Source organism: Tamandua tetradactyla, chromosome 8 (genome assembly GCF_023851605.1).
Source record: "Tamandua tetradactyla isolate mTamTet1 chromosome 8, mTamTet1.pri, whole genome shotgun sequence".
In the NCBI taxonomy this organism is placed as follows: Eukaryota; Metazoa; Chordata; class Mammalia; order Pilosa; family Myrmecophagidae; genus Tamandua; species Tamandua tetradactyla.
This window is the reverse complement of record NC_135334.1, coordinates 27,241,772-28,395,204: the sequence shown is the minus strand read 5'-3', so window position 1 is coordinate 28,395,204 and position 1,153,433 is coordinate 27,241,772. Positions and strand designations below refer to the sequence as shown.

The window sequence follows — 1,153,433 nt, the reverse complement described above, 5'->3', positions numbered from 1 at the left end:
TGAGTGAGTGAATGAATGATCTTGCCAATAGGGTACACATCCCAGAGAGACAGGAGTTTTGTGGATGCCGGCGTCATCCTAAATCTCACCTGCATTACAGCAGGAGTCTTCCAACTCTGCATTCCTGTTCCTGCCCATCTTCAGTCTGTTTGCCAAGCAGCAGGCAAAGACGTATTTTTAAAATATAAAAGGAATCATGTGACTCCCCTACGTCAAACGCTATGACTTTTCACAATCCTGAGAATAAAAACAAATCTCAATAACAAAGTATAGCAGGTGCTGCCTGATCTAGTGCCCATCTAGCTCTCCAATCTTAGGCCCCACACTCCTTCCTTGCTCATTTTTCTCCACCACACTCACATCTTCTGACTGTCGTCTTTTTCCAATCTCTGAGCATTTGCACACACTGTACTTTCTGCCTGGAAAACATCTCCCCTCTCTCTTGCTGGGTTTATCTTTCAGGTCTCTGCTGCCTCCACATTCTAAATTGGCTCCCTCCCTTTTCTCTCTCCTAGTACTCTGTTCATTTCCTTCACAAGGCACCACAAGAGCTGAATATAGTGTGTATGTGTGCACTTGTTTAAATGCTGTCCCTCTCCTGTTTCACAAATTCCACAGCTACCTAAAATCTATTATTGCATCTGGCATGTTCTCAGGGTTCAATAAGTATTTGATGAATGAATGAATGGGCATGTCAGATCACTGGGTATAGAAGGAAAGAGGCCATGTCAGTCTGTTGTATTAGGGGTGAAATATATCAAGGCGATGTAGCCCTTTTGGTCAACCATTCAGTACCTCAGTCATCCACTTATGCCCTTAACAACCATTTATTGGGTGCTTACTATATGTTAGGGAATACACCAGACAATGGCAATTTAACAGTGGACAAGACAGACGTGGCCTTTTTGGAGCTTAAATTCTAGAAAGCTAGTAATGAGAGGATACAGAAAATAAACACAGCCAAACAAAATATTAATGGATTGATTTAAGAGGCAGGAAGAAAATAAACAGGTTGCTGCAATGAAAAACATCAGTTCGGGAACATCAAGCATTGGAGGCTTGCTGGCTGAGATATGATGGGGCCTGATCTTAAGTCCTAACAGCACAGGTACGTTGGGGACCACTGGGTCTCTCTCCCGCCCTTGGCCCTCCCTCAGCCGGGCTCTTACAGCCTCTCTCCCTAGGGTAGATTGTGGACAAAAGGTGGAGCAGCCTTTAACCCAACCAGTGGTTCCCAGAGTCTGCAGACGCCTTCCCTCCTTGATTTGTGTGCTGAAGAGAAGAGCTGGGGTAGGGGTTGGGAGATGGGTGCATTGTGAGAGAAAGGGTCAACCTTTTGGTGACATTTTAAGAATTGATATTTTAGGTGCCCAGAAGGACCCAAAGTTCTTCAAATCTTAAACAGGTATTTTGTGAATATTGACAAGAGAACCAGAACTGACAGACAGGTCTGTTAGACAACCTGAGGGCATGAAGCACCTGCCCTCCCCCCCACCACATTCCAGGAAACCTGTGGCAGGGAAGTGGGAAGGTGTGAGAAGAGGGACCACTCTCACAGCCAAGGACAGACAGACCCCAATGGGTCCATCACTGCCAGCTCTTGGAAGGAAGCAGCACAGTGCAATGCGAAATGCTGGGGCAAATCTCAGGACACCAGTCCTTTCTGGGCTTCAGATTCCTTCCCGGAAAACAGGCAATTATACAAATAGAAAATGTTCATTGGGTCCTGTCCAGAGGCTGGCACCATTCTAAGGACTTGACCTGAGTGATCACGGTTGGGAATTCTACCTTCCTTCTTTTTTTTCTTTTTTTTTTTTAAATTAAATTCCATTTCACCTCTCCCCACAGAATCTGATTGCAGTGTTGTGTATTTTTATGTTTTAAAATCTTTCATCAATCACCCTATCATACATAAATTAAAAGTAATTTTTAAAATTTCCTATGACTGTAAGTCTTTAAATGACAACATATTTTTCTTCTGACCCAAATATCACTATAATTATCAGTGTTATACAATTGATCAAAACTTTTTTTTGGTAAAAATATTAAATTCAAAGGAAAAGTTATTTGGAAAGTGTCTCTCAATGAAAAGACATGGGGCTTTATTTTTTTACAATTAATTTTTGTAAGTGTCCCTGGATGAATAATAATTAGTTATATTAACAGAAAGCAAAGGTCACTAGTAAATGAGAAGCTTACCATAAGAAATGTGTTAATGACTGTTGTTAAGAGCTTACAGTTCAATTCACAATATATTTTCATTAAATAATTCTAAATCTCATAAACTTATGGTAGCAAGCACAGAGAAGTAGCTGACAGCAAGGAAATTTCCACTCAACTAAAAACTGACTACAGATATACCTCAAATATATGTTCCTCTTCCTTAAAGATGCAATGTTGAGCTGTTGGAAGTTAAGTGTGGAACTTTTCACCTTCTCTTCCTTGGAATCATGCCAAATATGTAACTGGGACGTGAAATGAGCCATGGGTGAATAAGCCCCATTTGCCAAGTTCTTTCAAGTTATTGAGAATGGTGAAAATGCAGAGGCTGGGCTTCAGAGAACACTGATATTTCCCAGAAAACTCTTCAGAAATCTTTTAAGTATTCTAATTCTTAGCTATATAGAGTCTTGCCATGAATTGTTAACTGGATGAAATAAGGTCACCTTCGATATTTCTTACTGACACTCTCATAGATCTTTGCTCATGGGTTCATTCTCCAGAGTTGGGGATGGAAGAGGTGAGGCTTTTACATTAAAACTCAGCATTCCCACAAGCCCATGAAATCAGAACATCCCAACCTAACATGCCTTATCCTTAACAGAAATATATGTAAGGCAAGGAAAGATGGAAGCACCCTACAGGTTGTTGTTGTCTTGACTTAAGGAAGCTTCCTTGGCACTAACTGGGACAGGTACCTGGAATGACTTCTTAATCTCCACATCACCCTCCTTCTATTGGGGGGGGGGGGGGGGAGACTGAGAAAAACAACCACAATTTTAGTGCTCCCTTGCATGTAGGATTTGGGGTATAGTTAACTTCCGTCATTAAATGCACTTGTGTCAGATTTGGAAGGCAGAAGTGAGAGAGAAGCTTCCTTCCTGGGGCTCTGATTATCTCCCCTGGTTAGGAAGGTTTGGATTTTTCATGTAGCGGGTTCCAGTGGTTATTCTCCAGCTTTACATTTATGTGTCGAGAAATAGGACAGCCTTGACAACGTCTTAACTTCACTCTCTAACTCTTGGATCACGGCTTTGGGATCCAATCTCCGATTTCCTGGTGTTCAGGTGCTGAGGTGGCAGAGATGGTGACTCCAGTGCCTGACAAGCATTTCTGCAAGGGCAGCTCAGAGGAGTTCCCCATGACCTTTCTCCTGTCTAGAAACTATTCCAAGAGACCCAGTCTATAACCAACGCCTGCAGCCTTTCTAGTGGTTTTGTTGCTACCCAATTCTTCTCACTAAATCCCTTCTTGCTTAAAATACCTAGAAAGTGTTCTGTTTCCTGCACTAAATCCTGACTAGTATAGCAATATTTTGAATTGCCTTTTTGATTGATGCTCTGGAGTTTTTAACCTTTGTGCAAAACATGCATTTCAGTAAGATTTAGGGTATGAGAGGAATGCTTTTCATTTGTAAAAATGGGAGAAAGGTGACTTTGAAAGGGAGTGTAGGAAGGCAGAAAGGTATGACATCTTAACAGCAGGCATGTTCCATGGCAGAGTAGTTTTATGGAAGAGTGTGTATGGATGTTGCTGGTGTGGATATCAGTTCCTTTCAATGTACCCATGTTCATTCAGGAAATTTTCATGTACCCCTAGATGTACCCGAATTTGGAGACTAATACTCTTAAAAACCTCTCTTTTATAGGAAAATTAAGGCTTGCAGATGTTAGCCTTTAACGCTTCAGTTTGTTTTAGCAGATAAGTACAGTTACTGAGGAACAAATGTCTGTGATTTTGATTTGGGGGTTGGGAAATTGCAGGTAGGTTTTGATTATGCAGAGACAGCACAGGAAAATCGGACAGTGACTAGTGGGGGATGAAGTTCCATTGCAACTTCTATCAGAGTTGTATTTGACTAATTAATTAGCTAATTGCACTGTTTAATGACCATCCTGTGCCTCAGGCATGGTAGTGCTCCATCAGTATTTGCTCAATGAGTGAAGGAAAGAATCGTTCCAAAGATTGCAGGAGGCTCTAAATGGTGTGATGCTGAGGCTCTCCACTTCAAAACAACCTTTAGAAAGCATTTAGAGGGAAACAGCCAGTGTAGTAGAAGAGGCAGGCTGTAGAGTCCCAAGATGTGGTCTCAAGCATTGCAGCCCTGGGGAATTACTTAACTTCTTTCTACAGAGAAAAAAGAGATCGCAAAGGCATCCAAATCATGGGATTGTTGTGAAGCATCTATGAAATAATGTAGGTGGAAGAAATGTACTGTGAGGTACAATCCATATGATGTAGTCTTGTTAAAAAATGTGTGTCTTATCGTGTGTATTTCGTTTTTGAAATATACATGCTATTCAAAGGTCATTAGGAAGTGTTTGCATTTAGCTGTTTTATTAGCATTTTGTTTTTATAGAAAGAGCAAAATTCAGTAGAAAGTCAATCCTTTGTCCACACTGAGGGCAGAACAAGCACAAGTGGGCTGTTGCTAGAGCACAAACAATCCAGGTTGGACAGCTAAAAGAAATTCTTGCCACAGATGCTACAAAGCACAGAAGAGGTGATGGAGATACTTGCTGGCTTCTTTTCTTAGTGGTCAATTGTTCTGCCAGGGTACAGACCAATAAACCAGAAGACCCGTCGATGGTCCTTTTGCCCTCAGCCTTCTCTCATGAGAGGTTTGGCTCCTTATGCCGCCCGTGGCTGGAGCTAATACCCTGGTTCCAGATTCTCTTTCATCATGTCTATCATTCCAGCACATTGTACCCACTTTCTATCCAACAATCAACATAATTAAACTAATGTTTGATGTAAGCTGGACATCTAAGCTTACAGCTCTTTCTAGAGATATCTCCAAATGATTAATGCCTTTAAAAGTTTAGAAAGTTATTGTTCAGTCACTTTCCCTGTTTGATCCAGGCTTTCAGGGAGCTGAGGCAAGGTGGCAACTCCAAAATTCTGCCACCCATTTCTTGGCCCAACCAGTGAAAGAGAGACAGACAAACATGCAGGCAGGCACACAGGCACCTGTCATTTCAGCTTATTTGCATCTTTAAAAATCAACTGAGAGTAATGTTAAAATTAGACTGTACTAAAGGCGGTTGGAGTTGAGGAAATTAGTTGAATGCTTCCTTGGTAATTGTCGGCGAGGATGTGAAAGGTGTTCTGTACCTGAGAGGAGATGCTAATAAACAACTCGGGGAGCCAGAAATAAACACCCAGCTCTTCTCTTTCTTCTCTCTCTCAGAAGTTCCTTTGGATGCCCATGGGTGTCTTTTTCCAGTTCCTTTTCATTTTATAGCTCCTGAGGGACAGAAATGAAGGTGGACACTGACATCAGGAAGCCCATGTCAGAGGAGAGCCCTGACCTGAAGAGAGTCCTTGGTATTTACATCTCATCTAAGTTTTGCAGAGCTCTGAATTCAGACCAGAAGGGTCAGATGTGGCCCCAACCCCTTCGGATTTCAAAGAGGCAAAAAGATATGCACATAAATAACCATGATTTGAAATAGAATGCAATCAAAGAGGCAACAACAAATGCCAAGGGCATGCAGAAGAGAAAGTGATCTGAGAAGCTTCATAGTGGAGGTGTCCTTTGGACTGGACCTTGAAAGGTGGAATAGTTTGGAGGTGGTGGTAGCACAGAGAGCCCACCAGTGGCTCAGTTTGGGTGGATTCTAAATTGTGCAAAAATAAAGCTTTAATTAAAGAATAAAGCAAAGACACAGAGGACCTTGAATGTTGGGCTAAGTCATGAGTAAGGGATTTACTGACAGGCAGTAGGGAGCTGCTGGAAGATTCTGAGTAGGAGTGGTAAATTTGGAGCTAGTTTGGGAAGGATTACATGGCAGCAGAGTCTGGGATTGCTTGGAGCACAAGAGAAAAAAAGACAGGGGGAAAGGGAATGACAGCCTGGAATGTGGTGATGACTGTGGGGATGGAGACAGGGACATCCCAGCTGAAGACTAGACAGATGAGCTTAGCTATTATAAGAATACTGGGCCACCTCCAGAGACCAGAGGACCCCAATTACGCACAGAATAAATCATCTCTCTTGGCTCACTCTCCAGACACTCCTTGATAATCTCCAACCTCCTTTCCAGCCTCCTCCTCCTTTGCCTATATTTCAACAACATAGTTCCCTCAACATACATTGCTTTAGCTCAAACATGAATTTTCTTGCCTCCATGTCTGGTGCTAACTGTATCTCTGAACTTCCATCCCACCCCAACCTCTATCACAAATATCTCATCCTACTGTATGAGACTACCTCTGAATGCCATGACAGGTGAACAGACACTCCTGATAACCCCAGAGGATAAGTCCTTACATTCCGGGTCTAGAATTCTCTGGGGAAGGAAAGGCATATAGGATGAAGGCATGTGTGTGGTAAAGGAAGGGGAGATTAGAAAGCCAAGTTCACTCTACTGGGGACAGAGCCTTCAGGATAAGGCTTGTGCTTTCTCCTTTCTCCTCTGCCCCATCCCAAATAGATTGTTCATAATGTGCCGACAGGAACTGCAGCCGTAGGGTTTCAGCAAATGATGAAGTGACAGGAAGATTGTGCCACGTTCTCCAAACAGGCCCCTGGGGAGGATGTCGAGCAGAATGATTGACTTGGTTAGATTGTGATGTTATTTAGGGAGAAGACAAAGGAGCCAGGAGAATGGAGGAAAAGAGAAAGGGAAGAGAGAGAAAGTAGTAGTGAGAGAAGGAACAGCCTTCCCCACACATGGATGTGGGCTCTGAGACTAGACTGAGGTTCCCTACCCCATGATAGGAGGAGAGGGTGGGGATCTGGTCAACCAGCAGCTCCCTGAGAGACCCTGTAGAAGGTAGAAGGCAACACGTGTCTCCATTTTATGAGTAGAGGCTCTGATGGAGGGAATCCTGTCTATGGAATCTGCTGCCCTGCAAGGGTTAAGGCACTAGATGGGGGTTGGGGGGAGCCCCAGCTTCAACTGAGGAGAATAAACTGCCTTGAGTGGAGGTGGGCAGAGAGGAGCAAAGGTCTGGGAAATGTGTACTCTCCATGAACCAGGAAAGCAAGCACCAGGTACAACGCAGCATCTACAGGCAGAAAAGCTTGATAAGAAGTAGGGAATGAAGTCATCCCAGAAACACTGGGCAAATGATAAAAGTTACAATGGAGGCACTTCCTTCCTCCAGCCGTCAGATATTTTCTTGGGAACTGCTCTAGTCTGGATTCGGCCAGAAGAGAGAGGGAGGGGAGGAGAAGGAAAAAAGAGAAGGGAGGAGGGGGAAAGAATAATGTGCTAATGAAAAGTGACCCAGGAAGGTAGGGCAGGTGGGCACTGGTAATCACTCACCAAATAGCTCCAGGTTAGGGGCTTTTCTAGGTCCCTCCTTCTCCTCCAGATCTGTACTTTAAGAAGGATTATTTGGAGAGGAGACAGTCAACATAGAAATATTGTTTCGAGCAGAGCAGGGAATGGGGGTTACCATGTCACAGCCTCCCTATGGGCCTGAACCAGAGGTTATAGCCTAAGCTTTCAGGGAGAGATTTAGGTTCATGAAGAAAAAACAAGACAAAGCAAAATGAGCCACAGAGATGATACAAGGTTCTGGGATGTGTGAAAGGGAAAGCCTGGGCACATTTCCATAGAGGTATTTCAGAACTCCTTGAAACCCCTGGTTTTAATAAACATAGTGGGAGAGATGGAAAAGGATGAGCTAAATGGTCTCCTGTTGCAATAGTGAGGTTTCTTCTTGTCTCCTTTAGATTGTTAAATCTTCTTTTTGTTAACAGGCATCAGCCCCTGGGGTCTCTCTAATGAAATAGACATAAAAATGTCATCTTCTAAGACAGAGTCTTTGTTTCCTTATGTCTGCTCCTGGATAATGGTGAAGACAGAGGACAGTCAAAGAATTGGAAGGGGCTGAGGCTAAACTCATACCCCAGGAAGGGCATGGGTCCGCTCTCCAAAGAAAAGATTTAGAGGGTGGGAGGCTATGACTGAGAGAGAAACAAAGGAGGTGAATCAGGAGAGCCAGCACAGGCTAGAGTTTTGCAGAAAAGAATTGGAAAAGAGGGACTCAAGGAGGTGTAATATATTTCTGCCACTACCCAAATAGCACCATTATGCAAACTGGAAAAAGCCGTGCTTGTTTTTGAGACATTTTCGTGCCATCTGCCAGAAAATTGCTGCATTAAATATAGATCTGTTATGTCCACAAATGTGAATGGAGCCCCCTAAAGTTGTTCAGTGCACAGCCTGCAAAACTGTATACTGCAACTCTGCTGCTGGACATTGTAGGAACTTGTTGAGACAGATAAGTAAACAGGGATTTTAGAGTGCTTTTCTCTGTAAGTTGTGATATATTTTCCCCTTTGCCATCTCTTCGGGAACCTTTGGGGAAAAAATATTACATTGCTTTGTCAAAGCTTTTGGAGTCATATTTGTTTTTCCCTTTAATATAGCACTGGGTGAAACCAAGCCTTCAGGCTGAAGCATTATGGCTCAGATATGTTTGGATGACACTCATTTGCCCACACAGATAACAGGCTGCACAAGGTGTCCACTCAAGAACTGATGACAACTTGGCCTCAACACCACAGTAATCAGTCATACAGTCCAACTTCCCTCTACTGCTGGGGGCCACTGGAAAAGGGATGCTGCTGGGTCTGTCTTATGAGATCTCTTATCCACCATTTCAGTGTCTGAAGCTAAATTGCAAAGTACAAAAGCCATGATGAGCTGAAGTTCTAAAGCCAACTGGGAATGCTGTTCCACAACTAAGCCGTCAGTATGGGGGTCAAGAATCAGAGTTGAATTACAGGATCCAAATGAGAGCAGGAAGGGCTTGAAAACAGAAAAGCTTCAAAGCAGGAGTAGCCAAGCTGGTAGGCAGGAGGGGGCTTGAAGGAATTCTGGGACTGTCCGCTGTTACCTGCAGGGATCTTTTGAATAACTTTCTTTCAAAGTTGTTTGACAGCATCAGCTTGCTGGAGGCCAGCCCCAAGTCACAGTCCCCAAGGCTAAGGGATCTTTCACACTCAGCCCCGAGTTTCCCTGTATAAAGCAAGGGAAAAGGGCTCAGAGCCAAGGATCTCACGAGCTGACTAAAAGGGATTATTGTCGCATAATAAACCAGCCAGGCTGGTTTATGAGGCTCTCAGAAGCTGCAGGAACAATATCATTTAGAAAACATTTATGCTCGCAAGGTGAGTGCAGTCCCACCCACCTTCCCCCTTTATTTACGAGACATGTTGGGTAATTGAGAGCTGAGTGGAAGAGTGGTCAGATGACCACTCTTAAATAATCTTGCCTGGTGAATTCACTACCATCTGGGCCGTGGCACAGCAGGGATGGCCCCCATACGGTTGGATAGTTTATCAGCAGTGCATGGATCTGGGGACAAGGAAAAAATACCTGAGAATTATAAATGGGCTTACACAGACCTCATCTGATCTCCTAGAGGGCAGGGATCATGCCTTCTTCACAGCTATTCCCTGACACTCAGCATAGGATCTGACATGTGGCAGCTGCTTCATACACGTTGTTAAATAAATTCACTCATCCATTCATCCAAGAACAATTTTGTGGGGCTGTCTACATGTCCAACAGTGGGCTCACCACATATTGCTTCATAGCAATGAATAAGATGGACAAAGCTGCTACCTTCATGCAGTGTATAATCTAGTGGGGAATCAGGTATCAAAGAAATAATGTCTCATATGATTGTTTCATTTGATGGGCTTGCCTTTCCCCATGTATTATATTTAAGGAAAAAGAAAAAAGAACAGAATGAAGAAAAGATAATTGGACACAGATCCTTGCAAGGCCAAGTTATTAGAAGGGATCTTTATAACTATTTGCAATGCTTAATTTTATATATCAACTTGGCTAGGTTATGGGGTCTAGTTGTTTGGCCAAACACTGGCCTAGTTGCTGCTGTGAAAATATTTTGTAGATGGAATTAGTATCTACATCAGTTGAACTTAAGTAAAAAAAATTACCCTCCCTCATGTGACTGGGCTTTATCCATTCAATTGGAGGTCTTAACAGCAAGAACTAAGGGTTCTAAGGATCAGAAGGAATTCTACCTCAAGACTGTACTGTCCACTCCTTCCTGAGTTTCCAGCCTAAGGTATTTGGACTCAAGAATTCAACATCACACTCACAAGAATTTCTAACCTCTGGCCAGCCCTACAAATTAAAGCTTGTCAGCCCCCACAGTCGTGTGAGCTATTTCCTTATTATAAATCTCTTAACACACACACACACACACGCACACACACATGCACACACACGCATTCTGTTGTCTCTGTTTCTCTGGAGAACCCTGACTGATATACTAGCTCAAGGTCAGGACAAAGGCAGACAGTCTTTTAGCTGTGGCTTACATGGAAACCTGGAGGGGGTCTTTTTGCTGGTTAACACTCTCAAGGTTTGATCTCTGATTTGTTTATATGTTTGGTTTTGTGATTTCGCAGAGTGACCAGAAAAGGGAGAGGGGGGTGCAAGCTGCCACCCAGAGTCATAAACCAACTTGATGTTCTTTCTTCCATTCTTCACTTTAAGACTCAAATTTTCCCCTCCTTTTTCTCATCCTTTCACCTACAGCAGAAACTGGTGACAGTCCTCACCTGAGACCTGAAGACATCTGGGCACCAGAGACTGGTTGTCACCAGAGACTGGGACCATATCTTTGTGCATTCTGATCTTCTGGACTTCAGAGTGTGAGCCACAAGCCCAGGTAAGGTTCCAGTCTTGGTCCAAAAGTAATTGAGTGTATTTCAAAACATATTTTCCATACCCACAAAAAAGGTGAATCAATAAGCACCAATTAAACACGTAAAGTATGTACCCACAGTATACACTATTTACCTTCTGTAAAGACATGCATTTAGTAGCACACATAGGTGTCTTTGCATGTTTTTGGGTATGTTGCTGATATGAGTGAGAGCCAGTGGTGGCATTCAGAGCCTTGGTTCATTTATGTGATTTGGAGACCATGGAAGTTTGCCTCCAGGATGGTCTTCATTGACGCCTACCCTCCCAGCATGTGCACCCACATAGGAGGGAGTCTATTCCTCCTCTCCCCTTCGGTCTGGCTGCACTTAGAATGAAGCAGATGTGACTACTGGGACTTTGGAGACTAGGTCAGGAGAGGCCTTGCAGCTTTCCCCTGGGCCTCTTTGAATGTTTGCCATTGAGCATTCACTCACTGTGAACCAGCCTTGATGGCTGTGCTGTGAGAAGCCAAGCCAAGTGGAAAGGTCCTGGAAGATGAGCCAAGATGTAGAGAGAGCACAGGAGGCCAAGGAGGCACCAAGGTGGGGGTATGGAAACGTCCTGAAAGTGGCTCCTACAGACCAAGCTGCCATACCAGATAATGTAGTTTCAAAGAAGAATCACCCCAGCCCAGTTCTTCCAAATTCCCAAGCTATAAAATTGTAAGCCAAATAAAATTATTAAGTCACTACATTTTAGGAGTAATTTACTGTGCAGCAACAGATAACCAGAAGAAACCCACAAGGCAAGAGGTCCACATGCTGGAGTCATTTGAGTGCTTAGCTCCTGTATGAGGCCCCTTTACCAGAGCCATTCCCAATTCTGAAATTACAGAGGCCAGCTCTTCCAGCTCAGGTCCTCTGGGCCCTGGCTATTAATGTCCATCTCAGCAACCTCCAGAGCTTCCCCTCCATTACCTCAGTGACCACAGGGCTCAAAGCCCTCTGGCCTCACTTGTCCTGGAGCATGGATGTCTCCTGCCTTTGCTGTTAGAATGATCTCTGGGGAGGGTATAGGGTCCTCTGGGGATAGGATGTCAGGCTCAGTGCCAACTATGAGGGACATGGCTGGAGTCGGGAAGGCTTAGAGGAGCCAGGGGTCATCCCAGGGGGAAGGGCCTGGGCACAGTAAAGGGGATCAAAATCACTCAGTAGGTAGGGATTCCGAGAAAGTGTTTTCTGCCATTAAGTACTACCAAAATGGGCTTTATGAGCGAAGTAGAGTCTATCTTTAAGACTTAAAAAAGACGTTTACCTCCCATTTCTGCTTAGTGCCTTACTTATGCTATTAAGTTTCCATTTCATGAACAAATGAATCATGCAGAGAACACTGTACTTAGTTTCAACAGGCAAACAGCAACTGAGCTAGTGCCTTCTGATTCTCCAGCATCAGTGCAGAAAAGGAGGTTGGATGCAGTTCTAGCAGATTAACAAATTAGCACTGCTGCTGTTACCTAAAGTGATGCTAAACTGTTAGAGATTCTAAAACTCCAGGATTGAGAGGGGACAGGGAGGGAGCTGGCAGCTCTCTGAGCCACCCTGTCTTCACTGATGCCTCAGTATGCTCCTTAGGAATGTTTTGTTTTTAGGGTGCATAAGAAGCTACTATCTGAGAGTCCGGAGACCCTATCTCAGAGCCTGCCCCCAACCAAGGGTCTGGTTTCACAGTATTTGAGTCCATCAACTCCTAGGAATGGAGAGGTCCCATGAGGGCCTCTGATTGCTTAGGGAACTGCTTCAGCCTGTGCTCCAAGCACACAGAGCTACACGCTTGTGGCCCTTCTCTGCTACTAGAGATACTTTCAGAAGCACAGACCTAGACCTTCTTCTTCCCTCATGCCTGACCAGCCTGTCAACCTCAGCTTTCAGGTAACATTGTAGAATGAAAGAGCTATAAGGTCTTTCACCCATCTTATTCAACAATTCCCTTAGTTTATCTTACTAGCTCTGACCTCAGAGGAAGGTAGAGTAAGCCGGAACTTTATGGTACAATTTTAATGACTCCAAATATCTCCCCCTCAGGGCTTGCCACCCCATCTGAAATTCTGTCATTTGAGAATTAGTCCTTTGAGTGAAGATGTTGCATTTTCAGCAATCTCCTATTAAATTTCAAATAACCTCCATAATGACACCCCCTCTCAACCTTTCAGCCATTAACGTTCCTCTCCTTCTCAGCAGCTGGGCCTCCCACATACTCACAACCCCACAATAACACATCACTCATCTATTTGCCTGATTCATAGCTTCCACACTGCTCTTTCTGCCTTCCTCAGCCCCATCCTTTCCTTCCAGAACTATACCCCACCTGACTGGCTTCTGATAACCTGATGCCATTTCCTTTTCTGGCTTCACCTCACATCTCTGATTAACCTCTCGCATTCATTCTCAATTGCAGTGCAGAATTTCTTCCCAGTTGCTCTGCTGGAGGCCATCCTGGGTGGATACCTGCTTGGCTGTCCGAGGCTTGACACACCTAAATACTCCCCGTATTTACCTGGCCCTTGGAGAGGCAGGACAGCCAGGAGCCTTGAGTCGATTAGTGGGAGCTGAGGGAAGAATGGAGGACCCTGCTGAGCAACAAGCCTCACCAGAAAAGGCTTCAGGGGCTGTTCCAGGGGAATTGAGCACTAAGTGGTGAGCTGGGAGGTAGAGGAAGAGAAAGTAGGAAACCGCAGAGGCAATCTCTAGCTCTCTTCAGTGTTGCTCACAGGCAGCCCATTTTATTAAAATCCTGGTTCACAGCCCTTAGCTCCTGTTCATTAGTGAATCTTAGGACACAATGTCTCCAACAGTCTCTGAATCATTGAGGGTTCGAGTTGGAAGGGAGCTTACAGATCTTCCTCTTGCCAGGCCAGAGAGGTGAAAGGCCTTGACCAAGATCATTAAGCCAAAGAGAGAGAAAGCTGGACTTTGCCATCAGTACCCATCTCTACAGTCTTTCCTCTCTGCTTGTGCTCAGGCTCCTGGCATCCTAGGACAGAATCATTTCCGGGTAATAATTCACATGGGCTCTGAGATGCAATGATGGCTGTACTGAGAGTACTGTGGGCTGCCTAGGCAGAACATACCCACTTGGCACAGTGAGCTAGACTCTGCCGACAAGTATAAGTCAGTTTACCTGCAGTGGAGATGGGGGCAGCTTATGATTAATCAACTTCTTATTCCCTATGTGAATGCTATCTTATACAGAATAATCCCTAAAGAATTTCCTGCTAGGGAACATCCAGGTATATGAATTGGGTGATGGCAATTGTTTTAGTTTCCTAGGCTGCTTAAAGTATATACCATGAAATGAGTTGGCGTAAACAATGGGAATTTATTAGCTTACAGTTTGAGGCCAAAAAATGTCCAAATCAAGGCATCATCACAGTGATGCTTTCTTCCCAAAGATTGACTGCTGGTGCTCCTTGGCATCTCTGTTGCATGGCAAGGCACATGGTATCATTTGCTGGTCTCTCCCTTCTCTTTTGAGTTTTGTTGTCTTCAGTTTCTTGCTTCAGTGTTTTTTTTTTCTCTCTCTCTCTCTGTATTCATTCCAACTATAAAGGACTCCAGCGATATGATTAAAACTCATCTGTAGTGAAGTGGGTCACAGCTTAGATGAAGTAGCTTCATCATTACTTATAATGGGTCCACTCCCACAGGAATGGATTGGGTTTAAGAGCATGTTTTTCTGGGATACAGTCAGCTACAAATCACCACAGCCATCCATCCAAGCATCCATCCATCTGCCTATTTAACAAACATTTCTAGTCACAAACAGCATGCCTTGCTCCGTACCAGGTCTTGAGAATCCAACAATGAACAGGACAGAATGAGGTGCCTACACTCAGAGGACTTGGAGTCTAATGAAAGATACAGATAAATCAGATATTACACAGATTAATAAGTACTATGATTTAGACAAGGGCAGAATGTTATAGAAGGATGACCATATAGTCTATTGTCCAAACTGGGGTACCTAGGAAAGTGAAAGAGTAAGATTTTAATGATTATGTGCAATCAAGAGATGCAAACCTAGACCATTCTAGGCAAATTGAGACATTTGGCCACCTTAGTTATAGAAACAAAGAGGAGGGAGGATATAGTTTGGAGAATCAGGAAAAATCTACTAGAAAAGGGGACCCGCAAATGAACTCAAAATTATTTTACTAGAGTGAGGGTTCCCAGAATACAGATTGATTATATATAAGCAAATTGTAAGAGATTCAAAATGTAGCTTTATCCAGCCTGTCCCCTGGGCATGGCAATTACTTTTCACTTAACCAATGTCACCCCCTGCCCCCCTGCTCAGGACATCCCTGGTCAGGCAGAGGATCTCTCAGTAAGTTTTCCCCACCTCCATCCTTTAGGAGGCAAAGTCCTTTCCAAAAGTATTAGACACAACCTCTTATTGCAGAAGAAAATGCTACAAGCAGCCCCTGCCCCAGAGTGTTTAAAATCTCCTCTTTTTATCCAAGACCAGGAGTGGTCAGAACAAAATGTCTTTCCCAATTACCAGACAATATCAATTTGTCTTCATGCTCAATGAGGTTTTTGTTCTTGATTGAATCAATACTTTCCTGTAATATTTTTAATGTGATTTCTTACCTCCTATCTCTTTTCTTGTATGGCTTTTGCTTTGTCTCCAAGACATGTCCCAAATGTTTTTCTACTATTTCTCTATCCTCTGTCACTCATGTTCTGGTCCATCGCCCTAGTAGCAACCTCCAAACCCATATACTGGCATCATTCACCCATGAGACACCCTTATCCACAGCAAAAAGGAATAAAACTAAAATACAGTTACCAATAGTAGAAAAGGATCAGTTCACCCAAATACCCTGCTAGGATTTGAACACAGTTATTTATCAATTGAGATCCTAAGGAGGCATAACCGACTATGGAGCTGCTGGTCCCAACTCTGAGGTGATGAGAAATGGAGATGCGAGGCCTCTCAGATGTCTCAGGTAAGGTGGAATTCAGTGGAGAAAGTCAGTGGCCATGGAGGGGATGAGGGGAATGATTTACAACAGCCAAGAGCTCTCATCTTCTCTCACTAAACTCACCTGAACCATAATACCTCATCAATCCAGACGTCTTCGATTTGGGAAATTCTAGGATGTTTCAGAAAAAAATCAAAGTGAGAGAAATAAGCAAGCTTAACTCACATTAATGTTTCCCTTTCCCAAGCAAAGGTGGAACTTGTTTTCAATTTGCTGTTCGTAATTAGTCTTGTTCTAACTAAAGTCTAGTTAGGAGATTGGCTTTATAGACAAGTGAGGTTGGTTCCTACCACGCTTTATAGTTAACTACTTCATACAATTGAAATTAGCAACAAATAACTAGTATTTTACTCCATTGGTGAAACAGAATTTACTATAAGGGGCAGCTTTTGAATTTAGCTACTGTAGGTGGAGTACATATATGTGTATGTGGTAAGGGAGATGGGATGGGAGGGAGAGGAGACAGAGATGGCAGAATTGATTCAAAGAGAAAGAAAGAAAACAACTATAGAGAAAAGGTTTTTTGAATAAAATGGAAAGTCTTCTATATGCATCATTAAACACAGATGGTAGGCACTGCCCTAGCGACACCTTGGGGTATGATAAAATCCCACCCACCACCAAAGAAGATATTCTAGACAAAAAAGACTTGACAGAGGCCTTCACATTTGGGAGTTGTCCCTTCTGAGGAGTCTGAGTGGTGTGTAGTTCTGTGTGCTAGCAATTAGGAATGAAAATTGACAGTGAAAGAGTAAAATAATATGATTGAAGGATTCTATTTGATGAAAGCAGTTATCTTATATGTATCCAATTTTAAGCAGCTGTAGACAGGCTCTGAGAAATCTTCACAATCTGGTATCATCCTGGATATCCCAAGAGATTTTTTTCTGAGGGGTGCAAGACTAGGGTGCAGAGAAGATGATGGGGGTAACAGCTTCAAAGGTGGGACAGCTGACTCAGAAGGAGGTGAATTGAAGATGTGGCTCTCTACCTGGCCAAGTTAGGGACAGCTCCTGGCCTCTTCTCCCTCCTCCATCATTCTTAGACAGAAGGGATATGTAGTTAACATTGTACCTATGGAGTCATTATATCTGAATTCTTTGCAATTAGCTGTATTTGAAGATTGGGTTTGCTTCCCATTTATTCTCTAATATGACTTCAGTTCTTCCCAACTAATCCAGTTAAGTATCCTAGTAAAGTACCGTTTACAAAACATAAAGAAAAGGTATCCCAGTGGAATAAACCAGATTTTTTATTCCACTTGGAAAGTGGAGCCCAAACAGTAATGACTCCTATGAGAATGAGCCAGCCCTTATAAATACACCACACACTCTTATGGCAAATGCAATCTACCTTTGGATCTTTGTCAAAAGCTCTGATGCTTTTTAAATTAGCACCATGAAGTAGGATTCAGATGGGGTGCCGCTGGCTGTGGATGACACTAACGGGGAGAGAGGTCGACATAAACATGAGCCTGTGAGGCAGGGTCCCTCCTGGCAGAAAGACATGGCAAGAATAGACTGTGGGTCTCTAAGCCAACACCGGTGTCCAACTCTGGGGTCAAATGGGGTGATGGTGGCTTGAAATGTGAAGGAACTAAACAATTCAGACCATCGCTTCTGGTTTATTACACAGATTTGTGTTCTCTATGGAAGGGTTAAGGGCTTTGGTTTATGAGAACAATTAACAGATGACAGATTCCTGGAGTGCCTGAAAACTCATTCTCATGTCTCCCCTCCATCCCATACACATCAGTGTGCTCTTGCTTGCTCTCTCACACACACATATTCTTTCTTTTGCCATAACAGTTGGACTATCGTAGACTAGAAAACAGGGAGGAAAGAAGATTCTAAACAATGCGGTTCCACAGCCTACCTGAGTCACCTATTGCATGTCAGAGCTGTAAGAATTCTTGGAAACCCTCTAGTTGTGCAATCTCCTTTTACAGCAAAGGCAACTGAGACCAAGAGTGAAATTTAGTGCCACAGCCTGTCTGTGACATCCTAACACTCTTTGTAAACAAAACAAAACTGATTTCACCCACAGCTCTAGACTAACGTCATGCATCGCTGCACTGCACTTGCATACACCTGACGAAGACCACCATGGGCACCTGGTTTACTCATTCCAAGCCACAGTTGTCCTTAAAAGACAAGGGGAAAGGATGAGAATAGTCATAGACCAGAAGGATAACCTCCAAGTCATCTCGTTCCCAATCATCTGGTCCAACCCCTCACGTTACTGATGGGGAAAACTGAAGTCTAATGTGGTGACGTGATTTGATGGAGTCTCACAGTCAGCTACAGAACACCAGCTTGAAACCAGGTCTCCTCATTCTCCATCTCTTGATCCTTCTACTCCAGGCCTCCCTGCTCCATAGCATGCAGGACTCTCCAGTACTAGCCCAGGCCCTATCTTAGTCTCATAGCAATGAAACCATAGCTTCCAGCTTCAGGCAGCAGTGGTGGTTGAGGGCAAGGGAAAGGGGAATGGAAAAGCACATGGCCAGGTGACTCCTAAGGCTCAGGCACTGGGCTCCAACCCCAAATATCTTCCTTTTGCCTTAACATGCACCCAAGCCAGCAGAGGAAAGCCATAGTGAGGTCACCACATTTCTGGTGGATAAAGAGCATCTTTGTCCTCCCTGCCAGGCCTCTGACTCCAGGTTGGCGCAAGCTGGCAGGCTCAGGATGCACATTCTCTCCCCACTGAAACATGAGCATACTCAGAATCCCAGGATATACACCTCCATGGAAAAAAGTAAGTGCACAGAGACCCACAGGGATGTGCACACATACCAATGCACATGTGTGCGTGCTCACATACACCACAGCTAGGAGCAAACACTGAAGAATAAACATGGTAGATCTATGGGTCAGTTTAGTTCTAGAAGTAAAAGGGCCCCAAAGTGTTTGAATCTACCAGGATCAGCTTTTCAGGGTTTGATGATCTTTAATTTCCTCAATCTTCTTCTCTGTAAAATGAAAACAATAATACCTCACATGAATTATTGTTGTGAGGATTAGGGAAAAATTTAAACCTCTAACCTGGTGTCTAGATCAGTAAAACAGTTTTTCACTATCATTATTAGCAGTTGTTATAGCATTTTATAGACTACTTTTGGGGTTATCTTAACGTTCAGAATGATCCTTTCCTCCTCTGATAATTTCCTTCCTATCTGGCAATGTAGGTGTCCCTCCCACTCCCCAAGCCTCCTGGCCAATCTAATGGGAAAAGGGATGCCATCAGGAGGTATATGATCTTATCTGGGCTCTTCTCCAAGGTTTCGGAAATGAGGCCCAGAGAGAAGTTAAGATTTTGAGGTGGAGGGGCCTGTCGCATGCAAACTCAAGAATCTGGGCAACCAAGCAGTGGGGACAACCAAATCAATAGGCTGAGCCCTCAATCTTGGGATTTGCCTCTATGAAACTTTCCTGCAAAGGAAAGGCTAAGCCTACTCTTATGCCTAAGACTCACCCCCAGAGAACCTCTTTTGTAACTCAGATGTGGCCTCTCTCTCTAAGCCAACTTGGCAGGTGAACTCACTGCCCTCCCCCCTAAGTAGGACATGACTCCCAGGGGTGTAAATCTCTCTGACAACATGGGACAGAAATCCCAGGAGTGAGCTGAGACCCAGCATCATGGGATTGAGAAAGCCTTCTTGACCAAAAGGGGGAAAGGTGAAGTGAGATAAAATGAAGTTTTAGTAGCTGAAAGATTTCAAACAGAGTTGAGAGGTTATCATGGAGGTTATTCTTACACATTATATGGATATCCCTTTTTAGTATTGGAGTGGCTAGAGGGATGTACCTGAAACTGTAGAGCTGTGTTCCAGTGGCCTTGTTTCTTGAAGATGATTGTATAATGATATAGCTTTTACAGTGTGACTGTGTGATTGTGAAAACCTTGTGTCTGATGCTCCTTTTATCCAGGCGTTCTAGTTTGCTAGCTGCTGGAATGCAACACACCAGAAACAGATTGGCTTTTAATAGAAGGGGATTTATTTCATTAGTTCTTCAGAGCAAAGGCAGCTAACTTTCAAATGAGGTTCTTTCTTACGGATGGTCTCTGCTGGCCTTCTCTCCAGGCCTCTGGGTTCCAACAACTTTCCCTGGGGTGATTTCTTTCTGCATCTCCAAAGGCCTGGGCTGAGCTGTGGGTGCTGAGATGAGGTATGCTGAGATACTTGGGCTGTGCTATGTTGAGCTGTCTCATTTAAGCACCAGCCAATTAAATCAAACATCATTCATTACAGCAGACACGCCTCCTAGCCGACTGCAGATGTAATGAGCAACAGATGAGGTTCATGTATCATTGGCTCATGTCCACAGCAACAAAACTAGCTACCTTCACCTGGCCAAGTTGACAACTGAATCTAACTACCACACCAGGGTATGGACAGATGAGTAAAAAAATATGGATTAAAAAATAAATAAATAATAGGGGAAAGGGGATAAAATAAATTGGGTAGATTGAAATACTAGTGGTCAATGAGAGGGAGGGATAAGGGTATGGGATGTATGCGTTTTTTCTTTTTATCTCTTTTTCTAGAGTGATGCAAATGTTCTAAAAAATGATCATGGTGATGAATACGCAACTATTGATGATACTGTGAGCCATTGAGGGTACACCAAGTATGTGACTGTATGTGTGTTAAGATTTGTCAATAAAAATATTTTAGAAAAAATCTGGGCAACCCCGTTGTGCATTATGGATTGGGGGACACAGGACGCCTGGGAAGAGACAGAGAGATAAGCAGAGAGATATAGAGATGGAAGACTGAGAGTTCTAGCCACGCCCAGCCCTTTCCTATGACCCAACTACCTGTTAGCCTTACAGGACATTCCCCTTGTTTTCCTTAAATTGGCTGGAGTTGGTTTCTGTTACTTGAAACAAAGTCCTCATTAGATGATGATGATGATGATGATGATGATGATGATGATGATGATGATGACGATGATGAAGAAGAAGAAGAAGAAGAAAATCATGATCCCTCTACAATGATGATTGCATGCACATAAGGATAGATCTTATTTTTAACCTCTATATCCCCCAAAGGTACTTAAAATGTGTCTTAGTGTTCCTCTTAAGAACGTAATGATGCAGACAACCCCGTGGCAATAAGCAAACCTTTGTGGAGGAGCTACTGCCATTAAATCTGAGGAGAAAGGTGCATGGAGTGGGGGAGAGGACAGCTGTCTGGGTCTCTCCTCTCTATTCAGAAGTCTGTGTTAGCGCACACTCGGCTTACTAAAAAATTCATTGACCTTTGGGGCTCTGTCATTTACCTTGAGCAAATAACCTAACCTTTATGGTTTCCAGGAACATTTAAATAATAGCACTATTGTTAATCATGCTTGTAAATCACCTGACAGCAAGTTGAATACTCCATGAGAAAGAGCTATTTAAATTAAGTCTCCCACCAGCCTTTTTAGTGACCAACATCCACAGAACATCACAGTGTGCATTTCTAGCGTTCCTTTAACAAACATCCTTCTGAAATGTGAGTAAGTGCCCTTGTTAAGCAGAGGAGTTGGGGCTTATCTTTTCCCGATGGCTGGAGTAATGTATCCCGAAACCGAGAGTGCTGATAGAGAGCCTGCATCCTTGGAGGTCCCTACCTGGCTCTGTCTAAATCTTCCTTGGCAGCATTCTCCTTCCCATATCTTTGGGCAAACACATTCACTGATAGTCAACATTTCACTGGGTGCACTAAGAAGATAAAAACAAACCAAAATTAGAATACAAGCTTCCTCTCACCCTCAAGAAGCTTATTACAAGCATTTAAAGTCCAGCTAATGTGGCAGAAATGAAGTGCCTGCAAGCTACGCAAGTGCTAGGGAGAGGAGTAAACAGATTAACCAAGTTCTGAAACTAGGTTTAAAGACAGGGAATGAAAGAGTAGTAATGCTGAGAGGGAAATAGGGAGGGAAGAAGTAACAGTTCAGAACCTGTTAACAATCTCCACATATCTATCAGTTATTCAACGAGAAACTTAGGACACAGGGTGAGAGTGTAGAGCAAGTGATATCATTTCTCAAATTGTCTAAGTGGTAGCTGGAATCATGTGAATGGATACTCTCCTTAATACATAGTTTTCAACCTTGGCTGCACATTGGAACCACCTGGGGAGCTTTAAAAACCACTTATGGACGCCTGGTTCCACTCCCAGATTATCTAATTTAATTGGTCTTGGGTGCTGCCTGGGAATCCGGATTTTGTAAAAGCTCCCTAGATGATTCTAACGTGCAGCCAAGGCTGAAACCACAGCCCTACAGTATGAAGAGAAGTGGGATAAAAGCGGGCCATTCTTGTGGGTTTTCTCTGTTGATGAGGATGCACTTGGTATAGAAAGCAAGGAGGTTTGGGGCCAAGGGTGGAAGAATTATGTTCATTAGTGATCCATCCTCACTCTTCCATAGAGACAGATTTCACCCCTAAGAGTGACCCAAGCCTCAGGCATCCTTCCAGCACCTTCTTTGTTACTACACTGCTCAGATCCCCCAGGCTACCCTCACTCGGACAGCACCCAAAGGAGAACTTACGGTGCCTGCAGCCAGATAGACCACTCATTGTGAGGAAAGCAAGGTCAAGCCCAGCTGAGTGGGCGGCACTAGCCTCTGCTGGCTGTCTGGACAAAGAGAGTGTTGGTAACTGCATTTTTCCAAAGTTCTGATAACAATTTTTGCTCATTGATGCTGTTCCCCTGGTAAATTTCTTGGCACATGGTGGTGGGTGTGGGAGGGGAACTTTGCAAGCAAAAGCAGGAAAGTCATTCCATTCCTTTAAACCCAAGGGGGCATTTGAAATCTCTTTAACTCTAACTCATTCCAGATTTTAATGAGCTGCAATCCTAGTATTTGGGGGGATACAACTGGACTTTTGGTCATTCTTTAATTGGACCTGCTATGTGAGTCACCCTGGGCTACACATGCATTATTACAAGGGAAGTATAAGACAGCCCCACACTGGACTTCAGGTTCTTTAAGTAGAAAGAGAGAAGAGACACAAATATGGTTTTTGAGCCTCTGGGGCAAACCAGGGAGGTAGGTATAAGCATGTCTGAAAATGGGATCAAAACAAGGACCAGTCCTGCTGAGCCCAGTCCTGGCCCTCAGAGTCTCTTACCTGAAAAACTGTCAGAGTTTGTAGAAGACACAATTCAAAGTGGCTGACTGACTCATGAGTACTGCTCCCTCCACACACACGCACACTTAACCACAGAGCTCCTGCAGCCACTTTGTACAATGTGGCCCTGCTACCTACCTTTGGACAGAGAGTTGATTGGAAGAAGATTGAGCCTTTGACCCAAGCTGGGCTAATCAGATTGTCCCACCAGGAACTAGTAAGAACATGGTCACTCTCCATTTGGCTGGATGGTAACTCAACAACTACAGGTGGCTCTTTCCTGCCTAATGGGCCAAGAAGCAAAGGAAGGTCATCCTTCCATCTGGCATTAGTACCCACCTGGGGCCTGTCCTTGGGTTCTACAAGACATTTAGACAATTATTATTACCTCCTTATAATAATAAATTGTCCTTCTAAGATGTAAGCTGGCTTAAGTTAATTTCTGTTATTTGGAACTAATACAAACTTCATTTATATAGTGTTCATGATGTGCTAGGAACTGCTCTAAATTCTCTACGTTTATCAACTCATTTAAGTTTTACAACAACCTTATGATTTGAGTACTTTTGTTATCTCTGATTTATGGATGAGGAAACAGGCACAGAGAAAATAATTGATTTGCCTTAAAATAAATGACAGGCCAAGTAGTATAAAACATGACCCTTGTGGATTCAGAGTCAGATTCTATTTACCACCTTGTTAGGCAAACTTAATCAAGAGATAAGCCATTCAGGACATAGCTACTACCAACACGAGACATAGGACAAAGTGCTCAAGCAGCCACAGTTCAGAAAAGAGCATCAGCAGACAGAGTGGACCAGGGAGATTCTGGAGAGGCAGACTAGAATGGAAGCCCCTCCACATGGAGGGCACAGCCAGCTCACCGTGGAGGTGGAAATGGGTCAGAGAAGGATTGGCACAGAGGCTGTGAGGAAGAATAGGCATGGGAAGCTGAGGTCCAAACGAGGAGGCAGAGTCCTGGAGCTCTTGAGCCGGAGATGAGTATAGCCCTAGGAACATGCCCCTCTGCTGGGGGAGTAGATAGAGGCAGCGAACCTGGTGGAGGCTCTGAGGGCCAACACCAGGGACAGCAGGGCACTGGTCTTTGTTTTGAGCCCATTTTCAGACACGTTTATACTGAGGCTCAAAGGCCCTATTTGTGTCTCTTCTCTCTTTCTACTTAAAGATCCTGAAGTTCAATGTAGGGAATGATCCCATCCATCTGTCCATCCGCCGTAAGTGCTGTGGACAGTACCTGCTCTGAGCATAGTACTGGGATAAGTTTCCTGGAGAGTTACAAAGGCAAGAGTGGAGCAGGCCCCTGCCCCAGTGAGCAAGTCGGCCTGCAGATTCCGAAACTCACCTCGATTGCATGGCTACATCCCCAGCCTGCTTTCAGCAAAATAAATACTCACTTCTGGGATATACCAAAAGAAACAAAAATCCCACCATGCTTCAAAACTCTTCTCTGTGGTGCTCGCATAATGTGAACCTTTGCCTGCTCGGGAAGCGAAAGATGTGGGGGAAAAGAGCCGCGCCTGAGCCGAAAGCATTAAAGTAAAAAATGAATTTCAATAAAACACGATATAAAAACAAGAAATAACTGTAAATGGAATTGAAAGCAAATGGCATAAAGCCCCAGCACAAGGCTGCTCATTGCAATTCTGGAAACTTAACTTCTCGCAGCTGCACTGCCATCAGTATTCAGGTCTTTTTTTTCCTTTCACCCCTGTGAGTTTATCAGTTGTGGTGACGTATGACAGCTCTCTGGTTTCATGTTTTTTTGTGGGGTTTTTTTTGTGTGTATGCTGTATGGTGGGGTCATATTTCTTTATTTTTCCATGTGAGTATCCCATTAATGCAGCACCATTTGCTGAATTTTGTTTGTTTGTTTGTTTTGCTTGCTTGTTTGTTTTGGGGGGAAGTGTATGGACCTGGAATTGAACCCAGGTGTCCGGCATGGTAGGTGAGAATTCTACCACTGAACTATCCTTGCACCTCCCTGGTTTCATGCATTTTCTGCTGCCCCTCATGGCCTCTGGGTCTGAGGCTGAACAAGTATCCGTCCTCCTAGGGAGAGGGGACACAATGTGGTCAGGATCAGAGGGAAGTTCGGGACCAGCATCCAGGGAAGACCCTCCCTGCCTCTCTTGTCCTCCACCCTCCACCACCTGAGGCCCCTCTCCAAGTCACCTCTTTACCCATCGGCAAAACAAAAGTCCTGGCCACAACCCGGAGAGGCCTCCAGGAGAGTGGGCAACCGAGGGGAGACATTGGTTCCTCGGTGTCCAGTTGTGAGGGAGGCACAGCAGGGTGAGGGCCAGCGGGTGTCCTACAGCCCCCAAACCTCACAGCATCAGTGCCTGGGACCTCTCCAACCAGACTCCAGCAAATGTTCTCATATTATCCTCACATCCTGGTTGGACACCATTTTCTGGAACACTGTGCTTTTCTCTCTCCCAGAAATCAGCCATTTCATGCCAGCCCCACTAGCAGCCTTGCTTCTAACTGTCTGGGTCAAAGGAGATTGGATCTGATGACCTGGGAAGTATCTTTCAACCCCCAGTCTATGATGCTGGGACATGGAATTAATAATAAATATTTCCCTCTGATGTTATTCTTAAGAAAAAGAGTCCTCTTTATCAGGCCTTTCACCTGTGTTATCTTCTTTAATTCTCATCCCAAACCTAAGGGATATGCATTATTACCCCCATTTTACACATGAGGAAACTGAGGCTCAGAGAAGTTAGGGGAGACAGTAGAGTGAGGTGGTGTGGTGGTAATAAGCATGGCCTAAGTTCACGAACCTGCCCTTTGGGCAGTGAAACCTTGCACAAGAGGCTTAACCCCTTATGGGAAATAATGAGGTGAAACCACAGGTAAAGCCCCTGGCACATAATAAATACTTAATAAATGGCAGCCAGAGCTGCTGGTGGTGATTGTTATTCTTGTGGTAACTTCCTGTGTAACTCCTGGTAACAGCTACCAGGAGGCTGGAGTGGAATTTAAGCCTGGTCCCCCTGTCTCCAAAGGCTGTGCCATTTCCACCAAGCTACAGACCTTCTCAAGTGAGTGCAGGCAACAAGAGGCAAAATAACCTTTATTGGGCATCAGCAGTGTGCCAGGTGTTTGGCCAGGCACTCTGCATGATGACTCCATTCAACCTTGTCATCAGCACTGTGAGGGAGGGCCATTGTCCTCACCATTTTATAGATGGGAGACTGAAGCACAGCCCCCTACAACCCATCCTCAGCTAGGAGGCAGCCAAACCGAGGCTTCAACTCGGAATCCTCTGACTCTAAGTTAACTGTTACACACTAACTTCTGCACACAGTGCTTTTCAGGTGCAACACCTTACCTCTGCGCCAATACTCTACTAAGTTCTGCATACACTCAGCAGTTAAGTGAAGGATTTCATAATCCACGGGCTGTTTTGTATGGAGGTGGAAGCAGAGAATCTGGTGGCTTTGCCAGCTTCGGGCAGTTTTGTGGGAACATTGCCCATTTCAGAAGCCAGCTTGCTGCTCACAGCTCCCCCAACTCACTCAGCTCACCATGCACGGATTATGTAGTAGTGTTGAACCTTCCAGAGGCTGGGCTCATGGAGATTTTTCCTCTCCCTGGGGCCTAAGCTACATCAGTGGGTGATTCATTTCCCTAATCTCCAGACTTCAGTCCATGCTCATCTCAGAATGAAGAAGGTAGGTAATGGGTCTTAACAGAAAAGGATGCTTATCCATGAAGAGCAGGGAGGCGAGTGCTGGGGCAGTGCCGGGAGAGACGTAAGTAAATGGGAACCGCCATACAGGGAACATAGTGTCAGAATCCTATTATTCCCCAAATGAATGGCGTTTGGCGCCGCCGGCATTAATGTATATGGTTTGATATTACAATACAAATCGAATCACTCAGTTACTCCAGACGAGAGACTGGCTTTTCTCCCTCGGAGGAGGACAGAGCTACCTGCCACCAGCGGGTGCTCTGCTGAGAATCAAGCCCAGCCCCTTCTGCTGATTTACTGAGGGTGTCTGCCTCCGAGGTGAACCTGCAGAGGGGAGGCTGAGAAGATTCAGGGGGCAAGGTGCCACCCCTGAAGATTTCCAATGACACCTGCTTGAGCACAGCCTGCCAGGCTTCGAAATGAGAAATGCAGGCCCCATGTCAAAAGAAGCACTTTTGAAGTCTCCACTTTCATCTCTCAGTGCTCCCCCAACCAGAAGTGACAGGGAGGGATAAAATGCAATTTATTCACCAGCCCAGGAGGCTCATTTCCAAACACAATAGCTGTGCCAGGCAGCGGGCCTTCCCCAGAAGAGACGAAAGGGAAAAAAGAAAAACACAAGAAAAAAGAAAAGCGACAGGCAGGCATCAGACCATTAGAGGAGGGCTTTGCAGCGGGACCTGCTGAGCAGGTTGGAAAGCTGCAGCCACAAAGGAAGCAGAAGCTCTGTTCTGTACAGGAGACACATCTGCCTTGGCTGCATCTGAGAAAGGGAAATGGAAGCCTTGCATAATGTCAGATATAAGACCAAGAGGGAAACAGGCCTTAGGCAAGGGAAGTTAGGGTCCCCCTCAGCCATTCCCCCAGCCCCAGGGCAGGTGGGCCCTCCCCTCAACCCACAGGGGTCTGGGGTACAAGGGATTGGACGTTTTCAGGCTGATCCCCATGAGGCTGGGAAATTCTTCTGGAACCATTCAAGGCTACAGACAACTATCTCTTCGCTTCTCTGAGCCTCTCTCTTCTCCTCTGCTAACGGGAGAAAAGAATTCAAAAATCCCATTGTGAGATTAAAAGGGATATCATGCGTGGAAAATACCTAAAGTGCTACCTGGCATTCAGAAAGCATTCAAGACATTTTAAAAATGCTCCCTCTTCCTAGAATACCCTATTCCATCTTCTTCTCTGAGCAAACTTTGAACGTGCCCTCCAAGTCTCCATTTGACTTCTCTACAAAGACTTCTCTGCCTCTCCCACCCAGACACGTCTTTGCCATGCTATCACAGCTATTCGGGTATCTATCACACTGGATAGGTTACACAGACTGGATTTATATTTTGGTGGGATAGCAAATGCTAAAATCAATATAGGACCAGAGCCAACGATCTGCACCATAAAATGAACTTCTGGAATTCAGGGATAAATCTGAAATGTTACCAGAAATAATTATTGTTGCAACTGTATAATTTTAAATGTTTGGAGGTAATTTTCGGATGTTCAACGTCGTAGCTCAGAAACAATCCATTGAACCATCTTGCCATCGCCACTGAACGGCACTTCTGATAGAGGCATATTTTCACTTAAAGACAGTGGGTGAGCAGAATATTGAGGGGGTGCCCTGTTTCCAAGGCACCAAGGCAATGCTTTCTTTTTTTCTTTCAGGCACATGTTTTTTATTATGTCTTGACAGAAGATGGTAGATAGAGTGCACATGATTTTTGAGGATTTCTTCTCATAAAATCCTGAGATTGACACATTGCTTTTAATTAAAACCCTACATTATAAAGGATTTCCAAATAGGGAGGACTCATGATCCAAATGGAATTTAAAAACCAAAAACAGATCTTAAAGGTTATTTTGTTTAATTGTAAGAATGCTAACACTCCAAACTATTCTACCAACACTAAGAATTATGATATAATCTAATCTCTATAATTCAGTCTCACATTATTATTTAAAGTTTTGTCAATATTTCTTTGCTCAAAAAGGATATAATGTTCTTCTTGAAGTTATCTAGCTAACACACTTTCTATTTCCTTCTTCACTTCACTATTTGAAAGTTCTGAATGTTTTTGTACATAAAAGGAAGTTTTCAAAGCCCGCACCATTTTAATCTTGCAATAATAAATTTATTTATCCCTGAACTAATTGATAGAATTTCAACATATAAAGCACATGGGAGATTTTTTTTCATTCAGTTTTCACGTACTTGATAACCTCTATACCTGTGTTACAAAGGGAATATTTAAATAGAAACAAACTTTAATGGCATGGCTTTTTAATATTAATGATACTGTCATACTGACTTCATATGTTAGGAACCTGTGTGATCTCATTATTCAAGAAAAGTTTAAGGATGCAAGAAATGAGGACACTGAACCCCTGGCCTTCTAAAGGCTTATGGCTAAATGAGACCCAAAGAGTAACTCTCGGCCAGAGCTCAAGCTCAGGGCAGAGTGCTTCCCCTAGCAAGTTTCCAGGACACTTGGCTCCCATCCTCTTCACACCCTCTACTGTCATGACCTGCCATGGGCCTGAGTTTCTTCCAGCTTCTTTCCTACTCCGTTGGCCACACCCCTGGGCTGCAGGGACATTGATGACTTTCTTTGTAATGTCAAGGGTCTGCCACACTCTGGAATTGCCTACTTATCTTTACTCTCTACTTTCTGGAAGGTACTCTGAGCCACCGTCATGTCTGACACCCTGCGGAGGTGCTCCGGTCTCTGCAGGAGAGCCACACCATCGGGGGACACCTTCAGTCTGCCATTATTTTCGGGGGCACAAAATAAAGGGCCGGAAGGACATCAAAACAGAACACACAGCACACACTGCAGATCATTAGCTGGGGGTGTTTGCAGCATATGTATCAGCCAAGACACACGGAAAGGTCTTTTTAGGAGTTTTCTTTGGCTAATAGCCCATGATAGCTTTCAGAGTCTGGAAAAGAATATACTAGCAGCTGTGTACTGCGGTGATCCCTACAATATAGCTATATACATTTCAAAATATTTTCAAGACCAGTAGTATTTAACAACTGTGCATGTATGGTAATTATCTTTTGGCATGTGATTGTCTTTGTTGCCAACAAACTGGGAACTCCTTGAGTTAAAGGGCCAAGGTTTTTTGTTTTTTTCTTTTAATCTTTATGTGCCTAGCTCTTAAAATAGAACCTGCTATATATCACAGGAGATTAACAAACACAAAATGAATGAGGGAATGGATGAGTAAGGAAATTGTCAAAGGGAACTACAATCAAGCCGAGAACAGACCTCTGGGCACCTGTCTCAGTTCTGGCCTGAGTGCCAGCTGCCTCTTCAGCTGCTGTGCCAGGGAGTAAGAGCTCTAAAGATTGCGGGACCCAGGGCAGAAAGGGTGCAGCTGGGGAGCCTGGGGGAAAGGAAGGAGATGCTGACGTCCAGACCCACTCAGAGAGGAGGGAGCCGAGCAGCAGCCTGTTCCTGGACTGGTCCTGACTCTACTCAAAATAGTGCAGGCTCAGTCCCAGACCCCACCCACCAAGACCCCCCATTCTCTCCTTGACAGGGCACACCAAGCCTGGACAGGGTAAGGATGTGGGGTCCATAGGACTATGTTAAGTGGTGCTATAGCCTGCACTCTACTGGGCAGCGTGGGGTCAAAAAGAGACCTGCAGGATGGAGCTCCTTTCCCTGAGCTGTGACACATGGGCACAGATGTGTGACTCGCAGTTTCATCCTCCTCCTTGCCTGCCTGGCTCCCTTCCTTCTCCCACTTCTCCATTTCTCAGTTGATCACCCTCCTGGACTATTCTATATTTAACTCTCTAAGGCTCATTAACTAGAGACGCCTAACTTTACCACCAGACCAATGCAGAGGAGTTATTTTTCAGCTACAGATATTCTTCGTTTTGAGTATTAATTTCCTTTAACACTTGCCCTATTAATCACTTTAACAATGAGATTAAGACGATTATTTTAATGAGGTAATGGGTGATCAAGAGCGGACGACACACATTTATTGCACAGTAGGCCAGAGCACCTTGATAAAAGTCAACCTCGCCGGTAATCTATTAGGTAGGAGTGTGCTTCGCTAGGGTCAGGCTGACAGCTGTTCTGTCTCACTGATTTCAATACGCCCATTTCTGTCAATGCTGCTGCGTTCAAGCTCTCAGGACCCATAAAGTAGAATGCCAGGCACTGAGAGTGGCAGGTTGTTATTTTCTTCTGAAATTCAGCAGCAGCCCCAAAGCCTGGGGAGGCCTGCTTCAGCCCCTTCCCCTCTAGGAAAATGTTCTTCCTTCTCCACTTGCTTGCTTTCTCTTCTTGCCATCCTCTTCTGCTTCCACCTTCCTTGCAGACTCCATCTTCCTTTCCTCTCCTGTCTCTTCTTGTCCTTTTCCTCCCTCTTCTTCACCCTTCCCCTTCCATCTCTCCTTAATAGGAGGGAACCCATTCCTTTGACTGAGGAGTAGAAGGAAAAAGGGAATTTAAACTTTGTAAAGACAGTAGTTCCTAAATATTTTATTTTTAAGCTTTTTTTTAAAAAATTTTTTGCATGCACAGGCACTGGGAATCAAACCAGGTCTTCGGCAATTTTTTTATTGTGCAATATACCATATATATGCAGACATGTACGAATCAGGTAAATTCAATTTAATGAATTATGACAAAGCAAACTCTGCTTTAAGAACCATCCAGGTGAAGAAATAGAACATGACAGACCTCTAGAAACCCTCTTTTCCCCCTCTGAGTATTGTTTCCCCACCATCTTCCAAAGATAGCCCCACTATCCTAAATTTTCTAGTAATCACTCCCTTGTTTTGCTTCAGTTTTACTACTATGCACGCAGCCCTAAAAATCAGAAGTTTTGTTTTACTGAAATGACTTAAAGCTTTTGGGATGTTATGATGCAAGTGATACATTTTGCATGTGGGAAGAACATGTCTTTTTGGGGTCCAGAGGGTGGACTGTGGTGGATTTAGTGTGCCCCTGTTTGGACATGTTCTAGGTCTTGATCCACATCCTGGTGGCTGTGGACCCACCGTCAATAAGTTCACTTCAAGGTGTTACTTCTGTGAAGGTGTAGCCCTACTGAAACAGGCTGGGCTTTAACTCAGATTATTCGAGTCCTGTATAAGCAGAGTGAAAATCAGATGGAGAGAGAAGCCATGGGGAACAGCCAGAAGCTGGGGGTCAGCAGACCCTGGAGGAGAAAGAAGACACTACCACGTGCATTGCCATATGATGGAAAAGCCAAGGACCAAGTATTGCCGGCAGCCAGCCCCAGATCACCACAGTCTTCGAGGAGAAAGCATCCCTTTGTTGAGGACTCGATTTTGAACTTCTCTTGGCCTCAAAACCATGAGCTAATAAATTTGATTATTAAGCTAATCCACTATGTGGTATCTGTTCAGTAGCAAGGAAACTAAGACAGATTTTCAATCCATATCAAGTCTTTCCTTAACAAATCACTTGTAAAAGTATCCTTGCCTCAGAGTCTGCTTCTAGGGAACCCAGCATAAGAAAAGTGCCCAGCTCAATGAAAACCTAAGTGTATGATCTTAAACAAACCTTCCCTTACTATTGGCCTCAGTTTCCAACTCTCTGAAATAAAGGGGTTGAATTAACTGATTCCTAAGATCCAAAATTCTACTACTGTCTAAAATTCCAGATATGGGTGCTACCTCCATTCCAATTATGACTGAGAAAGAATAGGATAAATTCAACTAAGATTCCAAAAAGACCTAGTCTCAGACCTCCTGCCCCAAATCCCTGCATATTGATGGCAGGGATTGTATTAGGGGTGGGGTAGGGTAAGCAAATCCATATTATGAGGAAAAAATATGGATAAACTCAGAGAAGCTGACAGGAAAAGAAAGCATTTAATATGCTGATGTGCATGGCAGATACAAGCTTTTATACCGTGAAGCCAGTCTACGATGCTGACAGGAGCTGTTACGAAGAAAGAAGGATCTTTTCTGGATCCTTTGCCATCTCCTTAATTCCATTTGCATAGCAATTGCAATTATATGGATAAAGACCTTTTGCAGAGCTGGTCATATCTCATGCCCACATCAGCCCTCCAAACTGGTATGTCTGGGCCTTTTACACTCAAGAGAAAACTAAAGATCAGAAAGGTTAAGAGACTTGCCCATTTTGGCAAGGCCAAGGTCACAATGTGGAAAAATTGAGTCTGAAACCCAAGCCAAATTAGTCCAAATTACAAAGAAAAAGGGAAGAGCTAGGAAGATCTCAGAATAACAAAAGCTAACATTATGGAGCATATTCTAAATGCCAGGCCCTTTCCCTGTATCATTTCATTCAATCCCTATAGTATAGGTGTCATTATTAAACCCACTCTACAAACAAGGAAGGGGACATGCAGAAAGGCTAGGGAAATTGACTCACATTACAGAGCTGACCAGTGGAGGAGGTGGAATTCAAATCCATCTACTGCTTTCACACCTGTTATTAAACAGGTATATTCTCCTGCTAACCAGAATCAAAGGCTCAGTTCAGAAGAACTAATAAGAGTGCCTGGGGCCCAGAATAAATAAAAGTCTAGTGATACAAGGGGTTTGGACAGAATCAGATAGACACTGTGAATAAAATTCAAGTGGCTATTCAGAGAGTCATTTCAACCCAAAGCTTAGAAAATACCTCTCCCCACCATACACGCATATAATGTAGGAAAGCAGGAAACTGGGAAAAATACTCCTCTTGTTTTGGCAGGAAAAATGTCATAGTAGGGAAACCAAGAGTGAAGGAGCAAGATTAGGCAAGGATTCTGAAAGTCTTGTCTACAGGGACGTGCTAACTAGAAAGAGGGTGACAAAAGAGACAGATTAGTGCTCTGCATTAGGGTATTCAGAGCATGGGAATAACTGAAAATGGGAGTATAAATGTCAGGGAGTCAGATATGGCTTTTGCTTTCACTGAGCTGGCTGGGGAGAAGAGGTGAACCAGTGACTACTGCAGTATGTAGAGTAGAGCGTGCTGTAGTGGGGACACCTGGAGGGACACCAATCCCAGGCTTGGGGCCAGGGCAGACTTCCTGGAGGAGGTATTCCAGTAAATTGGAATCTGAAGGATAAGGAGGAATAAACTGGTGAATTGGGAAGCAGTAAGTATTTGGGGGAAAGAAGGTGAACCTGGCAGAGGGAAGAAGACAAAAAATGCCTGGAGGTAAGAACTCTCAGGATGCATGAGAAGGACTTAAGTGTTTGGGTGTGACTGATGGAAACATAAGGAGTGAAAGGGGAAAGGATGAGAAATGAGAATGAGGAGCTGGGAGAGCCTGACCATGAAGGACCTTGTCTGCCAGGTTAAAGAGTTTATGTATCATGCCTTCTCCTCTTTACCCTTCACTAGCGTAGTCTTCATTGCTGAAATTTTGGCACTTCGAGAATATTATACAAATGGGATTATGCAGTATGTAATCTTTTGGGATAGGCTTTTTGTTTTTTTCAATCAGCATAGTTCTCTGGCAATTGATCCACGTTGTTGCGTGCATCAGTACGTCATTCTTTTTCATTGCTGAGTAGTATTCCAAGGTATGAACATATCATAATTTGCTTAAAGATCCTTTAAAGAACATCTGGGTCATTTCCAGCTTGGAGCATTGAATTATGCTGTTTTATTATGTTTTATTATGAATAAAACTGATAAAAACATTCAAGTACTGGTTTTTGAGTGAACATATACCTTCATTTCTCTAGGCTAAATGCCTAAGAGTATAATTGGGTAGTACAGCAGTTGAATGTTTGGTTTTTGTTCTTGTTTTTTGGCATGGGCAGGCATCTGGAATCGAATCCAGGTCTCTGGCATGGCAGGCGAGAACTCTGCCTGCTGAGCCACTGTGGCCCGCCCTGAATGTTTAGCTTTTAAAAAGAAAACACCAAACTATTTTCCAGAAGGGCTATATCATTTTATAGTCTCACCAGCAATGTATGAGCGATCCAGTTTCTCAGCATCTATATATCAATTTTGGGCGAATTGATATATTTACTATGCTGAGTCTTCTAATCCGTGAGCAGGAAATGTTCCCGCATTTACTTAGATCTTCTTTGATTTATTTCATCAGCATTTTGTAGTTTTCAGCATACAAGTTCTACACATATATTTTATTAGATTTTTACCTAAGCATTTCTCTCTCCTTTAAAAGTGATTCTTTACTGTATTATATCTTTAATTTCAGTGTTCATTGCTAGTACATATAAATATGATCCATTTTTACATATTGATCTTGAATCTTATGAACTTGTTGAATTCACTTATTAATCCTAGGAGGCTTTTTAGAGATACTTTGAGATTTTCTATGTAGTTAATTATGTCATCTGCAAATAGAGAGGGTTTTATTGATCTGACTGCTTCTTATTTTGATTGAAACCTGGACATTTGGGGGATTATGGTATGTAACTATGAATTTTATTTAAACTTTTTGTTTTAGCTGGCTTCCTCTGACACTGTTGTGGCAAGGAATGGCTCAGTCCTGCCTCCTTATTGCCGGGGGGAAGAGAAATTCGGATTCCCCATTCACTTCTCTTGACACTAAGGCGGGTAGTGGTTCCTAGTTACTACTAAACTGGGGAGGCTTCTGGCTCCCCACTTAGCCTCTACTGACATCACCTTGGCTGGGAGGAGCAGGGGCACCTCATTTCTGCCCTCACAGAACTCCCCTGGGATGGGGGTGACCTCATTACTGCTGGATAGGGATTAAAATCCTAACTCCCCACTAGGCTTCTTCTGACGTCACCCAGTGGGGAGAAAAGAGGGGCCTTGTTATTATCTGGTGGGGGTGCCAGTCTGGGCTCCCCGCTGTGACCTGCACTGACACTGCGGGGAGCAGGGGTGAGAGATAAAAGCCTCTGGCTCTGTACTTGCCCTTCTCTGACACCACCTTGGCAGGGGAGTTGAGGCACCTTGTTACAGCCTGGCTGGGGAGACAGTCCAGGCTCTTCACTCAGCCTTTAGGGCATAGGTATGAGTGAGGCTGCAGTTTCTTCCACAGTGTCTTTGCTGGAGTAGAGTGGTTATTGTCTAAAAGCTTTCTGTCTTACCGGTACTTGTTCTGGGACTTTGACCGGTGAGAGCAGGTCTTTGTTGGGACTTGTTTTGCCTGCACCTGTTGGCATTTCCGGGTTGCCAACGTCTTCAACTTCAAGCCTGGGATATAGGAGGCAAAAGGAAAACCCAGGTCTCTCATGATCTGCCTTTTTCTCTCCACGTTTCAAAGCCATCTTATGTTTGTTTTTTTATAATGTTCATGGTTTTGGTTGTACTTTGTTCAAGGAATACGGAAAAGTACATTTATTCCATCTTTCCAGAAGTAGAGGATACTATCGTCTTTTTTTTTTTTCTTTCTTACCACTGTCTTTTAAGGCTAGCAATGCTTACATCCAGTTACTGAGCTCAACCCAACTCAGGCTTTTTTCCTCCTCCTTCAGCTGGTCTCACACGGTCCCCCAGACAGCCATAGGCATGAGCGGAGGGAGGGGCCCTAGAGCAACACTATTGAGTGCCACTGAGGGTCTAGGACCCCTATTAGGGCAGCTTCCTTGTGCCTCTGGTCTTTTTCATCCTTAACCTAGATGTACCACCTTCATCTTACAATGAGCTGTTGCTTGGTCTGCTAACCTGGCGACGGACTCAGCTCACATTGAATGTTCCTAGTTACATCTTCTCTTGGTGATGTCCCATTATCAAGTATTCCACTTCTAAATAACTTTAGTACCACACCCGGAGTTGTTTTTCAAAAAACATATGATCCAAAAAATATAAAAAAAAAAACATATGATCCTCTGCTGCAGATCCCCTGGCCTGGACCCAGAGCCCTAGATCAAAGGCACTGGTACTTGCCATAAACCCTCATGTCATCTTTTTCTGTCACCAATATTTTTGACACCACATGGTTTGCTGGGTTGCAGCAACCCTAACTAACCCAAACGAAGCACATGGCGGCTTGCCTGCTCTGCAGCTGGACCTGTTGTAGAACCCTTTTCCTACTCTGAGCCCCACTCAAACCTGGCTGACCTTCATGCTAACTGGTAATGGGCCAAAGTAGTATTGCGAGGTTCGGAATATGCTGCTTCTAAAATCCAAAGGGGTCACTAGCTGTTGTGCTTCCATCATCACGATGGGAGGTCCAAGATGCCTTAGGTGGTCTTCTACTCTGATGAAGATTTCCCAGCAGTGGACCCTCAAGCTTGTATGGATAAGGCAGGCCCCCTAGATATTCCTAGGGTTTCTTTCTCACCCTTTGGAGTGCATGTGCTTTACCAGGGTCTCCAAGGCTTCATTAGGAACAGCATGTCTTAGAGAAAGCAGCTCTCTGCAGCGGAAGCCACCCTGAAGGAGCTGACAGCTGAAGGCTGTCAGACGATGCTCTGCCCATAGCTGGGCAGCCAGGATCTGGGTGTCCCCACTCCACGGCTACCACACCTGGCATTATCTTTATTAAACCTTACAACACCCCGGGGGGAAGCTCCCCATTCTATAGATGAGGAAACGGAGGCTTTAGAAGCTAAGTGAATCTGACTGAGAGTCCATAGCTAGTTAATGGTAGAGTTAGGCGATCTGACAATAGAGCCCACTACATAAACCACCAGGACAGGCAGGCTCTTGAAAGCATTTACTAAATGGTAGCTCACTATTAGTATCACTTGCTAAATAATTAGACTGCACGATGCTGAAATGTGACTGGCAATTAGAGCAGGAAGAACTGATTTTGCTCTTCAACAAGTCACTGTTGAATAAAAATAGATCTTAGGTAACAGGGGGAAGTGCTAGCTGGGGAGGTTTGCTGATACCAGCAGGCAAAGAACACTGTTCCCCTGGCCCCTTACCCAGATTGCACCCCCTGAGTTTAGGGATCCATCCCCAGAGGAAAAGCATGGCCCCTCTGTGTCTCCCGCTCCAGCCAAGGGTCTGCATATTATCCAGGCAGGCTAGGCTTCCTTGAAAGAATGAACAAGGAGACCCTTGACTCCTTGTCAAGCAGGTGGCAACCCAGGCTAACAAACCCAGGGCAGACAGGGGCACCTCACCTCACGTTCGGCTCGGCAGGGGCCATTTCGGAAAGCAAGCCCTGTGTGGATGAGGGAGGGTCCCCAGCAGAGCTCACACCATGCTGCCTCTAGGAGCGAGCGCCAGGCAGGGATCCAGCACCCAGCAAACCTCCAGACAGGGTGTGTTTCTCTCCAGCGGTGGGAGCTCAGCCATCTCTGCGCTCCTCCCACATGCTCACTCCTACTTCCCCTGGCTCCATGCCCATTCTTGCCCACTCCTCCTCTGTCTCACACCCAGTGGGAATTCAGAGGCACAGGCATTTTTCTTTCATGAAGGAAACAGCCCCCTCAGTCTGACGCCTCCCTGGGTCGATAAGAGAAGGGACGCTCAGCCAGGCCTGGAGTCCGCTAAGGAGATCAGATGCCTCTCTCTGTGAAAGCCATCCTGAAGTCACCAGACCCAGCCTTCCGAGACGGTAGGCAGACGGTCTAGCCAGGATTGCCTTGAAGTCTGGGCCCTGACCCCGGGGCATCCTGGCTGCTTTCATTCACAGCAACAATAACCCCTTCCTATTTTCCAGGTTTTAGCCAAGCACCTCATTTCATCCCATGCCAACCCCGTGAGGTTGGAGTATACTTTCCAATTTACAGATGTTATAAAATTAATCATATCAGATACTTACCACGCCATGCACCCTTCTAAACCATTTATATATATAGCAATTCACTCGGTTCTCCAAAGAGCCTGCTGGTGAGGTTGGTAGGATTCCAATCCCCATTTGACAGATGTGGCATCTTGATTTCCTAGGGCTGCTGAAACAAAGTACCACCAACTGGATGGTTTAAAACAGCAGGCACTTGTTCCCTCACTGTTCTGGAGGCCAGAAGTCCAAAATCAATGTATTAATAGGGTTATGCTCCCTCTGAGACCTGTAGGGGAGACTCTTTTCTTGTCTCTTCCAGCTGCTGGTATTTGTTGGGGAGTCCTTGGTGAGCCTCAACTTGCAGCTGCAGCATTTCAATCTCTGCCAGTATTGTCACATGGCCTTCTCCCCCACATCTGTCCATGTCCCTTGTCGAGTTTTCCTCTTATAAATACACACGGAACATCAGATTAGGCCCAGCCTAATCCAGCTTGGCATCATCATAGCTGCTCACATCTTCAAAGACCCTATTTCCAAATCAGGGCACATCCATAGGACCTGGAATTAGGACTTGAATGTGTCTTTTTGGGGGACACAATTCAACCTACAACATGCAGTAAACTCAATATTATCAGATACTTAGTGTTTTGGTTTGCTAAAGATGCCGGAACACAATGCACCAAAAACGGGCTGGCTTTTAACACTGGGAATTAATTTCTTTGCAAATTTACAATTCTAAGGCCATGAAAATGTCCATATTAAGGCATCAGTAGGAAGATACCTTCTCTGAAGAAAGGCGCCCGGTATCTGGGGACCTCTGTCACACGGGAAGGCACATGGCCAGCATCTGCTGGTCCTTCTCTCCCAGCTGTCAGTGCTTTCAGCTTCTGGATTCAGTGACTCTTTCAACTTCTGTGGGTCCTTGCTTGTTTCTCTGGGGACATGTCTCTAAACTTTCCTTGAGTGTTTCTCTCTCTCTCATCTCTAGGCTTATTCTGTCTTTTATCCTCTCAGAAAGGACTCCAGCAAAGGATTAAGACCCACCTTGATTTGGGTGGGTCACACCTCAGTTGAAACAACCTAATCAAAAGGACCCACCCACAAGAATAGATTAAAAGAACATGGCCTTTTCTGGGGTACATGACAGCTTCAAAACAGTACACAGTATACTATTCTAAAGCATTAAAATATATGCACATATATATGTACATATATACCTACTTATATGTTATATATTAATTCATGCAATCTTCATAAAAACCCTGAGGCATAAGTGCTATTATAATTTCTATTTTGCAGGTAAGCAACTCAGCATAAAGACATACATAACCTGCCCAAGGTCCCACAGCAAGTACATATTGGAACCATCTGGCAATACATGCTATATATGTCATATTGCCTCTCACCAAACCATGAGCAGAGATTCCAAGTAACTTGTCCAAGGCCTTACTTGCCAAGCCCTACTGGAACCCTGCCCAGCCTGATACTACAACCAGTGCTTCTATTGACTGGCACACAACTGCTTTTGAGTTGGATAAGAAATTTGATCTCATAGCTTAGAACGTGAGTTAAGAAGGCCTGAGAAGAAACCTTTAAGTTTGGGGTCTGTCCCAGCAGCCGCTGCCTTCCTTACCCCAGTTCCCAGGATGAGAACAGACCCAAGCAACCTTGCATATTAAACCAAGTTCTCAAGCCCAGAGTTTAAAGGAAATCCAGCTACAAGTGGAAAAGATTGGAATGAACATCTGAAATCCCTCCCACAGTCCAGAAACCAACAGTCTGGATTACTGTGGGGAATCAGGCTTAATTCTCTTCCGAGCCCTGGCAGGATTTGAGACTTTGCCTCTGCCGTTTTCCCTCATCCTCATTCTTCCTATCGACAGTTATCTAAACGCCCAGAAGACAGCACCTCTTTGAAGACATGTCTGATTCTGCTCATGGGCACCAAGATAAAGATAGTCTGTCTCCCTGCCTAGAGTGGCTGGTGACACTGTCAGAAACCCTCAATATAACTCTGATTACTAAAATAAATTATTAGGGAGGTCTCTCTCTCCTACTCTGAGTGCTCCATTAAACAAATGAAATATAAGCATTCAGATACACTCCCTTTTTCCTTTCCCTCTTTTGATTAACTGCATAATAAAAATGATATTAAGTAGGCATAAATTTCAAAGAAGCCCATCTAAGTTACAAGCCATTATAAGGACAACAGTAAACAAGGGTCGCAGATTTTAGATGACTTCAGTGCCCTGCCTGGCCCACCCATGTTCCTGTTCTGGAGCCCTCTGGGACTTCTCGGCTAGCATCCCCCCACCCTATCGTGGCTGGGGGAAGTATGTCTCCATTTTCCAGGACATCTGGGTATTATTAGATGCTTTCTTCTCTTCTAATCTTCTACCTTCTCCAAGCCTCTGATACTTGTTCCTGCCTGAAATTCTAACACCTTGCTAGTTCTAATCCCTGGGTTTGGCGAATTCCTTCACTCAGGTCTTGCCCTCCTGTGTCCTGGCTTCCTACTTCCCTTGACCACTAGTCAGTCTCTTATGCCTACCTGCCTCTTTGGTCCTCACCTCCACCTTTGTGCTCCACCCCACATGCAAGATGTGAGTGTGATGAGAGGCAGCCTAAGCTCCTAGCAACCAGCATCCTTGGAGCAAAATACTGTAGACCAATAACTTCCCCTTTCTAGAAGAATAAACTTTGGACCTATTAGAGTTTCACCCTACACTTTTTTCTTAGATATTGGAGAAGATGACACACAATGAGATGCTTAGCACTTAAACGTACCCACACAGACTTGTACACATGCACGCAAGCATATTCATGTATATTCATCCATGTGTACACAGACTTATGTACATGTACACATACATTCAGAAATACACATATGCAAACAGTTGTGGCCATTTGGTGTATACACCAGGCACACACACATGTACACTTCCATCCATGTATACACATTAGTAATTAAAGCCAAATGACGAATTGCCTCATAGCTTATTTATATTTATAACTCCAGTGCCTAGCATAAGTAGACATTCAACTAATCTGCTTTTAATAAATGAATTAAAGAGGCACAGATCAGACCTGCCATGTAAACCACATCAGTGACTAGAAAATTCACCCAGTTCTCCAAAGCCTGGCTCAGGGTCCCTGGGACAAGGAAAATCAAGCCACTGCCTTGCAGAGGGGATGAAACTCCAGATGGTGAGACAGGAGAGGGTTTTTCCTTTTCTCTCTCCTTGGGTAGAGTCCAGATGTTTCTCCATGCCTAGGCTGGTGAAGAAGCTTCTGTCCTGGAAGCCCCCACCCCACCGCAGTCACCTTTGATCCTTCACCTTTCTGCCAAGACCCATCCTCAAATCTTCATACCAGCAAAAATTCTTTTGTTATTTGCCTAGAGCCTTTCTTGTTTTTCTTTATTTCCCAAGCTCTGTGACAGATTTCTGAGGAGCCAAGCCTTGCCTACAAGGCTGCCCTCCACACCCCCACGATATGTTGACTGTATGGAGTTGGGAGAGGCTCTCTCACTGCCAAAATGTGCTGCTTTCCAGCCTCGCTGTTCACCAAACTATGAGTCACCAGAAAGAGAAGGCGCCGCCTCTGCTTCTCTGCCTCCCTCCTCTTCCTCCCACCTGAACACACATACCTCCCTGCTCTCCTCAGGTTTGCCCCTCTGCCTTGGCTGGCCGTCTAACATCTGTGATGTGCCAGCTTTCTGGAAGTTGCTCTATACCCATTCTCTTATTTAGCCCTCATGGCAGCCCTAGGAGGGCTCAGCCCTACATATTTTTATCTCCGTTTTATAGATTTCAAAACTTGGCTTCAGAAAGCCCCAGGCTACGAAAGTACATTTACCTGGTCATTTGCATCCTTTTATGTGAATCAGGGCTTATCCACAGGGTAGTATATTAGAAATTGCCTGAACCATCACCCAGGAAATAGATTTGAATTCCACCTCTGTGCTACCTTGTGCCTCAGTTTCCCCAACATTCCTGACTTGACCTAATAATAAGCAGGGCTGCTTTATTTAGTTGTGTGGTTCAGCCAACAGGGGCTGAAATCCAGTCCAGGTGCCTCTGGACAAAGTGTATCTGCCCCAAGGATGTGTCTCTTTCTAATGCAAATGAAGGCTCAGTATAGGCTGGGGCAGTCCAGGTTTTAGTAGACAGTCAGAGTTAAAACATCTTGGAAATCTTGAAGGGAGAGTGGTCTTAATGTAATGAAAGTTGCTGGGGACTCCAAGCAACCAGCAGAGGCTGAGTAGGTTTCCTTCAGTGCCAGCTCTTATCCTGGTGGAACAAAGTGTGCAAAAGGGAATCATCAAGGGCTGGGTCATTTCTGTGAATTTCCCCACTGAGTGTGGGGCACAGGGATGACGTCTGAGGAAGACACTAGGTAGCCCATTGTTACAGGATTGCATGTCAAGGATTTTTTTTAAACTGTGGCATCAGAGAATCTCACCTGAAGGAGAGGGTTGGGAGAGTGTCACTGAGCTGCCAGTGTCCTCCTAGGCAGCTCCAGAGAACAAAACTGGGACTGAAGGGTAGATGTGTCAGAGAATTTGGCTCACATAGAAAAAGAGTCTCTGAGAGACTTTTTGAAGATAAAATCAGTTTTCCTGGGAAGTAGTAATGTCCCCACATCTTTCTCCAGCTTCATCTCATCCATCATCCCTCACACTTACGGTCCAGATGAATTGGCCTTAATCTGCCTGAAACACTGTCTCCCCTCCCCTCTTCCTCTGGCTGACTCTAATTCATCTTCTTTAACCTTTAAATTAAGGCAGACACCTCATCCTATTATACACGCTCATGAAACCTGCACTTTTTCATTGCATGGCCAAAGTCAAGATGTATTCAAAGCTGACAGCATTTTGCCTCTTAGGTGGAAAGTCCTTTACCTAAGAAAATACCTTGATGACCAACTTCAGGTAAGAGGAGAGGACCTCAGGGCAAGGGTATTGAAAGAAGCCCATACAACAGTCAGACAAAAAAAAATAGAACTGTTTTGTATGAGAAGATGAGATGAATTTGTATTTCTCCAACAAGAGTATGAGGTGGCATCAGACGCTGTGAGGCTTGGTCTGACTCTGAATAAGATGTGGGATAAAGTGGTGAGTGAAAGTTCACCAGTGATGGGAGGTCTGCAGGACATGTTATGAAAGGGGACACTTGATGTACAATTTGAACTTGTTTGGATTGCTTTGGTATATAAAAACCTACTTTTGATGCCTCATTCTCACCAGTGTCTGCAGAAAAGCTGAACAACCTACAAATGGCCCCATCTAAGCAGAGTTTTCCTGACAATTGAAGATGAAGCTGAGTTTCCTACTTGGGGGGAATATAGTACAGAACAGCTATAGCAACCACACACATGAAAAGAATGAGGTCCATAAACCCAGGAAGCAGGAGTCTGGTTCCCAAGCTGACCTTGAGAACCTAAAACCCTTCCAGGGATCCTGTGGACAGCTTTAGACTGCCTCAGGGGGTGACTTGGTGGGGGAGTTCCCAGCTAACTTGGAATTTGCAATTGCATTTATGACAATTGAATAAATATTTGTGTCATTGCTTATTCAACATTCGCCTCAAAAAGATGGAAACTGTGTATGTCCTAACCAATAACTATTCACTGCATAGATGGATGGAAGGAAGGAAGGAAGGGAGGAAGGGAGGGAAGAAGAAGGGACAGGTGATTAGATGTCCATCAATGGAGATGTTTAAATATTTACTAGGTGAGGACTTAGAGAAGTTGTTGTAGAAAAGGTTAAGAATCATTCAAGAGGATTAAGGAGATAAAATTAAAGATTTCTTCTAACCCCAAGGCTTTCTGATATATTAGAACCAGGGAATTGCAGCAGATATTCTGGTGTAGAAATGGGCAGGAAGGTGGGACTGGGGTTCCCAGATGCAAGTGCATGTCATCCTTCTGTATTCCTTGAGCGGAAGGGTGAAAATTTTCCTTATGTTAAAGTAGGTATCTAGACCCTTAAACTTTTTTGCAAGAAAGTCCTGGGCCTTTGAAGCCTACTCTTATAATGCAAGGTTCGTTTAAATCCAATTTAATAATAGCTAGTTGTTTTGGGCTCTAATGTTGTGGCAGGCACTATGCTAAACATTTAACAAGGATTAACCCACTTTCTCCCCTCCGAAGTCCTGAGGATGGATGCTATTGCTCCTACTTGACAAACAAGGATGCTGAGGCTCAATAAGTTAAAGCAACTGGTCCCAGGTCATCAAGTATGGGTCATCAGGTATGCAAGACCTGAATACTGCTCTGGCTTTAAAGTTCATGATCCTCATCATTCGAGGATCCCCAGTTCCTTTAACATTATCTTATGCTCTACCTGTAGTGAGTTGAATACTGACCCTCCCAGCCTGGAATCTGTGAAGGTGACCTTATGTGGAAAAAGGGTCTTTGCAGATGTAATTAAGTCAAGGATCTCACCATGAGAGCAGGCTGGGCTTAAAGTGGTATCCTTCTGAAAGAAAGGAGAGGGAGATTCAGACACAGAATACAGGGAAGAAGGCCATAGAAAGCCTCAGGGAAAGATGGAGGCTGGAATTGGAGTGATGCTTCTACAAGCCAAGGAATGCCACAGATTGCAGCAATCACCAAAAGCTTGAAGAGAAGCACAGAACACATTTTCCCTCTTCCAGAAGAAATCAACCCTGCTGACACCTTAATGTCAGACTCTGGTCTTCTGAACTGCAAGAGAGCAAACACATTTCTATTGTTTTAAGCTACCCTCTGTGATGGCAATGTGTAACTGAAGTCCTAGGAAGCTGATACCCTAACCATGTCTCAGCCAGACAGCACATACCACTCACTGCTGGTGTGCAAGCAAAGATGATAACTATCCAGTCAGGGTCTGGGCACACTTGTGAGAATGTCTCGTGCCTAACAGGGATAGAGGTGGGGGTGGGGGCCCAGGCCCTTGCAGGATCCTTGGCGCTGGGAGAAAGGCCCTGAGCACCTTGGGCCTGGGAACAGTGGGGCTGATTCTCCTGGAAGATAATGCTGGAAGCCTTAGGCTGCAGCCCCATTCTGCTTAGGCCTCCTCTGACTGGCAGAAGGCCAGGAAGTTAGGGTCAGTTCCCCAGCTCAGCCATTTCTGGAAACCTTCTAGGTTTAAATTGCTGACAGATAAACTAACCATGTCTCCCAGCCTTTCCGCACGACTGTGCTTCCATGAAGTCCGTTAACTTCTCTTCTTGCTTTGATCAAAGTCCTCTGGGGAGCAAGAGAGGAAGGGGAGGAGAAGGGCTTGGATTCCAGGTCTGAGACTCTTTGGAAGGTGGCCAGCTCTGCCTGCTGAGGAAAGGGGAAGGCGGCATGAATATCAGCACTCGGAGCCCTGGGATGGGGCAGGAGGCGGGTGGCCAGAGCTTAGGCTTGACCCCGGAGGCTCCCTCCTGCTCCCATGTCCATCCCTGCCCCCAGCTCTGCAGTCACTGCCCAGAAGGATGGATTTGAGTCAACAGGGCCTGAAGGGGCTGGGTCAGTGAGCACTGGGCCTGAGGCAGTTTGCACATTGCTTAATGGACTCAACCAAACAGTCCCTCAGTGGGTTCCTGCTGGGGGCCCACTTGAAGGCATTTCCTGTAGACCTGGGGCTCAGGAGCCTTCAGATCAAGCCAAGGGAAAGGAATATTTGGAGGTGGCCCCCTTGGAAGATGAAAACACCTCTCTAGTTGCTGGATTGTACAAAGTTAGAAAAGGTGTTGGCCAGAGGGTAAGAGAAGAAGAAAAATACCTTGGAAGAGTCCGGGTCAGTCAGCAAGATGCTTCACTCCAGAAGAGAGCAATCATTTTCCCTCTATTACTGATGGAGTGTAGGCTTGTCCTCCCTCGAAGGCTGCATGCCCTGGCCACGTGAGGCTTTATTAATAGCTAGGCTGCGAGGGGCCTGGGACCCCAGGACATGTGACTTTTTCAGCCCCACAGTCCCTCGCAGCTCCAGGTGTCAGCACCAGGGATGAGCAGCAGCCTCTGGAAATGGAGGGCTATAATGGGTCCCCTGGAATCAGGGCTGAGCTGGAGGGAGGGTCCCTTCTGCTTACTGCAGAAATGCCTCTGCAAAAAAAAGAAAGGTTTCGACAGCATGCTTTATCACCATCCAAATGTCCCACTGCCTCTGAGGTCTGGTTTTGGCTCAAGTCTAAATCTGACTGCTGTGGCCATGCTTCCTCTCCATCCACACTTATGCACAAGGTGCAGAATCATGGAGAACGTCTGTCTTGGCCACGGCCCTCAGAAGCAGGCTGTGGGAGCTGCAGGCACTTCCCAGGCTCCCCTTCAGCATGAACAGGAATCTGCACCCTCTCTCAGAGCTGCTGCTTTCACCCCTGACTCTTGGTGAGAAAGCAAAGATGTCACTGCCTTCCTGCTGCCATATCACATCCTGCAGGGGAGACAGAAAGCTAAAAAGGACTGCAGGATCTTTTATTTTATTTTTTTTTCCTGCCATCTCCCCTCCAACCTCATGGAAACTGAGCCCAACACTGGTCTCATACACACCAGCTTATAATTTGAAAAACATTGTTCAAAGGAAAAACCTTCTTGATCCAACTGAAGGCATTTTCAAAGAACATAGAGCCCAGGGAGGTGCTAAGCTGCTTCTTAATTACTCCCAAGGATGCTTGCGAGCCCCATTCCCATCAACACCTTCTGTAATCTTTGCTATCAGCCCTGCCCACGCTTGTGGATACAACCCAGAAACTTCTCAGCTCGTTTGGGGGGATCTACATCATACTGTACTTGTACTTGTTCATTTCTTGCACCAAATTAATGATACCTTCCTGAAGCAGAGACATGACTCAACCCTAGGAAAGCAGCCAGAAGTTTTCAGAGCCACAAAGACCATTTCACTCCTATTCCTTTCCAGCTGTGACCTGGGGTCAGAGATAAAGTTGCTAAATCTCCTTTAGTTTATATTTTTTAAAGAGAAGGGAGGTTGGGAAAGAACAGGGGAAACAGTCTCTCCATGCCCCCAAAGCACCTTCACAGTTGTCAAGTGCAAAGAGAGCCACATGAGCCTCTGGGCAATCTCTGCCACCACACTCACACTGCTGCCTGCCCCCAGAGGCCCGCTGGCATTGGACAAGCAGCTCTTGGGGAACTGCAGCCTGGCAGGGGGCAGAGAACACCAGGCATTTTGACTTCAGCGTCCAAGAGACCACCTCTGTCACCCAAGCTGGGGAGGCCAGTCAAATGCCTGCTTCTTAGAGCCTTAGGTCCCCATCTGTAAAGTGGGGATTGAGAATATTCACCTTGCAAGACAACCGGGAGGGCTATTGGGTTCTGATAGATGGCCCCAGAGCCAGCTCCTAAGACATTCGGGGTAAGGATGCATACAGTTCTGTGGGAAGTGCATGTACTCCCCCACTTTTATGTACACGATGCTTGGTTAAATCACACAATGTGTTTGACTTTAAATGAGAAACAAGTCTGAGAAGAATGGGGAGGAAGGGAAGAGGAAAAGAGGAGGAAAAACAGAGCAGGGCTTGGTAGGGGTTGAAGGATGCATGCTCCAAGGCTGCTTGTTTATTCATCTGTTTGGTACAATAATGTTGGAGCCATTTCTTCCCCTGAGGCTGCTTCTCTGGTGAGAGGTGGGAAAGGAAGACGGCTAGTAGGGAATGGAATAGGTGAAGTCCAAGCAAGGCCCAGGAAGAAGGTCATGTGGATCGTTTTGGAAGCTGAGCTTTTTCCTCTGGGGCCCCAGGTGGTGGTCCCTGACTGAATCCAGAAGCTGAGCTAGAGGGGCAGGGGCAAGAGCCCTCCTTCTCACCCAGGCAGCCATCTCTGCTCTCTCAAAAGGAGGGAGAGCAGTCAAAACCAAGGAGGCCACCAAAACCATAATGCTACCAGGAAATGCGGTTCTTGGGGCACAGAACTGAACCAGGAGATGACGGGTTCAGAAGAAAGACAATTAATTTCTGAAACACATTTTGTTCGCAGGAGCGCTCCACCCAAACCCGCCTTGTCCTGGTTTATTACGGCAAATTCGTCCTGCTTCCTCGGGTGCTCTCGGTCCCAGCCCCAGGAAACAAGGAGACATTAAGTCGCAACATATCCAGGTCCACAGGGACCTGGGCTTTTCCTCTGATCTCCAAGTCCTGCCTTTCCCTCCTCTGCTCCAATCAGAACCCTTCTTACCTTGTTCTGGGCAAAAACTCTATACAAAATTCTAGGCGTTTCACTTCAAATGTACTAGGACTACATATGAGATAAACGCGGAAAGTCTGCCCCATGGCCTGCCAAGTAGATTTAGTTTAAAAATAACTCCTTACAGCTCCGGTTGACAGTAATTTGTGGAATTAAGATGGTGTCAGAGACAATTTTATGAAAGTGAGTGTTGTCTCTGGTGATTGTGTTTCCTGAAAGATGAGCAGATAATTCACCACAGGACATTCCATTAGCCTGCATTCCCTCCCCCAAGCCAAACAAAATAGACCCCTGTTTTTCTCCAAGATGGGTCTCATTTTCAGAGTTGACAAAACTTTTTTCACAGAGCCTCAAAGTTTAAAATGCATGTCCAGCTGGGATGAAGAATGACATTGACATGGACTCGGACTCTCCTTTAAACTAAGTTCCTCTGTCCTAAAAAGCACACCCCAGTAATCAGAAATCAGGTCCTTTCCAAGTACCCAAGAGATCTGCTGCCAAGAATTTCCCCCTCAGTCAGCTTCTGCCTTCAGTAAGCCTCTGGCTCAATTAGGACTTGTTCACTACTTATCTGGCTTAAGGAAGCCCTAACCGGCTTAAGGAAAGAGGAAATTTATTGGCCTTTATAATGAGAAAGTCCAAGGTGAGGGTGAGCTTCAGGCATAGTTTGATATAGGGGCTCAAATGATGCAATGAGAACCCACTATCTTCATTCTCAGCTCAGATTTGCTCTATCAGTTATTAGCTTTATCTGTTCCAGACATGACGCCAATATAACTCCAAATCTGCATCTAAAGAAACTCTGTCTTTCCTAGTACAAAAAGCCTGATTTTATTTGGATTGTTCTGCCTTCATCTATGGGTCCATCCCTGAATCCATCAGTGCAGACTAGAGACCGTGTGCATAGAGGTGGTCTGCTCTACTGAGAAACACAGGGACTGGGAATGGGGAGGTAGTGACGTGGGAGCTTCTGTCAGGGATTGCATTTAGAGGCATGTAATAAATCCCCATTATATTGGCCTAACCAACTAGAAGAAGTTCAGAGGTAATCTGCAAAGCACTCAAGAACCTAAGCTCCTTCAAGAGTCCAACGCTACCAGCATGGCTCTGAGGATGGCTACTCTACAATCCAGGCACCTCAGCCACTTTCCAGGCATAAAAAAGAGGAAAGGGCAAAAGGAAAAAAGCTTGTGCCAGCTGAATCTGTTTTTTAATCAGGCAAAACAACTTCCCCTTAAATTTCTCCTTACATCTTATTCACTCAAACTGAATCATATGGCCACTGCTAGCAGTCTGGGAAGGTGAATATTTTTAACTGTGCACATTAAATATCAAACAAAATTAGAATTCTGCTAATAAAGAAAAAGAGGAGAACAGATATTAGGTAGGCAACTAGCAATGTCAGCCACAGTTACCAAAGAAAAATTATACTATCTGCTACATAATCAAAACCACAAATTGTATACTAAAGCATCTGTTGCCCATTGTAGCCACTTCTCCTTTCCCACACAAGCATATATTTCTTAGTTGCTTCCTCAAAGAAGGAGATTCAATTCTTGGCTGATGGCTTGGGGGCAAACATCCCTGGGTTCTCTCCTTAGGTGTCACAAGCCACCTTGCCCAGCATCTAGGACAACATCCCAGCCATCCCTGGGACTTGGTTTGGTCTCCATTCTCAGAGAGTCGCAGAACCAATGGCAGTAATAATGGCGGATCACTTTTTAAACTACGTTTTGTATTTGAAATTATAGGACATATTTTTTCAATTGTTCCAATTGAAAATAATTTTGAAGATTAATATTGGAAAAATGTACTTCCTTATGTATATGGGGATATAATGAGTATAGATATATATCACTTGTACCTTAGCTAGGTGTTTGGAATACTCTTAGTCCCTGGGAACTCAGAAGAAATCCATTAGGTCAACAGAACTGAGCAGGCTTCATTCTGGGAGAAGCAGTGTTGTGGGCAGCCTGAGACAGCTATGGAATATCATTGCCTTGGGCTCGGACACTGCCCTGACTGCAGACAGGAAGAGAGTCACTTCCCCTGCCACTTGGGGTTCGAGGGGAATGTCCACAGGACAAGCATGGTAGAAAGGTTGTTTCAAGTTGTTTTAAAGAACACCAACCATTATAATATTTTATTTTCTACTTCAAGGAATCAGAGGGTCACAGAATGTTAGAACTAGAAAGGAGCGAGGCAAGCATCTGGCCCAACCCTTTCAGTTTTCATTTGTTTCTTGTGCAACCCTCTTCATGTAACCACATCATGTAAGAAATCTCTACATCTAGAGAAACCAGTCGGGTCTCCCAATTCCCTGTATAGAGACTTGAATCACAAACCTGGCCATGGTTTAGATGGAGAGGTCAGTTTAGAAGAGAGAAAGAGAAAGGGAGCTGAAATCTAGTGTTTCACTGGCAGTAATGAACAATACTTTTACTGATTGGATTTTTACCTTTTTACTTCGTCAGAACTTCAGACTTGCAGAAAAGATACAATTGTACAAAGAATCCCCATCTACCCTTCATGCAGATTTCCCACATGGTAATATTTTACCACATTTGCTTTCTAGGTGGTTAGATAAATAGATAGATAGATAGATAGATAGATAGATAGATAGATAGATAGATAGATAATAGAAAAAGGAGGGATTGAGAGAGAGAGAAGGAAAGATGATAGAGTTTTCTCTGAATCATTTGATGTTAGTTGAAGTTATGATGGCACTTTAACCCACAATACCTTTAGTGTATTTCCTAAAAATAAGAACATTCTCTTAAATCAACATACTATAATTATAAAAATCAGAAAATTGACATGGGAACAATACTATTAGCTAATTTAATTATTCAAATTCTACCAATGTTCTTTTATGAATAAAGAAAATCCTGGATCAGGGATTATCTTCAGTTGTCAGGATCTCTTTATCTCCTTAACCTGGAACAATTCTAATTCTTTTCTTTTTTGATCTTGGCAATTTTGATAAATATCGAACAGTTATTTTGTAGAATTTTGGACTGGATTTTAAGACCATTGATAAGCTACCCATAGCATGAAAGAGAGGGATGCTATGACTTCCACTTGTGATTAATGCTAATGATTAAAGGAAGAGAGAAGACGGAAGCAGGGATTGGAGTTCTGCTGTCATAATCTCCATAGGATTCCCATCCCACTGTAAGGAGTAAGAAATGTTAAGTCTGGGGTCCCATTTTTGAGAAATGGTTCTAAATCCGCCAATGGTTGATAGAATCCAACTCTTTCATGAGATGTAATTCATAGGGGAGAAGCCTTATTGGCTTCCCCGGAGACCTAGGATATCACTCATTTACAACAACCAATGACAGTCTTTTATTCACCCTGGTTGGTTGTCGCAAATGAAGGATTGTTTTGTTTGTTAGTCACTAAAACCTAATTAAAACCAAGGTTAGCAGGGCATCTGCCAGCATCCGACGACTTCTCTCTCGCCTTCCCCATCCCATCACCAACCGACATGATTCATTGGCTTTTAGTGCATTAGGCAAATTTGCTATAATTGCAGAGAGGGGAAGGAGCAAGGGGCCCATGGCACCACCCAGGCGCTACACCATTGCCTTCCTGTAAGTCACACGGACTCCAGGAAAGGGGCTTAAATTGCCTTTATTGATTTGTCAGCCTGTAATAGATCATTTCTCACTGAGCAAAGGACAGGACCCTCAAAGACAATTCTTTCTCCTCCTGCAACCCTTGTCATGGGTCTTATCTCAATAGGAAGGGTATCTGCGGGTTGATGACATGTTGGAGAGAATTAAAATGCAGAAGTCAATTTTCTCAAAGTTGCAGCAGAGAGGAGTCCGGTGGGACTTGCTTCCTCTGTGTTCCAAACTAGACTTTCTGACCCCAAAGTTACACATAGAGAAATGACCTTCAAGATTCTATTTTTCTTCCATATGGGATCTCATAAGATGGGCATGCTGTGATACCACATCTAGTCCTCTGGAGCACTGCCTTTCCTTTGGAAGAATGTAGCAAAGCTATAGTGGGTGGAATGGTGGTCCTCCCCAAAATATGCCCATGTGTTGGAACCTGTGAATGTGGTCTTATCTGGAAAACGGATTTTCACAGATGTAATTAAGTCAAGATCTTGGGATGAAATTATCTTAAATTATTCAGATGGGTCCTAAATTCAATGACAAGTGTCTTTAAAAGAGACACACAGAGGAGGGACACAAAGAAAAGGAAAAGAGAAAATGGAAACAGGGATTGGAGTTCTGCTGTCATAAGCCAAGGAATGCCTGGAGCCACCAGAAACTGGAAGAGGCAAGGAAGGATTCCCTAGCACCTTAGAAGGAAGTACAGTCCTACGAAGGTTTTGATTTTGAACTTCTGGCCTTCAAAACTGTGAGAGAATAAATTTCTGTTGTTTTTAAACCTCCAAGTTTGTACTACTTTGTTACAGCAGCAAAAGGAAGCTAATACAATAGGCATGTTGTGATGTCCCGTGTGGAAGGGCAGATGGCCAACAGCTCTCCTGCACCAATTCCTTAACTGACATTATACAGCCAACAAACTTTTTTTTTTTAATTAAATCCTGACTGAGTGCCCAGTACCTCACTAGATCTTGAGCATGCAAAAACTTTTAATATGGAGCCTTTGGGTTCAAAAAAGCTCATAGAGAGAGATGCAACTAAGCAGCATGCAACACAATGTGATAGTTTCTACTCTAGAACATGTATAATATATGCAAAGGTCGAGACACTGGGAGTGGGACAGAGATGGGAAGGCTGACTTAGTCCTAAGCTGTGCCTAGAACAATGGGTTCACATTACAGACAGACTGGGTGTGGCATTTGCAGTCAATACAATTTAGTGCCTACTTAAGTATTGCTCTACATTTTTTAATTGACTGTACATGCATTGGATTCATCTTTCCTAACTGTACTGAAAATACTGTGAGGGCAGGAATATTATCTTGTGCTTAGGGAATTCTTCACAGTACTCAGCCAGGTACTAATCACACAGGAAGCCCTCAAAGAATATTTGATGGATGATGAAATCCAGCAAATCATACATCTCTGAATCCAGACAGCTATGAGCACTTGGAAGGTACCTGGTGGGAGGGTGGCGGGTGATGTCCTTTGGGTCCGAGCTAATGTCAATGCCCAAATCCAAGATATCCCTTTAACACACCATTATGCCAAACACTCACAGTAAAACACTTTCTCAGCCTCAAGGATATCCAAGATTCAGTCATTTTTCTCCAGCAACATTTGCCACAAAAACTTTCAACATACAAAATCATTTAGACAGTTTCTTGGAATTCACTATTCATGCGAGGAAAATTTAACTTAGAGTTAAAATGGATACAAACCATATTGTTTATAGACGGCAAGATATTTAAGGATCTATAGTGTAGGTAGGCTATTTAGTAAGGAAGGTTAGGTGGTATAGGGAAAGGGGGAAGAAGAGTAAAAGGCCGAAAAGAAGGGGAAGAGAGAAAAGGGAGAGAGCTGGGCTTAGGAAGTGGGAAAGGGTGGCTATTTGCAAGAATTTTCTCCGTGTTTGTTTTCACATTCTTCAGAGCTGGCCTTTTGCTGTCAGGCAGGCTTGTCTCAGCCTACAGTTTGCCTTTCTGCTATCATTTTTCTTTTTTACCTCAGTGATTCACAATTGTAGCTACCACGCAAGCAGTGCCTGCAGCATGTTAGCGCTTACAGGAGGCAGGGTGCCCAAGGGTGCAAGGTCAGAGCATTTCTAGGGGCAGGACTGTACAGTGTGGGTCCCTTTCAAAACTATGACTGCGAGGTCAGAATTCCATTCCTGGATATAGAAAGTTGAGTTCAGGTTTCCAAAGACCGGTGGCAAGGTCCTGGGGTATTTGTTAGGTTCCCATCACTATTTAATTCAGCGGTGGGCTAAGCAAGCCTGTCAATGAGGGAAATCATGTAGATTGTGGGATCTGGATGGGGAGGGGTGGTTAGAGACACCCTGGTGGGTGTGGGCATGTGAAGACAGCTGGGCGCAAACTCATGGCCAGAGAAGATTCTTCTCTGTCTTTCCTCCAATAGTGAATAGGGAGAACCCCAGACTCTGGTAAAAATAGCTCACACTCCCTCAAACATGCCTGGCTTGAGTTTGTGGAAGGCTTGAGAGAAAAGCTGCATTGGAAACTGGAATTTATTTTGAGCCAGTGTTGATAACAAGAGGCTCAGCTCTGGGGCCAGAAGGCAGCTTTCCAGAATAAAAACCCTCTTCATCTTATTTTTAAAAAAAAATGATTTCCCATTGTCCCTCCAAAACAAACTGTTCCTTTATACTTTTAAAATATAAAGTATAAAGCTCGAGGTAAACCAGAACAGGAACTCCGAGAGGCAGAGCGGGTTTCCTGGGACGTTTGAGGCCAAGACAGGAGATGGAGCAGCCCAGGAAGGCTGGAGAGTGCCGGTCCCAGTCCCAGCCCTGCCACCTGCTGGCTGTGTGAACCTGGCACAAGGTTAAACAGTTGAACTGAAGACTCAGTTTCCTCACCTCTACCTTGAGGCTAGAACAGCCCACCATGCCTAGCTCACAGGGTTGCTGTGGAGATAAAATCAGAAAACCTCTCTGCAATGGCTTTGTAAACTGTGAAGTACCATACGCATGCAAGGCGGTAGCTGGAAGGAGCTGAATAAAGCCTCCCCTGGCAAAGAAAGCTGTCGGTGAGAACTTCGAAACACTCCTCCTCACAGCGACGCCACCGGGGTGAGAGCAAAAGAACAGCTGCTCAGCCCTCAGAGCTCATCGGCAGAAAAGACAGTGTCATCAGAATAAACCACATAAATAGAACTCTCTTGGAGTCATGCACCACCTTTTCCTCAGACCCCATCTTCCCCCACCCACTGAGCCTCATAGCAGACACAGAGGGCAGGGGAGATGACCCCATTTTACAGGGTGGTAAATTAAGGCCCAAAAGAGGGAAGCCCTGTCTTATGGCCACATCATGCCTGGGGACTAGAAAAGTTCCCAGACTCATCCAGACCGGCTCCAAGCTCTACCTCCCATATGATTCTCCTGACACCAGCTGGCCGGCACAGACCGGATTCCAGCCATTGGCCCCGTAGCCAGCCTCTGGCCTGGACAGAGGTCATTCGTCTGAATTCTGAAAGCAAGTTGCTGCCAAGGCTGACCTGCTGTAAGCCATGCGCTGTAAAAGGAAAGATGAACCTCAGCCCCAGCCTGCTGGCCACTTCCTAAAAGGATGGTCTGATTATGATTGCCTGCTTACCCCTCAACAAGCTGTTCAGGCAAAATCACTTGGGCTGTTTGGAACCAGTGCATACAGGAGAGAACCCAGGGCTCTAAATCCCCTTCACTCGTGGGGGTTCTTGGAAAAAAACACTGCCTGGAGCTGGTATAAGTCAAAGTGATGGGAATGGATTAAGTAACCTGTATCCCTCTCTGGGCCCCAGCAAACCTCTGTAAAAAGGCCCTGGGTTAAGAGCGTTTATAAATCACCCGTTAGTTTGTTGGGCCGCTGCATGCTTCTGGCTTCCCCAGAAACCTGTATGGCATGAGCAGAGCCTGCCAGAAGTCTTCTCGTCATCCCCCTCGCCTGTGTGTCCCCAGGAGGCTGCCCTGCCCTGAGACCCCAGCTCCGTGGTGACCGGCGGTGCAAGTCATTCATTTCGGTACAACTTCTTCCAGAATGTGTGGTCATCCCACACTACCGAAGGAGGGCCAGACTTTACCCCCCTGAGGGTCCCTTCCCTCCACACCACACGATTTCTCCCTCATCGGAATTCCAGTGGCACAGCATCACTTTGACCCTGCCCCAAATGGTCATTAGACTATTTCAGGCATTAGACACAATCTCTTTTTTTTTTTTTTAACATGGGCAGGTACTGGGAATCAAACCCGGCTCCTCTGGCATCACAGGCAAGCATTCCTGTCTGCTGAGCCAGCGTGGCCCACCCAGACACAATCTCTTTAAGGGAAAAGATTATGTCTTACCTGGTCTTTGTAGTCTCTGCAGCACTTCCTGAAGAACGAGATATGTAAGGAACATGCAGTGCTATTCGGATTAATAAAAAATGCATGAATGAATTAGTGAGCTCAGTTGTTTTTTTTTTAATTTTAATAAGGATTTGCTTAAAAAACATTCCAAATGTTCATGGTTATTTGTGGCAGGCAAAATTCTAAGCTGGCCTCAAAGATTCCCATTCCTCAGAATACATGACATGTGTACTTCCCTTCCTTTGGGTGTGAATGTTATGAGAATGACTCCTCTGATCAGATTATTTATGTGGCCAAGGTGAAAACATTTTGCGGATGTAACTAAGGACCCTAATCAGTTGACTTCAAGTTACTCGTAAGGGAGAGGCGTTCCTGGGTGGGCCAGTTGAGCCCTTTCAAAGAGGCTCTAGAGGTCACAGGACAGAAGTCCAAGAGATTTTCTGCAGCGGCAGACGCATCCTGTTGGCATCTGCCACACTGTGGAGAACAGAAGGTGACCACGAGGAGTCGAGGGCTTCAATTCTACAGCTGCAAAGAACTGAACTCCACCAACAACCTGTGAAACTAGCAGAGGCCTCCCCAAACAATAAAAATAAAATAAAATAGGGATTTGCACCCATGGGCCCACAGAAGTAGGTTTCCATTGCATCCTAAAAGAACCAAGAATGTGAAAGGATATGTTAAGATACAGTTAAATCCCTTTATTTAAAGATGAGGAAACCAAGGCTCAGAAAAGTTAAGTGACTTTCCAAATGGCCACAGTGTGTTCAGAGGCATAGAGACAGAGTTTTCTGGCTTCAGTTACTGCTCTGACACCACATACCTTTTCTCTTGCAATTCACTTCCCCACACTAATCAAAGAGGTCAGGAAACCATAATTGCGAGTCCCTAATAAGTGGCAGGCCTTTCACCCATTATATCACGGCCAGCAAATTTTGAAGTGTTACTGGAACTCAGCCCCACTCCTTACATATGGTCTGTGTTGGCTTTCACTCTACAAGGGCAGACAGAGTTGAAAAACTCCAACAAGAAACTGCAGGGCCCACAAAGCCTCAGATATTTACTATCTGGCCGTTCATAGAAAAACTTGCCACTTCTGCATTATATCATTATCTTATTTAACTTGACTAATTACCTTTTGAACTCAGCATTACTGTCCCTGTTTATGGCTGTAGGGGCTGAGAATCAGAGAGCTTAAGTAACTTGCCAAAAGACACACCAGGAGTGAGGGGTAGTCGATGCTCAAATCTAGGTATGCCTGGTTTGGAAACCCAGGGTTTTTTCAAATATATAACTCTACCCTTCTGTAGGCACAGCCACTCAGTGAGCCAGGACCTTATTCGGTGGTGCACTGAAAAGGTCTCCTTGTCCTCAGGTGGCTGAGCTGGGTTTGGAACCTAGCTGTTGAATAAAGACTAGTTTAGGCCTCAGCCACTCCCAGCATTTCCCTTAGCACCCTGATCGCAAGGAGATGCTCTGATGACCCCTCAAGCTGGAGCTAGCAGCTTGTACATAAACCTGAAACTCAGAAAAGCCAGGCAGGCAGAGAGCAGACCCTGGCCAGGCCAGCTTAGGTTTCCATGACGACGGAGTCATTTCCATTACAAACCCTGCAACAGGCTTCCAGAGGGTGATTAATGGGTGACCTCTGGGAGCTGTGAATTCTCTGAGGGAGTACTGCCTTTAGTCTAGTGCAAAGCATGGGCCATCTACTTCTCTTCTCCCTGCATTGGGAGGTGGAGGTGAATTTTCTAGTTGAAGATGCAGGGGCTGAACTACTCTGCCCCCTTCCCTTCTGAAACCTAAATCTACCCCAGGAAGCATCTTGTGTAAATCACTCTCCAGCCTTGAGCTGAGCCTGCTGAATCCACGATACTCAAGAGCAGACTAAGAAAACAAGAGAAGCCAAGGGAAGGATCATAAGACTGTAAGCTGGACAAATGGCACCCACGCACAGAAGAGAAAAGTTACCAAAAAAAGGATCCAGGGAGGCAAGAAGCAGGTAGTAAAAGGCAGAGAATCCTACCTCCTTTGAGTGCAAAGAAAAGCCTTTCTGCAAGCTCAAGGAGAGGCGCTGGAGGAGGGAAGGCAGCCTGCCAAGGCAGGCACCCGTGTTGTGAATTTCAGCAGCGGCCGACTTCAGGAGGATCAGATGTCCCCACGTCCCCCTCGCCCACTGCTAGGGCTGGGGTTTGCCAAGTGGGGCAACCTCAGTGTTACACTCTAACCTTGGGATGTCTGTGTGTCTGCTCGTTTATTGACAGTTTTTCTCTCCGCTGACATTTGGGTGTCTCCGACTGTGCTGTCATTGTTTTTGTTCGGTCATTTCCACTAGGGATGACTCACTGCGCTGGGGCCATCAGGCGCTCCCGGTGTTGGTACAAAAAAGCCCAGCATCTGCTTGTATTGGTTTCATCCTTTTTTGCTGAGAGAGTGTAACTCTGGGGTTGAAGTGGCAAGTTTATGTGAGAAAGAAACGAGAAGGCTTCTCCCCTCAGGAGGCTGAGCGCCTGGATCCGAGGCGCACCCCGGGAGCAGGCTCTGGACCCTCACTCCCTCCTTGAGATTTCTCTGGTCTTCCACACTGGAGTCAGGCCTCAAAACACTCCCAGCAAAATGGAACCTGGTTTCCACTTCACCGTACACTTAAAAATGGTTAAAATGGCAAGTTTTACGTTATATGCTTTACCACTATAAAATTCTTGAAAAAAAAGATATTGTCATGGGTAGGAACCCCAGTTTGCAGGCTCAATTGTACAAAACTTGCAACTTTCTCTTTTCTAAGACTGAAATGATGTTCAATGTTGAGTCCACATTCTGTGGCAGAAAATTAATCTCAGTTAATTCCAAGTCACCCGCTTTTCACTTTTAAGAAGGGGTGGCATGGGGACGGTTGCATCTAATTTGGGGAAGGATTCACCCAATGCCCTTGTATTGGAGTCAAGGGAAGGGGTGGTGATTTGATGCTCGGTGTCATCCTTCAACCTCCGTCCATCTGGACTGCAGTGCTCAAGTCACGCCATTCGCTGCCATCCTCCTCTTCCCATCCACAAAGCTTTCCCAGGGTTCTGGGCTTTTCTGAGGACCTGCCCAAAGCTCTCAGCTGCATGGGATGCATTATTGCTTCCCAGTGACCCCGGGATGTTGCCTGGATACTCCACACAGACATTTCTTCTATGCAGAATGCACGATGTGGGTGCACTCTACAACTCTGGAAATTTGCTACTTTCATCTCCCTGGGAAAGGGGAACGCAAGTTCCTCTGCAGTCAGATTCCTAAATGAATCTGGGTATTCTATTTGCCCCACCCCTGGATGCAGCGTGGAGTGCAGGCAGGTGCAGGCTCCTTTCTCAGGAACACTCCCAAGGGACCAACTCTCCTGCTTGCCTGCCAAGCCTCCCATCCTCTAGCCATCTAGATGCATCTAGATTCAGCAAGGGAAACACTCTGCTCCAACTACGTATTCTATCAAATGGATTGATTGTGTCCTAGGATTTCTCTCTCCTGTTTTGAGACCAGTGCTTTTAAAACTCAAAAAAAAAAAAGAGAAAGAAAAAAGAAAGAATTGGCTTCTGTATTTGTCATTACTCCCTTAATGCCTTCTCTGTCACCTCCTGAAATGGGGAAAGACAGGATACAATAAATGTTGGGAAAAACACATCAGCACAGTGTTGTCCTGATACAATATCCCAGACATCCACGGGGGTCTTCTTGGCCCTGAAGGTATAGACAAACAGTCAATTCTCATTATCTGCCAATTCTGTGTTTGAGAATTCACCTACTTGCTAAAATTTATTTGTAATGACCAAATGGATATTGCAGCACTCAGATGGACATTTGTGCACATGTACAGAGCAATGAGACATTTGAGTGCCCGTGTGTAAGTCCCACCTGAGGTCCAACAGGGCAACTGCTTCTTTATTCTCAGCTCTCATACTGTAAACAAGGTCCTTTCCAAGGTTTTTCAGTGCCAGGTTTTCCCCATTTTTTGTTCTTTTGTTGGTGATTTCACTGTTATAAAATGGGTTCCAATGAAAGTCTCCCTGGTGGAATGGGAGATGACACCTAGGGATGAGTCTGGCCCTGGCATCATGGGATCAACAATGCCATCCTGACAAAAGGGGGGAAAAGTATAACAAATAAGGTATCGGAGGCTGAGAGAGTTCAAATAGAGCCAAGGGACTACTCTGAGGTCACTTTCACGCAAGCTTCAGTTAAACATTGCTACCTATTATAACTTGCCAAACCCCAACCAGAACCATTCCTGCCAACCCTAAAGAGCACCTAGGGCATTATATAAGAGTCTATCAATGGTTCAATGCACAAGGGTAACTCTCCAGAAATCTACAACCTCCAGATAGGTCCCTGGACCTGTTAAGTCCTGAAACCTAGAGGGCCCAGCCTCTCCGGAACATCAGCTAGTTCCATCTCCCTACCCCATATTCTTGACAGCCCTTTCCAGCATGAAAAAGTTAAAATGGGTATAGCCCAGATACCCCTAAGGAGTGGGATAGAAAGATCAAAGGTGATGGTGGAGTTATACAGAGAAGGCAGGGTTTAACAAACGGTATGATTGCTGAATCATTATATTGACATTGTTTTTAATCTCCAGTGTCTTGCAGCATCTAGCAGCAGAAACCTAAAGTTGTGTAATGGTAACCCATACCATACTCCGAAATCTGTTCTACAATTAAATGTTGCAGTATGTTTTGAAATTTATTGCTTTTGTACATATGTTATTTTTTTAAAAAAAGGAAAAAAAAGTCGATTGTGATAAGTGCATAGCTATATGATATCATGAATGTACACTTTGGATGATTACATGGTATGTGAATATATAATATATATCAATTTAAAAAGGACTGTAATGAAAATCTTGAGCTTCAATTGACAGTTTTATTTTTCATATTTTAAAAATATTATTATGGCTACTTTCTAAACTTTTTCATATTTCAGAGAAATCAAATAAATATGTTGATTTGTCTGGAGGAAAAACTGGGCCCAAGCCTAGTGCTAAAGTGCTGTCTAGTATTCCTGGAAAGCCTAAGAGGGCTGTGATGTGCCCCGTGGAGAAAATACATGTGTTAGATAAGCTTGGTTCAGATGTGAGTTATGGTACTGTTGGCGAGAGTTCACTGTTAATGGATGAACAATATATATCAAACACAGTGTCTTAAAACAGAAATGCACATAAAACAGGGCTATGAATTGACTGGTTGATGAAAATGTTGTGACCAGAAGCTGGCTTTTCCCTAGGAGCAATGGTTCAGTATTCACTAGTCAGTGTTGGTGGAGATTTATCAAACATAATCACCACAAATAATGAGACTCTACTGCATAATAAATGTGGACACCCCTTACCCTCTCAAACCCCCACCCCTGCCTTCCTCTCTCTATCAAAGTCTAAAGACATCCCAAGATTTCTTCAAGTTCTCCAGTGGCTTAGGTTTTCTTGGTCACATCTGGCTCAAAGTCATGTGGCCTCTGAATTAGTTCAACCTGTAACCAATTTCCTGCCCTTACCTGCTGGCCCCTTCTCACAACACACGAGCCCAGATGTGGAATTGAGCCTCTTCATAGGATTTACACACACACTTGCAATTCACACTATGCCTCTATCCAGGTGTCAGGCTTTGCTGAAAGTCTGAAGGATTAGGAAGGTCTTTACTGAGCAGCAAACCCCAAAATATTCAAAAAGGATACCAGCATGCTCACTAAAACCCTCCACTGGCCTGCAGAGGTCCTCAGGGCAGCAGCGTCCCCCTTCACACTGCAGCCATTGACTTCCTTGCTGTCGCTCCCCTGTCCCCATTCTCAAGTCTCCTTCTACCATCTTCCTCTGGATTGCACCCCGCAACTCCACACTCTTCTCACTCTCACAGTCTCTCTCTTCCCTGCTCTCAGCTACTGTCCAGCCACCTTCCCACCTCCACACCCAAGACCTTCCGCAGCAGTGTCGAGGGCCCTACTTTTCCTTTCTGAGAAGGAAGTTATGACAGTAAATAGCAATTGTTGCTCTTCTTTACAAAGTAAAGAAATGAACACATAAATACCTATTTAACATGGCTCTTAAAAACAAGAAGAGAGACAACGTTTGCTGGAACTTCCATTGGAGATGAATAGAAAAAATTGCCTAAGGCTGCAATCACTCCATCTGTGTGGGTTACCCTCTTTGAGGATTATGGCAGCATGTTTTAATCTCAGTCTGACTTTTCCTGCCATTTAGTGCATGTCTGTTCTTCCTACCATGTCAGTCAGTGTGTCTTCAGGGAATATAAATTAATATTAGCTGAAGTAATAAATGAATAGAAAGGAAAATAATGTATTACAAAATTAAATGTAATGATTCCCAAATAATGGCCAGGGCTTTGATAACAGAAGGGGCTGCATTTGTTTCCTAGGACTGCTATAACAAAGTACCACCAGCTGGGAGGCTTAAACCAACAGGAATTTATCTCACAGTTGTAGAGGCTACAAGTCCAGACCCAAGGTGCCGGCAGGGCCATGTTCCCTCTGAAGCCTGCAGTGGAGAAGCCTTCCTCATTGTTTTCAGCTTCTGGTGTCTGCCAGCAAGCCACCACTGGGCGTTCCTTCCCTTTCAAATCTCCGCCTCTGTCTTTGCGTGGCCTTCTCCCCTGTGTGTCTGTGTTTCTCTCGCTTCTCCTTGTCTTATAAGGACACCAGTCATATTGGATTAAGGCCACCCTAATTCAGCAAAGCCTCATCGGAACCTGATTAATCTGCAAAGACCCTATTTCTAGGTAAGGTCACATTCACAGTTACTGGGGGTTAGAGTTTCAACATGTCTTTTGAGGGGGACACAATTCAACCCATAAGAGCGAACTATCTTTATCCAAGGATGTCCCTTCCGGAAATGAGGCGACATTGAACCCTGGGCCTAGGAGGGGTTGGAGAGGCAGTGGCACAGCATCCCTGCCTCTTACCCGTAGCCCCACTCACTGCTCCCTGCAGGTCCCCAAGGTCCAGCCCAGGCCTGCTCTCTGGTCCCCCCTGCAGCCCTCCTCCCTGGTAGGCTTTCCCACCCCTTCCCTTCCTCAAACCTTACCTGTTCTGTATTCCCCTTGGTCCCCGGGGCCCAGTTTTCAGCTGGCAAACTGATAAATTGCACTCAAGTGATAATGGATGGTAATAAGCTAATGTGTTACCCCTCTCTGGTAACATTTGCATTTTGACAGGGTCTTTCTGAAGAAAAACAGTTCTTTCCAGCAAAATGACTGAAATTAGAGGAAATTCAGCACCTGCTGGTGGCAGGCCCAAGGAAATATATTTTGAGACAAGAAGGGTTTTGATACCCCCAAGTCACACCAACTGTTCTCTCTTCCCATCCAGGAAACAAGAACAAGAGAAACTTCTTATGGGGCATCTGGGCAAGAGGCCCTGAGACACAGGTCGGGGACTGGAAAATGGCAGCTCCCACCTCAGATAGGAAGCAGAGACAGCCCTGGAGAACACAAATTTCCCAAATTAGAAAGGGGGTGGGGAGAGGAAATCCTTGTGGAAGAGAACTGACATTTCTGGGTCATGAAGTTATCCATGGCAGCATCTAGGAGGCTGGCAAAGGCCACACACCAGAGACCGCTTCTAAGGCTCACGTCATGTTAGACTGTTTCCATGAGGCTGTCTGCCAAGCCCTGCGGTGGAGGTGGGATGGGGGATGAAGCAGTGGGATCCAGATGGGTGGAGGTTGTGGGGGGTCAAATGCAAAAACATGCCCCAGAACTGCAGAGTTTCCAGAAGCCTCTCAGAGGGGCTCAGGTTCTGGAATTTAGCCAGCAGCTGGGCCCACCTCTGAGGTGCTAAACTGTCCTGATGGTCACAGGTGTTCTTCTTCAGGAGCCAGCACCAAACACATAGCAGGGACCCTGCACCAGCCGCCCAGACCGCCTTCTAGCTGGCCATACTGCCTTCTTCTTCAAGGTCGGGTTGACTGGAAATGGGGCCTTCATACAGGGTACAGCATCTCAGCCAGCCCAGACCCCACCAGCCTCCTTCTGCCTCCTGGCAGGACTGACCATTTCACTCCTTCGTCCCATCTCCCAGTTTCAGAGGCACTCTCTTTCCACTTCCCATCCGCAGCTCTGCCACTCATTCCCAGGGAGAACCCAGGCTCCTGGGGCTCACACAGGACACTGCCTTGCCCCCAGCCTCCCACCCCAAATACTCCCCTTTCTAGGGGGTTCAAAATGAGCAGCTGCCCCAAGCAGAGTGGCTTCTGCTGCCAAACTCTTGGCTGCCATGCACAGAGCCTAGGTCTGGTTGCATTTCACAAATAATTCCACTTCAATAAAATAATTCTCAGAGTGCCAGTTGGCCTTGTTGGGAGGGTCTGCAGGACCTGGCCTCCAGCAGAGGAGTCAGGACCCCAAGGCTGCTGCTGGTCAGCTGTACTGTGCCGATGGCCTCTGCAGCCCCTCCCCACAGGCAGAGGCTAAGGTCCCTGGCGATTCTGCCACCTTCTCAGAACCGACTCATCTGGACTCGCTGTATCCCCCCAAACCAGTCTCTGGCAACTCAGCAAACAGACCAAAACATCTCCTCCCCAGATTCTGAGAGAATCTTCACTCAAGCTCTGGGGCTGAGCTTGTGATGGGGACACTCTGCTAGAACTTGAACCCCACTGAGAGGGCATGAATTTCAAGTCTTACAGCCACAAAAAAAACACAGACCCCAAGGCAAGATTCAAGCCTTTCCATTCAGTCTCTTTGACCCATGAACTCTCACTGGAAGGTCTGAGCTTTTGAATCTTTCCAAGAGGCCCTGGAGATGCAGCTGACTCAGAGAGGTATGGATTTCAGTGCAATGGAAGGGACCTTCCAACAGGTGGCGCTATCTAAAAATAATGGGCTATCTTAGGAGCTAATGAGATCACTGTCCCTAGAGGTGTTCAAGCTAGGGCTCGAAAACCACCTACAAGAAATAGGGCTGTAGGTCATCAAGCACTACAGCACGGTTGGTTGAGTGAACTTCTAATGATTGCTTAAAGGCATAGTGCATATGTAAGGTTTCTGATTGGACAGAAGAATATTGATTGAGTATAGTTTCCCCACTTAGATTCACCACATTGGGTTGGGAGAGATGGAAAGGTAAATTAAAATTTATTGAAAATCCATTATGTACTGGATACATTATCTTCAATTCTCACAAGTGTAGAAGGAAGGGTCTATTATCCCTACTTTACAGAGAAAAACAGATTTCAGAAATTCTAAGACTCTTCTGAAGAAAGTGATATTACCTTCCCCCACTTGGACCCCCACTCCCCCACAGAGCCCCATCCTTTACCCCTTTGCCTTCATGGACTTACATACCAGCTTGTCCATCGACCAAAATCTGACACTAAAGCAGATTCACCAGGCAGAACGACTTGCGTGCAGTTGTGCCAGGCATCGTCAACCAGGGCAGCTTCCACTACAAGCCATAAAGGAACAGCATTAGCCCAGGCATGGCAACTTGAACCTGCAATGGGATTGTTTAAAAGCCTGTGTATTTTTCACTATTTCTGCTATAGCAGCAGGCGTGATGGCAGGTGTTAGGGAAGCTGCCACTTTGGCAGTTTACAGGCAAATTGCAGTATTGTTTACAGAAGCCAGTGCATCCCTAGGGGGATCTGAGACCCAGTCATATGGCAGCTTCCTTGGCAGGGGACCACCAGGTTGGATGATGATGGGGTACCGTGGATGGTTCTGGGACAGAAGTAACAGCTCGGACTAGGAGATTAGGGGACAACAAGGGCCAGTAGTTGGGATATCATACTGGTTTATGTCACTGCTGGTGAAAACATGACTTTGTATAGGCAACAGCTCTCTGACCTAGAATAATCTAAATGTTATTTTCAGTGTGACCCAATTTAACCTCGTAGGGAAACTGAAGCAAGATAGAGCTAAAAACACTCAAGAGTTAGCTCAGAGCTGGACTATTTAAACACAAGATCTGCAGAAGCTGCCATTGTGGAGCTCAGTGATAATTGCTTCGTTGAAAAGAAACCTGAGATAGCAAAGAGAGAGACCAACCTTTCTCAGAAGGCCCAGAGTCACTGCTAGATTTAGTAGGCAAGAATAGTAGCAAGGTGGAGGTTACGGAGTCCTGCAGGCTTCAAGGCCAGGAGATCAGACTTCTCTGGAAAAATGCCAGAGTTCTGCCATTTTTGCTTTTACACCTGGGCCTGTTAACACCTTCCCTTTGACTGGTGGAACTTCCCAGAGATCTGGGTCCTCCCAGCCCCCAGCTGCTCCCTGGCTGTTGCCTGCCATCGGTGCAGGAGTTCCTGCTCAAGGATCACTTCTCAATGGACCTTCCTTCCTCTTCCTCAGGTCCCCCAGCCCAGTCTCGCTGCTGACGACTTCATGGAGGATGAGGCAAAAGATCCAGAGGGGTGAGAGCTGAGCCTGAATGAGGTGTTCACTCTAGCAGATGCTCAGAAATCAAATATCTTTGGTGTGCATTGCTTATAAGGTTAGAATTCAGCAATTTTCCAATAAGTAAGATCATGACTTGCAAAGACTCAGAGCAATGATTTGGCAGGGAAAGGGTTAGGGAGCTGAAGAAAGGTGCTGACAGCAAGTAGCATTTCATCTGCCTTACAGCTGTTCCCTCTTCTCCCTTGAAGCATCCTGAAATGGGATGTGGACATGATGCACTGGTTGAGGCCAGGGACTATTCCAAATGAAATTCTATCCTGTGGGCCGGAAATGTATTCATTCATTTGCTAAACTTGTCAGCCTGTAACTGAGCTGCCTATACGCTTTTTCACCCAGCAAGGGACTGGCAGAAGGGGTGAGCAAGCAACTTAGCAGTAGGGACACGAATTCATAATCGGGATTTACCAGATCCTCTTAGAAGGAGTCAGCATTTGTGTGGCAATGAGATTATTTACAGAGCTGTGAGCAGTAGCAATAACTGCTGAAAAATACAGATTTGCAAAGCAAGAGGAAAGAGCAGGGGTGGGAGGTGACCCCCGGAGACCTTGTTATCTTTGGAGCCTGCGGACAAATGATTGTCAGATCACGACAGATCTCAGAATATGAATTCTTATGTCCTTCAAGAACTATTAGCATCACATTTTAGCTTTGAGTTTTAAAGCTTGAGCTGAGGAGATAATGGTTTATAGATTTAAAGGAATGGGATTTGTTTTTTGTTTGTAGCTGAGAATCTTTCTCTTCCTTCCTCTATGTAAATAAAGATCACATGATGCTCCAGAAATTTCAAACCCCTCTAGAAAAGGAAGAAAGAAGATTCTGCAGTCCCTAACCACAAAAATGACCCTGGCCTGTCAGATCACCGGAAGGGGAAAGCTGATGGCCACTCACAGCTGCTGAATCTGGGTTCCAACAGGTCCTAGGTGGGGGCCTCAGAAAGCCACAGGCACTTCCTGTGACTCCTTCCCGACCTTGTCCTGAGGCCTCCAGGCCCTGGGATGTCACCTATTTTCTGGGCCAGTTCTTCCAGGGAGCAGAGTGGGGGGGTGGGGGGCAGAGGTAGGCCGGGGAGGGGGGAGAGTGCACTTTTCTGTTTATCAGCTCAGCGCTGGTGTCTGAAAGCCTCAAACTGAAGGCATCAATAATTCATACATTCATATGCTGTAGAGTATTTCCCCTTTTGTCACATTTCTGGCCAATTGATTTCCCCTGGCCACAAACTTGCTGCTTTTAGAACATCATTAATAACAAATCGACTCTGGTAAAATCTGCCCTGGGAGTGGGGCCTTGGCTGGGAGAGGTTCCTGAGTCTCTTCCTCCTGAGAGAAAGAACATTGAGCTGTTCCAGCAGATGCGCACGTGCACGTGGGCTGGGAGCCTCCCCTCCCCTTGCCTTGATGACTTCTCAGACAGAAGGGATGGAGAGTAGAGAGACAAAGGCCTAGCAGCCCCGATAGGGATCCCGGTAAAGAGAGAGAGAGAGACAAGGCAGACAGATCAGAGACATAAACAGATAGAGCCGGAGAAATACAGAGAGGAAGAGTGAGAAGCCAGGAACCTCAGATCAAAAATACAGGGTTCAGGTGGTGCAATGGTGGCTCAGTGGCAGAATTCTTGCCTGCCATGCCAGAGACTAGGGTTCGATTCCTGGAGCCTGCCCAGGCCAAAAAAAATACAGGTTTCAAACAGGTCTCTAGCAGCCTGCCCTGGAGGCTTCCAAGCCTCATCAGACTGGGTTGAGTACCAAGCAGGGCTCTGGAATTAACCAAATAGTCAGGAGCTCCTAGTGCAAGTTGGAGCCTCTGCTCGAGGACCCTAACGCCTCATCCCCTCATCAGGAAAGCCAGGAGGCACCCACATCAGGCTCATCATTCCTGGTGGAGAGAAGGACCAAGTCTGCTTTTGGTGCTCCAGGCCTCCCTTCTCCCAGCCTCTTATGTGGCAGCATCACCTGACCCTGCAGGCCTCCAGTGTCCAGGTCATCTCTCTTTTCTTTATCTCCAGTGAATCTAAACTTTTTAAAAAATCTAACAAAAAATAAAGGTCAGGAAGGAAGTGTTCCAATAACTCGAAAGAATGGTTATACAGGATTTTTTAGCCTGGGTCTCCTTCAGATGAGACAAGATGTCCAGAGCCCATTCATCTACATATGCTGGCCTTGATTAAAACTCCCCTTCTATCATTGTGCTGGGTAGGAGAGGACCCAGAAGTAACCGGAGGTCACCAGGAAATCCAGATCTGAGCAATGCCTCCTATTGGAGGAGAGGAAGCAGACCACCTCCTTGGGGACCTGGACAGGCTGGTCCCCAAGGTGGGTGAGCTTCCAAACAGGTTCTGGTCAGGAAGTCCCAAGCCCCTTCCCCCCACCCTTACACCCACCTTTGCAAGTGAGTGCCTGTTACAGAAAGGCAGCAGCCAAAGCACCAGTGAACAGTCTAATATTTTTGCTTTTATCCCCAGCATGGTGAGCAATAATATCAACCTCTGAAGGCTCTGCTCTGATGACAGCACCTGCAAAGGCCTCTGCTCCTTCCCAGCCTGGTGGTTTATATCCCTGGAAATCTCCTGGTTGGCCTGATATTGATTTGGCTCTGAAAAGGAGTCACGAAGAAATACACACACCACAGGCTTGAAATAGAATCTGCCTTTTGCTGTTGTGGCCAATACCCCTCCACGGCTGGGTCCATTTTGAACACCGCTGCCCTGAGCACTGCCCCGGGGTCCTGGACCTGCTCCTATAGCCAGCTTTCTCCTTACGGAACCACGGGGCCCAGCTACAGAGGGCAGCTCGTCACCGTGTGTTACAGGGAAGATAAATATTTGTGCTCTATTCACTCACACAGCTTGGAGCCCAAACCCACTTTATGGCCAGGCCTGGGGAGACTGGAGGCCATGCTGCCCCAGCTACAGGGAAATGCTGTTTCCCCGCGGCATTATAGGAAATGATTTGGGATGGAGGATGAAGCAAGTTACTGGACCTGGATGGGTGGAGGCCAAAGCCATTGATTCCTCCACTCCAGCTTCCCCTTCCACCTGGGTTGACCCCGTGTGCTTTGGCCATCCTGCTGGTGTTGAGTCACCTTCCCTGATTGTCAGAGATGCAGAAAGCCTGAAAGGTCATCTAGAACAGATGAAGTAATTGAGCCCATAAGCTCACTTTTTTTTCACCTAAGATCTAGCCAGTAGTGACCCTGCTCCCATGAGTCTCTCCCTACTTGGAATCTCCAAAGAAAGTCTTTTTTCTAAACTTCAGAGCTTTCTCTAAACCTCAGACTGTTGTTTTTTATTTTCAGCAGCTCTAGAGGGCTCAGACGCCTAGACCTGAAGGACTTACTTTAAACAAAAGGGTAAAGCTGCTTCAACTTTCATTTCACGTCCTTTATTCCCTGTTCTATATTTCTTAACTACATTTTCATATTTTCTGCTCTTCCCCCTCAAAAGCAACTGACTTTTACCCAGCACCTAACATATGCCAAGTTGTTTTCAATTTATAGCAACTCTATGAAGCCGGTATTGTTATTCCCACTGCAAGTGTAACCAGTGTGTTGAATAAAAAGGACCCATGAGATGTCTTCAAAAAGCAAATCTGCTTTGGTTTGTCACTGTCTCTTTAGCCATATTTGGGATCTAGTTCTTCCTTTAACACTGGGTAAAATCCCTGGTTCTTCTGCTCACTCTTGAGGACATAATTCACTGCAAAGCACCGACATCATATTCATGTTCAATAATTTAAAATGTACAGTTCAATGTAGCAATCAACACATCTCTCTTTATCTAAAATACTAATCAGGATAGTATAGGTTTAAACTGTGCTACCATCCCTAAAAGCTCAGTGATTTAACACGTAAACTTTACTTCTCACATATTCAGAATCCACTGTAGGTTAGAAGACTCTCTCAGGCAACTTTACTCCATGTGGTGACTCAGGGATCCAGGTTGCTTTGATCTTGTGTTTCCACTACTAACACATGTGTTCATACTCTGAGTGACAGAGAGAGAGAGAAACTAAAGAATCACATAGGAACTTTTCTGTGCCTCAGGCTGGATGGGACATGTACCACTTCCAATCACATTTCCTTTCCTCTAACTAATCATATCATCCCACCCAACTTCAGGACAGTACTGGGAAACATGTCCTTCAAAGAGGAAAAATGAAGAGAAATTGATGGACCAATGATGTTGTTTCTGCCACTAAAAACAGTCCTTCTACCCACTGCCTCAGTGCTAGTCAGCTGCATGCAGGCTTCTGTCACAGGACATGGGGGTTGCGGACAGTTTCTTCTCTCTTTCTCAAATACTTCTCCCTCTGCTCTGCTGTTTCTGACCCCTCTGGAGTTGGCCTGATGGAGAGGAAAGAGAGGTAAGAGGACCAGGAAAGTTTTCTCTTGACAGGTCTATAGTAAAATAGCTTCACTGAGTCTGGGTCTCATAGGTGTTTGAAGATGTCTTCTCTCGTGGATGCATTCATAGCTGGTGATGGAACAAATCACAGCATTTCCCCATGATTCAGCCTTTGCATTGTCTTTCCATTGGCCACTCCCTCCCAAAACCAGGCCCTGGTTTTCTGACTGCACATTCTACTCAGAGTCTCCCTGTTGAGTTCCCACTAAAAAGCCTCTATGAAAATTTTTAAATGGATTCAGGCCAGTTCATTTTTCCACTGGTGCCCATATGTTCCACAGGAAACAGTCCTGCCTCCTTTGTCCTGACACATTCCAAGAGAACATGCCAAACTCAGGAGCAATTCTTCTCAGCTTCATAGCCAATGCAGCCTACCAGCCAGACCCTCCTGCCCTTGCAGATTCATGGGGAGGAGTCAGAAGCTAGCATTGGATTCCCATAACAGCAGAAGGAATTTATCAAGATCTCCAAGTGGTGTTCTCATAACTTGAAATGAAGAGAAAGTGCCTCCACCCCTCCCTTTTATGAGGAAGAGGAGCTCTGAGTGCATCTTACTCCAGATGCAACCTTTTAAAAATCCTCTCAGTTTCCAACAATTTATAGTAGGTGAGGGATTTCAAAAATTGTGGTATCTTATTTTTAGATAATTCATCAGTTCTGTTTATGGTCTAGTGTGTTTCAAATAACTTAGTATTCTTAGCACAGTGACAGGCACCCAACCCAACTCAAGTTGGCATAAGAAAAAATGGAAGATCTCTTGTGAGGACACTAGGATGCCTCTTGAAATGCACGAATATGGATTTGACTGGGTTTTAAGACTATCTATAACCAAGGACCCAAATTCTCTTAGGACTCTCTATGTCTGTTATCATTGCTTCTTTCCTGGCTTCTCCTTCATTCATTCATCTTTCTCAGCAAGCTGACTGACTTCCCTCACCTCTCTGGTCCAGTCATGAGAAGCATAGCTGATAGCAGCTCCCAAAATATACATTTTAGAGTCAAGACATTCAAAAAGAGGTTGTCTACTCTCTCAGGCCCAAGACCAAAAATCCTGGGGAAGAAGACACATGGACTCAGCTTGGTTCAAGAGCTTTCATCTAGACTAATCAGCACAGTTTTGGGGTGGGGATTCATTGTGACCTTGCAGCTCCCCTTGCAGTTCTGGATGATATATGAAGTAGAAAATCTCATAAGAAGCAGGCAGGTGCAAGGGTGGCCCTGTGCACCCTTCTAGTTGTTTAGTCATTTGGACTTGTGCTAATGGACCCGATGGTTCATACTCTAACTTTTGTACAACTGGAAATCAGGATAGGGCTCAGATTTCTTCTTGCCTCTTCTGCCACTAAAAACTTTCCTTTCCTACCGGTCATAAATCATATATCTCACATGGCCTTGAATTGTGAGATACTTTCCCAAAACTCTTACCTTTTATATAAGATTGCAGATACCTACGGGGTGGATCTATATTTTTGTCATCTGCATATACCCAAAGGGATCTCATGCACTGCTTTACATATAGTAGTCAATAAATTATATTTGTTGAATGAAAGAATGGTTCCTGAGCACAATTCCTCTCCTTGTGAACCTACTGAAAACTCAGCTGTGCATTATTAAGCCATAATCTCTCATAGATCTTGGGTATAACTTCTTGTTTCCCTCACAGAAAATCTGGATTTCATATGCAAATAAGGTAAAAGTTTAAAACAGAATCTACGAAAATGTTTTCACATAAAAGATGCTCAACAAATGTTTGCTGGTTGGCTCAGAAGCAGGAGAATTCTGCTTCTCTGCTCCTGCATCACTTCCGTATCCTGGACCACCTTGCTTTGTACCTCTCCATCTACCCAGCTGACGTAGAAGCAGTGTACTCACTCAACACTGGGATTTGCTCAGTGGAGTATCACTAGGCCTATTTTCCCAAAAGACTCCACTCTTCCATTTGGTTTTCAAAGAAGCTAGAGTTCAGAAAGGATTTTTTCTAAAGCAAGGGACGTGGGATGCTGAAATAAGAAGCGGGCAACTGAGACACCACTTTGACCTTGGGCTTGCTCGTCCTGGCCTTCTGCAAAGCAGTCTGGGGTTGAGTAATAGACACTTCCTTAGGACGGTGGAGCCAAGAGAACTCTAGGAAGATCAGAGGGAGGAGTCTAATGAGGCAGAATCTTGTTCTGAATCAGACATGAGAAGGAAGCCAAAACCTGGGAAAGCAGATCATTATTTAAAAATCCCATTAAGTCTCTATAGTGGGGGGCGGTGCTTGCTAATTTTAGGAAGTGACTAAGTAGCTGTAAATACCCAAAATTAATTAATGGTTTTAAGAAAGAAATAGAGTGGAGGTAACACTACGTCATAAACCCATCGTTGGGGGAAGAGGAAGACTATTAATTCTCATGATTCCTCATACCACAGGACAGAAAAGTAATAGTTCAAGTTGTGTATGATGAAATCTAATGCTGTGGCATAATTTTTTCTCATCGATCGGTTCCCAGCCTATCGCAGGTGATTTATAGGGATAACAGGGAGGGAGTGCTCACGGCAAGATGGCCAGGGCTGGGGAGGTTTATGTACAATACTGGTTTCCAGAGTTAATAGATTTTCAATTAGGGCCTATGGAACAGTGTCACACTCCTGGAGGCAGCAAGCCTGAAACTTAGCTATTTCTAGCTCACCAGACCCACCCACCACTCCAAGCTAGGCATCTGAGCAGGATGGGAAATGCTTCCATCCTGGTCAGTATTCTGAGACATGTCTGGCTGGAGAGGGACTATGCCTAATAGAAGCCTAATGGCCCTGAAATATTCATTCTCATCTTCCAGCCGCTGAGAAACTGGAAAAGATATGGCTCATGGAACCAGAATTACACCTGCTCTGCCCAGTGCAATGTGGTTGCTTAGCAGAGCCTTGATTTAAGAAGCAGAGCCTGGAATAGGAAGCAGGAGATCTTTACCTGAGTCATGGCTGAGAATCCCACCAGAAAGGAAACAAAGAGGGGGCTCGGGATGAGAAACCAGGGAGAACAGGAGGATGTCAAAAACCAATTAAAAACTCCACAGAGCAGGAACCACAGCTGCTTCTTACTTATCACAGTATCCTTAACATCTAGCACATTGTTTGATACAAATGGACATTCACATATTATTGAACAAATAAGTGAAACAGGTCTGTGGAATCTGTTATAGGGATAGCAGAGACCTTTACTGCTCATCAAGTAGTCATATGCTCCTGCACCTCCCAGCCCCCTTGCAGTTAAGTGAGGTCATTGACCAGCATAGGCCAATGGACTATGAACAGAATTGAGATATGACATGCAAGGATAGTGCACAATGGCTTCTTTCTTTCCCTGCAAAGGTGACTGTCTTAGTTTCCCAGCTGCTAAAACAAATACCATTCAATGGGTTGGCTTTAACAGTGGGAATTCATTGGCTCACTATTTTGAGGCTTTTTCCTCCATATGACTGTAAAGTTCTGGGCTGGCTGCTGGCAAACCTTAGGGTTCCTTGGCTTTCCCCTCATGCATTGATGTTCTCTTCTTTCTCTTCCATATTCTGTGGACTTCCAGTTTCCCCCAGTGGTCATTTTCCCTGTGATCTTCTCCATAAGGCTTCCAGGAATAGGGTTATGACCCACCCTGAATCAGTTGGGCAAACTTGAATAAAAAGATCATCTCAAAAGGTCCTATTTTAAATGGGCTCACACTCACAGGAATGGATTAAGATTAAGAACATGTTTTTCCCTCCTTGGGTGTACATAATTCAACCTATCTCAGTGACTTTGGAGGTCTTATGTTCCAAATGATACAGGACAAGGCGTAGGGGCTTCCGTCCACCTGGGTTCTTCAATGACAACGTGGTGTGTGGAGCAGAGCTCCCTTCTTTCCTCCTGCCCTATGTTGTAAAGGTAATGTGATTGAGAAATAAACCTATATTATAATAAGCCATTGTAATTTCCTTAGCCAATTCTGACTAAATGTAGCAGACCAGATATTCAAATTCAATCCAATGGCTTCCTTCCACCCCTCCTTTTGCATCCTCTTGCAAAAAGACCTCTTCTTTTGAAAGTTATGCCATCTGGTTCACCATCCAAGATAGTGACTCTTTTACCCATCCTTACCCTCCACCTTCCTTTACACTCCCCCTCATCCATTACAGACTTTATTAGTTGGCTTAAAAACCTATTTTTCTCCTTAGCTCCTGCCATTAGGTGGAACACATTGATGTGTGTTCCACATCTATACAGACTATCTATCCAAACCAGCCTTAAATTTCATTAATATCACCAACTCCAGCAAGGTACATCCACATTAATTTCAACCAATCTTCCCATGGCCACATCCCAGATGATATCATCACATAACTCTTCCACCTTTGAAACTGCTAACTCCAATAGACCAATTTTATTTCCCCTCCCACTCTTCCTCCCACACTTTCATTGTTAGACCTCATTTACAGCACCAATCCTTCAACTCCAACCTAGATATCTGTCTCCCCTCCTGGACCCTAAGCTCCCTGAAGTCATGGCTGAGTCACATTCATCTCTATATCTTCAGCACAATGCATAGCCCCACAGTCATGAGAAATGAATGAGTAAATAGCTGCCTCTACATAACTGGTAGAGTCTGCCCACAGCTTCTTAAAGGTGTTATTTGGTAGGTGACATTATAGGGTCCTCTCAAGAGTACCTGGATGAAACCAAAAGATCAGAATTCTAATTCTGATTCCATCACCAGTTAGCTATGTGGTCTTGAGCATGTCACTTGACCTTTAGCTAGAATTGTTGATGAATTGTTAGTAGGAGGCAAATGAAATCATGAATGTGAAAGTGATTAGAAACTGTAAAGAACGCTATAGTACAGAACTCTATAGTATAGAACTGTATAGAACTCTCTATTCTATAGAACCATAGAATCATTATAATAACACCCAATAGGCTTCCTATTGTTCACATTTTACTAATTTGTTAGACTCACACTCTTCCTTAGGGAGGAAAACTGGACGCATGTTGGGAGAACCAAGTGCCTAAATAGCCAAAAATGAACCCAGATCAGCCCAGCCTGCTTCTTTCAGTCTTGCCCATTCTTCCATTCACTGAACATTTATAGATATCCTGCTGTTTTCAGGCATTCTATAAGATAATCCTTGCCCTCATGAAGTTGTCTTTTAATGGGGACAGACAGGTAAACAGTTAACTGCATTCAGTGTGATAAGAGAAAAATAGAAGTATGAGCTGGGTGCTGGGGAGGAGGAACCCCTAATTCTCTCTGGAGAGGAAGGGGCACAGGGGAGTTTCACAGAGGAGCAGTCCTTGCACTCATCAGCTGCACAGAATCAGCTTTCTCAGAGACACAAGTGGTTAGGCAAAGATCTAGAGGAAACAGATCTATAGGAAAAGATTTGAACACAGCTGGAATTTGAGCTCCTTTCCTAAACTCCTTCCCCAGACTATGTTCTTTGTTCTAGTACTACCTGGACATGGCAACAAATATTTCAGGTATGCATGTAATTAATCTTCTCGATAGTCCTATGAGATAAAGGGCCACCACTCATTCATGAAATGCCTGCATGTGAATTCAACCCAGAATCCTGCCGTCTCCTCACCATATCACACTGCCTATCATATCTGGAGGAAAAGGTAGTGTCATGGTCTGAAGAGAGGAGTAAAGGCCAACTGCAGCATCTGTGGTGGTTGACCTCAGAGCTTTGGGGCAGGTTATTATCTGGATGGCCAGTCTGCTTCCAACCAGAATCCTTCCTGTTCTAGTGACTCCCAGCAATGCAGGCCAAAGATATCTATACATCATCCTGCCAGATTCCCCAGTCAATGCAACGGAAATTAAACCGTGTCTGCACAGGAGCCCAGCAGAGGTACTGCATTCCAAGCCGGCCAAGCAGGACTTGGGATAACAGGGAAAAGGGAAATTACTTTCCACTAATAACAGCCTGACAAGGCAAATGTACCCTAAGAATCTGCAGTGTGGCAGACACATTGCTGTCCTCTTGATCTCCAGGGGTTTGGGTCTGCCACCCTAAATCCTGGGGTCCCTCTGAACCACCCAGAACACAGCTCAGCTTGATATATGTAGGGGGTACAATCACCCAGGTTCCTCCTGGGTGGTGGACCCAGCCATTCCACTGCCCCAAGGCTCCAGGGCACATTTTGAACAAGCAATTGGGGGCGTTCATAGTGGGACAGCAGACACTGGAGTCTCAAAGCCATCATCTTTTTTTCTTTTTTTTTAAAGTAAAAGTTGCCTCTTTCTTTTTCTTTTTTTCTTTATTTAATCAAAGTGACATAAAAGTTTGAAAGTAAATAGAGGAGTTAATGTGATTTTTAAAAGACGTAATTTTTTTTTAGGTGAGAAGGCATTGTCTAAAACAATAAAGAAGAAAATAGTCATATCAATAAGTACATTGGTCTGATAGGGCATAGAATCTTTGTCATCTAGGCAGACTACTCAGATGGTTAAAAACCTTTTATATCTCCTCACTAAGAGCAAACAAATAATCCAAGAAAACATTGCCACTTTAACAGAGTGAAAGTCAAGTTCTTGTTTTTATCTTCTTTTTCTTTTACTTATATCTCAGCCCCCTAAGTCTCTCTCTCTCAGTGTCTCAGTTTTTGCAAGGGGAATGGGAAGCAGGGGGTTGCATAGTGGGCAGTGAGCACATCTAAATGTAATATTTGATACCAAAGTCAACATTTTCGATTACTTTCCTTTCATTCCCCCACACACCCTTTTCTAACTGTAACTGTGGAAACTCATAATAAATGTCCATTTAGATACACACAGGGAACAAACTGAGAAACAAAAGATACTATATTTTCCTTCACCTCATTCCAAACCACTGGCCCACTGATGTATTTGGGTTGGATCTGCAGCTTAGCCAAGAAGAGGCCACTTCATCAAAATTCACTGTGACCCACCATCTCAGAGCCCTTTCAGTCTGCATGACTCCATGTGACACATTCAAAGACAGATATCCCACCAGTGGCAAGGCCTCTGAAATACCCAAGGGAAAACTTTCCAGAATTCAGAGATGTTCCAAACTCGAGCTTATACAGACTTCCTTCCATCCAGTGGAGGAATGATCCAGACAGAAAGCAATTATGCTGCAGCAGTGACCTCCACAGAGCTTCATTGCAGAGGGTCTGTGCATCCCTGAATGCACTTGTTACAGGGCTGTGCTTCCCAAAATAACAACCCCCCAGGTAGGAGGACGTGGAGTCATCATAAATATGTGCACTTTCTTCTGTTATCAGCTTTAATGGATGGCCTGTGATTCAAAACATTATATTTATATGAAAACAAACCTACATTATGGAGGAGGATACAAAATTCTCAAAAAATTTTTTACAAGGTGACACAAGGTTTAAAGGAATTTTGTACTTACAGCAGGTAGCTTCCAAATACAGCCCAGGACTCAATGGATACCCTTTCATTCCCCAAGGGGAATATTTCACTAACAAGTTGGAGAAGTTCTGTTCAACAGTCCCCACCTCCTCTGGGTCTGACCCTGGGTAAGATGGTTCACCTTTTTCAGTGATCCATTGGAATCCTTCTTGAGCATTTTCACAAACTTAATTTGGGAGCCAGTTCCAAGGGAACCTAGGTCAAAGCTGCTCTTCTAAGAGGCAGAAACCCAGCCCGACATGACCTGCGACCTGCTATTCCTCTCTCCTCATCTGCACTAACTTCCAGGATATTCTCAGGCTCACCTCCCTAGGCTTCCAGCTCAAGGGCTGTGTTCTGAGAACATGCAATTGCCCCTAATTGCACCTAAATGCCCAAATGTCATCCACTGAATTGGGAAAACCCAATTGGGTCCCAGCATGGAGCCAAGAACAGAATCAATGTTCATCTTCTTTCCACTAAAAAGAAAGGACAAAGAAAGTTGTCCAGCAGGGCAGCCTTTCAACTTGAGCAGCACTGATTTATCAGACATTTGGCAGGTGGACCTGCAATTCCCAGACCTGACTTCCTCCCCCATGGCCTCCTTGTCCTTTTTCCTTACACTGTTGGCAGAGGAGACTGTCGGCTGTCCCTGCAGATGTTTACAACAGCACCTGTGCCTTAGCACAGCTGAGCTGAGGCTTCTAACTTGCAGGACAGACAAGAATCCCAGGCCCAACCCCTCTGGAGCAGGGTCAAATATTGCTGAGGCACCAAGGTCTCATGCCTGGCCCTCACCCTCTGTAGTTTGGGAAAGAACTGTCAGAAGGATCATTGCTCCCTGCCCCCAATTTAAAAAAAAAAAACTTAACTCATTCTCTTAACCCACAGGTGGGAAATTGAAAAGTCCTAGCCTAAATTGGCACTAGTCACACTTACCAGTGGCGTGAATCCTGGGTCTTCCACGCAAGGTCTCACCCTCTCTTTTTCATTTCTTTCATGCAGAAGCCTCTTTCATTCACACAGAGGGCTCTCCTTGTCCCCAGGTGAAGTGCGTCCAGACTCTTCTAGAACCAGGCTTGGCCACACGGGTTTTCTCTGTTCCTTTCTACACCTGCATAGCTGAGGCAGCCTTACAACTCCATGCCCTGTAGCTGATCAAATGAGCAGACATGGAGGCTGGTCACATATCCGTCTTTCCCTCTCTCCCGAGTGGTCGAGGGCAGGTCTGTATCAGGGGATTCAGTTTCAGGGTTTGGCCTAAGCCTCAATCTCCAGTCCAGCCTTTAACAGAGCATGGCGCCACCATGCTGTTTCATTAAGTGGTAACTGTTTTCCCTTTTGGTTATTGCTTTTTGTGCGCATGCCCCATCTGTCAGCTCCCTAGTGGGAAGGAGGTTGGGTGCCACCCTGAGCCCCTACTGAGAGAGAGCCCATCCAGCACGTGATGACTATATGATACCTCCGCATTCACACAAGGGATGAGCTTTGCAGCAGCTGCAGCAAGGTCCACTGGCTGTTATTCCCACTTATCAAAGGAAGAATCTCCGTGTTTAGAGATGCAGTCACCTAATGAAGATCAAAACAGCTAGTGAGTACCAGAACAAGGCCTGGGATCCAGGCTTTGGAAGCAGGATGATCCAGTGGAAAGAGTGCAGATTTTGGAGTCAGGCAGACCTCAGTGCCACAGCAACCTTGTCTTCTGGCTCATTCACTGTGTGTATAGGGTGTGGACAGGGGTGTCCTTGTCCCCCAGCGTCATTGCTGCCCAAGAACTTTGCTTTTGAGATCAGAGAATGAATACAGGATCAGCCCAAGGCAGAAGAGCTTGAAAACAAGACTACCCATCTGGTTCCCATAAAGAGAGACTGGCAAGGTGGGGGAGGGGATCTGGGCTCCCGCAGTCAGCTTCTCCCCGGCAGGGACCCTTCCCCACCCCCAAGGTCCATTGTTAGTCAAACAAAGTCCTTCCTACTGGGGTGGATTGGATGCAAATTGAATTAAGTCTCCATCTGTTAGTTTATTCGTGGCAGAGGTTTGTTTTTTCTTTTTTTTTTTCTACCCATGTTTCATACTTACTAATGAGTGGGTCCAACAGCATTAAGTACTTGGGGCTGGACGAGGGTCCGGCAGCCCCACTGCCCTCTGACACCTCCAGAAGACACCCCACCCTGTCACATTTTCCCAGTGGATTCCTGGTGCCTCAGACCACCAAAAAAAAAAAAAAAAAAAAAAGCCTGAGCTGTTGATCTAAACAAATGCATAGAGTTAGCATGTTGTTCATTTAATGCTCAATTCCACCCCCAGCCCCTCCACCCAAGTTTCCAGTCCTGGATGCATAAAGGGGGTCTGGCTGATTGGAGAGATGGGAAGAAGATATTCCAGGTGGTTCTTCAGGAGGGCAAATTCTCGAGCTGCAGTTTCTAAGCTCTGCTCTCTCTCCTGTTGCTGAAGTCAGCCCTATGGATAGCAAAAGGTGGCAGGTAGATACCCCTGGGCTTGGGGCCTGGCCTCAGGCCTCCTCTGCACAGTTTCTGTCACAATGTGTAAGAAAATTAAGTTTAGCTTTCACACAAGATGGCACAGGAAAGGGCTGCAGGACAGCTCGAACCCATCTTGCAGGCAGGGAAGGAGAGCATCTGTGAGGTAAGCCTAGAATAGGCATCAAATAGACAGAAACAAACTTTAAATAAGTATGGGGCAGAGTCACTGAAATGTAAAGCTTAATCAAAAGATGGAACCGACGGCGGGAAATCTGTATGTTAGACTATCCGGATAGGCTGTAACCTCTGGAGTATCCAATCAGCGAAGAAACAGGGGAGGGGCCTGAGCGCTAGGCTTAGGATATAAAAAACCCGTGGTGTTCTGTTGTTTGGGGTGCCAGCCACTTTTCGCCAAGGTGCCCGTTCTTGCAAAATTGTGCATAAATTCCTTTCTTCTCCACAATTGGGTGAGCATTTATTCTCTTTCGGGTATGGCATTCCTTCTAACACAGTGCTAGCTCTAAGGCCTGGCCCAGTAGCCTCTGGCTGGACACCACCTGAACTAAAACCGTAAACATCCAGGCATACAGATGTTCAAACTCAGCCAATCAGGACCTGCCCTGACAAACAAAGGCCCCCCCACTGCGCACGGCCGGTAGCTATGCCCACTGCACACGGCCCAGAGCTATGCCCCCGGCCCTAAAGCGCGGGAAACTTCTAACCTACCACAGGAGGCCCCGTAGGTATCGTCAGCACCCCCACTACCTAGCCTATATCTAACCCCACCACTCCTAGCGGGGCACGACTTCCCCACCCCACACCCTGAGCACCCGGACCCAGGAACCTCACCCCGGGACAATAAAATTTTAAACTCGGACTCAGTTTCTCTGATTTCTCAGTCGGCTACCATCTAAAACCTGACACTAGCCATGCGTGCCCTAACAGTCTTGCAGGAAAGATTGGTTGAGGTGTGGCAGGCAGCCCCTGCTTGCCCAAGCCATTTCCTCTCATAGTAGGCAGGTCCCTCTTTACTCAGCCCATTTCCCCTTTGAGAAGTCTCACTCGCTGGGGGAAGGTTCGAAACTGCGGGTAGGCAGGATAAGAAAAGTTCCTGAGGAGACCCCTTCCCTTCTGTACATCAGCACGTCGTAGCCGAACGCTTCCCTTAAAACTCTGTGGCAACCCCTGTTGGGGGCTCAGACTTAACAGAGGCTATTCGGCTGAGCCCTATGGCCGTAGATGAATAAAACCTACTTCCTGAAACTTCGGAGCTTCGATCCGGTTTGTTCGGTTTCCATATAACGTTCCTGGAGGCTTGCAGCCTTGTTTCTGGTTTCCCGCAACAGAGAGAAGAGTGTAGTGAAGGTAAAAAACCTGGAGCACCTGGGAAAGTAGCCACAGGCCAACAATGAAAATAATCAAAGCCATGATTTATTGATCAACCACTATATTCCAGACATTGTTTGCATTTTAATTTCTAATCCTTAGAACAATACTGAAAGATAAATGGTATCATTATTAAAGACACTTTCAAGTATAAGTATCTGAAAACATAGATAACTCTAACAGGCTTAACAAAAAAAGATGGGAGGGGGTTGAAGTTTCTTGATTGATGTAACTAAAAAATCCAGAGCAAGGGCTCTTGAGACACAAGGCTCATCTGGATTCAACAGGTCAAATGATGTCATCAGACTTGGTCTCTCCCCCTCTTTCAGCTCTGCTTTCCCTTCTTTGGAATCACTCTCAGGCAGAGCTCCTTAGCTTGGCTGCTCTCAGCAGCTCCAGCCTGAAGTCTAGGAGGAAAAATTTCTCTTAATGAGTTGAATTCAGGTCCTGCCCCTGACTTTCACTGGCACAGATGAGGTCACATCTTCATCCCTGAACCAACCACTGTACCAGGAGATGCAAACCTGAGTCCCTGGTCACCTCCAGAGGGAAAGGGTGCCCCCTGGAGTTGTGAAATTCATAAGCCTTGCCTTTTCCCTACATACTTCCTGTCTTACCAGTTATTTCTAGATATAAAACACTCTGGGCTACAGTTGCTGTATTCTCAGTTCATTTGCTAAAGGGTCAGGCAAATCTCAGCCCAGTATGGTGTAGGAGGACCCCAGCTTATGACTTTTCCTTTTAATCACCCAAGGCAAGGATGCCTTATACACTAGGTTTTCAGAGCAAGTCTGTCTCATTTGGAGGATTCTCAGCATCCCCCTCTCTCAGGCCCTCCAGTTTATATTCCATACCCTTCCCTCTGAAAACCACGCCTGCCTCTGCAGAAGGAAGATATCTGCTCCTCCTTTACCTCTTTTGTGTTGCAAACTCAGAGCCTTAGATTTAGCAGGATATCAGTAAAGGGTTTTTCTCTATTTTTAAAAGGAATGAAAATGGTGGATATTCTAATTTCATTCTACTAATTTGGACTAGTTTTTTTTTTACCAGTTACCTTAGAAGCAAACACACTTTAAGTGTGTAAGCATTATTTTTCCCTCAATCCAATCTCACCTAAGGAAAGCATAGCCTTCTCTCTAATGTGCCTTTGACCTTGCTCCTCACAGAAAAATTATCCTTGAATTACTGTGCTAAGCAGCTTTTGACCTCTTCCTGAGCTTGGCTTACATTATAAGAGCTATCACATTAGCTGTGAGTGGCTGTGCCTGAGCCATCTGGGATGGTAGTTACCAGCTCCTATTAGAGTCTTTTTGATCCTCAAATCTCCTTCCTGATAGCAGGGGGCAAGGTTTGGCCTCTGTTCATCACCACACATCTTCCACCTAATTCTGGTCCACTCTGCCCTTGATTCTCTCAGCTATTAACCTTGCTATTCATTTCTCTGTTTCTACCCTTAGCTTTTGTACCTACTTTCCTGACACCTCCCAACAACTGCTCTGCTGTTCTTCTCCTACCTGGCCTGCTGCTGAACCCACATACATCCTAGTAGGGAGTTGTCTGGAAAGCAAAGAAAAGAGATATAAGAAAGTGAAAGAACAGATAGGTTTTGATGGAGAGAGAAGGCAGAGTGAAATGTAAGGGTATTGCTCAGAAAGAGCCAAATTGTGGGATCTGGTAACCATAGACTGATGGATAGAATGAAAAGAGAGGGAAGTGCTAGAAGCCGGAAAGAAACATTAAACTTCAATGCATGAGGCAGATTGTACCTAACCCTCTCTAACTGGCAAGACTCCCTATGCAATAGAAACTAATCCAGGACTCAGCCTCTATTGCAACAGTGAGGCAGCCAGAAAAGAAGATAGCAGGAGAAAAAGTTGCACTACTGAGAAAAGGTAGAGACAGAGAGGAAGCAGCTACAGTAGCCAGCCCTCTAGCATCATTGCCAGGTCTAGCAATCCTTGGCCGTTTCCAATCCAGGAGACATTGTGAAGGAGTTCTAAAGTCATACTGCTGCCAGTAGATCCTCCCAGTAAAATCCCAAGGGGTCTAGACTTGTGAACTGAAAGAAGGTATCTGGCTCAGGGAAGATCAGAGTGATAAGCCCAGTTGTAGCATTTAGGGACTTGATTCCTTCCTGGAGACAGAGATAGACAAGAATGGTGAAACGGTAAGGGGCTGCATACCAGCTTTCCTCCTACTATCTGCTTTGGGTGATCCCAAACATCCTAAGGGTCTCAGTTGTTATCAAGCTCAGGATATCCTGAGAGCTCTTCTAGATGCTATCCATCATATTCAGCTGCCTGTTAGATGTCTCTGTGTGAATATTCCACACTCACCCCACACCAGACATGTCCCCATCCAGAGCCTCCTCTGTGTTCCCTGTTGCAGAGATTAGAATCTCATTACCCAGACTTTGCCAAGGCAGAAACTTGAGAGCTATCCATGACTCCTCCTGCTCCCTGAAGTCCCCTGCATTTAGCCAACCACTGAGTCTTGCCAATTCTTCCTCCTGGTATTTATCACATTAGTACCCCATCTCCATCCCTATGACCACAGCTCACATTAGGCAACCACTAGTCTTGCCTAAATTATTGCAACAGCCTCCAGCTATCATTGACCCATCAGCTACCACTCTAGCCTGTGTGCATTTCATCTTTCACACCACATTCCCAGCCAAGGAGGTACAGTGTCTTAGTCAAGATCATGGGCTTTGGATTCAGGCAGACCTCAATCAGCCATAAAAAAATGGCTCTTCCATTTATTAACAGTGGGACCTTGGGACCTAACAGTTACTTAACCTCTCTGAGCCTCACTTTCCTTATCTGCAAAATGAGGACAATAATAGACTCCACCTCATTTGATAATTACGAGGTTTAAACAAGATAATGTGATGTTTCTGTGCCTGCTACATAGTAAGTGCTCAAAGAAGATCTGAGTTATGACCACACACACCCAATACCTGCACTTATGTGCACACACACACACCTTTTCTCTCATCCAGCCTATGTATTCCAAAGTTTGGAAGCAGGATATGATGAAGTTTGGGAATGGAACCAAATGAAATCTGTTTAATCTTTTTAGTATATCTTTAATATGCAGTTACTGTTTTTGTTCCAGGGACATGTTGAAAGAGAAGTAGTGTTTTACTTTCGTAGGCTGCTCAAGGAAATACCATAAATGGGTTGTCTTAAACAATGGAAATTTATTCATTTATGATTTTGAGGCCGGGAAAATGCCCAAATCAATGCATTATCAAGGTGGTGCTTTCTCTTTGAAGACTATGGCATTCTGGGGCTGTCAGTGATCCTTGGCTCCTCTGTCACATGGCCAGGCACATGGCAGTGTCTTCTGGGCTCTTCCTTCTCTTCTGGGTTCCATTCTAGTTTCTTGCTTCCTATGTCTTTATCTCTATTTCTCTCTTGTCTTAATTCATTCTGGTTATAAAGGGCCCTCTAATAAAGGATTAAAAGCCATCCTGATTGGGATGGGCCACACACCCCTTAACTGAATAACCTCATCAAAAGGTCCTAGTTACAATGGGTTCATACCCACAGGAATGGATTAAATTTAAGAACATTTTTCTGGGGTATGCACAGTTTCAAATCACCACAAGGGGCTTCTTTCTTATCCTAGTTGTCTTTTTTAAAGTCCTAAGCATTACCAAGTCTGAAGCACTGATTGCCTGCCAGTGAAGCTGGACCAGAGAAATAGTGCAGCATGTTTATTGCAGAGAGAATGGGCCACATAGACAGATCTCATTAATGCTAATGGCTTTTGTGCAGCTAATTAGCAGCATATCACCCTCAATATTTACCTGTGTGCCTACAAAGTTCCACTTTCTCCTTGGAAGACAATTTGGTTATTTACCTGATTCGGGCAAGGAAAACCTCAGAAAGCAGAAAACAGTCTGTTGCTGCCTAAAAAGATTGACTAGAAGAAAGCTGAGGGGGCTACAGTCCAGGGGTCTAGGAGGGTGACAGAATGGTTATCACAGTTCTAAATCCAGCCCTGTTGTGGAACACTGGGCAACAAGAGTCCTCACCCAACGAGGATGCTGTTTGCATGATTCCACCAAGTAGCTGCCATTCCTGAGTACCCTCCCTACAATTCACCATGTGCCCCACCACCCTTTTCTTTCTTTAGAGGGGGTGGTCCACTGAGACCAGTTCAGCCTCCTACTTACCACAGGGCCTGGGGCAAGGGGTGACTCATCAAGAAAGGGTCTTCTTGGAGACCTGTCTAGGCAGAGAGCGCCTGGTAACCTGCCTGCTATCCATTCAGCCACTGTTAACAGAGCTCCTAAGCTGAGCCATGCCCTGTGCCAGGGGCTGAGAACCCAAAGATGAGTAGGACAAGGTCTCTGCTCTGGGGCACTCCTGATCTGAAGATGGACCTGCATTAATCATGATGCAATGGGATCATGAAGGTGGACAGAGCCAGTGGAAGGAAAGGACCAAGGGAGTTGAGAACTTTGTAGAGGAGGAATCATTAACCAACAAGGCGCCACCATGGCTGCTGACAACAGAAGGAAGAAACCAGAGCCCTGAACAATTGACCCATCTCCATCAGATGGGTCTGTCTCCTGTGGCCTACTCCCTCCCCCTCCTCTGAGGTAGCTAACTTGGAATCTGAGAAGCTCACAGCTCTGAGTCCCTTCAGCATGCAGTGAGGCAGGCATAGATGCTGCCTCAGGGGACTGAATGCATTTTAGAGACCAGCAGGCTAATAATTGCTCCGTTAGCAGGGGCCTGGACTGGCTTCCCTTGGAGGCCTCCCCTCCCAGTGATTCTTGGTAATTTTCTCCATCTGTGAGGTCCTCTCTTGCTCCTATCCCACCACCTTGCTCCACAAACAAATGCTGACTGCTCAGCTAACCATAGGGTCAGTGGTTTCTCATCGTACTCTAATAGATGCTGGCTCAAAACAAATCTTTGACCCTGTAAACTAGTTGTTTGGCCAATGCCCAGCTCCTTCATGCTTTGGACTTCCTGCCCCATCACACACCCAGTCCAAGCTAGAACTGTCTGGGGACCTCACAGAGCACCAGGAAAGAGCCCTGAGCCTGCCGACTTCTCCATAGAGTTCTGGAGGGCTTACCATTCCTGCTTTAAGGCTTTCTTCCTGCATAGGTTACCACAGAACCAGCAGCCTGTTATCAATCCCCAGGGGCTGTCCACCCACCACCACACACACACACACACACACACACACACACACACGCACACAGCCTCTTCCTACAGCTTCTGTTCACAACTGCGTAGATGGAGTTTTCCAGCAACATTCCATGAATGGACTCCTGGCCAGGGATTCTGGGCTAGAGGATTGTAGAGCAAGTTGAAGGGTCAAAGAATGACCCAGTGTTATTCACCATGTTAAGTGTGCCTGTATAGCTGAGCCCACACAAGGATGATGCCAGATCAATGTGGGGGCTGGCTTGCCCTGGGAAGAGTACTCCCATGGAGTGCTCAATAGGCTTGAGCTTGCCGAAGAGATTGAGTTAGACTGGCCAGCCCAGCTCAGCCCAGCCTCAGTGTGCTAAGCAGAGATGACCTCTTTAAGGGGGCAAAGTGATTGTGCAGTCAGCTGTAAACTGGCACCCACTTCTGGGACTCTGCTTCCCTTGAAGCTCTGTTTCCGTTTTAGTCCAACAGTTTTCCTAGTCTCTCTGCCTTTCATTCTCTCCCCAGGTGAGTCCTGGAACATCATTTCAGGACAAAACTGAATAAACATTATTAGTTAAGATAGGAACAACTCTGAGGCCAGTGTAAACCCTGCTCTACATCCCAAACCAGCCCTCTTGGCCTGGCTTGGGATACAGGCAGACTTACTTCTGGCAGAAAAACACCAGTGCCCAGTCAGTCTTGGATTAGGAACAACCTCCCACATATAACTACCCTTTACACACACACACACACACACATATACACAAGGCTTCCCAGGAAACTACCCCAGCTGCTCAGAGAAAAGAAAGGCATATAATCTTCAAATGTCAGAGCTGGGAAGAAGTTTAGAGGTCATCCAGCTCAGCCTTGATGGGTAAATGGAACCAAGGTCTCAAGAGGAAAATTGACTAGTCTAGTAGTCGCCAGGTGCTTTAGTAGCACACCCTGACCTCCTGACTCCCATGACAGGACTTGTCCTAGACCATCAAGTGGCCTCCAGTTCTGTACCCTCAGGGACCACACAATACCTGAGTGCTCAAAGTCCTCTCTCCACCACAGAGCTGCTGGGAAAGATGACAAGCATGACTGATAGAAGAGGTTTGAGCTTTAGCCACCCCTCCTCCCACCCCACCAAAGCATCTTGGCTGGGTGGCGTGGTGGTCAGGAACCCAACTCAATCAGCTGACCACCCAGGTCTGAATCCCAGTTGGATCTCTAAGTAGTTGCATGGCCTTGGGTAGGTTACTCAACCTCTCTGCCTCAGTTTCATCATCTGCAAAGTGGAATCATAATACAGCCTACTTCACAGAGTTATACAGATTAAAGGAGTTAAAATAGATGAAAGTGCATGGCATGATCTAGTCTGTTTTTATTAGGGAGTTTATTGTAAATGCATAATGCAAGCCCTGTTCACAGAGAATCTGATCCAGTGCATCTATATTGGGAACCAGTAATCTGCATTTCAGAGGGGGAAAGGACTATATTTGCACAAACCTTGCTTTCAAGATTGGGAGGTTTATATTGATATCACTCTGGTTTGTAAAGGGGTTTTCATGACACCATTAGCCTTCTCATCTGAATCCACATCCACATTTCTCAAAGCTTACTAAAAGACTAATTCTCAGACCTCACCCCTAACTTGCTGATTCCGACTCTGGGGCCAAGGCTTAGGAAACAGCCTTTTAAAAACTGCCTCCACCCAGGGGAGGTGGAGGCCCCCTGGCCCAGGGACATTTAAACAGGTTTCTCTGACCCAGCCCAACTCAGAATGCACATCTGGGACTGTGCTCTCCTTTACTTCACCCACGCAGGGCTGCCACTCCTCAGATCTCTGTCCCAGCCTGGGTGGCATTTCCACGCCGGCCCCTCATTTCCTGCCAAGAACAGAGCCGGCCTCTGGTCCATGGGCTCTGGGCCCAGCCAGGCGGTAGGCGGCATCCTTCAAGACCGCCTTGCCCTCTCTCCCTGAGGACTGCAAGACTGTGCTGGGAGGGAGAGGAGAGGACAAGGCCAACCTTTAGAAGGCTGCTAAGGCCCAGCTTTGGGGGAGCAGCCAGCAAGACAGCCCCCAGCCCAGACAGCCCCTCCCACCCTGCCCGGGTCTCTGTGTTCTCAGGCAAAGATAATTCAGTTACCAGGAATGGAGACTGGGAGATAACCTGATTTAGAAGTTGGAACCATCTCAATTGGGGAGGGAGGCTGACATGGAAGAAAGAGTTCTTACCAACCTGTGAAAGCTGGAGCAGTAAACAGAGGGATGGGGGCGGGGGGGGGGGGGCTGTTTGATGGAGAGGTACTAGATGGTGACCCAAGAAGGACAGTCTCTGGGAATGGGTATTGGGAGGTGGAATCCCCCACCCCCAGTCAGCAAGAGTGCACCCACCCCTTATACCCTCTGTGAATTCACTTTTTTTAAAGGGGTGTTAAGGTTTACACAGACACCCCAGAGAGGTGATAAGCTGAAAACCCCATAAAGTATCAGCGAGAAAGTAAAAACAAAACACCTTTTTGGAGGTTTAGTTTTAGTCATTGATCACCTACTCTCCTAGGAATAAGCTCCTTCAATGTGAGCTGTTATCTGGGAAAACTGGGTGGTTCGGCTGCTGCAGGACCCCTGGGGGGAGGAGAACAGAAGCCTGGGAACTATTTCTCCCCCTCCTTTCCCTTCAGCACTCTGGGCCTCCGGGGAGGCTGCCCTCTTCCCTCAGGCCAGCTGGGGCTCGGCACCTCCTTCTGTATCTTTCTTTCTCACATCCTCTGTTTCCTGGAAGTTCTCCTGTGGTCTTATTTCCCTCCACCAGCATCTCTGGAGGAACATGCTCCAATGGAAAGTGGACTAGCTTGCCCCTAGAAAGGAAAGGAAATGACTAAGGATCTTAGAAAGCAGCGTCCTTCATTCCTCTCTGTCTGCTTCTTCTCCTGCCGCAGGGAGATTTTTCTCTGCAAATAATTTGTCTTTTTTATAACCTGCCTATTCCATGTTAGATGAGTGCAAGACAGTGAAGAAATGGAGAGGCTGGGCTGAGAATTCCTCAGGTATTTTAGATTAGGTTTATAGACAGAAACGACAGAGCAGGGACCCACCCATGCCCCAGATGCCAACTAGAGCAACCAGACATCTAATTGCACCAGAAGCTGCTGGGTTCACTCCCCAGGGGAGCGGCTGCCTCTGAGCAGGACTGGAAGTTCCTGCAAAATCTAGCAAAGAAAGGCCAGCAGTGAAGGAGTTAACTGACAGCCAGGCACTCTGCCTCCTCCCTCCCTTCTCCCACTGGACCCAGATGAATAACCAGTCAGTAAAATGACCCCCATGGACGGAGTCCAGAATCCTCCACTCTGACCCTAGAGGGTATTTGTACTCCTCACAGCACAAATCAAATAACTCAGAGTGCAGGGGGTGGGGGGCGGGGGCAGGGATGCCTCCCAGGGCAGATCCATAACCCCCTCCAGGGACCTGAAGCCAAGATGTTTGTTAGACTAGAGATCCGACTCACCTGGCCCCTGTTGGTCTTGGATCCCTGCACCTTTTACAGAGAATTTGGTAATTTTCAGGAAAAGGAGATCCCTTGGGGCTTGGCTTCCCTGAGATTGGTCAGGCAAGGAAGACCCTTCCGCTCACACTTACTCGCTCACCTTAGTTCATCCCATCATCCAGATGAGACGAGCAAACTCTGAGGAAGGTAAGGGAATTAGATTTCAGCAAGTGTCAGAAAAAGCTGAAACCCTGCCCCGGTCTGACAGAACCAGTGACCCTCCCCACCCCCACTCCCCCTGGGAAGACCCCACTAAGGGGTCCTGGGCTCCCGGACAGGCCCCACCCCCTCCCAGGCCCGCTCCTGCCCAGTGGGAGCGCCCTGCCCCTCGACCTCCCCCTGCACCCCACAGGCTCATCTGCCGCCGGCTTTGTCCTCTTGAAAGGCCTGCAGATTTATAGGCCTCAGCTGCACACATTCCACCCCTGCCTTTCCTTCCCCTCACTGCTCTGAATCACTCTCCTCAAAGAGTCGCTCTCTTCCAGCCACGCCCTGCAGTGCTTAATGGGGAGGCAGGGGCGGGTGGGGAGAGGAAGGACGGGGGAGCTGGTCTCCAGCCCCTGAGAAACCCAGCCTCAAGGGGTCACTCCTTCCTCAGACTGGAGCCCCACGGGGCTATGGATGCGGGGATTTTGACCCGCAAGTAACTCAAGGGCTCCTGTAAATGGAAAAAAAAAAAAAAGTGCAGGAGGATCCGTTTCGATACCGCAGGCAGTTGAGGGCTGTATCTTCCCAGAACAGCTGCCGGGTGACAATCCTCAGACTGAGCCTGCAATGACAGTGTTAGGGAAATCCTACCTCTCCAGATCAGTTTTGCAAGTGTCCTGGGTTCTGGACAACATGAGCCAAGTCTAATGAACCTGTCACAATGGGGTGTTTGTGTGGGCCTGAGAAGGAACTGCGGTGTCGTGGAAAGGACTTCAGAGTTGGAATAGGGAGTCCTGCGTCCATGACCTGATGAACTACGCACTAACCACGCTTCTCCTGGCCTCAGTGAGGTTATACCACCAGCCACTGAGGTCTCTCCAAGGATTAGTGGCTTCCTTGGAAGCCAAAGCCATTGTTAAAATAACTGTTAAAGAATAAAGGATTTAAAAGCAAGTCAGGAATGGGCTGAGGCATCAGGAAGCTAGCCCGGGAGCAGCGATAGTCCCCAGGCCAAAGGGGCTCGGCCTGGTTTAGCCAGCAGAAGGCACCCAGGCAGGGCGGGGCATCACGGGAGTGCAGGTCCCAGGCAGGGTGAGTCTGGAGAAGAGCTCGGAGGTGAGCCAGAGCAAGGGCAGGCCCGGGAGCCCCAAGGAGGCCAATTCTGGTCAGCTTGGTATCTGGTGGGCCAGGGCTGTGATAGGGGAGTCTGTCCATCATGCCTGGGCTGTCTAGCATCGGTGTGTGACTTTGCCATAATCTCCACTGGGCGGCAGAGCAGAGGGGCAGCACAGAGAAAGCATACATGGTCCCAGGAGCTCTTGAGCAGGTCTGGACCTCAGTGAGTCCCCTTTGGCTCATCTCTAAAATGTCTTTTATTGGTACTTTGCAGAGTTGTGCTAAGGACCAGAGGCAATGTATGCAGAGGCCTGTAAATGGCCTTTAGTACTGAATCTTGTATTAATTAGTATCCTCATGTAAATTATTTTGTGTAGTACCATAAAGGTTATGAATAATATAATGCAAACAATGCCCACATTCTTAAGGCCTGGAAAAGTGCTGAAACCTACACTCCGGCCCAGCTCTCTGCTGTCGACCTTACCCCTTCCTCTCTCATCAGGACTGAGCCAGAGCAGAGAGGCAAGCCTGAGCCTGCAGGTGAGCCGAGCGCAGAACCAGCTGTGACAGTCTGGGGAAGGTCGAGAGAGGCAGGGGAATTGAGATGTCACAGAGACGTTCATATGAATAGCTGATCAGATTCTGGGTATAAAAAGATTAATGTGAAAATCCCATTGCAAGAAGCGAGTAGCTATATATCACAATGCCTTAAAAATTGGACACTTATTCTAAGGTTTGGGGCAAAAGAAGTAATGTGCCGATTTAGGAATCACAGCTATCAGACAGAGGGATGATGAGACAAAAAAAATCTCTCCTCATCATTCCGCCAAGCCCAATTTACTGCTCAAATTTCTGGCTCGAGCATCTTGAGGGAAGTAGAGTCCGGCAGGAACACAATGGGCCTGGTCTGGGATCTGGCTTCCCGGGAACAAAGAGGAAGGTTGCAGACCTGCCTCTAAAAAGGGGCTGCTGTGAGGACAACCAGGGGGCCCCTGGCTCAGGGAGACCTTAACTGGGCAACCACGGTAGCCAAAAGTCTTTCCATGGAAAGAAAAATGTCCTTATCAGCGTAACTATTCTTCAGGACCAAGCAGAGAAATTGACAACGTTGATTCATTTAGCTCAGCAGTATTCAGGTCAAAATCAATCTTGTCAAAAATCCATCACCCACATTCAATAAGTAAGGAAAGGGATACAGACTCAAGGGGAATCAATCACAGCCCAACAGGGAGCAGCAGAAAACAGATCTATCATGGCCTCTGATGCAGCGTTCCATTACTCAGCTCACCATTTCCTGAACGTGCCCTGGGAACCCCACCAAAGGTCATGGGCATTGACCCCAGCCTCAAGCAGCAGTCGGGACAGAGATGGTCCAAGGGCAGGTCAATTTATTGGTCATCTCTCTGCAGCCAGGAAAAGTGTCTCATGCCTTGGAGCAAATTTATATATATGCTCACTTTTCACAGATCACATACTCAACTGGCTAGTACAGGCCTGCAAAAGGTCATTTTATCCATGCCACGACTTTAGGGATCACTGTCACTTAACTCCCCAAATCGCTATGGCTGCCTCATCTCTGTAGGAAAGATAAATAACAGTAGCATCGCCACTGTACAAAGCTCAGGCTGCTGTGGTCCCCTGCTGGGAAAAAGCAGAGTTACTTCTACAGAGCTTCCCCAGCCTCAGGCCCAACCACAAGATGCAAAAGCCAAGACCATCTACCTGCTTTGTTTCTGGGTCAGAAGTCAGCATACCCAAGGCTGGCATTATGGCAACCTGGCTCCCTCCAGACTCAAAGGAGGCTTGTGAGTGGGGCTGGAGAAAGTTCCTTAAGAGCCAGATGATGGAAAAAAGGCTGGTTCCCAGCTACACCATTCACTAGCTGTGTGACCTGGAGCCAGTTATCAAACTTCTGTAAGTCTCCCTTTCCTCGTACATAAAGTGGATATAATAATAGCACATTCCTCTTAAGATTGCTGACTCTTCCAGAACAGCTGGAAGATAACTTGAAACTTGAATAACTCGTTCTGAGTTTCACAGGTCCAGAGCCAGAACAGAATTTTTGCTTTAGAACAGACCATGCCTGTAGCTGACTTTGTTGAGATTTTATATTGGTTTTAACTTTGTATTATACTTGTATTGCTGCTGAGATGACTTGAGGCTTCTGTGATTTTATGATGAAGCAAATGTATTTTATATATGGATGGATTTGCTGCATTGTATGTGGGACCGATGATAGTGGCCAAGTTGACACGGGGTGGAATGTATATATGACACTATATATGAAGAGCTGAAACACAGAAAATACCAAATATGTGAAAACTCTTGTTAGACAAAAGTCCCTTCTGTCCCCAAGTCTTTGCCCCTGTTCTCTTCTTTCTGCAACAAACAACTTCTGAAAAGTGTTCTAATCATTCATTCAGTCATTTATTCACTCGACAAATATATATTGAGCACCGGCTGTTCTGCACCAGTTCTAATAACCCGGTGTACACATCAGGGAAGGGCAGATTACCTATAAACAAACAAAAAAAGTTGCAGAGGATGATAAATGGCACAAAGTTAACTTTTAGAACAAGGAAATAAACTAGAGAGTGACTGATTAAATTAAATTTGACTCACAGAAAGCTTCTGTGAGGAGAACATTTGTGTGGCTCTCCAGATGCATGAGGGAGTCAGCCATGTGGCGATCTGGAAGGAAGACATTCCGGGAAGAATGAGGCTGGAGCAGAAGGAGGGGAGCACCCAGGGTCACGTCGGACAGGAGGTGGGTGCAGATCACACAGGGCTGCGCAGCCATGTGAAGACATCGGGTCTTTAGTCCAGACACATGGCAAGCCATGGTTAGAGCCAGTGTCTGATAATGCACTTCAGAAAGCTCACCCAGAATACTGCTTGTTGCCTGGATTGAAGCAGGGCATGAGTGGAAAGAAGGAGATGAGCTCAGAGGCCCTTACAGAGGTCAGGAGAGGATGTTGTTGTCTAGGGATGTAGCAATAGGTATGAAGAGAACTGACAAGGAGACAGGAAATATGTTGGAGATTGAGACATCACCACTTGCTGATGAATCCGATGTGGGGGATAAAGGAAAGAGAAAAATTGTGGACTTCTCCAAAGTTTCTGCCATGAGCCCCTGGATAGATGGGGTACTAATTATTTCCATGGGAAGGCTCAGAGAAACAGGTCGGGGTAGGGAAGTGGAATTAAGAGCTGAATTGAGCTTAAGCTAAAATGCCATTAGATATCTAAGTGGAGATGGCAAATGTAAGTGGTTGGATTTGAAAGTCATTGGTTAATGGCTATTATTTAAAGTCATGCAACTGGATGAGATCAGCAGGGAGAAAGTAGCTGGAGAACAGAGGTGGAAAGGACTGAGCCCTGGGAAACTCATTTGGATGAGCCCTGATCTAAAAGCTGCACCCTTTTTGGGATATATAAGAACAGAGCCAAAACAGAGACACAACTAGGGATTTGGAGCCAAGGAGGAGTGGTGGGTTGGAAAAACAACACCTGGAGGAAATGGGAGGCAGTTGTCTTCTGAACATATATGGAAGTTCAATATATGGTCCAGTCCCATCCTAGAGAAAAGCAGGATTCTTTCCTATGTTTCTGGATGAGTATTTCTGGGATGTTGGTGCATCGAGCCCTTATGCTACCAATCTAGGAATACTCTGAAATGGAGAAATAGGGGGAAATGAAGGGTGAATTTCTGCTCTGGAAACTAATAGTTCCTCAGGACTCCCAAGCCTGTGGTATAAAGTAGAACACATAAGCATGAGCAGCCAAAGACTTACAGACTTCTAGAACTGCAAAGTCTCAGTCCCTTTCACCCACAGCAACATTTTCCTTGGTTATGTTGGGGACTTCCCAGCGCATGTCAACTGTCCTCACAAACAGTCCCCTATCATTCTGCCTTTCACGGTGCCCCGTGCTCCTGCCCCACCCCAGCCCCACGACGGGGCACCTCCCTCCTTCCAACGCCTTCCACACCTCCTGCCAGGCCACTGGGCTTCCAAACCTGGTGTCCAGGATTGAATTGTGCTCCCGACAAAAGACATAATCAAGTCCTAATGCCTGGCCCTAAAGGTGTGAATCACGGTGGCACCAATATTACTCCAATTGGTGGAAGTCTTTCTAAGCAGAGAAAATTCAGATGACTGAGTAGGAGAAGGAAGAATTCAGAGAAGGAAAGAGATCACCATGTGATAGAAGCAGACATGCAGATCAAGGAAACTGCAAGGATTGTCAGCAAGCCAGCACCAGCGTCCTACGGACTCGGAGAGGAAAGCATGGCCTGTCAATACTTTGATTTTGAACTTCTATCCCCCAAAGTGTGAGCCATAAATTCCTGTTGTTTAGGCCAACCCGTGTGTGGTTAATAATTGCTGACAAATGAATGGGCCACAGCAGTGTGTGAAGGCACTAAGGAGGGTGTGGAAGTCCTTGCCAAAAGAAGGAAAACCTTCTCGAAGGGAAAGATGTCTTCAGCAGCGCACTCACTGCAGCAAACAGAAGGTACTTCCTGGGGGGTCCCAGGCCAGATGTAGCCCCAAGGGACTCCTTCACCCCCACACATACACCTGCTTCCACATGATGAGCCAGCCAGTAAAGGGAGCTGGGAGGAAGTGGATAATGATCTCAATTTCACAGCCGGGTGGGCTGGGCCCAGGCCGAGGGAGTTCGTTTCTGGGACAGCACAGAAGCTTCCACTGCTCTCTGTCTCCCCATGTGCTCGTACGCAGTCAGGTGGTCAGGAGGAGCCCAGCCGGCAATTCAGCTCCAGCAGGAACCCACATCCCGGGTTCCCTCACTGCTCGGCAGCCACCTCCTCCTCAGGTCCCCTCGGGTTCCAGGCCATCACTCTGCTTCCGGACACACGGGTTCGCCATCATGCCTGCTTCTAGAGACAAATATAATGCTAGAGCACTTACTGGATGCCTCCTCTGTGCTAGACACATACGTTCTCATTTGGTCTGAACACCAACCTTGAGAGGGGGATTCTGTTCTCATTTTACGCATGAGGAAACTGGGGTTGAGGAAAGTTATCTTGCCCAAGATTTCATGGGTGGTAAGCCAAAACACCGTTCCAAATTTCATTCCCGAACTACTGTGTGATATTGATTCTCAGGATAAGCAAATCACCACGTGCCGCATAAAATAGTTTAGGGAGGGAGGAGGGGGGCCTGACCCAGCATTCATTAGGCAGAGGGCAAATGGACAGTGAAATTTGCATAAATTAAGGCCCCCCGGTTCCACACTGAGAAATCCAGTTACAAGAGCACTCTGAGATACGAGCTACCATGCCCTTAGGAGTTGGGCCAATTCTCCATTCCACAGGACAGAATCTGGTGTTATTCTGAGAATGAGACAAACAAATGGACATTCTTCCCCTAGATCTGAAACCTGCTATAAAGTAGAGCTCTTCCCCCAAATGTCGGCAAAACGATCAGGGTGCAGATGGAACTAAAAATGCAGATGCATCCCTGAGGATTGGGAAGGTTACCAGGGTTCAAAGACTGGATCTGCACCACCCCCAAACTGGGAGACAGGTTACCCTCCTGCAGCCAGGTTAGTCCATTTCATTCAGGCTGAGGGGCAATGGCTCCTCAGAGCCCCTCCTCTCAGCTCTTACTCAACTCCCTCAGTCCCTACCGAGGTAAGTACATTCTGGCAGGTTCCCCACAGGCCTCTTGAAATCATTTCTGCTGCCCTTGTGTAGCCCATTTTGTTCAGCAAAAGGACAGTCATGGCTCCTAACCCTGCATCCTGCTTGTGATCCTGCCAAGAACGTTCCTTTTAGGACGTGGGGTACCTCTCACCTGCAATCACTCTTTCTTCCCTGTCCACTCCTCCCCAGCCCCACCTGGTTCAGGGTGGCTCCCTCTGTAATGACTCTGACCTGTCCATCCTGGAGCTCAGACTCCACATGGAGACAGACCAGGCCAGACACCTGCCTTCTGGAATCTGGGACCAGATAAATGCTCCTAGAGCCCTAGGAAGAAACGGGGCTTGGGATCTGTTGTCAGTCAGCATGCTAACTGAAACTGCATTTTTCAGAAAACTCTGATTAACTATGGCTTAGTGTTTAATGTACATACCAATCACTTGGGGTGTCTTTTCAAAATACAGCTTCAGTAGGTCTGGAGTAAGGCCTGCAATTCTAATTTCTAATAAGCTCCCCAGTCATGTTAGTCCTGCTCTTCCAGAACCCATGGTTGCAGTAACAAGGATTTAAACCTGAAGGACTTATTTATAAGAAGCCTAGAGATGGGTAGCCCCAGGGTTAGCTCAGTGCTCACTGATTCCTTGAGGAACCCAGGCCATTTCCACCCTCTGCTGTATCCCTCATCATCACAAAATGACTGCAAAAGCTCCAGGCATCACATCCTCACAAATCAGTGTCCCAAACAAGAAGGAAGAGTACTGGGGCAAAATGAATGTTTCCCTTTAGCTCTCCTATTCCCAGGGAATAGAACCTTTCCCAGAATCACCCCCAACTAAGATTTTTACTTACATCTCATTGACCAGAACTGGGTCACATGCCCATCCCTGAGCTAATCATTACCAGTGGGGGTTAATTACCATAACTGGTTTAAACAAATTATGATTCAGCCCCTGGGGCTGGGGTCATTTCCATCAGAATAAAAACTAAAAATCTATTAACAAGCAAGAAAGGGAATGACTGAAAAGTAGGCAGGCAACAGTGGATGCACAAACCATATGGTACCCCCTTGCTGGGCTTTTAAACCCTTTACCTTTCTTTCAAGGAAGGAGAGAATAGATGAGTGACCTACAAAAAATAAGGAAGTAAAATTAAAGGGGATTTCAGGGGGCAAAATGGGTCTGAAGAGAAAATGACATCACCAAGCAGCCAGAGCAACATGCTCATCAGAAAAAGCAGATTTTCATTTTTGTGTCTTACTCAGAGAGGTGTTGAGAGGACCACATGTGCTAATGCATGTAAGGGTTTTTTTTTTTCCCTAGCTTTTTTTATTGTATAGTATAACATATATACAAAACAAAGGAATAAAAAAGCAATAGTTTCCAAGGCACTCTTCAACAAGTGGTTACAGGACAGATCCCAGAGTTTGTCATGGGTACCATACAACCCTCTCATATTTTCCCTTCTAGCTGCTCCAGAATATAGGAGGCTAGAGGGCTTAAATATTTTTTTATCAGCACAATCGACTTTTTTTCTTTCTTTTTTTTGTGAAAAATAACATATATAAAAAAAGCTATAAATTTCAAAGCACAGCACCACAATTAGTAAGAACATATTTCGGAGTTTGACATGGGTTACAATTCCACAATTTTAGGTTTTTGCTTCTGGCTGCTCTAAAATACTGGAGACTAAAAGACATGTCAGTTAATGATTCAGCGTTCATATTCATTTGTTAAATCCTATCTTCTCTGTGTAATTCCACCATCACCTTTGATCTTTCCATCCCTCTCTCATGTAAAGGCTTTTTACAAACATAAAATGCCACAGGAATGCAAACAGTTTTAGTGTTAACAATTACTATCACCCGGGTCCTGTGGAATGTGGGGGACAATGGAAAAAGAACGAATGCCACCCCTCCCACCCCCAGCCTGATGACCTGTGTGCCTCTGGTGGGAATTTTCCCTGCTCCTAATTTTCTCCCTCTTTGTTGATTATAACTGCCCAGGGATCAGCTGACGCTGCTGGCAGGGCTGGGTGGGCTGGCATGAGGCTTCTGCCCGAGGAGAAAGAGGCATTTGTTGTGGAGGAGGGACTCCAGTTCTCCAGTGGTGAGAAGTCAAAGAGACAGAGGCCGAGGGAACACTGTGTCCTCAGCAGAAGTCCAGGCCCTTTGCGCACTGCCTCTACTGCCCAGCACCTTCACACGTGCTGCTCCTTCAGACGGGGCTGCTCCTCCCCCCTGCTCACATCTGGCCCCTTCTCAGTTTATCTATCCCCTCTGCAGAGAGGTCTTCCTTGATCCCCAAATCTAAATTAGCCCCTCCCTCTCACAGTATCCCTTCACCACTGGTTACTCTATGGGACAATAGCTCATTTTTCTTCCTCAAATCATTCACTACAATTTAGGATTATTTCCTGATTTATTGCCAACTAATCTGTAACCTGTGTGAGGACAGGTAATGTCCAACATATTCTCAGTACCTTCTCAGCCCAGGGCCTGCCAAAAGGTGTTCCCACAGCAGATATTTGCTGAATGCATGAAAGCAGGAATAAATGAATGTGGTTTAAGCCGCTGTTCTCTCTCCCCAGAATGTAAGGACCAGAGTAAACATTTAAATGACACAAAACACATTTCAGTTTAATTACAAGGAGTGAACTTCCCAGCTATGGAGCTAGAGAACCTTATAGAAGTACCCACACATGTAACTGCCACTCTGAGTAAGGTAGGGAGGAGGCTTCGGGGTCCCACCTGCCTAAGGAAGACAGGACTTCATCGTGTCCAGGGGTTAATACATTGCCTTTGGATAGCTTCTCTGATCTCTGGTGTTTCGGGTTCTGCTTTCAGAAATCCTGACAGTCTTCTTAGGGAGTAGGGATGGGGTGGGGATAAGGTAAGGGGTTGGATCAGGGGCTGGGACCGGGGTCCCGGTCCACTGGGCCATGTGATGAGTGGGAAATTAACTGGAATGCTGGAACCATGACCCAGAACAGTAAACTCATTCCCTGTAACGACCGAGCTTGATGGCAGGGCAGAGCTGAGGAAAACACCAATCACTCATAGTTAGCCCGAAGTTCACTGAAGCTGTTCTAGTGGCAGCTTGAAAAGCTACCTGGTGCATCCTGCATCGTCCAGAGCGAAAGGAATAGCCATCCAGGCCAGTGAGCACAAAAGAGATCAATCAGGCAGCAAGTCTTGGAGAAGCACAGTCAGCTCAGGCCCTGTTCCGGCTCATCTCGACTTGTGTGCATGGAAATCTGTCCAGTATAGTAATTTCATATGATCACCCCTATTAGTGTTGGGATATTAACCCATGCCAGTAAGCACTACAAAAAATAAGAGCTAAAGGAAGTTGAGAGGCAGAAGAGAGAACTGTGATCTAGACCACAGGGAGGCCTGTGCGTGTGTCTATGTGTGCACACGTGTGTGTGTGTGTGTATTGGCTAGGAGTGAGAGATCTGCACAGAGGTAAATTAAAGAAACAGACAGGAACTGAGGACTTGTGTTAAGCAGTTGTATATGTGAGTGTAGGCTACATTTGGAGAGCCTTGGAGTCACTCACACACTCATTCATTTATTCAATAACTATATACTGAGCCCCATGCTTTTGCCAGGCAATGTGTATAGGTATTGGGTTTGAATGAACCAAATCCACACAGTCCCTGCCCTCATGGGGCTTGTAGTCTAGAGGGAAAGTCAGAAATTAATCAAATATTCACAAATGGAAACTGTGGTGCTATCATAAGAATCATATGATGAGATGAGAGTATTTAACAGGTATAAGTTAGAGCAGGCTTTTCTGAAGATGTGCGCATTGAACTGATATGTGAAGAAAGAGGAGGAGTTGAGGTACAAGGGAGAAGCAAAGGCATTTTATGCAGAAGAAATAACATATGCAAAGATTCCAAGATGGGGGTGGAGAGCTCAAGAAATAAGTAAGGAACAGAATGAAGTCTGTTGTGACTGGTGCAGAGAGAACGAAGAGCAACATAGTGAGGCCTGGTCCCTTCTTTGGTCCAGGAGATTTTAGGAAAGACAGGTACAAGGAAGGACCTGCCTACCCTTCTCCTCCATCCTAAATTAATGAATGGCCCATCCCAACTACCTTCTGGGAACAGAGGATGTACTGAGGGTCTGGGACAAATGCCTTCAGGAAGCTTTGTATCATCCTCTAGAAATGTTTTGTGCTGGTCCTTCCTTTATTTTTGTGGATTATCCTTTATATACTCTGGATAAGGGTTCTTTGTCATATGTGTGTGTTTGTGTGCGTGTGTGTGTGTGTGTGAAAAAGTCCTTAAAATTAATAATGTACTATTTATTCATCTCTCTCTTTGTGGTTAGCTCTTTTTGCATGTTGTAATAAATCTTTCACTATCACAAAGTCATGAAGATAGTCTCCACATTATGTTCGAAAAGAATTGACATGTCTCATTTAGGTCTACCTTCCATCTTGCATTGATTTTTATGTTCAGTATGAGATATAGGTCAAGATTCATTTTTTCCACATATGTAACCAGCTGACCTAACTTCATTTATTGAAAAGACTATCTTTTACCATGAACATGACAATGAACTCTTGCCATAAATGAGGGGAAATAATACATAGTAGGTCTATTTTTGAATTCTGTATTGAATTGGTCCATTTGGTTATCTTTGCATCTACACATTCCCTTAATCACTTTACTTTTATAAAAAGTCTTCCTATCCAATCTTGTTCTTCATATTCAACTAGGATCTTCTTCAAGATGGTCTGGGCTATTTTTGACCCTTTGCATTTCCATGTAAATTTAAAAATCAACCTGCCAAGTTTCACAAACAAAATATTATGGTGTTTTGAGTGGAAAAGAATTACTTTATAGAACAATTTAAGGAGAAGTGACCATTTTTAAAAATTGAGTCTTCCATTTCAAGAACATGACATATTCCTCTATTTTCTTAGTCTTCTTTTTTCCTTTCCCAGTTATTTTTTTTCGTAGCTTTATTATTTCATTCAACTTATTTCTAGTTATTTGATAATTTTAATGCTCTTGTATGCCATCTTTATTTAATTTCATTTCACAATTGTTTTCTAATATATAGAAATGCTAAGATCATGCTAAAATCACTTATTAACTCTGATAACTTTTCTCTCTATGCTTTTTTGACATTCTGTATAGTAACCATGTCCTCTGCAAATAATGGAAGTTTCATTTCTTTCTTCCCAAGCCATATAACTTTTTATTCCTTTTATGACCTTATTACCTTGACTAGCATAACCAATACAATGCTGAGTAAAAGGAGTGATAGCAAACATTCTTGTTTCATTACTAATCTCAGGGAGAAAACTTTTAATATCTCACTGTTAAGTAGGATTTTTGAAGATACCTTTATTAGGAAAGGAAGTTTCTTCTATTTCTTAATTGCTAAGAGTTTTATCATGAAGAGTTGTGAAATTTTATTGAATTGTTTTTCTACATCTATTGAGAGGATTATACAACCTTTCTCTTATATTAAATAAATACGGTAAATTATATTGGTTGATTTTTGAATGGTAAAACATTCTTGAATTCATGGAATAAACCCTACATGATCATGATATATCATTCTTTTTTATATACTGCTAAACTTAGTTTTGTTGTATTTACTCATGGAGAGTTGCATCTATTTTTAAGAGAAAGATTAATTTGTAATTTTTATTTCTTGTAATATCCTTATATTAAAGTTCTGCTGGCTTCATCAAACAAATTAAGAAGTGTCTCCTATTTTTCTATTGTCTGAAAGAGATTTTTTTTTGAGATTGATGGGTTTTTTGTTTATTTCTAAAATTTAGAAGAATTTACCAGTTAAGCCATTGTGGGACTTCAAAAATAAGAATTAGTTTCTTTAACAGAATGGGACTGTTCTGATTTTTTATCTCTTTTTATATAAGTTCTTATAAATTGGGGGGGGTGTCCCTTTTTTTTTGGTTGTTGTTTTTTTTTTTTATAAATTGTGTTTTTAAGGAATATTTGAAACAAGACTATCTGTTCAAATAAATTTTGAAATTTATTGGCTTAAAGTCATTTATAACATCATCTTATTAAAGCTGTAATATCTGTAGGATCTGTAGTAATGACTCCTCTTCTGCTCCTGATATACATTATTGTTTCTCATTATCTATTTTCTTGATCCATCTTGCAAAATGGTTAACAACATTAGCAAATGTTGTTAGATTTTTCAAAGAATCAATGTTTGGCTTTGTTGATTTTCTTTATTGCATTTCTGTCTTCTATTTCATTGATTTCTGTTGTTTATTATTTCTCTTTTTAACTTTCTTTGGATTTAGTTGATCTTTATTGAACTTCTTGTGAGGGATGCCTATATAATTGACTTTTAACCTTTCTTTTCTAATACATGCATTTAAGATATAAATTTTTCTCTTTAGGGTTTTAGCCCATCATATGCTGTTTACCCTGGATGCTCTGTTAACTTCTAGGTAGTCACTTTATAGTTCTATTCAGCTTTCATACTTCTTGCTAGGAATATTAGTCTTCTACATGATATTTTACGTAGTCAAAACTATTGGAATATTATGGATTTTTTAAAATTGTAAGAGTAATGGGAAGCCACTGAAATGTTTAGATAATAAACTTTTAAATTTATTGGACATTATTCTGCAAAATATGATAATGAAGTCTGTTTACCAAGATGGTAACATGATCAGGGGATCAAAGCTCCATGTTAAGGGTGTTAATTATTAGTAAGTAATATTTATTGAGTAACTATTTTATGAAGAGGCAATTGCAGAGTGGCTAGGTATAGACTCTGGAATTAAGCTGCCTAAGTTTGAATACTGGCTCTGCTACTTACTAGCTATGTTAACTTGGGAAAATTATTTAATTTTATTGGACTTCCTCATTTGTAAAATGAGGGTAATAAGAATACCTTCCTCATAAGGTTATTATGGGGGATTAAATTAGATAACGTTTGCAGCACATCTGCAACAATGCCTGGAACATAAGTAATAATAAGTAACACAAATGGATAGCTTAATTACTGTTCATTGTATTTTAAAGATAGGAAAATGAATTCAGGGGAGCAAAATAACTTGTCCAAGGTCACAAAACTTATAAATGGTAGAGCAAGGATCTGAACACAAGTCCAGATGGTTTGAAAGCTCACTGATTTAATATGAATTAATATAAAATGAGCTTGTTGAAGAAGCATCACACAATTGTTCCTACAATAGCCCAAGAATAAAGATACAAGAGCCTAACCTTGAGTGGTGACAGTGCAAAAGGGAAAGGAAAGAAAAGACCTGAGAGACATGACAGAAGAAGCACAAGACTTGATGACTAATTGGATATGGGATGGGAGTGGAGGGAGGGAGAGTGAAGAGTCAGAGCTGACTCACAGTTTTAATCCTGAATGACTACAAAGTTGGTGACACAATTTACAGAAATAGGAGAGCCAGGAGGGGGAGACAGTTTTTGATGGGGAGTTGTTATGTTCAATTTTAGAAATATGAAGATGCAGGCATCAGTTGCAGATGCAGAATTGGAGCTTGGAAAGAGGGCAGGGTTGTAGAGATATCTCTGGAAAGGAGGCAGTTAAAACTTTAACAGTGGATATGATGCCTAAGGGAGAGAATAAAGATAGGAATAGAACCTCCAGGACTGAATCTTGGGACAAAGCCAATGTTTATTTATGGGTGTTCTGAGAGGGAATAAATAGACATGTAGATAAGGGGAACTGGTGGATGTAATCTACTTAGACTTTCAGCAAGCCTTTGGAAAGATTCTATCTCAATGACTGTAAGAAATTGGGGCATGATGGAAATAAAGAATAAGGATAAATGAATGGTCACGTCTCCAAAGAGATAACTATAAAGGATCAGTGCTAGGTGTTTATCAATGATCTTGATAAGAGTATTTCCAATAAAATCTCCGTGTTTGCATTTGACATTAAATAATCTCAGGAAGTAAAATACTGAACTGAAAAGATTGTACTACAGAAAGAATTAAGGACTCTGTTCGGATGGGCAAAACACAACATCCCAGTCAGATACGCAGTCCCTTTGGTCTCTCTCTCCACATAACTGAATTGCAAGCCTAGTCATGACTTTGGGGACAATCCCATCATAATCAGAGGTGATTTTCAAAGTACAAACCAAACCTGTGGACCTCAGCACCATCTGCTCTCTTTCTGGGCCCAGTGGTCAACCTGGCCCCAGCTCTGGTACCTGGATCAACTCAACCCAGAAATTGCTTAATAAGTACCTGCTGCGTGTTAGGCACCATGTTAGTACTGGCATCATCTCTAGCCTCAAGGAACCCACAGGTAAGAGTCACTACCTTTACTACCTTACAGAACACCATTACAGTACTTTAATAGGCCTGGGGACCTAGCTTGCTCTTTCTGTTTGTTATAAAGAAAGTGCTACGTATGATCTTGTTGTAACCATAGGATTAGCTTAAACTAGTGGACCATGAATCGAAATAACAGGTTGTCATTTCTGAATCAAGATAGTTAAGAGCCTCCCCCATCTCTCAATTCACCTGCAACTCCGGAAAAAGATCGTCCAATCCTCATTTGACTATATGATCAAGAAATAAGCCTTTATTGTGTTAAGACCCTGAGTTTGTGTATGGGAGAGGGTGGGTTTGTCCCATAATGAAGCACAGTCTACAACCAACAATCACACTCTTCATTCCCAAGGGTTGTATTGTCCTGTCCCTGAACTCCAACTGGGATCAGGAAAGAGATTTTCTCTACCAAAATGTCCCTCTTCACTTCCCTATTGTAGTGAATAGCTTCTCCAGCCAGCCAGCCTCCAAGCCAGAACCAATTTGAACTACTAAATATTTCTCAAAATTTTTCCCTCCATTTCACCCCAGAACTTGTGCCCCTATTCAAACTCTTATCATTTCTTACCTGGAGTCCAAATAAGCCTTTCTTCCTCAAATCAATCCATCTCAGAGTTTTACAACATGAATTGGACCCTGTTATTCTGCTTTAATCACCTACATAAACTCCAAGCTTCTCAACATGGTGAAAAAGGCCCTTCACGATCCACCCTGCCAACTTCACGCTCACCTTCCACCTCTACACTTCATTCTCCATAACACTGAACCACTTGCTGCAACCCCTCCCCCATCTTACACATACCCTCTGCTGCATCTATGCCTCTGTTCAAGTTGTCCCTCTTACCTGGAATGGCAAGTCCTACCCTACCATCATTGGCTACTGGTTAAATATTCTCAGAGCCCCTTCAGTACCTGGTGCACATCTCTATACCTACACTTCCACATTGTTTGATAGTTGTTTATTTTTCTGTTTCCGACTATTTGAGTTTCCCCCTAAACAGAAGGTAGGATTCCCAGATTGATTTTTGTCCAGCCCAGGAATCTATTGGAAATAGATGCCTCAAGGAATATATTGTAAGCAAGCATGATTGTTCTCTTTGACACCTGTCTTTCTTTCTCTTTTTCCCTTTCAATAAATATTAATTATATGCTTATTATGTACCTTTCCTATAAACTGGAAATCAATGAAGAGAATGATGGAAAGATTCCTTAACCTTATTGCTTAGTACAATTTCCCTTGGTAGTGTTATTCTATTGTCTATTCTATAATTTAAAAGTTATTCCTCCATATTTATATTTTCTGCCTCTATCATCTTTTGAGACACCAATTTAATAAGTTATTACCCATTATATGAAGTTGGGCAGAGTTTAATGTAGACTTTAGAGCTTTCAATTTGGAAATTTTGCAATACAAACACTGGCTCTGTCACAAATTAGATGTTTGAACTTAAGAAAATGATGTCATTTCTATGAGCTTCTTTTTCCTTATAAGGAAAAAGAAGAGAGTAAGACTACCTACTCCTAAAATTAATATGAATATATATGTGACCATATTTGTAAAAAGAACTTGGTTCATTGTCTCTTCTATGTTTTTTGTTCTAAGGAAAAACAATGTGAATTCCCATATAATTCCAAGTTTAAGGGAAGAATAATGCTTTGTATGGTTTCAAGTACCTTTTTGATACCCAATATTTTTTTTTTGACCTTTTGGAATTCAGTAAGAAGACATTGAAGCAAAAACTATCTTTAATGAGTCCAAGTTTCCTTCCCTGGATTTGGCTTCAAATCTTTCACTTAATTCAAATGTTTTAGAATTTTCTAACCCAAAGCATTGCCCATATTGAAACAGAGCTGTCATTTTGTTTTACTTTCTCTCATGAGTTGAACTTGGAAGCATTAACAACAATGGGTCAGAACATATCAAGGAAAAGTACAAACCAGGCTAGACCAACCATCTGGGTAAGAAGTGCTCTAGGGATATTCTTGCTGTATTTTCCAATATGGTAAACTCTTGTGGTTATTTAAACTTACATTAAAATTAAATAACATTGAGAAGTCAATTCTTTGGTTGCACTAGCCACTTCAATAACTACACATGGCTAGTGGCTACTGAATTGGATATTGCAGGTATGGACATTTCCATCATTGCTGAAAGTTCTATTAGACAGGGTTGCCTTGAGGGGCCCAGTATCCAGTTCAGGCGAGCCTGCAGTAGTAGAAAAGTCCAACACATTTAGAGAGTGGGTCCTGAATGGGAGACAGGCAAGATAGGAGCTCTTGGAAAAGCTGATACTTATAGACCATGTCTGTAGGTACAGTAGAAAGAACCAGTGAGGTAAGGACAGTTAGCAGGTCATGAGTAACCTTATCGAGACTAGTAGTCATGACATGTGGGGAGGGGCAGGTTGTAGTGGATTCAGAAGAGAGCAGAGGTTTCTAAAGGAAAGGAAAAAAAGACAATGATCATCCACATTAATATAAACGGTCATGAAACATCCAAGAGGAAGCCAAGTGGAAAGTGGTTAGTTAGAGTTGGTGAACATAAAAGCATGCATGACTTTGCAGAGAGCACTTTCTCTAGAGTAGTGGAAACAGAAATCATATTGCAAGGGATAAAATTTGGTGGTAATAAGAATGTAGATGTGTAGTGATCAGACCAATAATTTTGGAGAGAAAAGCACAAGAAGAGTAGAATGAAGGGCAGAAGGTGAAGTAGGGTCAAGCAAAGGTATTTTTGTTTGCTTGTTTGAGTATTTTGTTTTGCTTTGCTTCCCAATAGGCACAATCTAAACACTTTGGCAGACATATAGGAAGTAGAAAGCGGAGAGGGGAAATTTTGTGGGGAGAGCGATAACTGATGAAGCAAGATCTCAGAGGTGTCAGGAGGAACTGGAATCATAAGTACTGTAAGGAGGCTTAGTCTTGGAAATCGGAAAAAACATTTTTTCTCTTAGACAAGACCAGAGGGTGGAAACAGAAACAGCAACATGATGAAATGCAAGCAGAAAGCCTAGAAGTGCTGACGTGAGCCTTCTTAGTAAAGAAAGGGGTGTAGTTACCTCTTCTTTTGGTGTGTAAGCTTGGAAAGACCTGAGACTGGCAGCAAGGCCATGAGGGCTACATTAGGATACCATCAAGAGATGAATAAAAGCATCTGCTGAGCCAGAGCAGTACGAATCTGAAGTTAGACTAATGTTAGTAATAGCATCCGAGGCTGTAAAGAAGTCAACTGAAGCAAGGAAGGAAGATTTAGTGACTCAGAGATCTTCATCAAAATCCCTACACTACACTGGAGGCACAGACAAAAAGAGAAAATGCACGAGGCTCATTCACAAATAACATGAAAAATTTAAAACTTTCTAGACACATATGACCCGCCTCTTGCTCCCCAACAGGAACTTCATTGGTAGCAATTTTAGGTTATTTGGGGTAAATACTTGTGGGGTTTTCTGCCCTTCAAACAACACAGGTCAGTCTTGGCAGCCACTCCCAATCCCAACGTTGAACATGCGTAGATCAGCAGCTTTATCGCAGCCACCACCCCAACCCATCAATTCAATTCATTATACATTATTGAGTAGTTTCAAAGTGTCAACGCTGGGCTAAGTGCTTTTAGGGATGGTGGGGAGGACAGAAATGAATGAGACACTCTCCTTAGCTTACAGTCTGGTGCTAGGCTTTGTAATCTAGCACCTCCCTTCACCGGCTTGCAGGAGGCTCCCAAGGGTCCATTCCTAGCTACACCCACAGACAGCTGAGAAATACTAAACCTGCCCCAGGGGATTCAGGAACCTGGAAGGGAGCTTTTTCTCCTGGAGAATTGCCTTCTAGGATGGGCCCCTTATAATGATGGCCTTTCATTATTACTGGCTGCTTAAAATATCAGAAGACGTATTCTATGAAGAGATGAATCAGCTAATAATATGGAAATACCCATGGCAGGCAGAGAGGCTGCCAAAAATAAATCTGAGTACAACCCCCAGGGTGGTTTTACTGAAGACTCTGAGCCCCCATGCCCAGCCCTCTCTGGAAGCTCTGTGAGCCTGATGTACAGACAAAGAGGCTTCCAAGGGCTCTCACCACATAAGTGATCTGTGCCATTGGTTTTCCTTGTTACCCAGAAGTTTCCACAATTATCTCACAGAAGAGCTAATCAGATAGAGAAGCAAATGCAAAAATATATGCAGATTTGTCAAGATTGATATTTAATTACCACAATGGCTTATATTCAAAATGCCTACTGAGGAGGGAGTATTTCCGTGCTAATTCTGGCTGGCTGGCTGCATCTCAGCCCCAGCTTTGCCTTCTCTGGCATCTCCAAATAAAAGCCACAGTCTGTTGATTCCTCCTTCCCTGTCTGTATCCTGCCCTTTCTTCAGAGCCCACCTTCTCCACAAAGGCATCTGTGATTATTCAACTCTAGCTCACAACATTACCTCTCTTTATGGACAGGCCATAATGTGTATACGGCTAGTATCTAATTATGTAACATCTTTTATAAGTATTTAATGTATCCAAGTTTTAAATTTCTAAATCAACTTAAATTCCCCCAAAACAAAAATTATTTCTCCCACACCCTAGCCTGCTAGCAAGCATTACGACTTGATGCTTCTTTAGTGTCACTCACACATTCAATGATATTTGAGCAACAAGTATGCTGGGAACTAGGAGGCAACAGTGAGCCAGAAGGTCCTGTCCTCAGGGAGTTTACCATGAGGGAAAGTCAAGGAAACAGACCATTTTAATAAGACAAATTAGGTACCAAGACAGGAAAGCGCCAAGTTCTCTGGTACGAGGAATGGCATCTTGACCCGTGTAATCAGCAGTTGGTGGTGATGGAGGACGTCTTGTAGGAAGTGGTACCCAGGTTGAGTCCTAGAAGTGGAATATGAGTTATGTAAGTCAATATCTGTGGTGGCAGGAGGGGAAAGGAGTCCTATGGGAAGGAGAATTTTTAGTGTTCAAAAATCCTTAAGTCAGTGCTTTCTGGAACCACATGGAATTCTGGATAGGTGAAAAGTGGGGAGCAGAGTGAGTAGAAAAGACACTGAGGAGCTCACAGCTGTTTCAGGTGATGAGGCAGACAAAAACTCAGGCAATATGATGTGGGTAGGCTGGGCAGGCACCTAGCCTAGTTTGGGGGGTGAGGGTGGGTAGCGGATCCTAACCTACCTTGGGGAGTGGGGTTTAGGGAAGGTTTTTCCAGGGGATAGCATCTCAGCTGAAACTTCAAGGATGAGTAGAGTTTAACCAAGAAAGAAGACAAGGAAGGGCCTTCAGGAAGATGGAACTGCCTATTCAAGGTCTTGGAGACAATGACTGTGTGAACTTCAGGGGATGGAGCATTATAAGTATTTCTTTTTTCTTCTGGCCCCTCTTGATACAGTCAAACCCTTTGCCTTTCTCTAACTCTACTTACTTCAGTTTCAAGGCCAAGCCATGGTCAGTATCTTCCCATTGAACAGAGGAAGAAAAGACAACAAAAAAGAAGAGTAAGAACAGATTCTCCATGGAAGGAGTGTTGAACTCTGGGGAGGAGGATAAATTTTAACAAGGGTAGGGTGACCAGCAGGTACAACGCCTCAGAGCGAGGGGATGCGCTTGGTAAATCATATCCTAGTTATTAGCAGCAACTTCCCCTTAAACCCTGAGCTCTACACTGTGAGCTTTTAAGGGAGAACCAGGCTTAATATAGTACCTAGCACTTAATAGTCACCTAAAATGCGTTAAACAACTGACTGACTCTCTGAGCTCTGGTTCCTACAAGAGGAACTCACCGCATACTAGCTAGGACATCTCTCACGTGCGAGAACTCCAGGATATGGGTCCACCAAATAATGCTTGCTTTTTACAGGCTAACCAGGTCTCTTCTTAAGTCACAGATGGGTGTCAAACGGTTAAACTTGCTAACACACTTTACCCACTTAGATTGCCTAAGTTAGGCAGGGCACAGATGGTAACCATGTTTTTTATCTTCACCTGGAGTCTGCTTTATTCATATTCCCCTTTTCCACTCTTCTAGCTTGGGAGCTATACACTTTTATATTTTAGTGGTCACCCCTAAATTTTTTAACAGGTATGCTTAGATATATATCTTTAAACATACCTAAGTTATTTAGTATTTCTAATCTGTTCCTAAACATGTCAAGGACATTAAAACATCTAACTTCCCAAGGAGCAGAAGTTTTCCCTGCATCGGGTGGGTCAAGTATGGTCCTTAGGCCAAACCTGTCTGAAACCCTGTTATTTTAAATAAAGTTTTATTAGAACACAGCCAAGTCCATTCATTACTATATTGTCCATATCTCCTTTCACATGACAATGGCTGAATTGAGTAGTTGTCACTGAGATTATATGCACTACACAGCCTAACTTATTTACTATGTAGCCATTCTCAGAAAAAAAATTTTGGCCTATAGTGAAGAGTTGTAATTTCCCCCCCCTTTTCAATACAAAACAAGGCAAGATTTTAAAAAAAAACAACAGCAGTCACTTGATCATTAATTTACTGATATTTTACTCATTCCTGTGGTCACCATCATATTTAGTATTCAAGATCTTTTCTATAGATTCTTCTTCTTTCTGAAGTATTTCATTTCATAATTTCTGTATATGGGTGACACATTCTCTTAGCTTTTGCTTACACTCTCAGTTGATAGTTTTGTTGGCTATAAAATTTTAAGTCAAGAGCTATTTTTCCTTAGCACTTATTGCTTTCCTGCAATAGGAAGTCTGTGATCAGCCTCATTGTTGTTCTTTGCAGTCCATGTTTCTTTTCTTTCTAAGAATTTTAATATTTTTCTTTATCTTTAATGTTCTGTAGTTTCACTAGAAATTTAAGTATGTATCTTTATACTGCTTGGTACTCAAGATGCATTTTCAACTGAAGGATTCATAACTTTCTTCCATCCTGAATCATTCTCAGTGACTTTTTTCCTTCACTATTGCATCTCTACCATTTTCTCTATTCCTCATTTACAAGATGTCTAATTAGTTATTTTTTCATAGCCTTCTATTCTTGTTTCATTTCTGCCTATTTTTATATCATGATTTTTTCATTTTAATGGATGTTACTTTTTTTTTTAATCTCTTTGGGGATTCTAGACATACTTATTTTAAAAATTTTGTTAGATGAATTCATACAATTAATTTCATCTGAAGTTAATTCATGCTCTGATTGCTTATTTTGTTTGCAATTTTTCCATGGATCTTTTCAAATATTTTGGGATTTGGGTTTGCAAGGCTAATTTTGAGTTGGAGGCTTTTTATTTTGTTTTGTATTGTTTCTTCTCTCTTTCCCTCTTTAATAATTTAGTGGTTGCCTCTACATGATCCCCTGGGACACAAGTATAGAACCAGTGTTGTATAATAGTGTTTCTGGGTCTACAGTAATACTGAGGTTATTACAGATCCAGGCACAGAATCAGCGGGTGGCTGACTCAGTACTCATGAGGTTATGTCCTTTTTCTTCCAAGCCTACAGCTTCCTACTAAACAGTGATTTCTCAAAGTGTGTTCCCTAGGGTATCAGCATAAGCATCAGCATCCCTGGTCACTAGTTACAAATGTAAATTCTTTGCCCTGACCCCAGACTCACTGAATCGGATACTTTGGGGGAGGGGGCCCAACAAACTGTGTGTTAAGGAGTCCTCCTGGTGATTCTGATGCACTCTCAAGTTGAGAACCACTCCAATCAGCTGGCCAATGATTGTTCACTCAGTCTCCTTGCGTGGAGAGAGAACACTCACTAGAGCCAGCAACATAGTTCAAAGAGTGGTCCTGCTACTCTTTCCCCATTTCATCCTGCCTATTTCCAGTCCTGGAATCAGCAAACCCTGCTATGTTTTCTTCTGTTTCTGGTTCTAGAAATGTGTATCTTGTTTTTGAGCCAACCTATTTCATGTTGGCTTCTTCCTTTCATATTTTATCTGTGGTTTCTGTGTTTAGGGCAGAGGGAATGTGCCGAAACTTGAATTTACAGAGCTATCCTTACAGAAGCCCAACAGCTGTTAGTGGTCGGCACTCAACTCTCAGGTCCTATCACCACAATGTTACCCTGTTGTATCTATACACTATGTGTTTAGATAACTAACATGCCAGCCACGTTCACATACCATGTACGTTTCACCATTCCTTGTGATATTGGGCAAGCTGCTTCACCCGTCCAAACCTCAGTTAATTTAAAGGAGACTAGTGACAACTGCCTCAAGGTTTTAATGTGGGCATTTGTCTGATAATATATGTGAAATAACTTAGCACAGTGCCTGACTCATAAGTGGTTTCTAGCAGTTGTTAGTCTCCTTCTCTTTTGAATCTAGAGCTTGTGTTAAGTTGAATTTCATCACTACTAAGATACAGACCACCTGGTTTCCAGCTCACTTACAAAACTGCTGCTTCTTCAGACTTTTTGCTAGATACCAATGCATCAGGACATGATAATATTCTCAAAGAGAATTCCAGCGGTGGGAAGAATGAAGTCTTTGGCAACAGCAGAACACACCACCTCAGAATTAATGAGTGTTCACAGTGGGGGCCCAGGACTTGAAGCTCTTCCATGACTCTGCTGCTCTGGGCCCGCATGAAACCCTGGGACAAGAGAAAAAATGGATAGCTATAACAATATGGCATTATGGATGATGATGATGGTGATAATGATAATGATAATAATAATACAGCTAATGTGTACCAGGCATTGCTCTAAGCACTTTGCATGTTATCTCATTTAATCTTCATAACTACCCATGAGGTAGGTACTACTATTATCCCTTTTGCACAGATGTGGAGATTAGGTACGAAGAGGTTAAGTAACCTGCCCAAGGTCATCAGCTAATAAGTTGCAGAGCCAAAATTTGCACCACACAGTCTGCTCAGGCAGTCAGCATGCAGGGAACCCAAAGAATGTCTTTCTCAGTCAGTGTTCCGGGCCTAACCATCTCCGCTGGGCAGCTCTGATTATGCACAGCCCTCAGATCACATTCTCATTCAGCTTCAGCAATTGGATTCTACCTAGGCCCCGTTCCCATCAAACAATTGCAGCAGTTCTCTAGGAAACAGGGAAGAACAGTCCCCTCAGGCAAAATCATGGACCTCAGGATGTTTCCCTGGTGGAAATGTGCCTCTGTCTTGAGGAATTCTCTCCCAGTCGCTGCTGCCCGCCCGCCAGTATCTCAGGGCTCATTGTTCCATCCCTGTTGTTTCTGCCCAGCCTTCTCTTTGACCAACTCTGCTTCTGTAACTCTCTTAATTTTCTTTAGTAGAATTGCTTTTACAATGCAGTGACAACTTCTTGCCTACAGTGGAACCACCTATTTTGAAAGGCATGTGAGTTTACAGATAAAGGACTTTTGCTAATTATTGACTTCTTCCCCACCCCCACCCCCGCCCCCCTCTCACCACCACCCCGCGGCACTTTTGCTGCAGAGGAATTTTTCTTCCCACATTGCTGACAAGGGTGGTCGAGCTGCTCCCACCCAATGGGCAGTGGCCTGGCTTGTAGGGTCAGGATTTGGGGTGACAGGAGAACAGACAGAGCTGCACAGGATGTGGGGGTCACTAGCTCTCTGGGTCCCACACCAGACATTAGAGTCCAACTGAGATGATTCCATCTTGTACTGACTCAAAATTGCTGTGATTTTGGCCGACAAATACCTTGGAGAACGGGTTAGGGAAGAAAAACCAGAGGCTTTTGATTCCAGTATTTAGAGAAGTTTTAGGCTCCTATATCTTGAGGAAGCAGAAAAATGAAGGAAGAGATCCTTTTTCACTCGGGCATAAAGGCAGCTGATCCCAACTCACTAGCTATAGCATCCTCCCTTCCTTTTCCAAAGTGCTAATTCATTAAAACTAATGAGTCCCCTCTGCTGCCTAAGCCGAATGCTGATCAGTTTCCCAGCATGCACCGTCCACACCAGCTCTTAGGCTGCTATCCCCGAGAGGGAGGAAAGGCCCTTGCCAGCTGGAGACAGAGGCTCTGGGGCCTCTGCGGTTATGCAGAGAACCTGATCATGGACTCAACATGAATCGGCGCTTGATTTGCATACATTTATATGCCATCTGGTTCGCACTGGAATGCACAGACAGACTTCCTACGCCCTCATTCCTTAATGGACCCAGTTCCTGCAAAGCCATGTTGTCTGCTTAGGAATCACCTGCGAACACCTTGCTTCTAAAGGGATACATGGATGCCCAGAGGCTTCCTGCATTTTCTGTCTGATCACAGGGCAGAGGGAGGAGCGTGGATGTGGAGGTATTGGGAGGGGATGGTAATTCATACTTCTTCATCTTCAGAGGAGTGTAAAGTTTAATTACAGCCCTATTTGGAAAGAAGGCATGAAGACAGGTGCAAGGTAGGGCAAGAAAGGGAAGGAGAAAGATTTGAAAATCCCTTCCATAGAAGCATCTCCTTCATTCAATAAGTATTTGTGGGGCAACTACAATGGGCCAGGAAGTATTCTAGGCGCTGCACAAGGCTGCAAACAAGACAGCAATGCCCTGCTCTCTTAGAGCTTATTCTGCTGGATGAAATAGACAATTCAATGTCAGATTAAATGAACTAGGGAATTATATTCAGAATGACTTGGGTGGGAGGGCATACAGAGAAACATTAGTTTGGGTGTTCAGAGAAGGCCTCTCTGAAGGATGATATTAGAGCCAAGATCTGTGGGACAAGAAGGAAGGTTTGAAGGAAGAGAATTCCAGGCAGAGAATACCTAGAGTAAGCTCTTGGGAGGGAAGATGCCTTTTGTGGTTGAGAACAGAAAGGAGGCTATTTGTGTCTATGTACAGTGAGCAAGGAGGAAAGGGGATGATGGTGTCAAAGAATTGTAAGATAAGAATAGGTAGGGTTTCCTAGGCCATGGTAAGGAGTTGTTTTATTCCTCAACTTTTCTACATGAAAGGATGGAGATTTTACAGCATGTCTGAGCATATGCATTCTAAATCTTCATAGGATTTAGAACATCCTCATAAGACATTCTTCAAAATCTAATCTACTACATCCTACTATGGTTAAAGCCCATACTTTCCTGCCTTCAGAACCAGCATATCTTCTACCCAGTATCTTTTCATGCAGCCTAAAAGTATCATCAGAGTAAGTCTAAAATCCTGAAAGAGAGAGATAGCAAAATCTGCCACCACTGGCCTTCAGTATGAAAGAAAGGAACTTCCATCTCTGCAACCAGTTCATTATAGGATCACTCTGTTCTGACTGAGAAAATCATGGGGTCCTGTCCTACCTCTTTAGCTTCGGCCATACCCTGCCTGCTTTTCCCTCTTTCTTTTGCTGGCCAAACTAAGGCATCCAGAGAAAGATACCTTCACCCAAGAAAGGCCAATGTCTGTCACATGAGAAGGCAGGTACCAACTGTTCTCGATTCCACATCCACGATATCTTTGGTACCCAACCTCTTCTTCCATTCCAATTGTAACTACCCAGGTACGGCCAACGTCTGTCACATGAGAAGGCAGGTACCAACTGTTCTCGATTCCACATCCACGATATCTTTGGTACCCAATGTCTTCTTCCATTCCAATTGTAACTACCCAGGTACAGGCTCTAACTGATACTCAAATTTTTTTCCTTGCCTCCAGTCTTAAGCCTTTTGCATCTGTGCTCCTTATTGCTAACAGAGAGATCTCCCTTAAAAACAGATCTAATCATGTTACCCACTGGCCTAAAACACCTTTGAGGATCTATGTTAAGGGGCAGAATAAAAATTCTTTGATTTGGTTTTCAAACCTGACCCCACCTCTCATTGCTACGTTTGTCTACCAGCTTTCATCCCCATGTGCATTTGCTGGGCACGTCTGACTGCTCTCCGTCCTAACACCTTGAGTAGGTTCTCTGCCGTCCTGCCTCTAGCTGTGGTTCAAACTATCTCCTCGAATTAGAATGGAGTTCCCTTTCCGATCCCTACTCCCCAATTCATCCCCAGTTGCCTGCCATAGCCCCTGCAAAAGCCGTACTCATTACTTAAGATCTAGCCATAAAAAGAAAAAAAAAATCTATTGTGATGATAAAAAATTATTTGTTCCTTCTAGCCTCCAATGTTCTGGAGCATTTAGAAGGAGAAATCTGAGATATATGGTCGCCCATGACAAACTCTGGGATCTGTCCTGTAACTACTTGTTGAAGAGTGATTTGAAAACTATTACTTTTTCCTTTCTTTACTTTATACATGTTATATTATACGATTCAAAAGTTATAAAAAAAAAAATAGCCACAGAGCTAGGTCCTCTGCATTGAGGAGTTCTCTGGGAGTGGAACTGGTGTCTCCCTAGGTTCACTTCCAAATGTATGGTGTGGCGGTTGGGAACCCAACTTGGAGTTAGACCCAGCTCACCCACACGTTTGCTCTGTGACTTTGGGCAGGGAACTGACCCCTTATGACTCAATGTTTCCTCTTCTGTTAAATGGAATGAATAAAAATTTTCACCTCATAGGTTAATAGTGAGGATTTTTTTTCTTTGTATTTGAAAAGTATGGAACGCTTCACGAATTTGCATGTCATCCTTGCGCAGGGCGTATGCTAGTCTTCTCTGTATCATTCCGATTTTAGTATACGTGCTGCTGAAGCGAGCACAGTACTGAGGATTTAATAAAGTAATCTATGTAAAGATTAACATCTTACCTTGCTTGTTTTTGTCAGTCAACAAATATTTATCCAGTGCCCACTATGTTGCAGGCTGTGTTTCAGGCAGACTGTGTCCATCAAGCAACATATAATAAGCATGAAAACAAATAGATCCCTTAGGTAATATTAGGTATTGCTGAGAAGGGGTAAAATAGGTATATATGATAGATAGTGACTTAAGTTTAGAGGATTGGGAAAGGCTACTCTGCAAAACAGCATTTTAGTTAGATTTTATCACCTCAGTCATAGTGTTTTTTTGGCTTGGGCAGGCACGAGAATCAAACCCAGGTCTCCAGCATGGCAGGCGAGAACTCTGCCACTGAGCCACCGTGGCCCAACCTCAGTCACAGTTCTTAACATTGTCTTCCTTACACTGACTCTTTTCATTTGCCCAAAAGTCAATTTACCTAAAGCCAGTGCCTTGACTGGGGAAAAGCTTCCCCTTACAGATTGTAGCAAAGGGTGCTACTAACCCACATCATATTCATTTTTCTCCCTTCAACTATATTAACAAAACTTGGATTTTTATTTGAGGTGTCAAATGGGTATGTTTCCCAGTTTCCCCTATAGAGATAATGTTGGTATATCATTATTAACTAAAATCTATATTTTATTCAGAGTTCCTTAATTTTTATTTAATGAGTTTTCTGCTCCAGGATCCCATCCAGGAGACCACATTACATGCAGTCTCTGTGTCTCCATGGGCTCCCCTGGGCTGTGACAGTTTCTCAGATGTTCTTTGTTTTTAATGACCTTTGCAATTTTGAGGAGTCCTGGTCATGTACTGTGTTTTTCTTAGGATTAGACTGGGGTTACCAAGCTTGGGGAAGGAGGCCCACAGAGGTAAGGTGGTGTTCTCATCACATCATATCGGGGTTACATACTATCAACAGAACTCGTCCCTGCTGATGCTGACCTGAATCACCTGGCTGCGGAAGGTCTGCCAGATTTCTCCACTGTAGAGTTACCTCCCTTTCCCTCTGCATGCTGTGTTCTTTGGAAGGAAGTCACTATACACACTCCATGCTTAAGGACTGGGGAGTTATGCTCCACCACTTAGACAGTGCAGTAGCTACACAAACGATGTAAAATCTTGCACAGGACAGTTGGCTTTTCTCCATTCATTTTTATCAGTATAAACCCATGAATATTTATTTGATACTTTGTGTTACTATCCAATACTCCTTTATTTTGCTGCTCTAATTGCTTCAGCTCTGGCCACTAAAGCCTCTTTGAGTGGACCCTGGTTTCCTTTGCCCTATCCTCATCATTGTGGGGGTTTTGTGTTTGTTTATTTTGGTTTGCTTTTTTAGCACTTCCTACTTTCTGGCAGTAGACGATGCTCCAGGCTCACCATGTATATTTCCTGCCCCAGTTTTAGAAACTGCCATTTCTCCAAGGAACCTGGATTCTCTTTATTGGAGGAGAAACCAAGAGTTGACCACAAGGTGTGATTGTTGTGGACAGTTGTTTTTAATTACAGACTCAAACTTTCCTTCCCCATCCCTCAACTGAATAATGATTTTGTTTTTCTGCTTACCTCCAACTTCTTTTTCCCTCTTTCCGCCCGTAAAGAACAGAGATCAACAGGCTCTCAAAAGTTAGGGTGAAGTGAACCTGAAAATAAGAGATATCCTCCATTAGTGCATCACACCTTAGAATTTCCAGAAACAATGAGCATGAAGGATGCTGGATGTTAGAGAGAGTGTGTAGCCTAAACTTTCATGCTTCTGAGGCCCTGAGAAGTAAAGTGAATGATCCAGAGTTATGAAGGTACCTCATTGCTGGGCCAGGATGAGACTTGAACTCTCCTGAATTCTTCCTTTTGCTCCCTTCCCTAAGACACTACGCTGGTGAATTGCACTAATTCCTTCACCCACCTGGTTAGTGCAGGACAGGCTACTGCCTTGATGTGACTATTACTGAGCAAAATCCATGGTTTGTTGAGGAGAGAGAGCCAGCTGCTGACTTTCACTAATAAATTTCCAGAGCCCTAATGGGAAACAGCAGAGTTATTAGACACCAAACTAACTGTGCAGAGCGCCGCACTCGGGCAGGGAGGCGTATCCATCGCACTGATAAGAGGCGCGGGCACAGGTGTCTTACCTCAGGGGTCCCTGGGGCTCAGCTGCCTCCCCCACTCCTACTGGAAGAAGAACTCTGATTTTGAATGTGAGACTGTTTAGATGATGTTGTTTTTCTGATGTAACCGCTGACGGGTTCCTTACCTCCCTTTCCTCTGCCTCCTTCTCTCCCTCTTGGGAGCAATTTATGTGTCTCTGGCTCCTTTTAGATGGGGAGATAGTGCTAATTAGCTGTCTGATTCATTCCATGCCACCTGTCCCAGAGCTCTTGGCAGTAAGGCCAGACTGGGCGTGGCCCCAAACGCCCCAGAGCAGGTGGGAGTCCCAGGGGTCTAGACAATCCCCCGTTTGACGTCGCCCATGGATCATGCAACAGGATGGCTGGGAAGGAATAGTCTGCCCCAGCAAGGCTCTTTCCCTCAGCTCCATTTCCCCCACGCCAGCCACACAGGCAATTGGAGGGGAAGCGTGTGTACACCCTTTGGGAATTTTTAATTCATTTCTCCCTTCCAAGTGAGGTCAACTTTCTGCACAAAAGGATGCATCAGTGTTGTGTCTCCCAGAGGATGCCTCACCAGTTGGGGGTGGGGAGGGGCACTGAGCCCTAGTCCACCCTTTTTCCTTCTCCCCATCACATTTACTGATAGAACACATGCAAATTCCAGCTCTCTGGGTGAAATCTCAGCACAACATCTTGAAAGACTTGTCTGTAAGGTCCATCTGACTCCCTCACCTCCCTTTTGCTCCTCACCAAGGCCCTCTACCCCATAACACTACTTTCCTCAAGGTCCCAACAACCTCATGTGGCCACAGACGTATCCTTTATAGGCCCCCCTTGCTTCCTTGCTTGGAAGCATCCAACACAATTAACCTTTCTTTTCTTGAACTGGTTTCTTGTCTTGGCCTGCAGCATACCTGGCTTTCTTTCAAACTGGCTGTTATTCCTTCTCAGGCTCCTTTGCAACTCCCACTCCTCGGCCTGCCCCCAGGGCTGTCCCTGGACCCAGCCTCATCTCCATCTACACTCACCCATGGAATGGACCCATGGCTTAATACCACCTATATGTGAAGGACTCCTTCAACTTTTCCTTGTGGTCCAAATTCAAATGCCCAACAGGTCACTCAATATCTCTGCTTGGAGAACAAGCTACAGGCCTGGGTTCCTCTAATAAAATTCGGACTCTTATACCAAGCACAGTAAAACCAAGTTAAACAGTATGAACCCCTTAAGTGGCTTTCTGTTCTTTAGCTGGCCTTTGCTTACTTCTTACTCATTGGGTTTCCTGCCTGATTACATAATGATTAATGATGAGAATAATCACAGCAGCAGCAACTCACAGTTATTGATTTCTTACTATGTGCCTGGTGCTGTGCCAAGCACCTTATATGCATCACTCCATTTAACACTCTTAGGGAGTGAGGGAGAGAATCTTTCCCCATTTTACAGCTCAGAACTCTCAGGCTCAGAGAGGCTAAAGCATTTGCATGGGTCACACTACTGGAAGTGGCAAAGGTAGCATTAAAATCCTAATTTGCTTGAATTCAGAGTCCTACCTCTCAAACACCCTCCTCACTGACTGCCTCTCCCTATTAACCCGTACCTCGGCTGCAACCAAATTGATGTCCAAACCTGCTTACTGAGAGCACTGGCCCTGCCCCCCCAGGCCTTGTCCTTCTGCCTCTGAGTCTCAGAATAAGAATCCTTGTATGTTCCATCTTCCTTGTAAATGCCTGGCATCCTAATAACACAGTTTTTGCTCCCTGCTTAATCGAATAAACTTAGCGTTGAAGAGAAGTAGGAGAGGACAATTATATAAATGCTTTAAACAGAGAAAGGCCTGCATCCCGAGCCTGTTTGAAGGTATGCTTGAACACTTGTCCACCAGCAGTGAATTGCCAAGGAACGTCTGTCCAGGTCTATAGCGTCAGAGCAACCAAATGTAACCAGATGTAAAAGAAATCTTTTATTCTGAGTGAGGAGAGAGAGCAGACAGGGCAGAGACTTGAATTGAGATGGAGACCTCATTTAGAATTCTTTTTGGAAAAAAGTGTCTTTCAAGAGCATTATTGGGGAAAATGTGATTTGGGCCATAGATGAGAACTTGCAATCCACAAGGTATTGTCTTGGAACATTTCTGAGAAAGCAGAAGGGCCCAGCTGTCATGATTTTCAATCTGGGTTCCATGGGGCCTGGGATTCCGATAGCATCTCAGTCTAGCCAGGGGCACCCTTGCTGTTATCACGTATAATGAAATTATAAATTTCATTAGTTATAAAGAAAGGAGTCTATTATTTTGCTTTTTTCAATGATAGCAAGCCAAAGACCACAGGTTTAAAACCGGTCTGAGTTGGCACCTTAGTGCTGCAATTTTCTTATTCACATCTTATGCCTCTGTTTCCTCATCCATAAAATAAGGACACTAGTGTTTCCACCCCTGGGTTGTAGTGAGAAGTAAACGGAATAGTATGTGAATGCCCCTAGCAGAGAACTTGTCACAGAATAAATGTTGAGTAAACTCTAGTTTTCTTCCCTGTCTTCTCCAGGCCACGCAGCCACCCAGGCACAGCAAAAATGCCTGAGGCTTTTAACACGTGGGCGACTGCCCCTAAGTAGAAGATGTTTCCCTGGTTTCAATAACCAGCAGTCTGATACAGTAGAAGTATTCCATTTAAGAAGCCAAGAAGCCCCTGAGCACAAAAAGCCATCACGCAGTCCTGCCTCCCTTGAGCCCAGCACGTGCTTCTTCACGTCGTCGTTGAGGACCTTGCTGACTCTCCTCTAACGCGCAGCCAGCCCGGGAAGCAGACTTCCAGGCTCCACAAAGCCAAAGAAGCCCACAGAGAAATAACCCAGGAGAAGGAAGGCGGTGCAGCCATTAGAGAGGGATCCCCTGACAGCAATAGAGAAGTGAAAGCCGATCTTCTGACATTGAGAGAGGAGGCAGAGCAACTAAAAGGCAGGTGCAGAAATAGATCACAGCTCCGTGAAATTATGATCAGTAGCCTCTGTTTAAGGAGGAAGGAAAGTGTGTAATTTGTTTTTGAAAAAATGTCTACTAAAAATGATTAATTTTTTTAAGAAATGATTTTGGCTCTTGGAAGGATGGGTCTCAGTTACCGAGTCAGTTTGCTTAAATTCTAACAATGCCCAGATAAATGAGGCGTTACTGTACTTAAAGTCAGTCCCTAGACTTGCAGGTCTGTTTTAAGCAATGAAGTGAGTTAGAACAAGACTATTGACTGGTCTCAGTTGATGGGGACGTTGCTGGGTTTCTCAGGGACGATCTCCCCAACAAAGTCCAGCTTTTTTTTTTTCTTCAAAGAGAACACACTTTGGAACCAAGTGAAAGGAAGGGAGGGGAGGAAAGACAGCCAGGCTTGAAATGGCAGATGGTTTGGTCCAGAGCGAAGTGCGATTCATTAGGTTTTATGTATCTTCGATGAACAGAGAAGGGGAGAAAGGAACAAGTGTCAAATTACCCATTTAATTCTTTTTTCCCCCCAAACTGTCTTCAGAGGTCCTGCACAGTTGCAACATAACATATCGTGTATCCAAGGAGCTGGAGCTTCAGGACAGGAGACACTTCGTGTGAAAGGTTGATGGTGATGGGGTCATTTGGCTTCTCAGACTGCCCATGGAGTTTGCTGCGAGAAGATGTCCAATCTGATCACAGACAAACCTGAACTCTGGGCCGAGCACTGCAAAGGAGCATCTCTAAGTTTTCAGCCTCATTGGCGAAGGATCATACAAATAACTTGTTACCAAAAGTAAAGTCTCTAACATTTGCAAATAGCTTACTTCATCATTTATGATTTAAATTGGGAACTCCCACAACTTTCTCCTAGACTTTGGGGAAAGTAGTGCTGGCTTCTAGAAGCTTCAGAAAACTCTCCCACCGCATTAGATGAGCATTTGTCCCCTGCTGGGGATGGTTTAGAGAAGCAGTTCTTCTTTGTTTAGGGTCACCTACCCACTGTGAATTTTAAAAGGGCTGCAGGAAGAAAAACAAAAACAAAAACAAATGTGTGGATGCAAAAAGAACTGCATTCAACTTTAGAGGAATCAGTCTTTCTGAAACTCTGATCAGAAAAAAAAGTGTCAGGGCCTTTCCAAGTCTTATTTTCTTCCCTGTCCTTGTTCGTGTCCCTCCAGCCACCTGTCTCTTGCCCTGGGTCTCTGGCTCCATCCCCTCTGCACTACTCTGAACTGCTCAATAAGACTCCTCCCCAGTGACATTTTAAGGGAACACCTCCTCCCTTTTCCTTACTCCTCTCCTTGACTGGGCTTCTGCAGGCAATTGGTTCCCTTCTGACAAAGGGATGAGTCATCCTCAGGGCACCAGCCTAAGCTTCACACCCTCCTGGGTCCGGACACTCCCCAGAGGCCCCTTAACTCAGAGAACTCTCTCACATTTCCTTCCAGGGAGGCTTTATGCCTCTGTGGAGCACCGCTCTGCAGCCCAGGATCTCCCCGCCACTCTCAAGCAATCAGGTACCTGATGCCAACCCAACTGCAAGGAGTCCTAGAGGGTGACCCATGCAGACCAACGAGTGGCTTGGCCCACATTAGCCAATGACAGAGAGGCTGCCACTAGAGCCTGTCCCTTCCTGCTTTCATTCCTGATCCATTACCTATACAGGTAATTCTCAGCATCCTTGCAGAGAAATCTCACAAGTAATTTGCTACCAAAAGCAAAGTAGCAACTTTACTGCAAATAGCTTACTTCATCATTTGTAATGCAAATTGGGAAGCAAAACTGTGAAATTGTTGGAGTCTAACAGTCTGATTTCTGGTTCCTCCAGTGATTGCTTTTGTGACCTTGGGCAAGTTAATTTATCTCTCTAACCCTCAATCTACCTAGCTGTGAAATGGGGATAAAATAGGCTCTACCTCCTAAGGGTTCTCGTGAGGATGCCAAATGCTTACCACAATGTCTGGCATAGAAGCTAATAATAAACATTGCCTAAAATTAGTATTTGTATTTTTATGTGTTTATAGAAGTAAACCAAGAGTCTCCCTTTAATGTCTATATCCTCTCTCTCATCCCAGTAGGCTTTCCTACAGCAAGGAGAGAAAAAGGAAGAAATGCAGGCCATATACAAGGAATTCCATTTGCCAGCGGCCTAGCTTATTTGTTATCACTTCCCTGAGTGAGTTATCATTTCTGATGTGCTAACATTTGCGGTGGTTACAATGTATTATAATACCATATTTCAAAAAAAAAAACAAATATAAATAAATGTGTCTCCCCCCCACCCCCCCTCATTTTGGTTACACTGAGAAAGCGTGTCTCAGGCTCCAATCTCATCTATCAAGGATGTCAGGGCAGATGGAGGCTGACAACTGCGACAACCCTGAAGTCTCTGTGGGTCCTTACATAAGACCTGAGCCTCGGAGCCCTACAGGCACTGGGGCAGAGCCCTGGCAGGGCGGCAGGCAGCTAAGACCTGCAGCCCCAACGGGCCCTGGGCAGAGCCCGGTATCCCTCAGCTGCTGCCTTCTCCCCTGATGAATATGGAGGAGTCTTCACTCCACCTCTAATTGCTGTTGGGCTTTGTTTCTCTCCACCATTTCCCCCCCCCCCCCCCCCCCCCCCCCCCCCCCCGCTGTCTGATCAGATGTCACTCTTTTTATTATTATTATTTCCTTTGTGTTGACAAGTGATTTAAACACTTCACAGGGGAAAAAAAAAAGAAGGTGGAGGTTGTGGGGGGATCTTTTCTTTGAATGCAGGGTGTTCCTTTTTCAGATTAGCAAATACATGACTACGGGTATATAATTAAAACTAATAGGTTAATTAGACAACATTGAGATCTTTCTGGAAAAAAATAATAAAAGCCAATAATTGTCTCCTTCCGAGGCAAATCGGGAGTATACTAAATAGTCCTGAATATAGAAATGGCACATTGACAGTTTACTGTGCCCCTTCCTTCTGAGCCACAAAATTAGTTGGATGGCCGCTGAATTGTTGGCCATTTCCCAACAGAGGAGGATGCTGCGAGGCAGAGCCAGGTCTTCCTCCAGGGAGACAGAACAGCTGTCGCTGGAGGCAGGGGCAGGAACGTGGCCCACCCCGTTTCCCTGAGCTCCCAGATCTCACTCTGTGCTTTCTCCTGGTCTCTCTCTCTCTCTCTCTGCCCTTTCCTACTCAGCTGTGACTGTCATTCAGCCTGAGCCAATCTCTCAGTCCTCCAGACAATGGGATTTCAGAGATTCTCTATGCCATAAAAACTTTCCTTGACCAAAGAGTGGGTGGACAGGAGGGGGCAGTGATGGTGGGAGGGAAAGACCAACCAGTGAATCATGTCCACTTTGGTGGGCTGACCACGCTCTGGCTGGCCTGGTGGAGTGGCCCCGGTCAGAACTCTTGGCCTTGGATTTTGCTCCCCAAGCTGAGGATGTGAGGAATGGGTTGGGAATTCATGTGTAGGGCTTAATCAACCCTGGCTGGGACAGGGCCTGAGACAGGCAAGGCAGAAAGAGACCGGGCCCCAAGGCCAGCCCTTTTCTTTCTGGATCAGCAGATCAGGATGTGAAACTTCAGGAAGTTCCCCAGAGTCTGGCTGGCTTCAAGTTCTGCCTTGATGGGCAGTGGGCAATGAGGAATGGGCAATAGAAGAGCCTCTAGCAGCCATTCACTGACCAGCAAAATCTCAGATTCAGTCTCGGAGTTAAAACTCAGATCAAATACAAGTAAGCAGGTCTCTGTGTCATCACTTAAGCTATTGAACTTTGTAGAGTTCAAGATGCAGATGCCCACTGGCATTCACCATGCTGGGGTATCTCTCTGCTTTAATAGTTGGTCGAGATTCCTTATTTTCTGACATGGACAAGCTGAACCTTGAATGAGAGAGACTCTTTCAGGAGTTTGAAAAAAAGGAGTCAAATTAAGCATTTTTCTTTCATTGCCTCATTTTTACTACTAATAACAGTAATACCCACATCTATTGCGAGCTTCCCACTTGCCAGGAATTTTGTCAAGTGCTTTTAAGGATTTTGTGCTATATTTCTCCCTTTAGGTGAGCCCCTGGAACTCGTGGGGATCCACAAAAGCAGATGCCTTCCCCTAACCCACTCACCCACCAACCATCGTGGTAAGATTCAGGAAAATGAGAGGTAGATGGCTATCTTTTGAAGTCTCATAAAAGGTCCTGGAACAAAAACTTATGCCACCTCTACGTCCCTTCACTTTTATCCATTTACTAACCCTAATCCCCATCTCCTACAATGTCATTGTTCGGTTTGTTTGTGTTTTCAAGTTGGTGCTATTTTCACAGCATTAAATGAATCAAGCAGAAACATTACCTTTCACCAGAAGTCCAGAAAGGACTGAAAGAAACATAGTAGGAACCTGAGACTGGGTCATATCAGCTCAGCTGTTCAAATCATATTAACAAGAAATGATCTAAGAACCACTCTCCAGGGACCTCTACTCAAATAGCGATAGAGAAGGAGCAAGGAAGACGGGAACAAATCTGTGTGATTAAATAAACAAAGGTCCCCACTTTCCTATGCAGAAAAGAAGAGAGGAGGCAAGTGGGAAGAAAAGGAGAACACACCTTCTTGCCATCATCATCCTCACATAGCTCACAGGAGGTTGTCGCCCAACCAAGGCCAGCCCAGCTCCAGAAAGACTCAGGGATCAGACAAACCCACCATGGGAATAAGCAAAATTGCATATTGCCTGGAAACTGGGCTGGGAAAGGAGGGGTGGGTGTGACTTTTCTAGTCCCTAGAACTAAGCTTTTGTGGGATGGCCTCCCTCCTCGCACAAATGCAATCACCCTCCACAATGGTGGCACTTGTCCCTCCCCTGAGATCCCAAAGCAGTGACTCCAGTTGGCATCCCAGCTCTGCCCAAGGGGGCGCGCTACCGGCCAAGTCACTTAAACCCCAGCCAAGGCTTTCCTTATCTGCAAAATGTAAAATGAGAAACAAAATAAATGTAAATTGCACCAGGATGATGAGGACAAATGAAATGGTACATGTTCATGTTAGATCCAAACCACATAAGGAATCACCACAATGTGTAAGCCATTAACAGCTATGTACATAAAGGATTGTCAGCATTATTATATCCAGAGCCCCCTGTACTTTATGAAGGCTGCTGGAACAGTAAGGAACATTTTTCTAGGTTGGGGAGGGCGGATGCTAGCCCTCTCTGATCTCACAGCCAGGCCCGTAACCTACATTTTCAATATGCAGAAAAAGGAAAATACAGGTCTAACCCCAGGAGGGAAACCCAAGGGAAAAAAAGGAATGAAGAAAGAGGCTAGAATCGAATCATAGTTAGGTAGTTTGATTTTCTATGCTGAGTTAAGGGTGTCGAGTCCAGAGAGTAGATATATCAATAGTTGTTTTGTTTGCCCAACAGAAAGAGATTGTGTTAGATCCCTTCTGACCCGCAGCTAATCCCCTTCCCCGGCAGGTGTGAGAGAAGGGCTGTTTGCTCAGGCCCTGAGCGGTGTCTGCACCTAGAGACTGCACAAGCGGGAACTACACAGTGAGTCTCACCTCCCAGCCAGAACGCCAGGAGGTAATGCCTGCAGGGAAGGGATGCGGAGCCTCGCTTACTGTTTGGGGCGCCAATCACAGGAAGCCGTTCACACAGAGAGCCAATCAAATCATTCCTCAGGACAAGGACCAATCATTTTGCCTCCCCCATCTAGGCCATTTCATCCCAAACCTCCTCCTGCTGTGGGCTTGTTTACCATCGGCCCGTTACCAGCAAAAGCCTGAAATAAAGGAGAGCTGAGATCCGTAAGCCGGATCAGTTTAAAAAGCAGACTCTGGCAGAGGGGCTGGAACTGATATACTGATGTAAATACCCAGGACAGAGCCCAAAAAATACTAATTTACTAGGCGCCGGGTCTGTGCCAGGTACAGGAGATAAGAGGGACACAATTCCTACCCTTGAAGAGCTCTAGTAGAGACACGGGCAAGTAAACAGATACTTCCATTCGAATGAGACAAGAGCCAGAAGAGAAGATGCTGTGTGAGCAGATAATGGGGAGTCAAACCCACTGGGGTAGAACATCAGCGAGACACTTCAGGAGAAGGCACAGTGGGACTCAGGCATATCCTAGCCCTCTAGTCCCCACCCCCCACAGGCCAGCTTTTAAGCTTGGGACCTTCTCAACTCCCTACCCGTCATTTCCCGCAGCTATTGGAAAGCCCCTCTTAAACACTTTCTTCCCCAAGGACACTGTGACCTGGGGCTTTTAGTCCTCTGAATCACCTGTATTAAATGTCTGAGTAATTCAGACTTGGACCAGATCCTGCTGGACAAGAGGGACAATGAAGTCCTGCATCAGGCTGTTGATTTTTTTTTTTTTTTTCTCAAAAAACTGCATGTCAATTAGAGTCTTGGAACAATCTCTTCCCACTGCTCAACAGCCCTGCTTACTGGCCTCATGCCCAAGGTATTTGATAAGTCACTTTAGCAGTGATAAGGCTGGTGTTTCCTTTAGGCCTGACAGAGAGAGAGAGCCAGTGAAGTAGCCATCCATCAAACAGACCTAGACCTGGCCAGGCCAGCCTGAATCCCCTGGAGAGGGTGCCAGGTGCCCAGAGTCTACAGCCATGGAGCACAAGAGAGTATTTTGTGATCACGGAAATCCTAAGGTAAAACAGCTTACAGACTTTTCAAGCATAGGAGGGGCACCTAGTCTTCATTCCACAGCTCAGTACAGCAAAGACTGTACTAGGAGCCAAGCAAAGAGATGGTCCAGTCTCTGAAGACCTTGTGCTCACCTGGAGAAGTCTACTTGGAATCCAACATAAGGCAGTGGTTACAGCCACAGGGCTCAGGGAACAGAGAGTCAGGCCAGCAGATCCTGCTTAGGGGTTCAGAGAGGCCTCTGGCAGTAAAGGATACCCAAGTGGAATCTTGAGGGATCCATAGGAGTTAGTCAGCTGATGGGGCAAATAAGGGAGCAGAATGATCCAAGTAGGCAGGCCATATGGACAATGGGATGGAGGCATGAAGCACCAGAATGGGTGGGAATAACCACATGCAGGCCAGGATTACTGGAGCCTAAAATGTGAGGGGGGGAATGGCAAAGGTGGGACAGGGGTGGGACAGAGGGCCATGGGCCAGAATACAGAGTGGTGCCTAAACTGTGCAGAGCAGCTTGGACATTTACTCTGTGTCTGTATTTTTTTTTATTAGTGAATTTGTAGGTTTATAGAAAATCATGCAAACAAATACAGATTTTCCATAATCTACCCTCCCCACCCCACTTTTATTAACACTTTGCATGAGTGTTATTTTATTAACGCTTTGCATGTGTAGTATCTTTGTTAAAATTGATGAAAGAATATTATTATAATTGTGCTATTAACTATAGTCCATGGTTTAATTTAGGGTCCACTATGTCATACAGTCCCATGGATTTTTTTTAATTATTCTAGTAACATACATACAACCTAAACTTTCCCCTTCTAACCACATTCAAATTATAATTTGGTGGTGTTACCTACATTCACAGTGTAGTGCTACCATCCCCACCATATAGTATTGAAACTTCTCCATCAACTGAAACAGAAATTCAATACCAATTTCCATTCCCTACCTCACCTTGGCCCCTGGAAACCTGCATTCTAGTTTCTGACACTACGAATTTGCTTATTCTAATTATTCCATATCTGTGAGGTCATACAATATTTTCCTTTTGCCTCTGGCTTATTTCACTCAACATGTCTTCAAGGCTCATCCATGCTTTTGCAGAATCAGAAGCTCATTCCTTTTGACAGCCGAATAATATTCTTTTGTATGTATATATCACATTTGCTTATGCATTCATCTATTAAGGGGTACTTGGTTATTTTCATCTTTGGCAATTGTTAATAAAGCTGCTATACACATCAGTGTGCAAATACCTGTTCAAGTCCCTGCTTTCAAATCTTTTGGGTATATAACTAGAAGTGGTATTGCCAAATCATATGGTAATTCTGTAACTTAATTTTCTGAGGAACTACCAAACTGCTTTCCAATAATGACTCCACCATTATACATTTCAACCAACAATGGATTAGTAATTCCTATTTCTCTACATCCTCTCCTACACATATTTTCAAATTTTTTTGATAGCAGTCATTCTAGTGGGCATGAAATGCTATCTTATTGCAGTTTTGATTTGTATTTCCCTGATGGTTAATGCTGTTGAGTGTCTTTTCATGTGCTTTTTGGCCATATGCATATCTTCTTTGGAGAAATGTCTATTCAAGTCTTTTGCTATTTTTTTTTGCATGGGCAGGCACCAGGATTCGAACCCGGGTGTCCGGCATGACAGGTGGGAACTCTGCCTGCTGAGCCAATGTGGCCCGCCCTCTTTTGCCTATTTTTGATTGAGTTGTTTGTCTTTTTATGGTTGAATTGTTGGAATTCTTCATCTATTCTGGTTTTAAATCCTTATCAGATATGTGTTTTCCAAATATCTTCTTCATTCTATAGGCTGTCATTTTACTTTCATGATGATATCCTTTGGTATGTAAAAATTTTTAATTTTGACAAAGTCCCATTTGTTGCTCTTGCTTTTCGTGAAAATTTGTGAAACCATTGCTTAACATGATGTCCTGAGGAAGCTCCTCCTATAGGTTTAGTTTTGGTTATTATATTTAGGTCTTTGATCCATTGGCGTTAAGTTTTGTATATTGTGTGAGGGAGAGGTGTGCTTTCTTTCTTTTGCATATGAATATCCAGTTTTACCAACACTATTTATTGAAGAGACTATTGTTTTGAGTAGATGACAATCCTCGTTGAAAAGTCATTTGGTCATAGATGTGAGGATTTATTTCTGATCTTTTGATTCAATTCCTTTGGTCTGCATCTCTGTCCGTGTGCCAATATCATCTGTTTTGTTTTCTGTAGTTTTGTAGTAAGTTTTAAAATTGGGAAATGTGAGTCCTCCAACTTCATTCTTCTTTTTCCTAATGGTTTTGGCTATTTGGAGCCCCTTACCCTTCCATACGAATTTGATGATTGGCTTTTCCATTTCTACGAAGAAAAAAAAACAGCTGTTGGAATTTTTATTAGAATTGAGTTGGATGTGTAAGTCAGTCTAGGTAGAATTGACATTTGACTCTATTTAGTCTTCCAGTCCAAGAACATGGACTGTCCTTCCATTTTATTTAGGATTTCTTTGATTAAAAATTTCAGCAGTTTTGTAGTTTTCCATACATGATCTTAACGTCATGTTTAAATTTATTCTTAAACATTTGATTCTTTTAGTTAGATCAAAGAAATGGTCAGAAGCCAGATTATAGACAGATATGTAAACTGTGCTAAACAGTTTGGATGTTTTCTGTGCATTTTTAGATTATGCTTATTGGAGCGTTGAGCTTCTTGAGTGGTGCCTTGGGATGAAAAGCAAGGCTTAACAGGCAGGATATTTATCAGAGCCTCTTGGCTCTTATATTTCATATATTTGGTTTCCATGTAAGGTTTCATTTCATTAAAAAAAATAAATTCTAAACCTTAAAAAATCAACAACTACCATGCTTTAGCTAAGGAGGAGTACTTGTAGAGTTTTAGGCAGGGAATGATTTGATGGTAGTATGGGGTCTGAACTGAGGATTACAAGCTTGGAGGTAAAGACACCAGTTAGGAGACTATTGCAATGGTCCAAGCAAGCAAAACAGAAAGGAGTTGAGAGATTCAAGAAAGAGTTAGCAGGTAAAACTGAAGGAACTTAATGATTGATTTAACCTGAGGAGTAATCGAGAGAGAGAGAGAGAAAGCTTCAAGAACAACTACTGAGTTTATGGCTTGGGGACTGGGTACATGCTGATGCCTTCAACTGGGAAAAGAAACAGAGGAGAAGGAGTTGGAGTGTTTTTGGATAGACACATGAATAGAGTGTTGGCCACATGGATATGATGTGCTGGGGGACCTCCAGGGGGAGACATTCAGGTAGTCATGTGATAGGTTCTTATACTTCTTGATACCTCCAGCCTCTTGAGCATAGAAACTTGCATATTATAGATAGGTGCTCAGTAGATGTGCTTTTTATTTAAAATTTTACAGATAAAATATTTGAGGTCCTCTATGATCTCTTCTATATCTATTTTTTCCATCTACTCCTCTTTTACTTCTCAAAAGTGTGTGCAACGAAAATGGCCTGAACACCCTTGTCCATAAATGCTCAGTGCCAATAGATTAGTTTACTCATATGTCCCCTAAACAAATGTCTCCTTGAAGCCTATGGAGTAGGTAGAAAGATGATGGGGAGATTGGAGTATATAACCCCCCATGGGATTCAAGTAAAAGGCATTACAAATTATGATATATGACACAATATTCCTCCATCCCTGGTAATACAAATCTTTCCCTACTCCTTACATCTAATAAGATGCAGTTAACCCTTCCAGATTCGGTTCAGGTTCACTTTCTCCATGAATCTGCCCCCATGAAGAAATAAAACAAAGGCGAGTTTGCTGGAGAAATTGTGTGTGAATTCTGTAGGGAAAAATTCATTCTTTAGAGTACCTCTTTCTCCCCACTTGATGCTCCAGTTGCCTGAAGGTTCATCTTCAAGTGTCCTAGTCCTGCGGCATTGGATGCAGTCACCCTTATCTCTAGAGAAGGGGAGCACTGAACAGGAAAGTCCTTCCATTGCAGTACTAGGTATTCTCAGAGATCCAGGACACCTGATCTGGGTCAAAGACAGCCAGCTCCTTAAGAGGGATTGGTCCCAGGCAGCCTGCCTGTCCATATAGCTGTGGCGGGGTATATTTCTAACCTGTTTGGTGTTAGCTACACTTCAGTATTACCATGTTTCCATCAAACATATGTACTAAGTTTGCTTTCCTCCTGTCTTCTTTTCAGTCTCACCTTTCTCCCAAATGGGTTCTAATAATTCAGCCCTGGGCAATGCTTAGCAACAAAGCCCAGGAGCCCAGGTCCTCTTCCCAACTCCCCAAGCAGTACCTCTCCTTCTACGTAGTCCTCCGTCTTCTTTTCAGTGAGTAGCAGTGTGCCTTGCTTCATCAACAGCCAACATGGAGGAGTATCCTTAGTTACAGCAGGGGTGCCAGTGGGCTCGCCCACTCTCACTCTACCGTCTTAATTTCTCTGATTTTCAGGGTGCCCAGGGAACCCCGAGCTGATTCCAGCAATGATTGGAGGCAATCAAGATGTTCATTTCATTTTTTTCCAGGCGATGTCTTACATCAGATCAATAGAGTTTCTTTCCACTGCTCCCAAATTTAGAAAGATTTATATAACCCACATGGTACATTTATTAAATACACTGGAGACCTGATAAATTATACACTATTTATTATGCTACTAAAAGGATACCTTTTACTTAATTAAAGTAGCCATATGCTGCAGTGCAAATCATTCTAGTTCACTAAGATCCCGAAATATATTTTTTAAAAAAAGAAGACCCAACAGCAGTTAGAAAGAATACAATCAGATCACATAGTTTTGAAGACATAACTGCACTAAAAAGTAGTCTTGATGTTTCATCCTGAATAATACCAAACATATCTGTCCATCCATTCATTAATTTACCAAATAATGGTCAAGCACCTACTCTGTGCCAATCCGTGTAGATGCTACGGACAAGACTCGATCCCTGTGCTCAAAGTGCATACAGGCTAGTATGTTTAAATGCTATCACAATGGTCAGCCAAACACCCTGAGAGCAGATGTATCTCACCTAGGGTGGTTGGGTCAAGAAGGGTTCTCAGAAGAGGTACTAGCTTGGTTATATCCTAAAGGATAACTAGGCCAGGGAAGTGTCCTACGTAAACTTGTTTCCCATTACTTTTTAATTTCTTTTTTAGAGACCAATAGATCACAAATCTGGTATTGTCTTTTTCACCCATTTCTTATATGAATATTGTCTTTCTTCCATTACCCCTGACAATTAAAAGGTAAGCTCCAAAAAGATCTGTCTGTTGTATTCAATGTTCTTACCCCAGCACATATAACAGTGATTAGCACATAGAAGGAACTCAATAATATTTAATGAATAGATGAGTGAATACTGACAAACAAATTGCATATGCAAAGGCCCAGAGCTGAACGACCACATAATAGTTTCTGGAAAGATTAGGGCCATCATGCACATCGTCTGACACTTCTGCAGGTCTTTCCTCCCCACCTAATCACCCCATCCCCCACATGCTCACCTGTCCCCCACCCTGACATGCATACCCTTTCCCACAGGAAAGGCCATTTTCCCACTTGCTAGAGTAAATAATCACAGATGCGTCCTGGAACAACAGCAGCTGTGTTTCTCCGTGACCTTGGGGTTAATGGCCAATGACTCCCAGGTACCATCTGCAGTAAACCGTGAAAAAGCAAATTCAGCCAGGACAACTCAACAGTCTCACTGTCGCTTGGAACAACCACAGAGGCGCACCCCTACACACATTGCCATTGTGAAGCCCTGTTCAAGGTGGGGACAGCACTGAGTCCAGAGTCATAAAAACCTGGCTTCAAGTTGAACCTATCTTGTCTTGGGCAACTTACATAATCTGAGTCTTTTCTCCCTTTTTAAAATGGAGATAAAAATACCCACTTCATTCTTGACCAAAAGGGGGAAGAGTAAAATGAGACAAAGTGTCAATGGCTGAGAGATTCCAAACAGAGTCGAGAAGTTATCCTGGAGTTTATTCTTACGCGTTAAGTAGATATCACCTTGTTGTTCAAGACGTAGTGGAGAGGCTGGAGGGAATTGCCTGAAAATGTAGTGCTGTGTTCCAGTAGCCATGTTTCTTGATGATGATTGAACAATGATATAGCTTTCACAATGAGACTCTGTGAATGTGAAAACCTTATGTCTGATGCTCCTTTTAGCTACTATATCAACAGAAGAGTAGAACATATGGAATAAAAATAAATAATAGGGGGAACAAATGTTAAAATAAATTCAGTTTGAAATAGTGGTAAATGAAAGCGAGGGGTAAGGGGTATGGTACGTATAGTTTTTTTTTTCTCTATTATCATTTTATTTCTTTTTCCGTTGTCTTTTTATTTCTTTTTCTAAATCGATGCAAATGTGCTAAGAAATGATGAATATGCAACTATGTGATGATATTAAGAATTACTGATTATATATATAGAATGGAATGATTTCTAAATGTTTTGTTTGTTAATTTTTTTAATTCATAAAAAAAATACCCACTTCATAAAACTTTCAGGCATCAAATCAGTCAAATATATGTGAAGGCCCAGCATATAATAAACTCTCAGTAAATGTAATTATTAGTATTAGATGATACCTAAGGCTCCTGTCACCAAACAGTCACCCATGGGTAGTTTTATGTCTACCATTTCATTTAATCCTGACAACTACACTGTGATTACTTTACCACTATTTACACTTAAGGCACTAGAGTTTTAGAGAAGTTAATAAATTTCTCCAAAGTCCAAAGTTTGCAAGACTGGAATTCAAACCTAAGTTCATCTGATTCCAATACCCTTGTTCTTAATCGCCAGGTTGTACTGACTTGTTAAGGAACCTGAGGTTGCTGTCCTCCTCCCTCAGCTTCTGTGTATTCTGCCTAGAAGTATGGCACAAAAGAGAACTAACGGATGGCCAGGAGAACTTCTTCTGGGGCCAAGGTGAAGAGGATGGCACCAAGGTGAAGAGGATGGCAATGCACCAGGAGGTGTCCAAACCCACCAAATGAACTATCTTCCCCTCCTGCTCCAGCTGTGTTGGTCTTTAGCCCTTTGCCCAGATAGGAATGAGGATGTCGAAGCCCTGTCCAACTCTGCCTAAATGGCCATCTGTTAACCTGGATTACTCCCAGGTACTTGTCATAATGAAAGGGAGAAAGAGGTGAGAACTTCTTCCCTATTATCTCAAACCTAACCTGGATGTGTACATGAAGACCTTGAAGTGTATATGAAGTCCATAAATGGATTGTGTTAGGCTGTGTTTTCTGAAAATGTCTGCAACAGTATTATCCATGCTGAATGTTCTTCTAGAAGCTTGCCAATACCCCACCCCAACCCCATCAAGAAATCTGCCTTGGACCAGGATAGGCATTTGGTTTTAACCTTGTAGAATAGTTACAGAGCCTTGTGTTTTTGACTACCATTTATGGAACTATTTGCTAGTCTTTTGAAAGAAACAGAGAGCTCCCATTGGGAAGAAGTCAAAAATAAGACTGGAAGGGTAGGTTAAGGCCAGATTGGGAAAGCCTTGAATGTCATCCTTCACTTACGACTTTGGTGACTTTTACCACATCCAAGTACTACCTGTACTATTCTCTTTAAATCAAATTCATATCAAATTTAAAACTACTCACTTTAAAAGGATCTTAGTCCCATTCTTAGCCCCATCAAAATCAGAAGTTTTATGTCATTGATTTTTACATTTTTTATATATAAATATATATATATAAATGTATATATATATGTACACAACTGATTTTTGAAAATTTTGTTTATGTCTCCCCTAATGTAAACTCCTGCACCATCTGGACATTTGTATCCCATTTCAGAAACACCAGCCATCAAGAGCCACCATGCATTTTGAACAAAGAGAAAATCAGAAGGACCTTTTAGGAAAATGGATTAATTATCTTTGTAAATATCAGCAAATACATCCCAAAGACATGTAGGTGAAGAGCTTTGAGCAAGATGTGAGTAAGTCGGCCACGGGGCTACGGTTCACACTTCTGGGTACACGTAGGTAGACCCAGGAACATGGGGTTGCATGACAGCATGAAAGGCAAGGAGAAATATAGTAAACCTTCTTAGAATGAAAATTTAACTCATTGGCAGGTAATTTGAATATCACACTTATTTTACAGATACATCGTTGATCTCATTATTTGCAGGTTCCGTATTTGCAAATTCCCCTGCTCTCTAAGATGCATTTGTAACTCCAGAATCAATGCTGAGGGAGCTTTTGTGATCATTCATGGACATGTACAGCCAAGCACAGAGCAATGAGAGATTTAAATCTCCCAATGTGCATGTGCCCAGAAGAGGCTGAAAGGGAAACACTCTGCCTTCTTGTTTCAGCAATCATACCAAACAGGCATCTTTTCTCACGAAATATTTATTGCCACGTGTTTTGCATTTTTGTGCTTTTTTTTTTTTTTTTGGTTATTTCACTGCTTAAAATGGCTACCAAGCGTAAAGCTCTAGTGTTCCTAAGTGCAAGAAAGCTGCCACGTGCCTTATGGACAGGATACATGCATTAGGTAAGCTTCGATCAGATGTGCGTTACAGTGCTGCTGACTGCAAGTTCAATGTTAATGAGTCAACTGTACATTAAATAAGGGTTCTTTCAACAAAAACACACATAAAACAACAAAGTTACATATTGATCATTGGTGAAAATGTTGTGACCAGAGGCTTGCAGAAACCCAATGCCATATTTCCCACAGGAACGATGTTTAGTGTTGGCTGATGCACTCTCTTGGTAACTTTATGGAACCCAACTACCACAAACAACAAGAATCAGGACTGTATTAAGTTTAGTTAGCAAAAATCACAAGACAGTGTTCAATAAAAACAAGAAAAATCCAAGCAGTTTCATCCTGGGAATGGGCAGCTTTGGCCCATGCCCCAGGGCAGAAAGGGTTGTTTTCTTTCAGCCCCTGGCTCTCAACAGTGGTTGCAATATCACGATCCATCTGAGAAACTTTTAAAAATCACTGAGGCTCCGGCTCTCCTCTAGACTGTTTAAATCCACATCTCTGAGGATGGAGTCCGGGGATTGATATTTTAAAACGCTTCCCAGATTGTGCAGTCAAGAATGAGAGCTACTATTTCAGGAGCACTTTGGTGGGAAACTGCTAGGAATTCTGAGAGAGCACCAAGGGATGGGAGACAGGCAACCTCGTTAGGAGACTGGTATAGTAGTCTAAGAAAGAGTCCATACACTGTCATTCATATATGTTAAAATCTCTACAAATCTATGTCTAACACACAACAGACACACAAACAAATGGCAAATGTGTGTAGATTGCATGCAACACACATGTCAAGTGTTATTTATCAAATTACAGAGCTTTATCAGGGAAACAGAAGTTGATCCATTTACTGAAATACCTCCAATATGGCAAAGCCAGGAGACCAAGAATTGGGAATCTAATTAGTTTTAGGCTTATATAAAGTTGGGTCAATTTCTGACAAACCAGACTTATCAAATTTGGAGTTTTTATTCTATTCATCTGTAACCAAAAAGTCAAATTCAGAAGGAATATATACCCACATAAGACACATGCACACGTGCTCACTTGAACTCCCAAACACACACATACCAGTCGGGTTAGGATGAGCAATCCTTAAACTCAGATACCTCAGACTGCCCTGAGGGATCTGTGATGATTTTGTTGTTACTTCCTCCAGTCCCACTTCCCCAAAGCCTGAGGGTCAGGGCCCTTCTGAGGCCCAGTTGTGAGCAGGCCCTCTGTCCTAGATTGGAGGGGCATTTGGCAATGAACAAAAAGAAATTACAGTTTAGCTCCCAAGGCTGTACGTTCCTTACTTCACAGTTAGTTCCTCTGCTCCCTGGGCCCCCAAACAAGAGGCCTCTCAGAAATCACAGCTCAGAAACAAAGCCTTATTGTTCCTTGAGCCTGGGGGCCTTCCTGAGGCTAGAGTGAGAGAAAGAGAGATGAGAGGGCTCTTGGGCTAAAAAGGTCTGGAGAGAAGCTGGCACCTGGGGAAGAACAATTTCCCAAGCATCTGGCCAAGCTGTAGTCTCTCAAGCTGATGCAGAGGCTTGCCCTGTTGCCCTCCAAGTCCCCTGAGAGCTCCTTCTCTGGAGTCCTTGCTAAAGAGAAGCATCTGTTTCTCTATGGCACTAGTGTTAACCTACCCTCAGCTTCATAGGACCTTGAACAAGCCAGAAGCTAATCCTGAAGAACAAGACAGAGGGCATTGGGATAAGAGCTACTGCAAGTCTCACCAGGGTACCATCTTCTCTTCCCCAAAAGATTCATTGTCCAGAAGGGAAGATTCCTGCCTAGCTGTCCCAAGGACCAACATTTTGTATGTGACATGCAGCCAAGTCTTAAAAAAACTACCGGGAGGCCCCCCACTCTCAGATCCAGCCTCCCACTCTCAGAATCAGTAGTATTAGGTAGTAAGAAATTTCAGTGAAAAAGGATCAGCAATTTTGAGGTGGCTTTACCTCGATCCTCTGCCTAATTTTCCACTGAACATCAGTAAAACTCTGAGGCTTTCCTCTAACCTTAAGCCTAGGTCAACTGGCCCTCTTGACTTTGTATATGTCCTCCATTCAATGCACTCATTATCTTCATTTTAATGGACTGTTTTTCAGGCTGCTCAGCCTTCCTTCCCTCTTTCAGAAGCAATATCCTACCACTCTCACTCCCCATTACCAGTTAGGGTTCTTTGGGCTGCAAATTAAAAAAAAAAAAGTGTTTGATCTGGCTTTAAGAACAAGTGAAATAATTGACTCCAAGATATGAGGAAAAGCAAGCTTCAGGGTTGGATCCATCCAGGGGATGCAGTTCTGTTTCCCTGTTATGGCATTAGATTTGCCCTCCTGTATGTAGTGGCCGACTTTCCTCATGGTTGCAAAATAGCTTTAGCAGCCTCAGACTTCACAAACATATGCCCAATACCCAGAAGAGAGATTCTTCAGGTGGCATCTTGTTAAGAGCAAGGACACTTCTTTCCCAGCATCCTCCAGCTAATCTCCCTTGGGAACTGCTGGAGGCTGACGTCTTCTTATGGGACCCTACCTCTCTGGTCAGTGATGGATTGAGGAGTGGGTATCTGACCCAAAATGAGCAAATTATAGAACTCCATCTCATTGGTCACAATGATTGGTCTGCAGATGGCAACACAAATCAAGCCAGACCAATCCTAATTTTTCTTTGGGAATTTTCTAACTGAAGTTGGGGTGTCATGAGCTACCTCTCTAACTAATACAGAACTGTACAGATCTCAACCTGGGCCTGCAAGCCACTTTCCCATCTGCTCAGGGATGGAGAGACAGAGTCCTGATGGAGTCTGAATTCCCGTTTCCAGTGGTACAAAAGGCCAGTTTCACCCTTCCTCTCCCAGCATTTTGCTTATGTGAGACAATAACCACCCCTCCAAAGATTTCTCTTTATATCTCGTACCCATTGCTATGTCCGTAAATGCCAAGGGGAAAGGATGACCAGGACATGATCAGGCTAATCAACTTTGCCTCTGGAAAGGGAGATGGGATCATCTTCCCTTCAATTATGTGGGGAGGGATGGATTTCAGAACAAATTTAGGATTTTGTAATCAAAGAAGCAGGCAGGGACTAGATATTGGGTGAGCAGTGACAGTCCATTGTAGCAATCAGGTGACCCCCAGTATCAGCACCTTAACTTAGTGCAGATATTTCTCTCTAAGCAATTAAAGGAAATCTTCTGAGCCAACCCCCTCTGCAGGCCCCCCCTGGAGCACTTCATCCAGTATTTTCCAAAGACAGCCAAGCTGCTCATGTTCTTGCAAAGTATAAACTCAGGATAGTCATTTGCTACCCAGAAGCACTTTGGCGTCCAGCACATCTGAATCAGTGGCAGCCCCATGAACATGAAAAGGGAAGCATGACCCAATACAGGAGGCTTGGGTAGCAGTTACACTGCCCGGAACACATCTTATCTCAGCTGTTGGATTGGAGTCAATTTATCCCGCAACTTGGAACCTTTCTAAATTGAAACCAGGAGAGGGTTAAGGGTAGCCATCAGCAGAGGGGCATCAAAGAAGGGAATATTTACAGAGGTCCCGTGTTTTATTCGTTAAGTCAACATACATTTTAGGAACATCTAGTGTGCACCCTTGAGAGTATTTTATCTTCTCTTTTGTATCTCTCTGTGCCATCCTTTCTCCCTCCTTCCTGTATATTTTCTACTTTCTCCCTGGCTCCTTGGTAAATCTATGGGTCCTTTTTGCAGTGTCATTGCCTCTCTCAATTCCTTCCCTCTCACCTTATTAAGTTTCCCCCTGTACATTATGCTATGGCTTTCCAATTTACTTTTTAAAATGCCTCTGATCAAGAGCCCTAAAAATCTTTCCTTGGGACCTGTGCATGGAAGAAAACAAACAAAACAGAAAAGACAAGGACATATGATGGTATTATATTAGGGAGCAAATTCCTGGTGAGCTTGAAAATTCTGAAATCAGATCCCTGAACAGTCTGAACACTCTGGAATGACAAGATCATCCACTAAAGCCCAAGGTTCACCAGCCTGGAGCAAAGGAAGGGTCTTCAAAATGGAACCAGCCATTGCTGTCTGAGGATTAGAAGATGGCGAACTGTTGGGGAAAGGTATTAACTACCCTAAACTGTGAATCAAAAAGCAGATTGTGTTAATTCAAAGCTGTTTGTTTCCCCCAGAAAAAACCATGTTCTTTTAAGTCATTCCTGTGGATACAGACCTGTAGTAAGTGGGGAGTTTTGATTAGGTTATTTCCATTGAGGTGTGACCCACCTTATTCAAAGTAGGTCTTAATCCATGTGCTGGTTTGAAAGGATTTCTGTACCCTAGAAAAGCCGTGTTTTAATCCTAATCTCATTTTGTAAAGGCAGCTATTTCTTCTAATCCCTATATAGTACTATAGGTTGGAAACTTGATTGGGTTATTTCCACAGAGATGTGACTCAATCAATTGTTGGTACTAAACATGATTAGATGGAAATGTGTCTTCACCTATTCCAGATGGATCTTGATTACTTTATTGGAATCCTTTAAAAGAGGAAGCATTTTTAGAAAAGGCTGGAGATTCTGAGAGAGAGCAGAAAATAATGACAGAATGAAGAGAGCCATAGAGCAGCATCCGCCAGCCAGCAACCTTTGAAGATGAAGGAGAATGCCCCTGGGGGAACTTCATGAAGGAAGAGGACTGGAGAGGAAGCTAGTAGACCTTGTTCACCAAGTTCACCATGTGTCTTTCCAGTTGAGAGAGAAACCCTGAACTCCATCAGCTTTCTTGAACCAAGGTATCTTTTCCTGAATGCCTTAGATTGGACATTTCTATAGACTTGCTTTTGGACATTTCCATGGCCTTAGAATTGTAAACTTGCAACTTAATAAATTTTCCGTTTTAAAAGCTATTCAATTTCTGGTATATTGCATTCTGGCAGCTAGCAAACTGGAGTCCTTTATAAGAGAGATGAAATTAAGAGAAGTTTAGAGAAACTAAGAGAGGACAGAAGAAAACAGAGAAAAAGCCCCAGATAGAGAAGCCAAAAGCTGAAAGCAACAAAACCCAGGAGAAAAGGACCAGCACACATTCATCATGTGCCTTGCTATCTGACAGAGGAACTCAAGCTCACTGATAACCAGTCTTCAGAGAAGGTACCATCCTGTTTATGCCTTAATTGGGAATTTTCATGGTCTTAGAACATAAATTTGTAAGCCGATAAATCCCCATTGTTAAAAGCTAGTCCATTTCTGGTATATTGCATCCTGGCAGCTTTACCAAACCAAAACACAGATTAAAATATGCTAACTTGAACCAACTTGACCTCTGTAGGGCTGCCTCATTATTATTATTTTTTAAAGAACTAAATCAAAGAGTATCGGGCGGGCCGCGGTGGCTCAGCGGGCAAAGTGCTTGCCTGCTATGCCGGAGGACCTCGGTTCGATTCCCGGCCCCAGCCCATGTAACAAAAACGGAGAAACAGAATACAATAAAAAACAAGAAAATGTTTAAAAATGTTTCCCTTTCTTCCTTCCTTCCTTCCTTCTATCCTTCCTTCCTTCTCTCTGTCTTTCCTTTAAAAAAAAAAGAGTATCTATTTGTTTGTTTGCTTTGCTTCTACCAAGGAAAATCTTCATGAAGCATTTTGAACTAGGATGGAGCCTATATGTTTTCTATAACTTCACTGAACCACTCTAAGTTCAACAGTGATCTCCTAATTGTCAAATTCAGGAGCTTCTTTCCAGTCCTCTTGCTTTCCTTCTTTACTTCCTTACTTGTCATACATATAATTTCTTTTTGCATTCTAATTTCTTGAAACTTTTTCTACCCTTGGTTTCTGAAAGAATGATTTATTCAGGTTTCCAGCTCTCTTGTCTCTTTTCCATCTTGATCTCTTTGCTGGCTTCTCTTGGCTTACCCAGGACACAGCTTTTGTTCCTTAAATATTGGTTATTCTTGTGTTTCTTCCTTTACCTTGTTTTCTTCTCACACTGGTCCTCCCTATGTGTTCTCATCCACCTCCTTGGTTTTGATTACCACCGGTGGAGATAATTCCTCAAATGATACCTCCAATCAAGCCTTTCTCCTGAATTCAAGAGCACATTTCTGACTATCCAAAGACATTCTCACACACATTTCGAACTTAACTTATCCAAAACACAGCTTATTATCTTCCTTCTCTAAATCCTCTCCTGCTCCAGTCTTCTCTAACCCAGTGGAAAGCTTTTCTTTCAGCTTTCCATCCAAGCCTGAAAACTGGAGCTCCCCCATCCCCCATCATTTATCTTCTCACTCACTCCCTACGTCTGATGGAGATCAGACGTAGGGAGTGAGTGAGAAGATAAATCATGGGCATGGGGGGGCATCCAGCTCTATTATTTCTAAGCTCTAAATGTGTCTCTCCCTTATCCCCTCTTCTCCCTCCCAACATCACTATTTATTCCTATCTAAATCATTTCTTTCCTGGGTTAATTATAGCAATAACCTCCTAACTGATTTTCCTTCTTCAAGCCTTATCTCACCCAGAGCATTCTTTAAACAGGACTAGGCTAAAACCCAGATGTAATTATAACACTATTAAGACCCTTCAATAGTTTCCTCTCCTCTTCAGAATAAAGCTCAAACTCTTTAGGATTCAATACCCACCTCCTCTTGTCCTATCTTATTACCAACCACTCTTTTCCAGGCACATATGCTTTAGCAGTTTTTCATATGCAACACATTTTTTCATCTATTCACGCTTCTGTCCATGATCTGTCCTTCTTGCTGACATGTCACTATCCACCAACATCACTCTCATGCCTTACCCATACATTTACCACAGGTCTTATCTGCTGAGCACATGGGAATTTTAATGTTTGTTGAGAGAATGGATAAGTATTTCAAAATCCCTATCCCTCCTTCAATATTTGGCTCTACCATCACTGTCTCCAGAAAGACTTCCTGTCCTACTCTGGTGGATTTAGTTTTCCCCTTTTTGCTTTCACAGTAACCTCTATGTTCCTCTTTATAAAATATTTCAAACTCACTTGGATTTACTTTGCTTACATCTCTTTCTCCACCCTAGACTGTAAGTTCCTTGAGGACAGGGACAGTGACAGTTACTTGGTTTTCTGTGCAACCCCAAAGGAAGACAAAGATTAGATCCTAAGTAACTATTTATCGAAATAAAATGAGATGAGCCAGAACCAAACAAATGCATCAATATATGCTACAAATGGAATCTTCCCCAGACTGATATTTCATTCAGCTCAAATGCATGGTTTTAGAGATGAAGTATGTGTGAAATGGCAGGATGGAAGGCATCTGATTTGAATGGGGGAGGGATGACTTGGCTGTTCCCTCAGAGAGCAAGGAACAAAAGGGCTCCCACTCTGTCATTCTTAATAATGCCTCGGCAGCAATCAGAGCTTAACAGCAGTAGTTAGAGAGAGTCCTCTTATGTTCTGTGTGCAAACTGGGGAAAATAAGCAAACACAACAGTAGAAACCAATGCAGTTCCAGGTTTCCTATTTTAACAGTGCCAGCAAGCAGCCCATTGAAGCTAATTGCATGGGGAGTAGGAGGCCTTCCTGGTACCCAGGAAAAGGTGAAACAGGGCCATAAGAAAAGACTGAAATACAAGCGTGCATGTCAATATTTATACCTTTTACAGGACAGGCAAGAGGCACATGAAGTGACAGCAGAAGCAGTTCTGTGCCAACCAAGGAAGATGTCAGCCCCGGGTAAGCCAAGAAGAGCAGCTTTTTACCATTAAAATCCTGTGCTTTGCTGATGCTCAGAAATGACTGACTAGCAAATGTCTATTTGATTGACATTGAGGGGCCTGAATTTTCACAGGCCAATACGATGTTGGGAGATTCAACTCCTATTCAGGAAAACTTTGTATGGTAGAAGAAAAGAAAAGATGCTGACTTTTTTGTTTGTTTGTGTTTAACCTCACTTGGCTGAAGTGACCAAGAAGTTACACACCAACTAAAACAATTCTGCCACTGTCAAATCCATTTACCTTTACCTGCCATCTCTTTGCAGGAAATGCCAATGTCAAATAGATGAGCTGAGTCCTGGGATGGGCCACGTGCCAGGAAGGAATGGTGGAGTGGTAAATTGGGTGGGAAGGGGAGGCATGGGGGAAAGAGATTGGTGCTGAGACCCTTAACGGAACCTGGTGGCCTTGGGAAAATGGCAGTTACAAAACGATTAACTTCTGAATATCGCATGGGAGACAGTCTGGTGTGCTTTTTAGAATTATTTTGGAGTCACACACTGGAGGTATTTTCATCTAGCAATGAGCATTTAAAACCCTAGGCAGTAGTTCTTTTCCTCCCCTCACTTATTACATACACTTCCTCTGGACCACTATTCATGGAATGGGTAATATAGTGGTTATCCACTGGGACAATAATTCGCTTGTTTTTTTCTATAAAGCTTGGCCATAATGTTCTTACTCTTTTCCTTAGAGTCCACCCATACAATGAACAGATGGGCCATGGGAGGATGATAGCTCATGAGATGGCCTGGAGCTGAGAAAGTGGAATCTGGGGTAGGGAGGGCCAGAGGAACCTCCATGGCAAAGACCACTGCAGCAATTTAACTCATCAAGATTTCTACCAATAGGCCAACTCTGTTAACAAATTAAACCCCCATCCCAATCCAGTTTTCAATGAAATCTCAAATAACCACTTTAATTTAAAATTTATGAAAAAAGATATAAATCAACAAGTTAAAAAGCTGTGTGTTGGGGGTCATTTTAAAAAGTACATTCAAAATATCATCAGCAATTCATCTGTACCTCCTTGTAGAATCTGGGGATATCTAAATATTTACAATAAAGAAGTAAAGCCTTTTTAGTATTTTATTGTATTTTAATTTTTTGAAACTTGTTGTCTATGTGTAGTCAAGTATTACTTGCCAATTAGTCTGAATCAGCCAAAATACCTCAAATAGAGAGAGATCATTTTAGTTAAAAGCTGGTACCATCCACCCTTCAACCCCCACCCACCCCCTTGTGCAGTAGTAACCTATACCCCAGAGGAAGTTGATTGGGCTATAGCAGGCACCCAGATCCAAACTGGTCCTGTCAGAACACTTACTTCAGTTTCAATAACTGAAAAAGAAGGTAATCTCCCTCTCAGTGCAAAGTCAGAAAAAAAATGTGAGCTCCTACATCACTCCTAAAGAGGCAGAGTTTGGAAATACAAAATATTTTATCAGAGGTGCTGATAAGATGCTTATCTTCACTTAAGAAAAACAGTTTTCATGTCTGGAGGGGAGAATGGGACTCATGAGGCATGCTAATGGATTGTGGCATATTTCTCTGCCAAGTACTTGAGATCCTTTGACCTAAGCTTTTACTAGCAATGACCCCAAGCTCATCCCAGCACCCAGCACCGAGCACTGTACTATGTGTGTATTAGAGGGGCACTGAGCACATGGTGCTCTCACTGGATGTGGCAACTTGCCAACCACTCTGTTCCAATGAATCTGTCTACTGACCATGGCAGATCTATCAATATCAGTAATCAATTATGGTTAGTACAGCTGACCAGCATTGTTTAATGGGCATTTGTCCTTATGGCCCTTGGTTTAAATGACTTCTACCACATGCAAGTGGAGAAACTGGACAAACTACGAAGGAGGCTGAGGAAGGTCTTAGGGACCTTAGAGTCCCTTCTACCGGAATGGGTATGTACATTGATGGTGAGGCCCAGGTGACAGCAGACACATGAGCTGTAACAAAAAATACTTGAGAAACACTGAGTTTTCCGGTGTTTTCAAATTTGTTATTTTCAGATTGACTCTAAAAATGGCCTCCAATTATGCTTCTCCCTGAATTTATGCCCTTTACAATGTGACTTTGTGGTTCTTCCCATCAAGAGATGGAATCTTTTTCTCCACCCTTGAGTCTGGGCTGGATAACTTGCTGGGCCCATAGAATGTGGCCCAACTCACAGTGCATCAGTTCTGAAGCTCAGCCTCAAGAGGCCTTTCTTGGAAGTTTGCCATGGTATGTGCACAAAACAGACTAGGTTGCTGAATGATGGAAAACTGTGTGGAAGAAAGCCTGCTTGTCCCAGCCAAGGCCATCCCAGATCAGCCTATAGCCAGCCAACCCCCAAACAAGTGAGACAGACAAGCCAAGATCAGCAGAGCTGACTCCCAGCACAAAAGTTATCCCAGCTGATACCAGAAGAAACACCCAGCTGATCTGGAGACTCAGATGCAATAATAACTGTTTATTGGGTTAAGCCACTACATTTTGGGGTAGTCTATTATGCAACAATGGCTAACTGAGACACTATTTTAAAAAAAAGTTAGAGTCAGATAAAAGTCTCTATGAAGTCACCTGTGAAATCTTCCTTAAAATGTCACAGTATATCACATCATAAAAGGGGAAACTTCTACAGCACTTTGACCCAATTAGATGCCACAAGTACTCTCATAAGACAGAAGTAAAGTCATGACTCCATTGTCTTTTGATATTAATGCTTTGCCTGTTTCTTTTCCTACACATTTCTTTGGGGAGTGGGAGATGTCAGTTCTTTTGTACCTCACATGTCTGCTCAGTCAGGCCTCTTTAAATGACCCTGGACAACACTCACTAACATACTGGGAGTGTATGAAAACCTCCATCAGGTACTCATCCACATTTCCTTCTCCAGATGTTCTCTCTGCACCGCCTCATTTTATATGTCCTCAGTTCTTCTCTTCATTATAATGTTCATTATACTCCATTGAAATGAGGCATCTACTTCTCAGATTTTTCCATTAGACTAGAGGCTTCAGGAAAATTGGGAGCATGTTTACTTCGCCTATCATGGGACTCTCAGCCCATAGTGCTCGCACATGCTTGGCACATAAATTTGTGCTCAGTAAGAGTCTGTTGAATGAATGAATGAACAAATGGCTGCAAGACACTTCCATTTTGCTCTCCATTGGGGCACTCATCCTACTTTCCCTTTTATAATCCCTACTATCATTTCCTACCTTTGTCCTACTTTCCATCTAGACCCTTACATGTAGGGACCTAAGCCTTGTCTTGGTAGGTAAACTAAAATATACATTATATTATAGCATAATTTCTATCAAAATTGACTAACATAAAATGGTAAAAATCTTGTTACTTACTAGATGAAGGCCCAATCACCTAAAAAAATCATGGGTTATAATGCTGGATAAATGGGATGACATTAAACATCTCTGAACAGCAACTCACACACAGTATGCTATCAGTTCACACTAGATAGCAGCAATCTGGAATGAAGCAGCTGAGCACTGAACTCTGTACCATGTGCTCAGCATTGTACTGGTGCTGTGGGGCAAATACAAGGAGAAATATGAACAGGTAAAGCCCATGTGAAGCCAGGAACAAAGGCTGTACCTCAAGCCACATTCAGTACTAGATGGAGTCAAGCCTTCACATGGACACACTTCTGTCCCAAGCACAGTCTTCTGACTTCAAAATCCTTCCCAACTGCATTGTGGAATATCTAGCTCTTTCTCATACCATTCTGATTTTCATAAGCTGCCATGTCCATGACATAGGGATGAAGTTTCTAGCTGCTTTAGATAGGCAAAATTCAAATTCCTTGAGTTAACAAGAAATGGACTTTGAAGCAAAAGGACAGTCTGTTCTTGCACAGCCACAGTACAGTGCCCTCAAGAGGATTCGCTATATGTGTTTATCCAATTTCATTTGCTTATCTGTGGCTCAATTTTCCTGGGTTTTATTTACTTTTTTGCAAGGTCCAAAAATCTCTCCCTGATACACCTTAGTGAAAAGTAGCAAACCACTTATAAGGTTTTAAAAGATGCTCATGTAATGGGAATTAGAAGTCATTATCCTTCATGAAGCCAGCAAATGGTTGTCTGAATGGAGTTGATTTTGGTGATAAATATTATAATGGAACAAATTACTAATGCAGTGCTAAGTTACTGGAAACAACTTCCTTACTTATTAAACACTTTTGTTAATCAGGATGGGAAAAATAAAGGGTTTAAGCACTTTTCTGTATCTCCTTCAAGGCCAGGTCAGAAGTGAACAGATGTGTTCTGCAACCCAGCCCATGGCCATGTTCTCAGTGTGGGCTTCCACCTACCTCGGAGAGACACTCCAAGGAGGAGTTGCCGACCTTCCAGGTTCTAAACAGACCTCAAATGCATGAACAGATCCACTCTATATCTGAAATGGGTCACACTGGCCAATCATCCAAAGTCAGTACCTCAGTTGTGTGGTTGTTGCTGTTGTTTTTTAATTTGCACAGGAAAAATAGAGCTGGAGATAAAGGAAAATGGAGAAGGAAAAGAAAGAATATGTAATACAATATGGGGGGATGTTTAATATTATCTATTTTGAAAACTCTCACTATTTACAAGTATGGCATAGTTGAGAAATAAGTTGAGAAGACTGCTATGCCAGTCTTCCCTCTTCTCAACCTTCTTCCCCATTTTCTCTACTTTGTAAACCAATTCTGTCAACTGGTTTCCTTTCCTATTGTCTGTGCCTGAGTGCCTGACTTGGTAACTACCCTGCACTCTGGTTTTCTGAGACCAGGACAGCTGGCATCATCTGGTTGTTCCCCTTCCTTCAGGGATTGACATTCTACTTCTTAAACACCAACCTTATAACAGGAGCCCTTATGCCTGCAAAGGGTTTTTCTGATGCCAATTCCCTAAATTCCTTTCTTTCTAGATTTCTGAATAGTGTTTGCTCCTGGGTTTTCTGTAGGATTCAGTGCTCACCCTCAAGGCCTTTCTGTTTCTTCCTGTGCATATCCTTAAGGTTAACCTATGGTCTGATTACTCTTATCAGTGCACATCCCCTCCAGGGGTCAGCTTAATCTGCTGATCTGTATTCACTTTGACATTGTCCACTCCCCCTACATCCGCCCAAGCCACCCCATAGTAGAGCTGAATTTCAGGCTCCAACCATGGCGAGGTGTATAGGAGACTAGGCCGTGATCAGAAGGCCCCAGCTCTAGAACAGAAACTGCCGTTGACTAGCTGTGTGAATTGGAAATCCACTTTGCCTCTCTGAACCTCAGTTTTCCAGTTCATTTAGTGGTAATTGTATTTATAGAGGGCTTTCCATGTATTAGAAATTCAAAAAGGTACAAAAAACAAGATCCTTGACCTCAAGGAGCTCATTCTGGCTGAGACACAGTCTTGTAAATAAACAACTACAAAATTGTAGGATAATTAGCCAAGAAAGGCATAGACAAAATCTTACAAAAATACTGAGAGCAGAGCAAGTAACTCTTGCTCAGGGTGACATCAAGGAGGGGATGATTGAACAATCTTGAGGGATGAGTTGGCCTTCTTCAGGGTGTCAACCACCTCCAAGGCAGAGGAAATAACATATGCAAAGGTAAAGAGGTGTACAGGTGAGAACTACACAAAAGGTGGCAGAAATTGAACATGATTTGGGATGACTGTAAGAGAGTACAAATGGGTAGCAATGAGATTAAAGGAGGCAGGAGTGAAATAATGATGGGACTTTTATGTCAGGCTAAAGAGGTCACCTTTTATCCTACTGACAATGAAGGACTATCAAGCGTTTTTAAGTGGGAGAGTTGTCAGAACAGATCTGCATATATAGGATAACTCGGACATGCAACTGGAGATGGGTTTGAGAGGTAAGAACTGGAAACAAATATTTCAATCAGAAGGATATTGCACTAGGACAGGTAAGAGACAGAGCAGCAGCAGTGCAGGAGACAGAGTTAGAAGATTTGTAGTATGAAGAATTAGAGGAACTTGGTGATTAATTAGATGTAAGCTGTGTGAAAGAAGCAGATGTCAGATTATGCCCAAAGATTCTGGTTTGGTTACATTGATATAGATGTAGAACCTCAGGGGAAGACTGAAGATGACAACTGATTTTTCTTTTGGATAAGTCATGTTTGAGGTGTCTAAGAGCCAGCCAGAAGAAGATGCCCACAGAGAGTAAGGAACTTGGCTCTGGAATTGAGAAATCTGGGTTTGTGCCATAATTTTGAGAGCCATCAATAGAGGTGACAGTTGGTGCAACAAGAATTGATGAGCTCATTCTAGAATGCACAGAGTGAAAAGAGAAGAGGGGCAAAGAGAGAATCATGGGGGAAAGGTTCCGTCTAAGGACCTAGTGAAAAAGGAACCAGCAAAACAGACTGAGCAAGAGCTGTCAGGAAGTGGGAGACCCAAAAAAACAAGGTCACCAAAGCTAAGAGAGGAGGGTTTTCCAAGGGAACAGTGAGCAGAGTCCAAGTGGCCAAAATTCAAGCAAAACCTGGGAAAGCATTCTTTGGTTTTGGGAATTTTGAGGGTTATTGATGACTTTGCAATGAGCAGTTTCTGGTAATGATACCCAAATAATGGATGACAGAAAGGTGAGAAGGGATGACAGGTGGTGGTGAGGCATCAGATTCAGAAGAGTATAGGCTACTTTTCAATAGGTTTATTGATGGAGGGAAGGCTGGAGAACAACGCAAAGGAGGATACATTTTACCTAAAGTGGAAGACATTTAAGCATATGTACAACTAGGGAACTGGACAAAAGGATCCCCAAGATTCCTTCCAACTCTACTGGCCCTCGATTCTTAGGACTATGCTTAAGAATGGAGAAAAACAGTCTCCCGCTACTGGAGAATTTCCAATACAATAAGACATATGAACTGGAAAAAGCCAAAGGACTCAACATGGTTACTAGGGCTTCCCACCAGCCTGCCTCTATCTCCTTCTGAAAACCAAGCCATTCTGGTGAGCTCAGAGTATGAGCAACAGGTAGGGGGGGCTCACTGGGACCCACAGGCCTCCAGGCCCAGAACAGGCACCTTTGATTTCCATCCAGCATTACACTTGGAGGCTTTTCTGATCTCAAAGAGCCACCCAGAGTATTGCCTGGTATTAATTCCAAGGCTCTGAATGCAAGAGAAACCACAGTCAAATGAAAACCAAGTGAAGAGCAAGAAGTGAAGGGTTTGGGTAAGAAAAGGAAGAAGGAAGAAGGATCAAACAGAACACACTTCCCTCTCTCCAGGAGCTTACGTCAGATCTTACATTAGTTACCTCTGTAATTTTTTACCCTCTGTTTGGCTTAATATTCTTAAGGGAAAACCAAGTTGAACATGAACAGCAGCAGACTTAAGCACTCAATCTATTTTAATCCTTTAGCAACATATTTCTGAAATAAATTTTAGAAGGTATTTAGACTTTCAGGAGGAAGAAACTTATCTTCAGTGAATTACTATTTATTGAAGCTTTAATAAATGTTTGTGGGAGGGTTTTTGGTTGTTTTTGTTTTTGCTGCTTTTTGTAGCCTATTAAAGTGCAGATTATCTTCTGAGGAAAGAAAAACACAGCATCTGGTATTCAGCCTGAGTAAAGAAGTGTTGAGTGCACAAGTAAAAACTTCCACATGATCAGTTTTAATCTCACCTGCTGAGGTGGTTCTTGCTAGTTAATGATATATTTGGGAGATGGATGTGACACCAGAGATCATCCATAAATAGAGTTCAGAGCAAAAGGGATGAAAATCACAAATTAGTTTTACTTGCTGCGCTAGATAGCAGGACGTTTCCAATCTTCATCCGATTTGTAACACAGAGAATCAAGCAATGGTTCTGGAATCTGCCTTCTGGGGAGGAGAGTTGGGGGAGGCTCAGTCAGTTTTTGTGTTTGCTTGTTTTTTCTGTCCAGTCATGTGAAGAAAGTTGGCTGGGAGTTTTTTGCTTTATTATTGTTGTCTATGACACAATTGCTACATTATACTGGAGCTTTTTGAAAAGCCGGTGTACAGTTCAATTGCCCCATTACTAATGTGCTTTAGTGGAATACCGTGTGGCCTTGGGGAAGCACAGGGTTTTCTCCAGTGGCATGGGAGAGAGCTTGCTGCCTTCAGAATTTTCAGAGAATATGCCAAAATCTGCACAGCCAACACAGAATTCCCAGGGAGAACTTTGTACTGTTCATTATTTTTGCTGTTGCTTTTTTTAATTGAGGTGAAATTCACATAACATAAACTTAACCATTTCAAATTGTACAGTTCAGTGACTTTTAGTATATTCACAATGTTGTACAACCACCACCTCTATCTAGCTCTAAAACGTTGTCATCAGCCCAGAAGAAAACCCCTTACCTGTTAAGCACACATTCCCTATGTGTCCCTCTCTCAAGCCCTTGGTGACCACCATTTTGCTTTGTGTCTCTATGGGTTTATCTCTACCATACATTGCATATAAATGGAATCCTTTCAATATGTGGTTGTGATGGTTAATTTCATGTGTCACCTTGATTAGAATATGGTGTCCAGTTGTTTGGTCAAGAAAGCACTGACCTGATTGTTACTGTGAGGGCATTTCATAGATGGGTTTACATCATTAATCAGCTGATTGCATCAATGGTTGATTCCATTTACAGTCAACAAAGGAGGGGAGTCTCTGCATCCAATCTCTTGGAGGACTTAAAGCAGGAACTAAGGATTTCAGTAATGAAGAATTTCTATCCTTACTTCAGCCAGATGTTTTCTCCTGGGAAATTCAGAACAGCCTTCATTGAGCTTCTAACTTGCTGTCTGCTCTACAGAACTCAGACTTACCATTCCCCAAACTTGATGAACAAATTCCTGTAATAAATCACTTAATATTTGTAGATAAATAGATACATATCCTGTTACTTCTGTTTCTCTGGAGAACCCTGACTACTTGGGTCTGACTTATTTCATTTAGCATAGTATTTTTGAGGTTAATTCAACATGTGTCAGAACTTCATTCCTTTCTATAGCTGAGTAATATTCCATTGTATGTATATACCACATTTTAAAATCTATGTATTCATCATGGGTATTTGGATTGTTTGCACCTTTTAGGTATTATGAATAATGCTGATATAAACATTCATATACAAGTTTTTGTTTGAGTTCCTGTTCTCAGTTCTTTTGGGTATATACCTAAGAGTGGAATTGATGAGTCATAGTAGTAATTTTATGTTTATCCTTTTGAAAATCTGCCAAACTGAAAATCCTTTGTACTGCTTTTATGCAAATAATTAACTTCAGCTGTTGAAAACTTGGCTTTTGAAATCATGTAATGCTTATTATAACTTGGGAAGTTTATGTTCATATATTTATATATATATAAAACCCTCCCTGTAATAAGGAAGGTAAGGATGCTAAGTCCCAAATGGGGCTCCAATAGATCCGAATCTTGATGTCATGGACAGAACATGGTTATTTTTTTGGTCAAGAAAGTCTAGATTTAAATCCTTTCTCTGCCACTGACCTGCCATGCTACAGAACCGGCCCAGCTTACTCATCTGTAAAATGGAAGTTTACAAGGCATAGATCACAGGGTGTTCAAAAGGATAATATGAGCATATTCCAATGCATTTCATTAACAAATATTTGTTAACTGCCTTCCACACCTCAGCACTGTTCTAGATACCCAGGATGCAGCAATGAGCAAAACTACATTCAGAGATAATGTCCACACAGTGCCCAGCCTAGAGCCTGGACATAAACATGACCGTAGGCAAGTCTGAGGTCCTCATGTCAAGATGCTGCTTTGTTTCAAGAAAGTAATTTTTAAATCCATTATCTATCTCTGAAATAATTAGATGCAACCGTAAAAGCGTATTGAAAATAGCAGAAAAACAAAAATATCTCAGGATCTTGAACCCTCAACAGCACAAGGAACTATAGGCATCTACTGAAGGGCTGTGATCTATGGGTTGCAGGCAGGGCTAACCCTAGGACATGATAGATCAACGTGTTTGGGGCCGGTTCTTAAGGGCTTTGAGGATTATCAAGTAATAACGACGGAGGCTATCATGTGAGGAAGGAAGGAGAGGTTTTAACAGTTGCTCATATACATATAGAAATCAGGCTAAAGCTCATCCTCTTTGGTGCCACTGAGTCACAACACGTGAGATTGTCTCCCTCATATAACAGAATCCCAATGCGCACACACACACATACACAACAACAGCAGCAGCAGCTGCTCATATGCATATAGAAATCAGGCTGCAGCTCATCACTCTCAGTGCCATTGAGTCACGACCTGTGGAACTGCCCCCTCTTATATAACACACACAAAACACACACATTGCATTTACACCCCAAGCTCTGTGCTAGACACTGAGGATGCAACGCTTATGTAAGCACATTCCCCATCCTTGACAAATGTTCTAGTTTGTTAGCTGCCGGAATGCAATATACCAGAAACAGAATGACTTTTAAAAAGGGAAGTTTAATCAGTTGCTAGTTTACAGTTCTAAGGCCAAGAAAATGTCCCAATTAAAACAAATCTATAGAAATGTCCAATCTAAGGCATCCAGGGAATGATACCTTGATTGAAGAAGGCCGATGAAGTACACAATTTCTTTTTCAAGTGGAAGTGCACGTGGCGAACAGTCAGAATTTCTCTCTTATCTGGAAAGGCACATGGCGAACACAGTCAGGGTTCCTCTCTCATCAGGAAGGGCACATGGCAAACACAACGTCATCTGCCAGCTTCTTCTCCTGGCTTCTTATTTCATGAAGCTTCCCAGGAGGCATTTTCCTTCTTCATCTCCAAAGGTCACTGGCTGATGTACTCTGCTTCTTATGGCTGTAACGTTCTGCTCTGCTCTCTCTGAATCTCTCATTCTCCAAAATGTTTCCCCTTTTATAGGACTCCAGAAACTTATCAAGACCCACCCAAATGGGTGGAGTCAGGTCATCCTCTAATCCAGATTAACAACCACTCTTGACTAAATCACATCTCCAGAGAAATGATCTGATTACAGTTTCAAACATACAGTACTGAATAGGGATTATTCTGCCTTTATGAAATGGGATTTAGATTAAAACATGGCTTTTCTAGGGGACATACATCTTTCCAAACCAGCACAACAAGTTTATGGTCTAGACCAAGGGTCATCAAACGTTTTCTGCAAAGGGCCAGATAGTAAATATTTTAAACTTTGTGGGCCTGTATAGTCTCTGTCTCAACTACTCAACTCTGTCATTGGGGTGAAAAAGCAGTCATAGATCATATGTAAATGAGTGAGCATGACTGGATTCCAATAAAACATTTTTTACAAAAGCAGGTGGCAGACCAGATTTGATCCATGGGCTGTAGTTTGCTAACTCCACCCTGGAGGGAAGTGCAGACATGTAATTAGATAGGACCAATGAAATGTGAAAAAAAAAAAAAAACATGGCAGAAGGAAGCAGAGGATGGGCAAGAATGTAGCCTGATCTGGGGATTAAGGTAAGGCTTCCTATTTAGGATCTAGTATCTGCAATCAAGAGCTAACATTTCCAATTCTTTTTTGAAAGAGCAGACCCTCTAAGAATCATTGTTTCCATTTCAGGAGGCTATTGCAAAAGTCCAGAGGAGAGATGATGAAGACCTGAACTGGAATACTGATTTTAGGAATGGAGAAGACCTGATAAATGTTCTGGAAGGAAAATTGGCAGGATATCGTATAGACTATGGGAAGTGTCAAACAGGAGGGTGTCAAGGGCGATAGGCCATGTTTCTAATGAGAATAGAGTTTCTGACTATTCACCGAAATAGGAGGAGCATAATTAGGTGGAGAGGATTTTCAGGTAAGAAGATAAGGTTAATTTGCTTATGGAAAACTGAAATGGAAGTTTTCAGCAGGTGGTGGAGATACATGAATTCTGAGGCTTAGATTCAGGCTAGATTACTCCACCCTGAACAGTTGATGGAAACTCCTAACTGCTTTGCCCGGCACCCATCTTGACCCACTCAAATCCATCCTTATCAGCTGCCACAATATTCACCTAAAACAGAAATGTGACCCTGATATTCCCCAGCTAATTACTCTTCAGTTATTCCTATCTTCTCTGGAATGAAGTTCCTCAGCCTGGCCCCTGCCAACCTCTCCACCCTCCTCGGTCAACACTTCCTGCCTCCCATGAGTTCCTCCATGAGAAGTCAGGGCCCAGTCTAGGCTGGGGATTTGATGAACCAGTGCATATAAGGTGGACTAAGTCAGTGTTCCAGGGGACTGGGCTTCTCACCAAGGGCAAAGGAGTTAGAAATGCTTATCCTTGATAGCAGGAATGAGGTCTCAATTTCAGTCCTGGAGCCCTCAGCAAGATCACAAACCTTGTCCTGGCACCCTGGCACCACCAAGACCCCTCCCTCACCAACATGCTCTGAATCTGCAACTTCTCCAGAATTTACAGCAGACAGGAGAGAACCAGCAGGAGTGAGGCTTCCTTTCCCATTCTATCCTCACATCAACCACATCTGGTGAATTCAAGGCACTGTGGGGAGAAAAACTAGCTCCTCCTCCCACAGACCCTAAGGACCCCATTAAAAGCAGACTGCCTAGCAGTCACATCACAGCTCTTGACAAAGGAACAGATCATTCTCCCTCAGCTGGGAGCAGAGGCTGGTGGCTCAGTGCTGAAGTTTAGACCCTTCAGACAGCTCTTCAGAAGATTCGCTCTCTGGGTGGCCCCAGGCATTCACAGCTGATGTTTCAGGTTGTCAAAACCACGGTGATGGGAGAAGCATCCTCCTCAAAGATTATAGGTCAAAGAAACGAAAAGTTTTCAAGAAAGCATTTACAGAAAGGATGATCACTGCTAACAGGCTTGTTCTAGTCGAGCAGACATAAAGCGATAACAACAACAACAAAATCTTCCTGCTACCTATGGAATATTTCAGCCTTTACTTTGCATCAGGTGGATTTGCTTCTTACCTGGTGAGCTGTTATCTGACATCGTGCAAGAAAGGGTGATTCCAGACCATCTTTCATGGTTCAATAAACTGAAAATCTTTTTCTTCTGGTGTACAGATTTCAAAGAACCTTTGCTGTTACCTTGTGTTCAAAATTAAATGACATTTTAGTCCTTAGAGCAGTGCCTGACCAGCAGTGCCTGACCAGAGCAGTGCCTGACCAGCCTTGCCATAGGCCCAGCACCTGTCCTGGGCCTTGTCCTCCAAGGTGTGCCTTTCCAAATTGTCTTGATCCAACCTCGAAAGCTACAACATGCTTCAAGTACAGCCCCAAGAGAAATCTGTTTATATCAAAATATCCACTCCATTTGCACACCAATGTACATAGCTGCATTGTTCACCATACCCAAAGGATGGAAACAACCCTAGTGTACATTGAGAGATAAATGAACAAAATGTGGTATAGACATACAATGGAATATTATTCAGCGTTAAAAAGAAATGAAGTCCTTATCGTACGACCAATGGATGAACCTTGAAAACATTATGTTAAGTGAAATAAGTCAGACTCAAAAGGACAAATCTTGTAATAGGAAATAAATATCTGGAATAGGCAACTTCATAGATACAGAAAGTAGAATAAAGGTTACCAGGACTTGATGGAGCAGGCATTGGTGAGTTATTGCTTAATGCACTCAGCGTTTCTATTTAGGGTGATGAAAAAGCTTTGGTATTGGATGGTAGTGACGCTAGCATGACATCATAAATGTAATTCATGCCACTGAATGGTACACTTAGAAATGCCTAGAATGGCAAATTTTCTATTATATGTTTATGTTACCACAATTTTCAAAAATCTACTTCCTTTTCACTCTCATGCCCGGTTTTGTCCCTCTGCAGGCAGCTGTGACCCACTGTCCTGATACAATATTGCCCCAAGCAGTGTGGGACAATTAGTGAGACTGGTTTTCTAAATGTATAAGCAAGGATTTTAAAATTCATATCCCCAAAATGCTTCTTTTCTTAAGGGAGCTAATAAACATTTTTAAATGTCTCAATTTCCCAAACAAATACATATCAAGAAGTTTGATTATAGCTTTACCACACTATGAGTAGGCAATGATTTTGAAGCCACTGAAAGGAAACAGTGGAATTGGCCTTCAACTCTAACTCAAATAAGCTCCTTAACGATATTCCTTCTTTGTTATTTGTTAAGCCGCCTTTTCGTGTGCTCTTTTGAATGAATATAAAATTCCAAGCAGCAGCAGCAGGACTTTTGCTGTAGTATATTGCTTCTGCCATTGCCCGGATCATTAATTATCGTTGATAGTGAAAACATGGGCTTGGACAATTGGTAAAAAGTAATTATTTACCATCTGTTGTAGGCTGTTACGTGTAATTACTTAACAATGGCAGTAATCGTAAAATAAAGGTAATGGTAGCAGACATTTGAAGGCTGACATTACCAGAAAGGAGATTTCATCTCTATCCTGTACAGTTAACACCTTCTCTTTCTTTCTTCCTCTCCTCCTTTCCTTCTTCCTTCCCTTCTCTCTCTCTTTCTTATTTCTTCTTCCTTTTTCTTTTTAATTTAGCTAAAGTGCACTAACTGTCCACATGTTTGCTCAAACCCCATCTTGGGTGCACCTTTCGGTAAGCTTCTTTGGGCTTCCTTCTAGCAGCTCTAGCTCTGCATCATGTACATGCTGTTAGTAAACGCACCACACCACATTATAATACTACAGTCTGTGTCACCACCAGGTCTCTTGCACATCTCATTTACATGTCTGTTCATCAGTTGGGCTATGAGTTCCTGAAGCAAAGGGAATTTGTCTTTCCAGTGTTCAGGCTGTGCCCACCAAGTAATGAACACTCAACAGTTCTTTTTTTGAATGCATGCATGCATGAATGAATGAATTCCCTCAGTGAATCAAAGTACTTAAAACCAAATTATTAATCAACCCAAAATATTTATTTTTAAAATTTATTAACAGTTTTCATGAGAGATTGTATTATTCTTTCTAGAGGAAAAGACACATCTTTGATTCCCCTTGAGTCAGAGCTCCTGGGTGCAATTTCCACTGGTATTTAGGACTCTTTCTTGTTTAAAAAAAAAAAAAGAGGTTCCAGGCACCAGATTAGCTCTGCAGAGTGGGCTTCCTGGAAAACCTCATTTTACTTTCATGTGTGTTACAATGGGGATGGATAGGTAGAGGAAAAAACTCCTCCCCAAAATATGACCATTGGCTCATCCATTCATGTCAGTGCTTGTGTACTGAGTACCTATTATGTGCCAGAGACTGTGAAAAGTACTCACAATGCATACTTTAGTAGTCCCTGTTCTCAATGGCTCCAGCTAGTAAGAGAAGCACATAATATATATATATATATAAAACGATTTAATTTCCTAATTTCTACACCCAATGAATGTATAAGTTCTCAGGAGAACACAGAGGAAGAGAGTGATCCTCATTGACTGTGTTCTAAGCAAGGAGGGGTGCCAAATGGATTGTGGGGTGGCAATGGCTGGATTTAGGAGGCTGAGGTTGGAATCTGGATTATCTGTTTGCAAAAGGAGCCAGACTGAAGGCAGGGTAGAGAAACACAATTTGAGATGAGTTCTGTACATGGAAGTTCAGGGAAAGATAGCACAGCTGAGTTAGAAGTACTGCCTGGGAAATGTCTCTGCACGCTTTTCATCCAGAATGTTCAACAGAGCCAGGCATGGCCACTAAGGACGAATGAGAAAGGGCTTCCAGAAAGGTATGGTTTGAACTTCTTAAGTCTCCCAAACCATTTTGGCCCTCCCTCCCACCTCTGCTTTGCCTTTCCTTCTTTAGAAAAGTGATGGGGGGTGAGTGTTGGCTTCCAAGTATGTGGTAACTTCCACAGAGTACCTGATCGCTCCAGCTTTAGGATCCAAGTCAAGAAAAGCATTGTAATTTATGACCCTACCTCATGGTACTGCCAAGTCTTCCTTTAGAAGGCTGTTTTATATTCCTTCTTGAGTTTAGCATGCCATGTTTTCCTTTGCATATTAAAGGATGAAAAACAAGGTGATGGACAGATTCCCTCGGTACCAGAGTCAGCTGCCAAGCTTCTCTGACTGAGTTTTTCTCTTCCTACAACACTGCATTGCTAGTATGGCCTTCCCAAAGAGAACTTAAGAGAGTACCTATGTTTCACTCCTGTGTTTTCTAGTAAATTATCTGGGACATGACCAGGAAAAAAGAAAGGGAAAGTTACACATAAGTGGGTCCAAAGTACTATTGATTTTATAAGAGTTTTTATACTATGCTGAACCAGGAGAACAAATTGTGCTTTATATTTAACTTCAGCAAGAGACGTTATGTTTAATAGGTTTTTAAATGTCGTTTGACCTAGTACTGTCAAGAGAAGAACTACATTTTGTTCCTGCCTTACATGCAGGACATGATTTCTGCCGATAAATAATTTGTAATGCTGTTTCTATTGCTAAGACAGTGTTTCACACATCTGTTTTATGTTTCATTAATGGCACAACAAATGAAACCATCAACCATCCTGCTTCTCTCTATTAATTCAATGTATAAGAAAAATGTGTGATGACTCCAGACAGTAAGGCTGATTACAGTGTCGGAGAAATCTACTACTTTACTTATGGATCTGCAAAAGCTGCCAAAGCACAAATCATCATGCCGGCAAATGGCGATCCCATTTACTGTTTAAATCAAGATTGAGCACCGTGGTTTAATCCAGAGTGGAGCAGTTTAGAACCCATTAAGTACTAATTTAACTTAATCTCCAGTACCAAACTGATGGTGAATAAGTCAACTAGAATAGGAAGCACCAGTGGAGGAAAGACACTGTAAAGGTGGTTGGTAAGACTTCTCAACCTTCTTAAATAGGAGGTGATCTTGAGTTGGGCCAAAAAGACTATTTTTTTCTGTAGTTTTCTGTAGCAATGAATATGAAGTGGAGGAGTTTATTTTTCATTTTTTGGAAAGGAAGAGCTGAAATGTCTTTTACTAACAAACATGATCCTATATGCAGAAAATCTGCCAAATCCACAAATGTATGAGTTCAGCAAAGTTGCATGACACAAGATACACAAACTCATTTTCATATATATATATTACCAATGAACAACCCAAAAATGAAATTTAGAAAACAATACTATATACAATAGTAATAATAAAATAGGAATAAATTTAAGAAGCAATTTAGACTTACACTGAAAATGTCAAGATATTGCTAAGGGAAATTAAAATCAAAATAAGTAGTGAGATATTCCATGTCCATGGATTAGAGCAGCTAACATTGTCAGGTTGGCAGTGTTCTCCTAATTGATTTATAGATTCAATGCAATCCTTTTCAAAATTCCAACAGCCTTGTTTTACCTAAATGGGCAAGGTGATTCTAAATTTACACATTAATGCAAAGAACACAAAGTAGTCTAAACAATCTTGAAAAAGAGCCACACAGTGGGAGGATTCACATTTCCCGACATCAAAACTTACAAATCTACATGAATCAAGACAGTATTGTTAGCAGAAGTTTAAACTACAGATCCATTCAGATCAATGCAACAAAATGGAGAGTACAAAAGTAAACCCTTGTATTTGTGATCCACTGATACAACAAAGGCTCTGAGACAGCTCAATAGGGGGAACAATAGTCTTTCCAACAAATGATGATGTGATGGCTTTGACTGTGACTTCACACCATGCATATAAATTAACTCAAAACGGATCCAAGACCTAATGTATGAGCTAAAACTATAACACTCCAAGAAAACACAGGGGAAATTCCTCATCACCTTGGTTAATCAAAGGCTTTTTAGGTATGATATTAAAGCATAAAACATAACAAAGTAATGATAAATTGGACTTGAACAATTCTGAAAATTTTGTACATCAATAAACATCATTAAGAAAATGATCAGACAACTTATAGGTTAGGAAAAAATAATTGTAAATCATATTTCTGATAAAAGACTTGTATTTGGAATGTACAAATAACTCTGACAACCCAATAATAAGGCAAACAATCCAGTTTACAAATAGGTGAAATATTTTAATAGCTATTTCATCAAAGAAGATATATAAATGACTACAAGCACAGGACAAGCTGGACGACATAATTATGCAAATTAAAACCATAACCAAACATCACCTTTCACCCACTAGACTGACTTAATCAAAATGACAGTAACAAGTGTTGGTGTGGATGTGGAGAAATGGAACCCATTACATAGCTACTTTGCAAAAGAGTTTTATATTGTCTTAAAAGGTTGAACATAAATTTACCAAATGACCGAGCAATTCCACTTCTAAGGACCTCCCCAAGAAAAATGAAAACATATGTCTACACAAAGACTTGTATATGAACCTTCATGGCATATTCACCTGTCCATCAACTTGTCAATGGATGAACAATAATTTATATTTTGTTTATAATTTCTATTAATATAGAGTTTATATTGTACTAGAAAAAGGACAAAGAAAGAATGAGGATATGATTTGCAGAAACTTAAAAGTACCACATTTAAATTGCACAGAGCTGAATGAATAAGGGAGACACATGGTTGTAGAGTTGTTATATTGTTCTGATATGATAAAACCGTGAAGTAAATTATAAAATTATTTCTGTGAGTTATTTGCAAACATTGCTAGAACAGGAATCAGAGTTCTTATCCTCTGATTTACCTTTACCAAAAATGCTTTTTAGAAACAGAATCCACAGAGATCTGACAATGCTGTGCCTCTGTTCAATTTTATTGAGATATATTCACATACCATATAATCATCCAAAGTATGCTATCAGTGGCTCACAGTATCATCATAAAGCTGTGCAATCATCACCACAAACAATTTCAGAACATTTTCATCATTCAAAAAAAGAAAGAAAAAAGAACGCACAAAACATCCCATACTCCTTATCCCCACCTATTATTTATTTATTTATTTATTGTCTTCATTTTCTTACTCATCTGTCCATACACAGGATAAAGGGAATGTCTGTCACAAAGTTTTGACAATCACATGGTCACACTATAGATCTATATAGTTATACAATCATCTTCAAGAATCAGGTCTACTGCATTACAGTTCAACAGTTTCAGGTGCTTCCTTCCAGCTATTCGAATACACTAGAAACTGAAAAGGAATATCTATATAATGCATAAGAATAACCTCCTGAATGACCGCTCAACTCTATTTGAAATCTCTTAGCCACTGAAGCTTTATTTTGCTTGATTTCTTTTCACCCTTTGGTTAAGAAAGCTTTCTCAATCACATGATGCCAGGGTCAGGTTCATCCCTGGAAGTCATGTCCCATGTTGCGAGGGATATTTAGACCCCTGGAAGTCATGTCCAACATAGGCAGGAAAGATGGTGAGTTTATTTGCAGAGTTGGCTTAGAGAGAAAAGCCTCATCTGAACAACAAAAGAGGTTCTCTGGAGCTGGGGCCAAGTGACAGCTTAGCGAGGTGTGGGATTCAGTTAGTCCTCCAGAGCAGGTAGTAAATAGCCAGGAACAGTACAGAATAACTGCTGGGGCCACGTCAGTGACTGGACACACAGCATACCCCAACCTGGACAAGCTGGACCAGCTGGGAGCCCACCCAGAACTGTGAGTTCCCCAAACAGCAGTGGCTGGCACCCCTCCCCCACAGGGTGCTTCCCAGAGGGAATAGGAAAGAGATTTTAACAGCAGCAGGGGCTGAGTGCAACCAAGATCCAATTGTGGAATTAATTAACAAATTTTGACTACTAAAAATAGGCCCCCACCTCAGCTGAACCTCAAGTAAAAGTGGAAGTTGCTGGGTTTTACTCCAGCGCAAAGGGGGCAGGGGTGACAGAAAAAGAAATAAGCAAAAACAACAACAACAAAAAAAACAGAGGTTTTTTGGATTGGATAGCACATAATACTTGAAAGGGTCTGGGTCCTGAAGGAAAAGACAAGGCACATAGGACCTGAAGATACACAAAGCAACATACCAACTTAAGCTCTTGATTGGCAAACCCAAGGAATAGGGGGTCCTCCTCTGAAAAGGACTTTTCTTTTTCTTTTTCTTTTTTTGTGGCTGTGTTTCTATGGCTTGACTACTCTTTAGATACAGGTGCAAGGCTTCTCAGGCTCCAACTGCCCCAGACATAGGCAGAATTAAGCTTGTTTGAGTGTTTGTCTGGAGCCTGCACCTTTCCCGGGAGAGGGCTGAGGCCCAGTTCAGGTGGACTCCCTTCCTCAAGGAATTCAGATCCCAGGGTCTGGAAAAGTGAAGTGATTAAAGCCAGCCTACAACCTCTCCTCTGTTTCAACCACGCCCCCAGCAGGAAGAGTCTGTTAAAGTTAAAGGTACCACATCACCTCATACTGGTGGGACCCACAGGCAGAAAAGTGCCACATACTAGGCAGGATAGGAAAAATGCAGAGTCCAGAGGCTTCATAAGAAAACCTTTCAATCTGCTGGGTCTCACCCTCAGGGAAAACTGATGCAGGTGACTCTTTCCTCCTGAGAGGAGATGAGTTTGGTCTGGGAAAATATGACTGGGGTCTATAATACCTAAGTAGACCCTCCTAAGTGGCAGGGGAAAGGCACCATACAGACAGGGAAAGAAACAAAAAAAAACAAGAACTGAAAAATTCTGATCTGTTAAACAAAACCTAAGCTAGAGGTCTAGAATAAGTTGAACTAAATGTCAAAGAACAGGTAGACAGCAAAGTCATCCAGCAAGAAAATCCTGGGTAAAAAAAGTGAAACACTCCAGAATAAGCTAATTAAGGTAATTAAATGCCTAGGCACTAGCAAAAAATAATGAATCATACTAGGAAAATTGAAGGTACGGCCCAGTCAAAGGAACAAACCAAAAATTCAAATGAGATACAGGAGTTGAAACAATTAATTCAGAATATTCGAACAGATGTGGAAAACCTCATCAAAAATCAAATCAGTGAACTGAGGGAGGAAGGCAAGGAATGAACAATAAGAAGAAATCAAAAGTCTGGAAAAGCAAATCACAGAGCTTATGGGAATGAAAGGCACAGTAGAAGACAAATTAGATATGACATATAAAATCCAAAAAGCAAAATGGTAGAAGAAAGTACTGCCTCTACAGTAATAATACTAAATGTTAATGGATTAAACTCCCCAATTAAAAGACATAGACTGGCAGAATGGATTAAAAAACAGGACCCATCTATATGCTGTCTACAGGAAATATAACCAAGGATAAACTTAGGTTGAAAGTGAAAGGTTGGTAAAAGATATTTCATGCAAATAACAATCAGAAAAGAGCAGGAGTAGCTATACTAACATCAGATTTCAAATGTAAAACAGTTAAAAGAGACAAAGAAGGGCACTATGTATTAAAAAAAGGAACAATTCCACAAGAAGACATAACAATCATAAATATTTATACACTGAGCCAGAATGCCCCAAAATACATGAGACATATACTGAAAAGAGAAATAGACACATCTACCATAATAGTTGGAGACTTCAATTCCACACTCTCATCAATGGACAGAACATCTAGACAGAGGCTCAACAAAGAAACAGAATTTGAATAATACAATAAATGAGCTAGACTTAACAGACATTTATAGAACATTACACCCCACAACAGCAGGATATATCTTTTTCTCAAGGGCTCATGGATCATTCTCAAGGATAGACCATCACAAAGCAAGTCTCCATAAATTTAAAAAGATTGAAATCACCCAAAACACTTTCTCAAATCATAAAGGAATGAAGTTGGAAATCAATAATAGGCAGAGTGCCAGAAAATTCACAAATATATGGAGGCTCAACAACACACTCTTAAACAACTAGTGGATCAAGGAAAAAATTACAAGATAAATCAGTAAATATCTCAAGGCAAATGAAAATGAAACCACAACATATCCTAATATATAGGATGCAGCAAAAGCAATGTTAAGAGGGAAATGTATTGCCCCAAATGCCTATATCAAAAAAAAGACAGAGCAAAAGTCCCGGAATTAACTGTCCACTTGAAAGAACTAGAGAAAGAATAGCAAACTAACCCCAAAGCAAGCAAAAGGAAACAAATAATGAAGATTAGAGCAGAAATAAATGAAATTGAGAACATGAAAACAATCAAGAAAATCAACAAACCCAGAAGTTGGTTCTATGAGAAAATCAATAAGATTGATGGACCCTTAGTGAGGTTGACAAAAAGAAGAAGAGAGAGGATGCAAATAAATAAAATCAGAAACGGAGGAGGAAACATAATCACCAACCCCACAGAACAAAAGGAAGTAATGAGAGGATACAATGAACAACTTTATGCTAATAAACTCAACAATTTAAATGAAATGGACAACTTCCTAGAAAGGCATGAACAACCAACATTGACTCGAGAAGAAATAGACGACCTCGACAAACCAATCACAAGTAAAGAAATTGAATCAGTCATTAAGAAGCTCCCCAAAAAGAAAAGTCCATGACCAGATGGCTTCACATGTGAATTCTACCAAACATTCAAGAAAGAATTAGTACCAATCCTGCTCAAACTCTTACAAAAAATTGAAGAGGAGGGAAAACTACCCAACTCATTCTATGAAGCCAACATCACCCTCACACCAAAGCCAGATGAAGACATTACAAGAAAAGAAAACTACAGACCATCTCTCTAATGAATAAAGCAATCTGCAAAACTCCTCAACAAAATTCTTGCAGATTGAATCCAGCAGCACATTAAAAGAATTATACACCATGACTAAGTAGGATTCATCCCAGGTATGCAAGGATGGTTCAACATAAGAAAATCAATTAATGTAATACACCATATCAACAAATCAAAGCATAAAATCCACACGATCATCTCGATTGATGCAGAAAAGGCATTTGACAAAATTCAACATCCTTTCTTGCTGAAAACACTTCAAAGGATAAGAGCAGAAGGGAGCTTCCTCAACATGATAAAGGGAATATATGAAAACCCACAGCTAACATCATCCTCAATGGGGAAAAACTGAAAACCTTCCCCCTAAGATCAGGAACAAGACATGGATGTCCACTATCACCATTGTTATTCAACATTGTGTTGGAAGTTCTAGCCAGAGCAATTAGACAAGAAAAAGAAATACAAGGCATCAAAATTGGGAAGGAAGAAGTAAAACTCTCACTTTTTGCAGGTGATACAATACTATATGTTGAAAACCCCGAAAATATCCACAGCAAAACTACAAGAGCTAATAAATGAGTACACAAAGTGACAGGTTACAAGATCAACACTCAAAAATCTGCAGTGTTTCTATACACTAGTAATGAACAATCTGAGGGGGAAAATCAAGAAAAAAAATTCCATTTACAATTGCAAGCAAAAGAATAAAATATTTAGGGACAAATTTAACTAAAGAGACAAAAGACCTATACAAAGAAAATTATAAGAAATTGTTAAAATAAATCACAGAAGACCTAAAAAAAAAAGGAAGAGCATACCGTGTTCATGGATTGGAAGACTAAATATAGTTAAGATGTCAATTTTACCGAAATTGATTTACAGATTCAATGCAATATCAATTAAATTCCAAAAACTTACTTTCCAGAAATAGAAAAACCAATACCCAAATATATCTAGAAGGGCAGAGTGCCCCAAATAGCTAAAAATATCTTGGGAAAGAAAAATGAAGTCATTGGTCTCATGCTACCTGACATATTATGAAGCTACAATGGCAAAAAAAACATGGTACTGGCATAAAGATAGATATACTGACCAATGGAATCAAATAGAGTGTTCAGATATAGACCCTCTCATCTATGGACAATTGATCTTTGGTAAGGCAGTCAAGCCAACTCACCTGGGTCAGAACAGTCTCTTCAATAAATGGTGCCTAGAGAACTGGATATCCACATGCAAAAGAATGAAAGAGGATCCATATCTCATCCCCTATACAAAAATCAACTCAAAATGGATCAAAGACCTAAACATTAGATCTAAGAACATAAAACTGTTAGAAGAAAATGTAAGGAAACATCTTATACATCTTATAACAGGGGGCAGTTTCCTAGACCTTACACCCATAGCACAGGCATTGAAGAAAGAAAGAAAGAAATGGGAATGCCTCAAAATTAAACACTTTTGTGCATCAAAGAACTTCATCAAGAAAGTAAAAAGACAACCTACACAATGGGAAACAATATTTGGGAACGATATATCAGATAAAGGTCTAGTATCCAGAATATATAAAAAGATTGTTCAACTCAACAACAAAAAGACAGACAACCCAATTACAAAATGGACAAAAGACATGAACAGATACTTCTCAAAAGAGGAAATACAAATGGTCAAAAGGCACATGAAAAGATGCTCAATTTCCCTGGCTATTAGGGGAATGCAAATCAAACCCATGAGATATCAACTCACACCCTTCAGAATGGCCATTATCAATAAAACAGAAAATGACAAGTGCTGGAGAGAATGTGGAGAAAGAGGCACACTTATCCACTGTTGGTGGGAATGTCAAATGGTACAGCTGCTGTGGAAGTCAGTTTGACAGTTTCTCAGGAATCTAAGTATAGAAATGCCATATGACCCAGCAACACCACTGCCAGGTATCTACTCAGAGGTCATGAGGGCAAGGACACAAATGGACATTTGCACATCAATGTTTATAGCAGCATTGTTTACAATTGTCAAGAGATGGAAACAACCCAAATGTCCATCAACAGACAAGTGGCTAAACAAGCCATGGTATATAGATACAATGGAATATCATGCCGCTTAAGACAGAATAAAGTTATGAAGTATGTAACAACATAGATGGACCTTAAGGACATTATGCTGAGTGAGATTAGCCTGAAACAAAAGGACAAACACAGTATGGTCTCATTGATATGAACTGACATTAGTGAATGAACTTGGAGAATTTCAGTTGGTAACAGATACCATCAGGAGATAGAAATAGGGTAGATATTGGGTAATTGGAGCTGAAGGGATACAGATTGTACAACAGGACTGATTGCAAAAATTCAGAAATGGATAGCACAACACTTCCTAACTGTAATACAATAATGTTAGAACACTGAATGAAGCTGAATCTGAGAATGATAGAGGGAGGAGGCCTGGGAGCACTAATGAAACCAGAAGGAATGATAGACGATAAAGACTGAGATGATATAATCTAGGAATGCCTAGAGTGTGTAATAATAGTGACTAAATGTACAAATTTGAAAATGTTTTTGCATGAGGATGAACAACAGAATGTCAACAATGCAGGGTGCTGAAAATAGATGGTAATGAATATTTTAAAACTTTGAGTTATGTGTGAGACTAAAGCAAAAAATTTCTATTTTGACTAGTGCATTTCCTAATATAATTATGTGGACAGCTTAATCGAGTACCGTAGTACTTGGAACCTTGAGTAGGGCATGAGGTTTTGTAGGTTTGTTCAGAATGATGCCTCGAGAAATCCTAGAGTGATTTGAACAGTGAATAAAAAAGTATTTGCACAGTCCCCTTGGGGAATGGTGAGAAAAGGGAAAAATTCAACTTCCCCAAGTGGAGAATCCTTGATATTCTCACAAGCAGTGGGGACAACCAAAGCAATAGGCTGTACCCCCAATCTTGGGGTTTGTTCCTATGAAACTTAACCCTGCAAAGGATAGACTAAGCCTACTTAAATGAGGCCTAAGAGTCACCCCCAAGAGAACTTTTTTTGCTGCTCAGGTATGGCCTCCCTCTCTCAGCCTACATGCCAAGCAAACTCACTGCCCTCCCCCTCTCTACGTGGGACATGACTCCCAGGGGTGTGGCCCTTCCTGGCAACGTGGGACAGGAATCCTGGAATGACCTGGGACTCAGCATCAAGGGATTGAGAAACCCTCTCGACCAAAAAGGGGAAGAGTGAAATGAGACAAAATAAAGTGTCAATGGCTGAGAGATTCCAAACAGAGTCGAGAGGTTATCCTGGAGATTATTCTTACGCATTAAGTAGATATCACCTTTTCAGTTAAGGCATAATGGAAAGGCTGGAGGGAACTGCTTGAAAATGTAGAGCTGTGTTCCAGTAGCCATGTTTCTTGAAGATGATTGTATGATATAGCTTTCACAATGTGACGTATGATTGTGAAACCCTTGTGTCTGATGCTCCTTTTATCTACCATATCGACAGATGAGTAAAACATTAAAAAAAAAAAAAAAAGGTTCTCTGGCAGTGACTCCTAGGCATAATTAAAAGTAGGTTTAGCTTCTCCTTTGCAGGAATAAGTTTCATAAGGGCAAGGCCCAAAACAAGAGTTTGGTTTATTAAATTGGTAGTACCTCATGCTTCCAAGAATATCAGGAATTCCCCAGGTGAGGAAGTTTAATATTTCCATATCTGGGGATGTTGCAAATACTTTTTAATTTTCCACCCAAATTTCTCTGGGATGTATCAGAATATTACATTAACCTGTACAAAATAACACAATCTCATTCCCTATTCAAGGTTCCCTGTAATCATATTGTTTACATAAACTGACAATACAAGTTAAATTAGTGTACTACAGAAAATGTAATTAAGCATCTCTTCCTTTGGTCTTACAAAGAAGTTGAAGTTGTTAAGCACAGTCAACACTTATCTTTTACCCTGAATTCTGATTCACCTTATCCCTAATCAGGTAAGTTTCATTCATATTCTAATTGAAACTTGATCCCTTTTCAACTTCTTTAATAGTTGCTGTATGGGGTAATGGTGACTTTCATAGCTTTATAATTCTGAGTCTCTTGGGTCATACAGATACCCAAATTTCCAGGGAATGACCAAGTTATACATAAAGAGCTCAGCATCTCAGAATTTAGATATATCAATTAAAGCTCAGGAGTAGATGTGACTGCTGTTAAGAGCTTACAGTCTAGGAACCTTTAAAATAAGCCTCATTGAACATTCTGTATCTTTAATCTTCAATTGCCCAATCTCTGCCCACGTTCTATCACCTGATAACATATACTCTTGGATTCAGTTCTCAGAGTTTTCACATTGCAATTGGTCCATACTAGTGAGGCCTTACTATATTTGTCTTTTCGTTTCTGGCTTATATCACTCCAATAATGTCTTCAAGTTTTATTCACCTTGTTGAGCACTTTACAACTTTATTCCTTCTTGCAGCCACTCAATATTCCATTGTGGAAGAGTTTATTTACACCTCATATGTTATAACAGCTTTACAAAATACCTAAATTGATGGGGAGGTCTGTTTTCCTGGGTTTTAAAGGAAATCAAAGTTTGCACCAAGTACAAGAGCCTTAATTTTTAGTTTAGCGTAGCTTGCTCCACCATCCTTCCTATATATCAATAATGCTTCTAAAGTACTCTGTAGACCATTTCTGTTCCATTGAGGTTCTAATAATAATAACGTATCTGTACTAGGAAGGTCATGCCTTTTGTTTGGTTTTCATTTTAACCAAAGTGCATGTTTGTGGAGAAGTTGGCTAAAGTTATGGAATTGAGCCGTCTGGCTTGGACTACCTCAAGCTCACCCACTTCACTGGTTCCTTTTCCATTGGTTCCCTTGAATAGTGCCTTTTGTGTCTATTACTGCTGATCTCTACCATCCCAAAGTCTTTATCAATGGTATTTGCCACCCACTGACATCCTGCGCACTCTTTTATCTTAGAACATTTTCTAAGGTCCTTTTGTGGTTGGGCTATAGAAAGAGTCAGCATTGGAATTTTGGCCTTCTTTACATTTGCAGTGTGGGGACTGCAGGAGTATGATGTTTAACATGTTCCTGCAGATGTTGAGGAGGGCATTGTGGTTCTGAGAAGTAACACTGGCAAGAAGTTATCAGAGATCCTTGATCCAGATGTGGTTTCAAGTGTTGACCTTAAAGCGCTGAATATCATGGTATACCAAGGAGCACAAATTTAATGTAACCTGGCCTTGGGGGTTGTGATAAGGAAATATTTCAGTGGAGGAGAAGGCAACTATGCTACAGTTCTTCTTTAAAAAGCAAACACACACACAAAGGCACAGACACACATATCCTGAATCAAATTAAAAGTGATAGTTGGCCAAATAAGAAGTCAAAAGTTAGGAGGACACCTGGAAACAAAAATGACAACATCAGAGAAGCATAGAGGTGAGAAACAACGTGGTGTGGACAGGGTCAGGGGTCAGGGGTCAGGGCTGGGGCCCAAACATCAGAATAGAAATAGCAAAAGATGGGCCTGGAGGAGTAGCAGGGGCAGGATCACAAAGGGTCTGGTATGCTGTTGTGAGGAGGCTGTACCTTCTTCAATAGATGGTGGGGTTTAATGGTGTAAGCAGGGGAGTGATGGGGTAGATTTCAGTTTCACTGAGCAGAGGGTTGATCTAAGAAGAATCAGACTGGTAGCAGAGAGAACAATCCAGAAGGCATATTGAGTAGTCTTGATAGGGGATTACAAAGGCCCATACTAAGAATGTGTGATCTGGGAGAGCCAGAAAGAGATTCAAAGAAATTACTTGTTGGCTTTGAAGATGGAAGGGAGTTATGTTGCAGCTCAAAAGAAGCCATTTGAAATGAGAAATTAGAAGAGAACTCTAGCAGATGTCACCACGTGCCTTCTCAATTGACAGAGGAGCCCCAAACATCATCAGCCCTTTTCTGAGTCAGGATGTTCTGTCCATTGATGAAGATGGGAAGTTGAGGTCTCCAACTATTGTGGTGGGTGTGTCCGTTTCTCCTTTGAGTGTTTCCAGCATTTGCCTCATGGATTTTGGAGCAGTCTGGCTTGGTGCATAGATATTTATGGTTGCTTCCTTTTTAAAAACTGAATATGTGACTTTCGGAGAAAATGGTGGCTTAGTAGGATGCGCGGGTCTTGGTTCCTCCTCCAAAACAGCTACTGGAGAAGTAGAGGCGATTCGGAGCGGCTCCCAGAGCCACGACAGAGACCAAGAAGACAGTGTACCCCATTCTGGAACAGTTGACTGGCTGGGAGAACCCGCTCCAGTGAGATCACCGAGGGGCGCAGGCTTCCCCGGGCCAGGGCAGCAGGAGGCCGGAGTCCCTCCCTCCCTCCCTCCCTCCTTCCAGGGCCGGCTGGGAGAATTGGACAGGCAGTCCACTCAAGCCGAGGCGGCTGGCGCCCCTCCCCCATGCACGGCTCCCCGGACCAGCTGGGAGAATTGGATTGGAGATCCCCAAGCCGTGGAGAACGGTGACCGGGGTCCCTTCCAAACACGTGGCTTCCCAGTTCAGCTGGGAATGGTGGATAGACACTTCCCCAAGCCGTGGCGGCTGGCGACCCCCCCCCCCACAGCAAGAGTTTTCCAAACTTAAAGGGGCCACAGCATCTTTTACTGGTGAGACCCGCAGACTAATGAGCACCACGAGCGCCACCTAATGGGCAGGATAAGAGGGGCGGAGCCCAGAGATTTCACAGAGAAATCTTTCAACCTGCGGGGTCTTACACCCAGGGAAATCTGATTAAATGCCCAGACGCCAGCAGAAGATAACAGATCACACTGAGAAAATTGAAAATATGGCCCAGTCAAAGGAACAAACCAATAGTTCAAATGAGATACAGGAGCTGAGACAACTAATGCTGAATATACGAACAGAAATGGAAAACCTCTTCAAAAACCAAATCGATAAATTGAGGGAGGACATGAAGAAGACATGGGCTGAACAAAAAGAAGAAATAGAAAAACTGAAAAAACAAATCACAGAACTTATGGGAGTGAAGGACAAAGTAGAAAAGCTGGAAAAAGCAATGGATACCTACAATGGTAGATTTAAAGAGACAGAAGCTAGAATTAGTGAATTGGAGGATGGAACATCTGAATTCCAAAAAGAAACAGAAACTATAGGGAAAAGAATGGAAAAATTTGAACAGGGGATCAGGGAACTGAATGACAATATGACGCGCACAAATATACGTGTTGTGGGTGTCCCAGAAGGAGAAGAGAAGGGAAAAGGAGGAGAAAAACTAATGGAAGAAATTATCACTGAAAATTTCCCAACTCTTTTGAAAGACCTAAAACTACAGATCCAAAAAGTGCAGCGCACCCCAAAGAGAATAGACCCAAATAGGCATTCTCCAAGACATTTACTAGTTAGAATGTCAGAGGTCAAAGAGAAAGAGAGGATCTTGAAAGCAGCAAGAGAAAAACAATCCATCACATACAAGGGAAACCCAATAAGACTATGTGTAGATTTCTCAGCAGAAACCATGGAAGATAGAAGACAGTGGGATGATATATTTAAATTACTAAAAGAGAAAAACTGCCAACCAAGACTCCTATATCCATCAAAATTGTCCTTCAAAAATGAGGGAGAAATTAAAACATTTTCAGACAAAAAGTCACTGAGAGAATTTGTGACCAAGAGACCAGCTCTGCAAGAAATACTAAAGGGAGCACTAGAGTCAGATACGAAAAGACAGAAGAGAGAGGTATGGAGAAGAGTGTAGAAAGAAGGAAAATCAGATATGATATATATAATACAAAAGGCAAACTGGTAGAGGAAAATATTATCCAAACAATAATAACACTAAATGTTGATGGACTGAATTCCCCAATCAAAAGACATAGACTGGAAGAATGGATTAAAAAACAGGATCCTTCTATATGCTGTCTACAGGAAACACATCTTAGACCCAAAGATAAACATAAGTTGAAAGTGAAAGGTTGGGAAAAGATATTTCATGCAAATAACAACCAGAAAAGAGCAGGAGTACCTATACTAATATCCAACAAATTAGACTTCAAATGTAAAACAGTTAAAAGAGACAAAGAAGGACACTACCTACTAATAAAAGGAACAATTCAACAAGAAGACATAGCAATCATAAATATTTACGCACCGAACCAGAATGCCCCCAAATACGTGAGGAATACACTGCAAACACTGAAAAGGGAAATAGACTCATATACCATAATAGTTGGAGACTTCAATTCACCACTCTCATCAATGGACAGAACATCTAGACAGAGGATCAATAAGAAATAGAGAATCTGAATATTACTATAAATGAACTAGACTTAACAGACATTTATAGGACATTACATCCCACAACAGCAGGATACACCTTTTTCTCAAGTGCTCATGGATCATTCTCAAAGATAGACCATATGCTGGGTCACAAAACAAGTTTTAACAAATTTAAAAAGATTGAAATCATACACAACATTTTCTCGGATCATAAAGGAATGAAGTTGGAAATCAATAATAGGTGGAGTGCCAGAAAATTCACAAATATGTGGAGGCTCAACAACACACTCTTAAACAACGAGTGGGTCAAAGAAGAAATTGCTAGAGAAATCAGCAAATACCTCGAGGCGAATGAAAAAGAAAACACAACATATCAAAACTTATGGGACGCAGCAAAGGCAGTGCTAAGAGGGAAATTTATTGCCCTAAATGCCTATATCAGAAAAGAAGAAAAGGCAAAAATGCAGGAATTAACTGTCCACTTGGAAGAACTGGAGAAAGAACAGCAAGCTAATCCCAAAGCAAGCAAAAGGAAAGAAATAACAAAGATTAGAGCAGAAATAAATGAAATTGAAAACATGAAAACAATAGAGAAAATCAGTAAGACCAGAAGTTGGTTCTATGAGAAAATCAATAAGATTGATGGGCCCTTAGCAAGAATGACAAAAAGAAGAGAGAGGATGCAAATAAATAAGATCAGAAATGGAAGAGGAGACATAACTACTGACCTCACAGAAATAAAGGAGGTAATAACAGGATACTATGAACAACTTTACGCTAATAAATACAATAATTTAGATGAAATGGATGGGTTCCTGGAAAGACATGAACAACCAACTTTGACTCAAGAAGAAATAGATGACCTCAACAAACCAATCACAAGTAAAGAAATTGAATCAGTCATTCAAAAGCTTCCTAAAAAGAAAAGTCCAGGACCAGATGGCTTCACATGTGAATTCTATCAAACATCCCAGAAAGAATTAGTACCAACTCTCTTCAAACTCTTCAAAAAAATTGAAGCGGAGGGAAAGGTACCTAATTCATTCTATGAAGCCAACATCACCCTCATACCAAAACCAGGCAAAGAGATTCCAAAAAGAAAACTACAGGCCAATCTCTCTAATGAATATAGATGCAAAAATCCTCAATAAAATTCTAGCAAATTGTATCCAACAACACATTAAAAGAATTATACATCATGACCAAGTAGGATACATCCCAGGTATGCAAGGATGGTTCAACATAAGAAAATCAATTAATGTAATACACCATATCAACAAATCAAAGCAGAAAAATCACATGATCATCTCAATTGATGCAGAGAAGGCATTTGACAAGATTCAACATCCTTTCCTGTTGAAAACACTTCAAAAGATAGGAATACAAAGGAACTTCCTTAAAATGATAGAGGGAATATATGAAAAACCCACAGCTAATATCATCCTATATGGGGAAAAATTGAAAACTTTCCCCCTAAGATCAGGAACAAGACAAGGATGTCCACTATCACCACTATTATTCAACATTGTGTTGGAGGTTCTAGCCAGAGCAATTAGACAAGAAAAAGAAATACAAGGCATCAAAATTGGAAAGGAAGAAGTAAAACTATCACTGTTTGCAGACGATATGATACTATATGTCGAAAACCCGGAAAATTCCACAACAAAACTACGAGAGCTAATAAATGAGTACAGCAAAGTAGCAGGTTACAAGATCAACATTCAAAAATCTGTAGCGTTTCTATACAATAGCAATGAACAAGCGGAGGGGGAAATCAAGAAACCAATCCCATTTACAATTGCAACTAAAAGAATAAAATACCTAGGAATAAATTTAACTAATGACACAAAAACCTTTATAAAGAAAACCACAAAAAACTGCTAAAAGAAATCACAGAAGACCCAAATAGATGGAAGGGCATACCGTGTTCATGGATTGGAAGACTAAATATAGTTAAGATGTCAATCCTACCTAAATTGATTTACAAATTCAACGCAATACCAATCAAAATCCCTAACTTATTTTTCAGAAATAGAAAAACCAATAAGCAAATTTATCTGTAAGGGCAGGGTGCCCCGAATTGCTAAAAACATCTTGAGGAAAAAAAACAAAGCTGGAAGTCTTGCACTGCCTGACTTTAAGGCATATTATGAAGCCACAGTGGTCAAAACAGCATGGTATTGGCATAAAGATAGATATATCGACCAATGGAATCGAATAGAGTGCTCAGATATAGACCCTCTCATCTATGGACATTTGATCTTTGATAAGGCAGTCAAGCCAACTCAACTGGGACAGAACAGTCTCTTCAATAAATGGTGCCTAGAGAACTAGATATCCATATGCAAAAGAATGAAAGAAGACCCATATCTCACACCCTACACAAAAGTTAACTCAAAATGGATCAAAGATCTAAACATTAGGTCTAAGACCATAAAACACTTAGAGGAAAATGTAGGGAGATATCTTAGGAATCTTACAATTGGAGGCAGTTTTATGGACCTTAAACCTAAAGCAAGAGCACTGAAGAAGGAAATAAATAAATGGGAACTCCTCAAAATTAAACACTTTTGTGCATCAAAGAACTTCATCAAGAAAGTAGAAAGACAGCCTACACAATGGGAAACAATATTTGGAAATGACATGTCAGATAAAGGTCTAGTATCCAGAATTTGTAAAGAGATTGTTCAACTCAACAACAAAAAGACAGCCAACCCAATTACAAAATGGGAAAAAGACTGAATAGACACCTCTCGGAGGAAATGCAAATGGCCAAAAGGCACATGAAGAGATGCTCAATGTCCCTGGCCATTAGAGAAATGCAAATCAAAACCACAATGAGATACCATCTCACACCCACCAGAATGGCCATTATCAACAAAACAGAAAATGACAAGTGCTGGAGAGGATGCGGTGAAAGAGGCACACTTATCCACTGTTGGTGGGAATGTCAAATGGTGCAACCACTGTGGAAGGCAGTTTGGCGGTTCCTCAAAAAGCTGAATATAGAATTGCCATACGACCCAGCAATACCATTGCTAGGTATCTACTCAAAAGAATTAAGGGCAAAAACTCAAACGGACATTTGCACACCAATGTTTATAGCAGCGTTATTTACAATTGCAAAGAGATGGAAACAGCCAAAATGTCCATCAATAGACGAGTGTCTAAACAAACTGTGGTATATACATACGATGGAATATTATGCAGCTTTAAGACAGGATAAACTTATGAAGCATGTAATAACATGGATGGACCTAGAGAACATTATGCTGAGTGAGTCTAGCCAAAAACTAAAAGACAAATACTGTATGGTCCCACTGATGTGAACCGACATTCGAGAATAAACTTGGAATATATCATTGGTAACAGATTCAGCAGGAGTTAGAAACAGGGTAAGATAATGGGTAACTGGAGCTGATGGGACACAGACTGTGCAACAGGACTAGATACAAAAACTCAAAAATGGACAGCACAATAATACTTAATTGTAAAGTAATCATGTTAAAACACAGAATGAAGCTGCATCCGAGCTATAGGTTTTTGTTTTGTTTTGTTTTGTTCTTACTATTATTACTTTTATTTTTTTTCTCTATATTAACATTCTATATCTTTTTCAGTTGTGTTGCTAATTCTTCTAAACTGATGCAAATGTACTAAGAAATGATGATCATGCATCTATGTGATGATGTTAAGAATTACTGATTGCATACGTAGAATGGTATGATTTCTAAATGTTGGGTTAATTTCTTTTTTTCCATTAATTAATAAAAAAAAAAGATAGACCATATGCTGGGTCATAGGCAAGTCTTAACAAATTTAAAATGATTGAAATCATACACAACACTTTCTCGGATAATAAAGGAATGAAGTTGGAAATCAATAATAGGCAGAGTGCCAGAAAATTCACAAATACGTGGAGGCTCAACAACACACTCTTAAACAACGAGTGGGTCAAAGAAGAAATTGCAAGAGAAATTAGTAAATACCTCGAGGAGAATGAAAATGAAAACACAACATATCAAAACTTATGGGATGCAGCAAAGGCAGTGCTAAGAGGGAAATTTATTGCCCTAAATGCCTATAACAGAAAAGAGGAAAAGGCAAAAATTCAGGAATTAACTGTCCACTTGGAAGAACTGGAGAAAGAACAGCAAAGTAACCCCAAAGCAAGCAAAAGGAAAGAAATAACAAAGATTAGAGCAGAAATAAATGAAATTGAAAACATGAAAACAATAGAGAAAATCAGTAAGACCAGAAGTTGGTTCTATGAGAAAATCAATAAGATTGATGGGCCCTTAGCAAGAATGACAAAAAGAAGAGAGAGGATGCAAATAAATAAGATCAGAAATGGAAGAGGAGACATAACTACTGACCTCACAGAAATAAAGGAGGTAATAACAGGATACTATGAACAACTTTACGCTAATAAATACAATAATTTAGATGAAATGGATGGGTTCCTGGAAAGACATGAACAACCAACTTTGACTCAAGAAGAAATAGATGACCTCAACAAACCAATCACAAGTAAAGAAATTGAATCAGTCATTCAAAAGCTTCCTAAAAAGAAAAGTCCAGGACCAGATGGCTTCACATGTGAATTCTATCAAACATCCCAGAAAGAATTAGTACCAACTCTCTTCAAACTCTTCAAAAAAATTGAAGCGGAGGGAAAGGTACCTAATTCATTCTATGAAGCCAACATCACCCTCATACCAAAACCAGGCAAAGAGATTCCAAAAAGAAAACTACAGGCCAATCTCTCTAATGAATATAGATGCAAAAATCCTCAATAAAATTCTAGCAAATTGTATCCAACAACACATTAAAAGAATTATACATCATGACCAAGTAGGATACATCCCAGGTATGCAAGGATGGTTCAACATAAGAAAATCAATTAATGTAATACACCATATCAACAAATCAAAGCAGAAAAATCACATGATCATCTCAATTGATGCAGAGAAGGCATTTGACAAGATTCAACATCCTTTCCTGTTGAAAACACTTCAAAAGATAGGAATACAAAGGAACTTCCTTAAAATGATAGAGGGAATATATGAAAAACCCACAGCTAATATCATCCTATATGGGGAAAAATTGAAAACTTTCCCCCTAAGATCAGGAACAAGACAAGGATGTCCACTATCACCACTATTATTCAACATTGTGTTGGAGGTTCTAGCCAGAGCAATTAGACAAGAAAAAGAAATACAAGGCATCAAAATTGGAAAGGAAGAAGTAAAACTATCACTGTTTGCAGACGATATGATACTATACGTCGAAAACCCGGAAAATTCCACAACAAAACTATGAGAGCTAATAAATGAGTACAGCAAAGTAGCAGGTTACAAGATCAACATTCAAAAATCTGTAGCGTTTCTATACAATAGCAATGAACAAGCGGAGGGGGAAATCAAGAAACCAATCCCATTTACAATTGCAACTAAAAGAATAAAATACCTAGGAATAAATTTAACTAATGACACAAAAACCTTTATAAAGAAAACCACAAAAAACTGCTAAAAGAAATCACAGAAGACCCAAATAGATGGAAGGGCATACCGTGTTCATGGATTGGAAGACTAAATATAGTTAAGATGTCAATCCTACCTAAATTGATTTACAAATTCAACGCAATACCAATCAAAATCCCTAACTTATTTTTCAGAAATAGAAAAACCAATAAGCAAATTTATCTGTAAGGGCAGGGTGCCCCGAATTGCTAAAAACATCTTGAGGAAAAAAAACAAAGCTGGAAGTCTTGCACTGCCTGACTTTAAGGCATATTATGAAGCCACAGTGGTCAAAACAGCATGGTATTGGCATAAAGATAGATATATCGACCAATGGAATCGAATAGAGTGCTCAGATATAGACCCTCTCATCTATGGACATTTGATCTTTGATAAGGCAGTCAAGCCAACTCAACTGGGACAGAACAGTCTCTTCAATAAATGGTGCCTAGAGAACTAGATATCCATATGCAAAAGAATGAAAGAAGACCCATATCTCACACCCTACACAAAAGTTAACTCAAAATGGATCAAAGATCTAAACATCAGGTCTAAGACCATAAAACACTTAGAGGAAAATGTAGGGAGATATCTTAGGAATCTTACAATTGGAGGCAGTTTTATGGACCTTAAACCTAAAGCAAGAGCACTGAAGAAGGAAATAAATAAATGGGAACTCCTCAAAATTAAACACTTTTGTGCATCAAAGAACTTCATCAAGAAAGTAGAAAGACAGCCTACACAATGGGAAACAATATTTGGAAATGACATGTCAGATAAAGGTCTAGTATCCAGAATTTGTAAAGAGATTGTTCAACTCAACAACAAAAAGACAGCCAACCCAATTACAAAATGGGAAAAAGACTGAATAGACACCTCTCGGAGGAAATGCAAATGGCCAAAAGGCACATGAAGAGATGCTCAATGTCCCTGGCCATTAGAGAAATGCAAATCAAAACCACAATGAGATACCATCTCACACCCACCAGAATGGCCATTATCAACAAAACAGAAAATGACAAGTGCTGGAGAGGATGCGGTGAAAGAGGCACACTTATCCACTGTTGGTGGGAATGTCAAATGGTGCAACCACTGTGGAAGGCAGTTTGGCGGTTCCTCAAAAAGCTGAATATAGAATTGCCATACGACCCAGCAATACCATTGCTAGGTATCTACTCAAAAGAATTAAGGGCAAAAACTCAAACGGACATTTGCACACCAATGTTTATAGCAGCGTTATTTACAATTGCAAAGAGATGGAAACAGCCAAAATGTCCATCAATAGACGAGTGTCTAAACAAACTGTGGTATATACATACGATGGAATATTATGCAGCTTTAAGACAGGATAAACTTATGAAGCATGTAATAACATGGATGGACCTAGAGAACATTATGCTGAGTGAGTCTAGCCAAAAACTAAAAGACAAATACTGTATGGTCCCACTGATGTGAACCGACATTCGAGAATAAACTTGGAATATATCATTGGTAACAGATTCAGCAGGAGTTAGAAACAGGGTAAGATAATGGGTAACTGGAGCTGATGGGACACAGACTGTGCAACAGGACTAGATACAAAAACTCAAAAATGGACAGCACAATAATACTTAATTGTAAAGTAATCATGTTAAAACACAGAATGAAGCTGCATCCGAGCTATAGGTTTTTGTTTTGTTTTGTTTTGTTCTTACTATTATTACTTTTATTTTTTTCTCTATATTAACATTCTATATCTTTTTCAGTTGTGTTGCTAATTCTTCTAAACTGATGCAAATGTACTAAGAAATGATGATCATGCATCTATGTGATGATGTTAAGAATTACTGATTGCATACGTAGAATGGTATGATTTCTAAATGTTGGGTTAATTTCTTTTTTTCCATTAATTAATAAAAAAAAAAGATAGACCATATGCTGGGTCATAGGCAAGTCTTAACAAATTTAAAATGATTGAAATCATACACAACACTTTCTCGGATAATAAAGGAATGAAGTTGGAAATCAATAATAGGCAGAGTGCCAGAAAATTCACAAATACGTGGAGGCTCAACAACACACTCTTAAACAACGAGTGGGTCAAAGAAGAAATTGCAAGAGAAATTAGTAAATACCTCGAGGAGAATGAAAATGAAAACACAACATATCAAAACTTATGGGATGCAGCAAAGGCAGTGCTAAGAGGGAAATTTATTGCCCTAAATGCCTATAACAGAAAAGAAGAAAAGGCAAAAATGCAGGAATTAACTGTCCACTTGGAAGAACTGGAGAAAGAACAGCAAACTAATCCCAAAGCAAGCAAAAGGAAAGAAATAACAAAGATTAGAGCAGAAATAAATGAAATTGAAAACATGAAAACAATAGAGAAAATCAGTAAGACCAGAAGTTGGTTCTATGAGAAAATCAATAAGATTGATGGGCCCTTAGCAAGAATGACAAAAAGAAGAGAGAGGATGCAAATAAATAAGATCAGAAATGGAAGAGGAGACATAACTACTGACCTCACAGAAATAAAGGAGGTAATAACAGGATACTATGAACAACTTTACGCTAATAAATACAATAATTTAGATGAAATGGATGGGTTCCTGGAAAGACATGAACAACCAACTTTGACTCAAGAAGAAATAGATGACCTCAACAAACCAATCACAAGTAAAGAAATTGAATCAGTCATTCAAAAGCTTCCTAAAAAGAAAAGTCCAGGACCAGATGGCTTCACATGTGAATTCTATCAAACATCCCAGAAAGAATTAGTACCAACTCTCTTCAAACTCTTCAAAAAAATTGAAGCGGAGGGAAAGGTACCTAATTCATTCTATGAAGCCAACATCACCCTCATACCAAAACCAGGCAAAGAGATTCCAAAAAGAAAACTACAGGCCAATCTCTCTAATGAATATAGATGCAAAAATCCTCAATAAAATTCTAGCAAATTGTATCCAACAACACATTAAAAGAATTATACATCATGACCAAGTAGGATACATCCCAGGTATGCAAGGATGGTTCAACATAAGAAAATCAATTAATGTAATACACCATATCAACAAATCAAAGCAGAAAAATCACATGATCATCTCAATTGATGCAGAGAAGGCATTTGACAAGATTCAACATCCTTTCCTGTTGAAAACACTTCAAAAGATAGGAATACAAAGGAACTTCCTTAAAATGATAGAGGGAATATATGAAAAACCCACAGCTAATATCATCCTATATGGGGAAAAATTGAAAACTTTCCCCCTAAGATCAGGAACAAGACAAGGATGTCCACTATCACCACTATTATTCAACATTGTGTTGGAGGTTCTAGCCAGAGCAATTAGACAAGAAAAAGAAATACAAGGCATCAAAATTGGAAAGGAAGAAGTAAAACTATCACTGTTTGCAGATGATATGATACTATACATCGAAAACCCGGAAAATTCCACAACAAAACTACGAGAGCTAATAAATGAGTACAGCAAAGTAGCAGGTTACAAGATCAACATTCAAAAATCTGTAGCGTTTCTATACACTAGTAATGAACAAGCTGAGCGGGAAATCAAGAAACGAATCCCATTTACAATTGCAACTAAAAGAATAAAATACCTAGGAATAAATTTAACTAATGAGACAAAAAACCTATACAAAGAAAACTACAAAAAACTGTTAAAAGAAATCACAGAAGACCTAAATAGATGTAAGGGCATACCGTGTTTATGGATTGGAAGACTAAATATAGTTAAGATGTCAATCCTACCTAAATTGATTTACAGATTCAACGCAATACCAATCAAAATCCCTAACTTATTTTTCAGAAATAGAAAAACCAATAAGCAAATTTATCTGCAAGGGCAGGGTGCCCTGAATTGCTAAAAGTATCTTGAGGAAAAAAAATGAAGCTGGAGGTCTCACGCTGCCGGACTTTAAGGCATATTATGAAGCCACAGTGGTCAAAACAGCATGGTATTGGCATAAAGATAGATATATCGACCAATGGAATCGAATAGAGTGCTCAGATATAGACCCTCTCATCTATGGACATTTGATCTTTGATAAGGCAGTCAAGCCAACTCAACTGGGACAGAACAGTCTCTTCAATAAATGGTGCCTAGAGAACTAGATATCCATATGCAAAAGAATGAAAGAAGACCCGTATCTCACACCCTACACAAAAGTTAACTCAAAATGGATCAAAGATCTAAACATTAGGTCTAAGACCATAAAACACTTAGAGGAAAATGTAGGGAGATATCTTATGAATCTTACAATTGGAGGCAGTTTTATGGACCTTAAACCTAAAGCAAGAGCCCTGTAGAAATAAATAAATAAATGGGAGCTCCTCAAAATTAAACACTTTTGTGCATCAAAGAACTTCATCAAGAAAGTAGAAAGATAGCCTACACAATGGGAGATAATATTTGGAAATGACATATCAGATAAAGGTCTAGTATCCAGAATTTATAAAGAGATTGTTCAACTCAACAACAAAAAGACAGCCAACCCAATTACAAAATGGGAAAAAGACTTGAACAGACACCTCTCACAAGAGGAAATACAAATGGCCAAAAGGCACATGAAGAGATGCTCAATGTCCCTGGCCATTAGAGAAATGCAAATCAAAACCACAATGAGATACCATCTCACACCCACCAGAATGGCCATTATCAACAAAACAGAAAATGACAAGTGCTGGAGAGGATGCAGAGAAAGAGGCACACTTATCCACTGTTGATGGGAATATCAAATGGTGCAACCACTGTGGAAGGCAGTTTGGTGGTTCCTCAAAAAGCTGAATATAGAATTGCCATACGACCCAGCAATACCATTGCTAGGTATCTACTCAAAGGACTTAAGGGCAAAGACACAAACAGACATTTGCACACCAATGTTTATAGCAGCGTTATTTATAATTGCAAAGAGATGGAAACAGCCAAAATGTCCATCAACAGACGAGTGGCTAAACAAACTGTGGTATACACATACGATGGAATATTATGCAGCTTTAAGACAGAATAAACTTAAGAAGCATGTAATAACATGGATGGACCTAGAGAACATTATGCTGAGTGAGTCTAGCCAAAAACTAAAGGACAAATACTGTATGGTCCCACTGATGTGAACCGACATTCGAGAATAAACTTGGAATATGTCATTGGTAACAGAGACCAGCAGGACTTAGAAACAGGGTAAGATAATGGGTAGTTGGAGCTGAAGGGATACAGACTGTGCAACAGGACTAGATACAAAAACTCAAAAATGAACAGCACAATAATACCTAATTGTAAAGTAATCATGTTAAAACACTGAATGAAGCTGCATCTGAGCTATAGTTTTTTTTTTGTTTGTCTGTTTGTTTGTTTGTGTCTTTTTTTTACTATTATTATTATTTTTATTTTTTTCTCTATATTAACATTCTATATCTTTTTCTGTTATTTTGCTAGTTTTTTTCCTAAATCGATGCAAATGTACTAAGAAATGATGATCATGCATCTATGTGATGATGTTAAGAATTACTGATTGCATATGTAGAATGGAATGATTTCTAAATGTTGTGTTAATTTCTTTTCTTTCTTTAATTAATAAAAAAAAAAACTGAAAAAAAAGAATGTGTGATTTGGTTAGAGGGAGGAGAGGGACCCAGACAGGCCAGGAAGGCAGGGAATTGGCACAGGGGACATGGGCACTCATTATTATAAAGGGTCACTGAAAGGGTAGAGATGAGAACTCAGAACCCATTCAGGTGACCCTCCCACCTGTCAGCACTGTCCTTGCCCCCCGCCATGAGTTGGAGTTGGTCTGGGAATTGAGAGGAGCTGGTGGTTTGGGAGATAGTGAGGTCAGCAAGTCTGGCAGTAGGAAGCAAGGGAGGCCAGAGTTGGGAGAAACAGGCTGGAACACAGCTGCAGATGGTCTTTCACTTCTACCTCCCAACTGCTCTGGGAGAGAAACCTACTAAGTAGATTTCTAATTCACTGTATCTCTGCAACCTCCTCCTCTGACCAAAGGGCATGGATAGGGTTCACAAACCTTAAAATGCCACTGAGGATTTCCTATGCAAAGAGAGATTGAGAATTCATGTTGAGCCACCAGCAGGGAGACAAGACTGGACTTTTCCAGAGACAAAAGACACATTTGACACTGACCTCATTTGTTCTTTCAGTCACTAAATATGTATTGTTGTCTCTGCCGAGTCCAGCACTATGCCACTGGACAGTATGGGCTGGAGATAGAGGCACCACAAATAAGACTCTGATACAGCTCTTACCCATAAGGAAATCATCATCTCATTGGGGAGGTAAGGTAGGCACAGAAACAGCAATAAAGGTCCATTAGAGAGGCAGAGAGGCACTGTAATTGGCATTCCAAGGGGGAGGCAGTGATTTCAGAAAGTCCTGTGGAGAAGACAGCATTGAACTGGGCCTTCATGAGCAGTAGAACTGCCCCTCTGGGTACAAGGAAAGGCCTAGAGACGTCTCAGAAACAGAAAGTTTCAGGAAACACTGAGTAGATTGACTCATTTAGAGCAGGGCAGGAAGGTGCGGGAAATGAGGCTGAACTGTGGGTCCAAAGGGCCTCAAATGACAGCCTGCCAAGTTTGGACCTCATTCTGTTGGCTGCATGAATCATTTTGAGCAAGGAAAGGTGTCCTGAGGAAACTGGGTTTTTTTTGTTCATCACTTAGCCCTAAACCATGAGAAATGTCCTGCTCCTTAATTTTTCCCTGCCTCTGTAAATGCCTACACCTTTTAAGCTTGTAAAAACCCATTTCTGCTCTGAATGTAGTAAGCCATTGACTGACTTCAGTTTCTCATTTTTTTTCTTTCACTGAAATGCCTTTTGTGCCTAGCTGATAAGTCTGAAGTGCCAAGGCTGAGCCGTATTTTTGGAGATATAAAGCATTTATGGAAATTAGAGCTTAATAATACACATTAAGGAATGTTGTATAACTAATACAATGGAACATTCATCCTGTTCATGAGGTTCAGATAAATACAATAAAAGTTCCCCAGGGACAACCTGCAGTGTTGGAGAAATGCTAACAGTGCCTTCCATCTCAGAACATATTCTGCAGTCATAAAATGGAATACCCTGATGAGAAGGGGCAAAAGGAAAGGAACATGAGGTAGGGATTCCTAATACATGATAACAAAGGTCCAGCAGTCCTGGGGGAGAGGCAACCCCAGGGTCAGACCACAGATCCCAGGTCAGATGGGAGGAAGATGAGGTCAGCTATTTCCCCAGGATCAGGTAAGAAAATAGAAAACTACGCTTTCCTTTGATTTATTCTTCCCTTTATAGGAGAGTATCTTAGTTTCTTTGGCTGCTTAAGCAAATGCCATACAATGGTTCAGTTTAAACAATGAATATTTATTCACTGACAGTTTTGAGGTTAAGAGAAAGTTCAAACCAAGGGATCATCAAGGCAATGCTTTCTCCCCAAAAACTGTAGCATTGTGGGGCTGGCTGCCAGTGACCCTTGATCCTTAGCTTGTCACATGGCAAGGTGCATGGAGGCATGTCCTGGTTTCTCTCTTCTCTTCTGGGTTCCACTGATGTTGAGTTTCTGACTTCTCCTTCTGGCTCTCTCTCATCTCGGTCTTAATTTCATTCTGTTTGTGAAAGATTCCAGGAATAGGATTTAGACCCATCCTGATTGAGTGGGCCACACCTTAACTGAAGTAACTTCATCAAAAGGTCCTACTTACAATGAGTTCACACCCACAGGAATGGAATAAGTTTAGGAACATGTTTTTCTGGGGTACATACGGATTCACACACCCACAGATAGAATTGCCCTTATCCAAACTTTAGATTCACTCGTCTCTGACAAGGTTATTTAAGCCTCTTTTTTTTTTCAAAATTTCTTTTTTTTCAATCTTATCCTTTTCTCTAGTTAGTCTTAATGCTCATAAGCAGATGTCTCAGGCCTTTACAGGTCTATAGGTATAAAGGGGGACTCATTAGCCCCACTAGCATAAGACTAGTAAAGGCTGTCAACCTTCCAGACAAACTCTCCAGGTATTTCCAAGAATTGTTCTGGGGCCTGGGCTCCTCACCTCTTTGTTATCCTCAGTCACTACATGATACTCAGCTTCATCATCGATGTTCTCTGCACAGGAAATAGCTTAAGGAAATCACACCCTTGAAAATGCCGATTGGACTTTTCCTAAGAGTGAAAATGTTCAGGCCAAGCGTTCTGCATCTAAATCATTCTGAAGCTTCCAGTCCTTTTGGCCCCAGAGAGGTGCTTGGTAGCAGGCCAAGGCTGAAACAGGGCCTTCCAAGTCTCCTGCCTCCCTTTCTCCACCGGGTCTAAAAAGGCACTGGTTATGCCCAAATCAAACAATTTTCCTTCAGCCTCTATGTCATCCTATCCATCCTCTGCACTGTTGTCAGGTCTACCATCTCCCTATCTGGTACCCTAGCTTTAAAAAACGTTTAACACTAAACACATGAAAAGTAAAAAAAAAAGAAAAATCTACACATACACTCACATACACACCCCACCTTTTTCCTCCACCTTCTTCCAAAACAGAAATGCCCTTGTGCATGTCGATTTGGGCAGACCATCAAGAACGCCAAGCCTTTCAACTCCACAGCAACATTCTAAATCCACGCGTGCTCACATAGGCCCCCTTGCTACTTGTTTAAAAGATCCCCCTCCCAACTTTGTCATATACTGGATTTATATAGTCATTTATAGCCTAAAACCAGTTTTCACAATTGGCACTCCTCTGGTGTCAACTGTTGAGATCTGTTTGCCAAAATACTTCTTCCTGCAAGATTCCATTTTGTTGCTGAATTGCTACTCTTTGTTGTAAAAGGACAATTTATCATTTTGGGTCCAAAACTGGGCTTATAAGCGTTTATATAGTAATTTGTCAAATAGCATTTTTAAATGACGTCTGCACATATGGCAGTCAGTACGATGTGTGCCTTCCGCAGAGTAATGAATGACAGAGTGCACAAGCTTTGGTGTCAGACACAGTGTCCAGCTCTGCCATTGACTGTCTGTGAGAATGTAACTTCTCTGACACTCAGCTGTGAAACCGGAGCAATAAAATATTGTCATGAGAATTAAACTAAATGACATATTGTAAGGCTCCTAAGAAAGTCAAGAAATGATGCCTACTGTTACTTATATTATTAAAATATGTTGCATTGCTTTAAGGCCCCAGAAGAAAAACATTTCTAAACACTTGGGGTAGACCAGGAATGGTATTTGCATGGCACTCCAGCTGCCACTCTTTGGTTCCATACACACAGCAAACATTATTAATTAATTACTATACATTATCTCACTGAGACTAAGCTTGGCCTCAGAATCCTTAACACACTGTTACAAGCAGCCACCACTGCTATTTATTTAAATTTGAATTTCACATGAACAATGAATACTTTTTTATTATATGTATGTCTAATGCAATTTTTGAACATACTTATACTAAAACTTATTATATCAAAATTGTTCATTGTTTATCTAAAATTCAAATTTAGCTGAGAATCCTCTATTTTTATCTGGCAACCCTAAGGCTGGTAGGTGACTTGCCCTCTCTGAGCTCAATATTAGTCAAGATTTGGGGCTATCGAGTGATTAAAACTCAACTCTAAAGGAAGAAAAGCAGTTTATGAGCTTACATGGTTGGGAATTCAGCGGCAGGGCTAGCATCAGCCATGCCTGGATTCAAGAGCTGAGGCAGTATGTGAGATCCCTGTGTCTCCTCCAGCAACCAGGTCTGCTTCCCTGTACACTTCTGAGCCTGTCTGAATCTGTGGTGGGCCCCAGAAAAGCCATGTCGTTTCATCCTCATTCAATATCGCTGGCTGGGAGCATTTTGATTGTTCCCATGGAGATGTGACCCACCCTATTGTGGGTGGTAACTGTTGATCAGATAGCTTCTATGGAGTTGTGACTCCACCCATTAATCCTTTAAAAGGGGAAACATCTTGGAGAGAGTCCCTTTTTAGAGCCACGAGAAATCCACAGCAGAACGCCGCAGAACCATGGAGCAGAGTCCACCAACCAGTGACTTTTGGAGATGAAAAAGGAAAATGCCTCCCAGAGAGCGTCACAAAATAAGAAGCCAGGAGAGAAAGCTGAGATACTTTGCCATGTGTCCTTCCAGCTGAGATAAACCTTGAATTTCCTCGGCCGTTTTTAAGTGAAGATAATTTCTTGTTGGTAGCCTTAATTTGGACGTTTTTATAGACTGGCTTTAATTGGGCCATTTCCTCATCCTTAGAACTGTAAACTAGCAACTTATTAAATCCCCCTTACAAAAGCCTTTCTGTTTCTGGTACATTGCATTCCAGCAGGTAGCAAACTAGAACAGCTTCTTTCCACAGACAGGCTGGCCCTACCTGACAGGGAGGAAGCCTGCCTCCAATAACTGATTTACTTACCCCAACTTTAACAACCAGGGAATTTCCTTCTCCCAGCGTTTGCCTATCAGTCCAGAGAATTAACTCCGATTGGTCTTACTGGGTCTCGTGGTCTCCTCTAAACCAATGGGTGTTGCCGTGGAAATGGGACTGGTCCAGATCATGGGCCTAGCCCCATGGATGGAGTCAGATCAGGGAAACTTGATGAGTCCTGCCAGGATCGTTTGGCAAAGGAAAGGTGCAATTCTCAAAGAAAGCAGCCTGCCAAGCAGAAAAAACCAACAGGAGTCCATTTCCACTACGTATTGTCAGTTTTCATAGAATTAGAGCAAGACTTCAACACACAGGAAGGTCAGACTCTTCAATCAAGAAGCAAAATATATAATAAACTATCATAAACCCAAGGTACTATGGTACTTTTGAACGCAAAAAAAAAAAAAAAAAAAATAGTGACCTGCCACAGCGAAATGTCTTATTGCGAGAGAGATGCAGGGAGAGAGAGTTCTTGTGAATGATTGACAGGGACAATAAGAGTTGCTGGTAAATGCTCCTTAGGGGAGCAGTTTTGACTCAATATTGGTTTTCAAACAGTTTTGAAGCATAGAAAAATCTCATGTTTTCCTCAGGCCTGTGAAGCACCTGTCTCTCAGAAGCCGAAGAGCTGACTGCAACAGGTGCTTCAACAGTTATTCTCCACCTAGTCATATAGTGGAGAGAGTGGGCTATGCAAATAAGCAGTCAGGGTTAGGATCGCAACTCCACCACTTGCTCACAATGAACTTGGACATGTTACCTGACAGTCTGGGCCAGAGCCCCTTCCTGAGGGCCCAACCCCAGCGCAGGTGCGATGATCCTGCAACAAGGTCCATGAGCAGAGAACATTTCCATAGAAGGGGCCTGGTGCCCTGTGGACTCTCAGGACTTTGCAGAACACTTTTGGAAAGGATTGGCTCAGAGAGCTAGCCAAAAGGAGCAAACCTGACCAGCTGTGAAAATTCCCCTAGACTGTATTTCTTACCAAGATAAGAAATATCTGAAAAGGGGTTTTCTTTAATAGTAAAGTTTCAAACAAGACAAAATGCTGTCAATCAGATGGTGGTCAAAAGCATGGTTAAGTTCATGATCTTTGGCAGCACAAAGACCTGAGGTTGTATCCATATTGACCTTGGGCAGGTTACTTAATCTGTCTGGATCACTATTTCCTCATAAAAGGGGGTTAATACACTCTGAAATCTGTTCTACAACTAATGGTTGCAATGTGCTTTGACATTTATCACTTTTTTGTATTTATGCTATTTTTCACTAAAAAGAGAAAGAAAGTTGATTGTAATGATAAACGCACAGCTATATGATGATATCGTGAACCATTGATTGTATATTTTGGATGATTACAAAGTATTAGAATATGTAATATTTATCAATTAAAAAGGGGTTAATTTGTGCTTCATCTCATAGGATTATTGTGAGTATTTAAAGGGATAATATCCATAGCACTCAACAAACATCTTCATCATCGTCATTGTCATCATCAAGCAAACTCTGTCTCACATCTCCAAGTTTTGACCTGGAGATGGTAGGAAAAGAGACTCATTTGAAAACATCACCAGTGGGGGATGGGTGGTATCAAGTAAAATGGACTTTATATCCAGGGCTGGTTTGAATCTATGAATTTATGTACCCCCAGAAAAGCCTGTGTTCTTTTAATTCATTCTTGTGGATGCAGACTACTGTGGATGGGAACTTCTGATTAGGTTGTTTCCATGGAGATGTGACCCACCCAATTCAAGATAGGTCGTAATCCTTTTACTGGAGTCCTCTATGAAGAGAATAAAAACAGAGAACACAGAAAGGCAGACAGACAGAGAGAGTAGAGGGATAAAACCAAGTGAAGGATACAGAGAAACATCCTGGAGATGTGAAGAAAGGACTCAACAAGAGCTGGGAGAGAAAGGCACTGAAACTAGAAGCTAAACCTGGGAAAGAAGGACCAGCAGAGTCTGACCACGTGCCTTACCATGTAACAGAGGAACCCTGGATGCCAGAAGCCTTTCCTCAGAGAAGATATCCTCTTCTTGATGCCTTAATTTGAACATTTTCACAGCCTTAGAATTGTAACTTGTAACTTAGTAAATCCCCATTGTTAAAAGCCAACCCATTTCTGGTATATTGCATTCCAGCAGCTTTAGAAACCTGTAACAGATTTTGGTATCAGAAAAGTGGGGTGCTGCAATTTTCAAATAGCAAAAATATCAGAATAGTTTTATAAATGGATAATGGAACATTCTGGAAGAATTGTGCAGGGCTTGATAAGAAAGGCCAAGATTGCTTCAAAGAGACTATTGGTAGAAATATGGATGCTAAAGTTATTTTCTGAGTTTAGCCTCTAGTTTCAGTGCCTTTCTCTCTCAGCTCCTTTGGATCCTTTCTTTCTTTGCATCTCTGGGGCATTTCTTTGCATCTTTCACCTGGTTTCATCTCTCTGCTCTCTGTATCTGTCTTTCTCTGTGCATTTTCTGTCTTTATTCTCTTCATTGAGTGCTCACTCAAATTAGGGGGGTGCTCAGGAAAGACTACCTGAATAGCTGATCTCTCAGCTGAGACTTCAGAGAGCAACAAGGGGGATGGAGCAATTCAGGCAGAGTGGTCACCAGGAACAAAGATGCAGGTGCATTTGCGGGAAACTAGAAAATTCCTTACTGCTAGATAGTTCGTGCAAGACAAGGGAGTGGCCTGTGGAAAATGCAAATATGTCACCTGGCAGGAAGTGATGTCAATATCCCTAAAATGGTTTGCAGTTTCAAGACAACTCATTCCACTTCCTCAAAAAAGTGGCTATTCTTGTTATTGTGTGTTTTGTAAAGAAGCAGCAGAAGCCTGCTTTCCAAGGCTGTATTACAAGGAATCCTACTCTATTAAAAAATAAAATCAGACCAGCTCTGAAAGAGGGCAGACCAGCCCCAGGGACATTCCCTTGTGTTTTACTTGGTGGGTTCCAAGGCACTTTCTGACATCTGTTGTCAAGGTTTGAAAACAACTGATCTAGTTGATGAATCTAGATCCCAAAATGAGGTGACTGGTTCACGTGATATGGGAGTGCTGGGATATAAGGTAGGAATGAGAACTTCCAGTGCTTTGTCTTGCCTCTTGCCATGCTGAAGAGCGAGTGGCAAGTTAAGGAAGGGTCTGGAGTCCCAGGCATTCTGTGGCAAGAGTAGGTCGTGTGGGGAATGGCAGTGGAGGGTCTAGGGAAGCAAGAGGCCAGTGTAAGGTCCTCGGTACCTAGGCCTAGGGCAAAGGAAACTCAGGTAAAGGTGCCTCGAGATGGGAAGGAACCTTGCAATTTCACTGTATGTGGTCATCCACAATTTGTGTTTTCTAGAAAAAAAATCACTTTTGCTGTGCAATGAGTCATCTCATTTAATTGTTGCTTAGAAAATTCATTCAAAAATTAAATATTTGTTGAGCACTACCCAGATGATATAACAGGTCCTTTATTAGGAATTGCAGACGCAAAGATTAATAAGACTGTCCACTTTGATTATATAGTTTAGTGAGGGAAATATAAGAAAAGGTAAATGCCCTAAAATGAGTATATCCAAAATGCTATGGGGAAACACAGGAGGAAAGAGTAAATTCTATTCACACACACAAAAAGTGAGTTCTAAATTCAGCTTTGAAGCATCAGTCTGAGTCTACCAATCCTGAAAGAGGGGCAGTGGCCTGAGCCAACACCAAGGCATGCATATCACGGTGACCAACATCTCCCAGCCTTTTTTTCTTTTCAGAGAACTTGTAGGTTTACAGAAAAATCATGCAGAAAAGACAGGTTTCCCAAACACCCTCCTATTATTAACACTTTACATTAGTGTGGTACTTTGTTACAATTGATGAAATAACATTATAATTGTACTATTGACTATAGTCCATAGTGTCCATTAGGGCTTACTGCGGGTGCTGTAGAGTCCCATGTTTGTTACTTTTTAAAATTTTATTCTACTAACATATATGCAATTTAAAATTTCCCTTTTTAACTACATTCAAATATATAATCCAGTAGTGTTAATCACATTCACGACGTTGTCCTACCATCACCACCTTCCAATACCGAAACTTTTCCATCACCTCAAACAGAAATTCTCTATCAATTATGCATGAACTTCCCGTCCCCTTCTCCCACCCTGGACCCTAGTAACATGTATTTCAGTTTCCAACACCACAGATGCGCTTACTCTAATTACTTCATATTAGTAGTATCACACAGTATTTGTCCTTTTGTATCTGGCTTATTTCACGCAACACGATGTCTTCAAGGTCCTCTATCCTGTCACGTAAATCAGAACATCATCCTCTTTATGGCTGAATAATATTCCACTGTGTGTGTAAATCACATCTTGTTTAATGCATTCATCTGTTAATGGACACTTTTTTACTCTCAAACCTCATATGCTCGCTTGTTCTGCTCTGAAGGGAAAAATATGTAAATCATTTTACATATTGATTTTACGTATTGTATTGATTTTACATAAACATCCTAGAACATCATTGTTGGTATCATGGGAACTACTTGGTACCTCGGCACCTGGGATATTTGAACAATATGAAAAGTGTAGCTAAAGTAAGATTAGAGAAACCGGTGGGGAGTGACAGGTAAAAACTACAGGTGCAAAAAGACCCAGACTACAAAGCCTTATATGCTGTGCAAGGCATTTGAAGTTTATACGGTAAACAAAGGGAAATTAGGGAAGGTTTTCAAATAAGAGATTGACTACTGAGGTGATACTATTGAATGGCATGTTATTTTAATAATAATGGCAACAAAGTTGTGGTTGGCAGCTTCTAAAATGGCACCCAATGATTCCCACCTCCCGGTATTCATGCCCTATATAATCCTCTACCCTAGAAGTGACCTGGATCTAATGACTTGCCTTTAACACATAGAATATGGAAAAAAAAATAGAATATCACTTCTGAAATTAGGTTGCTGGAAAGATATGTCTTCTGTCTTGCTGGTGCTCTCATGCCCCCTTGTTTGCTCACTTTGATGGGAGCCCACTGCCATCCTTGAGACGCACCATGGAGAGGCCACATGTCATGGAGCTGAGGGATGCATCCAGCCATCAGCCATCAAGGAACCGATACCATCAGTCCCACAGCCAAAAGAAATTGAATACCCACAACAACCACATGAGTGAGCTTAAAGCAGATCCTTCTTTGGTCAAGACTTTAGATGAGGCTACAGCTTGGCCAGCACTTTGAACGTAGCCTTGTGAGACACATTGAGGCAGAGACACATGACTTAGTTGTACCCAGATTCCTGGCCCCTAGAGACAGTGAGAGAATAAGTGTTTGTTAAGTCACTAAATTGTGGGAAAACTTGTTACACAGCAATAAAAAACTGATGCAGTGTCTCCATTTATTTAGCTCATACTCCCTCCAGGCACTTGGCTAAGCACTTTACATGCATTAATTATCTCATCCAATCTTCAGGAGAACTTTGAATTATGGAATGAATTATCATTCCATTTTACAGATGAACATCCTGAGGGTTAGCCAGACTAAGAAACTTTTCTGAGGCCACAGATATTAAGTGACTGAACTAAGATTCTAATAGTAATGTTTCTTGCCCCAGAATATTAGTTCTGAGTCACCACATTGTACATTGTTTTGAATGCAGCAGAGAGCAGTGGAGGTGAGGGATGGGAAGAAGTGTGTGTGGGGGGGGTGAAGAAGCATGGACTTCTAGAAAACCGCTCATTAAGTCTAAAGAAAATTGGAGGAGAGTAACTAAGAGCTGATAATTTTATTTCACCTTTAAAGGCTATTAAACACACATACTATAATGGAATTAGTGACCTTATTAAAACATTTACTCACACATTACGACTTGATAAAAATTATGAGTTAATAAATCTTTTTACACCTATAAATGATACAACAAAGCATTCATCTGAAGGAAAATCATCTGGTTACACCAGTTCTTTGGTTCATTCCAAGGAGGTACTGGGAGTTTTTAAAAGCCAATCAGAGACTCTGGGAAGGAAAAAATCATAAGACTCTCTAAGCCAGAAGGACACTGCCAGATGCCCCTAAGGCTTCTCCGCATACATCCCCTCCCTATTTCTCTGGCCCACCACCCATCTGCTCATCTGGCAGAGAGCAGGGAATGCCCTTCTTAGCCAAAAATATCTCCACAGTTGCCTGGAAGAGAATAGTAAATTTGATAGTAATGCAGAAAGGGGAGCATGAAGAAAACAAAGGAAAATCGTTTGCCCTCCAGTTTTCTTGGTGCCCTATGAAACCTTTCAGAGACCCGGATGTTTGGTGTTAGGGGGAGAAGTCAAAGCACCTGGTTGGCAGGCGTATGTGTACAGCAGAATGGGTGGAGGAGGTAAGGGATGTTCAAGATGGCGTCTCTGGTCCACAGACACACATCCCTTTCTCAGTGAAGGATTAACCTAGCCTTTATCAGTTCTACTGCAGGAATCCACTCAAAATCTCCTTTTGTTTTCCCACTACTCATCCATTCCTTTCTCCCTTATGTTTAGAAGCTCCATCGTTCCCCTTAACAAAGTCTAACAAAATAACCCTTAGAAAATTTCCCAGGAACACCCTACAATTAGTCACGCATTATAAAGTGAAGGTACAAGGAATTTTGACTGACTAAGATAATCAGAGAGAAGGAGGTGTTAGTTAAAACAAAACTAGTCAAAGTATGGTACAAAATGTATTGAATTTGTTTTTTTTAGTTAACAGTATGTGCAGCATTCAGGAACACATTTGTCATCCTACAGAAGACATCTAAATGTGCAAAAATGAGGCGATACCTTAGGCATACAGAACATGATATAGACTGCTTGAATAAAAAGTGGCCATGAATTTAATATCTGTTAAAATAATTTTTCGTAGCTAAATTATCCTTTCTTTGTTCCTAATATTAAGTCGGAACTCAGGTTGGACAGAGATGTAACATTTCCTTCTTGTTTCTTCCTTTCCATCTTCTCTCATTTAAGGCACCAGCCTCACAGCACTAACAAATCATGTAGAAATCAAGAACTTGATGCATAGCTAGAATTTGCTGCACATCTCTTACCTGTCAGGCACCAGAATATGACCACTACATATAAGATTGCTCTTCACAATAACCCGTAAAAGTCTTCTGCATTTCACAGATGAGGAGATCAGCTCAGTGAGATAAATAAACAAAGTTGCACAGCTAAGAAGGAATGGACCAGAAAGCAAACTCTCTCAGTCTGACTCCAGAATCCTCACTCTTACCCACAGTGCAGCTACCTGCTTTGATCTATTTACCATTTATTTCCACCTTGGGTCACTGTGTTCTCTCATAGCTGTTAGCAGAGGGAACAATGTAGTCTAAGCCACACCCCTTAGATTGCAGCCTCCAGGAGCAGTTTTTCACCATTGTCTCCCCAAACCTAGCTCTCGCAGCTGACGCTAGGTAAACTGCAATAAATATTTGTATTAAATTTCAAATGATCAAATCATCTCAATTTTTCACAAATACTCCCAATCTCTATTTTATAAATCATAGTCTATAAACATATTAACACTCTCCAGAACAATACAAAAATAAGAAGGCTAGGTGAAGCCATATTGATCTTTGGCACTGCTATAGCCTGGATTCCGCTCTTGGTAAGGGATCCCAGGGAAGAGGAATGGAAAACTGGGGATGAAGGAAGAAAAGAAAGCTGATATAAAGATGAGTCCTCAGACTGGTCTCCACTTGGGCAGCTGGTACTTGATCCCACCAGGACTCTCCGGGAGCCAAGTAGAAGAACGTCCACCAGAAAAATAGATAAGGATAGTATTTATCTACCAGCTCCAATCCCCCATTGGTCAAGGGGGCCTTAATGTACCTTCACTTCCAGGCTGCACACGTGAGAGGGTCAAGTGAGTTCCTGCAGTGTTCTAAGTTGGTCATCGGAGAGGCCCAGGGCAGAAAGTTAAAGAAACGTGTGCGGCTAAGGTGAGGTGCAGGCAGCTGTATTTGAGGGAAGCAGGTTGCTTGCAGCACTGGCTAGAGAAAGGGGTGACCAGGGGTGGGGGGTAGACGGCTACATAAAGCGTCCAATGCAATATCCCCCTAGGCAGGAAGTCTACAGTGAACACCATGGGAACTGGGGGCTAGAGGGAGAAGAGAAAGTCCCAGTTAAAATGCAGGAGGACATTTAAGGTCTAGCCCATTTGCAAAGTGAATTTCCTCATTCTCAAATCAACAAATTAGAGATCTATTCAGATTTAAAACTCTCCTTTTAAAATGTAAATAACAGGGAGGACCGAGGTTAATTCTACTGGTCATTCAAAACTACAGTGAATGCTTTAATGCGATTGCCTAAAACCCAGGGAGGCGTGCATGAGTTTGGATGGAAGATAATGGCAGAGGGCGAATGAAAGGTAATAAATAACTATCATACCCAGTAAACATGAAGCATGGTACTTGGTGGGTTGAAACGTTGGTCACACCATAAAAAGCATGTGTAAACTTTTTTAGCTGTATAGCCTGAAGCCGGGTGACTGAATATACAAACTCGATGTCAGTATTCAGCCTGCTACTCTTGACCTCACTTATGAGAAGTATAAAAATACACTTGTAAAAGAAATGGCAGATGACACATTCCTTGACATTTTAAAAAAATTTTAGAAATCTCAGTCTTGTTTACAATGAGGACCTTTTCATTTCTTGCAAAGCATTAGGCTATGCAGGTGATCAGACTTTTTTTAAAAAGTACCCCATGTTTTAGTAAATTGATTGCTCAAAGTGTATGCAGCAGTGGGGCCAATAGGATCCTGGGCTGATGCTTATCAGAAAGTGCTCTTAGAAGAGCTGTAGTCACTGGGCATATTAGTGGGGGAAACAACTGGCTCCACCCATTCATTGTAAGAGCAAACTGTAATGGAACATGTAGTTGGTGCCAAACGCTATTATCAGCACCTTATACACATGAACTAATTCTGAAATAGGTGCCATCCTCATCTGTTTAAGGAAACTGAAGCACAGCCAGTAGAGCTATGACTCAAACTCAGGAGCCAGATTCCAGAGTCCAGACTTTTAAGCATCCTGACCACAGATGCACTGAGGGAAACCAGAGGGAATCCTGCGTGGCTGGGAGAAGTCTGGGACTAGGACACAAATGCTGTGAGCAAAATGGGCTGCAGGGTACCTGGGACACAGGATAGGCTTGGGGACGGGCATGGGGGTGGGGTGAAGCCCATCCATCCTGGATGTTCATGATTCAACAACAGAAGCCCCACAGAGAAGAAATACCGGGCTGTGTTCATTGTGGAAAACGACAACTGTGGACCAGGCCATGTAAAGGTTTTACCCCTCTGTCTGCCTGGAGCAGAAGTGTGTGTGTGTGCATTCGTGTGCAAGTGTGCACAGACACTTATCTCTGTGTGTGTGGCTCCTTTGTGTACAGGTCTCCAGCATCTCTCACCTGGGTCACTGCCACAGCCACTCCAGTGGTATCTCTACTTTCTGTCCTGCTCCCTCCTGTCCATATTTTCTGCTACAGACAACATGATCTAGAAATCTGAAGTCATGTCACTCCTTTACTTAAAGTATTTAGTGGCATCCCATCCCATTGCTCTTGGGATAAAATCTGAGCTCTGGGCCATGGCCCACTAAGGCTTTGCATAATCAAGCTCTTACCTTCCTCCAGCGGCCTCTCCCCATTCGCTCTCGCTGGGCCGATGGGCCGATCACACCGACCATTTCCACATCAAGCCCTCTGCAACCTTGAAGCCTTTCCACAAGCTGTCCCCATTGTCCGAAACCTTCCTCCCCCAACTTGCAACCTGGCTAGCTCCTTCTCATGCTTTTGTTTTGTTTTATTTTCATTTGTTTTTAATCTCAGGTGCAGAGCTAGGTCAATTTCGCACTTACGTTCGTAGCACATCCACATGACAGGATTGTTCAAAGTTCTTCCCTCATTCCTTAAAATGTACTCTCTTCTTCTCCCCTAATCCTAACTCCCATTCCCCTCTCCTCATAGAGGGGCTTGGGATTAGCTTTGATTTATCCTTGTTAGGTACACTGATGTTTTCAGTGTGTTCCAGTGAACATAAAAGGCATTGTGCTTTGAGACTCATTTTTTTTCCCTGCCTGTTTTATTCAAGAGTGCCATTTTCAAGCTAGCTATGTTCCTGCTCATTTTGTCCACTGCTTGTTAGTGTTCTAAATAATCCATAGCATTCATTCCCCTAGTGATGGACACCTCCAGCTCCTTCTATCACAAACATTGTCATAATAATAAACTCTAGCATACGACATCTCATGAACCTGAGCAAGGCTATCGTTGGCATAAATATGTAGGAGCAAGGCGGCTGGGTCCTGTGTGTGTGCATCCGTGTGCAGGTGTGCAGGCTACACATATTCACGTTTGGTAGGTGCTGCTAGTTTGCTTTCCAAAATGGCAGCACCATTTCCTTCTTCCTCCAACAGTATGTGAGCCTTCTCCATCTTTAGGCTTCAGAGAACCTTCCCTAGATTTCAAACATTCCTCTACGCCCCTCCCCTCCATTCTACACCACAACTCTTTGTTTCTGTCATAAAATGTGTCATGCTCTGTACCTGCTTTGTCTGCTTACTTGTGCTTTGATTGCCCTCCCTCTGGAATGTGAGATCTGTGCGGCTGGAGGCAGCGCCTGCTTTATTCCCCATCATAATCTCAGAACCTAGAACAGTACCTGACGCGTAATACTTGCTCAACAAATATTTGTTGAATGAATGAGTAAATGAACAAGCACGGTTTGACTGGTAAATAGTGGCTAAAAGGCATGTTGGGAATCTCATTATCGCAGGTACCACAGCACTGAATCATTGTGCCAGCATTTCCTCAAGCTCACGGAAAACTTTTGAAGCCAGGTGAAATGATTTCTGGGAAAGCCCAGCACCTTCGGCAATCTATATTCATACAGTGGATTTGGGGGTTAAATGTGTTTAAGGAATATGCAAAAGCCCTGAAAAATGGGGGCAAGTTCCAGGCCCATCTTTAGGGATAAGAAAGCTCTATTGCCCACATTTCTTTCTATGAAACTATCCTTTCCTGTTTGCAATAATGACTGCAATACCCTCTACTATTTATTGAGCCATCTTCTCTTCCCATTTCTTATCCTTGGACATGCTTCCCATCACTTAAAATCTTGAAGTTCATGCAACTGTGGACATTTTCCCCTTGGGCTGCCATCTGGCTGCTTAGGAACAGTTAGTTTCTCTAGTGCAAGTAGTGCAGATCTAGTAGAGGTTTAGCAGTGATTGTGCAGGAGGAAAGCATCTATCAGGATCCTCATGTAATTATTCTTAAAGGTCACCTCCCTTGTCCAAATCATCACAGCTTCAAGGGCCATTGCTGAAGCCTTGTTTAATGACATGATACTATTAGGGTTGTCGTATCGCTTAGCATTTTACCCCGGAAATAAGTCAAATCATCATTTCCCTGTTCCTAATCCTTTGTTTTATTAGTTGGTTCAAAGCCACCATTTCTGCTCCCAAATGCCATCTGGGAGCCACTGCTACTGCAGCTGCCGTGCATAAAGCCCCTAAGTGGGCCCTCGGTGCCGCGTCCACATTCTCCAGTTTATTTCTTTAGCAGAAGAACAACTAAGCTGACATGAAACAAGTAGGCTTTTTCTAATTTCTGGGACAGCTGCCTCACTTTGAATGAATTATATTTAAATAACTTAGGTTTTAGGAGGATCAAATAAGGAATGTGTTCTGAATGGGTTCAAAATCAACTTCCTCGAATTCCTGCTCTCAAGACTGTTTGCTTGAAGATTTACTGGGTGGCTCATGAGTCAACCAATAAGTTCTGGCCTAAACTTGGGTTGTCTTTCAAAATGATTTTGAAAGCCCACAAATCCTCACTAGATTATGGGGGAAAGTTAGGAACCCATTTGTTCTCTATAGTCCCTGGTATCGTGATAACGCTCCCTAATGAATTTCAAATAACAGTTAATAAAAGAAACACAAGTGTAACTCAAAGTTTTCTGTTTATGTGCATTTTTTTCACTCCCCAGAGGAAGCCTAAACTTCTTTCCAACTCTACGGTATCAGTTGGATTGCCATAGAAGAGATGGTGTTACTGGAAATGATTTCACTTCTGATCTTTTTCATGTGTGTTTAAAGAGGTGCCTGTGTCTGGGACTCTGATTTCTGAAACTCTAACACCTGGCACAAGGAACTACTCTAACAATCTCACCATCGCCATGCTCAGATGTTGCTACCTTCAAGAAAAAAAATATAAGTCACTGCTGTGTTCCAGTTTCAAAATGTCAGCAAATAAAAACCAAAGAGAATGATGATAATAACAACTAAAGTGAACTACATGCTTCAAATGTGCCAGGTTCTGTCCTAAGCAATTTACACATTTCACTCATCTAATATTCAAAACCTTCCTTGGGTCATTCAACCAAAGCTTGGAGATGTTCCATAACTCTCCCATGTTCCCATGGCTGGTAAGTAGGGGAACCTGTTCTCTTAAGTGTTACCCATCTCCCTTCCCTAAAGTGCCATCACGAGATCCTCATCATGCTTTGCAATCCCTTGCAATTCCAAACCTTTCTTATTGTACATTGTCCTCAATCTTTTAAGAAACATGTTTGTTTCTTAAAACATGTTTCTTAAAACATGTTCTGTTGTTCTCAGGGATAGATAGTCCCTGAGACATGAGACTATCAGGCACAGCTTATGAAAAAGCCAACAAATAAGTAAGTAAATGATAGTTTCTATGTTTTTTACTTTTATTTTATTTGTAGCTTTTAGATAATACTGCAGTGGCCATAATAAAATGGGTAAAGAGCAAAAATTGAGTCATCAGGAAGTAATAATTTTTGTATGATATGGCATCCAAGGATGAATTTAGTAGACAAAAGCCCCCACTTATAAAGGTAGGCTTAAGGAAATAATTGTTCACAAATTGGTAAGCAAAGGGAAAATAAGACGTCTATTCCCACTGCCACTATTTTCCCAGTACGTGGCTAATGTTCCTTCAACTTCACTTGTGGCATGAGAAGACCAGGGGCTTTAAGGTCACATGAATTTCACTCAACCATAGTTGGATTATTTTCTTTCATTTACTTCAAAATTTTGATTGAGCTTCTACTATGTGCCTGGCACTGTGCTACATGCTGGATATAAGATGGATGACACAGAAACTGTCCCTCCCCTAAAGAGCTTATGATTACACCTGGTGCAAATTTCTCTATCACAAAACCCAGAGGAGGAAACATGAAACTTTATTTCTCTGGAACTGAATTTAATTTAGTTCTTGAGACCTCATATCCTGGTGAAATCAGGGAACAATTTTGCCCATAGAAGGCAAAACTCAGTTTCTTCTGGATAAAATACAGACTTTTTGTGGTGAAAGTCAGTTCAGGATTTCCTCTTCTCCTTTTTCTTTTCCATTTCCCTGAAGCGTACTGTAAGCTCCAGGGAATTCCAGTGAAAAATGGGGTCTCCATTCACAGAGACCCTTTGTCAGTGCTGGTCCTCACTGGCCCGGCACCTCACCTTGCTTGGTTGGCCTCATCCTCAGGTCCGGGGCTTCGCTGCTGATGTTGATGCCTTCACAATGGCCTTTGGATTCTAGGCATAACCATTCTGAGCCAACCTTATTCCAAATCCAGGCTACATTGTCTCAGCCCAGGTTCCCTCAGTAGTCCTCTCCCCTATGGTGGGTCTGAGAACTCTTGCCTGCTTCTTGTGGCTCAGTGCTTCTTGTGGCTTTCCCCACACCCACCCACCTGCCTCCCTCACCCACCACTGCTACTCCTCTGCAGGCTTTACTACAAGGTCCCTGATTCCCTGGGCTGCCACCTGGAGAGCAAGGCAAGGTGTCCTCTGCCCTGGCACCCCCACAAACTGACTCAGGCGAGCAAGGCATAGGTGTCCTCTGCCCTGGCACCCCCACAAACTGACTCAGGCTTCGATACTTTGCCCCAGGAGAGGGACAAGGCCCCCCTTCTTTTCCTGAGTTGTAAGGAAAACCAGCTCTTAAAGCACAGCAAATTCTTTAAAAATATATCAGTTGTGGCATAAACTCTATGTGCTACTTTTCTCTGGCTTTATGATTCTCAAAATCTTTTCTTGAATGAATAAATTGAACTTTGTCAAAACCAAAGACCCCTTCTTCTCCAAAGATAGTGTTAAGGAAATGCAAGACAAACCACAGAGTGGAAGATGATAGTCACAATATGTTTATTTGGCCAAGGACTTATCTCCAGAATATATTAAAAACTCCTACAACTCAACAATAGGAAAACACTCTATTTGTTAAAGGGGCAAAAGATTGGTCAGAAGTGTCATTAAAGAGGTCATATGAGTGGCTGATAAGCACATGAAGAGATGCTGAATATCACTGGTCGTCAAGGCTATGCAAATTAAAATCACCATGTGATATCACTTCACACCCATTAGAATAGTTATAATTTAAAAGACTGATATTTCAAGTGAAGCAAGCATGCAGAATGTGCAGAACTCTCATACATTGCTGGTGCAAATGTAAAATGGTACAACCACCCTGGAAAGCAGTTTGACAATTTCTTATAAAATTCAACATATACCTAGCTTATGACTCAGCAATTACACTATTAGGTATTAACCTAAGAGAAATGAAAACATATATCCACAAAATCTTTGTAAAAGAATGCTCATAGCAGCTTTAATTCATAATAACCAAACACTGGAAAGTCCAGGTATCCATCAAAAGATGAATGGATAAACTATGGTATGTCTTTCAGTGGAGTACTGCTTAACTATAAAAAAGGACAAATGTCTGATATATGCAATTACATGGACAAAGCTAAAAAACATTATGTTGAATGAAATTAGCCAGACACAAGCATCAATCTATATAATTCTATCTAGGTAAAGTTTTAAAACAGACAAACCAGACTATTAATGACAGATAGACATCAGCATGGTGTTGCCTCTGGTTGGAGGGATGGGGAGTGTTGACTGGAAAGGGGCACAGGGGAACTTGTGGGAATTGTTCTATATCTTAATTGGGTTGGTGATTACACAGGTGCAAACATTTCTCAAAACTTAAAATTTGTGCATTTTGTTGAATGTAAATCCTATGTCAATTTAAACAAAGAAGAAGGATGTTTTTTTTTCTTTCAAAAAGCTCAACTCTTGCATATCAAAGCTTTAACTTTCAAAACTATTGATATTTTTTTCCCTGTCACTTTAAAAAAGAAAACATTGAGAAACTCAATAGCTTTTTTTTTTCTCTAGGTTGCATGTGAACTCACCTGAAGGTGGTTGGTATAAAGGCTATTACTAGAGGGGGAACAGTTAGACTGTGTCTAGGTGTGCACGGAAGCATGGAGGTGGTGGAAAGTTAATATATTATTGATGGAGCCAAAGTAATAAAACATTATCTGCTCACAGATGGGAGAGAGAGATCAGACACAAGCAAATAACTAAGGTAGGATTATAACTTCTGCCTAGTGCCTAATGTAAATATGATACAATAATGAAGAATAATTTTGGAGGGAAGACTACTTAAATGGGATCATCACCAGACACTTCTCTGTTGATGGGAGACAGAAGCTGAAAAATAAAAGGGAGCCAACTACATGAAGTTCAAAGGTAAAGGGTTGCAGGTAGAGGAAACAGCACATAAACATTCCCCAAAGTGGGAGAGACCTTTAGTGTGCTCCAGGAACCTAGAAGAGGCCAGTGTGATTGATATGTATTGACCAAGAAGAAAATGAAACAAGATGTGTTAGGAAGCAAACACCACGCAGGCCTTTCATTGTGGATCATGGTAGAGAGTCTGGATTTTGTTCCACGTGTAGTATGAAGTTATATGGAGTTTGAAGCCATTGAGTAGTAGGTTCCAGTTTATGTATTTTTAAAGCAGCTTTATTGAGGTATGATTACTGTACAATAAACTACATAAATTTAAGCTATGAAATTTAATAAATGTATACAAATGAATCAACCCATGAAACCATTGGCAGAATCCAAATGATGAATGTCACCATCACTCCCAAATTTGTTCTCATGGCCCTTTATAATTCTTCCTGAATGCTCTATCTTTGTCCAAACCCCCATCTCCAGGCAACCACCAATTTGCCTTCTGCCACTACAGATTAGTTACATATTCTAGAATTTGATATAAAAGGAATTGTACATAATTTACTCATTTGGTCTGCTCCTTACACTCAGTGTAATTGTTTTGAAATTAATTCATATTGTTGGGAATATCAATAGATAATTCCTTTTCATTGCTGAGTAGAATACCACTGTATAGATAAACCATTATTTATTTGTTCACCTACTGATAGACACTAGAATTGTTTCCAGCTTTTGCCAATAAATTTAGTATGACCATTTGTGTACATAAGTCTTTGTATGGACATAGGCTTTCATTTTTCCTCAGTAAATATCTGGAAATGAAATGTCTGAATTATATAAGTATATACCCAACATTTTGAGAAAATGGCAAACATCCCAACAGTAGTAAATGAGAATCCAGCTGTTCCATATCCTCATGAAAACTTGATATATTCAGTCTTTTTATTTTTAGACTCTCTGACAGATGTGTAGTGGTATCTTATTGTGGTTTTAAATTTGCACTCCCCTAATGACTAATGCTGTCAATCACCTTTTCATGTGCTTATTTTCCATCTGTATATCTTCTTTGATGAGGGTCTATTCAAATCTTTTTATTAGGTTATTTCTTTTCTTATTATTGAGCTTTGAGAGTTCTTTATATATTCTGAGTGTAAGTTGCTTATCAGATATGTCATTTGCAAATATTTTCTCCCAGTTTGTTTTCATTCTTTTAACAGTGTTTTGGAAGAATAAATGTTCTTAAATTTGGTGAAGTCCAAATGATCATTTATTCTTTCATGGTTCGTGTTTTGATGTATTAGAAGTTTTCACCTAACACTGAGTCACACAGATTTTTCTTTTATATTTTCTTCTAGAAGTTTTATAGTTTTAGGTTTCACCTTTAAGCCTATAGTCCATTTTGAGTTAATTTTTTATATGTTTGAGATACGGATCAAAGTTCACTTTTTTGCATATGACTATCCAATTGTTCCAGTACCATTTATAAAAATACCGTCCTTTCTCTACTGAATTGCTTTTGTACTTTTTCAAAAATGAGTTGACCACATACGTATGGGTCTATTTCTGGACTCTCTTACGTTCTCTTATTTTATTTGTCTACCTTTACACAAATAGCATGCTGTCTTAATTACTATATTGTATAATAAAAGTCAATATCTGATAGTGTAAGTCTCTATCTTTTTAACCTATTTGTTACTTTATATTTATGGTGGGCTTCTTCTAGGCAGGATTCTTAGATTTTTATTTCAATCTGACAATCTCTGCCTTTTAATTGGGGTATTTAGACCATTTGTATTTAATGTAGCTTTTGATATTTGTGGTCTAAATCTACTATCTTGATATTTGTTTTCTATTTGTCACATTGAAGCTCTTTTGGCTTTTGCTTCCATTTTTAAAAATTAATTGAGTATGTTTTTATTATTCCATTTTATCTTCTTCATTGGTTTATTAGCTATAATTCTGTTCTTTTAATGTAGTGGTTGCTTTAAGGTTTAGGGCATACATCTTTAACTTTAAAGTCTACCTGCGAGTGATATTATACCATTTCTTATATAGTATAAGAACCTTACATATGTATACTTCTATTTTTCTCTTTCTTGCTAAATTGTATTGTACATTTTACATTTACATAGGTTATAACCCTCATTATGTACTTTTATTATTTTTGCTTTGACCGATGGAGGCTGAGACTACCTCATGATGTTACTGTAGAAATTAAATGAGATAATGGTATACAAATGATAGTTTAATTAATGTCCTTTTCATATTCCCAAGTATAAACATTCAATAAATATCTGTTGTTGAAAATTCAATCCCCTTGTAAGACAGAAAAATAATCAAACCAACAATGACATTAAGACATCAAGTTAAATAAACTTGGTTAAAAAATAATAGCAACATATGTATTCCTATCACCCTGATAAACCTTTACAGGAGGGGCCCACCATGGATAGAGTAGTCCGCAGAGAATTGTAAAGGGACATCAGGGATAAAATTGAGGAGGACATTTGATAGCAACTTGCTTATAGACTTGAAATACACCTTAAGATAGTAAAGCCACCTAAGAGCCACCTGTGATGAAAATGTTAACAGAAATAGTGCATGCTAATCTTTTCAGAGCCCACAGAAGTCTCTAGAATAAAACTTCCCCTGAGAGGAATACAACTAAAGACATAGCTGTCAAAACAAGGGAACAAGATGAAAATTGTCTGCATTTTAAAATCAGTCTTAATTTTTTTATTCTTGAATACATGAGAGCACATGAATCCCTTTCTTTTTTGTATTAGAATCGATTCTCACTTTCCCTGTTTCTCCTAAACAAAGAACCAAAGCAAAATTACCTTTGTGTCCAGCTCCACTGAAGGAAATGCTTGCTTTGATCTTAGGCTATATGGTTTCCAACAGTTACAGGTTTGAGCCAACTCTAAGATAAGCAGTTATTATTTTAATGTTTTATAAAATGATTTCCCAGAGGCTTCCCTTTGCTGTTTTTTGTTGGAAAGCTGCTTTTGCCTAAGATTATATTTACTTTAAGCAGTGAATGCAGCTAGAACTCATGCTGATCCAATGTAGCCTACTCCAAGCTTTCACATTCATGAGAGTTCATTTTAGGTACATTTTCATTTTTTTTAAACAAAAAGGCTGATAAGCAAATCCCCAAATGAGGTGAGTCTCCAGCCCAGCCCCACAAATGTTTGCTAGCTACTTTTTGAATGCTGTAATATTTAATCATAAGTGAAACCTTAATCAAATCAGTAAAGGTTTTCAATTGCAATGTTCAAGTTCCTGCATTCTGAATTCCTGCTGACTGTCTCCATCAGTGCTGATATCTGTATGCAAAGAACAAGGGTTGAGAATAAAACCCCTTTTTCTTAGTGAAAGAGAAAGTTACAAATAAAGACAAGTTTTCTTAGCTTTGGAATTTAAAAGCTTAGCTAACAAAAAATGAGCATATTTTTATTTTTCTAACCAAGGTGATCAAATTCCCAGAAAATAGTTGGCCATGTCTGCTGAACTGGTCCCAATACCTGCCATGCTTTCTATTTTGATCCTCACGTTGTTCTTGGAACAGCAATGATGATTTAGAGTGACATGTTGTTGCTATGGAATCCTATTTCTCTCTGCTTTGAGTCTATTGAGGACTTCTGAGCTCTTAAATGTCTTTGTATGAGTTATTGCTCAAACGCACTGATGCACTGATGGGCTGGGCAGCTGTTCAAACCCAAATTCAAACCAGGGATGGTTACAGAGTCAAAGGTTGTGGCTAGAGCTATGCAGGACATGAAATGAAATTAAAAAATAAAAAAAAAAACAAAAACCAGGCAAATGTTTAAGTCATAGCCTGTAACTTTATCTTGAAGGATTTTGATGATTCAAATGTTACTGCTGTGGTTTGAACAGTTTTTAACCCCTGCATTTACAGTTTTTCATTACTTATTCCATGCATGGCATTCTAGGTTACTTGTTTTGACTACTTTCCATGGAGAAGAAGTATGCATTGAAGAAGATTCCATCTCTCTTCACCTGGCAACTTGTATCTCTACACCCAAGAGAGAGATTCGACTCAGCTACCCTGATTTCAAACATTGGCTGTTTGTTACCTCTCTGAAGGATTTCTTAGGAAATTCACTAGAATGTAATCTCCATGAGTTTAGAAATGTCATTTGTTTTATTTACTGCTGTGTACCTAGCACTTTGAACAGAGACTGAATGCATAATAGGTGATCGATAAACATGTTTTCGTCTCTTCTACAGAATGATAACTGCTGGTCTCATACCTTCTTTTTTTTACTTTTTTCACATGGGCAGGCACCAGGAATTGAGCCCAGGTTGCCAGCATGGCAGGTGAGAACTCTGCCACTGAATCACCATGACCAGCCCTTTAACTTTTTTATTGTATAATATAACACATATACAAAACAAAGAAAGAAAAAAGCAATAGTTTTCAAAGCGCTCTTCAACAAGTAGTTACAGGATAGATCTCAGGGTTGGTCATCGACTCCCATACCATCATCTCAGATTTTTCCTTCTAGCTGCTCCATAACATTGGAGGCTAGGAGGAATAAATATATTTTTATCATCACAATTGACTTTTTTCTTCCTTTATTTGTGAAAAATAACATATGTACAAAAAGCAGTAAATTTCAAATCACAGCACCACAATTAGTTGTAGAACAGATTTCAGAGTTTGGTATGGGTTACAATTCCACAATTTTAGGTTTTTACTTCTAGCTATTCCAAGGTACTGGAGACTAAAACCAACATCAATATAATGATAAAGCAATCATACTCACTTGTTAAACCCTACCTTCTCTGTACAGCTCCACCATCACCTTTGATCTTTCTCCCAGTCTTTGGGGGTATTTGGGCTATTCCCATTCTAACTTTTTGTTTGTTTGTTTTTTTAACTTTTTTATTAATTAAAAAAATTAACATAAAAACATTAAGATATCATTCCATTCTACATATACAATCAGTAATTCTTAATATCATCACATAGTTGCATATTCATCATTTCTTAGAGCATTTGCATTGATTTAGAAAAAGAAATAAAAAGACAACAGAAAAAGAAATAAAATAACAGAGAAAAAAAAAGATTATACATACCATACCATACCCTTTACCCCTTGCTTTCATTTACCACTAGCATTTCAAACTAAATTTATTTTAACATTTGTTCCCCCTATTATTTATTTTTATTCCATATGTTCTACTCTTCTGTTGATATAGTAGCTAAAAGGAGCATCATACACAAGGTTTTCACATTCACAGAGTCTCATTGTGAAAGCTATATCATTGTTCAATCATCATCAAGAAACATGGCTACTGGAACACAGCTCCACACCTTCAGGCAGTTCCCTCCAGCCTCTCCACCACATCTTGAACAACAAGGTGATATCTACTTAATGCATCAGAATAACCTCCAGGATAGCCTCTCAACTCTGTTTGGAATCTCTTAGCCATTGACACTTAGTCTCATTTCACTCTTTCCCCTTTGGTCGAGAAGGTTCTCTCAATCCCTTGATGTTGATTCTCAGCTCATTCTAGGGTTTATCTCAGTTCCTTGATGCTGAGTCTCAGCTCATTCCAGGATCTCTGTCCCACGTTGCCAGGAAGGTCCACACCCCTGGGAGTCATGTCCCACGCAGAGAGGGGGAGGGTGGTGAGACTGCTCATCATGTTGGCTGGAGAGAGAGGCCACATCTGAGCAACAAAAGAGGCTCTCTTGGGGGTGACTCTTAGGCCTAAATTTTAAGTAGACTTGACCTATCCTTTGTGGGGTTAAGTTTCATATGAACAAACCCCAAGACTGGGAGCTCTGCCTATAACTTTGGTTGTCCACACTGCTTGTAAGAATATCAAGAATTCAACTTGGGGAAGTTGAATTTTTCCCCACTCTCACCATTCCCCAAAGGGGGCTTGTAAATACTTTTCCAGTCACTGATCAAATCTCTCTGGGATTCATCGGGGCATCACTCTGGACAAACCAACAAAATCTCATGTCCTACCTGAGATTCCAAGTACTTATGACATTCAATCAAACTATCTCCATGAGTTATATATTGGGAAATGCTCTAGTCAAAATATAAATTTTGTAACAAATAAACATTTTTGCTTTAGTCTCACACATAAGGTGACATTTTAAAGTATTAATTATCATCTATTTCAGCACCCTGAAATAATGACATTCCTTTGTTCTTCCTCATGCAAAAACATTTTTAAAATTTGTACATTGTGCATTTCGCCATCATTATACACTCTAGGCATTCCTAGATTGTACCATCTCGATCTTTACCATCTATTTTTCTTTCTGATTTCATCTATGTCCCCAGCCCTCCTCCCTCTATCATTCTCACATGCAGCTTCATTCAGTATTTTAACATAATTACATTACAGTTAGGTAGTATTGTGCTGTCCATTTCTGAGTTTTTATATTCAGTCCTGTTGCATAATCTGTACCCCTTCAGCTCCAATCACCCAATATCTCACCCTATCTCCATCTCCTGATGGTCTCTGTTACCAAGGAAATATTCCAAGTTTATTCACTAATGTCAGTTCACATCAGTGAGACCATACAGTACTTGTCCTTTTGTTTCTGGCTAATCACACCCAGCATAATGTCCTCAAGGTCCATTCATGTTGTTACATACTTCATAACTTTATTCTGTCTTACAGCTGCATAGTATTCCATCTTATGTAAATGTCACAGTTTGCTTAGTCAACTGTCTGTTGATGGAGATTTTAGCTGTTTCCATCTCTTGGCAATTGTTAATAATGCTGCTATAAACATTGGTGTGTAAATGTCCATTTGTGTCCTTGGCCTCGTGTCCTTTGAGTAGAGACAGCATATAGGTGGGTCCTGTTTTTTAATCCATTCTGCCAGACTATGTCTTTTGATTGGAGAGTTTAATCCATTAACATTCAGTGTTATTACTGCATGGGTAGTAATTTCTTCTACTATTTTGCCTTCTGGATTTTATATGTCATATCTAATTTTCCTTCTTTTTACCTTCACTCATAGTCTTCCTTTCTACACTCTTCTCCATACCTCTCTCTTCTGTCTTCGTATCTGTCTCTAGTGTTCCCTTTAGTATTTCTTGCAGAGCTGGTCTCTTGGTCACAAAATCTCTCAGTGATTTTTTGTCTGAAAATGTTTTAATTTCTCCCTCATTTTTGAAGGAAAATTTTTCTGGATATAGAATTCTTGGTTGGCAGTTTTTCTCTTTTAATAATTTAAATATATTATCCCACTGTCTTCTCTCCTCCATGGTTTCTGCTGAGAGATCTGTGCATAGTCTTATTGGGCTTCCCTTGTATGTGATGGATTGCTTTTCTTTTGCTGCTTTCAAGATCTTCTTTTTATCTTTGACCTCTGACATTCTGATTATTAAATGTCTTGGAGTATGTCTATTTGGATCTATTCTCTTTGGGGTACACTGTACTTCTTGGATCTGTAATTTTAAGTCTTTCATAAGAGTTGGGAAATTTTCAGTGATAATTTCCTCCATTAGTTTTTCTCCTCCTTTTCCCTTCTCTTCTCCTTCTGGGACACCCACAACACGTATATTCATGCGCTTCATATTGTCTTTCAATTCCCTGAGTCTCTGCTCATATTTTTCCTTTTTTTTTTTTTTTTGCTATAGTTTCTGTTTCTTGTCGGATTTCAGATGTTCTGTCCTCCAGTTTTGAAATCCTATGTTCTGTCTCTTGAAATCTACCATCGCAGGTTTCCATTGTTTTTTTCATCTCTTCTACTGTGTCTTTCATTCTCATAAGTTCTGTGATTTGTTTTTTCAGACTTTCAATTTCTTCTTTTTGTTCTTTCCTTGCTTTCTTTATATCCTCCCTCGACTCATTGATTTGGTTTTTGATGAAGTTTTCCATGTCTGTTCGTACATTCTGAATTAAGTGTTTCAGCTCCTGTATGTCATTTGAATTGTTGGTTTGTTCCTTTGACTGGGCCATATCTTCAGTTTTCCTAGTGTGATTTGTTATTTTTTGCTGATGTCTAGGCATTTAATCACCTTAATTAGTTTATTCTGGAGATTGCTTTCACTTCTTTTATCTAGGGTTTTCTTGCTGGATGAATTTGTTATCTATCTGTTCTTTGACATTCAGTTCAGCTTTATTTGGACCTTTACCTTAAGTTTTGTTTGACAGAGGAGAATTTTTCAGTTCTTGTTTTCTTGTTTCTTGCCCTGCTTGTGTGGTGTCTTCCCCCCACACACACTTAGGAGGGTCTACTTAGATATTATAGACCCCAGCAAGATTTTCCCAGACCAAACTGGCCTCCTCTCACAGGAAAGAGTCACCTGCATTTGTTTTCCTTGAGGGTGAGACCCAGTAGGTTGAAAGACTTTCCTGTGAAGTCTCTGGACTCTGTTTTTCTTATCCTGCCCTGTATGTGGCGCTTTTCTGACTGCAGGTCCCACGAGTATAAGATGATGCAGTACCTTTAACTTTGGCAGACTCTCTGGTTCTGGGGGGTGCTTGCAGCTGGTCCAGCTGGTCCAGACTGGGGTACGCTGTGTGTTTGGTCACTGATGTGGTCCCAGGAGCTGTTCTGTACTGTTTCTGGTTATTTAGTAGTTGTTCTGGAGGATGAACTAAAACGTGCACGTTGTTAAGCCGCCATCTTGGCCCGGAACCTTTTCCCATTCTAACTTTTTCATGTTAGGAGGGGCTGTCGATAATATAGGATAGGAAACTGGAACTAGCTGATGTTCTGGAGAGGCTATTCCCTATAGATTTCAGAACTTATCTGGTCCAAGGACCCATCTGGAGGTTGCAGGGATCTGGAAAGTTACTCTAGTGCATGGAACCCTTGTAGAATCTTATATATTGCCCTAGATGTTCTTTAGGATTGACTGGAATGGTTTTGGTTGGGGGTTGGCAGATTATGATAGGTAGCAAAGTCTAACTGAAGCTTGTGTAAGAGCAACTTCCAGAGTAGCCCTCTCGACTCTATTTGAACTCTCTCTGCCATGATACCTTATTAGTTACACTTATATTCTCCCTTTTGGTCAGGATGGCATTGTGGTCTCATTTCTTCTTGAACCCCTAAGGTCTTGGGTTGCTACCCCCAGAAGGCAGTCCATTCCATTTTTGGACGTCTTTCATTGTTTGAAAGTCTCATTTTATGTGGAATCACAAGGTATCTCCTAATGTCTTCCCCTCTAATTCTCATTCTGCCCTCTGGAGTGACATTTTCTTTTACCTGACAGCCTTTGAGATAGAGGGACAGTCTCATGACTTCCTGTGGAGCCCAAATGGTAAGAGCAAAGTGTAAATGGATAACAGGTGTAAATTAAAAAACCAAAAAGTAACTCTTCTCTTATAGCACTACTGATTTTTAGAATGCTAAAAATTGTTAAAGATTCCTTGATACTGATGGAATAATTAGGATTTGTGCTGGTTTGAAAGGATGTATGTACCCTTGAAAGGCCATGTTTTAATCAAAATCCCATTTCATAAAGACAGAATAATCCCTATTTAATACGGTATGTAATTAGATCATCTCCCTGGAGATGTAACCCAATCAAGAGTGGTTGTTAAGCTGGATTGGGGAAGCGTGTCTCCACCCATTTGAATGGGTCTTGATTGGTTTACTGGAATCCTACAAAAGAGGAAACATTTTGGAGAATGAGAGATCTCTGAGAGAGCAGAGAATGATATAGCCACAAGAAGCAGAATCAACCAGCTAGTTGCCTTTGGAGATGAAGAAGGAAAATGCCTCCCAGGGAGCTTCATGAAACAGGAAGCCAGGAGAGAAAGCTAACAGATGATGCCATGTTTGCCATCCAGCTGAGAGAGAAACCCTGACTATGTTTGCCATATGCCTTCTCACTTGAGAGAGAAATCCCGAGAACGTCATCGGCCTTTCTTGAACCAAGGTCTCTTTCTCTGGATGGTTTTGATTGGACATTTCTATAGACTTGCTTTAATTGGGACATTATCTTGACCTTAGAACTGTAAACTAACAACTTATTAAATTCCCCTTTTCAAAAGCCATTCCATTTCTGGTACACTGCATTCCAGCAGCTAGCAAACTAGAATAGGATTCATTATGGTGGTGAAAGTTCCTGGACCTCAGAGGGAAAAAGTCTCCGTTTTAATTTGATCTGACACAAAGTTTTGAGGAACAGAGATTCTTAAGGAATTATATGTTAATTTTTGACCAGGTAAAGACCTTGCAATTGAAGGTCTTTTAATTAATTAATTATACAACACCTTTCTAACTGGGTACCCGCTCTGTGCCATATCTTAATTTCCATATATTATATGAAGGCTATATTATTAATGGCTAAGATTTATTGAGTGCTAAGTGCTCTGCAAGTGTTATTACACTGAATACTCACAGTGAATCATGAAGAAGGTACTATAATTATCCTTATCCACATAAGAGGAAATTTAGGTTCAATGAGGACAAGTAACTCATCCAAGGTCAGCAACAACAATGCTGTAGAGTCAAACTCAGGTCAAACTGACATCCAAGTGCTCTTAACGTCTTGGTCATATATTTCTGATGAGAAATAAAGTCTTCTGGGAAAAAACCATAGGTTCAATTCATCTTGTAACGCTTACAATGCCCTATATATAGTAGGTGCTTGTATTAGTTTGGGTTAGCTGCCAGAATACAATATACCAGAAATGGAATGGCTTTTCAAAAGGGAATTTGTTACATAAGTTTACAGTTCTAAGGCTATTAATATGTTCAAACTAAGGAATCCAGAGAATGATACCTTGACTCAAGGAAGACCAATTTGGGAAGGCATGTGGCTGGCATCTGCTGATCCTTATTCCCAATTCTGTTGCTTTCAGCTTCTGATGTCAGTGGTTTCTTCTCTAAGTGTCTGTGGGCCTTCACTTAGCTCCTCTAAGACATAACTCTAGGTTCTGGCTTGCTTAGTTTCTCATGGGAAGGCACATTGTGACTTCTGCTGGGCTCTAAATCTCCAAATGTCCATGTTTAGGCATCTCTGTCAGTTCTGAAGCAATTGCGTCTCCTGGGGCTTCTACATTTCCACATAACTGTGTCTGCATCTGCATCTGAGATTTCTCCAAATTGTTTCCTCTTTTAAAGGACTCTAGTAAACTAATCAAGACCACCTTGAATGGATGGAGTCACAATCTCCATCTAACCAAAAGGCCACCCCCACAACTGAGTGTGTCACATCTCCATGGAAACAACCCAAGGTTTCCCACACTAAGCAATGGGTCTGCCCCCACAAGATTGGATCAGGATTAAAACCTGGCTTTGCTGGGGTACATGATAGTTTCAAACCAGCACAGTGCTCAATAAATACTTGCTGAATAAACAAACACATTTGGTGACTTCAGATCATGGGTCAAAGCATAACCCACAACTTAGCACTTTACGCCTCAAATATCTTCTCTGAAATAGTTGGGCCCAAAGAACTCTAGGTTTCCTTCCAGCTCTAGGAATTCCTCCTGTTAGTCTGGGAATGAGGATGAGCAGGAGCTTAATACCCAAAGACAAAAAGGAAGAGAATTTCATGAGGAGCAACATTCCTTTGAACAGAATGTTCCCTCTGCCCAAAATATCTTTTCCCCACTTGCTCACTTGGCAAATGCCCAATGGTCAGCAAAACTGGTCTCCCTTCTGTGAAGCTGTCCTTGACCTCTCCCTAGATACACCCTCCCCTCAAACACCCACAATTATTCCCTTCTCAGGGTTCCCAAGTACACTGTGCATGATTTGTGATTATTTGATTATGAGTTGTCTCCCCTCCTCATGCCCTAGACTGTGTGCTCCTTAAAGACAAAAACTGTATCTTATTCATCTTCAGGTCCCTTCATAGAGTCTGTATATAATAACAAGCTCTCAATAAATGTTTTTTGAGTGGCTAATTGAATTAGTGGGGCATGTGTTGGGAGAGCAGGAGAGGAACAGTTTGACCTTAATGGAAAATTCAAGCCAGAAAGCTGTGAGAATTTAAGCCAGTAAGATAGGATAAGACTTGAAGTCCTGACAGGGCAGTTTAGGCTCAGTGTCCCTGGCCATGTGGAGCCCCTGTGCTATTCTCAGGAAAGGAAGAGACAGTGAAAAAAAGATTCCTATTAGAAAGATTAGTGCGAACATGATTTCTCATTACAAAAAGAGTCAAGGTAATGAACTTGCTCTCTTGCTTTCTTCTTTCACAGGCTCTTAATTAATCCACCTCTTAATTATTGAATTTGATGCTTATCTACATAAAGCACATGGAATAGTGTAATTTGAAGGTATCTTTATTATTTTATTTTAAACAAATCAATTTTTTAAAAAATGGTTAAAAGAGTACACAAACCTCTTATTTAGGATAAACCAAGTTTGAATAAATTCAAACAGTTGTTCGTAGCATATGCAGCCCCTACTCAATGCCTGGCACATAGTAAGTACTCAACTAGTGTTTGTTAAATGTTAAGTTGAGATTGTGGCTGCATTTACTCTGATTATTCCCACGAATGGAAGATAACAGCAGTCCCTAGATCTAAAAATGGTGATTATTTTAGGAGATTAAAATATCAAAGATCAAAGAAAGATTTAAAGATTTTTAGGATATAACATTTGAAATATAGAACATAATGCATATTTCTATTGATATACTTGCCTTTTGAATTTTATGAAATGTAAATCAATATTAAAATATGTGCATTATGAGAGCACATGTCAAATGACTATAGGAATTGGTAGCTCAGAAATGTATTACTAGCCAGACAATCTATACCAGATGAAAGCAATTGAATGAGTAACATCTCTTTAAAAGCCAAACAGAACCCTTTATCCTGGTACACCTTGGAGAAGCTGGCACTGGAAAAGAGTTCAATAAGTTGAAGTTCAAGTTGAAGTCCATGTTTATCCAGGCAGTAGACCATATTACTGTGTAGTTGCATCATTTTGCAATCTTGGGATTTAAACTCACAAGCAATTTCAGAATGCAAAAATTTCTTCCTAACGTGAAGAAGAGCAGAAAGATGTGTGTGCGTGTGTCCAAGTGGGGAGGGCATAGGACTCTTCTCTGCGTATCTGATTTTAACTAATTAAGCTCTTCAGTGATGAGGCATGATGCTTTTAGACAAGCAATATGTGATATTGCTTGATGGGGTGCATAATGATCTCATTTGGGCCACCTATGAGTCAACTGTTATGTCTAGAAAAGAGTGAGATTTTATCTTAAGTCCTAGATTCTAATTGGGATTTCCATAATTGTGCAGCTCTTCTGTTGGCTTAACTCTAGATCTGTGGGGGGTGGTGGTAGTGCAGGATGGGGTGGGGAGGCTATGCAGACCTCTCAAGACTGGCTTCCTTATGCACATTTATCACTTTAAAATTTTCAGCTAATTGCTAGGATATTATGTCCAAAATAAATTGAAATAAATCCCAGAAGCCAGCACTTTCATCTATAGCAAAAGTGCAAGGGAAAGGACTAAAAGAAGATGTGAGACTCTCTCCTTTTACTTGGAAATCCTGCCATAATATAAATTTTAGCTAGAAGTCAGCTATTATATAACAGGTCTTTGAACCACGTTCTAGTTATTAAAATCCGAAAAGATCTCATGATAGCAGGGTTCTCGCTTCTTGAGTATACCCTTATTTGTGCTTGTAAATTTGGTAGGTAAATCTGAATCATGTCAAAAGAATCCCATTCCTCATTGATGTTCATGTATATTTTAAAGATAACTTATCTTCATTCTTGATTCTGATCTTCCTTTGGTAGTGGCTCCTAACTCTGAATTTATGTTTCTCTGCCCCCAGTTCCTTTGAAAGTAGTTAATCTTCCCCACTAGTTGTAAGTATAGTGTAGTGGAGATAGCATAGGCTTTGAAGCCTGCTGTAATTATAAGCGCAGTTCATTAAATTTATCGGATTCTCCCTTTAGGCATGGTAGATTTTCTTTCTTAACTCCTCGAAGGTAAGGGTGTCCATATGACTTGCTTTAGTCAATGAAATGAAAGTGTTAGTGATGTGGCCACGTCCAGGTGGAAGGTTTAAGAGCCAATATGTAACCTGCTGCACCGCCCCAACCTTTTCCTTCTGTTTCCGTGATCACAGAAGCATGGAGATGGAACACCCTCAGACGAGATCCCTGAGCGATGACAGCAAGGAACAGGATTCTCAATTGACATGAGATAACCTTCGTTATTTAAATAAGTATTTTAACAAGTATATGTTGTTGTAATAACCTATACATCTTGGGACCTGGCTCTTGCTCCCAGGACCTAGCTTACCCTGACTGATACAGGGTTAAAAATCCTGGGTTCAGGATCCAGAACAAATAATATAAATTGTTTAACCACCTCAAAGTCAGGTGAGTAAAGTGGTTGGCCCAGAGAAGATATTTAACAAATGTTCACTTCCTTCTGTCCTTCCATTTTCCCCCTTTAACTATGAGGAGAAAGGAGGAGTAAAATGGTATCTTGTTTACCACTTTATTGTGCTTAGCATAATCCCTGAAATATAGAAGGTGCTTGAATAAATAAGTGAATACAGAGACAGGATGTACTAAGAGAGTAACTTATTTAATAGATCCTTTAGCAATCATTTTGCAATACAAACATAATTTTTCTGTAAATATTCTTATATTGGGTTGTCTAAGGTTTCTTATATCAGGTTTTTCAAGGCACGCTTAGACAAGGTGATAGGTTAGACGCAGCAGAAAGAGACATTCTTTCTGATTCTAACATCTGCTTGGCCATTGTTATTCCGGGTGATCCTGGTCTCAAGGGGACAGACTGTGGCATCTTAAACCGAGGTGCCTGCACTAACCTCTGCATCAGTCAGACTTCTTTCGGAGTATTGAACTCTGCTGTAAGCATCACATTCAAGAGGCACATTAACAAAGTGGAATACACACAAGTGACAAAGTAAGGGAGGCAGATATGGAAGGCAGATCAAGAAGCTGAGAAATCTGGAAGCATTTGTATATTGCTCCAAATTCCCTCACACTTTTGTAAGGCCAAATGAATACAGAGACTACTTATGGTCTCAGTACTTTAGTGGACAATGTGAGTAACAGTGATAGATAAGCCAGCATCTATACTGTGACCCAGGAACACAGCATTTTTAATAATAAAAGTAATTTACGCATCTCTCTCATTAAGAAATTATAGGGGAAAAAAAGCAACTTGATATTATCCAGCATACAAAAAGGTAGAAAATCATAAATACAGAGTTTGTTTTACCCCATTTCATCCTAGGCAGAAAGGAACTGCACTTTAGACAGGAGAAAGAGAAGTCCACTTGGCAAAGAAAGGAGGGACTTATCAATAGGTAGCCAGGAACCACAACAAATCTATTTTGCAAAGGTCCTGGGGCTGCTACACCTAAGCTTAGAGGAGGAACTAAAATTCCAGAGGCAACCATTCCAGAGGTGGGCTGGGTGCCAAGGCAACTGAGCCTCATGGACAAAAAACCAAACAAACAGGATAGATTAGCCAAATAGTAGAGTCTTCTCTTTTAACAAATATATCACAACAATGCAAGGTGTTAGTCATAAGACCATATATGGGGATCCTGTGTTTTATGCATGATTGTTTGGTAAACACACAACTTCTCTAATAAAAAAAGAAAGAAAATAGTCTTATCGAGTAATTAAGGATAGAAGGATCAGAATCATGAAAGATTGGTGTCAGTTACTGGTTTGAATCTTAAGTTCAAACTGTCTCTGTAAGACATCTTAAATTGAAATCTGACTTTACTTGTTAGACGTGTAACTGTCACCACTGTATGCTTTGTTTTCTGACAGCTCCAACATGGTAATGAGGTAGCTTTTACCACTTTCCAGCCAGGTGGTCTGAGAATGTTGTTGATGACATTTAGTCACTCTTTCCACAGTATTGTATTGAACACCTATTATGTGCTTGCAATGTGCTGCGTACTAATGCCACAGAAATTTAAAGTCTCTGTCCTAAGGGATATCATCAGTAATGGAGGAGACAGACTCAGAAATAAATTTAAACTGCAGTGTGAGAAAAGATGGCAGTGATGGAGAGAAGAATGGGATTCTGAAAGCATCTAGTAAGAGCAGCCAACCCAGGGGGAGGGAGGGAATGGGGAGCCAGAAGCAGGAAAGGCCAGGCAAGAGATGAACTCAAAATCATGTCTTAAAGAATGAGCAGAAGTCAGCCAGGCAATAAAGTGGAGTCTGCCAGTGCAGGACTGCAGGACGGGGCACTCACAATGCGGCACAGGAAGAAGCAAGAGATGGGACTGGGGAAGGGGCAGGCGTTTGCTCATGCAGGGCTTTGATAGGGCTTCGACTTCATTCTGAGGGAAACGAAGAGTTTAGGTTTAAGTAGAGGAGTGACACTTTCAGTCTTTCACAAGTATTCTTTATAGGAAGACGATTCTGGAGGTGGGGGCAGTGTGGATTTGAGGAAGTCTGGGGGAGGCAGGAAGATTGGTCAGCAGCCAGGGTGAGGTATGACAAGGGCCAGGGCCGCACCCGTGGGAGCCAAGAAAGAGACTGTGAGCCAGAGACCCAGCAAGGCATGAACTTTGAGCCCTTTGTTGGTTTGTTTATTGATCTTATTCTTTCAGCAAACAGAGTGGCATTTATGGTGGAGCAGTGAGGGGGCACTGGAGGGCAGCAGGGGGTTGGGGTCTGGTGTTGATCACATTTCTCCCCTGTTCGGAGGCACAGAGTGGAATCTTCTTGACTGTTCTCTGCTGATGCAAGGATGGGTGGTGGTGGGGTGGGAGCTTCCCTTACTGTAATATGCCTGGCTCACTCCATGGTTCTTGCTGATGCAAGAGGGAAATTCTCTTTCAGAGAGAGTGTCTGGAGTGAGAGCCGTGTGTCCTTGGGGCTCTTGGGACCTTACAGGCACTATGGAAATCTTGGAAGCTGAGGGATGAAGAAACTGTGATAAAATGGCTGCAAGTCTTCAGAGGAAGTAGATAAGGAATCATGAGGCACACAATGACTTAAAAATTCAGAGTTCTGACCATGAGGATTCTTTGGGATTCTGCAACCAGTATAGAGCCAACAACGCTGTTCTCTTCAACACTGTGCTTCTGCAAGATGGTTCCAGATGACTCTCAAGAGAGATGTAGTGCAGTGTTCTGGCTCAAGGCAGGTGGCAGGAGTGGGGTGGAGCAGTCTAGCTATTTTTGTAAGGAAGTGGTGGTGGCAGTGATGGTGAAGATGGAAGTAATGCCTGTGTCCTCAGTATGAATGCCTGCCACCTGTTTCTTCCTGTTCTTATCTTTGCTTTCATTTCCTAAGATGCTTGTTTTTGGGAGAGAAGGTGACACAAGTGGACTCCCTCAATGGGCACCTCTCTGGACTTGAAGATACAGTTGAACCTGGGAGATCCTAAAATGAATGTTGGCTCTGCCTGTGAGGCCCCTTCCTTGGTGCTGGGGCTGAGGCCAGATGGCATTTTGGTGTGTAACAAAGGGAAGCAGTATGACCACAGGACATGAAGAAGAACAGACATGAGGCAGACGGGAAGGCTTAGTAGAAGTCAAGGTAGTAGAAAGAGAAATAAAAATATTTTTTCCATTTTACTCCAAGGATTGATGCAACTAAATCTTCTAAAACTTTAGATGCCCAGAACGAGTATGGCAATTATTCAGAAAGGACAATGGTGTGCCATTTAGCTGGCACCTTAAAATAAGACCAACAGCTATTTAATGAATAATTCATCTTTGAACGTTGAGCACTTGATTTTTTCTCTCCTGCAAGCAAACACTCCCTGCATCTCCTACATCTTGACGTCTCCTCTTTCTGCCTTACATCCATCAGCAAGTTCAGTCCATTCAGTCTCCATGTTTCTCCACCTCCCTGCTACTTCCAGGGCCAGCCTCCATCATCCCTGGATTTCTGCAGCGGTTTCAAACTGGCTTTCCTACACCCACTCCTGCCTCCTTGCAAGCTATTCTCCACACAGCCAGTGTGGTTTTAAAAGCCTTCAAAACAACTCATGTCACTCTGCTGCCAAAAACCCTCCAGTGGCTTTCTTTGAACTTTGAATAAGATACAAAACTCTTTACTGTAGCCTTGGAGGTGACTCCAAAAACCTTATTTTGTGCCCCTTTCTCCCTTGTTCTTTCCATCTGGGCCATTCTGGGTTTCTATTCGTTTCTAGAACCACCCAGGTTTTTCCCACCTCAGGGCCTTCACATATTTCTAGAATGTACTTTCCCTGCTCTTTCCAATGGCTGGGGACATCTCATTCTTTAGGTTGCAACATATGTGTCCCCTCCTCAAGGAAGTCTTCCTGAATCTAACATAATCTGTCCTGGTTTTCTTTATCAAGGAGTCCAGCTTATTTCTTTCATGGCTTTAATATATTTGATTTAATATATTTGATTTCTTTATTGGTCTCTTTGTTTATTTGTCTCTCTTCTTACAAAGCCTGTAAAAATGTGTGTTCCATGCACTTTTCTTCTTTTCAGCTACTAACAAAGTACCTTGCCTACGACAGGTAGTCAATATATACCTGTTGAATGAAAAAATGTCAGGCTACTACTAGGCCCTCTGTATACATTATTTTAATTAATCTTCACAAGAGTCTAAGGATTAGGTATCTCTCTAATTCCAACTTTATGACCAAGAAAAATGAGGTTTATGGTGTGAAACAATTTGCCCAAATTCACAGAGCCTGTCAGTATATAAGATAGAGATGTTGGGATTTAAACTTAGTTTGACAAGTCCCAGAACCTGATCCCTCACTCATGTTTGTGTGTGGGGGGTGGGGGTGGGGGGTTCACTTCACTGCCTCTGGGAGGATGTGTAAGAGGGAGAGAGGAAGTTGTCCAGCCTTTAATGCTCAGTCATACTTCATGGTTTATAAGATCTTGACACAGAGACCTTGGTTCCTTTCTCTAATCTGTTAAATAGCCTGTTTCTTTTTTTTCTTCTTCTTCTTCTTCTTTTTTCTTTTCAAGGGCAAAAGTAGCAGTTAGGCAGCCTGGGGTTTGATTTCAACTGAGAACGAGAAACCATTTAAAGGCATCTTTCCCTTGCTGGCTCACTGAGTTTTCCCAAAGCTGGCTCCACATTTCATGGCCTGATTCTAGTGATTTGATTCTGCTCCACCCTCTATATCTACCTTGAAAAGGACGGGTCCTCCAAACTGTGATAATTCCCTGCGACTATATTTCCCACAGTTCGGAAGCAAGTTGTCTAAAATGGCCTTATCTCCAAGATTTCAACATGGTTCCAAATACTAGCCCAAATCGAAACTTTCGACAGATTAGAAAACAGCACCTCTTCCTCGAGGCTTTATTTCTATCTGCCAGAAACACTCTCATAATAACTATACAGACATATGACTCATGGGATTCAAAAGGCACCCCTTTGAGTTGTGCAGAGCACAAGCTGCCCAAAGCAGCAGTGGTCCTGTGTCATCCCTTGCCTCATTCTCCCAATTCTGCCTCATTCAGCTGCATCGACTGAGTTCCTCTAGTCCTATTCAGTTCCTGATTTAGCCCTGGACAAGGAAGATAGCATGCCAGTTGCTCCTACCCCACTGGGCAGTGGAATTTAGAAGTAATTTCTGCTGCCAACCAGATCTGGAATATAAGAGGCTATATTCCTTAGCTATGTGGGCTCCATTTTACCCTCTGATCTTAACACTTGGTTGACTCATGCTCTGCTCTTTGGGCAAGCCCATTTCCCAGCCTCGCCTAGCCCCAGGTCACTAGGTCTTAAGTTGCTGCGTTTCCCAGAATGCATTTTGCTCAAACCATGTCCAATGTGAAATAAAATGCCTAGTTATCTATGATTCCTTGTATCATACTTTGTGTCCCTCTTCTCAGTTCCAACAGAGGAAGAGCCTGAAAGGAGGGAAGAAAAGATGCTAGAGGCACTTTGCTCTAGTCTAAGTTAATTTTTTCAACTAGTGTAAGTTGGTCCACAAGGGACTGGTGGTGGTGAAGGGGCATTAGCAACCCTGCATTCATTATTTTATGTCAGGTGAGAAAGAAAGAACATTGATTTAATTTACTTTGTAGCCTGATCATAGAAATCCTTGTATATAAAAAGGAAAGAAAACCACATTTTACACATTCTTCCTCCTTAAATTTACATTCCCGTATTTCTCAAACTGTTTGAATATTAAATTTGAAAGAGGGGCCCACAGACACTTTGCTTCTCCTTCCTCCTCACCCTTTCGTCCCTGGGACAGTGACATCTCCCTTCCTAGCACCCACCAAAAATGCTCTCTCAGAGAACACCAATAACTTTGTGTTGTCAAATCCAGGAAACTCTTTTCAGTCTTCATTGTATCTGACCCCTTAAAACTTTCTTCTCCTTTCGGTTTTGGGACATTAAAATATTTCATGTCTTTCTATCTCTCTGACCATATTTTCATGATTTCTTTTGAAACTCCTTCTACCCACACCTCAACACTGATGTGTTCTCTAGGTTCTCATTATCTGCCTGTCTGTCTTCTGGACCTCTCCACTTTGGGTGGTCCTCAATCATCTTAGACTCAGTATGTCCACAGCTGACATCGAGGCTCCTTTGCTATGGCCTTGTCCAAGTCTGCAGTTATCCCTCTACTCTCTGCTAACTCTGCCCAACCTAGAAACTTTGGGGCCATCACTTCGTCTAGGTATCTGTCAAATATCCTGGTGGCTGAGATGCCTTCTTTAAGCTGCCTATACAAAACGGCAATCCCTCCCCCAGCACACCTTAGACCCTTACTCCTCCTTATTATTTTCCTTAGCACTCATTTCCAGCTGATTTGCTAGGTATTTATGGATTTATTACCTGTCTTCCCATAATAATGGAAGCCCCATGAGGACAGGAACGTTATTTTGTCCACTGCTATATCCTGGGTGTATAGAACAGTGCTAGGCATTTAGTTGATGCTCAATGGATGCCTGCTGATGAATGAAATAAACTTTGATTTCTTCCTCTGCCTCAGACTCCAATTTTTAAAAAGTCCCAAATTCAGCTGTTTCCATCTTGGAAAGTTTTCTCAAGTGGGTTTGCTTCCTTTCCTGGCCACCGCACTGGATTAAACCCTAGGTCCTATCCACAATGCTTTCATGACTTCCTAACTAGTCTCCTGGCTGCAGCTTTTTTCTTAGACCATTCTCTGCTTCACTGATGAAGCTCTCTCTCTAAACACAGTCCTGTGTGTCTCCTTCCCTACTTCAAAGCCATGTTGTTCACAGTAGATGCTCATTAATGTGTACCAAAGAGTGTGGGACGCTCTGGGAGAGAGGTCTAGGAAGGACATAGTTTTGTCCCATTTCGTAGTGAGGTTCAGGGAGTGTCTGAAACCCAGATCTCACAGAAGTAGGCATTGACATCTGGAGAGCTGAAGAACTGGAGGTTAGTAATGGATCCTGTTTAAAGAATGTGGAAGAGATTCACATAATACAGATTGGGATAACTGTGGGGAAGAATTCTAGAATGAGTCATTACAATAATCAACAGCTACAAGGGACAGGGAGGGGCTGGGGGGGAAGAAATTCAGTTATGCTGTAGTGAGATAGGATTTCCACACCTGCCTACATTAAAAAGCTAAAAATAGGGACATTTGGGGGAGAAAAATAGTGAAGAATCTTTTCATTCTACTGACATGCACTATAAGGAGAGAGATTTGCAGGGAAGGGTGTGTCCCTCACGCTTGGTGGTAAAATTAGAAAGTAGACAAAAATTATTTTGGGTGTCCCAACATTCATTTTGTTTCTTTTTCCTTCAGGCCAATTCTCTCCCTCTTTTCGTGTATGGAAACCTCTTCTTCAGGAAAAAGTCCAATAAATTCATCCACATGAATTTAAAAGGCTAAATGGGGTGATTTTACATTTTAGCAGAAGTTCATGTCTGAAGCTAAAGATGCCTAAATATAGTAACCGCTTAAAAGAACAACACTTTCTATATAATTGACTGCATTTAGCACAAGGCGAATCACAGTGGTTGTTCAGTAAACATTTGTTGAAAGATGTTCCCCAAAGCATTATTTATATTATCAGATTATGGAAACAATCTAAATATCCAACAATGGGTGAACACATTGGAGAACCATCCATATGAGGGAATATTGCAGAGCTATAAAAATATTTAGAAAGGCTTTTTTAATGACCTGGAAAAAAATGCTTATAATGAAACGTTAGGGAAAAAAAGCAGGATTCAAACTGCTACTATAATATCTCAATTATTAAAATCATAAGCATATGAAGAAGGCTTAGAAAATGCCTGGAATCTGTGGGACTTAGTGTTATTTTTAGTTCCTTCTTTCTACTTTTCTGTATTTTAAAATTTTCTAACAATGAGCAAACATTTATAATTGGTCTAAAATAAGTATTACGATAGTAAAAGTTGTGAAAAAATTATTTGGAGGAAGGAAGCAGGGGTATCCTGAAACCACGTGTTGAACTTGTACACAGGAGGAGCGTAGGAGACATGACTCTCCTGTAAAGAAGCCTGGCTGGTTTGTGAGTATTGCACCGGCTTTTAAAAAGTGCTATAGCAGTGGAGACTCCAACCTCAGAGCTTCTGAACCAAGTGCTTCCCGTCTGTTACAAGGTTCCCCTGTGTAGGCTAAAAGGCTAACCCAGCATCTAAACCCCTTGGGCTTCTGATTCTTTCACACTTTTTTTGTTCCTTATACACTCAAGCCTGCCTCAGGTCCTGAGACATGTTTATTTTTATCCTGTCCCCTCCTTCTTTTTAAAGTAGAACTGTAAAATTAAATGAAGCCTATTTGTGTTGGTAGTTCAGCGATCTTCTACAGTAACATCTTTAAGAATTGAGGTTGTAGTTCCTTGCAAGAAAATATTTAATATTTCTCCTATATCATGGGACATGCATCAAAGGCTTGGTGATCTCAATAGAGACCACAGAATTCAGAATGCATAAACAAGTTGCATCCCCATTATTTTCCCATTATTTCTGGAAAATCCTTCTAAGCATTTGTGTTTTCTTCTACTTAAGTTGCTTCCCACCTCCCTCCCCCGGGATCTGCTGCCTTGTTATATGTTACTACTCTGTGGGAGAGCAAACTTCACAGCCCCTATAAAACAAACAAACAAACACCACCAAAAGAAAACCAGCAACAGCAATTCCCCACTATCTCCAGATTTCTAATTTTCAGAATTTAAAAAAAACAACACCCCCAAGTTATCCTTGTGCTTCAAGCATCTTGGGATCTAAATGAAAGGATTCGACAACTCTGGAAATCTAACTAAACCTAAGATTTGGTTTTTATTATTATTTATTATTATTAAAACACCCAAACTCCTGATTAGGAAGGCTAGATAGCAGGAATGTCGGCGGAGGCTTGGGGAGGGGGGTGAGTGTGAAAAAGAAATCAGAGCTCTGCCTGGGAGACTGCGTGTGAAAGATCCCGACTCCTTCTTAAACTCCAGGCCGCGTTTTGTAGGCGGCCGCATCTGCCTCCCCTGTCTCTCTTACCTCCTTGATGTTCGGCACTATTTGTGGCCGGCGTGGTGGAAGGACACAGTGAGGTTCTCACCCCGCCCCCCGCCCCCCGCCCGCCCCACTCTCATCCCCAGTTTCATCAAAGCGAACCCGGGCCAGCGCAAGGATCTCCGAGTTGCGAGTGTGCTGAGGCTGGGACTGTCACTCATTCTGCGATCAGCGCGTGAACGCAGCTCGGCAGCCGCTGGCAGGAAACAATTCTGCAAAAATAATCATACTCAGCCTGGCAATTGTCTGCCCCTAGATCTGTTGCTCTGCCGCCGTCCACACTCGCTGCAAGAGGGGGGGGCACAGAATTTACCGCGGCAAGAACATCCCTCCCTGCCAGCAGATTACAATGCTGCAAACTAAGGATCTCATCTGGACTTTGTTTTTCCTGGGAACTGCAGGTACATTTTCTTTTTTTCTCAGTCTGATTTGCTAAGCGCTCCCTTCCCCGTACTCTTCCCCCGCAAGAACCACTGTTATTAGGGATGGTTTTCATGTGGAATGCTTGAGCTGGTCATTTTCATCCAGCTGAGAAAAGAGCGCACCGCCCTCGTTGCCCACCCGAACCCCGCGCTCTCCCGGGCTGCCTGGACCCAGGCTGCCTCCCCGCGTCGCGATCGCCCAGCGCCCCTCTAGCGCGCCGGCCCTTCCCACTTTGTGTGCTCGGGTGGCGTTGGGAGCGGAGCTTCTGGGGACGCCGCGGCCGCGCTGTTGATGGGCAGCGCTCCTTCTCTGAAGGCGGGCGGCCCGGCGGGGATGTGTGGTTCGGGTGGTGCCGCCGCCCAGTCTCGGGTTCCGTGAGGAAGGGGCTTGTCAGCCCCGGCTCGGGGAAGAGCGAACAATAAGGCCCGGTCAGTAGTCTCCGATCGTTATTTCTCCGGTTCTAATAAAGTGGGTCTCGCAGCCTTCGCCTCCCCTCCCCCGGCAAATAACGGTTTGCAAAATCGGGCGAGACGGGCAGAATCGCTTGTCTGTGTGGCCGTGGATATGACGTTAGTTTTTCATTTGCCAAATTGAGGGTTAGTTGCAAACCCTGCTCTTAGCCCGGAGCACGGAGGGATGGGAGGGTCGAGCGCCGCGTTTTGACAGGAGGAAGTGTGGAGGGGCGGAGGGCGAGGAGGGCGTGATCGGCGCTGGCTGGTGTGTGTGCGCGCGTGTGTGCGCGCGTGTGTCTTTACACGCACCACGAGCCTAGTGTTGCACGGTGCGAGAGAAGAATAGCAGGTAGTCGCTCGAAGCACCTCGCCCTGGTCTCCTTGCTTTGGGCGAGGTACCTGATCCCGACAAACTGCGAACAATGGGGAGCTGGAAGGAAGACAGTAGTGACGCTACCGCGGGGGGCGGTTGCTGCGCCGCCGCCCAGAGAACCTTGGCAGCCAGGGGCGAGGTTCATTTTCGTATTTCCATCCCGGTCTCCCTGGAAGATTCTTCTGTCACTACCCACCTTCCCCTTCAGTTGCCCTTCCTCCCGCCCCCCAGAGATTTGCGCTTGGGCGCTTAGGGACTGGAGGTAGGGATGGGGGAAAGGAGCAGGGGCCACAGAGAGCTGGGTGGAGTGGGCGGACATTCTGGGCTGGGGGCTTATTCTGGGAAAAGCCCTAGCGCCCGGGGAAAGCCGAGCGGAGGGGGCTGTGTGTCGGCGGTCGCTGATGCTGCCAGGTGCCGCTGGATCTGCCCTAGAGGGCCGAGCCCTGGCGAGGGAAGCGCCCGGGGCGGGCCGGAGAGCACCCAGTGCGCCCCCTCCCCAGGAGGCACAGGAGTAGCGCTCCACCGCCGCCTCCTACCAACTTGGGTCCCTCCCATGGCGACCAATCAGAGCGAGGCTGGCTGGGCGGGAAGCCGTGAGAGGCTTTTTATTGCGGCGCGGGTGGCGGCCGGGAGCTGCCAGGACCGGTTCCCGGGGTTCCAGCCTAACGGTCTTGCCCGCTTACCCCGTGCGGGGAGAAACCCGGGGTCCCCAGTCTGGTCCGCAGTTTTGGACTTAATAAAATGGAGACTGGGGGGGTCACCAGGAGGTCTCTTTGGCTGGCTCGCCCTTAGTCACCCAGTCGTGCCTCTTTCACGCGGAGCTGGAGCAGACCCTTCGTCCCACCCTCTCACCCCACTTCCCCGCCCGCGCCGCGTTGTTCGGTCTGAGCACGTCGCCACGAAGGGCGCTGCCGGGAGCAGCCCAGGGCTGAGTAGCCGGGCGCCGCGGCGCGCGTGCGCTGACCGGCGGGCCGGGGGCGCTGCTGCCGGCGGGGCGGCGGGGGCGGAGCCTTGGAGGGGCGCCGGGGTCTGAAGGCATCCCGGCCGACACTTGGCCGGGGTCTGCTGGGGGCTGGCGGGTTTCTGTGGTGCCTGTGGGTCTCCGAGGCGTGACCCCCACCCCACCCCTCCGCTTAGGGGAGAGGGATGTTTTGGCGATCTCCTTTCCTCTGGGTGGGGACGTGACAATGGGTACTTAATTTGGGGAGCCCTTTGGGGGGTTTCCGTGAGGTCCATTCCACCGTCTTGATGAGATTAACCGGTGTTTACATCCCGAGGAAATTGCAGGCAGGTACAAGACCAGGAAATCCCAGCTGGGGGCATTTTGGATATTCGTAGATGCCCAGGCAAGGGCGGCATTCAGACCGATGTTCAGTGTTCCCTGGAATGAAAGCGTCCTTATTCCTGGCCAGAGAGGTACCCAGTACTGTGAGGATAGGAAGAAGGCAAAACACAGGCAAGATTGCTTAACAAAAGAAAGAAGTTGAATCGTTTTCAAAAGAGAAATGATTTTTCCATTAAAGTATGTGTTTCTACCGCTTTTTTTTTTTTAATTAGAGAATTCAAGTCAGAGTGTCAGGACAAAAATAAGAATAACACAAACATATCTTTTTTTTTTTTTGCCTCAAATGTTTTAGCATTTCCAGGGACTCCGGAAATTCAGGTGGTGTCCTCTAACTCTGTGCCTATGAAAATTTAGATGTAAGATGTGCCAACCTAATGTACTAAACCAGTCAGGTCTGCTGCCCTTCTCTCATTTTTGGTTTCTTCTGTTCCTTAGGGATAAAGTGAAAGGTTATGGAATTGCATAGTATATTTGAATCTATTCTAATAGAAATTTTGAATGTTGTGTGGAAAAATCACTTCAGTGATCTGGAATGGTTCTTAGGTCGCATGCTTATTTGATCATTTGACAGTCTTCTATCAATTTAACTTGGAAGAATCAAAGAATGGATAGGACTGGTTTTCTAGCAATTTTGCACCAGATTAAGAACAAAGAGCTTACTTGCTATTTTACAAAACCGAGTGCATTTATAAAGTATATGTACTATTACTCACTAAACAAATTAAGATGTATTTCAGCCGAGTTTGCATGAGAATATTTATAGAGAACCATTTTTTCTCCTTGGTTTCCATTTTAAGATTGGAAATGTGTCCTTCTGAAAAAAATTTAACTGAATGTAATAATGTCATAATTAAGGATGTGTAAAACCTTAAGCGACTCTATCCAAAGATCAAAAAGATAATTTTCTTTCAACAGATATTAGCTTATTTGAAAATAGCTTAACATTTCTTTCAAATACAATAGAGTTAAAAACAATAAGGAAATATAATATGGACATTGTTGGAGTTACTATTGTTATTACAAAGGTCCTAAAGATCTGGCAGCCTAACTTTTCAATAGTCTCAGACATGCATTTTTTTTAAGTTACTGCTTCAAGATGCTCCCTCTCTCTTTCCCCAACTGATTGAACTTGGCTTCTTTCCAAATACCTTCACCAAGGATCTTTTTTTGTGTTTTAAAATAATACTAGATGAGCAGAAAACAGCAGTACATAAACCAAGATATGACCTATAAGATACTTGCTCAGTAAAAGAGGCTTATTTAGTTTTTTCCTATGCTGAATGATTAAACTAAGGGTTTGTTGATTTAAATGGTGACTTGTTTCTTGAGCCTGATAGTACAAAAAGTAAGGGAGCAATTGCTCGCAAAAAAAAAAAATTATGGTAATGTACTGTATGCCATACAGCAAAAAGAGGGAGAAATTATTCACATGAAACCCTCAAATTCTGCATGGTGTTTCCCTTTGGAATACATTTATCATTAAATGAATTCCTCAGATAGGGAGCATGTAATTTAATGTACATAATCTATATCTATATTTTTCTGTCACAGGGAACAACGTCTTAATTGCCTTTCAAAATAAATAGCACCATTTTGTCATTCCAGAATTAATCTTTAGACATGACAGGTGTTTTTCTTCATTACAGAACTCAGTTTCTTAAAGTAGAAATAGCATTTTGCAAACTTTACACTGTGCATGAAATAGGGACTTTGAAACTTCTGATCCAACCACTTAATTTTTTAAGGCGACACTGCCTTTAGTTTAATATTAATTTGATGAATTCCCCATATTTACATCTTCAGTGTAAAAGAACTGTGGCCACTCTCCAGACTGAAAGTGGCTTCAATGCTGTTGGCAGACCTCCAAAGATATTTTACAGACCGTCCTGTCTTAGTATAAAATAAGTGATTGACTACCTGTTGCTAAGGAAAGGTTTGAACTTTCCTGGTAGTCTTGGGTTGTGGTGATGGGGCACAGGACTGTTTGACAGGGTGGGGGGAAGGGATGAAGGGACCACACCTGCTGCTGTCAGTCTGCTGGGAGCAATCCTGGACCATCAGAAGACAAAGGCATGTTCAAAAGGTTCTCCTCTATTGTTTGAGTTTTTGAGCACACAGATGTTTTATGGTGCCCAGATAAATATTTTAGCATTAATTCCATAATAGATCATTCCTCTGCTTAGTCAGCTAATAAATAGTAGGTTAGAGGGGTCTGGATCTTTGAAAGAAATGGCAGCAAATTATGGATAGCAATTTACTAGTGTTTAAAATAGTTTACATATTAAGCAAAATTGAATCAGTTGACTATATGTAATAATGAGATTTTGAGCTTTGCATAAAAAAAACTGAGATTTTTTTTTTGGGTTAAAAAGGAAGAATTCTGAGTAAAATTCAGAAGTGAATTTCGTACTTCTCTTAAAATATTCATCAAGTCTCTGAGCAATCTTGTGAGAGATGGAATCTTAGCAAGGGTGAAACTCCCAGGCATCTCTTTGAATCCTAATGATTAGTTCTCTATGAGGTCCAGCATTTTTAATAGTAGAAAACAATGTGGTGAAGCTGTTATAAATACTGGAGGTGGATATACTTACTCCATGGGGCAATGAAATATAGAAGTAAATCTAAAGGTCACAGTCAATGCTACTTCTAGCCTTTTTTGTTATTAACTCTTGGTGCCAAACCTTAAAAACCATTTGCTGATATAAAGGGATGTAAATTATTTGGCTTTGGCAGCGGTACCATTGTGCCCTTTCATTTCATGGTGTTGAAATGCTGTGTCTCAGCTGCAGAGGCTCATTAGGGACATTGCTTTTTGATGTTGGTCTGGGTGCCAAATGGCGGGCTTTCAGGCGTTTTCAATATATTACATTTAAAACGCTCTTCAGCCATGTCTACATGCAGCCACCAAGTTCACTGGTTTTTCAGTTAAGTTGACACATGTCCCTTCATGTAGTATTAATTTAGCTGCCAAACAATTGGAAACTCAAGGAGGACTGCACTAAAAGGATGAGCCGTTCTGTCTGTCTTGTGTATGTGTGTTTTTGAAAAAAAGATTTTAATAAACATGTGTTCTTTTTCTCCTGAATATGTGTAATGCTTTCATTTAAATTCAAAGACTCTGTCAATCATGTCAATTTTAAAACTTACATATAACCTGTACTCCACTAAGAGTGATCCAGTTGAGTACTTTTTGTTTTTAGCAACATCTGGCCCTGTTTTCTATTCTTTGTTATTCCTGAGATAGCATATAAAAAGGTCTTTGTTTTATATTAATCTGTTCTTTGGTATCTGATTACCTCATCATTTAGGAATATTTATAGCAATGCTACAGTGTTTGAGATTGGATTACAGTAGGTATTCTCTTAAATAGTTGATCAGAAATGTTTATTGAGTGTGAGCTTTTTATCGTCTCCTATGTAGGGAATTACAGTGGACAGAGATGACATAATTTCTGCTGTCAGGGAACTCTGCACATGGTATGTCAGAGAGATGAAGTCTTAGACAGCCCCAGATTGGTTTCTGATCTTGAGCAAGCTTTGTAACTTTTCTAAGTTTCAGTTTCCTCCTCTGTAAAATGGGAGAACTAGGGATGCCTACTTATTAAGGTTGTAGTGAATAAAGTAGAGACCCTAGGACTTCAGTGTATGTAATCTGTTTATTCGTGAAAAGAGGAATGCCTGTGGATTTAGGAAAAAATAATTATTCAGAATTAGACCTTTCTTTTTTAGAAGGCCTTAAAAAGCAATGTTAGGAGAACTTGACCTTGTTGGTGATTACAAGTAAACTTTTAAAATTGATTGCCGCTATGCTTGCACTGTCATTTTGGGTATGAGTATTTTAGAGACAAGAGTAGTTTGATTATAAAATGGAGAGTCATTAGTAGAGGTTTATCTCGTTCCTTTGGGGTCCTTTTTTAAGGAGAGTACAAAACTCTCTTGCTTTTGCAAAATTTAGAAAACATATGACCATGAGAACACATTATTAACCCTTGGCCCCCAGAGTCTTGGAAGGGGTCCATGCAATTGAGGGGCCCTAAAACGACAACCCCTGCGTTAGAATCAGTGTTTAAGCTGCTTGGATCCACTTGCGTGAAAATATAGGCTAATTGTCATAGTTTGCTAAATATGCCCTTCATAAAGGGTGTTTGTATAGGACCTTGAAGATTAGCATCACACATCGAAATCGAAGTTATCTTTGAAGAGAACAAGTGATTTGATCTTTATTTTAGAGATAATCTTAAGTGAGATCTGAGGGGATTTAATATTTCTCACTGCTGATATTTCTGTAAATTACTAACTAGACTTTATTTCTACTAACTAGAAATAAAGTAATTGCTATTATTATTCAAATGAGTCAGACATAAGTGCCCTATTGGGCTAGAAAGTCTTTTGCCAACTAAAGGCATGTGATATTGGAGCGAGACAAAGCTTTCGTTTGTGGTATCTATGAGGAGATAAACTGAATATATAATGCCAATAATTATCTCTTAATTATCAGTATATAGTTTACAGAACACATTGATATACATTATATCATTAATATTCACAGAATTTGTTCAGTAAATATTTATTGAGTCCTTGCTCTTGCCAGGTGGTGGGAAATTAGTGAAGAAGTAAGCGTATGTCGTCCCTGGTTTCATGGAGATTCAGTCTAATAGTACAGGGGAACAAAAACATTAAACAAGGAAAACCCACACAGGTATTTACAATTACGTACTATGATAAGAATTAAGAAAAGAAAGAGGCTACAATGAGAGATTATTGGGGGAATTCTACACTTTTGATTGGGAGGTAGGGAAAAAGGCCTTTGTAAGGAGGTAACATTTAAATAAATGTGGAATAGGAGGGACAGATGGCATTCCCATTTTAAGGCATGATTGATTGATTTCTTGTTTCACCAAACATTGACTTACGATAGATGTTCCTGAATTCTTTAATTCAGCAAGTCTTCCTGAAGTCTTGAGGTCAGAGAGCTTCAGGAATCATGCTGGGTTTTACCTTCTGAAGCTGAGTAAGATATGCCTCTGCCTTTAGAGCTTGCGATCTTGTGGGGGAGCAAAAGGAAGGAAGCAGCTAATTCTTCTGAGGATACCCTAGAGCTGGACTTGGGGGCTCCATCAGGTGGAGCAGGCAGAAAGGGTGATGCGGGCAGAGCCCACACCCTGAGCAACAGTAGAGACCTGAAAACACGCCGTGGGTTCAGGGAGCAGCGAGTTTGGGGGTGCTCAGCGAGGGATGGTCAAAAATTAGGAGAAAAATATTCTTTACAATCAGAGTATGTTAGGTCTTGAAATTGGAACTGAGGCTGAGAAAGGGTAAGTGACTTTTGTAAGTGGAGTGGGACCCCAACTTACATTAGTTGGCTGCATTTCATCTTTGTCTAAAGTAAGGATAATTTGAATTCACATTGCATCTGAATACATGTGCAGCTAACCAATGATGTAGGAATGAGTTCATGTGGCTTCTGGACTGAGCCTAACTGAAATGAGTGGGGATGGACATGGTAGAGGGTGCGATCTCAAGAGCTTTATAGTTGGAAAGATTTGGGTTGAGTCCCCTAACCAAAATGACATTAGGCAAGTTGCTACACTTTTGAGCCTGCTTTCCTTTCTATAAAATAGGGACAATGCCACCCTTGGAGGATATTGGTGAACTTACATAAAATCCCGTATGTAAAGTAACTAACACACAATAGATTCTCAATGTGTACTTTCAAAAAGTTCACCTTAGACAAGAGATTTTACTTGAAATGTTTATTAACCAGGTATAGTGTAAATATTCCAAGGGCTGAGGGCAAAAACAGAATAAATTTAAGAATACTTTAAGTTCTTTAGAAGGTTTCACGTGACTGTGGAGAAAAATGCTTAGTTCAAACAGTTAAGAAATCATGAAAGGAGACAACATATGAAAAAGTGCCTAATAAGAGGCAGGCAATAATTGTGACATGAACTTAAAGAAGCAAAAATCATCTTGATGAGTTTTACTATCTGCAAAAGCTGTGGAAGAGCTAGGAGTTGTATAAGAAGGGCGGGAAAGGACCTGCCTCCCCATAAGAGGAGATGGGTTTAGCAAGAGACTCGAGACTGAAGAATGGTGAAAGCAGATTGCCTATTGGGTGGGTCAATCTAAAATCTTATATGCTAGACAAAAGGTTGAAGATGTTGAAAAGTCTTTTTTTTTTAAATGTTTAAGAGTTTACTCAGAGATGGCAACTAGACATCTGCTATGCTAGGCTTTGTGTTTGATGTTAGCTATCTATGAATTAGAGAGATAAGGAAGAGAAAATTGGTATGTCATTGAAGCCACAATAGCTTCTGGACAAAATAATGGATTAGTTAAAGGGTTTTTGTGACTGTATGAAAGATCTACTAGATGAGGAAGGGTCCAGAAGCTAGGAGATTGATAGCCAGTTAAAGCTGGCTTGGAGGCCAGTGGGGGCCAATGAAAATATCTTGCTTCATATTGTAGAAATACTTGTAATGTGGGAAAGGGGAACTGATGGGCTTACATTCAAAAGACTTGGGTTCTAGATTTGACTTTGCTGCTAACTAGCCCTGTGAATTTATGTAAATGACTTAAAACCTCTGTGAACCACAATTTTCTCATCTAACTATGAGAATCAAATAAGAGAATATATGTGAAATGCATTGCAAACAAAAATATTTCATAGCTGGACCTATTATTAATAAGCCAGTAGCTGAAAAGTTTTATAAAAATCAAATTTTATGTACTAGAGTAGCTTGTTAGATTAAAGAAATCCTACTGTGATGTATTTTATAAAGCAGACGATCTTGAAAAGATAAATTTGTAATGACTCTGGAAAATGATTAAAAGGGGCATAGCTGAGATGTTACAGATGACAAATCAACCATCAAGGATATCAGATAGATCCAAAATGGTAGATTACTGAAAGACAGAAAATTTTTTTGTTATAAACCCAAAGGAGTGAAATAATCATGATATTTTGAGAAATTAAGATAGATAACCTTAGTTTCAGACAGCTTAAGTTTTAGAAAAATTTTGGGCATCTTAGTAACTTAATTTGTAGGATGGTATTTACAAATTGTGGATAGTAAGATCTATTTAGTTGGCCTCTGTCAGCATTTAAAAAGAAGAAAGAAGGAAATCGAATAGAAAAGAGAGTGTATCTTATGTAGTAAGTGTAAGTATAGTTTATGGAACTTTTGTTTCAGTTTTGTGAATGTGTGTGTGTAATATGTTGTGATGGAGCATCACAATATACAGTTGTGATGGAAAACATATATCTTAGGTGTTATGTCAAAATAGTTTGAGAGCTACTGTCAGTGGTGGAAGAATATGGTACTAGAGAGAGCTAAAACAATCTGCAGTGGAAAGAGAATATCAGTAGATACAGGATAGAAACATGGGGTTGTGGGGGAGGGGGAGAAGAAATGACAGCAAAAGTACTTACTAAGCATCTAAGCAGTCTGTTAGCACAGGCTGTAAAGGTAAACAAACAAGAACAACAAAAAACCTATCCAAAAAATCTGTAAGGTATGAGATCTAGACCTCAGAACTTACTGTCTGTTAGGGAGTGAAAAGATCACTGGGACTACAAGGTAGCATCTAAAACCAAATATGTAGTACCTAAGATTTCAGAAGGAAAAGAAAGATTACCTGGGGACACAGGGGTGGTTGGAGAACTATTCTCAAGGTAAGTGAGAGTAGAGGGAGACTTTGAAGGAATGATTTAGCTCTGCTAAGAGGAAGGGTAAACAAGGTAGGTATGTAAGTTGTATGTGTGGGAGTAGCTGGCAGGAACCCAGCTCAGGATACCAAGACTCAGAGGTTCCAGTAGGTTATATGCTCTGTAAGACCGGGGAGTGCTTTTATGCTTTATCTCCCTTGTCAGCATCTAGAGTGGTATCTTGTTTATAAATCAGAAAATAGTATTGAACAGATAGAGAAAAACAGAGCTTAGCTGCGCGAAGGCCTAGGTTAGAAATGTATAATAATTTTAAATGAAAAAAAAAGCTGGAAACAAATGGTGTATATATTATCCCATTTTTGCCTTAAAAACTTCTTTCGCTATATCATCAAGACTGAAAGAAGGTAAATTATTTTTTATACTATCTGAGTTTTCTGTAATGAGCATATATTGCTTTGCTATCAGACGTAAAACAAATAGTGCAATAAAAAGGAGGGCAGCAGTATTAGCACAGTTAAGAATGCAAGGGAAATGAGACCTAGGTAGGAATTTTGGATTTGCTTCAGAGGAGATCATAGGGGACCTTAGAAAGTAATTTCAGTTGAATAGTGAAATTCAAGTTCTTTATTTAGAACCAGAACATTTGACCAGAAAAAAGAAGGAAAGAAGGCAGGGGTATTAGGTTGGGTGAAGGCTTTAAATTGACAGCCACCTAAGCTTATTTAATGAGGGTAAAGAGCCAGGAGCAGAGAGAGGTGATGAATGACCCTTTTGAAGGACAACACGACAAATTCATATGAGAAGAAAAGCATAACGTTAAGTGTTTTATCAAATCCAGTGATTTCATTTATCATGTGAGATGATACTATTTAGACATAGTTTTATCTTCTTGCTTCGTTGGCCATGATATTCTTACCTTTATTTCTACAACTTTAAAAAATGTTTGTCTTTGTACAGCAAAAGCCTTTGAAATTTGTTCCACTTGTCATAAATTAGATGCATTATTTTCATCACCTTGGCAAAGGAAGTGGAGAGGACTGTGACTGAATACTTTTCTACTGTTCTTTTATTCCTATGCTTCTGAGAGCATCCATTCTGTTTGCACGAGGTGGTACCAAACGGTTAAGTCCCAGTTGCTATGTGAGAATTGGATTTAGGCCACAACATGGTAGCCTTAAAGATCTGCTGTTTCGAGCATGAGAAGATGAAAATCCATTGAAGATCTTTGATTTGAGCTGGTAATTACAAATTATCTTCCTTTCCAAGTGTATCTCCTTTTGGTGTTGTAGAGGCAGTGCATCCTCTAGGGGGCGCCAGGTGGTCGTTTGCACCAGACCTACACTTTGAATTGAAGGGCTTTTGCTTTCTAGTTACATGACCTTGATCCAGTTATTTAATCTCTCCAACACTCAGTTTATTTATCTGTAAAACAGGGTTAATACTACTTGCGTAATAGGGTCATTGTGAGGGCAAAATGAGGTAATTTGTACAACTGTCTGGCACATAGTTAGCTCAGTAGTTTTACCCCATTTCCTTTCTTTTTACTGATGTTCACAGTGAAGGGTTATACAATTAGTGTTGGATTTAAGCGTTGATCATAATTAGAATCACATTCTTTCCAATGTATTTTTCATCCTCTGAGAGTGTGGAATCACCAGCAGTTGCGGTTGAGTTAGGAATGCTATGGCTTAGCTGTTTTATCTCCTTGTCAAAGCAAAGTCCTGTGGATCCTGCTTTTGAGAAAAGTGGAATTCTTAGAAAAACAAATTGGTTTACATAGATTCTGTTTTCTAATTGCATAGGGTTAATATTAAATTTTCCAATTTGCTACAATACTGGAGCCATGCCATCTACAGGGTTAAATAATGGTGGCTTCTGTCGATAAGCTGTATTTTACCAGTCCAGAAGTCATTTATCTGGCAACGTTAATTCTTTGGAATATCACCAGGAATGAGGAAGTAAAGGAAATAAGCCTCTGAGTAGCCAAAATAGATATCCCAAAGTCTATACACTGAATTATGTGTACTAGATCCATAGAGAATCCTTTAAATATTTGTTAAGAAAGAGTCCATACATTCTTAATTGATTTCTTACCTTCTACCGTAATTGTAAAGGCTACTGGATTCAGATAAGGAAACATAACTGCTAGGTCTAGGTACACTGATAGTAAGAAGATGTAGTAACCTGAGAGCAAGAAAAGGATAGAAAATATATAAAACAAACAGATTGCAGAACAAAGAAAGCCAATCAGCCTTAGCCATTTAGTATTTCATAAAATAAAACAAAACAAAGCAAAAATCTGTTTATCATGAAATGGCCAAGGGTGTGTCTATTAACACAGAAGCAGTATAATTAATAGATATTCATAATTAAACCTCGTTTGGTAAAGCCAACCATGGCCTATTTGCTGAAGTGAGTGATGCAGCAGACGCAACAATTTTTTTAATTCCGTTACTGATCACGTGACCATTGTGTTCAGCTCCATGCTGGGTGCTGAAGGAGACATGACGTCAAGGAGTTTCCATATAGTTGGAAAGATTAAACAAACATAAACATAGGTGACCGTTGTCTTTGTCATAGTCAAGTTGGAATGAAAAAGATAAAAAATTAGTGTTGCTCATCTGGAAAATTAACTCAGGAGACATTCTAATCCTCAAGGATTTAGGACATATTGTATTTTATATTTCATTTTTCTAAAATGATCTTTTAACATAACTTTTCAGTTTGGCTGTAGTCCTTCACTATGTATTTACCATTAAGAGAAGGTAGACTATTCAGTTTCTCTCTTTTCTGCTAAATTATAGTGCTATTTTGAAATTTAAGATCCTAACTACTCTCTCAAGTAATTGGAGGTAATTGGTTGTCATGCCTTCCATCTTTCTTGAATTTAATTTCTTTTAATGAAAATAGCGTGTCTTTCCCAGCCTTTGTCCCGCTCTTTGGGTCTTCTTTGGTGTATGCTATAGTCGATCAGTAGCCAACATGGTGCAACAGATCTGCAGCCAGGAAGAATTTTTGGATGCCTTGAAAGAAGCTGGAGATAAACTTGTAGTAGTTGATTTCTCAGCTGCGTGGTGTGGGCCCTGTAAAATAATCAAGCCTTTCTTCCATTCCCTCTCCGAAAAGTATAACGATGTGACATTCCTTGAAATAGGTGTGGATAACTGTCAGCATGAGCTGCGCAGTGTGAAGTCACATGCATGCCAACATTTCAGTTTTATGAAAACGGACAAAAGTTGGGTGAATTTTCTGGTGCTAATAAGGAAAAGTTTGAAGCCACCATTAGTGAATTAAGCTAATCATGTTTTCTGGAAACATAACCAGCCATCAGCTATTTAAAAGTAAACTTGTAATTTTTTTTAATTTACAAAAAGAAAGATCACATATGAAGACTATATACCCAACTGCTATCTGATTATAAATGATAATAAAATATTAATTCTACCATTTAAAAAAAAATAAAAGTGAAATAGCATGTCTACATTTCTTAAAAAGTTAAATGGTTTTATATGGCTTATAACAAAAAACATTAATGCCCTAATTCAAGTCTCTCTACCTCTTCTTATCCCTTCTCACCCCTCCTATATCTGATTTCAATTCTTCTAAGGCAATTAGTTTTTTTTTATTTTAACTTTTTTTATTGTATAATATAACATGTATACAAAGTAAAGTCAGAAAAAAGCAATAGTTTTCAAAGCACTCTTCAACAAGTGGTTATAGGACAGATGCCAGAGTTTGTCATGGGCCACCATACCATCAACTCAGATTTTCCCTTCTAGCTGCTCCAGAATATAGGACACTAGAAGGAATAAAAAATGTTTTTTATCATCACTTTTTTCCTTTTTTTGTGAAAAATAACATATATACAAAAAAGCAATAAATTCAAAGCACAGCAGAACAATTAGTTATAGAACAGATTTCAGAGTTTGGATAGGTTACAGTTCCACAATTTTAGGTTTTTACTGTAGCTGCTTTAAGATACTGGAGACTGAAAGAAATATCAATATAATGATTCAGCAATCATACTAGTGTGTTAAACCTAACCTTATCTATATAACTCTTTCTTCATCTTTGATCTTTTCCCCACTTTTCAGGGGTATTTGGGCTGTGCCCATTCTATCTTTTTCATGTTGGAAAGGCTTTCAATAATAAGAGGTAGGGAGATGGGACTAGCTGATGTTCTGGAAAGGCTGGCCCCTCTAGGTTTCAAGACTTATCTGGTCCAGGGACCCATCTGGAGGTTGTAGGTTTCTGGAAAGTTACCGTAGTGCATGGAACCTTTGTGGAATCTTATATAATGCCCTAGGTGTTCTTTAGGATTGGCTGGAATGGTTTTGATTGGGGGTTGGCAAGTTATATAGATAGCAATGTCTAACTGAAGTTTGCCTAAGAGCATCCTCCAGAGTAGCCTCTTGACTATATTTGAACTCTCTCAGCTACTGAAATAAAGCAATTAGTTTTTACTTCTTTAGCTGCTTCTTCAGTTTTTGCCTCCATATTTGTTTTTATACTTTATACTTTCTTTATTTTTCAGTTTTAGGTATTGTGTTAGGCTTCTCCAGAGAAACAGAGCCAAGAGGAAACATCTGGAAATATGAGATTTATAAAGGTGTTTCATGCAACTGTGGGAATGGGAAAGTCCAAATTCTGTAGGGCAGGCAGCGAGGCTGGCAGCTCTGATAAAGGGTCTGGACCAACTCTACAGGAAAGGCTCGTTGGCTGAACAAGCAGTGAAAAAGTCTCTCTCCTTCCTTAAATACCTTCAAGTGATTGGATTATATCATGTGGGAGACATGCTTTAGTCGATCTCAGATGTAATCAAACAGAGACGCAATCAACTAACTGATGATATAATCAACCAGCCATGAATGGGCATTCATTAAGGGGCTGTGATTCTGTTTTTGTAATTCAAATTAGACCTCTGTTCATTTGACCTAGAATACTTCTGCTATACAGCTCAAACAAGAATTTAGTAGACTGCCCATCTATTTCACTTCTAGGTAACCCACGATCTACTAGCCAACACTACAAGTCTCTGTGAGTCAGATTATTTTGACTACTGCTTTGAGTCTGCTGTCTATTATGGTGGCCACGCCCACCTTGTCTATGGTGATTGACTGTCACAACCTGGCTTCTGCTAACTTGGTATCCAGTCATCCCCATTGTGTTTAAGGATTCCAACACAGTGACAGCAATTCCCACAGAAATATCTGACCTATAGAGAAGGGTATCTACAGAGCTCTGCAGGGGTGATAGAGCTAGTCTCACGAATTTATTTCTCAAGATTCTGGTGAAAGATGTTGTGTCTTGACACTCCTAGGGTGTGTGAGCAGATCTTCCATAATAAGTCCACTTTAGCATTCCCATCTCTCTAAGCCTCTGGATCCTTTCATCTACATTATACCAGAGCAGTTCTGGAATTTTGACCTCAGGTAATGTTGGCCACCTTTTGATCCATGTTTCAGCCAACCATCCAGACAAACTCTTAATGCCATTTCTAGCCCCTCAAGCTACAACACTGAATGCAGAATATCTGCTTAGTAGTGGGCCCATATCAATAAATTGATCTTGATCCAACTTTATATTCCTTGCACCATTATCCTACACCCTATTTATTCCCACACATATTCCTCTGATTCCTGTCTATATAGATTAGAAAATTCTAGCAGGTCTTTTGGAGTATAACGTATCTCCTCATGGGTCACACTTTGTACCTCACCTTTTGGGGCCTGTTGGGACTTTAGTCTAGTTATAGGTCTTAAAGAAAAGAGAGGTGGTGGGTGTGGTTCATGAAAAGAAATAAGTGTGTTTCAAGCCAGTTAGTTACCTCAGGGCATTCCGTTGCAGTTTCTTCTGATGAAACAGGATTAGTCATTCCAGACAGAGGAGTGAGGGCTATTTCCCCAGGTCGGGTGGAGAGGGGCGGGTGTTTCAGGGTTAGCAGGCAGTGGACGGTTAATCTCATTAGGTGGAGGTTGGGTGGCAGACTCCTCTGAGGAGACTGGAGGCTGGGAAGATGTTTCCTCAAGGCAGTCCATTACAGATCTATCTAGCAAAGGCTCAGCAGATTCCACGGAGCCCATCTCCCCATCACCATCATAATCGAGCCATGTATCACCATCCCACATTTTAGGATCCCATTCTTTTCCAATCAAAGCCCTTACTTTAACAGCAGACATCCTGCAAGGTTGAGATTTTAGTTTACGTTGTAAATCTGCTACTCATACAATGAGGCTTTGTCTCTGGTTTTCAGAGCTCTGAAGCCTGTGGCCACAGGAAATAAGATTTTCTTTCAGCCACACATGTAAACTTCTGTATCACACATACAGCGCTGAAGTTTCGAATTTGAAACCTTCAGCTCATCCCTTTCCCTCATCACTGTACCTAGCGTATCCATCAACAACCAGCCAACATCATTATACCTCTTAATTCCACAAAATTCTGTAGAGGTTCAAAACACATTATCATCCAGAGCCATGCCTCATATAAGCATACAATTAGCAGAATCTAACAGTGATATTTTGAGTATCTCTTTGCGAACTCATCCAGTGGACTATCAGTGCCATCTTGATTATTGGAAACAGAGTCATTAGTACCTCAGCATCTAGTCAGAGTAGAAAAACAATCGTAAAATCTAATTTTTAAGATTCTGTTTCTCAAGACCTACTCCTGGTACGAAGCTGTATTAGTCAGAGTTCTTGAGAGAAACAAAACCAAAAGGAGAGATCTGTAAATACGAGATTTATAAAGGTGTCTCAGGCAACTGTGGGAATGGAAAAGTCCAAAATCTGTAGGGCAAGCTGTGAGGCTGGTGGCTCTGATGAAGGGTCTGGACTAACTCCATAGGAGAGGCTCGCTGGCTGAAGAAGCAGTGAAAGAATCTCTCTTCTTCCTTAAAAGCCTTCAAATGATTGGATTATACCATGCGGGAGACATGCTTTAGTTGATCTCAGATGTAATCAGCCACAGATGCCATCAACTGACTGATGATTTAGTCAATCAGCCATGAAATATCCTGCAGCAGTGGTCAGGCCAGTGCTTGCCTGACCACACAACTGAGCATAATCATTTGGCTAAGTTGACACCAGAACCATCACAGGTATTATTGATTGACTTTTTGCTATTGAAGAATGCCCACTCCTCTGACTTCCTTTTCCGTGGCCTCTCAAAGTAGCAAATTTTCTCATTTCGTTTGAACCAAAATCTAATGCTTACATTATTATTACCATGTAGATAATATTCACAGTTGATCCTTGAGTTCTATGATTCCCTTTCTTAACTTTTTGTTTTTTTTCTGGAGCGTATAATGGCCTCCGTTTTACTTTGCTTAGTTTTCTGTCTCTAATCACTAATTCAGCCTCAAATTCTCAGAGTGAACTATAAATCCTCTCTTAATATGTTCAGATATGGTTGTTTATTTTCTCCCCTCTGGGGAAAGGTCTAGGATATCGGATATGAAAACATGTCCTAGACCTTATCCTTCTTCCTTAATCTGGATTGTTGGTTTTATGGACTTGCTGTGCAGCTCTTGTGCCGGGATTTCTCTTCACTGTCTCTCTGGGAATTGGGGAAATTCCTTTACTAGTCTCCTTTGTTGGACCCTCTATTTTCTTGATCCCCTGTTGTCTTATTTCTCTTCTGTCTTATTTTTGAGGAACATATGCCCCAGGAGGTTTTTTCTTTTTTTTTTTAAAGCCTACACAAGTAAATTTCTTGAGACCTTGAAGGGACATCTGGAAATTTGTTTATTTTACTTTCATCGTTAATTGCTACTGATTCTCTAGGTTGGAAATTGTTTTCCCCAAGAATTTCAAAGGCATACTTCCGTTGTTTTCTAGCTTTCAGTGTTGTAGTTGTGAAGTCCAGTTCCTTTATGATTCCTGATGCATGGCCCCAATCTCTTGCAGCGTCTCAGTGTGTGTGTGTGTGTGTGTGTGTGTGTGTATGCTAGGTTGAAATTAGTGGTGAAGTGAGTGTTAGATTTTATTTTAGAACAGATTGAGAGCCCTCTGATCCCCTTCTTTCAGTGTTTATAATTGCTCAAGCCAAAGCAGACTTTTGAAATCATTTATCTTAGGTGTTTTAGTGTATAATTTTTGAAATTGAAAGAAGCTTGTAGAGTTTTCAAAGGAAAAGGTAAATGCTCCATGGACACATCAAAGGCAAGGACCTAAAAAGGTAATATGCTTATGGAACCCCAAGGGAATTGATGATTTAAGGAATTGGGGCCAGTCTCACATTTTAGAGGAAGGTTTTCTGAACTCAGGAGTTCCCAAATATTCTAGGGTAGGCTAATACTACATTTCTTAGGTGTAAGGACATGGACTTGGCAGTGATGCTATTAACCAGAATAAGAGCGGTTTCCTGAACACATTTCCAAATGGATATGCCCCAGATTTGTTGGGTAGCAGGAACTTTACAAGAAATGTTTACTTAATCCAGTATTTATAGAGTAATTCCTGTGTTTCGTGTATCCTGTTTAGGAGTTGGAGATAAAATATGAATTTATTCAGTAGCTTTGAAAAATTCTAGGCCACAGTTGTGAGTTGTTTTTGGTTACATTTGTAATATTTATTCCTGTGCAATGACTCCAAAGATTTGAAATGTCAGAGAAAGATAACTAAGAGTTATTTACTCCTTTCTCATATTTTTCTATTTTGTGTATATAACTTAAAATTACTCATCACATGTTTAGAATTTGACATTTTCATCAAAGAAAACCATCTGTCATAATGAAGTGAAAAAAAGAGATTTTGTATGATATGTTTTGAAGATAAGAGATTGAAAGTGAGTCTGTGAACTGCCCTAGATTACAGTTTGAGGTCATTTGAGCAAAACTGGCTTTGAAATCAGAATTAAAATTATCGGTTAGACTCAGTTTAGTTAACTGGTCATGAAAGTCACTCATTCCCCTTCTTCCTTTCTCATAAAAAGAATATTTTTTATTGTCTGTGCTTCCTTACAATCAAGTTAACTATAGGCATTATTTTTTAGAAGATAAATATTTCATGCAGTAATTGATATAGGTATTTAAGAGTAGTATTGAATCTAAAGAAATGTGAATAATAATTTATTATTTGGTTTTCTAGAGACTTTTACAGCAGATCCTTTTGAAATCACTGGGAGGTAAATCAATACATTCTTCTGAGCTTTTGTTTGCTGTCCTGTGCACTGTTAAGAGAATAACTATAGCAAACAACCTCAGACATTTAAATTATTTTATTTAGCCATAACAATAAATGTATGCTTGGGGATTTTTTTAAACACATAAATTATAAATTGTACAATTATTTTAACAATTTAGGAATGCATTTCTAAATATTAAACTCTTTGTTACATGTTAAGTGAGTTTAATATTATATACTCTTTAAATCAGCCCAACGTGAGATATTTAAATTGTTTCATTGCTAATTTAGTTTTCATATTCATCTTTTTATGATTTATAGACCAGAACAAATAAATTAGGCATTTTTCTTTTTCAGTTACAGCGTTCTTAATTTAGAATTTATAATCACAAGTTTTGCAAAGGTAGATGCAAGAGCGTTCATTTGCTTTTTAAAAATGAAGTATGGGGTGCACGGGTGGTTCAGTGGTAGAATGTTGGCCTTACATGTGGGAGAACCGGGTTCGATTCCCGGACCATGCATCCCCCCCCCAAAAAAAAGATGAAGTATGATTTCTTAAAAAGAATGTATAGCTTGAATGTTGTTCCATACAAGTGAGTTTCCTTGATTTGAGGGAAAAAATATGGAATCAATAGTTGACCATAGATTTAAGTACGATACAAAAGGTTTAAAAATCTAAATTGTCATTGTTTACAAAATATTGGCAAATTAAAGCTAACGCACTGGGTGTTATTGTGTAATCTTCTATTTAAAAATAAACAGTGGAAATAATTGTAGAAACCTCTGGGTTTAGAAAAGCTTGTTGGTGGTTCTTCACATCTTACTAAAAAAGCAGGCTGTCTTTGCATATTAATCACTCTGTGAAAGGAAGCTTGCCTTATTTGCATTGTGCATGCACTAAGAAGTCCAATAGTGCGCCTGAGAAAAAAATGGGGGGATTGTAATTGTTGTTCTCAAAAGGGGTTTTATTCCATTCAAGTGGAAAAGCTGAATGCTGGAGAATTAGTGCACTGTTTTGTGGAAGAAGAGTCCCTTTTGGCCAGTGCATTTCATGTGGTGCAATCCTAGTGAGGAGCTTGAATGTTGGGGAGAAGAGGGGAGTGACTCATCCTCCTGTGATGTAATCTGCGTTCCTGTAGACCGCTTTAATTTCGTCAGCAGTTCTGTTTGTTATGTGGCCAAAAAGAGTTAAAATTAAAATCTTGCAAAATATGTTGCATTGGCCATCTCAGCAGAAGAATTAAACATGATCCAAAGAATCTGAATCTTTAATGATTGCATTGAGGTTGGAAGTATGTAGGGTAGGGATACACAATATAATATTAGTTAATTTATGTCATATTATTGTTTTTGTAGGAAAGACATGATTTGGCTAACACCTTGCAGATATAATTTGCCTCTCCCCAATTGATTTGAAATGATATATTTAAAATAATCATAGTGATAGTGATATTTTTTTGGTGGTGGGTTCATTTAAAGAATCATTGGTTGAATTTTAAAATTGGGAATAAACAGCAGAAATATTCTTAATGTTATTGGGGCTTTCTTTTTAAATAAAATCTCAAAAGACAAGCTACTTTCACTGTGTTTGTCTTCTGTGGTGGTAAACAGTACAGCTCCTTCTTCTCCTCTCCCACTGTTGCCCCAACTGGCACCAGCCATATGAGGTAGTATGGCTTCCCAAAGCTCAATTTGTACATTAGTTATTTTGAAGGGCTATTACTTTGAACTATTCTAGTATATTTGATATGCTTTACTGGCTCTCTCTTTTTGTAAAAAAAATTCTGCACAGAATATGGCATGCCAGTTAGACTTCGAACTTTTTGAAGGGAGGGAATGTACCATTGTCTGCGTGCACATATGGTATTTTGGCACAATGATTGCATGTAATCATACAGACAAAGCCTATTGCTTGCAGTGATTTTTTTAAATATCAGAAGGCAGTTAACTGACTTTTAAAGGCTGTACTGTAGGTTTTACTAAAAAGCTGCTTGACTAAATATTTAGTATGTTTGGTATCTTTAGCTGTCAGTGTATTTTTTATTGCCTTCTTTCACATTATATGGATGTCGTTACTTGCCAGTTGAACACAGGTCCTTTGATGATACCTTTTATATTTTATTTGAATTGGTTTCTATAATATTAATGTGCATGGAAATTGAGTTTAATTTGGGCTTATGCAGAGTATTCTATGGATTTTAGTGTGTGTATTGATTTTCTAAAGAAGTATCCAAGCAGTAGTTTGAAAAAATAGGACTGGTAAAATATAAGACCGGTAGCAAAAAACCCCACCATTTCTACCATTCAAAAAAAATTTGAAATAGATCTCATAGTGTATTTATCTTTTATAATAAATACATTACTGATTTGCTTCTCTATCGTCATTGTTATAGCCATACTTCTAGAGCTTATAGTTAATTATTAAAATTATTTTTTGGCAGGGGAGGTCTCATTCTTGTCTTGTTCCTGACCTTACAGGGAAGGCTTTCCGTCTTAAACCATTAAGTGGGATGTTAGCTATGGGCTTGTCATATATGTCCATTATCATATTGAGGAAGTTTCCTTCTACTCCTAGTGTTCTAAGTGTTTTTATCAAGAAAGGGTGTTCTATTTTGCCAAATGCCTTTCCATATTGATTGAGATGATCATGTGGTTTCTTTTTTCCTTTGTTCTGTGAATGTGTTGCATTACATTAATTGATTTTCTTATGCTGACCCAACCTCGTGTACCAGGCATAAATCCCACTTGATTGTGGTGCACAATTCTTATAATATGCTGTTGAATTTGGTTTTCTAACATTTTGTTGAGAATTTTTGTATCTATAGCCATAAAAGATATTGGTCTGTAGTTTTCTTTTCTTGTGGTATCTTTATCTGTCTTTGGTGTGCGGATGATGTTGGCCTCATGGAATGAGTTAGGGAATATTCCCTTCTCTTCAATTTTTTTGGGAGAGTTTGAGCAGAATTGGAGTTAAGTCTTCTTGGAATGCATGGTAGAATTCCCCTGTGAAGCCATCTGATCTTAAGGTTTTCTTTGCCGGGAGGTTTTTGATTACTGATTCAGTCTCTTTATTAGTAGTTTGTTGGGATCTTTTCCTTCTTGAGTCAATGTAAGTAGTTTGTGTTTCTGAGAATTTAATTTCATCTAGGTTATCTAATTTATTGGCATACAGTTGCTCATAGTATCCACTTACAATGCTTTTTTTCTATGGGGTTGGTAGTAATGTCCCAATTTTCATTTCTGATTTTTGCTATTTGTATCCTCTTTCTTTTTTTCTTTGTCAGTCTAGCTAAAGGTTTGTTGATTTTATTGTCTTTCAAAGAACCAACTTTTAGTTTTGTTGATTCTCTCAATATTCTTTTGTTTTCTCTTTCATTTATGTCCACTCTGTTATTTCCTTCTTTCTGCTCATTACAGGTTTAGTTTGCTCTTCTTTTTCTAGTTCTTTAGTTTTGACGTTAGGCCTCTGATTTGAAATTTTTCTTCTTTTTTAATGTAAGCAGTTAGAGCTACAAATTTCATTCTCAGCACTGCCTTCACTGCATCCCATAAGTTTTCATTTTCCTTAAGCTATTTCCTAATTTTGCCTCTGATTTCCTCTTTAACTTAACAAGAACAGCTGGTATCAAAAACTGTATGATCATCTTAATAGAGGCAGATAAAGCTTTTGACAAAATCCATCATCCTTTCATAAAAAACATCCAACAAATTAGGAATAGAAAGGAAATTCCTCAAGCTGATAAAGGGCATGCATGGAAATACTAAGAGTGAATATGTTCAAATGGCTGATAAGCACATGAAAAGAAGTTCAACATCATTAGTCATCAGGGAAATGTAATTCTAACCACAATGAGATGCAACTTCCCACCCACTGGAATGGTTACAATAAAAAAAACTTAATAGCATGTGTTTGCAATGATATGAGGAAGTTGGAACCCTCATATACTGCTGGTAGAAATGTAAAAAAGGTGCAGATGCTTTAGGAAATGGTCTATCACATCATCAAAAGGTTAGACATAGAATTCCCATATGACAACAATTCCACTCTTAGATATGTACCCAAGAGAAATGAAAATGTACACCTGTACAAAACCTTGTACTTGTTTGTTCATAGCAGCATTATTCATAATAGTAATAAATGGAAACAACCCAAATGTCCATTAACTGATGAGTGGATAAATAAAATAGTATATCCAGACAACAGAATATTTTTTGGCAATAAAAAGAAATAAAGTACTGAGACATGCTACAAGGTGGAAGACTCTTGAAAAACATGCTAAATAACAGAAGCCAGTTAGAAAAGATCACAATTGAATGATTCCATTTATATGAAACACAGGTTTCATATATAAATAAACCTATGTGTTTCATGTGTTACATATATGTAATATGTACTATATGTCATAATAAATATCTATATCTATGTAAATATATGTATGTAGATGTAAGTATATGCGGTCATTTGGAGAGAAAGAAGCAAACCATAGAATTCCTGTTTTTCAGTGCAATGTATGAAAGCCAAAGCGAAATTACCAAAGATTTAAAACTGCCATTATATTAAAATTCATTATAAATATTTTGGTAGTTGAAACAGAAGATAGTATACAATATATATGTGTGAAACCACGCACCACCATACATATTGGCTAATGATATACCATGAGAACTTATGACGTTTAAGAGTTTGTACATTGCTTATACTTTCATAAGCTTTTCACTTGCTAACTAGGATAGACTTTTTCTCTTTCAAGGACATGGATCCCCTGAAAGATAACTCCCTGAAGAGAAGAGGTTGTAATTGAGGTGGTACATATAGAAAACTTAAAAGCCTGCACCCACTTGGGGTGGCGGTGGGGGGAGGCAGCCAGCAACATTCTATTTCTTGAACTTGGTGCCGTTTACCTGGGTTTTCTCATTGTAGTAATTCATTAAGCTGCATGTTTTTTGTTTTATGTATTTTTCTAGCTACTGTATTTCACTGTAAAAAAAAGATTTAAATTAAAAAAGATGCAGTCCCTATCCTTCAGGCATTTGCAGCCAAATGAAATGATGAATGTTGTCTTTAGTAGCATTTTAATGATCAATTGCCCATATTTACACTAGAATTTTTTTACAATAAATAGATGAAACTGCTTTTGGATAATCCAGTGTTGTCTGTTTGACCTTGAAATTTTTATGCAATCTAGTTTTGCCTTCAGGCTTTATTGGACTTCTGTGCAGTGCAGGCTTGGTTGATGGCAGGTACTGTGAGCTGAGAGAGGTCAAAGTGGCTTTTATCCTCAATTCAAAATGGTGGCAATTTTCACCTGGTTAGTGTACAGAGTATTGTGGTGCCCAGAAAACCTTGAACAGTTTCTCCCAGCAAGAGTGGGCAAACAAGCAGAAAGCAAGGGTGGAGGTACATGCTGAGGTACCTGAGCCTGAAAATCACATGGGATTCGCTGTGGTTGGAGCAGAAGAAAAAGGCAGGGGAGTGGGAAAAGAGACAAGCAACAAGGATTTTGCTAGCTGGACCAAGGCTTTTGCACGTTCCCTGTAGATAAGTGATTGTCAAGGGAGGGATTGGGGAGTAGCATGTCAGGTATAAGCAGGTATAATCAAATGAATTCATATGAATCATGAATCAAAAGGGGGCATGGGCTGAAAGGGTGGCTAGAAGAGTCATCCACAGATTGTAAGTAGAGGATGACTCAGAGGCAGGGATGCTGGTGGCAGGTGCTTCTGCAGGAGGAAAGCTGGAACTAAGGCACTGCTGAGAAGCTGGAGGGAAGGAGGAGGCTGACTTGATTTTTTAGTGAATTGATAGGTATTGGTGGACAGAAGGGGCTTCTTAGGACACAGTCATGGTGCCCCGTTTTGGTGGAAAGCCTAAGAAGGGAACACCCACTGGGGATAAATTCAGAGTGCTGGGAGAACATATAGGAAGGGTTTCCTGGAAGCATGACTATACAGCTAAGCCCTGAAGGAAGTGGTTAGGCACCTGACTGCAGATGCCAACAATGGGCAGTGTCCTGCTGTGAGAGTAGAACTTGCACCTGTGGGAGAGAGCTGGAAGAATTTCAGTTTAGTGTGCCCAGGAGTGTGTTTCAGGGTATTAGGATGTGTAAACTGGGTCAGATTACATATTTTATCCCCAAGGTAAAGAGGTGGAATTTAAGCAAAGGAGAGCCATTATTCGTGTTATAAAGACAAATCTATACTTCAAATCTATTTTATGGGGGAAAAATGTCCTGTCTTATTCCACAAAATAAAGTTTTAAAAGTAACAAAGCCGCTATCTTATATAATAACTATAAAAAAATACAGTCCCTTCCTATTTACACTCATTTTCATTCATGTGTCCATTTATTCAACCAATCATCATGTATTCTATTTAAAATAATTTATTCTATTTAAAATATCCTGCTATAAGAACAAAATAATTTTAACAGCCACCACTTATTGTGCATTTCCTTGAGTACCGAGCTAATGCTTTGCATACATTTTCTCATTAGTCCTTCTAAGAACCATATATGAAGGAAGCTATTATCATCCTCTTTCACAGATAAAAATGCCTACTCCCTGTCTCAGTGCAGTCACCTTCCACCCAGCTGGACAAGCCATGTCTAGACAAATACTGGACTCTTCTCTGCCTCTTACTTCCCAATATTTTCCAAGCAACCACTCTTGACAATTCTACCTCCCTAATTTCTCTATAATTCTCTATAATATCTACCTCCTCCATTGCCACTAAGTTGTTGGTTAAGATTGACTTCACCTTGCACGTTTATCAGTGACTCTGGTCTAAGTGCATTTTCCACCTTTCAGTTTTCTCCACTCTAATATGGGCCATATTGAGACTCTATATTAATTTTTCCACTGTCTCCCTCACCCTTAGCAGACAACCTTTGCTTTTATTTTACAGAAAAAATAGAAATCCTCAGATAAGAATTCTCTCACAAAACTTACAGATATACCTGTACCCATGCCAGCTTTGCCTGTTGGAAGGTGTTACCATGTGTACTAGGTTGAGTCATGTATTTCAAAAAAACTGTGTTTTTAATCTTCATATACATTCCTGTGGGTTTGACCCCACTGTAAATAGGACTTTTTGAATGTTAGTTTTAGCTAATGTGCGGCCACCTGAATCAGGGTGGGTCTTAATCCATGATACTGGAAGCTTTATTATAAAGAGAAGAAACCTGAAGCGAGAAGTCGGAGAAAGCCACAAGGAGGAGCCCGGATCCCGGAAGTCAGTGGACACCGGAAGTCAGGGGAAACCGGAAGTCAGGGGAAAACGGGAGAACAGACACTGAGAGGAAAAAAGAAGGCCACGTGGTAGGTGCCAGAACTGTAAGCAAAGGAGCCCCACGGATTGCAGCAGGCCAGCGCCAGAACACTGCGGACTGTGGGGAGAAAGCGTGGTCCTGTCAGGGATTTCATTGTGAACTTTTAACCTTCGAAATCGTCAATCGGTAAATGCCTGTTGTTTTAAGTCAGCCCGATGTGGTTTGTGTCATAGTACCCTGGAAAACCGACCCACCATGGCTGAGGTGAATCTGGCTTTGTGGAAGGCTAATCCCGTATATTGTTTACTAGATGACATCCGCTCCTGCCTCTTTAGGAATTTCATTCAGTCAGTTATTCCCTCTGCTAGCTCTTTTCCATTGTTATTTAAGAATTTCCTGTCTCTACCTCCTGACCCCTTCTGAAGGCTACTGTCCTATCTCTTAATTACCCAGTCTGGTTTAAAGCCCTATCCCCTAAAAATGTTTTACCAAGGTCATCAGTGTCTTTGTTGCTAAACCCAAGAGAGTTGCTTTTCAGTCCTTGTGTTCCCTGATGCCTTTCCAAGCTTGGCCATATTTTGTGCCTTTCTTTGGCTTCCATACCCCCCTTTTTCATAGCACGTTGCACCTTCTCGGTCTTGTTTTTCCTTGCTCCACTTCCTCTACCCATCTTTTAAACATTGGTGTATTCCAGGGGTCTCCTAGGTCTTTTTCACTTTATCTAGTTGATCTCATCTACTCTCTAGATTCTGTTGCCATCTCCATTATAATCTAGCCCAGGTACCTCTTCTCATCTGAAGCCATTGCCATTATCAACCCAGACCTGTGACTCCTCGTGTGTTTCCTATCTCAGTAAATACCACCTTCGTCCACCACTTGCCCAAATCAGAAACAGCAGTACTTCCTGTCTTCTCCATATCTCTCATCTAATAATTCAGTCACGTTCTAGCTATTCTAATTCCTAGATATCCCTGGTATCCTTCTCTTTTTCCCCTAATCTTTTGGCAGTTCTTATGTCTCCCTGCTACCCTAGCTCTTATTTGCTGTGGATAGCCTTTATGTTTTTTTTCTTAGTCCCTGGTCTTAATTGGAGGCTGTTACTTCTGCAGGAAATATTCACTTTCTTTTCCCGGTAAATTCTTACTAACCTATTGGTTCTTAGTTTATAAATCACTTATTCTCAAAAAATGTTCCCTGATCTAACAAGTCTGGACTAGGTGCTCCCTCTCCCCATGTGTTTCCCCTATTTACCATAGTACTTATCAATGTACTGTAATTGCTCATTTGCCAGATTGGTAGTTTCATCTACTAAAATATCCTGTGAAGGCAAATATTCACACTTGCCTTGGCTAGCATGTATTTCCCTAATGGCACTGTAAATAAATAAATACACACACACACATACATGCTATACACAAACTATACCCCATGTAGTAGGTATTCAGTGATATTTGTTGAATGAATGAATAATTAGAGTGGTTTTTAACTGCTGAAGAAACTAAATTATATCAATAGTTTGATCAGTGATATGGAAATTCGATGTTAGCCAGTTTAAGAACCAAAAACACCTCCTCAATTTCAAGAATACCCAAATCTTTACTAGTGCTCTTGAGTTAACTGGAATTACCCTAAGTCCCTTGTTAAAAAAAGTTGTATTCAGATCTTATATTCCCAGAATCATTTAGAAGAGCCCTACAAAGATTGCTAACCCCTGGAGAATTAAGGAATTCGAAGGATGCTTGAAAATTTATCTTATTTAAGTTACTTCTTTAAAGCGAAATGTATAAACAGCTCAGTTAAGAATCCCGTTTGAAAATGAAGCATCTTAAACATACAGGTGGAAGATAATGATGAAAGGTTATTTCTATTATAATGAAATTAGTTGACCCCACTTGTTAGCTCTCCCATTTTTTAGAGTGAGTTTAATGTTCACTGAAGAAAACTATTAAGTTGTGTTGTGCCTTTTCAGACATGTTTATTTTATGATATAAGCTGCACCCAGCCGATGATAGATTTATTTTTCCCAAGAGGTTGTTTGTAGCTTATCTGACTAGAAATAAAGATGCAGTTTCTTATAAGATGATATATCACATGGTTTTCTGGGGATTGACTATAATGATTATCTTCATATCCTCTATGGTGCCTCGCAAAGTGACCTGCAAATAGGTGCCCAGGAAGCTCTCACCTGATTCCCTTTCATTCTTAGTCCTGTCTGCTTAGAGAGATGTTTTTCGTCAGGTCCTCCTGATGTCTTGCCTTCTTCTAGTGGCCCCTCATTCATTCCTGAATTCTACATTTAGTTATGCCCTTGATGGAGAGATAAGATTAAAGGTAGACTCAATGTTATTGAGTTGTAAAAAGTGTTCTAGTTGGGAATGTTTGTGTGCAAAGACTTGGTGGCAGTGAATTAACAAATACAGAAGGTTAGACTGTGTATGGGCTTGCTGACCAGGTAAGGAATTGGGAGGTCATTGAAAGCATTAGAACTTGAGAATGACACATTGAGAGAGCATATTTTGGAAAGATGACTCGGGGGGCCTCCTCTTGGAGTTTGGGAGAGATTAGAGTCTGGGAAGACTTGCAATGGGAGATTGTGGCAGAGGCTGTGTGAGGTCATGGGGGATTAAATTGAGTTTTGAATGTGAAAATGAATTATGAAAGAGACCGCAAAGGGGAGGTTAATGAACTTGGTGACTGAGTTGTTTATGGAGGAAAGGGAAGAATGGAGAATATTCGGGTTTCAAGTTAGTGTTGACAGAAAGCATGAATGGCACCACCAAAAGAAATAAGAAAAGAGAAGAGGGTGGTGGGAGGTTGTATAATTTTTTCAGAAGGTGATAGTTGGTTTGGAGCAAGTTGACTCTGAGGTCATCGTGACTATCTAGAAAGAAAAGCCCAGAAGACCACTGGAAATATAAACTTGGAGTTCTTACAAGAGATTAGGTTGGTGACATATTTAAATAGCACATTTTAACTAGAGATGGAGTTTAGAGGGTGAGTCCATTGGAGAAAGAAGCAGAGAGGACTGAGGACAGAGCTTAGCCAAGCACCCACATTCCAGGATTGGATAGTTTTTATGTGTAATGGTCAGTAAAAATGGTTACTGAGTCATTTAAACAAATTGCTGTTTTATGTATTTTTCAAAGAATCAAAACCACAGAGCTGTCATTTTATATCATACTTCTGCCTTGAGTTCTTGTTTTCTTTTTTTATTCATTCACTCCATCTCCCTTTTAATGGTGAAGCTTGTTTTCACTCAATACCTATTCTTGTTGGGATTTTTTTCTTTTATTGTTGGTGGTAAATAACATAACTGAGAGCTGAGAGATTATGTGGCTCCAATTGGTTTCAAATCCCCAGGCATTAACAAAATTATATTCCAGAAGAATTTGTAAATAAGATTGTAAATGAGATTGTTGGACAATTACTAAGAACGATCTTCAGAAATAGTTAAAACAAACAATGTGAAAAGCTAAATTCCATATACTTCAGACTGGTGAACTTTATGTCAATCCTGGACAAATTTAAGAATGGAAGGATGGACTGTTCAGCAGCTGATGTGTGGCTCCAGAAGAGAGAGCAGGACCTTGTGTAAATTCACTGTGTGTCAGGCTTCAGTTCTTTGACAGGGTTCCTAGGCTGGGGTGGAGTGTATAGTGGCAGCCTAGTTAGTCAAATGACCAGTGCCCATCATCAATTGGGAGGCAATGTCCAGAAGCATTTTGCAAGCCTTCACTGTACTCTATTATTCAATATCCTAAATGGAAATCCATATGGAGGCACAGATTAGGAATGAAAATTAATATGGTTAATTAATACGGTGATGAGGATCAGGCTCCATTATCTCAATCGATTGTATTACTGTGCCAAATTTAACATGATGACATTTAGCACGGATAAAGGCAGAACTCACACATGGAGGCTTAAAAGTGTTTCATAATTCTCTTCTCTCCTTCCCTACCCTCTTATCATAACCTTCCTTTAGGAGAGTTAATTACTTTATTGGTGTTCTCCTTCCACTGGGTACTTAATTCTATCAGGGTATTTTTCACATTGCATCTTGTTTACTTGTCACCTTCCCCATCTAAATTGTGACCAGTTTGAGGAGAGGGAGTGTCCTTTGTTATTTCCTTAGTCTTAGTACACATCAAATGACCAACAAAACACATTGAAGCACATCAGAGCAACTAAACAAACTATAGCTTAGTGCTTTGAGAGAGCCTTAGTAAATTCATCAGGGTCAAAAATGTGATGTGGTGACAGAAGTTTTCAGTTGGTCAGGCTCTTACCATATTTGGCTGTAGTGGTTAGGAATCAGCTACATCTACTAATTAACCCTTTGCTGTTACATTTTCACTAATAAATGGTCTGAAATTTAACAAAAAATTATTGGAGTTGCAGGGTCCTTAGAGATTTATTGAGTTCATACTCTTCATTTTATGGGTAAGGAAAAATGAGGTCAAGAATAAAGAAAGCATAGGTGACCTAACCAGGTTCACACAGCCAGTTTGTGCTGGGGAGAGATCCAGGGACACCTGACTTCTAATTTTACTCTCAGTATGAGTATTTTTTAGTTTGTGTTTATATGAGAGAATATTTTTGGTGACAATTGTAGACATATTTTGTGGTATCATCAGTTAGCAAGTGAGCATAATAAAACATTTTATTATTGGGAATAGATAATCTGTAAAAGTTGGCACAGTGATTTTAATTTGCCATTTCTTTTTTTGCATGGGCAGGTACCGGGAAATGAACCCGGGTCTCTGGCATGGCAGGCAAGAACTCTAGCCTGTTGAGCCACCATGGACCGCCCCACTGCCATTTCTTCTTCTTCTTTTTTTTTTAACATGGGCAGGCACCGGGAATCGAACCCAGGTCCTCTGGTGTGGCAGGCAAGCATTCTTACCTGCTGAGCCACTGTGGCCAGCCATACTGCCATTTCTTTTAATGATGAGTTTATGTCTGTTGCCTTACTTATGAAGTTTTAAGGAAGAAATACTCATCTTAGTTAATTTTTTTTACGTCTTTAGGACATTAAATCTGTGTATGTAGTATTTTTAATGTCAGAGCATCTTTTAGTGGAGATTATATTGTTATAATGAATTTCTCTTGGGAAGAGTAGGGAGAAGGAAGTTATGAAAAAACTGGGAGAGAGGTGGATTGTCAAGGACGCTTTGCATTCTTCTGTGACAACTGCTTCCTCCTGAAGACATCTTTCTTTACAGAAGCCTTTCTTTCTCTCCATCTGGGTTTGTTTTTGTTTGTTTTTATGCATCTGATTTGTTTTTATGCATCTGATTTTTTAAAATTAATTTTTAATTAAAAAAATATAACAACAAACAAACACATTCTTAACATACGATCATTCTGTTCTACATATATAATCAGTAATTCACAATATCATCACATAATTGCATATTCATCATCATGATCATTTCTTAGAACATTTCATGCGTTTGATTTTTAATCAAAATTGATAGACATGTGATTGTTAAAAAAAAATACTGTGCAGGTAGGCTTATAATAAAAAAGCACCAGTCCCCTGAGTATCACCATCTTTAGAAAGAACCGCTTTTAAATGTTTTAATTGTTTCTTTGGGTGGTGGCCTCCATATTCTGAAACAATACATTTTTGTGTTTTAAATTTTAGCATGTTTAATTGGTGGTAAAGGTAATACATATACGTGATACAAAACTAAAAAGTATAAAAATGTATATAGTAAAAAATGTTCTCACCCCTTTGTCCTGTATCTTAGAAATCTCCCCCAAACACACACATAAAATCAGTTAATTAGAGAATTTTCTGATTGATATAGAAGCAGATGCAAAAATATACATTTGTCCCTCCTTTTTGCACAAATTTATACTGTCATTACTTGATTTATCCATTTTAGTCATTATTTACTAAATTCTTGTGATGATAAAAAAACTTCTCTTGTGCCACCCTGTCTCGTCTAACTTCCACCTCCTAAAATAGATCCATGATTATTTTTAATTCCTCGGTTGCTTATGTTTTTAACTTAAAGCGGTCTACTGATGCTTTACTTATGGACTCTTACTAAGTACAGGTGGTGTCGACTCCCCATTTTGTAAGAAGGAAACTAATAGCATGCCCATTATTGCCCTCACTATTAACATTCTCCTCCCAACTTTTAACATCTGTCCTTTTATTTTTGTATTTTAACGTAGATAACATTTCCATTCTTTTCTTTACCCATAGTTCAATCTTCTGTGATTTCTTTGTATCTTAAATTTTTAAAATTTATTTTAACTTTTTTATTGTATAATAAGACATGTATACAAAGCAAAGAAAGAAAAACGCAATAGTTTTCAAAGCACTCTTCAACAAATAGTTACCGGACAGATCCCAGAGTTTGTCATAGGCTACCACAGATTTTTCCTACTAACTGCTCCAGAATATAGGAGGTTAAAAGAAATAAATATTTTTTTATCATCACAACTGACTTTTTTTATGTGTGAAAAATAACATATGTACAAAACAGAAATAAATTTCAAAGCATAGTACCACAATTAGTTGTAGAACGTATTTCAGAGTTTGGCATGGGTTACAATTCCCCAATTTTAGATTTTTACTTCTAGCCGCTCTAAGATACTGGAAACTAAAAGAGATATCAATTTATTGATTTAGCAATGATATTCATTTGTTAAATCCTATCTTCTCTGTGTAATTCCACCTATAGTTTAATTTTTTTTTCTTTAGTTTAAATTTTAAAAGTTGAAAATCAGCAATTCAACATAATGGTAATTATGTAAATATTTTTGGTTCACTGAGCAACCAAATAGTGTACTGTGATTGTATTTCCTTCCCTATTGTAACGTTTCTACCAGTTTTTTGTTCTTGCTTTGTCTGCCTTTATCACCTGCAGGTCTCAAGGGCAGTGTCAAACCTGTGGAATCCCTTTGGAAGTCTCCCTGCTTCCCTCTGGGTTTACTGGCCTTGAGAGTCTTTCTGGATGGTTCTTCCTTGCTCTTGGCTGAATCCACATTTTGGAATCTAATGCCTTTTTCTCACTGGTTTATCATCGAACTTTATTGGAGCAAATTTTCAAATAATATCCTAAGAGTATGTAAATGAAAGATAAATGTCACACATTATTAATCCCTGCATTTCTAATACTGTCTGTATTTTGCCCATACATATCTAATCATGTCTTTATGTTATGTACTTTCTTTTGAGGGTTTGACTGGATATGACTTCAGTCAATCTAGACTTTCAGTCTAGACTGAAAATAATTTTCCCTTTGGAACTGGGAGGCATTTCTCCTTGTCTTTTTCATGGGCAGGCACCGGGAATCGAACCTGGGTTTGATTTCTCCTTGTCTTTTAGCCCCAGTGATTGAGGAGAAGTTTGATGCCAATTTGAGTTTTCATTTTCTGTAGATGACTTCATTTTTTTTTCTCTGGAAGCTTATAGGATCTTCTCTTCGTTCTTGGTGTTCTGAACATTTTAGCACAAGTTATATGGGCCTTTCAGCATTCATTTTCTTGATTACTCCAGGATCCTTTCAATCTGAATACTTTTACCCTTCATTTCTGGGAAATCCTCCTCTGTTAGCCTGAGGCCCAGAAACTTGTCTGCTTGTGATAATTTAGCCCTCAGAATGGTGAGGTAAGGTGTGTGTGGGGGGGGCGGGAGGGCAGCAGGTTGGTCTGTGAGCTTTTCATCAGTCCCCACCACTGTCAGCACATTCTCCAGAGTACCTGGTAGTCCTGTACCCCAAGCCTGTCTGGGTTTTAGCATAGCAGGTCAGTTCCTCTGCTTTGATGTGGTTCCCAAACATGTATTCTCTGCTGGGCTTCCTTTGCCTTGCTACCTTAGTCACCATCTTCTTCCTGATGTTTTAGAAATTTGTTGTAATCCTTGTTTGTTGATGGCTCCCTCCCATTTTCTGCTGTTGTGCTTTTTTGCTATCTTTATCCCTTTATTATAACTATACTGGAGACTTAGGACAGGAGAAGAGAAAAATATGTGATTGGTCATCCCAAGGTTAGAGGGTTCAGTTGGATCTCAAATTCCATAGGGCCACTACCTCAGACTAACTGTTCATCTGTTTATATATCCTGGAGCTTGGCTTGCAGTCAACACTGAATGTGTCTCTGTTGGATTATAATAGGTGTCAAAATTGAATCATTATATTTAGGAATGATAAAATAACCTTTTTATATTCAACTCTGGCCAGACCTTTAATAGAATTAATACTTAATTGTATACCTCACCCCCACCCTGCCTTCCACAAGCATTAAAAAGACAGATGAAAAATAATGAGGTTTTGGTGGATTCTCTACATATCTACCTTACTTTGGATTAACGGAATTGCCGGTGTTAGCGATTTCATTTTCCCTGTCTTAGATGTCTGAGAAGTAGCTCCTCTAAGTATACTTCTTTTAATTGCTTAGTTTTTTCTTGCAATTAGAAAGCTGCCAGAACTTGACACTCCATTTTAATGTGAGCTAAGCTGAATTTTAACTAAGTAAAGGATCTTGTGACAGCATAAACTAATGTTTACAACGGCATTTTATATACTGAAAAGTGCTATACACGTGTGAGTTTTTGTTGATATTATAATGTGGGAGCTGCCAGAATTGTTTCTTAAGCTGTGCTATTTTGAGCAGGGATTAAGGCACTAATTAGCATGCTACTGTCATCTATTTTTGTACTTTAAATGGGAGAAGGAATGATTTTGTAATGTGTAGTTGTGAACCTCAGCAGTAGACGAGATGGAGCAGCACTGCATAGTGTGTTATTATTTTCAGATTAATTTGGCTAATGTAGATATAGCTTTAGGGAAATGTAGAGGCTGAAGCCTGGCTGTGAAGGCCTTTGGACATATCTCAAATATAAATGTAATATGGCCCCACTGGTAAAAATCTACTGACCCGTATCTGGTTCTGTTTGGCTAGTTCTACTGAAGTCATCAATCAACCCTGCCTGCCTGGGTGGGAGTGCAGTGGAGCCTGCCTGCCAGGAGGGCCGGCATTGAATTATCATTGAACATGAGAAATTGGGCCTTATTTTTGCATGTCAGACCCCTGGTGATATTTGTACTTGAGGACCTGTCCTCTTCCCCCTTCCCCATCTCATCTCCACTATTGTGATTTTTCAAAAAACTGTCATTTGTACACTGAATCAGTTTGGCAGAAGAAAAGGTAAATCTCTGTTTATAACTTTAAATTTATATCCAATTTTTATGTGTATGTGTTTGTACGATCTTGCATAGTTTTAAGCAGTGTGCGCAGCAGGATGTTCTACTTTCCTACTTAACAGTATTTTGTATATAATTTATTAATCGTGCACTTACCAATGACCATTTTTAAGAATAGGGGCATATTCCTAACATTGATATACTATAATGTACTTAATTTTTTCTCATTGTTATGAATTAGCTTGCTTCTAATGGTCTATTATCAAAAATAGTATGATATATGTATCTTTCTATAGAAGGCTGTTTTTCTTTGGGATTATTTTGTTAGAATATAATATCCTCATGTGGAATTATCAGGTCTTTTGTTGAAGGTTGATGGAGTCGTTTTGGTCTCCAGAAAGACAGGGGTATGAAGTTGTTTTATTTCATGTTATTTTACAAGGGAGTTTGGGTAGTTTCTCTTGTGATGATTTATCACTTGTGTTTATTTATGGAATGGAGAGCGTATTAATTTGGTACTTTTAGCTGAATCCTTTAATTGTACGGAAAAAGTTTGACTGTGAGAGGTCAGTCTCTTTATCTTTTTTTTAACTACTTTTAATTTTAGAATAGTGTTAGGTTTATAGAAATATTGTAAAGTTGGTACAGAGAGTTCTGAATACCCCACAACCAGGTTCTCCTATCATTAATATCTTATGTAGGTTGCATTTGTGTGGCACATTTGTCACAATTAATGAACCAATATCAGTGTGTTATTTTTTTATCAGAAGAATCAGATTAACTTTATTAGTCATTTGTCATTGTTCACAAAATCCTCTTGAACACTATTCCTTAACTTAAACTCTGTTAGAGGAATAATCTATACCACTGTGTGATGCATATCAGTGATCAGAAATTTTGTCCATTTCTCTGTATTGATTTTACTATTATTTCCTGCCTATTTTTGTTTAAATAGATTCAATTTATATTACTCAACTCCAGCTTAAGAAATAATATGGTTGAAATCAAAAGATTGATATGATAGTTGTATTTTTTCACATGAACATTGAAATAAAGTCCAGAAGCTAGAGTCTGTAGTTATTATAGGCTGGAGTCTTAGTCCAAGACAAGCTGATACTTCTTAAGATTTTCTGGTTGTTTCTTTCAGAATACCCTAGCCTATCCTGACTAATATGGTACAAATATTTTTTCATCATGAAAAATAACATAAATACAAAAAAGCAATAAATTTCAAAGTGCACCACAACAATTAGTTGTACAATTAATTTCAGAGTTTGGTATGTGTTGAAATTCCGTAATTTTAGGTTTTTACTTCTAGCTGCTCCAAGACACTGGAGTCTAAAAGAAATATAAATATAATGATTCAGCAGTCATACTCATTTGTCAAATTCTGTCTTCTCTGTATAATTCTACCTTCTCCTTTGATCTTTCTCCCAGCCTTTAGGGATATTTGGGCTATATTCATTCAAGCTTTTTCTTGTTGTAAAGGGCTGTCAATAATATGTGACAGGGGATAGAACTAGCTGATCTTCTGGAGAGGCTGGCCCATCTGGATTTCAGGACTTCCCTGGCCTAGGAACCCATTTGGAGGTTTTAGAGTTATGGAAAGTAATCATAGTGCATGGAACCTTTGTAGAATCTCAGCTAAAGCCCTAGGCGTTCTTTAGGGTTAGCAGGAATGGTTTTGGTTGGGTTTTGTCAACCATGATAAGTAGCAGTGTCTAGCAGAATAGCCTCTCCATTGTATTTGAACTCTTCTCAGCCAATGATACCTTATTTGTTACAATTCTTTTCCCCCATTTGGCCAGGAAAGCATTGTCGAGCCCACGGTGCCCCAGCATATGATCTCTCCTGGAGAGCATTCCATGAACACTAGAGAAAAATACATATCTTCGTGTTTGGGGGTATAAAAATCAATATATGACTGTTACATCTAATTCATTTATTGCATTAAGTTCTCTATTTCTTTGTCGATCCTCTGCCTGATTCTTCTATCTATAAAGGAGAGTGATGTGTTGAAGTCTCCCACTATTGTTGAAATACCTATTGTACCCTTCAGTTTTGCCATTCTTTCAATCTGTTTGTATTCTTGGGTCTAAGATGAGTCTCTTGTAAGCAGCATAGAGTTGGATCATATTTGTTAACCCATTCTGCCAATTTATATCTTTTAATTTGTGAGTTTAGTTCATTAACGTTCAAAGTTATCATCATAAAGGAATTTTTTGAAGGTACTATCTTATCCTTTGGATTTTATTTTTCAGATCTATATATTCTTTTCTCTTTTTCTCTTTTTATCCTTTAAGTGACCCTTACTGATTCTCTTCAATTCTGTGCCCTCTTCTAGACCTCCTTCTCCTGATTTTTTTTTTTTTCAGCTGACAGAACTCCATTTAGTATTTTTAGGATGTCTGGTCTTGTTGACAGATTTTCTCAGCATTTGTTTGTCTGTGAAAATTTTAATTTCTCCCACACTTTTGAAGGACAGTTTGCTGGATACAGAATTCTTGGCTGGAAGTTGTTTTCTTTCAGGATCTTAAATATATCATACCACTGTCTTCATGCCTCCCTGGTCCCAGTTGAATAGTCCAACCTCAGTCTTATGTGGTTTCCCTTATATGTAGTAGATTGCTTTTCTCTTGCCAGTTTCAGGATTTTCTGCTTCTCTTCAACATTTAACAGACTAATTAGTATGTGTCTTTGGGTTGGCCTGTTTGGATTTATTCTATTTGGGATTTGTTGGGCTTCTCTGATTTGCATATTTGTGTCTTTTACAAGGGTCAGGAAGTTTTCCCCCATTATCTCCTCAACTAATCTTCTTAGCCTTTCATTCATCTCCTTCTGGGATACCAGTGATTCTTATATTTGAGTACTGCAACAGTTTAGTCCATTATTTCCCTGAGATCCAACTCAGATCTTTCCTTCTTTTTTGCCATTTGTTCCTTTGTGTGTTTGAAATCAATTACCCTGTCCTCTAGTTCACTTATTCTTTCTTCTGCCTCTTAACATCTGCTGTTGTTTGACTCTAGTATATTTTTTATTTGGTCTACATCATCTTTAATCTCTGTGATATATGCTATTTTTCTATTTATACTTTCAAATTTTCAGTGTGTTCTTTAGTTTTTCCTAACGTGCTTTTTCTGTTCCTGAATCCCATATCATATTTAGCTGTCATATTTCCTTAGGCTCTTTTTGGCTGTGTCTTTTCTTGTGTTCAATGACCTTGACAGTTTTAGAGAGTAAAATCTCAATTGGAATTTGTCTGATATTTTTCTCATGATTAGACTGGGATTATGGGTTTTGGGGAAGAAGACCACAGAGGTGAAGTGCCATTTTCATCATCATATCAAGGGTATTCTCTTTAACTTTTAAGCACATCCCTCTCTTCCCACTTCTAGCCTGTTCATCATGCAGTGTTTTTCTAGGTAATAGATTTCTCCAACTTACATGCAAGTAAGTTGCTGGTAAGGACAGGACAAGTTTTTAACAACAAGCCTTTGGTAAGAGTTGTTTCATCAGCTTGATTTCTCATCATAACAGGTTATTGAGAGCAGTTCTTCTCACAAATGGGACACAGGACAGGTTCTTGCAGAGAAGTGGCCCAAGAAGCTTGCATGGGAATATCAGAACAAGAGGTGGGGTATGTGGAGGATGAACAGGGCACATTTCCCACTATTTCCTGAGATTCTTCCTATTTGTGCAAAAGTTAATTAGAAACAAAGGTGAATAAACATATTGGGCAGTTGGTGTTAAAGAATACTGACTAGGTCTCAAAAATAATTATTTTGAGAAAACAATTCTTCAGAATTTAAAAGCTCCTTTATGTCTACTAAAGTCGAATGTAAAAAACTAGTGGTAATTGAAATGAAGGGATGTTAATTAATTATGTAGTGATTTAATGCACCACAGAAATAGATTTATATACATTGTCATGTCTTCTTTATTTTAAGGATGTGAATTTTCAAAAGAGAGGTTAACAAGATCATATAAAATGTTCATATGAAGAATGTTTTTGCATTCTTTGGGAAAAACTGTCATTTGGGAACATTTTCTATTATTTTTCAGTTTTCCTTACATAAAGATCCAAGTCATAAGATCATCAGAGTTTGGGACTGGGAAATGTTTATTTTTACTGAAAAGTATGATTTGTTTAATTTGATAGTAATATGTATATGTCCCTCTTTAAGCTCCTGTACATCTTTCTCTTCTTTCTCTCACTCTCTGACTTCTCTCTCTTTTGGTGGCTGAAACATAAATGGCAAGTAAAGGAATGAGTCAAAAGGAAATAAAGACATAAAGGAATTATTTATGGCTGCTCATTCCTGAAAGGTCTTGCATAAGAAGTATAATTAAATTAAGTAATAAAGAAGTTATCTCCATCAAAGATTATTTTTAAGTCTGAAGCAGTATATTTTTGTTGTGGCTAATTGATGATTCATTTAAGTATTTAACTATATTTTTATGAAGACATTTGAAAATAATTCTTTCCCTATGAAGTCTCCTTCCTAGTTCCTTTCCAGTGTTCCACTTTGAGATGGGTGGCTAGCTTGCCCTTAGCCTGCATGACACAGGGAACAGAATTCCAGTTTGGGCACTCAGCAGACAGCAAAGCTGGGGTTAGATTCCACAGTCCAATCCTGGGGTCATTAAATCTTAGAGCTGGAAGGGGTTCCTCAGTTTATTACTGAGGAGATTGAGGTTTACAAAGGATGAGTACTCACACCAATGGAAACCAGTCAGGGGCAGAACTAGAACTTTGGCCATCTGATTCAACATCCAGGCTCTTTTCCTGATGTTTCAGGATGTTTTCATCATAAAAAGGGTTGAAATTGCAAGATGATTTCTACTGAGCTTTGTCTAAGTCTCCAAGGCACATGCCTACAGAACTGGGGACCCACATGTGGTGTTGTCTGATTGAGAGAGCTGCTGCAGGCATTTAGACTTTGAGGATGAATGGGAGAGCAATGGGGATTCACACTCGTTTTGTCTGATATTTGTATTCTTTCATTATTGTTTTAATAACATCAATATTTAACCTTTATGTTTTACTATTAAATCATGACATATCCAAGTTGGAGAAAGAATTAAAAGGGAAAAAGAAAAAAAGAAAAAAAAGAAAGGAAAAAGAACGCCCCAAGTACAAATGTAGTGCTTGAATTCTCATTCTCCAAATAGTGGCTCCACCCTCCACTCCCACCCCAATCCCAACTGCTGTCCCCATCTGTTCCCCCTCATGCTTATGGCCATTTAGAATACAGGTATTTACTACTTTCCAAACATCTTGCTATTCTAAAATGCTTTTATTTTCTGCCAGCTTAAGTTATCACCTTTTAGCCAATAATTCAAGAGTCTCTACTATATCCTTCTGGTTGATTCTGAACCAGAATCATGCAGGCATCATTTCATTGTGTGTCCCCGGGTCTTTTCCTTACCTGCTGGTCCAGATCTTCGCTTTCAGGGGAATGATCCTAAAATTAAAATGCCTTTTGAACATTTTACATCTGCCAAATAAAATGCCTTTCAAAACTAAGCTAAAAAGGTTTCTCTACACTTGAACAATACATGAACATCATAATTTCATTCTTGGTGGACTGAACCTAAAATTAAAACAAAAATTCCCCTCATTTCAGATCCTAATTGAACTATAGATTAGATTCTTCAAAGAGTGCATTTGTAGTAAACCCTCAGGGTGGTATGAAGCAGATACTCAGAATGAAGGAGGGAGATTTTAAAAATATATATCGTGTGATTAATTGTATAGGCTTCTTCCTGCTTTTTTATGGACTACTGATTGTATTATGATAGTAATTGTATCAAAAGGCTTCAACTTTTCTAAGTGAAAAAAGTACTGCTACAAGTAAAATGTAAGGTCCCTTCATTTTGTGGCTGTACCAGGACTCATGTGGGTAATTTGTATTCCATACTGATCAAAGGGGAAAATAAGAACCACCAAAAACATATCTGTAAAGTTTTAAAAAGTGGATCGTGTTTTCCGGATTATTTAGTATCTAAACATTAAACATTTCTAGTGAATCCTGAAAAAAACACTATTTAAAATATTCTCTATTTCCTTTTTTTTTTTGAATGCCTGAGCCTTTGAGTCAGTTTGTATTTCCTGCTTTGCAGGAGAGTTTTTGTTTTTGTTTTTTTTTCAATAAAACATTGGAAGGAAGTGGATATGCAGATAATCCTAATTAAGGGGGGACCAGGTCCCATATGGATATTGTCTGATTCATTATAAATTACAGCTTTAGAATTTAGAAAATTGTGTTATAAATCAGGATGTCATTTTCAAGTAATCACATTTGGGCAATGTTTCCCCTGAGAGAATGTAGCTGTCCCCAGCAGCTGTGTCATCGTAGGGCTGTAGGAGAGTGTTGGGAACTTCAGCATTATAGTACGCGGTATATATTTATTTATACTTTTAACCTTTTATTGTTCATGGTAAGAAGGAGAAATAGTTTATTTAAATTAACACCAGCTTATGACTGACATTTGTCATTATGTCAGTTGGTTACCTTGGTACAATTTCTGTTATAAAATAAATTCAAGTCACTGAAGACTCAGATAAACAAAAGGCATTGTTACACAGGGGAAAGTTTGGACCCTGGAGTTAGACTGGATTGAAATTCTACCACTGATTAATTAGTGGTACAATCTAATATATTTACTTTACCTGTTTAACTTAACTACCATCTGCACATTTGTTTATTTATTCATTTAGCAAATACCCATTGAGTGTCTGCTCTGTGGCAGGCACTTTTCCAAAGGCTGGAGATAAGGTGATGAGCAAAAAAGAAACAGTCCTTGATGCATGGAGTTTATGGTCTGGTGGGTGAGATGGACATTAAACAGATAATCATACAAATGATGCAACTACAGTGGTGGTGTCATGAATGAAAAGGGAGTAGTATTGTCTTTTCAAGGTTCTGACACATAATAAGCACAGTGAATGGTAACAGGGATTGTTGGAAGTGTTATTGATAATGCTATTATATCTCAAACTGAAGCCATGATCAGATGAAGACAGACCGTGCAGATGACTAGTTGCAAGTTGTAGGAGATATAATGAAAGGTGGTGAATTCGGGTTGAGGAAGTATAAGGCATAACTGTGTGAATTAAAGTACAGCCTTCCCAAGGTAGAGACATAATTTTCCAGAAGCAAGGATGGCTGGTTACTGTGATGCATTTTTGAGTATTACACAGGTACACTCTGCCCCTGGAAGGTGAAAGGGCCAGGGTTGTTGTAGAAAAGTTGTGTTCCAGTGGTTCACCTTTTTAAAACTGCTTTTATCTTAAAGCTCTTATATGTTTGGGGGCCAACCCTGCAGAATTCCATGGATGTATTTATGTAGTACTTCCCTCCATTTAAATTCCCTCCTCCTAAATTCCCTCCAATTTAGACTGCCTGAATTTTCAACTTGAAGTCAGAAAACAGGTTGCTCTGATTCCAAAATTAGAAATTCTCTGAAGAGTTTACCTAGAGGTGAGAGAATTGCAGAGCCCTCTGTTACAGTTTTGAACAGTCATTCTGTTGTATGTGTGGTTGCATAAGCATTCTTTCTTGGTATAGCAGGGTGGTGAAAGGAATCAGTGCCCCAGATTCCTCCTGGGCCCGGAGTGACAGACCCATTTTGATAGTATTTGCCTACGTCTCCCTCCCGCCCCCTCCCCCAACACATGCACCTAAGTGTGGACAGCAGGTTTATAGGATGGTGGTTGAATAGCTACGTTTCCTGGAATTTAGACACAATTCTGGGAATGCTTGCCCCAGTACAAGGAAGAATTGGACTTAAAGAGAACCAAACTCTGCTCAGATGATATGGAATAGCAAGTATATAATTCAAACCTGTTTCCCTTGCTAATGAAAATCATGGTTTATTGGGCATTTAATATGTACCAGTAATCGAGCTAAGTGATTTACATGTAAAATCTCATGTAATTCTTAAGGCAAGCCTGTGAGATGGGTCACGTTATGCCCCTTTTATAGTTGGGGATAATTTAAGGTTAATAGCATAGATAGCTACTGAACTTGGCTAGGTCTGATTGTGAAGCCTGTTCTCTTAGCTGGAGACTCTATTGACCTTATTCATTCTTTTATTGTGGAAGTTGCACAGATACCCACTTACTTGTCTCATTTGCCTTTGGAGCCACACAGTCTGGCATGGTGCCTAGCCCTGGGTTAGGTGCATTTGTACCCCTTGGGTTGCAAGTGACAGAAATATAACTCAACTGGCTTGGTATAAAGAAGACTTTATTGGCTCATATAATTAAAAAAAAAAGTCCAGTGTTGAGGTACAATATTTCAGACACAGCTGGAAGAGGTGCTCAGATGATGTCATCAAGGTTTCCTTTCTTTCCATCTTTCAGTTGTGCCTCTCTCTCTTGTGTTGGCATCATTCCCAGGCAGAGTCTCCTCATGGGGAAGCGATTAGAACAACTAGCGACTCTAGGCTACTGGGCCCAGAAATAAGATTTTCCTCTTTCTACCTGTTCTAACAAAACTCCAGGGGTGGGAGGTGGGGTGACTGATTAACTTAGTTTGGGTCAAATGCCCTGTTTGAAACAATTACTGAGCTAGGGAGATGATATCTCTGGCCTGAAGGTGAAGGTTGGAGGGGTCAGCCTCACCCGAACCCCTGGACTGATAATGGGGGGAAGTTCCCTAAGAGACTGGACAGTTAGAAGCCTATGTGCATTGCAGAAGGTACTCAATAAATATTTATTAAATAAATGAATGAAAGAAGGAATAAATACCTGCTCTACTTTAGGGAATCTTCAGAGAGTTCAAAAATATCTAATAATATATGCCAAAATTAGGGTAGATATTAAGCATGCAGTACATTTTTGCTGATGGTATATAGTAATGAATAACTGAGGGTGATACACGTATTCCACAGGAAGTTAATGTCCCTTTTAGAAATAGTGTTTGAAGGGACTTCTGTCAACTCATTTCTGTTTTACATTCCTCTGAGCCCCTCAGATAGGGATAAATAGCAGGATAATGGAGGAAGAGAAAGAGAAGTAATGAGGGAAGTGTGTTTTCCAGACCATGCTTCATACTTGCCAGCTGAGTCCCCTGTGGCCTAGAGGAGCAAATGTGGACCCCCTGAGGGGTTCCGGGAGGGGAGAGTCAAGTCTTGAGTTTTATCTCTGAGGTTTATGCAAATTTTGGATTTTATGTTATATTTTTTTACATGTTCCTTTTAATAGTAAGTTAATATTTAAAATGAATAACCATTGTGAAAAACAAAAATAAAAGTTTTCTGCTAGTCTTGAAACAGAAAGATGGGCGGGTAACAGTGGCTCAGTGGCAGGGTTCTCGCCTGCCATGTTGGAGACCTGGGTTCAGTTCCCGGTGCCTGCCCATGTAAAGAAAAATAAAATAACAGAAAGATGCTGGTTAATTGAATATTACCAGTTTGGGGAAACTGGGTTGAATTGAGACGATCCCATAAATCAGTTTCATTGTCGAAGCATTTCCTTCGCCCTTGATTCTCAATATTTCCAGTAGTCAGCTCCGTGTAAATAGAAGTTTCATAAAGCACTTAGCAGAGATAAGGCTAAAAATACTGATAAAGGTGGGTGGAGAGGTACAGAAGTTTTAGGCTCCTGAGCAGGACATTTCAAGAAGGCTGTATCTTCTTTTTAAGGAGTAAGTCATTCAAAGGGTCTCTGGTCCACCAATATGTATCTGCCTGTCTGTTCCCTCTTTTTCTCTCCATCCCAGGGAAACATTGCCAAAGGACTCTTTTTTTCTTTCTTTCTTTCTTTTTTTCTTTTACATGGGCAGGCACTGGGAATCGAACCCGGGTCCTCGGGCATGGCAGGCAAGCATTCTTACCTGCTGAGCCACTGTGGCCCGCCTTGCCAAAGGACTCTTATGACAAAAGATTTTTGTCATATTTTAAATTTTATCACTGATGCTGTAATTTTCATTGCATGTAAATGAACTAAACATTCTAAATAATTCATAGTCCCCATGAACACTATTTTCATCCAATTCTCAGACTTCGTTGTTGTTTGTTTTTGCTGCTGCTATCTTGTTTTATGTGGCAAAACATTCAGTTTTATCATTCCATTTTACATTTCACTTGTTGCTTGAGTTTAAGTCTGTTGAAGTAGCCAACTCTGTCAAGGTGAAAACTGAATTCATTCAGCTTATCCACATTTTTGAATAGGAGAGACTTTTTTTTCTTTGAGGAAAAATAAGAAACCCTACCTTAAAAAATTCTGACTAGTGCCATGCCAACGTAAAAGTTACTTACCTGTGCATTACAGATTTGCCATAGAAGTAGTCAGTTTATAACAAACATTAAAAATAATTTTAACTGTCCCTTTAGGCATGCTAAGCTAATCGTGTGTCAGACTCTTTGAGGAGGGGTGTTCTCCCTCCTGTAGTTTTTCTGTTCATGAATGTGTCCAATTTTGCACATCTATCACTATGTGTTATCCAGTTAGTATCAGACTTGGTAAAAACTCATAAGCCTTAAGATTTTTTTATCAGGTGGTTTTACCTCAAGCATTTTTTTTTTTTTTTTTTACATGAGCAGGCACCGGGAATCGAACCCAGGTCCTCTGGCATGGCAGGCAAGCATTCTTGCCTGCTGAGCCACCATGGCCCACCCTACCTTAAGCATTTTGTGGATACATCTCTTCAGAGACACCTTCATTATAAATACACCAGAGAGATAATAAGATGACCAGATAATCATTGTGTGTGCTTTCCTCCATCTGTAAAGCAAACGATGAAATGAATTTTAATATCTAACCAGTTATTGTTAAATAGTCTTTTTTCTTCAAGTTTCTTTTATGTTCTTCTTGTGTTTTTTGTTTATTGTTTTTTTCTATTTGAACTTACATGAGCATGTGTACAGACTTTTTTTTCCTTTTGCTAAGACAAGGATCATGCAAGGATTCTAAGATGAAAATGTTTGTTCACAATTTGAAGGCATTCTTTTCTCCTTTTCATCAGGCTTCCAGTGTTGATGTTGAGAAGACCAGTGACCTTCTGATTCCTGATCTTTTGTGTGTACCCACTTATTCATTTGAGGAAGTTTTGATATCTTCTTTTATTCTCATTATTCTGAATTCTTACTGTTATGTAGTTTGTTCAAGGCCCTTTCCATTTGTTGTGTTATACTCTCAGTGGGACTCTCAGTTTGGGAACTGAGATTCTCAATTCTGTGAAATTTTCATGTGCTAATTCTTTGATAGTTTTCTTTCTTATTTCCCCTATTTTTCTCTCTTGTTAATTCTTATTATTTTGATTTTAAGCCTTCTGACTTGAACCTCTAAATTTCTTATCTTTTCTTGTTTATTGTTTTTATCTTTTGGTCTTTCTGTTTTGCTTTCAAAGAGATTTTAATCAACTTTCTTCCAATTCCCCTGTTGAATTTTTAGAAATTGCTATCATATTTTTAATTTCCAAGAGCTCTTTCTTGATCTTAACCACCCTTCCCCCCACCTTCCAGTTCTTATTTTAGGGATATAATATTTTCCATTTCCCCGTGGTTCTAATTACTGGTTGTTGTTGTTTCAGTTTTCTTCTACTCCCTACATAATTTCTACTTATTAGATATTCTTTTTCTGCTAGTAGATTTTGGTCTTTCTCTTTCATATTAGAGTTTTACCCTAAATATCTGGTGATCCTTGGCTTTCTATTCATAATCATATGAGGCACCAAAAAGCTACATGGACCTTGTGCAGATGGTTGAGATTTAGTGAAAGATGAGCTTCACTCCAGGGTGATTTTCGTGTCTTTTCTCTGGGCTGGTTCAGTGTCTCCTGAAAAGCATTTCCCAATCTTCTGCCTAGGGATGGAAGCTTTGTTCCTGGTGTTTTGGATGTGGTTGGGAGAAAGAGGATTAGAGGAGAGGAGATGGAACTCACCTTTTGATATGTAGATATTCTGTGGGACAGTCTCCCTTCTTCTGTACTGATAGCCCTGCTTCAATTTCCCCTGAATCTTACCTCAGTTATACTGTAAGGGTTGCTTAACTGCAACATTAGGATGGGGGCCTGGTGGCTTAACCACTCACCTTCTGAACTCTCAGACAGTGCATCTGTTTTCAGCCTCCCTGCCAGTCTGCTTTTTGTAGTACTTGATATTCTAGTGTTTTGAGCCTATTCAGTATTTTAACTCTGCCATCTTGAAAATCAGAGTTGTGTGTCATCAAGCACCTTAAAGCGTATTCAAACATGTTCCTTAACAAGAATGTCTTTTTTCAATTTTGTTTTTTTTCTTTCTTTATTTTTCCCTGAAACTGTTTTGACCACATCTCTGGCCTAGAGCTTCAACAAATTTTCTCTCAATATATGAGCTTTTGCTTCTAAAGGTTTTCTGTAATCAGTCGTGAAGGCAGCTTTGTACAATCTTTTTAATCTGCTGGTTTGATAGATTTTTTAATTATATTGCTTCTGGCCAAAGTCTGCCCTTTTTGGTTTCAAAAAAATTCTGGTAATTTTCCTTCAGACATTGTTTCCTTGTTTATTACTGTAAAATTAATGACTTTGTACCATTCTTGCACATGTTTTCTCACATAACAGAAGTCATTGTGAGCCTCATTTGCATCTCCACATAATAAAATACATATTTTAAAGAAACAGTCTCCTTTTTTAAATAAGAGAAATTGTAGGTTTATGGAAAAATCATGCAGAAAATATGGAGTTCTTATATACCTCTCTCATTCCCATAGTTTTCCCCATTATTAACATTTTGCATTAGTCTGGTAAACTTGTTATAGTTGAGGAAACAATATTAATATAATTATACTATCAACTATAATCTATAGTTTACATTAGGGTTGGTTTGCAGTTTATGTTATATAGTTCTTTGGTTTTCACAAATTTTTATTCTGGTAACATATTTACAATCTAAAATTTCCCGTTAACCACATTGAAATATGCAATTGAGTGGTGTTAATTACACTCAAAATATTGTGGTGCCATCACCACCAACCATTACCAAAACTATTCCATCACCCCAAACACAAACTCCGCACCAATTATACATTAACTCCGCATTCCTTACCCCCACCCCACATCCTGGTAAACTGCATTCTAGTTTTTGCCTCTATGAGCATGCATTTTTAAAATTATTTCATATCAGTAAGATCATACAATATTTATCCTTTTGTGTCTGGCTTATTTCACTCAACATGATGCCTTCAAGGTTCATCCATGTTGTTTCAGGCATCAGACCTTCATTCCTTTATATGACTGAATGATGTTTATTGTATGTATATATGACTTTTTGTTTATCCTCTTATCTGTTGATGAGAACTTGAATTGCTTCCATCTTTCAGTAATTGTGATTAATGCCACTATGAACGTTGGTCTATAAATATCTGTTCAAGTCCTTGTTTTCGTTTTTTTGGGGAATGTACCTAGAAGTGGGTTTGCCAGATCCTTGGTAGTTCTGTACAATTGACTATTGCTATTCACTGTGAATTCATGGGTTGTGGTCAAGGGAATCCTATCACTATCAACTCATTTTGGGGTTCCTTAGGGATAATTAATTCCATATTTGTCACAATCCTCAGTAATTTCAGGTTATTGTTAATTTTTATCAACTTGTACATTTGCATGGTTTTAAAACCTCTGTTCTTCATTTCCTGTTTTAAACTCCTAATTGACACTTATTATAAATGTTCTTTTGAAATCATTGCACTTTCGATAAGTAAATAAGCAATTATCACAAAATATAGACACCATGATTTTTGTTTTTGCTCCTTATATGCTATGGAGGAATTCACTATGCTGAACTGGATTTGAGGGCCATTGTATGCTGGCAGATAGAAGTTTTGATGAACTGCAATTATGGGGAAAAAATGAATCAATGGGTATTTAATCTGAGAAGTTCAAAAGGACAATTAGGTCGGTTGTTATGTACCAGAATCTTGAAGTGTACCAACTTCACTTTAAGGGAACTATAGCTGTACTATTTAGTGGGTACTAAATTTTCCAAACTCTTAAGGTTTCATGAAAAAAACAAAAAGACCCCAAACAAATTAGCTACATGAAAGAAGAAATTCTTCTGATCTTTGTGAGCAGGACAAACATTTTTAGAGTGCAAAAGTTCAAAGCTTGCTGTCACCTGTTTTAGTCATTGAGTTGGATGCATTGCATTAATCAAGGCAATTTCCCAGATAATTCTGCCTCAAATTGGGGAAGTACTAGGATGCAGGGAAGAATCTAGCAGAATTCATGACATGGAGGGTGTTCTAGTTTGCTAGCTGCCAGAATGCATTATACCAGAAATGGAATGGCTTTTAAAAGGGGAATTTAATATGTTGCAAGTTAACAGGTTTTAGGCTATGGAAATATCCCAGTTAAGGCAAATCTATAGAAATGTTTAATCTAAGACCTCTAGGAAAAGATGCCTTGATTCAGGAAGGCCAATGAAGTTCAGGGTTTCTCTCTTAAATGAAAAGGCATATGGCGAACCTGGTCAGGGTTTCTCTCTCAGCTGGAAGGGCACATGGCAAACATGGCGTCATCTGCTAGCTTCCTCTCCAGCTCCCCAGGAGGCATTTTCCTTCTTCATCTCCAGAAGTCTCTGGCTGCTGTCGTTCTCTGCTCTTTCAGAATCTCAAGTTTTTTCCAGAATGTTTCCTCTTTTATGGTATTCCAGTAAAATAATCAAGACCCACCTAGAATGGGTGGAGACACGTCTTCAACTAATCTAGTTTAACACCAACTCTTGAGTGAGTCCCATCTCCATGGAGGTAATCTAATTAAAGTTTCCAACTTATAGTACCGAATAGGGATTAGAAGAAACTGTTGTTCTACAAGATTGTTTAGGATTAAAACATTGCTTTTTTAGGTTGCATAATCCTTTCAAACCAGCACAAAAGGTGACATATATTGCAAGTGTTGGTTTGCTGAAGCTTCTGCAATGCAATATATGGATTGAATTCTAAAAAAGGGATTTACTAAGTTATAAGTTTACAATTCTAAGTCCATAAAAATGTCCAAACTAAGGCATCCATTGAAAGATACCTTGCCACTGAAGAAAGTTTGCCAGTATTTTGGACACCTCTGTCAGCTGGGAGGCACATAGCCAGTGTCTCCTTGTCCTTGCTCTTGGTTCTGTTGCCTGAAGCTTCTTATTCCAGTGACTTTCCCTCTAATAAGCTTCTGTGGGTCCTCACTTAGCTTCTCAGAGGCAACCTCTGGGTTGTCGGCTCTCCAAGCATCTGTGCTTTCTCGAACATGTCTCCTTTTTAAAGGAGTCCAGTAAGTGGATTATGACCCATCTTGAATGGGTGGGGTCACATCTCCATGGAAACAACTTAATCAAAAGGTCCCACCCACCATTGGGTGGGCCACATTTCCATGGATATAACCTAACCAAATGGCCCCACCCAACAGTAGATTGCCTGCACAAGATTGGATTAGAAGAACATGGCTTGTCTGGGGAACATAACAGTTTCAAACCAGCACATTACACTCTCTGGACCCCTAAAAGACATGTTCTTCCCCTTAGAAAATGCATTCATTCCATCACAATATCACAAAAGACTTAAACTATTTCAGTAACAATACAAATATAATACAAAGTCATAAGCAGGGACAAAGTCTCATCGAAACCAGCTACAGTTAGGGTCTGTCCTAATGCAAAAGTCTCTTTTAGCTATGGACCTGTGAAGCTTGAACAAGTTATCTGCTTTCAGAATACAAGGAGGGACAGTCATAGGGTAAACATTCTTATTTCCATTGGAAGAAATTGGAAGGAAAACTGGGGGGGGGGGGGGGGGGGGGGGGGTGTCACTGGACCCAAACAGTTCCTGAAAAACGGTAGGGCAAACTCCATTAAATTTTAAAGTCTGAGAATTATTTATAAAATGACATTTCATCCTTGGAGCTTGGCAGAGTGGCAGCTCCACTCTTCACAAGTGCTTATGCAACAGCCCTGTACTCTCCAAACACTGGAATGAGGGTTGCAACATTGAGGAGAATTTGGGAGACCACCTTGTTCTCAGTCTCCTCCTCCTCAAACATCTAGGTGGCACCTGCACTCTCTGCCATCTCTGGGGCACACAACCCTTTCATAACTGGTGTTGCGGCCAGGCTCTCCCCAGTCCCCATGGAATGTGCTCCACCCTCTCTGAGGGCTGAGGTGGCAACACTTCTGCCCATCTTCTGCCTCTGGGGCAAACTTACCCTCTTCACATGCTGAATGTATCCACTCTCTTTGAGTCCAGACTGGCAATGGTTCTGTTTATACAGATCCCACAACACTCTTACTGGTTTTCCATGCAATATGCAGGAATCACAGCCATAAACAATAGGGCTTTCCATAAATCCTTTCTGGATAACTCCATATCCATTCCTGGCTTGTGCTGAAATAGCTGACTGGTTCCGTGTTTGGTTAACTCCTCATGTGGGGAACTGTCACTGGGGTCTCACTTTCTGGAAGTGCAGAATTTTCCAGACTATCAGTTTCTGGTTTCTTGATACCCAAGAGTTCAGTTTTCAATTTACCCCTTTCTTCTCACATTTTACTATAAGCTGTAAGGAGAAGCCAGAATGCGTTTTCCACATGTCAGTTTGGAAATTTCTTCAGCTAAGTATTTCAGCTTATCTCTCTCAAATTCTGCCTTCCATCCAACAACAGGACTCAATTTTGCCAAATCCCAGGCTCTTTTAAATGAGGATAACCTTCATTCCAGTTTGCAACTACACGTTCATTATTTCTGTATTAGACCTTTTCAGAAGTATCTTTAGAGTTCATATTTCTACCAACAGATTTTCCAATCTAGGCTTTCTCTATCAAGCTTTTCGCAATTCTTCTGGAATCGTGCCCTTATCTATTTATAAATTTTCGCTTCCTTTCCCTGCATTATTAAGCTCTGCTGGTCTACAGGTCTTATTTCCAAAGGGAGGAGTGCTCCCACCAGGAGACACAACAGTGATTTCATTGAACTGGAAGGTAAGGCTGTCACCTGGCTACTTTGGGCTTCTCATGTGTCTGAATCTACGGGCAAAGAAGGGGATTACTGTACTGGCTGTGGTGATTGATTCTGACTATCAAGGGAAACTAGGATTGCAACTACATAATGGAGATGAAGAAAAGTTTTCCTGGAATACAGGAGATCCCCTGGGGCGTCTCTTAGTACTACCATGCCCTGTGATTAAAGTCAATGAAAAACTGCCACAGCCCAATCCATGCAGGACTAGCAATGGCCCAGAAACTTCAGGATTGAAGATTTGGGTCACTCCACCAGGCAGAGAACCAGGGCCAGCTGAGGTGCTTGCTGAGGGTGAAGGGTACTAGAATGGGTAGTGAAAGAAGGTAATGATAAACATGAACTATACCTATGTGATCAGTTACAGAAACAAGGACTTGATGGTATGAGTATTTCTTCCTTGTCTCATTATGAGTTTTTTTTGTATTTTACATAAAGCAGATATCTTTGTTTTCTTCTCTATCTTGTCCCCTTATCATATGACTTAAGTTGTACTGTTTATGTCATAGTATTTAAGTTATAGACTATCAAGTTTAAGTGTGACTGTTACCCAAGGACTTATAACCTATTCTGGAGAGATTTAGTGCATTTCCAGTTGTACACAGAACAACTGAGTATTGTTAGGCAAAACATATGTCTGTTATTATGTTCTGTTTAGAGATTAAGTATAGCTAAAAGTGATGTATACAGTTGCCAAGTTGACAAGGGGTGGACTGTGAAGGTTAGGTTCATGTGTTAACTTAACCAGGCAATAGTGTCCGGTTATCTATTCAAGTAAGCACTAGCCTAACCATTACTGCAAGGACTTTCCTGGCTGGTTAATGAACCAGAAGATTGGTTTTTTAAAGTATCAGTCAGTTGAATGCATCTATGGCTGATTATATCTGCAGTCAATTAAGGGGGTGTCTTCACAATAAGAAAATTCAGTCAGCTGGATTTAATCTAATCAGTTGAAGACTTTTCAGGGAGAAATGATGATTTCAACAGTCAGAGAAGAGAACTTTCATCGCTATTTCAATCAGCCAGTCTTTCCTGTGGCATTCATCAGACACCTTCATTATTGTTGCCAGCCCGCAGCCTGCCCTATGGGATTTGCACTTGTGCATTCCCACAGTTGTGTCATACACTTTTATAAAGTCTCATGTTTACAGATATCTACTGTTGGTTCTATTTTGTTAGAGAACCCTTACTAATACATTGGGGAATGCTGTATGCTGGATGCTATACCAAGTGTGTTTTTCTTGGAATAAACTATATAGGAGGACTATGAGGGAATCTTAGAGCCATTCCATTATTTGCCCAAAGCCACAGGGCTGGTGAGTGGTATAACTGTGACTGGAACCCAGGTCAGGTTGGTATAAAGCACATGCTTTTCCATCTAATAAATGATTCTTTATAATAACTAGTGCCCATACTCTTGCCACCAAGGTGCAATACTTTCTGATAAAACCATTTAGGTAGATGTCCCTAAGAAATTCTGCAGTGTGGCATAGGTTTGGGTAAAGGTATCCTGAAGTCAATTATAGATAGTTTGTGTAATGCCACATAAAGAGGTAAAGGAAATATAAAACTTGTCTGTATTCTCAAGTCATTATCAAATACTCCCAAAGCATCATGTGATGGTTAGGAATATACTTGCTTAAAGCAGTACAAGTAAAGTCATAAAATCTTAAAGGTTTAGGAGCTCTTCCTACTTATCTGGGACACTAGTTTTGATTAGCTGCCGAAATCCAGGCTAAGGAACTTGCACAAGGTCACAAAATGACCATATTTTATTGACTCTAAGATCCAAACGTTTCCATTTTAAAAATTCTACAAATGGAATTGCATCATGTTGTCAATGGTGTCTTACAGTTGCTTTCAGCCATGTGGCAGTTGCAACATCATTGTAATTTCCTGTGTGTGCATGATCATCAAAGTTTGCAGAACAGATATCAGCAGCTTAGAAGTTGAGCCCAGAAATGATAGTGGAGCACTCTTATGGAATGCTAAATCTCCAATGACTTTGATAGCCCAGAGGTTGTGTTGTTTGGAAAAACATGAACCTGACTGGTTTGGAGTCAACCCCATAATTTGAGGTTGGATTCCAAACTGGAACAAGTTTTATGAATACTTAACAAATTTATTTTTCTTATATTTTCCTTTTTACTTATGCTCAAAAGTGATATGTAATAAAAATCTGTGTCTGTGTATAAAAGAACTATCTTAATAGGTATAAAATTAAAAATTGAAGTGATAAGGTATTGTGTCAAAATTTAATTGAAGGTTTTTATTTCTTTTTTAGTACATAAAATAGTGGTGCGTCTCACAATTCATGGAGATTAAGAATTCATAAATTATGATCACTAAGAGTTTTTTGAAGGGCCTTTTTCTTCTTACTTACTCCAATATGCTTTCATCACTATGCATTCAGAATGTAATTAATGATATTTTCCAATGGAGGATGAGTAAATGTTTCCTTAAGTTAGGCTGTTCATATTATGATGCTTTGGTATTGACTTTAAGAATGATAATAGACATTGTAAGATGCATATGGCTGTTTCTTACAGTTTTACATCAGTATAAGCTGATGGGATTTCTCTAAAGTATACCTCAAGAAGAGCAAATCCCTGAGTGTGGATGCATGGTTTGATGAATTTAACAAAGACGGTTTCAGAGCAGGGTTAACAATGACTCATTCAGCCTTTGAAAACTTTATCCATTTGCAGGTCTAATTATATTTCCTGCAAAACACTCCCCATCAATTAGCTGCAAGTGCACCCCTAAATGAATTGTTGTCTATAAGCAGTTATAGTACATCATGATTTTGATTTTAGAGTATGCAAACTGAAGACATTCTTTATGATGGTAGTTCCATAGAGATAGTAATTGTCTGTTAAACTAGTGAACCTAAAAAACATACCATCAAAGGATTCTTATCTCTCTGTTCTCTAATGTGATTTTAAATCATCAGTGGTTAAAAAGAAAGGGAATCCAGAACACATCCCTCTTTTATCCTCTGGGATATTTTCTGATCCAGTGGGAGATCATTTTTATTGATCTTCCTTAAACTATGAAATTAGGCTGCAGATTCTATATAAACAGTAGTATCCAGGGTCAGTCTGAAGCTCACTGAGCTTAAAGCAAAGCTGGGCTCTATATGCAGGGCCCAAGACCAAGAATATTCAATACAAGCCACAAACCATCTTATGTTCTAATGGATCTCTCTCAGGGTGACTTAGGAGTGTGACAATGAACAAGCCTGATAATCTGGTAAAAGGGTTTAGCTGATCATGAAGTACATTAGCCTGAGACACTGAGACAAACTATAAAGGAGGAAACAGGTTGACATTATAAATGGCATGCTAGTCATCTCAAAATTTTTTTCACTTTGGAAATATAATAAACTCACGCAGGACCACATTTGTAGAATTATTGACAAATAGGCAAAGATTTTACCAGCTTCATCAGACCAGGCCTTGAAATTTCTGGTGGTAGGAATTCATCATTGAGCTTAATTGGAATGTTTTATGCCAGTGAGTTTATACAATATTTATCCCTTTATGCCTGGCTTATTTCACTTAGTTTGACATCATCAAGGCTCATCCATGTTGTTGCATGTATCAGAACTTCATCCCTTTTTATGCTGAATAGTCCATTGTATGTATATGCCACATTTTGGTTTATCATTGATCTGTTGATGGACATTTGGGATGGTTCCACCTTTTGGTAATTGTGAATAATGGGGCTATGAGTCCCTACTTTCAGTTCTTTTGGGTATGTACCTAGAAGTGGGATTGCAGGTCATTGGTAATTCTATACCCAGGTTTCTGGGGAATGCACCATTTTACATTCCCACCAATAGTGAGTGAGGGTTCCTGTATTTCCACATCTTCTCCAACACTTATTATTTTCTGTTATTTTAATAATAGCCTTTCTAGTGAGTGCGAAATGGAATCACATTATGCTTTTGATTTACATTTCCCTAATGGCTCCTGATGTTGAGCATCTTTTCATGTGTTTATTGGCCATTTGTGTATCTTCTTTGGAGAAATGTCTATTCATCTTTTTCCCATTTTTTAATTAGGTTGTTTGTCTTTTTGTTGTTGAGTTATAGAGTTCTTTATATATTCTTGGAGTATTTTAAACAACTGTTATTGTATGTGAGGGTAAATATCACCAGGCAGATTGGAGTCTCCATAAATATGTAAATGAATGTGATTTAATGGGTTTTTTTTCCTTTGTAGGACTCACTTGTTATGAAGTCCATTCACAAATTAGAAAACTTTTTCATATACCGTGTATCTGAGTTTTGAGTTTGAAAACTAAGATCAAAGTCATAGAGTTGCTTTTGGGATTATAGAAAATGAAAAGATTAATCCACTTTGGAAGATTCAGTTATTTGTGGTAATTCAGAAAAGTCTGAGTGATGCTTATTTTTTATATGTCTATGAAAAGGGGGCTTACTAAATAGAAATAAAGTAAACAAACTCAGAAGGGGAAGATGACTTCTCTTCAAGCGTTCTAAAGCTTTCATTTACATATACAGCCTGTAATTTACAGTGTAAACAGAAGCCGTTGTATAGGCCATGATGATGCTGAAGCTTTCTTTGACTTAGGAGATTGAACTGCCTTTTGAACCAAAACTGAGCTATGAATCTAGTTTTAAAAAGAAAAGCAAAACCATCTAATGAGCCAATTTCGTATTTTCTGGGTGTGTGAAACTGGAATAAAACTGGGATGTCAAAGCATTCTCTGATTTGATCTCCAACTAAATTGGTTTTCTATTTGATTCATGTCTCTGGCTATGATATGCTAGTTACAGATCCTTCTTACATATGTATTAAAGCAGAATCTCTTTGAGCAATTCATTATTATTTGATTTTAAAAAATAACTTTATATTTTAAAGACTAAATCACATTTGTTCAGAAATATATTCAATAAATCCAATTTCTCTGTTTTAGTCAGATTGACTTTCAATCATGTAAATATGAGTTAGTGAGCTTGATTATTTCAAACTGCTTCGTTTTCTCAATTCTCATGAATAACAGAATCATATAGTTCTTAATACAATAGCTAATAATAAGCCCACCTTTCCTCTTATTTATGGATCATGGTCTATTCTCTGGAGTACTTTCTCATAATGAGTAAACACCAGCTGTACATTTATAAAAATAATTGTTCTTAGGGAAATTATTACTGATATATAATTACTGACTCTTCTGAAATAGAGAGGTTCTTCCTGCCCTCCTTCCCTCCCTCCCTTCCTCTTTCCCTTCCTCCCTCCCTCCTTCGTTCCCCTCTTCCTCTCTTTCTCCTTCTCTCTCCTTCTCTCCCTCCCTCCTTCTCTCTTCCTCCCTCATGTCAAGCAGAAAAAGCCAGTTGGTGAAGAGTGTCAAGTATTTAACTGTAAAACAAATTACTGAAAATATTAACTTAATGTACCATACATGTTGAGCTTATTACTAGATCTAAGGGGGATTTAGGGGAGATAGGACACACACACATGAAAAGTTAAATGACACTTAAATCAGGTTATCAGTAAGTATCAAATGATCATTTAAGACAGTAACTATTACAGAATTCCAGAAGAGGGAGAAATCATCATGTGGTCAGCAGTAAACAGTAAATGATTTATGGTGGGGGTAGAACTTAATTCTGGCCTTTAATTATAGGTAGGGTTTTGGTGGGGATGAGGAGGGGGACGGAAAGGTATAGAGGCTGGTAGTGATATCACTGTGCCTAATGAGAAATGGTAAAAGAAATACACTGTGCTTGAGGGGATCTTCGGCAACCTACAAAACAACTAGCTTGCGTGCATCAAAACTCTCAGTGTCTTGAAGGAGAATGAAAGGTAGAAGAACTGCAAGAGACTGAGACATGACAACTAAATGCAATGTGTAATCTTGAGTGGGAACCTGGCTTGAGGAATAAAAATCTGGAAAGAATATTATTGAAAAATTTTATGAGATTTGCATATAGGTTGCACATTAGGTACTAGCATTGTATCCGTGTTGTTTCTTAAACTTGATACTTGTAATTATCTGTAAATGTCTCCTCTGCTTTTAGAAGATAGATGCTGATGTATTTAGGGGAAAAGGAGAGTGTCTGTGATTGAGCAGTAATAGTAGTGATGATAATAATAATGCATATATTTATAGAGAAGGAGATAATAAAGCAAATGTGGACTAATGTTAACTATGAATGAATTTCTGTACAGGTTATATGGGTTATAAAATAGTTGCAGGTTTTCTATAAACTTGATGTTTTCAGAAGAGAAAATTTTTTGAAAAGTAAAAGAAAAATCTGCGAAAAAATCACAAATATTTTTTTTCTCTGTAATTTTCATGTCTGGAAAAGTGTTTGAAACTGCTAAATCTGCAAGTCTAAGAATGCTGCCAACATTGACAGTGGCAGAACTGAGTGATGGGTTAACATTAACGACCAGTTCTGAAATCCACACTACTTCAGGACTTCCTGTTAAGGGAGATTAATTTGTTTCCTATTTGTGTTGCTCAGTTTAATCAGGACTCCATATTTTAGTTTCTTGCAGTTGAGAACATTTTAGTCAATCCCTGAAGGACTAGAAGGCTGCGTTGTATTAGTCACATGGTCAAATTAATGTCAACATTAGTCAGAGAAATGTCAATATATGTCATTTGCTTGAATCAAAAAAATCAACCTTAATACTGCTCTGCTTTATCTGTATTCACAAAAGTAGTTTGCAAATCTTATCAGAATTCCAAAACAGTTTTTATAAGTTAAATGCTTGGCATTTTGCCCAAGATTTTGGGCCATAACAGCTGACCTAATTGTCTCTTTAATTTTCACTGATTAAAGTACGTTTCTTAGGGACAAGTAAAAAAGTCTAGGTTATCCCTCGTGACTTTTTCCTCCTGAAATAAATTACTCTAAGCAAGGATTTTTTTTTTTGCACATTTCTAATCTTTGTAACTTTGTGTATTTATACTATAGTATATAAATGCTAAACTATGCAGGCCCAAGGAACATGTTTAAAATTTTTTTGCTTTTTAGTTAATAATGCTTTTAGACTATAAATTGCAACATATCTACCATTTCCTGAAATAATAAAACAGAGCTGTGCAGAATAGAATATGATGCGGTCCTTTGAAAAGACAGTCTTGTTAGCTCAGGGCAAACCAGTAGATGGAGGTTACTTTCACTCTAAGCAGGTGGGTCTGGCTCTACCTCATCCTCCTGAGGACCAGGGGAGTTGTTTGTGCTCAGAGCCTTGGTCTAAATGCAGAAGAGCCAGATCGTAACGTTATTCCTATTGGGGCTTGTTTTGTCTGCCCAGCATCATGCCAGACATGAACAGACATGTCATTCCTTCATTTCTTTAAGACAAATGAATGCCGCTGTAAAGGACCTTTATTGAACAGGGTGACGTGATGTGGAAAGAATGTTGTAATGCAATACAGAAATATATGTTATAAAAGAAGGTACTTGAAGTGGTTTCAATTTTCTAATGTCAACTTAACGATAAGATGTTTTGAGGAATAAGTTATCACAGTAAAAAACAGTGGAAATACCTGCTGAACTCCGTGAGATCGTAAGGCAGAAATACATTTTCTTGGATATAAGGCAGAAATACATTCAGGGAAGCTCACATGCAAAGCATTATGCGAAAACACAAGTTGAAATCGGAGAGCAAGTGCCAGAGGACTGGGCTTTGCAGTGTGGGAAGCTGGAGATGTTATTCTGAAGCCAGAGCTGCTGGTCTGGGGCCCATAACAGCAGGTGCTTCTGGATCTTTACTCTAAGGCCATGAGAGATGTGACCCAGCAACCCTGTGCCTGGGTGTACTGCTGCCATCTGGCTTCTTGCCTTCTCCTCTGAGTTTCCCAACCTGACAGCTTCCACTACCTCATGACTTCTCATTTCCCCTAAAGTTCTCCATGCATTTCTGGTTCATTGTGGTCCCTCTAACTACTTTCTTCCTCTTGTCCTTTCAGCTTCTCTTCTTGCACCTCACTCTCTCATTCTTTCAGTATTTTCTAGTTCTGGCCTCTAGAGAGAGGGACTTGTTGGCTGCGTTTGTCTTTGGGCTCCAGGCCATGTCTTTGGAGCTGTCCACCCTGCTCAAGGTGGCTGGCAGGTAGTGGGGTTGGCTGGAACAGAATGTGGTCACCCAATGCTGCTTCCTTCAGCAAGAGCTAAGGGTGTGGCAGTTTCCTTATAAAGGCTGTATTCCCTGACATATCTGGTTCATTCGATATTGCAAAACATTTTGGTGGTGGCGCTCTGATGTCATGGCACCTTGAGATGGATGGTTTATGTCACTCCTAATTTAATAGACTCAGACAGATAACCGGGGGCAAGCTTATCACTTAAACTTTTAATGTTGGGCTCATGCCTCTGACTTGGGTGTTTGTCATTAAAAGAGGATATAGTAAAGTTTTTTTTTTCTTTGTAGCAGAGGTGGTAGTCTGAGAGATGTCTGATTCAGCAGCCTGAAGTTATGAGAAGAGAAATGGTAGTGTGCCAAGTTTTAAGTATTTTATTTAAATTGATTAGAATCCTATAACAGCTTTAATTAGAGGAATTCAAGATATTGTCCAGGAATGGTTCAATTTATTAGGCTCATTCATGCATCTGTTTAGGAGGTGGAGTTCATACAAACAATAATAATAATTATTGGGCCTTTTCTGGAATTAGTCAGGCTTTGAGGCGAGAGCTTTCATCTGCCGACCCCTTTCATCATCACCACAGCCTTTTTTTGGAAAAATAAATAAACCTTATTTGTAAAACAGTTTTAGGTTCACAGAAAATATGGAGCTCCCATATACTCCCCCCCCCCAGTTTCCCTTATTGTTATTATTTTTTTATTAGAAAAGTTATAGGTTTACAGAAAAATCATGTAAAAAGTATAAAGTTTCTATATATCATCCCCCCCCACACACAGTTTTCCCTATTATTAACACTTTACATTAGTGTGGTATCTTTGTTACAATTGATCAAACAAGTTATTATAATTATACTATTAACCATAATCCATAGTTTACATAAGCATTCCCCGTTTTTGTTGTACAATTATGTAGTTTCTTAAAATTTTATTCTATTAGCGTATATTACATTTCCCTTTTTAACTACATTCAAATATACAATTCAATGATGATAAGTATGTTTACATGTTGTGCTACCATCACCATCATCCATAATCAAAATTTAAAAAATGTTTTTTTATTGTAAAATATATATACAAAGCGAAAAAAGAAAAAAACCAATAATTTTCAAAGCACAATTCACCAAGTCGTTACAAAACAGATCCCAGTGTTTGTCACATGCTACCATTCCGTCAACTCAGATTTTTCCTTCTAGCTGCTCCAAAATACTGGAGGCTAGAAGAAATATTAATATAGGGATTCAACAACCATACTCATTTGTTAAATCCCATTTTCTCTTTTATACCTCCTCCTTCTCCCTTTAATTCTTCTCCCAATCTATAAGAATCTTTGGGCAATGCCTGTTCTGACTTTTTCATGTTGAGAAGGGGTGTCCACACCAAAGGATAGGGGAATGTAATTATTTGATAATTCTGGAGACTCTGGTCCCTTTGAGTTTCAGAATTTATCTGACCTAAGAACTTTCCAGGAATTATATGTTCCAGGAAGGTAAATCTAGTGCCTGAAACCTTTATAGAGACTCAGTTTGAGCCCTAGGTGTTCTTAAGAGTCAAACAGGAGTGATTTTGATTGGGTTTAGCAAACCATCCATTATCAAAATTTATTATCACCTCAAATAAAAACTCTGGCCCAATTAAGCATAACTCCCCTTCCCCTCCCTCTCCCCCAGCCCCTGATAACCTAGTTTGTAGTTTCTGACTCTCTGAGTTAACTTATTCTAATTATTTCATATCAGTGTGATCATACAATATTTGTCCTTTTGTGCGTGGCTTATTTTGTTCAACAGACATCTTCTGGGTTCATCCATGTTGTCACATGTATCAGAACTTCATTCTTTTTCATGGCTGAATCATATTCCAGTATGTCTATACTACATTTTGTGCATTGTATGTATGTATCACATTTTGTTCATTTATTCATCTGTTCAAGTGAACATGGTTTCTTCCACCTTTTGGCAATTATGAATAATGCCTGTATGAACATTGGAGTGCAAACACTACAACCTTTTGAGGACAGCTAGACTCATTACCTCTGTTTTACAGCTGAAGAAATTAGGCCTCCCAAAAGTTAAGCAACTTTCCCAAGGTCACAGAGGTTTGAATCTGGGTCTCGAGCTCTGGACACTGTTATTCTCTTCCAGTGCTATCCCCACTGCCACCTCCCCGAACTTAAGCAGCTCTCACTTGGAAGAGTTATTCACCCTCCAGTCATGAGGTTTCCATCTGGTGGCTTAAAGGCAGGAATATTAATGGCAGTGCAGACCTTGTTGGGAAGAGGGACCCAGATGGGCATTAAGGAGGGCTGAGCAGACGCTTGGGGGCAACACCCAGAGTTTTGTGGGGTGTGCTAAGTAAAAGTTTGTTGTATGGCTAACCCCCAGGAGATGTTCATGCTAGCTGGTGGTCCTGTGGCGCACCAGGTACGAACAGAACTCAGTTAGAAGAGAGAGAGGATGATGGGATCATTCTCTTCCTTTTAATGTTCTGAAGAGTGTGTGATAACCTGAGAGAAGGGATAGGGCAACCTTAAACTTGAATAAAAGGATGTGCATGAGAGGGGACATGTATGCTAGCAAATATTTCAAATTACACATTCTTTTGGTAGATACTAGGCAAACCATTGGCACCCTGCTTCTTTGTTGCTGCTCATTTTTCACTCAGGAGTGTTTGTGGGGAGAGGGAGCCTCGATAGAATTGTCTCATTGAAGGGAATCAGGTCTAAATGGAGCATGACGTCTTAAATTCAGGGTTTCTTCAGCCTGTTTCAATGACCCATGGATTGGAAGATGGCATCTTGCATCTTTAGCAGTTTGTGTGTGGGTAGAAGAAATTGCTCCACCTTTTCTCAGAGGATCAACAGAGGTTTTTCTCTTACGAGAGCTTGAGAGGATTTGTTGTTCGAAACCTTGGAGCTGGAGGAGGTGAGTGAGGCAGACTGGAACAGAAGCAATTATGATAATATATAATAAGCAGGGTCAGAAATTTAATTGTATATAGATCTGCACAAAGTCTTTTTTTATTAATGTAGACGTAAAGTTGTTACGCTCTTCAGATCTTGAGTATTTATTTTTAAAGATTAACCTCCTCCTCATCCTTTAAAGAACAAATAGTAATAATGTCTGTTACTGTGACTTGGAAAAACAATGTTTTGTATTCCCTGGTGACACAGCAAACTTATTTAACTGGTAAGTAATTCCCATGGCTGTGATGACTTCATTAATGAATCTCATGTACAAACAAAAACATCCTTCACTTAAGTAAAAAAAAAAAAAAGATAATTATTGGACCTTTATGTTGATAGTAAAATCAGCCATCAGAAATGTGTGTGTGTGTGTATGTGCTTTCCCAGGCCTTGAAGACACCTTAATACATTAATGAATCCTAACCAGAAGCAGCTTTAGACCTTTAAAGGGGAAAGGGAATGTATGCAAAGCAAATACGAGGCCTTTTTTTTTTCATTTGGTTTTCATTTGGTACCTGTGTAAAGTATTTTCATTTTAGCATGGTGTGTCAAATCCTTATTTCCCCCTTGAAAAACTCCCTGTATTATGAACATAAACTGTCTTCCAGGGAGTTCTTAGTTGATGATAAACTCTATGCAGATGCCATCTCCTTTTTGAAGACTGTTGGATCATTTTTGCTTTCATCCTTGTATTCAGAGACTGTCTCCTGAATAGTTCTTATTTTTCTAATTGTTGCTTCTTGGTTTCCTCTCCCTCACTCCTTTTCTCTGTCCAACCCTTAAATGCTGGCTGTCTTGACCATCTCCCTTCTTATAGAGCTTCTTGGGACATCTGTGCCACTCCCACAGCATACCACTAATAACTTCCAAATCTCTCCTATACCCTGAGCAGATAACCTCATCTGAGTTTGAGAACTCATGTATCCAATTGCCTCTTGGATATAATAATTTATAGTTCCCACAGAGGCTGAAATTTCATATATCTAATACAGAACTCATCAATTTACTGTTTTCTTCCCTCCCCTCTAAAAAAGTATCACAACAAGTTCTTACATATGTTTTCCCAGTCTTTATGAAAGCAGAAGTCCAGGAGCCATTCACACCTCTTCTAACTCTGTTATCCCCATCTATCTGGCCATCATTGCCAGGTGTTCCTTCTAATATTCCTGGAATTGTACAACAGTATGACATGATATCTTTTGCTTCACATTTCACTTTCTACTGCCTGCTCTTAAAGAAGGTCGTTTTTTTGCAACAATATTCAAAGGCGTTATCAGTTTCCCAAGGGGTCCTCTTAATCCATGCAAGTCAGATTTGGAAGTAACCGTCATCCTAGACAATTTTCTTTCCTTCAGTTGTTCACTAGTCCCATTCTTGTCAACTGCCTTGCTGTGATTTGAGCAGTTCTGTGGCATTACTTTCTTTGCTTTTACAAAATACTATCCTTATAAGATCTGCAATTATTTTAATATTACACTACATCTTTGTCTATTTAACTAATCCTACCATCAGGAAGAGACCAGCTAAGACCCTGAGCTGATGGGTAGGAAGAGACACTGGCATTGAACAGGAATATTTTAGTTGGAACAATGTCAGTGGTCAGTTCAACAGAGATTGTTGTACTGTTAAGGCATCTTTTGCTTTTCCACTCACCTCTTAACTGTAGGGACTTGGATGTTCAGATAATTTTACCTTTGAACTGTCCGTTAGATTATTTTTATTATTACTTTAGAGGAGTTAAAGATTCCTTGATAGCAAAGGATATGGAAGCAGTTACACAAGAAATACAATATAGTTTTCTGTCAGATGAAAGATTAGAGACAAATCTCTGTTGATGAAGCCACCCTTAGGAGTTTAAAAGCATTTTTATATCCTTCATTTTATTGGGTTCACTATTTCATTTCCAATACTTGGTAGTATATTGCTGTTTTCTTAGTTGATGGTTGTTGAGTTTCTTAGTTTCTTAGCTTACAAGGTAAGAAAGTAATAGTAATAGCAATAACAGTAATAAAAAAACAGTAGCCAACACTAATTAAGCACTTACCAGGTGGCAGGCACCATTCTGAATACTTTACTCATGTTTGAGTGTGCGAATACAAATTGGCTGAACAACTGGTCAGCCCATCACACCAAAGGACCACGGGTTAGTGTGCTGTGGTCCAATTCTCAAAACAGAGCACTGCCATGGGATTTGCATGAATATCCTCATGTTAGGATGGCCTGATGGAAATGTCTGGTCAGGAGTCAGAAGGTAGCCATAAATAGAAAGGACATTATAGAAATGCATCTAAGGACATGTTCGGAAGACTTATTTTAATGGGAAACAGCCAAAAATCCTTTGGCAGTTCATTTAGGGTTGTCATATAGGAATTGGTCCAGGAAAGGGATCTTAAGACACAAATTGGAGTATGTTTTCATCTGTCCTTAACTTAAAAGATAGTCAACTTTAGAAATCCCTGTGACATTTTTCCATCCTTTAAGACTGTGAGGAAAATATTGTCTATTTACACATTAGATCCGTTGAAACCCTGAAGAATATCTCTTTTATACAAAATTTGACTAATAATGCTACAACAGTTTTCTGCCTGTCAAGTCACTAAGTATGTAGACTTATACAGGTTTATGCAGATTGTCATTTTGCATGTTTTAGTATTACAAGACATTTGTGCCTTTTATAAGCTTGCCATAGACTGTTTGACTTTGCTTGGCTAGCCTTCAGGATAATAATGTCATTTGCTAGACTGTCCTAAAACTCTGAAATAGCAAAGGTAAAGAATTAAACTAATCCACAGCTACAGCAATGGTTGTTTCTGTGCAATAAAGAGAGATGGGCAGGCTGGTAATGTGTTGAGGCAGAATCAGCTCATTATTGAAGGGCTAAGAGTTATCTGCAAAACATTTTGTAATTGGAATTGTATGGTCAATCCAGTGACATTAACAGAAACACATAACACTTGAGTATGGTATTAATTTACCAACCTGAAACATGAGTTTAAAAGATATGTGGAGGGGGGCTTCTGTGAAGATGGCAGACATATCAACAGTAATAGTGGGAGACTTCAATACACCACTCTCTGCTATAGATAGAACAACCACACAGGGATCAACAAGGAAATAGGGATCCTAAACAATAAGGTAAATGAATTAGATTTAATAGACATATATAGATCATTACATCCCCAAGCACTAGGATATACATTCTTCTGTAGTGCACATGGAACATTCTCCAGGATAGACCATATTCTGGGACATAAACTGAGTCTCTGTAATTTTAATAAGATTGAAATTATCCAAAGCACTTTCTCTGATCACAACAGAATGTTTCTATATGCAATTTTGGCAATTAATAATCACCAAAGAATCAGAGCTTGCACAATTATTTGGAGATTAAACAACACACTCTTTAATCAGTGGGTCAAGGAAGAAATTGCTAGAAAAAATCAGTAAATATCTGGAGATGAATGATAATGAGAATATAAAATATCAAACCTTACAGGATGCAGCAAAGACAGTTGTATTATTTATGGTTCTTTAGAGAAACAGAATCTACAGGAAATATTAGTAAATATAAAATTTATAAAAGTGTCTCACATAACCATGGGAACATAGAGTCCAAAATCTGCAGGGCAGGCTGTGAAGCTGAGGATTCCGATGGAGGGTCTGGATGAACACAGGAGAGGCTTGCCGGCTAAAGCAGAAAGAGAGCCCGTCTCTTCTGAATCCTTCTTGAAAGGCTTCCAGTGGAATCAGCTGTGGATGTAGCCAATGTGATCATGATTTAATTCCATGAAATGTGCTCATAGCAAAAGACAGGCCAGCACTTGCCCAACCAGACAAACAGGTACCACAACCTGGCCAAGTTGACACGTGAACCTGACCATGACCATTCACCCCTTGTCAAAGTGGCAGCTATACTCATCACCTTAAACCATACCTAACTTATATATTGAAAACAATGAAAGACACATTTTTTTTTTCACCTAAAAATACTCAACTGTCCTGCACATAACTTGAAACACATTAAATCTCTCCAGACTAGGGTGCAGATCCTTGGGTAATATTCATTCTTAAACTTGATACATTACAACTTAAATAGTCTAACATGAACAAAACAGCATTACAGTCCTCATTTCTGTAACCGATCACATGGTCATGGTTCGTATCTATCACTACTTTTTTCCACTACCCATTCCATGTTCCCTTTACCCTTAGCAAGCTCTTCATTGGCCATGGTTCTTTGCCTAGTGGGGTGACCCAAACCTTCATTCTTGAAGTTTCAGAGCCATTGGTAGTCCTGCCTGGATTGGGTTGTTGCAGTTTTCCATTGATTTTAATCACAGGGCATGGTAGTACTAAAAGACACCTTAGGGGATCTCCTGAATTCCAGGAAAACTCTTCTTTACCTCCATTGTCTAATTGTAGTCTCAAATATGCTATTTCCATTTTATGATGGAGTGCTGCTGCACATACCCAACTTTATGGCTTGGTGGGTCAGACAACACCCAGCTCATGATAGGCAACTCAGGTCTCATGGTAACTTGGTGGCCCAAGGTTAAGTGTTCGGTCTCTACCAAGGCCCAGTAGCAGGCCAAAAGCTGTTTCTCAAAAGGAGAGTAGTTATCTGCAGCAGATGATAAGGCTTTGCTCCAAAATCCTAAGGGTCTGCATTGTGATTCTCCTATAGAGGCCTGCCAAAGGCTCCAAACAGCATCTCTATTTGCCACTGATACTTCCAACACCACTGGATCTGTTGGATCATATGGTTCAAGTGGCAGGGCAACCTGCACCACTTGTACAGCAACATGGACCTGTCACAGAGCCTCCATTTGTTCAGGTCCCCACTCAAAATTAGCAGCTTTTCTGGTGACTCCATAAATGGGCCAGAGTAGCACACACAAATGAGGAATATGTTATCACCAAAATCTGAAGAGACCAACCCAGGCACTGTGCCTCTCTTTTGGTTGTAGGAGGAGCCAGATGCCGCAACTTATCTTTCACGTTAGAAGGGATATCTCGACATACCCCATACCACTGGACATCTAGAAATTTCACTGAAGTGGAAGGCCTCTGTATTTTTGTTGGATTTATCTCCCATCCTCTGATGCAAAAATGCCTTACCAGTAGTCTAGGGTAGTTGCTACTTCTTGCTCACTAGGTTCAATCAACATGATATCATCAATATAATGGAGCAGCATAATGTCTTGTAGGAGGGAGAAACGATCAAGTTCCCTAGGACAAGATTATAACATAGGGATGGAGAGTTGATATATCCCTGAGGTAGGATGGTGAAGTATATTGCTGACCTTGCCAGCTGAAGGCAAACTATTTCTGGTGGTCCTTAGTAACAGCTACTGAGAAAAAAGCATTTAACAGATCAATAGCTGCATACTAGGTGCCAGGGAATGCATTGATTTGCTCAAGCAGTGATACCACCTCTTGAATAGCAGCTGCAATTGAAGTTAACCACCTGGTTGAGGTTATGATAATCCACTGTCATCCTCCAAGACCCATCTGTTTTCTGCACAGGCAAAATAGGAGACTTGAATGGGGATGTGGTGGGAATCACCACCCTGCATCCTTCAAGTCCTCAAGAGTGGCAGTAATCTCTGCAGTCCCTCCAGGAATCCAGTATTGCTTCTGATTTACTATTTTGCTAGGTAGGGGCAGTTCTAGTGGCTCCCATTTGGCTTTTCCCACTGTAATAGTCATCGTTGCACAAGTTAGAGAGCCAATGTGGGGATTCTGCCAGTTGCTCAGCATGTCTGTGCCATTTATATATTTTGGAACTGGGGAAATAACTACAGAATGGGTCCAGGGCCCCACTGGCCCCACTGTGAGATGGAACTGAGCTAAAACTCCATCAATCACTTGACCTCCATAAGCCCCCACTCTGACTAGTGGACCAGAGTGACATTTTGGGTCCCCTGGAATTAATGTCACTTCTAAACCAGTGTCTAATAATCCCCAAAATATCTGATCATTTCCTTTTCCCCTATGTGCAGTTACCCTGGTAAAAGGCTGTCAGTCTCCCTGGGGAAGGCTTGGAGAAAGATTAATAGTATATATTTTTGGCAGTGTAACAGGATTCTCCCCAAAGCAACCTGGCCTCCCCTTCATTCAAAGGCTCTGGATCTGCAAACTGTTTCAAGTCTGGAAATTAATTAAAGAGCTGTGACTCTGTGTTTTTTTGTAATTCAAGTTAAACTTCTGTTCACTTGATCTAGAACTCTTTTGTTTATACATCTCAAACAAGAATTTAGTTGACTGCCCATCTATTATATTTCTAAATATCCCATGATTTACTAGCCAAAGCCACAAATCTCTGTGAGTCATATAATTTTGACTCCTGCTTTGAGTTTGCTGTCTATTATAATTGCCACGTCCACCCTGTCTTTGGTGATCAAGTACTGCCACCTGACTTCTGCCAACTTGGGATCCAGTAATCCCTGTTGCATTTAGGGATTCCAGCTCAGTGACAGCAGTTCCCACAGTAATATCTGACTTACAGAGAAGTGCCAACTACACAGCTCTTCAGGGATGATGGTGCTAGCCCCCAAATTTACTTCTTACTATTCTGGTAAAAGGGGCATCCTCTGGACATTCCTGGGGTGTAAAAGCAGGCTTTGCATGATAAATCCACTCTGACATTCCAATCTCTCTAATCCTCTGGATCCCTTCATCTACACTATACCAGGGAAGTTCTGGCATTTCATCCTCAGGTAATGTTGGTCACCTTTCGATCCATGTTTCAGCCAACCATCCAAACAAACTGTTGATACCTTTTCTAACCCCTTGAGCTATAACGTTGAATGCAGAATCTCTGCTTAGTGGGCCCCCATCAGTAAATCCAGCCTGATCCAGCCTTATATTCCTCCCACCATTATCCCAACCCTTAAAATCCATTGCCACACATACTCCCTTGATTTCTGTCTGTATAAATTGGAAAACTCACACAGTTCTTTTCAAGTGTAACATACCTCCTCATGTGTGATACTTTGTATCGCACTTTTAGGGGGCTTTTGGGGCTTTAGTTATAGGTCTGGAAGAAATGAGGGGTGGTGGGGGTGCGTCATGAAAAGAATTAGAAGTATCTTCCAAGCCATTTGCTTCAGGGCATTTATTTGCTGTTTCATCTGGTTAAACAGGATTAACCACTCTAGGGCTAATCCCTTCAGGTGGAAGTTGAGTGGCCAATTCCTCAAGGCAGACTGGAGGTGGGGCAGCTGTGTCCTCAGGGAAGACTATTACAGGGTTATCTAGAGAAGACTCAGCATGACCTAGGGTTTCAACCTCTCCACTGACATCATTATCAATCCATATGTCACCATCCCATTTTTCAGGTTCCCACTCCTTTCCAATCACTGCCCTCACTTTAATGGCAGACACCATGCAAGATTGAGATTTCAGTTTACATTGTGAAGTTGCTACTCTAACAATAAATTTCTGAGTCTCATTTTTGGAGATCTTATGTCTATGGCTACAGGAAATAAGATTTTCCTTCAGGACACTCTCCGAAATGTCTGCATCTGTCAGGCAGCATGTAAGCTTCTTATTTGAAGCCTTAAGCCCATCCCCTTCACTCATTAATATATACAGTGTATCTAACAACAACCAGCCAACATTTGTGTACTTCCTATTTCCACAAAACTTTGTAAAGGTGTCAAAAACATTATCCCCTAGAACCTGACTTTGTAAAAGCAATGCATCAGAAGAATCGAATGGTGACATTTTGACAATCCCTTTTGCCAACTCATTCCATGGATTGGCAAAGTCATTCTGATTATGGGAATCAGAGTCCTTAGTGCCTTTGAGTCCAGTCAGAGTAGAAAATCATTCATAAAAACCCATTTTTAAGATTCTGTTCCTTAAGAATCACTCCTGGTACCAGGTTGTATTAGTTAGGGTTCTCTAGAGAAACAAAATCAACAGAAACATGCACAAATATAAAATTTATACAAGTGTCCCTCATAACCATGGGAACTTAGAGTCCAAAATCTGTAAGGCAGGCTGTGAAGCTGACAATTCTGATGGAGGGTCTGGATGAACTCCACAGGAGAGGCTTGCCAGCCGAAGCAGGAAGAGAGCTTGTGTCTTCTGAATCTTCCTTAAAAGACTTCCAGTGATTAGATTAAGCATCACTCATTGCAGAAGACACTCTAGTCCCCTTGACTGATTACAAATGGAATCAGCTGTGGATACAGCGGATATGATCATAATTTAATTCTATGAAATGTCCTCATTGCAACAGACAAGCCAACACTTGCCCAACCAGACAAACAGGTACCACCTCTTGGCCAAGTTGATACATGAACCTGACCATGACATTAACCCCAAAGCAAATAAAAGAAGAGAAACAATAAAAACTAAAGCATAAATAGACTAACAGGGGAACAATAAAACAATAGAAAGAATCAACAAAACTGAAAGTTGTTTATTTGAGAAAATTAATAAAATTGATGATCCCCTAGCTAGACTAACAAAGAAGAAAAGAGACAGGACATAAATCAGTAAAATCAGAAATGAGAAGGGGGTTGTTACTACAGATCATGAAGAAAGTTTAAAAAATCAAAAGAGAATATTATGAACAACTATATGCTGACAAGCTAGACAACTTAGATGAAGTGGACAAATTCCTAGAAAGACACAAATTGCCTATACTGACTCGAGAAGAAATAGAAGATCTTAACAAACCAGTGACAATTTAAGAGATCCAATCAGTCATCAAAAATCTTCCCATAAAAAAAAAAGCCCAGGATCTGATGCTTCACAGGATAATTTTATCAAACTTTTCAGAAAGAACCAACACCAGTCTTACTCAAACTCTTACAAAAAATTCAAGAAAAAGGAATACTGCTACTAATTTTATGAAGCTAATATCACTCTAATACCAAAATTTGATAAAGATAGTACAAGAAAAGAAAACTAAAGACCAATCTCACTAATGACCATAGATGTGAAAATTGTTAACAAAACTCTAGTGAATTGTATCCAACACTATATTAAATGAATTAGAGATTACGATCAAGTTGGATTCATGCCAGAAATGCAAGGGTGGTTCAACATGAGAAAATCAGTCAACATAATACAGCACATATCGATTGATTCTGAAAAAGTATTCTACAAAATCCAGCATCCTTTCCTGAGAAAAACACTTTAAAAGTTAAGCATTAAAGGAAACTTTCTCAATATCATAAAGGGCATATATGAAAAAACCCATAACCAGCATCATACCTAATGGTGAGAAGTTGAAAGCATTCCCTTTGATATCAAGGATGCAATAAGGCTGTCCATTGTCATCAATATTATTCAACATTGTATTAGAAATACTAGCTGAAACAGTTAGACAGGGGAAAGAAATAAAAGGTATCCAAATAGGAAGGGAAGACATAAAACTTTCATTACTTGTGGATGAAATGATCCTATACTTAGAAAACCCTTAGAAATCTACAGCAAAACTACTTGAGCTAATAAACAAATTCAGTAAAGTGGCAGGATACAAGATTAATGCACAAAAACCAGTAATGTTTCTATATACAAGCAATGGACCTCTCTGAGGTGACAATTAAGGAAAAAATTCCATTCAGAATAGCAACCAAAAGAATTTAGGTATCTGGGAATAAGCCTAACCAGGCATGTCAAAGACTTATACGCAGAAAATTAACAAAAATTGCAAAAAGAAATAAATTACCTAAATAGATGGAAAAATATTCCATGCTCATGGATAGAAATGTTGAATATCATCAAGATGTCAATTCTACCCAAACTGACCTACAGATTCAATGCAATACCAATAAAAATCCCAACAACCTACTTTGATGACTTGGAAAAATTGGTTATCAAATTTATATGGAAGGGAAAGAGGTGTCAAATATCTAAACATATCCTAAAAAAGAAGAGCGAACTGATAGGTCTGTCACTTCCTGACTTAAAGCTTACTGTAAAGCCACAGTGGTCAAAACAGCATGGTACTGGCACAAAGACAGAAGGGCTGACCAGTAGAAAAAAATCGAGAGTACAGAGATTGATCATCAAATTTATGGACATTTGATCTTCAATAAGGCCCCAAATCTGCTGAATTGGAACAGAATAATTTTTTCAATAAATGGGCATAGGAGAGCTGGATTTCAATAGCCAAAAGATGAAAGAGGACCCCTACCTTACACCCTATACAAAAATTAACTCAAAATGGATCAAAGACCTAAATGTAAGAGCCAGTACCATAAAACTTCTTGAAAGTTTTCTTCTTGAAAGAAATGTAGGGAAACATCTTCAAGATTTAATAATAGGAGGTAGCTATTTAAACTTCACACCTAAAACACAAGCTGTGAAAGAAAAAACAGACAAATAGGAACTCCTTAAGATCAAGAGCTTCTGTGCCTCAAATGATTTTTTGTTAAAAAGGGTGCCTGCCCATGTAAAAAAAAAAAAAAAGGTGAAGTGGCAGCCAACTCAATGGGAGAAAATATTTGGAAACCACATATCATATAAAGGCTTGCTATCCTGTGTACATAAAAAACTTATACAACTCACCAACAAAAGAACAAACAACCCAATTATAAAATGGGCAGAGGAAATGAATAAGCGCTTTTCTGAAGAGCAAATACAGATGGCTAAAAAGCATATGAAGAGCTGCTCATCTTCATTGGCTATAAGAGAAATGCAAACTAAGACAACAATGAGATATCACCTCACTCTTATAAGAATGACTGCTATTACACAAACAGGAAACTAAATGTTGGAAAGGATGTGAAGAAAGTGGAGCATTTATACACTGTTTTAATATGTAAAAAGGTCCAGCTGCTGTGGAAATCAGTTTGACGATTCCTCAGAAAACTAAGTATTGAGTTGTCCTATGACCCGACAATACCAATACTCAGTATATACCCAAAAGAGTTGAGGGCAATAACACAAGCAGACATTTGCATACCGATGTACACAGCTGCACTGTTCACAATTGCCAAGAGATGGAAAACAGTCTAGGTGCCCATCAACAGATGAGTGGATAAACAAAATGTGGTATATACATACAATGGAATATTATGCAGCATTTAGGCAAAATGATGTTCCAAAACATATGACAACATGGATGAACCTTGAGGACATAATGTTGGGTGAAATAAGTCAGCACAAAAGAATAGATACTGTGTGATTCCACTATTATGACTCTGATAAAGCTGCCAGTATTTTGGCACAGCTAGAAGGGAAAATCTGACATAAGGGCATGGTAGCCAGTGACAAACTCTGGGAACTGTTCTGTAGCTGCTTGTTGAAGTGTGCTTTGAAAATTATTGCTTTTCTTCTTTCTTTCCTTTCCTTTGTGTATATATATGTTGGCAGTTAAAAATAAAACCATAGGTATAGTAATATTAGATAAAATAAATACCTGAAATCAAAAGTTTCAAAATATTTAGTGAGCTATGTAATAACTTTTTACTTGATATTTTGAGAACACACACAGTTTTGATAGTTAATCAAATGGTATTTAAGATACTTAGAATTTAGATATTTAGAATTCAAGTAACTCTGATATCCATATTTACAGATTTTTTCCTTCCTTGCTTTAATTTCAAATTGGTTTATGAACTATATTGTACAAAAAGACTTTATTATGATTACTTAGATTTTTTTAATATGCCTATGGATGAGCTAACTAAGACATCCATTTTAGGTGTTTAAGATTTCCATATGTTAATTGTAAAAATATTTGTATCTTTGTATTTTCCTGATTTCAGTAACATAGCTCATTACTTTAGCATGCAGATATGCAGATATCTGTAAAAGAACTTTCTACTTGATATTTTGAGAACAATCACAGTTTTGACAGCTGATCAAATGGTATCTAAGTTAGTTTTTAGTATTTAGAATTTAAGAACTTTGCTATCCGAATATGTAGGTTTTCTCCTTGTTGCCTTAATTTTAAACTGGTTTATGATACTTAATGTGCAAACACAGGCTTTATAGGGATTTTATGAATACTTCATTTAAATATGCCTATGGTTAAGCTAACTAAGATATCCATTGTTGGTGGTTCTAAGTATATTGTTTGTTTTCTTAAACAAAAAAATATGTAAAATAAAATAAAATAAAAGATATGTGGAAGGAATGGTTTAAAGCCAACAAGCCTCTGACTTAATCCACATAAGAATGCTCTCAATGCAGATACATTGGCGTAGGGACATCAGTTTAATTCTTTGGCCCATAGTGTAAAAGCCAGACATCTGTAGTTCTCAGAGGAATATATTTTGCTGGTTTATGAAGCTAGTGAAGAATTCAGAACATTTCTCAATACCACCATCAGTGCTGATGAGCACTTTTCTCCACCTTTCTTGGCTCCATTCAGAACAGGGCAAATTCTTCTTCAATTGCATAGATAATTTCCAGTGTTATTCTGTGCCCATTCTATGCTTGCCACTTAGACTTGTGGAATGAAGGGATTTAGCAAATGGCGTCATATAAATTTGCCTGATAGAATTTAGAGACTTTTTTTTTTTAAGAACTGGGCATAAATGGGTTGGAGAATAGGTCTTTGTAGAAAGATTGCCAAGAAAGCCAAAGTAGAATGGCTTGTCAATTAGCATTAGGTTTAATCACATGTGACTAAAAAGCCTGAAACAACAATGGCATCACCAAGATGGAAATATATTTCTTTTGCAGAGGAAAGAAATACAAAGGCAGGTAGTCCAGGGTTGGTATGATGGTTTCACCATTTTATCAAAGCCCCATGGTCCTATTTTTATGCTCTCCATCCTGATTCGGAGGATCTGTCTTAGTATCTGAGATGGCAGAGCTCCACTCATCACATAGCATCTGCCTTTTAGTCATTTGGAGAGAAGAAGTGACCAAAAGGGCAACCCTCCCTTCCCCATGAGGAGGCTTCTTGGAAGTGGTGCATGTCTTTAGCTTAAATGTGGTCACCTGACCACACAGTGAAGTAGGGGCTTTTGACTGAGTGACAGTGTACCTCACTAAAGATGCGTGAAATTTTGAAGAAATGATGAGTGAATTTTAGAAAAACAGCAGCAGGTTCTGCCACAACTGCTAACTACTGTACTGGTTATACAAAATTCAGAGCAGTAAGAACTTTAATAAAAGATAACACATAGGGGGTGTGAGTTATCTTTCTCACCATGGATAAAAACAGAAAATTTGTCAAGGAAATTCTTCTTAAAAAATATTCTGTAGTCGATTAAAATTGGGCATTAAAACATTGATTCTCTCTTAGCAGCCTGACATTTCTTATGCAAGCAAAAAGGAAAGATGTGACCCTGGAACCAAGAAACGGAAATGATTAAATGCCAACTCCGTGGCTTTTATAGCAATTCATTCAACTGCCTACCCACAAAGCACTTCCCAAAGAAGTTATAGCCAAGAATTCACTTGGCTGGTCTTGTCCAATTTTCATTCATTTCATTGACCATCTCTAGGGAAAAAAAGAAACATTCTGAAAGAATAAAACCTCTTGAAGGGCCTTGGGGAGTATGGACAGAGAAGTTTCCTTATTAAAAAAAAGAAAAAGAAAAAAGAAATAGCATAAAATCACCTATGTTTAATTAGTAATTGTGGGGCTCTGTTTTCTGTGTGTGTACCTCTGTGTATGTCTGTGTGCATATAAACCAGTACACACACATATATATATATATTCAAGATCAAGGTAATAATTTTATATAGTTAGGGGCTGTTTCTATTTTCTTATTTTAATAATATGGAGTGACAGCAGAAAATAGGAGGAAATTCATTTAAAACGGTCATTCAAAAAATACGAAAAGGCTTTTAACGTTCAATAAGCTGTGCAGCCTCCCCACCCCCATGTCAGATCCCTGGGGGTCAATTAAATAATTAATACATGGGGCAAGATTTTGTTGTGATCTTCTGCAAAAAGGAAAAAAAAGAAACAAAACATATTGTAAGCCTCAGACAAAGGCTTTTAAAAACTCTTGGGCAGACCCATAGCTCTCCGGTCACTTTCAGGTATTAAAAAAGTCTAGTACAGTTTCTTTTCACTGCAAGCGTCCTTCATCTCTCCAAGGGGTTCCCTTGGGACAGCCGTTTCTCAGCTTGAGGGAGGCGAATGGGAGAGGTCAGAGTGCTCCCTGAGCTTGTGCATTGTCTTACCTCGGAGAAGCTCCCCTCTAACAACCTCTTGTCTTCTTTTTTAGAGGGTAGAGGGAGATGAGGGGTATGGATGGTGCAAAGACCAGTTTTTGTCCTTAGTAGGTTCTAGGGTGATGTGTCTTCAAGGTCACTATGTCTCGTCGCTCTTATTCCTGTTTTGAGCCGTGAGTTTTACCTCAAATTCCAAGCCAGCAGGCAGTGTCTCATCCTATGAGCAGGTATACATGTAAATATATTTATCTTTGGTATTTCTTGACTCTATAGTTTACTCTGTTGTTCATTTTTGTCATCTTTTCTTCATTGTCCACATTGTACTGTGACCGTTGGAGTTGTTTGCCTCTGCTGTTCCAGAAGGCTAGTGCAGTCTAGAAAAGGAGGTTAGCATCAGCTGATGTGTTGCAAGCTTGTATATCTGATAAGTATCCACTAGAAGTAACCAATTGTTTTTAAAAATTAAATAAAAATAATATTTTAAAGTCATTATGATGTTTACATTTGTAGCCATACAATGGAGATTATGAAACTTCAGAATTATGGTATGGTGAAGAAATTAACTAATTGAATCCAGGGGTTATTTATGACTTGTGTTATGTTTAATGCCTACTAAAGGGAATCTGAAATCACCCTCTCTGCTGTTTGCCTAAAAATACACTTAAATTATGAAAATTGTCTTAGGCATCTTCGCCAGTGACTTAAAAAAATGTAAGTTAAACTGCTGTATGGCAGTAGGTACTTTCAAAAACATTAAGTAATTGTTTCAAATACTATAAACTTCTGAAGCATCTGTCCATTTGCCAGATATGGACAATTAGGGAACGCTGTTTGAAACAATGTTGAAATAATTTAGAATCTCGTTGAAAATAAATGACCATCATTTTCCAAATTGTCTCATCAATGGTTTCAGGAAATGCTGCGAAATGGTTGAAAATGGGTTTGTTGTTAAGATGTTTGACCGTTTAGTATGCAAACCACTGGAATTAAATAATTTGTCCAACTAACAGAGTAACGTAGATTTTTCCGCCCAAGTCTGTTTTCAAGATGGATTTGTTAGCACCTAAAATATACATAGAATTGTACTAGAAATTTAAAGAGATATAAAATAAATTGAAGCGAGCTCTTACCCATGTGTTGGATTATAGCTTAGTAAATTGTAAAAAAACTGGAGAGCAACTGTCAAAACAAGTTTTATTTATTTGTCCCTTTCTTTATTTTACATATTATTTATTGAGCACCTACTTATGTGCCAAGATCTTGTAGGTGCTCGGGTTCCAGTTACCTAGAAGTTAAGTCCCTGCTCTTATAGAGCTTTCACTGATTGGAAGAGAAGATGGTGAAAAGATGAACAAATGAATAAATGATTGAGATGTATCAGCTAGTAATAAGTCTTCAAGAAAATGAAAGAGAGCCACACTATAGAGAGTAAGTAGACAGAGAGGAGCTGGTCAAAGAAAACCTCCCCCTGACACAGGAAGTAAAACCTGCATAAAACAAAAGAGCCAGCAGTTAGACAGAGAGAGGGAAGAAGGGAGGGAGGAGGAAGAGCAAGAGGAGGAAGGAGAGAGAGAATGAATTGCAAATGTGAAGCACAGAGTGAGAGAAAGATTTCATGTTTAGGGAAACTTTTTTGAGTTATTATGTGGCTGTACTCACACTACACATCTCGATATAGTTTGCATATAGTTTTTAAGTCGGTTACCGTCATCAACTAATGCTTATTGAACTGTCAGCAAATATTTATGGAGAGCCTGCTGTGCTCAAGAACTCTTATTAAGTGCAGAGCACTGAATTATGTGTTATAAGGATTTTCAAAAGATAGGATTCTATGGTTTGAGGGAAATATTTCAAAGGAATTATAAATTATTTTGGAAAACTCCAGGGTCTTGGAGAAGCACTGTTCCTGACAGATGCAGCCTGTGAAGCCCAAAGATGAAACCAGAGAGGCAATCATTTGCTTTCTCATTACCCAAGCAGTAAAAATTGTAGAGTTGGGTAGGGACTCATGTCCCAGGCTTATATGAACTCATGGTGGACCTAACAGAAGTTTAATCTACTAGTTAAGTTCATGGACTCTGTTGTCCCAGGATTTTGTGCTTTTTGAGGAAACTGAGTATCTCTGCTGCCCCTCCAGAGGTGCTGATTTTCTTGAATGCCTTGTGGAGATGTAGGGGGAATGATTTCTAGAAAGGTCTGCACTGCAAAAGCCTTTCTCTTGTAACAGTGACACCCTCAAGGGTGCAGGTGGGGAATCATCAGTCTATTATTTTGGAAAAATTAGAAAAACACATTTTTGGGTAAGGTTTTAAAAGTGGCAAACAAAAATCACTGGTGGTGCCTGTTTGGATGTCTGTACATAGCAGACTGGTTCTTGGCATGATATTGATTATTGCTTCTAGAGATGCTGTGAGTATCCAATATCTTTCTAATAAATTCATTTTCTGCTAAAAAAAAAAGTGGCAAAAATCAGTGCTTGACCTTTAAATGTCCGTATGTGGTTAAATATTTTGTATAGGACAGCAAAGCTGGCTCTGGAACCAGGCAGCCATAGGGTGAGATGAATGACAGCGTTTTGGAGTCTGAGTTTACTCATCTTTAGGATCACATTAATAATGATGCTAGCTATCATTAATTAAGTACCTGCTAGACATTTAACGTAACTACAGCCATGCTGAGGTGCAGGTTTTTAATCATTGTTCTTTATAGCTGGGAAAACAAGCTCAGGATGAACAAGGAACTTGCCCCAAGTCCCATACACGGTAAGTGGCCGAGTTGGACTCACATCTAGTTCTCTCAGACTCTGAGGGAACCCGTCTCCCTCACCCCAGTTTACCTTGCAGGCATGTTACGAAGACTAGCAACAGAGAAAGCGAAATACTGCTGCGCAGGCGATGGAGGAGCTTTGCAATAGTAGCTGCTGAGCAATCGTCATGAAAATGATGTGAGGCAGGGTGGGTTGTCAGGAATGAATGTTTCTAGCATGCACCCATAAAATACCAATAAAACTGTTGGAAAAAAATACAAAAGCCAAAGATTTGTTGCAATGTAGACACATTGTGAAAGTGCCTTCGTGAGATCAAATAGGCAGATTAATTATATGGAAAGTATGCAGATCTAGAGAGACTCTGAAAGTGCAAAAGGAGAGAAATATTGGCCACTGTCAGTCTCTACCAGGACAGTTCCTTAGCTCAGGGTCAACTGGATTCATTTATTAACAAATATTTATGAAGTTTCAACCCTGTGCCCAACTGTGTGTCTGGACACTCAGGATGGTATCTGGTCTCGGTGTCAACTCTGTAATTTTAGTGTGGTGGGTCATAGAGTTAGGGGAGCAAGAGGCAGTGGCGTTGCAGGAGGGGACCCTTCTCCCTGACTCAAGGGTTATTGACGGTGCTTGAGGAGCCCTTCATTCATAAGACTTAGCTCTAAATGCCTTTGACTGTTTTCAAACATCAAAGCTACTTTTTAATTATTTGGTTGTGCTAATCATTGAAGACATTCAAAAGAATATTCTTCAATTAGATTATAGGCTTTCAAGAGCAGCAAACTATATCCTAACTTTTGTCAGTAGATAACTTCTTTTTAAAAAAGAAAATCTATCTTGTTGGATACCATGGAGTGGAATGTTATTCTCCTATTTTTGTTCAGAACAATGTTTCCAATGAGCTTGCTCCCTTCCAGTTTGTTCTAACAAGAAGGGCTTTTTGAGCTCACTTTTATTCACAGACATTTGTAGGTCGTGCCCACCTGGGAAGTTCAGAACCCATATGGGGATCGCAGAGCACAGAGGTGTGTCCGTGACTGCTTTTTCCTCCTTCATCCGAGGACCTGGGATCACCTAATGATTTTATGTGAATAGAGAAACAATTCAATATGATGGAATTTAATTTTCTAAACAAATTTACAGCCTCTTCCACTGTACCTCCCCCCCCCCCATAAAAACAAAAGAATGGAAAGAAATGTATATTTTTTTCCCAAGTGAAGAAATGAAATTGGGGGTGGTGAAGGGTACATAAAATGTGTTTATGCAGAATATATATGGAAATCACTGAAACCTGTCATATCAAAATAGAACCATTGTTGTCAGCATTTAAAATATCAGTACCTTTGTCTAAAACACATGAATGTTAGGCAGCAATGAAGCTTTTTCAGCTGAAGTCTTTTTCCAATGTTATGAGTTCCGTTATAGGTATGAAAACTGCTGTTTAATATTAGGTTACCTTCGGACCACATCAAGACATTTAAAGTTTATTTCCTGGATTTTGGTTCTCAGAATCACTGTCAGCAACAAGGCACTGCTGAATGATAAGTCATTGGTTTAGCAAACTGAATATGGCATGAAAGTTGATCTCAAACAACTTCTTAGGGTATTTAATAACGACCGCGGTGAATTTTTCCCTGAAAGTGTAAGAAGTGTCTCACCCTGAAATGTCCTATCTAGAAAGTTATTATGCTAGGTACTTTCAAAACACCAAAGACCTGAGTTATGTGACTTGAGAGAGCCATTTTTTCTAAGAATGACTGGAGTTTCTTTAATAAGATTTTATTTCAGTTTAAAGTAATTTAAAATTAAACTTTCTACATTCTTGGTCTTGATGCTGATGTAGCTTATTAGAAAATGACTACATGTCAAGATTTCCATTTAGAATAGAATGAATGGGAAACCCCATACAGTATTGGTATCAGAGATAAAAATCACATTGGTGTAAAAGCTTTATCTATTTAGTGGAGGGATGGGCTGTTTATTTGTAATGTACCAGAAGATGTGGATTTGATTCATACCAAACAAAATCCACGAATTAAATGATTCTTGGAAAGTGGTCTCTAAGAGAAGAACAAAAGTGTCTATTAATGACTTGGAATTTTTTTTTGTTAAATTGTGCTTAGATTTCTCTGTAGTTGTTTTGCGCTATAGTATTATAAGGCTATTGAATAAGTTAAACTAGTGAATATGCACATTTTGAGTAATTGATTATCAGTAATTTTGTGTAATATGAGGGTGATCTTTTTATTCCTTAAATTATTTGGGCAGTCATTTCAGTTAGTCATTTTGTTTTTTTCCATATAAATATTAGCAACTTCAGCCTCCTGTTTTATTTTCCCTTTTACCATCAGCAACATGTAATATAGTTCCTTTAGCTATGATCTAAAAATATCACTATAGTTCAGAAAATATCCTAAAAATAACTTAAAAACATATTTCTTCAATGTTGATGATCTATTAATCCTAGCAGGCCACAGAATGCGCAGAGCTAAGAATTAAACTAACTAACATTACTCCTTTTGCATAGAAATTGTGAAAGATACAATTGTGTATCTTCTCTGTGACTAATGTAAACCACCAAGGGCAGTATTTGAGGGGCATGTAGAATGAAATGTGCAGTAATGATTGAATTGATAATATAGGGTGGGGGGCACAAAATGATAAGTAACAGCACCATAGTCATAAGCCTGGCTGAGAATTAATAACTCTAGCTGTTTTTAGAAGTTACCTGGGGATGTGTTTCAGCGAAATGAGTAAGTAAACCAAGAAAGATGACAAGGAATCCTGGGGAAAAAATCCCTCTCCAGAGAATGGTGAAAAGGAAGTTTTAGGATAATAGTGGGGTTCAAGAGGAAGATGCAGGGTTCTTAGAAAGTGGACTCTGGGGAGAAAGGCACCTGTAGCCCCCCTCCCCCCACACACACACTTAGAATACCCCTACAGAATATTTGACACAAATAAGGAATTTGAAATAAATAAATAAAAGAACTATGGCAAAGGTAAATAAGGCAAGGGTAAGAAAACAGACAATTAGAGACTTCTGGGAGCTATGTAAAAGCTATATAATAAAGGAAATTAACTTTAATATAGTACTTTGAGCACTACAACTCATTATATACTCATAATAATGTAAACTTTGTTTATTAATTTAACCAAAACTAACAATACGATTAATATTGGGAAGATGGGACAGTGTATGAAAACACATCTTCCTCTCTATGGCAGGAAATTAAAAGAAAATATCTGCAAGTGATAAATCAATAAATAACTGTTCAAATATAGTATTTGGAGATACGGAGATAACTCCCAGAGGAAAGTTCTTAATGACTTAAAGTTTGCTTCTAAGAAGTTGGAATCCGAGGATAGACAGGGATGGGAGAGGACACCCATACCTTTCAATATAGGTCCTTCTGGTGAGCTATTTAATTTTTAAACCATATTATGTATATTAATTGGATGAAATACTTCATTAAAAATAATGCTGCAGTTTTTTAAATGTTGCATAAAATGAACTGGTAAGACTGGTGGAGGGAAATCTTGGCATTCCTATTAAGGAAGGTTGACCTTGGCCTGGGCCCAGCCATTTTCTCAGGAGGTGTAGTGAGAAAAGCATGGGGTGGGGAGCCAAAGGGACTTGTGTTGAGTGGCCTCTCTGCCCCGTGCTCACTGCATGGCTGTGGGTGGTGGAGGGCAGTGCTGCTACTACTTATACGCCTGCTGTGCACCTCAAGGGCTGGGGTTAATGTCTTTATCTGACACTTAGGGAGATGGTGGCTCAGAAGCTCTGTGACCTTAGGCAAGTCATTTAAACTTTCTGCAGCTCAGCTTCCTAAATTAAAATGAGCAATATTCTTCTAATGGAGTTGTTGTTGGGGGGGTGCTTCTAGAGTAATGCCTGGATTAGAAACTCTCAACAGGCAGTTGCTATTGTTATTAAAATACATGGTTTCAGCAGTTCTACTGATCAGGTATTTGACTTAGTTCTTCTCCTGTCTAAATGATGAAAACCATAATTTTAGACTCTCTTAACTGGTCAGTATTGGGTTGTACTTGAGGAGTTTACATGGGAAATCCCTTGCTCTGTGGTAATGGGATTTATCATTGTGAGAAAAAAGTATAGGAGAAACTTAATCCACAGGGGCCATTTCTAGGTAGCTTCTTCCAGCATTAAGATATTATCTCACTCATGGTTAATACTGAATTCTTTATAAATAAATACAATGGGTTTTGTTCTTGTATTTAGTTTTTGGTGATATAATAAGTCTCATTGGAAAGAAAAAAGGGTCTAGATATTTGGTAAGGAAAACCTTAAAATCAGTGGTACATTAGATGTGTCTCTTTGTTTCCAGATCTTGTTAAGGTATTTTAGACAATCCCTTTATCCTTTATTACACAACATAGTATTTGACTTTTGCAAGATATTTTCCATTTGTTATTATAAAGAGAAAATTTAGCTAATCCTTGTTCTGCTAAGGATTTGAGATAGGATTTAGAAAGTAAATAAAACAACTTCATTGGTCCAGATGTGCAACTGAAATTTGCAAAAAACAATCCTGTCTCATTATATGAAGGAAGTAATAACATTTTTATACTCTTTTATGTATGAAACACTGTAACATACTTTATCTCATATAATCCTCACAATCTTAAGGAAGCAATTATTATCATCATCTTTATAAATTAAAAATTGAAGTTTAAAGTGAGTGATTTGCTTAACTTCCACACAGGGAATAGATGGCAGACCCCAGTCCTGCGCTTTTCGCCCATGCTTAGGTAGACTATATTGTCTCTTGAAATGTACAACACCCAGATCTCAGGGACTCCTGCAGGTCAGCAGCATTCGGGGGTAAGGCCAGCTCTGCTCCCTGTAGTCATTCAGGGGCCCAAACTCCTCTCTTCTCTCATCCTTCTCAGAATCCCCTGAGATCCCGTTTCCTGTCAGCTGACCTGCAAGGAAAGAGGGAGTGTACAGAGGGCCATGCAGGAGATTTTAGGGAGAAGGCCTGGATGTGGTTTGCCTCACTCCCATCTGCATTCCATTCTCTGCCCCCAGCTGCAAAGGAGTCTGGGATATGTTCTTTTTCTACATGCCCAGGCAGAAAAAGGAGCAAGGTTTGGTGAACATACACCTTTTTCTCTACCATACACTACACGGGAGGACATTTGATATTTTATTCTTACATTCCTTAACCATTATTCTGTGTCCCTTTAGGAAGTGTTGGGGACTATAGCTTCTGCCTGTTGGGGCACAATTGAAGAAAAAATTGGAAGCCAAGTTTTTGTTTATCCGCTCAGTAAAAGTTTCCTTGTATGCCAGAGAAAATGAGCTGATTATTTTCTTACTTAGCAGGGTATTTCAACAGAGTCTTTTCCAAAATTAAAAGAATTTTCCAAATGAAATGACTTGATTTAAAATTAAAATAGATACATAGATGCATATTTCCCCCTCAGTAAATTTTCTGCAGTCAGATTCTTGCCTCCCATAATTGAAGGCAACCATAATAACAAATTTGATTGCATGGCTTTTACTATTACTTTTGAAGTAATTGCCAGATTGGCATACACAGTAATTTGTATGTGAGAGGTGATCAGATGTGAACATTTCCATTCAATCATCTCCCTGGAATCCAGACACATCACTGCTTCTGGCTTCAGAATTAGGACCAGTAATTGCAGCTCTGGGATGAACTGTGCATTTGAAATAGGCTGTGTTTCTTGTGTCATCAGTAATATTATCTGACTTGCTTTGGGAGGCAGAGCTGAGCAGATCGTTACCTTACTTACTATACTACACCCTAATGTAGTAGTAGTGGTGGCAGTCATTGTAGTTTTGAAAATATGTCATGAAATATGGAGATGGCGGTGGGATTGAAGAGGGCTGAAGGTGAGAATGAAAATGTAGGCGTTTCTTTTGCTCTCAATCCTAACTTTGATACTGGGTGAGCTTAATTTTCTCTTCAGAAGAAGAGGAAACATATTTTCCTCTACTTTGCAAAGAGAACAGAGGTAATTCACAGGAAAATTAAGAACCTCATGTTCATTGAAGGTCAACACGACCCATAGTTGCCGCTCTGTTCTTCCTTCAGGAGCTGTCTTTAAGGGATGTGTTTTTCCCAGCTTCTACACACATCATGGCATAGTGTGTTCTCCAAGAGGCCACGCAGGCCTTTGCATGTTACCCCTTTAAAAGTTTTTGATTCACAAAATGTTAATTATTTAAGATGCCATAGGATAGTATGCTTGGGAATGGTTCAAGTGGGAAAGTTTACATTGTCTGTATGTTTCCACATTTAAGAATGAAAGAAAGAAAAGAGAGAGAGAGACAAACAAAAAAGACAATGACAATGAATTACATTTAAAGTGGTCACATAAGTGAATGTCCTTGTACTTAGGAAATATGCATGGAGGTAGTCAAAGAGCATAATGTATACAAACTACATGCAAGTGTTCAGACAATGGATGGATGGATGGACGGAAGGAAGGAAAGAAGGAAAGAAAAAAATGATATGGCAAATATGGCAGAAGGTTAAAATTGGTGGATCTGGATAACAGGGGAAGTAGAGGTATATTGGGGTTCTCTGTATATAGTCTGTATTATTTTTGTTGCTGTCCTGAAAGTTTGAAAATATTTAAAAATAAAAAGATTTTCCCAAACATTCTTTAAACAGATGCCATTTACACGCACATACATGCTCTGTGATATTAATGCTGTATACCTGATATTTGCAGTTTCCTGGTTTCCGTTATGAATCTGTTTAATTCTTTAATCTTTCCGTGTCTTGTCTCTTTACCCCCTAAACTCCAGTTAATGAAAATGGAGAAATGGGCTTGTGTTCATTTGGTCTCTAAAATATAATTAAGAAACACATCCTGGATTCTTTTTGTTTATGATTTTTTGGATTTCATCATTATAAAGAGCACCTTAAATCCTCTGCTTCCTTCAATTAGTTAAGCATTTATTGAACATCCGTTGGGTTCATAGCATTGTAACGAGCATAACTTTTGGATGCCAAAGAAATTTAGATCAATCCTACATGTCTTGAAGAAATAGTTATAAAGACTCCTTACCAGCAACATTTTCATACTTCCTTCCCACCGATACTATTGTTTTAGACATATTCCACTTCACATCACTGAGCATCCAGAAGAGAGGGAAAAAACTGCTAAGAGTTATTATCTGCCTTTGTTCAAGTTTGGACTTGCAATTTGTTCTTATTTCTTTTAGATTTGGCCTAGTTTCTTTGAGGTTTTGGCCTGAGGGCTACCTTAATTCACATGATTGATGAGCTGTCTTTTTTATTCTGTGCTATTGACAGAAAAGGAAAATTAACCTCAAATTCAGTCGTGGCTAATGAGGCTCGAGCTTAACTCACCCACATGTCCTGGGGGCGGGTTTCTCTTGATGTCTGTCTGTCCAGTTAGCTGCAGGCAACGCCAGCTCATTGGCACCTGAGCCTAGAAACTCTTCTCCGTCAGGGGTTTGTCCTTGAGTCAGAAAAGACCTTTTCTTTTTCACTTTCCCCTACCCTTGAGGGATTGCGAATTGGTGAGAGAAAACCCTAAAAGCTTTGTTGTAGCCTCGACTTGTTCAAGATACAAAACTTGTGAATGGGTGAGTGGAGGACACTTGGTGCTTACCGTGAGCCTTTTCTTTATTAAGAAAGGAAATTATTTTCTGATTGTATTATGGGAACTAAACATCCAACCACATTCCAATAACGAGAGTATTTATTTGTTCATATGAATTGCCTATGAGGTTTTGTGGTTCTTTTCTTCTTCTTTCTAATAGCTTGGGTTTCTGTGACTAGAAGCTGTGCTTGTGATTGGGTGACAGTTTCAATTTGTTAACATCTCATGGTGTAAGATGGGGCAGAAGATGAAGATGAAATATTGTTTTAATATTCCCTTTCCTTAGTTGTCAGCAGCTTTAGGGATTCACAAATAGCTTGTGGTTTATAAATATTAAATAAGGGATTCATTATTGGAAAGCGTCAGCCTGACTAGCCAAACCCAGAACCCAAGTGATTTAGACTATCATGATGCCATTTATGATGAGAAATTCAGGGAAAAACATAGTTTCTGTTTTCTTTAGACGTTAAGAACGCATGGGAAATGTTCTGTTATTGTAATAAAATACTCTGCAGTCAGTGTTAAGAAGACCCTGTTATTGACCTTGAATCAAGACTCTCCAGCTTTTTTATAGTGGAGAAAGCAATATAGTAATATCATGTTTACCTGAGGGTCAGACTCCTAACACCTCATTCTCTAAGTCTGTAGAGAAAAGAAAATGAAACACAGTGAAGATATCTAAGCAATGAGTAAAAGAGCTGTCACAAAACCCCTGCCTTGGATGGGCCACGGTGGGTCAGCAGGTAAGAATGCTTGCCTGCCAAGCCTGAGGATCTGGGTTCGATTCCCGGTGCCTGCCCATGTAAAAAAAAAAAAAAAAAACCCATGCCTTTTACTTTTTAATAGACATATGGAACCCCCCTTAGACTTTTCAGTTAGTGCCCACTTTATTGTAATTCTATGAAATCAGTGTTTCCTGCATTTTATACATTTGATTATACGTTTTTCTCTTTCAACCCTTTGGTCTTTCAAGTTTATATGAGTAACACATTATAACGTACATCTCATGCCAAGGTGAGACAATTAGTTGCGAAGAAGGAGACAGAAAAATCACTAACTTAAACAGCATTGACGTATAAGATTTTTTATTTGAAGGAACAAGTAACTGCACACCTCACCCCTGAGGTATTACTGCACTGCATAGTCCAGCACAGAGACAGATTTTCATAGTGATGACACAGAGACACCAAGAAGATACGAAATCCCCATCTAATAGGGAAATATATTGTTCTTCTTAAGAATGTGCTGTTAAAATGATTGCTTTTTAAAGGCCTTGGTTTATTAGGAAGAAATCCTCAATTATTTGTTAGATTCATGAATGTGAAACTCAATACCTAGCAGGGTTGATTGAAAAGGACTTTGATGTATTTTTTTTTTTTAGACAAAATTTAACATGGCGCCACCATCCTCCATTTTTGCCTTGAGGAATGTTTTCATCTATGCTATTATTAGTATCTCACTGTTTGTTTGCTTGTTTTGAACTACTGTGATCTCTTCTTCAGTTTTCTTTATTTTTCTTCTTACACATCTGTCTTTCTAAGCAGAGGTATTGCAGAAAAGAGTGAAGACGATCTGTCCCCCCTTCCTGGGATAAGCTCTTCCTATGAGGTTCCCAATACAACATTTAGCATTTGCCAGCCAGCATGAAGAATGCGATGCCAGTGACCTGAAAAGTCGAGGTCTCTTTTAGAGCCTGCCTTGTCTGCTCCCATCTCAAAGAAATGCAGTCACCACTCTGTACCTGTACTGAAACCTGGGGGAAAGGCAGCTCTCAGGGAGTTGCTCCTCACCCCCAATCCCCACAGGGCCTTTTCTCAACCATACACTCTGCAAGCACCTAACAGCCCCAGCCCTAGTCCTGTTGCTCTTGGTAACTGACCTCACTTTAGTTTGCAAGTTGTAATCTCTCTGATATGAACTGTGTTCGGGATTTCTTTCTCCCACTTCAACTTTCTTGTATCCTTATCCTTCCTCTTCCTTCACTCTCCACAGGAGAACTGACCCGCTTCCTTTTCAAGACTAAACTCTGCACATGGCCCTCGAAGCCAAATAATAAGTATTAGAGACAGGTCTAGTAGGGACTCCAAGCCCAGTTTTTTTTTTTTTATCTTTCTAGTACCTATATTGCTTCCCCAAAAATACTTTTCTGTTTTGACTCTTTTTTCCCTCCAGTCCATAGATGTGCATTCACTTAAGTTTATTTCTCAACTTTTTTCACTCCGCTTTTCTCCTTAGACCTGTCATCTGTTCACATGGCTTTAACTGCCATCCAAATTAAGATGACTTCCCAAATATCCACCTTTTGCTGGATTCCTCTTCCAGTCTACATATCTGAAATTTTTATCAGACACCCAGCTGCTACACCAGTGCTTCAGAATTATCAACCACATCATATAATATTCATAAGCACTTTCAAATTTACTATGTGTTTCCGCATGTATTACCTAAGCTCAGAACACTTACGTGGCTTACTCAGAACTATACATGGATAAAGCAAGAGAGCTGGGCTCATGATTTCAGCTCCTTTACCCTTTTACTTCTCTAGGATGAAGGGCATCCAACCGAGGTTGAAGTTGCCCTTGTCTCTTTCGATTCACCCCGTAAGCAGTAATTTAAAAACAAACAAAAAACCCAGTTGCCCAATATTGTGCCGGAAGTTGTAGCCAGAGCAATTAGATGAGAAAAAGGAATAAAAATCAGCCACATTGGAAAAGAAGAAGTAAAACTTTTGCTGCTTGCAGATGACATGATACTATATGTTGAAAATCCTGAAAATCCACAGCAAACCTACTAGAGTTAATAAATGAGTACAGCAAATGGCAGGGTATGATCAACACCCAAAAATCAGTACTGTTTCTATACATTTGTAATGAGCAACCTGAGGAGGAAATCAAGAAAAAAATTTCATTGTAATTGTAAATTTACATTTACAAATAAACTTGTATTCTTAAATTTATTCTAAATATTAAAAAAATAAAATATTTAGGAATAAATTTAAGGATACAAAAGACCTATACACAGAAAACTATAAGAAATCGCTTAAAGAAATCATGGAAGACTTAAATAAATGAAAGGGCATAACATGTTCATGGATTGGAAGAGTAAATATAGTTAAGATATCAAATCTACCTAAACTGATTTATAGATTCAATGTAATACCAGTAAAAATCCCAACAACTTCCTTTGCAGAAATAGAAAAACCAATAATGAAATTTATTTGGAAGGGCAGGGTGCTCTAAATAGCTAAGAATATCGAGAAAGAAAAATGAAGTGGGAGGTCTCATACAACCTGATGTTAAAGCATATTATAAAACTACGGCAGTCAAAAGAGTGTGGTACTGGCATAAAGACAGATACACTGACCACTGGAATCAAATTGAGTGTTCAGAAATACACTCTCTCGTCTATGGACAATTATCTTTGACAAGGCGTTCAAGGCAACCCTCCTGGGACAGAGCAGCCTCTTCAATAAATGGTGTTTGGACAACTATGAATATCCATATGCAAAAGAATGAAAGAGGGTCCATATCTCATACACTATACAAAAATTAACTCAAAATGCATCAAATGCCTAAACACTAGAGTTAAGACCATAAAACTTTTAGAAGAGAAGGTAGGGAAATACCTTATAAATCTTGTGATAGGAGGTGGTTTCCTAACTCTTACACTCAGAGCATGAGCAATGAAAAAAGTAATAGATAAATGAGATCCCCTCAAAATTAAACACTTTTGTGCATCAGAGAACTTTGTCAGGAAAGTTAAAAGGCAGCCTGCACAATGGGAGACAATATTTGGAAACCACACGTCAGATAAGTGTTTAATATCCAGAATACATAAAGAGATTCTTCAACTCAACAGCAAAAAGACAAACAACCCAATTTAAAAATGGGCAAAAAATGTGGACAGAAATCCTAGAATGAGCTGAGACTCAGCATCAAGGGATTGAGTAAACCTTTCGACCAAAAGGGGGAAGAGTGAAATGAGACAAAATAAAGCATCAATGGCTGAGAGATTCCAAACAGAGTCGAAATGTTATCTTGGAGGTTATTCTTATGCATTAAATAGATATCACCTTGTTAGTCAAGATGTAGTGGAGGCTGGAGGGAACTGCCTGAAAATGTAGAGCTGTGTTCCAGTAGCCATGTTTCTTGAAGATGATATAGCTTTCACAATGTGACTGTGTGATTGTGAAAACCTTGTGTCTGATGCTCCTTTTATATACCCTATCAACAGACGAATAAAACATATAGAATAAAAATAAATAATGGGGGAACAAATGTTAAAATAAATTTAGATTGAAATGCTAGTGATCATTGAAAGGGAGGGGTAAGGGGTGTGGTATGTATGCATTTTTTTTCTGTTTTCTTTTTATTTATTTCTTTTTCTGAATAGGTGCAAATGTTCCAAGAAATGATCATGATGATGAATATGCAACTGTGTGATGATATTGTGAATTACTGATTATATATGTAGAATGGAATAATAAAAAGTTAAGAATGTTTGCGTTTGTTTGGTGTTATATTAAAAAATAATTAATAAAAAAAGAAAAAAAATGGGCAAAAGACATGAACAGATAATTCTCAGAAGAGGAAATACAAATGGTGAAAATGCACATAAAAAGATGCTCAACTTCCCTGGCTGTTAGGGAAATGTAAATCAAAACCACAATGAGATATCATCTGAAACCCACTAGAATGGTCATTATCAAAAAAAAAAAAAAGAAAGATAACAATAAATGCTAGAGAGAATGTAGAGAAAGAGGCACACTTATCCATTCTTGGTGGGAATGTAAAATGGAACAACCGCTCTGGAAAGCACTTTGGCAGTACCTTAGGAAGCTGAGTATAGAATTGCCATATTATCCAGCAATCCCATTACTAGGTAAATATTCAGAGGAACTGAAGGCAAGGACACAAATGGACATTTGCACAGTGGTGTTTATATCAGCAATATTTACAGTTGCCAAGAGATGGAAACAGCCCAAATGTCCACCAACAGATAAGTAACTAAACAAGCTGTGATATATACGTACAATGGAATATTATGCAGCTATAAGACAGAGTAAAGTCATGAAGCATGTAACAATATTGATGAAACTTAAGAACATTTTGCTGAGTGAAATTTGCCAGAAATAAAAGGACAAATACCGTATAGTTTCACTGATATGAACTAACATTAATGAGTGAACTTTAAGGGTAAAATTAAGAATGCAGGTCATCAGGAGACAGAAAGAAGGTAGAAATAGGGCATTTGGTGTTGAAGGAATACAGAATGTGCAACAATTTCTGATTGTAAAAATTCAGGAAAGAATGGCACAATGTTATCTGGTGGTAGCACAGAAATATAAGTACGTTGAATGAAGCTGAATGTGAGTATGGTTGAGGGAAAAGGACTGGGAGTACATATGAAACCAGAAGGAAAGATAGAGAATAAAGACTGAGACAGTATAATTTAGGAATGCCTAGAGCGGACAATGATGGTGATTAAATGTACGAATATAAAAACGATTTTGCATGAGGGAGAACAAATGAATGTCAACATTGCAAGGCGTTGAAAATGGCGCAGTATACAGGAAAAAGCACAATCAATGCAAGCTAGGGTCTATAGTCAACAGTAATATTGTTATATGTTTCTACTGAATGTAACAAAGGTATTGTCCCAAAACTGAATGTCAAGAAATGGGACATATGGAGAAGGGATATGGATTCTTTGTGGAAGAAAAGGAAATGCCTTCAGAGGAATTATGGTGGTGAAGGCGTGTCTGTTTACTTAGGTTGAATTGTGTATGATATGCGAATAAAACCGTTTAACAATGAACAGAGAGAAACAAGTGCTAGAGAAAATGTGTAAACAGAGATGTACTGTCTGTTGGGAAGCTGAGAGGTACAGCCCCTCCAGAGGGCAGCTTGGTGGTTCCACAGGAGGCTAGGGGTGTGTTTGCCATATGATCTTGCAACCCAATTGCTAAGTACATATTTGGAGGAACTGAGAGTGGGGACACAATGTATAATTGCACACTGTTGTTCATGGCGGTAGTGTTCATAATTCGCAATGAATGAACGTAGCCTAAGGGTACATCGACTGATGAATTGGAGGGGGAGCTCTGGTGTTCACATACAACGTACTACTGAGTACCTGCAAGAAGAAATGAAGTTGTGAGGCAAGCAAGTAGCTGAATGACTGCCTATTAAGGACTGCCGCTGAATGACATGGCAGAAACAAAAAGACAAATATTATCATGCCTCACTCATATGGGTTAACTATAATATACAAACTCAGAGAATTGAAGTTGAGAGCATGAGTTATCAGGGTGGGCCTATTGTAAAGTTTCCTAGATTGTAAGCTCTTACAGCAGTCATATATATTCAGGAGTTGTAACTGTTAATTCTAAATTCTGAAATATTGAGTTATTTTAGTATAATCTGGTCATTTCCTGAAACTTTGTGTATTTATATGGCACTTGAGACTCTAAGTTAGAATACTAAAGCTATGAAACTCAGCATTACTCCATACAGCAACTATTAAAAAAGTTGAAAAAGTGATCAGACTTTAACTAGAGATATGAAGCTGATCTGGATAGGACTAAGTTAAATCAGAATGCAGAGTAAAGGATGATATGGTCCATATTTTAAAACTTCAACTTTTGTGTGAGACCAAAAAGAGAGATGTTTATTTGGTGCAAGATATGTATTTTGGGTAGTGCATTATTTAACTTGGATGGTCAATTTATTTGAACACTATAATTACATAGAATTTTGAATAGGGTATGAGATCATGTGGGTTTGTATAGGTTAGTGTGATGCCCTGATATATCCTAGAGTAATTGGGGCAGAAATAAAAAAGTATTTGCACAGTCCTCTAAGGGGGCTGGGGAGAAAGGAGGGCACTTTAAAACTCCCCATCTAGGGAATTCCTGATATTCTCGCAAGCAGTGGGGACAACCAATTCAGTAGAACAAACCCTTAATCTTAGGGTTCACCCCTAATGAAACTTATTCCTGTAAAGGAGAAGCTCAGCTAACTTATAATTATGCTGAACAGTTACCCCCAGAGAACATCTTTTGTTGTTCATATGTGGTCTGTCTCTCTCTAAGCCAACTTGGCAGGTGAACTCACTGCCCTCCCCCGTACATGGGACATGACTCCCAGGGATGTAAATCTCCCTGGCAATGTAGGACGTGACTTCCAGGGATGAGCATCGTGGGATTGAGAAAGCCTTCTTGACCAAAGAGGGGAAGAGAGAAATGAGACAAAAAGTTTTAGTGACTGAGAGATTTCAAACAGAGTCCAGGGGTTATCCTGGAGGATATTCTTATACATTATACAGATATCCCTTTTTAGTTTATAGTATTTTGAAGTGACTGGAGGGGGGAAGTACCTGAAGCTGTTGAACAGCATTCCAGGAGCCTTGATTCTTGAAAATGATTGTATAACTAAATAGCTTTTACAATGTAACTGTGTGATTATGAAAACCTTGTGTCTAATGCTCCTTTTATTCAGGGTATAGACAGATGAGTAAAAAAATAAGGACCAAAAATAAACAAGTAATGCGTAGGTGGTAAGGGGTAAAAAAAGATTGGGTAGATTATAATACTAGTGTTCAGTGGTGCAAATGTTCTAAAAGTGATCTTAGTAATGAATATACAACTATGTGACATTGTGGGCCATTGATTGTATACTTTGGATGGATTGTATAATTGTGAAGATTATCTCAATGAAAATATTTTTAAAATAAACATGGCTCCAGGTGACTTTCCCGGCATGACCAGTGTTGGTGGGAGTGCACCACGCACAGCTAGGTGCTTCGGCCTCAGTGTTATTCAGCATCTTGTCATTCCTCCATCTGACATGGGCAGTGAATCTCTGGAGCCTCGTAAATGAGGTCCAGGTTTCTGTGGAGAGCCGCCACCCGGGTCAGGCCTAGTGGACGCGCTGCAGCCTGCTCTAGAGTTCCCCCCGCCCATCGAGTGAGCCAAGATGGCGCCCACATCCTGCTTCCGCGTATGACACACACGCCCACCAACCCGATCTACCAATCACCCTCTTAGACGCGGCAACAACCTATTGGGCTTGAATTATGTATATAAGGTATTACCCGGACGAGGCGGGGGAGATGACCCATAAGGAGCCGTACCTGACGGCCGCATAGAGGTTGTCCCCCCGCGGGATATCTCTACCCGCGCGGAATCTGCTAAAGAGTATGCAAGCTTGACTCCAGTAAAAGCCTGTGCTTACAACCGCCGAGTGCCTCGAACCTGTGTTCGTTATTCGATCCGTTTTGTTTGTGTCCGTCTTTCTCCCCCTGTCTCCCTCGTCGGCCGGGGACCTGACTTCGAGAGAGACGGCTGCGGACAGGTTTCTTTGTCCAGTATTGGACACCCTCTATGATCTGCTTCCAATATACTCCTCCACTTATCTCCCACTGATCCCCAAATCCATGTTCCAGCCAAAATGTACTACTTGCCATTCTTTCAACATGTCCAGTGCTTTCTTGTCTCCTTGCCATTTTTAGGTAATTCTCTCTACGTAGAATCCTTTCATCCCTTTCATCTCATGTCATTCTTGCCCACAAAAACTTGCCTGATTCTTCACTAGTTAAAAAAGAACTTTTGGATCTGTCTGAGGGTGCCTGTGAGTGAGGGAGCCGATGACAAGGGATCTCTGTACCACTAGACCTCCCAGCACTCTTCCCAATATCCTGGTGCTACCGCACCCCCTCCTCTGAGACATTTACAAAATAATACAAAGGGATTTTCTAGATGGAGGCCAGAGCCATCAGGAGTGCATGGACATGGAGATGGGGACAAGGAAGTAAGCCAAGCTGTGTTCCTTGAACGTGTTACTCACACACCACCTCCACCCCGTGACCCGCGACTCTCCCTATACCCCATGCACCTGCCCTCCCACCCCACTGCAAGCACCCCCACCCCAACCTCCCCAAGCATCTTCGCCTCACAACCGCACCCAAGCATGCACATAAGCCTGTTCCAGCCCAACCCACCTCTCCCACAAGCGCACAATCTCACCACACCCTTCCGGAAACCCTTGTACTTGCTGCTAGCGCGTCAGCCCCAATTTCCTCCTCCCTGTCCCCTGCTCACCTGGGCTTCAGGCACTTGCCTTCACCGAACCCAGCCCATACAATCGCTCAACCCCACCCCCTACCCTCACTCCCACTCTGAGCTCTGTGCAAACACACATCAGCATCTGGCCTCTAGATGCGTGCACATGCACGTGCCTGTGCCCATGCCCACTCATGCCACGTCCTCTCATCTCTGGGCAAGGGCTGATCTGCACATCTGGGCCACACCTGCCCCCCAGACTGCGCAGACACAATCCCACCCTGCTGCCCCTGAGCTCTTTGCATGTGCACTCTAGGACCCTGCACCCCAGACCCGCATACAACAGGACCCTGCGCCCCACACCCATGTACACCAGCGCTCTGCCCCCTAGATCTATGCACTGGCACAACTACATACTCCCTGCCATGTACCCAGGGCACTGACCTCTTGACTTCTGCACCCCACCCTATGGCACAAGGGCCCTTCTCCCACACTTGGCAAGTGCTCTCAGGCACATCTGTGCCACATAGACTCCATCCTGAATAAGCAGGCACCCCTACCTCACTTCACCCCTGCATCCGTGGACCCGCACCAGGGCCCCACCCACCTGTCATCGCCCACCCGTGACATATGTCCCACAACCTCCATGACCTGTGCTTCACCCCTGCAACACTTGCATATCTGCATCCGGCCCCCCGACCCCTCCCCCTGCACAAGAACACACCTGTGCCCCAACTTCCTTGTGCCCTGACTTCTGTGCCGTGTACCTCACACCCTGACACCCATAACCTACATGTTTCACATGCCCACCTACATCCTGCCCACACACCAGCCCCAGCACAGCTTTTCAGCACCCCTATGTGTGTCCTGCTACGCCCTTCCTCTGGGTCTCCCATGCCACACACTGCTGCGTTCCAAAGCCTGCTTGAGTTGCACCTTGCCACCACGGCTCCCGCACTGCATGTCCAGAACTCCATGACCCGCACCTCATGCTCACAGGCACCAGCGGAGCATCCCCATCTACGCATATACCTGCACCACAACCCGTTATAGAACTGTTGTGCCTCTCCCCATGCCCTGCATCCTGTTCCATATCCATGCTGCATATACAAAGCTTTATATTTCTGAGGGAAATCAACATCCAGATTAATCCTATCAAGATATTAACATGCTGTGAAGACAGCAGAAGATCACTAACTATATGAAGATTCAGACAAATACAGTCCAGTCTAATGACCAAATTAAAACACTGGAGGAGACACTGATTTTGGAACAACTGATCAAAGATGTTCTTACAACTTTACTAAATACAACCAGTGGGATGGCTAATGACATAAAGGAGATCAAGAAGCCACTAGAAGAGCATAAAGAAGAATTTGAAAGAATAAATAGAAAAGTAGCAGCTATCACAGACATTGAGTATTCTGTAGACCAAATTAAAAATATACTAGATACACACAAGAGCAGAATTGAAGAGGCAGAAGAAAGAATAAGTGAACTAGAGGACAGGACAACTGATTTTGAACATGCAATAAAGCAAATGATGAAAAAGATGGAAAATTTTGAATTGGATCTCAAGGAAATAATGAACAAAACAAAGCACACAAATTATAGAAATCATCGGTGTTCCAGAAGGAGAAGAGAAGAGTAAGTGGCTAGGAAGATTAGTGGAGGAAATAATGGGGGAAACTTCCCAACCATTATAAAAGACATGAATATTCAAATCAAAGAAGCCAATGAACTGCAAATAGAGTAAATCCAAATAGGCCTACCCCAAGACACATACTAATCAGTCTGTCAAATGTTGACAAGAAGCAAAAAATCCTAAAAGTGGCAAGAGAATAAACTACTACATACAAGGGAAACCATATAAGACTGAGTTGGGGCTACTCAACTGGCACAATGGAGGCAAAAAGCAGTGGTATAATATATTTAAGATCCTGAATGACAAAGACTTCCAGCCAAGAATTCTCTATCCAGTCAACTGGCCTTCCAAAGTGAGGGAGAGATTAAAATTTTCACAGACAAATAAAGGCAGAGAGGATATATCAACAAGAGACCAGCTCTACAAGAAATACTAAAGGGAGTTCTGACAGCTAAAAAAAAAAAGATAGGAGAGGGAGGTCTGGAGGAATACACAGAATTGAAGAGTACCAGTAACATAAATGATAAAAAGAGAAAGAGGGAAAAGAATCCATAGATCTGACAAATAAAATAAAAAAGATAAGATGGTAGATTCAAGAAATGCCTTTACAGTAATAACTTTGAATGTTAACAGACTAAACCTACCAATTCAAAGATACAGATTGGCAGAATGGATTAAGAAACATAATCCGTCTATATGCTGCTCACAAGAGGCTCTTAGACACAAGAATACAAATAGATTGAAAGTGAAAGAATGAAAAAGATGTTCTCTGCAAGCCATAACCAAAAGAAAGCAGGAGTAGCTATACTAATATCAGACAAAATAGACTTTATATATGAAGACATCATAAAAGACAAAGAAGAACACTTTATATTTTAAAAAGAAACAGTTATCCAAGAAGAAATAAGAGTCATAAATATCTATGCTCCCACTCAAGGAGTCCAAAGTACATGAGAAAGACATTGGCAAAATTGAAGGGAGCAATAGACATGTCAACGATAATAGTAGGACACTTCAATACACCACTCTTCTCTATAGACAGAACAACCAGACAGAGGATCGACAAGGAAATTGAGATCTTAAACAATTTTTTTTAACTTTTTTTATTGTATAGTGTAACATATATACAAAGCAAAGAAGTGAAAAAGCAATAGTTTTCAAAGAACTCTTCAACAAGTGGTTACAGGACAGATCCCAGAGTTTGTCATGGGCTACCATACAATCCTCTCATGTTTTTTCTTCTAGCTGCTCCAGAATACAGGAGGCTAGAGGGCTTAAATATTTTTTTTGTTTAAACAATTTTGTAAATGAATTAGACCTAACAGACATATATATCTCATTATACCCCAAGGCACCAGAATATACATTCTTCTCTAGTCCTCACGGAACATTCTCCAGGGTAAAGGACATGCTGTGGCACAAAGCAGGTCTTTATAATTTTAAAAGCATTGAAATTATTCAAAGCAGTTTCTCTGATCACAACTGAGTGAAGCTGGAAATCAATACCATCAAAGAAAAGAACCACAAATATATGGAGATTAAATAATGCACTCTTAAGCAATGAGTGAGTCAAAGAAGAAATAACTAGAGAAATCAGTAGCTATCTGGAGACTAATGAAAACAAGAACACAACATATCAGAACTTATGGGATGCAGCAAAGGCTGTCCTGAGAGGGAAATTTATTGCCCTAAATGCCTATATTAAAAGAGAGGAAAGAGCAAAAATTGAGAACTTAATCATTCACCTGGAGGAACTTCAGAAAGAACAGCAGACTAACCCCAAAGCAAATAGAAGGGGAGAAATAACAAAGATTAAAGCAGAGTTAAACAAATGGGAGAACAAAAGAATAGAAAGAATCAGTGAAATCACAAGTTGGTTCTTCAAGAAAATAATACTGATGGGCCACTAGCAAGACTGACAAAGAGCAAAAGAGAGAGAATGCAAATAAACAAAATCAGAAAAGAGAAAGGATGTAAATAAACAAAAAACCACAGACTCTGAAGAAGTAAAAAATATCATAAGAGGATGCTATGAGCAACTATATGCCAACAAACTAGTCAACTTAGATGAAGTGGACTAATTCCTGGAAACACAGAAACAAGCTACACTGACTCAAAAAGAAATAGAAGATCTCAACAAACCAATCACAAGTGAAGAGATTCAAACAGTCATCAAAAATCTTCCTAAAAAGAAAAGTCCAGGACCAGATTGCTTCACAGGGGAACGTTATCAAACATTCCCAAAAGAACTAACACCAATCCTGCCCAAACTTTTCCCAAAAAATTGGGAAAAAAGGGACACTACTTAACTCATTTTATGATGCTAACATCATGGTAATGCCAAAACTGGGTAAAGATGCTATAGGAAAGGAAAACTACAGACCAATCTCCCTAATGAACATAGATGCAAAAATTCACAACAGAATATTAGCAAATTGAATCTAACAGCACATTAAAAGAATTGTACACAACAACCAAGTGGAGTTCATACCAGAAATGCAAGGTTGGTTGAACATAAGAAAATCAGTAAATGTAATACAGCACATTAACTCAAACGGGAAAAATCATATGATCATCTCGATTGACGCCAAAAAAGCATTTGACAAAATTCAACACCCTTTTCTGATAAAAACACTTCAAAATGTAGGAATCAAAGGTAACTTTGTCAACATTATAAAAGGCATATATGAGAAGCCTATAGCCAACATCATACTCAATGGTGAGAGGCTGAAAGCTTTCCCCTAGGCTGGGAACGAGAAAAGATTGCCTTCTGTCACCACTATTATTCATCATTATACTAGAAATTCTAGCAAGAGCAGTCAGGCAAGAAAAAAGAAATAAAAGCCATCCAAATTGGAAAGGAAGAAGTAAAACTCTCATTATTTGCAGATGACATGATACTATACTCAAGTATAGTATCCTTGAGAAATCTACAACAAAATTACTTGAGCTAACAAACAATTCAGCTAGGCGACAGTTTATAAAATTAATGTGCAAAAACCAGTAATGTTTCTATACACAAGGAATGACCTAACCAAGGAATCAATTAAGGAAAAAAAAAATCCATTCAAAATAGTAACTAAAAGAATCAAGTATCTAGGAATGAACTTAACTAGGGTCTAACTAGATCTAAATAGGTGGGAAGACATTCCATGCTTATGGATAGGAAGGTTAAATGTAGTTAAGATATCAATTCTACCTAAATTAATCTACAGAGTCAATGCAGAACCAATAAATTTCCATCAACCTACTTTGTGGACTTGGAAAAGCTAGTTACAAATTCATCTGAAAGGGAAAGAGACTCCAAATAGCTAAAAGCATCCTAAAAAAGAAGAATAGAATGGGAGGATTAATACTCCCTGATTTTAAAACTTATAAAGCCACAGTGGTCACAACAGCATGGTACTGGCACAAAGATAAAAGTATTGACCAATGGAATTGAATCAAGAGAGCAGAAATAGACCACCAAATCTATGGTAAACTGATCTTCAACAAGGCCCCTAAATCCACTGAACTGGAACAAAATAGTCTTTTCAATAAATGGGCATGGAAGAACTGGGTAGACGAATGACAGAGGACCCTTTTCTTATACACTATACAAAAATTAACTCAAATTGGACCAAAATCCTAAACATAAGAACCAGTACCATAAAGCTCCTAGAAGAAAATGTAAGGAAACATCTTCAAGACTTAGTAATAGGAGGTACCTTCTTAAACTTTACACCCAAAGCACAAGCAACCAAAGAAAAAATGGATAAATGGGAATTCCTCAAAATCAAATGCTTTTTTGCCTCAAAAGGCTTTGTCAAAAAAGGTGAAGAGGCAGCCAACTCAATGGGAGAAAATATTTGGAAATCATACATCAGATAAAGGCTTGATATCCTGTATACATAAAGAAATCATACAACTCAACAATAAAAGACTAAGCAACCCAGTTATAAAATGTGCTAAAGATATGAATATACATTTTTCTGAAGAGCGATACAGATGGCTAGAAAGCACATAAGAGATGCTCATTCTCATTAGCTATAAGGGAAAGGCAGATCAAGACTCCCATGAGCTACCACCTCCCACCTATAAGAATGGCTGCTATTAAACAAACAGGAAACTACAAATGTTGGAGAGGATGTGGAGAAATTGGGATACTTATGCACTACTGATGGGAATATATAATGATACAGCTGCTATGGAAGACAGTGTGGCAGTTCTTCCAAAAATTAATATTGAGTTGCCCTATGACCCAGCAATACCACTACTTGGTATATACCCTGAAGAGTTGAAGGCAGTGACACAAAAGACATTTGCACACCGATGTTCACAGCAGCATTATTCACAATTGCCAAAAGATAGAAAAAATCCAAGTGCCCATCAACAGATGAGTGGATTAACAAAATGTGGTATGTATATACGATGGAATATTATGCAGCAGTAAGATAAAATGACATCCTGAAACATGACAAGATGGATGAGCGTTGAGGATCTAATGCTGAGTGAAATAAGCCAGACACAAAAGGACAGATCTTGTATAATTCCACTTTTATGACCAAAATCAGAGGCTTATAACACAGAATAAAGGGGATCTAGAGATAGAACTTTTGATAGGTGAACAATTTGCTAATGAAGTTGAACTTAATTGTAAGGAAATAGACAGAAGTGAAGGTGGTTCACTTGTGGATCTATAAGTAACATTACCATATTGAAGGTGAACATTATTGAAAGGGGTTGTATAGACTTATGTGTCTCACCAGTTAACACTACAAATATAAATAACTTATTGCATGAACTACTGCAAAGGTATGAATCTTGTATGAAGAGTATAAGGGGAGGGACGAAAGTTAGGGGAAGGTTTGAATTTTCTGTTTGGTGAGGGTGTGTTTACTGGCTATCTTTCTCTTAGGAACAATGAAATTATCTAAAATTGAGTTTTGATGGACTGTTGACTTTGGACATTATACATGAGGCCCAGTAGATAGAGGTGGCTGAAAGATGCATTGACTGAGAAGTAGATTAGTGAACAGTGGTATAAACATATGATCCAACATGCTGCTCCTACAAAAAGAAATAAAATTGTGAGGCAAGAAATGATGTGAATGAACCTGTGGGACATTTGGTGAGGCAAAAAAAACCAAAAACAAAAAAGCAAATATTGTATGATCTCATTTAGAAAATACTTACAAGAAAACTGGGGCCTAGATTGTAAGCTTTTGTAGCAGTCACATTTAGTCCAGAGTGATAATTGTTATTTCTGTGTTTTGAGGGGCTGTTTTTATATATTTATAACCTGGTATTTAGAGACAAGAATGAAACCGATCAGGTCAGAATTAAGGTAATTCAGAATACTGGGGTAAGGAAGACATTGCCTGTATTTTAGAACTTCACCTACTCTTTGAAACCAAAGGAAGAAAGTTTTGTTATATCCAGAACCAAGGTTTTCTGTAGCACATAATCTAACTCAACCTGTCTGGGTAGCTCATTTAAACCATTGAAACACAGGGAGCCCAGAATAAGAATGAGAGCCTTTAATCCTGCATAGCTTAATGTAATGCATGGATACATCCCAGAGTATATTAAGCAGATAGTCAAAAAGTATTGGAGCAGTCCCTTGAGGGATGAGAGAAAAATTATGGATCTATTAAACTTTACCACTGGGGAAACCCTGGATGCTGTGTCAAACATTAAGGACACCCAAATCAATAGACCAAGCCCTTGATCTTGAGGCCTCTTGTGAAGCTTATGTATATAGTGGAGAAGTTTAACCTATCTATAGGTGTGCCTAAGAGTCAGCTCCGGGAGACTCTTTCGTTGCTCATATGTGGCCTTTCTCTGTTTAGCCCAATTCTGCAAGTGAAACCATTACCCTCTCCCCTATGTGGGTCATGACATCCAGAAATGAAAGTTTCCATGGCAGCATGGGAGATGACCCCCAGGGATGAACCTGGCCCTGTCACCATGGGGTCATGCCATCCTGACCAAAAGGGGGGAAGAAGTGTAACAAATAAGGTATCAGTGGCTGAGAGAGTTCAAATAGAGCTGAGAGGCTACTCTGGAAGGTCACTCTTATATAAGCTTCAGTTAGACATTGCTACCTATCATAACTTGTCAAACCCCAATCAAAACCACTCCTAACAATCATTAAGAATACCTAGGGTATTATGTAAGATTCTACAAAGGTTCCATGCACTAGGATAACTCTCCAAAATCTACAGCCTCCAGATGAGTCCTGGACCAGAAAAGTCCTGAAATACAGAGGAGCCATCTGCTCCAGAACATCAACTAGTTCCATCCTTCTAACCCATACTATTAACAGCCCCTTCCAGCATGAAAAAGTTAGAATGGGCATAGCCCCAAATATCCCTAAAGAGTGGGAGAAAGATCAAAGGTGATGGTGGAGCTATACAGAGAAGGTCGGATTTAATAAATGAGTATGAGTGCTGAATCATTATACTGATGTTTCTTTTGGCCTCCAGTACCTTACAGCAGCTAGAAATAAAAACCTAAAATTGTGGAATTGTAACCCATATCAAATTCTGAAATCTTTTTAGTTCTACAACTAATTGTTCTGATGTACTTTGAAATTTATTGTTTTTATGTATATATGTTACCTAAAGAGAAGGAGTAGTATAAGAGAGAAGATAGAATTTAACAAATGAGTGTGACTGCTGAATCATATTAATATTTCTTTTGGTATCCAGTTTCTTGGAGCAGCTAGAAGAAATAATGAAAAATCGTGGAACTTTCCCATCTCTGAGTACTCGTAACCTTGTTTCTTTGCTGTGCTGTTTACTTTAGTCTGCCTCATGTGAACTTATTTTTGCGTGTGCTCTTCTTATCTCCCTACTAATTCTAAGCATCTCTAGCACATAGGAGGACTGCATCTTGTCACCCTTGGTTCTTTACCATTCAGCAACGTAGTTGGTCTGGCTTGGGGTCAGTAGTTTGGCAACTGGATGGTTGAAAACGTGACCGAAAGGCAATGTTGGGGAAAGTTCTGGCCAGTCTATCAGGAGCTTTGGACTCCAGTTCAGCCTCTAAAGTACTTTGGGGTTTGTCCTCAATGGAATTGAAATTAGCTTAATTTTTTAAAAATGTCACATTGACGCTGGGGTTGGGGAGATAAATGTGTTGCTTCCTGCCATTTTTCGCAGTGCTGGGCCCTGGACAGTGGCTCATTGTCTGAGTTACAAGACTCTTCCATGCGTGGAGAAAATTCATGTTTCCATCAAAGTCACAACTTGTGTGGCTGTCTGTGTGCCTCCTTGGGAGAAATAAGTATTTACGTTCTGGAAAATGGTGTCATATATCACAGATACTGAGAAAGTGATGAGGTGATTGGTCATTTGCAGGCTGCGAACCTCTAGTCATTTATGTAAATGTTCACCAGTTTGTCTTTAATCATGGATTTACATGGAAATAATATGCCTAGCCAATGGGAAAACTCAATTATTTAAAAAAATCCTATATCTTTTTTTTTTTTTTAACTCAGTGCGCTTTTTTGTGTGTTCGTGTGTGCTGTATGGCGCAGGGTCACATTACATTCGTTTTCCACATAAAAATTCTGTTATTGCAGCACCATTTGTTGAATTTTTTGTTTTTTTTGGGAAGTGCATGGGCCTGGAATTGAACCCGAGTCTCCTACATGGCAGGCGAGAATTTACCCCTTAACTACCTTTGCACCTCCTAATCCTATTTCTTTTGACCTTTGTATTTTAACTGAGGTAGATGTTGAGCAGAATACGTGTGACATTGCAAACACAATGAATGAAAACATAACATAATGAATGAATTAAAAAGATGATTTGTATCATTCAGATTTATTTTTGTAATTGGCAAGTATGAACTAACGTGAATTTTATTTTTGTCTGGCAAAATTTTTTGTCTATGTTTCCCTCCCATTCCCATTACTTGTTTATAGGCTGCACGGCACTTCTAGAGATGTGAGGTTGAGGTTGTTCTATGCAATGAGGGAAGTTGAAAGGATCTAATTGGCCTTCACCAAAATGTATTGTTCCCAGATAGTTTGGTCCTAGCACCTTACATTGTGTCCGTGTGTAGCAAATAGTTGAACATTTTCATTCATTTCCTTCGGCCATCTCAAGGACCAAATTATCCAGAAGAGCTGTACAATTCAGTAACTAAGCAAACCGAGAAGCAGAATAATTATTTATCATTTGCTATCTAGGTGCCACTAGTAGCCTAGAACAGTATGTTAGTTGAATTGTGTTATTTTAGAGTTTGGATTCTGGAAAAATCTCGTTTTTACAACATTAATTGTTTAAAGTCTCAGCACTAGGCCACCACAGTGCAATAGAAATAAAATGTGAGCTTCATATGTAACTTTAAATTTTCTTATAGCCGTGTTCAAAAAAAAGTAAAAAGAAATGTGACCCTAATTTTAGTAATGTATTTTATTTAACCTAGTATATCAAAAATACTATTTCAACAAGCAATTAATATTTTTAAAATTATTAATGAGATATTTTACTTGTACTGTTGTTGTTACTTAAGTCTTTGAAATCTGTTGTGCATTTTACACATCTCAATTTAGACTAGCCATATGTCAGGTGTGCTTCAGTGACGCTTAGCTAGCATCCACCATACCAAACAGCACAGATCTAGGCTAACTATGATGGAATTGTCTGAGAGGAAAAAGGTATATGACAGTTGTATCATTCTTAAACAAGCTCTGCACATTTTTTTCTATAATGAGTCAGATAATAAATATTTAAGTTTGGGGGACCACGTGGACTCTGTCCTATACAACTAATGAGCTCTGCCATCGCACTACAAGAGTGGCTGCATACAGTATGTGAGTGAATGGGTGTGACTGTGTTCTAATACAACTTAATTCACAAAACAGGTGGCTATCAGTTTTGGGCCACTGCTGCGGATTGCTTACCCACATTGTTCTGTCATATGAATAAAACTAATTTCTGTTTGAAATTACTGTTTTTTTGTTGGATAATTCTATTTTTATTTTAAAAGTTTGTTTCTTCTTTTTATAAAACTATTGGTGATTCTCATTTTACTTTTTTTGTTATTGTTTAGAAAATAAAAATGTTTTTATATCACTATTTGTCAAACTTTCTCTCTATCTCTCTCTCTCTTTTTTCTCACTGTGCATCCCTCCTGGCTGGAATAAAACTTCTGGATGGTTTGGCTGTTGTGTTCTTTCTCATCATATTCTGTGTTACAATAGGTAAGACCTTTTTTTTTTTTCCATTTTGAATTGTGATTCTGCCCAGCGTTATAAAATTACTATGTAAGGGGCTTGCTTTTAATTTAAATGTTCAAGGAATTGCATGAAATGGAGTTTCTGTGAATTAGTTTTAAATGAAATCATTTTCAGCTACAAGTAAATAGTCATTGGTGCAGAATATATGATGAGATAAGATTTCAGCCAGCTCTGGAATAACCTCTTAAAATATTTCATAAAACGTGGCTTACACTTAATACACTATTTTAAAAAACAGATGGATGCAGGGAAACAACGCCTTTTGTTTTTCATTCTCAAATTGGATATAAGACTATCATAAACTCATATGCCTTTGTTATTTGTGTTGATGTATATATGAAAAGTAAACACCAACCTTCTCTCACATTGGGAAGGCTGGGAGGAGACATTTCTTTATGTTATGGCATTGGGGACAGGGCTGGTATATTTTGTAAAGCCGGGAGATTAAGTAGTGAAATGACCCTTTGGTTGTATAATGGAGAAAACTGACTTCAGATTTGTTATGACTTCGTATAAAGCTGATGAGACCGGTTCCTCAGGGTGTAGCAGGACAATATAAAGAAAGAAGACATAAATACCTGTAACCCCTTCTTCTCATGTCATTTTATTTTCTTTGGAAACAAACTCTTCAGATTTGTCTAAAACAGTGACAACCGGGGCTCTGGGATCTGAGGGGCTGTGTGATTCCCTGCGGTCTGGGCGTGGCAGGCTTGGGGAACTGGCGGTGGTCTGCTGGCCCCACCCTCTCCAAGCAAGCACTTTCCTCCTCCCCTCCCCCTTTACAGTCACCAAGAAGAAAAGGCCCTCTGAAAAGAGCTCCCTCAGCCTTCCTCCTCCTCTCCATCCTGAGGTACCTTTCCCCCCTTAAATCTACTTCCTGCTTCTTTCTTTCAGAAGTTGAATTCCTACTTGTTTCTACCTCTTCTGGGATCTTGGTTCATCAATTGAGCCTCTCCTCGTGGCATATTAAATCTTTTCTTCTCCCTTAGGTCTTTAGATGTTTCCCACCTGCAAACATCGTAAGGTTTACTCAGGCCTGAGAGAGGAGAGAAAACTTCCCTCCATTTTGCTCCTCTTTCCTTCCTTCCCTCCCCAAGTGTCTCTGAAGAGTGCTGTGCCCTCATCACTTGCATTTTCTTTCACTTCTGACTCCCTGCTGGCCACAATCTTTCTACTGAAATCGCTTCCTGAGCTCCAGAGCTGTGTCCTCCAGTGCTGACCACAGCGCCCCTTCTCAGGCCCTGCCCGCCTCACCCACCCTTGTGCTCTGGCTTTCTGACCCTGTTTCCCTCTGGTTTGCCTTTTCCATTTCTGACCCCATCTTCTTCTTCTTCTAGGGCTCCTGCCTGCTCGCAGCCCCTCATTGGCAGTCTTCTTGAAAGCCCTCTTTTGAGACCCTTCTTGCTGTCCCTTGGAAGCCTGTCTCCGTGGCTTCAGGGCATCCACCTGTATCAACATCCAAGCCTGAGCCTAGCTCTGGTCTCTCATCTCTGGCCCTGCCTGCGTTTGCAGTGCCTGGTCAGTAGCACTGCAAAGGGAAAACACCCCAAGAATCCTCCGTCACTTTCCCTCCACCCTTTAAGGCCTCATCATTCTTCCATCTAGAAACCCTCTGGCCTCTTCCCTTCCTTACGTGTCACCTTGAATCACCTGCAAGGGTCTTGGGTTCTGCCTCTGCCCTGACTTTCCTCTATTCCCTGTCCCACAACAGGAGTGCTCTCTGTGGGACCCCAGTCAGCCCCTTTCCTCTGACTCCCCTTTCACCTGCTACTGCCAGATTCCTTATTGAAATGGATAATTCTGGTCCCTCCTCATTGTTTATAAACAACACATATAAAGGTCTTGGAATTTAGTGCCTGACACATTGTGAGTCCTCAAGGAATGTCATCAGCCTCTGTATTCTCAGATTCTTAGTTTGGCATTTAAAGTCTTCCATGATGTGAGCTTTTCTAACTTATTTTCTCCTATTCCCTTACGTATCTGTTGCTTTCCTTCTTCTCCCTTCCCCACCCTGTCCTTCCCTGCCTTCTTTCCACCATCATGTATTGATCAAGGACTGAGGTTAAAACAACGAATTAAGTGCTTTCTGTCCTCAAGGCGCTCTAGTAGGACTACTAGAGCAGGAGCCTGGGAGACACTAAGATGGCTTCTATAATGGAGCAGGAAGCTTAGTGAACCTCCCCTATCTGTTCCTGTTGAAATCCTACCTTTCATTCAAGGTGGGTTTGCAATATCGTCTCTTTTACGAAGCCTCTGCCATATTCCCAGCTGGTAAGAGTCAGTTCCTCTCTGGAGTGTGCCTGTGCTGAGAGCACTTTCACCTTTCTACCTGGGGTTGTCTCCTCACAGTGCATCGTACCTCCATCTCCTGCCCATCTGTAACTGTCCAGGGTGCAAGGTCCCTGCTTCATGCAGCTTTCTAACCCCTGCAGGACCTAACACTGCATCCCACACCTTGTGTGAATTTAAATGTAATAATTCAGATGTTTTTGCATATTTCCCTGTTTTAAGTTTCCACAGCAAGTTTTTTGGGGATCACTATTTTTAGTGATTTTTCATTATAATATTTGGCTTTGGCATAAATAATTGACCCCTGTCAATAAAATCTCTTTAACTAAATGAAACAAGGCTTGCTGGGGCATTTAGAGATCTACCAAGTCTGAAAAGTTTTCTTCCCCAAAATCAGAGTCCTGGGCAAGGAGAATACATTTTTTGGTTTCTTCCCTTCTGCCTACCCCTTTTCACACCCTTCTGTGTCAGACTATTGTCTGAACAACTTTGAACTATAACTTCTCATCACAGAATGAACTTACTCACCTTAATATAACTTTCTTAGGAAAGATAGAGAAATTTATTCCTAGATATTTGTTTCATTGTGCTGTACTTTACATTTCCCAACCTTACTACAGACACACACACATACACACACATAAAGGCTATAAAAACAATTTGTAGGCTCCAACAACAAGTTGCCAGTTTGTGATCTTCTTTCCTCTTTTATTTCTAGGAAATAGTGGGATGGCAAATATTTGAGGTAAAATGTCCCCAGTTTTAGTGTGTTCCTTAAATAAATGTGGAATAAAAACACATTCGTTTTCATGAGAGGAAGATCACAATAAGTTTAATGCTGCAAAATGAGTATTTCCCTAGGAAAATTACTGAGAAGGAAGCTTATTTTTCCCCTTCCATTAAGAAAATCTGCTTTAGGTGGCCCCCTGCCGTGATGAGTTTCTTGGGCAAAGAGAGAAGTTGGCTGTTTTCAAGGAATGGGACATGTCTGGGGAGCCACTTTGGGGCCATTAGACCCATTGGGACACTATAGTAAGTCACAGCCTGGCTTCAGCAGTTTAGCCCACAGATGAGGGAGCATCTACTGGGAGGGTAATTATTGGGGGAGGAAGGATGACGTGCCTGGGACGCGTCCCTCCTTATTTTCCTCTCCCAAACAGTCCCCTGGGAGCGATATTCGCTGCTCACCATAGGATCTCTCTCCTTGTGACTACAAAATGCAAGGTAATAGAACATGCTGGAGCATTAATCTGAGGTTCTGAAATGCCATCATGCATTATTTATACCTCTTGATACAAATATATATCGCGAATGAATTTAAATGAGAGAGAGAGACTATCTTTTCTTTTCCCCTCATGACAGTTTCAGACTGGATAAATTTCTTTATTTTATTTCATCCTGTCTGCTAACATAGGCCAGCATGTTATGTAGAAATATGCTTCTCTCTTGAGGTGTGTGAAATGGTTCAACCCAAGGAAATTTTTTTTTTTTAATATAAGTTTTGGGTTTTTTAAAACTATCTTTTTAAACTGTGTGACATTATTTGCCAGTCAGCCCAGGGAATATTAGAAGTTCTGTCATGTAAAGCTCAGAAGGAAAGTGAGTAGCACTACAAAGTTATAGGTGAATTATTTCTTTAAGAAAAGATGGATTGTGGTATATATTTCTAAAGACATACACCATCCATTCTAATGGGATTTGGGGGAAATAATGTGTAAGAGAGAGCACAGTTTTATTATTATTTGTTAGGGAGTTCTCGTTAATATATACTAATTTGCTGTTAAAGAACCAGGTATAAAATGATCTGTAGGAGACAGAGTAATAAAAAATATTATTGGGTACTCAGGAGCTGCCAGATGCTATTTTAAGCACCTTACATATTTGACATTTAATTCCATCTGGGGGTAGATATTACCATCATCTAGTTTCATGGAGGAAGAAATGTAAAAGCAGAGTTTAAGTAACTTGCTTAAAATCACAAAGCTAGTGAGAGAGGGACCCAGGCTTTGAACAAAGGGAGGCAAAAATGCCCAAGCCCTCACTCTGAACTGTTTTCCTGTGCTGCCTTGTTGGTATGAGCCAAACACCATTGCCACATGCTGCACAGTATCTGTACCTTTATATTGCATGTTTACACACAACTCTCAGTTGCCTTAAATTGGAACTTTGTTTTTACAGCCATAGACTAACAGGAGTTTGACTCTTTTCAACAGAAGAGCCAATGACAATACATGGCTGGAAAGATCTCTGTTCACAGTCTTAAATGTTTTGTGGTAGCAACATAGCAGATGATAGGTAGTTGGATAGATGGATGGATGGATGGATAAACAGACAGATAGAAATAGATTAGATAGACAGTAGATTAGATAATTATGATAGCTAGCTATAGATAGATGAATGGATGGATAGATGTATGGATGAATAGCTAAATAAAATACAGTTAACTGTGGAAAGTACTGGCTGTTAAATTTCATCTTTTAAAACTCTATTTACCAGCTTCTGTTAGGCTTTCATGTGACTGATGTAAAGAGCAGATTAGATGCTTGGGAGATTTGTGACTTTATACTACTGGTAGTTTTATTGGAACACATTGGTCTGCCAAAGCTTGTAATATAGGAGCTAACTTTTTTACTATGTCTTGTTTTTTCTGATAATAACAGATAAGTAAAATGAACCCTATTTTTCCATTGGCTTCCATTATTTATTTAAATGAGCAGTTATTTACTAGAGAAAATTCTCAACCTAAGATTATTGTGAAGGGTACAGTATTTTAGTCTGTCAAAGCTGCCAGAATGCAACACACCAGAGATGGATTGGCTTTTAATAAAAGGAGATTTATTTAGTTAAAAATGTATACTTCTTCAGAGGAAAGGCAGCTAACTTTCATCTGAGGTTCTCTCTTACATGGGAAGGCACAGGGCAAACTCTGCTGGCCTTCTCTCCAGGCCACTGGGTTCCAGCAACTTTCCCGGGGTGATTCCTTTCTGCATCTCCAAAGGCCTGGGCTGAGCTGTGACTGCTGAGATGAGGTATGCTGAGCTGCTTGGGTTGTGCTACGTTGAGCTCTCTCATTTAAACTTCCAGCCAGTTAAATCAAACATCATCCATTACAGCAGGCACACCTCCTAGCCGACAGCACATGTAATTAGCTGCAGATGAGGTTCATATGCCATTGGTTCATGTCCACAGCAACAGAACTAGGCACCTTCACCTGGCCAAGTTGATACCTGAACCTAACTACCACATACAGTCACACTTAAAATAAAAATAAAATGAACTCACACTTGAAATACTTTAAAATAACTTAAGATAGAGCAATGCTGGAAAATGTAATATTTAAAATATCAATAATGTCTTGGGCTTTACAGAACAAGCCACAAATAATATAACTTATACTTCCCCAGCCATACTCCAGATTGGAGGCAAAAATTGAGTTGTAACTGCAGTCACAGAATTATTTCTGTATTCCATCTGCTCTGTGGAGAGCTCCATCTTTACTGAAATTTCTTCTTTGTTCCTGGTGTCCTTGGTGGAACTCCATGTCCACTTCCTCATAATCCTCTCAGGCCAGTCTCATGGCTGTTGTCTTCTCAAGCTGCTGCTTGCTGCAGTGACACCTCCTGCTGCAGTTAACTTCTCTGGACTGCAGGTTGCATGTCTGAAATGGCATAATAGAAGTCTCTACTTCAGAGAGGTGTTGTGAGACTTTCACAATACACATGAAGTTTGCAGAACAGTGCCTATTACATAAACCATACAAGGCCAGGGTTAGTTTTGGTTGTGTTGCTAACACCCAACGAAACAGCTGTTCTGAAGGTAAGGGCCCAGTGCTGCTGCTGGGGTCTGCAGAAGTCATGACCTCCACTGGGGTCCTGGCCAGGCAGGACCTGCCAAAACTTTGTGTCCTTAGTGCTGCTGGGGGGTGTGACACAACTACTGGATTATTGTTCTTTTATTGCAGCCTAAGCCCAAGAACTGAGCTGGGCATCTGAAAGGCTTCAGGTATTAGAAGTTTTATTTCCTGGTGATCACTGCAAGTTTGTGCAGATTGAAAGACCGACCCAAAGACATTATTAGAAGGCAAACCTAAAACAGCAATTCATCTATAAAGTGATGCACAAAAATCACTTATATAATATGGTAAAGTAAAAAAGCTAAAAAATATCATTCTAACGCCCTAAATGTCCATTGTTTGAAAAGTTTTCAATGTTTCTGTCAAAAAGAATATTTGACCTCCTTCCCAATACATTTAAAGCTTTAAGTTTTGCCTCTTTTCCCAGGGAATGAAGCAGATGGTAGTATCAGAGTGTCTGATTGTACACTGTGCACTCATTCGTAGTGGTTTTCCTTAGGCTGGAGTTCCATCTGCCATCTACAATGTGTTCCCCCTCGGATTCAGGAAGGGCCAGGTGTTAGCCCTGCCAGGATCTACTCAAGCAAAGGGTCAGAAGAGCTAAGGCTGGTGTGTCAAAGAGATGCCTTGGAGTCAATGGGCCCAAGTCAGGAAAGAGGGCTGACCTGGGGTCTGTGGGATGCCCAGCACTCACCTAGCCCTCTCACCTAAGAAGTCTCCCTTGTTGGACTCAGATGTAAATTCTTCCATGTAGTTGGCAGCTCCATGGCTTCACCACCTGTCCTGTACTGAAGTATCATGAAGCCTGTAGTTTCTCTGATTCCCTGGATTCTTTCTGCTTTTGCAAAATTGACAGTGGCTGTGTTCTGAGCATGAATTTTCTCATCTGTATAATGGCTATAATCTAGTGTTAAAAAGCATGGATTTTGGATTATACTGCCCAACCCCTAATTCTGACCTTAGTCAGGCCTTGGCCACTCAGGGCCTATAGGCAGTTTGTTTCTTGAAGCTCTGGGTGTCCTCATCGGGTATTAAATGTAAAGCTTCTACCACTTCATAGGTGCTCCAATAAAGCTCATTACCAAACCTGGTTCTTCTCAATTCTTACCTGCCTTTCGGTCCTGTACAGCTCTCTAGATTTCAGGCCTGATTAATTGGACTGGTTCTGTGTGTAGGGGATGGGTCCAGAGAGAAATAGTGGTTTGCTGGGTCAGTACCAAGTCACCTTGTGCCTTGAATCTCTATCAGTTGCCTGTCTGATTCTGTTTGGTTCACAATCATTCAGCATTCCTTCAGCAAATATTTACCGAGCCTCTCTGGTGATCTAAATGTTGTTTAGAAACTGAAGATACAGTAATGGGTGAAACAGGCCATGTTGCTGCCTGATGTTAAATTCAATTGAAATCTTTTGTGAACAGACCTGCTTTTGAGCTCAAGATCGTATGATCAACTTCCCAGCCTTCTCCCTAAACTATGATTCCTTTTAGACCTGGTTCTTGTTGACCTCAGATAATTTCTCCCCTGAAAATCCCTTTCCTTTAATTGGAAAAATCTTTGTAACACCTGGATCAGTCAGATGGTAGTGTATACAACATGACTTCAGATGACCAGCAGAGTGCTTTTCACATGTACTGAGTTAACAATTATATCTCCTAGGAAGGCCTTGACCTTTAATTCAGGGTGATGTTCCTTTTTTCCCCAAGTATCCTTTAGAGGGCTCCCAGGGAAGGGAACAGAATGCTTTTAAAGTGCTGCAGGTAAACTTTTTCTCGACTTTGGTTTTTTTGGGTTATTCTGCCACGGCTAGCGTAGGCTTGTATCTTGAAACAGGAGGGGAAAAAACAGAAGGGACTCTAACTGAGGTGCCCGTTCTTGTGCCATTTTCCTCCTTTCTCTGCACTCCCCTGAATTATGATCACTTTCCATTAAGCTAAGTGGTTATGTGTCTGTTCTATTGACAAAGGAGTATCTGAGGGCCATCCTGGTGATGTGCGGAAGAAAACGTGAGTGAATTAGTTGTCTTAATGGGATACAGATCCCCCATTCTAACGGGAAATCCATTTGAATCGGGCAGTTGGCATGAGTTGAAGATAGTCTGAAACAGATAGTTGTCTTCTTATGGTTGGAATGGGTGCCTCAAATTCTAGCAGTTCTGTAGAATTTTCCATTTCTATCTATTGCTCCTTTCTGAGAGAGAATAGAATGTGTGCTTATATGTAGCTGGATACAATTTACTTTCCTAGAATCAAAGCAGCAAACAGATGGATGCTGTCCCTACTTTATGGTAGGAAATAAATCATACTTAGAGATAAGGCATTTAAATATTCAGAAATGTAAACCAGAAAGAATCCAAAACCACTTGCTCAGGGGCTGACCCAACTTTTTAACTCCAAATTTTCTGAACAGCAGCAGATAATTTGTTATAGGAGGCTTAAGAAATTCCCCTCTTTCCCTTTATTTCCTCCAAAATGTAATTAGTTGCTTGGTTGAATCACTCTCCTGCTAATTATTTTCCCCTGTAGTGCAGGATTTTTTAACCTGGAATAATGGATCTCCAGGGAAGTTGCTTTAATATTGTTTTAACCCCAGCCCCCAATGATAAATATGTTTTATATTGCAATTTAATATACCTACACAAACACACACACACATAAACAGCTGAAACAAAAATTTCATGAAATTTTAGTGACCCTTACTGTGTGTGATGTTTTATATTATTCTATTTTATTCTTTTTTTTCTATTCGATATCACATGGCTTCATGTCACAAGCTATAGCACAAAACACAGTGCTGTAGGGAATCCCTGGGCAAGGTTTCCAGCCTCTGTGAGCCCCTTGAGGCAATATGCAAAATTTCTGTTTATTTGAGCTCATTTGCATTTTTCTGGGGGATAGCATCCCTGACATCCATCAGATATTTCAAAGGTAAATCTTAGCTTTGGAAACAAGCAGCCCAGAAATGCTATTGAATACTGCTTTAGAGACAGCTTTATTTTCATAATGTTGGAGACTATTCTAAGTTGGAATTCATTTAATTGCATATTTAATTTAAAGATAATATTAATGTGAATAGCTACTTTCCCTTTTTGGTGGTTGTTTCTTTTTTCCTATCAAGTCTTCTAATCTGTAATATCACTACAAGCAAAACAAGGAGTTGGGCTAGATTATTTCCAGGTCTCTTCTAATTTTAACTTTAATCAGATACTTTATTTTTTGTTTAAAAGTCATAAATGCTTTTTGTAGAAAACTAACCAAATTGGACAAACAAAAGAGGAAAATAAAGATTACCCATTAAACTCCCACTAAATAAGATTAACATTTTGGTATCCATGCTTCTGGTATTTATTCTGTATATAAGTGTGTACATATTATAAACTATTTAGGCTTTATATTATAGAACAAACTATTATATAACTTGCTTTGCTTATGATAGCATCATTTCCCCATGTTATTATACGTTTTCTATTGTGGTTTTTTTTTTTTTTTTTTTTTTTTGCGTAGGTATTCCCCGGAAATCCAACCCGGGTCTCCCAGATGGCAGGCAAGAACTCTGCCTGCCTGCCACCCTGGCCCACCCTCTACTGTATTATTTTTAATGTTTGGAGATACCTGAAGAATATTTCATTGTATACTTTATTCAGCCAATTCCTATCATTGAGCATTAACTTACTTCCAGAGTTTTAGCCTATAAATAGGGTAAATAATATTGCAGTGATTTGCAGCTTTCTATAGTAACTTCATTTTCATGTTGCAAATTTCTGAAAATAGAGTAGTTAGATCTAAATGTATACACATTTTTGAAATTTTGGATACATAGTACGAATTGCAAAGGTAAGTATTAATAATATAGGCTCAATGGCTGTGTTTGCCTTTTTCCTTGCAGTGTCACTAGTCCTGCAAATACTGTGTCCAGTGTCTTGGTGAGCTCTGATGCTCTATAGCATCTAAGGTGCACCTTTTGACAGGAGGATCTTTTACGTTTCCCTTCATAGAGAGAAGTGTTCAGTTCAATAACACGAGGATTTCATTTAGGATCAAATCTGTGTGGATAGTAAGTTGTTTACCTGATGGTAATTGAATCCAATCCTTAGCTGAATTGGATGTGCTAGTGATACCTACCTAAGGGAATTGCTGCAAGTCTAGTCAATAAAGCAATTTCAAATGGAAGAAAACCTGAACTCCCTTTATAAGAATAAATAGACAAAGGACTTTTTCTTCAAAACATTGTTAATTAAAATGGAGTTTGCAGACCTCTTGAGCTGTGAGAAGCAGATTTGGTATTTCTCAAAAGTCATATTTTATGAAATGTGACTTGAATTTCCATCTTGTGCCTCATCTGAACAGAAACTTTTAGCAGTTCTCTCTTACCCCCAGAGAAGTGGAGCTCACTTGGGATTTGGGGTAAATGAGGAAGCTGCGAGTAAATAAGCTGGGAGATATCATAACATGTCACTGAAAGGAAATTTAGTTTACCTTGATCTGATAATTGACAAAAGCAGTTTCTTGCCTCCCAATAACTGAATAAATAGTTTATCTCTCTCCTAGTTTGCTTTTAAAAGAATTTTTTGAAGTCTAGATTTATTTAAAAAAAAATCCCAACTTTTTCCAGTATTAGTCCTCATGCCAATTGATTGGGATCTCCCTAGACATCTCCTGTTTATAAATACAAAGGACACACACCAGTTATCTGCCCATGGCACGTCCCCCTCACTTGCTTGGAAGCTCCCTTGGGAATTGTCTCCTGTGAGCATGGGGCAGTCCTCTTAGGCTTTTCCCCTCAAGCCTCCTTTGAACTCCCTTTGCATCTAACTCCCTACCCCTGTGACTGGTGCCCTTTGTCCAAGGTGCTGTCCTTACTTTCAATGCAACACATCATCAGTACTTTAGGTAGTATTTGGTGAATTCTGTTGAGTGACTTCCCAGCTTACCAATCCTACTATATTCCTTGGGGCTTATATTACAATAAAGCCAGCTGTTACATGCAAAAGGAGGTTTACTCCTTTTTCTTGTTAGTTGTAATACTTTCTCTTGGTCATAATAGCTTGCTTATTTCCCCCATTTACTGAGAGCCCCTCAAGATAAAAGACTCCTTAGTTTCTCCATCTTGGCCTCTTATCTCTAGCCCCAGTCCCAAGCCCCATAGGTGTAGGCCGGGCATGGATTTGCTCAGAATCACTGTTTGCCTTCAACTCTTGAGTCAGGCTGGTGGTGCCTGGCTCCTCCTTGGGATACATTCCTTTGCTAGAGGCACCCCAATACAGTCTCTCATGCACATAGATAACTGACAGACTTGCCACCACCACCCCACCCAGTTTGCAAAATGTGGTAAGAGATATTTGAATCCAGATCAAACCATCAGTTCAGTGAATTAGCCTAAGAAATAGGTAATTTACAGATGAGAAAATGGATGCTCAAAGAAGTGAAAGGACATATTCACCCAGTAAGTGTTAAGTGAAGGTTGTTCTTGTCCCATGCTTTTTTTTTTTTTTTTTTTTATTCCTGATACTTAACTGGAGCCCTATTACAGTTTAGTGCCAAAACTGGTGTGTTTGTGGCTTAATATAAAAGCTTCAAGCTCAGCATTTTATACCCTTACCTGAGGTTTTAGCCATGCTCTATAACCTGCTCCTGCTCTTGAGAAAGGATATTTTCTAGTTGCATCCTCAGGGTACGTTTGAATTTCACTGGATAGATCCTGAAAATCCAATTGTAGATACTGGCTACACCTTAGAACTTATTTTGAGACTTAGAAGTTTGCTTATCCTTCATCATAGAATTGAAGGCTAATTTCACTGTGGAGAATTTGACCTCCTTGGTCTTTTTGTGGCCAGGTTGGCCTGTTCTCCAGATCTTGGTGGCAAGTCAGATTGAAGTTGTTTTTTTTTTCTTTTCCTCATTCATAATCTGGTTTGAATGGCATTTGGAGCCTTCTCTGTGACTGTTGGGGTTAACCCAGAACGAGCTGGAGCAAAAAAGTCACTCATAAAGGAAATATAACATTTGTAAAAAGGAGTGAAGACCTTAGGACAGGTATACCTTGAAGTGACTGCTGTGACACTGGCACATTCAGTCCTGATTCGTCCGAAGAGTGGCAGGCCCAGTCATAACCAAGTCACGAGGCTGCCATGTTTATTATGGATGTGTCACAGCCGACAGGGGCACATCTGAAAATTGTTGCTGCATCAAGTACATTCTTTATGTTTTGAAAGGTTTTAATATACTTCCTTGACTTGCATTATTTTCTTTCTCTGAGGAAAATTTGAAATTTCTCGCTTCTCAAATTTTGGGTTTTATGAAGTTAACATAAAGTATATTTGGGCTATAAATTATTGAGATATATTAAACAAAGCCCTGCTTCGTAGGCCCCAAACACTATGCAAAATGGATGACAAATAAATGATTTAAGATTCTGGTTGATTTAAAGAGCCGGTTTTGAAAGCAGTGATGCTGAAAGGAAGCTAGAAGTAGAAAATGGTCAATGTTTTAAATTTAACATTTGTCCTGAAACCCCAGGTTCTGCTTTTACAGAAAATTTTATTCATGGTAGAATTCTCTAGTAACTTAAAAATCAATTCCATAAAGAGGAAAAGTTTATTTAATATCTTACAGTAAGTTTCACATGTAAGCACATTCCTTTTCCATTTAAGATACTCACTGTTTTCAACTCTCTCCTTACTGTTTTAGCTACAGGACCTTTCTGGTGAAGACTCTCAAAACTCATAACTTTGTATGGTGGGCAGATCCTAAGGTGGACTTCACAACCTCCAGTTCTTTGTATCTACAGCCCTGTGTAATCCCTTCCCCTTGAGTATAGATGGAACCTGTGACTTGCTTCTAACTAGTAGAATACGGCAAAAATGATGGGATAGCATGTCCGTGATTATGTTACCTAAAATTGTAATGTCTGTGTTGCTAAGGGAGTGTCTCCCTCACTTTGAAGTAGTAAGCAGCTATGTTTGGAAGACCCATGTGGCAAGGAACTAATCCAACAACCCACTGAGACATTCAGTCTCACAGCCCACAGGAAATGATTGCCGCCAACTACCACATGAGCTTGGAACCAAGTGACTCCTTCTCCACTTGAGTCTCAGATGAGGCCGCAGCCTCAGCCAACATCTTAATTGCAGTGTTATGAGATCCTGAACTAGAGCCATTTTTGGACTCCTGACCCACAAAAATTTTGATATTTTAAATATATGCTGTTTTAAGCTACTGTGTTAGTTGTAATGTTGTTATACAGTGATAGATAACTAATACATTTTTGTCTAGATCTAGTTCTTAGAGTTAAATCATTCATTCATTAAAAATTTCTTGAGCATATGCTATAGTGCCAGGCTGGGATTAGATGCTAGAGAAACAAACATGAGCAAGTCATGGTCTTCTTCAATTACATGAATAATGAGTAATGTGCAAGGTGCTAGGGATGAAGTAATAGAGCTAGTCCCCTTCTCATACAGGAACACAGTGGCAGGAAACCCAACATAAGGGTGGAGAAGGATGAGAGACAAGATCATGGAGGACTTTCCAGAAGCAGGGAGCTTGGAGCTGGGTATAACAGCAATAAAGAAATAGCCAGGTGAGGTATGGAAGGGGATAGAGAGGTGGTGAGTGCCGAGACAAAGAAGGAACAGCATTCACAAAGTCATGGAGGTAAGAAACAGCATGAAGTGTTTTGAGAATTATGCATAATAAAGTGAGATAGTAAGGGGTGAAATATTACACTAAAGAAATGGATAGGAAGAAGATAATGGAAGATATGAAGTGTGAAGGAATTTGGGCTTTATCCTATAGGCAAAGGAGACCTCTGAAGAGGGTAAACAGAGTGATGTCATGTTAATATTTTGGATGTACATTCTTGCTACTTGGGAGTTTGAATTTGAGGATATTAAACTGATGTTAGACCAGTTAACCAGCTGTTGCAATAGCCATTCAAGAGCTAACGAGTGTCTAAACTAGAGCTGTGGTAGAATGGATAGGAAGGATACATTTTTTGGAATATTTAGGAGTGGAAATCTAGTCCTTCGCCATTGATTTGGGGAGTAGAGTGAGGGGGAGAAATAATCCAAAGATAATACTTAAGTTTCTAGTGTGAGTGACTCAGTAAATCCTACCAATTGAAATAAAGAAAACAAAATGCAGGTTTTCTCATCAGTGGAGATGATTACACTCAATTTTGAATATGTTAAATTTGAGTGCTTCTGGGATATCCAGGTGAAGATGTTCAGAAGGTAGTTGATCATGCCATCCATTAAAATTGTAAGACTTTCTATCCCTGTCCCCAGTTTATGGCTCTATAATGCAGATGATGTAGAAGAATATACCAGTTTCCTTGGATGGGGAGGTAGGGGAAGAGTTGTCCTCAAAGAAGAGAAGAGTCTGGTTCCCTTCAGGTGGATGTGGAGAGGGTATTATATAAAATATAAAATATTTGGTGTAAGGGTTATATGTTTTCGATGAGAAGGATTTACATGGAGCCTGGTAGAAGTGGTTGTAAGAGGAGGATTGATAGTAGGAGAAGACTGAGAACAGAGCATAAGGGAATGAGGGAATTTTGACTGGGTTAGAATACATTCTTCCTTTGTACAAAAGCCATGTCACAAAGTATTGGCTTCATCCGTATTCCCATGTTTAAGGAATCTTTATATTGAGGAGTATAAGTCCAGTTCATTAAATGAGGCAAGTTGGAATTTGATATTTTTAAATTCAGAGTTGGAGCTTCCTTTCATCCTGTGGTTGTTTTGAGCAGGTGGTGCAGAGCTGCTTCTTCTTGACCTTCACAACTATTAGAGTGCAGTTGCCAGCCCATTTCTTCTTCTTCACATCTGTCACACTGACCCCATCAGTTTAACTGCAACTATTTTTGTAGTCAGCTCAATTTGATGATGCTCCACAGACATTCCCCAACAGCTACTCAAAGTAAAGTGAACTTACCTGCCAGGTAAAGACACCCTAATTTGAGGAAAGCCATTAGTCATTCCTAGGGAGTCAAGTAATTTTGGTGAACTCAAATCTGCTGTATCTGTTACTTAGCTGTATTTGTCAGAATTCTCTAGGGAAAAAGACCCAACAGGGTGCCTAAAGATAATATATATAAATGTATCATATATATAATGTGAATATCACGATATTTATTATAGGAATTGGTTCACACAACTGTGGGAATTGGCAGATCCTTATTCCTTAGGGCAGACAGCAAGCTGGGAACTCTGATAAAGGTTTCGGTGAATTCCCCAGGAGAAGCTGGTTGCCTGAACTAAAGATAGAAATTCTTTGTGACTGCTGAAGTAGTCAGTTCTCCCTTTAAGGCCTTCAACCGATTTAATGAGATTTTTCTCATTGCTGAATCTCCTTTGTTCATTGTAGATGTAATCAGCCATAAGTACAGTCAACTGACTAGTGATTTAAATCTGTGAACTATCCTCACAGTAGCAATCAGATCAATGCTTGCTTGACCAAACAACTGGACACCATAATCTAGCCAAGTTGACACATGAACTTAACCATCACACTGGCCATTTTCTCCCTAATCATGAAATCCTGGTTCACCATTCACTTCTTTTATATATTCATGCTCTTGTCAAGTAGCTTAAAAAGTTAACTAGGGGAATGGCTTCATAGCAATGAAGAAGCAAGAGAAAAGAGTTCCAGACTTCTTCCTTTACTTGCCTGAGTCAATAAGATTAATACATTCTGCTAACTTGGACAAGCCACTTAATCTTTCTGGGCCTCAGTTGCTCTCTTGGTAAAATGGGAAAAATTATATTTACCTGCCTTAAGATAGAGAGCACAGCTAGCATCTCTTTAAGTCTTTTTTTGATCTAAGACCTTTCCAAAGCTAAAAGCCATGGGGCAATATTATAGTTATCTATTGCTATGTAACAGATTACCTCAAAATGTAGTGACTTAAAATAACCTTTTTATATTTTGTTCATGTTTTCATGGGTCAGTATATTATTATGGTTCTCTAGGGAAACAGAATATTAAACATTTTATGATAAGAATTGGCTCATGTGACCTTGGGTATTGACAAGTCTAAATTCTCTAGGGTCGTCCGCAAGTTGGAAAATCAGTGAAGGTGAAATTGAATTCACCAGGAGAATTGGTCTGGCTGAAGTAGAGATAGAAATTCTTTCTAACTTCTAAAATCCTCAGTTCTTGCTTTAAAATCTCCTACTGATTGGATCAAGTGTCTCCTGTCATCACTGAGGACAATCTCCTTATTGATTGTAGATGCAATCAGCTGTATACCAACCAATTGACTAATGATATAAATCCATCTACGAAACACCCTCACAGTAGCAGTCAGGCCAGTGCTTGTATGACCAAACAACTGGACACCATAACTAGCCAAGTTGGCCCATGAAATTAACCATTACAGTCAGGAATTCAGAAAGGGTTCATTTTGATGTTCATTCCTGATCCTTGTGGCATCAGGTTTGGTGGCTGGGTCTGGAAGATCCACTTCCAAGATGGCTTCCTCACTTGCACATCAGGTGCCTCAGCACTCCTTGACCTCTCTTCTTCTCCATATACCAGCTCACCCTCCAGGGCCGCTAGGGCCTGTCCTTGTGGTTTGAGCTTCTCACAGCATGCTAGGCTATGAGTGGCCACTTCTGATGTGGGAGCTAGTTTCCAAGAGGCAGGAAGCAGGAACTGCCTGACCAGTTCAGGGCCTTGCCTATATCTGGCATGGTGTCACCACTCCATGTTTCCTTGGTCAAGGCCTTCACAGACCCACCTTGATTTGCACAAGAGCATGTGTGATGAGAGAGATCCCTGCTACCACCTTTGCGAAGTATGAGCTGCGGTGGCTGGTGATTACTTCCCATTAAACAGAGAAAATGCTTAGCTTTAGGGTTAATGTATGTAAAGCATCTGGTAGGATGCTTGGCAGAACAACAAAAATGCTTAATGAATGACACCTATTAGGATTCTTAGTCTAGTGAAGACAAAAGGCAGATAGAATGAAGCACTCTTCACCAGAATTCCTCAGGGAGTGGAGTGTTTTCCTTAGGAGATAAAACAGATGAATAAGCATCAACTTACTATAGAAGACTGTATGTTGGGTATGAGATTCTCAAAATAGTCTGATTGAAGTAGAAAAGTTGAATATTTTAAAGTTTAAATTGTTCCTTATTTTAAAGTATTTCTCTCTAGGTGTTATAGATCTTGATGCCTCCACTTAAAAGACAATTCAGAAGCATTTTCGGAAAAGAGCTGTAATATGATTGTGATGCATATCTTTTCTGCTGGATATGTCGTGTTTTTGATACTGTGGTGGTTGATGCCAGGGGATAATCAAGAATCGGTTTTTGGCATTGTGAACTTAACTTGGGTATTAGCTACATTCATTTGTGTATAATGCAGCCATCGTCTCACTAAAGACCTAATCCAGATCCTAGGAAAATAATGTGTGCATTTTTTTTAAATATTATAAATCTTTGGTAATATGTAAAGTCCAGCTTATCAAGAATTCTGTCTTTAAAAGTTGTCATGGAAGGATATCTCTTCCTTCTATGAACTCATAAAAATAGTTGAAATTATTTATAGTCCCAGAAAAATTCTGTAGCTTTATGTGGGGTACAAACTTTGGGAGATATTCAGAAGGTTTCTCTTTGCTCCCTCAATGAAAACTGAATCTTACTTTTTTTGTTGTTTTGTTTTTTTTAATTAGAGAAGTTACTGTTTTACAGAAAGCCATATAAAAAATACAATGTTCTTATATAACCCTCCAATGCTGATACTTGCATTAGTGTGGTACCTTTGTTACGATTGATGAAAGAATATTAAAATATTACTGTTAACTGTAGTCCATAGTTTACTCTAGCTTATTTTTTCCTATCTTACCCCCTATTATTAACACCTTGTAATAATGTCATAAATTTTTTACAATTCATAAAAGAACATTCTTACATTTGTACTATTAACCACAGTCCATCATCCACAACAGGGTTCACTGTGTTATACAGTCCTGTGTTTTTTTCTAACTTTCCTTCTAGTGAATGCACAACCCAAAATTTCCCCCTTTAAACCACATTCACAGGCATAATTCAGTGCTGTTAATTATGCTCACAGTAATGTGCTACGATCACCACCATCCATTTCCAGATATTTACAATCAACCTAAACTTTTCTGCATGAGCTAAGTGTCAGTTCTCCATTCTCTACCCCTGTTCTATCCCCTGGGAACCTACATTCTAGGTGCTAACTCTGAGGGTTTGCTTATTATAATTAGTTCATATCAGTGAGATCATACAATATTTGTCCTTTTGTGTCTGGCTTATTTCACTCAACACAATGTCCTTAAGGTTCATCCATGTTGCTCATGCACCAGGACTTCATTCCTTCTTACAGCTAAATAATATTCCTTCATATCTATATGCCACATTTTGTTTATCCGTTCATTGATTGATGGGCCCTTAGGATGCTTCCATTTTGGTAACTGAATAATGACACTATGACCTCCAGTGTGCAAATGTCTGTTCAAGTCCCTGCTTTCAGTTCTTCTGAATCTGAGATTGCTGGATCTTATGGCAATCCTGTACTTAGGTTCCTAAAGAAACACCAAACTGTCTTTCACAGCGGCTGCATTATCTTAAATTCCCATCAGCAGTAAATAAGTGTTCCCATTTCTCCACATGCTCTCCAACAGGTATAATTTTCTGTTTTTTTTTTTTTTTTTTAGTAATATCCATTCTAGTAGGTTTGAAATGATATCTCATTGTGGTTTTGATTTGCATTCCCCTAATAGCTGTTGGTGCTGAGCATCTTTTCATTTGCTTTTTAGCCATTTATATTTCCTCTTTGGAAAAATGTCTAGTCAAGCCTTTTGCCTGTTTAAAATTTTTTTTGTCTTTTTATTGGTGAGTTGTAGGATTTCTTTATGTATTCTGGATATTAAACCCATGTTGGATTTGTGGCTGCATACCCATATAGGATATATGGCTTCATAAATTTTTATCCTATTGGCTAGGTTGCCTTCACAATTTCCTGACAAAGTCTTTAGCAGCACAAAAGTTCCTGATTTTTAGAAGGTCCCATTGATCTATTTTTTTTGCTTTCATTGCTTGGGCTTTGGTTATAAAGCCTAAGAAACCATTGCCTAACACAAAATCTTGAAAATGCTTCCCTACATTTTCTTCTAAGAGTTTTATGGACTTATTCATATATATATATATCTTTGATCCATTATTAGTTAATTTTTGTGTAAGATGTGAGATAGGGGCCCTCTTTCATTCTTTTGGATATCCAGTTCTCCTAGCACCATTTGTTGGAGAGACTAGTCTTTCCCAATTGAGTGTACTTAACAGCCTTGTCAAAAATCAATTGGTCAAGATAAGTCCTGAAATGCAAAGGGCCCAGCCCTTCCAGAACATCAACTAGATCCGTCTCCCTATTCCATTTTATTGACAGTCCCTTCCAACATGAAAAAGCCTAAATGCCCCTAAAGAGTGGGAGAAAGATTATAGAATCATGTCATCTACAAATAGTGAAAGTTTTACATCTTCCTTTCCTCTGTAGAACCCTTTATTTCTTTTTCTTCCCTAACTGCTCTGGCTAGAACTACTAGTACATTGTTGAATAACAGTGATGAAGGTGGGCATCATTGTTTTGTTTCTGATCTTAAAGGGAAAGCTTTCAGTTTTTCACCATTGAGGAGAGTGTTAGATGTGAGTTTTTTACATATGTTATTTATCATGTTGAGGAAGTTTCCTCTTATTGTTATCCTTCAAAGTGCTTCTATCAAGAAAAGATGCTGGATTTTGTCAGATGCCTTTTCTGCATCTGTGGTTTTTCCTCTTCTGTTTGTTAATGTGATATATTGCATTAATTGATTTCTTGTGTTGAACGACCCTTGCACAGCTGGGATAAAACCCAACTGATCATGGTACATAATTCTTCTAATGTGCTGTCAGATTTGATTTGCAAGTATTTTGTTGAGGATTTTGCATTTATATTCATAAGAGAAATTGGTCTTTAATTTTCGTTTTGTATCTTTTCTAACTTTTGTATTATGGTGATGTTGGCTTTATAGAATGAATTAGATAGTGTTCCCTCTCCAGTTTTTTGGAGGGGTTTGAGCAGAATTGGTATTAATTCTTCTCAGAATGATTGGTAGAATTCATTTGTGAAGTAATCAGTTCCTGGGCTTTTCTTTGTTGGGAGGTTAAAGATGATTGATTCAATCTTTTTACTTTTAATGGTTCTTTTGAGGTCTTCTGTTTCTTCTTGTGTCAGATTGGTTATTTGTGTGTTCTAGGAATTTGTCCATTTTATCTAGGTTGTCTAATTTGTTGGCATACAATTGTTGGAAGTATCCTCTTAAGTTCCATTCGATTTCAGTGGAGTCAGTAGTAATGTGCCCCCCTCTCTTTCTGATTGTCTTTATTTGCATCTTCTCTCTTTATTATTTTGTAGTCTAGCTAAGGGTTTGCAAATTTTATTGATCTTCTCAAAGAACCAAATTATGGTTTGTTAATTCTCTATTTTTTTATTCTCAAGTTCATTTATTTCTTCTCTAATCTTTGTTACTTCTTTCATTTGTTTTCTTTGGGATTAGTTTGCTGTTCTTTTTCTAGTTATTCCTGGTGTGCAGTTAGGACTTTGATTTTTGCTCTTCTTTTTTAATGTAGGCATTCAGGGCTATGAATTTCCCTCTCAGCACTGCCTTCATTGCACCTCATTTTGATAGGTTGTGTTTTATGTTTTCATTCATCTCAAAGGATTCAGGGAATTTTCTTTCAATTTCTTCTTTGACCCACTTATTGTTTAAGAGTTTGTTGTTTAACTTCCATATAATTTTGGATTTCCAGTTCTCCCCTCTTATGGATTTCCAGCTTCATTTGATTATGGCCAGAGAAGACACTTGGTATGATTTCAGTCTTTTTAAATGTATTGAGACTTGTTTTTTTTGACCCTAAATGTGGTCTATTCTGGAGACCAATCCATGAGCACTTGAGAAGAATTTATATCCACCTGTTCTAGGGTGCAGTGTTCTGCATATGTCTGTTAGGTTTAGTTTATTTATCATATTTTTCAAGTTCTCTGTTTCCATATTGATCCTCTATCTAGATATTCTACCTATTGATTATAATGGTGTATTGAAGTCTCCCACTATTATTGTAGAGACGTTTATTTCTCATTTCATTTTTGCCAGTGTTTGTCTTATGTATCCTGGGACACCATGGTTAGGTGCATACATATTTATATTGTTATTTCTCCTTCATGAATTGCTCATTTTATGAATAGGTGGTGTACCTCTTTGTGTCTTATAACAGTTTTGCATTTAAAGTCTATTTTGTCCAATGTTAGTATAGCTACCCCAGCTTTTTTATAGGGTTACTGTTTGTGTGGAATGTCTTTATTACAACTTTTCACTTTCAACCTATTTCTGTCTTTATGTCTGTTGACTCTGTTTTAAACAGCATATGATTGGATCATAGTTTTTTATCCATTCTGTTGATCTGTGTCTTTTGATTGTGGACTTTAATCCATTAATATTCAGTGTCATTGCTGTAAAAGCAGTACTTACTTCAACCAGTTTATCCTTTGGTTTTTATAAGTCATATATTATTTTTGTCTCTGTTTTTGCCTTTTAGTTATCAATACTGATAATTTTCATCCAAGCCTCTCTCTTGATGTTTTCTTGTTTATGAACTCTTTGTTTCTCTTCATCTGTGAATATTTTAAACTGTCTCATTTTTGAAGGGCAGAGTTGCTAGATAAAAATTCTTGGCTGGCAGATTTTCTCTTTCAGTACCTTAAATATATCATACCACTGTCTATGCCCCTCCATGGTTTCTGATGAGAAGTTGGCACTTAGATTTATTTTGGTTCCCTTGTTTGTGATGAACCACTCTTCTCTTGTTGCTCTCAGGATTCTCTCTTTATCAATGGCATTCAACATTCTGATTAATAGTCTTAGAGTAGATCTATTAGGATTTATTGTGTTTGGAGTACATTGTTTCTTGGACATGTTTATTTATGTCTTTCATAAGAGGTGGGAAATTTTGGCCATTATCTCCTCAATAGTCCTTCTGCCCCTTTCCCCTTCTTTCCTCCTTCTGAGATACCTGTGATGCTTATATTTGTACATTTCATGCTGTCAATTAAATCTCTGAGACCCTGCTCAATTTTTTTCCCATTCTTTTGTCTACCCATTCTTTTGTCTAAAATTTCAGTTGTCCTGTCTTCTTGTTCACTGATTCTTTCTTCTGCCTGTTCAACTCTGCTGTATGCCTCTAGTGTATTTTGATCTCTTCTGTCTTTCATTCCCATTATTTCTTTTATGTTTCTTCTTATAGTTTCAAATTCTTCTTTATGTTCACCCAGTATCTTCTTAATAACTTTTATATCTTTAGCTATGTTTTCCTTCATCTCCTTCAATTGATTTAGGAGGTTTATTTGAATATCATTTATTACTTATTTTAAAGTCTGTGTCTCCCGTGAAATTTTAATTTGTTCCTTTGACTGATCCATATTTTCCTGCTTCTTAGTACAGCTTGTAACTTTTTGCTGATGTCTAGGCATCTGATTATCTGATGAATGTACTCTGGTCAGTTTCTCTCTCCTGCCTAGAGTTGTATTATTGAATGGCTTCATGCTAAGCCTTTTCTTTGACTCTTGGTTCAATTTATTCTAGAACTTAAGAATTTCCTATATTTGATCAGATTTTGATCAGATTTTCTACCTCTTCTTCACTTGATTCTTGCTGTAGATATGTGGTATAATTTTTAAGAGTGCATTGTTTGTCCAATTATTTCACTCCTGGCAGAAAGTTTCCTTTACCGTGTTCCTTCTTCAGGAATCTTGATTTGTTCTGTTTGTTTTTATTTTGCCTTTGTAGTTTTGTTTTTATTTTTTATTTCAACTTTCCTTTTGTTGTCTTTAGCAGCTTTTGCCTGGAGGGAACATTCTGGGAGGAGGGCCATCCTGGAGAGGACTTCCCCAAGTCAGTATTTTCCCACTTAAACAGGACCAGGACTCATGAAGGGCATGCCTACCAACTCCAGAGTGTCCCAGGGAGAAGGTCAGGAAAGACAGCAGAAGCCTTTTTGACAACTCCCCAAAGTCACACTTTCCTGGCCTGTCCAGCAGATGGCACGCTTCAACAAACTGTTTCCCACAGCCCTAGGAAGGCACTATGTCTATAAACCTCCACTGTCTGGAATGGGTTTACAACGATGACCATGACCTTCCCTGTCTGGAGTGGGCTAAAATAGCAGTTCAGAGCCAGGACCCAGCAATCTGAATTCATTAATCAAAAGCCATGATCAGTGCTCACCCTGCACCCATGTTCTTGGCAAAGAGGACTGTCACATTCCTCTCCATCTGCAGTAGCCAGCCAGGGACCAGAGGTGGTCCACCTCGAGAGTGGGAGGGTGAGTCCTGGCAGTTGCCGCTGAGCACTTTACTCACAGTTCTTCACTGCAGTTTCTCAGCTTCTTCGTCCCTCTCTTCCCTGGATGCTGTACAGGCTCCCCTTTCCTCCTGAGCCCCAGAACAATTGTTTCAGACAGTTCCTGCTTGTCCACTAGTTATTTTGGAGGAGATTGAGTCCTGGAGCTTCCTACCTGCCATATTACCAGAAATTCTCCACCTGAATCTTAAGTTTTTAGCTGTAAATTTTATTCTTAAAACTTCTGTATTTAAATTTCTATTTTTGAAAATATAATGTATTTATATCTTTTTCATTTCATTTTCTTCTGTTTCCCAGTATTTCCCTTGGACATTTAGATATTGTCACTGGTCATTCTGAATGTTTTCTAGAACTCTGAATGAGATCAAGGTGTTGAAAGTAAATGGAAGAGTATGTAAAGAAGAGATACAGTGGTTAAGTGACTGACCAATCTTCTTTAGCAGGAAACTTATGTGCTTGAGTGGAGGGCTCCATACAACCTTATAGTAAAAGTAATAATTTACTTGGCCAATTCCTTCCTATCCCTAGCCCTGCTTTGACCTGTGTTTTGCTAATAATCCTGAAAGGAGTTGAATTATGGAAGTAAATATTCCAAATAAAGAGGAAGCCCTTACGTAGTCAGATGTGCTTCTGCAGTCTGTCATCACTGGCATTCACAGAATATGGGAATGGAGTGGTTACAAAGAAGTCTCTTTCTGCTTTGAAATCATGCATTTCCCATTTTTCTTGGAGTCAGCTTGGTTGGTGTGTTCATGGAGCAAACACATGAGACTCACATCTTGGCCTTAAATGTGTAAAATAAATGAACCACAACAAAGATAACTTGTTCGTTTTATGGTTCTAGACAACCAGTGCAGCTTGTCTTGAACTTAATGTGACCATGATGGTTAATATCGATCATGACAATGACAAATAAAATGATTGGCTGTTCTGTAGTCTTATTTGACCACTAATGGCAGTTTGAACCTGGACTTCTCTGTTTGACTGTGTACAACCCATTTGAGGATCAGGTTTTCAGTGGATTGGTTCATTTGAAAGATTGTTGATTTTGATGGGTCAATTTTTGTGGACCTAGTCTGTTGCTCAAATATCCAGCAGATTTGAAACCTTGTGCCAGCCTGAAGAGAGGCACCCTGCCCCTTAGCTGTAATCTGCCAAGAAGGCAGCTGCTAATGTCAGCACGCATGCATGCATTTGTTCATGCAGTTAATTTTTATCAAATACTTGCAAAGTGCTAGGCAATGGGGGTACAGTGACAAACAAAACTGATATGTTCTGTGCCCTCGTGAATCTCATGCCTAATGGTAGAATCAGACAAAATATAAGTAAACAAATTAATTAATTTCAAACTATATTAAGTGCCAGACAAAAATCAATCAGGAGGCAGGGTTATAGAATAATAAAATGCTTGAGGGGTTTGCTATATAAGAGAGAGTTGGGGGTGACCTCTCCAAGGAAATGGCATCTAAGTAGAGAATTGAAAGTTTAAAAAGAACCAGGCCTGTAAATAATGTGAGGGGGTGGACATTTAGGAGAGAAAGAATAGTGTGTGCAAAGGTCTTAAAGTAGGAAATAATCTTACAGTCTCCAAAAGGCCAGTGTGGCTGAAGCAAACTTAGTAGCAGGAGGAGGCAGGTAGGGTTTGGATTTTATTCTGGAGGGAATGGGATGACAACAGAGCGTTTTAAGGAGAGAAGGAACATGAGATCACTTAGCTGGTACTTTGCAGAATATGAGGGCAGACAAGTCAGAAGGTCGTTCCAGTGGTTTGCAGAGGGCAGAAAGCCCTAACCTGAACTTTATAGTCATGTCCTAGTACATAGCTGTGGCCTGCCCACTGTTAATTCTGAGAGGTTTCATAATTTCTGATTTAGACTCTGCTCTCTGCCTGTGACTGAACTGACCCTGTGGTCATTGACAAGCTTTGGGCTCAGAAGTCCTCACTTCCAGCATGGAGTCTGAACTAGTACAGGTCATCTCAGAGCTTTGCTCTGCCTCCTCCAGAAACCAGCCAGTGTCCTGTGTTATAAACCCAATTTTCATTGCAAGAAGCTCCAGTTTCTTGGCGCTATATAGGAACACAATAGGCCCGCATAATTGACTTCATGTGGATGGGGAGGTTTGGAGAGGGTGGAGGGATTGTGTGCTCTGCTAGAACTCTAGAAACTGCTCACATTTTATATGCCATAAGCCTTCACTGCTAACACTTCACCTTGTGGTACTGCCACATATATATCTAGGCTAATCAGGCATGATTCTTTTGTCCATTCTGACCCTGTTAGGCCTTGTAGACAAAATACAAAATCTTATTTAGTTTAAGTGATCTTTTAAAGTACCAGAATATGCATTAAGGATTCATCTGCATTTACTTGAAATCTATCCTCAGAAAAGTTAGTCCATACTGTGTGTAGCTAGTATCTCATTTGGCCCTTCAGGTAGAAGCAATGAAATTTCTTTGCTTATTTTAATCATATTTCTTCTTGTAAAAGATGGAGGACATTTCTCATCAGGTTATTCTAGATTTATCTGGGCATTTTTTCTAAGTACTGAGTCAGTTCTAATCAGCTCTAGGAATTGAAATTAGTTTCTATGGGAATCCTAGATGCCTTCCACTAAATAGTATGCTTGGGGTTGAGAAATTAACATTCTGAGTGAGTGGGGAGATGGGAAAACTGCAATCCCATGTCTCGTTGCTCTTTCTTCTTCCTCACTGTGACATCTGGTTTTAACACATTAGCTCCCATGAAATGGGTTGAGGTAGTGGACATCAGGAGACCAATGTCTTAGTGCCTTCAGCCAAGAGTATCGTGACTAACAATACTACTGCTAGCTTTATCTTCCATGAGAGCACATTTAGAGTAAAATAATATATCTAAGTCAGCACAGGTTTAAATTAAATGGTAAAAATGAATAAGACAATCAAAGCTTTAAAAGTCTGAGCTTGAAAATTATATCCTCACATCTTTTCCTCTTGAAAACATTTCCCCTTAAGCTATATGTTTATTTCATCTATCCTTTATTAAGTGGTCATTGTGCTAGGTCCTGTTATGAGCATTTGCATCTGTCATCTTAATGAATTCTCCAATAATCCTTGGCAGGTGGTGTCATTACTATCCTTATTTTTAGGTTAGAACACTGAGGCTAACTGACTACTACTAAATAGGTTAGAACCTATGCTTGAACTCTGAATTTCAGATCAGCAGACCCTCATTGATTATTACCCAGTGCTAGGTGCCATAGGAAATTTAAAATATAAATGAAATTTTTCTTCTGAAACACTTTAAATAGAAAGCCCAAAAGTGTTAAAAACTTTCTGGGAAGTTAAAAAATATGTGAAGTTTAACTTAATATAAAGATGATTCATATATAGAAATATTTGTAGATATGCATATATCTCTGGGTTAGTATTGACACATGTATACTTTACTCTGTCAGCTGAGAGGGCCTTAAAATATGACGCCCTAGTAGCCATGAGCACACCTAGCACCCAGATCTTGGTTTCTAATACCGTTCTCTGATAAAAGGAACCAGGGCTCCTTGGAGAAATGATTTGATTCTACAAATGGGGCAGGAAATAAAGATGAGCCTGGAGCATGTTAGAGTCCCAAAAAGTAAAAAGTGTTCATGAAATAAGCACAAAACATATTGATGGGGTATGCCGAAAAACACAAGAGCCAACTGAGGGAGCTCCCAAAATCTAAAGCTGGAACAATTTGAGCAAAAAATAAAATAGAATTGGATTATAACCCAAAGCTTAAAATAGATATCCATGATTCCACACTGATTTAGAGAAGTGATTGAATAAATTAACAAGTGGGCAAGAAGAGACAACTCTCCCATATAGAAGAATTCCAAGTAAATTATGAAGAAAATCTGCCCTAAAGAGGGGGAAGTGTATCTCCTACGCTCTGTGTGGGCTGCACGTCGTGACGGCTCTTACTTCTCAGTGAAAAATCTGACAAAGCTCCCTCAGCCAGGTAGTCAAGGGCAGCATCAGCTGTCATCAAGCATGTTATGGTCTGTACCCTTGATATGATATAGTGAAAACGGCACTTCTCCTCTGTGCTCTTCCTCCCCAAAACCCATAACACTGGTCCAATCATGAGGAAAACATTAGACATATTCCAACGGGGGACACTCTACTAAATACCTGACAGGACTCCATAACTGTCAAGGCCATCAAAAATGAGGAACGTCTGAGAAGTTGTCACAACCAAGAAGAGCCCAAGGAGACATGATGGCTAAAAGGTCTCTTGGATGGGATTCTGTGACAGAAAAAGACATTAGGTAAAAACTAAGGAACTCTGAATAAACTGTAGTCTTTAGTTAATAATAATGTATCACTATTGGTTTATTAATCATAACAAATGTACCATACTAATAATGTAAGATGTTAATGGGGGAAACTTTGTACAGGATGGGGGTTGGGGGAAAATATGGGATCTCTGCACTATTCTCTCAATTCTTCTGTTAATCTAAAACTGCTCTAAAAATGTTATTAATTAAAAACTATGGTAGCATTTCAGTGTGATTCATGAGAAAAGATTATATGGTCACACATCTCCTCATTTTCATAATGCATCTGTCTCATTTATCCTAAGAGTATAGAATGTAGGCATGAATTTATTTAACTGGGTATTGTCAGATAAATAATTTTGGTAAAAGGAAGTCATGTAGAGATCGTTTGAACCCATCCAGTACTAGAGAATAGTTCCGTGTACAAAAATTCTATAGACAAGAAATAATATTGTAATTTAATTTTAATCTTATGAAAGTCCACACAAAGCTGTTAAGACTATTTATATGTAGAAATTTATTTGTTTTCTGTAATCATAGTCATAATGGATCTTAAGTTAGCTTTTTTCATTTCTATTTTGTATCACAAATTACATAAGGCTTTTCCTATCACATCATATTAATTAATTTCTATTGCATCCAGTGAATGAGAGAAAAAAAAACAAAAAGGCCAGCTGTTTTGACAGTATCATCAGAATCAAAACCAGATCTCAAGTCTCTCAGTTCCGGGTTTCTGTGCTTTGCCTACCATGAGCATATTGGCTGACTTTCATATTGCATCTTATATTCCTTTAATCAGCTTTGTCCTTATAGTTCTAACTTCCATTTTCTGTTAGGGTTTGGCAGGGAGGTTTTATTACAAATGTATTTATTTTGAGGATAAATCACGTGAAGCTTTTTATGATCCTCTTCCCTGCTAGGAAGAATTAGATTGAGAGCATATTTAGCATCTTGCTCATTTTCCAATGATAATACTTAACATTGTACATTGTTTATATCTCAATATGCTGTTTTCTTCTTACAAAATGGTGACCTCCTTGAGGAAAGGGGCTCTTTCTTACCTAATGTAACTTTTGACACGTAGAAAGTGGTCAGTAAATGGAATTTGAATATATAACAGAGAGACACAGTGGAATTGCCCAATTGAGGTGTTATAAAGGCACTTGCTCTCCAGACTTCTTACTATTATGTCTCCCAGACTAATCTGTTTTACTGGAAGCCTAGGGTCTTTTTTAGGAATGTGACTGGCTTGTAAAGGAGGGAAGTATGACAGGACTGGAAAATAGCATGGGCAGGGATTTTTGTGGGCCCCAAATTTGAAAACCACAGTATTAATTGAGCAGCCTTTGCCACCACTGTCCCTTTGGCAAATTGTCTTCTTGAATGTGATTCATGGAATTGCATTAAGGGTGTTGGTGTTTAATTCCATGAATGGAGAATATTTTTCATTTGACTCACAAATATTGTCACCCTCATTATGTCACCTGACATTTGCCGTTGTGACACAGATGTCACATTGGCCCTATCACCTGTAACAAATAGCTGCCATTAGCTATGCTCTCCTTTCTGGCCTCACTGAGTTCATAATCCTTCTAATTATCATCTGTAGCCAAACTGTATTCTGCAAAACATGTGCCCCTGCAAATGGCTCCATGTAAAAAGGCTCCTTTTCAAGATGGAAATGTTGTATTAAACCAAATTAAAAGGCTTTCTTTACTGAGAAATATCTGAGAGGCCTTATAATGCTAATGCACACCATCACTTCCAAGAAGGGCATTAGTATTCCAAGTTTCTAAAATTTTCTTAAACATGAATTCATTAGCACTATAGCAGTAATGGCTAACAACTCCTTCTTTAAAATCATACTCATCTGGATTATGGAATCTTGGGAAAGTTACATAATAATTTCGGTTTCCTCATCTCTCAGGTGGGCATATTAATGATATAGGTCCACTGGGACCTACTGACTAAATTAAGTACTTAGCAGAGTGTCTGGCACATGGAGTACTCTTGCTAGATGATAGCTAATGTTAAGATTATTAATATTTTGGAGAACCCTCAGGTTCGGCAAAACATAATTTTGTAAATGATCATCGATAATGGCATTGGTTTTTCATTTTATACATGAGACCAAAAAGAGATTCCTGTGATTTATTCCATATTCTAGTTCTTGCTCTATCCCTGTTGTCAATTCTAGCTGTTGCGTTAACATCCTATGATGTAAACATTCACCGAAAGTGTCTTATTTTAACACCTGGCCCCTGTCACTATTTTAGGAAGCTTACCATTAGAAAGATGAGGGGTTTGATGACTTCGACTAGAAGCAGTAATTTGTTCAATTGTATTGTTGTGACTATTAAATATTATCTAATACTGTCTTCATTGTACATAATAATATGCAGTCATATTCTATTAAGAAGGCATAGTATATGGTTTGCCGATGGAGAGATGTCCAGCTTAACTTGATGATTGTGCTCACTTAACATGTGATTAATATTTGTGCTGTATTAGCAGATGTCCTGGCACATGGCACTTCATTTGTATTCATTAATTCATCCATTTATTCACTCAGAAATATTGAATAATTACCTCTTGTGTGCTGGATATAGGGAAGGCAAAGATGAATCAGAAGTAGCCCCTGCCTCCAGAGCCTTAAATCTGCTTGTGGAACTAGTCCCAAGGGTGATTAATCAGGGTACAGTGGAAACAAGTGTCCAAGGAAGGACAGGTGGCATTTGAACGCATATAGAAAAATCGTCAAGATAGAGTGGACATGTGCCATGCAGCTAGTGAGAGAGAAGGACTTTGGGGATTCTAAAAGTGGCTTGGTATAATGCAAGTGGCTGTGGGCAGAGGGGAAGGGTGTGTTAGGAGTGGTAGGATGTGAACTTGGACATGTAGATAAGATCAGACCATGATGAAGCTTGCATGGCAGAGTGAGGAGTTTTGAAGGATTTTAAGTTGTGACTTGACTATCTAGATTGCTTTTAAGGAAGATAACTGGAAGCAGTATAGCGAAGGATCCAGAAGGAACCAAAGTGGATGCAAGGAGACCTGTTAATGTAGATCCATCCTTCACGACTATATGAGGTGTATTTCTATTTAGGAAATAGGAGCATGTATGGGTTTTTTTTTTAAAAAGCCAAGAAACATTATTTTAACTGGATGAAGAAGGACTGATACAAGGTTTGGAGAGGCAAAAGGGGTGTAAGAGAGTTTTAGATTTAGAATTCCCAGAATCTGATGCAGTTTACTGTTGATGATATTTTGCTGAAAAGGAAGAAGGGGCATCAAGATGAGGGGTTTGTGATGTTGATGATTGGAGAAACAGTGATGCTGTTAACTGAGACAGGGGACTCGGTGGCCAGAGGAAAAAACGGGGTTTTCTGTATGGAGTATATTGAGTCTCATGTGCCTGTGAACTATTCAGGAGGATTTGTCCGGTAAATAAATATAAATATGGCTCTGGCACTCCCACAGGCTCTGGATTGGAGAAGGGGATGGAGATTCACCAGCCTCCTGGGGGGAGTGGAAGTCATGGGGGAGGTGGCATGGTCTGGGCTGAACAAGAGTGAAGCCAAAGAGAGAGTCACAGCTGGGGTGAGCTTGCATACAACCCCTTTCACTATTTAAGAGTTTTTCCTGGTTGGGCTGATAAGTCTTATGATGATGCTTTATGGGACTGTCAGGAAACATCAGCATTTATGGGGAAGATAAGGGGAATCGCAATAACTTAGAGAGCTTAAAGGAAATAGAAAGAGTGATATCATAGCAAGTAGAATAGTAGAGGAAAAAAACTAGATTGCAGTGTATCTGGGAATAAATGAAGGATGAAGAAACATCATTCCTTCAAGAAGGTAATCGGGAAGGAGAAAAATGCACAGGTAGCTGGAGTAGGGCATGGGGTTAAAGGAGAGCTGTTATTTATCTTAAACAACACTTGAGCATTTCAGTGGACTGAAGGGAATCAAGCAGTGGACATGGAAAGACTAGAGATAGAGGAGAGAAGAGTGATTGATGGCACAGGATCCCGGAGGGAGATATGACAGAAAGGCACAGTGGGAGAAGTCAGCCATAAATAGAATATATGGCTTTTTCTTTGTAATTAGAAGGAAGGTAAGAAGAATTAATAAGGACACAAATAAATTTGAAGGTTCTTGGGAAACCTTCAAATCGAAAGTTCTTGGAGACTGAAAGCTGATTAAAACCCGTTTCTTTGTAAAAGAAGAGATAAGGTCAGTTACTGAAAGAGTGGGGAGAAAAGGGAGGGACTAGATGCCTGAAAAGGTGGTAAAATTTTAGATAAGTGGGAAAGGGAGCTGACTAGTCCTTCCTTATAAAAGCATTTTTGGGGTGCGCTGAAACTGGAAACCACAAAATTATTACTGGTGATAATACTAAGGAACCAGTTTACATTGTTTATTTTTCTCTTATGGCACTTTGCTAGCCATATACTGGAGGGGTATCAATAGATGGTTGGATTGAACCAGTTCCTGGAGATTTGCAGACTGTATATGGTAGAGGGATAAGGGGTGAAGAACTAAGGCTGAAGGTGAGAGCACATTAAATTGGGGGAAATGAAGTCGAAAGAGGCTGATTGATTGGAAGAAAAGGAACAGAAAGAGGGTTGCAGGCACAAAAAGTGGCAAGAGTAGGTATGACTGGACCAGGTAGATGAATGAACAAAAGGGAGTGATAATGGATTGCAGTTGGATATTGGAGTATCTGAATTTAAGATTACAGAAGTGGAACAATTCCCAGAGGTAACAAAAGCCAAAGATGTAACAATAGGAATTTGTTGCTTAAGTGAAGTTTGTTGGATGAATAAAGTATTCCCTAGGGATTTTCATTTGAGCAAGGCTTTCCAAAGATTACTTTGGGTGTTTTTTTTTATTATTGGTAGGATTGTACCAAAACTTGGATCTTTTCATGACTGGCCAATGTATACAATTTTGTGGGTGGTAGGCAAACTGCAGAACTCAGTATTCATTGTAACTCTTATTAAGTTATTAAAAACCTTGAAGACTGCCAGTTATTTGGCAGTTTCATTATGGTAATTAATGACTTTTTACAGAAGTTGTCATTAGATTTGTTCAGTTTTGTTGTTTTGAGCCAAAGTTGCATTAATTTTGATTATGTTGGTTAATAAAAGCTAAAATTGAAGAATGAATTGGGGTAATCACTTTGTAGAAGACAAAGGACACTATGATACTTGAAATAAGAATTTTGCCTCAGTGAAATATTCATCTCGAATAAATGCATTGCAGTTGAATTCAACAAATGTTTATTTTGGATTGCCTTTTGATTCTCATTGCAGTGTCAACATCCTGGACAGTAAGGATAGAGCATCTTATAGAGAATTTTTAGTGACACTCATGATAAGTATAGCCAAAAAAAACCCAACCCAACCAAAAAAAAAAAAAAAAAACCAAACAAGCCTATCTGAACTTGTGGATTATTCAGATAAGTTTCTCATCCACTTTCTAACCATAGTGGGATAACATTTTGGAACCAGCCCTATTGGGCGCACACTTTCAATTTAATCTGGCTTGGTTTCACAAGGTAGATGCTGCGTTGCTGGGGGCATCTTTCTTTGTTCTTTAGCTCATGTAAACTTTTTAAATGTGGATTGTAGACCTATAATCATGATTTCTTATTTCCTATATCATTGCTTCTTGACCTGTTTTCATACTATTATTTCTGTCTCTATCTGAGAATAAATATATCTCAAGGGAGATGAGAACCTCTTTTCCAAAAACACAGCTTTACTTGTACCAAGTACAACTAAACTTTTAGTATACTAAAACATATTTAGTATAATTAAACATATTTAGTATTTTTAGTATGTTTATTAAACATTTAGCTTTTTTAGTAATTTAGTATTAAACATACTAAAAAGGGTAAGAAAGACCTGTGCATAGAAAAGTTATCTTAAAATTTAGCTTAGGAAACATTTACTTTTTTTTCAAAAGTGCAGGAACGGCTATCGAGATATGTCTTTCTTCACACCTCACTGGCAATAGCCCCACTTTCTAACACACCAAGAGTATTTTTAGCATGGCATTCAACTTATTGGATGGTGTTCCTCGATTTTTTAATTATAAGGTTATTTTATGTTAATTTTGTTATTTGAAAAGTTTTGCTAACTTTTTTAATGTCCTGAGGCCATATGGAACCATCTCATTCCAATTTAAGCTAATGAGAAAAGATCCTTTTGCACATTTAAATACATATAGCACATCTAAAAATGCCAGAGTCGGATGGGGATGGTGTGAGTGTGTGGCAGAGTGAGGAGCACACCTGTTATTCCTTTTGCTCCTGATCAATTAGTTTGCTACACCCGTGGGGAAAAAGTTACAGAATGTACTCTGAAACACTCACCTGTAATTTCAAAAATGTTCTTATAAAGTGTCTACCTCTGATATTTATGTGTCTTTAAGAGGCAGTGCATAGCTGTTTTCTGAGTGGGAATTGATGTCTGCTATTGAGTAAATAGTAGGTGTTAGAGAAGCATTTGTGATAAGATTGGGAAGGAAAACATGCCCGAACAGAAGTAATAATAGTATTTTACAGTGGAGCACCTATATTGCCTTGATTTCAAAAATCCTTTTTGATGATGGTGCTGTGTCCTTTCTGCCGAGTTCCTTTTGAGCCTGGCAGTATAGGGTCCTTCTTCTGAATACTGAGGGCACATCGGGGAACACTGGAAGGGAAAATACTGTGTTTGGGGTGCCAGGGTTGCCATATGCAGCTGTGAGGCAAGACAACTGGAGGAGACATTATTCACACACCCTGGGGTGTGAGCAGTGCCCCTGTGTTTATATAACATGGCAACCTTGGGCGTGGTGTAGACATGCAAATGAGGAGACAACCATTCCCTCACTTTGTCCCCACCATGGCGTGTTCTGGGCTTTTATCTGATGTAACTCCAGTTCTTTCTGAGCTTTGCCTAAAATGAAAACCTTTGCTCTACCATGAAAAGGAAAGCAGTCTAGGACAACCCTGTCCAACTGAATTCTCTACAGTGATAGAAAAATTCTGTATGGGTGCTGTTCAATATGGTAGCATGTTACTGGTAGCTATGGAGCACTTGAAATGTGGCTGGTATGACTGAGGAACTGAATTTTTCATTTTATTTAAGTGTAGTGTAGATTTAAATCAACACTTGTTACTGTACTAGAGGGCAGGTCTAGGAAGAGACTCCCTTATTGAATTTCTACCTCTTTCTGGGCTCTGATTTCTGCTTGAACTGTGAACCTTCTTGCTTAGATTGCACCCCCACTCATTTCTAGAGGAAATAAACTTTCTTGTTTACATACCAGAACTGGTGTGGATCTATATGGATTGGCTGGATCACTTGTCACCCTCCAAATCAGTCATTTAACTTAGCTATTGTTGGATCTCAGCTGTTGATTTCCTTGGGTAAAGAGAGAAGTGGAGATTAAAATATGTATTTCTTATGTTTAACTCTTCTTATGTATATTCCTAGTTAGGGATCTTTAGAGTAAATTTCTCGGATTTTCTTGGCTGTCTCTACAAGTCAGAGATCAAACAGAGCTAAAGAACATTATAGGATTCTAGGTGGGGCTCTATAAAGTCAATTTGGGTAAAGGAAGAATCAGAAGGTACATGCACTAGCCAGAAGGCCTTGAGTCAATCACTTAACCTTTCAGAACCTAGTTTCTCCTATATAAAAAGAAAGGAATAATAACTGTTTTGCCTATATATGTGGTTGTTAAGGATAGCTAATGAAATAGTGCAAACTGCAAGATGCTATTTAAACATTTATCATCTTTTTTTTTTTTTTTTTTTTTTAAAGGAAAGACAGAGAGAAGGAAGGAAGGATAGAAGGAAGGAAGGAAGGAAGAAAGGGAAACATTTTTAAACATTTTCTTGTTTTATTGTATTCTGTTTCTCCGTTTTTTTGTTACATGGGCTGGGGCCGGGAATCGAACCGAGGTCCTCCGGCATAGCAGGCAAGCACTTTGCCCGCTGAGCCACCGCGGCCCGCCCTATCATCTTTTGACCAATGCTTTGCACTTATAACTGTCCTTGCTTCCATTCCCTCTGACTCCTCATTCAGTAGAAAGGAAGCTAAAATAAAAATATTAGAAAAAAAAAAAAGAAAAAAAAAAAAAATGCCTAAAATAATCAAAAGCTTGACCAAACGGAAAAGGCCTGATGTCTAGTGGACAGAGATTCCCAGTCCTCTTTTGAACCCACTTGTATCTAGTGAGGCTGAGTCTCTGGTGTGGGTAAGACTGGAGCAGTGTCACCAAACTCAGGGACCTTGCTCATAAAAGTCTTGGAGAAAAAGTTCTTGCTTCAAGTGATGGTGGGGACCAGGGAAGGGGGCAATTTTCAACACTTAGTGACCTACAGAGCAACCAGCAGTTTGCATATTCAACTCTCAGGATTCCCTGTTCATTCTCCTGCCCATTTCCGGGTAGCCTGGTAGCAATTCTTTACTGGTTGCCCTTGGGGGAGGAAATAATATGGAAAGGAGCAGGGGAGATAATTTACCCATTTCTGCGCAGGTAATGGATGTTTCCTAGATCGAGACATTAAAAACATAGTGTTTGCCTCCATCAAACGGTTGAATGACCTTTTCTTTTATTTGAATCTATCCCCTAACCATTTCCCCTCTTAGTAGCCTGATTAGACAGCTGTCTGATCTAAAACATTCCTTCCATGTAAATGCAAAATAAGGTGAGACACTTGTATGTACATTTTCCTTATGGAGAAAAATGTAGCTTATTTGTTTCTGGTATTTTAAAGAATTTAGTTCACCTGAATTGGAATTGATAAATTATTTCATTACTTTTTATTGCATACTGTTCAGACCACTTTATTTATATATTGGTATCTGTACTCTTGATTATGTACTGAAAGAAGCTATAATGTTGGCATTGGATTATGATTGAGTAGAAAAGAGTAAAAAAATCTTTCTGTTTTGACACAGGAATGTGATTCAGATTGCCTGTGTAAATATGACTACTGCAAAGTGTCTGACCTCAAAATATTTTAACATTTCATTGTTCACCATGTGTTATACAGGATACTGACTCATGGATAAATAACTCTGACTCATTCATTCAAAAAATACATTGAGCATCTCTTGTACCAGGTCCGGTGGACCCAGGGGATGCATCACAGTCCCTTCTTTCTAGGAGCCTGTAATTTAGTGGGGGATGCAGACTTGTAAACCAACAATAACAAAGCAGAATGATTCACATTATAGAACAGGTAAAAAGAGACTGATACTTGCATCCAGAGGAAGAAATTCCATCTATGCCATCCAGTGTGATCTGCCTGCGTCTCATTCACCCCATGCAGCCGTGCTCCACCGGGTAACAGCTCACTCCTGATCACAGCTGATGGAAGCTGGGTTGGAGACATTGTCCTGAGAGCACCCGACTTACGGTGATCTTGGAAAATTGAGATGGTTCACTTACATTTCTCTCACAGAGTGGGAGTTTTAAAACTCAAGAGCCTGAGTTAGTTGGTAGCGTGCAGTGCAACTGAACGGTCCCAGGAGTTCAGGCTGCCTGGACTGGCCATTAGGCCACATGCCTGTAGGAGATGCGAGGACACCTTCAGTAGGGAGAGCACACAGCAGTAGGGCGAAAGAGTAGGGGCACCATGGCAGGACGTGGTCCTGTGGCCTCTGAGCAAAAACCAGCCTCTCATCCCAGCCACTTTCCAGTTGCATGAGGCAGTGATTCTCTGTTTCCTCCTCTTGGGCTTCCATGAAAAATTACCTGGATAACATTCATGTGTTCAGCTCATATATATATATTAAAAAAATAAGCGTTGTACATTTATCATCTGATTTGTTTCTCATTTAATGGGCAGGGAGACTGAGACAACAGAGGTTAAGTGACTTGCCTGAAGTCAGTCTGCTAGTTAGTGGTAGAGCCAGTAATCAGCTACCCAAGATGGGTCTATTCCGCTGCCTCCCTGTGTCTGTTTCACACACACAAAAAAAGTAAAGCAAACTTGTGTTTGATGAATGTCACGCCATGATATTATAGCACCTTCAGCTAAACCAGCCAGTTCATCTGTGTGCTTCACAATGGCTGAAGAGACTGGTTTGACTATTTCTCCAGCCATTTTACATCACTGGGAAGACATGGTCACCATACTATACAAAACAATTTCAAGATTGTCATATTAGGAAAACAAGCTCTTGCTTCAGCTTACCTTTTCTTCTAAAGGAATCGCTTTCATTCTTTAGAGATTTTGTGCACAAAAGTATCTTTAAAGATTTCAAGTCTGAAAATATTGCAGCATAATTGAGGTACAAAGTCTTCAAGGATGATACCAGATAATCAGATTTGAAATGCTACAGAGAACAGTCTCAAACATCTGATTGTGGGTTTGGAAAAGGGAATAGATTTGGTGTTGAGTAAGGCATAAGGAGTATTTGAATTATAGGTTATCATTTTTTTTCTTTTGCCTCTCATCAGTTTATGTAATAAAAGGGAGGCTGGCAGAATGAACACCCTATTGAGTTAGTAACATAGGGTATGATTTTAAAGTGCCCACTCTAGAAATGTGCTTTACCTGATCATTTGAAATAGGTCTCTCAGGTAAAAGCACACGTTTCCCCAAAGACTGGAATGTCCCTGAAGAATAACTGTTTCCTGATGAACATTTAGTTTACAAAGTAAAAATACACAGTATTCCATCTAAATCACATACAGCTTGTCAAATTAGACACATAAAAACCTGAAAATTAAATGCTCTGAAAAGAGTTCTTTTTTTTTTAACTTTAGAGGGGAAAAAAAGGCCTGTCTGTCACGTTTGATGTCTATAGTATTCATAGGCAGCACTGCTTTTATATATAAGAGCAAGCATCTGTCCAATTGAACATCTAATTGGTAATCATGGATTATTAAGCTAATTATTTGAATGGAGGCTATAACTGATATAATTTCTAAAGCTCTAGATCATATAACAGTATTTTTATAGTGACAAGAGGAAAAGAGACATGGCTGTGACTGTAAAGTGCCAAAACATTAGATCTATAGACTGAGTCAGAAGTAGAGTTTAACAGGGCTGGTTTTTTCTTTCCCTTGGGTGCTTGAAGAGCTCACAAGTGCCAAGTCATTGTAGATTTAGCCATCAAGGTAAATCTAAGTCATTAAGGGAAGAGAGTGGAGTGGCTTCTGCTGTGCTGTTTTCCACTTGGTTTTGCATATTGCATGGTTCCAGAACAATATGATTGGCATTTCAGTGACGATAAGCATTGTTCATTGTTAAAAAAAAAAATCAGTTCACTCTTGTAATAATTGCTTACATGTATTTAGCACTTATACTTTATAAATTACCCTTACATATGCTATCTCATTTAGTTCTCACAACACCAGGTCGTTTTCTTCTTCCAGAAGCCAAGTGGAGGGGAGGGGAAATCCCTGGTAAAGATGGGAGTGCCTGTAAAAATGGGAGACTGGTGCTTTGTTCCCCAGTTGGACGACTGCCTAGCCAGAGAGCTGACGGCCCTGATCTTAGAGCTACCAAAGCAGGGAAAGGAGAAGAGGAGAAATGGCATAATGAGGGGTCACCAGGGGGACAGGGGTCCAAGACAACTCTATCTTCTTTCAACCCAGGAAGTACAGAGGATGCCCCCCCACATGCTTGCAGACCAAGGAGTTGAATATACTAGATGAGGTTTTGAGGACTCCAGTTTTGTAGGGAGCTCTGCAGTGCAGCAGACAAAGTGGCACTCTCTTGCAGGGAATGCTGTGATGCTATGGCTAGGGGTCAGCCAGAAGCTGAGAACATGGGACCAAAGACATTTTTTTTTCACAGGTACCAAAGACTGTTTTTGTTTTGTTTTGAGCTAACGTAAAACTCATCTGGGAGGCTTTGTTATTTTGTTTTGTTTTTAATGAACTAAACCCAGCTCTGATATTGCCTTTCCTCTGCCCTTTTGTAGTTATACTCAAATTTGCACATAATTTATGTCATATACTATATATATTTAAACTCTCTTTATACTATCTGCACTTGAGTTAAAACTGCTGTATTAGTATTGTTCTTTAATTGTAATGTTTAATATCCTGTTTAGATTATAAGCACACCAAAAACTGTGATTGCCTTTTCTATTTTTCCATTATCCTCCCACTTGGTCCAGCCTGATAATGGGGGATAGGAAAAACGTAGGCTTGATAAATTTTATTGAGAGGCCAGTTGGTACTTCAACTTGACAATGGCCAGTCATTATTGATAATTGAAAAGAGTTGTTGGAAGAGAAGACAGAACAAGAGCCATGAAATTATTCCATGTACTCCTAAGGCTGCTTAGTAGTTAAATTGAAAAGCCCCTGCTTATTCATTTTTTGATGTGCCTATAGGCTTGCCTGTGTGTATCCTGAGATGCAGATTAGATTTTGAAAAAATATTTTGAACAGTAATTTAATATAAAACTGTGGTAATCTGATTATAAAACAACAAGACTTAGTGGGAATTTTCATTGTATCACCATAGATACCAAAACTTAATTTGATTACTCTTGTGAATAGTCGCTAACTATAATCTGATATTGACGGCTACTTTTCATCAGCTGGAAGTAGTCTGCTAATTGAGCTGGAGGCAAGCCAGAGAATTCTTTCAAAGGAGTAGTGTTATATACAGCAGTTTTAATAAGCAATTCAAGGAAACCTTTTATAAAAGTAACAAAAGGCGAGAAGGGTCTGAATGCAACGAACATGCCTGACACATCATACAAATGAACACAAGACAATGCTGGATCATGTTGGTCAATCAAACCTAGTTTGGCAAGGTCACATAAAAATAGCTTAATTTATTCAGCAGTCACAAGTATCCTTATTTGCTTAACAACTCTGTCAAAAGCAATGGCTCTGCATCCCTGGAGTTCAATAAATGAGCAAGGTGCCTCTTGCGCTATCAGATTATACGCGTCTGTAGTCATGCGATGAGGGTTTTTGTTTGTTGCTTGATTTTTCAGACACAATTAAAGTTACATCAGATACCTTCATGTAGAACAGAGTTTTTCCAAAGAGACAGCGATACCTTTGCCTGTCATCATTTAGGAGCTATGCAGATGGATGGATAATCCCAAAACACAGGGAGCTTTTTTTTTCCTTGTGAAAATTGAAGCAGAGGGTTGTGTGAATGGTGATTTGTACTTGTTTCGTTTTACAAGCCTTCCCATCAGGTACAGGAAGAATGGTATACCGAGTAAATTAGCATAGATGAATTCAGGCTAATTTGTTGCCAACACCAGATTCCAAATAACACACCCCACATTGCCGCTGGCACGCATTATCAGTGAGAAAAGCTGTTGTAGTGGGGGTTATGAAAAAGTAGTATAATAGGGGTGGGTCCTGCAGAAGAAGTTGAGGCGGGAGCCTGCTTTACATGGCTCGGACTGTGAAGAAGAAGGAGCAGGCTGTGTATAGCTCAATCATAGGAATGATGGTATACTGACTATATCTTGTCCTCTGGCTGCCTGACAGATCCCATTAGTGGAATGTTGGTCTTTTAAAATCAAAAGTAGGGTAACACTTTTGGTGAACATTTTGCAATGAATGCTCTAAAAGGCACCTGTGACTTCCTGCCAATTTTCAAGAAACGTTTCTACGTTTGTGACAGATCAGTCTTCTTAAATACACATCCATTACTCGGTTGACATATGTTGGTCAGGGTGGAACAATCTGATCTTCAAGACTGAACGACTATTTCTATTTGAAATGGGTCACATTTCAAGATCCTCAGTAACATTTCTTTCTTCTAAGTTCCTATTAGCATCCTTAAGGAAGATAGGAGTTAAAAGTTCATTCATCACTGAGACATTTCACTGTCTCTTATTTATCTCTCTCACATCAGAAAGTGTGATCCACACATTTCGCCTCGGAATGATACTTTACATCAATTAAATGTGGAAAGGGCTATTTCTAATGTGGAAAGTTGGGGAGAGGTGCAAACAGAGTATAGTAGCTGGGGAAGCTAGATGAACTTACAGTTTCTGTCAGAGTCTTTATTAGGTAGCTTTAAAAAATAAAGCTCAAAGTGTTAAAAATTCTCAGAATAATCATAATGCCCACACAAAGAAAACAGCAATAAGATTTTATTTTAGCTTATCTGAATAACTTTCCTCTTTCATGGGTAATTTTAAGTTGACTATACTTAAATCCACTTTTTAGTAACAGAGGATGCACAAATAAATAAAACGTGACAATCTTGCAGATTAGCCCAAGCCCTCAGCTATGTTTTTTAACTGAGTAAAATCAGACCCTGCAGTGTATTTTTCTAAGGCTTAGACAGATCAGAATTTTAATCAGATAGAAAGTACAATGTGGATATCAGTCATTCTTCCTGCAGGTGGTTGTTCTGGGCAGATGGATCATCTAAGTGAATTGCTAGTAATGCATGTGAAGAAGCAGAGAGAATGATTTTTGGGAGCTAGAGGATGTTGCAATCAGTGCAACAGGCCAGAGGGCTGGAGGGGCATGGACCCATCTCCTACTTCCAGCTTTTTCTCACTTACCTCACTGGATTGATAGCATTCCTGTTATATTGATATATATGTGTGTTCCAGTTTGCTAGCTGCTAGAATGCAATATATCAGGAACGGAATGGTATTTGAAAGGGGAATTTAACAAGTTGTTAGTTTACACTTCTAAGGCCGAGAAAATGTCCCAGTTAAAGCCAGTCTATAGAAATGTCCAATCAAAGGCATCCGGGGAAAGATACCTTAGTTCAAGAAGGCCGATGAAATTCACATTTCTCTCTCAGCTGGAAGGGCACATGGCGAACATGGCAGCATCTGCTGGCTTTCTCGTGGCTCTACAAAAAGGGACTCTCTCCATCATGTTTCCTCTTTTACGTGGGCAGGCACCGAGAATGTTTCCTCTTTTAAAGGATTCCAGCAAGCAACTCCACCTTCAGTGGGTGGAGACACACCTCCATGGAAATCAAAAGCTACCACTCACAATTGAGTGGGTCACATCTCCATGGAAACAATCAAAATGCTCCCACCCAGCAATAGTGAATGAGGATTAAAGGACATGGCTTTTCTGGGGTCCACCACAGATTCAAACTGGCACAATGTATATATATAAATATATATTGATAGCATTCCTGAGCTAACAATGGGAAGATTTAAAAGGTAGAAGAGCCAAATTTACAGGCCACAGATCAGATGGCCTGGGCTGACTTTGTTTTGTTTTTTGTTCATTTTTTTGTTTTTTAGTTTAAAATAAAGTTTTACAGCCATAATTCTCTTTCTCTTCTGATTCATAGTTGTTACAAATTTTAGCAGGCCATCATTCAGTCCTGTTTTGTCTGTCCCTCTCTGAAGTAATCCACACATTAGTGACTCCAGGGACGTCTCTCCTGCTCGGATGCAGCTAACTTGAGGGTGCAGAACTCCCTTTTATAGGAGCTATTGAATTTGACAGCCTGCATAGGCCTCTCCCTGGCTGAATATAAGGCATGAATAACTCTCAATTTGTTCTCCTTGATCACTTATAGGACTTCATTGCATTTATTATTTTCTTTATTTTCATCATAAAATGGATTTGTATTAAAATGTCTTTGCATTGCTCTTTTGGCCTTTTAACAGAAACCAGATTTACTCCTGCTTAAAGGAGCCCGTTCCCTACTTCTGCTGTTGGCTTGCAGCATTTTGCGGGTCAAACACATGCGCTATTATTAGCTGCTGACATCACAGTCATTTTTCGCATGTCTGTAGCCAGCAAGGTGGTTTGTCCCTCCCATCTGCTTTTCCAGTTTTATCGCAGCTGTCTTTTACAGCATTTGAAAAGAAAAATTAACTTTAGGTCCTAACTGGTGGTTTTGTCCCCATATTACAACCAATTATTTTACAGGATAATCAACTATTTTACAAGATAATCAAAAACTGACAAATACACTGAAAAATCAGACTTCAGGATTAGCCTTATTTTGTTTGTTTTGTTAAGTTGCTTCATCAGAAATGAACAAATAGACCTCAGGAGAGGAGCACCACAAGCTTTAAATGGAAACACTAACAGGGTTGAAACCCTGTCTTTAACTACAAGTCTTAGTAAAATTAGTAAATTTCCAGGGGATTGTGTTTATTCCACAGGCAGCAGTAGGTGGATTAGCAGACAGGGATTAGAGGGGGAGTAAGAGCTAATCTATTGAATTGTATCTCCTTTGGAAAGCCATTCTGTTGTTATCATTGTGAAAACCCATCATTCTATCCAACAGACTTTATTCTGAGTAGAAGCTGAGACCACATAGTGGGATTAGCTTTGTCAGGAAAAACTGATGATGTTGTGTTTTTTTTTTTCCTCAAGCATTTAATAAGGCACTGAGAGGACACCAGTCATTGGATAAAGGGTTAGGTTAGGACTTGCTTATCAAATTCTTGCTCGAAATACAAAGCTAAATTTTATGGGCCCATCTTCTGATGTCATTATTTAGGCAAAGAAAAGCTATAAGTAATAAAAGATGGATTTTTTACAATAGGTACATGTAGGAAACTTTGTATGTGAAATCAGTATCTCTCTCCTAATTTTCTAGATTGTCTTTAGATCATAAGAATCTGTTTCTATTAATGGATTGGCATTCAAATCCAGCTCCTAAAAATACCATTTTTCATAAATAGATTATATCTTTATTGACTTGTTTTTTCTGGAGCTTGGTGGAGTTAAAGGATATTCTTTATTTTTTGCATGGATCTGAGACAGCTGTAATTGGGAGCAGCATATATTAAAAATGTAAAATTAGCAAAGCAGTTGAAATAAGAGAATGTGCCAAATCTATGCATTTCATTAAACTCTATGCCTAGCTTAGAGATTCCTAAGGATTTGGAATCTTTCTTTGAAATTTTAAAAAATAGAGCTGATTTAAAAAAAAATAAATGCAATGTGTTTATTTCATAAACATTATATGACAAGCCTTTGGACTTTGTATTATCTGTAGGTTTTATCATGGATCATGTATAACGTCTCAGGAGAGTAAAATAATGATTTGTAAATAATATATACACACACACACACACAAATATATGCAGAAAGCTAGGTTTAGGTTTAAATTTATTAATTTGAGCATGGCGTAAGATAGTGATGTGCTTAGAGATACTGACCCCCTTTTCTCTCTTGCCTGAACTTTGAGGTGGCATATAATTCAACAATAGTCTGCAGAACAAGCCTATTGCAAGAGTTTGGAAAAATGAAGATAGTCGTGTATTGGAAAAAGAGAAAATAATGTTTTCCAATAAGCAATGGTGGACGCATTTCAAAAAGAAGAGAGATGAAGACATATAACAATCATAACGTAAAGAAAATAATGGTTTTCAAAGGAGCATTATAATGCTTGCTGTTTGATAAACTGAACCAAAGAAGCACAATGGAGGATTCTAATGCATTTTTCCTACTGAGAGTAATTGAATGATTCTTGTCTATAAGACTTTATTATATTGCAGGAAACAAATTAATTGTAGAATGAGATATATATATTGATGAAAAGAAAACCTTCAAGATTTGTGGGGGGTTTGTGTCCATTGGATAATTGGAGTTTTTCCAGTTATTCTGTAAAATATGCTGCTTTCAATTGTTTTGTTTCATAATCTCAACTAGTAGCTATGAGAAAATAATTTGTAACTGTACTTGCTGACCTCATTCATATTACATTATACTATGGACTATTAGTTGATAAATTCAAAGGCTTTGGCAGGAAAAAAATGTTGTTCCATAGTTTAGTTAACATTCATGATGACTCTGCCTTGCATGGATTGATACTCAGAGTATTACTGACCCATATTAATGGGATCAAGACCAATACATCTTCTGTAAAGGAGAAGGTTTGCATCACTGAACAGTAAAGCAAGACAGAAAAGAAAATTTAGAACTTCAGAGCACATTATTTCACTTTCTGCAGCATAATTTGTAGTGACATGTAATGAATAAACTCTCAAACTTATAGGGAAAATGAAGCACAAAACCCAAGGAAGTAATGATGTTTTTCTCCCCTTCCTTCCATCACAAATGCAATGCCCAGCTTCCACAGCACTGTCATGTAGCTGTAGAATATTTTGGAAAAGTCACATCTGAACAACTACTTGTGAAGCAATCACCCTATAGCTCTAGTAAAAAAGAGGGGGAGGAGAAAAGGAAGAGTTAAAATTACTTTGAATTAAAATTGGAAAAAGTAATGGAAATCTTTATGGAAACATGACTACCAAAAAGTTAACACTGCTAGTCTTATTTTGGCTTCTGTCCTACTGTCACTGTGATTCATTCATTCACCAAATGCTCACTGAGCACCTACTATGAGTCAGGTATTGTTCTAGGTATTTTGGATAGACCAGCAAAAAAAAAAAAAAAAGACCGTGATTCCTTCTCTTGACCTCACATTCTAGTGGAGGAAGAGACAGACAGTAGATAGAAAACATAATAAACCAGTAAATTATATAGTATATTAGAAAATGATGTTTTCATCATTTTGGAAAAAGAAACTGTTCCAGTTTGCTAGCTGCCAGAACTCAATATACCAGAAACGGAATGGCCTTTAAAAGAGGATTTTAATACGTTGCTAGTTTACAGTTCTAAGGCCGAGAAAATGTCCTAATTAAACAAGTCTATAGAAATGTCCAATCTAAGGCATCCAGGGAAAGATACCTTGGTTTAAGAAGGCCAATGAAAATTCAGGGTTTCTCTCTCAAGTGGAAAGGCACACAGCAAACTCTAGTCAGAGTTTCTCTCTCATCTGGAAAGGCACATGGTGAACACAGTCAGGGTTCCTCTCTCATCTGGAAGGGCACATGGCAAACACGGTGTCATCTGCTAGCTTCTTCTCCTGGCTTCCTGTTTCATGAAGCTCCCCAGGAGGCGTTTTCCTTCTTCATCTCCAAAGCACTGACTGATGAACTCTCTGCTTCGTGGTGCTGCAACATTCTCTGCTCTCTCTGAATCTCCCATTCTCCAAAACATTTCCTCTTTTATAGGACTCCAATAAACCAATCAAGACCCACCCAAATGGGTGGAGACATGTCTTCACCTAATCCATCTTAACAACCACTCTTGACTAAATCACATCATCTGGGGAGATGATCTGATTACAGTTTCAAACATACAGTATTGAATAGGGATCATTCTACCTTTATGAAATGGGATTTTGATTAAAACATGGCTCTTCTAAGGGGCATATTTCCTTTCAAACCAGCACAGAAAGCACAGAGCATAGTAAGAGTGATTTGGAGTTTGTGTGGGGTGGACAGTGTGTGGGCAGTTGTCACAGCTTGATGTCCTAGAAGATCCAATCCACATAGTGGAATCTCCCCACACACATACTGAATGGTTTGTTTTAAGATACTACTTCTCAAAAAGATTAACATGCCCCAGATCAAACCGCCAGTAGGAGAGAAGTCTGTTTACCCTAAAACATTTTTATCTTACCACACTGCCTCCCAACTCACTGTGCTCACCCCTTCCCTGTGTCACTTGCTTTCTGCCAGAGGTATCTTTGGTCCCAGTTGTTCATTTCAGGATGATGTGCTGCAGGTGTTTGACTGGATTCATGCTTTATCTAGGCCACTCAAATTCCAGTGCCAAAACGTAGTTCAATGCCAGAGTTATATCGTTTGGAAGAGCTGCTTATAATATGGAAATTAGACATGCATGAGAGGGTAAGGAGGTTGACAGCAAATTGTTAAGATGAAGAAAGTAGGTTAGAGGGCAGAGATGTGTCTGAGGTTAAGAGAGATAATTACTTAACAAGGAAATTGTGTCCAAGGTTGGTGGTGAGGACAGTAAACTAATTTTGAATCATAAAGGAAGTAAAATAGCGTACATAGCGCTGCTGGTTCTTTAAACTCAATACAATATCTCATTCAATCCTTTAACCCTATAAAGTAGATTTTTTATCTCCATTCCGTGGATAAGTAAACTAAAATTTTAAAGATTTAAATTTTAAAGATTAAGTAGCTCCTTTAACTATCACAAAGGGGGGAAGATTTCAAACTTAGGTTCTCTAGATTGTAGATTCTCCTTCTTTCCAGCAAACCACAGAGTAAGAAGATTAAAAGGGAACGAAACAGAAGCAAAAAGAACAAACACAGAAGTTTGTATCTGTTAGTACCTTCCACCAGTTCTTTTTTTGAATACAAATTGAATTCTAATTGGGTTCTGATTTAAGAAATGCTTATAGGGATGTAGCAATATTTATTTCCACCCATGTTTCCAGCTTTCTGGAACTGGTTTCCCTTCATTGGAAACTAACTTAAAATTCTCAGGTGGTCTTTGATGGTACCTTTTAGAGCTACAGCTTTTAGCTGCCTGTGAACAGTAAAAAGCTAAATTATACTGAGCACTTACTATCTGCCAGAGACTGTTCTAAAAGCCTCACGTTAATTTGTTTAAACATCAGAACATTCCTGTGAGGTAGGAGTGATTATTTTCTGCATCTGTGGATGAGAAAATCAAGGCCTCTAGGAATGAACTTCTCCAAGATCTTACAACCAAATGGAAGAGCTGTGCTTTAAATCCAGCAGGTCTTCAACCATGATGTACTACCTCTCCAGCGAAAGACAAGTAGCTAATGTAAAATTGTGATTCTCAATGCTTTGCCAGTTATTGAATCATCCCAGCAACCCTGCAAGGCAGATACTTTTATTTTAGTGATTTCATTTTATAGGTGGGGAAACTGAGGCCCAGAGCAGTTCAGCAACCTTGCCCCAGGCACACAACTGGCATCAGTATTCAAATCCAGACAGAATCGAGTCAGCTCTCAGTAAAATTGCAATTATATAAAAGTTATGCTTATAGTCTTTATGTGTAAAGATGATTACCTGTGGGGGAATTTAGAGAGTCAGTCAAGTGTGACTGTCTCTCTCCCATCCTGTCTGTTGGTTGAGGGCTGTAAAATCAGAATAGTAAGAAATAGGTGGAAAATTGCTTTTTGTCTTAGACAAATGAGTAATTGCATTCACTACTTGAAGAAAATAATGAGATTACATAACATCTCTTGTACCCATAGTAAAGAAATCCTTCTTTATGTAGCATCGAGAATTGACATGGTCCCACAATTGCTGTTTCACAGCAGTGGTTCTCAAACTAGTCTCCCACAAATGCTGGTGCTAAAGCATGCAATGTTAAAATACTCAATACTAAAATGCTTAGCACTAAAATACGAATGCTAAAACTAATAATAGTCATAACAATTTGGAGAAAGTGATTATATGGTTAGAATTTTCCCAATTACATATTTTCTTATAAATTCTTCTTGAACCTATAGGGCCTGGCTTGTTAGTGAGTAACAATATCAATAAATGACAGAAAAACTTGGGAACCACCTGGTGTGCCCCTGTTATCTTTTTGTAGACACCCGATTTTCTATTGCACACTGTTGTGTTTTGTCTTCTTTTTCTGCTTTTGTCTTTTGTATTCCTCAAGGAGCGCCCTTATTGCGAGGTGAGAGCCATTAAGTCAAGCAGACAGCTCTGAGCAGGGCATCTGATGGAAAACTGGTTCCACACAGCCACGTGGCTTTCTTTCTGGCATTCAGTTTTGCACAGAGAAGTCCCTCTGACGGAGAGCCCATTTCAGAGAAAAACGCTGAAGCAGGCGTTTGGGGAATCTTTACTCTTTCATTGCACGGATTAGAATGGGAGAAAATCTTCTATTTTATTCTCAAACTCAGTTTACGTCCTGGTTATTTCCTCCCCTGTAACTGCACTGCAGCTCAGACCGAAGGCCCTGCACCCCTTTAAGGTTTACAGTCTTTGCAAAGCACAGCTGGATAGAGATTCTTTATTCTAAAGCCTTTGGAAAGCTTCCCTTTGAAAATTGAAAAACGCCCAATCTCTTTTCTATAGGTAGGAAGGTTAGGCACTGACTTTTATGGAAGGGAGGCACGCTCAGTGTTCACCAACACAATTAGGCACACGGAAGTCATTCCATTTGGGCTGGAGGCAGTGTTTCACATCTTTTCAATTAGCAGATGGATTGGAGCAAATAAACAGTTGTAAATGGCCATCTGTAGGCACACAGGAATAGACCCCTGCCTCTGTTTACTCTGAAGCCAGTGCATTCTCCCGATGGTCTGGTTTCACCTTCCCTCCATGGTCCTACTGACCAACTGGAAGCCCAGGAGGGGTGCTCTTTTTCTCTGCAGGAGCCTCTCCCCTCCCCTCCTAACAAACACACAAGCAAACACACACACACACACACCTGCAAGCTGCTTTAGTTTCTGCTACCTCCATTGGGGTTAAGAACAGATAAAATAATGGCAAATAAGCACTATCATGCTGCTTCAAAAACAGAGAGAGAAGAATACCCCTTCTTAAGCAATTAAAACACCAACTACAAAAATGGAGAGGTTATTTGGGGTGGAGGTGGGGTGGGGGGAGGCACAGTCCTAAAGCCACTGACCATTTGGCCAGTAGCTAAGGGGGGACCAGTCAGGTGACTTGAATGGGGACAGCAGCAAAGGAAAAAAGAGGAAATGGATTTGGATATTTGGAATAAGGGAAACATGTCCTATCATTTGGCACCCTTTTGATCAAAGGCAGAAATCTGACTGATACATTTGCTTAAATCATGGTAGAGATGATGGATTTTGTACTCTGGTGTGTTCGGTTTTGGGTGCTTGAGGAACCTCCACACGCCCAGCCATTTAATCTTCAAAGCTTGAACTAAATAGTTCCCTCAGCCTTCCTTGTCGTCGTTAATGGAGGCGCTTTTCATTTACTGCATATTTGGAATCTTAATTCTAATGCAGAAGCGAGGACTTTCCTACTGCCGGCCTCCCCCATTTGTGAGCATCCAGTTTCTCCTACTAGAAGGAGGCCACATTTGGGAAAGATTCCTATTGTTTCACAAGCAGTGAGTCTCTGCAGTGGCCCAGCACTCTTGTTAGAGGACCCCCTGCCTGGGCTTTTTTTCTCACGGGCTTCAGCTTTGCTAGCACTCCCCTTGGCTGTGACTGATGAGCTAGTGGCAGGTAGGTCAGCAAGGGTATCTCGGCCGTTGGAATTGGAATCACGGGACAGCAGATTTTTTGTTGTTGTTGGCTTTCAAACAATGGTGTTAGTTGTGGCCTAGTCTTTTTAAAGCCATGTTAACAAGATCGTTCCTGGCTCCCATTTCTAAATAAAGAAAAATATGGGACAAAATGTAGTAGAGGGAAACCTTTAATACTAAAGAATTATTTTACCTGCATATGTTTGCATGCATACATACTTATTTCATATGCAGAAGCCATAGGTGTGTTTTATATCAGTGCTCTTATAAAAAAATGGACAAGAGTATCTGGTTTTGAATTATTAAATAATTTAAGCTATTTTTTAAAAATTTAAGTGCATTTTATAATTCTCTTCTTCCAGCTGCTAGGTTGCTTACAGTAAATCTAAATGGGACATTTAAGGTCTCACAGTTAAGATTTCCTGATAACCTTGAGCACAAAAAGGGACTAAACTTTGATATTTAGCTGAGGTCTTAACAAAACCCCATAGTTTTGTAAAGAGGATGTGATTGATGAGGAACAGTATAGCTGAAAGTAATGGAATACACATCATCCATCATAAATTAATATTTGCCAAATGCTCATGATGAATTCCTGCCATACTATTGATTTTCCCCAAGCACAGCTAAGCACTACATTCTCCACATGTATTTATCTCTTTGTACTATCCTCTGATATAGTACTTACCCTGCTACAATGTAATTCCCTGTTTGTACGTTTTTCTCACCCACAGACTGTGTGTCTGAGATCAGGGATCCTATCCAGTTCATCCCTCTCAGCACGGTGGAGGGTCCCCAGCCAGTGCTGAACCAATGAATGACACACAGATGGTTGTTTGATGCGGTTCAGTTAACGTGGGGACTGGCTCCTTCCCAGGACTCCTGAAGCCTATTAGGAAACCATGGGGGAAACCAGACCAAGCTGAGAATCTTCCAATCCCTTCACAATAAAAAAAAAAAAAAGGAACAATCCAATTAATAACAATAGCCAATGTTTTTTGACTTCTTGTTTCATTTAATCCTTACAGCAGTCTTACAAGGCAGGTTTTGTTAATCCCATTTTACAGATGAAGAAACTAGATCTTAGGGAGGTTAAATGGAAGTTGGGAGTCAGTTAGCATAGCCTGTTGGAAGTGTGTTTATGCTTTAGAGCTAGGCCATCTAGGCTCTAAATGGTTGTCTTGCCACTTAACTGGAGCTTTAAGCTAATTACTTGAATCTGCCTATGTATTAATTTTCTCACATGTGGAATAGATGGTAATAGTATCTATTTCAGAAAAACTCTGTTGTGAGGATTAAGTAAAATAATGTAAGTACCTATGGCACAGGTATCCATGCAGTACTTTTATTATGATTCATTATTGCTCTTAGAACCACGGTAATTCAGATTTAGACTTGTTGGGCTCTAAATGCACAGATAGTTATGGGGCGCAGACAAGTCAAGTGTCTGGGGTGGCAGAGCTGGCCTGGTGACAGCTGCTGGCTGGGAGAGAGGTGGGTACTTATCTTAGAACACCTGAGCTGAGTCTCGGGCAATAGGATACTAAGGGGATTGGGGACTGTGAATTTGTGATACTTCCGAAAATAAAATTGGCAAAGTGTATTACCAACCCAGGGGGACTAAGGGACCAATTTCTAGCTTGGGGAATGGTGGTGGTGCCCTTACCTAAGATGCCAAATAGAAGAGGAGAAACAGTTAGGGTGAGTGTGAGAAATGGTAGGTGTGTTGTATACAGGTGAGTGTGTTTGTGGCATATTAGAAATGCAGCTGAGCTCAGAGATCAGGGTTGGCACTAAGGGTGTGTTTCTAGGTGGTATTTAAGGACATAGGAGCAGAAGAGGAAACCCAGAGAGGTGAAGGAGGGTAAGAAGAGACAGAGCCTGGGAGGGAGTTTGATGTTTAAGTACATTCAGAATAACCAGAATGTCAGTGAAGGAACCAGAGACTGGGATAGCTTTTGAAGGGGAGGGCTGTGATAAGAGCTTTTTTTTTGTTTTACTTTTTATTTTTTGGAAAAAAAAATTATAGCAATGAAGGTTCAAGCATGCTCAAAGGTGGGGAGAATAATATAATGAATCCCATTTACCCATCACCTACATTCAACAATCAGCAAGATTTTGCCCTGCTTGTTTCATCTGCTCCTCTTTTTTTCACCTGAAGTATTTTAAAAGAAGTTCAAGACAGCATATATATCTTACCCCTATTTATTTTAATAGGTGTCTCTAAAAATATTGCAGTTTTCCTGCATAGACACCATGCCACTATCACGTCACAAGCCATTAACAATATTTGCTGGTATCGTCTAATAGCCAGCCCTTATCTGCATCTCTCCATTTGTCTCAAAACATTCTGTAGACATTTTTTTAAAAAAAATCAAGATCCAAACAAGGAATACATGTTGTATTTTATGTCTCATAGGTTTCTCCTAATCTAGAATCACCTCCACCTTCTTTTTATTTTTTTTTCCTGCCATTGGTTTGTTGAACTTTTTACAACTGTTCTGAAAAAATTAGTTACTTTAGCATATACACTGGTAGATATTTTCACATAAGCTTCGTGTGTGTGTGTGCCATATTTCACTGCTGGTGGGAATGCAAAATGGTGCAGACACTGTGGAAGAGTGTGCAGACTAGAATCCAAATCTATTGATTGTTCAGCTCTTTCTTTTTGTGGGGAAAGAGCTGAACAATCAATAGATTTGGATTCTAGTCTGCACACTGTTACCACTTGCCCTGGGGCTCCAAGCATGTTTCCCAAGCATGTGGGGCATCGGTTTTCTTATCTGTAAAATGTGGCAGTTGAACTAGGTCATCCCTCAGGCCTCTGCCAACTCTGCTTTTTCAGATTTTTCAAAGCTTTTGTTTTATATTTACATCTGCTTGTACTGCTGCATGCCCCTGACTTTCTCTGATTACAAGCTCCTGGACCTGGGCTTCAGCACCCTCATCCTGTGTCTCATCTTAGCTTTCCATTCTCATCTCTGGTTGCTCCACTGTCCTGATGTGGCCAATAGAGCAATTCACCACCCCTAGAAATGCTCTGCACATTTCAGCCTCCAGACACTGCTCACAGCACCTTCTTTACCTGGAGTGAATTCCACTTGTCTTTCATATCACTGGTTTGTTTCAGAGCATGTCTTTTCCCCTGCAATCTCCCTTCACACTGAGTCCTGGTTGTTAAGCTCCTGTCCTGAGCAAGGCCCAACCTTCCATAAATATCCCATTTAATGCTCCAAAGGCAAGTTTTGCAAGGTAAAGGACTTCTTATTCCTATTATCTATGTGATAAAATTGAGTCTGAGAGGTTGAGAAATGTCCTGACAGTGCATAGCCAGCAAGCCCAAAGTGGGGATTCCAGCTGACTCACTCTGATCCCAAATCCCAGAACTTCTCACTCCTCCAAGTTGCAAGCCCCAGGACTCTTGGTAAATTCTTCTTGGGGCTCTTCTCGAGTGTTGCCTTCTGCTTTACTGGAGTCAGCATACTTACACTGAGCATTTGCCATGCACCAGGTGCACCTGCACAAATGCTTATTCATTTGAGAGCATGTGCTGTTATTTTCTCTCCAGGACAAGGTGGAAATTCAGTAAATGTTTGTCGAGTTGAGCTGTACTCAAATGAACAAGGTCACCCAGCTAATACAAAGAGCCATAAAAAAATTAAGAGTCAACAAATATGTTCTGCTCTTCATTTAATGATCTGGCTACCTGTCAGATGGCTGCCAATTTCATTGGGACTCATTAGATCCTTGATTTATCATTTGTTAAAACTAGCAAAGGGATGAATTGGGCTTATGTTTACTCTTTGTCCTTAAGGATAGTAGCTAATTTTTTGTTTGTTTGCTTGTTTTATTAGAGAAGTTGTGGGTTTACAGACCAATCATGCAGGATTGGTCATGTATAGGATTCCCATATACCACCCCCCCACCACCATCTTACACTGGTGTGAAATATTTGTTAAAATTGATGATAGCACATTTTGTAATTGTACTAACTAAAAAAAAAATAGTAGTTACCTTTGTTGTAACTGACGAAAAATTATTAAAATAATACTATTAACTAACATCCACAGTTTATATTAAGTGTGTTTTTTCCACATACTACCCCCTTATTAATACCTTGTATTAGTGTCATACATTTGTTGTGATTCATGAAAGAAAATTCTTATACTTGTACTATATATGTATACTATATATATACTATACATATATAGTACAAGTATAAGAATTTTACAAGTATATATACATATAAAACTATAGTCTGTCATCTCCAGTAGGATTCACTGTGTTATACAGTCCCATGCTTTATATTTTAATGTTAATTCTAATAGCATATACACCTAAAGTTTCCCCTTTTAACCACATTCACCTGTAAACTCAGGGTTATTAATTACACTCATAATCATGTACTACAACCAGCACCATCCCTTTCCAACCTTTATAGTCACCCTGAATAGAAATTCTGTACAAATTAAGCATCAACTTCTCATTCTCTAACCCTATCTATCTCTTGATGACTATACTCTAAATTCTAACTCTTTGAGTTTGCTTATTACAGTTACTTCATATCAGTGAATTCATACAATGAGTGCCTTATTTCACTCAGCATAATAAGCCTTAAGTTTCAACCATATTGTTGAATGTATCAGGATTTCATTCCTTTTTAAGGCTGAATAATATTCCATTGTATGTTTATACCACATTTTGTTTGTCCATTCATCAGTTGATGGATTCTTGGGTTGTTTCCATCTTTTGGCAGTAGTGAATAAAGAACATCAGTGTGGAAATATCTGTTCAAGTCCCTGCTTTGAATTCTTCTGGGTATATAACTAGTAGCCAGATTGCTGGGTTATACCGTAATTCTATAATTAGCTTCCTGAAGAATAACAAACGGTCTTCCACAGCGCCTGCACCATTTTGCATTCCCACCAGCAGTAAATGAGTGTTCCTATTTCTCTGCATCCCCTCCAACATGTGGAGTTTTCTGCTTTTTTTAATAGTGGCTGTTTTAGTAGGTGTAAAATGATACCTCGTTATGGTTTTGATTTGCATTTCCCTAATAGCTAGTGTGTTGAACATCTTTTCATGTGCTTTTTATCCATTTGTATTTCCTTTTTGAAAAATTGTCTATCTAAGTTTTTGGAACATTGTTTAATCGGTTGTAGGATTTCTTTATATATTCTGGACATTAAACCGTTATTGGGTTTAATAGGTTGCCTTTACACTTTCTTCACAATGTCTTTTGAAGCATACAAGTTTTTTTTTTTTTTTAGGAAATCCCATTTATCTATTTTTCTTTCATTACTTGGGCTTTGGATGTAATGTCTAAGAAACCATTGCCTAATACAACATCCTGAAGATACTTCTACACACTTCTAAGAGTTTTGTGAGCCTGGTTATTATATTTAGGTCTTTGATCCATTTTGAGTTAATTTTTTTATATGATATGACTTAGGGGCCTTCTTTCATTCTCTGGCATATGCTTATCCAGCTCTTTGTTTGTTGAAGAAACTGTTCTTTCCCAGTTGAGTGGACATGGCAGCCTTGTCAAAAATCAGTTGGCCATAGATCTGAGGGTCTATTTCTGAACTCTCAGTTCATTTCCATTGATCACTATAACTATCCTTGTGCTAGTGCCATGCTGTTTTGACCACTGTAGTTTTGTGTAATATGCTTTAAAGTCAGGAAGTGTGAGTTCTACAACTTCATTCTTCTTTTTCAAAATGTTTTTGGCTATTTGGGGTTCCTTATCCTTCCAAATGAATTTGATAGTCAGCTTTTCTATTTCTGCCAAGCAGACTTTTAGAATTTTGATTAGGATTGCATTAAATCTGTAAATTGATTGGGGTAGAATTGACATCCTAATGATATTTAGTCTTCTATTCCATGAACATTATATGGCCTTCCATTATATAGGTCGTCTTTGATTTCTTTTAGCAATGTTTTGTAGTTTTCTGTGTATAAGTCCATTACACCCTTGGTTAAATTCATTTCTAGATATTTGATTCTTTTAACTGCTATTGTGAATGAAATTTTTCTCTTGATTTCCTCCTCAGATTACTCATTAACAGTTTATAGAAATACTACTGGTCTTTGCGTGCTGAACTTGTATCCTTCCGCTTTGCTGAATTTGTTTATTAGCCCTAGTAACTCTGTTGTACTTTTTCAATACTTTCTTTATATAGAACTATGTCATCTGCAAATAGTGGAAGTTTTACTTCTTCCTTTCCAATTAGACTGCCTTTTATTTCTTTTTCTTGCCTAATTGCTCTGGTTAGAGCATCCGATACAATGTTGAATAACAATGGTGACAGTGGGTATCCTTGTCTTGTTCCTGCTCTTAGATGGAAAGCTTTCAGTCTTTAACCATTGAGTATAATATTAGCTGTGGGATTTTTGGCCCTTTGTCATGTTGAGGAGATTTCCTTCTATTCTATCTTTCAAAGTGTTTTTATCAAGAAAGGATGCTGGATTTTGTCTGATGCATTTTCTGCATTAATCAAGATGATCATGTGGTTTTTCTCTTTCAATTTTTTAATATGGTGTATTATTACATTAATTTATCTTCTTGTGTGGAACCATCTAATTTGATCATTCCTTGTATAATTCTTTTGATGTGCTATGGCACTTGATGTGCAAATATTTTGTTGAGGATTTTTGCATCTATATTCTGTAGAGAGAAATTGGTCTGTAATTATTTTTCTTGTAGTATCTTTACCTGTCTTTCATATTAAGGTGATGTTGGCCTCATAAGAATGAGTTAGATAGTGTCCCATCCTCTTCAGTTTTTGGAAGAATTTGAGAAGAATTGCTGTTAATTCTTCTTGGAATGACAGTAGAATTCACCTGTGAAGCACCTGATTTTGGGCTTTCTTTGTAGGGAGGTTTTTGATGTCTGATCCAATCTCTTTACTTGTAATTGCTGTCTTGAAGTCTTCTGTTTCTTCTTGAGTCAGTTTCAGTTGTTTGTGTATTTCTAGGAATTTGTCCATTTTGTCTAGGTGGTCTAATTTATCAGCGAACAGTTGTTTATAGTATCCTCTTATGTTCCTTTTTATTTCTGTGGGGTCAGTAGTAATGTCCCCCCCCATTTCTGATTTTATTTATTTACGTCTTCTCTCTTTTTTTTCTTTACCAGTCCACCTAAGGGTTTGTCAATTTTATTGATCTTTTCAAAGAACCAACTTTTAGTTTTGTTAATTCTCTACTGTTTTTTTGTTTTGTTTTGTTTTTTAATTCTCAATTTCACATATTTCTGCTGTAATCTTTGTTATTTCTTTCTTTCTGCTTGCTTTGGGATTAATTTGTTGTTCTTTTTCTAGTTCCTTCAGATGTGCGGTTAGGTCTTTGATTTTAGCTCTTTCTTCTTTTTTAAAATGTAAGCATTTAGGACTATAAATTTCCCTCTTGGCACTACCTTTGCTGCAGCCCATATGTTTTAATACATTATGTTCTTGATTTCATTTGTCTAAGATATTTACTGATTTCCCTGACAATTTCTTCTTTCACACACTGAGTATGTCATTATTTACATATATTTGTGGATTTTCCAGTTCTCCACCTGTTATTGATTTACAGCTTCATTTAATTATGGTCAGAAAAGATGCTTTGTATAATTTCAATCTTTTTATTTTTATTTTATTTTTTTATTTAACATGGGCAGGCACCAGGAATCGAACCCGGGTCCTCTGGCATGGCAGGCAAGCATTCTTGCCTGCTGAGCCACCGTGGCCCACCCTCAATCTTTTTAAATTTACAAGAGTTGTTTTGTGACCCTACATGAGGTCTATCCTGCAGAATGATCCATGTGTACTTCAGAAGAATGTCTGTCTTGCTGCTTGGGGTGCAAGACTCTGTTCATTTGCTTGATTTAGTTCATTTATCACAACATCCAAGTTCTCTGTTTCCTTACTTATCTTCTGTCTAGATATTCTGTCTGTTGATGAGAATAATGATTGAAGTCTATAGCAAGTATTGTAGTGGTGTCTATTTTTCCCTGTTTTGCCAGTGTTTGTCTTATGTATTTTGGGGCAACCTGATTAGTTGTATAAGTATTTACGATTTTTATTTCTTATTCATAGGTTGCTCTTTTATTAATGTATTGTGTCCTTTTTTGACTCTTATAATACCCTTTGACTTGAAGTCTGTTTTGTCCAATATTAGTATAGCTCCCTTAGCTCTTTTTTTTGGTTATTATTTGCATGTTCTTTTCCCATATTTTCACTTTCAATCTATTTGTGTCTTTGGATCTAAGGTGAATCACTTGTAAACAACATAAAGTTGGGTCATCCTTTTTTATCCATTCTGCTACTTTGTGTCTTTTGATTGGGGAGCTTAATCTATTAATATTCAGTATTATTATTGTAAAGACAGTACTTATTTCGGCCATTTGTTCTTTGGTTTTTATATATAAATATGTTTTTCATCTCTCTTTCCTTTTAATGAAACCTCCTTTTTGATGTATCTGACTGATCCCTTCCTTGTTTCTGTTTCTGAATATCTTAAAAATACTTTCTTTGTGGTTTCCCTGAAGTATATATTACACATCCTACATCTATAACCTACTAGTTTGAAATGATACTGGATAGGTTTGGTGGGGTTTTTTTTGACCCGGAAAAGAAGAGACAAAAACCAAAACTTAATCAAAGGAGTTTTATTGCATGGCCAAGCACAGGTGGGCCAAAGCCTAAGATGGCGACAGCCCCGAGCAGGGGAAGGGGCACAGGTTATTTAGGATGGTTGGGGAAAAGTAGGGAAAGGGAGGTAGTGGATATTCATTGTCTAGCTTGGGTACAAGAAATTGGCAGGTTCTCAGAGGTCGGTTTAGAAGTGGGGCCTGAGTGGGGAGTTGGTAGCTCTTCATTGGCAGGGTTTAAAAGCAGTTGTTGGGGACACAGAGCCAAGATGGTGGCTACACAGAGCCAAGATGGTGGCTTAGCAAGGTGGTGGGATTTAGTTCATCCTCCAGAACAGCTAATAAATAACCAGGAACAGTACAGAACAGCTCCTGGGGCCACATCAGTGGCTGGACACACAGCGTACCCCAGTCTGGACCAGCTGGACTGGCTGTGAGCCCCCCCAGAACCGGCAAGACCCCCCGAACTGTGAGTTACCTAAGCTGCAGTGGATGGCATCCCTCCCCCGTAGGCTGCTTCCCAGAGGGGAAAGGAAAGAGATTTAACCAGCAGCAGGGGCTGAGCGCAACTAAGCTTCAAGGGTGGGATTAAGTCACAAATTCTGACTACTAAAAATAGGTCCCCAGCTCAGGTGAACCTGGTCAAAGTGGAGGTTGCTGATTTTTGCCCCTGCACTAAGGGGGCAGGGCTGATGGAAAAAGAAAGAAACAGAGGTTTCTGTGGCTGTGTTTGGGCACAGCTGCAGTGCTTCTCAAGGCTACAACTGCCCCAGGCATAGGCAGAAACAAGCTTTTTTGAGAGCTTGTCTGGAGCCAGTGCCTTTCCCAGGGGAGGGGCAAAGCCCAACTCAGGTGGAATCCCTCCCTCAAGAAATTCAGACCCCAAGATTTGGGAATTTGAAGCCATTAAAACCAGCCTACAACCTCTGCTCTATCTTCACCATGCTTCCAGCAGGGAGAGTCTGCCAAAGTTAAAGGTACCACATCATCTTATGCTGGTGAGACTGGCAGGCAGACAAGCACCACATACTGGGCAAGATAAGAAAAACATAAGATAATATAAGAGTCCAGAGACTTCACAGGAAAGTCTTTCAACCTGCTGGGTCTCAACCTCAGGGAAAACTAATGCAGGTGACCCTTTCCTCCTGAAAGGAGACCAGTTTGGTCTGGGAAAATCTGGCTAGGGTCTATAATACCTAAGGAGACCCTCCTAAGGGGAGGCTGTGGGGGGAAGGCACCATACAGGTAGGACAAGAAACAAGAAAACAAAAACTGAAAAATTCTCCCCTTTTAAACAAAACCTAAGCTAGTGGTCCAGAAAAAGCTGAACTGAATGTCAAAGAACAGACAGACAACAAACTTATCCAGCAAGAAAACCCTAGGTAAAAGAAGTGAAAACAATCTCCAGAATAAACTAATTAACGTAATTAAATGCCTAGACGCCAGCAAAAAATAACAAATCACACTAGGAAAATTGAAGATATGGCCCAGTCAAAGGAACAAACCAACTATTCAAGTGAGAAACAGGAGTTGAAACAATTAATTCAGAATGTATGAACAGACATGGAAAACTTCATCAAAAATCAAATCAATGAATTGAGGGAGGATATAAAGAAGGCAAGGAATGAACAAAAAGAAGAAATAGAAAGTCTGGAAAAACAAATCACAGACCTTATGGGAATGAAAGGCACAGTAGAAGAGATGAAAAAAACAATGGAAACCTACAATGTTAGATTTCAAGAGGCAGAAGATAGGATTAGTGAACTAGAGGATGGAACATCTGAAATCTGACAAGCAAAAGAAAATATAGGGGAAAAATGGAAAAATATGAGCAGGGACTCAGGGTATTGAATGACAATATGAAGCACATGGATATACGTGTTGTGGGTGTCCCAGAAGAAGAAGAGAAGGGAAAAGGAGGAGAAAAACTAATGGAGGAAATTATCACTGAAAATTTCCCAACCCTTATGAAAGACTTAAAAAATTACAGATCCAAGAAGTGCAGCATACCTCAAAGAGAATAGTTCCAAATAGATGTACTCCAGGACACCTACTAATCAGAATGTCAGAGGTCAAAGATAAAGAGAATCTTGAAAGCAGCAAGAGAAAAGCAAACCATCACGTACAAGGGAAGCCCAATAAGACTATGCATAGATTTCTCAGCAGAAACCATGGAGGCGAGAAGACAGTGGAATGATGTATTTAAATTACTAAAAGAGAAAAACTGCCAACCAAGAATTCTATATCCAGCAAAATTGTCCTTCAAAAATGAGGGAGAAATTAAAACACTTTCAGATGAAAAATCACTGAGAGAATTGTGACCAAGACACTGGCAATGCAAGAAATACTAAAGGGAGCACTAGAGGCAGATACAAAAAGACAGGAGAAAGACGTGTGGAGAAGAGTGTAGAAAGGAAGACTAACAGTAAAAGTAAAAAGAAGAAAAATTAGATATGACATATAAAATCCAAAAGGCAAAATGGTAGAAGAAAGTACTACCCGTACAGTAATAACACTAAATGTTATTGGATTAAACTCCCCAATCAAAAGACATAGACTGGCAGAATGGATTAAAAAACAGGACCCATCTATATGCTGTCTACAGGAAACACATCTTAGACCCAAGGATAAACATAGGTTGAAAGTGAAAGGTTAGTAAAAGATATTTCATGCAAATAAAAATCAGAAAAGAGCAGGAATAGCTACACTAATATCCAACAAATTAGACTTCAAATGTAAAACAGTTAAAAGAGACAAAGAATGACACTACGTATTAATAAAAGGAACAATTCAGCAAGAAGACATAACAATCATAAATATTTATGCACTGATCAAAAAAAAATATATTTTTATGCACTGAGCCACAATGCTCCAAAATACATGAGGCAAACACTGAAAAGAAAAATAGACACATCTACCATAATAGTTAGAGACTTCAATTCCACACTCTCATCAATGGACAGAACATCTAGACAGAGGATCGATAAAGAAACAGAGAATTTGAATAATACAATCAATGAGCTAAGCTTAACAGATATTTACAGAACTTTACACCCAACAACAGCAGGATACACCTTTTTTTTCAAGTGCTCATGGATTATTTTCAAGGATAGAGCATATGCTGGGTCACAAAACAAGTCTCCATGAATTTAAAAAGATCGAAATCATCAAAAAAACTTTGTCAGATCTTAAAGGAATGAAGTTGGAAATCAATAATAGGCAGAGTGCCCAAAATTCACAAATATATGGAGGCTCAACAACACACTCTTAAACAACCGGTGGGTCAAGGAAGAAATTACAAGAGAAATCAGTTAATATCTCGAGGCAAATGAAAATGAAAACACAACATATCAAAACATATGGGATGCAGCAAAGGCAATGCTAAGAGGGAAATTTATTGCCCTAAATGCATATATCAAAAAAGAAGAAAGGGCAAAAATTGAGGAATTAACTGTCCACTTGGAAGAAGTAGAGAAAGAACAACAAACAAACTCCAAAGCAAGCAAAAGGAAGGAAATAATAAAGATTAGAGCAGAAATAAATGAATAAATGTTCTGAGAGAGAACATGAAAACAATTGAGAAAATCAACAAAACCAGAAGTTGGTTCTATAAGAAAATCAATCAGATTGATGGCCCCTTAGCAAGACTGACAAAAAGAAAAAGAGAGAGGATGCAAATAAATAAGATCAGAAATGGAAGAGGAGACATAACCACTGACCCCACGGAAATAAAGGACCTAATGACAGGATACTATGAACAACTTTATGCTAAAAAATACGACAATGTAGATGAAATGGACAACTTTCTAGAAAGGCATGAACAACCAAATTTGACTTGAGATGAAATAGACGACCTCAACAAACCAATCACATGGAAAGAAATTGAATCAATAATTAAGAAGTTCCCCAAAAAGAAAAGTCCAGGACCGGATGGCTTCACATGTGAATTCTACCAACATTCAAGAAAAAATTAGTACCAATCCTGCTCAGACTCTTCAAAAAAATTGAAGAGGAGGGAAAGCTACCTAACTCATTCTACGAAGCCAACATCACCCTCATACCAAAGCCAGACAAAGATATTACCAAAAAAGAAAACCACAGACCAATCTCTTTAATGAATATAGATGCAAAAACCCTCAACAAAATTATAGCGAATGGAATCCAGCAGCACATTAAAAGAATTATGCATCATGACCAAATAGGATTCATCCCCCGAATGCAGGGATGGTTCAACATAAGAAAATCAATTGATGTAATACATCATATCAACAAATCAAAGCAGAAAAACCACATGATCATCTCGACTGATGCAGAAAATGCATTTGACAAAATGCAACATCCTTTCCTGTTGAAAACAATTCAAAGGATAGGAATAGAAGGGAACTTCCTCAAAATGATAAAGGGAATATATGAAAGACTGCCACAGCTAACATAATCTTCAATGGGGAAAAACTGAAAACTTTCCCGCTAAGAACAGGAACAAGATGAGGATGTCCACTATCACCACTGTTATTCAACATTGTGTTGGAAGTTCTAGCCAGAGCAATTAGACAAGAAAAAGAAATGCAAGGCATCAAAATTGGAAAGGAAGAAGTAAAACTCTCACTGTTTGCAGATGATATGATACTATATGTTGAAAGCCCTGAAAAATCCACAGCAGAACTACTAGAGCTAAAAGACAAGTACAGCAAAGTGGCCAATTACAAGATCAAAACTCAAAATCTGTAGTCTTTCTATACACTAGAATGAATGATCTGAGGGGAAATCAAGAAAAGAACTTCGTTTACAACTGCAATCAAAAGAATAAAATTTTTAGGAATAAATTTAACTAAAGAGACAAAAGACCTATACAAAGAAAACTACAAGAAATTGTTAAAGGAAATCACAGAAGACCTAAATAGATGGAAGGGCATACTGCGTTCATGGATCGGAAGATTAAATATAGTTAAGTTGTCAGTTCTACTTAAATTGATTTACAGATTTAATGCAATACCAATTAAAATCCCAACAACTTAATTTTCAGAAATAGAAAAACCAATAACCAAATTTATCTGGAAGGGCAGGGTGCCCCGAATAGCTAAAAGTATCCTGAGGAAAAAAAAAATTAAGTCAGAGGTCTCGTGCTATCTGACTTTAAGGTGTCTTATGAAGCTACAGTGGTCAAAACAGCGTGGTACTGGCATAAAGATAGGTATAGTGACCAATGGAATAGAATAGAGTGTTCAGACATAGACCCTCTTATCTATGGACAATTGATCTTTGATAAGGCAGTCAAGCCAACTCACCTGGGACAGAACAGTCTCTTCAATACATGATGCCTAGAGAACTAGATATCTATATGCAAAAGAATGAATGAGGACCCATATCTCACACCCTATAAGAAAATTAACTCAAAATAGATCAAAGACCTAAACATTAGATCTAAGACCATAACACTGTTAGAAGAAAATATAGGGAAATATCTTATAAATCTTATAGTTGGAGGCAGTTTCCTATACCTTACCAAGAGCACTGAAGAAATAAATAGATAAATGGGAACTCCTCAAAATTAAACACTTTTGCACATCAAAGAGCTTCGTCAAGAAAGTAAAAAGACAGCCCACACAATGATGGGAAACAATATTTGGAAACAATATACCAGATAAGGGTCTAGTATCCAGAATTTATAAAGAGATTGTTCAACTCAATAACCAAAAGACAGCCAACCCAATTATAAAATGGGCAAAAGACTTGAACAGACACTTCTAAGAAGAGGATATACAAATGGCCAAAAGGCACATGAAGAGATGCTCAACTTCCCTGGCTATTAGAGAAATGCAAATCAAAACCACAATGAGATATCATCTCACACCCACTGAAATGGCCATTATCAATAAAACAGAAAATGACAAGTGCTGGAGAGGATATGGAGAAAGAGGCACACTTATCCACTGTTGGTGGGAATGTCAAATGGTACAACTGCTGTGGAAGGCAGTTTGGTGGTTCCTCAAAAAGCTAAGTATAGAATTGCCATATGACCCGGCAATACCGTTGCTAGGTATCTACTCAGAGGACATGAGGACAAAAACACAGACATTTGCACACCAATGTTTATAGCAGCATTATTTACATTTGCAAAGAGATGGAAACAGCCAAAATGTCCATCAACAGACGAGTGGCTAAACAAACTGTGGTATATACATACGATGAAATATTATGCAGCCGTTAAGACAGAATAAAGTTATGAAGTATGTAACAACATGGATGGACCTTATGGACATTATGCTGAGTGAGATTAGCCAGAAACCAAAGGGAAAATACTGTATGGTCTCACTGATATGAACTGACATTAGTGAATAAAACTGGAGAATTTCATTGGTAACAGAGACCTTCAGGAGATGGAAATAGGGTAAGATATTGGGTAATTAGAACTGAAGGGATACAGATTGTGCAACAGGACTGAATGTAAAATCTCAGAAATGGACAGCACAGTACTACCTAACTGTAATACAATTATGTTAAAACACTGAATGAAGTTGAATGTAAGAATGATAGAGGGGGGAGGGCTGGGGGCACAAATGAAATCAGAAAGAAAGATAGATGATAAAGACTAAGATAGTATAATCTAGGAATGCCTAGAGTGTATAATGATAGTGACTAAATGTGCAAATTTTAAAAATGTTTTTGCATGAGGAAGAACAAAGGAATGTCTTTACTGCAGGGTGCTGAAAATAGATGGTAATCAATATTTAAAATTTTTACCTTATGTGTGAGACTAAAGCAAAAATTGCTTATTTGGTACAAAATTTATATTTTGACTGGTGCATTTCCTAACATAACTTATGTAGACAGCTTAATTGAACACCATAAGTACATGGAACCTTGAGTAGGACATGAGATTTTGTTGGTTTGTCCAGAGTGATGCCCCAATAAATCCCAGAGTGATTTGAACAGTGAATACGAAAGTATTTGCAAAGTCCTCTTCAGGTAATGATGAGAACAGGGGAAAACTCAACTTTCCCATGTTGAATTCTTGATATTCTCACAAGCAGTGGGGACAACCAAAGCTGTAGGCTGAATCCCCAATCTTGGGGTTTGTTCATATGAAACTTAACCCCACAAAGGATAGGTCAAGCCTGCTTAAAATTAGGGCTACAGTCACCCCCAAGAGAATCTCTTTTGTTGTTCAGATGTGGCCTCTCTCTTCAGCCAACACAACAAGCAAACTCACCACCCTCCCTCTGTCTATGTGGAACATGACTCCCAGGGGTGTGGACCTTCCTGGCAACGTGGGACAGAAATCCTAAAATGACCTGGGACTCAGCATCAAGGGATTGAGCAAACCTTCTCAACCAAAAGGGGGAAGAGCAAAATGAGACAAAATAAAGTGCCAATGGCTGAGAGATTCCAAAGAGAGTCGAGAGGTTATCCTTGAGGTTATTCTTATGCATTAAATAAATATCACCTTGTTAGTCAAGATGTAGTGGAGAGGCTGGAGGGAACTGCCTGAAAATGTGGAGCTGTGTTCCAGTAGCCATGTTTGTTGAAGATGATTGTGTAATGATATAGCTTTCACAGTGTGACTGTATGATTGTGAAAACCTTATGTCTGATGCTCCTTTTATCTACCTTCTCAACAGACGAGTAAAACATATGGAATAATGATGAATAATAGAGGGGGCAAATGTTAAAATAAACTTAGAGTGAAATGCTGGTGATCTGTGATGGGGAGGGGTGGGGGTATGGTATGTATGAACTTTTTTCTGTTTTCTTTTTATTCCTTTTTCTAAATAGATGCAAATGTTCCAAGAAATGATCGTGATGATGAATATGCAACTATATGATGATATGTGTAGAACAGAATGATCAAAAGTTAAGAATGTTTGCATTTGTTTGGCGTTTTTTGGTATTTAAAAAAAAAGCGGATGATGGGTAAGAAAGTGTTATCACCAGATTGCAGCTGCTGGAGGGCAGGAAGTGTCATGTGATTGTTGCACTGTTGCATGGACCGGAGTAGGCTCCATGGATTTCCTGGAAATCTTGGGTGGGGGGAGCTTCTTGGAATATTTCCTAGGGGTTAGTCCTATCATGGGGGAAAGGTGACTTTCCTCTGCTCCCATCTCTCCTTGTTTTCCCTCTGTATGTTTTTTTGTCCCACTTTTTGCTTGTCCATTATCAGGAAATATGTCTTCTTGTTCAGTTGTTTTTTGAATCTTACAGGAATTAAAGAGTAGAGTTATATACTGAGGAATTAATACTATTGGACTTTGCATTTACCCTTTTAATTATCTTTGCTTATGATCAGTTCTTCACACTAAGACAAGCCACTCTCTCCTGTCTTTCTCTTTCAGTCTGCAGAATGCCCTATAATTCTTGCAGGGCAGATATCTTGTTGACAGACTCTCTCAGTTTCTGTTTCAATCTGCAGAATGCCCTATAATTCTTGCAGGGCAGATATCTTGTTGACAGACTCTCTCAGTTTCTGTTTATATGTGAGTATTTTAAACTCTGTCCTTATTTTTTAAGTACAGTGTTGCCAGATAAAAAGTTTTTGGCTAGCAGATTTTCTCTCTTGATAGTTGTTAGTGAAAACAAATTATTCTTTAAAGGAGAGAAAGCATTGATGTCAAATTTACTTATATCAATTGCGGACATTTATTTTGACATAAATCACTAAAATAGCAGTAGGATAACCATCATCATTATAAAAATGCATGTTAATTGAGCTTGCACAAGCTTCCATGTTAAGTATGTAAGAAAGAAAACGATAGAGAGACTTCATTTATCTCATATTGCAGGAGCAATTGAACTTTTCACCTATCTGAATATTTCAAATGGCCAAAGTTTTATCCCATCAAGTGCCAAGGCCTTTTATTTTATGCATAACTGAAAACATTTCTTAAGCAAAAATATATGAAAGAAAAAATTTCTAAAATCCATGAAATGTCATAAAATCCGTGTAATAAACACTGAGCATGTGCTAAGTGCCAAGTGTTTTTCTAGACTCCAGGGATTGCCCTGGTGAGCTTCATTCTAGTGGGGGGAGCACATAATGAACAGGTAAACAAATAAATTAGAAAGATTCCATGGCTGTGATAAAGATCAGGAATTACGGGGTGGGGAAAGTGGTCTGGTAGACCTTGAGGAGATGACATTGGATCTGAGACCCGAATAATGACAATAATTTGAAGAACAGAGGGGAAAGCATTCCTGGTGGAGCAAAGGCCCTGAGGTGAGAAGGAACTTTGTGTGCTTCAGTTTGAGCTAGTTTACTACTTAGAGTGCTTCTGGAACTTTGATGTTAAATAAATGCCCGGCTGGGGTTGGCCCTGGGAATCAGGAGCAGGGAGGTAGTAATGACATAGGAGATGAAGAACAGCCAGCCTGTTAGGTATCTGTAGGTAATTAAAACCATTGAATAGAATCAGTTAAAATGAACTGTCATGGAGGTTACTCCTCTTCCTCAGATGCATCCCAGAGAACAATGGTTAATGCCTGTGGGGCATTATTTTAAGCACTTTGCAGATAGTCGTAGTAGCTCAATTAATCCTCCAAACAACCCTAGGAGGTAGGTATTATTATTTTTCTCCCCTTTTCCATAGAAGGAAATTGAGACCCAAAGAAATTAATTGGTTTCCCCAAAACCACATTTACTTAGGTGGAGCCCAGACAAACTTGAGTCTCTGGGTTGCAGAGTTCATGATTTTAATTACTATGCTATGCCGCCTTTTGGATGGTCCATTGAGAGGACAAATAAGATCTCATAGAAAGCTGCGAAAGAGTACTAGAAAGCATAATGAGAGGATGGGAGGATGCTGAGTATAGTAATAAATTAGGTGTCTGCTGTGAAGTGGATGGGGTACCCCAGTTTGCATCTGTCGAATTTATTACTACATGGTTGCAGATAACTGTTGTTCTATCACATTTACCTTATGCTTTCCTAGACCAGTAATTTAGATAGATTAATTGTATTTATAATGGCCTCTTCTGCAAACTAATAGAGTGATATGAATGAACAAACAAGAAAAGATGAAAGGACTTGAAAATGCCCTCCCAAGCCCACATTAGCAAACAGTGAAAGTACTAGGTTCCCTGGGCCAGTTGTAAAATGCTTGCCCATGTGATTTTTATTCTTAGAGAGCAGTCAGAAGTCCTGTCTTGCAAAAATCTCTTCCTCAACCAGCGCTTCCTCCCACCCAACAACACTGCCCCTTACTATCATTTTAACCCCTAAAATCCATTCTAAACTTGGCCTGGGGAGTTGCTGTGAGAACTCTAATATGACATTTACTGGAATGTTCCTGGACTGTCCGTTCGTGCCCCTACACAGCTTTGTGGTGACAAAAGGAAATGTTTCAAAAGAGTTCACACTTTCCTTTTCCGTCTTGATCTCCTGTCTCCAGAAGGAACCTGATAGGTTTCAGATTACTAGAATCCATGTTAAGTTGTGCCTGGAGCAGTGAACCTACGTTTCCTTGAGAGAATTAAAGAAAGGTTTCTAGTTTGCCTTTCTGGAAATATCTCATTGTAATTGCCATCGCTCTAGAGTATTCTTTGGTGACTCTTCCAGTGTTCCTACAGCCTCCGCTGTGTGGCAGTGCCAGGAAGTTTGAGTAATTATAAAAACCTTTAAAACGAAATACGAAAGAGCCCGCAAATTCTTCTGTAATGGCCTGAATTCCTGTGTTAGTTGTCAACACCACTGAACGTGTAACCTTGTTTTTAATGACATTGTTATTTTCCTCTGCTGCCTTCATACTCTATGTCTTTCCATATTTAACTTTGCTCCTCTACGATCTGTTCTAAATTATGTTTGCACTGTGTATTGCTCTTTAATTATGAATCCTGATGTCGCGCTATCTCCTGATCCCACCCACCCCTTTTTTTTTGATTACCTAATTTCCCCTGCTCATTTGTCTGTGCTTGGGCTCATTGCTTTAACCATTTATTTTCTATCTTCTTCCATATCAAAAAATAAGATTCTTTTGAAGAAAATATGATTGAAGCTTTAGGAATAATTTTGGTAATTAATAATGGTTCATTCCTTTGAGTGCTTACAATGTGCCAGGTGCCTTTCTGTATTAACTCATTGAGTACCACAATCACCCTATGAGATCAGGTTCCAGATTGAGTAACTGAGACCCGTGGGGTTATATAATTTAGTAAATTTGACTTTGCTGTTTCCAAGGGCACATTTTCCAAACAATCTGTATTATTTTATAACATGTGTAAGGTGGTTTTCCAACAGTGGCCATCTCTCCTTTGTCTGCACTCATTGGCCTATTCACATGACATTCTTGTAGTCATCTTTATAAAATGATTAAGAACACTTGTAGGTTTGTATTTATTTTCCTCCATGTATGGCTTGTTACCTGATAAAAATGAAGGGAAATGTGGTATGCTGGTTTGAAAGGATGTATGCCCCCTAAGAAAAGCCATGTTTTAGTATAAATCCCATTTCATAAAGCTAGAATAATCCCTATTCAATACTGTATGTTTGAAACTGTAATCAGATCATCTCCCTGAATGATGGGATTTAGTCAAGAATGGTTGTTAAACTGGATTAAGGGACGACATGTCTCCACCCATTTGGGTGGGTCTTGATTAGTTTCTGAAGTCCTATAAAAGAGGAAACATTTTGGAGAAAGAGATTCAGAGAGATTCAGAGAAAGCAGAACGATGTAGCCATGAGATGCAGAGAGTCCACGAACCAGCAGCGTTTGGAGATGAAGAAGGAAAATGCCTCCTGGGGAGTTTCATGAAATAGGAAGCCAGGAGAGAAAGCTAGCAGATGACGCTGTATTCACCATGTGCCCTCCAGCCAAGAGAGAAACCCTGGCTGTGTCCGCCATGTGCCTTCTCACTTGAGAGAGAGACCCTGAACTTCATTGGCTTTCTTGAACCAAGGTATCTTTCCCTGGATGCCTTAAATTGGACATTTCTATAGACTTGCTTTAATTGGGACATTTTCTTGGCCTTAGAACTGTAAACTAGCAACTCATTAAATTCTCCCTTTTAAAAGCCATTCCGTTTCTGGTAATAGTGCATTCCTGCAGCTAGCAAACTAGAACATGTGGTTATTCCCTAATTCTGCAAACTCATTATTTGTTCAGACAATAAACTCTACCCTAGGGTAATAGCAGGACTAATAATTGCATTTTTTAAGTTGTGTGAAAAATACTCTGTCCATAAACCTTGTGTCTGATGCTCCTTTTATCTGCCTTATCAACAGACAAGTAAAACATACGGAATAAAAATAAATAATAGGGACAACAAATGTTAAAATAAATTTAGTTTGAAATGCTAGTGATCAATGAAAGGGAGGGGCAAGGGATATGGTATGTATGAATTTTTTTTCTGTTTTCTTTTTATTTCTTTTTCTGAATAGATGCAAATGTTCCAAGAAATGATCATGATGATGAATATGCAACTATGTGATGATATTGTGAATTACTGATTATATATGTAGAACGGAATGATCGAAAGTTAAGAATGTTTACGTTTATTTGGTGTTTTTGCTATTTAAAAAAAATTTTTTTTAATTAAAATAAAAAATACCCTGTCCGTATTTCATTTTTCCAGAGGATTTTTTCCCCATGAAATATAAATGAAAATGCAATAGAGAATGTCTGAACAGAAAAAGACGAGGTTATAATCCAGATGAGGCGCCCATGTGCACACATATGTCCACCGACCATACACACACGGTATTAAAAGTGTGACTGAACTAGAACAATGGCACAGAAAGTCGGGCATTTTAATGTCCATGTGAAACTTGAAATTGCATTTGTTGCAGGCAGTGAGGTGAGGCCCAAGTGTCTTTGGTCGGCATCTTGTCTGGCCACCCTTGAATCTCTCGAGTCCCTCTGCTGGCCTAGCCTGGAGTCTACGAGGGGACGCAGATCCGGCTGCTGTCAGGTTGGAAACTGGCAGTGGAATGATTGACTCCTTGGCACGTGGGTTTGCTAGGCTGAAATTCCAAGGATTCCCCAGCCATCTGTGCTGCTGTGCAACTTGCTATTTACTTAGTTACTCTGAATGATTAAAGAAATTAAAAAGGTGCTGAAGACTTTAAATACAATTAAATACAAGCAAATTTTGATTAAAAATTAGTCCAGGATTCTACTGTTGCACATAAATGAGTCACTAAAGCAAACCACAGATTAACAGTTTCGTGGAGAAGGTGCCGGGTACACCTAAGATTTTCACAGCAAAATCTTTAAGATAGGATCAGCCATTAGTTGAAAGTCTCTTAATTTCCATTCCACAATTTGAAAGCATTTAGAATCCTGTATATTGGTAATTTCTTTTATTTCCTCATAAAAACAAAAAAATAACTGCTTGATTATTAGATGGAGAAATAAACTGGATGACGTTTAGATTATGGAATTTGGTTGCAGATATTTTTCTGCATGTTGTTATTGAATTATGCAAAAAACTGTACATCACATTCTTTGCTAAGTGCAGGGTAGAGTTAATGAAACGTGAGGGCATAGGGAGTGGTTGATTAACACATCCAATTAATGAAATTTTGACATCGTAACGCTTTGGCTATTGTCACTGCACTTGCTAGGCTTCTAATTTCCATTCGTAAAATATTCTGTTTCCCCATACACAGCAACAACATTATTGAAGGGTGGATGAAAATAGAGGTTCCAATTTGATAAGATGTAGTTATCTAGTGTTTCTGGATGTGTTTGTTACTTGAAAAAAGTTTCGGGCTAAATGGAGTGAAGCAGATTTCAAATGTAAATGGATTCCTTGTCCCTTTTGCAGATAATTGTACGAAATGCTAATTTGTGGGCAGCTAGTCTGTTCCTGTGTTCCCTGATAAGGCTGTGTTGCTTAAAACAAATTCATACAAAGAGACAAGTCATTTGTTGGCAAAACTCTCAACCCAGTATACTTGGTATGTCTGTTATTTTTTTTGTGCTTCTGTAGAACAGAAATCCCATCTAAATTAGCCCTCTCCTCCATAAATGTAGCACCTTTTCACCTTCCCATACCCCCCTCCACCTCCCAGCAGTGGGTGGCTTGTAACCTGCTCTCTTTCTTGAGATCCATTTAAGAAATCTGGAGTGAAATGTACGCTTCAGCTAAGGTTAGACCAGGGGTTCAGCAGACATTTCTTGTAAAGCACCCGGTAATTATTTTTGGCTTTGTGTGCCATGCAGGTTTCTGGCTGCAGCTACTAAACTCTGCCGTTGTAGCCCCAAAGCTGGCACAAACAAAATGTAAACAAATGTACCAGGCTGTGTTCCAGTAGAATTTTATTTTTGGACCCTGAAATTAGAATTTCATATAATTTTCACATCATGAAATATTATTCTTTTTTATTTTTCCCGGTCATTAAAAAAAAGTTCCCAATAATTTGAACTTTTTTATAGCTTATAGACCTTACAAAACAGGCAGTGAGGTGAATTTGGCTTGTGGGGCGTTGTTTGTCGACCTCTAGGTCAGGCTCTTCTTTTTTCCTGTGTTTAGCCATTTCCCCTTCTGATCTCTTCTGACTTCAGTTTTCTAAACTCAAACTCCAGTACTACCCCTGATATCTCTAGGTGGTGGGTCCTGTCACTTTGCTTGGAAGCCCTGACTCAATTTTGTTTTGTGCTGATTGTTTTTGGAGGGGGAAGGAGAGAACTTTTTGTTGCTGTTGTTTATAAGAGTGGGGAAACAGCCACAATGACTCTGTACTGCCCTACAAAGGTTAGTAGTTTAGAGGCGTGTAAAATCTAATAGCCTCTGTGGCTATTTATTATTATTATTATTAATGTTATTGTAAGAAACTCAGTTGCTAAAATTTTGCAAATGAAAACATTGTGATGATGATGATGATGGTGTGTATGTGTATTGCATTTGAGAACTATCTGTTTGAGATTATGTTCCTTTTTTAAAAAAAATTGCAGATGCAATTATGAAAAGACAACAGGGTTGACTGGCGTTACTGGTCTCTGGCTGCCTTTCAGCTTAGTCAGAAGTCCTTTCTAATGAGAACAAAGCTGAATGGGGGGGGGGGGGGCGGGTAATGGCTCATTGTCCTCAGGCTCCTCTTAGCAAACCACCTCTGGTAATTTGGACGGCACAAAACATTTCGTTGTCCTACATAGCTTCATAATTACTGATCTTTTGAACTTCTAGTTTTGGAATAAATTGAATCTTATGCACTAGAGTCCTGTAATATTATTTTACTTGAGGGTGAAGAAGTTAATGTGTAGCCTCTTTGGCTAGTACTTCAGACACTTAGAAATTACCTTTGATATTTAATCAACATAGAAACAAAGTAAATTTTAACTGTGTAGGTCCTTCCTTAGGAATATTTTAATGAGACAGGGCTGAGCTACCATTTTATTCACTTATCTATTTATTTGAACAGGCTTTTTTTTTTTTATGAACTGGCTCATCCTAACGCAAAGGAACTGTTCTAAAAATCTGTTCTGCCTATTGATCTACTTCAGTCATTAGTAGGAATACATTTCAAGGTCATTTTCATCCCCATCTGCATCTGTTGCAGAGGGATGTCAGGATTTGGTTCAAGCATCCGTCTCCACTTCACAATCCAGAAAACGATGATGGATTTTTGAGGATTGAGGGTGGAGTGTGCAAGCTGTGCTCACCCAGAGAGAGGCTGCTTGTCGCTGTGCTGGCAGAACAAATCTTGCAAAGGAGGTGGGCCGTGCGCGACGTTGCCATGTGTGACTTACGCTGTTCCTACTTACCCTGCTCTCTCAGGGTTCTTACTGTATGGCCCGGCAAACTTTGCTTTCACTGGCTAAAAAAATGACTTACCTTTGCCAATACAGAAACAAAGATTGGGTTTTTCATTAAAGTTGTGTTTGGCATACATCCACACAAGATCTTGTATGCAAATATTTATAGCAGTACCACTCCTAATGGCCAAAAAGTGGAAACAACCCAAATGTCCACTACTAATGCATGGGTAAGTAATAGGTGGTATAGTCATACAGTAGAATATTATTCAGCCATAAAAAAAAGAAATAAGGTACTGATATATTACTGCGACATGGATGAACTTTGAAAACATCATGCTGAATGTATAAGTCAGATATAAAACACCACATATTGAATGATTCCATTTATTTGAAAGGTCCAGAATAGGCAAATCTATAAAGACAAACTAGATTAGTGGTCACCTAGGATGGGGGACAGGAGAACAGGGAGTGGTTGCTATTGGGTACCTTTTGGGGTGATGAAATGTTCCGAAATGAGATAGTGTTTTTGGTTTTACAACTCTATGCAGGTATTAAAACCACCGAATTGTAGACTTTAAAAGGGTGAATTTTTTGGTATGTGAATTATATCTCAATAAAGCTTGTTATAAAAATGATGAGTTTGAATAGAAAAATTCTGTGTTAGTAGCTTTGTCAATTTATTTCCTCAGTTATACAGTTTGTAAAATATATTTATCAACATTTGTTTTTATGAACTTATTTCTTTTTAGCTGGTTTATTGGGTCAGTCTTGTCATTGGGGGAAAAAACATTATCTGAAAATATTAAGACCTGACCCATGGATGACAAATTGAGTTTACTATTCTGTATATTGTGCTTTCAATTGTTTCTAAAATGGATCAGGTCCCGTTTTACCAGATGAATATCTTTGTGGCTGCAGAGCACTCAAATGAAAAAGAAAATATTTGGTCAGAAATCTGACTATTTTGTTTCTATAATAACAAACATCATAAATCTGAAGACTTCTGAATGCGTGTCATTATGGTGAAAATGTGGGCAACAGGGTTTGTGGTTGGTCCAAATTTGGCTTTTTGGGAGTCTAAGAGTTGAACCCATAAAATAGACAGTTTATCACAACACCCTACAAATGAAGTCTCTTGTCCTTGTAAGAGAAAGAAACAGTTGATCTGCCTTCCATCTTGGTTTTCTTTCATGTGACAGCTGAAGATAAAAAGTCCTTTAACCCCAATATCATCACCTGGCATATCTGCATTAGAAAGAAAGACAAAACACAGATCAGGTGCTCCACATGGTTCGAAGTATTTCTTTAGCCCAAATATGAAAGGGTATTGTGGTTTAAAATAAACCAAACATGGCTCTTCATATGGGAAGAATGCTCTCTTGTCCCACTAAGGGGATTATTATAGTAGAAGCAGCAGTTGTTTGTGGCAGGAGAAATTATTCAGAAGATTGCTATTTCTGCAATTCTGGGACACTCCAGCTGCATAGATTGGAACTGAGAATACTCTAGTCAGTAGCCCATCTGTTTCTAAAAAAGCCCAAAGAAAAATGTAAAAATGGCAGTCATAGCAAAGGCAGTTGTGTGGCATGAACTAAAGATACACAGTCAACTGTTGCTTGTGGTTTCTCCTTCCTGATTTTCTGAGTCATGGAATTGGAATCAAAATCCAATTTTTTATATATACATATATACATACATACAATGTTTTGCTTTTGTTAAAATATTTGCAACATTCAGTTCACTTTGGTGAATATTTATTGATGAAGATGATGGTTAAGGAAATGATCAGATGGACTCGATCTTTTGAGTTTAGATGTGTACCAAACAGAGATAATTCCTGGGTGGGAGTGGAAAGCAGTGTGTTAGGAGGTGTGCTTGAGAAAGCCTGGGTTTTAAAGTTAGAAACATCTGGTTCCTGCTCCAGTTCTACCTCTTACTAGAAACATAACCTCTCTGCATATATTTCGGGTTCCCCAAGAGATTAAAATACCAATTTCACTAGCTTGTAAAAATTAAATGAAATAATATGTGCATAGCTCCAGGCCATAGTAAGCACTCAATAAATGTTTTTGAGGTTTAAGGTTAAAAGAAGAAAAAAAAAGCACTCCTAGAATTGTTATACCTCTCAAATTGACTAAATGGCCTAAATTAAGGGGTAAAGGTGTAGAGTTCTCTGGAGCAGTCCTGGAGCATTACTTGGTAGAAGTTCATAGAAGAGCTGCCACATTTGGCTAATATTTTTTTAAATGTGGGCTATCTTTTCCCCCAGACATTATTGTCATTAACTCTTAGGTCAAGTTCAGAGTTTTCTGAAAATTCTGTGGTCGTTTGAAGATAGGTCCCCCCAGACTCTTTAGCAGTTGAAAACTTTGTTGTATTCCTTGAGTCAATTGAAAAATGACTCAACCAACATTGTCCATAATTCCCAAACTTTAATACTGGACTTTAAAGATAAATTTATAGGAATTAAACTTGGGCTTGAAGGCCCTAGGGTGTGCATTATTTTTAATAATATAAGCCTCAATATTTTCATCTGAGAAATAGGTGTAACAGGTCTTATTTACCTTGTATAATTACTAGGTGAGTGATGAGATGCGATGTCCCACATGTTAGCCACCACTGAGCATTTGCTGAAGGTTGCTGCATATTTGTTCCATTAACTCTGAAAACCTTGATACTTTTAAAAGGTAAACATTATCAATTTGGGATGAATACAGCTCAAAGCTCTCTAACTTTGGGGGTAATGGCTTTCTCAGATTTGGAGAGAAAGTAATCTCTTCAGCATGGCACTTGATTTTGCAGTAGGTGGGGGGGAGTGCACATACTCCCAGTCTTGACTCATCTCCTGTGTAGAACATTTAATTGATGAAAGCTTAGAGGCTAACTGTGATCCCTCGGACAATTAGTGTATTAGCATCTGGGCAAAAAATTCTTTGTTAACGAAACCATGTGAAAGACCAATCATTTCTTTATGTTCTCCTAAATCATAGCCTATGCCCTTCATACTATCCAAAATGAGTTTCTTTTTAAACCTTCAGTATTCAGGTTCTTTCTGTTTTACTGGAGTTGGGCCCAGAGATCCATGGCCTATTCATTGTGTGCACTGAAGTATTTTAACAAGGTTTTAAGAGGATCCAGGAATTGTCAGGAATTGAAAATTAGAATATTGCCAAAGCCTTATTCCTGAGTCATATTTTCTGGCATATGCAACTATTGCTCTCTGATGAAAGCAAAAAGTTATGATTATATTAAAATGGAATTATTCATTCATCCATTTCATTCTGAAAATTTATATTAAGCCCCTATTTTTTATAAGTTGCTATGCTAGACACTGTAAGGGACACAAATGAGAACAGCCTATGGGCCTTCCTCTCAAAGAGCCTTTTGTTTAATGCCTGATAGGAAGGAGAAGGTTATTTTTTCTGGTGTGGGGAACGTTAGAAGAACTTCATGGAGAAGTGATACTTGAGTTTTGTCTTAATAACAGGTGGAGAAAGGATGGTAAGATTTGTCCAAAAATGCCTTCAAGGGAGGGGGAGGTGCTGGGGTAGGATAATGAAGGCTTCTGGGGAAGCTAGATTTAGGGGCCTTAAATTAACATTAAGTGATAATACCAGAGAGCTTTACTGTAGGACTTGGGATGAGTTGGGGTGATATGAGGCAGGCGGGGGAAGAGCCAAGAAGACTGCAGCAAAAGAGGAAGAGAACCCCAAGCTGGGAAGTACTGAAGATCAGAAAGGGTGGCAGTGGTGGGTGGCCCATCCCATGTGGGGGTAGGGGAGGGGGTGGTTTGTGCATGAGAAAGGCCCTGTTAAGGAAAATGAACCAGACTAAATGGGGGGGGGGGGGGGGGGGAGAAAAAGAGAAATGAAAGATCCCTGAAGTTCTAAGCCTGAGTGGCTGAAGAACCAGGGACACCGTTATCGAAAACAAGGTTCAAGAGGAGGAGCAGGTATGAGGGAGAAATTAGGAGACAAGCCAGACTCAAGTGTCAGCAACACCTGTCGTGTTCAGCAGGCGTCTGTGTGAGCTTGGAGCTTGGAGATCCTTCCTTAGCCAAGAAGCTTTCTTAATAATTTGTATTCCACAAACATTTCACATTCCTACATACATGAATACATGAAGACTATACATGCATACATAAATGTGTGTATGAATGTGGATATGTGAACCCAGCTGTAACCTGATAGGATTGCTTCTTTTTGGCCAAAGTGTATGAAACAAATAGCTTTGCTTTTAATATATGTGTGTATGTGGCCAAAGACAGCAGACATGTTTTTAATTCACTTGCAATTTATTATAAAAAGCCTGGATCAGTTCAATGAATTATAAATTCATCCTGAGGATGAGAATTAAATGAGATGCTCTATTTCAATCAAAACATTTGGGAGCTTCCCAACAGAGACAGACTTACCAACTTCCTGTCATGTATTATAGTCCTGGAAAGATAAAAGTGGATCATATTTGTATTTTCATCAACTCAAGCCTCATCTAAGAATCTCTGATACCCCAGGCCCTTGCAGAGGTGAAGATCTACAGTTACTTGTTCTAGCTGTGCATTAATCTTAAATGTTTGAGGATTATGTTCTTGTTTGGACTCCAAACTTTATAATTGGTCACCCTCATCTCTCCTAAACTCATGTCATAGTGGAAAGATGAGAGGTTTGGGGTTCTTTGTATAGAAGGGGGAAGAGGCTAGACGATACTGCATTTTCACTAAAAATCTGCTGGATTCTAAGTATTAAGAAAATATGGATTAAAGTTGTAGAGTTGGCTGGTCTTTACTATTAATATTACATTCCCCAAGCTGCCTTGAACAGTGAGCCATTGCTTTTAAAATTCCAAGAATAGAAGACGCAGTTGTTTGAATTCACTCAGAAATCATAACAAAATGATGAGAATTTTGTTTTGAAGAACACAGAAGTTTTAGGTTTTCTAAAGTAAAATGTCTAGCATTTAGTTCTGGAGATTAACATGTAAGCCTATGAGCTGGCTTCCTGTTACCCACGCCTACGTTCCTCTTCACATACTCCCTTTGCTGTGACTCTGTGCTCTTGCACATGCTCTTCCTGGGCCTAGAATGCCCTTCCATGCTGACCACCTCTCAAGAGCTCAGTAATCAGAACAATAGTCACAGTGATAATAATGGCCAGATAAATAATACACATTAAGTTTAGAGCCAAAATTTACTAAGTGCCAATAATTTACATGTACAATCTTCTCTAGTTCTTATTACAACCTGTGCTGGTGTGAGACTGCTGTGTACCCCAGAAAAACCATGTTCTTTCAATCCTAATCCACACTTGTAGGGGCAGACCTATTTTTTAGGGTGAGATTTTTATGATTAAGTTGTTTCCCTGGAGATGTGTCTCCACCCATTCAAGGTGGGTCTTAATCTATCTACTGGAGTCCCTTAAAAGAGAACCATTTTGGAAAAAGCTAAGAGCCAACACAGACAGATGCTTGGAGATGCAGAATGAAAACACTCCTGGGGAAGCTGTTGACCAGAAGCCAAAGGACCAGCAGACACCAGCCATGTGCCTTCCCAGCTGACAGAGGTGTTCTGGGATGCCATCGGCCTTTCTAGAGTCAACGTATGTTTTTCTGGATGCCTTAGTTTGGACACTTTTGTGGCCTTAGAACTGCAAACTTGTAACTTAATAAGTCCTTTTTATAAAAGCCAACCCATTCTGGTGTATTGTATTCTGGCAGCATTAGCAAACTAAAACACAACCTTATTAAATAGGTACTATATTAATCCTGATTTTTAAAATGAAGACATTGACGTTAAAAGATATTAAATAACCTGACTAACAAGAGCAACTAGGATTTTGCCTTGCTATGGCTAATTTTCTTTAACTCTTTGGTGAAGTAATTCCACAGTTTAGATATCTCAACTTTTTTTTCCCTCGTGCATGCTTTAATGGCTTTATATAGTATTATTATAAAGCTGTCACAAATCATTCTTTTACTTTTATTTTTCTAAATTGCTAAATTAATTATGCATATAGTAAAAATTAGGAAATATGAATAAGCAAGATGAAAATAAAAAATTGTCACATCCCACACTCTAGAGAAAAAAAGCCATCTTAACAAAAAGGCTACCTGCTCTATCATTCTATTTGTATGCGGTTTTAAAATAGGCATACTACTACAAGGAGAGATAAACGTATCTTAGGTGCCAGGAACTGGGGCAGGAGGAGCAATGGACAGAAGTGCACGTGGAAACTTTTTGAGTGAGGGAACTCTCCTATTATCTTGATTGTGGTGTTAACTACACAACTGTATGCATTTGTCAAAATTCATAGAGCGCTATACTTAAAAGCCTGGATTTGCTGCATGTAACTTATTCTTCAATAAACCTGCCTGAAAATTAACCTTGGCAGGTTAATTGCCAAGAAATATATCCTTCCACGTGTTTTCTTATGTATAGTAATTATAAACATATATATATTTACAAATGGAATGCACTGTATTATGTCTTGTAACCTACTTTTTTCACTCAAAAGTATGTTAAAAGCATCTTTTCCAATCAATAATGTATCTATATCATTTAAAAATGAGCATGATTACTTAAGTAACCTTATTAATCATTTAAATTAGCTTAAGTCTGAATTATCTTATACCAAATCTTGTTTTTACGCTTTACCATTCATGTTTACTAAGGGAAAAATAAAATCTTTCTGCCCGAATACAGTTGCTTTGATTTATAAACAGTGTTGCTGGTAAATTGCCTAGATTACCTCTTTGGAAACATTCTGTCTATGGTTAAACCACTAGTGATTAGATATCCAAAAACTCCACTTTTCAGTTCATTTTCCTTGACCTTGAATTGGAGGTGTAGCTCAGTCAGGGCCAACCTATAAGCATGAACGGGAATAAGCTATTTTTACTTAACTGCTCTATTAAGGGAGTGGGCTGATGTTTAATTTTCCATAACCTGACTTTGAAGAATGGACCTCTGTTTTTCACATTCTGCCAATAGATATATTCACTCTATTTGAAACTTAGTTTTTGGAAGTGGAATGAATGTTATTTCTATTTCTTTTAGTCGGTTCAATAAATATTTCCCTTTTGACCTCTAAAAGTAAATGGTAGAAAATGAAATAGATTGTTTCCCTCATAAATTTAAATGGACATATTACCTCTGTTTCAATAAGACATCAGCTAGAACACTCTACAGGCTAATGACATCTTCCTGCCAGATGGAACACTTGATTTACCATTGTCATGAAGTCCCTCTGCCATCTTGTGTTTCATTCATGCTGCACGCTTGAAGTATTGTGACACTTAATGTTTTCTATAATGAAAAATAAGAAAAAAATTGACAAGGCTCAATTTTTACCATCATGTAGAGCTAGAGCTCTCCACAGACGTTATGAGAACTTCCTCATAGGTCTTGCTGAGGGTATACAGCCTTCTCTGTTTCCCCCACAAGTTAACATCCTCTCTTCTTCTGTGTCTCCATTGTGGATTTTTTTTTTAAATACATGCTAGTTTCATAAAAAAACTTCCTGTTTAGAGGAGTAGAATTAGAATAAAAAGCAGTCTTCTTCATCTGCAGGATCCCCAAACTTTTTAAGAGTATTTTAGATGCTTAGATAGGTTTGATTAGCTACTGTGTTTCAGTATCTTTGCATCTTTATAATTGCTATCCTGTAATCTAGTGGCAGCTTTGTAGAAAAGGCCTGGGCCTTTGGTTTCTTTATAGATAAGCACATAGATAACTTTTGTTTGTTTGCTTGTTTTTGGTAAATTAGATCATCAGTAGCTCACTGTTGAATATGTGCTATAGACTAGACTGGACAAGATGTGTCGGACAATGTAAGGGAATAGTAATAGTTTATTGTGGCTCCTGTAGCAAAGCATCACAACTAGTGGCTTAAAGCAGAAATTGATTTTCTTGCAAGTACGGAGGCTATACATCTAAAATCAAAATGTTGGCAGGGCTTTGCCTTCTCCTATGGGTCTTCTCTAGGGAAGAATCCTTGCCTCATTTTAGCTTCTGGTGGTGTCTGGCAATCTTTGATGTTCCATGGTTTATAGCTACTTCAGTCTCTGCCTCCATCTTCACGTGGTCTTCCCTCCTGTGTGCCTCTTCTCCATTGGATTAGGGCACGCCCTACCCCACTATGCCGTCATCTATTTTTTTAAAAATATTTTTATTGACAAATCTTCACACACATAGAATCCACACATGGTAGCCAACCAGTGGCTCACAGTATCATCACATAGTTGTGTATTGATCAGCATGATTATTTTTAGAACATTTGCATCACTCCAGAAAAAGAAATAAAAAGAAAAAACTCATGCATCCCATGCTCCTTACCCACTAGTATTGCAATCTATCCAGTTAATTCTACCCCATATCCTCCCTGTTATTTATGCATTTTTTATCCTTATTTTTTTTACTTATCTGCCCATACCTTGGATGAAAGAAGCATCAGACACAAAGTTTTCACAATCACACAGTCACATTGTAAAAGCTCTAACTTTATACAATCGTCTTCAAGAATCAAGACTACTGGAATACTGCTCAACATTGTCAGGTACTTACCTCCAGCCACTGCAAGACACCATAAACTAAAAAGGGATATCTATATAATGCATAGGAATATCCTCCAGAATAACCTCTCAACTCTGTTTGAAATCTCTCAGCCACCGAAGCTTTATTTTGTCTCATTTCTCTCCTCCCCCTTTTGGTCAAGAAGTCTTTCTCAATCCCAGGATGCTGGGTCCCGGCCCATCCCTGAAATTCTGTCTCACGTTGCCATGGAGATTTACACCCCTGGAAGTCATGTCCCACATAGAGGGGAAGGCAGTGAGTTCACCTGCCGAGTCGGCGTAGAGAGAGAGGACACATCTGAGCAACAGAAGAGATTCTCTGAGGGTGACTCTAATTATAAGAAGGCTTAACCTATCCTTTGCAGGAATACAAAGGATATTCATAAGGATGAACCCCAAAATCAAGGGCTGTTTATTGATTTGGTCGTCCCCACTGCTTGGAAAAATATCAGGAATTCCCCAGATGGGGAGGTTGAATATTTCCTCCTTTCTCCCAGCTCCCCAAGGGAACTTAGCAAATACATCTTCATTCACTGCCCACATTACTCTGGGATAGCATCACACTAACCTGGAGAAACCAAAAAGATCTCATGCCTTATTCAAGATTCCATGTACTTATGGTGTTCAATTAAACTGACCGTACAAGTTAAATTAAGTAATGTGCTGCCTAAAATATAAATTTTGCACCAAATAACCATCTCTCCCTTGAAGTTGACATTTTAAAATATGGATGATATCATCCTTTACCCTGTATTCTGATCTACCCCAGTACTATCCAGTTCAGCTTCATTCATATCTCTCTATCTATGAGCTCATCTTAATAATCACATCTGCAACAACCTTATTCCCAAATAAGGTTACATTCTGAGATAGTGGGGTTAGGATTTCAACATATCTTTTTAGAGAAACCCAATTCAACCTGTAAAAAAAATTGCAACAGTATTTTGGCCTCTGTAGGAACTTGTCATTGTTCATTTGAATTTGACTTTGTTTCTTTCCTGATTTATATATCATTTTATATTTGTTCTGATCATAAGCTTAAAATAAATCTAAAATATTATCATGTTTGCTCCTTGGAATGATGTTGGATGGCTGTTCAGCAATTATCTTCCATCAGATGGCCCCCAGGAATGTTTTAAATTGGATATCCCTAAGACTGGCAGCTTCCAACTGAAGTTTGATAGGGTGGAACCACTTAGGAAATGGAGAATGTCTTTCATTATTGTTGCTGATCTCAGCGGCAATGGAAAGATAATTTACTCTCCAAAAGTTCATTGGCTAAATGAAACTTAAGTCTTGCTGCTTATTTCGAGGTGTGCCATTAAAAAAAAAATCATGGAACCTCTTAGGTCTTCTCCTGGATTGTATTTCCCTTTAGACGATATAGGGCTTTGAAATCAACCTAGCGGTCTATTTTTACATGTGATCTGAGAATAGTGATCTATGAGTAAATTGTTCCCCACATCTGTCCTGCTGAACATGCCTGCACTCTGCTGTTTACCACAAAGCTTTCTCTTCCAGTTGACAGGCAGAAAGACATAGAAAAGGGCCAACAATGGGCTTTCAAATCAGCTCTGAGTGCTGATGTCCAACGATTCAAATCAACTGTGGCCTTTTGTTAGGTTTGTCTGAAGAGGAAAGTGAGGAGCTTGAACATTAAAATTCTGTTGCCATTTATGTGATTTGGCTGGTTTTGTGGAGAATCATTTCTTCTTAGGCGAAATCAGAGCCCAGAGATTGAAATGATGTCATCATAGCCCCTTGTGCCAGGCCAAGGAACTGATCTGTTCCCCAGAGCCAGAGACGCCAATAGAGCTGCACCCCTGGGCACTGTGGTGAGGCGTCTCACAGTGGTTTGGCAGCAGCCGTTCTCCTTTCAGCTTTTAACATGGGGGTGCATGTTCCAAGGCGACTCCACAGGAGTCCCAGAAGACCGGAGGATGAGGAAGGAGGGGAGGTTCTTAGGGCAAGGTAGCTCCTCTGACTAGCAAGTCCCAGAAATGTAAGGAACAGGACAATGAAAGTTTCTTTCAACCTTATGTAGTCACTTCATGTATTTACATTACCCCAAGATTTATTTTTCTTCATTTTTGTTTGGCTGGGGGTCTTCTTGATTGTCTTAGATTTATCTCTCCAAGGACCTCCTTTGGTTTGGTTTTGTCTGTTATTCAGTTTTTTGCCATTTTTTTTTTCTTGCATGCTATATAACGGGGTCACATTTCGTTATTTTTCCATGTGACTATCCCATTATTGCAGCACCATTTGTTGAATTTTTTTTATTGCTTGTTTGTTTGTTTTTTGGGAAGCACAACGAACCCAGGTCTCCCACATGGCAGGGGAGAATTCTACCACTGAACTACCCTTGCACCTCATTTTCACCATCTTTAAATGTGCAATTCAATAGCATTAAGTGCATTCACAATGATATATAACCATCACCTCTACTTTTAGAGCTTTTTCCTCATGGAGCCTTCTAGATTTTCTCCTAAAACTCTGTACCCATTAAGCCAAAACTCCCCATTCTCCTTCTCCACCCCCACCCCCAGTCCCTGGTGACCTCTGTTCTACTTTCTGTTCTCTGGCTCTTCCAGAGGCCTCATGTAAACCTCACTTAGTTTTGAGCAGGTGTCTTCTGCTCCCTCTGGTGGAGGGCCTGATCCCTAGAGCCCAGAGAGCATTCGCTGCAGAGAAGCAAAAGATCCCACCAGAGGAAAAGAAAATTACTTAGTTTGGTGGACTTCATCTCTCCCTTAGACAGTCTGAGGTACTGTAGTCAACAGGTATTTCTTGACTGACCAAAGCTGGAGAATCAACAGCAAACTTGGCAAAGTCCTTGTATTTTAGGGATGCACTAAAACTTTGTATAAGGGCGGGCCACGGTGGCTCAGCAGGCAGGAATGCTTGCCTGCGATGCCAGAGGACCCGGGTTTGATTCCCGGTGCCTGTCCATGTAAAAAAAAATAAAAGAAATAAAAGAAAAAAATTTTGTATGAGATGCTCTCCCCTCTCCCCATTTAATAAAAAAAAAGAGGAGAAAAAAAAAAGCTTTGCTCAGTACTTGGAGAACTGTACTCAGCACTCCTTTTCTTATTAGAGAATTCAGAAAGTCAGAAGAAGATAGCTATAAAGCTTACATTATTTTTCAAAAGACATAAAAATTAAGTGGCTACCTCAAGAGGAGTTCTCTGGGTACCCCACAGCCAGTGGAGAGGAAGTTGGGGAGGGGCTTCGAGGGCCTGCCCCCTGCGCCCCTGTGTTTTGGGGGTGCCCTTACCTCAGCACTCCACTTGTTCCCATTACCCAACCGAAGTCCAGAGGGAATGCGAGCTAAAGTTACGTTCATGTAGATGCCCGCCATAAAACACAGGGAACAGCTTGGAAATGAGTATCATGTGAATAAAGCTTGTTGTTTTAATATTAGAAATGAAACGCCAACACTTGGACTGATATATTTTGCCTCCACACCCCACTAAAAGGTTCAAACTTCGTAAGCAGAGAGTTACCTAGTGGGAGCTGTCTTGTTCCCAATTCTGTGTGAACCAAAGCCCTACCATCGGTTTTAGCATTCATGGTTTCTGAGCATCTGCACAGAATATCAAGAGAGAAAAATGCCCTCCCCTCCCCTGTCAAGAATGCCAGCAGTGTCTGTAAGGTACACAGTGACCAGACAGGACAAATCAATTCTACTGTTAGGCTGCCAGCAAAATGAATTTCCAAATTGTTCTAGACATGACAGCAAAAGAGCAGAGAAACTGCAACAATAGTACACATATTCTTGGGTATCCCTGCATTTTGTGGTTGCTCTGAAAAAGGCTTTATCTGCACGTACTGTTTGAGAAACAGTTTTTGTTTAAAATAGTTACGATTACAAAAACCTAGCTGGGTTTCGGTTCAGAGACTGTCCAGCTCAACAGTGGATGAAGAGTGAGGATGGAGGAAACCTGAAGGTGAGAAGACAGCTTGAGGTGACATTACCTACAAGGAAGGGAGCCAGCAAGAATCTCTTTTAAAATAATCACACTGCTGAAAGAACGAACTATTTCTTCTTGCCCTCATAAATTTCAGCTGACTTCTCTGATTCCCAGGCAGACATGATTCTGGACCAAATACAAAAATGGGGTTTAAAGTGCCAAACTGGGAAAAGATGCATTCTGTAGAGGAAAAAAAAAACAAGAAAACTCTTGATTAAAAAGTATCAATCTTTGATCATCTTTGCCTTCTAGGTGGTGAGTTTTTTGAGAGAGTGGGGCAGCCTCATACTGACTCCTAGCCTTTGTAGCATTTGACACTCTTACTGTAAGGTGCTTAAAAACGACTTGTTGCTTAAGTGTTAAATTTTTTGATAAATGATCTTTTGCCCATTCAGTGCAACTGACCTGACATTTTACTGCTTCATGCATTTATTATGGAAAGACCAGGTCTCCAGGGCTGCCAGGGAGAAGCCGCTCATGACCCTGCATAGCCAGTAGCACAAAGGACAGCACTGCAGACTTTAAACCAGAGCTGGCCAGAGCAGCTAGCACATATTTGCAAGTGACTCCACAGCCAAACTTCCATCTGCATCAAGCGATTTGGAATCATTTTAGGCTTGGAGTTATTTAAGCTTATCGACTAGGGGAGAGAAAAGCTTCTGGTTTCCCCTCTGGATTCAGTCTGTCAAATGATAGTCTGCTCATTTCAAAGAGCAAGACAAACCGATAAAGATATTATTCCAGAAGGTGCGGGGAAGCTGACCCCAAACAAGCTTGGCAAAGAGTACGACACTCTATGGCTGCTGCTCTCAATGTGTGGCCCAGCGAAATTCTTGGTTCGGGGTCTTGTTGTGCACCTCTGGCCTTTTTGAAAAGGTACCGCTGTGTTTTGGGAAAGAGGCCAGAAAGCAGATTAAAATCTAGTATTGTGACTGGAAGCTTTATAACAATATGAGGTTTCATAGAAAAATGTTTATAAAAATATGCCTCTTTATGAATACAGGAGATTAAATTTCCTGTATTTGGTGGGTTCAAATGCACTCCCTATAAAATGAATTCTATATTTTCTGTCTCAAATTCCTTTTAGAATAAGTGGAGTAGACATAAATTACATGTTTCTCTCTGCAAATTGGCCTTCAATTCTTCATGTGCTAAGAATATGTTACAAAATGGGGGCGGCATTAATATCTTTTTCCTAATGCTTTCTAAACACAATTTTTTTGGTAGTTTGTCTCGTCTGCACAAGCCATGTGGTGACTAGCAAAAATTGTCATGAAGGAGTAGACTAATCTCCCAAAGATAAAACCTAGGATATATTTAGTGCTCAGGTCCTAAATTATTCCCAATTTAGTGTCCTTTTCACTACCAGGGTCTTCAGACAGTGTTCTAGGAAATGGGATTTATAAATGTGATGGCCTGCCATAGGGGTAAGTTACCCTATTATTCATGAGCAAAAGCCTCTTCCCCCAACACTTTACTTGACAGACAGACAGCATCTGCACCCACCTCCTCCAGCCCCCTCCCAACCCTTCTGCCCCCCTCCCCCCAACCCACCCATCAAACTGTCACCTAAAAGGTCTCATCGATGTTTCTGCCTTAAAATCAACCAAAATCACTGCAAAAACTTTGGTGACTGTTCAGAAATTTGTCTCTGTAGATTGCAGACTGCAAGGATGATGAAAATTATTGATGTACTTAGGAACTTTGTCCAAATGTATTGAAGAAAAACCAAATTGGGTATAAGAATTTAAATTGGCCAAATAACCTGAATTTCATTTCAGTTATAAATCTGAGACTTTTTGCCTTCAGTTTATAGTCAGAACAGAATATGAATGGCGGGTGGTAAAAAGCTAACCAATGAAAAGCAAAGAATTATGCATCTTTTTATCATCATAGAGAATTATTTAGCATTGTCTAAAAATTTGGGGGACAGGGGTTGGGCAGAAGAAGGGCAGATTTGTTTTTAACATTTTTTATTATGAAATATGACATATATACAAAAAAAGCAATGAATATCAAAGTACATTGTAACAAGTAATTATAGAACAGATTTCAGAGTTTGTTATGGGTTACTGTTCCACAATTTTAGGTTTTTTCTTCTAGCTGCTCCAAGACACTGGAGACTAAAAGAAATATCAATATAATGATTCAGCAGCCATACTAATTTGTTAAATCCTATCTTCTCTGTTATAACTCCTCCTCCTTTGATCCTTCTCCCAATCTTTTGGGGTATTTAGGCTACGACCTTTCTAACTTTTTTATGTTGGAAAAGGGTGTCAATAATATGGGATAAGGGTATGGAGCTAGTTGATGTACTTGGAGAGGCTGACCCCTCTGGTTTCAGGATTTATCTGGCCTAGGAATCCATCTGGAGGTTGTAGGTTTCTGGAAAGTAATCATAGTGCATGGAACTTTTGTAGAATCTCAGGAAGGCATTGTGCCAGGGCCAGGCTCATCCCTGGGTGTCATGTGCCACGTTGCCAGGGAGACTTTCACCCCTGAATTCCATAATCCACTTAGCTGGGAGGGTAATGATATTCCTTGCAGAGTTGGGCTTAGAGAAAGAGAAAGGCAGATTTTTAAATGCAGTATTATAAATGCATATCTCAAGCAGTTGTTTGCTCCACATTTGCCAGATCATCCTACACTACTTAGACTTAAGGGCGATTGATAGCAACGATTGTAAGAAGGAATTTTTTAAGTGCATTATCATCTGTTATTTTCAATTCTAAGTATCATGAGGTTATAACGATACTTGGTTTTTATTCTCTAAGTAATCCAGTGTAAATAAAACTGTGCCATGTTTTTCCAATTGAATCTTCCTTTCTCCAAGGTTTCTTTATATCATACTATCTAGGTACTTACAATCTAAAAATAAGATCTTAAATCTCTTTACTCCTGGGTACTCTCAGAGGACATTAATCTTATTTCTTAAGCATTTGTTCTTCAGCTGTGCTGTGCTGGAGAGGGGTCAGGCTTTTTTTCAGCTGTTATTTTAGCCCAGATAGATGAAAAACCTAAATGAGTCTAAATGGTTCTCTTCGTAATTAACAGTAATACCTATTAAGTATTTAGGAAAAGGCTGCTGCCTTTGCTGAGAAGGATTTTCCCCAGTTTAGGTAGAAGTTTTAGCTGGGCCAACTCTGTTCTGGGATTTGGCAGTGTCTCATCCACAGCCCTTGTGCTTCTAAGAGTGTGAAACTGGGCCTGGGCCATCCCAGGGCCTTTCTGAGGGAAAACAATTCTGTAGCAAGGCTTATGGTGAGGGCTGGGCTTGCAAAAGAGGGGGAGAGACAGACAGAGGTGGAGTGAGAGCAGAAGAGACTGGTGTGCAAGGAAGCAAGGAAGACCCAGAGCACATGGAGAAGTTAATATCAGAGTTAGATGGGTGAAATATAGCACGTACAGACAGTAGATGCTTAATAAATATGTGATTGGGTGATCAGACAAAAGGCAAGGTAAAGAGGTTTACATTACTGATTGTTTCCCGAAGTAGATTAACTTTCTTTTCATTTACTTCTTACTTATCACCTAAAATTAAGCAGATTCACTAATCCTGGATACATAGTCATTAATTATTATTTACTTCAGATGTTCTTCTCATTTTCTTACAATGCATGTCTTAATTTGCTTTTAAAATAACTGCTTTGTCACTTCGTTGAACTATTTCGAGAAAGTTTTACACATATTTCATTATTTAAGTTCTTATTGGTGATTTCTGAGATGATGTTGGAAAAAAATGTGCAAGCAGACTAGAAGCAGGAAATTTTCATCCTCAGTTTTAGAACCAGGTGAATCTGCAATTTTACAATCCTGTTGATTATAATGATTTCATACCACTTAGAGTTAATAAAGGCACATATGGTCCTATTTTCTTTTAAGCGGTATCATTTTGGGGGAAGGCTCACGGGGGTGGTGTGCTTTGAGGATGTGGTTAGCAATTAGGTCCTGGTCTTGGAAAAGTGACGAAAAGCACTTGGACCTGAAGTCAGAATCACAGATCCTCACGTTCTGACAGAGAAGTGCTTAAAGAGAAATACCTTCAAACCAGACCATTTCATTCCCCTGCGTAAAACCTTTCACTGACTTCCTCCTCCCCTTAAGAATAAAGTCAAGGTTTGTTTAAAATGTATTGCAGGCGGGCCGCGGTGGCTCAGCGGGCAGGAGTGCTTGCCTGCTATGCCGGAGGACCCCGGTTCGATTCCCGGCCCCAGCCCATGTAAGAAACAAACAAACAAACAAAATATAATAAAACAAGAAAATGTTTAAAGATGTTTCCCTTTCTTCCTCCCTTCCTTCCTTCCATCCTTCCTTCCTTCTCTCTGTCTTTCCTTCCCTTCCTCCCTCTCTCTTAAAAAAAAAAAAAAAAAATGTATTGCAAATTCTGGTCCCTGCTCTCTGCAAACTTGACCTGTGTCACTTTCTCCCCTTTTGCTAGGCTCTAGTCACACTTGAACACTTAAACATCCTTTCCGAGTTTCTAGAAAATCCAAGCTCCTTCCTGCTTCCAAGGCCTTTGTGCTTGCTGTCCCCACTCCTGAAATTCTCTTTGTACAGCCAGCTTCCTTCCCCTTTCGGTTCTCGGCTTAAATGCTGTCCCCTCAGGGAGAGTGGGCTTTCAAACAGGCCCCCTCCTTCTCTCCTGTGTGCTAGTCATTTTCTTTGAAACATGCATCATCATCATCATCTCTGATTATTTTATGTGTTTATTGTTTACTTGTTTATTGTCTGTCTCTCCTTCTAGAATGTCAGCCCATTGTCTTGCTAGCCATTGTATCTCCCTGGCCCATGTAGGTTCAGTATAAATATGCATTTGGTAAATGGAATTTAGGATTGAGCTCAGACCTGAAGAGCCAAACCTGTGAAACTATGAAAGTGAAAGAAACCTGCAAAGAAAAGAACCAAGCCTTGGACCAGGTGAAATCCAATCAGGAGCTCAGACTCGGCCAAGAGGACAAAGGTTCCAAGCACTGTCTTATAAGCCCTGAGTTCCTGTGCCCTGGAAGCCCTCCTGCTATCTATACAGTAAAATGAAAACTGGTACCATTCAGTTAATTGTCTTGTTTGTGTTAGAATAGCTGGTAGCAGTGCCCTAGATCTCTGCAGTTGACCTAGAGGCCATTGTGACAGAGTTTTTGAATGGGCGAAATTTGCTTTGCTAAGACTAATTTAGGTTCTAACCTTGGTGGAGGAAGTGATATTTAATATTACATAAAACCAAAATGAATTCTTCTCGAGGGAATCGTCTGCTTGGCATTTCTTTCCTATTTTTCTTCCTTCCCAAGCCAGCTCAATTCTATTAAAATTCTGTTAGCTAAATGTCAATGGGTTCAGCATGCCTCTTCTCTGTGCGACACATTGAAAAATTCCTATAAAATACTATTTTAACGTATTAGAGATAAACAGAATTTTATTAATGCCAGCCCCATAGATCTACATACAATCCAGTACCCTGTCTGGGGTTACATTTACCAGGGTTGGTTTATTCTTCTTCCTAATTCATTATGACAAAATACTTCTTTGGAGCACAGGAAAATGAAAGTAGCTTTGATACTTAAACTAAATTGCTTGAGGATGAAGATTTGCATTTAGTGCTCTGACTGTTGGGCTTAATTAGGCCCCACAGTTTCCTAAAAGAATTGAAATCAAGAGTGTTCTCTTAGTTGTCTGCAAGGAATTAGCTAGCCTTGATTATGCCAGGTTGAAAAATTCACTGATTTATCACGAAAAGACATTTTACAGAATCCACACTAAAGGATTTTGGCTATGCTGGCACCCCTCCTCTACCACCCCACTCCATGACGAATCCGTAGTGGAAAATTCTGGCCATTAGCACCCCATAGGCTGACTGTATCAACTGGCAGTGTTAAAAGTGAACTCATTTTGGAAAGTTGGAAGGTTTCCGGGTAGAAGTGTCCTTATCTTTTTCAGAGCTCAGCCATTTAAAAGTAACTACCAACATCTAGACCATTCTACCTTGTAAACAGCCAAGAACTAAGCCCTTAGTGAAGGATTTTAGCTTTACTCAGATGTAATACTCTGCCATTAAATAAAACTATAACCCAGACTCATTACAAACACCGCAGGCCTCCTGCGACATTGCTGTAGCCTGCCTTGGTACTACTCACTTTTTCGGCTGATTTTATTATCCTAAGGAGAGAAAGCTTGGCTCGGGCACAGCTGGGCCTTGGATGGAATCAGTGAAGGAAGTAAATGCCGATCTTACAAGAAAAAGAGATGCCAACCCCAGAAAGGGCTTTCAACGTGAATGGCACGGATCTGTTTCACAAGGGAAAGTGGGGAGTAGAATTTACTGGAATTCGGAGTTGCCATCCCTAAGACCTCAGAGGTTCATGCGTGTCACATCTGATCTCTCTGATGGAGTGCCTGATCTCTCTGGTCATTCTGGGTGAGCAGAGTCCTTCCTAGAGAAAGAAGAATCAATTCAGAAACCAGGAGGGGAGAGATTAAAAAAAAAAAAAGGAAGAGGCAAGGCAGGAGAGGGTTTTGGATGCCTTTGGAAAGATTTTTTGAGTTGTCCACAAATAGACACTTACTTACTGAATGAATATATTTTTCCAAGAAGAACTATTTCGAAAACAAAGTAGTACTTGCCTTGGTGTGCTATAAAGCAGCTCTTAAATCCTGTTCCGGTTCTTCTAGTCTATCTCAGTTCAGCCCAAGTGCCTGAAGCATCTCTCTAAACCTGTAGTTTCCTAGATATCATCAACTTGTCCTCAGATCCCATCTCCATCAGGGGGGTCTTCACAGGAAGAATCAGCCAGAAATTCATCAGCATAACATCCACCGTCTCAGTCTGGGAAATCTCACCATTATCTTTCCCTGAACACGGAAAACATTTTAGTTTTATGAACACGTATATGTTCTCCCTTCAACCTTCATCTCTGCCTCTTATGTAACTTTTCTATCACTTTTGTAGAAGGTGGTGTTTGCCTGAAAGCAGAACCTTCAGAAAGAAATTGGTTAATCTTTGGTAGGTATTGACACTTGGTTTTCTTTTTTTAATAGCCTGGTCTTGGGAGAGGTTCAATGGTTTTATTTTTCTCCACTCACTGTTGTTTGCTGTGCTGTGGTAAATCTCCCATTCCCGCTGATAGCAGGAGAGCAGAGAACTTTGTTTTATTCATTGATATAATCGTTACTCAAGTGCTTAAAATAGTAGCTGGCACATAGTAGATCCTGAGAAAAGATTTATTAAATTGGCATCTTTGGTGGCCAGTTACTTCCATTAATTTAAAAAAGTCTGGGGTCTAGTTTCAAACACCAGTCCCATATCCTTTCTAAATCTTATCTTTTCCCCTTCCCTGTAGCACTTGCCCTGTTTGGGCTAAAGGGTTTGAAATGGGCAAGTCCCCTCTCTCCTACACCTTGGAGAAGAGTAGGGGGATGTGCTCTGGGACATTCTCACCCCTCCCTTCTTCTCCAGCTCCAGCTTTCTGTGTTTTGGGGTGGAGAAGGGAGGCAGGTGTCTCCCTTTACTCGCAGTGTGTGTATTCTCCTCTCTGTAGCTGTGGCTGCTTGTCTGTTACTCCTGGCTGATGGTGTGTGCCTGCCAAGTGGCAGACACCCAGATGTAGGCTAACTTGTGATACCCAGGGGGAAGTTCTTCAGAAGACCCTTTAGGAGTCTCCCCAATGCAAAGTTCCTGATGTGGGAGATCTAGTTTCAGTTCTTCATCCAACCTCCCTCAGCTCTGCCTCTGATGGTATAGCCCATGACCTTTTCTTCCTGAGGTCCCTTTACCTGCAGGCCACCCTCTGGATAGCTCCTGGGACTTTGGTCCACTTGGCCTTTGGGGAGTTAGGACATCCTTGTCTCTGCTGAGTGGCTGCTACCCCTCTTTGCCCTGCCATATCTTCCCTTTCTCCTTCCCCTGCTCAGGTAGGTTAGGGCAGATGGACAGGTCTGCCAATTTAGCGATCAACCCACTGGGTCCAAGATACGAGTTTCCCTTTCAATGCAAGCCCCACCCAAGCAGTTCTCTTGTACAGTTACCTCTCTGTTGTCTTTGGGAGAAGAGAGTATAATGATTCCAGAGGAAGGAAGGAAGAAGCCACAGTTACTCCTACAAGGCAGGTGACCCAGAACTAATGACTCTTTCTTCTTCTTTCCCTCCTTATCTTTTCTAGACTGGGAAGGGGGAACAAGCAAGTGGGGAGTGAGGTCATAGCTCACGGTATCAGAGCCATGCCATCATCTCCCCTAACCCTTGCAAAGAGATTCTTTTCCCAGTCATTTGTATTCTTTGGAATGTAGAGGATTTGATTATCTCTTTGTCCTTAACTTTGCTTCCTTGGCTGCCAGTATAAATCCCACTCAGCACTTGTGACACAGTAAGATAAATCAGTCTCTACTTCTTTTTTGAGTCCTCTGCCAAGCAGGGGCTGACTGTACCCTAGTTAAGTCTCTATCCATAAGATAAAGCAGCTGCTATATTTTCTACAGATTCTGAGCTCCAAAATATTTCAATTTCTTTATCATTTTCAGTCTTGTTGTTCTCTTAAAGCTCATTACATATGAGAAACAGCAGCTTCGCATTACAAATGAGAAAGCAGTTGTTTCTTTAACATCACTTCTGATGATAATTTATTTTTGAAGAGTTTTTCTTGGATAATAACTTTTCTGAAGATGCCAGAGTGATGAGGTCTGAAAAAATAAATTCCCATTATTCTTAAATATGCTTACCTAGCATTCACTACAATATTAAGTCAGTGTAAGACACATTTACCAACAGCTGCATTACTCAGGGTCTGGCAGAAGAACATGAATAGACATTTCTATTAAATTTCTTAGCTGTGCTTTCAATGTATATTTAATGTGCATTATAAAAGTATGTGTGGATTGCTTGAGCCCATCAGTCATTAAAGGATACATAGCATTTACCCTTATACTTGCAGGACCTCAAATATATTAGAAAATGGTTTTAGTGGTGTCTGAGCATCTGTATAGTTTGCCATTTACAGGACCTCAAATATATTAGAAAATGGTTTTAGTGGTGTCTGAGCATCTGTATAGTTTGCCATTTCTATTAGTACTCCAATTATATCAACCTTCTAATCTGACAACTTATAGAATCTTAAGTAATATGATTAAAGCAAACTAGCATGTACCCTCAGTTGTCTGAAGCCCACAGTTGTGTAGTAACTTTTTGATAATGTTTTGATGAATGATGTATTTGTTAAATACTTAAGTCAATATTTGAATAAGGAATCTGATAAAGTCTGATAAAAAATGGGTTACTGTAAGTCCCCCTAAAATTCCAGGTATAATTTGTTTTCATTGATGTACCTATTAACCGATAGCCCACATTTCATCTGTAATCAATCAATATAATCAATTTAAACATGATTGTGGGAGTAGCTTAGAAATTTTAATTCCATTAACGTGTCCTGCTAAAAAATGACCACACATTCCATTGAGGAGAAAGTGGAAAAATTGCGGCAAAACCAAATGAGAAATCCCAATTATCTTTATAAATGGAAGGGATTGCATTGGATCAACCTTTATTTTCCTTTCTTCTTGATTATATCAAAATTGCAACAGAGATCACTGCTTGGAGATGATGACAATGGCCCTCCAGGTCTTGGCAGACGCAATTGTTTGTTTGTCTCCCAGGCAGCAGTGGCTTGCATCGCCTTAGTTGAGAAACTGATTGAGTCAGGCAAAAGTCAGCCATCTCAGAACCAGCCAGGTAGATTGCAGGGCATCAAGTCAAGAGGTTGGATGTGGGGACAGAGGTTCAAATGACTCAGTCCACCCTTCAAAATTAAAATCGATGTTAAAATAATCTGCTATGAAATCAAGGAAGGCAGTTTTTGTCTTACATTGCAGAGTTTGATCCTAGATGTTTCTGAGCTTGTCCCTCCCTAAGCAACCCTTAACAACAGCACACAATCATCATCATCATCATAACAGTAAAGAGATGCATTTATTCAAGGACCTACACTGTGGAAGGCCCTGTGCTGTGAGTTTTCCAATATTAACTCTCCTCTTTACACGTCTGATATGATAAGACTCTGTGAGCTTAAGCCCTTCACTCAATATCAGCTCATCAAAATGGTGAAGCCAGGACTGGAGCCCAGACATGTCTTGACTCCAAGACCCAGCATCCTCTGTGCAGCCTCAGTCCCAGGGTGGAGCTGAAGGTGGGGTGAACTTGACCTCGCAGGCCCTCGGAACTAACTCAGATGCGTTTATAACCATATTCTCCTTATGCCAAGCACCCTACTCCTTCATTGTTTAGTCTTTAAATAACACAAAAAGATCTATTTTATCATTACAGTTCATTTTTCTCATAATTGTATTCTCAGTGGATGCAATTGACAAATTATCCAGCTTCTCTTGTCTCCTTGACATTCTTATGTAGTTTTGAAATGCATTTTAGATGAAGATTTCGCTCATAACAAGCAACGATGTTACTCTTCAATAAGAAGCCTCTCCATTTCCCAGCCCTCACTACAAATGCAATAGATTCACCCACAGGACAAGGAATAAGCAAATTCACTGTGGAAAACTTCTCTACCTTCTAGGTCACACTTAGACAGACGTGGCATCATCCATGTTTGTTCCGGGACCTCCGTCACCTCTCCCAACAGTATGGGTCTACTTCAGACCAGACACAAAGAGCTTGGCGTAAGGGAACGCGGCCTCCCTCCTTCTCCATTGCCCATCACAGGGATTTGAATTGTGCATACTAGATGCCTATTACATATATTTTTTCCAGGGCTAGATTCAGAGGAGGTAGTGATTTTCACTGATTGTCTGAACTACACATCATCTCTATTTCATTACTACCTGTATGTTAGAGCTGTGATTCCCAAACCTCAATTCCGTGGTAGACTCACCTGAGTGCTTGTAAGTTCACATTCCTTGGCTCCACTCCAGCATCTCCAGCAATGTGGTTTAGGAATCATTATTTTTTACGAAAGCTCTCCAGGTGATTCTATTGCAGAGATGCTGCATTAGAATAATAAATGGAGCTTGTCCTTCCGGTAGCCATGTTTCTTGAGGATGATTGAATAATGATACAGCTGTCACAATGTGACTGTGTGATTGTGAAAACCTTGTGTCTGATGCTCCTTTTATCTACCTTGTCAACAAAGGAGTAGAACGTATGGAATAAAAATAAATAATAGGGGGAACAAATGCTAAAATAAATTTAGTTTAAATGCTAGTGATCAATGAAAGCAAGGGGTAAGGGGTATGGTAGGTATAATCTTTTTTTTTTTTCTTTCCTGTGTTCGTTTTATTTCTTTTTCTATTGTCTTTTTATTTCTTTTTCCGAATTAATGCAAATGTTCTAAGAAATGGTGAATATGCAACCAAGTGATGATATTGTGAATTACTGATTATGTATATTGTTTTATTTTGTTTCTTTATTTTTTTAATTAATAAAAAAAAGAAGAAGAAATGGAATTTGCAATAAACAATGGTGTATCAGGGCTCTAGCAAAACCACTGTGTCCACCTAGGTTTGCCACAGAGAGCTACAAAAGCTGCACGCACAGAGAACTCCTTCAGGAACTACCAAAACTTTCATCATTTTTCATCCAGGAGTCATTTAAAATGAAGCTTGTATCGCTGCTGCTGTAATTGCTCACGTAAAAAGATGGGACTGAAGATTATAATGGAAGTATAAACATGACATCATTTTAGGCAAGAACTATATTTTAGGGGTAGTGTTTGAAAGCTCCCATTTACTTTAGCAAAATTGGTGATGGTTAAGTAGTGATGCAGGGATAAAAAATTTTTTAAAAATCAACATTAAATGCTGCAAGACATTGGCACTCTGTAATTGAGTGTTCACCTAAAGACAAAACATTTTTAATAGCAAAAGGTTCAGAGGATTAGTACTGCTGATCAAAACAAAAAGCAGGCAGCTGTTCTGCAATGTCCCGTCAAATGACAAGAGAGGAATACCCAATTGCCAACTTAAAGATGGATTGTCTTTCAGCAGGTCGGCTGCATGTTGATTGTTTGGAACTGTAACATATTTTCTCTTAGGTAAAAGGTAACGGAGTCTTTGTGCTCTGTACCTGTGCTACAGAGGACTAGGCAGATGTGGTTTTAGTGGGGCGGGTGGTTTGTATCATACTTGACTTTGCTGAGCTGTCATTTCTCCCAGGTGATGTGTCTACCTGGCTGCCTGGTACTACAGCATGGACCCTCTGTCACTGGGTTGGTCTCGTGTTATTAACTCGACTGGTGTCCCCTATATTATTTAATCCATGTGACATTCATTCTGGGTGCTTTTGGCAACCACATTTCCTACCGATAATATCTAATGCTTGTGGTGTTGCCCATTTATTTGGTAACTCTTCACTGCACCGGCCCTATGTGCAGGAACACAACAGCATGACAGAATGGTCTGGGAACCCACAGGACGGCCATTTATTAGCCCTGTGAGCTTGGACAAGCAACTTCAGGTCCCCACACCTCAATTAGTTCTCCTGCAAATGACCATCAAAGGATCCCAGGAGTTTCTAACCGGTGAGACAAGGAATATGAAGGCTTCCAGCATATATCATCTTCTCTAGGAACTTCAGATATAATAGTCAGTAGTAAATGGTCTCTATGCTCAGCATGTTCACAGTCTAGTGAGAGACATCTGTGTGAGAAGAAAAGTCACACTCCAAGGTGATAGTTCTGTGATGCAAACACTGAGCAAAAGCTCTGCTTTCGTCACTTCCCAAGCAGTGGCCCTTCTACACTGCCACCTTCAGTGGGCACAACCCACTCCATTGGACCTCTTCATTGTCAGAGAGGATTTGCATCTCAGCCTCCTGGGCTGACAAACTGAAAAATATCCCACGTTTTAATGCAGGGACTCCCGTCAGTGGAGTCCTGCACAGACACTAAAGAGGAAAAAGTTGGTGGAAAGGTGGACAGAAGTAGCTGCTGCATTTATGTGGGTGTGGGGCTTCTGAACCTCTTGTTTGTGATTGGGGGTGCCCTGTGTTCAGTGGCATCGGGAGCCATTGTATGGCCATTCTCTCCATGGGTGTGAATGTGCACATGACCATGTGTGCACACGCACACAATTTATTAAAATTTAAACCCTTAGGGAGATTATGGAGAGCAGAAAAAGAGGGCAACAACACCAAACCAATACTTTTTCCAGGAGCCACACAATTTGAGGGAGGCTTTTCGACTTCTCTTTAGATTATTTCAGAGCAATTCTGGGTCCCTTCTGCAGAGTGACAACTTTCTCCTCTCTGTCCTCATAAAGAGAACCCTTTTGTCTGCAAAAATGAAGATTTTTCAGTAAAAATCTACTACTAGCCTGATATCTATGGACCAAGTCTTACTTTTGAAAATTAAACTGTTGTCCTGGCAGATCAGTTCCTGCATAATTTTCCATGCACGTGGATTTGGCTTCGTACATATCCGTTGGCTTCGCCTTCACTGTAATGAGATTCTTTTTTGGGTTGTTTCCTGGGCACTCTATAGACAAGGATCTCTATCTCTTTATGCCAGTGACAGTGCCCATAACGGATGAGCGTTGATCATTGACTTTCTGAAATGCCCCCTCAGTCACAGCTGTGACTTTGCACAGGGAGTGCACAAGGCCAAGAACCGTTCATGTCATCAAGTGATTAAATACGGGCCCAGCCTGCAGGACCCTCTCAGAACCAGTCTCTTTCCCTACACGCCAATAGGAGCACAAAATGCAAAATACATACCCTAGCACCAACATTGCTAGGAGAGAGGTAGGAATTTGGACTCCAAGGTTCCTTATGAGACAGCACAATATTGTGGACACCCCCAGATAAAGAAGATGTGTACCATGGCAAGGGTGAGCAGCCTCGGTTCACTCTGCCCTTGAGTTTCTTTTCAGCCCCTTGCTAGTTAAGTAAATAGTCTAGTGATTTAGCAAAATGCTTTTGTAGCTTCGAGTTTCATTATATCAACGCACGCTTTTTATTCAGAGAATGTATCTTGCCTTTTTTTATGTTATTGCCATATTTTTTAATGTCACTAATAGCTCCCATGGCTCTCTGGACACTTAGGTGACTGAGGGCTACCTTCTCAGTTATACCATTATTAATTAAAATAATGAGAGAGCCATTTGGAAAACAGTCCATCTTCTAAATATCAGCCTCTCACGTTTGACACTTGAGATCCTTGTAAATTTGAAGCCTCACAGTGTTTTCCCAGTGGTAAGCAGGTGAGCAGTCTTAGAAGCTCTAGCTCTTGTTGGCAGAGAGTCGGAAGAAACTGGGGTGCTTTACGGGAGACTAAAGAACACAGTGATTAGTTATTGCTGTTGGATTTCTATATTTAAATATGTGGAATGGTTTTTATTGGGTGTTTACTCTGTGCCTAGCACTGTGTCAGTGCCTGGGGGGTGCAGCAGTGACGAAAACTGAAAATCTCTTCTTTCATGAAATAAGGCAATTAATTAGTATATGCCAGAAAACGATATATATATATCATATGAAGAATTAAATCAAGCAGGGGGATTGGGAGGGCTGTGGATTGGGAGTGCTGGGGAGCAGAGAACAGAATAACGTAGGCAAATCAAATGAGTTTGAAAACCGAACTAGATGAAAAACAATAGGCCTGTGATTGTCCTGTAGATAGCTTTGTGACATAAATACTATTATTTTGGTATTGTCTTCTTTTTTTATTACTGTAACATTTTCTACATGCTTCCTGCTTCTGTTAATTTGTAAGCAACTTAAAGACAGGAGCCATAAATCAAATGTCCTGGCTTCCCTTACAGCACCAATTCCAGTACAATATACATTACAGATACTCTGCACATATTAGATGAATTTATGTTATAGCGACATCTCCAGCAGCACAAGACAGCTGTGACCTTGCACGTGGCTATCTCACTTCTTTATTGAGTGTGTTATAGAAGCACGTGTGACTGGGTGTGTTTTGATCAAGATGGAATGGTGGCGGAGTGGTGGCAGTGTTGCACCTTCTTTGCTGAAAAATCAATAGTAATTGTCTCCTTGCAGCTGACGATGGACTATGAAGAAAACCACTGGACAAGTTTTCTTTACTTCTCTCCTCCAGAAAAGTTTGCTTCCTTAGTATAAAAATCATGGGAGGGATAGTCAATAAGGGCGTGACCCAGACCAACTGGGAGCAGTTGTTGTTCTGTTCATATTTAACTCTGAAGGTGTTCAGATCTTGTGGTCTGATCCAAGACAGTCCAGTTGCTGTCAGGAAGTTCTTTTTTAGGCTACTTCTAAATCTAGTTGAAGCACATTTGTCTTTTTGAGGTGGGCTGTGGTAGAGACAAAACCCCGAGGCCTGTAGTCTTCTGTTGATTCTCTCATCCCTCTGGGCTGCGTGAGGAGGGATGCAGAGCTGCCTGCTCCACCACCAGAGAACCATCCGCTATGGCTAGCTCTGGGTTTCCAGGGCATTTTGTTCAGAGATTCATTGGTGGTAAAGAACAACATGAATTCAAAATACCTTAAGTGAAAAGGAGGGAGTTGTTGGAAGCATGCTGAGGCACCTAATGCAAGCTAACACCCAGAAGCGAGCCTAACGCTGGCGAGGAACTGGGACTGGTGTACCAGTTCACCGTGACGCGGACCATCGTAGCAGATCAACCTCCCACACCTCAGGGCGCAACACAAAAAACACTTATTTATTTCTCTGCTCATGTAGGTCAGTTGCTCCATGGGGTAGGCTGTGCGCCGTACAGTCATTTAGGGTCCTAGCATGACAGAGCTCTGCCACCTGCAGCATATGACTGTCAAGGTCACCACGGACATCTTGCCATTCAGCAGCAAAGAGGGGAGGAGAGAGCAGCAGATCAAGCAGGTGATGTTATGGGAGTTTGGAAGGAACATTATCACCTCCACCCACAATCCATAGGCCAAAAACTAGCCTCGAGGGCCCTGGCTCAAGGGAGCCTGTGAAATACAAGACCAGCTGTACGCACAGGAGAAAGGGGTGTGGGCTTGGAGCACCTGTAGTTAAACAGACTCTGCCATAACCAGGAAATGTGAAGCCCTTGGGAACCAGCTCATCTAATTCCAGAAAGAAGGCTGTATGGCCCTTGATGCTGGATACAAGGAAGAGAAGGGAGAAGACGAAGATTTTTTTCTTCTTTCAAGAAAGGGCATGCACAACCTCTCCATGCTCATTCCTGCAGTCCTGCTGTTTGGATGCTGTTTCAGCTTTCTGGAACATCGGACTGGTTTTCAAACAGGCCCATCAATTTCCCACTTGCCCTTGGACCGGGGTAAAAGATCAGCCGAGCTATAAACACCTTCTGTGCAGGATTCATCTCATACAGCTAACAATAGGCATTGACCTAATGTCTGTAAAATATCTGGGAAAGACAGTCTTCCCAGGAGACTCTGACCTACATTTTGCATTAGACTGTAAGAATTTGCGTTTTTTAACAAGAAAAAGATGAAGAATATACAGGTTCCTCCAAATCATATCTGTTCAATTCCGTTTTAGCTCTAGGTCATGTGTATATTCCTTAAACCCCAAAAGGGTGGGGCAGTGGCTTCATCCTTACATATTTCCTACAATGTATTTTCTTCCCAGGATAACGATGGATAATTCCTTGCTTCTAAACTTCGCCACACAGGAGGGTACAGATGAGTTTGGAATCTGGCATATCAGGAGGTGTGTGTGTGTGTGTGTGTGTGTGTGTGTGTGTGTGTGTGTGTGTTTAGGAATTGCCTGGGAGTGAGTTGGTAGGGTAGTTATCACATGACTGAGAGAGGCAGTCTGTCTGACCCTCCCCATACAGGGCTGCCTATGGGACTGACAGAGAGTCCTTCTTTCCACACCTGAGGCCTGGTACACAAGGGCCATGTGTACTGAATATTTCACAGATCTCTTCTCAGAAATATTGTTGTTGGATAAGGAAATGTTGGTGACTGCAGGTTAGATATAGGTTTAAGGAGCAGAAATCTTTTCTTGGATTAAGAAGGAGGTTGTACAAGAAGAGAATAAGGTTTCTCTCATCTGTACACAGGTAGCCTCTTGCACTGCATTGTTAAGCGAGGAAATATGCCCTTTGTGCTTTTTTTCTCCTCTGTGCTTTTAGTAACAGAATTAACAGCTAAGAAAAGACAAGCTCAGGAAGGAAGTCTTTGGATAGATGCCGACGAGTCTTCTCTTTGTTGTTTGCGCCAGAAGCTATAGGTGTCTGATTATGGTGGAAGGTGAGACGGCGATTCAGAAGTGTGTCACTGTGTTTCACAATATCCCTACATTGTGTTATTGCTGTGTTCACGGGATAGATGTTACTTAGGAGCATGTGTTATCCATCTTTCCAACGTTGTAAATTAACAATTTTTTCTTTCCTTTTCTTTTTTGTTTTGCTCGCCAACCTGGTGATTTGCTGCTGTGTCTTCATCACAATGACATTCTTTTATCTCTCTCACATCTCAACAAAAAGGTAAGGAATTGCAAATTGTATTCTCCTGCTGAAACAGCACCAACTTATTGGACATGCAAAAGGAGATTGCATTTTGATCGTTGGAAATTCTTTTACTTTAAGAGAGAAGAAGTGATTTGATTGTGAGGACTGAATTCTGGTATAAATGTTTAGCTGATTGGTTTCCTAACTCCTGAGGGCTTGGTGAGTGAGGCTCAGGTTTGTGTGTGGGCCTTTGTATTTATGAGATTATGTCAGTTGCTCACAAACATGGAGAGCAATTCCCAGACTTTTCATAATTAAGCTTTTTAAAGACCCAAATATTAGGAGAAAAAGAGAGGTAATAGCTGTCTCGCTCCTCACTTTGAAGCACGATTAATCCCACCAATATTAAGTCCACTGGGGGGTTTTATTAAACTTGTGGCACAGTAAGGGAGAAACTAGTTGGATTCCCTGCCAAGTGGAAAGCATAGTTTTGTAGCCTCTAATCACACACACCATATCTTTTGATTGGATAAATTGTGCTAGCGTGCATATCTATTCCCAAACTGAATTTTCACATCTCTCATATTCTTATATGATATGTGAGACATTTTCCACGTAGCCCTTAGGGCCTGATGGTTCCTTAGGGCCGAACATTCATCCTGAGGTTTAGTGGCTGGCAGATACCTGTCCTTGTCCTATAATCCATACTCCTTCTTCTCCCCTATTTCCTTTTCCTATAAATTTAGAGCAGAAGACTCTGGAAGCACATTTTGCCCCCCCACTCTCTGTGCTGCCCTCATTACGATGGTTTTCCTTTGTAACCTAAAAAAATACCCAGGTATTTTCTGGGTAACGTGTGTCATCTCCTGTGGACATTGTGAGTGCAGGAATAGGTATGAATTCAGATCTTGTCACTTTGTTATTTGGAAGAAGCTTATTTTGTTGCAGAAATCACACTAAGAAGAGGAAAGAGCCATGTGGACCTTCAGGGGCAGGTGGTTTCTGCCTTTTCCTCCCACTTCCCTACAGGCAGGGCACATTGGATCGGGTATGCCAAGGGTTGCTTGAACTTGTTCTCTAGGCCTTGCCCGTCCTGGGCAAGATGTTCTGACTTGTGAAAAAGGACTGTTTTCTGGAAGTTCCCTTGGGTGCTTTAAGTGTGTGAGAGGATAGTGGGAAGTGTGGGAAACCCTGGGGTGGTGGGTTGTTAGGGAGATCTCAGAGATTTTGTCAACTAACAGGGTTTAACTACAGTTCCGGACATTCTACCTGAGCAGCATCCATAGTCACAGCTGAGATTCAGCTTAGGGTAGCCAAGTTGTGAAAAAAAAAAACATCTTCTGATTTTTTTAACCAGATATTATGTCTACAAGAAAGTTTCAAGAGTAGACTTCAAATGATATTTTTAATGTGTTTTTCATAATTTGTGGCAGCCTTTTCATTATTTGGGAAGACAAGCAAATGGGCATCATTAAATAGCAATATTATCAGTTTTGAGAGTGCATCCTAGATTTGGTTCTTGGAACAGAAAACAAACATGGGCAACGGGGTTGATTGAGAGAAGGTATATAGAAGGGTGTAGTGTGTGAAACCCATGTGAAGCTCTAGAGCAGGGTTAAGTCGCTCCGTCTATTCGGCTCCATAAAACATACCATGTGGATGAGAACATGTCCTGGACAGGTGGAGAGCCTCCCCTTTAGGCATCTGATCCAGGATGTTGAGTGTCAGTGACACTTTCAACCTTTGAGAGCAGTTTGGAAGTTCTTTTTTGTATCAAATATTGTATGTATTTTCCCCTGTGCTCTGAGTGGGAAATCAGGGATGTGTTGAACTATGCAAATTGCCAGATCCTCCTGCTGTGTCATGGAGGCAAGGGGATTTAATATTCACAAGTCAATTTAATGATCAAAATTTTGATAGGAATCTCAGAGCCAACTACTTCTTGAAGATCGATAATGAGGACATTTGCAGAAGCAGGTTTTCTTGGAAGCTTAAGGGTCTGGAGACAAGCTCTCCCCTTCCACCCCCCAAAATTAATATAATTGATAGAATACAATGGTTCTCCCTTGTGTTTTCATCTCCTTAGACATCAATTTGGAAGTAAATAAGGTTGGACAATAAACTCAACTTTTTTAAACTTTTATTTTAGTACAGTTTAAGTTGAAATATAAAGGTAATACATAGGACTACTAATGATAAGAATGGGACTGTGAGTAAGGAAACAGTTTTAGATATTAAGTTATTTTAATTGCAGTCAGTCACATCGCTGTGAAACAAGTAGGTAAAAATGTCCAGCGGTCATGCAAGGGAACTGAGTTCTAGGCCTCTGCTAGAGACAGAGACAACATCAGGTCATGATTCATAGTAGAAATTGCAAATGAGCTAAGAGAGGGAAACAGGAATGGGTTTGGGGGCTGGGGAAATAACCCTCGGAGAAAATACACAATGTGGGGTGGCTCAGCAAAATGGACTCAGAAGAGACAAACAGAAGGAACATCTGGAGAGTCAGGACAAGCAAAGAAAAGACATACTACCATTCCTTCACTGGTATAGAAGCCAAAGATGCATAGCTCTCCAGGTGTGTTAATGGCCATCTCAAGAACTGGTGCTCAACCCTAGTGCACGTGAAAATCATCTAGAGAGTTTTTTTTAATATATATTTTTAAAAGTAACTGTACTGAATGGTGTGTGATTGTGGTGGAAAAGGAAAGCTTAGAGTCATGTGTGTCACCAGAAGGAAAGTTGGAGGTTAAAACATGAGAATGTCTAACAGTGAATCTTGTGGTGGACAATGACTATGATTAACTGTACGAATATTTAAAAAGTTCTTTCATGAACTAAAACAAATGTATGACACTATTGCAAGGAGTTAATAATGAAGTCATATATGGGGGAAATATACCTATTGCAAACTATGGATTATAGTTAACAATAATATTTTAATACTCTTTCACCAACAGTAACAAATGTACCACACCAATACTAGGGATCTATAAGGGGGGTGGGGAGGGGTAAGATATAAGGATTTGAGTTTTCTTTTTTATTTCTGGAGTAATGAACATATTCTAAAATTGATCATGGGATTATATGCACAACCATGTGATGATACTGTGGTTGTATACTTCAGATGGTTTACATGGTGTGTGAATATAGCTCAAGAAAATAAAATTTGTGTACACACACACATACCAATGACCAAATCCCACCCTTTCCAAGGCAGGGGCTGGGTTCTGGACACAATATTTTTAAAACCTTCATAAATGTATTGAAAACCACTGCTTTCTTGGAAAAGGGAAGAAAAGAGAAACGCTAATGGATTTGTCAGGAAGCAGGTGCTGGATAAGCTTTCAGGGTGTTATTCAGTAGAATTGTGACATTCCAAGGAAGCCCAGCTGTTGAAGGTTAAGAAAAGAATGAATGAAAATCATGGAGGCTGTGAGTGGGAGCACATAGTCAAGGAATTTGGCAAGAAAAGGAAGGTGAGAGATGGAAGAGTGAGAGGAGTAATTGCAGGTTAAACAAAGGATTTTGCTTTTGTTTTTTTAAGAGATAATAAAGTGTCAGAAACTGTGTTCAGTGGAGAGAGAGAGAGAGAGAGGATAATTGTAGGAAGAGAGGTGGCTGGGATATGACTGAGAATTCAAGTGGAAGAGAGGTTAACTACGCAGAGAGGAGAGAGAATCTTCTTTCTTTGGTGACTGGTGGAGAGGGGGATATGTGGGGCCAGGGTGAGTGGAAGGAAAAGTGCCCCTGGCTGAGCTTGCACATGGATTTGTCTTCTTCTCTTGGTGTTTGTGACTCAGGCACAGGAATGGGCACATTGGATGGTAGGTGTGGTCTGGGATTGGGAATTGGCTTGAGAAGTTTAGGGAAATGTTGGGCCTTGGGCTTCTGTAGAGGGTGTTTCCAAGTCATTAGTCCCAAGTCTCAGAATGAAAGGGAAGGCCAGTGTAGACAAGAGAAGGAAATGGACCTGATGGAATAGAAGGAGTTGAATGGTCAGAGGGCTCTGTGGGAAGAGACTTGGGGAGGGGATGTCAAGTGGAAGATCTGGGCTGATGCTGAACAGGCAGGAGATAGCTCCCAGCTTGTCTGGGGAGGCTGAGAAGGTGGGCTGCGTGCTCCAAGAGGGTCAAGTTTCAGTTAAGTCCAAGAGGAAGAAAGATATGAAAATAAGAATGAGATTGAAAAAAAAAAGAGCAGGGCCCAGAGCTGCACATAATATAACAGCTTGTAGATGTTGGTAAATCCACCCCCTTCCTTTAAACAGACAAACAAACAAAAAAAGAAGTGGTGTTGATGATGGTTTGTTCCCCCTTTAAGACCAGCAAATCAAAGAATATTAGTAGCAGTAGAAGTAACTTTAAAAACATGAATATTTTATGTTCCCTGTGTTATCGGGAAACCCAGCTGTTTACTGACCGTTAAATAAGACATTTATAGACCTAGTAATAAGTTATTTAAAATGGAAACTCTGGAAATATATTTGTTGAAAGATGTTTCATGACTTGAATTCTCCATTATGCTTTTGGCCTTTGCAGAAAGAAGGAAATAACATTATGTACAAACGTTGTTAATTACTCATTAATCTGACATTTTGATGGCATTAAGCAACAAATATTAATTTGAGACTCAACATTGTGATTGTTTTCGAAGATGTATGACAGCTCCAAAAATATGAAACCTATATTTCAAAATTACTTTCCTCAAAGACTGATTGTGGCAGAACTCATTATTAGAGCCTTCTGTACCTTAAAAGCTTTAAATGAAGCACTGCAATTTACAGAATTCATTACTGTGCACGACTAATTAGAACTTTAAAGGAAATCACAGTAGGGAATTAGACATTTTAAAGAGCATTTCCTTGAGCCGAAATGTTCTTCAGAATAAAGGTTGTTTTGCTGCAAACGAAGCACTTGAATTTTACATACGCATCTAGACACACACTCTGAACAGTAGCTTGTTTGACCAGCCATGTTAGGAAACCTTTTTTTTCTTCTTTCAGACAAAAGGAAAAGCAACAAAGACAGCAAGGGAGGGACAAGACAGAAATGAAGATTAGATGTCCGTAGTGTACTCAGAAGCCAAAAAAAAAACCACCACCACCACCAACAACAAAGAAAACCCACAGACCTATCTAATTAGTTTCCAAAGCCAGCTTTACCCTAGGAAAATAAAAAATTCTCATCTAAGAAAACAGCGGTGAGGAGCTGTGTGAGTCCCAGGTGGATGGGTGATTACAGCATAGAACAGAAAAAGCCACTGCTGTTCTGATCAGCTGCCTCTGTGCTACACAAATGTGTTTACAGCAAGAGTATAAAATCGACCATGGATAACTCCCTCCCTTTCCCCCAAATTGATTAATTTCTCGACGTGCTGGCAGATTTTTACATGGATGGGGATCGGGTTGGAGAGATGAATGTGCAAATCAACAGCAGGTGGGATGTTGAATTTGTCTGGCCCAGCTGCTGTTCTGTGCATTTCCTATTCTTTGTGGTTATCTCAGTCCAGCATCTGTCACCGAGCAGGACTCATGGGCTCCCATCATCCCAGGCCTGGGAAGCCACAGTGTCACGTGTCTCGTGACAGCTCAACGCCCTGAAATAGCAAGCACAAGAATGACAGTCTCTTCTACCAGCAGGATCTGACAGATTGTTGAGCCGGGTATTTTTCGTACTGCATTTGGGTAGTTCTTGGTATGGACACCCCCCTTCCACTCCACCTTGAGTTGCAGGTGGCTTTATTAGAGCTCTTTTTCAATACCTCCTTGCTTTATTTTATTGCGTAAATAAAACACTTATATTTGAATGTACTTTTCTTTGTAAATTAATCTTGATGGTATAGAGAGGTAAAAGAGGACCTACTTTCTTGCTCGTTACATTAAGTCTTAAGTGAACAATGGATTTTCCACAGTCTGGAAATCTTCATGGAACTTGGCCATCCAGCAGAGCCACATTTTCAGTGTCTCTTAACATCACAGAGTCTTAGATGTGGGTGTCGCCTTTAGAAATTATCTTCTCCATTCTTCCAGTACAGGAATTCTTCTGCCCCGTACATCACCGATAGCCACCCAGCCTCTGCCTGGATATCCAGGAAAATGTCAGATGCCCCTCTTTGACCACACTTCACCACTTGGGGTATTGTCCCAGTCATATGTGGTCTGATGTTAGCAATAATGACTACCATTTACTGGGCTCCTACTCTGGACAGGCTCAATACTAGGCTTTTTATGGATCTTATTTCATTTGACTCCCATGGGAAACCTATGAGCTAGGTATTCTATTCCTGTTTTGCATATTAGGAAACTGAGGCCCGAAGGGTTAAGTCAACATCAGTATATGTTGTTAGGAAGATGCACTTGGGTGTGACCACACTCAAGCCCCTCTAGTGAACAACCAAATGGCTTCAAGGATTGCAGAAACATGGGTTTTAAACCACTGTGTTCTCTGATTGCATAACACTTACACCCCTTTGAAAAGGGGGACATTTGTGCCTCTTCATTGTCTTCCCTTCTCCACAGTGCCTTGAAGATGGATACCTGTGTGCCCACAGACACACAAACAGGCTCAATTGGCAACCCAAGTAGAAGTTGCCTGGGCCTGGGAGCAGCAGCTCATGTTCCTGGTGCCCTCTCATTGAATCTTTACCCACCTTTGACTTCACTCTCCTTTCACTGGTTTTATCTTTGCTCATTGTCTCAGTTTGCTAAAGCTGCCAGAATTCAATATACCAGAAATGGGTTGACTTTAACAGTGGAGATTTATTAACTTACAACTTACAATTCTTAGGCCATGAAAATGTCCAACCCAAGGCATCAATAGTATGATACCTTCTCTAAAGAACGTCTGCCGGCATCTGGGACACCTCTGTCACATGGACAGGCACATGGCCAGTGTCTGCTCGTCCTTCTCTCCTAGGTTTTGTTGCTTTCAGCTTCTGGTTCCAGAGGGTCCCTCTCTGAGCTTCTGTGGGTCCTCTATTAGCTTTTCCAGGGCATTTCTCTAGAAGCTTCTCTTAATTTCATCTCTTAATTGCACTCAGCCTTTTCTGTCTTTTATCCTCTCAAAAGGACTCCAGTAAAAGGATTAAGACCCACCCTGGGTCAGGCCTCAACTGAAACAACCTAATTAAAAGGTCCCACCCATAGGAATGGATTAAAAGAACATATCGTTTTCTAGGGTGCATAACTGCTTCCAACTACCACACCAGTTTAAGAATCATTCTAGGAAATCAGGAGCTTGCTTTTCTTTTGTCATCTGTTACTGTCCCCCCACCTATGCCAAATAGTGGTTTTCCATTCCCTGGGGAGGCGGCTTAAGGGCTGAAGCTAAGCAATTTTAAGTTATTTTTTCCTGAGATGATGATTAGTTTCTTCCAATTTTTATTGTGAATTTTCAAACAACCAAAAAAGGAAAACATAGGACATTGAGTACCTGTATACCAACCACCTAGATTCAAGTTATCCTGCCACATTTACTTATAAACTATTTAAATAAATGAGACATCACGGCCCTTCACCTCCAAATACTATTTACTGCCTTATAGCGCCTAAAAATAAGGATGTTATCCCTAAAATAAAGTCGTTCTGCTCCCAAACTTCAAAGCCATTTTCATACTTAAGAAAATTAATACTAATTCTCTGGTATCATGTACTTAAACACTGCAATTAGCTCTCCAAAATGTATTACATGTTTTTCCCAAACTAGATTTCAGACATTGCATTTGGTTGTTGTATCTCAAAAAGTTTGAGAATTTAAGAATTTTTTTGTGGAGGAGGTGGGAGTAAAAGATTTGGATGATTTCCAAAAAATATTTAAGTTCCATTTTACATGAACGATGACTTTTCAGATTAAATAGACTATTGATCAGGATTGTTCCGGTGGTTTTTCACGCGGTAGTAAATGGCTCCGGATATGTTAAAGTTGTAAAATATAGAAAACTCTAAAGTGTGCATATGAACCACATCTTAATAGAGGTAGTCTATCATCTGTAAATGTGGGACAGTTAGTGCTTTGATGCTGTACGTGTGAAACCATCGCAGAAGCAAATAGTGCACTGAGGGTTTTGGCTCAGCACTTGTAATGGATTATAATAGATTGAAATTAAGTATGATTTAAGTGACAGGAAAATGGTGCCAGCTAAGTAAATAATTGATTAATCATCCCCCAGTTAAACTTGGCAAGTTAAATTGCAAGGCTGGAATGGAATGCTTGGTAGAAACTCCTCTTCACATTTCAGTTCTACTAAAAACTGTGTTAGAGAAGAGAGAAAAATCAGAAACCATTCAGAGGCAGTCCCTGTCCCTTGCTGTGTCTTATTTGCAGCATGACATCATGTGTATTAGTGTGTGGAAATAACAGTAAGAAAATTAAGATCTGGGAAAGAGCTGTTGCAGAAATACATAAACAAGTCAATGCATGGTTGCGTATATAAAATAAACAAATATAGAAGGCAAGTGACAGCATGTCTTTTTTTTTTCTGATTGTGATGAGATAAGAAGAGTCAGTGTTGACTGCGATGAATAAATCTTACATGCCAAAACTGGTCACCATCTGTCTGCCCCTAGATTCCTGGATGATCTTGGGTCAGTCACCCAGCTGACCAGTTGTCTGGGTCTCAGATTCCTCATTTTTATGCAAAAGGCAAGAACCGAGGATTTCAGAGGTGCCTGCTACCTCTTCAAACAGCTAGAAATCTCTATTAGTACTGCCGTACTGCCCCCCCTTGCGTAATATAACTGTTGTAATGATGACGCTGCATGTTATAGTTCCCCTTACATGTTTCCTGAATCAGCAAAGGCAGATTAAGTCTTCTCTTGATGTTTATATTAAGCATATGTGATTTTGTTCTACTTCTCAGACATTAGTAGTCTTCCTAACACTCTATTAACCAGAATGTTTTATTAATCAGAATAGTCCATCCTGTGCCCATTGTGGAATAAGAGAAATTTTACTGCAATTAGAAAAAGATTAACATATCTTTAAAATGGAATAAAACTAATACATTGCAGTTGCTGCCTAAGAGCCTTTAATTCACAGTAATTCAGCAACCTAAGAGAAAAAGTGGACCTGAGGCAATATTGTGTTGAATTTTAATTATAATGATGGGTTCAGCATTTGCATTTTCTGGATCAGCAGAGCATGTCCTCTATGGCTCTTTTGAGCTATGTTTTCTCCTTCACAAAATGGAAATAATAGCTATGTGAGGATGGAAATAAATTACATGTGTAAAGTGCCTAGTGCATAATAGGTGTTGACAAATGTCAATAATCATAGGCATTGTAGTCTCACCAAGTTCTTGGAAATCTCCTTCCAAGTAGAGAGACCTCTAACTAATTTTAACTAATGTTCAGGATTTAGAAACAAGACTTATTACATGACATATTAGTTCCTTAGCTGCTAAAACAAATACCATACAGAGGTTGGCTTAACAACAGGAGTTTATTGGTTCACAGTTTAGAAGCTAAAAGGCTTGTTGCTTCCTCCCTGGGTTGGTATCTTCTAACTGGCCAGCAATCTTTGGGGTCCCTTGTCCTTTCTGTCACATGGCAATGCACATGGTGGTGTCTTCTCCTTTCTTGTCTGAGTTCCTTTGACTTCCAGTTTCTGACTTTTCCCCATGGCTTCTCCTTCCATGTCCAATTTCCTTTGCTTATAAGGACTTCAGCCATAGTGGATTAAGGCCCACCCTCGTTCCCTTGGGCACAGCTTAACTAATAACATCTTCAAAGACCCTATTTTCAAAAGGGTTCACATCCATAGGACCAAGGGTTGGGACCTGAACATACCTTTTGTGGGGGGGCATGATTCAGTCCCCAACCCAAAATTTTAGTTGTCTGAAGTATCTCATAACATTGAATCAACCTTGCAGCAACTCACTGTCTAACTAATAACCCAAGACAGATAGACTCCTCCTCATAGTTTAACATAAAAAATATGACTATATTAATTCAAGCTGCCAGAATACTCTATCTAGCATAGATTGACACCCATCCATTAACTGTTTCTATTCCACTGACCCCAGAATTACTAAAAGCACTGCCATATCTTTAAATATAAAAAAATAATATGAACAAAGAATCCACAACAGACCTTTCTTGTAAAATGTTATGATTATTCTTCATGTTTGAACTGGCTGTATCAAATCACATTTCCCTAAATATAAAACCACAAATGATGAAAACCTGATAAAATTCAGGAATCATGACCAACAGTAGCATTATAATACCCAACCAATAAATGTTAAGCAATCTAGTATGTGTTACTGTAACAATCGTGAGAAAAGAAAACCAGAACTTTCAGCTCAATTTTTCATCTTAGAAACCTGAAAATATCCTTTTCTATTTTGATGAAGAAAACTCCAAAATTGGTAGTGAAAAGTATGAATTTGTTATTCTATCTTGTTGGTTCACTCCCCTTCTTTTTAAAGTTATACCTGACTAAATAGTCTTGGCTGCTTTACAGGTGGAAAAAGGTTAACATTTAATATTTTCTGTTAAGAATTGTTCTTGTTTTGCCTCATGGTTGTGTTAGCTGAGGTCAGAATAGCATAATCCTTGTGCAGCTAGGAGCACAGAGTCCTCGCCACCCCCTCCTCTTGGAATCAGGGCATAAGTGGAGAGAAGATTCTGTGCTAACTTGGGCACATCTCAAAGCAAACACAGAGACCTGTGACCTTCCGGAGGCGACTTCGCCTGGCACCAGCTTCAGAACTCATCTTGACACAAGCTGGGCAGAGATGGTGTTTCTTCATTTTTTGGTTGGAAAATATCCATGTCTTTGGTTTTAATCAGCATTGCTCATAATCTGGCTTAACCATGCCATAAAGGCCTTGGTTTACTCTATCCCAGAAGAATGAAAATATTTGCTGTAAAAAATAGATTATTAGTTTTATGGCCCTACCTACTTCCATGCCTCTATCAAGAATATGAGAATAGATATTAAATCTCAATTTTTAATGAAACTAATGACATCATTGGAGACCTTTATAGCACTCGACGTTTGCTTTCAGTGTTGGGGGAAGAAGAAGAAAGTAAATTTGGTATTTATTTGCTAGGTTGGAGTACAATGAGTTATTTTAAACATAAAATATGAGTGCTGCCTTTGAATGCAATGAGCAGAATGGGTTGTTGGTTCTGGAAATGAATATAAATTTTAGAATAAAATGGGTAATGTGGTAATGATAATAATGTAATTCGATTGCTAACTGAGCCTGTTTTATTACATTAATCATTGGATTCCTATTACCACCTAGACACCTTTCAAGATTGAAATAAAATGATGTTTGGACCAGGAAATCACAGCTCATGGGTAAAAATGCAGATGACTTTGTGAAAGTTAACTTCTTTTCAAGAGTTTACTGTCAGCGTCTATGTTGAAAAAAAGTCTTTGAATGTGGACTTCCTTCCAGAGAATATCTGTCCATTTTTCAGTGAAATTTGTTCTTAATTGTTGGTGGTAGTCGAGACATTGGGGTCAGGGACAGTGATGGAAGTGACAGTGACAGTTTCCGGGCATAGGCAGGTCTGGGACTGGAGAAGGCACAGCTAAAGTTTGGTGGGACAGAGGGGAGCCAAGAGGTTCAAATGTGACCCCATTACTGTCTTGGCATATGAGTCTGCATATCACAGGCTGGTTTAACCCCAGGTAACCGACACAGAAAGATTCCTAATAGGATATGATACATGATGGGTCTGCAGCATTAGGAAAAAAAATCCTTAATAAAATGTCAGCTCTTGGCACCATTTGTCACTGACCCCGAAAGAGAACTGCTCAGGAAATTGGCCACCTCTTTGAAAACATGAATCCATTTTCTAAATTATCTCAATTGAACTGTAGTTGCTATTAAATTATCTTAAAAAAAAAACTCTGATTTCTCTGATGGTCACTTGCATTTTCAGGAAAACAAACAAACAAAAAGGTCTATAAAGCTTGCACAAAAGCCAGCTGAATACAGTTTATTTGCCGTTCCTAAGCCATGTGCAACGGCCTGCCTGAATTCTACCTTTTTTCTTGGCTTACTAAAGGTGATGGCAGCTGATTTACCCCGGCAGTGTTCATAGAAGTGAAACTGCGCAATAGATTTTAAAATGAATTTTTAATTACTTTTTGCTATTCTGAGCTCTTTGCAGTCAGCAGCCATCTTCTTAAGGATAAAACAAAACAAAAACGTCTAGCTCATGGGAGAAGCAGAAAAGCCTTTGCAGGAGTCGGTACAGAAGCCTATTGTCAGAGGCAGCTGCTGGACGCCTTCCCCAAGCGCATACTCAACTGCCGGAGGGTTCAGAGAGCTGTGAGTTCCCCACCGATGGCCCTGATCTCTAATGAGGTCACCTCTCCTCGCAGTAGGTGGGGCGCCTCTGCTAATGGGAGATTCAGAAACGCAGATCGCAATTACAGCTTTTGTTTCCAGATAGCTCCCATAATTTCCAGACAGTCCTGGGAGCCAGAAGTGGGGCAGTTCCTCTACAAATCCGTAAGAAAGCAAGATAGGACACATCCTTTGTTGAGTATCCTCTAGCCCCAGACTTTGTCTGGTGCTGTCTTTTCTGTATGAGGAGCAGAGCGGGAGGTGTATGGTTCAGGAGTTTGCGTGTGAGTGTTTCTATAACATTTGAAGCTATGTCAATTACGATTTCATGTAGTTAAGGTAAGTTAGACCGTCCACATTATGCCAATGAAAACCCCACAGTTCAGAGTATTTAAGAGGTCTGTCCAATGTCCACCCCTACAGGCACCATCATCTGCAGGCGGGGATAATCAGAACATACCTTTGCTGGGTGTTAGATTTTGTAAAATAATGTGTAAAAACACTTTGAACTGGCTAAAATACTCTACAGATACAATGCCTCATAACGACTGGCACTAAAATCATATTTCTGTGCTTTTACTGCACAATGGAAGACAATGAACATCTTCCCAACCCTTCTTTCACTTTTCTTGACAGAATCTGAGAGAAGCCTGAGCGTTTTATTTGGTTGTGTCAGGGAGTTAAGAGCACAGATCGTTGCCCACAGGGCTGCTGGGGACACTCAGGCATGGCTCACTGCAGCCAAGACCCATCAGAACACTGTCTTACAGTCTTCCATTGCTCAGCCCTGCAGCCCCTGGATTAGGATGCCCATGTTGCCATGACAACAGGCAGCCACTTGCCCTTCCAGCCTGCCAGATCGATTACCTCAGCCAGCCCTGGCCTGGTTATTTTTTGTTTGTTTGCTTGCTCTTGTCATTGTTTAATTAGCCAGAGCCAACTTCATATCTCATTTGGATTTTCTGCCATCTTAACCTTGAATATTTCTTAGATCTGGATTGTAAACCAGTCATTCTCTTTTCCCCAGATATTTCCTCTTAGTATGGGAGGATGGAGAGTAGAACACCAAGCAAGATTCTTCTTGAATTCCAGCCCAGAGGTGATGAAGTGGTCATTCATCCAAGTAAAAGCATTTGCAGAAGCTTGGTCAAGAGCCGGAGGTTCTGACCAAAAGCTTTTATCCATCTCCCTATCTCAAATTTAATTAATGCATAACTGTTTGTATGCATATATGTGTCTATCAGGCAACATGATGGGTACTTCCAAGGGTGCTCACTTAATCGTTACAGAAGTTGAGGGTGGAGGGCATCATTGTCCCCTTTGTATAAAGTGCACATCCTTCTTCAGGACCTCTGAAAAGGTGCTTTGTTTGCCCCAAGGCAGGGGCTCTTTTGCTTGACTTACCTGATTTTCTCTATGGTTATGTTAATGGGTCTGTTCATGCTTCACAGGGGGACTATAATAACCAAGATAACACAGAAGCCTTTCTGTGTTATCTCACCTCCCATCCCTCCACTTTGAGCTGAGAGCTTCAGCATTCTAGCTCCTCTCTGAAACGATCATGCAGTAACCAAATTGCAGAGCATTAGGTTCTGGTCTTCAAACCAAATCAGCTAGTCAGGGACTTCTAAAGGAGTAGAGCTTATGCTCACTTCTCTCTAAGGATCCTAAAAGTCAGTCTGGGGTGCCAGCACTCCTTTGCATGGAAACCACTGCTTCCTCTAGGCCTTGGATGGACCCTGCCAGGTTCAGGCTCTTCTCCAAGACCAGGGCTGGCGTCCCCACAGCAAAGCTTGGCCAGGTCTGTGCCATTCTGACTTGACAGGGGCATATGGCATGCAGTTGAACAGAACAGTGACAAAATGAAAGATGTCAATAAGTTAATGCAAAGTTACTTACTCTGAATGCCATATGCAGATGGAGTTTAAGGATGCGATTAGGATCAGAAAAACCAACTAAGATGATGATGACGATGGGGAGGATTGTTATCCAGGTAAGGGAGGACAAATACCTGGATGAGGACAGGAGCAAAGGGAATGGATAAATGTAAGAGGTAAAATTAAGGAAGAGTCACAAAGAATGGTAACAGGATTGAGAAGGTAGGTCTGGAGCCTACGAGATTTTAGAGGTGGGTAACTATAGCTCAAAAAAGTCCTCTAGAACTCCATAGTCTTTATCTTCTTGTCCTTCTCTGGTTAAAAGTGTTTTTCCTCAAATATTACAACCAGAGTAAACTTATTTTTTTCACATTCACTTTTTTAGTGCTTCATTTAACTACTTATATTGTTGCTGATAAAATAAAAACTTTTCATGCAGTTTAGACTCACAGCTTTTTTGAGTGATTCATGAACCAGGTGGCATCCCGCTCAGAAAGTAGAAGGGAGCTCTGCAGTGCTGTGAACAGGGGGAGCACCAGTCAGAGCGAATGAGGAAGCAGGTGAGATGTTCTGATTGGCTGATATTCAGTTTGCATTTTACATAGGGGTGGGCCTTACACAGTGGGAAACAGATATGTGTTGATCAGTATGGTGTGCTTGTCCATTCTGATACTCTCTCTACTGGACCTAAACTAGTTTTATTAACAAGTGTCGCTTACCAGTGACCCTATTAGGTGTGTTCCATTTTCTTTGAAAAACCCTGCAGGTCAATTATTTCTGTCTTCTTCTGGACAAGCCCTTCTTGGAAAGTGACCTTCTTCCAGCAATGCCCAATACAGGTGGCTATTTTATTTAACTTAACATTACCATATTGTTACTTTTCATTACAGATGGGTTAGCTAAGCTTTGTCTCCCAGCCAGAGAGCTAAATGAATTACTATTTATAACATTGTTTCTATGGAAAATGTGTTGTAAATTTCAAACAGCCTTACAAACAGAATTTTGGAATACAAATAGAGTTGTGGACTTTTTTTATTGAGTTTTATTTGAAAAAGAGATATTCCAATAGTAGAAGAGGGGAAGTTGGGAAGCATATATTTGGGAGTCATTTACATAAAAGTCATAATTTACAAGGATGGGAATGATTGAATTAGGTAGCGAAAATATCAAGACAGCAGTGTAGACCATTTGTTCAGCAAGTTTCATTGTGAAAGGAAAGACAACATATTTAAAATCTTTAAAAATGTATTTAAAATTTTTAAATGCAAAATCCAATTGACTTTGCTGTGGTTGAAAATCAATTTTAAAACTTTCAAGTTAAGTCACTACTTTAGAAAGGACCATTTCAAATGAATACATCTCTGAATTGTAAAGAATATGAATTATGGTATCAAACAATGTGAATATACTTTTTGGAAAAAAAAGGGATTTCACTTTTAAGTTGCACACATTAAATTGTCTTAAGACCAATCTATTCATCCACATCAAATCTATGGCTGTGTGTGTTGCCTAGTCTCTGTAAGGAAACTGAAAGTGTTGCTCAGGAGTTGTGTTCATGCCTCTCTGAGCTGCGACAACCTGCCTCTCACTTGGGATTTCCTGTTGAGAATGTCATCTATGACCTAAGATGCAATGCTTGATTTAATTCAAAATGTCTTTGTAAAGCATTTTCCACGCACCAGCACTGATACAGGCCCTGGGAGGAGGAAGAAACATGTGACCCTTTCCCTGCCCTCAAGAGACTTGTAATTCAGTTGGGGGGGCAAGAATAATGCACATATGTCAGGTAGGATACATAGAAGATAGAGTATATTCTGTTCCAGAATTGTGGGGCACTTTTCAGTGTAGGGGCATGGGAAGAGAAAGAGAAGCCTCTGCAAACTGAAGCAGTCTAGGGAGGCTCTGTGAAGAAAGAGGGGCTCCATGTCAGTTTGAATGAATTTAGGAGAGATGTGATCAGACCAGGAAAGCAGGGAAAGCCTTTGTGAGTAGAAAGACAAGCAAAGCTCAGACTAAGGCTGGGTGGGGTGCCCATGTCAGGTTTTGAAGGCCTTGAATGCCTAACTAAGGGGTCAGTTCATGATTTAGTAAGTGATGGGATCAGGGTATGACACACAAGACAATGTGGTATTGAGTCCCAACTTTTAGGAGTAGGAGCAAAGCCAGGGAGTGGGACTGGTGCATTTGCCTCATGAGCATGCTGATGTTCTGAGATGACAGGCTTAGGAATAAGGACTCTTACCAGCCTCTAGCTCTTACACCAAAGACCCAAATCCTACAGGTACAAGCGGAGTGAATGATCTTAACGTGTAAATGCCAGCTGAAACCAAATTAAAAGAAATAGAGTCCAAATAGAAAAATTCTTGCAAAAAAAGAGACAGAAGCTGCGGGCCCCTTGTCAGTTTGCAGATATTCCAGCCCTGTCAGGCAACACACGTGGGAGCTCAAGAAAGAGAAAATAGAGCCAGATTAAATTGACCATCTTCATGATCCTGAATCATTCCTGATAAGTAGAAAAGTACTCACTCACTGCTGGTAATGCTGAAAGTAACTAGTCAATTTGATAGAGTCAGGAGACATTCTACTGCTTGACCAGTTCAAGGATATTTAACTTTTAAGCCAACTTGACATTTTGTAGAAAAAGATGGAGATTTATATGATTGGTGCAAATATTCGGAGAACCCCCTTTCTGTCCATATTGAATAAAGTTGAAATGATAAAATAAAAAGGGGGGGCAGAATGGGACAGGGGTCTTTTCATGTCTCTTTCATCCTGGTCTTTTCTTCTGCATCAACTTTCGTGGAATGCCTTTAAGCAAGGATGAGGTTTGGCTGGTAGACTCAGGCCCTTACCAGCAGGCTCTCAGCCTTTAGTTTCAATCAGTTTAGGCACTTTCAGTTACGTGATCTGTTCTAATCCCACAGAATGTGATGAGGGTGCAGTAGATCTCATTAGCCCATGTGCCGTGAGCCTAAGTGGGCTCAGCAGGTGACTTGGGAAGGATGGAAAATGGATGTTAGAAGACAACCATAGAGCATAGAGATCCTCAGCTGTGCTGGCAGGTTCAAGGTGGGGGGTAAGGGGACTAGAGGAGATTCGTCGGGCACTTGATCACCTGTAACTCTGGGTAAAACACCTCTGTACCATGCTATTTTTGAGTAGAAGGTATAGACCAGAACTGGATTATTTAAGTGCAGATTTGGAGTGGTGCAACAAAAAAATTAGAAATAGCTAAAAACAGCCAAAAATTTAAGAACCATTTTAGTAAGCTGTAAAGGCACCCCTTACTTATGTCTGGAGTGCAGCAAAGTTGCTCCAGGGTTGGAACTCAGGTCATAATCCTTTGCCCTACCCCACGCATAGGATAATGGTCAGGTCTTGAAATTGCAAACAAAAATTTAAAGACTGAAGAAATTATGCTCGTGGACTATCCTGTTTCCACCATACGGCACTTTTTGCTTTGGGCATTATGATTTCCATTTCTTTTTTAACAATTGGAAAGCTACAACTGCCACACCATCCTCTTGGCATCTTCTCTTTTCCAGGCCAGCATATGAAGCAAGTCAGTGTAATATGTTCTAAAATATTCATGCAGTGTTCAAAATCGCATATTTCCAGCATGTTCTTCTTTAGAACACTTCACCTTGGCAGGCAAGTTTTACCTTTAGGTGCTTTTGCTCTTTATGCACTGAGCCCATCTTAGCTAAGTTGATTTTGCTTTTGTCCCTATCCTTTATTAAACTGGCTCTTAGATATAGAACCATGGAGCATTTGTAACTGCTGTTTTCTCATTCAATCAATGAAACTGTATTGAACACCCATTGCTATCCATTGTGCTAGGTTCTGAGCAAAGAAAGATAAAGGATGTTTGGTCCCCCACCCTCCCGAGGAGTTTACAGTCTTATAGGGAAATAGGCAAGGAAACAAATAATTGGTACATAGTTTGACATATCCTATATAGAAACTGTAAGTGGGATCGAGAAAGGAAATGTTAAAGATCTGGGAAGACTTTGTTGAGAGAATGGACTTTGAAGCCTGTACAGGAGTTTGTCCAAAAGACTACTATAAGGAAAGGTGTTCCTTTCAGGAAAGAAAGCATGAGCAGAGGCAGGGATGATCTGAAGCAGCATGATGAGCTGGAGGGTACTGTAAGCAACTCAATGTGCCTAGGGCAGGGAGCACACGAGAAGCGATTGGAACTGAGATTGGGGAAATAGGCAGAATGAACCCATAGAGGTCTTTATTTCCCACATTAAGAGTTTTTACTTATCTCATTAGCTGAGATAGCAATCCTTTGCAAAGTGTGAAGAAAGCCAGTTATATCATCATATTTGTGGTTTAAAAAGATACTGTGATATGAGAAGAGTGAATTGTAGAGGGTCAAGTGGAAACAAAATTTCCAGTAGACCAGGTGAGATCTAGAGAAGTATTAACTCAATCAGTATCAGTGACGGAAGAAAAAGAAAGATAGAAGAAATATTGAGGGAGAATCGACAGGATGTAGTTCCTGGGAGTGTGTGTGTGTGTGTGTGTGTGTGTGTGTGTGTGTGTGTGTGTAAGCATGCACATGCATGCTTGTGGGTGTGATGGAGAAAATGTTTCTCCCCAGTATTCTGGTTTGGACATCTGTGTAGATGGTGGCACCATTAAGAATATGGATGAAAGAGCAAGTTTGGAATGGAAAAAGATTTTGTTAGAGGTAAAATGCATTTTGTTAGAGGTAAAAATGTAAACTGGACAGATGGATGCACGGATCCCGAGTCAAGCAGAAAGGCCTGGGCTAGACATGAAAGCTTGTGCTTTTACAAGTGACAGCAAGAGTAGTGGTGGGGAGTGAAATGGGGGAAGGTTACAGGGGAAAGTGGGAAGAGCTCATGTTGATCATCACTTCTGGGTTTCATTCCTGATTCTAACACTGTATTAGCTATATGATATTCGGAAAGTCATTTAAACACTTGAACTTAACTTCCTCATTCATTAAATGGGGATTGGAGGGTCTACCTTAAAGCATTGTTAGGTTATTTGTTCAGTCACTAATTTAACAGCTATTTATTGGATTCCTCCCATGTGCTTGGACCTGAGAATACAAATGTGAGCAAAAGAGACACAGTCCTTGCTCCAAATGATCTTTCATTTGGAGGGACAAGAGGGATAGAGGCAGAGGCAGACAGTAAGCAAATAATTGCACAAACAATTATTGCTAGGATGAGTATTAAGAAAAATCACATAAAGTAATGAATGTGAGGCACCTTGCCCCAGTGTGTAGCCCAGGGTCCTCAAACAGTAGCAACAGGAGTAGTAATAATTGCTATTGCTTTTAGTGGAATGGTGAGAATCAGCTCCAGTTTTTGGTGGCTTAAGTGAGAGATGAAAAATTGGCAATAATGAACACAGATTACTATTTTGAAAGTTTGGTTGTTAAGGAAATAATGGTATAGGAGGGTTATACAGAGAAGACTGGAGTTTGAAGAAAGATTTGGGGTTTTCAATGGTGAGACCTGAGCATGTTGACATGCAGAGAAGGAGTGGGTGGAGAGGATGGCGACGCAAGAAAGAGTAAGAAAAGTCTCTCAGAGACCGGCAGATGCAAAGAGATATCCCTTCTCTGGGATAGCAAAAGAAGAATGCTAAGAGGATTAAGTAAGGTAATGCATGCAAATTCCTTAGCATAGTGAACGGTACACGGGGGTATTTTAAAAATTGTGTTGACTGTAGCTATGAATATATATATATATATACACACACACACATACATTTATAAATGTAGAAACATACATATGCATATACACGTAAATACACAAATATATATGCTTATATATATATTTGTGGGGTAGCTGGTGGCTGGTCAGCTGATGGCTGGGGGTAAGCGGCCGTACTGAGTCACTTGAGGGAAGCTGAACTTCATGCTTGATGGCCTCAATTTTCTTTGTAAAGAAGGAAGTAAGGTACCTGCTGAGAGATAGGGTAGAATTGTAGGGTCCCAAGGAGAAAAGTCATGGTTTAAACGCAATACTATAGGAATGAAAGAAAGGCAAAGAAAGCTGGCCTATAGAAGAATTGCTGAATAAGGCCAAGGGTCCACTGGAGACCAGAGACCATATGTTATTGACAGTTAGGGCTAGGGGCTTTCCTCCAGCAGGCCCTATTTATCTTGGTATTAGATTATTTCAGCCTTTGCGGTCAGCTGTGCAGCTGTGGTATAGCAAAAACAGGTGAGAAGTGAAGGTTGCTAGCAGGAGAGTAAGTGAGATTTTGGACTACAGGGTTTTGGCTGACGAGAAAAAAAAAAGTGGGGCCAAGTAGAACCCAGAGTGGCTGAAATGAGATGGTCCAATAAGATCCCAGAGCAAGTATAGGGGTCCCTCAGGGAGTAGAGGAACTGAAAGAATAGAAAATGGCCATTAGAGAGTTGTATATCAGTAGTTTCACTTTTCAAAAGAAGCACCGTTTTCGACCATGGTCTGGGAGATGGGTTGCTGGAGTGGACTGGAGGTGGCAGTCATAGGACTTGTGGAGACCCAGCAGTGTGGAGACTGGTTTTCCAGCCCCGCCAGTGAACTCAAACTTCATTCTCCAAGGGCACAGTGATCTAGAGCTGCCAAATTAAGTGTTCTCTGTTCTCAAAATCCATGACTCTCATAGCATCTTTACTGCTGGCCACCTCCGTCCTAGTGCTCTCCCCTCATTGGACGTCCTGTACCTTGTGCCCTTTTGATTCTCCTTCTCCCCTTCACATCCTCTACTGGCTCGCCTCTCAGTTGTTGGCAGAGACTTCCTTTAAAGCTCCTCAGAACTGTCACCACATTCACTGTCATAATCACAGCCTGGCCGAGACATTCATGAAAGGTTGTAGAGGGAGTGAGAAGGCAAGACCAGTTGAGAAACTGGTCCTACGGTTAAAACAAGTGACACATGGGCCTGAAATAGGGCAATGACAGTGGGAAAAAGGAGAAAAGCTGTGTTCTAGTTTGCTAGCTGCTGGAATGCAACATACCAGAGACGGATTGTCTTTTAAATAAAAGGGGATTTGTTTTGTTAGTTCTTCAGAGGATAGGCAGCTAACTTTCCACTGAGTTCTTTCTTATGTGGGAAGGCACAGGATGGTCTCTGCTGGCCATCTCTCCAGACCTCTGGGTTCCAACAACTTTCCCCTGGGTGACTTCTTTCTGCACCTCCAAAGGCCTAGGCTGAGCTGCGAGTGCCAAGATGAGGTAGCCTAAACTGCTTTGGCTGTGCTACATTGCGCTCTCTCATTTAAACAGCAGCCAATTAGGTCAAACGTCATTCATTGCAGCAGACACACCTCCTAGCCGACTGCAGATGAAATCAGCAACAGATGAGGTTCACGTACTATTGGCTCATGTCCACAACAACAAAGCTAGGTGCCTTCACCTGGCCAAGTTGACAAATGAATCTAACTACCACAAGCTGGATGGATGTAGAATGGATTTCAGAGTTCATGATAAAAGGCATCAGGACTTGGCAACTGGGAGAAAAATGTATATGGGGCAGACAAAAATAGAAGGATAAAAGATGACGAAAGTGTTGAGCTTTACTGAGAGGAAGACATTAACAGAAAGAGGGTATTCCAGGAAGAGAGAGGTTTGGGAGTGAGGTAGAAGGGAGGGATTGACTTTTATTTAGAACATTTTAAGTTTAGGGCACAGGTAGCACATTCAGGTGAGATGTACAAAATGTGGATGAAAATTGTAAATGTGCCCAGGGAGAGAGAGATCAGAAACAGAAATACATATTTGAGCATCAGTCACTCGCAGATGTGCTGACGACACACTAGAGGAGAGGAAGATGATGCCACCTGAGAGTGTATAGGAGAAGAGAGGAGGGCAAGCCAATACCATCATGAATTCCTGTGTTACAGGGGTGGAAGAGAAAGTCTCTTGGAGAGAGAGGTTCACCATGAAATGAGCAGGAAGAAAGTGAAGACAGTGAAAGGACGAGAAAGCAATACTTTGGGAAGGAAAGGCATTTAAGAAAGGAAAGCCTTAGAATGTTCCTGGGCTCAGTGGAAAGGGAAAAAAAGGGGAGGGAGGGAATATAAGACCAAAAAGTTGCTTGTTGGATTAAACTGGAATCAAAGAATAATAGATGACCTTAATCCTTCTCCAGTGGAAGAGAAGGAGAGTTACATGGGCAGAGAGAGAAAAGTGGAGGCAGAGAGACATGACAGTCTGGTGGTAGTCTGACTTCTTGTACTGACTAATGGAGAGGGCAAATTTGTCTCCAGAGAGGAAGAAAGACTTGAAGTAGATGCTAGGGAGACTGGGAAAGGTGGAGATGGAGCTGATGGTCTGGAAAGAAACAGGGTCATCATATATCCTGACTGGCTCAGGAAAATCATATTTATGTTATTGTTTTGGCATAATTTTAGTTATGCCTTTTCCCTTTACACTCTTAATCTAGTTTGAAGGATGTATTGCAAGGTCACCTTAGAGAGAAGCAATGAAGACTTAAAGACAAAAGATGATCCCCTAATCAGGAAAACAAACAAACAAGCAAACATAAGACCCACTTGCATAGTCTGCTTAAAAATCTGAGATATACAACAGCATTTTAATTTGCACCATTGGGTCCTGTAAAATAGTGCTTGGCTCAAAAGTGTAAAGCACCTAAAGCACTTGAAGTGTAGTAATTGAAACTTGATTCTGTTAATCCCACTGAATTATTTGCTTAGGAATGGTTGAGATGGGAAATTTCCACAGTTAATAAAAAGGAGAGAGATTGACTAAAGAGACAGTGGAAATGAGATGTATGACATAAACCTGGGCTAGATCTAAAAATCAAGGAGAAAATACCCAATAGGACATTATTGGAGCATAGGAAAGAATTGGAATATAGTCTGTAAATTTATATCTGTGCTAAATTTCTTGAACTTGATAACTGCACTTTAGATGGTTACATAGGTGAATATCCTTGTTCTTAGGAAATATGCATGGGAGTCTTAAGTGTTCAGAAGACATGATGTATACAACCTACTCTCAGAAGTATAGAAAAGAGATAAAGAGATGATTAGATAGACGGATGGATGATAGATAGATAGATAGATAGATAGGTGAGAGGCAGAGGGAAAGGGGGAAGATGATATGACAAATGTGACAAAATGTTAAAAGTTAGTAGATTTGGCTATTTGGGTGGGAGGTATATTGGAATTCTCTGTATAGGTTTTGTATTATTTTTGCAAATGTCTTGTAAGTTTGAAATTATTTTAAATTAAAGTTAAAAAAAAACTATTATTGAGCAGATGACTATACCCAAAATTGAGAATGTTCAAAGTTTTAAATTCATATCGAACAAACCAAATAAACAACAATTTTTAAATTAATGTCAGTTGTATTGGGAGGCAGTTGTCAGTGCATTCTTTCCCCTTTTTGTCTGCTTTCTTATTAGGCAGAAAGTGGCATTCTATTGCTTGGAAGTGCAATTTTTTTAAAACTACTGTCTAGGTCAGCAGCTGGTAATGTTTTTGGTCTCAAACTCTTTTATATTCCTAAAACTTACTGAGGACCCAAAGAGTTGGCATTTCTGTTGGTTACATGAATCATTTGCTGTAATAGAAATCAAAATTGAAAAACATTTAAATATTGCTAATTCATACCTGGCTTAATGAAAAGAACTAGATTCTAACATCTCCTTCTGCATTCAACGTGTTGTAAATCTAATGTCACACATTTGTAGGGAAGAATATTTTAATAGCTTTTTAAGATAATTGTTGATATTCTTCGATACTACACCAAAACTTTACTGGCAGTAGTTTCTTAAAAGTTAGTCACAATCTCAATCTGAAATCATATCACTTAGTATTTTACACTCTTCTACATTAAAATCCATTGACTTGTCTTGCACTTTGAATGTATTATTTGCTCATGCAGGATTCTGTAAACATTATCAGTTGGTCTTTAGAAAATATTGGTTCACTGAGTTATAGACACGTGCTAAATGTTGACACATTTTATTACATAATAATTAAGAATTATATTTACTGATATCACCATGATTTCATCAGAAAAGGTCTTTAGGTGTCTGGAAGCTGTTAAGCTCATATTGATGGACATAGGTTTTCCAAAATTCTGATTTTTGTCTAAATCTTCAATTTTATCATTTTCCACAAACAGACTCAGGTTGTTTCCTTGAAATTGCATGCTCACTTCATTTATTTTTGAAAAAAATGTCTTCTAAATACCCAAGTCCAAATAACCTTAGTTGTATGCCAGTAGTAAAAATGATGATCCATGAAAAATGCCCCAGTGGAGCCCACAACTGAGTTGCACAAATGCTTTTCCTCGAGACAACCATCACATTTTAGTTTGCAGCCCATTTAATCCCACAGAATAGTAAGACCTGTATATTCATCTCATGTCATTCTTCCCTCCCCTTGCTCTCATCTTCATCCCTATTAAAATTAGGCAGTTGCACATATGACATTATCTTGGTTGCCTTTTAAAGATATCACTTAAAGTAGTGGTTTTACTAGCCAATCTGTGTAATTCTTCAAGGGCCACGCCTTAGGCTTCTCTCGCTCCTTCTCAGTATTTAGTGCATTTTTCCTGGATGTGTAGTAGATGCACCAAATATCGTTGTCCAGTAAACGCTGGATGAGTGAAATTGATGGGAGCCTCTTCTAGTCACGAGGTTAATTATGGTCATTTATGCATATTTTGCAAAATTGAATTATTAGGACGAGCAACCTCACCCCAGACAGTAAACATCTTAACAGCTTTAAGTGAAACAGCAAGTTTGTATTTGAGGTGTGTTTCTTCAGCAATAAGTAGGAATTTACTATTGCTCATAGGAGTTATCTCTAGAGACCAACTCCACCAACTGAAAACTAAAACTCAGCATCATCTTGGATGCAAGATGGAATTTTCTAGATAGAGCCTTGCACCCTTCTTGCATAGAATGATTTATCTTCCTAAATTGTATATAGACACCTGGGGGAGTTCTAGAAGATTAAGGCCCTAATACAATCAATGATTAGTTGCAATTTATTTGTAAAATGTAACAAGGTGATTTTTTAAAACTCGTATTAGTATATTTTCTTAAATTTATGGTCAGGACTATTGCCATTTATGAATAAAAGTTACAACTTATGTTTCATTCATTTAAACCTGATATATATTTTTTAATTAAAAATGTCTAAATTTTAGTAGGTTTTTTCTGTTGGGTATATTGGGTATAAAATAATACTTGGTGATTGAGAAAAATCCACCCTCAGCAGTGTTTACAGTAGAATCTAGATGTCCAGTTCCAACTTGCCATCTCCCTCAGTCCATGGTCCTGAGCATATATTACACATCCTGGCCAAATGCACTAGATGTTGGGGAGAAAACAGAGAAGTCTGCAGCGTGGCCCTTACAGTTAAGAATTGGAATATTCTTTCAGACTTTTTCTGAATATATAAATATATATGTTATATAGAGAGCTATTTTTACTACATGCCTTTTATAAGAGAAAATCCAGTTGAAGCTCTTAGTGATTTAATTAAAAAAAATATTTTTAAAAAGATTCCCCGACTGTATTCAGTTCTGTTATTCATTACTGTATGTAGCTTCCCACTTCCCACTGTGTCTGAACTTGTGCTCCTCTTATATCTACTCATAACATCTAGACAGAGCCACGAGCACCGCAATGCCTGGAGAGTCTGTGGCCGCAAGAAACTCTGGTGTGCAGCTGATGTGACTCCTCTCAGCTCCTGGGGTCATACAAGGGAGCAGGCCCTGCTGAGTTTCCTAAGGCAGCCTTTGAACACCGAGCTTAGGAACACAGCCTTGGACAATCCCTCACCACACTGGAGTTGACAGTCTGAATGTGATCATGGAGCTAAATGGTGTTTCAGAGAATGGACTTGTACCTCCTCTTTAGTTTTGCTTCCCTTCAGGTTACCAGCTGCCCCAGTTTCCATGGGACTGTCCCACTTGCAAGACATGGGCCCTTTTTATGTTGCCAGATTTTTCCTGGCACCGGTACAAAAATCCCAAATCTTGCACAATGAGGGATAACTTGGAAATGCAGCGTTTTTGCAGGAATTATGAAAGAATCAGACAGAACCGGTATTACTGACCTTCAATTAAGATAAATTCCAGAACATTGCTTCCCCCAAACTAGTTTTATTTTCTGCCAACGGTAAGCAATACAAAGCCTCAAACCCACTTGGCATTCAGCATTTTGTTGTTATTGTTGTTAGTGGAAACTGCTCCTGTGCTTATGCCAGTGGTTGCCCTAGGTGTTCATCATGAGCATTTAAAATGATTGCTTTTGCAGTGCAGATGGCTATACCAGCTCTAAACAAAGAGGGTCATAGAGGGTCCTGCTTATATAGTGTGGCTTCTGGAAGGAACTCACTGCAGATTATACAACGAAGCACACTGGACTCTGCTGACCCAGGGAATTTGTACAAGGTTAAATCAGCCATAAATTCTGTCTGAGCCTTGTCTACTTCGCCGTTTTCCTCTAGGGCTTTTATGAGAGTTTGGATTACACTATATATTCCTATGCATTGAGGTGCATACCTCCCGCTTCCTGAGTATGTATTCGTGTAAACCCCTTCATTGGGATACAAGGGAGTCTGGCAAGCATGCCCTGCCCACTTCCATTTCACAGAGAGAGAGCTGAGGGACAAGAAATCTGAATTACACAGTGATTTCATCTACACAGACACTGCATTTTAAAAAAGTGATAATCTATGCTACCGATGAGAAAAGACGGCAGGGAATCAAAATAGTCCCCAAATAGATGATTACTTTCATCTTATAAAGTGAAAATTATGTACCACAGAGGATTTCTTTTACCATTTAAAAAACCTTAAATCAAAATATTTTAGTTTCTTGCTTCAGGATGTTACTTTCCTGCCTTGAAAGTTGGTAGACATTATACTTTGGAGTCAGAATTGGCTTTTTTTTTTTTTTTTTTTTTGCATTTCTTATCACTTAACTCTATATTCAACCAATACCACAAAAATGGTCCCGGTGCTCCTAAGAAGCTGCTGGAGTGCTATTACTGCCAAATGTGTGGTTGCTAAGTTATCAGAATTATTTGGGCTTCTAAATATCGATTTTATTATCATCCTTGGATAGTTTATTCCTGAGACTAATCAATCTTGTAATCAGGTTAAAGCTGTTTTAAAAAATAAGATTTAGTGCATTTATCATAGACAAGCATGCGTAAAATCCATCTGCCTATTGAATGTGGTCAGTATGTTAGCTAGTAACGTTTCCAGTTAAGCATGAGGACCATGGTGAAAGAAATCCTTGTTTGTTTAGGTTACCCTCCTGCCTCCAAGTCCCCTGCAGAAATTGGAATGTTTTGATTTGAGGTGGCTTGTGGCACAACAGAAGGAGAGAAGCAAATGGAGAAGCATGTCCATGCCTGGGCTCCGGCCACAGCTTAGGGTTTCAGCAGTCTCCTGTGCCAGCGGCGGTTGGCCCCCATTTGCCCATTCCCTGAACTGATTTTTCCCTGAAACCTCGGATTGGATTGCTTCCTGCAAACAAAGTGAAATCTGCCTGCATGCCAGGTGAACTGCTGTTGAAGTTATTTCCAGAATTCAAGGGTGTTATGCTTGGAAGTCAGGATCATCTAAGTAAAACAAACAAGCAAGCAGTTATAGGGTTGAATTTTGGTATAATCTGTAATTTTGTATGTACTTCCTCGGGGAGGAGGAGCAGCCTGAGCTGTTTATGGCATGTTTCAAGGCAATTGCTAGAATAGGTCCAGATTCCTACTGTAATTTAGCCTTTGCAAACAAAGCTAAAAATATCAAAACACAAAACATTATAGCAGCCCCTTTGTCTACCCTGTTTCCAGTCATTTCAGGCATATCCCTTATCTTGTCGTCTGTTTGTTAAAGAAACAAAAATCCCAGCCTAGGCTTTAGTTGGTGTGGCAGCATAGAAGCCAAGGTGCATAATAAGCAGCCTTTGCTGGCATCTCACAGAGAAGCAAGGAGACCCAGAGTTCCTGCTGTTATCTGTAGAGATTGTTTTCGCAGTCTCAGCTCCTGGCCTGATAACTACTAGGGATGAAAATGGAAGAGTCCATTTTTCTCTTCTAAATTACATGGAAAGAGGGCCCATGATGTCATGCTCCTTGAATAAATAACAGTGAAAAAAAATGTTTTGGTGGCTTTTCAACAATAAATATTAATCGCTGGGTAGAGATAGACAGGAGGTGATGAGAAAAAAAAAATGAATGTGAGCCTGCCCAAATATTTGTCTCCACCAGAAATGTTATTGGATCCTGCTCTGTTTTGTTCTTCCTTTGTTGTTACAGTCACAGGCATAGTCTCAGCAGGCAGCACACAAGGCAAAAACAAGCCAATGAAGACACAACCTCATTAATGTTTCAACACGCCACCCTGGTGGCCACTCAAACACACAGTCCACGTGCAGATTCAAAATGGATGTTTAAGCTTATTGCCTTGGCCCCTGAGAAAGGGGCTCTCAGCCCTGATGACATGTGAAAATAACCTGGGGAACATTAGCAATTACTAATGTCCCTCCCCATCCCCACACCCTCTAATTCAACCTGTCTCGGGGAGAGCCCAGGCATCTGTATTCTCCAAGTGGCCTGTGCAATTCTAATAGGCAGCCAGTGTAGAGAACCCTGCTTTAGGAGCTCACTAAAGTCCTCATCCTATACCACACCCCCCTGCTCATCTTCCCCTATTCCCTGATGAAGAGGAATTCTTCATGCCTCCTAAAAAAAATAAAAAAGGCCGAGAATACCCCAGGGGGTTAGAGTCACAAATGTAATTTTCTTAGTCTGTAATTTTCTTTTCTTATCTTTTTATGTCTGCAAAAGAAATACCAGAAAAGTGCTGGATCTGGAGGGAAAAGCACACACACACACATGCTGCTGTTTACTGTAATTTTAGCTCAGCAGCCTGGTCAGCCATGCAGAGTTGATGCTTTTTTACTATTAAGACTTTTTTCTTCCCCTGCAAGAAAAGGCTGCTGAAGTTTGTACCTCTGGGTTTCTCTGTAGAACTGGTCTGCAAAGATGTAAAGTTGAGGAGGTTCTGAAACTCGACTCTTCGGAATTGTCAAGAATATTGTGAAGGCATCTCTCCTGTGAGAGTTGATATTCTGAAAGGAAGAGATGGTCAGTCCTGTCCCAGAAAGACTGGTAGAGAGTGCCTCTTGCTGCCTGCAAGGGAGAGGCCGTATTTTGAGTATTTTGTTTATTGTGGCCCATCGAATGGATAAAACATCAAAGTCTGGAATGGAACTAAGAAAAAGATTTCCTCAAACCTGGCTATAATTTGAGGAAGAAAATGTCAGTTGCCCTAATGTCATAAGTAGGTTATGACTAAAAAATAAATTGAAAATATTTTCATATTTTTATGAATAAAAAATGTTTATTCAGCAAGTGATCCATTAGTACACCAAACACTGTGCCAAGTGCTGAGGCTATAAGACAGTGTACCTTGTCCTCCCAGAGTGTATGATCAAGTGGTGAAAATGGATAGTAAGTGAAAATTAAGTTTTAAAGGTGCTTCAAAAAGGGTGCTTATGAGAAGAGGCAATTGTGTGACCATCCTATTGACATGTTCCCAGATGGCCATGGAATGGGGTTACAGAGCACCCCACTGCACTCTGGGTTCATCATGGGCCTGATGGCTACTATGGTAGACCTCAGTATCAAGATAAGAGAGCAGATGTGTTTATCTCCTAAGACTGAACAAAATACTACATGTTCCCACGTGGAAATATTGTTACAGGTAGACCAGATGCCTCTGATGTATAAGGTTTGCAGTCTGATCTCTTGGTGTCTGTGCCATGAATTAGCAATCAAGATGAAGACCCACTGCTTACTCATTGGCAATATGAGCCAAACATGACAGGGGAATTGCCCCTAGGGAGACAACAGAAGATATTCAAAGACAGCTGTCAAATAATGTGTACCATTGTCAAGCCCTCATTGCCATCAGTGGCTCAGGACTTTCCACAGTGTAGAGAGTAAATCAGAGATAAAAGTAAATTTAAACAAAACCATCTCTGTCCACATAGATGGATTTATGTAAGGCCAATAGCTTTCAGAAGCATCAGATCAGAAAGATAATTTCTAAGATCTCTTTAGCGCTAAGATCCAAACTCTCAGACATGGTCTCTGAACTCTTAGTAGGTTCATTTCCTCTGTTTTGACTCATCCACAGGCCCTCTGCCTGTCTTACAAGCAACGGAGACTGGGAAGTATAAGAGTCACCACTTGTTAGACTAAATAATGACCTGCAGTTAAAAAGAAACAGCTTTCCACACAGTGGTGTTTAAACCTCTGAAGACATCTGGTTGGAGCTGGGGTCTGTGTAGCCTTATTCTCCCATGCCCTGCCTGGACCATCATCGTTTTGGAACATTTCCCCACATCCTCAGAGCCTGACATCCACAACTCAGAGAGCCTCTGGTTTCTCCCCAGGTTGGAGGGTGCCCAGCCATTGCGATTCCGCCAGGGCAGCTCAACCCCAATGCAGAGAAGACTGTCATTAGCTATCCTGGCCTTTTACCTGCTCTGTTGCTTCTGTTGCTCCTAAATTGCAAAATTGACAGATTTCAGTTTCTCGCCTTTTCATATTCCCCTCCTCCTCCCTGGGAGAGGTGATAATGATCAGAAAAATAGCGAAAAAGTAGCAGCAGGAGGAAGGAGGAGCCAAGGGCTTGGATCCCAGCATACACCTAGTCCTTCCAAGCCCTAGCAGCATGGTTGCTGGGGGAAGATATGTGAAAGAAATTTTTAGATGAAGGACCCTGAAAATCCATAACAAAACCCAATAATAGAATAAAGACCTTACCAGTGAGTGCTACATATCTTCATGCCTGTGAGTCAGCTGTACGTACTGCTCTACAATTACAAATTCAGTGGAATAGCCACGTGACCTTGAGCAGATCATTTTAACGTTCCTTGGCCTCTATTTTTTCATCTGTGAAATAGATATATTTTGAAGTATATAGTTGTTTTGAGGTTGATGAGATATAATGCACATGACGGGGCATGGCACAATACAAGGAGCAATACAAATATTGGTGGAAGTGATTATAATACCTGTACTTTGTTAAATACTGGATAGTAAGGGAACTTTTCAGATAATTCAGATTCATGACAGATAACTAATTTATAATGGAAGATAATCTGGGGATGTGCCAAAAGCAGATACAATCACTATTGAACAAAATAGTTGACTCTTTTCAACTTACTGCATATGTGATTTTATAGCACATATTTCTACGTAGGCTCACAAAATGAAATATGAATTATAATCATTTTAAGCACTTTTAAAATAATACAGAAATTCAGCTGGTGTGGATCAGATTTCAAATTTTAAAATAACTTCTTGTAAAATTCACTCACTCATTCATTCATTAACTATCAGTTAGCAAAACTTTGCTTTTTGCTTCTTTAGAATTTGATATAATGCATTTTTACTTGAGTTTAAAGAGAGTTGTAGTATTGATAAATATGTAGAGGAACACCTAGCAAGTGGCCCTGTGGTTACACTAAGTACTACTAAGTATGCAGTCTCCATCCTTCCGTAATCAGAGCAGGTGTTGGGGAGCACAGGCCTGTCTGTGCAAAGAAGCTAGGCTGTTAATCATAGGCCTTCAATTTGCTTCACTTCTGAAAAAAGCTCAGATGTCCTTTGTATATACACGCATACATACATATACATGCAAAGATACACACACACACACACACACACACACACATATGTATCTTCTAAGCCTCACCGCTTCCATTCTTAGAAATGCCAGGTCTCTAAATGGTTTAAGAGCAGAGTTCTAGAGCCCTGTGGTTTGGAGCACTGAGGGGAACTGCCTTTTAGGATCTGCTCCCAGAAGCCTCCTGTAATGGTGGGGTCTTGGGTTTCCAACAATGGCTCAGACCCCTTCTCCAAAGGCCGGTCTGCAAAGGTGGACGCCACCTTACCATGGAAACAACTGCCCACTATTTTGGAGTGACAAGGTGATTTATATAGAGAGTCCTTCACTATATATAAATATATGTATTAGTGTATCGCCAAACCCTTACGAAGCATTCAGCAGCTATTACAAAGTCTCTGTCTGCTACTATGCGGTGGGAACCAGGCCCTGGGCATGCTGGAGTTGAGAGGCCAGCCTGCAGACAGCTCTGTGCTGGGAGAGGCCGGGTCTGTCTCCAGCCTGCAGCCCATGCCCCACGCAGTGTTCTTACTACGTGGGGAGCAGTATCTGGCCAGCTTGAGCCGAACATATGAGTGGGACTTAATTCCTGTTATTCTGCCAGGTTTATAAGCAGACTTCTAAAACTGATCCAGTATGAGCAATTGCTCTGGTTTTACAATATAGCCTGATGATGGTGTGTGTATGTATGTTGTTGTTGTTATCGTTAGCCAAGAGCTTGTTCTCTTCTTCTCTCTGAAAAGTTGAACCAGGCACCTGTTAGATAACTCCTTTGGAAAACATTTAGATAAGTAAGGTTGTGACTGGACTGTAAAGTTAGAATTTCACACTCCCATATCTAAAAGGAAATGGAATTGAATTCAGAATTGTATTTAGAATTGACTCAAACAAGGAAGGCTTCGTCCAGGCTAGGCTGGATAATCAGGTTAATCCAACTTCACTTGAAGGACTCTATTTGGGAAAATGTTGCCTTATGGGAAGGTGCTATATACACAATGCAGCAGTCTGCAGTTAGGGAACCAAAATATTGTGGTCTCTGTTCTATTTGCATTTGGTCTCCTGTTCTTTTGCCCAGTACACTTCTATCACTTTTGTAAACACAGGCTTGAGATTCCAACTCACTACTGTCATTCTGAGAGCAGGCTCCCAGCTGGCTGCCATCATGACCAGCTCGTCTCTGAGGCTCCATGCATTCCCACCTAACCTGCCTTAGGAAAAAAGAAGGGACGGCGTGTGATCTCCAAGTCGGGTTACACCCTGAATCACTTAAGGATGTGTAATTGTAGTTAGTTGCAGTGTTGATATATTCACTACCTAGTAATTAATGTACTTTCTTCCACTTCTGTTTGAGATGTGTTATTAACTTCTCAGATCTGCCCTGCTGCTCCTAGTTTAGTTTGTAAGCAGTGGGAAGAAATCCTGTTTCTTACCGAAAATTGCAGAGCAATTCAATCCAGTTTCTTTTGTTGAAACGCAGAGTTAATTATATTTAACTGTAGACGATAGTAAAGTTGCACTAACAGCATTTTTTAATCAATGGGCAATGTTTAGCTTGTGTGAGGTGGGGGAGCTGGGAATCCAGATTGGGGGCTGGGGCGGGGAACCAATTCCACACGAAAATGTTAACTGTGTGATTGAGCATAAGCTTTTTAATGGAGTTATTATGGGGTACTAAAGGGGCCTTTTATTGCATGAACTTGGAGGCAGAATGTAAATGTGCTCATGTGCCTATTAAAGAGGAGAGGAAAGATTACCTCTCTTTTTGTCTTTTACCCATCTCCAGATCACATTGCAGAAATAACAGCCAGCTTGGGAAGCCCAGGACAAGATTGACAAGTTGATATCAACCATATAGCAAAAGCAGAAACTGGGGACAATTGTTTATGTGGTTTAATGGGCAGCCAGACAGACCTGTTTACCCATGTTATGATGCTGGCAGATCATTTCAACTTGGTTTATGAGTAGAACAATTAAGGATGAACTCTCCCCAGTGTAAAATCAGGAGTACAGATTGGCTCCATGTTAATAATGCAGAGAGAAAAGCTGTTTGCTTGGAAAGAGCTAGAACTTAGGCTGTTATTTGCCTTTTCCTGTCCCCATTGTACCTCCTTGAAATGCATTGCTTGAGTTTTACCGCATGGAGGAACAGGTAATATATATTTCCACTTGTCACAAGTTCCCTGATTTCTGTTGAGGCTCTTGGGTGCAGATGTGATGCTTCTTGTTTCTATGAAGACGCTGGCTCTGGTATTTTTACATTCCTGTTTCATAGTAGGATGGGAAATATTTTTCACAACCTTGTTTCATTAGTTTTTTTGAGGAATTGTTTTCCCCAAGAGGCATGACACATGTCTAGAACCTTTCTCTGATTTCCAAACGTCTTCTTCTTAGGTGTTTCTATTCCTTCACTTCTTTAAAAGATCAGAAGCTATTTCTTTCTAGCAAATTATATTTAAAGTTTTGTGCTGCTTTTCAAAAGTTTGAACATGTGTCATCTCATTGGAAACCCATAGCAGTCTATAAACTAGGGAGAGCAGATGCAAGCATTGTCCTTTCACGGAAGAGAAAGGAAGGGTAGCACAAGGCACCCAGCCGTGCTGGCCAGGAGACAGGCTCACAGAATCTAAACCCAACCCTCTTCCCAATGAGCATCACAGCGATTTGCTCTTGAATTTAATTTATTGGAACAATTTCTCCCCACTATTAAAATTCTATCTACTCTTAAAATTGGGATTGCTATCCTTTGATCATGCCCATCCTCTCTGGCTTTCTGCTTGGCTGTCTGTTTTCTCATGACACAAGTGCATGAAACAAATATGACAGGGAGCATCTAATGGAGCAAACACACAAAAGGAAATTGAAAGAGAAAAAGGACTGATTATTTTCTTTTTGTTTACATCTAGGACACTTCTAAATTCCAAAGTGTTAATGCATGTTTATCACATAGAGATATTTCTGCAAGTGATTTGAAATCAGTGTCTAACATTTATTTAACTTTAAAGGGTAAAATATAAGACATATCCTGGCCAGATGTTAAGAAAATATAAAAATGCAGCCTTATACGGTTCCTTGGAAAGTTAAACGCACAACTAACGTATCACACCCAGCAATTGTACTCCCTAGATATATATCCCAAAATAATTTAAAAGAGACTCAAAAGTAACTTGTTCACCAGTGTTCATATGTTATTCACAGTAGCCAGAAGGTGTCCACTGACAGATGAATGGGTACACAAAGTGTAGTATCTCTTTACAATGGGGTACCATTTGGTCAATTAAAGTATGAAGTTCTGATATTTGCTACAGCATAGAGGAAGCTTGAAAACATTATGCTAAGTGAAAAAAGACACAAGAAGACAAATGTTGCTTGATTCTGCCTATATGAAATATCTAAAATAAACTAATTCATAGAGACAGAAATTCGAGGTTGTTGGGAGCTGGGGAAATGGAGACTTATTGTTTAATTGGTACAGGGTCTCTGTTTGGGGTGATGAAAAAGTTTTAGAAATGGATGGTGTTGATGATAGCCCAATATTGTAAATGTAATTAATACCACTGAATTGTACACTTAAAAAAAGTGATTAAAATGGTATGTTTTATGTTATACATATCCATAATACACTGTTTTAAAATGCAGCCCTGGGTGGGCCACAGTGGCTCAGCAGGCAGAGTTCTCACCTGCCATACCAGAGACCCAGAGTCGCTTCCTGGTGCCTGCCCATGCAAAAAAAATACAACCCTGTATTCTCACTATTTGAAAAAATATCCAGGGACCAAAATTATAATGAATAATTATTTTGATAAATCAGTCTTGGGGAGAAGAGGGGAGGATAGTGGGAGAGAGTGTAGTGGTTTTTGTTTTGCTTTTTTTATCTGCTTGGTTATTTTTTTTTTTAATTTTTTATCTTTGGATTGCTTCTTTGGGTTTTATTTTTAAGTCCCCTGACTTGACTTCTCGTAAAACAGAGGGACTAAAAAACTAGGGTCAAAAAGAAGGTGTTTTTCTTTCATATTACACTGAATAAGCATTGGGAGGTATGAATCAGAGGCCTCTCGGGATGAAAAAAAAAGCCATTAAACTTGTCTTCTAACACTGCTAAAAGCTAATTGCATACAAGTAATTATTTATACTGTAAATAACGGCCAGGTAATTTGAGCTGCTGGTGGTGTTGCATTGTGTTTGTATTTAGAAAATCTGCAGCGATATAATTAAAGATAAGATACAGTGACATGTTTTTCAGATGCCTTGTTTTCTGTGGGAAGTGCAGGGCTCGTGGGGAATGCAGGGGAGGGACAGAAAAGATGAACTCATGAGTGCTGGTTACCGCCTTGCCCCCGGGCTGTGATGAGCGCCTCATTCGTGTTGTCTCATGCAGTCCCCACTACACACCTGTCAGGTAGACATCGTCATCTTTATTTCACAGAAGAGGAAATAGATGTTCATAGAGATTAAATAGTTTGTCCCAAAGCACACAGTCCTTTGGTGGCAGAGTCCGAATTTGGGCACAGGTCTCTTTGGCTGCAAAGACCACACTGGGTCGATGGCACAGGGTAACATATTGCCTTCCCTGACCTAATAGAGAATTGGATTTACTGCTCACTCATTGTCCTGTTTGGTAACCCATCTCCTCGAACATCTCATCCCTTATTTCCCTTACATTCATAAGCTTGTTCCCATCAGTATAAGCAGTCTTCCAAGTTGTCTTCACATCCTTATAGCAAGTTCTAGGAGCTGGCATCAAAGCCATCTATCTTTTCTCACATACTGTTTAAACCTCATCACCTTTGCATTCCAAATGAGTGTCCTCACCTGTACTTCCAGCAAACCTCCCCCCAACCCCAGAACCTTCTTCTCATTGTGTTCTGCTGCTATTATTCTCTGTGCCACAATGGATTCCACAACTCCTTCTTGACTGGATGTCAGGTTAATATAGCTTGGGGACTGATCTTGGTATGTGCTTTTGTCTGGGCCTTTTATTTTGCCTTAAATTGTTTATTCACAGATTTTTAGAAGATTGCACATTTAGTTTAATTATGTTGGAGACAGACTGGCATTTTAGCTGTTACAGTCTGTGGGAGAAGGGTTGATAGCAAAAATTATGTGGAGTTTAAATTGTGTTCGGTGAAGGAAGTGGAAATGAATAAAGCTGTTTTACCATGAAAAGTAGGTATTTTGCCTCGGATCTTGGAATGGATTCTTTTTCCCTTTCTTAGCTGGAAATGTTCTAAGTGCTGCATTGTCTATTTTGTTTGCCTTTTACAAGTCTGACTGTTATAAAAAGGAAATTTGTATCTGTATTTGCAAATTTGAGCCTGGCAGCTGTGTTTTGAGGGCTTAAAGTGGGCTCGAACTGAGATGCAAATGATGTCGAACAGTTTCCCATGATGTTGTCAAGTTTTACTTTTTAAAAATACTGCTCGTGGCAGTGCCAGTCTCCATGTAGGGTCTATTGAGTTTTAGACTTTTAAGTCACAGGCAATTTTAAACTGATGTTAACTCGGGAAAGCAGTGGCTTCTGGTTGTAACCTCCCTTTATTGCTCACGCATAACTGCCACCAGCCTCAGAGTCCCTCCCTGCTCTTATTATATTAGCCATGTTTTTTATTAGTTGGGCAAAAAGAATCCCTCACAAAACCACAAAGCTTTTTGTCTCCCTTGTCTGTCAAAATGTGGCTGATTTAATTTGAATGAAATTTTAATTAGAAAAATTCTGCCAAGATCCAGCCCTGGTTTGAATATTTATAGCCATGTTAAGAATCTTTGTAAACCTGGGGTCTAATTTGAATTGCTTCCCTGGACCTCAGCCCTACAAGTACAATAAGAATGGGGCTGCTTGATAACAAATTGCTCAACGTGGGCTAGGATGAGAATCAGGCTGGGGAAGCTGCTGCATTAGTTGTCGCCACTTTTAATGGCATCTGTTTGTCCAGATATGTTTTTCAGGTTTATGAGTACTTAGTTATTGAGAAATGCATGGTCAATATTAGCACATTTTAGAGGTGGCACAAAAATGCTGCAAAAACTCCAGGAGAGGAGAGATGGGGCCAGAAAATCTTCGTCCAATTCATTCTCCTCCAGTTCAAGGCATGTTCTTGGGCTTAACCCTCAGAGCCTCAGCTCCTCAGTCTCTAAAAAAGAGGAATATCCCATCCTACCTCTCCATTTCTCTGAGAATCAGATGAGATCTGTGCTGTTTTCATTCATGCATGCATTCATATGCTCATTCATTCATTCATTCATTCAGCTAGCATTTAGTGAGAATTTGCCAGAAGCCCTGAGGATGCTGAGAATGAACAAGAGGAGATGAAAGGATTTGAGGCTATAAAGTGAAATGCATGTATTTGGTGTTATTGTATTCCAGGCTTTTCCTACAGAGGAAATGTAGGAACTGCCCTGCTCTCCTGGCAGAAAGTAGGATGTGTGTAGCCCACAGAAGGAATCTGCCAGCCCTGGGGGATTTGCAGCCCTGGCTTGCACTGTGGGTTCCTGTGATAATGAGCAAGGACTGTGTACTTGGCGGGGTGCAGAAGGGTCAGTCTCTGAACTTGGATTTTTATTGCCTCTGGTTAGCTTAATGCCAGAGAGCACTTTTCCCATATCATCCTTCACCTCTCATGATTGTGCTGTGTTTTGTGTTAAAAAAATATATATCTCTTTGGCACATTACCTTTGTCAGTGTATGTTTAGTATTAATGCTGTGTGCCCCAGGCAGTCAGAGCAATAATGCCTTTAACTAGACAGTGGGATTGTTATTGCAGGTCGTTTTAATCTAGGATATTCGCAATTGAAAATCAAATATATGTATCCCCTTCGGAAGATTTCCCGGCCATGCTGTTTTTTTCAGCATAGCCAGAGCAGCAATGGAGAAGACCTTAACAGGGGTTTTAGTTTAACTGCAGCGGTTCTGCAGACTCACAGCCCCTTAGTGCCGCCTGACCGATGGCTGTGCTTATCCTTACCGAAATTTCTCTTTCATAGCTAAGACTCCATTGTCCCATCAATTGAGCCAGGTATTTCTAAGCAGCCTCAATTCTACTTCGTAAGTGTGTGCAGAGACGAGCACAAATTATACAGTAAGTTCCCTTGCGTATAGCAAAATGAGGTCTTAGTGAAAAGGGAAAATAGAAGAAAAAGTCTTCTGAGGTAGTGGTTTTGTTCTAGTCAATGTTGTTAACGTGGAGGGTCTCCCAACCCATCTTCCACCGCCCATGTCATGCCCCCAGTGGCCCTCCTGAGCCGAGAGTCATTGAAGGGTCCACACCTGGCTCCTCCAGCCGCCCTTGGTGGCACAGGTTTTAAAGATACTGCAAATTTGGAAATATGAAAATTTTCACATGCGGCTTAGTATTTTTTTCATTTGCATGTCGGTACAGAAACTAGATCTCATTAATATATTCACTACGGTAAAGAAACCACAAGGCATGGTGAAGAGAAAGCAGCAACATGAAAGGTGGATTAGGGTGTGGGGGATCTGAACGAGAAAGCTTTCTGTATGTGGATCCCACCAAAGGTGGGAGTACATCACGTTTTTTGCTCACATTTGTTCTCAGTCCAGGCCCACCAACAAGTAGGGGTCCATTGTCAGGGAATAGAGCCCTGGCATCCACTGGGGAGGAGGTTGTGTGTGTGGTGTTTGCATATCAGTTGGGGACCAAAGACTTCTTCTTTTCAGTCCCTACCAAATAAAAGTCTCCAGAGGTGCCTTGGCAACAGAGATGGCTAGTGATATCATATCATGCCTTTGTGGGTGATCTGGATTTCTTAGGTTGACTAAAGACTTTGAATACTAACTTTAATGTGGTATGTTAACCATCTGGAAACACTTTGCAGTTGTTGTCAACGGGTTGACTGAGGTCTCTAATGCAACATGAGATGTTGATGGAAGTTTAATAGAGTTTACAAGCTGCACTGATTTGTGAATGACAGTACCGCAATAACCCTTGGCCCGAGATATGGCAGCCATGTGTGCTTTTTGAATGAAGGTGGCAAGGAATAGAATATGAGTTGTGAGTTGTTCATTTTGTAACAATTTGGAAAGCATTTGGATTGTGTACATCACCCCTATTTGGGAAACTTTACCCTGTTGGTCACATCTATGTCATTGATTTATTTGCCATTTATTCACTATGAAGAAAGCTCTTTTGATTCAGGAGTTTTGCACATCAGTCTCATTCCTCAGTAAGTAATGTGTATGTTTCTTTGTGCCACATGTGTATATTTGATTTTAGACCTAGGCCAGGTCTACATTTCTAAGGAGTTAGCCTGAGTGCCCTCATGGTCTTGCTCAGGAGGTTGAATGATGTTCAAAAAAATGAAGACTTGAGCTTGTCTCTTTGACTTCATATGGAGAACCAAAAGACACTTGTTTTCATACCCCTTGCCGTTGTGAAAAAACTTCATTCATGCCCCTTACATATCAGTAAGCACATTTAGATCTCTATATTTATAAACCCAACACATTTATATACAGATATAACTATGCAAATATAAAAACACAGGCGAGAGGGGAAAAAGAGAAAGGCAAGAGTATTTACAATGGGAATACTTTTTAAAAAACTAAATTGGAGACAATACAGAAGTTGGTGAGTGAGTAGGAGAGGAAATGGTGAGCAAGGAAAGAAAAGAGGTTACTAAATATGTGTGTGGGTGGTGGGTCAAATAACCACCAGATGCTGGTGTTTGGGATGAAATAGAGCATGTCTTAGTAGAGCAGGGTTCAGTCATCAGAGACTGTAATGACAGGAGCACAGAACTGGGAAACCAGAGATCAGAGTGGGCTCATTTGAGTGCCTTCATCACCTGTGTAAAGGCTCAGCCGTTGCCTGATGGGGCTGATCCTGAGGATGCACAGACTGAAGACAAGATCCAGCCCTTGTGAGGCTGATAGGTTAGGGAGATACTTGAGAGCCTTTTAAAGGCAAAGGTGTGTGGTAAAGATTCCTGTGTTATTCTAACTCTGATTCTATTTTGAGGATGGTGAAGTGTTTGCAGGTCAGAAAGGATGGCCCGTGTCCTAGAACTCATGAGAGCCATTTCATGCACAATTGATTGAATCATTGTATTTTAGAAAAGACTGGGTGAAACCATAACTTCACCACCATCCCAGTCTCTCACGTCTTGGAAAACCATCTGGTCTGTTTTCAGTTCACATCCCCACCCGACCTCTGAGAACACCCACTGGTCTGGGAAGGAGAAACACTCTGCAGTTTTCAGGGGTGGTGTTCGGGCTTTTTGCAAAGATTTATTTTCTTTCTCAGCTACGTCTTAAGATGTGAAACATCTGTAAATCCCCCCCATTGTTTGGTTTTTGTATGTTTAATTTTTGTGGGTTTTCTCTGTGGTTGAGAGGGGGCCAAATTTAGCTTAACAAATTCCTGAATGCAGATACAACAAATGCTTTCCAAATGTTTCTTCTGTACCATATTTGTTCTCAGTACCATAAAAAAAAAAAACCAACATTTATTTCTCAGTCTGCTGAGGAAAGCTAGTCAATCATCCTCTTCTGAGGCTATGTTCTGGATGAAAAATTAGTATATGGAAGTGATATGCCGTGTTGGGTTTACCAAGACTTGTAAACTTGACTTTATAGTCATACTTCGTTTTCTCCAAACTTGTCAACAGACCCTCTTGCCTGACAGTGTGGTAGGGTTTATTGGCAAGATCACAAAATGTTATCTCAAGCATATCTTGGAATGTATTTTCCTGGCTGCCTTTAATTCACAGGTTGCATATGTCAACATATCTGGAGTTGGAATGTTTGCAACACTGGTGTTTATCACACTCGTGGGCAGAGCAGGCCCCGGTGTGAGCTGCCGCCCACCTGGGATGATTTGAAGGGCATCCCCTCTTCAAGCCCCCATCTACCTCCAGCATTTCCCTCACCAGGCCTGGAGCTGTGCTCCCTCCTCTCTTACATGGCCTCAAGTGCCACCATTTTATCAGAGTCGTTTCTCTACATCAGAAAGTAAGACAGGGTACATTGTCCTCCAGAAGTCACTGTGAAAAGTCATCTGGGAGAAGGAGCCTCACATTTTTCTTATAGTTTGCAACTGAACACAAATCGAAGAGTGTAGGTGCAATGTGGTGCCTGGGATTAGGGAGTCAGTACCTGCTGGTGGACCAGGCTGACCTGGGCAAATGAGGAGCTGGGCTGCAGGCTCAGGGTGAAAGGATCCCAGGTAGACAGCTGAGGTGGGACTGCCTTCCCACATCCCTCTGTCATTTCTGCTTTCTCTCTTTCAGCTCTCTCTTCTTTGTTATCTTCCTCTTCTCTCTCCCCTGAACCCTCCCTCCACTCCCTCAAAAGGGATGCTTTCAGCAACAATGAAAGAATTCACTAGGGGAATGTGGGCGGAAAGACTACAATTTTAGAAAAGTAACTATATAAATACAAAGTCGGGCTCTGAAAAGGAGTTCCTTACCAGAAACAAACAGGGGATAGACCATACAGATTAAATAAATGCAAATACAGCCCTTGCATTACAAATTTCCTCCTTGCTTCTTCCTCCTCTTTGTGCCTTCATCTTAGAAAAGAAAATGAAGGAGGAGAGAGAAGATGTGAACCTGAGAGAAAAAGAGAATCAGGGAGACAGAGAAAGGGGCCAAATGGAGAGGAAGGCTTGGTAGAGGAATAAAAGAAGGGGGGACGCTCTTGGTATCCCACCTACCTCACAAATCATTATGCTTACAGTAAATCTGCTCCAGAAGCTGTTTGTTTATAAGGAAATTTCTCAGGAAAGAAAATAAGATGGCCAGGTCTTTGCCCGCCCTTTATGCCTGGAGCAGGAGGCTGCCTCTGCAGCACCATTTCCAACAAGGCTCATCCTCCTCTAAGAGGCAGGGGGTTCGTCTCCCAACATAAGGCCTAGTTTCCTGCACTTAGAAATGATTTGAAGTCCAGGTGTACATTTTAGTGGCAGGAAGATGGAACAGGCTTGAAATGCGGATCCGGGCATATCAGTGGGGCTCTGAGGAAATGCCTTCATCCTGGAGTCTGAGTAGCAAACTATTTAATGCTCTGCTTGTTTGCAAGTTCCTGATGAACAGGCTGGTTTTTGGCAGATGGAAGGTAACGAAAGCAAGCCTGCCTAGTGGAGGAAGAGCTCAGTAAAAAGACAAAAGACTAACTTCTTCCTGAATAAAAAGCATGTAGCTGTCTTGTAGACCTCAGGACATACAGTGTTTGTCCTGTTTCTCAAGAGTGAAGAACCTGGGGATAAAGTCCAACGGGTGAGGCCTGCAGGTAAGACTTCAGGGACACCTTATCGTCCGAGGTCAGCACTGAGATGCTTCTTCTCTCTGAACCAGCTGCTAATGCCAGGCAAGAAGAAGCAGGTTTCTTAATGACCCGGCTTCATTTCTGTGGCCCAAGATCAAGGCTTGAAGCACTGGCTTGGGAGAGCTGATTGTCTCCATCTCTTCTCAACTTTACATTCAGCTTAAAATGTCATGATGAGAGCATTTACATGGTAGAAATTGACCTCTGCTACATATCACGAATCCCAACTCTGCCAAGAGCCAGTTGATAAATATTTACCAGCATGCCACCAGGCAGGGGGGGAGCGTGATGAAAGCATATTGTGTATTTTAAACCCTTATGTCGTGACTCATTTTTAATTGTTTTAAAGTCCTAGTCTTGTTTTCTGTGAGAGCGTTTGTTTATATGTGTACCTCCAACTTGTTGATTCCTAAGTAAAGAATTCACCATCCTTTAGCTGTGAAGTAAAGTGAGAGTGCATTTCCATTTTCAGAAATGGAAATTTCCTGAAAATTCTCGTTTTAGAATTTTGCAGGAAGTTAAAGGAAATCATGTCTGTTCAGCTGAGCAATTTGGTGTCTGTTGATAGCCAAACAACCTGGAAAATTATCTTTGTCTCAGCTCACCCACTGTGCAAGGGAATGATGCTGACAAGCTGGCTGTTTCCATGGGCCTATTGTTTGGGCTCCATGGCACCATGGCAAGAGAGCGGCAGGTATATGATTTAGCCATCTCTTACTCTGTCTGCTCTGCTTAATACATGAACACTGCTGCCAGATCATCTTTGTGTAGCTGTTCTATCAACATTTGGGTCATTTCTTCTCTTCCACCTTCAGGGGGCAGTGATAGAGTATAGACAATCTCCAGTAAGATTGTAGAAAGAGCCTCCGCCAAGTCACATAGAAATTTCTAGAAATATGAGAATGTTTGAAAAATCCTTGGCATGAAATGTCAAGATTTCTCTTGCTTTTAAATGGAATCTCTTAAAATATGGAGCCCTTAGCTTTTGTGACAGGGTGCCTTTAAGAGGCATCTTGGGAAATGAGACAAAGTGGATAGAGTGGGATTCAACTCAATATACTAGAGGCAGAGAATGTTCATGTTTAATCTTCACAATTTTACAAAGAAACTGGGGAGTTATAGGTTGCGTGACTTTGCTGAGGCCAGCAAGTAGAGCAGGCCCCAAATTCCCAGATACAAGAGGAGCAGCAGTTGCATCTGCCGCCACTGCTGGCTGTGCTGCCATCTCCTCTCACTAGTGTTTACCGCGCACTCACTGTGGCAGGCCATGTGCTAAATGTTCTGCATGCTTTGCATCCTACATTCATTGAACATCTGCTGGGGTGCAGGTATCGGCTGAGCACTTGAAGAATGCCTAGGAATATTAAGGACTCCCTGAAGAGGCTTACTCTCTCATTCCAGGGACAAGAAGTACCCTAATAAAAGGAGTGAGGGGGGTGCAAGGGTAGTTCAGCGGTAGAATGCTCACCTGCCATGCAGAAGACTCAGGTTTGATTCCCAGCCCATGCATTTCCCCCTTACCCCCCCAAAATTCAACAAATGGTGCTGCAATAATGGGAGTGTCACATGGATAAAGAATGAAATGTGACCCTCACCATATAGCATACCAAAAAAAAAAAAAAAAAGAATGAGCTAAGTGCTTTGGAATTGAAAGGCAGGAGAGCATATTTGGGGCTCACAACGGTCCCAAGACTCCCTTGTATTACCTAAAGGATAGAAATGAACTTCTAGAGATCAACACTATGGGTGGAGTTTTTCCTAGCATGAGTCTTGATACTGTAAGAATTACAAGGCATTCTCTGAAATGATCTTTCAAAAAGTCCAATGTCTGGGTGCCTAACTCTGGGCAGAGCTTGCCTAGGGGAAGCACCAGGTGTCTGAAAGGTATAGGCATGGTGTATAAAGGCACATTGCGGGTGACAGACTTCCCTGCAATATTGTAAGTTTACTTTCTACTGCCCTACTCTCAAAAATAAATAGCAAGTACCTGAACTTCTAGTAAGAAAGATAGAAGAATCGATCTCCCATTTGAGGTTCCATTGCATTATTAGAGACACCATGGTATAAGAGAAAGGAAATGGACAATGAACAGAGTAAACCTGAGCTCTCAAACCCCAGCTCCCAAGCCTCAGTTTCCTCATCTGTAAAATGGAATCACAGTAGCCTCCCAAGGAGGGTGAATGTGAGCTTCATTCACTCAGTCAGTGACAGTGCAAGGAATGTGCCAGCAGGTCTAAGATATGACATTCAACTTGGCCGCTGATGTGAGTGTTAAGTACAGGATGGGGGCCTTCATTAATACTGCAGTTTCTCTTTACTACTTGGTACAGCTTCAAACCAGAATAAAAACATCCCTGGTCAGGAAGAGCAAGGCTGATTCTTCTGCTGCAGCTTCTTTGTTTAACTAATACCATAGGGATGAGTTCCTAAAGCCCAGGCTGGGAGACTCCACTTAGAGAAGTTCACTTCTGCTTTTTTAAAAGAGAGAAAGCTGCATGTCTGGTGTGAGCATGTGTAGTGTGGGAGAGTCCTGGGCAGCCTCTTGGGCACTGTCATTCTTATGGATCTTAGGCTGCCCACTCACCTGCTGCTTAAGTCAGCTCAGCATCCTGAGCTGTATTTACTGGGCCTTGGCAGGCGCAGCTTCTCAGGCCTGAGCTCCTGTGTGAGTGTGAGTAAGCCTATAATGATATGGCCAGATTTTATTTAGCAAGAGGGTTGACCATGTGGTTGTAATCCAGATGGCCTTCCCTTCCCCCAACAGAAGGAGAACTGGACCTCTGAAGCAGCCAGGTGTCCTGCCATTGCTTTGCTTGCCCCAGCCTCTCTGATTCCCCTGATGATTTAATTACATTGGCAGATAGGCACCCAGGACTAGACTGAGGGGTTCTGCTCCATTTTTTGACATGCTGCTCTCCAAAGTTTCAACATTGTATGAATGGGGCCACTTAGCCACTTTAGCTTCAAAAAGCATTTCCTGAAATAGACCCCTAGGGTACAACCGAAATACATGTCAGAGTAGCTTACTACCACATAAACCCAAGGAAAAAAAGATAAAAGAGACAGCAATTTCTTTCTAGCTCCTTGGTTTTCTTATAGCCCTTGTTGTAATGATGTTATTTGGTAAAGCACAGCTTACTGTCCTCAGAGTTTATTCATACCTCTTCCCTGAAGTCCATAGGGATTGCTTAACACTTGAAGAAACATCAAGCTTTTTGACTGTACCCCAAGGGGAGTAAATGCCTTGATAGAAGAATAGGCTGTCTTGTTCTCTGTTTCTCCAGCACTCTCCTACCCCATGGCAATACGTCCAAGGACAGCTCGAAAAGCATTAAGGAAGTGCATGAGGCTCAGCTGGTAGCCTTCTCACTGTTGGTCAAGCAGGAGGTGTGGGAATGCAGATCTGCTGATTCCCTCCGCTCAGCACCCATTGCACTGGCCCTGATGGTTCTTTTCTGTACTCTCACACAATAGAATTAACAGCTATCTGGCATTTGCATTTTTATCCCTTATATTATGATATGATTATTAATAATACTAATAATTGCCATTTATACATGCCTACTATATATATATATACTAGACTCTTCACGTCTCATTTCACTTCATCTTCACCATCAGGCTGTGACATGCATGTTATTGCTGGCTTTTTTTCATTGCTAAAGAGATCAGTTAAATTACATAAGTCAACACAGATGTTTTAACCTAACTATGATAAATGAAAAAACATAAATAAAAGTCTTAAAGGATTAGATGAGAAGGTAAAGAAGGTGCTCTCTAGCAGCCTCCTACCTCAAAGATTCTAGATACAGTGACAACCACGTGGTGGTCATTGGTCTGTGTTTCACCAAAGAAGCGGAACTGGGGAGTATGGGGGCATGAACAGCAGCAGGAGCTGAGGGAGGAGCAGCCTTCCCAGCTGTGCGGGCAAAAGCATTGTGACCTGGGTGGTCTTTTCAGTTTGGAACAGGACTTCAGTCAATAGCAGAGGGTGCAGGGTCCCCCTTGGATAGGGGCTGGCAGGAGGTCAGCGCCCCCTAGGTCGGTGGCAACACTGGCTTTAGACCTCTTGGCCCTTGTTGCTGGGGCTTATGTGTTGCTGGATCAGTGAGATTGGCTCATAAATAGGTGGGTATGAATCTACAGGTTGATCCCCCCACCTTGACCCCCACAACCAGCTGGCCTTGGAATAGCTAGCCTGGGCAAAAAGATAGGACGATTGGAAAACTCCTTGATAAACCATTTTGACCCCAGTCACATGACTCTAGAAATAGAACAGATCTGAAAAATCAGGTCCAACTCCTTCCTCTTCGGTGAGTAAACTGAGACCTGACAAGAGAAAACAATTTGCCTCATCCTATGGGTATTTTAGAGGCAATATACATACACATATACATATATATATATGTATATATATATACACACACATATATATGTATATATATATACACATATATGTATATATATATACATATATATATATGTATATATATATATGTATATATATATGTGTGTGTATGTATATACACACTCACACATGTACACACACACATACATACATGTATGAGTATATGCATTTATACATACACATATGCTTTTAGGAAGATTAGCTAAGTTGTTGGGTTTTTTTAAAGGATTGGCTCACATGACTCTCCTCTTCTCTGGGAAAACTCAGTTTTTGTTCTTAGGGCCTTCAACTGATTGGATGAGGTCCACCCACATTAAGGAAGGTAATCTCCTTGACTTAAAGTCCACTAATTGTAGATGCTAATCACAACTACAAAACACCTTTACATCAACATCTCCTATAGTGTTTGACCAAACAATGGGGCACCATTGCCTTTCCAAGTTGACACATTAACTTGACAAATTAACATCACGGTGAATAAAGCATAAATGAAAGGAGGGCTGCTGTCAAGTGGTAAAGAGAATTTATTGGAACCTGCTGAATATAAAACCAAGTACTAAACACTGTGAAATTATAAAAAAAAACCCAACCTTGCTCTAGGTAACTTATATAATCTAGCTGCTCGGTGTGATCCTTTAATGTCCCTCCTTTCTTCCAATTTATTGATTGACCGTCTCTTCAATATTGATGTCAGTTTCTAATTTTAAGACCAAGAAACTTCCAACTACAAATTATTTAATCAGGCAGAACGTGAGTATTGAGAGCTTTCCTGTGTTGATACGTTGGTCTTTGGGAATCAAAACAGTCCCCGTGTGGATTAGAGTCCTCGAGGTTATGGGCTGGAGTGATAGACTCTTCTGTATAATTGTAATTTGAATTTGTCTTGGTAGTTTAAAATAGAGGGGGAAAAGCATTTATGTATTTATTCATTTTCTTCTATATTTCCTACATGTGGGCAATTTGTAGGAAATTTGTAAGCCGCAGCGACCCATGTTGCCTGATCAGAAAAATCTATAATGCCAGTGACGAAGGCATCTGCATTTATTCAGTAGTTATGGGGAGGAGATAATGAATCACCAAATTGCTTTTTCGTTTAAAATGAGGCATGTGTTTATTAAATATAAAAACCAACTTTCAGCGCAGCAATATTAAGAATAACTAATAATCTTTTACATGTAAGAGGAACATTTCGCCTTTGAACTCTGCAGCTTTGAAAGCAAGATGAATTCAGCCAAGAATTGTTTGAAACAATTGGAAATTTTCTTTTATCATATTCAGGAGGGGATTGAGAGGCCTAGTTAATGTTCCTCTAGAGTTTTGAAATTCATCAATTTAACAGAATTAAAGAGGGAAGCAGGTAGTTCCTTATACCATGGACCAAAAAGCTTTTTGGACTAAAAGTATCCCTTTTAGTGCTGGGTACCCTTTTTAGCTGCCAGTTTGAAGATACTATAGCAGTGATTCATCTTGTTTTATGATTTATAAGCTAATGCAGAATTTCTGAAGACTTTTATTTCAGAACCACACACTCTCATTTTAGGAATCAAGTGCCTGACTCCTCATGCATCGCCTCACCTTTCTTTTCTCTTATGGATAAGGATCTATGCAGAATTTCCAAAATATACTTCTCACAATGGATCTGCTTGGCCACAGCATATTCATCTGTGGGGAGCTTTGGATGTGGCTTAGACATGGAACATTTCAGGCTGACCTGCTAAGCAAAGCAAAAGGAAGACTGAATACTGAGACCATCCATTTTTGTAGCCTGCAGGTTGTTACTCTGGGGGATCGATGGACCAAGGGTAGGACCTAGGGTGCTAAATTGTACGCTAAGGGCAGTGGTGCCCAGTTGTAGCTTCCTGTCCTTCATTAATTATCCATTTTTATTGCAGAGTATATCCAGTTTTAGAAAAACATGATTGTTAAATGTACATTGGTTTAGAGAGTGTTGGATTATACTTCCTAAAATGCTAATGTGACAAGCTTGAAAACTAATGCATGAAATAGGAGTTTCTGCCAAGCTGCATCACATTCTTAATGTGATAAATGGCAAAGTAGGCAGGGCAACACAAGAATGATTGTAAAAATTGGAAATTTCAGGCAGGAGCTTGAAGAGTTTAAATGAGTTTGACATTGTTTGCCATTCATTAATTATCCTGGATGGGTTATTGTCCCAGCTAGTGATTCCAACCTGGCTGCATATCAAAATCAGCTGAAGAGCATTTTAAAATTAGATCCACCAGGCCCCATGCAGAGAGATACTGAATCAGAATCTTCAGGGTGCATCAAGGGAATCTTTATTTTTAACAAACTTCCCAGGTGATTCTTAAGCTGCTAGCCTGATACTGGTCCATGGCCTGCATTTGGGAACCATTAGACTACCCTAAGGCTCAGAAACGAAAAGCAACAAAATGATCTTCAGTTTAATTCAACAAATATCTTCTAAGATATACTCTGTGCCAGGCACTATGTCAGGCCCTAGGGATGCAAAGACTCAGTCCTTACAGAGTCCGGTCATTTAAACAGATACTAGTACATTATATTACAGAACAGGAAGTGCTAAGACAAGGACACAAGCTATTTCCATGGAGGCAGAGAGGAGGGAGTGACCTTCACACCTCTTTACCTTCAAATCCCTTCCTGTTATGGCTGCCATGACCATAGAGAATCTTGGGGTCAGACAGGAGACAGACTAAACTCAGCCTTCCAGCAGCCTGGATTGATTTTCCACAGATGGAAGAACCCAGGAGTGTCTCTTTTTGAAGACCACAAGGGAACCCCTGTGCTCTGTTCTGTCCAGTCTGTGCAAATCCTCTGCAGATAATAGAAGTCTCATTGAAGAGCTGGGCCGTAGTGTCTGAGTCCAGAACAGATTTACAGGGGGAAGAGACTTCTCACACACAGCCTGGGTATGAAGCTGATATCATAGTTGATGGTTTCTGGAAAGCTGTGAGAAGTAGAATTAGCATACAGGGGGCTTCTTACTGAGGCTTTCCTGAGGCCATGAGTCATACTGCACCAAAATGTCACCCAGTTAGCTCCGTCTCTTTTCTTTACCCCTAATGGCACTCTCCCTCTAGACTGCAGTTCTCAGCTTTCTTCCTCGATCCATTCTCTCCTTTGCAGGTTTGTCTCTTGCAACTAGTAACTAAGGGAGCCCTGCACTGTGAGAGGTGGCCTCATCTCTGAGCACTATAGCAAGGCCTTTCACTGACATGCAAGGATAAATGTTCTTACTTAGCTCTAGCACATTTTGCTCTGTGGAGAAGCTAAACCCAGCCCCCTCCACTTGGCTAGTCCCTGAGTCAGTGTCCCTTGTGACATTACAAAAGGATCTTGGTAGAGGTCAAAGGCCAACCCTGGACTTGTTCATTTTGGTCATTGATAGCCTTACCCCAAGGGTTCAAGGGACAAGGATGGTACACGGAGGGTAAGAAGGCTTTGACGTGGTAGACAGTTTTTTTCCAGATTTATAACTTACCTAACAATTTTGGGGAAAAGTTTGGATCACCGCTCCTTAACCAGGAAGCAGGCACATAATTCACAGTTGAGTGACTTCTGAGATTGATACTGTGCAGATGGGGGATTTCAACGAGCTTCTTGTGTGTGTGTGTGTGTGTGTGTGTGTGTGTGCACGTGCACGCACATGTGTGTTCATAATATCTTTATAGGGTAGTGTTTAAAATGTGTCATCTTGCCCGATTGGGCTTAGTGAGACATGCTTCATAAAATGTGAACGATATGTAGCCGCCATACAGAAAGAGAAGAGGATAGAGTAGCAATTGATCACTTCTATCCCAGAGAGCTGAATGAGATTTGGAGATGCACTCCTTGTCCCAGAGGGAATTGAACTACTTGCTCCTGGGACCATCTCCTCTTTTTCCTCTAACCTTTTACTCTGGCAGTTCTGGCCTCTTAGGAGACTTAGTTGTCAGGTTATCACTGTTTAATACTTCCTATAAAATGTAGGCAGCATTAAAGTCAAATAGTGATGCTGACAGCTATGACTTGTTCATAGAATTAAAGGCGACTTGTCCTGTTATAAAATAAAGTATACTGCAATAACAAGGGGTATCTATTCTATATGTACCAAAGATTTTTCTTTTTGGACAAAGTTTATTGCTGCTGCTGTTGGTTGTGTAGGCTTCTGAATGTCTCATGGGATATGCAGAAGGCAGAACCTGTGAATCCTATGTCAGCTGTAACAAAGGCATTTAGGTGATGGAGAGGTGAGTAAGGGGGAGCAGTGGCAGGGACTCCATTAGAAAAAGACATGTCTATTGAAGTCATAGTTCATTATGAAGGAGCTCAGAAACCCATTGCAAAGAGAGCTGCTTCGTCACCTCCAGGAGTGCATAGTCATCGTGATAGCAGTTGGGAATTTCTGATGGCAAACGAATGCATTCCTGCTTCTCAACCAACAGCTATTTCAGCATTCACTGTCAGAACAATTAGAGCCTTACAGCATGGAGTTTGTTTGAGAAAACTTGACGTTAAGTTTCTGAGCACAAAGCAACATTATCTTGTGTGAGCTCCGCTAACCTAAATCTGTTCAGATTGATGATAGTCTTAGGGCTTCTTAGTTTTGTAGTTATCACACTGGTCTGGAATAGAAACCGGCTCTTGTGACCCAAGTTTAGCTACTGTTGAGGCTGATCCTGTTTTTTTAAAAAGGAAAATTCAGTGACTGGTGGCCACCTCATTCTTTTTAAGGAACCCAGTTTTGCTATGTCACTGTGACTTGGTAGAATTTTGAAAGTTCAGAGGGTTAGTTCCTAGAGGGTAATTCACTGCTCAGGAAGATGGGAATGAGGAAGAATAATCTGTGTGTGTGTGTGTGTATGTGTGTATTTTCTCCCCGGCTTCCTTCCCAAGTCCCTTATTTAGACTAGACTTGGTACTAGAACTGCCAGGTAGGGTCACAGTGGACACGGTAAACTTCCATTGCCTGAAAAGGAGTTTAGTCCCCTGAAGATGGGGAAAAGGTTTCTACAAACCTCTCCTGGAGAGAGAATTTGTCTCTCATTCAGATGAGAAGTTTTTCCCTCTCATTTAGATAGCAATACTAAGGTATAGGAAAAGTTTAGTTACCTAGTTTTAAATTTGCTTCAACTAGGGTTTACCACCTTGAAGGGCAAGTTAAGAAGCTTTGCCTCTGAAGCTCTTCCTAAAAGAAGATTTCTCTGCCATCACATGAGTTTCATTGTGTTTGTTTCTAATGGGCCAGCCTGGTTATTCACCCCTGACCTTTGAATTGGCTCCTTGGGATCCCACTCAGATTTTAGTCCTTGAACATCAAAGCACATTTTGACATGGTGCCATGGGAGGAAAGTCTCTAATGTTTCTGTCTTTGATTTCACAGACAATACTGCCTATTGGATAAAGCAAAGTGAGGTTGTCAAGGACAGTAGGGTTTGAATTAGGAGAGGAAAGGAGACTACATGAATGGTGAAGGAACTTGGTAATGATTGCTTAAATACACATTCTACTACCAAAACACAAAACCCAAACACACAAACAAAAAGCTGTAATGGATAACATAAGAATCTCATTCCATATTTTACTTTTGTGACTTATGAGTCATTCTTTAGGATTGGGGCATTATTCTGGCAGGAAAGGATCACATGAAGAAGGTCTCAGCTGTCAGTATGGGTGGGAACATCATGTATTTGGTTTTCTTCTCCCAAATTCCCGGCTTCCACCAGGTGGACCATTTTCCCCAGCCTTCCTAACAAGCACTACTCAAATCTTTGATTTGTTATAGGACAGAAAAGATTGATACCAACCTAGAGTGCAGCCAGGGGCCCTTGCTGTTATTAGGCATATAAATCATAAAAAAATACTGAGAGTGAAGATGGAATGTTGGTGATCATCCTGTAGGAGGGAGAGCTCCTCTGGGTCCCTGAAATCACCCTGGGAGGACAGAAGGAGGCCATAAGTGTGACCAAAGACTTTTAACTGAGAATCAGAAATAAATGTTATGGGTAATTCCATGAATGGATGGGTCATAAGGTTGGCAGATATGATACCACAGTCACAGAATGAAGATACACTTAGATGTGCCAGCACTGCCAAACAGCCACCATTTGCTGCTGCCCTTCTCTCTCCTCTCCTCTCCGCCCACACCCCACCCCACATTGTGGCTACTCAGTTCTAAGTTCCTGTTATGCCACGGTTATAAATATGCCCTTCGAGCATTTTCCTGATTAGGGATGGAGAGCTATGGGTGCCATGGACAACATTTTTAGTCATTTCCTAACTCAAAAAGGCAACACAGTGTTTCCCACTGTCTTGGGTATATTGTTTGTAAAATTATTTTTTAAGTGGCTGGGTTTTCTTCTGCCCCAAACTTCTGTATAACTTAGTTCTATGTATCATTAAACAGATCAGGCACTGCCTGATTGGGAGTGGCAGTGGCTGGGGGAGGGGCATAGGGAATGGTCTCTCTTCCCATCAGGGAAAGGTGGAGACTTTATCAGGAATTTCTTTTACCATGGGCACTGTAGAGAATGCCAGAGCACAGGTAGTTAAGCAGCCATATGAAAAAATCCACTTCAAATGCACACCCTGTGAGGGGGTAAAGAGCCAGTCTCAATTTATATATCATCAAGAATAATTTTAATATCAGCATTTTAGCAAAGGAAGATATGGCTTATCCAGATTGGACATCAGGAATAAGCCACCGATGGAAAAATACAGCTCACAGCCTCTGGCCTTAACCTCGTGGCCACCACCACCCACACTGAGTGCTAGTGGCGATAGAAGCTTGGCATCAGGTAGGCGTAAGGCCAGGCCTGGAGGTGATGAGGAGGGTCATCGAGAGAATTCCGTACAGAGGGGAAGGTAGCCTCACACAGCAGGAAGAGGAGTGTGGTCTCGTGGGCTCAGAGAGTCAAGAAATTTCAATTTCCAGCCCCTGTTCTGAATCAGTAGCTCCTCAGATCCAAATCAACATATTCCCAGGTAGGGTTTGGATCTATCTGTATGCCTGAGGGCCAGTTCATATGGCAGGAAGTCAACCCCATTTTCATGAAAATTGACTTTGAAAGTGACTTTAAGTGAATGCATACATAAGAGATGGACTCTGGAGCCAGAATGCACTTGGGTTCAAATCTGCGCTCTCCCACTTCCCAGGTGTGGGACTTTGGGGCAGGGTACTTAACCTCTCAGTTCCTCACTTTCTTAATTTGTAACACAGAATAATAACAGTCCCCATCTCATAAGAGTGTCTTGAGGGGTAAATGGATTAAATAAAGTGTGTAGTACAGTGCCTGGCGTATCACTGTCACTATATTGTGTCTTTGTGAGATTGAGGATGGTGGTGATGACAGCGATGACAGGAATTGAGAGTATGGAATTTTTCACTTAACAGACACAAAATTTAGCAAATCTTTGCTCTGGTTATTAGAGTGATTGTAAACCTTTGTATTCTCAATAGTCCAGATGTGCTTAAAGCTATGAACACATAAGGACATTTTTGAAAGTCACAGGCAGGCTCTAAAATTCTCAGGATGAAGTTGAATGCTGGCATTCTTTAAGTTTCTATTTTCTGAGTCTAAAGAATACAGCATCTGCAAACAACAGCTGGACAGATATTGAAAGATATAATTTCAAGTTCTTGCCATGTTGGCAAAAGCTCTTGGAAGAGAGGGAAACGATTCGCCTTGTATCAGTACCTTTTTGTAGCTGGAAGAAAAGAACTGCGAAGATGAGTCGTTTTGTCAAGGCGAAGTTTTAGGAGCACGGACCAAAGAAAACATGGTCAGGGCCATCCTGGCTGTAATCAGATAGTATGCAGCAATTTACTAAAAAGACCTGGCTTATCGGGCCAGATTGATGGATTGTACATTGCTTGTCTGGAGAATCTTAGCTGAATTCCAAACATCGATTTGCATCCTTGCCCTATATTTCTGTATTTCAGCTTCATGTGAAGTCAGGATCTACCCAGAAAAAAGACAATCGGAAGGGTGGTCTGAAAAGAAGGGGGTTAGAAACCTGAGCTTCTGCTGAAAAGTGGCCCTGGCATTGGGAGTACTAGACATTTTAATCGGCTTGTCACAGACTGGTAGAGCACACACCATTTGTCCAGCTTTCTTAGCTGCAGTTATTGGAGCACTTTTCTCCATCTGATGACTTGCTCTTTTCAGACAGAGGTGAGACCAGAGCAAACTGGTCAAAGAGAAAATTGTGAAATAACTACCAAGAATACCCTAAGAAAATGTGGCACAGAAGCAACATGAGACCTGGGGTCAGGAGACAGCATGTGGGGCCTCATCCAATAACTTCCAAACTTTGCTGCCCCCTGGGTTACATGTCTATAAAATGAAGCGGTTGGAAACCATGTATCAGGTCCTTTCCAGCTGTCACCTTCTTTGGTACTCAATAGCCCTACAATCTTGGCCAAAATAAATCAAATGTAGTAGCAGGCTGAGAAATCATGTTATAAATAGATCATGTTTGCCTCCCCATGGGGTGCACTCATGCTTCAGTTGTGCATTCCTCAGTGCCAAGGCTAGAGTACATTCCTGCCTTCACCCCTTGTGGGAGTATGTGAGGTTGGGGTAATGCCTACTCTCAAAGGACTTCACTCCCAGCCTGAAATGGGCCTTTGTGGGCCCCACAGGGCTACTTCTGACTTTTTGCTGCTTTTGGCAAAAAAAACAGTAAAATGCTGAATGTGTCTTCTTCCTTTATGAGACTCTATTAAAACAAGCAAACAAACTCACTCCTTTTCATCAGAGTCAAACTAGATTCCTTCCTGGCTGTGTTTTTGATCCATGGCTGTGGCATGGAACTTGTTTGGCATAAGCCTCTGCTCAGTGCCCCTTTGAGTCATTTCTTCTGACTTCCTATTAAAAATGTCCCAAGGGGGGCCTAATAAGAGCTGTGAACTTTCTTGGGGATGGAGGCTTACTGGTGAGAGCGAAGGCCCGGGGATCAGCATGATTCTATTCCTTCTGAACAGATTAAGCCAAAGTGTGGATTTTCTTGCCTATAATCAGAAGCACAGGACATGGTGGAGTGTGAAATTAGTCAAGTTTTCTAACTGTTAGCTGCCACTTGCTACTCGGGGCAGTAAACATGGTTTGAAACGCTCACTCCATTCTATAAAATGAAACTATCTGGTTTTTAGAATCAGACCCAATGAAATGCTAATGTGACCAAAGAAACTTGTGAGGCCAAGAGAGCTGAAGTCATTATCTGGCTTGGCTCTGTGTTCTGATTTGAAGTCAGCCTCATCGAAGAGAGCCAGTATGAGACCCTATTATTCTTTATTCCCAGCAGTTCATATAATTTAGTATGCTAAGAAATAGAGCCTCCTGCTTCTGGAAAGTTTTCTTCTGTTGTTTGACAGCCAGAGTTCCATAGGATAGAGTATTTGGGGTCATGGAAGATCAGATTAATCATGTAGGCCTCAGTTGTGCAGTGATGCTGAATACATTTTCATCCTTACAATCACACCAATATAATATACTGCATAGGGTGATGAAGAATTCTGAATCCATATGCATCTTCCCCATACCTCCCCCATGTTACTCTGTTTGGAAGAGTCGTGAGATTGGGGGAAATTAAAGAGAATTTTTATCAGGACTGCATAGTTTTTGTATATGAAACATTGCCCGGTTTTAGTGGCTCTATTAAAATGATAAGCCTTGGAAACCTACTTTGTATAAGACTGTAAAAAGAACAAACAATATTTTTCTAGTGACTTTGGTTAAGAAATATATGCATGATGTCTGCAACATGCTTTTGTGGCTTGTCTTCATACTGAGAGGCTCCGGTTTTCCTTTTCTAATGGTATACAACATGAACCTACTACCACTATTGAGAGGAGCCTTTCCCTCATCTTTCAGTCTGGGATTCTGTTTTCACATATCTACTGTGCTCTGAATTATTGGTCCCAACCAGGAAAGACCACAGCATACTTAAGAGTTTTCTTTCACTCTCTGGGCTGGCTGACCTCTTGGGGAAACCCAGGGGTCCAGGACCCTCTAAGGGTTTTACACAGAGGCTATCCTATCCCCGTCCTTAGGGCATAGTTCTGTGCCAATCTCCCTAAACTTGTCTCAATTGGCTTGGAAACCCTAGCTATATTATACCTGGGCATTCCAGTTAAGAGGAAAATTAGAATCCTCAGGATTTATATAATGGGGCCCTAACTAGGCTCAACAAAGAAGTGGCAATAAAACCCCTCAAATTAGGAGTACCCAGTCCTAAGTATGACTTCTAGATGGTTTCATTTTCTTCTGTGAGCCAGCTTTAAGCGATGAGGCAGCCTCCAATGGCAATTAGAAAATGGGCTGCCATGATAGAGAACCTGGAGGCAAAATCTGTAAGGACATATGCCTTACAGATCCTTTTAAATGACATCTAACTTTTGGGTTAATCTTTGAAAGTAAACCAGTCTATCCCATTTTCTTTTTCAACCCAGTTTTATCTGTGCTGCTATCAACAGTAGGTCAAGCCGAAACTGTAGGACCCACATGTCAAGTGGGTGAGAACCTTCTGTCATCCTCAATAGCTTATTGCATTTTTTCCCCTAAAACAAGGTTCAACTGCTTCTTGCAACAATATTAATCTGACAAGTTGCACACAAACACATGTTTATAATGATTCTCAGTGGATATATTTCTGCTCATCCACATTACACATAGACATAATGTATGTGCACGCGTGCGCGCGCACACACACACACACACCCTAAAAGATTTTGGGCAGGTTCAATCCAGCAGTATACATGAGGTTACTGGTATATTCTCATCACAAGCATTATTTTGTGTGCTGTGTGTGTCTGTGTGTGTGTGTGTGTGTGTGTGTGTAGATTTAAAGTGCTATCATATAGATCTTGAGGCTTGCCCTTATGAAACTTATTTCTGTAATGAAGAAGCTAAGCCGTCCTATAATTATACCTAAGAGTCACTCCCAGAGAACCTCTTTTGTCGCTCAGATGTGGCCTCTCTCTTTCTAAGCCAAACTCTGCAACCCTGACATGGAACATGACTTCCAAGGGTGTATATCTCCCTTGGCAATGTGGGACATGACTCCCAGAGATGAGCCTGGCCTTGGCACCATGGAACTGACAATGCCTTCTTGACCAAAAAGGGGAAAAGAAATGAAACAAAATAAGGTTTCAGTGGCTAACAGAGTTCAAACAGAGTCAAGATGTCATTCTAGAGGTTACTCTTATGCAAGCTTCAGCCAGATATTACAAAATTGTCATGGTATGCCAAACCCCAACCAAAAATATTCCTGAAAACCCTAAAGAACACCCTGGGCTCTGACGCTATAAAAATTTTACTTAAGTTTATTTTTTCAGAAACTGAAAATCTCCAGATTCTTCCTATCCCAGATAAGCTCTGAAACCTAGAAGTACCAGTCTCGCCAAGAGCATTAATCTGTTCCATTCCTCCACCCCATAATATTGACACCCCTTTTCAGCATGAAGAAGTTAGAATGGTTGTATTAGTTTTCTAAATGCTGCTGAATGCAATATCAGAAATGGAACAGCTTTTAAAAAGGAAATTTATTAAGTTACAAGTTTACAGTTCTAAGGCCATAAAAATGTCCAAACTGATATATCCACAGAAAAGTACCATGACTCAAGAAAGGGCAATGTCTGACACATGGGAATGCACATGGTTGGCATCTGCTAATCCTTGTTCCCAGTTCTTAGGCTTCCAGTTTGTGATGCCAGTGGTTTCCTCTCTAAGCATTTGTGGGCCTTCATTTAGCTCCTCTGGGACACAACTCTGGGGACTGGCTGCTTAGCATCTCCTGGGAAGGCACATGCTCTGCATGTCCAAACATCTGTGTTTATGCATTTGCTCTCTCTGTCGGCACTCCAAGCATCTCCAAATGTTTGCGTCTCTGGGGACTCTGAAGCAAATGTTCTACAAGTGTCTGACCTTCTTCCAAAATGTCTCCCCTTTTAAAGGGCTCCCATAAACTAATCGAGACCCACCTTGAAGGGATGGTGTCATATCCCTTCAAGGAAAAACCTAAAGTTGTTGAACTGCAACCCAGTAGCCTTGATCTTTGATAACAATTATGTAACTATATAGCTTTTATCTTGTGACTGTGGTTGTAAAAATCTTGTGGCTGGCACCCCTTTTATGCAGTCTGTGGTTATATGAGTAATATAATAATGACATGCATGGGAAAAAAGTAGAATACAGAGTACCCCGAGAGAGAAGCTAGAGAAGAGGGAGTGGTTACCTAGTGTATACAGAATTGTTAATGAGGTTGAACTTAAATGTTTGGAGATGGATAGAGGTGATGGTAACTCATTCTTGGGATTATAAGAAACAGTAACATATTATAGGTGAATTTGGTTCAGAATGGTTGTTTAAAGTCATGCATGTAAATAAGTTCTTCCATGAACCACTACAAATGTAAAAAGGTAATAGAGAAATATACAGGAAAAAACAGCTATTGCAAACTATGAACTATAGATAACAGTAATACTTGAATATGTTTTCATCAACAGTAACAAATGTACCACTCCAATTCTGTGGGTCATCAAGTAGGGGATAATGGGTAGGAGAAGAGTTGTTTATTATTATTATTATTATTATTATTATTATTATTATTATTATTATTTCTGTTCTAGAGTAATGAAAATGTTCTAAAATTTTTCATAGGGTTGTATGCGCAACTATGTGATGATACTGTGAAGCCAGTGATTCTTTACTTTGGTTTGTGTAGTATGTGACTATATCACAATAAAATTGAAAAAAAAAAGTATTATCATAGATACACTGTAATTTAAAAAAAAATACCAACCAAGTCTCACTCTTGTGTTAGACACTTTACACGCATTAGCTTTCCCAGTCATCTCATCATCCTATCAGATGGATGGGGTCACAACCTGCATGTATAGATAAGGAAAACAGTCTCCGAGACTCACCTGAGATCTCAGATTTACCACGTGTCAGAGCTGTAATTTGGACACAGGACTCCCTGACTCCAGATCCTGAATTCTTAACCACAACACACTCCTGACTATTTAATTCTCATGACAGTCCAACTGTACAAGTTCAGTTTTATTATCACCCCCATTTTATAGATGAGAAAACTGAAGCTAAAAGTGAAGTGACTTGTCTAGAGCCGGCTCACTATTGCTATTTTGGCTCTGATTGAATTCAGTCTATTATAAAAGTTCTGACCAGCAAGTAAACTCTCCTAAATTAATGTAAAGAGAGAAATTATGCCATATGACTATTGAATCATTTGGGATAGTTAATTTATTTCAAACCATAAAGTGAACTATTTCTCTCTCAGAAATAGGAGTTGAAGTACCCTGGGCAGGGAGGTGGGTGTTATGACTATAGGGTAATTAAGAATAATAGGGGGGCAGGGTGCAAGGGTAGTTCGGTGGTAGAATTCTCGCCTGCCATGAGGGAGACCTGGGTTCAATACCCAACCCATGTACTTCCCAAAAACAAACAAGCAAAAAAGAAAGAAAAAAATGAACAAACAAAAATTCAACAAATGGTGCTGCAATAACAGCGTACTGACATGGAAAAAGAATGAAATGTGACCCTGGGCATACGGCATACAGAAGAAAAAAAAGAAGAAGGAGAAGAATACATAACAAGTATAAAATACTTATTGTATGCCAGGAACTAGTCTAATTACTTTACATATATTGCCCTGACTCTTCTCAACAACCCTATGCGGAAAGTTCTGTTTTCCCTCATTTTGCAGAAAAGGAAACAGAGGCATCAAGAATTTAAATAGCTTGGCCCAGATCATACTGCTTAGTGTTAAAGCTGAGATTCAAACTCAGTCTAGCCACAGAGTCCATGGCCTTAACCACCCTGTAGCAGTGCCTCTTTAGTTTTGGTCTAATGTTCAGGTTTAGTCTGGTAGGTTTAGCAGTGAACCTGCTCTTTAATTTTCCTTAAGTGTTTGTTAATAATGAGAGCAAACTGCCACAGGCAAGCGCTGGGGCCTATTTTTATCCTCGTGGTCTGAACATCAGAATTTCCTGCAGGTATGGTAAAAATGAAAGAGACTTTAGCATTCAAGAGTATTTGGGAAAATAAAAAATAACTTCATCAAAGTGGTAAAATATGACAATATTTCAGGATCACTTCTAGAACAATAGTTAGCAAAGGAAACATAGTGCTAAAATTTGATGCCTTTTCGAAAACCCTTTGCTGATATTAGATGGTGTGCCAGTTTGAAATCCTGATCCAATCTTGTGGGAACAGCCATTTCTTATAATCCTGATTCAATATCATAGGTAGAATCTTTTTTTTTTTTTTTTTAACATGGGCAGGCACCAGGAATTGAACCCGGCATCACAGGCAAGCATTCCTGCCTGCTGAGCCACTGTGGCCCACCCATAGGTAGAATCTTTTCATTAGATTATCTCCATATAGATGTGGCATATGCCCAGTTGTGGGTGTGACCTTTTGACTAGATGGAGATGTGACTCCCCCCATTTCCAGGAGAGTCTTGATTACTTTACTGAAATCCTTTAAAAGAGGAAACATTTTGAAGAAATGACAGAACCGGCAGAGCTGACACAGATGCCAACACGTGGAGAACAGAGAGACGGATGTTTGGAGGTGCTTGGAGTCCAGTAGACATCACCATGAGATGTTAAGCTAGCCAGAACCTTGAGAGGGAAGCCAAGAGATGAAGGCCAGCCCTAGAGAAGCAAAGTGAGAAACCTCCACAGAAACAGCGACTGAAAACAACAGAGCCCAGCAACAAGGGATCAGCAGAGGTCAGCCACATGCCTTCCCAGCTGACAGAGGTGTTCTGTACCCATCAACCTTCCTTGGATTAAGGTATCTTTCCCTGGATGCCTTAGTTTGGACATTTTTATAGGCTTAGAACTGTAAACTTGTAATTTATTAAATTCCCCCTTTTTAAAGGCTGTTCCAGTTCAGATATATCACATTCTGGCAGCTTGCAAACTAATACAAATAGGTTCTAGAAAATTCCCTTATCTCATGTATAGTCTCTGATCAGATTAATCCTCTGTAGTTCACCCATCTCTTAAATTAATCACCAGGGTATCTTCCTCAGATCTGTCTACTTTGGCCTCAGGCCCACTGAGCATCTGCAGTCTGTCTTCCTCAGCAGCCTGTGTCTCATAACCTCTTAATGAGGAAGTATTTGCAATTAGCCATGGGAGAGACCTTGGTTCACTTTCTACTCTCAGCTCCCATGTCCTCAAGCACATTAGAATCTGAAAAGAAAACCAGCAAAATTAAACTGCTGCAAGAAGTTGCTGACTCTAGTGAAATCTGTGATTTTTGAAATCAGAATAATTCATCTATGTTGCTTTTCCTTAGCAAGAGTCCTACCTCTACTGATAGATACCTTAGCAACTTTTATGGCTTGAAATTTTTATTCACTTTTGCTTTAGCAACTAAAACTTTATAGTCTAGTTGTGCTTTTGGAGTTGGGAATTACAAAACTCCTAACTATACCTGAAGCTGTTTGTTCATAGAGTTGACATATATATATAATATATAGCAACAATTTTTTTAAAGGCATTTAAATAGAAAAAACACTTTAAAACACAAATTTCCCACAGGGTTATTTTACTTTTTAAGTGAGACAGGGAGGGGTGGGTGAACCATTCAGTTGTTAAGAGAAGTTTTTTTCTGTCTGTTCACAGGGAATAGAATAGTGTGGAAAGAAATGGCTGTGGTTTGAACTCCGGCAGAGCCAGGTTTGGATCCTGACTCCATTGTCACCATTACTTATGGCTCTGAGTTTCCACTTGCCCATCTGTAAAATGGGAGAGATAATACTTTTATCTGTGAGCAGAGGCCAGTTATAGTTAACCAGGAGACCAGTAATGGCAGGAACTTGATTTGAAGATTTTTATACAGAGATTCTGCCCTTTCTAGCCAAGATTTGTGGAGAGCAAATGCTAACTTAGTAACAATAAGTTATGACAAGCCTATCTGGAGACAAACAAAAGGTTGGTAGTATGAGGTTAGTTGTAGAGTGTTGGGGAACAAGTTCCAACCTTGGAATGAGATGATTTTTAATCTTGGTTTTGCTTCTCAGGAGCTGAGAACTGGGCAACTGAGCAAGTTATTTAATTTCCTGAGTCTCAGTGTTCTCTTTTGAAAAATGGAAATAATAATATTGGCCTCTTTAGCTCTCAGAACTGTTATGAGGGTCAAATGAAATAATGAAGTGTGTTTTGTAAACCAGAGAATGTGAACCATCATTCCCTGCAAGATGCTTTGGGAGTTGAGCACAGATTGGAGGTGCCATGGAGAGAGCCCTGGCTGGGAGTGACATTCCACCCTGCTCCTGGGTCCTCTTGGGGCCCTCCCAGCTCCAAGCTCCTGCATTTCTAAGCATGTGTCCTTGGGTGCAGCTATGATGAAGTAGGAATAGCTCATAGCGCTTATGCAAAGCAGGAGATGAGATACTTTTCCTGGGAGAAATGCTTTCATAAGTTTCCTTAAAGGTAGGAGTTATGTCTCGTTAGGGAATTTCACGTCTCTATATGACTAGAGCAAGGTGAAAGTCAAGGTAGGAATTTTTATTGTAAACAAGGAAAGTAGTAATAGAACAAGAAAGGAAAGGGCGGCAAGCATGCAGGGAAGGAGTTTTGAGTTTTGGGTGCAATCTCCACTTATCATGAGACTATCAAGGCTTAGAGTTTGGGGAAGATTAATCTGCCCTTGGGCGGGGCAATAGAAAATGTCCAAGCATTGGTTAAACATCCAGGCATTGGTTTTCAGAGTCCAGGGCTGCTGTGGCCCAGCTTTATCTCTGGTGTTTTGAGGGAGGATCACTATCCTTTCAGATGTGGAAAGGTCAGGAGTCTAAATGTATAGCTCTTCTTTTAAAAACTTTTGTGATGACAGATGCTTTCATAGGAGCTGGTAATGCCAGGAATACCTTTGAAATCCCCATATCTCATTTCTCTCCATGGCGCAGAGATGAATAGGCACTGGCCACACTTGGGTATGGAGCTCCTCAGCCTTGCCATGTCCTTCTGCCCTTTGAGAGTCATGCTCCATTTGAAACAAAGCTGAAAAAGTGAACACTGGCTTTTCACTCGGGATAAGTCTATCCTTCCCAAAAGCCAGGGCCCCGTGAGAGCAACGGGATCCATAATGTTGAGGTTGGCAGCTGATACTCAGGCAGAGATAAAAAATGTCCCTGTAAGCTCCAGAAAGGACCACCATAAGGTGATAGGTGGGAGAGACCCAGCTTCTGGGCTCCATGGGCTCAGTGCTAGTCCCGTGGAATGTGAGCTGCAGAACAAGATGGAAAAGGTCGTGGTTTGGCCTGAAGATGGAGGCCCTGGCCTATAGCAGTCTCCACAGAACCATCCAGGACACAGGCCCTGTGCTCTAAATACTGCAGGGCCTTGGTCTGTGTTCTGGGCGACACAGAAGTTACAGGAAGGGATGGTGGCCGTAGTAGCACAACATTGTAAATGTGATTAATGCCACTGACTCGTATGGTTGAAAAAAGGTTAAAAATATTAAAAAATAAAATAAAGTACAGAGCATGGAAAACAGCATACCACAGGGCCTTATGTACTCTGGGCTTGTCCTGTTCCGTTATGCAACGGTGGGTCTGAGCTCACCGTCCCCAGCTTGTTTGTTAAACTGAGCGGAAACATTGTACCCTCTGCTACCAGAGGCAGCCTTCACGATGGAAAGAGCACTTACCTGGGAGCCAGGAGGCCTGGGCTCTAGGGCCACCCTGATCCTAACCAGGAGCCACTGTACCTCTTGTTTCCCCATCTGGGAAATGAGGCAGCGCCTGGTGGCGGTTGTGACCCCTTCTAGCACCCCCGTTTTAGAATGGAGGGCACCTAAACTCCCGCAGGAGAGTGGCAGGAGAAAGCAGCCACATCCCTCATGGTATTATATCCCAGTGCAGCTTTGTGTGCATGGCTACGTTCCAGAAAGATGAAGGAACACCCTTAAACGGCTCTCAAGTGAGACTAAGTCCTGAGCCCCAAAAGAACAATGGACCGTGGATGGGGTTGGGGAGAGCCTGGCTATCCCTCCATTCCTGTACTATTTCTTCTAAGCCAGATGTCTCTGAGTTCCTTCCTCCTGTTGTCACAGTCCTCCCTGCCTCTGCCCCTGGCCTGATTCCTTACCCTTACCCCGCCTCCTTCCCTTTTCCACCCCTTTCTCTCTAGCCTCTCCTAGACTTTTCCATGAACTGTTTGGTCTGTTGGTGGAATGTCTGGGAAGGCCCTGACCCCCGATAGCTGTGCTGCCCCTGTGTTCTCCCCTTCCCAACTCCAAGTAGGCCCTTAGATCCCTTATATTCTGCCGAGGCTGGTCTCATCAAATGAGCACAGACGGAGACCTGCAGCAGCGCTGCCTGCGAGTCAGTCACCATGGCAACGAGAGTTCCCTCCTTTCTACAGTGAAAAGAAAATGGTTGTTGGAGGAGGTGCTCACTGAGGCTCTGTTTCTAGGCCCTTCCTTCATATTGGGTTTAAGCAGCTGCCTGCATTGAATCAAAGGCCCATTAGCCTTTAGTTTTTGGATTTAGTTTTCTTAAGGGGAAGAGAGACAAAAAGGAAGTTGAATTTGAACGAATATAGCCTTTTTTCTACCCTAAAGCTGTATTTTCATGAGAAACAGTTATCTGCTCTGCTTAGATAAACCAGGAACAGAATGAATCCAAGGATCTATGAGATCTGGCACAATGTATTTTGTCTTATCATTGGAGTGGAATGACGGAGTATCCGGATAGTCAAATTAAAATTCAGTGAAAGAAGCCAAAGAATACAGGGAATTCCACAGGGAGTAGCCTACCGAAGTTCAGAAGAGCAACTAATTGTGGGGATAGCACTGGATGCATTCCCCTCTTGTGGGGAATAGGGATGCTGGCCCTATGTGTCAGAAGATAAGGGGAGCATTTCCTACAAAATCAGTTTGGGTCTTCCTGTTGACTCCTTCTCCATGGCGTGAGGAGTTGGCAAGAGACCCCCATGCATAGTTCTGAAGTAGCAGGTGTCCTGCTCACTCATGTTGGTCCTGGCACAGCCCGTGGGACACATCAGATGAATATCTGGAAGTGACTGATGGAGCTACTGTCTCTGTGAGTCCCAGAAGTGCTGCTGTTTGGAGCAGGAACATAAGCCTCTCAAGAAACATTTAGGGCAAAGTTCCCCCCAAACCTCCCAGAGGACCTTGCACTATCTGAAGAGGGATAGCAGTTCCAGAGAGGAATGGTCTGAGTTGCGTCCACTCCTCGCTACTGTGGTCACTTGGTGGTGACAAGTACTCCGAACCCAACCCAACTTCCTCCCTTCACTCTTTCCTAAAGTGAGCTGGAGGACCCCAAATTTGAATGAAAGCTTGGGGTCTCTCTCTCAAAAATTCTGCATTTAATCTGGACTTTGTGGGGTTTTTTCAGTCTCTCTGCAGGTGGATATTGTTCCTAGCCAAGGGGAAATCAGCGTTGGAGAGTCCAAATTCTTCTTATGCCAAGGTAAGTGGCGTCAAAATCCCCCACTGCCACCCCCCACCCCGAGAACCGACCAGAAACCCATCGGGCAGAGCAGAAGCTGGGTGGGGAGACAGGGGCTGGGCTGCGTGTGTATGGGCCGTTCACACCTCACGTGGAGCTCTTGGCCAAGCTCTTGTACAGGGTCACTGGTACAGGCCCCTGCCCTCCCCTCTCAAAGGCTGCCCCAATACAGTGAAATGTGGCAGCCAGACTTCTGCTTGATAATGGTGGAGGTCTAGGGCTTTTCTCAGGAAAACAGCTCAGCTCCCAGAGGAGTAGCTCATCCCCAGACCTCCTGCTCTGTATATATCCAGAGTTCTGAGAATGGTTCTGGAGAACAGTGCCGGTTCCCAAATAATGCTTCAGCAGGTCACTTTAAAGTTTATTTCTTAGAATTGCCCAAAGCAGGAAATTCCAAGAAGGCCCAGGACTTGCCTAAAAGTAAATTGAATACTAGTGTCTCATTAACTGTAAGCACAGACATCCTGGACTTTGCAGAGCTGCCATGAATATGAATATTTTATCCCATCATCCCCGCCATAGAGCTAGGTGTGTGGTTTAGAAAATAGTCCCCATTTCCACAGCTCAGATAGTCATTAGAAAATGTCCAGTGGAGGAAAGGGCTTCCAATTAGGCTTCAGAGTCTCTGCAGGTGACGTTACTGGATTCAGAACATGGAAGAACCAGAAAAGAGCTGAGCTAGGTGTAAACTGTGACATTTAGCAAGCAGCTTTTGGCAGGGAGGGGCCTTTAAATGCTCTCATGATTTGCATTGGCTGTGGTGGCTTGTGGCTGGCGGATGTGTTCACTACAGCTTTGCCTTCATTACAGCAATTTAAATGATCTGGAGATGCAGCCGTGGAGCCCACAGCACATCTTGCAAATAGCGATATTTATTGAAAACATGATGGGCCCTGAAAGGAAGACTGCTTCATTTCCATACTAAGCATCTGTGCAGGGCTGGGAGGTGCAGACTGGGGAAGAGCGACCCCATGCAGAGATGCGGGGTGAAGCCACAATGGCTGGATCCCAGAGCCCTTCACCCGGTTTTAGCTCGATGTCTGGGAGAGCAAAGCAGCAGTCCACCCTCTTGTGTGCCTGGGTAAAGGAAGCATGGGTGATTCTGGTTACCTTCTTTGCAGTATTTATGGTAATGAGTTTCTCAGAGGCAGGGGGTGCCTGAATGACAGCCATGACAGTTTGTGCAGGCAGATGCTAGAATAAAAGTGGTTGGAATCCGCACTCATAGACTAACCCATGTCTCAAATTCAGCTCAGGAGACATAATCTAAACCCTCAGAAACAAACAGAACAGTTGGCTCAGGCTCCTTCCGTGCCTCATTCTGTGAGGCATGTAAGTTCCTAGGTTAGTACCTGGCACACAATATGTCCTCAATGAATATCTCTTTCCTCATCAGGAATAGGATCACTAGGAGAAATACCTGCCAAAGTGGTGGCTGAGTTCTTTTCAAATACTATTGAAGGTGTTACGGGTGCATTAATTAAGCCCAGCCACCTGCGTAGGGCTGCGTGAAAATTCAAATGGAAATGATCAGCCCTCACTGGAAGCCGAGCCTTGGCTGACCTGTTGCTCAGTATCCCTTGCGGACCCACAATCACTCTAGAGGGGACTTTTGTCTTTCACTTTCAGTGGTTTGAACATAATCTCTTCCTCTTCAGTGGCAGGAGATGCCAAAGACAAAGACATCTCCTGGTTCTCCCCTAATGGAGAAAAGCTCACCCCGAACCAGCAGCGGATCTCAGTGGTGTGGAACGACGACTCCTCCTCCACCCTCACCATCTACAACGCCAACATTGATGACGCTGGCATTTACAAGTGTGTGGTCACCAGCGAGGACGGCAGTGAGTCAGAGGCCACGGTCAACGTGAAAATCTTCCGTAAGAGCCTCCGTCATCCCTTCCTCTACCCCCATCCTCTCCTTTAGCTGTGGTGACACCTCCCACCAGAAAGGCTGGGATGGCAGGAGAGGACTGGCTGAGGGTTGGACAGCTTCCCCTTCCCTATGGGTTTTTCTTAACTGATCTAAGAGCTCCCAAAACATTTCTTTTTTTTAATCTCTTCATTTTTATTTTGTATATTTTTTTCTTCAATTTTTATTGTGCTAATATACAACATAACACTTCTCATTTTAACCACTTTCAGGCATACAATTCAGCAGTATTAATCACACCCACTTTGTTGTGCTCCCTTTGCCCCCATCCATTACCAGAACTTTCCCAACACCCAAACAGAAGCTCTGCACTCTTGAAGCATTAACTCCCCATTCCCTTCACCCCACCCCAGCCTGCCCCTGATAACCTATAAAACTACTTTCTGACTCCATAACCTATATGTTCTTCAGTGAGCCTTTTCCTAACTCAGAACTCACGATGGCCATACCTTCCCCCCATACTGGCCTCCTTTCTCTAAACTCAAATTACACAGTTTCCAGAGAGCTATTTTGGGTTTCCTGTCCCTTCCCCAGATATACACTGACCATTATGCCATCCAGGTTTCCCCTTCTTGCTGCACTCTCTCCTGCTGGTAATGGAGCCCAAAGGCTCAGTGGGCTGGAGGATTATAGCTGAACACCCTGTACCGCTACTCAAGGCAGACAATTCCCGTTGCCACTGAAGCCCCTTCTGGAGGGGCGTCTCATTAACTTGGTATGCCTTTGTCCGTGTGGCTGGTGTCATGGTGGGTGACAGCTAATGGGAAAGTACTGATTGCCATGGTATTTGTCTGCTTTTCTTCTGTTCTCTTCAAAATTCTCTCTGTAGTAGAAAACTTGGGGTGAGGATGGGGGACAGAATGGGAGTTAGAGAAAGGATTGATTACTTCTCCCATCCATAGCAGAATAGATATTCTACCAATTCCTTCCACCTCCACACTGTCTCTCACGTGCCTCATCCCACATGGCACGGGGGATGCTTGGTAGACGCTTTCCCTCGGTGGACCCTTTTCTGCACAGAGTATCATAAATTCATCCTCAGTGGGTAAATATTGATTGCATAACAGTGAAGACACGTTCCCCTACTTGGACCAGCTGCTATATCTTGGCATTTATGGCTAAATGCTGTGTATAAACCCCTCTTGTACAACTATGTTATACAGATCCAGACTTGTCCAGGACTCAAATCCAGCCGGTGTGTCTCTCATGAAAAGAGATTCTCCTGTGCGAGAAGTGCCCGTTTTCCCTCACTGTTTTCTCTTGCTCATTTTCCAGAGAAGCTCATGTTCAAGAATGCACCAACCCCACAGGAGTTCAAGGAGGGGGAAGACGCCGTGATAGTGTGTGATGTGGTTAGCTCCCTCCCCCCAACCATCATCTGGAAGCACAAAGGCCGAGATGTCATCCTGAAAAAAGACGGTGAGAACTGCATTTCCCACAGCTGCCTTTTGCCCTAGGCCACCAAATTCTGGACTCCCAGATTCGGGTGTCCCAGAAGCCACAGTTGGTACCCAGATCCTGAGCAGATGAATGTCTGACTGTAACTGGTATATTCAGAAACTCGATTTTCTCACCAAAACATAAGACAATAGACCTTGGATCTGGGCTCGACTGGAGAACTGGGGATTCCTTTTCTTTTTTCAGCTCCAAGCCCCGCCCGTTAGATTGAAGCTGGGGAAAAGGAAGGAATCAGCTATCTGCCTGCAGATACCAGAGGTTTCTGACTGATCTTTAGGTGAACCTGCCTTTTGTCTCTTCTAGTTCGATTCACAGTCCTGTCCAACAACTACCTGCAGATCCGGGGCATCAAGAAAACAGATGAGGGCACTTACCGCTGTGAGGGCAGAATCCTGGCCCGAGGGGAGATCAACTTCAAGGACATTCAGGTCATTGTGAATGGTGAGGACATCCTTCTGCCCACCATCCCCTTGGCCACCGACTTGGTTCCCCAAAACTCTTGGCTTTAACTCTTTGGTCTATAAAATAAATCCTGCGTTTCTTTGTTCTTCCAACTCAGCTGAATCCCCCATAGCCTCTGGCTTTTTTTTTTTAATTAAATACACATGCCTTTTGGGTCTCTCCTCATTTATAGGGGTCTTTAGAGCTATGTCTTACGGCACTCGGCACTCGAAACTTCTGCATTGCTTACTAATAAATTCTTATTCATCCTTACTGTCCTTGATGTTATAGTAATTGTGAAGTTATTTCCCTGATTCAATGTTCAAAGAAAATATTATAATCAATTCAGGCCTCGGTCTAGTCAGAATCATCATCCGTGGGTTTATTAATCTTAATTTGCAGTGTCGAATAAACACACCCATGGAATTGATCTGACATTTACAAGATATTTATAGGAAATTATAATGTCAGTCCTAAGAAAATAAGTTAATCATGGTCGAATTGTTTTGGCTATTGATTTTTTTTTTTTTTTTTGCCAAGCTCACCCCCTCTCATTCCTTTGGTAAAAGCATTGTGTACACAGTGCTATCTATGATAATCCCAGAGAAATGTCACTCTTTGGTGAGCTGGTGCATTTTAAATTGGCATTAACAATTTAACCACCAGAAGCAGTAATTTGCAACTTTTCCCAGTATTACAGCCCTCTTTTTCACATCAACTTTGACATCAAATGACTGTAATTGTTGTGGATATATATTGAGAAAATATAATGGTAAATAACTACTATAAATTTAATACCATTTAAAAATGAATAAAATGTAATGTATTATAGTTCCTAAACTTTTGAAAAGCAATAACATATGTTTGTGACTTATTTATTCAGGGTATGGTAATTATTTTGTACACTCATGAATTTAAAGCCCTTTTACTAAATTTGCAATCTCCCAAGACTCTTGACCCATAGGCTAGAGGTCCCTAACCTGGGGCCCCCTAAAAGCATCTCTTCTTCAGGCCATTGAGTTTGTCATGTCTTCCCAGCCACCTTCAAAGGTGTCTTATTTCCTTTCAGTGCCACCCACTGTCCAGGCCAGGCAGAGTATTGTGAATGCCACTGCTAACCTCGGCCAGTCTGTTACCCTGGTGTGCGATGCTGAAGGCTTCCCAGAGCCCACCATGAGCTGGACAAAGTAAGAAATAAGCTTGAGTCTTTCATCATGGACTAGAGTAGAATGGAACCTCATAGGGCCTGCTCCCTTTTGGCATTTTAGTGCAATGTATGTGGCTTCTTGGAAATATCAGCTCCATGTGAAGAATGGATTCTTTTCTGTAAGATTCTCTTGCCATATGCATTTGGTTCCTTCATTTTCAACCTTGTGGGACAGAACCAGAGGGCATGGACTCCGGGTGCCCTCTCTTAAGTCTTTGTGGATGCAGTATATAGCCTTTAAACAAAGTTAGAGCATCAGTTGGGGGAATAGAGGATGTATGCAGAAGTACAGTTGGACACCTTAAACTTTTGTGAAGACAGAGTACTTCCCATTGGCTCACTCTGCATTTTATGGAAATCAGTGAAAAATGAGAATCTTCACTCTGTAGTCAAAATGATGGTATGTGTTTCTGTGCCCTGTAGGGATGGAGAACAGATAGAGAATGAGGAGGATGAGAAGTACATCTTCAGTGACGACAGTTCAGAGCTGACCATCAGGAAGGTGGATAAGAACGACGAGGCTGAGTACATCTGCATTGCCGAGAACAAGGCTGGGGAGCAGGACGCATCCATTCACCTCAAAGTCTTTGGTAAGGGCAGTAGGGATCAGGTCACCACTACGTCTCAATTCTTCTTACCCTACACATACAATCCATTAGTAAGACCCACTTTTGGTTTGCTGAAGCTGCCAGGATGCAGTATACCATAAATGAGTTGTCTTTTTCAATAGGGATTTATTAGGTTACAAATTTACAATTTTAAGGCCATGAAAATGTCCCAATTAAGGCATCAAGAAGAAGATACCTTCTCTGAGGAAAGACTGCTGGCATCCAGGGTTCCTCTGTCACATGGAAAGGCACATGGAGATGTCTGCTGGTCCTTCTCCTGGGTTGTTTTCAGTAGTTCTCTCTCATCTCTGGGGGCTTTTCTCTGGATTTCATCTCTTAGCTTCTCTGAGCTCTCTGAGTTTCATCTGTCTTTTATCCTCTCATAAAGGACTCCAGCAAGGGGATTAAGACCTACCTTGAATGGGCTGGGTCACATCTCCGTGGAAACAACCTAATCAAAAGGTCCTACCCAACCAGCCTGCCTCCAACAAAGATGGTTTAACAGAACATGACCTCTTAGGAGTACATAAGAGCTCCAAACAAGCACAGACCCTGTCCACTCTACCTCAGAACTACACCCCAGATACAACCATTGCTTGCCAACCCCATCTGATCCAAGCCGCCATCACCTGACCTGGATGTTGTGATGGCCTCCTAACTGGTCTCCTTTCCTGCCTCTTTGGGACTTCTCCATCCCTTCTGCTCACAGAGGCTAGGATGATCTTAAATTCCAATCCCTGTTTAAAATCCCCCAGTGGCTTCTTACTGCAACCAGAATAAAATCCAGACTCTGTACCATGGTCTACAAGACCAAGCATGGTCTAGCACCTGCCTTTCTGTCCGTCCTCATCTTTCTTTAGTTATACTACACATTCCAAGTTCACCAACCAGTCGAGTCTTCTTTCTATCCCTCAGACACACCAGGTTTGTTACCTGTCTCAGGAACTTTGCACTTAATTTTTCTTCTGCTTGAAATATCTATCCCCCAAGTCTGTTCCAAACTGCCTTGCTCACTTCATTCAGTCTCAATGACTCCTTCTTTCACTGACTGCCCTGGTTGGCACTACCACCACCACCCCTGCTCACCTCCACTGAAGCCGTATTGTATCTTCTACATTCCACTTACCAGTATCTGATTCACATCTACATATTTGTTTTGGGAATTGTCTTCTACCTCCACTAGGGTGTAACTCCAGATGGTAGAACACAGGCTGTTTTGTACATTACTTTATCCCTGGCACCCTAAACAGAGGCAAACTCTTAATGGGCCATCAGTAAATATTAGTGACCAACTAGCTGGCTGTTTTGATCTTCCTTTGCATCTTTGCCTGGCCTGAAATAGCGGAGAATAGGAAGTCACTAAAGACTGCCCACTTCTGTACTCTTCATCTTTATAAATGCAATAAACTCCCATTCATTTAGGAACTGTAATGCATTTTGACCTGACTTTGAAAAAAGAATTTGCTACAGAGAAGTGTTTAACCCAGTGGCTCTCAACCTTCTCTGCTTACCTGTTTTAAGCAGCACAGATAAACTGGTCCACTATAATCTGGCTACTATCCTGCAGATGCCAAAGAAGGCAGCTCCATGGTTTAAAAAAAAAAAAAAGCTCTTTTTAGGTAGTGACAATGTGTACTTGAAAAATTGGAGTGAGGCCCTGCTGCTTTAGCCAGATTTAGGAAAACTGCTTGTAAACAAAGACCTTTGGAATCAAGTGATTATATGCAAATGACCCTGCTAATCACCAGTGAATCCTTTTTGTTCATTAATGACATCTAGGTCTAGAAACAGGTTGTCATTTTGCTTTAAGTTAACTATATTTTTGAGAGTGAAAGCTAACCTTGTTGGACAATTTTCTTGACAATCTTTTCACTAATTCAGACTGGTCTTCACCAGTCATTCTGATTTTATGAAGCCTTTTCATATTCTAGAAAAAAGACAGAGTGTTTATTAATTTATTCCTTCATTTTACTCAATATTTCTCGAGTTTCTATGTCACTACATACATGGGGGCTGCGGAGAAGAATAAGCCATGACCCCTTGGAGCTTGAAGGAGAAGATGAAAATATAAGCCATAAGCACATAAATTACAGTCAACAAACTTGTGTGTGCCTGCCCTGTGTGTCCCGGCTCTGTCCAGGGACACAAAGGTGAATAGCAGGGACTCTGTGTGCGGAGTAAAGCCAATGGTCAGTGCTGAACTCTTAAACCCACTGTAGTTACCTCATAATAGCAGAATGCAGAGTGTTTATAAGAAACAAAGATCTCTGGCCCTACCTGATGGAAGTTAGAGAAGTCTTCACAAAGGATGTGCTACTCCATGAATAAGGGTTACGCAAAGGAAGGGAATGGGTGGGCATTTCAGGCAGTCCCCACACAGGACAGGGGCAGTGAAAGCACTGGAGGGATGGAAAGTTAGCTCGTGGTGGACAGGACATGCATGTTTTATTCACGGATGTATCTCCACCACGTCGGGCAGTGCCTGGCATATACTTAGCGCTAGTCTTTGAATAAATGAAGGGACAGCGATTCGTTCCCCATGAGTGGCAGGGGCAACAGCGTAGAATGTAATCATCCCCCGTCTTTAGGGATGTTTTTTAGACATCACATCCTTCACATCATCGTTGCCCTCCACATCATCCTCAGCATGAGGGGAATACACACTGTGCCAAGCGCCATGTGATGTACTACTGTAAATTAGCTTGTTTAATCCTCATCCCACCCTGAGATAGGTGATTATTGTCCCAATTTTACAAATGAGGAAACTGAAGCACAGAGGGACCTACCCAAAGTCACACCGTACATGGTTGAGGCAGGATTTAGACACAGGCAGTTGTCTCTAAAGTCCCTGCCTAAGCTAAACAATGGTGGCTATTACTCCCCAAAGCCCTGTCTAACCCATACTGTGTCTGGACCATATATGAAATGATGAGTAATACTAAAATTAGTGTACTATGCCTTTAGCACCATGCTCTATGTAACTGAAGTCAGTTCTAACTTGGCTGATCAAGAACTGATCTTGTCTTCTCTCTCAGGCCTTCCTGGGAGTGATGGCTTCCCCAGAAAGGAGGGGTGGGTAGTGAGCGAAGAGGCATGTGGTGGCCGTGGTAGAGTGAAGAGAGTGGGTGAGGGCCAAGGAAAGAAGTAACAAGTCTGGGAAAGTGGAATGGGCTACCTGCGGCAAGACAGGCCTTGTCCTCTCATTACCCTCCTACACCACCCACCCACACACAATTTCTTCCCCAAGACCGCAGTTGGGAGAACGTGTATTAGCAAATGGAACAAACAGAGGAGGGTGTTGAAGCCCCTGGAGAGACACGTAGGGAAATCACAGCCTCATGGGACTGTGTCTCATCTAGCCCTTTCCAGGATGGGAACCCTCCTGTGTGAACTCCTGAGGGGAACTCAAGTAGCATCCTTTAAATAAGCTGGTGCCACCTGACATACCCCTTTCCCTCTCCATTTCAAGTTCTTAACCTCCTTTCTCTCCTCCCGGCCTCCCAGTGGTTTAGAGATTGGTCTGAGGGCAGGGAGCTCATGGAGAGGAAGTTACTAGCTAGGGCTGCACTATCCTTCCCACTTTTCTCTCTACCTCCTCCCCCTTCTGCTTTGCCGGCACTAGGGGAGAAATAAGGGAGCTTTCCTAGCAGCAGCAGCAGAGTATAGAAGATGAGTTAGAAGGAAAAGGAAACCGGCAACTTAGTAAAGAGGAGCACAGAACTCCTGAGGCTCCAAGAAGGGATAGCAATTAGTATGTAAGGGGCACATCTAAATTAGGGACTACCATAATTGTAGCTGACATCATTTTTTCCTAAGAAGAGGGCATGTTCCAGCATGCATTGCCCTAGTTATCAGCTAGAAGTTCTTTTTACTAAGGAGTTGCAACCTACCTTCCTTTAAACTTGGCAGTGAATTTCCATTTGCTTCTCTCCCAATGGGCCCCTCTGAAGAAGTATTTTTGTCTCCCCAGATTCTTATTGTGCTCATACCAATTCTCTGGAGATCTTGTGCTGCCGGGGGCTGAGGCATGTTCACCAGTGAATGGGGAGCTCAGCTTAGTCAACCCCCTGTAACTAAAGCAGCCCATATGAGTTACAGAAAAAGACAAGCAGGGGACTGAAGGAAGGTGTCCCTGGTCATGCCATCCACCCCTCCTTGCAGGGAAGCAGGGCCCCAGGGCTCTTCTTGGGCTCAGGTTGCAGGAGCCTGGGTTGGGATGGGAGTACAAGGCCCACCCTGAGTGACTGGGCACAGAGCCACAGACATGCCAGAAGAGGATCTCAGGCAGCTTGGAAAACTCACAAGGGTGGCTATACTCACAGAAATGTCCATGGGGAGAGATGCATGGAACAGTCTGTAGCATCAAATTCCGTGGAGGCAGGTGGAGAATTATAACAGCGATCCAAAGTCAGGAGCCCTCAACAGAGGTTAATTAAGATGGAGCAAGTACCTTCAGCAGATAAAAACCTGGAGAGAGCTCTCTAGATGCTGGTATGCAGAGGGAGGGAGTCTTTTTTAAGTAGGATGACCGTCAGTCTCTGTTTGCCCAAGAATGCCTGTTGTCTCTGTATAATTATTTAGAGAATGCCATTTCATTCTCAAGAGTGCCCCAGCTTGTACAACACATTATATGATTATCCCATTTATAAGGCAGTATTCTAAGCCTTGAGAGTTAGTTGTGATGATAGCACTGCTCCTGGGGTACAGAGAAGATAAGAGAATAAGAGAGAAGCTTGCCCTCCTTCCACCTACCCTCTATAGACTATTCAAAATGAGCCATTGTTGATAATGTTCATATGAATATAGTTTTCCTTTTTCCAAACACTTGTACGGTGCACTCTTTGTAACCGCCTGGGAAATGGAGCTACCGAGACCAAATATTAACAGACATGAACTGACCTTTGTCTGTCTTCTGTTAACCTGCTGCTGCCAGGACAAAATGCTCTGGGTCAGGAGAAGGTCAGCAAAACACTAGCCTACAGGGTCTGATGAGGTTTCGAGGGGCCAGAAATAATTCAACCTTCTGGCGACTTAACTCCATACCCCCAAAACAACTGTTCAATTAGGTGAATTCAGGATTTGGGCTGGGTTTTTTTTGTTTTTGTTTGTTTGCTTTGTGGTTTTTTTTTTTTTTTTTTTTTTACATTCAAACTGTTATTTTGACAGTATGGAAACATTACTCACATTTTTACCTCCTTAAAAACTGTTCCACAGCACGTGACACATAATCCATCTCATAGGCACTGGAACATCCTTGAAAGTCATATTTATCAAGATGAGCACAAAGTCTTCCTATAGGAAAACCTTACTGCCTTGGGCTCCATCGATTCAAATTTGTGATCCTTTGGCCATGTTGGATTGATACATCTATCTTCTGTGCTAGCCATCCAAAAAGGGTTTGCTAAGCAGGCTTTTAATACAGATTAACTTCAGAAGAGTATTTGAACTTTGTAAGTGTTTTTTTTTAATAGAAGCAGACATTTGCTATAGAAGACATATAGCTATAGCATTGTTTTCTGTTTACTAAAGCAGAATCAAGGGCCTCAAATTGGAGAGCAAATACAGGCAATAATTTATTAACCTACTTGAGGTTAATGCATGAATTTGAATATAAAACCAATGTAGTTCTTTCAAAAATTATCTACAATTCTGATTTTTTTATGGTGGTGGTTTATCCAGCCTGACCTTTTTCTCTACTAGTCTGATAAGTTGTGCAGTATTTTCTTTCGTCTACGGAAGGTTCAGCAATTTCAGAGTATAATTGTTTTAAATTGGGAAAATTCAATTTTCTCTAATGTTTTAACATTTAACTCAGCTTTTGAATGCTTCTGTTTTCTTGCATTACCAAAACATTTGGAAAATGAACTCATCTCAACTCATCTCCTTCCAGCCCTAGCCCCACCCCACAGCCCCTAGTCAGTTACCCGCCTGATTTCCCTGCTCGAGTTGATGCTAACACCATTCTTCTACCCATTAAGAATCTCAGGCATTTTGGACTCCTAGTTCCTTCTCTTGAGTCTTCCCATCCCTACTTGCCCTCTGTTCATTTGCCACTTCTTATAAAATCTTCCATCGGCCTCTCTCTCGAAGCTGCCCTTTCTTTCCCCCCTCAAGACGACCTAGTTCAGGACCCTGTTACCCTGTTACCTCACATCTGAGTCGTTGGCCGAGCTTCCAAACTGGTTTCTACCCCCCACCCCACCCCTGCCAAGACCTTCTCCATTCTAAATCATCTTGAGCCTTTTGTGCATGAACACTATCGAAATACAAATGATCGTTTCATCCCCCCTGGTCAAAAACTGACAGTAGTCCTCCACGAGATTCTGAATAAAATGTGGGCAGGTACTTTAACCAGGAGATCAGGCTGCTCGGTGCCTGGGTCTGGCATTTTCTCCGTCTGCGTTAAAGCACAAACATTCAGCTCATGCTGCACTACTCACTTACAGCCCTTGCTTCTTGGCTTTTACTCGAGCAGTTTTCTATATTTGGATTACCCTCATCTCCACCCCAAAGTTCCACTGCAAGTCCCATGACCCAGGCCGAAAGCCATAAGCCAGGGGCCCGCCATCCCTCTGCTGCCGTGGAGGCTGTTGTTTCATTACAATCTGTCTTGTCCTGTCTCTGCTTCATTGTAAGATCCTTGGTGATCCAACACTGTATCTCCTACAACCCCTAGGCCAGGGCCTTGCACTCAGTAAATTGACAATCTTTGTTGAGGGCTACATGTAGCTACTTAAACACTGAAAGATCACCTAAATTCAAAGAAATGTTTTGTCTTTTCAGCAAAACCCAAAATCACTTATGTAGAGAACCAGACAGCCATGGAACTGGAAGAACAGGTCACTCTCACCTGCGAAGCCTCGGGAGACCCTATTCCCTCCATCACCTGGAGAACTTCCACCCGAAACATCAGCAGTGAAGAAAAGGTATAATGTTGCCCAAGAGTTTCAGGGCATGGAACGCAGGCTTGAAGCAATTTGAGTCTGCCCCAGGTGTCCAGTCTGCTTTGGTGAGCCAGAAGATGGGATGTGATCACCAGAGGCCATGACCGCACCCTGTGGCCTCCCTGCCCCAGCCTGGCCGGACACGGCCTGCTTAGCATTCCCTTGTAAAGTAAACGGGCACAATTCCTTGCATAGAGTCACAGGGTGTGTGGTCAGTGGGCAAGGTTAAGTGAGCTGGGGAGAAAGGGAAGGGTGATTTTCAAGCCCCAGGCTATGGAGCCCTGAGGAGTGAGGGGAAGTCAAGGTCCAGGTGCACCAGATGATATTATTGTCATCTCAGGAGCACCCAAGGAAATGTCTCCGGGAAATAACAGGGATCAAAATGAGCCTATCAGTCCTTTTCCTTATATTGCGTGTACTCATGCTATACATGCACTCGATGCACAAAAGCCCGGTTTCCTCTGTGTCTGCCTGTGTTCTTAATCACAACGGATATCATTTTGTTCTAAAGGCGAAAATAATTAGCAGTTTCTAAATGATCTTGAATGCACCTGGATTTGGCAATATATTCACTGAGGGTTTAAGAACATTGTAGCAATGTGCCTGGCATATTAAAACAATTGAGAAGATTTCGCTTTAAAGCACATGGATTTATAGGCCACCGGAAAGTTATCCTTATTATTGGCAATATATAAAAAGTGAGGTGACCTCACATCCTGAGACTCTTTGCTACTGAGTGGGCCAAAAGCAGGAGGAAGAAGTTTGGTTTTAAAGCAACTTAAACCCTCTATGGCACTTCTCCAATCTCATCTCATATATCCTGTAGTAAAGGGCTCCATTTTAGTTGGCCAAAGCTTTGTCACCTATTCAGGAGTAATGGCCTTACCCTTAAAGAGCATTTATAATGGATTGCTTATTGACCAGATGTCATAAATGATAGATTTTAGCTCTGCTGCCTGCCTAAAGGAAATTCCTAAAGAGGATAAACTCAAGTAAAGCCAAAAGGGGATCATGTGAAATACCAGAACCAAATTTGAAATTTGCATTTGAGGAACTGATTTCTGTCCCCACTAAGGAAAAACAAAGCCAAATCAAAGGAAACAATAATTGCTGCTCCAAATAACCCATTATTAATTTTTGCAAGTTTTGCCTCCAGAGTCTAATTCATCCTAACAAAACTCAGTTGTGGAACTGCTAAGTATTTTTGGTACTCACTTGTGCGTTTGATATTGTGGAAACCAGTTATATCAAGAAATGTGGTGCTTGGATAATTTCTTTATCAGCATTGGAATTAAATCCTCTCCTAAGATTTCAGCTCCCATCATGAGTGTTATGTGGATTGAATGTACATTTCAGGGCTGAAATCATAGGGCTTGCTGCTTGGCAGATCTTTTTATGGACTTGGGATCAAATTTGTCCCGAATGACAAAGTCAGTATATGCCTTTGACCTACAGTGAAGGACAGAAATAATATCTATTGCAGATGAATGACGCTTTTAAATTCTATATCTTTTCTAGGAATAGCTCCACAGCCAAGATAGACTGGTTATTAAGATTTGTTCCTACCTCAGGTTCTTTAATAGGTTGGCACTTCTGGCTTGTACCTGTGAATTCATTTTTAAGAATGAGAACTAGGAACCAGGCACTAATATACACTTGTACTTACAGAATATTGATGAAACTGAAGGTGTCCAGGAGAGATCATTTCACACATAGTAAGGACTGGTATTTTTGTATAATTCAGTTAGTTTAGATCATCTGTCTTAATCTGAGGTAATTTTTTAAGCCCATCCACGAAGGAAGTATTGTGGATTTTGTGTTTTTAACTCTGGATTGCCTTCAGACTTACTTGAAGTGACATTATTGGAACACTGGTGAACTGCTGTTAGAACAAGTCCTCCAAATCGGCCAGTGCTGTGTCACCAGGTTGTTGACACATATCTGCCTAAATGAAACCCTGTATAGGAAATGTTGCCATTTCTATTAATTATATATTAACTTCAAGGAGACATGATGTCCCATCTTATATTGTGGCTAACTGATAATTCAGAAAACAAACATGGCCTATTCATGAGGAGTTTGGACTCCAGATAATAAATTTCACTTTTACTCTGGTGTCTTCTCATGTTAGAGCCATCTAAAGTTGCATTATATAAAATTGGGTACCAAAATTACTAGAGTCACTAAACTGTAGAAGAAAGCAGTTTTCTTTTTAAATCAGAGCAATAAGCTAAGCAGATGAGAATAGACAATTTTATCTAATTGAGAGGGGAAAGAAGCTTCCTGAGAATTGGATAACATAAAAATGCTGGAATTGTAGAAGGTTGAAAGGCACCTTTGAGGTCATCTAGCCTCCTGGTCTGCCTTTCTGGCATCTGTGCCAGGTTATTTGGTCTCTTCCTGAAGAGTGATGGAGTCAGTTGTTTGTAGAGCAGTCAGCTTCCTTGTCCCTTCCATTCTCAGTTCTTCCCAGCTCTGCCATTTAGTCCTTTGCAGAACAGCCATTAAATTTGGAAGTAGTGATTCGATTTTCCTCAAGTCAGTCCACTCTTCTTCCTTTTAGCACCTGCAGTTCCTTTTGCTGTGTCTCAGATGCCATGGTTTCCAGTTGGCCTTTACTAGACAGCTTCAGTTCTCTGGTCCTCCCCTAATATGTTGTGGTGCCTACAGGTCCAGACATAGTCTGACCTATGCAGACTTCAGTGGGGTCTTTGCCTCCCTTGATCTAGACATATTATTGTAGTTGAAATTGCATTAGCCCTTTAGTTTGTGCCTCATATGCAGCTTGTGGTCAACTAAATGCTCGGCTCTTTTTTACATGAACTGCATTTAAGCCACATAGTCCCTATTCTGTTCATATGCAGTTGATTTTTTAAGCAATAGTGCACTATTTATACTTATTCATGTTCAAAATTTTATCTTGCTAGTTGCAGCCCAGTGTTTCTCCGTGGGGTCACTATGGCAATTTGAGAGGACTGTTCCTTGTGTAGGACTGCCCTGTGCAATGAAGATCTTTAGTATCACTGGTCATCTGCCCACTAAAATGCTTGGAGCCACCTCCACTCATTTTGATTACCAAGAATGTCACATTTACCAACAACCCCTGTGATGAGAACCACTGTTTTAGCCCATCATTCCAACCAGCCAGGTACTGGCTTTCATTAGAACTGTCCATAGAACTCTGTGTCCGGGCCAGTTCCACCCATGTGGGACCCCTATTTTACTTATGGATATTAAAAGTAACAAGATTTAGTAGTCCTTGAACCCCAGCACCAAGCACAAGCCTCAAAGGCAAGCAGTTCAGTAGCCCTCCCAATGCATTTGTCATCTAACCCTTACATTAGCTATTTCTTCCAACCTTGTATGAACACTTATTTGAAATATCTTTGTTGAAGTCCCTAATAAAAATGTTGACTGGGACCAGGTCAAGTACAGATACACAAGGGTTTCCCTCTGGGTCATTGACTCAGAAAGGAGAGCACCTCATGCCACAGTTCTCTAATATGACTTTGATGACTTTCATGAAAGGTTCAATGATTCCCTTAATAAAGTTATTTACAGTACAAGCTCATTAAGGAAGCTTTGTCTTTTACTTCCTTGCTTGGTTGAGTCTAGAATTATGCTCCTTAAAAGAAGAGGGAAGAAAAGGCTTTCAACCATAGACACATAGTTGATGACTTCCATTGAAATAAGGGATATTCTTCATTATGAAAAGAAACAAACCAAAAGAGTACAATGATCAGCCCGAATGTAACATATCTTTAATCATGTCTCTGGGCTAAGTCCAATCACTTATTTGAGATTGACGGTTATTAAACTGCTAAGCTTCACTAGTTAAGTTGGTTTAGCTTAAGTGATAATAGCTAGACTCAGTCTAATTGCTTGCGTCCTTGAGATCACTAGAGTAGACCAATTATCTGAAAGTTAGTCCATTTCTTAGTGGTCACTCTTATGTGGACAGAAAAAAATTGACCATCATAATGGGTCAGTTTGGTCATGTATATAGAAATCACTGTGATACTTGAGATACATAGAAAGTTTTTGCATCCACATAATTTTCATTACGTTATCCTACTTAGATCCATTTTTAAATATTGTCAGGTGTTTGAATAAGTGGTGGTAAATTCCAGGTAACATTTACATATTAATGTGACTCAGGGTTAAAAGGCCCCTGGTGTTTTACATACCTTGTCCCTGGCAGAACAAGTCCATTGCATGCTTATTTGAACACCTCTGTGCCTTTAAAATGACTGGTAAAGAAAGGCATGTGAAGCCCTAATGATTAAGGAAAAGAAGGGGTGTGAGGCGTTGAAGTCAGAAAAGAGAGAGATGGAGAAAAAGTATAAGAATCCAAGAACGTTGAATGCTAGGCTGATAGTATATCCTGCAAATAAGAGAGAACTTCTGAAATTCTGGATTCTCTAGAAACTGGAGCTTCTTTACACCAGGAAGAATTCTTCTTTCAATACAAATTCAGTACCCACCTTTAAACACTGGAAAATCTATATCCCCAGTCAGAGTCTGGTTTATCTATAGGGTTTGGGCAAAAATATAACAGAGAATGCTTAAGATAATTGTAGGGGGGCCTTACTTTAGTTTACATGCATGTTCCTGCATACTTGTGTACAAAACAATAAAGCATATTAGTATTAAAAGAACACAGAACTAAAGATTTTGGAGCATTACTACTCATACCCTAATTGATTTTATGTGTTTATATTTGCATATCAGGCTGTCTTCAAGTAGACCACACTTTCACCAAATTGTCAGGGCCAAGGTATAACCTGTCTTTCTACCAAGCACATAGTTAGAAGGTTGGGCTGCTGGAAACATTCTGATTACTAGAAACTACTTATTCTAAAAGCCACAAAAGCACAGTGATTTTGGAGAGACGCAAGGAGAACCAGATTTGAACAACAAGCAAATCCGTATGCTATAGACTCATTAAAAAGATCTTGATTAATCCAGCCCTGGCATGTGACAGACAAGCTTCTAAGTGATGTGGATTGGCAGCCACATTTGGCATGTTGGCCCACTGTTTTTCTGGTCTTAGCATGTTCCTCTTTCTCACCTTTTTCATTAACATCATATGACGTTACCCAGTATTTCCATCCTCCATCTCACAAAACGCTTTGCCTTTAGTGAGCTCTTAATAAGTGTTTGCTTATTCATTTACATTCCCTGCCTTACACTGCTGCATTTCTAGCATCTTTTCTATCCTTTTTCCATCTGAACATAAGAGACAATCAGGCAGTCATGTCACCTAATAAACAGAGCAACGCAGGATGGTGTTCTTGACTCCCGGGATGAAAACAAAACAAATAAAAAAACAAAAACTGTAAGCAAAGTAGATTCCCAAGTTCCAGATAAACTTTAAAATCCCATTGTGGGTAAGGTAATGCCCCCAAACCTCTCTGTCCATGGAATGTTGGCTCACACCCTTGTGAGTGCCATGTCCGATGAAAGTGGTGCATGCTTGAATCCGCATGCCATCTGGGCATTCCTCTGCCTTTAAGAACCTACTGGAGCCCTACAACAGCGCCCAGCATTTGGTATCCTCAAAGCTTCCTGACACGTCCAGGAATGTATACCTCTCATTCCTAATGTACCCTTCTGCTCCTTGCTTTTTTACCTTTAAAAAAAAAAAAAAGAAAGAAAATTTTGACTTTTATTAGAATGCATGCAAAAAGTAATAAAATGCATGAGCATAAAATGACATTAGTATGCTTTGATAAGCTGTCTAATAAAATCCAAAGATGGAAACCTACTCTATAAGTATCTCTGTTGACATGGTTAGATCTAGTAGTGTTACCAAACACATGAGGAATATTTAAGATATTCCGGAACAGGAGCAGGCAAATATGCCTGCTGATATCCATATGTCTACCAAAGATGAGGAAAGTCTTTACCTTTGCATTATATATCCTAAGTGCATAAGGAAAAAAAAAAGCTGAATGTAAGCTAAATCCTAAATTATGTTGGGTAATAAACACACCATTGAAAGTGGGTCTTGGAAAAAGTTCTGAATTGAAAAGAAGCTGCATGTGCCTGGAATGCAGTGTGATACATCGATTCTCTAAAGCAACATGTTGTAAAATTTTACTGCTTTCTTGTTGTGTTTTATATCTTGTTCTCTCCAGGCTTCGTGGACTCGACCAGAGAAGCAAGAGGTATAGCTTACCTGACCACTAGCCAGTCTTTAGTTTTGAAAGCATTACAGTTTAACTCACCATTACAGTTTAATAACCAGGCATGCTAAACTAATTAGTAATTTAGTTAAAGAATAGGCCAATAGTGGTAGGCATTACTTAGCAATAGTATCATTTTAGGATGAGCAAGCAAGCTGTGTTGGGAGTGGATGAACAGATCTTTATTATTTCCCCAAACTGGATCTTATTCTGTTGCTGGTGCTGGTAATATCATATCCAGGTAATTATACTTATATTTAAAAATTGCCCCAATTCCCAGGCCAGGCATTTTGAAATGATGAAATTTTTGACTCTCACCTGGTTGATGTGGCTTTGGATCATAAAGTCACAGAGTTAGTGAGCTAAAAACCCACTCAGCCCTTTCCTTTCCAGCTCAACTCATCTTGTTGCTCACTTATTTTATAATGATTGGTCTCGGTAAATTATCACATCACATTTCATCTCAAAAGCAATGCAAATGACATCTCTCATTGGTTTTCCCAAATTGCTAAACATATCTATGTTACTTTTATAGAGCATTAAATTTATGAGATTGGAATGATTTGGTTTTATGTTTTTGCAAAGTCAGTAGCACTCAGCCTTTGGAATTTCTCTGACCACTTGCTTTGGTTTGGGTAATATGGAATTCAGTGTAAAAACTGCAGCTAAATATGAACCTTTAGATTTTAATCATGACACTCCAAGACCTAGCTTTTTTTTTTTTTTTTTACCAAATTTGTGTATATGACATAGTGAAATAAAAGCCAGTATCTTTTAGATGATACTATACTTTTTTAAAAAAGTAGCTTTTGTCTCCTCTCCGGATGGAACTTTGGTATTATAATACTATAAATGCAGAGTATGGAGAGCCTATAGCCTCTATATTTTAATTAGGTAACTCTATCCTCTTTCAAGACTGATAATTATTCAGAACACATGCTTATGTTTTCAGGTCATGGGTATAAATATTTAATGCTGTTTAATATTTAAACATTGACTGCCTGTCCCCAGGCTCTGATATTAGTTTCTGTACATGAACATGCTGCCACCGTCAAATCTTGCTCATTGTCAGCTCTCTTTGTACACACCTTCCTTGATGTCATAGGGATATAGTTTGGTCCACATCCTCTCTGAAATGCTTCCTTGCTATGGCAGAAGAATTGCTTGGAGCTGTCACAGGCTGGGTGTTTTATTGCCTGAAAGCCATGGACCAGTTGGGATGGGGAGGGAAAGAATCAGGGTTAATTAGCCCATCTTGAGCAGCTTTGGTTCTCATTCAGCCTATCCTTGTACATCTTCTCCTTGTCATTCTGATTTAGACCTAGTTGGAGGAGGAGCTGGGATTTATCAGGGAACATTAAGGAGATGTTAAGAGAATCATTATTTTAAATAGAAGTAATAGGTTTACTCCTAGGAAAGCAGATGTCTCACTCTGTCTTCCAAAAGTGTCCTCATCTTAAGCACCTCACTCTGGGTGGAACTGACTTTCAAGTGAGTGATGCCCCCAGGGCTCAGAAATTCCATTCTCTCCTTTTTGTCTCATTCAGAGATGAAGACCCTAAATCCACAAGAGCTCAAGAAAAGGCTTGGGGCATAGCCAATTTCATTCTGTAAGCTCTGCAAAGTCTTAGTGCTTTAACCTACAAGAAGGGAGGCATGATGTTTTGACAAGAAGAGAAAGTATAATTACCCTTTGTACCTTTTTGAAAAAACGGACTCTTGCCGTAATGGTCTTTCAGTTCTTGCCTCACAGTTCTCTGCTCTCTCTGCTACAGCCTGGGCCACCAGCATGACATTTGGTCTGGGTGGCTTATCGGTGGCACTCCCTGATTTTTTTCAGGTGCCACACTAAGCCATTTCAGAGGGAGATAGTGCAGTGGCATGGGAGTCCATCTGTATTTCCTCAGAGGGAGAACTGAAGGCATCTGGCAAATACTCCCTTCGTCGATCCCGTCATGAGCCACTGCAAAATAAGAATTCTCTATAGAGGGCTGCCTAATGTTCTGTTCACATCATTAAATAAGGGAAATTTAGGAAAAGAAGAGACTGGATAGGGAAAAAAATGTGTAAGCTGTCAGTGCAACCATTTGCTGAACTTTTCTTCCACTCTTTTCAGGATTATTCTGAATGAAGACTGCTCCATTCCTGCTTTGTTATTGTTCACATCTTACTCCTACCTATGTGACTTTCTTTGCCTCTTTGGCTGCAGTATCTCTTCCTTATGGAAATGTCGTCTTAATTTTTCCATTTTCCACGTTTATGTGTGACAGCCCCAGAACAAGAACCATTGGTGTCACAAGGAATCATAGCCTAGTCACTGGTTGGTGCCGTTGTCTGAATGAATTTGTGTTCTCACTGAATTAACCAGAAAGGCTACATATGGACCTCAAGTCCTGTGCCTCATTCTTGCCATGTCTGGGCAAAGAGGAGTGACAAGCAGGTCAGGTCAGCCCTTTAGAGATACCTGCAGGGATGGCTTCATGCTCTCACTGCCACAAATTTAGACAGATGGGTAAATATTTTGTATGGCATATGAAAGCCATTTATCAGCACAGCATTGTCAGCCTGTAAGAAAAGGGGTCTTCCACAAAAAGGAGGTCTCAACTAGGGACGCTCCCTAATCCATCTGTTGTCATTTCTCATTTAATGTGTGCTATTTCCTAGGATGCATCTTCTCAACCAATCAGCTTCACAAGTTTACACGTATCAGACAGTGATCTCAAAGAAGAGGGGCACTCACAGCACAAGGCAGGGACATTGTGCTTGGTGTTTCTGTCTTCTTACTAACTGTAGTATTCCAGCTTCTGGATTTGAAATATGATCGCTGAAATGGATTCGATCCATTAACCATAGTAAAAGGAATGCTTTGTAGTAGAACTGCTAAGACGGCTGCAAAAGGCCAGCACTGTCTTGCTTTTGAGCTTTCCATACTGGCTGCTGGATGGCATTGAAATTCCAGGTTTTGGGCTTCCAAACCAGCTTATCAGAAGAACCCAAAGTCTAGTGGTTTTTATTCTTTAAAAGCCTAACCCCATGGGGTGACAGGTGCTATATCCAGAGCACTCTCCCATCCTTCTCCACGGAACATCAGACATGGAGATAAGAATGCATGAGGAGCAGAAGACCTGCAGATTACCACTTGCTGGAAGACCTCTACTTGGACTGCATGGCCAGACTTTTCCTGGTCCCCCAGCCATTTTACTCAGTGCTAAGGAGGGAAAACCCCTTGGAAATATTCCAGTACCCATTGTCTAGGGATCATACACTTATTCTCTTTTGGACCAATCATTGTAATTCTAGAGAATGCTACCTATTTGTAGCATCAAGGGCTAGAAAATGGGAGTACCTGGTGTCAGGGATCTTATCTCTGCCTGGGACTCTCTATTCCACTATCCCTGGGTAGGGATCAGGCACCCTCACTTACGTCCAGCCCAACAATCGCTGAGCTCTGAGTTACTTGACCTTTTTGAATGGAATCATTTTACTTTTAAGCATCAGGAAAGAAAGCATCTGCAGAAGTATAGATTTCTCGTAAAATTTCTTGCATTTGAGCATATTCAGATTTCCCATGACATGCGCATGCACCATGGAACTGGCAGATGGGCGGACTGCTGGAAAGAAAGGATGGGGAATACAGATTTCCCAGGATCTCATGAGTCTAGGCTGTTGCTGCTGGAAGATCTCTTGGCCGGGGCTTTTGCTTCCATTTTAGACATCCCAAAGCCTTCTTGGGGATGCTACCTGTCCTTGCTGCAAGCCAGTCTTGGCACATAGTTTTGCAGGCTGGACATAAACCAAGTCCCATTTTCTGTTTTTGATTTGTCCAGATTCCCACGGTGTTTCCCGGAGCCTCCCCCTAAATGGTGGTACCTAAAGTAAGACTTAGAGGGTGCAATGGAGATGAGAGAGGATGTGAGGCTGATCGCAAACAAGTGCTGGCCTAGTCCCCTAGCCCCTGCCCTACCCTCAGCCGCTGCGGCCCTCCACTCAGCCTCGGGCCCTGACGCTGCTCCCTTCCCTCTCCGCAGACCCTGGATGGGCACATGGTGGTGCGCAGCCATGCCCGCGTGTCATCCCTGACCTTGAAAAGCATCCAGTACACAGATGCAGGAGAATACATCTGCACTGCCAGCAACACCATCGGCCAAGATTCCCAGTCTATGTACCTTGAAGTGCAATGTGAGAAATACCTGGGGAAAGACACGGGGGAGGGAGGCACAGTGCAGGATCCAGACGAAAGAGGGAAATAGCACTAGGACCTAAGTCTCATACAGTGAGCTCTGGTCACTTCCTCTGGCCGGTGGTTAGCCCTAGGCCATTTCAGAGCTATGTCCCCAAGCCACCCCCACACACCACCCTCCAGCTTTCCTACAAGCCTTTCCTGCCCTTGAGTCTTCCAATGCAACTCAAGTGCCCTGTCCCTACCTATACCCAGGCACCAGCTCTGCCTTGTGGCTCACCCATCTTCCAGGGCCAGGACACGGGGTATGTGAGGCCCTGTGACAGTGGCAGGCACCCTCATAGTCATCTTCATTCACTGCAGATGCCCCCAAGCTCCAGGGCCCCGTGGCTGTGTACACCTGGGAGGGGAACCAGGTAAACATCACCTGTGAGGTTTTCGCCTACCCCAGTGCAACAATCTCCTGGTTTCGAGATGGTCAGCTGCTGCCAAGCTCTAACTACAGCAATATCAAGATCTACAACTCCCCCTCAGCCAGCTATCTGGAGGTGAGTGGCAGGGGCAGGGAGCAGAGTGCAGAAGGTACAGTTTGACTGCAGCTAGGCTATCCTATGTGCAACAAAGTTCTTCTCTCTTGCTCCCCCTGAGCAGGGGTGCCATCAGCTGGATAAGAAGCCTTATACCAGGTCCCTTTTCCCTACTGCACTAATCCTCTCCCTGGGGCTGGACCTGGGATTAGGAGGCACAAGGCACCTCTTCTGTGAACAATTTTTCTATTTTTCTTTTGTTTAAGTCTGGGTGGAGTGAATGATACGTGCTTTAGTGGCCCTGTTTTTTACTAAGTTAATCCAATGGATATTTGTAAGCCAAGAGATCCTGCCTTCCCTCTAAAGGTGACCCCAGACTCTGAAAATGATTTTGGAAACTACAACTGTACTGCAGTGAACCGGATTGGACAGGAGTCCTTGGAATTCATCCTCGTTCAAGCAGGTGTGTGCCCCTCACAGCAGCTTCTACCCACCCCTGGCTTTGCCAGCCCATTTTATGTGCTCAGATGATGCTGGGCTACTGAGAAGTAGAGAAGGTCATGGTTAACAAAGCCTGAGGGTCAAAAAGCAGAGAGCCCTTGCCGGCTTGAGGATCGGGGCAGAGGGGCTGCTGGGAAAGAATCCCATGGTAACATGGGCCAAGGGGACAGGTTACGGGTGACAAGATTCCCAAGGGTGAGCAGAAATGAGAGAGATATGCTTTGTGATGGGGAGTTACAGTCCTGGGCCAAATTGGGCTCACCTGGGTCTCCATATCTGTCCTCCCTACAGACACCCCATCTTCACCATCCATCGACCAGGTGGAACCATACTCGAGCACAGCACAGGTGCAGTTCGATGAGCCAGAGGCCACAGGTGGGGTGCCCATCCTCAAATATAAGGCCGAGTGGAGAGCGATGGGCGAGGAGGCATGGCATTTCAAGTGGTATGATGCCAAAGAAGGTAAGTCTGGGAAAGTCATCATTTCCTTTAGAATCCTGAGTGCCTTGTTCCTCAGTGTCGGTACTCGCTCCCACCCCAGTCAGTGTTCACCAGTCCTGGCAACCCACATGGCCAGCCTCCTGACTACCCATCTGGGTAGGTGGCACCCAGCACTCTCACCTGCTGGAGGATGCCAGGTGCCACCACCTGCCATCCCGTTTGTGTTCCTACACCGAGGCCCTGTCACCGTCCCTCTAGAATTGGGTCATAGCTATGTGTCCATCTGGATGTGTTGGGCTTCTGCCCCTTAGTTCTCTTGTTCCATGATTCTGCCAGTTCTGGGTGAGACCATCTCAACCCCGTCCCAGGCAGATGTCCTGTGCAGGCACTGGGCACAGCCAGATGAGTCCAACCCAACCCACTCTGCATGTTTGAGTGACCCAGGCTGCAGGTTCTCTGCATCACCCAACCAGCCCAGCTGGGTGGTCTAATGGACTGTGATGTCACTATGATATGAATCAAATAAGCAGAGCCAGCATGACGAGCCTGCTTTTAAACCAATCCTAGGACATATTTCCCAGCCAAAGATTTTGTTTTGATGACATTTGGATTACTGCATTTTGTAGATTCTGAGCCCAAGAGGAATGAGTGTATTTATGTTTAGCTCCTGCTGTGGGGGGTTTCACTGGAATAACTCAGTGATGTGCGTTGTTTCTGTAGACAGTTTTCATCCTGGTCTGGGGTACTTGTTAACTTGGGTGAGAGTCGGGGTGGGTGGGGACATCAGTGTCACAGCCATTCAGAGACATCAGCCAACCCGGTTTTACTGAGAATTTGGTCCACCAGAAAGCTTCCATCCCTTCTTTGGCTTCTGGTGGCAGGGTTGGGGTGCAGGGAAGCAGATTATTGTGTTTTTAGCATTAGAACTAGAAAACAATACCTTTATTTTCCTAACTTCCCTCCGAAATCTCACACCAACTCTGTTGAGTTGATGCCGCTTTACCGTCATCTGCTTGGCATCTCACTCTTCCCTGGTCCCTGCCCATGTTCTCACCCCAGCCAGCATGGAGGGCATCATCACCATCGTGGGTCTAAAGCCTGAGACGACGTACGCCGTGCGACTGGCCGCCCTCAACGGCAAGGGGCTGGGCGAGATCAGTGTGGCCTCCGAGTTCAAGACACAGCCAGTCCGTAAGTAAAGCCACCGCCCTGCCTCGTCCCCACGGACCCTGAGCTGGCCCGGTTCCATTGTTCAGACCCCAGATCCTTCTCTTCCAGATCCTTCTGCCCAGGGTGCTCCCACCTCCTGGATCTCTGACTGTTAGTGAGCCCCACCGCGCAACCCCTTTATCCTCTCCTTGTGTGGTCGGTGGTAGCTGCGTCAACTTATTAGACTAACAGCCAGGAAGAGAGAGACCATCAACACATTATTAAAGAAAATGGGGAGAAAAACAGCAGCATGATGTGCAGGGATTTGGAGACTTGCTTTTTCGGCACAGTCACAAAGGTCCTAAGCACCCTGTGACTTGAAGAAAGAGGGAAGAACATTGGCAGCTCACGTAATTGCTGTAGGATTTTTGATGCAGCAGAGATATTAAGTTATAGAACAGCCGAGACTGCCGTAGCATGTATTAGCAGGAGTAAAAATACAAGAGTGGAAAAGGGCAGCGGATAGCCGTCACCTTTGACTTTTCTGCTCCTCCTCCCCTCCCTTTCCACACTCGGGGCACATGTCAGTGTCCCTCCCCCCGGCCTCTTTCATGGGTGCCACATCTTCTTAATTCCCTGCAGAGCTGCATTTCTGTGTTCTCCTCTGCCATTCCCTCTTTCCTTAAACCATGCCTGCTGCGCATTGCCCTTCCTGCCCGCAAATAGCCAAGCTCTGTGCAAGCCCTTCTCGAGACATAACCCTTGACAAGCCAGAGTTTCTGTCATGGGAAGCTCTGGCGAAAGAAAATGCCTGTAGAGCTGGCAGAGGGGCCCATCAGCCCTGGGCTCTCTGACTCCTGGAATTAAACAATACCTGAGAGAATCCTTAGCTTCCTTCTCTTTGGAGCCATGACCTGCAAAGTGACCCCTTTCCCTCTTCCAAGAAAGAGAAAGCCTATGCATCACTTTCCTTTTACAGGCATTACTTCTTTTTGGATTTGAAGTAATTTGATGATTTGGGTTTCCAGTTCCATGGGCTCTGCAGATTCTATATATTTCTTTTACATCTTTTTTTTTCTGGGTCTGTCTCTTGTCTTTTCTTTTCGTCTGTGTTCCATCCATGGGAAATGCAGATAGCCCTCTTCCACGTAAGTGCCTCTTCCTACCTCATTGCCTGTCTCCATAGTGTTAACATCTGCTAGTCCTAGTTCTTAATTTAGTTCCAGTCCCTTTTTTTTGCCCGCCTAGAGACTGATGTAGATGGTACCGCCTGGGCCCTAACCACACTGACCTTAGCCTAGTTGTGATCGTTAATATCTGTAGGTGACTCCAAGAGGCTAACACTCTCCCTCTGTTAGAGCATGCAGCTTCTGTGTCTTTTGAAATTATGTTGACTTACTCATTTTTGTGTGTGACAATTAGCCTGTGGCCAAGATGATGTTTGCTGAGCGAAGCATGGTGGAAGTCTACAGATGGTCCCTGAACAACAAGCTGTAGGAACGCCTCACCTTTAGCCAGGATTCCAGAACAGGGACCACCGCCTCACCAGGCTTCGATTCACAAACCCTTCAAGGGAAAAGTAACCCAAAGGGAGTTTTCTTGCTTTTTCCTGCCAATAGGATTGGCAGCTAGGGTGGAGGGTGGGGTGGGGTGGAGACTGAGGTGGGGAAGGGAAGCCCATATAGGGTTTCTGACTGGGGAGGCCCAAGCAGCTGCTGCAATTTTGAAGGTGGTGCATGGACTTTGATTCTGAGTCACAGACACATCCTGCAGACAGCTGTTGGGGAGCTCAAACTCCAGTTCCAGGCCACTCTAGTCTTTGGCACCAGGTTACTCACAAAGTACATTTTCATGTTTGGAAGAGACTGGTTGGCACCCCAGTGACTACTATCAAGCTTATGGGGGCATGTGTGGGGGGGAGGGCTTTCTCATGGGAAGAACACCCTAATCAAGCTGGCTGGAAATGTAGGACACAGGAAGCAAGGTCAATGGAGAGCAGAACTGTGATCTGACTCCCTTGGCCTGTGAGGAGGCTCTCAAGCTTTGTTTCAGCCAAAGCTGAGTTCTCTCCTCCAAGGCTGAGCTCAGAGAATAGTGGAAGGACACGTCACCCAGAGAGATGCAGAAGAAAAGGTATGCAGGAAGCGGTCCACTTTTCTTATGAAAACTCCTAGTTCCTGAAAGGCATTCAGGGTAGCTTATCTTTTAAAAAAAATGTATTCCTAAATATTGCAGCCACAGCAAAAACTAAGTGGCTGCGTGTAGGCGTTCTGAGATTTTGAGCAAGCACTGAATCCACTATCTCAGCAGAGTTGATTCCTGAATGTACAGGTTTTGGAGGGAGTCAGGGAGGGCTGGGGAAGGCGGGGGTTCGTCAGGCAGGACTGACGGCTGTGTGTCCTGGGCTGGCAGCTGGGTGCTAGAGGCCGAGGGGGGCACCCCTGGGTAGAAGAGCACCTTCCTCCTGGAAGTGGGCTCAGTGAGCTGCCATTCTGTGACTGAGCCCTTGGTTTCCTCTCTCAGAATTTCATCGAAAAATGAGTACTAGCTTAGTTACATAAAAGAGAGGAGGGCTAGGATGAGGTCTCCTTTTGAGTTCCTAACCAGTAGCTGGAATGTGAATAACCGAGTCTAGGACTTCAGCAGCCACAATGGTCATCAGTCATTGCCAGCTCAGCCCTTATAAAGGTGAGAATTTTTATAGCAGATGCTATGTTTTAAAAGTCAATGTTTAATTAAAAAGAGGAAGAGAGAGCTAGACCCATGTTTTATTTTTTTTGTCTGGTAGTATGAAATTGGATCATTAACCAAGACTCCAGTAAGTCCTTTTGAAAATGGTAATAGATCATGAAAATGACATGACAGCAGGCATTATTAGTGGCTTAAAAAGTCAGCTTCTCAACCATAAAACAAAGTCACAGTTTGAAGAATTAAAAAGCAAACCTCTTCTAGACATGGAGAACCAACTTAGAGTTGAGTATGCCTTTTTCAAGACATCCAGTGGGATAAGAGGAGACAGTGTGGGAAGATGTGGGAATCATACTGCAACAAAACCCGCTTACTACTGCTAGGAAGTGAGGCCACATTTTAGGAAAAACCTTCTCTGAGTTCTCACTCACATTCCTTGGAAGGCACAAGGGTTGTCTAAACTTGGGTAAACAGCATCGGCGATGTATTTAGCTGCACAGAAAACAGTGTCCCAGGTTTATGATGTTGGCTTATCTCACCTGGCAACACAGACCTCCCTGTAATTGTGGAGGGGAGATGCACAACCTGTTCCCCAGAGCTGGAGCGAAGTCCTGGGTGCAACCTCCGGAAGAGAAGGTGCAGAGTAGGTGGAGCTTGTGTACTGTACAGGGTGGGGTAAGTGAGGACCAGGGCCTGTTAACTCATCACTTGAGAAAGTCCTGTTTTCAGTGATGAAAGAGTTAATTGAGATGTCCCAATAGTAGGGTTGCTTCTTTAGTTCCTTAATGGGCTTCACATTCAGGGGCAAGAATACATCAAACATGGATGAACAAGGAGAACTCACCAAGGCCACAAAAATACCTAAAGGATACCTACTTCCTAAACTGCCAGTTTCAAAAGCATGTCTTACCTCTTTGGAGTGTCTTTTGTGTGCAGTTCATAAATGTGTGTGAAGGTAATGAGGAAGCTGTTGCTCAGAACAAACCTATAAAACTCTAGCCTGGGAAAACGTTCCTGCTTCCTGTTTTGTTTTGTTTTGTTTGTTTTAAGCCAAATGTCTGCATGCTGTTGGGACACTCTTAGGTGGGAAGCCCACGACCTCTGACTTGGGAGGTGCTGCTTCCCCATTAGAGTTGCTACAGGACTAAAGAGATGACATCCTGATATATTATTAAATCTTCCCTCTGATTGAGCCTCTGACCTTTAGGATTTAACTGCCTGAATATTACCTCCTAATTTTGCTTCTGTACCATGAAACAGAATAGCCCCTTTCTTTCAGAGTATGGAGATTATAAATGAGTCTCTACTTTTTAAGAGAAGCTGCTTGAGAGTTTTGATTTCACAGTTTGCTCCCTCAATGTACATTGTAAGAATAAATTAAATGTGTTGTAGTATATCGTGGGTAAAGCCCATAAAATTCCATGTGTTTGCCAGAATAATATGGGCAATCGTGCAAATAATCCAAGCCAAAGAATAAATAAATAAGAAAGAGAGAGGCTTTTACCTGACCATCAAGTCATGATGAGGTAGTAGCCCATTGCTTTGATTTCAGTGGCAGTGTATTCACGGTGTATTGAGGGGTCCTTCACTGGAAGGTAATAGAAAGACCAAACCCCGAGCATCGTATGTTCATGTGTCTTTCAGTTCCACTTTTCCAGATTTTTGTTTAGCTCTCCAAGGGGGCTTTGTTTTGCAACTGATGGTGGGCCAACTTCTGAATATCTTCCAGTGAAAAACTAAAGATCCATTCAGTGTCCAAATATCTTAGATGCAAAATTTCTAACTAATCTCCATGCAGAAATTTGGTCAGCCTTACTCTGTTCAGCATTCCCTTTCTCTGTGGGAGCAAGAATGACACTAACCAGTATTTGCGTTGTTCTTTACACACAAATAGCATGCAAATAGTCACATTGTGTAGGGCTACTTTGGAGGAGGACAATGGTTGTGGAACCATGAACCTCATCCATTTCATTCAAATGGCTGAACTAGAGAAAGAGTCATACAGGTTTTGCTATTAATATGTCTGTATACGTAAAGATGTGCCATGTATGTAAATATATGTGGATAGGTAAAATGAAAAGCCAGAGTCTTTTTCTCCTTTACTTGTTCCCCTTAACCTGACATCCAGTTCCCTTTCCTCCTTTCCTCTGATCCCGTGGAGACAGCTGGTCCTACTGAATTGGCTGTTTGTTTTCAGTCAGGATTTGAGGCCTCTGCAGCTGTTGCTGGCCAAATCCCTTACCTGGAACTCAGGCTCTGGCAGGCGCACAGGCTTAAGGTTTGAAGTCCGAAAGCGCCCTGCTCTCCGCTGGTCCGAGGCCACCTGTTCTCATGCACGGTGTGTTTCTTCCCAGCTTTAACTCGCTTCAGCTCCTCCTACTCACACCCCAGGGTTGCGTCCTCTGTTTACTCATTCAGTATCTGTGTGCCCCAGTGATCTTTTTCCCTTTTTTTCTCATCTTCCTTTCTCTTTCTTCAGCGGCTCCTGCTAGCTCTCCCACCCCTGTTCCATTGTCTTCTCCAGAGAGTGAGTATCATTTTCTCCATCCATCTCTCTGCAGGTTGCTTTCCACCAGCAACAGTGCAGTCTGCCTAACGTTATCTCCTCTGCCAGGTGATGATTAAACGCTGTTGGCAGAAAGCAGTAGTGGGTTTTAGAGAAGCAAATGAAAAGAGAAGTAGACATAGGGCCTCTCAGATTCGTGGGAGGCAAGCGTTCCCCCCAAAGGAGAGGGAAGTGAAAAGCATTCTCTATCAGAAAGCCCTGCAGGCAGGCTCCCTGAGGCTCGCACAGCCTGGCCCTGTCTTTGGACCCTTACTGGGCTGGACCAAAGCTGATATTTGGAAGAAGCCAAAGGAATTTGCCAAGAAAAATACCGGTTCTGCAGGGTCATAATAACTGCTTTGGATATTGCGTTTTACCCATCATTTAATTGGCACAGTTGGATTCAGACACTGAAATTAGATAGTGTAGCTTTTGCTTTATCCACAAATGCATATATTTCTCATGAATATTTGTGGGAAAATAAACGGTGTCTGCTTGCAGATGTGCCTGGCAGTAGACGCTTAGGAGAAATTGCTTAACCCTTCACAAGCGAGCCTTGTTTTTCTCGTCTCTAAAATGAGATGAATAGCCTCTTCCCCTCCTCCCGCACCCCTTCCCCTTCCCCATAAGAGCTCTGCTTTGCCCATCTTGAAGCAATGCCACTGAGTCGAGCAGTAGCACCGTTAGTCAGTCTCAGGCCTGGTCACCCTCACGAGGCCTTTTCATTTCCAATCTGACTTCATTGTGCTACCCTATCCTTTTTATCCCCTGACTTAAGAGAGCTTCGGACCTGCCATTCTGTGGAGTTTTGAGCCTAGCTTTCCAAGGAGGGGAAGCAAAGTAGACAACAACTAAGTAGGCTGCAGGATTTAATATCAATCCTCAGAGCAGCAGATGGCAACAGATGCAGGGAGGGCAGTCTTTATTCTTTCTATTCTATCAGAAGCCCCTGGTGTGGGCTCAGTCTTAGGAGATGGCTCAAACGCCAAACCCAAACCCTTCTATGGCATCTGCTTGACTCAGAAGCATGGTGCCCATGCCACCCTGTGATTCTCCAGGAAGTGTACCATAGTGGAAAGAGGTCAGGCATTGGAAACAGCCAGACCTGGATTCAAATCCTAGCTCCACAGTCTCTACTTCCAGCCCCATAAACTTGGGTGAATCACTCAACCTCCCCGAATCATGGATTTTTTGTCTTTAAAATGAAGGACAAATTCCACCCACCTTGTAGATGTTTGTAAAACTTAAAGATTAAGTATGAAAAACACAAAACACAGTGCCCAGCATGTGGTAGCTCTAATTAATAGTAACAATAAATGAGGGTTAAGTTATTTCTTGCTGTGTGAGAGTAATTTGTCAGCAAAATCACTGATAATTCCTTTAAAATATTTATTTTAATGTTAGTAAACCAAAGAAAGGGAGTGAATGTCCCCTTCAGCATCTGTCTTTTTTTATAGTGATGCCTTTATATGTATGTATATACATATACATATGAATTTAATTTATTTCCATTTTCCATCACCTCCCTGTGCCCTTTCTGTCCTTCATGTTTCCATAGCAACTGGGCCTCTTACTGCCCTTACAACCACAGAACCGTCTAGTGAGTACAGAGCTGAGCTGCTCTCAGCTGGACCTCTGATTGCTGCCTGTTGTAGAAGTGCCCGATGCCCATGGTTTTCCCATTTATTACAAGCCACAGCTGTAAATGCATGAAGGTTCCTAGCCCGGTGTGGTTTCCCAAGCATGCTTTCTCCTTTCCAAGACAGCAAACCAAACATCACCAAAAGAACTGGGGTGATGATTGGGAGACTACTTTGTGCATGGGGAGGCCTTTCCAAATTTATTCTCAAGTTAAAAATAGAAAAGGATTAGGGAGACACAGGACCGCCTTTGCTGTCTTTCCCCTCTGAAATACACATACACTGGATTTTAAACAAGGAGCTAAAAGAGAAAAGGAGGAGCGATGGGAAAAAATGGTGGCTTGCGGGAAGTTAGAAGGCAATGCAAAGAAGGCAGGAGTGGCTGCTTCTTGCCAGTACACCCTTCTTTGTCTCACCATGTCAAGGAGGTTTGTAAATAGAGCACATATAGAAGGAGGTGCTTCTGTCTCAGCTTAGGCCTCTACTCCAGTGCCAGAAAAATGATGGGTCAAGGAATCTAGACCAAAGTGCTGGATTTCATATCCTGTACCGTCTTTTCCATCATGGAAAACATTACACTTAATCACAACGACAATATCTCCCAAGCTAGATTTATAAGGCTCTAATGAGATGAGCATGTGTGTTGAGGACTTAAATTCCCTTACAAATCAATATAAGTGAGTGTGTGTTTTAAACTATATTAGATTTCTGGGTGCACAGAACAAATACCATGCATCCCATGGAGAAGTAGTCAGAGCAAGAAGGCAGAAAGCAGGTGTGCCAAGAACAGCTCCTGCTCCCCCGAGCCAGGGTTTCTGATACATAATTGAACAGAGAAGAAAAGAATTTCCTGGTTATGTGGGTTGCATGAAATGGTTCTTTTTTTCTGTTGCAGAACATAGCTCAGGATCTGCTTTCTCGATGTTCTCTTGGTGTGTGTGCTGCAATGAATTTTAATTCCTGACGCTTTCGAGGTTTCATATTGTCAGCAGAGTGGTTGACAGTGTGTGCGCTTGCATGGATTTAATTCAGATTGGTTGTTGTTTTGTTTTTTTTTTTTGGATTTGGAAAAGAAATGCAGTTAACAGGGTCCTTTCTTCTTACAACAAACAGTGATGCTCCTGTCCTTTTCCAGCTTGGTGCAGTATTGTGTGCCAAGCACAGAATAAGGGTATATAATGCATTTGCATGACTTGTTTCATATTTAAGGTGCCTCACATGGGCTGTGCCATCTCTGGAAATGAAACACAATCTTAGATCCAGATTTTTTCTTAAGGAGGAATTAGTCATGTCTCCTCCTGTCATGTCTTTAATTTGTAGAAACCAGGCATTTCTGCTTTCAGATAAAATGCCTAGTTATGACGTCCAAAGGGAAGAAAATTTGTCTTTGTTATTTTGGAACACTGAGCCTTTTCACTGTTGACCCAAGTTGTTGATCCCAGTGGATACCGGGATAAAGGAAAGGCAGTTACAACAGGGCAGCACCTGGATTTAGCATGAACATATTCCTCATTATTAAGGCAAAATAAAGTGTTTGGGAATCTCAGTGGGACTAATAGCAGAGAAGCTATGAGCATATAAGAATCAATTAATCAGTAGGGTTGGAAATAAAAAATATCTCCTATTTTTGCTTATAGTTGTTTTTGGGTTTTGGTCAGTTTTTGATTATGAAAGAATAAAAGTATTCTGAAGAAAATCAAAGGAGAAACTGGTCAATTTTATATCACCCCTGCAGGGCCCTCTTGGTAGAAGATGCCAGTCCCTGTGTGATACCAGACATAAGGGACCCACATTCTGAGTCTGCCCACAGAGTCATGGGGATATGTAACCTGGTTAGAGCATTCCTCTTGAATTGTTTTTGAGTACCAAAGTGGTGTACTTTGGGCAGAAAAGTATCTTCACCTCCCCTCTCTGCCCTCCTCCTCTCTTAGCCTCACTTGTTAATGGCCAACACTTCCACTGGCCTGTCAACGTGAAGGAGTGGGGAACCTGAAAGGCCTTTTACCAAGGCAACATCATTCAGTAGCAATTAGGAATGTAGATACGACCTAGGAGGAGTGTTGACAAATCCAAACGAGGACACCTCTTTTTTTCATTGTAAATCTCAAATCTGTGTTGTATCAATACAGTCACAAGTCTAAAAATAAAACTTTATGTGCAAACCCAAGTATTTGCTTAATGTCAACCTCTCAACTCATTGTCCTGGGGGTTCAATTTCTGCTGTGCAGTGTTGACAGAACCATTGCCTCAATGGCAAGAAGGGGGCGAATGCCCTTAGTTATCTACATTGGTCCCTTCCCTTTATCTGTGTGTTGACTCTGAGGAATCTCATCAGGGATCTCAGGGCTAATGTGGGTATGGGATAAAGAAGTGAGAAAGGATCCTCTCTTTATTACATCAAAGAAAACACGAAATGACTTTTTAGAATGTAATGTAATATTTTGTTCTCACAGGGAACAGGAGCTATGCCTTAAAAATCTTGGCATTTTACTTTGATGACCCATGTTCTGTTTCATTGTCCTTATTTCCCAAGGATGCTGAACCACTTCTGGAATCTGTGGCTAATAATTTCCTTTTTTTTTTTTTTCCTTTAACAGTCTTCTGGATTGACTTTGACAACTGGGTCCTGGCAGAAACACCTCCCCATTTCAAAAAAAAGAAAAAGTTTATATGCTCTTTGATGTAGTATTAATATGCATTGTTGCAGATGTATCTAACGCTTATTGGTGTTGTTAACCAAATGCTCTTTATGATTTATTATTCTGTTCTCAGACAGTTTTATTGTCCTCCCAATGTTTCCTATATATGCTGCTAATTTAATTTGATTTCTCCTTTTATTTAGTCTGTGATTTTGTTGTTGATTTTTCTCCCTGCCCATTGTTTACATCAGTTTTTAATTTTTTTGTATTTTCCATGTGACCTCCTCCACTTTCCTTTCAACCAATCATGTGCGTGCGTATCATGTGACTTTGTCATGTGGCTTGCATGGTGCTGATGATGTCGTCCACGCTGGTGAACAGAAGGTAAAACTCTTTGTTCTGATTAGTGAAATAAATCTGGGACCAATGCCTGGCACCCCGGGCCTGCTCATTTCTTCCCATCTCAGATTTCCTAAGTGATGCCACTTGAGAGTGGCCCCTAAATTCACATCCAGAATCTGGCTTTCCTTGCAGCCTTGACATGACAGTTTGATACCATGATAGCCTTAGGTGTAATATTTTGCTTCAGGAAATTGGGCACACAAATTCCCACCTAAAGTAAGAACACATTAGCCACCACAAAGTTTGCCAGCTTGAATTTTTGTCAGCTATTTCTTCAAAGTTATCTCCCCAAAAGCAGTTTTGTGTATTAGCTTTATAGCAGTCTTAACCAACTGTATCCAGTCGTGCTAAACACCAGAATTGCTCTAAAATGAGTCACGTTCACATGAAAATGTGTCTGTTGACAATACTGAAAAGCTAGGGAGAAAAATTTATCAATTGCCAAGTTGGGTTTGTCCAAAACCAATGAGAGTGCTTCATACACATCATGCACACTGAGGACTTTGTGAAATAAGAGCTTTATGAATTTGGAATTGGAGCAGTTTGACCGTGATTGCCAAGGTGTCACTTTTCAAGAGTGACCCTCCCCCATGCAGGGAGGGAGAAAAAGACTCAGAGCAAAAGCCATTTAGCAGTCACCATGACTGGACATCTCTGAGCAATCAAGAAGCACATGATTGGCCCTTGCAGCAGAGGAAATAAAATTATAGCCTAATTAAGAGCATAATGGTGACAAAATAATTAGTTAATATTGTGACTGTCACAACCTTGTTTAAACATTTCTCACTGGACCATAAAGAGAGTGGGGAGCCTCTGCTCGCGGCTTCCCCACCCCCATAAAATCAAACACCTATTGAAAAACCTGCCCTGGGAGTCATAGATGTTTCGTTCTTTTCTAACTGAAAGATTTTACTTTCCATTCCAACCCAAGACACATACAGGCTGCATTTATCACCAAAGCAGAACTAACACCAATAACCGCCCCATGTGCCCATGCATGCAAGGAGTCCCCTGTCAGAGCTCACTTTTCCGAGAACTCATTGGGCGACATCCACATGAACAAAACCGTAGACAGCTGTCTCGCATGTTCCTTGTCCCTGTGCTGTCCTGTTCTGTCTCCCCTGTGTGTGTTAGTGCTGTCTTGCTCACTCTCCCTCATCCCAGAGGACTTCAGCTTTGGGGGTCTGACAGCTTGCCCCAATTCAGTCCCATTTACAACCAGACTCCTGGGCAAAGGACTTGGACAGGAGGCATCCTCATTTTCCAAAAACATGTCTGATGTGTAGAATGTATGAAATAAGGTGAGATGGCCCCCAAAACAGGGGAACATCTGATGCAGTTCGTGCAAATAAATTTGACCCACCTTTAAAAACTGCCTTAATCTGTGAGTCTTAGGGCAGAGAATACTGGGAGCCAAAGATTTTTGAAACTCCCAGCCCCATCCAAATATTGTGGTTTCTTTAATTCCATAAAGTTGATCATCAGCAAGACCAGACTTTTCTCAGATTGTTCTGGGGGCAGGCCTGGACCTTCCCCATGAAATCTTAAGTGTGAGCAGATGCTGGATGTTGGAATGAAACCCTTTAAGCTCTTTTTAAAACCAGTTTGGTCATTTTGGTGCAATGCTATAATTCAGAACGAAGCAAAGCTCCACATGAGTAAGGTAGAAATGAATCTCTGACGAGAGCTCACTTCCAGACATTTTAAGCAGGGCAAGAAACGTTTAAAGATGTTTCCTGCAGTTGCCCCAGAAACATATCGCAGCTGTGGTCTTGGCTGACGGTAAAAAATGTGACTTATACAAAAAAAAAAGATCACTAAGAGCCTTATGGAATTCCAATGCCATAATTACCCCTCATCAAACCATCTTCCCATCCATGACCGACCCTCTTCAGCCATTTCCAAGGGGACAGGCAAGAGGATTTGTTATTCAGGTGAGCAGCCAGTGGCAGGAAGTGGCCTTTGATAATAAAATTTAAGGGAATGGAGCAGTTAGAGCAAATAAAATGCTTGGGGGAGAGAAATAAAACTTCATTAAGGACAGTTATCACCTCTTTTCTCTGGATATTAGTAAGGATTTATGGTGAGGTACAACTAAATTAGGAAGGTTTAAGTACACCCAATAATTGATGAAATCCAGCCTTTCCCACTCTCCTCCCCAAAACAAAAGAAATTGTTTGGGATGCACATAACACATCTTGGCTGTTCCCCCCACCCTAGGGTCATGGGAACAGTGTTTACTGAGCCCAGAAGCACTGAATGAATTAAGGCAGAATGGAAGAAGGGAGGTTAAAACAGGCCTTGAGCACCATCCCCTGAAGTTAGTTGGTTCCTGGGCCCATAGAGCTCTGCGGCACAGGGTCTCACTGCAGATAAGCCCAGGCACCTGTCCCAGGGTCGCAGGAGTGGGCTTGCTGTGGCAAGCTATCTAAGAGACCCCCACTGTGAAAGGTCATTTCCACTCTCATGGTGCCGTGTGCCTGCAGGACCTGCCTTCTCCCACGACTGGAGGATGGCATGGCTGTCACCACCAGCCACCGGAGGACTCTGTGTAAATGGGACTCTCCACCCCATCCCCACCAGCATGCCCATGCCGAGAAGCCCCCAGGCACCCTCCTGTAAATGAGCTGCATGTCTGAGCATGGATTCCTCCCACCCATTCATAACGATCTTTTTTCTTTAGCTACTGACACTGACTCGTACTAGGAAATGCTGTTTCTGATGAACTAAACTCTTTAACACCCACTCTTCCTTCTTAGATTGAAAACATCACTAACCACCCCTTCCACTCCCTCCTTTATTTTTTTACAGCTGTGTGTCTGGATTGCCACGGTCTCTGGCAGGTCGACATAGACTTTTCACCAAGGTGTATGCTCTAATTGCCTTTATTTCTAAGGATCCCTGCACTGGTGGTGACCAGGTTAGAGAGTGAGTGTGGAGGGGGCAGAAAGGAAGGCAGAGGCGTGCAGCAACCCCGAGCTCCATGGGCCAAGGGCCACTGGCTGGCTTTGGAAACCGCTCATTTCCCACGGGTTACCAATATAAGGGCTGGAGCATCCCACGAGCCTCATACTTCTTCATAACGGTTCGAATGGCCATGAAATAGTGTTGAAGATGTGCCCAAATCCCCCTTGTGGCCTTGGAGGCAGGAGCCGAGCTAATTGTTGGTGATTGCAGTTATTTCTGTCATAACTTCCCCAGCTTGGCTCAGCCCCATAACCACAAGCCATACCTTTGTGGTCGTATTTTCTTTTTAGGATGATGAAGCAAAGATAATTGATCAATTAATCTGTTGGTATTCTCATGACACCCAGGAGAAGGGGAATTGGTATTTTTGTGGTTCAGTCTGTCAGAGTTCATTTGTTGCTGTTTAATTTGTACTCCACACTGCCATTTGTCTGTCCCCGCTCCCCCGGCTGACCCGTACACAAACTGACATTCACAGTTCCCAAGAGAGACGGTGCTGAAAAAAGCTAGTGGACTAGATGCCTTTTCCCTGTAAAAGCTGAGGAAGTGGCCATGTCCAGACCCACTATTCAGTCCCCAGAACTCTCTGGAGCCAGGGACTAGGATGGAAAGTAGTTTGGGAAAGTAGTTAGCACAAGCAGGTCCTTAACACATAAGAGAACTCAGGAAAGGAAGTAGCCACTCCAAAGGTCTGATTTGGGGAGGCAAGGCTTAGGACAAATCCATGTCCATCTCATGTCATCAGATGGTTCTTTGGATCTGTGGGAAAGCCACTGCAGCACCCCCAGAGTTGCCATGTAGGTTGCCAGAGAAGGAACCAGGGGCAGTTAGGAGAGGCCAAGGATGTATGCAGCAGAGATCATGTTAGATTTGTCTGTTTGTCTGGCATCTAGGGCTAATGGTCTGCTTGAGAAAGGAGAATTAGTGGTCTAATAATGCTGCATGCTGATGTCCTAAGGCAATTTGCTGATTCCCGAAGGACCAAAACTTCTAACTTCTTGATACAATTGCAAATGTTCTTGAGTTGAAAAAATTGAATAGATTTCACACTTGGATAGCTCAGTCATGCATTTTGGACTTTTAAAATAAGGAATAAAAAGGCATATACAATTTCAAATTGTTTGTAAGAAATAATCAACAAAAGGGGACAGGAGTTAGGATAAACAAAATGAATAGTAATTTTAAAGCCACACAGTCCTATTTGAATAGTAAAAATAAAAACAGACTTTACTGCAGGCCTGACATCCCATCGTTGATGTATACTCACACACCCGAAACTCTTTGAGGACCCCTATGGGAGAGAAAACAAAGTGGGTGAAGAGCCAGCAGGCTGAGCCTTTCACAGAGATGCCTGTTGGCAACCCAGCATCTCACTCAGAATACACAGCTCTTGAGGCTTGGGCTTTTTTGAAGGAAAAATGGAATATATTGTTTTCGTTCTTAAATTCACAAATGTTGTCCAGACACCCAAGACCTGCTATAATTTTTATCATGAAATTCAGATATCCAGAAGTAGTTTTGTAACCCTGGGCTTTTGTGGACTAGGAAAAGGGTATGATGCAGACTCAGATTTAGGGACACAGAAGCTCAATAATTACAAAGGCAGAACCTACAATCTGCATGGCCAGAAATATACATTTCAATTATGGCTCCGGATGGGGAATTTCATAGGACCTGCCCATAATACATCTGACTTTATGTGGTCCCTCCCATTAGTTCTTTTTCTCCTGAGTACATGATTTACTTTCTGCTCGAAAGCACCAGAATTGCCAATATTTCATATTTGTTCTTGGCAAAGCTTATTTTTAAGGTACCACTGTTTTAGTCTTTACATAAAATATTTTGGGGGGAAATTTTTGACTCATGACTGAAGCTAAAATCAGAGGGTATAATTAACCCCAGGGGTTTTCTCGGAGCAACCTGCCAATTGCTGCTGAATTGCAAACCAACATTTACAAATAATTACAATATTGGCTTTTCTGAAATTACCCATAATGATTCCAATCACAGCAGCCATCTCAGAACAGAGTGCACATTGGGACCCTCTAAATAATTTCCTCTGCTAATGTGTTCAATAAAGCAGTGAGACTCCTAAATGCCAAGGCCCAATTTCTTCTGTGTCAGCCCTCCCTTTTCAGCCAGGGCTGGAGCCTCCTTTGCTCAGAAGCTGAGGAAATCGTTTGTTTAACCCCATTTCTAATCTTTAAAAAAATAGCCAATAGTAAACATTTGAAGATGAATAAGGCAGTAGATTAAACAACTATCAGTTTTCCCACTTTTTAATGCACTTACAGCAAGTTATGTAGTCACAGAGGTGGTTGGAATCTATGTGGTATTAGTTGCATATGAGATTTCTTCAGAAACACTGTTTCAGAGAGGTTATGTTTCTGATAGGAGGCCCCACAATTTCTTAAAAGAATGATCACAATTGTTTTTTTTCATCCAGCTTAGCAAAAAACCACATTATTCACTTTTACAACTTCAGTATCTAATCGACTACCTGGTACCTAGAAGATACTTTATATCCATCTGTTTAATAAATCATATTCAAAGAGCCCTTAGTGATATGCCTGGATATTGTATGATGTCAAATGTTCTAAATTCTCTGAAAACAAACAATACACACATCAGAGCAGCATGGGAGCCGGTCAGGGAAACGATAGCATGTTCTGGTGTTCCAACACTGGTGGAATTTCTAGTGGATTTCTGCGATTCCAAAATTTTTCTGAAACAAATTCAAAGATAAGGGGAGTACTTTCATTAGAGCTGTTGGTTTCTGCAGAGATTCCTTGGAGATTTTTTTGTTCCTGTGTCTTTGAAGAGACTTTGATTCTGTTTTTGAAGATGGACTTTTCTAAGGCAGCTTTCTAAAAATGGTATGTTTCTCTGACAACCTTATGCCTGAGAGATGTTGAATTGTTGATCTTGGGGTGCATCTCCCTAAAATTAGCTGAACTCATATCTTGTATTCTTGTTCTGTCTTCCACAAGTGTCATGAGAAGTAATAAAAGCATGATTACTGTCATAGTGTTGTCAGAACCTTAGATAGCATCTAGTCCAGTGCCCACAGTTTGCAGATGTAGAGATGGGAGCAGTGACTTACCCAAGGGAACAGACAGCCTCAGCTACTCTGAAATCCTTAGCACCCAGTTTTAAAAGACATCAGGGGGAATACCTTCTTAAAAGATACTCCCCACAAAAAGCAGAGCTCAGAGAAAGAGTTTTGTAGTATTGACTCAGTGTAGGGAAACCCAAAGTGTTCCATTCCAATGGGAAAGAGGAAGGAAGGCTCAGCAGCATGACCCCTTTGGACTAATCTCTGTACCTTTCAGGCCTGGGAGGACGGGCTGGGTCCTCGCCTGGTGGGTGTGTTGAAGGGTCTCTGTGGCCCCTTGATGAAAACCCCATTCTCCTTCAGGAGAATCAGCCATCCATCACCGAGTCAGTGCTGTGATTGTAAATGCCAAGAGTTATAATGATCAATGTCCATTTCCATTCAGTCCAGGGTCACCCACCATCCCTGTTTGTCCAGGACTGAGGGTTTTCCTGGGGCATAGGGCTTTCAGTGCTGATATCTGGGAAGTCCCAGGCAAACTGGCTTAAGTTGGTCACTCTAGTACAGAGACAGTATAGAATTTCTGAAGTTCGACTGTGTCTCCTGCTTCCATTTGTTCAGTATTGGTGTCTACACACACCTCCTACCCTACTTGAAATTACAAGCCTTAACATTTTAGAGTTTCTTTTTAGTACTGGATATTTTTAATAATACAGACATAGTTGAGTTATTATCTAAAACTTAGGATGATCCAAAAGGATTTGAAACAACCACCTACCTTGGCATCATTCAAACCAAATTTCTAAATATTTTCTACTAAATAGTTGGCTAGTAGCTAGATAGTGGCATAAGCACAGGACAATCTTTGTCTGAAGCTTGTGTGTCTTTTTGTTTTATTTTTCCTTAATTACTGATTTAAGGATGCAAACAACAAACTCAATTTTCCCTAAATACTTTATCCCTCAGACTTCAGGTTTATGCACCCTCCCGGTCGCAGGTTTTATTTGTCTCCATTGGTCCTATTCTTCAACATGAAAGTACACACAGGTCACCTAGGGATCTTGTTAAGGTGAGATTCTGAGTTTCTAACAAGCTCCCAGATGACGTGCACACCGTCCCCACGCCATCACTCCGTCTGAGCAGCTGGGCTGTATGGTAGATCACGCTCTCTGACTCCTCCTTGTGTCAAAGGTGCGAGCAAGACCCTCGGGTCATGTCTCATAAATGGCCGGCAGTGCACATTTTAGTTGACTAGGTCCGAGGCCCGGTGACAAGCCTTTTCCTGGCCTTTCTGTCGCCTGCATGGGATTCTGTCTTCTAGAAAGCAAACCAAAGCAGCTCACCCAAAAGGAACTTTTATAACCTCCACAAGTTTTCTATTTGAGACCATGAAATAGAGAGGCAGCTCTTCTAGGAAGTGCAGGATTCCCAAGTGTGTTAAATCCTAATTTTAACATTTTATATTGGATTCTCTCACCTCATTGCTTTCCGTATATACTAATGTAATAGTTTCTGTTAAAGTAAATCTGCATCTTGCTCACGGAGGAGGCATCCCAAACCTGGGGGTTTATCACATGCCATCTCATCTTCCTTCCCCGCCTTGGATTCACAATGCTGAGTGTATATGGCAAATAGAGATACATCGACTTTTTTTCTGTTGAGAATTACTGAAGATTTTTTTCTCTCTCCTTTCACAAATTAAAAGACTTTAATGATTGTTACTTTAATACGAGGTGGCAAGGATGATCACCCAGACATTTGAGCTATAAAAGCAGGATGACACTCAGAAAACTTGCTAATGGCAAATTCTGCTTTACTTAATCACAATTGGAAACGTATGCTCTTTGTGAAAAAGAAAAATGAATCTGAAATAATAAAACTTAGTTCATACAAGTTGGGCACAATAATGCAGCATCTTTCACCTTCATCAGGGACCAGTGCCCCACCCCCTGGGGGCAGTCATATACCCAGGGAAGAAACTTGGCCCCTTTGAAAGATTATTTTATGGGCGTAGGTTTTCTACCCAAATGCTCACAATTTTCCCAGATTTCAAGCCATTTCTCGAAATGTATCGGGTTTGTAAAAAGTTAATCTACAATGTAAACAGCAGCTAAAAATGAAATGCAGATACCCGGGAGAGAGACAATAAAAAAAAAAAAATGGTAACAGGTCTGTGCAAATAGATTGTTTCCCACAACATTCCCAAAAGGTGGTCTCCGTTTGGGCGAAGTCACAGGCATCCAACTGGAATTCCAAGTTTGCTATTTATTGCTCTTTAACCATTTGAATTTCTGAGAAAACAAGAAAAGAGGCCAGCCCCCTCCCATCACTGCATCCCATTCTGATGGATTGGATTTTCATCTGGGGGATGGAAATTTCATGTGCATGAACTGGCTGTTTCAGGGGAACCCAGCGCACCTAAGCTTGAAGGGCAGATGGGAGAGGATGGAAACTCTATTAAGGTGAACCTGATCAAGCAGGATGACGGCGGCTCCCCCATCAGGCACTACCTGGTCAAGTACCGAGCGGTGAGTGCCCTCCCTTCCCGCCTTCCCCGGGGCCCTGCTGCTCTCGGCACCTTCCTTGTTAAGGCCAACAAAGCCCAGACCGGACAGGTCAGGGCGGTCTTGGTCTGTGTCTTCCAGGTGCTCGGGGGCCCTGGTCAACGCTTTAAATTCCAGGACTGACCTACAACTGTCAGGCCACGTGTACCCTGGGACTACTGTAAAACCTCTAAAATAACTGGGGTGGCGGCAAACTTAAACCATGATTGATTTTCTGTTTCTTGAAGTTTTTCTGCCAAGTTATTTGGCCGTTACCCTGTACTTTTTCCTCACAATGGACTAGTAACTATTGTCAGCTACTTCTGATAAAGCGGTATTATGTGCCAGGCACCACGCGAAGGCCCTGCGATTGCATGTGTTTATTTCTTTTTGGAGTAGGGCTCATGATGATCCCCACTTTACAGATGAAATAACTGGGACTTACAACACTCAGTAGCTGCCCCTTCTCACAGTGCTGGGTGAGTCAGGGATCGCACCCAGGTCTGTTGCCCCCTTGCCCAGTTTCCTCCACCTGAGCTGTTCGAGTCCTGGCTAGCATGGGCTTCCCTCTAAAGCCTTTTCTTCCGGGTTCAGCTTGTCTCCTGTCTTAAGTTCCCTCCATCCCCCCTTTCATCCCCAGCCCCACATTGAGAATCACTCTCTCCTTTATTTTTGGTTTTAGAATGACACATGGTCATTGTCAACTGTGACCAATTGCTGAGAGATTTAGAGACAGTCTGTAGAGCTGGGAATAGCCTCTTGCTAGGGTTTCTTAGTAGCATGAAATAATGAGAGAGGGCAGTTTTCTTTCTTTCTTCAAATAGAAATAATTAAATAAATAAATAGTGCCTTTTCTGGGAAGTTGACTTACTCCCTCTCTGCATTTCCTTCAGCCCCCATTGATGTAACATGTAAGTCCTTAACTGGTTAGGTTTATTAGCCTCAGAACAGCACAGAAACTCTCAGGCATACTTCTCAGCTGGTGGACAACCCCTTTCAATCCAATCAGCTTCTTTCTCTCTTAGTTGCTAAATTGGGTGTGAACTTGTTAGAAAAGTCCCAGTTGACTTCCTGAATGCCTAACCCAGAAGGACCACTGCCGGAGGGGTCCTGTGGTTTCCTCACAGCTGAGTGGGAGGCAGAGTCTGGGCAGGGGTCCTACATACCCCCCTGACAGCAGGCAGGGTGTAGGGTGGGATGCCTTTGGCCATTGTTTTGCTGAGTGGCTCAGTGGACAGAGTGTGGGTTTTAGAGGCTGGTATGCAATCACATTCCAGCTTTACCACTTAGCAGCGTGTGACCTGAGACAGATCACACAATTTTTCAAAGCTTCAATATCTACATCTATAAAATGGGAATAAAATGTCCAGCTTATTGACTTATTGTAAAGATTAGTCATAATGTACATAAAGAGCCAGAAATATGCCTGATACTTGGAAACCCCTGTAACTGGTCACTATTATAATTATTGCTAAGATGTAGGCTCAGGCCAGAAATCTCTCCCATACAAGGCCACCCCAGATGCCAGTTTGCCAGAGGAGCCATTGAGGCTGCCATGCCAGGCAGGGCTGCATCAAAACGACAGTTGATGCCAAACACTGAACTGGATGAGATTTCAACCATCTTAACCATCTCCTTTCTTTCACTTTAAAAACTCATGTCTGCCAAATATTAGTAGTACATATTATTACATAGTATTAATAGCATATAATATAATGTTTTCTTTGTTAAATATCTGCTTTATATTCTGATTGTCTGTGTCATAATGATGTTTGACAATGAAGTCGGAGAAAGAAGAGAAAAGGCTGACAGCTGAATTTCTTTGAGTAAATTAAAACAGGGCCACCTAGTTCACATATGCTAAATGCCCATGTTCTCTGGTTAGACTCTAAGGAAACTGGCATTCCCCTTGCCATTGCTTCCCTCAGAAAAGCCATGGGCCATGGAATGAGTTCTGTCACATTGTAATAAGTATCTCTTACATAACACAGACCTTCAGCCAGCCTCAGCCATGGGATCTACAGCAGCTGCTAGACCACCTTCCAGGCTAGAATACTAGTATTTTCTGCCCTGCAGAGCTAAACATTTTTTAAGCCTTCTTGTGTGCCCAGAATACCTTAGATTACAGGCCTTCTAAAAAGGTCAGAGACTAGGAAGAAAATGGCGGCACAACTGTGAAACCAACTGACATTCTCAGGAAGTCTTTGAATCTTCTTCTACTGCTGTTGTGTTAGGGAGGTAGGCACCTAGCAATGGTTTTACACACTCCTACTCCGTAACAGATCCATTGGTGATCCTGTAGGAGATAACCAGAAAAAACATTCGATGAAAAAAAGGAGGCACTCCTAACTCCAGCTTCTGGCCTGAAATCACATCTTGGACAGTGGTCTCTTAAGCCAGGTGTAGCATTCCCTGTGGGACCCCCAGATATCCCATTGTTGTCCCTGAGGGCAGAATTCACAGCTGAGATACCCCCAGCTACTCAGCCACAGTTGTAGAGACCATGTCACCCTGCATGGAAAGAAAATTTCACTTCATTTCAACAGATGTTTGTTGAGCTCCCTGTTTTGATAAGGGAAGCGCAAGCCTTGGGTTCAGCAAAAGTCGGCTGCAGCCCGGACTGCCTGTATGACAAGGTGGCTTAACCTCTTTCTCTTCACCTTCATCAGGTTTAGTAAGGGTTGGAATCCATACAGTGTTTTCACATGTCAGGTAGAGGAGTCACATACCAGAGCATAGCAACATTCTGAAAAATGACAAGAAACTTCTCTGTGTCATTACTCCTCTAAGACATCCTTGGGCAAATGTGCCCAGCTTGTTGTTCGGGGACAAGAAGAGGGAGTTCTCAAGTTCCTGCCCTCCCTGAGGGTAATGGAACATCTAAGGAATTGGCCCAGGTGCCCCACTGGCAACTGCTAATGTTTGTATTTGCATTCACACACACTTGACCTCCTGACACGCCCAGTCTTTAGGATTTATCAGACTGACAAAGAAAATAGACCATGTCTTTTGTCATTGCTACTTATTTTTATTGTTTTGCACCAAGAGTAATTGATTCCCTTAAGTTCTGCCAGTTATCTAGTCTTACCTGCATTTGTACCTAAAGCTGTCTGGTGTCTTGTGTCCTCCTTGCCCATTTCTCCCAGAAGCTCTCCTCCGAGTGGAAACCAGAGATCAAGCTCCCCTCTGGCAGTGACCACGTTATGCTCAAGTCTCTGGACTGGAACGCTGAGTATGAGGTCTACGTGGTGGCTGAAAACCAGCAGGGAAAATCCAAGGCAGCTCACTTTGTGTTCAGGACCTCGGCCCAGCCCACGGCCATCCCAGGTATGACCACCTCTGCTTTCTGTTAATTTCCTGCTTTGAATTAATGCACAGTGCCGCACCTCCTAATGTGCCTGAACAACCCTGACAACTTGCTTGCTTACAGCCATCCTCATGATTGGTTCCCCATGCAAAGCTTAGTTTTGCTTTGTACCTATCTGTGCAGTGGGTTGAGATATACTGTACCCCTGGAAAGCTTGGCCAGGCATCCTCGGGGAAGGTCCTTGGAGGACTTTGGCTAAACCAGTCCATGGGACATGTCAGATGGGAAAAGCCCCAGCTTCAGCCTAGCCTCGGAAGCTGGTTGAGTAAGGATCCTTTTTTGAGACCTTATCTGCCATCTACCATTTCATACAAGGACCATGTAACTGTTTTTGAGCTCTCTCTGTCTGACGCTTGCTTTACCTGCACAACCATGGTCCTAATCTCTTCTCTTGGTGGCCCCAAGAGAAGGAAGAGATGGTGGCCTGTTAATTAAAAATCCTATAACCCAAGGGCCTCTCGATTGAAACAAAGATTAAATTGAATCACTTGAAACAAAACAAGTGAAGAATATAATGCTGGAACATGCCATCGACTGAAGGCAATCCAGTCTGCTAGACACTGCAGTGGGGGCAGTTCTAGAAGGTGCAGATCTGTCTCTTGGGATCCAGGACCAACTCCAGTGTGGGAATAAAGTGAGAGTTCTGCTTTCTGGCCCAGCCCCCTTTCTGTTAATGGCCCATCTCCTCAGTGACCAAATCCCTCTGAGCAGCAAGAGATCTTCAGCACAACTCCCTGCTTTTCCAGACCTGCCACACACCAACCACAAGAAGGAGAGAGGGGCTTAGGACATTTAGCCACAGCCTGGTGGAGGGGACCCATAAGCTCTCTGCTGTGTTCAATGTGGGAGGAGGATGGTCCATCTCAGGGGCCTTGGTCAGATTCCCTCCCCACGCCCGCCATGCCTAGGTTGCTTGGCTCTGCTGTCACAATTGCTCTTCCCATGGAGGAGACAGGCCAGAGAGGATGCAGGCCACGTGCTACGCAGGGCTGTATGTGTGAACATGAGGTTAGCTGAGCAGCAACAGGAGATCAGCGTGTGGCTCACAGTGGTCGATTGTGCATGAGTGTGTGTGTCTGAAGAATCTGTGTGGGGCTTCCAGCGAGTTGGCTGGTGTCTTAGGAAAAAGCCCAAATCAGAAGCACTGATTGATCCTCATCTATGCATTATCAAGAAGGCTCACTGGGGTGGGTAGGTCTCTGCAGACACTGGTCACATGGTCAGGAATGAAGGCAAGGCACCTGGGAGGAACTGAAAGGGATATTCCCATTACTGCTTCATATACTATCCAAGTGGAGGTGACCCTGGCTTTCCTCTGCCCCTTCTCCCTTAGTATTCTTTGGTCAGTTTGTCCAGTTTGAGTATCCAAATCTGCCTGGCCTTTATGGGACACTCAGAATCTGGGGGAATGAGAGGCTTTGCAGTGAGACACACTCCTCATGGTATATGTTCCCTGGGGTAAAACTCAAAAAGCAGGCCAGTCCAGTACCTGCTGCATTCACATGTGGGGTACTGCCAGCAGCATCAGTTTCTAGGGTTTGGAGAAGGAGTTGGGGGACTAGGGCTTGTGTGTCAGGGACAGCAATTTCAGGGTAACCTTGTCCGTCAGAGTCATGCCCACTAGAGATGCCAGGGCCCCTCTTGTTAATTGGAGAGATGCTCACTTCACCCACAATTTCTATGGCTCTACTGCATAGGGCTTAGAAAGTGTCTTGCAGTGGGTCTGGGCTTGAACTTCTCTGGCCACTGCTGTGGGATCCAAGAGTTAAGCTCTGACTTGCAGCATGTACGGTTATGGTGGAATTCTGTGGTCAGCAGGATGGTGAAAGGTGAAGAGTGCAGAACCAGATTATCTTTAAGAGCATTATGGGTGGGTGGGATTGTGCAATGGAAAGAAAAGTCTGAGTTTTCTCTGAAAAAGTGGTCCCCCTTCCTTATGCACAATTTGCCATTTTGCTTACATAGAGTGCAGCGATCAGAGGCATCTCCACCAGCACGCCTACTAAAAACCCTCCTTACAGTCCAGATGACTTTCATAGAGCAGGGCAGACTATTCAGTCTGGTTGACTGCATCCAAGGGGCTTTGCCTTAGTCAAAGGTAACACTCTCCTAATCAAACTCTTGTGTTCTACTGTGGAGGCTTCTGTTCTCTCACTTTAATTTCATTTGCTTGCTGACCACTAACTCCCAAATTAACCCTGCTGTGCTGCTTCTGGCATTGCTGAGCTTCTGAACTGGCCTTATGGTGTTGATACCGCACTGAACTCTTCTCTAACCTTTGTCAGTTTAATTTACTAAATTAAATTAACCTTTGATTCTTGCGTTTCCTATATTTGACCTATTTTTTTTCTTTTTATCTATTTTTTTTTCTCTGTTTCTGTCTCTGCCTTCTCTTTCCTCCCACCCCCTCCCCTTCCCGTGTCTCTCACCACCATGTCACCTTGGACGTCACTCGGACATTCCCCACTGCCACATTTGCTTTTAAACAACCACATTCTCCCTGGGGACCCGTTGTCTGGCCCCTGCAGCAACCTTGGGCAGCTCCTCTGCATCCTACACCTTTGTCTCATTGCTTTTCTCTGCAGTGACTCTTCTTTTGCTCTGTTAGGAACACGAAAACAAAGATTAAATTTGCTTAAAAGCCCAGTTCCTATGAGAATGATTAGTGTCCGCCTTGGAAGTGGCTGTCAGGACCGCCACAGCCAGAAAGAACCTTCTGTGTGGAAGAGGAAGGTTTTGCAATTGGAAAAAAGCTTTACTTCCGCATTTTGCCATGCATAAAAACTTTGTGTCACTTAATGAGGAGTTTGCTCCCTTTTTGATGGCAATATAAAATGATTCCCAAGCTCTTAAAACACTACTTTAAAAAAAAAAAGCCACATGCTAGGTTTACAGAGAAATTTCCACATACCTGCTACCTGTTGGATATTTTTGTTCTTATCTGAAATGAGTTAGCAGAGGAAGATTTCTAAGTACCTTCTAGAACTTGCCTAAAACAGACCACAAGCACCCCATCCCACCCCATTATCACTCTAAACCCCTTGTCCACCCTTCAATAAGTAGTTGGCTTTGCTTTCATTTAAGTGATTATGTTAGAAGACCCAGGCCTTGATGATACGCCTGAGTATTTTGCTGACCTGGTGACACATTTAAGTCACCCTGTTGCCCATGCAGTGGAAGAAATTGGATGTGTTAGATATCGTCCAGCGCTGACGGAATGTTATGGAAGTGTTGGGGTCCTGGTATCTCTCCTCGTCACCTGACACTGTCCCTGTGAACGTGGCCAAGTTGTGATGTGCCCAGCACATGTTCAGCTTTGTAAGGTGCTTGTCCTCCAGTCTGGGTGACGCACCTGCTGCATGGCAGCCGGTCACAGGTCAGCACAGAGCCTCACGTCGCGGGGTTATGGTCCGACAGTGACTCACATTGTCAGTATGAGCATCAGCCCCCCGGCTTGGAAGCCTCCACTGTGAACCAGGCGTGAGTCACGCAGCTTCCGCACATGTGCTCAGCAGAGCAGAACGAGAAGGACAGGCCAGCCCCTGACTGCCCGGCCCTGGCATGTGAATTAATTAGGACATCTGTCAGTGCTTCCTGAATGCCCAGACCTCCTGATTGGTCAGGTAGTTCAGGGACATTTTGAAAATTCACTCAAAGCCCGCTGTTCCTCCCTGCCATTGGGGAGAACCAAGGAGAGAAAGTGAGGTGTGTTTAGGATCCTGCATTGAGGCCCAGGCGTGTGTGAGCTTGGAGATGGCCATCCTATTGGATCAAAACTCCCTCCATCATGGTCACCCGTCATTCTATGTATCTCATCTCTGAGCATCTCACAGAAGTTTGAGTTTGTTCTTTTATGTCCTTATTTTTTTTCATCCTGTTATTTTTTAATGTTCAAAGACCAACTACATCGGGCCTTCCCCTTGGGAAATCATACTGGTTCCACACTGTTGCCCACCTGGGTTGGCACATGCCTGCATGCACAGTGTTCGCGGTTTGGAGGCACACACATGGGCGCCAGGGCTGCATTCAGCTACCCGGGCAGGGTGGCTTCCTCCCAGCCCAGCCAGTCCATGGTGAACCTCTCCCCACTGGAGTCCCTGACCTCTGCTAGACCAGGGCAGTAGAAGCAGGCACAACTCTCAAGTATGGTATAGAGGGACGCAGAGGGAGCCATGGCACCTCCTGGGCCTGGCATAAGAATCACCCACCAATTTGTGAGCACTGTAGAGAAGTCAAGGAGAGGCCTGCCTTCACACTGTGTCCCCCTGGCTCCCAGCATGTTCTCATGGTCATCGTGGGCAGCAGGTGCCAGTATTCACCCCAGGAGGGCCCGGCTCAGGGGTCTCAACCCTGCTGCCAGCCCACCCACAGCTGAGGGCAGTGCCACTGTTTCTGAAGGAAACCTTTGAAGACCTGGCCCTACATGTGGCATATCCCCGGGGCAAGACAGACCTCAGCAGAAGCAACTTGGGTGTCATTGCCATAGGCCCATTCAGACACCCTGGGGTTCCCTAGGGCATACCCTCTGGGAGATAGCATCAGTGCGAACCCAGTCCCATTGGACTCCGAGTTCTTGGGAAGGCCTGTGGCCCTCAACCCCAGTAGGAGTCCTGAAGAGACACCCACAGGAATGAGCACTCTCCATTTTGCTCAGCTGCCCCTGCCTCTGCTCCCTGATTTCATGCTGTCCACACTCCACAGACCATGGGGTTTCTCTGCTCATTTTGGAATATTTATACGGCAGGTTTGGATCACATTTTTCTACTAATAAGAATGCTAACATTGTTGTGTAGATAATCAGTGAGGCCTTTATGAAGTTTACTCCTTTGCATTATTAAAGGAAATAACAGTTCATGTGAACTCACCAGCGTGGTTTGGTTTTATTTGATAATTGTGTGTTCTACAAAGTGTCAAAAGTCCTTCCACCTCACATGTCCCTGAATAACTCTGATTGCCTAGAGAACCATTTAAATGGTCTCCCGAACTTATAGCCTGGTGAATGGAGTTATAGCCACAGGAAATACTTTTCCTTTCTAATGAGGAGCACCAGGGTTTGCTCAGCTATCCTAAGATCCTTTAGGGGTCATCTACTCCTTGGCCTTCCCTGGTTCCCAGCAGGGGTGGGAGGAGTGCCTCTGCAGAGCTGGAGCGGTGGTCACCCTGGAGGCAGTGTTCATGCAGGGCCACAGCTACACCAACTCTGTGTAGCAAACTCCCTGGTATCATAGCTCCCTTTACTCTCCTTAACAGGCAGCTCAGAGTAACATGATAGAATACGAAAGAAGGTTCTCTTTGGCAGACCCCATTCTGCTTATAATCACACTTAGTCGGACACCTCTCACTCCTGAGACCAGCTGTCTGTGTAGCAGATTCCAGGAAGAAGCAAGCAGGCATGTAAGGGACCCATGAGTGAAGAACCCCAGCTGAACAGTTCTGAGAGTGTGACAGCCATGTGGGGTCGGGTGCCACTTCTGTTCCACCAGGGTCTGGGGGCATGACTCAGGCCATCACGTCTTCTGCAAAATGTGAGAATCATCTCCCTTATTAAGGAATTTAAGAAAGTAGGCATATGTGAGTCTCAGTCTTGGGGCAAGCCAGTTACCCCTTCAGTGCTAAGGGGTAACTCCCACAGTAGGACTCCCAGAAGAAGAATTGCCCAGCTTCATAATCTCACTGGCCAGGGCAGTTCTGACTGCAGAAGCCAGCCAGGAACTGCTCCCGAGAACCATTCACTGCTCTCATGATCTGTGGATGCATAAATCAAGTGAGGTCAGGGAGAAGATCACAGCAAAGATAGACCCTGGAAGGTTGATTTTTTCTTTTCCCTTTTGTAAATGTTACATATGATGCTGGAGATAACCTTTGTCCTTCTAACTTTCTCGGACTAAACAGTTCTGTTATATCCAAGAGATAATAAGTACTGGCTTGATTTGAATTCCCTTTCATCTGTATCCTGGCATTTCCCCCTTATTTATAGCTTCTTTGTAAAAGTTCCAAACATTCTCCCTCCAGCTTGAGGAGCACCCCATACCCTTTCAAAAACCAGACTCTTAGCAGTGGCGAACTGGGTGGTAATTTTTCCTTTAAGGGATAGTCTTTGCTGTCTCCCAATCTGTCCAGTATGTTAAGGTGAAGATCCACACATGAGTCTGCACAGTTCATCTTTGGGTGGCAGGCCATAGGAAGGTTTTCATTGTACTGTGGGGGAGAAAAGTCCCAGGAACAGTGGTTCTCAAACTCCAGCTGCATAAGAATCACTTGGGGTGCTCATTCAAGTCCTGATTCCTGGCCTGTCACCCCCAGAGACTCTCATTCAGTAGAACTGGGGAGCTCTAGGATCTGGATTTTTAACAAAGTACCCTAGGAATTCTGCCATAGGTGGAGAAACATTGAGCTAAGAAGTATTTATTTTCATGGAAAAATAAAAGTATAAGCATCAGTGATTAAGATGGGACCTAAAGAGCATTTTCGTTCTACACCATGGAGGAGACTGACATTAGGGATTCAGTACCTTCCTCTGGCTTCTGTAGAACATCTGTCTTGGGATGAATCTCTTAAGATTGAAAGGGACTTGAAGACACCTTCTCATCCAGAGCATTGCAGCATCCCTGCTCGAGGCTTTGTCCAGCCTCTGCTTGAATGCCTCCAGTGACAGGCAGCTCACCTATCAAGGCAGTTCCACTAGATTTGAATAGCTCTGTTGGTTAGTTCTTCCTCACAGGGAGCTGAACTCTGCCCTCCACCACCACCACCACCAAATCTGTTGGTGCCACGCAAAATAAGATCACTCCGTCCTCCTCATGATACACCTTTACGTATTTGGAGACCTCAGCTCAGCTGCAGGCTAAACATGCATTCTTTTGTTCAACAAATATTTTCTGGACATTTCCTATGAGTCAGTGTTGTCCTTAGATGCTGGGGAGACGTAAGACAGAAAAGGTACCTGCTAGGACGTTCTTGATAACAAGTGTGCGAATGAACAGAATACGGCAGGCAGTGGTAAGAGGAGACTAAAACAGGGTATTGTGTTAGGCTTTGACTGTAGATGCCTCGCTAGATGAGAGATGGGAAATGGTTGCGTTTGAGCTGAGGCCTGCAGGTCAGCAACAGAGTGTTCCGGGCAAGAAAATCAGCAAGGCCCCGAGGCAGGGAAGAGCTGGGTCCGTTCTGCAGGTACAACGAAGGCCAGTCCAGCCAGAGCACTGCATGGGGGGCACAGCGCCAAGAGATGGGACAGCCAGAGAGGGGGGCTATAGGTCACATAACATGTAGGGCCAGGAAAAAGAATTTAAACTTTATAGCAAATGAAATAGGGGACCCCTGCCCTAAGCTTTCGTGCTGTTCGTTTTAAGCCGCAGGCAAGAGTCTTCTCCTCCTGCGGCCCTGCCCCCTGAACGTGCTCATGGTGTGTGGCCTTTGGAGCCATCACAGAGCTCCAGCTGGGCCTGAATGAGCCCAGAGCAGACGCTTCCCGACAGCTGAGCTCCCATACACAGAGAACAGCTTTGTAATTGTTTATTTTTCCTCCTTAGAGATATGCTTAGTCCCGCCAAATCATATTCACATATAAACCTTGGAATGGAGAACTAGTGTCATTGAGTCCAAAGCACAGACATCCTCCCCCTACAGAAATACTTTAATATTTTCTATGTTCCTTCTTCAGGAAGCAGGTACTTAACACCCATCAGATAATGATGTCAGGAAACTGCAGTGGCTTGGATCCAGTGGCTTGGGATAGAGAGAAAGCCCAAGGTTAAAGTCTTCCCTGTTCAGGGAACAGCTTTGGGACCCAGATCAGGACAGCACGGGCATACATCTCTTTCCCTGTATTTTGGGTGGAATGCATGAGGACCATGTGGAAATGTAATGGATGGCTTTGTTCTCATGAGACCAATCAGAAACATCCCTGCGTTAGCGAGCTGCTAAGAAAATCACCCGCTGACTACTGGTGCCAGTAGCAGCTTCTGCCACCAAAGGCCAGAGTCCTTTGCCAGTGTTGGGGCCTTCCTGAGGAAATGGACTGAAATCTTCTGGACAGAGAGCCTGAGGGAGAAAGGTAGAGGAGCAAGACTAAGACCCCAAAGAAACCAAAAATATTTGTGAGCTGGTGAAACTCGCTCCAGCTCAGGTCCCCTTGTACCCAGCTGCTAGGGGATAGGTTGAGACTGGTCATCTCTGGGATGCCAGGCTGGTAAGTCATATCCTATAATAAAGTTCGAAATAAGGACCAGTGGTGTAGGACTGCTGGAGACCCCTGGGTAAACAGAGAAGTCCCCCAGAAACACAGGCTTCATGAAAAAAGAAAAATGAGGGTAACTGATGCCAGTTATCCCAAGTTAAATGCCCCTCCACTCTCTGACATGATCTGTGGCTGGCAGTCCACTGGGCCTGGCTCTGGCATTCAACAAAAGCGTAGTGAGCAGAGTGTGGAGTTAGGCTGAGGCAGAGACCCAAGTAGTGGTGGCCACAGTCCCTGCCTCTGGTCAGCTGTCCTGGGTGATGCTGAGGGCACTTGAAGCTTAGTAGTGGGGTCTAGTAGTGGGGTGGGGCTGCCAGTTCTGGTACCATGTCCTTGCAAAGGAAGAAAAATGAATTCGAAATGCCCAGATTATAGTCTAAGAGTCATTGTTTCCACATTGGCTTCCAAGCAGTGCTCCCCATAGATTTTCCTTCCCTCATGACCTCTTGTCTCCCAGACAGTATTGGTCATTACAAAGTGGTTGGGAAGTAGACACCGGTAACTAATATTCATCACAACTATGCAGATGAGCTCCCAAGGGGCCAAGGAGCTGAGCCAGGGATCCTTCTATGACACCATCAAGAGTTCAAAGCCCTGGGGAACTGTAGATGGACACCAGAGAAGTAAGATGAAGTGAACCCAATCAGAACCAGGCTGGGTACCTCTCGAGTGTGAGAATGTGTGTCCATCTGTGATGGGCATTTGTCCTGTGTGCTAGAGTGCCTGTCAGAGTGAGTGTGCATCTCTGGGTGAGTCTGCTGATTTCCCTGAAGTCTGACCCAAGCAGGCCTGAGCTCCCAGATGGTGAGTATTCCCAGACCCTTCACCTTGCCCAAGAAGCCAGGGGACTCTCCATGTCTCCAGGGTCATCTGGGCTCAGCATTCCTGGGATGCAATGAACAAGGAAAGACTAAAGACCCAGTGTGGTCTAACATCGGGTTCCTTGGAAACCTTTCCTAAAGAGGGAATAGAAAGTGGGGTAGTATATCAGGGATCCTGTTGTGCCTGGCATCACCACAAGACCAAAGGAAGTCCCAAGAACCTTCTGCCACCTCATTTGGGATCCTCCTCCTAATTGCCCCTAAGACAGCCCAGCCTGAAACCAGTGACCGCTGCTGATCCCCCTCCCCCGCAAAGCCCTTAGCCGTTTCCCCTGGGCCAAGGAAGTCACAGCAGATCCCTTCAACTATCCCATCTTCCAGTGTCTTCAGACACTGACTGTCTGGGCTCAGCCATGCTCCCAGGGTACAAGGGGTGAAGACCCAGAAGTTGAGGGCAGAGGTGGAGACATGGTTTCCAGTCCCTGCTCTTGCCTTGACTTGTAGACGTCTTGTCCCCTTGTCTCCTGATCTATGAGATGAGGCTGTCATCCCTTCCTCATGCAGGTGAAGAGACCTTGGGCATAAAAAGGCCATAGGGAAGGTGTCAGCCTGGACACGAATGCCATAACATTGTCCTCCAGGTCCTCCCCACCCCCAGACGCAGGATGTAGGGGGTTTTGCCATGGAATCTAGTAACTAACCATCAGCATCCCTCTCTCCCTCAAGCGAATGGCAGCCCCACCTCAGGCCTGAGCACCGGGGCCATTGTGGGCATCCTCATTGTCACCTTTGTCCTGCTCTTGGTGGTTGTGGACATCACCTGCTACTTCCTGAACAAGTGTGGCCTGCTCATGTGCATTGCCGTCAACCTGTGTGGGAAAGCCGGGCCCGGGGCCAAGGGCAAGGACATGGAGGAGGGGAAAGCCGCCTTCTCGTGAGTACCACCCGCCCCGCCCAGGACTGGGCTCGGGGGCCCTTGGTTGGGGCTCCTGTTCCTCTGCTTCACGTTAAAGCAGTGTTTTTCAAAGCATGGTCTTTGGAGGCACTTGCTTGAAAAGCAGATTTGGGGGCCCAACCCCAGATCCAGTGCAGTAGAGTCTCATCAAAGTGTGCAAAACCCTGCATAGATAAAAACGAGAGGAATGATAGGAGCTAAACCCAGAGTAGGTAGAATGGAGGGGCCCCAGCATCCGAGGAACACACTTACCTTACTGTCATTCGTTCATTCGTTAGTTCATCATTCAACAAGTGCTTATCAAGCAGCTAGTATGGCGAGGCACGTTCCCAGGCACTAGGGTACAACTGAACAAAGCAGAGTAAAAGTGGTGGAGCTGACACTTCAGATGCCATCCTCTCCAGTCTCTGTGGAGTAACAGACCAATCAGCAGAACCCTTCACAGACTGTCACTGGGTGCGGCTGAGTTGGAGCAAGCAGAGAAAGGAAGGATCAAGAAAATAAGTTGTTGAGGACCACCACATGGCAGGCATTACATACACACACACATATGCATCTATGCATGTGTCTGTGTGTGTGTGTGTGTGTGTGTGTATATATATATATATATATACACACATGCATACATCAGTAACTTGAGCATTTATCTGTGCTAGGCATTGTATTAAGCACTTAAGACATTATCTCATTTGATTCTCATAACAACTAGGGGAGGTATTAATTGCCCATTTTACAGACAAGGAAACTGAGACAAGGGGTGACTGAATCAGATGCTCAAGGCCACATGGCTAGAAAGAGGCAGCTGAGACTTAGGCACTCCTGTCTGACTCGGGAGTGTCCCACACACACCCCGCTTAGGCAAGCATGAGCCCTTGCTGGCTGCCTGCAGGAGTCCCACCTGCCAGCCCAGTAAACTGTAGCTGGTGTCCCTGGGGAGAAACCCCCACCCTGGGATCCAACTGGCAGAACTCTCTCCGCAGGAAAGATGAGTCCAAGGAGCCCATTGTGGAGGTACGGACTGAGGAAGAGCGGACCCCGAACCACGATGGAGGAAAACACACAGAGCCCAACGAGACCACACCGTTGACAGAGCCCGAGTACGTGGGCACGCGGGGCGGGAGGGGGCCTGGCACCTCCACAGCACAGCCCAACACCCGTCTCCTCACCCTGGTCCTCACCTCCCGTGCTTCCCCCACCCACAGCAGCCAGAAGTCTGGAGTCCTTGGCCAGAAGCCACACTTGGCTAAGAAACACCTGACCCCACTGCTCTCCTTGGAGTGCTAAGGGGGGCATTCTTGGTAGTATTTGGGGCGGCTTCAAGGGCTCTTTGGATAAATGGGGACCCCTAGGCTCTGCTTTCAAGTCACACACACACACACACACACACACACACACACACACACACACACCCTGGAAATGGCTTTTAAAGACGAGAAACCTATTGCAAGAGGCACAGTAGGTTTTATTTAGGATTACCTAGAAGTTCAGGTTTTCTATTTTCTTCCCAAAAGAGCGGGGGGAGTTGGGGACTTGGGAAAAGGGCCCCAGCCCTCCTGTTGTCTGAGGCCTTGGGGGCCCTTAGAGCCCCTGACCAGCTGTGGTTGCAATACCTGCCTGTCTCTGTTGGGGGTACTACAGGTTTAGAGGGATTGGCATTTAATGGAACCCCAGATTCTGGGGCTGGAAGGACCTGTGGCTCTTAGGGACCATTCGGAGTACTCATCGCCCACCTTGTTCCCACCCATCCTCATCGTAGCCCTGGGGGGCTCGCGGGGCAGGGGGCCCAAGTCCTCTCGGCCCTAGGGAGCTGTCGGTGGGTGGGCCCTGAACTGAAGAAGCCTGCCTGAGCCCGAGTGGAGAACTGGGACAGACATTAGGCAGCCCCAGGCAGGTCTGCTGGGAAAGGGAGGCCTGCGCAGAGAGCTGGAGGAAGGCCAGCAGGTCACTTTTGAGCCTGCCACGTTTCTTTGTCGTCTCCTTGTGTCCTCTTCTGCCCGCCTGGGCGTGTGCTTCCTCTGGCGTCCTCGTCTCTCTGTGGGCCTGTGTCCGTGCGTGTGCTCACCGCGTGCCCGCCCCACGACCCCCCTCCCAGGCTTCGGCCCTTCTGCCCCTGCTTCTCTGTCATGTCTCAGCTTCATTGTCTATTCTCTTCTACTTCCTGTCCTCCCCACAGGCTGCCTGCTGACACCTCAGCCACTGTCGAGGACATGCTGCCTTCTGTCACCACCATCACCACTAACTCTGACACTATCACCGAAACCTTTGCCACTGCTCAGAACAGCCCCACCAGTGAGACCACCACCCTCACCTCCAGTATTGCCCCCCAGGTCACGGCCATGCCTGACTCAAACTCTGTGCCGGCCGGCCAGGCCACCCCCTCCAAGGGGCCGGGCGTCTCCGCCGCCTCCCCACCCCCTGCTGCAGCCCCGAAGGTCGCCCCCCTTGTTGACCTGAGTGACACACCGACCTCAGCCCCCGCCTCTAGCAATTTGTCTTCTAGTGTCCTGGCTAACCAGGGGGCTGTCCTCAGCCCCAGCGCCCCTCCCGGAGTGGGCGAGGCCTCCAAGGCCCCTGCTGTGAGCAAGCCAGCCCCCAGCCCAGCCCCTACCCCGGCCGGGACAGCCAGTCCGCTAGCAGCAGCGGCTGTCTCTGCCGCAGAAGCCCCCCAAGCCAAGCAGGAGGCTCCCAGCACCAAAGGCCCGGACCTGGAGCCCGCCCAGCCTGGCGCCGCGAAGAGCCCAGCGGCCGAGGCAGCCACGGCCCTCGCTAGCCCGAAGAGCGAGGCTGCCTCCGTCGGCGCCACAAACCCTTCCCAGGGCGAGGACTTTAAAATGGACGAAGGGAACTTCAAGACCCCAGATATTGACCTTGCAAAGGATGTTTTTGCAGCCCTGGGCTCTCCTGCTCCCGCCGCTGGGGCCAGTGGACAAGCCCCTGAGCTTGCTCCTTCCACTGCAGACAGCTCTGTCTCGCCTGCACCAGCAAAGACCGAGTACGGCCTCTCTGTGTCCGCTGTCACTGGGGGGTGTCCGTGGTGGTGTGCGTTTGTGCTGTGCTGTGTCCTCCTTGTTAGCTGTGCCTTTACACCAGTGCAGGGCTTCTCGGAGAAGGCTGTCAGCTAGGGGCTGGGCAAAGGCAGAGAGGGCGGGGGCAGCCAGCTGGGCCCCAGCAAGCAGCCTCCTGCTCGTTAATTAGGCTGTGCTAATTGTTTTATGCTTATCATCCTAGGAGTGGCTTCTGTTTTTCCTGAGGGAGACCTTACAGTAGGGCAGCTAAAAAGCAGTACTCCAGAAACCAGCTAAGGAGGCCAAGTGCCCTATCAGCCCTCGGGCGGCCAGTCTGAAAGGCAGCATTAGGCGGGGAGGAAAGAAGTAGATCCCAAGGCGGGGCTTTGGAGAGGATGGATCCTGAAGGTTCTGTCACAGTCCAGCCGAGATGCCCACACCCCTTCCTTACTCCTGGGGTGGCTGGGAAGACAGACTCAGGGCTCCCAAGCACCAGATAGCTTTGGGTCTTTAAGTTCAGGAGAACCTCCTTAATCCTACAGGTAGGTTTCTTAAATGCAATACAAACTGCAGTAGCAGGGCGGTGTGACGGTGGCTCAGTGGCAGAATTCTCACCTGCCATGCCGGAGACCGGGGTTCGATTCCCAGTGCCTGCCCACGTTAGAGGAAAAACAAACAAACAAAATGCAGTAGCACCTGCTGTAGCTGGGGAATGTGCATGCCTGGTAGGCATCCTTAGGCCTGACTCTTGTTCCCGGTGCTCTCGGAAGCAGGAGTCAGATTCAGGTTTTTGTAGAGGCGCCTATGGCTGCTCTCAGATGCGCTGTCATGGTGCTCTCGGAAGCAGGAGTCAGATTCAGGTTTTTGTAGAGGCGCCTATGGCTGCCCTCAGATGCGCTGTCATGCTCCCACAGAGAGCTGCAAGCAGAGCCTCACCAGGGAACCCTGGTCGCAGTGTCAGGAGATAAAGGACTCTGGCACCCCTGCCCTGCCGAACCCCTGCAAGTCCCCCACCCCCACCCCGTAACTTAGGGCCTGCTCAGCCCTCTCACCAGACTCCCATGGAAAGCGACCTTAATAACAAAGGATTTTCTCACCCTACCCAGACAAGCCATAGAGGCATCCTCATGAAATACAGAACATGGGTGGGGTGAGATGGGCAGGGGGCAGGGGGGAAGGACGAGAACAGGTTGTTGGCAAAGAGGTCCTCTGGGGTCAGTCCTGGGGCCAGCCCAGCATGCCTCATTTCTTTCAAGCTGAATTGCTGATATACTGGCTGGTCGAGGTGAGGAAAAGGGTGCATCTGCTAACCCTTCCACCACCCCAGATAAAGGCGGAGCCCATGACAGCAGCTTAGGGCTGGAATAGGACTCGTTGTTCTGGTTCGCTGGCTCACAACCTCGGCTGCCCATCAGTGCAGCACTTGGGTGATTTATCACATCCAAACCATACTGCAGACCAGTTAAGTCAGAAGTTCTGGGGGTGTGACCCAGGCATCTGTGATGTGGGGGGTGCCGGGCGATCCCTACCTGCAGTCGAGGTGGAGGCAGCTGCCCAAACAAGCCCCCTACCCACCAAGGACCCGGTGGAGGGGTGAGGTGACTGCAGACTGAGGTCTCAGAGTTGCTGTTTTCCCGATTCTCTGCAGGAAGGCCCCTGTAGAAGCAAAGTCGGAGTGCCAGGAGACAGAAACGAAGCCAGCGCCAGCCGATGTCAAGACGGTCCCCAACGATGCCACACAGACAACGGAGAACGAGAGCAAAGCATGATGGCTGGCGAGAAACACGCAAAGATCGAAACAAAAAGTGACACAGCTTCACCAGAGCATTTCCAATATCACACACACATACACGCGCACACACACACACACACACACACACATACACCTCATTCCTCTAGTGTCTTTTGCCTTTAAAAAAGAAAAAAAAACACTAAACAGATAAACATGGGCATGGGATCTCCTTTTTCTAAGTTTATAGAAAGGGTTCCTTTGTTGCACACTCGTAAGAAAATGAGACAAAAAGGTTAAACACCACAGCCAAACTAGGACACTCCGTTCCCTGAAACCATTTAAAAATCAAACAAAAGGACCCCAAATTAAGAATCTAGGAAGCTCAGAATAAATCTAGGTTCAGAAAGACCACACTTGATGTTACCCAATTGGCACAGGCCAGTTTCAGAGAAATACTTTCAGACACTAAGACTAACCGAATGAACAAAGTCCACAGTTTATTTTTATACTTTTCAGTCAAGTTTGAACTCTGTAAAACCTCATAAATAAGTTATAATTTCTGTTCACTTTGTATTTGTTCAGTATGCAAAGTGTGTCACCCTTTCTAGCTGAATTCAATTCCCGCGTAGACTCTTGTTTTGTAGGAAGAATGCCAAATTACAGCTTCTGGGAGTAGATTTCAATTTGCAGTATTCGGACTTCTTTTCGTGGTTTTTTTTGTTTGTTTTTTTTTTTTCCTTTCTTTCCTTTAACTTTGCTTTCCAGTGTTTACAAATTGACAAATGTTTGACTTTGGTTGTGTTTAAATATCCATGTAAAATAGCTGCCTTTTTTTTTTTTTTTTAAGTAACAAATACCGCCTAGAGGTGGGTAGGTTTATCACAGGCTTGCTTTAGCACAGGACAACTATATAAACTATGATTGTTTACAGTGGCTCTTCCCCCATTCTGATTTGAAAATTCTTGCCTGTGTCCAACTCAGGTGAAAATCCATCTCATTCTGGAATGGCTTTGCCTTTTGGCCTTTGGTTCTTTCTCTTGTTCTCGGGGGTTAGACCACTTTCTGATTAGCCACCTGCCTGCATCTGTGAATAAGGACCTGCTTCCCAGGGGCCCTCGTCCTTCCTTCTGAAGGACTCCTTAGGCTTTGTTGAATGAAGCAGCAATTGTATAGTTGGGGCTGGTCTTGGTGAACACACATTTTTTACCCCAAACATCCCCTTTTTGTAGAAAGCCAAATAAAATATATGCATCCAATTTCCTTTTGAGCCCAGGATCTAGATTTGAGCAGAAGACCATGTGTGCTTCAGGGAATTAGTGTCTTTTTTTGGGAATCTGTTGAAGTAAAGTAACATCGGCCTTCTGTTCACTTAGGCAGCATTTGTAGAAACAAAAGAAGGGAAAAAAAAACTGCTATCTTGAGTCATAACACAACTTTCCTGTATTGGAAACCAAGTGGGGAAAAGTACAGAGACTTTAAGGGTGATGGGAGGGGGGAGAAGGGAAAAGCCAGCCCTTTGTATAGAAATTTTGCTTTTTTTTTTTTCTCATTCTACTTTAGACCTGCAAGCTTGTGCACTGTGGATGCGTGAATATTTTAGTGTGAAACGTGTTTTTGTCATAGTATTGAAATAAAACTTCAACATAGTTTGGTTGTGGAAGGTATAGCAGATAGTTCAGAAAAAAAAATTCAGGAAAAATATAACTCTTAAAAGGAATTGAAGCCTTTAAACAAAAGAAAATGAACTTTTAAATGATGTTGGTGATGATGCTGATAAGTAAACAGAAATCAGTCCTCTGGCATGCGTTCCTTTCCTAGGGTACAAACCAGCAAGAGGTTAGGTGGCAAGACCGCCTCCGAGGCCGTTCTGTGGGCCGCGCTCTCCCATGTTCTGACAATTCTGCAGTCTGATCAGTGGCAATGCTAGATTATCATTTCAAACTGTGAAAAATAATGGTCTTGTCATTTGCTAAATGTGGGGTTATTTTGCATTTTCTCAGCTCCTAGGGATGGAAATGGAGGACTCCAATATACACAGCCCTGGCCTCTTCATTCTGGGGCTTGCACGAATCTGTGGTTCAAATGCACAGGCCCTTAGGAAACTGTAAAGCAAAGAGAGTCCTTCGAACACACGGAAGGGAGAGCCCGGTGTCTTGAGCCACAGAGGACCCAGCAAGGAGGGGGCAGGGCCTTCCCATCGCCAGGTTGATGTTACATGGGACCAGTTTCTTATCTTGGGATGTTCACGGCTTCGGCCAGCTGAGCCAAGCCCACGCTCAACACCCTCAAGACTGTGCATTTCACTCCAAGTGGTTGAGGTTAGGCAAACCGATTTTGGTTCTGAAGCTTAGGAAGAGATAGAAGGGTATAGTCAGCCCTCAGATAACCCAACCCAGGGCAGCTGAACCCCCCTCCCCCCAGAACCAGTTCCTTAGCTGGAACCCAAGACTCTGCCCATATTCTGGTCTGCCTCTCTCCCATAACACACAAGTTTGTTGTCAGCATGCATGAGCTACCTTTTCTTCATTAAAAAAAAAGAAAAAGAACAATGCTTTCTCTAAAATCAAAGAGGGAGTCACTTTATTTTCAAGATGTTCTTTTATGTTAAGAGATAAAAGCTTATAATTTTCCTTTTATAATTTCTGAAGGAGGGGTCAACTCCACTAGTTTCCAATGTCAATGTGTCTATGTGTGTATGTGCCATACATATGTATTCACATAAATAAATAACGGCATGGCCAAGGTTTGCCGTGGGGGCACTGGGGTGCCAGGTGCAGGGTCTCCCAATCCTGAAGGGCCGTAGTGTATCTAGTGCAGCTTTTGATGTGAAACTCTATTTTCACACTTTTCTATGGAGCCTTTCCAGATCCCGGGTTTTCACTCGAGGCTGTCTGTCCCGACGGTGGTTTTCAGACCTCCATTAACATCCCTCCCCAGCATTCCCTACTTCGGGGGCCTTCTCTCTTGTTATAAAACTTTTTACCAAGTGAAACATCGATACCACCTTTGTTCCCATTCTCACTGGTGTAAATACTGAGTACTAACTGAGAATTTTGACTTTGCATTCTGTCAGAATACTTGTGTTCAATAAAAATCGAAAGAAAGAAAAAAAAGCTGTTATGGTCAAACGGGGATTTATTTCGGTTCAGCGAGGGTGTGTTATGTGAAGCAAACGTGGAAACACCCATGCTATTAGCAGAGTAACATCGCGTCCCTCTAGTTTTTCTTGGGAGAGGAGTCCTAGTTCAGAAGAGCCAGGCTTCAGATTCAGAAAGATCGCATTCAATTCCTGGTTCTGTCACTTCCTAGTGGCCCTTGGGAGAGTTACTGCATCTCCCAGAGACTCGGTTTCCTCCTTGGACAAACAGGATACGCCTAGCTCATAGGGCTGGGGCACTGGTTGATGAATGAAGTGGCATCTGTGAAGGTCTGGTGCGGCGCCTCCTCCAGGCAATAAGTACCCAAGCAATGGGAGTGGACTGCTGTGCACGTACCAGGTGTGTGACACCATCCAAACCCAACCAGAATGAAGTCAATGCCTGAGCCCCAAGCTGCCCACTGTGAGGGGGGCATGTGAGGCTTAGCCTAGAATTAGTGATGCCCACACCCACCACTTTGCCATATGTGTCTGCACTTAGAGCTGGTATTCAGCCTCAGGAGTTTATTATTCTCTGGGCAATACTCTCTTGCATGTGATACTGTCTGGCTGTGTCTGGAAAAAGCAGCTGCTAGAGTTTGAACTGTTTGTTTAACTGTGGAATATAAAGCTGGGATGAGGGTGAGGCAAGCTTCTGGAGAAGACACAATTTTCCCAGAGAAGAGCCGGGATGAGGGGAGGCAAGCAAGGCACCTAGGGTACACAATGTGAGGAGGCCTCGTTCTCGTGTGCCCGTGCTGCACTGACACCACCCTGAGGGTGAAGGCCCCTTTATATTTTGCACCCTAGGTGCCTTATACTTTGCACCCTAGGTGCCTTGCTTGCCTCACCCTCATCCCAGCCCCAGGTCAGTAGAGCCATCCCCTGAGGTATTGTCTGCCACTCATTGCCAGGATATTTCCCTTCACCGGCCCTAGAGTTTGTTCTAATGACACCGTGCCACATGCATCTATGTGACTTCCTGTTTGCAAATTTCCAGATGTATATAGTGGTTTGGAAGGAGATAAAGAAATACACAGCACTTATCAAGAATTGGAGAAAACATAAAAGGATAACCTATTGATCCATGAGGGCTTGCTTCCAGAGCCTTCCTCCTTCGAACAAGTTTCAGGTTCACTTAGCAAATATTTATTGATCATCTCCTAAGTGCTCATAAAACAGCAGTGAACAAAAAAGTTCTGGTGGAACTTATATTCAAATATTGGGGAAAGAGGCAGATAGAAAACACATAAATACCTAACATGTTGTGGTAGTCATTCACAAATATTTCACTGTTCCTTTTCCTCCTTCCACGCACAGAGTAGGATTGTACTTCCGACCCTCTTGAAAATAGGTGTGGCCCCATGACTTGCTTCCATCAATGGAGAATGAGCCAAGGAAATGAATGTCACTTCCAGGCAGAAGCAGGTGATAGTGTGTCTACCCATGGCCCGCACCCAGCCCCAGCAATTGGCAGTGCCCCCGATGGTCCTGGTCCAGGTGGCCCGTGATGGACATGGAGTATGCGTGACAAATACACCCAGTGGTGGGCTGATAAAGGCTTAGCAACCAGCTCTCCCAGGGAGGAACGGATGGGATGTATGACTGTATGTGTGGGAATATGTGTGCTTACTCTGAACTCCACTGATACAAAAGCTACAGCTTACAAATAATAGAATATACAGTACTCTGTATTGAAATACTTTACATCCAATTGATTTTCACAGAGGGCTTTGATTCATCCTTGCCTAAACCTTATATCCAACCTCCTATATACTAAATCAACCAATGGTTGTCATTGATGAATGAGTGTAGCTCCAACATGGACATTTGTCGATGTATGTATTTGTGCTGATGAGTAAGATGAAATCAAATCAAAACAATGAAGATGTGTGTCAGAACTTCATCGGGTCATCAGTGGAGTGAGCAACTTCTTTGCTGAATTGTGTATGAGGTTTTGAATATGGAAGAATGCTGCCTCAACCTTTTTTGTGTTATTTCCCATGTAACAGCTACAGGCATGACACACTTTGAAGTTTAATCTGAATCACAAATATTTCCCATCATTTTCTTAAGTCTAGACAGGCACCCAAGAAAATACATCAGTTGAACCCTGATTTGCAGCATTTACTGATTTCAGCAGTGTGTCAATTCTCTTAGTATGGCTGATTTCAGCATGTCACTGAATAGGAAGTTAGGTAGAGAAGCAGAATAGTGCATCGTTATATAGTATTTCCACTGTACAGATATAAGAGACATAACTTCAAGCACATAGATAACAGTAAAATGTAAAATAATTAAGAAATGGTGAGTTTTAATGTATTTTGCCTCTTTTTTAATATACTTTAATTTTAAGTTTATATAGAATAATTTTTTTTGTTGCTGTATGGTGGGGGTCACATTTCACTCTTTCCATGTGATTACTGTAGCACCATTTGTTGAATTTTGGGGGGACAGGGGGTCAGTGCCCAGCCAGGAATCGAACCCGGGTCTCCCACATGGAGGTGAGAATTGTACCACTGAACTACCCTTGCACTCCCATATACAGATTAATTTTTAATAATGGTTGTCCTTTACAACCAACTCACAAATTTCCTGAAAATTTAACAGATGAATCTCTTGAGCGCATATAAACTGGCTCCAGCATACCATTGGATAAACCTTTTCTGTTATCAGCCACTTAAATTTGGGGCAAATTACTACAGTATAATTTAGCCTGTCATGGCTAAGTTAGATAATGATAAAACTTATGGATAAAAACACATCCAGAGTAGAAAGCTAAGGAGTGCTGGTGCCGGTGCTGAGGGTATCACTATTACTATTTTATGTAGGGTGGTGAGAGAAGTCACTGAAAGTTGACATTTGAGCAGTGACCCAAAAGAAGTGAGGCACTGAGCCATGCACATCTCTGAAGGAAGAGCATCTTAGGCAGGGGAACAGCAAGGACAGTGGCCCTGAGGTCGGAGCTTGCTTGGTATGTTTCAGGAAGAGCAAGGAGGCCAGTGTAACTGGTGCAGAGAGCAAGAGATGGGTGAGGGGAAAGGGAAGTAGGAGGAGATAAGTCAGAGAAACTGGTGAGTCAGATCATGTAGGGTTTTGAAGACCATTGTGAGAATTTTGGTTTTTTCTTCAAATGCAATGGAAAGCTAATAGAAGATTTTGAGAAGAGGCCTGACACAATTTGATTTCAGTTTTTTAAAACTGTTGAATGGAGAACAGACCACAAGAGGGCAAGAGCATAAGAAAGGATATGAATTAGGAGTCAATAATCTAGATGGTGCATTTAGATTAAACTGGTTCCAATGGAGGGATGGGCAATGGCCAGAGTCTGGATATAGTGAAAGTAAAGCCAGGATGATTGGATAATGGATTGGATGTGAGATTGAGAAAAGCATCAGGTTGACTTCGAGATTTTTTGTCCTAAACAACTGGAAGGATGGAGTTGAATTTACTTTCCAAAAGGGGAAGACTGAGAGAGAAGCAGATTTGGAGGATGCTGAGTTTGTTCTGGACAGTTTCAGTGTGAGATGCCTGTAAATGCCCAAGGATAGATTTTGAGTAGGCTGTGGGATATTCAAGACTGAGTTTAGAGAGGTCCAGACCAGAGATAAATACAGGAGCCGTCAGCATATAGCTTGCATTTAAAACCCTGAGACTTGGTGAGATTACCAAGACAAGGATTATAGATTCAGAATAAAAGACAACTAAGCACGAACTCAGGAAATCCTGCTATGCCGTTTGCAGCCTCACCTTGAAGGACAAGAGTGGGACAGGCAATGACTCAGTGTCTCTTTCCACAGTACTCCTCCTCTCATTTCCTTGCCAGAACTCACGTCCACCTAGCCTGCTGGCTGGCATGCACTGACACTGCTCTAGGGTCTAGAAGATAGACTTTGACTTGTAGCTAGAAGGAGAAGTCCTGGGATCCCTATGAGTGTTTCCATGGCCACCTACCCCAAGGGAGGGCCCTCCAGGGCTGACCAGGCCACCATTCCACCTTCCTCTCTGGTGGTAGTCAGAAACACTCCAGTGAGGTCACTTGTGAGGACCATTCTGTATGATAGAGCCCCAACCTCATCCTAGCAGGCAGAATGGGGTGCCTCTGAAAATAAGAGGTGGTCCCAAGGTTAAAGTAAGGCTCCCATACAGCCCTAGGGGCCCTGCTCGCACATAAGCTCAGCTTGGATAGCACAAGACGGATAATGAGGGAGCCCTCATTGGATTTTACTTGTTGCCTCCAATCCATTGGCCTCACCCTGGACAGAAGACCTGTCAGAAATGTGAATTCCACCACGCCACTTCCCACCTTCCTCCCCCAGAGACCTTCAGTGGCTCCTAACATCCCTCAGGATAAAATGCAAATCCCTTAACAAGGCTAACAAAATCTGCCTTGGTCTGGCTTTGATTATCTCTGCAATCTCATTCTCATCACCCCACCTTGTCTTCAATGCCCCAGCCCTCCTGAACTATAGATACATGTGGTTCCAAAACGACCCATGTTCTCTCCAACCTCCCAGGATGCATACAGACTGTTTAACTGGAATCGTTAAACATTTCTTAGTGATAGACAGCTGATGGTGGCTTTACAGTAAATTTTCACAATTCTAGCAAGGTTTCCTGGCTTCAGGCTTAGTTGGGACAAAGGAAGCACAGTCGTTTCTCTCCAGCCATAGAGACCCAGGAGGACACACAGCCTCTCTGACATTCCCTGCACATTTTCATGGGAGCCCATATCTGCTTGTCAGCTCAGGTTGTAGGTCAGGGGCAGCCTGCTGAGCACCTGGGCTCTTGAGGGAGGCAGGATGGTGACTGTGGATGGTGGGGCCAGTAGCAATGGCAGCAGAGGTCATCAGAGAGACAAGGCTAGAACTCTGCACACCGTTCAGGAAAATACTCTATTTCAAAGGCAAAGCATCATCAGGTCCAGCACTTTCCACTAAGTTCTTTATTCAAAGAATATCCCAGAAAACTTGTATGCAGAAGCTTGGCAGTGTGGCAGCAGGCACTTATGCTACGGCAACTGGCAGGGGCTAAGTTGTATGCAGAACAACGCTTTAGAGTTTATTTCTCTTTGCCTTCTCTCTACAAGGCTGATTTGCTCCCAAATAATACTAAAGTTACAAAAGGAAGAGTGAGACAATGTCTGCCTTCCCTATTAGATGCAGCAGTGTGACAAGAGTAATTCTAAAGCACGGAAGATGGGTAGAGATACATGTGGACATAGAAAACACTCAGGCTCTGTTTTTCTGTCCTCCCAACTAAATTCTTCTACAAGGCTCTAGAATTCCATAACTTCCCTTCACTTCTACCTTCATCAACACCTGTCTACTTTCCCCTTTCCTGCCTGGTTCTTCCCTGGAGACTGATTCCTGGAGACTGCCACTCGTTCTGCACCCCAAGTACCCTGGGATCTGAGGCAAATTCAGACTCATTCCCTCACCCCACCTTGTCATCTCCCCCTCCACCCCCGGGGCTGATGTTCCTCTGAAGCTCGTGCCCTGGGGTCCTCTGAGCTTCCCTGCCATGGACTGACCCCTCACTATGCTCCTTATTTGCGGAAGACCTTGGCTTTTGGTCACCCTGGGTGACTTTGGTGTTGTATGTCAGCACTGCAGCCCCTCGGCTTGACCTCCTCATCTCTAGTGACCTTTTCTTTCACTCCTCTTAAGCTCTCATATCCCTCAGTCAAACCCGGAATTATCACCCCAGCCATTCCAGCCTTGAATCAGAAATTCAGATGTCCCACTCTAGAGCGCCCCTCCACCCAGCCAGCTCCCTCACTCCGTCACTCCCAACGTATCAGTTCTTGGTCCTTACTGAGACCCCTCGACTTACCGACTCCTAGATTTTACCCAGGTACCTCCCTCACAGCCAGCTTCACCTTCCTGGTCCTCACTGATATGGGAACCCCCTTGCTTCTGTGTTCTCACGTTGCATCTGTTCCACAAAACTCTAGCCTTGGAAGACTGTCCGGCTGCCGTCTCTCTGCTCCCACCCGGGCAACTGAGTGTTCTTAGAGAAAATCCACACAACCAGGCACATTAGCACCAACAGTCAATCAGGAAGGCTCTCGCCACTCTCCCAGCTCTGCCTGACAAGCCCGCTAATATTTCTCACACGACCCATTCATATTCTCCTCTATAAAAATGTCTTCACTTTCCCCAAACTAATCTCTCTGTCAAGCATCCCTTCCATCTTGGGTTGTGAGCTCATTTCCATGCCCTAAAGGGAAAGTGGCGCTGTCAGAAAGGAACAGCATAGCATCAGTTCTCCACACCAGATCTTCAAACCTGCCTGCATCCGCGTCGTGCTTTCCTCCTTTGTGACTGTTACAGCAGAACCAGCCTCTCCCCTTCTAAAGCCAACCCCTTCCCCTGGGCCTGTCACTCCTGCTTTCGTGGGACCTTTCCTCAACCATTCAATGTCCCTTCAACAAGGGGCCCGGAACCAACTCCAGGTGCTGGGGGGACAAAAACATGCTCGCCGGGAGCTTCCACTCAAATAAACACCACAGGCCAATGATAATATGTGCTGGGAAGAAACACAACAAAGTAAGGGGGCTACAGAGTCAGGGAGGAGAAGCCACCATTTTATATAGGGCAATCAGAGAAGACACTCCGAGGAGATGCCCTTTAAGCAAAGACCTAAAAAAAAAAAAAGAGCAAATGTCCCAGGTACTTCAGGCTTTTCTCTGCTGGCTGCTCCCCTTCGCGCCTGTGCGAGAAGGACTCTCATGTGGACATGAATTGAACGTTTTCTCTAATATTGAACTTAATTTCTCCTCCTATCTCCCACTCCACAAGGGGATAGAAATTTAACCTCCATGAAATCAGGGTCCCAATCTCCTTGGCGTGGCTGGGGAGGCCCCTAATTCCTTCTCAAAGCCCTTTCCACGCTCCCTCCACACTCCATGTTCTGGAAATAGTGACAGAATTGCATTTCCTCAAATATTCCACGCTCTTGCTCACCTCGGGGCCCCTCTACATACCAAAGTGCTGCTTGCCTCGTCTGGAGCATTCTCTATTCTCTACACCCACCCCCAAAGCCCATGCAAATCCTCAACTCTTAAGCCATCTTTGGATCTCAGCTTAAGTATCTCTTGATTGATCAGATAAGGCTTTTCTGACACCTGATCTAGCTTGCCTGCTCTTGGAGTATCTTCTATCCAGAAATTACATGTAACTGGTACTCACTGGAATGGTCAGATCAGGTTGTTAAGATACTGAAATGCTTCTTTAAGTATCTGTTGCCTCCAGCCTCTCAATGCCCCAGACCCCACATGGGATCATTCCCGTGGGCTCACATCCCACCACCACGTGGTCGCACCTGGCCCAGAAGAGGGTCTCTAGAATTCAGCTGGTATCTGTGGACAACAGCAGGTAAAATATTTTAGCGTACTCTCTGGTTATATACTGGGGCTCCACGCTTCGTTTACTGTTTAATGTTCTTCTTTCCCATTGAATTTCATCCCTTCTGAGGGCAGTTTCTGTGTCTGCCTTATTCATTGCTTTATCCCAGCACCTTCTACAGCATCTGCCACTAAGGGGCTGGATATTTACTATCCTTATGAATGACTGAGTGAATGCGCACGTGAACGAAGTGATCATATAGAAGCACAGCAGCCACGGTTACCTGCCCATGTTCATCGTCTGTGTGCATGTACGTGTGCGCGTGTGTGAGTGTGCAGACAGTGTCCCTGACCAGGGAAGATGCCTTTGGGCTAAAGCCGCAGGTCAGCGCCCCTGCCCAGTCTCATGGAGGAAGGCCCCACTAGGGGCAGTGATGGGGTGCTGTGAGCAGAGCTCATGCCTGGCTGGGGATGGATTCTGCCTGACCTCGTTTCACCCCAGGCTCAGGGACAATGTCCAGCCTGTGAGCGCCTCTGCGGGAAGACTTGGCTTAGGGGGACTCGAGTGCCTGGAACACTGCAGATGGGCATCTCTCTGTGCCTGTTGCTCAAAGCCACAGCTATTTGATGGACATCTAACCAAGGACTCCACCCCCACCCCGGGGAAGGCAGGGAAGCAGGAGAGAAGGAAACCGCAGACGGGGCTGGGGTGGTGTGGTCTGTAAAGGGTCTCTGCCCCCTAGCTCTAGGTGCCAGTGGTTTGGCCTCCGGGGACAGCTGTGCCCTTTCCTATTCCTGAGCTTGGCTGTCAACAAGTTCACCCGCAGGGTCTGTCTGTTAAGGGCGTTTCGGGCCATTGGAAACGAGGTGGTGAACGTCAGCAAAGCTCTCGCGGGCTGGCCAGTGAGGGATCCTTCCCAGCCAGCCTCAGGAGCTGGAAGCCCAGGGAGGCAAGAGAGGGGGTGTCGTGGGCAGCCTCCGCCTGCCACCCGGCGCGCCGGGGAGCTTGCCACACCCCGCCAAGCTCCTCCATCTCCTTACACGAGGCTTTGCAGTCTCCCGGGGCACTTGTTTAACTGCCGCTTCCTGGATCTCAGCCCCAAGAGGGGGAGTCCCACGTAGGTGGTCCTTGATGCACACGTGGAGAAACCCCCGCGGGCAGGGGCCCGGGGAGCACCTTCACCCTGCATCGCATGTGCAGGAAACGCGGCTCCGGGAGGCTCCACCACGCCACGCCAACATGCAGCGCCGCACTTCCCAAGGCTCAGCACGTGGCACACACACACACTCACTCACACACACACACACACACACACACACGTGCTAGGAGGCAAGGGACAGCGGCCCAAAGTAGCTCAGTGGTTTGAGGAGGAATGCAGATGAGATGATGTAATATCCTAGGGGCAGATGTAAATTCCTGGGCTCCCTCTGAAAATGAAACTACCCAACCTGTGCTGAATGAACAGGTCTTAGCAGTAAAACGTACTTTAGACAGAAAAAAGAAAAGACTGTGGGGTTTAAATTGGCTGTAAACTCAATATGGGAGGCAATGCAGTGTAGACATTCAAAATTGTTTAAGATATTGGGCCACACGGGTGTATTCAAAAATAACACTTATATAGCACTTATGGGGGTCTTAAGCAGCACCGATAGTTTTATTTTTATTTTACATTTCTATAACACTGTCAGGCACTGTTCTAAGGTCTTTACAAATATTTATTCATTGATCCTACCAAAGTTTCACACACTAAGTTTACTTTTCAGAAACCTAAAACTTTCAGATTGTTCCTAGGCCAAACAAGTCCTGAAACCCAGAACTGCCAGTTTCTCCAAGAACATCAACCTGTTCTGTCCTCCTATCCCATATTGCTGACACCCCTTTTCAACACACAAAAAAAGTTAAAATGGGCAAAGCCCAAATATCCCTAAAGTTTGGAGAAGGATCGAAGGAGAAGGAAGAATCATAAGAAAATAGGATTTATCAAATGAGTAGGACTGCAGAATCATTATACTGATATTTCTTTTAGTCTCCAGTGCCTTCAAGCAGCTAGAAGGAAAAATCTGAAATTGTGAAACTGTAACCCATACCAAACTTTGCAATTTGTTATCTAACCACTTGTTAAAACATTCTTTGAATTTACCGCTTTTTTGTATATATGTTATATTTCACAATAAGAAATGTTTTTTAAAATCTACTCATTCCATTCTATGATAGTGTTATGAGATAGATGTCATTATTAACCCCAATTTACAGATGAGACAGCTGCAGCACAGAGAGGTTTGGTAACTTGCCCCAGGTCACACAGCTAGTAAGAAGTAGAGCCAGAATTTGAACACAGTCATAATGTATCTGTAATGAGGAATCTGGAGCCCCCGGTTCTGACCTGCCCTGGACAGGCCACCCTTGTGGTGTGGCATTTATACCTGGTGTCACACCTCAGGAGAAGCTCTGGCCAGTGGGGCTTGACCAAGGCAGAAGTACTACAAGGAGAAGATATGTAAAACCAAGTCAAAGAACAACGTCTGGGGGAGCCAGGTATGTTTCATTTAGGGAAGAAACCCTGGGAGCAGGGTGGGAGAGAAGTGGGCAGAATCCAGGAGACTTCAGGTGGCTGTCTCCACATATTTGAAGGGCTGTCACTTAGAAAAAAAGAATGAACTTAATATGCAATGCTCCTGAGGACTCAAATAGGACCAAAGTTATAGGGAAATGACTGCTATATAGACCCAAGGGAGACTATTCCACGCCAGAGCAGTTCTAAAAATGGAGCAGGCTACTGTGGCAGCGAGGAGATGTGTGAGCAGAAGCTGGGTGGCCACTCTCCAGGCCAGGTGAGCAGGCCGACACCCTGGAGGCACAGATGACCCTGTTCAGCTCCTTGATTTCTACCATGGCAGCCACCCTGCCCTCCAAGACCCACTCTGACACCTGGAGCACTGCATGTAGAGGAAATGAACTGTCAACATCATCTTAGTCATGGTTCAAATTCACCTCCCGGGGCAGGCAGCCCACAAAGTTCCCTTTGATGGTTAAGAAAGGTCAAAATGCACAGGAGGGGCAGGAGCCAGGCAGTAAGAGCCATCCCAAGAGTTGGGATGCCGAGGAGGAAAGGACCCTAAAGACAGAGGTGATACTTTCCAAAGAGAAGCTGCTTGATGTATTACCCAGGGCTCAACCACACTCCAAGAACAAGACAATGTGGCATTTTCATTTACTCACTCATCTGGTATTTACTCAAGTCAAAATATTTATAAAGCACCTACTATGTGTCAGGCAGTGTGCTGGGCAATGGGGGTACAAGGATGAGTATGCCAGGCACCATCCCTGCCCCGATGAAATCAGAGTCCCGCCCACAAGAAAGATCACGGACTGCAGAAAGATCGTATCTTGTGTTAGAATCTAAGCTCTGATGCTTCCATGCTGTGTGATCATGGCAAAAGCACTTAACCTCTCTGAATGTCTGCCCCATCCATAAAATGAGGATTCCTACCTTATAGTTTTTGAGAATTTAAAGAAGCCTAGCACTTGATACGTGATAAATCAAGATTAGTACTTACGTTAGTCAGGATTTTAAGCTGTAAGTAGCAGAAGCTGATTCTGGCTGGTTAAACCAAGAAAGGAGTTTATTAAAAAGAATAATGGGTCTGCAAGCAGGTGGGTAGACATGGCAACCAAACATGTACTGGGTCAGAGCCCCCAAGAAAGTGGCTTGGTAGGGCCAGGGAATTGCAGCCAGAGGTAAGTAGTTGAGTTCTGCCTGGAAGTTTTCTCTGCTGTTTGCTCCTATCCAACTTCTGTAGAAGAGAAAAATAAAATTATGCCTACTTTGAGAATTTCTCCAGCAAGCCATACCTAATCAAAAAGATAGAAGAACACAATAAGACTGCAAGTAGCAACATGGAAGCAAAGAAGTGTGCTTTTATGGAAGACAAGATATTTCAACACGCTTACAATGCTTGCCTGCCAAAGAAACTGAAGAAGAATCAGAAACAACCACCAAGGCCGACTTGACTGATAAATAGAAACATCAGCTGAAACACAGGGAACTCTTTTTGTCACACCAGAATGAATCTCTGACTGCAACACATATCAGGGGAAAATGCGCTGCTGTCCTCCTGAATGAGACGGAGTCAGTGCTGTTGTATCTTAATAAAGAGGATACCTTTTTCTACTCGTTGGTTTATGACCCCTCTGCTGAAATACTATTAGGTAACAGAGTGGGACTTAGATATCAGGCAGACCTTGCAGAAGTGCTCTGAGAAGGAGCATCAGATGCCAGAGAACAATCAAAATTGGAAGCTAAGAAGGAGCATCAGATGCCAGAGAACAGTCAAAATTGGAAGCTAAAGTTTGGGACCCAAATAGCCCACTTGCAGATTGAGAGGCTGACCAGTTTTTGGTTACAGCAGGTGCTGTCGGAGCATTCCTTGGAGCCCTTTTGCCTGCCCCGTTCTGTGAGGCAGCCTAGCTTGCACCTCCAGCTGCAGCCTCCAAGGCATCACCCTGGCCCATGCTGTGGACTCGTTGTATAGCCACAGCTATGATCTGAGCAGTGCCGTTAGTGGTTTAACACTGTTTGGAGGATGTGTTATTTGCAGAGGTGAGATGGAAGAATGGTCAGCCTCGGAAGCACGTTTACTTGAAGAGGCTCTGGAAAAATATGGCAAAGACTTCAACGATAAATGCCAAGACCTCCTCCCCTGGAAGTGATTGACTAGCATCACTGAATATTACACATAGAAAACCACTCACAGATAAGTGCAGCAGAATGCCTAAAAGCAGCAGAAGCTGACAGCAAACTGAAACAAGTATACATCCCAACTTCCAGCAAATCTGCACTGGGAATGGAGTCATGGGAACCACATTCCAGCCCGAATCCCCTCTTAGGGTGAGCCTGTATGAGCTGCTGTGCTACATGAGCTCATCCCAGGGGTGTTCTTGGGGTCCCACCTCATATGCAGTGTAGATTACGTGCAGCTTGTTGGCTATATGAAAGAAATACAGAGGCCTGAAAATGCCCACCCAGTCAGAAGAGGAGACGTTATCACCCAGCCCAACCACAGAGGATCCCTGCATCAGAAAGTCACTTGTCCTGCCGGGCCGTGCAGGCGATGCCAGAAGGAAACTTCCTGCTACTGGAAGTCCAAAGTCTGCAGTGTAGACCTGTCAAGCTTTCTTCCTTCACATTACATATTTCACAAAATCTGCTCACCAGATCTGCAAAAATAACTTCCAGCTACGGTAGGTAGCAGGCAGCAAGATGACCATTCATTCCTATTAATTTTGTTGCCATTAGGGCAGAATACAAAGATGCTTTAAAATGTTTTAATTTAAAACTTATGTGTTATGCTTCTGACCATTTTCTGACTTTCCTTTTCTCTCTCTCTGTTTGCAATACACATAAGTTCTTGTGTACAAAAAAAAAAAAAAAAAAAAAAAAAAAATTGGGTGACCCACACAATGATGGGAGGGCTGGAAAACAGGTCAAACTTCCAAGAAGCAATGCCCACAGCAACGCCGCACCACTGGCTGGAGAGGAAGCCGCCACTGCCCACTGCCCCTGCAGAGCTGCCAACTCTGGGTCAGGAGCTTGCCCTTGCAGCTGCTACTGCCCTGCCTCCAAGAGAAAGCCAGATGCCTCTGCCGTCTCTGCCAGCAAAATGGGTTTGGGAAGAACCCCTCTTCTCAAGCTGCTCTCCCCTCCACAGTGACATCCCGCAGCTGAAGCCTGCCCGGAGGAGCCTGGAGAATGGAGTTCTCGGGCTTCAGTTTTGGGGAGGCAGGACCCAGAAGCTGGAAATCGCTCAAATAGAACAAGGATGCTCAGCTAGTGCTGGGCCGCCACAACACGGCAAACATCCATGGGAGTCCCTTGCCCAGACCGTACCTTAAATGCACACCCAGCCTCTTGCCAGTCCTGCAAACTCCCAGATACCCCTGACTCACAAAAATTTCCCTGCTCCTGCTCCTGCTCCCATCGGCAACCTGGACAGACACTGACGTCCTCTATATGCGTGGATCTGTCCTCCCCCTCGCCCCCACCCCACCATTTCCGGTTTAAGAGAGTCTCAGGCAAGAGGCCTGATGAGAGGAATGGGGACCCTGAGGCTTACAAGAAAATTAGGCCAGTGGGCTTGCCCGGCTGAACCCTGTTGGGAAGGGTCCAGAGCGGGATAAGGCTGCCACCCAGTGGCTAAACTGAGAACTAGAGGAGGACTAGGCTTTCCATCCAGCCAGCCCCATCCACCCACCCCTCCCACCCCGAGACCTAAGAAAGGAGCTCTCCTCCTCCTCTCTGCTCCTGAGCCCAGCTGTCTATGTCGCCTGAACTCTGAAAGGGATAATAATATCTAAAATTGGTTTGGTACCCTACAGTGTACAAAATAATGCCATCATACAGTGTTACTGATTATACAATAATTATTGTGGCAGTAACTCATTAATTGAGGGCTCACTATGCACACGACACTTTAAAGTATCACCTCTTGCCCCTCACAACAGATCTGTAGTGAACAAAAGCACTTGCCCAGTCAGCATCCATTTTCCTTCCTTCTCTTGACAGCATCTCTCTTCTTTAGGAATTCCCCTCCTATGCCTATGATTTTATTGAGACTACAAGCAAAAAGAAGCTTGAATTGCAATGGAACTCGGGAGGAGTTTTGAACTCCCAGGTGCCTCCCGGAGGACAAAGATGACCTGCGGGTAGAAACCTACACACAAGCAGCGGAACAGATCTCAAGGTCATTGGCACGATGGACTATATGGTTTGCGAAGGTATCTCAAAAAATATTTTAAAAAATGAAAAGGTCATTGGTGCCTCTTGCATCCCAGCCAAGTTTGGGACTGGAACTCACTGGAATTCTCAATTCCATGAACCAATATATTCCCCTTTTACTTAAGTCAATGAATGGGATTTTTTTTTTTATTTGAAACCAAAATAGTCCTAGTAATTCCCATCTAATAAAAGAAATTAGTGAGTAGAAATAGGACGGTGCAAGTAAGAGATCCAAACATAGAGAATCATCAAAGTCAAGGTGGTAGGGGGCATTTATTCAATACCATGTGCCCCTCCTCTTCTAGGTGCTGGAGATACAGCAACAATCTGACAAGAGCGGAGGTCTCTGGGCTAACTTTCCAGTGTGGAATGCCACGAGGGTCAAAGTACAGAACGGCAGCTGGTCCCCAGTGCCCAGCAGAGAGCCCAATGGGGTAATGAGATAGACTGCGGTCAGGTGGCTACTCTAGACTGGGCAGTCCGGGGATGGGGTGATGGGCTGCGCTCTGGCAGCTCGGTTCAACCAACAACTACATTTCCCGGAATCCCTTCCTTGTATGGCCACAATTAAAGCTGGCCAAAAGGAGAGCTTGCACAGGGTTTGAAGGAGGACGAGGCCACGTGCATCACTCTCGTAAGGTCTCTGCGCAGTTAGGTGCTGAGGACAAAGGCAGAGGTGCAGAGCGGGCCCAGCTTGGCTCTGCTCTCCTGCCTTCTGAGCCCAGCGTCCCTCTGACTGGCCGTGACTTCAGGCCCCCTGCCAGACGCTTAGCTGTAGGGCACACGCTGGTAACAGCTTCCCGTGGATCTCTCCAAGAAATCCCTTCTCCCCCTTCTCCTTCACGGAAGTGGAGCTTACATTAGGGAGATGGGAGAAGCAATGGACTTGGGCGGAGTCGAGGTCTATGGGGGACAGTGTCCCCAGTTTCTTATGGCTGCCGTAACAATGTACCACGAACTGGGTGGTTTAAAACAGCAGGAGGTTGTTTCACAGTTACAGAGGCCACAAGTCTGAAATTACGGTGTCGGCAGGGCCATGCTTCCTTTTAAGTTTGTGGGGAAGAATCTGTTCCATCCCTGGCTCCTGGTTTCTGGCCGTGGCTTGCCAGTGATTCCTGGGGTGCTCTGCCCGCATCTCACGGCCGTCTCCATTCTCTGTCTGACTCAACATCCAAATGTCCTCTTCTTATGAGGACCCCAGTCATATGGGTTTAAGGGCACGCCGCACTCCAGTATGACCTCAGTTAACGTCCCTCTTTCCATATGTAACGACGTTATCCTCAAATAAGGCCACATTCTGAGTTAGGGGATTAGGGCTTCAACATATAAACAATTCAACCCATAGCAGAGGTAGCTCGATGGAGGGTTTGACAGAAAGAGAGGAATAGGATGACTTCTAGGCTTTTTCCACAGGCAAGAGGTGGAGATTTGTGATGGGAAGGAGCATCTCTAGGGCTGAAAACAAGAACTCTATTTTTGAACATTGTAGTAGGTTGAAAAAAAGTGTCCACAATATTTTGTAGGTTTTGCCAATCCCAATCCCAAACGCACAGAAAAGTTGCAAGTATAGTACAAAGAACTTTCTTTTTCCTGGACCATTGGAAGTAAGCTTCTGATGTGGTGCCCCATCACCTGCTAATATTTTAGTTTTTTCCACAATCAAGGATATTCCCCTACATGGCCCAATCCAAATCAAATCAAAATTAAAAATTAACATTCATGCTGATAAAATTTTGCAGAGAAAGCCCAGGAGACTCCTCAGAGCCAAGAAACCCATACCCCACTTTTTTGCTGAACTCCCTCTTGAGATTTCTCTTGATGCCATTTGAAATTTGAAATCCCCACTAAGACAACTGACTCTCCTTTATGTTTGACCCAATACAAAATAAAAATAAAGTCCAAGTGCTCTATGTTAAAAAAAAAAAAAGACACACCCTCAACCAATCAATAGCAGTCAAACTAAATTCCTTTTTACATCTATAAAAAAAAGTCACTTCCCATCCCTAGAAGCACGATGCTGCTTCAGTTTTTGCAAATGATCCAACCTTTTAGCTTCAGCAAAACTTCTGCTGTTATCAACAAGCTCAGCTCCAATCTGTCTTTCAACAATACAAAATTATTTAATCTGCAGTCATTCAAATTGACCCAACTTTCCTACTAGTGACCTTTAACATGAGAGAAAAATATTTTTTAATTCTAGAAACATACATTTCATTTAGTTTCATAACCTTCTAGTCTCCTTCGATCGAGAAGGTGAGCAATTTTCTGTTTGTCATGATGTTGACATTTTTTAAGAGGATGGGCCATTTATTTTGTAGAGGGCCCCCTGATTTTGGCTTGTCTGAAATTTTTTCATAATTCATTTCAGGGGACAATAGCATCACAAAAGTGGTGGTTTTTCTCAATGTATCCTACAAGATGCCACACAATTCTAATTTTCCTGATATCTACTCTGACCATTTGACTTAAGGTAGTGAGTGCCAATTTCAATTGATGAAAATTTAAGCCAATTCTAGTCCCGCCCACCCCCACCCCCACATAAACCACCCCACCCCATACCAATAGGAAATGAGCTGCAATGTGGCTCCCAGACCCAAGAAAGGAAAAGAAAGGTCTCCAATGCCCATCTCAGATGAGAGGCTGCAGACACAAGTAACCTCAGCAGCGTCGCAGAGCGTGAGCAATAGAAGGGGTCTTGCCAAATATATGACATGTAGTAGGTGCCCAACAAATATTAAATAAATTCACTAAGGGAGAAACACTTGCATGGTCTCTTTCTCGGCCAGCAGCATACCCAGTCCGCCCACACGGGGGCAGTGCTGCTCCATATTTAGCAGAGTTGGCCAGGCACGGCATCTACCTGGCACCAAATGCCCAACTTTCCTTTTCAGGCAGAGAAGTCCCTGATCCACAGAAAAGTTCTAAAGGAGGATGTTGTTGGAATCACCCTCCCTTCTTAATGGATATGCCCCTCTGGCTACAGGAAGGACATATCCATTGCCTTTGGAGGCTCAGACCAGCCTATGAGGGGCTATCCAGCCACAGGACCAAGGAGGTCCTTGCTGAGGACTGTAGGAGTTCAAAGCAGAGCTCCCGTGGGAGGAGTGATGACACACGGGAGACAGGACAGCGACCTGAGGCAGGGTGGGCTGGGGGTGGGGGACCGCACAGCCCCGGGTTCACACCTCAGCTCAGCCTCTGGCAACACACTTAACTTTCCTGATGGTATTTTCTTCTCTGTGAAACGGTAATGAGAACGTCGTGAAGGCTGCTGAAAATGCAGGTTAAATAATACATGTGTCTTAGTTTACCAGCTGCTATAACAAATGCCACAAAATTGGTGCCTTAAAAGCAGGAATTTATGGGTTCACAGTTTTAGAGCCTGGGAGGTTCGCTTCCTCCTGGGGCTGACCGAGTTTTGGCTGGCTGAAAATCCTCAGGTTCCTTGGCTTTCCCATCATAGATGAGGTCCTTTCCTTTCTCTTTCATGTTCTGTGACTTCCAACTTCCTGCTTCTTCCATAGCTTTCTCTCTAAATTTCCAGTAATAAGATTAAGACCATACCTTAACTAAAAATGACAACTTCAAGTGGTCCTATTTACAATGGGTTCACAGCCAGGGGAATGGATTAAAACTAAGAACACAGCTCAATCTACCCCAGACAATAAAAGATTGAGCAGAGGGCCTGCCTCGGTGGCAGTGGCTCGGTGAGGGTCAGTTATTCTCAGTTTTTTTGACATTAACCACAGTGTCATTAATTCAGCACAGGAATCTCAAGAAAGATGTTTGCCTCTAATGGACCCACAGACTAGATCTGTGACTGGATCCTGAAATTACTCCTTCATCTATAGTAAAGTGGGAATTGAAAGAACAAGAAGAGTTGGGGAGTACAAGAGGTGAAATTTCAGCTTTTTCTTTCTTGTTTTGTTCTTAAGTGAAAGGACATATATTGGGGGTGGGAGGATCAAACATGATTTGGGGGGTTTCTTTAGGGATGGAGAGACTGCTAAAGTCCTTCAGCTTCCTGCTCTAAGTCTTAAAGCCAAAGCTATAAAATGAGTTGCAGCCCCAGCATCCAGGGGGGGGTTTTATCCAAAGGGCTCCAGACCCACCTTCTCTACATCCTTTACTTCCAGCAGGCAAAGATAGGACCCCTTTATTCCTCATGCATCTGCCCTCAGAAAAAAGGTTTTATCCTTCTTGATCTCTCTTAAATTTAAAAAGTATGATTAGAGAGGAAAGGCAAAGAGCTAGGATTGTATATACAAATAAATGATAGAGAGTAAAAGAGAAGAAAACTGGCTTACAACAATCTCCAAGTCTCAGATTTACTATACAGTGGAAGGTGATCAAATAGTCTCCAGTTTTTACTGAAGACATAAAGAAAAAGAAAAGCTTAAGCAGCACACAAGGGACTTAGGTCGGCAGCAGTAGCAGTTGTGAAAGTGTGATTCCTAAAGGTTCCCGAAGTGGTATATATTTGAAATGCAAGTCCCTGCTTTTAAAAAGCCGTTTCTCTCTACATGCTTGAAAATGCATGAGAAAGCCGTGACACTGACACAATGTAAATCGCAACCGTCATGAGCTACATAAGCCTGTGCCAGGATCCCCAGCCCTTGTCACTGTTGCAAGTGAAGATCACGTGATGGATCATGTCCCGCTGTGGTTACAAACAAGCCCAGGTCTTTGTGGATCATAACAAGAAAGGGCTCTTGTTCCCCACCTGATGTGTCATCAGGGACTCGGGCTAAAAGAGCATCTGCCTTCCGCTGCTAGGGTAGAGGGAAGGGGTACATAGGGTGAGTCACATGCTGCCTTTAAAAGGCATCTGTCCACTTCACTTCTTCCTAGCAAGTCACCTGATCATACCTAGCTTCAAAAGGTAAGAAAGTGAGACCTTACTGTGTGCTGGAAAGGAGGAAAACTGTAACCTTTAGGTTTTGTGGACAACCCAAGGATTGACTATCCAGAGCTTACTAGGTCTTCTGAGAGTTTAAAGCCATCAGTCTGTCTAGTGTGAGCGCTACCCTAAAAATTATTTTGTGACCGCAACAATGCTTGCTCTCTGGAAAGCCGGAGGCAGAGACTATAAATACCCCTATTACTTTCCCATCTAGAATAATTTAGAATTGAGTCTTCCTGCAAGCAGAACAAGAGATTAACTCACTTCTTATTCAACAAATCTTTACTTAGTTCCAATAAGCGCCAGGTGCTGGGCATGCCAAGACAAAGTAAAACAATATCCCTACTCCCGAGAAACTCAAAGACTACTTATCCCATTGGATTTAGAGGGCTGGAGTTTGGGAGCAAAGGCTAGGCTCAGCGAAGTTATATGCGGGATCACTGAGGTGGAAGCTTCTTCTGAAGCCTAAGTAACTATAGTCCCCAAAGCACCTGCTTCCACCTTTATGTCCTTCCCACATCCCTCCTGCCCCAGGTAACTCAGCATCTCCCGCCTGCATTGCTGACTTTGTCACTTTCTTACTTAATGGGTTTCTACCTTGATGTCCTGTCCCTACCTATCTCCCTAGGCTCCTCCCTCATCACTCTCACCTTACATTTTTCTGTTTTCTTAGAAACAGAAAATGTTTTTTGCCTCCCAACCTTTGCTCATCCTTTCCCTCTGTCTGTATAGCTCCACACACCCCAATTCCTATATCAGCACTTCAATTCCTATTCCTATGGGACCTTGGCTATACCACTTCCTCTCCCCACCCCCTTAGGCACTAGACCATCACTGCACTTATCAACAGTTCTCATAATCTGTTTAGGCATCTGTCTTCTTTGTTGGACCTGGACGGCTGTGTGCTCCTTGAGGACAGAGGCTGTGCCCATAGCTCTTAGTGTGGTATCTGGTCAAAGGAAGCTACCAAAGACTGTTTATCAATACTTCTGTGGCAGAGAAATATGATGGGACAAACAATGAAAGGAGTTCAAGCATAAAAATACCCTCCATTGAGATATTATTTGGGGAGGTATATAAAATGGAAATATGATTTTGAGAACAGGAATTATATAATTCCTAGCTATAAAGAAAATATATCATTCATGTGCCTTTCAGTTGAATGACCTCAATATCAAATTGTTCTGATGTTTAGAGTCCTTAAATCAATGTGCTTACTAAGTGATGATATTGTGAATTACTGATTATATATGTTGATGTTTTATTTGGTTTAATTTTTTAATTAATAAATAAATTTTTAAAAATCAATGTGCTTTATTTAAAAATATCAAGACTGTAGTATGCTAGTATTCTAACATTTGGGACTATTTAGAGTTATGATGAAAGCATTTAGATGTCCACCTTTAAAAGTAATATTAGTGGAATGAATGCTTGCTTCCCCTATGAATTACCATTAATTTTGCCTGGGAGTGATGGATAACCCAACCTAACAGTAACTTTAAAAAGACAGTCTCTTCAATGCGGGAGACCTGGGTTTGATTCTCATACCATGCACCCCCCCAACCCCCCCAAGAAAAGATAGTCTTGGCTTAAACATCACTTCCTCAGAGAACATTATTTCCAAGATTTGCAGACTAGTCATTCACAGCACCCTTTGCTACTTTTGCTTTTCACCCTTTCCTTCTTTTGGCGCTTATCCCAGTGAAAATTTAAATGATGGTTTGTTCATTGACCTTTACCTCCTTGAATCTGGCGCCTTGGGACCAGCTTGCTCTACTACATCCCCAGCCTCTAATAACGTGTCTGTGCATTGCTACCCAGTGTCGTCCACAGCCCAAAGACAGCTGTCACTGAGGAATCTTGCCCCCAGGACTACTGAACCAGAACCCACATTTTAACAAGATCCTCAGATATTGCAAAAAGTGCAGAAGCACTGCTCCAAGGCACACTAATCACAATAGTTGCTACAATAGTTAATAACATTTTGTACCGATGCCTTCTGGACATTTCAATCAGATGGGTCCTCTGCTCTCTGTGGGGCTTGGCCATGCATCCTCTGGGGTCTGCCTTAAGACAGTCACCTGGCCATACCCAGACTCAGCGTTGGATCTAGCAGCCTGCCTGGACCCCTCTTCTCTCGTAAGTCCTGTCCCCAGGGGCTGCCTCTTCCACCCTACTAGCCAGATTTCTATAAAACACCCACAAGTTCGCCAAGAAGGCCCAGATGTTTCTAAACAACAGTTTAAGCTCAAGATGGGACTACCGCCCAAACATGCGTGGTAACCCACCACTTAACCACTGATTTTTTTTTCTTTTTTAAACAGACAGGCGTCTGTTTAAGGGTGTGTGCATGTATTCAGAGTGTGAATGAACGTGTCCATTGTCTCATTCTGCTCTGAATCCTGCAGTGATTCCCTGGATACTAACTGCCACTTATTCCTACTGTCTTGGGTGCCAGGGACTTGAACCTTACAGGAAAGTGTCATTTCTTCATTTAATAGATGAGAAAACCGAGCATCAAATTGGTTACAACTCACTCCCAAGGCCCACCTTTATCAATCTATAAAACCGGGATTCATACAAGCCACTCCAGAGAACCCCGGAGAATTTCAGCCTTTTGAGCCAGAGCTACTAAACTGTTCGAGCAAGACCCTTCCCCCACCTTTAGAAGAACAGAAGGCGAAAACTTGGCACTGCTCTAGAGACCAGCACGGGTCCCTCCGAACTTCTTTGCTGCTTCCCCTTCCCAGCGACTTCGTCGGGTACCCCAGTCCCTTACCCGGCCTTGGAATTCGCGGCGAAACCAAGCGCGAACTCACGCCCCGCCCCGCTGCCCATGGCCCCGCCCCCTCCATCCCTGGACCCCGCCCCTTTCCTCCAGGGCCGGGGCCAGTCACCGTCCGGCCCCCGCCGCCATTTCCTGTCCGACTCTGGGCGTTTCAGGTCAGTGCACCGCGGTGGCTGCGGGGTCTTCCCCAGGAACTGGCCCTAGACTGGCGTCATGGGGTCCGAGAAAAAGACGCTGGTTTGGTTCCCAGCAGATGGGACGGTATCTTCCGCGGGCTGGGACCCCATCGCGGGCACAGGGGCCGGTGGACGCGGTGGAGCGGTTGCCGGGGCAACAGTGGCATCGGCTCCGCCCCTCGGCGCCGGGCCGTGAGCGGGCGACTGAGCGTGCGCGTCGTCGGCGCCGGACGTGCGTGTCGCCGGTCCCGCGCGCGGCCATGCAGGTCCCAGTCCCCTACGGAGTGAAGCCCCGGGCACTTCCTGTGCCGTACTACGCTAACCCTCTTCCCTTGGCGTTCGTTGCACGTGCTGGCATTTTGCGGCCGTAGATCCCTGCCCTTGGTGCAGAGGGGTCGGTTCCTGCTCATGGATGTTCCTCCCTTGGCCTTGGTTCCGTGGGAATTGCAAATGTTTGGGCTGAAAAGAGCTTTATTGATCATGCAACGAACACGTACATCCCCACCTCCTGTTTTATAGGTGAGGGTGCCTCACATTTGCCACTCATTGTGTGACTGGTGCTTTACGTTAATCCCCAGGTCAGCCCTTCAGTCCTCGAGATTTGTTGTCCCTGAAGCCTAAGGCTCAGAGGTTGTGACTTTAGCCAAGGCCACAGAGCTGGAAATCGGTGAAAATAAGGACACAGACTCAGAGGTGAAAGTGCTCACATCTTGTTCCTGGCAGAAATGAAAGCCTGGCAGATTTCTGATTTCCAGTTATAGGTGTGTTACCGTTAGTACTGGGTCCCAAACCTACCAGAGAATTAGACCCACTAGAAGTATGTCTAAAACTCCACCTTGCTGTCAACTATTCCAGCCTTACTGATTGAGAATCTGGGCTAAGACTAAAAAATCTATATATGTAACAAGTTTCCAGGTGATAGTTATGGTCTGTGGATGAACCTTTGGGAACCACTGCATACATGGTGTGATTTCACTCAGAAGCAACACTGAGTTAATAAATCTAAAGGCACCTAACTGGAGAGAAGAAATTAGCTCTCATCCCTTCAGTGAAATTGTAGCTTCTCTTCACTCCCCAGAAACAAGCCAAAGGCTTACATTTTAAACAAGTACGAACATCAAGATGCAAATTGCAACCAGTCTCCATTTGTCAGAAGGCCAGGGCAAAGCTTCTTACAACTGCAGGGAGGGGTCTGTCAGGGTGGAAGTTAGGTGATGGCATCCTTCTCTCTCCCTGGCACTGGGTCAGGGGCTCTCACCCCAGCCTCCACACCAGGACCCCGGGTCACAGCAACCGATGCTGGTTTTGGGGAGTCGTTTCTTCAGGGACATTTCCCCAGTGGAGAGAGGGCTGGCAGCTTTCCAGAAATAGCTCCACAGATAATAACTATCCTTGGCGGTAAACAGCAGTCAGCATGCTGTTATTCATTGCGTTTGTAAAAAGAAATCCATCTTAAAAATTATCACTTGGCTCTTAGTTTTAGAAGGCTAATGAGCTTGACGAATTCTGTTTAGTGTTTTCTTATTAATTTTCATCGTTTATGCTGCCTCCCTCAGGGATTCTGATCTACAATGGCTGAGGATCAAGAGAAAGACTTGCAAAAATTTCTTAAAAATGTGGATGAAATCAGTAAGTACCAGTAAATCATAAACCAATTAAATTCTGCTTTAGAGGGGTAGGAGTGAATAAAAAGAGATCATCACTCTAAGTTAGTTGCTGGGTTACCTGACAAGTTTAATGACTTTTAAGGAAAAATGTAAATTAGAACTAATAGAAAGCATATTGAGAACAACGTTATAGCCTGGGGCAGTACTTTCTGGCAGCATTAATTGGTATCAGAAAACTTGTTAACATTCTTATTGGAATTCAGGCTCACAGCTCTCCTCTCTATTTTGTCCCCTCTGTGTGGAACCGGGTCAAACAGTTGCTGTTGACCTTCTGTTTCCCTGTTGTCAATGAGCTCTGGCTGTTCCCTTCGAGGAGAGCACTCAAGGTTCCTGTTGATCAGTCTGGGATCTTTCCCGTTTCAGGGTAGAGCCAGCTCCATTTTACCTGCAGAGGCAAATATCAAATGGCTTTTCCTCAGCATCCATCAAGGTACATGGGTGGCACAGGGCTGTCATCCCCTCTCTCTTCCTCTGGATAAGAAGACCCTTTGCCCGGCTCAGATAGGTGGCGTCTCACAGAACATCATCTGATCCCACAGTTAGGCACAAGAGATTCCAAACCAGGCAGCCCCTGGCCAAACATCAGGGAGCTTGTAGCAAACAAACAAACCTAACATAGCAAATAGAAATGTGTTGACGTTGCTACCTCCAGAAGATTGTATAGGTCCAAAGAATAAAATGGCTAAAAAAAATAGTTTGGATATCTTCATAAATGACACATCCTGGTCCTCTCCCCTGCTCATCTTTAAATATTGCTCTTCTGTGGGGGCTCCAGCCTTGGCCCCCTGCTCACCTTTCTTTTCAGGTGATCTAGTCCAAGGAGATGATATTAAGTAGCCCCTGTTTTCTGATAATCCCTGTGTCTACATCACTAGCTTTACTTCTTTTCTGAGCCTCAGTTTTATGGTCAACGGTTATATCCACTTCACCCCATTAACACCTCAAACGTAATGTATCCGAAATGGAATTCATCATCACCCCCCTCTTCCCCACCTCAGCCTTCCCTCCCAAATGAGGCCTGCTTCTCCTCATCTCTGGGTGGCACCACCCTCCAGCCCTGTATCCAGTCAGCCCTCGAGTTTTGCTGCTTCCTCCAACTCTTCCTCTCCACCTCTCCCTTGGCTCTGGTTCTTCTCACCCAGACTATTTCAACAACCCCTTAATTGTTTCTTCTGCCTCCAGGCTTACATTCCCCATCGTGTAAAGTAGGTAAAATGCACATCTGGCCCAGACACCCCCATCCCAGTTTGATTTCCTTCCCTAAAACCTCTTACTTTCAGCAGAACTTCAGTCCTCCCATGACCTTGTCCTTACCTGTCTCTCTTTTGCTCCACCCTGACTCACTCTTGAGCAGTTTCCCACACGTTCCCTGATGTTTCATACTTTGCTCTTCGCTCTGCTCTTCTCATACTCAGACGTTCATTTGGGCGTCACCTATCCCAGCACTATCTAATAGAACTGTCCGTGGGGATGGAAATGTTCTCTGGTTACCACTAGCCACATACAGCTATGGAGTATTGGAAATGTGACTAGTGCTACTGAGAAGCTGAATTTTTTATTTAATTTCTTTGTTCATTAATTGACATTTATATAGCCACATGTGTACTGATACAAAACATCCATCTCTTGGGCTCCTGCTGTCTGTTAGGTATTGCTAGCCACTGAGGGGTATGGTAACTAGAGGCCATAGACAAGGACTACCTTCCCTCATGCTATCTACAGTCCAGTAGGGAAAACAGATACTAAACAAGTAATTTCAAGCATGATATATGATCCAAAGGGAAATCTGCAAAGTACAGGGAAATCTAGCCCCAGTTTAGGAAGTCAAATAAGGCTTCTCTGAAGAAGTAGAATTTAATCTTAAAAATCTGACGAGCAAGAAGTTAGCCATTGGAAGCAGGCAGGGGAGTGAGCTGGGAAAAAGGAGGTAGGAAACGGGGAGTTAAGAGAGAGGGTGGTGATTTTGAGACAATAACAGGGAAAAAAGCATCCCAACTCCCCACCCCAGGTCCCTCTGAGGCTGAGAAGAGGTCAAGGAAGGAATGGTCCCATCTGCATAGGGAGAGGACAGATCTGGGAAGGCCTTGGAAGCCATGATAAGTAATTTGGGTTCACCCTGAGAACAACAGGAATCCTTTGGAGGGTTTACTTAGAGTAGGAACATGATCAGATTTACGCTTTAGAAAAGTCACTCTGGCTGTGGTTTGGAATACAGACTGGTGGGAAGGAAAAAGGGCTGCTGTGAGAGCAATTAGGAGGCTCATACAGTGTTCCGGGAAAAGACACTGGTGGCTGAGTTTAGAGTAGGTGCAGACGGATGACACAAGTAGACAGATTCGAGATTTATTTCAGAGTCAAACTTGACAAGCTTTGGTGTCTGGTGGCTGTGGTGGTGGAAAGAGAACAGTGACTCAAGAATGTGTCCCAAGAGATTGTTTTGAATGACAGCTGAATGTTTAGGCCATTTACTGAGATAGAAGCATTTAAAGGAAGAACAGACTTAGGGGAAAGAAGATGGCCTGTTAAGTTGGAGGAACAAGACATCCTGGTGAAGATGTTCAGAGGGCACTGGGTTTTGTGAATCAGAAGAGAGAATTGAGCCAGAGATACTAATTTAGAAGGCATTGGTGTATAAATGGTATTTGGAGCCATGGAAGAGAATGGAAATGTCTAGAGGATATAGATGAAGCGTACATAGGAGTAGGAGTGGAGGAGCAAGTAGAGGAGACCAAAAAGCAATGACCAAAGAGGTAGGATGAGAATTAGGGGCATTTTGGGTTAAAGAAGCAAAGAGAAAAGACGATTTCATGGAGAAGTGGTCAGCATTGTCAAGTGTTTCAGAGAGCTTGCTCAAAACAAGCACTAAAACTGACCACTAAATTTAGCATTATGGACGTCATTTGTAACTTTGAAAACAATTTTGGCTCAGTGTTGAAGAAAGTAAATTGTAGTAGGGTGAAGAATACGTGAGGCCTTCCACTTCCAGTAGCATTGCTTATGAAATAATCTGAAAACCTTCCCACTACAAGACATCTAGAAAGACTGGATAAAGTATGAAAGACATCAAAAATTACATAGCACATAAGATAACAATAAGATAGGAGGGAAGTAACTAACATCAGAGTCTATGAGCTTTTATTTTGTAGGAAGGTAGAAATAGTGATTAACTTTAGATTTTCTTAAGTACGTTTGTTAAAACTATAAAGGTTTACACAGTTTCTCTTTGGGTAGCAAGTAGTGGGGATGGTAGCACAATTTTATGAATGTAACTTATTTCGTTGAATTATATACATGAAGGTGATTAAAATGGGAAATTTTGTGTTAAATATGTTATCATAATTTTTTTTTAATATCAGTATTGTCCAAGTAAAGAAAAATTGTAAGGGTTACCTTTACAAGAAAGAAAAATAAAGTATAGAATTTAAGCTTGTAGACAGTAAAAGGAGAATAAAGAAAATAAATCCAGGGAAGACAGGAAAGAACAGGGTGTGTAAAGAAACGTAAGTAATCTTGGTAAAAAGAAAGCACAAAACACAGTTGAGGTGAATCCAAATACTATGTCAGTAATCATAATAAGATAAATGAACTCTCCAGTTAGAAAAAAGATTGTCAGAGTGAATAAAACAATAGGCACACAAAACATAAAGGCACAGAAAAGTTGAAACTTTTAAAATGAAAACTATTTGTCAGGCAGGTACTGTCCACAATAAAGTAAGTATTGAGTATTAATATCAGACAAATAGACTTCAGTGCAAAGGCCATGATTCACAGTAGTCATTACTTAGTGACAAGGGAAAAATTTACCAGGAAGATATAAGAATTCTAAATTTGCAAACTCCTCATGTATAGCTTTAAAAGCAATAGAGAGACTTCCTGGAAGATGGCGGCTTAGTAAGACGCACGGATCTTAGTTTCTTCTCCAGGACACCTACTAGGGGAGTAGAAACGATACAGAAAGCGCCCAAAGCCACAACAGAGATAAAAAAGACAGCGTACCCCATCCTGGAACGGCTGGCTGGCTGAGAGAAGCAGCTCGGGTGAGATCGCCGAGGCGCGCGGGCCTTACCGGGCGGGGTGGCAAGTGGCCGGAGTTATTCCCTTCCCCCTTCCCAGGCCGGCTGGGAGAATTGGAGAGGCGGTCCCCTGAAACCTAGGCGGCTGGCGCCCACACCACGCGCAGCCCCCGGACCAACTGAGAGAATTGGATCGGAAACCCCCAGGCCGTGGAGAACGGTGACGGGTGGGGGAGGCCCCTTCCAAACCCGTGACTCCCGGGGAACGTGCACTCTCTCGGGCGGGCCGCTGCCACTGGCGCCCTCCCGCCACGCTTGTTGCCCAGGGCCGACTAGGAAATTCGGACGGGCTCTTTCCCTGGCTGCGGCGACCAGCAACCCTCCCTGCGTTCGGACCCCGGGTCGGCTCAAGCCGCTTCGGCTAGCGAACCCCCAGGACGGCGAGAGTTTTCCAAAGTTTAAGGTCCCACAGCACCTTTTACTGGTGGGACCCGCAGACAAACGTGTGCCACAAGCGCCACCTACTGGGCAGGATAAGAAAAACAGAACCCAGAGATTTCACAGAAAAATCTTCCAAACTTTTGGATCCAATACCCAGGGAAATCTGTCTAAATGCACAGACGCCAACAGAAGATAACGGATCACGCTCAAATAATGGAAAATATGGCCCAGTCAAAGGAACAAACCAATAGTTCAAATGAGATACAGGAGCTGAGACAACTAATGCTAAATATACGAACAGAAATGGAAAACCTCTTCAAAAACGAAATCGATAAATTGAGGGAGGACATGAAGAAGACATGGGCTGAACATAAAGAAGAAATAGAAAAACTGAAAAAGCAAATCACAGAACTTATGGAAGTGAAGGACAAAGTAGAAAAGATAGAAAAAACAATGGATACCTACAATGATAGATTCAAAGAGACAGAAGATAGAATTAGTGATTTGGAGGATGGAACATCTGAATTCCAAAAAGAAACAGAAACTATAGGGAAAAGAATGGAAAAATTTGAACAGGGTATCAGGGAACTCAAGGACAATATGAACCGCACAAATATACGTGTTGTGGGTGTCCCAGAAGGAGAAGAGAAGGGAAAAGGAGGAGAAAAACTAATGGAAGAAATTTTCACTGAAAATTTCCCAACTCTTATGAAAGACCTAAAATTACAGATCCAAGAAGTGCAGCACACCCCAAAGAGATTAGACCCAAATAAGCGTTCTCCAAGACACTTACTAGTTAGAATGTCAGAGGTCAAAGAGAAAGAGAGGATCTTGAAAGCAGCAAGAGAAAAACAATCCATCACATACAAGGGAAACCCAATAAGACTATGTGTAGATTTCTCAGCAGAAACCATGGAGGCTAGAAGACAGTGGGATGATATATTTAAATTACTAAAAGAGAAAAACTGCCAACCAAGACTCCTATATCCAGCAAAATTGTCCTTCAAAAATGAGGGAGAAATTAAAACATTCTCAGACAAAAAGTCACTGAGAGAATTTATGACCAAGAGACCAGCTCTGCAAGAAATACTAAAGGGAGCACTAGAGTCAGAACCAAAAAGACAGAAGAGAGAGGTATGGAGAAGAGTGTAGAAAGAAGGAAAGTCAGATATGATATATATATAATACAAAAGGCAAAATGGCAGAGGAAAATATTATCCAAACAGTAATAACACTAAATGTTAATGGACTGAATTCCCCAATCAAAAGACATAGATTGGCAGAATGGATTAAAAAACAGGATCCTTCTATATGCTGTCTACAGGAAACACATCTTAGACCCAAAGATAAACACAGGTTGAAAGTGAAAGGTTGGGAAAAGATATTTCATGCAAATAACAACCAGAAAATAGCAGGAGTGGCTATACTAATATCCAACAAGTTAGACTTCAAATGTAAAACAGTTAAAAGAGACAAAGAAGGACACTATATGCTAATAAAAGGAACAATTAAACAAGAAGACATAACAATCATAAATATTTATGCACCGAACCAGAATGCCCCAAAATACGTGAGGAATACACTGCAAACACTGAAAAGGGAAATAGACACAAATACCATAATAGTTGGAGACTTCAATTCCCCACTCTCATCAATGGACAGAACATCTAGACAGAGGATCAATAAAGAAATAGAGAATCTGAATATTACTATAAATGAGCTAGACTTAACAGACATTTATAGGACATTACATCCCACAACAGCAGGATACACCTTTTTCTCAAGTGCTCATGGATCATTCTCAAAGATAGACCATATGCTGGGTCACAAAGCAAGTCTTAACAAATTTAAAAAGATTGAAATCATACACAACACTTTCTCGGATCATAAAGGAATGAAGTTGGAAATCAATAATAGGCAGAATGCCAGAAAATTCACAAATATGTGGAGGCTCAACAACACACTCTTAAACAACGAGTGGGTCAAAGAAGAAATTGCAAGAGAAATTAGTAAATACCTCGAGGCAAATGAAAATGAAAACACAACATATCAAAACTTATGGGATGCAGCAAAGGCAGTGCTAAGGGGGAAATTTATTGCCCTAAATGCCTATATCAGAAAAGAAGAAAAGGCAAAAATGCAGGAATTAACTGTTCAATTGGAAGAACTGGAGAAAGAACAGCAAACTAATCCCAAAGCAAGCAAAAGGAAAGAAATAACAAAGATCAGAGCAGAAATAAATGAAATTGAAAATATGAAAACAGTAGAGAAAATCAATAAGACCAGAAGTTGGTTCTATGAGAAAATCAATAAGATTGATGGGCCCTTAGCAAGATTGACAAAAAGAAGAAGAGAGAGGATGCAAATAAATAAGATCAGAAATGGAAGAGGAGACATAACTACTGACCTCACAGAAATAAAGGAGGTAATAACAGGATACTATGAACAACTTTACGCTAATAAATACAACAATTTAGATGAAATGGACGGGTTCCTGGAAAGACATGAACAACCAACTTTGACTCAAGAAGACATAGATGATCTCAACAAACCAATCACAAGTAAAGAAATTGAATTAGTCATTCAAAAGCTTCCTAAAAAGAAAAGTCCAGGACCAGACGGCTTCACATGTGAATTCTACCAAACGTTCCAGAAAGAATTAGTACCAATTCTCTTCAAACTCTTTAAAAAAATCGAAGTGGAGGGAAAACTACCTAATTCATTCTATGAAGCCAACATCACCCTCATACCAAAACCAGGCAAAGATATTACAAAAAAAGAAAACTACAGACCAATCTCTCTAATGAATACAGATGCAAAAATCCTCAATAAAATTCTAGCAAATCGTATCCAACAACACATTAAAAGAATTATACATCATGACCAAGTAGGATTCATCCCAGGTATGCAAGGATGGTTCAACATAAGAAAATCAATTAATGTAATACACCATATCAACAAATCAAAGCAGAAAAATCACATGATCATCTCAATTGATGCAGAGAAGGCATTCGACAAGATTCAACATCCTTTCCTGTTGAAAACACTTCAAAAGATAGGAATACAAGGGAACTTCCTTAAAATGATAGAGGGAATATATGAAAAACCCACAGCTAATATCATCCTCAATGGGGAAAAATTGAAAACTTTCCCCCTAAGATCAGGAACAAGACAAGGATGTCCACTATCACCACTATTATTCAACATTGTGTTGGAGGTTCTAGCCAGAGCAATTAGACAAGAAAAAGAAATACAAGGCATCAAAATTGGAAAGGAAGAAGTAAAACTATCACTGTTTGCAGACGATATGATACTATACGTTGAAAACCCGGAAAAATCCACAACAAAACTACTAGAGCTAATAAATGAGTACAGCAAAGTAGCAGGTTACAAGATCAACATTCAAAAATCTGTAGCATTTCTATACACTAGTAATGAACAAGCTGAGGGGGAAATCAAGAAACGAATCCCATTTACAATTGCAACTAAAAGAATAAAATACCTAGGAATAAATTTAACTAAAGAGACAAAAAACCTATATAAAGAAAACTACAAAAAACTGCTAAAAGAAATCACAGAAGACCTAAATAGATGGAAGGGCATACCGTGTTCATGGATTGGAAGACTAAATATAGTTAAGATGTCAATCCTACCTAAATTGATTTACAGATTCAATGCAATACCAATCAAAATCCCAACAACTTATTTTTCAGAAATAGAAAAACCAATAAGCAAATTTATCTGGAAGGGCAGGGTGCCCCGAATTGCTAAAAACATCTTGAGGAAAAAAAACGAAGCTGGAGGTCTCGCGCTGCCTGACTTTAAGGCATATTATGAAGCCACAGTGGTCAAAACAGCATGGCATTGGCATAAAGATAGATATATCGACCAATGGAATCGAATAGAGTGCTCAGATATAGACCCTCTCATCTATGGACATTTGATCTTTGATAAGGCAGTCAAGCCAACTCACCTGGGACAGAGCAGTCTCTTCAATAAATGGTGCCTAGAGAACTGGATATCCATATGCAAAAGAATGAAAGAAGACCCATCTCTCACACCCTATACAAAAGTTAACTCAAAATGGATCAAAGATCTAAACATTAGGTCTAAGTCCATAAAACAGTTAGAGGAAAATGTTGGGAGATATCTTATGGATCTTACAACTGGAGGTGGTTTTATGGACCTTAAACCTAAAGCAAGAGCACTGAAGAAGGAAATAAATAAATGGGAACTCCTCAAAATTAAACACTTTTGTGCATCAAAGAACTTCATCAAGAAAGTAGAAAGACAGCCTTCACAATGGGAGACAATATTTGGAAATGATATATCAGATAAAGGTCTAGTATCCAGAATTTATAAAGAGATTGTTCATCTCAACAACAAAAAAACAGCCAACCCAATTACAAAATGGGAAAAAGACTTGAACAGACACCTCTCAGAAGAGGAAATACGGATGGCCAAGAGGCACATGAAGAGATGCTCAATGTCCCTGGCCATTAGAGAAATGCAAATCAAAACCACAATGAGATATCATCTCACACCCACCAGAATGGCCATTATCAACAAAACAGAAAATGACAAGTGCTGGAGAGGATGCGGAGAAAGAGGCACACTTATCCACTGTTGGTGGGAATGTCAAAGGGTGCAACCACTGTGGAAGGCAGTTTGGCGGTTCCTCAAAAAGCTGAATATAGAATTGCCATACGACCCAGCAATACCATTGCTAGGTATCTACTCAAAGGACTTAAGGGCAAAGACACAAACAGACATTTGCACACCAATGTTTGTAGCAGCATTATTTACAATTGCAAAGAGATGGAAACAGCCAAAATCTCCATCAACAGAAGAGTGGCTAAACAAACTGTGGTTTATACATACGATGGAATATTATGCAGCTTTAAGACAAGATAAACTTATGAACCATGTAATAACATGGATGGACCTAGAGAATATTATGCTGAGTGAATCCAGTCAAAAACTAAAGGACAAATACTGTATGGTCCCACTGATGTGAACGGACATTCGAGAATAAACTTGAAATATGTCATTGGTAACAGAGTTCAGCAGGAGTTAGAAACAGGGTAAGACAATGGGTAATTGAAGCTGAAGGGATACAGACTGTGCAACAGGACTAGATACAAAAACTCAAAAATGGACAGCACAATAATACCTAATTGTAAAGTAATCATGTTAAAACACTGAATGAAGCTGCATCTGAGCTATAGGTTTTTGTTTTGTTTTGATTTTACTATTATTACTTTTATTTTTTTCTCTATATTAACATTCTATATCTTTTTCGGTTATGTTGCCTAGTTCTTCTAAACCAATGCAAATGTACTAAGAAATGATGATCATGCATCTATGTGATGATGTTAAGAATTAATGATTGCATATGTAGAATGGTATGATCTCTAAATGTTGGGTTAATTTCTTTTTTTCCGTTAATTAAAAAAAAAAAAAAAGAGAAGGGATAATTGGAGCTGAAGGGATACAGACTGTACAACGGGACTGGATATAAAAACTCAGAAATGGACAGCACAATACTACCCAATTGTAATGCAATTATGTTAAAACACTGAATGAAGCTGCATGTGAGGTATAGGTTTTTTGTTTTTGTTTTTTTTGTTTTTTTTCTTTCTATTATTGTTTTAATTCTTATTCTGTTGTCTTTTTATTTCTTTTTCTAAATCGATGCAAATGTACTAAGAAATGATGAATATGCAACTATGTGATGTTATTAAGAATTACTGATTGTACATGTAGATTGGAATGATTTCTAATTGTTTTGTTAATTCTTTTTTTAATTAATAAAAAAAAAAGAAACAAACAAAAAAAAAGGGCAAAAAAAAAAAAAAGTATTTGCAAAGTCCCTTCAGGGAATGGTGAGAAAGGGGGAAAATTCAACTCCCCCAAGAGGAGAATTCCACAGTGGGGACAACCAAAGCAATAGGCTGAGCCCCCAATCTTGGGGTTTAAAAAAAAAAAAAAAAGAAAAAGCAATAGAATGCTTTTTTTTTTTAATCTATAGAGCCAAACTTGACAGAAATATGAGGAGGAAAGTACAAATCCACAATCATAGTGGTAGGCTAAAATACCAAGCAACTAAAAAGCAAACAAATTTTAAAAGATTTGAACAATACAACTAACAAGCTTCATTAATAGATAAATAGCCTTCCATTTAATGATTTCCCTTTTCAAAAACCATGGAGCATTTACAAAAGCAAAGAATGAACTTGGCCTCAAAGCAACATATATAAAAGAACCTGTGGGATACAGACCCTCTTTCTGACCAGGAAGCAACTGAGTTAGAAATCATGAAGAAAAAGATAAGCAACTTCTCTTTCCCCCTCCTCTGCATTAGGAAGCTAAAAAATACACTTCTAAATTACTATGGGTGTATTGAAGGTGAACATGATTGAAAGGGGTTGTATAGAGCCATGTATCCCACCAATTATCACTACAAATATAAATAAGTTCTTACATGAACTACTTCAAAGGTATGAATCTTGTAAAAAGGAGTCAATAATAGAGGGATGTAGGAGGAAAGCTGTTGCATGCTATGGTCTGTATTTAACAGGAAGACATCAGCATTCCCACAGCAATACCAGGGATAAATAATTGGGGGAATGGGGTGGGAAGATAAGAGTTAAGGGGAGGTTTGGAGTTTCTATTCGGTAAGGGTGTGTTTATTGGTTATTTTTCTCTTGGGAGCAACAAAAATTGTCTAAAATTGAGAGTGTTGATGATTGTACAACTAAGTGAGAATAATGTGAGACATGAATTATCGACTTTGAGTGTAATACATGATGCCCAATGGATGGAGGTGGCTGGAGGCTACATTAACTGAGAAGTAGAATGGTAAACTGTGGTATATACCTATGATAGAATATTGTGTGGCTACAGAAAGGGATGAAATTGTTAGGCATGCAACAAGGTGAATGAACCTTAGGGACATTATGTGGTACAAAATAAGCCAGAAACAAAAGAACAACTATTGTATGGTCTCTTTTAGAAAATACAAGAAAATTGGGGCCTAGATTCTAAGCTCTTATAGCAGTCACATTTAGTCTGGAGCTATAAATGTTATTTCTAGATTTTGAGATGCTGTGATATATGTATAACCTGGTATCTCTCTGGAACTTTGGCAACCTGTTTGGCAACAACATCTAAGGCTCAGTGTTGAATTTCTGCAGCTCAGAATGTCAGCATTGCTATATGTAACAACTGTTAAACCAGAAAAGAGATCAGTCTTCAATTAGAGGTAAGAATGAAGCCAGTTGGGTCAGGACTAACATAAATCAGAATGCAGGGGTAAGGAGGACATTGTCTATATTTTAGAACTTCACCTACTGTATGAGACCAAAAGAAGAGAGGTTTATTTTGACCAGAATTCAAATTTTCTGTAGCACATAATCTGACTCAACCTGTTTGGATAGCTCATTTAACCAACCCAAACACAGGGAGTTCAGAATGGAAATGAGGACTTACAGTACTGTATAGCTTAATGTAATACCCAGATACATCCCCGAGTATGTGGGCAGATTAAAATTAAAAAGTAATTGTGAGGCATGTGACTAGGTGAATGAACCTTAAGAACAATATGTTGAATAAAATGTCGGAAACAAAAAGACAAATATTATCATGCCTCACTCATATGGATTAACTATAATATACAAACTCAGAGAATTGAAGTCATGAGCATGAGTTATCAGGTTGGGACCTATTGTAAAGGTTCCTAGATGTTCTGTATTTAACAGGAAGACATCATATATTTAGGAGTTGTAACTGATATTTCTAAATTTTGAGTTACTAAGCTATTTGTATATAACCTGGTCATTCCCTGAAAGTTTGGGTATTTATGTGACACCTGAAACTCAGAGTTAGAGCACAGAAGCTATGAAAGTCAGCATTACCCTATTCAGCAACTGTTAAAAATCTGAAAAAGTAATCAGACTTCGTCTAGAGATATGAATGAAGCTGATCTAGATGAGACTAAGGTAAATCAGAATACTGGGTAAAGAATGATTTGGCCCATATTTACAAACTTCAGCCTCTATGCTAGACCAAAGAGAGAGATGTTTATTTGGTGCAAAGTTTAAATTTTGGGTAGCACATTATCTAATTTAACTTGTATGGTCAGTTTCCTTGAACACCATAATTACATGGAATCCTGAATATGACATAGGATCTTATTGGTTTGTACAGGTTAGTGTGATACCCTGATATATCCCAGAGTAATTTGGACAGAGAAGAAAAAAGTATTTCCAAAGTCCCCTTGGAGGACTGGTAAGAAAGTAGAAAATATTAAACTTCCTCATCTGAAGAATGCTTAATATCCTCACAAGCAGTGGGGACGACCGATTCCATAGGCTGAGCCCTCAATCTTGGGACTCACCCCTACGAAGCTTATTCCTGCAAAGGAGAAACTAAGCCTACTGATAATTATGCCTAAGAGTCACTCCCAGAGAACCTCTTTTGCTCAGATGTGGCCTCTCCCTAAGCCAACTTGGCAGGTGAACTCATTGCCCTCCCCACTACATGGGACATGACTCCCAGGGGTGTAAATCTCCCTGGCAACGTGAGACGGGACTCTAGGATGAGTCTGGACCCAGCATCATAGGATTAAGAAAGCCTTCTTGACCAAAAGGGGGAACAGAGAAATGAGACAAAGTTTCAGTAACTGAGAGATTTCAGAGTCAGAAGGTTATCCTGGAGGTTATTCTTATCCATTATATAGATTCCCTTTTTAGTTTATGGTGTATTGGAGTGGCTTGGCGGAAATACCTGAAATTGTTGAACTGTGTTCCAGTAGCCTTGATTCTTGTGGAAGGCTTGATAGCCATATAGCCTTTACAATGTGACCATGTGATTGGTATCTGGTGCTCCTTTTATCCAGAGTATGGACAAATGAGTAAAAGAAAAAAAGAAAAAGAAAAAAAGAGGACAATAAATAAATAGATAATAAGGGGAGATAAAGGGTAAAAATTGGGTAGATTGAAATACTGTGGGTCAATGAGAGTGAGGGGTAAGAGGTAAAGGATAGATGAGTTCTCTTTTTTTCATTTTATTTCTTTTTCTGGAATGATGCAGATGTTCTAAAAATGATCACGGTGACAAATACACAACTATGTGTATTTTGTTGTTGTCGTTGTTAAACTCCGAGTACAAACTTTATTTCTATTATAAGGAAGTTAATAATAGTAGTAAAATTTTCAAAAGGGGAGGGGTCTGTGACACTTAGTTTTCTGAGCAAGCCAGAGTGCTGAAGCCTTGGTCCTTCCCAGTTAGAGGGCAGAGAAGACAAAGGAGTGTTGCTCCCCACCAGGAACACAAGGCAGTGATGCCAGTGCCAAGGAAGCAGCTTAAAACGGAGCCCCTAGTCCTCTCACCGCAGCTCAACCTCCTGATATTGTGAGCTATTGATTGTATTGTGGTTGGACTGTACGTGTATAGATTGTATAATGTGGTTGGACTGTACGTGTATAGATATGTCTCAATGAAAATATATTTTTTTAATGTATTAACAAAGTCCCTTGAGGGATGAGATTAAAAATTTGGAACTATTTAGCTTCACCACTGTGGTAATCCCTGATACTGTTTCAAACATTAGGGAGTCCCGAGTCAATAGGTCAAGCTCTTAATCTTGAGGATTGCTTTTGTAAAGCTTATTTCTATAGCAGAGAAGCTAAGCCTACCTATAGTTATACCTAGGATACTTCTAGAAAACTTCTTTTGTTGCTCAGATGTGGCCTCCCTTTCTCTAAGCCCAACTCTGCAAGGAAAATCATTACCCTCCCTGCTACATGGGACATGACATCCGGGGTGAAAGTCTCCCAAGCAACATGGAATATGACTCAGGGATGAACCTGGCCCTGGCACCATGGGCTGGACAGCACCTTCCTGACCAAAAGGGGGAAAAGAAATGTAACAATATAAGGGATCAGTGGCTCAGAGAGTTCAAATAGAGTCGAGAGGTTATTCTGGAGGCTGCTTATGCAAACTTCAGCTAGTGTGCTGATTTGAAAGGATGTATGTCCCCTAGAAAAGCCGTTTTAATCAAAATCCCATTTCATAAAGGCAGAATAATCCCTATTCAATACTGTATGTTTGAAACTGTAATCAGATCATCTACCTGGAGATGTGATTTAATCAAGAGTGGTTATTAAGCTTGATTAGGTGATGACATGTCTCCACCCATTTGGGTGGGTCTTAATTAGTTTCTGAAGTCCTATAAAAGAGGAAACATTTTGGAGAATAAGCAATTCAGAGCGAGCAGAGCAGAACAACATAGCCACGAGAAGCAGAGTCCTCCAGCCAGCGACCTTAGGAGATGAAAAAGGAAAATGCCTCCCTGAGTTTCGTGAAACCAGGAAGCCAGGAGAAGGAGCTAGCAGATGATGCCATGCTCGCCTTGTGCCCTTCCAGATGAGAAAGGAACCCTGACCATGTTCACCAATGTGCCTTCTCACTTGAGAGAGAAACCCTGAACTTCATCCAGCCCTCTTGAACCAAGGTATCTTTCCCTGGATGCCTTAGATTGGACATTTCTGTAGACTTGTTTAATGGGGACATTTGCTTGGCCTTAGAACTGTAAACTAACAACTTATTAAATTCCCCTTTTAAAAGCCATTCTGTTGCTGGTATATTACATTCTGGCAGCTAGCAAACTAGAACAGATTTATACTGCTAATTACCATGGTTTACCAAATCCCAACCAAAGCCATTCCTATTAACCCTAAAAAATATCTAGGGCTTTATCTGAGATGCTTCAAAAGTTTCACACACTAAGATTAATTTACAGAAACCTGTAACTTCCACATGGGTTCCTATTCCAGATAAGCCCTGAAATCCAGAGGGGCCATCCTCTCCAAAAATATCAATTAGTTCCATCCCCCTATCCCATATTATCGACACCCCTTTCCAACATAAAGTTAGAATAGGCCTAGCCCAAATACCCAGAGAAGGAGGAGCTGTAACAGAGAAGTTAGGATTTAACAAAAGAATATGACAGCTGAATCATATTGATATTTCTTTTAGTCCCCAGTGTCTTGTAGCGTGAGAAGGAAAAACCTAAAATTGTGAAACTGTGACCCATACCAAACTCTGAAATCTGTTTTATATCTACTTGTTACAGTGTACTTGGAAATTTATTGCTTTTTTGTGTAAATGTTATATTTCACAATAAAAAATGTTTTTAAAAACTACGTATGGGTCAAAGAGAAACATACTGCAAATTATAAAACATTGAGAATTGAGTAATGTCTGAACTTTTGGAATGCAGTAACACTTATAAGGAAATTCATGTAATAAATTAATTTTTAGAAACAAGGAAAGACATATAATTATTAAGTATCCATCTCAGAAAGTTTGAAAAAGAGAATAAACCTAAAGAAAGGAAAAAATAGATGTAACGGAAAATAATGAAGTAGGAAAAATGAGATAAAATGAAAAGATAAACAAAGCTAAAAGCTGATTCTAAGAAATTACTAATGAAATAGATATACTTTTGGATATAAAAGAGAAAACCATAAACTCATGCTGAGATAAATTAGTAACTACAAAATTTAGAAGTTTCATGAGGAATGGGATATTTATCCAGTGTCGGAGTATCTCTGCGCAAAATATATTATTAATTACACTAGGAGAAGGAATATCTTTATAGTGTGGAAAATCCTGACAGATATCACCTTAATTTAGTGATCAAGGTAAATATCATCAGTAATGGGACAGTTGAAATTGTTCATCACCAACGAATCAGAATAACGAGAACTCAGCATCACTTCTTTGATATTCCTTCCAGAGATGCATATCCTGAATTTAATCATAAAGAACCATTAGACTATCCCAAACTAAGGGACATGCTATTGAATAGGTGGCTTGTAATCTTTAAAACTGTCAAACCCAAGAAAGTCAAGGAAAAACTGAGGAGCAGTTCCACAAAGCAGAAGACTAAAGCGCCATGACAATTCGTAGTAATACATGATTCTGAATAGGACTTTTTACATAAAGAAGTTTATTAAAGGACAAAAGATGAGACGTGAATGGGGGCTGAGGATGAATAATGTATTTGTATGAACTTCCTGATTTTGATGGTAGTGTGGTTTTAAAGAATGTCCTCATTTGTACAAAATGCCTAATAAAGTATCTGGGGGTGTCAGCCACTTACTCTCAAAGGATTCAGGGGGAGAAAAAAGTTCCCTGGACTGAAATAGCAACTTTTCTCTAAGTTTAAGTTGTTCCATAGAAAACAAAGAAGTACGAGGTTCAGATACCATTGTTTTACAGTCAAGTCCCTCCAAGCAGTCAAAGGACAGATAATCTCCATGTTACACAGTGTTTCAGAGAACACTTATTATATGAAGCTAGACAACTTTGAAGCAAAAGCAAAACAGTGTAGCACTAGAAATGCAGGGCAATATTATTTATTAACATAGAGTTTTAAATACAATATTAGAAAACCAAATCCAGTAGTGAATTAAAAAATAATTCATCATGGTCAAGTTGGACTGTTCAAGGAATGCAAGAATGATTTTATGTTAGAACATTTGCTAGTGTAATTTTTATTTTAACATTTTAGAAAGAAATACCATATGACCATCTTAACAGATATGAAATGTTTTTTCAAAAAATTCATGGAATTCAAAACCCATTCATGATAAACATTCATACCTATCTGAGAATAGAGGAGAACTTGATAAGGGGTATTGACCAAAACCCCACTGCAAATGTACTTGATGGTGAAACAGAAGGATTCTTTTAGAAATCAAAAACAAAGATATTCACCAGTGTTGCTTTTACTTATCATTTAACTGGTTGTTCTAGCAATAAGACAAGAAACCTGAATTTAAAAGTAGAAGGATTTGAAAGGAGGAAACTGTCATTTTTCACTGAAAAATATGAGAGTCTACAGATAAAAATTTGGGAAAATCTATAAATTATTAAAGTATAAAAAAAGAAATTCAGTTATGCCACTTTGAAAAATAATTCGGAAAAATTGTATGTAAGATTATATAAAATTCAATTATACTTATATATTGGCAACAAGTAAAAGAGATTATTTCAAAAAAGGCTTTATTTACAATACCAAAATAAATCCCTCAAAGCATATGTAAGATGTCTATGGAGAAAATTATAAAATGTAATCAAAAAAGATCCCAGTGACAAAAACTGGAACTATATGAGCAATAAAATAAACAATATAGTTTTTTTTATTATAACCCAAAGCATAAGATAAAGGTCCATGAGTCCGTACTGATATAAATGATTAAATAAACATAAGCAAATCTTCCAAATAGATGAATTCCAACTAGTTTAGGTAGATACTCCCCCTTCAAGGAGATGGAGCATAACGTTACACCCCTTAATTGTGCAACCCTTTTAGTGACTTGCTTCCAAAGAATATACTGTAGAAAGGGAGGGAAAAATAACTTCACAATGGAGAAAGGTTGCAAACTCTTCCTTACACATGTGATCAAGGCTAACATTAACAGTGACAAATCATGTTGACAGCATGTAGCTTTCCTAAGATATGCCTGGATCTTCCTCCCCAAAATCCTGTAACCTTGCTCTAACCTTGAGAAAAAACGCCAGATAAACCCAAATTGATAGGCATTCTACAAAATAGCTGACCAGTACTCCTCAGATCTGTCAAAGTCATCAAACACAAGGGAATTCTGAGAAATTGTCACAGCCCATAGATGCTAAGGAGACATGACAACTGAATGTTATATGGTATGCAGTGTTATTTTGGATCCTGGAACAGAAAAGGCATTAGGGGGAAACTAATGAACCCGGAATAGAGAATGAGTTTAGTTAATAAAAAAGTTAACTACGTAAAAGAAGGCCTATTTAGGTGGTGACATATATTTTATCAAGGATGGGAGGATCTGTTTGTTAAAGATGTCAGTGCTACTAACATTATTCTATACATTCAATACAATTTAGGTCAAAAATCCCAAAAGTGTTTTGCTTGGAATTCAAGCTGATTCTAAAGTTCACATGGAAGAGCAAAGGGCCAAGAATAACCAAGAAAATTCTGCAGAAAAAGAATAAGGAGATAACAAAGAATAGCAACAATTCCCCCAACTAGATGTAGGGGAATTTTTATTTTAAAACAAATAAAACTTGGTTTGAAACCATAGTAATTCATGAATGAGGGTTTGGTACTGGAAAAGACAAATAGTCTGGTGAAACAGAATGAAGAGTCTGGGGCAGATTCACACATGTAATAGATGGCAGGCCACTTCAGTGGGGAGGGCAGGGGCTCTTCGACAGATGATGCTGATGTCTTGTACCCTACACGAAAGTCCACCCTTCCTGAGTTAACACACCTTAGGAGAGCACAGGCACAAAGTGGTGGAGTAGGAAGTTTTACAAATTGCTGCCTCTGTTAGAGAAATCAGAGCTGGAAAAGAAGACTGCGATGAACTAGGTGGTAAGTCTGGAACAGAATGGACATTTAGAACAACTACAAGAGTGCCAGAGAAAGTGAGAGGCTGCCGAGAGTTCAAGGTTTGTAAGTGAAAACCTGAACCAGTGTCCAGCCCCTCCTCCCCCCGACTCTCAGCCCCGTGGCAGCAGCTGTGGAAATGGCTGCAGCTGTGGCGATGCAGCCCAGATTCCAGGAGCAGCGAGCTAAATCCAGGGCTGACAAAGGAAACCTCCTCCTCTAAAAGTTGGGTTTGAAGGTCAAGGTCAGACTGTGGGATCTGTGAGGGACAGTGCAGAAGCTGGTCTGATTTCGGTCCTCTGGCCAGCAGCACTCCCAGCTTCCTATTAGCATCCACCTAGATGTAAAGAACTAGTGTTTTTTATGTTCTTTTTTTTTCCCCTTCTGTGGGTGGGTGTTTCCTTGTCTGACAGATCCCTAAGGGCACAGCCTAATCTCTGGCCTTGGTTTCAGCCTTTTCTGCAGCAGCAGCTTCTGGCCTCACATCAGCATCAATAGGACTTAAAGACCCATTGCATATTTTCATTGGACAGGTATTTCTTATTCTTTCTTGAATTCAGTCTGGTGGATCCCTGAGGGCCAGCCAGCACAGGTGCTAACCTCAGTTTCTCTCAGAAGCAGCATCTTCTGGCCTTATACCAGCATCAGAAGAGATATAAAAGGCCAGTGCACTTCTTCTCTTTTTCTTTTTCTCTTTCTTTTTCCTTTCCTTCCTTTCTTTTTGTTGTATTTTTTTCTTTCTCTGTTTATGTTTTAGGATCTGGCGGATCTCCAAGAGACAAGCAGCGATACCATCCTAGGTTTCAACCTTAGAAGCAGCAATTTCTGGCTTCCCACCAGTACATAACAAGACCTGTAGAGAGGCAATGCACTTCATTGTTTGTCCTTGTTTTTTTGTTCATTTGTTTTGTTTTGTGTGTGTGTGTGTGTGTGTGTGTGTGTGTGTGTGTGTGTGTGTAGGTGCTTTATCTGTATGTTAGTATATATATTTTTTCTTTTCTTCCCTACTTCCCCCCACCCTTTCCTTCCTTTTTTTTTTCTTCTTGTTCTCAGTCCGGTGGACTTTGACCATGGCGATTCAGTATCATAAGTTCTTGCCAAAGCAATTAGGCAAGAAGAAGAAATAAAAGGTATTCAAATTGAAAAGGAAGAAGTAAAACTATTTCTGTTTACAGATGACATGGTCTTATTTATAGATAATCCAAAGGAATCCACACAAAAAACTAGTAGAGCTTATAAATGATTCATCAAAGTGGTGAGGTACAGGATCAACACACACACATGCAAAATTTGTGTTCCTGTACACTAGCAGTGAACAATCCAAAAAGGAAATGAAGAAAACAATTCTATTTGCAGTAGCATAGAATATCTAGGAATAAATCTAAGGATACAAAAGACTTGAACACTGAAAACTATAAAAAAAAAATGCTGAAAGAAGTTAAAGATGACCTAAATAAATGGCAAGACTTCCCATGTTCATATATTAGAAGAGTTAATATTGTTAATATGTCAGTATTACCCAATGCATACACAAATTCAATGCAACCCCTACTACAATTCCAGCAGCCCTTTTTGCAAAAATGGAAAAGCTGATCCTCATATTTATATGGAACTGCAAGGGTCTCAGAATAGCCAAAACAATCTTCTAAAGGAAAAACAAGGTTGGAGGACTCAAACTTCTTTATTTCAAATAGTTTTACTAATCAAAACAGTATAGTACTAGCCCAAAAACAGACAAATAGATCAGTGGAACAGAATTGAAAATCCGGAAATGAACTGCTCTAGTTGGCAAACTGAGCAATATACCAGAATGCAATATACCAGAAACGGAAGGGCTTTTAAAAAAGAATTTATTAAGTTGCAAGTTTAAAGTTCTGTGGCCGTGAAAATATCCCAATTAAGGCAATTCAATAAAAATGTCCAAATTAAGACACCAATAGAAGGTTACCTTCACTCAAGAAAGGCCAATGAAGTTCAGGGTTTCTCTCTCAACTGGAAGGGTACATGGCGAATATGGTGACATCTGCTAGCTTTCTCTCCAGGCTTCTTGTTTCAGGAAGCTCCCTGTGGGGCATTTTCCTTCTTCATCTCCAAAGGTCTCTGGCTGTGTGTGTTAGTTGTCATGGCTCTCTCTTTGTTCTGAAGTTTTCTCCAAAATGCTTCCTCTTTTAAAGGATTCCAGTAAGCTAATCAAGGCCTACTTGGCTGGGTGGAGTCACATCTCCCTCTAATCAATACCCACAATTGTGTGAGTCACCTCTCTATGGAGATAATCAAATCAAGTCTCCAACCCATAGTACTGAATAGTGATTAAAAGAAAGGCTGCCTCTACATGATGAGATCAGGCTTAAAACATGGATTTTTTAGGATACATAATCCTCTCAAACCAGCACATAAACCCATACATTTTAAAAAATAATAGCCATCTTTGTGGGTTTGAAGTAGTATCTCATTGTATTATATTGGAGAGGATGTGGAGAAATTAGAACTCTAGTGCATTGTTGGTGGGAATGTAAAATGGTGCAGCCACTGTGGAAATCAGTATAGTGGCTTCTCAAAAAGTTACATATAGAATTACATTGGACCTGGTGACCCCACTTCTAGATATATAACCAAAGAAAGTAAAACAGTGTCACCAACAGACTGTACACTAATGGCATAGCAGGATTATTCACAATAGCTAAAAGCTCGAAGCAACCCAGTGTCCATCAACTGATGAATGGGTAAACAAAATGTGGTATATACATACAATAGAATATTATTTAACCGTTAATAGGAATGGAGTACTGATATATGCCACAATGTGCATGAACTTTGGAAAAATTATGCTAAGTTAAAGAAGCCAGTCACAGAAGACCATATATTGTATGGTTACATTCATATGAAGTGTCCAGAACAGGGAAGTCTATAAACAGAAAATAGATTAGTCGTTTCCTAGGTTTGGGGTGGGGAGGTGGGATGCAGTGAAGAGGGTATGGGGGAGTGATAGCCAGGATCTGTTTTGTTTTGTTTTGTTTTTGTTAATGATGAACATGTTCTAAAATTGACTACAGTAATGGTTGCACAACTCTGTGAATATACTAAAAAACATTTCATTGTACACTTTAAAAGGGTAAATTATGTGGTATGTGAATTATATCTCAAAAAAGCTGCTAAAAAAGAGTATGTTGATAACCTTAAATGACACAAAAACATAAATCATAAAAGAAAATATTGGTACATTTGATGCATTAAAACTAAAAGGAAATTCTCTTCTACAAAAGGCTCCATAAAAACAAATGAAAAGACAAACCATACTCAAGAATATTTGCAAATATATTTAATGAGTCCAGAATTTATAATGAAGTCATATAAATTAATAAGAAAAAAGACAAATAATCAAATAGAAAACTGACTAAGGCTAGAAACAGGAAATCCAAATGACCTATAAACCAATAGAAAGATGATCAATCCCAATAATATTCAGGAAAATACCAGTTAGAACATTAATGAGATGCCATTCCCATCCATATCAGTGGCACAACTTAAAAGTTTGACAACAGCCAGTGTTGACAAGGATATAGAATAGGTACCTTTGTACACTGCTTGTGGGGAAAAACAATGATACAGCCAGATCATGAAGAATGTTGCACATATGTACAAGAAATGTGTACACAGATATTCAATTCAGCATTCTTTGTAATAGCAAAAAATAAACGACCTGGATGCATCAGTAAGAAAATGAGTTAACTGTGGCATATACAATGTTCAAAATGAATCAATGAACCATACATATAAAAAACAAATCTCTAAAGCATACTAAGAGAAAAAGTAGGTTGCAAAATAATGCATATTTTATAAAACCATTTATGTAAATGTTTAAATAAGCATACATACACAAATACTCCAGTAGATTACAAAAGTGGTCACAAATTCCTTTCCTCCCATCAAGGGTAGAATCTAATTTTCCTCCCTTGAATCTGGGTTGGTGATATGATTTGCTTTGTCCAAAAGGACCCAAGAGCAGAGGCTTGAAAAGTTGTTTTTGCATTGGGGCTCGCTCTCCAGCCACTCTTGGAAACCCATCCCTGCCACTGCCAGCCTGTTCTGTTGGAAGAGTGCACACACCTGCCTCACTTGCTCCCATGGTGACAGCCAGCAGTCAGCCAACTTTCAGAAGCAAAGCCACGTAGCTGACTAGAAACTGACCTCAGAAATATATGAGCCCAGCTGAAACCAGAAGGAGAACCAGCCAGCTAAGCCCAGCCCAAATTACTGATCCAGAGAGAATTGTGAGCTAAATAAAGCTAAATAAATGGGGGCTACCTTAAGCCACTAAATCTTAGGGTGGTGTGGTATACAGCAAAAGCTTACAGATACAAATGCTAAACATTAAAACATGCTGAGAAGGATGCATATTAACTTATGGGTGGTGTAAGAATAACGTCCTTTATAACATTTTCTATATATTTGAAATATTTTACAATTAAACGTTTTGAAAAAAAATTTTCCTTTGAGAGTAAGTGGGAACAGGATAATGTTTAGATAATGCCTTTAAGAAGTTTAACTGTCCAGGGAAGGAGACAGGGCATTGGGAGAGATTTAAAGTGTTTTCACGTTTATGAGAAGAAGCTTGTAGAATAAGAAAGGTTGAAAATATTGCCACAGTGGGATAATTAAATTGGTGATGCAGGGTTGCTGTTTGTGTGCAGGAGGATGTGGGATCCTGAGTTCAGGATGAGCGATTGAGCTGATACAGGAGTAGGAACGTCTTTTCCTTATAATAGGAAAGGGATGAGTGTAGAGGTAGCTAACATGGTAGATTTGGTGGCAGGGAGTTGTAAAAGTTCCTTTCTGATGTCATCTGGTTGCTCTTGAATTAATAAGTAAGGCCATCTGTTTAAGATGGTCAGATTTAGACTGGAAAAAAAAATAAAAGTGTCTGGGAAAAAAGATAGTATGAATCTCTTAGGATAGCATAATAAGATAGTCCAATCATTGGAAGTCCGATTGAGTTTGTACTGGTTCCTCCAGGCATCCGTCTTTCTCCATCAATATTCGGCATCCCTAGTAAAGGCCAGAAGAGGTGGACAGTCAGATTCATCTTGGAGTAGGGTTATGTCTCACAGGTGGGGTGGAAGGTCAGCATGTGTGCGGGACGGCGAGCAAAGGGATAGACGAATCTAAGCAGGGTAGGGAGAAAAATGAAGACAAGTGGATAGCATTAAGGGCTGTTGCTATTTGATCTCAGAGCTGCCTGTATTTACATGTTTGTGTCCTACACAATTAAGTTCTTCAAAGATAAGGTTTGTTGTTTTTTATTCATCACTGTATCTGTCACACTCAGCATAATATCGAGCTCATTATAAGCTCTCCGTTAAAGTGTTGTTGAATTAAATGATGACTTAAAACCCTGTTCCTTGAAAGTCTTGGTTGAATTATCCTATCACTTTATCTGAGCAAAATGAATCCTCTTCTAAGTGTCAAAATAAATTAGGTAGAGGGAAATGCTCGTGGTCAATGAGAGGGAGGCGTAAGGGATATGGTGTGTTTGAGTTTCTTCTTTTGTCTTTTTATTTCTTTCTGGAGTGATGCAAATATTCTGAGAAATGATCATGGTGATGAATATACAACTATGTGATGATATTGTGAGTCATTGATTTCACTCCAAGTATGGAATGTTCATATGATAAGAATGTTCATGTTTGTATGTTGTTTGGTTTTATCAATAAAAATAAAAATAAATAAATCCTGTTCTTAATATTTTTCTCCAATTTTGCTTTAAGTTCTTCCCCATGAAATTTTCTGCACTATCCTTTCTAGTGAATGTGATCTTTACTTTTGAAGAAGACATTGTTCGGTTGATTCACTTCTCATTTCTCCTCCAGCCAATTTAATCCAGGGGATGAATTCTGATGACCCAGCTGTGCAAGAGAAAGCTGTCCTCGAGACAGAAAAGAGACTGCTGCTCACAGAGGAGGATAACGATGAGGATGAATGCAGGACCACCTTGGACAAAACCATGATCAGTCCTTCGCCAGCCCCTGCAAAGGTCCCCTTTTTCCTATCATGGAGTCATATAAGTAGATATAGTGAGGAGGTCTGTGTCGAGGCAGAAGAAATAGTTTAATCTCAAACTATCTGATGAGTATGAGATCGTAGCTCCTTTCTTAGATGTACTAAATTTATTTCCACAAGGAAGTATAGGCTCTGGTGTTTTATTTGGGATGGTATCTTTCGGTCATCTTTTAAACAACCCTTTGGGTTTAATGAAAGTTTGTACCACCACTCCCACCCCCACCTTGAATTAATACGTTGTCTTTAAGATTTGCTGTGAAGGTAATATGTTTCACTAACTTATAGTCCCAGTTCATAACAACCAACCACAGCTGGGGTCCCTCTGTCCAGGCAGCTTTATTTCTGCAGACTCAGCCCCCTAGCAATTGAGCCCTTAATCAGTTCTCCTAATTGAAAGTAAGCTTCCTGCATTTGGGGCCCTTTGTTGTTTTGGTGGATAAAGGAGATGACCCTGCTCCTCACCTGTAATTGCCTCCTTGGTTTGCATGAATGCATAAATCAGAGGGTAGTTTTTAAAAGTTTTGTTTCTTTGTTTCTATGTTAACCTCTGTCCTGCAGAGTGCAGATGAAATAAACTCAGGTAAGGACAGCATCTCTTGTCCCATTGTGTAGTGTTTATTTAGGATCAGTTTTTATTGATCATAGCTTCTAGACCCTTAAATTATAGCCTCTGGGCTTAGAACACCCATGAGCAAAAAACTACTGTCACCCAATTCTGTTACCAGTGATTGGGGGTACAGCGCTTTGAGGGTTTTCCCTGTTTTCTATCGGCCAATCTTTTGTAAACTGAGTTCAGTTATTCTGTATTGTCCAGTTTACTCTTAGTTACTCCAAGGATCCAGATAATTTCTCTTTTGCTCAGCCCAGAAGCTCATTATGCTAAACAGAACAAAACAGCCTCTCTTCAAAGAAAAGCTCTTTTAAAAAGCATAATTCAAATTTGAAGCACAATCATAGCCATCATGTATAATAATACATCACACAGATTACCAATTAATGTCAGATTAACAAAATGTCATCTTAGTTGCCTCTGAATTTGTATGTGTGTGCCTCCATGTGTATGCATGAAAAGTGTGGCTCTCAAGCCCTAAAGTAGCTTTCTTCTGAATTTGAGTTAAAGAATTGATTATAGTATTTGGATTTTTCTTTTTTATATTTAAAATTACTCTGCTGTCAGAGGCCTTCTTGGCATCTTTGGAGAAGGATGCAAAGGAACGAGCCAAAAGAAGAAGGGAAAACAAAGCCTTAGCAGATGGTAATTGTCAATCTTCAGTTTTCAATAGCTGGAATGACTTGTATTGGAAACAGCACATATGTCTATTATTCTGGGAGTTGAAGACATCAGGATTCCCAGTCAGCCACTTCGTGATGGGCCCGAGGCAGTGGGGATCTGGCCAGGCAGAAATCCTGGGTGGTTTGCTCTCTGCTCCTGCTGCAACTGGCAGGGCGAAGGTCACAGCCCTCAGCCGGCCTCCACAGCCAGGCCTCTTTCTAAAGCATGTGGATGGGCTTAGCAGATCCATGTAAGTGCTTCTTTAATCCGAAATGTTATGAGCAGGACTATACAATCCTTGGGAAGTAGGGAGGGATGGGAGTGAGGTGTCACTGGCTAGGCTGAGGCATAGATGGAGAAGAAGTAAACTAGAAAAATGAAGAAATCAAAGAGGTAAGAAGAGAGAACAGAAAAAAAAAAAGGAAAAGAAAGGAAGAGGGTGTGGGGGGAAGATATATATGGCAGTAGTACTAGCATTAATCTTATACCACCCAGTGGTTTGTATGCTCCAGATCTGAATGATTCCATTCGTGTTAGAGAATTAATTTTTGACCCTCTTCATGAGGCATTAAATTGTAGAGTTAGTCTTTGTGGCAAACTTGGATTGGCTCTGAACCTTGAGGTAGAAGCATTTACTTTTTCTGAGAATCTACTTAAAAGATGGGGATGGGGGAGTGTTGAGGGGGGGAATGCCAGCCCTGTAATATCTGCAGAGAGAAACAAGTGATAAGTTCCCTTTGGATCCACGTAAGCTATGACCCTGAGCATAGAGTTGGAAAACCAGGAGAATAAAGTATGAAAGCGTGTGTTCAGTGTGTGGTAAAGGTTCACCTGTACGACTTTGATTCTCCTAGCCCTAAAGGAGAAGGGTAATGAAGCGTTTGCCTGCGGCGATTATGAAACAGCTGTCCTGTGCTACAGTGAGGGTCTGGAGAAGCTGAAGGACATGACAGTGCTGTACACCAACCGAGCGCAGGTCAGTGACCCGCCGGTGTGTCCACGGGTTTTCTCAGGGCTGTAGCCACCACGCCTGCGGAAGCAGAGGAAAGCAAGGCTAGCTGTCCTGGAGCTGGAAAAGGTTTAGTAACTGACTCGGGATGGGGACATGGGGGAGCTGATTTGTAGGTCGCATTTGCCAGTTCCCTTGGCGTAAATACGCTCACCACGGTCCAATTCCAAGCCATCAACTTGAAGTTCACTGAAGGAGGGGTTGGGAAGAACTACACGTAATCAACTTTCTCTTGAGAGTATGTCAGCTCCAGCACATCACTAAGGGATGATACTTTTCCATGCAAATAAAGGAGAAAATCATGGAATGGCATGAGCTGAAAGAGCTTGGAATTCTGCCTGCACTCAGTTTGCCCAGCTCCCTTTTGGGTGGCTGTCCATGTTCCTAAAGTCTGCTCACCTGTTAATTTCCTATTTGTTGTCTGAATCTCTGAGATTCTGTGAGGGAGATAACTCATGAGCCAGTTTCTCAGAAATTTTGAGTTTCTGAAATCCCTGTTCCCTCAGTTTGTCTCACAGGTGAGTTCAGTTGCTTGGAACCCTCATGCAGCAATTTAGCTGCTACTTAATGAAGGGACAAAGTTGATATGCTTCAGTTGAGACAAATGTCACTTGGGACCTTTTTTTGAAAAGTGGTTGAGTGTTTGTGGGGGAGGACTTCTCTGTTGCTCGGCTCTGAGAAATTGGCAGCTTCATGAGACATGACCATCTGATGGCCATGGTGTGACAGCAGGATGTGCGGGAGCTGAACTAGATGCCTTATCATTTACGGGAGGGAGAGAGTGCGACAGAGCTCTTGTCAGCTCCCATTTCTGTGACTCAGCGTTAAGGACATCTTGCTGTGGTGTGTTAAAGAAGAGATTGAAAGCAAGAAACAGGACTTTAGGAGGCTGAAAAGTCTGGGGAGTGACAATGATTTCATGATAAATAAATCCAAGGGCAGTATGACCCTATTAGTTCAGCAGTTTGGATAAGGCTGACTAAAGCTGAGGTATCATTTGCCTAACCCCACCTGTTGGGGAAAATTGTAATAAGGAGTGAACTGGTAAACAAGATAGCCGGAGGTTGATTTAGCAGTTTGCATTTTATCACCCTAACAAGATTATAAGCTTTTTGATGGTAAAAACTGCCATATAATTTTTTTCCCTAATGTTTTATTTATGATAGATGTTCAATGAATCGTTGTTACATAAAATCAGAAGCACAAGTCCATTTGAGGGAACTAAGTTTCTGTTGATTCTTGAAAGAATCATTTATGTGCAAACAATTAATACAGTAATTGTAATCCATTTTTATTTTATCAGAAAATTTGGTCTCCAAATTGAGGCTTGCTCAATCACATCAGTTATTCTGAAGATATTTGAAAGCAGTAAGATTGAATTACTTTTTAAAACTTATGTAATTCAGCCTTATAGCTAATTCAGACTGTCTATACCCTGATTCATCAAATTAGTTACATTTTAACCATGCTTTGATTAGTTTTGGAGAATCACATTAAGAATGAATGGGGATAAATATAAGTAAATGCAATGAAAAGCTTTGGGGAAGCAATTCCTTCTAGCTTACCCAAGGAGAAAGCTTATTCAGAGGCAAATAAACTCAAAATGTGCTGCCTGGTGTTACAAATCATTTGAACTATTGACTATTTTAAAAATGTCTCCCCAGTCTGCATGCAGTGTTATAAAATACTTAATAAGGACCCTGTGAATTGAGTATTGTCACTTGCTAGAAAGAAAACCTACCCTTTCATCACTATGTTTTTCTCCTGGAGCTAATGTTATGATCAATAGACTGCTGGTGTAATTTAGATAAATCTGGAGTTTAATTGCCATTGGGAAAAACTAGTTCTTTTTAAAATATGGAAAAGCAAAGAAGAATGGAAATGTTATAGAATGTTGAGCCAAGCCTTTTGAAAAGAAAAAAGAAAAAAGTAAAAGACTGTGCAAAGAAATTACTGAAGCCCATTCAGGCTTTTTCAGTGTCTGTATTAATCCTGAATAATAATGGCATGAACTCATGACTACACTTGTCTAGAAGTATGCTCACTTCTCCCTCCTGTCCCCTGACTTTCAAAATGAAACCCAGACCCTAGAGGAAAGGACGGTGCTTTATAGAGTCTCGAGCTTTGGCTCTCCTAGAGGCCTCGGCATCTGGCAGGCAGCTCCTTTCACATCACCACCCTCTCTGATTTAGTTCATTGCTCCCTCCCTCCCTCTCTTCAGTCCCAGCGTGGTAATGACTTACTGCTGGTGCCCGGCCTGGGGTTCTGTAACATCCTTGTTGCTTTCCCTAAACTCTGCCCCTCCCTTGTTAAATAGTCCCTTTATTCGAAGCTCCTCTGTTACTCAGTATGAGAGTACCACCTGTTTCCTGCTGAGACTCTGATAGGGTCAGGGCCCAGTCGCTCCTCACCCCCAGTCCATGGTTTGTTCTTTTTGGGTGGTTGAAGGACGAGCTGTGGGTGAGCACCAGCTGTTTGTGTCATTACAGGCTTATATAAAACTCGGGGACTACCAGAAGGCACTAGTGGATTGTGACTGGGCTCTGAAGGTAAGAGAATGATTCCTTTTCCACCTGATGGTGCTGGGCTGGTTTGATGGGATGTCCTAGACAGTCTTGAAGGGAATAGAAATGAGCAGCCAGTGGATTGCAGTAGGAAAAGGGTACAGACTCTGCAGCCAGAGCCTCAGTTTCCTCATCTATAAAGCAGGACAGAATAGAATCATAGTGAGAGTTCTATAATGCACATGAAGTGCCTTGCTCATAGTAAGCTCTCCGTAGAAGCTGCTGCTACTGTCAGTTTTCTAAGGCTTTACATTGCAGAGGCTCATCCTTTCCTATCGTGTTAGCTGATGCTTTGTTCCATGTGAGAATGGGAACTCTTCTTGGTCTTTTCTAGTGCCAGCCCTGAGAGCTTGCTTCTACCGCATCGTCATTCTTCCTCATCAGTTTGTGCCTTTTCCCTCCAGCCCTCATAGTTTGGAAAATATAACATCCCCCATTTGTAGAGGAATAATCAATGAAGAATTCTCACTGTTCAGCCAGGATACCAGTCAGACCGTAGGCAGATAGCATCATAGTCCATATATCTCCTCCCAAATCTGCCAGCCAAAGGGGAGCAGAAATGCGGAGTACGGATGGAAATAATAGACTTTAAGAGAAAACTGCTAGGGATATGATCTCAGATGATTAAATATTTAAATAAGCCTTAATCTGCATCCCCCTAAGTTACTGTCATGGGGGGCTTTAACTAAACAACTGAAACCAGTGCTTTTCAGACTTTCACTGAAGTGCCGCTGATAGCAGAGGGAATGAACATGGGCCACTCAAAGGTCTCCTTACAGAAAGCATGAATTTTAAGATATACATTTTATCTTTAAAGCCCTTGCTAATTTTGCATTGCCCTACCTAAAATTTGCTGGGTTTTATATCAAATAAAATTTAAAATATTGTTTTAAATAATTTATGCTCAAGTAAAATTGAAGTGCTGGAGAACGTGCCCCTTTCCCAGCTTAATGAGCATGTTTCGTAGCAACACGCTGGCCACACCCACCTGCCTGCTTTTTATTACAGGGTAAGCAAGGGAAACAGGAATGACTTGGAAACTCACCTTTTCTAATAATGGTTCATAAAACACTAGGGAGCCTCCAAAACTGACTTCCAAAGTTATTTGATTTCTTTATCCTTTAGAAAGTACAGGGTGTGGCAAATCTTATCCAATGTCACTGGTGCAATCTTTAAGAACTGAGAACTGCCCAAAACCGACAGTATCAGATTCCTGACAGCTACACTGATCTGCTTCTTCACCTTGTTTGATCTTATGCCTGTTATAGAAGAGAAAGGCAAGGGAGTTTTCCTTTGTTGTTCCAACAATAACAGCAAGAGCCACCACTCACTCACTGAATGCAGGCCACGAGCTGCCTCAAACTAACCTCGCAATTATCCTACTCTGTTATATTCTGTCCTTCATCATTTATTTTCTCTATTTTTCTGACAAGGAAATTGTGCCTCCAAGACTACCTAAGTAACCTGCCCAGGATGGCACAGCTAGTGTCTAGCTGGAAATGCGTGCTCTCATCCACCTACTGTATCCGGCCTCTAACCTTGAACTTCATACTTGCTGGCTGTAGATCTCATTCCCTGCTGTGGAAAAAAACAAAAAAAAAAAAAACAACCAAAAACCCAGGTCTCCTCTCAGGTCCTCCAAGAAGATATTTTGTGATCTGGAAAGGACCAAAGAGGTGTCGTGCCATTGTGCTGATTTGTGCTGATTCAGGATAACACACCGGCCTGTTCCCAAATGTTAATTGTAGCACAGTGTAATTAATGGTGAAACAGAAGCAAAGCAGGTGCAATGGAACTGACATTAAAAAATGCTGACACTCAGCAGCCAATCTTGTTAAATGCCCATTGAGGCTCCCAGCTGAAGAGGTTTGGGTAAACACTTGGATGGATGAAGGGAAAAAATATGCACAAAGAATTCTAAAAACTAATAATGGTTGATGACTGTACGTAGAAACTGTGGATTAGAAGAAAAAAGTTTTACTTTCTTTAAAAGTAATATATCGCTAGTGAATGTCACTGGGACTCCATTATTAATAATACTTGTACTTTCATGACAGTTTAATATTTTTTGACACCTTTGAATTGGTAGAGACAATCCCCTGTGATAATATTTCAAGGACGACATTTCTTGTCAGGAAAAGATAAGGTGTGAGGCTGGTTTTAGTTATCATCAGTCACTGTTTTTTAGCAGAACACTTTTTTGGTGGAATTCCTTTTAAGGGAACCTGGGGCTCATCCGCAGAAGACCTGGGTGAGGGGTGACACATGATCAGAGGAGAAGGGGCCCATTAGTGAGAAAATCCATCAGCGGTCCTCAGCTTCAGTGTCCACAGAAGGCGAGGTCACAGGGACACCCCCTCCCAGGAGGCTGCGGACCAGGCCTGTTTCTTCCTGCCCATTGTAACGCCGGTGCTCTACCAGCGACTGTACTGAGAATATTTGGCTTCCAAGGGCTTCCTCTTTGCCCTTTGACTACTCCTGTCTTGCTAATTTATTTCCATCCTTTGTGAATTCACCACGGTTCACTCCTTGGCTCCCTGTCTTTCTACTCTCTGCAGTTTCTCCCTCAAAGCTCTCATCTCCTCTCATGAGTTCAACTCTCATCTGTGCATAAGGCTATTGGACCAACTTACCCAGGCCTTCCTGCCCCAGGCTCCAGGGCTACATTTTAGTGGCCTCATTGTCTGATGACCAGTAGGTCTAGAAGCAACCTCTTCATCTCCCCACTCAGTCCCCACTCTCCGTCCTGACTTTGCTCTTTCCATGATACACCATGTCTTCCAAGCATCTAGACCCCAAGCTTTGACTTCACGTCCATCTTTGCCCCCATCATGAGTGGTTGTTTGATGCTGGTCAGCTCTTGCTTTGACCTTTCACCTCCACTGTCTCCTGACTTCAGACATTAGCCGCTCATTCTGAAGGACTCTTTTGGTCTCCTCCCTTAATCTCTGCCTTTCCCTCTTCCAGTCTTCACGCTGCCTCCACACCAACTTTCCTGCACACCCCTTCTCCAGTGTGCTACTCAGGGCTTCCCCACTTCCCAGCCACACTGTCAGCTGAAGCCCCTGCTACTCTCCCACCTCTGAGCTTGCTCTCCCCATCCTCTCTTCATCCTCTTCTCATCCCCTCTCCATATCATTCAAGATCCAACTCAAATCCTTCCTTGTCCGGGACTTCTCGCTCAGCGTCAAGCCCCTGGCCGGCGAAGGGGACAGAGGAGAGAGAGACAGACGCAGACAAACCGACTTGAATGGCAGACACGAATCCGTAACACGCGGCGGTTGTGAGCACAGACCTTTACTGGAGCTAAGCTTGCATTCTTTGTAACAGGTTCCGCGCGGGCTAAAATACCCCACGGGGGAGCAACCTCTATGCGGCCGTCAGGTACGGCTCCCTGCGGGTCGTCTCGCTCTCCCCGTCCGGGTAACACCTTTATATACAAAATCCAAACCCAATGGGCTAACGCCACGTATACAAGGGTGATTGGTAGACAGGGTTGGCGGGCGCGTACGTCATACGCGGAGGCAGGATGCGGGCGCCATCTTGGCTCACTCGATGGGCGGGGGGAACTCTAGAGCAGGCTGCGGCGTGTCCACTAGGCCCGACCCGGGAGGCGGCTCTCCACATCTCCCCCTTTTTTATTCATTTTGACCCAGTGTCTCCATTGATGAGTGAGCTCCCGTGGGCCACTCAGGCCCACTACATGTTTTGGTGCTTTGGGGAGTCTGGACTAGGCTTGCTAGGCACCAACCAGAATGCCTCCTCATATAGAGACCGGAGAGCCCGTGAACTGGAAACAACGTGACTCTCCCTGCAGTGCTTCGCCTCGCAACTGGGTTATGTAGGGGGGCAGGAGAGCGGCAACCAGAGCCGAGAGCGTCATTAGGTGTCTCTGTGCAATGGCCGGAGTCTAGTCTGGCCAGGACCGTGACTCCGCCGTAGAGATCATCCTTAGACAAAAATTATGACTTCTGGTGCCGCCTTTTACACCCGGGACACGGCCATGGGCTTTGCAGCAGATCCTGTTTTCGAGCGCCCCGCCCTGAGTGGCCGGGACGGGTCATACAGTGAGGGGAAGGACTGGGTAGCGGGACGGTCGTTGCCAGGAGCATCAGGGGCGAGTGACATAGCCAACATGGTAGTGACACGTAATTGCTGCTGTGTCTGGAGCAAGCGTTCTAACAAACATTTAACAGTGACTAAACCCACTAATAGTCCCACTGCCACGAGGATCCAAGTAGTCAAATTGGGCCAAGAGAACCATGAGGTGACTCGGTTCCACAGACTTTGTACAGTCTCGCCCAGTTTGGAAAGGTCGAAATCAACGGGGGTCAACTTGATATCCCCAAGCACTCGAAGGTCTGAATCCACCTGTTGGGAGAGGTTAGTAAAGGTAGGGAGGTTTTAAAGCTGGTCCCCTTTCTATACGATAGAAGGGTGACTAGCGCTCCTGTTGTCATCTTGTCGTTCGTCGCCATCATCAGCAGAGTTGGAGACCGGATCTGGTGGCTCTGGTTGGAGGCTTATCAATTTTCTGGGCAACAGTTCCTTGGCGTCCTCGGGCGACGTCACGGTTCTCACCAGTCTTTCCGGAACCCACACAGGTTGACGTCCTGGTTCCTGGGGAAAAACACAAACAGAGCCTCTGGCCCAGCTGAGCACTGGGTCAGGGCCTTGCCATTGTCCTGACAGGACATCCTTCCAACGGACTAGACCTCTATGTGGAGGACTCGGAGTAGTGTGCTGAAGAGCAGGTGTCATTCCTAGTGAATTTTCATTTAAAAAATTATATGTAAATAAGGCTACAGACAGTTGAGCCTTCGGGGACAGGCCGTGGCCTATTCCCCCTTTCTGTTTTTTGAGCAAGTCTTTAAGAGACCTGTGTGCTCTTTCAATGATTCCTTGCCCTTGAGGGTTGTAGGGGATACCATGTTTTAATTGCACTTCCATATTTGCACAAAATCTTTGGAAGGCTTTGCTGGTGTAAGCGGGTCCGTTGTCTGTTTTTAATATTTTCGGCTTACCCCAAGCTGCCCAAGCGGCAAGGCAGTGTGCAATTACTTGGTGGACTCTTTCTCCTGATTCGGCAGAGGCAAATAAAACTTGAGAACAAGTATCCACTGTCACATGCAGGTATTTAACTTTACCATACTCTGAGTGATGGGTGACATCCATTTGCCAAATGTCTCCCGGGATGAGACCTTTAGGGTTAACCCCAACTGAAGGGACTGCTCTTTGTTCTACACAATTTCCGCACGCTCGGACTATATCTCTAGCTGTCGCACGTGGTATATTAAACCGCCTAGCTAGGGTACCTGCATTGATGTGAAATCTGTCATGGAATTCTCGGGCTTGCTGATATGGTGTCAGCGCAGGGAAGATGTGTGGCTGTCGAGTGGCTACATCTACTATGTGATTTCCTTGTGCCATGGGGCCAGGCAGGCCTGTATGCGCTCTAATGTGAGTTATGTAGAAAGGATGTTGTCTGGCACATATTGTCTCTTGAAGTTTGATAAAGAATGGTCTTACTGAGGAGGAATATTTTATAATGCCCACCGTCTCTAAAATATGTACAGAATTTACAACGTAAGCAGAGTCAGAGACAACATTTAAAGGTTCGGAAAAACTTTCCAGGACTGTAATGATGACCTGTAATTCTACCCATTGAGGCTTTTGTGGTTGGAAGAGCACTGTTTTGGGAGTGTCCCCTTCCATATAGTATGCTCCTGAACCGGAGCTGGAGCCGTCCGTGTACACGGTGGGGGCGCCCACTAGTGGCTTAGGCGAAGTTACTTTAGGAAAAATTACTGGGTGTCGAGTAACAAACTGCAAAAGGGGGGCTTTTGGGAATTGATTGTTAATGCTTCCTAGAAATGTACACCGGAGGATGGCCCATTGATCTATGCACCCAGTGAGTATCTCAAGTTGCTGGGAAGAGTAAGGTACTCTGAGGTTTTCAGGTTGCTGGCCGAAATGTTGTATGGCCCTTTTAATTGATTCTAAGGCCAGATCTGCAACAGCTGTAGGATAGTGCTCTAGGACCTTTTTTGGGGAAACTCCAGGGTGAACCCAGAGTAATGGTTCTTGCTGCCATAGCACTGCCGTGGGTTGTAACTCTGTCGGCAGCACGCAGGCTTCAAAAGGCTCACTGGGGTTTATTCTTTTCAGAGTAGCGCTGCTGAGTGAAGCTTGAGCCTCTCCCTGGCCTGCCAACTTTTTCCAGGCGCCTATGAAACAGCGGAAAATCTGTCCATAGACTTCTTGAGGGAACCCTGTTTGATTCTGGGAATGGGCACCTTTCCCCAATAGCATATCTGCATTCCACCCGCCACGTCTCCCCGCTGCGTTTTTTGCGGCTTGTTCCTCAGCCAATTCCTCAAACCATGCTTTCCAATCTATGTATCGGCCTGGTGGCAAAGAAGCACGGGCCAACTGATATATATCTGCGGGTGTGTGATTCAGGGCGGAAAGGTTTTCAACCATATTCAATGTAAAAGGGGCATTGGGGCCATACTGATGGACGGCCTGCCTCAACTCCTTTAAGACTTTGTAATCATATGACTCATACTGATTATTACCTTGGGGATTGATAATAACCGGGTACATTTCTGAAGCTGGTTCTGGCTTAAGCGGTTGGTAACCACTCAGCATACCGAAAGGTCTAAAGGTTGAAAAAGGAATCCAATTCCAGAAATGCCTCCCTCTATTGTTTGATGACGTGGGACCCTGAGGGCCTGCGTACGCAGGCGGGGGGCACAGCTGTAACTGCCCCTCCCTAGACCAGCCTGTAGGGGGTTCCGGGTCTCGCAAAGGAGGGCCACTGTAATTACCTGATTCGGCCACCAGAGGGAGCCCGTGGTGAGGGTTTTTGGCGAGATCACCAAAACCATTCACCGGAAACCGCCGCGCCCCTGCAGCAGGCGCTGGCGGGGCGGAAGGCTGCGTGGGTGAGACAGGGGGCCTCCCCCAATCGATCAGCGGAGGCGCGTCTGCACCCTCGGTCTCATCACCATCTGACTCTGAGTCAGAGGTGTCTGAACTAGTGCTTGACTCTGGCGGCTTACAAGTGGGCGGCTCACTTTCACAGGAGCCGTCCGCTAAAAGGGTCTTTAAGGGAGCTAACAAAGGTGAACTTCCTGACTGCCCCATGCTTGCAGTCGGCACTGGACCTTAACCAATCGGGGAGCTCTCCCGACTCACTGGGGCTACCTGAACGCCCACAGCCCTTAACTCTCACGTAGCAGAAAGCACTTACCCTCTCACGTTGATCAGGCGCGGAGGTTCCGCCGTGAACCCGAGAAGCACGTCCTCACCAGCTCGGGGAGAGGCAGCAGAAGAAGGTTCCCCGTACGGGCCACCACTTGTCCGGGACTTCTCGCTCAGCGTCAAGCCCCTGGCCGGCGAAGGGGACAGAGGAGAGAGAGACAGACGCAGACAAACCGACTTGAATGGCAGACACGAATCCGTAACACGCGGCGGTTGTGAGCACAGACCTTTACTGGAGCTAAGCTTGCATTCTTTGTAACAGGTTCCGCGCGGGCTAAAATACCCCACGGGGGAGCAACCTCTATGCGGCCGTCAGGTACGGCTCCCTGCGGGTCGTCTCGCTCTCCCCGTCCGGGTAACGCCTTTATATACAAAATCCAAACCCAATGGGCTAACGCCACGTATACAAGGGTGATTGGTAGACAGGGTTGGCGGGCGCGTACGTCATACGCGGAGGCAGGATGCGGGCGCCATCTTGGCTCACTCGATGGGCGGGGGGAACTCTAGAGCAGGCTGCGGCGTGTCCACTAGGCCCGACCCGGGAGGCGGCTCTCCACACTTCCTCTTTTGCGTGACTGTTTTCATTCAAACTAGGGTCCTTTCTACTGAACTGCCCTTTTCTGAAGGAGATGGATGTTGTTTTTAAACCCTTAGGCTCTGGTTTCAAATCCCAGCTCTTCAACTTACTAGCCAAGTAAGCTGTAAAATGGGGATAAGGAAGTTTATGTGAGATAATCCATGTCAACCTTCAAGCTCAGTGTCTGGCATGTAGTAAGGACTTCAAAACCATGAGCTATGATTATTATTACTGTCACTCATTTAGCAAATCAGGAAACCAGACATGAAAAATGTATCTATAAAGGCCTCTCTGAATATAACAGTTTTTGTTACCTCTTCTATATTATTTTGCTTTTTTTAGAAAATTTCTTTTACCCTAAAATGGATTGCTATTTTTGTAACTGCAGCAATAGAAGCTACCAACGTATTGCCTGGCTCTGCACTACTTGTTTTACATGCATTTCCATCTCACAGCAATCCTAGAGAGAGCTCCTGTTGTTATCTTCAATTTCCAGCTGAGAAAAATGAGCATTAGAGAAGTTAGGGGACCTTGCCAGCATCCTACTTCTGCTGATTCACCTGGGACTTTTTGAATTCCTGGTCTCACTCTCTTAACCTTTTAAACCTAAACCCCTCAAGGGCATCTGACCCAGCACAATGCCTTGCATATAAAGGGGCTCAATAAATATTAATTAACTTAATGTTTCTAATTTCAGTTTATGTCTCTGTGCCAAACCATTCCCTGTGGGTTTCTAATTCGGGGCCAGGCAGGTGCAAGGCCACCTGTGTAAATTGTGGAGTCTCAGCCATAAATTTCAGTCCTACCTTTTGAAGAGGCCATCCCCTCCTGATTATAAGGGATAAGAATACAGTTCCCATAAATGAATTGTGGTTTATTTGGGATGAGGAATTTCCTAGGCCCACTAAGATGTAACTTAGTCCACCCATAGTACTTTTTCCCCCTCACTTCTAATAAACCAGTGGTTCTCAAACTTGGCTGCACATCTTACATCATTTGAAGAGCTTAAAAATTATTGAGGCCTGGGCTCTACCCCAGAGACTAGTTTAATTGATATGGGGTGCAGCTTGGCTAGCAGGAGTTTTAAAAGCCTCCCAGGTGATTCTAATGTCCAGCCAAGGATAACAGCTCTTCTGAACTAAGGATTTCTGGTTTGCCTCCTGATTGAGTCCTATTAAATGGAAATAAAAACTGGCAATATCATGAATTAAGTTGCTAGAGAGCTTACTTGTGCATCCAGACTTCTTACAGGCATCAATTGGTTTGCTCACAGTTGCATAGAGAAGTTTTAATGGTCCCCTCTGGTAGCTGTCCCAAGACCCAAAGCTCTGCCTAACTCAATTAGCTAGGCAGTCAGGGGTGTAGCTGATGACTTCAGATCTTCCAAAACATCTGATAAGTCATTCCCTTTTTATGCAGTGTGATGAAAAATGCACAAAAGCATATTTCCACATGGGAAAAGCCCACCTGGCCCTGAAGAGCTACAGTGAGGTGAGTTCATGGGGGACTCTAAGTAGCATGTTTGATCACAGAGGAATGCCTCAGATTGGCCCAGAAAAGAACCAGGTCCCACTAAGTTGATTTTGATAGTAATCTACGCTTAAGTATTTGCTAAGTAAATGGTAAGATCTGAGAGCTGAAAAGGATGTTGGATGTCACCTGCTGCAGAAATCCCTTCTTTGGCCTTGTTTGGCCCTGGAAGGAGCATCTCTGAAGAGATGAAGATATAAGCAGAAAGATGAAAGCAGAATTCACTTGTATTCTCATCACACAAAGTTAACCATCCAGATACATGTATATACAAATACGCTGTATATCTATTAATAGCAGCTATATTAAGATTTATAATTCACATGCTAAACAAGTCACGTATTGAAAAGGTAGAGTTCAGTGAGTTTTTTTATTCGAACTTGTGCAACCATCACTACAATCAATTTTAAAACATTTTCATCACCATTCCCCCAAAACCCTGTACCTATTAGCAGTCACTCCCCTCTGCCCAGTCCACCCTAAACTAGATAAGCAACTAGTCTACTTTGTCTCTGTAGATCTGCCTATTCTTTTGTGAGTGGTTTCTTTCACTTAGCATAATGTTTTCAAGGTTTATTCATGTGGTGTTCTGTTTCTGTACTCTTCCTTTTATTGTAAAATAATAGGCCATTGTATTGATAAGCCAGATTTTATTTATTCATACATCAATTGATGCACATTTGATGAATAATGTTGCTATAAACATTCATATTCAAATATACATGTGGACATATGCCTGCAGTCCTCTAAGGGGTAAAATTGCTGGGACATATGGAAACTCTATGTGAAGAACTGCCAAACTGTCCTCCAAATTGGCTACACCATTTTACATTCCCACCAGCAGTGAATGAGTGTGATGGTTAAGTTTATGTGTCAACTTGGCTAAGTTATGGGCCCGTTCGTCTGGTCATACCTAAGAAACCATTGCCTAATCCTGTGCTTTTGTTTCCTAGGCTGCTTAAAGCAGATACCATGAAATGGTTTGGCTTGAACAATGGAAATTTATTAGCTTACAGTTTGAAGCCAAGAAAGGTCTAAATCCAGGCATCATCAAGGTGCCACTTTCTTCCCAAGGACTGGGAAACTAATTCTCTCTCTCTGTATTCATCCCATTTATAAGGACTCCATTAATAGAATTAAGACCCATCCTCAATGAGGTGGGTCACACCTTAACTGAGTAGCCTCATCAGAAGATCTCACTTACAATGGGTTAGATTTAAAACTTGTTTTTCTGGAGTACATACAACTTCAAACCACATACATCCAGGGTCATGAAGATTTATGCCTATGTCTTCTTTTAAGAGTTTTATAGTCTTAGCTCTTATATTTAGACCTTTGGTCCACTTTTTGAATAGGGTGTGAAGTAGGATCCCTACCCTTCATTCTTTTGCATGTGGTTATCCAGTTTTCCCAATGGGAAAATAATGGGACATTATTGAGGAGACTGTTCTTTCCCCCACTGAATGGTTTTGGCACCCTTGTCAAAAATCATTTGAACAAAAATGTTTGTATTTATTTCTGGGCCCTCAGTTTTGTTCCATTGTTGGGCACCTGTGGTTGTCTTTATTGGGAAATACCTCTTAGAGATGTTCCTACAGCCTCCCTAGGGCCAGTCCCTTTGCAAGGCTGGTTTCCATGGAGATAGGGCAGTGAGTCTCCCTGTGAGGTTGGAACTGACTCCACTGTGGGGGTCCTCCAGCCAGCATCTAGCCTCCTTCCCCCGAAGCTGGCAACAGCACTGCTGAGATGCTATATTTCCACTCTGTTCTGGGTATATCAGTGTGTCTTGCAGAATCTTGGATCATTAAAGATAAACATTTAAAAAAAATTATTTTATTTTTATATACGTCTATCCTTATGCCAGTACCGCAGTGATCCTGCATGGCTTTTTTTTGGAAAGAACTTGGCTTTTACTTTGGATGAACTGGGAGCTATCGGAGGGTTTTGAGCAAAGGAGTGACATGGTCTGACTTATGTTTTAATGGATCATCCTGACTGCTGTATCGAGAATAGATTTTGATATGGCAGGATCGGAACAGAGAACCAATCAGAGGGCTATTTCAATAAATTATCCAAGAAAGAGGTGATGTCTCAGACCTTGATGGTGATGGAGACGGTGAGAAGTTTTGGAATTGTGGGTATATAATCATGGTGAAACCAACAGGAATTGCTGATAGATTGCATCTGGAATTGAAGAGATTTTGGGTGCAGGGCTGTCATGTTTGGTATGTAGACTTCCACCCGGCAGCACTCTTCTCTACTTTAATGTGATATTTTTTCCTACAGTTCATTTCTTAACCCTAGCCTTCTAGATGAGCCTTGAACCTTCAAAATCTTCAAAACAGGTTATTTTCCTACATGGTTTTTTGTTTTGTTTTGTTTGGGGATTTTATTTTTATTTTTATTTTTCATCAGCGATTGGTTGAACTATACTTTGTGCAGTTCTTGTTGTCTCTGAGGGTAACACTGCCCTTAACCCAGAAAACTCACAAACTAGAATCTTTCTTTTCCCAGGAACTTCCTAAATAACAGAGACAGTAGATAGTCTCAAGTTCTCTAGCAGACTCTTGTGTAGCCGTGAATTGTCCCCTCACTGGCTTTCTTGTGCCCTGTGCATTTAATTAGGTGGTTCTCTTTTCCTGTTCCCGAGTCTCTGTCAACAGTGTCTCTGTTTAATTCCTTATATATGTCCCTTTGGGCAGCTCTGACAGATAACCTCCTGTTCTCTCCCAGGTAAATATCATCATCGAAATATTGTATTTACCATACAATTATTCCTAAGCCAGCCAAGCCTAATCTATAAGAATTTAGAACTGGACATTTGTTCATCAGAGACTGTTTCTGATAACACTTTTTAAAAATGAATTTTGAAGTAACACCTGTTGCCCCACAGAATCAGAGAAGCCAAAAAAAAAAAAAAAAAAACATCCAATACATACCTGCGTTCCCCATGCCTACCTGTGCTGGGAGGAGATAACGAAGACTAAGCCCTGTGGTGCCCAGTGTCTTTCTTGTAATCAGCATTGCCCTTCACCATGCTTCAAGGTTTTGTTTCTTTCTTCCAGTCTAGAGAGTGTTTCCAGAAGATCTTAGAATTAAACCCCAAGCTACAGACCCAGGTGAAAGGTGAGAATGGGCCTGCTGATGTCCTTTGGATTTCATTTCCCATGTGTGCTCTGGCCTTAGTGTGCCTGCCATACCTTCTGTGTAGGTGGCCACAAAGCCATGACCTTGCCTTTCCTACACAATCAGATCTTCTGTGTTAGCAGCCTGCCCTGCTGCTCCTCTCTCCGTTCTCGTGCTCCACACTTGGCCTTCCTTTTCTGTACCATCCTCCCATAGGGCCTTCTTGCCAGGAAATAAATAGCATTGCCCTTGAACCTCAGAGGTACTTTAGGACTCTGGATCTTACACTGTTCCTAAAATTTTCCTTGCCAAAGAAGACTTTGTGAATTATTTTAATGCTTTCTGATCCTCACCCTCCCATCCTCAAAAGAATAAAAATTTTGGGCGGGCCGCGGTGGCTCAGCGGGCAAAGTGCTTGCCTGCTATGCCGGAGGACCTCGGTTCGATTCCCGGCCCCAGCCCATGTAACAAAAACGGAGAAACAGAATACAATAAAAACAAGAAAATGTTTCCCTTTCTTCCTTCCTTCCTTCCTTCTATCCTTCCTTCCTTCTCTCTGTCTTTAAAAAAAACAAAAAAAAAAAAACAAAAAAAAAAAAAAAAAAAAAGAATAAAAATTTTGCTTCAGTTGTTAATTGTTAGGGATTTACCCCCCTTCCTGTTTTGCCAGATTGCCTGAATCAAGTAGATCTCCGGGAGAAAGCAGAACTTCAAGAGAAGAAAGCTCATGAATTGCTGGATTCAGGAAAGAACACAGCTGTGTCAACCAAAAATCTCCTGGAGACCCTCTCCAAACCTGACCAGATCCCCTTGTTCTATGCAGGAGGCATTGAGATCCTGACTGAAATGATGACAGATTGTAAGCCAGAGATGCGTGTGAGCTCATGAGTGTTGTTGGTGCAAAGGGGCAGGGTTTAGAGGTCTGCCCTTAGCAGGCGAAGAATCCCTCCCTCCCACCCTTCCACAAAGATGGCTTGATGATCTGTGTGTGGTGCTAAGGGGCCTCGCAGAAATATACCCCCACACCTGAGCATGTGCACACTCAATACACACAACACACATGCACACACAGCACACACTCATTGCATATATATTTGTATCACAGACAAAACACACCACACACACAGCAGGCAGCACACACTCACTGCACAGACACACACACCACACACACAAACATTTACCCCTTAGGCATGCTCCACACGTCCCATATACAACCTTCGCTCACCCAAACCCCTTTGAATACTCCATGCACATTCCATCCCCACCCCCAGCATCCCATACCACCCTCATACCTCCTGCTACCATAGAGTGATGGAAGAAAGGACCCAAACCATTCAGAATTTTGTAGAATAAAGTGTGAAGTTTACCCCAGTTACATTTACTGGCTGTTAAGGAGGTGAAAATAGTTTTGGAGCCAGCATCAGCTCTCCTCCGTAGATAGATAAAGAAAGCTTGACTGTTCTTTTACCAGTTTCTGCAAGCATTGACACCAGGGCTTGAACAATTTTTGTGGCTCCATGACGGAAATTGTTCGTACAAAATAGATGGAGTCTGACTCCCCTTTAGTGTACCATGGAGAAGGCTCAAATATCCATTTCTGCAGTTTCTTGGAGATTAAAGGTTCCTCTCTAGAGCCTGAAAACAGCCTTGAAATAAATATTTTAAAACAGATAGAAATGCCAGCTCCTCCAGGAGGCTAAGCAGGTCCTGGAAGCTCTGTAAAGATTACAGAATGAGCTGTGCAGGTAGCCTGTGGGGCCTCTCCAGGTGGGCTCTGCCCCGAACAGTACCTGCCTCTTTTTGTAACCGTGAGTGGTGGTGACAGTTGTAGTTCTCAGAATGTAAAGGGACTTGTTTCTGTCCAAACTGTTAATTGGGTGACCTTGACATTCTGTCTCGGGTTTCTCCTTATCAGTTAGTTGGCTGGGTGGCAGCTAGACCCAACCCAAACAATTCAGGACACTGACGTGGTTTTCTGTGAATTTGTTTTAGGCACAGAGCAAACTTTATTCAGAACACACAATGGCTTCAGTATCATCGGTGACAATGAGGTCATAAGAAGGTAGGGATGAGGTCATAAGAAGGTAGGGACGTTCTTAAAGGCAGCCCATCATCAAACCAAAGAAAGCAATCATTTCTTGTGTAATTAGACACTGATCTGGAAGGAAGCAACTCTTCTGGGTGTCCACACCCTCAGCCAGGAGCGGTGGCCCCTTGAGGGGCACCAGCTGCGTCGTGGACACCCCCAAGTGCTGAGCCTCGGTGTTTGAGTTATGCCATAGGGAACACTGGAGAGTGCCAAGCAGGGGTGCTTCCCAGCAGGGCTCCTCACACCTCATAGTCAGAGAAGAGACCATTCTTGCTGGTTTCCCTCCAGTTTTTGGAAGACTGCTGTTTGTTCTTTGTCTCCTTTGGCATTTGCTGATCACATCAGGAAGTGAGATTAGTTGGTCCCTGGCTGATCCCATTTTAAATTTCTTCTGGAGACTGACCCATATGGTGGGAGGCAGTTTGGTCATTTGACTTTTGTTTTATTGTATTTACTTTTTTTGTTTTATTTTACTTTATTTTCTAATTTTATTTTTTACTTTATAATTTAATTTAATCTCATTTTAATTTTATTTTATGGCTACAGCTGCTGAGGCTTGTGGCCCCAGTGCGGGTTGGGTCACCAGCACACATTCGCATGTGTGAGCACGCTCCCTGACCCCTAAGCACTCTGCAGTGCCAGCAACAGATCACTGGTCCCAGTGCAGTCACTGCCATGGCCTCTGGCTCTCCACCCTCCCTCCGTGCAGCCCTGACCGCCTGAGCCTGCATCCATGACCTGGAGCTCTTAGTCCATGCTTAGCAGCCTGATAACCCTGGAGAGCTGTGCCTCGGGATTATAAAATTACTTTCTTACACCTGCCCTTGAGACATCTGGGGGTAAAATAAAATCAAATGAAAAGGGAAGTCAAGGCTGATTTCTAGGTTTTGTATTGTTCTCTTTTCTCCCTTTGTAGGTGCTTTTCCACAGGGGGAAAAGATGCTGTTGAGGAAACTGTGTGTGTGTCTGCTCTCAGGCTCTGGCAGGCGGTGTGCAGTGGGAATGGTAAGGCCGGGGAATCGCCATTAGTGTTCATTAATATGCGGCTTATAGAGGCACTATGAAGTTGGGCACATTGTCCCCTGGAGAGCCCCTCCCCACTGAAGAGCTGCCCGGGGGTGATGGGCAGGGTCACTCCAGAGGCCACTGAGTGGCCTCGTCACCAGGGCATTTTCCCTGCTCTTTGCACACTCATGACTTGTGCCCATATGTGGGCAGTGGGGAGGGGGTGAATTGAGTGTTTCCTTTACTGTCTACCTAAAAATATTTCTTTTTGCTGACTTTGGATACCCATTTCAGCATCATGAGATTTGCAGTCACCCCAGCGGCGTCTTCCCACACTGATTAGTGTGTAATATTGGAATAGTTAGGGCTTAAGAGATTTTATTGACTTTAACTCACGTTTTCACATATTAGCATCTTCTGGGTTCATTGACTACTGGTACGATCTTTCTGATCACTTGTGTGGCTGTAATGTAAATAAAAATGTTAAGTATTTCCCTTATTTTTATAAAAAGAGTTTTCATAGGGAAAGGTCTGGTCTTGGACATGAAACAGAAAATGGAAATAATAACAGCTGTGTCTCCTTTTCATGGTGCCACTGTGGGGACCCGATAATAGAGCTTTTGGATGTAATTTGTTAATTTATGCTAAACAAATATGAGATAATACAGATTTTTTTCTTTATTTAGAAGAATGTTTAAAAATTTCACGATCAAACCTGCAACTTCAACGATGGAGAAATCATCTTAAGCTCAGGAAACTAGAAAAGCGGGGGAAAAAAGCTTACTTCCTCTTTCCTGAAGGAAATTTTTTCGAGACTAATGTCGTCCTCCAGGTCCTTGCCCCTCTGGTGGGACCCTGCACGGCTCAGGGCAGTGTTTCAGCAAGTCCCCCTAGAAGGAGGGGAAGGGAGGCGGGGCTGGTGACAAGGTCGATGCGTTTCCTCAGCGTGAATCTGACATAGCAACCCATTTCCGGGGGGGGGGGGGGTGTCACTTTTTTTTGACATCTGAAAAAAATACTGTCAGACGCAGCCTGTGATATAAATGTTTTATCTCAGGTCAATGAAATCTTGGCATGTTCAACTCAATAACTACAAAGCAGCCCTTAAGAAGGACTAGGGGTTGCTTAAAAGTAAGGATATGGAAATACGTCTGTGATATATTGCTGAGTGGGGGGGGATATCCAATTACAAGGTAGTATGTATAGCAGTTCTAGCATTATTCGTATGAGGGTGAATAACAGCTCCTTTGGGAAATGGGCTTTCGTGGAGCGGGTACGAAAGAAGGAGCTTGCTTTTCAGCTTTATATTACTTCTCTGTTAATTGAACTGTTTACATGAGCTACATTTCCAGTATAAGAAAGAAATACACAAATTAAACAAACAAAACCTTTTCCTTTTTGAGAATTGATAGAACCTCTTTGACATGGACCAGCATGCCCACAGGAGAGCTGTCAGATCGAGATTTAATCTCTGCAATAAAAGCAGAGTTTGATGTGTGGGTTACAAGTCAGAGCCCATTGCCTCCATTGCAGCTCCTGCAGGGAGTGGCGGAGCCCTGGAGTGCATCTCCTGCTTGACCGCAGCATGCCCCGTCTAAATGGGCAGCTAGCGCAGCAGTGAGCTGGGCACCCTCCCTCTGTGACCGGTTTGCTCTGCCCCACTTTATAGCATAGCCTCATACCCCAGCAGATGGGGAGAGGGGCGGGGATCAAGTGCCACCACCCGGGAGACCACTTCTCGTCTAGGAAGGAGGCATGTTCCAGTGATCGGTGTCCTCACGTGATACTCTGGCTTCTCCAGAAGTTCTAACCATTATGTCGTTCCACCCATTATGTGAAGTTTGAGGGTCTAAAGATATCCCCAAATTAAGCTGATTTATTTCCCTCTCCTCACATTTCCGGAAACCAGGTGCCAAGGCACCTTCTGCCTAACTAGCATGCGGTAACCAGTCCCCGTTCTGAGCACAATCACGTCTTAACTCTGAATCCTCACTGCAACGCTACTAAGTAGGTCAAAGAGAAAGCTGGGGAACGGAGGAGCTCTATAACTTGGCTAGGGTCGTTCCCCGTAGATCCGTGCGCATACCACTTCATTATCCTGTCTCTCAGGCGGGCGCAGAAAAACCGGGTGCCCCGTGGGGATGGTGGGAAATGGCCGTGAGTGTGCAAAGCAGACACCCCATGTTTTGCAGAGGAAAACCAGCGCCTGCTGGTGGTGCACCCTGACATGGGCAGGCTGTTGCCCTCCCTCGTGGCCTCTGGTGTGGCAGCCGTCCGGCAGGAGAGCCTGGCCCTGCTGCTGCAGCTGGCCCAGACGCCGCATGGACGGGGCCTGATCGTCAGCCACCTCCACCTGACCCGGTAAGGCCCTGCTGGCAGGCTCTTCCTGGGGGCGCCCGGGGTGCCGCGTCTCTCTCCTCCCCACTCTGACACGTGAGGTGCCATCAGACTTTACTAAGGGCCCGTAAAAGAAAAGAGCCTTGGAAAGGAGCCCTTCTTCCTGAGAACCTCAGGGCAAACTCCTAAATTTGGTACCATGAACAGCTTTACTTCTCCTGAGCAGTGGTTTTGTTCCCATCTTGGAGGTTTGGCAGCCGGTGTAAATGGCAGCCGTGGTGCCTCCCCTGCAAAGGGGTCGTGTGCTCCTGCCCTCTTAGCCTCGGTCCTGCTTCTATATCGTCTCTGTCCTTATTTTTCTTCTTTCATCCCCAATTGAGGTATTACTACCTTACTCTATACGTCCTTTCTCGAACAAAGTAGAATATGAAATGAAATCTCAAACGCTGTCACGTGTAAGTCTTACCAAGGCTTAAAGCAATAGGAATAGAAGGAGCTCTCCCCTAAGGAGACTTTGTAACAGTGATTCTGCCCAGTGCTTTTCTGTCTAAAGATTATTTGTTTGAACACACAAAATCGCCAATTTTTAAATTAAAAAGATTACATATTGGGCAGCTTCATGTGGCTCAACCTAACAGAAACAGTAATTCGCTTTATAAATGTTTCAGACATAATCTAAAAACAAAAGTCAACCTTCCTATTCTTACCCCTATTCTTTCCTTTTATCTCCCCTCATGCTGAGAGGTGGGAGCAAGGTGGGAGTGATTTCCACAGTTCACAGTTGGGGAAGGAGGATCTGCAGCAAGTCCCCAGAGGCATCACATCCACCTGCCCGCCAGGCACCTGTCCATCGGAATTCCCTTCTCGGCCCTGCCAGACTTTTCCCAGACTGAGCCTGCATCTCCTGCGTCTTGCCCTTCTAGCTGGGAAGCCCCCAGTATGCTAATGACAGGTTGTTTTCAGGCCTCGCTTATATTTCCCCCTCTTGGCAGCCTCAGTAGCCCCCAGGAGAAGCCTCGTCAGCTCCCTGAAGCTCAGCCCAGATGGACAGATGGATTGCCAGCAGAGTTAAATTCTCCAAAATTACATTTCAAATGATACTGCAGTTATTTCCCTTCATTACCTTCATTATATGGTCTTCATTTCGTTTTTGACTCTAAGTAAATGTAGCTATAGTTATAAGTTTTGCCCCCAGCTATCTTTGCATTGCTTGCATTTCAATTTGGAGTTTTCCAGGGTCTTGGAGAGCAGCATATTCTCTTTAAACAATCAAAGAAATATCAGCTTTTATTACCTTTCTCCTCACTATTCTCATAAATGGCCATCTCTAGTTAAACTGGAAAGAGATAGAATGGGCTCCCTATAATGAAATGCAATAGGTTGAAGCAGGGCAGGCTGCACACAGGTCCCCTAACCCACCCAGAGGTGCCAACGTTCCTCCGAAAATGTTTTTTCTCATGTGAGAAGCTGAAGGGGTGCATATAGAGCTGACTAGGGAGCAAGGGCTGGTGTCACTATGAGAAAAGTGCTGGGTTTTTAGATTCAGGCAGTAACCTGTGCATCCCTCTGCTTTTGTGTCCCAGGAGCATTCCTCTACCTCCTGAGCTCCACTGTCTCATCTGCATGACAAGCCAGTGACGGAGCTCAGGATAGGTGATGCATACACAAAATTTAAGAATTTTCCCGCTGCATTTTGCAGAATACTTGAACAAGAGAAACATAAGCAAAATAGAGGCTGGCCCATTTTTCTTACAAGCCAAAAGAAGGCAATGCGATGGCTTAAGGATGTTGTGGTCAGGGTCTCTGTCCCTCTTGACCTTTCCCTCATGGTCACACGAGGCTGCTGCAGCCCCAAGCATCACATCTCACAGGTTAGCACCAGCCACATCTGTCCCTTTTATCAAGAAAATCTGCTTATTTCTCTTTGGTCAGAATTGTGTCATATGGCCACCCCTGACTGAGAAAATGAAGTCTTTTTTTTTTCTTTTTTTATTAATTTTTAAATTTTTTAAAAAAATACAACAACAAACACAAACATTCTTAACTTATGATCACTCTGTTCTACATACATAATCAGTAATTCACGATATCATCACATAGTTGCATATTCATCATCATGGTCATTTCTTAGCACATTTCAATTAATTCAGAAAAAATTAAAAAGACAACAGAAAAAAATTCATACATAACATACCACTTACCCGTCCGTTTCGTTGCTCACTAACATTTCAATCTAAATTTATTTTAACATTTGTTCCCCCTATTATTTATTTTTATTCCATATGTTTTACTTGTCTGTTGATAAGGTAGATAAAAGGAGCATCAGACACAAAGGAAAACGAAGTCTTAATGTCCCAGTTTCTGGAGTAAAAAGTCAGATGGAAAGGAGTAGGGAATGATGGTGGTGTCGGCCAGCAAACAGCCTCTGCCACCATTGACAAAGCAGCTAGTATTGTGCCTGATCCTTAGCATGGACTCAGTAAGAAATATTATGACCATATTCTCTCTTAAGGTACACTAAACTGAGGTGACAGTGCATTTATCAATTATACTAGCCCTCCCACAGGGACAGCTGCTCGTCCGCAGAGCGTATGTTCTATCACCAGAAAAGAGAGGGTAAGAGGGAGGAGAAAGGGGCACAGTGTCCTCTTTAGATAACGAGGCCAGTTAAGATGTGTCTTTTGTCACATGGTTGCTTATGTCTCCCAGGACAGAAGCCAAGACAGTCTTACAGTGCTGTCCATCTCCAGTGCTACTCAGGTGTATTCGTGTTCATCTTCAAGACTGAAGAAAACGTTTAAACTGGTGAAGGAGGAATTTGAGCTAGCTGTAATACAAATTGTTTCTGACAGCAGGAACACTGGAATACACTCCTGAGGAAGTTGTAGATTTGCAGAAACTTGGTCACCTGGGATCTTAGAAACCAGTTCAGCCCCATCTGGCACAGATAGCCCCTCTGTGACATCCTGGTACAGCCTGTACTTGATCCTTTCTGGAGAAGATGCCAGTGTTTTGTTAGATTTTTCTTTACTTGGTTTAGGGTGGGCACCAAAATAGCTAATAGATTGGGAGGCTTGTCTAGCTAATGAAAGGATGCCAAGCTCACTTCCCAACGCAACTCATCCCTCTCCAAGGCAGTTATAAAATTATCTCCTGCCTGCCCCGTACCATGTGGGAACAATTCTGCCTCCCCACATGGAGGAGCCAGTCCAGTGCTTTGAAGCATTACAGAATTCAGAGATACCTATCTTTTCCAGGCTAAACATCCTGGTACCCTCAATCTCTTCTCAGGTGATTTGGCTCCCAGAACCCTCACAGAATGAGCTGCATGATAAATCCAGTACCACAGGTGGGGGTGCCTGAGCAGAGCCCATGATCCAAACACCAGAGACTCTCTCTTGAGTCTTTATTTCACCAATTGCCTGTGGCACTTTGTCCTTTTGATCATTACACTCTCCCTTAGACCACAGCTGTGGATGTCAAGACATCACCCTTCCTGCCCTCCCACAACCTGGCTTTACCCTCTCAGTTTCCTTTGCAAGCCCCCCTTATGGTGTCACCCATTACAAGGCAGAGGCCCCAGGGTCCTTCTCTGTCATTACTTTAACTACCACCTATAAAGCTCTCTCTGTGGAGCTGTAGACATACTCTTTTGCCACTGGACATCTCCATTTCAGCAACTACAAGCATTGCAAACTTAATCAAAAAGTGGTTTTGCAAACCAAACCCTATACCTGAATTTCCTGTCTTCTTTGGCATCGTTTCTATCCGTCAAGTGGCCTAAGCCAGAATCCTGGGAGTTACCCTAGATCCCTCCCTTCCCACATCCATAAAAGGAAAATATATTTTTATTTCCACCTCTTTAGCCTCTCCTGAGTTTATTTCCTTCTGTTTCTCCTCCAGTGTCTCTCATCATTCCTTCCCAGTCTTTGCGAATACTTCCTTCTCTTTGTACCTTTTATTCTGCCTCTGTCTCAGCTCAGTCCCTTAACCTTTATTGCCTGGACAGTTTTCTCTGCTTGGATTCTGGCCTCCTGGGGCCTTTTCTCCATTTCAGCTTCCACCATACCACCAGTGTGACTTCTGAAATGCACAGAAGTCCTGTCATTTTCCTACTTAAAATGTGTAAGTTAATATCTCCTGCCTGCAAAAGAGTTCTCCAGCAACAGAGAAATATAGCACTTTGGCATCACATGCAGACTTTGTTAAAATGCAGCCTCCCGGGCAGTGCGAAGGTGGCTCAGTGGCAGAGTTCTCACCTGCCATGCCAGACAGGTTTGTTTCCCAGTGCCTACCCATGCAAATAAATAAATAATTTTTTTAAATGCAGCCTCCTGGAGCCTTCTCCCTTGCAGATACCATCTAAAGTAAGGTGTCTATCAAGTACACTTTGCAACACATAGGCCTGTGAGGTAAATTACACACTTTGCAGCAACCACAGAAGACCTACTCTGATCTGGACTCTACCAAGCTCTCCAGCCTCTCTGCTCCTGGTCTTTCCCTCAAGCCCTGGGGATTAACCATAAGGAACTGTTAGCAGCAACCCAAGTTTTTTGTCTCCATTGATGCATTTCATCCATCCAGTTGCCTAAGCCAGAGTTCTGGGAGTTACCCCAGATCCCTCCCTTCCCACATCCTTAAGAAGAAAATATATTGTCAATTTCCTGCTATTTTATTCCTCATGGTCTTTGTGAATTCTTGCATGCTCTGCCTGAAATGCTTTGATTCCTGACCCTTGTGTCTGACATTGACCTGCCAACCCCTTAAAACCAGGGTATTGTCTTTCTTTTTTCATCTTTGTGGCCCCAGAACCTGCCACTTTGGCATACAGTAAGTAAGTGCTCCTTAACTGTTGTTGATTGAATGAATGAAGGAGCAAATAGCCATCACTACATTTTCAAGGGAAGCTCGAATGTCATCTGCTCTTTGAAGCCTTCCTTCATCTCTGCACCACCACCTCCAGCCCCCAGCCGGGTTGACTTTGGTGGCCCAATTAATAAGTACCCGCTTCTACTGTAACCCTTAAAGCAGTTTGTCTTCCTTATTTATTTATATACGTATCACTCCAGGAGACCAGGAGCTCAGTTCTATATCCCAGCACATTGTAGTTGCTAAATATGAGTTTGTTGAATGAATAAGTGACTCTGACTTGCATTGTTCTGTTGACAAGTCAGTCTGTTAGGGCAGTCTGAGGTTGCCTTAATACTTTTTATTTTGGCAGCTGCACCAGATTGCTGATAACTGTGTTTACAATCAGCTAAAAAAAACCTTTAAATATTTTTCAGTTAAGCCACTTATCAGCCATGTCCCCCAATTCTGTTAGTTCTGTTTAATTTCCGGTGCTAAGTGAAGGACTTTAAGTTTAACCTTAGTAAATTTTATCTGATATATTCAGAAACCTGTCAAAACCTTTTTTAAAAATCTTTGATCAGTCAGCCACATTATTAGGGGGCCCTCCTGGGTTTAATTGTTAGCCGATTAGTAAACATGCTATTCAGATGTCATCTAAGTATTGAGCATGTCAGGCCAAGCCAGATTCACATGGCGGAGGCACCAGAGCTCCTTCCAAGTTGGTGTCCAGTGATCACTAAACTTAGGTTAGAACAACCCAAATGTCCATCAGTTGATCAATGGATTAACAAAATGTGGTGTGTCCATACAATGGAATAGCAGCCATAAAAGGGAATGACGTACTGATACATGCTATAATGCAGATGGACCTTGAAGACATTAGGCTAAATGAAAGACGCCAATCACAAAAGTCCACATAATTTTTGTTCCATTTGTATGAAAATCCAGAATAGAGAAATCAAAAGAGAAAGAGTAGATTCGTGGTTGCCAGGGACTGGAGTTAGAGGCCAATGGGGGGTGATTTCCAATGGGTGTGGACTTTCCTTGTGGAGTGATAGAAATATCCTGGTATGAGACAGCGGTGATGGCTGCACATTGTGATGTACCTAACACCACTGAAATGTATACTCAAGAATGGTTAAAATGAGGTTTTCTGTGTATTTTACAACAAAGAGAAAGAAACTTTGGTTAAAACTGTTCAACCCTCTGAGAATTCACATGAAGTATTAGAGCCATTCCATGGGGAGTGTCCTTCTCTTTTGGGTAGAGCAGCCACTCTTTCAGCTTATTTTACCTTGATGCTGACTCCTTCCAGGTTTCCTTGCAACGTCCCCTCACTGGGGATGTTGTTAGTGTGTGGACAGCCCACTCAGAGGTTGTTGTGGACATTTGCAGGTTATTGGAGGCCCTGATGTCATTCCTTGATTTATCCGATAAGAAGGCCAATGCTGCCATGGGACTGCTCACAGACTTGGCTCTGGATGAAAGGTAACTTCTATTTCTAGAAATGGACACTTCTTCTTAAACTTCTGTCTGGCCTTAAAAAAAAAAAGAGCAGTAACACAAGGAGGGTAGGCCAGTCTTAGCCTGAGCATCACAGCACTCACGAAGTATCAGATCTGCTGCCTTACGGGGGTCCCCTGTGGTCAGCGACTCCCATTCCAGACCTCAGTGGGCCTGGAATCAGTAACAATTTAAAACCTGTACCTCGCAGAGTAGGCAAGTCCACTGTGGGTTGAGGAAGCTTCTTCCCCCTTAATCTATTCCTGGTGTGTAGTAACTGCTCATAAGTGTTTGTTAAATGACTATGAGTGAGCGAGCGAGTGAAGTGAATGAACAGTAAAATGGAGCCTCCTCTTAGGTGTCCAGTGGCGTTGGCTTAGCTCCTGGGGAAAACAGTAAAGGTCTTAGAGCTTCATAATTCTTAAGGTATTTTTTTTAAGCACATCTTGTGTTTTTAATGTCCTCGCAAACTTTAGGGTGACCTATTTAGAAACAATCACATAACCCCAGAGAGTTTCTTGTGCTCACAGACAGGCCAGGCGTCTGGGCACAGCCTGGGAACAAGTACTAGCCGCCCTGGCATGTTGAGATCTGTGGGGGGGGGGGGCCCTCCCCACAGCTCTGATGAGCAAACGTGCTTGTACTGTATTTCCTGTTTGCACAGCATGCAGCATGTAGACTCAGCAAGGGGAGGGGTGGTGGCAACTTCTGCTTAAGAGAGCTCCCACCTGAGGTCTGTTGTTTAACACGAAAGGCAATTCTCCAGACGCAGAAAAATGAAAACCGCCTTACATGCCCAGTGGACAGTTTTTGGTTCAGAATGGATCATCCATGCCCACTGTAAATCACAAAGGCCAGAGTTTGTAACTGTCTGCTATGCTCCCCAGGACAATGTATGGATGTGATAGTTTGTGTGTAGTAGAAATAAATCGTAGCGGTTGTTTTTTCAACAGATTCCAAATCTGGTTCCAGGCTAACCTTCCAGGTGCTCTGCCTACCCTCACAGGTGTTCTGGTGAGCAAGCCCTCATCCTTATCTTCTGTGACAGACTGTTTAAACATGATTTACACTCCAGAACTCCTGTGGTCTCACAAGTTTGAGTAATCATTTATTCACAGCTGGAATTTACACAATTCCTGATTATTAAAACAACCACAGTCAGGAAACGTAGTGGTTGCAAATGGAAGTTACAATTTGCAGGATGTTACAATCCTGTTACAGGATTGAAAAAGTTGGTACAGTGCATCTTAGGTGAGGCGGAGGGAGTTTCTCATTTCCATCATTCCCGGCTGAATACTTAATCCTGTCCTCACTACAGTGGGCGACCTTGTCCCATGAATGGGAATCACCCCTCTCTGGGGACAGGTGTCACAATTTGAGCTGATGGGATGGAAGAATAGAAAGGGAGGAGGGACTTTGATTGGGAGAGCATAGTTCAACTAGGTTCTGTCCCCAACAAGCCACAGATGTTTCAGGGGATCTTAGTGAGCATATCTATACTCCAGCATTTTACGGATATGGAAATGGAAGCTCTGTGAAGGGAAGGGATTTTCCCAAATCACCGTTTCTGGTTGGTGGAGGAGCTGGGGTTAAGCCATAGCAGCCTCCGCCCCCGATTTCTGCGCCAATGCTCTCTGGAGTTCACTCACTGTGTACCCCCATCCCACTGCCCATGTGACCCTGTCAAAACCCCTGTGTGACACTGAGCTGTCTGGTTCCTAGGCCCGAGGCATCATTTACCTGCTTTCTGAGGATTCATTTTCTCTTGATTTGCTTTTAGAAAAGAGATCCCAAGGTAACCAGTGCCTCAGCCCTTTGCCAGTGTATTGCCGTCATGGGAAACCTCAGTGCTGGTGCTGCTGCCCAAAGACAGATGTCTGGCTGTGCGGAATTTGGGGATGCCTGCTTGGGCCTCTTGGTGTGTTAGCTCATCTCTTCAAAGTTGGTCTTTTATCCTCCTTTGGGGCATTTGCTGCTTCTTAATTATCTGGCTTTTCCAAAAATTCTGTTTCTGAGGATGCTAGAGCAAGCAGTTTATCCCTTTTATAATACCAAGTATATGGGGTGCTAGTCCTACAGACCCTCCGGATCACATCTCATCCAGCCTGGAGAGATCCAGAGGGTTTTGGGGGGGTATTGGCTTGCTCACCCACTAAGCACCTCACTATTCCGTTTAAACACATTGTTCCTATGCAAACCCTAAGTCATAGAACCAGTCTTTGATCTTCCGATTCCACCCAGGCTAGTGACATTGACAATTTGAGGAGTGTGGGGGATACTGAAACCCATCAAGGGAAAGAAAGGACCATGAAGAGCCGTGGGTCATTGATTACCTTGTTTTGATTCCACAGGCCAGGTGTGAGGAGAATGCCGACCTTTTCAGGGAGGTGATATATTCTCTGCTGGGTCTCATGATGAACTTGTGTCTGCAGTGCCCCCTGGTCTCTGAGGTACAGCATTCTTTTCTCCCTCTTTGGAACTCTAGGACAACCTAAACACATTCTCTTGCGTAGAACTATTGCTGTTTCCACAGAAAGAATAGAGAACTGTGCTCAAACACTGGCAGTGGGAATGGGGAACGCTGAATAGGCACTATAATGTTACTGTGCCAAGGGGAAGATTAGTCATCCATTATTTATTCATTCAAAAATGCTGACCACATGTCCAGGATGTGCTGAGTATAGCATTAGGTGCTAGACTTCCAAAGTCCAATAAAACATGGCCCCTGTTCTCAGGATACTACCCCATAGTTAAGGCACACAGACGTGGGAAGAAACAAGAGCAGTAATAGAAAGTGTTGTGAGGGAAATATGGACAGGGTAAGGAGATGGTAAAAAGGTGGGCATGCTCAGTTCCATTTGAAAGCTCATAGGAAGCTCAGCAGAGGACTGGGGTACCAGGAAATTAAATCTCCTCTCCTTGCCCTCCATTGTTGTAGGTCTGGGCCATGGAGGTGAGCAGGAGATGCATGTCTCTACTGAACAGCCAGGATGGGGGCATCCTGACGGTAAGTTTCTCTCAGAGAAATGCGGAAACAGCTACCATGGCTCTCGTTATTTTTCAGTGGTGGTGACTCTTGTTTTTTTGTTATGTGTGTTTTTGTTTATTATTTAAATAGCAATAGGTCTTACCTTTTGTGAGGTCATCACAAAAGACACTGCTGATTCTATGCATATACTCCTCAAAACAATGCCGATAAGTACATGTATATCAAATGTTGCTGCTGTTTCTAGGGTTTAGATGTCCCCTTAATGCTAATCATGAACTCTGTAGAGTCCAGGAACCCATGCTAAGGATCCATGTTTCATAGGATACAAAATTTAAGTAACATCTAACATGTAATTTATCTGATTTGTCCTATCTCAAGATATTCCTGTGCAAATTGGACAAGTCAAGTGATTTTATTTGGAGGCTCCTTGTTCATAGTCAAAAAGACCTGGCCCATGTTTTGAGACCAGTGACCCTGAAGGCTATTTATGCATAATTGTTTTAGACCAGGTTTTTATGCTGAAATGGCTTTCTTAATTCTGTTTCTGACATTTGGATAAGAAAACTGAGAAAGGCTGTGGTTAACACAGTGTGTCAGGAGAATATTAATATGATTGCAGAGACTGTTTACTGTCTTCCTTGGATGTGTTGTTCACTTACATTAATCAGAACCCCTGCTTTCTGCCTATCAGAGCCAAAGTCCTAAAGCCAGAGGAACAAGTGGGATCAGATCCAGGATGGTTCTGGGAAATCAGCCCTTCAAGGATCACAGACTGAGGACTGGTTCTAGGATTTTAATAAAAGCTCTGAGTAGATTCAACATATCCTCTTTAGGGCTAACGCTCCCACAACTTCTCTGAAGTCAATCCAGACATCACAGGGCAAGGGTTTTTAACCTGGATTCCATGAATGTGTAGTAGGTCCTCATGTTCCCTGGAACCCCTGCAATTATGTAGAAAATTGTAAGTGAAGGTGTGTTTTCAGTGGGAGGGCCTTCACAGCTTTCATCAAATCCTCAAAGATGTCCGTGGCTCCAGAAGTTTTGGGATCTTTGGGCCTTTTCTTTGTAGTTTAGAACTAAACACTAAGCCAGCGTTAGTCCCTAACTAACCCTGAAGGAATCTCTTGGAGTAGATTTCCTATACCACAGAGCCTCGTCCTTGAACGGGCAATCTCTCCACTGCATCGGCCGGAGAAGAGACCTGCCATGCCCACCTTAGGAAGATTCTAGGTTTTGTAGGAAGTAGATTAGGGAAACAAGATTGAGCAGACAATAAAACAGAAGTTTATCCTTTCTCCAGAGAGAAAGCTCATTAGAATGATATTAAAGCATTAAAAAAAAAAAAAAAGTAGAAACCCATATGTACTAAGTGACCAATCCAGAGCTCATCAATCGGTAAGTAATTTCAACGAGCTTCTGGAAGATGGAGATGAGCTGCCGGACTGGTAATTAATGAGGCATGGCTGAAGCAGCCTTGGTACAGGGTATAAATGGAGGGGGACACAAGTGGGAAGGGAGCTGATTTGCTTACAGTACCCTGGAGAGAACTGGCACTTCCAAATACTGGGTGTAATAGACGTAAGTAAGAAGTAGGGGCTGCATTTGGCAGCCAGGCATCTATCTATCCCTGGACCAAAAAAAAAAATCAGAGCATTTTTTTCTCTAAAGGAATTGATAGATAAGAGAAAAGATTTTTGCATTCTTATATTTAGGGGCACCGCCTCTTCACCTGCCAGTTGACAAGCTTCCCATAAACACAGCACTCCAAAAATATTTTTGTTGCTTTTTTTTCTTAAATATGGCTGGGCAACTAAGGACCACTGGACATTTTAGGAAAGCCTCACACATAAAAGAGGAAAAACAAACAGAAAAATCGAGCCATAGGAAATAGAAGTAATATAGAAAATCAAAGAAAAAATCAATAATTTGTACTCTCAGAGAAATTCAAGATAGTGCTATGTGAATAAAATGGTAACAGCTTGCTATGGAAAAAAAAAAGTCAGAGCTGGAAATAAAATAAAACAAATCTCCCAGAAAGTAGAATAAAAAGACAAAGAATCGAAAAGATTCAGAGAGGACGAATCTAGGAAGGTCTCCTAATAAGGCCTACCCGGACCCCAGGGTGGAACTTGTTGGTCCCCTGCAAAGCTGGGATGAAACCAGGCCTGTGAGTCCCCAGGGGAAATGTTTTCAGCCATTTCAAGGCCCTCCTCAGCAGCTTTATTAAAAGGAACAGTGCTTGCTGTCTATTACTTGACCATAAATTTTTAAAAACGAGAGTTGCGTATTTTGTTTCCAATACTCATAATTGTGCTCTCCTCATCAAACCACCTGTTAACTTTTAAAAGCCCTCAGCTTTTCTAAAAAGAAGGTTTGATCGTCCTTTGCTTTCTGCTCTCCCCAGAGAGCTGCTGGTGTCCTGAGCCGGACCCTCCCATCCTCTCTGAAGATTGTGGAGGAGGCCCTGAGGGGAGGAGTGGTGAAGAAAATGGTTAAGTTCCTGAAGGTAAAATAACTTCACAACCTCCCGAATTTCAAGGAGCCTCACATTTGATTTGGAAAGTTCGGGGAGGACTTTGTTCAGTCCGGGTGCCGCTCTGTCTTCCCTGCTAGATCTCATACTGTTTGAGGGTAGTGACTCTCTCCTGTACCACCTGGGCAGTGCTTGGAACACCACAGAAGATCCTTGAATTAACAAGCAAATCGGTCACTAGGTCCGTCCATAAAAGCTGCCTCTAAGTCAAGCCTAACTTGAAAATGTCTGGCCTCTGTCCTTGGAAAAGATGGTCTGAATGGCTTTCAAAGAGGTTTCTCAGGCCCATTATTTTCCTCATGTTTTCTTACTCATGATGTTTGGAAAGTGTGACTGTAACTCCATTTATGAGACATGTAGGGTGCAGGGTTGCCATGTGACCAAGGACGTCTGGTTTTCCTTTTTGAAATGAGTACAGCGGATCTAAGAGAGTGGGTGCTACAGTTAACTAGATTCACCTGGAACGTCAAGGTGACTCATTAGGCTGCCATCTCTGGGTCTCACCTGTGAGGCGTGTGCCCAGGGAGACTCACTTGCCCATGCTAAGTGAGGGGAGCGCCAACAGAAGACCTATTCATAAAACCCCGGGCTGAGTGGGGCAGGGAAGCATTCTCTGGGGAGTGGGGTGCTGTGGCTGGGGCAAAGGGACAGCAGTAATATTGAGGGGTGGACGTGGATCTGAGTTTAGGCTTCCATTCAGCCGATGACCATCATTCACCACATGCAACCCTCCCCAACCTGCCAGAGGCTGCTGATGAGATGCACACACGTGCATCATGCATCTATATGTATGTGCATATGTATGTATATTATTCATATATATATATATATACACACACACATTTTGAAGACCCTGCCTCTGCTAATTTTAAGGATGATGATTTGACACGAACATCTTAAACTGACCTAGGTTTATGGTGCTTTCTGTGCAGAACTGTTAGCCTGACAGTCAGCCCTCATTCCCAAATGGTGCAGTGATGCGGGAGGGCCTTTTCCTCCCTTTTTTGGTAGGCCTGCTTGCTGTTCAATGGTGTTCTCTTCCCGGCCATCCATCATGAAGCCTTGTGGCAGTAATAACTCAGGTGCCCATGGCAGGCCTGCATCCTAATGGGGTGGAGGCTGGGGGTCCATGCTGGGGAGATGTGAGCACTGCTCCATGCCAGCAGGGGCTGGGGCCTGCTCACCAGGAAGCACAAGCTGCTTTCAGTAGAATCCTCGTTTAGAAGCTGTTTTTGTTTCCCAGCTGCTGAAACAAATACCACATAATGGGTTGACTTTAAACAATGGAAATTTATTGGCTCACGGTTTTGAGGCTAGGAGAAATCCAAAATTGAGGCATGAGCAAAGGCATTGCTTTCTTCGAGAAAACTGTGGTGCTCTGGGGCTGACTGCTGACGACCCCTGGTCCTTGGCTTTCCTGTCACATGTGACGTGCATGGTGGTATCTTTTCCCTGCTCTTCAGGGTCCCTTGGCTCCCAGCTTCTGGCTGCTCCCATAGCTTCCCTTCTCTCTGTCTCAATTTTATTTCACTTATAAAGAACTCCAGTAATCCTGATTAACACCCAACATCATTCACTTGGGCCACACCTCAACTCAGGTAACATCCCCAAGAGCTCCTGTTCACAGTGGGTCCACACCCGCAGGGACGGGACTGGGACCAGAAGTGCCCCTTGTGGGGGGACGTCATTCAATCCCTGACTCCTCTAGTACAATCACAGCTGCTGATTGTGGCTTCTGGGCATGGATTGATTTTCTATTTCTGATTTCATTCTTTAAATCTAGACTGGAGGCCCAACCGCATCACATTATGCCATAAAGACACTGGCCATCTGCACTAATAGTGTTCACCAAGCACGGGAAGAAGTAATCAGCCTGGATAAAAGTAAGTGACAATTTCATTAGCAGAGCCCACATCCCAGAAGTTAATCCATCCTCGAGGCTGCAACAGGAACTGAGGATAAGGAATGGGAGGGACTTTGCAGAAATGCTGTTTGGTCCCCTGAGAATTCAGCAGTGTTTACAGAACAGGATGCTACTTCACAGTCTTTGGGTTGCACATGGATGGACTACACAGGCCAGAGGCTCAGCTGAGGGCTCAGAGATAATAAGGAAACTACCTCCTCTCCCCAACTTAGATTAGAATTGAAGTCTAAAGCCTTCTGCTTAGACTGACTCAGCATAGGTTCTCTTCCTTACAGGGGGTGAAAAAACCTTCAACCTTTAGTGCACAAGGACAGTATCAGAGTCTGATCCTAGCTAGTTTTAGTCACTTAAGTTGGCATATTTATTCATAGCTGAGGTTCCCAGCTGAGGCAGCTCGCTAATGTTCTCTTTACCACTTCCTCTGGGAGACACAGATGCTAAATGGAAGCAGGTACCTTTCTTCTAGATCCTGTCCTATGCCCTGTGGGTATAGGACACCATCACTAGCTTCCCACTCAGGGGCTGTAGGGCAGCACCTCTCCCAGTGGTGGAGTATGGAGGTTAAGAGTGGGCATGTTAGAGACCATGGGCCTGTGCTCAAGCCCTTGCTCTGGCTGGGTGGTCTTGGGCAAGTTATGAGTCCTTCTTTCCTCACCTGCAAAATGAAAATAACCAGCTCTCCCCTCTGATGTTGGGGTAAAGATTAAATGAGATGCATCCATAATGTGATTTAGCTCAGGACTGGGAAGTGGCGGCTAGGATTGGAACCTTCTGTTCTAGGTCTCTCCGTAGTTTCTATATAGACGGTGTCTACCTGCTGTCCAGTTTGATATCTGCTAGCAACATGTGACTATTTAAATTTAATCGGCCACATGGGCTGTATTTCCAGGGCTCAGTAGCCACACGTGGCTAGTGGTTAATGTCTTGGACAGCACAGAAGAGTATTGCCATCGTCACAGAAAGTTCTAAGGGACAGCGCTGCTCTAGACTGTGGGTCGGAGTGACAGAGCTCTCTGCACACACTCTGAAGTCTCTCACCTTCTGACTGAGACCTAGATCTTAGTGTGTTGGGCAGAGTTTGAATATAGCCTAGGTGGCCTCTGTACCAAGAGATGTAGAACAGCCAATGACATGTTTCTGAACAGCTGCAAATGCTGGAGATAGACCAACATTGATTCCATCAGGAATTTTCCACCAAATTTTACCCTTCTCACCTCTAACCCATGGCTAGAGGTTTGCCCAAATGTGCTAGTTGAACTTAGCTGAACTTCTCCACTGGAGTTTGGGTGTCATAGGGTCCTACCCAGAGCTGGAATGACAAACTTCTTTGATTCTGAGCAGTTTCCTAAAGCATGTTTTGAATAGCTCCATGGGGGAATGGAAGAGCCATAATTTGATATTTGACCCAGCAGTGATGTGAGCTTTGGTCCATGCCTCTGAATGACAGGACCTGAGGGGAAGCCCCTGGTTTCCTCTCCTGATGATCCCTCTGTAGACTGTCTGGTGGCCTATGGAAGGAAAGCCTCAAAGCCCTGGGCTGGCTCCAGAGTGTATCCACCTGGAGCTCCTAGAGGCCCCCCTGGCCAAGCCATCCCTTTCATGTCTACTCTCCCACCCATCCCGGAAGGGTGCATCCCTAAGTTCCTTCCAGTGTGGAGCTCAGCAGCCAACTCATGATCCTCATCTTGCTTTACCTAGCACAGCAGTTGACACCGTGGACCACTCTTTCTGCCTTGAAATATTTCCTTCCCTGGGTTTCCAAGGGACCATATGCCACTAGATTTTACTCCTTTCTCCTTCCTGGTCTTCACTGCTGGTTCCTTCTCATCTCCCCATCAAAACAGTAGAGGCCCAGAGCTTAGGCCTTGGGCTGTTCTTTTCTCTGTCTATTCTCATTCCTTGGCATTTTTATCCACTATTTTGTTTTTAAAGACCGTCTATACACTGATGGTCCAAAATTAGTATTCCCAGCCTAGATATCGCCCCTGAACTCCAGGCTTGTGAAACCCTACTGCCCATCCAACATCTCCACTTGATTATCCATTTAACGTGACCAAAACCGGACTTCCAACTCTCCTCCCCAAACCTTTTCCTCCCTGGTCATCCCTGGCTCATAAAGGGTAAGTCCATCTTTCCATTTGATCAGGTAAAAAGAACTTGGAGTAATCCTTGATTGTTTATGTCTTGAACACCACAGCTAGTCCATCAACCAGTCCTGTCAGCTCTACCTTCAAAATCTATTCTGAAGCTGACTCTTCTAACCACCTCGAAGCCCCCTATTCCAAGCCACTATTATCTTTCATCTGGATTACTGCACCAGCCTCCTCATTGTCTCCCTGAATCTGCTTTTGCCCCTTAGTTTATTCTTAACACAGTATAGAATGTGCTTTTAGAAATATAAATCAGTTCACATGTCACACCCCACAGAACCTTTAGTGGCATCCTATCTCACTGAGTTATTCCTGCTTTCTGTAGATCAAAAGTCCTCTGGCCCCTATTCTGCTCTTCTCTTTCTTGCATACTCTCCATCACCCACATAGGCCTCCTTTTTACACCTCAGCTATGCCCAGACATGCTCATATTTCTGGGCCACTTTGACCTTGTTGAACAGCTGGTAAGCTGTTCACCCTCTACCTGAAATGCATTTGCTCCCAGATATCCCCATGGCTCACTCTTCCACTTTTTCTTTTATTTAAAATTTTATCTTTAATGGCATCACCCCACCCCAACCCAAAGCCAGTGTTCCTCTTCCTTGCTTTATTTGTATCTATAGCATCCACAACTGTCTGACATATCGCATGTGTTGCTCATTGTCCATTTCCAACCACTAGATTGCAAGCAGCTGAAAGGCATAGCTTTTATCAATTTTGGCCACTGCTATTTCCCAGTGCCATAGGATGGTGTCTGACACGTAGCATTCATTCATGTAATACCTGTGTGGTGACAGGCACTGTTCTGGGCACCTGTGATATGTACCCTTCAGGTCCTGTTGGGAGCCTCCTGTCTTAGGGTTTGGAGGAACAGATGTTTATTACCTTCCTTCTCCGTAGAATTGAGTGTTTTGATGAAGCTGCTCACATCAGAGGATGAGATTCTGGTGGGAAACGCTGCCCTCTGCCTTGGTAACTGCATGGAGGTACCGAATGTCGCGTCTTCCCTGCTGAAGACAGACATCGTGAAGGTCCTGTTAAAGCACGCGGGGGGTGATGCCCAGACGGCAGTGCAGCTGAACGCAGGGATCGCTCTGGGAAAGCTGTGCACGGCAGAGCCGAGGTACGCTGTGGCCACCAACCCAAGCCAGCCCAAGTGCCAGTCACCTCTCCGGATGAGCAGAACAAGCCAGGACACTGTGTTTTAACTGGGACCACGTGCCACACAGAACTCCGGGTGGAGCCTGGCCTGGAAGCCTGCATGCCTGTTTTGTAGATACATGTTGGGGCCCCAGGTAACTTCTTCTCTGGAGGAGAACTTGAGGGAACTTGAATTCTTTGAGGGAACTGGAGAGTTCTCAGTATCCAACCAAACGAAGGAGATAAGTTTGTCTGACAGGGATTTTGTTCCACACACTCGCTGCCATTGCCATTGCTTTAGTTTTCTGGCTGCTAAAACAAATACGATACAATGTTGTCTTAAACAGCAGAAGTTTATTGGCTTACAGTTTTGAGGCCAAGAGGAGTCCAGATCAAGGGATTAATGATTCAGTGTTCTCTCCTAGAAGACTGTGGCATTCTCGGGCTGGCTGCCAGTGATCCTTGATCTTTGGCTTTTCTGTTATGACAATGCCCATGGCAGCAACTTCTTTCTCATCTGGGTTCCCTTGACTTCTAGCTTCTGGCTGCTCCCTATGTCTTTCTCCTCTGAGGCCTTCTCTCTATGGCCTCCAGTAATAGGATTAAGATCCATCCTGATTTATTTGGGCCATACTTTACCTGAAATAACCTCATCAAAAGGTCCTACTTGCAAGAGTTCATACCCCACAGGAATGAATTGCATTTAAGAATATGTTTTTCTGGGTTTCATAGCTCCAAGCCACTAAAGTCCACCCTCTGGGTCCCAAAAAGACATGCATTAACATTCATTCCATCATAATATCCCAAAGCCTTAAGTCCTTTCAGTACCTATGCTAACTACAAAGCTCATCAAAATCAGCATGGATATGGTCTGTCCTGGGGCATAATTCACCTCTGTCTGTGAAATATAAAAAACAAGTGATCTGATTCCAAGTACAATGAATGAACAAGCATAGTATAAACATTCAATTCCAGAAGGGAGAAATTGGAAGAAAAATAGGAACCATGAGTCCCAAACAATTCCAAATTACGTTAGTTGTTGAGGTCTGAGAGTCATCTGTGGCTTGATGTTTTGTCCTCCAGGCCTGATGGACTGGCAGCGCCACCCTTCCAGCACTTGCACAGGGCCAAGTTCTCCCTGGATCCTGGGATACAGGCCCCACACTCTCGGAGCACTGAGGGTAGCAGAACTCTCCTTAAACAACAGGGCTCAAGGCCTGCCCCTTCCGAAGGCAGGGGTGAACTTGCCTTTTCCACACACATGGGTGGGCCCACTCTCTTGGCCCAAGGAGTTATCTTTGGCCCAGACCTTTGCTTCCATGCTTCTGCCATTGAAGACATTCCTCCTTCAATTCACCCCTTCTGTGTCCCTTTCAGTCCACGCTGGTAGTGGTTCTACTCATATGTATTTTACAAAAACCTTATCAGCTTTGCAGGCACATTCATAAAGGCACAAACCATCAGGCAGAAGGACTTTCCACAGATCCTTCCTGAATAACTGCATTTTCAATCTTGACTTACATTGAAATGGCTGATTAGTTCCATGTTCAGTTAAACTCTCACAGGGAACCCTATTGTCTGGGAACTCACTTTCCAGAAACTTGGGGATGACCTTAGTAGAGTTATTTCTGGCTCTAGGGTCAGAGCACGCTATGACCATAGGCTCAGAACTTTCCAAACTATCAATTTCTTGTTTCTACATGCTTAAGAGTTCAATTTGCAATTTATCCTTCTCCTGTCATATTTTATTATAAGCCACAAGGAGAAGCCAGGCTGTACCTTCCACACTTAGCTTGGAAATCTTCTCAATTAAATATCTAAGTTTACTGCTTTCAAGTTTAGCCTTCCATATGACTCCAGAATACAATTTTTCCAAGTTCTCTCCCACTTCCAAACAAGGATCACCCTTCCTCTGGTTTCTAGTAACACAATCATCATTTCCTTCCAAGGCCTCATCAGAATACCTTTAGTATCCATATTTCAAAAAACAGTCTTTTCAAAGCAATCTGAGTCTTTTCTATCAATGTTAAGCACCTCACAATTCTTCTAGCATCTATCCTATATTAGTTTGTTAATCTATCAGAAATGGAACAGCTTTTAAAAGGGAAATATATTAAGTTGAAAGTTTACAATTCTCAACAACAAAAAAAAATGTCCAAACTAAGGCATCCAGCAAAGATACCTTAATTCAAGGAAGGCCAATAGGTCTGGAACACCTCTGTCAGCTGGGAAGTCGCATGGCTGGTATCTTCTGGTCCCTTGCTCCTGGGCTCTGCTGCTTTCAGCCTCTGTTCCTGTGGGGGTTCTTCACTTTGCTTCTCCAGGATTGGCTTTCTCTTGGCTTCCCTAGGCTCTCTTCAGGTTCTGACTTGCTTCACATCTCATGGCAACATCTACTGGGCTCCAGGCATCTCCAAACATCCGTGTCGCTGTTCTCCAAGTGTTGGCATCTGTGTCAGCTCTGCACGCTCCAAAATGTTTCCTCTTTTAAAGGATTCCAGTAAACTAATCAAGACCCCCTGGAATGGGTGGAATCAAATCTCCATCTAATCAAAGGGTCACAGCCACAACTGGGCACGTCACATCTCTGCAGAGATAATCTAATCAAAACTTTCCAGCTATGAGATTGGATCAGGATTATGACATGGCTTTTCTGGGGTACATAGCAGCTTCAGACCAGCCTATATCCATTACCTAATTCCAAAGCCATTTCCACATTTAGGTATTTATAATAGCAGCACTCCACTCCCATTACCAAAAACTGTTTTAATTGTGTGATTGCTGAAACACATACCACGCAATGGATTGCCTTAAACAATGGGAATTTATTTTCTCATGGTTTTGTGGCTAGGAGAGATTCAAAATCAAGGTGTCATGACAGTGATGCTTTCCCGCAGAAGACTGTGCTGCCCTGGGGTTGGCTGTCATCAGTCCTTGGTCTTTGGCTTTTCCTGTCATCTGGCAGTGTACATGGGGGCCTCTCCTGGCTCCTCTGTTCCATGGACTTCCAGCTGCTGGCTGCTCCTTGTGACTTTCTCTCTTTGTATCTGAATTTCATTCTGCTCAGAAAGGACTCCAGCAACAGGACTAAGACCCTACAATTGGGCCACACCTTAACTGAAGTAACCTCATCAAAAGGTCCTATTTTACAAGGGTCAAATCCACAGGAACAGGTTATGTTTAAGAACGAGTTTTTCTGGGAAGCATAGCTCCAAGCCAACACAGTCATTTCTCTGTCCACGCGCCCATTGTCCGCCGTTCTTCTCTTCCTCCCGTTCTCCCACCATAGCTACTGTTCTTCCCCCCCTTCCTGTCTCCTCTACTTTTCTAGAAACAGCTAGCCCCTGCCTCCCCCCATTTCATATTTTACCTGGGCCTGAACAAGTGGGAGAAAACTGAGGCCAACATAGAGCACATCACCTCTGAGGCTATCCAAGTAGCCAGGTCAAGAGTTCTTCGTTTTAGCTGTGGACATTGCTTCTCTTTTAACCCAGACTTCCATCCTGCTCTGGTCCTGTTCTGATGTGCTTCAATGCCGAATCATGCATGCTTCCAGAAGGGGCTCACCTGTGAGGTGGCCCTGACATAGACAAAAGGACAGCCTCTATGGATAGGGTATTCTCTGGCCTCATTGGTTCCTTCTCTTAACAGCCAAGCATGCCTGCTAAGTCCTGCTCTGTAGAATGAGAGGGCCGTCTTTGGTGACATCTACAGGTCTTTTCAAGTTCAGACTGATTGTTTAAATGGAAGAAATAGATAAAATATTTTCTTCCATAGAAAGGAAGTCACATTAGCTCCACTTGCTGGGGAGCTCCAGAGAGCAAGGTCCCTTCAAATCAGCTTGCCATGCCTGCCACTCATAACAAAGGTGTTTGCAGGTTTTGTGAGCCTCCTTGTGGGGCCTTACTGAACCCCACCCCCACCCCCCACCCCCCACTTTCATCATTGGAGCTCCCCAGTACCACAGCCTCTTCCCTTTTCACCTGGAGTCCAGAGGCCTGATGTTCCTGGCCAGCCTATACCTGAGAGGGAGGGGCCCTGGGTGCCTGAAGGATGAACCATGGCATTTATGTCTTGGGTTTTGTGTTCTGATTGTGACAGATTTGCTACACAACTGAGAGAGCTTCACGGGATGGAAATTCTCCACTCAACAACAAAGCACATCAAAGATTCTTGAGGCACATGGTATTTGCATTTTCGCAAATACACAACTCTGGGTTGTTCCTATGTTAATAAACACCGTTTAAACATCCACTCCAAAACTGAATATTTGTTCCCAGAGTGTGTTGTCTCTTGGGAAATGCGTCGTGTTTTTATTCTGATGGTTGCCAGCGTCTGGCAGAGTAGGAAGGAAGCTAGGGGGAGGGCATGACAGACATTGAGAAAGTCAATAGTTTCCACCACAGGAACCAATGCCCACTACCTATGGATTGGCTTGCTTGACAACCAACAGCAGATTAAAAAAAAAACATATTTTCTATACTCCTTTGTAGCAACAGTGCTGGATGGAAATTAGATTCTGCCAGTCGAATGCCATTTCCTGACCCTTTTGTTGTTTTCTGCTGGCAACATGTTAGAAACTTCAGAACTTTCTGCAGTATTATTTCAGTGTCCATTTTGCAGCCTTTGGCATGGCAGGTGGCAGTGCAGCAGTAACAGCAGCGTTGGGGGGGGGGGAGGTGGTTCCTAAAGCCGGGGCTGCAGCGATGGCGTATGCTCTTGAATTCAGTGGTTGGAGTGGTGGACAGTGGCTCCCCTGGAGGGAGGCTGTGTAGGGACCTGGGAATCATTCCTGGAAGCCCAGCCTAGCACCATTCTCCAGCCCATTGGATAGTTCTGTAAGCATCATATTTTAGTTTGCAAGCTGCTGGAATGCGATATACCAGAAACAGAATGGCTTTTTAAAGGGGGAATTTTATTAAGTTTCACATTTGCAATTCTAAGGCCATGAAAATGTCCAGGGCCTCTCTAAACCAGCAGGGCCACCTGCGGACCCCACATCCCTAAGTGAAAAGTCCAATAAGCAATACTAACCTTTGACCTCTCAGTACAATCCCTTGATCATTTTTCAGTGTAGGAGGCGGGACCTGTGTGGTATAGTGAATGCCAAGAGTTCCAGGTCCAACCCTTCTACCGCCAGCTTTGTGACTTCGGGCATGTCACTTAACCTCTCTGAGCCTTTACCAAAGCTTCTTCTGGCACAACTAGGATAATACCTGCCCAACCTATCTCCTGTATTGCTGGGAAGGTTAAATGAGGTGTCGGAGGTGAAGGCACTTGATGAATTATAAGAGCTGACCAGACTCGACTTTTTTTTTTAATTGACAGAACATAACATACACACATAAACATTCTTAACATATGAACAGTCCATTCTTAGTATATAATCAGTGACTCACAACATCATCATATAGTTGTATATTCATCACCATGAACATTTCTTAGAACATTTGCATCACTCCAGAAAAATAAAAGGAAAAAAAAAAAAACTCATACATACCATACCCCTTACCCCGCCCTCTCATTGACCACTAGTGTTTCCATCTACCCAATATATTTTAGCCTTTGTCCCCCCTATTTTTTTTCTATACCCCTAACCACTCCCTCTCATTGATCACTAGTATTTCAATCACTTTATTTTAACATTTGTTCCCCCTTTTATTTATTTATTTTTAATCATTTGTTTTACTCATCCGTCCATACCATGGATAAAAGGAGCATCAGACACAATCACACAGTCACATTGCAAAAGCTGTATCATTGTACCATCCTCTTCAAGAAACATGGCTACTGGAACACAGCTCTATAGTTTCTGGCACTTCCCTCCAGCCTTTCTAATACACCTTAAACTAAAAGGGGGATATCTATGGAATGTGTAATAATAACCTCCTGGATAACCCCTTGACTCTGTTTGAAATCTCTCAGCCACTGACACTTTATTTTGTCTCATTTCTCTCTTCCCCCTTTTGGTCAAGAAGGTTTACCAGGCTCCATCTTGAGGTTGAGGGGTTGACGACGATATCATTTAGCGTAAGCGTGAGAGACCTAGAAAAGGACAAAGCACAGGCCCTTTAAGGAATTAGAGCTGGACATTTTCTAAAGCATGTAGGAAAGGAAATCCTCCTATTGGGAGATTTCATCCAACAAACCGGTAGTGGGTTGAATTGTGTTGAAGTCCTAACCCCTGGTACCTGTGAATGTCATCTTATTTGGAAAAGTATTCCGGTTAAGGTGAAGTCATACTGGTGGGCCCTAAGTCCAAAGACTGGTGTCCTTATAAGAGAAGACCCCAGAGGAGAAGGCCATGTGGACACAGAGACAGAGAGTGAAGGCTGCAGCTTCAAGCCGAGGAACACAGAGAATTGCTGGAAGCCACTGGAAGCTAGGGAAGCCAAGGGAGGCTTCTCTGCTAGAGCTGTAAGAGGCAACCTGGTCCTATCACCACTCTGATTTCAGACTTCTGGCCTCCAGAACTGTAAGCGAACACATTTCTATTGTTTAAGCCACCCAGTTTGTGTTACTTTGTTACAGCAACCCTAGGAATCTTTTGTAACGCCTGAAGAAATGGTTCTTCATGAGTGAACCGTTGGGTTAGATTAAGCATGTTGCTCCTGAAATCAAGACAGATAAGTGACACCTTGTGGTACTAGAAAGAAATCAAGAGCCCTGAGACCCTCACTCTGGCGTGGACATACCACGCAGGGCAGAAGTGAGCTCCCGGGAACACTTGGTGATGGTGGGGCCGTGACACTGTCCCTGGGCTGCAGACAAATTCCAGACCGCAGTAGAGAGCCTGTCACAGAAAAACTCCCTCCAAGAAGCTACTAAATTGCAAAGGGAGATGGCTTGATGCTAAACAGAGCACAGAGAAGAAAATGAAAGGCTGCAAAATTTGCTCTCTCCACAGAGAGAATTCAGTGGAGCTTTTAAAATGAGAAAGGCTGCCTGTGTACATAACCAACAGGCTCATCTCCTTTGATATGAAGTTCAGTCCCCTCCTTCTCCCACTCCTTGGCTGCACTCATCCTCCCTGGCTCTTGAAAGCGGCTATTATACATGTAATCTCTTCCCCAAAGAGTGGGGAATGTCAAATCATCTGATTATCTTTGCTTCCGTGTGCCTGCTGAGAGCAGTAATCTTCTCCGCTTTGGAGGAGTTTCTGGCTGCACCTGAAGCGCTCCCGGCTGCCTCTTGCAGGTGGGAAGAGATGCTTTATATACCTAGGGTTCTCCCTCTGTCCTGCAGAGATAACGCCCTGTATCTTATCTCTAAAACACGCTACGATGCAGACCTCCCAGGCAGCAGGGAAGAACCAAGTACCTGTTTAAGGCAGGCCTCGTGTCCATGTGCCCTGGCCACTAGTACCATCCTAGCCACCTGGGGGGGGGGGGTCCCACCTGCGGGTCCCAGCTTATTCCCAGGAAGATGAGATCTGCCGGTTCAAATGGCAAAGCAGCTGGGGTTGTCTGTCCTAAGGAAGTGTGGCCGAGATGGAATTTAATAACCATCCTCCAGTCCGTCTGTAAGCTGGGAGGACAACCCAAAACTCACAGAGTTCTGTGGGCGGATATTATATATCTGAAGTGCCTGGCACAGGTGGTGGGACAGTAAAGCCACTTAAATAATGGTGACTATTATTTTTAGACCAGAAATTATCATGAAGTCATTATGTGCCCCCACCCACCCCCACCAATCTGCTTATCCCCCTAAGTACTTGTGGTAAATTGAATTATGTACCCCAGAGAAACATGTTCTTAATCCATCCCTGTGGGTTTGAACTCATTGTATGTAGGAGCCTTTGAAGATGTTACTTCTAGTGAAGTGGGGTGTTGGTGTTGGTGCTGGGCACTAGCAGCCGTGTGGTTGGGGCCTGCCAGGGCTTGGGTCAGGCTGCAGGACCCAGCGTGCAGTGGGCTGGGAGCCCTGACACAGAAAGGGCCATAGGTCCTGGGGTCAGTGCCCCAAGCCCCCTACCCAAACAGATGCTTCTCTGGCATGTGCTATTTGTCCTCAGTTTAAAATCAAGAAAACCTTTTGATTCCAGGGACTGTGGCTCCAACCACACATTCATCAGGATGTCTTTGGTTCCCTCAAGCTGGAGGGGCCACCTGCCTCACCCTGCCTGAGAGCCCTGGAAGGGGTCTGACAGGTCTGTGACCGGAACTCCCTCAGCTCCCAGCCCGACAGCCACAGGGCAGAGAAGCACGGGCTTCTATAAGCTGAACCCTGCTGGGTGATTTTTTTTTTTTTTTTTAACAAGACCTCTAATTTGATCTCAATTTCAAAAGGCAAAACGATGAATAAGTTCTCCGTGGAGGGATTCTGTTCTTGGTCTGATTTTGCCCAGGAGCACGGATCGGGTATCTCTGGGCTGCTCTGAGCGCTCAGCGCCAGCTGGGAGGGAACAGGCAGCAGAGTGGCAGGGGGACCACAGGCTGCCAGCCACCCCCAGCCTCAGGTCTCCCCAGTTCCAAGCAGGGCTCCTGTCACTCACCGATGTGTGTAAAGGAGCTGCCGGGTGTGATGTGGCGATCTGCTCCTGTTGTCACATGTCTGTCTCCGACTTCACGTTCGAGTTTGTAATCTTCCCCAGCTCCGTCACTCATTTCGCCCTCTCCCTACTCCTGGAGACACAAGTACACGCAAGCACACACATGCATGTGCACCGAGTTAGTTCATCTCTGCAGCAGAAGAGGAGTTTTCACCCAGGAAAAGGTAGGTTAACCGGCGATGGGGGAACTGAGGCTGGATCAAAGGAACAGCGAGAGTGGTAATTATCAAAAGGGGTGGTAAGGAAAAAGGCTCCCAGAATGTCCAAGCTGAAAACAACTGAGAGAGTATCTAATTCAGTGTTGTGTTTTGGGAATTGCCCATTTGATTTCATTTGCTAAACATGTTTCAGTACTCAAAAACCTCTTGTCCATGCTCCCTCAAATTGCAAGTAAGGAATCAGAAACTCAAGACGGCCAGTTGAGCTGGCCTCACCTCAGCCTTGAGCAAGAACCCTCTGGACTAACGGGGCAGAGATGGGGAGGGATTCAGGGAGGCTCTGGAAAGCCTTGAACCCCTTGGTTAGAAGTGGTTGGGAGGGTGGGCTCAGAAGTCCTAAGCCCAGCTCTATCACTTTTACATTTCAGAGCTTCCTTGAGTGACTTAACCCCTGAGTTGCCTTGTCTATAGAGGGTGGGAGTGGGGGAAGGGATGTTTTCTGCTTGATGAGTTTGCCCTGAGGATTAAATGAGATGATCCCTGCGAAGCTTTCATCCCTCTTCCTGGCAAGCAGTCAGCCCACGGAAAGTGGTAGCTACCGTTGGGCTAGGTGCGCTGGAGCTGGCTTCCATAGACGCACCCTGCCTGCTGTCCACATGAGCGCCTTCCCAGAGTACTCAAAAATGAGTCCCGGAGATGGGGGATAGAGAAGTGGGCTTCCAAATTCAATGTAATCCAGGACATAAACCAGTCTAGAGGGGTGGAGGGCTGGGCAGGTGAGAATGGCTGAATGGGGGAGCGGGGGGCAGGGCATGGAGAGAGGGAGAAGGTTGAAATGCACACTCAATTGTATTAGATTTTGCTGATCTGGATTTGGTTAACTGTGTTGATCTCCCATCTCACTCCATCTTCTAAACCATCCTGATGCTGCAGCCCGAATAATCCTCTTAAAAACCACTTTCATTATGTGCACCCCTCCTCAAGCAACTTCTCAGTTGTCTTGAGGACAAAGGGCAAACCCTCTGCTTGTTGTGTGTGGTGTGCATGTGGGGGTGTGTGCAATGTGGGTGTGTGTGTGCGTATGGGTGTGGGGGGAGTGAGAGGCTAGAGTTTTTAAAAATTTTCTGACATTTTACTGATTAAGTATCACATTATCTTACTCAAACTACTGTGAGATTTATATGCATTCCATACCCTTCCTGTGAATAAGAGCTATGAATCATAAATTTTAGGTATAATTTAAAATAAGCATATCTATTTGTCATGGTTAGATTCATGTGTCAGCTTGGCCAGGTGGTGGTACCAATCTGTCTGTTTGGACAAATGCTGGCTTGTCTGCTGTTATGAGGACATTTCATAGAATTAAATCATGATCATATCGGCTCCATCCACAGCTGATTCCATTTGTAATCAGCCAAGGGGAGTGTCTTCTGCAATGAGTGACATTTAATCTAATCAATGGAAGGCTTTTTTTTTAAACATAACAACATACACAAAATTCTTACCATATGATCATCCTATTCTTGGTATATAATCAATAACTCACAATATCATCACATAGTTGTATATTCATCAGAATGATCATTAGAACATTTGCATCAATTTAGAAAAAGAAATAAAAAGAAAAAACTCATACATACTGTTCTAGTTTGCTAGCTGCCGGAATGCAACACACCAGAGATGGATTGGCTTTTAATAAAAGGGGATTTATTTTGTTGGTTCTTCAGAGGAAAGGCAGCTAACTTTCCACTGAGGCTCTTTTCTTACGTGGAAGGCACAGGATGGTCTCTGCTGGTCTTCTCTCCAGGCCCCTGGGTTCCAACAACTTTCCCCGGGGTGACTTCTCCAAAGGCCTGGGCTGAGCTGCAAGTGCTGTGATGAGGAATGCTGAGCTGCTAGACTGTGCTACATTGCGTTCTCTCATTTAAGCACAAGCCAATTAAGTTAAACGTCACTCATTGCAGCAGACACGCCTCCTAGCCGACTGCGGAGGTAATTAGCAACAGATGAGATTCACCTACCATTGGCTCATGTCCACAGCAACAGAACTAGGTGCTTTCACCTGGCCAAGTTGACAACTGAATCTAACTACCACACATACCATACCCCATACTCCTCCCTCTCATTGATTGCTAGTATTTCCATCTACCCAATATATTTTAGCCTTTGTTTCTATTTTTTTTTTCTATACCCCTTATCACTCCCTTTCTCAATGGAAGCCTTTTAAGGAGAATTCAGCAGAGACAGTTTCCCTTCCTGCTTTGGCCGGCGAGCCTCTCCTGTGGAGTTCATCCAGACCCTCCACCAGAGTCGTCAGCTTCACAGCCTGCCCTGCGGATTTTGGACTCTACGTTCCCACGGTTACGTGTGATACTTTTAAAAATTTAGTATTTATGGATATTTCCTGTTGATTCTGTTCCTCTAGAGAACCCTAACTAATACACTATTATTACCCCTCAAACTGTTTGTCCCATAAATACTATCGATACAGTGATGTTAGCCTTTCCACGTTGCCTGTCCAGTGTAAGCCCCTGGGCCCCATGGCCCGGCTGATTTTAGGATCATGTTCTGGCCCCCATCCAAGCCTGCTGGGATGTCCCATCCTGAGCCCCACACCTTTGGGGTTCGCCTCACAGAAGCCTGGCTCATGGCTGTTGAATGCTTTGTTGGCTCCTGTAGTGCCTTCTTTTCTCTTAGGCCAGCATCCCAACATTTTCTACATAAATCTTCTTCCCATCCCCTTGCTTTTGCTCCCACTGTTTACCCCACTTAAAAGACCTTCCCCTTGACTCCCTTTAAATCCTACACATCCTCAAAGACCAACGTCATAAAAAACAATAGGCACCTTTTATTAAGTACTTAGGAGGTTTTATACTCTGCCTAATGAGGTGGGCACTGTTTTACACATGATATTAAATACTTAGTGATGAGGTAGGCACTGTTGTTATTCTCCCTTTACAGACGAAGAAAGTGGGGTGCAGAGAAGTTCAGCAACCAGTCTGAGCTCTGCACACCCCTCGCCTCTGAGTGAAGCCCCCTCCAACGCATTACTCTTCACCCTCTCTTTGAAATCCTACCGCAGAGTGATGCCACAGAAATATATCCTATGTCCTTATTTTTGTTCTCTCCAACTAGAATTTCAATTTGTTAAGAACCTAGAAGATTTGTTCTCCACCAGACACGAAGAAGAGAATTAGAAATACACAGAAGGGGGTTGATTACTTTACCCAGAGGACATATCATTCTGGAGGGAACGTTCTAGAGTTTGCGTTTGGCTCCTTCCTCAGAGGCATGTGCCTGGGAGAGTCACCACGCTTTCCCAAGCGTCTGCTTCCCACCTGCCTCAGAGAATTCCGTGGCTGCTACCCTCTCCTCACAATACTCACACAGTACAGGGTGGCATGGCCCTCTGAGAAAATTAAAGCCAAAGGCCCTCATGCAAGTTCCCAGAAAATCCTGGTGTCTCGGGCAGTTTGTCTCCCGCACAGTAACAAGAGCCACACCAGGGGAAGTACTTTGAAGTTCTTCAAAGGGCTGTCATGTCTCTGATCTTATTTCATCTGCACGACGTCCCCGTGAGGCAGGCATCATTATTTCCTATTTGAGGCTAAGGAAAGGGAGACCCGGGGATTCAACGGCTCCTCTAGAATTCCCCATGGAAATCATGGCCAAATCGGCACCAGAATTCTGGTTTTACTTACCTCTGCAACTCACTGTCCACTGCCCATCCCTGTCTCTCCCCTGGTTCACTTCTTTTTGGCCCAAGCCACAGCACAGCAAAATAACCAGTTATTTCCGTTTGCTCCTTGAGCGTAAAATTAAACTCTAACTCATTTAAGGTTTTATCAGCAAGCCTCGCTAGTCCATCAGCAGTCTGTTAGATAACAGCTTCAATCTCCCCGCTGCAAAGGATTACTCCCCCATCTGATGAGGTCCAACACCTAGGAGGGGGTGCCGGGAGGCAGTGAGTAGTGTTCTCTCTGCAAAAATGGAGATGCTCCGCTTTCCATGAACCACTCTCCTCCTCAGAGGGAAAGAGAGCCCAGCATCCATTGTGTACATGAAATGGCTCCTTAGCCGAGGTTACTGAAACAACAGCACATTCCTGAGAAGCTCATTATTCGTTTGATAAATATTAATCAAGTGCCTACTGTGTGTCAAGCCCTGTGCTCAATATTACAAAGTGCCCTTGGGTAAAATGACCATCTCCCCTTATAATTACAGCAGTGCATTATCAGGGGGAAAAAATCAATCAGACACAAGCAAGAATTCCCCTTAGTGCTGATGGAACCTTGACCCCTGATGCAAGGACCCCACATCAGGGATTATAGAAACGCCCCCCAAGAGCGGAGGGAACGAGTGGTTGGCTCAGAAGGTTCTCCAAACCCTGTCCTTCATGTATTAGTTTTCCGTGGTGGCCATGACAAATGATCACAAACTGGGTGGCTTAAAATCACAGAAATTTATTCTTTCACAGTCCTGGAGGACAGAAGTCCAAAATCAAGGGACAGCAGGGCTATGCTCCCTCTGGAGTTTCTATGGGAGAATCTTTCCTTGCTTCTTCCAGCTTCATCTGATGACCACTGGCAGTCCTTGGATTACTCAGCTTGTTGCTGCATCACTCATTCTCTCTGTCTTCACATTGTCTCTTCCTCCTCTGTTTTCTCCTCTTCTTTCTCCTATAAGGACACTTGTCATCAGACCTAGGACCCACCTGGGTAATCTAGAATGATCCTGACTTAATTACATCTGCAGAGACCCTTTCTCCAAATAGCGACACATTCACAGGTTCCAAGGTTTTGGGTGTGGACATATCCTTTGGAGGGCCCTGTCCAACCCAGCACACCTTGGGTTATAGGGTTACCACTCCAAAGTCTGGTGTGGCAGCTGCCTGGGAGTATTTAGAAGAAATCCTCAGACTTCTGTCAATCTGCCAATGATCACAGCAGTGTATAAATGGAGGAATCTTGTCTGATGAACAGGTACTCTCCTATGTCGTCTTTATCTCTACTGGACTCAGCAGTGCCCTTTTCTTCCATGGACAGGCTGGAAGGACATCAGAAGAAATTTGGCCGGCCCTAGTAACCCAATCAGGAGAAGGGGTGACCGTCCCTGAAAATTGGTGAAGAACCTCCGACAACTAGAACTAGACCAGATCCAACATCCCTTAGATGTTTGCTGGGAGCATCCTTTTTATTAAAGTGTTATCAGTTTAGGGCCCCTAGTCCTGGTTGGGCCACACTCCCAAGACTCTGGATTATTAAAAAGGCAACAAAGAAATAGGCACTTTTGGGGGCTTCCCAATTTAGTGGAATCAGATGAAATTCAGGTCAAGAATGGTGTTTTTCAAATAAGGACATTCCATATAGCTGGGCTGTTTGCTGCTATAAGTAAAGGCATTTAAGAAGAAGAAATCACTGCCTGCAGGGGTGGTAGCTAAACGTCATTTCTCATCACGGGGTGGAGGGCTACAAAAGGTGACCCCCCAGAGAGTTCTGTTTGAGGCACTCCAGACCAGCTGGAGCAAGAGTTGGTAGGTTTAGCTCTGCCCCCAGTCACGTTTATGATCTCAGGCAGGTCAGCTCACTTCTGGGGTCTGGGCCTTTGACTCACTATTTCCTTGACAACTGTAATTTGCTTTCGAATGCCCACTCCTCTTTTTCTAGTAATGACACCTCAGTTTTTCTTGGGGAACCACTCCTACCCACGTACCCTTATTCCGCAAGATTCAAATGGCGGTGACGCTAACCGCAGATCCAGGCCTGGCCAATCACAGCACGGCACAGCCCTTTCATCAAGGTGACTGGTTCAGTGGTGGTCATGTGACTCAAGGAGTGCCAATCAAAGCACAGCACAGACTTTTACCAGAGCAAAGGAGAGGAGCTTTTTTTATTTTATTTTTATTTTTTTTAAACTGCTTGTTACTCGAAGAACAATGTGAGTTTGTAACTGCCATGGTTATTTTACCATCCTCGGGGAAGGAGAATAGAGTCAACATAGAGTAAAGGACCAAGAGATGGAGTTAAGGAGAGCCTATCCTCATTGAGCCCCGGATCCAGCTATGCCTGAGGCTATCCTTGGACTTCCCCATTATGTGAGATAATAAATCACCTTTTTGTCTAAGTCAGTTTGAGTTGGATTTTCTGTGACATTTATGCAAAGGAGCCCCTACTAATATCCCCCCTCCCCCTCCAAGTGATTCCCTTCATCTCTCTCATCATGCCTACACACCCTTAAATGTCCTGCCTTAATCCTCCTAACTCATTTCTTTCCCCAGCATATCTTAAGGTCATATCATTCTTACATACTGTGTTATTTACTTATTTCTCATGATATAGTTTATTGCTTGCACCCCACCCCTCTTCTCACTAAATGTGAATGCCATGATTTTTGTTGGTTTTGATCACTGATGTGACCAAGTACCTAGAAGAGTACCTGGCACAGAAGAAATGGCTCCTAAATATTTGTTGCTGGAATGTTCAAATGTAGCAGGGGAGAGACATCCTGGGGTGAAGCCTTTTTACTCTCACCCACTCCAAATTCTCAACACCTTCCCATGAGTGGTAATAGTTTCGGCAATACGACAGCCAACCCTTGCACCCGATGTCCCACACTAAGTACCTCCCATGATTAGGTGCCCATTGTGCCAGGAACTAGCATAATGCTGGGTGCTCACAGATGAATGAGATAATCTCCGCTTTCAAGAAGTTCCCTGTCAAGAGAGAGGGAGAGACACAGAGAATCCTGTACCGTTGCACTGAGTGCAATGCTGGCCATACAGTGAAAGGACATCTGGCCCAGCAAGGGACACTGAGGTTAGAAAAGCCTTCCTAGACGAGGTGATATTTGAGTTGTCCCTTTCCTAAGTTTGAAAAAAGGCATGGCAGAGATGGGCATGGGTTGGGGGAAAGGAGAGAAGATGGGGAGAACTGAATGAAACTTGGACGACACCAAAGGCTGGGGCCGAAAAGTGTGCTCTTCACTCTTCTTGTCTGGGCTGACAAGTTTCCGTAAGTCCCCTTATCCATTTTCTGCTTCCAGACCAGATTTTCTCCTATCAGGCCAAGTAGGTTGGGGTCTTTTATCCTATTGAGTTTCAAGGCAAAAAGACTTAGAGTCTCCTTTGTTTACCTGTTCCCACATCACTCTATCCCATCATCTGGCAATTCCCACAGGAATTCCCAAGAGTCTCTAGTCTAAACCAGCATCCTGGTTCCATGAAAAGCCAGCCAACCCTTGCACCCAATGTCCCACACTAAGTACCTCCCGCTACTTTGTATCTGAAAAGGGGAAACTGCTTCAGTTCCTGTCCTCACAAACTCAGGAACTTCTGAGTTTGGAAGTTCTCCACTCTAAATTCTTCCTGATTCAGTGTTCCCAACATTCAACTCCTTTCTCTTCTATGTCTTTCCTGAGTAATTCCTCTGGGAGAAAGAGGATAGATAGCTCAGGCCTGGCTGATTTCACAGGGACCCTTCCCCCCAGCCTGAATTTCCATCTGCTTGACACCCCATGGGCCATACTCAGTTGTGAATTTACCAGCACGCACATAGTCCCCTCTTAGGGGTGAAAAAGGTTTTCAATAATGCCAGGTATACACTGCTTTCTTCCCAGTCAAAAGGAGAGACATACAGACACTTCAACTGTGATTAGTCCTGAAGTTTCTATAGTAGCCAAAATTGATTGAGCTAATACTGACCTTTCCACAAGTGCAAGTTCCAAAGATATCTTTTAGATGCAGGGAAAGTCCCTGATGAGTGTCTTAGTTAAAGTTCCACTTTTTCAGTGGAACTAACTTTCACATCCGTCTGGGAAGCAAAACTTTTCTTTTCAGGTTGAGGGAGGATGGGAGTGTCACTGAATATCTTCAGCCAGTTTTATGCCCCACGAGGTCCTGTCGCTCAGTCCTGGCCTTGGGGCCCATGACCCCCCACCACACCCTGCATGAGCCTCACATACAGTCATATTCATGGCTTTTCAGGCCATACTGTGTAGGGCAAGAGGGAAGCCAGGCTCAAGTCATCTAATTACCAGCTGTATGGCATTAGGCAAGTTACTTAGCTTCTCTAAGCCTATAAAAATGGGACCCAGTCCACAGGATTGTTGAGAGGATTAAGTGAAGTAAGGCAGGCTGAGCATTCAGGATGAAGTCTGGCAGAAAGTAAAGTCTCAGTATATGACAGGTCTTAGGACTGCTTTGGTTCCTAAAGCCTCATCATCAATTTCTTCTGATTTAGAAGAAAAATCCTTTTCTTTGAAAACTGTATTTATAAAAATATGCATATAGTGTCACAAATGATCACAGGGAATATGGCTAGGAGAGGGCATTGGTGATGGGAATCTCTGAGGGATCTTCTCCAGGGAGGAGTATTGGGATGGTCACAGAAACGAGACTGCCGGGAGAATCTTTCTAGAGGCCTCAGCAGCCTGACCCTGGACTATTGTTAGAAGAGAAAGTTGTAGAGGAAACATCTGTCCCGCTACAACAAAACTCAAATCTCACCCAAAAAAAAAAAAACCCCAAAAAGGCTAAGTGGGAGGGGCTTTCGGAAGTCAGCCTATGCCTCCTGAGTTTTATCTTCCCTTTCATTCATTCATTCATTCATTAATCAAATATTAAATGGTCCCCTCCTACATGCCAAGTGCTGAGGACAGAATAGCCAGCAAGACAGACCAAGATTCCCAACCAGGAGCCAAGGCTCTTTGACTTTTAAGAGTTGGGTTCATCACAATCCTCTTAGCCTGATGGTGAAGAAACAAACAAAATCTTGATTTTCTTTAGTGTGGTCAAAGCAGTCTGACTGGGAAGAAAGAAAAGAAGGAACAAAGGAGGGAAGGAAGAAAGGAAAGGAGGAAGGGAGGGAGGGAGGGAAGGAGGGAGGGCAGGAGAAAGTACGGACTTTGTCCTGTAGAAAACCCAGAGAGACTCAATGTGACCAAGGCCCAATAACCAGTGAGCGGTAGAAGGAAATCAAGGTTTGAACACAGTTCTGAATCACATGCTCTTGCATCTCACCCCAACCCCATGTGCCTTTTTCCTCTGGGACAGTCTTGCTTTCTGAGCAGATTTTCCAGTTTCCTGCTCACCTTCCTTTATTTTGACCAACCTTATCCTCACCTCAGTATAGAGGCTACCAGAGTTTGGAGCCTGCCAGAACTTGCCAGGCATCCTCCTGGGTGGAGAATGGGGGGCAGATTGGGGAACTTCCCTGTATGCAAATCATCTGGCATGTTAGCTTGTCATTCCAGTTTTGAAACACTCGTGTGGGATTTTAGCACCTTCCGAGTATTGCCAGCTCACTAATCTGAAGGTGGCAGCTTGAAATGTTTAGGCACCCAAAAGACAATCACACACACACAAATTCAGTGAATAATTCCAAGTCCAGAAAATTCCCATTCCAGATCTGCCAAAATAAAATACATGGCTTAGAAGGCAATAGGAAGGACTCAGAGCATCTTGGGGCAAAACCCCTATGGTTTTGTGTTTGTATGTTGCTTGAATCTTCTGGTGGGGTTAGGTCATGGTCAGACAAGCCTCATTTTGTGATCCATTCCCTTGTGTGGGTGGGAGTGGGCAGCTGAAGGTGTTGCTTTCCCCTCCAAGCCTTTCCTCTCCACTGACTGGACTTCGCAGCAAGAGGACCTGGGAGCCTCTGGTCTCAGACCACAGAAAGTAATCAGCAGCCTCTGGTTTAAAGAGGGATATAGGAGTTATTTGCCTCTATGACCTTATACTCAGTAAGGTCCCCTCCGCTTACACTTCTCCCTAGCTCATCCAAGGATTACTAGGCTTGGATCCTGGCCCACTTTTGAGAGATAAAGGCACAGCCTAACTGCAGTTGAATGACCCTCATCATTATAGGTATATACATATAGCTGCTCTGCAGGCAAGGAGCTCCCCAATGCCAGGTTATTCAGCAACCTCAGCAGTGCCTTCAACCCACAGTTTGGTTGTTTCTACAGGTGGGTCAGAAGGAACACACTCTGGGTCTTGCATGTCGCTCTCCACTTCCACCCCTGTACAGAAAGTCTCAGGGATGTTTTCTTTGGGATCCTGACAGCCTGCCTTGATTCCCTGGATGTCCCCTCCTCCAGGGATGATACTTTCTTCAACATTCCTATCAGAGTCTCTACACACAGCTAATGGCAGCTTCTGGTTTCCTGCGCTCCCTGGAGAGCCTTTCAGGGGTAACTGGGCCCAGGGGAATTTCCACAACCGGTTCCAGCTATTCAGACATTTAGCCTTCCTTAGTATTTCCTCCAGTCACCCAGGGAGATCCTGGTGAATGTCAGAGATCGGGCCTGAGTCAGCCTTGCCCAGCGGCAGGGGGCTGTTCACCTTTTCCATCTCCATGCTCACACACCCGGGGAAAGGTGAGAGACCACTTCTCAACTTTATGACCTCTGCCATCTTCCAAGCTTCCCTAGGGGAGGTTTTGGGACCTGTCAGGAGTGGACAGGGCTGCTCCAGGGGCAGTAAGTTCTGTGTGCCCTGCCTTGCTCTTTGACCTTGCCTTTGGCGTATGTCTGCTGCTCCATATGCAGCGTCCATCACCTTCACTCTTTTCCGGAGGTCATAATGCTTTCCCCTACACCCTCCTTTTCCATATTCTTAGAAGCCTGCCCCTTCTCCTCCCATGGAAACTTTCCCATGGAAACCACACAGATACGGGTTTGAATCTCAACTCTACCACTCACTAGCTACCTTTACCACTGAGTCCTCTCCTCTGTAAATAGGGAGATGCTGACCTCATGATGTTGTCATGGTTTTAAACAAGGTAATATCTGTAAAGTGTATACAGTAAGTAAAGTACCTACTGTTCCTGGAGCAAAGCTAATGCTCAAGTAATAGGGGGTATTACATTGTTCCCTATGACAACTCCTCTGGGTCACTCTTCCGTTCTTATTCTACTTGCCGGAATTCGTCCTGGAGGTTGTCTGTAAATTGTTGTGGAAAGAGCAAGTTCTCCAGCTTCCACCTGAAGTCTGTTCACCTTTCATGCCTGCACTATTTCCTAAGGGTCTAGAAGATTTGTGACGTGGATGAAGGATTCTATAGGTTTGGACCAAAGGCTAGGAATCACCTCCTCTAGCAGGTGGGGTCCTTGAACTTGTGTCCCTGTGGACTTCAGCCCAGACCCTGTCTGGCTGCAGAGGAGAGGTAGCCGACCCTGCACCACCCTGGGGCTGTTCCCCTGGAAGTGCCTGCCCTGGTATGCCCCTGGGGAAACTCACCTATCCAAGTGCTTGTAGTTTGCCTCTATTCTGGGATGTCACGGTCAGGCCACAGACTTAGGACCCTGAGGAAACCTCAGGCCCAGGACTGGGAAGCTTTCCTCCTCCTCAGTGCCATCCCCAGATATGGGCCAAGGCATCCCCTGCAGGTGAGGCCAGGAAGGCAGAAAGGAGCAGAGAATCCAGAGAAAGGAGGGAGGGGACAACATGACATGCTGCCAACTGCTTCTCTGGGAGACCTCCCCTCCCGCTGCCATCCCGGTTAACTTTACTCACCACGTCCAGCAGCCAGTTTTGCCTCTGCAGGTGCCTTTTCTCCCCTTCTGCCTAAATCTGCACTGAGCTCTCTGGCTAGATTCCTCAACAGCCCTTGCTCCTAGGGAACGGGTTCTCGGTTATGCTCTGGCTATCCCCTGGGGCCTCCTCTCTGATGATCCCTGGCCACAAGCTGCCCCCAGTTCCCCTCCGCCACAGCCCCACCCAGGCCAGGGGCTCTGCCCTCTGAGGTCTGAGCAGAAAGCAGCTCCACGAAGGAGAGCTCCCTGCAGAAAACATGAGCCTCACACCCACTCTGTCCCTGCTGACCCCTCCTGTGTGTGTCAGCACACCTAGACTGGTTGGCATCTTTAAAGTGACCTCCTAGATACTAAGCAAGAACAAAAAGAAAAGAAAACAAACTAAAGGCCAACAGCAACAATGGAACTAGCAAAACAGTCAAACCAATAGATTCAGACCAGAAAAGCCCAGCTAAATGCTTTCTGAACTCAGTGCTATCTGGGGAAAGGAGGGGGTTTCAAACTCTCCCACTGCCAGGACAACAGAGATCCTTGTGAAGTCCTAAGCCCTTCCTGAATTCTTGTTACATATGAGTTGCATAAATAGATAAACCAACTTCCACCTAGTGCTGAGGGTCTCAATACCAAATTATCTGGCCAGACCCCTGCTTCCAACTTCCTTTCCCAACACTCCCATCCCTCCCTCAAGGCTGAGCTGGGGTGGGGGTGGGGGGTATCAAAGGCTGAGACTGAGGAAGGACGCTGGGGTGGGAAGGGGGTTTCTTGAAGAGGGAGTCTTTTGAGGGTGCTTCCGAGAGGTATACCCTCCTCCCAGGCCCAGGCTCCCTCCCCCACCCCCGCCCCCAGTCCCACTCCCCAGTCCCTCCCCTCCTGGGGCCTCAGGCCTCAGGTCTGGGTTTCTCCGCCTTTGCAGGGCAGGATCGGCTCCTCCTGGGTGAAGAAGGAGGCAGGGCCAGGCTGGCCTCGCGATCTCCACCCACCCCGGGACCTGAGGAGCAGAAAGCGGCGGCTCCCGCGGCCACCCCACCTGCAACCCCTGCGCGCGAGTGCGCGGCGCCGGGAAGGGCCCAGGGGGGCCCCCGCCGACCCCATGGCCGCGGGCGCCGAGCGGCCGCTGGGCAGCCTCACGCTCTTCAGCCGCGACGACTTCGAGGAGGACTGGCGCCGAGTGGCCAGCGGCGGCTTCGGCCAAGTGTTCCAGGCGCGGCACAAGCGCTGGCGGACCGAGTACGCCATCAAGTGCTCCCCCGGCCTCCTGCCCGACGCCACCAGGTACCGGTGCGCCCCGCCCTCTGGCTGGTCCTTTCCTTTCACGGAGGAGAAACTGAGGCCGGGCCAGCTTTTTGGCACAGGGAAGTACTGAGGGAGGAGTTGACTTAGGTGGATGCTGAGGCTCTTTCTCTCGGGTTTCTAAATTCTGCCCAGAAGCCTGAGTTCCCACAGGAAGAAGCAGAGCCATGTCTGCTTTCTTTCTCTACCTGGTGTAGAATTGGCACCGCAGTACCTGTTTGTGGAATTGACAGAGGTCAAAGGTGAGCAGGAACTGGCGTCCAAAGATGCCCCATCCCATCTGACCTCCCGAATGTATCCTGCTTCGCTCTTTCTAGCCGCCTCCTTCCTTCTGGGTACTGGGTGATATGACGGCCTGAGCAGCCCCCTTCCACCTTCCTGTCCATCCCCAAACTCTCAGGGCAGGGCTCTCAAGTTGGTTCTGCTGGAGACCATCAGGACTGCCTTATTACAGGGTTTGACCAAGTTAAGAGAAGGCTTCCCTGAGGAAGTTACATTTGAGCTGAAATGTGAAGGAGGATGAGTTCCTTAGGTAAAAGAAGCAGTCTTTCCTGGGAGAGACAACAGATTGTGCAAAGACCCCATGGCAGAAGGGAACACGAGAAGTATGAAGGATGGAAAAAGGCCATTATGGATGGAGTTGAGCGAGTAAAGGGGCAGGTGGAAAGACATCGAAGGGTTTGCAACCAGGTTGTAGCTGCTGGTGTTGAGGGGAATGGTGGGAAATGATCAGATTACAGTTTGGAGAGTAGATTACAGGGGACAGAGTGGATGCTGGTCCAGTTAGGTGACTGTTGTCATCGCTGAGGCAAGAGAAGTTGGGGATGTAAATCGGAGTGCTAGTGGTAGAGGTAGAGGGAATGGATTAAGCAATACTTAGCAGGTAAAATTCCACTGGGCTTGGTGCTAGATTGTCTACTGGGGACATGATGAGAAAGAAGAGTGTCAAGGATGCTTCTGGATGTCTGGGCTGCTGGGATGGAATTCCATGAGAACAGGGTTTATGTCTATGTTTTGTTTTGTTTTTGTTTCCAGTCTTCTATCCCCAGTGCCTGACACACAGTTGGCGTTTAATAAATATTTGTGGAATGGTGGTGTTAAAGAGAACATGAAAAGAGGCCCAAGTCTGTAGAGGAGGTTCATGAATTCGGTTCTGAACCTACTGAAATGAAGGTGATTTTAAACTGCCAAGAATAGCTGTCAAGTAGATTTCAGAGCAGAAGTCTGGGCAGCAATATTAAAATTTGTGAGTCATTCGTTAGGTGGTTGTTGATGACAGGGCATAGATGAGACTGCTTCGTTGTAAGCACTAAGTCAACAAATCAAAGTCCCTTCCTCTAATTGTGGAAGACAGATAATAAACAAATAATTATGATTATTTTTGTTATAGCACTTATGACCGCTTGATATTTTCTTGTCTGAAATACCTAGGAGTTGAGTAGATCTGATTACCAGTGGAAAGGATGGAGCTAGAAATGTCAATTTGTGGAGAAGCTATGTATGGGGAATAAAGAGTGCCAGAGTTGGAATGGGGTTGCTATTTTATACTGAATTGCCTGTGACGTCCTTGCTAATAAGGTATCATTTGAGAAGAGATCGAAGCAAATGAAGGAGCAAGCCGTGTGGAAGAGTGTTCTAGGAAGAAGAATGTAAGTGCAAAGTTCCTGAAGTGGGAATTCTCTTGACATGGTAGAAGAACAGCAAGGGCTGGTGTGGCAGAAGCAGAGGGAGTGAAGGAATGAGTCATAGGCTATAAGTTCAGCAAAGCATGTCCAGGAGTGGGGTAGATCATTTAGGGCTTTGCATGCCATTGTAAGGATTTGGTGAAATGAGAGCCATTGCAAGGGTCTGAGCAGGACAGGGATGTGCTCTGATTTACTTCCCCCACCCCCCTTCACTTTTGTTATTGTGGTAAAATATGGATGACTTAAAATTTACTGTTTTAATCAGTTTTCAGTGTACAGTTCGGTGGCTTTTAGCACATTCCCCACTACTTCCAGAACTTTTTCATTACCAAACAAAAAGTCCATAGCCATGAAGCAGTAACTCTCCACTACCCCTCTCCCCAATCCCTGGTAACCTCTAATCTTTTTCTGTCTCTATAAATTTCCTATTCTAGATATGTCATATAAGTGGAATCATACAATTCTTGTCCTTTTGTGTCTGACTCATTTCATTTAGCAAAATATTTTCAAGATTCATTTATGTTGTAGCATGTATCAGAACATCATTCCTTTTTTGGTATGTGCAGGCTCTGGGAATTGAAAGACTTTAGCCCTTTTTATGGCTGAATAATATTTCATTATATGGATAGACCACATTTTGTTTATACATTTATTGGCACTCAGGTGGTTTCTACCTTTTGGCTGTTGTGAATAATGCTGCTGTGAACAATGGAATACTGAGTCCCTGTTTTCAATTCTTGGGGTATATGCCTAGGAGAGAAATTGCTGGCTTACATGAAATTCTATGCTTAACATTTTGAGAAACCCGTCTGAAAATTTTAAAATATTACTCAGGCTTCTGGGTGGAGAATAGATGCTGGAAGGGAAGAGGGAGACGCAGAGAGACCAATTAGGGGGCTCGGATCAGGATGCGAGTGGTAGATGTCATGAGAAGTGGACAGATTCTTGCTGTATTTGCCAGTAGAGTTGATCTGCAGAGAGACAGGCATGGGAAATCAGAGGAAGAAAGAAGGCAGGGATGACCAAGGTCTTTGCCTGAGCACTGGAGAGCTGGAAGCTCCATTCACTGAGATGAAGAAGGCTGAGGGAGTAGTGGACTCTAGGGGGAGAGTCAAGATTTAACTTTAGACGTGTGAAGTATTGGATACCCAACTGGAGATGTCAGAATTGCCTAAAGAAAGGGTACCAAGTGAAAAGAGTTGAGGAGAGAGCCTCAAACAGAGGCTAGTGGTCAAGGAACGGAAGATGAGCTTGCAAAGGAAATAGGAAGCAACCAGAAAGAGGGTGAAATCCAGAAGAATGTTGGCATATGGCTGAGGTAAGGGAGTATTTCAAGGTCAAAGAGTGAGAGATTAACAATGTCTCATGCTGCTGAGGAGATGAGTAAACCAGGAAATGAAAAAAACACCCACTGGATTTAGCAACAGGGAGGTTATCCGTGACCTTAGCAACAGCTGCTCATTGAAGTACTGAGGCCAGAAACCAGACGAAAAGGGATGGCGGAACAGGAGGATAAAGAGAGGCAACAGGTATAACAGATGCTTTCAAGAAGTCTGCACGTAAGGAGGTGCTAAGCCTACTTGTAATTATGCCTAAGAGTCACCCCCAGAGAGCCTCTTTTGTTGCTCAGATGTGGCCTCTCTCTAAGCGAACTCAGTAGGTGAACTCACTGCCATCCCTATTAAGTGGGACATGATGCCCAGGGGTGTAAATCTCCCTGGCAATGTGGGACAGAAATCCCGGGATGAGCCAGGACCCAACATAAGAGATTGAGAAAGCCTTCTTGACCGAAAGGGGGAAGAGAGAAATAAGATGAAATAAAGTTTCAGTAGCTAAGAGATTTCAAACAGAGTTGAGAGGTTATCCTGGATGTTATTATTATGCATTATGCAGATATCCCTTTTTAGTTTATGGTGTATTGAAGTGGCTAGAAGGACGTACCTGAAATTGTTGAAAACTGTGTTCCAGTAGCCTTGATTATTGAAGATGATTGTATAATGATATAGCTTTTACAGTGTTACTATGTGATTGTGAAAACCTTGTGTCTGATGCTCCTTTTATCCAGGGTATGGACAGATGAGGAAAGGAAAAACAAGGATAAAAAAATAAATAAATAATAAGGGAGATAAGAGGTAAAAAAAAATTGGGTAGATTGAAATACTAGTGATCCATGAGAGGGAGGAGTAAGGGGTATGGGATGTATGAGTTTTTTCTTTTTATTTCTTTTTCTGGAGTGATGCAAATCTTCTAAAAATGATCATGGTGATGCCCATACAACTATATGGTGATACTGTGAGCCATTGATTGTATACTTTGAATGAATGGATGGTGTGTGAAGATTTCTCAATAAAAATATTTTAAAAAAAGAAGTCTGCATGGGAAGGGGAATGGAGCAAAGTCATTACTATGATTCCCATTACACAGTTAAACCATAGCCTAGAGCGCTTCCTTGCCGAGGCCATGCAGACAATAAATGGTGAAACTGGGATTTGAAATCAAACTGGTCTGACTCTAGGTCCCAGGCTTTTCCTCCTTCATAACAGATGTCTTCCTGGTTCCTATGGACTCAAGAGGACAAGAAGAGACAGATCCAGTAAATTGCAGAGGTGGGGGTGGACAGTAGAGGAGTAAAGGCAAGGACAGACAGGAGCAGCCTGTCGGGCTGCAGAGGGAGAGTGGGAGGTTTCTCCTCAAGTGGGGGCCGGGCTCTCAGACTGGCTTCTCAGGGAGCGTCTGTGTGCATGCCTCAGGCAGCCTCTGACTGCACTGCCGCCCCAGCTTTGTAAACGCTGTGCTTTTAGAAATGTCATTTCTCCTAATTCCCAGCTATGCAATTCCCCAAACAATCCATACCAATTCGCATAGCTGCTGTTCCATGGGCACATACAGCGAAATGAGCCAGAGAGTTTGTGAAAGCTGATTTTGTAAGACCTTCCCTGAAGCTTTGACTTCTGTTCAGTTCAGATGTATTGTGCTGTGCATGGCAATAGGGTGTGGGCAGTGCAAAGAGGACTAATTACAGTTTTTCTGTAAAGTGGAGCTTCATGCAGCCATAAAAGATTGTGCTTTGGGAGAATCTCAGTGTGAGGAAGTGCTCATGCTACATTAATGGGAAAAGCAGGTCACAAAAGAGCACACACGACACATTTGAAAGAGAGAGGAGAAGTACAGAGTGAAAGGGAGGAAGGAAGAGAGAGCAATACTTTGAAAATGTATGGTAAAAATATATACTAAAATATTAATGGAGGGAGGACCAAAGATGGTGGCTTAGCGAGGTGTGGGATTTAGTTCGTCCTCCAGAGCAGCTAATAAATAACCAGGAACGATACAGAACAACTGCTAGGGCCACGTCAGTGACTGGACGCACCGCGTACCCCAGTGTCGACCAGCTGGACCGGCTGTGAGCCCACCCAGAACCGCGAGTTCCCCAAGCCATGGCAGCTGGTGCCCCTTCCCCCATAGTCTGCTTCTCAGAGGGGAAAGGAAAGAGATTTTACCAGGAGCAGGGGATGAGCAACCAAGCTCCAATTGTGGAATTAAATAATAAATTCTGACTACTAAAAATAGGCCCCCCGCTCAGCTGAACCTCGAGTAAAAGTGGAGGTTTTGCCCTGGCTCAGAGGGGTCAGGGCTGATGAAAGAAGAAAAACAAAAACAGAGGCTTTTTTGGGTTTGAAAGGTCTGGGCCCTGAAGGAAAGGAGGGGACACATAGGACCTGGAGATACACAGAGCAACATACCAACTTAAGCCCTTGATAGGCAAACCCGGGGAATGGGGATCCTGCTCTGAAAAGGATTTTTCTCTTTCATTTTGATTGCTGTGTTTCTACGGCTTGACTGCTCTTTGGATACAGCTGCAAGGTTTTTCAGGCTCCACTGCCCCAGGCATAGGCAGAATTAACCTTGTTTGAATGTTTATCTGGAGCCTGTGCCTTCCCCAGGAGAGGTGTGGGGCCCAGCTCAGGCGGAATACTTCTCTCGAGGAATTCAGACCCCAGGTCCTGGAAAAGTGAAGTGATTAGAGCCAGCCTACAATCTCTCCTCTGTCTCCACCACATCCCCAGCAGGGAGAGTCTGCTGAAGTTAAAGGTACCACATCACCTTATGCTGGTGGGACCTACAGGCAGACAAGCACAACATACTGGGCAGGACAGGAAAAAAAGACAGCCCAGAGGCTTCATAGGAAAGTCTTTCAATCTACTGGGTCTCACCCTTGGGAAAACTGACAGAGGTGACTCTTTCCTCCTGACAGGAGGCCAGTTTGGTCTGGGAAAATCTGGCGGGGGTGTATAATATCTAAATAGACCCTCCTAAGTGGGGGGAAAAAAGGCACTATATAGGCAGGGCAAGAAACAAGAAAACAAGGACTGAAAAATTCTGATCTGTTAAACAAAACCTAAGCTAGAGGTCCAGAATAAGCTGAACTGAATGTCAAAGAACAGATAGACAGCAAATTCACCCAGCAAGAAAACCCTAGGTAAAAAAAGTGAAAACAATCTCCAGAATAAACTAATTAAGGTAATTAAATGCCTAGACGCCAGCCAAAAATAAGGAATTAAACTAGGAAAATTGAAGATATGGCCCAGTCAAAGAAACAAACCAACCATTCAAATGAGATGCAGGAGTTGAAACAATTAATTCAGAATGTTCGAACAGACATGGAAAACCTCATCAAAAATCAAATCAGTGCATTGAGGGAGGATATAAAGAAGGCAAGGAATGAACAAAAAGAATAAAGTGAAAGTCTGAAAAAACAAATCACAGAACTTATGGGAGTGAAGGACAAAGTAGAAAAGCTGGAAAAAGCAATGGATACCTACAATGGTAGATTTAAAGAGACAGAAGCTAGAATTAGTGAATTGGAGGATGGAACATCTGAATTCCAAAAAGAAACAGAAACTATAGGGAAAAGAATGGAAAAATTTGAACAGGGGATCAGGGAACTGAATGACAATATGACGCGCACAAATATACATGCTGTGGGTGTCCCAGAAGGAGAAGAGAAGGGAAAAGGAGGAGAAAAACTAATGGAAGAAATTATCACTGAAAATTTCCCAACTCTTTTGAAAGACCTAAAACTACAGATCCAAAAAGTGCAGCGCACCCCAAAGAGAATAGACCCAAATAGGCGTTCTCCAAGACATTTACTAGTTAGAATGTCAGAGGTCAAAGAGAAAGAGAGGATCTTGAAAGCAGCAAGAGAAAAACAATCCATCACATACAAGGGAAACCCAATAAGACTATGTGTAGATTTCTCAGCAGAAACCATGGAGGTGAGAAGACAGTGGGATGATATATTTAAATTACTAAAAGAGAAAAACTGCCAACCAAGAATACTATATCCAGCAAAATTGTCCTTTAAAAATGAGGGAGAAATTAAAACATTTTCAGACAAAAAAATCACCGAGAGAATTGGTGATCAAGAGAATGGCTCTGCAAGAAATATGAAAGGGAGGACTAGAGACAGGTAGGAAAAGACAGGAAAGAGAGGTGTGGAGATGAGTGTAGAAATGAAGACATTTAATAAAGGTAAAAAGAAGGAAAATTAGATATCACATATAAAATCCAAAAGGCAAAATAGTAGAGGAAAGCACTGCCCATACAGTAATAACATTAAATGTTAATGGATTAAACTCCCCAATCAAAAGACACAGACTGGCAGAATGGATTAAAAAACAGGACCCATCTATATGCTGTCTACAGGAAATGCATCTTAGACCTAAGGATAGACATAGGTTGAAAGTGAAAGGTTGGGAAAAGATATTTGATACAAATAACAATCAGAAAAGAGCAGGAGTAGCTATGCTAATATCTAACAAATTAGATTTCAAATGTGAAACATTTAAAAGAGACAAAGAAGGACACTATGTATTAGTAAAAGGAACAATTCAACAAGAAGACATAACAATCATAAATATTTATGCACCAAGCCAGAATGCTCCAAAATGCATGAGGCAAACACTGAAAAGAGAAATAGATACATCTACCATAATAGTTGGAGACTTCAATTCCGCACTCTCATCAATGCACAGAACATCTAGACAGAGGACCAATAAAGAAACAGAATTTGAATAATACAATAAATGAGCTAGACTTAACAGACATTTGTAGAACATTGCACCCCACAACAGTAGGATATACCTTTTTCTCAAGTGCTCATGGATCATTCTCAAGGATAGACTATATGCTGGGTCACAAAGCAAGTTTCAATAAATGTATAAAGATTGAAATCATACAAAACACTTTCTCAGATCACAAAGGAATGTAGCTGGAAATCAATAATAGGCAGAAGGCCAGAAAATTCACAACTATGTGGAGGCTCAACAATACACTCTTAAACAACCAGTGGGTCAAGGAAGAAATTACATGAGAAATCAGTAAATATCTCAAGGCAAATGAAAAACACAACATATCAAAATTTATGGGATGCAGCAAAAGCAGTGCAAAGAGGGAAATTTATTGCCCTAAATGCCTATATCAAAAAAGAAGAAAGAGCAAAAATTGAGGAATTAACTGTCCACTTGGGAGAACTAGAGAAAGAACAGCAAACAAACCCCAAAGCAAGCAAAAGGAAAGAAATAATGAAGATTAGAGCAGAAATAAATGAAATTGAGAACATGAAAACAATTGAGAAAATCAACAAAACCAGAAGTTGGTTCTATGAACAAATCAATAAGATTGATGGACCCTTAGCAAGGTTGACAAAAAGAAGAAGAAGATAGGATGCAAATAAATAAAATCAGAAATGGAGAGGAAACAGAACCACTGATCCCACAGAAATAGAGGAAGTAATGAGAGGATACTATGAATAACTTTATACTAATAAACTCAACAATGTAGATGAAATGGATAACTTCCTAGAAAGGCATGAACAACCAACATTGGCTCGAGAAGAAATAGACAATCCCAACAAACCAATCACAAGTAAAGAAATTGAATCAGTCATTAAGAAGCTCCCCAAAAGAAAAGTCCAGGACCAGATGGCTTAACATGTGAATTCTACCAAACATTCCAGAAAGAATTAGTACCAATTCTGCTCAAACTCTTCAAAAAAATTGAAGAGGGGAAAGCTACCTAACTCATTCTACGAAGCCAACATCACCCTCATACCAAAGCCAGACGAAGATATTACAAAAAAAAGAAAGCTACAGATCAATCTCTCTTATGAATATAGATGCAAAAATCCTTAACACAATTCTTGAAAATCAAATTCAGCAGCATAGTAAAGCAATTATACACCATGACCAAGTAGGATTCATCCCAGATATGCAAGGATGGTTCAACATAAGAAAATCAATTAATGTAATACACCATACCAACAAATCAAAGCAGAAAAACCACATGATCATCTTGATTGATTCAGAAAAGGCATTTGACAAAATTCAACATCCTTTCCTGTTGAAAACACTTCAAAGGATAGGAATAGAAGGGAACTTCCTCAACATGATCAAGGGAATACATGAAAAAACCACAGCTGACATCATCCTCAATGGGAAAAGCTGAAAACTTTCCCCCTAAGATCAGGAATAAGACAAGGATGCCCGCTATCACCATTGTTATTCAACATTGTGTTAGAAGTTCTAACCAGAGCAATTAGACAAGAAAAAGAAATACAAGGCATCAAAATTGGAAAGGAAGAAGTAAAACTCTCACTGTTTGCAGATGATATGATACTATATATTGAAAACCCTGAAAAATCCACAGCAAAACTCATTTATTACTAGAGCTAATAAATGAGTACAGCAAAGTGGCAGGTTATGAGGTCAACACAGAAATCTGTAGTGTTTCTATACACTAGTAATGAACAATCTGAGGGGGAAATCATGAAAAAAAATTCCATTTATAATTGCAACCAAAAGAATAAAATATTTAGGAATAAATTTAACTAAAGAGACAAAAGACCTATACAGAGAAAAGTATAAGAAATTGTTAAAAGAAATCACAGAAGACCTAAATAGATGGAAGGGCATACTGTGTTCATGGATTGGAAGACTATAATTAAGATATTAGTTCTACCTATATTGATTTACAGATTCAATGCAATACCAATCAAAATCCCAAAAACTTACTTTTCAGAAATAGAAAAACCAATAACCAAATTTATCTGGAAGGGCAGGGTGCCCTGAATAGCTGAAAGTATCCTGAGAAAGAAAAATGAAGTTGGAGTTCTCACACTACTTGACTTTTAGGCTTATTACAAAGCAACATGGTACTGGCATAAAGATAGATATACTGACCAATGGAATAGAATAGAGTGTTCAGATATAGACCCTCTCATCTATGAACAATTGATCTTTGATAAGGCAGTCAAGCCAACTCGCCTGGGAAGAACAGTCTCTTCAATAAATGGTGCCTAGAGAACTGGATATCCATATGCAAAAGAATGAAAGAGGATCCATATCTCATACCCTGTACAAAAATTAACTTAAAATGGATCAAAGACCTAAACTTTAGATCTAAGACCATAAAACTGTTAGAAGGAAATGTAGGGAAATATCTTATAAATCTTATAATAGGAGGCGGTTTCCTAGACCTTACACCCAAAGCATGAACATTGAAGAAAGAAAGAAATAGATGGGAATTCCTCACAATTAAACACTTTTGTGTATCAAAGAACTTCATCAAAAAGTAAAGACAGTGTACACAATATACTTCCTCAGGAAACGAAGTATAGAATTGCCATATGACCCCGCAATACCATTGCTAGGTATCTACTGAGAGGACATGAGGGCAAAGACACAAACAGACATTTGCACACCAATGTTTATAATAGCAGCATTATTTACAATTGCCAAGAAATGGAGACAGCCAAAATGCCCATCAACAGACAAGTGGCTAAACAAGCTGTGTTATATACATACGATGGAATATTATGCAGCTGTAAGACAGAATTAAGTTATGAAGTATGTAACAACATGAATGGATCTTAGGGACATTATGCTGAATGAGATTAGCCAGAAACAAAAGGACAAATGCTGTATGGTCTCACTGATATGAACTAACATTAATGAATGAACTTGGATAATTTCAGTTAAGAACAGAGGTCATCAGGAGATAGAAATAGGGTATTGGGGAATTGGAACTAAAGAGATACAGATTGTGTAACGGGACTGATTGTAAAAATTCAGAAATGGATAGCACAATACTACCTAACTGTAATACAATAATGTTAGAACACTGAATGAAGCTGAATGTGAGAATGATAGAGGGAGGAGGCCTGGGGGCACAAATGATATCAGAAGGAAAGATATACGATAAAGACTGAGATGGTGTAATCTAGGAATGCCTAGAGTGTATAATGATAGTGACTAAATGTACAAATTTCAAAATGTTTTGCATGAGGAAGAACAAAGGAAAGTCAATACTGCAGGGTGTTGAAAATAGATGGTAATTAATATTTTAAAACTTTATAACTTATGTGTGAGACTAAAGCAAAAAATATTTATTTGGTACAAAATTTATATTTTGCTTAGTGCATTTCCTAATATAACTTATGTGGACAGCTTAATTGAACACCATAAGTACATGGAACCTTGAGTAGGGCATGAGATTTTGTAGGTTTGTCCAGAGTGATGCCTTGATAAATCCCAGTGAATAAAAAAGTATTTGCAAAATTCCCTTGGGGGAATGGTGAGAAAGGGGGAAAATTCAACTTCTCAAGTGGAAAATTCTTGATATTCTCATAAGCAGCAGGGACAATGAAAGCTATATGCTGAACCCCCAATCTTGGGGTTTGTTCATATGATACAACCCCGCAAGGGTTAGGCTAAGCCTACTTAAAATTAGGCCTAAGACTCACCCCCAAGAGAACCTCTTTTGTTGCTCAGATGTGGCCTCTCTCTCTCAGCCAAAATGATAAGCAAACTCACTGCTCTCCCCCTCTGTACATGGGACATGACTCCCAGGGGTGTGGACCTTCCTGGCAACGTGGGACAGAAATCCTAGAATGAGCTGGGTCTCAGCACCAAGGGATTGAGAAAACCTTCTCGACCAAATGGGGGAAGAGAGAAATGAGATAATATAAAGTGTCAATGGCTGAGAGATTCCAAACAGAGTCGAGAGGTTATCCTGGAGGTTATTCTCACGCATTAAATAAATATCACTTTTTTAGGTAAAGTGTAACAGAGAGGCTGGAGGGAACTGCCTGAAAATGTAGAGCTGTGTTCCAGTAACCATGTTTCTTAAAGATGATTGTATAATGATATAGCTTTTGCAGTGTGACTGTGTGATTGTGAAAACCTTGTGTCTGATGCTTCTTTAATCTAACTTATGGACAGATGAGTAAAACACATGGATTAAAAATAAATAAATAATAGGGGGAACAAATGTTAAAATAAATTTAGTGGATTGAAATGCTAGTGATCAGTGAAAGGGAGGGGTAAGTGGTATGGTATGTATGAATTTTTTTCTGTTTTCTTTTTATTTCTTTTTCTGAATTGATGCAAATGTTCTAAGAAATGATCATGACGATGAATACACAACTAAGTGATGAAAAAATGTATATATATTAATGGAGGCCAACTCCAGAAGGTTGGATTACTGATGATTTAATAGTCTTCTTTCTAGCTCTGTGCATTCCCTAGACTTTCCTTGAGGTATATGTATTACTTTATAATCAAAACAACAATAAATATTTTAAAAGGAGTCATGAGGCATAATATTGGCCTTCCAGGGGCTCGTAGTGTACCAGAGGAGGTATACACATAAACAAGTAGCACAGGCTGTGCTGTGTTGCTTTCTGTGGCCACCTCTCCATAGTGGACTCACTCCTACACCCACAAATTCCTTTCCTTCCTGTCTTGTCGATGCCAGGTATCTGGCCCTTAACGTGTGCTACCTGCTGACCATCAGGGGATGTTTCTCTTTCCTCCCCTCCTTCCATGCAAGCCCCCAAGTCTTCCCTGGGTCTGCACAGCCTTGCATCCTGCCCCATCTGTGTGCTCTGCTGATTGCTTTGGCAATTAATGGGGCACCCTCTGCCATTTCTTGCTCCTGCCTTGCCATAGCACCGATGTGAACTGCCTCATTGAAGAAGCAGCCAAGATGGAGAAGATCAAATTTCAGCACATCGTCTCCATCTATGGGGTGTGCAAGCAGCCCCTTGGCATTGTGATGGAGTTCATGGCCAACGGCTCCCTGGAGAAGACCCTGCCCACCCACAGCCTCTGCTGGCAGCTCAAGTTCCGCATCATCCACGAGACCAGCCTGGCCATGAACTTCCTCCACAGTATTAAGCCGCCTCTACTCCACCTGGACCTCAAGCCGGGCAACATCCTCCTGGACAGCAATCTGCATGTCAAGGTGAGGTCCCTGGCCTGTCCCCTCAGCCCCTCTGACTCTAGCATCTGCCCCAGGTGGGCAGGATTATCTATGTGCCTTCTCTCTGGCCTGTCAAGAATTTCAAGTTGCTTACTGACAAATATTGAAGGTACAGGTCACACCTAAAACAGAGAAGGATGGGTACTGAAAGCTGGTGCATGAGGCTAGGCACCAGGATGCTTAGATAACCCTCTTTGGGCCTCAGTTTTCCATTTCTAGAATGGGTAGAATAAACCCCATTGCTCCCACTCTTTCTTAGAGTGGGGATGTACATAAATGAGATAATCCCTAGGAAGGGGCATCATGGCCATTTTTCAGATCCTAAAACATGCCACACACTTTTCTCCTTCAGGACTTTTGCACATTCTGTTCCCTCTGCTTGGAAAACTGTTCCCCACCCCCCTCTTTATCTTGCAAACACCTGCTCATCCTTCAGCTCTCAAATCACTTCTGAAGGGAGACCTTCCCCAAGCCCCCCACAGGCCCCTGTTGTATACCCTCACCGTGCCTCTGTCTTTTCATAGCGCTAACCCCAGTTCTAAGTATATGATCATTTGGGAAGTTATTTCATTGATGATCATATTCCCTGTTCTAATCAGCACTTATGGTGTAACGGGGGGGAGAGTCTCACCTTTCTCGTCTATGGCCTGATCCTCAGTACCTGGCCGAATTGTCCTTCTGGTGAATTCATTCATTCACCAGAATGGTAAGCTGGTGAATGAATGAATCAAGGGGCGAAAGCAACGGGGAGTTGAATATACATGATGAGGCTATAGTGTAAGTGGTTCAGGGCCCGTGGCGGTGCTGTGAACACAGGCTCCCCAAAGACGGCGTTTCTTTGCCGACTTCGCTAATAGTTGTAACTGCCAGCTACTTACTAGTTGGCAGGTGGCGTCCTCAGTGCTTTCTGCCTTTTACATCTTTTAATCCCCATCTGAACATTCTGAATGAAGTACTCACATGATGCCCATTTGCGGATGAGCAAATTGAGGCTGTGAGATGATAAGTGACTTGTCCAGGGTCATACAGGCAGTAGGTGGTAGGGCTGGGAGAGCCCCGGCCCGTGCTGTGACGTGCCACTGGAGAGCATGGATGGTGGGAGGCTGAGAAACCAGAGTGCTTTCCTGGAGACAAGACTCCACAACCACCCTATTCAACAGTTTTTTTGTTGTGTTCTGCATGGGCAGGCACCAGGAATCGAACCCGGGTCTCCGGCATGGCAGGCAAGAACTCTGCCTGCTGAGCCAGTGGCCTGCCCCATGACCACTCTATTCCCCACCTCTGGCTTCCTCCCAGCTTTCAGACTTTGGCCTGTCCAAATGGATGGAACAGTCGACCCAGATGCAGTACATCGAGAGGTCAGCTCTGCGGGGCACCCTCAGCTACATCGCCCCCGAGATGTTCCTGGAGAGTAGCAAGGCCCTGGGGCCCAAGTATGATGTGTACAGGTGAGGGGGTAGGAAGGGGTGCGGGCTGGGCTCCAAGCCGCACACCCAGCAGGCTGCTGCTGCCACCGTCTGCCTTGCCCTACAACCCAAGGGCAGGGTGGGGCAGGGACGATGTCTGGGGTGGAACCAGAAGTCAGTCCATCCGTGCCCACTGGAAGGGGAGAAATGGAGGGTGACTCTGGCTGGAGCGGCATTGACTGGGATTGGCAGTTCCCCTGGCAGGGGTGCCCGTGGATCACTGAGTCACTCGGGGCATTTTCCCACATGTGCAGCTTCGGGATCGTCGTCTGGGAGATCCTCACTCAGAAGAAACCGTATTCAGGTAGCGGGTGGCCCTGGGGTTGTGTCTAGAGGTGGGGCCAGACACCCTCCAGATGGGGTCGTGAGAAGGGGGCTGAGGGTTGGCGAGGGCTGAAGAAGAGACCGGTTTGTTTGGGGGAACCCCGAATTCGTTTCAGGGGTTCCCGTTCTCATCCTCCTTCTCTCCATTCCTCCACCCATTTTCTAGCACTCACTTTAAAAGTAAAAGGGTAGACAAAAATCAGCTTTTCCCCTCCTGCTTTCTGGCTCTAAGTCTCCTGTCTTCCAGAGGGTTTCCCCTGCCCTTCCCCTGCCCTTCCCCCGCCTTCTTGCACTCCTGCCCCTGCCACCTAGAGGCCAAGAAGACAGAGTGTCAGGGAACTGGATGACCTAGCCAAGTGGACAAGCAAAGCCTTTAACTGGGCCTGTGCGTCGGGCCTGCGGTTGGGGGTGAGGGTGGGGGAGTTATGTCCGGTCTTGGCCTGGAGGCGGCTGGAGCTGTGCCGGAGAGACTCAGTTGCTCAGACCTGAACCTCCCATCTGCCCACAGTTTAGCTGTTTCCTCCCCAAGCATTTATGGAGCCCCTACGGTGTGCCCAGCGCCCGTGTTGCAGCCTCCTGGCACCCACACGGCCTGGCCTCCTCCCACAGGGCTCACCATGATGGCCGTCATCATCCACGTGGCTGCGGGCACGCGGCCCTCCCTGCAGCAGGTCTCAGCGGAGTGGCCCGGGGAGGCCCAGCAGATGGTGGATCTGATGAAGCGCTGCTGGGACCAGGACCCCAAGAAGAGGCCGAGCTTTTCAGGTTCTCATCCAGCCTTACCTGCCCAGGGAGTTGGGGAGCTGGGTGGGCCAGGATGTAAGGGGTCCAGGAGGGGAGAAGGATGGAGTCCCGAGGCCACTCCTGAGAGCCACGCAGAGGCAGCTCTGCAGCACCCAGGCTGGGGTAGCTTATTAAGGCAGAATCGGCGTCATGTGCTAGGAGAAGGGCATCAGGGAGCCCCAGCAGCTGAGATGTGGGGTAAATGTGTACACCTGTGGGAGTGGGGCTTCATGGAGAAAACTCTTGTAGGAAGTCAGAAGAGATGGGGTCTGGCCTGGCTGTGTAGCTGAGTTCTTCCATTAGCCGTGGGTCCTTTCCAACCTACAGGGCCCTCATTTGTAACATGTTCCTATATCTGTTCCATGGGCATGAACCAGACTTTGAAGTCATTCAGTCCTTTAGAAACTATGAAAACGCATGTGAGCATCTTAGACATCCCTTAGCCCCGGATCTCATTTTACGAAAAAGGCCTTTGATCCCCAGAGTGGGTCAATGACTTACCAAATGTGGCTCCGCTGAGCTGAGGCTGGGACCCAGGCTTCCTGCCCCCTCATGCACATGTGAAACATAAATGACCCAGCGATGAGTTTTCGGGGGGGCACAGGAAATATTAGGGTGTCTAAAATGGGTAAGGGCCGCTGGCCAGCCTGTTGCTTGCTTTCCTGTTGCTCACAGACATCACAGTGGAGACGGACCTGCTGCTGTCCCTGCTCCAGAGCCCCGTAGCTGACCCGGAGAGCGAGGTCCTGGCCAGGAAGGTGTCCTGCAAGCCATCGCTGCACCGGCCCCAGGAGGTGACTGCTGCGGGCTGGGCAGGCCACCCCCTCATGCTACCCAGAGCCACTGGGTGATCTGTTATGTTCTTGTGTCCTTCACAAGGCTGCCTGGTTAGGGTGGGCTCTGAAATCCAGTTTCCACCCTGCCCACCAAGCCAAGTGGCCCAGCTCCAGCTGCATCCATCCAGAGGGCCACCATGTCCTAATTGGCACAGAGGTGCTGTGTGGGCTAGTGCTGTCCCTGGCTCTGAACCCGTGAGAAGGACATACTTCTCCCCAGTGGGGGGATTAAACAGAGCCCTTTCCTACAGAGGGGCACTTTACTCCCAGGCCTGTGGAAGCTCTCCTCTGCTTATTACCCTGCTCTCCTGTCCATACCCCAACACAGGGGTCAGCCATGGGCTAGCATTGACATCCTTTCTGAACCCACCACTTCACTCTGTATTTCCTAGGCCCAAGGGGAGGGCAAGAGCTTGGGCCACCTCTTCCTGGAAGGTTCTTCCCTGCTCACTGTTCTATTGTGGACACAGTGGGCATAGGAATGGTCTAAGAGAAAGGTCTCCTAGGACTGGCCAGGATGCAAATCCGTGGGGGGTGCTGGTGAGAGGAAAGGAGGGGGAGGATGGCACAGATTCAGAACAGCCTGCTGATCTGTCCCTTTGTCTTCTGGTTCCCCTCTGCAGGTCAGCAAGGAAGTCAGCCAGGAGCTGATGGACAGCGGTAGGTCCAGGGTGCAGGAGGTGAAACAGAGAATTCCCAGCAGAGGCGAAAGTGGTCTCAACTCTGTCCTCTTTCCCTGTCCTCTTCCCTGGGCCATCACAAGTCGGGAGTGGTGTCCTAGTTCACTCCTGGTCCATGTTCCAGAAAGACACATGCCCTTGGGGCTCCTGGCTCTGCTTTCCTTTCCACTCTGTGTTCTTGCCTGACTTCTCCCTTCCTGTCCTGGGGGGTGGAGCATTGGTTCTCAGGGAATTAAAAAAAATGCTGAGCCGGCCCGGATGAATTAAATCCGAACCTCTGGGGGTTGGGGCTGGGCAGGGATTTTGCTTATGTTTTAATTTAAATTCTAATGTGTTGGGTAAAAGAGCAGGAAGAAGTGGGTCCTTACTGACCTCAGGAAGAGTTCAGGTGATACAGCACCAACCACAAATTTGTTTACAACTTGTCTCACTTACTGAGTACTGGGCACTCTTCTGAAAGTTTTTACCCACATCATTTACCCTCCCAGCAGCAGGCGGAGACGGCATGGTTAGCCTCCCCCTCACTGATCGGGACACAGAGGCTCAAAGAGGCGGAGGATTGGTCACGTGATGCTAAGTGGTGGTGGCGGGATTTGAATTCAGGCCTCCTGAGACTAGTGCTCTCTTCCCTCCTCTTTGCAGAAAGAGCTGCCAGACTCAGTTCTCTAAGATGATGGGGCTGTGTCTGGCTGCACAGTACAGTATTAACTATGGCATGATCTGTTATTACCAGGAAAGCCATTTCCCTCTCTCCTGTGGTCTTGCTTCCTGGATGCTCCTTCCAGGATGCAGGGGGAAGCCCGAGATGACCTCTGGACATGTCTCTTATCATTCCCATCTTCCTCCCAGCAGACTCAGGAGACTACCTGAAGCAGGCCCTGCGGCTGTCAGACAGTGAGAGCCCGGTCCCCAGCGACGAGGAGTTGCGCGTCTATGAGAACAAGGTCACTCCCCTCCACTTCCTGGTGGCACAGGGCAGCGTGGAGCAGGTGAGGCTGCTGCTGGCCCACGAGACGGACGTGGACTGCCAGACGGCCAGCGGCTACACGCCCCTCCTCATCGCCGCGCAGGACCAGCAGCCAGACCTGTGCGCCCTGCTCCTGGAGCACGGGGCTGACGCCAACCTGGCCGACGAGGACGGCTGGGCCCCACTGCACTTCGCAGCCCAGAACGGGGACGACCGGACCGCCCGCCTGCTCCTGGATCACGGGGCCCGCGTGGATGCTCAGGAGCACGAGGGGTGGACGCCGCTGCTCTTGGCTGCGCAGAACAACTTTGAGAATGTGGCACGGCTTCTGGTCTCCCGCCAGGCTGACCCCAACCTGCGTGAGGCCGAAGGCAAGAGCCCCCTCCACGTGGCTGCCTACTTTGGCCACGTCAGCCTGGTCAAGCTGCTGACCGGGCAGGGGGCCGAGATGGATGCTCGCCAGAAAAACCTGAGGACCCCACTACACCTGGCCGTGGAGCGGGGCAAGGTCAGGGCCATCCAACATCTGCTCAAGAGCGGGGCAGCCCCTGACGCCCTCGATCAGAGTGGCTACGGACCATTGCACACGGCGGCTGCCAGGGGCAAATATCTTATCTGCAAGATGCTGCTTAGGTACGGAGCCAGCACCGAGCTGCCAACCCAGCAGGGCTGGACCCCCATGCATCTTGCAGCCTTCAAGGGCCACCTGGAGATCATCCGCCTGCTGGCCGAGAGTCACGCAGACCTATGTGCCCACGGAGACATGAACTGGACACCCTTGCACCTGGCTGCCCGCCATGGGGAGGAGGCGGTGGTGTTGGTGCTGCTGCAGTGTGGGGCTGACCCCAATGCTGTCGAGCAGTCAGGCTGGACCCCCCTCCACCTGGCAGTCCAGAGAGGGGCCCTCCTGAGCGTCATCAACCTCCTGGAACACCGCGCAGACGTCCAGGCCCGCAACAAGGTGGGCTGGACACCTGCTCACCTGGCTGCCCTCAAGGGCAACACAGCCATCCTCAAAGCGCTGGTCAAGGCCGGAGCCCAGATGGACATCCAGGATGGGGTGGGCTGCTCACCCCTGCAGCTGGCCCTCCGAAGCCAAAAGCAGGGCATCGTTGACTTTCTAGAAGGCAAAGAGCCCTCGCTGGCCATTCTGGGCACTGCTGAGCCTGGAGCCCAAACTGAAGTGTAGAGAACCTGGGCATCTCTCACCTGGGAGGGAGAGTGGCTGGAAAAAACGAGGCTGGGCTTCTAGGAAGGCCCTTGTACCTCTGCGCTCCCCATCTGCCCCTTCAGCCTGGTGAGGAAGCAGGATCCTGGCCTCCTTGGTGATGACAGATGGGGTAGAGACACCTCTGAGGTTGTAGCTGCAGACGGGGCTCCTGGCTTGGAAAGCTTCCTTCCTCAACGTCCCCTCATGCATCTCCCCAAATCCTCAGGCCCCCGGGACTCAAGCGCCCAAAAGGAACTCCCTCTCCATTCCTAAGACTCCTGTCGCATAGCTTCAGCTACTTGTACCTGAGTTCACAGGGGCCTTTGGGTCCTAGGAAAACCTCAGAAGATAAAGGACATGTGGAGGTGAGGGCAGTGAGTCCTTTCCAGCTCACACCTCGTGTTAGTTCATCCCTTACCACAGACCGGGGCAGGAGAGCCAGCCTCACTTGCTTTGCTCAAAGGGCAGGAACTGGAAGTTCAGAGGAAATGCTACTCCCTGTGGAAAGCCCCAGCCAGCCCCCTGTGGTCAGGCTGAGCAGATCTCCCTGGTGGCCCCAGGCCCAATGCTTGGGTTCCCCCCATAGTCTCTTGGAAGTGAAGGATGGTGTGTTCCTATGGGAGGCGAGTGATCCTATAGGGGACGCTCGTTCCCTGGGGTGTGTGCCCCCCCTTTCTTTGTGTCCCATTGTACCTCCAGGCTTCAAACCCTGAAGTCATTAACGCTGTGCGTTTGCGTGTCACCCTCAGAGACGGACAGACCTGTGGGACCAGGTGGTATATGGGGGCCCGCAGATGTGTTAACCTGCTGTGCGTGTGTGCAGTGTGATTTGTCTGGGGCAGTGTGTGTGTCTGATCCACGTGTGTGAGTTCATATAGGGGAAGAGATGGAGGAGCTGATGAGGGGAGACGGAGGGGGTGTGGATGTGCAGTGTGTGTGTGTGTGTGTGTGAGTTCACATGGAGATACAGATAAGGGTTGCTGCAGAGGTGGAGGGTGTAAGGGCTGGGTTTTCTGGACTTGGTGTGAAGCCCACTCCTGTGGCCTGTGCTTCAGCCCATAGGGCAGGCTGGGACCGTTCACACTGGCCTTGTGTGCCCTGGGCCCTGGCTCGGCTGGGTGTGGGGCTTCCTGCTCTTCCCAGACATGTGGCACTGGCACAGGACAGGGGGCCATTCCTGCTGCTGGAGAGCCACAGAGACCCCTCCAGTAGTAGAGGCCCCTCCTCACCATTGGGACAGCACGCTGAAAGCCACCTCTCCAACTGAAGGATGCTCTGTGATTGTCAGAGAGTGGAAATCTTCTGGTACAACCCCTGGCCAGCTTGCCCCCACCCCGTTGGCCGGCCCTCCTTTGCTGGTCACTCTCCAGCCTCCGGGCAATCCTGGACCAGGTGCTGGGGCTGGGCGGGGCCCCCAGTCAGCAGTCTCCACCTCCCCACGGGCTGAGAGGCGGGGCTCAGGCAACCTGTTGCTCCACATGCAATCCTGCTGAGTGCACGAGGCCTTTCCAGCAGAAGCTGCAGCGTTCGGCCCCCATCCTGTGGCCCTTGACTGTGGCTCCAGCTTTTTGGATCCTGGAGACTTCACCCCACCATGCCACAGCAGAGAGTCAGGCGGGGCCTGGGCTGTGCCCTGGATAAGCAGTTCTAAATTGCAGCTGCACATTAGAATCTCCTGGGCAAGTTAGGGGTTGGGGGGAGGGGGAGGTTGCAGCACAGGGAGGATGTGTAAAAAAAAATAATAAAGACCAATACCTGGCCCTTCCCTCAGCCAATTAATCAGAGTCTCCAGGGTAGGACCCTGACAGCAGCATTAGTGACAACTTCCCAGGTGATTCCGACGGCAGCCTGGGCCAGAACCACCACCAGAGGGAGTCCCGCGTTTTCTCTGCCTCTCTGTAGCATAACCATGAAGACAGTTGCTGGCCAGCAGCCCTGGGCTGGGAGAGGACTTTTCTTCTCTTGGTTGGTTAAGTGGGGACTCCTGAGGACTGGGGGCAGGGGGCACTTAGCAGACTGTCCCATCCTCCTGTTCCCTGATAGTTGCCTGGTCCACTCTTCTTATTTCCTCTGAGACTAAGCCTTAGGCAAGGTGTTTAGTTAGAAATGTGCCTGGAAGTTGTGTCTTTCCCAGGATATGACTGAGCAGGGAGGAGCAAAGGGGAGGGGGCATGGTGCTGTCTGCTCCTCCCTGCATCCTGAAGTCTGAGTCTAACTCCGAGCCCAGGATTCCACATGGGGCAGACATGGGATGTGGAGTTACATGTTCATAGCCGTTTGAGCTCAGCTCAAGCAGTGTGAATTGTCAGGAGTGAACAACAGGGAAAGAACAGTGTCTGCTCTAAACTATTCAGAAGAGTTGAAGGAAAGACATATCAAGACCTGGAAGAAAACGGTCAGAGCAGGTAGATGATCTTTCTGCCCTATTGTCCAGGCCGGTGAGTGGCAGGGACTCCGTGGAGATGGATCCCTAGGAACATTTCAACAGAGATGACCCCTGGGTCTAGGCTGAGACTCTCCTGGGGAGAAGTAAGGTGACTCATGCAGGCCAGCTCTAGCCAGCACTGCCTTTTCACTGCTTGCCAACACCCCTCTCTCCCTTCTCAAGGTACCCCTAGATATACACAGACCCAAACCCACACGGACACACACAGCACCTGCATTTGGGTCCCATTCCAATAGAGCTGCCTTATTTGGGTTTCCTAGGGATTTTTAGAATTGTTGTCCTATGGAGCGGGCTAGGTTGAGGCAGAGGAGAGAAACTGTGGGAGGCTGGGTTTAGTGAAAATGCCATGGGCTTTGAAACCAGATAGGCCAGGGTGCAAATCCTGGCTGAGCCATTCACATTTTTGCTGAGTTTTATTTAGCCTCTGTTGCATCTGTAATGGTGATAATGCTTATCTCACTGGGTTGTTGTAATAAAATCAGATGCCATGCAGTACAAGGAACGTGGCACTTAGTAAGCATGCTGTATAGTAGTTTCTTGCAGTTTCTCCTACCATGGTGGAATTTTTCGCATAGAATAGGGCACTATTATAGTTCGAAGCTATTATGTACCCCAGGAAAGGCCATATTCTTTTAATCCGTTCTGGTAGGTGCAGATCTATTCTAGGTGGGACCTTTGATTAGGTTATCTCAATTGAGATATGAGCCACCTCATTCACGGTGGATCTTCATCCCCTTACTGGTGTCCTTTACAAGAGGATGAAGGACACAAAGACAAAGCCCAGAGAGCTCAGAGGAGACCCAGGGACCCTAAGAGATGAAATTCAGAGAAGTACCCAAAGAAGCTAAGAGATGGAGCAGCCAGAAGCTGAAAGCAATGAAAGCCAGTAGAGGAGGATCAGCAGATGCCAGCCATGTGCCTTCCCATGCAACAGAGCTGGCCCAGCAGCCTGTCTACAGGGTCCAGGTATATCCTATTGATGCCTTAAGTTGGACATTTTTACGGCTTCAGAACTGTAAATTGTAAGTTAATAAATTCCCATTGTAGAAGCCAGTCCATTTCAGGTATATTGCATTTAGCAGCTTTAGTAAACCAAAACAGGTACAGTCCATCCAGCTTTTTTGAGCCTTTTGGCCAAGCTGCTCTGGGAAGCAGCTGCCCATCTCCTTTGCCAGCCCGTTTTCTGGGCAAGAACGCTTCTGAGAGACACGCCTAAAAGAGTGTCAAGTCAGCTGTACGGAGCAAACCCATCTCTCCAGGCAGTCCCGCCCTCTGAGCCACAGCTGTGAGGAACTTCCCTGGAGTGCAATACCCAGAGCCCCAAGTGCCAAACAGGGGGGCCCGTGTGAGCAAAGCCAAGGCGCCTATGTGTTTGCAGCCATTGGGAGGGAAGGGCTGGAGGCCGATGAGCTGCTCGGTTGGACCCTACTATGCCTGCAAATGGGCAGAGGCAGATTGAGGGCCCTGCATGTGCCAAGAGGATGGGGATGAACACCCAGGCTGGCGGAGAAGGTGGGAGCAGGGAGGGGCCCGAGGTTTGGGAGGGGGAAGGGGCTGGCATGAGGCCCCGTGTGGTTCAGCTTTTCCAGCATCTGCTCTAGGGGGCTGGGCTCCTCCAGGGCATTTTCCCACCTCTCTTGCCCCCCACTCCCATCCTTTCCTGTGCCCCAGGTGTAGCGTGGAGGCTTCCTAAATGGTTCTCTTCATACAGACTGTCCTTTCATGGGGGTAACAGGATGGTGACTAGAGTTGGGTCTGGCCAGGAGAATCCCAAAGGATGGCTGCTGCGGCTTTGTTTCTGCAGTCCCGCCCCTGGGCGCTGCTCCTCACCATCCCCCAAGTGGTAGCACCTCCTTCCCCTTGCCTGACCACCATGCTTCACCTCACCCACAGCATCTGACTCCCAGTACTCCCTACAATACCAGGGAGGCTGGGTCCTCTCTCCAGTGTATCACACACATTTCCAGATCTGGATGGAAGCCAGGTGTGAATATGGGAGAAAGTGCCAGACCCACGTAGTGTTCATGAGGCATTTCCTATGGACTTGGAGATGCCTAGTACTCAACCAGGATTAAAAGGTCTCTCCAGACCCCTCCTGACTAATGGGTTCTGCCCTAGCTGCTCTTGCCGTGTCCCCTCTCCTGGGGCATCCCTGGTCCTCTGCTCTGGTGCTGCCTTATGTGCACAAGCAGACCTGGGATAGGAGAAGAAGTAGGAGCTGGTCTTAGCAGGCACCCCCTGCTCCCCTCCCCCTACAGCCCCACAAAGTCAGAGTGGGTCTGCCACCTCCAAAGATGGTCTGCTCTCTCCCACCAGCTTCCTGCTTTACCTGGACCTTCCCGAGCCTGGGTGTAGCAGAGCCAACAGCATCTGGTTGGCACCCACATTGATGCCCATCTCTGGCCCTCTCACTGTGGAAACACAAATTGCACCCCTTCTCCACCCCCGCCTCCCACTCACTTGTTTGCTAGGGCAGCCCGACTAGCCATCAGGTAGTCCCCATGTGCCCTGAGGGTGGCATCCTAAAAGCTCTGCCTGAACAGTTTTTCTTCCACTCTCTTTTTAGTCTTCTGACCACGCCAGCCTCCTCCAGCTTCACTCAGGGCTGGTGGGAAAACTGGGATGGAATGGACTACTTAAGACGTAGACTCAGAAGTCCCAGGTTCAAACGCCAGCTCTACCACCAGGTTAAACCACCCACCCTGCACAAGAGGCTTCTCTCCTATAGGTGGGATGAGGTCGGGCCCCGTGTGGGAAGGAGCCATAGGACCATGTGGCAAGGCCCCCAGGGGTCCCTGCATATATTCAGCTCAAGTCACAGATGCAGGCTGGGTCCCGGGTGCAACACGGGTGGGCCAGCAGGTAAAGGAAGCCATGCAGCCTCTGGGGACAGGGACAGTTTGGGATGGGGTCCTAGATAGAAGGCTGCTCCTTGGTACTCCACATTGCAGACACCATCCAGCCTCGGCTCTGAGGTCACCGGGGAAGTGGGATCTGAGTTGCTCCTTTTGGCCCCTGCTCTGGCTGCCCAGGAAGTTCTCCAGGCCAGAGTTCGTCAGGCTTACCCTCCCCATCTCTCCTCCATCAGAAGCCAAGGCCCGTGGGGGGCGGCTGCATCACACCTCACAGCTGGGCGCTGGCCAGCTGATTTTCCACCCCCTCCCCTTACCTCCACCCAAGACCCTGGCAGTGGGCTCTACCCCTATCCAGGGCTCTGTCCTCAGGGTAAGTGGAGGCTTTTACTGTCATTGTTGTGTAATTACTTGATGAATGCTGTCCTCCCGTTAGGAGGTGACCATCTTGTTCACTGTTTATTCCCAGCACCTTTCATGGAGCCTGGAGCATGACAGCTGCTCAATAAATTTTTTCTGAATTAGACAATGGATGGGTAGATGGATGGACAGAATGATTCAGTGCCCAGCTTGCTGGACTACTCACCTTCGTGGTTCCCAGAACATCTCCCCGGCCTGAGGCCAGCTGGGACAGCGGGCCCCCACCAGTGGCCTGGAAGCTGTGAACTCATGTCTGGACCTGCCCCTTTGTCACTGTGTGGCTTTGTTTCTCATCTGAATCACCCCAGGGGAGATGTGACAATGGAATAAGATAACACAGGCCAAGGGCCCTGCCCTGCCCTGCCTGCCCAGAGGGCTCCCTCCCCAAGCCCTCCTCGCCCAGCTCTAGGGGAAGGCTCTAGGGGAAGCGTGAGGCCAGGCCCGGGTCCTGGGTCGGGGCTGTAGTCTCCTCCTGTAAGGCAAACACGTGATCCTTTCTTTAAAAGACATTCTCCTGAGAAAGACAACGCAGGGAGGAGAGAACAGCCCGACAGTCTCTGCCTTCTGCCCTCATCAAGGCAAAACGGCCACAGCTGAGGGCCTCACGTAAGACCCACAGCCCGGCCACCCCTTCCACCTCTGTGTTCTGGGACCCGTGCCTCCTGTTCCTTTTGCCCCTGACATACAGAGTGGGGAGCAGGGAGAGCCCTCCCCCTGCCCACTCCAGCTGTCAATCCCCTGTCTGGCAGAAAGACATGAAGCTTCGTGACAGCTGTGGGCAACTTTCCACAACCCCGCCTCCCGCCCCTGCCCTGCCCTCTTCCCCTCTCCTCCTGTCACTGTTCTAGTTCCCGCTCCGGAATCCACATTGTGCTGGGCGCACTCCCTCTCCTCCCCTTCCTTCTTTGTTTGTTTCAGGTCACTCCTTCCTTCCCTTCTCCTTTCCCACCCCCCCCTCCTTCCTTCCATTCTTCCTTTCTTTTTCTCTCCCTCCCTTTGTGTTCTCTTCCAAGTCCTGTAGCTGATAAACCCATGACCTCCTGGAATTTCTGATGATGAGACTGAACCTTTTAGCTTGCACCCAGGTCAAGCCCTTCTGTAAGCCAGCGTGCTTGCTTGTTGGTTACGGGGTGGGTGTCAGCAGCTGCAAAGTCCCCAAGATTTTGCTGAGATGTCACTGAGGTTTCCAGCCCCCTTGGGGGCCTGACGCCTACCCTGGGAGCTGGTCACTGGGTTGCTACCCCGCCCCCCCAAGCCACACTAGGGGCCTGTTGGGCCCACCTTCTAGAATCAGGGTGCTCCCGGGGACAGGAGCCTCTCCCAGGGCTTTGCACTACACTCAGGTTCAGGGAGAAGATCAAAGTCCATAATTAAATGTTCAGGGCAAGTTAAGTGTTCCAAACTTTGGTGCTAAAAATATTGTATTTAGTATGCAAATTATGCCCTGACAGCTCCCCAGAGCCGTGGGAGCCGGCACCTTGTTTATCATCACCACCGTTGTTCTCGAGGTGGTAAGAAAATTCCTCCTTCACCAGGTTGATTTATATTTCATTTTTCAAAAGGTGAATTTCTATTGTCAGGGAGGAGGGAGAACTGTTCAGGCCACATCACTCGGGACCTTCCCTGCTTCCTCCAAACTGCCCCAGAAGAAAAGAATTCTGTGAGGCCAGAGCAAGGGGGAGGGACAGAGTGAGGTGACAGCCAGCACCTCAAAGGCACCTTTCTCAAAGAGTCTGCTCAGCCTTGGTGTTGGCAAGAAGGGCAAAGGACTGGTCCTTCCGAGGTGCTGGGGACCTGCAGGGCTGGAGGCGGGGAAGTGGGGACACGTGGCTCCGCCCTGGCAGGACCCGGCTGCTCTGCTGGGGAAGAGTCGCTGGGCACGCCGTGGGAGTCCCACTGGAAACCGTTCCCCCCTCTCGTCTTAGTGGACAATTTCAGGTCATGGCCATGCTGCTGCCTGGGCTGGAAGTGAATTCCCGGGCTGGGAGTGCTCAGCATGGAAGGAGAGGCCAGGAGAAGGGGGAGGAACCCATCGGTAGGAAGGCTCCTGCACCCCCCGCGCTAACACGTACCTACATCCACTTGCGCCTGCCTGGAGCAGCTTCTCTCCTCCTTTCCCCCAAAGTCTTGTCCACCCTGATGGCCATGGGCGGGGGTGGGGGGGTGGGGCTCTTTCCTGGGAGGCCCTCAAAAGGCCTCGCAGGCTCTGATTCCCCGCATGGATGCCAGAGGTTTGGCTACACCTGGCTGCTAGAGGTGAAGGTGAGGCTGCACCTTCCCCGCAAGGGTCCTTCAGTGTGACTCTTGTCAAAGTTTTATTAGGTTTGGTTCATGTATAGTGATGGTACAGAGTCTGGGGCCCGGGGGAGCACTCCCCAAGCTGCAACTTCCCCTCCTCCCTCAGGAAAGGGCAGGCCAGGCCAAATGATATTCAGCAGCCTCTCAGCCGAGGGCTCCTCTAAGGCAGAGGCAGTGGAAGGGAAGGGAAAAAAGGAGGGAGAAGGGGCAAAAAGGAATGGAAAGGGGAACTCACGGCAGAGTGGAGTGGGCACGGGGAGGGTAGGGCAGTTCCTCTGACAGGATGGCAAGCCCTGGCTTCCCCACCTGCCCTTGGGCAGGCCCGACATCTGCTCCTTTTTTACGAGGAGGGGTGCACTGAGGTCCTTTGGAGGCAGCAGGGTGGGCTAGGGCAGGGTGCAGGGGCAGGGTTCCTTTCCCCAGAGACCCTGTTGGGGCCCTGCTAGACCAGGGCTCCTCCCTTCCAAGGGTGGGGAAGCCACGTGGGGAGCTGCCATGGGGGTGGGACAGGCCAGGCTCCACTGCTGTGGAACGTAGCAGCTCACAGGAGGGAGGGCAGGGAGCTCAGATTTTTGGCTTGGGCTTCTCTGGGGTTCATTCTGTGGTCTGGTATTTACACGCATCTCCCAGGGCTAAATTTGCCTGTGGCCTTGACAAGAGCTTGCTGGGGTGTGAACTGTCCGTCTCTCCCCACTGCCCTGCTCCAGCACAGCTGGTGGCAACCAGGCCCAGCCAAACAGGTAGACAGCACTCGGCCTCTGAACCCCGACTCCGGCCCAGCAACCCCAGAGTCCCAGAGAAGGACAAGGAAGGTGGCTGCATCTTTGGTGCCAAGGAGAGGGGGGCCTGGATTGGGGAGGGGAAACCTGTGAGCTGCCCCTGAGCCAGGGGGTGCAGCCTGAAGGCTGGCGCCATGCCGGGCTCTCTAGCACTGCCCTGGTGGAGCTGGGGTGCACGGGCAGCGAGGGGCACGGAGCCAAGCTAACACTGCAGAGCCTGCCAGGGGCGAAGAGCAGCCGAGTCTGACTCACGCCTTCCTGCCCAGGGCTCCCGGGGCCGGGCGCCAGGCCAGCCTGGGTAGGGAGGAGGGCAGCAGGCTCAGCAGTGTAGGATCTTCAGGAAGGCCTTGCGGAACTCGATGTTGAAGGTGGTATAGATGATGGGGTTCACGGCGCTGTTGACGTAGCCCAGCCACGTGAAGGCGCTGTACAGCACGGGCGGGATGTTGCAGTCACAGTGTATGTTCAGGATGTGCGTGATGAAGAAGGGCAGCCAGCAGATGATGAACACGCCTGGGGGAGGGGAGAGGGCAGGGGTCAACCCGGCTCCCGGCCCGGAACGGCTCCCACCTGATGGTGGGCCGTGGGTCCTGCCCTGAGCAGGGAGGCTGCAGCTGCGGCAGGAGGAACCATGCAAGAGGAGCCCTGGGTCCTGGATTCCAGGCCTGTCTCTGACACCTGTCTGCAATGGCCAGGTCACTTCAGCTGCCTGAGCCTCATGGTTCTCACCTGGTAAATGTATATAGTATCACCTGCCCCATAGGGAAGAATAAATGAGGCCAGAACAAGTCCAAAAGGCTGACATTCTGACCCAAGTCAGCCAGTAGAAATGGAAATATTGAGTCTAGTTTACAATCATCTCCGGGAACACCACCTTTCTCAGAAGCTGGAAGTGGAGCAGATTTACTCATTGTGGTGAGAGAACGCGCCGTTAGGGCCTGGCTGCCCACTCCCCTTCCTCACGCCATCCTGTGCCTTCTACCTGGGCAGCCCTCCTGCCACTTTGCTTGTCTAGCCCAGGTGAGCCTTCCTCCGGGAACCTCCTGCCCAGATGGGCACTCCACGTGGAGGCATGGGATGCACTCAAGGGATCCCGGGACCCTGTTGGGGCCCTGCCAGACCAGGGTTCCTCCCTTCTGAGGGTGCCAGGAGGAGCAGGTCTGCAGAGCAGAGTCCCATTGCAGGGGAGGAAGGGCCTGGCTGGAATCCCGTGCTCTCATCTCTCATCCATAAAACAAGGGGAGTGACACATGCCCCACCCATGTCACAGGATTGTCAGGGCATCACAAACTGCCCTGAGAGCTACACAGAAGGCTGAGTCACATCAGCCTCCAGCCACCACAGCAGTCCAGCCCTTGATTTCTGGTCTTTATTTCATATCTTTTTAGCAGACCTTTATTCAAAAGTCTTGCCTGGCTAATGGGACCACAGGGTAATTAGAACAGGGGCCACCTCCCATGCCCTCTTTTATTTTCACAGCTGTGGTCCCATGGGGACTGACTTCATTGAGCTCAAGTGAACTGAATTTCACGGCTCCTGAATAGTAGCAATAGTAACAAAAACAATAAGAATGACACTTAAATGTGTACTGCTTTGCAGCTTATAAAATTCTTTCTCCAACCATGTGTCATTTCACCACCACCACAACCCTGAGAAGCAAAGAGACTAGAGAGAGAAAGTAATTTGCCCAGGGTCATGAGCTGGGGGTGTCATGGCAGACTGGTCAGGTTCACAGACTCTGGAGTCATACTGCCTGGGTTCAAATCCTGGGACCCCCTTGGTCAAGTTACATCATCTCTCTAATCCTGTCTCCCCAACTCTTTTTTTTTTTTTTTTTTAAATTTTTTTATTAATCAAAAAAAAAGAAAAGAAATTAACACAACATTTAGAAATCATTCCATTCTACGAATGCACTCAGTAATTCTTAGTATCATCACATAGATGTATGATCATCATTTCTTAGTACATTTGCATCGATTTAGGAAAAGAACTAGCAAAACAGCAGAAAAAAATATAGAATGTTAATATAGAGAAGAGAATTAAAATAATAATACTAATAATATATATATATATAAAGGAAAAAGAAAAAAACAAAAACAAAAGATACAAACACACAAACAAACAAACAAAAAACCATCCCCAACTCTTAAATGAGCATAGACTCTACCTTTTCGGGCTGGCTATCTGCACCCCAAGGGTCTTGGCCTGTACCCAAGTGAGTGCCAGCCCATGACTGCTCAGCCATGGTTAGGAAGGGCATGGCAGGGAACGGGGCCTGCAGTGACGGGTTCATTCCCCTGCCAGGGCTGGACAGGGCAGGGCTACAGCCAGCAGCCAGGCCAACTCACCGAGCACAATGGCGAGCATCTGGGTGGCTTTCTTCTCCTTCTGCTGAGAGAGTTTCCTGCGGCTTATGGTCTTGAGAGAGGTCCGGGTTTTGCCATTGGGCATGGACTGTATCTCAAAGAACTTGGCAATCCTGGGGTGGTCTCTGGCATGCCCATTCTTCTCTGGTTTGGCAGGGCTGTCGGGAGTGGTGTGGAGGGCATGGTGCGATGGATCAGGGAGGGACAGCTGGTGGTGGCTGGGTGGGATAGGGCTGTACCGGGTCCTCTCGGGCGGGCTGGTGCTGGACAGCATCTCCATCTCCAGCTCCTGGGCTCGGCGGGCAGCATCCTGCACCAGATTCAGAGAGCTCTGGGTAGAACCAGTAAGTTCTCAGGCATCACCCACCCAGCTTCACCCAGCTCTTCCAAGACCCTTCTGCTCCCACTCTGGAGAGCTCTACAGACATCACAGGGCCACCCTGCCTTAGAGGCCAGAAGGATGATCCCTGGGAGGTAGGAATTATTAGGGCACAGTGCCCACATCAGCCCCTATCTGCAGGATCAGCCACGCCCCCTCAACTCCCAGAGCAATCCTTATATAGCTTCAATGATCCCACAAGTATTTAGAGGTGGGGTGGGATGCTTAGTTCCAAGGCACTTCTCTTTTGTTAACTGAGCACCAGCTAAGTGCCAGGCGTCAAACTGCTGCAGTTAAATAACTGAATGGCATTCAGTCCCTGCCAACCAGGAACTCCTGCTCTCACACAGCAGAGAGGGTCCCCCCTATTCCTCCTGCCAGGCTGAAACTAGGGGCCTAGTGCTCCTGTATCAAGGGCTGCCAGACTGACTGAGAAACCAGCACCAGCACCCATACATGGGCTCCATATTTTCCCCAACTACACTGATCTAAGTGCCAAACAGTTGACCCCTGGGACTCCATACTTGCCCTCTGGGCTTACCTGTGCGGGGGGACAGGGGGAGGTGGGTGCGGAAGAGGGTCCCGGATTGACCTGCCCAGGTCCCCTACGTTCTTCCTTATGCACCCGTGTTCTGAATCCTTGGGGTCTTCACCTGAGCTACTGGGCTGCTATTTCTGCCCATATTCGGAGTTCCTGTCCAAACACCTGCCTTATAAACTGCTCTTTAGAGTCCTGCCCTTGCAGCCTAAAATGGTAGGGACACTGCTCCTCAGGGACCCTAACTGACCTGGGCATCGTGTGGGGGCCTCTATGGGCTCTCTGGTCAGGCCTCTGCCCACCCAGACGTTGGGACACCCCCCGCCCATGCTTGGACACCAATGCTGCTATCACTGTGTGAAATCTGGGACCTGCTGTGAGTCTGCACCTGCCTGGCTGTGTCTCACCGCCAGTCGTGAAGTTAGTTCTGTTCCTTCCTCCTGAGCTCCCAACCTCCAGCCCGAGAACCTCCCTGTCTGGAAATGAAGTGAACATAGGCGTGGATTTTGGAGTCATATAGGTCTGGTTTCAAATATGTGCTCTCCCACTAACTATGCAGGCTTGAGTAAGTCACCTAACCTCTCTGAGCCTCTGTTTCCTCTTCTGTAATATGAAGACCCATCAGATGAATAAGACTTACCTCTCAGGGCTGTTGTGAGGACTTGGCGAAATAATAAGAACATGGTTGGTATTCACTAAATGGGAATAGCCATTTTTTTTTCTTATGTTATTATGGTCAGCCCTTTCTCTCAACCAATTTCTTTTGCTAGGGGCACACATCTGTGCCTCTCAGAATCAAGCTCTGAAATGTGCATGGTGAATATGCCCTCAGCAGAGGCAAACTGGGGGATCCTGGGAGGCTCTCTTCCCTTTGGCAGCTGCTGAGGTCTCTGGGAATCATGGTAGATAGCTTTCTCTAGGGATGGGAAGTCCTGGCTCTGGGTCCCTAACCTGAGCACTTACCGCTCTCCGCCTGTTCACTGGGAAACTCCCATTAGACTTCATGAGTACGGTGCAGAGTCTCATGTCCTCAGGGTGAGTGCAGTTTCCCTGTAGAATGATCCAGCACATGGGTCATGAAGGCAGTGAGGGGCCAGGGGGGAGACAGAAACCCAATGCAAGCCAGTCCCTGGAGAACTCAGGGCACAGGGACACAAGAAGGTCAGAAACAGGAAGGGCAGTGGCCTGGGGAGGTCACTGAGAAAGGGTGTGGGTTGCTACAGTGATGGGAAGCAGTGGGCCAGACAAGGGACAGAGGCCTTGACTTTCATGGAGCACCTACAGAGGGTCTGGTGCCAATCTCACCCTGAATCCTCAGAAACATCGAGTGAGGTCTGTGTTCTGATTCCCAATGAACAGACAAGGAAACTGAGGCTCAGAGAAGTTAAGCAGCTTCCCCAAAGTCACATAGTGAAAAAGCAGCTATGCCAGGATTTGAACCTGATGTCTCTAACCCCAAAGCCCTTGCTCTTTCGAAGCCCGCATACTGTCTTCCCCAAGGTGAGCAGAGCAGGGGGAAGACTTCACCTGACACAAAAGAAGAGGTGAGAGGAGAGATCTGAGAGAGGTAAAAGAGGGGCAGAGTGGAGAAGCAGAAAAGAGGAGGTGAAGCAGAAGGAGCTGGGCATGGAGGGAAAGTCAGAGAGTATGGAAGGCAAAAGAAATGGGATGGGGGAGTCAGAGGGAAGGAAAGGGAGACAAAGAGGTCAAAGTGGGGAAAGGAGAGACCCAGGAAAAAGAAGGAAAGGTGCCAAGGAGGCCCGAAGAGCTGCTGCATTCATACACAGACACCAAAATCTCCAAGCAAAGACCCCTCCGGCCAGCTGGCCCCCATCCCCTGACCACCTCCTACTTCAGAGACTCCTGGTCATGCCATGGAAGTCCAAGCCCTGGAAATCTGCCCTTGCCCAGCAGTTCCTAGCCAGCCCGGACCTCGTCCTGCTTTGGTGTCCCAGGCCCACTGAGCATGGGACAAGGCCCCTTGGTCGTGGTTAGGTGGGGACACTTGGGGGGAGGGGGGACCTCGGGACCTTGAGTGGGCCCTTCAGGTTGGCCCGGAAAGCTCGGCTGCTGCGCTTGGTGTTGACCCGCTTGCGGCGCTTGCGAAGGACGATGTAGATCTTGATGTAGACGAGCAGGGTGACAATGAAGGGCACGTAGAAGGAGACGATGGAGGAGTAGACCACGAAGGCGGGGTTGGCGATGATGCACTCATTCTGTTCTGCAGGAGGAGAGCCGGGGGGCAGGGCGTGCGCAGGGCGTGAGCAGGGCGTGTGCAGGGTGTGAGCAGGGCGTGAGCCACGCCACCCAGGCACATTCACCTTCTTCACGGGAATAAGGAACCAGCTTACAGGGGGTAGGACTAAGTGTTCAAAGAGGCCTGGACATGTTTAAGGTAAACAAATGTGCAGTACACATCGGAGTATTAACATCACAACGGCTATGTCCCCTTGGGGGAAAGTTGAGAACAGGGGGAAAATTCAACTCCCCCAAGTGGAGAATTTTTGATATTCTCACAAGCAGTGGGGACAACCAAAGCAATAGGCTGAGCCCCCAATCTTGGGGTTTGTTCATATGAAACTGAACCCCACAAAGGATAGGCTAAGCCTACTTAAAATTAGGCCTAAGACTCACCCCCAAGAGAGTCTCTTTTGTTGCTCAGATGTGGCCTCTCTCCCCAGCCAACACAACAAGCAAACTCACCACTCTCCCCCTGTCTATGTGGGACATGACTCCCAGGGGTGTGGACCTTCCTGGCAATGTGGGACAGAAATCCTAGAATGCGCTGGTACTCAGCACCAAGGGATTGAGAAAACCTTCTCGATCGAAAGGGGAAAGAGAGAAATGAGAACAAATAAAGTGTCAATGGCTGAGAGACTCCAAACAGAGTCAAGAGGTTATCCTGGAGGTTATTCTCACGCATTAAATAGATATCACCTTTTTAGTTAAGGCATAACAGAGGCTGGAGGGAACTGCCAGAAAATGTAGAGCTGCGTTCCAGTAGCCATGTTTCTCGAAGATGATTGTATAATGATACAGCTTTCACAGTGCAAGTGTGTGATTGTGAAAACCTTGTGTCTGATGCTTCTTTTATCCACCTTATGGATAGATGAATAAAACAGGGATTAAAAATAAATAAATAATAGGGGGAACAAATGTTAAAACAAATTTAGTAGATTGAAATGCTAGTGATCAATGAAAGGGAGGGGTAAAGAGTATGGTATGTATGAATTTTTTTTGTTTTCTTTTTATTTCTCTTTCTGAATTGATACAAATGTGCTAAGAAATGATCATGATGATGAATATACAAAACTATGTGATAAAAAAGAATTTTCATATTGTATGGCAATTGGTTTTATTAATAAAAATTAAAAAAAAAAACACAACTGCATGCAAAAAATTAAACTGTGATTGAGCGGTGCTGAGTTTTTCCATGAATATTCCCTTCGTTCCTTGGTAATTAGTTTTGTCATTTGTGAGCACATCAGCAGAGCCAGAGTGTTCAGAAAAAAGGATGAAAGAAAATTTTAAGAGTCAATCATTATTTCAGACTGTCTTGTATATCAGGGGAAGTTCTGGCAGCTCTCAATTTTAGGGCTGAGATAACGCAGTCTTTTTTGCAGATCTCACCCATGTTCAAGGGCAACCCGCTTTAAGAGCCGCTGATTTAGCCAAATGTCATTTCCCCTCCTAGGTCTAGCAGATGCCTGTGCTCCAGGTCAGGCAGATTAATCATTTAGCTCTATTCCCACTTTCTGGAATTTCTGTGACACTTAGATTTTGAACCACACGTCTTCAAGACTTCATTGTATTTAGTCTTGGGAGGGTGTCCAGAAGGTGCATCTGCACTGCTCTCATCTCCCTGACAAGTGTGAAGCTCTGTGCTGGCAGGTCCCTGTGACTCCTCTGTCTGAGCCCTGCTGGGCCTCGCACAGCAAAGGGCAAGGGGCAGACTCATCTCTACTCGTTACTATCTTTCCTGCTCCAGGTGGCTCTGGAGGCTGCAACCTTCTTACATCGTCAGGGGTGGATGGAAGCTAGCGACATACCCACCACCACCACCACATGTCTGCAGTGCTTCAATGTAAAAAACAAAATTGAAAATGCCCAGACATCCTCCTGAATCATTATCCCCACTCTTCATCCAACCCCGTTGTGCCCCAGGCCATTGTTTCCTCTCCAGACTAAACTGGAAGAACTCTGGGTAGTTCTAGGGCTTGGCCTAGAAGCCCCAGCCTGGCCTCAACTCTGGGGGGGCTAATGGGGTCCCATTTAGCCCCCCCCCACTGCTGTGCCAGGGACTCAGCTCCCTCAGGACCCTGCACAGTAGCAGGGGCCCAGGCCAGCTGAGCTCCACAGAGATGAAGGCAGGACTCACCTGCGTTGTTGAGTCCGAACAGCAGTGGGCAGGAGATGGTGAAGGACAGGACCCAAACAATGGTGATCATGACGGTGACTCGGCGCTTCGAGCTATAGCGTGTGTTGTAGAGCATGGGCATGGCCACGGCTGTGTACCTGCAAGGGCAGGAGGCAGGGAACAAGGAGGGCCCTGAGATGGGGTGTAGGCCCAGGGATCCCTCACTCCACAACATGCACTCACCAGACACACCCCCACTCCTTGGGGCTGGACAACTGGTCTACCTGCATGGAGCCTGCCTGAGTACTCCAACTCAACCCTCCCTCTTACCCCCAAACTCAGATGGTAGGACAGTTGGCAATGACCACTTAAGTTCCTGATGACTGACCAGCTATTGTTTATCCCTGCGTCATATTGCTCTAGGGTTCTGAAAACTTCCACAACCTCTGCCCAAAGTCACATACCTAGGAAGTGATAGAGTTAGGGCTTCTGTCAAAGTCCAGCACTTTCTCCTCTTTGCCTGTCACTGTCTGATATGGGCATTCTTGGAAGCACTGCTGTCCACTGATGACCTTTCTTTAGGGAGTCTGTATTCTCACACACACATACACACACAAACACATGGACTCTCATGTACACAGTCATACACAAAGCATCATAGACAGAGCCTGACCCAGAAGGAGTGGGGGTCAGTCACAAAGGCGAATGACCAGGGTCACCTCTCCCACCCTGGCTGCAGCTCACCTGTCGATGCTGATGGCACACAGGTTGAGGATGCTTGCTGTGCACATCATGACGTCTAGAGTGACAAAGATGTCACAGTGAATCCTGCTGAACTTCCACTCGCCCACCACCTGGGGACAAAACAGCCTAATGGGTGGACAGCAGGGGGTGAGGAGTGGAGGTGGAATCAACCTTGACCCCGTAGCTTGGTCCTTCTGAGGCAGAACAGGCCATGGACTCAGAGTGCAGCTGTGGGAACCCTGTGGGTCTCAGGCTGGGGTGTGTAGGACAGGAGGGACAGCAATGGGGAGTCATGCCCACACATGTCTGAAGCCCTTGCCCAGGCCCCTCAACTCCCAGTCAACTTTGTGCCAAGACTGTTCTAGGGGAAATACAACCAACTTATACCAGGCACCTCAACCCTTGAACCTGAATCTATAAAAGAGCTGTGACTACCTTGCTGTTCCTGCATTACCAGTGAGGAACTGAGCCCCAGAATAGTATGGTGACTTGCCCAAAGCCTTTCAGCTCAGCTTCTGTCCCTGCTCTGACCCAGTCTCACCCAGAGATAGGCAGGTCCTTCGGTGCCCAGCACACATTTGGCACAAAGCTCAGGCCCAATAAATTCTGTTACGAATGATCGGGAATGCAAGATGTTAAGAAGATGGTATATGAGAACTCTGTATTTGAAGCCTGATTTTTCTGTAAGCCTACAGCTTGAAAAAAAAAAAAGGAAAATAATGGTGAAGAAGATGACTTTCTATGGAGGAGGGAAGAAATGTCTGCCCCTTGTTATACCTAAAGAATGAAAGAAGGAAAACCCTGAACAGAGCTTTGGAAGGGGCATAGGATGGGTTGGGGACACAGGGGGTGCTGTAATGACTATGTTTGTATGAGGCTGTGGTAGTTAGATTTAGGTGTCAACTCGGCCAGGTGAAGGTGCTTAGTTCTACTGCTGTGGAAATGAGTCAATGACATGTGAACTTCATCTGTTGTTGATTACATCTGCAGTCGGCTAGGAGGGTGCCTGCTGCAATGAATGATGTTGGATTTAATTGGCTGGTGCTTAAATGAGAGACTCAATGTAGCACAGCCAAAGAAGCTCAGCATATCGCATCTCAGCACTCACAGCTGAGCCTAGGCCTTTGGAGATGCAGAAAGGAATCACCCCGGGGGAAGCTGTTGGAACCCAGAGGCCAGGAGAGAAGGCCAGCAGAGATCACCCTGTGCCTTCCCACGTAAGAAAGAACCTCAGTTGAAAGTTAGCTGTCTTTCCTCGGAAGAACTGTACGTCAACTAAATAAATTCCCTTTTATTGAAAGCCAATCTGTTTCTGGTGTGTTGCATTCCAGCAGCTGGCAAACTAGAACAGAGGCCTTCTCCCAGAAAGAGCAACCTGCATCCCTCTCCCTACCTCACATGTACTCTCATCCGCTCCCATCCAACCACACATCTGTACCTCTTACACCCCCACGTTCATATTCACACGCACACATACAGGCAGCAGGCCGGTCCCAGCAACTTTGGATATTTGGAGCAGCCCCAATCCCTGAGAACCGAAGCAGGGCAAGGAGATACAACTTTGGCTTTTACCAATAGGAGGAGAGAGGCGCAAGAGTGTCTCTTCCTGGGGAGCAGAACCGGGCAGTCTCGACACTGTCACAGCCCAGCCAATTACAACATTGCCCATTCTCATCACCACTCTCTTTTCTGCTCTCAGGCAGAAAATCCAATATTGGCATTTAAGCACAATGATGGGCAAAGAAGCTGCTACTGTGGAGCATGGAGGAAAAGGCAGCTTTTCCTGGAAGACAGGAAGCCTCTTGTGTGACACTGCCTTTCTGGGGCTCAAATGGGGATGACGTGACAAGGCCTCTCCTGGGTTCTCCATGTTGCAGCACCAACAAGGTGGGCAGAGGTGGCAGCTGGGAGTGGTAGTGATGGGGTGAACACAGCCTACCTTTAGGGAACCAGTGGGCAGAGTCCCAGGTTCACCTTTTCATTCCCAACTAGGATGTTATTTGGCATTTACTTTCATGTCACTGGGAATCTAGGTCTGGATGCCAGGACTTGCTTTCCTGTCCTCTGCACTGCATTCCTTCTTTCCTGCAAGCACTGACTGAGCAACTTACTGTGCAGCAGGGTCTATCCTGGACTCTGGGATACAATGGTGAACAACAGAGACATAGACTCTGCCTTCAGGGAGTTCTCCATCCCAATCCCAGCCCAGAAGAAAGGAGGGGTTCCCTCTGTGATTCCAGGAGCAGCTGTTCTGAGAAATGGTTAGGGGCACAGACTCCAAAAAAAGTACTGGTAGCTACCATTCACTGAGCATCTACCAGGGTAATATACATTCTTATTTATTGTTTTTAAAGCAAGGAGGGTTGATTATCCTCATTTCATAGATGAGGAAACTGGAACTCAGAGATACTAAGTACCATGGCTGGGATCACCCAGCTTATATGCAGCAGGATCGGCATTTGAGGCACTTTCCTCGGGCACCACAGCCTGTGCTCTTTACTAAATGCCTTGGAGGGGACCATCTAGTTTACCAAGAGAGCACTTGGTAAACATCAAGAATGAAAATGAGATTGTAATTTCCTGGATGGCCAAACACGGGGTCAGAGAGAAAAGTAGATTTGCCCAAGGTCACTCAGTAATTGAGAAGTAGAGGAAGGACTACATTCTAGTTGCCAAGTCCCTTCCAGGGCTCTTTTCTCTGCATCTCTGGACAGGCATTGATATTCTTGCACGCGGGAAGCTGAGACCTGCAGCATGGGCCTTGAGCAGCCTCTGCTAGGTAATATTAATAGCAAGCACATACTAAGCACTTACCGTGTGCCAGGTACCCTTCCAGATACATCCCATTCATGTCTAGTTAAGGCTGGCAGCAAACCAGAGGGTAAATGGTAATGCCACCTCTCCATGGAGCCTCCAGCAGCTGTGCCCTCTTGCTCCTTGGTGATTGTGTACATTTGTCCCTCTGTCTGGATAAGCCTCCTTACAGTATCATCCCTTCCCGCATGCCTTCCCCCCAACCTCCAAGTTAACATTGCTCCCATTTCTCCTGTGGGACTGCTCTCTTGTGACCTCCAGTGGACTGCACTGTGACGGTCCTGCTGGTCTCCAACCCAGCCCCAAGGGTGGGGGTGGACAGAGTACTCGGTAGGTGCCAATGAGTGAATAAATAACTCCATGATCTTATTCTTTTCACTATCTCAACCTCATCTTCTTATCTGGAAAATGCACATAGTAATTCTCATCTCCAAGAGTTGGGAAGACCCGCTAGAATTACAGCCCCTGGCTCTCTTCTCCCAGTAACTTCTCCCATGGCTATCCACATAGAAGGCAGAAGAGCCAGGAATTGAACCCCGTCCCCCCACTCCAAAATCACCATGCTTCCCAGGGACTGAGCAGAGGAAATAACACACACCCTATCCCGAGCCAAACAGGTGTTGGCATAACAGGCTTCTCGGGGGAGCATCTAACACAGTTGGAAATGGAACGGGTTGGAAAATCCTCTTGGATTTGTGGTTGTGAGGACTCTGACAGGATGTCACAGACCCCACTTGGGACTGTGAATGAAAAGCTGAAACAATGCCCTTTAAGCGGGGCTTACCAAGCTGCTGTTTTGATAGGATTCTTCAGGAGAGTTGGAGCAGTGCCCTCTGAGAGCACCCTCCACCCTGCCCCCAGAGTATTCAGCTTCACCTTGAAAATAATGGTGAATAATTAAGTTTAAAATGTCTGTTTGAAGGACTTACCGATTCCCAGCACAGCCTACAAACGGATCCAGCCCTGGCCTAGTGTCCGGGGAGCGCTGATGGGTCTGGAAGCCCGCAGGTCTGGACCTCACTCTGGGAACAGACTGCCTCTTTGCCTGAGTTGGGGGAGGGTGGCGGGTGAAGGGGGAGCTCTCTATGGAGAATCACTGTATATCTGTCATCTCGTCCATGTCACCATCGTTGCATCCGACATTCACACAGTGCTTACTATGCATTGGGTACCGTCCTAAGGACTTTTCCTCTGCCAATTCATTTAATCCTCAAAGAACGCCATGGGTGTGTGCTATTTTATTATCCCCGCTTTAGAACGAAGGAAACTGAGGCACAGCAAGGTTAAGTCTGCTCCTCTGAATATGCACCATTTCCCTCGTACGGTCTAAAGCCTGGGCCCCTCTTTTGGAAGGGAGCAAGAGCAGAACAAGCCTAAGAACTGAAAAAAGCTCCTCCGGGAGAGGCCCTCTGGGGCAGAGAAAGGGGCAGGATCCGGCTCATGCCACTAGATCCCCTCAACCCTCCCCCATCTGCCTGCCATCTCTGCAAGGCATCCAGTCCCTCTGCACCCTGGAGGAGGGCCCATGCTTAGGGACTCCTCCATCAGCAGCTTCTCCCTTGGCTGTGTGACCTAGGTCAAGAGAGGCCACTTCTCAAAGCTTCCAATTCATGATCTGTAAAGTAAAGAGAAGATCAGTACTGACTCCCAGGACTTCTGTATTTAGTGTACCGATAACTGTAAAACGCTAGGCATGGTTCCTGGGCCATGGCAGGGGGCCACCTACTCACTGCTATCAAGTGCAGAGCTGGACTGAGCTACAGGTCACCATGTGGTCGTTTCTAAGGACGAGGTGGCTGCAGCACAGTTCGCGGCAGCTTCTACCTGGAGGTCCCAGGTACAGGCCCTAGAATAAACTGGGGGTTGGGAAGAGAAAATAAGGAGAACCTGGACAGCAGTGACTCCCATTTCTACTACCGCATCCCAAGAAAGGACTACACAGAGCACAGAACCGCCACCAGAGCCAGACAGATGCAACCCAGCCTGGACCTGCTAGCTATGTGGCGCTGGAGGGGTCACCTAACTTCTCTGACTGTGAGAGTCGCCATCCGTAAGACGGTGAGAACAGTGCCACCTCTCAAGGCTGCTGTTACCTGGGATAATGTTGCATTTCGATTTGACACAAGGTCCAGAACCAGGAAGCGCTCTGCAAATGTGAGTTATGATGATTAAGGAGACAGCTCTCTGTTTCACAAGGAGGAAAAAAAACTGGACCCAGAGGAAAGGAAGGGACTTCCTGGGGGAGAGCACCAGGTGATTTATCAGTAGAAACCTTGAGGACCCCAGGCTCTGGGCCCGCATGGAGAAGGTGCTGGAGCAAGGCGGGGGCCAGACCTACCTCCAGGTAGACGACCCAGGGCATGACCAGAGTGGCCACCAGCAGGTCGGCCACAGCGAGGCTGACGATCAGGTAGTTGGTGGTGGTCTGCAGCGCCTTCTCGCGGGACACGGCCATGCATACCAGCACGTTGCCGAAGACGATGACAAAGATGAGCAGGGTGAGCAGCATGGCGTAGTAGTTGTACTGGGGCCTGTCCACCTTCCCTTCGGACCCGTTGAAGGGCCGGCTCCAGTTCTGGCTCTCCAGGTCATCCTCGTACCAGGACAGGTTCAGTGGATCCATTGGGGCAGCAGAGCCACTGGGCGGCCAGGCTCTGGCCAGGAAAAATTGACAGAGAGAGTGAGCGGGATGGCACCCCAAAGCATGTGCCACCCCCCAACACATACACACACACACAAAGAGGGCACTGAAGCGAAGGCCAGCCACTCACAGGTGGCAGAATTCTCCAACTCAGGACATTACATTTTGCGTCCACCAATTTCCCTTAAATGGTGGGGCCCGCTGTCACTATTTTGCAAGCAAGTGCTTGCAGAAAATAAAATTGTAACTTTTTAATATAATTATATAGTAGAGAAGCAAGTATAATTTTTTTACCAAGTATAATAAAACAAAAGAGCATGAGAACTGATCATTCATTCAATAGGCACTTAGTAACCAATCCCATGCACCACACACTTAAGATAGTCATAAGTTCCAGCTTCTAGTAGTAGGAACAGAAATGTGCATTTATTCATTCTTGATTCTGCAAATATTTGTTGAGCACTGTTCTATATAATGTTAGAGACATAGGAAGGGACAAAATAGACATGGCTCTGCAGCTCACAGTCTAGAAGAAACAATTAATCAATTATAGATATGAGTGGTAGATACCAGGAAATGGAACGGGGGAAGAGACATGTATTCTAGTTTAGAGACTCAAGGAAGGCTTTCTGCAGGAAGTATCCTTCCACAGACACCTAAAGAATGTGCAGGAATTACCCAGGTTAAGAGTTGGGAGCCAGGGGGAGGGTTCTAGACATAGGAAGCAGCATAAGCAAAAGACAGAGAGGGGCGGGCCATGGTGGCTCAGCAGGCAAAGTCGGAGACCTGGGTTTGTTTCCTGGTACCTGCCCATGGAAAAAAAAAAAAAACATTAAAAAAAAAAAAGACAGAGAGAAGGAGCCATAGTGGAGCAATTCAAAGCGTTTCAAGATAGCTGAAGCATACAGAGACGTGTCAATAGTTGAATCTCAGGTTTCAATAGGTGAGACCACAGAGGACCTCATAAGTCATGCTAAGAGTTTAGACTTGATCCTAAGTGGGAATCACATGATGAGATTTGGCTGTGCAGAGAGGTGATTCTGACTGCAGAGTAGTGATTGAATGTGAGTGGGCAAAGAGTGACAGAAGGATCCCAGCCGGGAGGCTGCTGCAAGAATTCAAGTAAGAGATAATAAGGTTTTGAATGAGTATCTTATCCCAGGGGAGAGAAGGCTTCCTGAAGGAGACATCATCTGAGATGAACTATGGGGAGGAATTAGCCAGGTAACTGAGTCAGGGGAAATGTGCCAGCCAGGGGGAACACAGCACAGTCCTAAACAGTAAATCATTTTCTTTGGCTAAAAGGGTAGGACCTGACAGTGAGATTGGGGAACATGAAACTGGAGGCCCATTCATGGAGCAGGTCAGGTCTTGAGAGCCTTGGGGAGCCACTGAAAGTTTGGACACCAGGGAATGACCCCGATGAATTGGTATTTTAGAAAGGTCACTGGCTGTGCAATGTGGCGGAGACCAGTAAGGTGTGGAGGGAATTTATGTCAGGTGGTGGTCACCAGAACAAGGGTGGAGAGAAGTGTTCAGAATCAGGACCTAACTCAGAAGTCGATTTGATGGAATTTCATCATTGAATAGATGTAGGGCATGAGTGGGGATGGAGATAAGCAGGGAGAGAAGGAGTCAAGGGTCACTCTGAATGTCTGCCTTGGGCTCTCGGAGGCCGGTGGTGTTGCTCAGTGAGAAAAGGAAGCCGAGGGGCTGAGAGGCTGACTCGGAGGCATGGAGCAACGATGAGCTTGACAGCCGGTATTTTGGTTGTGATTGGAACATAATGCACATATAATATAGTTGGCTTTCCTGCTAACAAAAATGTGTTCCTTCTTATACAATGGAAGTAACTTTATCAGCATCCCAAGGCATTCAGCACAAAGCATTATGACTTCCAAGTCCTTTCCTACCTAAACAGTTTTGAAAACCACCAATTTATGCCATTCAGAGTACATGTGGTAACAAGTTCAAATCAAGGAGGAAGACACACCAGCAGCAACTAACCGGTCAGAGGGGCCCTTGGAGAAGGGTCTGCCCACTTCTACACCCTCTCCCTGTCTGACACACCCACCCCACCAGCTCTCAGCAGAGAAGTATGCATGATGTCCAGTTCCAGCACCACCATTTTGGAGTCTCAGAGAAAAGCAAAATGCCTAATTCCATGTGGAGTGATGCACCTATGCAACAACTCTTCCAATTCTAAGGTAGTGAGGCACTGCATCATACTGACGCTAGCTCTGCAAAGCCAAATGATCCCACTTCCCATTTGGAGCGCACAGCAGGAGACCCATATGTGCTTACTGATCAAGCAACAGGGGCTGCTGCTGCCATTCATTTACTCAATAAGCATACATTGAGCCTGCTAGGCATACAACACCATGCACGGAGACATGCAGACACACTCACTTCCCTGGGATCCCAGCCAACCTGCTCTACCCCTCCTTGCCTTTCCTAGTTCCTTTCCCAGTAGGGCAGTGGCATCTGACTGGGTCTCTGGGCTCCCTGATTCCCCCCAGCCTCTCCCATTTTCCAGACCCGAGCAGACATGGGTTTCTGCAGCACAATACTAAACCCGCCTATGCTGACAGCTTCATGTACTTGGAAGGGATGTGATGACTTGCCAAGCTCATTTGATGACTACCCTATTTATCCTCAAAACAACCCTCTGAGGTTTATAGTTGTTATCCCCACAGAAAATTGCCTGAAATCTCTTCCTCCCCCTACCCCCTTAACCAATTCCACCACCTTCAAAACCTCGCTCAGAAGCCTCCTCTGGAAACCATCCCAGGTCCTTGTTGGGCTGTCTCCCTCCCTGCTCGGGGCTCCCACAGGGAGTCATGGGTCTGCTCTGGAACAGATCCTTTTGTCTGTCTGTTTATTTCACTGGCATTAAGCTTCTCAAGGGTTGCTCATGTCTTGCTCATGCCACTTATTCTTTATGGAATAAACAAAATTTTAGAATATACTCTCTCCTCCTTTTTGGATTCCTGTTGTTGGCATGCAGTAAGTGCTCAACAGATGTTTGTGGGACTAAATCAAAGCCTCTGTTAGTCCAACTGGTAAGAAGCCCCCTCCACACCTGAGATGTAACTCTTAACCTAGGCCACCAGATGTAACAAGGGCATCAGGAGGTTACATTTGGTCCACAGAGAGCAGACACTGAGAAGGGAATTAGCATGTGGGTGATGTATTGGCAAGTACTCTCAGAATCGATGCCTGTGGGGATATGAAGGAAGCAGGACTGGGTCGAGGGGGAACTTGAGCTGCTTTGCAGCCTTCAGTAAACCCGCAGAGTTGTCCCAAATGAGGGAAGCAAGGCCAGACCTTTATTCCCTCTCACAGCCCAGGGAAATGAGTGTGGCCTTGAGAGTGGCATCTCTCATCAGCATTGGAGGACAGTCAGCTGCCAACTCTCTAAGTGGGGTAATGACTGCTTCAGGCACGAAGAGGTCAGGGTGGTACCACAGCATTCACTACAGAGGACGTTCAGAAGTAGAGAGGACGCGCACATGTGCACAGCTAGAGTGTTCCTGGAAGACTTCCTGGAGGAGGAGGAACTTACCCTGGGCCTGGAAATTATGGATATGATTCAGACGGTGAAACATGAGCATTGCATACAGAACTTCTGTTTGGGGATGAAAAAGTTTTGGTATTGGATGGTGGTGAAGATGGTAGCACACCATTATGAAGGTAATCAACACCGCTGAATTATAGATCTGACTGTAGTTAAAAAGGAAAGATTTAGGTTGGTTATATGTTACTAAAATGAAAATTAAAAGAAAAAGATGTGACACTGCAGACCAGAGTGGAGGTGGAACAGCACTCATCCCGCTGAGTCCAGGTTGTTCTTCAGAGCAAGGGTGAGTCCCTGCAGCCCAGGCTGGGATACTATGTCTCCTTCTCCTGCATTTAATTTTCTGATGTAGCGTTTATTCTCAATTGTCCTTATTGCTTCTTTGCTGCTCTAAATGTAGTATATTTACATAGGAAAATTGGAAAAACATTGCAAATGCCTAAGTGTCTATAAAACTCTAGTAGCATCTTGGTACAGGACCATCTTCTAACCCCAAGAGCCAACCCCAGCCCCTACCATGCCCTCAGCATCTCTCCTCTGGGCTACATCTCCCACAAGCAGGGGCTCCCTGGACCACCCTCATCAAAGAACAGCAAGCTGACATCCTGTTTCCTCTTTTCAGATAGCAGCAAATCCCGCCCCCCACAGATGAGCTATGACAGCGTGAGGAGAGGTGTTAGGATAGCGTAGGGGATGAAGTCCAAAAAAACCTGGGTTCAAATCCCAATTCTACCACTAACTAGCTTCAGGGAGCTGATAAATGATTTGGCTTTCCTAAGTCTCAGTTTTCCCATCTGCAAAATAGGGGTAGTAATAATTGTTGTGAGGATTAAGTCGGATATTACATGTATGTGCCTGGCACAGGTAAGGCCTCAAGGAATGTTAACTTTTAGAATCAAACTAAGCAAAGATTTAAACTAAACAAGCAATCAGACCACAAACCTGAGGCTCAGAGGTGAAGCGGCTGTCCTCCTGGGCTCCTCCTCCTGGACCCAACTGCCTCCTGAAACCCGCATATTTAAAGTGGAGTATTGGATGGGGGTGAGGGGGAGGGTGCAGAGCCTATTCCTCGGGAGGGAGCCAAGCAAAGGAAAGACATAATCGGTTCCAGGGCCCTGGCTGCAAGATAAATCTGAGGGACCCTTGGGGTGAGAAGACATCAAGCTTGAAAGATCAAGCTCTCCCAGAGCACCTGCTGTAGCCAATGACCATAACACCAGTTGCCAAATTACAGGGACTCCAAGATGGAATTGAATGTAAGAAGCATCATTATTTTATGTACCACTGAGAGAAAAAAATGCCATTAAGCCAATGCAGTTCTACAGTGCCATCAATTATCAAATGCATTCTCATTCCAGGGACATTAACATATGAAGGGAAAAGGGCAGCATAGGATGGATAAAATTCACTGCTTTCCTGGTATTTCTCTGCACTCACCAAAGCTAGGAGGCCAAAAAACCTGCCTGCCCCCAGGCTTCCCCTGCTCTGGCTCCAGCTCCATCCCCAGCCCTTCCTCTTTGCTGTTGGCCCCTGAGCTGCACGGGTTCTTGGGGTCTAAAGAGCATCCAGTGAGAAGGCACAAGGTGGCGGCAGGCTGTGGTCTTTTTCACTTCGGGACAACTTTACCCTTGACGCCTCTATGCTGCCCATGGGTGGGGGGAGGGAAGTTTCTTACTAAGTCCGCTCTGGGCTGCTCCAGATGCTCCTGCCAGGCTGAGGCTCACGCTGGGGCTCCTGGAGATGGAAATGACAAGCCCACACAGCACCCAGCATCCTGGGCTCGCCAGGACAGTCCTAGTCTCTTATTCTTTTTTAAAAAGAGAAGGTCTAGCCCTTTCCAAAATGAAAAAGTTAGAATGGGTATAGTCCAAATATCCCTAAAGATTGGGAGAAAGATCTAAGGAGAAGTAAGAGTTATAACAGAGAAGACAGGATTTAACAAATGAGTATGACTGCTGAATCATTATATTGATATTTCTTTTTAGTCTCTAATGTCTTAAAGGAGCTAGAAGGAAAAACCTAAAATTGTGAAACAACACATAACATACTCTGAAATTTGCTCTATAACTACTTGTTACAATGTAGTTTGAAATTTACTGCTTTTTTGTATATATGCTATATTTCACAATTAAAAAAGAGCTGGTCTAAGTGCATAAGAAAGGTGAATTAATCCTCAGTCATAAGACAATTTAGATAAATAAAGATCACTTTTTTTTTTTTTAATTCTGTTGTCAGACCATGCATCTTGGTTTGCGGTTAAGAAAATAGGATCCACTTAATCACCAACCTCCATATCCCACCTCAGTCTCCCTGCAAGGTTGCTTTATCCTTGCTGCAGGGATAAAAACTTACAAATACTCCAAATCCCAGACCTTAAACTACAAGCATCTACCGAGCTCCAACTCCCTGCACGGAGAGGGACTGGCTCACTGCCCCCTCTCAGCTTTTCCTGGGAGAAGGATGGATAACCTAATCCTCCAGGCCCCAGACCTCCTTCAGGGAGCAAAGCGGGACCAGGGCTGCCCCACCGGGCCCTTCCAGGCAGATAGCTTACAGACCAGGGCCCACGGGGCTCTGGGCCCCTAGGCTTTTCTTTTGCAGACACCCTCGTTGTGGGAAAGAAGAGGAAGCCAGGAATAAGGGGAAGGCTCCATTGTGTGGGTGGCCTGCTAGCCTCAGGCTGCAGAAGCGCCTTTTACCTGTCCTAGGACTGGCTGTCCTGCCCTAGCTCAGAGCCCGGCAAAGTCTACCACAGTCTACCCAAAGATCTACCGCAGTCTACCCAAAGATCTACCACAGTCTACCCAAAGATCTACCACAGTCTACCTAAAGGTCTACCACAGTCTACCCAAAGATCTACCACAGTCTACCTGAAGATCTACCACAGTCTACCTGAAGCTCTACCACAGTCTACCCAAAGATCTACCACAGTCTACCTGAAGATCTACCACAGTCTACCTGAAGATCTACCACAGTCTACCTAAAGGTCTACCACAGTCTACCCAAAGATCTCCCACAGTCTACCCAAAGATCTCCCACAGTCTACCCAAAGATCTACCACAGTCTACCTAAAGATCTACCACAGTCTACCCGAAGATCTACCACAGTCTACCCAAAGATCTACCACAGTCTACCCGAAGATCTACCACAGTCTACCCGAAGATCTACCACAGTCTACCCGAAGATCTACCACAGTCTACCTGAAGATCTACCACAGTCTACCCGAAGATCTACCACAGTCTACCTAAAGATCTACCACAGTCTACCCAAAGATCTACCACAGTCTACCCAAAGATCTACCACAGTCTACCCGAAGATCTACCACAGTCTACCCGAAGATCTACCACAGTCTACCCGAAGATCTACCACAGTCTACCCGAAGATCTACCACAGTCTACCCGAAGATCTACCACAGTCTACCCGAAGATCTACCACAGTCTACCTAAAGATCTACCACAGTCTACCCGAAGATCTACCACAGTCTACCTAAAGATCTACCACAGTCTACCCGAAGATCTAGCACAGTCTACCTAAAGATCTACCAAAGTCCAGTGCTCAGCCCTGTGGGCTGCCTAACATCGGCCTAACTCCCGCCTGCTGTGCTAGTATAATAAGGCTTTTTGACTGAATCTTGAGAGCAGAATATCCCCCCAAAATGCCTGGAATCAATCAAGAAGGGAGGAAATATCTGGGCAATTAGATGTTTCCAGCCTTTAGCAGCCTCTGCCATTGACCCATGTGCCTTACAAATGCTACCATTTGCTATAGGTGCCCTAATTTGAAACGGGTTGACAAGCATTGTTAAGCTGGCCCACTGCACTGGGAGCTGAGGAGGAGAGGAGGGCAGGGGCATGTGTAACCGAGAAATCAGGATTTAACGGATGATTTTGATTACTGAATCATAATATAGATATTCCTTTTTGCTTTCTGGTATATTGGAGTAGACAGAGGGAAATACTTGAAATCCCTACATTATAATTCAGCTGCTCTGATACCTGAAATGACTGTAAAAACTCTTGTGACTTTGTGACTGTAAGAGCTGTTACTCCCTTTATCCGGTCATTTTGAAGGGCAAAGGCTCTAATGCTAATGAAGAATTTGAAGTGAGCCATTAATTAGTTTCAGTCAATGAAGAATTTGAAGTGAGCCATTAATTAGTTTCAGCCCCGGACATTCTTAAATTGTATCAGCTAGACTTTGTTAGTGAAAGATAACTTGTCTCCCTTCCTTTTGGCTCACACCTTTAGTACTGAAATGATAGCTCTGCCTCTCCTGCTTTCAGCTTAGGTTCTCCTGTTGAGATGATAATGACAACACTGTCTGCTTTGAACTTGCTATCCGAAATGACCTCAACTCTCCTGGTTAAAATCCATAAAAGCCTTGAACCCCCTAAACTCAGGGAGACAGATTTTGGGCCAATAGACCATCTGCTCTTCTACTACACACCTGGTAATAAATTCTTTCTCTCTTTGAAGCCCTGGTGTCTTGGGAATTGCATCAGGCAACAACATCCACGGCCTCTGCCCGGAACACCAGCAGGCCTCTGGGGAGGATCAGAAACACGGAGGTGGTGCCCCTCTCTGCACAGCCCAGCCCTGAGAACACAAACGGCTCCGCACCAGCGCAAGCATTGGATGGAAGACAAAAGGTCCATTAAGGCTCTAGGGCTTGAGGCCGACCCCAAAACCTAATATTCTCTCTGGGAATAACCTGGAGGCTGTGATCCACCTTTGGTCCCAACCCATTAGGGTAGGGATCAAGGGGTTGACCTGTCCAGCCTAGGACTCTGGAGGGAAGCCAGCTGGTGGACAAGGCGAGAGGAGAGGATTCTTTTCATGATTTCCACCTCCATAACCAGCAAAATTCTGGGGACATAGAGCCGGGGAGGTGACGAATAAGGACCCCTTTGTGCAGTATAAACCCAAGAAACCCGTTTTCTGTGTTTCACCAGGTCTCCTGTGCTGCCTCCCTAAAAGTTTGGAATTTGAAGGAATCAAATTGTCTAATTAAAATTTAACAATTCCTTATCAGGCTTCAATGGCGGGTGAGACACTGCTGTCTTAAACACATCATTTTTTCCCTCTTTTCTGAGACTTGAAGCATTTCAATGAAAAGAAGAGGAAAATAGGCATTAGCATTTGCATTTGCATTTCAAAAGCAGCATTTTGGAGCTGGCAGGAGTTGGAGGGGAATTGGGAGTGAGGGGTAAGGGGTCGATTCTGGTACCTGGCCTGAGGAACTCAGAATCTGTTCCTACATGCAAAGTCCACACTGACCGCGGAGGTGGGCCCAGCCCCACCTGCAGCTCTAGGGGACGAAAGAAGGGAATGGAATAGAGAGGTAGGTGAGCACTCCGTTCCTTCCCACTGTAAATTGAGAAGGGACAGAGGAATCACTGAATAAGGCCACACTTACCCTGGCCAGGGAGAGAAGCCTCAGCAGGAAGCAGCCTAAGGACACCCCATTCCCAGAGCCCTGGGCCCACACCACAGCAGGCCTAGCTTTGGCAAGGTTAAGCAGTGGATGAACAGACCCAGTCACAGGCTTATCTGAGTAGAAAGAGCTCCAAACAAAGCCCTGGAGCTGGGGGACAAGGGCAGTGGAGGTGGAAGGAACCGAGGGGATGAAATAGAAGAGGAGGGCAGAGGAATATTTGGGCAGTGAACCCCCCCCCTCCCAGGGAGTAAGCGGTGGGCTGACAGTTGCTACCAACCCCAGGGCTTACCTTCTCCTGCCCTGAACAGCTTTCCCAGGGCCCAGACCTATTGGGGCAGGGGTGCTGGAGGCCGAGTCTGGGATCTGGCCCAGCAGGCATCAGTGGTCACTCCTAAGGGGGGAATCATGACTACCTGTCCCAGTTTAGGGGGTTGGGGGACTGGGCTGTACTTCTAGAAAGCCCTAGGCTCAAGGAGTTCGAACTCCCAGCAAAGCCTTGGGCCTTCAGGGCTCAGGGGTGGGATGGGGTGCCTGATCCCCTTCCTCAATGAGGAGAGAGACCTGGGCTAGTGGGAATGGTCCTAAGGTGGCCCGGCCTACCATTTGGGGGCAGGAGAGGCTTCTGCTGAGGGCAAAGGAGGAGGTGGGGGGCATATTCTGACATCCCCTCCTGCTCCCTCCAGGCACAGGGATCCTCCCCTGCCCCACTTGGAGCTGTGTAGAGGCAGCCAAGGGCAGGGCACACACGGCCAAAGCCCCAGATACGTTATATGTGGGGAACGCCTGCATGGTTTCCTTAGAAAGCTTATGACAGCCTCCCACTCTCCCTGTTGTCCTGCCTGGCTCCACCTGGCTGGGGCAAAGAGGGGGTGGCACGGTCTTGGGGGACAGTGGCGGCCCTGCCTTACAGGCTCCTGTCTTGTAGCTCAGGCTCAGCCCCCTTCATCCTGAAGCTCAACCCAGTCCAAGCAGCCCTGGTCTTGCCTCCTACAGCATAGCAAAAGTAAAAGCCATTCCTGGACACTTGCTCTGCTTCCTGTCACCAAATCCACAAACCTTCCAGCATGACAGACACCTGCACCTCCTCTCATGTTCCAGAGTCCCCATCCTCTACCTGGGCTCAGGGAACCCTTCTCCGGGCTGGCCTCTTCACCCTTAAAACGCCCCCCTCCTCCTCACGTGCAGAGCCCACCCTAACAGCCACCTCTCCGGGAAGCCCTCCCGATGCTCTACTCCAGTCCCGTCCTCTGGTGGGGGTGTCTGTTCTTGCCTAACTGTGAGCCACTTCCGTGTAAGGGCAGCGTCTGTGCCGTTTCAGGCTGTGCCGGCATTCAGTAAATGCGGGACAGGCCCGTGCGGACTGCTAGCTCGCTCACAGGTGAAGGAGCCAGCCAGTTCCGGGTCTTTTTCTACCACAGCTGTCTCTTCTCTCCCTGGGTCCTGCCTCCTCCGAGATCTTCCCCTAGCCCTCTGGGTCCCAGCCACGGAGGCAGCTGGGGTAAGAGGCCCAGCTGGTTGGAGTGTATCCAGGGTGGCACACAGGGTAATAGGGCATTGAAACGAAAGAGAATGTGTGTGTATGCAGTGAATGCAGGTGCGTGGAGAGGAGGGCATGGATCACATGTAATATGAACTCTACAGAAAGGTGGACATGGCTTCTGGAAGGAGGCCTGGGGAGCCCACGACTTCCCACAGTCTTGACTGGAGTTCTTCCGCGGGGGTGCAGGAGGCAAAGTCAGGCCCAGGAGCCCCTTCTTCCTTCAGCACCGACCAGCCGTGCTAAAGCATTCAGTGAGCACACCGAGTAGGGTGGGCGTGTCCCCGGGAACAGGCTGGAGTACATCCAGCTGTGGCCGAGCATTTGTCTAGGAGGGGCGCCCGCAGAGACGGCAGGACGGGGCCTCCTTACCTCTGATGCTGTCACCCCAGGCACCTCCTCCCCTTGGAGGGCAGCCGCAGAGCCGGCCCTGTCTGCCCAGATGTTCCCGGGGTGCGCAGCGACCGGAAGGGGGCGCTCCTACAGGGTCCCGGGCCCCCCGGCGGTGGGGCGAGGCAGGGTTTGGAGCTACAGTTAACACAGGAAGGGTGCCTGCCTGACAGTCCCATCCCTGCGGTTTTTGATGGCTCCGTAAAAATTTCTCCTCGCAAACTGTCAAAGTGTCACAAATTAATTAACTGTTAGCTGATGTGACTCAGTGTGGGGAGGGGGTGGGGGAGAAGGGCCCGAGCAGCGCTAAGCGGGGTGTGGTGGTGTACTGTTCTCTGCGTGCACTGCCTTTTGATTAGAAATCCTCACCGCTCCAGCACCGTGCGAGGGAAGGGGCACATCACTGGGGCAGCTCACGTGAGGAGCAGAAAATCGGCGGGTGGGAGGCAGGGTGGAGGGGGTGGGGCCGCCCCGGAGGCCCCCTCCCTGAGAAGGCGAGCCCGGGGGAGAGAATGAAGCCTCTAGAAATCTCTCGGGAGATCTAAATTCAGAACTGAGCCCACAGGCTGGCAAAAGGTTCTCCTCCCCACCTTTCTCTCTTTTTCCCCTCCCTCCTGGATGTTCCCCCTACAAAGAAAAGAATTGGCAAGTTGAGCTTGTTTTGCCCCCGGGGGCTGGGCCGGGCCTCTTCTGCTTGGGCTGCCGAACTCCGCAGCAGCAGCAGCCCAGAGAGGGGGGCGCTGGGTCTCAGACCAGCCTCCTTGACCTTTACTTTAATTTCAGGAAAGAATTGAGAAAACATGCTCTTGAAAGTCAAGAGGGAGACAAATTCTGAACCTTTATTGCTCTAGAAGGAGGGAAAACAATCCTCGCTATTTGGCAAAAAAATTGCTCTGCTTTATGAAAAGATATCCCTGTATGAACAGGGAAAGAAACGGAGATGGGGCCAGTTTAAATAACAGCCTGCAACCAGGATGACGCGGCTGGGGGGAAAAAAGTCAGGAAGCCTTTCTCCCCGCGACCCCAGACTCTTCAGCGCTGGGGAGGGACATTTCTTTACCAGTTAACGGAAGAGAAAGGAGCCCCTTGTGAAACGGAGCACATGGGGGCAAGAAAAATTTAACTTCACTACTCCCATGCAAATACCTATTTGGTGTCAGTACCTCCAAGTAAACCTTCACCACAGGGATGCAATCAGCAAAATCCAGAATATAGAAAATGCTACAGGGTTTCTTCCATAAATAAACTGCAAAGAAACAAAAAAGGAATGGAGGATGAGCCTCTATAAGAAAACAAACTTCAAAGCCATACCAGCCAATGGCAACGTGAGGGCCTTACCGGGATCCTGATTCAAAGGAACTCACTTTTTAGAATTCTGGACATTAATGAGACACTGAACATTTGAACCCTGGATTCTTTTTATGATATTAAGGAATTATTGATAACTGTTTTCAGTGTGCCAATGGCGTCAAATCTAAATTCTTTTAGAGTTCTTATCTTTTAGAGATGCACATTGAAGTATTTACAAGTGAATTTATATGATGTCAGGGATTTATGGGGAAGTGACATGGGGGGAGGGGAGCATAGATGAAACAAAAGTGGCCACAATTTAACTGTGACTGAAGCTGAGTAATGAGTGAATGCAGGAGGGCCACCATACTATTCTTTCTACTTTTGTGTATGTTTGACGTTTTCTATAAACAAAAGTCGTGTTTTTTGTTTTTTTTTTTTAAGTCTAATCTTCTCTTTGGCTTCCTGCTTTCCTTCTGTCTACCCCAAAAAGGTGGGTTACAACCCAGGGTTCAAGACAACTTTCTTATCCCATTCGGGCTTCCCTTCCTCACAGGCTAACCCAACAGGCCCTCCCTGTATCCCAGTTACTCTTCTGGCTTGGCCAGACGCAGTTGGAGCACCAGGAGTTTACTGCATTGAGAAGAGAAGCCCTGCAATACTTTCTATGGCCTGAGACCTTTTCAAAGACAGGACAGACCTGGGCCATCTCAGGTCGGGGAGAGACGCCTACTTTAATGACAAATATAACAGCTACTGAGCTCTTATTATAAGCCAGCATATAAGATTTCATTTAATCAACACACAGCCCTAAGAGCTATTGTTCCCATGTCCCAGTTGAAGAAACAGGCACAAAGATGGGGGGTGAGTCACTTGCCCAAGTTCACCCAGGTGGAGTGGGAAGTGAGCATAGGTCTATCTGTCTCCATATCCAGACTCTTCCTTATACCAGCAGTTGATTCTGAACTGAGAACAGGAGAGAGTAAAGTCGATGGGGCCCCAGACCCAAGATCCATGGATACAACCGTGTGCCTTTACCTTAACTGTCCAGGGCCTCCCTCCACCCCACCCGCCAGGCTCAGATGGAGTCCAGTAGGAACACTTCACAGCCTTATAAAGAGGGAAGTCGAGGTCCAGGACATGCCAGGAATTTCCAATACAGCCTCAAGCAATTGGATGTTTTCCAGAAAACGAGATTCTTGGATCCTCCAGGCTGCTCTGATAGTCAGTTTAGGAGCTCAGAGGATGCTGGATTCCGGGTGGAAAGAGGGAGTGTGGGGTCACTGGAACACTCGGCAAGGGCTGTGCCTAGTCGTGCCTCAACACCTGCGTGCTCCCTCTGGCTCATCTGGCAGCCTGGCTTCCTCCAGCTCCTCCCCTGTGTTTCCTTGCACACGTGGGGCCACTGTGTGACTCCCTACCAAAGGCGGCCCTATGGTCTGAGCATCTTATTGGACGTGGGGGGCATGGGCATGGCCACAGAAGCCACCAGGGAGCAGCTTCCCCACCTGGGGAGCCACAGGAATGGACATAAGGTCCTGAGAGCATGCTGTGTCCCCAGCACTGCACGCTCTCCCTTCTCCCATCACTGCCCCAACTTTTGAGGCTTTTCTAAGCAGTGATGAATATACAAAGAAGGGTGCCTTCCTTCTATTCCAGGTATCGAAGGAGTCAATGTGGCCCTTCTTTTCTTGGAATCCGACAGACAAACTTGGGTTCCAATCCCACCATCACCCCTTCCTAGCAGCATGGCCTTGACAATGTAACCTCTTTGGGCCCCAGTCTTTTCACCTATAAAATGGGTACAGCAACTTCATTGGAGTGGTTGTGAAATTAATCTAGAAAAGGTGAATGAAAGGCCTAGGCATCGTAGATGCTCAGTAGACGGTGGCTAGTAGCATTAAGATCCTGTGAGAGAGCTGGAGCTGAGCTGTGTGAGGGTCGTGGGCAAAAGACCCAAGTGACAGGGGTGGGGCACTGAGAGAAAGAGACCCCCTACTTCTCTGTGTCCCCCACTTCTCTGCACATTCCAGAGAGACTCTAGCCGTGCCCACCATCTACCACCCCCCTCCCCGGTTCTCCCCCACCCTGGTCCTGAGATTTGGGAGCACCTGGCAGGTGGCCTTGGTCAAAGCCCTTTCTGCCTGTGCCATGAGGATCTGCAGCAACCTTAACTCTTCCCTCTAAATTTCTGAGGGGAAAAAAAAACGCTTACTTGCCCTGTAGCCTTCTTTGTAAATTCTAAGGATACAGACCATGAGATGTCTGCCCTTCAGGGTAAGATATGAAGTATCAAGTTGTTATCAGCACCAGATTAGTCTGTCTAACTGTGTGGATGTCTGACACTCAGAGGGATGATCGAGTTCTCTCGGATGAGCCACTTAAAGTTCTCTAATTTTTAATTTAAGAAATAACAATTCAATAATGAGCGCTATCACACCTAATTTCAGAGAGTGGTTGAAGGATTAAATAAGACGACATATTTCAAAGCATCTTACAAACACTAAAGTTCTGTAAAAATGTTAGCGTTATTACGATCCCAATCTAGACCTCCCTTTGCCATCCATAAATTGGCCATTCACACAGTCTCACTAGGAAGCACTGTGGTTGGCATCATTCACTTGCTGTCTGCATGTTTTCTTTGGTCCATCCTTGTTCTGTGTCTGTCGCATCTCTCTGATGAGTCTGTGGGCCCAGATGGACAAAGGTTGTCTTAAGCCTGTGTGTGTTCTGAGCACCTAGTAGGAAGGCTACAAGGGTGGTAAGTGCTCACTACACGTTGAGGTGTAGTGGAGGTGGTGGGTGCTGATAGCAATAGTGCTGCATTGGATGGCTCTAAAAACGGGGATGAGATGCCCTTCCTTGTAGGGTTACTTTGAAGATTAAATGAAATGCATCAAGTCCTTGACACGGGAGGCACTCAATTGTCCTTAGTTCCCTAGGGCTGCTGTAATCATTCCTAGGTGGCTTAAAACAATAGAATTATATTGTCTCATGGCATCAGAGGCTAGAGGTCCCACTTCAAGGTGTTGGTGGCACCATGTTCCCTCTGAAAACCAGTAGGGGAGAATGCTTCCTTACCTTTTCTAGCTTCTGGTGTTGGCCGTCAATCCTTGGTGTTCCTTGGCTTGTAGAGGCATCACTACAGTCTCTACTTATGCCGTCACATGACCTTCTCCTCTGTCTGCCTCGGTGTCCACATTTCCCTCTTCATATAAGGAAGTCGGTCCCATTGGATCAGGACCCACCCTAGTCCAGTTTGGCCTCATCCTAGCCAATCACATCTTTAAAAGACCCTATTTCCCAATAAGGTCACATCCACAGGACTGGGGATTAGAACTATCTTTTGGGGGAGCACAATTCAATACTTTACACTGGCTAACCTAGAAAAATATAGAATATTGAAACTTACTTTTGGAAGAAAGTTAAGAGAAAGTCTAATCTAATCTCTTCACTTTACAGATTAAAAAACTGACACCCAGAAAAGTGAAATGCTTCACCCAAGTTCACAGAGCCAGTTGCATTCACAGCAAGTTAAGCCTGGTCTCCTGCTCCATCCCACATAGCTCTCCCTCTAACACGGAATGGGCTCAGTAAATGGCAGATATTAGCTACCATTACGGTCACTGTCATTATCATCATCATCTGCATCTGCAACTTAAATTAAGTCAATTAACTTCAGCTAATCATTCCAGAGAATGATTCTGGAGCCTCTGTGAGTATCTTTCCTGTAACCTAAATTCACCCCACTTTTGTGTACGCTCATTTCCCCCAGACCTGTCCTCAGCAGAGATGGGGAACAGCTGGCATTCAGTGATGCTGCATACTTATAAAATCCTCACTGGCCAGTTTAATCCCTGGCAATAGCCATTTTCTTTGCACCTTTATTTATAAGGGCTGCTTTCCAAGACTGATACTGTCCTCTAGCTTTTCCCAGGATATACTGATGAAGGCACACACACCACAGTTACATGCCCGAGGATGGATTCTCCAGATGTTAAGGGAACAGCCCGGAGGGCCATGAGGCCTGTTAGCTTTCTTTGTGGAATGCAGTTTCTTGAAACAATTTCTTTGGGGTGGGGGTTTTCTGTTCCCCTGGAGCTTGGGGAAGGAAAACCTCTGGGTCTGCTGCTCAGCAGCCAACAGAGGCAGACGGTCAACATTTGCCATTTGTCAGGTGCAGAGATGACAGAGAATCCCCAGGCAGGAGAGTTGAGGATGGAGGGATGGGGCCAGGTGCCCTGTTCACAGCAGACCCTCTTCTGACAAAAGATAAAAACCCACCTATGGGGGTGCGTGACAAGGCAGGGAAGGAAAGAGGGAGAGCAGTGGAGGATATCCATCAGGAACGTCACTGAGGAAACACCCCTGGCTCTAACTGCCACCCTGAGAATTCCTAATCCCGAGAATGTCTGAGGCAGAACATAAACACTTCACTCTTATCTTGGGACTCCTGGGACACAGATGAGCTAAGTTTTCGGAGACCGTCATGGCAAACAACATAATGTCGCTAATCAAACTTCCTTGTGCGCCCACCCAATTTGATAAATCAGCCTTTTGATGCACTAAGTGAAGATGAATTAGCAGTAATGAGGCTGTGACAGCTCCCTGATGCACGAGCTGACTGAGAGCTTTGATGGCTGTGGCAAGAAGGAGGGGGAGCTCTTCTCGGGAGATCAGTTCGAGCTGCCAAGCTCGTGCAGATAACCCACTGATGCCAAGACACCTCAGCTTCCACCTGCAAGTCATGTGTTCTCACACACAAAGTAGCCATCTAAGAAGTTCGAGCCTTTGAGTATCTGAGAAACAGAGTTTGCCATCTTCCCACAAAGAGCCCAATGCCATAAGCCCCAAGCCAGTAACAACTGTGGGCAGAATGGATCCACTTTGTTTCATGGGGAAAATGCAGGCTGGTAAATCCTTCTTATTTGCAAGGCCGCCTACTACTTAGCTATTTTCTTACCAGTCCAGCAAAAGAGACTTAGCACTAGTGAGCTAGATTCTTTCATACCAGAAATTGCAAACTGGTAGCCCTCAGGCTACATTCAGCTTATAGATGTGTCTTGTTTGGCTCGCAGTGTTTCGGAAGATTTTGAATTGATTGTCAATTGCAGCGGGTTGAATTGTGCCCCCTGCCAAAGATACTGGCCCCTATAAATATGTCCATGCATAAATATGTTTTAGAAATTGGACCTTTACAGATATAATCAAGTTAAGATGAGGGCATACTAAACTTGGGTAAGCCATAAACTGAATGACCAATGTCTTTATAAGAAGACGGAGAGATATTTTTTGGACACAAAGACACAGAGAAGGGAGGCTTAGGGGGAAGAAGGCTATGTGAAGACAGAGGCAGAGATTGGAAGGATACAGCTACAAGCCAAGAAATGCCAAGGATTGCCAGCAAACACCAGAAGCTTAGAAAAGGCAAGGAAAACGCTTCTTACAGCCTACACTGGGAGCATGGCCTTGCTGACACCTTGAATTTGAACGTCCAGCCTCCAGAACCGTGAAAGAATACATCTGTGGTGTTTTAAACCACCCAGTATGTGGTACTTTGTTACGACAGCCCTGAGAAGCTAAGACGTCAATATTTAAAATTTGGAGATTCCACATTAAAATACAGGTCTCTAGCTTCTCTTGTAAAAAGAAGCACAAGATTGTGGAAACACAGGATCAGGATTCCTGCATGGCATCGACAAGCTAGGAACAAGCAGAGGCAGCCCTCCTTATACAAGGCGTGTGTTCTCAGGTTTACCACAGTCCCTACCAATCCTTATAGCGCTCCACCCAGCAGGCTTCACGCAACTTATATTTACTGCCAGGCTCCAAAATAGATTGAACTCTGTGGCTCCTGTCTTATAACAGAGTTGGGGGTAGTGTTATTATGGTGATAAACTACAAAGGCTGGTCCGAATGACGCTCTGGTATCCTCTTCCCTGATCCCGCATCGAGGCTGGCGGAGGCAGGAGGAAGAGCTGTTAGGAAATACTGGTACCTTTTGGGTAAACTGTGATTTTCTCCAACTCCCAGTCCTTACCTGAGACTTCCATTCTCTTTCTCTCTCTCTCTCTCTCTCTGGAGGCCCCTGTACTACTGTTTCTGAAGCACAGGCTCTCTTGGGACCCTTTCGCATCCTGCTGATATTTGAAGTGACACAGTAAAAACAAATCTCTCTCCTCAGAGCTCGCATTTGCTTTTCACTTTCTATGATTGATCATCTAATTACATTTGTGGCCCAGGAAACGGTAATCTTTTCAGCAACTGTGGCTCGCACCGCAGGTAGAAATCAAACATTCCATCTTGCTGGCATGAGAGAGCGTGGGGTCTGGAGTTCCCTGCGTGTGCCACCCTGATAGGGGGGCCCTGCAAGACCCGGGAGAGCTGCACCGGACTTATCTGCACAGCCTTTCGGTGCCGTGCTGAGCTCCCTGGGGGATGGCTGGTTCTGTGGCCCCCACCCTTCTTCCTTATCTGTAATTCTAACAGAGGTACCAAGGGTTACTTAATGGGGAGGGGCCTCTAAGATTCTGGCCCTTTCCAGGATGGATGGTGATGAGGATAAAGCCAAGGCCGCTGCTCACCTGTGACCTCCATTTCGGAGAACACCTGAATATCGCAGAGAACTCCTAGAACAGGCTCGTGTGTATTCTTAGAGAGGATGGCACCCATGGTCTCTGTCTCTTCCACTTGTCTTTCTTTTTATGGTTTCTGTTACCCAGCTGAGGCCACCTCCTCCGAGGAGCCTTCCTGATCTCCCCCAGACAGAATTACTTGTTTATTCACTCTCCAGAGGCACAGCGCATGCTTTGTTCTTGGCGCTTTGGCATCAGGGTCTGCAAGTCTGTCTCTTCCCATCTATTGTGCTCTTGAATGGTAAACTCTGTGTGTGTATGTGTGTGTGTGTGTGTGTGTGTGTGTGTGTGTGTTATTACTCTTGCTCCTCCAGCATCTAGTACATGCTAAGCATGGAGTGAGAGCTCAACAAATGACAGCTGAATTGAGATGAATGATCATACACTATCGATGCTCTCCAATGACCTCCAGATACTACCACGTTGGATTAGTCATCACTCTGCAATTCCTCAGGAGAGATGCTGGTCAGGACCTGTGCACCCACAAGTTCCCCTGCTAAGATGCTGTGCTCTTTCTTTTCTTTTTTTTAAGTTAGCCATCTATCCTTTGAATTATAATTAATTAAAGTAATTAATAGCTTAATTAATAAATAAATTAAGTGATAATTTAATTATCACTATCCATATGGCACCTGATATACACACTGTTACATACCACATAAACACATCCATCTCATTCCAAAGGAAATGTTTCTTAAAATAGTAGGCTCAAAGGTAACTGTCAAGCCAAAGTCCAACTTTCCCAGGCTGCGCATGCATAGTTAATAAAAATTTTCCCTCTTTTTTTGTAGCCAGTTATCCTCAGTTTAGCTCTTCCTTATGTAACTTCAAAGTTCATCTTTTCCCACTTTCGGTAACCACTTTTTTCCCACTGTTCTCACAACTGTTGCAATAGAGCCCTGATTTCTTTTCCCGAAGAAATGCCCACTTTTCTGATGTCATGGCCACTCAGAGGAAAGGGAGGACTAGAGCACCGCTGCATTTCCTTTAGAAGACAGTGCTCTCCTTGGTACGTCAGTGGCTCACATACATGAGCAGTGGCCTCAGGTTCCCTGGAATCTATAATGAAGTCCTGATAGGGTTTTAATGGTTCTGAACTGTCTATTGCCTTAATTAAATCCTTCTTGTTTTTAACTAAAAATAAGCCAAGGTTTTTCTCTTCTTTGGAAATCTTCAACCTCAAATTCAGTTTTGTGACATCATCCTGTATCTTGAATAATGAGGCCAAGGGAGGCTTTGGTGACAAACCTTCAACATATTTACTGACTTTGTTAAATTCTTCTAAATTTGCATTAGCAGATAAACTTATGTAAGGAGCCACACCAAGGTCAAAGACAAGGTGAATCAAGTGATTTACATGGTTATCAAGGATAATTTTTTTCAGTTCCACCCAAATCCTCTCTCCTGATATTTCAGCCTAGAGTTTTGCAATTTCCACAACTGCTTCTAAAGTCTCAGCATCATGTCACCAGGTATTTCTACAATTCTCCCATAAAATCTGAAATATCTTAAAATTCGAAGATAATCTTGTATTCTCGGTTTAGCAATGACCAACAAATCTTTCTATTTTTTAAATCTTTATAACCATTAAAGTAGTCAAATAAGATACCATCAAAACCTAAAAACAGAGAATTTATAGAGAGATCTCTGCATTCAGCATCTTTCTGCCAGTCTGCTGTGAATTCTACCTCAGCATGTCTTGCATCAGTGAGGACATCAATCCTGAGTGTAGTAATTTTGACATTTTCTTCATGAAGTCTGGCAGTAACTGTTCCATGCTTTTCTCCTTTGTTGTTTATCATACGAATTCCAGCAGACTGAAACATCTCCTGCATCTGAGTAGGGGTAGCAGTGGTAGCAAAATTCACATCTTGAGGCTTTATTTCACTCAATAAATCCCTCACAGCTCCTCCTGCTATTCTTAATGGATGATTTTCTTTCACAAATAATTTTGCTTAGAATGCTGGAGAAGGTACAAACTGGAAAAGGACTCCACAAATGCCAAAGGATAAGTGTTTATTTTCTTTTATTCCACATATCCAATCAAGTCCCACTGACTGCAGAAACCTATTATATTAAGGGCTCCTTAGTGTGGGGTCCATGGTTCCTGTCAGACTCTTTGATCCTCTGTGAAGAGTGACTGGAATTCCGGGGACCCCAACTTCATTTTAGATAGCGACTGTTACGGAAGGCACAGTCTACTCCAACTACAGCTCAGTATGGGCCTGTGTCAAGGATACAGGTATCTCAACATCTGGGAAGTCACTAACCATACACCAGCCCCGCCGCTGCCACCACCTCTGTGTTCTTTCTGCCACCCGTCTCCTCCCTGAGCAGGAGAGTGGTGTGCTCACCTTACCGTGAGCGATGCCTGTCCCCTGACCAGTTTGTGCTAGTCCTTTTTATAACTGTAATTACAGATTCAGTTCACTATTTCATAAACAATGAAATGTGAATACAAAATTGAATTCTCAACTCCATTAAAGCTAAATTGAACACATTAGAAACAAAATTTGCTAAAGAAAAATCACTTTAAAAATTCCTAACAAGCTATGTGCATAAGATAACTTTAAAAATTTTGAAAATGTAGGCGTCCACACTTCCTTTATTTTGCAAGTTTAAGTCTTTACTAAAATTTAAAACAAAATAATAAATAAAAAATGGGAAGACATTTTTTAATGTCTTTAAGGAAGACAATGGCAATTGCTCATTATTCAACACATGTTTGTTAAGCCCCTATGATAAGCCGATACTGATTAAGAATTGGAGTTAAATCACTGAACAAGACAGGCAAAACCCCGATTTTCAGGTAACTTACCATATAGATGAAGAGAGACTGGCTCCAAGGCTGAAGTTCAGATGAAAGGGAGGCTGGCAATATGCACAAGAAAGAGGACACACTTTTAGGGGGAAGGGGACATGACTAACTAAACAGATTGACTTTCAGCCACTTTGGTTGCTGAATGGGATCTTTCACTCCTTGGGACAGATTTTTAGCAGAAGGAAAGTCTTCGAGAGTTTAGTGAAATAGTACTCATTTTTTGTGGTAGTTATGCTGTAACCACACACACTGAATTAATGAATATTGAACTAGAGGAAATACAGGTTAAGTTCCTGTGAGCCTCTGGTCATAACATGTTTGCCAATGATCAATATATGCTGAGTAAAAGGTATATGTGAACTCTCTGTACTACTTTTGCAACTCTTCCATAAACATAAATTATCTCAAAATAAAAAGGTTAAAAAAATCAGCATAAAACACAGACATCCCTGTGTGAGATGCTGAGTGGTCAGAGGCCTGTGCAAAGGGGTGGCCCACATATCCCTGGACTGCCCAGGCCCTTCTGAGGCCATGCATCCTCCTCCCACCTGCAGACAAGGCTGCGGGAACTCCTTCTAGGCAAAGAGGAGGCCCCCTTGCTCACCTATCCACGGACGGGCATACAGAGTGTCAGGCACGCATCAGGTATGGTGCTGGATTCTGGTGCTAGGGGCAGGAGGCAGAGTCGGAGAGCGGAACTCACATCTGTCAATTGATACATTTTTAATACCGGTATATTTTAAAATCACCTACTGGGTGCCAGGTACAACTAAATTCCTTACACAGATGCTCTCCTTTAACTCTTCTAGCATCCCCATTTTTCAGGAGACCGAGGCCCAGAGAGGTTCAATAATTTATTCAGAGTCCCAGCAGCTGGGCAGCAGAGGCAGGACTCTAACCAAGGTCAGCCTGTTCCCAGCTAGACACAGAGGTGGTCGGAGCGGCCTGGCCTTGGAGGCGCTTCCACTGAGCTGAGCATTTCCAGGGACCCAACAGTGTGCATTGCCTTGAAATGTCATCCAAGTTTCCCGGCTGGCCATTTCTGCTGAAAAGAACAGCTTCTACAGCCCTGGCCTTGAGGATCAGAGAAGGGGCTGCCACAGGTGCTGGGGAAAGCTGACTCTTGTTACCATGACGATGACAACAGTGATCAGAGCTACTGCTTATTAACCGTTCACTCTGTACTGGGCACAGTCTGGGGCGCATTATGTGTCTTTTTTCTAATTCTTAAATGTAATTAACCCCTTCATTCTGGATGACGGGAGTGAGACTAAGAGAGGTTAAATAACCTAATACAGCATGTGAGAGGCAGCAGAAGACTGGAGATGGGGTTTACTCCCAAACCCCATTCTCTTTCCACAGTACCATGAGGCCCCTACGAAGGTACTGAGAATGCAAGACACCTTGTAAGGCATTTTTACCTCTATTATTGCCAAACCTCACGTGAATCCTACAGAGCCAGGAAAATGATCTCATTTTACAAAAAGGTTGATGGAGGTAGCTGTGAAAACAAGAAAAAGAAAGCTCTAACGTTTATCAGAGCTAATGTGTGAAGACATAATGCTACTCCCCCCTGGAATAAGGTGTTGCTGTTTTCACCTGTAATTCCACCGAGAGACTTAATGACCACACAGCTAGGGAGTGGCAGATCTGGGCTTCAGAGCCAAGACCGTCTGGCTGTGAACTCAGATGGTTTCTGTCATTATCAAAACCATGGCCTATTGGTAGCATACCATCAAACAGAAAGGAGCCCTGTTGAAACATGCAGTTGTAATGGCACCATTTAGGAACTAGGTGTCCGTAACACACGAAGATAAAGCTGTCACCAGCAGTGAGTCCTAGTCTCTGTGTTTCCAAAATGGGGAGAGTTTGCACAGACCCATCCACTCTCCATCTGCCCACCTGCCGGCGATGAGCCACATGTGCTAAAAGCAGGTAACAGAGACCCTGAGTGGCCACCAGTGATGTCATCTGCAGCTCTGACTCACGAGCGGGACTAGAACTGGGCCAGGAAGAGGGCTAAGCAAACAAGCACAGACCTAAGTAGAAGTCCTCAGAGCACTAACTTGGGAATGGATCCTGAAGCACATCGTGGCCCTTGAAAGTCCAAACCTTTTCCAATTCTGCACCAACCTCCAGAGTCAACAAGCTGTACACATCCTGGGCCTGGGCAGGGCAAAGGCAAGGGGTGAGGTCAGGAGACCCACTGCCCTGTGCAGCCATGCTGTTTCACCGAGGCCATTTCTCCCCCACTGTGGCTGCACTGCCACTGCACAGGCTCCATGGTGTTGTTTTTGAAATTGTAAGATGCGTTCCCACCCCTGCATCTTTCCTAGGCCAGCTCCCTCAGCTTTCCTAACGAATTTGCAATTTCTGGCACATCTTTGTTGCACAGAATGTCAGGTATGGGTTGATGGAAGCAGCTGTGAAAACAAGAAAAAGAAAACTTTACCACTTTCCAATGCTTTCTTAACACCATCTGAAAAATTAAATTGCTGCTTATTCAAGCACTCACTAAGTATGTGAGACAGTCGGCCCCCAAATTCTATATTCAGCTTGCATACAAACAATGGCACACGGGTTCAGTGGGCAATGGAAAATAAGGAGGGAACGCTGGTGTGCGAGGGCATGGGTGTGAGGATGAGATGGGGACAGACACAGGAGCAGGGATGTGCAGGGAAAGATAGAAGGCCAGGAGCTGGCAGACCTGAGTTCTGGCCCCAGTTCTACATCCCCCTCCCCACCAGCTGTGTGGCCTCAAGCAAGTCCCTTCCCTCCTCTGGGTCTTGGTTTCTTTTTCTAACAAAGGGGCTGGGCTACATGACCCACAAGCCTTTTTTCTCCGGGTCCTGAGGTCCAATCCTGCTGACATGCTCTCTGGCCTTTCATACTGAGGAGCCTGCGATGGAAAGAAGGGAGCTCAGAAAGTGCAGGACCTCTCCCTGCCAGTCGGAGAACAAGTGTCTGTGATGATCGCCACGCCTGGAGAGCAGGCTTCTGATGAGGGGAAGACTCCCACAAAAGGATTCTAAGGGGCCTCTGGGGGTGGACCTGGCAACAGAGGAGATGATAATGCAGGACCTTGTGGCTGGGGTCTCAGCATCACTCTGCAAGAGGGAGCCAGAGACTTAGCAGGAGGTAACACTGAAGTCTTCTGCCACCTTTTTCAAATCCTGGTGGCATCTCTGGTCCCTAGGCCAGACGGAAGCCCAGACAGAACAAGGGGCAAAACGGTCCAGCTTCAACCTGGGACAGCAGCAAAGCCTGGAGGCAGCCAGCTGGTGACTGTGCTTCCAGCGAACCAACCCTTCCCCATGGCTCCCCATCTACCCAGGTGAGCTCTGGCTGGAAACCAGGCCCAGACCTCTGGGAAAATGCCCTGGCTCTTCCTGGAAGCTCCCAGGCTCCCGGCTCCCTCTCGGAGCCACTCCCCACTGTAATAAGCCCAGGAGTCATTGCCACAATATTTTCTCCTCTGAAGGAGTTGGTGTCGCAGTAATTGCCACTTGGTGTTCCCTTGGTGGCTGCATTAATCGCTTCTCACAGTCCCAGCCCCAGCCAAGGGAGAAAGAACTGCAGGAAGCAGAACCAGAGGAACGTGCTATTGCAAACTGTCCTCACCCAAGGGCAAAGGCAGAGCACTCTGCCCTGGCCCTCCCTCAAGCCCATCACTGGGGTTCTCCTGGCATGACAGAGGTTGATGAGGAAGGAAGTAGCTTTCCCTGGAGACCCCCAGAGGAGCTGTGGCTTGCTTGATCTGTGCAGAGGAGACCAGGCCCCCACGCCAGAGCCTGGATGGAGGAGAGGGTGAGGAGTCAGGAAGCAGCTGGAACTTTCCAGACTCTCCTCCCACTCCTACCTTTACCCTCATTCTCTGCCCTTTCTGCACATGCCCTCTGGGGCATCTCTCAAAGCCATGGCTTTAGGCCCACTCCATCACCGTGTTCAAAATACCTTCAGTGACTCTCCTGAAGGATAAAGTCCAGGTCCTTTAGTCCTCTACCTTCGACCTTGCTAAATAAACCTGCTCTTCTCCTGTAGGAAATCTACATTCTAACTGGAGTTGATGTATTCTGTGACTTTCCCTACCTCCTCACTTTGCCTCACCCTCGCCATTCCCTCAACATTGAAGGGATTTCTCCTCCTGCCTCAATTCCCAGCTGTCCTGATCTACCGATCCTTCAAGAAGCAAACCCTACTTCCTAGAGACTTTCCCTATTCAAACTGCCCAAAGCCAACACAATTTCTCCCTTCTGAACTCCCATAGAGTTAGATATGTGAGGCTCAGACAAAATGCCATTTACAACTAGTTTTTATTACAAAGCAGAGACGCATCCTAAGACCCCTGGGGAGGAGGGACCCTGGGATGCTTTGGGAAGCTGAGCCACTTGAGACAGCCAGAACTCAGACATTCATTAGCTTTAGAGCATTCATCAGGTTTAGGGCACACCAAGCATCTACGTTATACAAATGAACAGTGACCTACAGGCATCTTTCCCACAGAAAACAGATGGCAGTGAACCAAGCACAGACTCTTCCCACTGAATACACACATCCATAGTAGGTGCTCAGTAAAATCTGCTGAATGAACAAATGCTGCATGAGCAGAGTTACCAATGTGGCATGGAGCTGCACCCACAGAGACAGGGCCAACCATGGGAGACCTCATGGGGGTTTAGGCCAATTTTCAAGCTAGAATAATATTTGAAGAAGCCAAACTTTACCCAAAAGTCGAAATGTCCTTAATATGTGGCAGATGAATATTCTACTGACAAGCCAAATGGGTCTTCTGAGAACTGGAGCCAAAGAGACTGCCAGAGATTTGAAAAGTCCCCCCAAAGTCAGAGCAAGATGGCTGAAAGTGCAAGAAGGAACCTGGGGGGACTGTGTATAGTGTGCTGAGGTAGGCACCACCCGTGGGAGGCGGAACTGATTGCTCCCTGAGCTAGCGCTTCTACCGGCACAGGCCGTGCCCATTGCACCTGTCACACTGTATTGTTAATTTTTCTTCACTTTCATGCACGTCTCTCTGCAGCATCTAGCACCACTACGTGTGGCACCCGGGGACACCCTCAATAAATGCAGTGTTCATGAGTGAAGTATTGGGGGGGGGGGGTGTGGATAAATGAGAGAGGGCACACTTCATTCAAAGGAGGCCCCTCAGTCTACTCTAGCCTCATGAACATGCAACAGAGATTCCAATGTTTCAAAAAAGAGACAAATCTGGGCTTGTATTTGAAACTGTCTTATTTGTAAACACTGGCAACTAATTCATCACACTGTTTGAGCCAAAGCTCTTTCATGGTCCAGATTCAACTAGCGTCTACCACCCACACCGTCTAAAACACAGAAGCTAATCAAGCAGGCACCGTGCAAAGTCAGCGCCGAATTTTTTTTTCACATTTAAAGCTTTTATTTTGAAAAATAAAGTACAAAAGTCACGAAATTGTAAATGTTTGGAGTAATTCCCCAATTTCTCAGAAACAATACAACGAATTATTTAAATAATCAAAATATTTAACATTACCCACATTGATACATTGAAACAGGCATAAGTGTTCTATAAATTATTAGAACACGTACAACCTAGTCTAAAATGAAACTGCCCAGTTCTGCTTACAGAATCTCATTTTTAAACCCTCCCCTTGAAAACAAAGTTTGGAACCTGGTAAGAAAAGATGAGGTTAAGAGCAGTTTTAACAGAAAGCACCTGTCCTCTCTGGGCTCCTTCTTCACAGAGCTGTGCGTGTACTTAGGATCAGAGCACTTAACTGGGGAAGCAGGTCACTCAGGAAGGCCCAAATGTGGACCAGTACCCCACCCTTGCAGGGGGAGGGGACGGGAAATGAGCAGGAAATGCAAGCCACATACACACACTCCATGCATCTCAGCAGGGGACAGACAGTCCTAGAAATTTCCTGTCCATCAAAAGGCAGCAGTCTTCCCTCACATATGAAGGGACGTGAGGCTCTGCTCTTGGCTCTGCTACTCCACTGGTACAGTCTGCGGTTTTTCATTAAGAAAGTCAGATAGTTGAAATTCTCCTTTATAGACCCTGTGCTGGTTTGAATCTGCTGTGTACTCCAGAAAAGCCATGTCCTTTAATCTTCATTAAATAATGCTGGGTGGGACCTTTATGATTGTTTCCATGGAGATGTGACCCACCCAACTGTGGGTGGTAACTTTTGATTAGATGATTTCCATGGAGATGTGTCTCTATCCATTCAAGGTGGGGTTTGATTACTGGAACCCTTTAAGAAGGAACCATTTTGGAAAAAGCTTCAGAGCCCACATAGCCAGAGATCTTTAGAGATGAATAAGGAAAATGGTCCCAGGGGAGTTTCATGAAACAAGAAGCTGGGAGAGAAAGCTAGCAGATGCCATGTTTGCCATGTGCCTTTACAGTTGAGAGAGAACCCCTGAACGTCATCGGCTTTTCTTGAACCAAGGAGCTTTCCCTGGACGCCTTAAATTGGACATCTCTGTAGCCTTGCTTTAATTTGGACATTTTCACAGACTTAGAATATATAAACTTCCAACTTAATAAATTCCCCTTTTTATTAAGTAAAGGATTTCAGGGTAAAAAGATCTTTGTTATATAAATAAGCCATTCTGTTTCTGGTTTATCACATTCTGGCAGCTTGCAAACTAGAACAGACCCTTTCAAGGATTTTGGGATCGGATTTTCCAAAGTTAGGTAGATAAGCATATGGGTCTGCGCTGGTTTGAAAGGATGTATGTCCCCTAGAAAAGCCATGTTTTAATCAAAATCCATTTCATAAAAGCAGAATAATCCCTATTCAATACTGTATGTTTGAAACTGTAAATAAAGATTTAATCAAGAGTGGTTGTTAAGCTGTATTAGGTGACAACATGTCTCCACCCATTTGGGTGGGTCTTGATAAGTTTCTGGAGTCCTATAAAAGCGGAAACATTTTGGAGAATGAGAGATTCAAAGAGAGCAGAGCAGAACAACACAGCCAGGAGAAGCAGAGTCCACCAGCCAGTGACCTTTGGAGATGAAGAAGGAAAATGCCTCCCGGGGAGCTTCATGAAACCGGAAGCCAGGAGAGAAAGCTAGCAGATGACGCCCTGTTCACCATGTGCCCTTCCAGCTGAGAGAGAAGCCCTGACTGTGTTCACCATTTGCCTTCTCACTTGAGAGAGAGAGACCCTGAACTTTGTCAGTCTTCTTGAACCAAGATATCTTTCCCTGGATGCCTTAGATTGGACATTTCTAAGACTTGTTTTAATTGGGACATTTTCTCGGCCTTGGAACTGTAAACTAGCAACTGATTAAATTCCCGGTTTTAAAAGCCATTCCATTTCTGGTATATTGCATTCCGGCAGTTAGCAAACTAGAACAGATTTGGTACCTGAGGAGTGGGGTGCTGCTGCTGCGGTCTGCAAATACCAAACATGCTGGAACAGTTTTCTAAATGGATAAGGGGAAGATTCTGGAAGAGTTGTGAGAGGCTTGATAGAAAAGGCCTAGAATGCTTTGAAGAGATTGTTGGTAGAAATGTGGAATCTAAAGATACTTCTGATAAAGCCTTAAACAGAAATGAAGCACGTACTATTATAGATTAGAAGGAAAGCAAGCCTTGCTTTAAAATTGCAGATAATCTGGCAAAATTGACTAATGGCTTTGGCTAGAAGGCAGATTTTAAAAGCCATGAACTTGGATATTTAGCAGAAGAGATTTCCAAATTAAATGTGGAAAGTGCAGCCTTGTTTCTCCTCGGAGCTTATAGTGAAATGTGACAGGAAAGAGATAAGCTGAGAACTGAACTCTTGAGTACAAAGAAACGAGAAATTGAAGTTCCGGAAAACTCTGGGCCTCCAGGAAGGAAGACCCCAGAGAACAGCGCCTCACATGAGGTCTTGGCCAAATGTGAAACCAGTCAGCCATTTCAGAGAAAGCCAGGATAGGACATGGGGTTATCCAGGAAGAATTTATGGGAACTCCTTATGTCTGATGGGCATGATCCAAGGCTACTGCACAGAAAGCCTATGACAGTGTTGCAGGATCTGTATAAAGAGAACTGCTGCCAGTTGGGACTAAGAGGGACAGAGAAGGGGCACATTGGAGGAAAAATAACCTCAGAGACGAAACCATGGAAGCTGGGGTCTGAAGTCAAAAAGTCTTGGGCAGGAGAGCAGACCCACCCAAGCCCATGGAGAGGGTGAGTTTGCCTCAAAGGCAGAGGATGGGCCTTCCACCTTGTTGCAGTGGAAGAGTCATGCTGCCTCAGGCCTTGGAGAGGGTGAAGCACATTCCTTGGGGTTTGGGGAGACCCTGGCTGCCACCACGTGGAGGGGTTGAGCATGTGCCCCAAAGATGGCAGAGAGCCCAGGTACAGCCCCAATGCTTGGAGAGGGTGGAGCCGAGAAAAAGGTGGTCTCCTCAATGTCCCTCAAGGTTGCGTTTGGAGAGAGGCAGGCCTCTGTGTAGGCCCTTGGAAAGGGTGGTGGGATTGCTGCTTTCTAAAGCCCTGAAGATAAATGATTCTCAGACTTTGAAATCTAATGGACTTTGCTTTGCAGGTTTTCGAAACTCTATGGGTCCAGTGACCCCTGTGTTCCTTCCTCCCTATGGAAATGCGTATATGTATCCTATGAATGTTCCTCCTTTGTATGCTGGCAGCAAATAATTTGAGTTTTTATAGGTCCAAAGCCAGAGGAGAGCCTTGCCTTAGAACAGACCATGCCTGTAACTAACTTTGATAGGAGTCTGTGCTGTTTCTAACTTTGTATTTCATTTGATTGCTACTGAAATGGCTTAAGGATTTCTGATATTGTTATGAAATCAATGTATTTTGTATATGGGGAAAACACGTCTTTTTTTGGGTCCAGTGGGTGGAATGTGCTGGTGTGAAAGGATGTATGCCCCTAGAAAAGCCATGTTTTAATCAGAATTCCATTTCAAAAAGGCAGAATAATCACTATTCAATACTGTATGTTTGAAACTGTAATCAGATCATCTCCCTGGAGATGCGATTTAATCAAGAGTGGCTGTTAAACTGGATTAGATGATGACATGTCTCCACCCATTTGAGTGGGTCTTGATAAGTTTCTGGAGTCCTATAAAAGAGGAAACATTTTGGGGAATGAGAGATTCAGAGACAGCAGAGCAGAACGACATAGCCACGAGAAGCAACAAGTCCACCAGCCAGTGACCTTTGGAGATGAAGAAGGAAAATGCCTCCCAGGGGGCTTCATGAAACCGGAAGCCAGGAGAGAAAGCTAGCAGATGATGCTGTGTTCGCCATGTGCCCTTCCAGCTGAGAGAGGAACCCTGACCGTGTTCACCATGTGCCTTTCCAGATGACAGAGAAACTCTGACTGTGTTCACTATGTGCCTTCTCACTTGAGAAAGAGACCCTGAACTTCATCAACCTTCTTGAACCAAGGTATCTTTCCCTGGATGCCTTAGATTGGACATTTCTATAGACTTGTTTTAATTGGGACATTTTCTCAGCTTTAGAACTGTAAACTAGCAACTGATTAAATTCCCATTTTTAAAAGCCATTCCATTTCTGGTATATTGCATTCCAGCAACTAGCAAACTAGAACAGGGTCATATCCAAGTTTTGCAAGGATGGGTGCAATCACTGCCATGTCTTGTAAAATATCTGGAGGTATCTTCCCCACCCATTTTTATTGCGTGCACCCACATTGACTGACTTGATGACCTGGTCTGTAGATCTCTCCACTTTTGACAGAGACATTCTGCCAGCTTTCCCAATCATCTCTTCATGGTATAATACTGAGTGGTTCCATGGAATATGGAGGAACTTAAAGTGTTCTCATCCACCATTCAGGATGTAAGATAAGTTGTTCATAATAAACTAACCCACAATTTTTATAACTAACTTCCATACACTGGTTATATATGGTCTCTGTGGCATGATTTCACTTTATAAAACAGTCTTTACAGCTGTTCAGGTCAAATCCAGCTATAGTAACTTTTCAAGAAATCACTGAATGTACCGAAGCCCAGCCATCTCAGACCATCAGAAGAAATTTGGCATTGGGGAATACCTGGCAAAGTAAGTTAAGGATTTCAGGGCAAAAGGATCTTTGTTACATAAATAAGTGGCTGGCTCCCTATGCTTAACAATGATTTCTAATAAGAAGGTTTGCATAGTAGAATCCAGCACTTCATCGGTGACATCTGCCTCATCCAAGCGGATCTTCTCCTTACTTGACTATGACCACATCTGCTTCAGGGCCAGGATTTGGGGAATGACCCTGGTTTCCTCTCCACAGCGAATGTCTGAATGTGCATCTAACATAATCCTTATGAGCGTGGTTCTACTCCATGGTACACCTCCAATAAATATGAAAGGCATATTTTGTGATAGGCAAACGTTTTGTTGGCTTTGACATCCAAGACAGTTTGTTCAGTGGTCTTTGTGCTCTTCAATCCGTCTGATGGGCTACATTTCCCTACTCAGTGATGACATTCCATGGCATGCTGGCCCAAGAAAAACAGTCACAGAACTAATTACCAGACATGCCAATAATCAGTTTTGCTTCAGTTTTCCAACCATCTTGATGTGGTAATCCTGTTATTACATAGATACTTTCCTCTACATGATTTTCAAAGAATGTTCAGGCTGTGGAGATTTTACTTCAGAAAGCTGATCAATATCTTCACTCAAGAAAGGCTGATGCCATCCGGTACACCTCCATCAACTGGGAAGGCAGCTGGCTGGCATTGCTGGTCCCTTGCTCCTGGGCACTGTTGCTTTCAGCCTCTGTTTCCTGTGGGGGTTCCTCACTTGTCTTCTCCACGTTCTGGCTTGTACAGCATTTCATGGGAACATGGCGATGTCTGCTGGGTTCTGCTCATGTCTGGGCATCTGCTCTCTCTGCCAGCACTCAAGCATCTCCAAACATCCATGTCTCTGTCAGTTCTGAAGCAATTGTTCTCCAAGTGTCTGCATCTCATGTTGCTAAATTTTGCATGGGCTTTTACAAGTCTGACCTCAACTGGGCCTCCCAACAACAGGGTAGAATAAGATTATCACTCCCACTTTAGGAGCTCAGGAGAGTTTGTTAGTTTGCCTAAATTCACTCTCTTAGTAAGTAGCAAAGAACCTCACATCTTTCTCTGGGGTTCTTTTCACAAACTCCACATTGTCCGAGACTAGAGCCTGCACAGCATAGTACCAGCTGGATTCCTTTGAGCTGTTCAGAAAATGTATCCAAAACTTGGACACAGACTGTAAGCCCACCTCGGCATTTCACTTTGTCTGGTTACTGTTTACTATCTGTAAGGACCCAAACCCTATAAGGTAGATGTTTACAGATAGAAAACTGATAACATGCAAATGCTTTTTGTCCTGTAGCAAAAGTAATCCCAAAATTTCTGATTTTATTGCCCTTTAAGACAGTAATAAATTTTGTATCAAATTTAGCATCTTACTCTAGCATTCTTCCTTTCTGGTATACATACCAGTGGCCTTGAGCAAATTACATATATTGTTGTATCTTCCTTGGAACCCAGCTTTGCCATTCTGTTGGCTCCCTTATTAAGGAGTTAAATAAATCTTAGACATGTAAATGTTTGGGAAACATGCTTTTAACTTCTGGAAAAATATTACTCTATAGGATTAAAAAAATAAACCCTCAACAGGAAAACGAAGCAGCTGGCACACTCCAGGATGCCAAGTGAACCCAACCTGTTCTCTCCTCACCTCACCTGGCTCCCCTAAGCCCAACACACTCGGCCCATCTCCAGCTTGGACGTCAGCGATTTCAGAGGCCTGGGAGACAACTCACATACTTCTTTGCAAGTGATTCATGGTTTCAGCTCTGTGGTTGTGGTTGGGATCCTGCTCTCAAAAGCAAGAGGTGGGAGACTTCCTGGAAGATGGCGGCTTAGTAAGACGCGCGGATCTTAGTTTCTTCTCCAGGACACCTACTAGGGGAGTAGAAACGATACAGAAAGCGCCCAAAGCCACAACAGAGATAAAAAAGACAGCGTACCCCATCCTGGAACGGCTGGCTGGCTGAGAGAAGCAGCTCGGGTGAGATCGCCGAGGCGCGCGGGCCTTACCGGGTGGGGTGGCAAGCGGCCAGAGTTACTCCCTTTCCCCTTCCCGGGCCGGCTGGGAGAATTGGAGAGGTGGTCCCCTGAAACCAAGGCGGCTGGCGCCCACACCACGCGCAGCCCCCGGACCAACTGAGAGAATTGGATCGGAAACCCCCAGGCCGCGGAGAACGGTGACCCCGTGACTCCCGGGGAACGTGCACTCTCTCGGGCGGGCCGCTGCCGCTGGCGCCCTCCCGCCACGCGTGTTGCCCAGGGCCGACTAGGAAATTCAGACGGGCTCTTTCCCTGGCTGCGGCGACCAGCAACCCTCCCTGCGTTCGGACCCCGGGCCGGCTCAAGCCGCTTCGGCTAGCGAACCCCCAGGACGGCGAGAGTTTTCCAAAGTTTAAGGTCCCACAGCACCTTTTACTGGTGGGACCCGCAGACAAACGTGTGCCACGAGCGCCACCTACTGGGCAGGATAAGAAAAACAGAACCCAGAGATTTCACAGAAAAATATTACAACCTTGCTGGGTCCAACACCAAGAGAAATCTGAATAAATGCCCAGACGCCAGCAGCAGAAGATAACTGTCCACGCTCAAAAGATTGAGAATATGGCTCAGTCAAAGGAACAAACCAATAGCTCAAATGAGACACAAGAGCTGAGACAACTAATGCTGAATATACGAACAGAAATGGAAAACCTCTTCAAAAATGAAATCGATAAATTGAGGGAGGACATGAAGAGGACATGGGCTGAACATAAAGAAGAAATAGAAAAACTGAAAAAACAAATCGCAGAACTTATGGAAGTGAAGGATAAAGTAGCAAACATAGAAAAAATAATGGATAGCTACAATGATAGATTTAAAGAGACAGAAGATAGAATTAGTGATTTGGAGGATGGAACATCTGAATTCCAAAAAGAAACAGAAACTATAGGGAAAAGAATGGAAAAATTTGAACAGGGTATCAGGGAACTCAAGGACAATATGAACCGCACAAATATACGTGTTGTGGGTGTCCCAGAAGGAGAAGAGAAGGGAAAAGGAGGAGAAAAACTAATGGAAGAAATTATCACTGAAAATTTCCCAACTCTTATGAAAGACCTAAAATTACAGATCCAAGAAGTGCAGCGCACCCCAAAGAGATTAGACCCAAATAGGCGTTCTCCAAGACACTTACTAGTTAGAATGTCAGAGGTCAAAGAGAAAGAGAAGATCTTGAAAGCAGCAAGAGAAAAACAATCCATTACATACAAGGGAAACCCAATAAGACTTTGTGTAGATTTCTCAGCAGAAACCATGGAAGCTAGAAGACAGTGGGATGATATATTTAAAATACTAAAAGAGAAAAACTGCCAACCAAGACTCCTATATCCAGCAAAATTATCCTTCAAAAATGAGGGAGAAATTAAAACATTCTCAGACAAAAAGTCACTGAAAGAATTTGTGACCAAGAGACCAGCTCTGCAAGAAATACTAAAGGGAGCACTAGAGTCAGATACAAAAAGACAGAAGAGAGAGATATGGAAAAGAGTGTAGAAAGAAGGAAAATCAGATATGATGTATATAATACAAAAGGCAAAATGTTAGAGGAAAATATTATCCAAACAGTAATAACACTGAATGTCAATGGACTGAATTCCCCAATCAAAAGACATAGATTGGCAGAATGGATTAAAAAACAGGATCCTTCGATATGCTGTCTACAGGAAACACATCTTAGACCCAAAGATAAACATAGGTTGAAAGTGAAAGGTTGGGAAAAGATATTTCATGCAAATAACAACCAGAAAAGAGCAGGAGTGGCTATACTAATATCCAACAAATTAGACTTCAAATGTAAAACAGTTAAAAGAGACAAAGAAGGACACTATATACTAATAAAAGGAACAATTAAACAAGAAGACATAACAATCATAAATATTTACGCACCGAATCAGAATGCCCCAAAATACGTGAGGAATATACTGCAAACACTGAAAAGGGAAATAGACTCATACACCATAATAGTTGGAGACTTCAACTCACCACTCTCATCAAGGGACAGAACATCTAGACAGAGGATCAACAAAGAAATAGAGAATCTGAATATTACTATAAATGAACTAGACTTAATAGACATTTATAGGACATTACATCCCACAACAGCAGGATACACCTTTTTCTCAAGTGCTCATGGATCATTCTCAAAGATAGACCATATGCTGGGTCACAAAGCAAGTCTTAACAAATTTAAAAAGATTGAAATCTTACACAACACTTTCTCGGACCATAAAGGAATGATGTTGGAAATCAATAATAGGCAGAGTGCCAGAAAATTCACAAATACGTGGAGGCTCAACAACACACTCCTAAACAACGACTGGGTCAAAGAAGAAATTGCAAGAGAAATTAGCAAATACCTCGAGGCGAATGAAAATGAAAACACAACATATCAAAACTTATGGGACGCAGCAAAGGCAGTGCTAAGAGGGAAATTTATTGCTCTAAATGCCTATATCAGAAAAGAAGAAAAGGCAAAAATTCAGGAATTAACTATCCATTTGGAAGAACTGGAGAAAGAACAGCAAGCTAACCCCAAAGCAAGCAAAAGGAAAGAAATAACAAAGATTAGAGCACAAATAAATGAAATTGAAAACATGAAAACAATAGAGAAAATCAATAAGGCCAGAAGTTGGTTCTATGAGAAAATCAATAAGATTGATGGGCCCTTAGCAAGATTGACAAAAAGAAGAAGAGAGAGGATGCAAATAAATAAGATCAGAAATGGAAGAGGAGACATAACTACTGACCTCACAGAAATAAAGGAGGTAATAACAGGATACTATGAACAACTTTACGCTAATAAATACAACAATTTAGAGGAAATGGACGGGTTCCTGGAAAGACATGAACAACCAACTTTGACTCAAGAAGACATAGATGACCTCAACAAACCAATCACAAGTAAAGAAATTGAATTAGTCATTCAAAAGCTTCCTAAAAAGAAAAGTCCAGGACCAGATGGCTTCACATGTGAATTCTACCAAACGTTCCAGAAAGAATTAGTACCAATTCTCTTCAAACTCTTCAAAAAAATCGAAGTGGAGGGAAAACTACCTAATTCATTCTATGAAGCCAACATCACCCTCATACCAAAAACAGGCAAAGATATTACAAAAAAAGAAAACTACAGACCAATCTCTCTGATGAATACAGATGCAAAAATCCTCAATAAAATTCTAGCAAATCGTATCCAACAACACATTAAAAGAATTATACATCATGACCAAGTAGGATTCATCCCAGGTATGCAAGGATGGTTCAACATAAGAAAATCAATTAATGTAATACACCATATCAACAAATCAAAGCAGAAAAATCACATGATCATCTCAATTGATGCAGAGAAGGCATTCGACAAGATTCAACATCCTTTCCTGTTGAAAACACTTCAAAAGATAGGAATACAAGGGAACTTCCTTAAAATGATAGAGGGAATATATGAAAAACCCACAGCTAATATCATCCTCAATGGGGAAAAATTGAAAACTTTCCCCCTAAGATCAGGAACAAGACAAGGATGTCCACTCTCACCACTATTATTCAACATTGTGTTGGAGGTTCTAGCCAGAGCAATTAGACAAGAAAAAGAAATACAAGGCATCAAAATTGGAAAGGAAGAAGTAAAACTATCACTGTTTGCAGACGATATGATACTATACGTCGAAAACCCAGAAAAATCCACAACAAAACTACTAGAGCTAATAAATGAGTACAGCAAAGTAGCAGGTTACAAGATCAACATTCAAAAATCTGTAGCATTTCTATACACTAGTAATGAACAAGCTGAGGGGGAAATCAAGAAACGAATCCCATTTACAATTGCAACTAAAAGAATAAAATACCTAGGAATAAATTTAACTAAAGAGACAAAAAACCTATATAAAGAAAACTACAAAAATCTGCTAAAAGAAATCACAGAAGACCTAAATAGATGGAAGGGCATACCGTGTTCATGGATTGGAAGACTAAATATAGTTAAGATGTCAATCCTACCTAAATTGATTTACAGATTCAATGCAATACCAATCAAAATCCCAACAACTTATTTTTCAGAAATAGAAAAACCAATAAGCAAATTTATCTGGAAGGGCAGGGTGCCCCGAATTGCTAAAAACATCTTGAGGAAAAAAAACGAAGCTGGAGGTCTCGCGCTGCCTGACTTTAAGGCATATTATGAAGCCACAGTGGTCAAAACAGCATGGTATTGGCATAAAGATAGATATATCGACCAATGGAATCGAATAGAGTGCTCAGATATAGACCCTCTCATCTATGGACATTTGATCTTTGATAAGGCAGTCAAGCCAACTCACCTGGGACAGAGCAGTCTCTTCAATAAATGGTGCCTAGAGAACTGGATATCCATATGCAAAAGAATGAAAGAAGACCCATCTCTCACACCCTATACAAAAGTTAACTCAAAATGGATCAAAGATCTAAACATTAGGTCTAAGACCATAAAACAGTTAGAGGAAAATGTTGGGAGATATCTTATGGATCTTACAACTGGAGGCGGTTTTATGGACCTTAAACCTAAAGCAAGAGCACTGAAGAAGGAAATAAATAAATGGGAACTCCTCAAAATTAAACACTTTTGTGCATCAAAGAACTTCATCAAGAAAGTAGAAAGACAGCCTTCACAATGGGAGACAATATTTGGAAATGATATATCAGATAAAGGTCTAGTATCCAGAATTTATAAAGAGATTGTTCATCTCAACAACAAAAAGACAGCCAACCCAATTGCAAAATGGGAAAAAGACTTGAACAGACACCTCTCAGAAGAGGAAATACGGATGGCCAAGAGGCACATGAAGAGATGCTCAATGTCCCTGGCCATTAGAGAAATGCAAATCAAAACCACAATGAGATATCATCTCACACCCACCAGAATGGCCATTATCAACAAAACAAAAAATGACAAGTGCTGGAGAGGATGCGGAGAAAGAGGCACACTTATCCACTGTTGGTGGGAATGTCAAAGGGTGCAGCCACTGTGGAAGGCAGTTTGGCGGTTCCTCAAAAAGCTGAATATAGAATTGCCATACGACCCAGCAATACCATTGCTAGGTATCTACTCAAAGGACTTAAGGGCAAAGACACAAACGGACATTTGCACACCAATGTTTATAGCAGCATTATTTACAATTGCAAAGAGATGGAAACAGCCAAAATCTCCATCAACAGAAGAGTGGCTAAACAAACTGTGGTATATACATACGATGGAATATTATGCAGCTTTAAGACAAGATAAACTTATGAACCATGTAATAACATGGATGGACCTAGAGAATATTATGCTGAGTGAATCCAGCCAAAAACTAAAGGACAAATACTGTATGGTCCCACTGATGTGAACGGACATTCGAGAATAAACTTGAAATATGTCATTGGTAACAGAGTTCAACAGGAGTTAGAAACAGGGTAAGACAATGGGTAATTGAAGCTGAAGGGATACAGACTGTGCAACAGGACTAGATACAAAAACTCAAAAATGGACAGCACAATAATACCTAATTGTAAAGTAATCATGTTAAAACACTGAATGAAGCTGCATCTGAGCTATAGGTTTTTGTTTTGTTTTGTTTTGTTTTGTTTTGATTTTACTATTATTACTTTTATTTTTTTCTCTATATTAACATTCTATATCTTTTTCGGTTATGTTGCTAGTTCTTCTAAACCAATGCAAATGTACTAAGAAATGATGATCATGCATCTATGTGATGATGTTAAGAATTAATGATTGCATGTGTAGAATGGTATGATCTCTAAATGTTGGGTTAATTTCTTTTTTTCCGTTAATTAAAAAAAAAAAAAAGAGAGAAGGGATAATTGGAGATGAAGGGATACAGACTGTACAACGGGACTGGATATAAAAACTCAGAAATGGACAGCACAATACTACCCAATTGTAATGCAATTATGTTAAAACACTGAATGAAGCTGCATGTGAGGTATAGGTTTTTTGTTTTTGTTTTTTTTTTCTTTCTATTATTGTTTTAATTCTTATTCTGTTGTCTTTTTATTTCTTTTTCTAAATTGATGCAAATGTACTAAGAAATGATGAATATGCAACTATGTGATGTTATTAAGAATTACTGATTGTACATGTAGATTGGAATGATTTCTAATTGTTTTGTTAATTCTTTTTTTAATTAATAAAAAAAAAAAAGAGTAAAAAAAAAAGCAAGAGGTGGCTGAATCCAGATTAGGTGTGGGAGTCAGGCACTTCCCAAGTAAATGAAGCACAGCCACAGCTCCAGGGTTCAGAGGCCAGCACCATGGAAAGGACAATGTCACCCAGGTAGCCCAGGGGCCTGTGAATTCCTTTACATAAATAACTCGAAAAACAAACACAGGAAGTGCCAGTTGCTTCTCCTGTGGTCCACATGAGATGGAGCGGGCTGGTCTAAAAGTTTTTATCACTTGCTGACCATACTGGGAAGCAGGGATCAGGGCCACTAGTGTGTATGTTGTGAGCATGCATGCACGTGCATGCATATGCGTGCGTGCGTGCGTGTGTGTATGTGTGTGTTAGAGGATGGGGAGACGCCACCTGCTGATCCAGGCCAACCCCCAGCTCCCCAGGGTCCAACTCAACCCACACATCTTCTAGAATTCTTCCCTGACCTTTGGACCCCCCAGCAGTCTTGGCTTCCCTGAACCACCTCTTGTTGTCTACAGCATCTCAGTCACACCACACTTGATTATGTTAGCTATTTTATTAGGAATCAGGGGGCCTGGGTCTTAATCCTGGATCTGCATCCTGTTAGCCTCAAGCAAGTCACTTAATTCCCCTCTCCCTCGCTAAATGGGGACAACAGCTGCTCTCTTTGCTTCATGGAGCAGTGAGGATCAAGTATTGGGTTCAAATCTTGACTCTGCCACATACAATATATATGAACTTGAGAAATCTACTTAATGACCATTGCTCATTTTACTCATTAATGAAATGGGAATGATGATAAAAACTACTTACTGTAAATGTTAAGTGAGATAACATATACAAGATGATAATATCAATCTCTGACATATCATAAGCATTTAATAAGTGTTAGCTGTTATTAGCTGGACATTCTTTGAAGCAGTAGGACTCTTATCAAAGGAGAAGTTTTATAATCACCTATTATCTTGCATTAGTCTCTGGCTGTTTCAGATGTGTTCATTTTGCTTCCTCTGGTAGATTTCAAGCTTATGAAATCATTTAACAAATGTTTATTGAATACCTTCTATGTAGCATTGTGGATTCCAAAATAAATAAGACACAGTTGTAGCCTTCAAGGCAATCACAGCTCAATGAGAAATCATGATAAGGACATGGGTGGTTAAAATAACACGATAGAGAGGACGCTGAAGCACATGGGAAGACCCTCTAACCAAACCGGGGGCAAAGCTATGTGAGATGCTTTAGAAAAATTTCATGTTCCTCCAAACACATACCCTTTGCTCCTAGTACAAGGCTTTGTATGTGACAGAAGCTCACTATATATTTATTGAATAAACACTGGAAACTGAGCAATCTTTCTTATTATCTAGGTCACCCAGAGTCCTACCCAGAGTAGGATGGGGAACTGATATTAATCTTGCCATACCTCAAATGCTGGAAAGGCATTTTCCATATGGACCGTGGTGGGCTAGAGCTGGCCATACAGATCCCTACCCAGCTCTGTATTCTTGACAGCTTGAAATCAGTCACACTTGGAGTATTTACCCAACAGCAGTGATTCTGAGAGGTTAAGTAAATTGAGAGAGGCTAAGTAAATTGCTCCAGGTCATACGGACTACAAAAGGCAGGCAGGATTTGAACCCACCTGACTTCAGAGCCCTGGCTTTCTCCTCTGTGACCAGGGTTTGATCAGGGGAAGATTAAGATTTCCACTGGCTTCAGGGAGAGGGGAAAAGCTTCACCCTTTACTGAGTCTCCTTGAAAAATCAGGGCTCCCTGGACTCAGGCCAAGGTCTGTGAGAGCCCATGATACCTGGCTCCCCTCCTATCCACTCTGTTCAACTCCGTCAAGAATGAAATGAGCCATGTCTCTGACGGTAAGCCCTTCATGTGCATCATCTGAGAGGCAGCCACCACCACAGGAGCTCCTGGGCCCAGGGACCACCCTGAGCTGACCCAACCAGCTCAAGAGATGATCATCATCTGAGATTATTCCAGGAGGAGAATGAGGCCACAAACTATGAGTGACATGCCCAATCTTTCATAGCTAAGTAGGGCAGGGATGAGAAGTTTTAAAAGAATTCTAAAAATGGATGCATTTGTTTTATTTAACAAATATTCATCTGCACCTACAAAGCATTTTGCTAGGCTCGGTAGGGATGTTTTAGTTTCCTTGGCTACTCAAGCAAATACCAGAAAATGGGTTGAGTTAAACAATGGGAATTTATTTGCATCTGGTTTTGAGACTAAGAGAAAGTCTAAATCAAGGTGTCATCAAAATGATGCTTCCTTCCCAAAGACCGTGGTGCTGTGGGGCTGGCAGCTGGAGACCCTTGATCCTTAGCTTGTCACATGAAAAGGTACATGGTGGCATCTCCTGGTCTCTCCTCTTTTTCCAGGTTCCGTAGATGTTCAGCTTCTTGCTTCCTGTGGCTTTCTCTGTCTGAATTTCATTTCACTTATGGACTTCAACAATAGGATTAAGACCCATCCTGAATGAGGTGGGTCACACCTTAACTGAAGCAACCTCATCAAAAGGTCCTACTTACAACAGGTTCCCACCCACAGGAGTGGGTTAGGTTTAAGAATATATTTTTCTGGGGTACAAATTCACATCACCACATAGGCTGACATAACATTGACACACTCCTTATCCTTAAAGCATGTACTCAAGTGTGGAAGGCACATGAGTACACAGCAGTCGGAGTATTGGAAAGGTCACCAGACTTGTGAGTCGAGTGAAGCTGCATTGGAATACTGGCCATGCAGCTTCCTTGGGCAAGTCGCTCGACCTCTGTGAGGCTCAATGACCATGTCCCTCAGTGGGTCTGGAGGAACGAAGGATATATGGATATATGCCTATGGTAGTGTGATGCTTTATTCAATATTCATTCATTCCATCATAGAAAACTACAAGCAAAAAGAAAGAAGGGGAGTTCTCAGCAACAAAGCTATGACCCCATTCTCTTGTACAGTACTTCTTCATGGACTATATATTTCTAGGCAGGGACTTTGAGGATTAATCTACAGGGTTTCTAGCACTTCTGCTTCCAGGGAGTTGAAAGAGTGCAATAGAACCGGATTCTCAGCCAGCTCGGGTTTCACTGGCTCCAATACCTCCTGGCCCTCCTGCAGCTTCTGTTAACTCCATCCCCCAAGACCCCACCCCTCTCCGTCTCCAGAACCAGCACTAGAGTAGCAGGACTTCCTAGCAACAAAAGCTCTACTTGCATCTAAATAAAAATGGGGGGAAAGGGAAGCCCCGGCCTGTTGACTATGAATGAAATCACTTTCCATATGAGATTTCCATTTGTCTGCTTTCTGCAGCTTCTGCCAGATCAGCCTCCGGAGCTCTGGCTGCACAGCAGAATCCGGGCCGCAGAAATATCTAATTTGGAAATCATGGACTGTCTGAGTGGCAGCAGTCCAGCCCGCTGGCTTGATGCTGGTCCTGCTCCCTCTGCAGGTAGCAGTTCCAAGCGGCTGATGGACTTTGTCACCTTGGCCCTGCTCATTAGCGCCTGAGCCAATTACCACCTAGCCCTGGAAGCTGAACCTCCCGGGGCTGCTCGCTGGTGGGGGTGGGGGTGGGGGGCATTCACTGGGCAGGCTTGGGTTGGGGAGAGGCATCCAGAAACTATGCCCTTCTGGGTCTGGGTTGTGAGGAGGCCAGACAGTCTAAAAGGGATTAAAAGGGCAGAACAAGACTTTCTTAGCTCCCCTGGGCTCCCAGTTAGCTAAAATCAGCAATTAGAAAAACAACTGCCGAAGGCAACAGCTCAGCCTGTTAAATGGTGTTTAACCTGAGTATTTAACACCTTTAATGCATAAACACCCTGTAACACATACATAGCGTTTGTGGTTTTTTTTTTTTTTTTTTTTACATTTAAAATGATTTTCCAGGTCTCAAACTTTGATCCATGCTTCTCTCACGGATTTCCTCATTTCATGCCTTGCCGCTACTTCTCAATTTATTTGTCATCTCTGGTCCACATGGGCAATGATGCCAGGGGTGGGTCTACAAACATCACCAGGAGAAAAATGAGAACAAGGTTGTATTTACTGCTCCTCAATGTTTGTTACTGTTAAAACATGGCATTTATGGGTTTTGATAGAGAGAGGTCATGGGGCTCAGCCTTGGGCTGACATAAGAATTTACTGCTTCCACCAAGCAGGTCAGCCAAGAGGAATGCATTAACCTATTTGAAAGGACATGTACAGTTGTGGTCTGGAAAAAAATGATCACCCACCCCAACTTCTGGTGTGTATGTAATCAACACAAATAAACATGAGTGTGCCACAGTGTGCCACGTGGCACATGTGTACGTGCACATGCAAATTAGCATTGATTGAAGGCTCACCATTGTGCATAGCCCTGCGCTATTTGCATATTTAGAAGCAGTCCACAAGTTCCAAAATTTGGAAACGACCACACTTCTTCCTTCATACATTCACTTCACAAATATGGGCCAATTGTGGACTAAAGGCAAGGAGAAGCCCTTCCAACCTCCCATGCTAGGGGCAGGGTTGGGGATGGGGAGAGAGAAGCAAAGCATCCCAACCCATTGTGGTAGGATCTGTAATGGAAGTGAAGGTGAACCTAGCCTGTGGGTGGGCTTGGCATGGCTTGGAGTCAGCGTGGGGGCACTGACACCAGCCGCGCCTGGGTTCAAATACCAGCTTCAGTTCTTCTTGCCTGAGTGGCCTTGGATACATAATATTTATGAGGTTCCCCTTCTTCATCTGCAAAATGGGAATAATAATTCCTTTCTTTTATGACTGTCACAAGGATTAGAGATGATGGGTAGAAGGTGCATAAAATAGTCGGTATTTTTAAATGGTAGACATTATTATTATTCACCTGGGTAAACTGAATACTACTGTAGGCAAGAAAGCATCTGGTTGTACAAATAACACCTTAATAATGTATGTGTTTTGTGAGGCACGCAACTAGGTGAATGAACGTTGAGGATAGTAAGTTGAGCAAAATAAGCCAGAAATGAAAAGACAAATAGTATAATGCCTCACTAATATGGACTAACTATAATGTGCAAACTCTGAAAACTGAATTTGAGAGCATAGGTTATCAGGGGAAGGCCTACTGTAAAGGTTTCTAGATTGTAAGCTCTTACAGCAGTCACATCTACTCCGGAGTTGTAACTGCTACTTCTAAATTCTGAGGTGCTGAGCTCTTTGGGTATAGCCTGGTCATTCCATGGAACTTTGGGTATTTGTGTGACACCTGAGACTCAGATCTAGAGTTCTTCAGCTATAAGGAGCAGCATTACTCCATACAGCAACTGTTTAAAAAGTTGAAAAAGTAATCAGACTTCATTTAGATATGGATGAGGCTGATCTAAGTAGGACTAAGGTAAATCAGACTAAAGGGTAAAGGATGATATTGACTATATTTAAAAACTTAAATTTCTCTGTGAGACCAACAGAAGGGGTGTTTATTTGGTACGAAATTTATATTTTCAGTAGCATACCATCTAATTTAACTTGTATGGTCAACTTATCCAAACATAATTACTTGGAACCATGAAAAGGGAGTGAGATCTCATTGGTTTGTACAGGTTGGTGTGTGCCCCAATACATCCCAGAATAATCTGGGCAAGAAGATTAAAAAGTATTTGCAAAGTCCCTTTGAGAGATTTGGGGAAAAGATGGAAATATTAAATTTCTCCACCCGGGGAAGACCTGATATTCTGGCAAGCATTGGGGACTGCCAATTTGATGAGCCAGGCTCTTGATCTTGGGGCTTTCCTTATGAGACTTATTCCTGCAAAGGAGAAGATAAGCCTACTTATGCTTATGCCCATGAGTCATCCCCAGAGAATCAGTTTTGCTGCTCAGATGTGACCTCTCTCTCTAAGCCAACTCTGCAGGTGAACTCACTATCTAACCCCTATGTAGGATATGACTCCCAGGGGTGTAAATCTCTCTTTCATTGTGGGACATGACTCCCAGGCATGACCCTGGCCCTGGCATCACGGGATTGAGAAAGACTTCTTGACCAAAAGGGGGAAGATAAATGAAACAAAATAAAGTTTCAGTGGCTGAGAGATTTTAAATAGAGCTGAAGGTTCATTCTGGAGGTTATTCTTATGCAATATATAGATACATCTCTCCAGTTTTTGGTGTATTGGAGTAGGTAGGTACCTGAAACTCTGAACTGTAATCTAATAGCCTTGATTCTTGAAGATGATTGAATAACTTTAGCACTTTGAAGGTGTGAATGTGTGAGTGTGAAAACCTTGTGACTGACACTCCTTTTATCCAGTGTCTGAACAGATGAGTAAGAAAAAAAGGGGGGGGGGTTATGGGATATTTGGGGTGTTCTTTTTTACTTTCATTTTTATGCTTATTTTTTTTATTATTTTTGGAGTAATGAAAATGTTCAAAAATCTATCGTAATGATGAATGAACAGCTTTATGATGATACTGTGAACCACTGATTGTACACTATGGATGATGATATCTCAATGAAGAAAAAACAATAATAATGACTGTTTTAAAGCAAGGATTGTTACCCTCAAAGCTTCTCTGGGTGGAATACGAGCCGTTGTTGGTTACTGAACTCTAGATTATAGTCTGTTAACACTGAAGGGACCTCATCCAGGCCAATCCATCATTTTACAAATAGGGAATCAGAGGACAAGAGAAGTTAAATACCCCTAGGTCACCTGATTAGGGTGGCAGAAGTGGGACCTGAACCCAACTCCTGACTCTTCAGTCTCCTGTCAATACCCCGGGGGTCTAGTTAGCGTGGGAAGAAAGCCCAGCAAATTAGCAGATTGCCAAACCTCAAAGCAACTGGGAGGTGGTCCCCAAGGAAACACTACTGAGTCTGGAAGACATGTATCGAATTTTGATTTCACTTTCCATTCCTCTGCTTTTTGTGTCCATTCTATTAGGTTTCTCTGGGCCTCTGTATCTAGGGGACAGTAATTCAGAGACTATGACTTCAGGCATTATTAAATCCACTGTCTTCCAGACCATTTGCCCATTTAGACAATATTACAATTCACCCAGCCAGGCTGCTCCCAGGGCCAAAGCCACCCGCAACTATTTGCTGAGTGCCTGCACCCTCCAGCAGGACACCGGCCACCTCTAGCCCAGACGAATTTGGGACTTGCCCCAGGCAGATGCTTGAGTAGGAGGGGAACAATCTACTGACTGGTACAACAAGGCTGGGGGAAGATAGGGGAGAAGAAACTGTGGGGTACCCAGGTAGGCAGATTTCCTTGGGCCACAGAAAAGCTAGACTGCAATTCCCATCTAAGGAGATATACTGGGCTACCAGCTTTCAAAAACTTCCACAGCCGAAATTCCACCTGCTGCTCAAGAGTTCCCTGGCTCTTTTTCTAGATGAAAGAATGTCTGAGGACACTGCTCTGGGGTACGTAGGGTAGCAGCGGCCCCTCCTTGTGGTGGGAGAGGGGAGGCCAGCCTGCTGGGGGGGGGGGTGGGAGGGGAGGAAGGTACCCTCCCTGTCCTGTTGAAGCTTTGCTGCTCAGGAGATGCACGTGGACACTGCTGGTCACCGATGCTCCTGTCCCTGCCCTTTTCCTCCTCTCCCTCCCTACCAGGGCCATGGACTCCTGTGGTTGTGACATTACCATGGAGATAGGGAGTGGGCAGATGCTGCTAAGGGCAAGTAGCTGCACTAGGATGAAGAGGTGGGAGCCAGAGAAGCCCGGAGGCCCTGGAACTCTGGCTACTCAGGGGCTACAGCGGGTCTCAAGACAAGTCCCAGACTGAGGCTTAACATTCCAAAGCTGGACTAAGAACACTTCCTTGGAAATCCCCCAGTCTTCTTGCCCTCATACCTCTCTCTCCTGCTACAGTGACAGGATTCATTTTTGTTTCTCTCTGGGCTTACTCAATTCATTCAAATAGTCAGTATTGAGCATCTATCATGGACCAGGTCATTATAGAACAGCGCCCAGATTGGAAACCCCAGGAGGGAAGGCTCTGACAGGTCCAGCCCTGCTGGGAGCCATGCCAACTGCTAGACTGGACCACAGGACTGGTGAATCTGCAGGACCGCGGGCTCCTCAATTGCAGGCATGTGACTTGAAGCCCAAGGGTCCTGAGAGCCCTCCTAGCAGCAAGAGCATCTCCTACATCCTTGTGGCCTAGACTGCTGGGCACAGGGAACAATGCTGTTCCCCCAGGAACTACGGTTTGTGATGGAGAGCGAGTCCTCATTAGCTTCAGGCTGGAAGTCCCTGTTCTCTGACAGCAGCACGGCTCCTTCACCTCCATTCCTCCACCTGCAGCAAAGATGAAGTCAGCAGCAGGAGTCAGGAAGCCCTCCTCGACCCTGCCACCAGCCTCCACCACAACAGGAAGCAGCAGTAAAATGACTTCTGGGAGCATGACCAATCCGTGTACAGAGGTCATTATTCCTAATATTGCTATTAGTTAGCAGAGATCGGGGATCCCCATGGTGGATTGGAGGATATGAGAAGAACACTGCTTTGTGTGAGGACTGCTGAGGTTCAGAAGACTTCGACTTTAGATCTAACTTGGCCCCCCATGGGACCCTGGATAATTCTCTTGCCTGCCTGGATTCTCAGTTTTCCCACCTGTGAAATGAGAGTATTAGACTCAGGACCTGGCATACAGAAGGCGTTTAATAAATACTGTATTACAAATGCTGAATGAACAACTCCAAATTCCTAAGTTCTCTATGACTATAGGCGACACTTTATATTTGTGTCCAGCTGCCAGACTCACTGGGCCTAAGCCCAGGTGTCTTGGGAACCTGGGTTCCCATGCATAGTTCCCATGGGCTTCTCCTTTTTGGAACATTCAAGGACCTTCTTCCTTCCCCCTCTTCCTCCAGATTTCCCTCTACTCTCTGCCCCCCTTACTAACCACTGCTCCAGCAGGCCAGTGAATCCCTTTTTATCCCCAAGTCCAAGCCCAACTAATTGCTTTCCCTCTTGTCCTTATTTGCCTTCTAATTCAGGGGATGGAGCTTCAATTGGATAAGCAGCCAGCTGTTTCAAGAACAGATGACTGGGAGGGAAATGGTCCTACCCTGGAGGAAGCAAAAAATATCTACAGAGACCAGGAAATCCCTGAAATGGGTTGGATAGTGTCTCCCCCAAATTCAAGTTCACCCAGAATCTGAGAATGTGACCTTATTTGGAAATAGGGTCTCTGCAGATGTAATGAATAAGGATTGGGATGAGATCATATTGATTAGTATGGAGCCTAAATTCAACAACTGGTGTTTTTATAAGGAGAGGACACCGAGAGACATAGGGAGTAGAAGTTCATGTGACAATGGAGGCAAGGATTGGAGTTTACGCTGCCACAAGCCAAGGAACCACTAGAAGCTGGAAGAGGCAAAGAAGGAATCCCCCCCCAAGAACCTCTGAAGGAAGTCTGGCCCTGTCAACACCTTGATTTTGGATTTCTGGTTCCCTGAACTAGAGAGAATACATTTCTGGGTTTTTTTTGTTTTTTTTTTTTTGCATGGGCAGGCACTGGGAAATGAACCTGGGTCTCTGGCATGGCAGGCGAGAATTCTGGCACCGAGCCACCTTCGCACTGCCCTCTGTTGTTTTTTTAAGCCGCCCAACTTGTGGACTTGTGGTCCTTTGTTACAGCAGCCCTAAGAAACTAATACAATTCCCAAGGCTCACTTGGCCCAACAATGTTTAAAGCCTGTGATTGTGAATGCTGCAGAGATCTGCCTTCCTTCCCCTGTTCCTCTGAAAATCTTGCTGATGTCATGGGAATCAAGGATTCCAGACAGGTTTGCAGCCATCCTATCCTACATGCTTCTCCTATCACATTTAGGAGCCAAGCAAAAGTGCTTAGAAAGGAAGGCAATGGACCTTTGCACTGGTTGCCTGGTTTTTATTCAAGTACCTTCAGAGGGGTGGTATAGGGGCTAATATCTGATCTATCAGCTTTTGAGCAAATCTCAGCCTGCTCTGCAAGAGGACCATATTTATTCATTCATTTGTTCACTTATGCAACAATTATTGACAGCCTACTCCTTGCCAGGCATGTGCTAAGTGTAGAAGATGGAAACTGACTCTTCTCCTACATCCCTTCCAACTGTCCAGTCCCTAAGGCTTCGTTGATGACAAAGGAGTAATCAACACTCATATTATACTATATTATGCTTATTATATTAATACAGCATTCAAAGAGCTTTTACATGTCACTTCATATACTGAGCACCAACTTGCTTACAATCTGCTTTTGTAAGAGCACTGGGATGTTGATAACACTGCAGCCCCATCACACAAAGCCATAAACCCTCAAAATACACATGTACTTTACATTTCACTTGTCTGTATTTCCCAGGCAAGAGTGTAGAGCTGAGTAATAAGGGTCACCAAATCAGCACTTCTGGACACAGAAATGGGGAAAAAAGAGATGGGAATGATTTTTGGAACAGGTTAAATTGGGGAAACTTTTGATGAGATAATCTGAGGTCGAACGGTATAGCCAAAGCCATCTCTGGCTTTGGGAAGCGGACAGGCAACAGACTTGCTGTGATGGGAAATGGGCTGGTCCTGGGCAGACCTGGGGTCTAAGCAGCTACGTGATTCTGGCCATGTCCTTTCCTTCTCTGAGCACAAGTTCTCATCCATGCCTGAAGAGTTAGTGAAGGTTCCAAAAGCCATTTCCAGCTTTACTATGCTGGGGAACTTTCCAGCCTGCCTTAATAATGTGGAGATTCTCAAGGATGAGCAGAAGACAGTGTGTGCTTTTGTTTTATTATAGTTTAGGGTGGGTAGGGTGGGTGGAGTCCGTTTGTTTGGTGGGAACAAATCCTTGTATCACCATAGTCTTACCATGTGTACTGGGCTGATACAGAGGCCTAAAGAGGTAAAGGACTCTTTACCTGCCTTCAAGGAATTTACCATCTAGTGGGGGGAAAAGACAAGTAAATAAGCTATTATAATACAGTGTGATAAACCCTGTACTGAACGCTATGGAAATAGAGAGGAAGGGGTTCTAGTCCTAGCTGGTAAGGAGTGTTGGGGGAAAATCAGGGAAGACTCCCTGGAAGAGGGGATACCTGTGCTCAGTTTATTTGTTTGTTTGTTTGTTTGTTTTGCATGGGCAGCACCAGAAATCGAACCCAGGTCTCCTGCATGGAAAGCGAGAACTCTGCTGCTGAGCCACTGGGCCCGCCCTGTGCTCAGCTGAGTTAGCCAGGTTAAGGGCAGCAACACTGCAAGCAGAGAAAACGGCATATTCAAAGGTTAGAGATGGTATAGTGGGTAGAGAGGAACAACAAATACCCACCAGCCCTATTTTCTTTCCTTCTTCTAACCTCCACCGCTTTCGTCTCTCTCATCTACATCTTTATATCCACTCCCCATCCTCCTTTCTCCTTTTTTTTTTACATTCTCTGCGGATGTTAAAATGAATATGACCTAATGAGTTCATGAGGTAACAAAGGAACAGAAATGAAAATCCATGTAATGACCTATAGGAGGGAAGTGCAGGCTCCTTCCCCCTTGTGCCAGTTTGAAAGGATTATGCACCTCAGAAAAGCCATGTTTTCATCCTGATCCATCTTGTGACGGCCGCCATGTCTTTTAATCCCTATCCAGCACTGTAGGTTGGAAACTTGATTAGATTATTTCCATGAAGGTGTGACCCACCTAATTGGGGGTATTAACCTTTGATTAGAGGGAGATGAGACTCCACCCATGCCAGGTGGGTCTTGATTAGTTTTCTGGAATTCTTTAAAAGAGGAAACATTTTGGAAAAAGTTTCAGATCCACAAGAGGCACAGAGTCATGCAGCGAGAGACCTTTGGAGATGAAGAAGGAATATGCCCATGGGGGGAGCTTAATGAAACGAGAAGCCTAGAGAGAAAGCTAGCAGATTTCACCTTGTTTGCCATGTGCCTTTTCAGTTGAGAGAGAAACCCTGAACTTCATTGGCCTTTCCTGGATGAAGGTAACCTCTTGTTGGTGCCTTAATTTAGGTATTTTTTTATAGACTTGCTTTAATTTGGACATTTCCACGGCCTAAGAACCGTAAACTTGCAACTTAATAAATTATCCCTTATAAAAGCCATTCAGTATCTGGTATATCACAGTCCAGCAGCTTGCAAACTAGAACACCTCCCAATCCCATTCAAGGGGACCAGCCCTTCCAGGAAACTATCCCTGTACCTCATTACCATCCTCTCTACCCTCTTGCAAAAACCCTGTTCCTTGGAGGTGCATGCCACCCACCCATGACTCCCTCTGTCCCTCTTTGTCACTGTCATGAACAAATTCTGGTCACCTTTCCTCCTTCACCGAAGACTCTTCTACTTCACCCCAAGTCCTGCCACCGATTGGGTGGAATAAGCTTCCAAGCCTTGGTCTCCCAGAAACTTAACCTCCTCATCTCCAAGTACTCCTCTCCACTTCAATGACTTGTTCCCATAATTATCTCAGGACTGCTCCTCTGTGAAATCAGAAATTCAGTTACTCCCTTCTATAACCACTCAGCTCAGGCATTCAATTGCTCCAGGTATACCAGTTCTCTGACCTCAGCAACCCCATAAGTCCACTTGGGACTACATTCCCCCTAATATCCACAGCCTGCCTCTGTTTTCCTTTCTATGTGGTTTAGATTTCTTCCTAACACTTCGGACTCTCTTACAAAAACCCTTAATTCCCTGGCTTCATTGTCCTTAAGTCATCCTTGGCTTCTCTCTTCTCCTCACCCTCCATAGCTCATCAATCATACAGTTCTGTTGAGTTGTAAATATCCTTCAGAACTTTCTATCTCCAAAGCCCCCACGTTAATTCAGACTTCCAGCATCTCATTTCTGGACAACTGCAAACCCTCCTAGTTAATCTCTCCATCTTGTTTTTTCCTCTATAATAGGTTCCTCACACAGCAGCCTCGGTGATTTTTTTTTTAATGTAAATCAAATCAATTAAGTTATTCTTCTGCTTAAAACCCAACCCTTTGAAATGACTTCTTGTTGTCCTCAGGATAAAGTCCAGTCTTGTTCACCAGGCCACAAAGTTCATAATCCGGTCCCTGTCTATGCCTCTGGTGCCACTTTACATCACCCAACTTCAACTCTGCTCTCCAACCAAGCTGTTCTTTGAGTTACTGAACACTCCATGTTCACCCTCGGCTTTTGGCAGCACATGCAGGAGAGGGCCCTGGGGCAGCAGTAAGGTCGGATCCAGTTCTGTCCTCTCTTGTGTGACACTGGGCTCTTCGAGGGAGAACACTCTATGAGTCAGATTACACCTTGTCCAATTTTTTCATGTATAATGAGCTGTTTTTCCCTCCAAAAGAAAGGAAATAAAATTTAGAACCCATATTAGAAGGGTCCTCTGGACCTTTTCCTATGCCTTCTAATACTTATGATGATAGGGATGATAGTGAATGTTTACTGAGTGCTTTCTATTTATGATTCATTTATTTCCCACAAAACCTTGTGTGTAAGTAGTTATCTCTAACTCACGAAGGAGAAAACTGAATCTCAAAGGTGTTTTAGTAACTTGATCAAGGTCACACATCTGGTTATTGATCAAGGTCACACATGATCTGAACCCACATCATTCTGACTTCCAACCTTATTGCCTGGATCATTTTGTTATGCTACATCCGGATGGGCAGGGGGTAGCTATCCCCTATTTTAGAACGGGCTTTAGGAAAGATAGTCGTTTCAAACTTTTACTGTTTTTGGAGAGTCTCAGGTAAAACAATGCTTATCTGTACTTAGACTAAGAACCAGACCAGTTACCCATACTCTAAACCCCAGCTTCAAAACACAGAAACTACCCAGAGCTCCAAAGACAACCCCCAAACAACTGTTTTACCCTGTTCGTCTCCAGGTCCCTGGGCTGACCTGAACTAGGACATCCCGTATGTGCTTCCTGGACAGGTCACCCCACTCCCCCTGCTCTGTGTGTCTGACTGAAGCAGGCTCCAACTATTCAATACCCCTGACATCCATGCCCCACAATGACCGTGGAAAATCTCCATCCAACTCCTAAGGTAATCATGCCTGGTGAAGGTAGCCAGGCAGTGCCTGCAGAGAGGGAAACAGAGAAAGTAAGAAACAACTTGCTGACTTACCAGATCTGAGGAGGATAGCTCAGACTCTGCCAGATACTCTTGTTGGGCTCCAAGGGAAGTGGCGAGAGAGTGTGTGTCTATGAGGAGAAAATGTGTGGCTACCATGGCTTTCTCACTCACTCACTCAACAATTTAACTCACTACCTAGTGCTTAGAAGCTGCTTTATGTTCTAATGGATATGAGAGAAATATGAGACAGAGTCTCTCCTTCAAGGAACTCACGGCATGGTAGGGAAGACAAAAAAAGACACAAATGAAAGGATAGCATTAACAATTAACATGGCAATACAAGAAAGAAGGACAAGAAATATCACACAGCAGTGGCTCAGGTACTTTCTCACTCTATGACTGAGCAAGTTTTTCTTAACTTCTGTGTGCGCAATGGTCACATCTGTAAATGGGGGCCATAATACTACCTCAGTGGGTTATTGTAAGGATCAAGAGGGTATGTGAAAATGCTTTACACTTGCCTCATGGGTTTTGAAAACTAAAAGGGAATGACAAATGCTGAGTATTATTACTACTTCCATTGCTCCATGGGGACTAAAAAAGTTAAAAAGAACTTAAAGACGCATGCTAAGAGAAAGGGAAATAGGGAGTAACTGCCTAGTGGGATAGGGTTTCCTTTTGGGATGAAGAAAATGCTTTGGAACTAGATAGAAGTGGTAGTGGCACAATATTTTGAATGTACTAAATGCCACTGGATTCTGCCTTTTGCTTTGTTGCATCCCTGAAAGCAAAATGGGTGGCTATTAGCTCTACTGGAGCCACTCAAAATTCAGCCAGGGTTTCTGCTCTTGCTGCATCTGCTCAAACCGGCATGGTCCGACGTGGAAATACAGCCTCGGTATGTGCCATCATTCTTCCATCAGTGTGCAAAGGACATAGGTTTCATCAAGTTGGCCTAAGTGATCTTCTTTGAATGGAATGTCCAAGACATCTACCTGACTAAAATAGAATACTAGCTCCTTATATAGAAAACGAAACTAAACAAAAATTTTTTAAACCCTTCAATTAAAAAAAATGTATGCTGACTGACTGATCCTCCTGCCATGTGCCCTTCTCTCTGATATTTGCACAGCACACTCTCCCCATATCTTTTAAGTCTTCTCTCAAATGTCACTTTCCTAATTAGGCTAGCTCTCACCACCCTATTTAATCATGTTAACTGCCCCCTTCTTCCATTCCCCTGTACTCCAGATCCCCATTATTCTAACCTATTTTTTTTTCTTTTCCTATGTCTTTATAATCTAACATACTCAATAATTTACTTTTTCTGTTTATTGTTTACCATCTCTCTCCCCAAACAGAATGTAAAGTATAGAGGGGCAGGAATTTTTGTTTTGTTCACTGATAAAGCTGCAACCAAGAAGAATGCTTAGTACATAGAAGGTGCTCAATAAATAGTTGCTGAATGAAAGAAATATTTTTAAAAGCATGCTGAGTGGCCACCACATTAGAAAACATTCAAGGAAGAGTGAGTCCAGGAAAGCAGAACGATCAAGGCAGAATGATCTGTAAAGACAATAGCTGGGAGGGCTCGGGACCAGCGTGAAAACAGAGCACTTTCAAATTTTGGAATAACATAACCTGAGGGCAGCTATGAGAGCACACAAGAGGTAGTTTTAGTCCCTTTATAGGATGTCTATCTTTATACAATGAGTAGGAAACAGACTCCATGTCATTGCAGAAGACAACCTGCAAATAATTTCAGGGTGTATATTTGTCACCTATTGTTTTGTGACAAATTACCCTAAAACCTCACAACTTAAAACAACAAATACTTATTATCCCATGGTTTCTGTGGCTTAAGAAGCTAGGCAACTTAAGCAGGTGGTTCTGGTTCAGAGTCTTTCAAAACGTTGCAGTTAAGACCCCTGTGTGGGTGCAGTCACGTGAAGCTGTCTTGGGCTGGAAGAGTTGCTTCCAAGATGGCTCCCTCCCATGGCTGTTGGCGGTTGCTCATCACGTGGGCCTTTCCATAGGGTTACTTGAGTGTCCTCATGATATGGTGTCTGGCTTTTCCCAAAGTGAGTGATCCAAGAGAGAATAAGGTAGAAGCCACAATATCTTTTATGACCTATCTTCAGAAGCCATTCTCTGTCATTTGATAAGGCAGCCCCTTCAATGTAGGAGAAGACATAAGAATATAAATAACTGAAAGTGGGGGAATATTGAGGGAACATCTTGGAAGTCAGCTACCACAGAATGTAACCAAGGATGTTCCCAGGATGTTTGGAGGGCTGCATGGTTACGTCCCACTGCCCCCTTCCAGCTCCCGAGAGTAGACTGGCCATGGTGTAGACTTTGTGCCATTAGTTACCCAGACTGATCCCAGGCCTTCGGCTATCCATGTTGCTCCATGCAGCTATCCACACTGCATGGAAACACGGATAGCTTTGGGGGCCTTGACATCCTCTGCTTGGGACCCAGGATACTAGTTTGAGCCTTTCATTATTCTTCTCTTGTTGAACCTGCCATAAATGAATGAAAAAGCTGAGGGGGCTCAAGGTCGAAGGAAGATGTCCTGCTATCATGAGGAATCAAGCCTTGTTAAGTGGCCAGCAGAAGATGTGTCAATTAGGAAAGAGTCTTCTCCAAGGAAGGATTCATAGAAAAAGAAAAAAGCCAAAGAGAGAGAATAGTATTCTGTATGGGAGAGTCCCAGGGCCATAAGCCATTGTGTTCCAACCTCTTCTTTCAGGCAAGAACATACTTGATCCAAAAACTGGGTGATATTGGCTCCTGCCATAAGTGATCCAAAAGATAGAGAGAATATAGTTCAGCCAGCTTTGGAGATCTGCTCGGTGTGAAATTCTTTGATGCTCTCAGCCAAAGAACCTCTCCTTGCATACCAGCATGTTCACCTTATTTTTCATTTTTAATAAAAAGTGGCCTGTGCCAGAGTGCACCACCCCTTGTGACAATGGCAGTCAGGAAGGCTAACATGAGGAACTTGACGGAAGATCCAGGAAACCAGAAAGAAAAATGAGGACACGAAAACCACCACTGAAAATTGACACCTCTTCCTGGTTTGCAGGTGTTAAAATGCAGGTACAGCTGCATCTAATTCAAAGGGATGACCAGCAGTTTGAACCTCTCCACTTAATGTAAATAAAAGCTTCTGACAAGTGAATACCAATGAATTTTGGTGCTACAGAAGTGGAGAGCATATGAGAAAGAAGTATAAGCTTCAATTTTGTCAAAGTTTTAGAAATGTGCTTCATTGGGGGGGGGTGGGATAAAATCAGACGCTGAATTAACACAAAAGAACGACAGTGGAAAGTGCTCCCCACTTCAGGTTTCTTAATAATAACAATAATGATCATTGTAGTTAACATTTATTGAGTGATTAATTTTGCCACAGACTTTTTCAAATATCTTACATCAATTACTTTAATTACTCACAGCAACACAATTTGATCACTATTATCATCTTTATTTATAAATAAGTAACTCTAAATAGTAGAGGTCAATTAACTTGCTCAGTGTTAGAATCAGGCTTCAGTTCTGGCAGTTTCACTCCAGAGCCCACCTGCTTAATTACCCCGCTATGTTGTCCGGAAAGAGTTTAAATAAGCAACCAAATGTCGGTGCATATCATTGATAAAACTCATGGTGACGTTCAACCATGAAGTCTCCTAGCTTGTTAAGATGTGAACATCATTATCCAGTCATTCTGGCGAAGCCTCTAGTGCTGTCAAAACTTAGGAACTGCAATCTATTTGGTCAGTACATAATCAAGTTCCTTCTGTCAGTGAAGAAACTGATATTCTAGTAAAGTGACACAATCAGGGACACCCAAGCATCTCCTGCCTCTGCCCACCAGAAAAGCATTGATCAAACATGCATATTATTAAAGATAATATGCATGAGTCCTTCCCGTGGCTATGCAAGACCCCAGAGCACCCCAACTCTCACCTCACTATAACATGAAGCTTAGCCTTGTAAACGTAGCACAGCTTCAGTCATTAGAAAGCAACACAAAGGGCTCAACATTGGCAGGAGTCTGAGTTTCATCCTTTTGACAGTTTTGTCCCCCTCAAAGAGAGGTGAGGGGGAAGACGATGGTATCACAGATTCAGGCAACCTGCAGAGATAAGCCTTGACTTTTACCAGTCTGCATCTCTTCACTACCCTGTCCTCAAGCTAGAAGGCTTAGACCCTGCTTCCCCTCTGCGTCTGCCTCCCCTTTGCTCCCTGGGCTTGCTGAGTTTCATCCCTAACGCATCTCCTCCATAGTAACCCAGACCCAGGTTACAGACCAATACTTCTTGGATGAACCTCAAATTCAAAACTCCCAAGAAATTATTTCTTTCATCTTTCTCCCTCTAACCTTCTCCTCTTCTCGCTTTTCTGGCATCAAAAATGAAGTTAGAAAACAAAAAACAAAGCTCACTGTCGTATCAGTTTGTTAAGGAAAGAACCTTCTGATCCCCATTCTCCTTCCTTTGTTATTCCTTCTGCTACTTGCAAAGGTCACGTGCAATGTACAGAGAAGGTAAGACTAAGCTGATGCTGCTTCTCCTGTAGAATGGGAAGAACAGCAGCATCGGTTTCATCGAGTCGTTGGCGGACGGGAGGTTGATGTGAAAAATACACGCAAGGTGCTAGCCGCCGTGTCCTGCAGATGGCAAGTGCACGATAAATGGCAGAGGCACTGGTGAGCAGGACCTTTTGTAGAAGCAGCCCTCTCCAAGGAAGCCGGCCAGTGAGCCACTTTCCCAGACCCAAAGTTCCCGGGGAATTGCCTGTGATGTGGCTGCCTGGGGTAGCGGGAAGGAGGAGGCGGCAATTATACAGTGTGTAACAAAAATAATTTCATTTCTAATGCCTTTCCCCTGCTGGGCCACTCAGAATTCAAACAATAACAACAAGGCGGGAGGGGAAATGAAAAGGACAGGCACATTCTGAAGGAGTCAAATGACGAATGGACGGGCCCCAGCACTCACTGCGACTCCCAGACATCTGCAGGAAGAGTGTTCTTGGGGTGAGGCTGCCATTCTGGGCTGAACTGCAGCACCCTGGAAGGCCTACTGACGGAGCCGCTGGGGGCTGAGTCTGCCTGACTTCACTTACCAGCCTCTGTCTTGGAGCAGCTGACATCACTCACAAGGCTTCAGGGAAAGCCAGGAGTCCTCTCTCCTTTCCCTTCCCATCCCTACAGACCGCAAAGAATCCCCCTGCCATTTCCTCCTGGAAAAAGTGAAAATCCCTGCAGGTGCCATCAGATCACAAAAAAAATGCTCCAACTTGACTACGTTGACACCTGTACAATGTATATTTAAGCTCAGCCTTTTCAGAGGGCCTCAGTGAGTCTCCTCTTCTCCCACCTCCCTGCACTGCCCCCACCTCCCCCATACCACCCAGCAGCTTCCAGGTCTGGGTTTGGAACAACACAGCAGCACAGCCTCTTCTATCCCAGGGAGGAGGGAGAGCCCAGGCCCAAGTGCGTCATCTCTGGCTCCTCCTTGTATATCTTCGGCAAAGAAGCAGTTCCCCTGTCTCCTAGGGAGAGAAGAAGCTGCACCGTCCCAAGGGGCATCCCAGCTGCCAAGTGTGTCGATTTAACCCATTTATCAGATCGAGGTGAAAGGGATAAGAAAAGGGAAAATGTGCAGGTCACAAGGGCAAGGTTCTCTCCTTTTTCCGGACCCAAACAGAAGCAAACCAAATGGCTGAATCTTGTATCTTTACTCCTCCGCCCACATGCACTGACACTATAATCAAGCTATTTTCCAAGCCCATGAATTTAGATAATATGAGTCTATTGCTAAAAAAAATAAGAAAGAAATCTTCAATTGTATGGTGATGGGAGAAGGTGAGAGGCAGGGGTGTATTAACATTGGCTTCTAACACTGTTAGAGTAATTAAGGAGGCTGGAGATAATTAATATCAGTCTGCCACCCAGAATTGGTAAATAAGCAACTTGCACACCCTTGGTGGCTCCATTTAGTATCCTGGAGAGCTGAGTGCTTACACATAATCTCAAAGCCCTACTGAGTGGCAGGGACAAATGGTGCTGGGGTTCAGCAATATGACGGGCTATGTACAGGGGAGGGTGCCTGCTGAGAAGCTGAACCAAGCTGAACCCTTCTTGCTGCCTGTGGTTTCCAAGCACTTCCTACATGCAGGATGCTCTTCTTCTATGCAGAGTCCCCGCAGGATAGAGAAGCTTTGTTCACTTAATCCAATCCTGGTGTCCTGGAACTAGAAAGCTCATTTCACTCCTTTTGGGGAGTAATAACAAGAAAGAGACCACCATATTTCTAGACTAAGGGTACAGCTGCCCTGTTTGGTGTCCCAGGCATCCAGGATGACCTCTGAGGGGCCAAGTAATCCAAGCACCTAAAGTCCTATAAATTGTATCTCAGGGAAATGTGACTGCCTGGGCAGTCATATCCATTTACTTAAGACTCAGCTCTTAGGTCACTGTAACCTACTGATACACAACTTGAGTCTGGGACATATCACAAATATGGCTTGGGTCCTGGCATCATAAAACCTCAAGTCTGATTCTCTTCTCCCTTCCTAGCTGCTGAAACACCTTCACTGCAGGAGATTCATAAGGTAGGGAGAAAAGGGAAGTGAGAGGTCACAAAATGTGAATTACTGGAAGGGGCAAGGCTGACCCAAGGAGTTCTTATCATAAGGCCCAGCTCCCCACCCCTACCACACTCTCTCTGGGCTATCTTCACAGCCATGCTTCTTCCTCAGCACCAAAATGCAACTTTCACTTACAAATGAGATGGAGTCGGCTCTCTCCAGGACAGAGCCCACCTGCCTTTCCCCGGTTTATTCAGAGAACGATGACCTCAGACCAGCCTGGCTTCAACAGTCAATCTCAGGAGTATGTAGCATGGATTTCTGATGAGATCATGAGCTTCCCTTTATTTCCCATGTTACAGGAGGAGGAACAGAAGGGTTTCTTGCAAGATTGGGTTCTCTTTCATCATTCTCAAAATTATAATTGCATGTTATAGACAGAAACAACCCACCCTTGAAGGCAGGGGTAGAAGACCGATTAGCCATAAGTAAGCATCATTCCTGGCCTATTCATCCATTGCAAGCTTTCTAGCTTATGGAGCACCAGAGCCAAATCAAAACAATCAATATGTCACTGCCAGCAGGGCACAAGTGGCTTCCAGCCTTGGGGAACATGACGTGCTACCAGGTTGAACTAATCACTCCTTGGTATTTCAGGAGTGGCTGGGTTAACAAACCACAGCATATACACAACGAAAGACAGTAATTTCCCCAGAAGGGGTAGGGTACAAAGAATGTACTGAGTCCCCCCAGAATAAGGGGGGAGTTAGTATTTACTCAAATCAACCTGAAGCCATGTTGGTGATTTTTAGAAAGGTAAAAAACAAAGCAAACTATATATATATACACACACACATATGTTTTTGAAAGATGAAAAGCCCAAGAGGATCTTGAAGGAACAGAAGAGATTTAGTTGCATCCTTCATAGCAGTACAGGGATTGAATTAAGGGACTGGTCTCTCCACCAACAATCCTATGGCTGAAGAATTTAACATATATAAATTCAGGAGGCAAGGGGTCAATTAAATACCCTAATCATGCTACCTCTAATCTGAAGTTCTGAATTTTAAAAAGAATAGATCCCTTAACCCACTGTGCATATGAATCGCCCAGAAATCTTGTTAAAATATAAATCCCTGGAACTCAGTTTGAGATCCTCATCTAGTAGAGCCATGGAAAAAACAAAAGTATGCATTGTTAACAAGCTTCCTGGATGATTTAGATGCATAGAGTTCACGGGAGAAAAAAAAAACATTTGGAGAAATGTTTTCTTAAACCTCTAGAACAAATCAGAATCCCCCTTTTCCAGACACCTTTCACCCCCAGGCTGTGCAGGGAAGGCAGAAGGAACTGAGAATCTTCTTCAAGAGAACAAGGCCTGAGATGCCATGGCCCCAAATGGCTCTGGATCCAATTGCTCCCCAAACCTTTCTCCAGTCACAAGGTTGAGTTCAGAGAAAGCACCAACCCCCCCGCAGTCAAATGTGCCAAGAATGTTGAACACCAAACAGAGAAGTCAAAGGCAGGAGACTGGGACCCAGCAAACAATCTAAGTGAATTCTCTTGAAATTGGTCACATTCACCACCGCCCGTCTCTCTGCCCACCCTCATCAAACAGCAGTAACAGGGGAAAAGATGAGGATTATCATTTCTTTTTCCAGTTATACTAATGCTGCAGGATGATTCAGGGCTAAGCACAAGTATTTGCATCCAAAGAGGGTTGAATCATTGAACATCTAGTTCCTTGGGAAGGAGCAAAGATTAGCCTGGAAGGTCTGTAGCCTGGTCTAAATCCGGATATGGTGAGACCTGGAGAAGGCTGGGAGGGTGGGGAAAGAGGTCCACAGGAGAGCTTTTCATCTCACCCAATCTCAGGAGCCCCCAGCACAGAAAGTAGTGGAGTATCAGGTGGGGCAGGAGTGACTCGCTCAGAGAGAGTTCCTGTGGTTAGAAAGCAAGGCCCTGTCCCTCCGGGGCTGCAGCCCGATGACTCGTGCCCATGGCGAAGCCTGTTTGTAGACGCGCGCGCACCGTCTTACCTCTGATTTTCCAAAGGAACCGCTCCCAAGCTGCCCGCCGCAGACAGCGATGGGGGACGCGCTCTGTGTGGCGCTTAGAGCTGCCGCTTGTCTCCGCACACCACCCTTTCGGGCTCTTGGTCCATTCCAGAGCCGAACGGTCACCCTCCGCTACTGCCCCCACCACCTTCACTCCCACTCCCAGGCCGAGCTGGGTCTGAAACCCCAGACTCCTTCCCCGACTAGATCTCAGACAGAGAAGAGGAAGGAGAACGAAGAATCAGAACCCAAGGACAGCGGACAGGCTAGGGAGTGGGAAGGCGACGTCAAAACTGGCTTCTCCCCCATCTCTGGCTTCTGCCCTTAGGAGAAATCTCAAGTCGCTAGAACGAGGAGCTGCCGAGAACAACCCTTTTCCCTCCTGAGCAATCGGAAACTCTGGCCGCTGGCCCTGGGGTGCCGGACTCGGGAGCTGGCAGTAAAGTGCCAGCGGGAGATGCTCGGTTACTGCGGCTCGGGGAGCTCGCTCTCCGCGAGCCCGCCTGTCCCCCGGGTGAGATTCCCCGTCCAAGCGGGGCTGAAAACTACCGAGAGCCAGTGAGAGGGGCTCCGGACCCTGCGGGCAGCCACCGGGCTCCGGAACTCCCCGGGGAAAGCCGCCCGACGGAAAGTCCGTGGAGAGCGCGACCGCATGCGGGGCGCCACGGGCAGACGACAGGAGAGTAGTGGACAAAGTTCTGGTCCCGGCCGTGCCGCCCTCGGAGCGCTCTTCTCTCTCTGCCCACCCGCCTCGACCGCTGCGCCTCTCCTGCCGCCGGCGCTTACCTTCAAGCCATAAGGCGCCCGGGGGCAGAGGCGGCGCCGGCTGCTCGAGGCTTCCGGCTCCCGCCGCATCCACACGCGGCCGCCCCTCGGCAGCCGTCCGGGGCCGCCGCTCTCGGACCCCCTGGTCGCGCCGCGCCGTTTAGAGCCCGGGCGGGCAGCCGCTCGGCTGGCTCCCGCCCGCGGGGAGCAGTGGACGGCCGCGGCGGGACGAGGCGGGGCGGGGCGGGGCGGGGCTGGGCGGCGGGCGGCGCGGAGGCGGCGCGGGGCGCACGGGAGGCGACAGCTCCAGCACTGTGGTCCGACAGCTCCGCCGCGCCCGGAGCGCGGGGAGCGCTGGGGAGAGGCGGGGCCGCGCTGGCCACGAGGCGCTCCGGGCCCCGCCCCTGGGACCAGGCCCCGCCCCACTCGCGCGGGTTTGTCGGCCAGCTGCGTGCACCTGGACCTGGAGGAAGTGGCTAGCGGCTTCGTAGTTCCCAGTTTGAGCAGGTCAGGTGGCCCAGAGGTGCCGTTCGGAACCGAGCCCTCTATGGCCTACTCGTCGAGCATCCTCACTCTCCTGAACTCGTCTGTTTCCTCCTTTGAGGAGTCGGAGCATAGGGTGCGGGGAGGCGCTGGGATGGAAGAGTAGTAGGAGAGGTCCAGGGTCCGTTTTCCGACTTTTGTCCTTGGAATCCCTGTGGTCACTTCTGTTGCTTTACTCTTTCAGAGGAAAAGCCTGCTTGGAGTTGACCTAAGGTGGTAATTCAAAATTCAGAGAGCCTCCGGGACTCCAGTTCATATTTGACTCCAGGGGACGCTGACCTACTGCTGTGCTCTGTCCAGGGTAATTTGGGCTGCTCCTCTTCCCTTTTTTCCCTTTTCTTTCTTCTTCAGCAGTTAGTTGACTATCTCTTCTTTGTTGGGCTCACAGAGAGGAAGAAAACCAGGCCCCTGTCCTGATGCCCTGCTAATCCAGAGTGGAGACCCACGGGGAAATGCCTGGAGCAGATCTCAGCACAAAGGAGGGAGGCTTTTCACAGGGGCAGGGCACTGACAGCATTCCAGGTAGGGGGGCCAGCACCCCGAAAACCTGACCAGTTCGCAGAGTGGCCAAACTGTCACCCAGAGCCACAAGATAAAATTTGTCTCAGTATTTCCTCCAGTGACCCGCATAATTATGGAAATGGCTTCAGAGGGGGAACTTGGGCCCAGAGAGATGGCATGACCTTCCAAATCCCACAGAGATCCAGTGGTGGGCCAGGCCCCATCTCCTGAGGTGCAAACCAGCACTTCTCACACTTAGCTCTCCTGAGGCCCTGAGGGAGAGGCTGTAAGTAGGCATGAGCCTCGCCCCCTCCCCAAGCGTTTGGCTCTATCCTGCGGATCCTGGCCTGTACCTCACAAGCTTGATGGAGATGATCTGGAATCTAAACATTTTGCCATATTTGCTTTGTTCTTGTTTGTTTGCATTGGAGCGGGTTTTTTTTTTGTTTTTTTTTTTCGGTGCTGTTGTTTCCATATTTGCTTTTAGAGTAATAGACATTAGAGATACGGTTGAATATAGGGTTCCCCTCCTATACCCTTGGATCTTCATTCTAAGATTTAATCCACTTAAGGAGGGACTTGGTGCCTCCCGATTCAGTGCCTCTACATCAGCCTAGAGACAAGGTGGACTTCCTACTGGACCAGATCAGAGGACGTAGGCTGGTATCCTGCCTCAGCACCTACTAGTTGTGTCATCTTGGCTGCATTATTTAAGCTCTCTGACTCTCAGTTTCCCTGTCTTTATTTCCAGGCTACTAACATCTATTTTTTTCAGCTACACTGAAGACAACAGAAGTGGAAGCGTTAGACAAACTGAGTATGTGTGACCCCTGGCTGACCCCAGTTGCTCTGAGCAAAGGAGGGTAGCCTGGCTCAGTCAGGAGGCCCAAGGACACGGTGGCTTTACACTGCCTTTTTTACCCCAGTCTTGCACAGCTGAGTGGATTTCATGCCGCTGCGAGTGAGACGGATGGATCTTTTCATTTTCAATTAGCAAATGCCTCGCTGTTCAAACAGGCGGCACTGCAAACAGATGCATGGGGTGATGGGTGACAGGAGCAGCTGCGGCCAGGCACGCGGCTGCACTGCAGGCTCCCACCTCCCCGGCTGCCAGGAACCTGTGGGGGGCATCGAGAGCCTCCCATTGCCCCCAGGCAGAACAACCCAGCCCACGTGGGTGGGAGTAGGGTGTCCCTTATAGCTTTCCAGAAAGGGGGCCTCGGCCTCATCTGTATATTCCAGAGCCCCAGAGTCAAGTTCTTCCTGATAAGCCAACTCAGACCTTTATTGCTACCCTTTTCATTGTTGAAGATGGAGTAGGGGTTAAGGATGGGTTTTGAAGTCGGTAGGGGTTTTGTTAACCCATTGTAATAAGGAAAGAAAGAACTGAGCAAACAGACAGTAAGGGAGAAATATAATCCCCTCTTCTACTCTAAGGACTGCCCTCCGAGATGGAAAATGAGGGATGGCTGGGGCATAGAAAGGAGGATGCACCCACAGAGAGACACAGGCTGCCACATATTATTCCACAGCAACAGGCACTTATCTGAGGAGTCAGGAGGCAGAAGAGGGTGAGGTAAGCAGCACTTCTGGAGATGCACCAGACTGTGGTCAAGTCCCCACTCTGTATCTTTGGGAAAGTTCTGAATGTTTTTGAGCCTCAGTTTCCTCAACTGCAAAATGGGGATAAAGAGCCATATTGCAATATAATCAGGGGGATTAAAGGAAAATAACAACTTTTTGAACTAGGGTGTTCTTATCCCATTTGCAAATGACTCTGGGGACACTAGGGGGGTTTGCTGGTCTGGAAGGAAGTATGCCCCCTAGAAAAGCCATGTTTTAATCAAAATCCCATTTCATAAAGGTAGAATAATCCCTACTCAATACTGTATGTTTGAAACTAATCAGATCATCTCCCTGGATGGTGTGGTTTAGTCAGGAGTGGTTGTTAAGCTGAATTAGGTGATGACATGTCTCCACCCATTTGGGTAGATCTTGCTTGGTTTATTGGAGTCCTATAAAAGAGGAAACATTTTGGAGAATAGGAGATTCAGAGAGAGCAGAACGACATAGCCATGAGAAGCAGAGTCAACAAGCCAGTGACCTTTGGAGATGAAGAACGAAATGCTTCATGAAACAGGAAGCCAGGAGAAGAAGCTGGCAGACGATGCCATGTTCACCATGTACCCTTCCAGATGAGAGAGAAACCCTGACTGTGTTCACCATGTGCCCTTCCACTTCAGAAAGAAACCCTGAACTTCATCGACCTTCTTGAACCAAGGTATCTTTCCCTGGATGCCTTAGGTTGGACATTTCTATAGACTTGCTTTAATTGGGACATTTTCTTGGCCTTAGAACTGTAAACTAGCAACTCATTAAATTCCCCCATTTAAAAGCCATTCCATTTCTGGTAAATTGCATTCTGGTAGCTAGCAAACTAGAACAGGGGGTCATCCACCTGGGTCAGAGGAGGTGTGGAAAAAAAAGAAAATGAACTCTGCCCTTTATACCTTTATTATTTCCCTCAAAGCACAGAACATCTTACAGAAGGGCAGAAACCTTGCTTACTGCTTTCAAGATACTCCATTTAAGGAACTGAAGATATACTAGGCTTATAGTCCTGAGGGAGAGATGGGGAGGGAGAGGATTTTTCCCAAAGCATGGGCATAAGGACACTTTGTCTGACCAAGCCAGGAGTGCAGTGAGAGTTACTTGAGAGTTTTGACATTTGCATGTGTAATTCACTCTTTTTCTTAATGTACTTTTTTTTTAATTGAGAATCTTCACACACATACATTCTATACATGGTGTATAATCGATGGCTCACAATATCATCACATCGGTGATGTGATTACCATGATCATTTTTTAGAACATTTGCATCACTCCAGAAAAAGGGATTAAAAAAAAAAAAGGAAAGCTCATACATACCATACACCTTACCCCTCCCTTTCATTGACCACTAGTGTTTCCATCTACCCAGTTTGTAATTCACTCTTAAAGAATTATTTCCTCACTGGTAGAATGCATTGGTCTTGCACATCACTGTGAAGTGGACATTTATATTGTTGCTTGCATCCTCCTCTTCTGGAACAACAGAGAATACAGGTGTGACCCACTTTAAGAAATTCTATTATATAATTCTCCAGTTACAAAACAGATCAATTAGAGTGCAGTTATCCATACAGCAAATTTATTTAATTCTTTGATGGGAAGAGGTCATAAAATTATACACCTTGCAAATCGGTGGCCACTGCAGTCACCAATATATACAATAAAATAAAATAAAATATCTAAGAACTACCATTTGTATAGGTGTGAAAGTGGTTTGACTTTAGGAAACAATTTATACACACCATCTTCAGTTGTATTGAAGTCTAATCAGTACTGTCTTGGATTTCGTCAGCTTCTGCTATAGATAATAAAGCACTTTCTCACCTGTTATCTCATTTAGCTTCTGAGAGCCTTGTGATGTCAGTAACGTCATTAGTTTGGGAGAGCACTGGAAAGATTACCAAGGGGCTTCCCCTTCCAGAGGATGGGAACAGGCAATGAAACCAGGATGATAGTTTTCATGTCATCTGCAAATGCAAGGACCATTCAGCCACTGGGGTGTAGGATGGAACTGAGCTGTCCAGCTCTCAGTTGTGAAGTTCTTTCAAACTTTCTTCATTTGAGCATGAGAAAATAAGGAGAAGAGATGCTTTTAGTCTATACACTAAACAGCAGAATTTGGAACTCTCTGCCTGACAACCTGCTCCTCTGCGTGTGTGTCCTGCCTCTGAGGACTTGAGGACTATACCTCGCAGCTGCTCATGCCACAGCTTGCTCCAACAGTCTCTGTATCCATCAGGAAACACAGATGTAAGAGACAGAAACAGCTCTGGGCAGTTTAAGCAGAAAAGCAATTCATTGAAACTATTGTAATAGCTCCCAAAATCAAGGGGATGATTAAAGAACCAGGCTGGTAAAACAGGAACGAAAGGGCTAGACACTTAATCTTCAACCAAAATCCAGCCCGAGCAGCAGTCCCCCGGAAACTGAACTATGGGAGCTCATTTAATACAGGGCACCGGATAGTCCCTTCCCCACTTCCAGCATCAGACACTCTGCTATGCTGCTCCTGGAAATTTGCTGCTATTTGTGCTGCCCACCTCTGCTGTTCCTGCTTTTCTGAGTCACTAGCTCTTGAGTCAAAATCTGGAGCAGCTGCCTTTGGTTGGTTGAGGCTGTTCACGAGCCTCACCCTTCAGTGGGAAAAAGGGCTCTGTCTCCCACCAAGAATGACACAGTAAAGAGTGCTCCAGAGAAGCAGGGGACAAGGGCTGTGGAGTCAAACAACTAGACATGTCCACTGTATCCCAGATCCAGAGAAAAATGAAACCACTAAGTCCTGTCCATTCTACTTTCTGAATGCTGCTCAAAGCCTTCCCCTCCCTCCCTCCTCACTGCTACCACTCCAATCCAGGTCATCACCCTCTTTCATGAGGATTATCATCCAAGCCTTCCCAGCCACTCTCCCACCTCCAGCCCATCCTGCATACTGCATAAGAATGCTGCTTCTAAAACACAAATCTGATCATGTCACCCTCTGCTAAAACCCTTCATAGTCTTTCAACTCCCTTTGGGATCAATTCTAATCTTGTTAAAATGGATTAAAAGTCCACACATCTGTCGTCTGCCTCTCTGTCTCCTGCCTCATCCCTGGTACTCCCCCCTTTTGGTGAATCAATCAATAAATGAATAAATGAGTTTTGAAAAGCGTCCTAGGGATTAGCTACTTCAGCGCTTCCTAAATGTCAGTCCTTAGATTGAATGCGCTAGAAACCCCTGGGAAAGAAAAGAAAAAAAAAATACAGATTTGGGGGCCCAAGCTGAGATCTACTAGATCAGAATTTGGGGTGCTAGGGTTACAGTTCTGTATTTCTAAAGCCAACCAGCGCTTCTGAGGACCAGTCAGGTAAAGAAGCACTAATCTAATCCATATCACCACACCCCACCTCCTTTTTACATCCATGGAAGCTGAGATCCAGAAAAGTTAAATACTCAATGTATATGAATGGGGGTTGATGTTGTAATGAAGCAAAACTTTGAACTAAATTAGTCTGACACATTTAGTGCAATACATAATCATTATTGTGCCACATGGTAATTAGGCATAAATAGTGGGTAAACTCTTCAGAGGGAGGACACTTATTACAGTTACAGAAACCGAGAACCTAGGGGGCCAGCCTGTTGGAGGGGTGGGGTGGAAAGGAGCCACTGGGAAAGATAGGAGTGGCTTTTGGAGGCCCTGGGGAGAGCTCCTAAGTGTGTCACCTGCTCCAGCAGATCTGAGGACAGGTGGGTCTGCCCAGGGATTTGGAACTGGTTTTCGAGGAGGTGGGAGCCCTCAGAGGTCCAGTGAGGGAGACTGGACCGGTGGGGCGTTCTCAGAGGAAGGACTTACAACAATTGTAAACCTCAAGTCATTCCCTGCAGGAATAAACTAAGGGATGGTATTTAAAGGAATCCCTTTCTCTGCCCACTTTCAAGCGTTAAGGTCTTCCTGAATGCAGTTGGAATCGTCAGTTGTTCTCTGAATACATGTCCCACACCATCCTATACCCAGGCCCTTGCCTGTGCTGTTCTCTGACTGAAATGTCTCATCTCCCCCTCTTGATATGTTCATGTTGATTCCTGCTGGTCCTTCTTCAATCACTATGGTCCATAAGGACTTCCCTGCACTCCCACACCCTGTCTAGACACAACACCCCTCCCCAATCTAATTAAAGATGTAAACCTCTCTGTGGCATTTATTGCATTGTTCTTTGTGTTCCCGTCTTACTTCTTTTTTTTTTCTTTTTGTATGCTGTATGGAGGGGTCACATTTCATTATTTCTTCCATGTGAGTATCCTATTATTGCAGCACCATTTGTTGAATTTTTGTTTGTTTGTTTTTTATTAATTTGTTTTGTTTTCTGGCAAGTGCATGGACCAGGGATCAAACCTGGGTCTCCTGCATGGCAGGCAAGAATTCTCCAACTGAACTACCCTTGCACTCCCCCCCACCCCCATCTTATTTCTAACTATAGAGTGACATCTCTGGCTCACTGCATCCCCCATTGCCCCTAGCACAGAACCTGTCACAGGGTAGACGCTCGACCAAACAAAAACCACAGGGGGTTTAAAGGGAGTAGTCTATTAGCCCCACCTTAGTTTTCGTTTTGACCTCCTGGCTCAGAGACCCTTGTGGTGTGGAAGTTTTGCTGGGGTTGGGATGGGGAGACTTAGGGGCAGGGGAGGAGACATCCTTTTGCTCAGTACCTGTGCAGATGTGGGGGATGGGGTTGGGGTTGAACAGGGTGGGTCCAACTCTGGGGGCTTTTGAGAGCTCTGGATGTTGCTAGATGTTGAGGCACAGGGATATAGGAAGGGATGGAGAAGGAATAGAGAGAAAGAGAGGAGTTAGGAGGTAGCAGGGAGGGAAGGGGAAAGATGAAGAGAGCGATGGAACTCTTTGTACTTGGACATCTCTTGCTTGGGGCACAGCGCCTTTTCCTCAAGGAGATAGAATAGAAAAGAGCCAGCCCAGAGTCACCCCAGCCCTGACCTAGCTCTTGGTTTACTTGGGTTAGAGGGGTCAGAGGAAGCACTGCCTGGCCCATGTTCCTGACCTTCACTCAGAACTAGGGGACTGGCTTTCCCATATAATTCACCTGCCTCCAGATGAATCATACACATGCTGTAAGCTCTGTGCTGAGACGGACAAACCTATGGATGGCTCCCAAAGGTGTATGTCATTGCCTAGTTTTGTGACCTTGAACAAGCTGCTTAAGAGAGTCTCAGTTTCCTTATCTGTAAAATGTATATCATGATTATTTTAAAAAGTTGTTGTGAGGGTTATATGTAATCCTGTATGTGAGACCATTGGAGATATGGATGCTCCCCAGAAAAGGCCTGCGCTACCCTGCCCTGCTCCATCCACATCTCCAGCCTTGACTCTTGCCTCTTGCCTCTCCTTGCCTCCATTTTGATTGTGTAGATTACCTGCCATGCTGTTGTTCCCCTCACATACACAGGTGTTGCTTGTACCATTCCTTCTAGCTGGAATATTCTTCCATCCTTTGTTAGCCAACTTCTCACTAATCCTTCTGGAGGGGCCCAGTGTCATCCTTCCCCGCAAGCCCAAGATGGGAGCCCCCAAAGCACCTTGACACAGTCTATCTAATCATACTCCACATTAGTTTGAAATTATTTGGCTGGTTTCTGTTTCCCCCAGGTAGACTGGAAGTTCCTCCGTGGAAAGGATTGTCACAGCCGTCTTTAATTTCCCAGTGCCCAGGACAGTACCAGAAATAGGGAAGACTATTCAGTGAATGTTGAGCTGTATTTTTATGCTCAGGTCTCCGAATCCTGCTTGCTCTGAGAGAGTCCTCATGGTGGTGTCCCATCAACTGGCTAAGCCATATCTTCCCCCATGCTGGGCCTGCCCTTGCCTGCAATTGCACCGCTGACCTTCTGTCTGCTGCCCAGTGCTCCAGACATCCACTTCTGTCTGCTCGACTAGCTGGCCCTTCATGCCTTACAGCTGCCTGTCCCCTGGGGCCTGCTTCCTCACATTAGGTCATCTTTGCTGTTCCTTAGGCATCCTTCTCCTCTTCTGGCTCTGTGCCAGCCAGGGGGAATGAGCAACAAAATCTAACCCAGGAAAAAGAGGTACCAGCAGAACAGTGGTCAAATTCTGGATTTGAGACCATTGCTAGAGAGAAAAGCAGTTGTGCTGTGGATCTCAAATTTGTCTCTCTTGATCTACCTTCTACCCTTCTCCACCCTGCTCTCTGCCCAGGGAGCCTGACTTGTATGGATTGCGTTGAGTTCCCTCTGCCCAGGGAGCCTGACTTGTATGGATTGCGTTGAGTTCCCTCTGCCCTCTGACATCATGCTGGGTTGGATCAGTTGGAAGCACTGGTGTGAAATCAAAGCCAGGAGGAGAATGAGGTCAGGGTCAGTCCCCAGATGATTACTGGTGCCTTGATGTCCCCCTAGACCATAGGTCATAACTCTGCCTCAAGCTCTCTTCACATAGCTCTCACTCTCTTACTTTCTCTTTCTTCTCTCTCTCTCTTTCTTTCTCTTTCCCTTGGCCCTGTCAGACCCTTGCAGTGGCAATGGAGCCCCAGACTGCATTATCCCTTTTAGTTTCCCTACACTCTGCCTACACATTTGCAAATAGTATATATTTTTAGCTAAACTCTTCTCAGATGATCCAATGTGAGTATGCTATCTGTTTCCTGCTGGAACTCTAACTGATGGAGAACCCAAAGTAAAAACCCAAGTATGAAGGCATGGGTGTTGAGAGCATTGTGGAGTAAATGAGTCCAGTCATGGTTATGAATGAGAACCAAGATCAGGAGTCCACAACCCCAAAGAAAGCTACAAGTGTTAAAATGTTGAGCAGAATAAACAGCAGTTCAAGTACATTCAAGTGGACAGTTTTTAGGCAGTAGTGGTATTTGACTTTATATTTTGCCTGTCCACCTTCTATCCTGCTTCCTATTTGGAGAGAATCCCCCCTTGTGATGACCTTTGGTGGATCTTGCTGTCCTGCCCTCTCCTCTATAGGCTGAAGGAAGGGTCTTTGCTCTCCAAGGAAAGATAGGATATGAATGTGTGATTTGGGCTCAGTCAATAGGACATTCCCACTTCAACTCTGGAGCAGATGACACTACAATGAAAGGTTACTAGGAGTCCTTCATGGGTGACCACGATACTCTGCACAGACTGTGAGGGTGCCCTGGACAGACTGCAACTGCTAAAAAGACACTGTGCCTCTTCCTGTCCTGATGGCTGCCTTCGCAACTGCCCGTCTTCAAAGTCTAGGTCTTTGTGCTATGAGCCCCCTTTGCCTTTCTGCTAAATTTCCTCAGTTGTTTAAGCTATCCAGGATCAGTTTCTGTTGCCTACAACAAAGGACCCTGAAGCGTACACTGGCATAGAGCTCCCTGAAAAGATTCAGAGATGTCCAGGGTTGAGCTGAGCTTGGCTTCTACAGTGGTCACTAGGTTCCAACACCACCCCAAGCTAATCTGCAGTCTAAGGCACTCTATCTTTCAGCTTACCACAGATGACTCTTTTTGGGTGATGTTATACTGCTGCCATTAACCTCCTGAGCCCAACCGTGTAATGACGTAATGACCATCCACCTGGCCCTCTCAGAGTACAGTGCCTTTGTGAGAGCTGGATGGACAGTGCGGAGGCACAGAGCCATTCCATTTTGAACTGAGCATCACTCAGTGCCAAGACGTTGCTCACTGGGAACTTCCAAGCTGGACAGAGATAAGAACAGATCCAGATACACAGCTGAGCAGTCATGAGCTACCCCTCCCAAAGTCCCTTCAGTGAGAGACAATTCCTTTCATAATTGGACAGCCTAGAGCAGCTGAGCCAAAGACTGTCCAGCAATCATGCAGAGGCCTGAGTCAAAAATTTCATTCTTTATTGAGACAATTATGATTAGCTGAACCGATTTGATTTTCTCTATTTAAAATTTGAACAATGAGATTCTTTAGAAAGAACTGTTCTGCTGGTGATGGGAGCAGAAGCTCATGCTGAGAAAGGTCAGAAAGAAGCAAAAACCATGAGCAACTGTGAGTAAGTGGCATTTATGAATAAGCCAAAATTATAAGTCAAAGATATGAATAGGGTGAGGGGATTGGTCCATAGCCTGAGAAGATTAACACAAAGAAGCATGTAAATAGGATATAAGACTTTTCATTGAAGATGGAAACCACCAAGGGTGATGATCTCTCCTGAGTCCTAGAACTGCTTTGGATTTGGCACACTCTTTACAGTTCTGGTCTCTCTGAAATCCAAAAGGACATCAGTTGCTGTTCTCAGAAGGCCTGGTTGTTAAACCCTTTCTGGGCATCCATGAGGCCTGGCCATGAGGTTGAGCTTTCTAACTCCCTTATTTCCATGTTTTTCCTTACAACATCCTTCCCTCACCCCAAACACACAACACACACACATATGCACATCTACATGTTTACTCTCCAAATAAGCCTGTAGTTCTTTGCATCCAAACAGCCTAACACACCCATTCTAAAGTGGATTCATTCCTTTTCCCCAAGACCCAGACCCTTTCCTGGTGCCCCAGTCGATCGCTCTGAGCTACTGTCCCTAACTTGCTAATCTCCCTCACCAGGTGTTGTTTCCAGATTCCTCAACCTCCATCAACTGAAGGTCAAGACCTGAAAGGAGTAAAAGAAGTGGCAGGGCACTGGAACTTCAGAAAGGATATGCTGTGGTGTACTTAAAGATGACAGGAGATGTGCTCAAAGGCCAGGAGAACGTCTTTCATCCACTGCTGACTGCTTTCCCAATCACCTCCCCTTCAGATCCCTGGGGTGTCCTTTCTCTTGCTTCTCCAGCTACATGCCCCTCTTCAGTCTCCCCTGAGATGGTCATTGCACTCACGGCTTTTGGTATCCAGGCTACTCTGAACTCCCTACCTTCCATCTTTGGCATAGATAGTTCCTGCTTCCCTTAGATTGATAAAGAAAAATTCAACCTTAGAAAACTAAAAGAAAACTAAACACACCCCAAATGGGCGGGAAGAAATAGAAAGACAAGCAAGAACCGTCCCGTTTGTCTAGTCAGCATTCATTATCCCAGGGTTACTGAATCCTCACTCAGGCTGCCTTACCTGGTCCACCTTGGCTGCTGTGAATTTGGATTGGTGAAGTTAGGCCTGGCCTAGAGAGCCTCAGGCTCTGCCGAAACTGACTTCCTTGCCTCATTATTCCACCAGGCCTCCCTCCAAAGCCAGCTGGGCTGCTCCTTTGTACATCAACTGTCCTAGTCCCTGCAGATCCTTGTCCCTGGACCACAAAGCTCTCCACAAATTCCCTGGACCCAGGCTCTTTTGTCACTGCCTTTCTCCACCACCGAGGTTTCTAAGATGTCGAGAAACCTACCCTGGCCCCTAACGCAAGCGTGAATATTCTGATCACCACTGATGAGAGGAAACTAACACTTTGCTGGGCTTACTCCGCTTCTGTCTCTGTGGCATACACATCGGCAGACACTATTCCATTGGCTTCTCATGACCTTTCAGATTTCACAGATGGTGCAACAGCCTTGGGAATTACTTGAAGAGAGAGTAAACCTCCAAACCTGATGGCCTCAAACTCCAAGTCTAGTGCTTTTGTCACCAATGTTTTCATGCAACCTTTAAGCCAGGGGCGGCAAAGGGGGTTCCTCTCCCAATCAGTTCTGATTGACTTAGTGACTGCCTGGAGGTCTGTGGTGAGAAGGATGATGAGGACACATCTGTGCTCAGTGGGAGAGAGTATCATGATAAATTAGAGATGTCTGGCATGGGGCTAGCTGGAGGGGCTGACAGGCAGCCATGTACTATATATTTGCCACCCTTCATCCAAGCTATTTTGTGAAAGCCACATGGTCTCAGTGGCAGGTGCCAGTGTCCCCACAGCCTCTCTCCTTTACTTCCATTCCCTGCCCCTTGGAGGAGCATGCTTTTTCCAAACAGGATTCAAGTTCCAGCTTTGCTTCTTACTCTTGACCTCAGTCAATTAGTTAACCAATTTGAGCCTCAGTTGCTTCCTAATAAGGATAGAGAAGCCTAAAAACTTTCTTCATATGGCTCAGTGTGAATTGACACACTATTTGTAAGGTACCTGGTGTAATGCCTTACATACAGGAGGCATTTAACAAATATTAGCTGTTGTTGGAGTTGCTGTAATTATTACTAGCCATTATCCTATCAGAGAGTATGGCCCACCCTGGTTCATGCACCAGCTTCCTATTTCTATGATCTGTCAAGGCAAAAAGTATCCAGTGTTCCCAGTTAGTCTGGACTTTCCTTCAGATGCCACTGGATCTGTCACAGCCAACATTGCGTCTGTGTTTGTCATAAAATAAACCCAGACTGTCCATCTCACTGATAGACATTTCAAATCTTCCTGTGGGCTCCCTCCTAGTTAATGTATTGTGTGTCTTGATGATCTCATTAAACTCTTTTTCATAAAGTGGCTGGTAAATACTTGATAGGACATGAAAGCTAATTATCATCTTAATTGGAGATGACGTGGTAAATAATATGTGTAATTTAATTGTTAGGGTAAACTCCATAAATGTCAATTGAGAAATCCAAACCCATAACCAAAGGCTTTGGAATTTCTGGCAGGTGATTCCCAAGCTTTTGAAAGCAATAGGGGGGTGAGGTTACTGCTGCATAGCAGGCTGTTGACTCTTTCCCTTGCCTGAACCAGAGAATAGCATCATCTTCCTTTCCAATATAGAAGAAAGCAGCTCATGGATCCATTGTTTTCTCTGGACATTTATTCATTTTGTTAAGCGTTTCTTAAGGACCTTGTACTTTTCAAGTGAGCTAAGGCTGTCTCATCTCACTACTTACTAGTTGGGTGATCTTGGGCAATTTGCTTAACAATTAAGAATGTCCACTGAGATGTTACAAGGAATTTATAGGATACTATAATTTAATTGCTGAAAATTACCAAACACTACATGCATTCAACAGATTTATTAAGCACCAACTATGCAAAAGATATTGTACTAGACATTACATAATTATTAGTTTTCTTGTAACACTTTAAAACACAATAATAGTCTCCCAGGAAATGTAGCAAATAGCATTCTATTCTGTGCTTCTAATGTTTCATTTGTAAAAAACCTTGTTAATTATTCTGTATTTTGGATGTTAATTCTTTTTGTATTCTCAAATATTTATTGAATCCTGTTATGAGCCCAGTGGGGATAAAATAGTGAACAAGAACCTGCCCCCCTGCTGTTTTATGGATATGAAAGGATATGAAACTTCTGAAGGTTTCAAGCACGAAAGTGATTTGAGGAGATTTAAGTCTTTAAAATATCATGGTTTTTTTTTTCCCCAATCACTTGGGAATTTCTTCCCTTCTTTGCCTGGCTGAGCCCTGTTCATTCTGTCTCAGTTCTATGTCACTTCTTCCAGGGACACTACCCTGACCCTAAGTCTGGGTTATGTGCCCTCCCATGCGCTCCGTTCATGTCCACTGCACAGCCCTCATCACACTGCACTGCAATTATTTTATTACTTGTCACAACCCCCTGGACCATGAACTCCATGGGATCCTGCCTGTCTGTTCACATTTGTACCCCCAGTGTCTAGCTAAAGCACAGAGTACATTCTTAGTGCATACCTGCTGAATATTGACCCTGGCAAGAGCCGTTTCAAAGAATAATAGGAGCTGCAATGGCATTTAACCAAACTTAAAGACCAAGGGAAAGGTTCCCACAAGACTGCCCTCACTTCAGTCACCAGCTGCAAGTTTGGGGCTCTTCAGGGCCTCCCCCTTTCAGACCAGCTGGCTACAAATGTAGAGACCCTACACTGAAAGCTATCATACTCAATGGTTTTGTTTACTACAGGGAAAGGATAGTAATTAGAAGGTTTTTAATTTTGATGAGGTCCCATTTATCTATTTTTTTCATTTGTTGATTGTGCTTTGGGTGTAAAGTCCAAAAAATCACTGCCTAACACAAGGTCCTGAAGATGTTGCCCTACATTTTTTTTTCTAGGAGCTTTATAGTGCTAATTCTTATATTTAGGTCTGTGATCCATTTTGAGTTGATTTTGTATATGGTGTGAGGTAGGGGTCTTTCTTCATTCCTTTTCACATGGACATCCAGTTTTCCCAGGAATTTTACAGCCTGATTTCTATTTGACAATATAACATTAAACATCTTTTCATGCCAATAAATATTCTTCCGTGGCGGTGGAAGTGTTCTATTGTGCTGGTGTCACCAGTGATCTTTTGTTTGACATCTAAGTTGCTCCAAGCATCAGTTATCATTATCATAAATAATGCTATGCTGATTGGTTAATGAGGTTGAACTGAAAGGTAAGGTAATAGATAGAAGTGAAGGTGGTTCACTAGTAGGTCTATAAGTAATATTACCATATTGAAGGTAAACATGATTGAAAGGGGTTGGATAGACCTATGTGTCCCACTGATTAACACTAGAAATATAAATAAGTTCTTACAAGAACCACTTCAAAGGTATGATTCTTGTACAAAGAGAGTTTAAGTTCAGGGTATGGTGGCAGGGGGTACTGCTATTACATGCTATGGGCTATGTTTAACAGGAAAACATTAGCAGTACCATAGCAACAGCTGGTGCAAATAATGGGAGAGACAAGAGTTAAGGGGAGGTTTAGGTTTCCTATTTGGTGAGGGTGTGTTATTGGTTATCTTTCTCTTGGGAACAATGAAATTATCTAAAATTAAAAGTGTTGATGGACCGTGGACTTTGGACATTATACATGATGCCCAATGAATGGAGGTGGCTGAAGGATGCACTGACTGAGAAGTAGATTGGTGAACGATGGTATATACATGTGATTGAATACTGTGCTGCTACAAAAAGGAATGAAGTTATGAGGCATGCAACATTGTGAATGAATCTGTGGGGCATTTGGTGAGCCAAAATAAGCCAGAAACAACAGAGCAATTATTGTATGGTCTCATTTAGAAAGTGCTTACATGAAAATAGGACCCTAGATTGTAAGCTCTTATAGCAGTCACATGTTGTCTGGAGTGGTAATTATTATTTCTGGATTCTGAGAGGCTGTTTTATATATGTATAACCTGGTATTCAGAGGTAAGAATGAAGTCGATCAGTTAGGAATTAAGGTAATTCAGAACACAGGGGTAAGGAAGACATTGTCTGTATTTTAGAACATCATCTACTCTTTGAGACCAAAGGCAGAAAGGTTTATTTTGTCCAGAACCTAAATTTTCTGAGGCACATAATCGAACTCAACTTTTCTAGATAGCTCATGTAAACAATGAGGGAACCCAGAATAAGAATGAGGACCTTTAATCCTGTATAGCTTAATGTAGTACCTGGTTACTTCCCAGAATAAATTAAACCAATAATCAAAAAGTATTGGCAAAGTTGCTTGAGGGATGGGAGAAAAAATATAGAACTATGAAACTTTACCATAGGGGAAACCCCTGACACTATGTCAAACATTAGGGACACCCAAATTAATAGGCCAAGCCCTTGATCTTGAAGCCTACTCTTGTGAAGCTTATGTATGATTCCTAACATGACTCACCTCTGGAGGAGCTATTTTGTTGCTCAGATGAGGCCTCACTCTCTCTAAACCTAACTCTACAAGTGAAACCATTACCCTCCCCCCTTCGTGGGATGTGACATCCAGGGGTGAAATTCTCCTTGGTGGTGTGGGAGATGACTCCCAGGGATGAATCTGGCCCTGGCAGCATGGAACCAATAATGCCATCCTAAGCAAAAGGGAGAAAAGAAGTGTAACAAATAAGGTATTAGGAACTGAGAGAGTTCAAATATAGTTGAGGGGCTACTCTGGAGGTCACTCTTAGGTAAGCTTCAGTTAGACATTGCTACTTATCCAACTTGCCAACCCCCAACCAAAACCACTCTAGCCAATCCTAAAGAACACCTAGGACAATATATAAGATTCTACAAAGGTTCCCCGTACTAGAGCAACTTTCCAGAAACCTACAACCTCCATATAGGTCCCTGGACCAGATAAGTCCTGAAATCTAGAGGGCCCAGCCTCTCTAGAACATCAGCTAGTTCCATTTCCTTACCTCTTATTATTGACAGACCTTTCCAACATGAAAAAACTAGAATGGGCAGAGCCCAAATACCCCTAACAGTGGGAGAAAGATCAAAGGTGATGGTGGAGTTATACAGAGAAGGTAGGGTTTAACAACTGAGTATGATTGCTGAATCATTATAGTGATGTTTCTTTTAGTCTCCAATATTTTAGAGCAGCTAGAAGTAAAAACCTAAAATTGTGGAATTGTAACCAATACCAAACTCTGAAATCTGTTCTACAACTAATTGTTGTGCTGTGCATTGAAATTTATTGCTTTTTTGTATATGTGTTATTTTTCCACAAAACAGAAAGACGTGATGATAAAAAATATATATATATACGTATTCCTTCTAGCCTCCAATGCTCTGCAGCATCTAGACGGAAAAATCTGAGGTGATGGTATAGTAGCCCATGACAAACTCTGGGATCTGTCCTGTAACTACTTATTGAAGAGTGCTTTGAAAACTATTGCTTTTTTCTTTCTTTGCTTTGTATATATGCTATATTACACAATAAAAAAGTTTAAAAAAAAAAAACACCGAAAGTTTCTCCAGTTTGGGGAGAGAGATTTGAGGAAATGTCCTCCTATCTTCATGAGACTAGCCTTTGCTAAATTAACTTTTTCTCTTTTCAAAAAAATAATAAAAAAAATCTAGGTTTACCCCCCAAAAAAATGATGCTGTGCTGAGTCTTTGTACTCATCCTGAATGATGTTCTTAGGGTCCCTGGGGCTCCCTTTCCAGACTCTCTCCTTTGTCATCCTCTCACGCTTGCATCTCTTTCTGGCCAAACTGAACTTCTGCTGGTTCCTTAAGCATGGCATGCTCTCTTCATCTGCATCTTTTGTACAGACCTTCCCACTGCCTGGACTTTCCCCCCTTCCTTCTTCCACCTGCGAGTCCTTGCCTTGAGAGTCCCTTCTCTTTGAGATCCAAGCTGAGACATCATTCCTCAGATGAGTCTTCTCTGAGACACCACCTCCAACACCAACGACAACTGGGCCAGGTGCCCCTCTTCATCCTGTGTGAGCACAGCCTGTAGAAATAACCTGTTTACCTGTCTCCCCCTCACCAAGGTTCAAGGCCCTAAAGAAGGGACCCTATTTGTCTTGGTCAGCCTGCCTAGCAGTGCCACATACATATTTGGTACTCAATAAAAAATATGATAAATAATAAATAACTAAATTCCCAAAAATAAAACTGCTGGGCCAAACGCAAGCATCTTGATTCCTATTTTCAAACTGCTCACTCCAAAGGCCCGAACAATTTCCCTTTACTCCCAGAGTATGTGAGGTTGCATTGCCCCACATTCTGAATAGTCCTGCCAAAAATTCAGAAAACAATTTCTCTCCACAGGATTTTATTTAGCATTGGCTGGAATGCTGTGCAGTGAGTGATTGAGGAGTCTCAACTTTGTGGGTAGAAACATGAAAGTTCATCTTTTCCAGTCACTGCTTTCTACCATTTTCTATTGAATCCTTTTCCCCATCACTTAATGATATTTTGGGCAGAAAGTGAATGTAACTGTCACTTTCAGATATTAATAACTCAGTCCAGTCAGTTTAAAACTCCCAAATCTGTGTCTGATTCAAAGCTCTTTCTTCCCCCAACCCCAGGCTCTCCTCCTCCTCTTTTGAAGTCTGGCAGTTCTAGGCTTAGGGGCAGGAAGGAGAGAGGGGGACAAGGGAGGTGTCATCTCAGCAGGGCTGAGCGCCACTGGTGGTAAGGAGGGCTCTCCGGTCTTGGACTGCTTCCATGTGGTTCTGTGTGAGCCTTGTGGACTTAGAGGAAGCAGCAGTCTCACATGGAACGTAAAATGGTTGTTTTGAGAAGTGTTCAACTTAAGCCGGGTCTCCTTGTGTTCAAGGACCCACACGCAGAAAGGAAGTGGTAATGCCCCCCTTGAACTCAGGCAGCAGGCTGTGCCACCAACACCCACTTGCCCTGGTAATTATGGGGTCAGCTTATAACCACTACCTATCCCAATTCCATGTGCCTTTTGGTAGAGCTGCAGGAAAGTCTGTGGACTTCCAAGGGCTGAGGGGAACGGGGTTGGGGGTACCCTGTATAGTGCCTTTTCTCTCTGCTTGCATGGGCCACCTCTATACATCACCTACAGAAATCTCCAGACCAGAAGTGGTCAGTGGTCTGTGATCACTTACATCTTCCCATGAGGAGAAAGGTATTTCGTCTCACCATCCACGCTGTAAGGTCGACAGCTTTCATGCCATCTTCCCCATCGCTCTCCTATTCTCTCCTAATATAAATGGCAGTGGAAGAATGGGTGTCGGGGATAGGGTGGCAGGTTGCTAGCACATCCTGTGGTTTGCAACCCCCCTCGCCATATTGCCAGAATGCACTGGCCCTCCTCCTGGGTGGCTCCATTTAGGTAGGATTTCCCACTACCTCTTGTCCTCCTCTGTTTTTGTTTGGGCCTTAGTTATCATTTTATTGCAGATATACCAGTCATGGTCCTCAACAGTGCTTTTATAGTAACTGCAGAAGTAGATTGCACAGGGCTATTTCTTATAGCAGTGCTAGATAAAAGCTGAGGTCAAGATCAGACAATTTGGAAGTAAAGAGAAAATAGCCACACAGAGCAAGACCACAGAGCCCAGGGCCCTGAGGTGTGGGAGTGGGGGAGGGTGAAAAAGAAAAATGCAGAGAGTTGGTGCTTTGGTGCCTCCAGGGGCCTTTAGGGTCAGAAGACCTCTCTGTCCAGCCTTGTCTACTGTCAGGGGCAATCGGAAATCTCCTGCAGAACAGAGGGAGAGAAAGAGGCCCCAGTGAAACCCTGTCATGCTGCCTCAGTCCTCCAAATGCAAAATGTCATGTCCAATTGAGCTGGCTGAAGTCCCTTTCCCTCACTGACACTGGCTGCTTCCCAAAATGACTGGCCTGAGCGCTTATGGGCTACCTGGGTAGGTGCACAGGTGGTCCTGGGATAGGGGAGGGCTAGCCAGGGGTTGTTTGCATCCCCCAGCATGCATGGAGAAAAGGAACTTTGGATAGAGTCTCAATGAATCAATTACAGTGAGCAGGGCCCTCTTTGCTACCAGTTGTCTGGCATCCTTTGTTGAAATAAGAGCCTTGGTTTGGCACTTACTGTCAGAGTGGTAGGAGCATTGGAATTCATTAGTCTTTACTTCAGTGGCGTTGCTTTTTTTGTCTGGTAACTAACTTACCAGAATCCTTGATGGCATAACCTCTCTATTTACATGATTAAGACCTAAATCTTGAGCCTGGATAGCAGCCAGGGCCCTGGCCCCTAGACACTAAAGATAGAACATGCTTGACAGCTTGTAGCCCCAGAATCACATTCTCATCAGGGATCCCATTTGCCTCAGTGACTTCAATGGGCTAAGAACTTTTGAAGAAACATGTTTTTGAGGGCTCTTGCCAAGGAGATCAATCCGCTTAAACTATGCTTACACTGAGGCTCTGTGGTGGTTTTAAAATATGTCCACGACTTTACAGAAATCTTAGAACTGTGCATGCACACTGTCCTTAGCCACACTTCCCAGCTCTGAGAAAGCACCCGCCTGCACAGCCGAGTCACATCTGCTCCCATCTATGAAGGCATAACACCAACCTGCTGTCACAGCTCTACGCATGTGCACAAAGCGTTCCATGCCTTAGACTAGCACACACCAGGGTTACGCCCCACAGACCGGTACACCTACACAGCTATATCCTCCCTGGCTGCTGAGGGCCCACATTCTCAAGCATCAGTGTAACATCCCCAAACTGCACCTATACCTGCTCTGAAACAAATCACTGCTGTGAGTACCCCACCCCATTCTCTGCTCCCTGTTCTACAACCATCCCCCAAACACAATGACTTAGACTACTGAAAGAAATCAACTCCCAAAATAAATCAGTTAAGATATTTATATGCTGTGAAGACAGCAAAAGACCACTAAGCATATCACAATGCAGACAGATATAGCCTGCCTAATGACCAAATTAAAAGACCAGAGGAGACACAGACATTGGAACAACAAATCAAAGATGTTCATACAACTCTACTTAGTAAAATAAGTGGGACAGCAAATGGCATAAAGGAGATCAAGAAGTTAGTAGAAGAGTACAAAGAGCAATTTGGAAGAATAAATAGAAAAATAGTGGCTATCACAGAGCTTAAAGACTCTGTTGGCCAAATAAAAAACATACTAGAGGCACACAACACAAGATTTGAGGAGACAGAAGAAGGAATAAGTGATATTGAAGACAGGATAATTGACTTCGAAGACTCAAAACAGCAAATGGCAAAAAAGATGGAAAAAATTGAGTTGGAACTCATGGAAATGATAGAAAAACAGAGCACAGAAATATAAAAATCATTGGTGTCCCAGAAGGAGAAGAGAAGAGTAAAAGCCTAGGAAGAGTAGTTGAGGATATAATGGGGGAAAACTTCCCTACCCTCATAAAGGACATAAATATACAAGTCAAAGAAACTCAAGGAACTCCAAACAGAATAAATCCAAATCAGCCTTCCCCAAAGCACATACTAATCAGTCTGTGAAATGTTGAAGACAAGCAGAAAATCCTGAAAGTGGCAAGAGAAGAACAATCTACTACATACAAGTGAAACCAAGTAAGACTGAGTTCAGACTACTCAACTAGCGCTGTGGAGGCGAGAAGGCAGTGGTGTGATATATCCAAGATCCTGAAAGAGAAAGACTTCCAGCCAAGAATTCTATACCCAGCCAAATTGTCCTTCAAATTGAGGGAGAGATTAAAGTTTTCACAGACAAAGAAGTCCTGAAAGAATTTGTCAACAAGAGACTGGCTCTATAAGAAATACTAAAAGGAGTTCTGCTGGCTGAAAAAAAAAGACAAGAGAGGGAGCTCTGGACGATGGCACAGAATTGAAGAGTACCACTAAGGATAATTTAAAGAATACAAAGAGGAAGAAGGAAAAGAATATATAGATCTGACAAACAAAATAAAAAAAGATAAGATGGTGGGTTCAAGAAATGCATTTTCAGTAATAACTTTGAATGTTAACTTACCAATTATTTTATTTTATTTGAATGTTAACTTACAATTCAGATTGGCAGAATGGATTATGAAGCATAATCCAGCTATATACTGCTTATAACAGACTCATCTTAGACATAAGGATACACATAGATTGAAGGTGAAAGGATGGAAAAAGATTTTCCATGCAAGTTATAACCAAAAGAAGGCAGGAGTAGCTATATTAATATTGGAAAATAGATTTTAAATGTAAAGACATCATGAGAGACAAAGAAGGACATTATATAAAAATTAAAGGGTCAATTCACCAAGAAGATATAACAATCATAAATGTTTATGCTCCCAATCAAGGAGTTCCAAAGAACATGAGATGGACAGTGGCAAAACTGAAAGGAGCAATAGATGTTTCAACAATAATAGTAGGAGACTTCAATACTCCACTCTCCTCTATAGATAAAGCAACAAGACAGAAGATCAACAAGGAAGTAGAGAAGCTAAATAACTTGATAAATGAATTAGGCCTACAGACATATACAGGTCATTGCACTCCAAAGCAAAAGGATATACATTCTTCTCTACCCTCATAAAGGACATAAATAAAATTCTCTAGCACTCACGGAACATTCTCCAGGATAGATCATATACTGGGGCACAAACAGGTCTTTATAAATTTTAAAACACTGAAATTGTTCAAAGCACTTTCTCTGATCACAATGGGATGAAGCTGGATCTCAATAACCACCAAAGAATAAGAACATTCACAAATATATGGAGATTAAATAACACACTCTTAAATAACCAGTGGGTCAAAGAAGAAGTTGCTAGAGAAATCAGTACTTATCTGGAAATTAATGAAAATATGAACATAACTTATGAGAACTTATAGGATGTGGCTAAGGCTGTGCTGAGAGGGAAATTTATTGCTCTAAATGTCTACATTAAAAAATAAGAACGAGCAAAAATCGATAACAGCACATGGAGAAACTTGAGAAAGAACAGCAAACTAACCCCAAAGAAAATAGAAGAAGAGAAATAATAAAGATTAAAGCAGAGGTAAATGAATGGGAGAACAAAAGAACAATAGAAAGAATCAATAAAGCCAAAAGTTGGTTCTTTGAGAAGATTAATGAAATTGATGGGCCACTAGCAAGACTGACAAAGGAGAAAAGAGAGAGGATGCAAATAAACAAAATCAGAAATGTGTGTTACCAAAGACCCTGAAGAAATAAAAAATCATAAGAGGATACTATGAACAGCTGTATGCCAACAAACTAGACAACTTAGATGAAATGGACAAACAAGCTACACTGACTCAGGAGAAAATAGAAGATCTCAAAAAGCCAATCACAAGTAAAGAGATTCAATCAGTCATCAAAAACCTTCCTACAAAGAAAAGCCCAGGGCCAGATGGCTTCACAGGGGAATCTTATCAAACATTCCATAGAGAACTAACACTAGTCCTGCTCAAACCTCACCAAAAAATCAAGGAGAAAGAAACTCTACCTAACTCATTTTATGAAGTTAATATCGTTTTAATACCAAAAACTGGGTAAAGATGCTGTAAGAAAGGGAAAATACAGGCCAATTTCCCTAATGAACATAGATGCAAAAATTCTCTATAAAATGTTAGCAAATTGAATCCAACAGCACATTAAAAGAATGATACACCATGACCAAGTGGGGTTTATACCAGGAATGCAAGGATGGTTCAATACATGAAAATCAATTAGTGTAATGCAGCACATTAACAAATCAAAAGGGAAAAATCACATGATCACCTCGATTGATGCTGAAAAAAGCATTCAACAAAATTCAGCATCCTTTTCTGATAAAAGCACTCCAACAGATCGGAATCAAAGGTAACTACCTCAATATGATAAAGGGAATATAGGAAAAACCGATAGCCAGTATTGTATTCAATGGAGAGAGACTGAAAGCTTTCCCCCTAAGATCAGGTACAAGACAAGGATGCCCACTGTCACCACTATTAGTCAACATTGTGTTAGAAGTTCCAGCTACAGTAATCAGGCAGGACAAAGAAATAAAAGGCATCCAAATTGGAAAGGAAGAAGTAAAACTATTATTTTCAGATGATATGGTAATATACTTGGAGGAACCTGAGAAATCTACAGCAAAATTACTTGAGCTAATAAACAAATTCAGCAAGGTGGCGGGATATAAAATTAATGTGCAAAAATCAGTAACATTTCTATATACAAGCAATGATCTAGCTGAGGAGTCAGTTAAGGGAAAAATTACATTCAAAATAGCAACTAAAAGAATCAAGTACTTAGGAATGAACTAACTAGAGATGTAAAGGACTTGTATACAGAAAACTTCATAGCATTGCTAAAAGAAATCAAAGGAGATCTAAATAGGTGGAAAGACATTCTCTGCTCATGGATAGGAAGGGTAAATACAGGTAAGATGTCAATTCTCCCCAAATAGATCTACAAATCCAACACAGTACCAATCAAAATTCCAACAACCTCCTTTGAAGATTTGGAAAAGCTAACTACCAAATTCATCTGGAAGGGAAAGAGACCACAAACAGCTAAAAGCATCCTAAAAAAGAAGAACGAAGTGGGAGGATTAACACCCCCTGACTTTAAAACCTATTATAAAGCCACAGTGGTCAAAACAGCAGGGTACTGGCACAAAGATAGAAGCATTGACCAATGGAATCGAATCAAGAGGGCAGGAATAGACCACCAAATCTATGGTCAACTGGTTTTTGACAAGGCCCCCAAATCCCCTGAACTGGGACAAAACAGTCTTTTCAATAACTGGGCGTGGAAGAACTAGATATCAATAGCCAAAAGAATGAGAAAGGACCCTGATCTTACACATTACACAGAAATTAACTCAAAGTGGATCAAACACCTAAATATAAGAACTGGCACCATAAAGCCTCTAGAAGAAAAAGTAGGGAAACATCTTCAAGACCTAGTAATAGAAGGTAGCTTCCTAAACTTTATACCCAAAGCACAAGCAACAAAAGGAAAAACAGATAAATGGGAACTCCTCAAAATCAAATGCTTCTGCACCTCAGAAAACTTTGTCAACAAACTTTGTCAAAAAGGTGAAGAGGCAGCCAACACAATGGGAGAAAACATTTGGAAATGACATATCAGACAAAGGTTTGATTTCCTGTATACACAAAGAAATCAGACAACTCAACAACAAAAGAACAACCAATCCAATTATAAAATGGGCTAAAGATATGAATAAGCATTTTTCTGAAGAGCAAATACAGATAGCTCAAAAACATGTGAAGAGATGCTCATTTTCATTGTCTATGAGGGAAATACAGATTGAGACTACAAAGAGATATCACCTCATACCTGAAAGAATGGCTACTATTAAACAAATAGAAAACTATAAATTTTGGAGAGGATGTGGAGAAACTGGGACACTTATGCACTGCTGGTGGGAATGTATAATGGTGCAGCCACTGTGGAAGAACGTTTGGCAGTTCCTTAGGAAACTAAACATCGAGTTGCCCTATAACCCAGCAATAATGCTACTTGGTATATACCCAGAAGAGTTGAAAGCAATGACACAAACAGACATTTGCGCACCAATGTTCATAACAGCATTATTCACAATTGCCAAAAGATGGAAACAAACCAAATGCCCATCAATAGAAGAGTGGATCAACAAAATGTAGTATATACATATGATGAAATATTGTGCAGCAGTAAGACAAAATGACATCCTGAAGCACATGACAAGATGGATGGGCCCTCAGGACATAATGTTGAGTGCAGTTAGCCAGACACAAAAGGGTAGATACTGTATGATTCCACTTTTATGAGTAGCATAAAGGTATAATCAGAGGTTTATAATACAGAATTTAGGGGACTTAGAGATACATAGAAGCTATAGATGGGTGAACTGTTAGCTAATGAGGTTGAACTCCAATATAAGGGAATAGATAAGAGTGAAAGTGGTTCTCTAGTGGGTCTATAAGTAATATTACCATATTGAAGATGAACAAAATGTGTCCCACTGATTAACACTAGAAATATAAATTAGTTCTCGTAAGAATTACTTCAAAGATATGATTCTTGTATAAAGAGTGCTTAAGTCCAGGGCACAAGGGGAAAACTGCTATTGCATGCTATGAGCTTTGTTCAAAAGGAAACCATCAGCACTACCACAGCAACAGTAGAGGTAAATAATGGGGGGAGAGACAAGAGTTAAGAGAAGGTTTAGATCTCCTACTTGGCGAGGGTATGTTTACTGGTTTTCTTACTCTTGGGAACAATGAAATTATCTAAAATTGAGAATGTTAATGAACTGTGGACTTTGGGCGCTCTACATGAAGTCTGATGAATGCAGGTGGCTGAAGAATGCACTGATGGAGAAGTAGATTGGCGAATGATGGTGTATACTTATGAATGAAGATTGTGTTACAAAAAGAAACAAAGTCGTGAGGCATACAACAATGTGAATGAACATGTGGGACATTTGGTGAGACAAAATAAGCCAGAAACAAAACAACAAGAATGGTATGGTCACCTTTAGAAAATGCTTATAAGAAAACAGGGCCTAGATTGTAAGTTTTTAGGGCAGACACATTAAGTCTGGAGTGGTGATTATTATTTCTGGAGTTTGAGAGGCTGTTTTATATATATAACCTGATATTGAGAGATAAGAACGAAGCCGAACAGTTTGGGGTTAAAGTAATTTTGAACACAGGGGAAAGGAAGACAGTGTCTATATTTTAGAACCACACATATTCTTTGAGACCAATAGAAGAAAGGTTTATTTGGTCTGGAAATGAAATTTTCTGTAGAGCATAATCTAATACAACCTATCTGTATAGCTCATTTGAACAATTCAAACACAGGAAGAGGTCCCTTAATCCTGTATAGATTATTGTAATGCCTAGATACATCATAGAGTATATTAAGTGATAGTAAGAAAGTATTGTCAAAGTCCCCTCAGGGATGGGAGAAAAATATGGAAGTATTAAACCTTATCATCAGGGAATCCTCTGATAATGTGTCAAATTTTAGAGACACCCAAGTCAATAGGTCATGCTCTCAATCATGAGACTTACTCCTGTGAAGTTTATGTAGGTGGCAGAGACTGGTCTATAGGCAGCCTAAGAGTTACTTCTGGAGGACATCTGTTGTTGCTCAGATGTGGCCTCAGTCTCCCTAAGCCCAACTCTGCAAGTGAAATCATTGCCCTCCCCCTTACATGGGACATGACATCCAGGGGTGAAACAGTTCCACCTTGACCAAAAGGGGGAAAAGAAGTGTAATTAATAAGAACACCTAGGGCAATATATAAGATTCCACAAGGGTTGCATGCACTAGAGTAACTTTCCAGAAACCTACAATCTCCAAATGGGTGCCTGGTCCAAATAAGTCCTGCAACCTAGTCCAGCCTTTCTAGAACATCAGATAGTTCCCTCTCCTAGTTGGCCCAGCTTCTCCAGAACATCAGCTAGTTCCATATCCCTACCCTATGTTATTGACAGATCCTTCCAATATCAAAAATTTAGAATTGCTATAGCCCAAACACCCCAAAGAGATGGATAGAAAGATCAAAGGTGATGGTGGAGTTATACAGAGAAGATAGGATTTAACAAATGAATATGAGTGCTGAATCACTAAATTGATATCTCTTTTGATCTCCAGTATTTTAGAGCAGCTAGAAGAAAAACCTAAAATTGTGAATTGTAACCCATGTCAAAGTTTGAAATATGATCTACAACTAATTGTGGTGCTGTGCTTTGTAATTTATAGCTTTTTTTTGTATATATGTTATTTTTCACAAAAAAAGAAGGAAAAAAGTCGATTGTGATGATAAAAATTTGTAAGCCCTCTAGCCTCCTATATTGTAGAGCAACTAGAAGGAAAAATCTGAGAAGATCGTATGGTAGCCCAGGACAGATTCTGGGATCTGTCCTGTAACTACTTGTTGAAGAGTGCTTTGAAAACTATTGATTTTTTATTTCTTTGCTTTGTGTATATATTATACTATACAATAAAAAAGTTAAAAAAAAACTGTACTTAAGGTGGTTACATAAGTGAATATCCTTGCTCTTAGGAAATGCACAGGCAGTAGAAAGTGTTCAAAGGGCATGATTTATATAACCTACAATCAGATGTTCAGAAAACGGATTGATACATAAATGATAGCTAGATATAGGTGAACAGAAAGATACAGCAAAATGTTAAAATTGATCATCTGGGTATCTGGGCAGTAGGGATATGTTGGAGTTTTCTGCATGGGATTTATATTATTTTTGTAACAACCCTGTAAGTTTGAAAGTATTTAACATAAAAAGTTTTTAAAAAGGCACTTACTGGCACTGGCATAAGGGCAGACATACAGACCAGTGGAATAGAACTGAAAGTACAAAATCTGTTGGTTTCAACAAAGGTGTCAGATCCACTCTATGAGGAAAGAATAATCTTTTCAACACATGATGCTAGAAAAATGGAATTTCTCATGAAAAAGAATGAAGTTGGACACCTGCTTCCTACCATATACAAAAATAAACTCAAAATAGATTAACAATCTAAATATATATATCCGCAATTGCTTTGACACTTGTTCCTTCAAAAGGTGGAGTCTAATTTCCCTTTCTTTCAATGTGGGCCAGAATCAATGACCTGCTTCTAAAAGAAAAGAATTTGGCAGAAGTAACAGTGTGGAATTTCCAAAGGTAGCTCTCAAAAGTTATTGCTGCTTTCATCTCTCTCTCCCTCATTGCTTGCTCTGGAGAAGCCAGCCGCCATATTTGATGATACTCAAGCATCCTGTGGAGAGGGCATATGGGCGGAGAAACTGACCTCCTATCAACAATCAGCACCAGCCTTCCAGGCACCTGAGTGAGCCTCCTTGGGAGTGGAACCTCAGTCAGGCTTTCAGGTGACTGCTGCCCTGGCTGACATCTTGATTACCACCTCATGAGGGACCCCAAGTCAGAACTGTCCAGCTAAGGCACTGCCAAATTTCTGATCCATAGAAACTGCAAGGATAGTAAATGTTTGCTGCTGTTTTAAGCCACTAAGTTTGGAGGTAATTTGTTATACAACAGATAACTAGTTAGAGAAGACATTTCTCTCTCCTGTGCTGCTTCTTCAGGAAAGAAACAGCCTGATATCAAGATCAAGACAACTTCAAAAATGTTCATACTCCTTGAGAAATTCATCTTGTAAGGATTTATCTTACAAAAATATATTAAAATGTAAAACCACACAAAATTTTGCCTAGAGATACGCATAAATGTATGCATTGCAGCATCCTTTAAAGCTGGAAGTAATTTACAGTTTCAACAATAGAGCTTAAATAAATAAAATTTGGAGGAAATATGGATAATTCTGTATTACTTTAATTCATTATTAATTAATTAATAATTTATCTAAATTAAATAAATTGAAATAGTAGTAAAAATATTACTGTTTGTAAAATTCCAGGTTAGAGTGTCTTCACCAGTAAGTCTCCAGCATTTATGGATGAAATACTTAAATCTTTATACAAACACAGTGAACAAAAGAAAAATGAGAGACTACTTCCCAACTTAAGTATAATCTTGATTCCAAAATTGGACAGAAATATTTAGAAAAAGTAAAATTACAAGCAAACCTCATTCATGAACATTGATGCAAAAATCCTAAAGAAAAATTTAAAACAAAATCCAACAATTAACAGAAATACATATACCATAAAGGTTTTATTTAATGCAAGAATGCAAAGACTGATTTAAATTAGAAAAATTGTTCCATGTAATTTACCTTATCAATAAGATAAGAAGAAAAAATCTATGATTATCACTGTTCTAGTTTGCTAGCTGCCAGAATGCAATATACCAGAAACAGAATGGCTTTTAAAAAGGGGAATTAAGTTGCTAGCTTATAGTTCTAAGGCTGAGAAAATGTCCCAATTAAAACCAGTCTATTGAAATGTCCAATCAAAGGCATCCAGGGAAAGATACCTGGGTTCAAGAAGGCCAGTGACGTTCAGGGTTTCTCTCTTAAGTGAGAAAGCACATGGTGAATAGGTCAGGGCTTCTCTCTCATCTGGAAAGGCACTTGGCGAGCACGGCATCATCTGCTAGCTTTCTCTCCTAGCTTCCCTTCATGAAGCTCCCCTGAAGGTGTTTTCCTTCTTCATTTCCAAAGGTTGCTGGCTGGTGGACTCTGCTTCTCGTGGCTATGTCGTTCTGCTCTGCTCTCTCTGAATCTCCATTCTCCAAAATGTTTCCTCGTTTATAGGACTTCAGAAACTAATCAAGACCCACCCGAATGGATGGAGACATGTCGTTACCTAATCCAGTTTAACAACCACTCTTGATTAAATCACACCTCCAGGGGCATGATCTAATTACAGATTCAAACATACAGTATTGAATAGGGATTATTCTGCCTTTACAAAATGGGATTTTTTTTAAAAAAACCTGGCTTCTCTAGGGGACATACATCCTTTCAAACCAGCACAATCACAACAGATGCAGAAAAATCATTTGATAAAATGCAACATGCATTTATAATTTAAAAAAAGAAACAGGTAGCTGAATAGGAATAGAGGGGTGCTTTCTTTATCTGGTAGAATATTTATAAAATAGTGAACAAGACAAGGAAGTTTGATATAATCACTGCAGTCCAATGTTGTACTGGAGATCCTTGTTGGTGTATTAAGGAAAGAAAAAAGAAGGTAGAAATATTGGAAATGAAGAAACAAAACTGCCATTATTCACTGGCAAAATTATTGGGCATCTAGAAAATCCAAAAGAATCTGCATTGACAGTATTAGCATTAATAAAAGAGTATTGTAAGCTTGCTGGGTTCAAACTTAATATTAAAAAACAGTTGTACTTTTTTGTACTAGTCACTGAAAGTTAGGAAATGAAACTTATGAAAGACACCATTTAAAATAGGATAAAAAAAATCAAGTACCTAGGAATCCAGCTGTCTTTTGTTAAGCCAGACATTAGAGTTTTAAAATAATGTAAAATATCCCCAAACCCTGTGCTTTGAATCTATATCCTTACAGAATTAAAATCCTTAAACTATTCAAAAGATTTACCTTATTGAATCTTTCAATTTATCTATGTGGCATATCTTTCCACTTTAAACAAGACTTAAACAGTCTTAAGTCAATGTCTCTCAATGAAGTTATAGAGTTTTCCTTGCAGAAGTCTTGCCCTGTAAGATATTTCCTAGGTATTTGATATTTGTGATGCAACATAGAATATTAAAAAGGCATGTACACAAGTGTCAAAATTCAATAAAATTATTACTTTTCCCTGCCTATTCAAGGACATTATTAAGTGAAACTGACAAATTTTAAAACTGCAATCCATTTCAATAAGCAATACAATGACTACTAGGACAAAAGGTCACTGCCTTGATTCATGCTAAGGCATCAGCAATTCTACCATTACTGATCATCAGAGCAACTGTCAACACAGTGAAAGAAAAGCATATTATTTTCAGTTTATTTGAAAAGTTCTGAGTTCATTAAAGGGTCTTACGAATCCCTATATGTGGGTGTCAGGTTACATTTTGAAAACTGCTGCTCTTGAAAATGCATGCCCATATCTGCACTAGGAAAAATCTACAAGAATGCTTGCAAATCATCTCTTATAATAGCCCCAAACTGGAAAAAAGCACAAAGTCCTTCAGTTATAGAATGAATAAATAAATTATAGTACACAACATAATGGAATACTATATAGAATGAAATCTCTGCAGCTAGTGGAATGGTTTGGTGGATACCATAACCAAGCAGACAAGCTGGCGGCACGTGGACAGTACATCTGAGGACTAATTTGATTAGAATCAGTTAGAGAATATAGAGATCTATAATACCATGGGAAATGCCTCATCACATAGAGTCAAAACCAGAGAGAAATTAATAAAGAAAAAGATAATCAACTTGAAGAAAAATCTGGAAGACCTAACATTAAATAATAAGAGACCCAGCGTAGTACAATGGTGGTTCAGTGGCATAGACTCCAGTTCGGTTCCCAGAGTCTGCCCATGTCAAAAAAAACAATAATAACAAATAAATAAAAATAATAAGAGATCCAGAAGGAAAAAAGAGGAACCAATGGAGAAGATAATTTCTCCTGAGCTTAAGATAGACTTGAGTTTGCAGATTGAAAGATATAGAAAAACCAAGCCAGGATTGATTAAATAGACCCATACTTAGAAATATCCTAACAAAACTCCTAAATTACAATATTAAGTCTCCTCAAAGGGTAAAGGAAAAATATTAAAAGAGTTCAAAGTGGGGGAAAAAGAAGTCTATGCATGAAAGGGAATTTCATCTGCAACACTACAATTAGAAGGCTGCAGAATTACAACTGCTCTACGGATCACAGGGTTCATCTTGGGGGAAAAGATGTACAGTAAAATGTAAATGATAGGAAGAAAATTTTAATATAATAATTGAAATGATCTGTGTAATTATGGCTGTTTGGAATTGGAAAGTAATTGACAACAGAAATGGAAAGCATAATACAACATCAAAATTAATGAGGAAGAGAATGAGCATAAATTCAATCAAGCCAAGCGTAGTGGATGTCTCTTGGTTTTCCCTTTCTAATTTCCATTCTCCCTTCTGTTAGTTGCTTAATAAGTTCTAAGTAAGATGTCAGGTACTGTTCTAAGCTCTTTGCCAATATTAATTTATTTAATCCTCTTAATAACCCATTTTACAAAAGGGGAAACTGAGGGACAGTTTCTCTCCTCCACTCTCTGCCTTATGTTTTGCATGGGGCTGACCCAACCTTTTCTCTTGGTTTGACTCAGACTTCACAAGACCAACCAGAAGATCAGTTCCCCTTTACAATATCATATTTGGTTTAGAGACGGACATTTGATCCCAGTGGAACCAACTGTGATCCCTCTAACTTTTTGATGGAATTATTGGTAAAGAAACACTTTCTTTCCCTAAAGAGACATTTTTCTTTCATTACTTAATAGATGTAATAGGAGCCTGGAGCTTCTGGTGATCATCTTTGTTTCCTCGTAGAAAGAGTGTGTGAAGCAAACACAGAGGAAAGCTAAATTGAGAGAAGGATAGAGAAGATTCTTGGTGACATCACTTGAGCACCTAGATCCAGCCTTGCCTAAATTATACCCCTGAACTTTTCATATATGAGACACAAATTCCTCTTTTGGGTTAAGTTTGGTTTAGTTGGGTTTGTGTCACTTGCAAGAGGAGTCTTAACAAAATTACTGCCTTTAAAATTAGAGGAAAAAAAAGAAAACAACAAAATATGATAAAAAGCAATTGTAAAATATTTTAGAATGCAAAGTATTGGGTGGATTGCATCTCCATGGAAAACAACTTAATCAAAAGGTCTCACTCAAATAATAGGTCTGCCCCTATAAGATTGGATTAGGAATAAAAAAAACATGAACATGGCTTTTCTGGGGTACATAACAATTTCAGACCAGCACAAATATCAAGTATAATGCACTAAATATGAATGGAATAAATTTCTCTATTAAAAAACAGATATTTTAAGATCGATTTTTCAAAAATAAATCCAGTTAGATCCTGGCCCCCCAAGTTTCCTCAGCCCAGCCAGGTCTAGCCTGGTCCCTAGGAGGATGAAGTTAGCATATAAAGAGGAGCATCTGTTTGAGAAGTGCGGCTCTGAGGGCAAGAAAATCCGAAAGAAATACCCAGAGCCAGGCCCAGTGATAGTAGAGAAGGCTCCCAAAGCTCGAATAGGAGAACTGGACAAAAAGAAATACCTGGTATCTTCTGATCTCACAGTTGGTCAGTTCCACTTCTTGATCCATAAGTGAATTCATTTCTGAGCTGAAGATGCCTTGTTTTTCTCTGTCAACAATGTCATTCCACCCACCAGTGCCACAATAGGTCGGCTATACTAGGAACACCGTGAAGAAAATTTCTTTCTATACATTGCCTACAATGATGAAAGTGTCTACAGTCTGTGAAGCTGCTGCCCTAAAGTGGGGGTCCCATTCTACAGAGAGAGAGGTGACCTCCTTCCTTGACCTACCCCTCCTTCTTCAGGCTTAAATACCATCTCTCTTCTTCAGGACCTGCACTTCTTAATGTTCAAAGTTTTCTTTCCAGCCCTTGCTAGCAGGAGAGATGGCCACTAGTACCCCTCCTTTTTATTTTCTTCTTCACCTTTCTCTGCCACCTTCCCCACTCTGCCTCAGACTTCTTGGCTGTCAGTCTCTGTCACACCTAGTGATTATTTTGGTTTCTCTTCCTTTTCTAACTGCCCAAGGGTCTCAGAACCCCAACAATCCTTCTTTTTAGTACCTTTTTTTTGGGGGGGGGGAGATGGAAGGGACTGAAATTGTAGGGGGATGGTAGGAGGCACACCAATAAAGAGGAAACCAAATAAACAAACAAATAAATCCAGTTAAATTTTTAACAGAGAAATATGGTAACAAAAAAAAATTTGAAGTGGTTGAAAATAAAAAGAACTGTGCAAATACAAACAAAAAGAAAGCATGAATGACAACAATAAAGTGGAAAGCAACAAATGGGACAAGTCTCTTTTAAAAAAATATTTTTATTGACAAATCTTCACACACATACAGTCTATACATTGTGTACAATCAATGGCTCACAATATCATCACATAGTTGTGTATTCATCACCATGATCAATTTTAGAACACTTGCATCACTCCAGAAAAAGAAATAAAAAGAAAAAAGAAAAGACTCATACATTTTATATCCCTTACCCCTCCCTCTCATTGACTACTAGTATTTCCATCTACCCAATTTATTTTACCCCTTATCGTCCCAACTATTTATTTTTTACCCATTTTTAAAAGTGTTTTATTGTATAGTATAACATATATACAAAGCAAAGAAAGAAAAAAGCAATAGTTTTCAAAGCCTTCTTCAAGAAATAGTTACAGGACAGATCTCAGTTCACCATGGGCTACCATACCATCCTCTCAGATTTTTCCTTTTAGTTGCTCCAAAATATGGGAGGCCAGAAGGAATAAATATTTTTTATCATCACAATTGACTTTCTTTTTTCTATTTTGTGAAAAAATAACATATATAAAAAAAAGCAATAAATTTCAAAGCACAGCACAACAATTAGTTGTAGAACAGATTTCAGAGTTTGGTATGGGTTACAATTCCACAGTTTTAGGTTTTTATCTCTATTTGCTTTAAGATACTGGAGACTAAAAGAAATACCAATTTAATGATTCAGCAATCATACTTGTTTGTTAAACCCTACCTTCTCTGTATAACTCCACCACCACCTTTGATCTTTCTATCCCACTCTTTAAGAGCATTTGGGCTGTGGCCACTCTTTTTCATGTTGGAAGGGGCTGTCAGTACTATGGGGTAGGTGATGGAACTAGCTGATGTTCTGGAGTGGTTGGGGCCTCTAAGTTTCAGGATTTACCTGGTCCAGGCACCCATCTGGAGATTGTAGGTTTCTGGAAAGTTACTGTAGTGCATGGAACCTTTGTAGAATCTTATATAATGCCCTAGGTGTTCTTTAGGATTGGCTGGAATGGTTCTGGTTGGAGTTTGGTAAGTTATGATAGGTAGCAATGTCTAACTGAAGTTTCTGTAAAAGTGACCTCCAGAGTAGCTTCTCAACTCTATTTGAACTCTCTTAGCCTATCTATACTTTTAAAATCATCTATCCATACCCTGGATAAAAGGAGCATTACACAGAAGGTTTTTGCAATCACACAGTCACATTGTAAAAACTATATCATTATACAATCGTCTTCAAGAATCAAGGGTACTGGACCACAGCTTGACGGTTTCAGGTACTTCACTCCGGCCACTCCATTACATCATAAACTAAAAAAGAATATCTGTATAATGTATAGCAATAACCTCCAGGATAATTTCTCAACTCTGAAATCTCTCAGCCATTGAAACTTTATCTCATCTCATTTCTCTCTTCCCTCTTTTGGTCAAGAAGGTTTTCTCAGTCCCATGATGCCAGGTCCTGGTTCCTCCTGAGAGCTGTCCCATGTTGCCTGGGAGATTTACACTGCTAGGAGTCATGTCCCAGGGTGGGGGAGGGCAGTGAGTTCACCTGTTGAGTTGCTTAGAGTGAGAGGCCACATCTGAGCAACAAAAGAGGTTCTCTGGGGGTGACTCAGGAATAATTTTAAGTAGACTTGCAGGAAAAAGTTTCATAGGGGTGAACTCCAAGATCAAGGGCTCAGACTATTTATTTGGCTGTCCCCATCGCTTGCAAGAATACAAAGAATTATCCAAATGGGGAAGTTGAATATTTCCTCCTTTCTCCCCAGTCCCCCAAGGGGACTTTGTACATTCACTTTATTCACTGCCCAAATTACTCTGGAATACATTGGGGCATCATACTGACTTGGACAAGTCAACAAGATCTCATGCTCTATTCAAGATTCCATGTACTTACGATGTTCAACTATACTGACCATACAAGTTAAATTAGGTGATGTGCTACCAAAAATATAAATTTTTCACCAAATAAACATCTCTACAAAGAGGACAATTCTAATGATAAAAGGCATAATCTATTAAAAAGATACCATTAGTTATTTGTACAGCAACTTAATAGCCAAATCAGAAAATTTTAAAATTCTTATAAAAGTAAGAACATTTAATTAAAACAGTGGGAAATTTTAACACACTTTAAAAATTTAACAGCTCAAGTAAAGGAAAAATAACAAGGATAAAAAACATAGTAATATAAGCAACAAGCTTGATTTAATCACTCTCTGCATCATGAGTATACAGTCTTTTTTTGTCAATGGGCCATTTATAAAAACTCATCATGTACTTGGGACAAAAAAAAGCTTAATAAGTTCCAAAATATAAAGCTTTTAGTAGGCTACATTCTGTTAATAGAAATCTTTTAAAAAAAAAAAACACTAAAAAATACTCCCCTTCAAAAAAGGGAACTTAACCATCTAGCAGCTACTTGAAAGCAAGGAAAATTTTTGTGTTTATCATTTCAAACACAATAGTTACTTTCTTAAATCTATTGTATTTGAAATTATAAGTAAATAGGAAATAACGGTAAAGAAAACATTTCATATCAAAACATACCCAACACAGCTAAATAGATATGCACAACAATTTTTACAGTCTAAATTTTACCTTTTACTATTAATTAAAATAGAAAATAAAGGAACCAAGCACTCAATTGTAAAAGCTAAGGGGTATGATAACAAAATTAACCAAAAGTACTTAGGAAAGAGAATTAATACAGAGAAATGTTTAAGTTAATATATTAGATAAAGCAATGAAACAATTAGAAGCATAAACAAAATCCAAAGCTAGTTTGTTTGTTTTTTGAGAAAAATAATAAAATGAGTTAATCTCTGCATAGCCCAATTATGAACAGAAGCATATAATATTGGGAAGAATAGGTGGATCTAACCACAGATATGCAAGATAACTATAAAATAATATTATGTATAAAACACTTGAAACTCAAAAAAATGGATGATTTTAGCCGGAGCTGGTTGTCCCTACAAGTTGATTGCGCCAGTGTTTCCATCAACAATGAGACATTCCACAGCTTTCCAAGTTTCCTGGTGGAAGCTGCCTCTTGAATGCCATGGGCCTCATGAGAAAGGTGCACTTTGCATCCTTAAGGCACTTCATTCAGCCAGCAGTAAGGTTGTTAGCTACCGATGTGCCCTGCCTTGTAAATACCTTTCACTATGAATTGAGTAGCCTTTTCTAGATCCAAAGAAGAAAAAAATATTCACTTCAATCTGCATTTATTCTTCAATCTGCATGGTAACACATTTTATTTTTAAGCTCCGATCACGTGCCAGGTACCGTGGGGCTCCTGGGGATTCACAGAGCAAAGGCTGTCTCTGCCGTCAGGGCGTCCCCAGCCTGCAGTGCCCGGAGCGTGGTCGGCACTCAGGGTTACTGGTCAGCAGAGGCGGCGGCAGTGGCAGGAGGAAGTGGAGGACCAAGTAGAGGTGGCAGCAGTCTGGGCTCCCCTACTGCGGTGTGAGCCAGGAGAGGGGCAGCCAGGCTCAGATTAGGGCAGGAAAGGGCACGGGGATGGTAGATCAGGGAAGGGCGTTCCGAGAAAGGGACCCAAAAGGCGTGCAAGGGCAAGTCAGGTAGAGGCTGCTGGGAAACGGCCCCTCGGGCAGTGAGGCCAGTGCAGACGTGTGGGGTTGTGGATGGTTAGCCTTGCTTTCCAAGGGCTTGAGCGTGGATTGGAGAGGCAGATGAGAGCAAAGAAAAAAAAAAAGAAAAAAAGGATGATTTTCTAGTCAAATATATAACCAAAATGGACCCAAAGAGAGGTAAAATTTTGAACAGACAATAACTACATAAGAAATTGGAAAGATAACCAAAGGTATAGCGTTAAAAATGGCTCTAGGTTCCAATGTGTTTACAGGTATATTCTGCCTTACCTTTGAAAAATAGATCATTTATGTTATTTAAAACATTTTGGACCATGGAAATGGTGAGAAACTTTCTAATTTATTTTATGAATAATAAAGCTAGCGTAACTTAATGCCAAAATCTTATATAGTGCAAAATATAAAAATATTCATCAATTTCACTTATGAAGAAGGCTATAAAGATTATAAATGCAATAGTAGCAAATAAAACCTCTCAATGCTACCAAAAGATTAAAATACATCACAACCAAGTACAAATTATTCCAGGAATATTAATGTAGGCTCAACATCAAGAAATCTAGCAACATAATTTTTAGCTTCTAGGAATCAGAAGAGAAGAACCAAGTGGTTTAACAACAGATTTTGAAAAGATTTTTTTACATAATAAGAATGTTTAAAGCAATAATGAACTTTAAATATTAAATTCTAAATCATTTCCATTAAAATTAGGAACAAGGCAGGACTGCTTATTATTGCCAGGATTATTAAATATTATCTGGAGAATCTAGTTAATGCCAAAAAATATTAAACAATCCATGTAGATATGAGAAGAGACAAAATTATGACTGCGCTTTTCTCACTAGAAGACACAAGGGACCCGGTTTTTAAAACATGAAAATTATCTATCTATCTATGGATCTGTCTATGGTTCATAAGATAGTCTGGCATGGTGAAGATATATATATATTTCATTTTCCTTTCCTTTTTTTATTCAATGATAATTAGTTAGATATCAAAAGAGAAGCAAAAGTCCCATTCTTAAAAATGTCAAAAGCTATAAAATATGGAGGAATATAATTTACAAGAAATGAACAAAACCCTTGTGAAGAAAATAAAAATTAAAACAAACCATGTGTGGAAATGTTAATATATTACCCAAAGTGCTGTTCAATTCATTAGGAAAAGATGGCTTGTTTAGTAAATGATTCGGCATAAAGTGGAATAACCATTTGGAAAGAAAACAAAACTAGTTCTCCTATTTGTAATTTCAGATAAATTAAATATTTAAATAGAAAAATAAAGCAATAAATAAGTGAAACCAATATATTAGAATATAAACTTGGCATTGCAATCATGAAATGCAGTGGTTATATAAGAAGGTGGAAAAGATGGTCACATTTAACTATGTAAGTTTTTAAAAATTTTATGATAAAAGACATCCCAAGGAAGGTGAAAAAATAATAATAATAAAGGGAAAATATTTAGAATGTATATTTTAAAGTGGTAATACCCTTAATAGACAAAAAGGCCTTAAATCAAAGGTAGACCAATGGCCCAATGGTATAATGGAGAAATGATGGGAAGTGGTAAAATATAGAAGAAAAAATGCAAATGAATAATAAACTTTCAATCTCATTGTCATGGAAATGCAAATCAGAGCAAGTATGAGATACCACCATTTCCACCCATTAAATTGGAAAGATACATATCTGTTGTTGTTTTTAAAGAATTCTGATTCAGACAAAAACAGCCTGGATTCAAGTTTCAAACCATTCAAATCTCGAAGTATTAGCTGTGTAATCTTGGACACGTTTCTTAGCTTCTCTGTGCATAAGGACCCTAATCTATAAAATGAGGGTAGTAATCATATCTACCACATAGGGTTGTTATGAGAAGTAAAGGAGCTACTGCAGGTAAAATTCTTAGAATGGTGCCTCGCACAAATAGGGAACCAACAAATGTCAGCTCTTGTTATTTCTAAAAACGAGTGGGGCAGTGGAGCAATGAGTACTGTCGTTCATTACTGGCGGGCTATAAATTCCTACCAGCACTACAGAAAGTCAACTGTCAATTATATATACATAAACATACAAATTTAAAATATACTTACCTGGAGAGTGAGGGCAAGGATTGACTGAGAAGGGCATGAGGGAACTTTCCGAAATGATGTTAATGTTCTATATCTTGATAGAGGTTTGGGTTACAAAATTTTGCATATGTCAAAACTCCCAATGTATATTTAATAGTTGAGCATTTTATTGAATAGAAATTTTAGATCAAAAGAAAAAAACAAAAATATGGAACACTACATAACCTTTTACGCTCACTGAAGTATATGGGGGATGTTTATACTCAAGTCTGAAATTTACTTTGAAATGTATCAAAGAGTAAGTTGGATTGATGGATGGTTAGAAGTTTAGATAGTTAGATATGTAATAAAATAAGTATAATGAAATGCCAATGAAAGATAGAACTGAGGTGGTGGGTACATGGGTGTTCACTGGAAAAGTCTTTCAACTTGTGACTTTTTTAAAAAAACATTAAAAATTTTTGAAATATAATATATATGCAAAAAAGCAATAAATATCAAAGTACATTTTGTATATATGTATTTTGCACAAAAAAAGAGAAGGAAAGGTATGATAGAGAAAATAGGATTTAACAAATGAATATGACTGCTGAATAAATACATTGATATGTATTTTGGTCTCCAGTGTCTTGGAGCAGCTAGAAGAAAACATGAAAAATTGTGAAACTGTAACCCATACCAAACTTTGAAATCTGTTATAACTGCTTGTTAAAATGTACTTGGAAATTTATTGCTTTTTTGTATACATGTTATTTTTCACAATAAAAATAAAGTAAAGGCATATCAAAGTGCATTGTAACAAGTAGTTATACAACAGATTTCAATGTTTGGTATGGGTTACAGTTCCATAATTTCAAGTTTTTCCTTCTAGCTGCTCCAAGACACTGGAGACCAAAAAGAAATATCAATGTAATGATTCAGTAATTATCCTCACTTGTTAAATCCTAACTTCTCTGTTATAACTCTACCTTCTCCTTTGATCCTTCTCCCAATCCTTAAGGAATTTGGGTTATGCCCATTCTAGCATTTTTCATGTTGAAAAAGGGTGTCAACAATGCGGGATCAGGGACAGAATTGGTTGATGTTCTTGGAGAGGCTGGCCTCTCTGTGTTTCAGGAATTACCCAGCTTAGGAACCACCTGGAAGTTCAGGTTTCTGAAAAGTAAACTTAGTGCGTGAGACTTTTGTAGAATTGCAGATAGAGCCCTGGGTCACTTTTTTTTTAATTTAATCAATTTATTATTTTTTTTTTTAACTTTTTTATTGTATAGTATAGCATATATACAAAGCAAAGAAATAAAAAAGCAGTAGTTTTCAAAGCACTCTTCAACAACTGGTTACAGGACAAATCCCAGAGTTTGTCATGGGCTACCATACGATCCTCTCAGATTTTCTCTTCTAGCTGTTCCAGAATATAGGAGGCTAGAGGGCTTGATTAATTTTTATCATCACAATCAACTTTTTTTCCTTCTTTTCTTGTGAAAAATAACATTTATTCAAAAAAAACTATAAATTTCAAACCACAACACCACAATTAGTTGTAGAACGTATTTCAGACTTTGACATGGGTTGCAATTTCACAGTTTGAGGTCTTTACTTCTAGCTGCTCTAAAGTACTGGAGACTAAAGAGATTTCAAGTTAATGATTCAGCATTCATATTCTTTTGTTAAATCCTGTCTTCTATGTATAACTCCACCATCACCTTTGATCTTACCATACTTCTCTTTAGGGTTGTTTGGGCTATGGCAATTCCAAAGTTTTGATATTGGAAGGGTCTGTCGCTAATATGGAGTAGGGAGATGGAACTATCTGATGTTCTGGAGAGGCTGGGCTAGGTTTCAGGACTTATCCGGACCAGGGACCCATCTGGAGGTTGTAGGTTTCTGGAAAGTTACTCTAGTGCATGAAACCCTTGTGGAATCATATATATTGCCCTAGGTGTTCTTTAGGATTGGCTGGAATGGACCTGGCTGGGGGTTGGCAGTCATGATAGGTAGCAAGGTCTAAGTGAAGCTTGTGTAAGAGCAACCTCCAGAGTAGCCTCTCAACTCTATATGAACTCTGTCTGCCACTGATACTTTATTAATTACACTTCTGTTCCCCCTTTTGGTCAGGATGGAATTGTTGATCCCATGGTGCCGGGTCTGGATTCATCCCTGGGAGTCATCTTCCACGTCACCAGGGAGACTTTCACCCCTGAATGTCATGTCCCACATAGGGGGGAGAAAAATGATTTCACTTGCAGAGTTGGGCTTAGAGAGAGTGAGGCCACATCTGAGTAACAACAGAGGTCCTCCAGAAGTAACTCTTAGGCATGCCTATAGGTAGTCTAAGCTTCTCTGCTACCCACATAAGCTTCACAAGAGTAAGCCTCATGATCGAGGGCATTACCTATTGATTTGGGTGTTCCTAAAGTTTGACACAGTATCAGGGGATTTCCTGATGGTAAGGTTTAATAGTTCCATATTCTTTCTCCCCTCCCTCAAGGGACTTTGTCAAGACTTTTTGATTATCTGCTTAATATACTCTAGGATGTAACCAGGCATTACAATAATCTATACAGGATTAAAGGACCTCTTTCTTATTCTGTGCTTACTGTGTTTCAGTTGTTCAAATGAGCTAGATGGGTTGAATTAGATTATGTACTACAGAAAATTTCAGCTCCAGATCAAATAAAACCTTTCTTTCATTGGTCTCAAAGAGTATGTGTGATTCTAAAATATAGACACTGTCTTCCTTACCCTTACGTTCTGAATTACTTTAACCCCAACCTGTTCATTCTTTGTTCTTATCTCTCAATATCAGGTTATATATATAAAACAGCCTCTCAAACTCCAGAAATAATAATCACCACTCCAGACTTAATGTGTCTGCTCTAAAAGCCTACAATCTAGGTCCCGTTTTCTTATAAGCATTTTCTAAAGGTGACCATACCATTCTTGTTGTTTTGTTTCTGGCTTATTTTGTCTCACCAAATGTCCCACATGTTCATTCACGTAACATGCTTCAAGACATTATTCCTTTTTGTAACAGCACAACCTTTGTTCATAAGTATACACCATCATTTGCAATTCTACTTCTCCATCAGTGCATCCTTCAGCCATCTGCATTCATCGTGCATTATATAGTAGGCCCAAAGTCCACAGTCCATGAATATTCTCGATGGCTGCCAGTTTTGAGCCAATGACCTGTCTTGTTTTGCTTTTTTATCTTTATTTTTTTATTAGAGAAATTGTGGGTTTACAGAACAAGCATGCACAAAATACAGGATTCCCATACGCCACCCCACCATCGACACCTTGCATTGGCGTGGAACATTTGTTTCAATTGATAGTAGCACTTTTTTGTAATTGTATTTTTTTTTTGAATAGGAATTACCTTTGTTACAATTGATGAAAGATTACTAAACTGGTACTATCAACTATTGCCCATAGTTTATATTAGGTGTATTTTATCCTGTATACCACTCTATTGTTAACACCTTTTATTAGTGACATACATTTGTTATAATTCATGAAAGAACATTCTTGTACTATTAACTATAGTCCATTGTCTCAGGGTTCTCTGTGTTAAACAGTCCTATGTTTTATCTTTTAATTTTTATTCTAGTAATATATACAATCTAAAGTTTCCCCCTCTAACCATATTCACCTATATAATTCAGTGCTGTTAATTACACTCACAATAATATGCTACAATCACCACCATCCATTTCCAAACCTTTGCAATCAAGCTAAATAGAAATTCTATACAAATTAAGCATCACCTCCCCATCCTCTATCCCCAAGTTATCCCCTTGTAACCTATATTCTAAATTCTAACTCTGTTAGTTGGCTTTTTATAATTAGTTCATATCAGTGAGATTGTACAATATTTGTCATTTTGAGTCTGGCTTATTTCACTCAGCATAATGTCCTCAAGATTCATCCATATTGTTGCATGAATTAAGACCTCACTCTTTTTTACAGCTGAATAATATTCAATTTTATGTGTGTACCACATTTTATTTATCCATTCATCTGTTGATGGACACTTGGGTTGCTTCCATCTTTTGGCAATTGTGAATAATACCATTGTGAACATAGGCATGAAAGTATCTGTTCCTGTCCCGGCTTTCAGTACTTCTGGATACATACCTAGTAGCAGGATTGCAGGACATATGGTAATTCCATACTCAGCTTCCTGAGGAACTGCCAAACTGTCTTCCACAGCAGCTGCACCATTTTATATTCCCATCAGCAATGACTGAGCATTTCGATCTCTCCACATCCTCTACAATATGTGTAATTTTCTGTTTTGTTTTGTTTTTTAATAGTATCCTGTCTAGTGGGTGTGAAATGATATGTCATGATTTTGATTTGCATTTCCCTAATAGCTAGTGATGTTGAGCATTTTTCGTGTGCTTTTTAGCTGTTCGTATATCCTCTTTGGAGAACCATCTGTTCAAGTATTTTGCCCTTTTAGTTGGGTTGTTTGTCTTTTTATTGTTGAATTGTAGGGTTTCTTTATATATTCTGGACATTAAATCTTTATCAAATATGTGGTTTCCAAATATTTTCTCCCATTGAGTAGATTGTCTTTTCAATTTTGTTACAAAGTCTTTTGATGCACGAAAGTTTTAGATTTTGAGGTGGTCCCATTTATCTATTTCTTCTTCTGTTACTTGTGCTTTGGATGTAAAGTCTAACAAACCATTGCCTAGCACAAGGTCCTGAAAATGTTTCCCTACATTTTCTTCTAAGATTTTTATGGAACTGGTTCTTATATTTAAGTGATTCACTTTGAGTTAATTTTTGTTTATGGTGTTAGGTAGGAGTCTTCGTTCATTCTTTTACATATGGATATCCAGTTCTTCCAGTCGCATTTGTTGAAGAGGCTGTTCTATTCCAATTGAGTGGACTTGGTAAACGTGTCAAAAATCAACTGGCCAAACACAACAAGCAAACTCACTGCCCTCCCCCTGTCTATGTGGGACATGACTCCCACGGGTGTGGACTTCCTGGCAACGTGGGACAGAAATCCTAGAATGAGCTGAGACTCAGCATCAAGGCATTGAGAAAAACCCTAGAATGGGCTGAGACTCAGCATCAAGGGATTGAGAAAACCTTTTCAACCAAAAGGGGAAAGAGTGAAATGAGACAAAATGTCAATGGCTGAGACATTCCAAACAGAGTTGAGAGGTTATCTTGAAGGTTATTCTTACCCATCAAATAGATATCACCTTATCAGTCAAGATGTAGTGGAGAGGCTGGAGGGAACTGCCTGAAAATGTGGAGCTATGTTCCAGTAGCCATGTTTCTTGATATAGCTTTCACAATGTGACTGTGTGATTGTGAAAACCTTGTGTCTGATGCTCCTTTTATCTACCTTATCAACAGATGAGTAAAACATATGGAATAAAGATGAATAACAGGGGGAGCAAATGTTAAAATAAATTTAAAGTGAAATGCTGGTGATCAGTGAGGGGGAGGGGGAGGGGGTATGGTATGTGTGAATTTTTTTTCTGTTTTCTCCTTATTTCTTTTTCTGAATAGATGCAAATGTTCCAAGAAATGATCATGATGATGAATATGCAACTATGTGATGATATTGTGAATTACTGACTATATATGTAGAACGGAATGATCAAAAGTTATGAATGTTTGTGCTTCTTTGGTGTTTTTTTGGTATTTTTTTTTTTTAAAAAAAGATGTAATGAAAAGGCTGGAGGGAACTGCCAGAAAGTGTAGAGCTGTGTTCCAGTAGCCATGTTCCTTGAAGATGATTGTATAATGATACAGTTTTCACAATGTGACTGTGTGATTGTGCAAACCTTGTGTCTGATGCTCCTATTATCTACCTTGTCAACAGATGAGTAGAACATATGGGATAAAAATAAATAATAGGAGGAACAAATGTTAAAATAAATTTAGATTGAAATGCTAGTGAGCCATGAAAGGGAGGGGTGAGGGGTATGGTATGTATGAATTTTTTTCTGTTGTCTTTTTATTTCTTTTTCTGAATTGATGCAAATGTTCTAAGAAATGATCATGATGATGAATATGCAACTATATGATGATATTGTGAATTACTGATTATATATGTAGAATGGAATGATCATAAGTTAAGAATGTTTGCGTTTGTTTGTTGTTATATATTTTTTTAATTTAAAAATTAATCAAAAAAATCTAATTAGAAAAAAAAATCAATTGGCCGGAAGTATGAAGGTCTATTTATTTCTGAACTCTCAATGTGATTCCATTGGCTGATGTACCTATCCTTGGGCCCTTGCCATGCTGTTTTGACCACTGTAGCTTTAAAGTAAGGAAGTGTGTATCCTCCAACTTCAGTCTTCTTTTTCAAGATGTTTCTGGCTATTTGGGGCCCCTTACCCTTTGAAATAAATTTGATGGTTGGCTTTTCCAATTCTGAAAAGTAGGCTATTAGACTTTTTTGTGTGTATGCTATATGGTGGGGTCACATTTCATTATTTTTCCATGTGACTATCCCATTATTGCAGCACCATTGTTGAATTTTGTTTATTTGTTTTTTGGGAAGTGCATGGACAGGCAATTGAATCCAGGTCTCCCGCACAGCAGGTGACAATTCTACCGCTGAACTACCCTTGCACCCCCAGCTATTAGATTTTATAAAAAATATTTTTATTGATGAATCTTAACACACGAACATTCCATACATGATGTACAATCAGTGGCTCACAATATCATCACATAGTTGTGTATTCATCACCATGATCATTTTTTAGAACATTTGCATTACTCCAGAAAAAGAAATAAAAAGAAAAAAGAAACAACTCATGCATCCCATACCCCCTGCCCCTCCCTCTCATTGACTATTAGTATTTCCATCTACCCAATTTATTTTAACCTTTGCTCCCCCATTATTTGTTTATTTTTTATCCATATTTCTTACTCCTCTGTCCATACCCTAAACAAAAGGAACATCAGACACGAGGTTTTCACAATCACACAGTCACATTATAAAAGCTTTATTGTTATAAAATTATCTCCAAGATCAAGGCTACTGGAACACAGCTCAACAGTTTCAGGTATTTCCCTCTAGCCACTCCAATACACCTTAAACTAAAAAGAGGATATCTATATAATAGCAAAGAATAACCTCCAGGATAACTGTTGGATTTTGGGGGAGCAGACACCGGGAAGGCTATTGGATTTTGATTGGGATTGCACTGAACCTGTAAATCATTTTGTGTAAAATTGATGTCTTAATGATGTTGAGTCTTCCAATTCATGAACATAGAATGTCCTTCCATTTATTTAGATTTTCTTTGATTTCTTTTAGCAATTTGTTTTGTAGTTTTCTGTGTATAAGTCCTTTACATTCTTGACTAGATTTATTCCTAGATATTTTATTATTTTAGTTGCTATTGTAAATGGAATTTTTTTCCTTGATTTCCTCCTCAGATTGCTCGTTGCTAGTGTATAGAAACACTACTGATTTTAGTGTGTTGATCTTGGACCTGCCACTTTGCTGAATTTGTTTATTAGCTCCAGCAGCTTCGTTGTAGATTTTTCGGGCTTTCTATATATAGGATTGTGTCATCTGGAAATAGTGAATATTTTACTTCTTCCTTTTCAATTTGGTAATTTTTGTTTCTTTTATTTCAATGGCCTGGGAATGAATTCAGTTTTTGAATGAATGAAAAGACTATGTTCAGGAAATTTCTAAGGCACATTACTACGTCTCATCTGGTCTTCCCAACACTCCTGCCAGATAAGGTAACATTACCCCCCCAAACTGAGACATGGAGGGAGTAAATAATTTATCTAAGTCTACATTGGGATGAACCATGTGAAACTGCTACTTTCGCAGAAAAAAAAAATGGAAAAAATATCATAAATTTCATATGGTTTGACCTAATTATACATAAAGCAATCAGGATTTGAATCCAAATTTTTTCTTTATTTCAAAATTACTCCCTTCTGCACTATACTACAACCTTCTTTTTTATTATTTATTTTTACTATGAAAAATAACACATATATATAAAAGCAATAAATTTCAAAGCACACCACAACAATTAGTTGCAGAACAGATTTCAGGGTTTGGTATATATTACAGTTCTGCAATTTTAGGTTTTTCCTTCTGGCTGCTCCAAGACACTGGAGACTAAAAGAAATATCAATATAATGATTCAGAAATCATACTTTTTTGTTAAATTCTCTTCTTTGTTATGACTCCTCCTTCTCTTTTGAGTTTTCTTTTCTTCTTTTTTTTTGCATGGGCAGGCACCAGGAAACAAACCCGGGTCTCTGGCATGGCGGGAGAGAACTCTGCCTGCTGACCACCATGGCCCATAAATTTAAAAAAAAGTTTTTTTTTAATTACTTATTTTTATTGATCAATATTATATATTCATATACCATGTAATCATCCAAAGTGTATAATCAGTGGTTCACAATATCATCATATAGCTGTGCATTTCTCATCACAATCAACTTTTTTGTGAAAAATAGCATATACTTAAAAAGCAATAAATTTCAAAGCATAGCGCAACAATTAGTTGTAGAACAGATTTCAGAGTTTGGTATAGGTTGCAATTCCACAATTTTGGGTTTATATTCTAGCTGTTCAAAGATACTGGAGACTAAAAGAAATATCAATATAATGATTTAGCAGTCATACTCATTCGTTAAACCCTACCTTCTCTGTATAATTCCAGCATCACCTTTGGTTTTTCTCCACCTCTTTAGGGGTATTTGGGCTCTGCCCATTCTACCTTTTTCATGTTGGAAGGGCCATAGCCCTCTTTTGGGGGGGGGGGCGTTAGTGGGGGGAGGTGAATTGTATGATCTAATGGAAGGGAGTTGGTGGCTTGAATATGAGCTTCTCCCTCAAGTAAGGAAGGCCGTTTTTCCACTCAAAGAAGCAGTGGGATGGTGAGAATTTCTAAGCAGGAACTATCTACAAGAATTGCAAAGCAGAAACAAACTGGCTGGACTTTGAGCTTGGAACAACCACGACAGCACAGACAAACAATTCCCTAAATATAAATGTGGGGGAGGGAGGCAATTTCTGAGTAGGCAGAGCTTCTGACCTAGCCCTGTCCCTGAGCTGATACAGACCAGAGAAAGGGACCCCTGAAGATGTGAAAGGGAACAGGCTGGGGTCCTGCCATACACCTCTCCTGGGCTCAGCAGAATGTCCACCACTCACCAGTTGAATTTCTTGTTGTAGACATGAAATTTGGGTTTACTTTGATTTCCAAAGAGGACATCTGGGCCAGTCTCGCAACACCACAAAAGCATATTCATTATTCACCAGCCATCTGAAAAAGTTTGCGTAGGAAACAAAGAATATCTTCCCACTTAACCAATTAGAGTCTTAGGGAAGCATCTAAACATGAGAGCCTTTGGGGGCCTCAGAGATTTTCTTTAATTATGTCTCCATTTAGGGATAGAGAAACAGAGTTCATGAGGGAGGAAGAGACACAGGCCCAACAGCTGTTGGTGGCCATGATGGGCTTATTGTGTACTTTGTGTTTTGGAGATGGGATGGGGGACAGACTTCCAGCAGGGAGGAGGCCAGGAGATGTGAAATTATCAGGCAAAGCAACATACTGTTCTTACCTCCATGCATTTGCTTATGCTGTTCTGTCTACCTGGAGTACCCTCTTGCTCTCAGCATCTGGGTCCTTAGCCCTTCGTGTAGTGCATCAGAATCAGAGCATATTCCATATTGAATGAACCAATGAAGACTTTTTCTAGATTCTTCCTTTCCAGGAATTGCTTGCACACTAATTCTAGGAAATGTTTTTCTTTTTTTTGTCTTACCCTGCCTTTGGTGTGTCATACAGACTTGTATAGTAGCTCTTACTCTGCTGCACTTAATTCTGTTTACTTGTCTCTTCCCTGCGCAAGACCATGAGCTTATTGAAAGTTATGTCTATGCCTTTTGCACGTCTAGGTCCCCAGTGTCTGGCCGAGTGACTCATGGTAGATGCTTAAAACTGTTGACAAAAGTGTTGACAAAGAGTATAAATAATGGAATGGAATGGCAATAATAAATTGCCCCTACCATGGTCATTCCCCCTAGAAATGGTTCCATGAGCACAGGAACATTTTGCTTCAAAAAAGATTTCATGTTTGTTCTAGTTTGCTAGCTGCCAGAATGCAACACACCAGAGATGGATTGGCTTTTAATAAAAGGGGATTTATTTTGTTAGTTCTTCAGAGGAAAGGCAGCTAACTTTCCACCGAGGTTCTTTCTTACGTGGGAAGGCACAGGGTGGTCTCTGCTGGCCTTCTCTCCAGGCCCCTGGGTTCCAACAACTTTCCCTGGGGTGATTTCTTTCTGCATCTCCAAAGGCCTGGGCTGAGCTGTGAGTGCTGAGATGAGGAATGCCAAGCTGCTTAGGCTGTGCTACCTTGTGCTCTCTCATTTAAGCACCAGCCAATTAAGTCAAATGTCCTTCATTGCAGCAGGCACGCCTCCTAGCCGACTGCAGATGTAAATCAGCAACAGATGAGGTTCATGTACCATTGGCTCAAGTCCACAGCAACAGAACTAGGCACATTCACCTGGTCAAATTGACAACTGAATCTGCCTACCACAATGTTGTTAATGGGATGAGGCCTTTTCCAGTTCTAATCTGTGGTCTGACCAATTTGAGGAGCTGAGGGAAGCTTCTTCCTTCTTTGGGGCAGAACTGAGACCTGTGTCCTGTGAACGGTGCCTCAGACCATACAGTCCTCTCCTTCTTGTCTTCCCTAATCTGTGCCTGGGGAAAGCTACTGAAGATATTTGGCTGGCTAAGGATGCCCACTGCAACTGCACCCATCTTTAGTGAAGCTTTGTTGATCCCTCCCACAGAGATAAGAAACCACCTCATTGCTTCACCCCCATCCTATCAAGACTTCCCTGACTCAGAAGCTGCAATATTGGAATCGCCTGGAACACTTGAAAAAAGCTAATGCCAGGGTCTATCATTAAGAGATTGCCTCTTAATTTCTCTGGAGAACAGCCTGGGCATCAGGACTTTCAAAAGTTCTCTGACATCAGGACTTTCAAAAGTTCTCCATGTGTTTCAAATGGACAGTCAAGCCTGAGAATTTCTGCATAAGATTGTAAGTTCCACTGTCTTGTCATCACCTAACACAGTCCCTGGTATTCAAAGAATGTTTGTCAGATGAATGAATGGTGAATGAATGAATGAATTCAGGATCTCCTACCAAGGAATGGGCTGTGGAATAACCTGGGAATATGTAGCCAGGCCCAATACCTCTGGGTCTCCATACCCCTCTTCATACCCCTCCATGATCTCCTCTCCACCCTGCACCAGTTCTGATTCAGTATATTTTGGCTATAGGTTGAATTTGTGTGCTTTGAAAAAGACTCTTCAGTGATTCTTGTGTACGGGTCTTATTGAGAAAAATGAGTGAGTGAATAGATGAATGAATGAATGAGAGACATCTGAGCTAATAAATTTTAGTTGGGGAGAAGAAACTGAAGCAGCAAAGATAGAAGAGCTTTCTATATGGTTTAGGAAATTGGTGGGTATGACCTTTCACTAGTTTTGTTTCCTTTACCCATTGGAAAAATAAGCAGTACTTCCCGGGGAAGCAAGTACTGCCCTTTCCTCCTCCCTGTCTTTCCTTCTTCTTTCTAGGAGAGCCAATAATTGCCCAGAAATATGAGTCTGGCTTTTCCCTTTGGATTCCCATTTCCAGGCCATGGTGGTTGCTGCCTTATTCTTAACACATATATCAGACTGGAAATTGAGGTCTTGGTGAGTAGGAGAAACTAGAAAAGGAGGGAGGAAGGATGAGTCCGTTTGGAATTTGGTGATTAATCCCCAGCATTCAGCGCAATCTGGCAGGACCCTGGAGCCTGGGGAGTAGTTGAAGCCATTTACCTGCGGTCATCAAGAGCACTAGGAAGTAATAGAAAAAGTCAGGGATGAGATTGAAGAAAGAAACAGATCAGCGAGTCAGCACCCTGGAAGCAGGGAGTAGTTATCCCTTTAGACCCATCTGCTACTCCCGAGGGAGGTCAGTGTCCACTCAGCAGGAGCACTCCTCTACTAAGCCTGCAGTGCCCTGAACAACCTGTCAGGGGAAAGTGAGGCAGGGATGTGAGGTGATGCTATCCCCATACCTGGGAGTCTGAAAACCGGGGAACAGCGGGGCTGACAACAATTGTTAGTGGAAACAGTAAGACAAAGATACAAAGTACTACAAAACCATGGGAGTGGGTTGATGCCACCAATGTGCAATTTTACCTTCTGCGATGGTGGAAATGCTTTATACTGGGCTGTCCAAAATGGTAACGGCTGGTTACACGTGGTTATTGAGCCTTGAAATGTCACTAGTAAAAGAACACAGAGTTTCCAATTTTATTGAATTGTAATGAATTTATATTTAATAGCCACATGAGCTAGTGCCTATCATTTTGGATAATGCAGATCTTAGGTGGGGTGAGTGGATGGTGAGGAGGAAGACAAACTTGGGATGGGATGGGATAGGAAAAGGAAAACCCTGGCACAGTTCCACACAACTTGGATGAAAGTCTCAAGTCCCAGGTGGGTGGGATGGAATTAATACTTTATAAAAATATTCCCCTCGTGTGACAACAAACTTCTTGGGATCCTGGGCTAGTGCAGAGAGTTATTGTCCTCATGATGATCTGACCCCATGAGGAAGCTATGGTTGTTTCCTGCTACACTCAGGGGAGGGCATTTTTAACCAAGGCTCATATTTTAAAAGAAACAATTCCATTTTTCCACTGCAGCATTTCTCAGAACTCTTCCCACAGAAGAGACTCTAAAAGCACATGCCTTCTCCCACGGGACTGGAGGGGCTGGCTGGGTTAGAACTCAGAGTTCTCTAGCTCTGACACTCCCTGATTCTCAGCTCAGTAAAGTTACCTCTCAAACTGGGAGTTAAGACTTCCCTGGGTCAGAATCCGTCATTAGTTTGCTAAGTGATTTTGAGGAAATCAATTTCTCTGAGCCTTATCTGTAAAATGGGGGGATTGAACTGAGTTTCCCGCAGTTCCTTCTAGCTTTAAAACACTACGCTGCTAAGACATTAAAAATTCCTCCACTAAATTTCAACTGAAGTCGAATGGAGAGCAGAATGGCTTCTCTCTTGCTGCAGTGAGCTTTTCTTTCAACCCTAATTACCCTCGATGCTAGTTGTTTTATTTATTAATGTCATCATTACTATTACAACAGCTTCTGTTTTCTGCTGCTCAGCCTGATCACTCCCTGGAAAACCATCGTCAAGCTTCGCCCTGAGCCAGCAGTGGGCTAGAAACTTGCACAAACCTGCCCTGAAACAAATGGGGTTCACTAGGAGAGCACTTATTATCTCTCTGCTCTTCTCTCCCCTGTTTTTTCTTCCTTGCTTTATCATTCTCTCCCTCTCCCTTCCCTTTTTTTCTCTCTTCTCTGCCCCCAACTCTTCCTCTATCTCCCCTTTCCTCCTTTTCCCCTTCTCTAGCTCCCTTCTTCCTCTCTCCCACCACCCCCTTCCCAGGTCTCCATCCCCCTTTCTACTATTGCCCATCCCCTCCCCTATCCAAACACTGGCAGTCCTGGGAGAGCTTTGGTTTTTATGCTCTTCCCAAGCCACAGAATAAGCCAGCACTTTGGCCATCAGGGAGGGGGCTTGCACCTTGACCGAACTCTGGGAGCCTCATCTCACAGGGAGAGGTGGGTTAAGGAGGGATCCAAACCTGGGTGAAGCCAGAAACTTCAGTGAAGGGACCCTGAAATCTTCTGCCTGTGATTCCAGGCCCCTCAATCTGGCTGTCCCTCTGTTTGGCCCTCTTCAATGGGACAGTTCTAGCTTGGGCTTGGAGACCTGCAAGTTTGTATTTTATGTGTGCCTTCCTCTGTACTAGGGATATTGAAAGAAAAGCCTTGGTTTACAGGACTGTGCTCCCAGCAACGTCTTGGAGATGCTGCCAGCCCAACTCAGTCATGCTTGTTTGCCACCCTGTACCCTGCTGCCCCATTCTATACAGAACCCTGCTTTACAGAGTCAAGATTTGGGTCTCTGATTATCCTGGGACCAAGATCTCTTTCTAAGCCTCAGTTTTCTTTGTCAGGAGTAGCTGAGAAGCAGGGGAGGGGAAAACAATTTGAATTCTTTGTTTTGCTTTTTTTCTAAATCTGGAGGGTCAGCCTGGGATAATGAAACAAGTCCTAGTCTGGGTTCCTGGCCAGTGCTGCCACTCACTAGCCTTGTGTTCCCTCCAAGCCCCATTTTATTCATCTGTGAAATGGAATAGAACACCTCCTTCATTTGGGATCTTATGAGGATTGAAGAGAATACCAGACACCCTTTGTCTTGGTTGGTTTGGCCTGAAACTGGAGGATGGACCCAGTGGTCTCTTCAGGACACTGCCTTACTTGGAAACCTATAACTCTAGGGAGACTGAAGTGATTCTAGAAATGACCGTGCAATTGACCGAGGTAAGTGAAGCTTCACAGCTCATTACTTGTGCTGTTGAAGTGCCAGGGCCCCCAAGCAATTTCGAGGCAGTCGAGAGAAGGTGCCAATAACAAGCATCTCTTTAGCATCTGGAGTGAATTTTTCAGGCATCGTGCATCAATTTCCAACGGCTCCTGCTGATTTGGTTTCTGTGGTGTTGTGGTATGGAATGGCTGGCATTGATGTGCTGGGAGGAGGAGAACAAAGAAGCATGGTCACATTTGGGTAATGTTGAGGCTTAGCCAGGAATAAAGGTGCTTGTTATGCAATAGACAAAATGGGAAGGGCCAACCGGGGCAGCAGCCTTGAATTGTGAAGCTGTGGAGCTGCAGTTTAGCCAAGGAAGATAAAACTAATTTCAGCCAAGCTGAAGGAGGCTAGCCAACCTCCAAGGGGAGAGGTGCTTTAAATCACCACCAGCCACCAGGACCACTGCAGCTAGTGACACAGACTCGAGAGTGATTAAGTGATGAGCTCTGGGGATTACAAGGAAAAAACTGGGGACAGGCAGCCAATAGGGTGTTTAAGAAGTTGGTGACATAGAAGAATCAGGTAAGTCTACAATGGCCAAGGCCAGCTGGGATACCAGAAGGAGCGTCAGCACCCGTGACACCAGCTGAAAGGCCTCTGGCAGCCGAAGCTATCGGTTCTCACCCTCCTTTATCTAGTATTAGTCGATTGAAGGATGGTGGAGGACAAGGGGAAGAGGATGGAGGGTTTATTCATGATCAGAACAGCTGTTAAGCTTCCCATGAGGTTAGGACATTTTTTCATGGAGGAAAGAACAGATGTCCTTTTGCTCTGTTAGAAGTGATTTATTCAAAGAAAGGCAATCTCCCATTTTCTGCTTCCATCAAGGAAAGATGGTTTAATCATAGTGGCAGAATTGCAAGTGAAATTCAGAGAAAGAGTTTTCTGCCCAAGAGGAAACATCACATGTTAGCAAGAAAGTGGAGAGATGTCTTGTAAAAGAGACGTGTGGCAACAGGACGGGAGAGGGTCCAAGGGTCTTTAAAATACAGGGGACTTTCCTTCTGTCTGGGACTGTTAGGTGTGGCTTACCTTGTATGTAAGGGGATGGACACATAACCTGTTTGAGTTACCGATTTTATGATCTTATTCACCTGTAGCTGCTCTACTTCCCTGCTACTCAACTCTCCAAAATCAAGATTCAACCCATGGGTTAGAGCTGGGTGCCTTCTCAGCACAGATCATTTTCTATCTAAATATGATCTGCATGGACATCAGGGTAATCACTTTCTGATTTTCATAAATAACATTATGAATGTCATGATATGTGTGTCACACTAGCCAGCTTTCTCTCCTTCTGAAGCTGGACAGCCAGGAGTTCTTGGAGAAATCCAGACCTCAATCGAGGGCTGGTACCGTGAGGGTTCTTGACTCAGCTGCAGAAAGAATTCAAGGATTAGTCAATGTACACAGCCAAATAGTTTAATGAGCTCGATGCTGGAGAGTCCTGGGAGTTCTCAGAGAAGTTGAGACCTCAATGCGGAGTTGAAGCTCTGAAGGTTCTTGACTCAGCCGCAGGAAAGAACTCAAGGACTAATCAGTACTACAGCCAGAGAATCCAGACACAAGCCTGTGTGTATAGCTCAAAACTTTAATGGGCAGGAAAAGTACACACTCTAAGGGGGTGATCACGAGTGTTCTTCAAAGGAGAAGAAACCCTCTGAGGTTGGGATCCTTGCATTATAAGGACTTAGAGGGGCCCATCCCCCTCTGGTCAGGGATTGATGAGCTGCACTTTTCATTGGTTCCTTCCAGGCACAGGCTTGAATGAGGGCAAGGTGTGTGGGGGCTGGGTGTGCGCATCTGAAGGGACTTCTCGGTATGGGTCTTAGGGTCACTCCCCCTCCCTCCTTCCCTGTCTAACTGCCTCATCTCCTCCTGTCTTTATGTCTCTCTCCCTGTCCTTGTCTATCTCTTTCTATCAAATGTACACTCATGCATGAGTACACTCATGCACAAGTGCACACATGCACACACACACACACACACACACACAGCAGTTGGAACCTAGTCCTTACCAGATACCTAAACTTGGCCACCAAATCCCGAGTTCATCATTGGCACATTATATATGTGCACAATTTGCATAAGTGACTCGCAGCTGGTTATCACCAGGACACCCAGTGATGGGCTCATCCCTTGGCTTCCGGCTATCCAGGCTGTTTCAGGGCTTGCTCCTCAACTGCATCCAGAGTGAAAGCAGAGGAAACAGAAGGAGGCTCCAGGGTTGTGGAGCAGGGAGTAAGGTGAGTGCAAGAAAGCATCTCCCTCTGTTTTTCAAAGTCTCCAGCAAAGACTATGAAAACATTGCAATCATGGTGACAATGGCCACGATGCTGGGTTCCTGCCATGGCTGGGGACATACGCAGAGATTCTAACAGTGAGAGTTGCCCCTGTTGAGCATCTACAGTAGGCAATTTACATGCAGTACGGCATTTACTCTTGTCATCAAAACTAGGAGGCAAAAATCATTATTCCCATTTTGCAAAAGACAAAGTAGAATGAGGCTTCTGCCCAGCCTCACGGGTAGTAGAAGAACCAGATTTTCTAAACCCAGGTTATTCTGGTTCTCGAGTCTCCCTATGCTCTTAACCACCTCCTAGTCCTTGTTCTGCCAGCCCTCTATGACCTGGACGTTCTTTCCTTTGTGTGACTTGAAAATGGAAATGTGTTCTCTCAGTTTTGGAGGCTGGAAGTCAAAAGGCAAGGTGTGCACAGCACCCTGCTCTCTCTGCAGGCTCTGAGAGAGGATCCTTCCTAACTTGTGGTGGTTACTAGCCACCCATGAGTTCCCGTAGCAGCATAACTCCTATGTCTGCCCCCGTCTTCCCTCTGTGTCTGTTTCTCTGACTCGGTGTTACAAGCTGGATTTTTGACGAACAAATACCGTTTTCTTCACCTAGACCAGACCAGGTCTGTTTCTCTTCCCACTACTGTTCTGCTGTCAGGAAGAGTGGATGAGGGCAGGCCACGGTGGCTCAGCAGGCAGAGTTCTCTCCTGCCATGCCGGAGACCTGGGTTCATTTCCCGCTGCCTGTCTGTGCAAAAGAAAAAAGGGAGAGCCGATGAACGTGTTTCATACCCTAAGTGTACCCTCCTGGCCTGATTCCAGGGTCCATTCTTGCTTCAGATACCTGACCTCAGGGCAGGCAGTTCTGGCTAGTCTGGGTGCCGGCTCCCCCCTCCTAAAAACTGGGGTGCAGGCATGTGCCTGAAGGGTAAGGCAGCCTGTCCACAGTGAGAATCTGAGCAGAGGAACAACCTGCATCATTTATCTTTTAAAACAACCACCTGTATCAGTTCTTTATTATAAAAATAAAAGTATTCTTTCTAAGGCAGGCTCTGTTGTGACGTAGGATAGGGCAGTGGTTTAGAGTGTGGGTGAAAGAATATAGATTTAACTCATAACAGCAACGTAGTATTTCTTAGATGAACCACAATTTGGTCAAATATTCTGTTACTGATGCTTTTTTCCAGTTTTTTTTTTTTTGTTGTTGTTGTTCACTACAAATAGTGAAATAAGCAAATATATATTTATATATAAATTTATACTTACAGAAATTGTTGTTTTTATTTTATAAGAACAATTCCTCAAAGCAGGATTTCTAAGTCCACATGTAGGTGTGTGAGTGTGTGTGTGTGCATTAAATGACATTGTTAATAACCACTGTGGTTTGTCATTTGAAGCTATTTGATCTTTTCTGTGGAATTATCTAGCCATGGAATTTCTAAGAATGGAATATTTGTAACAGAGTTTAATGTTCTTTTGTCCTAGGAGAATATTTTTGTAATGCTTTCCTTTCTCCCCAACATCTAAAAACATTCAAAAATATGACCCAGGTAATTGAAACTGAAGGGATACAGATTGCGCAACAGAACTGACTGTAAAAATTCAGAAATGGATAGCACAACACTACCTGATTGTAGCACAATAATGTAAGTACATTGAATGAAGCTGAATGTGAGAATGATAGAGGGAGGAGGCCTGGGGGCACAAATGAAACCAGAAGGAAAGATAGACGATAAAGACTGAGATGGTATAATCTAGGAATGCCTAGAGTGTACAATGATAGTGATTAAATGTACAAATTTAAAAATCTTTTTGCATGAAGAAAAAAAAAGGAATGTCAATATTGCAGGGTGTTGAAAACAGATGTTCATTCATATTTGGGCGGGCCACGGTGGCTCAGCGGCAGAGTTCTTGCCTGCCATGCAGGAGACCTGGGTTCAATTACTGGTGCCTACCCACGTAAAAACAAAACAAAACAAAAAACCTTCTACTTCTGTGTGAGACTAAAGCAAAAAATGTTTGTTTGGTACAAAATTTATATTTTGACTGTGCATTTCCAATATGAAACCTTGAATAGGGCATGAGATTTTGTAGGTTTGTCTAGTGTGAAGCCCTGATCAATCCTAGAGTGATTTGAACAGTGAATAAAGAAGTGCTGGTGAAGTTCCCTTGGGGGAATGGTGAGAAAGGGCGAAAATTCAAATTCCCCATTTGGAGAATTCCTGATATTCTCACAAGCATGGGGACAACCAAATAAACAGGCTGAGCCTTCAATCTTGGGGTTTGTTCATATGAAACTTATCCCCACAAGGGCTAGATTAAGCCTACTTATAATTAGGCCTAAGAGTCACCCCAAAGAGTGACTCTTTTGTTGCTCAGATGTGGCCTCTCTCTCTCTCAGTCAACACAGCAAGCAAACTCACTGCCCTCTCCCTCTCTACGTGGGACATGACTCCCAGGGGTGTAAACCTCCCTGGCAATGTGGGACAGAAATCCTAGAATGAGCTGAGGCTCAGCATCAAGGGATTGAGAAAACTTTCTCAACCAAAAGGGGGAAGAGAGAAATGAGACAAAATAAAGTGTCAGTGGCTGAGAGATTTCAAACAGAGTTGAGAGGTTATCTTGGAGGTTATTCTTATGCATTATATAGATGTCCCCTTTTTAGTTTAAGGTATATTAGAAAGACTAGAGGGAAGTACCTGAAACTTAGAGCTGTGTTCTAGTAGCCATGTTTCTTTAAGATGATTATATAATGATATAGCTTTCATAATGTGACTGTGTGATTGTGAAAACCTTGTGTCTGATGCTCCTTTTATCTACGGGTATGGACAGATGAGTAAAACATATTGATTAAAGCTAAATAAATAATAAGGGGAACAAATGTTAAAATAAATTGAGTAGATTGAAATGCTAATGATCAATGAAAGGGAGTGGTAAGGGGTATAGAAAAAACTAGGGGAAACAAAGGCTAAAATTATGGGATAGATGGAAATACTAGTGATCAATGAGAGGAAGGGGTAAGGGGTATGGTATGTATGAGTTTTTTCTTTTAATTTCTTTTTCTGAATTGATGCAAATGTCCTAAGAAATGATCGTGGTGATGAATATGCAACTATGTGATGATATGTGAGTTACTGATTATATATCAAGAATGGAATGAGCATATGGTAAGAATGTTTATGTTTGTATGTTGTTATGTTTAAAAAAAAAGATTACAATGACATACCACCTCACACTTAAAGAATGGCTGCTATTAAACAAACAGGAAACTCTAAATGTTGGAGAGGATGTGGAGAAACTGGGACACTTATGCACTGCTGGTGGGAATGTATAATGGTGCAACCACTATGGAAGACTGTTTGGTGGTTCCTTAGGAAACTAAATATTGAGTTGCTCTATGACGCAGCAACAGCACTACTTGGTATATACCCAGAAGAGCTGAAAGCAACGACACAAACAGACATTTGCACCCCAATGTTCATAGCAGCATTATGCACAGTCACCAAAAGATGGAAACAAACCAAATGCCCATCAACAGGCAAGTGGATTAACAAAATGTGGTTATACAAATGATGGAATGTTATGCAGCAGTAAGACAAAATGACGTCCTGAAGCACATGACAAGATGGATGAGCCTTGAGGACATAATGCTGAGCAAAATTAGCCAGACACATAGATATCAAACAGGATAGATACTGTATGACTCCACTTTAATGACCAGCATAAAGGTATAATCAGAGGCTTATAATACAGAATATAAGAGACTTGGAGATACATAGAAGCTAGAGATGGGTGAACTGTTAGCTAAAGAGGTTGAATTCCAATGTAAGGGAATAGATAGGAGTGAAGGTGGTTCTCCACTGGGTTCATAAGTAATATTACCATATTGAAGATGAACAAGATTGAAAGGGGTTGTATAGACCTACGTGTCCCATGGATTCACACTAGAAATATGAATTAGTTCTTGTAAAAATTACTTCAAAGATATGATTGTCATATAACGAGTGTTTAAGTCCAGGGTACAGGGGAAAACTGCTATTAAATGCTATGAGCTATGTCCAAAAGGAAACCATCAGCACTACCACAGCAACAGCAGAGGTAAATGATGGGGGAGGGACAAGAGTTAAGCGGAGGTTTAGATTTCCCATTTGGCGAGTGTGTGTTTATTGATTGTCTTTCTCATGGGAACAATGAAATTATCTAAAATTGAGAATGTTGATGGACTGTGGACTTTGGGCCCTCTACATGATGTCCGATGAATGCAGGTGGTTGAAGGATGCACTGATGGAGAAGTAGACTGGCAAATGATGGTGTATCCTTATGAACAAAAAAGAACAAAGTGTTGAGGCATGCAACAATGTGAATGAACATGTGGGACATTTGGTGAGACAAAATAAGCCAGAAACAAAACAACAAGAATGGTATGGTCACCTTTAGAAAATGCTTATAAGAAAACAGGGGCCTAGACTGTAAACTTTTAGAGCAGACACATTAAGTCTGGAGTGGTGATTATTATTTCTGGAGTTTGAGAGGCTGTTTTATATATATAACCTGATATTGAGAGATAAGAATGAAGAATGAACAGGTTGGGGTTAAAGTAATTTAGAACATAAGGGTAAGGAAAACAGTGTCTATATTTTAGAACCACACATACTCTTTGAGACCAATGAAAGAAAGGTTTTATTTGATCTGGAATTGAAATTTTCTGTAGTACATAATCTAATTCAACCCATCTCTATAACTCATTTGAACAACTGAAACACAGTAAGCACAGAATAAGAAAGAGGTCCTTTAATCCTGTATAGATTATTGTAATGCCTGGTTACATCCTAGAGTATATTAAGCAGATAATCAAAAAGTATTGGCAGAGTCCCCTGAGGGAGGGGAGAAAGAATATGGAACTATTAAACCTTACCATCAGGGAATCCCCTGATACTATGTCAAACTTTAGGGACACCCAAATCAATAGGTCATGCCCTTGATCATGAGGCCTACTCTTGTGAAGCTTATGTGGGTAGCAGAGAAGCTTAGACTACCTATAGGCATGCCTAAGAGTTACTTCTGGAGGACCTCTGTTGTTGCTCAGATGTGGCCTCAGTCTCTCTAAGCCCAACTCTGCAAGTGAAATCATTTTTCTCCCCCCTATGTGGGACATGACATTCAGGGGTGAAAGTCTCCCTGGTGACGTGGAAGATAACTCCCAGGGATGAATCCAGACCCAGCACCATGGGATCAACAATTCCATCTTGACCAAAAGGGGGAACAGAAGTGTAATTAATAAAGTATCAGTGGCAGACAGAGTTCAAATAGAGTTGAGAGGCTATCTGGAGGTTGCTCTTACACAAGCTTCACTTAGACCTTGCTACCTATCATGACTGCCAACCCCCAGCCAGGTCCATTCCAGCCAATCCTAAAGAACACCTAGGGCAATATATATGATTCCACAAGGGTTTCATGCACTAGAGTAACTTTCCAGAAACCTACAACCTCCAGATGGGTCCCTGGTCCGGATAAGTCCTGAAACCTAGCCCAGCCTCTCCAGAACATCAGATAGTTCCATCTCCCTACTCCATATTAGCGACAGACCCTCCCAATATCAAAACCTTAGAATTGCCATAGCCCAAACAACCCTAAAGAGAGGTATGGAAAGATTGAAGATGATGGTGGATTTATATGTAGAAGATATGATTTAACAAATGAATATGAATGCTGAATCATTAAATTGAAATCTTGTTTAGTCTCCAGCATTTTACTTTTTATTTGTGTGTGTGTGTGTGTGTGTGGTTTTGTTTTTGTTTTTGTTTTGTCTCCAGTATTTTAGAGCAGCCAGAGTAAAAAACTAAAATTGTGAAATTGTAACCCATGTCAAAGTCTGAAATATGTTCTACAACTAATTGTGGGGCTGTGCTTTGAAATTTATAGCTTTTTTGTATATATGTTATTTTTCACAAAAAAGTCAATTGTGATGATAAAAAAATATTTAAGCCCTCTAGCCTCCTGTACTCTGGAGCAGCTAGAAGGAAAAATATGAGAGGATTGTATGGTTGCCCATGACAAACTCTGGGATCTGTCCTGTAACCACTTATTGAAGAGTGCTTTGAAAACGATTGCTTTTTGATTTCTTTGCTTTGTATATATATTATACTATACAATAAAAAAGTTTAAAAAAATGAACTGAAGGCAAAACAAAGAGTTTCTCAGACAAAAAAAATTGTCTCATGCAGAGGCAACCAGAGCCTCAAAATACAGGTTAAATGTTTTATAGGAGCATATCAGTTAATAAAAACATTGTTATTTTTCTGGAAAAAAAATATTACTTGTAAAAACCATTAATGTTTGTTACATAGGTTCTTGTTCATTAAACTTTTTATAAACCTGCAAAAAAGAAAAAAAAAAAGGCAGCCATCATCACTGTAATAGATTGCTGGGTCACAGCGTGGCCATTCCTGCTCGCCCTAAGCCCCAGGCTCCTGCAGAGCCCTGTCACAGAGAGGGCGGAGCAGCAGCCTGGGAAGGGGCTGGGCTCAGAGAGACCCAGGGCAAGTCCGAGCTCTAGTCCTTTCCCATCTGTGGAGCTGGGCTAAATTAAGCCCTTTCTAAGACCCTCAGTTCCTCTCCTGCTAGAAAGGAGTGGTCACACTTACTCCAAAGCTTGTTTTGAGAACTAAACAGCAATGTATATAAAGTGCCCTGCAAAGAGTAGCTTCTTAATAAAAGCCCTAAGGCCAAGGGGGCAAGGGGTGTGGGTAGGGATCTGAGGTGGAAGGGGAGGGGTTTGGGGAGGGCAGGGAGGCGGGAGGGCTGGCAGCGAGGCTGAACCCCAACATTCCCCACACACTCTGCAGCATCACCCCGGCGAGAGGTTGCTGGTTTTCAGGAGCCTGAGGGAAGGATCCCCTCCCACTGGAAATTGTACTTGAAAATAAGCGAGACTGAGGGTGAGAAACGCAATCACCAGAGCCATCGGCAACCAGATGCCGGATGCTGCGGAGGCCGGGCGCCTTAATTGGGGATTAGAGGCTGAATTTTACAGATGCACTGCCTCGGTGGCCTCATTAAAAGCTGGAAAATCCTCCGTGCAGGTGCAGTGACATTTTGCAAAGTGACCTGGAGGTCAGCTGGGCCTCAAGGGGCCTTTTGCCCCTGGATGGATGCTGGTGGCCCCTCCACCTGTCCCTGCTCCTGGGCAGCATGACAGGAGACTCCCCTGAGTGACAGAGAGAGACCCGTGCCTACCTGGATGTTGCTACTGGTTGGGGCCTGGGCAATCAGGGCATCCCCTGTCTCTTTTCTGCCCAGGGACCTCTGGGTCCAAACTTCCATCATTGGGTTTAGTAAAACCTCTTTAAAACTGATATCCTAAAGATTTCTCTTTAAAATGGAAATGATAATGATCTCGTACCTCTGCCGCACATGAGATGATATCACTGTACACGAAGCACATTAGCACATTGTCCCACTTAATTCTCATCATGATCCTGCAAGTGAGGGACAGTGGGAGGTACCATTCACAGTTAGGAAGGCAGGAGTGGAAGACTTGGAGGTGGGTCATTTCTGAAATCAAAACCCAAGTCCAGGTCTTATGACACCCGGTCTGTTTCCACCAATTTGGTGTGACTAAATTTCTCAATAGATTATTTGGATCAGAATGTCCGCAAGCCCTGGGCATCTGAGAAGTGAGGAGGGGAGAAGATGCTGCTGGATGGGAGGGAAGAGTGAAGCCAGGGATCCCGGAAGCCGCTCTCCTTTCCGAGGTGCAGCCTTGCTCCCAGATCGTGAACTATTAGGGTCAAAGGGTGTTTAGGAGAGAAGACCTGGGCAAAGGGAGCAAGACTGAGAAATGAATTTTGGAGTAAGACGCAGCACTCAGGACCCACTGGGGACACTCCTACCCCAAGGAACTTCAAGGAAGATGATAGGAGCTGGATGAGATGACTTCTGTCAGGCCCTGCTGATCTGTGTCCAGCAGCATTGTCCTCTACCCTCTTGGAGATTAACCAGCCAGTCCCCATCACGAATTGAGACTTGCATTACGGAAGGCACCAGGGAAGTCACAGAGAAGGATGACTCCTGGAGCTTTGAGACCAAATGGGGAGCCAAGACAGACAGGCATTGAAAGATAACTGGTAGTAACAACATCACCTTCATTTATTTGAGGCTTTATCTAATTTCAAAGTGCTTTATTACGTGGCATGATAACCTCCTCTGTATTTGTCTCTATCTAAGGCAGTTAAGCCCAGGGCGCCATCGATATGGGATGCAAAAATGGGAAGCGATTATTATTATCATTACTAATGTTATCATTTTATACATTATTTTCCATAGAGCCACAAGTTATTTGAGGGTGGAGGTGTGTTTATCTCTTTTTGTCCTCTGTACCTAGTTCTGCATGTTTTGAAGTGAATGCAGAATAAATGTAATTGTCAAATGAATGAAGGTTATTTAGACTTCACGAAAAGTCTGTGGAGGCCTTGTCTTTCCTCTAACGACAGGGAAAGGGAGATAGAGGTAGGTTAAGTGACCCACAGTTAGTTGCAGAGCTGGGACTAGAAGATGTGCTATGCCAAGTAAAATAGGAGGAGGTAGGGGTGGTCAGGAAGGCTTTTTGGAGGACTGTCACCTTTACAGGATCTTTCACTGTGTGTGAACCTCAGAGAGGTATAGAAAAGAGGAGTCAATGAGGAGAAACTACAAAAGCAAAGTCCCAGAGGAGGCAGGAATAAACTGCAAGGAGGGGTAGGGCTGGCCCTAAAAGGATGCAAACATCGTTTCACCCCCGGGCAGGACAGAGCCCGATGCTGGGAAGTACAATTCATTCATTAGACCAGGAGAAGCAGATGAGCAATCTGTCTCAGCCTCTAATGAGAAAGATTGAAGCGTCCAAGGTGCATGTTTATTACTGAAGGTGCCACTTTAATTACAGACTCTGAAAGAGAAGGTGACACTGTGTGATTGAGCTGGGGAATAGAGGGCTGCCACACCTCTGGAAAAGTAGGCCTGAGGAAGGAGTGCAGTACTCTGAGCCTGGTGGCCAGGGCTTATGCTCCCCTTGCAGAGCATCCACTCAGCTCTGTATTCATTCATAAACTCAGCAAATAAGTGTTAAACACCTACTGTGGGCAAGGCCCCTGTACCAAGGTCGGGAGGTCTGTGCCCTGGAGGACCCCAGTCTAGTGACTGTGGGGACAGATGTACAGACAGGTATTTAGAATAAAATCTGCTAGGATAGACTCACCCAAAGCTTGGGTTTCCAGCCCAGACTGCGAGTGACCTAGATGGGGAGGAGTTATCTGGAGCTCCTTGCTAGACACTTCAAGGGGGTGATTTTTTAACCTGCCGGGAAGGAGGAGCCACTGGAAGGATTTGAGAAGGGGGTTACATGGTCGTGTCTGCTCTGAATCATCCCAGGGTGCCCAGCACCCCTGGCTGCACCGTGCCTCCTCCTGGGGCCTTCCATCTTCTCTCCTCCCACCTTCCTGTCCTGGGCTCCATCTCTTGAGGGACAATGGGTGCCAGATTGGTGTGCCCAGCAGCTGAGACAAATGTCTCATGACAGGACAATGAGTGGTGGGGCTCGTAGTGCATGGACTAAGTGTTCCCTTTGTCTTCTCCTTTCCACCACACCTGGACCCAGTGGACTGCTGCAAACTTAGGGTAGAGGTGCCTGTGCCAAAACCAAGAGCCTTCATGAAACCTCAGAATCAAAGTGGTGGAGCTGGAGCCCTTTAGGAACTAACCAGCAAAGGGAGAGAGGGGAACAGCTCTGAGCTCAGACTCTGAGCAAAATTCCATGAGCTCAGGAGCACTGTCTGTCTGATCATCTCTGTCTGTCCAGTGTTAAGCACAGGGTCTGGAGGAGCTGCGAATGAATAATGGATGAATGAACAACTGCGTGCTTGGATCTCAGCTCAGTCACTTTTTTTTTTTTTCATTTTTTTTTTATTAATTAAAAAAAGAATTAACAAAACAATTAGAAATCATTCCATTCTACATGTACAATCAGTAATTCTTACTGATTGTAATGAATCAGTAATGAATAGTTGCATATTCATCATTTCTTATTACATTTGCATCGATTAAGAAAAAGAAATAAGAAGACAACAGAATAAGAATTAAAACAATAATAGAAAGAAAAAAAAAACAAAAAACCTATACCTCACATGCAGCTTCATTCAGTGTTTTAACATAATTTCAGCTCAGTCACTTTTAATAAGGATCATTTCACCATCTGAGTCTCTCCTTCCACATCTGTGAAATACTGAGTACAAAGCCCCTATAGAGAATTGCTGAGGTGATCATATGCCCGAGCTATTAGCTTAGTTCAATGCCTGACACTCAAGAAATGTCAGGAAAAGTGGCCCTGAGAAGTGTCAGTGTTTGCAGCAGGGTTGTATCCAAAGTAGGAAATTAGGACACCTTGAGCAGAAAAGATCCTTTTCACAGGTATAGCTATTTTTGACACACTCATTTTCATTAGAATTGAGAATTAAAGAAGCTTAGTGACTTGATTCTCAGCTGGGGCTCAAACCTAGATCTTCTGACATTCCACCTTTCAACAATATTTAGCAGTTATTATTGTACACCCACCAAGTGCCAAGCACACCCAGCAGTTTCCCCATTAAACCCCAGCTGGCATGGGGCAGAGGTGCCCCAAATACCCATCCTCAGAAACCATCTCATCCCCCCTCCTCATCTCATAGCAAGGAAAGGGCACTGTTTCCTGACATACAGAAGACCATGTGACTAGGAAGTGGCAGAAGGGAGCCCCAAGGGCCTGGCGGGGCTCCTTCCCACTCTAAGATGAGAGGTCTGTTTGATATTGATCTGAGAACAGTGAAGATTACATTGGCCCAGCTGTATGGATAGTAGAAAAGATGAGGAAGGAGAGGAATGCCAGAGTGGAGAAGAGAAAGAGGTGGCGAAAGGAGAGCTTGTTAAGACCCTACTGTCCCTCAGGTAGGGGTGTGGTTCAGCAGTGGCTTCCTGGAAACATTTGAGGATACCTGGGTGAGGCTGAAGAAGCTCCACTTACAGAGTGGGGGCCAGGTCTTCCACATGAGCTGAACTCCTCCACCTGGGTCTCCCAGAGTCACCTCCAGGGTCTCCTGTCTGCTCTTGGGATGGTGGGTCTAGAGTTCCTACGTCCATCCCTACCCACCCTTGGATGCCCCAAGGACTGTGTAAATAGGGGTGAGGCAGGGGAAGGAGGGGAAAAGAAATAATTATGCCTCCAAATCCTACTCTGAACTACAACCTCAGGGACAAACAGTGTATCTGTGTGCATGCACGTGTGCCTCTGTATGTGTGTATGTGTGACCTGTTTTGTGGAGGCGTTGAGGACATGTGCCTCCCACACCCCTTGCCAGCCCTCAGCACTACACAATTCCCTGCCATGGAATTGCATGGCAAATCTCACCAGCTGTCCTCACAGAAAGTACAGGAAGACTATTGAAGCTTGTGTGTGTGTGTGTGTGTGTGTGTGTGTGTGTTTCCAGGCCAGTGTGTTACTATGTGGCTCCTTGAGAGGGTCCCTGTGGAGGAGGGAGACTTGGGCTATCATTTTGTGCCCATGTCTGGGTGTCAGGGAGAGGATATGACCAGATCCTAGTCCCAAGCAGCTCTCTCAGTGCTGGCCAAGGAAACAAGCACCAGCTCCTCGCTTCCACACTAACTGCCACTTCCCCAGAGTTTGATGACTCGTCATTGCCAGAAAGGTTCCCATTATCCTGCTTTATCCTTTCTCTTCAAGATCACACAATCGCTGATGGAAAGTGCCATGTCTAAATACATAACATTGGGCTGATACATTCCTTAGGGGATCCAGAAGTAATTCTTATATGTTGATCAAACCAGGAAATGCCACACAGAACACAGATTGCTGGGCAAACCCTGACATTCCCGAAATGGAAGCTCCTAATTACCCAATAAGAACTGCTACCGTTTTCCCTAGTCCTCTGGTCCAGTACCTGGCATCATTTATTGCCTACTAGTATTTTCTTTTACCTAACCTGCACCCCTCTTGCTGGAATTCAACGTTTCCTTTGTTCCAGACTCTGTAGAGATTGAGAACAGCTGGTAGCCTTCTACTCATCAAAGCCTGTCTTTCTTTCCTGCCTTGTGATGCTCTCTCTATCACAGCCACTCTTCTTCCTGGCTGGCTATCTTTCCCACGATTCTATTTGCCCAATTCCTGGGTAGTGTCATGCTAGTTTCATTTCAACAGCTTTGAATTTATCTTGATATACTGCCAAGCAGGGTTCCCTCCTTTGTCCTTCCTTCTCAAAATTGTTTTAGCTGTCTGTGTCCTTTATTCTACCATCGGAATTTTGGGATCACTTTTCAGATTTCTGAAGTATACTACTGGGATAATGATTGTAATTGCATTGAACATAAAGATTAACTGGGGAGAAATGACTGATTTACGGTGCTGTCTTCCCATTCATGAATATGCTACATCTCTCCATTTATTTGTTCAAATACATTTTTCTTCAAAAAGAGCTTATCCTTTTGTGGTTGGGTTTATTGAGATGAATCCCCTCAGAAGGAACCTCTGAGCCAAGGGTGCATGCACAATTAATTGAGACATACAAGAAATACAGGGAGGATTGATACAGGGTGGAGGGGGCTGGTGGGCAGCTGCTAAAGAGTATGTTAATAAACCACCACCCAATAGGTGACCAGAGTGTAATCCTGCAGGAAAACTCTGGGAAACAGTGCAATGTACATGCCTCAGAGTTATTCCAGCCAAGGGGCGAGGAAGCTGGGTTATTTATACCCCTACAACAATCAGTCATTGTTGAAGGGCCGCCCTTGGAAAGATGTTCATTCCCAGGCATATCTGTCAGGAACATAGAGGCAAATGGGTTTTTGCAGTCTTGATGCAAAGATGAAGGTGTTTGTGTTGCCAAGAGTGGCAAGAGAATCTGAGAGCATATGAGCACAGGATTCCACATGTAGACCCTCTACTGTACAGAACCATCTGCTTTAGGGGGCATGTAGGAAAGATTCTCTTGTTCTCTAGGAAGCAAAACTAGAGGCACTGGGGGAACCAAAGGCACCTCAGTAGCAATGAAAGTTTACCTAGTCAGGCTGCTGCCTGAGGTTTGAATCCTGCTACACTGGTAGTTTTCACGCATAGGCTGGATGGACATATGTCAGGGATGTGTACTAGCGGTTTCACACTGGCAAGGAATTTTGAGTAGAGCCATGATCCACATCCTTTTTTAATGGAGATATCCATGGTGATGCTACTAATCAGAGACCCTCATACTAGCCCTTCAAGGGAATGAAGCATTGATGAGTCTATCCATTTTCCTATCTTTATAAATTCTAAAACTTGGGCCCTCCTGGAATCTGGCAGGGCTATCTAAAAGCCATTCCCTGTCTCCAAATAGTTTCATTTCTCACTATGCACACCGCCCATTAACACAGTTATTGTAGTTGCCATACAGCTAGCATAATCAACTTCCAATTGAACTAGAGCAACGTAAAGCTGGCATTTCCTCTTCCTCTTGGAAATCAGCTCAAGCAACAAGGAAGATGAGAGACAGGAACACAAACTCCACTTAGCAAAGTAAGAGAGACCTGAAATTTAGAACCACAAGATACAAGGAAACACCATCAAAAGAAAGGAGATCAAGTTGGAAAGAAGTAGAGAAAGGAAGTCCCAGGAGACAAGCTCAGAAGGAACTTTCAAAATACAATTTGGAAGATGAGAAGCCCTCCTTGAAATGACAAACCTAAATGCCCTACTTTCAAAAGCAGGAAAGGAGTACATGGGATAGAGCCATGAGGTTCTCTGAACCCAATTACAAGAAGCAGAGAAGGTGGGGTAGGACAAGGTATCAAACCGTCAAGCCATATTTGCAAGAGAGTCTATCTTTGTGATGCGAGGGCGGGGGCGGGGGCAGGGCGAGCAGGTTTTACCTTGTGAATACTCCAAAACTGCCTGTCTTCACTGACTGGAAAGAAATAAGCCTAAGAAACTCATACAGAAAACCCCGACTCCTAATGAGAAATTTTGGTAGACTGGAATATAGCTCAGTCCTTCCCACACACAAACCAGTTGCAGATAGTGTTTCAGGGGGAAAAAAAAAACCTCACCTCCTTCAAAAATAAGTATCCAAAATGAAAACGTCCTCATGTAGACTGTGGTGGTGGAACCATGGCTATGCGATTACTGGGAACCATTGATTTTTTACTTAGGCTGGATTGTAAGAAGTGTGAATAAAACTGTTCAAAACTGAACAGAGAGGTAAAAGCACTGGAGAAAATGTGAAGTGAAAGATGTACCTTGTCATTGTTGGTAGGGAAGTCGAATGGTGCAGCCCCTCTGGAGGGCAGTGTGGTGGCTTCACAGGAGGCTAGAGGCAGGGTTGCCCTATGATCCTGCAACCCCATAGTTAGGTGTATACTTGGAGGAACTGAGAGCAGACATGAGTGCACATTTGCACACTGGTGTTTATGGTGCTCCAGACTTGAATTGGCTGGAGGTGACCTAAGGGTCCACCAACTGAAAACTGGAAGGGGGACTGATGGTGTATACATACAATGGACTATTGAGCTGCTGCAAGAAGGAATGAAGTCAGGAGGCATGCAACTAGGTGAATGAAACTTAAGGACAGTAACTTCAGTGAAATATGCCAGAAACAAAAAAGACAAATATTAAAATGCCTCACTAATATGGACTAACTATAATGTGAAAACTCTGACAATTGAATTTGAGATCGTAGGTCATAAGCGGAAGGCCTACTGTAAAGGTTTCTAGATTGTAAGCTCTTACAGCAATCACATCTACTCTGGAGTTCTAACTGTTATTTCTGAATTCTGAGATGCTGCCCTCTTTGTGTATAACCTGGTCATTCCATGGAACTTTCAGTATTTGTGTGACACTTGAGACTCTGAGCTAGAGTTCTATAGTGTTACCCCACACAGCAAGTGTCAAAGGCACTTAAAAATTTATCAGATTTCAATTAAAGATATGAATGAAGCTGATCTAGATAGGATTAAGGTAAATCAGACTAAAGGGTAAAGGATGATATTGACTGTATTTTAAATCTTCAACTTCCATGTGAGACCAAAGGAAGAGATATTTACTTGGTATAGAATTTATATTTTTGGTAGCACACCATCTAATATAACTTGTATGGTCAGCTTATTTGAACACCATAATTACATGAAATCACGAATAGAGAATGAAATCTTGTTGGTTTGTACATGTTGGTGTGAAGCCCTGATACATCCCAGAATAATCTAGGCAGAAGATAAAAAAGTATTTGCAAAGCCCCTTGAGATACTGGGGGAAAATGTAGAAATATTAAACTTTCCCAACTGGGGAAGACCCCCTTAGGAGCATTGGAGACTGCCAGTTTGATGGGAGAGGTCCTCAATCTTGGGGCTTCTCTTATGAAGCTTATTCCTGCAAATGAGAAGTTAAGCCTACTTATGATTTTGCCTAAGGGTCACCCCCAGAGAACCTCTTTTGTTGCTCAGATATGGCCTCTCTCTCTAGGCCAACTCCACAGGTGAACTCACTACCCTTCTCCTATGTGAGACATGACTCCTGGGGTATAAATTTCCCTAGCGATGTGGGGCCCAACTGGGGATGAGCCTGGCCCTGGCACCATGGAAGTGAGAAAGGCTTCTTGACCAAAATGGGGAAAATAAATGCAACAAAATAAAGTCTCTGTGGCTATGAGAATTCAAATAGAGTCAAGAGGTCATTCTGGAGGTTAATCTTAGGCAATGTATAGATATTTCTTTTCAGTTTTTGGCATATCGGGGTAGGTAAATGGAAATACCTAAAACTGTTGAACTGTAATCCAATTGCCTTGATTCTTGAAGATGATTGAATAACTATAGCGCTTTTAAAGTATAACTGTGTGATTGTGAAAACCTTGTGACTGGAATTCCCTTTATCCAGTGTCTGGACAGATGAAAGAAAAAAAGAAGATAAAAAATAAATAAACAATAGGGAGTATGGGGTTTATGGGATGTTTTGGGAGTTTTCTTACTTTTATTTTTATTCTTACTTTTATGATTTTTGGAATAATGAAAATATTTGAAACTTTATTGTAGTGATGAATGCCCAGCTTTATGATGCTACTCTGAACCACTGATTGTACACTTTAGATGATTATATCTCATTTAAAAAAATCATTGAAGAAAAAAAATAAAAAAATAAAAAGCAGCCTGGAAATTTATGACTCTATTACAAGGGATTAATAATAGAGGGGTATGGGGGGGAAATGTACCTATTGCAAACTATGGTCTATGGTTAACAGTAATATTTTAATACTCTTTCATCAACAGTAAAAAATGTATCAAACCTATACTGTGGGTCAATAATAGGAGAGGAAAAGGGGAATGCGAGGATTAGGGTTTTCTTTTTTCTTTTTATTTCTTCTCTGGAATAATGGAAATGTTCTAAAATTGATCATAGGGATGTATGCACAACTATGAGATGCTACTGTGAGTCAGTGATTGTATACTTCAGATGGTTTGTATTATGTGCGACTGTATCTCAGAAAAACTGCATTTTAAAAAAAGGATCCAAAATGAGCCTGGCCCTGGCATCATGGGATTGAGAAAGCCTTCTCAACCAAAAGGGGGAAGATAAATGAAACAAAGTAAAGTTTCGGCAGCTGGAAGATTTCAAACAGAGGTAAGACGTCTATTAACTCTGGGTTATAGACCAGATTCTGTCTGGGTGTTCTTTTTTCATTTTTGCTTTGAAATGAAAATGTTCAAAAATCGATCGTAATGTTGAATGCACAGCTATATGATGATACTGTGAACCACTGATTGCACACTTTGGATGATTATATGGTATGTGAATATATAATGTATTTCAATAAAGTTACATTTTTAAAGAAGTATCCAAAAAAGAACCAGCACAGCATCCACACAAGGGAAGCAAGAGAAAAGAAAGAAGGGAATAGGAAGAACAAAAGGTGAAGAAGAGTCACCAGAATGTTTTCACAGACTACATAAAAACTGTGACTAAATATTTCACCATGATTAAAAACAAAAAAGAAAGTAATGAGGCAATTATCTCTGTGAAGCAAAAGCACTGAACAAAGATGTAAGAAAAAAATAATACCTATTATCTAAAGAATTGGAGACTCAAATTCAAATTGTTGTATAGCAAATTAATAGATACTTTCTAAAGAAATAGATTAAGAATATTATATAAAGTTATAGTTATAGAGGGAACTACCAGGAAAAAATGCAATCATTCCAATTTATCCGAAGAAGCACACACAGAGGGAAAGACCACATAGAGAAAGTTTTTAAAATAGAAAAAGAGCATAATATGAAGCAATGGCTTAACTAAGAGCAATATCAATATATGCTGATGAATTAAACTTACTTATTAAAAGAAAAAAGACTTCAGATTATATCACAAAGAAAAGTCAATCTTGCTTCACATGAAAGCCATATCTAAAACAAAGGAATTTACGAAGTTTGAAAATAAAAGGATAGACAATGGTATACTAGAAACCTGCAAAAAAATATAAAACAGATCATGATCATAATAACAGAAAGGCTGGATTCAGGTGGAAAGCATGAAGTGAGACAAAGAATGAAGTTATCATTTTAAAAGTTGCAATTCATAATGCAGTAGCAATAGATAGCATTAGCAACAATATGTAAAAAACAAAATTAACAAATGATACAAGGAGAAATGGATAGTGAAAGGCTTTAATTCAACTGTCAATGATCAAAGAGGAAGTGGGCAAAAAATAAGCATAAAGAAGACCAAAACAACATAATTTAATAGTTTCAAGGTATATTTATTTATTTCAAACTGTTACCCACAAAATAGAGAATACATCTTCATTGAAAATGCACCCAAAGTAAAACAGTACACAATTGATTCTCTGATAATACTGCATAAAAACTAGGAATGAATAATAAAGCCAAAATAAAAAGTCTTCACCAATGGAAATCCTTTAAGTCTTTCCTTATACAACTCTTCAGTCAAATGCAGGACAATGCATCAGCGGCTCAGTTACAGAGTTATCGCCTGACATGCCGGAAACCTGAGTTCGATTCCCACAGCCTGCCGATGACAAAAAACAAAAGGAAAAGAAAAGAAATGAAATACAGAAGAATAACTGGAAAATGATGACAATTAAATATATATTTAATGTATTTATTGGTCAATAAACCAATAACAAGTAAAGAGATTGAATTAGTTTTTCCCAACAAAGAAAAGCACAGGACTGATGGTTTCACTGGTGAATTTTACCAAACAGTCAAGAAGAATTAACCCCAATCTTGCCCAAACTCTTCCAAAAAATTGAAGAAGAGGGAATACTTTACAGCTCATTCTATCACCCTAATAGCAAAGCCATATAAAGATACCACAAGAAAATTACAGATCAATATCCCACATGAATATAAATGCAAAATTCTTCAACAAAACACCAACAAATAGAATCCAACAGCCACATTAAAAAACTACACACCATGATCAAGTGGGATTTATCCCAGGTATGCAAGGGTGAGTCAACATGAGAAAATAAATTAATGTAGCATACCACATTAATAGAAGGAAGTGGGGGAAACATGATCATCTCAATTGATGCAGAAGAGGCATTTGATAAAATTCAGCATCCCTTCTTGATAAAAACAAGAAAACTAGGAATAGAAGGAAACACCCTTGACATGATAAAGCATTTATGAAAAACCCAAACTAATATCAAACTCAATGGTGAAAGACTGAAAGCTTTCCCTCTAAAACCAGGAACAAAACAAGGATGTCCACTATTCATTATTGTACTGGAAGTTCCAGGAGGAGCAATTAGGTAAGAAAAAGAAATAAAAGGCATTCAAATTGGAAAGGAAGAAGAGAACTGTCCTTATTGGCAGATGACCTATATAATTCTAAAAAATCCACAATGAAGATACTAAGGCTAATAAACAAATTCAATGAAGCGGTGGGGTACAATAGCAATATGCAAAAATCAGTGGTGTTTCTATAAGGTAGTAGTGAACAATCAAAGAGGAAATCAAGGGGAAAAAATCCATTTTCAATAGCAACCAGAAGAATCAAATATCTACAAATACATTTAAATAAGTGTGTAAAGAATTTGTACCTAGAAAATTATAAACATTGCTGAAAGAAATTAAAGAAGACCTAAACAAACGGAAGGGCATTCCTGGTTCATGGGTTGGAAGGCTAAATATTGTTCTGATGTCAATTCTGCTCAAAGTGATATCCAGATTCAACATAATTCCAAACATAATTTCAACAGATTTCTTCACAGAAATTGAGAAGCCACTCCTCAAATTCATATGGAAGGATAAGCAGCCCTAAATTGCGAAAACCACCTTTGAAAAAGAAAAACAGAGTTGGAGGAATCACGTCCTGTTTTTAAGCCATATTACGAAGTTTCAGTAATCAAACAACATGCTACTGGCATAAGGACAGACATATAGAGCAATAGAATACAATTAAGAGTTCAGAAAAACCCTCATGTTTGGCTAATTGATCTTTGACAAGGATGTTAAGTCCACTCATGGGAAAAGAATAGTCTCTTCGACAAATGATACTGGGAGAACTGGATTGCCATAAGCAAAAGAATGGAGGTGAACCCCTACCTCATACCATGTACAAAAATCAACTCAAAATGGATGTAATACATAAATATAAGAAGCAAAACTATACAACTCCTAGAAGAAAATATAGGAAAACATCTTCAGAATCTTGCCTTAGGCAGTGGTTTCTTAGACTTTACATCAAAAGCATAAGCAACAAATTTTTTTTAAAAATAGATACATAGGACTTCATCAAAATTAAAAGTTTTGTGTATTGCAGGTCTATATCATGAAAGTTAAAATGACAACCTGTAAAAAATGGGAGAAAATACTCAGAAACCACATATCTGATAAGAGTTTAATATCCTAAATATATAAAGAACTCCTACAACTCAACAACAAAAAGACAAACAACTCAATTAAAAATAGGAAAAAGACTCGAATAGACATCTCTCTGAAGATATACAAAGGCCAATAAGCACATGAGAGATGCTCAGCATGATTAACCACAGGGAAATACTAATAGAAACCACAGTGAAACACTATATTTCACACTCACTAGAATGGCTACTATTTAAAAAATGGAAAATAACAAGTTTTGGAGAGGATATATGAAAATAGGAATACTTGCCCTTTGTCAGTGGGGATATAAACTGGTGCAGCCACTAGGGAAAACAGTTTGGTGATTCCTCAGAAAGTTAAATATAGAATTATTCTATGGCCCAGGAATCCCATTTCTTACATAACCAAAGAATTTAACGCAGGACCCGAACACATATTTGCACAGTGATGTTAGTAACAACAGTATTCATAATTATCAAAAGATAGAAGTACCCCAGGTGTGCATCAACCAATGAATGGATAAACAATATGTAATAAAAAGATGGAGGTATAAATCATATTTTCTTGGATATGCACAAGCTATGTTGGGAAGAATACGCAAGAAGCTAATAACATTGTCACTGCCAGCAAGAACAAGCTTCTTCACCTCTGGGACACTGGTGAAAGAGAGACTTTTCATTATACAAATAATTTTGTGCTTTTGAAATCTGAACCATTAGAGAGCTTTACCTGCCTACAGTGAGCCAGGTGTGTTGTCCATAAACAGACAAAACTGTTTTATTATTTCTATCATTTATTGAGTGCACCCTAAGTTTCAGTACTCTAAAACTTTGCAAGCATAAGCTCATGTAATTCTCACAATAACCCTATGAAATATCCTTCCCATGGACTAGAAGACTGAGGCCCAGAGACTGTATTAAGTTGTCTAAGATCACAGAACCAGTAAGCACCTTAGCTGGGATTGAATCCCGCAGCCCTACTGCAGACCTCCAGAAGTTGGCCACATCTGCTGTGGACCACATCTATTTGCTGAATGCCTACAAGGTGGGCAATGTAGCAACACGGATCAAGACCAGTCCTGTTCCCTCCAAGAGGCCCCTCCTTTCACAGACATACCCCATAAGGCACCCAGCCTACCAAGCATTTCCCCCATGGTTAACGCTGGACTTTCCTTGGCCCCTGGAGGCAGACACATGGATGGGGAGCAGAAGAAGATGGTACTATCCTCATCTCTTCCTCCTTCCTCAGCCCACTTATTCAGTCTGCAGCATATCTCACACACGTAACCTCTGAAATGACTCTCATGTGCCTCTCCTCCTCCTCTTTCCAACTGCCTTTGATTCCATTGAGGCTGCCATCAAATCATAACTACATTTTAGCAACAGCCTCCACATTCACTGGGATGCTGCCAGAATAATGCTTTCCCATTTATAGTATATTTTTCACAAGTAAACATATTTATCATAGGAAACCATTTAAATGTCATTATGCAAAAAGAAGATGCCTTTCTAATGCTGTCTCTTGCTTTCAAAGGGTTGGGCCATGATAAAGTACAAGAACCCTCGTGCTCAAGATTTTCTTATCTCATCTCCCATACGGTCCCCTCCTTCTAGAGACACAGAACAAGGAACTACATTCAATTTTCTGTTTGCTTCAAGACTTTCCCCTTCCCTGGGCCTTCATGTACACCATTTCCTGACCTTAGAATGTCCAGTGGCAAATCTACCTGGCCAAGTCCTATTCTTGCTCTTAAAACTCAGAGAAGCCTTCCCCAACCCTCAGTCTGATTTAAATCCCTCTCCTCTTTGACTCTAATATACAATGCAAACTCAATCTTGGTACACATCACACGTACTACAGTGTTGCTTCCTTGTCTGACTGCACCCATGATCTGTCAGCTCCACGACAGCAAGGATAGTATCTTGCTCGCCTTGGTGTCCCTAGTGTCTAGTAAAATGCCCAGCCACTAACGACTTAGTACTTGTTGAATGACTGATGGAATGAAATATATTATTGTGTGCCTTCCAGGAAATGTATTATTAAGTGCTTTTCTAACTTTCAGACTTGCCCCATCAAGCCCTGTACTTATTTCCTGAGCAGCTACTGGCAGCTCAACTTTCAATGGTAGTTCTCAAAGAACTGCATCTCTCAGGGTTTGTGCCCCATGCAATCGCCTCCCATGTAACTGGACTTGACCATGCAACTTTCATTGGCCAGTGGGACATTAGTAAGTATGATGCAAGCAGAGGCTGGACAAGCGCTTGCACGCTGGGGCTTGCCCTCCAGGAATGCTCTCTGTTGGAAGATAGTTATTATTTTATAAAGGAGTTTGGAGTAGGCTACTGAATGATGAGAGGCCAGGTAGAGAGGGAACCTGAAGGCTGAGAGGTCATTTGGACATTCCAGCCCGTATTGAGCTCCCAGCTGAATGAAGCCTCATGCACGACCTCAGCTACATCTTGTAGAAGAGAAGAGCCACCCAGCTGAGCCCAGCCAACCTATAGATTGGTCAAAAATAATAAACCACTGTTCGTTTAAGTTACTATGTTTTGGGGTGATTTGTTACACAGCATTGCATGACTGAAACAGGAAAATATGGAAACTATCATATCCTGATTCCCGGCAACCCTGGCTGGACACTGCAGCTGACCTTTGTACCAAGGTCATTCACTGGGATCGGGGCTGCCAACAAAAGCCATACCTAGGTAAGAGACTTGGAGCCCCCAAATCAAAGCACAACCATAAAATAGAAACACCCCAGGAAAAGCCATAGCTGTGCGTAAATGTGAGTGACCTTTGTTAGGGAGAAGAAAGTTCAGGCTTTGCTTCGATGCTATCTTCCTCTGAAACCTCCTCACAAATGCACCTGACAGCAAAACTCCAGTCTCCCAAGGCTTTTGATGTTAGAAAAAAAACAGTATTGCTCAGCACCACCCTCTCTCTGCAGTGAGCCAGGTGTGACGGGCCCGAGGGGAATTCTGGGCTCTGACCCCCTTCTCTAGCAGGGTAGAGCTTACATTCCTTCTGCCTTTGTCCAGCCCCCCTGCACACCTGGCACGATGCACAGACCCCATGATTTCTGCTATGGGAATGATCTGGAGGAACCCATGGGGACTTACGGACAAAAAGATGGACCACCAACTGAGAAAGCACGCAAGAGTTCTGGGAGCCAGGCCACAAGGTAGGTCACCTTAGGGATCCCTTGGACTTGGGGAGCCGTGAAAGAAAGGAGGTCTTTCTCTTGGGTTACATACAGTAGCCTTTCCCCCTAGGCTAAGCTAGATTCCTCTTTCATGCCCTGTGACTCTTATTTCAATTATAATAAAATCATGGTCATTGCTCACAAATTTCTTTCTTCCCCAACAGAAAGAGAACTCCTTGAGAGCAGGGACTATTTCTGTCTTATTCTGCATTACTACTACCTTGCCTAGCATAAGGCATGTCATGGTAGGTACTTAGAAAGTCGTTGTGGAGCAAATGAATAAATAAATGAACGAGTATCCAGCTCAGTGCCCTGCCTAGAAGATTTCTTAATAATGATGCTGATGATTCTGGTTCACACCTCCCTGACTTTATATGCTGTTTCCGTGCTCAGAATTTCCTTTCTCTCCTGTCTACCTGGCACACAGCCTTCTTACTTGCACTGGAAAGCTGAGCTAGTTTCCAACCTCTTTGATCCTCAGTTTGTTCCTTCAGATACAGGGGATAATACCCAACTTAGAGAGGGATATAAGGATTACATGAGATCATGCCCATCCCATGCTAGGCACACAGTCAGGGTACAGTGGCTTTCCCTGACTTGTGTGGTGAGGATGCCTGTGACCATTTCTTTTCACCAGGTTCTCAATCCCCGGCACTGAGCAGCCAGAAATAATCCCTAGATTTATCCTTATTATAAAGGAATTGGGTAGGGATGGCAGCCCGTGGGTCAGCTAGAGCCAGGCTTCTCAGACTTTAACATGCATTCAAATCACCTGGAGCTCTTGTTAAAATGCAAATTATAATTAGGTAGGTCCAGATGCAAACTGTGATTAGGTAGGTCCGGGCGGGGCTGAGATTCTGCATTTCTAACAAGCACTCCGATGACCAGATGCTGTTCCAGGGAATATTAGCAAACAGGAGGCCACAGTGTTAGCTGTGAGATGAGTTGGGAGGGAGCCATGGGGGAGCCATGGAGGTGGTTACTGGGAGCAAAGATGGGACTAGAGGTGGTGACACACACTGCTGGGGGTAGTGGGCACTGACACCCGTAGCTCTAGGGCCCCTCCCTAGAGGTCAAGCAGCTGAAGCACAGTGAATCTCTGGGCCACTTCATTTCCTGGGTGGGGGCGGTAGGAGAGAACAGGTGAGTATCCTCCTGGGGAGTATGCTCCGAGGATAAGTGTCTGAAGGACACACTTCCCCACTTGCAAGCTCTGAGCCTTGGCTCACCACCGGGAGCCGAGGCCAGGTGGAGAAGAGCACTAATCACCGAAGGAAGCCAAATGGCTAAGCTTTTCTGGTGAGTCCGAAACCCTCCCTGAGTACTGCCCCTAATCTGAAGCTGGGGATGCAGGAAAGGAAGGAGAATAATGCCAGACTTTACCAGAAGTTCAGTCAAGCTGCCAGGGCCTGTCGGTGGGCTCATGTACATTCCTTGCCATCTCTTAGCAGCCTTGGAGGAGAGGAGAGGAGAGGATCATCATCAAAGCCCTGCCTGGGTCAGAAGGACCCTCCTCCTCTTCTGGGCTCAGAGGAGGGGAGACAGGTGCTCTCCAGGCATTAGCTGATGGAACCCAGCGTCCCCAGTGGGCCTCTGGGCACTCAGGACAGACCCAGCCACAGGTCCCTGCAGGAGAGTCATGGTGCTTAGGGCCTGTGGAGTGAAAAAATATCACAGAGTCTTCTAGGGACTCTGGGATACTTTTTACTGAATTCTTGGTTTATTTCTATAAGATCACTATTGTAGATATGGAAAATAGTTGAATGTTTGTGAGCAGGCCGCGTTAACGCAGCAGTCAGTCCATGAACTTGATGTGTCGATGGAGACCCAGATACGTTGCAATAAGTCTTTCCACTCCAGCCCCCACGTTGGCCTGCATTGTCTCATTCATCCTCCTTTACCTGATTTAGTCTTCGCGATAGCCCTTCAAGGTAGGTGTTGCTGTCCTCATTTCATAGATGAGGACACTGAAGCTCTGGTAGGTTAGATCAGTTGTCCAACGCCAGAATCAAACCATCCAGCCCGTTGCACCAGCCATCCTAGTAGCCACTTACCATTGAATCACTCTGGCGCCCTCTAGAGACCATTCCTCCATCCGACCCCTGGTTTCAGACAAATACAGGTCCCTTAATCTCAAATTAAGGTCTGGCATGGGGGTCCCGAGAAGTTTCTTGAGTCTTATAATAAGTTGTCCAAGACTGGAAACATGTGCAGGGCCTCTTGTCTCACTCCCATGGCATGAAGAGGAGGGGACAGGCCCCCTCCACCCCCACCCCATGCCGGTCCCCCTGCTGTCTGTCTGTGACAAATGTTCTGAGAAGTTGGGGGCTTCAGCTCCCCACACAAAGAGTTCAGAGCTGTCAGCGCCTTCCCCGCGATACACTAGCGCTGAGGAGCAGGTGATAATTGCAGCCCTGTCACCTCACCACCTCTGAGCTGGCTGGTTTCTTCTAAAAACAAATGTTGTGCTGCCTGGAAATGGAAGTTCAAGTTTCAGCTGAGGAAATACACACATGCAGGCTGTTGTTCTTTCCCACGGAGCACAGATAGGAAATCAGCTCTGGAAAACACCCTGAAGATTTCTTGTAAGGGGAGTCTGGGGGGAAGAGGAGGATTCCCCCCACCCACGAAGGGACACCCAATTCCCCTGGATGCATTCCATCTGCTGACAGCTTTGGATGTCAGAGCTCCATCTTTCTTTCGTTGAATTGAAAACTACTTTCACCCAGTAATCTTAGCACTGCCCTTCGGAGGAAACACACGAGGAGGCTCGGCCTTCTTCGCTGTAATGGCATTTCACAAATCTGGAGGCGCTTTAGTTCTGCCCACTTACAGCTCCTAAGTCAACTCTGTTCTCTAACTCAAATGCTCTCTTGCTCTTTTGACCCTTGATTTAGAAGAATTCCAACCTGCTCACTCTAAAGTTCTCTCCATCCTCCAGACACACTATAATGTGTCTGTGAATGTCTGTGTTAAAAAGTAGCAACAAGAGCTAACCAGAATATTACAGAAACATACTCAGATATTCACCTTCAGATTGACACACACAGTGATAAAGACCAAAAAAAAAAAAAAACCCATAAGAACAGATGTAGGTCTACATAATGATAATAGCTAAGGTTGAGTATTTTACCATGCACCAAGCATTGTGTTAAGCATGCATTATTTCATTTAATCTTCACACAATCCTTCTGAGACAGTTATAGGTATGTGGTATCACCATTGCTTTATAGATGAGAAAATTAAAACTTAAAGATGTTAGGAAATCTACTGAAGTCCCAAAACCAATGAAGTTTTGAGAAGGCACTGAAATCCGTTATCTGTGACTCCAAATATTCATTATCTTAACCACTCCTCTGTACTATCTACCCCAAACAAAGTCACTTGATGTTGTTTTACATAAACTACAGGTACATTCCAATATAGCTCTGTTTAGAGTTACACACATTCATACTTAAGTGAGCATGCACAGACAGAGATCCAAGTGCCCCTAAGGTGTCATATAGACAATCAAACACAGACATGTAGTCATCTCCCAGTCTAACTTACCCAATCAACTTTATTTACAACTATTGTTCATTGCATGAGCTATCAGTTCAGGCAAAAATAAGGAGCATTCAATACATCTGTGGTTTGCCTCAGCAATTTAATCTTTCAGAAAGCAGAGCAAGCATGAAGGAGGGAGTTGGGGGATCAGAGGGTGGGGAAGCCTCTGTTCTGAACCTAATTCTCACCCAAGGAAGCTGAAGAAGGAACGGGGAGAGAAATCCTGAGAAACAGTAGCCAGGTCTATTCTTGGAGGAAAAGGCATGGTCTGACATGTGCCTCAGTCTCTAGGAAGGCAGATGGCACATCTTTCACTGAAAAGATAGGCTGATCCTGTGACCTGAAACTCTAAATGAAAACAGCTCCGTGGAGATGACTTTCAAAAAACGAAATTCCGACAATACAATTGCAAATGACTCTGATGTGGGAGAAGCGTGGTTGCTCGAGATGAATACAAAGAACTGACACAAACCTTTCTCCAAGTATCAAGTCAGGAAGGCTGAAGCCTAGAATGAGCTGAGGACAGCTGCCCTGAAGTCTCTCTAGGGTAACGACAGAGCAAAGAAGGGCCATTTCTACCCTTCCACTGACCAGCACTGCCCTTGGCCAATTATGTTAACCTCTCTGAGCCTCAGTCACCTCATCTGTAAAATGAAATAATAGCTCTTATCCTGCAGGTTAGTTATGAGGTTTACATGGGATAATACATTGAAACTTAAAAAAAATAAATCTAGTGCAGGGAGGAAGGCTTACAAAAAATATCAGTTGTCATTTCCCTGCTGTCCTCCTAGAACTAATGGTTCAAAGATAACAAAAAGCAGCACTCTTCGCCTCCCATTTTCCTTCCGTTTTTCTGTCAAGCACAATGATCCACAAAACTAGAAAATCTAAAATGAACACTGATAAGGAGAATTTTCGAATCCAAATAGCATCTGGGTTCTTAAAATGAGGTCAAGCCTCTTAACCCACATGAAATACATTTCAGGGTTTGAAGAGAACTTGCAGAATGGAGGTTTGCTATTGGCAATCCTTAAAGAATCACATTGAATAGGAAAAGGAGCAAAAGACACGGCAGGTACTTAGCAAGAGTACAAACAAAGAGATGTTGAATGTGGTTGAAAGGGGCTAGAAACAAGCAAATGCCTTGATTTTCTGAAAGGGGTGGGAGGTGAGCCTCAGGTTCATCCCTGGTGAAATCCTAGAGCTGTCCTTAAACAGGCGGCTGTGGTCCTCAGTGTGAGACACCGTGACCCCCAGGAACTGGTGTGGGTCCATCCAGGAGCTGTTATGCCTGACATGCCTCATTTCCTTTTTTGATGGAATATTAGATGAATAGCTGAAAAGTGCAGTGTCTTTGGGTTCATGAAACCAGATCAAGAAATGTGACTTGTAATGCAGTGAGGGCCTAAGTAACTGGTGGAGCACATCCAAAAGGAGCAACTTATTGGATCAACACCAAGCTGGAGAAGGTCCTGGGCGGCATTCTTATTACCACTAGGATGGGGTATAAGATGGATTGCTAACTGATTATAAATAAAACCAGTTCATGTGTTGGTGAGCAGAGCAAGGATCCAGCTATATTTACACCAGCTGAATTTGGGGTCCAAAAAGCAATATCTTTTCCATAAAACCCATTGTTTCTCTAGGGTCCTCGGTCACCCAGGCCAAAAGCTTCTCCCTCTCACTAATTCCCTAACTCCATCTGTTTTAGTTTGCTAATGCTGTCAGAATGCTGTATACCAGAAATTGGGTGGCTTTTACAAAGGGGATTTATTAAATTACAAGTTTACAGTTCTAAGGTCATAAAAATGTCCAAACTATGACATCCAGAAAAAAATATCTTGACTCCAAAGAGAAGCCAATGTCTGTCACATGGGCAGGCATGTGGCTGGCATCTCTTGGTCCTTTGCTCCCAGTTCCATTGCTTCCTGCTTCTGATTCCAGTGGCTTCCTCTGTAAGCATCTGTGGGCCCTCATTTAGCTGCCAAAACTCTGTGTTTCATCTCTTAGCATCTACCAGCGCCAGAGATTTCTTCTCTCCAGGTTCTGACTATTTCTGTGAGCCCTTGCTTAGTACTGGACTTTTTACTGTCTGATTTTACTGTCTGATCAACAGAGATGCCTGTGCCAACTCTGAACTCTTTCTTTCTCCATGAGCTGTCTTAAAGACTCCAGTAAACTAATTAGGACCCACCTGAAGTGAGTGGAGTCACATCTCCAGCTAATGAAAAGATCACACCCACAATTGGGTATGTCACATCTCCATGGAAACAATCTAATCAAGAGGCCCCACCCTACAATATTGGATTAGAATTAAAAGAACATGACTGCCTCCCATAAAGTTGAATTACAAGTAAAAGAACATAGCTTTTCTGGAGTACGTAACAGTTTCAAATCAGCACACCATCCATTCACCAAACTCACTAGTTTACCTCCTAAATATTTCTCATATATTCCCTCTACTTTCAAGCCCATTGTCTCTGCTCAAATTTAGGTCCCTGTCATACTAGGTAATAATGGCCAAGGGTTTGGAATCTGGCCAGGGAGCCACCTTCAAATCCCAGTTTGTGTTGGTAGTTGGGTGATCTTGGGCAAGTTATTTAACCTGTTGAAATTTCAGTTCCCTTATATTTAATGTAAGGATAATGATGCTACCTACCTAAGGGTTGTTGCAAGGATTAACTGTAATAATGCTTGTAATGTGCTGAGTACTATACCTGGAGTGGGATAAGGTCTCAATAAAGACTAAGCAATGTCACCAGTTGTGATATTCTCCCAACTGGTCTGCCTCCAACCTCACCCCCCTCCCCACTGCCCACCATCACCTATCTCTCACCAGAACAGTGATCAATTCCACAATCTCTTATTGATTCTCACCACCATACTTACATGCGCACACACACATTCACACACATACACACATGCACACACATGCACAGACTCAGCATTGCCTTTGGGTTAAAATCCCAACTCCTTAGCTGGGTTTCTAAGGGCCTTTCTGACTTCTCTATACTTGAGCTATGACTGCTGGCTGTTTCCATAGCACAAGAGGCTGTTTCACACCTCTAACCTCAGAATGCCCTTTCCCTTCTTGTCCACTCAGTGAGCTCCAAGTCGTCCATGAAAATCCAGACCAGGTACCCTCAGTCTATGAAGCCTTCTCAGAGGGCACTGCCCCTCCTTTATGCATTCGCCCTCACTTGGGTTCCACCCTTATTATGGACGTCTCTAAGCCTCAGTGCTCTCGTCTGCAAAGTGGTGCTTGACATACCAACTCAGGGGGTTGTTATGAGCATTAAGTGAGATAAAATACATAATGTAGCTAGATTAGAGTTCAACCAGAAGACTGAGAAGGCTCAGAAGCTTTCGTGTGAAGGATGGTTGGCAAAACTGGAATTATTTACATTATCTAAAGGAAGAGAGTGAGGACTTATAAGGTGAGCCCTGGAGGTAGAGGAGCAGGGGGTGGCATGCAGAAGATATACTCTATTCATTTTTGGATTGCCAAGTAAATAGCACAGTGCTTAGATCATAACAGGTAATAAATGCTTGCTAAATTGAAGTATGAAACGCAAAAGAAATATCTCAGATTCCTCTCTCCCTGCAATTAATGTGGGTGCTGTTTGGTTTTCTCCCAAGTGAGTAAGTCACGTTCTCTATATCGTTGAATTCCCCACATTCTGGCAAAGCAAAAGTCATCACACCATCCTTATCTCTGGCTCACAGAAAGAGGGAGGTGATGTTGCATCTATTCTTCCCCAAGGTTACCAACAGCACCTAACTGAGGTTTAACCCACTTGCTTATCATCTGCTTCCTGTGGACCTAGACAGCTGCCCAGAACAGCTGGAGAAGGGTACTTAGGGCTGGTGACGGAGAGGGCAGCAGGAGCAGTCCGGGCCACCCCAGGCCCACCAGCCTGGCTTCTCTCCCTCGTGCATATGGGACAATCCATAGTTGCCTCTACCCCAGTGCCGCTGGGGCTGCTGCTTCTACATGGCCAATGCAAAGATCCCCCTCGGTTTTCTAAGGAGCTTTGAGAAATACTGTGGAGGATGCAATCAACAAATTAAGATTTCTTGAAGTGGGTTTCACAGATCAAGTAAACTCCCTCTCTGCTCATCACCAAAATCACATTGAGGGTCTCAGTGTGACTTACCTGCAGCTCTCGTTGGCTAAGCAAAGCATCTCTTTTCTCTCTCCTCAACAGCACCTCCCCAACTCTCTAGACTTTTTGGATTGCAGAGACTGGAAATCATGGTATTGTAGAGCTGAAAAGGAAAACACATGGTCAAGATCACCTAGAGTGTGAGTGAGATGAGATCACTCAGTCTCCTGGGGCTACCATATTCAAGTGCTATGAACTGGGTGGCTTTAAGACAACAGAAATTTATTTTCTCTTGGTTCTGGGGGCTAAAAATCCAAATCAAGATGTTGGCAAGTTCACGCTCTCTCTAAAGTCTAGAGAGTTCTGGTGGTGGCTTGCTGGCAGTCTGCGGTATTCTGTCTGTATGTCTGTCCCCAAGTTCCCTTTCCTTATAAAGACACCAGTTGTATGGGGTTAAGGCTCACCCTAACCCAGTTTGGCTTCATCCGACATCTGGACTGCTGTAGATGCTGGCTCTGTTGAGTAGAGTGTTTTATTTTTAAGGAGAGATTCTTTGGGCTTCCTTTCCAGGTCTCTGGCTGCTGGACTAAACAGGAGGGCTCAGTGGGATCAACGAACATGTGTGGGCCTGGCCTGCTAGGGGCCAAACAGTAGACTAGCTCAGGGGTACAAGGATGCATGAGGAACCATCCAACGGGGAAGATGGCCATGTAAGCAGAACACAAAAGCCCCCTCCTCTCAGCCAGATTGATCAATAATTGTTGTCAGGAGTTTTTCTCCCATAGAGCCACAGAGCAGACATCAAAGAGTTCATGCCTCTTCTCCCATCACCACCACACCCTCATTACTTGCTCTTTTCTTTGTTTTTATTTTTAATGTGGGCAAGAACCCATGGACACTGAGGTTTGGTATTCTAGAAGCTTGTGGTTGCCAACAGGAAGATGAATTATTGAAGCACTGTTCTCCTTAGCAGCACACTTCAAATCCGTGGTGCTTTACCAGACAGAAAGCTGCAGGCCCCTAGGCATCAGACTGTTCAGGCCCAGTACTTTTCAGGGACTGATCTGGAATCCTTTATAGTGCTTCTGGAAGAAGAGAAATGCCCCCCATTTCCCCCAAATACTTAACTTAGGGGCAGGGGAAGACTAGCCCTTGGCCCAGGCTGTTTCCAAAGCATTGTGCCCCCCAGGCAGGCCTCCTGTGGCCCTGGGCAGACACATGCCCAAGGCAAAGAGCTGCCCAGTCCCAGAGACCTGCATTAGGCTCCAGGTCTGCCACCATCTGTTCCTGCCATTTCCTGCCACACGTGAGCCTTTACAGCCCATGGTCTCAAGATCACATATGCAGCCAGACTCACGCAACCTACAGACCCCATGTGGAAGCCTCAGACAGAAGCCTTCAACCTCTCTCCTGCAGCGGATGAGCAGTGGATGCCCAGGGCTCCTCCTGGAAACACTCTGGTCCCTTACCAACCTGGGCACCATGGAGAGTGTAAACTTACACACGGCCTTGCTCCACATCGGAACTTCAGGTTCTCCACTTTTAAAATAACTGATGTTCAATTTATTTAATAATCAACAGCTATTCTTTGAGATGCTCCAAAGAAAGGGCTAGGCACCCCTCTAGACACTTAGAATATGGATTTGAATACGTTGAACCAACTGGGGCATATGGGGAAACTATAGAAACCTATTTAAAAAGTAAAAAATGAGAGAAGATATTAAAATATTGCCCACTAGCTTGTTACTGAAGAACAACAGGGTTAACATTTTAATGTATTCCTTTCCAGACATTTTTTAAGACATTTTTAATATGGTTGCGATTATACTGGACACCAAATTTTGTATCATGATTTTTAAATTTACTATTAGGTCATAATGACCTTTCCAAGATTAAGGTTGCCAGATTTAGCAAAGAAAAATTCAGGACATCCAGTTAAATATGCATTTCAGAGGAACAACAAATACATTTTTATTATAAGTATGTGCCAAATATTGCATAGGATTCATTTATACTTAAAAATTATCTTTTCTCTAAACTTCAAATTTAACTTATCCTATATTTTTTCCTAAATTTAATTTATCCTATATTTTCTGGTGACCCTCTGGTTAAAAACCCACAGAAGACATCACAAGAAAAGAAAATCACAGGGCAATACACCTCATGAATATAAATGCAAAAATTCTCAACAAAATTCTAGCAAAATGAACCAAATAGCTCGTCAAAAAATCATACACTTTTTCGATGAAGGGAGACTTGTCCTAAGCATGTAAGATGGTTCTACACAACAAAATCAATTAATATACTATTTCACATTAATAGAATAAAGGGGAAAAATAACACATGATCATCTCTATTGATGTAGAAAAGGCACATGAAGAAAATTCAGCATCCCTGTCTGATAAAAGCACTCAGAAAACTAGGAATAGAAAAAAACATCCTTAACATGACAAAGGGTACATACGAAAAACCCACAGCTACCATCGTACTTAATGGTGAAAAACTGAAAGCTTTCCCTCTGAGACAAGGAACAAGACAAGATTGCCCACTGTCACCACAATTGTTCAGCATGGCTCAATATGTACTGAATGTTCTAACAAAAGCAAATAGGTAAGACAAAGACATAAAAGACATCTAGAGAGGTTCAACTGTAGTACAGTGGTAGAATTCTTGCCTGGCATGCAGGAGATCTGGGTTTGATTCCCAGTCTATGCGTGTGCCGGTCTGAATCTGTGGTGGACCCCAGAAAAGCCATGCCCTTTGATCCTCATTCAATATTGCTGGGTGGGAACATTTTGATTGTTTCCATGAAGATGTGACCCACCCAACTGTGGGTGGTAACTTTTGATTAGATGATTTCCATGGAGGTGTATCTCCACCCACTGAAGGTGGAGTTGCTTGCTGGAATCCTTTAAAAGAGGAAACATTTTGGAGAGAGTCCCTTTTTGGTAGAGCCACGTGAAAGCCAGCAGATGCCACCATGTGCCCTTCCAGCTGAGAGAGAAACGTTGAACGTCATTGGCCTTCTTGAACCAAGGTATCATTCACTGGATGCCTTAAATTGGACATGTCTATAGACTTGTTTTACTTGGGACATTTTCTCGGCCTTAGAACTGTAAACTAGCAACTTATTAAATTCCCTTTGTTAAAAGCTATTCCGTTTCTGGTATACTACATTCCAGCAGCTAGCAAACTAGAACAATGTACTTCCAAAAAAAAAAACAAACAAAAATTCAACAAATGATGCTGCAATAACGGGATACTCTGATGGAAATGTAATGAAATGTGACCCCACCATATAGCACACACACAAAAAAGACACCCAAATAGGAAAAGGAAGAAGTATTTTCCCTATTTGCAGATGACACGATCCTATACATAGAGAATCCTGAAAAAATCACAGCAAAGCTATTAGAGCAAATAAACAAATTCAACAAAATGGTGGGGTACAAGATCAGCACATAAAAATTCAGTAGTGTTTCAATACACTAGTAGTGCACAATCCAAAGAGGAAACAAGGAAAAAATTCCATTTACAATAGCAACTAAAAGAATCAAATACCCTTCATATGGAATGGTAAGGGGCCCTGAATAGCCAAAAACATCCTGAAAAAGAACAAAGTTGGAGGACTCAAGCTTCCTGATTTTAAAACTTGTTACATGGTGCACAGGTGACTCAGCGGCAGAATGCTTGCCTGCCTTGCAAGAGACCTGGGTTCAATTCCCAGACCATGCACACTTCCCCCTAACCCCCCTCCCAAAAAAACTTGTTACAAAGCTATAATAATCAAAGTAGTGTGTTATTGGCACATGGAAAGACAAATGGGGTCGAATTAAGAGTTCAGAAAAAACCCTAAGGCCTCTGGCCAACTGATCTTTGACAGGGCTGTCAAGTCTACTCAATTGGGAAAGAACAGTCTCTTCAACAAATGGTACAGGGAAAACTGGATTTCCATATGCAAAAAAAATGAAGATGACCTCTATCTCACACTATATTAACCCAATGCTAAAGTTAGGCTTTATACTCAAAGCATGAGCAACAAAATAAAAAATAGATAAACAGGACTTCATCAAAGTAAAAAACTTTTGTTCATCAAAAGATTTTATCAAGAAAATAAAAAGACAATCTATAGAATGGGAGAAAATATTCAGAAATCATATACTAATAGGGATTTAATGTCCAGGAGATATAAAAAAAAATTCTACAACTCAGTAACAAAAGACAAACAACCCAGTTTAATGGAGAAAAGATGTGAATTGACATTTCTTCAAAGAAGAAACACAAATGGCCAATAAATATATGAAAAGATGCTCTACATCATTTGTCATTAGGGAAATGCAAATCAAAACTACAGTGAGATACCACTTTACAACACCAGAATGGCTACTATTAAAAAAACAGAAAATTACAAATTACAAAAATGGGAACACTTTCCATTGTTGGTGAGGATGTAAAAAGGTGCAGCCATTGTGGAAAACAATTTGGGGATTCCTCAGAAAGATAAGTACAGAATTAGCACATGACATGGCAATCCCACTTGTAGGTATATACCCCAAAGAATTTACAGCAGGAGCTTGAACAGATATTTGCACACCAATGTTCACAGCAGCCCTAAGCATGCAAAAAAGGTGGAAGCCACTTAAATATCCATCAACAGATGAATGGATAAATAAAATATAGTAAATACATGCAGTGGAATAATGTTCAGCCATAACATGGATGAACCATAAAGACATCATATTGAGTGAAACAAGCCAGACAGAAAAGGGCAAATACTATATGGTCTCATATATGAAATAAGCAGAATATGCAAATTCATAAAGTCAGACACTGGGATACAGGTTTTTGTTTCTTCTTTTTTTTATCTTCTGATACTGTCATATCCTTAGTCATAGACCTAGCGTATAGATTGGTACTCGGCACACAGTAAACATTCAGTGAATATTTGTTAAATATGCAGATGTATGCATGTATGTATCTGGTAATTGATTGTATTCTATTGAAGCATTAGCCTATTCTTGAATCATTACTATACCGATTTAACTACTATAGCTTTATAGCTTCATGAAAATTTTTGAAAATGTGATAGAGCTAGCTCTCATATTACTCCTCTTTTACACTTTCTCTCTCATTTCCAAAAGATTATCTTTCCAGTTAAATTTAGAGGCATAAAAATGGCAAAGAATTATAAAGCACTTAGTACGTGCCCAGGATGCTCAAAGCACTTTCAATGCAGCAACACATAATTCTTACAGCAAGCCTGTGAGGCAAGCTGAGCAACTGAGGCATGAATAACTTCCTCAAGGTCACGCATATAGTAAGTGGTAGAGCTTCTGTGTGAACCCAGACTGGCTTCAATCCACGCTCTGAACCACCATTCCATGCTGCCATATTGGTTTTCTGTTGCAACCATAACACATTACCACAAACTCAGGGGCTGTGTGAAGCAATATGTTGTCTCACCATCCCATGGGTCAGGAGTGTGAGCAGGGCTTAGCCAGATCCTTGACTCAGGTCTCACAGGCTGAAACCCAAGTGTTGGTGGGGCTGTGATTCTCATCAGAGGCTGGAGTTCTCTGCCAAGCTTACTCTCCTTGGCGTGCGGTCCCCACAGCCATTCAAAGCACCGGCAGTTCGCTGGTTCTTCTTCCAAGCCAGGAGCCGCCCTATGTTTGACTTTCTCTTCAGCCACCAGCCAGAGAAAATGCCCTGCTTCCAAAGAACTCGCCTGATTGGGTCAGGCCCACTAGGATAACCTCTGCATTAGAGCAAACTGCACTGAGAGTTTAGTTACATCTGCAGTGTTCCTTCGCAGCAGCACCAAGATCAGTGGGACAGAATAAGCAGGGCCAGTTCTTGGGAACCTATCTTCAGAATGTCACCTGCCCCAGCTGTCTCGGTTCATCAGGTTATCCACTTCTTTCCCCACTCTCCACCCCAAAGCTCAAAGCAACATTTTTGTCATTTTTATCGACATTGTTTTAAATTTACACAATTTAAGAAGAATTGAGACCTCAGAAGAGCCTTTCCATCCAGGAACGTAGTATGCTGCTCTTCTCTGTTTACTTAAGCCTTCTTTTACAGCTCTCAGTAAAAAAAGAAATTTTTTGTATGCTGTATGGCAGGTTCATATTTCATTATTTTTCCATATGAGTATCCCATTATTGCAGCACCATTTGTTGATTTTTTGTTTGTTCATTTGTTTTGCTTGTGTGCTTGCTTTTTGGGAAGTGCATGGACCAGGAATCAAACCCAGCTTCTCAGTAAAATTTTCTACTTTCCTTCATATAAGTTCCCCACATAAGTTTATGGGTTTTATTGCTATAATAAGGGGAATCTTTCACTATGTTTTCTAATTATTTATAGCTCGTACAAAGGTATTTAATTTTTTTACAGCTTTCATTGAGGTATAATTGTGATATAATTAACTGCAAATACTTAAAGTGAGGATTTCAGAAGTTCTGACATTTGTATACAGCCATGAAATCACCACAACTAAAACAGTGGCTATACATGTCTATCACCCCCCAAATTCCTCATGCCCCTTTGTCATTAATCCTTCCTCCCAGCCTCCCTACCATTCGCAGGCACCCACCATCTACTTCCTGTCACTAGGGACTTTTGTATCATATCGTAGCTACCAAATTGTGCTATCATTTTTCATAGTTTTCAATGTATTCTTTTGGGTTTTCTAGTAGACAAACGTGTATCATCAATACATAAGGAGTTTATCTCTTCTTTCTCACATTGATATTACCCCATGCTAACTCATGCCTATTGAATTAGAAAGAATTCCCACAACAATATGAAATAACAGTGATTTAAATTTAAATGACTCCAGTGTTTGATTCACTATTAAGTTGTTGACATCAGTTTAACAGAAAACCTGCTACACTCCAAAGCCAGGGCTTGAAACACAGAGTGCCTAGTTCTGTTCCCAGGCAGTGTGCCTCGAAGCCTGGGTTTGTCCACTTCCTAGCCAGGCCTCCTGTCTTGTCATTTACTGCCAGCTTCATTCATTCCCTCTCTGGGTGGTGCCTATACTTATGACACCCGTCACACTAGAGCATTACTTGTTTTCACCTGTCTCTCTCCAATACCAGACTGTGACCTGAAGCAGAAATGTGCCTTTTTCATTGTATTGAGCAAAACACCTTGCACTTACTAGTATTTCATAAATATTTATCAAATTGAATTGAAATACAATAATGTTTACCTAAAAGCATGGTTCCCTAACCTGGATATATATTAGAATCACCTTAGCAAATTGGCAGGAGCAGGGTGTGTAAGAATATATGTATATTTTTTGAAATTAGTAAACAAACAAATAAAAAGGAAAACTAATAAGGTTATAGCTTCCCAGATCCCGTTTTGGATTCTAATTCTTAAATTAGAATCTCTGGTCCTGATAACCTGGAATCTGTATTTTTAGCTCCCAGATGATCCTTAACCAGCCAGGCAGGAATCAGTTTGGAGAATCATGGTCTTAAAGTAACAAAGATAACCTGGAAGCAAAGACCCCTTATATTGTAAACTAGTGCTGCTAAAGGAATTCTAAAGATACATTGCACTACTACATTTTTTAGGGGGTGAAACTCTACAAGGTAAAGTGCTTTGCTTAAAGCAGTTCAGTCACCCTAGTCAGTCTCAGAACAGAGGATCTGTTCCCACAGTACCACTTGGTCTCCCAGGAGCTCCACCCCACCCATGGCAAAAATCAGTTTCTTGGTGTGTTGGGAAAACCTAAGTCATTCCAGGCCCAGTATAAGGAGTAGGGAGCCATCGAGTACAACCCCCACCCCAGGGATGCATGTTGAGAATAATTACTTTGGGAAGGATACAATGACTATAAACCAAACCAAAATTTTCAGCCAAATGCTTGGATTTGCATTCTGAAATAATTCAAACTCTTGAGGAAGTTATAAACAAACACAGAGCCAGACAGCAAGGGATAATTCTCTAGGCCACCTCTGTCGGATGCATTATTTATAAGGTGGGGAATACATTATGTGCATTACATCTTGTGCATTTCTATTCCTAGATATTCAATAAAAGCCACAAGGCAAACAAAGCCGTCCCTGCCATGTGGTTTCCCAGACAATGTCAGTGTCACACCACATCCTTACTCACTCCCTTAGGTGGAAGTCTGCAGAACTGCCCGCTCCTGGGAACATCCTCAAGTACTTCTTAGAGGAAGAGACTCTGAGAAGAGGAAGGAGGTGTGGGTCATGTAGTGTGTCCTCCTTATTTTACAAGAAAAGCTGGAAAGGGAAAGTGATTTGCTGGTTGTGTCCGGCAAGCCAGGGGCTAAGCTGAGATAAGAACAGTCTTGGGCTCTGAGTCCAGTGCTCTTGCCACCCCTGTGACTGTAGGCTAAATCTCGTGAACTTTATTTCCAGGAAACAGGCCTTTGGATCCCATCAGATTTTCTTTAAGGGGTCCATCACTCTCACGGCATGGAGTCACTTTTAAGATCTCCTCAGCCACTGCTTCTGTCCAGCATCCACCACCCATCACCTAAATTCCTGCAACCACCTCCTGGCTCTGAATTTGATCTGTTCTCCAGGCTGCTGCTTGGAGGGCTCTTTCTAAAGTACAAATCTGCCAGCATCACACTAGTTTCCAACAGCCACCAGGAAAAAAAATCCAAACTAAGTCTATCACACAAAGTTCCCCAAAATTGGCTCTTTCCTGCCTCTCCAGCCCCAAAATTCACTGCCTTGCTCTTTCCCTAGCCACAGTGAGGGACACCCAACAGGAAGATTTGAACACATATATATCTAACCTCAAACCCACACTCTTTGGATTTCAAATCTTGCCCCATTCCAGTGAGAATGACCCCTTCATCTTGTCCTGCCCCAAGTATACCCAAGCTTTTGTAAACCCACTGAGGACCCACTGCTTTGGTCATATACACAAGCCCCGGTAGCAATGGAAACCTGATGTGATCCATTCAGCACCTAGAATTCAACAGCCAAGAACAAAGCACCATTTTTTCTCCAGGCACTGTGCCAAGTACTCAAATATAAGCAGGAAAAAAACACAGCCTCCAATTATTAGACATCGAGGAAATGCAAATCAGAATCACGAGATACCACTTCATACCCACTAGGATGGATATAACCCAAAATAGATGATGAGTGCTGGTGAAGATATGGATGATTTGGAAACTCCTATCCTGCTGCTGGGAATGTAAAATGGTAAAGCCACTTTGAAAAATAGTTTAGCAGTTCCTCAAAAGGTTAAACATAGAGTTATCATACGACCCAGCAGTTCCACTCCTAAGAACACACCCAAGAGAAATGAAAACATTTATTCACACAAAAATTTGCACAAATGTTCATAGCAGCATTATTCATAATGACCACAAAGTAGTAACGACCCAAATGTCCATCGACCAATGAACAGAAAAATAAGATATTTGCACAATTTTGTGAATATACTACAAACAATTGTATTGCACATTTTAAATACAGTAATTATATGGAATGTGAATTATATCTCAATAAAGTGAGTTGTGGTTTGAATCGCAATGCCCAAAAAGATATGGTGAAGTTCTAAGCCTCAGTACCTGCAAATGTGAGCTTATTTGGAAATAAGGTCATTGCAGATGCAATTAGTTAATAAAAGGTCATACTGGATTAGGGTGGGCCCCTACATCCAATGACTCGGTCTTTATAAGGAGAGAGAGATTCAGAAACATAAATACATGCAAGAAAGAATGTCATGTGACATTACAGACACAGACTGGAGTGATTCTGCTATAAACCAAGGAATGCCAAGAATTGCCAGGAGTCACCAGGAACTAGGAAGGGACAAGAAAGGATTCTTCCCTGGAGCCTTCAGAGGGAGTATGGCCCCTGGGCTGACTGAGTGGTTCTGGAGGACGTTCATGACTACCTTTAGGAGCTGACCTAACAGAGTACAGAAGAGCTGGTCCTCCGCTCTGAGTCCTGATTTTTTAAGCTCACAGAATTATTTTAATCCTATACTCTACTAGGTCATCCCTCTAGCCACTCTTACAAGAGCTCTTCTGCTATCTGATCAAAATGCTTCCAATGCTGCACTGAGCCTACAAGGGACTCTACTAAGCAGCCCGGGTGGAGGACTTGCTGGGGGGGCGGAGCAGGTAGCCTCAGGAGGAGGCTTAATAGTATTTGGTCTTTCTAAAGCACTTACAATCATCTGCCACTTTTATGATCCAATTTCAGGTGAGATACATGTAGTCCAGCCTAGCCAGCAGTGCCTCTAATTACCACTGAACACTGACAAAGAGGAAGACTGGACAGTATCATCAACCTCAAAAGACAGAGCACAGTCAGAGGTCAAGGTGACTATCCCAGCTTCCAGGCAGGATGGACCTGAGAGTGAGCCCAGAACCCTCTAGGATGGGAATCACCTTGCCAAGGGGAGTGTTGAGAGGAACTGTTACCCTTCAACTATAAGAGGGTTCCACAGTTAACTCCAAACCATCTTCCTACAGCTACAGGCTATTCCTTCTAAATTAGCCCTGATGCCATAGCAGGTAAATGACATTTATTGTAGGTCTACTATGGGCAAGACATTATCGAAGGCATATAAAAAATAGTTCACTGTTTACTTTCTACATAACAGCAAGAGTTCTTTTAAAACATAAGTCAGTAAAGAAGCAGTGTAAGATGGCAGCATAGGGAGATGTGGAATTTACGTAGTCCTCTAGAGCAGCTAGTACATAGCCAGGAACTGTCTGGAATAACTGTTTGGGGGACATCCATGACTGCACACACATTGTACACTGGTTTAGAATGGGTGGAAGGGCCCAGATCATAATACAGAACTGTAAATAAAGCCCCAATCTCTGGAGGTGGGCACCCCTCCCCCACTGGCACAGCGGGCTTAGTTTGAAGTGCCTTGCCTGTGGGAAAAAGAAGCCCTGTCTACTAGGAGCAAAGGAAGGTAACTCAACCGAAGTCTAACTGTAGCTTTTTGATTTGCTTTGTTTTGTTGAAAAGGAAGGGAAGAGAGCAAGTATTTGTTGACAGCTTTTTTTTTTCTTTGCATGGGCAGGCACCAGGAATCGAACTTGGGTCTCCAGCATGGCAGGCGAGAATCTGCCTGCTGAGCCACCATGGCCCCTAATTGTATTTTAATGAACAAATTTGGACTGTTGAATACAAGTTCCAAGCAGTTAAACACAGAGAAAGCAGGAAAGTAACACTGGCAGAGAGGAGATAGGGCTGATGAAGGAAGAAAAAAAAGTGGAGGCAGCCAAGCTCAGATCACTGGAAAAGGGCTGTGCCCCAAGATAACTGGGTACCAACTCTGGCTCTTGACTGGCAAACCTTGGGGCTTGGAACTGGCTCTGAAGTGGAGTTTTATTTTATTTCTTTTTTTTTCTTTTTTAAAGTATTCTAAGTAGCTCATCAGAGAAAGCTTCAGGCATTTTCAGTTGTCAATTGACAGAGTTAAAATAGGCTCTGAGAGACAAAGTAACAAGTTGAGTAAAGGAGATAATTCCCTAAAGTGCATTTCTTCCAGCAAACAGAGGGATGGGGCCCAGCTCACGTGGCAGCCCTCCTTAAGAGCATTCAGACCCCAGACACTGGGAACCAAAAACAGCTTAAGCTTGTCTTCCACCACAGCTTCTATCTCAACCATGCCCCTGGCAGGTTGAGAATTAAAGGCTCAATACCACTCATGCCAGTGGGGAACTATGAGCAGGATAGGGAAAGAACTGTCTAGAGGCTCCACAGAAAAGGCAGACAACCTGCTGGGTCTCATCCTCAGGAAAAGTTGATACTGATTATACCCTCTTCTTGAGACCTGAGCCTGTCTTATCTGGGAAAATCTAATTGGGATCAATCCTATCTGGGAAAACCCTCCTCAAAACAATATCCCATATAGGCAGAGCAAGAACTAGAAAAACAAGAGCTGAGAAATTCTGACCAGTTAAACAGAAGCTATATTAGAGGTCTAGAATAAGTTGAACTGAATGCCAAAGAACAGATAGAGAAAAAAGCCAACCAACAAGAAAACCCTAGGTAAAAGAGAAGATGACCTCCAAAATATAAGCTAATCAAGGAACTGAGATGCCTAGCTACCAGCAAAAAATTATGTCATAGTAGGAAAAACGAAGATATGGCCCAGTCAAAGAAAAAGTGAGATATCAGGAGTTGAAACAAGTTTAAATGAGATATTAGGAGTAGAAACAACTAATTAAAGATGTTCAAACAATTATGATAAATCAATTAAAATCAACAAATAGAAGAAAGATATGGCAAAAGAGATGAAGGATATAAAGAAGACAATTGGGTGACCATAAAGAAGAACTTGAAAAAACAGATAGCAGAACTTATGGGAATGAAAGGAACTATAGAAGAGATGAAAAACACAATGGAGACCCACAACAGCAGATTGAGAAGGCAGGAGAAAGAGTTATGAACTAAAGGACAGGACATCTGGAATCCTACATACAAAAGAACAGTCAGGGAAAAGAATGGAAAAATATGAGGAGGGTCTCGGGGAACTGAATGAAAACATAAAGCACATGAATATACATGCTATGGATGTCCCAGAAGGAGAAGAGAAGAGAAGAGAAAAGGGGCAGAAAGAATTACAGATGAAATTATCGCTGAAAATGTCTCAACTGTTATGAAAGACATAAAATTACAGATCCAAGAAGTGCAGCACATCCTTAACAGAATAGATATGAATAGATCTACTCCAAGACACTTACTAATCAGATTGCCAAATGCCAAAGACAAAGAGATAATTCTGAAAATAGTAAGAGAAAAGCAATCCATCATATATAAGGGAAGCTTGATAAGACTATGTGCGTATTTCTCAGCAGAAACCATGGAGGCAAGAAGGCAGTGGAATGATATATTCAAGATAATAAAAGAGAATAACTGCCAATCAAGAATTCTACATCCAGCATAATTGTTGTTCAAAAATGAGAGCGAGTTTAAAACATTTTAGACAAACAGACACTGAGAGAGTTTGTGAACGGGAGTTCTGCTCTACAAAAAATACTAAAGGGAGCACTACAGGCCAATAGGAAAGGACAAGAGAGAGATTTCTGGAGAAGAGTGCAGAAAAGAAGACTGTCAGTAAGGGTAAAAAAGAGAGAAAAAATATATAAGATATGATATATCAGAATAAAGCCATGATGCATGCTACATTGTAGATGAACCTTTAGGACATGTTGAGTGAAATTAGCCAGAAACAAAAGGACAGATACTGAATGGCCTCACTAATATGATCCAACATTAATGAATGAACTTTGAGAGTTAAAGTTGAGAACACAGGTTATCAGGAGATAGAAAGAGGGTAGCGATTGGGCATTGAATGCTCAAGGAGTACAGAATGTTCAACAAGATTGATTGTAAAAGTCCATAAGTGAACAAACCCCAAGACTGGGGGCTCTGCCTATAGCTTTGGTTGTCCACACTGCTTGTGAGAATATCAAGATTTCAATTTGGGGAAGTTGAATTTCTCCCCATTCTCACCACTCCCTGAAGGGGGCTTTGCATATACTTTTCCACTCACTGATCGAATCAGTCTGGGATTCATCGGGGCATCACTGTGGATAAACCAGCAAAATCTCATGTCCTACCTGAGATTCCAAGAACTTATGGTGTCCAATCAAACTATCTACATAAGTTATATTAGGAAATGCACTAGTCAAAATAAAAATTTTGTAACAAACATTTTTTGTTTTAGTCTCACACAGAAAGTGACATTTTAAAATATTAATTGCCATCTATTTTCAGTACCCTGCAATAATGACATTCCTTTGTTCTTCCTCATGCAAAAACATTTTTAAAATTGTACCTTGTGCATTTCACTATTATTATACACTCTAGGCAGTCCTAGATTATACCATCTCAATCTTTAACATCTACCTTTCTTTCTGATTTCATTTATGTCCTCAGCCCTCCTCCCTCTATCATTCTCACATGCAGCTTCATTCAGTGTTATAACATAATTATATTACAGTTAGGTAGTATTGTGCTGTCCATTTCTGAGTTTTTGTATCCAGTCCTGTTGCACAGTCTGTATCCCTTCAGCTCCAATTACCCAATATCTTACCCTATTTCTGTCTCCTGATGGTCTCTGTTATGAACAAAATATTCCAAGTTTATTCACTAATGTCAGTTCCTAGCAATGAGACTATACAGTATTTGAAACTTAACCCCACAAAGGACAGGTCAAGTCTACTTAAAATTTAGGCCCAAGGGCGGGCCACAGTGGCTCAGCAGGTAAGAGTGCTTGCCTGCCATGCCTGAGGACCTGGGTTCGATTCCCAGTGCCTTCCCATGTAAAAAAAAATTTAGGCCCAAGAGTCACCCCCAAGAGAGCCTCTTTTGTTGCTCAGATGTGGCCCCTCTCTCCAGCCAACACAACGAGCAGTCTCACCACCCTACCCCTCTCTATGTGGGACATGATTCCCAGGGGTGTGGACCTTCCTGGCAATGTGGGACAGAGATCTTGGAATGAACAGAGACTCAGCATCAACGGATTGAGAAAAACACTAGAATGAGCTGAGACTTAGCATCAAGGGATTGAGAAAACCTTCTCGACCAAAAGGGAGAAGAGGGAAATGAGACAAAGTGCCAATGGCTGAGAGATTCTAAACAGAGTCGAGAGGTTATCCTGGAGGTTACTTTTATGCATCAAGTAGATATCATCTTGTTATTCAAGATGTTATGGAGAGGCTGGAGGGAACTGCCTGAAAATGTAGAGCTGTGTTCCAGTATCCATGTTTCTTGAGGATGATTGAATAATGATACAGCTGTCACAATGTGACTGTGTGATTGTGAAAACCTTGTGTCTGATGCTCCTTTTATCTACCTTGTCAACAAAGGAGTAGAACATATGGAATAAAAATAAATAATAGGGGGAACACACGCTAAAATAAATTTAGTTTAAATGCTAGTGATCAATGACAGCAAGGGGTAAGGGGTATGGTATGTATAACTTTTTTTCTCTGTTATCGTTTTATTTCTTTTTTCTGTTATCTTTTTATTTCTTTTTCTAAATCAATACAAATGTTCTAAGAAATGATGAATATGCAAATAAGTGATGATATTGTGAATTACTGATAATGGATGTTGTTTTATTTGTTTCTTTATTTTTTTAATTAATAAATAAATTTTTTAAAAAGTCTGTAAGTGGTTAGAACTATATTATTTGATGGTAGCACAATATTGTAGGTACACCGAACAAAGCTGAATGTGAGTATGATTGAAAGAGGAAGGCTAGGGGCATATATGGCACCAGAAGGAAAGAGAGAAGATAAAGCCTGGGAATAACTTAGGAAAACCTAGACTGGACAATGATGGTGATTAAATGTATAAATATAAGAACGTTTTTACTTGAGGGAGAAAAAAAAATGAATGTCAAAGTGTAAGGTGTTGGGGACTTCCAGAGAAGATGGCAGCTTAGTAAGGCGCGCAGGTCTTAGTTCCTCCTCCAGAACAACTACTAAAGAACTAGAAACAATACAGAACAGCTCCATGAGCCACGACAGAGACCAGACACACAGCGCACCCCATTCAGGACCGGCTGGACCGGCTAAGAGACTCCCCTGCGGTGAGGTCCTCAAGAGGCACGCGCTTCCCCGGGCTGAGGCGGCTGGCGGCCGGAGCCCCTCCCTCCCTCCTTCCCAGGCCGGCTGGGAGCTTTGGATCAGGTTCCCCAAGCTGCGGTGACCAGAGCCCCTTCCACACACGTGGCTTCCCGGGCCAGCTGGAAACCTTGGATTGACGGTTCCCCAAGCTGCGGTGGCCGGCGACCCTCCCCCACACGCAGCTTCCCGGGCCGGCTGGGAGCTTTGGAGCAGTGGTTCCCCAAGCCGCAGCTTCCGGTGACCACAGCCCCTTCCACACACATGGCTTCCCGGGCCGGCTGGGAGCATCGGAACAGCGGTTCCCCACGCCGCAGCAGCCGGCAACCCTCCCCCACGTGCGGCTTCCCGGGCCGGCTGGTAGCCTCAGAACAGCAGTCCCCCAAGCTGTGGAGGCCGGCGACCGCAGCCCCTTCCACACACGCGGCTTCCCGGACTGGCTGGGAGCATCGGAACAGTGGTTCCCCAACCTGCAGCGGCTGGCGACCCTCCCCCACAGGCGACTTCCCGGAGGGAAAGGAAAGAGTCTCCAACAGTAGTAGAGACGGAGCCCAACCTAACACCAATAGTGGCATTAAGGAACAACTTCTGACTACTAAAAATAGGCCCTCAGCTCAGGCAAAACTGATCAAGGTGGAAGTCGCTGACTGGGCTAACTGACAAAGAAGAAAGGGGACGAAACACAGCCTTCTGAGGCTGTTTCTACGGAGGCTTCGTTGCCTCTGGGCTCAGCGCTGGGATTACATAGGTTACAACTGCCCCAAACGCAGAAATAGGCTGCTTTTAGGGCTCTCTACCACCTGAACCTTCCCCACGGGAGGGGTGAAATGCAACTCAGGTGGAATCCCTCACTCAAGGAAGTCAGATCCCAGGACTTCACAATTTGAAGCAATTAAAACCAACCTACAACCTTTCCTCTGTCTCCACCACACACCCAGCAGCAAGAGTCTTCCAAAGTTAAAGGAGCCACAACATCTTTTGCTGGTGGGACCCACAGACAGACAAGCACCACATACTGGGCAGGATAAGAAAAACAGAGCCCAGAGACTTCACAGGAAAGTCTTTCAGCCTGCTGAGTCCCACACTCAGGGAAATCTGATTAAATGCCCAGACGCCAGCAAAAAATAACAAATCACACCAGGAAAATTGAAGATATGGCCCAGTCAAAGGAAAAAACCAATCGCTCAAATGAGATACAGGAGCTGAGACAACTAATTCTGAATATACGAACAGAAATGGAAAACCTCCTCAAAAACCAAATCAATAAATTGAGGGAGGACATGAAGAAGGCAAGGGATGAACAAAAAGAAGAAATAGAAAGTCTGAAAATACAAATCACAGAACTTATGGGATTGAAAAACACAGTAGAAGAGATGAAAAAAACAATGGAAACCTACAATGGTAGACTTAAAGAGACAGAGGATAGAATTAGTGAACTGGAGGATGGAACATCTGAAAACCAAAAAGAAACAGAAACTATAGGGAAAAGAATGGAAAAATTTGAGCAGGGGCTCAGGGAATTGAATGATAATATGAAGTGCACAAATATATGTGTTGTGGGTATCCCAGAAGGAGAAGAGAAGGGAAAAGGAGGAGAAAAACTAAGGGAAGAAATTATCACTGAAAATTTACCAACTCTTATGAAAGACCTAAAATTACAGATCCAAGAAGTGCAGTGCACCCCAAAAAGAATAGACCCAAATAGGCGTTCTCCAAGACACTTACTAGTTAGAATGTCAGAGGTCAAAGAGAAAGAGAGGATCTTGAAAGCAGCAAGAGAAAAACAATCCATCACATACAAGGGAAACCCAATAAGACTATGTGTAGATTTCTCAACAGAAACCATGGAAGCTAGAAGACAGTGGGATGATATATTTAAATTACTAAAAGAGAAAAACTGCCAATCAAGACTTCTATATCCAGCAAAATTATCCTTCAAAAATGAGGGAGAAATTAAAACATTTTCAGACAAAAAGTCACTGAGAGAATTTGTGACCAAGAGACCAGCTCTGCAAGAAATACTAAAGGGAGCACTAGAGTCAGATATGAAAAGAAAGAAGAGAGAGGTATGGAAAAGAGTGTAGAAAGAAGGAAAATCAGATATGATATATATAATACAAAAGCAAAATGGTAGAGGAAAGTATTACCCAAACAGTAATAACACTAAATGTTAATGGACTGAATTCCCCAATCAAAAGACATAGACTGGCAGAATGGATTAAAAAACAGAATCCTTCTATATGCTGTCTACAGGAAACACATCTTAGACCCAAAGATAAACATAGGTTGAAAGTGAAAGGTTGGGAAAAGATATTTCACGCAAATAACAACCAGAAAAGAGCAGGAGTAGCTATACTAATATCCAACAAATTAGACTTCAAATGTAAAACAGTTAAAAGAGACAAAGGAGGATACTATCTACTATCTACTAATAAAAGGAACAATTAAAAAAGAAGACATAACAATCATAAATATTTATACACCAAACCAGAATGCCCCAAAATACGTGAGGAATACACTGCAATCACTGAAAAGGGAAATAGACACATCTACCAAAATAGTTGGAGACTTCAATTCACCACTCTCATCAATGGACACAACATCTAGACAGAGGATCAATAAAGAAACAGAGAACTTGAATATTACAATAAATGAGCTAGACTTAACAGACATTTATAGGACATTACACCCCACAACAGCAGGATACACCTTTTTCTCAAGTGCTCATGGATCATTCTCAAAGATAGACCATATGCTGGGTCACAAAGCAAGTCTCAACAAATTTAAAAAGATTGAAATCATACACAACACTTTCTCGGATCATAAAGGAATGAAGTTGGAAATCAATAATAGGCAGAGTGCCAGAAAATCCACAAATACATGGAGGCTCAACAACACACTCTTAAACAATGAGTGGGTCAAGGAAGAAATTACAAGAGAAATTAGTAAATACCTCGAGGTGAATGAAAATGAAAACACAACATATCAAAACCTATGGGACGCAGTAAAGGCAGTGCTAAGAGGGAAATTTATTGCCCTAAATGCCTATATCAGAAAAGAAGAAAAGGCAAAAATTCAGGAATTAACTGTCCACTTGGAAGAACTGGAGAAAGAACAGCAAACTGACCCCAAAGCAAGCAAAAGGAAAGAAATAACAAAGATTAGAGCAGAAAAAAATGAAATTGAGAACATGAAAACAATAGAGAAAATCAATAAGACCAGAAGTTGGTTCTATGAGAAAATCAATAAGATTGATGGGCCTTAGCAAGATTGACAAAAAGAAGAAGAGAGAGGACGCAAATAAATAAGATCAGAAATGGAAGAGGAGACATAACTACTGACCTCACAGAAATAAAGGAGGTAATAACAGGATACTATGAACAACTTTACGCTAATAAATACAACAATGTAGATGAAATGGACAAGTTCCTAGAAAGGCATGAACAACCTACTTTGACTCAAGAAGAAATAGATGACCTCAACAAACCAATCACAAGTAAAGAAATTGAATCAGTCATTCAAAAGCTTCCTAAAAAGAAAAGTCCAGGACCAGATGGCTTCACATGTGAATTCTACCAAACATTCCAGAAAGAATTAGTACCAACTCTGCTCAAACTCTTCAAAAAAATTGAAGTGGAGGGAAAGCTACCTAATTCATTCTATGAAGCCAACATCACCCTCATACCAAAACCAGGCAAAGATATTACAAAAAAAGAAAACTACAGACCAATCTCTCTAATGAATATAGATGCAAAAATCCTCAACAAAATTCTAGTAAATCGAATCCAGCAACACATTAAAAGAATTATACATCATGACCAAGTAGGATTCATCCCAGGTATGCAAGGATGGTTCAACATAAGAAAATCAATTAATGTAATACACCATATCAACAAATCAAAGCAGAAAAATCACATGATCATCTCAATTGACGCAGAGAAGGCATTTGACAAGATTCAACATCCTTTCCTGTTGAAAACACTTCAAAGGATAGGAATACAAGGGAACTTCCTTAAAATGATAGAGGGAATATATGAAAAACCCACAGCTAATATCATCCTCAATGGGGAAAAATTGAAAACTTTCCCCCTAAGATCAGGAACAAGACAAGGATGTCCATTATCACCACTATTATTCAACATTGTGTTGGAGGTTCTAGCCAGAGCAATTAGACAAGAAAAAAGAAATACAAGGCATCAAAATTGGAAAGGAAGAAGTAAAATTATCACTATTTGCAGACGATATGATACTATACGTCGAAAACCCAGAAAAATCCACAACAAAACTACTAGAGCTAATAAATGTGTACAGCAAAGTAGCAGGTTACAAGATCAACATTCAAAAATCTGTAGCATTTCTATACACTAGCAATGAATAATCTGAGGGGGAAATCAAGAAACGAATTCCATTTACAATTGCAACTAAAAGAATAAAGTACTTAGGAATAAATTTAACTAAAGAGACAAAAGACCTATACAAATAAAACTACAAAAAGCTGTTAAAAGAAATCACAGAAGACCTAAATAGATGGAAGGGCATACTGTGTTCATGGATTGGAAGACTAAATATAGTTAAGATGTCAATCCTACCTAAATTGATCTACAGATTCAATGCAATACCAACCAAAATCCCAACAACTTATTTTTCAGAAATAGAAAAACCAATAAGCAAATTTATCTGGAAGGTCAGGGTGCCCCAAATTGCTAAAAGTATCTTGAGGAAGAAAAACGAAGCTGGAGGTCTCGCACTGCCAGACTTTAAGGCATATTATGAAGCCACAGTGGTCAAAACAGCATGGTATTGGCATAAAGATAGATATATCGACCATGGAATCGAATAAAGTGCTCAGATATAGACCCTCTCATCTATGGACATTTGATCTTTGATAAGGCAGTCAAGCCAATTCACCTGGGACAGAACAGTCTCTTCAATAAGTGGTGCCTAGAGAACTGGATATCCATATGCAAAAGAATGAAAGAGGACCCGTATCTCACACCCTATACAAAAGTTAACTCAAAATGGATCAAAGATCTAAACATTAGGCCTAAGACCATAAAACAGTTAAAGGAAAATGTAGGGAGATATCTTATGAAACTTACAATTGGAGGCGGTTTTATGGACCTTAAACCTAAAGCAAGAGCACTGAAGAAAGAAATAAATAAATGGGAGCTCCTCAAAATTAAACACTTTTGTGCATCAAAGAACTTCATCAAGAAAGTAGAAAGACAGCCTACATAATGGGAGACAATATTTGGAAACGATATATCAGATAAAGGTCTAGTATCCAGAATTTATAAAGAGATTGTTCAACTCAACAACAAAAAGACAGCCAACCCAATTACAAAATGGGAAAAAGACTTGAACAGACACCTCTCAGAAGAGGAAATACAAATGGCCAAAAGGTACATGAAGAGATGCTCAATGTCCCTGGCCATTAGAGAAATGCAAATCAAAACCACAATGAAATATCATCTCACACCCACCAGAATGGCCATTATGAACAAAACAGAAAATGACAAGTGCTGGAGAGGATGTGGAGAAAGAGGCACACTTATCCACTGTTGGTGGGAATGTCAAATGGTGCAACCACTGTGGAAGGCAGTTTGGTGGTTCCTCAATAAGCTGAATATAGAATTTCCATATGACTCAGCAATATCATTGCTAGGTATCTACTCAAAGGACTTAAGGGCAAAGACACAAACGGACATTTGCACACCAATGTTTATAGCAGCATTATTTACAATTGCAAAGAGATGGAAACAGCCAAAATCTCCATCAACAGAAGAGTGGCTAAACAAACTGTGGTATATACATACGATGGAATATTATGCAGCTTTAAGACAGAATAAACTTATGAAGCATGTAATAACATGGATGGACTTAGAGAACATTATGCTGAGTGAGACTAGCCAAAAACTAAAGTACAAGTACTGTATGGTCCCACTGATGTGAACTGACATTAGAGAATAAACTTGGAATATGTCATTGGTAACAGAGACCATCAGGAGTTAGAAACAGGGTAAGATAATGGGTAATTGGAGCTGAAGGGATACAGACTGTGCAACAGGACTAGATACAAAAACTCAAAAATGAACAGCACAATAATACCTAATTGTAAAGTAATCATGTTAAAACACTGAATGAAGCTGCATCTGAGCTATAGTTTTTTTTGTTTGTTTGTCTGTTTGTTTTTTATATATATTTTTTGTATTCTTTATTTTTATTTTTTTCTCTATATTATCATTTTATTTCTTTTTCTGTTGTCTTGCTATTTCTTTTTCTAGATCGATGCAAATGTACTAAGAAATGATGATCCTACATCTATGTGATGATATTAAGAATTACTGATTCCATATGTAGAATGGAATGATTTCTGAATGTTGTGTTAGTTAATTTTTTTAATTAATAAAAAAAAAGTGTAAGGTGTTGAAAATGGGATAGTATTCTAGTTGATGAGCTGCCAGAATACAACATACCAGAAATGGAATGGCTCTTTAAAAAAGGAATTTATTAAGTTACAAATTTACCATTCTAAGGTCATGAAGATGTCCAAAATAAGGCAAGGCTACAAGAGTGTCCAAACTGAGGCATCCAGGAAAAGATACCTTGGTTCAAGAAGGCTGATGACATTAGGGGTTTCTCGCTCAATTGGAAAGACACATGGCAACACCTGCTAGCTTTCTCCCTTCATATCATAAGGCTTCTTCAATGGCATCTCTGGGGCTCTGTCTGTTCTATTGGCTCTGTCAATTCTGGTGACTCTAAAGCTTTTTCCAAAACGGTTTCCTCTTAAAGGGCTCTAGTAAGCAACCCCACTTTGAATGGGTGGAGACACATCTCTTTGGAAACCATCTAATCAAAAGTTACCACCCACAACTGAGTGGGTCACATCTCCACAGAAAAATCAAAAAGCTCCCACCCAGCAATATTGAATGAGGATTAAAGAACTTGGATTTTCTGGGGTACACAATAGATTCAAATCAGCACAGATGGTACATAGAAAAAAATACAATTACTGCAAACTAAGGTCTATAATTAAAAGAAACATTGTAATATGTTTCCATTAAATGAAACAAAGGCAATATATCAAAGCTAAATGTCAATAAGAGGGGGATCTAAGGGAAGGGTATGGGATTCTTGAAGGTATTTTTTCTTCTTTTCATTTTATTTAATTTTATTTGTTATCTTCATTTTTTTCCCCCTCTTCTTCTTTCTTTATGGATGAAATGGAAATGTCCTCATATAGATTGTGGTGGTGAATGCATACTTATGTGATTATTCCAGGAACCATTGATTGTACACTTAGGATGGATTGTATAGTGTGTGAATAAAACAGTTTAAGAATAAACAGAAAGACACTGGTTATAATTGTGTTGATCTCATCAACCTCCTCAATGATGTGAGGGGAAAAATGAATAAATAAATAAATGAACAGAAAGATACAAGGTCTGGAGAAAACAAGGAGAGGGATTACCTATTCATTATTCGGAGGGAAGTAGTAAGGTGAAGCTCCTCTAGAGGGCAGCATGGTGGGGCAGGCAGCTAGGGGTGAGGTTGTGGTATGATCTTGCAACCCCCTAGTTAGTATACTTGGAGGCAATGGAAGTAGGGAAATGAATTGACATTTGCACACTGGTGTTCATGGTGACAGGGTTCACAATTTGCAATGGATAGAGGTGGCCTAAGGGTATATCAACTGATGAACTGGAAGGGTGAACTGTGGTTGCAATGGACTATTGAGTGGCTGCAAGAAGGAATGAATTTGTGAGGCATGCAACGAAGTGAATGAACCTTGAGGACAGTATGTTGAATGAAATAAGCCAGAAATGAAAAGACAGATATTATAATACCTCACTAAATGGACTAAGTTTAATGTGCAATTTGAGAATTGAATTGAGAACATAGATTATCAGGGGAAGGCTTACAGTTAAGGTTCCAAGACTATAAGTTTTACAGCAATCACATCCATTCCTCAATTGTAACTGTTATCTCTAAATTCTGAGATGCTGAGCTCTTTGTGTATAACCTGGTCATTCCATGAAACTTTGGTATTTGTGTGACACCTGACATTCAGAAGTAGTGTTCTGCAGCTACAAAAGTCATCATTACCCCATATAGCACCTGTTAAAAAAGCTGCAAACTTTAAATTTTCTGTAGCACACTATCTAACTTTTTAGAAATATTTTTATTATGAACGAATCGACATACCAACATTCTTGACATATGAAAATTCTTGACATGGTTACAATCAATGACTCACAATATCATCACATAGTTGTGTATTCATCACCATGATCATTTTTTGAACATTTGCATCTCTCCAGCAGAAGAAAGAAAAAAGAAAAAACTCTTACATGCCATACCCCTTACCACTCCCTTTCATTGATCACTAGTATTTCAGTCCACTCAATTTATTTTAACCTTTGTTCCCCCTATTATTTGTTTATTTTTTATCCATAATTTTTACTCATCTGTCCATACCATAGATAAAAGGAGCATCAGACACAAGGGTTTCACAATCGCAGTCACATTGCATAAGCTGTATCATTATACAATCATCTTCAAGAAACATGGCTACTGGAATACAGCTCTACAATTTCAGGCACTTCCCTCTAGCCACTCTAATACACCACAAACTAAAAAGGGAATATCTACATAATGTGTAAGAATAACCTCCAAGATAACCTCTCAACTCTGTTTGAAATCTCTCAGCCACTGACACTTTTTTTGTCTCATTTTCCTCTTACCCCTTTCAGTTGAGAAAGTTTTCTCAATCCCTTGATGCTGCATCCCAGTTCATTCTAGGATTTCTGTCCCACTTTGACAGGGAGGTTTATACCTCTGGAAGTCATGTCCCACATAGAGAGGGGGAAGGCAGTTAGTTTGCTTGCCCTGTTGGCTGAGAGAGAAACACGCCGCATCTGAGCAACGAAAGAGGTTTTCTGGGGGTGACTCTTAGGCCTAATTTTAAATACGCTTAGCCTATCCTTTGTGGGGATAAATTTCATAGGAACAAACCCCAAGATTGAGGGCTGGACCTATTGATTTATTTTTCCCTACTGCTTGTGAGAATATTAGGAATTCTCCAAATGACGAAGTTGAATTTTCCCCCTTTCTCCCCATTCCCCCAAGGGGACTTTACAATATGTCTTTATTCAGTGTTCAAATCACTCTGGGATTTAACCGAGCATCACACTAACCTAGATAAAATCAACAAAATCTCAAATCCTATTCAAGGTTCCAGGTACTGTGGTATTCAATTAAATTGTTCATATAAGTTAAATTAATAAATGCACTAGTCAAAATATAACTTTTTTTCTTTTTCTGTTAATTTATTTATTTATTGTTTTTATTAATCAAAAAAAAGAATAGGAATTAACACAACATTTAGAAATCATTCCACTCTACACATGCACTCAGTAATTCTTAGTATCATCACATAGATGTATGATCATCATTTCTTAGTACATTTGCATCGATTTAGGAAAAGAACTAGCAAAACAGCAGAAAAAGATATAGAATGTTAATATAGAGAAGAGAATTAAAATAATAATACTAATTAAAAATATATATATATATAAAAAGGAAAAAGAAAAAAACAAAAACAAAAGATACAAACAAACAAACAAACAAAAACTATATTTCAGGTGCAGCTTCATTCAGTGTTCCAACATAGTTACATTACACTTAGGTATTATTGTGCTGTCCATTTTTGAGTTTTTGTATCTAGTCCTGTTGCACAGTCTGTATCCCTTCAGCTCCAATTACCCATTATCTTACCCTGTTTCTAACTCCTGCTGGTCTCTGTTACCAATGATATATTCCAAGCTGATTCTCGAATGTCGGTTCACATCAGTGGGACCATACAGTATTTGTCCTTTAGTTTTTGGCTAGACTCACTCAGCATAATGTTCTCTAGGTCCATCCATGTTATTACATGCTTCATAAGTTTAGTCTGTCTTAAAACTGCATAATATTCCATCATAGGTATACGCCACAGTTTGTTTAGCCACTCGTCTGTTGATGGACATTTTGGCTGTTTCCATCTCTTTGCAATTGTAGATAATGCTGCTATAAACACTGGTGTGCAAATGTCCGTCTGTGTCTTTGCCCTTAAGTCCTTTGAGTAGATACCTAGCAGTGGTATTACTGGGTCATAATCCATTCTGCCATTCTATGTCTTTTGATTGGGAAATTCAGTCCATTAACTTTTAGGTTATTACTGTTTGGATAATATTTTCCTCTACCATTTTGGCTTTTGTATTATATATATCATAACTGATTGTCCTTCTTTCTACACTTTACTCCATACCTCTCTCTTCTGTCTTTTCGTATCTGACTCTAGTGCTCCCTTTAGTATTTCTTGCAGAGCTGGTCTCTTGGTCACAAATTCTCTCAGTGACTTTTTGTCTATAAATGTTTTAATTTCTCCCTCATTTTTTTTTATTAATTAAAAAAAGAATTAACAAAACAATTAGAAATCATTTCAATCTACATGTACAATCAGTAATTCTTAATAACATCACATAGTTGCATATTCATCATTTCTTAGTACATTTGCATCGATTTAGAAAAAGAAATAAAAAGACAACAGAATAAGAATTAAAACAATAATAGAAAGAAAAAAAAACAAAAAAAACAAAAACAAAAAACCTATACCTCACATGCAGCTTCATTCAGTGTTTTAACATAATTGCATTACAATTGGGTAGTATTGTGCTGTCCATTTCTGAGTTTTTATATCCAGTCCCGTTGTACAGTCTGTATCCCTTCATCTCCAATTATCCCTTCTCTTTTTTTTTTTTTTAATTAACGGAAAAAAAGAAATTAACCCAACATTTAGAGATCATACCATTCTACACATGCAATCATTAATTCTTAACATCATCACATAGCTGCATGATCATCATTTCTTAGTACATTTGCATTGGTTTAGAAGAACTAGCAACATAACCGAAAAAGATATAGAATGTTAATATAGAGAAAAAAATAAAAGTAATAATAGTAAAATCAAAACAAAACAACACAAAACAAAACAAAAACCTATAGCTCAGATGCAGCTTCATTCAGTGTTTTAACATGATTACTTTACAATTAGGTATTATTGTGCTGTCCATTTTTGAGTTTTTGTATCTAGTCCTGTTGCACAGTCTGTATCCCTTCAGCTTCAATTACCCATTGTCTTACCCTGTTTCTAACTCCTGCTGAACTCTGTTACCAATGACATATTTCAAGTTTATTCTCGAATGTCCGTTCACATCAGTGGGACCATACAGTATTTGTCCTTTAGTTTTTGGCTGGATTCACTCAGCATAATATTCTCTAGGTCCATCCATGTTATTACATGGTTCATAAGTTTATCTTGTCTTAAAGCTGCATAATATTCCATCGTATGTATATACCGCAGTTTGTTTAGCCACTCTTCTGTTGATGGAGATTTTGGCTGTTTCCATCTCTTTGCAATTGTAAATAACGCTGCTATAAACATTGGTGTGCAAATGTCCGTTTGTGTCTTTGCCCTTAAGTCCTTTGAGTAGATACCTAGCAATGGTATTGCTGGGTCGTATGGCAATTCTATATTCAGCTTTTTGAGGAACCGCCAAACTGCCTTCCACAGTGGTTGCACCCTTTGACATTCCCACCAACAGTGGATAAGTGTGCCTCTTTCTCCGCATCCTCTCCAGCACTTGTCATTTTCTGTTTTGTTGATAATGGCCATTCTGGTGGGTGTGAGATGATATCTCATTGTGGTTTTGATTTGCATTTCTCTAATGGCCAGGGACATTGAGCATCTCTTCATGTGCCTCTTGGCCATCCGTATTTCCTCTTCTGAGAGGTGTCTGTTCAAGTCTTTTTCCCATTTTGTAATTGGGTTGGCTGTCTTTTTGTTGTTGAATTGAACAATCTCTTTATAAATTCTGGATACTAGACCTTTATCTGATATATCATTTCCAAATATTGTCTCCCATTGTGAAGGCTGTCTTTCTACTTTCTTGATGAAGTTCTTTGATGCACAAAAGTGTTTAATTTTGAGGAGTTCCCATTTATTTATTTCCTTCTTCAGTGCTCTTGCTTTAGGTTTAAGGTCCATAAAACCGCCTCCAATTGAAAGATCCATAAGATATCTCCCTACATTTTCCTCTAACTGTTTTATGGTCTTAGACCTAATGTTTAGATCTTTGATCCATTTTGAGTTAACTTTTGTATAGGGTGTGAGAGATGGGTCTTCTTTCATTCTTTTGCATATGGATATCCAGTTCTCTAGGCACCATTTATTGAAGAGACTGCTCTGTCCCAGGTGAGTTGGCTTGACTGCCTTATCAAAGATCAAATGTCCATAGATGAGAGGGTCTATATCTGAGCACTCTATTCGATTCCATTGGTCGATATATCTATCTTTATGCCAATACCATGCTGTTTTGACCACTGTGGCTTCATAATATGCCTTAAAGTCAGGCAGCGCGAGACCTCCAGCTTCGTTTTTTTTCCTCAAGATGTTTTTAGCAATTCGGGGCACCCTGCCCTTCCAGATAAATTTGCTTATTGGTTTTTCTATTTCTGAAAAATAAGTTGTTGGGATTTTGATTGGTATTGCATTGAATCTGTAGATCAATTTAGGTAAGATTGACATCTTAACTATATTTAGTCTTCCAATCCATGAACACAGTATGCCCTTCCATCTATTTAGGTCTTCTGTGATTTCTTTTAGCAGTTTTTTGTAGTTTTCTTTATATAGGTTTTTTGTCTCTTTAGTTAAATTTATTCCTAGGTATTTTATTCTTTTAGTTGCAATTGTGAATGGGATTCGTTTCTTGATTTCCCCCTCAGCTTGTTCCTTACTAGTGTATAGAAATGCTACAGATTTTTGAATGTTGATCTTGTAACCTGCTACTTTGCTGTACTCATTTATTAGCTCTAGTAGTTTTGTTGTGGATTTTTCCGGGTTTTCGACATATAGTATCATATCGTCTGCAAACAGTGATAGTTTTACTTCTTCCTTTCCAATTTTGATGCCTTGTATTTCTTTTTCTTGTCTAATTGCTCTGGCTAGAACCTCCAACACAATGTTGAATAATAGTGGTGATAGTGGACATCCTTGTCTTGTTCCTGATCTTAGGGGGAAAGTTTTCAATTTTTCCCCACTGAGGATGATATTAGCTGTGGGTTTTTCATATATTCCCTCTATCATTTTAAGGAAGTTCCCTTGTATTCCTATCTTTTGAAGTGTTTTCAACAGGAAAGGATGTTGAATCTTGTCGAATGCCTTCTCTGCATCAATTGAGATGATCATGTGATTTTTCTGCTTTGATTTGTTGATATGGTGTATTACATTAATTGATTTTCTTATGTTGAACCATCCTTGCATACCTGGGATGAATCCTACTTGGTCATGATGTATAATTCTTTTAATGTGTTGTTGGATACGATTTGCTAGAGTTTTATTGAGGATTTTTGCATCTGTATTCATTAGAGAGATTGGTCTGTAGTTTTCTTTTTTTGTAATATCTTTGCCTGGTTTTGGTATGAGGGTGATGTTGGCTTCATAGAATGAATTAGGTAGTTTTCCCTCCACTTCGATTTTTTTGAAGAGTTTGAAGAGAATTGGTACTAATTCTTTCTGGAACGTTTGGTAGAATTCACATGTGAAGCCATCCGGTCCTGGACTTTTCTTTTTAGGAAGCTTTTGAATGACTAATTCAATTTCTTTACTTGTGATTGGTTTGTTGAGGTCATCTATGTCTTCTTGAGTCAAAGTTGGTTGTTCATGTCTTTCCAGGAACCCGTCCATTTCCTCTAAATTGTTGTATTTATTAGCGTAAAGTTGTTCATAGTATCCTGTTATTACCTCCTTTATTTCTGTGAGGTCAGTAGTTATGTCTCCTCTTCCATTTCTGATCTTATTTATTTGCATCCTCTCTCTTCTTCTTTTTGTCAATCTTGCTAAGGGCCCATCAATCTTATTGATTTTCTCATAGAACCAACTTCTGGCCTTATTGATTTTCTCTATTGTTTTCATGTTTTCAATTACATTTATTTGTGCTCTAATCTTTGTTATTTCTTTCCTTTTGCTTGCTTTGGGGTTAGCTTGCTGTTCTTTCTCCAGTTCTTCCAAATGGATAGTTAATTCCTGAATTTTTGCCTTTTCTTCTTTTCTGATATAGGCATTTAGAGCAATAAATTTCCCTCTTAGCACTGCCTTTGCTGCGTCCCATAAGTTTTGATATGTTGTGTTTTCATTTTCATTCGCCTCGAGGTATTTGCTAATTTCTCTTGCAATTTCTTCTTTGACCCAGTCGTTGTTTAGGAGTGTGTTGTTGAGCCTCCACGTATTTGTGAATTTTCTGGCACTCTGCCTATTATTGATTTCCAACATCATTCCTTTATGGTCCGAGAAAGTGTTGTGTAAGATTTCAATCTTTTTAAATTTGTTGAGACTTGCTTTGTGACCCAGCATATGGTCTATCTTTGAGAATGATCCATGAGCACTTGAGAAAAAGGTGTATCCTGCTGTTGTGGGATGTAATGTCCTATAAATGTCTATTAAGTCTAGTTCATTTATAGTAATATTCAGATTCTCTATTTCTTTGTTGATCCTCTGTCTAGATGTTCTGTCCCTTGATGAGAGTGGTGAGTTGAAGTCTCCAACTATTATGGTATATGAGTCTATTTCCCTTTTCAGTGTTTGCAGTATATTCCTCACGTATTTTGGGGCATTCTGATTCGGTGCGTAAATATTTATGATTGTTATGTCTTCTTGTTTAATTGTTCCTTTTATTAGTATATAGTGTCCTTCTTTGTCTCTTTTAACTGTTTTACATTTGAAGTCTAATTTGTTGGATATTAGTATAGCCACTCCTGCTCTTTTCTGGTTGTTATTTGCATGAAATATCTTTTCCCAACCTTTCACTTTCAACCTATGTTTATCTTTGGGTCTAAGATGTGTTTCCTGTAGACAGCATATAGAAGGATCCTGTTTTTTAATCCATTCTGCCAATCTATGTCTTTTGATTGGGGAATTCAGTCCATTGACATTTAGTGTTATTACTCTTTGGATAATATTTTCCTCTAACATTTTGCCTTTTGTATTATATATATCATATCTGATTTTCCTTCTTTCTACACTCTTTTCCATATCTCTCTCTTCTGTCTTTTTGTATCTGACTCTAGTGCTCCCTTTAGTATTTCTTGCAGAGCTGGTCTCTTGGTCACAAATTCTTTCAGTGACTTTTTGTCTGAGAATGTTTTAATTTCTCCCTCATTTTTGAAGGATAATTTTGCTGGATATAGGAGTCTTGGTTGGCAGTTTTTCTCTTTTAGTATTTTAAATATATCATCCCACTGTCTTCTAGCTTCCATGGTTTCTGCTGAGAAATCTACACAAAGTCTTATTGGGTTTCCCTTGTATGTAATGGATTGTTTTTCTCTTGCTGCTTTCAAGATCTTCTCTTTCTCTTTGACCTCTGACATTCTAACTAGTAAGTGTCTTGGAGAACGCCTATTTGGGTCTAATCTCTTTGGGGTGCGCTGCACTTCTTGGATCTGTAATTTTAGGTCTTTCATAAGAGTTGGGAAATTTTCAGTGAAAATTTCTTCCATTAGTTTTTCTCCTCCTTTTCCCTTCTCTTCTCCTTCTGGGACGCCCACAACACGTATATTTGTGCGGTTCATATTGTCCTTGAGTTCCCTGATACCCTGTTCAAATTTTTCCATTCTTTTCCCGATAGTTTCTGTTTCTTTTTGGAATTCAGATGTTCCATCCTCCAAATCACTAATTCTATCTTCTGTCTCTTTAAATCTATCATTGTAGCTATCCATTATTTTTTCTATGTTTGCTACTTTATCCTTCACTTCCATAAGTTCTGCGATTTGTTTTTTCAGTTTTTCTATTTCTTCTTTATGTTCAGCCCATGTCCTCTTCATGTCCTCCCTCAATTTATCGATTTCATTTTTGAAGAGGTTTTCCATTTCTGTTCGTATATTCAGCATTAGTTGTCTCAGCTCTTGTGTCTCATTTGAGCTATTGGTTTGTTCCTTTGACTGAGCCATATTCTCAATCTTTTGAGCGTGGACAGTTATCTTCTGCTGCTGGCGTCTGGGCATTTATTCAGATTTCTCTTGGTGTTGGACCCAGCAAGGTTGTAATATTTTTCTGTGAAATCTCTGGGTTCTGTTTTTCTTATCCTGCCCAGTAGGTGGCGCTCGTGGCACACGTTTGTCTGCGGGTCCCACCAGTAAAAGGTGCTGTGGGACCTTAAACTTTGGAAAACTCTCGCCGTCCTGGGGGTTCGCTAGCCGAAGCGGCTTGAGCCGGCCCTCGGTCCGAACGCAGGGAGGGTTGCTGGTCGCCGCAGCCAGGGAAAGAGCCCGTCCGAATTTCCTAGTCGGCCCTGGGCAACAAGCGTGGCGGGAGGGCACCAGCGGCAGCGGCCCGCCCGAGAGAGTGCACGTTCCCCGGGAGTCACGGGTTTGGAAGGGGCCTCCCCCACCCGTCACCGTTCTCCGCGGCCTGGGGGTTTCCGATCCAATTCTCTCAGTTGGTCCGGGGGCTGCGCGTGGTGTGGGCGCCAGTCGCCTTGGTTTCAGGGGACCGCCTCTCCAATTCTCCCAGCCGGCCCGGGAAGGGGGAAGGGAGTAACTCCGGCCACTTGCCACCCCGCCTGGTAAGGCCCGCGCGCCTCGGCGATCTCACCCGAGCTGCTTCTCTCAGCCAGCCAGCCGTTCCAGGATGGAGTACGCTGTCTTTTTTATCTCTGTTGTGGCTTTGGGCGCTTTCTGTATCGTTTCTACTCCCCTAGTAGGTGTCCTGGAGAAGAAACTAAGATCCGCGCGTCTTACTAAGCCGCCATCTTCCAGGAACTCCTCCCTCATTTTTGAAGGACAGTTTTGCTGGATATAGAAGTCTTGGTTGGCAGTTTTTCTCTTTTAGTAATTTAAATATATCATCCCACTGTCTTCTAGCTTCCATGGTTTCTGCTGAGAAATCTACACATAGGGTTTCCCTTGTATGTGACAGATTGTTTTTCTCTTGCTGCTTTCAAGATCCTCTCTTTCTCTTTGACCTCTGACATTCTAACTAGTAAGTGTCTTGGAGAATGCCTATTTGGGTCTATTCTCTTTGGGGTGCGCTGCACTTCTTGGATCTGTAAATTTAGGTCTTTCATAAGAGTTGGAAAATTTTCAGTGATAATTTCTTCCAGTAGTTTTTCTCCTCCTTTTCCCTTCTCTTCTCCTTCTGGGACACCCACAACACGTATATTTGTGCGCTTCATATTGTCATTCAGCTCCCTGATCCCCTGCTCAAGTTTTTCCATTCTTTTCCCTATAGTTTCTGTTTCTTTTTGGAATTCAGATGTTCCATCCTCCAGTTCACTAATTGTAGCTTCTGTCTCTTTAGATCTACCATTGTAGGTATCCATTGTTTTTTCCATTTTTTCTTCTTTGTCCTTCACTCCCATAAGTTCTGTGATTTGTTTTTTCAGATTTTCTATTTCTTCTTTTTGTTCAGCCCATGTCTTCTTCATGTCCTCCCTCAATTTATTGATTTTGTTTTTGAAGAGTTTTTCCATTTCTGTTCGTATATTCAGCATTAGTTGTCTCAGCTCCTGTATCTCATTTGAACTATTGGTTTGTTCCTTTGACTGGGCCATATCTTCAACCTTCCAAGCGTCATCCATTATTTTCTGCTGGTGTCTGGGCATTTGATCAGATTTTCCTGGGTGTGGGACCAGGCTGGTTGAAAGGTTTTTCTGTGAAATCTCTGGACTCTGTTTTTCTTTTCCTGCCCAGTAGGTGGTGCTTGTGGCGCTCCTCTGTCTGTGGGGCCCACCAGTAAAAGATGCTGTGGCTCCTTTAACTTGCCAATCCGAATCTCGCAGTCGGCCCGGGAAACCGTGCGTGGAGGGGGGGGTCGCTGGCTGCCGCGACTTGGGGGAGTGCCGGTCCAAATTGCCCAGCTGGCCCGAGATGCCAAGCGTGGCGGGAGGGCCCCGCTATCCAACGTTCCCAGTCAGACCGGGGAGCCACTTACGTGTAGGGGACCCCAGTCGCCAGCCACCCCGGCCGGGAAAACGCGCGCCCCTCGGGTATCTCACCACAGAGGATTCTCCCTGCCCATTCAGCCGTTCCAGAATGGGGTACGCTGTATTTTTGGTCGCTGTTGTGGCTCCAGGAGCTGTTTCGTATTGTTTCTGTTTCTTTAGTTGCTTTTCTGGAGGAGGAACTAAGACCCGCGTGTCTTACTAAGCCGCCATCTTTTCCGGAAGTCTCCAAAATATAACTTTTGCATCAAATAAACATTTCTTGCTTTAGTCTTACACAGAAATTGAAGTTTTAAAATACGAATTACCATCTATTTTCAACACCCTGCAATATTGACATTCCTTTGTTCTTCCTCATGCAAAAACATTTTTAAATTTGTATATTTAGTCATTATTGTTGTACACTTTAGGCATTCCTAGATTATACAATCTCAGTCTTTATCATCTATCTTTCCTTCTGATTTCATTTGTGCCCCCCAGCCCTCCTCCCTCTATCCTTCTCACATTCAGCTTCATTCAGTGTTCTAACATTATTGTATTACAGTTAGGCAATACAATATTACTATCTATTTCTGAATTTTTTCAGAATTTGTGCTATCTATTTATGAATTTTTATGATCAGTCTTGTTGTACAATCTGTATCCTTTCAACTCAATAACTCAATATCTATCCTATTTCTATCTCCTGATGGTCTCTGTTCTTAGCTGAAATTCTCTAATATATATATTTTTCAATTTTGACATTTGTTCCCCCTATTATTTATTTACTTTAGTCCATATGTTTTACTCATCTGTCCATACCATAGATAAAAGGAGTATCAGATGCAAGGTTTTTACAATCACACAGTCACATTACGAAAGCTGTATCATTATACAATCATCTTCCAGAAACATGGCTACTGGAATACAGCTCTACAGTTTCAGGCACTTCCCTCTAGCCTAATATGCCTTAAACTAAAAAGGAAATAATCTATATAATGTGTAAGAATAACCTCCAGGATAACCTCTTGACTCTGAAATCTCTCAGTCAAGGTGTCTCATTTTTCTCTTCCCCCCTTTCAGTTGAGAAGGTTTTCTCAGTCCCTTGATGCTGAGTCCCAGCTCATTCTAGGATTTCTGTCCCACTTTGACAAAGAGGTTTACATCCCTGGGAGTCATGTCCCATGTACAGAGTGGGAGGGCAGTGAGTTTGCTTGCCCTGTTGGCTGAGAGAGAGATAGGCCTCATCTGAGCAACAAAAGAGGTTTTCTGGGGGGGGGGGATGACTTTAGGCCTAATTTTAAATAGGATTAGCCTATCCTTTGTGGGGATAAGTTTCATAAGAAAAAACCCCAAGATTGAGGGATGGGCTATTGATTTGGTTGTCTCCACTGCTTGTGAGGATATCAGGAATTCTCCAAATGGGGAAGTTGAATTTTCCCCCTTTCTCACAGTTCCCCCAAGGGGACTTTGCAATTTTTTTTTTGTTACTTTCTTGACAAAGTTCTTTGATTCACAAAAGTGTTTAATTTTGAGGAGTTCCCATTTATCTACTTCTTTCTCCAATGCTCATGCTTTTGATGTAAGATCTTGGAAACTGCCTCCTGTCAGAAGTTTTATAAGATATTTCCCTACTTTTTCTTCTGAAAGTTTTATGACCTTAGTTCTAATGCTTAGGTCTTTGATCCATTTGAGTTAATTTTTTATAGGGTGTGAGATATGGATCCTCTTTCATTCTTTTGCATATGGATATCCAGTTCTCCAAGCACTATTTATTTAAGATGCTTCTCTGTCCCAGGTGAGTTGACTTGACTGTATTATCAAAGATCAATTGTCCATAGATGAGAGGATCTACATCTAAACACTCTATTCAATTCCATTGGTCACTATATGTATCTTTATGCCAGTATCATGCTGTTTTAACCACTGTAGCATCATAATACACTTTAAAGTCAGGTAGTGTGAGACCTCCAACTTCATTTCTCTTTCTCAAGATATTTTTAGCTATTCGGGGCACACTGCCCTTCCAGATAAATTTGGTTATTGGTGTTTCTATTTCTGCAAAGTAAGGTTTTATGGTTTTAATTGGTATTGCATTGAATCTATAAATCAATTTAGGTGGAATTGACACCTTAGCTATATTTGGTCTTCCAATCCATGAACACAGTATACCCTTCCATTTATTTAGGTCTTCTGTGACTTCTTTTAGCAATTTCTTGTAGTTTTCTTTATATAGGTCTTTTGTATCCTTAGTTAAATTTATTCATAAATATTTTATTCTTTGGTTGTAATTGTAAATGGAACTTTTTTCTTGATTTCCCCCTCAGATTGCTTATTACTAGTGTATAAAAACACTACAGATTTTTGAGTGTTGATCTCATAACCTGCCATTTTGCTGTACTCATGTATTAGCTCTAGTAGTTTTACTGTGGATTTTTCAGGGTTTTTGGCATAGTATCATATCATCTGCAAACAGTGAGAGTTTTACTTCTTCCTTTCCAATTTTGATGCTCTGTATTTCTTTTTCTTGTCTAATTGCTCTGGCTAGAACTTCCAACACAATGTTGAATAACAGTGGTGACAGTGGACAATCTTGTCTTATTCCTGATCTTAGGGGAAAGGCTGAAAGCATTCCCCCATTGAGGATGATGTTAGCCGTGGGTTTTGCATATATTCCCTTCAACATATTAAGGAAGTATCCTTCTATTCCTATCCTTTGAAGTCTTTTCAACAAGAAAGGATGTTTAATTTTATCAAATGCCCTTTTTGCATCAATTGAAATTATCATGTGGTTTCTCTGCTTTGATTTGTTGATATAGTGTATTACATTAATTGATTTTCTTATGTTGAACCATCCTTGCATACCTGGGATGAATCCAACTTGGTCATGGTGTATAATTCTTTCAATGGCTGCTGGATTTGTTTGCAAGAATTTTTTTGAGGATTTTTTCATCTATATTCATTAGAGAGATTGGTCTGTAATTTTCTTTTCTCGTAATGTCTTTGTCTGGCTTTGGTATGAGGTGATGTTGGCTTCATAGAATGAGTTAGGTAGCCTTCCTTCCTCTTCAATTTTTTTGAAGAGTTTCAGTAGGAGTGGTACTAATTTTTTCTTGAATACTTGGTAGGATTCACATGTGAAGCATCTGGTCCTGGATTTTTCTTTTTTGGAAAAGCTTCTTAATGACTGATTCAATTTCTTTACTTGTGATTGGTTTGTTGAGGTCATCTATTTCTTCTCGAGTCAATGCTGGTTGTCCATTCCTTTCTAGGAAGTTGTCCATTTCATCTACATTGTCTAGTTTATTAGCATAAAGTTGTTCATATTATCTTCTCATCACCTACTTTATTTCTGTGGGGTCAGTGGTTATGTCTCCTCTTCCATTTCTGATTTTATTTATTTGCATCCTCTCTTTTATTTTGTCAACTTTGCTAATGTTCTGTCAATTTTATTGATTTTTCTCAAAGAACCAACTTCTGGTTTTGTTGATTTTCTTGATTGTTTTCATGTTCTCAATTTCATTTATTTCTGCTGTAATCCTCATTATTTCTTTCCTTTTGTTTGCTTTGGGGTTAGTTTGCTGTTCTTTCTCTTGTTCTTCCAAATGAACAGTTAATTCCTCAATTTTTGCTCTTTCTTCTTTTTTAATATAGACATTTAAGACAATAAATTTCCCTCATAGCACTGCCTTTGCTATGTCTCATAAATTTTGATATGTTGTGTTTTCATTTTCATTTGCCTCAAGATATTTACTGATTTCTCTTTTAATTTCTTCCTTGACCCACTGGTTGTTTAAGAGTGTGTTGTTGAGCCTCCATATATTTGAGAATTTTCTGGCCCTCTGCCTGTTATTGATTTCTAACTTCATTTTTCTTATGATCTGAGAGTGATTTGTGTGATCAGTCTTTTTAAATTTATTGAGACTTGTTTTGTGACACAGAATATGGTCTATCCTTGAGAATGATTCATGAGCACTTGAGGAAAAATTGTATCCTGCTGTTGTAGGGTGTAATGTTCTATAAGTGTTAAGTGTAGTTCATTTACTATATGATTAAAATTCTCTGTTTCTTTATTGATTCTCTGTCTAGATGTTCTATCCATTGATGAGAGCAGGGAATTGAAATCTCCAACTATTATGGCAGATATCTCTATTTCTCTTTTTAGTGTTGCCTTGTGTATTTTGGAACACTCTGGCTCAGTGCATAAACATGTATGATTGTATGTCTTCTTGTTGAATTATTCCTTTTGTTAATACATAGTGTCCTTCTTTTTCTCTTTTAATTGTTTTATATTTGAAGTCCAATTTGTTGGATATTAGTATAGTTACTCCTGTCTTTTCTGACTGTTGTTTGCATGAAATATCTTTTCCCAACTTTTCACTTTCAACCTATGTTTATCCTTGGGTCTAAAATGTGTTTCCTATAGACAGCATATAGAAGGATCCTGTTTTTTAATCCATTCTGCCAGTCTATGTCTTTTGATTGGGGAGTTTAATCCATTAACGTTTAGTGTTATTACTGTAAGGGCAGTGCTTTCTTCTGCCATTTTTGCCTTTTGGATTTAATATCATGTCCAAGTTTTTTTTTTTTCTCTCTTTTTACCTTTACTGATAGTCTTCATTTCTACACTCTGCTCCACTCTGCTCCACACGTCTCTCTCCTGTCTTTTCCTGTCTGCCTCTAGTGCTCCCTTTAGTATTTCTTGCAGAGCCATTCTCTTGGTCATAAATTCTCTGTGATTTTTTGTCTGAAAATGTTTTAATTTCCCCCTCATTTTTGAAGGACAATTTTGTTAGGTATAGAATTATTTGTTGATAGTTTTTCTCTTTTTGAATCTTAAATATATCATATCACTGTCTTCTTGCCTCTATGGTTTCTGCTGCGAAATTCACACATAGTCTTACTGGGCTTCCCTTGTATGTGAAGGATTGCTTTTCTCTTGCTGCTTTCAAAATTCTCTTTTTCTCTTTGACATCTGACATTGGAGTATGTCTATTTCGATCTATTCTTGGATGCATAATTTCACATCTTTCATAACAGTTTGAACATTTTCAGTGATAATTTCTTCCATTAGTCTTTCTCTTCCTTTTCTCTACTTTCCTCCTTCTGGGACACCCACAACATGTATATTTGTATGCTTCATGTTGTCATTCAATTCCCTGAGTCCCTTCTCATATTTTTCCATTATTTTCCTTATATATATTTTTGCTTGTCAGATTTCAGTCACTAATTCTTTCTTCTACCTTTTGTAATCTAACATTGTAGGTTTCCATTGGTTTTCTTTCATCTCTTCTAGTGTCTTTCATTCCCATTTATTTTCTGATTTGCTTTTTCAGAGTTTTGATTTCTTCTTTTTGTTCACCCATTGCCTTCTTTATATCCTCCCTCAATTAGTTGATTTGATTTTTGATGAGATTTTCCATGTTTGTTCGAACATCCTGAATTAGTTGTTTCAACTCCTGTATCTCATTTGAATTGTTGGTTTGTTCCTCTGACTGGGCCATATCTCCAATTTTCCTAGTATGACTCGTTATTTTTTGCTGGCATCTAGGCATTTAATTTCCTTAATTAGTTTGTTCTGGAGATTGTTTTCACTCTTTTACCTAGGATTTTCTTCCTGGATGGCTTTGTTCCCTATCTATTATTTGACATTCAGTTCAGCTTATTTTAGAACTCGAGCATAGGTTTTGTTTAATGGATCAGAATTTTTCAGTTCTTGTTTTCTTGTTTCTTGCCCTGCCTGTTTGGAGCCTTTTTTTTTTTTTTTTTTTTTAACTTAAGAGGGTCTACTTAAATATTATGGGTCCCAGTCAGATTTTCCCAGACTAGACTGGCCTCCTCTCAGGAGGAATGAGTCACCTGAATCAGTTTTCCTTGAGGGTGAGATGCACCAGGTTGACAGACTTTCCTATGAAGTCTCTGGACTCTGTGTTTTTCCTGTCCTGCCCAGTATGTGATGCTTGTCTGCCTGTGGGTCCCACCAGCATAAAGTGATGTGGTACCTTTAACTTCAGCAGACTCTTCCTGCGGGGGGCATAGTTGAGACAAAGGAGAGGTTGTAGGTTGGCTTTAATTGCTTCAGTTTCCCAATCCTTGGGATCTGAATTCCTTGAGGGAGGGATTCCACCTGAGCTGGGCCCCACCCATTTTCTGGGGAAGGCACAGCCTCCAGGGAATTAACTCTTTTCACTTGATCAACTTCTTTGTCTCTCAGACAAGCTTAATTCCTCACTTATCTGGGCAGTTGGAGCCTGAGAAGCCTTGCAGTTGTATCTAATGAGCAGTTAAGCAGTGGAAATAAAGCAAAAAATAAAATCCTTTTCAGAGCAGGACCCCCATTCTTCAGGTTTGTTAATCAAGAACTTAAGTTGGTACTTTGCTTTATGTATCTCCAGGTGCTATGTGCCCCCTCTTTTTTTTTTTAATTAAAAAAAAATTTTTTTAACGTCCAGACCTTTTCAACTATTTTATGCTGTCTGATCTATAAAACCTTTGTTTTTGGTTTTGTTTTCCCATCAGCCCTGCCCCCTCTGCACCAGGGCAAAACTAGCAACTTTAGCTCTTATTCAAGGTTTATCTGAGCTTGGGGCCTATTTTCAAAATTTGTTAATTAATTCCACAATTGGGATTAATTAATTGAGCTTAGCCCTTGCTGCTAGTAAGTCTCTTTCCTTTCCCCTCTAGGAACCAGCCTATGCCAGCTTCCATTCTGGGTGGGATCGTAGCTGGTCCAATTTGTCAGACTGGTGTGTGCTGTGTGTCTGTCATGGATGTGGCCCCAGCAGTTGTTCTGTACTGTTTCTGGATATTTACTACCTGCTCTGGAGAATGAATTAAATTCCACACTATTATAAGCCGCTATCTTGGAATGTCTCCACATTATCTAATTTAACTTGTATGGTCAGTTTATTTGAACATCATAATTACATGGAACCATGAATAGGGAGTGAGATCTTGTTGCTTTGTACAGTTTAGTGAGATATCCTGATACATCCCAAAAGAAATTGGGCAGAAGATTTAAAAAAATATATTTGCAAAGTGCTCTTGAGGTACTAGAGAAAAATGTGGAAATATTAAATTTCCCCACTTGGGGAAGACCTGATATTCTCCGAAGCATTGGGAACTATGACTTTAATAGGTCAATCTTCAATCTTGTGGCTTGCCTTTATGAAACTATTCCTGAAAAGGACAAGCTAAGCTTACTTATAATTATGCTTAAGAGTTACCCCCAGACAACCTCTTTTGCTGATCAGATATGGCCCCATTCTCTCAGCCAACTCCACAGAAAAACTCACTGCCTTCCTCCTCCATGGGACATGACCCCCATGGGTGTACATCTCCCTGGCAATATGAGACCTGACTCCCAGGGATGAGCCTGGACCTGGCATCATGGGATGTGGAAAGCCTTCTTGACCAAGAGGGGGAAGATAAATGAAACAAAATAAAATTTCAGTGTTTGAGAGATTTCAAAATATTGTCAAGAGTTCTTTCTGGAGGTTATTTTTATGCATTCTATAGATATCCCTTTCAGGTTTTGGTGTATTAGTCTAGTTAGAGGAAAATACCTGAAACTGCTGAACTATAATCCAGTAGCCTTGATTCTTGAAGATGACTAAATAGCTATAGAACTTTTACAATGTGACCATGTGATTGTGAAAACCTTGCGACTGACACTCCATTTATCCAGTGTATGGACAGATGAGAAAGAAAATAAAGACAAAAATAAATAAATAAATAATAGGGGGCATGGGGGTATGGAGAGTTTTGAGTATCCTTTTTTACTTTTACCTTTATTGTAATTCTTACTGGTTTTAGAGTAATGAAAATATTCAAAGATCAATTGTGATGATGAATTCACAACTATATGATGACACTGTAAACCACTGATTGTATACTTTTGGATGACTATACAGTATATAAATATAACTCAATAAAATTGCATTAAAAAAACACTAAAAAACAAAAGTTAGATCATGTCACATCCCTGGTTCTTTTACTTCCCACTGCCTTGAGAATAGAATTGAATGTCCTCTCCAGGGCCCCAAGAGCCCTTGCATGGTCCAAACTTTGGTTCCTCCTCCAAACTCAGGTCCTACCACCCTCCCTCTCTCCTTCAGCTCAAGTCACTCTGGTCTTCCTGCTGATCTTTGTACACATCCAACAGACATCTGTTCATTGCAGGACCTTTGCACGTGCTGTGTCTTTGGCCTGGAATATTATTGTATTGGTTAGGGTTCTCTAGAAAAACAGAATCAATAGGAAATATTTGTAAATATAAAATCTATAAAGTTATCTCACATAACCGTGGGAACATACAGTCCAAAATCTGTAGGGCAGGCTGTGAAGCTGATGGTTCCAATCGAGGGCCTGGATGAACTCCACAGGACAGGCTCGCCAGCCAAAGCAAGAAGAGAACCTATCTCTTCTGAATCCTCCTTAAAAAGCTTCCAGTGATTAGATTAAGCATCACTCATTGCAGAAGACACTCCCCTTGACTGATTACAAATGGAATCAGCTGTGGATGTAGCCAACATGATCATGATTTAATTCTATGAAATGTCCTCATAGAAAAAGACAGGGAGCACTTGCTCAACCAGACAAACAGGTACCACCACCTGGCCAAGTCGACTCATAAGCCTGACCATGACAGTCCACCCCTTGTCAACTTGGCACCTATACTCATCACCTTAAACCATAACTAATTTCTAAATAGAAAACAATAAAAGACACATTTTTTTTCTCTCTTGACAATACTCAACTGCCCTGCATATAACCAGAAACACATTAAATCTCTCCAGAATAGGGTGCAAGTTCTTGGGTAATATTCATTCTTAAACTTGATTTCTTACAACATAAATAGTATAACATGAACAAAACAGCATTACAGTCCTGTTTCTGTAACTGATCATGTGGTTGTAGTTCATATGTATCACTACCTTCTTCCACTACCCATTCCATGTTCCCTTTACCCTCAGGAAGCACTTCAGCTGGCCATGGTTCTTTGCCTGGTGGGGTGACCCAAACCTTCATTCCTAAAGTTTCAGAGCCATTGGTAGTTCTGCCTGGATTGGGTTGTTGCAGTTTTCCATTGATTTTAATCACAGGACATGTAGTACCAAAAGATGCCCTAGGGGATCTCCTATATTTCAGGAAAACTCTTTTCTACCTCCATTGTGTAGTTGCAGTCCTATTTTCCCCTGATAGTCAGGATCAATCACCCCAACCAGTAATGTGATCCCCTTTTTGGCTTGTTGATCCAGGGACATGAGTAACCCAAAGTGACCAGGTGGCAGTCTTAGATTCCAGTTCAATGGAATTATTGTTGCTTCTCCTGGTGGAAGCACTCCCCTTTTTGGAACTAAAACCTGTAGATCAGCAGAGCTCAGGGTCACAGGGACAGGAAGAAAAAATTTTCCTAGTGGATCACTAGGGGTAATAGTGAGTGGTGCCAAGCCCATTTCTACCCTTTGGTTCCTGGAGCCATGGATCCTGGCTATGGGAGAAAGAGCACCATACAGCAGACGCTGATTCAGAGCATACACAGCTTCCTGGAGAACATTACCCCAGCCCTTCAAGGTAGTGCCACCTATTTGGCACTGTAATTGAGTTTTCAAAAGGCCATCCAACCATTCTATCAATCCAGCTGCTTCTGGATGATAGGGAACATGGTAAGACCAGAGAATTTCATGAGCATGTGCCCATTCCTGTACTTCATTTGCTGTGAAGTGTGTTCCCTGATCAGAAGCAATGCTGTGTGGAATACCATGATGATAGATAAAGCATTTTGTAAGCCCACATGTGGTAGTTTTGGCAGAAGCATTGCATGCAGGGAAAGCAAACCCATATCCAGAGTATGTATCTATTCCAGTTAGAACAAATCACTACCCCTTCCATGAAATGTGGTCCAATGTAATCAACCTGCCACCATGTAGCCGGCTGGTCACCTCAGGGAACGGTGCCATTAGGGGATGAATGTGGGTCTTTGCTGCTGGCAGATTGGGCACTCAGCAGTGGCTGTAGCCAGATCAGCCTTGGTGAGTGGAAGTCCATGTTTCTGAGCCCATGGATAACCTCCATCCCTAACACCATGACCACTTCATCCATGAGTCCTTTGGACAATGACAGGAGTTGCTGGGGAAAGAGGCTAACTGGTATCCACAGAATGGGTCGTCTTATCCACTTGACTATTAAAACCTTCCTCTGCTGAAGTCACCTTCTGATGCGCGTTCACATGGGATGCAAATATCTTCATGTTTTTAGCCCACTCAGAAAGGTCTATCCACATACCTTTTCCAATTATGGTCTTTCCAAGTGTCTGACCATCCAGTCAAACCATTAGCAACACCCCACGAGTCAGTATACAAATGCACCTCTGACCAATTCTCCTTCCAAGCAAAATGAACAAGTAGGTGCAGTGTTCAAAGTTCTGCCCACTGGGAGGATTTCCCCTCACCACTATTCTTTAAGGACACCCCCAGAAAGGGGTTGTAGTGCTGCAGGTGTCTGCTTTCGGGTGGTACCTGCATATCATGCTGAACCATCTGTAAACCAGGCCCAAGTTTTCTCTTCCTCAGTCAATTCACTGTAAGGAACTCGCCAAGAGGCCTTAGCTCTGGTCTGGGAAAGAGAAGGTAATGTGGCAGGAATAGAGACCATGGGCATTTGGGTCACTTCTTCATGTTACTTACTTGTGCCTTCAGGACCTGCTCTGGTCCTATCTCGTATACACCATTTCCATTTTATGATGGAGTGCTGCTGTGCACACCCAACTTTATGGCTTGGAGGGTCAGACAACACCCAGCTCATGATAGGCTACTCAGGTCTCATGGCAACTTGGTGGCCCAAGTTTAAGCATTCTGTCTCTACTAAGGCCCAGTAGCAGGCCAAAAGCTGTTTCTCAAAAGGAGAGTAGTTATCTGCAGCAGATGTTAAGGCTTTGCTCCAAAATCCTAAGGGTCTGCATTGTGATTCTCCTATAGGGAAAATCCTAAGGGACCTGCCAAAGTCTCCAAACAGCATCTCTATTTGCCACTGACACTTCCAGCACCACTGACTGGATCATATGGTTCAAGTGGCAGAGCAGCTTGTACAGCAGCCTAGACCCATCACAGAGCCTCCTCTTCTTCAGGTCCCCACTCAAAATTAGCAGCTTTTCTGGTCACTCCATAAATGAACCAGAGTAGGACACCCAAATGAAGAATATGTTGTCGCCAAAATCCAAAGAGGCCACCTAGGCATTGTGTTTCTTTTTTGGTTGTAGGGGGGACCAGATGCAGCATTTTATCCTTCACCTTAGAAGGGATATCTCAACATGACCCACACCACTGGACACCTAGAAATTTCACTGAGGTGGATGATCCCTGTATTTTTGTTGGATTTATCTCACATCCTCTGACACACAAAGGCCTTACTTGTAAGTCTAGAGTAGTTGCTACTTCTTGCTCACTGGGTCCAATCATATGATATCATCAATATAATGGACCAGTGTGATGTCTTGTGGGAGGAAGAAACAATCAAGTTCCCTGCGGGCAAGATTATGACATAGGGCTTGAGAGTTGATATACCCCTAAGGTAGAACAGTGAAAGTATATTGCTGACCTTACCAGCTAAAAGCAAACAGTTTAGGGCGGGCCACAGTGGCTCAGCAGGCAGGAATGCTTGCCTGCAATGCCAGAGGACCTGGGTTTGATTCCTGGTGCCTGCCCATGTAAAAAAATATATATGTAAACAAAAAATAAAAGCAAACAGTTTCTGGTTGTCCTCATTAGCAGCTATTGAGAAAAAAGCATTTGCCAAATCAATAGTTGCATACCAAGTACCAGGGGATGTATTGATTTGCTCAAGCAATGTTACCACATGTGGAACAGCAGCTGCAAATGGAGTTACCACCTGACTGAGTTTATGATAATCCACAGTCATCCTCCAAAACCCATTTGTTTTCTGCACAGGCCAAATAGGAGAGTTGAATGGGGATGTGGTGGGAATCACCACCTCTGCATCCTTCAAGTCCTTAAGAGTGGCAGTAATCTCTGCAATCCCTCCAGGAATCCAGTATTGCTTTTGATTTACTATTTTGCTAGGTAGGGGAAGTTCTAGTGGCTTCCACTTGGCTTTTCCCAACATAATAGCTCTCACTGCATGAGTTAGAGAGCCAATGTGGGGATTCTGCCAGTTGCTCAGTATGTCTATTCCAATTATGTATTCTGAAACTGGGAAAATAACTATGGGCCTCACTGGAACCACTGTAAGACAGACTTAAGCTAAAACTCCATCGACCACCTGATCTCCATAAGCCTCCACTCTGACAGGTGAACCAGAGTGACATTTTGGATCCCCTGGAATTAATGTCAGTATCTAATAATCTCCAAATATCTGATCATTTCCTGATCATATGAGCCATTATCTAATAATCCCTAAAATATCTGATAATTTCCTTTTCCCCAGTGCACAGTTGCCCTGGTAAAAGGCTGTCAGTCTCCTTGGGGAAGGCTTGGATGAAGATTAATAGTATAGATTTGTGGCAGCGTAACATGGTTCTTCCCTGTTCTAGTTTGCTAGCTGCCAGAATGCAATATACCAGAAACAGAATGGCTTTTAACAAGGGGAATTTAATGAATTGCTAGTTTACAGTTCTAAGGCCAAGAAAATGTCCCGATTAAAACAAGTCTATAGAAACTTCCAATCAAAGGCATCCAGGGAAAGATACCTTGGTTCAAGAAGGCTGATGAACTTCAGGTTTTCTTTCTCAAGTGAGAAGGCACATGGCGAACACAGTCAGGGCTTCTCTCTCAGCTGGAAGGGCACATGGTGAACACAGTGTCATCTGCTAGCTTTCTCTCCTGGTTTCATGAAGCTACTTGGGGGGCGTTTTCCTTCTTCATCTCCAAAGGTCACTAGCTAGTGGACGCTCTGCTTCATGGAGCTGCAGCACTCTCTGCTCTCTCTGAGTCTCTCTCTCCAAAATGTTTCCTCTTTTATAGGACTCCAGTAAACCAATCAAGACCCACTCAGATGGGTGGAGACATGTATCCCCTAATCCAGTTTAACAACCATTCTTGACTAAATCACATCAACCAGGGAGATGATCTCATTACAGTCTCAAATATACAGTATTGAATAGGGGTTATTCTACTTTTATGAAATGGGATTTATATCAAAACATGGCTTTTCTTAGGGGGCATACTTCCTTTCAAACCAGCACATTCCCCAAAGGGACCTGGCCTCCCCTTCATTCAAGGGGGTCTGGGTCTGTAAACTGTCTCTAGTCTGGAAACAGATTAAGGGGCCGTTGCTCTGTGTTTTTGTAATACAAGTTAGACTTCTGTTCACTTGACCTAGAACTCTTTTGTTTATACAGCTCAAACAAGAATTTAGCAGACTGCCCATCTATTATATTTCTAGGTACCCCCTGATTTACTAGCCAATGCCACAAATCTCTTCAAGTCAGATTATTTTGACTCCTGCTTTGAGCTTGCTGTCTATTATAATAGCCACGTCTAGCCTGTCTTTGGTGATTAAGTGCTGCCACCTGGCTTCTGCCAACTCGGGATCCTGTCATCCCCATTGTGTTTAAGGATTCCAGCTCAGTGGCAGCAGTTTCCACAGTAATATCTGATCTACAGAGAAGTGCAACTATAAAGCTCTTCAGGGATGATGGTGCTAGCCTCACAAATTTATTTCTCACTGTTCTGGTAAAAGGTGCATCCTCCGGACATTCCTGGGGTGTAAGAGCGGGCTTTGCATGACAAATCCACTCTAACATTCCAATCTCTCTAAGCCTCTGGATCCCCTCATCTACATTATACCAGGGCAGTTTTGGCATTTCAACCTCAGGTAATATCAACCACCTTTTGATCCATGTTTCAGCCAATCATCAAAACAAACTGTCAATGCCTTTTCTCACCCTTCGAGCTATAACACTAAATGCAGAATCTCTGCTTAGTGGGCCCATATCAATAAATTGAGCCTGATCCAGCCTTATATTCCTCCCACCATTATCCCACACTCTTAAAATCCATTGCCACACATATTCTCCTGATTTCTGTCTATATGAATTGGAAAACTCACACAGTTCTTTTGGAGTATAACGTACCTCTTCATGTGTGATACTTTGTACCTCACCTTTAGGGGCCTGTTGGGACTTTAGTTATAGGTCTGGAAGAAATGAGGGGTGGTGGCAGTTGGCTATGAAAAGAATTAGAAGTATCTTCCAAGCCATTTGGTTCAGGGCATTCATTTGCAGTTTCATCTAGTGAAACAGGATTAATTACTCTAGGGCTAATTCCTTCAGGTGAAGGTTGGGTGGTCAAATCCTCAAGGCAGGCTGGAGGTAGGGCAGCTATGTCATCACGGCAGACTATTACAGGATTATTTAGAAAAGACTCAGCATGACCTAGGGTTTCAACCTCATCCCCAATATCATTATCAATCCATATGTCACTATTCCATTTTTCAGGGTCCCACTCCTTTTCAATCAATGCCCTCACTTTAATGGCAGACACCATATGAGATTGAGATTTCAGTTTACGTTGTAAAGTTGCTACTCTAACAATAAGATTCTGAGTCTGATTTTCAGAGCTCTCAAATCTACAGCTACAGGAAATAAGATTTTCCTTCAGGATACTCATAGAAACCTCTACATCTTTCAGATGGCACTTATGCTTCCTGTTTGAAGCTTTAATCCCATCCCTTTAACTCATTAATGTATAGAGTGTATCTAACAACAACCAGCCAGCATCTCTCTATTTACTATTTCCACAAAACTCCATAAAGGTGTCAGAAACATTATCCCCCAGAGCCTGGCTTCATACAAGTGAAGCATTAGAAGAATCGAATAGTGACACTTTGACTATCTCTTTTGCCAATTCACTCCATGGATTGGCAATGTCATTCTGATTATGGGAATCAGAGTCCTTAGTGCCTTTGTGTCCAGTCAGTTTAGAAACCCTTTCATAAAATCCCAGTTTTAAGATTCTGTTCTTAAGAACCACTCCTGGTACCAAGTTATATTAGTTAGGGTTCCCTAGAGAAACACAATCAACAGGAAATATTAGTAAATATAAAATTTATAGAAGTGTCTCATGTAACTGTGGGAACGTAGTGTTCAAAATCTGTAAGGCAGGCTGTGAAGCTGATGATTCCGATGGAGAGGCTCACTGGCCAAAGCAGGAAGAGAACCTGTCTCTTCTGACTCCTCCTTAAAAGGCTTCCAGTGATTAAATTAAGCATCATTCATTAAAGAATACATGCCCCTTGACTGATTACAAATGGAATCAGCTGTGGATGTAGCTGACGTGATCATGATTTAATTCTATGAAATGTCCTCATAGCAAAAGACAGGCCAGCACTTGCCCAACCAGACAAACAGTTACCACCACCTGGCCAACGTGACACATGAACCTCACTGTGACAATTGCTTTCCCAGATATCCCAGCGTCTCTCTCCTTCACTTCCTTCACTCAAGTGTCACCTGCTTAACAAGGGCTTCTCCAGCCACTCTATTAAATTAAATAGCATCCTTCCATTTCTCTACATCCCTGCCTTATTTTTTCTTCATGGCACTCATCATTACAGCAAATATTTGCTTATTTGTCTACTCACTCCCCACCCCCCACTGACACAGGAGCTTCATGATGAGGGACACTGTTTTTTTTTTTACTGATGTAAACCCAGAACCTAAAATAGTGTCTGACATATAATAATATTTATTAAACAATATTTATTAAATGACCTTACTTATTAATTTGCCTTTATGAAGTGGTAAGCCATCTGTCTTCACTTTATAGATGAGCAAATTGAGGCTGAGGAAAGTTATGTTACCTGTTCAGAATCACATAACTGCTACAAGGCAGATGTGGAGCATGAACCAAAATCTCTCTCATGCCAGCATCTATATTCTTTAATCATACCACATTGCCTCCCTTCTGAAACAGTCCTTTGTGGAACCGTGTGGGCAGGGTTAAAAGGGAAGACACTCTTCAGAGCAATAAGGAACTGCCACCCTCCTTCTCCACCTCCAGTTCTCAGCTGATGTTTTGTGACATTGAAGCTGGGGCAATATCAGCTAGAAACATTTATGGGTCCCAAAGCCTACCATGTTCTAAGTGCAGTAATTAAGGCAATCCCATGTGAGAAGTGAAGTTGCTGGTGGCAAGACAAAGTTAAAGCAAATCTCAAGGTGACAGCAATTATACCATTTAGGGTATAAATGCTGTTTGGAAGAAAACTGGAAGGTAATGAAGAAATGAATGAACCACTTAGTATAAACTGCACGACCAAGTCAATTCGTGGCCTAATACAAAACTTCAGAGAAGTTCCAGAAAATCAATTGACTAATTATTACACAGAGCAGCAAACATCATGTGGGTATTTCACAGAAGATTAAAAGTATCAAGAGAGTAAAAATCCCAGAGTGCATGCAGAACAGGGATGAAACAAATTTTTTCTGGAAAGGGCCAGATAGTAAATATTTTAGGCCTGGGAGCTATACTGTCTTTTGTAACTACTCAATACTGCCACTGTAGTACAAAGCAGCCAGAGACCGCATGCAAACAAATGAGCATGGCTGTGTTCCAATAAAACTTTATTCATGAACGTAGACAGTGGGCCAGAAGGCAGTAGTTTGTCCATGGCTGATGGAAACCGATGTGCTCCTGTGACAAATGTTACTAAGCCATGGAGAGATAAAATGGCTGTCACAGCCAGTCATAAAAGAGGGAAAAAGAGATAGAAAGTCCTTCAGCATTCATGCAACAAATATTTATTGAGCATCTATTACCTGCCAGGCTATCACAAACATAAGAGACACAATGGTAAAGAAAATAGAAGAAAGATCCCTGCTCCTCCTGGACCACCCAATGGAGGAGGGCAGCAGACAGTGAAACAAATACATGAACGAGATAATTTCAGACAGAGATAAATGCCATGTTGCCGGTTGAATTGGGTCCCCCAAAAATGGTACGTTGGAGTCTGACTCCCAGTACCTGCGAATGAGACCTTATTTGGAAATAGAATCTTTGCATACATAATCATGTTAAAAAGAGGTCACACTGGCTAGCACGGGCTGAAGATCCAATGACTGCTTTCCTTATAAAACGTGGGAAATGGGGGGACACATGGGGATGAAGGCCATGTGACAAAAGAGGCTGAGATTAGAGCGATGCAGCTATAAGTCAAGGAACCCAAGGATTGCTGACAACCCCCAGGAGCAAGGAAGAAGCAAGAAAGGATTCTCTCCTAGATCCTTCAGAGGAATCCTGACCCTGCTGCCACTTTGATTTTGGACTTCCGGCCTCCAGAACTGTGAGAGGATCAATTCCTGTTGTTTTAAACCACCCAGTTTGTGGTACTCTGTCCTGGCAACCCCAGGAAATTAGTAGACGCAACCAACACAATGAAGACGGGTTCATGGGGCCGAAGGCAGCTTCTGAAATGGGGGGGGGGACAGAGGGGCAGTGAAATTTGTTGCCAAGAAGACTTCCCTGATAAGGTGGATAGTACAGCCAAAACCTGAACGTTAAGAAGTCATCTGCCCTGGAGACCTCACGACTATTAGGCACCCACTGTATACTGACATTCGTGCGATCTTCACAGCACTGTCGTTACCGCTGGGAAACTGAGGAGGAGCGGGGTGAGAAGCTTGCTCACGGTCACTCAGCTGGTGAGAGACTCACACCAGACCTGCCTGGCGGCAACGCTTGAACTCTTTCTCCGCAGCACTCCCCAGCCATGTCACAGCAAGAAGACTTGGGAATTCCCTGCAGGAATTTAAAACATCCTTTCAGCCTACCTTGTTGGGTTAGGGTCCCGACTATATATTAGAATGCTGAATTAAATTGGAACAGTATTGCAGCATCAAAAACTGCTTTGATGACCTGACACTTGAAATCATTACATTTTGCATAAATATTCAAAAACATATTTCATAGTTTGTTCCTAAACAATACAGGCGAGAAGGTTTCAGGCTGCTACTTTCAAGCATCTCCTTGAAAACAGAATACTCATGTGTAGCATTTTTTCCTGATAAATGAAAGACCAAAATGAAATGCATTTTTCTTTAACATGGCTTTTTGAAGTATTGGAAACATCTGGATGGGCTCCATCAGACTTTCTATTAACTAAAGGCAGCTTGTTGATTCGATCAAGAAGGTCATGAGGCAACAATTTTCATTGTCTCTGAATATTGCCACGTGTGTCCCTTATGATTCCTCTCATCAACCTGTGAGTCATTAAGAGTAAAAATTAAACAAAATATGACTTATCATAGGAACGGTTTATCACTGTGGACTGTCCCACCCACCAGCATAGGGAGCAGTGTTTAGCTGGAGGATGGATCACTGCATATGTTGCTCCATATGTCCCCAGAGGGCTCCAACTGTTCTTTTTAGAGCGAAAGTAATACTTAAACAATCATTCTGCTCATTGGCCTCTGTGGGCTAGAAATGGAGACTGGCAAGTTCTGATGCCTTTAACCCGAGTGCCCAAACCCTCACACAGGCCCTGATTAGGGAGAGGCAAGTGAGGCACTGGCGCTATCTTCAGGGGAGCCCCTCCTTATAGCTAGCACCTAGAAGCCTCACTTGCCTCACCCTAGACCTGATCCTGACACACACACACACACACACACACACACTGCAACCTCCATTTCTCCATGAGCCCCCAGTTAGGAAACGCTGCCCCCCAGCTGCTAGCTCCTTAAACCTCCCCATGTAGATCTGAATTTAGACTCCCAGCCTGGGATGGTGGTTTGCGCCTTTTTTTCTTCTCTCAGAACAAAATGGGCTTTAGGAGAAAAATGCAACACCAAAGGCTTCACTGATGACGGAAGCTCCCCAAGCACTGCAGCCGGTTTTCAAATCCTGGTGGTCTTGGGTCAGGAAGATTCCCAGAGGTCCTTCAGCCCTGCCTCCCGCCTCCAGCCAAGCACACCTGGCCAATGCCATCTTCGGGTGAGGTGGCAGGAAGGCCTGCAGAATGCTGGAGAACCTGGGGCTGCAGCTACCTCATTACAGAAGCTTGGCAAGTTTGCATCACACTAAAAGGGAGGAAATAATACCTGTCCTATTTATTGGTCAGGGTGTTGGGAAGCCCTGAATGCAGTGATTTACATGCTAGTCTTTTCAGGCTTTGAGCATCATAAAAATGAAAGAAATTATGTAAAATCTCTGTATCTCATATAGTCAGTCAGGCAGCAGAAAGTTTTTTCTTACATCTAATTAAATTCTCCTGCTATCCATCTTATTTGGGCTCTGGAGGTGAATAAAACCACATTCAAATCCCCAATACCATCATTATTCTCTGTGTGACTCTGAGCACCAGTTTTGTGATTTGTAAATTAAGAACGTGAAATCTACCCCCAAAGGGCTGTTACAAGGGTTAAGTGAAATAACTCTCAAGTTGTAAGTCTCCAGAAATGGTATTGTTAATAGTTTCATTACAAAAGCAAAACTTCAGAGTTACTAGAGATCCATTTCATCCATTTGTTCTTCTCTAGAGATAGTACTCCAACTGCCTCTAATTGTTCCCAACTCTCTAATCCCTGCCCTTTAAACTAGTGATTCTCCAGCTTTTGGGGTTCTCAACTTTATTGAGAATTACATGAAAGTTTCCGAATTCTCGCTATAGAAAAGTTCACCGGCAAAATTTTATGCAGAATTTCAGGGGGTTCAGGAAACTTCTAAAAGCCATCCACAAGTCTCCCAGAGAGTACATGGACCCCAGGTAAGAACCTTAGTTTTGGGACTCCACCCCTCAACTCCAGGGCAGCTCCCTGCAAACAGCCCTTCCTGGCAGGCTCTGGTGTCCTAGGAGGGCCTCCCTGACCTGAGATGACCTCAGATGCAAATTACTGGCTTGCAGGCAAGCCGGAACCTTGGAAGGGCTTGGGATTTGGGCAGAAATAATCACGCTGAGAAGAACTGCTCTTCAGCACAGCCTGAGCCTGGCAGTACAGAGGCCCAATTACCAAAATCAGACTTTCACAATGTCAGGCCCAGTTTATCGGAAATCTTTCTCAGCTACAAGGCATTAGCATCGCCAAAGGGGGGAGCTCAGGGAGAGACAGGAAATGTCGGGGAAAGGGTGGGGGGAAGGCATCCGGGAACTTGCGATCACAGTCCCTTTGACAGTATTGCAAAGACCCCAGTGGACCGTCTGGGAGCTCTCCCCACGGCTCACGCTCCCCCTGCCGGCAAACAACCTTCATGAACTCAACATGCCTTCGGCGCATGGAGGCTGCTGGGCGCAACCAAGGTGAAGCGCATTCACGTGGGGGCCCCGGTCAGCTGCATTGAGGAGCTTCGGGCAGAGGGTCCTGCTGAAGGGTCCCCCAGCACCACCTAGAGCGGTGATTGAAGTCAGGGAGACACCTGGGTGGGCAGCCCGTTTCCTCTGTGACCTCATTTTTCTGAACCGGGGTTTCCTCATCTATAAAAGATGGACAATTCCGTTTCTGAGGGTGGTTGAACATTAAATTAATATCCTTGAAGAGCCTGGCATATCCTAAGCCCTCAGGGATTGGCAGCTATTTTAGTATTACCCAAGGGAAGACAGGATGACACAAATGTTCCCAGTTCTCTAAACATGTGTTAAAAGGCTACTGCGGGGCGGTACGACGGCGGCTCAGCAGGCAGACTTCTCGCCTGCCATGCCGGAGGACCAGGTTCGATTCCCGGTACCTGCCCAAGCGAAAAAAAAAAAAAAAGCCTACTGTGTGTGGCTGTGGGAAGCAATAAGAGGCACACTGGGTGCAAGAAGGCAATTCAGATCTCCACTCCTGTCATTGTGATGATGCAGTTTGTGAAGGCAGCTCTCCAAGGACCTCCCTCTTTCAGGGAACACTGAGTATAGCTATTCTATGTGGTGGACCAAATATGACCACTTTTGGGGGACAAATTCTATAGTAAGACATCTGTTCATTCACGGTAAATCCCAATGAGTGAGATATTTCTATAAGGAAAGAGAACCCAACTGACTGAATAACCTGTGGGTGAAAAACTTTCCCAGCTACTTTACTTGAGCTTTACAAGCTGCTTGGTAAATAATAGTGTCCTCATTTACAAAAAGAGAAGTTTCAGTTGAAATAACGTCAAGGGGATACTGTTTTTCTTTTAGCACACAAATAGGCCTCTGGGATTTAAACACAAGTTGCCATGACTCCCCACGCAGCAAGTTGCCTTAGTCTGTTTTCCTCAGAAGGGCAATTTCAGTCTCCAAAACACCAGAAACAGCCAGAGTGAATGCAGGTCAGTGCTAAGCAGCTGTGTGAGGATACTGAGGAAGAGCGAGGAAGAGCAAAGCAGTCCTCTACCTTAGCGGTCCAATGGCTAGATTGTCAAAATGGCCACAATTTCCACACCTCCCAGTATCCAGGCCGATCACAGCTTGACTCTGAAGCTCCGCCCATCAAGAGGTGGAGTCTGATTTCTCATCCCTTTAATCTCAGCTGGAGCTTGCACTGATGGATAGAGAACGGTGGCTGCAACTTAGTGCCAGTTCTCAGCCTAGATGCCAAGAAGTCCTACTTTTGCCAACCCTGCCTCCCTCCTCCCTCCTCTCTCGCACTCTCTCTCTTTTTCCCTCCCTCTATCTGCCATGCCCTCCCTCCCATCCCTCTCCCTCCTTTTCTACCCCTCCCACTCTCTCTGCCTCTCCCCTCCTCTGAACCCTGTCAAGCTGCCATGTGAACATGATGGCCAAGTTCCACCCATGCCCCTTTCCCTAGCAGCAGCCATCCTGCTGATCAGAGGCTGATTATAGAGATGCAACTGCCTAGCAGATCCTAGTCTAAAACTGCCAGTCTATGGAATCATCAGCTAAATAAATGATTATTGTTTTAAACCACTAGGTTTTGGGACTGTTCGTTATGCAGCAATAGATAGTTGATACATTCTCAAATTTGCCTCAAACTGGAGTCATTTGAAGAGCTTTTAAAAATATTGATACCTCCCCAAAATATATATATATATATATATATATATATATATATATATATATCAATACCTGGGTCATTTCCCAACTTCTCACAGAGATTCTCATTTATTTGGCCTGGAGTGCAACCTTGCCATTAGAAGTCATAAAGTCTCCTTGGGTGATTCTAATGTGTAGATTGAAAACCACTGTCCTAGCTCCTCTGGCCTGGGCCATCCTATGTAGCCCAGCTGGACTCTCCAAGTATGTGGAAGGTGCATGGGAGAAACATGGGTCATTTATGACCCGAATCATGACCCAATCCAAGGGTCCATGAATCTAAGGCAGTTCTTCTCAAACTTTAACACGCTAGCTACCTGCCTGAAGCTCTTGCTAAAATGAGGCTTCTGATTCAATAGATCTGGAGTGGGGCCTGATTTCTGCATTTCTAACAGGCTCCCAGGTGATGGTGATGCCAGTGCCATGGGTCCATGGATCACACTTTAATGAGAAAGTCTATGGATGTTCCCCAGACTCACTCCTTTTAACATGCTTCAGAAACGTGGTGGTTGTCCCTCCACTGAGCTTTTTCAATAGTACTAACTTGGTCTGAAGGAGAATTATCTTGAGATAATACCCCAGGTTCTGGGCAGACAACCCAGTACCCTCCCTGGGGTGCACAGCCAGGCATAGGGCTCCTCTTGGCTATTTCAGTCTTCCATGGAGTCAATTCTAAGACAAGCCTTGTCCAGAAAGCCCTGAAGGTTGAGAGAAAGATCAAATGAAAGGGAAGAGGCGTAACCAAGGAATTAGGGTTGAACAAATGACTGTGACTACCGACTCATGATGTAGATATTTCTTTTTAGAGTCTTGTGTTTTAGAATAGCCAGAAAGAAATACCTGAAGTTGTTGGACTGTAATCCAATAGCCCTATCTTTGACAATGATTGTATAACTATATTGCCAAAGGGGGGGAGGAAATCAGGTGCTGGTGCTTGTATAGATCTACTTCAGAATGTTTTGTTTTGTTCCACACACACACATACATAATCTGTCAATACTTCACTGAGTTAATCTACCTCCATTGTAAGTCTTAAAATTGGGTAAATTTTAATACTAGTGGTCAATAAGAGGGAGGGTTAAGGGGTATGGGATGTTTGCGGTTTTCCTTTGAATTTTGTGTTCGGGAGTAATGCAAATGTTCTAAAAATGATCATGGTGATGAATGCACGACCATGTGATGATATCGCAAACCACTGATTGTATACTTTGATTAAATTGTATGGTGGGTGAAGATATCTCAATAAAAATGCATAAGAAGAAAATGAAATTCTAGGACAGGGGCCTCTGTCAAATCTGCAAAGAGGTTCACCTTCCCGGGAGGCCCAGAAGCGAGACCATCATTAATTGGCTTCACTCCAGCCCGACAAAGCATAGGATGGGGGGCAGGTTTCCAGGCTGTGAAGGCCTTTCAAGGGCAGAAGATGAACACAATAAAGTCATGCCTGAAAGTAGAAAATAGGCTGGTGTGGCCAGGGTGTGTATAGAATTTCTGGAGAAAAATGGTATTTTCTCTCCAGAACAATCAGATTCTAGTAGGGATCCATAGCTCCAGGATGCTGGGCAAACTGAAAGACTAGCATAGAAAGTGATTTGGACCGAGAAAATGACCAAAAAGTGATCATAAAAAAAACAAAACCACAGCAGGAGACCTCAGAAATATTTGGAACAATACTCCTGGAATAAAAATGTTATCGCACAAAGGCAGTGGATTCTTTGGCCAATGCACTCAAATGACCAATTCTCGAGACACCAGGGCTTCAAAGAGAGAAAAAGTTTACTGGTAGGTGCAAAGCAGGAGAGTAGATGGCCTATTGGCCCAAAATCTGTCCCCCCAAACTGCAATAATTTTAATAGTTTTATAGAATGAAAAAGTGGGCAGGGTTTAGGATAATGAGCATGGTGGCCCCAGATGATATGATTAGAGGTGATATGATTACTGAGCACGCACAGACTGATGACATGCTCAGTCACAGAATGTATGTAAGAAAATGGCAGAATGAGGTATAAGTGGCTTGTAGGTTAAAGTCTGAGCTACTGCACATGTCAGGCAAGACCATTTGGGTTAGATTCATTCTTGGTTATCAAGATAACTTTGGCCTTGCGGGGGGGGGGGGGCGGTTAATTCTAGGCTGACCCAAGACCCTTCATTAATAAACATTAGGAGTTGTCTTCAGTGATCACAAGACTCTCAAGTGTAAAAACTAGCTAAATGGATACAAATGAAGGTTAATCACAAGGTTTTTACAATCACAGGGGCACAAGATAAGGCTATGCAATCATTATCAGAGATCAAGGCAGCTGGATTACAATTTAGAGATTCCAGGTATTTCCCTCTGTCTACTCCAATATTCCAGAAAGCAAAGAAGAATATCTATATAGTGATTCAGTAATCAAAATCATCCCTTAAATCCTAATTTCTCGGTTACAAAAATGCTGCCAAAACTTCGGAAGGGTGCTGGGGAATTTCCCTGAGAGACAGTTAAGCAACTCAGTGCTTTGTCCTCTTACTGACTTAGTTAACTTCTCTGAGGCTTAGTCCCCTCATTTGTAACATGAGGTTCATTATACCTCCCCCATAGGGCAGTTGTGAAGATTAAGCCATAAAATGTGTATGATAAGAACCAGATTTATCAGTAAGTGATATTCCCAGTCTCCACCCTTTCTCTTCCCTCCCTCCCCCCACCTCTCTACCCCTCCCTGCCTTGACAACTTCAGCTTCGTTTTGCATCCCTGATCTTTAAGGGGAACTCCAACTCTGCCTTTCCTGTGGTCTGGCTTCTTGTGGTCCAAATTAGGGGCAATGGGGTGGGAGAGACAGCACTGGCCAGGCAGGAGGACCTGGGTAACAGACCAGCAGAGGAGATACTGAATGTGCCATAAGGGAGGGGAAAGTTGAGCTGCCTGGCAAAGATCTCAGGGAGAGGAGAGGCAAAGGACAACAAAACAGCAGCAAAAAATCACCGAAGCTGTGTATGAGAGAGGATTCTGGAGTATTTGCCAAGTGCGAGGCTCTGAAGTAGACTACGAAGAGTGAGGGAATTGCAGAACAAAAGGGTTCTTTGAGAGATTTTACTGGGAGAATTGAATTCAATCATTTTAATGTTCTTTGAGAGATGTCAGTAAGGACTGGAATTCCTGTCTAATTGCTTTGGGCTGCCAGAATTTACTCCTTAAACAGTGCAGAGACTGGTGAACATGAGGCCCCAGGATTTGTACAGGTGATTACACACACAAGCTTTCTGCATGGGTTCAGCCACCTGCCTCATGCTCTGGGGACTTAAGATCCTCATCCTTCTGAGAAATGACTTGATGTTTTGAAAATCTTGCTCCCCCTGTCTTTCTGGTCCCAATCTCCCGCCAGACTCACAGGAAAGTTGGAGGAAGGACAGATAGCTTTGGCTGATTACCATCTCCCTGAGCATCTGTCTGAAGAGACCAGATAGTGGATTCTATGCCAGAGACTACAGACTCTAAGATAAAAGATCTCTCTATACCAGCAGCTCTACACCATAGAGCTAGGGGCAGCAGAGTCATTGAAGAATCCACTAGTCCAAAGACCCTCCAAGCTTGGCCAATGGCCTGAAAAAATATATATATCACATATCTGAGCTATTTTTGAAATGTATGTACTGCTACTAGACTTTCTGTCATTTTCTATCATCTAAATTATATATACTTTCACACAATAACAACTGTGTGAGGAGAAGGTCCTACATCTTTTTTCTGATGTGTAAAGTGTTCCTCATCAGCTCTCTCTAACCCCAACTTTGCAAGTGGAATCATAGCCCTCCGCCCTACGTGGGACATGACACCCAGGGATGAAAGTCTCCCTGGTGGCATGGGAGATGACTCCCAGGGATGAGTCTGGCCCTGGAACCGTGGGATCAACAATGCCATCCTGACCAAAAGGTTCCATGTACTAGGGTAAATTTCCAGAAATCTACAACTTCCAGATAGGTCTCTGAACTAGATAAGTCCTAAAACCTAGAGGGGCCAGGCTCTCCAGAACATCAGCTAGTTCCATTTCCCTACCCCATATTAGTGACAGACCATGCCGACATGAAAAGGTTAGAACAGCCATAGTCCAAACACCCACCCCTAAGGAGAGGGATGGAAAGGTCAAAGGTGATGGTGGAGTTATACAGAGAAAAAAAAAATTAACAAAGAAATAGAAGCTGAATCATTGAATTGATATCTCTTTTAGTCTTTTAGTTGATTGTGATGATAAAAAATATCTATTCCTTCTAGCCTCCAATGTTCTGGAGCAGCTAGAAGGAAAAATCTGAGATGATGGTACGGTAGCCCATGACACACTCTGAGATCTGTCCTGTGACTACTTGTTGAAGAGCACTGTGAAAACTACTGCTTTTTTTCCTTCTTTGCTTTGTATATATGTTATATTATGCAATTAAAAAAAGTGTCCCTCATCTGTTTGCATATAACCTGGTCATTCCCAGAAACTTTGGGTATTTCTGTGACACCTGAGACTCAGAGTTAGAGCTCTGAAGCTATGAAAGTCAGCAGTACCCCATACAGAAACTGTTTTAAAAGTTGAAAAAAGGAGAAGACTTCGACTAGAAATATGAAGGAAGCTGATCTGGAGAGGCCCAAGGTAGATCAAAATACAGGGTAAAGTATGATATCATCCATATTTTAAAACTTCAACTTCTGTTGAGCCCAAAGGGAGAGATGTTCATTTGATGCAAAATTTATATTTTGGGTAGTGCATTACCTAATTTAACTTGTATGATCAGTTTAGTTGAACACTATAAGTACATGGAACCTTGAATAGGGGGTGAGGTTTTATTGGTTTGTCCAGGTTAGTGTGATGTCCTGATATATCCCAAAGTAGTTTGGGTAATGAATAAAGAAGTATTTGCAAAGTCCCCTTGGGGGAATGAGAACAAAGCAGGAAATATTCAACTCTCCATTTGGAGAATTTCTGATATTTGCCAAGCAGTGGAGACAATCAAATCAATAGGCCAAGCCCTCAATCTTCACCCCTATGAAGTTTATTCCTGCAAAGGATAGGCTAAGCCTACTTAAAATTATGCCTAAGGGTCACCCCCAGAGACTCTTTTGTTGCTCATATGTGGCCTCTCTCTCTAAACCAGCATGACAAGTGAACTCACTGCCCTCTCCACCTATGTGGGACACGATCCCCAGGGGTATAAGTCTCCCTGGCAATATGGGACAGAAACTCCCAGGATTTGCCAGGACCTGGAATCATGGAATTGAGAAAGCTTTCTTGACCAAAAGGGGCAAGAGAGAAATGAGGAAAAATAAAGTTTCAGTGGCTGAGAGATTTCAAACAGAGTCAGGAGGTTATCCTGGAGATTATTCCTATGCATTATATATTTATTTCTTTTGAGGTTATGGTGTATTGAGTGGCTAGAGGGAAGTATCTGAAACTGTTGAGCTGTGTGCCAGTTTGAAAGGATTTATATACCCTAGAAAAGCCATGTTTAATCCTAATCAATCTTGTAGGAGCAAAGCTTTCTTCTAACCCCCATTCAGTCCCATAGGTTGGAAACTTGATAAGGTTATCTCCACATCTCCACAGAGATGTCACTCAATCCATTGTGGATATTAAAGTTGATTAGATGGAGACGTGTCTCCACCCATTCTAGGTGGGTCTTGATTAGTGTACCGGAATCCTATAAAAGAAGAAGTATTTTGGAGAAAGCTTCAGAATACCATAGAACCACATAGAGAGTCCACCAGCCAGCGACTTTTGGAGATGAAGAAGGAAAATGCCTCCTGGGGAGCTTCATGAAGCAAGAGGCCTGGAGAGAAAGCCAGCAGATGCTGCATGTTCACCATGTGCTCTATCAGCTGAAAGAGAAATGCTGAATGTCATCGGCCTTCTTGAACCAAAGCATCTTTCCCTGGATGCCTTAGATTGCCTATAGACTTGTTTTAATTGGAACATTTTCTCGGCCTCAGAACTGTAAACTAGCAACTTATTAAGTTCTACCAAGAAAGGCTTCCTGGAAGAAGTGCCCTAGACCTCAACCAATTAGTTTGCTGAGGAACATGGTATAGTACATGCAGTGGAAGACTCAACTAGCAACTTATTAAATTCCCCTTTTTAAAAGCTATTCCATTTCTGGTGTATTGCATTCTGGCAGCTAGCAAACTGGAACATTCTGTATTCCAGTAGCCTTGATTCTTGGAGATATTGTATAAATATATAACTTTGACAATGTGACTGTGTGATTGTGAAAACTTTGTGTCTAATGCTCCTTTATCCAGAGTATGGGCAGATGAATAAAAACATATGGATAAGAAATAAATAAATAAGTACATAATAGGGGGAATAAGGGATGAAATAAATTGGGTAGATGGAAATACTAGTAGTCAATGAGAAGGAAGGGTAAGGAGTATGGTATGTATGTTTTTTCTTTTTTCTTTTTCTTCCTTTTTCTGGAGTGATGCAAATGTTCTAAAAAATAATCATGGTGATGAATACAACTATGTGATGATATTGTACACCACGAATGGATTGTATGTGTGTGAAGATTTGTCAATAAAAAATTTTTTAAAGTTGTTCCTCATATACAGGAAAAAATGTTAATTGTTGTAGAGTTCCTTAGAACAGGAGTTATGCTTTCTCTGTGTTCTGGAATTCTCCAGCCCTCATGTGGTAAATGGCAATCACATTTTTTTCTGAATTGTTTAATATCAAGCCTCTCTCTAGAGACTCACAGCACTATAAATGATGGCCTGAGGGAAGGAGAAATCCCAGATTGACTTCTATCTCCCAACAGTGTCTGGCTCTGTCACTAATATCAGTGTAACCTTAGACAATTCATCTTTCCTCTCAAGGCCTTAGTCTCCCCAACTCAATGATAGTGGGTCATTAGATAGTCTCTGATGTTCCCTCCGGTGTTGACATCCTCAGCTACAAGCACTGGTGAGGGTGAGGACAGCTGTGCTTTTCTGGCCCCAAGCTTACAGAAAAGCACTTTCAAAGCAAAGTGTGGACAAACGCAAAGCAATGACAGAGCCCTGGCATGAGGCATGTGTACTGAGGGACAGGAGGAGGGAGCAGACAGGATGGTGTATAGTGAACAAGGAAGGCTTCCTGGAAGAAGTGCCCTAGACCTCGACCAATTGTTTGCTGAGGAACATGGTTATAGTACATGCAGCAGAAGACTCAAAAGCAGGCTTAGATTATATTTGACATACATTAGGTTTTTACATTTTCACCCCAAAAGTCACTTACAATGAACTCCTTTTTTCTTTTTCCATTATGCAAATCATCTTGGTATCTATTGATTGCATTTGCATGTGAAGTGGGACACTGTGTTTGTAACTAATGTACTTACATGTGCATTTTAATTAATCTGTCTGCAGGGGGATGGTGATTAGAAGGGCAGGCATGGAAATATTAGGCTCTCCAGCTAATAGAATTTGGCACTTCCAGAGGTGGAGTGCAGTCTGATGGGTTGGATTATTGCAGGCAGGTGGGAGCTGGAGCAGTGGCTGCCCCTCCAGACAGAAGTAGCCATCAAGAATTCATGCTGATGCAGCCTGAGGCCACGGGTCTCTCTTGGACGACTGCTAAGAGCAGGTGAGCTCTTGGAGAGATTCTTGTTATTCTGTCCCAAGTCTGAGTGGAGAACAGCTCCCTTCTCTTTACACCATTGTCTCTACTTCCATGCAGCTTAGCAGAAGCCATCAAAAAGGTATCACACTATGTCTGCATTTTGACAATGGAACTCCTAGGTTTGTCTGGACAGAAGAAAGCCTCATAGCTGTTTGACTATCTCTTTTGCTCTCTGCTCTTTGAAGCTAAAGTTAATATTATGCCTAATTTGCATCCAACATTTAAATTTACTCATTAAACTCTACATGCCACAGCACTCTTGACAACCCAGCATCTCATAAGGGCTGCCGTCTTTACAGAGGATCAGGTCCCTTTCCACAAAAGATAACTTTGTAAAACACATTTCACCCAAATATGAGGTCTTTGTAGACAATGGAATCAGGTGACTTCCCTTCTGGCTGTGTCCCTAGGGATGTGTAGTAAGAGGAAATGACCTGAGAGGAGGCTCTGAGGATGGAGGCCGGTTCCCATACCTCTTGTCTTTCCACACACCCCCTCCCGAACACACACACACACACACACACACACACACACACACACACACAACTGTTGTGGTAATAAGATCCGGGACTCAGAATTTTGACGTGTGCTTTTTGCCATTTACTCAAGGTCTACATGCAGAAAGAAATGGGGCCGGAGGGAGGGGGGAGGGGTTGACCTCAAGCTGTGGCCAGGGGCTAAACCTCAGTTCTTAATGGGTTGATTGCATGAGCTAGCTTTCAACCTTAAGAACAACCTAAGATTCCCCCTTATGTGCACACATACTTTTTTAAGACTTGTTTTGGACTCAACAGAGGAAACAGGCCTCTTATTGCAGGAAAACGAACTCCAAAAGACTGCTGATTGACATTTGATAAATCTGGTGTGATGGTAACAAGATAAAATGTATACTTGAGAATAAAGTAAAGTCTATGTTTCTAAAACAATGAGGAGTCTTTGCTTTCTAACAAAGGAAAGAATACAGTGGAAAGGAGATCCAGGGACAGGCAGATGGAATAGACAGACAGATTGATTATAAATGTGTGAACATATGTATGAACACATACATTTGAAAAAAAAAAGAGTCACAATATTCATCAGAAGAATGAAGAGGGAGTTCGACTTTGAGAGAATAAAACATTATGGGTTTTGTTACTTGAATTTTTAACTTTTAGAATATGTGACATCAAGTTCTGTTGACTGCAGAGGGGTCAATTTCCCTCACCCTTATCCACAGCAGAGCTTATGTTTATGGCTCTGAGCTTTTCAGAACACTCATTTAGCTTGTTTTACTCGTTCTTATGCATTAGCTGTGGGATGGACGGGGCAACAAGCTTATGTGTCCAGGGCTCTAACAGGACCAGAGGGATGTCCGCCAGCTTTAGGTAGAAGATTATCTGAGCCCCCCAAAAGAAAGTAGCAATCTTCCAGGCTGCTGGAAGGTCAAGGCTTAGCTGGAGAACACAGAACTCCACCCTTGGTCCTCTTCTCCATTCACCCTCCACTGAATCCCCTGGGCATGTCCTTCCTTCGTCCTCACCGCTTCCAGTCCCATCTGTATGCCTATGACTTCTGAGTTTACGCCTTCAGCTCACCTTACTTTTCCAAGATCCAGACCCCGCATAGCCAGCTGCCTCCTAACATCTCTGCTAGAATGTCAAATAAACTGCTCAAAGGTAACAAGTCCAAAACAGAACTGCTGGTCTCACGCCACAAACCTCCTTCTCCATAGCCTTCCACATCTTATGGTTGGTCGTACTAAAAACTCGGGTTTCACCCTTGACTTCTCTCTTGTTCTCATTCACAACATCCAATCTGTTGTGGAATCCTGTAGCTTTAGCTTCAAAATATTCCCAGAACTGGCCTTACCTCATCAGTTCCACTGCCGTCAGCATCGTCCACACCACCATCATCTCTCACTTGGCTTACCGCCGACGTTTCTGGTTTATGTCCCTTTTCCCTCTTGTGTTCCTGTAGAGTATATTCTTGACGAAGTACCCAGAGTAGTCGTGTTAAAATATCCATCAGGTTATATCACCCTTCTGCTCAAAACTCTCTAAAGGGCCCCTAAGCCTCTCAGGGAAAGAGCCAGAGCCCTTATAATTCAAGCTGCACCCACCTCCTGCCCCTGCATCCCCTAACCTCCCACCTGCCCCTCCTCTCCTCAAGCACACCAGGCATACTCCACATCTTTGCCTTGGCTCTTCCCTCTACCATACTCTACCCCCTGGTATGCACCTGGCTCACTCCCCTACCTCACCTCCTTCAATGCTTTGCTTAAATGTCACCTTCTCTTTGAAGCCCACCCTGGTTGCCCAATCAGATTGTCGCCCCCCACCCCTGCCATCATTCCCAATCCCCCCCTACCCTGCTTTTATTTTCTTTCCATTGCTTATTGTCTGTCTTCTACTCCCACTAGAGTGTAAGTTCCACAGAGGAAGATGTTATTGTCCCTGATCCCCCGTCATCTGGAACTGCACTCAAAAATATATATGCCAAATGGTAAGTGAGCTCTTCAGTGGGCCAGGTGGAGTCCTAAGTGTTTGAAATACACTATTGTAGTTAATCTTCACAATAACTCTATCCCTGTTTGAAGACAAAACTAAGCCTTAGAGATTAAGTAAATTGCCCAGGGATTCATAGTTAACAAATCAGAGAGTCAGAATTTGCCTGCAGGCCTGTCTGACTCCAGAACATCAAATAGCCAGCATAATTTGTGGACAAAAAGAGACTTAACTGAGAACTGTCACAAACCTTGTTGGGGGAGTGTTACCCAGGGCCCACGGGTCTGCCCCAGGTGTGTAATTAAAGGGATCAAGCCACTCTCCTCTCTGAGTCGGACCCAAGGAGCTGGGCAGGGGGCAGGTGGGAGCTCCCTCGAGTCTGCCCCTCCACCGAGGGAGCTGTTCCAGTGCAGCATCAGAAAGGGTCAAACATGAAATAAACCCACCTTCGGCAGAGGATGAAGTAATGTGAAAAGTGTCTAAATACTGCTTCATTGTCTTGGGTGGGTAGTAAAGGAACAGGCAGAGAGCCACTTTAAACTGTAGGGCTCTATCTCTTAGAGCCCCAAACTGCTATCCAGAATCCAAGCACCCCACCAAGTCCACTGCTGGGAGACTGATTAAAAGAATCAAATTAAGGTTTATTCCAGAGAGAAGAATCACCTCTCTCAGGACATCCGAAAACAAGCAACTATTGTTTCACGCCCATTACATGAGCTCGTTGATCTCATTTAACCTCCCCAACACACCAAAAGCATGTTGTCCTGTGAAAATACAGGCTCAGAAGGTTTAAAGAACACGCCCGAGAATCAATGGCAGGGCCGGAATTTGAACTCAGGTCTCAGACCTTGACGTCATGCTTTTCACACCATTCCATATTGGACATCTAATTCCACCCGTAGCCCAGGCAGCTAAGGGAAAAAGAAACAAATGTGGCACTAAAATGGGTGCTAAGGCCCTCTTGGCACTCACGCGGATATACAATTTAGAGATGCACAATCAATTCCAGAGGGGTAGGAAAGGCGTGAGGGGCTCAGGATGTACGGAGAGGATGAAAGTCTTCAGTACTTATGCTGAGAGAGGCTAAGGCACAATTAATAAACTCTTAGATCTCCCTGGAGGGCCCACCCCTGGGACTTGGCTCAATTTCTTAGCCTCCGGCCCAAGCCATTTCTTCTTTCACTTGTCAGCTACGACACACTGGTCATGACAACTGTGCAGGACTGATGCCCCAGATGGCACAACCATGCTACCCAGGTGCTCACGGCAAATGACTTCGTGGAGAAGGGGCATTTGGGAAGGATCCTGTAGTGTGAGTAGGATGCTATAGGTCTTAATTGCAAATGCAAGGGGGTAATTTCAGACAAGTGCCTAGGGGCAGGGCAGCACAGGGCCTGTTCTGCAGGACAGTGACTCCAGCCAGTGCGGCTGACATTGAAGCCTCCAATAGAAAAATGGTGGGGAAAAAAGGGAACCACACGGCCCAGAGCATGCAAGGTCTCATTTCATTGGGCTCCTGGGAGACACGAGCTGCTTCCAAATCTGTGGATATTAAGAGCAAAGATATATTTTCCAGAGATTAACCTGGTGGCAACCATAAAACAGGTTGGAAGGGATTGAGGAAAAGGACCAAGAGGCTCAACAGAAGGCTAATGCCATGGCCAGGCCTGAACCAGGATGGTGGGGCAGGGGTGGAGGGAGAGGGATGCAGGGAAGAAGCACTTTATTTCATTCCTGGTAGGCTCCCAGCTCTCTCCTGCCTCGGGGCAGCTCTCTCCTGCCTCAGGACACACACAGTTTTCTCTGCCTAGAACCTTCCATACATACCACGCTCACTCTTACCTGTCCTTATGGTCTCGGCCTATGAATCATGCCCTGCGCTCCCCAGACTGGTCCAAGCCCAGGGTTTACCCCCACTTTCTGGCACCTACTGCCCCTACATTTACTGTTTATGTGTAAGACTATTGGCGTGTGGCCTCTCTCCAGCCACGCTGTGCACTGCCCTACGCTGTCCAGGCAGGCACGCTCCCTCTGGCTGTGTCAGCAAGGGCTCCTCGGGCTCTCTCCCTGCTTTTCTCAGAGGCAAATGGTCCAGGGGTTCCTCACTTGGAGAGGTGGCCTGTTTAGGCTTACGGGGAGCAGCGAGGGCAGGTTAAATGCGGGGAGCGTCTGTGGGGCACCTGCCTATGCCGTAGTCTCCTGTTCATCCCTTGACAAGCGCACCACTTCCCCAGCCAGCGTCCCCGGCAGACCTGCAGCAGTATTTACCATGCTTCCAAAAGTGATTGACTTCTGATGAGAGGTTCGGGAGCTCAGGATAATGCTCCTGGCTTTCAGTGTATTGTGAGTAAAAGAAGAAATAACAGGTACTCTTCAAGTGTGGGAGCTGCAAAAGTTGCTAATTAAATGTCAGGGCTGGAGTTTTAACCCACTTCAATATGGTATTGCTATTCTGGAGTCACTGCTTTTCTCTTTGCCAAACCCGAGCTCTGAAGCCCTCAACCTGGTTTCAAAGATTCAAACAGGAGTTCCGGGAGCCGGCAGGGCTGGGGGACCGCGGCCTGGATTGGTTGACCTCTGTAAGTCTTCCTTGTCACCCAGGATCCAAAATTCCTGAGATGTTGTAGGAAGTAAGAAGGAATCTGTATCAAAAAATAAATAATAGGGGGGATAAGGGGTAAAAAAAAAAATGGGTAGATGGAAATATGAGTGGTCAATGAGAGGAAGGGGTAAGAGGTATGGTATGTATAAGTTTTTTCTTTTTTCTTTTTGTTTCTTTTTTTGGAGTGATGCAAATGTTCTAAAAATGATCATGGTGATGTGTACACAACTATGCGATGATACTGTGAGCCAGTGATTGTATACTTTGGATGGACAGTATGTGTGTGAAGTTATCTCACATATACATATTTTTTATTTTTAAGGAAGAGAACTGTGACCGGGGGGAAAGACCTACCCCCAAAGATCTTGCATAGCAAGACAGAGTTATCTGCATTGTGCCCAGAGGAGAGAAGGCGTGAGGAAGGGCTCCTTTGTTGGGGAGAAGGGGAAGGACACACCTTGAAATTGCATCCGAGGGAGACTATTTGGAGGCAGGTGGCTCAGCAGCGCAGACCCAGCAGGCCTGCAGCCGAGGCAGGTGGCACAGTCTGTGCCTGGCATCGGCGAAAGGGGCGAGGCTGGCTTCGGCCGGCCTCAGAGCCTGGGCCTGCCTCTCCGTACAACCCATTTACGTTCCTATCCCAGAGACAAAGCGTCGTCATGGGCCCCCAGGGCACGCCAGGGCCACCCAGAGGCTTTACTAACGTGCTCTGGCCGGAGAGGTGGGCAGACGGCCCCCTGGCTCTCAGACGCCGGTCGTCCCTGAATCGCTGCTTCTGTGGGGCGCGGGAGCCCAGGGCCCTGCTGTCTTCCTGCTGGTCCCCAGGACCGCTCCTCACCTGCACCACCTCGTGGAAAGGAGATGACCACTCTGTCACCCTCCTCCAGAGGAGCTGGGATGCCAATAATAATAAACCTGTCCCCAACCCCGGTTCCCAGCCCTTATCTCTTCCATCCTCCTTATTGCGCTGCTATTTATAGACCCATGTTCCTGTTGGGCAACTAAGAAAATGAGGGGCCAGTGGGGACAAGACTTGCCTGATTTCAAACAGCAAAACTAGCAGAGCTGGGACTCGTCCCCCAGTGCTCTCTTTTGTGCCCAGCCTCCAGAGCTATGCCACATGGGGGGAGGGGGGTGCACTCCTAGGCACTTTTCCTATGGGGAAGGACCAGCTGAGGCATGAGGAGCTTGACGCTAAGAACTGCTCACCAGGCCGGCAAATCCCTTCTCTGCCCCAGGGAGTCAAGAAATCATGGCACTGACCTCGCAGGAAAAAAAAGAAAAACAACTCTTATTTATATCATCCGTTTGAACACTTGAAACCATCTTTCTATTTCTTCCTCCAGCCGTCCGCAGGCACAGGAGGAGGGGGTGGGGAGGAATGGAGGAAGGGGGAGGAAGGGGAATGGATGGGATGTGAACAAATACCCACTGGAGGCTGCAGCAGAAACCACTTATTATTAACACAGGCCCCCGAGAGATTCTTGTTTTTAATATGGTTTGGATTAAGCAAAGACAAGGAACGTCGGCTCCCACACACACCTTGGAATGATTAAATCGGCTGCAAAGGCTTCTCTGCAGCTAGCGCTAGCCTCCCCACCCCATCCCCAGGCTCTCGAGCTCTAGGACAACCCCTGCGGCTGGGCTGGGTGGGGTGGGGGTGGGGTGGTCCCTGCAGAACTGTGGCCTCTAGGCAAGGGGTATGGGGTCCAGCGCAAGGCTGAGCCCCAGGGAAACCCACCTCACGGAAGCCTGACCCGCGGCAGATAATGTCACCCCCAGAGTAGCCACCAGGCCCTGTCATCTTCCCACCCAGTGGTTCTCTCTCTAAATTGGTTTTCTGTGTTCTCTGAGGACAGTGAAGGGCACTTAACCAGGAATCCGTGGACTTGATCTAATCCCACTTCTGTCACTCCACTAACCAGGTAAAGGAGACGTTCCCTCTGTCTGAAAGTGTTCTGTTAGTCTACTGAGGACCCATCCAATTCTAACATTTCAGGATGGAAAGCACTCTTTCCAATCCTGCACTGATGGTGCAATGTTACATACCCACCGCCCACTGCACCCTCCCCGCCCCCGTACCCACAGAGTGCCTGAAATGCAAAGGTATCTGTGAAACTGTTTGTGACATTAATAAAATAACTTTCCTTTTTAACCTGTAACTTCAGCAGACAGGAACTCTTCTTTGCGGGCTGTCATTTAAAGACGTTCCCCCATTGGGGTCTCTGTGGAGATGGTGGATTCTGGCTACTACGGCATCCAAACCCGGAGAAGGGGGTAAGGTGCCAGGTCAGGGGTGGTGCTTAAGGTATTTGACAACTGGTGCATGTGTGGGCCCCAACCAATCAGAAGAGATGCCAGGTGGAATATCTGGTACCACCCCCCACCCACCAGTAAGTTTTGGGTCCATATCGACCCACATCCATGTAAAAATAGCAGGTATTTAGACATGGTGGGGGGTTCATATTTGGGCTGCAAAGAAGGGCTTTTTCAGGAGGCATTACCATTGGGCTGGGTTCAAATGCTGTCATTACCCATGAAAGTCACTGTGCTTCTTGCTGTGTTTAATTGTGTGTATCAGGTAATTGTGGTTACGGCACCCACCTCCGTGGGGTATGCCTCCCGTGTTTTGGATGACTTGCTTTGGCCAATGGGGAGTGAGTAGATGTGGCATACATGCCCTCAAGCGTTGAGAAGGATGGCCCATATGGCAGCAGAAGGGGCAGCTTCTGTTCTCCACCATGAGAACCCAGAGACTGAAGACTCCTCAGCCCTGCCCTGGTACAAAAGCACACATGGGGAGGACATCTGCACTTGGCTTTCAGCCCAGAGCTGACCTGCAGACCTTTAGGTAAGAACCAAATGTTAATTGTTGTAAGTCATGAGGTTTAGGGGTTGTTATCATAGCGAAAGCCGACTACTACACGTACTTTCCTGAATCCTGGCAGGTCCCATCCAAATATGACCTGGATGTCCCATGCTCCAGGGATCATGAAGTTAAAAAGCACTGGTCTTTGGGGGCAGAGAGACCCTAGTGCTAATCCCAGAGCTGACAGTCAGTCAGTAGCTGTGAAGTGACCCCCCACCCCCACACCATCCACATCTGAGTTCCCCACTTGGCATGGCTTAATGCACTGATCCACCAAATGGGCTGTGGAGAAAAGGATTTATTAATGCCAGTGGGCGAGCAGGGGAACTTCCTAAATCTGGCTCCTTGTAGTGATTTTTTGCAAGGCTTTTATCCGTGTTAGATACAAAGAAAGATAATCATCTTGGGTAATAGTTCCCAGGGATCTGGAGAACTTCATTAGTTCCTCATGTCAGTTATTTACTATACCCATTTGGATTTACATCCATCCTCTAAGATACCCGGAACGTGGTGCCTCCAAGTCTGGGACCAGCAATGAAGGAACACAAACAATAGTGATGAATGTACAGATCAACTGGTGCCTATTCACATCTGGGTGCATACTTTATATATTGCTCCTTCGTGAGACTCAAACTTCAAATACACAGCTCGCTTACAGTTTCAAAGTTATATTTAAAATGCTAACACTGCAGTTGTGTGATGATAGACAAATTAACCCTCTGAGCCTCAATTTCTTTCCCTGTTAATTGAGAATGATGGAAACCATCTCAGAGGAGTGAGTGTGTTGGTTTTTTTTATAGTAACATACATGTAGCATAAAATTTCCCTTTTTTTGCCAACTTCACTTTTAATATCTAATAGGCATCAAAAAATTAACATGTCCAGAAGAGAATTTTGTCTGGCCCCGTTAAACCTTTCCTTTCCTTACTTTCCCCTTCTTAATTTATGGCATCTACATCTACCTAAAAATAACAGACCAGAATATAGGCATTCTTATTTCCTATGTTTTCCTCATATCCATATCCAGTTTCTCATTGGTACTGAAATATATAATGAATTCATCCTCTTTCCCTGATTTCCACTGCTGTCACCCAAGAGCAAGCTCCTGTCACGTTTTGCCTGGTCTACTGCAATAGCCTTGAAGCTGGTGTCCCTGCTTCTATTCTTGACTCTTTTTTCTCTCTCTCTCTCTCTTTAAAATCTCCCATTTTAGCCATTTTCAAATATACCATTCAGTGGTATTCATTAGTTTCACAAGGCTGTGCTACCCCAGAGGCCTGTCATTAGCATTTCATATGAAAGTGTGTATGGGGTGCGGCTGGGAACTTCCCTTCATGCCTGTGAGCCTCAGTGACTTCAGCTGTGAAAAGGAGATATTAAACCAGGCATTCTCCAAAGTTCCCCATGCTCTAACATTCTCTGAGTGCAGGTGCATATTCCTTCCTTCCTTCCTTCAACAGCCGTACTTTGAGCAGCCTTTGTGTGCAAGCACGGTGCCCACCTGTGGGCCCACAGCACTGAAGAAGACAGATCCACTCTCTGGCCTCATTGAACCCAGCCTGCCCATCTACCTCTGAGCTGAGCTCACTAGTAAAACTCAGAGCTGACACAGACATGGAGCACTAATTAGGTAATTAAATGTACATACCAGGGCTATGGGGGCATGCGACAGGGAACCTGGCCTGGTCTGGGGTGAGAGCAGCTTCCTTGAAGAAGGAATGTTAGAACTGATCACGCAAGGATGAAAGAAATTAACCAGGGAAAGGGCGGTGGAGGGAAGAGTATTCCAGACAGAGGGACGGGCATGCTGGAAATTAGCATGGGTGGAAAAGACTAAGTTAAGGGACCTTAGGGGAGGCTGGGAAGGAGGCCAGTGGCCTTGTAAGGACCGTGTTAAGGATTTTGAACTTTCATCTTAAGAAAATACCGGTAGTCTTAAGGATTTTAAGTCAAAGAGAGAAAAAATCAGACTTGCTATTTGGAAAGGTCACTGTGACCCATGTAAAACAAAGTGATTCAGAAAGGGTGGAAATTAAAGGATACTGTGATCCCAGCTAGACTGGAGCTGGGAACCTGTTTTTCTGTTTCCTCACAGATGTGACTTGAAAGACTGCAGCAAAGGGATGAAAGAAAAAGGCATAAAACTACCACAAAGAGAACAGGAGAGGAGATGAAAGCAGGCAAGAGAGGTAAACAAAATTTTCAATTTGGAAAAAGAGTGGAACGATCTCGAAGAAACTTAGCAGGCTGCAAAGAGCTGGGCCTAATTGCCCGCATGGCGGCATTGACAGGGAAGCAGGAAGCGAGGCTGTACCACCCAGGACCCCAGGAAGGCGAGGCGTGGAGGCATCAAGGGTCTTCATGGCAGGGGAGAGGATGAGGTTGAAAGCAAGTGGACTGGCTCAAAGTCTACGGGAGAAGCAGCTAAGCTCTTCCCCCACCCCCACAGCCAGGCCCAAAGGAGGGCTCCTTTCCGGAGGGGGAGTCCCAGAGGGTTTCTGAATCCAGAAATGCCGTAACGGTGAACACGGGCAGCACGTGAAAGGATGGCTCCACGGGGAGGGCCCCTTCCCCAGCTGTGGCAGTTTGGAGCGAAGCACCTCAGGAAAACCTGTTCTTTAACTGAACCCATTCCTGTGCACGTGAGTCCATTGTAAGCAGGGCCTTTCCATGAGGCTGCTTCAGCTAAGGTGTGGCCCACTCCATCAGAACGGGTCTTAATCCTTTAGAAGCAGAATGAAATTCAGAGGGAGAGAGAAAAAGCCACAGGTAGTGAGAAGCAAAAAGTAAACAGAGGGTGCACGGGTGGTTCAGTGGTAGAATGCTCGCCGCTCATGCAGGAGACCCGGGTTTGGTTCCCGGACCATGCACCCAAGAAAAAAAAGGAAACAGAACCTGGCAAAGAAGGGAGAGGCCAGGCCAGGCCTCAGGGGCCTTGCCAGTGACCAAGGAGCCCAAGGCCCAGCAGGAGCCAGCCCCAGGGCACGACAGTCTCCAGGAAGAGCATGCCGCCTTGATGATGCTTTGATTTGGACTTTTTCCTAACCTCAAAACTGTGAGCCATTAAATTTCCATTGCTTAAGCCAACCCATTGCATGGTATTTGCTTGAGCAGCCAAAGAAATGAAAACACCAGTTTTCTTGGCATCTGGTATATTTCACGTCCTCATTCCATCACCCATGGCGGGAGGAAACTGACAGGTCAAGAGAAAAAATAAGGACATGGAGGAGGCGAAAGACCTCAATGAAACAGCCTGGTCCCTGCGAATAATCCCACAGTGGAACCCACCACTCAGAAATCTGGCCCATATATCAGAACTTCCAATCCTCATTTCAATCCTTCATTCTTACTCCCCAGCCACCAGCCAGTGATCAACAGGCAGGTTTAAGCAAGCCTTTCGTATGAGAAACAGACACCAAATAGGAAAATACCTTACAGGTAGGAAGCAGAGGCAAACCCTCCATCAAACATTACCGTTAATGGGCTCAGAGAGATAAAGAAGCTATCGGCATCCACGGAAATTAGAACATGATGCCAGAAAAAGAGAAATGGAGAAGGTAGGGGAGCAAGATTCAGGAAAATAAAAAATACAATATAGCAGGAATTTAAAAATCAATAGGAGGGTTAGAAGAAACAGATAAGGCCTCTAAGAAAAGACCAAAAGGATAAAGAGGGAGAAAATAAGAGGATTTTTCCTGGAGGTCCAATATTCGGTAATAATGTAAGTTTTGGAAGAGAGAAGAGAGGAAAAACAAGAAGAAAACTGTCTCCAAATAAATGTTAGGCAAAGTAGTTTCCTAGACTCAAAAGACCTGAGTTTTCACATTGAAAGGTCCTTCATCAAGAGTCCAGCGCAGGGCGGGCCGCGGTGGCTCAGCGGGCAAAGTGCTTGCCTGCTATGCCGGAGGACCTCGGTTCGATTCCCGGCCCCAGCCCATGTAACAAAAACGGAGAAACAGAATACAAGAAAATGTTTAAAAATGTTTCCCTTTCTTCCTTCCTTCCTTCCTTCTATCCTTCCTTCCTTCTCTCTTTCCTTTAAAAAAAAAAAAAAAAAAGAGTCCAGCGCAATGAATGAAAACAATCTTTATCTCAGTACATTATAATGAAACCTCAAAATACTAGCTGTAAAGAGGTGGTCTTAAATGCATCCAGAGAGGTGATGTACTGGCAGGAGATGGGAGAACTATGGGCCACATCAAAAGATCCAGTGTCAGGGCAATTTATCGGCCCTACTGGGAGCCGGAAAACAATGGGGTCTTCATATTCTGAACCCTATAGCCAGGCGAATCATCAATCAAATATGGAAATAGAACAAAGGTATTTTCAGAGATGAAAATTCTCAACAATTTGATCTTCCATGTACTATTTCTCAGAAAGCGCCTGGAAGGTGGCTCCATAAAAATAAGAATAAATAAAGAGAAAGCCATGGGATCCAAAAGGCAAGAGAGCCAACACAAGGGAGAGCAAAGATGTCCCTGGGGATGGTGAGGTTGTCTCTATGTGTAGTCTGGACAGCAGGCGAAGAGGCAGCCAGTCTGGATAGGAGGAAGAGGCCAGGGGAACCAGGAGGATGGTCACTGCAGTTTTTGAACATACGGAGAAAAAAGTTATACTTCCATCAGATAAGCGGGAGTTAATGATAAATCTGGAGAAAGCTAAGCAAATGGGGTGGGGGCGAGTAGTAACTTTAGAAAAACCAGAAAGAAAGGAAATGTCATGCTTCACCACATGGTTCAGCTCTAAGCAGTATTCGTAGGATCATATCGATGTAAACAGTGAATATTTATTTAATTGAAAAAATTGTAATGCAGCTTGAAAATTGAGAGGGGGAAATGAGGAGCAGCATGGTGAAAGAGCTAAATCCACATTTTCCATTGTAGGAAGTCAATAGATAACATTTAAACACCTAAAAAAATAAGAAATAGCAATGAGTGTGTTATTTCGAAATATAGAGAAAATGCCAGAAAAGCTAAGAGTTCAAATTGGTTGTGTCGTCTGCATGCAGAAACTGAAGATGAAGAGGATGAGAGAAGGGAAGTGCCATTTTAAATCATAAGCCTCATAGAATGTTCGGCATTTAAATCTATACCCATATGCTACTCCAAAAAAATTAATCAATTTAATGAAAAGGAAAAAAAAGCAACATTTTTTCCTTTTTAAATAAATAGTTACATTTATAAGATAAATAAATACCTGCAGGACAAGAGGATAAAACAATCGAATTTTATAAGACAGGTACCCGTTGCTTGTGATAACTTTTGCAGCGATATCATCACACACAGACACAGAAATGGTGATACCTCAATTTTTAGATGGAAGTGAAGTTGATGAGCTCTGGGAAATTGGGATAAATGACTCAGAAAATTATCTGTAATGGTGGAGAAGAGAAACCCTAGTGTTGAAAAATAGTTTGAACAAAATGGTTTCATGAAATAGAAGGGTAGAGGAAACAACTCCGTTTCTAAGTTAATTTGTGATTTCATATATGACTTCAAATATGTGTATGTAAGTAAATTGATAAATTAACTGAACTCTTGAGAGATATCAAATAGAAATATGAAAGAGAGCATGGGCAAAAGCGTACCAGGCAAATGCACATTTAAAGTTGGGATGCAGGACAAAAAGCATTGAAGACAGAAAAAGAGACTTAATATAAAGGTTACAATTCACAATGAGTGTCTAACAGTCCTGAGTATCTGTACAGTAATAAGATGACATCTAAATTCATAAAATAAAAACCAAAAATATTAAAAAGAAATGGAAACACGTTTGTTTAATAATACTCCTTATTGGCCACAATGCGGGGGCCACAGATACTGACGTATAGTGCCAATGGATTGGAACTGCAATGAAGCCACAGTTTGCAAAAGCATTGAAATTACCAGGGCATCTATCTTTGGCCCAGAAGTTCTATTTCTATAAATTATAAATTTTAATTTATAATTCTATAAATTATAAATCTATTTCTATAAATTATCCTGTGGATAAATTTTCTCAAAATTTCAGGTAATTTATCAATTTACTTATATACATACATTTAAGGTCATATATGAAATTGCTTATTAATTTAGAAATGGAGTTGTTTCCTCTACCCTCCTATTTCATGAAACCATTTTGTTCAAACTATTTTTCAACACTAGGGTTTTTCTTCTCCACCACTAAAGATAATTTTCTGAGTCATTTATCCCAATTTCCCAGAGCTCATAAATTTTCCTGTGGATAAATTTTGCATACATATGCAAGGTATATACAATAGTAGTTATTTCAGCTTATCTATAATGACAAAATATTGAATATAATCTGAATTCTCTCAAATAATGGTCAACAAGCCAACACATCAGCATCAGCTGGGAGGGTGTCTAAAATGCAGAATCTCAGGCCCTACCACAGACCTACTGACTCAGAAGCTGTAGTTCAGAAAATCACCAGATAATTCATATGTACCTTAAAGTTTGAGAATCAATTGTCTAAATTCTTGTTAATAGGAAACTAATGAAATAAATTATATTATAGCCATAAAATGAAATTTTATTAGCACCATTGAAAAGGTAAGGGACCTCTATGTGCTGACAAAGAACAATCTCAAGATATACTGTAAAATGTGTGTGTGTGGCAGGGGGACAGAACAGCATTGTGATATACTAATATTTTTATGGAAAAAACCTTGTTTTGAAAATGCACTAAGTGTCTACAACCTAACCGGTGATGGAATTGATCACTCAGGTTCTGTTCTTGCACTGTTAGGTCAGTGTTTTCCTTCCTCTCGTTCTCTGGTGAGTGGTCCACATTGCCCACTTGTTCTCTTCTCATTCAGTTCCTGGTGGAGATGGTTGAAGACAGGAACTGGGAAGAAAGTAGCTCCATTAGTCCCTAGGCCCCATGAAAACCGTGAAATGAAAACTAAGCAGCAGCTTAGAGCAGTCCTGCCCCTGGCCTTGCCTGATGCCCTGTAGGACTTAGAGATGGGATGCTCTAGTAGGTCAGAGCGCCGCCCCCTAGACACACTTATATCTCTCTTTTGGCATCCCCCCAATTCAGCCCCAGACAGTTGTGTACCAATCCATCCCCACACCCAAACATTTGACATACACACAGGAGGCTCAACAGCCCGGCCCTGACCCCGGAGAGAGACAGGCATCTAAGTTGGCATTTGTCACTTGCAATTATCTTCTCCTGGGGTCGACAGAGTAGTTTTGTAAATGATGCACTAAAAGTCCCTAATTGCTGGCTCAGAGGCAGGTATTGATTTTGCCCTGGGGGCCAGGACCCTCCCTTCATGGCTCCTGGCTAAGCTCTGAGACCCATAAACAGTACCCTTCAGAATGGTGGAAGGAGGGAGGAGGGTAAACAGTGATTAATGGCACAATTTTCTTCCCCTTTCAGTATAGTGATTGGCAGGAAGAAAAGGTAAAGTGGCCTCATTGTCACATCAAGGCCTGGCAGTCGGTCCCATGAGTCAAAGCGTATCTGCTTCCCAACAGCCTGCACCTTGCCTGCAAGTGATTAGAAACTTAATATCAGGAGCCTGAGGAAATGAGTTTTCATAACCTTTTGGTCAAGCATGATGCTCCAGTTGTGTGCTGTTGTAACAGACCACAAAAGGTGGCACAAAACAAAAGTCATGTAATATGCTCCTGGAGTCGATGGGTTAGGATCTTGGACAGGGAATAGCAGAAATGGTTTAACCCTGTTTTGTGATATTTACAGCCTTATCTTAGAAAACTCAAACAGTTAAGAATACCTTGGAATGCTGGGGGTTGGAATCATCCAGGGGATTCTTCACTCACATGTGTAGCACCTGTGCTGGGATGTGTTGAATGCTGGGCCCAGTCGGGACCACCCACCAGGACCACCCGGCAGCTGCCTAGATTTGGCTTGTCCATGCGGCTTGGGCTCCACAGCACGATGGCTGGGTTCCAAGAGGGAATGTCTCAGGAGTGAGCATCAGAGAGTGAGTGTTCCGGGAGGCCTAGGCAGAAGCTACATGCCCTTTTATGGTCCAGCCTCAGAAGACTCAGTGTCAGTTTCTTCTGTATTCTATTGGTCAAAGCAGGCACAATCCCACACAGATGAACAGGGAGGGAACACCAACTCCACCTCTCAGTGAGTGCAGTTTTTAAGATTTTGAGGCCATATTTTACAAACAATTACACATGGGATCTTCGTACAGGCATGTAAGTCTGCTGAGACTCTAAAAAAATAAGGCAGAGAACTGAACAATAATTCAATAATCAAATTTGGGCTCATCCTTGCACAGGGGCCATGCTAATCTTCTCTGCATCATTCCAATTTTAGTATGTGTGCTGCAGAAGTGAGCACTAAACTACAGTTTTGACAATGTCAAACTGTAACCAAGAAGTTAGGATTTAAAGGATGATTATGATTATTGAATCATTGTGTAGATATTCTTTTTTACTTCTGGTATATTAAACAGAGAGAAATACCTGAAGTCTTTGGACTGTATCCGTGGTATCTGATACTGATTGTATAGCCCTTGTCTGTGCCTTCATAATTGTAAGAGCTGTTACTCCCCTTGTCCAGTCTTTTTCTCAAAGTAACTTATAACAGCAGCGGCCCTAATATTAATGAAGAAACTTGAGCCAGCCATTCACTGGTTCTAGCCCATTTCACTCCTTCACATTTGTAAATTGTATAGGCTAGACTCTGCCATTGAAATGCAACTTTGAAATGCACTTTGTTGTTGAAATGATAACTCTGTCTCCTTTTCTGCTCAGACTTCCTATTTGAAATTGTGGTGACTTCATCTCCCCTTGTTAAAATCCTTAAAAACTTTGAAGCCCCTAAATTTGGGGAGACACATTTTTAGGCCAGTGGCCATCTGATCTCCTGCTTTGTGCCTAGCAATACAATCTTCTTTTCTTTGAAACCTGGGTGTCTCAGGAATTGGTCATTTGAGCACATCGGGCAAGAATCCACCGCCTTTGTCTAGTAACAAAACCAGCTTAATCTTTCTCTGAAACAATCAGATCTGGATCCAAGCTCTGGCTTGGCTTCTAACCAAGTCTGTGACCTCAAAGAGCCTCAGTTTCCTTACCTGTAAGAAGGAATAATAAATAGCACTTTCTCTTCCTACGTAGGAGTTGTAAAAATAACTGAAAAAAAAAAAAGAAAGAAAAAGTACTTGAAAGTATATTAACTACAGAGTGCCACCAGACGGATTGCTATTGTGATGTTCTTTTTTTCCATAGGCCTTAGCAAAGAAGAACTTCATGTCAGCTAAATTTTAGCCAAGTGAATTCAAGAGGGAATGACTCTGGATGGGTATTTCAGTGGGGCCGGGCTAGACAGGGAGGCACAAAGGGAGGAGAACTGGGCTGGTGAAATGTAGGTGGGACCTTTCGTTAAGGCTCTTGGACTTTGGCGTTCAAGGGCAAGAGATCCCCCCTCCTCCCTGAACTCCAGTACCTTGGGCGATGGATATATTAGCTCCTGGGGTAAACCATGTCCCCTGATCCCAGGAGAGGAACATAACTCTATGTTATGAGAGAACAGACTCAGGGTAGAGCAGGAGTGAAGATGAAGATGGACCACTGGAGAAATTAGGGAAGAAGAGGAGATCAAAAAGAGACTTTCAGGAAAGCATTAGTTGAATGTTGGGGAACTGAGGGACCTAGAAGTGGGTTTTCAAGGAAAGAAACCAGCAAGAACTATCTGGAAGTCCCGGCATGGCTCATGCGGTGCAGGCAAGATGCAGGAGTGCGCACAGGAGCCTTGCCCTGGCAAATCGTGGATGACCGTGGTGGGGCCTTTACCGCGGATACAATAGGTCATGGTATCTTTCAAGCTTTCAATTAGGGTGTTTGACAGCTGTTAAAACCAGGTCTCCACATTGGGAGATAGCTTCACAGTTTGGGGAGGAATGTTTTCCATGGCTGACTGCAGTATGGCTCAAGTCAGAGGGAAAGAAGGTGCCTGGGACTCCATCACAAGTTGTGCCTCAACAGGAGCCATCCTGGCAGCAAGAAATGGACCACAGGCCATGGTTGGGTGGGGGGCAGCTGCGATGGGTGGCACTCTCCCAGCTTTAATTGAAAGAGCTGGTATCTTGTTGACAATATTCACCTCTATACAGTTTCTCAATGGTCTTAAGTTGCTGAAGGCCCCTGCCAGTTGCCTTCAGCTCAGGTGTCATCTTCACCTTTTAGAGACTATTGGCAAGGCTCCAGAGTTTCTTTAACAGAATGAGCTGAATTTCAAGAAGCATTTCGGAAGACCAAGTTAGGGTGTGTTTTTAAAACCATAGGTGGGACAACTATGGCCAAATAGGCTATGAAGAGACATTTAACACTTTTTTTCCTATTTAAAGGAACCTGGTGGTGGAGAGAACAGTGTAAAAGAGAATACATTTAATTATTCACATATGGATTGCATTTGTGATCAAAATAAATGCCTGATATCATAAAAAGGAGATCTAATAGGTGCTTAGGAGATGAAGGACCAAAGGGCCAATAAAATGAAACATTTCCTTTGGGACGTCTCTGCCTGGTTTTGTGTGTTCTGTTATTCAAACAATAAAAACCTCTGGAACTTGTTCTTTCTTTTAAGATAAGTTGTAGAGTTTTATTGTTTTATCCTTGAATATCATCAATAATGCAGAGTCCATTCAAAACTGCATGTTTTTAGTTAGTACCTCATTTCACTTTAAGTGAATTGTGTGTGAAAAGAATTAAGCAGTCAGCATAGATCATTCCAGAATAACTGATGAAAGGATATGGTAAAATATTTATCCCTTACTTTGAAAATAAAATATGTCTTGATTCTGAGTTTGCTGGCTACAAAGCTGTGCGCTGATTTCCTGATCAGAAACCTCACCAGAAACAACTCGCTTCCAACATTTTTCAATATAAGAAAAATTCAAAGAGGACACAGTTGTCATGGGAGAAGTTTGCTATTTATCGTGTGCTTGAAAATAAAATATATGCTATTTTTAATGTAAAAAAAAAAAAAGAACTATCTGGAGTGGTCCTCAGAACCCCCTGCTTAAACTGGAGAAGGCTCATGGGTCAACACCAACCTCCCACTCTTCATTGCCCGGCAGAGGCAGGTGCTATGGCCCTTGGATGGACTGGTCTGAGAGGCTGCTAGAGTGAAGACCTTCTGGGAGGAGAGGAGGAAGCGGGGAAGAGAGGTGTAGGTGGCCACAGCTACACTTCCCCAGATGGGAGGAAGTGGCAACAAAGGAGGAGTGGGCAGCATACAGGCTGAGCACACAGCTGTACCCCACACTTCCCTCCCCAGGTGCTCGGGGTTCCCATCATCTTCCCTCCCCAAAGTCCCTCTCAACTGCTTCTCAGAGAGCCAGGGAGCCTTGGAGCTCAGTGGGCAGTTCTGGGAGCCAACAGAGCAGATCTCTGAGGAAGGCAGGGAATCCCCCTATCCATCCCCTCCCCACTCTCTGGCCAGCCTCAGTAGGAGGACACGGAAGCAGGTGAGGAATTCAGCATCACGTGGCTGGGCCTGTACGGTGGAGCGGAAGTGTTGGTTTCTTAGGGCTGCCATAACAGAGAACTGCAAGAATGGCTGCTTTAACCAATGGAAATGTATTGTCTCACAGTTTTGGAGGCTAGAAGTTGGAAATCGAGGTGGCAGCAGGCCATGCTCCCTCTGAAATCTGTAGGAGAGAGTCCTTCCTTGCCTCTTCTAGCTTCTTGTGTTTGTCGGGAATCCTTGGCATTCCCTGCCTCTGTCCTCACATGTCTGTCTTCTCCCCTGCGCCTCTCTCTTCTCCCCTTCTTAAAAATAAACCAGTCATACTGGATCTAGGACCTGTCCTACTCCAGGATGGCCTCATCTTAACTTAATTTCATCTGCAAAGACTTTATTTACTAATAAACTCACATTCACAGAGGTTTGGATTTGAACGTATCTTTTGGAGCGACACAATTTACTCTGTAAGAGTTGGCCTGAAGGTGTGCAGTCCGCCTTGGCAGTATTGCACCAGCTAAGGAGGCAGAGGAGGGCTGAGCTCCTGGTCTGATCTGATTTGGGTCTGTGGACTGGACAGACCTAATGCTCCTCTGGTATTCATCACAACTACGGGTCCCTACCCACTGCCTGGACCCCTCCCCAAGCTGAGAATCGTGGCAGCACAGAGTAGGAAGGACTCTTAACATTTCTGCTGTTTTCATCCATTACCCTTTCAGTTTGCCCTTTCCATTTTGTTTGGCTCTATTAGAAAAGTCTAGTTATTAGGAAATTCTTCTAGTGGTGAAAATGCCTCCTTCACCCTCCTCTGGCCACCCCACACCTTCCCCTGGCACAAAGCTGAGCTTTTGTATCCCACAGCAGATTCCAGCCCTGTGCATCTCTGACCCTGTATTGTCTGTGACTCAGCTAGACCTAATGCTCCTTGGCAGCAGGCGCAGGCACACTGCGTGCCCACAGCCCAATCCCTTGTAAGTATCTGCGGAATTTCATGAACTAAACAAAATGGGTTTCTTATTGACCACATTCTGCCTTCTGGGAATATCTAGCAGAAGCTTAATTCTTGTGCCACTGAATGGCCCTTCAGAGCACAGCTTTTCTCTCCAGGTAGCCCAGTCCCTGTCTTTCAATCCTGGCTTCAAGGCCTCTTCCTCTCCTGATCTACCCCTGTCCCACATGTGTCTTCTCCTGGTCCACTTGGGACATCATGCTTGTCTTGCTATGGTTCAGTCTCCCTCTGTGTACAGCCCACCTGGCAACCACAGTCTTCAAGCTGAAGCCAAAGCAGGAAGCATAAGTGTATAGGAAGAAAGCTGGACAGAGACAGAAGATGCTGTTATCTGTGACCTTGGGAAGTTACATTGGCTCTTGGGACTCACCTGTTTTATGAAACCAATAAATGAAAGACCTCTCTTCCATTCGGCAAACTTTTATCGACTGTGTGCAACCTGCCAGGCTCTGGGTTATGTACTGAGATTTAACAGTAAACCAGAGAGAGTTTGTGAATGGAGATTCATCCTCTACCTCTCTGCATCTCTTATCAACATGTACAATAGGAATTTATACCGACGTATCAATACTAGGCAGAAACCACTGCTTCCCCTCCACTCTCTCAGTTTTTTCTGCTCTCAGAAGATCCAGTGTGTATCTGACTGTTGACAATGGGAAAGGGTCAAGCAGCTACGTGACCATACCATCTTGTCATGTTTTTTGGGTTGGCTGCTCCAGTTTGAGCACACCCTTCCTTCCTCCATTTCGTAAGACTTCTGAGGCTGACTCTACCCTGCAGGCAAGGCCTGTGATTGTCCTCCACTGCCAATGACTGGAAGGGCAAACTCAGTTCAGGAGGGAAGGGGTGGGGAGCTCATGTCATACTTCACAGAGCCACTCTCTGCAATCCAGCTTTACGAGCAAGAGCATGCTGACCCTGTCTGACTCCCATGTTATTTCCTAATTGATTCCAAACTTAAAGCTAAGACCATGATTCATTTTCACACCCCCTACTCCCCAACTCCAAAAGGCTTTCTCCTAGAATGCAGACCGGTGGGAAAACCAGAGCAGCCAGGCAGTTGCATGACCATAACAAACAACAAGCGGGAAGTTAGGCTCAGCCACACCGCTACGCAGAAAGCTCACCCAGCTCAGGCCTGCAGGTCAGAGAAACCTCCCTGGACTAAAAGATACCTGAGAAACTGAAGGAGGAGTAGGGGCTCAACGGCATCTGGTTGTAGGACAGACATAGGATTTGGGCACAGCAAACCTGGAGGCAGCCAGGCTGGTCCTGCTAGGAAGCCGTCCAGGTCACCTCGGTGGGTGCTGACAGTCGTGGACCCCGGCAGTGGCAGTGGGGAGGCAGAGCTGTAGAGGGATTTGAGGCACGGTTAGGAGGTGAATCTATGAGTTCGGTGACTGATTGGATGAGGGGGTTGAGCGAGTGGAGGCGGGACCACTGGCAGGTTTCCAATCTCGGGGCGCAGTGGGGTGACAGAGCACATTCCCCCCCACCACAATGGGCTGACAGCCAGGCATGTTCGTAAGGCTGGCCCCGGAGCCAGGCAGAGACCAGCAAGGCTCTGTGCCCCTGTCCTGAGACTGAGTCTGCCCGTCCAGTTCTGGCCGAGCTGTAGAGGAGGAAAGGGGAGAGGTAATGGGGGAGGGGAGGTTGGGGTGAGCAGCACCCTGATGCTGAAGGCCTCGGTAATGCTCCCCTAATTAATACACGGGAGGCTGTGCCTGCCGCTTCACTATTTTCACTCCACTGATTTGCCCCTTGGGACAAAAGGAAATTGGAATTAAGAGGAGACAATGGAATTGCGGGCAGGATGATTAACTTCAATGAAACTAATGAAGAGAGTGGGAGGGGAAGAGAGGAAAGGCTCCAGGGACTGTGACTCAGGGTGGAAGCTGCCGCCAGGAAGGCCGGGGGCGGCCGTGGATGGAAGGGCTCTGGGCGCTTCTGGGCACCGGTGGTCCTGAGGGGGTACGCCATGGTCAGGGCTCCTGGGAGAGCAGGAGGCAGTGGGAGAGGCCAGGGGGGTGGGTGGAGCCTGAGGGGGAAGCAGGAGTGTGGGGGATGGGAGAAGGGGAGTGAGGGTGAGATTTCCCCAGCAATGGGAGCACTGCAGGGTATCGGAGGGGATGCAGGGATGGAAATGGAGGAGGTGCCTCATCTCTGAGCTCCTGTAGAGGAAGTCCCAGGTGCCCTCCAGGCAGGGTCCAATGGTCTGTCCTTTTAGGGGCAGATAAAAGGGGCTGTATTTTTCCAGAAGAAATCCAACTGAAACCTTGGGCCCTCCCTGAAAGCAAGACCCCGCCCAGTGCTCCAGCCAAAGTACCTATCTACAGAAGGCCGGATCTTGGGATACAGCTCAGGTCCCTAAAGCTCAAAGGATACAAAATGAATGGAAAAAGTGAAAATACTTAGCACCCAAGTCAAGAGAAGCAACATTCAGCTCAGGGCACATCTGTGTATGTGCACACACACACACACATATACACACACTTTCACTTGCTCTTTACAAACTCACACCCTCCACACACTCAATGCAACCCACATGTGCACTCATGTGCACACACGCACGCACATGCACTCACACATGCACACCCTTTCTGACCCGCCATGCATTTGCTAATGATCTCTTTTTTGCAAACCTACTTAGATGCTAGTGGGGCCTGGGGCCCAGGGTTTGCCACCCCAGTCACCTGCCTGGAGTCCATCCCTACCTGCTCTCTGTGTCACTGAACAACTTGGAGGAGTGGAGACCAGAGGTATTTGGTCACTCCAGCAGTGTTGCCAGGACGACAGGGCTTTGCTCTGTATAACTAAACCCCAGCTCCCCCTCCCTACTGAAAGGAGATGAGGTGCTCAGAAAATACGATGCAGTTTCATTTCTAGGGTGGGTTTTTTTTTTCTTATGTGGAGCTCATGAGTCACTAGATTAGCACCTTTCCAAATCTTGGGAGGCAAAAACCCTATTATCATGTAAACTCTCCTGCAGAATGACGGCTCTATTCTTTTTGACGGCAGCAGTCAGTCCCACAAAGAGGTGCAGAGCTTAGCAAGCTGAGAGCCCAAAGTTTCAGGTAACTTCATGTCCTTGTTTTAAAAGTGAACTTGAAAGAACTCGCAACACAGCCTCAGCAGCCATCTCGCATCCTCCACAGGATATGACAGGACAGCCAGCCCAAATGGGGAGACTGCGTATGAGCAAGGGAGCATATCCCCAGGATACTGCACACAGGGCACAGGGCTGCCCTGCTCTCTCCCTATAGAGTCTGCAGCACAGAAGGCTCTGTCAGAGCTCAAGAAGAACTGCGTGCCCAGAAGGCGTGAGGTTCTGGAATACGCCAAGACGAGTCACTGGAGATCCTTTCTCTGGAGGCGTTTAGGATTCAAGCAGAAGGTCTCACAGGCAGGTGGCCATGCCCAGCTCAAACAAGATGCCACGTCAGTCACGTCAGTGTCCCCATACATCTTAATGAGCAACACCTGGGACAATGAGCAAACTAGGAACTTGGATCTGAAATCACCACGTCTTTGCTACCTACATGACATTGAACCACCAAGGATCCCTTTCTGAACCTTCATTTTCTCACCTGTAGACAGGAGGGAGCTGATACATTCCCTTCCAGCTGTAATGTTTTCTTTCTCTGTGAAGTTTTCATCTGGATCCGTTAGAATGCCAGCCCCACCCAGCTGGCAGCTTCAGGCGGGAGCAGACTTCTTAGTGCCACAGGGAGCCCATTTCTTCCTCATTATCCTGACACATCTCACTGGTCCATATGTTATGGCCCCACTATCCTCCCCATAATCTGCCCTGATCCCAGGAAGGATCTAACAAGCACACGGTGGCAGTCTGGTGTGTGCCAGGTACTATACAAGGTGCCAGGAAGCATAGATGAGTAACAATTGCAGCAGGTATCCTGAGATGATACACTTACCACGAGCCAGACACAGTGCACACACGTTGTCCCATTATCTCCTCCCACAGTCCTGGAAGGAGGTGTTATTATCTCCATCTTACAAATGAAGAAATGGAGCCTCAGGGAGTCTAATTCATTTGATCAGTGGAATCCAAAGTCTGGTTGAGTTTGAATCAAAAGTCCACGCTTTGATCCACAGGCTATATCACCTTTCAAAATATAAATTGCACATCTTGGCCTTGAAAACTCTTAAAATGACCAGCCTCTCATGACTGTGGTGTCATTTTGACTTTCTTCTGTCCTCCTTGAGCTACAGGTCAGGGGTGGCTGGCAGTCAACTCCAGACCACCACCCTCCTGGAGTAAGAGACTTCCTGATCATAGGCCTGGGGTTTGCCTTTTAGCAACCTGTCGTTTAAACTTTAGGCAGTAGGAGGGAGCTGGTTGTGTCTTTTTTTTTTTTTTTTTTAAATCCATAACCAAATTCTATATTGGAATCAGGAATCAGAAGCCTCTGCCAGTTTCCACTGTAGCCAATGGCTTTTTCATGGGCTGGCTGGATTTGTTCCAAGTTCCAGGAGTGCGAGCCTGTCTCTGAAGTGGTCTGCTATTTTACAGCAACACAACCACCTCTCCTCTCCTCACTCATCTCAGAGACATACAAGGGGATTCTAAGTTATTCAAAAGAAGAAGAGACCAAGTTTTAAATTATTTATATAATGTCTTAGCAAAGACATTCCTCTCTCCTGAGGAATGTCTCCCAGGGTGCACAGATAGCAACAGCCCTCAACATTGTTTGCAGCTAGTTTTCTCTCAAACAAGGCCATTTGAGATTATTGAGATTCACTTACATTTTACAAATAGTCCAGCTCTATTAAAGAAATCAAATGTCGGCAGTGCTTACCGCATTGTTGTTGCTGTTTTTTGTAAGCCACATCTTCTGTAGCTCAGTGGGTGTCAATTGTATAATTAGAATTAGTTACATTCTTTAATTAGTTAGAGCATTATTATTCTCCCAACTGTTCTTTTAAAATCATTTAAACCTAACTCTACTAGGAATAAAAGTTCTCCATAAATATTGCAGTAAAAAATGTAATTATACTTCAATCACTCTGTGGATTTATTTGTACTTAGTTGTGAAATTCTCTTCTGGAATGCCTATATCAGCTTCTCAGCTTTTTCTTAGCCCCTTGATTGGCCAAATAGCCATCCTGCTACTTGCCAGGCCTCAGATTCTAGTTTCGGAGAGTTCTGCTGTGGCTAGGGAGACACATCCAGCTGGAGAAGGACCACTACTCAGTCCATCCTGGCTGAACTGGGCTATCTCCTTTTCCCACCAGAGCTACTGCCAACTAATAATAATAATAATAACAACAACAATAATAAATAACCATGTAACGAGGATTTACAATTCACCAGGAAGTATGCTGAGTGCTTGATACACACTGTCTAATTTATTTTTTGCTTCAGCTCTGGGAGGAATGTGTCATGATCCTGGTGTTACTGGTGAGGAATCTGAGCACAGAAAGTGTATGTAATTTGCCCAGTGATACTTAGCGAGTAAACAGCAGCACTAGAACACAAATTCAGGTTTATTTTCTTCCAAAGTATACTGAGTTAGCCAGTGACCATACAGCCTTCCAGTGTGTACCAATGAATAGGCCCATAAGGGATGGTGTAATCAGTCAGAACATGAGCCCTCCTAAATGCCTTGGGTCTCTCGTGACTGCCCACGGGCTATTCTCTGGAGAAAGTGCTCTCCTTGGTAGGCATTCTCTAAACAAGGTACACGGAGTCTGTGCCCAGCACCACCCACCTCCCTCTCAACCATCCTGCCCACTCTGACCTTGTCTTCCCATCCAAGGACCAAGGAATGTTCTGAGTATTAGAGGTGGGAGGGGCCCTAAACCTATTTAGCTGAATATCCTCATTTTACAGAGAAGGAAACAGGCTGAGAGAGTTTTCAGCTACGCGTCTGAGCTCACACAGCTAATTAAGGCCAGAGCAGGATCTAGCACCTAGATCTAACCATTTTTTGTTGGATAAATTGGGCCCCATCCTTGCGACCCCATTCAGTATAGCTTTCCCCCTCAACTGCGTTGGCTCCCATTAACAATGCATCTGAACTCTTATTACATCCAGAAGGCTCAGGTCTGGTCTAAGATTTTGTGGCTTTGACTATTTTCCCAGCCTGCACAAATTCTCAGAGTGACAAGTTTCACTTATTTTGAGAATCTGTGCAAAATAGCACTTCCTCTTGCTGTCTCTCTGTCAGTCTTCAAAGGGCACCTTCCGTGATCAAATCTCATCACCATCTCAGACTCTCTGGATGCGTGCTATTCTAAAACAGGAATCTCCTTATCCCTGAATCCTCTTAGATGGCTTCCTCTGCTTCTTTTCTATCTGTGATATCTTTTTTAGACATCACAAATCCTGGTCCGGGAGAGACCTTGCTATTAATCTCACCCATTCTCTCTGCCTCCCAGAGCTGAGAGTCCTGGAACTAGTCCCTTGCTGGTGAAGCTCATACAACATATGGAGAAACCACAGAGGTCTGCAGAGGCCATTCATGTAGGGTGCTCAGGACTTTCCAAGCTCCAGCCTCCTCTGGAGTCCCCTCCAGACCCACCTGCCTTCGAGCATCTAGCACTCCTTTGTTCAAGATGGGGCCTGGCCCTCTCTGCACAGGACTTGGGGCCTCCAATGTCCTCATCTGTAGAGTGAAAGATTTGATTTCCAAAATCCCTTAAATTTTTTGAATGGCCTTGGACAGGCAACTATCCAATACTGAGCAGTATTCCATGGACATGCAAATGAGAAGTATTAGAGTGAGATGTAGAACTCAAGTAGTCAAGCTCCCTGTTCAGTGTTCCCTCTACCATAGCTGCGTCTTGAGAGTCATCAGCTCTAAGGTGTCCCATCTGAATTGGATCTTGATGAGGAAGCAAAACGAGGGAAAGGGTGAAGAACACCCTGGCATAGTTCCATTCTACCCCATGACCGTCTTCCCCACCTCACCTGGCAGAGCTCCAGAAGATGTCCCCAGTGCCCCTGCTTCATTTCCCTTGACCCTTGGCTGGACTTCTCTCTGTGAGGAGAGAATGACAAGGAGAGTTCCCCACACAGGTTGATGGATTCTGAGCCCTTACAGCTGATCTTTGGCTCACCTTTCCTGAGTTATTTTGTGGACATAATTGCTACACTCCTTTCAGGATCTAATTTCTGTTTTAGGGAGAATGCTTCTCTTGCCATATTCACCATATTGTAGGTGATTGAGCCAAGAGAGATCTCCATGGTGATTGGCTCTTAACCCCTGGGAAGACAGAGCTAGAAAAAGAAGAGAGAATTCCCAGGCTCTGCTCTTTGGGATTCACATTGTGGCTGGAATATAAGACTCCACGCATGAAATTATAGGGGTGCTTATGACAGGGACCATGAAATCTCATGTTACAGCCTTGTAACGGCCTAACAGAATGGACAGTCACCTCAGGTGACTGGAGAATTTGGTGGGCTCAGTCTAGGAAGACTACCTGGAGGAGACAAATTTGAGCTGCTTTTATAAAATGAGAAATACAAATATATAAAAAATACATGTACAGCTTAAATAATAATTAGGGGCTGTTTCAGTTTGTTAGAGCTATCAGAATGCAATATACCAGAAATGTGTTCACCTTTTCAAGGGGATTTATTGGGTTACAAATTTACAGTTCTAAGACCATAAAAATGTCCAAACTAAGGTATCAACATGGAAATACTTTCACTGAAGGAAAGCTGATGGCTTCTGGGTTCCCTCTGTCATGTGGGAAGACACATGGCGATATCTGCTGGCCCTTCTCTTTCAGCTTCTAGTTTCAATGACTGTCTCCAAAATGTCTCTGGGCATTTCTTTCTGCCAGGTGCTTTCTTTCTGAGCGCTCTCTCTGTGAGCTCTCTTAAAGGACTCCAGTAAAGGACCAAGACCCACCTTGAACTGAGTGGGTCACATTTCCGTGGAAACAATCGAATCAAAAGTTCCAACCCAACCATAGGTCTGTACCCACAAGATTGGATTAAAAGAACATGGCTTTTCTGGGGGTAACTAACAGTTTCAAACCAACACCGGGGCAAACACCCTTGTAACCACCATCTAAAACCAGCATCACCAGAGGAAAAGTCTTGGCCACAGATCTTTCGGAGTCTTATGTAGCCTCAGGCCAAAGAAAGTGGCCCCCTTTCAGGACTAAACACAGCCTGCGGCACTGCTGTTACGGGCTCGGCTCCCACTGTCACCGTGTAGCCCTGCCTGCAGGAATCGTCTGGACCGTCTCCCAGACCGTACCAGGCACTCCAGACACTGCCCCTGCACTCCAGCCTGCAGGGAGCAAAGGGGTCTGAGGGCACAGCTTTTCCAGTCGCTGGCTATAATTGTGGCTATAATCGTGGCCAATTGAATCTCTGCTGATGGCAAAATTGGATACTGATTGAATTCAGAACTCTTGTTTAATTAATTAACATTCACCTGCAAATAGCTCCTTTCCTCAGAATAAGTGGTTAACTAGGTCCTCCCTTCCGAGACTCCTGGCTTCCCCTCAGCCCTGAAACTTGCACTAAAGGGTAAATCTGCTCCCAGGGAGAGATTCCCAGTTCAAGCTTCAAGGAAGATGATGCCAAATGTCAAGAAGTCAAAAAAGTGAAAAAATAGCCCACAGAATGGGTGAAAATATTTGCAAGTCATGTCTCCAACAAGGATCTAATGTCCATAATATATAAAGAACTTCCGCAACTCAACCATAAATAGACAAATAATTTAAAAATGGGTAAAAGTTTTGAAAAGACAAATGGCCAATAAGCACATGAAAAGATGCTCAATGTCGTTAGTTACTAGGCAAGTGTGACTCAAAACCACAATAAGATTCTACTTTACACCCATAGGGAGGGCTATAATAAAAAGCCAGACCCAAAAAAATATTTTGACAAGGATATGGAAAAATCAGAACGCTCATACATTGCTGGAGGGAATATAAAATGGTGCAGCCACTTTGGAAAATAGTCTGGCATCCGATATGCAATAATTAGAATAAGGAAATTGATAATGTCAGAAAATAGATTACAGGTTCCCGGGGTCCGGGGTGGGGCTAGGGAACGCGAGGTTAATTTTTAATTGGTACAGAGCTTTTGTTTGGGGTGATAGAAAAGTTTTGGTAATGGATGATGGTAATGAAGGTGCAACTTTGTGAATGTAATTATCATTGAATTATATATTTGAAGGTGATTATCAGGGGACATTTTAAGTTGTATATATGTTATGAGAATAAATTTTTTTAAACCCATTGGACTGTACAATACAGTGAACCCTAATGAAACTATACAGTATAGCAAATAGTATAATCATAATATCGTTTTATCATTTTAAACAAAGGTACCATGTTAATGAAAAATGTTAATAATAGGGAAAATTCTGCATGTGTGCATGCTGAGGGGTAGGTGTATACGGGAACTCTGCATTTGCTGTATGATTTTTCTGCAAACCTACAACTTCCTGAAAAAATAATAATAATAGAGAACCCAATTTTTAAAAATGGGCAAGGGGAAAAAGTAAACTGATGGAGGAATGTCAAAGGGACACAGGAGCCCTGAAAAAGTTCCCAATGGCCAAAGCTGGAAAAATTTGAACAGCAAAATAAATAATAGCACTCGATTATATAGTATAAAATAAATATCAATGAGTCCATACTTGCATAAATGATTGAATAAATAAATAAATGGGAAGAGACAAACCCATTGTACAGAAGAACACCAAGTAATTAATGTAAATACCCCCCTCAAGGAGAGATGGAGCACAACTTCCCTCCATTCATGCGTGACCTGTGCATACTGACTTCCTTCTAACGGGTGCAGTATGGAAGAGAGGAGGAAAGAATAACTTTACAGTGGAGAAAGTTGATGAATGCTACCTGAACCAAGTGGCCCAGGTCACCATCTACAGTGATGAGTCATGCTGATGGCATGGACTCTTTATACCACGTGGCGAGAAGGGCCCTTTACCTCTACAGTCTTCCTCCCCCAAAGCCATAACTTGTCTGTTTTAGTTTGCTAATGCTGCCAGAAAGCAGTATACCAGAAATGGGTTGACTTTTATCAAGGGGATTTATTAAGTTACAAGTTTACACTTCTAAGGCCATAAAAATGCCCAATCTAAGGCATCCAGAGAAAGACATCTTGACTCAAGAAAAGGTTGATGATGGGGCTTTCTGTGTCAGCTGGGAAGGCACACAGAGACATGCTAGCTTTCTCTCCCAGCTTCTCATTTCAAAAGGCTTCCCTGGGGGTGTTTTCCTTCTGCATCTCCAAAGGTCTCTTGTCTATGTCAGCATTGAAGCATTTTCCAAAATGGTTCCTTCTTAAAGGACTCCAGCAGATTAAGACCCACCTTGCATGGGCAGAGACACATCTCCATGGAATCCACCTAATCATAAGGTTCCATCCACAATTGGGTGGGTTACATCTCCATGGATACACTCAAAAAGATCCCACCCAGTAATACTGAATGAAGATTAAAGAACACAGCTTTTCTGGGGTACATGACAGATTCAAACGGGCACAGGGGGTGTGGGAGAGAGAAACGCTCATGAAGAAGACTGAAGCTGTGCATTGTCAGAGAGCCAAGAGGAGAACCAGAATCAGAACAAAAACGTTATTTCCAGCTCCACTAGGACCCACAGTCAATTACAAGCTAAATATTCCTGTAAATTTAAATTAAGTCGTACAAGGATTAAAAGCAGCATTTTAGACCGGATTTACTTTCCAGTTTGTATTTTCCAATAGCATTTTTCTTTTCTTTCTAACCTAAAGAGAAACAATCAGGAGCAATTCCCCACAAAATAAGAGACTGTGAGGAACCTTAGGGAGATAAGGGTGGTCATGACATAGTTTGGGGAGGAAGTAGCAGTTCAGAGCAGAAAAGGGCCAGTGATATGGTTAGGAGAGAGCCTTTGATCTGTGCTCTGTGTTTCCACCGCACTGCCATGAGTGGATCGTGAATCCCCTCCACTTCTGCAGGACAGGAAAGCAGCAGCTCCAAGGGCATCAGAGGTGAGTGGGAGAAATGTCCAGGAAACACTTGAGCCTGGAGGAGGTAAAAAGCAGGAAATAGCAGGTGCAGGAGACTGGTAAGCTCTTGAAAGTTCCCTCCTCCCCACACCCCATCCACGTTCAGAGAGCTTGCCAATTACAAACAAGTTAGACACATTCCTCAGAAGACAAGCGTGATTGGCAAGTCCCCCTTCTCCCCAACAAGCAGGATCTCCTGGAGAAAGGTTTGCAAATGGGGGAGGTCAAGTCCAGGTTGTGAGCACCTCTCATTGCTCTACCTCCTTCTTAAACCAGAGCAGCTCATGAGGTATTGACCTCTTCCCCAGTTACAATTCAAGCCAAATATGTAACCCAGGGAAAATGACATCACATGCAAAATTTACCAGACATATGCCAAGTACCACCACTGAAAAGAAAGACAAACAACTGTACAGCCTAGACAAGATAAATTAGAACTGATGAAACTGTTTCATCATTTAAAATAATCATAACAAATACCTTCAAAAAGAAAAGGATATGATGATATGGTGAAGTAAGAAAAAGCAGTCATACAAAAGAACGGAATAGAAAAACTGGATATGAAAACTTGAAGCATTGAAATAAAGAATTCACTACATGAAATAAATAGTAAACATGGATTCCAATCAGAACAAGGAAATGTGAGCTCAGTGATCAGGATGATGAATGCTCCCAGAAGACATTGGGAAGGGAGAAAGAGTTGGAAAACATAAAGGAATTAGAAGCTATGGAGGATAAAAAATACCAGTGTCATCATCTATATGCTAGAACTTCTTAAAGGAAAGAAAGAAATGAAGAAAGGTAAGTGTTTGAAGAAAAACTAACCGAAGATTTTCCAGGATTAAAGAAAGCTGAAGCGGCGCCCTGCTCTGTGAGGACAAGGAGGCCAATCTGAAGACAGCCCCGGGTTGGGGAGCCTCAGGCCGGGGGATGCCAGCTGCCCTCTGGTCTTAGCCCCTTTCACGTAACGCAATCCCAGTGGGTTTCATCTAGACTTTCAGCTCTCCAGAGACTTTATTCCTTGGACTTCTCCTCAGGTGTTGCCCTTCCTAGACCGTTCCCATATCCAAAGTTTAAGTCAAGATGTTGTCCAGCGGCATTTTCACCCAAGGCTCAACTGGGAAAGTACTTGCTTTTAAGTTCCTTGGCAGGACTTATTTCCTTTGCTGCTGTGTGAGGGGATCCCTGGCTTTTTGTGAACTTCCAGTGTCCCTCCACTCTTGGAAGTTGCCTGCAGCTCCCAGCCACCTGGCCTGTCCACAGGGACAGCTCACAGCAGTACCGTTTGCTTCATTGGGGCCAGCAAAAAACAAAACATGTGCCTGCAATTAGCTACCAAAGTCTTACGACATGTAACATGATCCTGGGAATGGCACCCCATCACCTTTGCCATATAACATAAACTAATCAAGGGAGAGATTCCCATCGTCTTTGCCACGTTTTGTTGGTTAGAAAGAAATTGCAGATCCCACGTGTTTCAAAGGGCAGACTGCAAGGGTGGAGCTCCTGGAGGTCGTCTCAGGGAGCATCTTCCACCTTCCATAAACAAGTAAACAAGGGGCTTAAAAATTTTCAAATCCATTGTTAATGCTTCATGTGAAAAAACACTCTTTTTTTTTAGATAAAAGGATGAAAAATATGAGTGTTTGGTGCTGTCTTTTCACCATTTCTCCACTCACCTGGTCCTTGATTGATGTTGTGGTCCAGGGGACAATTCTGTGACCGACCACTGCTTTGTCCCAAACTAACTTCCCCTGAGATCTCTGACCACTGTCCTGAGCCAAAGTCTGGTTCCTGGATCCAGTTCTTCCTTAGGGAGGACTAAGTTCCCTGTCCATGACTCCTCTGCCTTTGCTAAGGAGACTTTCACTGTGAGTCCTTGGGAGACTGGATTTTCTCCACAAACTTCAATCAAAATGACTGAAATGCAGAATTGGATGAGAGAATCCAACGGTCTTAAGCCAGACCTTACAGAACTTTGCACAAATCTAACAATGCCATAGCTCATGGAATTTTTTTTTAATTCCAGAAGATATAAATACTTTTTATAAATACATGCTGTTTATGTTTAGATGTGATTGGTTTAGCATTGGTATTTATAATGCAATTCATGAAGAAATATTTTAATTTATTTTAATTAATATAATAAATATTCATAGATATTACTTACACAAACAAAAGCACTTTGGGGTCCTTATTAGTTTTTTAAGCATATAAAGGGATTCTAACACCAATAATTTTGAGAACCACTGCCCTTGGAAGGAAGCTTACAAAAAAAAATGTGGTTTCTCTCAAGTGGGGAGAAACAATAAAAAAGATGAAAGGCCTCAGACTGGAAGCACTCATGGAATGCCTCGTAGGACAGATAAGGAACACCTGTACCTAGACACATTATAGGGAAGTTTGAAAATATGAAGACAAAAGCAAAATTTTAAATACTGTTAGAGAAAAAAGATGATTACCGCTGCAGAATAAAAATCTGATTGATTTCCTACTTCTATTCAGCAGTGAAATGAGAGGCAAAAAAACAGGTGCAGAATATTTTCATGGTGTTAAAGAACTTCCGATCTAGAATGTATATTCAGAAAAAAAACTCTTAAATAATGCCAAAAAAATTAATCTCAGTCATAAAAAGCCTAAGGAAATTGTATTATCTAGGGTTCTCTAGAGAAACAGAATCAACAGGAGATATCCGTAGATACAAAATTTATAAAAGTGTCTCACATAACTGTGGGAATGTAGAGTTCAAGGTCTGCAGGGCAGGTCGCAAGCTGGTAACTCCAATGAAAGACCTCAGTGAGCTCTCAGGAGAGGCTGGCTGAACAACCATGGAAATGGAAGAGTCCAAAATCCATAGGGCAGGCTGTGAAGCTGGCGACTCGGATGAAGGATCTGCACAAACTCCACAGGAGAGGCTCCCCAGCTGAAACAGGAAGAGCAACTGTCTCTTCTGAATCCTCCTTAAAAGCCTTCTGGTGATTAGATTAAGCATCACTCATTGCTGAAGACACTCCCCTTAGCTGATTACAAATGCAATCAGCTGTGGATGTAGCCAGTATAATCACGATTTAAGTTCATGAAGTGTCCTCATAAGCAATAGACAGGCCAGCGCTTGCCCGATCAGACAACCAGGCACCAGTGCCTGGCCAAGTTGACACATGAACCTGACCATGACAGAAATTAATACACAAAATGCTCCTTGAAAACCTTCTTAGAAGATGTACTCTAGTTAGAAGAGAAATCTATGAGATTGCTATGAGATAAAAAAAGTAAGCAAGGATGTGAAAGGAAGTAAGGATGGGTAAATAGCTTAGAAAATTTGATTCTACATTAAAAATTAGGGAAAAGGGAGAGAAAAAGAGAGAGAGCGAGACCATTTGAAATATAACAACTTGGGACTGAAACTTTGGACAGTGCCAACAGGGTATTGTGTACAGTGATGGAAAATGGTTACTTCAAAAAGAGACCAGTGGAAGGAGAACATGTGCTTATTTTTTTATGAGAAAAATAAATACTGATAGGGAATTGGTGAAAAAAAATATGAATATGTTTTTTAATAAGTTAAGACAAACTTCCAGGAACACAAACATAGAATTTAGGATTTTCAAACCAGCAGAAAAACAGTCTATCCAATGAAAGACAAGAAAGTAAAAAAGAGAGCAAAGTAAAATATGGTTGATAGAAACCAGAAATAAGAAGACTCAAACAGTTAATATAATATTAATTACATAATTTTTAAGTGGATTAAACTCAATCAATAAACAGAGACTCAAAGATTGCATTTTTCAAAAGCAGTATCCAGCAATATGTTTTCTAAAAGGAATATTCATTTGAAACTGTTATTGAAAGGTCACAAATAAAAGTATGGGAAAAGTTATATGAGGCAATTGTGAGCCAAATAAATGTGGGGAGCTAATTTAATAACAAGCAAAATTGAATTCAAGGTAAAAAAATAAATAAATAAGGATATTTCTTAAAAGAAAACAAGATCAGAAAACTAAAACAATTTTGAACATGAATGCACTTAAAAATATGGCTTAAAATATAAAATGCAAAAACTAACAGAACAATAGCATATTCAAAAGACTAAAAGAAGATGAATGGAGAGCTCTAATTGTGTCCAAATTAATTTCTTAAAATGGATACAACTCAAAGAAAATATCAGCTCAACTTTTTTAGTAACTTGACAAAACCATTCTACAATTTATTTGGAAGAATAAGGATGCCAACGAGCAAAAATCAATTTAAAAATAAACAGAAAAGATAAGATTTAACAAATAAGGATGACTACTGAATCATTATACTGATATTTCTGCTGGTTTCCAGTGTCTTGGAGCAGCTAAAAGAAAAAATTAAAAAATCGTGGAATTGTACCCCATACCAAACTTTAAAATCTGTTCTATAAGTACTTGTTAAAATGCACTTGGAAATTTATTGCTTTTTTGTGCGTATGTTATATTTCACAATAAAAAAATTTCAAAAAAATTTTTAAATACATGATGGAAAAAAACAAATAATGCACAATACTAAAACAAAATGGAAAATTCCAAGGGTGAAACGAATGAAAACACAACTGACTCACGTGATGATAACTATAAAATATGACTGAAAGTCATTAAAGACAACACGTATAAATGGAGAGACATAGCACAATACACCATTTTCCTGAATGTGGAAATCCAATATTGCAAAAATTGCAAAGATGTCAATTCTCCCAAGTAAATCTATAAATTCAGTGTAAGTCAAATTAAATTGGTGCCACTTCCAGAGAAATACACACACAGGTACATGTACTGACATATTATAAATACCTTTATTTTAAGGTAGATCTAGAGAGAGAAGAGGAAAAGATGTTCTTGCTCAGTCTCTCATCTTAATCCAATCTGCAAAATCCCTTCCTAGTTTTGGAAGGAAGTGGTAATAAACAAGCAAAGCCTGCCCACAGCAGACTGGGGGGGTATCTGTGGGGAATAGACGGGTGTTTGTTGAGTCTGGGAATCTAGTTCACTGCTTATCTCTTCTCTGGAAAAAGAAATTTCCTTCTGTCGCCTAAGTATGCCCTGAACATATCAAAGCAGACGGCTTGTACAAAATTAGGAAGAGAAGGAAGCTTAACTTCCCTCTATCTCCCAATAGCCTTTCCCCTTCTCTCTTCTTGCACTCTCCCCTATGCATCTTTTCTGCACTCATCCACTCATTTAACAAATATTTATTGAGCACTTCCTAATTGCCAGGCGCATCCAGTTCTCTGAAGGAAGTAGCCAGATTTAGGCACCAATCCAGAGGATCAGAGATGAAACATGCTTCTCCAACTTCTTTCAAGAGAATTTGTATTTTAAGATACTTCATAGAGAAGGCAATACTTAACCCAAAAGTTATTGATTCTCTAATAGAGAAATGTCAGATCTTGCTATTTATTAGGAACCACAAAATACTTTAGCCAACAAAAACCTTCCCATTAATCTCAAAATCAATAATAGCTAGCATTGCAGCTCAAATAAAATGTTTCTCTCTTTTTTTTTCCATTTAACTATGTTGAACAGTGACGGTGGAAGGTGCCAGAAAATCTATAATGTACAAGAAAGGAATATGAAAATTTCAAATCTTTAGGACCATCTCAGCCTTTAAAATCTCTATTTTCTGTAAAAGCTGTATAGCATATTTAATATATTAGTACAAATGTACATGTATTTATGAATAATTGCAAAAGCAAAAACTGGGGTATATGCTCAAAAATATTTCACTGATAGAAAAGCACTGTGAAAATTTTGGAGACTCCTGATGTAACAGGCTGCCCAAGGAAGCCTGAGATCAGGCTTGGTGGCCACTGTCTCAGTGGGTACATGGGACAACAGGGTCTCTGTCCCCAGACCAAGTTCCAGCTCAGTTACTTTGTGTAATTTTATCCTAGCGCTATAGACAGAGAGAAATTCTGGTAGAACAATGAAGGGAAATGGGGGAGTTAGAGACAGAGACTGGGAGGGAGAACTGGTTCTTCCAGGTCATTGGCTCATTCAAGGGCAGCATCCCAGGACCTATAAATAGAACCATCTGCAATTTGCCTCCTGGAGTTGGGACTTGGAAGAGCCCCAGGACTGGCCTTCACAGACTGGTGGCTGTGATACCACAACTGGCCTCCTAGGTGACCTCAGCAGATAATGGCCAGGAGCCAAGGCAGAGATGCTTCCAAAACCAGAATCCTCATGGAGAGAGAGAGAATGTAGGAGAACCAGGAATAATCAGGGATCTTAACTCTCCAACCAAAGACCTGGCTCTTGCTTTTTGCAAGAAGAGTTCACAAAGGACTTGCACATCTTTTGATAGATTTATGCCTAGATGTCTTACAGCTTTTGTGGTACTGTGGGTGAGATTTTGTTCTGTCATTACGTTTTTGTTTGCATATTCTTTTCTGTAGGAATGCAATTGACTTTGCATGTTGATTTTTTATCGAGCAAACATGTTAAAATTTTCATTAGCTCTCATACTTTATAGATTCTCTTGGATTTTTCCAACTCTTTACTTCTTATTTCTTCTTTGTTTTATGGCATTGGAGATGAAGAAGGAAAACACCTCCTGGGGAGCTTCATGAAACAGGAAGCCAGGAGAGAATGCTAGCAGGGACGTCATGTTCGCCATGTGCCTTCTCACTTGAGAGAGAAACCCTGAACTTCATTGGCCTTCTTGAACCAAGGTATCTTTCCCTGGATGCCTTAGATTGGACATTTCTATAGATTTGTTTTAATTGGGACATTTTCTCAGCTTTAGAACTGTAAAGTAGCAACTTACTAAATTCCCCTTTTGAAAAATGTCATTCCGTTTCTGGTATATTGCATTTTGGCAGCTAGCAAACTAAAACAGAGGGGGTTTTGTTTGTTTGCTTGTTTGTTTCTATGAAACGGTTGAACCTGATTTCAAATGCTTTTTCTGCATCAATTGGGCTGATCATCCTTTTTCTTTCCTATTAAATGAGATAGTATATAAATAGATTGTTGAAGCAAATGTGGCTTAAGGACTATCTTAGACAAAGCTAGATAGTAGATACAGGGATATTTGTTTGATATTCTTTATTCTTCTCTGCATGTTTAAAATATTACACAATATAATATTTTAATCAAATAAACAAAAAGAAATGGGATTTGATCAGTGAGTGGAAAAGTATTTGCGAAGTCCCCTTCGGGGAATGGTGAGAACGGGGAGAAATTCAACTTCCCCAAGTTGAATTCTTGATATTCTCACAAGCAGTGTGGACAACCAAAGCTATAGGCTGAGCCCCCAGTCTTGGGGTTCGTTCATATGAAACTTAACCCCACAAAGGATAGGTCAAGCCTACTTAAAATTTAGGCCTAAGTGTCACCCCCAAGAGAGACTCTTTTGTTGCTCAGATGTGGCCTCTCTCTCCAGCCAACACAACAAGCAATCTCACCACCTTCCCCCTGTCTGTGTGAGACATGACTCCCAGGCATGTGGACCTTCCTGGCAACATGGGACAGAAATCCTAGAATGAGCTGAGACTCAGCATCAAGGGATTGAGAAAACCCCGAGAATGAGCTGAGACTCAGCATCAAGGAATTGAGAAAACCTTCTCGACCAAAAGGGGAAAGAGTGAAATGAGACAAAGTGTCAATGGCTGAGAGATTCCAAACAGAGTTGAGAGGTTATCCTGGAGGTTATTCTTATGCATTAAGTAGATATCACCTTGTTATCCAAGATGTAACAGAGAGGTTGGAGGGAACTGCCTGAAAATGTAGAGCTGTGTTCCAGTAGCCATGTTTCTTGATGATGATTGAATAATGATATAGCTTTCACAATGTGACTGTGTCATTGTGAAAACCTTGCGTCTGATGCTCCTTTTATCTACCTTGTCAACAGATGAGTAGAACATATGGAATAAAAACAAATAATCGGGGGAACAAATGTTAAATTAAATTTAGTATGAAATGCTAATGAAAGCGAGGGGTAAGGGGTATGGTATGTATAAACTTTTTTTCTGTTTTCGTTTTATTTCTTTTTCTGTTGTCATTTTATTTCTTTTTCTGAATTGATACAAATGTTCTAAGAAATGATGAATATGCAACCAAGTGATGATATTGTGAATGACTGATTATATATGTTGATGTTTTAGTTCATTTGTTAAATTTTTTAAGTAATAAATAAATTTTTAAAAAATAAAGGAAAGATATTATGAAAAAAAAAGAAATGGGGCTATGTTCTTAATCTTAGCTCCACCAATTATCCTCAGAGTAAACATTTGATTTTTTTTTAATCTATTCAACTTCTATTGACTCTTCTTCTAGTAACAGTATCCTAGTTTTCAGCTGGGAAACTAAGCATTGTCAACTCTTGGCCCACACATCTTTAGTACAACTAACACCCAGTACCTCAAGGGCAGGGGAAAAGCCTTGGTCAATCAGTGCATTGTGTTCTCCGAGCCACAGTGCTTGGTCTGGGGATGATGATGTGAACAGAGAGAATTTTCATCGTTTCTGTCAGGAGACAGGCACACAGTCTTCTGACCAACTTGAACCTGGGAGGATATGTTCAGCTTCTGGTACCATTTTGCCACCATTAGGAACCTGATAATGAGACCAAAATAAAAGAGGCAAGATTTGGAGATACACTGGGTCCTGGTGAAATTATTTGAGTTCCTTTGATTCTAATGGATCCAGCTTTGTAGAACCTTTCTAAGATTGTTCATCGTGTGAGCCAATATATTCCCCTTGCTGCTTAAGCCATTTTGAGTTCATATTTCTGTTACTTGTGAGCAAAAGAGTCCTGACTGATCCAACCCCACCACTTTCCTGTATCTTATCTCTCCTTTTCACCATTTCCTTCCTCCCCCCACCCCCACTATCAGCAACCTCAGGTCTCCCAGTCTCAAAACCTCCTTCCTCAGCTCTGTCACCATTTCTCTTCTGTCTCTTTCCTCCCCTCTCTTCTCCGCAAAGATAATGCCTGTTTCCACTTACTTACTAATAGATCATGCTTTAGCAACTTGCCCTTTACAACCTGCCACACAACCCAAAGTATCTTTCTACAGCAGTGCTTTTCAAAGTGTGACCCATGGATTGCTTGCTTCAGAATCATCTGAGAAGTATGTTTAAAATGCACATTTCTGGCATGCTTTTTTGTGTTTTTTGTTTTCTGTTTTTTTTGAATAGCAAGGCTTCATTTTTATTTTTATACCTTATCTCTCTCCTCCCTTATTTATTTTTGTCTTTATTTTTTTACTCATCTGTCCATACACTGGATAAAAGGAACATCAAACACAAGGTTTTCACAATCACACAGTCATATGTAAAAGCTACATAGTTATGCAATCATCTTCAAGAGTCAAGGCTACTGGAACATAGTTCAACAGTTTTAGGTACCTCCCTCTAGTCACTCCAATATACCATAAACTGAAAAAGGAGATCTACATAATGCATAGCAATAACCTCCAGGATAACCTCTCGATTCTGTTTGAAATCTCTCAGCCACTGAGACTTTATTTTGTCTCATTACTCTCTTCCTCTTTTTGGCTATCTGAATCTCTGGCATGCTCTTGATCAAAGAATCAGAGTCTCTGGAAATGGGGCCTAGAAACCTGGGACTTCAAATGCATTCCAGGTACATGTAATACACACTGAGTTTAACAATTATTGAGTTAAGAATTACAGAAATTGTTCTTAATAATTTTCATTTTCAATGGCAATTTACATTTATCACCTTTTCATGACTTGCCTGCAGCATTTGACACTCTTCGGAAATCCCCCCTTCTCTTGGATTTTGCATCTTTGCAGCAAGCTGCCTCTTCCCCTACATTCTTACCTATTCCTTTTTAGGCCGCATGTATGCAACGAATTAGAGGCTTTAACTGGAAACCCAACTCTTGCAGGGTGGGCCTAAGAATTTAAAGTAAAGGTGTTGTCTTCTCTGTATCTATCAGATTTGGGCATCATAGTCTTAACCTGATTTGTCTCCATCTTCTTGAATACTACACTTCCAAGTTGGGTGATAGGAGGCTCTCTCTATCCTGGATCCCGTATGAGCTGGGTCTGTTATCAAACATGGCCCAATCTTACCAATAAGATTTGAGTATGCTCCCTGTGTGTCTGTTCATCTGTGGGTCTCTCCATGTCCAAATTTCAGAGTATAAAAATAAGCTGAAACGGATTCAGCCACCAGAGGGGTAGACTATAGCTGTCTGAAACATACTACAATTTTCAAGTTTACCAGCTATTATTTTGTATTAGGGTGGACACATTCGATATGAAAAAACAAAAGGCATATCTCTCTCTGAAATAAGGCATTTCCAACCCTCTCAAATTACCTTTCCTGTACAAGGTCTACCTATGGGCAAATAACATTCAGAGATCTCAATTCAAACTCTGCTCCTCATCCCCAGATCAACTAGTTATACCAGCTATTTCAGGTACTGTCTTTCCTCCTTTTAAAGGAAAAAAGGCAGCTCACATAAATCATAAGACTTCCATAAAAATGTAGTTATCTCACATGTTCTGAATTGCCAATTTATTTTGGGCTGTGAAAGAAACCATTCACACATCAAAAGTGAGTCCTGGTTTTAGTACATCCAGGGAAATTGAACTGCTTTTGCTGATCTGAATACAGATTACAGAGCAGTATAACTTCATCTTATCAATAGAATTCTAGTGATATTTCAGAAGCAAAGAAAGCTATTCTTTAGGTTTCTTTCCTAATCATAAGTTCCATTTTATTTTTCCAAATCTCAACAATGGAACCGGCTAGTTCCAACTGTAAAGGACCTGTGCTAATTCTATTCAAGAAGACATGGATACTGACATTTTCAGTTTTATGTGCTCTTTGTTATTGATGATATGGCTCTGATAGCTGAAAGCAGCTAACTTTATACTCTTTGGATATTTTCCTAATCCCCTTGAAGACTCATTTCTCTCATCTTTAAAGTAAAGGGTTGGGACTATATCTCTCAGTGACCCCGAGCCGTAACGTCCTATGGATCTGGGAGCCAAGCTTTAAACAGTCTACTGAGAAAAATAAAGAGGGAATATGTCCCACCCCTGAGCTATGAATGAATGTGCTACTCCCAGATTTATCTCAGAGGCATGCTCTACGCCCTGAGCTCAGCAAGGTGTGTCCTTCTCACATGCGTTAATAGTCTGGTTATCCTGCTCTCTTTGCTCTTTTCTAGAGTTGCAATGATTGAATAAATTAAAGCACTGTGCTTTTCTCGTTGGTAGGTTTAGGTTAAATTATAAATTTAAAATTTGAGAGTAGTGCTATTTATAAAACAAAATACTACAATTTAGAAAATTTCCAGTGTTCATCCGCTGAAACATACTGTCCCTTATCCTAATTCTTAAATTATACTACATAGGTCAAAAATAAGCTAAAATGAAATGGCAATCTCTCTCCAGCCAACACAACAAGCAAACTCACCACCCTCCCCCGTCTACGTGAGACATGACTCCCAGGGGTGTGACTTTCCTGGCAACATGGGACAGAAATCCCGGAATGAGCTGAGACTCAGCATCAAGGGATTGAGAAAACCTTCTCGACTAAAAGGGGGAAGAGTGAAATGAGACAGTGCCAATGGCTGAGAGATTCCAAACAGAGTAAAGAGGTTATCCTGGAGGTTATTCTTACACATTAAGTAGCTATCACCCTGTTATTCAAGATGTAACAGAGAGGCTGGAAGGAACTGCCTGAAAATGCAGAGTTGTGTTCCAGTAGCCATGTTTCTTAGAGATGATTGTATAATGATATAGCTTCACAATGTGACTGTGTGAATGTAAAAGCCTTGTGTCTGATGCTCAGCAGACGAGTAAAACATATGGAATAAAAATAAATAATAAGGGGAATAAATATTAAAATAAATTTAGATTGAAATGCTAGCGATCAATGAAAGGGAGGGGTAAGGGGTATGGTATATATGAATTTTTTTCTGTTTTCTTTTTATTTCTTTTTCTAAACTGATGCAAATGTTCTAAGAAAGGATCACAATGATATTGTGAATTACTAATTATATATAGAACAGAATGATCATAAGTTAAGAATGTGTTTGTTTGCTGTTGTATTTTTTAAAAAATTTAAAAATTAATTTAAAAGAATTTAATTTAAAATATACCCAAGAATATACCCAGGGAAAAGAATATGCCCTAAGGACAAAAGAATTGCAGAAAAAAATTAAATATTTTCATTAACCGTGTTGCTGATAGCAGCATGGCATTGCTATTCTGAGACCGTTGTAGGAAAAAGGAAAGTAATAATTTTGGAAATGTCATTAGGAAGCAGGATTTTTTAGCACAGGAGAAAACAGATATAGATGTAAAGTAAAAAAATTTAAATAAAACCTTATAGTTCTGAACCTGAATTGGAAGTATGAACTAATGATATATTTTTAAATTAATTCTTAATTTTGCCCACTAAATTTGGCCTAAAAACAATATCCAAGCCAGCAGTACTGAGCACCCCTAGCACCCAGTTTGCAATCTTTAAAAATGCAGTTTCCCACTGAAACAGACCAGGGCTTTCAGTGGAAATAGCTGGTTCCAGGTCTTTGTAGAAAATGTACAAGATGCATCTGGAAAATCATGTCTTTCCAGAAATCTATCAAAGAAGTAGGATCATGTCAAGAATACTTAAGAACCAATTTGAAAGAGCTCTCACTGGCCAAAGATGGGACAATTTGAGCATCAATAAGAATGATGCCAATGGATTAAAACACATTAAAATGTTTAAATCCATGAGTTCATACTGTTACTTTAAAAAAGAAATTCATTGATCATCAACATGGCAATGTAAACAGCTACTGCAACCTTGCCCCAGAGATTCAGTGGAAAAAAAAAAAAAAAAAAAGACAGTTTTCATTTGCTCAGAACTCTGTAGAAGAATCCCACAGAAGTTGAGTCAAAGAAAGAGAAAATATCAGGTAGGAAGCTTTTGTCGCAGACTAGCCAGTTCTCTCTTCTTCCCCTCACTTGGTCTCACGTACCTTGGCAAGTGCACAGAGGCAGCAGCGTTATCTCTGACCTCCCACCAGGGACATGGAGTGTAAACTCTCTCCCAGCAGTGAGACAGATGGCCTCCTGTCTCAGACACAGAGACCCAGCCTTCAGAGACCCCCCCTGAGTGGCAGGACTTGAGCTGCTCAGGAGGGCAGAATACAAAAGGGCAACAAGGAGGAATTTCCAAATTGGACTAGGGAGGAAACCACAAAATCTTCCCTAAAAGTGGCAAGTAGCCAGGCAGAAAATTCTCAAATCAACTTTTGGGGATCCAGGGGAATGGGGAGGACATTTCAAGTCCCGGGTCAATAAGGGATGAAGAATCTAAGAAAACAGGGACAAAGACTGTATTTCTAGCTGTGTGTCCTGGTGCCCATCCCCCACCCTTGAGATAAAAAACAGCAGGAGACCCGATCCCTGCCTAGGGGATGGCTACAGACTGGGGGGAATCCTCTGTCACAAGTAAAGTGGGGATACAGCCTCACATTGAGTCAGACTTTGGCTGGGAAACCCACAGTTTCAGCCCCACCCAGTAAGATACCACCAGGCTCCAGGAGGTAAATGGCTTCTGAGGACAATTAAGTCACCAAGTAGCCCCACCTGCTGGACAGGCCAGAAAGTGCAGAGGAACTTCAGGGCTTTTCAAAGCCTCTTCAGGCCCTATCCCAGGCCCATCAGAGATGGTTTACACCCTCTGCACAGGTTTCTACAATAAAAGTGGGAGAATTCAGTATACAACTCTCTCCTATAGTTAAAAAACAAACAAACAACAAAAAAAACAGGCATAGGATCAATAAGGAAATAGAGAACCTAAACAACATGATAAATGAATTAGACCTGACAGACATACAGATTGCTGCACTCCAAAACACAAAAATATAGAATCTTCTCAGGTGCTCATGAAACATTTTCCAGGATAGACCATATGCTGGGGCAGAAAACAGGTCTTAATAATTTTAAAAAGATTGAAATTTTTTAAGACACTTTCTCTGATCATAATGTTATGGAGTTGGAAATCAATAGCCAACAAAGAATTGGGACTGTCTAAAATATATGAAAGTTAAACAACACATTCTTAGACAATCGGTGGGTCTTTGCAAAATAAATCAGTAAATATCTGGAGATGAATGAAAATGAGAATGCAACATATGCAAACCTATGGGATGTAGTAAAGACAGTGCTGAGAGGGAAATTTATAGCTCTAAATACCTACATTATAAAGGAAAAAAGAGCTAGAACCAAAGACCTAGCTAAACAACTGAAAAAAACAAGGAAGAGCAGCAAACTAACCCTAAAGCAAGTAGAAGAAAAGAAAGAACAAAGATTAAAGTAGAAATAAATAAATTGGAGAGCAGAAAAACAATGGAGAAAGTCAATAAAACCAAAAGTTGGTTCCTTGAGATGAGCAATAAGATTGACAAACCCTTAACTAGACTGACAAAATCTAAAAGAGAGAAGAAGCAAATAAATAAAATCATCATTGAGGGGGGTCATTACCATGGACCCCAAAGAAATAAAAAAAATCACAAGAAGATGCTATGAACAACTGTATGCCAACAAACTAGACAATTTAGATGAAATGGACAATTTCCTAGAAACACAAAAAACCTATACTGACTTGTGAAGAAATAGAAAACCTCAACAAATCAATCACAGGCAAAGAGATTCAATCAGTCATCAAAAACTTCTCTACAAAGAAAAGCCCAGGACCAGATGGCTTCACAGGGGAGTTCTACCAAATATTCCAAGAAAAACTAACACCATTCCTGCTCAAACTCTTCCAAAAATTTGAAGAAAATGGAACATTACCTAATTCATTCTATGAAGCTAGCATCACTCTAAAAACAAAACTGGGTAAAGATACTCCAAGAAAGGGAAAATACAGACCAATCTCTTTAATGAATATATATGCAGATATTCTCAACAAAATACTTACAAATTGAATCCAACAGCACATTAAAAGAATTACACACTACAACCAAGTGGGGTTTATTCCAGGCATGCAGAGTTGGTTCAACACACAAAAATCAGTCAGTGTAATAGAAGCCATTAACAAATTGAAAGGGAAAAATCACATGATCTTACTGATTGATGCAGAAAAGGCATTTGACAAAATTCAGCATTCTTTCTTGATAAAAATATTTCAAAAGGTAGGAATAGAAGGAAACTTCCTCAATATGATAAAGGGCATATATGAAAAACCCCCAGCCAGCATCTTACTCAATGGTAAGAGACTGAAAGCCTCCCCAACTAAGATCAGGAATAAGACAAGGATGCTCACTCTCACCACTATTACTCAATATTTGCACTAGAAGTTGTGCCAGAGCAATTAGGCAAGAAAAAGAAATAAAAGGCATCCAAATCAGAAAGAAAGAAGTAAAACTCTCATTATTTTGCAGATGATATGATCCTATATTTGGAAAATCCTGAGAAATCTACAACAAAGCTACCTGAGCTGATAAACAGATTCAGCAAGGTGGCAGGATACAAGATTAATACAGAAAAAATCAGTGGCATTTCTATACACTAGTAATCACCTAACTAAGAAGATTATAAAGGAAAAAAATTTTCCATTCACAATAGCAACTAAAAGAATCAAGTATCTAGGAATAAACTTAACCAAGGATGTAAAGGAACAGTACACAGGAAACTACAAACGTTGCTAAAACAAATCAAAGAAGACTGAAATAAGTGGAAAGACAATCTGTGTCCATGGATGGAAGGCTAAATGCCATTAAGATGTCAATTCTACCCAAATTTTCTACACAGTCAACGCAATACCAACAAAAATTCCAACAACTTACTTTCAAGACTTGGAAAAGTTAGTTATCAAATTTATCTGGAAAGGAAAGGGGCCTCAAATAGCAAAAAACATCCCTTAAAAAAAGAAGAACAAAGGGGAAGGACTAACATTTCCTGATCTTAAAGCTTATTATAAAGATACAATGGGCAAAACAGCACATTATTGGCACAAAGATAGACATATTGATCAATGAAATCGAATTAAGAGTTCAGAAATAGACCCTCAAATCGACAGTCAATTTATTTTTGACTAGGCCCACAAATCCACTGAACTGGGACAAAACAGTCTCTTCAATAAATGGGGCTGGGAGAATTGGATATCCATGTCCAAAGGAATGAAAGAGGACCCTACCTCACACCTTAAACAAAAATTAGCTCAAAGTGGATAAGATAAGTGGATAAATATAAGAGCCAGTACCATAAAACTCCTAGAAGAAATTATAGGGAAACATCTTCAAGACCAAGTGATAGGAGGTAGCTTCTTAAACCTTACGCCCAAAGCACAAGCAACAAAAAGAAAAACAGATAAATGGGAACTTCTCAAGACTGAACACTTCTGTGCTCCATTGGAAAAAAATATTTGGTAACCATATATCTGATAAGGGCTTACTATTCAGAATATATAAAGAAATCCTACAACTCAACAATAGAAGAAAAAAAACCCAATTATAAAATGGGCAAAATATATAAATAGACATTTTTCCAAAGAGGAAATGCAAATGGCAAAAAGCACATGAACAGGTGCTCATCTTCATTAGCTATTAAGGAAATGCAAATCAAAACCACAAATAAGATACCATCTCACACCTATAAGAATAGCCACTGTGAAACAAACAGGAAACTACAAATGTTGGAGAGGATGTGGAGAAATTGGAACACTTATTCACTGCTGGTGGGACTGTAAAATGGTACAGCCACTGTGAAACACAGTTCGGCAGTTCCTCAGAAAACTAAATATTGAGTTGCCCTACGTCCCAGCAATTCCCAGTTGATAAATACCTTGAATAGCTGAAAGCAGGGTCACATGCAGATATATGCACACTGATGTGCATAACAGCATTATTCATGATTGCCAAAAGATGCAAACAATCCAGTGTCCATCAATAGATGAGTGCATAAGCAAAATGTGATATATACATAGGGTGGAATATTTTACAGCAGTTATAAGGAATGAGGTCTTGAAGCATACAACAACATGGACGAAACTTGAGGATGTAATGCTGAGTGAAATAAGCCAGACACCGAAGGACAGATTTTGCATGATTTCACTAATATGAACTTACTGGACTATGTAAACACAGAGTCTTAAAATGTAGAATATAGGGTACCTAGAGATAGACAGAAGCTAGAGAAGGGAAAGCAGTTACCTAATATGTACAGAATTGTTAACCAGGTTAAACTTGACTGTTTGAGAATGGATAGAGGTGATAGTAACTCATTATTGTAAGTAAAACTGTTGTACTGTAGGTGAATTTGATTGAAGGAGGTTGTTTAAAGTTATCTATGTCACCAATTAACAGTATAAATATAAATAAGTAGTTCTTGCATGAACTTCTCCAAATGTATGACATTTGTACAAAGAGTTAATAATAGAGTGGTATATGGGGGGAAATTACCTATTGCAAACTACAGACTATAACGTAATACCTTAATATTCCTTCATCAGCATAACAGGTGAACACACCAATACTAGGGGTCAATAATGGAGGGTGTTTTAATTTGTAAGCTGTGGGTATGCAATATACCAGAAATGGAATAACTTTTAAAATGGGGAATTTATGAAATTGTAAGTTTGTAGTTCTACAGCCGTGAAAATGTCCGAACTAAGGTATCCAGGAAAAGATACCTTAATTCAAGAATGGCTGATGGGTCCAAAACACCTCCATCAGATGGAAAGGCATATGATGATGTCTGCTAGTTTTCTCTTCTGGCTTCTCATTTCATCAGGATTCCCTGGGGGTGTTTTCCTTCTGAATCTCCAAAGGTCTCTGGCTGTATGGCTGTCTTGTATTTGTAACTTTTCCAAAATGGTCCCCTCTTAAAGGGCTCCAATAAGCGACACCACCTTGAATGGGTGGAGACACATCTCACAGAAACCATCTAATCAAAAGTTACAATTCACATTTGGGTGGGTCACATCTCACCCACCAGAAATGATATGGCTTTTCTGGGGTACATAATAGCTTCAAATCAGCACAAGGGGTAAAAGAATATGGAGTTTTTTGGGTTTTCCTTTTGTGTAGCTTGTTTTTCTCTTCAGAGCAATGAAAATTGTCTAAAATTGAATGTGATAATGATTGCACAACTCAGTGATGACACTGTGAGACATTGGCTGTATACTTTGGATGGAACAGATCTTAATAAAATCTGCAGATTCAAAAAATGAAAACAAAAACAATTTTTAAAAAACTCATTGGTCACCTTTGGAATATGCTAAGAAATCAACTCAATATTTGAAAACTGGAAAATAGTCAAGATTTACCATGCCTTTCCTGTATGAACTGCCTCAGGATAAAAATAGTTGGTGAGGGGATGTTTCCTTTTATAAATATATTCCAGCTAATACATGAAGAATGGATAATAGAATTAGAATATCATCATTTGCAGCCTCTAATGATAGAAGGGATCTAGGCCTGCCCTGCCCAATATGGTAGCCACTATATGGCTATTGAGCACTGGAAGTGTGGCTAATTCAAATTGAAATGTCCTATAAAGGCAAAGTACACATTGAATTTCAAAGATTTACTATGAAAAAAAGATTGGAAAATATTTCATCAATAATTTTATATTGATTACATGTTGAAATGATAGTAAGTGGAATATATTTGGTGAAGTAAAAATACACTAAATTGCATTTTATTGGTCTCTTTTTACTTTTCTCAATACGGTTACTAGAAAGTTTATCATTACATATGTGTTACACACTAGTTTGTACTGAACGACATTGATATAGACAAGAAGCACCAGTGGCTACAAACAGCATTAAACAACAGTTGATCAGATATTATATGCCTCTTGATATAAGTATACAATACCATATAGGAAGTACTCTTTCCAAAAAATATATTATTTTAATGTTAGTTTAATAGAAGTTCCCTGGATTTTAGGACTTCTCTTTTTTTTTTTTTAACTCTATCTGATCCATAAGAACATTTAATGTATATGCAATCAACATGTGCTGGTTTGAAACTGTTAGATATCCCAGAAAAGCCATGTTTTATCTGTTTTAAGACTATCAAAATTTCAATTTATTCTGAAGTTTCAAAGACAAAGAGCAATGTAAGAAAGAGAGCTATAGCACTTTGCAACTTCTATAAGTGGCGTGTACTTTTAATTAAGAATTTCCAAGCCAGAAGGAAAACCCTGGGAATCAAGGGCAGATATTTGTGTTGTTTTTTTTTAATTTTTAAAATATTTTTATTGAAAAGTCTTCACACACATACAGACCATACATGGTGTACAATCAATGGCTCACAATATCATCATGTAGTTGTGTATTCACAACCATGATCATTTTTAGAACATTTGCATCACTCCAGAAAGAGAAATATAAAGAAAAATACCTCATATATCCCATATCCCATACCCCTCCCTCTCATTGACCACTAGTATTTCAATCTACCCAATTTATTTTACCTCTTGCTCCCCTATTATTTATTTTTTAAATCCACATATATATATATTTACTCATCTGCCCATACTCTGGATAAAAGGAGCATCAGATACAAGGTTTCCACAATCATACAGTGATATTGCAAAAGTCATACTATTATAAAATTGTCTTCAAGAATCAAGAGCTGCAGAACACAGCTCAACAGTTTCAGGTACTTCCCTCCAGCCACTTCAAAACATCATAAACTGAAACGAGATATCTATAGAATGCATAAGAATAACCTCCAGGATAATCTCTCAACTCTATTTGAAATCTTCAGCCACTGAAACTTTATTTTGTCTCATTTCTTTCTTCCCCCTTTTGGTCAAGAAGGCTTTCTCAATCCCTTGATGCCAGGTCCTGCCTCATCCCAGGATTTCTGTCCCACATTGTCAGGGAGATTTATAACCCTGGGAGTAATGTCCCACATAGAGGGGAGGGCAGTGAGTTCACCTGCCAAGTTGGCTTAGAGAAAAAGACATATCTGAGCAACAAAAGAGGTTCTCTGGGGTGACTCTTAGGCATAATTATAAGTAGGCTTAGCCTATCCTTTGCAGAAATAAGTTTCATAAGGGCGAGCCCTGAGATCAAGGGTTCAGCCTATTGATTTGGTTGTCCTCACTGCTTGGTAGAATATCAGAAATTCTCCCTGTAGGGAAGTTGAATATTTCCTTCTTTCTCCCCCCTCCCCAAAGGGGACGTTGCAAATACTTCTTTATTCACTGTCCAAATCGCTCTAAAGCCATGTTCTTTTAATACATTCCTGAGGGGAATGACCTATTGTGGGGTAGACCTTTTGATTAAGTTATTTGAATTGAGATGTGGCCCACCCATTCGAGTGGATCTTACTCCTTTTTAACTGGAGTCCTTTATGAGGATAAAAAGCAGAAAAAGCTCAGAGAGAGCTCAGAGAGAAAAGTCCCAGAGATGTTAAGAGAGGACCCACAAAAGTTCAGACAGGAGGCCACTGGAATTAAGAGCTGAAAGCAGAAGCTGGCCATGTGACTTGCTGTCTGACAGAGGAAACCTGGATGCCAGCAGTCTTTCTTCAAGAAGGTATCATACTGTTTACAAATGTAAATTTGTAAACTAATAAATCCTCATTGTAAAAGCCAACACATTTCTGGTATATTGCATTCTAGCAGCTTTAGCAAACCGAAACACAATGTCATCGTTTTGAGGTTTCGTTTGGTTGTTTCTTGCTTCGTTTCCTTTTGCCTTGGGTGATTGTGTGCATCATGGTATCTAACTATGAAAGGAAAACCAGAAAGAAGAACTGGTTTAGGAGGAAGCTTGTAAGTTCAGATTTAAACAAGTTGGGTGTTGAGGTATCTGTGGAATTTCTAGATGGAGATGTCTAGGGAGACTTAGATGCATAGTTCTGCAGCTCAAGAGAGAGATCTGGGCTGAAGATACAAATTCTTGGCATGGAGTTTAGATGAGCTTGCCCACAAAATATATTTAGATTGAAGAGAAGCAAACAGTAGACTAAACCCTTAGATTTGTAACAAACACTTAAGGGTTTACAGAACTTCAGACTAAATAACTTCTCTTCAAGTGATGCAAATGTTCTAAGATATGATCATGGTGATGAATGCACAACTGTGTGATGATATTGTGAGCCACTAATTGTACACCATGTATGGAATGCATGTTATGTGAAGATCTGTCAATAAAACTATATATTTTTAAAACTCCTCTTTGAACCTCTTTTGTTGCGCAGGTGTGGCCTCTCTCTCTCAGCCAACATGATAAGTAAACTCACTGCCCTCCCCCTCTCTACGTAGGACATGACTCCCAGGGATATGGACCTTCCTGGCAATGTGGGACAGAAATCCTAGATGAGCTGGAACTCAGCATCAAGGGATTGAGAAAACCTTCTCAACCAAAAGTAGAGAGAGCAAATGAAACAAAATAAAGTGTCAATGACTGGGAGATTCCAAACAGAGTTGAAGTGTTATCCTGGAGGTTATTCTTACACATAATATAGATATCACCTTTTTAGTTAAGGTGTAATGGAGAGGCTGGAGAGAAGTGCCTGAAACTATAGAGCTGTATTCCAGTAGCCTTGTTTCTTGAAGATGATTGTATAATGATATAGCTTTGGCAATGTGACTGTGTGATTGTGAAAACCTTGTGTCTGATGCTCCTTTTATCTACCTTACTGACAGACGAGTAAAACACATGGATTAAAAATAAATATATAATAAGGGAACAAATATCAAAATAAATTTAGTAGACTGAAATGCTAGTGAGCAATGTAAGGGAGGGGTGAGGGGTATGGTATGTATGAATTTTTTTCTGTTTTCTTTTTCTGAATTGATGCAAATGTTCTACGAAATGATCATGATGAATATACAACTATGTGATGATATTGTGAGTTACTGATTATATATGTAGAATGGAATGATCATATGGTAAGAATGTTTGTGTTTGTATGCTGGTATGTTTAATAAATAAAATCAATTAAAAAAAAAAACTCCCAGAGACATAAAACTCAAAACTGTGGTCACTTTGGGGGAAGGGAGAGAGGGGACTGAGATGGAGATATTAGCCTTTTTCCATGATGTTCTTTTTATTTTTTAAGGAAAATATATTTGTGTATTACTTGAAAAAATTGAAAGTGAAATTTAAAAATTGGGCGAGTGCATTATAAAACTGAGGGATGAGCATATTGAGGCTTATATACAAATCAATAAGCTTGTTCAACTCGTCCTTAGTGAAGGAACTCTGGCAACTGTATCCTGATATAGATACAGGTACAGTGTGAGAAAGATTATTGCAGCACCCAGGCTGAAAGAAACTAAGCCCCAAACTTCTAGATGCCTCCTTAAAAATTTGTCCCAGAACTCAAGACAGATTGCTATGTTCTGGTGGTGGGACTAATCGACTCTGGAGCCTTAGTCCAGAAGAAACCAGTGTAGACTGGTCAGGCATATCAGAGTATTGTTTTATCCAATAGAGGGAAACAGGATAAAAATTCTCCTGCATGCCAGTCAAAGACTTTAATTGATATCAAAGGCAAGTTGAGAATAAAAACTACCACTTGTTCAGTGTTAATTCTATACCAGGGACTATACCAATAATTTTCATTTAATTCTCACAACAATCATTTGGATCTATCATTGCCTTGTTCATTCCCCTTCAGAGAGAAGGGATCAGAGACTCAGAGGGTTGAGTTACTTACTCAAGGTCACACAGCCAAGAAAGGACAGTGCTAGGATGTAAACCCAAGTCTTATTGATTCCAAAACACTTACTTGTATACATTATGTAATGTTGTACCTCTGATAGCATCCATATAGGCACTAAAATTAAACATGACTCAAAAATGAGTCACAAATGTTCATAACTGCCTTGTCCTTGTCAGTGATCACTTACAGTACCCTGTTTTGTGTTCTACTTTGTGCTTTGCTGCTCAGCGTGGTTCTCAGACTAGCATGAACGTCACCTGGGAGCTTGTTAAAATGCAGACTCTTGGGCCTCATTCGAGACGTCCTGGATCAGAATCTACACTTTAACAAGATCCCCAGGTGATTCTTATGCGCAGGAAAGTAAGATAACAACTACATACTGAATTTAAACCTGAGGACTTCAAAATTCTATTCCATTTTAAATTCCGATTCTATTCCATTTTAAATCCAATTATTAATTAATCCAAGCTTCTTAGCACAAACCTTGGGCCCTACTAATTTTTCCTTCTGGTTCATGAGTACTGTATTCATTATTTAAACGAAATAAAGTTTGGCAAAACCTTTTTGGGCAATTCAGGTTTCTGACTTCCTATTTGATTCTTCAGGATAGTCAACCTCCTAATAAAAATTTAGAAGGTGAAGTCTTCCTCACCTTAACTCCCAAGCCTTCCGAATTCTGTGATGTCCAGCTCTCCCATCCCATCCCAGAGGTGAACTTGTCTGTCCTGTTTTAGAAGCAAGTGATCCAAGTAAAATCTGTGTGTTCCTCAACATTTCCCAGACCCCTAGACACAGATTGGCCAAGTGCATGAGCGCTGGCCAACGGGGTATGGACAGAAGTGAAGTGTGCCACATCCAGGCCTGGCCCCAAAACAGCTCCCACATTAGATGCCCCACCTGCGAGCTTGGTAGAACCATAACATGGAAAGGGCCTAGGCAGATCCCTGAGCAACCACTGGCAAAGGAGCTGCCCAGTTAAAATAACCCAAAATCCATCCGTCTTCTGTGAGTGAGAAATAAATTTTTGAGTTGATGAGCCATGAAGCTTTGAGGGTTGTCATTGACAGTGGCTAGTGTTAGATACTGGTGGTCAGATATAGTTATAGTAGCCAGATAACTCTGACCACATATGCTCCAAGCAGAAATCCAACCCAGGAAATCAAAAAGGTGTGATTACTTAAGCTTTGAGACAAGAATGAGTGAAAGTAATTGCTTACATATTCTTCAGGGTCACTCAGACAGGTGGAATGACCTTTTGCCAGAAAATGTTTTCAAGTCATATTGGTTTTTGCACTGTGTGAATAAACTAGTTTCTCAACTGGTAAATTAAAGTTTCACATTATGAAAAGAGATAAAGATAAAAATATGAAGTTAAAAAATTGTCAGTGCAATCCAGGAAGTAATTATTTGCAAGGAGCTGAGGGTTTGTGATATTCAATATTTAGATACATCCTAAAACAAAGATTTTTTAATGTAAATGCCGACTATAGATTTGTTATAAGAAATAATGGTCTTATTTTTATACTTATCAGATACAATTGTACTAGGTTAAAAATCTTATCTCAAGTGGAATACAAAATGAAAAGCAACCACTTGTGAAGCAGCAAGGAGCACATATAAAAGATATTTTTGAGAGCTGAATATTGAACATTACAAAAATCATAATTACATAGAAAGAGATTGATTTCTAAGAAGGGAAACTTAATAAATATGAGAAGTGTTATGTGACTTTTGTCTAAAAACTCACCCTCTGATTTTTATTTTTTTGCATGGGCAGGTACTGGAAAACGAACCCGGGTGTCCGGCATGGCAGGCGAGAACTCTGCCACTGAGCCACCATGGCCAGCCCTCACCTTCTGATTTTTATCAACACTGACATTATATTAAAGGCAATCCATTAACTATTTCAGTAAGACTCCAAATATTGGGTGGAATGTCCAAATGGCTTAGCTTTGCTTATGAAGTAATTAAAAAAAAAATAAACACGCTAATCGAGATTTAACTAATATAGAATCTATAGTGATATAAATAGGAGCTTTGATCGGATTTACCTGGTTACTCTTTATGGAAAAAGCAGCTTAGCAAGCAAATCAGTTACAGAAACAGTTTTATCTTAGCATAAATAAAATACATTTCTTCAAAAATATCTCTATGAGAAGTACAAATCTAAATTTCCTGTTCAATAAAGCATATTTCACAGTGATTCGGATTTGGTAAGAACATGTTGTCCCAGTTTAACCTGTTACAATATTTTACACTCACTCCCACATTCAAATATAGCACAGATATATTTTCTCTGAAGATATCGCATATTAAGTAAAATAAGCCAGATTTAAGAGGACAAGTACTGCATGATTTCACTTATATGAAATAAGTAGAATTTGCATATTTATAAAGTCAGAAACCAGAATGCAGGCCACCAGGAACCAAGTCGGGGAGAGAAATGGGGATCCAACGTCTAATTGGTATGAAGCGTCTGTTTGAGGTGATAGAAAAGTGTTTTTTTAAAGCAGTTTTATTGAGATATATTCACATGCCATACAATCCATCCAAAGTGTACAATTAATGGCTTTTAGTATATTTATAGAGTTGTGCATTCTTCACCACAATCAATTTTAGAACATTTCCATTACTTCAAAAAGAAAAATCCCATAGCCCTTATCATTCCCTTCTCAATCCTTCTATCCATCCCCAACCCTAAGTAATCACTAATTTAATTCTATCTCTATAGATGTATTTATATTTACATTTTATACAAATGGAATCATACAATATGTAGTACTTTGTGTCTGTTTTCTTTCACTTAGCATAATGTTTATTTAAATTGTCGTCTTTTTTTGATTACAGAAGTGTTTACATAAAAGTCATGTAAAAAAATGACGATGTTCCCATATACCCCCCACCATTGTTGACATTTTGCATTAATGTGGTACGTTTGTTACAACTGATGCAAGAATACTGAAATATTACTGTTACCTATAATCCATAGTTTGCATTTGGTATATTTTTTCCCATACACCACCCTATTATTAACACCTTGTAACAGCGGCATATATTTGTAATAACTCATGGAAGAATGTTTGTATATTTGTATCATTAACCACAGTAATCATCCCCAACAGGGGTCACTGTGTTATGCAGTCCCACAGACCTCCTCTAACTTTCCTTCTAGTAATATGCATGACCCAAAACTTCCCCTTTCAAACACATTCTCACACATACTTCAGTGCTGTTAATTGCACTAAAAATGTGTTACCATCATCACTATCCATTCCTAAACATTTACAATCAACCTAACTAGAAATTCTGCGCAAATTAAGCATAAGCTACTCCATTCTATCTCCCCGCTACCCACACTCTAGCCTATCACTCCATGAGTTTGCATATTATAATTAGATCTCATCAGTGGAATCACATAACACCTGTCCCCTGCCTCAGCCTAGTTCACTCAGCATAATGTCTTCAAGGTTCATCCATGTAGTCGTATGTATTAGGGCTTCACTCCTTACAGCTGAATAATGCTCCATCAAATGTATATGCCACGTTTCGTTTATCCATTCACTGGTTGATGAATGGCTGCATCCTTCTTTTGGCAATAGTGAATAATGCCACGATGAACATTAGTATGCAAATGTCTGTTCAAGTCCCTCTTTCAGTTCTTCTGGATATATATCTAGTAGCAAGATTGCCTGATCAATTGTGGTAATTCTATTCATAGCTTCCCGAGGAAACTCCAAACTGTGCTCCACAGCAGCCGGACACATTTTACATTCCCACCAGCAGTGAATGGCTGTTCCTATATCTCCACATCCTCTCCAACATCTGTAGTTTTCTGCTTTTTCAATAATGATCATTCCTAGTAGGTGCAAAATGATATCTCACTGTGATTTTGAGTTGTATATCCCTAATAGCTAATGATGTTGAGCACCCTTTCATGTGATTTTTAGCCATGTGTATTTCCTCTTTGGAAAAATGTCTGTTCGTGTCTTTGCCCTTTGGGTTTTCATTTTATCATTTAGAGTTGTAGAATGTCTTTATATAGTCTGGATATTAAACCCTTATTGGATATGTGGTTTCCAAATATTTTCTCCCATTAAGTAGGCTGCCTTTTCACTTTCTTGACAAAGTCCTTTGAAGTATAAAAGTCTTTAATTCTGAGGAGGTCCCATTTATCTATTTCTTCTTTTGTTGCTTATCCTCTGGGTCCATAGTCTAAGAAACCATTGCACACCGCAAGATCGTGAAGATGCTTCCATACTTATGTTCTAGGAATTTTATGGTTTTAGCTCCTATGTTTAGGTCTTTGATCCAATTAGGGTTAATTTTTGTGTAAGGTGTGAGATAGAAGTCCTCTTTAATTCTTTTGCATTTGGATATCCAGCATCATTTGTTGAAGAGACTATTCTGTCCCAATAGACAGAATCCACTTGAGTGGACTTGGTAGCCTTGACAAAAATCAATTGGCCATAGATATAAAGGTCTATTTCTGAACTCCATTTTGTAAGCCTCTCTTTCTGGGCCCATCTGTAAAATAGGGCTAATATTTTTTACATCTATGGCTTTTGAATGTTGTCTATGCATCAAAATCACATATGGAACATTTTAAAAATACAGATTCCTGAGCCCCAATCCAAGAATTTCTTATTCAATATTTCTGGGCTGGGATCCAGGCATCATTATCTTTTTAGTTAAAAATTACTAATCCACATCATACACTGTAGTGGAGATTAAATTACAAGCACATGTAGCCCAGTTCCTGGCACATAGGGCATGCTTGGGAAGTGGTGCAAATTGTAAGTGAATGTGATGGGGGGCAGGCAGGGAGTTGGCAGGGAGTTGACAGGGAGTTGAATGGGTGATAGTGAGTTATGGGGGAGTGGTGCTGGTGAAAGTGGTGAGTGGTAATGGGTGATGAAGGCCAGGTACTTGGAGGTCTCTCATCAGCGGGGGGATTTACACTTTCCTCAGTAGACCATGAGAAGGCAAAGAATGGGATGATTACAACAGGACCATGTCTTCATGCTTCCTTCCATTAGGGATTTGTTCCTAGACTCATTCAGAGAAGGGGTAGTTCTTTGGAGATCATATTCTCCTTTCCTTGGTGATAAGAAATAAAACTGAAACTACAAACTATAAAACTGTTCTATGACTTGCAAAATAGATAAATTGTACCAAACTGTGTCTTGGAGCACAAACCAAGATCAAATTATTTGAACACCAGCTCAGTCACACCCATATGTTTCATGATAAGACCATGGGCCAAATGACTTAACAGTAACTCTGTAGGAACTCCACAGACAAGATCACTGACTATTTCATCAACTCGCTTGACTTACAAATGCTGACCAAGCTCCAACAAGACCTTATAACTTCTGCCATAAAACCACCCTATCACTAATGCCAGACTCAAAACCCTCTAACTTCACCATTTGAGTCACTACTGAGACTCTTGTCTCGGCCTTCCTCAGCAAGTTTAATAAGCTCAGTTTTCCATAATTAATAGGTCTCCTGGTAATCTTTTTAAAGGGGTCTTAACAAGCTCAGGAGAGACCCATGGCTCTTTGCTCTTAGAATGTCAGCTTGGTTTATCAAAACATATTTGGACTCACTGATTTTGGAAAATGGCTCATAGGGGACCAAGTATTTCAAAGAGGTCATTGAATCATCACTCTGAAAAAACTTCTAGGATGTTTAGACAAATCCTTAAAGTTTCAGTCTTTTTATATTAATTTTGAAAAGTAATCTAAGACCTGGAGGAAACATCAACAGGACATTTGCCTTTCAACACTTGGAGCTCTTTGGTACCTCCTAGTAAAGGAAAGGCCTGAGGGATAGATAGCATGTCTCTTGCCGGCCTGGCCCTAGACTAGAGGGCAGACTGTGACCTGAAGATGGCCTATGCCTTCCTGTGGATGAGCTGCCATGCAGCTGCATGAGGGACAGGAAAGGGGGTCCTGAGGACCACCCTCCATTTGCACACACCTGGACAGAGTTCCTGATCACTTCCCAGATGTTCTAGGTTGCTAACTGTCAGAATGCAATATACCAGAAATGGAAAGGCTTTTAAAAGGGGGAATTTAATAAGTTGCTAGTTTACAGTTCTAAGGTCGAGAAAATGTCCCAATTAAAACAACTCTATAGAAATGTCCAAATTAAGGCACCAACAAGAAGTTACCTTCACTCAAGAAAGGCCAATGAAGTTCAGGGTTTCTCTCAGCTGGAAGAGCACGTGCAAAGTCTCTCAGCTTTCTCTCCTGGGTTCTTGTTCTATGAAGCTCTCCAGGAGGCATTTTCTTTCTTCATCTCCAAAAGTCGCTGGCTGGTGGACTCTCTGCTCTGTGGGTTCTGTGGCATTCTGCTGTGGCTTTCTCGTAGCTCTAAAATGGGACTCTCTCCAACGTTTCCTCTTTAAAGGATTAATGGGTAGAGTCACAACTCCATGGAAGCTATCTGATCAAAAGTTACCACCTACAATTGGGTGGTCACATCTCCATAGGAATAATCAAGATGCTCCCACCCAGCAATATTAAATGAGGATGAAAGGACATGGCTTTTCTGGGGCCCACCACAGATTCAAACTGGCACACCAAAGCCACCCATCCATACATACACCTACTTCCTCTCCTAAGGCTCACCTCCTGTTCTAGGTGTTCAACCCCTTCAAATTGTCCACACATGTCTTTCTTCAAGACTTTTATGGCTTTCTGATAGGATAGAAACCTAATGCTTTTATCCCTATCCCAACATGTAAAATGTGAGTCCTATCACAGGGTGACCCCTTCCCCAGCGTGCTGGCCAATAGTCTCCCTTTCACTCTCAAAAATGTTTTAGTTTAGATGATAAGTTATTTGGTGATGCTAGTAATCTGGGCTCTTCCAAGGGGAGATGATGAGGAATATTTATTGGGTGCTTTATACACACTGGACACCATTCTAAGTGTTACATGCGTGGTGTTCTACCACTTCTCCAAAACTCTGTTCTTGCTGCTTCTTAATGGGTGTCAGGGTTATGGTGGTTGACTATTCAAACTGAATAATTTAAATGGGAACTTTCTCACCCTTCAGTCTATGGAAATTTACCATTATTTTTAAAGCAGAATGGCTTTAATTGACAAACCTCTGTACATGTATTTTCCTTTTGTGTATTTTTCTTCCAGCTAGTTGTTTTTAAATACCCCAATGAGTTTTCATGCTTTGCCAGGACTGCTATGGCAAATACCATATAACGGATTGATTTAAACAATGGGAATTTATTGGCTCACAGTTTTGAAAGCCAGAAGGCCAAAATCAAGGTCTCAACAGGCCATGCTTTCTCCCAGAGTTCGTAGCATTCTCATGTTGGTTTGCCACAATCTTCGGCTGGCATTTCTATCTCCATCACATGACTTCTCCTCGCTTCCCCTTGTCCTGCTCAGTCCTTAACCCATAAGAACTTCAGACATATGGATTAAGGCCACGTTGATTCAAATCTGGGCTCATCTATATAGGCTCTTCAATTATCCTAGTCACAATGAGTCCACATTGCGACAAAGAATGATGTATTCAAAGATCCTATTTATAAATGAGTTTCCACCCACAGGAACATGGAGTAAGATTTGAACTTGTCTTTTTGGGAGGAGGGAGTAATTCAGTCCCCTCAAATTGTCCACATATGTCTTTCTTCAAGCCTTTTATGGTTTTCTGATAGGACAGAAATCTAATGCTTTTATCCCTATCCCAATGTGTAAAATGTGAGTCCTATCACAGGGTGACCCCTTCCCCAGCGTGCTGGCCAGTAGTCTCCCTTTCACTCTCAAAAGTGTTTTAGTTCAGATGATAAATTATTTGGTGATGCTAGTAATCTGGGATCTTCCAAGGGGAAATGATAAGGAATATTTATTGGGCGCTTTATACACACTGGGCACCATTCTAAGTGTTACATGCATATACCTATTTCTTCAATCCTCACCAACACTTTAGGAAGTTACACAAAATTATTTTCCCATTTTATATATGAGAAAGATCAAAGCACAGGAAGACAACTTGACCAAGGTTACACAGTCCGACTTCAGAGTCTGCATCCTTAACCACCAGCCATTACTCCCTCCGGAGATGCTAGGTCTTACCCCAGTAAATCTGTTGGTCAGATACAGTCTGATTTAGACTTGGTGCTGAAGCCAACAGATAACAGAAAGAAGTTAAGGCCTCAGAAAAAAAGCAGGACTCAGACATATGTACATTATAAGAGACGTAGGTCCTGTGAGCTACATAGCCCTAATCCAAAAGGTATTCCTTGAAGCCCGTCTTAAGGAGTCACATTATTCTTCCTTGCAGAGTTATTTAATTTTGCCTTTTTAAGAAAACTCCTCAAGTTACCACCAGCAAAAAATGTCCTCATCTTTTCTAGAAAATCCCAAGAACTTGAAGGAGGCCGGGATGTCGGAAGGAAGCAAGACCATTCCTCAGCCTCAAAGTCCCACTCTCCTTCTGCCTGCCTGCGAACTCTTCCAGAATGCAAACGTCACTCTGGGTCTTCTCTTAAACCATGCCCTCAGCCACTCCTACCTGCTGCCCCTCCAGAGACGCAGTCAGCTGCCATTAATATCTAATTAGCTGCACAATTTGGGGCCCTTACTTCAATTTCCCATGCCTCTGTTTCTTCCTCAGTTAAAAAAATAAATAAATAAGAAAAACAAAAGAAAGGAAAAAAATAAAGTGGACGGTTTGACCTTGGGCACTCCTAATATTCTAGCCATAGAGTTGAGGTTGTTCATATCTGTTGTAAGGTCTCCATCCAGTCTTCAATTCCCTGCTCAGAAAATGTATCATCTTCTCCATCTCTCAGCCCAAGCCTGGTCTGCCTTATTTTCTTGCTGCCGAACAGCTCTCTCCAAGACTGCTCTGACTCATTTCTAAACCAGCCATTGCTACTTCTGACAGTGCTGTCTCCAGCCACGCTCCAACGTGCTTCCTGTTCACAATTCCAGAGCTCTTCCTCCTCCTATGGAGACAGAATAGAATCCTTTCCCCCTGTATTCAGCTCCTGTTTCCTCACCAACAATTAGCCTTATTATTCTTTCATGATTATCCTTGTTACTCTATGAAAACACATAGAGTATTGCAACGTTCTCAACAAAGCATCGCAAATATTTGGCTCCAAATTTTAGCATTCGGTATTCATCACAGCCCATTACCATCCAGAAAGTGAATATGAGGAGAAAAAAGCTGTATTAGGGTTTCTACATCTTCCCCATTAGGACTGACAGATGGCTCCAAGCAAAAATACCAGACACACTTGATTTAAAAAAAAAAACATGCACATCAAAGCAAAAAGACAGAGATGGAGAGCAAATCGACAACTATTACTACTACAGCTTATATTTTGGATTCAAAGAACACTGCTTGTGTGCATAAAAGCCACTCTATGCCATAATTAAACCACTGACAATCTGAAAAAAAGAGGCAGAAAAACCTTTGCATATTCATTATTTTTTCCACCATCCATAAAGCACAATCACCAGAATCTTCCATTCAAAACCAAGCCCATGGTGGCCCTGCTGCCTGCGGGGACTCAGCCAGGTTTTGACACCCTGCGGAGCAAGTCCCAGATCAATGCCAGCCCCAAGGGTTCCAGAAGATCGTTTGCTTCAAATAGCTGTCACCCTATCACTGCCCACCCAGACTTTTTCATGGGCTGGCTCTGAGACATCCTCAGTGGCCTCTCATCTTCATCTTTACCAGAATGTCAACAGTATTTTATTTTCCAAACAATACTCAGGGAGCAGCTGCTTTCACCCCCATCCCTGCTGCTACCACCAACCAGCAGAAGGGCTGTAAGCTGCAGAGCCAGCCCTGAGTCCACGTGCTGGTTCACCGTGTTCCTGCTGCGACACTCCGCCAGCAAGGTCAGCTTAGGAAGCTGCAGGGCCGCTCGACCCCGAGAGCTTGTCGCAGAATTCAGAAGCTTTCATCAACTGCTAGAAAGCAGAAAAATATCAAGTAAGAAAAAAAAATAGTGAGTTGTTCTGTTTCAAGCCCACCCTGGGGACTCTCTGCAAGCCATTATTCTGAAGCCTAGAAGCAATGCCTTCCCCAGGGGTGCCTTGCTTTCACAAATACTGAGAGACCAGACATAAACACATACTTCAGCGCTTCCAAAACCCCTGAAGAAGCTTGATGGGGTTCCCTCCAGCCACACAATAGCTCTGTGTATGAGGAATGAGTACAGGAAGGAGATGGCAGGAAAATGGAGGGTGAATCTAAGAATCACCCCACTGGGAATTATCGGATATAAATAGTCAACATCTCTTGGGTCTCTCAAAAGCCTAGACAGCTCCAAACTATAAAGTTTCCCTTCATTCATTCATTCATTCATTCATTCATTGGTAACTAATATGTGCTTGGGTTACAGCAGTAAACAAAGACAGTCCCTGTCATATTAGAGCTATTTTAGTAGGAAGATAAATAAGAAAATCTGTGATTGTAAAATACCTGATAATTTTTCTCTGAGACCTGTAAATTAAGGTGTTAAATATGCACAGAGAGGGAGGTAGACTTAACACAGAAGGTGGGAAGGAGTTCCTAGAAGATATTATGTCTAAACTGAGTACTGACGGCAGAAAAGGAGATGGCTGAATGAAGGGAGAAGAATGGGTTCCAGACAGTTGTCCAAAAGCCTGGGTGTGACAAAGAGAGTTGCTCTATTTGATAGCACCAAAGGAAGTTCAGTTTAGCTGGGACAGAGTGAGAGGGAGGATTGGTGAGAGAGAAGACTGGAGAAGGAGGCAGCAGCTTGGTGGTCCATTATAGGTGCTTTAAGGAGTTTGGACATTTTTCTCAAGAAATCTGAATAGCCTTGAGTGGGGGAAGGGAACAGAAATGGTGCGTAAGTGATAGGATCAGATCTGCAATTTTGAATGCTCTCTCTTAGAACCCACCCTTTGACCTTGGGATCTTTCTTATCTTTGACACAGTCAGGACCAGTGTCACAGCAACCAGTAAAGAAGAAGCAAGTAGGAGATGGAAGATGAGAAGACTCTTCTGATATCTCTAAGTGCCATTATGGAAAACCAGTTGAAGGCCTGCAGGGTCTGGGGCTTTCTAGGGTCCACAGCTGAAGGATATGCCTCCTCCTCCTCCAAGGCCAGGGAAAGGCCAGGCCAGCCAGCCTGCCCCGGCGCGAAGGGGGTGCTCTACACAGGGTGGGCTCCCTCTTCATTTCTCAGGCTCAGCCCATGCCACACTTTCAATCATCTTCCAGCCAACTGAACCCCATCAGGTAGGGTTAAGTTTGTGTTTATAAAAGATGAGAAGAGGTTTTCGCCACGCCACCTGCCTCCCACTCCCAAAGGGCAGCCCACCTTTCCCTGTCCTTAGCAGCGTGCAGTGACAGTGGCCCCCGGGGCCTGCTCCCGGAACAGGAGCCTGTGCCCTGCCTTTGCTGTAAGGTAAATGCAGTGGGCCCCTTTCCCACTGAGCCGGGAGGCCAGGGGTCTGCCTGCTGCCTCTGCTCTGCCCCCTGGGGAAGGCCAGGTCCTGGCTCCGGGTCCGGCTCATTGCAATAAGGGCCTTCTGGGCAGCCTCCGCCAGGCTTTTGCGGTGCCTCTTGCTCTCTTGGAGTTGGAGTTTTGGAATTATTTAGCTCTGAAGAAGAAATGGAAAGGTTTGGGCATGGATACAGTGGTGAGAAAAAGAGTAATGAAGAGATTAAAACTCATCAAGAAAGACTTCTGGACCAATGAGGGAAGAGAAATGAAACAAAATAAGCTATCACTGGCTGAGAGATTTCAAATAGAGTTGAGAGGTCATTCTTACACAGTGTCTAGATATCCCTCTCTAGTTTTTGGTGTATTAGAATAGCTGGAAGGAAATACCTGAAACTTGAACCATAATCCATTAGCCTTGATTCTTGAGGCAGTCTGTATAACTATAGAGCTTTTAGAGTGTGACCATGTGATTGTGAAAACCGTGTGGCTGACACTCCCTTTATCCAGTGTCCGGACAGATGGGTAAGAAAACAAAGACAAAATATAAATAAATAATAGAGGGGATAAGAGAGATGGGATATTTTAGGTGTTCATTTTATTTTTATTCTTATTCTTATTTTTTTTTTTGAATAGTGAAAATGTTAAATATTGATTGAGGTGAGGAATGCCCAACTGTATGATGATACTGTGAACCGCTGATTGTTTATTTTAAATGGTTGCATGGTATGTGAACATATCTCAATAAAATTGTATTAAATAAATTTTTTTTGAGTGAAGGAAGTCCGAACAATCCCCTCAATTATAAATTATCCCTGCCTCAGGTGCCCAGAGGAGTCAGGACCTCAAGTGACCAAGGCCCTTGACCCCACGGGAGCAATAGCTTTTTTTTTTTAATGCAATTCCAAGCACCTCCAGCCTGAGTGACATTAGGAGGTGCCTTGTTTCCGGCAAAACCAGGTACTCAACTGCAGCTCCTTAAACACATGTGCAGATATCATGACAACCACGTTTGCTTGGTCAGAGCTTCAGGGTTTGCAGAACTTCACCACCATCCTATTGAATCGTATTCACAAATCTAATGAGGTAGAAAAGAAGGATGTTACCAATACCACCTGAGAGATGAGAAAGCTGAAAGGTTAAGTAAACCAGGTATGGCATACAGAAAGACAAAATTTGAAGCTGAAAGATTTGTATTTAAGTTCTGACTGTCCCGGCTAAATTTGTAAAAATAAATGTGTCTGTATATTACTACTTTTAATACTTAGAAAAGTGATTGCATTTCCCTTATTACCAAGTTCTCAAGATCACCTCAATATTGCCTCTCAGGAAGTACCTGAAACTGTTGACCTGTATTTCAGTAGCCTTGATTCTTGAAGATGGTTGTCTAATGACATAACTTTTACGATATGACTGTTTGATTGTGAAAAACTTGTATCTCGTGCTCTTTTTATCCAGGGTATGGACAGATGAGTAAATAAATAATAGGAGGATAAGGGGTAAAATAAATCGGGTAGATGGAAATAATAGTGGTCAATGAGAGGGAAGGGTAAGAGGTGTGGGATGTAAGAGTTTTTTCTTTTTATTTCTTTTTCTGGAGTGATGCACATGTTCTAAAAACTGATCATGGTGATGAATACACAGCTATGTGATGATATTGTGAGCCATTCATTATACACCATGTATGAAATGTATATGTGTGAAGATTTGTCAATGAAAATATTTTAAATATATATATATATATATATATATATATATATATATATATATATATATATATATATATATATACATTGCCCCTCAGGTATGGCCAGCTTAGGTCACATACTCTCCCACGGCTCCCAACAAATTATTTCTCTTTAAATATACATAACATGCTTTGAGTAGTGCCTGGAATATGGTAATTATTATATAAGCATCATTCATTATCACTTATCTGTTTGTCCCTAGCACCTGGCTGGCACATGCTGAGAATTCAATAAATAAATGCTGATGGAATGGCTGAAAGGCATTCATCCTCCAGTGTAGGAATCAGAGATATAAACAAGCACTGGCAATGGAGTGAGGAGAGTGTGTAGAGGTATATATAAGTGTGTGGTGGTGGGAACAAAAGATGAAGCTGCAAACTATAGCAGAAAAGGTGCATTAAGGAGGTGACTCATAGGGAAGGCCTTAAGGAATGAGAAAGAGTGCCTGGGTTTCAGAGTGGAGCCAGAACGCCTGAGGAAGGGAGGTAAGTGCGCAGAAAAGAACCTAGTCATAATGCAGCAGCAAATAGTCACAGAAAAGCAAATAATTCAGTATGACTGGAAGGAAGGTAGAGTATGAAGTAGAAGAAGTTGGAGCCTACCTGCTCCAACCATATGTGAAGAATTTTGAGCATCGGGCTAAGGAATTTGGATTCTATTCTCTAGCAGAAATGGGAAACTACTTGCAGGATTTTAAGTCAAGGAATGAACAGTTTGTGCTTCAGACAAGTTACTCTGGTGGTAACTGTCAGGATGGATTTGAGTGGGGTGAGACTGGAAGCAGAGGGACCATTAAGAAACTATTTTGATAGTCCATGTAAAATATAAAAAGAAATTCAGTTAAGATTGTGGACTTGAAAATCAGGAAGAGGGGACAGATTTAGAAATTTATTTAAGAAATGGCATTAGAAGACTTTGTAATACACTGGATGTGTCAGAGGAAAGGAGGGACAGAGACCCAGATGGTGCTGAGGTTTACAACTTGAGGGCTGAGTAGATGGAGGCCCCACTCAACCAACTTAGAGAATGATGGAATAAGAGGGACAGGGCAAGCTGCCAGTGCTCATTGCTTAGGCAGGGTTGGGCTCTGCTTATCTGTTTTCAGAACTCTCAATTCATCAATGACTTTGCACAATTTTCTATAACTCTCTCTCCAGAGTGAAGAAACATCTTTCCAAGCAGACCTCCCTGAGCTTGCCCTCATGTCTCACTGGACTGAATTGGGTCACAGCTATTTCTGAACTACTCTTGTGGCCAACACTGATTCATATTCAGCCAAATCTCGAAACTTAAGGAAATGGGGTTGTTCTTAGGCCCATTAAACTCAGCCTTGGAGCTGAGGGTGGGGATGGCTTCCCCTCAATTGCACAGGCTGCTTGGACAAGGGGTAAGTACCTGAACAAAACGGGGTAATTATCTAATGAAGGCGAATTGGATGTCACAGAGGCAAATGTGATATTCAGTAGACTCACCAACTTCACTCACTTTAGACCTACACAGAGGAGAGAATAAAAAATACTGCCAATACAAATATTATGGTCCAACTCTTATTTCATATTTATAAGGCTGTTTAAGCTTTTAAATAGCTGCTACAACAAATAAACTTAGAAATTTTAATGAATTACTACAGTAAGTGTTTCTTGCCCACACAAATTCTAAATAGTGGCAAAGGAAGGGCATCTGGAGTTGATGGGGTCCTTGCCTTCTTCAAAGTGGCTTCAAAGGTTTTCCTGGACATCACCATATAGCCAGAAGATAAAAGAAGAGAACGTGGAGAATTGAGAGGGAATTTTCATGAGCCAAGCCTAGAACTGGGGTAAATTACTTCTGCAACAGTTATCTGCCACACACAGGTAAAGAAAGGTACTCTGTGTACCCCAGAAGAAAGGAAAACAGTGGCTAGTATCTGTCACAGTAGATTCTTAGCACCATCTGTCTGCCTTCTCTGATGCTATCCCAACCTCATCCTACCAGCTTCCTCCACCCATCTGATTTGCCAAAGATAGAGAAAGAAACAGGAGAGAGACTAGAACTCAGGAGAATAATAAAATTTAATCCATGAGCCAAGGAGAGAAAAAAAGCAAATGAAGAAGAGCACAAAGGGAAATTGGAGAACTAAGGACAATGGCCAGGAGGATAAAGGCAAACAGTCAAAGGAAGACGGAGTTCCAAGAAGAGGGACAAGAACACTTAACCCATCCTCCTGCTTCATCAGGTTGTGCTAGGGATTGAATGAGCTGGAACATGGGAGTTTGCGTTCAAAATGGTTAATTCCTGTCACCATGTAGGGAATGACATCTCATAATCTGCCTGCCTCTTGCCCCAGTCAAAACCCAGCCTCTGACATTCAACTCCTGGAATGGTTGAAGTTTGGACAACTGCTACCCAGAGCCTACAAAAATGCCCCGTGAATTCAGAACCTCAGGCAGAGTTTCCAAAGTCAAGAAATGCTTCTATATCTCCATGAGATCCTAAGAGATGATCTACTCTCAGAAAGGCAATGCCCTGGGGCCCTCCAGGAAATTCCCACCCCTTGTTCTGGTTGGACTGGGCTGGGCTGCACTTATATTTGAAGAAGAGAAAGAGGAAGGAGAATAAATATGAGAAATCATTTGTACAAAGGGGTGGGGTGGGAGGGTAGGAGGGAAATTTCAAAAGCTTTTCTAAATTTAATTACATGTCATTTTATAATTGTATTTTATAATTGTGTAATTATCCCGAAGTATTTTCTTTTAAGTAATAGAACTCATAATTACATACTAATTGAAACATGTAAGCTCATCATTAGGATATGTAAATACATAATAGTGTGAAGATAAGGTAATTAAAATTCCAAGAATGACTCTGCCATAAAAACCTGTGACACATTCCTGTCTCTGTTCCAGGATTCCTTGTTCCAATAGGCTTTGAAATTCCTCCTGAACAGGGGAGATAAGCTCCATGGCCTGGGAAATGTAATGAGATGGCACATTTACCAGCAAACTCAGGCCATCCATTCATGGGATTGCCTGAAAACCCAGCTCTCCCTTCCCCACCCAACCCCTACAACACTACTCTCATTAGGATTTCCCACTTTCACACTTTCCCTCATTAGGATTTCCCACTTTCACACTTTCCCTCATTAGGATTTCCCACTTTCACACTTTTCCCAACTAGGAAGGAACCTTGGAGCTACAGAACTCCTGAAGATAGGCATCTGATAACTCCCTCCACCTGCCTGAACACAGAGTTCTGAGGAAGGTAGATTGGGCATGATGTCAGACCCAAAGGACATACAAAGGGAAAAATAGAACCCAACCCATCCCAACCCAGGACCAGCTGTGGTACCCAAGAGCAACCACAGATCAATAACTGAGGTATCGTTCATGCTAAAGACTCTTTTAGGGAATCCCACTGATCAGGATTGCAGAAAGAAAGATTTCAGCCACCTAAATTGCTACAAGGTGCAGGCAGAGGACCACCCTCTGCTCCCAGCTATCAGCTTCCTGCCCCTAGAATCCAAATCAATGAACCAGGAACAGATCTGTTCAGCCTGAGGTCACATTCATGGCCTCCTCTATAGGGCAATGGGGGTAAGCTAAAGATGCTAAGGAGGAAGAGATGAGGAGAGACATTTACTCAGACATAGGTAATGGGACACAGAGAGGATGTCAGAGGAGGCTTCCTGGAGGAGGTGCATCTGAACTCAAGCCTGAGGATGAATGGAAGATGTCTATGGGTAGAGGAGTCAAAGAAGAAGCGAGTGTGACACAGAGGGTCAACAAGTGCCACAGCTGGGAGGTGAGAGCGTGGCCTGTTAAAAGGTACGGTCTGAAGTCTGAAGGGTCTAGAGAAACAAGGTTGGAGAGTAGCCAGAGGACCAGGCTGAAGGGTCTTATATTTTCATCAAGTTTTGGACTCTCCCAAGGATGACAGCATTGGCTAATTAGGAGAAGGTATAAGGATGGATGGATGGATGGATGGACAGATTGATGGGTTGATGGTGGATAGGAAGGTCCTAACTATCACAGCTGAGTCTGAGGCAAGACTATATCTTGGGATCCCCCAAGGTTATAGTATTTAGTTGAACTTCTGATTACTAATCCCAGAAGGTCAGGGCTGGCAAGGAAGAAACTAGAAACCAGGACCCATAGCTCTCTCCATTCTGGGTGCTCATCCTTGGAACAGAGAAGTTCCCCTTGTCCAGCCAACATTATCTGCTCTGGCTGCTTCACAATTACACATACACTCCAAATACCTCACATTGTACAATATCACTAAAGGTCCTTGACCTCCAAGACACAGAGGAGGGAGTGCTCCAAGCCAATAAGTGTGAAGAGGTTCTTAACATTGGATATCAGATTGATTTTTTTCCCCATCATCATATTTAAAAATGAGGATTTCAAGCAAGCTGCTTTGAAATTTAGTTTCTGACCCTCAGAAAACTCAGAGGTGCATAGGGCTCCTGCCCAGATGTGACAAGTCAAACATTTCCCTGGGAGATGGGCCACATGCTTGCTTCTAGGGTACCGGGAGTGAACCCTGCCTCTGCAACAGGAATGCTGAAGTGCAGCTTGAGTGACAGACAGAGAGGAGGAGGGAGGGTGGCTCCCCGTGGGGAACCCAGTGGAACCCCTTGGTGACAGCTCTGGTGTGGGAGGGAAGAGGAGGGGAGATTAATGTCAAAAATTGGAAATCAAGTGGAGCCCCTACCCAAGTGTATTTTAAGCATTTTCCCTGCACACCAGGCAGATGTGGTTTGAGTTATGATTTGACCCAATATCCCCAGATGCCAGTAATCTGTTACAGGACCCCCTCTAATCACTTACGCTAGAAAAATGTTTATTCTGAGTCTTTTTTCTTCCTTTCCTCTGAGATACATTTTGTTAATGTGAATTCCTGCATACAGAAATTCCCATGCATGTGCTGGCAGACTTGTTCCACCACAGTGGGCTTGTGGGGTAGGGGGAAGCATGAAAACAGAGACAGTCGTACAGATGGGCCTCTGGACCAGCCCTGATGGGATAATGGGGACCTTCTTCCTGGCATTTTCTTGGAAACCCGGCATCTCAACTCGAGTTGCTGAGGCCACAGATGCCAGCGCCTGGCCAGATGGTTTAAATCCCATTTCATTTGTTCAGAAAAGCAACAGTTGCCTCTGTTTAGACATTTCCTTTACAGACATTTTCTTTACAGAAGTTTCTATAATCAGCTGCCTCAGAGACACACACAATGGGGCTTACATTAGTAAAAATACAGCAGTGCATTCAGTTAAATTACATTTTGAAAGCCATTATCTACCTCAAAAGTCTCTCCCACTAGGTCTGGAAGGTGGGGCTGGACAGCTCCCAGCTGAGCCATTTTTCTGGGCCTTTTTGCAAAAATGAGCAAGTGGGCGGAAGCAGAGCAGGGAGAGGGAGAGAATCGCTGGAAACCTGGAAAGTGGAGCTGAGATTCTTGAGTATGGTTTGGGGCCCGAGACCCTGTTGTCCTGCGGTGGTCTCTGTGACTTGGGTTTTCCCAATTTAGCACTCTGTGTCAGAGGTAATGCGCTTGGCAGACAGATCCTGGGCTTCCTGGTCCCGCAGATGTGGGTTCAAGTCCTGGCTTGAGAAATGTGTTTTATCTCTCTGGACTTTATTTCAGTAAAATAAAAATAGGAATTCAGATTCATAGGTTTGTTATGTAGATCACATTACATAGTGTCATAAGTGCCTGGCATGCAATAGGCATGCAATAATGGCCCTTCCTGGCCTCCACTCAATAAAAGATATAATAGAGCCCTCGGGGTTTTTTTTCCACCCTCTAGGAACTCTCTCTAATTTGCTGGCTCATCTTCTTCCTATCCACCCTAATAAGAAAATAGCTAGTATTTATTTAGTGATTACTACCACCTTCTTGCCTTATATCATTTAATATTCCCAACCACTCAATGAGATAAGCACTATTGTTATCTCATTTTGCACATGTGAAAGCTGAAGTTTAAGAAGGTTGCAGTACTTGTCCAAAATCACATAGCTGGTAAGGGGGGAAGCAGGGACTCACATTCATGCACATCTGACTCCAGAGCTCATCCACTTGCCCATCTCACAGCTAACACCTTGCTGCAGGCTTCCAAAATTAAACCACCACCCACAGACCACATGCCTGGCATTGCGCAGGGTAGGAGAGGTCCAAAGATGAATAAGGTCCAGCCCTTGACTGTAGGGAACTCACAGTCACATGTGAACTAATATAGGCAATTAAGTGTTATAAATATGCAGGGTAAATGGAGAGGTTCCTTTTGGGAGGTATGGAAAAGTTTTACATACCAGCTTATACTAGATTGAATATTGTAAGACAGGTCAGTGCTAGGCTAGTGTTCAAACAGGGAAAGGACATAACAAGCAAAAGGAACAGTGTTAGCAAAGGCACAACAGCCTCAAACAGTGTGGTGTCTTCGGGGGATTCCGAGACTCCTCTTCGGGGCAAAGGCTTGCACAAGTAGCATGGTAGGCAATGAGGCTAGGTGAGGTACAGGCCAGGTCAGGAGGGCCTGATGTGCTACACAGAAGAGCTTGTGAATTAGGTTGTCGATGGTACAGATCACTGAGAGCTTTCAGGTAGAGAAGAAACAATCCAATTTTAGTTTTAAATAGGTTGCCCTTTGTGCTGGTTTGAAAGGATGTGTGTCTCCTAGAAAAGCCACGTTTTAATCAAAATCCCATTTCGTAAAGGCAGAATAATCCCTATTCAATACTGTATGTTTGAATCTGTAATTAGATCATCTCCCTGGAGATGTAACACAATCAAGAGTGGTTGTTAAGCTAGATTAGGGGAGATGTGTCTCCATCCGTTTGGGTGGGTCTTGATTAGTGTCTGGAGTCCTATAAAAGAGGAAAGATTTTGGAGAATGAGAGAGATCTCAGACAGAACAGAGAAGAACAACATAGCCACATGAAGCAGAGTCTACCAGCCAGCGACCTTTGGAGGTGAAAAAGGAAAATGCCTCCTAGGTAGCTTCATGAAACAGGAAGCCAGGAGAAGAAGCTAGCAGATGATGCATCTTCGCCATGCGCCCTTCCAGATGAGACAGGAACCCTGACCATGTTCACCATGTGCCTTTCCAGATGAGAGAGAAACTCTGAATGTGTTCACCATGTGCCTTTCCGGAAGAGAAAAAGTCTGAACATCATCGACCTTCTTGAATCAAGGTACCTTTCCCTGGGTGTCTTAGATTGGATATTTCTATAGACTTGCTTTAATTGGGACATTTTCTTGGTCTTAGAACTGTAAACTAGCAACTTATTAAATTCCCCTTTTTAAAAGCCATTCTGTTTCTGGTATATTGCATTCTGGCAGCTAGCAAACTAGAACACCCTTATTGTTATGTGAATAATCAGTGGGATGGGGAAGAAATTGGAAGCAGGGAAGCCATTTGGGAGAATATTACAAATAGTTTAAGCAGGAGATGATAAGAACCTGAACTTAAAGCAACAGCAAGAGGATGGAGATAAAACAAGAGGCATGCATGCTATCAGGGAAATAGCCATCTGTTTGACTTGGCCACCAATAGTACGCAGAAGGAAGCAGAGATCAGCATGACAGGTTGACAGTGGTACCATTCACTAAGATAGGAAACCTGGGAGGGAGGGATTTGGTGTAGCGAGAGAGGAGATTCCAGTTTTAGGCACAAGGAGTTTGAAGTATCTGTGAGACATTCAGTTAGAGATATAAAACTGGAAGTTGGAAATAAAAGATTAGAACTCAGGAGAGAGGTCTGGGCAAGAGGTGAAATTCAAGTCCTCAGTACAAGGGGAATCTATACAATTACCCAGATAGGGAAAATGGAGTGGAAAAAGGTCAAGGACAGGGCCCTCAGCCACTCCAGCATTTCAGGAGAGGGCTTTGTAAAGGAGACTAAAAAGGAATATTTCCAAAAAGTTGGTGAAATCAGGGAAGCCATTGGAAGTATGGAAAGAGAGACTTGAAGTCAGGAATAATCAATAGAGTGTAAACGTGTAGACCATCCATCTGAGAAGTTTGGCTGTGAAAGGAGGAAGAGAGTCAGAAGCTACCAAAGCTCTGGTTCTGGAGGAGAGGAAGGGAATGGGATCTAGACTGCTTACAGGGCTGAGACTGGAAACCGTATGTCTTTAGTGGCCTTGCCCAACTTGGATCTGTGATTTCCTACAACAGTTGGGTTTGGGAATGATGAAGGCAAATGGTTAGGGTGTGTGGGGCAGTGGAATCATGAAACAGGGACAGTAAATTTTTGAAGATGTTGGCAAGAGAAAGACTGAGGCAGCGCATAAAAACTGGTGGTTGTACCAGTTTCAGAGCACTCCCAGCTGGATAGGGAAGGAAGTAAGCCAGGGAGGAGGAGGATAGGTTGGGCTAAAGAAACACATTGGGGGACTAGAGTTGTCAAGCAGACAAGGAGTAGATAGTGAGTGAGGCACCTGGGGGGTGGGGGGAAGGAGCCTTCAGAGAATGATGTCCTGAAGTTTCCTAAGTGGAGCCATTTGAGCTGATCAAGATACAAAGTTTAACCAAAGGGGTAGGTGAGATTACTGAGTCCAGGATATCACATATGCTAGCCACTAAACAACTCTGCCTATTTTAAATAGTTGAGTCAACTAAGAGAAAACGTGCTTCTAACCCAGGTGCAGCTACAGAACAGTAATGTCCTGATTAGCTGGAGAACCACAGCAAGCTGTGTGATGCAGATGCTAGCTCAGATGGACATCAGAAAAGAAATGGACAACACTCAGCAATGCAAAGATTGAAGGAAACATGTTTGGGAAAACAGCATGATAACTCAATTATTACAAAAGTCTCCTAACTAGTCTTCTGCCCCCAGGTTCATCCAAGGAGCTAATATAGAATCAGAAACATGTATTTAAATCCCAGTAATTCTGTATATAAGTTGATAACATTGGACAAGTCACAATGTTTTGGAGCCTTAGTTTTCTTATCTGTAAAACATGGACATGAATATTTTTTGGCTTGTAGTAATAAATGAGAAAGTGCTTTATAAATAGTATAGATCAGTGATGCTCAGATCTGCCTGAATATTAGAATCACCTGGGGTGAGTGCTCCACATATAGATTTCTGGAGGAGCACAGCAGGAGCAGTGTGTGTTTTCTGATCTGCCCCTCCTCCCACACGCCAATCTACTGCTAGTGTCCCCACTGACTGCACCTAAGCAGAAGCTAGCTGGTTAGTAAAGGAGCTGGGGGATGCAGCTTGTGGGAGTCATTCAACTGACACATAGCACAAGGGGACAAACAGTATAATTAGCACTCCCCCCTTCTCAAAAACCTCCAGTGGCTCCCTATCATCTACTAAATGAAGGTTAATCTCCCTAGTTGACTATTCAATCCTATCTACTAAATGAAGGCTAATCTCCCTAGTTGACTATTCAATCCTCTTCATGACCCACACTCTCTCTCCAGACTCTTTCCACTCACTGCTCACATACTTGAGCCTGAAATAGGAGTCAGTCAGCCCCACTAATTTGCTAGTGTCTCTTCCCATACCATTCCACCAGGACCCCATTTCTATCTTCGAAGAGCCTACTCAACCATGATTCAAAGTCCTATCTTAAGTTCCGTCTGTTCCGAGATCACAAGACCACATCTTTGATCACCTCCAACTGGGAGGAACACTTCCTTCCCTCTGCAACTTTCCACAGCCTTCATTTGAGCCACTTGTGCAATTCATCATATACCATCTCACAATTGTCATCCATCCCCACCTGTTTTAGTTTGCTAACACTGCCAGAATGCAATACACCAGAAATGGATTGGCTTTTGTCAAGGGATTTATTAAGTTACAAGTTTACAGTTCTAAGTCCATTAAAATGTCCAAATTAGAGCAAGAAAGATACCTTAACTCAAGAAAGGCCAATGAGTGTGAACACTTGTCAGCTGGGAAGGCACATGGTGACATCTGCTAGCTTTCTCTCCAGGCCTCTCTTTTCTTCTTCTTCTTCTTTTTTTTTTTTCTTTGCATGGGCAGACACTGGGAATAGAACCTGGGTCTCCAGCATGGCAAGCAAGAACTCTGCCTACTGAGCCACCGTGGCCCGCCCCAGGCCTCTTATTTGAAAAGGCTTCCCAGGGACCTTTTCCAGGTCTCTAGCTATGTGGGCTCTGAAGCGTCTTACAAAATGATTCACTCTTAAAGGACTCCAGTAAGCGACCCCACATTTAATGGGTGAAGACACATCTTCATGGAAATCACCTAATCAATAGGTCCCAACCAAAATTGGGTGAATCACATCTCCATGGAAACAACCTAATAAAAAATCCCCACCCTAAACAATAGGTCTGCCCACACAAGCCTCGATTAGGAAAAAGAACATGACTTTTCTGGAATACATAACAGCCTCAAAGCAGCAAACCACCTTTCCTACGGTGACATTGTTTGTTCCATGTATTACAGCCCCTATTCGATTGGAAGCTCCTTAGAGCAGAAACCAAGTCTTCCATGCCATTGCAGTCTCCAGTTCGCTAACACTTTGCCAGCTCCAGATGCTTTTCCTTCCTGTCCCTAGCTCATAGACTCCCATACCTTTTTTATGGTCCTGCTCAAATGCCAACTCCTCTATCTCCTCCAGGTAGGGCCAATTTATCATCCTTCTCTGCTCCCATAGTACTGAGCAGCATATATCTGCCCCCACTCCAGGGGGCAGTATAGTGTCATGCTTAGGAGTGCACAGTCTGGGTTGTCTGTCTCCAGCAATGAAACTCTCTTTCAAAAGCTGTGTCAGAAAAATTACTTAACTTGTCTATGTCTATTCCTTCATGACACTTATAATAGAAAACGAGTTAATATATGTGAAGCCCTTAGCACAGGGTTGGGCATATATAGTAAAAGTTGAATAAATATCTGCTATAAATACTGTTTCTTGACCCTAACTCCTTGAAGACAATAGTGTTTGGTCTTTGTTACTCTCCTGTATAACAATGGCTGGTATATAGTAGGTGCTCAATATATGTTTGTTAATTGCATGAATGAACACTGGAAAGCCTTTAGTGTTCAGTCAACACTGGTTGTTTGGTTAGTTGGTTGGTTGGATGGATGGATGGATAGGCAGTCAAATCCTAAGTATTTCTATAGGATTTGTAAGTGCTGTAAGGAAATCTGTAAGTTCCGATTGGTTTCATGAATGAGTAAAATGTATGTTGGCTGCTTCATTCATTGCTTAAAACGAGTAAGTGACTGAGGAAATTAATTAATTTATGAATAGGAATTTAATAACAAGATTCTTTGATTACATGGTTGAATTAACAAACAGATTTTCCACAAATAGCAGATGTTCCATAAATGTTGGCCGGCTGAGCAAATGAACAAACATCCCTAAAATGTAACGATAGCTTGGAGCCAAAGCCTCAGGGCACACAGCTAGAGCATCTATGAGAGGGGATGGCTGAACCTGTTCCCCTACAAATGACTCAGAAACTGTTTCCCTGTCTCTGTCATTTCTGAAGTTCACCCTCTGCCCCTACAGATTGCCCAGTGCTGCATAGATACCTGGGGAGGGAGGTGGGATCAGGGCTACAGGTGGGCTAGCCTTCACCTTCTTCCTTCATTTCGCTAAGAACCACCCTGCCCAGGCCCCTAGTGAGGAGGGGGCCTTTACTCAGAGCACATTAAGAGCTAATTCGGTATTATTTGGCCCCAGAGAACAGGGAAGTCAGCTAATTGACTCACACATCCTTTGCCCCATTCCCCGACCCTGCTTTTCCCAGGAGGCAGCCCATTAATTCACATCTCCAGTTAATGAATTATTTTGCAACATGTCTGGGAGGTGCATGAACTGGAAATCTTACACATGTTGGAGGATTTTGCCATTTCCATTAAATATGCCATTCATTTGGTGGGTAATTATGCAATAATGGGCTCTAATTTCCATCTCAAATTACTTCCGAGGACCAGCAGAAAGGGAAATGCAGAGTGTAATTTTCTGGAAGAGTCTTGTTTCTCCCCCTAAAGCTTTTTAGTAAGTAGAGGATGAGACACTGAGTCAGAAAAAGTTGGCTTTGATACTACTCCACACATGAATCATTCTGCAATTGGCCCCTGCAGGGACAGGGACAAAGACCTGCACCACAGCTGCAAGTGTACCCAAGTCCTGGGGCAGCCTGGGGAGGGCTGCCTGACCAGTCTGAACTTGGGAAAGAGAAGAGGGATTGGGTAGGAGCAGAGGTGGACAATGCTGGGAGCAGGAGGCATCTTTGCAGAGCCTACCGCAAATCTGAGGATGATCAGCTTTCCTCCTTCCACCCTCCCAGCTCCCCACAAATATCATACATTTGTGCTGTGTGAGTGCACCTGTGCATATACACACACAAAATAAAAACAAAATGGGCTTCAGCTTCTCATTCTGGAAGAATTAGTCTGAGCCAGCTGCAGAGAGGCAGCCAGGTAGCAGAAGGGGAAGAGAAAGGGTCCATGCCACATAAAGAATGAAAGGGGCTGGGCTTGAAATGCCCATTTCCATGGAAGCCACATGAAATTCAAGTTCTACCATTTACTATGAGAATGCAGTTGAGCCTCAGTTTCCTCATCTGTAAGATGGGAATAGCAAACTCAACTCAGAAGATAGTTGTAACAGTCAAAGGCTAGACCAATGTAAAGGCCCTAGTACAGCCCTGCACACAGGATACTCAGCCAGTGTGATGCCTCTTGCCCTCTCTCTCTCGGTTGGCATTGCCTCGCCTGGGTCAACATGCTATTTCCCGGTCCCGGGAGGTGCCTCGCACCCTCTCAAGATGCCCCAATTCCTCCCTACTTCCACAATGTCAACCCTTGTACCAGCTTACACTCTCCATTCTGCCCCACTCCCTTCACCACTCTCCAGGACAGCCTTGGTCCTATCCATATGATTTTCAACTTTTCTTGAAGCAGGGCTGTGATTTGCAGCAGGATCATAAGGAAACTGGGCTCCTGATGTGAACACAAGGGAAGCACCACCAGGGAGGAAGCGTAAAAAAGCCAAGGCCAGAGGCATCTCATGTTCACTGCGTGTTCTAGAGTGAGTTCACAGACTTCCTGGTGGGTCCTCGGAGGCTTTCCTTCCCACAATTGTCAGGGGGGTAACACTGGGGGCAGCAGGTGGGGCTTGTCCACTCCCGTGGGGCTGGGGCCTCCCAGTTCCCAAGTTTCTCCTGAAAGGGTCTCTGGCTCAACTCAGGTTGGCAGAACCTCTGAGTATGGACAGAAGTGCTGAGGGGAAGTGAAGGCAGCCATAAATCAGGCTGTCTTCCTGCTCCTCTGGCTGGTCTCCATTCTGGGCATCTGGAAAGGAGATAAGCAAATAACTCTGAGGCTGTATGCCAGGGTATCTCAGGATCTCAGGCCAGGAAATAGACTGCATAATAGCTAAGCTGGAAGTAGGCCTGGGGTGGAGTGGGTGGTGAAGACAAACCAATAAGACATTATCTGTTGACTCAAAGCAAAGGCTCCACTCAAATAAAAAGATAGATATGGGTGAATATGTTCTGGGAGTAGAGTGGGGTCCTTAATGTGGACCAAATTGGCACCAGAAGGAACCCTACAGACATTCCCCATTTACGGGGCAGAGTCCTGATTCAGTACCATTAAGGGGACAGCATAAACCACTTCAGTTCTCTCAACCAATATTAGTGGACCTTTAACTTTACACAAAGCAGGCTTCTTAGATGATAAACATCATGGGTTTTAAAGACAGGCAGACCTGGTTTGAGTCCCTAGTCTGTCATTACTGCTTTTATGACTTTAGCAAGTTACTTTAGGTCTCTGGGCCTTAGTTTCCACATCTCTGAAATAGAATCGCTGTGAAGACTAAATTAGAAAATATCTACAAAGTGCTTTATCATGATGGCTAGTGCATGATTTGGGGTTAACTAGAAAATTTTTTGGTGCTATTATTATTAAGGCAATCTGCTAAGATCTCAAGCTGCTCAAAATGTGTGATTATCCCATTGAACAATTGGTGCATAAAATACACTTTACAGAAAATTATATCCCCAAGGAAGAGAGTGTTCTATCCTTTTCTTTGCCTACGGCATCCATCACAGGGTTTTACACATGGTGGGAGCTCAGTAGCTATTTGATACCTAGAGATAAATTCCTTAACGACCAAGGAGAAACCATTTACCGATAACTGGCATTGGAGGCTATTGTCTTATACAGGGGCATGGGACTAGAGAGGTGGCAGGCAATTTCAGTTTGGCATTGACACAGATTCAAATTTAGCCTAGCCCTGAAATTCTTAGAGCACCAATTCTTCAGATGCAAGCACATGACTAGCTTTCCTTTCCAACAAGACCAGAGGGCCAAATACAACCCCTAATTAAAAGCTATACATCAGTTATTTTTAATGTGAATATAATAGGGAAATTGTAGTAATAACAATTTAATTTTTAAAAACAAATAGGATTCTATGAACATTCTTATATTAAAAAATGTTCTGTTCCACAAAGAAAGTATATTGAAGTGGGAGGAGGTTCTCAGAAGTCTTCACCAATGATTTGAACTTAATAGCCCCTTCCGATTTTATTCTTACTTAAGCTGTGGTAACATCCCTGAGGAGATGATCACTTCCTAACCTCTGCTTATGTGGCCAATAAAGGCACTAAATGTAAAGTCTTTTTTAAAAATGTGAGTAAACAAAAGTGTATGAAATTCAATTAGATTTGACAGTTTGAGATAAACTGAGAATTAGCTCCAAGATTTTAGATAATTATATGAAAGTGCTTGATATTTATATTTATGTTTTTATATGCTTGATGTATATAACTTTAAGTAAGGTAATAAGTATCTCCTTATGTATGTCATTGCTGAAAATATAGAGATATGAAGGAATTAAACTTCATATTTGGTGGGGAAAAAAAAAGCTATCCATCAGGCTGGGGTAGCTTCGAACAGTTCTCAGGCAAAGCATCCCTTCTTCACCCCACTGACAACCAGCCCTTTCTAGACTGTTCCCTGCTCATTTCTTGCCTGGCTAACCAACTCTAGTTAATCTGCAAGTCTTAGCTGAAAATCTACATCATCAGAGGCCTTCTCTGACCGTCCTGATCTAAACTCGGTTCCTTTGTTTTATTTTCTCTTAGTACCTTGTACTTTTCCTCCCCAGTTTGTGTATATATATATATATATATATATATATATATATATATATATATATATATACATATATATATATACATATATATATATATATTTATATATATATATATATATATTCCCAACATGAGGACACAAATACAAATAAGCCCCTCCTCTTAAGGAACTCACACTCTCGTGGTGAAGGCACATAGATAAGCAGGACATTCTAATTGAACGTCTAAGGCATCAAAACTTTTTGATATTTGATAAGGTACCATAGAATGGCCAAGCTAGCCCAAGAGAGCTCAAGGCATCTCATGGAGATTAAACTGAAACTTGAAGGATGAGCAGAAGTTGGCTGGTCATTTGGTCGCAGTTCCTGCCACTTCCACAGCTGCTTCTCAGGGGCAGCTGTCAAAGGGGCAGTCATGACCTTGCATTTGCCCCCTGACCTACCCACTTGTACCATCTACTCCTTGCCACAGCTGATTGCACAGTGGTGGGTACCTGGTCAACACAATCAATCCAAGGCTCCCCTCATCCATAGCTTAGAGCAGCAGTGCTCAAATCTTTTGGCCTTAGGACATCCTTACATGCCTAAAAATTATTGAGAACCACAGAGAACTTTTGTTTATGTGGCTTATATCTATGGATATTTGCAATACATTACAATTTAAAAACTATTCATTTATTAATTCATTTAAAATAACAACACAGCATTAAATTTTAACATAAAATAAATTTTTTATGAATAATTAGAATTTTTTCCAAAATTTTACAGTACAAAAAAATGTTTAATGAGAAGAGTAGCACTATTCTATATTTTTGCTTATCTCTTTAAAATGTCTGGTTTAAATTTGATAGGCTAGGCTCTCTATCTTGGGGCCTGCCCTTATAAAACTAATTCCTGCAAAGGAGAAGCTAAGCCTACTTACGGTTATGCCTAAGAGTCACCCCCAGAGAACCTCTTTTGTTGCTCAGATTTGACCCCTCTTTTTAAGCCAACTCAGCAGGTGAACTCACTGCACTCCCCACTATGTGGGACATGACTCCCAGGGGTGTAAATCTCCCTGGAAACATGAGACATGAGTCCTGGGGATGAGCCTGGCCGTGTCAATGTGGGAGTGAGAAAGCCTTCTTGACCAAAAGGGGAAAGAGAAATGTGCCAGTTTCATAATAGTATGCATCCCAGAAGAGCCATATTTTAATCCTGACTCAATCTTGTGTGAGCAGCCATTTCGTTTAATCCTGATTCAGTATTGTAGGGCAGAAATTTGGGATTAAATTATCTCCACAGAGATGTGACACACCCAAATGTGGGAGTGACCTTTTGATTAGATAGAGAGGTGACTCCACCCATTCTAAGTTGATCTTGATTAGTTTGCTGGAATCCTTTAAAAGAGGAAACGTTTTGGAGAAAGCAGAACTAACAGAAAGACAGCCAACAGAAACTTCAGAGTAGAGATGGCACAGTGCTGAAACCTGAACAACAGAGACACGGATGTTTGGAGATGCTTGGAGCCAGAAGACATTGTCATGTGGCAACTCCTGAGATGTTAAGCAAGCCAGAACCTGGAGAGAGCCAAAGGAAGCCAAGAGATGAAAGCCAGTCCTGGAGAAGCAAAGTGAGGAATCCCCAAAGGAACAGAGGCTGAAAGCAACGGAGTCCAGGAGGAAGGGACTAGCATATGCCAGCCACGTGTTTTCCCAGGTGACAGAGTTGTTCCAGACCCATCGACTTTTCTTGAGTGAAGGTAACCTCTTGTTGGTGCCTTAATTTGGACACTTTCACTTTCTTAAAATTGTAAACTCGTGATTTATATTAAATCCCCATTTTAAAAGCTGATCCAATTCTGACATATTGCAATCTGGCTATTTACAAACTAATATAAGAAATGAAACAAAATAAAGTTTCGGTGGCTGAGAGATTTCAAATATAGTTGAGAGGTCATTTCAGAGGTTATTCTTATGCAGTATATAGATGTCTGTATATAGAAACTGTTGAACTGTAATCCAATAGCCTTGAATCTTGAAAACAACTGAATAACTAAAGAGCTTTTAAGGTGTGACCATGTGATCATGAAAACCTTATGACTGACATTCCCTTTATCCAGTCTATGGATAAAAAAGAAAGAAAAAAAAGGCAAACAAATAATGGGGGGGAGGAAAGATACGGGATGTTTTGTGTATACTTTAACTTTTATTCTTTTTTTTTGGCGTAATGACCCACTGATTGTACAATTTGGATGATTATATGGTATGTAAATATATACCTCAATAAAACCGCATTTTATAAAATATGTCTGGCTTAAAAAAAACATGTCTGGCTTAACAGAAGACACCTAGTTTCTCTAATCTAATTCTGCATTCGATTTGTTGTGATATGTTGTTTTGATTAAAGTATATAAAGAAAATCCAGCCTCACACAGATATGTCACTTGAAAAGGAAGGAGTATTTCAGTGGCCTTTTGAAATAATTATGAATATTCTTCTTTGACAGTACTTCCAAAGCCAACAAGCAAAAGATTCTTAAAGGTTACTTCCAATGTAGAATCCAAAGCCATTTCAGTGAACTTTTCATACTTTGTGACATTTAAATCCATTGGTCGTTTCTATATTTTAACTGGATCTTGTACCCATGCATGATTGTATAATATCATGCATTCGACATTTGGAAAATATTGATTTGCTGAGTTATGCAGATCTTTCAAATGACACATTTAATTGTACAATCTCAAAAAGTTATATTCATTAACATCAACACCAATCTCATCAGAAAAGTCTTTAAATATTGGAAAGGCTATATATGGTTCATGATGGATATAAGTTTTTAAAAATTCTGATATTCACTTGGAAAGTCAAATTTTATCATTGTAAATACAGTCAGTTGTTTCCTTGAAGCGTTAGGCTTGCCCCATTTATTCTCAAGAAAATATGTCAAATATAAAATCTGAATAATCATAGTTTTTCTGTCAATAATTCCCTCAAGTAAATGATGGTTCATGAAAAAAGTGGCCAGTCCAATTTGCAACTCAAAAATACAAATGCTTTTCCAGGAGAGACATTGTAATTCAGGATGCAGGAAAAGTGCTATATGCATACATTACACAGCATAAAGACATGTGCTTGAGGGTCAAGATTTAATAGAAGTAATACTCTTTTACTGCTTCATCAAGGACATTATTTAGTGAAATTGGCTTTTTTTAACTGCAAGTGCATGGCGGTGAAAAATACAATAACAACTAGAACAGTTCAGTGCCATTGTTTTGATTTGTGCTAAGGTGCCAGCAGTTTTATACACCGTTGTCTTTGCACGATCGGTGAAAATGATAACACAATGAAAAAGGCAATGACGTCTTGGTATTATCACGAAAATAGTTTCAACCATACAGACTTCTTGAAAGACTCTCGGTGACTCCCTCTTTGGACCATACTTTGAGAACTACTGATCCATAGCAAAACTGACCAGCTAGGACAGCCAGATTCTTCTCCCTGGAATTTTTAACCAAGGAATGCTGGAGAAAAAAAAAGATAGCATGTGAGAGGTGAATCTGCAAACACTACCAATCTTAAACCAGTGAAAGGAAGGCCTCTGTACTGGGTCCTATGCCTCAGGAGGGTCTGTGCTTTCTGAAAATATTCTAAGTCTCTCTCTGGGGCCTGGGACCCCTCAGGGCTAGCAGAATCATTCAGGTGGGGTTCTTCAAGCTGGGCTAAGATCTGCAGGGGCTCCAATCTGTTTTTCCCTTTGGGGTACTCTCAGACCTTCTACCCACATGTGCCCTGGCCAGTTTGAAACCATTGTGTTCCTCAAAAAAACCATATTCTTCAATCCTCATTCAATAAGTGCTGGGTGGAATTTTATTTTGAGTGTTTTCATGCAGACGTGACCCACCCAGCTGTGGGTGGTACTTTGTGATCAGGTAGTTTCCATGGAAATGTGACTCCACCCATTCAAGGTGGGGTCACTTACTGGAGTCCTTTAAGAGGGAACTATTTTGGAAAAAGCTTCAGAGCCCACACAGCCAGAGACCCTTGGGGATAAAGAAAAAAACTCCCCTGGGAAGCCTTTTAAAATGAGAGGCCTAGTCACCATGTGCCTTCCCAGCTGACAGAGGTGCTCCTGACCCACTGAGGTGTCTTTCTCTGGATTCCTTCGTTTGAACATTTTTTAAAAAACTTTCTTATTGTATAATATAGCATACATACAAAGCAAAGAAAGTAAAAATCAATAATTTTCAGGGCATATTTCAACAAATAGTTACAGAAAAATCCTGGAGTCTATCATGGGCTACCATACCATCCTCTCAGATTTTCCTTCTAGCTGCTCCAAAACACTGGAGACTAGAAGAAATATATACATATTTTATCATTACAATCGACTTTTTTTCTTTTTTGTGAAAAATAACATATATACAAAAAAGCAATAAATTTCAAAGCACATCGCAACAATTAGTTGTATGTAGAACAGATTTCAGTGCTTGATATGGGTTATTATTCCACAGCTTTAGGTTTTTACTGCCAGCTGCTCTAAGATACTGGAAACTAAAGGAAATATCCATATAATGATTCAACAATCATACTCATTTGTTAAACCCTACCTTCTCTATAGAACAGTTTGGACATTTTTATAGCTTTAGAACTATAAACTTGCAACCTAATAAATTCCCTTTTTAAAAGCCATTCCATTTCTGGTATATTGCATTCTGGCAGCTTTAGCAAACCAAACCAGAAACCCTGCCCCCATTAAGCAATAACTCCCTATTACCCTCACCACCTGGCCTCCGGTAAATGTAATTTACTTTTTGTCTCTATGAATTTTCTATTCTGGGTATTTCATATAAAATGAGATCATATAATATTTATCTTTTTGTTTAACTGTATTTTTGGTTCTGGCCATCCTAGTGGGTGTGAACTGGTATCTCACTGTAGGGTTGTTTTTTTTTTATTCCATTATCATACAACATTTCCTCTTTTAACCACATTCAGGTATTTATTTCAGTGCTGTGAATTATGTTCACAGTGTTGTGCTGCCATCACCACCATCCATTACCAAACCATCTCCATCATTACAAACAGGAACTCTGTACATTTTAAGCCTTAACTCCCTATTTCCTATCATTGTGGTTTTAATTTGCATTTCCCTAATGATGTTGAGCATCTTTTCATGTGTTTATTGGGCATTTGTGTATCTCTTCCGGAGAAATGTCACATCCTTTGCCCATTTGAAACCAGGTATTTGCTGCTCTATCCGAAAGAAGGCCAATGAAGTAGAACTTGAGCCATGAGTTTTGAAGAAACAGAAACTATGAGTAAAATAAGGAAGAGATACACAGAAGCTAAAATGTGTACAGAAAATAGAGTATTGGGGACGTATAGTCAGTTGGCAGTGGGTGGAGAACAGAGGAGATACACAGGGTGGCTCAATCACTTTAGTGGTTGAACGCTAAGGGAAAGGCACAAATTGCTGCCACTGGCGTCCCTTCAGCCTCCTTGGAATCAAAAGCACACACCTGTTTCTGATCTTCCTGAGATCTGTTCAGCTTCCTTTAGGATCTTTAAAATAATGTCCCTATTAAATGAAGTAATCTGAGTGACTTGCCTGTTCCTTCTAACAAAGGAGGCAAATAAAACAGCCAGATGGAGAAAAGGGAAGGGCTCAGAATCCTGGCACAGAACTCAGCATGTGCAAATGGCACAGCCAAAGTCATCCAAGAGTCTGCAAACTTTGAAAAGATGAAAAATGAGGCCCAGAAGAGAGGAAAAGGCTGAGCGATAGGAGAAAAGAAATCATCAGAAGTACAATTCAGTAGTGTAAAAGAAGATGCTGGAAGAATCTGAAAGAAGGTTGCTCAGTAGGCTGCTGAGAAGAGGGGATGCAGTACCCAGCTTTATGTTCTGGGTTGCCAAGAATGTGCCCAAGTTTCACTCTTTTTAAATTGGTTTAACACCCAAAGAATCCAGACTGAAAGGATCTTGTTTCTTTAGAGCAGAGCTTTTCAAAGCATGCTTCTTAGACCAGCAGCATCAGCGCTGCCTGCCAACTTGTTAGAAATATAAATTCCCAGGCCCCTCTCCAGACCTACTGAATCAGAAGACCATGGTGGGGCCCAGCACTCTGTGTTTAACAAGATTTCTGATGCAAGCTGATGTCTAAGAACCACTGCTGCTTCAGAAGCTGAGAGAGCAGCCCTCTGCTCCAGGAGGGAGAAGCCCAGGCAGAATTAGGGAGGCACACACATGGCTGGACAGGGAGAGACGTTCACCCTCTAGGGAGCCACTTGCAGGGGGCTAATGCTGAAGAAGCCTCCCTCCCAGGTACAGGAGTCTGGGCATCTCCATCACTGGCCAATGAGAAGTGTGGGACAGAGACAAAAGAGGGTGCATTGTATGGAGTAAGGGTCAGCTCAGTGTGCATAAGGATTCAGAGCATTCTAGATCCAAATTAATTTACATTATCATGGTTCCCACCTTAGTTTTCCAGCTTATTGGAGCTGAATTGTGCAGCTTTCAACTTAAACTCAAGATCACAAATGCAGGAGAGTGAGTCCTCCTCCCCTAAACTTTGTCTCCTGTTCCCTTAATTTCAGGACCCAAGTAATCCTCCCTCAGTTAAAGGCTGAGAGTGCCTGAGTCTGTTCCTAAACTGTTCCTCCTCTCCTCCAACCTCAATCATGCACGCTTGTGCAAGGCCAGCTCATTTACCAGCCTCCAGCAGCTTTGACTGAATAGTTCATTGATCTTCAACATTAGAATCAACAGGGAAGCTTGTAAAGAAATTTCAAGCCTGACTCGTATTCCAGACCAATGAAATGAGAATTTCAGAAAATGGGCCCATCACTGGTATTTTTACAAAGTCAGGTGTTTCTAACATGCAGCCAAGGTGGAGAACCAATGATATTAAAGTTTCTGGTGCTTAAGGGAAGCAGGTTCCCCTCTGGCCTTGGAGCCTGGATCCTTGCAGTGATCCTTGAAAACTGATTATTCTGCAGGCCAAGAGCCTGCAGTTCTTTACAGCAGGAAAAGAACTATAAATTCCAGGAGCTGGAGAAGTGTTATCGAGAGGGGAGTTGCTCTTTTTAGAAAGGCAAGAACTGAAGTTGGGGAGTGTCTCAGTTTTCCAGGCTTCTATGACCAATATCAAACAATGAGTTAGCTTGAACAATGGGAATTTATTGACTCACAGTTTTGAGGCTAGGAGAAGTCCAAACCCAAGGTAGCCCCAAGACTGATGCTTTCTCCTGTCTGCAGGACAGGACAGAATGTCTGCAACATTCTGGTGCTGGCTGTCAGCAATTCTTGTGGGTCCATGACTTGTGTCCTCTCCTCACATCACATGGCGAAGGCCTCTCCTTTCTTTTTTGGGTTCTGTTAACTTCCTACTTGACTCCTCTCCATGATTTTCTCTCTTTCTGAATTTCTTTGCTTACAAAGAATTCCAATAATCCAGAGGAAGGCTTAATCTCCTTCAGTTGGGCCACCCCATACCATCTTCAAGAGATCCTTACCATGGGTTCCCACCCTTGGGAATGTGGCCCAAGAGCATCTCGAAGTTGGGGTACATAATTCAGTCGACCACGGGGAGGGCACGAACCATGCAGACAACCAGGGGAGACAGTCCTAATAGTGGGGAGGGGGAAGACCCTGAGGCAGGAATGTGCTTGGCGATGTACTAAATTCTTCATACACATCATCTTATTTTATTCTCACTAAAACCCATTAAAGGGAGTTTTGTCCCCAGTTGACAGATGGAATTCCTAAAGGATACATATCTTGCCCAAGTTCACAGTTGGCATGGGAGCTGAGATTCCAAGTCTGTGAACTCAAAGGCCCTGCTCGGCACCACCACGACTGGCCCCGTCAGTGGCACCGGTGAGCTGTGGCTGGGAACCGACGGGGTCCCCTGAGATGCGCATGCGTGGGCAAGCCCCCAACCCCCACCCCGCCCACCCGCCGCCACACCAGCATCAGGCTGTGTGCCAGGGATGGACGCTGCCCGTCCCTCCACCACAAACACACACACACTACATACGGACACATACACACTCCACACATACCGTAAACACACACACTCTGCATAGACATACTCCACATGACACACACATCTCACACACTACACACATACTTCATACATTACACACATACTAGACACACAGCACGCACACTTCCACTCCACACATCACACATACACTCCACAAATCTCACACACACACATACGTATACGCACACATCTCATTAAACCCTCAGGCCCTGGCCCCCGCCCAGGCCCCCGCGCAGTCCTTTCTACCTCTCTCATTCTTTTGCTTGTCTGCTTCCCACAAAGAGGGTTTTGAGCGGGTAATCCAATATGCCATAAAAAAAAAAAGACTGCAGTGTGGTCCCGGTATCCACGTTTCTGTTTGGCAGTTAAGACCATCTCTCAGGGACCTCAGTCACCTGCCACCTTGCAGGACATCAGAGTGGCATCCTCGGTACAAATACTCAGACTTGTCTTATAACCTGACTCGAAGCCATCTAAAGGTATTTTATTCCCCACAAGCAGCTGAAGCCAGACAGCCCCAGAAGTTTTCAGAGTAACAGAGACCTCAACCCAGGGACCGGAGCCGGAAGGGTTCTTGACTCAGTCTCAGGAAAGACTTCAAGACTGGTCAGTGTGTGCAGCCACATAATTTAATAAGCTGCATGCTGGAGAACCCCGGGAGTTCTAAGCTGGATGCTATAGAGCTCTGGGTATTCTGAGCTGGATGCTGGAGATCAGTGGGAATTCTTAGAGAAGTCTAGACCCCAACAAGGGGTTGAAGCCGTGAAGGTTCTTGACTCAGACACAGGAATCTCAGCTGCAGGAAAGAACCCAAGGACTAGTCGGTGTGTATAGCCAAAGACTCCGAAGACAAGCCAGTGTGTGCAGTTGAAAACTTTAATGCCTAGTGAAGGTGCACGATGTTCTCCACAGGAGGATAAGCAGCCTGAGGTTGGGATCCTTGCATTATAAGGCCTTGGAGGGGCCCTTTCCTCTGGCTATGCTAATAAGGGATTGACAGCTGCACTTTTCACTGGTTCTTTTCAGGCACCAGCTGAGTGAGGGCGAGGGGTTGTGGGGGCTGGAAAAGGAACTTTTTATTATGGGATTTAGGGTCATTTCCCCCTCCCTCCTTATTATTTAACCTGCCTCACATCTAGAGGCTGGTTTTCATAACAGGAAGGGCATCCCCAGCTTGAGAGTTACAAGAATCCGTCAGGGGACTAACCCTAGGGATGTGCGCCTTCTCCCCTCACTCCTCCCTGGGGCTTTCCTCTTTCTCTCTCCTTTTCTCTCAGTCATGACAGTGTCTTCATGTTAACATGAAATGTATTCTTAGGCACTGAGGAAGGTCAGTTCTAGCAGGCACTTAATGGTGAAAACCTCACATCACCAGTGATTGGAGTCAGAACCGAGAGTTTCCGTTCCCTCAGGAGCTGATCAGAGCCCATTCAGTTGAAGGTGATGAAGATGGAGATGCCCAGGGCAATACACAGCCCCATTCCTCTCCTGTCACCCCTCCTGACCCACAGGCCCAGCCCCACCCTGTCCTGACTCCATAGACTTTCAGTATGAACCTACTGGTCCTTCCCTGTGCTAGGCAGTGGGAAGACAACCTCCCACAAAGCAAAGTCTTCACCCGGCAGGGAGCTCTTAGTATGGGAGGGAGACCAACAATCTTGTCTCAGAGGTGAGAAGCTCATCCTGTATCAGAGGTGTGCATTCAGAGGAGGGAGGACATTCAAGGGTGAAGGGCACTGCACCAGGTGAGGGAGGAGAGGGAGTCAGGGAGGGCTTTGTGGAGGAGGTAATCACTGATTACCTCATTGAGTTTCATCGAGTAAGTTTTGAAGGATCAGCAGGACTTAGCCTGACAAAAATCAAATAACCTGAAAGCTGTCAAGGGCAGAAGGAGCACCAGGTGGAAAACCGCAGGTAGCAACTGGTGTGAGAGAATATTCAAAAGGCTGCAGGTAGTTCAGAATCACATCGGGTTCAAGAGGGGGAATAGGGGAAACGGGACTAGAGAGGTAAGGAGGACAAGATTTTGAAGGAATTTGTGTTTGTAAATCAGGAGTTCTAACATTATCCTGGGGATATTAGAGGGCTGGGGAAGGGCTTGAGACTGAGGAGTAGACAAGATCCAACCTATTTGTTAGGAAGACAAAGTGGAAGCTGGGAGATCAGCAAGGAGGCTATAACCCAAGTCCTGATGAGAGTGGAACAAAGGGGCCAACTCAAGAACTGTCGAGGGGATGGGGTTTATAGAACTTTGTGATGATAGAATGAGAAAGACATGGAGGAACCAGGTGAGGAAGGAGCCTGTGGTCACTCCACGTCTGAGTACTGGCTGGATGAGGATTCTCTGCACTAAACTGGGGAGTACAACGCAGGCTCTGAAATCATACTAGGAAGGCTAGCTCCTCTCTCCAAAAACTAGAGTTTGAACTTCTGGGCTTCATCCAATTTTTGCATTCTTCCATCAGGGTTGCCCCTTTCATGCTGGTGTTCCTCCACCTTCTTCCCTTCTCCCTTCCCAAGAACTCCATAAGTGATCCCATCCCCTCCCAGTGCTTCAGTGTCATCCATAGCAGATGATATCCAAACATTTACTTTTAATCCCTATGTCTCTTCCCCTGCATCTTCCTTGATGTGGAAGATTGAATTATGTCCCCTAATGAAAGTCATGTTCTTAATCTTAAACCACAATCCTGTGGGTATGAGCCCATGTGTAAACAAGACCCTTTGAAGATGTATTGTCAGTTAAGGTGTGGATTCATTTGTGAATAGGATCTTCTAAAATCCTATTTAGGTGTGCTCCAGCTGAATCAGGATGGGTCTTAATTCGTGTTACTGGGGGCCTTATAAAAAGAAGAAATTCAGACACAGTGAGAGAAACCAGAAAATGTAGACGCCAGGAGTCAGAGAAAGCCACAGGAGGAAACTAAGGACAGTGCCAGGTGATGGAGGACTGCCATCACCAGAATGCTGTTGGCTCTGGGAGAAGGTATGACCTCTCCAACATCTTGATTCGGGACTTCTAGCCTCCAAACTGTGAGCTAATAAATTCCCATTTGGACCAAGTCATTGTGTGGTTTTCAACATAGCAGATCTGGCGAACTGAGACACTTGGCCATCTAAAACTCAGCCTGTTGCAAATTAACTACACCAGAGCTTCCCTTTCCCATACTTTTAACTATTTCAAAATTGGGCCATGTGATGAATACACAACTATATGATGATATTATGAGCCATTGATTGTATACTGTGGATGGACTGTATGTGTGTGAAAATTTCTCAGTAAAAACATTTTTTTTAATTGGGCCATGAATTACAGTCAATGTGTATATTTAACGTGATAGTATTTTTTATTTCCGTGAAAGTTGTTATTAAATACCTGGTACATTTAGCCATCGATGACATGTTAGAATAAAAGGTAATAAACACAATATAGTGTGCCTCTTTCCTACCCAAAACCTGTTTCAACTATGTAAGTGAGCCTTACTACCTACACATCAACAAAGCTAGAATCTTCTTATTCATTTATTCAACCAATATTTATTGAGTGCCCTTGTGCCCTAAATCTGTGTGTGCTATTACTTTTCTCTTACCTCTCCCTCCCACCACCTCCAGCAATTAGCATATCGGTTCATTTTATTTCTGGAAAGTCTCTTTAGGTGGCCCCTCCCCTCAACAGGGCCCTGGGGTAAGACAGACATCTCCACCTGGGCTCAGCACCTCAGTCACACTCTTTCCCATGTATCCTGCTCGTGGTGGTCAAAATCTGAGAGCCTTGTGGTCCTTCAAAATATCCTTAACAATGGTATGTGCCTGAGTGGGCCTCGCAGGGCCCCTATAGGATGTGCAAGAGCAGATATAACTGATTCACACACACCTCCAACAGAAGCCACGAAATTCTCTTATAATTCTTTTTCCTAATGTCCTGGTGATGTCACTCCTTTCCTTGAAACTTTCAATGTCTCCCTATTGCTCTCAGGGTACAGTGCTGATTCCTTGGCACGGTGTTCAAGGCCCTTTACAATAACCCAGCACATCTTTCCAGCCTGACCTCCTACCAGCTACTTTTTCCATACCACCCATGCCCCAGCTCTTCTCTGTTTCCACACCATGAATGTTTATGCCTCTGTTCGTGCATGCTGTATTCTCCACCTGAAATGCCGTTTTTCTCTGCCTGGTGAAATCATTCAAGTCTGTGATAAATACCACCTCCTTGCCCAATCCTCCCAGACTCTGCCCCCTCTCTGGCCCCTCCAGGGTGAATCATTTCTTCCGCTGTGGTCTCAGAGCGCTTTACTCATAAAGAGCCAGTAGAACCCATGTTGCTTATGCATCTGTCTCCCTGCTGGAGGGTAGGAACAGACCCAATGTCCGTTCATTTATCTGTCTCCTCCGGCCTCCGACATGGTGCCTGGCACATAACTCACTGGCGGGGCTCACAGACAAGTTCAAATGCAGCAGCACAGAAAACCCCTTTATACTTCTCTGGAGGTACACAAGGGTGAGAGTGGGTGGTGTTGCTGAAAGCACTTTCCATCCATGATGGGCAGCTAAAAACAAGGCTTGAGGTTTGGTAGCAGGAAAGAGTGTTTCGATGAGGGAAGAGGGCTCTTCAGAGTATGAAGTGTTTTAAGAGAGGGATAATGTCAGTGGGATGCTGCCATGAGGGGAGAATTGGGAAGCTAGGGAAATCAGGAGGTATGGGGGGCCTGGTAGGGCTATAAAAGCATGCAGTCCTCTTCACTGCAGCACTGAGCCAAAGCCCACAGGTTCTTCCCTGGGAAGGTCTATGTGGACTCACCCATTTCCTCCCACATATGCGATCACTACCTACCCTCTACCCTTCCCACCCAACCCCAACCTCCCCATGAAACTCTTACAAGAGTTGAAATACCTCAGATTCTGGCTAGAGCTGCCTCCTCATCCCAGCAAACTGACTCATCACCTGCTGTCTCCTCCAGTCTGGGCAGTTTCCGTTGTTCTTGGTGTTCTAGTTTACGAGGCTGCCGAAAACAGAAACCACAAAATGGGCTAGCTTTTAGTGATGGGAATTTGTTAGCTTAGAAGCTTACAGTCCTGAGGCTGTGAAAATGTTCAAATCAAGGCACCGTCAAGATGATACCTTCTCCTTGAAGACTGGCTGCCAGTGATCCTGGACTCTGTCACTTGACAAAGCACATGGCAGCATCTGTGGTCTCCCCTTCTCTTCTGAATTTCATTACTTTTAGCTTCTTGATTCCATGGCTTTCACTCTCTCTGAATTTCACTCTCTTACAAAGGACTCCAGTAAGAGATTTAAGATCCATCCCAAATAATGTGGGTGACACCCTAAAATCCTACACACCAAAAGAGCCTACTTACAATGGATCCGCACCCTCAAGAATGGATTAACTTTAAGAACATATTTTTCTGGGGTATATACTGCTTCAAACCATCATACCTGGGGCTTGGCTGGCTGCCCAGCCCTTGAATCAAAAAATTACTTCCTTTCTTATGTTGGCACAAAAGAAAGTTTTGCCTTTTAGATGGATCTTGCCCCATTCTTCCCCCACAAACGACAAGACTCTGAAAGGAATTGTGAATTATTTTCCTTTTAGCTGAATAGAGAGATCTTCACCAGCTCAAGCCCAGAATGTTTGGGATCAACATTCCCCAGTCAGTCAAGTTCCATGGGGTATAATGGGGAAGAGGAGAGTGAATTCACCGGGAAGTTTAGAGTTCTTATTCGATCACCAAGCATGCACTTACAGCTACAAAGTGCTTCTACTTGTTTGCTTACATTTTATATTCATAACCCTGAAAAGTATGTTCCCTTCTTATCCATGTTGAAACTAAGTCTCAGGATAGTCAAATCATTCACTCAAGGTCAGGGCCAGAGCTCATTGCTTCTAATTCCCATGGGGATTACTTTGGCTTCATCCTTCAGGTTTAGGGGGAAGAGGCACACTTCTTATCTTCTGTTCAGGAGGCAGGCATAGTGGAAAGAGCACAGATTTTGGAGCCGGAAAAATATGAGCTTGAATCAACATCCCTCACTAGCTATGTGACATTAGGTGTGTTGTTTAAACTCTCTGAGCCTCAGTTTCCACCTCTACACAAAGGAGAAAAGACTGTCCTTGGCACGATTTTTGTAAAGATTCAGTGAACAGATTTAGGTAACATTAACGGCTCTGTACCTGACACAAAGCAGGTGCTCCAGGGTGCCAATTCCCTTTCTGCACCTCTGTGTAGGGGCAGTGGTTTGGAAGCACGGAAAGGGGCTGCATACTCATTCAGCCATCATCACATCGGAACGAGCTCCTGGCTCACGGAAAGCCTGAGCTGGGCAGGATACCCAGGGACTGAGCCCCAGGACAGGGTTGGGAGTGGTACAGCACTCTGGAACCTTAGCAGAAGCCCTCAGTGGCCACTTGGACATTATGATTCAAGAACACTTAGGTGGATAGTGCACTAGGGGATCAGGGGGAAGTGTGCTGAATGTCATCATAGCACTCCCACAAGGTCAGGTAATTTCCCAAACCTTCTCGACTTCCCTTAATAGCCCTTTCTCTCTCCAATCTTCAAGAAGTCATTAAATCTTTTCTTGATGCTATTTTCATTCTGTGGTTTGAACACACAGATAACAAGCTTCATAAAACTGCTCCCAGCAGGAGATTTCTTTTGCTAATCCTGAAATAAACTCTTCCCAACTTTATGGGGTGAGGTAGCCACTCTGAGATCCTGCAAATACATCTGCTTCCACCCCAACCATTTCCTCATTCTAGGACGTGTTCCCTCCTGCCAATCAGCATGCCCCTGACTGACAGGACTTCATTTACTCAGTCTGCATGGTTTAGTGTTTATTCTCAAGAACCTCCAGCTTGACCTCTTGGGACCTCTGTTAACATACCAGTTTTTCAGTGACTGCCCCACCCTGATGTTTCCCATCAATTTAACTGCTTTGCTGATTTATTTTCATTCCAGTCTCCTCTTAGGATTTTCAACCGTCAGTGGAGATATAATGGGTTGCTTCTCTTTATCTGAAGGACCAATGTCAGAAAAGGAGAGGATTCAGAAGGATTTGGGGAGGATTCAGGAGGCAGGACCACACCACACCCAGAGCCCAAGTCTCCCACCATCCTTTCTGTTCCAGGTATGCACACCTTCTTCATGCCTCAGATCCTTTAATTAAAAGAGAAAATGGAAACTGCCTGGCTCACAGACTCTTAGGAGAGTTTATTGACTTCATGATACCTGATAGCATCATGAAGTCAGACCACGGATGCTCAAGCCCAGTCCAAAGAGTACATTTCATAAAAGTTCCTAAGTCCACGCCCATCCCCACCTTGCCACCTGCATTATATATTGCACAGAAACTACTGAAACCTCCACCCTAGACACTACCATAGCAACCTACATCCTATGACTAGCACTGGGGGCATTATTGGAAAAAAATGGTAGGACAAATGCAATGTTCACTCCCAATTTAAAGATATTTGACCTCAGGGGTCTAACATGAATTCTTACCTTGAAGAAACATGATAGAGTACAGTGATTGGCCTGCAGGCTCCAGAGCCAAACTGCTGAATTCAAATCCCAGTTCTACCACTTACTAGCTGGGTGACCCTCGGCAAGTTACTTAAGCTCTTTGTTCTTCTGTTTACTTATCTGTAAAATGGGGATAAGAATAGCACTCATCTCATAGGGTTGTGTTGTGAAAACTAAAAGTGTTGATACAATATAGTACATGAAATGGTGCCCAGTATGTAGTAAAGTTTCAATAAAATGGGCTCTACCAGTGTCCTCTTGGTGGCCCTTTGTACTTTGTGGGAGTTCCATGGAAGTACCCAGATAGCTGCACTGAAGTTTCTAGATGGATGTGGGTCCTGTCATATCCTGACTTCAGGGATATTTGCTTGAGTTCTTCCCATGTCTACAATCATAGATCAGACAAGTACCAAGATTATACAAATGTCACATGTCATCTGTAGGAAAAGTGAGTGCAGTGTTACCACTCCACCCCCCACCCCCTACTCCTACCAGTTTTGAAAGAAGCAACTCTCAACACCCACGTTGGAGAATTATGTATTAATACAACCTGATTGTCCAATACTGGCCATGGTGAGGGCCAATTCCTGTTTCCCAGTGAATGACTGTTTTAGTTTGAAAGATGATGGATTGCAATATACCAGAAATAGAATGGCTTTTAAAAAGAGAATTTAATAAGTTACAAGTTTATAGTTCTATGCCTGTGAAAATGTCCAAACTAAGGCATTCAGTGAAAGATACCTTAATTCAAGGAAGGCCAACGGGTTTGGAATAGCTCTGTCAGTTGGGAAGTCACATGACTGGCATCTGCTGGTTTCTTCCTCCTGGGTGCCATGCTTTCAGCCTCTGTTCCCGCGGGAGTTCCTCACTTTGCTTCTCCAGGCTGGTTTAATCTCTTGGTTTCCCTTGGCTCTCTCCAAATTCTGGCTTGCTTAACATCTCATCGCAACATCTGCTGGGCTCCAAGCATCTCCAAACATCCGTGTCTCTGTTCTCCAAGTGTTGGCATCTGTGCCATCTCTGCTCTGAAGTTCCCGTTGGCTCTCTCTCTGTTGGCCCTGTCAGTTCTGTCTCTTTCCAAAATGTTTCCTGTTTTAAAGGATTCAAGTAAGCTAATTAAGACCCACCTGGAATGGGTGGAGTCACGTCTCCCCTAATCAAAAGGTCACACCCAATTAGATTATCTTCGTGGAGATAATATAATCAAAATTTGCCATCTACAATGTTGAAACAGTATTAAATGAAATGGTTGCCCAACAGATTGAATCAGGATTAAAACATGTTTTTTCTGGGGTACATAATACTTTCAAAACAGCACAATGACCAATAAAATAAGTCATATAATACCCTTCATTCTCAAGTAGGAATAATCTAGTATATCTTCAGTTTCCATACGTGGCTTGAGGTTTCCCATTTTTTTAAAATTTAACTTGAAATGTATTTTCACCATCTAAACCCCAATGAAAATGGTTTAGACACACAGAGACCAACAATCCATTAACTTACTATGCCAAATTAACTCATTTTTATGGAAGCCTCTAAATGAAATTTTCCCATTTTAGTTAACAATTGTCCTGAGACTAAAAGTCATCTGTGAAAAACCCATTGCTATTTGTAACTACTTACTTGTGTAAATCAGGATTTCTTGGTGCTATGCAACCAAAAACAAAATCTTAAATTAATCAAGTGCTGAGACTGATGGAACTCAGCAATTTCAGGCATAACCCCTCATTTCAATTTCCAGTGCTCATCAAAACAATGTCACCATTTGCACTGATTGATTTTATACTAAGTAGATATTGCCAGTATGGAATTACATGCTTACTAATAAAATATTAACAAATGCATAAAATATAAAGTAAATACATATTAATAAAATATTGCTTTTATCTCTTACATGTTTAAGGGTTCCAAATAAAGATCTTGTTTTAAAAAAAAAACTTTGAAGTCCCACTGTACTTGTCGTAATGGTGTCCCCTAAGCCCTTCCTCATGCCTTTCCCAGAATAATGCCTATTACTGTGACACTCTCCTGCTTTAGAATTTTCAGTGGCTCCTCCCCATTTTCTGTAAGGCCAAGTGAGTCTTCTTGGCGTGGCAAACAACAGCCATGGCCATTTCACTCCCACACGTTGTCCACTGTCTTCTCATTCACTGGTGTCAGACCCTGCTTCAGCTGAAAGAACTACTTGACATTTCCCAGGAAAGTCAGGTATTTGCATGCTATTCCCTGACCCAAAATGTCCTCTTTTTAGCTCCCCTCCCAGCTCTACCTTCCCATTTGGTTCTTATATTTGTCAGTCAGGGCAAATGTCATTCAAGGCCCAACTCAAGCAGAGTCTCCTTAACCAGAGCCATGCCTCATTCATGCTAGTGTAGAACTTTAAAGCTGGCTGTGATGGTTGGTTCAGGTGTCAGCTTGCCCAGGTGATGGTGCCCAGTTGTCTGGTCAGGCAAGCACTGGCCTGTTACTGCAAGCATATCCCATGCCTGATTGATAAACCAGAAGGCTGGCTTATTAAATCATCAGTCAGTTGATTGCATCTGTAGCTGATTACATAGACATCTGCAACAAGAGAATCCAATCAGTTGGATTTGATCCAATGAGTTGAGGATTTTTAAGGCAAAAGAGAATTTTCACTTTTTTGGCCAGCCAGCCTCTCCTGTGGACTTTGTCGAGACCCGTCAATGGATCTGCCGGTCTCATGGCCTGCCCTGCAGATTTTGGACTCTTGCATCCCCACGGTTGCATGAGACACTTTTATAAATCTCATATTTACAGATATCTCCCCCTAGTTCTGTTTCTCTAGAGAACCCTGACTAATACACTGACCCTGTATAAAAATTATTGGTGTAGATCTTCTATTCCACACCTGAGTGTGACCTGAGATATTAATCTTTATATCCTGGCACACAACACGTGCACAATAAGATGGGTGGAAGGGAAGGAGGGAAGGAGGGAGGGAGGGATAGCCAGAGGCCCCAGGCAATCTACCCGTGTGTGTGTGAGTGCATGTGTGTGTGTTTGGGGTGGGGGTGGGGGCTCTGACAGGGCACCATGGAGAGTGGAGGCTTACTCTACAAAAGAAGGTTGTAATTGAGACATGGTTTGCTTCTACTGGTTTTTCTTAAAATCTTACATGCTGAGAGTAGGTAGGAAATTTCTCGATTTACCATATCAATTTTTTTGTGTCAATAAGCATCTATAAATAGTTGTCAAGTAATTGAAGCAAAACCTTTCCAAATATTCCACATTTTTGTTTTTATCAAGGGTTCTCTAGAGAAACAGACCAACAGGATACAGATATATTAGAGATTTATATAGAATAAATATTATTTATGCATAATAACATATAAAAAAGACTTATTATAAGGAATTGGTTCACCGAATTGTGGGGCCTGGCAAGTCCGAATCTGTAAGGACAGGCCAGGGGCTGGAAATTCTGGTGAATGTGATGTTGAATTCTTTAGTCCAAATTCCTTAGGCTGGAAACTCAGGAAATAGTAGAGAGTGTAACCTTGAGGCAGAATTCTTTCTGATCCCTGAAACCTTCAGTTCTTGCCGATAAAAGAATTCCAACTGATTGGATTAGGCCCAGCCACATGATGGACAGCCATCTCCTTCACTTAAAGCCAGCCGACACAGATGCTCATCCCATCTACAAAGTGCCGCCACAGCGACAGCTAGGTTCAGGTTTGAGCCACTGGACCCCATACCTTAGCCAAGTTGACACATTCGAGCAAATAATAAATACAGCCTTTTTCAGTGTCTGGCTTCCCAAGTAGATGGTGAGCCCTTTGAAGGCAGTGCTGTTTAATTCAGTTCTGTGTGCCCAGGGCTAAGGTAGGCCTGGCACCGAGGAGACATTGAACACATGAGGTTTAGCTGGATGAACAAGACAGTTAGCAGTTTTGTTAACACAGGTTAGATTTTACATTTGCCTAGCTCTATAAAATCTCCAAAGCCTTTTCATTACTTAATTTTACTTGGTCCTCCCACCTACTCTGTGAGCTAAACAAGGGCATACATTATTAGTGGAGAAAACAGAAACCCAGTGAAGTTCAATGACTTATCTAGGCTGGTTAACAAGGAACGGAGGCCAGATTAGATCCCCTGTTTCAGGGCTCCTTGACCTCCTCCCCACTCAGACACTCCGAAATGCTTCACACAGATGCAACTAGCTGAGTTCCAACTAGCAGACCCTGGGTCTGCTCCTATATTTGTTTCATTGTTTTCCGTGTGTCCTTTATGGTGTTTTAGTTTAATTCAGATTTTTCCCTTACATATGCATGAACACATATCCCAAATCCTCTCCCACAGTCTTTCAAATGGTCCCGTGCCTGCTTCCAGGGCCAGGTCCTCTTCTCCACGGACAGAGCCTCCAGTGGGCACGCCCAGGCAGGATGGAGTGTCCAAACGCCTGTGCACAAGACCCTTTGTCATAGGGGATAGATATGGAGATGGAAAGAAAAAGGTGGTTATGAGTCAGCTCTCCCCATCTTGCCTTGCCATGTTCCAAGACAAAATTCAAAGATTTGAGAATTCTAATGTGAACCTGTCTTCTACATCCTTAAGAAGGTATATTTGTCATGGCAAAAGGATAGAACATTTTTTAATTTAACAATTCATTAGTTTGATTTATAATTTGTGGCTATTTAGATATATGGTATCTGGGCTTCCACTGATACTCCTGACCCAGGCCCCACGAATGTTAAAGATTGGGACTGGGAAAGACAGTCTTGGGAGAGGATGACTTAAGATTCAGAGACCCCTGAGGGGAAATGACAACCCCTGCCCCCGCCCTCTACCCTCACACCTGCTACTATAGCTATATAGGTATATGTTTCTTATATATGACCACCGTGATTATTCTTTCTAATTTATGATCACACCTGCAGGATAAAGTGCTATAGTGGTGCATGAGGGAAAGGGGGAAAGTGATTAGCATGGTCACCCTTGAAGGATGAGGACATATATATATGGGCAGGCTCCAGTAATCGAACCCGGGTCTCCGGCATGGCAGACGAGAATTCTGCCACTGAGCCACCACTGCACTGCCCTGAAGGATGAGGATATTTTTGATAAGGAAAAAGCATGAAACTCTGCATGAGAATCTCCCCGACATTATCCATGAAGGGGACAGCTAAAGGGGATGGGGAGTTATGTATGAAACTGGTTAGAATCAGATGCGCCTTTCCAGAGTGTGCCAGTTTGTAACTGTTGTGTTCCCCAGAAAAGCCATGTTCTTTAATGCTCATTCAGTATTGCTGGGTGGGATCTTTTTATTGTTTCCATGGAGATGTGACCCATCCAGCTGTGGGTGGTAACTTTTGATTATATGGTTTCCATGGAGATGCATCTCCACCCATTCAAGGTGGGGTTGCTAACTGGAGTCCTTTTAGAGGGAACCATTTTGGAAAAAGCTTTAGAGACAACAGAGCCCACACAGCCAGACCTTTGAGGATGCAGAAGGAGAACACCCCCAGGGAATACTTATGAAATAAGAAGCCTGGAAAGAAAGCTAGCAGACGTCACCATGTGCCTTCCCACATGAGAGAGGTGTTCAGAAGCCAAAGCGCCCAGCAGATGCCAGCCACATGCCTTCCCAGCTTCTGGATGGCATCAGCCTTTCTTGTGTGAAAGTAACTTCTGGTTGGTGCCTTAATTTGGACATTTTCATGGCCTTAGAACTGTAAACTTACAACTTAATACATTCCCTTTTTAAAAGCCATTCAGTTTCTGGTATATTGCATTCTGGCAGCTTTAACAAATTAAAACACAGAGTTAGGGGAGAAATTCTGTAGAATCTTACTCCAGACTCCCCAAATTTCATCTCACTGCCCCATTTTCCTCAGGCCCTTCAAGTTTCCCACAGAATACACACACACATACATATACACACACACACACACAACGTGGACCATCTCACCTCCCAGGGGCCTTGTTCCAACCCCCTCAGGTTTTCCATTCTTCTACCACCTTCTATGATGAGTTCTGACTGGTTTGGATTGACTTTGTACAAAAAGTGTCCCATCTTTTGGTGGCCCCACAATGTCACCAAGACATGTGCTGCAAAGCCTTGGCTATGAGCGAGGAGGTAATACTAGACAATCTCTAAGGTCACTTTCAGCTGCAAGGTTCTATGGAGTGCCAGCCTCAGCCCAGGCTCACCCAGCCCCAAACCAAAGTAGGCCAGGATAAAACTCATTTCCAAACTGTGTCCATTTTCAGGACCGTAACTGACAGACAAGCCCACCGGCAGCACACCATGTTGGATACCCAAAGGCACCTGACCATAGGGATTCTTGGACCCATGCTGTCTGCTAATGGTTTTGTTAGCACAAAACTCTCTTCACTATCTCATGTCATGCATGGGGAAAGGCTGGAGGGTGGAGAGGACACTCTAACCCGTGGTATTCAGAGAGTCGGCCTGAACAAACCCCTCCCAGTCTCACCTTCATTTCTACTCAGGGTCCCTGCTGGAAAGACAGTGCAAGGTCTTGACTCTCTCCCCGAGCTCCAGCATTGCCCCCACCTGATCTAGCCCCTCCTCACCCTGGTTTGCTGTACAAATATGGGGCTCACTGCCAAGTTATGGGAACAGTAAATCTTCCCTCATTCTTTTATTCATGCCCTCACCTCTGCAGACAGTGCTAAGGAAAAACAAAACCTGCAAAATCCCTGTGGGCTCTAGTAGTCTAACAGTCTCTTCTCTGTGCCTCTCTGATCACATCCAGAAGCAGGGGTCAGGAGAAGGAGCTCCCCGCGCTCCCGTGGGAATGGCAGCCTCCACCCCTCATCCCTTCTCCTCCTGAGACAAGCACACCCACTTTCCACTGACACCTGCCACATGCTGAGCCTTGTACCAGACTCTGGGGATCAGAAATCAGTGAGACCTCGGGAAATTGGGAAATCAATATTCAGGAGGAGCACTATCTCCCCTTCCTAGCCGTGCCAAATTGTCAGGGAGCTTCTGAGCCTGGGAGGGTCAGACTGCTAAAAAAATTAGGTGGGGTGAGCACAGTTGCCCTGGCTGTCTGAGGTGCCACTGTGGGAAAAAAAGGGGGCAGCTGGGGTAGTGAGGACCTCCCTGAAGGAGTGACCCTTGCTCGAAGGGCCTTGGGACCTGGATAGCATCAGCAGGTATTCCAGCCTTTGGAAACCAGTCCAGTCTTTGAGAATTCCCAGAAACCTCTTCCTCCAATGCTGGTCACTGGGGAAGGCATCCATGAAGGTCAATCAGACTGAAGGAAGAGGAGGTAAAGTTGAGAGACTTAGGATGACCCTCAGTCCTTGTTTGCCCAGGACTGAGGGAATCCCCTCATGAGACTTTCAGTCTGGACAGTCCTGGGAAACTGGAGTATGGGTCACCCTAACTGAGGCTGTGGGAAAGGATCCTGGCCCCAGAGCCTGGCACATGGCTGTGTACAGAAAGGGGCTTGGACCCAAGCTGCCTGTTGATGGTTCCGCTAGCCTCTCTCACTATTCCACCTCACGCATGGGGGAAGGCTGGGGAGTAGAGTGGGCTCTTGTGGCCAGCTTAGGGTCCATCAAGGGAAAGTGGGAAAGAAAGAAAGTGTTCAGGTCTCAATGGTGAGACTATGGTAAAGAAGAGGTTCCCCGTTGCCTGTGGGGAGCCAGGGTTGACAGGAAGTGAGCTGGGGAGGACCTGGGAAAACTGCCAGGTCAAGGGACTCACAATCCTTGAGCACTAGGGGTCTCACGCAGCAGTTCTCCCAGGGTACAAATGCTGGGCAGAATATGTGGGGGGAAAAGCCTGCTGCCTTACTCCTCCCTGGACACTGAGGGCAGACCTCAAGGAAAGCTCCATTTCAGAGCCTGAGAAGCTATGTGCAAACTTGTTTCTCTAGGTCTTCCCAGGGAGCAGGCTCCTCTCCAAAGGTGTCCAAACTGGAAGTTGAGGGGCAGATGTTTGAAGAGACATTGGAGGTTTAAGTAAAGGCCAGTCTGACAGGGAAGATCCCACGGATACTACTTGCCCAGACCCCTTATTTGACAGGTGAGAAATCAAAATCCAGAAAGGCTGAGGCACAAGTTCAGGGAAGGCACATTCACAGGTGAATCAGCTGCTATGGTTAGAGACCAAGGTGGGACTCTGGGGCTGGAACCTTGTTTCCCACCATTAGAAGCACCAAGAAGTCCCTTGTAAGGGGAAAGGAGCCTGCAGTTCACAAGATAAACCCAGCGCTGTGAAAGCCTCTGCTTTCTTAGAGTCCATCTGCTGTTCTAGGCAAGGAACAGCAAATGAAACCCTTCCAGGAACTTTCGCTTTGTGCTGTTTGATCCCCCCAGCTTCGTCCACTCCAGCATTCATTCCAGAAATACCCTTGGAGTGCTTTACTCTGCTGCCTCAAGAGTTACTAGAAATCCTCAGAGGATGCTCACCTGCTCCACATCTGCCTTTCCTAGCCTCGGTCCTCAAGAGTAAGAAGCCACTGCCTCCATACTTCCTGAATGCTTCTAGAAGTGGAGGTATTTAAGACACTGTTTAAAGAGACACTAACAACACTAGGCTCCAAACCATATAACAGGAACAGGATGGGACAAAGCCAGAGTACATGTTGGTGTGTCTGTGTAGGAGGGTGGGGTAGGATCCAAACCCAGGATGCTGAGGGAGGTCAACGTGGGGTGGGTGGGTTATCCTTTAAGTAGCCATAGGATAGCAAGGGGATCCTACATACATGGCCAGAAAATAGAGAGGGGAACAATGGAGGGACTTCAGAAAGCCACTTCTTGACAGTTACTGTATCACCTTTTAGTATTTATACCACTTCCAGTTTTGTCCTATTGTAAGTAAGCCCAGTACCACCAAATGCAAAATGCAGGAAAGGGCCTGAGGAATGTTTCCCAAGGCATGGCAGGGCAACCCCTTTGTTCCTAGCAACTCTTCTAGATAAAGAAGGACTCCACAGAGGTTGTACACAGGAAGAAAGAACCTGCACCTCACTGCAGCTTTGAGACCCTATAAGCAATTAGAAGGATGAGCAAGAGAAGGAATCTGCCCAAGCACAGTAGTGGCGAGTGACCTTCTTGAGAAGTCTCTGGAGGCTTGAAAGCTCTGCCCAGGCAAGGGGAGATGCATCCTTGGTGGGGAGGGCACAGGCTTCCTGCACACAGAAATGCCCTGACTTATTCAATAATCCCTTGGAGCTCCCATAGCAATTACTGCCCCACCGCTCAGCTTTGTGCCTGGCTGGCCACTAATAATTTATTGCAAATAAGTCTCATTGCACCAATAAAACAGTTGACTTTTCTATCTCCCAATTCCCTAGAGCATAGCACAGCTGGGCACCCAGTTCATTCTCATTACAATGTTTCTGGACCCAAATCTCCCCACACTTCTTTGGCCCCCCCGCCTCCACCCTTGCAAATCCAGCAGCTGACCCAGGGGAATGAGGCTGGCTTAGGCTACCTCTGCTCTTGGTTTTCCTAAGAGCTGGACCAGCAGATGCTAACGAAAGAAAGGGAAGTGAGAGCTCCTGCGTCTGTGGATATTTTAGCATGGCAAAAGAGGCCAGCAGCTTCTATGAGTAAACAGGGAATAGCTATTAGCAAATTCTCTAATTAGGGTACTCTTAATAGTTCTCTGGTGAAAGATATTCATTTGTTACATTTACATCATACCATGAGGCTCAGTGGAAATTGAAAACCTCTATGAATGTTGCCTGAGAAAAGTCTTTGGAAGGAGCCACTCAAAGATTCTGCATTTCAGATGCCTCACCTATAAAAAGGGTGGCAGTGCGCACGGGTGGTTCAGTGGTAGAATGCCTTTCATGAGGGAGACCTGGGTTCGATTCCCAGACCATGCACCCCTCCCCCAAAAAAGGGGTGGCAGTGCATAACTGTAGGCAGGTGACTTGACCAGATGATCATATAAAGGTATCTTCCAATTCTATCCTTCCATGCAATATTGGGCCAACTTATTCATCCATGTGCCAGGCAGTGATGTGGACTTGGAATTAAAAGACTCTGGGTTCACATCCTGGCTCATATCTTGGCTCCAGCACTAGTTGGTTGGCTTTGGGGGAGTCATTTAAGCTCTCTGCACGAATTCTCCGGCCTGCAAATGGGATGATAAAAATAGCTTCACCACATAGATGTTGTAGGAGATTTAAGTGAGTTACCGTATGTGATCTGGTTTTATAAACTAGAAAGTATTATTCAAATGTTGCAGATTATTAACAACTCATACTGGGTGTAGTGGATAAACCCTCCCTTTAAATGTTAGTAAATGGTTATAGGTAGCATCAGGAACATGAAAATTATCAAAGTTGATGGATTTGCTGTTGGTTTTTGGTCCTGATTTTGTTGTCCTGAGTGGGGACCTGAAGGAGCCTGGAAGTAAATGCTAATCTTAGGGTCAAGGCTGGAGGTCTGGCCTCTAAGAGCACAGAAGGAGGATCTGCTCCCAGTCAGGGCCAAGATCTGCAATGTGACAGCAGATTCCCAGCAGCCTCTTCACCAGCTAATAAACTGATGGTAAATCGAGGACCTTACTTTTTAGTGCATTTCGTACAAAGGGAGCAGACCACCCAGGAGTGGATATTCATTTGTACTACCCCTCAAAATAAATATGCTGATAAACTCACAAAGGTTTGTTATTGCTAAATGCTAATTCCATCTTCTTGGGTAAGTACCATAAAAAAGTCATTGCACTTTTTAGAAACAAGATGCCTATTGCATTTTAATTGCTAGAGAGAAGAAAGTAAGGGAGCAGTTTAAGCAGGAAAATGCTAGCTAGGCATAAACTGAGAATGAAATCTCCGCACACCAAAAGGCCAAGTTCTGAAATAAGAGCTAAGAAGAAGAAAAAGATCTAATAGGAAAGCCAGACATTTCCTAAGAGATCATTCACTTAAATGGTTTTCAAACTCAGAGCATTAAAGCACCTGGGAGACTGGGGCTTTTTGTTGCATATCATGATATGTAGATTTACCAAATTCAGAGAATTAAACAAATAAATACATGCCTGGATTCTAGAGCATGTCTAGAGCATATAAACTTTAACAAATATGTATGACAGTAAAATTATAATTCAATTCCTTAACTTCTGTGTGTATGTATGAGAGAGGAAACAAGAAGTGGAACAAGACCATACATCATTTCACTTTAATAACGGAACTCCTTGGTTCAGTTCACAGAACTGTAATTTTAAAACCAGTACTCTATTCTGACCCCAACCTCCTTGTCGTATAGTACCCCATCCTCATGCAGGGCCAGCCAGAGCCCAGAGGGGATAAGAGCAAGTGGGTGAGACCAACAGAGGATCTTGATTCCATGGGCTTGGTGTGGGCTTGCCCAGCCTTGACCCCAACTGCCCAGAAGCCTTGGAGCCAGAGGCTCCTCTAGAGAGGCAGTAGCCCGCCTGAGGGCACAGGGAGAAGCAGGACCAGGGATTTCCGGAGCATTCTCCCAAAAGATGTGCTCAGGGGCTGAAGGGAGGGTGGCTCCCCACTGCTTTCCTGCTGCCAGTTCCTTTTTAGCTCCTGCCTCTCTCTTCCTCCCCCACATCCCTCAGCTCTCCCTCCTCACAACCCATGTCCTATTGGAGAAACTCTGATAAGAAAGAAGGACTTGAAATCAAGACTGGAGGGGAGAGACTGCATTGTCCAGTGGCTGGTGTGGTGGTGACTGCTTCTCTCGAAAAGTGGTAGGTATCCAGGCCTTCTGTATCTGGATGGCAGCTGCTTCTCCATCTAACGGACCTGCTAGAGATCCCAGGAAACATGAGGCTGATATGCAGTGAGTTTGGAGGAAACAACAGGGCACAGGGGAAAGAATCCTAGATGTAAAGATAAAGGAACTGGCATATACTCTGAAGAATTGAAATTAGGGACTCACACCTCCAGAGAACCTTTTTTGTTGCTCAGATGTGGCCTCTCTCTCTCAGCCAACACGACAAGTAAACTCACTGCCCTCCCCCTCTCTATGTGTGTCATAACTCCCAGGGGTGTGAACCCTCCTAGCAACGTGGGACAGAAATCTTAGAATGAGCTGGGACTCAGCATCAAGGGATTGAGAAAACCTTCTCGACCAAAAAGGAGAAGAGAAAATGAGACAAAATAAAGTGTCAATGGCTGAGAGATTCCAAAGAGTCGAGAGGTTATCCTGAAGGTTATTCTTACGCATTAACTAGATATCACCTTGTTAGTCAAGATGTAATGGAGAGGCTGGTGGGAACTGCCTGAAAATGTAGAGCTGTGTTCCAGTAGCCATGTTTCTTGAAGATAATTGTATAACAATACAGCTTTTGCAATGTGACTGTGTGATTGTGCAAACCTTGTGTCTGATGCTCCTTTTATCTATGTTATGGACAGATGAGCAAAACATATGGATTATAAATAAATAAATAATAGGGGGAACAAATGTTAAAATAAATTTAGTAGATTGAAATGCTAGTGATCAATGAAAGGGAGTGATAAAGGTGTAGAAAAATAAGGGAAACAAAGGCTAAAATATATTGGGTAGATGGAAATATTAGCAGTCAATGAGAGGGAGGGGTAAGGGGTATGATATGTATGAGGTTTTTTCTCTTTTCTTTTTATTTCTTTTTCTGAATTGTTGCAAATGTTCTAAAAATGATCATGGTGATGATATACAACTATGTGATGATATTGAGAGTTATTGATTATATACCAAGAATGGAATGATCATATGGTAAGAATGTTCATGTTTGTATGTTGTTATGTTTAAAAAAATTAAAAATTAAAAAAAAAAGAAAGTAGGGACTTAAACAGATTTTGCAGAACGATGTTCATAGTAGCATTATTCACAAAAGCCAAAAGGTGGAAACAACTGATTTATGTCTATCAGCGATGAATGGCTTAACAAAATGTGATAAATCCATATGGTGAATATTATTCAGTCTTAAAAAAGGGGACGAAGTTCTGATCAAGTCACTACAGATTTGAAAACATTATGCTAAGCTAAAGAAGACAGACACAAAAGGACTAACATTGTATGATTCCACTTACATGAAATACCTAGAATAAGCAATTCATAGAGACAGAAAGTAGATTAGAGGTTACCAAAGGCTGGAGGGAGGGGAGAATGGGGAGTTAATGATTAAAGGTTATAGAGTTTCTGTTTCGAGTGATGAAACTTTTATTTATGGAAGATGGTGATGGTGGCACAACATTGTAAAAGTATACACTGAATAGTAATACTGCAAAACGGTTAAAACAATAACTTTTTGTTACACATTTTATCACAATAAAATTAATTAATTTTAAACATGAACTCTATGGTGTGTAAATTATATCTCGATAAAGCTGTTAAAAATGAGAAAAAAGTTAAATAAAAGAGATAAAGGAGCTGGATTGACAGTCTCCCTCTACCATGTACTAGCACAGTAACTTGTGGAGTGGCTGGAAAGTAGTGGCTGAACCTCAACTAGGAAATGCTGAGGTCTTTCCATTATGCAGAAAAGACTTAGAGCCCAGGGGTGAAGGACAGTAATACAGATACATAAATGACGCTTACTGATCACTTCCTATAAGCCTAGCACTGTCCTACATCACTCAATCGTCACAACAGCATAGAAGCTAGCTGAGTGGTAAATCCCAGGAAACTGAGGTTTAACAAAGTCAGGAATTTGCCAAAGGCCACACAGCAAGTAGCAGGTCTGGGGTATAAATTCAGCTCTACTCCTAACCCAGTTAAATGCCTAATCTTATAGAAATCCGGTGGATTCCATTTTATAAGCATCACTCTTTCCTCCTCCCACTCGCAATAGGGCTCAGGCCCAAGGCATGAGGGTCATAGTTTCTGAGGAGCAGGTCCATTGGAAACCATCCCACCGCATCCCTGCCTCCACACTCACCTGCGCGGTGTCGTGTATCCAGTCCAGGAACTCTGCTACTTTAGCATAGACTCCTGGGTGATTGGGCTCTGCGCAGCCACGGCCCCAGCTGACCACGCCCACCAGGCGCCAGGTGTCCCCATCTGGGCACACCAGGGGGCCCCCGCTATCCCCCTGAAGGATCCAGGCACGGGACACAGAGAAACCACCAGTTAGTCCTTTCTGGATTCTCCTTCACCAGCCGTCCCTGCTTGTCACACACCTCATAACCCTGAGCGCACCCTGCTGGGCCGCCTAGGGTCCCCTCCTTAAGATGCCCTTTCATGCCCACATGCTGAGACCAGAGTAGCAAGCCACGGCAGGCCCTATTGTCTCCCCCCACCACGGGTCCTGGCAGGCAGCACCTGGCACGCGTCGGCCCTCCCGTCCAGGTAGCCCGCGCACAGCATGCGGGGGGTGAGGGCCCCGCTGTACACGCAGGAGCTGTTGCAGAGCTGAGTGCTGAGCAGGGGCACCACCGTGTCCTGGAGTGTGGCCGAGCTGTGGGCTGCGGGAGACACAGACAGGAGGGGTAGAGAGGGGCTGCAGGGGCACAAAGCAAAGCTGGAAAGGCAGAGCAGCCAAACGGGAGGTAGTGGAGGAACCCGGGACTCAGAGACCCAAAGAGGGTAGCTTAGGTTAGAAACTGTAGACCCTGGGCAAAGAGGTAGGGGTCTGCTCAGACTTCAGGTTTGGGAGGAAGAATGGGATTCACACACCCATCAAATGCCCAAGGCGCGGCAAGCCTGGGCAATGAGAGGGAGAGTAACAAGATCTGGGTTTAGGGAAAACGCAGGGTTTGGTTTTTCAGAAAGACCAGGCAGGTGAGACTGGAGCCCCCAGGTCTGACCAACAGTGACACCAGAAAAAAAGCTGGCACTGCCAGTGGCCAAGAGAGATAGAAGTAGGAGAAGCGGGGGGCCCTCACCTTGGGAAAGGATACCCATCCCCATGCCCCTTTCACCGGAGGGCCCTGGGAGCTCACTCACTATGGCTGGGGTCGGTGTGGCCCCAGCCGGACACCCAGCACCGAGAACCCCCCGGGAAGTCCTGCTCCTTGGTCGGCAAGCACACGGCGCCCACGGTGTCTGTGGAGAGGCACATGGTCCTGGTCCCTGCTCAGGTGCAGCATCCTTCCCCAGAGCCTGAGTGGAAGGACCAGGGATGGCAGGCCCTTGTCCCTCTTCTCAAAGAGCCTTGCTTCCCGGCCTCCCCAGCCCAGAGGCCTCATACAGTGCTGTGCGCACCATGCACGGACCCTCTTGGGTCACCATGAACAGAGAACAACGTGTAAATATGGCGTGCATGACGCCCTCTAGGAATGGGAGGTGCACACTGCACATCCCTTATCTCGCCTTCTGGAGGGAACATGGCATTGTGCAGAGGGCAAGAGAGAGTGGAAATTCCTTTCAGCCACAGGCAGACAACTTCTCCTAATGAGGATCCATTTTTTTTGTTTTCCCCAGGGTGTCTAAACCCTCTCAGGTAGTGTTTCCAAAAGTGTGTGGTCCGTCCCACAGGGGTGGAATGCAAAAATATTTTAGGTAGTACATAGACATGGCACAAAATAAACACTGATCTACACAGGAAGAAAAAGATTTCTTTTGCAATTCTCTTTCAGTCCCTCTAACTGCAACAAGGAGATAAACCCCATTTGGTACTACTCCGTTCCTCTCTAAGGCCTGCCAGTCTCCCATTAAATGAGAGAGCAGACCTCAGGCTCAGCTCCTTCTGCAGAGGATAATACCTACAGAGAACATAATCTTATTTTCACTCTCTGTATTTTGTGGTTATCATCTACTTATTTAAGTAAAATAGTTTTTCCAGTAGGTAGTAATATAAGGTTTCTCTTTTGAGTATTTCTATTTAAGTGACTTAATTAAAAAAGACTAACTGTTGAACAATGGAGTGCACATATATGATAAAATTTGTGAAAGGATTATAGGAATGACAGATGTTTGGGAAACTCAAGGGTACAGGTGGGGATGGGAGGGAGGAATGCTGAATATATATGCTGTGTGTGAAACTGTGCATGAGTGTGTGTGCATTCGTGTGAGTGCACATGTATGTAAGCACAAGAATGAATATTATGTGAGTATGTGTATGAAAATATACATACATTAATGTGTCTGTGTTTGTGTGTGGGCATGAGAGTGTTATGTGTGTGTGTGTAATGGTGTGTTTGTATGTGAGTCCATGTGCATAACTGAATGTGTATGAGTGTGGATGGATGTAATGTGTGGGAGTGTGTGCATGTGTGAATGTGCATCTGTATGTGAGTATGTATGCATCATGTGTTTGTGTGAGTTTATGAGTGTGTCTAAATGTATACATGTGTGATTAGAGTGTGTGTGGATTCATGTTGAGGGGCTGTTAGGGTTAGGGTTAGGGTTACTGGGGAGATTGCAGCCTGGGCCTGCTGCTCTAGGGCAGGAGCTACGGCAGCAGAAACACCGGGCCTGGAATCTGAATGCCAGGCTCAGGAACTGTTTGCAGTGTGGTCTTGCAGAGTTACTTCCCTCCCTAGACTTCAATGTCCTTATCTGTATGTATCTGCTTTATCTACCTGTCAGGGTTTTCATGATGATTGAATGAAATGATATTTGATGGGGGGAGGGGGAGAAAATTTTTACTGTAACGTGTCATTAAAAAATGGCTGGGAACTGGGACCAGCCTGGGAGTGTGGAACAGCCTGCTGGGAGAAGGAGCAGCTCTGAAGCTCTGCTTGGGACCACAGAGCAAATCCTACCATGAAAAGGGCCTGAACCCTTCTCCCAAAAGAGCCCATACAACAGGAGTGAGGGCAACTTTAGGTCCAGGTTATACCAAAATCCACTCCATCACCCAAATGAATATTTTCATGTTTATAGAGGATACCTTAGAAGCCAGCTCACCTCTCCTCCCATCCAATCCCTACTCCTCTCTGCCTATAGCCCAGGCTGCTCTTCCCCAGCTCAGGCCTCACCTGAGAAGTTGAGTGGCATCTGGAGCCGCAGGAGGGCGATGTCGTAGTCGTGATTCTGGGCACTATAGAGTGGGTGGGGAATGATCCTTTCCACCACAGCTCCCTGATGTGGCCTGATGGCACTGTGGCTGACCAGCCCGGTGTAAACTCGCCAGCTGGACAAACGGGACAGCCTGAAACTGCAAACAGGGTCCATGCTGAGCCCAGAAAGGCTGGAACAGAAAAGTTGCTCTAACTGAAGTGGCAAGTGGAGGTAGCTGGTGAAGAAGCCACTTAACAGGATTTTCCATTCCCAGGTGACAAGTTCACAGAACACAGAGATTATGCCCCTTAGCAGCCCTCTAGCAGCTGGCAAGACACCAGGCATGCAACAGGCATTTAATAAATGTTTAAGGATTGACAAGTGGAGAAGCAAGACGCTATGGGTCATCTGCAAAAACCATCTCTTCTTTCCTGCATAAGCCCCCTCCAAGTTTCACAATAGGCGTTCTTGTGTGGTCTAAAATCATAACTCTAGGCCAAGACAGAAAACCTTCAACCAGTTCTGTCTCTCTATTACTATGTGTGATCATGGGGGAGACACTTTACCTCTCCCAGCCTCAGTTTCCTCATTGTAAAATAAGAATAACAGGAGGTGCAAGTGTAGTTCAGTGGTAGAATTCTCACCTGTCATGCAGGAGACCCGGGTTCAATTCCCAGCCCATGCACTTTCCAAACAAACAAACAAATGAAAAACCAAAAACAAACAAAAATTCAACAAATAGTGCTGCAATAAGGGGATACTCACATAGAAAAAGAATGAAATGTGACCCCTGCCATACTGCATACAATTTTAAAAAATGGAACACCATCTGCTCTGCCTGCCTCTAAGAGAAAAGGACCAAAAAACTCATTCATTCATTACCCCAGCAAGTATTTTTAAAGCATCTACTATATTCCAGGGGCTATTCTAGGCCCTGGAAACATAGCAGTGGAAAAATTGAGAAAGGGATTCTGCGGCATACAAGACTAAGAATTTCTAGTCTAGAGAAGAAGAAAGACATTAAACAAATAATTTCATAGAAATGCTCTCATTAGTCATAATAAACATTAGGAGGCACAGAGAGCTGTGAAAGTGAAAGCATTTCAAAAATTTTAAAACTGAGTAAATATAAAGAACCTATGTTTGTATTATCACTACTATTCATGCAGAGTTGTTCTTGTCACTGAAGGGGAAGAACTTCCCTAATAGCCCATTTGGGAAGGACACCTGGAAGCAGAGAGATGGATGTGGACATTTTATACAGGATATACCAACAGCCAGACAGAAAAGATGGTTAAGGCATTCCCTCCCCCAGCAGCCCTCCAGTACTTGCCTGTGCATGCAGTGTGCAGCAGTCACTACCCAGTGTGGTGCCAGCACAGAGCCCCCGCACGTGTGCCGTAAGCCCAGAGCCACACTGGCTTGCCATGGCCAGCGCCCAGGAGCCACAGACTGCCCGCCCACTATCCTGGAAGCCAGGGGCCTTGCCCCACACTCTGCAAACAAAGAAGGGTCAGAAGCAAGAGAGAACAAGGAGTGTGTATTAGCTTGTCCTATCTCTTAGTGATTGTGGGCCAGTACCAAGTCCTAGGGAGCCAGTGTGGAGAGCTCTCATTTATTATTCCTGGTCTTCCAATTCTGGGCTCTGGTGGGTAGAAATGCTGATAACACATCTGTCTGCCCATCAGACCCAGAGCTCCTGAGAGCATGCACTATGTTTACATTATCTATGTAGTCCCAAAGCCTAACATAATGCCAGTCTCACAGTAAGGGTCAAAAATGTTGGTTGTCAAAGCTATAGGTTGAGCCCCCAGTCTTGGGATTTGTTCATATGAAACTTAACCCCACAAAGAATAGGTCAAGCCTACTTAAAATTAGGCCTAAGAGTCACCCCCTAGAGAACCTCTTTTGTTGCTCAGATGTGGCCTCTCTCTCCAGCCAATACAACAAGCAAACTCACCACCTTACCCTTGTCTGCGTGGGACATGACTCCCAGGGGTGTGGACCTTCCTGGCAACGTGGGACAGAAATCTTAGAATGAGCTGAGACTCAGCATCAAGGGATTGAGAAAAACCCCAGAATGAGCTGAGACTCAGCATCCAGGGATTGAGAAAGCCTCCTCGACCAAAAGGGGGAAGAGTGAAATGAGACAAAATAAAGTTTCAATGGCTGAGAGATTCCCAACAGAGTCAAGAGGTTATCCTGGAGGATATTCTTACGCATTAAGTAGATATCACCTTGTTAGTCAAGATGCAATGGAGAGACTGGAGGGAACTGCCTGAAAATGTAGAGCTGTGTTCCAGTAGCCATGTTTCTTGATGATGATTATATAATGATATAGCTTTCACAATGTGACTGTGTGATTGTGAAACCCTTGTGTCTAATGCTCCTTTTATCTACCTTGTCAACAGATGAGTAAAACATATGGAATAAAAATAAATAATCAGGGAAACAAATGTTAAAATAAATTTAGCTTGAAATACTAGTGACCAATGAAAGGGAGGGGTAGGGAGTATGGTATGTATAAATTTTTTTGTTTTCTTTTTATTTCTTTTTCTGAATAGACTCAAATGTTCCAAGAAAGGGTCATGATGATGAATATGCAACTATGTGATGATATTGTGAATTACTGATTATATATGTAGAACGGAATGATCAAAAGTTAAGAATGTTTGCGTTTGTTTGGTGCTCTTTTGGTATTTAAAAAAAAAAAGGCTTTCCATTTCGCAGGAATAATACCTGTATAGAAACCTGTGTTCAAATTAGTAGATTGAAATGCTAGTGATCAATGAAAGGGAGGGGTAAGGGGTATGGTATGTATAATTTTTTTTTCTGTTTTCTTCTTATTTCTTTTTCTGAATTGATGCAAAAGTTCTAAGAAAGGATCATAATGATGACTATACAACTATGCGATAAAAAAGAATGTTCATATTGTATGTTGATTGGTTTTATTAATAAAAAAATTTTTTTTAAATGTTGGTTTTGTGGATGGATGCACAGACTGATAGATAGATAATGGCAAGACAGATGAAAGGGACTCCACAGGCTGTCTCCCATTTGGCCCCTAATTCATCACCCTCCCTTAGTCTTCTGAAGCTGCTAACAGGTATCAACAGACACTAAGAATTTCACCTTTGACTGGGGCTTTCCAGAAGGAAGGGGGTGTGAGGGTCAGAGGCAAGGGCAGAGGGTGTAGGGTAATGAAGCAAGAAGGCTATCAGCCCAGAGCAGTGCCTGGGTGGGGGGCGTGGCAGAGGCTTAGGCAGGGCTCTGTTTTGGCAGAACTCTGTCTGCAAGAAGGGACCCAACAGACAAATGGACAGGCAGACAGGTAATTGTACCCAGACCCAGCTGAGCCTCTCTACAGGGCTCTTTCACACTGGGAGGGCTGGGGATGGGGGTGTCTCCCCCCCTTGCACTACCAGCTCCCTAGGTCCAAGACATGACTCACCAGAGCATTTGAGGGACACAACTCGGCCAGAAGTGCAGTTGTCCCTGCAAAACAAAGGTAACTACAGGAAGCTGGACAGGGGCCCACCCTGAGACCATGTGCACCCACCCAAGGGTGGAGAAGATGGGGTATTGGAGGGATAGAGACAGACTGATCCTTCTGATGCCACCACAGCCTTAAAAACATGACTGTGTTCTCTCCCAACTGCCTCATTAACAGGTCTACAAGGCAGCAACACTCACTCTGCCCAGTGTCCCAGAGGGTAACAGCAGAACTTCACAGTTCTTGAGGGTCAATTTGACCAGGGGCAAATGTATACAGAATTTATAGTTGGGAAAGCCCAGCTGTTCCCACTAAGTGCCCTTGAATAAATATGTGTTCAATGGATGAATGAATAAGTGAATGAATGAATGAATCGGGGGCTTCATCCCATGCTTCTTCCTAGACTTATCCTATTCTCTATTTCAAGCCCCTTCCTGGGCCCTGCATTATGTCTTTGCTCTTCTCTTTGCCCCCTACTCTCTTAGCAGCTTCAATTCCTTTTGACCAAAACTCTCTTCTCTTCCTTTTCTTATCCTTGAACCCCAGCAACCCCAATGCCTGGATCCTCTTAGATTCTTCTAATTTCCAAAACCCACAACTCTCAGGGCTCTCCTGGAGGATTCTGTATCACCCCTACCTCCATTGCTCATTCAGTTATCTAAGGCAGGGAACCATTCAGGGCTGCCCCATCTCTGCCCATTTCTCATCTATGGACCCAGAGGACAGGGGCTGAGCATGCAGGACCTGAAGGAACAGTTCAGATCAGAAAAACTGTGCAAGGACAGGAAGACTTTAGAGAGGTAATGGGGATGCCCACTCACCCATAACAGGAGGCTGCTGGCAGCTCAAGGAAGCCCAAGTAGGGGCACTTGTGCATGAGTCACTCCAGTCTCACCCCTAGTATTTGGGAAAGGGCCTGCTCATCCCAGAGCCCTCTTTTCCGGGAGGCTCTTCAGGCACCAGAATGACTCAACCCTCTCTCTCCAAAGATATCAGAATTATCCAAATTAAGTGTGGCAGGGTTGCAAGAGCATTTAGTTTGGGACAGGAGCCTGGTTTCAAGGCATGTTTGGCTCCTTATTAGTTACATGTCCTTAGACAAGGCCCTTTACCTATTTGAACCTTGGTTTTCCTGCCTATAAAATAGGAATAAGGGTTCTATTTCAAATCCTGTGGCAATAACAGCCAATCCTGCATTCCTTACGATGGCAAAAGAGACGATGTATATGAAGCTGTGATGGGCAGGGTGCCTGTGAACTGAGTTTGCTGTTGCCGACTGGGAAATGGCCCTCTTCATCCAACCTCTGCACTGCCAATGTTCTCACCACAATGCCTCCAGGGGAGGAAGATTTTTCTGGACTGCCCACCAGGAAGTGAAGGACCCCACTCACCTAACCTCCTCAGAAGCCCTACCTGGGCTGCCACACCTCCTCCAGGACGCTTCCCAGTCTAGGAGTGAGCTGAGCAAACCCTTGCGAGCTGTTGAGCTTGATGTCAGACAGAGTCACTCCATTGTGGTGAGTGAGTCTTGGCAGAAGAAAGGAAAACAAAACAGAAGGAAACTAGCTTTAAACTGCAGCCTGAGAGGCGGTGGTTAATCATAACTGGAATGTGCATGGAACATTATACCAGAATAGTGACCAAGCAAGGCTATGAAAATGACTTTTTCTGGCATTTATCTTTGTTCAAAAGCAGGGATGCTGAAAGCAGAGAAACTGAGAGGCCAGGGGAAGAGCGTTTTCCGAGCAGTTTTTCTGTGACAGGCAGACAGTGTTCTCCAACTTCCCCCCACTCGTTTGGACCCCACCAATCCTCTGGCCTGGTGGTCTGGCTCCAGCTACCTGAGGTGTCCAAGGCTCCGGCAGATCTGCATCCCCACGGCAGAGCTCCAGCCCTCGTGGCACACCAGGAGCCATGCTGGCCGGACCTTCACCTGCACTTCCAATAGGAAGCCCTCGCTGTTTACTCTGAAAGATACTGAAACCACAGTATGAAAACCATATCCAGAGCGGGGACGTGGGGGGCACAGGGGAGGCTGGAGCTGGGCACTGTAGGACCTGAAGAGGCCTTCAGGACCACGTCTGGGTCACCCCATGTCAGACTCCCAGCCTTTCAGACCATCAGGCTTATTGCAGCTCCTCTGAGTTACACTATTCCCTTGATTCTGAGAACAAAATAAACCCTATCCATGGAGCACTTTGGTTTTGTTTTTTAACCAAATGTCTATTTTAAAATGCAAAGACAATCACCCACTTTTATATTGATTCTGCTCATTCAAGAACATGGGTCTTTCTCTCAAGTTAATCTTTTCGGCATTCAATAAAGTATTTAACAACTCTTGTTATGGTTATTTCTTGGTGTTTTGTAATTAATGTTGCAGTTTTCATTGCTTTTTTTTCCACAGTGCATTTTCTAGTTGATTATTGCTGATATGTAAGAAAGTCCTTAATTTTTGTATGTACTTTTCTATATTCCAGATTACTAAATTATTATATTAGTTATAGCAATACTTTTTTGATATTCAGATATATTCTAGGTAAACAGGCATAGCTTCTGAAAATTGAGAAGTTTGTCTCCTTTTACACTGATTTTATTTTATTTTTTTCCAATTTTGTTTTTTTTACATCAGCTTCCAGAATTAGGCTAGATATAAAGAAAGTATTTTTCTTATTTTTTAATTAAATGGAGGTAATTTTAATATTTCATTTCATAAATGACAACAGCTTTCTGATAGTTAAAATTAATAAATTAAGAAAACTCTCTTCTATCGCTACCTGATATAGAGAATTTTCATGATTCAATTAATCAAACATATTGAGTTTCATTATATATCTCCTGCAACCCACTAATAAAATAGCATGTTGATTTTCCTTTAATCCTATTATTAGTTCAACACCTCACTTGGATTTTCCACTGTGTCTTATGTCCTTTAGTCTGGGGCCATTCAGATTTTATTTTTATTTTTATACATGTACCAAGTGCTTCAAGTGCTTTTTTTTAATGCAGTTTTATTGAGATATATTTACATACCATATAATCATTCAAAGTGTACAATCAATGATTTTCAGTATCATCATATAGTTGTATATTCATCACAATAAATTTTTGAAAATTTTCATTACTCCAAAAACATGAAATTAGAATAAAAATAAAAAAGAATCCCCAAAACATTCTGTGCCCCTTATCCCCCCTATTCTCTATTTATTTTTTGTCCTTATTCTCTTACTCATCTGTCCATATACTGGATAGGGGGAATGTCAGCCACAAGGTTTTCACAATCCCACAGTCACACTGTAAAAGCTACATAATTATGCAATCGTTCAGTGCTTTTAAATGTACTCTATCATGGTCTTCCTATCCTTAGTAAGGATACTAAGTAAGACTCACTTCCTTGTGAGTCTTACTATCCTCGCCCTTCTGAGAGGGAAAGCTAAGGCACAGAGGCTCAGCTGTTTCCCCAGGATCGCGCAGTCAGTAAGCGATGGATCCAGGACTTAAGTCTAGGCCTTCTGATTTCAAATCTCGTCACAGTAAGAGTTACCATTTATTGAGTGTCTGTTTTTCCCCAGGCTTGTGTAAAGCTCTTTCAATAGAGTAATACATTGTATCCATATGACCACTTTATGCTTTAAATATTCCTGTTTCCTTTTTATAGAGAAGGCAATGGAAGCTCGAAGAAGCTATGTGCCCTAGACCACATAGCTAGTAAAAGGCAGACTCCAAAAGCTGTGCTCTTAATAACTGCCATCCTATTCCACCTATCAGTCCCCCAGCCTCTGCGGGCCCTCTTGGCCGGAGGGAGGGTGAGGAACGGTGTTCCACTCCTCTGTGCGGTCATAGGACAAAAATTCCTGCTAGTCAGACACTGGCATCCCCCATTCCCCTCTCTCTCTCTCAGTCTCTCTCTCTCACACACACACACACACACACACACACACATCTGGCTCTTTTTCCTCCTCAGCTACAGGCTCACTCTGCCCCAAATGGCAAGTCTCCACCCCTCCTGCCAGCCTGGGCTCCTGGCCACACTCCCACTAGAGGTCAGGACAGGCCTCAGGGAGTGCCAGAATCAGAGCTCACCAGAAGGAGGAGGGCTGGAGAGGTGGCAGAAAATACATGGCCCTTCACTTTGATCCTCTTGCCCTAGCAGGAGGAGGGCCACAGGACTGTGAAGGGGCCCCGGGCAGAAGGGGGAGGCTTGAAGCCTTGGGGTGGGGCCCACCTGTTTTGGGAAGTGAGGGGAGTGGGCTTTCCTCACTGCTGGCCCCTGAGCAGCTTGAAGTCATCTCCTCATCCTGCAAGGTCCCAGAAATGGGCTGAGAGGCAGCTGGCCACAGGTACAGCACTTCAGAGGACAAGGACAAAGAGAGGGTCACAGGAAATAGGTTGGGGCAAGGGAAGGGATTCTCAAAGGGGGGGCACTAAGATGCAGAACAAGACACTCCTGTGGAAGAGGCAAAAGCAACACGTGGGACTCCTCATCAAACACCCTGTCTTCAGGCAGGACCCCAGCTGACCCAGTGAGGAGAAGCGCCATGCACTCTCCCCATCTCCCTTCCAACTCCCTCCCTCCCATGTGCTCTTCTTCCTTCCCTCCCTTCATCCCACTTTCCTTCATTGGGAAAAATTTCTAGAAAAAGTGTCACTAAAGCATTTCTGGGTCAACCATTCAAGTAATTAAGGATTTAAAAAGTTCTTCTTTATGTAGAGCCTAAATCCCCCTGCTGCAATTTCATTCCTTCTTCCCATGTTGTCTCCTAAGAGTAGATAAGAAAGAATGCTCACCCCATCTACCTTTATTGTCTGTCCAGCACCTGCTCCTCTATTCCCACATCCCCCAGCCCCTGTTCTTTGTCCCTCCCTGGTCCACTGAAGGGTCACCCATACTGACCTAGAAGCCACGAGCCGACACCTGCACCAGCCAGCAGTCCCAGGGCTCCCAACAGCACATAGCCACGCCGCACAGAGCGCCAGCACCCTGTCTGAGAGACTGTGGGGAAGGGCAAGGAGCGTCTGGGTTTCCTGTTCTGGCCTGCAAGCCTTACTTCACCCTGAGGATCCACCATGGGTCTCAGCACCACTGAGCTACAGCGGGAGGTTTGCCCCTCCTGCACCCTGCCCACCTCCCCCTGTCCCATCATCCAAAAGTAGGTGGGCAGCAGGGCACTGGTTGCTGAAGCCAACAGAGTCCTATCAAGCCCCAAAATGGGAACCAGGGAGCAAAGGCAGGTCTGGGGGCAATAGTGAGACAGCCTTCCACCATCAGTCCTTTGAGGCTGACCTAAGAAGGATCTAAGGGGAAGAAGAGAATCTGAGAAATGTAGGAAGAGCATACTTTCACGGTGCTGCATCCCGCCCCCCGCAACCCCCATCACTCCCCTATGGCCCAGTCTGGCCTACTGGGTTGCTGCTGGGTCTCGGGCCTCCGTAACTGGTCTTCCAGCTTTGCTCTGAAGATCCCAGGTCCTGGGCCTTCCTCTGCATACTGAGCCTCTTTAGGGGCTTGTTCATCCATCCTCAGGTGCTGGGGAAAAAGTTGTCAGACATCAGGATCCCTGCCATCCTCATGTCAAGGATTGAAAAAGAAGCCTCAAAACTCTGCCCTGGACCACTACAAGTCCCCATTCCTCACCTCGGAATCTTTACTCCTCCTGGGGACTCCCCGGGTGATCCCATAGGCTCTTCTCCATGCCCTCTCTTCTCCTCTGGAATTTCCAGTCCCACCTACCTTACTTTCACACAGCCAATACGTTTCAGAGTAAGGATGTGAAACCAGATTTGGCCAACTCCAAAGTCCATACTCAATCAGTCCCTCATCCTGCCTCCTGTGAGCCTCCAGAACATCTGTTTAACTCCCCCTACATCTCCCCTCGGGCTTCAAGATCCCATCCTTCTTAATCCCCTTTTATCTTGGAGGAGGAAGGACCACCTCCCTCATGCACCCACCTACCCATCCATTCAGTAAACACTGTTTAGCACAAGTGCACTAGCCTCTATTGTGGACTGTAGGAGTTCAGGAGTTGAGGATAAATCAACATAGACCAACCCCCCCCACACACCCACACACACACCCTCCATTCACACCTCAAAGAATTTGTTAATTTACTGATCCTGACAGCTAAACTACCACTGGCATTCAAAAGAAGGTGAGCTTTCTTCTCCCTGGGAAGGTCTAAGAACACTTCTTAGATGTGGCAACCTCTGAGACAAGCCTTCATGGATGAATAGGATTTGAGCTAACATATATGGGCATTGGGGATTCCAGGCAAAGAGGGTAATATCAGACAAAGACATGGGGATAAGTAAGCACAGAGCAGCACAGGTCATATGTTTGCCTGAAGTTTACAATCCATGACGAAGCGTAATGAAAAAATAAGAGCTTGGAAAAAAACACTAGGCCAGTGGGTCAAAGACAGTTCTACAACTTACTACATGAACTTGGACAACTCAGGCCCTCTCTCCAAATTTCAGATTTCCCATGTATAAAATAAGAGTGACAACCCTTACTTCTCAATGAGTAATCTCCCTTCTCTAGTGTCTTGTCTCCCCCTCCCCCATTCATATTCCATGCTACAGAGCCAGAGTTTCAGGACAAAGCTATAAAGCTATGTGACATATCTCACATAGTGCTTCAAGAGCTCATCCTTGTCCGCCTCTCTAACTTGACCTGCCAGCACTAAGTCCCTCCACAGCAGAATATGGGATCATATTAACAAGTGTGCCATTCCACCACGTCTTTATGCACGCTCACACCAAGGGACTTTGCATTGCTGCTCCCCTTCCTCACTTAGCTGACTCAGCTTAGACGCCACAGCCCCACATCAAAAACCACCCACCAAGCTCATGCTTTTCTAAGTTTCTTTCAAGCCTAGAAAAAAAATGGCTTTTCATGGAACAGGTCCTCTTGGTCCTCCTTTGGAAATGGAATTTTAGTAATAATGATTTGCTAAGCACCGCCTATGTGCAAAACACTTGACTAGGCATATGGGGAATAAGAGAAGAGAGGAAAAAGCAGTCCCTGGGGAGAAATGAGGGTGGCGGCACACAGGCGCCCCCCCCCCCCCCCACTTCTAGGATCCAGCTTCTGCACCAGAGTCACCCAAAAAGCCACTTTTCACCAGTCTAGAATCTTAACACCAGGGAAGAAAAAGAGAGAGAGGACAGAGCAGGGATGGTCCAGAGCAGTAGCCTTACCATATAGGTCAGTTCCAAACGATGCAAACCTCAAAGTCTGTTGGACAGAGTTCCTGTCCTGTTCTCAGGGTCAGCAATGATTAAATAACCCAGGCTGCTTTGTTGGAGGGTGAGGTCTCTCTGGCTTGCACATGGCCCCTCCCTTTGTTCTCCCTACACACACACACACACACACACACACACACACACACACAGGCACACCAGAGAGACAATGAACTCTGCTCAGGACCCATGAATAATGCCCTTGTTGCAAGAAAGGGGCCCAAGGGTGAGGTTGGGCTGGGCAGTCCCAGCCCCTCCCAAATGCTAACTGGAAGCTTAGAAACAGAAAAAGGTTATGGGGAGGAGGGGAGGCCAGCTGCTGTTGCCTAGCAACCAGGTCCCTTGTGTTAAAAAGTGTGTCCCATGCACAGTAATACAATCCTCCCTTCTGCTGACAGGGCTGTTTTGGAAAGACCCATAGCATTTGATGAAATGTTTCTGAGCCCTCTGGATTACATCTCACCTCTTTGTGGGTTGGATTTCCCAGCGGTCTAGAGGCTGTCACCATGTGGGAGCCATTGGGGTGATGATGAAAAATCTATGTCACCTCTCTCTCCAGGGCTGAACCTCTCACCTCAAAGCTGGGAAATGGGGCCCTACTATCATGGCACTCTGGGGGTCAGTTACTACAAGAACCTTCACTGCTATCTTGCTTCAAAACCCAAGTTGAACCATCTGAGCCCAAGCTGGGCTGGAAGCCACTTCTCATTAGTTAAGGAAGCAGAACAGGTCCCAGGGGAGTGAAAGGATGGTATGGCTTTTCCTTCTCCAGTCTGCCTCTCACAGATTCCTCAGATGGCACAGTTAAGAATATGGGATTTGGCTGATTCTTGAAGAAGATTGTATAACTATGCAGCTTTTACAATGTGACTGTGTGATTGTGAAAACCTTGCATCTGATGATCCTTTTATCCAAGGTGTAGATGGATGAGTGAAAAAATAATAATAATAAGGATAAAAATAAATAATAAGGAGAGATAAAGGGTAAAAATTGGGTAGATTGAAATACTGTGGGTCAATAAGAAGGAGGGGTAAAGGGTATGGGATGTATGAGTTTTTTCTTTTTCTTTCTTTTTCTGGAGTGATACAAATGTTCTAAAAATGATCATGGTGATGAATACACACTTTGTGATGATATTGTGAGCCATTTATTATATAATATGGCTGGACTTATGTATATCATTATTTCTCAATTAAAAAAAGAAAGTATTGGCAAAGGAAAAAAAAAAAGAATATGGGCTTTGGAGCCAAACAGGCTCCAACCTGTTTCAACCCTAGTTCTGCCATTTACCTTACTTAGTCTCACTTGTAAAAAAAGGCTAAAAGTACCTATCTCATAGGATTGATGTTAGGATTAGATAAGATATGTTGACTATAAGGCTCTTGGCCTGGTATCTAGCTCATACTGTATCCAGTAAATAGTACCTGCTATTATTATTTTAATTTTATTATTAACATTACTACTGAACCTCACCCACATTGATTTTATTTTTACTTTTTGCTCCCCATTCAATTCATACACTCAGTGTGTTCACTCTGAGCTTATGATCATCATGCAGAGCTCCCCACTTACAATACAATGAAGAGATAGAGGTCAGACATGAATTAGAGAAGCAGGAAGAGTGAAATAGTTGGAGCGAGAATTCCCTACTGGGCTCTGAGATCTCCTTAGGATAATACTCTTCAGCCTACAGATATGAATATGCACTGCATGTTAGGAACTAGCCTGGGCATGGGGATGAATAAGTCATGGGCTAGAAATTTACAGTCTTGGAAATAACTGTTATTTGTGAAAAGTGAAATAACTGAGGTATGGACACAGAAATAGGAGAATAGAGGAATGGCAGTGTCCTTTGACCAGAGAACACAAAGAAGGCTTTATAGTGGTGGAGTTTTAAGAAATTAGAAGGAAATCACAGAGAAGGACATTTCAAGTTTATCACAGGTGATATCAGCAAAAATGGCAGAGTAAGGACTTTCAAAAATTATCACCTTCATAAAAGCAACAAGAAAAGTGGCAAAACCTTATCAGAATCAACTTTTTCAGAACTCAGGAACTTAACCAAAGGCTTACAGCAATACAGGAAGTGTTTATTCAAGAAAAACAACTGAATCTCAGTAAGAACAGTGATTTTTGTGACATTTTAACTTGTCTTGTTCCTATCCTTCTCTCTCTAGCTCCACAGTAGCATTGATAACCAACATCCCACAATCAAAATGAAACAACAGCCTGGCAACCATGATAGGGGATAGAACAGTGTTGGACCTCCTTCAAAGCCTCATTCCCAGCTAATTGTTATAATTTGAACTGCCTGTTGTTCCTTGGAAGATACCATTCACAAAACTGTCTTTATTTGACCTCCATGAAGTTCACCCAGTGTGAACAGTCTTTTCCTTGAGGATGCATGTTGGGAGAAGCAAAAAAAAAAAAAGCAGCAAGAGAGATGCAATTGTCACTTACAGGGCATTTTTCACTATGACTAACAGCTGATTTCTCATCAGAAAACATGGAGGCTAAAGGACTATGGGATGTCATATTTAAAGTGCTGAAAGGAAAAGACTGCCAACCAAGATTACCATATCCACAAAACTACCCTTCAAAAATGAAGGAGAAGTTAAGACAATCTCTGATAAAGAAAAATTGAGAGAATTCATCACTAGCAAACCTACCCTATAAGAAAGTCTAAAGGGAGTCCTTCAGCCTAAAATAAAAGTACACTAGTCGATAACTTGAATCCATATGAAGAAATAAAGTGCACTGATAGAGATAATTGCATAGGTAAGTATGAAAGACAGTATAGATTTATTTTTAGTTTGCAACCCTTTTTTATCACATCTAATTTTAAAGACAACTGCACAGAGCAACAATTATAAATCTGTGTTGATAGGCGTTCAATGTGTAAACATGTAATTGATACGACAGTAACAGCACAAGGGGGAGAACAGAGCTATATAAGAGCAAAGTTTTTATATGGTATTTGTGTTGGTTTGAAAGTGTTTTATACCCCAGAAAAGCCATGTTTCCTTTCCTAATCCAATCCGTGGGACAGACTTATTTTTTAGGGTGGAAACTTTATTAGATTGTTTCCATGGAGATGTGACACTCCCAATTGTAGGTGTGACCTTTTGATTAGATGGAGACGTGACTCTGCCCATTTAAGGTGGGTCTTGATTAGTCACTGGACCACCTTAAAAAGGGAGACATTTTGGAAAAACACAATTGCTTCAGAGCTGACAGAGACACAGACATTTGGAGATGCAGAGGAAAATGCCAGAAGGACCCACAGAATCTGCAAAAGCTGTTTGAAACCAGAAGCCAGGAGAGGAGCCCAGCAGACATTGCCACTTGCCTTCCCATGATATGCTAAGCAAGCCAGAACCCAGAGTTTAGAGAGGAAGCCATTGAGATCAGAGGCATAAAGCAATGAACTGGAAGCAAGGACCTCTGACACCAGCCATGGGCCTTCCCAGCTGACAGAGAAATATCAGACACCATTCGGCTTTTCTTTGGAGTCAAGGTACCTTTCTCTGGATGCCTTAGTTTGGACATTTTTAAGGCCTTAGAACTGTAAACTTGTAACTTAATAAATTCCCTTTATAAAACTCTTCAATTTCTGATATATTGCATTCTGGCAGCATTAGCAAACTAAACAGTATTGAAATTAAGTCAGTGTTAATCTGAACCAGATTGTTATAAATTAAAGTGTTAATTGCAATCTCCAGGGTAACCACTAAGAAAACAACAAAGAAATGATAAGGAAATAAAAATAGTCTACTAGAAAAAAATATTTATTTAACACAAAATAAAGTAGTAATGGATATTTAAAGGAACAAAAAAGATATAGGATGTGTAGAAAACATTTTGAGATTAATGAAAACAAAACACAATATAACACACATGGGTTGCAGTGAAAGCAGTGCTTGCAGGTAAATTTATAGGTGTAATTACCTGTCATAGAAACAAAGAAAGATCTCAAATCAATAATCTAACCTTCCACTTTAAAAAACTAAAATTGAAGAGCAGATGAAACCAAGAGTGAGCAAGGCAGGCAGGAATATAATGGCAGATGCAAATGAAATGAAGGACACAAAAACAATAGAGAACATCAATTTTAAAAAGATCAAATAGATTGTACATGCAAATGCCCTTAAGAATGAAATTCCATAGGGTTTTCTAAGACTGGAAACCAGTACCATGTGCGTAGATCTCATAATATATAGAAAGAGTGACAGAGGTGGAGTAGTCATGAAGAGCTTTGTTTACCATACCAAGGAGCTGAGATTTCTGTTTTCTCTAGATCAGTGTTTCTTAGCATTATTTTAGGTTTGGTGGTAAATAACTCCATCGAGAATCTGATGGAAGCTTTTAATGCTTTCTATCCCACCTCCACCCTCAAAATGTCACACTAAATTTTCATCAATTTCAAGAGGTTCATGGACCCTATGAGAGGGCTCCAGCTATAGAGGCCTTAATAGGGTTTGAAATAAAGAGGTAGAGGTGTGTTCTCAAAAACTCATTCAGGAAGATTTCTATGTAGACTTTGTAGACTCTGGAGGAGAGCCTGACCCCTTTCTGATATGTTCTGGGAGAGCCCCAAGCTGAACTTTCAGAACCCTCATCTCTTTAGTATGAAGGTGGCAGAGGAAAAGATAGTGTTTCCAAAGGCTCAGCTCTCAAACAAACTGATGACCTAATTCACCTCTGAGCACGATTCTAGGTGATTAGTGCTACCAAGCTTACCTCACCTTGTCATCCTCCTTCATAACTTGAGTTGGTTCAGATCCCTGATCATGTGCCTCTGCCTACTCTTTGGACATAACTTAGTTCTTGACTAGTTTGTCTCTGTCTGTCCCTTTAATCTGGATTATCCCTCAAGAAGGCTAGAAGTGGCTTGCGTGCTCAATAGGGAGCATTCATCCTACTTTCACATTAGTTTTGGGAGCCACTGCCCTCCCTAACCAGTCCCAAGTTCTGGTTACTCCCATTGCCATCAGGTTGGATGTAACTTAATCATTCTGGGAGTGGCTGTATTAAGCCCATTAGATTCTGATAAGGAAAGTGTGAAAGCAATTGCTATATAGATTCTAACCTCTGTTAACCTGGATAAGGAGAGTGGAGAGGTCACTGAATACTTCAAGATAATGATTGAGACAAAGTACAGCAAAATCTCAATTATACAGAGATGTATTAAGACACAGCAGAAATGAATATATATAGTCCCTGCTTTCAAAGGAATTTACAATCCAACTGAAGAAAGAAACAAAGACATAAGCAGAGTGATCTGAAATGGGAAGAATAGACAGTGTGGGCTTTGCAATGTTATGCTGAGGCCATGGTGTGCAGTGATCCCATTGAAATCCTTCCCCAGGCAAATAGTTCATAGAAGAGTTTTCTATATCTGAGTCCATGAGCTGGTACTACCTAACCAGGTCCTGAAGGTATGGTCCAAAAGTCAGATTTTGATGGAGGGATAGGTCCTGGAAAAGACAGTCAGGTTGGCTGAGGTGCTACATCATGGGCAACCAGAGGGACCACAAATACTCAGCAGGCAAAGGTCAAGACAGGTTATTTTCCAATTTTTGAGGGCAAGCTGTAGCCAGTGAAATGCCCTGGGTTTGGTTTTCCCATTTTAGATCCCTGAGGAAAGGTCAAATTTGCTGATTTTGATCTTTTTTCAAAGTCCTGTTCCCCAGGACAGTGGCTCTCAACCCTGGCAGTACAATGAAATCCCATGAAGAATTTGTTATTAAAACACTCATCACCTGGCCCTATCTGAAACCTCTGGGAGCAATACATGTTCAAATGGAGCAGGGTTGGGGGGATGACTAAAGTCTGTATTGTTACCTTGGTGGTTCTGATGTAGGCAACCTAGCATCAGTCTGAAGAAGCACTGTCTCAGCTAGCTTCCTAGTCTTCTTTAGGCCCATGCAGTGGCAGCAGAGAGTAGGAGAGAGAAATTTGTCACAAAATATTTATTTTTTAATTCACTGACCAGTTTCCCTGCATGCCCTTCCAGGTATGTGTCATTACCTTGAACAGAATTACATCCTCTTCTTAAAGAGAGCTATATTTCTCCATCAGCTGCTACACGACCAAAATTTCACCATAAGAGTTCCTTTGTGTTAAACTGAGGCATTGTGTCTCCAGTGTCAAGCACAGTATCTGGTCCATAGTAGGCCTATCAGTCAGAATAGACCAGATTATGCTGCAGTAGAAAGCAATTCCCAAGTAGCCTCCTCAGAAGGCATCCTGAAGGGCCTAGAAATGGCTCTCACTCAGCCTCCTCCTTTTATGCTCCTTCCCTAACTAGACTCCACTAAGAAGGAAACTTGACCTTTCCTTGTCAAATGGAAATCATCAGTATCTTGGGGTAGCCCTGGCCTGCTCCAAATTCCTCACCTTCCATACAGTCATTCAAATTAGAGATCTCTCCAATCTAACCCTCTCTTACAGCTCCAGTCACATCCTAGCCATCTACCAGCATCTTCCCCAGAATTACTGCAACAGTCACCTGACTGATCTCCTGTCTCCAGTCTGTTCCATTCTAATCAATCTGTTCATATACTTTAAAGTTCAGCTATCAACATGGAAGAGTAAAATAAATGAAATAGGCCCTTCTCTTTTCCATCCTGCTGCCAAGTTACATTTCCAAGAGCAAACTTTAATGCATTTAAAAGCCTCCATGGATCCCCATAGCCTCTAGGATAAAATTAATCATTCATTCAATTGGTAAGAGTTTTTGGTTCCTACCAAGTGCCAGGAAATGTTCTAGTTTCTAGAGTTACTAGATTCTGGAGTAATGAACAAGGCAAGCAGAGCCCCTATTGTCAAGTAGCTTCTTGTCCAGCTCAGCCAAGCAGACAATTAGAGTGCAGTCTCGGGAGCAGTTTACTTGGACCCAAGGTTCCTTAGGATAGTACATAAGGTTCTTTCCAAGTTTAACTAACATACTTATCTCATTTTTTTTCTTTCTCTTGAGCCCCCTCCCATAAACCAGCCACTTGTTGCTAGACTATCCCCAGTGTAAACCACCACAACTTTACTCTTGCTGTTCCCTATTCTAGAAATGCCCTTCCCTCTTTAAATAATTAATTATTTTAGTCCATTAGTCAGTCCATATATATTTATTGAGGACTACATGCCAGGCACTTGGCCAAAACTGAAGATACAATGGTGAGCAAAACCAGACCAGATTATGCTGCAGTAGAAAGCAACTCCCAAGTAGCCTCCTCAGAAGGCATCCTGAAGGGCCTAGAAATGACTCTCACTCAGCCTCCTCCTTTTATGCTCCTTCCCTAACTAGAAAGCATCCCTGCCCTAAAGAGTCTACTCTCTAATGAAAAGAGACATACACAAATCAAATGATGGCATAAAGAATGCAAATTTATAACTCTTATAAAGTACTATGAAAAAGAGGTACAAGGTGCTAATGAGAGCATGTAACAGGGAAGTATTACTGATTTTGAAAACTCCCAAGAAAGGGACAATTCACCTAGAAATTGAGAGGCACAAAAGCAATCTAGGCAGAGGAATCAGGCAAATTCCCTGTGGCAGAAGAAAGCATAGCGTCTCCAAGGAATTGAAAGAAGCCAGTGAAGCCAAAGGCAGCTAGTGAAGAGAAGAGGCCCACAATGATATGGAGCAGCAGGTGGGTCAGATTAGGCAGAGCTTTTAGAGCATAAAGATTGGTACTTATCCCCAGAGCAATCAACTGCAACCATTTCTTTAAAGCAGCCCAGGGATGAGTCTGACCATGGTACTGTGGGATCAACAATTCAATCCTGACCAAAAGGGGGAAAAGAAGTATAACTAATAAAGTATCAGTGGCTGAGAGAGTTCAAATAGAGTCAAGAGGCTACTCTGGGGGTTACTTTTATGCAAGCTGCAGTTAGACATTGCTACCTAGCATAACTTGCCAAACCCCAACCAAAACCATTCCTGCCAATCCTAAAGAATACTAAGGGCAATATATAAGATTCTACAAAAGTTTCATGCACTAGGGTAACTTTCTAGAAACTTACAACTTTCAGATGTTTCCCTGGATCAGATAAGTCCTGAAATGCAGAAGGGCCAGCCTCTCCAGAACATCCGTTAGTTCCATATCTCTACCCCATATTACTGACAGCCCCTTCCAACATGAAAAAGTTAGACTGGCCATAGACCAAATATCCCTAAAGAGTGGGATAGACCAGAGTGATTTGAACAGTGAATAAAGATGTGGTTGCAAAGTCCCCTTGGGGGAATGGCGAGAAAGGGGGAAAATTCAACTTCCCCATTTGGAGAATTCCTGATATTCTCACAAGCAGTGGAGACAACCAAATCAATAGGCTGGGCCCTCAATCTTAGGGTTTGCTCCTATGAAACTTATCCCCACAAAGGATAGGCTAAGCCTACTTAAAATTAGGCCTAAAAGTCACCCCCAGAGAACCTCTTTTGTTGCTCAGATGTGGCCTATCTGTCTCTCAACCAATACGGCAAGGAAACTCACTGCCCTCCCCTTCTCTATGTGGGACATGACTCCCAAGGGTGTAAACCTCCCTGGCAACATGGGACAGAAATCCCAGAATGAGCTGGGACTCAGCATCAAGGGATTGAGAAAACCTTCTTGACTGAAAGGGGGAAGAGAGAAATGAGACAAAATAAAGTGTCAATGGCTGAGGGATTTCAAACAAAGTCAAAAGGTTATCCTGGAAGTTATTCTTACGCATTATATAAACATCCCCCTTTTAGTTTAAGGTGAATAAGAGAGGCTAGAGAGAAGTGTCTGAAACTGTAGCACTGTGTTCCAATAGCCATGTTTCTTGAAGATGAATGGGTAGTGATGTAGCTTTTGCAATGTGACTATGTGATTGTGAAAACCTTGTGTCTGATGCTCCTTTTATCTACAGTATGGACAGATGAGTAAAATATATGGATTAAAAATAAATAAATAATAGGGGGAACAAATGTTTAAAAAAAAAGATGGATACATGGGGAAAATGTACCTATTGCAAACTATGGACTATGGTTAGCAATAATATTTTAATATTCTTTCATTAATCATAAACAAATGTAACACACCAATACTATGGGTCAATGGGTGGCTGGGGGGGGCAGGATAAAGGGTATGGGAGGATTTGGGTTTTATTTTTTATTTTTATTTCCTTTCTGGATAATGAAAATGTTCCAAAATTGATCATGGGGATGTATGCACAACTATGTGATGATACTGAAAGCCAGTGATTATATATGGTGTGTGAGTGTATCTCAGAAAAACTGTATTTTTAAAAAATGGCAAAAAAAAAAAAAGTGGTAAATATCTGATGGTGATGGTGGTGTTATACAGAGAAGGTAGGGTTTAACAGACAAGTATGATTGCTGAATCATTATATCGATATTTCTTTTAGGTTACAGTATCTTAGAGTAGCTAGAAGTAAAAACCTAAAATTGTGCAATTGCAACCCATACCAAACTCTGAAATCTGTTCTACAACTAATTACTGTGTTGTGCTTTGAAATTTATTGCTTTTTTATATAAATGTTATTTTTCACATAAAAGAAAAGAAAAGCTGATTGTGACGATAAAAAAATATTTATTCCTTCTAGCCTCCTATATTCTGGAACAGCTAGAAGGAAAAGTCTGAGAGGATGGTATGGTAGCCCATGAGAAGCTCTGGGATCTGTCCTGTACCTACTTGTTGAAAAGTGCTTTGAAACTATTGCTTTTTTCTTTCTTTGCTTTGTATGATTATATTATACAATTAAAAAAAAAAAAGCAGCCCAGGGACACAGTCAGGTTGCCACCATACTTTAAGGCCCAGGTTAAATGCCCCTTTGCCTTCCCTGACACCCCAGGCAGCACAAGCACTGTTTAGCCCCTCTAGTGGAGCAGGCACCATGTCATGGTAGGTGATAAAGCTCTTCACTTGGTGGTAAACTCCTAAAAACAGGACCTTGTCTTCTTCAGCTTTGTACCCCGAGCAGCATATTGTGTTTATCATGTAGTGAGTGCTCATTAAAAGTCTGTTAAATCAATCTATTAACATACGCTGATGCCAGTCTATTTTTGTTTTTTCCTCCCTCATCCCTCTGAGTTAAGAAAATTCCACCGTACTGCCTTGGTTCAGTCTCTCATCATCTCTTGCCTTCTAAACAATCTCCCTGCCTCCCTTCCCTAATCCTTAATACAGTCAAGATACCTTCCTAAACCAAGGTCAGATGAGGCTGCTCTGCTCCTTATACAAAGCTTCACTGACTCCCCAGTGCCAGCAGGATCAAAATCAAAATCTTTAGGCTAATATTCAATGTGTATCATGAACCAATCTCAAACTAATATTTTTGGCCTCATGTTTCTTTGCAGCCCTTCTTCCCTGTACCCTACATTCCAAGCGCAATCAAACTCCTAGAATGTTCCTCAAACACACCATTCACCCCCACCACCTGCCTCTGCCTAGGCCATGCTCTCAGCCTAGAATGTTTTCCTAATTAGAAATGACTGGTGCATCAAGACACAGCTCAATTGCCAACCCATCCCAAAACTTCTCCCCTAATCCCTAAAATCCAGAATCAATGACTTATTTTTACATAGTTATATTTATTCTTCACACCTCGTCCAGTAACGGGCAGGTAATAGTCCTCAATCAAATAAAAAATCAACCACATTCTATCCTTGCCTGCATCCTGCCTGTGCCAGCCGCAGAGGCAGTGATGCAAAGTGGGAGGGATGAGAAAGGCAGCTCTCATTCCCACAAGGGAGCATGCATTCCCATGACAAAAGGGAATCCAAGGTCTTCCTTATTCAAATATTCTGACTACAGATGACCCAAGTTGTATTCTAGGAAACCATTTCTAAACTTACAAAGAACCACCTGATGTTACTGGACTATTTCTCAAAAGAGAGAAAATATGAAGTTACACTTTACATACTATAAATAAATTGTTCAACAAAATTGCTCATTTTTTAAAGCCGTTCGTTACATTGTTCAAAAGTCATTTACTTCTAGAGCTATTTAATTGGTTTCTAAAGACTTAAACTTAGGAAATACTCAGCTGAATATGGACTATAAGAACAATTCCCCATAAGGTGAATCACAGTGTCAATATTAGATGTCAAGAGCATATATCATCTGCTCTAATTAAGACACGATGGAGTAGTAAAAAAATATCAATCATGTGGTTGATTAAAAATAACTTCCTAAACATCTGCGCTTGGTCTGTAATAGCTGTCTAACACTTTAACTCAATGTTTAATAACTGACATGAGGGTAAAACCTTTGTGATTCAGAGAAAATAAATCACTCTCCCCATGCACAACCTTCTGTGATACTGACTTTTTAACCTACTAGTCTTTTGTTTATTCTCTAAGACTGACTTTCATCAATCATCCAGAAGCTTATTAAATGCCTAAAGGCATACAGTGCAGGGCTGGGCATTGCACTAAAAGGTATAGAAACCATCCTCTGTTCCCCTGGAATTCACAATCTAACTCAGACATGCATATGCAGAGCGTAGGGACAATGAAACAATCTCAGTAATACATCATAGGGCAAATATAATAAATACAAAATCACAATTTTCTTCATTCTTACACTAACTTGTGAGGGTACAGCTCCTTTGAAATTCCTTCTGTCTTCACAACCATCCAGAGAGATAAACAAGGCAGAGATTTCTACTTCCATGTGATTAGTGAGCACACTGAGATGAGACAGGCTAAATGATTTGCGCAAGTACACACTGGTCAGTTTCGGGGCAAAAATGGAATTCAATCCAGGTCTTCTAACTTCAAGCCTAGAGCTCTCTCCCTTTCTCCATAGCTGATTCCCTTAGACCAGGGAAGAATAGTGAGATGTTCAAGGTCAGTGCTCCTTGGGGTGAAAGGCGGGTCAGTGTATAACTGGAGTGGTGGCGAGGGACAGGGAGAGGTTTAAGGACCTGTGGCCAGTTTGGATGGGTGGGGTGGAAGCAGCTGACAAATCCAACGATCAGTTCATAAAGGCTTTGTAGTGAAGGGTTTTTTTCAAGAATCTTTTAAATGATGAGAGAGAACTGAATTTGATACATTGCAAGATAAGGAAAAAGGGGAATGAAGCAATAGGGCCTTGACTTTTATTCTAGTTGCTATTAAAATTCAAAAGACACACCCAGGGTAGAAAATCCTAGGTGCCCCGTCAACCTTCTCGTTCCCTGCCAAAACAGGAGCAAGGTCTCTAGGACCTGAGGCTGCATCAGGGATGCCCGGAATTAACGATAAGCTCTATCCTTCTCAACTCTGTTCTCTGACAGTCTGTGAGCCACACTTACTAAGCAGCTGCTGCACTACCATGGCTAATTAAATTAGAGCCTACTGAATGCTTTATTGACCTGAAGCTCTCTCCCGTGAGCAGGCCCACTTTGAAGGTGACTATGTTCATGGCTATTAGCTAACCCATGAAACAAAATGGACAAAAACAACAAGGGCAACAGGAAAAGTCCCATCAAGGTAAACAAAATGTCTAAAGCACAGTTCCTTGGATGTGAGACCTGTAGGAGACTTGTAGGAAGAGTTATGAGAGGCAGAAAGATGAATGCATGGGAAGGACTTTGTGTGAGAAAAATGAAAAGAGCTCTGGATTCAAACAAACCTGGGTTGGGCAAGACGTTTAATCTCTTTGTGCCTCAATTCCTCATCTGTAAAACAGGAACACTATCTTCCTCCTTGGGGTGTCTTTAGGATTAAATAGGAAAACATGTTGTCTTAAGCTTATGCGATCCAGCTATCACACGGCTCCTCAGCAACCAGGCTCACAAGCCACCAGTCTAAACTCTGACCACCTAGCAAATACTGATGATAATGAGCACAAGTCACTTTTACAAAATAACTATGAAATGCCTATTAGACTGACAACGCTGCAAGCTTTCTGGGATTCTGTGAATGTTATGATAAATGCTTTCATATTAAGTTCTTTCTGAGACATTGAATTTATCACACACTTGCTCTTTCTCTCTGTCTCTCTTCCTGACTGGAGATCTCAGCTTAATGGTCAGAAGTTCCTCTCCTTCATTTTGCCTGCCAGATTTGGGGCAGGAAGAGAGGGTTCATTCAGCAGTTTCCAGGACCTTCCTCTCACTACCTCACTCTCACATTCATGTCTACATATAGTTATTTGGATTTTGAGAAGGAAAAAAAAATGCACCTTTACTTGTCTTTTTGTTGCCTGGTAGATGCTTGTTAGCTAATCCCTTCCTATTGAACCAAACCATCCCACTTTCATCCAAAAATAATGATCAGAATAATGAAACAAAATGGAAATCACCTCTAGTAACAGTAATGATAAAGAAATACAATAAAGTTCTATTGATTTACAATTATTGGGAAATTGGCTGTTTTGGTTAATTGCCTTTTTGGGGGGCGGGGGTGGGCGGGTGGAGGGAGGACATGGGCAGGCACCGGGAATCGAACCTGGGTCTCCAGCATGGCAAGTGAGAATTCTGCCACTGAACCACTGTCGCACTGCCCTGTCTATTTTATTTTAAAGTTACCCTATCAAAACCAAAGAACTCTCAAAGAATTAGAATGCAAAGCAAACATGCCAGACTCCAAGTACATTGGGTTGATATGATCTTTACTGAATCAGAAGTCTTGCAGAATTTGGCAGCATTTCAGGGCTTCATTTTCTGCTGAAGTGTACCAATAACAAAAATTGGAGGTGATTTGTGCCTCCAGGTGGTAATTAATTCTAAGCATATAGGTTTTTACACATTTATAACAATACAAGGTATCCACAACACAGCCAAGGAAAGACACTCTTCTGGAACCCCCCTAAAATCCTTCCCCTGTTGGAGGTCTCCTGGGTTATTTACAAGGATTCTCCATATTAAGCTGCCAAGGTATCTCCTCTTTGCTCCTTATCTTGGTCTTGTTGCTGCACATTATCTGGGCCTGACTTCAAATCCGTCCTGAGTACTTATTAAGCATAGCTCAGCTTCATAACAAGGGAAGCATTAGATACCACTCTTCCCTTGAGGGACTTCCAATTTAGTTGGAGAACTGCCTATGTAATTAAACTCTAAATTGGGTGTGTGCAGCTAGAAGTGCTAAACTCTGGGAGTTAGCGTTTCTATGTGCCAAGCCCTGTACTGCCCGTTTTGCACAGATTACCTCATTTCATCCCCGCAACTCCATGAGGTCAGTCATATTATCATCCCCATTTTACAAATGAGGAGTCTGAGAGAGAATGAATAACTTTTCCTAAGTCACAGAAGTAAATAAATGTAGATTTGGGTATCAAACTCAGGACAGTGGGACTCCAGAGCGCACAGAGGCACTCCACCCCTCCAATCCTGCCTCGGACACCCTCCCTCTTATCCAAAAGCCTGTAGGCCAGCTGGCCACAGCAAAGACTCTGTAAAGGATCAGAAGTAGCCCCCTTCCACCCTTTCTTCCTCTTCCCTGTTTATCCCCATATATCCCACCAACACCACCTACCAATCACTCCTCCCAAGATAAGGTAAAATAACAAAATAGAGAACTGAGAACAGGGGCTTCTCAGAAACCCTTTTCTTTTACTCTGAAGCAAACTCTGAGAGGAAATACACTTCATTGCAAATCAACAAAAGGGGGTGTTGACTGTCTCTTCTTCACAGAAGAATAATATTACCCTCTCAATGAGAGTGACTTTGTCTTTATGTAATACAGGTCTGTTTCTCCTCTGACAAAATTACTCCTTCCTTTTTATTGTTTTGCTGGCATAAATTAGTAAAAGGCAAACAAACAAACAAAAAACAGAAAGTCAAAATTCGGTTGAGTTTTCAGGGACCCACGTTAAATTCTAATAGGTTGACAGGAAGTGAAGGTTAAACAACCAGCACTTGGGGCAAGGAGAAACAAAAAGAAATAGAAATAATACTGTCATACACACATGCTACAGAACCATCCAGCCAAATGGAAGAGATGGCCAGTGTTTTTCTGCAATGAAGAAGAACTTGGCACAGGGATACAAGGGATTTCACTCTACCATAAATCTGCTGGAGGTCCCACTCTGCTAAAAATTAGAATTTCCAATGTGTTTTGTAATTGCTTTGCTAATAATTGCTTTTCAGAAAGTCAAGGAAGAAAAGAGGGTAGCTTTTTATCCAAAACATTAGTTAGAGAGCAATTGAAAATTTCACAAGAAGAAAGGAGTGGCCTAGAAACAGGCCCTGGCTTTTGGAAAGCATATTTCAAAGAACACAGAAAAATGCCAGAAATTATCTCATGGCCATAGACTTTACAGGAAAGACATGAGACTATGAATGAAGGCTGAGGAGAGGCTTTAAAAATGGAATGTCTGGTCATATAATAAAATATGATGATGAAATACAAAGCAGGAGTGTGGCTGGGAATGGAAACCAGCAATGAGTTCCACATAACAACATCCAGGAAAACAAACAACAGAGGGAAGTAAATAGGCCCTTCATAAGCTAAAAAGTAAGAATGGCTGGACCTGGAGCACGTATCAGGAAGATCAAAGCCCAGAATGCGCTGAAGTTTAGGGAGAACATTATTTAAGGGGCTGGGGGTGAGGAGGTGGGAGGCAGGTGGAGTCAATGAAAGAAAAGGATCAAGAAAGAGGAGGATTATGCTTTGGAGTTGATGACATGATGTTAAAAAAGAAACAAAAGGAAGAAAGCTGAATAGCTCAAATTGTTTCCGTATTCAAATTATCTTTAATCGGGAAAGGACAGAACAAACGTGATTGAGAGAGAAATGAAACCTAAGATAGCTGAAAAAATAGGAAAAGAAAACCCAATTTTAAATGAGCTCACAATTCTATACCCATATGAATTATACACCATGGGACTTACAAATAAAAGAAACTGCAGATCTAATCACAAAACCATGTTACTTAGTCCTTGAGTTGAACAGATGTTCTAATGTTCAAAAAGGGGCTAAAGGATCTACTGCTACTTCAGACCAACATGATTGATGTCAATTTTACGAAAGATTCCAGAATAGATCACAAGTTGGTGAGCAAAAAGTCCTTGTGTTTTAATTGTAAGTAATAATATTGCTACAGAAATGACAAACTGTTTAGACTATGTATTTAGGAACAGAAGTTAGTATTTAAATTTTATAAAATTTATAACAAAGTTTATCTGGCATAATGTTATATATAATTTATATCATATTGCATGGTAATCAAGCAAAAATGGAGCCTGCCATGCAAATGAAGACAATCAAAATATTTTTAAAGCTGCATTCTAAAGTCAGGGAATGGTGAAAGGGAGATAGAAGCCAGCCAGTGCTGCTTCAGTTCCCATGTCACTCCACCTGGACAAATCTCAAGGGCGGGGACTGCCCTTCCTCATATCAAGCTAGTCCCAGGACTCCAGCAGCACCCAGTCCTAGTGCCAGTAGCTGGAACTGGGTAACTAACCGTGTCTTCTGGGATTCCCTGTGAAATGACACAGGAGAAGTAGATTCTAAGGGGGCCAGGGATATCCTCTCTAATAAACAGTCTGTAAGAGGAAAATCTTTTTCCTGGTAGCTTTTAAACAATCAGTAACTACGAGATTGGATTAGCTGGAGTGAGTTGCTGAGGAGGAGGGAAGGAGGAGTCAAAAGGGGAGTGGAAGCATGAATAAATTGCTGGTTGTATTTTCTGTGTTTTGTTATTTAATACCCAGTACTTAGGGAATGGGAGTGTAGTGGATATAAAGATGGGCCTGAGTGGAGAATTGAGGGTGGGGGGAAGAGGGAAGGTGAAGAGCAGCTAGAGGACAGAGGGCAGAGGAGAGGGGAATAACAAGAGCTGAAAGAAGGATACAAAAAGAGAAAGCTTCAAAAGGAACAAAATTTATACTTGGCATGAACCCTGAGTGTGAATCCTAGCTTTGTCTTTCACTAGCTCTGTGACCACAGCTAAATTACATAACTTCTCTGCATCTCAATTTCCTCAAATAGAAATTAGAGATAATACTTACCCTTTGATGTGGTTGGGAAGATTAAATTAGAGGACATGTGAAAAAAATAAGCCTTTATCTTGCACACAGAAGAGTCTCAATAAATGTTGTCTATTATTAGTATTTCTTCAAAATGTCCAATGCAAGGTTCATATTTCATTCCTAGTAAGAGTGGCACTGAGCTATAGTAGAAAGAGCATGGAATTTGGAGTCAATCCTGGCTCTGACACTTTTTATCTAACGACTTGGGCAGCTTACTTAACATATTAGCCATTTAGAGCTGCCCAACAAATTACCCCAAAACCTAGAAACTTAAAGCAATACTTACTCAGGAAGTTGGGTGTGGCTGAACTGGGTCCTCCGTCTCTGGGTCTCTCGCAGGCAGCAATCATAGTGTCACCCAGGGCTGCAGTCATCTCCAGCTCCTCTGGGGAAAGATCCACTTCCAAGTTCAGTCATGTGGTTGTGGGCTGTTTGACTGAGGTCTCAGGTCCTTGCTGGCTGTTGCCTGGAAGGTCTCCCTCAGTTCCTTGCCACATGGGCCTCTCCCTAGCGCAGTTCACAAAATGGCAACTGGCTTCCCTCAGTGAACAATCAAGAGGAGGGAGAGAAAGATTATGAGGAAGATGGGAGTCACAGTCTTTCATGATTTATCTCAGAAGTGACACCCCAACACTTTTTCCAAGCTCTCTATTGAGCTTCTGTTTTCTTACCTATTAAGGGGAAGTGATAAATCTTTCTTTCAAGGTTATAAGAATTAAATGAACTAAGTATTTAAGTACAGCACACACTAGATACTCAACAGATTAAAACTGCATTAGTATTAATATTCCTCTCCTCCTATTTTCCCAGTAACAAAATTAAAACAGTGTTATTCCAAGGCATAGTGTCTTTGGGATACCCTGGACTTATGTGTATGAACTACAGTGAATTCACAGCAATTGTTTTGTTCTAGAAAAGAAGTTCCTTATGTTATATATTGTACTTTTTGAGGAGATATAGGCACATAGCTAAATGGAAACAATATTTGTGGCATTAAGGGAAATAAAGAAGTGTTCAATAGAAGGCAGTGTGGAATAAGTAAGAACGTTATGTCAGGCCAACTTCATTTGCTTTCTTAATAGCGTCACTAGACTAATAGACTATGGGATTGCCACAGGCATAACAAAGCTGGATTCTGATAGAGCATGTGACAAACCTCTAAAAATATTTTTGAGAATAAAATGGAGAAATGTGGTTGGATGATTATACTTTTACATGGGTTATAGCTACTTGAATAACAGTTCAATGTGAACTCATAAGGAAACTTCTAGTAACTAGCCACAGCATTTTCAGACCATCTTCTTCAACAAATTGATAACGTGAATGAAGAGTGACTCATCTAATTTGCAAAGAAAACAAAATGTGGAAGAATAATTAGAGCTAAGCCAAAACTTCAAAGAAGAACTCAAAAACTAAAAGTATATACTGAAATTAACAAGATGAAAGGCCACATAGTTACATGTAGAGTAATGGATTAGCATTTTTAAAAATTAAGATCTCTGTCATGACAATGATTCATGTGAAAATAAAAGGCCTGGGTGTTTTAGTTAACTGCATGCAGACATGAGGGAAAACATCTTCAAATCAGGGAGGCCGTGCCTCCATGGTGCCATGCTTATCACGGCTGCAACCAAAGTCGAATTCCGGATGATGTCTTTAGGAAGAACACTGACAAGTGAAAGAGTGAAAGAAGATAAGTGAAAGCTCCAAGGACATCATAAGAGCTCAGCAGTGATGATTTGAAGGTGTTGAGTGACTGTAACCAGGAGAAAAAAAACAAACACGAAGAAACTGCAGATGTTCAGCCTGGAAAAGAGGATACTTGAAGGAGCACTCTAACAGCTATCTTCAAGTATCCAAAGGGCTATTGCTGGGGAGAGGAACAGAAAGACATATGATGACACTCCAGAAGTCAGAATTGGGACAAATAAGTAGAAGTTGAAGAATACAATCTTGTCTTAGAGAAGACTTCTTTCATAATTTGGTGGCCATGGAGCATACATTTAGAAATGGAGCGCACTGCCTCACAAGACTGCCTATTTGATGGCTGGGCTACTCTATAAAGTGCTGTGGAGAGAAACTTACATTGAGTGTGAAGATGCTTTCCAACTCTGAGAGGCTATGAATCTCTTCAAGAACTCCCTAAGTCTTGTAGATCACTGTTTTCAAACTGCAGGTTACCCATCACTATGGTTTATGAAATCAATTCAGTGATTCACAACCAGCATCAAAAAAAAAAAAAAAATAGGTTGGAAAATGCTGCATCTATTGCATTAGGAGGGTTAGTATTGTGTTACAAAACTTTCGTTTGTGGTATGGATAAAAACACAAATATTTTATTTTTGTGTGCATTTTTGTATGTGAACTAATTTGTGATGGAAAATGCATTTCTTAAGGGTCTTGGGGAAAAAAATTGAAAACAACTGTTCCAGATGTTGCCTTTCTATTTCCAAGATAATATAACTAGCCCTGCTGGACTACTCTGTTCAGAGGACTCGGCTGTGCTGCTAGGATCTCCGCCACCAAGTATTACCCATGGGTCTACTTCTCTGATTCATCCATTCTTACTTCTTTGGTGATCTCATCCAGTGTCATAGCTTTAAATACCATCTGTTTCTTGACAACTCCCAACTTGAAATCTCCAGTACATACTTCTCTCCTGAATACTAGACTCATATCCAGTTGCTGACCCAACATCTCCATTTAGATATCCATGGACATCTCAAACTTGACATATCAAAACTTCCTGAACTATTCATCTTTCCTTCCAATTCTGCTCCCCCTATAATCTTTCCATTTAATTTGATAGCAAATCCATCTTTTCAGGCTAAAATCCTTGGAATCATCCTTGACACCTCTTTTTCTTTCATATCCCAGAGCTAATTCATCAGGAAATCCTGAGGTAGAGACTAGCTAGATGTTCACCAAACTCTTTTCTCCTTCTCCCTAGACATACAGTGAGACATTTCACAGCCTCATTTCACCCCCAGCCTTTATAGTCTGCTGGGATTATATGACTGAGTTTAGTAATGGAATGTGGTGGCCTGGACTATTAAAAATCTCCCTTGCATGATCCTCCATTCTTTTTCCCCATCTGCCAGCCGAATGGAGAGGATTCCAAGCCCCAAGAGGAGGGTGCAAACACGAGGTAGAAGGTACTTGATGACCATATAGCAGGCTGCTGAACCAGGAGACCAATCACAGATTGGCTTGTTGACATGAACGAAGAAGTGAACTTTTCTGGGTTTAGAACATTGTGAATTCAGGGTTTACCTGATCCAGCCATTAGTGTTACTCTAACTGTTTAAAGGTAGGCTCTGGCTTCAAAATACATCCAGAATCTGACCACTGCTACCACCCTGTCTAAGCCACCATCATCTTCCACCTGTAATGTTGCTAAATATCTTCTAACTGTTCTCCCTTCTTCTAAATACATCCCAGTATTCTCAACGAAGAGTAAGACAGATTGGGTCTAGCCACTTCTCTGTTCAAAACCTACCAGTGATTATGGTTATGTTAAAAAAGGAAAAGGCACACTCATCCTTTAGAATACATTTAAGTATTTATGGGTCGAATGACATGTTGTCTGGCATCTATTTCAAAACTCCAATGTGTGTTTAGGGGAGAGGAGGTGGGAGGGAGGAGTACAGGTGAAACAAGATTGGGTACAAAGGGGCTTACTATGTTATTCTATTTTTATATACATCCTTTTTTTTTTAAGGTTTTTTATTATTACTATTTTTAAAGTTACTCTTTCCCACTTGACTCAGAGGGAAAAAACCAGAATCCTTGCACTGGTCTACAAAGTCCTATACAATCTTGACTCCTCCTCTCCATTACTTCTGTAGCCTCTTTTCATTCTATTCTCTCCCTTGTTCTTTGCTATTTCTTGAGTTCAGCAGGGATATTCCTTCCACCTGGGCTTTGCAATGGCTGGTCTCTCTGCTTAAAGTTGTCTCCATCCAGGTATCCACATAGCTTATTAAACTTCTCAATGAGATATACCGTGACTATCTTACTTAGAACTGCAGCTCAACCCTTTTTCCCTTGCTGATATGGAGCTCCTAATTGTCATCATTCTACATTAATTTTTTTCAATAGCACTTATTATCTTCAAACAAACCATATAATGTGCTCACTTTATGTCTATTATTTGTCTTTCTCTTGTCACTAAAATTTAAATTACAAGAATGACAGGGAATTCTTTGTTTGGACTTTATTTTTGTTCAGTGACTAGAACAATGCCTGGCATCCAATAAATGCCCAATAAGTGTAAGTGGAATGAATGTAGGAAGTTTTAGAACTACTTCAAAACCTGAGACAAGGGAGGGGAGAGGTATCTTTTGTCTTGGTACTAGTCTCTTCTTTAATAACTGGAGAAGCTAATACCCATCTACTCCCGCCCTACTCTTTTGCACTAAACAAGAAATCTAGGGCATCAGATTTCTGAGGAGGAGTGAAGAACTTAAACATAGCTCATCAGAATTATTGCTCTCCTCCCCAACCTCCAGGCAGAGATTTCATAACTTGGTTTTGAGACATCTAAGGCTATCTCCAGGTATATCTTGTAATAACACAAAATTCTTAACCAAATTCCTCATGACAAAGTGAAAAATTTCTGTCTAAACCATGTGGTAATTGAAAAAAATTCTCAAAATTGGGTCTTTGTCATCCAGGAGTCTTAGGAAACTTTAGACTTTGGCAAAATACATATTTTTAGGAAGAAGTTATCACAAAATGAGTATTCCAGATCACTTCAATGATTAGAAATTATGTGGGCATCAAAACGCAATTTAAGACTAGAAGAGAAAAGAGAAGGAGAGGATATCACCATGGGAAGTGAGGAAGAGATGCAGCCAAGGTATCCAAAGAATCACTAGCAGCCAACACCAGGTTATACCAACTCTACTCCAGAAGGAAGCAAGCCTTCTAGCCTAAAAACCTGAGTTCATTCAGATAATAGAGGGAGATGCTTCAGGGTTCCTTTCCCACACAGAAGAACAACCAGCAAGAACTGGCAGAAACATCTTTCTCAAAGCTCCAGAAAATACGTAAAGGATTTTAGTAACAGGGTGGGCACCAAAGCAAGAAAAAAGCTAAAAGCTACTTGTAAGCAGTGGGATCTTGCCACATCCTGGCTGGCACTTCCCCAACCCTCACTGGCTCTGTGGGGAATCAGCCTGCACTCCCATTGCAGATCCCTGGGGTCATGGTTCCAGAGGGAACAGAGTAACCTTCATACTGGGAGCATGTAAGTCTGGCCCAATCTGTCTCGTGGTGGTCCAGGGGACTCACTGACTCAGAAAGTGCCCTTCACATAAAAGGCAACTCAGAGAACTCTCCTACAAAATGCTGTGGGAGAGCAGTGAAGTGGCTGCCCAGGGCAAGTCATTGCTTGCTGTAGGACTGTGAGGAAACTAGTTCCTAGGGAAAAGGGGACATTTGGAACCTGTAAAGGAGGAATTTCTAGAGTCATGTGTGCATGCCTAAGACAAGATGCATGCAGAGAGGATCAGGGAGCCTATCTTTGCTTTGGCCTAGAGCTATTCTCTAAAGTCATCGTATGGATAAGCCCTATAGGAGAACTCTTGCAAAGGTCAATCTGGAGAGACTGGAAAGGTCTTTTCTTTTTTTTTTTTTCTACCCTTCCCTTTCCTTTTCTTTTTCTTGTAGTTTCTGGCATTCAAGAAAGGCTTTGTAATAATATTAACTGGATACAAGCTTAAAGAACAGATGTCTCAGTGTCTAAATTCCAGTGATAACACATTAAAATATCAAAATGTCCAGGTTTCAAGAAAAGACTACAAATCGTATAAAGAAATAGTAAGTGATGGCCCAGGAAAAGGAGAAGATTAAGGTATTAGAAACCATCAATGAGGAGGATCAGACCTGGCATATTCCAGAAGAAGACTTTTTAAAAAACTGTCCTGGGGTGCAAAGGTAGTCCAGTGGTAGAATTCTTGCCTGCCATGCAGGGGACCCAGGTTCAATTCCCAGCCTGTGTGCTTCCCCCCAACATAAAAATTCACTAACCAGTGTTGCAATGATGGGATACTCACATGGAAAAAGAATGAAATGTGACCCCTACCACACAGCATACAAAAGAAATATTCTCAAAAGGTGAAAGGAAAACCTGAATAAAGAACAACAGGAAATCAGGAAAATGATAGATGAACACAAAGAGAGTATCACCAGAGATAGAAATTGTGAAAAGGAACCATACAGAGCTGAAGACTACAAAAACAAAAATTTAAAATTCTCTAGAGGGGTTCAACAGCAGCTTGGAGCTGGCAGAAGAATCAGTGACTTGAAAACAATTGAAATCATCCAGTCTGAGTAGCAAAAAGAAGAATGAAGAAAAGTAAAAAGAGCCTGTGGGACATCAGACATACCAATATAAATGTTGTAGGAGTCTCAGAAGGAAAAGAAAGAGAGAAATGATTAGAGAAAATATCTGGAGAAATAATGGCTAAAGATCTCCTAGGTTTAACAAAGGGCATGAATATACACATGTAGGATGCTCAGTGAGCTACAGATGGGATGGAACTAAGTAAACCCACACCACACCATGTTGTAATTGGACTGTTGAACAGCAAAGATGAAGAGAGAATTCTGGAGGTTACGGGAGAGAATCCACGTGTCACATAGGGAAGCCTCAATAAGATGGAGTGCTGATTTCTCATTGGAAACTGGAGGCAGGAGGGCAGTAGGAAGACATATATAAAGTGCTGAAAGCAGAAAACTGCCAACAAAGAATTCTATAGCTGGCAAAACTGTCTTTCAAAAATAAGAGATTAAGACATTCCCAGATGAACAAAAGCTGAGGGAATTCATCACCACTTAACTGGCCCTACAAGAGATGCTAATGAAGTTGAAAGGAAAGGACAATAGACAATAGATTTAAGCCACCTAAAGAAATCTCAGGTAAGGATAACAATGTAGGTAAATATAAATGCCAGCACTACTGAATTTTTGGTTTGTGCTTCCACTTTTTACTTCCTGTAGGATCTAAAAAGCAAATACATAAAATGGAAAGATAAATTAGTGGTTTTGTACTCATAATGTATAAGATGTAATTTGTGACAAGAACTGCATAACAATGGCAAGACAGAGGGGTATAGGAACATAGTTCACGTACACTATTGAAGTTGGTATCAAAGCAAATGAGACTGTTATAAGAGCCAGGATGTTAAATTTAGACCCCATGGTAACTACAAAGAAAATATGGGAGAATAGGCAAACTCATAGAGACAGAGATTAAAGTACAGATTGCTGGGAGTGGAGGTGGGCAGGAGGAAAGGAGATTTAACTCATAATAGATGTAGGGTTTCTGTTTGGGGAAATGGGAAAGTTTTAGTAATGGAAAGTAGTGAAGGTACTGCAATGTTGTGTGATTAACCCCACTGAAAGGTGTGCTTGGGAGAGGATGAAATGGGAAAGTTGATATTATACAAAGGTTTCCACAATTAAAAAAGAAAGAAAGCAACTAAGAAGACACTGACAAATACAATACATGATCTTGGATGAAGTCTAGCAAAGGAAGAGAAAAGTTTCAAAGGGACATTGTTGGGACATATGAAAAAATTGGAATATAGACTAGTTCTATATTAATACAAATTTCTTGAACTCAGTAACTTGCATTTAAGGTAGTTACATAAGTGAATATCCTTGTTCTGAGGAAATGTATATGACTGTATTAATTGTTCAAGGAGCATGATATACACAACCTACAGAAAATGAATTGATAGATATTTAGATAGACAGATGAGAGAGAGGGAGGGTGGGAGGGAGAGAGAGTGGGAATATGATACAGCAAATATGGCAAAATGTTAAAATTGCTGGATCTGGGTAACTGGGGCAGGGGGTCAGGAATAAGGGGATGTTGGAGTTCTCTGTATGGTTTTTGTATTACTTTTGTAACTGTTTTGTAAGTTTGAAAGTATTTCAAAATAAAAAGTTATGTTTTAATTCAATTTAGAAAGACCACTTTTACCATCTTTTTTTAGGAGATAATTTCCAATAAGCTTTTCCCTTCCTGAATTTACAGCTACCCCCCCCCCCCCCTTGGTAAGAAGTTACTCCCATACATATTTTCATTTATTTATGGCACAAACTAGATATGGACCTCTGACAAACTTCTTTGGGCAAGTATTTTTATGTTCACAAAAATACCCTAAGGTGAGTGTGTTTATATGTGCCACTGAGTACTTTCAGAAGAGACAAAAACTTGGGAAGTCCAACAAAAGTTGAAGAATCATTGCCTGAGTGATACAAGTATCCGTGCAACAGTGGGAATGGGACTTCCACACTCTTAACAATGTTTTTAACCAAAGACAATACTGTTCAATCTACTCATGAATGATTGCTCAGTGAGTCTGAGGAAATCCAGAGTCTGGATTTCCTGGGCTGAACAAAGCGAAAATGTAAGCCCAGGGTAAAATGGAGGTTACTTGGCTTCCATTCCACAGGCCATCCCTACGGGGCTTGCAGCGCTCCTAGGCCTGAGGAAAGAGTGCCATCTGGAGGATCTCCATTTTTAGAGTGGAATCTTCTTGCAAAATTGTGACCACAGAACAGGTCACCAACAATTCAGAATCCACATTAAAATAGCAGCCACTATCAAGTCACCTCAAAGATTTTTGTTTGCAGAATTGCTTTTTTTTTTTTTGATTTTTAAAACTCTTTATTTTGAAATAATTTTAAATTCTCAGAAAAGAGAATACAGATTCACCAATTGCTAACATTTTGCCTCACATGTTTATCTATCTCTTTCTCTGTGGAGAAATAAGCTCCTCCAAACACACATACACACACACACACACACACACCTAACAATACACACATACACAGAAAGAGAAATTTTATTTTTCCCTGAAACCACGATTAAGTAGACTTAATCTACTTAATCCGTCTTTCTAAAAATGGGAAGATAATGACCTTGGTATTATTAGCAAAGGCCATTTTTTGCAAAATAAATTCACTGGTACTATAAACAAAATATAAAAATAAATTTTTAAAGTATACTTTATTAAAGAGTTTGTTCCTTATGCCTCTGTTTTAAAGATGAACTCCCCCAGAACAGTTTCATTTTAGTAATTTTGTGTATTAGCTACTAATTTGCATTACCCAAATTCATATAAAAATAAGCATTAATTGTATAAGCATCTCATAATACTATTTTTCAAATGTAGATACAGCAGTAAATTTTAAAATTAAAATATATTTTAATAAATTAATTTTTATATTTTTAATAAAAGCATTTTGGAATTCACAGTAACATTTAGTCAAGATGTATTTATTTACTAAAAGTAAAATTATGATTTTGTTCTTAAAAAGGGGTATTTCAGAGTGGGCCACGGTGGTTCAGGAGGCATTGTTCTTGCCTGCCAAGCCGGAGACCCAGGTTTGATCCGCAGGTCCTGCCCATGCAAAGAAAAGGGGGGGGGGGGGCTACATTTTGTTCTTAAAAAAGAGGTTTATAACTTACAAAGTACAGGGATTTGTAGACAACCTGCCCCATAATAAATGACAAGCTTAGTCACATATTCTATTCTAAAAATAAAACAATAAAAAAAGTGACTCTTTATAGAACTTTATCTTCTGCAGAAAAATCAGCATGAACTCACTGATACCTCAAACAAGGTTTAATGCGCATGTTCCATAACAAAGTTAGATGGTACTGCTGCAATGATACAGTTTCCTAATCTTAGCAGCTGCATTTATAATTAATTCTTATAATTTCAGTTATGTTAGTGGTAGTCAAAATGTGGTCCCAGGGAGCTGCTGCCAATCTGTTGGGTCTGAGAGGAGATAAGGAACTTGCATGAGAATGTAAGTCAACTATGTCAGGAAGCACAGAATTGCCTTTTTAACAAAAACTTTTACTTCCTTTATACTAAAACCCTGGGAAACCTTTCTTGAATTTCCATTCTCAAGTCATTTGTAGAGTTCTGGTTGCTATTTGGGAAGAGGTCTCTTGTAGTTGGTTCACAGATTCACTGAATAAGTGAAGCCTCTTAAAAAGTTCCCTTCCTTCCATAATCTACATGCTCTTTCTAAAGGAAAAAGGTTCTATTCCATTCTAACTTAGGCTGTCAATAAGTACCTTCAAGGTCCTCATAAGAATTGCCAGACCTAACTCCCACATAGTCAAGCAAATGATCCCTCCTAATCAGAATCAACATCCACTTAATTATCGGCTATCAATTGCCTTGGCCAGGGAAGAAGATAGTCTACCTGCTGTGTGACATGGTATACAAACTACTCATCAGGGGAAAATAGTCCCAAGGGACTGAGTCTATAGAGTCTTAAAACAGTAAAGCAGTTTTCTGCTACGAAGGGGGAGGGAAGAATCGGGGGAGCATGCTTTTCAGTTACAAGAGATCCCTTCCCCAAACTGCTGTACCTGACATCAGGAACAGCTTCTATGAACAAAAACCTGCTGTTCTATGCCCTGTGATACATTATTTCAGTTCTGGCCTGAAGTTTCCCATTCTCTCAAGAGCTGAGAGAAGAATACTCCCTAATATTGTGTGAATTTTCAAACATTATTTTTTTCACTTATGAAAATGGCTTTTCCTCCTCTCTTAAGACAACTTCTTTGTCCTCAAAAAACAATGGTGGTTCAGATAATTCTTTTTTTCTAAGTTCTCATAGTAAGACATGATGAATACTAATACCTTGTCATTAACCACAAGTGAGGAAGAAGGAACTGTGGTGTACACATACAATGGACTACTGAGTGGCTGTAAGGACTGAAGTTGTGAAGCATGCAACTAGGTGAATGAACCATTAAGGACAGTATATTGAATGAAATGGCAGAAACAAAAAGACAAATACCATGTTTCACTCATATGGACTAACTATAATACACAAACTCGTAGAATTGATGAAGAAAGCATGGGCTATCAGGTTAGGGCCTATTGTAAAGGTTCCTAGATTGTAAGTTCTTACAGTAGTAACATCTATCCCAGAGTTGTAACTGCTTTTCCTAAATTCTGAGATGCTAAGCTATTTATGTATAACCTTGTCATTCCCTGAAACTACAGGTATTTATTCAATACCTGAGACTCTGATTTAGGGCACTGAAGCTATGAAAGTAAGCATTACCCCATACAGGAATTTTTTAAAAGTTGACAAAAGTGATCAGACTTCAACTAGAAATATGAAAGAAGCTGATCGGGACAGGACTAAGGTAAATCAGAATATAGGGTAAAGGATGATATGGTCCATATTTTAAAACTTCAATTTCTGTATGAAACCAAAGGTAGAGATGCTTATCTGGTGTAAAATTTATATTTTGGGTAGTGTATTATCTAATTTAACTTGTACAGTCAGTTTATTTAATACCATAATTACATGGAATCTTGAATAGGGCATGAGATCTTGTTGATTTATACAGGTTAGTGTAATATACTGATAAATCCCAGAGTAATTTGGGCAGAGAATAAAAAAGTATTTGCAAAGTCCCCTTAGGGGACTGGGGAGAAAGGAGGAAATATTCAACTTCCCCATGTGGGAAATTGCTGATATTCTCGCAAGCAAGGGGGACAACCATAAATCAATAGGCTGAGCCCTCAATCTTGGGATTCACCCCTACGAAACTTATTCCTGCAAAAGAGAAGCTAAGTCTATTTGTAATTATGCCTAACAGTGTCCCCCCAGAGAACCTTTTTTGTTGCTCAGGTGAGGCCTCTCTAAGCCAACTCAGCAGGTGAACTCACTGCCTTCTCCCACTACATGGGATGGGACTCCCAAGGGTGTAAATCTCCCAGGCAACACGGGACGGGAATACCAGGATGAGCCGGGACCCAGCATCATGGGATTGAGAAGGCCTTCTTGACCAAAAGGGGGAAGAGAAAAATGAGACAAAATAGTTTCAGTGGCTGAGAGATTCCAAACAGAGTTGAATGGTTATTCTGGAGGTTATTCTTATGCATTTTATACATATCCCTTTTTAATTAATGGTATATTAAAGTGACTAGAGAGAAGTACCTGAAACTGTTGAACTATATTTCAGTAGCCTTGATTCTTGAAGACGATTGTATAGCTACATACTTTTTACAATGTGATCATGTGATTGTGAAAACCTTCTATCTGATGCTCCCCTTATCCAGGGTATGGACAGATGAGTTAAAAAAAAAAAAGGATAAAAAACAAATAAATACTGGGGGGATAAGGGGTAAAAAAAAATGGGTAGATTGAAATACTAGTGGTCAGTGAGAGGGAAGTGTTAGGGGTATGAGTTTTTTCTTTTTCTGGAGTGAAGTGAATGTTCTAAAAATGATCATGGTGATGAATACACTAAACTATGTGATGTTACTGTGAGCCACTGATTGCATACCATGGATGGCCTGTATGTGTATGATTTCTCAATAAAAATATTTATTAAAAAAAGACCTAAGTACAGACAAATACTTTATCATTAACCACAGGTGAGTTCTGTTATAAAAGAAAAACCAGTCTTCTATCTTACTAACTCTTTTATGATACCTAAATAGGAAAAGAAAATCAAGCAACCTAGAATGACTTGATTAAAGGGGCTGAGACAGAACTAAGGAGAAGGTAGAGGCATAAGAACACTTGAAGGCAGGAGGAAAAATAATTTGTTCTATGTGTGCAAGGGATTGAAGGTTGACGACTAAGAAACCATGTCCACTTTAAACTTTCTCTGGAGATCACCTGTCTCAAAAGTACATAGAGATCATACCACTTACCTTCTTTTCATGTGAGGAAACCATATTTTTTATATGAAGAGATATAATTCAGAATCCTAAAAAGGTCCAAGATAACTTTAACATAATATATAACTCTAGTGGTTACAAACTGTTAAAAACAAAAAGCTGAGCTGAAGAAAGACTTGCACCCACCAAATAAAGGGTCAGGCTATAGAGTCCAGAGTTAGTATTTCATGTCATGTACATTCTGAAGGATCATTGGCAATCTAAAACCTCTGTCACTGCACAAGGTATAGAAACAGTGGAGCTTGAGATGGGAGAAAAAATAGGACAAGAAAATAGATTTTAGTTGAAATAGTCAAAAGGATCAGAATGCATACTTAAAAGAAAGGCCTAGGAGTCTTTGAAATTGAGAAGTTATCAGGTAGTGCTATGAAGAAGGGAGAAGATGACATGTCATTGACTGTTCTGAGGGGCATAACCTTCAATAAAAAGAATGACATAGGAGATAAGAAACTTTCTTTGTCAAAGCTCTCAATGTTATTAAAGACACTCATCTTTAACTCTGAAAAGCATTATTTATTGAGAAGAAATATTACAGGAAGGCTACTTGACTCCTGCATGGCTGAATATGGTACCCCTACTCCCCACACATCAAATATCCACCATTTGCTCACCATTTTTTTTACCCTGACTCATGGAATCTCCTGGATTCTTTGGTCTGAGGGCAGGGCCTACCTTTACAAAGTACATAGTTCCCAGAGAACCCTGCGAGCAGCATGAAATAATGCTGCCCTACAGTACGTCTTATTGAGAGAACGTAGCTAGAAGTCAACAAATTGAGGTTCTTCACTCTATATATTAACATCCAGTTCTTTAGCAAAGCATAAAATAGGCCAGGATATAAGGTATTCTTACGTAAAGTTAAACTTCCATGATATATTGATTCACCAAAACCAATGGGTATTCCAAGAATTCTTTAAGCAAGTAATTGTGCCAAGACAGGAATCCACATTGTCAAAATGGTTTTCTCAGGAAGATAGAGCTATTTAATCTTAGCAAGGGCAGCTGCTCTTCTTTCTGTATTCTGGAACAAGGCACGAATTAAAGCTTTTACTTCACTGGAGGAGAATGCAGCTGCCAGAGGTCCTTTTCCATCTGCCCACCTGCAATATAAAAGAAACAATTCTATTTCCTATTGTATAAGCAGGATCTTAACATTGCTTTTTGGTGCCAAATACTTATTTGTTTTAAATGGAAATAGGACACTGTGGGAAACGTTTCTCTTCCTCATGGACCTACTCTTTATTATCTTTCACCTCTTCTGCTTATATGCTACATTAGTTATCAGCACAAATGGATGAGGAGATCAAGTTAGGAAGATAAGATTATTTTCCCTTATTCTATACTCAATAAACTCTATCTAAACTTGATCATTATAACCATGTATTCATGGCTTGGGTTCTATAAATACTTTAAAAAGTGACCCATGGGTGCACCGGTAGTTCAGTGGTTAGAACGCCTGCCTTTCATGATGGAGACCCGGATTCGATCCCTGGACATGCATCCGAAAAAAAAAAGTGATCCACAGGCTTCATCAATATTTGATCAGAGGACATTATCAAGAAAGTTAAAAAACAACCTTCAATTGCTTTTTCATATATACATTATTTAAAAAAAAAAGTCAAATGTGATGATAAATGCACAGCTCTATGATGATATTGTGAACCACTGACTATACACTTTGGATGATCATATGGTATATGAATATATTATATATATAATAATACAAAAAATAAATAATTTTTTAAAAAGATCAAAGAGAAGATAGGATTTTAACAAATGACTATGATTCCTGAATCATTATATTGATATTTCTTTTAGTCTCCAGTGTCATGGAGCTGCCAAAAGGAAAAACCTAAAATTGTGGAAATGTAACCCATACCAAACTCTGAAATCTGTTCTATAACTAAATGTTGTGGTGTGCTTTGAAATTTATTGCTTTTTGGACATGTTATTTTTCACAGTAATAAAAAAAAAAAGACAATCTTCAGAATGGGAGAAAAATAGTGGCAAACCATATATCTGATAAGGGTTTACTATCCCGACTATATGAAGAACTACATATAGTCGGGATATTACAACTTAACAACAAAAATACAAACAACGAATATGAAAATGTACAAAAGACTTGAACAAAGAAGATATACAAATGGCCAGTAGGATATGAAAAGAATGATTAGACCACTAATCATTAAGGAAATGCATATCAAAACCACAAAATAGCATTTCATACACACAAGGATAGCTATTATTTTTAAAAAACAAATAATAAAGTGTTGGTGTGGAAAAACTGCAACACTTGTACACTGTTGGTGGAAATGCAAAATGGTACAGCCTCAGTGGAAACAGTTTGGCAGTACCTCAAAATCTTACACACAAAATTACCATACAACCTAGCAATTCCACGCCTAAGTAGATAGCCAGAAGAAATGAAAGCAGGGACTCACATAAATATTTGCACACCAATGTTCAAAACAATACTCACAAGGTGGCAACAACCCAAGTGTCCATCAACAGAAGTATGGATAAACAAAAAGTGCTATATATACACAATGGACTATTATTCAGGTGTAAAAAAGAAAGAATTTCTGTACATGCAATAACATAGATGAACCTTGAATACATGCAAGTGAAATAAGCCACACATAAAAGGACAAATATTGTATGAGCTCACTTACAAGAAAAAACTAGAATACGCAAATTCACAGAGACAGAAAGGAGATTACAGGTTACCAAAAGCAAGGGTGGGGGTTGGGAATGGGAATTCAATGCTTAATAATTACAGAGTTTCTGTTTGGGGTAATGGGAAAATTTTGGTAATGGATGGTGGTGATGGTAGCATAGCATTATAAATGTAATTAGCAAAACTGAATCATGTACTTGAAAGTGGTTAACCTGGGGATATTTTATGCTTTTTTTTATTATATATGTTATCACAAAAACAAAAAAAATCAAAGAAACATACAACATAAAGAATGAACCCTAATGTGAACTATGGACTTTTAATATTGGCTCATCAATTGTAACAAATGTACCACACTAATGCAAAATGCTAATAATAGAGGGAAATGTATGTGCAGAGGCGGGGGGTGGTGGTATTAATGGAACTCTGTTTTCTACATAATTTTTCTGTAAACCTATAGCTGCTCTAAAAAATAAGGTCTATTTTTTAAAAAACAATGAATTGTACACTAAAAATGGTTAATGGTTAAAATGGGAAATTTTATATTATATGTTCTCACTTTTTATTTTTTACATGGGCAGGCACTGGGACACAGGTCTCTGCTATGGCACACAAGAATTCTGCCACTGAGCCACCATCTTATTGCCTACCACATTTTTTTAATTAAAAAAAAAGTGAAACGCAGACAATACATATAACTGACAAAGGATTAGTAAAGCAAAATACATAAACTCTCAGGAATCAATAACAAAGCCACAAATCAACCCAATAGAATAATTGCCCAAAATCATGAACAGGCATTTTAAAAATGAAGAAATATGAATGACAAATGAGAAGATGCTTAACCTCATTAGAATTTTGAGAAATGCAAATTAAAATGAATGAACTACCATTTCACACAATCTAGACTAGAAAAAATTTCAAGTCTAATAATACCAAATACTGGTGAGAATGTGAAGCTACAAGAAAAATTTAAATATTTATAAAACAGAATATGATATAGCAGTGAAACTGAACTGAAGCTACATATATCACCATGAATGAATTTTAAATACATAATATTAACAAAATAAGTTATATAAGAGTCCATGTGTAGAAAATTAAAAAACAGGCAAGTCTAAATTTTATACTGTTTAGGAATGCATGTAAATGTGGTAAAACTATAAAGAAAGGAAAGGAAATAACACAATGTTCAAGATAGCGGTTACCTCTGGTGGGGACCATTAGGAAGGGGCAGTTAGGCATCTTTAGTGAACCTGGTGATACTATTTTTCTTAAGCTAGGTAGTAGGTACATGGACATTCATTCCATTTTTTTTTCTTTAAACGAGCACATGTTATATATTGTACTCTTTCATAGGTAGATTTCACAATTTTAAAATGTTTAAACTATACATTGCCAGACGTAGCGCCTTTGGTAAAAATTTTCTCAGTTAGATGTTAGCCTTATATGTACTAAAATCTCAAAGGAGAAAAAAATGTTCCTAGGCAGAAAAAAAGAAGTTGAGGACATACCAGTATTGTAATTTTTCTCATAACAAGGAATTAATGACCATTCTTGAACTGCCAAGAAGGCCCTTTAACAAAAGAAAAATGAAGTTCTTATCTTTTGCCTTCCATAGCTGATTAACTAAAGATATCTTTCTTACCTACTAAGGATTTGTAAACAAATGAATAAATAAAACTTTTGTCCTAAATGCAGTCAGATATTTCGATGAGATTTTTTTCAAGTAGAAATCATATTTACAATGCTTTAGAATTGACATATTTGCTAAGAACAAACTCAGACACATCTAAGCTGTTCTAATATAATTAGACATATGCAGTAAACCAAATGAAAGCAGGCAGACAGGAGCTATAAGGATAGAAATGGACCTTAAGTTCTATTCAAAACAAAATAGACCTTTCTCTAAATACACATGGGGCCCTGGTCTATTATACATGCTCAAAATAATCAAGACAATCTTAAAAGCATCTATAGATGCATATCTAATCCACATCTATTTGAATCTATATTCCATTTTGTGCCTGAAACTAAGTATGATAAAATATAACACTTATTGGTCACAGCAACATGAACTGATAGTGCTGACATAGATCATCCATCTACTGTGAAAAGGTAAGTCCTTTCTAGTGCTTATTTTCTACTGCTAATGCTCTCCCTGCAGAAGAACTGCTGATCGATTCAACAATGGTATATGCTGAACATTTCATACAGATGAAACTCACTTCTCGGCTAACACGTGAAAGCCATTCTTAAAAGGCATCCACTGTTGGTTAAATTGGGCAACAATTTCCATACAGTTGTCAGAGGCTGTACTTTTTACAAATTCCAGATCATCTGTACAGCGTGCCAAAACAGCATGTTCAAGATCAAAACAACATGAAACAAGAAGTCTTGAGGTTATCAAAGATAAGAAAGTAGTAAGAGACCCACATGATGAAAGACCTTGCAAAGGTCCTAACTACTGCTACTTACAGGGAACTCTTTCATGAGTTACAAGAAACAGAAAAAAGCACAGCTACCAATGGTACTATTATTACTCTTTTGCAGCTGTGGAGAGATATACGCTTCTATAGAAGGGTTATACACACCGATCCCCAATTTCTTGTAGACTGGCTTGTAGTATCATCATCAGTTCCTTGAAAGGCATCCATTTTGGCACAAAGACTGGAACCTCTTCTTGATATTTCTTGTTCTTGCTTTCTTCAGACATAGGTGCAAATACTTGGGGACCTTCATCCATCACTGTTTTGCATAAGGAATACAACCTATCACCATCTTCAGTAGAGATGTCCTGGTGTTGTATATAAAGAACACAACAGAAGAGAAATGAGCCAGTTCAATGATAAGGAAAGGACAGATCTTTGGTGCAAGTTCCCCAGGTGGGTCAGCTAAAGCAATGTTTTCCAACCAATTTAGCACATCTCACTAGACAATCTATCTCATCAGCTCTCTTGCAAATACTCCTAAAGTTAGAATGACACGAAATATATTTTTAAAAATTGTCAGTAATTTAGTTTGTCTGGATGAAAGAGCCCATTTCTCCAAGAAAATGTGGCACAGCTTGCTGCAAAGCAGGAGGTGTTATTGCAAATACGGTTTAGGTAATCTATACTTTAGAGGCACCAGGTGGCAGAGTCCAGGTAATCTTCCTGTAGGATCATGCATATATAAAGAAGCAGTACATGCACAAGGCTGCATTCACTTTACTAAATTAAATAACTGAGTTCACTTGTAAATTAAATGACTTAATACATTACATCTCAGGACCACTGCCCAATTTCTAAACTCCTCGTTCATAATTTACAAAAATACTAGAAGTACAATCAATCCTACTTTCGCATATAGGTACAAAAGAGATTACAAAACTCCACCAAAATTAAAACAAAATTGAAAAAAAATAACAGCATACTGAGTTAGACAAACATGCACAACATCTACTATCCATGTAAATTAAAAACGTGTAAAATGAAACATCAACCTAACTTCAAGTAGTGAAGTGACAACCTGGGATAAGAATGCACGTAAAGTCTGGTGACGCATCTAATGGCTCTTACCTCTAGAGCTGTAATTCTGCCAATAATCTCAGAAATTGCTGTATTGAGTAAGGTCCCCATAGCTTTGCAATATATATTCACCGGCAGGACATCCTGCCACACAATTCCAAGCCTCTTAAGTTGGTGCAGTACCTGCAGAAGAATATAGCTGTTTACATGGACTATGAATTACATGTAATTCCTATTATTAAGATTTATATTTATCATGTGTGTGAGTGTATGGGAGAAACAGTATTATGTAGAGGTAAGATTAGTCAAGAATATACACTCCTTAAATATTTAACCTTAGCGATATCCCTGCTACATGAAAAATAGACTCATCTCACGATGGGAAAACTGCGGTAAAAAAGAAAAATCACATAAGAGAGGGGGCACCAAAATGAATTCATGAACTTGCTATAAAAGACTTACTATATAAGCAGTCCCACTGTTGGTTAGATGGAAACATAGCTTCCAATTGGCTGGTGGGGCAGGGGATGGAAAGATCTTAAACATGACTGTAAAAGGAATCCAGATTTGCCAGTGGAGGTGTGGGAAATCAACCTTTAACATTGTCTTTGCTGCTTAAGGAAAAAAAGAGCATCTAAGGATAGAGTACAAATTCCAGATCTAGAAATAGTCTCCCACCTGCCGGATTGCTTTGCTTGCTGCAGAATAATTCTCTTCATCATCCATGTTTGAAAAGTTCCTTGCATTTGATAATCTTTCCAGAAGTTCTCCTTTCTGTGCCCGCATCTGGGCTAAAAAACACTCTGTCCCTGTGATGGGAAAATAGAATAAAGGATTCTAGAAGCTGTTTAACTGCACATTTCAAAACCACGGTAAAAAAGGAAGGACAACCATAAACCATACGTCTACTCTATCTGAAAAAAACTGCTAGACAATATCATAAAGCTGCCCTAATGTTACTAGAAACAATCACTTCTAATACATTTAAGTCCTTCTGACCCTATCCCCAGATAATAAAGAAGTCTTCCCCAATAGACTGTTCAGAGTTAGAGACACCTAAGAAAATTTACTTACACAGAAGCAGCAGCTACTTTTATTTTGATATATCTGTACCACGTAAGAGAAAAGACAGGAACTTTTCTTTTCTGGGACAAGTCAGAAATATGTGAAAAGGGAAAAGTCAGGAACTTTTAAAAGCTAAATGGACCAGACAGAACTTCTGCTTTTCTTAAGTTATTGTAGTAAACATATTTATTTGTTCCACATTTATTTTAATTTTTAATAATCCCAAGTAAAAGCAAAGGGTGGCAGGAGGTCTGCATTAGGCTTTGCAAAAGAACAAACACATTAATGAACTCTTAATGACAATGTCAACAGAATTATCACAATATAAATCTTATTTTGTGTCATTCCACTGACATAATTCTGTTTTGATGAATTCACTGCACAGGAGCAATGTAATCTGGAACACTAATATACCATGAAATCATGTCATGAAAAAGTAATGGTTCCATAAGGACTGCATTTGCTTTATAAAATTAAAAAATTGGTATCACTTGCAAATTAAATTCCCTTCCACATTCCAACACATCTCAGGGACACCACTTAATTTCTAACTAACTCATTCATAAGTTACAAAGAAAAAGGCTGAGAGGCTGCATAACAAATGCTTTCCTAAATTAAAAGTATCAGTTACCAAGTCTCCGGAAGCCAGGAACAAGATCCACAAAAGTAGTAGTGCCATCACAAAGAATGGGGGCAAGACGTGACTTGAACTGATGCCCAAGGGTCAGCAAATGGTGAGCAATATACATGCAGTTGTTGTGGTGAATGGCAGCCAGTTGGGGCAGTTTTTGAAGGTTCTCCCTAAGCCAGGAGGAGGGTAGGAAAGGAAAACAAAGTACCTGTTACTGATGTTGGAGTTGAAGAAAAGTTCTACTTCTCTAATCATTTCTAGATTTTAATAATTATATATACTAAATAAATGCCATACATAAGAAGATGCAATCTCATTACTCCCACACTTATTCAATCAGATAAGGTGGTTCTGCCTCAATGTGACCTTATCCTATAAAACTATTCCAGTGAATTCAAAGGAAGAAAATCAGAATTTCACCTGGGTCATCTCTTCGTACTGGAAACCTAGGATAGACGCACAAAATAATTCCCTTGAAATTTAACACTAAGTCTGTAGAAATATGGGTTTTCTTCTCCTTTCTCAATATTCTTATTTCATTTGCAATGAAGCATTTAACTATTCTCTAATTCACTTAGTTTTCAAAGTTGGTTACAGATTAGTCACTTGGAGAAGTTTTAAATTTACAGATGTTTCAACTTTACTCTAGACAAATTAAATCACAACCTCTGGGAGTGAGGCCAGGGTATTAATAGTTTTTAAACCCTTCCCAAGTTATTTTAATTTTCATCGAGGAGTAAAAATCACGAGCTCTAATTCTTTCACACGTTAGTCTATCTACCCATCGTGGGAAGAGATTATGTCTTAATTTCTGCTATACATACACTAGGAAGCATTTACTTAATATTTTCTACTTTGTTGATTCAGTGTCACAGTAGGATAAATGAAATCAGGAATGAACAATCTAAGACAGTTGTCCTCATTCCAATCTACACATCAGAATCATTTATGAAGCTTTTAAAAAATGCAGATGCCTGGGTTCTGCATTAGAGCAATAACAAAATATGTTAGGGTAAGGCCTAGGTAAATATATATACATATTTAAAGCAAAGTGATTCTAATATATTGCCAAAGCTGAGAATCATAATCCAGGACAGTGATCTTCAAAGTGTTGTCTCCTGACAAGCAATATCAGCATCACCTGGAAATTGATTAAAAATACAAGCCTCATTCCAGACTTACTGAACCAGAAATTTTAGGCATGGGAGCCAGCAATCTGTATTTTAACAAGGCTTCCAAATGATTCTGATGTACACTCAAGTTTGTGAACCTCTGGTCCAGGACAAAGTCCCAAGATCACACAAAGGGGAAAGAGGCAAATCCAACTCCACACAAGTGTGAAAAATGTTTCTAAGCCAAGGAAACTCTTAGGTCAACTGCCTCTGAATAATCAAGTGCACAGACTGTCACCTAACCCAAATGTGTTATTTTCCTTTATCTGACTAAACAGAAAGTGAAATAAGAATTTTAAACCACAGCAACGAAAAAACAAATGGAATAAGGTTCACAATAAATAAGCTCTCTGTTATAATAAAAATAACAGGTGGACCTAGTTAAAAACATCTCAATTGTTCAAAATTCTGAACTAAAAAATACTTCAAATAATAAGCTGATTTTTCTTTGTAAGCAGAGTCCACAGCTAGAGAATAGCTTCATGACATGCCATTAAAAACATTTATACAAAGCATTCAAAGCACTCAGGATAACGGAAAGAGACTTAAGAGTTTGTACAACTTTTCAGATTTATATTAAAAGAAACTTTTAAAATCCAAGACATTAGGTAAACACAGCCGGAGCTACTAGGAAGAATAGCTGATCACACTTGACAGCTAAATAGTAATCTCTCATGGTATTAACTGTGTAAACCAAGGAAATGCCAAGGGAAAATGTAGTGTGTTTACTAGATACAATATATTTTGTTTTTAACAAAGTAAAGTGAGAGAGCTCTGAAAATACTCAGCATCAAAGACAAGGTAAAGTTCTTTTGAGTTTTTAAATTTGCTTCACCTATTATACCGTAAGATTACAGTACATTTAGTACTTTAACAAATGACCAAGGTCCTTTAAACATGAACTTTAAAATCATTTTTTGTATTTTATTGTGAATTTTAATAATGAAAATATTTTTGGTGAGAATCTGGTTTTAACCTGACTTACAAACATTTCAGATGTACAATTATTATACAGAAATGAGATTCAGTGGCACCTACCTGTGATATGTTGGTACAACATCATGGAACAAATGGAAGATATTTCTTACTGAGTAGAAAAGTTGAACAGCACTAAGAGGAAAACAAATATTTAACAGAGATGCATAAAGATATACTGAAAATGAGAAAAAATTTCAAACTAAATGCACCTTAAACAAGAGTCATCATATAAAACTACATTTGCAGAGAACATCTATCTTGGTCACTGCTGGAAAACACTGTTAATCAACATGGAAATATATTCTCAACTAGTATTTACTAACTAGACTGCAGTTCTAAAACCTGGATCCATTAATAACTGTAAGAATGGCAGCATTCAACCCAAAACCTCTTTTCCATTTATCAATTTATGTTCCATCAGTACCCAGAGTATCCCTTCAGTAACAAATGGAGCTAAGCCTCAGGCAAATGTCACCTACTCACTGATGCACTCTGTAAAGGGCAAGGTATCAATAAAGGCATTCATTTGGTTCTTTTAGAATCAGTCTGGCTTTCAGCTTTCACCTATTCTCCTTCTTACCCTGCTGCAAGGAGATGAATCAACATTTCTAGATGAGAATCTAGCCTTCAAGTTTTTTTGCCCTTTAAATCTAGCCTTAGAACACCTAAAGGTTATTATAAAAATGCACTTAAAAACAGTAAATAGGAAATTTGTGTAACTTACCTCTATATACGAATATCAAACTATGCACCTTGAATAACTACAGGAATTCCACGAACATTTAGAAAAGCCACGGTTCCTATGCCCCAATAATATTGCTACTACTTGATTACTATAATGCTGATTAAATTATTTCATTTTATTTTTGCTATGTATGTTACTCTTGAAGGTTCAATAATGGGGAAGGGGGTTGTTTTACTGTACCAGTGTTTTTTGTTTGTTCTGTTAATAACTATTTCTTTTAGTGGAAAGAATGCCCATAGGCATTGTCTGGTGTTCCATGTTCTCAAAAACTTGAAGAAACATTGCCCCACATCCCTAATTTCTCAATCAAAACAAAAACGGCCTGACATATCTCAGGATGCCTAATGTAGAAATGCATTCATATTTATTTTGCCAAAGTACAGACTCACTTTTACATGTATTTTCCTTCCTTCTGATAATTAAAACTAGATGGATTTACGAATAGTATGATTAATTAAAGCCATGTAAATACCTTCGTAGATATGTGTTTTGTAGAACAGAATAAAATTAAGGGGTTTCTTTGCATGTGAAGATAAAAACTAAAACTCTGGAAGCCCATCTGAACATGTAGTTTGATTTAGTCAAGCCTTAACTGAAATTGTTTTCTACTATGAGGAGGAGAATAAATAAAGTGCTACACATAGAAACAAACTAAAGAGGCTTTTATAAGTCTGCTCTACTGTCAATTTGGGCCACAATCTGCCATTTTCTTCTCAATTTAGTCTAGGAATACAGAAGAAGCTTATCAAACAAAATGAGGATCTGTAAAAGATGTGGAATAGTTTGAGGTATCCTGAATACAATGCAGTTTAGAAATCATCTTAAAAGATAAAGCCAGATCTTTAAAATGTTCCATTCTTTTCCCTCTACCTTTGGATGGCCAACAAATTGTTACTGCTTTGAAAATAAACATTTAAAATATAAATTAATTAGAGCCTGGATTTCAGAAATTTAAAAGAATATAGGCTAAAGAGCCAGAGCAGGCTGGAGCAGCAGCTACGACTATTATTACCACCATAAACAATAATAATAAACATTTCAGTATTAATCAATTTTCAGGCAATTTTTAAAAAATACTTTACATATGTTTTCTCATGTAATATCATTCAATTCAAACGAATCACCTGCCATGCCAGTGTCTGCCCATATGAAAAAAAAAAAAAGATGCTTCAGGGGCCAAATTAAACATAAAGTTTTGTTAAACAGTGATTAAGAGCATGAAAAAATAAGAATGGGCATAGCCCAAATACCCCTGAAGGGTAGGAGAAAGATGAAAGATGATGGTGGAGTTACACAGAGAAGGCTGGGTTTAACAAATGAGTATGATTACTGAATCATTATACTGATATTTCTTTTAGTCTCCAGTACCTTAGAGCAACTAGAAATAAAAACCTAAAATTGAGGAATTATAACCATACCAAACTCTGAAATTTGTTCGGCAGCTAATTGTTGCAATGTACTTTGAAATATATTTTTTGTACATGTTATTTTGCACAAAAAAGAAAAAAAAAGAGGAGTATAAGAGAGAAGATAGGATTTATAATGAGCATGACTGCTGAATCATTATATTGATATTTCTTTTGGTCTCCAGTGTCTTGGAGCAGCTAGAAGAAAAAACGAAAAAGTGTGGAACTGTAACCCATACCAAACTTTAAAATCTGTTCTATAACTACTTGTTAAAATGTACTTGGAAATTGATTGCTTTTTTGTATATATGCTATACTTCACAATAAAAAAAAACATTAAACAAACAAACAAATTCTAGAAGGGACCTTGAATACTTGGCAACTTTGGGAATTGCCAGAGCAGCCCAGAACTGCCTAGTTTCTAAAACCTTTTTTTTTGAGGGGTGCATGATCCGGGAATCGAATCTGGGTCTCCAGCATGGAAGGTGGGCATTCTAACCACAAAACTACCCATGCAACCCTCTAATATCTTTTTTTATTTGAGATAAAAATAAACCTCTGCCTTGTTGGGGAAAAAAAAGAAATTAATGATTTTTCCTGTTAAAGAAACCATTTGTCCATGTATAAATATGCTTCTATTTTTTATACCTTGCTCTAATATCTGTTAAGGCTTGTAAATATATGTTAGAGGTCAACAATATTTCTGTGCTACACTGTTTTTCTAGGAAAAAAATATGAACAAATGGGTTAAGGAAAACCCAAAGAATTCCGCTAATTTTCTTAATAAATGTCTAGTTAAAATATTAATTGAATCAAGTCATTGCCATTTTCAGAAGTTCATATAGTCATACCATTGATCACTACTGGTTGTTGCTTCTAGTAACGTCTGATAGGCGAGTTCCATTAATCTCTTCACAGATTCACTGATGTGACATGCTGGCAAAGAAAAGGAATGTTCGTCTAGTGTATTTTCAGGCTCCAGATTCACCACTTCATTGTATTCACTTTTGGGCACTTTTTGTTCTTCTAGCCTGTCATCTTCATCAGGACCAGGTAAGTATGGCACACTTATCTTAGAATCAGGAGTGATCTGAGATTCAAACATAGAATGCAAAGTCTTCAACATACAAGAAGGAATAAGATACTGGTTGTTTCTATGATGATAAAGCTGTGACACTACAGAGTAATTTAAAGATTTGAGTAAATATGGCAGTATTTTAACTGCTCAATCTTAGATGAGACGCTGACAAAAGAAATAAGCACTCTCCTTCATTGTGCACTTTTTATAAGTACTCTTAATCTTGGTTGAAATAACAAAGTTGTCAAATGGGTCCAAGATTCCAGGTAAATGAAAGGACCCTCAAACCTCACAGTAGATCTACTACAGATCAGCATAATTTTGTTTTATCATCCAGATTTAATTCTCAACAGGCACAAATGTTGGCTTAGTCTAAGAAATAACTCATTCAGACCAGCACATTCCTGCCTTAAAAATAAATAAATAGGGCAGGCCACAGTGGCTCAGCAGGCAGAGTTCTCGCCTGCCATGCTGGAGACCCAGGTTCGATTCCTGGTGCCTGCCCATGCAAAAAGAAAAAAAGCAAGACAAAAATAAATAAATAAATAAATGCCTCCATAAAATTCATGCAGAGAAAATTCTGATTTGATCAGGAATAAATGAAAGAACACCAAGCTGCAAATCTGAACACATCAGTGATGTTTTTTTAACCTAAAAAAAACTTTTAATAAAGTCATTTATTCTTTCTGGACCTCAATTTTCTCATTATAAAAGGAAGGACTTGGACTACAACAATAGTTTCCAAAATTTGCTTCTCAAAGATGTTTCAGGGGGGTGGGCTGAGGTGGCTCAGCAGGCAAAGTTCTCACCTGCCATGCTGGTGTCTGCCCATGTAAAAAAAAAAAAAAAAGATACCTCAGGGGCCAATAAAAAAAAAAGGTTAAATAAATGAGAGAGCAGGTCTCCCACTCCCATTGCAAGAAGGAGGAGATTTGCTCTGTATATACTGGACCCTCAAGAAAATTTTTGAAAGAAAAAGTTCCAAATCTAATAAAAATATTTAGGTGACATGGCTTGCTCATCTGTAAAATGGTATAATAAAATCTAGTTCATATTATTATTATGAAGACTAAATGAGAATACAAATGACAAGCATTTAGCAGTCAAAATTATCGCTAAAATTATAATGCTGATGAAGCAATATAATTACAGAAATGATTGAAAAATACTAATATTTTTCTGAAAAATAATGGGACTTAAATACATGTGTCTCAAAAAAAGTGACTCTTTGTGAGGAGAGTGAAAGAACCTAAGGTGGAAGACTTTAAGATCACACATAGTTATTTGTCAGGTCAAAATGTAAAGCAAAAAAACAAACAACAAAAATACAACTTCAATCTTCAGGAAAATAAATGGGTACACAGAGGGAGTTGTTTTCAAAGGATTTAGATAAAGATCATAAAAGGCAATCAAGGTGAAAATGGTTTTTAGTAAAAGAGCTTTTCAAATTTGTGCAGTTTAAATCTAATTCCAGGAACTAAATGCCAAGAAAAAGAACCAGGCTGAAATCTAGAGCAGTGGTTCTTAACCAGGGAAAATTTTGCCCTCCAGAACATTTGGCAATATCTGGAGACATTTTTGGTTGTTACAACTTGGGAGTGGGGTGGGGGGTGGGTTGCTATTGGCATCAAATGGGGTAGAGGTCAGGGATATGGCTAAGCATTCTATAGGACAGCGCCCCATAGCAAAGAATTATCTGGCCCAAAATGCCAGATCCAGAGGAAATCACATTAGGATTTGGGTACCCAAGAGAAATGTCATATTACAGAATATCAGAACTACTTGAGTAGGGTGGTCCGTGACTAAATAGTTCAGCTCTCTCACATTATCAAAGAAGAAAATCAAGTCCAGCAAGGTTAAAAGATGTAGCTCAGAGTCACAGAAAAGCCCAGAAATAATCCTACTTACTAAAAGGGGGTTGTGGCAGAGATAAGTGACATATAGATACTAATTCATTTAACAAATATTGAGTGAGCACTTAAGCATGCGTAGCATGTACCAGGCATTTTTTTTTTTTTTGGTGCTGGAAATACAACAGTAAATGAAACAGTAAAAAAAAAAAAAAAACCTGCCCTCATGGAGTTTAGTTTCTAGAGAGGGAGAAACAGTAAATAAATAATTCATATAGAATGTTGGTTGATGATAAATGATATCAAGAAAAATAAAGCAAAAAAACAAAGCAAAGGGAGCAAGTTATGTGGATATCTGATGAAAGAATGCTCCAAGCAGAGGGAACAAGAGGTTCAATTGCAACTGTGCAACCAAATAGGCCTAGCAAATTCAGGGAACAGCAACGAGTCCAGAGTGGCTGTAACATAGTGACTAAACAAGAATGCAAGAAGATGGACTCAGTGGCAATCGGGCCATGGGTTAACTGTATAAGGCCTTGTAGGCTATTATAAAACTTTTGGGTCTTTCTCTAAATGCAATGGAAAGCTGGTGGATTCTGAGCAGAGAAGTGATATTTATGCTCGGAAAAAAAAAAAAAAGCCACTGCACAGTTCCTAGCACTGGGTAGATTTCAGTTCCCTTAATACAAAATAACTTCAAAATGTGTTTGTATCTGTGCAACTCAAATAAATAAATATTTTGCTGAAGTGGACTCAATCACAGCATACCCTAAGAAAAATAGGGGATGACAGAAGGAGTAAGAACCTAACTCTCTGTAATAGCAAAAAAATGACTGAGGAACCTAATATTAAGGGGTTGCCTTAGTCTATGTTTTGCTTTAATCTAAGTAATACTCTGTATTTATCAAATATTATTTTATATATTTATGATATAAAAAAACAGAAAAGAAAAATGGACAAGATTATCTAAGGTCAAAGGATTAAATCAGTCTCAGTGCAAATTAATCAGTTCATGGCTTTTGCAGGAGATTGCTTATATCCTATAAAGACTACATCTTTTTGTTTACTTGTTTTAGTATTTTACCTTTGGAACTAATCCCTATATTAGCCAGAGAGATGAAGTCAACATTTTCACAATAGGGTATGATCTCTGGGCATAATAAAACCCAAATATATCTGTTAAAATCTGTATTACTAAAAACTCAAATAATAAAGCTGAGTCCATAATCTATAAAATAATATAATCTAATTTCAATGATAGTAATCACAGTTATATAGATGTTTTGAGTTTCCATGTTTCATGTGCATAAGCTTACCTGGACTTCACAAAAACCCTATGAAAGAGGTAGATATTAAGACCACTCTGAAGGTGAGAAAATTAAAGTTCAGAAGATTAATAACTTGTCACAGTGAACTCATCAACTGTCATGCTCTCTTTCACCCTACCATATGTGACTCAAATATGAGCTGTTTCCTAAACACAAAGTAATATGCTTTAACACTGTACCTTCACAGTGTTGTGAATTTCAGAGGTCATTAAGTTTCTGGCTGCCACAATCACATCCTGGCATTTCTTGTTAGCAAAATGAGAATTGATGTTACGGGCATATTTCAGTAAATCAGTTGTATCTCCTTTTAAAAACTTCATCTCCTTTAGGGCATTTTCAAATTCTTCAGTGGACTGTATGATCTGAGAAAGACAGAGAAGAAAATTATTAATGATACATATATATTTTATTTCAATATTAAAGTTTCAAATCCAACAAACAGAAAAAAAAAAAGGACCAACTGGTCCTTTAATTTTAGGACAGATCATCAATTACTAAATATAAAAATATTATACAGCTATCCCTTCCACATCGCAACTTTTCCCCATTGCAGTTTTGATCTCCAGTGCGTCGGCATAAGAAATTAAGTGAGGGGCGGGCCGCGGTGGCTCAGCGGGCAAAGTGCTTGCCTGCCATGCCGGAGGACCTCGGTTCGATTCCCGGCCCCAGCCCATGTAAAAAACAAACAAACAAACAAAATACAATAAAACAAGAAAATGTTTAAAGATGTTTCCCTTTCTTCCTTCCTTCCTTCCTTCTCTCTGTCTTTCCTTCCCTTCCTCCCTCTCTCTTTAAAAAAAAAAAAAAAAAAAAAAAAAAAAAAAAAAAAAAAGAAATTAAGTGAGAATTCTGGTTAGTTTCGTGTAAGCCACAGATGTGTCAACGTAAGAAGGCAGGAGAGATGTGCCACAGGCTAACGGTGGGTACCAGCAGGGAATTTCAAAGTTTAAATGTTTCGTTTTTCATGCAGTATGTTCAATATTAAACTCCAATTTATTTCATTTTTTAAAAACTTTCATATTATTTCATATTTTTAAAAATTTCTTTTTCATGAAGTATTTTTATTTAACATTGAACGACATATAGCCTATGACCAAATACTCAACCCAAGTTTTACAGTAAGGTATTGTAAACACCCCATATAAGAAAAAGATAAAATTCAGACTTCTTTTCTGGTATGAAGGGAGGGCCAAAAAATGTTTACACATATTTTCCAGATTGCAGGGGCATGCGCCCCTAATCCCAATGATGTAGAAAGGATACCTGTACATTTTCCAGCCTTAAGTTCATCAGGAAGAATATCTTCAATAGAAATTTCTGACTCTACATAGTAAAGGTACAAGGATGTTTGTAATAAATATATTTATTTTAGTATTTTCTAGGAAACACTAAAAAGAAGCAAAGAGGGAAGTGTTAAATAGTGGCTACTACAGCTGGTACAAGTATAAAAGAACAATTGTTTTTCAAAAGTATGTTACTAACAAAAATATACTTAACCAGAAAACATACTTCCTCAGTCAGAGGAAGGAAGCCAGGAGAGAAATGCAGTTTGGAGAATTTACCTCCATTCCTTAATAATTGTCTTAAAGATATAACTAAAAAACAAAATATCTCCAAGGAAAAACAAAAGACATCAATAAAAATCTATAATCTCTCAAAATTTTCTTTGATATCTCTTGTTCTTACCTCTTCATACTGCTGTAACTTGCTGCTATTTGTTGGAATAGAATAAACCAAACAGTTTTTAATAAGGCACTCAGACAAATCCTCCCAGATCATGTCACCAAGCATCTCGGTCAATATGATCTTAGACATTTTTTCATTTTCTAGGCCAGTGTCAAGAGGCAAATCTGAATTTAAAAGAAAAAAATATTAAATGAGAAACCATTCACAGTTCTGATATATTAACAAGTTTCCTAGTTTTCTAGAATCCTTTACTTTTAAAGATGAAAGAAAACAGCACAGACAATTTTACAGCCATCTCAACTGACTGTGTGGGACAAAGCATTTCACACAATTATTTATATATGATTCGTATACACTCTATTAACGTCTGTAGAAATAAGGTATAAAAGCACACTTCTGATGCAAAATCGAGTGAAGATGTCTCAGAAGCAAATAGTACTATGAACAGTAAAGAAATACTGTGAATTTGTTAAGTTTCTTTAAAAAAAAAAAACAATAAATTTTGTCAGGTGAAATCAATTAAATGTCCAACACAAAACAATGTAATTTTTGAACAGGATCTGACCTTACAATTTGGGCCAGCTAAAATAGGACTTGGATTCTTGCACGAAAAAGAAAACCATTTTTAGATAAAGAGATGGTAGAAGAAATTTCAGCTACAGAAACTTTATTAGAAAATCATGAGAAATACTAAAAAAAAACATGTATTATAATATGTAGACGTCTTCAACTAAGCCACCAAACAACTGTCCATGGAATGTAAGATCTTTCTAAGAATACCAAAGCTTCAATTGAGTCAAATCTGAAAATTTGCAAGTACATTTCTTCAGCTTTAGATGATAATGTGGGTACATTTGTTTAAAATGACTTCTAAATTTACAAAGAAATAGTGTCAACTCATGGATGAGAAGATCAAAGCTGTTCAATAATTTTTTATTAGAGAAGTTCACAGATATTTTTAATCTTTTACATTTGCCAAAGATTTTCAGCTAGGTAAGAAAAAAGTGGTTTCTATTACAACAAACACAGTGCTTCAACTAAATTAGATCAAAAATCCAGACTTAATGGAATTTTAAAATAAGAAACTAATGATTGTTTTAATGCTTCACTCCACTGCATGATACATATTTTGAAACAGATGCTATGAAAAGTGCCACAGACACAGTTGTTAAAATCGCTCAATATATATACATGCAAATACTATAAATTATCATTGGTTTATGGAATTGTTGAAAGAAATAGAAGGCAATGAATGCAATAATCACATGTCCCTTGTCAATGCTCCTTAGTTAAGGCTGGAAAACTTTTACAAAGATTTACTGCACCGTTAACATCAAGATTTTCTTGAAACAAAATGAGGGCTTGCCAAGTATTCAATAATCAAAGATAAAAAATGGCAATGCAGGGGTGCAAGGGTAGTTCAGTGGTAGAATTCTCACCTGCCAGGCAGGAGACCTGGGTTCGATTCCTGAACCACGCACTTCCAAAAAATCAAATAAACAAACAAAAACCAAAGAAACAAAAATTCAACAAATGGTGCTACAATAACATGATGCTCACATGGAAAAAGAAGAAAATGTGACCCCCATCATATAGCATACAACAACAACAAAAAAGGCAATGCAATTATGTTTTCTTACTGACATCATACTGCATATGCAGCTCCAAGAAAAGGAAAAGCTTATTTCTGACCTACCTAAACAGGTAAGATAATTTATATTGGAGTTACACCTATTCATAATATAAATCATTATGGATAACATTTTTATCCATTTTTCTAGAAAGACTAAACATGGAGAGGCTATTTATTGTAAACAGCAATGTAAATGGACTGCAAAAAATACCAACTTGAATGTTTTATAATAGTGGTAATTTTAGAGCTCTCTTTCAATTTATGTAATACCACTTTGAATTTTATATTAATAATATTAATTTGATATGAGTTAGTGAATGTACTTAACTCAGTCATAGTTTTAAAATTGGTACATTTTTGCTTCAAAGTCAAATCAATTCTTCTAAAGGAAATTTGTAAATGTGGACGTAAAAAAAATTTTTTTTTTGATAATCAGTCACTAGAAAAGTTTTAAAGTATCTTTAAGTATGTTTCAAACATTTGGGTATGGACTCTACTTTCTCAATTTTATGAAATGTAAATACAGATCAAGAATTTCTGAGGAAAATTTGCATCCAAATTGAGAAGAGCTATAAGTACATAATACACACCAAATTCCAAAGTTTGTATTAAAAAATGTCAATAATTAATACTGATTATATACTGAAATGATAGTTCTTTGGACATATTGCATTAAATAAGATATTATCAAAAATAATCTCACAAGGGATAATTGGAGATGAAGGGATACAGACTGTACAACGGGACTGGATATAAAAACTCAGAAATGGACAGCACAATACTACCCAATTGTAATGCAATTATGTTAAAACACTGAATGAAGCTGCATGTGAGGTATAGGTTTTTTGTTTTTGTTTTTTTTGTTTTTTTTTCTTTCTATTATTGTTTTAATTCTTATTCTGTTGTCTTTTTATTTCTTTTTCTAAATTGATGCAAATGTACTAAGAAATGATGAATATGCAACTATGTGATGTTATTAAGAATTACTGATTGTACATGTAGATTGGAATGATTTCTAATTGTTTTGTTAATTCTTTTTTTAATTAATAAAAAAAAAATAAAATAAAATAAAATAAAAAAAATAATCTCACATTTTTCTTTTTACTTTTCTTAATGTGGCTTCTAGAAAATTTCCAATTACATTATATGACTTGCATTACATATAATGTACATACAAGTGCACAATTTCTATTGTATGGTGCTGCTCTAAGTCGTGATACCTAAATATAGGTATCACTATAGTCAAGCAGTATAAGCAGCTGGCACAATACCAAGCTCTATAAAGGTTTGTGAATGGATGTAAAGAACACATCCCAGAAAAGGAAAAGCTAGGTATAACACAAAGGAAAAGCTAGGTATAATACATAGGTACAATCACCCTGTATAAATCATTTGTATTCTTTTCTTTTTTCTTAAGATCATATCATAAACACTTCACCATACTAGTAAAATTATTCTTGGGGAATTATTGCTAAATGGATGTAGTTTCCATATGGAGTGATGAAAAAGTTTCAGTAATGGATGGTGTCGTAATAGCACACAGTGAATCTAATTAATACCACTGAATTGTACACCTTAAAGTGGTTAAAATCCAAAATTCTGTGTTGTATGTTACCATTATAAAGAATTTTTAAAAATTATTCTATAAAAATTTTACTTAGTTTTTCATTTGGAAAGGGTGATGAATTTTGTCAAATATTGATAGCTTTCTTACATTAACCATCTTCGCACTTTTAGAATAAAACCTGATCATAATGCATCCTTTAAAAAGATATGGTATTTAATTTACTATTATTTTGTTGAAAATGCTTGCACTTATGAGCAATAAGTAAAATTGTTTCATAATGTTTTATGTGTATGCATGCTATCATTATTATGCTCTGGTATTAAGGTCATGCTAATTAAAAAAAAATAATTAGGACACTTTTCACCTTTTTCTAAGGACCAAAACAGCAATTAACAAAAGAATTATCTGTAATTTGAAGAATAGATAGAATTTAGCCAAAAACTTTGGTGCCCTCTTCAGTGGTAAGTAGTCTTTCAACAACCTTTCAAATTTCTTCTACAACTATTTGTATGTTCTTCTACAACTATTTGATTGTTCAGAGTTTCTGTTTCTTGGTAAATTTTAGGAATTTCTATCTTCTAAAAAAAATCATCCATGGCAAAAAGTAAATCATGACTGTAACAAGTCCAACATCACTAGCATGTATAAAGTAAAAGCTACAAGTGCATCTCCTCTCCCTGTTCACGTGATGAGTGTTTTGTATTTTTCTTCCCTTAAGTTCATACAACATACATACATACTCATACAAGGGGTTTCCTTTTTTTCACTTTTATAAAAATGGGCTCATGTCATAGATTTTAAACTTGTTTATCACTTAAAAATAGATCATGCAGGCAGGCCACATTGGCTCAGCAGGCAGAATTCTCGCCTGTCATGCTGGAAACCCAGGTTTGATTCCCGGTGCCTGCCCATGTTAAAAAAAAAAGTCTATTAAAAATAGATCCTGGGCGGGACATGGTGGCTTCTAGAAAATTTCCAATTACATTATATGACTTGCATTCTTGCCTGCCATGCCAGAGGACCCGGGTTCGATTCCCGATGCCTGCCCATGTTGAAAAAAATAATAATAAATGAAAAAAAAAATAGATCCTGCCTATCTCTAACTTCATTTATTTTCAGTAGCTGCTTAATATTCATATTATGGATAAACTGTTAAATTATAAAACCATTTCTTAAATGATGTATATTCAGGTTGTTTACAGTGTGTATGTATATATATCAGACATACAAACATATATACTGTGATACTACTTCTATAAAGAATTAAAACATAGGATACCTGAGCCAAAGGTACGCATATTTTAGATTTTACTTTCACGTTACTTTCTAAAAAAACCTATCGTCCCCAGTAAAACGAGACTTTTATCAAATACTATGTTCTCATTTATACTTGGCTCTACTTCTGAACTCTTACATTCCAATGATCTTGTGCCAAGAATATATAGTTTTAATTACAAAATCTCCCACTAGTGTTCTTCAAATCTTTCTCATCATTTCTCACAAATATATTTTTATTTGAGCTGTAATTTTTTCATTTTAAATATATATAATTTGATTGGAATGTATTAAATTTATACATTATTTTGGAACAAACTGAAAATTTTATGAGACTGTTTTATTCAGGTCTTACTTGTGCCCTCAATAAGTTTTATGGATTTCTTCACATGTAACCTCTCCTTTCTTGCTAAATTTGTCTTTGAGTATTTCATAGATTACATCTTTAAAAATAAGATAGTTACAGAAATAAAGGAGGTAATAACAGGATACTATGAACAACTTTACGCTAATAAATACAACAATTTAGAGGAAATGGACGGGTTCCTGGAAAGACATGAACAACCAACTTTGACTCAAGAAGACATAGATGACCTCAACAAACCAATCACAAGTAAAGAAATTGAATTAGTCATTCAAAAGCTTCCTAAAAAGAAAAGTCCAGGACCAGATGGCTTCACATGTGAATTCTACCAAACGTTCCAGAAAGAATTAGTACCAATTCTCTTCAAACTCTTCAAAAAAATCGAAGTGGAGGGAAAACTACCTAATTCATTCTATGAAGCCAACATCACCCTCATACCAAAACCAGGCAAAGATATTACAAAAAAAGAAAACTACAGACCAATCTCTCTAATGAATATAGATGCAAAAATCCTCAATAAAATTCTAGCAAATCGTATCCAACAACACATTAAAAGAATTATACATCATGACCAAGTAGGATTCATCCCAGGTATGCAAGGATGGTTCAACATAAGAAAATCAATTAATGTAATACACCATATCAACAAATCAAAGCAGAAAAATCACATGATCATCTCAATTGATGCAGAGAAGGCATTCGACAAGATTCAACATCCTTTCCTGTTGAAAACACTTCAAAAGATAGGAATACAAGGGAACTTCCTTAAAATGATAGAGGGAATATATGAAAAACCCACAGCTAATATCATCCTCAATGGGGAAAAATTGAAAACTTTCCCCCTAAGATCAGGAACAAGACAAGGATGTCCACTATCACCACTATTATTCAACATTGTGTTGGAGGTTCTAGCCAGAGCAATTAGACAAGAAAAAGAAATACAAGGCATCAAAATTGGAAAGGAAGAAGTAAAACTATCACTGTTTGCAGACGATATGATACTATACGTCGAAAACCCGGAAAAATCCACAACAAAAACTACTAGAGCTAATAAATGAGTACAGCAAAGTATCAGGTTACAAGATCAACATTCAAAAATCTGTAGCATTTCTATACACTAGTAATGAACAAGCTGAGGGGGAAATCAAGAAACGAATCCCATTTACAATTGCAACTAAAAGAATAAAATACCTAGGAATAAATTTAACTAAAGAGACAAAAAACCTATATAAAGAAAACTACAAAAAACTGCTAAAAGAAATCACAGAAGACCTAAATAGATGGAAGGGCATACCGTGTTCATGGATTGGAAGACTAAATATAGTTAAGATGTCAATCCTACCTAAATTGATTTACAGATTCAATGCAATACCAATCAAAATCCCAACAACTTATTTTTCAGAAATAGAAAAACCAATAAGCAAATTTATCTGGAAGGGCAGGTTGCCCCGAATTGCTAAAAACATCTTGAGGAAAAAAAACGAAGCTGGAGGTCTCACGCTGCCTGACTTTAAGGCATATTATGAAGCCACAGTGGTCAAAACAGCATGGTATTGGCATAAAGATAGATATATCGACCAATGGAATCGAATAGAGTGCTCAGATATAGACCCTCTCATCTATGGACATTTGATCTTTGATAAGGCAGTCAAGCCAACTCACCTGGGACAGAACAGTCTCTTCAATAAATGGTGCCTAGAGAACTGGATATCCATATGCAAAAGAATGAAAGAAGACCCATCTCTCACACCCTACACAAAAGTTAACTCAAAATGGATCAAAGATCTAAACATTAGGTCTAAGACCATAAAACAGTTAGAGGAAAATGTTGGGAGATATCTTATGGATCTTACAACTGGAGGCGGTTTTATGGACCTTAAACCTAAAGCAAGAGCACTGAAGAAGGAAATAAATAAATGGGAACTCCTCAAAATTAAACACTTTTGTGCATCAAAGAACTTCATCAAGAAAGTAGAAAGACAGCCTTCACAATGGGAGACAATATTTGGAAATGATATATCAGATAAAGGTCTAGTATCCAGAATTTATAAAGAGATTGTTCATCTCAACCACAAAAAGACAGCCAACCCAATTACAAAATGGGAAAAAGACTTGAACAGACACCTCTCAGAAGAGGAAATACGGATGGCCAAGAGGCACATGAAGAGATGCTCAATGTCCCTGGCCATTAGAGAAATGCAAATCAAAACCACAATGAGATATCATCTCACACCCACCAGAATGGCCATTATCAACAAAACAGAAAATGACAAGTGCTGGAGAGGATGCGGAGAAAGAGGCACACTTATCCACTGTTGGAGGGAATGTCAAAGGGTGCAACCACTGTGGAAGGCAGTTTGGCGGTTCCTCAAAAAGCTGAATATAGAATTGCCATACGACCCAGCAATACCATTGCTAGGTATCTACTCAAAGGACTTAAGGGCAAAGACACAAACGGACATTTGCACACCAATGTTTATAGCAGCATTATTTACAATTGCAAAGAGATGGAAACAGCCAAAATCTCCATCAACAGAAGAGTGGCTAAACAAACTGTGGTATATACATACGATGGAATATTATGCAGCTCTAAGACAAGATAAACTTATGAACCATGTAATAACATGGATGGACCTAGAGAATATTATGCTGAGTGAATCCAGCCAAAAACTAAAGGACAAATACTGTATGGTCCCACTGATGTGAACGGACATTCGAGAATAAACTTGAAATATGTCATTGGTAACAGAGTTCAGCAGGAGTTAGAAACAGGGTAAGACAATGGGTAATTGAAGCTGAAGGGATACAGACTGTGCAACAGGACTAGATACAAAAACTCAAAAATGGACAGCACAATAATACCTAATTGTAAAGTAATCATGTTAAAACACTGAATGCAGCTGCATCTGAGCTATAGGTTTTTGTTTTGTTTTGTTTTGTTTTGTTTTGATTTTACTATTATTACTTTTATTTTTTTCTCTATATTAACATTCTATATCTTTTTCGGTTATGTTGCTAGTTCTTCTAAACCAATGCAAATGTACTAAGAAATGATGATCATGCATCTATGTGATGATGTTAAGAATTAATGATTGCATGTGTAGAATGGTATGATCTCTAAATGTTGGGTTAATTTCTTTTTTTCCGTTAATTAAAAAAAAAAAAAAAGAGAAGGGATAATTGGAGATGAAGGGATACAGACTGTACAACGGGACTGGATATAAAAACTCAGAAATGGACAGCACAATACTACCCAATTGTAATGCAATTATGTTAAAACACTGAATGAAGCTGCATGTGAGGTATAGGTTTTTTGTTTTTGTTTTTTTTGTTTTTTTTTCTTTCTATTATTGTTTTAATTCTTATTCTGTTGTCCTTTTATTTCTTTTTCTAAATCGATGCAAATGTACTAAGAAATGATGAATATGCAACTATGTGATGTTATTAAGAATTACTGATTGTACATGTAGATTGGAATGATTTCTAATTGTTTTGTTAATTCTTTTTTTAATTAATAAAAAAAAAAATTCAAAAAAAAAAAAAATAAATAAGATAGTTTTCAAATTTTAATTTATAACTGACTACTGCTAGTCTAGAGAGAAGCTACCAATTTTGAAGTCCATGCTTAATCCAATTTTTTTAGTTAGACTGTAAACAAGATTCCTGGCTAAAAAAACTAAAACTGCTTCTACTATATTTTCAGGACCTAAGAGCAGGACAACTGTTTTCCTCAATGAGTGTGAACTGGATCTGACTGGCTGGCTGTGCTTTCCAGACAACTTAGTAAATTATCTTATTAATTAGTCTTAGGAGAGTCTTTGTTTTCTAGATATACAATTACATTATTTGCATTAAAAAGATAACCTCTTTTCTTTAATATCCATATTTTTGTTTTCTTATTGCACCAGCTATGACCTCCAAAACAATGTCACAGAGTAAAAGTGATAGTGAGATTTCCTGACTTATAAATGATTTTAATGGAAATAAGGTTATTCATTTTTTTTTTAACATGGGCAGGCACCGGGAATCGAACCCGGGTCCTCTGGCATGGCAGGCAAGCGTTCTTGCCGCTGAGCCACTGTGGCCCGCCCACATTTTTTAATATAATGTTTGATGCTGGCTTTTTTTTGAGTCTTAATCATAATCTTAAAAGAAAATTCAATAAAGCGTAATTTATTATTATGCAATGTAGCCCATCATATAGATTAATCATTTCACTATTCTTTAAGATTTAATTTTTCCCCAGGATTTCAATATTATGACATTATGGTAGACATATACATAAGGGATTTACATACTTAAGATTATTTCTTTAGAGCAGACTCCTAGAAGTTGAAATCTTGGTTTAAAGGATATAGTCATTTTAAAGTTTTCATATTTTGCCAATTCTTTCCAAAAGAATTTTCTTTCTCCTCTTTTAAAAGTTTTGTGTTTGGTATAAAAAAAAACTTGGAATAAAAAACTACAGTCAAAAAATGGAAGGAGGATCGTGTAACCAAAGACAAACATAGGAGGAGGGGAAAAGCCTTTATAAAGTTTAGAAAAACTAAAATCCAAAGAAAGTAGAGGCTTCCAAAGAGAACCATAGACTTAAAAAACGATTTTTAGACTATATTTAGATCAGGAAGATGAAGGAAGATGTTGATTCATGGATTTCAAAGAGAATACAGAATTCCTAAACTTCTGCTTTGCTTTCCTCTTTGCCAAAGACAATGATTTCTGAACCAAAGTGGGAGGGAATAAATGGTATAAGAAAAACCAGATGTATAAAAAATTAGAAGAGCACCTAGCTACACTAAATAAGCTGTATTCTGCTCTGAAGATATTATATCCTAGGTACTATGAAAACTTACAAATACAGTAACATGTTGAATTCTGATTAATGAGACCAATGACAAACTGGAAAAAGGTTTCTACTGAAGGGCCCCGAGGCACCCTTTGACTATGGCCCTACCCCAGGTAACAAATGTATTATCACTGACTTAAGAAAACATGGTTATCAATTATGCATGCAACATGAAACAGAAAGGACAGTGTGTACATTGCAAAATTTTTCTCATAAAATTTAATGCAGATTAACATAAATTCCAAAACAATCAAGTACAAGTAAAAAATGAAAGAATAGCAGTTTCCACTAAGAATGACAAAGGATTTTCATTTACATTAAATTAAATGAGTTAACTGTGTAATAACAGCTTTAGAATATACTAACAGAAATAGGGAACTGAGAATGAGGACATGCATGTTCTCATACATTTCAGAAATGGTTCAGGCTATACCTAGAATACTTTGTTATACATCTGATGTTAAGAGAAATACAGAAAAAATGGAATATATTCACAAGAGGGCAATGAGGATAAACAATGTCATAAAAACAAACAAAGGATGTTTTACTGGTGATACAATTTAGGGGAAATAATAACCGCTACCATAAAAAATCTGAAAGTCCATCATGTTTAAGAGGAATTAAACATGTTCAGTAAGGCTCCACAAAAACTAACATCAGTAAAGCAGTCATTAAAAGAGTAATACACCCCCTACATGGGATAAAAAAATAAATAAATAATGGGGGGACAAAGGATAAAATAAATTGGGTAGAGTGGTCAATGAAAGAGAGGGGTATGGGGTATGGTATGTATGAGTTTTTTCTTTTAATTTCTTTTTTCTGGAGTGATGCAAATGTTCTGAAAAATGATCATAGTGTTGAATACGCTACTATGTGGTGAAATTGTGAACCACTGATTGTATACCATATATGGAATGTATGTGTGTGAAGATTTGACAACAAAAATATTTTTTTTAGAAAAAGGGTAATATACTTTAAACAAACATTTTAAACATCCGCTATTTTGGTAATAGCCTTTAACATGGATAGCAGAAACAATTTTTAAAAAGTAAACAATCAAAAAAAGTTTCTTAGTACTGAAAGTTGCCCAAAGGTAGGATGAAAAGTCTCAAAAGGAAATGAGGGCGGGCCGCGGTGGCTCAGCGGGCAAAGTGCTTGCCTGCTATGCCGGAGGACCTCGGTTCGATTCCCGGCCCCAGCCCATGTAACAAATACGGGGAAACAGAATGCAATAAAACAGGAAAATGTTTGGAGATGTTTCCCTTTCTTCCTTCCTTCCTTCCTTCTGTCCTTCCTTCCTTCTCTCTGTCTTTCCTTTAAAAAAGAGAAAAAAAAAAAAAAAAAAAAAAAGGAAATGAGTTTTCTCTCAAGGGCGCTCAAGCTGACTATCTGACCAATTGACAGGAATATTCTACAGGAGAGTCAAGCATTAGAGAGATACTTGAATTGAATCACCTCTCTGGTTCCTCTCAGCCCTTGTATACTTTCTTTACACTTTTATAGTTAAGAAACACAATTTTATTTACATCTAATAAAAATAAGAATGTATTTCTCCCCTAAGTGAAGATCTAAGAACAAGAAAAACTACCTCAGATTTCTATAGTTTATGCAAGTCTGAACTTGCTTCACTGATCCTGCTCCTGTCAAGACTATAAAAAGATACAAATGTCCATCAACAGACAAGTGGATTAACAAAATGTGGTATATCTGAGCATTATACATGATGCCTAATGAATGCAGGTGGCTGAAGGATACACTGAGAAGGAGAATGGGAACGATGGTGTATACATATGATCGACTATTGTGCTGCTACAAAAAGGAACGAAGTCGTGAGGCATGCAACACTGGGAATCAACCTGTGGAACATTCAAGGAGGCAAAATAAGCCAGAAACAAAACAGTAAATATTGCATGGTCTCCTTTAGAAAATGCTTAAAAGAAAACAGGGGCATACACTGTAAGCTTATAGGAGTCACATTTAGTCCAGAGCGGTAATTATTATTTCTGGATTGTGAGAGATTGTTTTATATATGCATAATCTGGTATCTCTTTAGAGATAAGAATGAAGCTGATCAGGTTGGGATTAAGATAATTCAGAATACAGGGGTAAGGAAGACATTGTCTATATTTTAGAACCTCACCTACTCTTTGAGACCAAAGGAAGAAAGGTTTATTTGTCAGGAACCTAAATTTCCTGTAGCACATAATCTAACTCAATCTGTGTGGATAGTTCATTTAAACAATTGAAACACAGGGAGCCCAGAATAAGATGGAAGGCCGTTTATCCTGTAGAGCTTAATGTAATACCTGGATACATTCTAGAAAATATTAAGTAGATAACCAAAAAGTATTGGCATATGAGAAGGATGAAGGATGAGAAAAAAAAATAAGGAACTATTAAACTTTACCACCAGGGAAACCCCAATACTGTGTCAAACATTAGGAATACCCAAATAAATAGGCCAAGCCCTTGATTTTGAGGCTTGCTCTTGTGAAGCTTATATATGTAGTGGAGAAGCTTAACCTATCTATAGATACGCCTAAGAGTTACTTCTGGAGGACCTCTTGTGTTGCTCAGATGTGGCCTCACTCTCTCTAAGCCCAACTCTGCAAGTGAAGTCATTGCCCTTCCCCCTATGTGGGACAAGACATCCAGGGATGAAACTGTCCCTGGCAGCATGGGAGATGATTCCAAGGGATGAATCTGGCCCTGCCACTGTGGGATCAACAATGCCATCTTGACCAAAAGGGGGAAAAGAAATGTAACCAACAAGGTATCAGAGGCTGAGAGAGTTCAAATACAGTCAAGAGGCTATTCTGGAGAGCTCATTCTTATGAAAGCTTCAGTTAGACATTGTTACCTAACATAACTTGCCAACCCCCAACCAAAACCATTCTAGCCAGTCCTAAAGAATACCTAGAGCAATATATAAGATCTACAAAGGTTCCATGCCCTAGGGTAACTTTCCAGAAACCTACAACCTTCAGATGGGTCCCTGGACCAGATAAGTTCTGCAACCTAGATGGGCAAGCCTCTCCAGAACATCAGCCAGTTCCATCTCCCTACCCCATATTACTGACAGCCCCTTTCAACATCAGAAAGTTAGAATGGGCATAGCCCAAATACCCCTAAAGAGTAGAAGAAAGATCAAAGGTGATGGTAGAATTATACAGAGAAGGTAGGGTCACATTATACAATAAAAAAAGGTTAAAAGAAACTATAAAAAGAATCTTTGCATTTACATATAAATTATTAATATATAAAATAAACTGTTTATAACTTCGAGGAAGGCACACAAATACAGCAGCATTTCTTTTTTTATTTTCTCCATTGCAAAACTGACTATTCAATAAGTATTCAATGAGTATCACTGCTTAATTATATTGATATTTCTTTTAGCCTCCAGTGGAGGAGCAGCTAGAGATAAAAACCTAAAATTGTGGAATTATAACCCATAACTAATTCTACAACTAATTTTGTCTTGTGCTTTGAAATTTATTACTTTTTTTGTATATATGTTATTTTTCACAAAATAGAAAAAAATAAGTCAATTGTGATGATAAAAGAAATATTTATTTATTCTAGCCTCCAATGTTCTGGAGCAGCTAGAAGGAAAAATCTGAGATGATGGTATGGGATCGGTCCTGTAACTACTTGTTGAAGAGTGTTTTGAAAACTATTGCTTTTTTCTTTAATTTGTGTATATGTCACATTATACAATAAAAAAAGGTTAAAAGAAACTATAAAAAGAATTCTTTGCATTTACATATAAATTATTAATATATAAAATAAACTGTTTATAACTTCGAGGAAGGCACACAAATACAGCAGCATTTCTTTTTTTATTTTCTCCATTGCAAAACTGACTATTCAATAAGAAAAGTGAGAAAAACAAAAAGAAGGTAAGTCAGATGGACTAAAAATCAACAGAATTAAAATGAAACACCATGAAATTTTACTTTTAATAGTGTGACAAACAGGAAAATGATTCAAGCAACAAAGAAACTGGCTAAAGTGAAAATATAAAGATCTTACTAATAAGTTGTATTGTAATATAATTTATTCCCTGTGTTAAGCCCAGTTTGTTTATCTCAAGTTAATGGGTATTTTCCCACTGAAAAGTTTAAGAAGCACTTGGTTTACTTCTGCTTCATTTCTGTTTCTTTCACAATTAAAGCATGCATTCCAAAATACGATAATACCACAAATTCAACTGAAATATTACAAATACATAACTTGGGGTACTACCGATGACCTGACCTGACAATATGAGCAGAGGAGTAAAGGAAGTAGAGCAAGAAATAAGAAGGTGACTCTTCTGCTCCTATGACATAATTTACTAGCCCCCTAATTTTCCATTGTGTATTCAAATTGTATACTCTAAAACAATACTTTAAAAATAACACTGATGGCTGGTGGTGATGGTAGCACAACACTGTGAATGTAATTAACACTACTGAATCGTATATTTGAAAATGACTAAAATCAGAAACTTTGTTGTATATATATTAACAGAATAAAAAATTTTTAAATTCATAGAAACAAAGAGTGATCCCTAGTGTAAACTATGGAATATATTAATAATACTATTATATTAATTTTTTCATCAATTGTAACAAAGTTAGTGCTCTAATGCAAAATGGCAATAATAGGGAAAACTGTGTGTGTTGGGGGGTTGATATAGGAACTGTGTACTTTCTGCATGGGTCTTCTGTAAACCTATGACTGATCTATTTTTTAAAAAATAAAGAAATCACAAAATTCTAAAAAAAATAAAAAATAACATTGACTTTTCCCAAATATAAAAGAACTGCCCTTACGGATACATACCTAGAAGCTGTTTCTGGAGCACTTCCAGTACCAATTTGATATTTGCAAACACTTCTGATGGTGATGGATGTTCTAAGTCAGTCATCACGGATTCAAAACGAAAGGTGACTATATTAGGCTGGCTTTCTATCACAGCATGAAGGGATGGGCAAGTGGCCAAAGGCCTAAGGATATACTTCAGTAGCATCTGACCTGAAAAATCACACGAACTCTCATAAAAAACTACTAGAAGAAACTTTGAAAAAGTAAGCATGTCATAAAAAATTGGATCTTAATGGCCTACTGACAAAAATACATATACTATGGTATTATACACCAAAAAATTATGCTCTGCAGGTTTTCTCATTGGAGTTTCTCAACTGTCTATAGATTTTTTATTTAAATTATTTTAAAAAAACAAATCATATAAATAACAGCACCTAGTTAAAAAAAAAGAGCAGGGGAGAGGGAGGGTTCAAGCCTTTAATAAAAGGGTAATATTATGACTATTCCATTTGATGAGTGATAAAGCCAAACCCAATGATCCTCTGTTAACACTCTCCAGAGAATATTTTGTAATCTCTTTTGTAATCCCTTTAACATTGGGCTTTCTAAAATTCCAGTTAAATGAAACAAAATAATATGCCCTACCAAATGATTTAAGTTTGGTGTGTAGTTCTCCAAGAATAGAAAATGCCAAGAGAATAGAAGTAAAGGGTGGCACAGGGGTCTTCTCTTCTTTCTGAGACTGTTCAGTGCATAAATGAAGTTCTGTTTGTAGGCAAGATTCCAAGCCACTGGTATCTAAGAAAAAGGAGAAAAAAATCAACTGTCCCAGCAATACAAGATATTCCCAACTCTATTTCTCAGAGCCCATTCTCTACTTAGATTCCTGAATATGTGGTTTTATTACAATACAGCTTTAATGCAACCAAATATTCATTATGACAAAAATGTCCTTGGTATTACTTTAAAATAGATGTCATGGTCAGGATCATGTGTCAACTTGGCTAGGTGGTGGTGCCCAGTTGTTTGCTGGGCAAGCACTGGCCTGCTGCTATGAGGACATTTCATGGACTTGAATCATGATTATGCTGGCTGCATTCACAGCTGATTGCACTTGTAATCATTAAAGGAGATGTCTTCTGCAATGAGTGACGCTTGATCTAATCACCAGAAGGCTTTGAAGGAGGATTCAGAAGAGACAGTCACTCTTCCTGCTTCAGCCGGTGAGCCTCTCCTATGGAGTTTGTTCAGACCCTTCATCGGAGTCGCCAGCTTCACAGCCTGCCCTACGGATTTTGGACTCTTTCATTCCCTTGGCTGACCAGCCAGCCTCTCCTGAGAGTTCACTGAGGAATTACATCAGAGTTGCCAGCTTGCGGCTTGCCTACAGACCTTAGACCCTCACATTCCCACAGTTACAGGAGACACTTTTATAAATTTTATATCTACAGATATCTCCTGCTGATTCTGTTTCTCTAGAGAACCCTAGCTAATACAATAGATAATAATTTTTTGGTATGCTCAAAGAATCAAACTAAGAGCAAAGGAAAGACAATGTGCCCATTTTAATTGTGAAATCTTCACACACATACAGGCCATCCATAGTATATAATCAATGGTTCACAATATCATCATATACTTGTGTATTCATCACCATGATCATTTCTAGAACATTTGCATCACTCCAGAAAAAGAAAAATAAAAAATAAAAAATTCATACATACCATACTCCTTACCCCTCCCTCTTACTGGCCACTAGTATTTCAATTTACCCGATTTTTTTACCCCTATCCCCCCCCCATTATTTTTTAAATTTTTTATTCTTATTTTTTTACTCATCTGTCCATACCATGGATAAAAGGAGCACCACACAAGAGTTCCACAATCACATTGTAAAAATTTTATAGTTATAAAATCGCCTTCAAGAATCAAGGCTACTGGAACATAGTTCAAGAGTTTCAGATGCTTTCCTTCAGACACTCTAATACACCATAAACTAAAAAAGGGAAATGTATATAATGTATAAGAACAACCTCTTAACTCTGTGTGAAATTTCTCAGCCATTGAAACTTGGTCTCATTTCTCTCTTCCCCTTTTTGGTTAAGGTTTTTTCAATCCCTTGACGTCAGGTCCCAGCTCATCCCAGGAGTCCCATCCCACGTTGCCAGAGAGCTTTACACCCCTGGGAGTCATGTCCCACATAAGGAGGAGGGCAGTGAGTTTACCTACCAAGGTGGCATATAGAAGGAGGACACCTCTGAGCGACAAAAGAGGTTCCCTGGGGGTGACTCTCAGGCATAATTATAAGTAGGCTTAGCTTCTCCTTTGCAGGAATAAGTTTCATAAGGGCAACCCCAAGATCGAGGGCTCAGCCTATTGAATTTGTTGTCTCTCTTCTATGTTCTTTAGTTCCAAGTAATAAGAATAGACTGCCAAACAAGTTTAACAGGTAGGGCACACTATAAGAAAGAACCTAACACGCTTGCCACCTTTTCTCTCTCTCCCTCACTTTCTCTTAATCTTACAGTCTTCCTAGGAATAGAAACTAAAATTTTCTAGATTACTTCCTTTAAAATAGGCCAAAATGAATATAGAAAAGCAGGGATGGGAAGACTGTGACGTTTCCCCTGAAATAGGCTAAATTTCAGGGTTCAATGTTGAAAAATGTACCAGGTTTAATAGCATGTCCTTTACATATACCCTCTGAGGTTTCACTCTCAATGCAGACAAGACATCAAAGGGGGCTCACACCCAGAGGCAGGCAGAGAGGCTGAGAGTCAAGGAGCATAAATCAAATCAAGGTCCATAGTAATCCTATTTCGTCAACTTGCAAAACAACTTCTCTCCCAAGATTTCATTACCATTTCATTTCCAAGGACTGAAATTGAATTAAACCTCTCCTCTTCCCAGAGGCCCAATGACCCAACTTCTTTCCTCAGCAGAAGAGAGAATGACCAAACAGTTTCTTTAAGCTTTCTAGCCAAGATAAACTGTTGAGATTAGGCCCCATGGAAATGAATAAACCCTAAAATGCAGTGGAAAATTTCAGTGTGGCTTTAGATTGCTACCGACTACTCTACCACACCTTCTCCACATAAACAATGTTATAACATAAAAGGAAGTATGGTGAGGGCATTTTGTGGACCCAGAATAATATAAACTTGGGAGATTTAGAAATGAAATCTTCTCATTTACCAACATAAAATATTTAGAATATATTCAGAAGCCAAACTGGATCAGGCAGATTAAGCAAAGCAGTCCACCTGAGGTCAGCAGCACCTTTTGATGGTGGGAACTTCCACACAATCAGTTTCTGCCACTCGTCTCCAAGGTGATAAAGTATGTTCTGTTTCTGTATTGTGAGCTCCATGCTTAGAGATTTCAACATTTTTAAATCAAAGCATTTTCTGGATTTTAGTAACTTCAAGCATTTCTGTGCCTAGTAAAGAAATGGAATCACTGTTAAAACAGTCAATCTGGACTCAGGGCAATTACAATATATTTATATAATGATCATCAACACATGAACACAAAATTTACTAAAAGCAAAAACAGTACTAATTGTTCATGTTTTAGGAAAAGCATTTAGTACCTCTTCCAGACGCTGAGCAGCAGTGACATATTTCTTCTCTGCTAATGCACAATTATACTCTTCAATAGCAGCAGAAAACTAAAAAGATAAGTATAAGCTATTAGGTATTTTTATTTTATACATTCTGTTATTTCAAATCTGGGCTGTGTGGTTGTTTTTAAATTATGAAAAAACAATATATAGTAAGGAAGACTATACTTGGAATAATGGAACCAGTTAGAAAAAAAGAATAACTTCCTCAACACCAAAACACTAAAATTTGAGTTGCGTTTACTGACCTCTTGTAGTTGTTTAAGCAAACTCAGGACTATGGAATCTCTTTCCAATTGCTGCTTCAATTCTGTAAATTCAGCAGTTGATACATGAAGATCCCGGCGGACCTAATTCATACATCAAAGACAAGTACTTTTAAACTATGCCATACCTAGTAAACAAGCTGTAATTAGGTCAGTATGATTCACACTGTAATTTAAATGCTGGTTAAAACTGGAATAAAACTCATAATATAGTAGGAAGAAACTTTAGAGGTCCACCTAATCCATATTTTTATACTTTGCAGGGATATCCATTACTCTTCAACATACTGTCTTCATGTCACTATTCTCATTTAAGCAGCTAACTTTCCTCAGAAAGTTCATCCTCTTGGATTACTGGATTATCCCCACTGCCAAGTGATAATTCAACTTTATTAGGAAGTTATTTTTTATGTTGAGTTAGAATCCACCTCTTCTCTGTCACATCTTTTCAGGGACTATGCGCCATCATTTATTTCCTCTCTCATATATTTAACTTCTCCCTAACTCATTCATTCATAAAACAAATACTGACTAAAACTACTAGCACATGGCTTCCCCCATCAACATTTAAATACATTAAAATTTCCCCCATCTTTAAAAAAAAAACCCAACTTGTTCACCTCAGCAGCCAATTTCTCAGCACAAACCTATTTCCCTCCTGCCCCTCATGAAAAAAAAAAGCTTCTTTAAAGGATGATCCATTCTCACTGTCTTTACTTTCTCACCACTCATTCACTCTAGAACTTATTGTAATCTGTTTTCTAGCCCCAACATTCCACCAAAACTGTTCTTGCCAAAAATATCATTCAACTACTTGTTGCTAAATCCAAAGATTACATTATCAGTATTTAACTATTTAACAATATAGTACACTGTTCAACTTTCCTTCCTTCTGAAACATTCTTTCCCTTAGTTCTATGATACAAGCCCTACTAATTTTCATCCTAGATCTTTGGCCATTTCTTTTTACCTTCTTTTGGATGCTTCATTTTCCATCTGACCACTCCATACACATTGATATTTCATTCTCCCTGGTTTTCTTCTTATTCTGCAACAGTTGTTCTCAATCAGGGGCAATTCTGTCCCACGCCACTCCAGGGACACTTGGCATAAATGAGGGGGTTTACTAGTATCTAATGGGTAGAAGCCAGGGACACTGCTAAAAATCCTAAAATGCAAAGGAAAACCCTCACAAAGAATTATCCAGCACAAAGTATCAACACTGCCAAGGCTGAAAATCTGATCCATTACTCTTTCTGAGCAATTTAATCCATCGCCATGTCTTCAATTTCCAAGTGCTGCTATCTCATGTTCACATCAGTTCCCTAATGTTCAAACATGTATATGGATGCAATGGTGTGCATACTGTCCACTAAAATCCATTCTCCCTTTCTTCCATAGTAATGGTACATGGCTACCCATCTAGACTACATTTTCCAACCTCCCTTACACCTGGTTGCATCCATATGTCTAAGATCTCAAGAATGAGATGTGAGTAGAAGTGATGTACACCATTTTCAAGTATGGGTCTTAAGAAAATAGATGTACCTCCTCCATGCTCTTTGCCCTTAACCTCCAGCTATAACCAGACATGGGAAAAGGCTAGCTTCAACCCTAGAGAAGTGCTTCTCAAATTTTAATGTACATACTTATCACTTGGCAAATTCTGATAAAATACAGATTTTATTTCAGTAGGTTTGGATGGGGCCTGAAACTCTGCATTTCTAACAAGCTATCAGATATTGCTAATGCCACTACTCTACAGACTGTTGGGAGAAAGTTTTCTAAAAGGTCTCTCACATTTCTACACTACCTTGCAAGTGAGGCACTATCTTATGTTCTCAACTTCTTCTCTTACTTCCCTCCCTCCTTCCTTCATTCCTTCATTTTAACAACTCTAGCCTTCATCTTAATATAATCCAATTGCCTGCGTAACACCATTTAGATATTCCACAGGCAACTCAAATTTAAACTCCTTATTTTCCCCACAAAAACCCGCTACTTCTCTCAATCCTTTATTTCAGTGAATGACACATAAATGACCTAATACCCAGTTATTCTTGACTCTCCCATCTTCCACTCCTATGCTGGTTTGAAAGGATTATGTACCCTAGAAAAGCCACATTTCAATTCTGATCCATCTTATGGAGACAGCCGTTTCTTTAATCTCTATTCAGCACTGCAGGTCAGAACATGATTAGATTATCTCCACTGAGAGGTAGTGCAACTAATTGTAGGTATTAACCTTTGACTAGTGGAAGATGTGACTCTACCCACTCCAGGTGGGTCTTGATTAGTTTACCCGAATCCTTTAAGAGGAAACATTTTAGAAAAAGCTTCAGAGCCAGGAGAACCACGAGAGCCAATGAAACCAGAGACCTTTGGAGAGGAAGAAGAAAAACACACTAAGGGAGCTTCTGGCAATAAGAAGCCTGGAAAGAAAGCTAGCAGACATCACCATGTTCACCATGTGCCTTTCCAGTTGAGAGAGAAACCCTGAACATCATCAGCCTTCTTGAACCAAGGTATCTATCCCTGGATGCCTTAGATTGGACATTTCTATAGCCTTGCTTTAATTTGGACATTTTCACAGCCTTAGAACCATAAACTTGCAACTTATTAAATTCCCCCCTTTAAAAGCCATTCTGTTTCTGGTATATTGCATTCCAGCAGCTTGTAAACTAGAACAACGTCCCACATCAACAAATCCCAAAGAGCCTCTTAAATATCACTAGGATTCATCTACTTTTTTCCATCCCCATTGTCAATGACTTTAGAATAGGTCACTATTCCCTCTTGCCTGGATTATTTTAACTGCCTCCTAACACTTTAAGTGCCTTCTTATTTCCCGGACTAATTTCCCTCAAGTCCTTTCTTCAAACTCCAAGCAGAATGGGATTCCTAAAATCCATATCTGATCTTCCATGGCTTGCAAAGTTCCTCAAGATAATGCCCACACTACTCAACCTGATATACAAGGTCCTTGCTTAACCTTCTGGTCTCACTTCATGTCCCTTCCCACCATACTCTCTAAATGCCAATCATATGCAATACTTGAAGCTCCCTAAAAGTAATATCTTTCTATTACTTCCATGTCTCTGCAATTCTGCCCCTATGCCTACCTAAAACTCTCTTCCTTCCCCCTTTGCCTAATTATCCATCACTTCAGATCCTGGTTTGGTATTACTTCCTACAAGATGCCCTGGATTACTTCTATTTAGTGTTGTATCATACCATTTTACTCACCTACATAAGCCCGTAAGAGACTCTTTGAAATAGTAATCTATCTTATTCAGCAACTAATGTAATTGACACTCAATAAACATACCAAATGACTGAATAAATCTTTTTATAACATCTACACATTGAATCTAATTTCCCTTCTTGAACCATAAATTTGACTCTTTCTCCAATATGGAAGGGCTTCAAACCTTGAAGGTGTTTCTTCGCATGTCTAAACACATCAGTTTCTTTCATTGTTCTGGAAATGGTACAGTGTTCAGGCCTGACCCATCCTACCTTAACCAATCGTCTGCCAAAATACAATAAGAACAGAATAAACTTTACCAGCCATAATCTGGCTGGTACATAGGTACAAAGCATAGGTACAGAGAGTTCATTATTATTCTTGCTCCAGATACTTCATTTCCAACACTACAGTTTAAGATTGCACTATCAGCTCATTAATCAAACTATTAAAATATCACTTTGGGAATATGATTTGAATTGCCAGAGTAGTAGAGTAACACATTCATTTTTATTAAACCTTCTAATCAAATTGAATAATTGGCTGCTAAATGGATTTTCTAGCTAACGAGTGGTCTCCTGACTTGTGACTCAAGTTTTACACAGAACTTTTGAAAATCCCATTTTTTTTTACTTCTCCAGTACATCACACAGGTAACAGACTAGATGTCTTTCTTTGATATTAAAGACCTTAAGAATACCTCAACTTTATAATTTCAGAAATCAATGAGCCCTGAGCAATGATTTAGAAACAGACATAGAAGCCACCTAATACCGAACTTTGTTTAAACCACTGATATCAGCTTGCTTTGTTTCAACTACCTATTTTTCCTAAAAGAAAACTGCAGGAAGAAAATCCTAGTTAAATAAGATATGTGAAATCTTTTTTTAATTATAAAAAGGATATTTCTGCTCTCAGACTGGCATCTTTCTTTTTGTGATGACAGTGTTCCAGCAAACATGGTAAAAATTTTTTAAACCCATCTGACTTTCTATAAGACTAACTCCCCTAAAGTGGCACAGTATAAGAAGGTTAAGGATCTATGACAGGAAGTAGACCAATTTTCCAGAAGAAGGCCAAAATACAAAAATGATTGTGTTGTAACATGATTATGTTAAGGCCAGCTGCAGATCTAAGAGAATTCTGGCCATTAAGAGAGCAAATATCTTTAACTAGGAGGATGAACAAAAAAGACCAAATGATTTTAATTCTAAGTTTCATCTTTTTTTATTTTATTATGAAGACAATAAAACACTGAGATTATTATTTTTTAATTATAACGTGCTATTCATATGAAAGACATTATTATTAAAACTAAAAGAAATCTTACCATAGAAAGGAGATTGTCTAAACTTCAGTTTTCTAAAATAGTTTTAAAATTGGCAGTCACCTTAAAACCATCTAGTTCAACCTCCTACATTTACCAATAAGGAAACTGAGATCCTAAAAAAATTATAAAGGACTGTGTTGTTGCAAGAGTCAGGAAGCTGGACTGCTTCCCTACAAACCTACCCAATACAAAAAACTATTCTTACCTCACTCTCTATCCTGGATTTCAGCTGGTCAATGTCCTCAGATAGCTTATCCACCTGGGTTACCAGGTCCTGTGCACTCTGCATGCTAGGAAGAAATTCATTGTATTTCTTGCTGATCATACTACACACCTCACCCTATAAGACAGAAGAATTAAAGTGACGTGAATAGGGAGTTCTGTTTGAAATATACAGCTCATATTCCATAAGGCACTTTCCACACTGGGAAAAGTTACACATATTTCTCACTTTTCCTCCAAGCCAAGAGGTTTATTTGATAAACACATTTCTCTCACCTTTAAGGTTATCCCAACATTATTAGAAGATACTGATCACCAAATCCCAACAATACCCAAGAATTATACAAAGGTTGGAAAAGAAAAGGGGTAGCAAAAAGGTCTCATACTGAATGTATCAGCTCAGATACAGCCACCAATTTTAATCCTACAACTAATAGAAAAGAAAGTAAATGGATAAATTAAGTCCATAACCTATATATCTCAAACATTATATTCATTTCTATGTTCTTGCCTATAAAATTTTAAGGCCTACTTTTTAAAACCCTAAATTGATTTGAGTTTCATCTTCTTTCACTCAACTTAATTTGATAAACTTTACATGTATTCAGTGCTTTGGAAGATACAAAAATACACGGAAATGTTAAAAAAAACAATAAATTATGCTTGCCAACAAATAAATTCCTTTTAGGTAGGAAAGATATTATACACTAATAACAAGAATAAAGGGCTGAAATGGCATTTAGTAACAGTTACAAAGACCTCCACAAGCTAACTGAGAAAGAGATCACCTCCACCTAAGAAAAATGAGATCTTTCATGCAGGAGACATTTGAAGTGGAACTTAAAAAATGGGTTGAAATACCATAGGTAAAAATGGAGAACTGGTGGTCCAGGCAAAGGGGAGCAATGGAAGCAAAATGTGGGCACTAGGAAAAAAAAAAATCAGTCTGTTGGAGCATAGAAAGTAATTTTCAATGGGCTGGAGAATGAGGTTGGTAAAGGAAACTAGTGAAAGAAAAGGTAAGTTAGGTCCAGAACACGTGGGCTTGAATGCCATGCTAAGGAATCTTAATAGTCTATCTTCTTTCCATCATATTTAGAAGTGGTGAAAAATCCTAAAGCCCCAGAGACATGGCAGTAACATGACTACTTAAAATTTAGGAAATCACTTTTGTAAAATCAAGATGTGTTAATAAGAGATACATTTTGTGCCTTTATGGTATGGTAACCAAGTTAACTCACTACAACCCAGACTTATGTGGTTACATATAATTTTAAATGAAAACTAAGATGTGGGCAAATACTGGAGGGATAACACTATCAGTACAAAGTGAAACTGTGGCAATGTGCTTTTTGTTTTTGTATCAGTCTCAAGACAGCAAGGTCCATATAAGTGCCACTCATATTTTTAAAAACACTCAGCATAGCCTTAAGAACTCGGGGATACAGCAAAGGGTTTAATAAACATATTTACAGGTTTTAATAACAAAATTTTCAGGAGAATAGCATAATCATCTAAGAACTATTACATTCATCAACACAATAGTAGAAACAGACAAAAAGGAGCGGGTGGAGGAGATAAACACTCGCAGATGTGAGGAAAGAATCCTGCGCGTATTTCTATCCTTCTCATACGCTCACTCCCCATATACCCCGCTCTGCTGGACTCTTCTGAGTTCTAGTCCTCCCCAGACCCATTCGTCACCAACCAAACCCTGTTCCCCAACAGTCCCACGGCCACTGCCTGTTCGTCTCCCCTGTCTCCCCTGTCCCAGTCCTCTTCACCTCCTGAGACCCCAATCCTTGTCTGAACTCCTATACCAATATCCCGCCTCCAACTACACATTTCTCAGCCATCCCACTCCTCATTCTCCCCACTCAGCCCCCCGACCGGAATCCCCATGGTGGGTCCCAGCAGTGTGGGACCCACCTTCCGCCTGCCCTTTGCCTCCCAGTCCTCCCTCCAGTGCCCTCACACACCGACGCCGCGTCCATCTCGGGTCGGCCAACGGCTGTCCCGCCCTCACCTTGATCTCCTCCACCCGCCGGGTCAAGCGGCTGATTCGGGTGCCCAGATCCTCCTTCTCCAGCCTTCCCGAGTGCGCCAGAACTTCCGTCACGAACGAGGACATCGCAACGAAGGATCCTAAAAGCTACCAAGGTCTCCTTCCCAGGGCCAGCGCGGCAGCGCCAGTCCCGCCCGCGGCCTGCGCGCGCGGCCTGCCGGAAAACCGAGTCCGCGGTTCCCAGACTCTCTCCACGGCTGGGGAGGGCTGCACTACCACTCCCAGCAGGCACCGCGCCACCCGCGTGGGAAATACTACGGTGTCCTGCAGTTGGTAAGCTGTGCGGAGACGCGTTTTCCATCTCTGCTTTTTTCAAATATCTTGTAGCTTCCCGCCTGTTTTTCACTGGAAAAAAAAAAAAGAAATGTTTTTATCTAATAACCGATCCTTTTTAGAGAGCGTTCAGAATGCTTCTTTATGAAACGATCTAGCCAGCGGATCCACCGAGCCCATCTGAATCTTTTTTCATTAAATTAAATGTTCATTCAGTCACTCATTGGGCTTCAGTGCCCATCAGAGCCTATATGAATAGTGCCCCCTAGCGTTGTGCTGTACCCGTTATAAATAAAAGGTTGCCTATAATTGCACTCTTTTTTATTACATAGTTGAAATTACATCTATGTTTTTTATTACATATAAATATATTATATCGATGTATATATTATCAATAAACATATTGCATCTATGTACATATGTAACCATATTATATCTAAGTAATACATTACATACTTATTTATATTACCTAGATATAAATAGCATTAGTCTTGTGTGAACTAGAACAAGATAAACTTTCATTATTTAAATGTATCCCATACTGAAAGACGTTCACAGTATACTATGTATAGTATGATTTCTTTTTTAAAAATAAATAGGTGTAGAGATGTATGCATCTAAAGATAAAGGATGTACATGCACCTAATTATGTCTCTGGGTTGTGTTTATTTTTTTTCTCTTTCCCAAGCTGTATTTTCTATTTTTCTACAATATACATGTATTGTTTTGGTAATAATTAAAATGTTATCATTCTTTTTTTTTTTAAGGCATCATGTAAAGTTTGATCTCAATTATAAGTTGACTCTAAGATCCTTGTCAATTTTAGGAGTGTGTGGGACAATCTTCTTGTCCTAGTGAGACAGGGCAGTTTCTTGCAGCAGAGTAAAGAAAGGGTAACTGAGGTTAAGAAAGCCATAACATTCTGGGAAGTACCTCTTCCTAGAAAACCAAATCAACTTTTGTTTGTTGGTTCAAAGCTTCGCTTTGAATTCTAAATGCCACCACAAATAAATACCCACTGAGAAAGATGGACCTGCAGATAAAATTCCTGAAAATTTGTACTACATATTTATTGAGCACCAATACCAAATACGTGGCAGCACTGTGCTAGGTCTGGGGATCCAAAAATCACAGGAAAATATGATAATCCCTGTCTTAGAGGTAGGTGGAGGATGGATCCAGATTCTGTTGGACATAAAGCTTAAAAGTTGCAGGAGGGTAGGGGACTCTTGAAGAAAAAGAATATAAAATAACAAACACAAAATTAGGTACAGACTTGAAAGAGATTCATGCAAATGAAGGGCCCTGAAGCTTAATGTACCTATGAGGAAGGTACAAAGGGCAGAAGAAATATTGGAAGAGGAGCACCAAGTCTCTGACTGAAATCAGAAAGGCTTCAGCAGTAAGGAGGACACTGAAGGCAGATTTAACTTTGAGGTTGAGTTTTTAGACTCTTCTTCCAGGAAATTGACGCATACATTCCGCAAATACAACCATATAAGCTCCCAGGATTTCTCTACGTGGCCAAAGAGACCGCTGGATTTAAGGTGTAGACTGTTCCTCAAGGTTAAAGAAAAAGACAAGGAAGAGCCAGATTTAGGCTAAGGAAGAAGAAGAAAGAGCACAGAGAATGGAGTGGGATTGCTGTGTGTAGACTGTCAATGCATAAAGGAAGAAATGAATACCTGAATAAATAAAAACAAGTTAATGAATGAATGGGTCCTTCACTCACTAAACTGACTTCCTTCACAATCCACACTTATGGTTTATGTCTCTCAATTCACAAATTTTCACAAATCATCAGGAAAGAACTCTGAAGAAAAGGCAAAGAAATAAGGAGTCATCTAAAGGATGACTCCTGACCTATTGTGGCTCACACCCATGGGGGCATACCTGTATCAGGAAGTAAAGTAAAGTAAACACACAGATCTATATGGGTATAGATAAACAGTATTTTCAAGGATGCATAATATTTGCTGTTGTATTGATTCATACAAGTGATGGTTGTAAAAGCAACAAAGAGAGTCTGCAATTTGAAAGAGCGTCCCATTTGCAGGAAGGGGGGATGCAGAATGGATGGGGAAGGATTATGACTAAAATAAAATTGGTGTGAATGTATACTTTCTGAGGCTGGGTGATGGGACTTGAGATTTCTTTATACCATTTGCTCTGCTTTTGTATATGTTTGAAATTTTCTGCAACAAACACAAGGGTAAAACAGCATTCCAGATGACTCTGCTTGTTTCCCTCCACCCTGATGCCATTTGATAGTCATTGGTATACCAGGCTGCTTAAATGTTGAGATATCACTCAGATAAAGTCAAGATACTTCTTTCTCTTCTCAGATGCTTCCTCCTTGCTGAATGGCCCACACCTCTGCTTTTAGTTCACAGGATACCACAGGCTATGCAGTAAGTTAAAATATGAATAGATGAATATATGGGTCAAATATCAGTATAATAAATCCAAGTGTTCTGTGTTTTGCTATAAAGACTAATTCCTATCCTCAGACCATGTCACCAGGATGCAGGAGTAAGCCAGGAGAAATCACAAGAACACAAAATGTCAAAGCCAAACCGCTTGGCTCTGGTATCAGATCTGTTGCTGATCAGCTGGGGGACTTTGCAAGTCACCCAACATGTACCTCATTGTGGTAGTGTGAAAACTAAATAGGCTGGCCCTGACAGGTGGGATCAACAATGCCATCCTGACCAAAAAGGGGAAAAGAAGTGTAACAAAGTATCAGTGGCTGAGAGAGTTCAAATAGAGTTGAGGCTACTCTGGAGGTTACTTTTATGCAAGCTTCAGTTAGACATTGCTACCTAGCATAACTTGCCAACCCCAACCAAAACCATTACAGTTAGTCTTAAAGAATACCTAGGGCATTATTTAAGCTTCTGCAAAGGTTCTATGCACTCGAGTAACTTTCCAGAAACCTGCAACCTCCAGATGGGTCCCTGAACCAGATAAGTCCTGAAACCTAGAGGGCCCAGCCTCTCCAGAACATCAGCTAGTTCCATCTCCCTACTCCATATTATTGAAAAACTTAGAATGGGCATAGCCCAAATACCCCTAAAGAGTGGGATAAAAAGCTCAAAGGTGATGGTGGAATTATACAGAGAAGGTAAGGTTTAACAAAAAAATATGATTGCTGAATCATTAAATTGATATTTCTTTTAGTCTCCAGTATCTTAGAGCAGCTAGTAGTAAAAACCTAACATTGTGTAATTGTAACCCATACAAAACTCCAAATCTGTTCTACAACTAATTGTTGCAATGCTACTCTGAAATTTTTTATTTTTTTATATGTATGTTATTTTTCACCAAAAAGAAAAAAAAGAGAAGGAAGAATATAATAGAGAAGATAGGATTCAACAAATGAATATGACTGCTTAATCAATATATTGATATTTCTTTTGGTCTCCAGTGTCTTGGAGCAGCTAGAAGAAAAAAATGAAAAATCGTGGCAATGTAACCCATACTAAACTTTAAAACCTGTTGTATAACTTGTTAAAATGTACTTGGAAATTTATTGCTTTTTTGTATATGCGTTAGTTTTCATAATTAAAAAATGTTAAAAATAAAATGATATACTAGGAAGTGTTCCTCAAAGCCAGGCATTTTGTGGGTACTTGGAAGAAAGCTTTATTTGCTTTTGTTTTTAATTCCCCTGATAGGGATTTCCTTTAAAATTTGTCATAGCGGATACTGCTGTGGTCTTACTGTAGCCTTGTCATGGGGAATACAAATTTTGGAACGTCTATTAATCATTGATATCTCGTGACAGACGTGAAATTATTTTCAAAGAATTTCCAAATCTGAATCTGTCTACTTTTCTTTAAGAGATCTTTTGGGGCTCCTCTTCAGTTTTATATATATACATATGCGTATATATATATATATATATATATATATATTTTTTTTTTTTTTTATGTGGGCAGTCACCGGGAATCGAAGGCAAGTCTCCCACATGTCAGGTGAGAATTCTGCCTGCTGAGCCACAGTGGCCCCAGTTTTATAAATATTTTTAAGCTCTTCAATTTCATAAGAAAAGATGGCTGAAAGTTAAATACATAGCTCTGACTCCAAAATATAATTCTAAAATCACTGCTATAAGTATATCAAACCTCAGAAGAAAAATAATATACTTTGATATCACTTCCTGAAACTTTCTAAATAATCCATATATTCTAAATTGCATCTCTAAAATGTGTCTGTGGGTTCACCAGACCATCACAAATAATGCCTATACCATATAATAATAATGCCCTTGGGGGACTGGGTCTTCTGATTAAATTGACACTGTTAATGGATGTTCTAAGGAAAGCCCTGTGGAAATCACTTGTTTATTCCAAAGATATTTCTGAAAAATCACTACTTAGTTCATAAAATAGTAGCCACTTTATAGTGTTACACAGAAGTTTATTATCTTAATATCAGTAATAGAAGTCTGCTGAGCAACTGCTTGGGTTTTTCTCTTATAAACGCTGTGAGTTGTCTCATTTCACTTGTTGCTGTAAAGCTTAAAGCCAAATTTGTACTCTCCGCTTAGAAATTATTTTGGTAATACTTTTTAAAATTGATCTCATTACTCTCTCCATTTTATGTCCCTTGTATTTGTTTTCCCTTTGTTTTATTCTTCCCAAATATTTATGTTAATTATTGAAACCCGTGTATATTTGTAGCTGCTTTACATTTTGGGGGGGATAAAATAGAATATTAGTATCTTTTTAAAAAATTTGATAGGGATGAAATAACCAAAATTTGGCATTTAGCAGCACTCAGTAAATACACGTATTTCCCCAGCAGCCTTAAGCTGGAATGGAAGCTTGCGTGATTACTGTCTATTTAGAGTTGCTGTGCTAGCAGCAACAGGGGCCTGGAAGGAAGCACGTCCCTCCTGGAACATTCTGGGCCTGGGTCCTTGAGTTGGGGAAGTTTTTATTTAGAAAAAAATAATATTTGTGTTTTTCTACTGTCTACAAAAATATCAAATGATAATTAAGGAAAAATGTAAAATACCAAAATAAGCATAAATGAAGAAATGAAAACTACCCATAAACTCACCACCAGAAGCCACAGTTAACATTTTGTCATTCATGCTATACATATATTTATGAACATGAAATTGTACTCTATATACTCTATATATCGGATGTTTAGTCACCTGCTTTTCTCACTGATAACTACATCAAAAACATTTCTCATGCCATTAAAATTTCTTCTACAACATCACTTTAAAATGGCTGTCTGGTATGAATGAAAATTTAGCAATGATTAACATTATTTCAGTGGGCATGTTCATAAATCTTTGTGCATGTTCACATTAAATCAGGATAAATTCCTGAAGGAAGGATACTAAGTCAAAGTATGTATATACTTAAAAGTATGAAACATGTGATCCTACTGTCCCCCAGAAAGATTATATCAGTGAATATTCCCAAGGCCATCAGTCTTGGCAATTTCAGAGCTGGAGAATGCTTTTAACTCTAAGTATATCAATTTATTTATCAGAGATATGTTGACTGATGGCTTATTGAATGGTTTGTTGCCTCTCATGGGACTCTACCCCCCACCCTACTCTCAGAATCCACACCCACATCCAATCCTCGGCACACTGCTGAACCCAAACATTGCCAAGTCCCTGGCATCTGCCTCAGCTGCCACCTGGAAAACTGAAACAGGAACCTTCTCCAAATGTGAAAGAGCTTTCCCTCAAGCCTCCCGTAAGTGCTCCCTGCTCACCCGCCGCTAAGCCACCCAGTCTTTCATTGCTTACTGTCTCTGTGGAGGGATCAATTATGGCCTGGAGTTTGTGTGGGAGAATCTATCTCTGGGGACTGCTCCTCTCCTGCTTGGTTAGGTCTGTTCCCGGGTCACTACCATCCTGCCCAAGTGGAAGACTCTCAGTCTGGAACTGAATGAAATGGAGACCTGGATCGTGGGGCTTGGAAGGTCTGCATGAATCATAGGACATTGCCACTGTATGTGAGGCTTTTGAGTCCTTTTTGTCTCTGCCCCAGGAGGTACAGGTAACAGGATCTTCATGATAATCTTCCATGGGCTGGGACTATTGGGACTTCTGCTCTCTGGCTTTGGGTCGGAATACTTCCAGTTTCACAGGAGCAGATGGGTATTCAAGAGGTGGCTTTGCCTGCTACGAGGGACTTTAGAGGTATCAACCTCAGCACTAAGCTCTTTCCAGTCTTCTGGGTGGCCCATGTCACACTCCAAGACTTTTGGGACAACAGCATCATTGAAATTGTGCCTTGGTGGCAGTTTGGAGATGCCCTCTTCCTTGGCTGGGCTCCTGGTATTTTCCTGGCCCTTGGTGGGCTACTCCTCAAATTTTCAACCCGCCTGGGAAAAGATGTGACTTTTCCCAGGATGACCGATCCCATAGTCCTGCCATACCATGCTCCAGCAGAGTCAGATGACTCCTTCCATCTAACACAGAAACCCAGGAGCCTGATAACTAGGGCTGGCCTCTGCCAGTCTCGGGAATAAGGAAGGCCAATAGAATCTTTCACTTCCTTGCCACTTATCATTCTATATTTGTTTGCCTCATTTTGGGAGTGGTGATTACCCTTCCAATTATTTAGGATTTGACTGTCGTGGACTCTGTTGATATGGTGATCCTAAATTCAGACTGAAAAATCAGGTCACAGTGTCTAACAAAGATGTTTTTCTGATTGGAGGTTTTATTTATCTATAAATGCTTCCTAATACTAATAATATACTTGATCCTTTTATTCCTAGAAATATATTTTACCAGATTGCATTTGTCATTGAAAGTGTAATGTGAGTAGCTGCTGTGTGTGTTGACAGAACTGGGAGGAGCTGTTTTGGCAAATAGAAATGAATTATTGGACCAGAACAGCATCTTATCGAAGTTCAGAGTAGGAACCTTCTTTCCACCCATTTTCCACCTCAGATGCACAATTTGACTCAGAGCTGCACAATATGCCTTTGTTGTTTTGTAGATTCTTAATATCCTAAAGAGGAGACACATTCTTGTTTCTGCTATGTTGTGAAGCTATGAGTGGTCTGCTCATAGCTGCTTCACCAGCCTGAAGGCAAGAGATAGTGTCACTGTGAGGTATAGAATGACCAACCATTCCGGTTTGCCTGGGACTGAGGGGTACACACCTGGGTATTAGAACATTCAGTACTGATATTAGGAACATACCAGGCAAACTGGGGTGAATGGGTCCCCTTGCAATGATTGTGCCTGAGAACTGCCCAATGCGGGCATGTATGTGGAGAAAATTATCAGTTCTTCAGAACTGTCTTTTACCATGTGCAAAATCATAATATAAACACCTTAAATTTTTAATCCAAATGTCAGCAGACCTATCCAGGCTGTCACTGCAAATAAAGTCCCTTTCATAACAATAACGCATGTTCTTTTCTTGCCCAACCACACCAGCAGGTCCTCCATCTGACCAACCCACCCCAGGTTTTCGTTGGTCATTTCTGTGTGTCCTCAAGGAGGTGCCTCTTGTTTGCTCATAAAACCTCCATCAGCTGCAATATACTCTGTTCCTTTCATCATCACCTGTCTCCCAACCGTTTAATCAGCTGAAGGACAGTTACCATTGACCCTGACAATTCCCACAGGAAAACAGCTAACGAAGGCTAACAGCTCCCAATATCCCCAGATCATCTGGTCACTGCTCTGAGTTTAGAGGCAGGTTGCGTTCCTTGTGGAACCTGGGGTGTCTTCTCTCTCCCCAAGGCTGGTGTTGAGTTCTGTTGACAGCTCTGTTGGTGCTTAGAGCCCCTCAGTGTCTTTCACTTCTTGATAATATAGCTCTAACCTCTTCGAACAGCCACATCTCAAGCAAGAAAACATACACATCTCCACAAGGTAAGCAAGCTTGCCAGCATAGATCAGTCCAAATCCCTCCTTAGAAAAGTTACATTTCTCTGAGGAAACTGAGTCTGGAGAGATGCAATCAGCAACTTTTACCTTCTCATCCAGAGCAGGATTCTCGAGGAGTCAGTTTCTCCAGAAAGCTCCTTTTCCTTTTGTGGACTACAATTTACACACACAAATCCAGATGGCCTTTAGGTAACTACACTTCTGTGTAAAAATGAACAGTTTGCAACAAAGTTCATTCTGGACTTCTCTATTTTGTTTTTTCAAGTTTACAGGACAGTTGCAAATATGAAACAAACCAATACGGAGAACTCCAATATAACCCCTAGCCAGAGACCCAGAGCCACCAACTTCTAACATTTTGCCATATTTGATCTATCATTCTCTCTCTCTGCCTCTTTCTTTCCTAAACATTTGAGAATAAGTTGCAATAATCATGTCCCTTGAACAGATAATACTTTCATATGTTTCCTAAGAACAAGGATATCCACTTACATAATAACATTAAATACACTTATCAAGTTCAAACAGTTTAACATTATTGATATAAAGTATACAATCAATATTCCATCCCAATAATGTTCGTTAGGGCATTTTTTATTCCATTATTAAATCCAGTCCAGATTATGGATTGCATTTAATTGTCATTGTCTCTTTAGTTTCTTTCTGATTTTTTTTAATTGTGGAATTATGTACAATATAAAATTTGCTATCTGAACCACACTCAAGCATGCAATTCAGAGGGATTAATCACATTCACAATGTTGTACTGCCCTCATCGCCATCCATCATCTAGAACAAAAATCATGAACCCATCATACATCAGCTCCCCATTTCCCTCCATCCCTCACACCTGGTAACCTATTCTCTACTTTCTGTCTCTATGAATTTGCATATAAGGTATTTTACTCACATGCAATCATACTTAAGTGGAATCTGTCCTTTTGTGTCCAACTGATTTCACTCAATATGAGGTCTTCAAGTTTCTTCCATGTTGTAGCATGTTATCAGAACTTCATTTTTTTTTATGTTGTATGAAGGGAACAGATTTCATTATCGTTCCATGTGAGTGTCCCGTTATTGCAGCACCGTTTGTTGAATTTTTGTTTGTTTGTTTGTTTTTTTGGGGGGAGTGCATGGGCCAGGAATCGAACCTGGGTCTCCTGCGTGACAGGCGAGAATTCTACCACTGAACTACCCTTGCATCCCCCAATTTCATTCATTTTTATGGCTGAATAATATTCCATTGTATGTATACACCACATTTTGTTTATCCATTTTTCCACTGATGGACACTTGGGTTGCTTTTGACTTTGGGCTGTTGTAAATAATACTTTTATGAATGTTGGAATGTTGGTGTTTTACTTTGCTAAAGTTGCTAAAATGCAGAATATCAGAAATGGACTGACTTCTAACAATAGGGATGAATTAGCTTACAAGTTTACAGTTCTAAGGACATAAAAATGTCCAAAGTAGGACATCTAAGGACAATCCCTCTCTCTGAAGACCTGCTACCAATGAGCTTGGATTTCTCTCAGAAAGCAAGGCACGTGGCAATGTCTACTTGTCTTTCTCTCCCAGGTTTTGTTGTTTCCAGCTTCTAGATTCAGTGGCTTCCTCTCTGAGTTTCTGCATACTTCTGTCTTTTAGCTTCTCTCTTAGCTTCTCTGGGTGACCTTCTCTGTAAATTTCTCTGGGGCACTTTTCTGTGCCTTCTTTTATCCTCTTAAGGACTCCAGTAAGAGGTTTAAGACCCACCTTGAATGGAGTGCGTCACATCTCAGTTGAAAGAACCTAATCAAAATTCCCATCTACCATAGGTCTACACCTACAGGAGTGGATTTTAAAAACAAGATCTTTTCTGGGGCACATACAGTTTCAAACCATCACTGTTGGTATACAAGTACAATCTGAGAATCTGCTTTCAATTATTTGGGATTTGCTGAATCATATGGTAGTTCTATATTTAACTTTTTGAGGAACCACCAAACTGTTTTCCACAGTGGATACATCATTTTACATTGCCACCAACAATGTATGAAGATTCCTATTTCTCCACATCTTCACCAGCACTTGTTATTTTGTTTGTTTATTTGAACAGCCATTCTAGTGAGTGAGATGGTATCTCACTGCTGTTTTGATTTGTATTTCCCTGGTGGCTGATGATCATTGAGCAGCTTTTCATGTGCTTATTGGCCATGTATATCTTCACTGGAGAAGTATCTATTCAATCCCTTTGCCCATTTTCTAATTGGGCTGTCTGCCTTTTTGTTGTTGAACTGTAGTTCT

At 42.0% G+C, this 1,153,433-nt stretch overlaps 7 protein-coding genes, 3 long non-coding RNA genes, 3 other non-coding genes and 6 pseudogenes across 28 annotated transcripts; 8 read left to right on the top strand and 11 right to left on the bottom strand.

The window, feature by feature from the left end:
- Positions 1-111,313: 111,313 nt before the first annotated feature.
- On the bottom strand, positions 111,314-160,794 carry LOC143643313 (uncharacterized). Its single transcript, XR_013156204.1, has 6 exons — positions 160,718-160,794; positions 154,810-155,008; positions 151,494-151,669; positions 120,721-120,797; positions 114,932-115,134; positions 111,314-111,424 (listed from the first exon to the last, which is right to left on the bottom strand). It is a non-coding gene; the product is annotated as an uncharacterized LOC143643313 (long non-coding RNA).
- Positions 119,023-119,129, bottom strand: LOC143645340 (U6 spliceosomal RNA). Its single transcript, XR_013157063.1, has one exon. It is a non-coding gene; the product is annotated as a U6 spliceosomal RNA (small nuclear RNA).
- A 72,168-nt stretch (positions 160,795-232,962) lies between the features above and the next one.
- On the top strand, positions 232,963-578,548 carry NCAM1 (neural cell adhesion molecule 1). 9 transcript variants are annotated; one of them, XM_077112894.1, is made up of 23 exons: positions 232,963-233,260; positions 513,150-513,224; positions 514,922-515,140; positions 516,469-516,612; positions 516,955-517,092; positions 518,162-518,279; positions 518,723-518,889; positions 525,691-525,833; positions 531,992-532,021; positions 536,068-536,218; positions 536,583-536,767; positions 537,113-537,209; positions 537,539-537,709; positions 538,748-538,879; positions 539,971-539,985; positions 544,005-544,052; positions 545,629-545,670; positions 557,177-557,301; positions 560,463-560,643; positions 570,470-570,677; positions 571,679-571,795; positions 572,872-573,690; positions 575,352-578,548. In XM_077112894.1, exons 1-23 carry the CDS (start codon positions 233,209-233,211, stop codon positions 575,470-575,472), a joined length of 3,498 nt encoding a protein of 1,165 aa, XP_076969009.1. In that variant the 5' UTR covers positions 232,963-233,208; the 3' UTR covers positions 575,473-578,548. The 9 variants fall into 9 exon arrangements, with proteins under 9 accessions (XP_076969009.1, XP_076969016.1, XP_076969010.1 ...); XM_077112901.1 differs by lacking the exons at positions 531,992-532,021; positions 539,971-539,985; positions 544,005-544,052; positions 545,629-545,670 and having other exon boundaries at positions 232,965-233,260; XM_077112895.1 differs by lacking the exons at positions 531,992-532,021; positions 539,971-539,985; positions 544,005-544,052; positions 545,629-545,670 and having other exon boundaries at positions 232,966-233,260; positions 560,466-560,643.
- On the top strand, positions 246,003-246,508 carry LOC143643312 (thioredoxin pseudogene; annotated as a pseudogene).
- LOC143644222 (uncharacterized) lies at positions 567,946-571,383 on the bottom strand. Of its 2 annotated transcripts, none has more exons than XR_013156563.1 (4): positions 570,951-571,383; positions 570,445-570,862; positions 569,750-570,317; positions 567,946-568,726 (listed from the first exon to the last, which is right to left on the bottom strand). It is a non-coding gene; the product is annotated as an uncharacterized LOC143644222 (long non-coding RNA). The 2 variants fall into 2 exon arrangements; XR_013156564.1 differs by having other exon boundaries at positions 570,445-570,612.
- On the bottom strand, positions 571,889-600,733 carry LOC143644221 (uncharacterized). Of its 3 annotated transcripts, none has more exons than XR_013156560.1 (5): positions 600,496-600,733; positions 585,765-585,934; positions 575,233-575,475; positions 573,566-573,823; positions 571,889-572,738 (listed from the first exon to the last, which is right to left on the bottom strand). It is a non-coding gene; the product is annotated as an uncharacterized LOC143644221 (long non-coding RNA). The 3 variants fall into 3 exon arrangements; XR_013156561.1 differs by lacking the exon at positions 600,496-600,733 and adding an exon at positions 600,261-600,371; XR_013156562.1 differs by lacking the exon at positions 585,765-585,934.
- LOC143643837 (metastasis-associated protein MTA3 pseudogene) lies at positions 589,737-591,165 on the top strand (annotated as a pseudogene).
- On the top strand, positions 600,456-671,541 carry TTC12 (tetratricopeptide repeat domain 12). 5 transcript variants are annotated; one of them, XM_077112904.1, is made up of 23 exons: positions 600,463-600,541; positions 601,141-601,323; positions 602,119-602,191; positions 627,003-627,166; positions 627,751-627,772; positions 628,370-628,447; positions 629,320-629,441; positions 631,964-632,023; positions 641,301-641,372; positions 644,477-644,537; positions 645,208-645,396; positions 646,530-646,599; positions 647,543-647,631; positions 649,824-649,992; positions 656,215-656,307; positions 657,276-657,336; positions 658,103-658,240; positions 658,674-658,772; positions 659,261-659,329; positions 661,716-661,817; positions 663,628-663,727; positions 666,819-667,041; positions 671,160-671,536. In XM_077112904.1, exons 3-23 carry the CDS (start codon positions 602,134-602,136, stop codon positions 671,233-671,235), a joined length of 2,115 nt encoding a protein of 704 aa, XP_076969019.1. In that variant the 5' UTR covers positions 600,463-600,541; positions 601,141-601,323; positions 602,119-602,133; the 3' UTR covers positions 671,236-671,536. The 5 variants fall into 5 exon arrangements, with proteins under 5 accessions (XP_076969018.1, XP_076969021.1, XP_076969019.1 ...); XM_077112903.1 differs by lacking the exon at positions 601,141-601,323 and having other exon boundaries at positions 600,456-600,541; positions 671,160-671,535; XM_077112905.1 differs by lacking the exons at positions 600,463-600,541; positions 601,141-601,323 and adding an exon at positions 600,872-601,081.
- Positions 671,542-687,037: 15,496 nt separating this feature from the next.
- Positions 687,038-711,353, top strand: ANKK1 (ankyrin repeat and kinase domain containing 1). The gene is made up of 9 exons (XM_077114696.1): positions 687,038-687,151; positions 688,212-688,570; positions 701,280-701,574; positions 702,889-703,040; positions 703,313-703,362; positions 703,992-704,147; positions 704,841-704,959; positions 705,625-705,661; positions 706,534-711,353. Exons 1-9 carry the CDS (start codon positions 687,038-687,040, stop codon positions 707,835-707,837), a joined length of 2,586 nt encoding a protein of 861 aa, XP_076970811.1. The 3' UTR covers positions 707,838-711,353.
- Positions 711,354-715,880: 4,527 nt separating this feature from the next.
- On the bottom strand, positions 715,881-793,998 carry DRD2 (dopamine receptor D2). The gene is made up of 8 exons (XM_077112039.1): positions 793,913-793,998; positions 730,190-730,505; positions 725,038-725,147; positions 724,315-724,451; positions 721,967-722,157; positions 720,900-720,986; positions 719,002-719,329; positions 715,881-717,166 (listed from the first exon to the last, which is right to left on the bottom strand). Exons 2-8 carry the CDS (start codon positions 730,472-730,474, stop codon positions 716,973-716,975), a joined length of 1,332 nt encoding a protein of 443 aa, XP_076968154.1. The 5' UTR covers positions 730,475-730,505; positions 793,913-793,998; the 3' UTR covers positions 715,881-716,972.
- On the bottom strand, positions 750,164-751,611 carry LOC143643309 (CCA tRNA nucleotidyltransferase 1, mitochondrial-like; annotated as a pseudogene).
- On the bottom strand, positions 757,789-762,734 carry LOC143643308 (protein-tyrosine sulfotransferase 1-like; annotated as a pseudogene).
- A 33,155-nt stretch (positions 793,999-827,153) lies between the features above and the next one.
- LOC143643307 (gamma-aminobutyric acid receptor-associated protein pseudogene) lies at positions 827,154-827,507 on the top strand (annotated as a pseudogene).
- A 133,136-nt stretch (positions 827,508-960,643) lies between these two features.
- LOC143645366 (U6 spliceosomal RNA) lies at positions 960,644-960,747 on the bottom strand. The gene has a single exon (XR_013157086.1). It is a non-coding gene; the product is annotated as a U6 spliceosomal RNA (small nuclear RNA).
- A 1,390-nt stretch (positions 960,748-962,137) lies between these two features.
- LOC143643836 (mitochondrial import inner membrane translocase subunit Tim17-A pseudogene) lies at positions 962,138-965,808 on the top strand (annotated as a pseudogene).
- An 87,670-nt stretch (positions 965,809-1,053,478) lies between these two features.
- Positions 1,053,479-1,069,983, bottom strand: TMPRSS5 (transmembrane serine protease 5). Its single transcript, XM_077112893.1, has 13 exons — positions 1,069,885-1,069,983; positions 1,068,091-1,068,214; positions 1,067,582-1,067,680; positions 1,066,913-1,067,035; positions 1,064,532-1,064,667; positions 1,064,104-1,064,217; positions 1,062,649-1,062,692; positions 1,060,531-1,060,693; positions 1,059,176-1,059,354; positions 1,057,200-1,057,298; positions 1,056,576-1,056,718; positions 1,056,193-1,056,345; positions 1,053,479-1,054,078 (listed from the first exon to the last, which is right to left on the bottom strand). Exons 1-13 carry the CDS (start codon positions 1,069,885-1,069,887, stop codon positions 1,054,067-1,054,069), a joined length of 1,392 nt encoding a protein of 463 aa, XP_076969008.1. The 5' UTR covers positions 1,069,888-1,069,983; the 3' UTR covers positions 1,053,479-1,054,066.
- Positions 1,069,984-1,100,024: 30,041 nt separating this feature from the next.
- On the bottom strand, positions 1,100,025-1,143,164 carry ZW10 (zw10 kinetochore protein). The gene is made up of 16 exons (XM_077112892.1): positions 1,142,951-1,143,164; positions 1,140,908-1,141,042; positions 1,136,108-1,136,209; positions 1,135,830-1,135,907; positions 1,135,517-1,135,676; positions 1,132,883-1,133,035; positions 1,132,253-1,132,444; positions 1,117,738-1,117,901; positions 1,116,231-1,116,413; positions 1,112,647-1,112,885; positions 1,109,705-1,109,776; positions 1,107,495-1,107,664; positions 1,106,477-1,106,607; positions 1,105,850-1,105,981; positions 1,104,884-1,105,086; positions 1,100,025-1,100,709 (listed from the first exon to the last, which is right to left on the bottom strand). Exons 1-16 carry the CDS (start codon positions 1,143,053-1,143,055, stop codon positions 1,100,589-1,100,591), a joined length of 2,340 nt encoding a protein of 779 aa, XP_076969007.1. The 5' UTR covers positions 1,143,056-1,143,164; the 3' UTR covers positions 1,100,025-1,100,588.
- Positions 1,143,165-1,149,063: 5,899 nt separating this feature from the next.
- CLDN25 (claudin 25) lies at positions 1,149,064-1,149,769 on the top strand. Its single transcript, XM_077114695.1, is given in 6 exon segments — positions 1,149,064-1,149,109; positions 1,149,112-1,149,207; positions 1,149,210-1,149,230; positions 1,149,233-1,149,295; positions 1,149,298-1,149,447; positions 1,149,450-1,149,769. Coding segments are annotated over 6 exon segments (696 nt in total).
- Positions 1,149,770-1,152,277: 2,508 nt separating this feature from the next.
- On the bottom strand, positions 1,152,278-1,152,348 carry TRNAD-GUC (transfer RNA aspartic acid (anticodon GUC)). The gene has a single exon. It is a non-coding gene; the product is annotated as a tRNA-Asp (tRNA).
- Between the last annotated feature and the right edge of the window lie 1,085 nt (positions 1,152,349-1,153,433).

Bases quoted from the DNA above. Each gene is read 5' to 3' on its own strand.
- NCAM1 (XM_077112894.1), top strand. From the start codon at position 233,209: ATGCTGCAAACTAAGGATCTCATCTGGACTTTGTTTTTCCTGGGAACT. The intron at 545,671-557,176 runs GTGAGTACAGAG...TGGCTGTTTCAG, and splicing joins TACAACCACAGAACCGTCTA to GGGAACCCAGCGCACCTAAG. The intron at 557,302-560,462 runs GTGAGTGCCCTC...CATTTCTCCCAG, and splicing joins ACCTGGTCAAGTACCGAGCG to AAGCTCTCCTCCGAGTGGAA.
- TTC12 (XM_077112904.1), top strand. From the start codon at position 602,134: ATGGCTGAGGATCAAGAGAAAGACTTGCAAAAATTTCTTAAAAATGTG. The intron at 646,600-647,542 runs GTAGGGATGAGG...CTCCCTTTGTAG, and splicing joins GACAATGAGGTCATAAGAAG to GTGCTTTTCCACAGGGGGAA. The intron at 661,818-663,627 runs GTAAAATAACTT...CTTTAAATCTAG, and splicing joins AAATGGTTAAGTTCCTGAAG to ACTGGAGGCCCAACCGCATC.
- ANKK1 (XM_077114696.1), top strand. From the start codon at position 687,038: ATGTCACGGTCAGGCCACAGACTTAGGACCCTGAGGAAACCTCAGGCC. The intron at 687,152-688,211 runs GTGAGGCCAGGA...CCGCCTTTGCAG, and splicing joins GGCCAAGGCATCCCCTGCAG to GGCAGGATCGGCTCCTCCTG. The intron at 701,575-702,888 runs GTGAGGTCCCTG...GCTTCCTCCCAG, and splicing joins ACAGCAATCTGCATGTCAAG to CTTTCAGACTTTGGCCTGTC.
- DRD2 (XM_077112039.1), bottom strand. From the start codon at position 730,474: ATGGATCCACTGAACCTGTCCTGGTACGAGGATGACCTGGAGAGCCAG. The intron at 724,452-725,037 runs GTGAGCTGCAGC...CTGCCCTTGCAG, and splicing joins TGTGCCATCAGCATCGACAG to GTACACAGCCGTGGCCATGC. The intron at 720,987-721,966 runs GTCCCGAGGTCC...ATCATTCTACAG, and splicing joins ACCTGAAGGGCCCACTCAAG to GGAAACTGCACTCACCCTGA.
- TMPRSS5 (XM_077112893.1), bottom strand. The intron at 1,064,218-1,064,531 runs GTAGCTGGAGCC...TCTTCTGCCAAG, and splicing joins CGGAGCCTTGGACACCTCAG to ACTCACTCACCACAATGGAG. The intron at 1,059,355-1,060,530 runs GCAAGTACTGGA...CCCTGTTTGCAG, and splicing joins GCTGCACACTGCATGCACAG to TTTCAGGCTGTCCCGTTTGT.
- ZW10 (XM_077112892.1), bottom strand. From the start codon at position 1,143,055: ATGTCCTCGTTCGTGACGGAAGTTCTGGCGCACTCGGGAAGGCTGGAG. The intron at 1,133,036-1,135,516 runs GTGCTGCTGACC...CCTTTTTCTTAG, and splicing joins GAAGTTCCCACCATCAAAAG to ATACCAGTGGCTTGGAATCT. The intron at 1,112,886-1,116,230 runs GTACAGTGTTAA...TTTGAATCTCAG, and splicing joins AAATTCACAACACTGTGAAG to ATCACTCCTGATTCTAAGAT.